Raw genomic sequence first — 1,153,433 nt, forward strand, 5'->3', positions numbered from 1 at the left:
ACTCCAAACTTTAACAACACCCTCCAACGACTCTACATAGTCTACGTCTAATTTTTGATGATTTTTGGAGCCCAACTTTTGACCGCTCGTTTTGACCCTACTTTTCGGGCATTGACTTAATTTGCCCGGTTTCCGTTTCGGAGTGCAAGGATTGTCTATCGAGCTTCCGCGTCTACATCGACACCGCGGCGACACCTTGGGCACCCCGGATGCCGGCGCAACTACGACACCATCGTCATCATCACCGCAAGTTGTGTGTTCCGACACCGCCTAACATATTCATCTAGGTATAACTTGCCCCCCTTACCTTGTAACCCCTCTTCCTTTTGCGACCTATCCTATCGAGCATTGCTTATCAAGTGTTGCGAGACATTGCACGTGGCCCCGATTGTGAGGTGTGTGTGTAGTGTGGAGTCAAGCTTATAAGCAAGGACTCGTGTGGCAAATAGCAAAAGCGAGGCTAACGCTAACATAGTGCGAGAAAAAGCAAGAAAAACACAAAAAGAGTGCAAGTGCACCATAGAGCAAAAGTGTGCGAGTGCCATCATACATACAAAGACACAAAGAGTGTAAGTGCCACCAAATACAAAAAGAGGAAAAAGCTTTTAAGCAAAAGAGAGAAAAGAGAAGAGAGGCCGCGTGTGAATCTTGTTGTCTCTCATGTTGCAACCAAAGCTTTGCCTCTCCTTGTGTTAGTGTGACACCGAGCAACCTTGCTTTCGGGCTTCATACACTTTTCCGCTCATTCCTTGGTCGCACTAACCCCATTTATCTCGTGTGTGAGTTCCACATCATTCGTGTTTCCGTGATCACCATTTGGACATTTGATTTTTGGAGCTTACCCACTCTTAACAACAAACTTGATTTCGGATTTTGACTTTTGGCTTTCCACCATCCTCACCTACCACCATATTTGCTAGCTTTTGCGTGTGTTTTTGTGTGTGTACCCAACACAAATTGATTTATTCTCTTGGTTTAGTTAGTTGACCCAATTCTATCACTTCAAGGTGAGACTTGACGGTAGTTTCTTCCACTAACATCCACCATATAGCTTTTGTCGTGCTAACATGGATAGTGAAGAAGAGGACACGGAGGACTACATGGACTACTTCGAGGAGGATACCTCCGCAAGCACCGCGGATGTGGAGGAACATGTGGAGCTCTACACCGACTATGGCTCCGCAAGCATCGCCAACATGACCGACATCGAGGAGCTCTACACCGACTATGGCTCCACGAGCATCGCCAACATGGACGACATCGACGAGCTCTACATCGACACTTGCTCAACAAGCATGGACGACATGGTGGAGCACCACCACGAGGACGACGTCGACCCAACCATGTACACCGCCGATGCTCCCACATACCCCTACTTGGCCAATGGAGCTACATATGAAGATCGAGGACCTCCACGATGGCACCATCATATGGATCATCAAGAGCGTCCCCAACATATTCGGCATCGACACACTTCTCCGAGCTCCTCAAGGCGCCATCATGAGAGTGCCTATGCACAAGATCCTCGACATCACGGACATCATATGGAGCATCAAGAGCGTCCCCAACATGATCGCCATCGACACGCTTCTCCAAGCTCCTCTAGGCGCCGCAAGCAACATGCCAAGTCGCATGAGCCATCATCTAGGCAAGGCAAGGATCGTCGTCGACCACCACCACCTCATGGTCTACATCGACGTCCTTCCACACATGATCTTCGACGACACCACTCAAGACATGGTGATGAGGCAAGAAGACGAGAGCCTCGACATGAAGACCTTCCTCATAAGGCGACTTCTACCTCTTGCGCCACCACCACAATGGCCCCTACCTCGTCTTATGCCTATGGACTCCGATGCTACAAGTGCAAGCAACAAGGCCACCCTCCACGGGAATGTCCCAATCTCCTATGTGAGGTGTGCAAGACCAAGGGTCACATGACATGGCAATGCACAACGCCAAGCGCCAAGAAGCTCTACTTCGACGAGCTCAATGCACAAGTCTCCAAGATGCCACCACTTGAGGACGACTTAGGAGGCGATGGAGTTGAGCATGGTGAGCATGGGATTCTCCCTTCACCTACGGAGGCGCATGGAGTTGAGATGGTTGAGCATGGGAAGTTCCCTTCAACCAAGGAAGCGCATGGAGATGAGCAAGTCGAGCCTACTCCTATATGCTTGATTGATGAGTTGGTACCAATCCCATGTGAGCATGAGAGCCACTTAGCCCACTTGAGCGAGAGTGATAGTGAGTTGAGTGACTTCCACCCCATATGTGAGTTTGAGTGCTTCCATTTGGAGGACATGAGTGATACACAAAGTGAGTTGAGAGAGGTAGATGATAGGTCCATGGAGGACATCGCATTTGCTAACACATTAACCTCTCCCTCGTTTGTGTCTTCTTATGTTGCACTAGGTTCCACGGAGGACGAGTTCCCGCTCATGGAGACGATGTACATGGTGCATGAAGATGACGATATCTCACCATGCTTGCTCCAAGATGGACATGTCGACCACATGGATCCTCCTACTTCCACAACACCTACTTCACATGAGTCGGCCTACAAAGGTAACAATATAGGTGTTGATGATGCCATGCTCCCACTAGTGGACATGATGACTTATGAGTGCATGCATGATCTTGATGATACATTTGCTACGTCACTTGATTCTTTCATGTTCCCATGTGATGCTTTGCTTGCTAACATTGTTGACCATGTGGAATTGATTGATTGTGATAACATGAACATGCCATGCTATGAGAGCTTCAATTTTTCCACCATTGCTTGCAATATGTCGACCACTTGCTCTCTGCCATGTATTGCTTGCAATGATAATGACAAGGATGACATTAGCTTCCGCATGCTTTGCCCCACATGTTTGCACTATTCCATGATCCTTGCATCCAAGATTGCGAACAATTGCTCTTTCTTATGCTTGGTATGCAAGAATGCTTATTTCATTGTCCATGAGATGGCCCCCATAGCCTTCTCTATTTTTGATGATCATGAGTTACCACATGCCATGAATGCACCTTCTTGCCATATGCACCATCGCCATGCATTTCATACTATCTTGCTTGACACTAATGGTGATGTGCACAAGACATGGAACATCATGATGGATGATGTATTCATCTACCATGCACACACGCTTTTTGTCTTGTTTCTTCCATGTGTAGGTACACGGACGACCACTTCAACCGCTACGGAGCATGAGCTCACGAAACGCGCAATTGAGAGCTACCCCAACAAGGACGAGATACATGATCCAACCCATGGGAATCACACCAAAGAGTATGTTCCCACAAGCCTTCGCCCTCATGTGTTTCCGGTTTGCCTTGTCGAGCCTCCGGTTTGGTCCAACTTCTCGTCACCTCTTTGGCCTCTTTTGCAACATATCTTGAAACATCTTGTTGGCACAATGGTTGTTGTATGTATTGATGATATCATCATACACTCCGAGAATCTCAAGGACCATGTCATACATGTGAGAGACACCATATGCATCTTGTGCCACAAGTTACACCAAACGTTGCTCTTATTTGGATTTCTCATTTCATCTATGGCAATTGCAATGGATTCTTTGACACTTGTGGATACTCATACTAGGCTCACGCCAACCATACTTTCCCAAGCTAGAAGTCTCCATAGTTTTGCCATTGCACATAACAATTTTGCCCCAAATTTTGCCGCCGATACTTGCCTTTTGTTTGTTCCATTTGCTTGGGACAAGGCTACACCACACATTTTTGACACCATACAACTCTTACATGCACAAATTTTTGCCCTTCCACATGTTGGATACACCCACACTATTTTGGTTCCCATTTTTGCCAAATGCCTCTTGGAGCTTTCCCTTCGCAAGTGGTTTTTCTCCAAGTTCTTCTTCGACCGCGACTACCCAACTCTCCATGGGACAACCGCCATGGACTACCTCTTCGATGAGAAGGAACAAGAGTCGAGGACGACTCTTCCCCAAGGGGCGGGAGATGATGTAGCCCCGGTCACCGACGTCGCTACACCAAGACCATCAAGTGCAACCCCGCCTATCGTCGACGCTACACCATGGCCAAAGAGTCCCCCAAGTGGACCTTCAACCCTAAACCACGCTACACGCGACAAGGTGAACTCCTTCCTCTCGATACTCGACCTCGTCCATACCTTGAATGGAATGCTACCTCATATCGGTGTGCTACATATCATTAGGTATAACGATCATCGAGGAACCGGAGAGGAGGAACACCCATGGTGCAAGGAAGCGAGGGAAGGGAAGATGAGCCATTCATCATGGTGCAAGGAAGAAGGAAGAAGAAGGGAAGACCAAAGAGAAGGAGAAGAAGTGCTCCAGCCGCCGGCCACGGACAAAGCCGGCATCGCCCCAACAAAGCCGGCACTTTGCCGCCATGGCCGGCATCGCCGCCCAAGCAAGCCGGCTCTGCCGGCCCAAGCCGGCTGCTTGCCGCCCCAAGCACGCCGACCGGCCGCCCCATCGAAGTCAACTTCATCTCAGCCGTCTATTTATCATCTATGCCTAGAACTACTTTATTGTAATGCCCCTTTTACCCCTGGACGGATCTGGGCCTATATATAGCTCATCCCTCTCCCCAAATTAGGGTTAGACAAGATTTAGGCTTAAACATGACTTTGAGCTTTGTCTCCCTAGGGTTTCATCCCCTTTGTATCAAGGTTCTCTTGTGGATTTCTACTCTTCATGGATGATTCAAGGCTCATACCTCTCTCATCCAAGTTCTAGTTGGATCTCCTCACCAATCTCCCACTTGTTAGATTCTACCCAAGGGTCTCTCTAAGAAGTGGTTCTATTGGCTTGGTCTAATCTACCAAGGGAGTAAATTGATTTGTGTTGGGTTGTGTGTGTTTGTATCTGGATCTTGTGTGTGTTCTTCCTCTTTCCCATCTCCCCATCCACTCACTTGGTCAAATTCGTGGGATCTGGGCAAACCCTAGCCCTCAGGCCACATCAAACACACATTTGATGATAAAAGGGGCATTACAATAAAGTAGTTCTAGGCATAGATGATAAATAGACGGCTGAGATGAAGTTGACTTCGATGGGGCCGGCAGTGCCGGCGTGCTCGGGGCGGCAGTGCCGGGCTTGCTTGGGCGGCAGTGCCGGCCATGGCGGCAGTGCCGGCCTGTGCTGTGGCCGGCGGCTGGAGCACTTCTTCTCCCTCTCTTTGGTCTTCCCTTCTTCTTCCTTGAACCATGATGAATGGCTCCTCTTCCCTTCCCTCGCTTCCTTGCACCATGGGTGTTCCTCCTCTCCGGTTCTTCGATGATTCTTGTACCTAATGATATGTAGCACACCGATATGAGGTAGCATTCCATTCAAGGTATGGACGAGGTCGAGTATCGAGAGGAAGGAGTTCACCTTGTCGTGTGTAGCGTGGTTTAGGGTTGAAGGTCCACTTGGGGGACTCTTTGGCCATGGTGTAGCGTCGACGATAGGCGGGGTTGCACTTGATGGTCTTGGTGCGGAGGTGTCCGAAAGCCACCCCGCATCATCTCCCCCCCCTTGGGGAAGAGTCGTCCTCGACTCTTGCTCCTCCTCACCGATGAGGTAGACGGGAAGGACTTGTATAGGTGCCCTTGTGTCCTTATGGATGCTCGTCGTAGTGCAGGCGTCTTTGTTGTAGTCCATAACGGGTCTCCCATGTAGTGGTGGAGGGACAAAGTCTTGGTCGAAGAAGAACATGGGGAAAAACAACTTGCGAAAGGAAAGCTTGTGTATGCCAATTTGGTGACCGGCGAACAAGAGGCTCTCAATAAAATACGAAGCATCAAGTCGTTTCTCCAAGAGGCATTGGGCAAAAATGGTGATCAAAAGAGTGTCAATGTATCCAAAATATGGTGGGACAAAAATTTGTGCATGTTAGAGTTGTATGGTGTCAAAAATGTGTGGTGTAGCCTTGTCCCAAGCAAATGGAACAAACAAAAGGCAAGTATCGGCGGCAAAATTTGGGGCAAAATTGTTATGTGCAATGGCAAAGCGATGGAGACTTCGAACTTGGGAGAGTATGGTTGGCTTGAGCCGAGTATGAGTGTCCTCAAGTGTGAAAGAATCCATTGCAAATGCCAAAGATGAAATGAGAAATCCAAAGAAGAGCAACTTTATGAGTGACATGTGGCACAAGATGCATAAGGTGTCTCTCACATGTATGACATGGTCCTTGAGATTCTCGGAGTGTATGATGATAACATCAATACATACAACAACCATTGTGCCAACAAGATGTGTTAAGATATGTTGCATAAGAGTCAAAAGAGATGACGAGGAATTGGACCAAACCGGAAACTCGACAAGGCAAACCGGAAACACATGAGGGCGAAGGCTTGTGGGAACATACTCTTTCGTGTGATTCCCATGGGTTGGATCCCTGATGGGGTAGCTCTCAATTGCGCGTTTCGTGAGATCATGCTCCGTAGCGGTGGAAGTGGTCGTCCGTGTACCTACACATGGAAGAAACAAGACAAAAAGCGTGTGTGCATGGTAGATGAATACATCATCCATCATGATGTTCCATGTCTTGTGCACATCACCATTAGTGTCAAGCAAGATGTTGTGAAATGCATGGCGATGGTGCATATGGCAAGAAGGTGCATTCATGGCATGTGGCAACTCATGATCATCAAAAATTGAGAAGCCTATGGGGGCCATCTCGTGAACAATAAAATAAGCATTCTTGCATCCCAAGCATAAGAAAGAGCAATTGTTCACAATTTTGGATGCAAGGAACATGGAATAGTGCAAACATTTTGGGCAAAGCATGTTCAACATGTTATCATTGTTGTTGACAACCCTATGGAAAGAGCAAGTGTTCATCAAGGGTGTCACAACACAAGCATGAGCATAATCATTATCATTGCAAGCAAGCGGAGCAAATATGAAACTCTCATAGCATGGCATGTTCATGGTATCACAATCAATCAATTCCACATGGTCAACAATGTTAGCAAGCAAAGCATCACATGGGAATATGAAAGAATCAAGTGACGTAGCAAATGTATCATCAAGATCATGCATGCACTCATAAGTCATCATGTCCACTAGTGGGATCATGGCATCATCAACACCTATGTTGTTACCTTTGGAGGCCGACTCATTTAAAGTAGGTGTTGTGGAAGTAGGAGGATCCATGTGGTCGACATGTCCATCTTGGAGCAAGCATGGTGAGATATCGTCATCTTCATGCACCATATACATCTTCTCCATGAGTGGGAACTCGTCCTCCGTGGAACCTAGTGCAACATAAGAAGACACAAACGAGGGAGAGGTTAATGTGTTAGCAAATGCGATGTCCTCCATGGACCTATCATCTACCTCTCTCAACTCACTTTGTGTATCACTCATGTCCTCCAAATGGAAGCACTCAAACTCACATATGGGGTGGATGATGTGGTCTAAGACCCCGTGTGTGGCCCGATCTTGCGGATTGACTTCGAAACCAAGTGGGAGAGATGGGAAAACGCGAGGGGGACGAAGAACACGATGAACTCCGAGACTCACGCACGCACACCAACCCGATACACCCGATGCTTACCTCCGTGGCTCGATGGACCACGCCAATAGAATCTCCGTGGAAGAGGCACGAGGCAGAATTCCCGGAGAGAGATTGGGATTGGAGAGGATGAACTTGGGGAGGGAGAGAGAGTAACAAGTACTAGAATCTCACTCCACAAATTCAAAGTCAACAACCAAGGTGCCTTGATTACAGAGGGATGATACCCAAGGGAGACTAAGCTCAAAGTTAGGTTTGAGTTCTAAACAAGTCTAATCTCAGATCTGAGCCAACTAGGCTATTTATAGTCGGGTGGGCGAATAGGTAAGTTACACGCTGAAAAGTAGTGCTGTGCTGAAATCGCGGTGGCGGAAGTTCCGGCCGACTTGGGCGGAAGTTCCGGTCAGGGGCGGAAGTTCCGGCCCTGGAAGGCGGAAGTTCCGGCCCGGCCGGAAGTTCCGGCCCGGCCGGAAGTTCCGGTCAAGTTCCGAAATTAGCCCATTTCCTTGCAGTAACATCCAGGGGCGTTTTGACGGACTTTCGGAACTTGGGCGGAACTTGAGCGGAAGTTCCGGGTGGGCGGAAGTTCCGGTCCCTCGGGGCGGAAGTTCCGGCTGGCTCCACTTCTCTGGGCGCTGAACGGTATCTGGGCAGCATCTGGGCGGAAGTTCCGGTCCTGGAGGGCGGAAGTTCCGGTCCTGGGGGGCGGAAGTTCCGGCCCTGGAGGGCGGAAGTTCCGGCCTGCGCGCTGGAGCTCCATCTTCATCATTTCCAGCTCTCTCTCCATTGGCTTGGACTCCATGGCTTGTGTCTTGACCGATGTACCTGATTGAACATAGTGTATTTGCATGAAGTAGCAATCCATCCAAGGGGGTGTCAAAGGTAGAGGTAGAGAGGAGCGAATTCACCTTATCATGTAGAGCTTTAACTCGAGCCCTTGTCATTGGTCCACTTGGGGGACTTGTCGGTCTTGGTGAGGAGGTGTCCGAAGGCCACCCCGCATCATCTCCCCCCCCTTGGGAGAGAGTCGTCCTCGACTCTTGTTCCTCCTCATCTCCATGATAGGGTGAGAGATCCGAGATGTTGAAAGTGTTGCTCACCAAGTACTTTGATGTTGGTATGTCGATGACGTAGGCGTTGTTGTTGATGCGCTTGAGGACCTTGAAGGGTCCATCTCCTCTTGGCTTGAGCTTGGAATTGCGTTCTTGCGGGAACCTTTCTTTTCTTAGGTGGATCCACACGAGGTCTCCTTCTTCAAACACGCGTTCCTTTTTCTTGGCGTTGAGGCGGTTAGCTTGGCGAAGTACATGCTCTTGTATGGTTGCTCTTGTCTCTTCATGTAGTTTCTTGATGGCGGTGGTGCGCTCGTCGAAGTCCATGTTCGTTCTTTCATGAAGAGGTAGTGGGAGGATGTCGAGTGCCGTTGGAGGTTCGAATCCGTAGACGACCATGAATGGACTCCTTGCGGTTGTGGAGTGCTTGGCTCGATTGTAGGCGAACTCCGCGTGGGGTAGGCAATCTTCCCATGACTTCAAATTTGTCTTCACAAGTGTGCGGAGGAGTGTGGAGAGGCTTCGATTGACTACTTCGGTTTGTCCATCGGTTTGAGGGTGCGAGGATGATGAGAACAAGAGCTTCACTCCAAACTTCGCCATGAGCGACTTCCATAGGTAACTCATGAACTTGACGTCTCGAACCGACACAATGCTTGCCGGTATCCCATGTAGGCGAACCACTTCCCTGAAAAACAACGAAGCAATGTGTGAAGCATCATCGCTCTTATGACATGGTATGAAATGTGCCATTTTAGAGAACCTATCCACTACCACAAATATTGAGTCATGACCATGTTTGGTGCGTGGTAAGCCAAGTACAAAGTCCATGCTTATGTCCGACCAAGGTGCATATGGAATGGGCAAAGGCATGTAAAGACCATAGGGATTGGAAGTAGACTTAGCTTGTAAGCATGTTGTACACCGGCGGCAAAGGCGTTCCACGTCGCGGTACATTCTTGGCCAATAGTAGTGGGTTGATAGCATGGCATATGTCTTCTCTCGTCCAAAGTGACCCATGAGACCACCTCCATGTGACTCTTGCAAAAGCAACTTACGAAGAGAAGACTCGGGAATGCAAATCTTGTTAGCTTTAAACAAGTAGCCATCATGCAAATAGAAATCATCAAATCCATGGTCAACGGAACACTTGGCAAAGATTGGACCAAAGAAAGCGTCGGAAGGGTAAAGTTCCTTGATCTCCTCAAGACCCAAAATGTGAAACTCCAAGCGGGTGAGTAGAAGAGTAATCTTGCGGGAAAGTGCATCCGCAACCACATTTTCCTTGCCCTTTTTGATGTGGTCTAAGACCCCGTGTGTGGCCCGATCTTGCGGATTGACTTCGAAACCAAGTAGGAGAGATGGGAAAACGCGAGGGGGATGACGAACACGATGAACTCCGAGACTCACGCACGCACACCAACCCGATACACCCGATGCTTACCTCCGTGGCTCGATGGACCACGCCAATAGAATCTCCGTGGAAGAGGCACGAGGCAGAATTCCCGGAGAGAGATTGGGATTGGAGAGGATGAACTTGGGGAGGGAGAGAGAGTAACAAGTACTAGAATCTCACTCCACAAATTCAAAGTCAACAACCAAGGTGCCTTGATTACAGAGGGATGATACCCAAGGGAGACTAAGCTCAAAGGTAGGTTTGAGTTCTAAACAAGTCTAAATCTCAGATCTGAGCCAACTAGCCTATTTATAGGTAGGGGGCGAAGAGTTAAGTTACACGCTGAAAAGTAGTGCTGTGCTGAAGTTCGCGGTGGCGGAAGTTCCGGCCGACTTGGGCGGAAGTTCCGGTCAAGGGCGGAAGTTCCGGTCCTGGCAGGCGGAAGTTCCGGCCCGACCGGAAGTTCCGGCCAAGTTCCGGTCAAGTTCCGAAATTAGCCCATTTCCTTGCAGTAACATCCAGGGGCGTTTTGACGGACTTTCGGAACTTGGGCGGAACTTGGGCGGAAGTTCCGGGTGGGCGGAAGTTCCGGTCCCTCGGGGCGGAAGTTCCGGCTGGCTCCACTCCTCTGGGCGCTGGACGGCATCTTGGCAGCATCTAGGCGGAAGTTCCGGTCCTGGAGGGCGGAAGTTCCGGTCCTGGAGGGCGGAAGTTCCGGCCCTGGGGGGCGGAAGTTCCGGCCTGTGCGCTGGGGCTCCATCTTCATCATTTCCAGCTCTCTCTCCATTGGCTTGGACTCCATGGCTTGTGTCTTGACCGATGTACCTGATTGAACATAGTGTAGTTGCATGAAGTAGCAAGCCATCCAAGGGGGTGTCAAAGGTAGAGGTAGAGAGGAGCGAATTCACCTTCTCATGTAGAGCTTTAACTCGAGCCCTTGTCATTGGTCCACTTGGGGGACTTGTTGGCCTTGATGTAGTGTCGTTGGTGAGCGGGGCTACATCATCTCCCCCCCCCTTGGGAGAGAGTCGTCCTCGACTCTTGTTCCTCCTCATCTCCATGATGTGGGGAGAGGTCCGAGATGTTGAAAGTGTTGCTCACCAAGTACTTGGATGTTGGTATGTCGATGACGTAGGCGTTGTTGTTGATGCGCTTGAGTACCTTGAAAGGCCCATCTCCTCTTGGCTTGAGCTTGGAGTTGCGTTCTTGAGGGAACCTTTCTTTCCTTAGGTGAACCCAAACTAGGTCTCCTTCTTCAAACACTCGTTCTTTCTTCTTGGCATTGAGGCGGTTAGCTTGGCGAAGGACATGGTCTTGTATGGTTGCTCTTGTTTCTTCATGTAGTTTCTTCATGGCGGTGGTGCGCTCGTCGAAGTCCATGTTGGTCCGTTGGTGAAGAGGTAGTGGAAGGATGTCGAGTGCCGTTGGAGGTTCGAAACCATAGACGACCATGAAGGGACTCCGTAATGTTGTGGAGTGTTTTGCTCGATTGTAGGCGAACTCCGCGTGGGGGATGCAATCTTCCCATGACTTCAAGTTTTTCTTCACAAGTGTGCGGAGGAGTGTGGAGAGGCTTCGATTGACCACTTCGGTTTGTCCATCGGTTTGAGGGTGCGAGGATGATGAGAACAAGAGCTTGACTCCAAACTTTGCCATAAGCGACTTCCATAGATAACTCATGAACTTGACGTCTCGATCCGACACAATGCTTGCCGGTATCCCATGTAGGCGAACCACTTCCTGAAAAACAATGAAGCAATGTGTGAAGCATCATCGCTCTTATGACATGGTATGAAATGAGCCATTTTTGAGAACCTATCCACTACCACAAAGATTGAATCATGCCCATGCTTTGTTCTTGGTAAGCCTAATACAAAGTCCATGCTTATATCCGACCAAGGTGCATATGGAATGGGTAAAGGTATGTAAAGACCATGGGGATTAGATGTTGACTTAGCTTGTAAACAAGTGGTGCAACGGTTGCAAAGGCGCTCCACGTCTCGCTTCATGCGTGGCCAATAATAGTGTGTGGATAGCATCGAAAGAGTCTTGTCGCGTCCAAAATGACCCATGAGGCCACCTCCATGTGACTCTTGCAAAAGCAACTTACGAAGAGAAGACTCGGGTATGCAAACTTTGTTAGCTTTAAACAAGTAGCCATCATGCAAGTAGAAATCATCAAAACCTCGGTCAATGGAACACTTTTCAAAGATTGGTCCAAAGAAAACATCGGATGGGTAGAGCTCTTTGATCTCTTCAAGACCCAAAATGTGAAACTCCAAGCGGGTGAGTAGGAGAGTAATTTTATGGAAAGTGCATCCGCAACCACATTTTCCTTGCCCTTTTTGTATTTGATTACATAAGGGAAGGACTCTATGAACTCAACCCACTTAGCATGTCGCTTGTTCAAATTGTGTTGACTTTTCAAATATTTCAAGGACTCATGATCCGAGTGGATGACAAACTCTTTTGGCCAAAGGTAATGTTGCCAAACTTCAAGAACACGAACCAAAGCATAAAGCTCCTTGTCATATATAGGATAGTTGAGGCGTGCGCCATCCAACTTCTCGCTATAGTATGCCACGGGTTTTCCATTTTGCATGAGGACACCACCGATTCCAAGTCCACTCGCATCGCATTCGATTTCAAATGTTTTGGAAAAGTCGGGAAGAGCAAGTAATGGTGCCTCGGTGAGTCTCTTTTTCAATTCATCAAAAGCTTTTTGTTGTGCTTTGCCCCAAACGAACGGAACATTCTTTTTGGTAAGTTCGTTTAAAGGGCAAGCAATGGTGCTGAAATCTTTCACAAAACGGCGGTAAAATCCGGCAAGACCATGGAAGCTTCTCACTTGGCCAACATTTGTGGGAGTGGGCCAATTGTGGATGGCCTCAACTTTGGAAGAATCAACTTCTATCCCGTTGGCGGAAACCACAAAACCAAGAAAAACCAACTTGTTTTGAGCGAAATGGCATTTTGGAAGGTTGGCAAAGAGCTTCTCGTGGCGCAAGATGCATAAGACTTCTCTCACATGTTGAACATGGTCCTCGAGATTTTTGCTATAGATGAGAATATCATCAAAGTAGACAACCACACTCTTGCCAATGAGAGGTCGCAAGATGTGATTCATAAGACGCATAAAAGTGGAAGGAGCATTGGAAAGACCAAACGGCATGACAAGCCATTCATAGAGACCAAGCTTGGTCTTGAATGCCGTCTTCCATTCATCACCAATTGCCATGCGGATTTGGTGGTAGCCACTACGCAAATCAATCTTAGAGAAAATCGTGGCACCACTCAATTCATCCAACATATCATCTAAACGCGGAATGGGATGTCGATAACGGACGGTAATGGCATTGATAGGGCGGCAATCCATACACATCCGTTGCGTCTCATCCGGTTTAGGCACAAGAATGACGGGAACGGCACAAGGGCTAAGGCTTTCACGGACATACCCTTTAGCGAGGAGGTCTTGAATTTGGCGTTGGATCTCCTTGGTGTCCTCGGGGTTGGTGCGGTAGGCGGCGCGGTTTGGTAGTGGAGCGCCGGGTATGAGGTCGATGCGATGCTCGATGCCCCGAAGCGGTGGTAGTCCATGTGGTAGATCGTCGGGGAAGACGTCTTGGAACTCCTTCAAAAGAGACAACAAAGACGAAGGAATGTTGGTTAAGTCATTAGTCTCCGCCGAGAGGCCCTTGCAAATGAGCACGTAGTGTATGGTGGTGGATGGGTTGTCTTTCACTTCTCTCCACTCGCTTTTGGTGGTTAGGAGGACACTCTTTCTCTCACTCATATGTGGGTGGTGGCGCTCACTCTCTTTTTGGTGGGTCGCTCCCTCTCCGCTCAACTCACTATGGTGGATGTGGTGTTGTGCCCTCGCTAAAGCCTTCGCATTGTCGGCGATGATTTGGCTAGGAGTCATTGGGCGAAGCTCGAACTTCTTGTCCTTGACCTTGAAGGTGTATGCATTGGAGAAACCATCATGTATGGCCTTCTTGTCAAATTGCCATGGGCGGCCAAGCAACATGTGGCACACGGTCATAGGCACCACGTCACACTCGACGGTGTCTTCATAGGGTCCTATCTTGAAGTTGACGGTGACGGTGTGTTGAATCTTGACATTGCCCTTGTCACTCAACCATTGGACGTGGTAGGGATGAGGATGCTTGCGAAGCGTGAGGTTGAGCTTCTCACATAGCTCGGTGCTTTCCAAGTTGTGGCAACTCCCACCATCGATGATGACCTTGATAGACTTGCCACCAATGCCGGCACGTGTTTGGAAGATGTTGCATCTTTGGTCTTCCATAGCTTGGGGTTGAGTGGTGAGCACTCGAGTGACCACAAGAGAAGGGCTTGGATCATGTGTGCATAAGAGAGGGTCTTCTCCACTTTCTTCATCATAGTCTTCCTCATTAGCAATCGCGGCTTGCACTAGGGCTTCATATTCACCTTCACTTAGAGTCTCTATGTTACCATTCTCCATAGTGATCATGACCTTGGTGTTCTTGCACTCAAAGGATTTGTGGCCTTGGGTGCCACACTTGAAGCAAGTGACATTGGAGGGTCCCGTAGAGGCCTTAGAGGAGGCGGTGGAGGATACCGTTTGTTTCATGCGACTTTGTATGGAAGGTTGCTTGGAAGGTGTAGAGGATGCGGATGGCTTGACACTTGTTGTAGGAGTTGATGTAGCAAGCTTGGAGGCGAAGTATTGCTTGGACTTGGAGTACTTGATGTCCTCATTCACTTGACGCTCGGCCTTGGACGCTTGGTGAACCAACTCAACCATGTTGGAGTATTGTTGGAACTCCACAATCTTCTTGACGGGGTAGTTGAGGCCATTGAAGAACCTAGCGATGGTTTGGTTCTCGGACTCTTGGATGTTTGCTCTCATCATGGTTAACTCCATCTCCTTGAAGAATTCCTCAACGGTCTTGGTGCCTTGCTTCAACTTTTGTAGCTTGTTGAAGAGATCGGTCTTGTAGTGTGTAGGGACAAAGCGGGCTTGCATTTCCTCCTTCATGTCTTCCCAAGTATCAATTGGAGGATCACCCTTTTCTTCCCTAAGAGTGACAACTTGTTCCCACCAAGTGTTGGCATAATCTTCAAACTCGAGGGAGGCCATGGCTACTTTCTTGGCACCGGAGTAGTTGTGTATGCGGAAGATCTTGTCAACCTTGAGTGCCCATGAGAGGTAGGCCTCGGCATCGTCTTCACCCTTGAACTTGGGCATATTGAACTTGAGCTTTCCATACATATTCTCTTCATCTTCCATGTTGCGGCGGCGAGGACGGATGCCTTCATCTCTTGCGACTTGAGGTGGTGGAGGAGGTCTTCCACGACCAACCATAGCATTGGGTTGGCGTTGGAGGTGAACACTAGCTTCACTTGGCTCATGTTGAGGATGTTGTTGCGGGTCTTGGCGAGGTTGTTGGCGTTGTCCAATTATGGCCCTCTCATCTTGATCATGTTGTGGTTGCCCTCGGCCCCTTTGGTCATGGCGAGGATGATTCCGGAGATCACGCCTTGGTTGCTCTTGACGACCTTGGGCGGGAGCATCACCATGTGGTGCCATGTTGTGGTGGACGTTGTCTTGGGGATGGTCGTCATACCCACGGTGGGCATGGCGAGCCGCTTGATGACGATCTTGGTGAGGAGCTTGTTCTTGTGGAGGTCGTTCATGAGGACGAGCATGGCGATGGAATTCACCTCTCCTTGAGTTAGAGCGAGAGTCTTCTTGACGAGCATGTGGTCGATGAGGACGAGGATGGTCTTCATGCCTTGAGGAGGAGCTTGATGACGAACGGTGGCCATGAGAATAGTAATCTTGTGACGAGCTTGACGATGATGAAGTAGAGCGGTGTCGGCGACGACGACCCAAGTTGGTGATGGCGCGCTCGAGGTTATCCATGCGTCGCTCCATGTTCGCATCATTGGCCGCCATTTGACCATTCAAGTTGTCCGTAGCTTCACGGAGGAGAGCCAAGTCTTGGTTCACCGTGGAGAAGTTGTGAGCCACTTCTTCATATTGTTCATCGATGCGAGTCTCGAAGAGTGATAGTTGCTCCTTGAACTCTTGGCGTTGAATCCATAGGTTGTGTTGAGTCGCCAACCTCTCGGTGTTCCGAAGGACTTCTCCATCCCTTGTTTCATCTCCACTCCTATCCATGATGGAAGAACAAGAACTATGTTGTATGTGTTAGTGGAAGGAGACTACCTCGCACTCTTACCAAGGTAAGATAGTATTGAGGCAATCAACCAAGCCGAAAGTAAGATCAAGTGTATCGGGGACACACGCAAAACCACACGCAAAAGCTAGCAAATATGGTGTTAGGCGAGTGTTGTGGAAAACCAAAAGACAAATCTAAGATCGAGTATGTTGTTAAAAGTGGGTAAGATGCAAAAGTCACAAGTCAAAAGCGGTGATCACAAAAGGCATTCACAATGTGGAACGCACACGTGGGACAAAATGGGGTTAGCGCGACGGAAAATGAGCACGAACAAAAATGGTCCTAACGAAGACTACTAGCTCGGTGTCACGCTAACGCAAGAGAGACCGTGGCTTGGTTGCAAAATTGAGAAGCAACAAGATTTGCGCAAGACGCCTCTCTTCTCTTTTCTCTCTTTTGCTTATAAGCTTTGGACTCTTTTGTGTATAGTGTCACTCACACTCTTTTTCTTTTTCTCTTTTTTTTTATATATGCTTAGAAGCTTTCTTTTTCCACTATCTATGTAAGTATGTCACACTTCTTTTGCCTATCTTTTCACAACGAGCTTGCTTCGTAGCTTTGCTCAACACACGCACACCCTCACGGTCGGGACGCTTGCGCAATGCTTCGCAACACTAGAAAGCCACTCTCGATAGGAAAGGTACGCAAAGGAAGCTTAGGCTACAAGTTAGGTGCAAGTTATACCACTTGATGACGGTGGCCGACGAACTTGAACTTGCTATGGTGGAAGGTGTCAAATGAACCGCTTGGATCCTCGGGGTGCCGTCGTCGTAGTTGATGTTGCGGAGTTATCTGAAATGGCACACACTACGAAGTCCAAACACAAGGGGTTAGTGCCAAAACGAAAAACGAAGTTAGCTGTGAAAAATTCGGCCAGGCGGAAGTTCCGGTCCTGATGGGCGGAACTTCCGGTCCGGGGGCGGAACTTCCGGTCCTGCCGGCCGGAACTTCCGGTCGCAATCAGATCTGCGGCTGTTCTTCGATTTGGGCCGAAAATCCGGGCCGAAAATCTTCGAATTCGTGGAAAATTTGGCACTAGAAGCTGTGGGAAAGTGGGGGAATTGCAGATCAACACCAAAGACAAGTTTCTATTGGACCAAAACCACTCAAAACTCAACCAAATCACAGATCCGTCCAAAGGCAATTTGGGCTATTTTTTGGAAAATTTTCTAGAAACGAAATTGGGTGGGTGGAGGGTCAAATCCGCGGGAACCAAAGGCTGCTGATACCATATGATGTGGTCTAAGACCCCGTGTGTGGCCCGATCTTGCGGATTGACTTCGAAACCAAGTAGGAGAGATGGGAAAACGCGAGGGGGATGACGAACACGATGAACTCCGAGACTCACGCACGCACACCAACCCGATACACCCGATGCTTACCTCCGTGGCTCGATGGGCCACGCCAATAGAATCTCCGTGGAAGAGGCACGAGGCAGAATTCCCGGAGAGAGATTGGGATTGGAGAGGATGAACTTGGGGAGGGAGAGAGAGTAACAAGTACTAGAATCTCACTCCACAAATTCAAAGTCAACAACCAAGGTGCCTTGATTACAGAGGGATGATACCCAAGGGAGACTAAGCTCAAAGGTAGGTTTGAGTTCTAAACAAGTCTAAATCTCAGATCTGAGCCAACTAGCCTATTTATAGGTAGGGGCGAAGAGTTAAGTTACACGCTGAAAAGTAGTGCTGTGCTGAAGTTCGCGGTGGCGGAAGTTCCGGCCGACTTGGGCGGAAGTTCTGGTCAAGGGCGGAAGTTCCGGTCCTGGCAGGCGGAAGTTCCGGCCCGACCGGAAGTTCCGGCCAAGTTCCGGTCAAGTTCCGAAATTAGCCCATTTCCTTGCAGTAACATCCAGGGGCGTTTTGACGGACTTTCGGAACTTGGGCGGAACTTGGGCGGAAGTTCCGGGTGGGCGGAAGTTCCGGTCCCTCGGGGCGGAAGTTCCGGCTGGCTCCACTCCTCTGGGCGCTGGACGGCATCTTGGCAGCATCTAGGCGGAAGTTCCGGTCCTGGAGGGCGGAAGTTCCGGTCCTGGAGGGCGGAAGTTCCGGCCCTGGGGGGCGGAAGTTCCGGCCTGTGCGCTGGGGCTCCATCTTCATCATTTCCAGCTCTCTCTCCATTGGCTTGGACTCCATGGCTTGTGTCTTGACCGATGTACCTGATTGAACATAGTGTAGTTGCATGAAGTAGCAAGCCATCCAAGGGGGTGTCAAAGGTAGAGGTAGAGAGGAGCGAATTCACCTTCTCATGTAGAGCTTTAACTCGAGCCCTTGTCATTGGTCCACTTGGGGGACTTGTTGGCCTTGATGTAGTGTCGTTGGTGAGCGGGGCTACATCACTTTTTGTATTTGATTACATAAGGGAAGGACTCTATGAACTCAACCCACTTAGCATGTCGCTTGTTCAAATTGTGTTGACTTTTCAAATACTTCAAGGACTCATGATCCGAGTGGATGACAAACTCTTTTGGCCAAAGGTAATGTTGCCAAACTTCAAGAACACGAACTAAAGCATAAAGCTCCTTGTCATATAGAGGATAGTTGAGGCGTGCGCCATCCAACTTCTCACTATAGTATGCCACGGGTTTTCCATTTTGCATGAGAACACCACCGATTCCAAGTCCACTCGCATCGCATTCGATTTCAAATGTTTTGGAAAAGTCGGGAAGAGCAAGCAATGGTGCCTCGGTGAGTCTCTTTTTCAATTCATCAAAAGCTTTTTGTTGTGCTTTGCCCCAAACGAACGGAACATTCTTTTTTGTAAGTTCGTTTAAAGGGCAAGCAATGGTGCTGAAATCTTTCACAAAACGGCGGTAAAATCCGGCAAGACCATGGAAGCTTCTCACTTGGCCAACATTTGTGGGAGTGGGCCAATTGTGGATGGCCTCAACTTTGGAAGAATCAACTTCTATCCCATTGGCGGAAACCACAAAACCAAGAAAAACCAACTTGTTTTGAGCGAAATGGCATTTTGGAAGGTTGGCAAAGAGCTTCTCGTGGCGCAAGATGCATAAGACTTCTCTCACATGTTGAACATGGTCCTCGAGATTTTTGCTATAGATGAGAATATCATCAAAGTAGACAACCACACTCTTGCCAATGAGAGGTCGCAAGATGTGATTCATAAGACGCATAAAAGTGGAAGGAGCATTGGAAAGACTAAACGGCATGACAAGCCATTCATAGAGACCAAGCTTGGTCTTGAATGCCGTCTTCCATTCATCACCAATTGCCATGCGGATTTGGTGGTAGCCACTACGCAAATCAATCTTAGAGAAAATCGTGGCACCACTCAATTCATCCAACATATCATCTAAACGCGGAATGGGATGTCGATAACGGACGGTAATGGCATTGATAGGGCGGCAATCCATACACATCCATTGCGTCTCATCCGGTTTAGGCACAAGAATGACGGGAACGGCACAAGGGCTAAGGCTTTCTCGGACATACCCTTTAGCGAGGAGGTCTTGAATTTGGCGTTGGATCTCCTTGGTGTCCTCGGGGTTGGTGCGGTAGGCGGCGCGGTTTGGTAGTGGAGCGCCGGGTATGAGGTCGATGCGATGCTCGATGCCCCGAAGCGGTGGTAGTCCATGGGGTAGCTCGTCGGGGAAGACGTCTTGGAACTCCTTCAAAAGAGACAACAAAGACGAAGGAATGTTGGTTAAGTCATTAGTCTCCGCCGAGAGGCCCTTGCAAATGAGCACGTAGTGTATGGTGGTGGATGGGTTGTCTTTCACTTCTCTCCACTCGCTTTTGGTGGTTAGGAGGACACTCTTTCTCTCACTCATATGTGGGTGGTGGCGCTCACTCTCTTTTTGGTGGGTCGCTCCCTCTCCTCTCAACTCACTATGGTGGATGTGGTGTTGTGCCCTCGCTAAAGCCTTCGCATTGTCGGCGATGATTTGGCTAGGAGTCATTGGGCGAAGCTCGAACTTCTTGTCCTTGACCTTGAAGGTATATGCATTGGAGAAACCATCATGTATGGCCTTCTTGTCAAATTGCCATGGGCGGCCAAGCAACATGTGGCACACGGTCATAGGCACCACATCACACTCGACGGTGTCTTCATAGGGTCCTATCTTGAAGTTGACGGTGACGGTGTGTTGAATCTTGACATTGCCCTTGTCACTCAACCATTGGACATGGTATGGATGAGGATGCTTGCGAAGCGTGAGGTTGAGCTTCTCACATAGCTCGGTGCTTGCCAAGTTGTGGCAACTCCCACCGTCGATGATGACCTTGATTGACTTGCCACCAATGCCGGCACGCGTTTGGAAGATGTTGCATCTTTGGTCTTCCATAGCTTGGGGTTGAGTGGTGAGCACTCGAGTGACCACAAGAGAAGGGCTTGGATCATGTGTGCATAAAAGAGGGTCTTCTCCACTTTCTTCATCATAGTCTTCCTCATTAGCAACGGCGGCTTGCACTAGGGCTTCATATTCACCTTCACTTAGAGTCTCTATGTCACCATTCTCCATAGTGATCATGACCTTGGTGTTCTTGCACTCAAAGGATTTGTGGCCTTGGGTGCCACACTTGAAGCAAGTGACATTGGAAGGTCCCGTAGAGGCCTTAGAGGAGGCGGTGGAGGATACCGTTTGCTTCATGCGACTTTGTATGGAAGGTTGCTTGGAAGGTGTAGAGGATGTGGTTGGCTTGACACTTGTTGTAGGAGTTGATGTAGCAAACTTGGAGGCGAAGTATTGCTTGGACTTGGAGTACTTGATGTCCTCATTCACTTGACGCTCGGCCTTGGAAGCTTGGTGAACCAACTCAACCATGTTGGAGTATGGTTGGAACTCCACAATCTTCTTGATGGGGTAGTTGAGGCCATTGAAGAACCTAGCGATGGTTTGGTTCTCGGACTCTTGGATGTTTGCTCTCATCATGGTTAACTCCATCTCCTTGAAGAATTCCTCAACGGTCTTGGTGCCTTGCTTCAACTTTTGTAGCTTGTTGAAGAGATCGGTCTTGTAGTGTGTAGGGACAAAGCGGGCTTGCATCTCCTCCTTCATGTCTTCCCAAGTATCAATTGGAGGATCACCCTTTTCTTCCCTAAGAGTGACAACTTGTTCCCACCAAGTGTTGGCATAATCTTCAAACTCGAGGGAGGCCATGGCTACTTTCTTGGCACCGGAGTAGTTATGGATGCGGAAGATCTTGTCAACCTTGAGTGCCCATGAGAGGTATGCCTCGGCATCGTCTTCACCCTTGAACTTGGGCATATTGAACTTGAGCTTTCCATACATATTCTCTTCATCTTCCATGTTGCGGCGGCGAGGACGGATGCCTTCATCTCTTGCGACTTGAGGAGGTGGAGGAGGTCTTCCACGACCAACCATAGCATTGGGTTGGCGTTGGAGGTGAACACTAGCTTCACTTGGTTCATGGTGAGGATGTTGTTGCGGGTCTTGGCGAGGTTGTTGGCGTTGCCCAATTATGGCTCTCTCATCTTGATCATGTTGTGGTTGCCCTCGGCCCCTTTGGTCATGGCGAGGATGATTCCGAAGATCACGCCTTGCTTGCTCTTGACGACCTTGGGCGGGAGCATCACCATGTGGCGCCATGTTGTGGTGGACGTTGTCTTGGGGATGGTCGTCATACCCATGGTGGGCATGGCGAGCCGCTTGATGACGATCTTGGTGAGGAGCTTGTTCTTGTGGAGGTCGTTCATGAGGACGAGCATGGCGATGGAATTCACCTCTCCTTGAGTTAGAGCGTGAGTCTTCTTGACGAGCATGTGGTCGATGAGGACGAGGATGGTCTTCATGCCTTGAGGAGGAACTTGATGACGAACGGTGGCCATGAGAATAGTAATCTTGTGACGAGCTTGATGATGATGAAGTAGAGCGGTGTCGGCGATGACGACCCAAGTTGGTGATGGCGCGCTCGAGGTTATCCATGCGTCGCTCCATGTTCGCATCATTGGCCGCCATTTGGCCATTCAAGTTGTCCGTAGCTTCACGGAGGAGAGCCAAGTCTTGGTTCACCGTGGAGAAGTTGTGAGCCACTTCTTCATATTGTTCATCGATGCGAGTCTCGAAGAGTGATAGTTGCTCCTTGAACTCTTGGCGTTGAATCCATAGGTTGTGTTGAGTCGCCAACCTCTCGGTGTTCCGAAGGACTTCTCCATCCCTTGTTTCATCTCCACTCCTATCCATGATGGAAGAACAAGAACTATGTTGTATGTGTTAGTGGAAGGAGACTACCTCGCACTCTTACCAAGGTAAGATAGTATTGAGGCAATCAACCAAGCCGAAAGTAAGATCAAGTGTATCGGGGACACACGCAAAACCACACGCAAAAGCTAGCAAATATGGTGTTAGGCGAGTGTTGTGGAAAACCAAAAGACAAATCCAAGATCAAGTATGTTGTTAAAAGTGGGTAAGATTCAAAAGTCACAAGTCAAAAGCGATGATCACAAAAGGCATACACAATGTGGAACACACACGTGGGACAAAATGGGGTTAGCGCGACGGAAAATGAGCACGAACAAAATTGGACCTAACGACGACTACTAGCTCGGTGTCACGCTAACGCAAGAGAGACCGTGGCTTGGTTGCAAAATGAGAAGCAACAAGATTTGCGCAAGACGCCTCTCTTCTCTTTTCTCTCTTTTGCTTATAAGCTTTGGACTCTTTTGTGTATAGATGTCACTCACACTCTTTTTCTTTTTCTTTTTCTCCTTTTTTTTTGTATGCTTAGAAGCTTTCTTTTCTCACTATCTATGTAAGTATGTCACACTTCTTTTGCTTATCTTTTCACAACGAGCTTGCTTCGTAGCTTTGCTCAACACACGCACACCCTCACGGTCGGGACGCTTGCGCAATGCTTCGCAACACTAGAAAGCCACTCTCGATAGGAAAGGTATGCAAAGGAAGCTAAGGCTACAAGTTAGGTGCAAGTTATACCACTTGATGACGGTGGCCGACGAACTTGAACTTGCTATGGTGGAGGTGTCAAATGAACCGCTTGGATCCTCGGGGTGCCGTCGTCGTAGATGATGTTGCGGAAGATATCTGAAATGGCACACACTACGAAGTCCAAACACAAGGGGTTAGTGCCAAAACGAAAAACGAAGTTAGCTGTGAAAAATTCGGCCAGGCGGAAGTTCCGGTCCTGATGGGCGGAACTTCCGGTCCGGGGCGGAACTTCCGGTCCTGCCGGCCGGAACTTCCGGTCGCAATCAGATCTGCGAGCTGTTCTTCGATTTGGGCGGAAATCCGGGCCGAAAATCTTCGAATTCGTGGAAAATTTGGCACTAGAAGCTGTGGGAAAGTGGGGGAATTGCAGATCAACACCAAAGACAAGTTTCTATTGGATCAAAACCACTCAAAACTCAACCAAATCACAGATCCGTCCAAAGGCAAATTAGGGCTATTTTTGGGGAATTTTTTGGAAAATTTTTTAGAGACGAAATTGGGTGGGTGGAGGGTCAAATCCGCGGAAACCAAAGGCTTCTGATACCATATGATGTGGTCTAAGACCCCGTGTGTGGCCCGATCTTGCGGATTGACTTCGAAACCAAGTGGGAGAGATGGGAAAACGCGAGGGGGACGAAGAACACGATGAACTCCGAGACTCACGCACGCACACCAACCCGATACACCCGATGCTTACCTCCGTGGCTCGATGGACCACGCCAATAGAATCTCCGTGGAAGAGGCACGAGGCAGAATTCCCGGAGAGAGATTGGGATTGGAGAGGATGAACTTGGGGAGGGAGAGAGAGTAACAAGTACTAGAATCTCACTCCACAAATTCAAAGTCAACAACCAAGGTGCCTTGATTACAGAGGGATGATACCCAAGGGAGACTAAGCTCAAAGTTAGGTTTGAGTTCTAAACAAGTCTAATCTCAGATCTGAGCCAACTAGGCTATTTATAGTCGGGTGGGCGAATAGGTAAGTTACACGCTGAAAAGTAGTGCTGTGCTGAAATCGCGGTGGCGGAAGTTCCGGCCGACTTGGGCGGAAGTTCCGGTCAGGGGCGGAAGTTCCGGCCCTGGAAGGCGGAAGTTCCGGCCCGGCCGGAAGTTCCGGCCAAGTTCCGGTCAAGTTCCGAAATTAGCCCATTTCCTTGCAGTAACATCCAGGGGCGTTTTGACGGACTTTCGGAACTTGGGCGGAACTTGAGCGGAAGTTCCGGGTGGGCGGAAGTTCCGGTCCCTCGGGGCGGAAGTTCCGGCTGGCTCCACTTCTCTGGGCGCTGAACGGTATCTGGGCAGCATCTGGGCGGAAGTTCCGGTCCTGGAGGGCGGAAGTTCCGGTCCTGGGGGGCGCAAGTTCCGGCCCTGGAGGGCGGAAGTTCCGGCCTGCGCGCTGGAGCTCCATCTTCATCATTTCCAGCTCTCTCTCCATTGGCTTGGACTCCATGGCTTGTGTCTTGACCGATGTACCTGATTGAACATAGTGTATTTGCATGAAGTAGCAATCCATCCAAGGGGGTGTCAAAGGTAGAGGTAGAGAGGAGCGAATTCACCTTATCATGTAGAGCTTTAACTCGAGCCCTTGTCATTGGTCCACTTGGGGGACTTGTCGGTCTTGGTGAGGAGGTGTCCGAAGGCCACCCCGCATCAGTGGAAGTCACTCAACTCACTATCACTCTCGCTCAAGTGGGCTAAGTGGCTCTCATGCTCACATGGGATTGGTACCAACTCATCGATCAAGCCTATAGGAGTAGGTTCGACTTGCTCATCTCCATGCGCGTCCTTGGTTGAAGGGAACTTCCCATGCTCAACCATCTCAACTCCATGCGCCTCCGTAGGTGAAGGGAGAATCCCATGCTCACCATGCTCAACTCCATCGCCTCCTAAGTCGTCCTCAAGTGGTGGCATCTTGGAGACTTGTGCATTGAGCTCGTCGAAGTAGAGCTTCTTGGCGCTTGGCGTTGTGCATTGCCATGCCACGTGACCCTTGCCATTGCACACCTCACATAGGAGATTGGGACATTCCCGTGGAGGGTGGCCTTGTTGCCTCCCCTTGTAGCCCCGTTTCTTTTCTTTGTGTACCTATCCCTTTGAGAGTGGCTTTTCGAGTGTTGCGAAGCATTGCACAAGTGTCACGACCGTGAGAGGGTGTGTGTGCGTTGTGTTGAGCAAAGCTCCGAAGCAAGCTCGGTGAGAAAGATACACAAAAGAAGAAAAAGTGTGACATAGAGAAAAATAAAGCTTCTAAGCATAGAAAAAAAAAAGAGAAAAAGGAAAAGGAAATACAAAAAGAGTGTGTGTCCACCGATACAAAGGAGTGCAAAGCTTGTGAGCACTAAGAGAGAAAAGAGAAGAGTGGCATTTGTGCAAATCACAAATCAATTTACTCCCTTGGTAGATTAGACCAAGCCAATAGAACCACTTCTTAGAGAGACCCTTGGGTAGAATCTAACAAGTGGGAGATTGGTGAGGAGATCCAACTAGAACTTGGATGAGAGAGGTATGAGCCTTGAATCATCCATGAAGAGTAGAAATCCACAAGAGAACCTTGATACAAAGGGGATGAAACCCTAGGGAGACAAAGCTCAGCAATGCTCGATAGGATAGATCGCAAAAGGAAGAGGGGCTACAAGGTTAGGGGAGGCAAGTTATACCTAGATGAATATGTTAGGCGGTGTTGGAACACACAACTTGCGGTGATGACGACGATGGTGTCGTAGTTGCGCCGGCATCCGGGGTGCCCAAGGTGTCGCCGCGGTGTCGATGTAGACGCGGAAGCTCGATAGACAATCCTTGCACTCCGAAACGGAAACCGGGCAAAATAAGTCAATGCCCGAAAAGTAGGGTCAAAACGAGCGGTCAAAAGTTGGGCTCCAAAAATCGTCAAAAATTAGACGTAGACTATGTAGAGTCGTTGGAGGGTGTTGTTAAAGTTTGGAGTCAAACGGGCGCCGGAAAGTTGTCAAAATTTGGGGCAAAAATGTGAGTCAGAATGGAGCGAAACTGAAACAGCGGCACTGCCGGGCTGTGCTGGCCGGCACTGCCGGGATGACTTGGCCGGCACTGCCGGTGAGATGCGGCCGGCACTGCCGGTGGGGGTTCTGCGTGCGCGTTTGGAAGGAGTTGCTGGCGAGCGTGGCCTTGGCCTAGTGGGGCGGGAGCTGCCGCGCGCTGGTGGAGGCGAACTGTATCTGCGCGTGCGGCAAGGAATCGGCAGCGGCAGCGCACGATGAGGGACTTGGGCGCGTGGGGGCGGAGTGGTTGGAGGCGGCCGGCGTGGAGCTTGGGCAGCGCGCGCGTTGCGTGTGCGCGGTGGCCGGGGTGTGGTGCCCAGCGGGTGCGGCGTTGCTGCTGCTCGAGGCGAGGGGCGGCGCGAGCATAGGGCGTGGGCTGGCAGCGGAAGCTGTGCGGCGGCCGTGGGCCAGATGTCGGCGGAGATCGAGTCCAGGGGCGAGCGAATTGGAGGCGGGCGGCAGTGCCGCCGTGGCCTGGCCGGCAGTGCCGGGCCAGCAAGAACAGGTCGAGCTGTTCTTGGATTTTGAGCACGGGCGGACCAAAAATCCTCGGATTTGCACGAAATCGGATGAAATTGAAGGGGAAATAATGGGGGAAAGATAGATCAACCTTAGGGACATGAAATCATTGGACCAAAACCACTAAAAACGCAACAAAATCCAGATCTGACCAAAGGCAATTTAGGGCTATTTTTTGGGGATTTTTTTGGAGAAAATTTTTGGGGCGAATTTGGGTGGATGGGGGTCAAATCCGTGCTAACCAAGAGCTTCTGATACCATTTGATGTGGCCTGAGGGCTAGGGTTTGCCCAGATCCCACGAATTTGACCAAGTGAGTGGATGGGGAGATGGGAAAGAGGAAGAACACACACAAGATCCAGATACAAACACACACAACCCAACACAAATAAATTTACTCCCTTGGTAGATTAGACCAAGCCAATAGAACCACTTCTTAGAGAGACCCTTGGGTAGAATCTAACAAGTGGGAGATTGGTGAGGAGATCCAACTAGAACTTGGATGAGAGAGGTATGAGCCTTGAATCATCCATGAAGAGTAGAAATCCACAAGAGAACCTTGATACAAAGGGGATGAAACCCTAGGGAGACAAAGCTCAAAGTCATGTTTAAGCCTAAATCTTGTCTAACCCTAATTTGGGGAGAGGGATGAGCTATATATAGGCCCAGATCCGTCCAGGGGTAAAAGGGGCATTACAATAAAGTAGTTCTAGGCATAGATGATAAATAGACGGCTGAGATGAAGTTGACTTCGATGGGGCCGGCAGTGCCGGCGTGCTTGGGGCGGCAGTGCCGGTTGGGCCGGCAGTGCCGGGCTTGCTTGGGCGGCAGTGCCGGCCATGGCGGCAGTGCCGGCCTGTTGGGGGCGGCAGTGCCGGCCTGTGCTGTGGCCGGCGGCTGGAGCACTTCTTCTCCTTCTCTTTGGTCTTCCCTTCTTCTTCCTTCTTCCTTGCACCATGATGAATGGCTCATCTTCCCTTCCCTCGCTTCCTTGCACCATGGGTGTTCCTCCTCTCCGGTTCCTCGATGATCGTTGTACCTAATGATATGTAGCACACCGATATGAGGTAGCATTCCATTCAAGGTATGGACGAGGTCGAGTATCGAGAGGAAGGAGTTCACCTTGTCGCGTGTAGCGTGGTTTAGGGTTGAAGGTCCACTTGGGGGACTCTTTGGCCATGGTGTAGCGTCGACGATAGGCGGGGTTGCACTTGATGGTCTGGGTGTAGCGACGTCGGTGACCGGGGCTACATCACCCTCTCTCTTCTCTTCTCTTCTTTTCCTTGTTCTTTCTTCTTCTTTGCTTCTTCTTCTAATCCATTGACTTTAGATTCTTCATCCTTGAACCATGGTGTGTCCTCCTCTTCCTCATGTCCTTGGTGAAGCTTGTACCTAATGACACACAACATATATCCATGAGGTAGTATACCATCCAATGTGTTGTCGACGTCGAGTGTCGAAAGGAATGAGTTCACCTTGTCATGTATCGCGTAGGTTCGGGTTGTCGGTCCACTTGGGGGATTCCGTGGCCATGGTGTAGCGTCGTCGTTAGGCGGGGCTGCACCTTGACGGTCTTGAGGTGGAGGTGTCCGAAAGCCACCCCGCATCACACGCTCTTTGTCTTGTTCATTCCATGTGTAGGTACACGGACGACCACTTCCACCGCCACGGAGCATGAGCTCACGAAACGCGCAATTGAGAGCTACCCCATCAAGGACCTAACCCGCGGGAATCACACCAAAGGGTATGTTCCCACAAGCCTTCGCCCTCATGTCTTTCCGACTTGGTTTGTCGAGCTTCCGGTTTGGTCCAATTCTTCGTCACCTCTTTTGCTTCTTATGCAACATATCTTGAAACATCTTGTTGGCACAATGGTTGTTGTATGTATTGATGATATCATCATACACTCCGAGAATCTCAAGGATCATGTCATACATGTGAGAGACACATTATGCACCTTGTGCCACATGTCACACCAAAAGTTGCTCTCCTTTGGATTTCTCATTTCATCTTTGGCAATTGCAATGGATTCTTTGACACTTGAGGATACCCATACTCGGCTCACGCCAACCATACTTTCCCAAGCTAGAAGTCTCCATAGCTTTGCCATTGCACATAACAATTTTGCCCCAAATTTTGCCGCCGATACTTGCCTTTTGATTGTTCCATTTGTGTGGGACAATACGACACATCACATTTTTGACACTTTACAAACCAAACTCTTACATGCACAAACTTTTGCCCCACCAAATTTTGGATACATCGACACTCTTTCGATTACCATTTTTGCCACATGCCTCTTGGAGAAACGACTTGATGCTTCGTTTTTGATTGAGAGCCTCTTCTTCACCGGTCACCAAGTTGGCATCCACAAGCTTTCCTTTTGCAAGTTGTTTTTCCCGTTGTTCTTCTTCGACCGAGACTTGGCCCCTCCACCACTACATGGGAGACCCGTTTTGGACTACAACAAAGACGCCTGCACTACGACGAGCATCCCTAAGGACACAAGGGCACCTATACAAGTCCTTTCCGTCTACCTCATCGGTGAGGAGGAGCAACAGTCGAGGACGACTCTTCCCCAAGGGGGAGGAGATGATGCGGGGTGGCCTTTGGACACCTACGCCTCAAGACCAACAAGTGAAGCCCCGACTATCATCGACGCTACACCATGTCCAAGGAGTTCCCCAAGTGGACCAACAACACAAACCCCCGCCATATATGTCAAGGAGAACTCCTTCCTCTCTATGGTCGATCTCAACACCAACTTGAATGGTATGCTACCTCATGCCTATCATCTTGATGTCTATAGGTGCCGACGTCGACAAGGACCAAGAGAGAAGGAACCCCCATGGTGCATGGAAGAAGGAAGAAGAAGAAGGGAAGAAGAGGAGATGATGTGGTCTGAGACCCCGATTGTGGCCCGATCTCGCGAATGACCCAAGGAAACAAGGGGGAAAGAGGGGGAGAGGCGGAAGAACACTAAGAACACGAAGAACACACGAAGATCCACGCACACCAACCCGATACAATCGATGCTTACCCTCACGGCTCGATGGACCGTGCCAATAGAATCCGCCCGGAAGAGACTCGAGGTAGAATTCCGAGAGGAGAGACCGGTGGGGAGGACGAATCAAGGAGTGGGAGAGAGAGTGATAAACACTAGAATCTCACACTACCAAATCCATACATCCACAAGGGTTGCCTTGATTACAGAGGGATGATACCCAAGGGAGACTAAGCTCAAAGTTAGGTTTGAGTTCTAAACAAGTCTGAAAAGTAAAGGAGGGGTCCCAGCTACTTAAATAGGCAAGCACAGCCAGCAAGGGCGAACAGGTACGCGAATGGATAAGTCAAGGCAGTTTGGTGGGGTATTCCCGTCGGATCCGGTTGGGCGTCCGGTCAGACCGGGCCTGGACCGGCTGTCCGGTCAGGTCCGGTCGACTGGGCTCGTGACCGGGCTGTCCGGTCATGGGTCCGGTCGACCGGCCGCCAACCGGGATTCTGCGAAGAGTCCGGTCCTGGGTCCGGTCGTCGTCCGGTACGAGGGAGTTGGCCCGGTTTGCGCCCGGTTGACCGGGCCTGTGGCCGGGGCGTCCGGTCGTGGGTCCGGTCTGACCGGGCTCTGGACCGGCCAGCGTCCTTCTCTTCCTTGGCGCTCCTCGGGCGACGTCGGCTTCGGCTCCATGTTCATCTCCAGGTTCCTCTGCTCCTCTCCTTCCCTTGACCATGATGTCTCGTCCTCTCCGGGGTCTTGGTGCGCCTTGTACCTAATGACACATAGCACGTCGGCATGAGGTAGCAATCCATCCAAAGGAGTATCAAGGTCAAGGGTGGTGAGGAGCGAGTTCACCTTGTCATGTATCGCTTTGGCTCGAGCCCTTGTCATTGGTCCGCTTGGGGGACTTGTTGGTCTTGGTGAGGAGGTGTCCGAAGGCCACCCCGCATCATCTCCCCCCCCCCTTGGGAGAGAGTCGTCCTCGACTCTTGTTCCTCCTCATCTCCATGATAGGGTGAAAGATCCGAGACGTTGAAGGTGTTGCTCACCAAGTACTTTGATGTTGGTATGTTGATGACGTAGGCGTTGTTGTTGATGCGCTTGAGGACCTTGAAAGGCCCATCTCCTCTTGGCTTGAGCTTGGAGTTGCGTTCTTGCGGGAACCTTTCTTTCCTTAGGTGGATCCAAACGAGGTCTCCTTCTTCAAACACGCGTTCCTTTTTCTTGGCGTTGAGGCGGTTGGCTTGGCGAAGTACATGCTCTTGTATGGTTGCTCTTGTCTCTTCATGTAGTTTCTTCATGGCGGTGGTGCGCTCGTCGAAGTCCATGTTCGTTCTTTCATGAAGAGGTAGTGGGAGTATGTCGAGTGCCGTTGGAGGTTCGAATCCGTAGACGATCATGAAGGGACTCCTTGAGGTTGTGGAGTGCTTGGCTCGATTGTAGGCGAACTCCGCATGGGGTAGGCAATCTTCCCATGACTTCAAATTTGTCTTCACAAGTGTGCGGAGAAGGGTGGAGAGGCTTCGATTGACCACTTCGGTTTGTCCATCGGTTTGAGGGTGCGAGGACGATGAAAACAAGAGCTTCACTCCAAACTTCGCCATGAGCGACTTCCATAGGTAACTCATGAACTTGACGTCTCGATCCGACACAATGCTTGCTGGTATCCCATGTAGGCGAACCACTTCCCTGAAAAACAATGAAGCAATGTGTGAAGCATCATCGCTCTTATGACATGGTATGAAATGAGCCATTTTAGAGAACCTATCCACTACCACAAATATTGAGTCATGACCATGTTTTGTGCGTGGTAAGCCAAGTACAAAGTCCATGCTTATGTCCGACCAAGGTGCATATGGAATGGGCAAAGGCATGTAAAGACCATAGGGATTGGAAGTAGACTTAGCTTGTAAGCATGTTGTACACCGGCGGCAAAGGCGTTCCACGTCGCGGTACATTCTTGGCCAATAGTAGTGGGTTGAGAGCATGGCATATGTCTTCTCTCGTCCAAAGTGACCCATGAGACCACCTCCATGTGACTCTTGCAAAAGCAACTTACGAAGAGAAGACTCGGGAATGCAAATCTTGTTAGCTTTAAACAAGTAGCCATCATGCACATAGAAATCATCAAATCCGTGGTCAACGGAACACTTGGCAAAGATTGGACCAAAGAAAGTGTCGGAAGGGTAAAGTTCCTTGATCTCCTCAAGACCCAAAATGTGAAACTCCAAGCCGGTGAGTAGAAGAGTAATCTTGCGGGAAAGTGCATCCGCAACCACATTTTCCTTGCCCTTTTTGTATTTGATTACATAAGGGAAGGACTCTATGAACTCAACCCACTTAGCATGTCGCTTGTTCAAATTGTGTTGACTTTTCAAATATTTCAAGGACTCATGATCCGAGTGGATGACAAACTCTTTTGGCCAAAGGTAATGTTGCCAAACTTCAAGAACACGAACCAAAGCATAAAGCTCCTTGGCATATATAGGATAGTTGAGGCGTGCGCCATCCAACTTCTCGCTATAGTATGCCACGGGTTTTCCATTTTGCATGAGAACACCACCGATTCCAAGGCCACTCGCTTCGCATTCGATCTCAAATGTCTTGGCAAAATCGGGAAGAGCAAGTAATGGTGCCTCGGTGAGTCTCTTTTTCAATTCATCAAAAGCTTTTTGTTGTGCTTTGCCCCAAACGAACGGAACATTCTTTTTTGTAAGCTCGTTTAAAGGGCAAGCAATGGTGCTGAAATCTTTCACAAAGCGGCGGTAAAATCCGGCAAGTCCATGGAAGCTTCTAACTTGACCAACATTTGTCGGAGTGGGCCAATTGTGGATGGCCTCAACCTTGGAAGAATCAACTTCAATCCCGTTGGCGGAAACCACAAAACCAAGAAAAACCAATTTGTTTTGAGCGAAATGGCATTTTGGAAGGTTGGCAAAGAGCTTCTCGTGGCGCAAGATGCATAAGACTTCTCTCACATGTTGAACATGGTCCTCGAGATTTTTGCTATAGATGAGAATATCATCAAAGTAGACAACCACGCTCTTGCCAATGAGAGGTCGCAAAATGTGATTCATAAGACGCATGAAAGTGGAAGGAGCATTGGAAAGACCAAAAGGCATGACGAGCCATTCATAGAGACCAAGCTTGGTCTTGAATGCCGTCTTCCATTCATCACCAATTGCCATGCGAATTTGGTGGTAGCCACTACGCAAATCAATTTTAGAGAAAATCGTGGCACCACTCAATTCATCCAACATATCGTCTAAACGCGGAATGGGATGGCGATAACGGACGGTAATGGCATTGATGGGTCGACAATCCATACACATCCGTTGCGTCTCATCCGGTTTAGGCACAAGAATGACGGGAACGGCACAAGGGCTAAGGCTTTCTCGGACGTACCCTTTAGCGAGGAGGTCTTGTATTTGGCGTTGGATCTCCTTGGTATCTTCGGGGTTGGTGCGGTAAGCGGCGCGGTTTGGTAGGGGAGCGCCGGGTATGAGGTCGATGCGGTGCTCGATGCCCCGAAGCGGTGGTAGTCCATGAGGTAGCTCGTCGGGGAAGACGTCTTGGAACTCCTTCAAAAGAGACAACAAAGACGAAGGAATGTTGGTTAAGTCATTAGTCTCCTCCGCGAGGCCCTTGCAAATGAGCACGTAGTGTATGGTGGTGGATGGGTTGTCCTTCACTTCTCTCCACTCGCTTTTGGTGGTTAGGAGGACACTCTTTCTCTCACTCATATGTGGTTGGTGGCGCTCACTCTCTTTTTGGTGGGTAGCTTCCTCTCCTCTCAACTCACTATGGTGGATGTGGTGTTGTGCCCTCGCTAAAGCCTTCGCATTGTCGGCGATGATTTGGCTAGGAGTCATTGGGCGAAGCTCGAACTTCTTGTCCTTGACCTTGAAGGTGTATGCATTGGAGAAACCATCATGTATGGCCTTCTTGTCAAATTGCCATGGGCGGCCAAGCAACATGTGGCACACGGTCATAGGCACCACGTCACACTCCACGGTGTCTTCATAGGGTCCTATCTTGAAGTTGATGGTGACGGTGTGTTGAATCTTGACATTGCCCTTGTCGCTCAACCATTGGACATGGTACGGATGAGGATGCTTGCGAAGCGTGAGGTTGAGCTTCTCACATAGCTCGGTGCTTGCCAAGTTGTGGCAACTCCCACCGTCGATGATGACCTTGATTGACTTGCCACCAATGCCGGCACGCGTTTGGAAGATGTTGCATCTTTGGTCTTCCATAGCTTGGGGTTGAGTGGTGAGGACTCGAGTGACCACAAGAGAAGGGCTTGGATCATGTGTGCATAAGAGAGGGTCTTCTCCACTTTCTTCATCATAGTCTTCCTCATTAGCAACGGCGGCTTGCACTAGGGCTTCATATTCACCTTCACTTAGAGTCTCTATGTCACCATTCTCCATAGTGATCATGACCTTGGTGTTCTTGCACTCCAAGGACTTGTGGCCTTGGGTGCCACACTTGAAGCAAGTGACATTGGAGGGTCCCGTAGAGGCTTTGGAGGAGGCGGTGGATGACACCGTTTGCTTCATGCGACTTTGGATAGACGGTTGCTTGGAAGATGTAGAGGATGCGGTTGGCTTGACACTTGTTGTAGGAGTTGATGTAGCAAGCTTGGAGGCGAAGTATTGCTTGGACTTCGAGTACTTGATGTCCTCATTGACTTGACGCTCGGCCTTGGAAGCTTGGTGAACCAACTCAACCATGTTGGAGTATTGTTGGAACTCCACAATCCTCTTGATGGGGTAGTTGAGGCCATTGAAGAACCTAGCGATGGTTTGGTTCTCGGACTCTTGGATGTTTGCTCTCATCATGGTTAACTCCATCTCCTTGAAGAATTCCTCAACGGTCTTGGTGCCTTGCTTCAACTTTTGTAGCTTGTTGAAGAGATCGGTCTTGTAGTGTGTAGGGACAAAGCGGGCTTGCATCTCCTCCTTCATGTCTTCCCATGTATCAATTGGAGGATCACCCTTTTCTTCCCTAAGAGTGACAACTTGTTCCCACCAAGTGTTGGCATAATCTTCAAACTCGAGGGAGGCCATGGCTACTTTCTTGGCACCGGAGTAGTTATGGATGCGGAAGATCTTGTCAACCTTGAGTGCCCATGAGAGGTAGGCCTCGGCATCGTCTTCACCCTTGAACTTGGGCATGTTGAACTTGAGCTTTCCATACATATTCTCTTCATCTTCCATGTTGTGGCGGCGAGGACGGATGCCTTCATCTCTTGCGACTTGAGGTGGTAGAGGAGGTCTTCCACGACCAACCATAGCATTGGGTTGGCGTTGGAGGTGAACACTAGCTTCACTTGGCTCATGTTGAGGATGTTGTTGCGGGTCTTGGCGAGGTTGTTGGCGTTGCCCAATTATGGCCCTCTCATCTTGATCATGTTGTGGTTGCCCTCGGCCCCTTTGGTCATGGCGAGGATGATTCCGTAGATCACGCCTTGGTGGATCTTGATGACCTTGGTCTTGATCATCCACATGTGCTTGACGATGAGGTGTCGGGTCCATGTTGTGGAGGACGTTGTCTTGGGGTTGGTCGTCATGCCCATGGTGGGCATGGCGAGCCGCTTGATGACGATCTTGGTGAAGAGCTTGTTCTTGTTGTGGACGTTCATGAGGACGAGCATGGCGATGGAACTCTCCGCGCCTTGAGTTGGAGCGAGAATCATCATGACGAGCGTGCGGTCGACGAGAGCGATGATGATCTCCATGCCTTGAGTCGGAGCTTGAGGACGAATGGTGATCATGGGAGTAGTCATCATGTGAGGTAGTCGATGACGATGAGGAAGTAGAGCGATGTCGATGTCGGCGTCCCAAGTTGTTGATGGCGCGCTCGAGGCTATCCATGCGCCGCTCCATGTTTGCATCATTGGCCGTCACTTGGTCATGCAAGTTGTCCGTAGCTTCACGAAGAAGATTCATATCTTGGTTCACTTGGCCGAAGTTGTGAGCCACTTCTTCATATTGTTGGTCGATGCGTGTCTCGAACAAATTGAGTTGGTCCTTGAACTCTTGGCGTTGCACCCATAGGTTGTGTTGGGTGGCCAACCTCTCGGAGGGGTGTAGGACCTCATCCTCCTTTCCTTGGTCTCCATGCCTATCCATGATCACAAGACAAGAACTATGTTGTGGATGTTAGTGGAAGGAGACTACCTCTCACTCTTACCGTGGCAAGATAGTATTGAGGCAATCAACCAAGGCGAAAGTAAGACCAATTGTATTGGGACACACACAAAGGCACACGCAAAAGCTAGCAAATATGGTGTTAGGAGTGGATGGTAGAAAACCAAAAGACGAAATCCAAAATCGAGTATGTTGTTAAGAGTGGGTAAGATCCAAAAATCCAAGTGTCAAAGTGGTGATCACTATAAACACGGAAAAATGTGGAACTCACACACGGGATGAGCGGGGTTAGTGCAACCAAGGAACGAGCGGAAAAAGGAAAAACCCCTAAGCAAGGGTGCTCAATGTCACACTAACGCAAGAAGAGATCGAAGCTAGGTTGCATAGATTAGAAACACCAAGATTCGCACGAGGTCTCTCTTCTCTATCTCTCTTGCTTGCTTAAAAGCTTTTCACTCTTTTTGTATCGGTGGCACTTTGCACTTTGCTTTTCTCTTTTTTTTTTTTTTCACTAGCACACTATGCTCTTACTCTTTTGCTGGCCACTCACGAGCTCTACTCACGAGCTTTACTCACACAACGCACACCCTCACGGTCGGGACCTCGTGCGATGTTTCGCAACACTCGGAAGCTTCGCTCGTGGGATAGATCGCAAAAAGAAGAGGGCTACAAGGGTTACTGCAAGTTATACCTGCGATGGTGGAGATGGTGGTGGTGGTGGTGGTCGGCGGTGGTGTTAGACGATGTCGAAGACGAGGAGCCCGGTCGGTGGTCCGGTCGGACCGGGTGTGGCGCCGGCTGCTCCGGTCGGTGGTCCGGTTGACCGGCTTCTGGACCGGCTGCTCCGGTGTGCGGCCGGTTGACCGGGTTCTGCGCCGGACGGTCCGGTCTGGGGGCCGGTTGACCGGGTGCGAAACCGGGTTCGTCGATTTGGAGCTTTCTCTCTCCTGTTCTTCCCCAAACCAAAACCAAATCGGCCAAAACGAAGGGAAATGATGGAATTGGAGGCTAAAAGGTGGGGAAATAGTAGATCAAGCACAACAACACCAGATCCACGGAGCAAAACCACTCAAAACTCAACCAAATCACAGATCCGTCCAAAGGCAATTTAGGGCTATTTTTTGGAAAATTTTCTAGAAACGAAATTGGGTGGGTGGAGGGTCAAATCCGCGGAAACCAAAGGCTGCTGATACCATATGATGTGGTCTGAGACCCCGATTGTGGCCCGATCTCGCGAATGACCCAAGGAAACAAGGGGGAAAGAGGGGGAGAGGCGGAAGAACACTAAGAACACGAAGAACACACGAAGATCCACGCACACCAACCCGATACAATCGATGCTTACCCTCACGGCTCGATGGACCGTGCCAATAGAATCCGCCCGGAAGAGACTCGAGGTAGAATTCCGAGAGGAGAGACCGGTGGGGAGGACGAATCAAGGAGTGGGAGAGAGAGTGATAAACACTAGAATCTCACACTACCAAATCCATACATCCACAAGGGTTGCCTTGATTACAGAGGGATGATACCCAAGGGAGACTAAGCTCAAAGTTAGGTTTGAGTTCTAAACAAGTCTGAAAAGTAAAGGAGGGGTCCCAGCTACTTAAATAGGCAAGCACGGCGGCAAGAAGGGCGAACAGTACGCGAATGGATTAGTCTAGGCAGTTTGGTGGGGTTTTGCCGTCGGTTCGGGTTGGGGGTCCGGTCGGACCGGCCTGGGACCGGGCTGTCCGTCTGGGTCCGGCTCGACCGGCTCGTGACCGGGCTGTCCGGTCATGGGTCCGGTCGACCGGCCGCCAACCGGGATTCTCGCGAAGAGTCCGGTCCTGGGTCCGATCGTCGTCCGCACGAGGAGTTGGCCGGTTTGCGCCGGCTGACCGGGCTCGTGGCCGGGCGTCCGGTCGTGGGTCCGGTCTGACCGGGCTCTGGACCGGCCAGCGTCCTTCTCTTCCTTGGCGCTCCTCGGGCGACGTCGGCTTCGGCTCCATGTTCATCTCCAGGTTCCTCTGCTCCTCTCCTTCCCTTGACCATGATGTCTCGTCCTCTCCGGGGTCTTGGTGCGCCTTGTACCTAATGACACATAGCACGTCGGCATGAGGTAGCAATCCATCCAAAGGAGTATCAAGGTCAAGGGTGGTGAGGAGCGAGTTCACCTTGTCATGTATCGCTTTGGCTCGAGCCCTTGTCATTGGTCCGCTTGGGGGACTTGTTGGTCTTGGTGAGGAGGTGTCCGAAGGCCACCCCGCATCAGGAGAAGGAAGAGAAAGAAGAGGAGGGAGGAACAGGCCGGCCAGCCCAGAGGCCGGTCAGACCGGGCCACAGACCGACAAAGCCGGCGCGCAGTCCGGCCGATCGGGGCCTGATCGGCGCACCTGTGCATCGCATCGAGACCAACCGGACGGAAATCTGCGAGGTTTCCGGTTTGCGACCGGTCGACCGGACCCGTGACCGGACCACCCGGTCCACAGCCCGGTCTGACCGGCCCCAAACCGGATCCGTCGGGTTTGACCCACCAACTTGTACCTTTTCGACCCATGTCGTCTTGTATGCCTATAAAAGACCCCAGCTCGCCCCCATAGCTGGTTAGACAAGATTTAGGCTTAAACATGACTTTGAGCTTTGTCTCCCTAGGGTTTCATCCCCTTTGTATCAAGGCACCCCATGTTGGATGATTGGATCTATGTGAGTGAGATTCTAGTGTAGCCCACTCTCTCTCCCTCACCTACCTCCATCCTCAACACCGATCTCTCACTCCGGGATTCTACCTCGAGTCTCTCCCGTGGTGATTCTATTGGCGTGGTCCATCGAGCCACGAGGGTAAGTATCGATTGTATCGGGTTGGTGTGTGTTGTGTTCTTCGCGTTCTTCGTGTTCTTCCGCCTCTCCCCCTCTTTCCCCCTTTGATTCTTGGGTCATTCGCAAGATCGGGCCACACACGGGGTCTTAGACCTCATCACTTACCCTCACGGCTCGATGGACCGTGCCAATAGAATCCGCCCGGAAGAGACTCGAGGTAGAATTCCGAGAGGAGAGACCGGTGAGGAGGACGAATCAAGGAGTGGGAGAGAGAGTGGATCCACTAGAATCTCTCACTACCAAATTCATACATCCACAAGGGTTGCCTTGATTACAGAGGGATGATACCCAAGGGAGACTAAGCTCAAAGTTAGGTTTGAGTTCTAAACAAGTCTAAGGGGAAAAAGAGGTGATACGGGGCGACCTTCGGTCTTCACCGCATCATGTGCTTCATCGCCAAGACGGCACGCAAAGGTGAATCTTATCCTTTACGCGTGCCTCGAATCGCCTATTTGGGACGATATACTACTTCATACTCCGTCACATCTCGATGATAGGAACTCGACGACAAGTACGGAGGGAAGGGAGGATGCCATGGAGACCCGAGGACGCAAGGCCGATATCACGGAGGCATGGAAGAGAAGACGGAAGAAGGAGATGCGTCTAGGAAGGCCGGCACTACCGCCACGGAATGGCCAGCACTGCCACCCTGCTCGACGCCGGAGGAAGACGGCACTGTCGCCATGCCTACGCCGACACCGCCGTCCCCACTACGAAGCTCATAATCTAAACCATTCCACTATGCTCTTTGTATGCCTAAACTACCCCTCCTTAGTGGCTCCCTATATATAGGCTCCCACCTCCCCCTTCATTAGGAAGACATAACTTGAGTGAGAACTTGGCTTATGCCTCCACCATCCCTTTGGGATTAGGGAAACCCCCTCCTCTCTTAGACACAAATCTATGAGTTGTATCAAGGCACTCCTTATATGATTTATCTTTCGCAGTTGTGATTCTACCGCGGTCTCTCACTCGTGTGACTCCATAGATCGTATATCGGTCTTTCTCTCGGGGATTCTACCTCGTGTCTCTCCTTGAGGGATTCTATCGGGATAGTGGTTCGGGCTATCGGGAGTAAACCGAATTGTATCGGGTTGTGTTGCGTGCGTTCGCGTGTGTTCATCGTGTTCTTCGCCGTGTTCTTCGTGTTCTTCCTCTCCCCCGCCTTTCCCTCGGTCAATTCGTGAGATCGGGCAACACACGTGGCCTTAGGCCTCATCATATGGTACCAGAGCAAAGGTTGCCACGAATTTGACCCTCGAATTTCACCAATTTCGCCCAAAAAATTTCCCAAAAATTTTGCCCCAAAAAATAGCTCGAAAATTGATCTCCCGATTTGTTGCGTTTTTTGTGGTTTTGGTCCACAGATCTGTTGTCCCTAATGTTGATCTACACTTCCTCAAAAATTCGTGGCCTAATTCTTTCATTTTCTCCGTGAATCGCCCGATTTTTGTGCCCGTTTTCGTGTTGTTGTTGCGTGCTGTTCATCAGGTTCGCGAGACACCCAAGCCAAATTCGAGCTGGTCAACGCCTGGCAGACCGGCCTGCCGCCGCACAGCTCCCGCGTGCGCGCTCGCCAGCAACCTTCTCGCCGCGCCGCCCAGCTCACCATCCGCCACCGAGCCGCCGCCTGGCCCGCTCCCTGCCCAGCACGCGCCGCCACGCCCTGCCACAGCTCCGTTCCAGCAGCTTCCGCCTGCGCCCAAAGCCGCCACTTGCTCGCTCTGCTACCACCTTGCTCCGTTCTTCCCACAGCCGCGCGCACGCAGCTCCTCCACGCGCAAGGCCGCGAGCAGCGCCTCCACACGCATTCGCCCAGCACGAGCCTCCCGCTTGATTCCCCTGACTGCTTACTCCTGCGAATTCCACATCACGCGCAGAAAAAAAAAATCCCCATCCGGTACCTCCACCCTAACTACCGCCCTTGGTACCGCTGGGCATCCCAAGCCCCTGGATGCACGCTTGAATTCTCCGGTACCTCTGCCTGGAGGCTCCGGCCGTGATACAGTTCATCTCAATTTGACAAATCTTTTTGCCCCAAATTTTGACAACTTTCCGGCGCCCGTTTGACTCCAAACTTTAACAACACCCTCCAACGACTCTACATAGTCTACGTCTAATTTTTGACGATTTTTGGACACCAACTTTTGACCGCTCGTTTTGACCCTACTTTTCGGGCATTGACTTAATTTGCCCGGTTTACGTTTTGGAGTGCCCTTGGACCGTGAGAACCGCTTCCGCGCCTACATCAACACCGTGACAACGGTATCGGCACCCCGGATTCCGGCGCATCTTCGACACCATCGTCACCACCACTTCGCCATCGCAAGTTCGTGTGCTTGACACCGCCTAACGTCAATAGGTATAACTTGCACCCCTCACCCCTTGTAGCCCCGTTTCTTTCTTTGTGTACCTATCCCATTGAGAGTGGCTTTCCGAGCGTTGCGAAGCATTGCACAAGTGTCACGACCGTGAGGGTGTGTGTGTGTTGTGTTGAGCGAAGCTCCGAAGCAAGCTCGGTGAGAAAGATACACAAAAGAAGAAAAAGTGTGACATATACATAGAGAAAAATAAAGCTTCTAAGCATAGAAAAAAAGAGTGAAAAAAAAGAGAAAAAAAAAAGAAATAGAAAAAGAGTGTGTGTCCACCGATATCGAGAAGTGCAAAGTTTGTGAGCACTAAGAGAGAAAAGAGAAGAGTGGCATCTTGTGCAAATCTTGTTGCTTCTATCTTGTGCAACCAAGCTACGGTCTCTCTTGTGTTGGCGTGACACCGAGCATATAGTCTTCGTTAGAACCATCTTTGTTACTTGCTCACTTCCTTGGTCGCGCTAACCCCATTGTTCTCCGTTGTGTGTGTTTCCGTGTTTCCTTGATATAGATCACCACTTTTGACATTTGACTTTGGATCTTACCCACATTTGACAATAGACTTTTCTGTTGATCTTTTTCGTTTGCTATCCACCCCTTACCCACCACGTATAGAGTTCTTAGCCTTTTGCATGTGCTTTGAGTGTGTGTGTGAGTAACCCCGATACATTTTGGCTTTGCTCTTGACTTGAACCATTTTCCGATACTTTCTTGAAAGGTGGGATACTTGTGTAGCTTTCCTTCCACCACATACACATACACCTTACCTAGTGAGTGATATACAATATGACCCCACAAGAACAAGCCGAAATGAGAGCATACTTTGCCGAGCTAGAAGCTCGAGAAGCCAAGATGACCTCCCAAGATAAAGCCGAGTGCGACACATACTTCAAACACATTGAGAGCAAGAGTGACACACCCCATGAGTTGAGTGAGGACACTTGGATTTCTAACAACTTAACATCTACTCCTCTTGTGTTGTCTTCCTCTTTGCTAGGTTGCTCGGACATCGACGACGCCATTGACATGGAGATGAGGGACTCCACTATATGTGAGATGAGCGACTCCACTATATGTGAGATGAGTGAATCCACTATACATGAGCTTGAGTGCCTCCACCTTGAGGACATGAGTGATACACCGAGTGAGATGAGAGTGGTAGTTGATAGGTCATGCGAGGCCATTTCGATTTCTCACAACTTACCCTCTACCTCTAGTGTGTTCTCTTATGTTTCCTTAGGTTCCATGGATGACGAGACGCCGATCATGGAGAAGATGTACATGGTGCATGAAGATGATGATATCACACCATGCTTTCTTGAAGATGAACATGGAGGCCGCATGAAGCCTACCACTTCCACAACACCTACCTCATATGAGTGGGACTACAAAGGTACATACATGGGTGTTGATGATGCCATGATCCCACTAGTGGACATGATGATTTGTGAGTGCTTGCATGAGTTGGATGATCCTATTGCTATGTCATATGCTTCTTTCACTTTCCCTTGTGATACTTGTGATGCCACCATTCTTGATCATGTGGAAGTAGTTGCTTGTGACACTTTGACCATGCCATGCTATGAGTGTTTCGATTTCTATCCTATTGCTTGCAATATGTCGAACAATTTCTCTTTCCCATGTATTGCTTGCAATGTTGATAATGATGCTTGTGTTGTGACAACCTTGCCGAACAATTGCTCTTTCCCTAGGTTTGTCGACAACAATGATGAAATTTTGAACATGCTTTGTGGTACATGCTTGCAATATTCTCCCATTAGTGCAACCAAAATGTTGAATACTTGCTCTTTCCAATGCTTGGTTTGCAATGATGTTAATATGCTTGTGAATGAGATTGCCCCCATAGCTCTCTCAAATTTTGGAGACTTTGCATATATCCATGTTGATCACGTTCCGAAGTTTTCCTCGCATATTCACCATGTGTACTATAATATCTTGCTTACCGCTAATGGTGATGTGCAAAAGAAATGGCGCATCATGATGGATGATGTGTTCATATACCATGCACACACGTTGTTCTTGTTGTGTAACATGTGTGTAGGTACCCAAACTCCAATGTCAACCTCGATTGAGCACGAGTTGACAAAAAGAGCTCTTGAGAGCATGATACAAGTGAGTTCCAATGAGTGGTTTTGCCCGCACACTTCCACTACACAAGATCTCTCAATGAGAGCACACCGACACTTTGATAAGGTGACCTCCTTCTACTTGCGCCCTCTTCCTAAATACATTAAACATTGGCTACGCTTTGAGTGTTCTCTTGCTTCTCTTGTGCTATTGATAGGGTACATGAATTTCAAGTGGAGATTCAAGCGTTGGTGTCATCTACCTCCTCTACACATTCATGAAGATTTATCGTCGAGGACGACTCTTTTTCAAGTGGGGGGAGATGATACGGGGCGACCTTCGGTCTTCACCGCATCATGTGCTTCATCGCCAAGACGGCACGCAAAGGTGAATCTTATCCTTTACGCGTGCCTCGAATCGCCTATTTGGGACGATATACTACTTCATACTCCGTCACATCTCGATGATAGGAACTCGACGACAAGTACGGAGGGAAGGGAGGATGCCATGGAGACCCGAGGACGCAAGGCCGATATCACGGAGGCATGGAAGAGAAGACGGAAGAAGGAGATGCGTCTAGGAAGGCCGGCACTACCGCCACGGAATGGCCAAGATCGCCACCTGCTCGACGCCGGAGGAAGACGGCACTGTCGCCATGCCTACGCCGACACCGCCGTCCCCACTACGAAGCTCATAATCTAAACCATTCCACTATGCTCTTTGTATGCCTAAACTACCCCTCCTTAGTGGCTCCCTATATATAGGCTCCCACCTCCCCCTTCATTAGGAAGACATAACTTGAGTGAGAACTTGGCTTATGCCTCCACCATCCCTTTGGGATTAGGGAAACCCCCTCCTCTCTTAGACACAAATCTATGAGTTGTATCAAGGCACTCCTTATATGATTTATCTTTCGCACTTGTGATTCTACCGCGGTCTCTCACTCGTGTGACTCCATAGATCGTATATCGGTCTTTCTCTCGGGGATTCTACCTCGTGTCTCTCCTTGAGGGATTCTATCGGGATAGTGGTTCGGGCTATCGGGAGTAAACCGAAATGTATCGGGTTGTGTTGCGTGCGTTCGCGTGTGTTCATCGTGTTCTTCGCCGTGTTCTTCGTGTTCTTCCTCTCCCCCGCCTTTCCCTCGGTCAATTCGTGAGATCGGGCAACACACGTGGCCTTAGGCCTCATCAAGAGGTGTCCAAGGGGCTTATATAGCGGTACAAGGCGACACGGGCCGAAAAGGTACAAAGGAAAACGTTTCAGACCGAAAAGGCGTCTTTAGTCGTGCAGGCCGGTCAGGAGGCCGGTTGGACCGGACCTGGGACCGGCAGTCCGGTCGGTGACCGGATCCTGGACCGGGCAGTAACCGGGCGAGGTTCTGGAGCCCCGGGAAGGCGTCCGGATGGCACCGGTTGGTGGCCCGGTTGTGGACCGGGTGGCCCGGTCAGGAGGCCGGTCGACCGGATTCTGGGCCGGGTGGCCCGGTCAGGAGGCCGGTCAGACCGGATTCTGGACTGGCCGCTCATCGTCTCTTCCTTGCGTTCTTGGGGCGACTTCGGGTCCAGCTCCGTGTACATCTTCTCGATCAGCTGTTCTTCTCCTTCCCTTGACCATGGCGTATCATCCTCTCCATGGTCTTGATGCTCCACATACCTAATGACACAAAGGGTTTCGGCATGAGGTAGCATTCCATCCAATGGGGTATCTAGGTCGAGGGAAGTGAGGAGCGAGTTCACCTTGTCGTGTAGAGCTTTAACTCGAGCCCTTGTCATTGGTGCACTTGGGGGACTTGTTGGCCTTGATGTAGTGTCGTTGGTGAGCGGGGCTACATCATCTCCCCCCCCTTGGGAGAGAGTCGTCCTCGACTCTTGTTCCTCCTCATCTCCATGATGTGGGGAGAGGTCCGAGATGTTGAAAGTGTTGCTCACCAAGTACTTGGATGTTGGTATGTCGATGACGTAGGCGTTGTTGTTGATGCGCTTGAGTACCTTGAAAGGCCCATCTCCTCTTGGCTTGAGCTTGGAGTTGCGTTCTTGAGGGAACCTTTCTTTCCTTAGGTGAACCCAAACGAGGTCTCCTTCTTCAAACACTCGTTCTTTCTTCTTGGCGTTGAGGCGGGTGGCTTGGCGAAGGACATGGTCTTGTATGGTTGCTCTTGTTTCTTCATGGCGGTGGTGCGCTCGTCGAAGTCCATGTTGGTCCTTTGATGAAGAGGGAGTGGGAGGATGTCGAGTGCCGTTGGAGGTTCGAATCCATAGACTATCATGAAGGGACTCCGTAATGTTGTGGAGTGTTTGGCTCTATTGTAGGCGAACTCCGCGTGGGGGAGGCAATCTTCCCATGACTTCAAGTTTTTCTTCACAAGTGTGCGGAGAAGTGTGGAGAGGCTTCGATTGACCACTTTGGTTTGTCCATCGGTTTGGGGGTGCGAGGACGATGAGAATAAGAGCTTGACTCCAAACTTTGCCATTAGCGACTTCCATAGATAACTCATGAACTTGACGTCTCGATCCGACACAATGCTTGCCGGTATTCCGTGTAGGCGAACCACTTCCCTGAAAAACAATGAAGCAATGTGTGAAGCATCATCGCTCTTATGACATGGTATGAAATGAGCCATTTTTGAGAACCTATCCACTACCACAAAGATTGAATCATGCCCATGCTTTGTTCTTGGTAAGCCTAACACAAAGTCCATGCTTATATCCGACCAAGGTGCATATGGAATGGGTAGAGGTATGTAAAGACCATGGGGATTGGATGTTGACTTAGCTTGTAAACAAGTGGTGCAACGGTTGCAAAGGCGCTCCACGTCTCGCTTCATGCGTGGCCAATAATAGTGTGTGGATAGCATCGAAAGAGTCTTGTCGTGTAATATCCCAGGTATTGGGGTTACAAAAATAGAGGAAACAGATGTGTGCATTGCATTCATGCATAGAAAATCTGGGGAATTTTCGCGCTTTAAAGTAAAACAGTCACAGTAACTGAAGTTTCACTTGACCTTGGTGGAATTGAAGTAGCTCATCAAGTCAAGCGCTATAAACCTCAATGTGACTTTGTTAAAACTTTGTTTTTGGGTAGAGATAATTTGATCTAAGGGGTTAGATCAAATGGAACTAATAATCAACACAACAACACCTTACTCAAGGATCAATTGCTTGATCTTATAAAAGATCATAATATGGTAATGCTTGCCATAACATATGCACATCTATTCAACTACCAATTAAGAAACCATCCTTGACTTATCTTTTCCATGTCTTAAACTAATCCTTGATCCTACCATGAGCCTCATGGTATTCATACTATTTCAATCTTGGAAACAAGACAAGGAGATCAACTTTAGAAGTATATATTCTTCTCTATTCCAAATAATTATACATCAAACCTAGAGAGGTGAGAGTTCTATTATAAGTATTAGAGAAGCAATAACAAACATTGAGCTAAACCTTGGATATACATCCAAGTATTCAAATCAACATCCTAAAGAGAAACCCTAGGATATTATTCAAAGTCCTTCCCAAGTGAGAGAGCCCATTCATACCAATTCTAGCTTTACCTATTAATGAATAGAGAACAATCTTTGAACTAAAGTATTGGGTTGTAAACCATTTCATCTTGGAGTGGTGAGATAACCAAATACCAAGTGGAATAAGACTATATCCATGAATTAATGAAATAAGGGTTGGACTAATCCAACTAAGTTAGACCATTGAATCTGTAGCTCAGCAACCTAAATAAATAATAGGGGTACACCATAAACCCTAGAATAAACCATTCCTATATGGAAGAACTCAAGCTATGGAGTTACACTAAAAATAGATGAGGCAATACCTGGATTTGAGAGAGAGAACTATTCTTATGACCAGATGATCATATCATCATTGTTGAGTAGAACCCTAACATAATATCTCAGGCATTCTCCTGGGATACAAACTTTAGAGGCAACCATAGTAGTCCCATCCATGAAAGTAAAGTATAAGTACTATACCTTAGCTGATCAAGACAATACTTGATCATGGAAGTGAGAACCCCATTTTATGAGAGATCCTTAGGAAGCCAAATCTTGATCATTATAAATTGTGTAGTGATCATAAACCCTAAGAACTTGAAGTAGAGGATATTAGCACATAAGAAAAGCTTAGAGTTAAAGCCTATAATTCATATGGTGAGAAAACCTTCATCAATATAACCAAAGTTAACTATAAAAAGAACTATAATCAATATAGTTACTTCAATGATAAATTGAGGTTAATAATAGAAGCTAATTGGTAGAAGATAAAACCACTTACCAAATCCTTAGTAATTAGAGAAGCACATGAAATATTAAGTAAGTAACCATATTACCTTGGTTAGGGGAGATTAAACCCTAGCAAAGGCACTATGAAGTCACCTCATCTCTACAACCTAGAATTAAATCTCAACCTTAGTTTTTGTATCACTATGGTGATCATAATATAAAGCTAGGCACTAATTGAGATTCAAACCAATTGCCACTAGGAGAATGTGATGAGAAACCTAGAATTGTTCACTAGTTAAATCTTATACTTAATTATGGAACTTAAGAATAACCTAGTGTTAAACCCTTTAGTTAAAACCATGGGTGGTTATCAACCACATGTTCCCATAGATCAAGACCAAACCATGATAAGAGTATTATTCACTTTAGGTATCTCTAGGTGTTAGTGCCAAACCTTAGAAGGAAGTTACAATAGAACTTACAAGACCTTAAATATTAATAATCCATCTTATCAACCCTAACAAAATACTCTTGGAGCCAAGAGAGGGATCAATTGAATTGTTATCATTAAAAAAAAACTATTTGAAAAGTTAGCCATATTTAAAATGCAAGTGAACAACCAATATGGTTAAACACATAATTAAACCCTACTCATATTTCTAACATGAACAAGAAAGTAATTACTAATAATTTAAACAGAATTGATCTCACAAGATTAAGGAACTTAAAATGAATACATAAATTCATGTCTATTTGATATCTTGAATAAACCACAAGTATGCATGATGTGGTCTAAGACCCCGTGTGTGGCCCGATCTTGCGGATTGACTTCGAAACCGAGCGGGTGAGATGGGAAAACGCGAGGGGATGAAGAACACGATGAACTCCGAGACTCACGCACGCACACCAACCCGATACACCCGATGCTTACCTCCGTGGCTCGATGGACCACGCCAATAGAATCTCCGTGGAAGAGGCACGAGGCAGAATTCCCGGAGAGAGATTGGGATTGGAGAGGATGAACTTGGGGAGGGAGAGAGAGTAACAAGTACTAGAATCTCACTCCACAAATTCAAAGTCAACAACCAAGGTGCCTTGATTACAGAGGGATGATGATGCGGGGTGGCTTTTGGACACCTCCGCTTCAAGACCGACAAGTGCATCCCCGCCTATCGTCGACGCTACACCATGGCCAAGGAGTCCCCCAAGTGGACCAACAACACAAAACCCCGCCATATACGTTAAGGTGAACTCCTTCCTCTCTATGGTCGATCTCAACACCAACTTGAATGGCATGCTACCTCATGCCTATCATCATGATGTCTATAGGTGCCGACGTCGACAAGGACCAAGAGAGAAGGAACCCCCATGGTGCATGGAAGAAGGAAGAAGAAGAAGGGAAGAAGAGGAGAAGGAAGAGGAAGAAGAGGAGGGAGGAACAGGCCGGCCAGCCCAGAGGCCGGTCAGACCGGGCCACAGACCGGACAACTGCAGAGGCCGGTCGACCGACGGGCCACAGACCGGCAGGCGGCGCAGAGGCAGTCGAGCCGACCGGGCCACAGACCGGACAGCCAGTGCGAGGCCGGTCGACCGGGCCACGACCGGACGCACCCAGCATCGCACGGAGGCCAACCGGACGGAAATCTGCGAGGTTTCCGGTTTGCGACCGGTCGACCGGACCCGTGACCGGACCATCCGGTCCACAGCCCGGTCAGACCGGCCCCAAACCGGATCCGTCGGGTTTTGACCCACCCCCATGTACCTTTTCGACCCAGGTCGCCTTGTATGCCTATATAAGACCCCAGCTCGCCCCCATAGCTGGTTAGACAAGATTTAGGCTTAAACATGACTTTGAGCTTTGTCTCCCTAGGGTTTCATCCCCTTTGTATCAAGGCACCCCATGTTGGATGATTGGATCTATGTGAGTGAGATTCTAGTGTAGCCCACTCTCTCTCCCTCAACTACCTCCATCCTCAACACCGATCTCTCACTCCGGGATTCTACCTCGAGTCTCTCCCGTGGTGATTCTATTGGCGTGGTCCATCGAGCCACGAGGGTAAGTATCGATTGTATCGGGTTGGTGTGCGTTGTGTTCTTCGCGTTCTTCGTGTTCTTCCGCCTCTCCCTCTCTTTCCCCCTTTGATTCTTGGGTCATTCGCAAGATCGGGCCACACACGGGGTCTTAGACCTTAACATATGGTATCAGCAGCCTTTGGTTTCCGCGAATTCGACCCCCCACCCACCCAATTTCCCCTCTAAAAATTTTCCAAAAAAAAAAAAATTCCCCAAAAAATAGCTCTAATTTGCCTTTGGATGGATCTGCGATTTGGTTGCGTTTTGAGTGGTTTTGGTCCATGGATTTGGTGTTGAGGTGCTTGATCTACTATTTCCCCCACTTTCTAGCCCCCAATTCCATCGTTTTCCCTCGATTTGGTCGATTTGGTTTTGGTTTGGGGAAGAACAGGAGAGAGAAAGCTCCAAATCGTGCAGCCCGGTTGAGAACCCGGTCAACCGGCCCCCAGACCGGACCATCCGGCGTAGAACCCGGCCGACCGGCCGCAAACCGGACAGCCGGCCCAGAGACCGGTCCGACCGGCCCCCAGACCGGACACGCCGGCGCCAACTCCGGTCCAACCGGACCCCCGACCGGCTCATCGTCTTCGACATCGACTAACACCCCCGCCGACCACCACCACCATCATCATCTCCACCATCGCAGGTATAACTTGCAGTAACCCTTGTAACCCCTCTTCTTTTGCGATCTATCCTATCGAGCATTGCTTATCGAGTGTTGCGAGACATTGCACGTGGCCCCGATTGTGAGGTGTGTGTGTAGTGTGGAGTCAAGCTTCTAAGCAAAACTCGTGTGGCAAGATAGCAAAAAGCGAGCTAACGCTAACATAGTGCGAGAAAAAGCCGCCAAAACACAAAAAGAGTGCAAGTGCACCATAGAGCAAAAGTGTGCGAGTGCCATCATGCATACATATACACAACGAGTGTAAGTGCCACCAAATACAAAAAGAGGAAAAAGCTTTTAAGCAAAAGAGAGAAAAGAGAAGAGAGGCCGCGTGTGAATCTTGTTGTCTCCTCGTTTGCAACCAAAGCTTTGCCTCTCCTTGTGTTAGTGTGACACCGAGCAACCTTGCTTTCGGGCTTCATACACTTTTCCGCTCGTTCCTTGGTTGCACTAACCCCGTTTATCCCGTGTGTGAGTTCCACATCTTTTCCGTGTTTATAGTGATCATCGCTTTGACATTTGAGTTTTTGGATCTTACCCACCCTTAACAACAAACTTGATTTCGGATTTCATCTTTTGGCTTTCCACCACACTCACCTAACACCATATTTGCTAGCTTTTGCTTGTGTCTTTGTGTGAGTGCCCGATACAATTGTTCTAACTCTCGGTTTGTTGGATCACCCCAATCTTGTCATACCACGGTAAGATTGCGAGGTAGTGTTCTTCCACTAACATACACCATATAGATATTGGCTTGCTAACATGTATAGCGAGGAAGAAGATACGGAGGAGTACACGGAGCACTTCGAGGAGGATGCCTCTTCAAGCACCGCGGATGTGGAGGAACATGTGGAGCTCTACACCGACTATGGCTCCGCGAGCATCGCCAACATGACCGACATCGAGGAGCTCTACACCGACTATGGCTCCGAGAGCATCGCCAACATGGACGACATCGACGAGCGCTACATCGACACTTGCTCAACAAGTATGGACGACATGGTGGAGCACCATCACGAGGACGACATCGACCCCACCATGTCCACCGCCGATGCTCCCACATACCCCTACTTGGCGAATGGAGCTACATATGAAGATAGAGGACCTCCACGATGGCATCATCATGTGGATCATCAAGAGCGTCCCCAACATATTCGGCATCGACACACTTCTCCGAGCTCCACAAGGCGCCATCATGAGAGTGCCTATGCACAAGATCATCGACATCATGGACATCGTATGGAGCATCAAGAGCGCCCCCAACATGAGCCATCACCTAGGCAAGGCAAGGACCGTCATCGACTCACACCATCTCATGATCGTCGTCGACCACCACCACCTCATGGTCTACATCGACATCCTTCCGCACATGATCTTCAACGACACCACTCAAGACATGGTGATGAGGCAAGAAGACGAGAGCCTCGACATGTAGACCTTCCTCATAAGGCGACTTCTACCTCTTGCGCCACCACCACAATGGCCCCTACCTCGTCATATGCCTATGGACTCCGATGCTACAAGTGCAAGCAACAAGGCCACCTTCCACGGGAATGTCCCAATCTCCTATGTGAGGTGTGCAAGGCCAAGGGTCACGTGGCATGGCAATGCACAACGCCAAGCGCCAAGAAGCTCTACTTCGACGAGCTCAATGCACAAGTCTCCAAGATGCCACCACTTGAGGACGACTTAGGAGGCGATGGAGTTGAGCATGGTGAGCATGGGATTCTCCCTTCACCCACGGAGGCGCATGGAGTTGAGATGGTTGAGCATGGGATTTTCCCTTCAACCACGGAGGCGCATGGAGATGAGCAAGTCGAACCTACTCCTACATGCTTGATTGATGAGTTGGTACCAATCCCATGTGAGCATGAGAGCCACTTAGCCCACTTGAGCGAGAGTGATAGTGAGTTGAGTGACTTCCACCCCACATGTGAGTTTGAGTGCTTCCATTTGGAGGACATGAGTGATACACAAAGTGAGTTGAGAGAGGTAGATGATAGGTCCATGGAGGACATCGCATTTGCTAACACATTAACCTCTCCCTCGTTTGTGTCTTCTTATGTTGCACTAGGTTCCACGGAGGACGAGTTCCCGCTCATGGAGAAGATGTACATGGTGCATGAAGATGATGATATCTCACCATGCTTGCTCCGCGATGGACATGTCGACCACATGGATCCTCCTACTTCCACAACACCTACATCACATGAGTCGGCCTTCAAAGGTAACAACATAGGTGTTGATGATGCCATGATCCCACTAGTGGACATGATGACTTATGAGCGCATGCATGATCTTGATGATACATTTGCTACGTCACTTGATTCTTTCATATTCCCATGTGATGCTTTGCTTCCTAACATTGTTGATCATGTGGAGTTGATTGATTGTGATACCATGAACATGCCATGCTATGAAACTTTCATATTTGCTTCGCTTGCTTGCAATGATAATGCTTATGATCATGCTTGTGTTGTGACACCCTTGATGAACACTTGCTCTTTCCATAGGGTTGTCGACAACCATGATGACATTAGTTTTCAAATGCTTTGCCCACAATGTTTACACCATTCCATGATCCTTGCATCCAAGATTATGAACAATTGCTCTTTCTTATGCTTGGTATGCAAGAATGCTTATTTCATTGTCCATGAGATGGCCCCCATAGCCTTCTCTATTTTTGATGATCATGAGTTACCACATGCCATGAATGCACCTTCTTGCCATATGCACCATCGCCATGCATTTCATACTATATTTATTGACACTAATGGTGATGTGCACAAGACATGGAACATCATGATTGATGATGTCTTCATCTACCATGCACACACGCTTTTTGTCTTGTTTCTTCCATGTGTAGGTGCACGGACGACCACTTCCACCGCTACGGAGCATGAGCTCACAAAACGCGCCATTGAGAGCTACCCCAACAAGGACCTAACCCGCGGGAATCACACCAAAGGGTATGTCCCCAAAAACTTTCGCCCTCTTTTGCCATGTCTTGACGAGTTTCCGGTTTGGTCCATTTCCTCGTCACCTCTTTTGCTTCTTTTGCAACATATCTTGACATATCTTGTTGGCACAATGGTTGTTGTATGTATTGATGATATCATCATACACTCCGAGAATCTCAAGGATCATGTCATACATGTGAGAGACACATTATGCACCTTGTGCCACATGTCACACAAAAAGTTGCTCTCCTTTGGATTTCTCATTTCATCTTTGGCAATTGCAATGGATTCTTTGACACTTGAGGATACCCATACTCGGCTCACGCCAACCATACTTTCCCAAGCTAGAAGTCTCCATGGTTTTGCCATTGCACATACCAATTTTGCCCCAAATTTTGCCGCCGATACTTGCCTTTTGATTGTTCCATTTGTGTGGGACAATGCTACAAACAACATTTTTGACACTTTCCAAAGCAAACTTTTACTTGCACAAATTTTTGTCCTCCCGCATTTTGGATACATCGACACTCTTGTGAGCACCATTTTTGCCCAATGCCTTTTGGAGAAACGACTTGATGCTTCGTATTTGATTGAGAGCCTCTTGTTCGCCGGTCACCAAATTGGCATCCACAAGCTTTCCTTTTGCAAGTTGCTTTTCCCCTTGTTCTTCTTCGACCAAGACTTGGCCCCTCCACCACTACATGAGAGACCCGTTATGGACTACAACAAAGACGCCTGCACTACGACGAGCTTCCCTAAGGACACAAGGGCACCTATACAAGTCCTTCCCGTCTACCTCATCGGTGAGGAGGAGCAAGAGTCGAGGACGACTCTTGCCCAAGGGGGGGGGGAGATGATGCGGGGTGGCTTTTGGACACCTCCGCTTCAAGACCGACAAGTGCATCCCCGCCTATCGTCGACGCTACACCATGGCCAAGGAGTCCCCCAAGTGGACCAACAACACAAAACCCCGCCATATACGTTAAGGTGAACTCCTTCCTCTCTATGGTCGATCTCAACACCAACTTGAATGGCATGCTACCTCATGCCTATCATCATGATGTCTATAGGTGCCGACGTCGACAAGGACCAAGAGAGAAGGAACCCCAATGGTGCATGGAAGAAGGAAGAAGAAGAAGGGAAGAAGAGGAGAAGGAAGAGGAAGAAGAGGAGGGAGGAACAGGCCGGCCAGCCCAGAGGCCGGTCAGACCGGGCCACAGACCGGACAGCCTGGCGCAGAGGCCGGTCAGACCGGGCCACAGACCGGCAGCTGGCGCGAGGCAGAGGCCGGTCAGACCGGGCCACAGACGGACAGGTGCGCAGAGGCCGGCCGACGGGCCACAGACCGGACGCACCCAGGCATCGTACCGGAGGCCAACCGGACGGAAATCTGCGAGGTTTCCGGTTTGCGACCGGTCGACCGGACCCGTGACCGGACCATCCGGTCCACAGCCCGGTCAGACCGGCCCCAAACCGGATCCGTCGGGTTTTGACCCACCCCCATGTACCTTTTCGACCCAGGTCGCCTTGTATGCCTATATAAGACCCCAGCTCGCCCCCATAGCTGGTTAGACAAGATTTAGGCTTAAACATGACTTTGAGCTTTGTCTCCCTAGGGTTTCATCCCCTTTGTATCAAGGCACCCCATGTTGGATGATTGGATCTATGTGAGTGAGATTCTAGTGTAGCCCACTCTCTCTCCCTCAACTACCTCCATCCTCAACACCGATCTCTCACTCCGGGATTCTACCTCGAGTCTCTCCCGTGGTGATTCTATTGGCGTGGTCCATCGAGCCACGAGGGTAAGTATCGATTGTATCGGGTTGGTGTGCGTTGTGTTCTTCGCGTTCTTCGTGTTCTTCCGCCTCTCCCTCTCTTTCCCCCTTTGATTCTTGGGTCATTCGCAAGATCGGGCCACACACGGGGTCTTAGACCTTAACAGATGATACCCAAGGGAGACTAAGCTCAAAGGTAGGTTTGAGTTCTAAAACAAGTCTAAGAAATAAAGGAGGGGTCCCAGCTACTTAAATAGGCACACACAGCCAGCAAGGGCGAACAGGTACGCGAATGGATAAGTCAAAGCAGTTTGGTGGGGAAATCCCGTCGGATCCGGTTGGCCGTCCGGTCAGACCGGGCCTGGGACCGGGCTGTCCGGTCAGGGGTCCGGTCTGACCGGGCCTGTGACCGGGCCATCCGGTCATGGGTCCGGTCGACCGGTCGCCAACCGGGCTTCTGCGAAGAATCCGGTCCCCGGGTCCTGGCCTGCCGTCCGAGATGAGGGAGCTGGTCCGGTTTGCGCCCGGTTGACCGGGCTCGTGACCGGGCGTCCGGTCGTGGGGCCGGTCTGACCGGGCCCGTGACCGGCCAGCGTCCTTTTCTTCCTTGGCGCTCTTCGGCGACGTCGGCTTCGGCTCCATGTTCATCTCCGTGTTCTCTGCTCCTCTCCTTCCCTTGACCATGACGTCTCATCCTTTCCGGGGCCTTGGTGCTCCATGTACCTAATCACACAAAGTGTCTCGGCATGAGGTAGCATTCCATCCAATGGGGTATCTAGGTCGAGGGTAGTGAGGAGCGAGTTCACCTTGTCATGTATTGCTTTGGCTCGAGCACGAGTCATGGGTCCACTTGGGGGACTTGTTGGTCTTGGTGAGGAGGTGACCGAAGGCCACCCCGCATCATCTCCCCCCCCTTGGGAGAGAGTCGTCCTCGACTCTTGTTCCTCCTCATCTCCATGATAGGGTGAAAGATCCGAGACGTTGAAGGTGTTGCTCACCAAGTACTTTGATGTTGGTATGTCGATGACGTAGGCGTTGTTGTTGATGCGCTTGAGGACCTTGAAAGGCCCATCTCCTCTTGGCTTGAGCTTGGAGTTGCGTTCTTGCGGGAACCTTTCTTTCCTTAGGTGGATCCACACGAGGTCTCCTTCTTCAAACACGCGTTCCTTCTTCTTGGCGTTGAGGCGGGTAGCTTGGCGAATTACATGCTCTTGTATGGTTGCTCTTGTCTCTTCATGTAGCTTCTTGATGGCGGTGGTGCGCTCGTCGAAGTCCATGTTCGTTCTTTCATGAAGAGGTAGTGGGAGGATGTCGAGTGCCGTTGGAGGTTCGAATCCGTAGACGACCATGAAGGGACTCCTTGCGGTTGTGGAGTGCTTGGCTCGATTGTAGGCGAACTCCGCGTGGGGTAGGCAATCTTCCCATGACTTCAAATTTGTCTTCACAAGTGTGCGGAGGAGTGTGGAGAGGCTTCGATTGACCACTTCGGTTTGTCCATCGGTTTGAGGGTGCGAGGATGATGAGAACAAGAGCTTCACTCCAAACTTCGCCATGAGCGACTTCCATAGGTAACTCATGAACTTGACGTCTCGATCCGACACAATGCTTGCCGGTATCCCATGTAGGCGAACCACTTCCCTGAAAAACAACGAAGCAATGTGTGAAGCATCATCGCTCTTATGACATGGTATGAAATGAGCCATTTTAGAGAACCTATCCACTACCACAAATATTGAGTCATGACCATGTTTGGTGCGTGGTAAGCCAAGTACAAAGTCCATGCTTATGTCCGACCAAGGTGCATATGGAATGGGCAAAGGCATGTAAAGACCATAGGGATTGGAAGTAGACTTAGCTTGTAAGCATGTTGTACACCGGCGGCAAAGGCGTTCCACGTCGCGGTACATTCTTGGCCAATAGTAGTGGGTTGATAGCATGGCATATGTCTTCTCTCGTCCAAAGTGACCCATGAGACCACCTCCATGTGACTCTTGCAAAAGCAACTTACGAAGAGAAGACTCGGGAATGCAAATCTTGTTAGCTTTAAACAAGTAGCCATCATGCAAATAGAAATCATCAAATCCGTGGTCCACGGAACACTTGGCAAAGATTGGACCAAAGAAAGCGTCGGAAGGGTAAAGTTCCTTGATCTCCTCAAGACCCAAAATGTGAAACTCCAAGCGGGTGAGTAGAAGAGTAATCTTGCGGGAAAGTGCATCCGCAACCACATTTTCCTTGCCCTTTTTGTATTTGATTACATAAGGGAAGGACTCTATGAACTCAACCCACTTAGCATGTCGCTTGTTCAAATTGTGTTGACTTTTCAAATACTTCAATGACTCATGATCCGAGTGGATGACAAACTCTTTTGGCCAAAGGTAATGTTGCCAAACTTCAAGAACACGAACTAAAGCATAAAGCTCCTTGTCATATATAGGATAGTTGAGGCGTGCGCCATCCAACTTCTCGCTATAGTATGCCACGGGTTTTCCATTTTGCATGAGGACACCACCGATTCCAAGTCCACTCGCATCGCATTCGATTTCAAATGTTTTGGAAAAGTCGGGAAGAGCAAGTAATGGTGCCTCGGTGAGTCTCTTTTTCAATTCATCAAAAGCTTTTTGTTGCGCTTTGCCCCAAACGAACGGAACATTCTTTTTGGTAAGCTCGTTTAGAGGGCAAGCAATGGTGCTGAAATCTTTCACAAAGCGGCGGTAAAATCCGGCAAGACCATGGAAGCTTCTCACTTGACCAACATTTGTGGGAGTGGGCCAATTGTGGATGGCCTCAACTTTGGAAGAATCAACTTCTATCCCGTTGGCGGAAACCACAAAACCAAGAAAAACCAATTTGTTTTGAGCGAAATGGCATTTTGGAAGGTTGGCAAAGAGCTTCTCGTGGCGCAAGATGCATAAGACTTCTCTCACATGTTGAACATGGTCCTCGAGATTTTTGCTATAGATGAGAATATCATCAAAGTAGACAACCACGCTCTTTCCAATAAGAGGTCGCAAGATGTGATTCATAAGACGCATGAAAGTGGAAGGAGCATTGGAAAGACCAAACGGCATGACGAGCCATTTATAGAGACCAAGCTTGGTCTTGAATGCCGTCTTCCATTCATCACCAATTGCCATGCGGATTTGGTGGTAGCCACTACGCAAATCAATCTTAGAGAAAATCGTGGCACCACTCAATTCATCCAACATATCATCTAAACGCGGAATGGGATGTCGATAACGGACGGTAATGGCATTGATAGGGCAGCAATCCATACACATCCGTTGCGTCTCATCCGGTTTAGGCACAAGAATGACGGGAACGGCACAAGGGCTAAGGCTTTCACGGACATACCCTTTAGCGAGGAGGTCTTGAATTTGGCGTTGGATCTCCTTGGTGTCCTCGGGGTTGGTGCGGTAGGCGGCGCGGTTTGGTAGGGGAGCGCCGGGTATGAGGTCGATGCGATGCTCGATGCCCCGAAGCGGTGGTAGTCCATGTGGTAGCTCGTCGGGGAAGACGTCTTGGAACTCCTTCAAAAGAGACAACAAAGACGAAGGAATGTTGGTTAAGTCATTAGTCTCCGCCGAGAGGCCCTTGCAAATGAGCACGTAGTGTATGGTGGTGGATGGGTTGTCTTTCACTTCTCTCCACTCGCTTTTGGTGGTTAGGAGGACACTCTTTCTCTCACTCATATGTGGGTGGTGGCGCTCACTCTCTTTTTGGTGGGTCGCTCCCTCTCCTCTCAACTCACTATGGTGGATGTGGTGTTGTGCCCTCGCTAAAGCCTTCGCATTGTCGGCGATGATTTGGCTAGGAGTCATTGGGCGAAGCTCGAACTTCTTGTCCTTGACCTTGAAGGTGTATGCATTGGAGAAACCATCATGTATGGCCTTCTTGTCAAATTGCCATGGGCGGCCAAGCAACATGTGGCACACGGTCATAGGCACCACGTCACACTCGACGGTGTCTTCATAGGGTCCTATCTTGAAGTTGACGGTGACGGTGTGTTGAATCTTGACATTGCCCTTGTCACTCAACCATTGGACATGGTATGGATGAGGATGCTTGCGAAGCGTGAGGTTGAGCTTCTCACATAGCTCGGTGCTTGCCAAGTTGTGGCAACTCCCACCATCGATGATGACCTTGATAGACTTGCCACCAATGCCGGCACGTGTTTGGAAGATGTTGCATCTTTGGTCTTCCATAGCTTGGGGTTGAGTGGTGAGCACTCGAGTGACCACAAGAGAAGGGCTTGGATCATGTGTGCATAAGAGAGGGTCTTCTCCACTTTCTTCATCATAGTCTTCCTCATTAGCAACCGCGGCTTGCACTAGGGCTTCATATTCACCTTCACTTAGCGTCTCTATATCACCATTCTCCATAGTGATCATGACCTTGGTGTTCTTGCACTCAAAGGACTTGTGGCCTTGGGTGCCACACTTGAAGCAAGTGACATTGGAGGGTCCCGTAGAGGCCTTAGAGGAGGCGGTGGAGGATACCGTTTGCTTCATGCGACTTTGTATGGAAGGTTGCTTGGAAGGTGTAGAGGATGCGGATGGCTTGACACTTGTTGTAGGAGTTGATGTAGCAAGCTTGGAGGCGAAGTATTGCTTGGACTTGGAGTACTTGATGTCCTCATTCACTTGACGCTCGGCCTTGGAAGCTTGGTGAACCAACTCAACCATGTTGGAGTATGGTTGGAACTCCACAATCTTCTTGATGGGGTAGTTGAGGCCATTGAAGAACCTAGCGATGGTTTGGTTCTCGGACTCTTGGATGTTTGCTCTCATCATGGTTAACTCCATCTCCTTGAAGAATTCCTCAACGGTCTTGGTGCCTTGCTTCAACTTTTGTAGCTTGTTGAAGAGATCGGTCTTGTAGTGTGTAGGGACAAAGCGGGCTTGCATCTCCTCCTTCATGTCTTCCCAAGTATCAATTGGAGGATCACCCTTTTCTTCCCTAAGAGTGACAACTTGCTCCCACCAAGTATTGGCATAATCTTCAAACTCGAGGGAGGCCATGGCTACTTTCTTGGCACCGGAGTAGTTGTGTATGCGGAAGATCTTGTCAACCTTGAGTGCCCATGAGAGGTAGGCCTCGGCATCGTCTTCACCCTTGAACTTGGGCATATTGAACTTGAGCTTTCCATACATATTCTCTTCATCTTCCATGTTTCGGCGGCGAGGACGGATGCCTTCATCTCTTGCGACTTGAGGAGGAGGAGGAGGTCTTCCACGACCAACCATAGCATTGGGTTGGCGTTGGAGGTGAACACTAGCTTCACTTGGCTCATGGTGAGGATGTTGTTGCGGGTCTTGGCGAGGTTGTTGGCGTTGCCCAATTATGGCCCTCTCATCTTGATCATGTTGTGGTTGCCCTCGGCCCCTTTGGTCATGGCGAGGATGATTCCGGAGATCACGCCTTGGTTGCTCTTGACGACCTTGGGCGGGAGCATCACCATGTGGCGCCATGTTGTGGTGGATGTTGTCTTGGGGATGGTCGTCATACCCATGGTGGGCATGGCGAGCCGCTTGATGACGATCTTGGTGAGGAGCTTGTTCTTGTGGAGGTCGTTCATGAGGACGAGCATGGCGATGGAATTCACCTCTCCTTGAGTTAGAGCGAGAGTCTTCTTGGCGAGCATGTGGTCGATGAGGACGAGGATGGTCTTCATGCCTTGAGGAGGAGCTTGATGACGAACGATGGCCATGAGAATAGTAATCTTGTGACGAGCTTGATGATGATGAAGTAGAGCGGTGTCGGCGATGACGACCCAAGTTGGTGATGGCGCGCTCGAGGTTGTCCATGCGTCGCTCCATGTTCGCATCATTGGCCGCCATTTGGCCATTCAAGTTGTCCGTAGCTTCACGGAGGAGAGCCAAATCTTGGTTCACCGTGGAGAAGTTGTGAGCCACTTCTTCATATTGTTCATCGATGCGAGTCTCGAAGAGTGATAGTTGCTCCTTGAACTCTTGGCGTTGAATCCATAGGTTGTGTTGAGTCGCCAACCTCTCGGTGCTCCGAAGGACTTCTCCATCCCTTGTTTCATCTCCACTCCTATCCATGATGGAAGAACAAGAACTATGTTGTATGTGTTAGTGGAAGGAGACTACCTCGCACTCTTACCAAGGTAAGATAGTATTGAGGCAATCAACCAAGCCGAAAGTAAGATCAAGTGTATCGGGGACACACGCAAAACCACACGCAAAAGCTAGCAAATATGGTGTTAGGCGAGTGTTGTGGAAAGCCAAAAGACAAATCCAAGATCAAGTATGTTGTTAAAAGTGGATGAGGTCCAAAAATCCAAATGTCAAAGTGCGATCACTATAAACACGGAAAAATGTGGAACTCACACACGAGATAAGCGGGGTTAGTGTAACCAAGGAACGAGCGGAAAAGTGTATGTATAGTTGCTCGGTGTCACACTAACACAAGGAGAGGCAAAGCTTTGGTTGCAAAGGAAGAGACAACAAGATTCACACGCGGCCTCTCTTCTCCTATCTCTCTTTGCTTAAAAGCTTTTCTCTCTTGTATATGTTGGCACTTGCACTCGTTTTTATCTTTGGTGGCTTTTGTGGACACTTTGGTATGTATGGGCGTATGGTGCTACTTGCACTCTTTTTGTGTTTTTGTGGGGCTTTTTCACGCACTATGTTAGCGTTAGCCTCGCTTTTGCTATCTTGCCACACGAGTGTTTGCTTGGGTGCCTTACTCAACGCGACACACACACCTCACAATGCGGGGCCACGTGCAATGTCTCGCAACACTAGACAAGCAATGCTCGATAGGGTAGATCGCAAAAGGAAGAGGGGTTACAAGGGTAAACCTGCAAGTTATACCTGCGATGGTGGTGGTGGTGGTGGTGGTGGTGGTGGTGGAGATCGCCGGATGTCGAGGTCGAAGGAGGCGTTGCGTCACCCGGTCGGGGGCCCGGTTGGACCGGATCCTGGACCGGCTCGGCCGGTTGTGCGGCCGGTTGACCGGGGTCTGGACCGGACTGCTCGAGATTGCACTTTCTCTCTCCTGTTCTTCACGAAAACCAAGCCAAATCGACCAAATCGAAGGGAAACGATGGCCATATGATGTGGTCTAAGACCCCGTGTGTGGCCCGATCTTGCGGATTGACTTCGAAACCGAGCGGGTGAGATGGGAAAACGCGAGGGGATGAAGAACACGATGAACTCCGAGACTCACGCACGCACACCAACCCGATACACCCGATGCTTACCTCCGTGGCTCGATGGACCACGCCAATAGAATCTCCGTGGAAGAGGCACGAGGCAGAATTCCCGGAGAGAGATTGGGATTGGAGAGGATGAACTTGGGGAGGGAGAGAGAGTAACAAGTACTAGAATCTCACTCCACAAATTCAAAGTCAACAACCAAGGTGCCTTGATTACAGAGGGATGATACCCAAGGGAGACTAAGCTCAAAGGTAGGTTTGAGTTCTAAAACAAGTCTAAGAAATAAAGGAGGGGTCCCAGCTACTTAAATAGGCACACACAGCCAGCAAGGGCGAACAGGTACGCGAATGGATAAGTCAAAGCAGTTTGGTGGGGAAATCCCGTCGGATCCGGTTGGCCGTCCGGTCAGACCGGGCCTGGGACCGGGCTGTCCGGTCAGGGGTCCGGCTCGACCGGGCTCGTGGACTGGCCATCCGGTCATGGGTCCGGTCGACCGGTCGCCAACCGGGCTTCTGCGAAGAATCCGGTCCTGGGTCCGGTCGTCGTCCGGTACGAGGGAGCTGGTCCGGTTTGCGCCCGGTTGACCGGGCCTGTGACCGAGGCGTCCGGTCGTGGGGCCGGTCTGACCGGGCCTGTGACCGGCCAGCGTCCTTTTCTTCCTTGGCGCTCTTCGGGCGACGTCGGCTTCGGCTCCATGTTCATCTCCAGGTTCTGCTGCTCCTCTCCTTCCCTTGACCATGACGTCTCATCCTTTCCGGGGCCTTGGTGCTCCATGTACCTAATCACACAAAGTGTCTCGGCATGAGGTAGCATTCCATCCAATGGGGTATCTAGGTCGAGGGTAGTGAGGAGCGAGTTCACCTTGTCATGTATTGCTTTGGCTCGAGCACGAGTCATGGGTCCACTTGGGGGACTTGTTGGTCTTGGTGAGGAGGTGACCGAAGGCCACCCCGCATCAATGCAATCTAACCAAATATAAAATAATTGTTTCAATTAGAAAAGCAATGGAATCATTATTGCACTGCATATTAACCTCATAAGGAACCTGCAAGGTATAAACAGTATTTAAATTTGAATTTAAAAGCAGAATTCAAAACAGAAAATAAGAAAGAAAACAGAAAACAAAATAAAGGAGAGAAACCTTACCTGCCTGGCCGCAGCAGCCCACCAGCACTGGCCCATGGAGCAGCCTAGCACCAACCCACCGAGCAACCCAGCAGTAGCCTGCCAAGAAGCCCAACACCACGGCCTGTCCCAGCCAAATCTACCCCTTCGCCAAAAATATCGAGGACGAGCTCGTCCTCATCCCCTTCGACGCGCATGGACGCCAGCACAGAGGCGTGCTCCTCTTCTTCGCTCGCTGTCGCCCTTTCCTTCCCCGACGTCGTGACGAGGCTCGCCCTTGCGCCGTATAAAGCTCCCCGAAGAACCCTAGCTCGGGATTTTTCCCCTCCTCTGCTCAAATTCATCTCAGACGGAAACCTAGCTCGCCCGGCCACCATTACCGCCGGCGATAGAGACCTCCCCGAGCCACGGCGTGGTCACCATCGTCACCAGCACCCTCTTCTTGCTCAACCCACGCGAGGAATCGAGCCAAAACCTCCTGCAGCATCCCCATGGAGCTCATCGTTTCCGGCGGCCGGAGGTGCCGATTCCGGCGAACCCGACCACCTCTGGTCTCGCCGCCATGATCATCATGTTCAGGGTGAGTCACTGATGCTCAAGCGCCTCCTATCCCTCTCGATTGCTCGCTGGATCACCGCCGCGTCGTACGCCCGTGAGTACTGCCGCCGCCTCTTGCCGCCGAGCACGCTCCGGTGACCATACCGGAGCGGCGCCGCCACCATAATGTTCGCCTCGGTGTCCTCTTTCCATCAAGCATACACACAACCCCGCGGGAACCCTATCCCACCGGTGATCGTCGCCGATTCCACCGGCAGCGAACTCCCCATGCCACCGTGGCGATTTTGACCTTGGTCAATGCTTGCGTGGCAGGTAACCTGGTCACTGGCCCACCAGTCAGTGACTGTTTAGGTAGTTCAACTGGGTAGCTTTAGCAGTTCTTTCCGTTTTAATTCAAATCCAATTATTGCTGTAACTTCAAATAAATTTAGAAAATTCAATTTAACTCAGAAAAATATAAATGAGATATTAAAATCTTCAGAAAAATAAACTCTATCCAATAAAAATATAAAATGAAATTTTTATTTTTAATAAAAATTCAATTATTTATTACTTGTTATTTAAGCCTTTAATTTTAATTCTAAATTCAATTAAAATTCAATAATTAGTAAATAATTCCAAAATTAAATAAAAACCAGAAAATAAATAAATAAAACATTAAAACTAATTTTCTTTATTTGTTATTTTGTTAAAGCATTATTAGAGAGATTTAAACCTGATTAATAATTACCCTAATTATTAATTGTTTAAAAATAATAAATGCCATACTCAATATTATTTTGAAGCTATTAATAACTTCAAATTTAAAACAAAGTTATTAATCATAGAACTATATGGTAAATAGTAAACCCTAGTTCTATATGGGAGAAAACTAGAAACCTATCATTTCATGAGAAACCCTAAAACCCTAACTTCATTAGGAACCCTAGCTCCAATATTACATGTGAACCCTAAATTGCTTCTAACCTAAAACCTAGGTTAGAACTTGTGATCATGATACTTTCCATTTCAAATCATAGAGCCATGATTAGCAACTAAAGACATACCTATGTCCACATAAAATAATAGGGGCCCATCTCTAATACATTGGTATTACAGGTGTTCATGCTTAGCTAATCATATAGGACCAACCCTAGATCCTATCTTCTGAGACACCAAGCTTAGTTATCCATGCTTAGCATCACACCAATGTGATGAACCTCAGAAGCAACTATGCCAAATCTTGAGCATTACCTAACCATATTCCACTAAACCCTACCAGTGTTGGATACTTATCAACCATCCTATTTAGGAGCCATTATTGGTGTGAACTTAAACCTGACTTATCCCTTCGCCCCCACCTATAAATAGGCTAGTTGGCTCAGATCTGAGATTAGACTTGATGTGAACTTAAACCTGAGCATGGCTCACCCTTGTGGGAACCCTACCTAGATCTATGATCTTGTATCCCCACCCGGGCTCCTTATCAACTCGTGAAGATCTCTTTGGCGACTTCTACCGTTTGTTTGATCTTTTGCTTGCACTTCTACCTATTTGGTCTTTTGCTTGCACTTCTATCAAGCCTTCCGGTCTTTTCGCCCTTCTAGATCTCCCGAGCTTTGATTTGTCGATCTCTTTGCGGGACTTCTACCGGAAGGTCTTTTCCTGCAACCTCTATCGAGTTGGTGTTTCGAGCCAACGAGGGAAAACTCGAATTGTATCCGTGTGTGTGTGTGTATCCCCGCGATTCCCCCACGTGTTCATCGCGTTCATCCACCTACCCCCACGAATCCCTTCAAATCCGTGAAGATCGGGCACATCCCTGGGCTTAGCCCTTATCATATGGTATCAAGAGCTCCTTGGTTGCCACGGATTTGACCCCCACACCCACCAATTCCACCAATTTCGCCCAAAAAAAAAATTCCCAAAAAATAGCCCCAAATTGGCCTTGGTTGGATCTCGCGATTTGTTGAGTTTTTGGTGGTTTTGGTCCAATAGAAACTTGTCTTTGGTGTTGATCTGCAATTCCCCCACCTTCCCACCGCTCTTAGTGCCAAATTTTCCACGAATTCGAAGATTTTCGGCCCGGATTTCCGCCCAAATCGAAGAACAGCCCGCAGATCTGATTGCGACCGGAAGTTCCGCCCCTGAGGACCGGAAGTTCCGCCCGGGACCGGAAGTTCCCCCCCTGAGGACCGGAAGTTCCGCCCCTCAGGACCGGAAGTTCCGCCTGGACGAAATTTTGACAGCATTCTTCGTTTTTCGTTTTGGCACTAACCCCTTGTGTTTGGACTTCGTTGTGTGTGCCATTTCAGCTACCACAAGCTTCCGCAACATCAACTACGACGACGGCACCCCGAGGATCCAAGCGGTTCATTTGACACTTTCCACCATAGCAAGTTCAACATCGTCGGCCACCGTCATCAAGTGGTATAACTTGCCCCCTAACTTGTAGCCTTAGCTTCCTTTGCGTACCTTTCCTATCGAGAGTGGCTTTCTAGTGTTGCGAAGCATTGCGCAAGCGTCCCGACCGTGAGGGTGTGCGTGTGTTGAGCAAAGCTACGAAGCAAGCTCGTGTGAAAAGATAGGCAAAAGAAGTGTGACATACTTACATAGATAGTGAGAAAAAGAAAGCTTCTAAGCATACAAAAAAAAAGAGAAACAAAAAGAAAAAGAGTGTGCGTGACACCTATACACAAGAGTCCAAAGCTTATAAGCAAAAGAGAGAAAAGAGAAGAGAGGCGTCTTGCGCAAATCTTGTTGCTTCTCAATTTTGCAACCAAGCCACGGTCTCTCTTGCGTTAGCGTGACACCGAGCTAGTAGTTTTCGTTAGGACCAATTTTGTTCGTGCTCATTTTCCGTCGCGCTAACCCCATTTTGTCCCACGCGTGTGTTCCACCTTGTGTATGCCTTTTGTGATCACCGCCTTTGACTTGTGACTTTTGGATCTTACCCACTTTTGACAATAGACTTTTCGTTTGGTTCTTCCATTTGGCTTTCCGCATCCATACCTAACACCATATAGAGTTTTGTTTTGTGTGTGTGCATACATATCGGTTGTTCCTCGACTTGAAACACCTTTTCGATTTTGGTTTGCAAGTTTTGACACTTTTGGTAGTTTTCCTTCCACCATATATATACACCAATCATAGAGACTAACATGGATAGTGAGGATGAACCTACGGAGGACGACATGGAGTACGATGAGGGTGATAGCTCCGCAAGCACCGCGGATATGGAGGACCATGTGGAGCTCGACACCGACAATGGCTCCGCAAGCATTGGCGACATGACCAACATCGAGCATCTCTACACCGACCATGACTCGCCAAGCATGGACAACATGGTGTGATAGGGCAAAGGTGTCCGATCTTTCGATGAGACGTGGATAATTCGATTTGTTGGTGGAGTTCGTGCTTGACGATCCGACTACACGTGCAAAGCTCGTGCGCCAATGCAATCGCTAGGACAATCTCCGGGAGTTACTGATCTTGCGGGAGCACGATCAGCCTGACCAGCGAGGGTCTTAATTCCTACCTGAAATCGAGAACAAGTAAGAACTAATAATGCAATCAGAATTATTGCGGATATAGATGAAAGCTTTATTGAAAGGTGGGATTCCGAATAGTCGGTCTTGTTCTGGGCGTTGGCCTCAAAAGAAGTACACGAGAGTTGCAGCAATGGCTAACTTTTTGTCTAATCAAAATCCAAGTCTAAACGTGACGGCTATGGGGGTATTTAAAGGAGGAAAAGGTGGGGTTTCGACCAGCCATACGTATGGTGGCCGAACCAAACCCTAGAAGGCCTTTCCCCCTTCAATACGGACTCTAAAAAGTGGCTGACTTAATTCCGACGAAAATGACATGGGCCTGGCCCAAAACTAAAGGTGACGCAGCACCATATTAGGCTATGGACGAAATTATGAAGTGGAGAACTCTATATTTCGTCCATGTCTTCATCTCCAATTATGGTGGCTTCAAAGTTCTGAAATCTCCACTCGCAGCGTCTTCTTCAATGCTCACATGTTTGCTGCCATCTCCTCCATGTATGATCATGCTCCAATGCTTGTCCCTCTCATCCATGCTAGATCCATCATTCCTAAGAGTAACAAACACATCTGATTTAGGCAGCATCATATTCTCATGTATGTGAGGAATAGTTCCAAGAAACGAAAGTACCTGATAGTTAAATTGTTTAGCACGAGCTCGAGTGATTGGTCCTTGAATTTGTGTGGCTGTAGGTACAGCGGTTGTATCAATAGATGGGATGTCCTCATCATGCTCCCCTTCTTGAATTGAAGTCGTCCTCGACGCGATCTCATCTTCTTCACCAAAGTAAGGCTTCAAATATGCAATGTTAAATGTAGGACTAACCGGACCCAATTCTGCAGGAAGCTCAAGTTTATATGCATTATCATTTATTTTCTCTAACACCTTAAATGGACCAGCGGCACGTGGCATGAGCTTAGACTTGCGCAATGCAGGAAAACGATCTTTGCGCAAATGCAACCAAACAAGATCACCAACATCAAACACAACATGCTTTCTTCCTCTATCCCCAGCAATTTTATACTTAGCATTCATGCGTTCGATGTTGTCTTTAGTAGTCTCATGCAATTTTAATATCAGTTCAGCTCGTTGTGTAGCATCCAAATCATTTTGCACCGAAGATGGTAAAGGCAATAAATCAATAGGTGCACGTGGAACAAAACCATACACAATCTCAAAAGGGCACATCTTAGTAGTAGAATGCAGCGAACGATTGTAAGCAAATTCAATATGAGGTAAACATTCTTCCCACAATTTTAAGTTCTTCTTCAAAACAGTCCGCAGCATAGTAGACAATGTTCTATTTACTACTTCAGTTTGTCCATCAGTTTGGGGATGACATGTAGTACTAAACAGCAATTTAGTCCCCAACTTAGCCCATAAACATCTCCAAAAGTGGCTAAGAAACTTAGTATCACGATCAGAAACAATAGTATTTGGCACACCATGTAAACGCACAATTTCGCGAAAGAACAAATCAGCGACATGTGTAGCATCATCAGTTTTGTGACATGGAATAAAGTGTGCCATCTTAGAAAACCTATCCACAACAACAAAGATACTATGATGCGGGGTGGCCTTCGGTCACCTCCTCACCAAGACCAACAAGTCCCCCAAGTGGACCCATGACTCGTGCTCGAGCCAAAGCAATACATGACAAGGTGAACTCGCTCCTCACTTCCCTCGACCTAGATACCCCATTGGATGGAATGCTACCTCATGCCGAAACCCTTTGTGTCATTAGGTACGTGGAGCATCAAGATCACGGAGAGGACGTTACGCCATGGTCAAGGGAAGGAGAGGAGCAGCTGAGCAAGAAGATGTACACGGAGCTGGACCCGAAGTCGCCCGAAGAGCGCAAGGAAGAGAAGACGGACGGCCGGTCCAGAACCCGGTCTGACCGGGCTACTGACCGGGCCACCCGGCTCAGAATCCGGTCGACCGGCCGCCTGACCGGGCCACCCGGGTCACAACCGGGCTACCAACCGGTGCCATCCGGACAACATCCCGGGGCCTCGGGACCTCGTCCGGTCGGCGCCCGGTCACAGGCCCGGTCCGGACCGGACCGCCCGGTCACAGGCCCGGTCTGACCGGATCCCTGACCGGCCGGCCGGTCACAGACCCGGTCTGACCGGACCCCTGACCGGCCCGCACGACTTAAGTTATAATTTCGGCCCAAACTTACCTTTTCGGCCTGTGTCGCCTTGTAAGACTATATAAGCACCCCAAGCACCCCTTTAGCTCTTTAGACTTGTTTAGAACTCAAACCTAACTTTGAGCTTAGTCTCCCTTGGGTATCATCCCTCTGTAATCAAGGCACCTTGGTTGTTGACTTTGAATTTGTGGAGTGAGATTCTAGTACTTGTTACTCTCTCTCCCTCCCCAAGTTCATCCTCTCCAATCCCAATCTCTCTCCGGGAATTCTGCCTCGTGCCTCTTCCACGGAGATTCTATTGGCGTGGTCCATCGAGCCACGGAGGTAAGCATCGGGTGTATCGGGTTGGTGTGCGTGCGTGAGTCTCGGAGTTCATCGTGTTCTTCGTCCCCCCCTCGCGTTTTCCCATCTCTCCCACTTGGTTTCGAAGTCAATCCGCAAGATCGGGCCACACACGGGGTCTTAGACCTCATCATACTATCCCTCCCCTTCTGTGTACGAGGCAAACCCAAAACGAAATCCATAGAAATATCCTCCCAAGGTACACTAGGAACAGGAAGAGGCATATATAAACCATGTGGATTAAGTCGAGACTTAGCTTTTTGACATGTAGTGCAGCGTGCCACAAATCTCTCAACATTTCGACGCATACGTGGCCAAAAGAAGTGTGCAGCAAGTACATCCTCCATCTTCTTCACACCAAAGTGACCCATCAATCCTCCTCCATGCGCCTCCTGCAACAACAAAAGACGAACGGAACTATCTGGGATGCATAGCTTGTTAGCACGGAACACAAATCCATCATTGAGGACGAATTTGTTCCATGTTCTACCATCTTTACAATTCAGCAACACATCTTTAAAATCAGCATCATGCAAGTATTGTTCCTTTATAGTTTCCAATCCAAAAATCTTGAAGTCAAGTTGAGATAGCATGGTATAACGGCGCGACAAAGCATCAGCAATAACATTATCTTTACCCTTTTTGTGTTTGATAACATAAGGAAAAGACTCAATAAATTCTACCCACTTTGCATGGCGACGATTCAACTTAGCTTGACTAAGAATATTCTTCAAAGATTCATGATCAGAATGTATAACAAATTCTTTAGGCCATAAATAATGTTGCCAATTTTCTAATGTCCGAACCAGCGCATATAATTCTTTATCATAAGTAGAATAATTCAGACTAGGCCCACTCAATTTCTCACTAAAATATGCAACAGGTTTGCCCTCTTGTAATAACACACCTCCTAAACCAATTCCACTAGCATCACATTCAAGCTCAAAAGTCTTATTGAAATCAGGAAGTTGGAGTAATGGAGCATGTGTTAACTTATTGATGTAGCCCCGCTCACCAACGACTCTACATCAAGGCCAACAAGTCCCCCAAGTGGACCAATGACAAGGGCTCGAGTTAAAGCTCTACACGACAAGGTGAACTCGCTCCTCACTTCCCTCGACCTAGATACCCCATTGGATGGAATGCTACCTCATGCCGAAACCCTTTGTGTCATTAGGTACGTGGAGCATCAAGACCACGGAGAGGACGGTACGTCATGGTCAAGGGAAGGAGAGGAGCAGCTGATCGAGAAGATGTACACGAAGCTGGACTGGAAGTCGCCCGAAGAGCGCAAGGAAGAGAAGGCGGACGTCCGGTCCAGAACCCGGTCAAACCGGCCTCCTGACCGGGCCACCCGGTCCCCAGCCCGGTCTGACCGGCCTCCTGACCGGGCCGCCCGGTCCAAACCGGATTTGGCGCTCGTGCCATCCGGGCAGCATACCGGGGCTTCGGGACCTCGTCCGGTCGGCGCCGGTCCACAGCCCGGTCAGGACTGCCCGCCCGGTCACAGGCCCGGTCTGACCGGCTCCTGGACCGGCCTGCACGACTTGAGTTATGTTTTCGGCCCGAACTTACCTTTTCGGCCCGTGTCGCCTTGTAAGACTATATAAGCACCCCAAGCACCCCTTTAGCTCTTTAGACTTGTTTAGAACTCAAACCTAACTTTGAGCTTAGTCTCCCTTGGGTATCATCCCTCTGTAATCAAGGCACCTTGGTTGTTGACTTTGAATTTGTGGAGTGAGATTCTAGTACTTGCTACTCTCTCTCCCTCCCCAAGTTCATCCTCTCCAATCCCAATCTCTCTCCGGGAATTCTGCCTCGTGCCTCTTCCACGGAGATTCTATTGGCGTGGTCCATCGAGCCACGGAGGTAAGCATCGGGTGTATCGGGTTGGTGTGCGTGCGTGAGTCTCGGAGTTCGTCGTGATCTTCATCCCCTTGCGTTTTCCCATCTCACCCGCTTGGTTTCGAAGTCAATCCGCAAGATCGGGCCACACACGGGGTCTTAGACCACATCATATGGTATCAGCAGCCTTTGGTTCCCGCGGATTTGACCCTCCACCCACCCGATTTCGTTTCTAGAAAATTTTCCAAAAAATAGCCCTAAAGTGCCTTTTGACCGATCTGTGATTTGGTTGAGTTTTGAGTGGTTTTGGTCCGTGGATCTGGTGTTGTTGTGCTTGATCTACTATTTCCCCAACTTTTAGCCTCCAATTCCATCGTTTCCCTTCGATTTGGTCGATTTGGCTTGGTTTTCGTGAAGAACAGGAGAGAGAAAGTGCAATCCCGAGCAGTCCGGTCCAGACCCCGGTCAACCGGCCGCACAACCGGCCGAGCCGGCCCAGACGCCGGTCAACCGGCCGCACAACCGGACGGGCCGGTCCAGGATCCGGTCCAACCGGGCCCCCGACCGGCTGACGCAAAGACCTCCTTCGACATCGACATCCGGCGATCTCCACCACCACCACCACCACCACCACCACCATCACAGGTATAACTTGCAGGTTTACCCTTGTAACCCCTCTTCCTTTTGCGATCTACCCTATCGAGCATTGCTTGTCTAGTGTTGCGAGACATTGCACGTGGCCCCGCATTGTGAGGTGTGTGTGTCGCGTTGAGTAAGGCACCCAAGCAAACACTCGTGTGGCAAGATAGCAAAAGCGAGGCTAACGCTAACATAGTGCGTGAAAAGCCCCAGAAACACAAAAAGAGTGCGAGTAGCACCATACACCCCATACATACCAAAGTGTCCACAAAAGCCACCAAAGATACAAACGAGTGCAAGTGCCAACATATACAAGAGAGAAAAAGCTTTTAAGCAAAGAGAGATAGGAGAAGAGAGGCCGCGTGTGAATCTTGTTGTCTCTTCCTTTGCAACCAAAGCTTTGCCTCTCCTTGTGTTAGTGTGACACCGAGCAACTATACATACACTTTTCCGCTCGTTCCTTGGTTGCACTAACCCCGCTTATCTCGTGTGTGAGTTCCACATTTTTCCGTGTTTATAGTGATCGCACTTTGACATTTGGATTTTTGGACCTCATCCACTTTTAACAACATACTTGATCTTGGATTTGTCTTTTGGCTTTCCACAACACTCGCCTAACACCATATTTGCTAGCTTTTGCGTGTGGTTTTGCGTGTGTCCCCGATACACTTGATCTTACTTTCGGCTTGGTTGATTGCCTCAATACTATCTTACCTTGGTAAGAGTGCGAGGTAGTCTCCTTCCACTAACACATACAACATAGTTCTTGTTCTTCCATCATGGATAGGAGTGGAGATGAAACAAGGGATGGAGAAGTCCTTCGGAGCACCGAGAGGTTGGCGACTCAACACAACCTATGGATTCAACGCCAAGAGTTCAAGGAGCAACTATCACTCTTCGAGACTCGCATCGATGAACAATATGAAGAAGTGGCTCACAACTTCTCCACGGTGAACCAAGACTTGGCTCTCCTCCGTGAAGCTACGGACAACTTGAATGGCCAAATGGCGGCCAACGATGCGAACATGGAGCGACGCATGGACAACCTCGAGCGCGCCATCACCAACTTGGGTCGTCATCGCCGACACCGCTCTACTTCATCATCATCAAGCTCGTCACAAGATTACTATTCTCATGGCCACCGTTCGTCATCAAGCTCCTCCTCAAGGCATGAAGACCATCACCATCCTCATCGACCACATGCTCGCCAAGAAGACTCTCGCTCTAACTCAAGGAGAGGTGAATTCCATCGCCATGCTCGTCCTCATGAACGACCTCCACAAGAACAAGCCCCTCACCAAGATCGTCATCAAGCGGCTCGCCATGCCCACCATGGGTATGACGACCATCCCCAAGACAACATCCACCACAACATGGCGCCACATGGTGATGCTCCCGCCCAAGGTCGTCAAGAGCAACCAAGGCGTGATCTCCGGAATCATCCTCGCCATGACCAAAGGGGCCGAGGGCAACCACAACATGATCAAGATGAGAGAGCCATAATTGGGCAACGCCAACAACCTCGCCAAGACCCGCAACAACATCCTCAACATGAGCCAAGTGAAGCTAGTGTTCACCTCCAACGCCAACCCAATGCTATGGTTGGTCGTGGAAGACCTCCTCCACCTCCTCAAGTCGCAAGAGATGAAGGCATCCGTCCTCGCCGCCGCAACATGGAAGATGAAGAGAATATGTATGGAAAGCTCAAGTTCAATATGCCCAAGTTCAAGGGTGAAGACGATGCCGAGGCCTACCTCTCATGGGCACTCAAGGTTGACAAGATCTTCCGCATCCATAACTACTCCGGTGCCAAGAAAGTAGCCATGGCCTCCCTCGAGTTTGAAGATTATGCCAACACTTGGTGGGAACAAGTTGTCACTCTTAGGGAAGAAAAGGGTGATCCTCCAATTGATACTTGGGAAGACATGAAGGAGGAGATGCAAGCCCGCTTTGTCCCTACACACTACAAGACCGATCTCTTCAACAAGCTACAAAAGTTGAAGCAAGGCACCAAGACCGTTGAGGAATTCTTCAAGGAGATGGAGTTAACCATGATGAGAGCAAACATCCAAGAGTCCGAGAACCAAACCATCGCTAGGTTCTTCAATGGCCTCAACTACCCCATCAAGAAGATTGTGGAGTTCCAACCATACTCCAACATGGTTGAGTTGGTTCACCAAGCTTCCAAGGCCGAACGTCAAGTGAATGAGGACATCAAGTACTCCAAGTCCAAGCAATACTTCGCCTCCAAGCTTGCTACATCAACTCCTACAACAAGTGTCAAGCCATCCGCATCCTCTACACCTTCCAAGCAACCTTCCATACAAAGTCGCATGAAGCAAACGGTATCCTCCACCGCCTCCTCTAAGGCCTCTACGGGACCCTCCAATGTCACTTGCTTCAAGTGTGGCACCCAAGGCCACAAGTCCTTCGAGTGCAAGAACACCAAGGTCATGATCACTATGGAGAATGGTGACATAGAGACTCTAAGTGAAGGTGAATATGAAGCCCTAGTGCAAGCCGCCGTTGCTAATGAGGAAGACTATGATGAAGAAAGTGGAGAAGACCCTCTCTTATGCACACATGATCCAAGCCCTTCTCTTGTGGTCACTCGAGTGCTCACCACTCAACCCCAAGCTATGGAAGACCAAAGATGCAACATCTTCCAAACACGTGCCGGCATTGGTGGCAAGTCTATCAAGGTCATCATCGATGGTGGGAGTTGCCACAACTTGGCAAGCACCGAGCTATGTGAGAAGCTCAACCTCACGCTTCGCAAGCATCCTCATCCATACCATGTCCAATGGTTGAGTGACAAGGGCAATGTCAAGATTCAACACACCGTCACCGTCAACTTCAAGATAGGACCCTATGAAGACACCGTCGAGTGTGACGTGGTGCCCATGACCGTGTGCCACATGTTGCTTGGCCGCCCATGGCAATTTGACAAGAAGGCCATACATGATGGTTTCTCCAATGCATACACCTTCAAGATCAAGGACAAGAAGTTCGAGCTTCGCCCAATGACTCCTAGCCAAATCATTGCCGACAATGCGAAGGCTTTAGCGAGGGCACAACACCACATCCACCATAGTGAGTTGAGAGGAGAGGGAGCGTCCCACCAAAAAGAGAGTGAGCGCCACCACCCACATATGAGTGAGAGAAAGAGTGTCCTCCTAACCACCAAAAGCGAGTGGAGAGAAGTAAAAGACAACCCATCCACCACCATACACTACGTGCTCATTTGCAAGGGCCTCTCGGCGGAGACTAACGACTTAACCAACATTCCTTCGTCTTTGTTGTCTCTTTTGAAGGAGTTCCAAGACGTCTTCCCCGACGAGCTACCACATGGACTACCACCGCTTCGGGGCATCGAGCATCGCATCGACCTCATACCCGGCGCTCCCCTACCAAACCGCGCCGCCTACCGCACCAACCCCGAGGACACCAAGGAGATCCAACGCCAAATTCAAGACCTCCTCGCTAAAGGGTATGTCCGCGAAAGCCTTAGCCCTTGTGCCGTTCCCGTCATTCTTGTGCCTAAACCGGATGAGACGCAACGGATGTGTATGGATTGCCGCCCTATCAATGCCATTACTGTCCGTTATCGACATCCCATTCCGCGTTTAGATGATATGTTGGATGAATTGAGTGGTGCCACGATTTTCTCTAAGATTGATTTGCGTAGTGGCTACCACCAAATCCGCATGGCAATTGGTGATGAATGGAAGACGGCATTCAAGACCAAGCTTGGTCTCTATGAATGGCTCGTCATGCCGTTTGGTCTTTCCAATGCTCCTTCCACTTTTATGCGTCTCATGAATCACATCTTGCGACCTCTCATTGGCAAGAGTGTGGTTGTCTACTTTGATGATATTCTCATCTATAGCAAAAATCTCGAGGACCATGTTCAACATGTGAGAGAAGTCTTATGCATCTTGCGCCACGAGAAGCTCTTTGCCAACCTTCCAAAATGCCATTTCGCTCAAAACAAATTGGTTTTTCTTGGTTTTGTGGTTTCCGCCAACGGGATAGAAGTTGATTCTTCCAAAGTTGAGGCCATCCACAATTGGCCCACTCCCACAAATGTTGGCCAAGTGAGAAGCTTCCATGGTCTTGCCGGATTTTACCGCCGTTTTGTGAAAGATTTTAGCACCATTGCTTGCCCCTTAAACGAACTTACAAAAAAGAATGTTCCGTTCGTTTGGGGCAAAGCACAACAAAAAGCTTTTGATGAATTGAAAAAGAGACTCACCGAGGCACCATTACTTGCTCTTCCCGACTTTTCCAAAACATTTGAGATCGAATGCGATGCGAGTGGACTTGGCATCGGTGGTGTCCTCATGCAAAATGGAAAACCCGTGGCATACTATAGTGAGAAGTTGGATGGCGCACGCCTCAACTATCCTATATATGACAAGGAGCTTTATGCTTTAGTTCGTGTTCTTGAAGTTTGGCAACATTACCTTTGGCCAAAAGAGTTTGTCATCCACTCGGATCATGAGTCCTTGAAGTATTTGAAAAGTCAACACAATTTGAACAAGCGACATGCTAAGTGGGTTGAGTTTATAGAGTCCTTCCCTTATGTAATCAAATACAAAAAGGGCAAGGAAAATGTGGTGGCGGATGCACTTTCCCGCAAAATTACTCTCCTACTCACCCGCTTGGAGTTCCACATTTTGGGTCTTGAAGAGATCAAAGAGCTCTACCCTTCCGATGTTTTCTTTGGACCAATCTTTGAAAAGTGTTCCATTGACCGAGGTTTTGATGATTTCTACTTGCATGATGGCTACTTGTTTAAAGCTAACAAAGTTTGCATACCCGAGTCTTCTCTTCGTAAGTTGCTTTTGCAAGAGTCACATGGAGGTGGCCTCATGGGTCATTTTGGACGCGACAAGACTCTTTCGATGCTATCCACACACTACTATTGGCCACGCATGAAGCGAGACGTGGAGCGCCTTTGCAACCGTTGCACCACTTGTTTACAAGCTAAGTCAACATCCAACCCCCATGGTCTTTATATGCCTTTACCCATTCCATATGCACCTTGGTCGGATATAAGCATGGACTTTGTACTTGGCTTACCACGCACAAAACATGGTCATGACTCAATATTTGTGGTAGTGGATAGGTTCTCAAAAATGGCACATTTCATTCCATGTCATAAGAGCGATGATGCTTCACACATTGCTTCGTTGTTTTTCAGGGAAGTGGTTCGCCTACATGGGATACCGGCAAGCATTGTGTCGGATCGAGACGTCAAGTTCATGAGTTATCTTTGGAAGTCGCTCATGGCCAAGTTTGGAGTCAAGCTTTTGTTCTCATCATCCTCGCACCCTCAAACCGATGGACAAACCGAAGTGGTCAATCGAAGCCTCTCCACACTCCTCCGCACACTTGTGAAGAAAAACTTGAAGTCATGGGAAGATTGCATCCCCCACGCGGAGTTCGCCTACAATCGAGCAAAACACTCCACAACATTACGGAGTCCTTTCATGGTCGTCTATGGATTCGAACCCCCAACGGCACTCGACATCCTTCCACTCCCTCTTCACCAACGGACCAACATGGACTTCGACGAGCGCACCACCGCCATGAAGAAACTACATGAAGAAACAAGAGAAACCATACAAGACCATGTCCTTCGCCAAGCTAACCGCCTCAACGCCAAGAAGAAGGAACGAGTGTTTGAAGAAGGAGACCTAGTTTGGGTTCACCTAAGGAAAGAAAGGTTCCCTCAAGAACGCAACTCCAAGCTCAAGCCAAGAGGAGATGGGCCTTTCAAGGTACTCAAGCGCATCAACAACAACGCCTACGTCATCGACATACCAACATCCAAGTACTTGGTGAGCAATACTTTCAACATCTCGGACCTCTCCCCACATCATGGAGATGAGGAGGAACAAGAGTCGAGGACGACTCTCTCCCAAGGGGGGGGAGATGATGTAGCCCCGCTCACCAACGACTCTACATCAAGGCCAACAAGTCCCCCAAGTGGACCAATGACAAGGGCTCGAGTTAAAGCTCTACACGACAAGGTGAACTCGCTCCTCACTTCCCTCGACCTAGATACCCCATTGGATGGAATGCTACCTCATGCCGAAACCCTTTGTGTCATTAGGTACGTGGAGCATCAAGACCACGGAGAGGACGGTACGTCATGGTCAAGGGAAGGAGAGGAGCAGCTGATCGAGAAGATGTACACGGCTGGATCGAAGTCGCCCGAAGAGCGCAAGGAAGAGAAGGCGGACGTCCGGTCCAGAACCCGGTCAAACCGGCCTCCTGACCGGGCCACCCGGTCCCCAGCCCGGTCTGACCGGCCTCCTGACCGGGCCGCCCGGTCCAAACCGGATTTGGCGCTCGTGCCATCCGGGCAGCATACCGGGGCTTCGGGACCTCGTCCGGTCGGCGCCCGGTCACAGGCCCGGTCAGGACCGGCCCGCCCGGTCACAGGCCCGGTCTGACCGGCTCCTGGACCGGCCTGCACGACTTGAGTTATGTTTTCGGCCCGAACTTACCTTTTCGGCCCGTGTCGCCTTGTAAGACTATATAAGCACCCCAAGCACCCCTTTAGCTCTTTAGACTTGTTTAGAACTCAAACCTAACTTTGAGCTTAGTCTCCCTTGGGTATCATCCCTCTGTAATCAAGGCACCTTGGTTGTTGACTTTGAATTTGTGGAGTGAGATTCTAGTACTTGCTACTCTCTCTCCCTCCCCAAGTTCATCCTCTCCAATCCCAATCTCTCTCCGGGAATTCTGCCTCGTGCCTCTTCCACGGAGATTCTATTGGCGTGGTCCATCGAGCCACGGAGGTAAGCATCGGGTGTATCGGGTTGGTGTGCGTGCGTGAGTCTCGGAGTTCGTCGTGATCTTCATCCCCTTGCGTTTTCCCATCTCACCCGCTTGGTTTCGAAGTCAATCCGCAAGATCGGGCCACACACGGGGTCTTAGACCACATCACTTATCTTTCAGTATCATGAAGGCGTCTTGTTGTGCATCGCCCCACACAAAGGGCACATCCTTCTTTGTAAGCTCATTCAGCGGCGCAGCAATGGATCCAAAATCTTTCACAAAGCGCCTATAGAAACCAGCGAGGCCAAGAAAACTCCTCACTTGTGTGACCGTCTTTGGCTGCGGCCAATTCTCAATTGCCTCAATCTTGGCTGGATCAACTTCAATTCCCTGCGCAGTAACAACATAGCCAAGAAACGCAACTCGATTGGTGCAAAAGGTGCACTTCTCAAGATTACCATACAAACGTGCATCACGTAAAGCATTGAAAACAGCACGTAAATGATCCAAATGTTCCTCCAAAAATTTGCTATAAATCAGAATATCATCAAAGTATACCACCACAAAACGTCCAATAAAAGCACGTAAAACTTCGTTCATCAGTCTCATGAAAGTACTAGGTGCATTAGTTAAACCAAAAGGCATTACTAACCACTCATATAAACCGAACTTAGTTTTAAACGCTGTTTTCCATTCATCTCCTAATTGCATACGAATCTGGTGGTAACCACTACGCAAATCAACTTTAGAGAACATAATAGAACCACTCAATTCATCAAGCATATCATCTAAACGAGGTATAGGATGACGGTAACGAATGGTAATATTATTAATAGATCTACAATCAGTACACAGGCGTGAAGAACCATCCTTCTTAGGTACCAAGATAATAGGAACAGCACATGGGCTAAGAGACTCACGAATGTAACCTTTATCTTGGAGAACCTGAATTTGTCGCTGAATCTCTTTGGTCTCTTCAGGATTGGTACGATATGGCGCACGGTTGGGCAGCGAAGCACCTGGAATCAAGTCAATCTGGTGTTCTATCCCACGGATAGGTGGTAGTCCAGGTGGTACATCTTGTGGGAACACATCAATGAACTCCTGCAAAAGGTTAGCAACCGCAGGTGGCAAAGAAGGAGGCATATCCTCAAATGAAAACAGAACTTCTTTGCAAATAATAGCATAGCATTGAGTAGTGTTCACATCAAGTTCAGCAATATCAGATTTGCTAGCAAGCAAACAAGGATTTTTCAAACGAATTTCAGTAGCATGGTTTGAATCAGATTTAGTATTAATCTTATGTGGCACAAAATCTGCAGCAACAATCTGATTCTCACTCTTAAGTGTCTCCTCGTTTTTTACTCTACTAGCTCTAGCAAGATCATCTTTTAGTATTTGTTCAGGAGTCATAGGTTTGAGACCAATTTTCTTTCCATCATGCATAAGAGAATACTGATTAGTTTTACCATTATGAACAGATTCTCTATCAAATTGCCAAGGTCTACCAAGTAACAAAGAACAAGCTTGCATAGGTACAACATCACAATCCACAAAATCAGAATATGTACCAATCGTAAAATGCACACGTGTAGTTCTCGTTACCTTGAGCTTCCGAGAGCTCTCAAACCATTGAATGTAATATGGATGTGTGCGCTGTCTTGTAGGAAGAGAAAGCTTCTCCACCATGTCAACGCTAGCCAGATTATTGCAGCTCCCTCCATCAATGATGATCCTTATAGCTCGCTCTTTGACAACGCCTCTTGTTTGGAACAGATTGTGGCGTTGATCATGCTCAGCTTTGCTCAATTGCACGCTCAACACACGTTGTGCAACTAAGCTCCTATACTGATCAGCAGTGTCAGCTTCCATTACCTCCATCTCGCTCTCAGAATCAGAATTAGCACCATCACGTGTAGCAATAAGGGCCAATGTATCTTCATCAAAGTCACTTGCAGAATCATATTCGCCATCTTCACGCACCAACATCACACGCTTGGTTCTGCATTCTCTCTCTATGTGTCCAAAACCCAAGCATTTGCGACATTGTATGTCGCGCGTCTTCCCCGTGGAGGCCATCGAAGATGAACTCCGAGGAGGACCAGCAGATGGTGGTGAAGTAGCAGCCGGTGGTGCTCGGGATGCAAAGCGCGGTGTACTTGGAGGTAGAAGGTGCTGGTGTAGCCCCACGAGATTGTGGCGCTGATTGTCGCGTAGTCCATGACGATGTACGACCTGCAGAAACATTAGCTTTTCTCCATGGTGGTTGACGATCCTGCACTTCACGTTCAGCTTTGCAAGCAAGATGAAACAAGCGAGTAATAGTGTTGTACTCCTTATAATCTAAAATATGCTGAATCTCTTTATTCAAACCACCGAAGAAACGTGCAAGCATAGCCTCATTATCCTCTACAATACCACAGCGAATCATGCCAGTTTGCAATTCTTGATAATAGTCTTCTACAGAATTTTTTCCTTGTTCTAAGCGAGACAATTTCTTTAGCAAATCACGTTGATAATGTGGAGGAACAAAACGAGTACGCATAGAAAGTTTTAAACCAACCCAAGTAGTAGGAATATTAGCATGGTGTACTCTACAATGCTCAGACCACCAAATAGATGCAAAATCTGTGAACTCACAAGTAGCAGCACTAACGCGCAAATGATCAGGATAGCGTAAACATGCAAAGCGTTGCTCTACTTCCAATTCCCATGTAAGATATGCATCAGGATTATATCTACCCTCAAATGGCGGAATATTCAATTTAAGTTTAGCAACATGATCATCATCATTACGTACCGGGCGTGGAGGTGGGCGAGCGTTGCGGTTCAGTTGTCGTGGACGACCAGGTGCAGGTTGTTGGACCTCCTCGTCATCCAACACGTTCTCATCTACTTGCTCATCCTCGTTCCCTCCATAGTCCTCGTATCCTTCATCAGAAGGCGCGTCATGTGCGGCTGCTGCAGCAGGAGCGGTACTCGCCGGAACGTCCGCACGAGGAACGCGGCGTGCGCGGCGTTGCACGTTGGCGCGAGGCGGCGGTAATCGAGTCAACAACTCCTGAAACTTGGCGTCGAGCTTGGAGTTGAAGGCTGCCTCGAGGCCATCGATCTTGTCCAGCGCGTCGGTGAGTTTGGCGTCAACATCACCGAGGCGCCCATCCACGTCGGTTGCATGCCCGCCCAAAAGGTGGAGGAAGTGAGCATGCATCTCTGCATTCGTCATCGTATCCGGGTCAACGTTCGCCGACTCTGTGCCTATCATGGTTAGTACAGAAAAAGCACAAATGTATATGCCTACAAACTACGGAATATGGTGGTTCACGCGCAATTCGTCAAGCAAAATACAAAGCTCTTACAAGTCCTTACCAAACAGGAGGAAGGCGATGTAACAACCAGCAAGGAATCAGCGTCTCCAAGGATTGCCAAAGCGATTACCTGGGGTCGACACCAAGCACGTGGAGACAATATGTGGAGCTGTAGGAAGACTAATATGGTAGCAAACAGCAAATGTCAAAACAGCAATGCAATATTGAAAGTATGCTCAACCACGGTACTGTGCTGGTCCTAGGCTAGACCGTACTAGAGACGCGAGCCTAGAACACAAACGAGGTCACGGCGCGGCACACAAGCAACGAGCAGCGATGAAGTGATATATGGTGGCGGTTGGCTCCCACAAGCACAAAGGAATAGCTCAAAAGCAAGATATAAGTGAAGAACACAGGAATTTTCGGGTAGTAAACTTAAAGGTCAAAAATCTCAACATTCCTGACGTTTTTTGGCAATTCTGAGAGCTCGGAAAAGCGCACAATGGCGAAGCTGTTGTGGCTGGATAGAACTTTTTCTCCCGGTCGTTTTGAGTGGTCAAACGTTGAAAACGGAGTTCGTATGCAAAAGTTATGGCCGGTCAAAGTTTGTTGTCCAAAACAGCCTAATTCGGACTAAAAACGTCCTGACTAGTGGAAATCGTGGTCAACCAGACTAGGATGCGGATTTGACTTTTTTTTTTTTTTTTTTTTGCTCTTCTTCTCACAAACGGAAGGCGGCGATTATCTGGACACGACTATGGCGGAAATATATGACAGGTGTATATGGCAGTGATGGAAGTATATGGTAGGTGTATATGATTGTGGCGGAAACGATCTGGTGGGTGTATATGGCAGCGGCGGAAGTATATGGTGGTGATGATCTGCGAGCGATGCGAGTATGCGGCGGCGGCGTAACTACTATGACCAGAACTCGAAACTCTAAAGGAACTAGACGCTAAGACCAGCAACTCGACACGAAGATGCAGACACAAATTCAATTATGCAAAACGGAAACGACAATGTGGCAGGGTGTTTATGGGACGATGATCTAAAAACCCTAACAGTATTTTTGGCTTTTTCTTGGTTTATAGGGATGATGGCAGATGCAATCTACACTACGAAAACTGTAAAATCTCACCGAGCAACCTGAAATCTGATACCACTTGATAGGGCAAAGGTGTCCGATCTTTCGATGAGATGAAGATAGATCGATTTGTTGGTGGAGTTCGTGCTTGACGATCCGACTACACGTGCAAAGCTCGTGCGCCAATGCAATCGCTAGGACAATCTCCGGGAGTTACTGATCTTGCGGGAGCACGATCAGCCTGACCAGCAAGGGTCTTAATTCCTGCCTGAAATCGAGAACAAGCAAGAACTAAAGATGCAATCAGAATATTGCGGATAAAGATGAAAGCTTGATTGATAATGGTGGGATTCCGAATAGTCGGTCTTGTTCTTGGCGTTGGCCTCAAAAGAAGTACACGTAGTTGCAGCAATTGGCTAACTTTTAGTCTAATCAAAATCCGAGTCTAAACGTGACGGCTATGTGGGGTATTTAAAGGAGGAAAAGGTGGGGTTTCGGCCAGCCATGCATATGGTGGCCGAACCAAACCCTAGAAGGCCTTTCCCCCTTCAATACGGACTCTAAAAAGTGGCTGACTTAAATCCTGCGAAAATTACATGGGCCTGGCCCAAAACTAATGGTGTCGCAGCACCATGGACTCATGTGGACGAAATTATGAAGTGGAGAACTCTATATTTCGTCCATGTCTTCATCTCCAATTATGGTGGCTTCAAAGTTCTGAAATCTCCACCCGCAGCGTCTTCTTCAATGCTCACATGTTTGCTGCCATCTCCTCCATGTATGATCATGCTCCAATGCTTGTCCCTCTCATCCATGCTAGATCCATCATTCCTAAGAGTAACAAACACATCTGATTTAGGCAGCATCATATTCTCATGTATGTGAGGAATAGTTCCAACAAACGAAAGTACCTGATAGTTAAGTTGTTTAGCACGAGCTCGAGTGATTGGTCCTTGAATTTGTGTGGCTGTAGGTACAGCGGTTGTATCAATAGATGGGATGTCCTCATCACTTCGACTACACAAGATCTCTCCATGAGAGCACACCGACATTATACTAAGGTGACCTCCTTATACTTGGGACATATTGCTAAATCCGTTGAACATTGGCTACGCTTTGAGTGTTGCTTGGCTTTTCTTGTGCTATTCATAGGGCTCTTGACAAGTGAAGGGACATTCAAGCGTTGGTGTCATCTACCTCCTTTACACATTCATGAAGAGTTATCGTCGAGGACGACTCTTTTTCAAGTGGGGGGAGATGATGCAGCCCGACCTTCGGTCTACACCGCATCATACACTTCATCGCCAAGAGAGGATGCCATGGAGACCCGAGGACGCAAGGCCGATGTCACGGAAGCATGGAAGAGAAGGAGAAAGAGGAGCTGGACGCTCCAGGCCGGAACTTCCGCCCCTGATGGCCGGAACTTCCGCCCCACCGGAACTTCCGCCCCCAAGGACCGGAACTTCCGCCCAGATGCCGCCAAGATGCCTTCCAGCGCCCAGAGAAATGGATCAGGCCGGAACTTCCGCCCCGAGGGACCGGAACTTCCGCCCACTCGGAACTTCCGCCCAAGTTCCGCCCAAGCTCCGAAAGTCCACCAAAACGCCCCTGGATGTTACTGCCAGGAAATGGGCCATTTTCGGAACTTGGCCGGAACTTGACCGGAACTTCCGGCCGGACCGGAACTTCCGGCCCCGAAGACCGGAACTTCCGCCCCTGACCGGAACTTCCGCCCAAGACGGCCGGAACTTCCGCCCTACCGAACTTCAGCACAACAGCACTTTTCAGCGTGTAACTTATCCCTTCGCCCCCACCTATAAATAGGCTAGTTGGCTCAGATCTGAGATTAGACTTGATGTGAACTTAAACCTGAGCATGGCTCACCCTTGTGGGAACCGTACCTAGATCTATGATCTTGTATCCCCACCCGGGCTCCTTATCAACTCGTGAAGATCTCTTTGGCGACTTCTACCGTTTGTTTGATCTTTTGCTTGCACTTCTACCTATTTGGTCTTTTGCTTGCACTTCTATCAAGCCTTCCGGTCTTTTCGCCCTTCTAGATCTCCCGAGCTTTGATTTGTCGATCTCTTTGCGGGACTTCTACCGGAAGGTCTTTTCCTGCAACCTCTATCGAGTTGGTGTTTCGAGCCAACGAGGGAAAACTCGAATTGTATCCGTGTGTGTGTGTGTATCCCCGCGATTCCCCCACGTGTTCATCGCGTTCATCCACCTACCCCCACGAATCCCTTCAAATCCGTGAAGATCGGGCACATCCCTGGGCTTAGCCCTTATCACGTGGTCCATCGAGCCACGAGGGTAAGTATCGATTGTATCGGGTTGGTGTGCGTTGTGTTCTTCGCGTTCTTCGTGTTCTTCCGCCTCTCCCTCTCTTTCCCCCTTTGATTCTTGGGTCATTCGCGAGATCGGGCCACACACGGGGTCTTAGACCACATCATATGGTATCAGCAGCCTTTGGTTTCCGCGGATTTGACCCTCCACCCACCCAATTTCGTTTCTAGAAAATTTTCCAAAAAATAGCCCTAAATTGCCTTTGGACGGATCTGTGATTTGGTTGAGTTTTGAGTGGTTTTGGTCCATGGATTTGGTGTTGAGGTGCTTGATCTACTATTTCCCCCACTTTCTAGCCCCCAATTCCATCGTTTTTTTCGATTTGGGTCGATTTGGCTTGGTTTGCCTCAAGAACAGGAGAGAGAAAGCTCCAAATCGTGAAACCCGGTTTCGAACCCGGTCAACCGGGCCACAGACCGGACGAGCTAGCACAGAACCCGGTCGACCGGGCTGCAGACCGGGCAGGCCAGCCCAGAACCCGGTCAACCGGCCGCCAAACCGGGCAGGCCTGTCCAGGAGCCGGTCAACCGGGCCCCAGACCGGGCGCCGCCACACAGCCACCACCACCGCCAACCACCGCCACTCCTCCCCATCGCCGGCAAGCACCGCCACCCTCCATCCCACGGGCAAACACCGCAGCGACCCCACCACCACCACCGCATCCGCAAGAGCATCGACACCACCCACCACCGGCATACCACCGCCACCACCGCCGAGCTACATTGACCCATCTTATCCGCTAACTTGTGTTTGCTTGTTCCGGTTTGAGTGCCTTGTTTGTGAAACTAACCCGCAGCTCCGAAGCAAGCGACGACATCCTCGGCACCCCGGAATTGCAAACGTACTCTTGACACCACCGCCGTCATCGCAAGTTGGTGTCCATCACCGCCTAACATCTTAGGTATAACTTGCTCTACCCTTGTAACCCCTCTTCTTTTGCGATCTATCCTATCGAGCATTGCTTATCTAGTGTTGCGAGACATTGCACGTGGCCCCGATTGTGAGGTGTGTGTGTAGTGTGGAGTCAAGCTTCTAAGCAAAACTCGTGTGGCAAGATAGCAAAAGCGAGCTAACGCTAACATAGTGCGAGAAAAAGCCGCCAAAACACAAAAAGAGCAAAAGTGATGCGGGGTGGCTTTTGGACACCTCCGCTTCAAGACCGACAAGTGCATCCCTGATGACCCACAAGTATAGGGGGTGTATCATAGTATCTTCGATAAGTAAGAATGTCGATCCCAACGAGGAGCAGAAGGTGTTGGCAGCAGTTTCGATGAAGGATTCACTGTAAATGCTCACAGACCAGTATTCAGGGGGTTTTGATATTGCAGATAAATAAAGTACAAGTAAATAAAATGCGAGAGAAATAATTGCAGCGAGTGGCCCAATCCTTTTTAGCACAAAGGACAAGCCGGTTTGTTTACTTATAATGACCAAACGTTCCTGAGGACACATGGGGATTTTAGTCTAGTGCTTTCGCTACATACAGCTGATTAATCTTCATTGTTTTGATAAGTGTTGTGTGGGTGAACCTATGCTAATGCACCGCCCTTCCTAGGACTAATACATACTTGTGATTATACCCCTTGCAAGCATCCGCAACTACAAGAAAGTAATTAAGATAAATCTAACCACAGCCTTAAACTCTGAGATCCTGCGATCCCTCCTGCATCGATATACTAACGGGGGCTTAGGTTTCTGTCACTCCGGCAACCCCGCAATTAGCAACCGAATACAAGATGCACTCCCCTAGGCCCATAAATGGTGAAGTGTCGTGTAGTCGACGTTCACACGACACCACTAGAAGAATGACACCACAACTTAAATATCATAACATTGAATATTACTCAACCATAATTCACTACTAGCATTTAGACTTCACCCATGTCCTCAAGAACTAAACGAACTACTCACGAGACATCATATGGAATACAATCAGAGGTGATATGATGATGAATAACAATCTGAACATAAACCTTGGTTCAATGGTTTCACTCAATAGCATCTACAACAAGCATAGAATAACACCGGGAGAGTTTCCCCTATCAAACAATCAAGATTTAACCCGAATTGCTACAGCGATGACGAGGTGCAGCGGTGGTGATGGCGGTGTAGATGGTGGAGATGATGATGATGATGGAGATGATGTCCCGCTCGATGACGATGGCGATGGCGTCGATTTCCCCCTCCGGGAGGGAATTTCCCCGGCGGATTCCTGCCCGCCGGAGAGCTCTTTTCTCTCTGGTGTTCTCCGCCCCGCAGAGGCGGCTGTAACCCTTCGTGAGGTTCCCTCTGTGGCTTAGGTTTTCGGGACGAAGGAGTACGCGAAGAAAAGGAGGCGAAAGGGGCTGTGGGGCCCCCAGAGCACAGGGTGGCGCGGCCAGGCCTTGGGCCGCGCCGCCCTATGGTCTGGGCCCACAGTGGCTCTTCTCTTCTCCCCCTTCTGGCTCCCTCCGTCATCTGGAAAAATAGGAATTTACGTGAAATTCCCTTCCACAGTTGATCTTCCGAAATATTGCGTTCTGACGGTGCTTTTTCCAGCAGAATCCTGGCTCCGGTGCTTGATCCTCCAATGATGATGGAACATGCAAAATAGATGAAATAACATAAGTATTGTGTCCCAATATGAAATATATCAATGAATAACAGCAAATTATGATACAAAATAGTGATGCAAATTGGACGTATCAACTCCCCCCAAGCTTAGACCTCGCTTGTCCCCAAGCGAAACTGAGCTCGATAAACAAGACCACATGTTTATGGAGTGAAGAGTCGATAAATAAAATGCGGACAAGAAGCATCATATTCATTCACACAAGACATTCTAGTAAACAACTTCCTCATATAACTCATCTCGAAATAAGTAAAGAGAAATCACAAGTAAAGGTGCATAAGAAATCATAATTGGTGATGGCAAACTTTGTTCTTGGTCAGAGAACTACTAACGGATTGTACTTTTAAGCAAAGCTTTCGTATTAGATTTTATAGCTGAGCCTTCATATTCAAGCATGACAATCTCTTCATAATCATTGATAACTTCAAAGTCATATTCATTCAGATAAAATTGGTACTAAACAAGAAAGTATAAAAGACATGATTAACTGAATCATAGCATAAATGATTGGTTCACAACAACTCAATTGCTTGCTTGAGATAGAGGGAAATAGGTTTACTGACTCAACATAAAAGTAAAAGACAGGCCCTTCGTAGAGGGAAGCAGGGATTAAATCATGTGCTAGAGCTTTTCAAGTTTGAAATCATATAAAGAGCATAAAAGTAAGATTTTGAGCGGTGTTTGTTGTTGTCAACGAATGGTAGCGGGTACTCTAACCCCCTTGCCAAACGAACCTTCAAAGAGCGGCTCCCATGAGGGACGGCATCTCTACCAGCAAGGTAGATCATCCCCCTTCTCTTTTGTTTACACATGTATTTTAGTTTTATTATGGGTGACACTCCCCCCAACCTTGGCTTTCTCAATCCATGGCTAACCGAATCCTCGGGTGCCTTCCAACATTCACATACCATGGAGGAGTGTCTATTGCAAAATTAAGTTGCTTACTGATGAATCAGAGCAAAACATGTGAAGAGAATTATTAATGAAGGTTATTAATTGGGGCTGGGAACCCCGTTGCCAGCTCTTATTGCAAAATTATTGGATAAGCGGATGTGCCGCTAGTCCATTGGTAAAAGTCCGCCCAACAAGACTGAAAGATAAAACACCACATACTTCCTCATGAGCTATAAAACATTGACACAAATAAAGAGTAGTATAGTTTGAATTATTTAAAGGTAGCACATGAAGTATTTACTTGGAATGGCAGAAAATACCATGTAGTAGGTAGGTATGGTGGACGCAAATGGCATAGGTTTGGTCTAAGGTTATGGATGTATGAGAAGCATTCCCTCTCGATACAGGTCTTTGGCTAGCAAGGTTTGATAGCAAGCATAAAGGTTGAGGGAAACAAACAAATATACATATGATAGAAACAATCATGCATCTTTCTCATAAGTACAAGCAATTTTAACTTTAGAATACTAAGCATAGAGATAGTAGAATAATGTATCTAAGTGTATTTCTCTCTTCTATTAAACATCAAGATGTTGTTGCTATTGACCAATGCTAAGTTTGCCAAAACCAAATAGATTTACTTGATGCTCCCAAAGTGATACTCATACTCATGTCAAGAGTAATCATATAATGGAGATTGCAAACTAAAATAAGGTGTGCAAAAAGTAAATGATAAGACTTCTCATTAATATTCCATAACGATAACTCACACCAACGGATACATAGATAACTAACTAAGAGAGATACTTCCACATTGCATACTATTTCATATGATAACTTCCCTACTCATGATATGACACTACTTGATAGTAAAAGATAAAGGTGGTGGTGATGTGATACCGCGGCACTCCCCCAAGCTTGGAACAAACCAAGGGGATGCCAATACCGATGATAAATTACTCCTTCGGCGATGGTGGTGATGGATTCTTCTCGCGCTTCATAAGGATCTCCTTCAGCTTCAGCTTCTCAATTTTGCAATTCTGCACCAAAACCTGAAAAGACTCATTGTTACCCGAGTGTGGCGGTGACGGCCTTGTGCTGGGATTTGAGTAATATTCCAGCATTCTGCGAAGTCGCTGGTTCTCCTCCTGAAGTATCTCCACTTCCCTCCTTAGAGCACGATATTGATCACAAAACTCATCAGCAACCCGTATTGCTTCCTCCACACAAGGGAAAGAATCGAGGTCCAGAACAGGCGGGAGAGCTCCCTGCAAGTTATGAGAAAAAGAGCGCCCAGTATTAACTGATCCCACCAAAATTGGCTTACTCCTCGTAGTTTCCCACTCTCCTTTTGCTGACGCTATCTTCTCCTTCTCCTTATTGATCCTCTCATCCATCTCTTCCCTCCAAGGCCCCTTGTCTTTGTTGCTGGAGACCATGGTGCTTCTAGATCAAAACAAATCTGGCAGAAAACAGCTCGAAACAAAACACGACGAGAAAACGATATTACGGACCTCCAGGGGTCCGGGGGATTATATAGCAAATATTATTACGACAAAAGGAAGGTTCCAGGTCGAAAACGAGTCGGAAAGGGGCAACGAGGCGGCCAGACCATAGGTCGGCGCGGGCCCAGGTCAGGCCGCGCCGGCCTATGGTGGCACCCCCTCGTGCGTCTTTTCCACTCCGTTTCGATTCCGTAATTTTTCATATTTTCTAAAAACAGCAGAAATAATGTTCGGAAAGGTAAACGCGGACTTTTTATTACCTATACTGTTACCTATTCAAAGTCCAGTTCTGGCGGACTGTCAATTTGTCCTTTGATGAAAGCCTCCGGTGTTTCCACTTGAATAATATCAACATCAATATTATAAGAATCACCCGAGATATAATGCTTGAGTCTTTGTCCATTCACCACTTGTGTGGCATTGCCTTGGAGAGAGCTAATTTTAGTGCAAACATGTGGGGCAAAGCATGCGGAAGTTAATGTCATCATTTTCAACATTATTGCAAGCAAGCGGAGCAAATATGAAAGTTTCATAGCATGGCATGTTCATGGTATCACAATCAATCAACTCCACATGATCAACAATGTTAGCAAGCAAAGCATCACATGGGAATATGAAAGAATCAAGTGACGTAGCAAATGTATCATCAAGATCATGCATGCACTCATAAGTCATCATGTCCACTAGTGGGATCATGGCATCATCAACACCTATGTTGTTACCTTTGAAGGCCGACTCATGTGATGTAGGTGTTGTGGAAGTAGGAGGATCCATGTGGTCGACATGTCCATCTTGGAGCAAGCATGGTGAGATATCATCGTCTTCATGCACCATGTACATCTTCTCCATGAGCGGGAACTCGTCCTCCGTGGAACCTAGTGCAACATAAGAAGACACAAGCGAGGGAGAGGTTAATGTGTTAGCAAATGCGATGTCCTCCATGGACCTATCATCTACCTCTCTCGTCTCACTTTGTGTATCACTCATGTCCTCCAAATGGAAGCACTCAAACTCACATATGGGGTGGAAGTCACTCAACTCACTATCACTCTCGTTCAAGTGGGCTAAGTGGCTCTCATGCTCACATGGGATTGGTACCAACTCATCAATCAAGCACGTAGGAGTAGGTTCGACTTGCTCATCTCCATGCGCCTCCTTGGTTGAAGGGAACATCCCATGCTCAACCATCTCAACTCCATGCGCCTCCGTGGGTGAAGGGAGAATCCCATGCTCACCATGCTCAACTCCATCGCCTCCTAAGTCGTCCTCAAGTGGTGGCATCGTGGAGACTTGTGCATTGAGCTCGTCGAAGTAGAGCTTCTTGGCGCTTGGCGTTGTGCATTGCCATGCCACGTGACCCTTGGCCTTGCACACCTCACATAGGAGATTGGGACATTCCCGTGGAAGGTGGCCTTGTTGCTTGCACTTGTAGCATCGGAGTCCATAGGCATATGACGAGGTAGGGGCCATTGTGGTGGTGGCGCAAGAGGTAGAAGTCGCCTTATGAGGAAGGTCTTCATGTCGAGGCTCTCGTCTTCTTGCCTCATCACCATGTCTTGAGTGGTGTCGTCGAAGATCATGTGTGGAAGGATGTCGATGTAGACCATGAGGTGGTGGTGGTCGACGACGATCATGAGATGGTGTGAGTCGATGACGGTCCTTGCCTTGCCTAGGTGATGGCTCATGTTGGGGGCGCTCTTGATGCTCCATATGATGTCCGTGATGTCGATGATTTTGTGCATAGGCACTCTCATGATGGCGCCTTGTGGAGCTCGGAGAAGTGTGTCGATGCCGAATATGTTGGGGACGCTCTTGATGATCCACATGATGATGCCATCGTGGAGGTCCTCTATCTTCATATGTAGCTCCGTTGGCCAATTATGTGTATGTGGGCGCCTCGGCGTTGTTCAAGGTGGAGTCGAGGTGAGGCTCCGCCATGGTGTCGATGTCGTAGTCGTGGCGGTGCTCCACCATGACGTCCATTCTTGACGAGCCATTGTCGATGTAGAGCTCGTCGATGTCGTCCTCAAGGTGGTGCTCCACCAAGTCGTCCATGTTGGCGACGCTCGCGGAGCCATAGTCGGTGTAGAGCTCCTCGACGTCGGACATGTTGGCGTCGCTCGCGGAGCCATAGTCGGTGTAGAGCTCCACATGTTCCTCCACATCCGCGGTGCTTGAAGAGGTATCCTCCTCGAAGTGCTCCGTGTACTCCTCCGTATCTTCTTCGTCGCTATACATGTTAGCAAGACGGTATCTATATGGTGTATGTTAGTGGAAGAACACTACCTCGCAATCTTACCGTGGTATGACAAGATTGGGGTGTTCCAACAAACCGAGAGTTAGAAACAATTGTATCGGGCACTCACACAAAGACACACGCAAAAGCTAGCAAATATGGTGTTAGGTAAGTATGGTGGAAATCCAAAAGATGAAATCCGAAATCAAGTTTGTTGTTAAGGGTGGGTAAGATCCAAAAACTCAAATGTCAAAGCGATGATCACTATAAACACGGAAAAGGTATGGAACTCACACACGGAATAAGCGGGGTTAGTGCGACCAAGGAACGAGCGGAAAAGTGTATGAAGCCCGAAAGCAAGGTTGCTCGGTGTCACACTAACACAAGGAGAGGCAAAGCTTTGGTTGCAAATGATGAGACAACAAGATTCACACGCGGCCTCTCTTCTCTTCTCTCTTTGCTTAAAAGCTTTTTCTCTCTTGTATATGGTGGCACTTGCACTCGTTTTTATCTTTGGTGGCACATGGACACTTTTGTATGTATGGGTATATGGATGTATGGTGCTACTCGCACTCTTTTGCTCTATTGTGCACTTGCACTCTTTTTGTGTTTTGGCGGCTTTTTCTCACACTATGTTAGCGTTAGCTCGCTTTTGCTATCTTGCCACACGAGTGTTTGCTTGGGTGCCTTACTCAACGCGACACACACACCTCACAATGCGGGGCCACGTGCAATGTCTCGCAACACTAGACAAGCAATGCTCGATGGGATAGATCGCAAAAGGAAGAGGGGTTACAAGGTGGAAGCTGCAAGTTATACCTGCGATGGTGGTGGTGGTGGTGGTGGTGGAGATCGCCGGATGTCGAGGTCGAAGGAGGGCGCTGAGTTGCCCGGTCGGAGGCCCGGTTGGACCGGGTTGTGGACCGGCCTGGCCGGTTGCTTGGCCGGTTGACCGGAATCTGGACCGGCCCGGCCGGTCTGTAGCCCGGTCGACCGGCTGCTCAACCGGATTTCGCGGGATTGAGCTTTCTCTCTCCTGTTCTTCACGAAACCAAGCCAAATCGACCAAATCGAAAGGAAACGATGGAATTGGGGGCTAAAAGTTGGGGAAGTAGTAGATCAAGCACTCCAACACCAAATCCATGGACCAAAACCACTCAAAACGCAACCAAATCGCAGATCCATCCAAAGGCAAATTAGGGCTATTTTTTGGGAATTTTTGGGGAAAATTTTTAGAGACGAAATTGGGTGGGTGGGGGGTCAAATTCGCGGAAACCAAAGGCTGCTGATACCATATGATGTGGTCTAAGACCCCGTGTGTGGCCCGATCTTGCGAATGACCCGAGAATCAAAGGGGAAAGAGAGGGAGAGGCGGAAGAACACGAAGAACGCGAAGAACACAACGCACACCAACCCGATACAATCGATACTTACCCTCGTGGCTCGATGGACCACGCCAATAGAATCACCACGGGAGAGACTCGAGGTAGAATCCCGGAGTGAGAGATCGGTGTTGAGGATGGAGGTAGGTGAGGGAGAGAGAGTGGGCTACACTAGAATCTCACTCACATAGATCCAATCATCCAACATGGGGTGCCTTGATACAAAGGGGATGAAACCCTAGGGAGACAAAGCTCAAAGTCATGTTTAAGCCTAAATCTTGTCTAACCAGCTATGGGGGCGAGCTGGGGTCTTATATAGGCATACAAGGCGACACGGGTCGAAAAGGTACAAGTAGTTGGGTCAAACCCGACGAATCCGGTTTGGGGCCGGTCAGACCGGGCTGTGGACCGGGTGGTCCGGTCACTGGTCCGGTCGACCGGTCGCAAACCGGAAACCTCGCAGATTCCGTCCGGTTGGCTTCCGGTACGAGGCCTGGGCGCGCCCGGTCTGTGGCCCGGTCTGACCGGCCTCTGCGCCGGCCTGTCCGGTCTGTGGCCCGGTCTGACCGGCCTCTGGGCTGGCCGGCCTGTTCCTCCCTCCTCTTCTTCCTCTTCCTTCTCCTCTTCTTCCCTTCTTCTTCTTCCTTCTTCCATGAACCATGGGGGTTCCTTCTCTCTTGGTCCTTGTCGACGTCGGCACCTATAGACATCAAGATGATAGGCATGAGGTAGCATACCATTCAAGTTGGTGTTGAGATCGACCATAGAGAGGAAGGAGTTCACCTTGACATATATGGCGGGGGTTTGTGTTGTTGGTCCACTTGGGGGACTCCTTGGCCATGGTGTAGCGTCGATGATAGTCGGGGCTTCACTTGTTGGTCTTGAGGCGTAGGTGTCCAAAGGCCACCCCGCATCATAAGGTCTAAGACCCCGTGTGTGGCCCGATCTCGCGAATGACCCAAGATCCAAAGGGGGAAAGAGAGGGAGAGGTGGAAGAACACGAAGAACGCGAAGAACAACGCACACCAACCCGATACAATCGATACTTACCCTCGTGGCTCGATGGACCACGCCAATAGAATCACCACGGGAGAGACTCGAGGTAGAATCCCGGAGTGAGAGATCGGTGTTGAGGACGGAGGTAGGTGAGGGAGAGAGAGTGGGCTACACTAGAATCTCACTCACATAGATCCAATCATCCAACATGGGGTGCCTTGATACAAAGGGGATGAAACCCTAGGGAGACAAAGCTCAAAGTCATGTTTAAGCCTAAATCTTGTCTAACCAGCTATGGGGGCGAGCTGGGGTCTTATATAGGCATACAAGGCGACATGGGTCGAAAAGGTACAAGTTGGTGGGTCAAACCCGACGAATCCGGTCACAGGGCCGGTTGGACCGGGTCTGGGACCGGGCCATCCGGTTCCAAACCGGATTCTGGGCCGGACGTAACCGGGCGGGGCTTCGGAAGCCCCGGGATTGCTTCCGGATGGCACCGGTCGACGTTCCGGTCGAAAACCGGCCGGCTGGTCAGGAGCCCGGTTGACCGGGCCTGTGACCGGGCGGTCCGGTCAGGAACCCGGTCGACCGGGTCTGTGACCGGGCGGCCTTCCTCCTCCCGCCTCTTCTTCCTCTTCCTTTCTTCTTCCTTCATTCTTCTTCTTCTCTCTTCCTTGCACCATGGGAGTTCCTTCTCTCCGGTTCCTCGATGACTCTTGTACCTAATGACATGTAACACACCGACATGAGGTAGCATTCCATCCAAGGTATTGTCGAGGTCGAGTGTCGAGAGGAAGGAGTTCACCTTGACATATATGGCGGGGGTTGGTGTTGTTGGTCCACTTGGGGGACTCCTTGACCATGGTGTAGCGTCGACGATAGGCGGGGTTGCACTTGACGGACTTGAGGCGGAGGGGTCCGAAAGCCACCCCGCATCAGTTACCACATGCCATGAATGCACCTTCTTGCCATATGCACCATCTCCATGCATTTCATACTATCTTGATTGACACTAATGGTGATGTGCACAAGACATGGAACATCATGATGGATGATGTATTCATCTACCATGCACACACGCTTTTTGTTTTGCTTATTCCATGTGTAGGTACACGGACGACCACTTCCACCGCCACGGAGCATGAGCTCACAAAACGAGCAATTGAGAGCTACCCCAACAAGGACAAGATACATGATCCAACCCATGGGATTGACAACAAAGGGTATGTCCCCAAAAGCCTTCGCCCTCGTGTGTTTCCGATTCTTCTTGTTGGCACAATGGTTGTTGTATGTATTGATGATATCATCATACACTCCGAGAGTCTCAAGGACCATGTCATACATGTGAGAGACACCATATGCATCTTGTGCCACAAGTTACACCAAACGTTGCTCTTATTTGGATTTCTCATTTCATCTATGGCAATTGCAATGGATTCTTTGACACTTGATGATGCGGGGTGGCCTTCGGTCACCTCCTCACCAAGACCAACAAGTCCCCCAAGTGGACCCATGACTCGTGCTCGAGCCAAAGCAATACATGACAAGGTGAACTCGCTCCTCACTTCCCTCGACCTAGATACCCCATTGGATGGAATGCTACCTCATGCCGAAACCCTTTGTGTCATTAGGTACGTGGAGCATCAAGATCACGGAGAGGACGTTACGCCATGGTCAAGGGAAGGAGAGGAGCAGCTGATCGAGAAGATGTACACGGAGCTGGACCCGAAGTCGCCCGAAGAGCGCAAGGAAGAGGAGACGGACGGCCGGTCCAGAACCCGGTCTGACCGGGCTGCTGACCGGGCCACCCGGCTCAGGATCCGGTCGACCGGCCGCCTGACCGGGCCACCCGGATCGCAACCGGGCTACCAACCGGTGCCATCCGGACAACATCCCGGGGCCTCGGGACCTCGTCCGGTCGGCGCCCGGTCACAGGTCCGGTCCGGACCGGACCACCCGGTCACAGGCCCGGTCTGACCGGATCCCTGACCGGCCGCCCGGTCACAGACCCGGTCTGACCGGATCCCTACCCGGCCTGCACGACTTAAGTTATAATTTCGGCCCAAACTTACCTTTTCGGCCTGTGTCGCCTTGTAAGACTATATAAGCACCCCAAGCACCCCTTTAGCTCTTTAGACTTGTTTAGAACTCAAACCTAACTTTGAGCTTAGTCTCCCTTGGGTATCATCCCTCTGTAATCAAGGCACCTTGGTTGTTGACTTTGAATTTGTGGAGTGAGATTCTAGTACTTGTTACTCTCTCTCCCTCCCCAAGTTCATCCTCTCCAATCCCAATCTCTCTCCAGGAATTCTGCCTCGTGCCTCTTCCACGGAGATTCTATTGGCGTGGTCCATCGAGCCACGGAGGTAAGCATCGGGTGTATCGGGTTGGTGTGCGTACGTGAGTCTCGGAACTCATCGTGTTCTTCGTCCCCCTCGCGTTTTCCCATCTCTCCCGCTTGGTTTCGAAGTCAATCCGCAAGATCGGGCCACACACGGGGTCTTAGACCACATCATATGGTATCAGCAGCCTTTGGTTCCCGCGGATTTGACCCTCCACCCACCCGATTTCGTTTCTAGAAAATTTTCCAAAAAATAGCCCTAAAGTGCCTTTTGACCGATCTGTGATTTGGTTGAGTTTTGAGTGGTTTTGGTCCGTGGATCTGGTGTTGTTGTGCTTGATCTACTATTTCCCCAACTTTTAGCCTCCAATTCCATCGTTTCCCTACGATTTGGTCGATTTGGCTTGGTTTTCGTGAAGAACAGGAGAGAGAAAGTGCAATCCCGAGCAGTCCGGTCTGCACCCGGTCAACTGCCGCACAACCGGCCGAGCCGGTCCAGACGCCGGTCAACCGGCCGCACAACCGGCCGAGCCGGTCCAGGATCCGGTCCAACCGGGCCTCCGACCGGGTGACGCAGCGCCTCCTTCGACCTCGACATCCGGCGATCTCCACCACCACCACCACCACCACCACCATCGCAGGTATAACTTGCAGGTTTCCCCTTGTAACCCTCTTCCTTTTGCGATCTATCCCATCGAGCATTGCTTGTCTAGTGTTGCGAGACATTGCACGTGGCCCCGCATTGTGAGGTGTGTGTGTCGCGTTGAGTAAGGCACCCAAGCAAACACTCGTGTGGCAAGATAGCAAAAGCGAGGCTAACGCTAACATAGTGCGTGAAAAAGCCCCAAAAACACAAAAAGAGTGCAAGTAGCACCATACACCCATACATACCAAAGTGTCCACAAAAGCCACCAAAGATAAAAACGAGTGCAAGTGCCACCATATACAAAGAGAGAAAAAGCTTTTAAGCAAAGAGAGATAGGAGAAGAGAGGCCGAGTGTGAATCTTGTTGTCTCTTCCTTTGCAACCAAAGCTTTGCCTCTCCTTGTGTTAGTGTGACACCGAGCAACTATACATACACTTTTCCGCTCGTTCCTTGGTTGCACTAACCCCGCTTATCTCGTGTGTGAGTTCCACATTTTTCCGTGTTTATAGTGATCGCACTTTGACATTTGGATTTTTGGACCTCATCCACTTTTAACAACATACTTGATCTTGGATTTGTCTTTTGGCTTTCCACAACACTCGCCTAACACCATATTTGCTAGCTTTTGCGTGTGGTTTTGCGTGTGTCCCCGATACACTTGATCTTACTTTCGGCTTGGTTGATTGCCTCAATACTATCTTACCTTGGTAAGAGTGCGAGGTAGTCTCCTTCCACTAACACATACAACATAGTTCTTGTTCTTCCATCATGGATAGGAGTGGAGATGAAACAAGGGATGGAGAAGTCCTTCGGAACACCGAGAGGTTGGCGACTCAACACAACCTATGGATTCAACGCCAAGAGTTCAAGGAGCAACTATCACTCTTCGAGACTCGCATCGATGAACAATATGAAGAAGTGGCTCACAACTTCTCCACGGTGAACCAAGACTTGGCTCTCCTTCGTGAAGCTACGGACAACTTGAATGGTCAAATGGCGGCCAATGATGCGAACATGGAGCGACGCATGGATAACCTCGAGCGCGCCATCACCAACTTGGGTCGTCATCGCCGACACCGCTCTACTTCATCATCATCAAGCTCGTCACAAGATTACTATTCTCATGGCCACCGTTCGTCATCAAGCTCCTCCTCAAGACATGAAGACCATCCTCGTCCTCATCGACCACATGCTCGCCAAGAAGACTCTCGCTCTAACTCAAGGAGAGGTGAATTCCATCGCCATGCTCGTCCTCATGAACGACCTCCACAAGAACAAGCTCCTCACCAAGATCGCCATCAAGCGGCTCGCCATGCCCACCATGGGTATGACGACCATCCCCAAGACAACGTCCACCACAACATGGCGCCACATGGTGATGCTCCCGCCCAAGGTCGTCAAGAGCAACAAAGGCGTGATCTCCGGAATCATCCTCGCCATGACCAAAGGGGCCGAGGGCAACCACAACATGATCAAGATGACAGAGCCATAATTGGGCAACGCCAACAACCTCGCCAAGACCCGCAACAACATCCTCGCCATGAGCCAAGTGAAGCTAGTGTTCACCTCCAACGCCAACCCAATGCTATGGTTGGTCGTGGAAGACCTCCTCCACCTCCTCAAGTCGCAAGAGATGAAGGCATCCGTCCTCGCCGCCGCAACATGGAAGATGAAGAGAATATGTATGGAAAGCTCAAGTTCAATATGCCCAAGTTCAAGGGTGAAGACGATGCCGAGGCCTACCTCTCATGGGCACTCAAGGTTGACAAGATCTTCCGCATCCATAACTACTCCGGTGCCAAGAAAGTAGCCATGGCCTCCCTCGAGTTTGAAGATTATGCCAACACTTGGTGGGAACAAGTTGTCACTCTTAGGGAAGAAAAGGGTGATCCTCCAATTGATACTTGGGAAGACATGAAGGAGGAGATGCAAGCCCGCTTTGTCCCTACACACTACAAGACCGATCTCTTCAACAAGCTACAAAAGTTGAAGCAAGGCACCAAGACCGTTGAGGACTTCTTCAAGGAGATGGAGTTAACCATGATGAGAGCAAACATCCAAGAGTCCGAGAACCAAACCATCGCTAGGTTCTTCAATGGCCTCAACTACCCCATCAAGAAGATTGTGGAGTTCCAACCATACTCCAACATGGTTGAGTTGGTTCACCAAGCTTCCAAGGCCGAGCGTCAAGTGAATGAGGACATCAAGTACTCCAAGTCCAAGCAATACTTCGCCTCCAAGCTTGCCACATCAACTCCTACAACAAGTGTCAAGCCATCCGCATCCTCTACACGTTCCAAGCAACCTTCCATACAAAGTCGCATGAAGCAAACGTTATCCTCCACCGCCTCCTCTAAGGCCTCTACGGGACCTTCCAATGTCACTTGTTTCAAGTGTGGCACCCAAGGCCACAAGTCCTTCGAGTGCAAGAACACCAAGGTCATGATCACCATGGAGAATGGTGACATAGAGACGCTAAGTGAAGGTGAATATGAAGCCCTAGTGCAAGCCGCCGTTGCTAATGAGGAAGACTATGATGAAGAAAGTGGAGAAGACCCTCTCTTATGCACACATGATCCAAGCCCTTCTCTTGTGGTCACTCGAGTGCTCACCACTCAACCCCAAGCTATGGAAGACCAAAGATGCAACATCTTCCAAACGCGTGCCGGCATTGGTGGCAAGTCTATCAAGGTCATCATCGATGGTGGGAGTTGCCACAACTTGGCAAGCACCGAGCTATGTGAGAAGCTCAACCTCACGCTTCGCAAGCATCCTCATCCCTACCATGTCCAATGGTTGAGTGACAAGGGCAATGTCAAGATTCAACACACCGTCACCGTCAACTTCAAGATAGGACCCTATGAAGACACCGTCGAGTGTGACGTGGTGCCTATGACCGTGTGCCACATGTTGCTTGGCCGCCCATGGCAATTTGACAAGAAGGCCATACATGATGGTTTCTCCAATGCATATACCTTCAAGGTCAAGGACAAGAAGTTCGAGCTTCGCCCAATGACTCCTAGCCAAATCATCGCCGACAATGCGAAGGCTTTAGCGAGGGCACAACACCACATCCACCATAGTGAGTTGAGAGGAGAGGGAGCGACCCACCAAAAAGAGAGTGAGCGCCACCACCCACATATGAGTGAGAGAAAGAGTGTCCTCCTAACCACCAAAAGCGAGTGGAGAGAAGTGAAAGACAACCCATCCACCACCATACACTACGTGCTCATTTGCAAGGGCCTCTCGGCGGAGACTAATGACTTAACCAACATTCCTTCGTCTTTGTTGTCTCTTTTCAAGGAGTTCCAAGACGTCTTCCCCGACGAGCTACCACATGGACTACCACCGCTTCGGGGCATCGAGCATCGCATCGACCTCATACCCGGCGCTCCACTACCAAACCGCGCCGCCTACCGCACCAACCCCGAGGACACCAAGGAGATACAACGCCAAATTCAAGACCTCCTCGCTAAAGGGTATGTCCGTGAAAGCCTTAGCCCTTGTGCCGTTCCCGTCATTCTTGTGCCTAAACCGGATGAGACGCAACGAATGTGTATGGATTGCCGCCCTATCAATGCCATTACCGTCCGTTATCGCCATCCCATTCCGCGTTTAGATGATATGTTGGATGAATTGAGTGGGGCCACGATTTTCTCTAAGATCGATTTGCGTAGTGGCTACCACCAAATCCGCATGGCAATTGGCGATGAATGGAAGACGGCATTCAAGACCAAGCTTGGTCTCTATGAATGGCTCGTCATGCCGTTTGGTCTTTCCAATGCTCCTTCCACTTTTATGCGTCTTATGAATCACATCTTGCGACCTCTCATTGGCAAGAGTGTGGTTGTCTACTTTGATGATATTCTCATCTATAGCAAAAATCTCGAGGACCATGTTCAACATGTGAGAGAAGTCTTATGCATCTTGCGCCACGAGAAGCTCTTTGCCAACCTTCCAAAATGCCATTTCGCTCAAAACAAGTTGGTTTTTCTTGGTTTTGTGGTTTCCGCCAACGGGATAGAAGTTGATTCTTCCAAAGTTGAGGCCATCCACAATTGGCCCACTCCCACAAATGTTGGCCAAGTGAGAAGCTTCCATGGACTTGCCGGATTTTACCGCCGCTTTGTGAAAGATTTCAGCACCATTGCTTGCCCTTTAAACGAGCTTACAAAAAGAATGTTCCGTTCGTTTGGGGCAAAGCACAACAAAAAGCTTTTGATGAATTGAAAAAGAGACTCACCGAGGCACCATTACTTGCTCTTCCCGACTTTTCCAAAACATTTGAAATCGAATGCGATGCGAGTGGACTTGGAATCGGTGGTGTCCTCATGCAAAATGGAAAACCCGTGGCATACTATAGCGAGAAGTTGGATGGCGCACGCCTCAACTATCCTATATATGACAAGGAGCTTTATGCTTTGGTTCGTGTTCTTGAAGTTTGGCAACATTACCTTTGGCCAAAAGAGTTTGTCATCCACTCGGATCATGAATCCTTGAAGTATTTGAAAAGTCAACACAATTTGAACAAGCGACATGCTAAGTGGGTTGAGTTCATAGAGTCCTTCCCTTATGTAATCAAATACAAAAAGGGCAAGGAAAATGTGGTTGCGGATGCACTTTCCCGCAAGATTACTCTTCTACTCACCCGCTTGGAGTTTCACATTTTGGGTCTTGAGGAGATCAAGGAACTTTACCCTTCCGACGCTTTCTTTGGTCCAATCTTTGCCAAGTGTTCCGTGGACCACGGATTTGATGATTTCTATTTGCATGATGGCTATTTGTTTAAAGCTAACAAGATTTGCATTCCCGAGTCTTCTCTTCGTAAGTTGCTTTTGCAAGAGTCACATGGAGGTGGTCTCATGGGTCACTTTGGACGAGAGAAGACATATGCCATGCTATCAACCCACTACTATTGGCCAAGAATGTACCGCGACGTGGAACGCCTTTGCCGCCGGTGTACAACATGCTTACAAGCTAAGTCTACTTCCAATCCCTATGGTCTTTACATGCCTTTGCCCATTCCATATGCACCTTGGTCGGACATAAGCATGGACTTTGTACTTGGCTTACCACGCACCAAACATGGTCATGACTCAATATTTGTGGTAGTGGATAGGTTCTCTAAAATGGCACATTTCATACCATGTCATAAGAGCGATGATGCTTCACACATTGCTTCGTTGTTTTTCAGGGAAGTGGTTCGCCTACATGGGATACCGGCAAGCATTGTGTCGGATCGAGACGTCAAGTTCATGAGTTACCTATGGAAGTCGCTCATGGCGAAGTTTGGAGTGAAGCTCTTGTTCTCATCATCCTCGCACCCTCAAACCGATGGACAAACCGAAGTGGTCAATCGAAGCCTCTCCACACTCCTCCGCACACTTGTGAAGACAAATTTGAAGTCATGGGAAGATTGCCTACCCCACGCGGAGTTCGCCTACAATCGAGCCAAGCACTCCACAACCGCAAGGAGTCCCTTCATGGTCGTCTACGGATTCGAACCTCCAACGGCACTCGACATCCTCCCACTACCCCTTCATGAAAGAACGAACATGGACTTCGACGAGCGCACCACCGCCATCAAGAAACTACATGAAGAGACAAGAGCAACCATACAAGAGCATGTACTTCGCCAAGCTACCCGCCTCAACGCCAAGAAAAAGGAACGCGTGTTTGAAGAAGGAGACCTCGTGTGGATCCACCTAAGGAAAGAAAGGTTCCCGCAAGAACGCAACTCCAAGGTCAAGCCAAGAGGAGATGGGCCTTTCAAGGTCCTCAAGCGCATCAACAACAACGCCTACGTCATCGACATACCAACATCAAAGTACTTGGTGAGCAACACCTTCAACGTCTCGGATCTTTCACCCTATCATGGAGATGAGGAGGAAAAAGAGTCGAGGATGACTCTCTCCCAAGGGGGGGGGGAGATGATGCGGGGTGGCCTTCGGTCACCTCCTCACCAAGACCAACAAGTCCCCCAAGTGGACCCATGACTCGTGCTCGAGCCAAAGCAATACATGACAAGGTGAACTCGCTCCTCACTTCCCTCGACCTAGATACCCCATTGGATGGAATGCTACCTCATGCCGAAACCCTTTGTGTCATTAGGTACGTGGAGCATCAAGATCACGGAGAGGACGTTACGCCATGGTCAAGGGAAGGAGAGGAGCAGCTGATCGAGAAGATGTACACGGAGCTGGACCCGAAGTCGCCCGAAGAGCGCAAGGAAGAGGAGACGGACGGCCGGTCCAGAACCCGGTCTGACCGGGCTGCTGACCGGGCCACCCGGCTCAGGATCCGGTCGACCGGCCGCCTGACCGGGCCACCCGGATCGCAACTGGCTACTAACCGGTGCCATCCGGACAACATCCCGGCCTCGGGACCTCGTCCGTCGGGCGCCGGTCACAGTCCGGTCCGGACCGACCACCCGGCCACAGCCCGGTCTGACCGGATCCTCGATCGGCCGCCCGGTCACAGACCTGCCCGACCGGATCCCTGACCGGCCTGCACGACTTAAGTTATAATTTCGGCCCAAACTTACCTTTTCGGCCTGTGTCGCCTTGTAAGACTATATAAGCACCCCAAGCACCCCTTTAGCTCTTTAGACTTGTTTAGAACTCAAACCTAACTTTGAGCTTAGTCTCCCTTGGGTATCATCCCTCTGTAATCAAGGCACCTTGGTTGTTGACTTTGAATTTGTGGAGTGAGATTCTAGTACTTGTTACTCTCTCTCCCTCCCCAAGTTCATCCTCTCCAATCCCAATCTCTCTCCGGGAATTCTGCCTCGTGCCTCTTCCACGGAGATTCTATTGGCGTGGTCCATCGAGCCACGGAGGTAAGCATCGGGTGTATCGGGTTGGTGTGCGTACGTGAGTCTCGGAACTCATCGTGTTCTTCGTCCCCCTCGCGTTTTCCCATCTCTCCCGCTTGGTTTCGAAGTCAATCCGCAAGATCGGGCCACACACGGGGTCTTAGACCACATCACTTGAGGATACTCATACTATGCTAACGCCAACCATACTTTCCCTAGCTCGAAGTCTCCATAGCTTTGCCATTGCACATAACAATTTTGCCCCAAATTTTGCCCCGAATTTTGCCGCCGTTACTTGCCTTTTGATTGTTCCATTTGTGTGGGACAATACGACACATCACATTTTTGACACTTTACATACCACACTTTTACATGCACAAACTTTTGCCCCACCAAATTTTGGACACATTGACACTCTCGTGGTTCCCATTTTTGCCATATGCCTCTTGGAGAAACGACTTGATGCTTCGTATTTGATTGAGAGCCTCTTGTTCGCCGGTCACCAAATTGGCAACCACAAGCTTTCCTTTTGCAAGTTGTTTTTCCCCATGTTCTTCTTCGACCGAGACTTTGTCCCTCCCCCACTACATGGGCGACCCATTATGGACTACAACAAAGACGTCCGCACTACGACGAGCATCCATAAGGATACAAGGGCACCTATACAAGTCCTTCACCAAAATACAAGGGTCAACGTCCACATCATCGGTGAGGAGGAACAAGAGTCGAGGACGACTCTTCCCCAAGGGGGGGGGGAGATGATGCGGGGTGGCTTTCGCAATCCTCCGCCTCAAGACCGTCAAGTGCAGCCCCGCCTATCGTCGACGCTACACCATGGCCAAGGAGTCCCCCAAGTGGACCAACAACACAAAACCCCGCCATATATGTCAAGGTGAACCCTATCCTCTCTATGGTCGACCTCGATACAACCGTGGATGGTATGCTACCTCATGCCTATATTCGTTGTGTCATTAGGTGCAAACGCCGACAAGGACCAATAGAGGAGGAACCCCCATGGTGGTGCAAGGAACTAGAAGAAGGGAAGAGCAAAGGAGAAGAAGGAAGGAAGAAGAAAGAAGAAGAAGAGAAGAGAGAAAGAGAGGGGAGGCCGGAGCCTCCACCCATGGGGAGGCCGGAGCCTCTACCCAAGGGGGGCCGGCCAGCACCAAGCTCCCTGGAGGTGGCCACGCGCGGGAAGGACAAGGCCGGTACTACCGGCCAGTGCTGAGCGGCACCACCTTGGCCGCGGGAAAGGAGGGCCAGGCCGGTACCTCAGCCTGGAGGCTCCGGCCAGAGTTACCGCCCAGCCCATTGCCTCCCAGTACATGCTACGCATGCTCCCCGGTACCTCCGGTGGAGCCTCCGGCCGAGGTACCGCTCGCACGCCCGAGCCCCCTGGATACTTTGCTTCGTTTTGATGAATTTTCCGGTACCTCGACCGGTACTGATGTGGTCTAAGACCCCGATTGTGGCCCGATCTCGCGAATGACCCAAGAATCAAAGGGGGAAAGAGGGGGAGAGGCGGAAGAACACGAAGAACACACGAAGATCCACGCACACCAACCCGATACAATCGATGCTTACCCTCACGGCTCGATGGACCGTGCCAATAGAATCCGCCCGGAAGAGACTCGAGGTAGAATTCCGAGAGGAGAGACCGGTGGGGAGGACGAATCAAGGAGTGGGAGAGAGAGTGGATCCACTAGAATCTCTCACTACCAAATTCATACATCCACAAGGGTGGCCTTGATTACAGAGGGATGATACCCAAGGGAGACTAAGCTCAAAGTTAGGTTTGAGTTCTAAACAAGTCTAAGGGGAAAAAGGGGTGTCCAAGGTGCTTATATAGCGGTACAAGGCGACACGGGCCGAAAAGGCACAAAGGAAAACGTTTCGGGCCGAAAAGGCGTCTTTAGTCGTGCAGGCCGGTCAGGAGGCCGGTTGGACCGGACCTGGGACCGGGTCGTCCGGTTGGTGACCGGATCCTGGACCGGGCAGTAACCGGGCGAGGTTCTGGAGCCCCGGGAAGGCGTCCGGATGGCACCGGTTGGTGGCCCGGTTGGGGACCGGGTGGCCCGGTCAGGCGGCCGGTCGACCGGATTCTGAGCCAGGTGGCCCGGTCAGGAGGCCGGTCAGACCGGATTCTGGACTGGCCGCTCATCGTCTCTTCCTTGCGTTCTTGGGGCGACTTCGGGTCCAGCTCCGTGTACATCTTCTCGATCAGCTGCTCCTCTCCTTCCCTTGACCATGACGTACCGTCCTCTCCGTGGTCTTGATGCTCCACGTACCTAATGACACAAAGGGTTTCGGCATGAGGTAGCATTCCATCCAATGGTGTATCTAGGTCGAGGGAAGTGAGGAGCGAGTTCACCTTGTCGTGTAGAGCTTTAACTCGAGCCCTTGTGATGCGGGGTGGCCTTCGGACACCTCCTCACCAAGTCCAACAAGTCCCCCAAGTGGACCCATGACTCGGGCTCGAGCCAAAGCAATACATGACAAGGTGAACTCGCTCCTCACTACCCTCGACCTAGATACCCCATTGGATGGAATGCTACCTCATGCCGAGACACTTTGTGTGATTAGGTACATGGAACACCAAGGCCCCGGAGAGGATGAGACGTCATGGTCAAGGGAAGGAGAGGAGCAGCAGAACCTGGAGATGAACATGGAGCCGAAGCCGACGTCGCCCGAAGAGCGCCAAGGAAGAAAAGGACGCTGGCCGGTCCAGGACCCGGTCAGACCGGCCCCACGACCGGACGCCCGGTCGAGACCCGGTCAACCGGACGCAAACCGGCCAGCTCCCTCGCACGGACGACGACCGGACCCAGGACCGGATTCTTCGCAGGCTCCGGTTGGCGACCGGCCGATCGGACCTGTGGCCGGACAGCCCGGTCACAGCCCGGTCGAACCGGACCCCTGACCGGACAGCCCGGTCCTGTGCCCGGTCTCGACCGGACGCCCAACCGGATCCGGCGGGAATACCCCACCAAACTGCCTTGACTTATCCATTCGCATACCTGTTCGCCCTTGCTGGCTGTGCTTGCCTATTTAAGTAGCTGGGACCCCTCCTTTACTCTTCAGACTTGTTTAGAACTCAAACCTACCTTTGAGCTTAGTCTCCCTTGGGTATCATCCCTCTGTAATCAAGGCACCTTGGTTGTTGACTTTGAACTTGTGGAGTGAGATTCTAGTACTTGTTACTCTCTCTCCCTCCCCAAGCTCATCCTCTCCAATCCCAATCTCTCTCCGGGAATTCTGCCTCGTGCCTCTTCCACGGAGATTCTATTGGCGTGGTCCATCGAGCCACGGAGGTAAGCATCGGGTGTATCGGGTTGGTGTGCGTGCGTGAGTCTCGGAGTTCATCGTGTTCTTCGTCCCCCTCGCGTTTTCCCATCTCTCCCGCTTGGTTTCGAAGTCAATCCGCAAGATCGGGCCACACACGGGGTCTTAGACCACATCATATGGTATCAGCAGCCTTTGGTTCCCGCGGATTTGACCCTCCACCCACCCGATTTCGTTTCTAGAAAATTTTCCAAAAAATAGCCCTAAAGTGCCTTTTGACCGATCTGTGATTTGGTTGAGTTTTGAGTGGTTTTGGTCCGTGGATCTGGTGTTGTTGTGCTTGATCTACTATTTCCCCAACTTTTAGCCTCCAATTCCATCGTTTCCCTTCGATTTGGTCGATTTGGCTTGATTTTCGTGAAGAACAGGAGAGAGAAAGCTCAATCCCGAGCAATCCGGTTGAGCAGCCGGTCAACCGGGCTACAGACCGGCCGGTCCGGTCCAGACGCCGGTCAACCGGCCACACAACCGGCCGAGCCGGTCCAGGAGCCGGTCCAACCGGGCCCCCGACCGGGTGACGCAACGCCTTCTTCGACCTCGACATCCGGCGATCTCCACCACCACCACCACCACCACCACCACCATCGCAGGTATAACTTGCAGCTTCCACCTTGTAACCCCTCTTCCTTTTGCGATCTATCCCATCGAGCATTGCTTCTCTAGTGTTGCGAGACATTGCACGTGGCCCCGCATTGTGAGGTGTGTGTGTCGCGTTGAGTAAGGCACCCAAGCAAACACTCGTGTGGCAAGATAGCAAAAGCGAGGCTAACGCTAACATAGTGCGTGAAAAAGCCCCAAAAACACAAAAAGAGTGCAAGTAGCACCATACATCCATACGCCCATACATACAAAAGTGTCCACAAAAGCCACCAAAGATAAAAACGAGTGCAAGTGCCACCATATACAAGAGAGAAAAAGCTTTTAAGCAAAGAGAGATAGGAGAAGAGAGGCCGCGTGTGAATCTTGTTGTCTCTCATGTTGCAACCAAAGCTTTGCCTCTCCTTGTGTTAGTGTGACACCGAGCAACCTTGCTTTCGGGCTTCATACACTTTTCCGCTCGTTCCTTGGTTGCACTAACCCCGCTTATCTCGTGTGTGAGTTCCACATTTTTCCGTGTTTATAGTGATCGCACTTTGACATTTGGATTTTTGGACCTCATCCACTTTTAACAACATACTTAATCTTGGATTTGTCTTTTGGCTTTCCACAACACTCGCCTAACACCATATTTGCTAGCTTTTGCGTGTGGTTTTGCGTGTGTCCCCGATACACTTGATCTTACTTTCGGCTTGGTTGATTGCCTCAATACTATCTTACCTTGGTAAGAGTGCGAGGTAGTCTCCTTCCACTAACATACACAACATAGTTCTTGTTCTTTCATCATGGAGAGGAGCCGAGATGAAACAAGGGATGAAGAAGTCCTTCGGAACACCGAGAGGTTGGCTACTCAACACAACCTATGGACTCAACGCCAAGAGTTCAAGGAGCAACTATCACTCTTCGAGACTCGCATCGACGAACAATATGAAGAAGTGGCTCACAACTTCTCCACGGTGAACCAAGACTTGGCTCTCCTCCGTGAAGCTACGGACAACTTGAATGGCCAAATGGCGGCCAATGATGCGAACATGGAGCGACGCATGGATAACCTCGAGCGCGCCATCACCAACTTGGGTCGTCACCGCCGACACCGCTCTACTTCTTCATCATCAAGCTCGTCACAAGATTACTATTCTCATGGCCACCGTTCGTCATCAAGCTCCTCCTCAAGGCATGAAGACCATCCTCGTCCTCATCGACCACATGCTCGTCAAGAAGACTCTCGCTCTAACTCAAGGAGAGGTGAATTCCATCGCCATGCTCGTCCTCATGAACGACCTCCACAAGAAAAAGCTCCTCACCAAGATCGTCATCAAGCGGCTCGCCATGCCCACCATGGGTATGACGACCATCCCCAAGACAACGGCCACCACAACATGGCGCCTCATGGTGATGCTCCCGCCCAAGGTCGTCAAGAGCAACCAAGGCGTGATCTCCGGAATCATCCTCGCCATGACCAAAGGGGCCGAGGGCAACCACAACATGATCAAGATGAGAGGGCCATAATTGGGCAACGCCAACAACCTCGCCAAGACCCGCAACAACATCCTCAACATGAGCCAAGTGAAGCTAGTGTTCACCTACAACGCCAACCCAATGCTATGGTTGGTCGTGGAAGACCTCCTCCACCTCCTCAAGTCGCAAGAGATGAAGGCATCCGTCCCCGCCGCCGCAACATGGAAGATGAAGAGAATATGTATGGAAAGCTCAAGTTCAACATGCCCAAATTCAAGGGTGAAGACGACGCCGAGGCCTACCTCTCATGGGCACTCAAGGTTGACAAGATCTTCCGCATCCATAACTACTCCGGTGCCAAGAAAGTAGCCATGGCCTCCTCGAGTTTGAAGATTATGCCAACACTTGGTGGGAACAAGTTGTCACTCTTAGGGAAGAAAAGGGTGATCCTCCAATTGATACTTGGGAAGACATGAAGGAGGAGATGCAAGCCCGCTTTGTCCCTACACACTACAAGACCGATCTCTTCAACAAGCTACAAAAGTTGAAGCAAGGCACCAAGACCGTTGAGGAATTCTTCAAGGAGATGGAGTTAACCATGATGAGAGCAAACATCCAAGAGTCCGAGAACCAAACCATCGCTAGGTTCTTCAATGGCCTCAACTACCCCATCAAGAAGATTGTGGAGTTCCAACAATACTCCAACATGGTTGAGTTGGTTCACCAAGCTTCCAAGGCTGAGCGTCAAGTGAATGAGGACATCAAGTACTCCAAGTCCAAGCAATACTTCGCCTCCAAGCTTGCTACATCAACTCCTACAACAAGTGCCAAGCCATCCGCATCCTCTACACCTTCCAAGCAACCTTCCATACAAAGTCGCATGAAGCAAACGGTATCCTCCACCGCCTCCTCTAAGGCCTCTACGGGACCCTCCAATGTCACTTGCTTCAAGTGTGGCACCCAAGGCCACAAGTCCTTCGAGTGCAAGAACACCAAGGTCATGATCACTATGGAGAATGGTGACATAGAGACTCTAAGTGAAGGTGAATATGAAGCCCTAGTGCAAGCCGCCGTTGCTAATGAGGAAGACTATGATGAAGAAAGTGGAGAAGACCCCCTCTTATGCACACATGATCCAAGCCCTTCTCTTGTGGTCACTCGAGTGCTCACCACTCAACCCCAAGCTATGGAAGACCAAAGATGCAACATCTTCCAAACGCGTGCCGGCATTGGTGGCAAGTCTATCAAGGTCATCATCGATGGTGGGAGTTGCCACAACTTGGCAAGCACCGAGCTATGTGAGAAGCTCAACCTCACGCTTCGCAAGCATCCTCATCCATACCATGTCCAATGGTTGAGTGACAAGGGCAATGTCAAGATTCAACACACCGTCACCGTCAACTTCAAGATAGGACCCTATGAAGACACCGTCGAGTGTGACGTGGTGCCTATGACCGTGTGCCACATGTTGCTTGGCCGCCCATGGCAATTTGACAAGAAGGCCATACATGATGGTTTCTCCAATGCATACACCTTCAAGGTCAAGGACAAGAAGTTCGAGCTTCGCCCAATGACTCCTAGCCAAATCATCGCCGACAATGCGAAGGCTTTAGCGAGGGCACAACACAACATCCACCATGGTGAGTTGAGAGGAGAGGGAGCGACCAACCAAAAAGAGAGTGAGCGCCACCACCCACATATGAGTGAGAGAAAGAGTGTCCTCCTAACCACCAAAAGCGAGTGGAGAGAAGTGAAAGACAACCCATCCACCACCATACACTACGTGCTCATTTGCAAGGGCCTCTCGGCGGAGACTAATGACTTAACCAACATTCCTTCGTCTTTGTTGTCTCTTTTGAAGGAGTTCCAAGACGTCTTCCCCGACGAGCTACCCCATGGACTACCACCGCTTCGGGGCATCGAGCATCGCATCGACCTCATACCCGGCGCTCCACTACCAAACCGCGCCGCTTACCGCACCAACCCCGAGGACACCAAGGAGATCCAACGCCAAATTCAAGACCTCCTCGCTAAAGGGTATGTCCGAGAAAGCCTTAGCCCTTGTGTCGTTCCCGTCATTCTTGTGCCTAAACCGGATGAGACGCAACGGATGTGTATGGATTGCCGCCCTATCAATGCCATTACCGTCCGTTATCGACATCCCATTCCGCGTTTAGATGATATGTTGGATGAATTGAGTGGTGCCACGATTTTCTCTAAGATTGATTTGCGTAGTGGCTACCACCAAATTCGCATGGCAATTGGCGATGAATGGAAGACGGCATTCAAGACCAAGCTTGGTCTCTATGAATGGCTCGTCATGCCGTTTGGTCTTTCCAATGCTCCTTCCACTTTTATGCGTCTTATGAATCACATCTTGCGACCTCTCATTGGCAAGAGTGTGGTTGTCTATTTTGATGATATCCTCATCTATAGCAAAAATCTCGAGGACCATGTTCAACATGTGAGAGAAGTCTTATGCATCTTGCGCCACGAGAAGCTTTTTGCCAACCTCCCTAAATGCCATTTCGCTCAAAACAAATTGGTTTTTCTTGGTTTTGTGGTTTCCGCCAACGGGATTGAAGTTGATTCTTCCAAAGTTGAGGCCATCCACAATTGGCCCACTCCCACAAATGTTGGTCAAGTGAGAAGCTTCCATGGACTTGCCGGATTTTACCGCCGTTTTGTGAAAGATTTCAGCACCATTGCTTGCCCTTTAAACGAGCTTACAAAAAAGAATGTTCCGTTCGTTTGGGGCAAAGCGCAACAAAAAGCTTTTGATGAATTGAAAAAGAGACTCACCGAGGCACCACTACTTGCTCTTCCCGATTTTGCCAAGACATTTGAAATAGAATGTGATGCGAGTGGCCTTGGAATCGGTGGTGTTCTCATGCAAAATGGAAAACCCGTGGCATACTATAGTGAGAAGTTGGATGGCGCACGCCTCAACTATCCTATATATGACAAGGAACTTTATGCTTTGGTTCGTGTTCTTGAAGTTTGGCAACATTACCTTTGGCCAAAAGAGTTTGTCATCCACTCGGATCATGAGTCCTTGAAATATTTGAAAAGTCAACACAATTTGAACAAGCGACATGCTAAGTGGGTTGAGTTTATAGAGTCCTTCCCTTATGTAATCAAATACAAAAAGGGCAAGGAAAATGTGGTTGCGGATGCACTTTCCCGCAAGATTACTCTTCTACTCACCCGCTTGGAGTTTCACATTTTGGGTCTTGAGGAGATCAAGTAACTTTACCCTTCCGACGCTTTCTTTGGTCCAATCTTTGCCAAGTGTTTCGTTGACCACGGATTTGATGATTTCTATTTGCATGATGGCTACTTGTTTAAAGCTAACAAGATTTGCATCCCCGAGTCTTCTCTTCGTAAGTTGCTTTTGCAAGAGTCACATGGAGGTGGTCTCATGGGTCACTTTGGACGAGAGAAGACATACGCCATGCTATCAACCCACTACTATTGGCCAAGAATGTACCGCGACGTGGAACGCCTTTGCCGCCGGTGTACAACATGCTTACAAGCTAAGTCTACTTCCAATCCCTATGGTCTTTACATGCCTTTGCCCATTCCATATGCACCTTGGTCGGACATAAGCATGGACTTTGTACTTGGCTTACCACGCACCAAACATGGTCATGACTCAATATTTGTGGTAGTGGATAGGTTCTCAAAAATGGCACATTTCATTCCATGTCATAAGAGCGATGATGCTTCACACATTGCTTCATTGTTTTTCAGGGAAGTGGTTCGCCTACATGGGATACCGGCAAGCATTGTGTCGGATCGAGACGTCAAGTTCATGAGTTATCTTTGGAAGTCGCTCATGGCCAAGTTTGGAGTCAAGCTTTTGTTCTCATCATCCTCGCACCCTCAAACCGATGGACAAACCGAAGTGGTCAATCGAAGCCTCTCCACACTCCTCCGCACACTTGTGAAGACAAATTTGAAGTCATGGGAAGATTGCCTACCCCACGCGGAGTTCGCCTACAATCGAGCCAAGCACTCCACAACCGCAAGGAGTCCCTTCATGGTCGTCTACGGATTCGAACCTCCAACGGCACTCGACATCCTCCCACTACCTCTTCATGAAAGAACGAACATGGACTTCGACGAGCGCACCACCGCCATCAAGAAACTACATGAAGAGACAAGAGCAACCATACAAGAGCATGTACTTCGCCAAGCTACCCGCCTCAACGCCAAGAAAAAGGAACGCGTGTTTGAAGAAGGAGACCTCGTGTGGATCCACCTAAGGAAAGAAAGGTTCCCGCAAGAACGCAACTCCAAGCTCAAGCCAAGAGGAGATGGACCTTTCAAGGTCCTCAAGCGCATCAACAACAACGCCTACGTCATCGACATACCAACATCAAAGTACTTGGTGAGCAACACCTTCAACGTCTCGGACCTTTCACCCTATCATGGAGATGAGGAGGAACAAGAGTCGAGGACGACTCTCTCCCAAGGGGGGGGGGGAGATGATGCGGGGTGGCCTTCGGACACCTCCTCACCAAGTCCAACAAGTCCCCCAAGTGGACCCATGACTCGGGCTCGAGCCAAAGCAATACATGACCAGGTGAACTCGCTCCTCACTACCCTCGACCTAGATACCCCATTGGATGGAATGCTACCTCATGCCGAGACACTTTGTGTGATTAGGTACATGGAACACCAAGGCCCCGGAGAGGATGAGACGTCATGGTCAAGGGAAGGAGAGGAGCAGCAGAACCTGGAGATGAACATGGAGCCGAAGCCGACGTCGCCCGAAGAGCGCCAAGGAAGAAAAGGACGCTGGCCGGTCCAGGACCCGGTCAGACCGGCCCCACGACCGGACGCCTTGGTCGAGACCCGGTCAACCGGACGCAAACCGGGCCAGCTCCTCGTACCGGACGACGACCGGACCTGTGGACCGGATTCTTCGCGAAGCCGGTTGGCATCGGTCGATCGGACCTGTGGCCGGACAGCCCGGTCACAGGCCCGGTCAGACCGGACCCCTGACCGGACAGCCCGGTCCCAGGCCCGGTCTGACCGGACGCCCAACCGGATCCGGCGGGAATACCCCACCAAACTGCCTTGACTTATCCATTCGCGTACCTGTTCGCCCTTGCTGGCTGTGCTTGCCTATTTAAGTAGCTGGGACCCCTCCTTTACTCTTCAGACTTGTTTAGAACTCAAACCTACCTTTGAGCTTAGTCTCCCTTGGGTATCATCCCTCTGTAATCAAGGCACCTTGGTTGTTGACTTTGAACTTGTGGAGTGAGATTCTAGTACTTGTTACTCTCTCTCCCTCCCCAAGCTCATCCTCTCCAATCCCAATCTCTCTCCGGGAATTCTGCCTCGTGCCTCTTCCACGGAGATTCTATTGGCGTGGTCCATCGAGCCACGGAGGTAAGCATCGGGTGTATCGGGTTGGTGTGCGTGCGTGAGTCTCGGAGTTCATCGTGTTCTTCGTCCCCCTCGCGTTTTCCCATCTCTCCCGCTTGGTTTCGAAGTCAATCCGCAAGATCGGGCCACACACGGGGTCTTAGACCACATCACCTTGTCATTGGTCCGCTTGGGGGACTTGTTGGTCTTGGTGAGGAGGTGTCCGAAGGCCACCCCGCATCAGGTACCTCCGCCCGTGGTACCGCCCGCACACGTTTTAGCTCAGATCTGAACCGTTGATTGTAATCAAGCGGCTGTAACTTATTTAGCTCTTTCCCCAAACTACCCTTGACTTGAATCTGGCCTATATGTGCCCCCGTACTCCTCATTTGTTAGGTTAGACAAGATTTAGCTTAGAATAGATTTGAGCTTTGTCTCCCTAGGGTATCATCCCTCTGTAATCAAGGCCACCCTTGTTGTTGATTGGATTTGTGAGTGAGATTCTAGTGTGTGCACTCTCTCTCTCCCTCACCGATCTCCGTCTCCAACACCGGTCTCTCACCTCGGAATTCTACCGCGGTCTCTTCCGTGGGTGATTCTATTGGCGTGGTCCATCGAGCCACGGGGGTAAGTATCGATTGTATCGGGTTGGTGTGCGTGCGTGTGTCCTCGTGTTCTTCGCGTTCGTCGTGTTCATCGTGTTCTTCGTTTCCCCTCTTTTCCCCTTTTGATTTTGCGTCGAATTCGCAAGATTGGGCCACAATCTAGGTCTTAGACCACATCACCTATGGAAAGAGCAAGTGTTCATCAAGGGTGTCACAACACAAGCATGAGCATAATCATTATCATTGCAAGCAAGCGGAGCAAATATGAAACTCTCATAGCATGGCATGTTCATGGTATCACAATCAATCAATTTCACATGATCAACAATGTTATCAAGCAAAGTATCACATGGGAATATGAATGAAGCATGTGACGTAGCAAATGTATCATCAAGATCATGCATGCACTCATAATTCATCATGTCCACTAGTGGGATCATGGCATCATCAACACCTATGTTGTTACCTTTGTAGGCCGACTCATGTGAAGTAGGTGTTGTGGAAGTAGGAGGATCCATGTGGTCGACATGTCCATCTTGGAGCAAGCATGGTGAGATATCATCATCTTCATGCACCATGTACATTTTCTCCATGAGCGGGAACTCATCCTCCATGGAACCTAGTGCAACATAAGAAGACATAAACGAGGGAGAGGTTAATGTGTTAGCAAATGCGATGTCCTCCATGGACCTATCATCTACCTCTCTCAACTCACTTTGTGTATCACTCATGTCCTCCAAATGGAAGCACTCAAACTCACATATGGGGTGGAAGTCACTCAACTCACTCTCACTCTCGCTCAAGTGGGCTAAGTGGCTCTCATGCTCACATGGGGTTGGTACTAACTCATCAATCAAGTATAGAGGAGTAGGCTCGACTTTCTCATCTCCATGCGCCTCCTTGGTTGAAGGGAAAATCCCATGCTCGATCAACCATCTCAACTCCATGCGCCTCCGTAGGTGAAGGGAGAATCCCATGCTCACCATGCTCAACTCCCTCGCCTCCTAAGTCGTCCTCAAGTGGTGGCATCTTGGAGACTTGTGCATTGAGCTCGTCGAAGTAGAGCTTCTTGGCGCTTGGCGTTGTGCATTGCCATGCCATGTGACCCTTGCCCTTGCATACCTCACATAGGAGATTGGGACATTCCCGTGGAATGTGGCCTTGTTGCTTGCACTTGTAGCATCGGAGTCCATAGGCATATGACGAGGTAGGGGCCATTGTGGTGGTGGCAGATGATGTGGTCTGAGACCCCGATTGTGGCCCGATCTCGCGAATGACCCGAGGAATCAAGGGGAAAAGAGGGGGAAAGGCGGAAGAACACGAAGAACGCGAAGAACACACGAAGAACCACGCACACCAACCCGATACAATCGATACTTACCCTCACGGCTCGATGGACCGTGCCAATAGAATCCGCCCGGAAGAGACTCGAGGTAGAATTCCGAGAGGAGAGACCGGTGGGGAGGACGAATCAAGGAGTGGGAGAGAGAGTGTAAACACTAGAATCTCTCACTACCAAATCCATACATCCACAAGGGTTGCCTTGATTACAGAGGGATGATACCCAAGGGAGACTAAGCTCAAAGTTAGGTTTGAGTTCTAAACAAGTCTGAAAAGTAAAGGAGGGGGTCCAGCTACTTAAATAGGCACACACAGCCAGCAAGGGCGAACAGGTACGCGAATGGATAAGTCAAGGCAGTTTGGTGGGGTATTCCCGTCGGATCCGGTTGGGCGTCCGGTCAGACCGGGCCTGGGACCGGGCTGTCCGGTCAGGGGTCCGGTCTGACCGGGCCTGTGACCGGGCTGTCCGGTCATGGGTCCGGTCGACCGGCCGCCAACCGGGATTCTGCGAAGAGTCCGGTCCTGGGTCCGGTCGTCGTCCGGTACGAGGGAGTTGGCCCGGTTTGCGCCCGGTTGACCGGGCCTGTGGCCGGGGCGTCCGGTCGTGGGTCCGGTCTGACCGGGCTCTGGACCGGCCAGCGTCCTTCTCTTCCTTGGCACTCTTCGGGCGACGTCGGCTTCGGCTTCATGTTCATCTCCAGGTTCCTCTGCTCCTCTCCTTCCCTTGACCATGATGTCTCGTCCTCTCCGGGGTCTTGGTGCGCCTTGTACCTAATGACACATAGCACGTCGGCATGAGGTAGCAATCCATCCAAAGGGGTATCAAGGTCAAGGGTGGTGAGGAGCGAGTTCACCTTGTCATGTATCGCTTTGGCTCGAGCCCTTGTCATTGGTCCGCTTGGGGGACTTGTTGGTCTTGGTGAGGAGGTGTCCGAAGGCCACCCCGCATCATCTCCCCCCCCTTGGGAGAGAGTCGTCCTCGACTCTTGTTCCTCCTCATCTCCATGATAGGGTGAAAGATCCGAGACGTTGAAGGTGTTGCTCACCAAGTACTTTGATGTTGGTATGTCGATGACGTAGGCGTTGTTGTTGATGCGCTTGAGGACCTTGAAAGGCCCATCTCCTCTTGGCTTGAGCTTGGAGTTGCGTTCTTGCGGGAACCTTTCTTTCCTTAGGTGGATCCAAACGAGGTCTCCTTCTTCAAACACGCGTTCCTTTTTCTTGGCGTTGAGGCGGTAGGCTTGGCGAAGTACATGCTCTTGTATGGTTGCTCGGTTTGTCCATCGGTTTGAGGGTGCGAGGACGATGAGAACAAGAGCTTCACTCCAAACTTCGCCATGAGCGACTTCCATAGGTAACTCATGAACTTGACGTCTCGATCCGACACAATGCTTGCCGGTATCCCATGTAGGCGAACCACTTCCCTGAAAAACAATGAAGCAATGTGTGAAGCATCATCGCTCTTATGACATGGTATGAAATGAGCCATTTTAGAGAACCTATCCACTACCACAAATATTGAGTCATGACCATGTTTTGTGCGTGGTAAGCCAAGTACAAAGTCCATGCTTATGTCCGACCAAGGTGCATATGGAATGGGTAAAGGCATGTAAAGACCATAGGGATTGGAAGTAGACTTAGCTTGTAAGCATGTTGTACACCGTCGGCAAAGGCGTTCCACGTCGCGGTACGTTCTTGGCCAATAGTAGTGGGTTGAGAGCATGGCATATGTCTTCTCTCGTCCAAAGTGACCCATGAGACCACCTCCATGTGACTCTTGCAAAAGCAACTTACGAAGAGAAGACTCGGGAATGCAAATCTTGTTAGCTTTAAACAAGTAGCCATCATGCAAATAGAAATCATCAAATCCGCGGTCAACGGAACACTTGGCAAAGATTGGACCAAAGAAAGCGTCGGAAGGGTAAAGTTCTTTGATCTCCTCAAGACCCAAAATGTGAAACTCCAAGCGGGTGAGTAGAAGAGTAATCTTGCGGGAAAGTGCATCCGCAACCACATTTTCCTTGCCCTTTTTGTATTTGATTACATAAGGGAAGGACTCTATGAACTCAACCCACTTAGCATGTCTCTTGTTCAAATTGTGTTGACTTTTCAAATACTTCAAGGACTCATGATCCGAGTGGATAACAAACTCTTTTGGCCAAAGGTAATGTTGCCAAACTTCAAGAACACGAACCAAAGCATAAAGCTCCTTGTCATATATAGGATAGTTGAGGCGTGCGCCATCCAACTTCTCGCTATAGTATGCCACGGGTTTTCCATTTTGCATGAGAACAACACCGATTCCAAGGCCACTCGCATCGCATTCTATCTCAAATGTTTTGGCAAAATCGGGAAGAGCAAGTAGTGGTGCCTCGTTGAGTCTCTTTTTCAATTCATCAAAAGCTTTTTGTTGTGCTTTGCCCCAAACAAACGGAACATTCTTTTTTGTAAGCTCGTTTAAAGGGCAAGCAATGGTGCTGAAATCTTTCACAAAGCGGCGGTAAAATCCGGCAAGTCCATGGAAGCTTCGAACTTGACCAACATTTGTGGGAGTGGGCCAATTGTGGATGGCCTCAACTTTGGAAGAATCAACTTCAATCCCGTTGGCGGAAACCACAAAACCAAGAAAAACCAATTTGTTTTGAGCGAAATGGCACTTTGGTAGGTTGGCGAAGAGCTTCTCGTGGCGCAAAAAGCATAAGACTTCTCTCACATGTTGAACATGGTCCTCGAGATTTTTTCTATAGATGAGGATATCATCAAAGTAAACAACCACGCTCTTGCCAATGAGAGGTCGCAAAATGTGATTCATAAGACGCATGAAAGTCGAAGGAGCATTGGAAAGACCAAATGGCATGACAAGCCATTCATATAGACCAAGCTTGGTCTTGAATGCCGTCTTCCATTCATCACCAATTGCCATGCGAATTTGGTGGTAGCCACTACGCAAATCAATCTTAGAGAAAATGGTGGCACCACTCAATTCATCAAGCATGTCATCTAAACGCGGAATTGGATGGCGATAACGGACGGTAATGGCATTGATAGGTCGGCAATCCATGCACATCCGTTGCGTCTCATCCGGTTTAGGCACAAGAATGACGGGCACGGCACAAGGGCTAAGGCTTTCTCGGACGTACCCTTTAGCGAGGAGGTCTTGTATTTGTCGTTGTATCTCCTTGGTGTCTTCGGGGTTGGTGCGGTAGGCGGCGCGGTTTGGTAGGGGAGCGCCGGGTATGAGGTCGATGCGATGCTCGATGCCCCGAAGCGGTGGTAGTCCATGAGGTAGCTCGTCGGGGAAGACGTCTTGGAACTCCTTCAAAAGAGACAACAAAGACGAAGGAATGTTGGTTAAGTCGTTAGTCTCCTCCGCGAGGCCCTTGCAAATGAGCACGTAGTGTATGGTGGTGGATGGGTTGTCTTTCACTTCTCTCCACTCGCTTTTGGTGGTTAGGAGGACACTCTTTCTCTCACTCATATTTGGGTGTTGGCGCTCACTCTCTTTTTGGTGGGTAGCTCCTTCTCCTCTCAACTCACTATGGTGGGTGTTGTGTTGTGCCCTCGCTAAAGCTTTCGCGTTGTCGGCGATTATTTGGCTAGGAGTCATTGGGCGAAGCTCGAACTTCTTGTCCTTGTCCTTGACCTTGAAGGTGTATGCATTGGAGTAACCATCATGTATGGCCTTCTTGTCAAATTGCCATGGGCGGCCAAGCAACATGTGGCACACGGTCATAGGCACCACGTCACACTCCACGGTGTCTTCATAGGGTCCTATCTTGAAGTTGACGGTGACGGTGTGTTGAATCTTGACATTGCCCTTGTCGCTCAACCATTGGACATGGTATGGATGAGGATGCTTGCGAAGCGTGAGGTTGAGCTTCTCACATAGCTCGGTGCTTGCCAAGTTGTGGCAACTCCCACCGTCGATGATGACCTTGATTGACTTGCCACCAATGCCGGCACGCGTTTGGAAGATGTTGCATCTTTGGTCTTCCATAGCTTGGGGTTGAGTGGTGAGCACTCGAGTGACCGCAAGAGAAGGGCTTGGATCATGTGTGCATAAGAGAGGGTCTTCTTCACTTTCTTCATCATAGTCTTCCTCATTAGCAACGGCGGCTTGCACTAGGGCTTCATATTCACCTTCACTTAGAGTCTCTATGTCACCATTCTCCATAGTGATCATGACCTTGGTGTTCTTGCACTCAAAGGATTTGTGGCCTTGGGTGCCACACTTGAAGCAAGTGACATTGGAGGGTCCCGTAGAGGCCTTAGAGGAGGCGGTGGAGGATACCGTTTGCTTCATGCGACTTTGTATGGAAGGTTGCTTGGAAGGTGTAGAGGATGCGATTGGCTTGACACTTGTTGTAGGAGTTGATGCAAGCTTGGAGGCGAAGTATTGCTTGGACTTTGAGTACTTGATGTCCTCATTCACTTGACGCTCGGCCTTAGAAGCTTGGTGAACCAACTCAACCATGTGGATGCGGATCAAGACCCCGGAGAGGATGCGGGACCTTGATACCCCTTTGGATGGATTGCTACCTCATGCCGACGTGCTATGTGTCATTAGGTACAAGGCGCACCAAGACCCCGGAGAGGACAAGACATCATGGTCAAGGGAAGGAGAGGAGCAGAGGAACCTGGAGATGAACATGAAGCCGAAGCCGACGTCGCCCAAAGAGTGCCAAGGAAGAGAAGGACGCTGGCCGGTCCAGAGCCCGGTCAGACCGGACCCACGACCGGACGCCCCGGCCACAGGCCCGGTCAACCGGGCGCAAACCGGGCCAACTCCCTCGTACCGGACGACGACCGGACCCAGGACCGGACTCTTCGCAGAATCCCGGTTGGCGGCCGGTCGACCGGACCCATGACCGGACAGCCCGGTCACAGGCCCGGTCAGACCGGACCTCTGACCGGACAGCCCGCTCCCAGGCCCGGTCTGACCGGACGCCCAACCGGATCTGACGGGAATACCCCACCAAACTTCCTTGACTTATCCATTCGCGTACCTGTTCGCCCTTGCTGGCTGTGTGTGCCTATTTAAGTAGCTGGACCCCCTCCTTTACTTTTCAGACTTGTTTAGAACTCAAACCTAACTTTGAGCTTAGTCTCCCTTGGGTATCATCCCTCTGTAATCAAGGCAACCCTTGTGGATGTATGGATTTGGTAGTGAGAGATTCTAGTGTTTACACTCTCTCTCCCACTCCTTGATTCGTCCTCCCCACCGGTCTCTCCTCTCGGAATTCTACCTCGAGTCTCTTCCGGGCGGATTCTATTGGCACGGTCCATCGAGCCGTGAGGGTAAGTATCGATTGTATCGGGTTGGTGTGCGTGGTTCTTCGTGTGTTCTTCGCGTTCTTCGTGTTCTTCCGCCTTTCCCCCTCTTTTCCCCTTGATTCCTCGGGTCATTCGCGAGATCGGGCCACAATCGGGGTCTCAGACCACATCATATGGTATCAGCAGCCTTTGGTTTCATGATTTGACCCTCCACCCACCCAATTTCGTTTCTAGAAAATTTTCCAAAAAATAGCCCTAAATTGCCTTTGGACGGATCTGTGATTTGGTTGAGTTTTGAGTGGTTTTGCTCCGTGGATCTGGTGTTGTTGTGCTTGATCTACTATTTCCCCACCTTTGAGCCTCCAATTCCATCGTTTCCCTTCGTTTTGGCCGATTTGGTTTTGGTTTGGGGAAGAACAGGAGAGAGAAAGCTCCAAATCGACGAACCCGGTTTCGAACCCGGTCAACCGGCCCCCAGACCGGACCGTCCGGCGCAGAACCCGGTCAACCGGCCGCAAACCGGAGCAGCCGGTCCAGAAGCCGGTCAACCGGCCCTCAGACCGGAGCAGCCGGCGCCACACCCGGTCCAACCGGACCAGCGACCGGGCTCCTCGTCTTCGACATCGACTAACACCACCGCCGACCACCACCACCACCATCATCTCCACCATCGCAGGTATAACTTGCAGTAACCCTTGTAGCCCTCTTCTTTTTGCGATCTATCCCACGAGCGAAGCTTCCGAGTGTTGCGAAACATCGCACGAGGTCCCGACCGTGAGGGTGTGCGTTGTGTGAGTAAAGCTCGTAAGTAGAGCTCGTGAGTGGCCAGCAAAAGAGTAAGAGCATAGTGTGCTAGTGAAAAAAAAAAAGCAAAGTGCAAAGTGCCACCGATACAAAAAGAGTGAAAAGCTTTTAAGCAAGCAAGAGAGATAGAGAAGAGAGACCTCGTGCGAATCTTGGTGTTTCTACTATATGCAACCTAGCTTCGATCTCTTCTTGCGTTAGTGTGACATTGAGCACCCTCGTTTTGGGTTTTTCCTTTTTCCGCTCGTTCCTTGGTTGCACTAACCCCGCTCATCCCGTGTGTGATTTCCACATTTTTCCGTGTTTATAGTGATCTCCACTTTGACACTTGGATTTTTGGACCTTACCCACTCTTAACAACATACTCGATTTTGGATTTCGTCTTTTGGCTTTCCACCATCCACTCCTAACACCATATTTGCTAGCTTTTGCGTGTGCCTTTGTGTGTGTCCCGATACAATTGGTTTTACTTTCGGCTTGGTTGATTGCCTCAATACTATCTTGCCACGGTAAGAGTGCGAGGTAGTCTCCTTCCACTAACATCCACAACATAGTTCTTGTCTTGTGATCATGGATAGGCACGGAGACCAAGGAAAGGAGGATGAGGTTCTACACCCCTCCGAGAGGTTGGCAACCCAACACAACCTATGGGTGCAACGCCAAGAGTTCAAGGACCAACTCAACTTGTTCGAGACACGCATCGACCAACAATATGAAGAAGTGGCTCACAACTTCGGCCAAGTGAACCAAGATATGAATCTTCTTCGTGAAGCTACGGACAACTTGCATGACCAAGTGACGGCCAACGATGATAACATGGAGCAGCGCATGGATAGCCTCGAGCGTGCCATCAACAACTTGGGACGCCGACATCGACATCGCTCTACTTCCTCATCGTCATCGACCTCCTCACATGATGACTACTCCCATGATCGCCATTCGTCCTCAAGCTCCGACTCAAGGCATGGAGATCATCATCGCTCTCGTCGACCGCACGCTCGTCATGATGATTCTCGCTCCAACTCAAGGCGCGGAGAGTTCCATCGCCATGCTCGTCCCCATGAACGTCCGCAACAAGAACAAGCTCTTCACCAAGATCGTCATCAAGCGGCTCGCCATGCCCACCATGGGCATGACGACCAACCACAAGACAACGTCCTCCACAACATCATATGATGTGGTCTGAGACCCCGATTGTGGCCCGATCTCGCGAATGACCCGAGGAATCAAGGGGAAAAGAGGGGAAAGGCGGAAGAACACGAAGAACGCGAAGAACACACGAAGAACCACGCACACCAACCCGATACAATCGATACTTACCCTCACGGCTCGATGGACCGTGCCAATAGAATCCGCCCGGAAGAGACTCGAGGTAGAATTCCGAGAGGAGAGACCGGTGGGGAGGACGAATCAAGGAGTGGGAGAGAGAGTGTAAACACTAGAATCTCTCACTACCAAATCCATACATCCACAAGGGTTGCCTTGATTACAGAGGGATGATACCCAAGGGAGACTAAGCTCAAAGTTAGGTTTGAGTTCTAAACAAGTCTGAAAAGTAAAGGAGGGGGTCCAGCTACTTAAATAGGCACACACAGCCAGCAAGGGCGAACAGGTACGCGAATGGATAAGTCAAGGCAGTTTGGTGGGGTATTCCCGTCGGATCCGGTTGGGCGTCCGGTCAGACCGGGCCTGGGACCAGGCTGTCCGGTCAGGGGTCCGGTCTGACCGGGCCTGTGACCGGGCTGTCCGGTCATGGGTCCGGTCGACCGGCCGCCAACCGGGATTCTGCGAAGAGTCCGGTCCTGGGTCCGGTCGTCGTCCGGTACGAGGGAGTTGGCCCGGTTTGCGCCCGGTTGACCGGGCCTGTGGCCGGGGCGTCCGGTCGTGGGTCCGGTCTGACCGGGCTCTGGACCGGCCAGCGTCCTTCTCTTCCTTGGCACTCTTCGGGCGACGTCGGCTTCGGCTTCATGTTCATCTCCAGGTTCCTCTGCTCCTCTCCTTCCCTTGACCATGATGTCTCGTCCTCTCTGGGGTCTTGGTGCGCCTTGTACCTAATGACACATAGCACGTCGGCATGAGGTAGCAATCCATCCAAAGGGGTATCAAGGTCAAGGGTGGTGAGGAGCGAGTTCACCTTGTCATGTATCGCTTTGGCTCGAGCCCTTGTCATTGGTCCGCTTGGGGGACTTGGTTGTCTTGGTGAGGAGGTGTCCGAAGGCCACCCCGCATCATCTCCCCCCCCCTTGGGAGAGAGTCGTCCTCGACTCTTGTTCCTCCTCATCTCCATGATAGGGTGAAAGATCCGAGACGTTGAAGGTGTTGCTCACCAAGTACTTTGATGTTGGTATGTCAATGACGTAGGCGTTGTTGTTGATGCGCTTGAGGACCTTGAAAGGCCCATCTCCTCTTGGCTTGAGCTTGGAGTTGCGTTCTTGCGGGAACCTTTCTTTCCTTAGGTGGATCCAAACGAGGTCTCCTTCTTCAAACACGCGTTCCTTTTTCTTGGCGTTGAGGCGGTAGGCTTGGCGAAGTACATGCTCTTGTATGGTTGCTCTTGTCTCTTCATGTAGTTTCTTCATGGCGGTGGTGCGCTCGTCGAAGTCCATGTTCGTTCTTTCATGAAGAGGTAGTGGGAGGATGTCGAGTGCCGTTGGAGGTTCGAATTCGTAGACGATCATGAAGGGACTCCTTGAAGTTGTGGAGTGCTTGGCTCGATTGTAGGCGAACTCCGCGTGGGGTAGGCAATCTTCCCATGACTTCAAATTTGTCTTCACAAGTGTGCGGAGAAGGGTGGAGAGGCTTCGATTGACCACTTCGGTTTGTCCATCGGTTTGAGGGTGCGAGGACGATGAGAACAAGAGCTTCACTCCAAACTTCGCCATGAGCGACTTCCATAGGTAACTCATGAACTTGACGTCTCGATCCGACACAATGCTTGCCGGTATCCCATGTAGGCGAACCACTTCCCTGAAAAACAATGAAGCAATGTGTGAAGCATCATCGCTCTTATGACATTGTTAAGGTCTAAGACCCCGTGTGTGGCCCGATCTTGCGAATGACCCAAGAATCAAAGGGGAAAGAGAGGGAGAGGCGGAAGAACACGAAGAACGCGAAGAACACAACGCACACCAACCCGATACAATCGATACTTACCCTCGTGGCTCGATGGACCACGCCAATAGAATCACCACGGGAGAGACTCGAGGTAGAATCCCGGAGTGAGAGATCGGTGTTGAGGATGGAGGTAGGTGAGGGAGAGAGAGTGGGCTACACTAGAATCTCACTCACATAGATCCAATCATCCAACATGGGGTGCCTTGATACAAAGGGGATGAAACCCTAGGGAGACAAAGCTCAAAGTTATGTTTAAGCCTAAATCTTGTCTAACCAGCTATGGGGGCGAGCTGGGGTCTTATATAGGCATACAAGGCAACACAGGTCGAAAAGGTACAAGTTGATGGGTCAAACCCGACGAATCCGGTTTGGGGCCGGTCAGACCGGGCTGTGGACCGGGTGGTCCGGTCACTGGTCCGGTCGACCGGCCGCAAACCGGAAACCTCGCAGATTCCGTCCGGTTGGCTTCCGGTACGAGGCCTGGGCGCGCCCGGTCTGTGGCCCGGTCTGACCGGCCTCTGCCCCGGCCTATCCGGTCTGTGGCCCGGTCTGACCGGCCTCTGCGCCAGGCTGCCTGGTCTGTGGCCCGGTCTGACCGGCAGGGCCTCTTCCTCCCTCCTCTTCTTCCTCTTCCTTCTTCTCTTCTTCCATGCACCATGGGGGTTCCTTCTCTCTTGGTCCTTGTCGACGTCGGCACCTATAGACATCATGATGATAGGCATGAGGTAGCATACCATTCAAGTTGGTGTTGAGATCGACCATAGAGAGGAAGGAGTTCACCTTAACATATATGGCGGGGGTTTGTGTTGTTGGTCCACTTGGGGGACTCCTTGGCCATGGTGTAGCGTCGACGATAGGCAGGGCTGCATCAGACATGGTATGAAATGAGCCATTTTAGAGAACCTATCCACTACCACAAATATTGAGTCATGACCATGTTTTGTGCGTGGTAAGCCAAGTACAAAGTCCATGCTTATGTCCGACCAAGGTGCATATGGAATGGGTAAAGGCATGTAAAGACCATAGGGATTGGAAGTAGACTTAGCTTGTAAGCATGTTGTACACCGTCGGCAAAGGCGTTCCACGTCGCGGTACATTCTTGGCCAATAGTAGTGGGTTGAGAGCATGGCATATGTCTTCTCTCGTCCAAAGTGACCCATGAGACCACCTCCATGTGACTCTTGCAAAAGCAACTTACGAAGAGAAGACTCGGGAATGCAAATCTTGTTAGCTTTAAACAAGTAGCCATCATGCAAATAGAAATCATCAAATCCGCGGTCAACGGAACAATTGGCAAAGATTGGACCAAAGAAAACGTCGGAAGGGTAAAGTTCTTTGATCTCCTCAAGACCCAAAATGTGAAACTCCAAGCGGGTGAGTAGAAGAGTAATCTTGCGGGAAAGTGCATCCGCAACCACATTTTCCTTGCCCTTTTTGTATTTGATTACATAAGGGAAGGACTCTATGAACTCAACCCACTTAGCATGTCTCTTGTTCAAATTGTGTTGACTTTTCAAATACTTCAAGGACTCATGATCCGAGTGGATGACAAACTCTTTTGGCCAAAGGTAATGTTGCCAAACTTCAAGAACACGAACCAAAGCATAAAGCTCCTTGTCATATATAGGATAGTTGAGGCGTGTGCCATCCAACTTCTCGCTATAGTATGCCACGGGTTTTCCATTTTGCATGAGAACACCACCGATTCCCAGTCCACTCGCGTCACATTCTATCTCAAATGTTTTGGCAAAATCGGGAAGAGCAAGTAGTGGTGCCTCGGTGAGTCTCTTTTTCAATTCATCAAAAGCTTTTTGTTGTGCTTTGCCCCAAACGAACGGAACATTCTTTTTTGTAAGCTCGTTTAAAGGGCAAGCAATGGTGCTGAAATCTTTCACAAAGCGGCGGTAAAATCCGGCAAGTCCATGGAAGCTTCTAACTTGGCCAACATTTGTGGGAGTGGGCCAATTGTGGATGGCCTCAACTTTGGAAGAATCAACTTCAATCCCGTTGGCGGAAACCACAAAACCAAGAAAAACCAATTTGTTTTGAGCGAAATGGCATTTTGGAAGGTTGGCAAAGAGCTTCTCGTGGCGCAAGATGCATAAGACTTCTCTCACATATTGAACATGGTCCTCGAGATTTTTGCTATAGATGAGAATATCATCAAAGTAAACAACCACGCTCTTGCCAATGAGAGGTCGCAAAATGTGATTCATAAGACGCATGAAAGTGGAAGGAGCATTGGAAAGACCAAATGGCATGACAAGCCATTCATAGAGACCAAGCTTGGTCTTGAATGCCGTCTTCCATTCATCACCAATTGCCATGCGAATTTGGTGGTAGCCACTACGCAAATCAATCTTAGAGAAAATGGTGGCACCACTCAATTCATCAAGCATGTCATCTAAACGCGGAATGGGATGTCGATAACGGACGGTAATGGCATTGATAGGGCGGCAATCCATACACATCCGTTGCGTCTCATCCGGTTTAGGCACAAGAATGACGGGCACGGCACAAGGGCTAAGGCTTTCTCGGACATACCCTTTAGCGAGGAGGTCTTGTATTTGTCGTTGTATCTCCTTGGTGTCTTCGGGGTTGGTGCGGTAGGCGGCGCGGTTTGGTAGGGGAGCGCCGGGTATGAGGTCGATGCGATGCTCGATGCCCCGAAGCGGTGGTAGTCCATGAGGTAGCTCGTCGGGGAAGACGTCTTGGAACTCCTTCAAAAGAGACAACAAAGACGAAGGAATGTTGGTTAAGTCATTAGTCTCCTCCGCGAGGCCCTTGCAAATGAGCACGTAGTGTATGGTGGTGGATGGGTTGTCTTTCACTTCTCTCCACTCGCTTTTGGTGGTTAGGAGGACACTCTTTCTCTCACTCATATTTGGGTGTTGGCGCTCACTCTCTTTTTGGTGGGTAGCTCCTTCTCCTCTCAACTCACTATGGTGGGTGTTGTGTTGTGCCCTCGCTAAAGCCTTCGCGTTGTCGGCGATTATTTGGCTAGGAGTCATTGGGCGAAGCTCGAACTTCTTGTCCTTGACCTTGAAGGTGTATGCATTGGAGTAACCATCATGTATGGCCTTCTTGTCAAATTGCCATGGGCGGCCAAGCAACATGTGGCACACGGTCATAGGCACCACGTCACACTCCACGGTGTCTTCATAGGGTCCTATCTTGAAGTTGACGGTGACGGTGTGTTGAATCTTGACATTGCCCTTGTCGCTCAACCATTGGACATGGTATGGATGAGGATGCTTGCGAAGCGTGAGGTTGAGCTTCTCACATAGCTCGGTGCTTGCCAAGTTGTGGCAACTCCCACCGTCGATGATGACCTTGATTGACTTGCCACCAATGCCGGCACGCGTTTGGAAGATGTTGCATCTTTGGTCTTCCATAGCTTGGGGTTGAGTGGTGAGCACTCGAGTGACCACAAGAGAAGGGCTTGGATCATGTGTGCATAAGAGAGGGTCTTCTTCACTTTCTTCATCATAGTCTTCCTCATTAGCAACGGCGGCTTGCACTAGGGCTTCATATTCACCTTCACTTAGAGTCTCTATGTCACCATTCTCCATAGTGATCATGACCTTGGTGTTCTTGCACTCAAAGGATTTGTGGCCTTGGGTGCCACACTTGAAGCAAGTGACATTGGAGGGTCCCGTAGAGGCCTTAGAGGAGGCGGTGGAGGATACCGTTTGCTTCATGCGACTTTGTATGGAAGGTTGCTTGGAAGGTGTAGAGGATGCGGTTGGCTTGACACTTGTTGTAGGAGTTGATGTGGCAAGCTTGGAGGCGAAGTATTGCTTGGACTTCGAGTACTTGATGTCCTCATTCATATTGTTGGTCGATGCGTGTCTCGAACAAGTTGAGTTGGTCCTTGAACTCTTGGCGTTGCACCCATAGGTTGTGTTGGGTTGCCAACCTCTCGGAGGGGTGTAGAACCTCATCCTCCTTTGCTTGGTCTCCGTGCCTATCCATGATCACAAGACAAGAACTATGTTGTGGATGTTAGTGGAAGGAGACTACCTCGCACTCTTACCGTGGCAAGATAGTATTGAGGCAATCAACCAAGCCGAAAGTAAAACCAATTGTATCGGGACACACACAAAGGCACACGCAAAAGCTAGCAAATATGGTGTTAGGAGTGGATGGTGGAAATCCAAAAGACGAAATCCAAAATCGAGTATGTTGTTAAGAGTGGGTAAGGTCCAAAAATCCAAGTGTCAAAGTGGCGATCACTATAAACACGGAAAAATGTGGAACTCACACACGGGATGAGCGGGGTTAGTGCAACCAAGGAACGAGCGGAAAAAGGAAAAACCCAAAACGAGGGTGCTCAATGTCACACTAACGCAAGAAGAGATCGAAGCTAGGTTGCATATAGTAGAAACACCAAGATTCGCACGAGGTCTCTCTTCTCTATCTCTCTTGCTTGCTTAAAAGCTTTTCACTCTTTTTGTATCGGTGGCACTTTGCACTTTGCTTTTTTTTTTCACTAGCACACTATGCTCTTACTCTTTTGCTGGCCACGCACGAGCTCTACTTACGAGCTTTACTCACACAACGCACACCCTCACGGTCGGGACCTCGTGCGATGTTTCGCAACACTCGGAAGCTTCGCTCGTGGGATAGATCGCAAAAAGAAGAGGGCTACAAGGGTTACTGCAAGTTATACCTGCGATGGTGGAGATGATGGTGGTGGTGGTGGTCGGCGGTGGTGTTAGTCGATGTCGAAGACGAGGAGCCCGGTCGCTGGTCCGGTTGGACCGGGTGTGGCGCCGGCTGCTCCGGTCTGAGGGCCGGTTGACCGGCTTCTGGACCGGCTGCTCCGGTTTGCGGCCGGTTGACCGGGTTCTGCGCCGGACGGTCCGGTCTGGGGGCCGGTTGACCGGGTTCGAAACCGGGTTCGTCGATTTGGAGCTTTCTCTCTCCTGTTCTTCCCCAAACCAAAACCAAATCGGCCAAAACGAAGGGAAACGATGGAATTGGAGGCTCAAAGGTGGGGAAATAGTAGATCAAGCACAACAACACCAGATCCACGGAGCAAAACCACTCAAAACTCAACCAAATCACAGATCCGTCCAAAGGCAATTTAGGGCTATTTTTTGGAAAATTTTCTAGAAACGAAATTGGGTGGGTGGAGGGTCAAATCCGCGGAAACCAAAGGCTGCTGATACCATATGATGTGGTCTGAGACCCCGATTGTGGCCCGATCTCGCGAATGACCCGAGGAATCAAGGGGAAAAGAGGGGGAAAGGCGGAAGAACACGAAGAACGCGAAGAACACACGAAGAACCACGCACACCAACCCGATACAATCGATACTTACCCTCACGGCTCGATGGACCGTGCCAATAGAATCCGCCCGGAAGAGACTCGAGGTAGAATTCCGAGAGGAGAGACCGGTGGGGAGGACGAATCAAGGAGTGGGAGAGAGAGTGTAAACACTAGAATCTCTCACTACCAAATCCATACATCCACAAGGGTTGCCTTGATTACAGAGGGATGATACCCAAGGGAGACTAAGCTCAAAGTTAGGTTTGAGTTCTAAACAAGTCTGAAAAGTAAAGGAGGGGGTCCAGCTACTTAAATAGGCACACACAGCCAGCAAGGGCGAACAGGTACGCGAATGGATAAGTCAAGGCAGTTTGGTGGGGTATTCCCGTCGGATCCGGTTGGGCGTCCGGTCAGACCGGGCCTGGGACCGGGCTGTCCGGTCAGGGGTCCGGTCTGACCGGGCCTGTGACCGGGCTGTCCGGTCATGGGTCCTGGCCGACCGCCGCCAACCGGGATTCTCGCGAAGAGTCCGGTCCTCGGGTCCGATCGTCGTCCGGTACGAGGGAGTTGGCCCGGTTTGCGCCCGGTTGACCGGGCCTGTGGCCGGGGCGTTCGGTCGTGGGTCCGGTCTGACCGGGCTCTGGACCGGCCAGCGTCCTTCTCTTCCTTGGCACTCTTCGGGCGACGTCGGCTTCGGCTTCATGTTCATCTCCAGGTTCCTCTGCTCCTCTCCTTCCCTTGACCATGATGTCTCGTCCTCTCCGGGGTCTTGGTGCGCCTTGTACCTAATGACACATAGCACGTCGGCATGAGGTAGCAATCCATCCAAAGGGGTATCAAGGTCAAGGGTGGTGAGGAGCGAGTTCACCTTGTCATGTATCGCTTTGGCTCGAGCCCTTGTCATTGGTCCGCTTGGGGGACTTGTTGGTCTTGGTGAGGAGGTGTCCGAAAGCCACCCCGCATCATCCACACACGGGATGAGCGGGGTTAGTGCAACCAAGGAACGAGCGGAAAAAGGAAAAACCCAAAACGAGGGTGCTCAATGTCACACTAACGCAAGAAGAGATCGAAGCTAGGTTGCATATAGTAGAAACACCAAGATTCGCACGAGGTCTCTCTTCTCTATCTCTCTTGCTTGCTTAAAAGCTTTTCACTCTTTTTGTATCGGTGGCACTTTGCACTTTGCTTTTTTTTTCCTTTTTTTTTTCACTAGCACACTATGCTCTTGCTCTTTTGCTGGCCACTCACGAGCTCTACTTACGAGCTTTACTCACACAACGCACACCCTCACGGTCGGGACCTCGTGCGATGTTTCGCAACACTCGGAAGCTTCGCTCGTGGGATAGATCGCAAAAAGAAGAGGGCTACAAGGGTTACTGCAAGTTATACCTACGATGGTGGAGATGATGGTGGTGGTGGTGGTCGGCGGTGGTGTTAGTCGATGTCGAAGACGAGGAGCCCGGTCGCTGGTCCGGTTGGACCGGGTGTGGCGCCGGCTGCTCCGGTCTGAGGGCCGGTTGACCGGCTTCTGGACCGGCTGCTCCGGTTTGCGGCCGGTTGACCGGGTTCTGCGCCGGACGGTCCGGTCTGGGGGCCGGTTGACCGGGTTCGAAACCGGGTTCGTCGATTTGGAGCTTTCTCTCTCCTGTTCTTCCCCAAACCAAAACCAAATCGGCCAAAACGAAGGGAAACGATGGAATTGGAGGCTCAAAGGTGGGGAAATAGTAGATCAAGCACAACAACACCAGATCCACGGAGCAAAACCACTCAAAACTCAACCAAATCACAGATCCGTCCAAAGGCAATTTAGGGCTATTTTTTGGAAAATTTTCTAGAAACGAAATTGGGTGGGTGGAGGGTCAAATCCGCGGAAACCAAAGGCTGCTGATACCATATGATGTGGTCTGAGACCCCGATTGTGGCCCGATCTCGCGAATGACCCAAGGAATCAAGGGGAAAAGAGGGGGAAAGGCGGAAGAACACGAAGAACGCGAAGAACACACGAAGAACCACGCACACCAACCCGATACAATCGATACTTACCCTCACGGCTCGATGGACCGTGCCAATAGAATCCGCCCGGAAGAGACTCGAGGTAGAATTCCGAGAGGAGAGACCGGTGGGGAGGACGAATCAAGGAGTGGGAGAGAGAGTGTAAACACTAGAATCGCTCACTACCAAATCCATACATCCACAAGGGTTGCCTTGATTACAGAGGGATGATACCCAAGGGAGACTAAGCTCAAAGTTAGGTTTGAGTTCTAAACAAGTCTGAAAAGTAAAGGAGGGGGTCCAGCTACTTAAATAGGCACACACGACCAGCAAGGGCGAACAGTACGCGAATGGATAAGTCAAGGCAGTTTGGTGGGGTATTCCCGTCGGATCCGGTTGGGCGTCCGGTCGGAGCCGGGCTGGGACCGGGCTGTCCGGTCGAGGGTCCGGTTCGACTGGGCTCGTGGACCGGGCTGTCCGGTCATGGGTCCGGTCGACCGGCCGCCAACCGGGATTCTGCGAAGAGTCCGGTCCTGGGTCCGGTCGTCGTCCGGTACGAGGGAGTTGGCCCGGTTTGCGCCCGGTTGACCGGGCCTGTGGCCGGGGCGTCCGGTCGTGGGTCCGGTCTGACCGGGCTCTGGACCGGCCAGCGTCCTTCTCTTCCTTGGCACTCTTCGGGCGACGTCGGCTTCGGCTTCATGTTCATCTCCAGGTTCCTCTGCTCCTCTCCTTCCCTTGACCATGATGTCTCGTCCTCTCCGGGGTCTTGGTGCGCCTTGTACCTAATGACACATAGCACGTCGGCATGAGGTAGCAATCCATCCAAAGGGGTATCAAGGTCAAGGGTGGTGAGGAGCGAGTTCACCTTGTCATGTATCGCTTTGGCTCGATGATGTGGTCTAAGACCCCGTGTGTGGCCCGATCTTGCGGATTGACTTCGAAACCAAGCGGGAGAGATGGGAAAACGCGAGGGGGACGAAGAACACGATGAACTCCGAGACTCACGCACGCACACCAACCCGATACACCCGATGCTTACCTCCGTGGCTCGATGGACCACGCCAATAGAATCTCCGTGGAAGAGGCACGAGGCAGAATTCCCGGAGAGAGATTGGGATTGGAGAGGATGAGCTTGGTGAGGGAGAGAGAGTAACAAGTACTAGAATCTCACTCAACAAGATCAAAGTCAACAACCAAGGTGCCTTGATTACAGAGGGATGATACCCAAGGGAGACTAAGCTCAAAGGTAGGTTTGAGTTCTAAACAAGTCTAACCCTAATCTGGAGGAAGGGGTGAGGTACTTATAGGCCCAGATTCGTACAGGGGTAAAATCGGCACTACATAAATTATCCTGGTCCATAGATGTGAAATGAACGGTTGAGATTAAGTCAACAGGGGTGGGGCCGGCAGTGCCGGTGAGGTTTGGCCCGCGTCGGCGGTGGCCGGCAGTGCCGCTGCGCTGGGGCCGGCAAAGTGCGGGTCGTAGTCTTCTCCGCGTGGGGCCGGCAGCTGCCGGGTGTACCGGCCGGCGCTGCCGGGTGCACAGCCGGCAGTGCCGGCACGGAGGCCGGCAGATGCCGGCCCGGGGGTGTCCTTCGGCGGCCACTCTTCTCCTCCTTCTTCCTGGTCCATCTTCAGGTCTGCTGCGACGTCCTTCTCGGCCAGCTGCTTCTCTCCTTCCCTCGACCATGGCGTATTGATGCGGGGTGGCCTTCGGTCACCTCCTCACCAAGACCAACAAGTCCCCCAAGTGGACCCATGACTCGTGCTCGAGCCAAAGCAATACATGACAAGGTGAACTCGCTCCTCACTACCCTCGACCTAGATACCCCATTGGATGGAATGCTACCTCATGCCGAGACACTTTGTGTGATTAGGTACATGGAGCACCAAGGCCCCGGAAAGGATGAGACGTCATGGTCAAGGGAAGGAGAGGAGCAGCAGAACCTGGAGATGAACATGGAGCCGAAGCCGACGTCGCCCGAAGAGCGCCAAGGAAGAAAAGGACGCTGGCGGTCCACGAGCCCGGTCAGACCGGCCCCACGACCGGACGCCCGGTCACACAGCCCGGTCAACTGGCGCAAACCGGACCAGCTCCCTCGTACCGGACGACGACCGGACCCAGGACCGGATTCTTCGCAGAAGCCCGGTTGGCGACCGGTCGACCGGACCCATGACCGGATGGCCCGGTCACAGGCCCGGTCAGACCGGACCCCTGACCGGACAGCCCGGTCCCAGGCCCGGTCTGACCGGACGGCCAACCGGATCCGACGGGATTTCCCCACCAAACTGCTTTGACTTATCCATTCGCGTACCTGTTCGCCCTTGCTGGCTGTGTGTGTCTATTTAAGTAGCTGGGACCCCTCCTTTATTTCTCAGACTTGTTTAGAACTCAAACCTAACTTTGAGCTTAGTCTCCCTTGGGTATCATCCCTCTGTAATCAAGGCATCTTGGTTGTTGACTTTGAATTTGTGGAGTGAGATTCTAGTACTTGCTACTCTCTCTCCCTCCCCAAGTTCATCCTCTCCAATCCCAATCTCTCTCCGGGAATTCTGCCTCGTGCCTCTTCCACGGAGATTCTATTGGCGTGGTCCATCGAGCCACGGAGGTAAGCATCGGGTGTATCGGGTTGGTGTGCGTGCGTGAGTCTCGGAGTTCATCGTGTTCTTCATCCCCTCGCGTTTTCCCATCTCATCCGCTTGGTTTCGAAGTCAATCCGCAAGATCGGGCCACACACGGGGTCTTAGACCACATCATATGGTATCAGAGCAGCCTTTGGTTCCCGCGGATTTGACCCTCCACCCACCCGATTTCGTTTCTAGAAAATTTTCCAAAAAATAGCCCTAAAGTGCCTTTTGACCGATCTGTGATTTGGTTGAGTTTTGAGTGGTTTTGGTCCGTGGATCTGGTGTTGTTGTGCTTGATCTACTATTTCCCCAACTTTTAGCCTCCAATTCCATCGTTTCCCTTCGATTTGGTCGATTTGGCTTGGTTTTCGTGAAGAACAGGAGAGAGAAAGTGCAGTCCCGAGCAGTCCGGTCCAGACGCCGGTCAACCGGCCGCACAACCGGCCGAGCCGGTCCAGACGCCGGTCAACCGGCCGCACAACCGGACGGGCCGGTCCAGGATCCGGTCCAACCGGGCCCCCGACCGGCTGACGCAGCGCCTCCTTCGACATCGACATCCGGCGATCTCCACCACCACCACCACCACCACCACCACCACCATCGCAGGTATAACTTGCAGGTTTACCCTTGTAACCCCTCTTCCTTTTGCGATCTACCCTATCGAGCATTGCTTGTCTAGTGTTGCGAGACATTGCACGTGGCCCCGCATTGTGAGGTGTGTGTGTCGCGTGAGTAAGGCACCCAAGCAAACACTCGTGTGGCAAGATAGCAAAAGCAAGGCCCAAAAAAACAAAAAGAGTGCGAGTAGCACCATACACCCCATACATACCAAAGTGTCCACAAAAGCCACCAAAGATACAAACGAGTGCAAGTGCCAACATATACAAGAGAGAAAAAGCTTTTAAGCAAAGAGAGATAGGAGAAGAGAGGCCGCGTGTGAATCTTGTTGTCTCTTCCTTTGCAACCAAAGCTTTGCCTCTCCTTGTGTTAGTGTGACACCGAGCAACTATACATACACTTTTCCGCTCGTTCCTTGGTTGCACTAACCCCGCTTATCTCGTGTGTGAGTTCCACATTTTTCCGTGTTTATAGTGATCGCACTTTGACATTTGGATTTTTGGACCTCATCCACTTTTAACAACATACTTGATCTTGGATTTGTCTTTTGGCTTTCCACAACACTCGCCTAACACCATATTTGCTAGCTTTTGCGTGTGGTTTTGCGTGTGTCCCCGATACACTTGATCTTACTTTCGGCTTGGTTGATTGCCTCAATACTATCTTACCTTGGTAAGAGTGCGAGGTAGTCTCCTTCCACTAACACATACAACATAGTTCTTGTTCTTCCATCATGGATAGGAGTGGAGATGAAACAAGGGATGGAGAAGTCCTTCGGAGCACCGAGAGGTTGGCGACTCAACACAACCTATGGATTCAACGCCAAGAGTTCAAGGAGCAACTATCACTATTCGAGACTCGCATCGATGAACAATATGAAGAAGTGGCTCACAACTTCTCCACGGTGAACCAAGACTTGGCTCTCCTCCGTGAAGCTACGGACAACTTGAATGGCCAAATGGCGGCCAATGATGCGAACATGGAGCGACGCATGGACAACCTCGAGCGCGCCATCACCAACTTGGGTCGTCATCGCCGACACCGCTCTACTTCATCATCATCAAGCTCGTCACCAGATTACTATTCTCATGGCCACCGTTCGTCATCAAGCTCCTCCTCAAGGCATGAAGACCATCCTCGTCCTCATCGACCACATGCTCGTCAAGATGACTCTCGCTCTAACTCAAGGAGAGGTGAATTCCATCGCCATGCTCGTCCTCATGAACGACCTCCACAAGAACAAGCTCCTCACCAAGATCGTCATCAAGCGGCTCCCCATGCCCACCATGGGTATGACGACCATCCACAAGACAACGTCCACCACAACATGGCGCCACATGGTGATGCTCCCGCACAAGGTCGTCAAGAGCAACCAAGGCGTGATCTCCGGAATCATCCTCGCCATGATCAAAGGGGCCGAGGACAACCACAACATGATCAAGATGAGAGAGCCATAATTGGGCAACGCCAACAACCTCGCCAAGACCCGCAACAACATCCTCACCATGAGCCAAGTGAAGCTAGTGTTCACCTCCAACGCCAACCCAATGCTATGGTTGGTCGTGGAAGACCTCCTCCACCACCTCAAGTCGCAAGAGATGAAGGCATCCGTCCTCGCCGAAGAAACATGGAAGATGAAGAGAATATGTATGGAAAACTCAAGTTCAATATGCCCAAGTTCAAGGGTGAAGATGATGCCGAGGCCTACCTCTCATGGGCACTCAAGGTTGACAAGATCTTCCGCATCCATAACTACTCCGGTGCCAAGAAAGTAGCCATGGCCTCCCTCGAGTTTGAAGATTATGCCAACACTTGGTGGGAACAAGTTGTCACTCTTAGGGAAGAAAAGGGTGATCCTCCAATTGATACTTGGGAAGACATGAAGGAGGAGATGCAAGCCCGCTTTGTCCCTACACACTACAAGACCGATCTCTTCAACAAGCTACAAAAGTTGAAGCAAGGCGCCAAGACCGTTGAGGAATTCTTCAAGGAGATGGAGTTAACCATGATGAGAGCAAACATCCAAGAGTCCGAGAACCAAACCATCGCTAGGTTCTTCAATGGCCTCAACTACCCCATCAAGAAGATTGTGGAGTTCCAACCATACTCCAACATGGTTGAGTTGGTTCACCAAGCTTCCAAGGCCGAGCGTCAAGTGAATGAGGACATCAAGTACTCCAAGTCCAAGCAATACTTCGCCTCCAAGCTTGCTACATCAACTCCTACAACAAGTGTCAAGCCATCCGCATCCTCTACACCTTCCAAGCAACCTTCCATACAAAGTCGCATGAAGCAAACGATATCCTCCACCGCCTCCTCTAAGGCCTCTACGGGACCCTCCAATGTCACTTGCTTCAAGTGTGGCACCCAAGGCCACAAGTCCTTTGAGTGCAAGAACACCAAGGTCATGATCACTATGGAGAATGGTGATATAGAGACGCTAAGTGAAGGTGAATATGAAGCCCTAGTGCAAGCCGCGGTTGCTAATGAGGAAGACTATGATGAAGAAAGTGGAGAAGACCCTCTCTTATGCACACATGATCCAAGCCCTTCTCTTGTGGTCACTCGAGTGCTCACCACTCAACCCCAAGCTATGGAAGACCAAAGATGCAACATCTTCCAAACACGTGCCGGCATTGGTGGCAAGTCTATCAAGGTCATCATCGATGGTGGGAGTTGCCACAACTTGGCAAGCACCGAGCTATGTGAGAAGCTCAACCTCACGCTTCGCAAGCATCCTCATCCCTACCTTGTCCAATGGTTGAGTGACAAGGGCAATGTCAAGATTCAACACACCGTCACCGTCAACTTCAAGATAGGACCCTATGAAGACACCGTCGAGTGTGACGTGGTGCCTATGACCGTGTGCCACATGTTGCTTGGCCGCCCATGGCAATTTGACAAGAAGGCTATACATGATGGTTTCTCCAATGCATACACCTTCAAGGTCAAGGACAAGAAGTTCGAGCTTCGCCCAATGACTCCTAGCCAAATCATCGCCGACAATGCGAAGGCTTTAGCGAGGGCACAACACCACATCCACCATAGTGAGTTGAGAGGAGAGGGAGCGACCCACCAAAAAGAGAGTGAGCGCCACCACCCACATATGAGTGAGAGAAAGAGTGTCCTCCTAACCACCAAAAGCGAGTGGAGAGAAGTGAAAGACAACCCATCCACCACCATACACTACGTGCTCATTTGCAAGGGCCTCTCGGCGGAGACTAATGACTTAACCAACATTCCTTCGTCTTTGTTGTCTCTTTTGAAGGAGTTCCAAGACGTCTTCCCCGACGAGCTACCACATGGACTACCACCGCTTCGGGGCATCGAGCATCGCATCGACCTCATACCCGGCGCTCCACTACCAAACCGCGCCGCCTACCGCACCAACCCCGAGGACACCAAGGAGATCCAACGCCAAATTCAAGACCTCCTCGCTAAAGGGTATGTCCGTGAAAGCCTTAGCCCTTGTGCCGTTCCCGTCATTCTTGTGCCTAAACCGGATGAGACGCAACGGATGTGTATGGATTGCCGCCCTATCAATGCCATTACCGTCCGTTATCGACATCCCATTCCGCGTTTAGATGATATGTTGGATGAATTGAGTGGTGCCACGATTTTCTCTAAGATTGATTTGCGTAGTGGCTACCACCAAATCCGCATGGCAATTGGTGATGAATGGAAGACGGCATTCAAGACCAAGCTTGGTCTCTATGAATGGCTCGTCATGCCGTTTGGTCTTTCAAATGCTCCTTCCACTTTTATGCGTCTTATGAATCACATCTTGCGACCTCTCATTGGCAAGAGTGTGGTTGTCTACTTTGATGATATTCTCATCTATAGCAAAAATCTCGAGGACCATGTTCAACATGTGAGAGAAGTCTTATGCATCTTGCGCCACGAGAAGCTCTTTGCCAATCTTCCAAAATGCCATTTCGCTCAAAACAAATTGGTTTTTCTTGGTTTTGTGGTTTCCGCCAACGGGATAGAAGTTGATTCTTCCAAAGTTGAGGCCATCCACAATTGGCCCACTCCCACAAATGTTGGCCAAGTGAGAAGCTTCCATGGTCTTGCCGGATTTTACCGCCGTTTTGTGAAAGATTTCAGCACCATTGCTTGCCCTCTAAACGAACTTACAAAAAAGAATGTTCCGTTCGTTTGGGGCAAAGCACAACAAAACGCTTTTGATGAATTGAAAAAGAGACTCACCGAGGCACCATTACTTGCTCTTCCCGACTTTTCCAAAACATTTGAAATCGAATGTGATGCGAGTGGCCTTGGAATCGGTGGTGTTCTCATGCAAAATGGAAAACCCGTGGCATACTATAGCGAGAAGTTGGATGGCGCACGCCTCAACTATCCTATATATGACAAGGAGCTTTATGCTTTAGTTCGTGTTCTTGAAGTTTGGCAACATTATCTTTGGCCAAAAGAGTTTGTCATCCACTCGGATCATGAGTCCTTGAAGTATTTGAAAAGTCAACACAATTTGAACAAGCGACATGCTAAGTGGGTTGAGTTCATAGAGTCCTTCCCTTATGTAATCAAATACAAAAAGGGCAAGGAAAATGTGGTTGCGGATGCACTTTCCCGCAAAATTACTCTCCTACTCACCCGCTTGGAGTTTCACATTTTGGGTCTTGAGGAGATCAAGGAACTTTACCCTTCCGACGCTTTCTTTGGTCCAATCTTTGCCAAGTGTTCCGTGGACCACGGATTTGATGATTTCTATTTGCATGATGGCTATTTGTTTAAAGCTAACAAGATTTGCATTCCCGAGTCTTCTCTTCGTAAGTTGCTTTTGCAAGAGTCACATGGAGGTGGTCTCATGGGTCACTTTGGACGAGAGAAGACATATGCCATGCTATCAACCCACTACTATTGGCCAAGAATGTACCGCGACGTGGAACGCCTTTGCCGCCGGTGTACAACATGCTTACAAGCTAAGTCTACTTCCAATCCCTATGGTCTTTACATGCCTTTGCCCATTCCATATGCACCTTGGTCGGACATAAGCATGGACTTTGTACTTGGCTTACCACGCACCAAACATGGTCATGACTCAATATTTGTGGTAGTGGATAGGTTCTCTAAAATGGCACATTTCATACCATGTCATAAGAGCGATGATGCTTCACACATTGCTTCGTTGTTTTTCAGGGAAGTGGTTCGCCTACATGGGATACCGGCAAGCATTGTGTCGGATCGAGACGTCAAGTTCATGAGTTACCTATGGAAGTCGCTCATGGCGAAGTTTGGAGTGAAGCTCTTGTTCTCATCGTCCTCGCACCCGCAAACCGATGGACAAACCGAAGTGGTCAACCGAAGCCTCTCCACACTCCTCCGCACACTTGTGAAGACAAATTTGAAGTCATGGGAAGATTGCCTACCCCACGCGGAGTTCGCCTACAATCGAGCCAAGCACTCCACAACCGCAAGGAGTCCCTTCATGGTCGTCTACGGATTCGAACCTCCAACGGCACTCGACATCCTCCCACTACCTCTTCATGAAAGAACGAACATGGACTTCGACGAGCGCACCACCGCCATCAAGAAGCTACATGAAGAAACAAGAGCAACCATACAAGAGCATGTACTTCGCCAAGCTACCCGCCTCAACGCCAAGAAGAAGGAACGCGTGTTTGAAGAAGGAGACCTCGTGTGGATCCACCTAAGGAAAGAAAGGTTCCCGCAAGAACGCAACTCCAAGCTCAAGCCAAGAGGAGATGGGCCTTTCAAGGTCCTCAAGCGCATCAACAACAACGCCTACGTCATCGACATACCAACATCAAAGTACTTGGTGAGCAACACCTTCAACGTCTCGGATCTTTCACCCTATCATGGAGATGAGGAGGAACAAGAGTCGAGGACGACTCTCTCCCAAGGGGGGGGAGATGATGCGGGGTGGCCTTCGGTCACCTCCTCACCAAGACCAACAAGTCCCCCAAGTGGACCCATGACTCGTGCTCGAGCCAAAGCAATACATGACAAGGTGAACTCGCTCCTCACTACCCTTGACCTAGATACCCCATTGGATGGAATGCTACCTCATGCCGAGACACTTTGTGTGATTAGGTACATGGAGCACCAAGGCCCCGGAAAGGATGAGACGTCATGGTCAAGGGAAGGAGAGGAGCAGCAGAACCTGGAGATGAACATGGAGCCGAAGCCGACGTCGCCCGAAGAGCGCCAAGGAAGAAAAGGACGCTGGCCGGTCACAGGCCCGGTCAGACCGGCCCCACGACCGGACGCCCCGGTCACAGGCCCGGTCAACCGGGCGCAAACCGGACCAGCTCCCTCGTACCGGACGACGACCGGACCCAGGACCGGATTCTTCGCAGAAGCCCGGTTGGCGACCGGTCGACCGGACCCATGACCGGATGGCCCGGTCACAGGCCCGGTCAGACCGGACCCCTGACCGGACAGCCCGGTCCCAGGCCCGGTCTGACCGGACGGCCAACCGGATCCGACGGGATTTCCCCACCAAACTGCTTTGACTTATCCATTCGCGTACCTGTTCGCCCTTGCTGGCTGTGTGTGTCTATTTAAGTAGCTGGGACCCCTCCTTTATTTCTCAGACTTGTTTAGAACTCAAACCTAACTTTGAGCTTAGTCTCCCTTGGGTATCATCCCTCTGTAATCAAGGCATCTTGGTTGTTGACTTTGAATTTGTGGAGTGAGATTCTAGTACTTGCTACTCTCTCTCCCTCCCCAAGTTCATCCTCTCCAATCCCAATCTCTCTCCGGGAATTCTGCCTCGTGCCTCTTCCACGGAGATTCTATTGGCGTGGTCCATCGAGCCACGGAGGTAAGCATCGGGTGTATCGGGTTGGTGTGCGTGCGTGAGTCTCGGAGTTCATCGTGTTCTTCATCCCCTCGCGTTTTCCCATCTCATCCGCTTGGTTTCGAAGTCAATCCGCAAGATCGGGCCACACACGGGGTCTTAGACCACATCACGTATCCTCTTCTCCGGGGTCTTGATGCTCCACGTACCTAATAACACAAAGGGTTTCGGCATGAGGTAGCATTCCATCCAATGGGGTATCAAGGTCGAGGGTAGTGAGGAGCGAGTTCACCTTGTCATGTAGAGCTTTAGCTCGAGCCCGTGTCATTGGTCCACTTGGGGGACTTGTTGGCCTTGATGTAGTGTCGTTGGTGAGCGGGGCTACATCATCTCCCCCCCCCTTGGGAGAGAGTCGTCCTCGACTCTTGTTCCTCCTCATCTCCATGATGTGGGGAGAGGTCCGAGATGTTGAAAGTATTGCTCACCAAGTACTTGGATGTTGGTATGTCGATGACGTAGGCGTTGTTGTTGATGCGCTTGAGTACCTTGAAAGGCCCATCTCCTCTTGGCTTGAGCTTGGAGTTCCGTTCTTGAGGGAACCTTTCTTTCCTTAGGTGAACCCAAACTAGGTCTCCTTCTTCAAACACTCGTTCTTTCTTCTTGGCGTTGAGGCGGTTAGCTTGGCGAAGTACATGGTCTTGTGATGAGGACATCCCATCTATTGATACAACCGCTGTACCTACAGCCACACAAATTGAAGGACCAATCACTCGAGCTCGTGCCAAACAACTTAATTATCAGGTACTTTCGTTTCTTGGAACTATTCCTCACTTACATGAGAATATGATGCTGCCTAAATCAGATGTGTTTGTTACTCTTAGGAATGATGGACCTAGCATGGATGAGAGGGACAAGCATTGGAGCATGATCACACATGGAGGAGATGGCAGCAAACATATGAGGATTGAAGAAGACGCTGCGAGTGGAGATTTCAGAACTTTGAAGCCACCATAATTGGAGATGAAGACATGGACGAAATATAGAGTTCTCCACTTCATAATTTCGTCCACATGAGTCCATGGTGCTGCGACACCATTAGTTTTGGGCCAGGCCCATGTAATTTTCGCAGGATTTAAGTCAGCCACTTTTTAGAGTCCGTATTGAAGGGGGAAAGGCCTTCTAGGGTTTGGTTCGGCCACCATATGCATGGCTGGCAGAAACCCCACCTTTTCCTCCTTTAAATACCCCCATAGCCGTCACGTTTAGACTCGGATTTTGATTAGATTAAAAGTTAGCCATTGCTGCAACTCTCGTGTACTTCTTTTGAGGCCAACGCCCAGAACAAGACCGACTATTCGGAATCCCACCTTTTCAATAAAGCTTTCATCTATATCCGCAATATCTTGATTGCAATATTAGTTCTTACTTGTTCTCGATTTCAGGTAGGAATTAAGACCCTCGCTGGTCAGGCTGATCGTGCATCCGCAAGATCAGTAACTCCCGGAGATTGTCCTAGCGATTGCATTGGCGCACGAGCTTTGCACGTGTAGTCGGATCGTCAAGCACGAACTCCACCAACAAATCGACATTATCCACGTCTCATCGAAAGATCGGCCATCTTTGCCCTATCAAGTGGTATCAGATTTCAGGTTGCTCGGTGAGATTTTACTGTTTTCCTAGTGTAGATTGCATCTGCCATCATACCCATAAACCACGAAAAAGCCAAAAATACTGTTAGGGTTTTTAGATCATAGTCCCATAAACCCCTGCCACGCCTTGCATTGTCTTTTCAGTTTTGCATAGTTGAATTTGTGTCTGCATCTTCGTGTCGAGTTGCTGGTCTTAGCGTCTAGTTCCTTTAGAGTTTCGAGTTCTGGTCATATTAGTCACGCCGCCGCCGCCACTCGCACCATACGCAGATCACCGCCACCACCACCACCATATACTTCCGCCACTGCCATATACACCCTGCCATATACTTCCGCCACTGCCATATACACCCTGCCATATACTTCCGCCACTGCCATATACACCCTGCCATATACTTCCGCCACTGCCATATACACCCTGCCACATACATCCGTATCCGCCATATACCCTGTCTCCTACCGCGACACGGATTGTTGCTGTTTCTCTGCCGTGACAGAGTCCGAGTAGAATTAGGTTTTATTTGTTTTCCCCTCTTAGCTGTTGCCTTCTAATTCCATCTGTGCTGTAGAAAAAATTTCCGTGAGATCAGTTTCGGCCGCCAGGGAAAAATTGTGAAGGAGAGCAAAAAAAAAAAATAAAAAAAAAATAAAAAAAATTTGGCTACATTGGTTTTTCACCTTGGCGATCACTTTTCGCCACTGGCCGTTATAGCGACATTTTTTTGGCGCCTGCGCGCTTTCCGGAGCACTTTCCAGAAATTTCGACAAAAAAAATTTCTGAGGCTATACTGTTTTTAGACCTTGGGGATCAGTTTGAGACACTTGCCATCATAGTGGTTTTTCGCCGTTCGCGTCGCCACATCATCGCCACCTCATCGCTGCTCGTTGCTTGTGTGCCGCGCCGTGACCTGTTTGTGTTCTAGGCTCGCGTCTCTAGTACGGTCTAGCCTAGGACCAGCACAGTACCGTTGTTGAGCATACTTTCAATACTGCATTGCTGTTTTGACAATTGCTGTTTTGCTACCATATTAGCCTTCCTACAGCTCTACATATTGTCTCCACGTGCACTGTGTCGACCCTGGTAATCGCTTTGGCAATCCTTGGAGACGCTGATTCCTGCTGGTTGTTACATCGCCTTCCTCCTGTTTGGTAAGGACTTGTAAGAGCTTTGTATTTTGCTTGACGAATTGCGCGTGAACCACCATATTCCGTAGTTTGTAGGCATATACATTTGTGCTTTTCCTGTACTAACCATGACAGGCACAGAGTCGGCGAACGTTGACCCGGATAAGATGACGAATACAGAGATGCATGCTCACTTCCTCCATCTTTTGGGCGGGCATACAACCGACGTGGATGGGCGCCTCGGTGATGTTGACGCCAAACTCACTGACGCGCTGGACAAGATCGATGGCCTCGAGGCAGCTTTCAACTCCAAGCTCGACGCCAAGTTTCAGGAGCTCTTGACTCGGTTGCCGCCACCTCGCGTCCACGTGCAACGCCGCGCACGCCGCGTTCCTCGTGCGGATGTTCCTGCGGGTACCGCTCCTGCGGCAGCAGCCGCACCTGACGCGCCTTCTGATGAAGGATACGAGGATTATGAAGGGGACGCGGATGAGCAAGTCGATGAGAACGAGCTGGATGACGAGGAGGTCCAACAACCTGCACCTGGTCGTCCACGGCAGCTGAACCGCCACGCTCGACCACCTCCACGGCCGGTACGTGATGATGATCATGTTGCTAAACTAAAATTGAATATTCCACCATTTGAGGGTAGATATAATCCTGATGCATATCTTACATGGGAATTGGAAGTAGAGCAACGCTTTGCATGTTTAAAATATCCTGATCACTTGCGTGTTAGTGCTGCCACTTGTGAGTTCACAGATTTTGCATCTATTTGGTGGTCTGAACATTGTAGAGTACACCATGCTAATATTCCTACTACTTGGGTTGGTTTAAAACTTGCTATGCGTACTCGCTTTGTTCCTCCACATTATCAACGTGATTTGCTGAAAAAATTGTCTCGCTTAGAGCAAGGAAAAAATTCTGTAGAAGACTATTATCAAGAATTGCAAACTGGCATGATTCGCTGTGGTATTGTAGAGGATAATGAGGCTATGCTTGCACGTTTCTTTGGTGGTTTGAATAAAGAGATTCAGCATATTTTAGATTATAAGGAGTACAATACTATTACTCGCTTGTTTCATCTTGCTTGCAAAGCTGAACGTGAAGTGCAGGATCGTCAACCACCATGGAGAAAAGCTAATGTTTCTGCAGGTCGTACATCGTCATGGACTCCGCGACAATCAGCGCCACAATCTCGTGGGACTACACCAGCACCTTCTACCTCCAAGTACACCGCGCCTGCATCACGAGCACCACCGGCTGCTACTCCACCACCATCTGCTGGTCCTCCTCGGAGTTCATCTTCGATGGCCTCCACGGGGAAGACGCGCGACATACAATGTCGCAAATGCTTGGGATTTGGACACATAGAGAAAGAATGCAGAACCAAGCGTGTGATGTTGGTGCGTGAAGATGGCGAATATGATTCTGCAAGTGACTTTGATGAAGATACATTGGCCCTTATTGCTGCACGTGATGGCGCCAATTCTGATTCTGAGAGAGAGATGGAGGTAATGGAAGCTGACACTGCTGATCAGTACAGGAGCTTAGTTGCACAGCGTGTGTTGAGCGTGCAATTGAGCAAAGCTGAGCATGATCAACGCCACAATCTATTCCAAACAAGAGGCGTTGTCAAAGAGCGAGCTATAAGGATCATCATTGATGGAGGGAGCTGCAATAATCTGGCTAGCGTTGACATGGTGGAGAAGCTTTCTCTTCCTACAAGACAGCGCACACATCCATATTACATTCAATGGTTTGAGAGCTCTCGGAAGCTCAAGGTAACAAGAACTACACGTGTGCATTTTACTATTGGTACATATTCTGATTTTGTGGATTGTGATGTTGTACCTATGCAAGCTTGTTCTTTGTTACTTGGTAGACCTTGGCAATTTGATAGAGAATCTGTTCATAATGGTAAAACTAATCAGTATTCTCTTATGCATGATGGAAAGAAAATTGGTCTCAAACCTATGACTCCTGAACAAATACTAAAAGATGATCTTGCTAGAGCTAGTAGAGTAAAAAACGAGGAGAAACTTAAGAGTGAGAATCAGATTGTTGCTGCAGATTTTGCGCCACATAAGACTAATACTAAATCTGATTCAAACCATGCTACTGAAATTCGTTTGAAAAATCCTTGTTTGCTTGCTAGCAAATCTGATATTGCTGAACTTGATGTGAACACTACTCAATGCTATGCTATTATTTGCAAAGAAGTTCTGTTTTCATTTGAGGATATGCCTCCTTCTTTGCCACCTGCGGTTGCTAACCTTTTGCAGGAGTTCATTGATGTGTTCCCACAAGATGTACCACCTGGACTACCACCTATCCGTGGGATAGAACACCAGATTGACTTGATTCCAGGTGCTTCGCTGCCCAACCGTGCGCCATATCGTACCAATCCTGAAGAAACCAAAGAGATTCAGCGACAAATTCAGGTTCTCCAAGATAAAGGTTACATTCGTGAGTCTCTTAGCCCATGTGCTGTTCCTATTATCTTGGTACCTAAGAAGGATGGTTCTTCACGCCTGTGTACTGATTGTAGATCTATTAATAATATTACCATTCGTTACCGTCATCCTATACCTCGTTTAGATGATATGCTTGATGAATTGAGTGGTTCTATTATGTTCTCTAAAGTTGATTTGCGTAGTGGTTACCACCAGATTCGTATGCAATTAGGAGATGAATGGAAAACAGCGTTTAAAACTAAGTTCGGTTTATATGAGTGGTTAGTAATGCCTTTTGGTTTAACTAATGCACCTAGTACTTTCATGAGACTGATGAACGAAGTTTTACGTGCTTTTATTGGACGTTTTGTGGTGGTATACTTTGATGATATTCTGATTTATAGCAAATCTTTGGAGGAACATTTGGATCATTTACGTGCTGTTTTCAATGCTTTACGTGATGCACGTTTGTATGGTAATCTTGAGAAGTGCACCTTTTGCACAAATCGAGTTGCGTTTCTTGGCTATGTTGTTACTGCGCAGGGAATTGAAGTTGATCCAGCCAAGATTGAGGCAATTGAGAATTGGCCACAGCCAAAGACGGTCACACAAGTGAGGAGTTTTCTTGGCCTCGCTGGTTTCTATAGGCGCTTTGTGAAAGATTTTGGATCCATTGCTGCGCCGCTGAATGAGCTTACAAAGAAGGATGTGCCCTTTGTGTGGGGCGATGCACAACAAGACGCCTTCATGATACTGAAAGATAAGTTAACACATGCTCCATTACTCCAACTTCCTGATTTCAATAAGACTTTTGAGCTTGAATGTGATGCTAGTGGAATTGGTTTAGGAGGTGTGTTATTACAAGAGGGCAAACCTGTTGCATATTTTAGTGAGAAATTGAGTGGGCCTAGTCTGAATTATTCTACTTATGATAAAGAATTATATGCGCTGGTTCGGACATTACAAACTTAGCAACATTATTTATGGCCTAAAGAATTTGTTATACATTCTGATCATGAATCTTTGAAGCATATTCGTAGTCAAGCTAAGTTGAATCGCCGCCATGCAAAGTGGGTTGAGTTTATTGAGTCTTTTCCTTATGTTATCAAACACAAAAAGGGTAAAGATAATGTTATTGCTGATGCTTTGTCGCGCCGTTATACTATGCTATCTCAACTTGACTTCAAGATTTTTGGATTAGAAACCATAAAGGAACAATACTTGCATGATGCTGATTTTAAAGATGTGTTGCTGAATTGTAAAGATGGTAGAACATGGAACAAATTCGTCCTCAATGATGGATTTGTGTTCCGTGCTAACAAGCTATGCATCCCAGATAGTTCCGTTCGTCTTTTGTTGTTGCAGGAGGCGCATGGAGGAGGATTGATGGGTCACTTTGGTGTGAAGAAGACGGAGGATGTACTTGCTGCACACTTCTTTTGGCCACGTATGCGTCGAGATGTTGAGAGATTTGTGGCACGCTGCACTACATGTCAAAAAGCTAAGTCTCGACTTAATCCACATGGTTTATATATGCCTCTTCCTGTTCCTAGTGTACCTTGGGAGGATATTTCTATGGATTTCGTTTTGGGTTTGCCTCGTACACAGAAGGGGAGGGATAGTATCTTTGTTGTTGTGGATAGATTTTCTAAGATGGCACACTTTATTCCATGTCACAAAACTGATGATGCTACACATGTTGCTGATTTGTTCTTTCGCGAAATTGTGCGTTTACATGGTGTGCCAAATACTATTGTTTCTGATCGTGATACTAAATTTCTTAGCCACTTTTGGAGATGTTTATGGGCTAAGTTGGGGACTAAATTGCTGTTTAGTACTACATGTCATCCCCAAACTGATGGACAAACTGAAGTAGTAAATAGAACATTATCTACTATGCTGCGGGCTGTTTTGAAGAAGAACTTCAAATTGTGGGAAGAGTGTTTGCCTCATATTGAATTTGCTTACAATCGTTCGCTGCATTCTACCACTAAGATGTGCCCTTTTGAGATTGTGTATGGTTTTGTTCCACGTGCACCTATTGATTTATTGCCTTTACCATCTTCGGTGCAAAATGATTTGGATGCTACACAACGTGCTGAATTGATATTAAAATTGCATGAGACTACTAAAGACAACATACAACGCATGAATGCTAAGTATAAAATTGCTGGGGATAGAGGAAGAAAGCATGTTGTGTTTGATGTTGGTGATCTTGTTTGGTTGCATTTGCGCAAAGATCGTTTTCCTGCATTGCGCAAGTCTAAGCTCATGCCACGTGCCGCTGTTCCTTTTAAGGTGTTAGAGAAAATAAATGATAATGCATATAAACTTGAGCTTCCTGCAGAATTGGGTCCGGTTAGTCCTACATTTAACATTGCAGATTTGAAGCCTTACTTTGGTGAAGAAGATGAGATCGCGTCGAGGACGACTTCAATTCAAGAAGGGGAGCATGATGAGGACATCCCATCTATTGATACAACCGCTGTACCTACAGCCACACAAATTGAAGGACCAATCACTCGAGCTCGTGCCAAACAACTTAATTATCAGGTACTTTCGTTTCTTGGAACTATTCCTCACTTACATGAGAATATGATGCTGCCTAAATCAGATGTGTTTGTTACTCTTAGGAATGATGGACCTAGCATGGATGAGAGGGACAAGCATTGGAGCATGATCACACATGGAGGAGATGGCAGCAAACATATGAGGATTGAAGAAGACGCTGCGAGTGGAGATTTCAGAACTTTGAAGCCACCATAATTGGAGATGAAGACATGGACGAAATATAGAGTTCTCCACTTCATAATTTCGTCCACATGAGTCCATGGTGCTGCGACACCATTAGTTTTGGGCCAGGCCCATGTAATTTTCGCAGGATTTAAGTCAGCCACTTTTTAGAGTCCGTATTGAAGGGGGAAAGGCCTTCTAGGGTTTGGTTCGGCCACCATATGCATGGCTGGCCGAAACCCCACCTTTTCCTCCTTTAAATACCCCCATAGCCGTCACGTTTAGACTCGGATTTTGATTAGATTAAAAGTTAGCCATTGCTGCAACTCTCGTGTACTTCTTTTGAGGCCAACGCCCAGAACAAGACCGACTATTCGGAATCCCACCTTTTCAATAAAGCTTTCATCTATATCCGCAATATCTTGATTGCAATATTAGTTCTTACTTGTTCTCGATTTCAGGTAGGAATTAAGACCCTCGCTGGTCAGGCTGATCGTGCATCCGCAAGATCAGTAACTCCCGGAGATTGTCCTAGCGATTGCATTGGCGCACGAGCTTTGCACGTGTAGTCGGATCGTCAAGCACGAACTCCACCAACAAATCGACATTATCCACGTCTCATCGAAAGATCGGCCACCACCCACATATGAGTGAGAGAAAGAGTGTCCTCCTAGCCACCAAAAGCGAGTGGAGAGAAGTGAAAGACAACCCATCCACCACCATACACTACGTGCTCATTTGCAAGGGCCTCTCGTCGGAGACTAATGACTTAACCAACATTCCTTCGTCTTTGTTGTCTCTTTTGAAGGAGTTCCAAGACGTCTTCCCCGACGAGCTACCCCATGGACTACCACCGCTTCGGGGCATCGAGCATCGCATCGACCTCATACCCGGCGCTCCCCTACCAAACCGCGCCGCCTACCGCACCAACCCCGAAGATACCAAGGAGATACAACGACAAATACAAGACCTCCTCGCTAAAGGGTATGTCCGAGAAAGCCTTAGCCCTTGTGCCGTTCCCGTCATTCTTGTGCCTAAACCGGATGAGACGCAACGGATGTGTATGGATTGCCGCCCTATCAATGCCATTACCGTCCGTTATCGACATCCCATTCCGCGTTTAGATGACATGCTTGATGAATTGAGTGGTGCCACCATTTTCTCTAAGATTGATTTGCGTAGTGGCTACCACCAAATTCGCATGGCAATTGGTGATGAATGGAAGACGGCATTCAAGACCAAGCTTGGTCTCTATGAATGGCTCGTCATGCCGTTTGGTCTTTCCAATGCTCCTTCCACTTTCATGCGTCTTATGAATCACATTTTGCGACCTCTCATTGGCAAGAGCGTGGTTGTTTACTTTGATGATATCCTCATCTATAGCAAAAATCTCGAGGACCATGTTCAACATGTGAGAGAAGTCTTATGCATCTTGCGCCACGAGAAGCTCTTTGCCAATCTTCCAAAATGCCATTTCGCTCAAAACAAATTGGTTTTTCTTGGTTTTGTGGTTTCCGCCAACGGGATTGAAGTTGATTCTTCCAAAGTTGAGGCCATACACAATTGGCCCACTCCCACAAATGTTGGTCAAGTTCGAAGCTTCCATGGTCTTGCCGGATTTTACCGCCGCTTTGTGAAAGATTTCAGCACCATTGCTTGCCCTTTAAACGAGCTTACAAAAAAGAATGTTCCGTTCGTTTGGGGCAAAGCACAACAAAAAGCTTTTGATGAATTGAAAAAGAGACTCACCGAGGCACCACTACTTGCTCTTCCCGATTTTGCCAAAACATTTGAGATAGAATGCGATGCGAGTGGCCTTGGAATCGGTGGTGTTCTCATGCAAAATGGAAAACCCGTGGCATACTATAGCGAGAAGTTGGATGGCGCACGCCTCAACTATCCTATATATGACAAGGAGCTTTATGCTTTGGTTCGTGTTCTTGAAGTTTGGCAACACTACCTTTGGCCAAAAGAGTTTGTTATCCATTCGGATCATGAGTCCTTGAAGTATTTGAAAAGTCAACACAATTTGAACAAGAGACATGCTAAGTGGGTTGAGTTCATAGAGTCCTTCCCTTATGTAATCAAATACAAAAAGGGCAAGGAAAATGTGGTTGCGGATGCACTTTCCGCAAGATTACTCTTCTACTCACCCGCTTGGAGTTTCACATTTCGGGTCTTGAGGAGATCAAAGAGCTTTACCCATCCGACTCTTTCTTTGGACCAATCTTTGCCAAGTGTTCCGTTGATCGAGGTTTTGATGATTTCTATTTGCATGATGGCTACTTGTTTAAAGCTAACAAAGTTTGCATACCCGAGTCTTCTCTTCGTAAGTTGCTTTTGCAAGAGTCACATGGAGGTGGCCTCATGGGTCATTTTGGACGCGACAAGACTCTTTTGATGCTATCCACACACTATTATTGGCCACGCATGAAGCGAGACGTGGAGCGCCTTTGCAACCGTTGCACCACTTGTTTACAAGCTAAGTCAACATCCAATCCCCATGGTCTTTACATACCTTTACCCATTCCATATGCACCTTGGTCGGATATAAGCATGGACTTTGTGTTAGGCTTACCAAGAACAAAGCATGGGCATGATTCAATCTTTGTGGTAGTGGATAGGTTCTCAAAAATGGCACATTTTATACCATGTCATAAGAGCGATGATGCTTCACACATTGCTTCATTGTTTTTCAGGGAAGTGGTTCGCCTACATGGGATACCGGCAAGCATTGTGTCGGATCGAGACGTCAAGTTCATGAGTTATCTATGGAAGTCGCTCATGGCCAAGTTTGGAGTCAAGCTCTTGTTCTCATCATCCTCGCACCCTCAAACCGATGGACAAACCGAAGTGGTCAATCGAAGCCTCTCCACACTCCTCCGCACACTTGTGAAGAAAAACTTGAAGTCATGGGAAGATTGCCTCCCCCACGCGGAGTTCGCCTACAATCGAGCCACGCACAAGACAACATCACGGAGCCCCTTTATGGTTGTCTACGGCTTCGAACCACCCACGGCACTCGACATACTACCACTCCCACTTCATGAGAGAACGAACATGGACTTCGACAAGCGCACCACCGCCATGAAGAAACTACATGAAGAAACAAGAGCAACAATACAAGAACATGTGCTTCGTCAAGCTACACGCCTCAACGCCAAGAATAAGGAACGCATCTTTGAAGAAGGTGACCTCGTTTGGATCCACCTCCGGAAGGAAAGATTCCCTCATGAACGCAACTCCAAGCTCAAGCCAAGGGGCGATGGCCCATTCAAGGTCCTCAAGCGCATCAACAACAATGCATACGTCATCGACATTCCGACCTCCAAGTACTTGGTGAGCAACACGTTCAATGTCTCCGACTTGTCACCCTATCATGGAGATGAGGAAGACCACGAGTCGAGGACGACTCTTTTCCAAGGGGGGGGAGATGATGTAGCCCCGCTCACCAACGACACTACATCAAGGCCAACAAGTCCCCCAAGTGGACCAATGACACGGGCTCGAGCTAAAGCTCTACATGACAAGGTGAACTCGCTCCTCACTACCCTCGACCTTGATACCCCATTGGATGGAATGCTACCTCATGCCGAAACCCTTTGTGTTATTAGGTACGTGGAGCATCAAGACCCCGGAGAAGAGGATACGCCATGGTCGAGGGAAGGAGAGAAGCAGCTGGCCGAGAAGGACGTCGCAGCAGACCTGAAGATGGACCAGCAAGAAGGAGGAGAAGAGTGGCCGCCGAAGGACGCCCCCAGGGCCGGCACTGCCGGCCTCCAGGCACCGGCACTGCCGGCCTGTGCACCCCGGCACTGCCGGCCGGTACACCCCGGCACTGCCGGCCCCCCACGCGGAGAAGACTACGACCGGCACTGCCGGCCCAGGCGCAGCGGCACTGCCGGCCACACCGGTACTGCCGGCCAATCCTCACCGGCACTGCCGGCCCCACCCCTGTTGACTTAATCTCAACCGTTGATTTCGTATCTATGGACCAGGATAATTTATGTATTACCGATTTTACCCCTGTACGAATCTGGACCTATAAGTACCTCACCCCTTCCTCCAGATTAGGGTTAGACTTGTTTAGAACTCAAACCTACCTTTGAGCTTAGTCTCCCTTGGGTATCATCCCTCTGTAATCAAGGCACCTTGGTTGTTGACTTTGATCTTGTTGAGTGAGATTCTAGTACTTGTTACTCTCTCTCCCTCACCAAGCTCATCCTCTCCAATCCCAATCTCTCTCCGGGAATTCTGCCTCGTGCCTCTTCCACGGAGATTCTATTGGCGTGGTCCATCGAGCCACGGAGGTAAGCATCGGGTGTATCGGGTTGGTGTGCGTGCGTGAGTCTCGGAGTTCATCGTGTTCTTCGTCCCCCTCGCGTTTTCCCATCTCTCCCGCTTGGTTTCGACGTCAATCCGCAAGATCGGGCCACACACGGGGTCTTAGACCACATCATATCATCTACCTCTCTCAACTCACTTTGTGTATCACCCATGTCCTCCAAATGGAAGCACTCAAACTCACATATGGGGTGGAAGTCACTCAACTCACTATCACTCTCGCTCAAGTGGGCTAAGTGGCTCTCATGCTCACATGGGATTGGTACCAACTCATCAATCAAGCATGTAGGAGTAGGTTCGACTTTCTCATCTCCATGCGCCTCCTTGGTTGAAGGGAACTTCCCATGCTCAACCATCTCAACTCCATGCGCCTCCGTGGGTGAAGGGAGAATCCCATGCTCACCATGCTCAACTCCATCGCCTCCTAAGTCGTCCTCAAGTAGTGGCATCTTGGAGACTTGTGCATTGAGCTCGTCGAAGTAGAGCTTCTTGGCGCTTGGCGTTGTGCATTGCCATGCAACGTGACCCTTGGCCTTGCACACCTCACATAGGAGATTGGGACATTCCCGTGGAGGGTGGCCTTGTTGCTTGCACTTGTAGCATCGGAGTCCATAGGCATATGACGAGGTAGGGGCCATTGTGGTGGTGGCGCAAGAGGTAGAAGTCGCCATATGAGGAAGGTCTTCATGTCGAGGCTCTCGTCTTCTTGCCTCATCACCATGTCTTGAGTGGTGTCGTCGAAGATCATGTGTGGAAGGATGTCGATGTAGACCATGAGGTGGTGGTGGTCGACGACGATCATGAGATGGTGTGAGTCGATGAAGGTCCTTGCCTTGCCTAGGTGATGGCTCATGTTGGGGGCGCTCCATATGATGTCCATGACGTCGATGATCTTGTGCATAGGCACTCTCATGATGGCGCCTTGTGGAGCTCGGAGAAGTGTGTCGATGCCGAATATGTTGGGGACGCTCTTGATGATCCACCTGATGATGCCATCGTGGAGGTCCTCTATCTTCATATGTAGCTCCATTCGCCAAGTAGGGGTATGTGGGAGCATCGGCGGTGGACATGGTGGGGTCGATGTCGTCCTCGTGGTGGTGCTCCACCATGTCGTCCATGCTTGTTGAGCAAGTGTCGATGTAGAGCTCGTCGATGTCGTCCATGTTGGCGATGCTCGCGGAGCCATAGTCGGTGTAGAGCTCCTCGATGTCGGTCATGTTGGCGATGCTCGCGGAGCCAAAGTCGGTGTAGAGCTCCACATGTTCCTCCACATCCGCGGTGCTTGAAGAGGTATCCTCCTCGAAGTGCTCCGTGTACTCCTCCGTATCTTCTTCTTCGCTATCCATGTTAGCACGACAATATCTATATGGTGTATGTTAGTGGAAGAACACTACCTCGCAATCTTACCGTGGTATGACAAGATTGGGGTGATCCAACAAACCAAGAGTTAGAACAATTGTATCGGGCACTCACACAAAGACACACGCAAAAGCTAGCAAATATGGTGTTAGGTGAGTATGGTGGAAAGCCAAAAGATGAAATCTGAAATCAAGTTTGTTGTTAAGGGTGGGTGAAATCCAAAAACTCAAATGTCAAAGCGATGATCACTATAAACACGGAAAAGGTATGGAACTCACACACGGGATAAGCGGGGTTAGTGCGACCAAGGAATGAGCGGAAAAGTGTATGAAGCCCGAAAGCAAGGGTGGCTCGGTGTCACACTAACACAAGGAGAGGCAAAGCTTTGGTTGCAAACGATGAGACAACAAGATTCACACGCGGCCTCTCTTCTCTTCTCTCTTTGCTTAAAAGCTTTTTCTCTCTTGTATATTGTGGCACTTGCACTCGTTTTTATCTTTGGTGGCACATGGACACTTTTGTATGTATGGGTATATGGATGTATGGTGCTACTCGCACTCTTTTGCTCTATTGTGCACTTGCACTCTTTTTGTGTTTTGGCGGCTTTTTCTCACACTATGTTAGCGTTAGCTCGCTTTTGCTATCTTGCCACACGAGTTTTGCTTATAAGCTTGACTCCACACTACACACACACCTCACAATGCGGGGCCACGTGCAATGTCTCGCAACACTAGATAAGCAATGCTCGATAGGATAGATCGCAAAAGAAGAGGGGTTACAAGGGTTACTGCAAGTTATACCTGCGATGGTGGAGATGATGGTGGTGGTGGTGGTCGGCGGTGGTGTTAGTCGACGTCGAAGACGTGTGCCCGGTCGGTGGTCCGGTCGGACCGGGTCTGGCGCCGGCTGCTCCGGTCTGGGGTCCGGTTGACCGGCTTCTGGACCGGCTGGTCCGGTTGGCGGCCGGTTGACCGGGTTCTGCGCCGGACGGTCCGGTCTGGGGGCCGGTTGACCGGTTTCGCAACCGGATTTCTCGATTTCGAGTTTTCTCTCTCCTGTTCTTCCCCAAACCAAAACCAAATCGACCAGATCGAAGGAAAACGATGGAATTGGGGGCTAGAAAGTGGGGGAAATAGTAGATCAAGCACCTCAACACCAAATCCATGGACCAAAACCACTCAAAACGCAACCAAATCGCAGATCCATCCAAAGGCAAATTAGGGCTATTTTTTGGGGATTTTTGGGGAAATTTTTTTTTTAGAGACGAAATTGGGTGGGTGGGGGGTCAGATTCGCGGAAACCAAAGGCTGCTGATACCATATGTTAAGGTCTAAGACCCCGTGTGTGGCCCGATCTTGCGAATGACCCAAGAATCAAAGGGGAAAGAGAGGGAGAGGCGGAAGAACACGAAGAACGCGAAGAACACAACGCACACCAACCCGATACAATCGATACTTACCCTCGTGGCTCGATGGACCACGCCAATAGAATCACCACGGGAGAGACTCGAGGTAGAATCCCGGAGTGAGAGATCGGTGTTGAGGATGGAGGTAGGTGAGGGAGAGAGAGTGGGCTACACTAGAATCTCACTCACATAGATCCAATCATCCAACATGGGGTGCCTTGATACAAAGGGGATGAAACCCTAGGGAGACAAAGCTCAAAGTTATGTTTAAGCCTAAATCTTGTCTAACCAGCTATGGGGGCGAGCTCGGGTCTTATATAGGCATACAAGGCAACACAGGTCGAAAAGGTACAAGTAGGTGGGCCAAACCCGACGGATCCGGTTTGGGGCCGGTCAGACCGGGCTGTGGACCGGGTGGTCCGGTCACGGGTCCGGTCGACCGGCCGCAAACCGGAATCCTCGCAGATTTCCGTCCGGTTGGTCTCCGGTACGATGCCTGGGTGCGCCCGGTCTGTCGCCCGGTCGGACCGGACCCTGCGCCGGCCTGTCCGGTCTGTGGCCCGGTCTGACCGGGTCCTGGACCGGCTGGTCCTCCTCCTCCCGCCTCTTCTTCCTCTTCCTTCTCCTCTTCTTCCTTTCTTCTTCTTCCTTCTTCCTTGCACCATGGGGTTCCTTCTCTCTTGGTCCTTGTCGGTGTCGGTACCTATAGATATCATGATGATAGGCATGAGGTAGCATTCCATTCACATGGGTGTTGAGATCGACCATAGAGAGGAAGGAGTTCACCTTGACATATATGGAGGGGTTTTGTGTTGTTGGTCCACTTGGGGGACTCCTTGGCAATGGTGTAGCGTCGACGATAGGCGGGGATGCACTTGTCGGTCTTGAAGCGGAGGTGTCCAAAAGCCACCCCGCATCATTGGGCATGTTGAACTTGAGTTTGCCATACATATTCTCTTCATCTTCCAAGTTGCGGCGGCGAGGACGGTTGCCTTCATCTCTTGCGGCTTGAGGTGGTAGAGGAGGTCTTTCACGTCCAACCATAGCATTGGGTTGGTGGTGGAGTTGAACACTTGCTTCACTTGGTTCACGTGGAGGATGTTGTTGAGGGTCTTGGCGAGGTTGTTGGCGATATCCAAGGATGGCCCTCTCATCTTGATCATGTTGTGGGTCTCCTCTTCCACGTTGGTCATGGCGAGGATGATTTCGGAGATCACGCCTTGGTTGCTCTTGACGACCTTGGGCGGGAGCATCACCATGTGGCGCCATGTTGTGGAAGACGTTGTCGTGGGGTTGGTCGTCACGCCCATGGTGGGCATGGCGAGCCGCTTGATGACGATCTTGGTGAGGAACTTGTTCTTGTGGAGGTCGTTCATGAGGACGAGCATGGCGATGGAATTCACCTCTCCTTGAGTTAGAGCGAGAGTCTTCTTGACGAGCATGTGGTCGATGAGGACGAGGATGGTCTTCATGCCTTGAGGAGGAGCTTGATGACGAACGGTGGCCATGAGAATAGTAATCTTGTGACGAGCTTGATGATGATGAAGTAGAGCGGTGTCGGCGATGACGACCCAAGTTGGTGATGGCGCGCTCGAGGTTATCCATGCGTCGCTCCATGTTCGCATCATTGGCCGCCATTTGGCCATTCAAGTTGTCCGTAGCTTCACGGAGGAGAGCCAAGTCTTGGTTCACCGTGGAGAAGTTGTGAGCCACTTCTTCATATTGTTCGTCGATGCGGGTCTCGAAGAGTGATAGTTGCTCCTTGAACTCTTGGCGTTGAGTCCATAGGTTGTGTTGAGTAGCCAACCTCTCGATGTTCCGGAGGACTTCTCCATCCCTTGTTTCATCTCCGTTCCTATCCATGATAGCAAGACAAGAACTATGTTGTGTATGTTAGTGGAAGGAGACTACCTCGCACTCTTACCAAGGTAAGATGGTATTGAGGCAATCCACCAAGCCGAAAGCAAGATCAAGTGTATCGGGAACACACGCAAAACCACACGCAAAAGCTAGCAAATATGGTGTTAGGCGAGTGTTGTGGAAAGCCAAAAGACAAATCCAAGATCGAGTATGTTGTTAAAAGTGGGTAAGGTCCAAAAATTAAATGTCCAAATGGTGATCACGAAAACACGGAAAAGTTGTGGAACACACACACGAGATAAGCGGGGTTAGTGCGACCAAGGAATGAGCGGAAAAGTGTATGTATAAGTGCTCGGTGTCGCAATAACACAAGAAGAGCCAAAGCTTTGGTTGCAACGAAGAGACAACAAGATTCACACGCGGCCTCTCTTCTCGTCTCTCTCTTTGCTTAAAAGCTTTTTCTCTTTCGTGTATGGTGGCACTTGCACTCGTTTGTATCTTTGGTGGCACGTGGACTGATGAGGTCTAAGACCCCGTGTGTGGCCCGATCTTGCGAATGACCCAAGAATCAAAGGGGGAAAGAGAGGGAGAGGCGGAAGAACACGAAGAACGCGAAGAACACAACGCACACCAACCCGATACAATCGATACTTACCCTCGTGGCTCGATGGACCACGCCAATAGAATCACCACGGGAGAGACTCGAGGTAGAATCCCGGAGTGAGAGATCGGTGTTGAGGACGGAGGTAGGTGAGGGAGAGAGAGTGGGCTACACTAGAATCTCACTCACATAGATCCAATCATCCAACATGGGGTGCCTTGATACAAAGGGGATGAAACCCTAGGGAGACAAAGCTCAAAGTCATGTTTAAGCCCAAATCTTGTCTAACCAGCTATGGGGGCGAGCTGGGGTCTTATATATGCATACAAGGCAACATGGGTCGAAAAGGTACAAGTGGGTGGGTCAAACCCGACGGATCCGGTTTGGGGCCGGTCAGACCGGGCTGTGGACCGGGTGGTCCGGTCACTGGTCCGGTCGACCGGCCGCAAACCGGAAACCTCGCAGATTCCGTCCGGTTGGCTTCCGGTGCGATGCCTGGGTGCGCCCGGTTCAGGCCCGGTCTGACCGGCCTCTGCGCCCGGCCCGTCCCCGTGGTCCCGGTCGACCGGCCTCTCTGGGCTGGCCGGCCTGTTCCTCCCTCCTCTTCTTCCTCTTCCTTCTCCTCTTCTTCCCTTCTTCTTCTTCCTTCTTCCATGCTCCATGGGGGTTCCTTCTCTCTTGGTCCTTGTCGACGTCGGCACCTATAGACATCAAGATGATAGGCATGAGGTAGCATACCATTCAAGTTGGTGTTGAGATCGACCATAGAGAGGAAGGAGTTCACCTTGACATATATGGCGGGGGTTTGTGTTGTTGGTCCACTTGGGGTACTCCTTGGCCATGGTGTAGCGTCGATGATAGTCGGGGCTTCACTTGTTGGTCTTGAGGCGTAGGTGTCCAAAGGCCACCCCGCATCATCTCCCCTTGGGAAAGAGTCGTCCTCGACTCTTGCTCCTCCTCACCGATGAGGTAGACGGGAAGGACTTGTATAGGTGCCCTTGTGTCCTTAGGGATGCTCGTCGTAGTGCAGGCGTCTTTGTTGTAGTCCTTAACGGGTCTCCCATGTAGTGGTGGAGGGGCCAAGTCTCGGTCGAAGAAGAACAAGGGGAAAAACAACTTGCAAAAGGAAAGCTTGTGGATGCCAATTTGGTGACCGACGAACAAGAGGCTCTCAATCAAATACGAAGCATCAAGTCGTTTCTCCAAAAGGCATTGGGCAAAAATGGTGATCAAAAGAGTGTCGATGTATCCAAAATGTGGGAGGACAAAAATTTGTGCAAGTAAAAGTTTGCTTTGGAAGGTGTCAAAAATGTTGTGTGTAGCATTGTCCCACACAAATGGAACAATCAAAAGGCAAGTATCGGCGGCAAAATTTGGGGCAAAATTGTTATGTGCAATGGCAAAGCTATGGAGACTTCTAGCTTGGGAAAGTATGGTTGGCGTGAGCCGAGTATGGGTATCCTCAAGTGTCAAAGAATCCATTGCAATTGCCAAAGATGAAATGAAAAATCCAAAGGAGAGCAACTTTTTGTGTAACTTGTGGCACAAGGTGCATAAGGTTTCTCTCACATGTATGACATGGTCCTTGAGATTCTCGGAGTGTATGATGATCTCATCAAGACATACAACAACCATTGTGCCAACAAGATGTTTCAAGATATGTTGCGTAAGAAGCAAAAGAGGTGACGAGGAGTTGGACCAAACCGGAAGCTCGACAAGAAATGTCGGAAACACATGATGGCGAAGGCGTTGGGAAACATACCCTTTGGTGTGAGTCCCACGGGTTAGGTCCTTGATGGGGTAGCTCTCAATTGCGCGTTTCGTGAGCTCATGCTCCGTAGCGGTGGAAGTGGTCGTCCGTGTACCTACACATGGAAGAAACAAGACAAAAAGCGTGTGTGCATGGTAGATGAATACATCATCCATCATGATGTTCCATGTCTTGTGCACATCACCATTAGTGTCAAGCAAGATAGTATGAAATGCATGGCGATGGTGCATATGGCAAGAAGGTGCATTCATGGCATGTGGTAACTCATGATCATCAAAGATTGAGAAGGCTATGGGGGCCATCTCGTGAACAATAAAATAAGCATTCTTGCATACCAAGCATAAGAAAGAGCAATTGTTCGCAATCTTGGATGCAAGGATCATGGAAGAGTGTAAACATTTGGGGCAAAGCATGCGGAAGCTAATGTCATCCTTGTCATTATCATTGCAAGCAGTACATGGTAAAGAGCAAGTGGTCGACAGTGGGGAGGACGAATCAAGGAGTGGGAGAGAGAGTGTAAACACTAGAATCTCTCACTACCAAATCCATACATCCACAAGGGTTGCCTTGATTACAGAGGGATGATACCCAAGGGAGACTAAGCTCAAAGTTAGGTTTGAGTTCTAAACAAGTTTGAAAAGTAAAGGAGGGGGTCCAGCTACTTAAATAGGCACACACAACCAGCAAGGGCGAACAGGTACGCGAATGGATAAGTCAAGGCAGTTTGGTGGGGTATTCCCGTCGGATCCGGTTGGGCGTCCGATCAGACCGGGCCTGGGACCGGGCTGTCCGGTCAGGGGTCCGGTCTGACCGGGCCTGTGACCGGGCTGTCCGGTCATGGGTCCGGTCGACCGGCCGCCAACCGGGATTCTGCGAAGATTCCGGTCCTGGGTCCGGTCGTCGTCCGGTACGAGGGAGTTGGCCCGGTTTGCGCCCGGTTGACCGGGCCTGTGGCCGGGGCGTCCGGTCGTGGGTCCGGTCTGACCGGGCTCTGGACCGGCCAGCGTCCTTCTCTTCCTTGGCACTCTTCGGGCGACGTCGGCTTCGGCTTCATGTTCATCTCCAGGTTCCTCTGCTCCTCTCCTTCCCTTGACCATGATGTCTCGTCCTCTCCGGGGTCTTGGTGCGCCTTGTACCTAATGACACATAGCACGTCGGCATGAGGTAGCAATCCATCCAAAGGGGTATCAAGGTCAAGGGTGGTGAGGAGCGAGTTCACCTTGTCATGTATCGCTTTGGCTCGAGCCCTTGTCATTGGTCCGCTTGGGGGACTTGTTGGTCTTGGTGAGGAGGTGTCCGAAGGCCACCCCGCATCAGCACAAGAGGTAGAAGTCGCCTTATGAGGAAAGTCTTCATGTCGAGGCTCTTGTCTTCTTGCCTCATCACCATGTCTTGAGTGGTGTCGTCGAAGATCATGTGTGGGCGGATGTCGATGTAGATCATGAGGTGGTGGTGGCCGACGACGATCATGAGATGGTGTGAGTTGATGACGGTCCTTGCCATGCCTAGGTGATGGCTCATGTTGGGGGCGCTCTTGATGGTCCATATGATGTCCGTTATGTCGATGATCTTGTGTATAGGCACTCTCATGATGGCGCCTTGTGGAGCTCGGAGAAGTGTGTCGATGCCGAATATGTTGGTGACGCTCTTGATGATCCACATGATGATGCCATCGTGGAGGTCCTCGATCTTCATATGTAGCTCCATTGGCCAAGTAGGGGTATGTGGGAGCATCGGCGGTATGCATGGTGGGGTCGATGTCGTCCTCGTCGTGGTGCTCCACCATGTCGTCCATGCTTGTTGAGCAAGTGTCGATGTAGAGCTCGTCGATGTCGTCCATGTTGGCGATGCTCGCGGAGCCATAGTCGGTGTAGAGCTCCTCGATGTCGGTCATGTTGGCGATGCTTGCGGAGCCATAGTCGGTGTAGAGCTCCACATGTTCCTCCAAATCCGCGGTGCTTGAAGAGGCATCCTCCTCGAAGTGCTCCGTGTACTCCTCCATATCTTCTTCGTCGCTATACATGTTAGTAAGACGGTATCTATATGGTGTATGTTAGTGGAAGAACACTACCTCGCAATCTTACCGTGGTATGACAAGATTGGGGTGATCCAACAAACCAAGAGTTAGAACAATTGTATCGGGCACTCACACAAAGACACACGCAAAAAGCTAGCAAATATGGTGTTAGGTGAGTATGGTGGAAAGCCAAAAGATGAAATCCGAAATCAAGTTTGTTGTTAAGGGTGGGTGAAATCCAAAAATGAAGTCAAAGGCGGTGATCACAAAAGGCATACACAAGGTGGAACACACACGTGGGACAAAATGGGGTTAGCGCGACGGAAAATGAGCACGAACAAAATTGGTCCTAATGAAGACTACTAGCTCGGTGTCACGCTAACGCAAGAGAGACCGTGGCTTGGTTGCAAAATTGAGAAGCAACAAGATTTGCGTAAGACGCCTCTCTTCTCTTTTCTCTCTTTTGCTTATAAGCTTTGGACTCTTTTGTGTATAGGTGTCACTCACACTCTTTTTCTCTTTCTTTTTCTTTTTCTTTTTCTCACTATGGAAGGCTACTACTATCTATGTAAGTATGTCACACTTCTTTTGCTTATCTTTTCACAACGAGCTTGCTTCGTAGCTTTTCTCAACACACGCACACCCTCACGGTCGGGACGCTTGCGCAATGCTTCGCAATACTAGAAAGCCACTCCCGATAGGAAAGGTACACAAAGGAAGCTTAGGCTACAAGTTAGGGGCAAGTTATACCACTTGATGACGGTGGCCGACGATCTTGAACTTGCTATGGTGGAAGGTGTCAAATGAACCGCTTGGATCCTCGGGGTGCCGTCGTCGTCGTTGATGTTGAGTATCAAGACCTCATCATATGGTATCAAGACATGACGGAGTATGAAGTAGTATATCGTCCCAAATGGGCGATTCGAGGCACGCGTAAAGGAGAAGATTCACCTTGGCGTGCCGTCTTGGCGATGAAGCACATGATGCGGTGAAGACCGAAGGTCGCCCCGTATCATCTCCCCCCACTTGAAAAAGAGTCGTCCTCGACGATAGCTCTTCACAAACTTGTATAGGAGGTAGATGACAACCACGCTTGAATGTCCCGTCACTTGTCAAGAGCCCTATCAATAGCACAAGAGAAGCAATAGAACACTCAAAGCATAGCCAATGTTGAACGGTTTTAACAAGGGGCCTTATGTAGAAGGAGGTCACCTTATCGTGATATCGGTGTGCTCTCATGGAGAGGTCTTGTGTAGTAGAGGTGTGGGGTTGAACCCATTCGTTGACGCTCATCCACAAATCACTTGTACCTTCACACAACAAAGGCCAAGCAAAATATGTTTGTGTGTGATATTGGAGCACATCATCAATGACATGTCCTTTCATGTTCACAACACCGTTAGCACAACACAAAATTATCAACACTCGTTCTTTCTTCTTGGCGTTGAGGCGGTTAGCTTGGCGAAGAACATGGTCTTGTATGGTTGTTCTTGTGTCTTCATGTAGTTTCTTCATGGCGGTGGTGCGCTCGTCGAAGTCCATGTTGATCCTTTGATGAAGAGGGAGTGGAAGGATGTCGAGTGCCGTTGGAGGTTCGAATCCGTAGACGACCATGAAGGGACTCCGTAATGTTGTGGAGTGCTTGGCTCGATTGTAGGCGAACTCCGCGTGGGGGAGGCAATCTTCCCATGACTTCAAGTTTTTCTTCACAAGCGTGCGAAGGAGTGTGGAGAGGCTTCGATTGACCACTTCGGTTTGTCCATCGGTTTGAGGGTGCGAGGACGATGAGAACAAGAGCTTGACTCCAAACTTTGCCATGTTTACTTCCATAGATAACTCATGAACTTGACGTCTCGATCCGACACAATGCTTGCCGGTATCCCATGTAGGCGAACCACTTCCCTGAAAAACAATGAAGCAATGTGTGAAGCATCATCGCTCTTATGGCATGGTATAAAATGTGCCATTTTTGAGAACCTATCCACTACCACAAAGATTGAATCATGCCCATGCTTTGTTCTTGGTAAGCCTAACACAAAGTCCATGCTTATATCCGACCAAGGTGCATATGGAATGGGTAAAGGTATGTAAAGACCATGGGGGTTGGATGTTGACTTAGCTTGTAAGCACGTTGTGCAACGGTTGCAAAGGCGCTCCACGTCTCGCTTCATGCGTGGCCAATAGTAGTGTGTGGATAGCATCGAAAGAGTCTTGTCGCGTCCAAAATGACCCATGAGGCCACCTCCATGTGACTCTTGCAAAAGCAACTTACGAAGAGAAGACTCGGGTATGCAAACTTTGTTAGCTTTAAACAAGTAGCCATCATGCAAGTAGAAATCATCAAAACCTCGGTCAATGGAACACTTTTCAAAGATTGGTCCAAAGAAAGAATCGGAAGGGTAAAGTTCTTTGATCTCCTCAAGACCCAAAATGTGAAACTCCAAGCGGGTGAGTAGAAGAGTAATCTTGCGGGAAAGTGCATCCGCAACCACATTTTCCTTGCCCTTTTTGTATTTGATTACATAAGGGAAGGACTCTATGAACTCAACCCACTTAGCATGTCTCTTGTTCAAATGTTGTTGACTTTTCAAATACTTCAAGGACTCATGATCCGAATGGATAACAAACTCTTTTGGCCAAAGGTAGTGTTGCCAAACTTCAAGAACACGAACCAAAGCATAAAGCTCCTTGTCATATATAGGATAGTTGAGGCGTGCGCCATCCAACTTCTCGCTATAGTATGCCACGGGTTTTCCATTTTGCATGAGGACACCACCGATTCCAAGGCCACTCGCATCGCATTCGATCTCAAATGTTTTGGCAAAATCGGGAAGAGCAAGTAATGGTGCCTCGGTGAGTCTCTTTTTCAATTCATCAAAAGCTTTTTGTTGTGCTTTGCCCCAAACGAACGGAACATTCTTTTTTGTAAGCTCGTTTAAAGGGCAAGCAATGGTGCTGAAATCTTTCACAAAACGGCGGTAAAATCCGGCAAGTCCATGGAAGCTTCTAACTTGACCAACATTTGTGGGAGTGGGCCAATTGTGGATGCCCTCAACTTTGGAAGAATCAAGTTCAATCCCGTTGGCGGAAACCACAAAACCAAGAAAAACCAATTTGTTTTGAGCGAAATGGCATTTTGGAAGGTTGGCAAAGAGCTTCTCGTGGCGCAAGATGCATAAGACTTCTCTCACATGTTGAACATGGTCCTCGAGATTTTTGCTATAGATGAGAATATCATCAAAGTAGACAACCACGCTCTTGCCAATGAGAGGTCGCAAAATGTGATTCATAAGACGCATGAAAGTGGAAGGAGCATTGGAAAGACCAAACGGCATGACGAGCCATTCATAGAGACCAAGCTTGGTCTTGAATGCCGTCTTCCATTCATCACCAATTGCCATGCGAATTTGGTGGTAGCCACTACGCAAATCAATCTTAGAGAAAATGGTGGCACCACTCAATTCATCAAGCATGTCATCTAAACGCGGAATGGGATGTCGATAACGGACGGTAATGGCATTGATAGGGCGGCAATCCATACACATCCGTTGCGTCTCATCCGGTTTAGGCACAAGAATGACGGGAACGGCACAAGGGCTAAGGCTTTCTCGGACATACCCTTTAGCGAGGAGGTCTTGTATTTGTCGTTGTATCTCCTTGGTGTCTTCGGGGTTGGTGCGGTAGGCGGCGCGGTTTGGTAGTGGAGCGCCGGGTATGAGGTCGATGCGATGCTCGATGCCCCGAAGCGGTGGTAGTCCATGGGGTAGCTCGTCGGGGAAGACGTCTTGGAACTCCTTCAAAAGAGACAACAAAGACGAAGGAATGTTGGTTAAGTCATTAGTCTCCGACGAGAGGCCCTTGCAAATGAGCACGTAGTGTATGGTGGTGGATGGGTTGTCTTTCACTTCTCTCCACTCGCTTTTGGTGGTTAGGAGGACACTCTTTCTCTCACTCATATGTGGGTGGTGGCGCTCACTTTCTTTTTGGTGGGTAGCTCCCTCTCCTCTCATCTCACTATGGTGGATGTGTTGTTGTGCCCTCGCTAAAGCCTTCGCATTGTCGGCGATGATTTGGCTAGGAGTCATTGGGCGAAGCTCGAACTTCTTGTCCTTGACCTTGAAGGTGTATGCATTGGAGAAACCATCATGTATGGCCTTCTTGTCAAATTGCCATGGGCGGCCAAGCAACATGTGGCACACGGTCATAGGCACCACGTCACACTCGACGGTGTCTTCATAGGGTCCTATCTTGAAGTTGACGGTGACGGTGTGTTCAATCTTGACATTGCCCTTGTCACTCAACCATTGGACATGGTATGGATGAGGATGCTTGCGAAGCGTGAGGTTGAGCTTCTCACATAGCTCGGTGCTTGCCAAGTTGTGGCAACTCCCACCATCGATGATGACCTTGATTGACTTGCCACCAATGCCGGCACGCGTTTGGAAGATGTTGCATCTTTGGTCTTCCATAGCTTGGGGTTGAGTGGTGAGCACTCGAGTGACCACAAGAGAAGGGCTTGGATCATGTGTGCATAAGAGAGGGTCTTCTCCACTTTCTTCATCATAGTCTTCCTCATTAGCAACGGCGGCTTGCACTAGGGCTTCATATTCACCTTCACTTAGAGTCTCTATGTCACCATTCTCCATAGTGATCATGACCTTGGTGTTCTTGCACTCAAAGGACTTGTGGCCTTGGGTGCCACACTTGAAGCAAGTGACATTGGAGGGTCCCGTAGAGGCCTTAGAGGAGGCGGTGGAGGATACCGTTTGCTTCATGCGACTTTGTATGGAAGGTTGCTTGGAAGGTGTAGAGGATGCGGTTGGCTTGACACTTGTTGTAGGAGTTGATGTGGCGAGCTTGGAGGCGAAGAATTGCTTGGACTTCGAGTACTTGATGTCCTCATTCACTTGACGCTCGGCCTTGGAAGCTTGGTGAACCAACTCAACCATGTTGGAGTATTGTTGGAACTCCACAATTCTCTTGATGGGGTAGTTGAGGCCATTGAAGAACCTAGCGATGGTTTGGTTCTCGGACTCTTGGATGTTTGCTCGCATCATGGTTAACTCCATCTCCTTGAAGAATTCCTCAACGGTCTTGGTGCCTTGTTTCAACTTTTGTAGCTTGTTGAAGAGATCGGTCTTGTAGTGTTTAGGGACAAAGCGAGCTTCCATCTCCTCCTTCATGTCTTCCCAAGTATCAATTGGAGGATCACCCTTTTCTTCCCTAAGAGTGACAACTTGTTCCCACCAAGTGTTGGCATAATCTTCAAACTCGAGGGAGGCCATGGCTACTTTCTTGGCACCGGAGTAGTTGTGTATGCGGAAGATCTTGTCAACCTTGAGTGCCCATGAGAGGTAGGCCTCGGCATCGTCTTCACCCTTGAACTTGGGCATGTTGAACTTGAGCTTTCCATACATATTCTCTTCATCTTCCATGTTCCTTCGGCGAGGACGGATGCCTTCATCTCTTGCGACTTGAGGTGGTAGAGGAGGTCTTCCACGACCAACCATAGCATTGGGTTGGCGTTGGAGGTGAACACTAGCTTCACTTGGCTCATGTTGAGGATGTTGTTGCGGGTCTTGGCGAGGTTGTTGGCGTTGCCCAATTATGGCCCTCTCATCTTGATCATGTTGTGGTTGCCCTCGGCCCCTTTGGTCATGGCGAGGATGATTCCGGAGATCACGCCTTGGTGGATCTTGATGACCTTGGTCTTGAGCATCCACACCTTGATCTTGATGACCTATGGCTCGCCCAAGGTCGTCAAGAGCAACCAAGGCGTGATCTCCGGAATCATCCTCGCCATGACCAAAGGGGCCGAGGGCAACCACAACATGATCAAGATGAGAGGGCCATAATTGGGCAACGCCAACAACCTCGCCAAGACCCGCAACAACATCCTCAACATGAGCCAAGTGAAGCTAGTGTTCACCTACAACGCCAACCCAATGCTATGGTTGGTCGTGGAAGACCTCCTCCACCTCCTCAAGTCGCAAGAGATGAAGGCATCCGTCCTCGCCGCCGCAACATGGAAGATGAAGAGAATATGTATGGAAAGCTCAAGTTCAATATGCCCAAGTTCAAGGGTGAAGACGATGCCGAAGCCTACCTCTCATGGGCACTCAAGGTTGACAAGATTTTCCGCATCCACAACTACTCCGGTGCCAAGAAAGTAGCCATGGCCTCCCTCGAGTTTGAAGATTATGCCAACACTTGGTGGGAACAAGTTGTCACTCTTAGGGAAGAAAAGGGTGATCCTCCAATTGATACTTGGGAAGACATGAAGGAGGAGATGCAAGCCCGCTTTGTCCCTACACACTACAAGACCGATCTCTTCAACAAGCTACAAAAGTTGAAGCAAGGCACCAAGACCGTTGAGGAATTCTTCAAGGAGATGGAGTTAACCATGATGAGAGCAAACATCCAAGAGTCCGAGAACCAAACCATCGCTAGGTTCTTCAATGGCCTCAACTACCCCATCAAGAAGATTGTGGAGTTCCAACAATACTCCAACATGGTTGAGTTGGTTCACCAAGCTTCCAAGGCCGAGCGTCAAGTGAATGAGGACATCAAGTACTCCAAGTCCAAGCAATACTTCGCCTCCAAGCTTGCCACATCAACTCCTACAACAAGTGTCAAGCCATCCGCATCCTCTACACCTTCCAAGCAACCTTCCATACAAAGTCGCATGAAGCAAACGGTATCCTCCACCGCCTCCTCTAAGGCCTCTACGGGACCCTCCAATGTCACTTGCTTCAAGTGTGGCACCCAAGGCCACAAGTCCTTCGAGTGCAAGAACACCAAGGTCATGATCACTATGGAGAATGGTGATATAGAGACGCTAAGTGAAGGTGAATATGAAGCCCTAGTGCAAGCCGCGGTTGCTAATGAGGAAGACTATGATGAAGAAAGTGGAGAAGACCCTCTCTTATGCACACATGATCCAAGCCCTTCTCTTGTGGTCACTCGAGTGCTCACCACTCAACCCCAAGCTATGGAAGACCAAAGATGCAACATCTTCCAAACACGTGCCGGCATTGGTGGCAAGTCTATCAAGGTCATCATCGATGGTGGGAGTTGCCACAACTTGGCAAGCACCGAGCTATGTGAGAAGCTCAACCTCACGCTTCGCAAGCATCCTCATCCCTACCATGTCCAATGGTTGAGTGACAAGGGCAATGTCAAGATTCAACACACCGTCACCGTCAACTTCAAGATAGGACCCTATGAAGACACCGTCGAGTGTGACGTGGTGCCTATGACCGTGTGCCACATGTTGCTTGGCCGCCCATGGCAATTTGACAAGAAGGCTATACATGATGGTTTCTCCAATGCATACACCTTCAAGGTCAAGGACAAGAAGTTCGAGCTTCGCCCAATGACTCCTAGCCAAATCATCGCCGACAATGCGAAGGTTTTAGCGAGGGCACAACACCACATCCACCATAGTGAGTTGAGAGGAGAGGGAGCGACACACCAAAAAGAGAGTGAGCGCCACCACCCACATATGAGTGAGAGAAAGAGTGTCCTCCTAACCACCAAAAGCGAGTGGAGAGAAGTGAAAGACAACCCATCCACCACCATACACTACGTGCTCATTTGCAAGGGCCTCTCGGCGGAGACTAACGACTTAACCAACATTCCTTCGTCTTTGTTGTCTCTTTTGAAGGAGTTCCAAGACGTCTTCCCCGACGAGCTACCACATGGACTACCACCGCTTCGGGGCATCGAGCATCGCATCGACCTCATACCCGGCGCTCCCCTACCAAACCGCGCCGCCTACCGCACCAACCCCGAGGACAACAAGGAGATCCAACGCCAAATTCAAGACCTCCTCGCTAAAGGGTATGTCCGAGAAAGCCTTAGCCCTTGTGCCGTTCCCGTCATTCTTGTGCCTAAACCGGATGAGACGCAACGGATGTGTATGGATTGCCGCCCTATCAATGCCATTACCGTCCGTTATCGACATCCCATTCCGCGTTTAGATGATATGTTGGATGAATTGAGTGGTGCCACGATTTTCTCTAAGATTGATTTGCGTAGTGGCTACCACCAAATCCGCATGGCAATTGGTGATGAATGGAAGACGGCATTCAAGACCAAGCTTGGTCTCTATGAATGGCTTGTCATGCCGTTTGGTCTTTCCAATGCTCCTTCCACTTTTATGCGTCTTATGAATCACATCTTGCGACCTCTCATTGGCAAGAGTGTGGTTGTCTATTTTGATGATATCCTCATCTATAGCAAAAATCTCGAGGACCATGTTCAACATGTGAGAGAAGTCTTATGCATCTTGCGCCACGAGAAGCTCTTTGCCAACCTTCCAAAGTGCCATTTCGCTCAAAACAAATTGGTTTTTCTTGGTTTTGTGGTTTCCGCCAACGGGATAGAAGTTGATTCTTCCAAAGTTGAGGCCATCCACAATTGGCCCACTCCCACAAATGTTGGCCAAGTGAGAAGCTTCCATGGTCTTGCCGGATTTTACCGCCGTTTTGTGAAAGATTTCAGCACCATTGCTTGCCCTTTAAACGAACTTACAAAAAAGAATGTTCCGTTCGTTTGGGGCAAAGCACAACAAAAAGCTTTTGATGAATTGAAAAAGAGACTCACCGAGGCACCATTACTTGCTCTTCCCGACTTTTCCAAAACATTTGAGATCGAATGCGATGCGAGTGGACTTGGAATCGGTGGTGTCCTCATGCAAAATGGAAAACCCGTGGCATACTATAGTGAGAAGTTGGATGGCGCACGCCTCAACTATCCTATATATGACAAGGAGCTTTATGCTTTAGTTCGTGTTCTTGAAGTTTGGCAACATTACCTTTGGCCAAAAGAGTTTGTCATCCACTCGGATCATGAGTCCTTGAAGTATTTGAAAAGTCAACACAATTTGAACAAGCGACATGCTAAGTGGGTTGAGTTCATAGAGTCCTTCCCTTATGTAATCAAATACAAAAAGGGCAAGGAAAATGTGGTTGCGGATGCACTTTCCCGCAAAATTACTCTCCTCCTCACCCGCTTGGAGTTTCACATTTTGGGTCTTGAAGAGATCAAAGAGCTCTACCCTTCTGATATTTTCTTTGGACCAATCTTTGAAAAGTGTTCCATTGACCGAGGTTTTGATGATTTCTATTTGCATGATGGCTACTTGTTTAAAGCTAACAAGATTTGCATTCCCGAGTCTTCTCTTCGTAAGTTGCTTTTGCAAGAGTCACATGGAGGTGGTCTCATGGGTCACTTTGGACGAGAGAAGACATATGCCATGCTATCAACCCACTACTATTGGCCAAGAATGTACCGCGACGTGGAACGCCTTTGCGCCGGTGTACAACATGCTTACAAGCTAAGTCTACTTCCAATCCCTATGGTCTTTACATGCCTTTGCCCATTCCATATGCACCTTGGTCGGACATAAGCATGGACTTTGTACTTGGCTTACCACGCACCAAACATGGTCATGACTCAATATTTGTGGTAGTGGATAGGTTCTCTAAAATGGCACATTTCATACCATGTCATAAGAGCGATGATGCTTCACACATTGCTTCGTTGTTTTTCAGGGAAGTGGTTCGCCTACATGGGATACCGGCAAGCATTGTGTCGGATCGAGACGTCAAGTTCATGAGTTACCTATGGAAGTCGCTCATGGCGAAGTTTGGAGTGAAGCTCTTGTTCTCATCATCCTCGCACCCTCAAACCGATGGACAAACCGAAGTAGTCAATCGAAGCCTCTCCACACTCCTCCGCACACTTGTGAAGACAAATTTGAAGTCATGGGAAGATTGCCTACCCCACGCGGAGTTCGCCTACAATCGAGCCAAGCACTCCACAACCGCAAGGAGTCCCTTCATGGTCGTCTACGGATTCGAACCTCCAACGGCACTCGACATCCTCCCACTACCTCTTCATGAAAGAACGAACATGGACTTCGACGAGCGCACCACCGCCATCAAGAAACTACATGAAGAGACAAGAGCAACCATACAAGAGCATGTACTTCGCCAAGCTAACCGCCTCAACGCCAAGAAAAAGGAACGCGTGTTTGAAGAAGGAGACCTCGTGTGGATCCACCTAAGAAAAGAACGGTTCCCGCAAGAACGCAACTCCAAGCTCAAGCCAAGAGGAGATGGACCCTTCAAGGTCCTCAAGCGCATCAACAACAACGCCTACGTCATCGACATACCAACATCAAAGTACTTGGTGAGCAACACTTTCAACATCTCGGATCTCTCACCCTATCATGGAGATGAGGAGGAACAAGAGTCGAGGACGACTCTCTCCCAAGGGGGGGGAGATGATGCGGGGTGGCCTTCGGACACCTCCTCACCAAGACCGACAAGTCCCCCAAGTGGACCAATGACAAGGGCTCGAGTTAAAGCTCTACATGATAAGGTGAATTCGCTCCTCTCTACCTCTACCTTTGACACCCCCTTGGATGGCTTGCTACTTCATGCAAATACACTATGTTCAATCAGGTACATCGGTCAAGACACAAGCCATGGAGTCCAAGCCAATGGAGAGAGAGCTGGAGATGATGAAGATGGAGCTCCAGCGCGCAGGCCGGAACTTCCGCCCTCCAGGGCCGGAACTTCCGCCCCCCAGGACCGGAACTTCCGCCCTCCAGGACCGGAACTTCCGCCCAGATGCTGCCCAGATACCGTTCGCCGCCCAGAAGTGGAGCCAGCCGGAACTTCCGCCCGAGGGACCGGAACTTCCGCCCACCCGGAACTTCCGCTCAAGTTCCGCCCCAAGTTCCGAAAGTCCGTCAAAACGCCCCGGATGTTACCGCAAGGAAATGGGCTAATTTCGAACTTGACCGGAACTTGGCGGAACTTCCGGCCGGGCCGGAACTTCCGCCTTCCAGGGCCGGAACTTCCGCTTCGACCGGAACTTCCGCCCAAGTCGGCCGGAACTTCCGCCACCGCGATTTCAGCACAGCACTACTTTTCAGCGTGTAACTTACCTATTCGCCCACCCGACTATAAATAGCCTAGTTGGCTCAGATCTGAGATTAGACTTGTTTAGAACTCAAACCTAACTTTGAGCTTAGTCTCCCTTGGGTATCATCCCTCTGTAATCAAGGCACCTTGGTTGTTGACTTTGAATTTGTGGAGTGAGATTCTAGTACTTGCTACTCTCTCTCTCTCCCCAAGTTCATCCTCTCCAATCCCAATCTCTCTCCGGGAATTCTGCCTCGTGCCTCTTCCACGGAGATTCTATTGGCGTGGTCCATCGAGCCACGGAGGTAAGCATCGGGTGTATCGGGTTGGTGTGCGTGCGTGAGTCTCGGAGTTCATCGTGTTCTTCATCCCCTCGCGTTTTCCCATCTCATCCGCTTGGTTTCGAAGTCAATCCGCAAGATCGGGCCACACACGGGGTCTTAGACCACATCACTACGTCTAATTTTTGACGATTTTTGGAATATATTTTTTGACCGCTCGTTTTGACCCTACTTTTCGGGCATTGACTTAATTTGCTCGGTTTCCGATTTGGAGTGCATCGGTTGTCTATCCCGCTTCCGCGCCTACATCAACACCGCGACGACACCGTTGGCACCCCGGATTCCGGCGCAACTTCGCCATCGTCATCGACACCACCACTTCGCCATCGCAAGTTCGTGTGCTTGACACCGCCTAACGTCAATAGGTATAACTTGCCTCCCCTTGTAGCCCCGTTTCTTTCTTTGTGTACCTATCCCATTGAGAGTGGCTTTCCGAGTGTTGCGAAGCATTGCACAAGTGTCACGACCGTGAGAGGGTGTGTGTGTGCGTTGTGTTGAGCAAAGCTCCGAAGCAAGCTCGGTGAGAAAGATACACAAAAGAAGAAAAAGTGTGACATATACATAGAGAAAAATAAAGCTTCTAAGCATAGAAAAAAAAAAGTGAAAAAAAAAGAGAAAAAGGAAAAGGAAATACAAAAAGAGTGTGTGTCCACCGATACAAAGGAGTGCAAAGCTTGTGAGCACTAAGAGAGAAAAGAGAGGAGTGGCATTTGTGCAAATCTAGTTGCTTCTCTCATATGCAACCAAGCTACGGTCTCTCTTGTGTTGGCGCGACACCGAGCTAATAGTCTTCGTTAGGACCATTGATGAGGTCTAAGACCCCGTGTGTGGCCCGATCTTGCGGATTGACTTCGAAACCAAGTGGGAGAGATGGGAAAACGCGAGGGGGGGGACGAAGAACACGATGAACTCCGAGACTCACGCACGCACACCAACCCGATACACCCGATGCTTACCTCCGTGGCTCGATGGACCACGCCAATAGAATCTCCGTGGAAGAGGCACGAGGCAGAATTCCCGGAGAGAGATTGGGATTGGAGAGGATGAACTTGGGGAGGGAGAGAGAGTAACAAGTACTAGAATCTCACTCCACAAATTCAAAGTCAACAACCAAGGTGCCTTGATTACAGAGGGATGATACCCAAGGGAGACTAAGCTCAAAGTTAGGTTTGAGTTCTAAACAAGTCTAAAGAGCTAAAGGGGTGCTTGGGGTGCTTATATAGTCTTACAAGGCGACACAGGCCGAAAAGGTAAGTTTGGGCCGAAATTATAACTTAAGTCGTGCGGGCCGGTCAGGGGTCCGGTCAGGACTGGTCCGTGGACTCGCCGGCCGGTCGTGGATCCGGTCGGACCGGGCCTGTGACCGGGCGGTCCGGTCCGGATCCGGGCCTGTGACCGGGCGCCGACCGGACGAGGTCCCGAGGCCCCGGGATGTTGTCCGGATGGCACCGGTTGGTAGCCCGGTTGTGATCCGGGTGGCCCGGTCAGCGGCTGGCCGACCGGATTCTCGAGCCGGGTGGCCTTGGCCGCAGCCCGGTCAGACCGGGTTCTGGACCGGCCGTCCGTCTTCTCTTCCTTGCGCTCTTCGGGCGACTTCGGGTCCAGCTCCGTGTACATCTTCTTGCTCAGCTGCTCCTCTCCTTCCCTTGACCATGGCGTAACGTCCTCTCCGTGATCTTGATGCTCCACGTACCTAATGACACAAAGGGTTTCGGCATGAGGTAGCATTCCATCCAATGGGGTATCTAGGTCGAGGGAAGTGAGGAGCGAGTTCACCTTGTCATGTATTGCTTTGGCTCGAGCACGAGTCATGGGTCCACTTGGGGGACTTGTTGGTCTTGGTGAGGAGGTGACCGAAGGCCACCCCGCATCATCTCCCCCCCCTTGGGAGAGAGTCGTCCTCGACTCTTGTTCCTCCTCATCTCCATGATAGGGTGAAAGATCCGAGACGTTGAAGGTGTTGCTCACCAAGTACTTTGATGTTGGTATGTCGATGACGTAGGCGTTGTTGTTGATGCGCTTGAGGACCTTGAAAGGCCCATCTCCTCTTGGCTTGAGCTTGGAGTTGCGTTCTTGCGGGAACCTTTCTTTCCTTAGGTGGATCCACACGAGGTCTCCTTCGTCAAACACGCGTTCCTTTTTCTTGGCGTTGAGGCGGGTCGCTTGGCGAAGTACATGCTCTTGTATGGTTGCTCTTGTCTCTTCATGCAGTTTCTTGATGGCGGTGGTGCGCTCGTCGAAGTCCATGTTCGTTCTTTCATGAAGAGGTAGTGGGAGGATGTCGAGTGCCGTTGGAGGTTCGAATCCGTAGACGACCATGAAGGGACTCCTTGCGGTTGTGGAGTGCTTGGCTCGATTGTAGGCGAACTCCGCGTGGGGTAGGCAATCTTCCCATGACTTCAAATTTGTCTTCACAAGTGTGCGGAGGAGTGTGGAGAGGCTTCGATTGACCACTTCGGTTTGTCCATCGGTTTGAGGGTGCGAGGATGATGAGAACAAGAGCTTCACTCCAAACTTCGCCATGAGCGACTTCCATAGGTAACTCATGAACTTGACGTCTCGATCCGACACAATGCTTGCCGGTATCCCATGTAGGCGAACCACTTCCCTGAAAAACAACGAAGCAATGTGTGAAGCATCATCGCTCTTATGACATGGTATGAAATGAGCCATTTTAGAGAACCTATCCACTACCACAAATATTGAGTCATGACCATGTTTGGTGCGTGGTAAGCCAAGTACAAAGTCCATGCTTATGTCCGACCAAGGTGCATATGGAATGGGCAAAGGCATGTAAAGACCATAGGGATTGGAAGTAGACTTAGCTTGTAAGCATGTTGTACACCGGCGGCAAAGGCGTTCCACGTCGCGGTACATTCTTGGCCAATAGTAGTGGGTTGAGAGCATGGCATATGTCTTCTCTCGTCCAAAGTGACCCATGAGACCACCTCCATGTGACTCTTGCAAAAGCAACTTACGAAGAGAAGACTCGGGAATGCAAATCTTGTTAGCTTTAAACAAATAGCCATCATGCAAATAGAAATCATCAAATCCGTGGTCCACGGAACACTTGGCAAAGATTGGACCAAAGAAAGCGTCGGAAGGGTAAAGTTCCTTGATCTCTTCAAGACCCAAAATGTGAAACTCCAAGCGGGTGAGTAGGAGAGTAATTTTGCGGGAAAGTGCATCCGCAACCACATTTTCCTTGCCCTTTTTGTATTTGATTACATAAGGGAAGGACTCTATGAACTCAACCCACTTAGCATGTCGCTTGTTCAAATTGTGTTGACTTTTCAAATATTTCAAGGACTCATGATCCGAGTGGATGACAAACTCTTTTGGCCAAAGTTAATGTTGCCAAACTTCAAGAACACGAACCAAAGCATAAAGCTCCTTGTCATATATAGGATAGTTGAGGCGTGCGCCATCCAACTTCTCACTATAGTATGCCACGGGTTTTCCATTTTGCATGAGAACACCACCGATTCCAAGTCCACTCGCATCGCATTCGATCTCAAATGTTTTGGAAAAGTCGGGAAGAGCGAGTAATGGTGCCTCGGTGAGTCTCTTTTTCAATTCATCAAAAGCTTTTTGTTGTGCTTTGCCCCAAACGAACGGAACATTCTTTTTTGTAAGTTCGTTTAAAGGGCAAGCAATGGTGCTGAAATCTTTCACAAAACGGCGGTAAAATCCGGCAAGACCATGGAAGCTTCTCACTTGGCCAACATTTGTGGGAGTGGGCCAATTGTGGATGGCCTCAACTTTGGAAGAATCAACTTCTATCCCGTTGGCGGAAACCACAAAACCAAGAAAAACCAATTTGTTTTGAGCGAAATGGCATTTTGGAAGGTTGGCAAAGAGCTTCTCGTGGCGCAAGATGCATAAGACTTCTCTCACATGTTGAACATGGTCCTCGAGATTTTTGCTATAGATGAGAATATCATCAAAGTAGACAACCACACTCTTGCCAATGAGAGGTCGCAAGATGTGATTCATAAGACGCATAAAAGTGGAAGGAGCATTGGAAAGACCAAACGGCATGACAAGCCATTCATAGAGACCAAGCTTGGTCTTGAATGCCGTCTTCCATTCATCACCAATTGCCATGCGGATTTGGTGGTAGCCACTACGCAAATCAATCTTAGAGAAAATCGTGGCACCACTCAATTCATCCAACATATCATCTAAACGCGGAATGGGATGTCGATAACGGACGGTAATGGCATTGATAGGGCGGCAATCCATACACATCCGTTGCGTCTCATCCGGTTTAGGCACAAGAATGACGGGGACGGCACAAGGGCTAAGGCTTTCTCGGACATACCCTTTAGCGAGGAGGTCTTGAATTTGGCGTTGGATCTCCTTGGTGTCCTCGGGGTTGGTGCGGTAGGCGGCGCGGTTTGGTAGTGGAGCGCCGGGTATGAGGTCGATGCGATGCTCGATGCCCCGAAGCGGTGGTAGTCCATGTGGTAGCTCGTCGGGGAAGACGTCTTGAAACTCCTTCAAAAGAGACAACAAAGACGAAGGAATGTTGGTTAAGTCGTTAGTCTCCGCCGAGAGGCCCTTGCAAATGAGCACGTAGTGTATGGTGGTGGATGGGTTGTCTTTCACTTCTCTCCACTCGCTTTTGGTGGTTAAGAGGACACTCTTTCTCTCACTCATATGTGGGTGGTGGCGCTCACTCTCTTTTTGGTGGGTCGCTCCCTCTCCTCTCAACTCACTATGGTGGATGTGGTGTTGTGCCCTCGCTAAAGCCTTCGCATTGTCGGCGATGATTTGGCTAGGAGTCATTGGGCGAAGCTCGAACTTCTTGTCCTTGACCTTGAAGGTGTATGCATTGGAGAAACCGTCATGTATGGCCTTCTTGTCAAATTGCCATGGGCGGCCAAGCAACATGTGGCACACGGTCATAGGCACCACGTCACACTCGACGGTGTCTTCATAGGGTCCTATCTTGAAGTTGACGGTGACGGTGTGTTGAATCTTGACATTGCCCTTGTCACTCAACCATTGGACATGGTATGGATGAGGATGCTTGCGAAGCGTGAGGTTGAGCTTCTCACATAGCTCGGTGCTTGCCAAGTTGTGGCAACTTCCACCATCGATGATGACCTTGATAGACTTGCCACCAATGCCGGCACACGTTTGGAAGATGTTGCATCTTTGGTCTTCCATAGCTTGGGGTTGAGTGGTGAGCACTCGAGTGACCACAAGAGAAGGGCTTGGATCATGTGTGCATAAGAGAGGGTCTTCTCCACTTTCTTCATCATAGTCTTCCTCATTAGCAACGGCGGCTTGCACTAGGGCTTCATATTCACCTTCACTTAGAGTCTCTATGTCACCATTCTCCATAGTGATCATGACCTTGGTGTTCTTGCACTCAAAGGATTTGTGGCCTTGGGTGCCACACTTGAAGCAAGTGACATTGGAGGGTCCCGTCGAGGCCTTAGAGGAGGCGGTGGAGGATACCGTTTGCTTCATGCGACTTTGTATGGAAGGTTGCTTGGAAGGTGTAGAGGATGCGGATGGCTTGACACTTGTTGTAGGAGTTGATGTAGCAAGCTTGGAGGCGAAGTATTGCTTGGACTTGGAGTACTTGATGTCCTCATTCACTTGACGCTCGGCCTTGGAAGCTTGGTGAACCAACTCAACCATGTTGGAGTATTGTTGGAACTCCACAATCTTCTTGATGGGGTAGTTTAGGCCATTGAAGAACCTAGCGATGGTTTGGTTCTCGGACTCTTGGATGTTTGCTCTCATCATGGTTAACTCCATTTCCTTGAAGAATTCCTCAACGGTCTTGGTGCCTTGCTTCAACTTTTGTAGCTTGTTGAAGAGATCGGTCTTGTAGTGTGTAGGGACAAAGCGGGCTTGCATCTCCTCCTTCATGTCTTCCCAAGTATCAATTGGAGGATCACCCTTTTCTTCCCTAAGAGTGACAACTTGTTCCCACCAAGTGTTGGCATAATCTTCAAACTCGAGGGAGGCCATGGCTACTTTCTTGGCACCGGAGTAGTTATGGATGCGGAAGATCTTGTCAACCTTGAGTGCCCATGAGAGGTAGGCCTCGGCATCGTCTTCACCCTTGAACTTGGGCATATTGAACTTGAGCTTTCCATACATATTCTCTTCATCTTCCATGTTGCGGCGGCGAGGACGGATGCCTTCATCTCTTGCGACTTGAGGTGGTGGAGGAGGTCTTCCACGACCAACCATAGCATTGGGTTGGCGTTGGAGGTGAACACTAGCTTCACTTGGCTCATGTTGAGGATGTTGTTGCGGGTCTTGGCGAGGTTGTTGGCGTTGTCCAATTATGGCTCTCTCATCTTGATCATGTTGTGGTTGCCCTCGGCCCCTTTGGTCATGGCGAGGATGATTCCGGAGATCACGCCTTGGTTGCTCTTGACGACCTTGGCGGGAGCATCACCATGTGGCGCCATGTTGTGGTGGATGTTGTCTTGGGGATGGTCGTCATACCCATGGTGGGCATGGCGAGCCGCTTGATGACGATCTTGGTGAGGAGCTTGTTCTTGTGGAGGTCGTTCATGAGGACGAGCATGGCGATGGAATTCACCTCTCCTTGAGTTAGAGCGAGAGTCTTCTTGACGAGCATGTGGTCGATGAGGACGAGGATGGTCTTCATGCCTTGAGGAGGAGCTTGATGACGAACGGTGGCCATGAGAATAGTAATCTTGTGACGAGCTTGATGATGATGAAGTAGATCGGTGTCGGCGATGACGACCCAAGTTGGTGATGGCGCGCTCGAGGTTATCCATGCGTCGCTCCATGTTCGCATCATTGGCCGCCATTTGGCCATTCAAGTTGTCCGTAGCTTCACGGAGGAGAGCCAAGTCTTGGTTCACCGTGGAGAAGTTGTGAGCCACTTCTTCATATTGTTCATCGATGCGAGTCTCGAAGAGTGATAGTTGCTCCTTGAACTCTTGGCGTTGAGCCCATAGGTTGTGTTGAGTGGCCAACCTCTCGGTGTTCCGAAGGACTTCTCCATCCCTTGTTTCATCTCCACTCCTATCCATGATGGAAGAACAAGAACTATGTTGTATGTGTTAGTGGAAGGAGACTACCTCGCACTCTTACCAAGGTAAGATAGTATTGAGGCAATCAACCAAGCCGAAAGTAAGATCAAGTGTATCGGGGACACACGCAAAACCACACGCAAAAGCTAGCAAATATGGTGTTAGGCGAGTGTTGTGGAAAGCCAAAAGACAAATCCAAGATCAAGTATGTTGTTAAAAGTGGATGGGGTCCAAAAATCCAAATGTCAAAGTGCGATCACTATAAACACGGAAAAATGTGGAACTCACACACGAGATAAGTGGGGTTAGTGCAACCAAGGAACGAGCGGAAAAGTGTATGTATAGTTGCTCGGTGTCACACTAACACAAGGAGAGGCAAAGCTTTGGTTGCAAAGGAAGAGACAACAAGATTCACACGCGGCCTCTCTTCTCCTATCTCTCTTTGCTTAAAAGCTTTTTCTCTCTTTGTATATGGTGGCACTTGCACTCGTTTTTATCTTTGGTGGCTTTTGTGGACACTTTGGTATGTATGGGTGTATGGTGCTACTTGCACTCTTTTTGTGTTTTTGGGGCTTTTTGACGCACTATGTTAGCGTTAGCCTCGCTTTTGCTATCTTGCCACACGAGTGTTTGCTTGGGTGCCTTACTCAACGCGACACACACACCTCACAATGCGGGGCCACGTGCAATGTCTCGCAACACTAGACAAGCAATGCTCGATAGGATAGATCGCAAAAGGAAGAGGGGTTACAAGGGTAAACCTGCAAGTTATACCTGCGATGGTGGTGGTGGTGGTGGTGGTGGTGGTGGTGGAGATCGCCGGATGTCGAGGTCGAAGGAGGCGCTGCGTCACCCGGTCGGAGGCCCGGTTGGACCGGATCCTGGACCGGCCCGGCCGGTTGCGTGGCCGGTTTGACCGGCGTCTGGACCGGACCGTCCGGTCTGTAGCCCGGTCGACCGGCTGCTCAACCGGATTGCTCGGGATGAACTTTCTCTCTCCTGTTCTTCACGAAAACCAAACCAAATCGACCAAATCGAAGGAAAACGATGGAATTGGAGGCTAAAAGTTGGGGAAATAGTAGATCAAGCACAACAACACCAGATCCACGGACCAAAACCACTCAAAACTCAACCAAATCACAGATCGGTCAAAAGGCACTTTAGGGCTATTTTTTGGAAAATTTTCTAGAAACGAAATCGGGTGGGTGGAGGGTCAAATCCGCGGGAACCAAAGGCTGCTGATACCATATGATGAGGTCTAAGACCCCGTGTGTGGCCCGATCTTGCGGATTGACTTCGAAACCAAGTGGGAGAGATGGGAAAACGCGAGGGGGGGGACGAAGAACACGATGAACTCCGAGACTCACGCACGCACACCAACCCGATACACCCGATGCTTACCTCCGTGGCTCGATGGACCACGCCAATAGAATCTCCGTGGAAGAGGCACGAGGCAGAATTCCCGGAGAGAGATTGGGATTGGAGAGGATGAACTTGGGGAGGGAGAGAGAGTAACAAGTACTAGAATCTCACTCCACAAATTCAAAGTCAACAACCAAGGTGCCTTGATTACAGAGGGATGATACCCAAGGGAGACTAAGCTCAAAGTTAGGTTTGAGTTCTAAACAAGTCTAAAGAGCTAAAGGGGTGCTTGGGGTGCTTATATAGTCTTACAAGGCGACACAGGCCGAAAAGGTAAGTTTGGGCCGAAATTATAACTTAAGTCGTGCGGGCCGGTCGTGGGTCCCGGTCGTATCGGGTCTGTGACCGGCCGGCCGGTCGTGGATCCGGTCAGACCGGCTGTGGACCGGGCGGTCCGGTCCGGACCGGGCTCGTGGACCGGCGCCGACCGGACGAGGTCCCGAGGCCCCGGGATGTTGTCCGGATGGCACCGGTTGGTAGCCCGGTTGTGACCCGGTGGTCTTGGTCGAGCGGCCGGTCGACCGGATTCTCGAGCCGGGTGGCCCGGCCGTGAGTCCGGTCGACCGGGTTCTGGACCGGCCGTCCGTCTTCTCTTCCTTGCGCTCTTCGGGCGACTTCGGGTCCAGCTCCGTGTACATCTTCTTGCTCAGCTGCTCCTCTCCTTCCCTTGACCATGGCGTAACGTCCTCTCCGTGATCTTGATGCTCCACGTACCTAATGACACAAAGGGTTTCGGCATGAGGTAGCATTCCATCCAATGGGGTATCTAGGTCGAGGGAAGTGAGGAGCGAGTTCACCTTGTCATGTATTGCTTTGGCTCGAGCACGAGTCATGGGTCCACTTGGGGGACTTGTTGGTCTTGGTGAGGAGGTGACCGAAGGCCACCCCGCATCAACCATCTTGTTACTTGCTCACTTCCTTGGTCGCGCTAACCCCATTGTTCTTCCTTGTGTGTGTTTCCGTGTTTCCTTGACATAGATCATCACTTTTGACATTTGACTTTGGATCTTACCCACATTTGACAATAGACATTTTCTTTGGTTCTTTTCGTTTGCTATCCACTTCCTCACCTACCACCATATAGAGTTCTTAGCCTTTTGCGTGTGCTTTGAGTGTGTGTGTGAGTACATATCGGTTATTCTCTAACTTGAAACATTTTCTCGATTTTGGTTTGCGAGTTTTGACCTTTTGGTAGTTTTCCTTCCACCATATATACACCAATCCTAGAGACTAACATGTATAGTGAGGATGAGCCTACGGAGGACGACATGGAGTACTATGAGGGTGATAGCTCCGCAAGCGCCGAAGATATGGAGGACCATGTGGAGCTCAACACCGACAATGGCTCCGCATGCATTGGCGACATGACCGACATCGAGCTTTTCTACACCGACCATGACTCGCCAAGCATGGACAACATGGTGGACCACCACTCCGAGCTCGACCACGACTACGACTACGACGACATGGTGGAGCACCACCTCGACCACGACTACGACTATGCCGACATGGTGGAGCACTACCTCGACTACGACTACGACACCATGATGGAGCATCGCACCGAGCACTACCTCGAGCACGACATCGACACCATGGTGGAGCCTAGCTTCGACCCCACCTTGAACAAGACCGGTGCCTACAAGTTCCCCACCTTGGCCAATGGAACTACTTATGACGGTTGCGGACCTTCAAGACGGCGCCACCATGAGAGTGCTTACGCACATGATCATCTACATCGAGCTCGTCCGTTGGAACAACAAGAGCGTCCCCGCCATGATCGCCATCGACACTCTCCTCCGAGCTCAAGAAGGCACCACAAGCATAGTGCCAAGCCACATGAACCATCATCTAGGCATGCCGAGGATCGTCATCAACACACGTCGCCTCATGATCGTCGTCGACTATCACCACCCCATGACCACCATCGACATACATCACCACATGACCGTCGCCGACACAAGTCACCTCATGTTCGCCATCGACCAACACCTCCCAAGGATCTTCGACGACACCCCCCAAGACATGGTGATGATGCAAGAAGACGAGAGCCTCGACATGAAGCGGCCAAGGCTACAAAGAACAACAACACCAACCATATGGTGTCCACAAAGCCTAGCGCCACCACCAAAATGGCATCTCCAAGACCGCCTACACATGAGAAGATCTCCAATGGTGCGAGACAAGGCGCTACACCAACAAGCAAGATGGTGCCAATGGACAAGAAAGAGGAACCACATCTCATGGTGCTTTCCCCTCCTACCGCCACCACCACAATGGCGCCTACAAGAAGCTCAAGCCCAAAGATGAAGACCATGGAGTCTACACTTCAAGACGACGGACGATCTACCCATCTTTATGCCAACATGACAATGATTTGTCCACCAAGACCACGTAGCTCCCAATGCTTTCGTTGCACACAAGACGGTCATCATCTTTGGGAATGCCCCAATCTCCATTGTGATGTGTGCACATCCAACAAGCACATGACATGGGAGTGCAACACACCTCAAGCCCACAAGCTCTACTTCGCCCAATTGGATGCCCAATTCGCCAACAAGACACTTCAAGATACCATCATCTTCAAAGAATGGTGCAAGGAAAGGGACAAGATGACGACTATGAAGCCCACACTTCAAGATGGAGTTGAGAAGGTTGAGAATGGGATGATCCCTTCAACCAAGGTGGCGAATGGAGTTGAGAATGGTGAGCATGGGATTCTCCCTTCACCCACGGAGGCGCATGGAGTTGAGATGGTTGAGCATGGGAAGTTCCCTTCAACCACGGAGGCGCATGGAGATGAGCAAGTCGAACCTACTCCTATATGCTTGAATGATGAGATGGTACCAATCCCATGTGAGCATGAGAGCCACTTAGCCCACTTGAGTGAGAGTGATAGTGAATTGAGTGACTCCCACCCCATATGTGAGTATGAGTGCTTCCATTTGGAGGACATGAGTGATACACCGAGTGAGTTGAGAGAGGTAGTTGATAGGTCCATGGAGGCCATTTCACATTCTAACAACTTAACCTCTACCTCTAGTGTGTTTTCTCATGTTGCAATAGGTTCCATGGAGGACGAGTTCCCGATCATGGAAAAGATGTACATGGTGCATGAAGATGATGATATCACACCATGCTTACAAGAAGTCAAAGATGTCGACCACATGGATCCTACCACTTCCACAACACCTACCTCAAATGAGTCGGACTACAAAGGTAACAATATAGGTGTTGATGATGCCATGATCCCACTAGTGGACATGATGACTTATGAATGCATGCATGATCTTGATGATACAAGTGCTATGTCATATGCTTCGTTCATTCCTCCATGTGATGCTTTGCTTGATAACATTGTTGATCATGTGGATATGCTTGCTTGTGACAATATGATCATACCATGCCATGAGTGTTTCAATATAATTCCCATTGCATGCAACTTATTGAACAATTTCTCTTTCCCATGTGTTGCTTGCAATGATGATGATGATGCTTGTGTTGTGACACCCTTGATGAACAATTGCTCTTTCCCTTGGTGTGTTGACAACAATGATAAAATTTTGAACATGTTTTGTGAAAAATGCTTGCAATACTCTCCCATTAATGCAACCAAAATGATGAACACTTGCTCTTTCCAATGCTTGGTTTGCAACAATGTTAATATGCTTGTAAATGAGATTGCCCCCATAGCTCTCTCAAATTTTGGAGACTTTGCATATATCCATGTTGAGCATGTTCCCATGTTTACTCCGCATAATCACCATATCTATTATGATGCTTTGCTTAACGCTAATGGTGATGTGCAAAAGAGATGGACCATCATGATGGATGATGTGTTCATATACCATGCACACACGTTCTTTGCTTTGCCTATTGTGTGTGTAGGTAGAAGAATGCCAATGTCAACCTCGATTGAGCACGAGTTGACAAAGAGAGCTCTTGAGAGCATAATACAAGTGAGTACAAGATCGAACCCGGCTCTAATACCTTTCCCATGCTTTGCATTGAACATGCCGAACAATTTCTCTTTCTTATGGTTCTTTGGCAAGCATGATGATGTGATTCTTACCATTGGTGTTGCCTCAAACAAGTTGACCAATTTCTCTTTCATTTGGTTTGTTGGCGCACACGGTTGTACAAATGTCTTCTTGATGAACTTTTTGGATGATATGTCATGTGTTGCAACAAATATGAGGACCAATTTCTCTTTCCAATGGTTTGTGTGCACACATGTTGATGATATTTTGGACACTTCCTCTTATGCGTTTTGGCCAAATTCTCCACTTGTTGCTTCAAGGATGTTGAACAATTTCTCTTTCCGATGCCTTGAGTGCAATAAGGCACATGAGTTTCTACATGAGATGGACATCATAGTCGTCTCACAATTTGGAGTTTTTGTGTTTCCACATTTGGAAGATGTTCATGCGGAGATCTTACACATTGACCTTGCACATGCATTATTCTTGATAAAATCGTGTTGTGCTAACGGTGTTGTGAACATGAAAGGACATGTCATCGATGATGTGCTCCAATATCACACACAAACATACCTTGCTTGGTCTTTGGTGTATGAAGGTACAAGTGACTTGTGGATGAGCGTCAACGAATGGGTTCAACCCCACACTTCGACTACACAAGATCTCTCCATGAGAGCACACCGACACTTTGATAAGGTGACCTCCTTCTACATAAGCTCTCTTGCTAAACCCGTGGAACATTGGCTATGCTTTGAGTGTTGTTTGGCTTTCATGATGAGTTATCGTCGAGGACGACTCTTTTTCAAGTGGGGGGAGATGATACGGGGCGACCTTCGGTCTTCACCGCATCATGTGCTTCATCGCCAAGACGGCACGCTAAGGTGAATCTTCTCCTTTACGCGTGCCTCGAATCGCCTACTTGGAACGATATACTACTTCATACCCCGTCATATCTTGATGATAGGAACTCGACGACAAGTACGGGGAGAAGGAAGGATGGCACGGAGACCCGAGGACGCAAGGCCGATGTCACGGAAGCTTGGAAGAGAAGGAGGAAGAGGAGCTGGAAGCTCCAGGGCCGGCACTGCCGCCCTACACAGGCCGGCACTGCCGCCAGGGCCGGCACTGCCGCCCTCCACACGCCGGCACTGCCGCCGTGGTCGTGACCACTACCAAACCTAGCCCTAGGTTGCCACATGTATGGCTGTGCTTGTATCTTAGTTTCCCCAAACTACCCCTCCTTAGTGGTTCCCTATAAATAGACCTCCACCCCCACCTTCATGAGGGAGAGATGATGTTTAGATGAATTGGCTTATGCCTCTACTATCCCTTAGTGGATTTGGGAAACCCCCACCTTAGGTTAATTCCTATTGTACCACCCGGGCTCCTTATCGAATCCTATTGTATCTCTTTGGTGACTTCTACCAATCTTAGTCTTTTGCTTGCACTTCTACCTATTTGGTCTTTTGTTTGCACTTCTATTGAGTTTGGTCTTTTCACCCTTCTAGATTCATAGGATCTTCGATTTGTCGATCTTGTTGCGGGACTTCTACCGAAAGGTCTTTTCCTGCAACTTCTATCGAGTTGGTGTTTCGGGCCAACGGGGATAACCGATTGTGTTGTGTGCGTGTGTTTGTATTGAGTTCTTCGCGTTCATCCACTTCCCCGCGAATCCCCTCCGCAATCACACTCACCCGGGTCAAACCGTGAAGATTGGGCACACCCTCGGGCTTAGCCCGCATCAGTCCTTCTCTTCCTTGGCGCTCTTCGGGCGACGTCGGCTTCGGCTTCATGTTCATCTCCAGGTTCCTCTGCTCCTCTCCTCCCCTTGACCATGACGTCTCATCCTCTCCGGGGTCTTGGTGCTCCATGTACCTAATCACACAAAGTGTTTCGGCATGAGGTAGCATTCCATCCAATGGGGAGTCGAGGTCGAGGGTAGTGAGGAGCGAGTTCACCTTGTCCTGTATTGCTTTGGCTCGAGCCCGTGTCATGGGTCCACTTGGGAGACTTGTTGGTCTTGATGTAGTGTCGTTGGCGAGCGGGGCTACATCATCTCCCCCCCCTTGGGAGAGAGTCGTTCTCGACTCTTGTTCCTCCTCATCTCCATGATGTGGGGAGAGGTCCGAGATGTTGAAAGTGTTGCTCACCAAGTACTTGGATGTCGGTATGTCGATGACGTAGGCGTTGTTGTTGATGCGCTTGAGTACCTTGAAAGGCCCATCTCCTCTTGGCTTGAGCTTGGAGTTGCGTTCTTGAGGGAACCTTTCTTTCCTTAGGTGAACCCAAACGAGGTCTCCTTCTTCAAACACTCGTTCTTTCTTCTTGGCGTTGAGGCGGTTAGCTTGGCGAAGAACATGGTCTTGTATGGTTGTTCTTGTGTCTTCATGTAGTTTCTTCATGGCGGTGGTGCGCTCGTCGAAGTCCATGTTGATCCTTTGATGAAGAGGGAGTGGAAGGATGTCGAGTGCCGTTGGAGGTTCGAATCCGTAGACGACCATGAAGGGACTCCGTAATGTTGTGGAGTGCTTGGCTCGATTGTAGGCGAACTCCGCGTGGGGGAGGCAATCTTCCCATGACTTCAAGTTTTTCTTCACAAGCGTGCGAAGGAGTGTGGAGAGGCTTCGATTGACCACTTCGGTTTGTCCATCGGTTTGAGGGTGCGAGGACGATGAGAACAAGAGCTTGACTCCAAACTTTGCCATAAGCGACTTCCATAGATAACTCATGAACTTGACGTCTCGATCCGACACAATGCTTGCCGGTATCCCATGTAGGCGAACCACTTCCCTGAAAAACTACGAAGCAATGTGTGAAGCATCATCGCTCTTATGGCATGGTATAAAATGTGCCATTTTTGAGAACCTATCCACTACCACAAAGATTGAATCATGCCCATGCTTTGTTCTTGGTAAGCCTAACACAAAGTCCATGCTTATATCCGACCAAGGTGCATATGGAATGGGTAAAGGTATGTAAAGACCATGGGGGTTGGATGTTGACTTAGCTTGTAAGCACGTTGTGCAACGGTTGCAAAGGCGCTCCACGTCTCGCTTCATGCGTGGCCAATAGTAGTGTGTGGATAGCATCGAAAGAGTCTTGTCGCGTCCAAAATGACCCATGAGGCCACCTCCATGTGACTCTTGCAAAAGCAACTTACGAAGAGAAGACTCGGGTATGCAAACTTTGTTAGCTTTAAACAAGTTGATGTAGCCCCGCTCACCGACGACGCTACACCAAGACCAACAAGTCCCCCAAGTGGACCGATGACACGAGCTCGAGTCAAAGCGCTACATGATAAGGTGAACTCACTCCTTACTACCCTTGATCTCGATACCCCTTTGGATGGGCTGCTACCTCAGGCCGATATGCTTTGTGTCATCAGGTATGAACCTCGAGAGAAGGACAACACAGCAGACCCGAAGATGGACAAGGAAGAAGGAGAAGGAGGGCTGAAGGACACCCCTGCTCACACCGGCACTGCCGGCCTCAGGACACCGGCACTGCCGGCCTGCTCACCCCAGACCGCCGGCCTCCGACACCGGCACCGCTGCCCATCCAGTGAAGACGCCCAGCGGCACCTGCCGGCCCCACCGCAAGCTGCCGCTGCCCTTCCTCACCGGCACTGCCGGCCTGGCCCCTATTGACTTAATCTCAACCGTTGATTTCGCATCCATGGACTAGGATAATTTATGTAATTCCGACTTTACCCCTGTACGAATCTGGGTCTATAAATACCTCACCCCTTCCTCCAGATTAGGGTTAGAGATGAACTAAGAAGAAACTTGAGCTTTGCTCCAACCCATGAGGGAAACCCTAGATCTATGATCTTGTATCGCCACCCGGGCTCCTTATCAACTCGTGAAGATCTCTTTGGCAACTTCTACCGTTTGTTTGATCTTTTGCTTGCACTTCTACCTTGATTGGTCTTTTGCTTGCACTTCCATCAAACCTTCCGGTCTTTTCGCCCTTCTAGATCTCCCGAGCTTTGATTTGTCGATCTCTTTGCGGGACTTCTACCGGAAGGTCTTTTCTCGCAACCTCTATCGAGTAGGTGTATCGGGCCTACGAGAAAGAACCGGTTTGTGTGTGTGTGTGTGTGTTGTATCTCCACGAGTTCATCCCCGTGTTCATCGTGTTCATCGTGTTCATCCACCTCCCCCACGAAATCCACCCAAATCCGTGAAGATCGGGCACATCCCCTAGGCTTAGCCTCATCATATGGTATCAGAAGCTCTTGGGTTGCCACGGATTTGACCCCCACATCACCAATTTCGCCCAAAAAAATTTCCAAAAAAATAGCCCCAAATTGGCCTTGGATTGATCTGTCGATTTGTTGAGTTATTTGTGGTTTTGCTCCAATAGAAACTTGTCTTGGGTGTTGATCTACTATTCCCCCAACTTTCCCCACCAGTTTGTGCCAATTTTCCCACGAAATCGAAGATTTTCGGGTCAGTTTTCCGCCAAATCGACGAACAGCAGCTGAGGCCGGCACTGCCGCCCCAACATCGCCGGCACTGCCGGTCAGGCCGGCACTGCCGCCCCAGCATCGCCGGCACTGCCGCTGGCCCCGAAAAATCACACACTTTCTTCGTTTTTCGTTTGGCACTAACCCCTTGTGTTTGGACTTCGTTGTGTGTGCCATTTCAGCTACCACTAATGATGCGGGGTGGCCTTTGGACACCTACGCCTCAAGACCAACAAGTGAAGCCCCGACTATCATCGACGCTACACCATGGCCAAGGAGTCCCCCAAGTGGAACAACAACACAAACCCCCGCCATATATGTCAAGGTGAACTCCTTCCTCTCGATACTCGACCTCGTAGATACCTTGGATGGAATGCTACCTCATGTCGACATGTTATATGTCATTAGGTACAAGAGTCATCGAGGACCGGAGAGGAGGAACACCCATGGTGCAAGGAAGAAGGAAGAAGGAAGGAAGAAGGAAGGAAGAGGAAGAAGAGGCGAGAGGAGGAAGGCCGGCCGGTCCCAGGGCCGGTCAACCGGGCCACAGGCCGGCCCACCCGGCCCCAGGGCCGGTCTGACCGGGCCCCTGACCGGCCTGGCCGGTTTCGACCGGAAATTCCGCTTGTGCCATCCGGACGCGTTCCCGGGGCTTCGGGAGCCTCGCCCGGTCACGGCCCGGCCCAGAATCCGGTTTGGACCGGATGGCCCGGTCCCAGACCCGGTCGGACCGGCCCCTGGACCGGATTTCACGGGTTTGACCCACCAACTTGTACCTTTTCGACCTGTGTTGCTTTGTATGCCTATATAAGACCCCAGCTCGCCCCCATAGCTGGTTAGACAAGATTTAGGCTTAAACATGACTTTGAGCTTTGTCTCCCTAGGGTTTCATCCCCTTTGTATCAAGGCACCCCATGTTGGATGATTGGATCTATGAGTGAGATTCTAGTGTATCCCACTCTCTCTCCCTCACCGGTCTCCGTCCCCAACACCGATCTCTCACTCCGGGATTCTACCTCGAGTCTCTCCCGTGGTGATTCTATTGGCGTGGTCCATCGAGCCACGAGGGTAAGTATCGATTGTATCGGGTTGGTGTGCGTCGTGTTCTTCGCGTTCTTCGTGTTCTTCCGCCTCTCCCTCTCTTTCCCCCTTGGATTCTTGGGTCATTCGCAAGATCGGGCCACACACGGGGTCTTAGACCTTAACATATGGTATCAGCAGCCTTTGGTTTCCGCGGATTTGACCCCCCACCCACCCAATTTCGTCTCTAAAAATTTTCCCCAAAAAAAAAAAAATCCCCAAAAAATAGCCCTAATTTGCCTTTGGATGGATCTGCGATTTGGTTGCGTTTTGAGTGGTTTTGGTCCATGGATTTGGTGTTGGAGTGCTTGATCTACTATCTCCCCAACTTTTAGCCCCCAATTCCATCGTTTCCCCTCCGATTTGGTCAATTTGGTCGATTTTCGTGAAGAACAGGAGAGAGAAACTGCGTCCCGGTTGAGAAATCCGGTCAACCGGGCTGCAGACAGGCCGGGCCAGCCCAGAACCCGGTCGACCGGCCGTGTGACCGGCCAGGCCGGCCCCAGGTCCGGTCAAACCGGCCGCTGGACCGGGCTACACCCCTCCACCTCCACCGCCGACCACCGCCACTCCTCTCCTCCGCCGGCAAGCACCGCCATCATCCCCAACCACCGGCAAACACCACCGCGGCCCCAACAAACACCGCCGCATCCGCAAGAGCATCGACACCACCACCACCGGCATACCACCGCCACCACCGCCGAGCTACTTTGACCCATCTTATCCGCTAACTTGTGTTTGCTTGTTCCGGTTTGAGTGCCTTGTTTGTGAAACTAACCCGCAGCTCCGAAGCAAGCGCGACATCCTCGGCACCCCGGACTGGCAAACGTACATCTTGACACCACCGCCGTCATCGCAAGTTGTGTGTACATCACCGCCTAACATCTTAGGTATAACTTGCCTCCCCTTGTAACCCCTCTTCTTTTGCGATCTATCCTATCGAGCATTGCTTATCTAGTGTTGCGAGACATTGCACGTGGCCCCGATTGTGAGGTGTGTGTGTAGTGTGGAGTCAAGCTTCTAAGCAAAACTCGTGTGGCAAGATAGCAAAAGCGAGCTAACGCTAACATAGTGCGAGAAAAAGCCGCCAAAAACACAAAAAGAGTGCAAGTGCACCATAGAGCAAAAGTGTGCGAGTGCCATCATACATACATAGATACAAAAGAGTGCAAGTGCCACCAAATACAAAAGAGGAAAAAGCTTTTAAGCAAAAGAGAGAAAAGAGAAGAGAGGTCGCGTGTGAATCTTGTTGTCTCATCGTTTGCAACCAAAGCTTTGCCTCTCCTTGTGTTAGTGTGACACCGAGCAACCTTGCTTTCGGGCTTCATACACTTTTCCGCTCATTCCTTGGTCGCACTAACCCCGCTTATCCCGTGTGTGAGTTCCATACCTTTTCCGTGTTTATAGTGATCATCGCTTTGACATTTGAGTTTTTGGATTTCACCCACCCTTAACAACATACTTGATTTTGGATTTCATCTTTTGGCTTTCCACCATACTCACCTAACACCATATTTGCTAGCTTTTGCGTGTGTCTTTGTGTGAGTGCCCGATACAATTGTTCTAACTCTTGGTTTGTTGGATCACCCCAATCTTGTCATACCACGGTAAGATTGCGAGGTAGTGTTCTTCCACTAACATACACCATATAGATACCGTCTTGCTAACATGTATAACGACGAAGAAGATACGGAGGAGTACACGGAGCACTCCGAGGAGGATGCCTCTTCAAGCACCGCGGATGTGGAGGAACATGTGGAGCTCTACACCGACTATGGCTCCGCAAGCATCGCCAACATGACCGACATCGAGGAGCTCTACACCGACTATGGCTCCGCGAGCATCGCCTACATGGACGACACCGACGAGCTCTACATCGACACTTGCTCAACAAGCATGGACGACATGGTGGAGCACCACCACGACGACGACATCGACCCCACCATGTCCATCGCCGATGCTCCCACATACCCCTACTTGGCCAATGGAGCTACATATGAAGATAGAGGACCTCCACGATGGCATCATCATGTGGACCATCAAGAGCGTCCCCAACATGTTCGGCCTCGACACACTTCTCCGAGCTCCACAAGGCGCCATCATGAGAGTGCTTATGCACAAGATCAAGGACATCCTATGGAGCATCAAGAGCGTCCCCAACATGATCGCCATCGACACGCTTCTCCAAGCTCCTCTAGGCGCCGCAACCAACATGCCAAGCCGCATGAGCCATCACCTAGGCATGGCAAGGATCGTCATCGACTCACACCATCTCATGATCGTCGTCGACCACCACCACCTCATGGTCTACATCGACATCAACCCACACATGATCTTCGACGACACCGCTCAAGACATGGTGATGAGGCAAGAAGACGAGAACCTCGACATGAAGACCTTCCTCATAAGGCGACTTCTACCTCTTGCGCCACCACCACAATGGCCCCTACCTCGTCAAATGCCTATGGACTCCGATGCTACAAGTGCAAGCAACAAGGCCACCTTCCACGGGAATGTCCCAATCTCCTATGTGAGGTGTGCAAGGCCAAGGGTCACGTGGCATGGCAATGCACAACGCCAAGCGCCAAGAAGCTCTACTTCGCCGAGCTCAATGCACAAGTCTCCAAGATGCCACCACTTGAGGACGACTTAGGAGGCGATGGAGTTGAGCATGGTGAGCATGGGATTCTCCCTTCACCTACGGAGGCGCATGGAGTTGAGCATGGTGAGCATGGGACTCTCCCTTCACCTACGGAGGCGCATGGAGTTGAGATGGTTGAGCATGGGAAGTTCCCTTCAACCAAGGAGGCGCATGGAGATGAGCAAGTCGAACCTACTCCTACATGCTTGATTGATGAGTTGGTACCAATCCCATGTGAGCATGAGAGACACTTAGCCCACTTGAGCGAGAGTGATAGTGAGTTGAGTGACTTCCACCCCATATGTGAGTTTGAGTGCTTCCATTTGGAGGACATGAGTGTTACACAAAGTGAGTTGAGAGAGGTAGATGATAGGTCCATGGAGGACATCGCATTTTCTAACACATTAACCTCTCCCTCGTTTGTGTCTTCTTATGTTGCACTAGGTTCCACGGAGGACGAGTTCCCGCTCATGGAGACGATGTACATGGTGCATGAAGACGATGATATCTCACCATGCTTGCTCCAAGATGGACATGTCGACCACATGGATCCTCCTACTTCCACAACACCTACATCACATGAGTCGGCCTTCAAAGGTAACAACATAGGTGTTGATGATGCCATGATCCCACTAGTGGACATGATGACTTATGAGCGCATGCATGATCTTGATGACACATTTTCTACGTCACTTGATTCTTTCATATTCCCATGTGATGCTTTGCTTTCTCACATTGTTGATCATGTGGAGTTGATTGATTGTGATACCATGAACATGCCATGCTATGAGAGCTTCAATTTTTCTACCATTGCTTGCGATATGTCGACCACTTGCTCTTTACCATCTATTGCTTGCAATGATAATGACAAGGATGACATTAGCTTCCAAATGCTTTGTCCCAAATGTTTACACTCTTCCATGATCCTTGCATCCAAGATTGCGAACAATTGCTCTTTCTTATGCTTGGTATGCAAGAATGCTTATTTCATTGTCCATGAGATGGCACCCATAGCCTTCTCTATTTTTGATGATCATGAGTTACCACATGCCATGAATGCACCTACTTGCCATTTGCACCATCGCCATGCTTTTCATACTATATTGCTTGACATTAATGGTGATGTGCACAAGACATGGAACATCATGATGGATGATGTTTTCATCTACCATGCACACACGCTTTTTGTCTTGTTTCTTCCATGTGTAGGTACACGGACGACCACTTCCACCGCTACGGAGCATGAGCTCATGAAACGCGCAATTGAGAGCTACCCCAACAAGGACCTAACCCGCGGGACTCACACCAAAGGGTATGTTTCCCAACGCCTTCGCCCTCATGTGTTTCCGACTTGCCTTGTCGAGTTTCCGGTTTGGTCCAACTCCTCGTCACCTCTTTTGCCTCTTATGCAACATATCTTGACACATCTTGTTGGCACAATGGTTGTTGTATGTATTGATGTTATCATCATACACTCCGAGAATCTCAAGGACCATGTCATACATGTGAGAGACACCTTATGCATCTTGTGCCACATGTCACTCATAAAGTTGCTCTTCTTTGGATTTCTCATTTCATCTTTGGCATTTGCAATGGATTCTTTCACACTTGAAGACACTCATACTCGGCTCAAGCCAACCATACTCTCCCAAGTTCGAAGTCTCCATCGCTTTGCCATTGCACATAACAATTTTGCCCCAAATTTTGCCGCCGATACTTGCCTTTTGTTTGTTCCATTTGCTTGGGACAAGGCTACACCACACATTTTTGACACCATACAACTCTTACATGCACAAATTTTTGCCCTTCCACATGTTGGATACACCCACACTATTTTGGTTCCCATTTTTGCCAAATGCCTCTTGGAGCTTTCCCTTCGCAAGTGGTTTTTCCCCTTGTTCTTCTTCGACCGAGACTTGGCCCCTCCACCACTACATGGGAGACCCGTTATGGACTACAACAAAGACGCCTGCACTACGACGAGCATCCCTAAGGACACAAGGGCAACTATACAAGTCCTTCCCGTCTACCTCATTGGTGAGGAGGAGCAAGAGTCGAGGACGACTCTTCCCCAAGGGGGGGGAGATGATGCGGGGTGGCCTTTGGACACCTACGCCTCAAGACCAACAAGTGAAGCCCCGACTATCATCGACGCTACACCATGGCCAAGGAGTCCCCCAAGTGGAACAACAACACAAACCCCCGCCATATATGTCAAGGTGAACTCCTTCCTCTCGATACTCGACCTCGTAGATACCTTGGATGGAATGCTACCTCATGTCGACATGTTATATGTCATTAGGTACAAGAGTCATCGAGGACCGGAGAGGAGGAACACCCATGGTGCAAGGAAGAAGGAAGAAGGAAGGAAGAAGGAAGGAAGAGGAAGAAGAGGCGAGAGGAGGAAGGCCGGCCGGTCCCAGGGCCGGTCAACCGGGCCACAGGCCGGCCCACCCGGCCCCAGGGCCGGTCTGACCGGGCCCCTGACCGGCCTGGCCGGTTTCGACCGGAAATTCCGCTTGTGCCATCCGGACGCGTTCCCGGGGCTTCGGGAGCCTCGCCCGGCCACGGCCCGGCCCAGAATCCGGTTTGGACCGGATGGCCCGGTCCCAGACCCGGTCGGACCGGCCCCTGGACCGGATTTCACGGGTTTGACCCACCAACTTGTACCTTTTCGACCTGTGTTGCTTTGTATGCCTATATAAGACCCCAGCTCGCCCCCATAGCTGGTTAGACAAGATTTAGGCTTAAACATGACTTTGAGCTTTGTCTCCCTAGGGTTTCATCCCCTTTGTATCAAGGCACCCCATGTTGGATGATTGGATCTATGAGTGAGATTCTAGTGTATCCCACTCTCTCTCCCTCACCGGTCTCCGTCCCCAACACCGATCTCTCACTCCGGGATTCTACCTCGAGTCTCTCCCGTGGTGATTCTATTGGCGTGGTCCATCGAGCCACGAGGGTAAGTATCGATTGTATCGGGTTGGTGTGCGTCGTGTTCTTCGCGTTCTTCGTGTTCTTCCGCCTCTCCCTCTCTTTCCCCCTTGGATTCTTGGGTCATTCGCAAGATCGGGCCACACACGGGGTCTTAGACCTTAACAACTAAGCTTCCGCAACATCAACAACGACGACGGCACCCCGAAGATCCAAGCGGTTCATTTGACACCTCCACCATAGCAAGTTCAAGGTCGTCGACCACCGTCATCAAGTGGTATAACTTGCCCCCTAACTTGTAGCCCTAGCTTCCTTTGCGTACCTTTACTATCGAGAGTGGCTTTCTAGTGTTGCGAAGCATTGCGCAAGCGTACCGACCGTGAGGGTGTGCGTGTGTTGAGCAAAGCTACGAAGCAAGCTCGTGTGAAAAGATAGGCAAAAGAAGTGTGACATACTTACATAGATAGTGAGAAAAAGAAAGCTTCTAAGCATACAAAAAAAAAGAGAAAAAGAAAAAGAAAAAGAGTGTGAGTGACACCTATACACAAAAGAGTCCAAAGCTTATAAGCAAAAGAGAGAAAAGAGAAGAGAGGCGTCTTGCGCAAATCTTGTTGCTTCTCAATTTTGCAACCAAGCCACGGTCTCTCTTGCGTTAGCGTGACACCGAGCTAGTAGTCTTCGTTAGGACCAATTTTGTTCGTGCTCATTTTCCGTCGCGCTAACCCCATTTTGTCCCACGCGTGTGTTCCACTTTGTGCATGCCTTTTGTGATCACCGCCTTTTGACTTGTGACTTTTGGATCTTACCCACTTTTGACAATAGACTTTTCGTTTGGTTCTTCCATTTGGCTTTCCACATCCATACCTAACACCATATAGAGTTTTGTTTTTGTGTGAGTAACCGGTTGTTCCTCACCTTGATACACCTTTTCGATTTTGGTTTGCAAGTTTTGACATTCTTGGTAGTTTTTCCTAACCATCCACCACATAGTTCTTGTTTTAGTTGTAACCATGTCTAGTGGAGAAGGGAACCAATTACCGATGACGCGGCACCAACATTGGATAGCTACTCAAGCCGTCCACGCCAAGCTCAATCAATTTGAAGCCATGCTCAAGGATACCAATGTCCGCTATGAAGAAAGAGCTCAAGTGCAAAGGATTGACCTCAACAATCAAGTTCAAGAACTCAATGAGAAGATTGAAACTCAAGGCAATGAGTTGAAGGCAACACTCGCCATGCAAGGTCAAGAAACAAGAGAAATGAAGACGGCGTTGGACAACATCCTCCATACACTCAACCGACAAGAAGATAGAAGACACCATTCAAGGTCTTCACGCTCTCATAGCTCAAGGTCACGAGCTCCTACATCGTCGCATCATGATTCCAATCAAGACCCACGCCACCATAATGTGGATGCTCAAGTGCTTCAACAACAAGCTCAAGAAGCGGAGCAAGCACGACTTCGACTTGTCCAAGAACGTCTACGCCTTGAAGAAGAACGCCTTCACCAAGAACATCTCCATGCTCAATTCCAAGAGGAACAACAACGTCTTCGTCATGATCAAGATCTCCTTCATGCACGTGAGCAAGAAAGGCTCCGCCAAGAGCAAGAGACACGTCATCATCAAGGGCAACCTCGCCCATCTCAAGTGGCCAATGCTCAAGGGCACCACCATAATGCCGAACAACAAGTGAACCAAGACCGCCGCATCATCAATATTGATCAACCTCCTCGTGATAGGGCACCACGCCGTCAAGGTCAAGACAACCGTCGTCATCATGATGATCGCCCTCATGGTAGAAGACCACCTCATCAAGCACAAGATGTTGAGATGGAAGAAGACTCAAATCATCACCAAGCATCAAGTGAAGAAAGTGTGAGACCTCATCAACGCCACAACCATGATGATCAAGATGAAGGTCATGGAAGACCACCTCCTCCTCAACAACAAAGAAACAACAATGAAGATGCTCAAGGCCCACAACCTCAACCTCAACCTCAACAACGTCAAGACCATGGTGAAGCAAGACCACCTCCTCGACGCAATGACCGCAATGAGGAAGAAATCTTTGGGAAGCTCAAATTCACCATGCCCAAGTTCCAAGGAGAGGAAGATCCCGACGCATACTTGTCTTGGGTACTCAAGGTTGATAAGATATTCCGCATCCACAACTTCTCCGAAGCAAAGAAAGTTGCCATGACATCACTTGAGTTTGAAGGATATGCAAATGTTTGGTGGGAAGAGGTCAACAAGAAGCGTGAGAAGGAAGACCTAGCACCCATTGACACATGGGAAGAGATGCAAGAAGTCATGCACACCCGCTTTGTACCAACTCACCACAAGCGTGACCTCTTCAACAAGCTCACTCAACTCAAGCAAAGCTACAAGTCCGTTGAGGAATACTACAAGGAGATGCACATGACCATGATGAGTGCAAATGTGGATGAGCGAGAAGAGCAAACTATGGCAAGATTCTTGAATGGCTTGAACATCCCCGTCAAGAGGATAGTGGAATTCTTGCCTTACAAAAACATGGTTGAGCTACTCCACCAAGCAACAAGGGCCGAGCGCCAAGTGCGAGAAGACCTAGCAAGTGCAAAGACAAAGACCTTCTTCGCCGCAAGAAATGCCATGAATGCCTCCTCAAGCATCAAGAACACAAGTGCACTTGCCTCCAAGGATCCTCCAAAGCAAGCAAGAAGCGCCATCAAGACAACAAGCTTCAAGCCGGAGCAATCAACCATGTCCTCTAAAGCTTCCACCGGATCTAGTAACATCACTTGTTTCAAATGTGGTGCTCAAGGACATAAATCCTTTGAATGCAAGAACACAAGAGTTATGATCACTCGAGATGATGGAGATGTGGAGTATTTGAGTGAAGGAGAATATGAAGCCTTGGTACAAGCCGCAACCTCTCATGAAGAAGATGACTTGGAAGACCAAGAGCAAGTCCTATGTGTGCATGATGCAAGCCCTTCTCTTGTGGTGACCAAAGTGTTGACAACCCATGCACTTCCAAATGAAGACCAAAGGTGCAATATCTTCCAAACAAGAGCCGGAATCAATGGCAAGTCAATAAAGGTTATCATCGATGGAGGGAGTTGCCACAATCTTGCAAGCACCGAACTATGCACCAAGCTCAACCTCCCGCTCCGGAAACACCCCCATCCCTACCATGTGCAATGGCTAAGCGACAATGGAAATGTGAAGATCCAACACACCGTCACGATATCCTTCAAGATTGGCGCTTATGAAGACACCATTGATTGTGACGTCGTGCCTATGACGGTGTGCCACATGTTACTTGGTCGCCCTTGGCAATATGACAAGAAAGCCAACCATGATGGCTACACAAATGCCTATAGCTTCAAGGTCAACGACAAGACCTACATCCTACGCCCAATGACTCCTAGCCAAGTAATTGCGGACAATGCAAAGGCTCTAGATAGGGCTAAGGAAGCCACCATCACTAGTGAGTTGAGAGGTGAGAGAGTGATCCACCAAAAAGAGAGTGAGCGCCACAAGCCATATGTGAGTGAGATGAAGAGTGTCCTCCTAGCTACCAAGAGTGAGATGAGAGAAGTGCACCACAACCCATCCACCACTCTACACTACGTGCTCATTTGCAAGGGCCCCTCGGAGGAGACTAACGACTTAACCAACATTCCTTCGTCTTTGTTGTCTCTTTTGAAGGATTTCCAAGATGTTTTCCCCGACGAGCTACCTCATGGACTACCACCGCTTCGGGGAATCGAGCACCGCATCGACCTCATACCCGGCGCTCCCCTTCCAAACCGAGCCGCCTACCGCACCAACCCCGAAGACACAAAGGAGATTCAACGCCAAATACAAGACCTCCTCGCCAAAGGGTACGTTCGAGAAAGCCTTAGCCCTTGTGCCGTTCCCGTCATTCTTGTGCCTAAACCGGATGAGACGCAACGGATGTGTATGGATTGTAGACCCATCAATGCCATTACCGTCCGTTATCGCCATCCCATTCCGCGTTTAGACGATATGTTGGATGAATTGAGTGGTGCCACAATTTTCTCTAAGATTGATTTGCGTAGTGGCTACCACCAAATTCGCCTGGCAATAGGTGATGAATGGAAGACGGCATTCAAGACCAAGCTTGGTCTCTATGAATGGCTTGTCATGCCATTTGGTCTTTCAAATGCTCCATCTACTTTCATGCGCCTCATGAATCACATCTTGCGACCTCTCATTGGCAAGAGTGTGGTTGTATATTTCGATGATATTCTCATTTATAGCAAAAACCTCGAGGACCATGTGCAACATGTGAGAGAAGTCTTGTGCATCTTGCGTCATGAAAAGCTTTATGCTAACCTCCCCAAGTGCACTTTTGCTCAAAACAAGTTGGTTTTTCTTGGTTTTGTGGTTTCCGCCAACGGGATTGAAGTTGATTCTTCCAAAGTTGAGGCCATCCACAATTGGCCCACTCCCACAAATGTTGGTCAAGTTCGAAGCTTCCATGGACTCGCCGGATTTTACCGCCGCTTTGTAAAAGACTTTAGCACCATCGCTTGCCCTTTAAACGAGCTTACAAAAAAGAATGTTCCGTTTGTTTGGGGCAAAGCACAACAAAAAGCTTTTGATGAATTGAAAAAGAGACTCACCGAGGCACCACTACTTGTTCTTCCCGATTTTGCTAAGACATTTGAGATAGAATGTGATGCAAGTGGCCTTGGAATCGGTGGTGTCCTCATGCAAAATGGAAAACCCGTGGCATATTATAGTGAGAAGTTGGATGGCGCACGCCTCAACTATCCTATTTATGACAAGGAACTTTACGCTTTGGTTCGTGTTCTTGAAGTTTGGCAACACTATCTTTGGCCAAGAGAGTTCATTATTCACTCCGACCATGAATCTTTGAAGTATTTGAAAAGTCAACACACTTTGAACAAAAGACATGCAAAATGGGTTGAGTTCATTGAGTCCTTTCCATATGTAATCAAATACAAGAAGGGCAAGGACAATGTCGTGGCGGATGCACTTTCCCGCAAGCTCACCCTTTTACTCACTCGTTTGGATTTCCATGTGTTGGGCCTTGATGAAATCAAAGAACAATATGCCTCCGATACCTTCTTTGGCCCAATTTTTGCAAAGTGTTCCATTGAAAAGGGCATCGATGATTTCTATTTGCACCAAGGCTTCTTGTTCAAGGGCAACAAACTTTGTGTTCCAATGTCTTCGCTTCGCCTTTTGCTCTTACAAGAATCTCATGGTGGTGGTCTCATGGGTCACTTTGGACGTGACAAGACGCTCTCTATGCTCTCCACCCATTACTATTGGCCACGAATGAAGCGCGATGTGGAGCGCCTATGCAACCGTTGCACGACATGTTTACAAGCTAAGTCCACCTCCAACTCTTATGGTCTTTATACACCGTTGCCTATTCCTTATGCTCCTTGGTCCGATATAAGCATGGATTTTGTCCTAGGATTACCTCGAACTAAATATGGTCATGATTCAATCTTTGTGGTAGTTGATAGATTCTCAAAAATGGCTCACTTTATACCATGTTCCCGAACGGATGATGCTTCACACATTGCCTCCTTGTTTTTTAGGGAAATTGTGAGACTCCACGGTGTACCAAGAAGCATTGTCTCCGACCGCGATGTCAAGTTCATGAGCTATCTTTGGAAGACACTAATGGCCAAGTTCAACGTCAAGCTTTTGTTCTCATCATCCTCGCACCCCCAAACCGATGGGCAAACCGAAGTGGTGAACCGAAGCCTCTCCACGCTACTCCGAGTCCTTGTCAAGAAGAATTTGAAAGCATGGCAAGATTGCATCCCACATGCGGAGTTTGCCTACAACCGCGCCAAGCACTCTACAACAATGAGAAGCCCCTTCATGGTCGTCTACGGCTTTGAACCACCTACGGCAATCGACCTCCTCCCTCTTCCGCTACATGAGCAAGTGAACATGGACATTGACAAGCGAGCACAATACATGAAGAAACTCCATGAAGACACAAGGACAACGATCGAGCAACAAGTTCTCCGTCAAGCCACAAGACTAAACTTGAAGAAAAAGGCACGGATCTTCAAGGAAGGCGACCTAGTGTGGATACACCTTCGCAAGGACCGCTTCCCTCAAGAAAGAAACTCCAAGCTCAAGCCCCGAGGTGATGGTCCCTTCAAGGTCCTCAAGCGCATCAACGACAACGACAACGCCTACGTCGTCGACATACCAACATCCAAGTACTTGGTGAGCAACACATTCAATGTGTCCGACCTCTCACCATACCATGGAGATGAGGAGAACATCGAGTCGAGGACGACTCTTTCCCAAGGGGGGGGAGATGATGTAGCCCCGCTCACCGACGACGCTACACCAAGACCAACAAGTCCCCCAAGTGGACCGATGACACGAGCTCGAGTCAAAGCGCTACATGATAAGGTGAACTCACTCATTACTACCCTTGATCTCGATACCCCTTTGGATGGGCTGCTACCTCAGGCCGATATGCTTTGTGTCATCAGGTATGAACCTCGAGAGAAGGACAACACAGCAGACCCGAAGATGGACAAGGAAGAAGGAGAAGGAGGGCTGAAGGACACCCCTGCTCACACCGGCACTGCCGGCCTCAGGACACCGGCACTGCCGGCCTGCTCACCCCGGCACTGCCGGCCTCCAGACACCGGCACTGCCGGCCCATCCAGCTGAAGACGCCCCCAGCGGCACTGCTGACCTGGCCCCAGCGGAACTGCCGGCCCCACCGGCACTGCCGGCCCTTCCTCACCGGCACTGCCGGCCTGGCCCCTGTTGACTTAATCTCAACCGTCGATTTCGCATCCATGGACTAGGATAATTTATGTAATTCCGACTTTACCCCTGTACGAATCTGGGTCTATAAATACCTCACCCCTTCCTCCAGATTAGGGTTAGAGATGAACTAAGAAGAAACTTGAGCTTTGCTCCAACCCATGAGGGAAACCCTAGATCTATGATCTTGTATCGCCACCCGGGCTCCTTATCAACTCGTGAAGATCTCTTTGGCGACTTCTACCGTTTGTTTGATCTTTTGCTTGCACTTCTACCTTGATTGGTCTTTTGCTTGCACTTCCATCAAACCTTCCGGTCTTTTCGCCCTTCTAGATCTCCCGAGCTTTGATTTGTCGATCTCTTTGCGGGACTTCTACCGGAAGGTCTTTTCTCGCAACCTCTATCGAGTAGGTGTATCGGGCCTACGAGAAAGAACCGGTTTGTGTGTGTGTGTGTGTGTTGTATCTCCACGAGTTCATCCCCGTGTTCATCGTGTTCATCGTGTTCATCCACCTCCCCCACGAAATCCACCCAAATCCGTGAAGATCGGTGATGCAGCCCGACCTTCGGTCTCTACCGCATCATGTACATCAATGACAAGAACCACACTCAAGGCCGAGGTCACGGAGGCATGGAAGAGAAGAAGGAAGAAGAGCGCCCGAGGTCGCCAAGAAGAGACTGCGCATGGAGCACGACTGCCCGGATTATCCGCCCCACTAAGGCCGGACAATCTGCCCCCCCTATGCGTCCAAGCCGATTCGGGCCAAGTCCCATGTATCCCTATGTATGCCTAAACTACCCCTCCTTTAGTGGCTCCCTATATATAGGCTCCCACCTCCCCCTTCATGAGGTTAGAGTTGAACTTGAGAGAACCTAGGCTCATGCCTCCACCATCCCTTTGGGATTAGGGAAACCCCCTCCTTAGATTTACCCAAATCTATTGTACAAGGCACTCCTTATATGATTAGTCTCTCACACTTGTGATTCTACCACCAGTCTCTCACTCGTGTGATTCCACCGATCGTATACCGATCTTCCTCTCGGGGATTCTACCGCGTGTCTCTCCCTTGAGAGATTCTATCGGGATAGTGGTTCGGGCTATCGGGAGTAAACCGGAATTGTATCGGGTTGGTGTGTGTTTGCGTGTGTTCATCGTGTTCATCGCCGTGTTCTTCGTGTTCATCCCTCACCCCCTCTTGTTCTTGGTCAATTCGTGAGATCGGGCCACAACCGAGCCCTTAGGGCTTGTTCATATGGTATCAAAGCAAAGGTTGCCACGAATTTGACCTCCGAATTTCTCCAATTTCGCCCAAAAAATTTCCCAAAAAATTGCCCCAAAAAATAGCTCGAAAATTGATCTGCGAATTTGTTGCGTTTTTTGTGGTTTTGGTCCACAGATCTGTTGTTATTGGTGTTGATCTATCATCCCTCCAATTTTCAGAGGCCAAATCCACCTATTCCCCTCGAAATCCATCAATTTCTGTTCCGTTTTTCGACCCGAGTTCGTGCTGTTCGTCACCCAGATCTAGATCTGAAAATTCTTGTATTTCCGGAACTACCGGTCCAACCAACCGGAACTTCCGCTCGGGCCAGTTTCTCGTTTTCGTTCATCTTCCTCGCTGAATCCCCACGCACGCATCGAGCCAGACCAAACCACCAGCTTCCGCGTGCAGCCCAAGCCAGCCACGGCCGCTGGCCACCCCAAGCCCACCTCCGCGCGCCAGCCACGCAAGCCCCCGCAGCGAGCCGCCCGCGCCTCGATCTGCTCGCCAAAGAAGCGCCGCCGCTCGCCACGTTACGCACAGCCGCGCGCCGCTCCGCCATCCACGCCTCGCTCGCCCCTCGCTCCACGGCCGCGCCCCAGGCCCAGCTGCCGCAACCACCTGGCCCCTGCCCCGCTCAGGCCTAACTCCACATCGCCCGCAGGCCCGCTTGGCCCACCGCACGCGCTGCCCACGGCCGCATCGCACGCAAGCCACCACGCCCCGCCTCCAATCGCCAGCATCTCCACGCGCAGCAGCCCGCGCCGCTCACCCAGCTGGTTCCATCTCAGCTCGCACAGCAAACCGCTCACGCGAAATCAACTCCATGCTACACGTTTGAGGCCACCAATCCGCTCGCCGCTGCTATTTTCCCCATCGAGCCCGCGCCAGAGCTTCACCACGCGCAAGAATCGCTCCAGGAGCCACGCAGAAATTTTCCCAAATTTTCACCACCGGAAGTTCCGCCCAAAATATCCGGTACATCCGCTCGGCCGGAAGTTCCGCCTAACTTCCGCCCAACTTCCGAAAGTCGTGATTTTCGTTGCAGTAAGCCCCTGGACAGTTTTACGTTAATTTCGGAAGTTGACCGGAACTTGACCGGAAGTTCCGGCCCGGCGCGCAGTTTTGACTCAAAATTCGTCCAGTTTTGACCCAAACTTTGACCCAACTTTTGACAACTTTCCGGAGCCCGTTTGACCTCAAATTTTGACCATAATCCCACCATCTTGCCTACAAATTTTGACAATTTTCCCGAGCCCATTTGACTCCTCTTTTTGCCCCAAATTTTGACAACTTTTCGGAGCCCGTTTGACTCCAAACTTTAACAACATCCTCCAATGACTCTACATAGTCTACGTCTAATTTTTGACGATTTTTGGACACCAACTTTTGACCGCTCGTTTTGACCCAACTTTTCGGGCATTGACTTAATTTGCTCGGTTTCCGTTTTGGAGTGCAAGGATTGTCAACCAAGCTTCCGCGTCTACATCGACACCGCGGCGACACCTTCGGCACCCCGGATTCCGGCGCAACTTCGACACCGCCATCGTCGACACCATCGCAAGTTCGTGTGCTTGACACCGCCTAACCTTTTCACTAGGTATAACTTGCACCCCCTTACACCTTGTAGCCCCGTTTCTTTCTTTGTGTACCTATCCTATCGAGAGTAGCTTTCCGAGTGTTGCGAAGCATTGCACAAGTGTCACGACCGTGAGAGGGTGTGTGTGCGTTGTGTTGAGCAAAGCTCCGAAGCAAGCTCGGTGAGAAAGATACACAAAAGAAGGAAAAGTGTGACATATACATAGAGAAAAATAAAGCTTCTAAGCATAGAGAAAAAAAAAAGTGAAAAAAAAAGAGAAAAAGAAAAAGGAATAGAAAAAGAGTGTGTGTCCACCGATACAAAGGAGTGCAAAGTTTGTGAGCACTAAGAGAGATAAGAGAAGAGTGGCCCTTGTGCAAATCTTGTTGCTTCTATCTTGTGCAACCAAGCTACGGTCTCTCTTGTGTTGGCGTGACACCGAGCATATAGTCTTCGTTAGGACCATCTTTACCGCTTGCTCACTTCCTTGGTCGCGCTAACCCCATTGTTCTCCTTGTGTGTGTTTCCGTGTTTCCTTGACATAGATCACCACTTTTGACATTTGACTTTGGATCTTACCCACATTTGACAATAGACTTTTCCGTTGGTCTTTTTCGTTTGCTATCCACTCCATACCCACCACCATATAGTGTTCTTAGCCTTTTGCGTGTGCTTTGAGTGTGTGTGTGAGTAACCCCGATACATTTCGACTTTGCTCTTGACTTGAACCATTTTCCGATACCTTCTTGATAGGTGAGATACTTGTGTAGTTTTCCTTCCACCACATACACATACACCTTACCTAGTGAGAGATATACATGATGACCCCACAAGAGCAAGCCGAGATGAGAGCATACTTCGCCGAGCTAGATGCTCGAGAAGCCCAAATGACACCCAAAGAAAAAGCCGAGTGCAACGCATACTTCAAACACCTTGAGAGCAAGAGTGATACACCCCATGAGTCGAGTGAGGATGTTTCGATTTCTAACAACTTAACCTCTACTACTCTTGTGTTGTCTTCCTCTTTGCTAGGTTGCTCGGAAATCGGCGACGCCATTGCCATGGAGATGAGGGACTCCACTATATGTGAGATGAGCGACTCCACTATATGTGAGATGAGTGACTCCACTATATGTGAGCTTGATGAGTGCCTCCACTTCGAGAGCATGAGTGATACACCAAGTGAGATGAGAGTGGTAGTTGATAGGTCATGTGAGGCCATTTCGAATTCTAACAACTTACCCTCTACCTCTAGTGTGTTCTCTTATGTCTCATTAGGTTCCATGGATGACGAGACGCTGATCATGGAGAAGATGTACATGGTGCATGAAGACGATGCTATCACACCATGCTTGCTTGAAGATGAACATGGAGGCCGCATGAAGCCTACCACTTCCACAACACCTACCTCATATGAGCGGGACTACAAAGGTACCTATATGGGTGTTGATGATGCCATGATCCCACTAGTGGACATGATGATGTGTGAGTGCTTGCATGAGTTGGATGATCCTATTGATATGTCATATGCTTCTTTCACTTTCCCTTGTGATACTTGTGATGCCACCATTCTTGATCATGTGGAAGTAGTTGCTTGTGACACTTTGACCATGCCATGCTATGAGTGTTTCAATATATCTCCCATTGCATCCAACTTGTCGAACAATTTCTCTTTCCCATGTGTTGATTGCAATGAGGACATTGATGCTTGTGTTGTGACAACCTTGATGACCAATTGCTCTTTCTCTAGGTTTGTTGACAACAATGATAAAATGTTGAACATGTTTTGTGCTACATGCTTGCAATACTCTCCCATTAATGCAACCAAAATGTTGAACACTTTCTCTTTCCAATGCTTGGTTTGCAATGATGTTAATATGCTTGTGAATGAGATTGCCCCCATAGCTCTCTCACCTTTTGGAGACTTTGCATATATCCATGTTGAGCATGTTCCGAAGTTTTCCTCGCATATTCACCATGTGTACTATAATATCTTGCTTACCGCTAATGGTGATGTGCAAAAGAAATGGACCATCATGATGGATGATGTGTTCATATACCATGCACACACGTTCTTTGCTTTGCCTATTGTGTGTGTAGGTACACGGAAGACAAGGTCAACCTCGATTGAGCACGAGTTGACCAAGCGAGCTCTTGAGAGCATAATACAAGTAAGTACAAGATCGAACCCGGCTCTAATACCTTTCACATGCTTTGCATTCAACATGCCGAACAATTTCTTTTTCTTATGGTTCTTTTGCAAGCATGATGATGTGATTCTTACCATTGGTGTTGCCACAAATATGCGGACCAATTTCTCTTTCCAATGGTTTGTGTGCACACATGTTGATGATATTTTGAACACTCTCCCTTATGTGTTTTTGCCAAATTATCCTCTTATTGCTTCAAGGATGTTGAACAATTTCTCTTTCCGATGCCTTGAGTACAATAATGCACATGAGTTTCTACATGAGATGGACCACATAGTCGTCTCACAATTTGGAGTTTTTGTGTTTCCGCATTTGGAAGATGTTGAAATGAAGTTCTTACACATTGACCTTGCATATGCACTATTCTTGATATATTTGTGTCGTGCTAACGGTGTTGTGAACATGAATGGACATGTCGTTGATGATATGCTCCTCTATCACGCACACACATACTTTGCTTGGTCTTTGTTGTGTGAAGGTACACGCGACTTGTGGATGAGCGTCTATGAATGGGTTCAACCCCACACATCTACTACACAAGATCTCTCGATGAGAGCACACCGACATTTTGATAAGGTGACCTCCTTCTACTTGCGCTCCCTTGCTAAATCCATTGAACTTTGGCTACGCTTTGATTGCTCCTTTGCTTTTCTTGTGCTATTGATAGGGCTCTTGACAAGTGAAGGGACATTCAAGCGTTGGTGTCATCTACCTCCTCTACACATTCATGAAGACTTATCGTCGAGGACGACTCTTTTTCAAGTGGGGGGAGATGATGCAGCCCGACCTTCGGTCTCTACCGCATCATGTACATCAACGACAAGAACCACACTCAAGGCCGAGGTCACGGAGGCATGGAAGAGAAGAAGGAAGAAGAGCGCCCGAGGTCGCCAAGAAGAGACTGCGCATGGAGCACGACTGCCCGGATTATCCGCCCCACTAAGGCCGGACAATCTGCCCCCCCTATGCGTCCAAGCCGATTCGGGCCAAGTCCCATGTATCCCTATGTATGCCTAAACTACCCCTCCTTTAGTGGCTCCCTATATATAGGCTCCCACCTCCCCCTTCATGAGGTTAGAGTTGAACTTGAGAGAACCTAGGCTCATGCCTCCACCATCCCTTTGGGATTAGGGAAACCCCCTCCTTAGATTTACCCAAATCTATTGTACAAGGCACTCCTTATATGATTAGTCTCTCACACTTGTGATTCTACCACCAGTCTCTCACTCGTGTGATTCCACCGATCGTATACCGATCTTCCTCTCGGGGATTCTACCGCGTGTCTCTCCCTTGAGAGATTCTATCGGGATAGTGGTTCGGGCTATCGGGAGTAAACCGGAATTGTATCGGGTTGGTGTGTGTTTGCGTGTGTTCATCGTGTTCATCGCCGTGTTCTTCGTGTTCATCCCTCACCCCCTCTTGTTCTTGGTCAATTCGTGAGATCGGGCCACAACCGAGCCCTTAGGGCTTGTTCAATCGGGCACATCCCCTAGGCTTAGCCTCATCACAAGTAGCCATCATGCAAGTAGAAATCATCAAAACCTCGGTCAATGGAACACTTTTCAAAGATTGGTCCAAAGAAAGAATCGGAAGGGTAAAGTTCTTTGATCTCCTCAAGACCCAAAATGTGAAACTCCAAGCGGGTGAGTAGAAGAGTAATCTTGCGGGAAAGTGCATCCGCAACCACATTTTCCTTGCCCTTTTTGTATTTGATTACATAAGGGAAGGACTCTATGAACTCAACCCACTTAGCATGTCTCTTGTTCAAATGTTGTTGACTTTTCAAATACTTCAAGGACTCATGATCCGAATGGATAACAAACTCTTTTGGCCAAAGGTAGTGTTGCCAAACTTCAAGAACACGAACCAAAGCATAAAGCTCCTTGTCATATATAGGATAGTTGAGGCGTGCGCCATCCAACTTCTCGCTATAGTATGCCACGGGTTTTCCATTTTGCATGAGGACACCACCGATTCCAAGGCCACTCGCATCGCATTCGATCTCAAATGTTTTGGCAAAATCGGGAAGAGCAAGTAATGGTGCCTCGGTGAGTCTCTTTTTCAATTCATCAAAAGCTTTTTGTTGTGCTTTGCCCCAAACGAACGGAACATTCTTTTTTGTAAGCTCGTTTAAAGGGCAAGCAATGGTGCTGAAATCTTTCACAAAACGGCGGTAAAATCCGGCAAGTCCATGGAAGCTTCTAACTTGACCAACATTTGTGGGAGTGGGCCAATTGTGGATGGCCTCAACTTTGGAAGAATCAACTTCAATCCCGTTGGCGGAAACCACAAAACCAAGAAAAACCAATTTGTTTTGAGCGAAATGGCATTTTGGAAGGTTGGCAAAGAGCTTCTCGTGGCGCAAGATGCATAAGACTTCTCTCACATGTTGAACATGGTCCTCGAGATTTTTGCTATAGATGAGAATATCATCAAAGTAGACAACCACGCTCTTGCCAATGAGAGGTCGCAAAATGTGATTCATAAGACGCATGAAAGTGGAAGGAGCATTGGAAAGACCAAACGGCATGACGAGCCATTCATAGAGACCAAGCTTGGTCTTGAATGCCGTCTTCCATTCATCACCAATTGCCATGCGAATTTGGTGGTAGCCACTACGCAAATCAATCTTAGAGAAAATGGTGGCACCACTCAATTCATCAAGCATGTCATCTAAACGCGGAATGGGATGTCGATAACGGACGGTAATGGCATTGATAGGGCGGCAATCCATACACATCCGTTGCGTCTCATCCGGTTTAGGCACAAGAATGACGGGAACGGCACAAGGGCTAAGGCTTTCTCGGACATACCCTTTAGCGAGGAGGTCTTGTATTTGTCGTTGTATCTCCTTAGTGTCTTCGGGGTTGGTGCGGTAGGCGGCGCGGTTTGGTAGTGGAGCGCCGGGTATGAGGTCGATGCGATGCTCGATGCCCGAAGCGGTGGTAGTCCATGGGGTAGCTCGTCGGGGAAGACGTCTTGGAACTCCTTCAAAAGAGACAACAAAGACGAAGGAATGTTGGTTAAGTCATTAGTCTCCGACGAGAGGCCCTTGCAAATGAGCACGTAGTGTATGGTGGTGGATGGGTTGTCTTTCACTTCTCTCCACTCGCTTTTGGTGGTTAGGAGGACACTCTTTCTCTCACTCATATGTGGGTGGTGGCGCTCACTTTCTTTTTGGTGGGTAGCTCCCTCTCCTCTCATCTCACTATGGTGGATGTGTTGTTGTGCCCTCGCTAAAGCCTTCGCATTGTCGGCGATGATTTGGCTAGGAGTCATTGGGCGAAGCTCGAACTTCTTGTCCTTGACCTTGAAGGTGTATGCATTGGAGAAACCATCATGTATGGCCTTCTTGTCAAATTGCCATGGGCGGCCAAGCAACATGTGGCACACGGTCATAGGCACCACGTCACACTCGACGGTGTCTTCATAGGGTCCTATCTTGAAGTTGACGGTGACGGTGTGTTGAATCTTGACATTGCCCTTGTCACTCAACCATTGGACATGGTATGGATGAGGATGCTTGCGAAGCGTGAGGTTGAGCTTCTCACATAGCTCGGTGCTTGCCAAGTTGTGGCAACTCCCACCATCGATGATGACCTTGATTGACTTGCCACCAATGCGGCACGCGTTTGGAAGATGTTGCATCTTTGGTCTTCCATAGCTTGGGGTTGAGTGGTGAGCACTCGAGTGACCACAAGAGAAGGGCTTGGATCATGTGTGCATAAGAGAGGGTCTTCTCCACTTTCTTCATCATAGTCTTCCTCATTAGCAACGGCGGCTTGCACTAGGGCTTCATATTCACCTTCACTTAGAGTCTCTATGTCACCATTCTCCATAGTGATCATGACCTTGGTGTTCTTGCACTCAAAGGACTTGTGGCCTTGGGTGCCACACTTGAAGCAAGTGACATTGGAGGGTCCCGTAGAGGCCTTAGAGGAGGCGGTGGAGGATACCGTTTGCTTCATGCGACTTTGTATGGAAGGTTGCTTGGAAGGTGTAGAGGATGCGGTTGGCTTGACACTTGTTGTAGGAGTTGATGTGGCGAGCTTGGAGGCGAAGAATTGCTTGGACTTCGAGTACTTGATGTCCTCATTCACTTGACGCTCGGCCTTGGAAGCTTGGTGAACCAACTCAACCATGTTGGAGTATTGTTGGAACTCCACAATTCTCTTGATGGGGTAGTTGAGGCCATTGAAGAACCTAGCGATGGTTTGGTTCTCGGACTCTTGGATGTTTGCTCGCATCATGGTTAACTCCATCTCCTTGAAGAATTCCTCAACGGTCTTGGTGCCTTGTTTCAACTTTTGTAGCTTGTTGAAGAGATCGGTCTTGTAGTGTTTAGGGACAAAGCGAGCTTCCATCTCCTCCTTCATGTCTTCCCAAGTATCAATTGGAGGATCACTCTTTTCTTCCCTAAGAGTGACAACTTGTTCCCACCAAGTGTTGGCATAATCTTCAAACTCGAGGGAGGCCATGGCTACTTTCTTGGCACCGGAGTAGTTGTGTATGCGGAAGATCTTGTCAACCTTGAGTGCCCATGAGAGGTAGGCCTCGGCATCGTCTTCACCCTTGAACTTGGGCATGTTGAACTTGAGCTTTCCATACATATTCTCTTCATCTTCCATGTTCCTTCGGCGAGGACGGATGCCTTCATCTCTTGCGACTTGAGGTGGTAGAGGAGGTCTTCCACGACCAACCATAGCATTGGGTTGGCGTTGGAGGTGAACACTAGCTTCACTTGGCTCATGTTGAGGATGTTGTTGCGGGTCTTGGCGAGGTTGTTGGCGTTGCCCAATTATGGCCCTCTCATCTTGATCATGTTGTGGTTGCCCTCGGCCCCTTTGGTCATGGCGAGGATGATTCCGGAGATCACGCCTTGGTGGATCTTGATGACCTTGGTCTTGAGCATCCACATGGGCTTGACGATGAGGTGCCGGGTCCATGTTGTGGAGGACGTTGTCTTGGGGTTGGTCGTCATGCCCATGGTGGGCATGGCGAGCCGCGTGATGACGATCTTGGTGAAGAGCTTGTTCTTGTTGCGGACGTTCATGAGGACGAGCATGGCGATGAAACTCTCCGCGCCTTGAGTTGGAGCGAGAATCATCATGACGAGCGTGCGGTCGACGAGAGCGATGGTGATCTCCATGCCTTGAGTCGGAGCTTGAGGACGAATGGCGATCATGGGAGTAGTCATCATGTGAGGAGGTCGATGACGATGAGGAAGTAGAGCGATGTCGATGTCGACGGCCCAAGTTGTTGATGGCGCGCTCGAGGCTATCCATGCGCCGCTCCATGTTTGCATCATTGGCCGTCACTTGGTCATGCAAGTTGTCCGTAGCTTCACGAAGAAGATTCATATCTTGGTTCACTTGGCCGAAGTTGTGAGCCACTTCTTCATATTGTTGGTCGATGCGTGTCTCGAAGAGTGATAGTTGTTGCTTGAACTCTTGGCGTTGAGTCCATAGGTTGTGTTGAGTAGCCAACCTCTCGGTGTTCCGGAGGACTTCTCCATCCCTTGTTTCATCTCCGTTCCTATCCATGATGTGGTCTAAGACCCCGTGTGTGGCCCGATCTTGCGGATTGACTTCGAAACCAAACGGGTGAGATGGGAAAACGCGAGGGGATGAAGAACACGACGAACCCCGAGACTCACGCACGCACACCAACCCGATACACCCGATGCTTACCTCCGTGGCTCGATGGACCACGCCAATAGAATCTCCGTGGAAGAGGCACGAGGCAGAATTCCCGGAGAGAGATTGGGATTGGAGAGGATGAACTTGGGGAGGGAGAGAGAGTAGCAAGTACTAGAATCTCACTCCACAAATTCAAAGTCAACAACCAAGGTGCCTTGATTACAGAGGGATGATACCCAAGGGAGACTAAGCTCAAAGGTAGGTTTGAGTTCTAAACAAGTCTAATCTCAGATCTGAGCCAACTAGGCTATTTATAGTCGGGTGGGCGAATAGATAAGTTACACGCTGAAAAGTAGTGTTGTGCTGAAATCGCGGTGGCGGAAGTTCCGGCCGACTTGGGCGGAAGTTCCGGTCAGGGGCGGAAGTTCCGGCCCTGGAAGGCGGAAGTTCCGGCCAAGTTCCGGTCAAGTTCCGAAATTAGCCCATTTCCTTGCAGTAACATCCAGGGGCGTTTTGACGGACTTTCGGAACTTGGGCGGAACTTGAGCGGAAGTTCCGGGTGGGCGGAAGTTCCGGTCCCTCGGGGCGGAAGTTCCGGCTGGCTCCACTTCTCTGGGCGCTGAACGGTATCTGGGCAGCATCTGGGCGGAACTTCCGGTCCTGGAGGGCGGAAGTTCCGGTCCTGGGGGGCGGAAGTTCCGGCCCTGGAGGGCGGAAGTTCCGGCCTGCGCGCTGGAGCTCCATCTTCATCATTTCCAGCTCTCTCTCCATTGGCTTGGACTCCATGGCTTGTGTCTTGACCGATGTACCTGATTGAACATAGTGTATTTGCATGAAGTAGCAAGCCATCCAAGGGGGTGTCAAAGGTAGAGGTAGAGAGGAGCGAATTCACCTTATCATGTAGAGCTTTAACTCGAGCCCTTGTCATTGGTCCACTTGGGGGACTTGTCGGTCTTGGTGAGGAGGTGTCCGAAGGCCACCCCGCATCATCTCCCCCCCCCCTTGGGAGAGAGTCGTCCTCGACTCTTGTTCCTCCTCATCTCCATGATAGGGTGAGAGATCCGAGATGTTGAAAGTGTTGCTCACCAAGTACTTTGATGTTGGTATGTCGATGACGTAGGCGTTGTTGTTGATGCGCTTGAGGACCTTGAAGGGTCCATCTCCTCTTGGCTTGAGCTTGGAGTTGCGTTCTTGCGGGAACCTTTCTTTTCTTAGGTGGATCCACACGAGGTCTCCTTCTTCAAACACGCGTTCCTTTTTCTTGGCGTTGAGGCGGTTAGCTTGGCGAAGTACATGCTCTTGTATGGTTGCTCTTGTCTCTTCATGTAGTTTCTTGATGGCGGTGGTGCGCTCGTCGAAGTCCATGTTTGTTCTTTCATGAAGAGGTAGTGGGAGGATGTCGAGTGCCGTTGGGGGTTCGAATCCGTAGACGACCATGAAGGGACTCCTTGCGGTTGTGGAGTGCTTGGCTCGATTGTAGGCGAACTCCGCGTGGGGTAGGCAATCTTCCCATGACTTCAAATTTGTCTTCACAAGTGTGCGGAGGAGTGTGGAGAGGCTTCGATTGACCACTTCGGTTTGTCCATCGGTTTGAGGGTGCGAGGATGATGAGAACAAAAGCTTCACTCCAAACTTCGCCATGAGCGACTTCCATAGGTAACTCATGAACTTGACGTCTCGATCCGACACAATGCTTGCCGGTATCCCATGTAGGCGAACCACTTCCCTGAAAAACAACGAAGCAATGTGTGAAGCATCATCGCTCTTATGACATGGTATGAAATGTGCCATTTTAGAGAACCTATCCACTACCACAAATATTGAGTCATGACCATGTTTGGTGCGTGGTAAGCCAAGTACAAAGTCCATGCTTATGTCCGACCAAGGTGCATATGGAATGGGCAAAGGCATGTAAAGACCATAGGGATTGGAAGTAGACTTAGCTTGTAAGCATGTTGTACACCGGCGGCAAAGGCGTTCCACGTCGCGGTACATTCTTGGCCAATAGTAGTGGGTTGATAGCATGGCATATGTCTTCTCTCGTCCAAAGTGACCCATGAGACCACCTCCATGTGACTCTTGCAAAAGCAACTTACGAAGAGAAGACTCGGGAATGCAAATCTTGTTAGCTTTAAACAAGTAGCCATCATGCAAATAGAAATCATCAAAACCTCGGTCAATGGAACACTTTTCAAAGATTGGTCCAAAGAAAATATCGGAAGGGTAGAGCTCTTTGATCTCTTCAAGACCCAAAATGTGAAACTCCAAGCGGGTGAGGAGGAGAGTAATTTTGCGGGAAAGTGCATCCGCAACCACATTTTCCTTGCCCTTTTTGTATTTGATTACATAAGGGAAGGACTCTATGAACTCAACCCACTTAGCATGTCGCTTGTTCAAATTGTGTTGACTTTTCAAATACTTCAAGGACTCATGATCCGAGTGGATGACAAACTCTTTTGGCCAAAGGTAATGTTGCCAAACTTCAAGAACACGAACTAAAGCATAAAGCTCCTTGTCATATATAGGATAGTTGAGGCGTGCGCCATCCAACTTCTCACTATAGTATGCCACGGGTTTTCCATTTTGCATGAGGACACCACCGATTCCAAGTCCACTCGCATCGCATTCGATCTCAAATGTTTTGGAAAAGTCGGGAAGAGCAAGTAATGGTGCCTCGGTGAGTCTCTTTTTCAATTCATCAAAAGCTTTTTGTTGTGCTTTGCCCCAAACGAACGGAACATTCTTTTTTGTAAGTTCGTTTAAGGGGCAAGCAATGGTGCTAAAATCTTTCACAAAACGGCGGTAAAATCCGGCAAGACCATGGAAGCTTCTCACTTGGCCAACATTTGTGGGAGTGGGCCAATTGTGGATGGCCTCAACTTTGGAAGAATCAACTTCTATCCCGTTGGCGGAAACCACAAAACCAAGAAAAACCAATTTGTTTTGAGCGAAATGGCATTTTGGAAGGTTGGCAAAGAGCTTCTCGTGGCGCAAGATGCATAAGACTTCTCTCACATGTTGAACATGGTCCTCGAGATTTTTGCTATAGATGAGAATATCATCAAAGTAGACAACCACACTCTTGCCAATGAGAGGTCGCAAGATGTGATTCATAAGACGCATAAAAGTGGAAGGAGCATTGGAAAGGCCAAACGGCATGACGAGCCATTCATAGAGACCAAGCTTGGTCTTGAATGCCGTCTTCCATTCATCACCAATTGCCATGCGGATTTGGTGGTAGCCACTACGCAAATCAATCTTAGAGAAAATCGTGGCACCACTCAATTCATCCAACATATCATCTAAACGCGGAATGGGATGTCGATAACGGACGGTAATGGCATTGATAGGGCGGCAATCCATACACATCCGTTGCGTCTCATCCGGTTTAGGCACAAGAATGACGGGAACGGCGCAAGGGCTAAGGCTTTCTCGGACATACCCTTTAGCGAGGAGGTCTTGAATTTGGCGTTGGATCTCCTTGGTATCCTCGGGGTTGGTGCGGTAGGCGGCGCGGTTTGGTAGGGGAGCGCCGGGGATGAGGTCGATGCGATGCTCGATGCCCCGAAGCGGTGGTAGTCCATGTGGTAGCTCGTCGGGGAAGACGTCTTGGAACTCCTTCAAAAGAGACAACAAAGACGAAGGAATGTTGGTTAAGTCGTTAGTCTCCGCCGATAGGCCCTTGCAAATGAGCACGTAGTGTATGGTGGTGGATGGGTTGTCTTTCACTTCTCTCCACTCGCTTTTGGTGGTTAGGAGGACACTCTTTCTCTCACTCATATGTGGGTGGTGGCGCTCACTCTCTTTTTGGTGGGTCGCTCCCTCTCCTCTCAACTCACTATGGTGGATGTGGTGTTGTGCCCTCGCTAAAGCCTTCGCATTGTCGGCGATGATTTGGCTAGGAGTCATTGGGCGAAGCTCGAACTTCTTGTCCTTGACCTTGAAGGTGTATGCATTGGAGAAACCATCATGTATGGCCTTCTTGTCAAATTGCCATGGGCGGCCAAGCAACATGTGGCACACGGTCATAGGCACCACGTCACACTCGACGGTGTCTTCATAGGGTCCTATCTTGAAGTTGACGGTGACGGTGTGTTGAATCTTGACATTGCCCTTGTCACTCAACCATTGGACATGGTAGGGATGAGGATGCTTGCGAAGCGTGAGGTTGAGCTTCTCACATAGCTCGGTGCTTGCCAAGTTGTGGCAACTCCCACCATCGATGATGACCTTGATAGACTTGCCACCAATGCCGGCACGCGTTTGGAAGATGTTGCATCTTTGGTCTTCCATAGCTTGGGGTTGAGTGGTGAGCACTCGAGTGACCACAAGAGAAGGGCTTGGATCATGTGTGCATAAGAGAGGGTCTTCTCCACTTTCTTCATCATAGTCTTCCTCATTAGCAACGGCGGCTTGCACTAGGGCTTCATATTCACCTTCACTTAGAGTCTCTATGTCACCATTCTCCATAGTGATCATGACCTTGGTGTTCTTGCACTCAAAGGATTTGTGGCCTTGGGTGCCACACTTGAAGCAAGTGACATTTGAGGGTCCCGTAGAGGCCTTAGAGGAGGCGGTGGAGGATACCGTTTGCTTCATGCGACTTTGTATGGAAGGTTGCTTGGAAGGTGTAGAGGATGCGGATGGCTTGACACTTGTTGTAGGAGTTGATGTAGCAAGCTTGGAGGCGAAGTATTGCTTGGACTTGGAGTACTTGATGTCCTCATTCACTTGACGCTCGGCCTTGGAAGCTTGGTGAACCAACTCAACCATGTTGGAGTATTGTTGGAACTCCACAATCTTCTTGATGGGGTAGTTGAGGCCATTGAAGAACCTAGCGATGGTTTGGTTCTCGGACTCTTGGATGTTTGCTCTCATCATGGTTAACTCCATCTCCTTGAAGAATTCCTCAACGGTCTTGGTGCCTTGCTTCAACTTTTGTAGCTTGTTGAAGAGATCGGTCTTGTAGTGTGTAGGGACAAAGCGGGCTTGCATCTCCTCCTTCATGTCTTCCCAAGTATCAATTGGAGGATCACCCTTTTCTTCCCTAAGAGTGACAACTTGTTCCCACCAAGTGTTGGCATAATCTTCAAACTCGAGGGAGGCCATGGCTACTTTCTTGGCACCGGAGTAGTTATGGATGCGGAAGATCTTGTCAACCTTGAGTGCCCATGAGAGGTAGGCCTCGGCATCGTCTTCACCCTTGAACTTGGGCATATTGAACTTGAGCTTTCCATACATATTCTCTTCATCTTCCATGTTGCGGCGGCGAGGACGGATGCCTTCATCTCTTGCGACTTGAGGAGGTGGAGGAGGTCTTCCACGACCAACCATAGCATTGGGTTGGCGTTGGAGGTGAACACTAGCTTCACTTGGCTCATGGTGAGGATGTTGTTGCGGGTCTTGGCGAGGTTGTTGGCGTTGCCCAATTATGGCTCTCTCATCTTGATCATGTTGTGGTTGCCCTCGGCCCCTTTGGTCATGGCGAGGATGATTCCGGAGATCACGCCTTGGTTGCTCTTGACGACCTTGGGCGGGAGCATCACCATGTGGCGCCATGTTGTGGTGGACGTTGTCTTGGGGATGGTCGTCATACCCATGGTGGGCATGGCGAGCCGCTTGATGACGATCTTGGTGAGGAGCTTGTTCTTGTGGAGGTCGTTCATGAGGACGAGCATGGCGATGGAATTCACCTCTCCTTGAGTTAGAGCGAGAGTCTTCTTGACGAGCATGTGGTCGATGAGGACGAGGATGGTCTTCATGCCTTGAGGAGGAGCTTGATGACGAACGGTGGCCATGAGAATAGTAATCTTGTGACGAGCTTGATGATGAAGAAGTAGAGCGGTGTCGGCGATGACGACCCAAGTTGGTGATGGCGCGCTCGAGGTTATCCATGCGTCGCTCCATGTTCGCATCGTTGGCCGCCATTTGGCCATTCAAGTTGTCCGTAGCTTCACGGAGGAGAGCCAAGTCTTGGTTCACCGTGGAGAAGTTGTGAGCCACTTCTTCATATTGTTCATCGATGCGAGTCTCGAAGAGTGATAGTTGCTCCTTGAACTCTTGGCGTTGAATCCATAGGTTGTGTTGAGTCGCCAACCTCTCGGTGTTCCGAAGGACTTCTCCATCCCTTGTTTCATCTCCACTCCTATCCATGATGGAAGAACAAGAACTATGTTGTATGTGTTAGTGGAAGGAGACTACCTCGCACTCTTACCAAGGTAAGATAGTATTGAGGCAATCAACCAAGCCGAAAGTAAGATCAAGTGTATCGGGGACACACGCAAAACCACACGCAAAAGCTAGCAAATATGGTGTTAGGCGAGTGTTGTGGAAAACCAAAAGACAAATCCAAGATCAAGTATGTTGTTAAAAGTGGGTAAGATGCAAAAGTCACAAGTCAAAAGCGGTGATCACAAAAGGCATACACAATGTGGAACACACACGTGGGACAAAATGGGGTTAGCGCGACGGAAAATGAGCACGAACAAAATTGGACCTAACGACGACTACTAGCTCGGTGTCACGCTAACGCAAGAGAGACCGTGGCTTGGTTGCAAAATGAGAAGCAACAAGATTTGCGCAAGACGCCTCTCTTCTCTTTTCTCTCTTTTGCTTATAAGCTTTGGACTCTTTTGTGTATAGATGTCACTCACACTCTTTTTCTTTTTCTTTTTCTCCTTTTTTTTATATGCTTAGAAGCTTTCTTTTCTCACTATCTATGTAAGTATGTCACACTTCTTTTGCCTATCTTTTCACACGAGCTTGCTTCGTAGCTTTGCTCAACACACGCACACCCTCACGGTCGGGACGCTTGCGCAATGCTTCGCAACACTAGAAAGCCACTCTCGATAGGAAAGGTACGCAAAGGAAGCTAAGGCTACAAGTTAGGTGCAAGTTATACCACTTGATGACGGTGGCCGACGAACTTGAACTTGCTATGGTGGAGGTGTCAAATGAACCGCTTGGATCCTCGGGGTGCCGTCGTCGTAGATGATGTTGCGGAGTTATCTGAAATGGCACACACTACGAAGTCCAAACACAAGGGGTTAGTGCCAAAACGAAAAACGAAGTTAGCTGTGAAAAATTCGGCCAGGCGGAAGTTCCGGTCCTGAGGGGCGGAACTTCCGGTCCGGGGGCGGAACTTCCGGTCCTGCCGGCCGGAACTTCCGGTCGCAATCAGATCTGCGAGCTGTTCTTCGATTTGGGCGGAAAACCGGGCCGAAAATCTTCGAATTCGCGGAAAATTTGGCACTAGAAGCTGTGGGAAAGTGGGGGAATTGCAGATCAACACCAAAGACAAGTTTCTATTGGACCAAAACCACTCAAAACTCAACCAAATCACAGATCCGTCCAAAGGCAAATTAGGGCTATTTTTGGGGAATTTTTTGGAAATTTTCTAGAAACGAAATCGGGTGGGTGGAGGGTCAAATCCGCGGGAACCAAAGGCTGCTGATACCATATGATGTGGTCTAAGACCCCGTGTGTGGCCCGATCTTGCGGATTGACTTCGAAACCAAACGGGTGAGATGGGAAAACGCGAGGGGATGAAGAACACGACGAACCCCGAGACTCACGCACGCACACCAACCCGATACACCCGATGCTTACCTCCGTGGCTCGATGGACCACGCCAATAGAATCTCCGTGGAAGAGGCACGAGGCAGAATTCCCGGAGAGAGATTGGGATTGGAGAGGATGAACTTGGGGAGGGAGAGAGAGTAGCAAGTACTAGAATCTCACTCCACAAATTCAAAGTCAACAACCAAGGTGCCTTGATTACAGAGGGATGATACCCAAGGGAGACTAAGCTCAAAGGTAGGTTTGAGTTCTAAACAAGTCTAATCTCAGATCTGAGCCAACTAGGCTATTTATAGTCGGGTGGGCGAATAGATAAGTTACACGCTGAAAAGTAGTGTTGTGCTGAAATCGCGGTGGCGGAAGTTCCGGCCGACTTGGGCGGAAGTTCCGGTCAGGGGCGGAAGTTCCGGCCCTGGAAGGCGGAAGTTCCGGCCCGGCCGGAAGTTCCGGCCAAGTTCCGGTCAAGTTCCGAAATTAGCCCATTTCCTTGCAGTAACATCCAGGGGCGTTTTGACGGACTTTCGGAACTTGGGCGGAACTTGAGCGGAAGTTCCGGGTGGGCGGAAGTTCCGGTCCCTCGGGGCGGAAGTTCCGGCTGGCTCCACTTCTCTGGGCGCTGAACGGTATCTGGGCAGCATCTGGGCGGAACTTCCGGTCCTGGAGGGCGGAAGTTCCGGTCCTGGGGGGCGGAAGTTCCGGCCCTGGAGGGCGGAAGTTCCGGCCTGCGCGCTGGAGCTCCATCTTCATCATTTCCAGCTCTCTCTCCATTGGCTTGGACTCCATGGCTTGTGTCTTGACCGATGTACCTGATTGAACATAGTGTATTTGCATGAAGTAGCAAGCCATCCAAGGGGGTGTCAAAGGTAGAGGTAGAGAGGAGCGAATTCACCTTATCATGTAGAGCTTTAACTCGAGCCCTTGTCATTGGTCCACTTGGGGGACTTGTCGGTCTTGGTGAGGAGGTGTCCGAAGGCCACCCCGCATCAATCCATGATCACAAGACAAGAACTATGTTGTGGATGTTAGTGGAAGGAGACTACCTCTCACTCTTACCGTGGCAAGATAGTATTGAGGCAATCAACCAAGCCGAAAGTAAGACCAATTGTATCGGGACACACACAAAGGCACACGCAAAAGCTAGCAAATATGGTGTTAGGAATGGATGGTGGAAAACCAAAAGACGAAATCCAAAATCGAGTATGTTGTTAAGAGTGGGTAAGGTCCAAAAATCCAAGTGTCAAAGTGGCGATCACTATAAACACGGAAAAATGTGGAACTCACACACGGGATGAGCGGGGTTAGTGCAACCAAGGAACGAGCGGAAAAAGGAAAAACCCAAAACAAGGGTGCTCAATGTCACACTAACGCAAGAAGAGATCGAAGCTAGGTTGCATAGATTAGAAACACCAAGATTCGCACGAGGTCTCTCTTCTCTATCTCTCTTGCTTGCTTAAAAGCTTTTCACTCTTTTTTTTGTATCGGTGGCACTTTGCACTTTGCTTTTCTCTTCTTTTTTTTTTTTTCACTAGCACACTATGCTCTTACTCTTTTGCTGGCCACTCACGAGCTCTACTTACGAGCTTTACTCACACAACGCACACCCTCACGGTCGGGACCTCGTGCGATGTTTCGCAACACTCGGAAGCTTCGCTCGTGGGATAGATCGCAAAAGAAGAGGGCTACAAGGGTTACTGCAAGTTATACCTGCGATGGTGGAGATGTTGGTGGTGGTTGTGGTCGGCGGTGGTGTTAGACGATGTCGAAGACGAGGAGCCCGGTCGTTGGTCCGGTCGGACCGGGTGTGGCGCCGGCTGCTCCGGTCGGTGGGCCGGTTGACCGGGTTCTGGACCGGCTGCTCCGGTTTGCGGCCGGTTGACCGGGTTCTGCGCCGGACGGTCCGGTCTGGGGGCCGGTTGACCGGGTGCGAAACCGGGTTCGTCGATCTGGAGCTTTCTCTCTCCTGTTCTTCCCCAAACCAAAACCAAATCGACCAAAACGAAGGGAAACGATGGAATTGGAGGCTCAAAGGTGGGGAAATAGTAGATCAAGCACAACAACACCAGATCCACGGAGCAAAACCACTCAAAACTCAACCAAATCACAGATCCGTCCAAAGGCAATTTAGGGCTATTTTTTGGAAAATTTTCTAGAAACGAAATTGGGTGGGTGGAGGGTCAAATCCGCGGAAACCAAAGGCTGCTGATACCATATGATGTGGTCTGAGACCCCGATTGTGGCCCGATCTCGCGAATGACCCAAGGAATCAAGGGGGAGAGAGGGGGAGAGGTGGAAGAACACTAAGAACACAAAGAACACACGAAGATCCACGCACACCAACCCGATACAATCGATGCTTACCCTCACGGCTCGAGGGACCGTGCCAATAGAATCCGCCCGGAAGAGACTCGAGGTAGAATTCCGAGAGGAGAGACCGGTGGGGAGGACGAATCAAGGAGTGAGAGAGAGAGTGCAAGCACTAGAATCTCTTACTACCAAATCCATACATCCACAAGGGTTGCCTTGATTACAGAGGGATGATACCCAAGGGAGACTAAGCTCAAAGTTAGGTTTGAGTTCTAAACAAGTCTAAACAGTAAAGGAGGGGTCCCAGCTACTTAAATAGGCAAGCACAGCCAGCAAGGGCGAACAGGTACGCGAATGGATAAGTCAAGGCAGTTTGGTGGGGTAATCCCATCGGATCCGGTTGGGCGTCCGGTCAGACTGGGCCTGGGACCGGGCTGTCCGGTCAGGGGTCCGGTCTGACCGGGCCTGTGACCGGGCTGTCCGGTCATGGGTCCGGTCGACCGGCCGCCAACCGGGATTCTGCGAAGAGTCCGGTCCTGGGTCCGGTCGTCGTCCGGTACGAGGGAGTTGGCCCGGTTTGCGCCCGGTTGACCGGGCCTGTGGCCGGGGCGTCCGGTCGTGGGTCCGGTCTGACCGGGCTCTGGACCGGCCAGCGTCCTTCTCTTCCTTGGCGCTCTTCGGGCGACGTCGGCTTCGGCTTCATGTTCATCTCCAGGTTCCTCTGCTCCTCTCCTCCCCTTGACCATGACGTCTCATCCTCTCCGGGGTCTTGGTGCTCCATGTACCTAATCACACAAAGTGTTTCGGCATGAGGTAGCATTCCATCCAATGGGGAGTCGAGGTCGAGGGTAGTGAGGAGCGAGTTCACCTTGTCATGTATTGCTTTGGCTCGAGCCCGTGTCATGGGTCCACTTGGGGGACTTGTTGGTCTTGATGTAGTGTCGTTGGCGAGCGGGGCTACATCATCATCAATGACATTTCCTTTCATGTTCACAACACCGTTAGCACAACACAAAATTATCAAGAATAATGCATGTGCAAGGTCAATGTGTAATAACTCCATATGAACATCTTCCAAATGTGGAAACACAAAAACTCCAAATTGTGAGACGACTATGATGTCCATCTCATGTAGGAACTCATGTGCATTATTGCACTCAAGGCATCGGAAAGAGAAATTGTTCAACATCCTTGAATCAATTAGAGGAGAATTTGGCCAAAACACATAAGGGGAAGTGTCCAAAGTATCAACAACACGTGTTAAGGTCTAAGACCCCGTGTGTGGCCCGATCTTGCGAATGACCCAAGAATCAAAGGGGGAAAGAGAGGGAGAGGCGGAAGAAACGAAGAACACGAAGAACACAACGCACACCAACCCGATACAATCGATACTTACCCTCGTGGCTCGATGGACCACGCCAATAGAATCACCACGGGAGAGACTCGAGGTAGAATCCCGGAGTGAGAGATCGGTGTTGAGGATTGAGGTAGGTGAGGGAGAGAGAGTGGGCTACACTAGAATCTCACTCACATAGATCCAATCATCCAACATGGGGTGCCTTGATACAAAGGGGATGAAACCCTAGGGAGACAAAGCTCAAAGTCATGTTTAAGCCTAAATCTTGTCTAACCAGCTATGGGGGCGAGCTGGGGTCTTATATAGGCATACAAGGCAACAGGGGTCGAAAAGGTACAAGTTGGGTGGGTCAAACCCGACGGATCCGGTTTGGGGCCGGTCAGACCGGGCTGTGGACCGGGTGGTCCGGTCACTGGTCCGGTCGACCGGCCGCAAACCGGAAACCTCGCAGATTCCGTCCGGTTGGCTTCCGGTACGAGGCCTGGGCGCGCCCGGTCTGTGGCCCGGTCTGACCGGCCTCTGCGCCGGCCTGTCTGGTCTGTGGCCCGGTCTGACCGGCCTCTGCGCCAGGCTGCCTGGTCTGTGGCCCGGTCTGACCGGCAGGGCCTCTTCCTCCCTCTTCTTCTTCCTCTTCCTTCTTCTCTTCTTCCATGCACCATGGGGGTTCCTTCTCTCTTGGTCCTTGTCGACGTCGGCTCCTATAGACATCATGATGATAGGCATGAGGTAGCATACCATTCAAGTTGGTGTTGAGATCGACCATAGAGAGGAAGGAGTTCACCTTGACGTATATGGCGGGGTTTTGTGTTGTTGGTCCACTTGGGGGACTCCTTGGCCATGGTGTAGAGTCGACGATAGGCGGGGATGCACTTGTCGGTCTTGAAGCGGAGGTGTCCAAAAGCCACCCCGCATCAACACGTGTGCACACAAACCATTGGAAAGAGAAATTGGTCCTCATGTTTGTTGCAACACAAAACATATCATCCAAAAAGTTCATCAAGAAGACATTTGTACAACCGTGTGTGCCAACAAACCAAATGAAAGAGGAATTGTTCAACTTGTTTGAGGCAACACCAACGGTAAGAATCACATCATCATGCTTGCCAAAGAACCATAAGAATGAGAAATTGTTCGGCATGTTCAATGCAAAGCATGGGAAAGGTATTAGAGCCGGGTTCGATCTTGAACGAACTTGTATTATGCGCTCAATCAAATACGAAGCATCAAGTTGTTTCTCCAAGAGGCATTTTGCAAAAGTGGTGATCAAAAGAGTTTCGATTTATCCAAAATGTGGTAGGGCAAAAAATTGTGCAAGTAAAAGTTTGCTTTGGAAAGGGGCCAAAAATGTTGTGTGTAGCATTGTCCCACACAAATGGAACAATCAAAAGGCAAGTATCGGCGTCAAAATTTGGGGCAAAATTGTTATGTGCAATGGCAAAGCTATGGAGACTTCTAGCTTGGGGAAGTATGGTTGGCGTGAGCCTATTATGGGTATCCTCAAGTGTCAAAGAATCCATTGTAATTGCCGAAGATGAAAGGAGAAATCCAAAGGAGAGCAACTTTTGGTGTGACATGTGGCACAAGGTGCATAATGTGTCTCTCACATGTATGACATGATCCTTGAGGTTCTCGGAGCGTATGATGATATCATCAATACATACAACAACCATTGTGCCAACAAGATCTTTCAAGATATGTTGCATAAGAAGCAAAAGAGGTGACGAGGAATTGGACCAAACCGGAAGCTCGACAAGAAATGTCGGAAACACACGATGGCGAAGGTGTTGGGAAACATACCCTTTGGTTTGAATCCCGCGGGTTTGGTGATGGAGGTTGTCCTTGGTGGGATAGCTCTCGATGGCACGTGTCGTCAACTCATGCTCCGTGGTGGTGGATGTTGTCGTTCGGGTACCTCTACACACAATGGAGACAACAAAAAGCGTGTGTGCATGGTAGATGAATACATCATCCATCATGATGTTCCATGTCTTGTGCACATCACCATTAGTGTCAAGCAAGATAGTATGAAATGCATGGTGATGGTGCATATGGCAAGAAGGTGCATTCATGGCATGTGGTAACTTAGGATCATCAAAAATTGAGAAGGCTATGGGGGCCATCTCATGGACAATGAAATAAGCATTCTTGCATACCAAGCATAAGAAAGAGTCATTGTTCACAATCTTGGATGCAAGGAACATGGAATAGTGTAAACACTTTGGGCAAAGCATGTTTAACATATTATCATTGTTGTCGACAACCCTATGGAAAGAGCATGTGTTCATCAAGGGTATCACAACACAAGCATTAGCATCATCATTTTCATTGCAAGCAATACATGGTAAAGAGCAATTGTTCGACATATTGCAAGCAATAGGAGAGAAAGTGAAACTCTCATAGCATGGCATGACCATATTGTCACAAGCAAGTGATTCCACATGATCAACAATGTTATCAAGCAAAGCATCACATGGGAAAGACAAATTGTTCAACAAGTTGCATGCAATGGGATTTATATTGAAACACTCATAGCATGGCATGATCATATTGTCACAAGCAAGCATACCCACATGATCAACAATGTTATCAAGTAAAGCATCACATGGAGGAATGAACGAAGCATGTGGCATAGCAATTGTATCCTCAAGATCATGCATGCACTCATAAGTCATCATGTCCACTAGTGGGATCATGGCATCATCAACACCCATATAGGTACCTTTGTAGTCCGACTCATTTGAGGTAGGTGTTGTAGAAGTGGTAGGATCCATGTGGTCGACATCTTTGACTTCTTGTAAGCATGGTGTGATATCATCATCTTCATGCACCATGTACATCTTCTCCATGATCGGGAACTCGTCCTCCATGGAACCTATTGCAACATAAGAAGACACAAACGAGGGAGAGGTTAATGTGTTAGCAAATGCGATGTCCTCCATGGACCTATCATCTACCTCTCTCAACTCACTTTGTGTATCACTCATGTCCTCCAAATGGAAGCACTCAAACTCACATATGGGGTGGAAGTCTATCACTCTCGCTCAAGTGGGCTAAGTGGCTCTCATGCTCACATGGGGTTGGTACCAACTCATCAATCAAGCATGTAGGAGTAGGTTCGACTTGCTCATCTCCATGCGCCTCCGTGGTTGAAGGGAACTTCCCATGCTCAACCATCTCAACTCCATTCGCCTCCATTGGTGAAGGGATCATCCCATGCTCACCATTCTCAACTCCATCGCCTCCCATGTTGACACCATTTGATGGCGCTATGGTGTTGTTGAGAGCTAGTCTCGAATCAACGTCACCCTTGACTTGGCCTTCTCGTGCTTCATCTTGAAGTGTGTGCTTCATAGTCGTCCTCTTGGCCATTTCCTTGCACCATTCTTTGAAGACAATGGTATCTTGAAGTGTCTTGTTGGCGATTTCGGCATCCAATTGGGCGAAGTAGAGCTTGTGGGCTTGCGGTGTGTTGCATTCCCATGTCATGTGCTTGTTGGATGTGCACACATCACAATGGAGATTGGGGCATTCCCAAAGATGACCGTCTTGTTTGCAACGAAAGCATTGGGAGCTACTTGATCTTGGTGGACAACGCATTTTCATGTTGGCATAATGACGGGTAGATCGTCCGTCATCTTGAAGTGTAGACTCCGTGGTCTTCATCTTGGGGCTTGAGCTTCTTGTAGGCGCCATCGTGGAGGTGGCGGTAGTAGGGGGAAGCACCATAAGATGTGGTTCCGCTTTCTTTGCGCTTGGCACCATCTTCCTTGTTGATGTAGTATCTTGTCTCGCACCATTGGAGATCTTCTCATGTGTAGGCGGTCTTGGAGATGCCATTGTGGTGGTGGCGCTAGGCTTTGTAGACACCATATGGTTGGTGTTGTTGTTCTTTGTAGCCTTGGCCGCTTCATGTTGAGGTTCTCGTCTTCTTGCATCATCACCATGTCTTGGGGGGTATCGTCGAAGATCCTTGGGAGGTGTTGGTCGATGGCAAACATGAGGTGACTTGTGTCGGCGATGATCATGTGGTGACGCATGTCGATGGCGATCACGAGGTGGTGATGGTCGACGACGGTCTTGAGGTGACGAGTGTCGATGACGATCCTCAACATGCCTAGATGATGGTTCATGTAGATTGGCAACTTGCTTGTGGCGCCTTCTTGAGCTCGGAGGAGAGTGTCGATGGCGATCATGGCGGGGACGCTCTTGTTGTTCCAAAGGACGAGCTCGATGTAGAGGATCATGTGCGGAAGCACTCTCATGGTGGCGCCGTCTTGAAGGTCCGTGATGTGGTCTGAGACCCCGATTGTGGCCCGATCTCGCGAATGACCCAAGGAATCAAGGGGGAAAGAGGGGGAGAGGCGGAAGAACACGAAGAACGCGAAGAACACACGAAGAACCACACACACCAACCCGATACAATCGATGCTTACCCTCACGGCTCGATGGACCGTGCCAATAGAATCCGCCCGGAAGAGACTCGAGGTAGAATTCCGAGAGGAGAGACCGGTGGGGAGGACGAATCAAGGAGTGGGAGAGAGAGTGTAAACACTAGAATCTCTCACTACCAAATCCATACATCCACAAGGGTTGCCTTGATTACAGAGGGATGATACCCAAGGGAGACTAAGCTCAAAGTTAGGTTTGAGTTCTAAACAAGTCTAACCAGCTATGGGGGCGAGCTGGGGTCTTTTATAGGCATACAAGGCGACATGGGTCGAAAAGGTACAAGTGGGTGGGTCAAACCCGACGGATCCGGTTTGGGGCCGGTCAGACCGGGCTGTGGACCGGGTGGTCCGGTCACGGGTCCGGTCGACCGGTCGCAAACCGGAAACCTCGCAGATTTCCGTCCGGTTGGTCTCCGGTACGATGCCTGGGTGCGCCCGGTCTGTGGCCCGGTCTGACCGGCCTCTACGCCGGCCTGTCCGGTCTGTGGCCCGGTCTGACCGGCCTCTGGGCTGGCCGGCCTGTTCCTCCCTCCTCTTCTTCCTCTTCCTTCTCCTCTTCTTCCCTTCTTCTTCTTCCTTCTTCCATGCACCATGGTGGTTCCTTCTCTCTTGGTCCTTGTCGACGTCGGCACCTATAGACATCAAGATGATAGGCATGAGGTAGCATACCATTCAAGTTGGTGTTGAGATCGACCATAGAGAGGAAGGAGTTCACCTTGACATATATGGCGGGGGTTTGTGTTGTTGGTCCACTTGGGGGACTCCTTGGCCATGGTGTAGCGTCGACGATAGGTGGGGCTACATCATCTCCCCCCCCCCTTGGGGAAGAGTCGTCCTCGACTCTTGCTCCTCCTCACCGATGAGGTAGACGGGAAGGACTTGTATAGGTGCCCTTGTGTCCTTAGGGATGCTCGTCGTAGTGCGGGCGTCTTTGTTGTAGTCCATAACGGGTCTCCCATGTAGTGGTGGAGGGGCCAAGTCTCGGTCGAAGAAGAACAAGGGGAAAAACAACTTGCAAAAGGAAAGCTTGTGGATGCCAATTTGGTGACCGGCGAACAAGAGGCTCTCAATCAAATACGAAGCATCAAGTCGTTTCTCCAAAAGGCATTGGGCAAAAATAGTGATCAAAAGAGTGTCGATGTATCCAAAATGTGGGAGGACAAAAATTTGTGCAAGTAAAAGTTTGCTTTGGAAGGTGTCAAAAATGTTGTGTGTATCATTGTCCCACACAAATGGAACAATCAAAAGGCAAGTATCGGCGGCAAAATTTGGGGCAAAATTGTTATGTGCAATGGCAAAGCTATGGAGACTTCTAGCTTGGGAAAGTATGGTTGGCGTGAGCCGATTATGGGTATCCTCAAGTGTCAAAGAATCCATTGCAAATGCCAAAGATGAAATGAGAAATCCAAAGGAGAGCAACTTTTGGTGTGACATGTGGCACAAGGTGCATAAGGTGTCTCTCACATGTATGACATGATCCTTGAGATTCTCGGAGTGTATGATGATGTCATCAATACATACAACAACCATTGTGCCAACAAGATGTTTCAAGATAAGTTGCATAAGAGGCAAAAGAGGGGACGAGGAATTGGACCAAACCGGAAGCTCGACAAGAAATGTCGGAAACACACGATGGCGAAGGCGTTGGGAAACATACCCTTTGGTGTGAGTCCCACGGGTTAGGTCCTTGATGGGGTAGCTCTCAATTGCGCGTTTCGTGAGATCATGCTCCGTAGCGGTGGAAGTGGTCGTCCGTGTACCTACACATGGAAGAAACAAGACAAAAAGCGTGTGTGCATGGTAGATGAATACATCATCCATCATGATGTTCCATGTCTTGTGCACATCACCATTAGTGTCAAGCAAGATATTATGAAATGCATGGCGATGGTGCAAACCGCAAGAAGGTGCATTCATGGCATGTGGTAACTCATGATCATCAAAAAGTGAGAAGGCTATGGGGGCCATCTCATGGACAATGAAATAAGCATTCTTGCATACCAAGCATAAGAAAGAGCAATTGTTCATAATCTTGGATGCAAGGATCATGGAAAAGTGCAAACATGTGGGGCAAAGCATGCGGAAGTTAATGTCATCATTTTCAACATTATTGCAAGCAAGCAGAGCAAATATGAAAGTTTCATAGCATGGCATGTTCATGGTATCACAATCAATCAACTCCACATGATCAACAATGTTAGGAAGCAAAGCATCACATGGGAATATGAAAGAATCAAGTGACGTAGCAAATATATCATCAAGATCATGCATGCGCTCATAAGTCATCATGTCCACTAGTGGGATCATGGCATCATCAACACCTATGTTGTTACCTTTGTAGGCCGACTCATGTGAAGTAGGTGTTGTGGAAGTAGGAGGATCCATGTGGTCGACATGTCCATCTTGGAGCAAGCATGGTGAGATATCATCGTCTTCATGCACCATGTACATCTTCTCCATGAGCGGGAACTCGTCCTCCGTGGAACCTAGTGCAACATAAGAAGACACAAGCGAGGGAGAGGTTAATGTGTTAGCAAATGCGATGTCCTCCATGGACCTATCATCTACCTCTCTCAACTCACTTTGTGTATCACTCATGTCCTCCAAATGGAAGCACTCAAACTCACATATGGGGTGGAAGTCACTCAACTCACTATCACTCTCGCTCAAGTGGGCTAAGTGGCTCTCATGCTCACATGGGATTGGTACCAACTCATCAATCAAGCATGTAGGAGTAGGCTCGACTTGCTCATCTCCATGCGCCTCCTTGGTTGAAGGGAACTTCCCATGCTCAACCATCTCAACTCCATGCGCCTCCGTAGGTGAAGGGAGAATCCCATGCTCACCAGGCTCAACTCCATCGCCTCCTAAGTCATCCTCAAGTAGTTGCATCTTGGAGACTTGTGCATTGAGCTCGTCGAAGTAGAGCTTCTTGGCGCTTGGCGTTGTGCATTGCCATGCCTCGTGACCCTTGGCCTTGCACACCTCACATAGGAGATTGGGACATTCCCGTGGAAGGTGGCCTTGTTGCTTGCACTTGTAGCATCGGAGTCCATATGCATATGACGAGGTAGGGGCCATTGTGGTGGTGGCGCAAGAGGTAGAAGTCGCCTTATGAGGAAGGTCTTCATGTCGAGGATCTCGTCTTCTTGCCTCATCACCATGTCTTGAGTGGGGTCGTCGAAGATCATGTGTGGAAGGATGTCGATGTAGACCATGAGGTGGTGGTGGTCGACGACGATCATGAGATGGTGTGAGTCGATGACGGTCCTTGCCTTGCCTAGGTGATGGCTCATGTTGAGGGCGCTCTTGATGCTCCATATGATGTCCATGATGTCGATGATCTTGTGCATAGGCACTCTCATGATGGCGCCTTGTGGAGCTCGGAGAAGTGTGTCGATGCCGAATATGTTGGGGACGCTCTTGATGATCCACATGATGATGCCATCGTGGAGGTCCTCGATCTTCATATGTAGCTCCATTGGCCAAGTAGGGGTATGTGGGAGCATCGGCGGTATGCATGGTGGGGTCGATGTCGTCCTCGTCGTGTTGCTCCACCATGTCGTCCATGCTTGTTGAGCAAGTGTCGATGTACAGCTCGTCGATGTCGGTCATGTTGGCGATGCTCGTGGAGCCATAGTCGGTGTAGAGCTCCACATGTTCCTCCACATCCGCGGTGCTTGAAGAGGTATCCTCCTCGAAGTGCTCCGTGTACTCCTCCGTATCTTCTTCGTCGCTATACATGTTAGCAAGACGGTATCTATATGGTGTATGTTAGTGGAAGAACACTACCTCGCAATCTTACCGTGGTATGACAAGATTGGGGTGATCCAACAAACCGAGAGTTAGAACAATTGTATCGGGCACTCACACAAAGACACACGCAAAAGCTAGCAAATATGGTGTTAGGTGAGTATGGTGGAAAGCCAAAAGATGAAATCCGAAATCAAGTTTGTTGTTAAGGGTGGGTAAGATCCAAAAACTCAAATGTCAAAGCGATGATCACTATAAACACGGAAAAGATGTGGAACTCACACACGGGATAAGCGGGGTTAGTGCGACCAAGGAATGAGCGGAAAAGTGTATGAAGCCCGAAAGCAAGGTTGCTCGGTGTCACACTAACACAAGGAGAGGCAAAGCTTTGGTTGCAAACGATGAGACAACAAGATTCACACGCGGCCTCTCTTCTCTTTTCTCTCTTTTGCTTAAAAGCTTTTTCCTCTTTTTGTATTTGGTGGCACTTACACTCTTTGTGTATTTGTATGTATGATGGCACTCGCACACTTTTGCTCTATGGTGCACTTGCACTCTTTTTGTGTTTTGGCGGCTTTTCTCGCACTATGTTAGCGTTAGCTCGCTTTTGCTATCTTGCCACACGAGTTTTGCTTAGAAGCTTGACTCCACACTACGCACACACCTCACAATCGGGGCCACGTGCAATGTCTCGCAACACTAGATAAGCAATGCTCGATAGGATAGATCGCAAAAGAAGAGGGGTTACAAGGGTAATGCAAGTTATACCTAAGATGTTAGGCGGTGATGAACACGCAACTTGCGATGACGGCGGTGGTGTCAAGAGTACGTTTGCAAGTCCGGGGTGCCGAGGATGTCGTCGCTTGCTTCGGAGCTGCGGGTTAGTTTCACAAACAAGGCACTCAAACCGGAACAAGCAAACACAAGTTAGCGGATAAGATGGGTCAAAGTAGCTCGGCGGTGGTGGCGGTGGTATGCCGGTGGTGGGTGGTTTCGATGCCCTTGCGGTTGCGGCGGAGGTTATGGGGCCGCGGTGATGTTTCCCGGTGGTTTTGGGAGGGTGGCGGTGGTTGCCGGCGGCGGAGAGGGTGGCGGTGGTTGGCGGAGGTGGTGGTGGAGGTGGCGCCCGGTTGGCGCCCGGTTGACCAGGCCCTGGACCGGCCTGCCCGGTCTACAGCCCGGTTGACCGGGTTCTGGCCCGGTCGGCGCCCGGTTGGCGCCCGGTTGGCGCCCGGTTGGCGCCCGGTCTGGCGCCCGGTTGACCGGCCCTGGCACCAGGCTGTCCGGTCACTGGCCCGGTTGGCGCCCGGTCGACCGGATTTCGCGGGGCACAGTTTTTCTCTCTCCTGTTCTTGAGCGAAATCAAGCCAAATCGACCAAAACGAAGGGAAATGATGGAATTGGGGGCTAGAAAGTGGGGGAAATAGTAGATCAAGCACAACAACACCAGATCCACGGAGCAAAACCACTCAAAACTCAACCAAATCACAGATCCGTCCAAAGGCAATTTAGGGCTATTTTTTGGAAAATTTTCTAGAAACGAAATTGGGTGGGTGGAGGGTGATGAGGACATCCCTACCTCACTACTACCTCCGTCATTACCAACTGAAGATGAACCTGCAGTAAAGCTCAAGTCCAACGAAGTCAGGATTGGACCAATAACACGAGCTCGTGCGAAGCTACTTAAACAACAGGTGAACTTGTTCCTAAACGATACTTTGATTGATGAGAACTTTATACTACCTAAGTCCTATTACTTATGTATCATCAGGTATCAAGAGGAGACGAGCATCGCACGAGGAGAGGAGCAGCTGGACATGAAGACGGACGTCAAGATGGCCGTGAAGCTGGACATGGAGCTGGACATGAAGAAATCTCATGGACGCGCGAGGGAGGAGCGGGAGGCATGCGCGAGAGGAGAAGAAGAAGTCCAGGCCGGTCCAGAACCCGGTCAGACCGGCCCCCAGACCGGCCAGCCCGGTCCGGTCTGGCTCAACCGGCCGCCAACCGGACGCCAACCGGACGGAGCCCCTCGTACCGGACGGAAACCGGAAACCTCGCAGATTTCCGGTTGCCGACCGGTTGACCGGATCACAGACCGGACCGCCCGGTCCACAGCCCGGTCGACCGGACCCCAGACCGGACATGTCCGAGTCTGTCTCGACCAGATCTATTCTGGGTCGGTTTTACTTGTATCTTTTCGACCAGAACTCGTCCCGGACGCCTATATAAGTGCCTTGGACGACCCCCTAGCTGTTTTAGACCACGTTTAAGATAAACCCTAGTTCATAGTTGTTTGCTAAGCAAAACTATTGTTCCCCAACTCTCCAATTCGTTGTGATCTGGAGTTTTATGCTACTGAAAGTTTGTGTGATCTGCTGTTCCATTGGGGATTAGAAGATTGCAATCTACCGCTTCGTGGTCGGCGGCTACGTGCGCAAGTGTGTGGAGTTGCGAATATCTTGCAGGGTTGAGAGCTGTTGCATTGGCATCAGGAATCAATCGAGAGACTTCGTCGGCGTCATACAAGTTATCCTCCTCATCATCATCGATTTCATCCGCTGCTACCATCACGTGTTCATCACCACCTGTCGCTTACTGAGAAGATCGGGCAACCCCTTATCATCTTGGTATCAGATTTCCAGTTTTCCTCGGTAAGCCATCCACAATCCACCCCATAGTTGAGTTGTGAGTGTTTTCCTATACAGAAAAAGCCAAAAATATTAGGGTTAGGGTTTGCCATAGCCATAGCTTGCACTAATTTCGAGTTTTAGTTGCTTTTCGTAGTTGTTTTTGCGTAACTTTATCTTTCATCTAGTATTTTAGGGTTTGAGTTTACTCTATCATTTTGTGTTACCGTATCTAGTGGTGTCAGTTTTTGTTACTCCGAGTCCACATAGCGTACAGTGTGCTTGTTCCCAACCATAGACACAGCCTATCGATATACGTGACTAGGAACTTCCCCAGAAGAGACTAGTTTTACCGCTCGGCAGGCTGCTCATTAGGGTTTTTGATGCAGCCCCACCCAAGGTCGACACTACATCAAGACCGACAAGCCCTCCTCGTGGTCCAATGACACGAGCTCGAGCCCAAGCACTACGCCAAGAGGTGAATTCGCTCCTCTCTACCTATGACTTTGACACCCCCTTGGATGGCTTGCTACTTCATGCGAATACCCTATGTTCAATCAGGTACATCGGTCAAGACACAAGCCATGGAGACCAAACCAATGGAGAGAGAGCTGGAAATGATGAAGATGGAGCTACTGCGTCCAGGCCGGAACTTCCGCCCTCCAGGACCGGAACTTCCGGCCAGATTCCGTCAAGATGCCCCCAAGATGCCCTCCAGCGCGCAGGAAAAAGCATCGGACCGGAACTTCCGCCCCGAAGGACCGGAACTTCCGCCCGGTCGGAACTTCCGCCCAAGTTCCGCCCAAGCTCCGAAAGTCCACGAAAAGGCCCCTGGATGTTACTGCAAGGAAATGGACGACTTTCGGAACTTGGCCGGAACTTGGCCGGAACTTCCGGCCCCCAGGACCGGAACTTCCGCCCCTGACCGGAACTTCCGCCCAAGATGGCCGGAACTTCCGCCACCGCGAACTTCAGCACAACAGCACTTTTCAGCATGTAACTTAACTCTTCGCCCCCCACCTATAAATAGCCTAGTTGGCTCAGATCTCAGATTAGACTTGATTTGAAAGAAAACCTGAGCTTAGCTCACCCTTGTGGGAACCCTACCCTGATCTATGATCTTGCATCGCCACCCGGGCTCCTATCGACTCGTGAAGATCTCTTTGGTGACTTCTACCGTTTGTTTGATCTTTTGCTTGCACTTCTACCTATTTGGTCTTTTGCTTGCACTTCCATCAAACCTTCCGGTCTTTTCACCCTTCTAGATCTCCCGAGCTTCGTTTAGTCGATCTCTTTGCGGGACTTCTACCGGAAGGTCTTTTCCTGCAATCTCTATCGAGTTGGTGTTTCGAGCCAACGAGGGAAAACTCGAATTGTATCCGTGTGTGTGTGTATCCCCGCGTTTCCCCCACGTGTTCATCGCGTTCATCCACCTACCCCCACGAATCCCTTCAAATCCGTGAAGATCGGGCACATCCCTGGGCTTAGCCCATATCATATGGTATCAAGAGCTCCTTGGTTGCCACGGATTTGACCCCCACACCCACCAATCCCACCAATTTCGCCCAAAAATTTTTTCCAAAAAAAAAATTTTCCCAAAAAATAGCCCCAAATTGGCCTTGGTTGGATCTCGCGATTTGTTGAGTTTTTGGTGGTTTTGGTCCAATAGAAACTTGTCTTTGGTGTTGATCTGCAATTCCCCCACCTTCCCACCGCTCTTAGTGCCAAATTTTCCACGAATTCGAAGATTTTCGGCCCGGATTTCCGCCCAAATCGAAGAACAGCCCGCAGATCTGATTGCGACCGGAAGTTCCGCCCCGGAGGACCGGAAGTTCCGCCCGGGACCGGAAGTTCCGCCCCTCAAGGCCGGAAGTTCCGCCTGACCGAAATTTTGACAGCTTTCTTCGTTTTTCGTTTTGGCACTAACCCCTTGTGTTTGGACTTCGTTGTGTGTGCCATTTCAGCTACCACAAGCTTCCGCAACATCAACTACGACGACGGCACCCCGAGGATCCAAGCGGTTCATTTGACACCTTCCACCATAGCAAGTTCAACATCGTCGGCCACCGTCATCAAGTGGTATAACTTGCCCCCTAACTTGTAGCCTTAGCTTCCTTTGCGTACCTCTCCTATCGAGAGTGGCTTTCTAGTGTTGCGAAGCATTGCGCAAGCGTCCCGACCGTGAGGGTGTGCGTGTGTTGAGCAAAGCTACGAAGCAAGCTCGTGTGAAAAGATAGGCAAAAGAAGTGTGACATACTTACATAGATAGTGAGAAAAGAAAGCTTCTAAGCATACAAAAAAAAAAGGAAAAGAAAAAGAAAAAGAGTGTGAGTGACACCTATACACAAAAGAGTCCAAAGCTTATAAGCAAAAGAGAGAAAAGAGAAGAGAGGCGTCTTGCGCAAATCTTGTTGCTTCTCAATTTTGCAACCAAGCCACGGTCTCTCTTGCGTTAGCGTGACACCGAGCTAGTAGTCTTCGTTAGGACCAATTTTGTTCGTGCTCATTTTCCGTCGCGCTAACCCCATTTTGTCCCACGCGTGTGTTCCACCTTGTGTATGCCTTTTGTGATCACCGCCTTTGACTTGTGACTTTTGGATCTTACCCACTTTGAACAAAAGACATGCAAAATGGGTTGAGTTCATTGAGTCCTTTCCATATGTAATCAAGTACAAGAAGGGCAAGGACAATGTCGTAGCGGATGCACTTTCCCGCAAACTCACCCTTTTACTCACTCGTTTGGATTTCCATGTGTTGGGTCTTGATGAAATCAAAGAACAATATGCCTCCGATACCTTCTTTGGCCCAATTTTTGCAAAGTGTTCCATTGAAAAGGGCATCGATGATTTCTATTTGCACCAAGGCTTCTTGTTCAAGGGCAACAAACTTTGTGTTCCAATGTCTTCGCTTCGCCTTTTGCTCTTACAAGAATCTCATGGTGGTGGTCTCATGGGTCACTTTGGACGTGACAAGACGCTCTCTATGCTCTCCACCCATTACTATTGGCCACGAATGAAGCGCGATGTGGAGCGCCTATGCAACCGTTGCACGACATGTTTACAAGCTAAGTCCACCTCCAACTCTTATGGTCTTTATACACTGTTGCCTATTCCTTATGCTCCTTGGTCCGATATAAGCATGGATTTTGTCCTAGGATTACCTCGAACTAAATATGGTCATGATTCAATCTTTGTGGTAGTTGATATATTCTCAAAAATGGCTCACTTTATACCATGTTCCCGAACGGATGATGCTTCACACATTGCCTCCTTGTTTTTTAGGGAAATTGTGAGACTACACGGTGTACCAAGAAGCATTGTCTCCGACCGAGATGTCAAGTTCATGAGCTATCTTTGGAAGACACTAATGGCCAAGTTCAACGTCAAGCTTTTGTTCTCATCATCCTCGCACCCCCAAACCGATGGGCAAACCGAAGTGGTGAACCGAAGCCTCTCCACGCTACTCCGAGTCCTTGTCAAGAAGAATTTGAAAGCATGGGAAGATTGCATCCCACATGCGGAGTTTGCATACAACCGCGCCAAGCACTCTACAACAATGAGAAGCCCCTTCATGGTCGTCTACGGCTTTGAACCACCTACGGCAATCGACCTCCTCCCTCTTCCGCTACATGAGCAAGTGAACATGGACATCGACAAGCGAGCACAATACATGAAGAAACTCCATGAAGACACAAGGGCAACGATCGAGCAACAAGTTCTCCGTCAAGCCACACGACTAAACTTGAAGAAAAAGGCACGGATCTTCAATGAAGGCGACCTAGTGTGGATACACCTTCGCAAGGACCGCTTCCCTCAAGAAAGAAACTCCAAGCTCAAGCCCCGAGGTGATGGTCCCTTCAAGGTCCTCAAGCGCATCAACGACAACGCCTACGTCGTCGACATACCAACATCCAAGTACTTGGTGAGCAACACGTTCAATGTGTCCGACCTCTCACCATACCATGGAGATGAGGAGAACATCGAGTCGAGGACGACTCTTTCCCAAGGGGGGGGGAGATGATGCAGCCCCACCCAAGGTCGACACTACATCAAGACCGACAAGACCTCCTCGTGGTCCAATGACACGAGCTCGAGCCCAAGCACTACGCCAAGAGGTGAATTCGCTCCTCTCTACCTATGACTTTGACACCCCCTTGGATGGCTTGCTACTTCATGCGAATACCCTATGTTCAATCAGGTACATCGGTCAAGACACAAGCCATGGAGACCAAACCAATGGAGAGAGAGCTGGAAATGATGAAGATGGAGCTACTGCGTCCAGGCCGGAACTTCCGCCCTCCAGGACCGGAACTTCCGGCCAGATTCCGTCAAGATGCCCCCAAGATGCCCTCCAGCGCGCAGGAAAAAGCATCGGACCGGAACTTCCGCCCCGAAGGACCGGAACTTCCGCCCGGTCGGAACTTCCGCCCAAGTTCCGCCCAAGCTCCGAAAGTCCACGAAAAGGCCCCTGGATGTTACTGCAAGGAAATGGACGACTTTCGGAACTTGGCCGGAACTTGGCCGGAACTTCCGGCCTGGCCGGAACTTCCGGCCCCCAGGACCGGAACTTCCGCCCCTGACCGGAACTTCCGCCCAAGATGGCCGGAACTTCCGCCACCGCGAACTTCAGCACAACAGCACTTTTCAGCATGTAACTTAACTCTTCGCCCCCCACCTATAAATAGCCTAGTTGGCTCAGATCTCAGATTAGACTTGATTTGAAAGAAAACCTGAGCTTAGCTCACCCTTGTGGGAACCCTACCCTGATCTATGATCTTGTATCGCCACCCGGGCTCCTATCGACTCGTGAAGATCTCTTTGGTGACTTCTACCGTTTGTTTGATCTTTTGCTTGCACTTCTACCTATTTGGTCTTTTGCTTGCACTTCCATCAAACCTTCCGGTCTTTTCACCCTTCTAGATCTCCCGAGCTTCGTTTAGTCGATCTCTTTGCGGGACTTCTACCGGAAGGTCTTTTCCTGCAATCTCTATCGAGTTGGTGTTTCGAGCCAACGAGGGAAAACTCGAATTGTATCCGTGTGTGTGTGTATCCCCGCGTTTCCCCCACGTGTTCATCGCGTTCATCCACCTACCCCCACGAATCCCTTCAAATCCGTGAAGATCGGGCACATCCCTGGGCTTAGCCCTTATCAGTTTTGGTGCTTTGCATATCTTGTTGGCCGTGGTATCAAGGAGTTGAGTCAGAAAATCAAAAAAAAAAGAGAAAATAGAAAAGAAGCAAAAAGAGCTGCATAGCTGCGTGTGTTATAAAAAGAAAAATCCAAAAAAAAAAAGTGTCGTGCTAGTTGAATTCAAGTGAAGGCCTAAGTTTTCTTTACTGCACCTGTAGTTGAGCAATCTTGTGCCTGTCTCGTTGAGCTTTGCTAGCGTCTCTCTTGTGCATTGCAACCTTTTCCAACATATAGTTGCATTGCCCCATTATATCGCCTTGTGTGAGTATCTTGTGGTTGTCTACGGTCAGCACTAGAGCTTGTTATTGGTGCAAATAGGTAGCCTACCTACAGCCCCACATAAATCCTGCTTAGTCGTGTGATTGTTCTTATACCCTTGATATTCGCTTCGCTACATCCGTGTACTAGTCCGTCAATCCAAGTTGGTAAGCAATACTAATTCACTTTGGAGCGGTAAGATTCACCTTTCTTATCAGTTTTGAGTGAGTTGTGAGAGTACCACCAAAGATTTTTGTTTAGTGCACTAACCTACTAATCATGTCTTCTTCTGAGTTTGATGTGATGCAGAAAAAGCCCGACGATACACCAGTTACTTGGCGTGAATATGAGGCTCTGCGTGATCACCTCACACGTCAACTTCGTGTTAATACGGAGACATTTGATACTGAAATTCAGGGTGTCAACTTGAAGGTCGATGATGCTACTACGGCTATTAACACCGTTCAAACATCGATGACGACTCTTCAAGCATCTATGAATACTTTGACGCAAGCTGTTCATGATATCCGTACTATGGTACAACAACAACCACAACAACCATTTGATGAAGATGGCAGTGTCAATGGTGACAATGCGGATGCTGCTGCTGCTCATGGCATGGGACGTGGTGTTGGTCGTGGTATTCCGCGTGGCGTCAATCGCGGTTTTGTTGAAATTGGAGCCTGCCGTGTTCCTCAACAACAAGACGATGGTTTGGGTAAGCCCAAGTTCTCAATTCCCAGATTTGAAGGAGGTACTGATGTTGAAGAATATCTTACCTGGGAGTTGAAGATTGAGAGATTATGGCGTTTACATCCTGATTATACTGAAGATAGGAAGATCAAACTTGCTTCCTCTGAATTTGATGGCTACGCATTGCGTTGGTGGGATGCTCTTGTTCAGGATCGAGAAGAAGATGGTGAGCTGCCTATTATCACTTGGCGTAATATGAAGGCGGCAATGAGAGCTCGTTTTGTTCCTACTAATTACTTGCGTTCAGTGTTTGATAAGTTGACCCAATTGAAGCAAGGTGTGTTGACAGTTGATGCTTATTACATGGAGATGGAGATGCTTATGCAGCGTGCTCGTGTCCGTGAGTCTTTGGAGATGACAATGCAGCGTTTTCTCAATGGACTCAGGTTTAATATCAAAGGCATTGTGCGTCATCACAAATATGCTACCATGAATGAGTTACTACATCATGCAAGAGAAGCTGAGTCACAGTTGGCTGAAGAAGCGCAACAGAGGGGCCGTACTACAGGCGCAGGGCGTTACACGCCTAGGCCGCCGCCTTCTACGGCGCCATCTACCCGTCCTACGGATGTTCCTTCTTCGTCTAGCAAGCCGGTGTCCAATGTGTCCAACACAAAGAGGCCCGTCCCTGCAGCAAGTGGAACTGGTTCTAGTATGTCTACAGCGCAACCGTGATATGCTTTGTCATACATGTGGTGGCAAGGGTCACTTCAAGAAGGATTGTCCTAACCGCAAAGTTATGATCATTAATGATGACAATGAATATGAAACTGGAGACGATGCTGATCCGGATGCTCCGGAAGATGATGATTATGACAACGATAGTTTTGATGCTTATCCTTCAGAGGCTCAAACTATAGTTGTCTCACAGCGTGTTCTCAATGTGCAGCCTAGTGCATCTACGCAACGCTGCAATTTGTTCCAAACAAAGGCACTTGTTGGTCCTGATAAAGCTTGCAAGGTTATTATTGATGGCGGAAGTTGTCGCAATTTAGCAAGCAAAGAGTTATGTGCCAAGCTGAAACTGAAGTATCTACCGCACCCGCATCCATATTATATTCAGTGGTTGAGCAATAATGGTGAGATGAAGGTGAGCCACATGGTGCGTGTTGATTTTGAGATTGGACCGTATAAGGATTCCATTGACTTTGATGTGGTTCCTATGACGGTTTGTCATCTACTGTTGGGCCGGCCATGGCTCTATGACCGTTCTGTGCAACACAATGGCCGAGCCAATACATATCACTTGGAGTTCAAGGGCAAGAAAATTAACTTACAGCCTATGTCACCACAGCAAATTGTCAATGAGTCTCGTCAGAAGATTGAAGTAAACTTGGAGGATGCATCCATAGATAGGCGAGAGAATTGTAATGCCGTGAGTGATATAACGAAAAGTGAGAGAGTGAATTCCTTAGTATCATTAGCCACCAAACAAGACATGAGAGAATTTTGTGAGGATCCTACAGCCATGCCTATTGTGCTCATGTACAAGGGTACGGTTTTGGTTTCTAACGACATGACCCCTCTTCCTCTTGGTGTTTCTAATGTTTTGCAGGAATTCAGTGACGTGTTTCCGGAAGAGGTACCCGCAGGACTTCCACCATTGCGCGGTATTGAGCATCAAATTGACTTGATCCCCGGAGCATCGCTGCCCAATAGGGCGCCATATAGAACGAATCCCGAAGAGACAAAGGAGATACAGAAGCAAGTACAAGCGCTACTCGACAAAGGTTATATCCGCATAAGCCTTAGTCCTTGTGCTGTTCCTGTTATTCTTGTTCCTAAGAAAGATGGTACATGGCGTATGTGCGTAGATTGTAGAGCGATAATGATACGGGGTGGCCTATGGACACCACCGCCTCAAGACCGACAAGCCCTCCTCGTGGTCCAATGACACGAGCTCGAGCCCAAGCACTACGCCAAGAGGTGAATTCGCTCCTCTCTACCTATGACTTTGACACCCCCTTGGATGGCCTGCTACTTCATGCAAATACCCTATGTTCAATCAGGTACATCGACCAAGACACAAGCCATGGAGACCAAGGCGTTGGAGAGAGAGCTGGAAACGATGAAGACGGAGCTACAGCGCACAGGCCGGAACTTCCGCCCCCCAGGACCGGAACTTCCGGCCAGATTCCTCCAAGATGCCCCCAAGATGCCCTCCAGCGCGCAGGAAAAAACATCGGACCGGAACTTCCGCCCCGAGGGACCGGAACTTCCGCCCGGTCGGAACTTCCGCCCAAGTTCCGCCCAAGCTCCGAAAGTCCACGAAAAGGCCCCTGGATGTTACTGCAAGGAAATGGACGACTTTCGGAACTTGGCCGGAACTTGGCCGGAACTTCCGGCCTGGCCGGAACTTCCGGCCTGGCCGGAACTTCCGGCCCCCAGGACCGGAACTTCCGCCCCTGACCGGAACTTCCGCCCAAGATGGCCGGAACTTCCGCCACCGCGAACTTCAGCACAACAGCACTTTTCAGCATGTAACTTAACTCTTCGCCCCCACCTATAAATAGGCTAGTGGGCTCAGATCTGAGATTAGACTTGATTTGAAAGAAAACCTGAGCTTAGCTCACCCTTGTGGGTACCCTACCTTGATCTATGATCTTGTATCGCCACCCGGGCTCCTATCGACTCGTGAAGATCTCTTTGGCGACTTCTACCGTTTGTTTGATCTTTTGCTTGCACTTCTACCTATTTGGTCTTTTGCTTGCACTTCCATCAAACCTTCCGGTCTTTTCGCCCTTCTAGATCTCCCGAGCTTCGATTAGTCGATCTCTTTGCGGGACTTCTACCGGAAGGTCTTTTCCTGCAATCTCTATCGAGTTGGTGTTTCGAGCCAACGAGGGAAAACTCGAATTGTATCCGTGTGTGTGTGTATCCTCGCGTTTCCCCCACGTGTTCATCGCGTTCATCCACCTACCCCCACGAATCCCTTCAAATCCGTGAAGATCGGGCACATCCCTGGGCTTAGCCCTTATCATATGGTATCAAGAGCTCCTTGGTTGCCACGGATTTGACCCCCACACCCACCAAATCCACCAATTTCGCCCAAAAAAATTTTCCAAAAATTTTCCCAAAAAATAGCCCCAAATTGGCCTTGGTTGGATCTCGCGATTTGTTGAGTTTTTGGTGGTTTTGGTCCAATAGAAACCTGTCTTTGGTGTTGATTTGCAATTCCCCCACCTTCCCACCGCTCTTAGTGCCAAATTTTCCACGAATTCGAAGATTTTCGGCCCAGATTTCCGCCCAAATCGAAGAACAGCCCGCAGATCTGATTGCGACCGGAAGTTCCGCCCCTGAGGACCGGAAGTTCCGCCCCCGGACCGGAAGTTCCGCCCCTGAGGACCGGAAGTTCCGCCCCCGGACCGGAAGTTCCGCCCCTCAGGACCGGAAGTTCCGCCTGGCCGAAATTTTGACAGCATTCTTCGTTTTTCATTTTGGCACTAACCCCTTGTGTTTGGACTTCGTTGTGTGTGCCATTTCAGCTACCACTAAGCTTCCGCAACATCAACTACGACGACGGCACCCCGAGGATCCAAGCGGTTCATTTGACACCTTCCACCATAGCAAGTTCAACATCGTCGGCCACCATCATCAAGTGGTATAACTTGCCCCCTAACTTGTAGCCTTAGCTTCCTTTGCGTACCTTTCCTATCGAGAGTGGCTTTCTAGTGTTGCGAAGCATTGCGCAAGCGTCCCGACCGTGAGGGTGTGCGTGTGTTGAGCAAAGCTACGAAGCAAGCTCGGTGTGAAAAGATAGGCAAAAGAAGTGTGACATACTTATATAGATAGTGAGAAAAAGAAAGCTTCTAAGCATACAAAAAAAAAAGGAGAAAAAGAAAAAGAAAAAGAGTGTGAGTGACACCTATACACAAAAGAGTCCAAAGCTTATAAGCAAAAGAGAGAAAAGAGAAGAGAGGCGTCTTGCGCAAATCTTGTTGCTTCTCAATTTTGCAACCAAGCCACGGTCTCTCTTGCGTTAGCGTGACACCGAGCTAGTAGTCTTCGTTAGGACCAATTTTGTTCGTGCTCATTTTCCGTCGCGCTAACCCCATTTTGTCCCACGCGTGTGTTCCACCTTGTGTATGCCTTTTGTGATCACCGCCTTTGACTTGTGACTTTTGGATCTTACCCACTTTTGACAATAGACTTTTCGTTTGGTTCTTCCATTTGGCTTTCCACATCCATACCTAACACCATATAGAGTTTTGTTTTGTGTGTGTGCATACATATCGGTTGTTCCTCGACTTGAAACACCTTTTCGATTTTGGTTTGCAAGTTTTGACACTCTTGGTAGTCTTTCCTAACCACCCACCACATAGTTCTTGTTTTAGTTGTAACCATGTCTAGTGGAGAAGGGAACCAACTACCGATGACGCGGCACCAACATTGGATAGCTACTCAAGCCGTCCACGCCAAGCTCAATCAATTTGAAGCCATGCTCAAGGATACCAATGTCCGCTATGAAGAAAGAGCTCAAGTGCAAAGGATTGACCTCAACAATCAAGTTCAAGAACTCAATGAGAAGATTGAAACTCAAGGCAATGAGTTGAAGGCAACACTTGCCATACAAGGTCAAGAAACAAGAGAAATGAAGACGGCATTGGACAACATCCTCCATACACTCAACCGTCAAGAAGATAGAAGACAACATTCAAGGTCTTCGCGCTCCCATAGCTCAAGGTCACGAGCTCCTACTTCGTCGCATCATGATTCCAATCAAGACCCACGCCACCATAATGTGGATGCTCAAGTGCTTCAACAACAAGCTCAAGAAGCGGAGCAAGCACGACTTCGACTTGTCCAAGAACGTCTACGCCTTGAAGAAGAACGCCTTCAACAAGAACATCTCCATGCTCAATTCCAAGAGGAACAACAACGTCTTCGTCATGATCAAGATCTCCTTCATGCACGTGAGCAAGAAAGGCTCCGCCAAGAGCAAGAGGCACGTCATCATCAAGGGCAACCTCGCCCATCTCAAGTGGCCAATGCTCAAAGGCACCACCATAATGCCGAACAAGAAGTGAACCAAGACCGCCGCATCATCAATATTGATCAACATCCTCGTGATAGGGCACCACGCCGTCAAGGTCAAGACAACCGTCGTCATCATGATGATCGCCCTCATGGTAGAAGACCCCCTCATCAAGCACGAGATGTTGAAATGGAAGAAGACTCAAATCATCACCAAGCATCAAGTGAAGAAAGTGTGAGGCCTCATCAACGCCACAACAATGATGATCACGATGAAGGTCATGGAAGACCACCTCCTCCTCAACAACAAAGAAACAACAATGAAGATGCTCAAGGTCCACAACCTCAACTTCAACAACGTCAAGCTCATGGTGAAGAAAGACCACCTCCTAGACGCAATGACCGCAATGAGGAAGAAATCTTTGGGAAGCTCAAATTCACCATGCCCAAGTTCCAAGGAGAGGAAGATCCCGACGCATACTTGTCTTGGGTCCTCAAGGTTGATAAGATATTCCGCATCCACAACTTCTCCGAAGCAAAGAAAGTTGCCATGGCATCACTTGAGTTTGAAGGATATGCAAATGTTTGGTGGGAAGAAGTCAACAAGAAGCGTGAGAAGGAAGACTTAGCACCCATCGACACATGGGAAGAGATGCAAGAAGTCATGCACACCCGCTTTGTACCAACTCACCACAAGCGTGACCTCTTCAACAAGCTCACTCAACTCAAGCAAAGCTACAAGTCCGTTGAGGAATATTACAAGGAGATGCACATGACCATGATGAGTGCAAATGTGGATGAGCGAGAAGAGCAAACTATGGCAAGATTCTTGAATGGCTTGAACATCCCCGTCAAGAGGATAGTGGAATTCTTGCCTTACAAAAACATGGTTGAGTTACTCCACCAAGCAACAAGGGCCGAGCGCCAAGTGCGAGAAGACCTAGCAAGTGCAAAGACAAAGACCTTCTTCGCCGCAAGAAATGCTATGAATGCCTCCTCAAGCATCAAGAACACAAGTACACTTGCCTCCAAGGATCCTCCAAAGCAAGCAAGAAGTGCCATCAAGACAACAAGCTTCAAGCCGGAGCATTCAACCATGTCCTCCAAAGCTTCCACCAGATCTAGTAACATCACTTGCTTCAAGTGTGGTGCTCAAGGACACAAATACTTTGAATGCAAGAACACAAGAGTTATGATCACTCGAGATGATGGAGATGTGGAGTACTTAAGTGAAGGTGAATATGAAGCCTTGGTACAAGCCGCAACCTCTCATGAAGATGATGACTTGGAAGACCAAGAGCAAGTCCTATGTGTGCATGATGCAAGCCCTTCTCTTGTGGTGACCAAAGTGTTGACAACCCATACACTTCCCAATGAAGACCAAAGGTGCAATATCTTCCAAACAAGAGCCGGAATCAATGGCAAGTCAATAAAGGTTATCATCGATGGAGGGAGTTGCCACAATCTTGCAAGCACCGAACTATGCACCAAGCTCAACCTCCCGCTCCGGAAACACCCCCATCCCTACCATGTGCAATGGCTAAGTGACAATGGAAATGTGAAGATCCAACACACCGTCACGATATCCTTCAAGATTGGCGCCTATGAAGACACCGTTGATTGTGACGTCGTGCCTATGACGGTGTGCCACATGTTACTTGGTCGCCCTTGGCAATATGACAAGAAAGCCAACCATGATGGCTACACAAATGCCTATAGCTTCAAGGTCAACGACAAGACCTACATCCTACGCCCAATGACTCCTAGCCAAGTAATTGCGGACAATGCAAAGGCTTTAGCGAGGGCTAAGGAAGCCACCATCACTAGTGAGTTGAGAGGTGAGAGAGTGATCCACCAAAAAGAGAGTGAGCGCCACAAGCCATATGTGAGTGAGATGAAAAGTGTCCTCCTAGCCACCAAGAGTGAGATGAGAGAAGTGCACCACAACCCATCCACCACTCTACACTACGTGCTCATTTGCAAGGGCCCCTCGGAGGAGACTAACGACTTAACCAACATTCCTTCGTCTTTGTTGTCTCTTTTGAAGGATTTCCAAGACGTCTTCCCCGACGAGCTACCTCATGGACTCCCACCGCTTCGGGGCATCGAGCACCGCATCGACCTCATACCCGGCGCTCCCCTTCCAAATCGAGCCGCCTACCGCACCAACCCCGAAGACACAAAGGAGATTCAACGCCAAATACAAGACCTCCTCGCCAAAGGGTACGTTCGAGAAAGCCTTAGCCCTTGTGCCGTTCCCGTCATTCTTGTGCCTAAACCGGATGAGACGCAACGGATGTGTATGGATTGTAGACCCATCAATGCCATTACCGTCCGTTATCGCCATCCCATTCCGCGTTTAGACGATATGTTGGATGAATTGAGTGGTGCCACGATCTTCTCTAAGATTGATTTGCGTAGTGGCTACCACCAAATTCGCATGGCAATAGGTGATGAATGGAAGACGGCATTCAAGACCAAGCTTGGTCTCTATGAATGGCTTGTCATGCCATTTGGTCTTTCAAATGCTCCATCTACTTTCATGCGCCTCATGAATCACATCTTGCGACCTCTCATTGGCAAGAGTGTGGTTGTCTACTTCGATGATATTCTCATTTATAGCAAAAACCTCGAGGACCATGTGCAACATGTGAGAGAAGTTTTGTGCATCTTGCGTCATGAAAAGCTTTATGCTAACCTCCCCAAGTGCACATTTGCTCAAAACAAGTTGGTTTTTCTTGGTTTTGTGGTTTCCGCCAACGGGATTGAAGTTGATTCTTCCAAAGTTGAGGCCATCCACAATTGGCCCACTCCCACAAATGTTGGTCAAGTTCGAAGCTTCCATGGACTCGCCGGATTTTACCGCCGCTTTGTGAAAGATTTTAGCACCATCGCTTGCCCTTTAAACGACCTTACTAAAAAGAATGTACCGTTTGTTTGGGGCAAAGCACAACAAAAAGCTTTTGATGAATTGAAAAAGAGACTCACCGAGGCACCACTACTTGTTCTCCCCGATTTTTCTAAAACATTTGAGATAGAATGTGACGCGAGTGGCCTTGGAATCGGTGGTGTCCTCATGCAAAATGGAAAACCCGTGGCATATTATAGTGAGAAGTTGGATGGCGCACGCCTCAACTATCCTATTTATGACAAGGAACTTTATGCTTTGGTGCGTGTTCTTGAAGTTTGGCAACATTATCTTTGGCCAAGAGAGTTCATTATTCACTCCGACCATGAATCTTTGAAGTATTTGAAAAGTCAACACACTTTGAACAAAAGACATGCAAAATGGGTTGAGTTCATTGAGTCCTTCCCATATGTAATCAAATACAAGAAGGGCAAGGACAATGTCGTAGCGGATGCACTTTCCCGCAAACTCACCCTTTTACTCACTCGTTTGGATTTCCATGTGTTGGGTCTTGATGAAATCAAAGAACAATATGCCTCCGATCCTTTTTTTGGCCCAATTTTTGCAAAGTGTTCCATTGAAAAGGGCATCCATGATTTCTATTTGCACCAAGGATTCTTGTTTAAGGGCAACAAACTTTGTGTTCCAATGTCCTCGCTTCGCCTCTTGCTCTTACAAGAATCGCATGGTGGTGGTCTCATGGGTCACTTTGGACGAGAGAAGACATATGCCATGCTATCCACTCACTACTATTGGCCACGAATGTACCGAGACGTGGAACGCCTTTGCCGCCGGTGTACAACATGCTTACAAGCTAAGTCCTCTTCCAATCCATATGGTCTTTATACACCGTTGCCTATTCCTTATGCTCCTTGGTCCGATATAAGCATGGACTTTGTGCTAGGATTACCTCGAACTAAATATGGTCATGATTCAATCTTTGTGGTAGTGGATAGATTCTCAAAAATGGCTCATTTTATACCATGTTCCCGAACGGATGATGCTTCACACATTGCCTCCTTGTTTTTTAGGGAAATTGTGAGACTCCACGGTGTACCAAGAAGCATTGTCTCCGACCGAGATGTCAAGTTCATGAGTTATCTTTGGAAGACACTAATGGCCAAGTTCAACGTCAAGCTTTTGTTCTCATCATCCTCGCACCCCCAAACCGATGGGCAAACCGAAGTGGTGAACCGAAGCCTCTCCACGCTACTACGAGTCCTTGTCAAGAAGAATTTGAAAGCATGGGAAGATTGCATCCCACATGCGGAGTTTGCCTACAACCGCGCCAAGCACTCTACAACAATGTGAAGCCCCTTCATGGTCGTCTACGGGTTTGAACCACCTACGGCGATTGACCTCCTACCTCTTCCGCTACATGAGCAAGTGAACATGGACATCGACAAGCGAGCACAATACATGAAGAAACTCCATGAAGACACAAGGGCAACGATCGAGCAACAAGTTCTCCGTCAAGCCACAAGACTAAACTTGAAGAAAAAGGCACGGATCTTCAATGAAGGCGACCTAGTGTGGATACACCTTCGCAAGGACCGCTTCCCTCAAGAAAGAAACTCCAAGCTCAAGCCCCGAGGTGATGGTCCCTTCAAGGTCCTCAAGCGCATCAACGACAACGCCTACGTCATCGACATACCAACATCCAAGTACTTGGTGAGCAACACATTCAATGTGTCCGACCTTTCACCATATCATGGAGATGAGGAGAACTTAGAGTCGAGGACGACTCTTTCCCAAGGGGGGGAAGATGATACGGGGTGGCCTATGGACACCGCCGCCTCAAGACCGACAAGCCCTCCTCGTGGTCCAATGACACGAGCTCGAGCCCAAGCACTACGCCAAGAGGTGAATTCGCTCCTCTCTACCTATGACTTTGACACCCCCTTGGATGGCCTGCTACTTCATGCAAATACCCTATGTTCAATCAGGTACATCGACCAAGACACAAGCCATGGAGACCAAGGCGTTGGAGAGAGAGCTGGAAACGATGAAGACGGAGCTACAGCGCACAGGCCGGAACTTCCGCCCCCCAGGACCGGAACTTCCGGCCAGATTCCTCCAAGATGCCCCCAAGATGCCCTCCAGCGCGCAGGAAAAAGCATCGGACCGGAACTTCCGCCCCGAGGGACCGGAACTTCCGCCCGGTCGGAACTTCCGCCCAAGTTCCGCCCAAGCTCCGAAAGTCCACGAAAAGGCCCCTGGATGTTACTGCAAGGAAATGGACGACTTTCGGAACTTGGCCGGAACTTGGCCGGAACTTCCGACCTGGCCGGAACTTCCGGCCCCCAGGACCGGAACTTCCGCCCCTGACCGGAACTTCCGCCCAAGATGGCCGGAACTTCCGCCACCGCGAACTTCAGCACAACAGCACTTTTCAGCATGTAACTTAACTCTTCGCCCCCACCTATAAATAGGCTAGTGGGCTCAGATCTGAGATTAGACTTGATTTGAAAGAAAACCTGAGCTTAGCTCACCCTTGTGGGTACCCTACCTTGATCTATGATCTTGTATCGCCACCCGGGCTCCTATCGACTCGTGAAGATCTCTTTGGCGACTTCTACCGTTTGTTTGATCTTTTGCTTGCACTTCTACCTATTTGGTCTTTTGCTTGCACTTCCATCAAACCTTCCGGTCTTTTCGCCCTTCTAGATCTCCCGAGCTTCGATTAGTCGATCTCTTTGCGGGACTTCTACCGGAAGGTCTTTTCCTGCAATCTCTATCGAGTTGGTGTTTCGAGCCAACGAGGGAAAACTCGAATTGTATCCGTGTGTGTGTGTATCCTCGCGTTTCCCCCACGTGTTCATCGCGTTCATCCACCTACCCCCACGAATCCCTTCAAATCCGTGAAGATCGGGCACATCCCTGGGCTTAGCCCTTATCAGATAAACAACATTACTATTCGATATCGTCATCCTATTCCCCGTTTAGAGGATATGCTAGATGAATTGAGTGGTGCTGCTGTTTTCACTAAAATTGATTTGCGTAGTGGTTATCATCAAATTAGGATGCAAGAAGGGGATGAGTGGAAAACCGCCTTTAAAACAAAATTTGGTTTATATGAGTGGTTAGTAATGCCTTTTGGTTTGACTAATGCACCTAGCACCTTCATGAGACTGATGAACCATGTTTTGCGTGATTTTATTGGCAAGTTTGTGGTTGTGTATTTTGATGACATATTAATCTACAGCCGCAATGTATCTGATCATATTATACATATTCGACATGTTTTGCAAGTGTTGCGTGATAGTAAACTCTATGGTAATCTTGAGAAGTGCACATTTTGCAAAGATAAGGTCATATTTCTGGGTTATGTTGTCTCTAAGCATGGAGTAGAAGTAGATGTGTCTAAAATTGAAGCTATTCAACATTGGCCTACTCCCATGAATGTGAGTCAAGTTAGAAGTTTTCATGGTCTAGCTGGGTTTTATCGCCGTTTTGTGCCCAATTTTTCTACTATTGCTGCACCTTTGAATGAATTGACTAAAAAGGGTGTTGCTTTTGAGTGGGGCGTTGCCCAAGATCATGCTTTTGATGAACTGAAACGATTGTTAACTTCTGCACCGTTGCTTGCACTTCCTGATTTCAATAAGCAATTTGAGATTGAATGTGATGCTAGTGGTATTGGAATTGGTGGTGTGTTGATGCAAGAGGGTCGCCCAATTGCATATTTTTCTGAGAAATTATCTGGTGCTAAGTTGAACTATCCAATATATGATAAAGAATTGTATGCTTTAATTCGAGTTCTTGAGGTTTGGCAACATTACTTGTGGCCAAAAGAATTTATCATACATTCTGACCATGAAGCTTTGAAATATCTGAAAGCGCAATCTACTTTGCATAGGCGTCTTGCTAAGTGGGTTGAGTTCATTGAGTCTTTTCCGTACATTATTAAGCATAAGAAGGGAAAAGATAATATTGTTGCTGATGCTCTATCTAGGAAAACTATGTTGTTAACTCATCTTGATGTTAAAATTCCTGGATTAGAGGTGTTATGTGATTTATATGCGACTGATCATGATTTTGCTGAACCGTACCGCTTGTGTGTTATTGGTAAAGCATGGGAAAAATATCACATACACGATGGGTTCTTGTTTAGAGCTAACAAACTATGTGTTCCCGAGAATCGTCGTGCGTTTGCTCTTATTGCAGAATCTCATGCTGGAGGTTTAATGGGTCACTTTGGGCGTGAGAAGACGCTACTCATGCTCGCTGATCATTTCTATTGGCCAAAGATGAGGCGGGACGTGGACAGGTATGTGAAGAGGTGCATTACTTGCAACAAGTCCAAGTCCAAGCTGAAGCCTCACGGTTTGTATACTCCTTTACCGGCACCTACTACACCATGGGAAGATATTAGTATGGATTTTGTGTTGGGTTTGCCGCGTACTAAGAGAGGCCATGATTCTATATCTGTGGTAGTGGATAGGTTTTCTAAGATGTCACACTTTATTGCCTGCCACAAGAGCGACGATGCGTCGCATATTGCTAACCTGTTTTTCAGGGAGATTGTACGTCTACATGGAGTCCCGAAGACTATTGTTTCTGATCGTGACGTGAAGTTTATGAGCTACTTACGGAAGACGCTTTGGAGAAAAGGCTGGGGACGAAGCTGCTGTTCAGCACTACTTGTCATCCCCAAACTGATGGTCAAACTGAAGTGGTGAATAGAACATTGTCACAACTGTTGAGATCCATGATCAAGAAGAACCTGAAGGAGTGGGAAGAGTGTTTGCCGCATGTGGAGTTTGCTTACAACAGGGCGGTACACTCTACCACGGAGCTGTGTCCTTTTGAGGTGGTGTATGGTTTCAAACCCATTACTCCACTTGATTTGTTGCCTTTGCCCATACATGAGAGAGTCAATATGGAGGCATCCAAGAGGGCAGATTTTGTGAAGAAAATCCATGTGAAGACTAAAGAGTTGATCGAGAAGAAAGGCAAGAGCAATGCTGCACGGAAGAACAAGAAGCGCAAGGAGATGTTGTTCAAGCCTGGTGATTTGGTCTGGGTACATTTTTGCAAGGATAGGTTCCCAACGCTGAGGAAGTCTAAGTTGAAGCCACGGGGTGCTGGTCCTTACAAAGTGCTTGCTAAGATCAATGATAATGCATACTCAATAGATCTTCCAGAGGATGAGTTTGGTGTCAGTAATTCTTTCAATGTTGCTGATTTGACACCATATGACGGAGAAGTCCTTGGAGCGTCGGGGTCGACGCCTTTTGAAGGGGGGGGAGATGATGAGGACATCCCTACCTCACTACTACCTCCGTCATTACCAACTGAAGATGAACTGCTTTGTAAAGCTCAAGTCCAACGAAGTCAGGATTGGACCAATAACACGAGCTCGTGCGAAGCTACTTAAACAACAGGTGAACTTGTTCCTAAACGATACTTTGATTGATGAGAACTTTATACTACCTAAGTCCTATTACTTATGTATCATCAGGTATCAAGAGGAGACGAGCATCGCACGAGGAGAGGAGCAGCTGGACATGAAGACGGACGTCAAGATGGCCGTGAAGCTGGACATGGAGCTGGACATGAAGAAATCTCATGGACGCGCGAGGGAGGAGCGGGAGGCATGCGCGAGAGGAGAAGAAGAAGTCCAGGCCGGTCCAGAACCCGGTCAGACCGGCCCCCAGACCGGCCAGCCCGGTCCCTGGCCCGGTCAACCGGCCGCCAACCGGACGCCAACCGGACGGAGCCCCTCGTACCGGACGGAAACCGGAAACCTCGCAGATTTCCGGTTGCCGACCGGTTGACCGGATCACAGACCGGACCGCCCGGTCCACAGCCCGGTCGACCGGACCCCAGACCGGACATGTCCGAGTCTGTCTCGACCAGATCTATTCTGGGTCGGTTTTACTTGTATCTTTTCGACCAGAACTCGTCCCGGACGCCTATATAAGTGCCTTGGACGACCCCCTAGCTGTTTTAGACCACGTTTAAGATAAACCCTAGTTCATAGTTGTTTGCTAAGCAAAACTATTGTTCCCCAACTCTCCAATTCGTTGCGATCTGGAGTTTTATGCTACTGAAAGTTTGTGTGATCTGCTGTTCCATTGGGGATTAGAAGATTGCAATCTACCGCTTCGGGGTCGGCGGCTACGTGCGCAAGTGTGTGGAGTTGCGAATATCTTGCAGGGTTGAGAGCTGTTGCATTGGCATCAGGAATCAATCGAGAGACTTCGTCGGCGTCATACAAGTTATCCTCCTCATCATCATCGATTTCATCCGCTGCTACCATCACGTGTTCATCACCACCTGTCGCTTACTGAGAAGATCGGGCAACCCCTTATCAGAGGGTCAAATCCGCGGAAACCAAAGGCTGCTGATACCATATGATGTGGTCTGAGACCCCGATTGTGGCCCGATCTCGCGAATGACCCAAGGAATCAAGGGGGAAAGAGGGGGAGAGGCGGAAGAACACGAAGAACGCGAAGAACACACGAAGAACCACGCACACCAACCCGATACAATCGATGCTTACCCTCACGGCTCGATGGACCGTGCCAATAGAATCCGCCCGGAAGAGACTCGAGGTAGAATTCCGAGAGGAGAGACCGGTGGGGAGGACGAATCAAGGAGTGGGAGAGAGAGTGTAAACACTAGAATCTCTCACTACCAAATCCATACATCCACAAGGGTTGCCTTGATTACAGAGGGATGATACCCAAGGGAGACTAAGCTCAAAGTTAGGTTTGAGTTCTAAACAAGTCTAACCAGCTATGGGGGCGAGCTGGGGTCTTTTATAGGCATACAAGGCGACATGGGTCGAAAAGGTACAAGTGGGTGGGTCAAACCCGACGGATCCGGTTTGGGGCCGGTCAGACCGGGCTGTGGACCGGGTGGTCCGGTCACGGGTCCGGTCGACCGGTCGCAAACCGGAAACCTCGCAGATTTCCGTCCGGTTGGTCTCCGGTACGATGCACAGGTGCGCCGGTGCCGTGGCCCGGGTCCCGACCGGCCTCTACGCCGGCCTGTCCGTGCAGTGGTCTTGGCCCCTGACTGCCTCTGGGCTGGCCGGCCTGTTCCTCCCTCCTCTTCTTCCTCTTCCTTCTCCTCTTCTTCCCTTCTTCTTCTTCCTTCTTCCATGCACCATGGTGGTTCCTTCTCTCTTGGTCCTTGTCGACGTCGGCACCTATAGACATCAAGATGATAGGCATGAGGTAGCATACCATTCAAGTTGGTGTTGAGATCGACCATAGAGAGGAAGGAGTTCACCTTGACATATATGGCGGGGGTTTGTGTTGTTGGTCCACTTGGGGGACTCCTTGGCCATGGTGTAGCGTCGACGATAGGCGGGGCTACATCAGTCCGCAACCGTCATAAGTAGGTCCATTGGCCAAGGTGGGGAACTTGTAGGCACCATTCTTGTGCAAGGTGGTGTCGAAGCTCGGTTCCACCATGGTGTCAATGTCATAGTCGAGGTAGTGCTCGGTGCGGTGCTCCATCATGGTGTCGTAGTCGTAGTCGAGGTAGTGCTCGGTGCGGTGCTCCATCATGGTGTCGTAGTCGTAGTCGAGGTAGTGCTCGGTGCGGTGCTCCATCATGGTGTCGTAGTCGTAGTCGAGGTAGTGCTCCACCATGTCGTCGATGTTGTCGTCAAACTCGGAGTGGTGGTCCACCATGTTGTCCATGCTTGGCGAGTCATGGTCGGTGTAGAGATGCTCGATGTCGGTCATGTCGCCAATGCTTGCGGAGCCATTGTCGGTGTCGAGCTCCACATGGTCCTCCATATCCGCGGTGCTTGCGGAGCTATCACCCTCATCGTACTCCATGTCGTCCTCCGTAGGCTCATCCTCACTATCCATGTTAGTCTCTAGGATTGGTGTATATATGGTGGAAGGAAAACTACCAAAAGTGTCAAAACTTGCAAACCAAAATCGAAAAAGTGTTTCAAGTCGAGGAACAACCGATATGTATGCACACACACAAAACAAAAACTCTATATGGTGTTAGGTATGGATGTGGAAAGCCAAATGGAAGAACCAAACGAAAAGTCTATTGTCAAAAGTGGGTAAGATCCAAAAGTCACAAGTCAAAGGCGGTGATCACAAAAGGCATACACAAGGTGGAACACACGCGTGGGACAAAATGGGGTTAGCGCGACGGAAAATGAGCACGAAAAAAATGGTCCTAACGAAGACTACTAGCTCGGTGTCACGCTAACGCAAGAGAGACCGTGGCTTGGTTGCAAAATTGAGAAGCAACTAGATTTGCGCAAGACGCCTCTCTTCTCTTTTCTCTCTTTTGCTTAGAAGCTTTGGACTCTTTTGTGTATAGGTGTCACTCACACTCTTTTTCTTTTTCTTTTTTTTTCTTTTTTTTGTATGCTTAGAAGCTTTCTTTTTCTCACTATCTATGTAAGTATGTCACACTTCTTTTGCCTATCTTTTCACACGAGCTTGCTTCGTAGCTTTGCTCAACACACGCACACCCTCACGGTCGGGACGCTTGCGCAATGCTTCGCAACACTAGAAAGCCATTCTCGATAGGAAAGGTACACAAAGGAAGCTAAGGCTACAAGTTAGGGGGCAAGTTATACCACTTGATGACGGTGGCCGACGATGTTGAACTTGCTATGGTGGAAGGTGTCAAATGAACCGCTTGGATCCTCGGGGTGCCGTCGTCGTAGTTGATGTTGCGGAAGCTTAGTGGTAGCTGAAATGGCACACACAACGAAGTCCAAACACAAGGGGTTAGTGCCAAAACGAAAAACGAAGAATGCTGTCAAAATTTCGGCCAGGCGGAACTTCCGGTCCTGAGGGGCGGAACTTCCGGTCCCCGGGCGGAACTTCCGGTCCTTCCGGGCGGAACTTCCGGTCGCAATCAGATCTGCGGGCTGTTCTTCGATTTGGGCGGAAATCCGGGCCGAAAATCTTCGAATTCGTGGAAAATTTGGCACTAAGAGCGGTGGGAAGGTGGGGAAATTGCAGATCAACACCAAAGACAAGTTTCTATTGGACCAAAACCACCAAAAACTCAACAAATCGCGAGATCCAACCAAGGCCAATTTGGGGCTATTTTTTAGGAAAAATTTTTGGAAAAATTTTTGGGCGAAATTGGTGGAATTGGTGGGTGTGGGGGTCAAATCCGTGGCAACCAAGGAGCTCTTGATACCATATGATACGGGCTAAGCCCGGGGATGTGCCCGATCTTCACGGATTTGAAGGGATTCGTGGGGGATGGTTGATGAACGCGATGAACACGTGGGGGAAACGCGGGGATACAACACACACGCACACAATTCGAGTTTTCCCTCGTTGGCTCGAAACACCAACTCGATAGAGGTTGCAGGAAAAGACCTTCCGGTAGAAGTCCCGCAAAGAGATCGACAAATCAAAGCTCGGGCGATCTAGATTGCGACCGGAACAGCCCGCAGATCTGATTGCGACCGGAAGTTCCGCCCGGGGACCGGAAGTTCCGCCCCTCAGGACCGGAAGTTCCGCCTGGCCGAAATTTTGACAGCATACTTCGTTTTTCGTTTTGGCACTAACCCCTTGTGTTTGGACTTCGTCGAGTGTGCCATTTCAGCTACCACAAAGCTTCCGCAACATCAACGACGACGACGGCACCCCGAGGATCCAAGAGGTTCATTTGACACCTTCCACCATAGCAAGTTCAAGATCGTCGGCCACCGTCATCAAGTGGTATAACTTGCCCCTAACTTGTAGCCTAAGCTTCCTTTGCGTACCTTTCCTATCGGGAGTGGCTTTCTAGTGTTGCGAAGCATTGCGCAAGCGTCCCGACCGTGAGGGTGTGCGTGTGTTGAGCAAAGCTACGAAGAAAGCTCGTTGTGAAAAGATAAGCAAAAGAAGTGTGACATACTTACATAGATAGTAGTAGCCTTCCATAGTGAGAAAAAGAAAAAGAAAAAGAAAGAGAAAAAGAGTGTGAGTGACACCTATACACAAAAGAGTCCAAAGCTTATAAGCAAAAGAGAGAAAAGAGAAGAGAGGCGTCTTGCGCAAATCTTGTTGCTTCTCAATTTTGCAACCAAGCCACGGTCTCTCTTGCGTTAGCGTGACACCGAGCTAGTAGTCTTCATTAGGACCAATTTTGTTCGTGCTCATTTTCCGTCGCGCTAACCCCATTTTGTCCCACGTGTGTGTTCCACCTTGTGTATGCCTTTTGTGATCACCGCCTTTGATTTGATTTTTGGATTTCACCCACCCTTAACAACAAACTTGATTTCGGATTTCATCTTTTGGCTTTCCACCATACTCACCTAACACCATATTTGCTAGCTTTTTGCGTGTGTATTTGTGTGAGTGCCCGATACAATTGTTCTAACTCTCGGTTTGTTGGATCACCCCAATCTTGTCATACCACGGTAAGATTGCGAGGTAGTTGATGTGGTCTAAGACCCCGATTGTGGCCCGATCTCGCGAATGACCCAAGGAATCAAGGGGGGAAAGAGGGGGAGAGGCGGAAGAACACGAAGAACGCGAAGAACACACGAAGAACCACGCACACCAACCCGATACAATCGATGCTTACCCTCACGGCTCGATGGACCGTGCCAATAGAATCCGCCCGGAAGAGACTCGAGGTAGAATTCCGAGAGGAGAGACCGGTGGGGAGGACGAATCAAGGAGTGGGAGAGAGAGTGTAAACACTAGAATCTCTCACTACCAAATCCATACATCCACAAGGGTTGCCTTGATTACAGAGGGATGATACCCAAGGGAGACTAAGCTCAAAGTTAGGTTTGAGTTCTAAACAAGTCTAAGGGGAAAAAGGGGTGTCCAAGGTGCTTATATAGCGGTACAAGGCGACACGGGCCGAAAAGGCACAAAGGAAAACGTTTAGGGCCGAAAAGTAGTCTTCAGTCGTGCAGGCCGGTCAGGAGGCCGGTTGGACCGGACCTGGGACCGGGTCGTCCGGTCGGTGACCGGATCCTGGACCGGGCAGTAACCGGGCTAGGTTCTGGAGCCCCGGGAAGTCGTCCGGATGGCACCGGTTGGTGGCCCGGTTGGGGACCGGGTGGCCCGGTCAGGCGGCCGGTCGACCGGATTCTGAGCCGGGTGGCCCGGTCAGGAGGCCGGTCAGACCGGATTCTGGACTGTCCGCTCATCGTCTCTTCCTTGCGTTCTTGGGGCGACTTCGGGTCCAGCTCCGTGTACATCTTCTCGATCAGCTGCTCCTCTCCTTCCCTTGACCATGACGTACCGTCCTCTCCATGATCTTGATGCTCCACGTACCTAATGACACAAAGTGATGTGGTCTAAGACCCCGTGTGTGGCCCGATCTTGCGGATTGACTTCGAAACCAAGCGGGAGAGATGGGAAAACGCGAGGGGGACGAAGAACACGATGAACTCCGAGACTCACGCACGCACACCAACCCGATACACCCGATGCTTACCTCCGTGGCTCGATGGACCACGCCAATAGAATCTCCGTGGAAGAGGCACGAGGCAGAATTCCCGGAGAGAGATTGGGATTGGAGAGGATGAGCTTGGGGAGGGAGAGAGAGTAACAAGTACTAGAATCTCACTCCACAAGTTCAAAGTCAACAACCAAGGTGCCTTGATTACAGAGGGATGATACCCAAGGGAGACTAAGCTCAAAGGTAGGTTTGAGTTCTAAACAAGTCTGAAGAGTAAAGGAGGGGTCCCAGCTACTTAAATAGGCAAGCACAGCCAGCAAGGGCGAACAGGTACGCGAATGGATAAGTCAAGGCAGTTTGTGGGGTATTCCCGCCGGATCCGGTTGGGCGTCCGGTCAGACCGGGCCTGGGACCGGGCTGTCCGGTCAGGGGTCCGGTCTGACCGGGCCTGTGACCGGGCTGTCCGGCCCTGGGTCCGGTCGACCGGTCGCCAACCGGGCTTCTGCGAAGAATCCGGTCCTGGGTCCGGTCGTCGTCCGGTACGAGGGAGCTGGCCCGGTTTGCGTCCGGTTGACCGGGTCTCTGACCGGGGCGTCCGGTCGTGGGGCCGGTCTGACCGGGTCCTGGACCGGCCAGCGTCCTTTTCTTCCTTGGCGCTCTTCGGGCGACGTCGGCTTCGGCTCCATGTTCATCTCCAGGTTCTGCTGCTCCTCTCCTTCCCTTGACCATGACGTCTCATCCTCTCCGGGGCCTTGGTGTTCCATGTACCTAATCACACAAAGTGTCTCGGCATGAGGTAGCATTCCATCCAATGGGGTATCTAGGTCGAGGGTAGTGAGGAGCGAGTTCACCTTGTCATGTATTGCTTTGGCTCGAGCCCGAGTCATGGGTCCACTTGGGGGACTTGTTGGACTTGGTGAGGAGGTGTCCGAAGGCCACCCCGCATCATCTCCCCCCCCCCTTGGGAGAGAGTCGTCCTCGACTCTTGTTCCTCCTCATCTCCATGATAGGGTGAAAGGTCCGAGACGTTGAAGGTGTTGCTCACCAAGTACTTTGATGTTGGTATGTCGATGACGTAGGCGTTGTTGTTGATGCGCTTGAGGACCTTGAAAGGTCCATCTCCTCTTGGCTTGAGCTTGGAGTTGCGTTCTTGCGGGAACCTTTCTTTCCTTAGGTGGATCCACACGAGGTCTCCTTCTTCAAACACGCGTTCCTTTTTCTTGGCGTTGAGGCGGGTAGCTTGGCGAAGTACATGCTCTTGTATGGTTGCTCTTGTCTCTTCATGTAGTTTCTTGATGGCGGTGGTGCGCTCGTCGAAGTCCATGTTCGTTCTTTCATGAAGAGGTAGTGGGAGGATGTCGAGTGCCGTTGGAGGTTCGAATCCGTAGACGACCATGAAGGGACTCCTTGCGGTTGTGGAGTGCTTGGCTCGATTGTAGGCGAACTCCGCGTGGGGTAGGCAATCTTCCCATGACTTCAAATTTGTCTTCACAAGTGTGCGGAGGAGTGTGGAGAGGCTTCGATTGACCACTTCGGTTTGTCCATCGGTTTGAGGGTGCGAGGATGATGAGAACAAAAGCTTGACTCCAAACTTGGCCATGAGCGACTTCCAAAGATAACTCATGAACTTGACGTCTCGATCCGACACAATGCTTGCCGGTATCCCATGTAGGCGAACCACTTCCCTGAAAAACAATGAAGCAATGTGTGAAGCATCATCGCTCTGATGACATGGAATGAAATGTGCCATTTTTGAGAACCTATCCACTACCACAAATATTGAGTCATGACCATGTTTGGTGCGTGGTAAGCCAAGTACAAAGTCCATGCTTATGTCCGACCAAGGTGCATATGGAATGGGCAAAGGCATGTAAAGACCATAGGGATTGGAAGTAGACTTAGCTTGTAAGCATGTTGTACACCGGCGGCAAAGGCGTTCCACGTCGCGGTACATTCTTGGCCAATAGTAGTGGGTTGATAGCATGGCGTATGTCTTCTCTCGTCCAAAGTGACCCATGAGACCACCTCCATGTGACTCTTGCAAAAGCAACTTACGAAGAGAAGACTCGGGGATGCAAATCTTGTTAGCTTTAAACAAGTAGCCATCATGCAAATAGAAATCATCAAATCCGTGGTCAACGGAACACTTGGCAAAGATTGGACCAAAGAAAGCGTCGGAAGGGTAAAGTTCCTTGATCTCCTCAAGACCCAAAATGTGAAACTCCAAGCGGGTGAGTAGAAGAGTAATCTTGCGGGAAAGTGCATCCGCAACCACATTTTCCTTGCCCTTTTTGTATTTGATTACATAAGGGAAGGACTCTATAAACTCAACCCACTTAGCATGTCGCTTGTTCAAATTGTGTTGACTTTTCAAATATTTCAAGGACTCATGATCCGAGTGGATGACAAACTCTTTTGGCCAAAGGTAATGTTGCCAAACTTCAAGAACACGAACCAAAGCATAAAGTTCCTTGTCATATATAGGATAGTTGAGGCGTGCGCCATCCAACTTCTCACTATAGTATGCCACGGGTTTTCCATTTTGCATGAGAACACCACCGATTCCAAGGCCACTCGCATCACATTCTATTTCAAATGTCTTGGCAAAATCGGGAAGAGCAAGTAGTGGTGCCTCGGTGAGTCTCTTTTTCAATTCATCAAAAGCTTTTTGTTGCGCTTTGCCCCAAACGAACGGAACATTCTTTTTTGTAAGCTCGTTTAAAGGGCAAGCAATGGTGCTGAAATCTTTCACAAAACGGCGGTAAAATCCGGCAAGTCCATGGAAGCTTCTCACTTGACCAACATTTGTGGGAGTGGGCCAATTGTGGATGGCCTCAACTTTGGAAGAATCAACTTCAATCCCGTTGGCGGAAACCACAAAACCAAGAAAAACCAATTTGTTTTGAGCGAAATTGCATTTAGGGAGGTTGGCAAAAAGCTTCTCGTGGCGCAAGATGCATAAGACTTCTCTCACATGTTGAACATGGTCCTCGAGATTTTTGCTATAGATGAGGATATCATCAAAATAGACAACCACACTCTTGCCAATGAGAGGTCGCAAGATGTGATTCATAAGACGCATAAAAGTGGAAGGAGCATTGGAAAGACCAAACGGCATGACGAGCCATTCATAGAGACCAAGCTTGGTCTTGAATGCCGTCTTCCATTCATCGCCAATTGCCATGCGAATTTGGTGGTAGCCACTACGCAAATCAATCTTAGAGAAAATCGTGGCACCACTCAATTCATCCAACATATCATCTAAACGCGGAATGGGATGTCGATAACGGACGGTAATGGCATTGATAGGGCGGCAATCCATACACATCCGTTGCGTCTCATCCGGTTTAGGCACAAGAATGACAGGGAACGGCACAAGGGCTAAGGCTTTCTCGGACATACCCTTTAGCGAGGAGGTCTTGAATTTGGCGTTGGATCTCCTTGGTGTCCTCGGGGTTGGTGCGGTAAGCGGCGCGGTTTGGTAGTGGAGCGCCGGGTATGAGGTCGATGCGATGCTCGATGCCCGAAGCGGTGGTAGTCCATGGGGTAGCTCGTCGGGAAGACGTCTTGGAACTCCTTCAAAAGAGACAACAAAGACGAAGGAATGTTGGTTAAGTCATTAGTCTCCGCCGAGAGGCCCTTGCAAATGAGCACGTAGTGTATGGTGGTGGATGGGTTGTCTTTCACTTCTCTCCACTCGCTTTTGGTGGTTAGGAGGACACTCTTTCTCTCACTCATATGTGGGTGGTGGCGCTCACTCTCTTTTTGGTGGGTCGCTCCCTCTCCTCTCAACTCACCATGGTGGATGTTGTGTTGTGCCCTCGCTAAAGCCTTCGCATTGTCGGCGATGATTTGGCTAGGAGTCATTGGGCGAAGCTCGAACTTCTTGTCCTTGACCTTGAAGGTGTATGCATTGGAGAAACCATCATGTATGGCCTTCTTGTCAAATTGCCATGGGCGGCCAAGCAACATGTGGCACACGGTCATAGGCACCACGTCACACTCGACGGTGTCTTCATAGGGTCCTATCTTGAAGTTGACGGTGACGGTGTGTTGAATCTTGACATTGCCCTTGTCACTCAACCATTGGACATGGTATGGATGAGGATGCTTGCGAAGCGTGAGGTTGAGCTTCTCACATAGCTCGGTGCTTGCCAAGTTGTGGCAACTCCCACCATCGATGATGACCTTGATAGACTTGCCACCAATGCCGGCACGCGTTTGGAAGATGTTGCATCTTTGGTCTTCCATAGCTTGGGGTTGAGTGGTGAGCACTCGAGTGACCACAAGAGAAGGGCTTGGATCATGTGTGCATAAGAGGGGTCTTCTCCACTTTCTTCATCATAGTCTTCCTCATTAGCAACGGCGGCTTGCACTAGGGCTTCATATTCACCTTCACTTAGAGTCTCTATGTCACCATTCTCCATAGTGATCATGACCTTGGTGTTCTTGCACTCGAAGGACTTGTGGCCTTGGGTGCCACACTTGAAGCAAGTGACATTGGAGGGTCCCGTAGAGGCCTTAGAGGAGGCGGTGGAGGATACCGTTTGCTTCATGCGACTTTGTATGGAAGGTTGCTTGGAAGGTGTAGAGGATGCGGATGGCTTGGCACTTGTTGTAGGAGTTGATGTAGCAAGCTTGGAGGCGAAGTATTGCTTGGACTTGGAGTACTTGATGTCCTCATTCACTTGACGCTCGGCCTTGGAAGCTTGGTGAACCAACTCAACCATGTTGGAGTATTGTTGGAACTCCACAATCTTCTTGATGGGGTAGTTGAGGCCATTGAAGAACCTAGCGATGGTTTGGTTCTCGGACTCTTGGATGTTTGCTCTCATCATGGTTAACTCCATCTCCTTGAAGAATTCCTCAACGGTCTTGGTGCCTTGCTTCAACTTTTGTAGCTTGTTGAAGAGATCGGTCTTGTAGTGTGTAGGGACAAAGCGGGCTTGCATCTCCTCCTTCATGTCTTCCCAAGTATCAATTGGAGGATCACCCTTTTCTTCCCTAAGAGTGACAACTTGTTCCCACCAAGTGTTGGCATAATCTTCAAACTCGAGGGAGGCCATGGCTACTTTCTTGGCACCGGAGTAGTTATGGATGCGGAAGATCTTGTCAACCTTGAGTGCCCATGAGAGAGTAGGCCTCGGCGTCGTCTTCACCCTTGAATTTGGGCATGTTGAACTTGAGCTTTCCATACATATTCTCTTCATCTTCCATGTTGCGGCGGCGAGGACGGATGCCTTCATCTCTTGCGACTTGAGGAGGTGGAGGAGGTCTTCCACGATCAACCATAGCATTGGGTTGGCGTTGTAGGTGAACACTAGCTTCACTTGGCTCATGTTGAGGATGTTGTTGCGGGTCTTGGCGAGGTTGTTGGCGTTGCCCAATTATGGCCCTCTCATCTTGATCATGTTGTGGTTGCCCTCGGCCCCTTTGGTCATGGCGAGGATGATTCGGAGATCACGCCTTGGTTGCTCTTGACGACCTTGGGCGGGAGCATCACCATGAGGCGCCATGTTGTGGTGGCCGTTGTCTTGGGGATGGTCGTCATACCCATGGTGGGCATGGCGAGCCGCTTGATGACGATCTTGGTGAGGAGCTTGTTCTTGTGGAGGTCGTTCATGAGGACGAGCATGGCGATGGAATTCACCTCTCCTTGAGTTAGAGCGAGAGTCTTCTTGACGAGCATGTGGTCGATGAGGACGAGGATGGTCTTCATGCCTTGAGGAGGAGCTTGATGACGAACGGTGGCCATGAGAATAGTAATCTTGTGACGAGCTTGATGATGAAGAAGTAGAGCGGTGTCGGCGGTGACGACCCAAGTTGGTGATGGCGCGCTCGAGGTTATCCATGCGTCGCTCCATGTTCGCATCATTGGCCGCCATTTGGCCATTCAAGTTGTCCGTAGCTTCACGGAGGAGAGCCAAGTCTTGGTTCACCGTGGAGAAGTTGTGAGCCACTTCTTCATATTGTTCGTCGATGCGAGTCTCGAAGAGTGATAGTTGCTCCTTGAACTCTTGGCGTTGAGTCCATAGGTTGTGTTGAGTAGCCAACCTCTCGGTGTTAGAAGGACTTCTCCATCCCTTGTTTCATCTCCGCTCCTCTCCATGATGAAAGAACAAGAACTATGTTGTGTATGTTAGTGGAAGGAGACTACCTCGCACTCTTACCAAGGTAAGATAGTATTGAGGCAATCAACCAAGCCGAAAGTAAGATCAAGTGTATCGGGGACACACGCAAAACCACACGCAAAAGCTAGCAAATATGGTGTTAGGCGAGTGTTGTGGAAAGCCAAAAGACAAATCCAAGATTAAGTATGTTGTTAAAAGTGGATGAGGTCCAAAAATCCAAATGTCAAAGTGCGATCACTATAAACACGGAAAAATGTGGAACTCACACACGAGATAAGCGGGGTTAGTGCAACCAAGGAACGAGCGGAAAAGTGTATGAAGCCCGAAAGCAAGGTTGCTCGGTGTCACACTAACACAAGGAGAGGCAAAGCTTTGGTTGCAACATGAGAGACAACAAGATTCACACGCGGCCTCTCTTCTCCTATCTCTCTTTGCTTAAAAGCTTTTTCTCTCTTGTATATGGTGGCACTTGCACTCGTTTTTATCTTTGGTGGCTTTTGTGGACACTTTTGTATGTATGGGCGTATGGATGTATGGTGCTACTTGCACTCTTTTTGTGTTTTTGGGGCTTTTTCACGCACTATGTTAGCGTTAGCCTCGCTTTTGCTATCTTGCCACACGAGTGTTTGCTTGGGTGCCTTACTCAACGCGACACACACACCTCACAATGCGGGGCCACGTGCAATGTCTCGCAACACTAGAGAAGCAATGCTCGATGGGTAGATCGCAAAAGGAAGAGGGGTTACAAGGTGGAAGCTGCAAGTTATACCTGCGATGGTGGTGGTGGTGGTGGTGGAGATCGCCGGATGTCGAGGTCGAAGAAGGCGTTGCGTCACCCGGTCGGGGGCCCGGTTGGACCGGCTCCTGGACCGGCTCGGCCGGTTGTGTGGCCGGTTGACCGGCGTCTGGACCGGACCGGCAGTCTGTAGCCCGGTTGACCGGCTGCTCAACCGGATTGCTCGGGATTGAGCTTTCTCTCTCCTGTTCTTCACGAAAATCAAGCCAAATCGACCAAATCGAAGGGAAACGATGGAATTGGAGGCTAAAAGTTGGGGAAATAGTAGATCAAGCACAACAACACCAGATCCACGGACCAAAACCACTCAAAACTCAACCAAATCACAGATCGGTCAAAAGGCACTTTAGGGCTATTTTTTGGAAAATTTTCTAGAAACGAAATCGGGTGGGTGGAGGGTCAAATCCGCGGGAACCAAAGGCTGCTGATACCATATGATGTGGTCTAAGACCCCGTGTGTGGCCCGATCTTGCGGATTGACTTCGAAACCAAGCGGGAGAGATGGGAAAACGCGAGGGGGACGAAGAACACGATGAACTCCGAGACTCACGCACGCACACCAACCCGATACACCCGATGCTTACCTCCGTGGCTCGATGGACCACGCCAATAGAATCTCCGTGGAAGAGGCACGAGGCAGAATTCCCGGAGAGAGATTGGGATTGGAGAGGATGAGCTTGGGGAGGGAGAGAGAGTAACAAGTACTAGAATCTCACTCCACAAGTTCAAAGTCAACAACCAAGGTGCCTTGATTACAGAGGGATGATACCCAAGGGAGACTAAGCTCAAAGGTAGGTTTGAGTTCTAAACAAGTCTGAAGAGTAAAGGAGGGGTCCCAGCTACTTAAATAGGCAAGCACAGCCAGCAAGGGCGAACAGGTACGCGAATGGATAAGTCAAGGCAGTTTGGTGGGGTATTCCCGCCGGATCCGGTTGGGCGTCCGGTCAGACCGGGCCTGGGACCGGGCTGTCCGGTCAGGGGTCCGGTCTGACCGGGCCTGTGACCGGGCTGTCCGACCCTGGGTCCGGTCGACCGGTCGCCAACCGGGCTTCTGCGAAGAATCCGGTCCTGGGTCCGGTCATCGTCCGGTACGAGGGAGCTGGCCCGGTTTGCGTCCGGTTGACCGGGTCTCTGACCGGGGCGTCCGGTCGTGGGGCCGGTCTGACCGGGTCCTGGACCGGCCAGCGTCCTTTTCTTCCTTGGCTGATGCGGGGTGGCTTTTGGACACCTCCGCTTCAAGACCGACAAGTGCATCCCCGCCTATCGTCGACGCTACACCATGGCCAAGGAGTCCCCCAAGTGGACCAACAACACAAACCCCCGCCATATATGTCAAGGTGAACTCCTTCCTCTCTATGGTCGATCTCAACACCAACTTGAATGGTATGCTACCTCATGCCTATCATCTTGATGTCTATAGGTGCCGACTTCGACAAGGACCAAGAGAGAAGGAACTCCCATGGTGCATGATGCAGCCCGACCTTCGGTCTACACCGCATCATATACTTCATCGCCAAGAGAGGATGCCATGGAGACCCGAGGACGCAAGGCCGATGTCACGGAAGCATCGAAGAGAAGGAGAAAGAGGAGCTGGACGCTCCAGGCCGGAACTTCCGCCCCGGATGGCCGGAACTTCCGCCCCCAAGGACCGAAACTTCCGCCCCCAAGGACCGGAACTTCCGCCCAGATGCCGCCAAGATGCCTTCCAGCGCCCAGAGAAATGGATCAGGCCGGAACTTCCGCCCCGAGGGACCGGAACTTCCGCCCACTCGGAACTTCCGCCCAAGTTCCGCCCAAGTTCCGAAATTACGCCGAAACGCCCCTGGATGTTACTGCAAGGAAATTGGCCATTTCCGGAACTTGGCCGGAACTTGGCCGGAACTTCCGGCCCGGCCGGAACTTCCGCCCCCCAGGACCGGAACTTCCGCCCGGGGACCGGAACTTCCGCCCAAGACGGCCGGAACTTCCGCCCTACCGAACTTCAGCACAACAGCACTTTTCAGCGTGTAACTTATCCCTTCGCCCCCCACCTATAAATAGGCTAGTTGGCTCAGATCTGAGATTAGACAAGATTTAGGCTTAAACATGACTTTGAGCTTTGTCTCCCTAGGGTTTCATCCCCTTTGTATCAAGGCACCCCATGTTGTATGATTGGATCTATGTGAGTGAGATTCTAGTGTAGCCCACTCTCTCTCCCTCACCTACCTCCATCCTCAACACCGATCTCTCACTCCGGGATTCTACCTCGAGTCTCTCCCGTGGTGATTCTATTGGCGTGGTCCATCGAGCCACGAGGGTAAGTATCGATTGTATCGGGTTGGTGTGCGTTGTGTTCTTCGCGTTCTTCGTGTTCTTCCGCCTCTCCCTCTCTTTCCCCCTTTGATTCTTGGGTCATTCGCAAGATCGGGCCACACACGGGGTCTTAGACCTTAACATATGGTATCAGCAGCCTTTGGTTTCCGCGAATTTGACCCCCCACCCACCCAATTTCGTCTCTAAAATTTTTTTCCAAAAAATTCCCCAAAAATAGCCCCAAATTGCCTTTGGACGGATCTGTGATTTGGTTGAGTTTTGAGTGGTTTTGGTCCAATAGAAACTTGTCTTTGGTGTTGATCTGCAATTCCCCCACCTTTCCACAGCTTCTAGTGCCAAATTTTCCTCGAATTCGAAGGTTTTCGGCCCGGATTTCCGCCCAAATCGAAGAACAGCCCGCAGATCTGATTGCGACCGGAAGTTCCGCCCCGCAGGACCGGAAGTTCCGCCCGGGGACCGGAAGTTCCGCCCCTCAGGACCGGAAGTTCCGCCCCCCGGGACCGGAAGTTCCGCCCCTCAGGACCGGAACTTCCGCCTGGCCGAAATTTTCACAGCTAACTTCGTTTTTCGTTTTGGCACTAACCCCTTGTGTTTGGACTTCGTAGTGGGTGCCATTTCAGATACCTTCCGCAACATCAACTACGACGACGGCACCCCGAGGATCCAAGCGGTTCATTTGACACCTTCCACCATAGCAAGTTCAACATCGTCGGCCACCGTCATCAAGTGGTATAACTTGCCCCCTAACTTGTAGCCTAAGCTTCCTTTGCGTACCTTTCCTATCGAGAGTGGCTTTCTAGTGTTGCGAAGCATTGCGCAAGCGTCCCGACCGTGAGGGTGTGCGTGTGTTGAGCAAAGCTACGAAGCAAGCTCGTTGTGAAAAGATAAGCAAAAGAAGTGTGACATACTTACATAGATAGTGAGAAAAAGAAAGCTTATAAGCATACAAAAAAAAAAAGAGTGTGAAAAAGCAAAAGAAAAAGAGTGTGAGTGACACCTATACACAAAAGAGTCCAAAGCTTCTAAGCAAAAGAGAGAAAAGAGAAGAGAGGCGTCTTGCGCAAATCTTGTTGCTTCTCATTTTGCAACCAAGCCATGGTCTCTCTTGCGTTAGCGTGACACCGAGCTAGTAGTCTTCGTTAGAACCATTTTGTTCGTGCTCATTTTCCGTCGCGCTAACCCCATTTTTGTCCCACGTGTGTGTTCCACATTGTGTATGCCTTTTGTGATCACCGCTTTTGACTTGTGACTTTTGAATCTTACCCACTCTTAACAACACACTCGATTTTGGATTTCGTCTTTTGGTTTTCCACCATACTCACCTAACACCATATTTGCAAGCTTTTGCGTGTGTCTTTGTGTGAGTGCCCGATACAATTGTTCTAACTCTCGGTTTGTTGGATCACCCCAATCTTGTCATACCACGGTAAGATTGCGAGGTAGTGTTCTTCCACTAACATACACCATATAGATCTTGTCGTGCTAACATGGATAGCGAAGACGAGGATACGGAGGAGTACACGGAGCACTTCGAGGAGGATGCCTCTTCAAGCACCGCGGATGTGGAGGAACATGTGGAGCTCTACACCGACTATGGCTCCGCAAGCATCATCGGCATGACCGACATCGAGGAGCTCTACACCGACTATGGCTCCGCGAGCATCGCCGACATGGACGACATGGTGGAACACCACCACGAGGACGACATCGACGAGCTCTACATCGACAATGGCTCATCAAGCATGGACGTTATGGTGGAGCAACGCCACGACTACGACATCGACAACATGGCGGAGCCTCACCTCGACTCCACCTTGAACACCGCCGATGCTCCCACATACCCCTACTTGGCCAATGGAGCTACATATGAAGATCGAGGACCTCCACGATGGCATCATCATGTGGATCATCAAGAGCGTCCCCAACATGTTCGGCATCGACACACTTCTCCAAGCTCCACAAGGCGCCATCATGAGAGTGCCTATGCACAAGATCATCGACATCACGGACATCATATGGAGCATCAAGAGCGCCCCCAACATGAGCCATCACCTCGGCAAGGCAAGGACCGTCATCGACTCACACCATCTCATGATCGTCGTCGACCACCACCACCTCGTGGTCTACATCGACATCCACCCACGCATGATCTTCGACGACACTACTCAAGACATGGTGATGAGACAAGAAGACGAGAGCCTCGACATGAAGACCTTCCTCATAAGGCGACTTCTACCTCTTGCGCCACCACCACAATGGCCCCTACCTCGTCATATGCCTATGGACTCCGATGCTACAAGTGCAAGCAACAAGGCCACCTTCCACGGGAATGTCCCAATCTCCTATGTGAGGTGTGCAAGGCCAAGGGTCACGTGGCATGGCAATGCACAACGCCAAGCGCCAAAAAGCTCTACTTCGACGAGCTCAATGCACAAGTCTCCAAGATGCCACCACTTGAGGACGACTTAGGAAGCGATGGAGTTGAGCATGGTGAGCATGGGATTCTCCCTTCACCCACGGAGGCGCATGGAGTTGAGATGGTTGAGCATGGGATTTTCCCTTCAACCACGGAGGCGCATGGAGATGAGCAAGTCGAACCTACTCCTACATGCTTGATTGATGAGTTGGTACCAACCCCATGTGAGCATGAGAGCCACTTAGCCCACTTGAGTGAGAATGCTAGTGAGTTGAGTGACTTCCACCCCATATGTGAGTTTGAGTGCTTCCATTTGGAGGACATGAGTGATACACAAAGTGAGTTGAGAGAGGTAGATGATAGGTCCATGGAGGACATCGCATTTCCTAACACATTAACCTCTCCCTCGCTTGTGTCTTCTTATGTTGCACTAGGTTCCACGGAGGACGAGTTCCCACTCATGGAGAAGATGTACATGGTGCATGAAGACGATGATATCTCACCATGCTTGCTCCAAGATGGACATGTCGACCACATGGATCCTCATACTTCCACAACACCTACATCACATGAGTCGGCCTTCAAAGGTAACAACATAGGTGTTGATGATGCCATGATCCCACTAGTGGACATGATGACTTATGAGTGCATGCATGATCTTGATGATACATTTGCTACGTCACTTGATTCTTTCATATTCCCATGTGACGCTTTGCGTGTTAACATTGTTGATCATGTGGAGTTGATTGATTGTGATAACATGAACATGCCATGCTATGAGAGCTTCAATTTTTCTACCATTGCTTGCAACATGTCGACCACTTGCTCTTTCCCATGTAATGCTTGCAATGATAATGACAAGGATGACATTAGCTTCCAAATGCTTTGTCCCAAATGTTTACACTCTTCCATGATCCTTGCATCCAAGATTGCGAACAATTGCTCTTTCCTATGCTTGGTATGCAAGAATGCTTATTTTATTGTTCACGAGATGGCCCCCATAGCCTTCTCAATCTTTGATGATCATGAGTTACCACATGCCATGAATGCACCTTCTTGCCATATGCACCATCGCCATGCATTTCATACTATCTTGCTTGACACTAATGGTGATGTGTACAAGACATGGAACATCATGATGGATGATGTATTCATCTACCATGCACACACGCTTTTTGTCTTGTTTCTTCCATGTGTAGGCACAAGGACGACAACTTCCACCGCCACGGAGCATGAGCTCACGAAACGCGCAATTGAGAGCTACCCCATCAAGGACCTAACCCGCGGGAATCACACCAAAGGGTATGTTCCCACAAGCCGTCGCCCTCATGTGTTTCCGACTTGGTTTGTTGAGCTTTCGGTTTGGTCCATTTCCTCGTCACCTCTTTTGCTTCTTATGCAACATATCTTGACATATCTTGTTGGCACAATGGTTGTTGCATGTCTTGATGAGATCATCATACACTCCAAGAATCTCAAGGACCATGTCATACATGTGAGAGACACCTTATGCACCTTGTGCCACAAGTTACACAAAAAGTTGCTCTTCTTAGGATTTCTCATTTCATCTTTGGCATTTGCAATGGATTCTTTGAAACATGAGGATACCCATACTCGGCTCACGCCACCCATACTTTCCCAAGCTAGAAGTCTCCATAGCTTTGCCATTGCACATAACAATTTTGCCCCAAATTTTGCCGCCGATACTTGCCTTTTGATTGTTCCATTTGAGTGGGACAATACGACATATCACATTTTTGCCACTTTACATGCACAAACTTTTGCCCCACCAAATTTTGGATACGTCGACACTCTTTCGATTACCATTTTTGCCACATGCCTCTTGGAGAACCGACTTGATTCTTCGTATTTGATTGAGAGCCTCTTGCTCGCCGGTCACCAAATTGGCATCCACAAGCTTTCCTTTTGCAAGTTGCTTTTTCCCTTGTTCTTCTTCGACCGAGACGTTGCCCCTCCACCACTACATGGGAGACCCATGATGGACTACAACAAAGACGCCTGCACTACGACGAGCATCCCTAAGGACACAAGGGCACCTATACAAGTCCTTCCCGTCTACCTCATCGGTGAGGAGGAGCAAGAGTCGAGGACGACTCTTCCCCAAGGGGGGGAGATGATGCGGGGTGGCTTTTGGACACCTCCGCTTCAAGACCGACAAGTGCATCCCCGCCTATCGTCGACGCTACACCATGGCCAAGGAGTCCCCCAAGTGGACCAACAACACAAACCCCCGCCATATATGTCAAGGTGAACTCCTTCCTCTCTATGGTCGATCTCAACACCAACTTGAATGGTATGCTACCTCATGCCTATCATCTTGATGTCTATAGGTGCCGACTTCGACAAGGACCAAGAGAGAAGGAACTCCCATGGTGCATGATGCAGCCCGACCTTCGGTCTACACCGCATCATATACTTCATCGCCAAGAGAGGATGCCATGGAGACCCGAGGACGCAAGGCCGATGTCACGGAAGCATGGAAGAGAAGGAGAAAGAGGAGGCTGGACGCTCCAGGCCGGAACTTCCGCCCGGATGGCCGGAACTTCCGCCCCAAGGACCGGAACTTCCGCCCCAAGGACCGGAACTTCCGCCCGAGATGCCGCCAAGATGCCTTCCGGCGCCCGAGAGAAATGGATCAGGCCGGAACTTCCGCCCCGAGGGACCGGAACTTCCGCCCACTCGGAACTTCCGCCCAAGTTCCGCCCAAGTTCGAAATTACGCCGAAACGCCCCTGGATGTTACGCAAGGAAATTGGCCATTTCGGAACTTGGCCGGAACTTGGCCGGAACTTCGGCCCGGCCGGAACTTCCGCCCCCGGACCGGAAATTCCGCGCGGTGACCGGAACTTCCGCCCAAGACGGCCGGAACTTCCGCCCCTACCGAACTTCGACAACAAAGACTTTTCAGCGTGTAACTTATCCCTTCGCCCCCCACCTATAAATAGGCTAGTTGGCTCAGATCTGAGATTAGACAAGATTTAGGCTTAAACATGACTTTGAGCTTTGTCTCCCTAGGGTTTCATCCCCTTTGTATCAAGGCACCCCATGTTGTATGATTGGATCTATGTGAGTGAGATTCTAGTGTAGCCCACTCTCCCTCCCTCACCTACCTCCATCCTCAACACCGATCTCTCACTCCGGGATTCTACCTCGAGTCTCTCCCGTGGTGATTCTATTGGCGTGGTCCATCGAGCCACGAGGGTAAGTATCGATTGTATCGGGTTGGTGTGCGTTGTGTTCTTCGCGTTCTTCGTGTTCTTCCGCCTCTCCCTCTCTTTCCCCCTTTGATTCTTGGGTCATTCGCAAGATCGGGCCACACACGGGGTCTTAGACCTTAACATTGGCGCTCTTCGGGCGACGTCGGCTTCGGCTCCATGTTCATCTCCAGGTTCTGCTGCTCCTCTCCTTCCCTTGACCATGACGTCTCATCCTCTCCAGGGCCTTGGTGTTCCATGTACCTAATCACACAAAGTGTCTCGGCATGAGGTAGCATTCCATCCAATGGGGTATCTAGGTCGAGGGTAGTGAGGAGCGAGTTCACCTTGTCATGTATTGCTTTGGCTCGAGCCCGAGTCATGGGTCCACTTGGGGGACTTGTTGGACTTGGTGAGGAGGTGTCCGAAGGCCACCCCGCATCACAAAGGGTTTCGGCATGAGGTAGCATTCCATCCAATGGGGTATCTAGGTCGAGGGAAGTGAGGAGCGAGTTCACCTTGTCGTGTAGAGCTTTAACTCGAGCCCTTGTCATTGGTCCACTTGGGGGACTTGTTGGTCTTGGTGAGGAGGTGTCCGAAGGCCACCCCGCATCATCTCCCCCCCCTTGGGAGAGAGTCGTCCTCGACTCTTGTTCCTCCTCATCTCCATGATAGGGTGAGAGATCCGAGATGTTGAAAGTGTTGCTCACCAAGTACTTGGATGTTGGTATGTCGATGACGTAGGCGTTGTTGTTGATGCGCTTGAGGACCTTGAAAGGTCCATCTCCTCTTGGCTTGAGCTTGGAGTTGCGTTCTTGCGGGAACCTTTCTTTCCTTAGGTGGATCCAAACGAGGTCTCCTTCTTCAAACACGCGTTTCTTTTTCTTGGCGTTGAGGCGGTTAGCTTGGCGAAGAACATGCTCTTGTATGGTTGCTCTTGTCTCTTCATGTAGTTTCTTCATGGCGGTGGTACGCTCGTCGAAGTCCATGTTCGTTCTTTCATGAAGAGGTAGTGGGAGGATGTCGAGTGCCGTTGGAGGTTCGAATCCGTAGACGATCATGAAGGGGCTCCTTGAGGTTGTGGAGTGCTTGGCTCGATTGTAGGCGAACTCCGCGTGGGGTAGGCAATCTTCCCGTGACTTCAAATTTGTCTTCACAAGTGTGCGGAGGAGTGTTGAGAGGCTTCGATTGACCACTTCGGTTTGTCCATCGGTTTGCGGGTGCGAGGACGATGAGAACAAGAGCTTCACTCCAAACATCGCCATGAGCGACTTCCATAGGTAACTCATGAACTTGACGTCTCGATCCGACACAATGCTTGCCGGTATTCCGTGTAGGCGAACCACTTCCCTGAAAAACAACGAAGCAATGTGTGAAGCATCATCGCTCTTATGACATGGTATGAAATGAGCCATTTTAGAGAACCTATCCACTACCACAAATATTGAGTCATGACCATGTTTTGTGCGTGGTAAGCCAAGTACAAAGTCCATGCTTATGTCCGACCAAGGTGCATATGGAATGGGTAAAGGCATGTAAAGACCATAGGGATTGGAAGTAGACTTAGCTTGTAAGCATGTTGTACACCGGCGGCAAAGGCGTTCCACGTCGCGGTACATTCTTGGCCAATAGTAGTGGGTTGAGAGCATGGCATATGTCTTCTCTCGTCCAAAGTGACCCATGAGACCACCTCCATGTGACTCTTGCAAAAGCAACTTACGAAGAGAAGACTCGAGAATGCAAATCTTGTTAGCTTTAAACATGATGTGGTCTAAGACCCCGTGTGTGGCCCGATCTTGCGGATTGACTTCGAAACCAAGCGGGTGAGATGGGAAAACGCAAGGGGATGAAGATCACGACGAACTCCGAGACTCACGCACGCACACCAACCCGATACACCCGATGCTTACCTCCGTGGCTCGATGGACCACGCCAATAGAATCTCCGTGGAAGAGGCACGAGGCAGAATTCCCGGAGAGAGATTGGGATTGGAGAGGATGAACTTGGGGAGGGAGAGAGAGTAGCAAGTACTAGAATCTCACTCCACAAATTCAAAGTCAACAACCAAGGTGCCTTGATTACAGAGGGATGATACCCAAGGGAGACTAAGCTCAAAGGTAGGTTTGAGTTCTAAACAAGTCTAAAGAGCTAAAGGGGTGCTTGGGGTGCTTATATAGTCTTACAAGGCGACACGGGCCGAAAAGGTAAGTTCGGGCCGAAAACATAACTCAAGTCGTGCAGGCCGGTCCAGGAGCCGGTCAGACCGGGCCTATGACCGGGCGGGCCGGTCCTGACCGGGCCTGTGACCGGGCGCCGACCGGACGAGGTCCCGAAGCCCCGGTATGCTGCCCGGATGGCACGAGCGCCAAATCCGGTTTGGACCGGGCGGCCCGGTCAGGAGGCCGGTCAGACCGGGCTGGGGACCGGGTGGCCCGGTCAGGAGGCCGGTTTGACCGGGTTCTGGACCGGACGTCCGCCTTCTCTTCCTTGCGCTCTTCGGGCGACTTCCAGTCCAGCTTCGTGTACATCTTCTCGATCAGCTGCTCCTCTCCTTCCCTTGACCATGACGTACCGTCCTCTCCGTGGTCTTGATGCTCCACGTACCTAATGACACAAAGGGTTTCGGCATGAGGTAGCATTCCATCCAATGGGGTATCTAGGTCGAGGGAAGTGAGGAGCGAGTTCACCTTGTCGTGTAGAGCTTTAACTCGAGCCCTTGTCATTGGTCCACTTGGGGGACTTGTTGGCCTTGATGTAGAGTCGTTGGTGAGCGGGGCTACATCATCTCCCCCCCTTGGGAGAGAGTCGTCCTCGACTCTTGTTCCTCCTCATCTCCATGATGTGGGGAGAGGTCCGAGATGTTGAAAGTATTGCTCACCAAGTACTTGGATGTTGGTATGTCGATGACGTAGGCGTTGTTGTTGATGCGCTTGAGTACCTTGAAAGGCCCATCTCCTCTTGGCTTGAGCTTGGAGTTGCGTTCTTGAGGGAACCTTTCTTTCCTTAGGTGAACCCAAACTAGGTCTCCTTCTTCAAACACTCGTTCTCTTGTTTCTTCATGTAGTTTCTTCATGGCGGTGGTGCGCTCGTCGAAGTCCATGTTGGTCCGTTGGTGAAGAGGGAGTGGAAGGATGTCGAGTGCCGTTGGGGGTTCGAATCCATAGACGACCATGAAAGGACTCCGTAATGTTGTGGAGTGTTTTGCTCGATTGTAGGCGAACTCCGCGTGGGGGATGCAATCTTCCCATGACTTCAAGTTTTTCTTCACAAGTGTGCGGAGGAGTGTGGAGAGGCTTCGATTGACCACTTCGGTTTGTCCATCGGTTTGAGGGTGCGAGGATGATGAGAACAAAAGCTTGACTCCAAACTTGGCCATGAGCGACTTCCAAAGATAACTCATGAACTTGACGTCTCGATCCGACACAATGCTTGCCGGTATCCCATGTAGGCGAACCACTTCCCTGAAAAACAACGAAGCAATGTGTGAAGCATCATCGCTCTTATGACATGGAATGAAATGTGCCATTTTTGAGAACCTATCCACTACCACAAATATTGAGTCATGACCATGTTTTGTGCGTGGTAAGCCAAGTACAAAGTCCATGCTTATATCCGACCAAGGTGCATATGGAATGGGTAAAGGCATATAAAGACCATGGGGGTTGGATGTTGACTTAGCTTGTAAACAAGTGGTGCAACGGTTGCAAAGGCGCTCCACGTCTCGCTTCATGCGTGGCCAATAGTAGTGTGTGGATAGCATCGAAAGAGTCTTGTCGCGTCCAAAATGACCCATGAGGCCACCTCCATGTGACTCTTGCAAAAGCAACTTACGAAGAGAAGACTCGGGTATGCAAACTTTGTTAGCTTTAAACAAGTAGCCATCATGCAAGTAGAAATCATCAAAACCTCGGTCAATGGAACACTTTTCAAAGATTGGTCCAAAGAAAACATCGGAAGGGTAGAGCTCTTTGATCTCTTCAAGACCCAAAATGTGGAACTCCAAGCGGGTGAGTAGGAGAGTAATTTTGCGGGAAAGTGCATCCGCCACCACATTTTCCTTGCCCTTTTTGTATTTGATTACATAAGGGAAGGACTCTATAAACTCAACCCACTTAGCATGTCGCTTGTTCAAATTGTGTTGACTTTTCAAATACTTCAAGGACTCATGATCCGAGTGGATGACAAACTCTTTTGGCCAAAGGTAATGTTGCCAAACTTCAAGAACACGAACTAAAGCATAAAGCTCCTTGTCATATATAGGATAGTTGAGGCGTGCGCCATCCAACTTCTCACTATAGTATGCCACGGGTTTTCCATTTTGCATGAGGACACCACCGATGCCAAGTCCACTCGCATCGCATTCGATCTCAAATGTTTTGGAAAAGTCGGGAAGAGCAAGTAATGGTGCCTCGGTGAGTCTCTTTTTCAATTCATCAAAAGCTTTTTGTTGTGCTTTGCCCCAAACGAACGGAACATTCTTTTTGTAAGTTCGTTTAAGGGGCAAGCAATGGTGCTAAAATCTTTCACAAAACGGCGGTAAAATCCGGCAAGACCATGGAAGCTTCTCACTTGGCCAACATTTGTGGGAGTGGGCCAATTGTGGATGGCCTCAACTTTGGAAGAATCAACTTCTATCCCGTTGGCGGAAACCACAAAACCAAGAAAAACCAATTTGTTTTGAGCGAAATGGCATTTTGGAAGGTTGGCAAAGAGCTTCTCGTGGCGCAAGATGCATAAGACTTCTCTCACATGTTGAACATGGTCCTCGAGATTTTTGCTATAGATGAGAATATCATCAAAGTAGACAACCACACTCTTGCCAATGAGAGGTCGCAAGATGTGATTCATGAGACGCATAAAAGTGGAAGGAGCATTGGAAAGACCAAACGGCATGACGAGCCATTCATAGAGACCAAGCTTGGTCTTGAATGCCGTCTTCCATTCATCACCAATTGCCATGCGGATTTGGTGGTAGCCACTACGCAAATCAATCTTAGAGAAAATCGTGGCACCACTCAATTCATCCAACATATCATCTAAACGCGGAATGGGATGTCGATAACGGACGGTAATGGCATTGATAGGGCGGCAATCCATACACATCCGTTGCGTCTCATCCGGTTTAGGCACAAGAATGACGGGAACGGCACAAGGGCTAAGGCTTTCGCGGACATACCCTTTAGCGAGGAGGTCTTGAATTTGGCGTTGGATCTCCTTGGTGTCCTCGGGGTTGGTGCGGTAGGCGGCGCGGTTTGGTAGGGGAGCGCCGGGTATGAGGTCGATGCGATGCTCGATGCCCCGAAGCGGTGGTAGTCCATGTGGTAGCTCGTCGGGGAAGACGTCTTGGAACTCCTTCAAAAGAGACAACAAAGACGAAGGAATGTTGGTTAAGTCGTTAGTCTCCGCCGAGAGGCCCTTGCAAATGAGCACGTAGTGTATGGTGGTGGATGGGTTGTCTTTTACTTCTCTCCACTCGCTTTTGGTGGTTAGGAGGACACTCTTTCTCTCACTCATATGTGGGTGGTGGCGCTCACTCTCTTTTTGGTGGGACGCTCCCTCTCCTCTCAACTCACTATGGTGGATGTGGTGTTGTGCCCTCGCTAAAGCCTTCGCATTGTCGGCAATGATTTGGCTAGGAGTCATTGGGCGAAGCTCGAACTTCTTGTCCTTGATCTTGAAGGTGTATGCATTGGAGAAACCATCATGTATGGCCTTCTTGTCAAATTGCCATGGGCGGCCAAGCAACATGTGGCACACGGTCATGGGCACCACGTCACACTCGACGGTGTCTTCATAGGGTCCTATCTTGAAGTTGACGGTGACGGTGTGTTGAATCTTGACATTGCCCTTGTCACTCAACCATTGGACATGGTATGGATGAGGATGCTTGCGAAGCGTGAGGTTGAGCTTCTCACATAGCTCGGTGCTTGCCAAGTTGTGGCAACTCCCACCATCGATGATGACCTTGATAGACTTGCTACCAATGCCGGCACGTGTTTGGAAGATGTTGCATCTTTGGTCTTCCATAGCTTGGGGTTGAGTGGTGAGCACTCGAGTGACCACAAGAGAAGGGCTTGGATCATGTGTGCATAAGAGAGGGTCTTCTCCACTTTCTTCATCATAGTCTTCCTCATTAGCAACGGCGGCTTGCACTAGGGCTTCATATTCACCTTCACTTAGAGTCTCTATGTCACCATTCTCCATAGTGATCATGACCTTGGTGTTCTTGCACTCGAAGGACTTGTGGCCTTGGGTGCCACACTTGAAGCAAGTGACATTGGAGGGTCCCGTAGAGGCCTTAGAGGAGGCGGTGGAGGATACCGTTTGCTTCATGCGACTTTGTATGGAAGGTTGCTTGGAAGGTGTAGAGGATGCGGATGGCTTGACACTTGTTGTAGGAGTTGATGTAGCAAGCTTGGAGGCGAAGTATTGCTTGGACTTGGAGTACTTGATGTCCTCATTCACTTGACGTTCGGCCTTGGAAGCTTGGTGAACCAACTCAACCATGTTGGAGTATGGTTGGAACTCCACAATCTTCTTGATGGGGTAGTTGAGGCCATTGAAGAACCTAGCGATGGTTTGGTTCTCGGACTCTTGGATGTTTGCTCTCATCATGGTTAACTCCATCTCCTTGAAGAATTCCTCAACGGTCTTGGTGCCTTGCTTCAACTTTTGTAGCTTGTTGAAGAGATCGGTCTTGTAGTGTGTAGGGACAAAGCGGGCTTGCATCTCCTCCTTCATGTCTTCCCAAGTATCAATTGGAGGATCACCCTTTTCTTCCCTAAGAGTGACAACTTGTTCCCACCAAGTGTTGGCATAATCTTCAAACTCGAGGGAGGCCATGGCTACTTTCTTGGCACCGGAGTAGTTATGGATGCGGAAGATCTTGTCAACCTTGAGTGCCCATGAGAGGTAGGCCTCGGCATCGTCTTCACCCTTGAACTTGGGCATATTGAACTTGAGCTTTCCATACATATTCTCTTCATCTTCCATGTTGCGGCGGCGAGGACGGATGCCTTCATCTCTTGCGACTTGAGGAGGTGGAGGAGGTCTTCCACGACCAACCATAGCATTGGGTTGGCGTTGTAGGTGAACACTAGCTTCACTTGGCTCATGTTGAGGATGTTGTTGCGGGTCTTGGCGAGGTTGTTGGCGTTGCCCAATTATGGCTCTCTCATCTTGATCATGTTGTGGTTGCCCTCGGCCCCTTTGGTCATGGCGAGGATGATTCCGGAGATCACGCCTTGGTTGCTCTTGACGACCTTGGGCGGGAGCATCACCATGTGGCGCCATGTTGTGGTGGATGTTGTCTTGGGGATGGTCGTCATACCCATGGTGGGCATGGCGAGCCGCTTGATGACGATCTTGGTGAGGGGCTTGTTCTTGTGGAGGTCGTTCATGAGGACGAGCATGGCGATGGAATTCACCTCTCCTTGAGTTAGAGCGAGAGTCTTCTTGGCGAGCATGTGGTCGATGAGGATGGTGATGGTCTTCATGCCTTGAGGAGGAGCTTGATGACGAACGGTGGCCATGAGAATAGTAATCTTGTGACGAGCTTGATGATGATGAAGTAGAGCGGTGTCGGCGATGACGACCCAAGTTGGTGATGGCGCGCTCGAGGTTGTCCATGCGTCGCTCCATGTTCGCATCGTTGGCCGCCATTTGGCCATTCAAGTTGTCCGTAGCTTCACGGAGGAGAGCCAAGTCTTGGTTCACCGTGGAGAAGTTGTGAGCCACTTCTTCATATTGTTCATCGATGCGAGTCTCGAAGAGTGATAGTTGCTCCTTGAACTCTTGTCGTTGAATCCATAGGTTGTGTTGAGTCGCCAACCTCTCGGTGCTCCGAAGGACTTCTCCATCCCTTGTTTCATCTCCACTCCTATCCATGATGGAAGAACAAGAACTATGTTGTATGTGTTAGTGGAAGGAGACTACCTCGCACTCTTACCAAGGTAAGATAGTATTGAGGCAATCAACCAAGCCGAAAGTAAGATCAAGTGTATCGGGGACACACGCAAAACCACACGCAAAAGCTAGCAAATATGGTGGTAGGTGAGTGTGGTGGAAAGCCAAAAGACAAATCCAAGATCAAGTATGTTGTTAAAAGTGGATGAGGTCCAAAAATCCAAATGTCAAAGTGCGATCACTATAAACACGGAAAAATGTGGAACTCACACACGAGATAAGCGGGGTTAGTGCAACCAAGGAACGAGCGGAAAAGTGTATGTATAGTTGCTCGGTGTCACACTAACACAAGGAGAGGCAAAGCTTTGGTTGCAAAGGAAGAGACAACAAGATTCACACGCGGCCTCTCTTCTCCTATCTCTCTTTGCTTAAAAGCTTTTTCTCTCTTGTATATGTTGGCACTTGCACTCGTTTGTATCTTTGGTGGCTTTTGTGGACACTTTGGTATGTATGGGGTGTATGGTGCTACTCGCACTCTTTTTGTGTTTCTGGGGCTTTTCACGCACTATGTTAGCGTTAGCCTCGCTTTTGCTATCTTGCCACACGAGTGTTTGCTTGGGTGCCTTACTCAACGCGACACACACACCTCACAATGCGGGGCCACGTGCAATGTCTCGCAACACTAGACAAGCAATGCTCGATAGGGTAGATCGCAAAAGGAAGAGGGGTTACAAGGGTAAACCTGCAAGTTATACCTGTGATGGTGGTGGTGGTGGTGGTGGTGGTGGTGGAGATCGCCGGATGTCGATGTCGAAGGAGGTGCTGCGTCAGCCGGTCGGGGGCCCGGTTGGACCGGATCCTGGACCGGCCCGTCCGGTTGTGCGGCCGGTTGACCGGCGTCTGGGCCGGCTCGGCCGGTTGTGCGGCCGGTTGACCGGGGTCTGGACCGGACTGCTCGGGATTGCACTTTCTCTCTCCTGTTCTTCACGAAAACCAAGCCAAATCGACCAAATCGAAGGGAAACGATGGAATTGGAGGCTAAAAGTTGGGGAAATAGTAGATCAAGCACAACAACACCAGATCCACGGACCAAAACCACTCAAAACTCAACCAAATCACAGATCGGTCAAAAGGCACTTTAGGGCTATTTTTTGGAAAATTTTCTAGAAACGAAATCGGGTGGGTGGAGGGTCAAATCCGCGGGAACCAAAGGCTGCTGATACCATATGATGTGGTCTAAGACCCCGTGTGTGGCCTGATCTTGCGGATTGACTTCGAAACCAAGCGGGTGAGATGGGAAAACGCAAGGGGATGAAGATCACGACGAACTCCGAGACTCACGCACGCACACCAACCCGATACACCCGATGCTTACCTCCGTGGCTCGATGGACCACGCCAATAGAATCTCCGTGGAAGAGGCACGAGGCAGAATTCCCGGAGAGAGATTGGGATTGGAGAGGATGAACTTGGGGAGGGAGAGAGAGTAGCAAGTACTAGAATCTCACTCCACAAATTCAAAGTCAACAACCAAGGTGCCTTGATTACAGAGGGATGATACCCAAGGGAGACTAAGCTCAAAGGTAGGTTTGAGTTCTAAACAAGTCTAAAGAGCTAAAGGGGTGCTTGGGGTGCTTATATAGTCTTACAAGGCGACACGGGCCGAAAAGGTAAGTTCGGGCCGAAAACATAACTCAAGTCGTGCAGGCCGGTCCAGGAGCCGGTCGAGCCAGGGCTCGTGACCAGGCGGGCGGTCCCTGACCGGGCCTGTGACCGGGCGCCGACCGGACGAGGTCCCGAAGCCCCGGTATGCTGCCCGGATGGCACGAGCGCCAAATCCGGTTTGGACCGGGCGGCCCGGTCAGGAGGCCGGTCAGACCGGGCTGGGGACCGGGTGGCCCGGTCAGGAGGCCGGTTTGACCGGGTTCTGGACCGGACGTCCGCCTTCTCTTCCTTGCGCTCTTCGGGCGACTTCCAGTCCAGCTTCGTGTACATCTTCTCGATCAGCTGCTCCTCTCCTTCCCTTGACCATGACGTACCGTCCTCTCCGTGGTCTTGATGCTCCACGTACCTAATGACACAAAGGGTTTCGGCATGAGGTAGCATTCCATCCAATGGGGTATCTAGGTCGAGGGAAGTGAGGAGCGAGTTCACCTTGTCGTGTAGAGCTTTAACTCGAGCCCTTGTCATTGGTCCACTTGGGGGACTTGTTGGCCTTGATGTAGAGTCGTTGGTGAGCGGGGCTACATCAAAACAAGTAGCCATCATGCAAATAGAAATCATCAAATCCGCGGTCAACGGAACACTTGGCAAAGATTGGACCAAAGAAAGCGTCGGAAGGGTAAAGTTCTTTGATCTCCTCAAGACCCAAAATGTGAAACTCCAAGCGGGTGAGTAGAAGAGTAATCTTGCGGGAAAGTGCATCCGCAACCACATTTTCCTTGCCCTTTTTGTATTTGATTACATAAGGGAAGGACTCTATGAACTCAACCCACTTAGCATGTCTCTTGTTCAAATTGTGTTGACTTTTCAAATACTTCAAGGACTCATGATCCGAGTGGATAACAAACTCTTTTGGCCAAAGGTAATGTTGCCAAACTTCAAGACCACGAACCAAAGCATAAAGCTCCTTGTCATATATAGGATAGTTGAGGCGTGCGCCATCCAACTTCTCGCTATAGTATGCCACGGGTTTTCCATTTTGCATGAGAACACCACCGATTCCAAGGCCACTCGCGTCGCATTCTATCTCAAATGTTTTTGCAAAATCGGGAAGAGCAAGTAGTGGTGCCTCGGTGAGTCTCTTTTTCAATTCATCAAAAGCTTTTTGTTGTGCTTTGCCCCAAACAAACGGAACATTCTTTTTTGTAAGCTCGTTTAAAGGGCAAGCAATGGTGCTGAAATCTTTCACAAAGCGGCGGTAAAATCCGGCAAGTCCATGGAAGCTTCGAACTTTACCATCATTTGTGGGAGTGGGCTAATTGTGGATGGCCTCAACTTTGGAAGAATCCACTTCAATCCCGTTGGCGGAAACCACAAAACCAAGAAAAACCAATTTGTTTTGAGCGAAATGGCATTTTGGTAGGTTGGCAAAGAGCTTCTCGTGGCGCAAGATGCATAAGACTTCTCTCACATGTTGAACATGGTCCTCGAGATTTTTGCTATAGATGAGGATATCATCAAAGTAAACAACCACGCTCTTGCCAATGAGAGGTCGCAAAATGTGATTCATAAGACGCATGAAAGTGGAAGGAGCATTGGAAAGACCAAATGGCATGACGAGCCATTCATAAAGACCAAGCTTGGTCTTGAATGCCGTCTTCCATTCATCACCAATTGCCATGCAAATTTGGTGGTAGCCACTACGCAAATCAATCTTAGAGAAAATGGTGGCACCACTCAATTCATCAAGCATGTCATCTAAACGCAGAATGGGATGGCGATAACGGACGGTAATGGCATTGATAGGGCGGCAATCCATACACATCCGTTGCGTCTCATCCGGTTTAGGCACAAGAATGACGGGAACGGCACAAGGGCTAAGGCTTTCTCGGACGTACCCTTTAGCGAGGAGGTCTTGTATTTGGCGTTGGATCTCCTTGGTATCTTCGGGGTTGGTGCGGTAAGCGGCGCGGTTTGGTAGGGGAGCGCCGGGTATGAGGTCGATGCGATGCTCGATGCCCCGAAGCGGTGGTAGTCCATGAGGTAGCTCGTCGGGGAAGACGTCTTGGAACTCCTTCAAAAGAGACAACAAAGACGAAGGAATGTTGGTTAAGTCGTTAGTCTCCGACGAGAGGCCCTTGCAAATGAGCACGTAGTGTATGGTGGTGGATGGGTTGTCTTTCACTTCTCTCCACTCGCTTTTGGTGGCTAGGAGGACACTCTTTCTCTCACTCATATGTGGGTGGTGGCGCTCACTCTCTTTTTGGTGGGTAGCTCCCTCTCCTCTCAACTCACTATGGTGGGTGTTGTGTTGTGCCTTCGCTAAAGCCTTCGCATTGTCGGCGATGATTTGGCTAGGAGTCATTGGGCGAAGCTCGAACTTCTTGTCCTTGACCTTGAAGGTGTATGCATTGGAGTAACCATCATGTATGGCCTTTTTGTCAAATTGCCATGGGCGGCCAAGTAACATGTGGCACACGGTCATAGGCACCACGTCACACTCGACGGTGTCTTCATAGGGTCCTATCTTGAAGTTGACGGTGACGGTGTGTTGAATCTTGACATTGCCCTTGTCACTCAACCATTGGACATGGTATGGATGAGGATGTTTGCGAAGCGTGAGTGATATGGGCTAAGCCCAGGGATGTGCCCGATCTTCACGGATTTGAAGGGATTCGTGGGGGTAAGTGGATGAACGCGATGAACACGTGGGGGAAACGCGGGGATACACACACACGGATACAATTCGAGTTTTCCCTCGTTGGCTCGAAACACCAACTCGATAGAGATTGCAGGAAAAGACCTTCCGGTAGAAGTCCCGCAAAGAGATCGACTAATCGAAGCTCGGGAGATCTAGAAGGGTGAAAAGACCGGAAGGTTTGATGGAAGTGCAAGCAAAAGACCAAATAGGTAGAAGTGCAAGCAAAAGATCAAACAAACGGTAGAAGTCACCAAAGAGATCTTTACGAGTCGATAGGAGCCCGGGTGGCGATACAAGATCATAGATCTAGGTAAGGTTCCCACAAGGGTGAGCTAAGCTCAGGTTTTCTTTCAAATCAAGTCTAATCTGAGATCTGAGCCAACTAGGCTATTTATAGGTGGGGGCGAAGAGTTAAGTTACATGCTGAAAAGTGCTGTCGTGCTGAAGTTCGCGGTGGCGGAAGTTCCGGCCATCTTGGGCGGAAGTTCCGGTCAGGGGCGGAAGTTCCGGCCCTGGGGGCCGGAAGTTCCGGCCAAGTTCCGGCCAAGTTCCGAAAGTCGTCCATTTCCTTGCAGTAACATCCAGGGGTCTTTTCGTGGACTTTCGGAGCTTGGGCGGAACTTGGGCGGAAGTTCCGACCGGGCGGAAGTTCCGGTCCCTCGGGGCGGAAGTTCCGGTCCGATGCTTTTTCCTGCGCGCTGGAGGGCATCTTGGGGGCATCTTGGAGGAATCTGGCCGGAAATTCCGGTCCTGGGGGGCGGAAGTTCCGGCCTGTGCGCTGTAGCTCCGTCTTCATCGTTTCCAGCTCTCTCTCCAACGCCTTGGTCTCCATGGCTTGTGTCTTGGTCGATGTACCTGATTGAGCATAGGGTATTTGCATGAAGTAGCAAGCCATCCAAGGGGGTGTCAAAGTCATAGGTAGAGAGGAGCGAATTCACCTCTTGGCGTAGTGCTTGGGCTCGAGCTCGTGTCATTGGACCACGAGGAGGGCTTGTCGGTCTTGAGGCGGCGGTGTCCATAGGCCACCCCGTATCATCTCCCCCCCCTTGGGAAAGAGTCGTCCTCGACTCTATGTTCTCCTCATCTCCATGATATGGTGAAAGGTCGGACACATTGAATGTGTTGCTCACCAAGTACTTGGATGTTGGTATGTCGATGACGTAGGCGTTGTCGTTGATGCGCTTGAGGACCTTGAAGGGACCATCACCTCGGGGCTTGAGCTTGGAGTTTCTTTCTTTAGGGAAGCGGTCCTTGCGAAGGTGTATCCACACTAGGTCGCCTTCATTGAAGATCCGTGCCTTTTTCTTCAAGTTTAGTCTTGTGGCTTGACGGAGAACTTGTTGCTCGATCGTTGCCCTTGTGTCTTCATGGAGTTTCTTCATGTATTGTGCTCGCTTGTCGATGTCCATGTTCACTTGCTCATGTAGCGGAAGAGGTAGGAGGTCAATCGCCGTAGGTGGTTCAAACCCGTAGACGACCATGAATGGGCTTCTCATTGTTGTGGAGTGCTTGGCGCGGTTGTAGGCAAACTCCGCATGTGGGATGCAATCTTCCCATGCTTTCAAATTCTTCTTGACAAGGACTCGTAGTAGTGTGGAGAGGCTTCGGTTCACCACTTCGGTTTGCCCATCGGTTTGGGGGTGCGAGGATGATGAGAACAAAAGCTTGACGTTGAACTTGGCCATTAGTGTCTTCCAAAGATAACTCATGAACTTGACGTCTCGGTCGGAGACAATGCTTCTTGGTACACCGTGGAGTCTCACAATTTCCCTAAAAAACAAGGAGGCAATGTGTGAAGCATCATCCGTTCGGGAACATGGTATAAAATGAGCCATTTTTGAGAATCTATCCACTACCACAAAGATTGAATCATGACCATATTTAGTTCGAGGTAATCCTAGTACAAAGTCCATGCTTATATCGGACCAAGGAGCATAAGGAATAGGCAATGGTGTATAAAGACCACATGGATTGGAAGAGGACTTAGCTTGTAAGCATGTTGTGCACCGGCGGCAAAGGCGTTCCACGTCTCGGTACATTCTTGGCCAATAGTAGTGAGTGGATAGCATGGCATATGTCTTCTCTCGTCCAAAGTGACCCATGAGACCACCACCATGCGATTCTTGTAAGAGCAAAAGGCGAAGCGAGGACATTGGAACACAAAGTTTGTTGCCCTTAAACAAGAATCCTTGGTGCAAATAGAAATCATCGATGCCCTTTTTAATGGAACACTTTGCAAAAATTGGGCCAAAGAAAGTGTCGGAGGCATATTGTTCTTTGATTTCATCAAGACCCGACACATGGAAATCCAAACGAGTGAGTAAAAGGGTGAGCTTGCGGGAAAGGGCATCCGCAACGACATTGTCCTTGCCCTTCTTGTATTTGATTACGTATGGGAAGGACTCAATGAACTCAACCCATTTTGCATGTCTTTTGTTCAAAGTGTGTTGACTTTTCAAATACTTCAAAGATTCATGGTCGGAGTGAATAATGAACTCTCTTGGCCAAAGATAGTGTTGCCAAACTTCAAGAACACGAACCAAAGCATAAAGTTCCTTGTCATATATAGGATAGTTGAGGCGTGCGCCATCCAACTTCTCGCTATAGTATGCCACGGGTTTTCCATTTTGCATGAGGACACCACCGATTCCAAGGCCACTCGCGTCACATTCTATCTCAAATGTCTTAGCAAAATCGGGAAGAACAAGTAGTGGTGCCTCGGTGAGTCTCTTTTTCAATTCATCAAAAGCTTTTTGTTGTGCTTTGCCCCAAACAAACGGAACATTCTTTTTTGTAAGCTCGTTTAAAGGGCAAGCGATGGTGCTAAAATCTTTCACAAAGCGGCGGTAAAATCCGGTGAGTCCATGGAAGCTTCGAACTTGACCAACATTTGTGGGAGTGGGCCAATTGTGGATGGCCTCAACTTTGGAAGAATCAACTTCAATCCCGTTGGCGGAAACCACAAAACCAAGAAAAACCAATTTGTTTTGAGCAAAATGGCATTTTGGTAGGTTGGCAAAGAGCTTCTCGTGGCGCAAGATGCATAAGACTTCTCTCACATGTTGAACATGGTCCTCGAGATTTTTGCTATAGATGAGGATATCATCAAAGTAAACAACCACGCTCTTGCCAATGAGAGGTCGCAAAATGTGATTCATAAGACGCATGAAAGTGGAAGGAGCATTGGAAAGACCAAATGGCATGACGAGCCATTCATAGAGACCAAGCTTGGTCTTGAATGCCGTCTTCCATTCATCACCAATTGCCATGCGAATTTGGTGGTAGCCACTACGCAAATCAATCTTAGAGAAAATGGTGGCACCACTCAATTCATCAAGCATGTCATCTAAACGCGGAATGGGATGTCGATAACGGACGGTAATGGCATTGATAGGGCGGCAATCCATACACATCCGTTGCGTCTCATCCGGTTTAGGCACAAGAATGACGGGAACGGCGCAAGGGCTAAGGCTTTCTCGAACATACCCTTTAGCGAGGAGGTCTTGTATTTGTCGTTGTATCTCCTTGGTATCTTCGGGGTTGGTGCGGTAGGCGGCGCGGTTTGGTAGGGGAGCGCCGGGTATGAGGTCGATGCGATGCTCGATGCCCCGAAGCGGTGGTAGTCCATGGGGTAGCTCGTCGGGGAAGACGTCTTGGAACTCCTTCAAAAGAGACAACAAAGACGAAGGAATGTTGGTTAAGTCATTAGTCTCCTCCGAGGGGCCCTTGCAAATGAGCACGTAGTGTAGTGTGGTGGATGGGTTGTGGTGCACTTCTCTCATCTCACTTTTGGTAGCTAGGAGGACACTCTTCATCTCACTCACATATGGTTTGTGGCGCTCACTCTCTTTTTGGTGGATCACTCTCTCACCTCTCAACTCACTAGTGATAGTGGCTTCCTTAGCCCTCGCTAAAGCCTTTGCATTGTCCGCAATTACTTGGCTAGGAGTCATTGGGCGTAGGATGTAGGTCTTGTCGTTGACCTTGAAGCTATAGGCATTTGTGTAGCCATCATGGTTGGCTTTCTTGTCATATTGCCAAGGGCGACCAAGTAACATGTGGCACACCGTCATAGGCACGACGTCACAATCAATGGTGTCTTCATAAGCGCCAATCTTGAAGGATATCGTGACGGTGTGTTGGATCTTCACATTTCCATTGTCGCTTAGCCATTGCACATGGTAGGGATGGGGATGTTTCCGGAGCGGGAGGTTGAGCTTGGTGCATAGTTCGGTGCTTGCAAGATTGTGGCAACTCCCTCCATCGATGATAACCTTTATTGACTTGCCATTGATTCCGGCTCTTGTTTGGAAGATATTGCACCTTTGGTCTTCATTGGGAAGTGTATGGGTTGTCAACACTTTGGTCACCACAAGAGAAGGGCTTGCATCATGCACACATAGGACTTGCTCTTGGTCTTCCAAGTCATCATCTTCATGAGAGGTTGCGGCTTGTACCAAGGCTTCATATTCACCTTCACTCAAGTACTCCACATCTCCATCATCTCGAGTGATCATAACTCTTGTGTTCTTGCATTCAAAGGATTTATGTCCTTGAGCACCACACTTGAAGCAAGTGATGTTACTAGATCCGGTGGAAGCTTTGGAGGACATGGTTGATTGCTCCGGCTTGAAGCTTGTTGTCTTGATGGCACTTCTTGCTTGCTTTGGAGGATCCTTGGAGGCAAGTGTACTTGTGTTCTTGATGCTTGAGGAGGCATTCATAGCATTTCTTGCGGCGAAGAAGGTCTTTGTCTTTGCACTTGCTAGGTCTTCTTGCACTTGGCGCTCGGCCCTTGTTGCTTGGTGGAGTAACTCAACCATGTTTTTGTAGGGCAGGAATTCCACTATCCTCTTGACGGGGATGTTTAGGCCATTCAAGAATCTTGCCATAGTTTGCTCTTCTCGCTCATCCACATTTGCACTCATCATTGTCATGTGCATCTCCTTGTAATATTCCTCAACGGACTTGTAGCTTTGCTTGAGTTGAGTGAGCTTGTTGAAGAGGTCACGCTTGTGGTGAGTTGGTACAAAGCGGGTGTGCATGACTTCTTGCATCTCTTCCCATGTGTCAATGGGTGCTAAGTCTTCCTTCTCACGCTTCTTGTTTACCTCTTCCCACCAAACATTTGCATATCCTTCAAACTCAAGTGATGCCATGGCAACTTTCTTTGCTTCGGAGAAGTTGTGGATGCGGAATATCTTATCAACCTTGAGGACCCAAGACAAGTATGCGTCGGGATCTTCCTCTCCTTGGAACTTGGGCATGGTGAATTTGAGCTTCCCAAAGATTTCTTCCTCGTTGCGGTCATTGCGTCTAGGAGGTGGTCTTTCTTCACCATGAGCTTGGCGTTGTGGAGGTTGAGGTTGTGGACCTTGAGCATCTTCATTGTTGTTTCTTTGTTGTTGAGGAGGAGGTGGTCTTCCATGACCTTCATCTTGATCATCATTGTTGTGGCGTTGAGGAGGCCTCACACTTTCTTCACTTGATGCTTGGTGATGATTTGAGTCTTCCTCCATCTCAATATCTCGTGCTTGATGAGGTGGTCTTCTACCATGAGGGCGATCATCATGATGCCGACGGTTGTCTTGACCTTGACGGCGTGGTGCCCTATCACGAGGAGGTTGATCAACATTGATGATGCGGCGGTCTTGGTTCACTTCTTGTTCGGCATTATGGTGGTGCCTTTGAGCATTGGCCCCTTGAGATGGGCGAGGTTGCCCTTGATGATGACGTGCCTCTTGCTCTTGGCGTAGCCTTTCTTGCTCACGTGCATGAAGGAGATCTTGATCATGACAAAGACGTTGTTGTTCCTCTTGGAATTGAGCATGGAGATGTTCTTGTTGAAGGCGTTCTTCTTCAAGGCGTAGACGTTCTTGGACAAGTCGAAGTCGTGCTTGCTCCGCTTCTTGAGCTTGTTGTTGAAGCACTTGAGCATCCACATTATGGTGGCGTGGGTCTTGATTGGAATCATGATGCGACGATGTAGGAGCTCGTGACCTTGAGCTATGAGAGCGCGAAGACCTTGAATGGTGTCTTCTATCTTCTTGACGGTTGAGTGTGTGGAGGATGTTGTCCAACGCCGTCTTCATTTCTCTTGTTTCTTGACCTTGCATGGCGAGTGTTGCCTTCAACTCGTTGCCTTGAGTTTCAATCTTCTCATTGAGTTCTTGAACTTGATTGTTGAGGTCAATCCTTTGCACTTGAGCTCTTTCTTCATAGCGGACGTTGGTATCCTTGAGCATGGCTTCAAATTGACTGAGCTTGGCGTGGACGGCTTGAGTAGCTATCCAATGTTGGTGCCGCGTCATCGGTAGTTGGTTCCCTTCTCCACTAGACATGGTTACAACTAAAACAAGAACTATGTGGTGGGTGGTTAGGAAAGACTACCAAGAGTGTCAAAACTTGCAAACCAAAATCGAAAAGGTGTTTCAAGTCGAGGAACAACCGATATGTATGCACACACACAAAACAAAACTCTATATGGTGTTAGGTATGGGTGTGGAAAGCCAAATGGAAGAACCAAACGAAAAGTCTATTGTCAAAAGTGGGTAAGATCCAAAAGTCACAAGTCAAAGGTGGTGATCACAAAAGACATACACAAGGTGGAACACACGCGTGGGACAAAATGGGGTTAGCGCGACGGAAAATGAGCACGAACAAAAATGGTCCTAACGAAGACTACTAGCTCGGTGTCACGCGAACGCAAGAGAGACCGTGGCTTGGTTGCAAATTTGAGAAGCAACAAGATTTGCGCAAGACGCCTCTCTTCTCTTTTCTCTCTTTTGCTTAGAAGCTTTGGACTCTTTTGTGTATAGGTGTCACTCACACTCTTTTTCTTTTTCTTTTTCTCCTTCCTTTTTTTTTGTATGCTTAGAAGCTTTCTTTTTCTCACTATCTATGTAAGTATGTCACACTTCTTTTGCCTATCTTTTCACACGAGCTTGCTTCGTAGCTTTGCTCAACACACGCACACCCTCACGGTCGGGACGCTTGCGCAATGCTTCGCAACACTAGAAAGCCACTCTCGATAGGAAAGGTACGCAAAGGAAGCTTAGGCTACAAGTTAGGGGGCAAGTTATACCACTTGATGACGGTGGCCGACGATGTTGAACTTGCTATGGTGGAAGGTGTCAAATGAACCGCTTGGATCCTCGGGGTGCCGTCGTCGTAGTTGATGTTGCGGAAGCTTAGTGGTAGCTGAAATGGCACACACAACGAAGTCCAAACACAAGGGGTTAGTGCCAAAACGAAAAACGAAGAAAGCTGTCAAAATTTCGGCCAGGCGGAACTTCCGGTCCTGAGGGGCGGAACTTCCGGTCCCCGGGCGGAACTTCCGGTCGCAATCAGATCTGCGGGCTGTTCTTCGATTTGGGCGGAAATCCGGGCCGAAAATCTTCGATTTCGTGGAAAATTTGGCACTAAGAGCGGTGGGAAGGTGGGGGAATTGCAGATCAACACCAAAGACAAGTTTCTATTGGACCAAAACCACCAAAAACTCAACAAATCGTGAGATTCAACCAAGGCCAATTTGGGGCTATTTTTAGGGAAAAAATTTTGGAAAAATTTTTGGGCGAAATTGGTGGATTTGGTGGGTGTGGGGGTCAAATCCGTGGCAACCAAGGAGCTCTTGATACCATATGATATGGGCTAAGCCCAGGGATGTGCCCGATCTTCACGGATTTGAAGGGATTCGTGGGGGTAAGTGGATGAACGCGATGAACACGTGGGGGAAACGCGGGGATACACACACACGGATACAATTCGAGTTTTCCCTCGTTGGCTCGAAACACCAACTCGATAGAGATTGCAGGAAAAGACCTTCCGGTAGAAGTCCCGCAAAGAGATCGACTAATCGAAGCTCGGGAGATCTAGAAGGGTGAAAAGACCGGAAGGTTTGACGGAAGTGCAAGCAAAAGACCAAATAGGTAGAAGTGCAAGCAAAAGATCAAACAAACGGTAGAAGTCACCAAAGAGATCTTTACGAGTCGATAGGAGCCCGGGTGGCGATACAAGATCATAGATGATAAAGGGGTTGCCCGATCTTCTCAGTAAGCGACGGTGGTGATGAACACAACGGATGTATGCAGCGGAGGGAATCGATGATATGGTGTAGATAACTTGTATGACACCGACGAAGTCTCTTGATTGATTCCTGAAGCCAACGCAACAGATCTCAACCCTGTAAGATATTCGCAACTCCACACACTTGCGCACGTAGCCGCCGACCACGAAGCGGTAAATTGCAATCTTCTAATCCCCAATGGAACAGCAGATCACACAAACTTTCAGTAGCATAAAACTCCAGATCGCAACGAATTGGAGAGTTGGGGAACAATAGTTTTGCTTAGCAAACAACTATGAACTAGGGTTTATCTTAAACGTGGTCTCAAGCAGCTAGGGGGTCGTCCAAGGCACTTATATAGGCGTCCGGGACGAGTTCTGGTCGAAAAGATACAAGTAAAACCGACCCAGAATAGATCTGGTCGAGACAGACTCGGACATGTCCGGTCTGGGGTCCGGTCGACCGGGCTGTGGACCGGGCGGTCCGGTCTGTGGTCCGGTCAACCGGTCGGCAACCGGAAATCTGCGAGGTTTCCGGTTTCCGTCCGGTACGAGGGGCTCCGTCCGGTTGGCGTCCGGTTGGCGGCCGGTTGACCGGGCCAGGGACCGGGCTGGCCGGTCTGGGGGCCGGTCTGACCGGGTTCTGGACCGGCCTGGACTTCTTCTTCTCCTCTCGCGCATGCCTCCCGCTCCTCCCTCGCGCGTCCATGAGATTTCTTCATGTCCAGCTCCATGTCCAGCTTCACGGCCATCTTGACGTCCGTCTTCATGTCCAGCTGCTCCTCTCCTCGTGCGATGCTCGTCTCCTCTTGATACCTGATGATACATAAGTAATAGGACTTAGGTAGTATAAAGTTCTCATCAATCAAAGTATCGTTTAGGAACAAGTTCACCTGTTGTTTAAGTAGCTTCGCACGAGCTCGTGTTATTGGTCCAATCCTGACTTCGTTGGACTTGAGCTTTACAGCAGGTTCATCTTCAGTTGGTAATGACGGAGGTAGTAGTGAGGTAGGGATGTCCTCATCATCTCCCCCCCCTTCAAAAGGCGTCGACCCCGACGCTCCAAGGTCTTCTCCGTCATATGGTGTCAAATCAGCAACATTGAAAGAATTACTGACACCAAACTCATCCTCTGGAAGATCTATTGAGTATGCATTATCATTGATCTTGGCAAGCACTTTGTAAGGACCAGCACCCCGTGGCTTCAACTTAGACTTCCTCAGCGTTGGGAACCTATCCTTGCGAAAATGTACCCAGACCAAATCACCAGGCTTGAACAACATCTCCTTGCGCTTCTTGTTCTTTCGTGCAGCATTGCTCTTGCCTTTCTTCTCGATCAACTCTTTAGTCTTCACATGGATTTTCTTCACAAAATCTGCCCTCTTGGATGCCTCCATATTGACTCTCTCATGTATGGGCAAAGGCAACAAGTCAAGTGGAGTAATGGGTTTGAAACCATACACCACCTCAAAAGGACACAGCTCCGTGGTAGAGTGTACCGCCCTGTTGTAAGCAAACTCCACATGCGGCAAACACTCTTCCCACTCCTTCAGGTTCTTCTTGATCATGGATCTCAACAGTTGTGACAATGTTCTATTCACCACTTCAGTTTGACCATCAGTTTGGGGATGACAAGTAGTGCTGAACAGCAGCTTCGTCCCCAGCTTTCTCCAAAGCGTCTTCCAGAAGTAGCTCATAAACTTCACGTCACGATCAGAAACAATAGTCTTCGGGACTCCATGTAGACGTACAATCTCCCTGAAAAACAGGTTAGCAATATGCGACGCATCGTCGCTCTTGTGGCAGGCAATAAAGTGTGACATCTTAGAAAACCTATCCACTACCACAAATATAGAATCATGGCCTCTCTTAGTACGCGGCAAACCCAACACAAAATCCATACTAATATCTTCCCATGGTGTAGTAGGTGCCGGTAAAGGAGTATACAAACCGTGAGGCTTCAGCTTGGACTTGGACTTGTTGCAAGTAATGCACCTCTTCACATACCTGTCCACGTCCCGCCTCATCTTTGGCCAATAGAAGTGATCAGCGAGCATGAGTAGCGTCTTCTCACGCCCAAAGTGACCCATTAAACCTCCAGCATGAGATTCCTGCAATAAGAGCAAACGCACAGACGATTCTGGAACACATAGTTTGTTAGCTCTAAACAAGAACCCATCGTGTATGTGATATTTTTCCCATGCTTTACCAATAACACACAAGCGGTACGGTTCAGCAAAATCATGATCAGTCGCATATAAATCACATAACACCTCTAATCCAGGAATTTTAACATCAAGATGAGTTAACAACATAGTTTTCCTAGATAGAGCATCAGCAACAATATTATCTTTTCCCTTCTTATGCTTAATAATGTACGGAAAGACTCAATGAACTCAACCCACTTAGCAAGACGCCTATGCAAAGTAGATTGCGCTTTCAGATATTTCAAAGCTTCATGATCAGAATGTATGATAAATTCTTTTGGCCACAAGTAATGTTGCCAAACCTCAAGAACTCTAATTAAAGCATACAATTCTTTATCATATATTGGATAGTTCAACTTAGCACCAGATAATTTCTCAGAAAAATATGCAATTGGGCGACCCTCTTGCATCAACACACCACCAATTCCAATACCACTAGCATCACATTCAATCTCAAATTGCTTATTGAAATCAGGAAGTGCAAGCAACGGTGCAGAAGTTAACAATCGTTTTAGTTCATCAAAAGCATGATCTTGGGCAACGCCCCACTCAAAAGCAACACCCTTTTTAGTCAATTCATTCAAAGGTGCAGCAATAGTAGAAAAATTGGGCACAAAACGGCGATAAAACCCAGCTAGACCATGAAAACTTCTAACTTGACTCACATTCATGGGAGTAGGCCAATTTTGAATAGCTTCAATTTTAGACACATCTACTTCTACTCCATGCTTAGAGACAACATAACCCAGAAATATGACCTTATCTTTGCAAAATGTGCACTTCTCAAGATTACCATAGAGTTTACTATCACGCAACACTTGCAAAACATGTCGAATATGTATAATATGATCAGATTCATTGCGGCTGTAGATTAATATGTCATCAAAATACACAACCACAAACTTTCCAATAAAATCACGCAAAACATGGTTCATCAGTCTCATGAAAGTGCTAGGTGCATTAGTCAAACCAAAAGGCATTACTAACCACTCATATAAACCAAATTTTGTTTTAAAGGCGGTTTTCCACTCATCCCCTTCTTTCATCCTAATTTGATGATAACCACTACGCAAATCCATTTTAGTGAAAACAGCAGCACCACTCAATTCATCTAGCATATCCTCTAAACGGGGAATAGGATGACGATATCGAATAGTAATGTTGTTTATCGCTCTACAATCTACGCACATACGCCATGTACCATCTTTCTTAGGAACAAGAATAACAGGAACAGCACAAGGACTAAGGCTTATGCGGATATAACCTTTGTCGAGTAGCGCTTGTACTTGCTTCTGTATCTCCTTCGTCTCTTCGGGATTCGTTCTATATGGCGCCCTATTGGGCAGCGATGCTCCGGGGATCAAGTCAATTTGATGCTCAATACCTCGCAATGGTGGAAGTCCTGCGGGTACCTCTTCCGGAAACACATCGCTGAATTCCTGCAAAACATTAGAAACACCAAAAGGAAGAGGGGTCATGTCGTTAGAAACCAAAACCGTACCCTTGTACATGAGCACAATAGGCATGGCTGTAGGATCCTCACAAAATTCTCTCATGTCTTGTTTGGTGGCTAATGAGACTAAGGAATTCACTCTCTCACTTTTCGTTATATCACTCACGGCATTACAATTCTCTCGCCTATCTATGGATGCATCCTCCAAGTTTACTTCAATCTTCTGACGAGACTCATTGACAATTTGCTGTGGTGACATAGGCTGTAAGTTGATTTTCTTGCCCTTGAACTCCAAGTGATATGTATTGGCTCGGCCATTGTGTTGCACAGAACGGTCATAGAGCCATGGCCGGCCCAACAGTAGATGACAAACCGTCATAGGAACCACATCAAAGTCAATGGAATCCTTATACGGTCCAATCTCAAAATCAACACGCACCATGTGGCTCACCTTCATCTCACCATTATTGCTCAACCACTGAATATAATATGGATGTGGGTGCGGTAGATACTTCAGTTTCAGCTTGGCACATAACTCTTTGCTTGCTAAATTGCGACAACTTCCGCCATCAATAATAACCTTGCAAGCTTTATCAGGACCAACAAGTGCCTTTGTTTGGAACAAATTGCAGCGTTGCGTAGATGCACTAGGCTGCACATTGAGAACACGCTGTGAGACAACTATAGTTTGAGCCTCTGAAGGATAAGCATCAAAACTATCGTTGTCATAATCATCATCTTCCGGTGCATCCGGATCAGCATCGTCTCCAGTTTCATATTCATTGTCCTCATTAATGATCATAACTTTGCGGTTAGGACAATCCTTCTTGAAGTGACCCTTGCCACCACATGTATGACAAAGCATATCACGGTTGCGCGCTGTAGACATACTAGAACCAGTTCCACTTGCTGCAGGGACAGGCCTCTTTGTGTTGGACACATTGGACACCGGCTTGCTAGACGAAGAAGGAACATCCATAGGACGCGTAGATGGCGCCGTAGAAGGTGGCGGCCTAGGCGTGTAGCGCCCTGCACCTGTAGCACGGCCCCTCTGTTGCGCTTCTTCAGCCAACTGTGACTCAGCTTCTCTTGCATGATGTAGCAACTCATTCATTGTAGCATATTTGTGATGACGCACAATGCCTTTGATATTAAACTTGAGCCCATTGAGAAAACGCTGAAGTGTCATCTCCAAAGACTCACGGACACGAGCACGCTGCATAAGCATCTCCATCTCCATATAATAAGCATCAACTGTCATAACACCTTGCTTCAATTGGGTCAACTTATCAAACACAGAACGCAAGTAATTGGTAGGAACAAAACGAGCTCTCATTGCCGCCTTCATAGCACGCCAAGTGATAATAGGCAGCTCACCATCTTCTTCTCGATCCTGAACAAGAGCATCCCACCAACGCAATGCGTAGCCATCAAATTCAGAGGAAGCAAGTTTGATCTTCCTATCTTCAGTATAATCAGGATGTAAACGCCATAATCTCTCAATCTTCAACTCCCATGTAAGATATTCTTCAACATCAGTACCTCCTTCAAATCTGGGAATTGAGAACTTGGGCTTACCCAAACCATCGTCTTGTTGTTGAGGAACACGGCGGGCTCCAATTTCAACAAAACCGCGATTGACGCCACGCGGAATACCACGACCAACACCACGTCCATTGCCATGAGCAGCAGCAGCATCCGCATTGATGAGGTCTAAGACCCCGTGTGTGGCCCGATCTTGCGGATTGACTTCGAAACCTAGCGGGAGAGATGGGAAAACGCGAGGGGGACGAAGAACACGATGAACTCCGATACTCACGCACGCACACCAACCCGATACACCCGATGCTTACCTCCGTGGCTCGATGGACCATGCCAATAGAATCTCCGTGGAAGAGGCACGAGGCAGAATTCCCGGAGAGAGATTGGGATTGGAGAGGATGAGCTTGGTGAGGGAGAGAGAGTAACAAGTACTTGAATCTCACTCAACAAGTTCAAAGTCAACAACCAAGGTGCCTTGATTACAGAGGGATGATACCCAAGGGAGACTAAGCTCAAAGGTAGGTTTGAGTTCTAAACAAGTCTAAAGAGCTAAAGGGGTGCTTGGGGTGCTTATATAGTCTTACAAGGCGACACAGGCCGAAAAGGTAAGTTTGGGCCGAAATTATAACTTAAGTCGTGCAGGCCGGTCAGGGATCCGGTCAGACCGGGCCTGTGACCGGGCGGTCCGGTCCCGACCGGGCCTGTGACCGGGCGCCGACCGGACGAGGTCCCGAGGCCCCGGGATGTTGTCCGGATGGCACCGGTTGGTAGCCCGGTTGCGACCCGGGTGGCCCGGTCAGGAGGCCGGTCGACCGGATTCTGAGCCGGGTGGCCCGGTCAGGATCCCGGTCAGACCGGGTTCTGGACTGGTCGCTCCCCGTCTCTTCCTTGCGTTCTTGGGGCGACTTCGGGTCCAGCTCCGTGTACATCTTCTCGATCAGCTGCTCCTCTCCTTCCCTTGACCATGGCGTAACGTCCTCTCCGTGATCTTGATGCTCCACGTACCTAATGACACAAAGGGTTTCGGCATGAGGTAGCATTCCATCCAATGGGGTATCTAGGTCGAGGGAAGTGAGGAGCGAGTTCACCTTGTCATGTATTGCTTTGGCTCGAGCCCGAGTCATGGGTCCACTTGGGGGACTTGTTGGTCTTGGTGAGGAGGTGTCCGAAGGCCACCCCGCATCATCTCCCCCCCCTTGGGAGAGAGTCGTCCTCGACTCTTGTTCCTCCTCATCTCCATGATAGGGTGAAAGATCCGAGACGTTGAAGGTGTTGCTCACCAAGTACTTTGATGTTGGTATGTCGATGACGTAGGCGTTGTTGTTGATGCGCTTGAGAACCTTGAAAGGCCCATCTCCTCTTGGCTTGAGCTTGGAGTTGCGTTCTTGCGGGAACCTTTCTTTCCTTAGGTGGATCCACACGAGGTCTCCTTCTTCAAACACGCGTTCCTTTTTCTTGGCGTTGAGGCGGGTAGCTTGGCGAAGTACATGCTCTTGTATGGTTGCTCTTGTCTCTTCATGTAGTTTCTTCATGGCGGTGGTGCGCTCGTCGAAGTCCATGTTCGTTCTTTCATGAAGAGGTAGTGGAAGGATGTCGAGTGCCGTTGGAGGTTCGAATCCGTAGACGACCATGAAGGGACTCCTTGCGGTTGTGGAGTGCTTGGCTCGATTGTAGGCGAACTCCGCGTGGGGTAGGCAATCTTCCCATGACTTCAAATTTGTCTTCACAAGTGTGCGGAGGAGTGTGGAGAGGCTTCGATTGACCACTTCGGTTTGTCCATCGGTTTGAGGGTGCGAGGATGATGAGAACAAGAGCTTCACTCCAAACTTCGCCATGAGCGACTTCCATAGGTAACTCATGAACTTGACGTCTCGATCCGACACAATGCTTGCCGGTATCCCATGTAGGCGAACCACTTCCCTGAAAAATAACGAAGCAATGTGTGAAGCATCATCGCTCTTATGACATGGTATGAAATGTGCCATTTTAGAGAACCTATCCACTACCACAAATATTGAGTCATGACCATGTTTGGTGCGTGGTAAGCCAAGTACAAAGTCCATGCTTATGTCCGACCAAGGTGCATATGGAATGGGCAAAGGCATGTAAAGACCATAGGGATTGGAAGTAGACTTAGCTTGTAAGCATGTTGTACACCGGCGGCAAAGGCGTTCCACGTCGCGGTACATTCTTGGCCAATAGTAGTGGGTTGATAGCATGGCATATGTCTTCTCTCGTCCAAAGTGACCCATGAGACCACCTCCATGTGACTCTTGCAAAAGCAACTTACGAAGAGAAGACTCGGGAATGCAAATCTTGTTAGCTTTAAACAAGTAGCCATCATGCAAATAGAAATCATCAAATCCGTGGTCAACGGAACACTTGGCAAAGATTGGACCAAAGAAAGCGTCGGAAGGGTAAAGTTCCTTGATCTCCTCAAGACCCAAAATGTGAGACTCCAAGCGGGTGAGTAGAAGAGTAATCTTGCGGGAAAGTGCATCCGCAACCACATTTTCCTTGCCCTTTTTGTATTTGATTACATAAGGGAAGGACTCTATGAACTCAACCCACTTAGCATGTCTCTTGTTTAAATTGTGTTGACTTTTCAAATACTTCAAGGACTCATGATCCGAATGGATAACAAACTCTTTTGGCCAAAGGTAGTGTTGCCAAACTTCAAGAACACGAACCAAAGCATAAAGCTCCTTGTCATATATAGGATAGTTGAGGCGTGCGCCATCCAACTTCTCACTATAGTATGCCACGGGTTTTCCATTTTGCATGAGAACACCACCGATTCCAAGGCCACTCGCATCGCATTCGATCTCAAATGTTTTGGAAAAGTCGGGAAGAGCAAGTAATGGTGCCTCGGTGAGTCTCTTTTTCAATTCATCAAAAGCTTTTTGTTGTGCTTTGCCCCAAACGAACGGAACATTCTTTTTTGTAAGTTCGTTTAAAGGGCAAGCAATGGTGCTGAAATCTTTCACAAAACGGCGGTAAAATCCGGCAAGTCCATGGAAGCTTCTTACTTGACCAACATTTGTGGGAGTGGGCCAATTGTGGATGGCCTCAACTTTGGAAGAATCAACTTCAATCCCGTTGGCGGAAACCACAAAACCAAGAAAAACCAATTTGTTTTGAGCGAAATGGCATTTTGGAAGGTTGGCAAAGAGCTTCTCGTGGCGCAAGATGCATAAGACTTCTCTCACATGTTGAACATGGTCCTCGAGATTTTTGCTATAGATGAGGATATCATCAAAATAGACAACCACACTCTTGCCAATGAGAGGTCGCAAAATGTGATTCATAAGACGCATGAAAGTGGAAGGAGCATTGGAAAGACCAAACGGCATGACGAGCCATTCATAGAGACCAAGCTTGGTCTTGAATGCCGTCTTCCATTCATCACCAATTGCCATGCGAATTTGGTGGTAGCCACTACGCAAATCAATCTTAGAGAAAATCGTGGCACCACTCAATTCATCCAACATATCATCTAAACGCGGAATGGGATGTCGATAACGGACGGTAATGGCATTGATAGGGCGGCAATCCATACACATCCGTTGCGTCTCATCCGGTTTAGGCACAAGAATGACGGGAACGGCACAAGGGCTAAGGCTTTCTCGGACATACCCTTTAGCGAGGAGGTCTTGAATTTGTCGTTGGATCTCCTTGGTATCCTCGGGGTTGGTGCGGTAAGCGGCGCGGTTTGGTAGTGGAGCGCCGGGTATGAGGTCGATGCGATGCTCGATGCCCCGAAGCGGTGGTAGTCCATGGGGTAGCTCGTCGGGGAAGACGTCTTGGAACTCCTTCAAAAGAGACAACAAAGACGAAGGAATGTTGGTTAAGTCATTAGTCTCCGCCGAGAGGCCCTTGCAAATGAGCACGTAGTGTATGGTGGTGGATGGGTTGTCTTTCACTTCTCTCCACTCGCTTTTGGTGGTTAGGAGGACACTCTTTCTCTCACTCATATGTGGGTGGTGGCGCTCACTCTCTTTTTGGTGGGTCGCTCACTCTCCTCTCAACTCACTATGGTGGATATGGTGTTGTGCCCTCGCTAAAGCCTTCGCATTGTCGGCGATGATTTGGCTAGGAGTCATTGGGCGAAGCTCGAACTTCTTGTCCTTGACCTTGAAGGTGTATGCATTGGAGAAACCATCATGTATGGCCTTCTTGTCAAATTGCCATGGGCGGCCAAGCAACATGTGGCACACGGTCATAGGCACCACGTCACACTCGACGGTGTCTTCATAGGGTCCTATCTTGAAGTTGACGGTGACGGTGTGTTGAATCTTGACATTGCCCTTGTCACTCAACCATTGGACATGGTATGGATGAGGATGCTTGCGAAGCGTGAGGTTGAGCTTCTCACATAGCTCGGTGCTTGCCAAGTTGTGGCAACTCCCACCATCGATGATGACCTTGATAGACTTGCCACCAATGCCGGCACGCGTTTGGAAGATGTTGCATCTTTGGTCTTCCATAGCTTGGGGTTGAGTAGTGAGCACTCGAGTGACCACAAGAGAAGGGCTTGGATCATGTGTGCATAAGAGAGGATCTTCTCCACTTTCTTCATCATAGTCTTCCTCATTAGCAATGGCGGCTTGCACTAGGGCTTCATATTCACCTTCACTTAGAGTCTCTATGTCACCATTCTCCATAGTGATCATGACCTTGGTGTTCTTGCACTCAAAGGATTTGTGGCCTTGGGTGCCACACTTGAAGCAAGTGACGTTGGAGGGTCCCGTAGAGGCCTTAGAGGAGGCGGTGGAGGATACCGTTTGCTTCATGCGACTTTGTATGGAAGGTTGCTTGGAAGGTGTAGAGGATGCGGATGGCTTGACACTTGTTGTAGGAGTTGATGTAGCAAGCTTGGAGGCGAAGTATTGCTTGGACTTGGAGTACTTGATGTCCTTATTCACTTGACGCTCGGCCTTGGAAGCTTGGTGAACCAACTCAACCATGTTGGAGTATTGTTGGAACTCCACAATCTTCTTGATGGGGTAGTTGAGGCCATTGAAGAACCTAGCGATGGTTTGGTTCTCGGACTCTTGGATGTTTGCTCTCATCATGGTTAACTCCATCTCCTTGAAGAATTCCTCAACGGTCTTGGTGCCTTGCTTCAACTTTTGTAGCTTGTTGAAGAGATCGGTCTTGTAGTGTGTAGGGACAAAGCGGGCTTGCATCTCCTCCTTCATGTCTTCCCACGTATCAATTGGAGGATCACCCTTTTCTTCCCTAAGAGTGACAACTTGTTCCCACCAAGTGTTGGCATAATCTTCAAACTCGAGGGAGGCCATGGCTACTTTCTTGGCACCGGAGTAGTTATGGATGCTGATGCGGGGTGGCTTTCGCACACCTCCGCCTCAAGACCGTCAAGTGCAGCCCCGCCTATCGTCGATGCTACACCATGGTCAAGGAGTCCCACAAGTGGACCGACAACACGAACCCCCGCTATACACGACAAGGTGAACTCTATCCTCTCTACCCTCGATCTCGGTACCCACTTGAATGGTGTACTACCTCATGCAAGTTTATGTGTCATTAGGTATAAGTCTAATCAAGGACATGAGGAGGAGGAGGTTACACCATTGTTCAAGGAAGAAGAAGAAAGGAAGAAGAACATGAGAAGAGGAGAAGAAGGAAAGAAGGAAGAAGAGAAGAGAGGAAGAGAGAGTGGAGGCCGGAGCCTCCACCAAGGTGTGGCCGGAGCCTCCAGGCTGCCAGGCCGGCCACCTTCAAGGCCGGAGCCTCCAGGGAGCATAGGCCGGAGCCTCCACCCTCCCCCATGGCCGGTACCACTTTGGCTACGCGGGAGAAGGCCAGGCCGGTACCTCTGGGTGGAGCCTCCACCCAGGCACGAGTGGAGCCTCCACCCAAGCACGAGTGGAGCCTCCACCCAAGGTACCTCTAGGCATTTTCTCCATGCGGGAAGGAAGCACAAGACCGGTACCACGAGTGGAGCCTCCACCTAGGGGCTGGCTGGAGCCTCCACCCAAGGTACCGCCCAAGGTACCGCTCATGCGCCCAACCATACTGGATGTTTCGACCAGATTTTGGTGTATTTCCGGTACCACGGCCGGTACCTCCGCCCGAGGTACCGCTCGTGCACTTTTCCCTCGAATCTGAACCATCCATTCACATCTGGACGCTCCGAATTCATTCAGCTGTAATCCCTACTTTACCCCTGCCTGTAAGTGAGCCTATATGTGCTCCCGTACCTGCACTTTGCTAGGGTTAGACAAGATTTAGGCTTAAACATGACTTTGAGCTTTGTCTCCCTAGGGTTTCATCCCCTTTGTATCAAGGCAACCCATGTTGGATGATTGGATCTATGTGAGTGAGATTCTAGTGTAGCCCACTCTCTCTCCCTCACCTACCTCCATCCTCAACACCGATCTCTCACTCCGGGATTCTACCTCGAGTCTCTCCCGTGGTGATTCTATTGGCGTGGTCCATCGAGCCACGAGGGTAAGTATCGATTGTATCGGGTTGGTGTGCGTTGTGTTCTTCGCGTTCTTAGTGTTCTTCCGCCTCTCCCTCTCTTTCCCCCTTTGATTCTTGGGTCATTCGCAAGATCGGGCCACACATGGGGTCTCAGACCTTAACATATGGTATCAGAGCCCATGTGTTCACACAAAGATCTATATGGTGGGTGTTAGTGGAAGAACACTACCTCGCAATCTTACCGTGGTATGACAAGATTGGGGTGATCCAACAAACCAAGAGTTAGAACAATTGTATCGGGCACTCACACAAAGACACACGCAAAAGCTAGCAAATATGGTGTTAGGTGAGTATGGTGGAAAGCCAAAAGATGAAATCCGAAATCAAGTTTGTTGTTAAGGGTGGGTAAGATCCAAAAACTCAAATGTCAAAGCGATGATCACTATAAACACGGAAAAGATATGGAACTCACACACGGGATAAGCGGGGTTAGTGCGACCAAGGAATGAGCGGAAAAGTGTATGAAGCCCGAAAGCAAGGGTGGCTCGGTGTCACACTAACACAAGGAGAGGCAAAGCTTTGGTTGCAAACGATGAGACAACAAGATTCACACGCGGCCTCTCTTCTCTTTTCTCTCTTTTGCTTAAAAGCTTTTTCCTCTTTTTGTATTTGGTGGCACTTACACTCTTTTGTGTATTTGTATGTATGATGGCACTCGCACACTTTTGCTCTATGGTGGCACTTGCACTCTTTTTGTGTTTTGGCGGTTTTTTCTCGCACTATGTTAGCGTTAGCTCGCTTTTGCTATCTTGCCACACGAGTTTTGCTTAGAAGCTTGACTCCACACTACACACACACCTCACAATCGGGACCACGTGCAATGTCTCGCAACACTCAATAAGCAATGCTCGATAGGATAGATCGCAAAAGAAGAGGGGTTACAAGGTGGGGAGCAAGTTATACCTAGATGAAAATGTTAGGCGGTGTCGGAACACACAACTTGCGATGATGGCGGTGGTGTCAAGAGTACGTTTGCATGTTCGGTGTGCCGAGGATGTCGTCGCTTGCTTCGGAGCTGCGGGTTAGTTTCACAAACAAGGCACTCAAACCGGAACAAGCAAACACAAGTTAGCGGATAAGATGGGTCAAAATAGCTTGGCGGCGGTGGCGGTGGTATGCCGGCGGTGATATCGGTGAGCTAGCGGCGGCGGTGGTGGTGGTGGGGCAGCGGCGGTGTTTGCCGGTGGTATGCCGATGGCGGTATCGGTGAGCTTGCGGTGGCAGCGGTGGTGGTGGTGGTGCCGCGGCGGTGTTTCCCGATGGTTTGGGAGGGTGGCGGTGCTTGCCGGTGATTTAGGGGGGCGGCGGTGTTTGCCGGTGATGAAGGGGGGTGGCGGTGCTTGCCGGCTGCGGAGAGGAGTGGTGGTGGTCGGCGGTGGTGGGGTGGAATTGGTGGTGGTGGCCGGCCTTGTGGAGGAGGAGCGGTAGTGGAGGGTGGAGCCTCCACCCGGAGGTACCGCTCGTGCACGGGTGGAGCCTCCACCCGTAGGTACCGCTCAGCCTTCCTCTTCCCTGGGAGCTCACACGAGGCAACCTTTTCTCTCTCCTGTTCTTCCCCAAATCCAAATCCAATTGACCCAAAACTCGAAAATCGAAGGAATTTGTGGATAGAAAGTGGGGGAATTAGTAGATCAACACTAGAGACACCGAATCCATGGACCAAAACCACTCAAAACGCAACAAAATCGCAGATCCATAAAAAGGCAAATTTGGGCTATTTTTGGGGAATTTTTTGGGAAATTTTTTAGAGACGAAATTGGGTGGGTGGGGGGTCAAATTCGCGGTAACCTTGAGCTGCTGATACCATATGATGAGGTCTGAGACCCCATGTGTGGCCCGATCTTGCGAATGACCCAAGAATCAAAGGGGGAAAGAGAGGGAGAGGCGGAAGAACACTAAGAACGCGAAGAACACAACGCACACCAACCCGATACAATCGATACTTACCCTCGTGGCTCGATGGACCACGCCAATAGAATCACCACGGGAGAGACTCGAGGTAGAATCCCGGAGTGAGAGATCGGTGTTGAGGATGGAGGTAGGTGAGGGAGAGAGAGTGGGCTACACTAGAATCTCACTCACATAGATCCAATCATCCAACATGGGTTGCCTTGATACAAAGGGGATGAAACCCTAGGGAGACAAAGCTCAAAGTCATGTTTAAGCCTAAATCTTGTCTAACCCTAGCAAAGTGCAGGTACGGGAGCACATATAGGCTCACTTACAGGCAGGGGTAAAGTAGGGATTACAGCTGAATGAATTCGGAGCGTCCAGATGTGAATGGATGGTTCAGATTCGAGGGAAAAGTGCACGAGCGGTACCTCGGGCGGAGGTACCGGCCGTGGTACCGGAAATACACCAAAATCTGGTCGAAACATCCAGTATGGTTGGGCGCATGAGCGGTACCTTGGGCGGTACCTTGGGTGGAGGCTCCAGCCAGCCCCTAGGTGGAGGCTCCACTCGTGGTACCGGTCTTGTGCTTCCTTCCCGCATGGAGAAAATGCCTAGAGGTACCTTGGGTGGAGGCTCCACTCGTGCTTGGGTGGAGGCTCCACTCGTGCCTGGGTGGAGGCTCCACCCAGAGGTACCGGCCTGGCCTTCTCCCGCGTAGCCAAAGTGGTACCGGCCATGGGGGAGGGTGGAGGCTCCGGCCTATGCTCCCTGGAGGCTCCGGCCTTGAAGGTGGCCGGCCTGGCAGCCTGGAGGCTCCGGCCACACCTTGGTGGAGGCTCCGGCCTCCACTCTCTCTTCCTCTCTTCTCTTCTTCCTTCTTTCCTTCTTCTCCTCTTCTCATGTTCTTCTTCCTTTCTTCTTCTTCCTTGAACAATGGTGTAACCTCCTCCTCCTCATGTCCTTGATTAGACTTATACCTAATGACACATAAACTTGCATGAGGTAGTACACCATTCAAGTGGGTACCGAGATCGAGGGTAGAGAGGATAGAGTTCACCTTGTCGTGTATAGCGGGGGTTCGTGTTGTCGGTCCACTTGTGGGACTCCTTGACCATGGTGTAGCATCGACGATAGGCGGGGCTGCACTTGACGGTCTTGAGGCGGAGGTGTGCGAAAGCCACCCCGCATCAGATGCGGAAGATCTTGTCAACCTTGAGTGCCCATGAGAGGTAGGCCTCGGCGTCGTCTTCACCCTTGAATTTGGGCATGTTGAACTTGAGCTTTCCATACATATTCTCTTCATCTTCCCTGTTGCGGCGGCGAGGACGGATGCCTTCATCTCTTGCGACTTGAGGTGGTGGAGGAGGTCTTCCACGACCAACCATAGCATTGGGTTGGCGTTGGAGGTGAACGCTAGCTTCACTTGGCTCATGTTGAGGATGTTGTTGCGGGTCTTGGCGAGGTTGTTGGCGTTGCCCAATTATGGCCCTCTCATCTTGATCATGATGTGGTTGCCCTCGGCCCCTTTGGTCATGGCGAGGATGATTCCGGAGATCACGCCTTGGTTGCTCTTGACGACCTTGGGCGGGAGCATCACCATGTGGCGCCATGTTGTGGTGGACGTTGTCTTGGGGATGGTCGTCATACCCATGGTGGGCATGGCGAGCCGCTTGATGACGATCTTGGTGAGGAGCTTGTTCTTGTGGAGGTCGTTCATGAGGACGAGCATGGCGATGGAATTCACCTCTCCTTGAGTTAGAGCGAGAGTCTTCTTGACGAGCATGTGGTCGATGAGGACGAGGATGGTCTTCATGCCTTGAGGAGGAGCTTGATGACGAACGGTGGCCATGAGAATAGTAATCTTGTGACGAGCTTGATGATGATGAAGTAGAGCGGTGTCGGTGATGACGACCCAAGTTGGTGATGGCGCGCTCGAGGTTATCCATGCGTCGCTCCATGTTCGCATCATTGGCCGCCATTTGACCATTCAAGTTGTCCGTAGCTTCACGGAGGAGAGCCAAGTCTTGGTTCACCGTGGAGAAGTTGTGAGCCACTTCTTCATATTGTTCATCGATGCGAGTCTCGAAGAGTGATAGTTGCTCCTTGAACTCTTGGCGTTGAGTCCATAGGTTGTGTTGAGTAGCCAACCTCTCGGTGTTCCGAAGGACTTCTCCATCCCTTGTTTCATCTCCGCTCCTATCCATGATGGAAGAACAAGAACTATGTTGTGTATGTTAGTGGAAGGAGACTACCTCGCACTCTTACCAAGGTAAGATAGTATTGAGGCAATCAACCAAGCCGAAAGTAAGATCAAGTGTATCGGGGACACACGCAAAACCACACGCAAAAGCTAGCAAATATGGTGTTAGGCGAGTGTTGTGGAAAGCCAAAAGACAAATCCAAGATCAAGTATGTTGTTAAAAGTGGATGAGGTCCAAAAATCCAAATGTCAAAGTGCGATCACTATAAACACGGAAAAATGTGGAACTCACACACGAGATAAGCGGGGTTAGTGCAACCAAAAGTGAGCGGAAAAGTGTATGTATAGTTGCTCGGTGTCACACTAACACAAGGAGAGCTAAAGCTTTGGTTGCAAAGGAAGAGACAACAAGATTCACACGCGGCCTCTCTTCTCCTATCTCTCTTTGCTTAAAAGCTTTTTCTCTCTTGTATATGGTGGCACTTGCACTCGTTTTTATCTTTGGTGGCTTTTGTGGACACTTTTGTATGTATGGGCGTATGGATGTATGGTGCTACTTGCACTCTTTTTGTGTTTTTGGGGCTTTTTCACGCACTATGTTAGCGTTAGCCTCGCTTTTGCTATCTTGCCACACGAGTGTTTGCTTGGGTGCCTTACTCAACGCGACACACACACCTCACAATGCGGGGCCACGTGCAATGTCTCGCAACACTAGACAAGCAATGCTCGATGGGGTAGATCGCAAAAGGAAGAGGGGTTACAAGGGGAAACCTGCAAGTTATACCTGCGATGGTGGTGGTGGTGGTGGTGGTGGTGGTGGTGGAGATCGCCGGATGTCGAGGTCGAAGGAGGCGTCGCGTCACCCGGTCGGGGGCCCGGTTGGACCGGCTCCTGGACCGGCTCGGCCGGTTGTGTGGCCGGTTGACCGGCGTCTGGACCGGCCCGGCCGGTCAGCAGTCTTGGGACCGGCTGCTCAACCGGATTGCTCGGGATTGAGCTTTCTCTCTCCTGTTCTTCACGAAAACCAAGCCAAATCGACCAAATCGAAGGGAAACGATGGAATTGGAGGCTAAAAGTTGGGGAAATAGTAGATCAAGCACAACAACACCAGATCCACGGACCAAAACCACTCAAAACTCAACCAAATCACAGATCGGTCAAAAGGCAATTTAGGGCTATTTTTTGGAAAATTTTCTAGAAACGAAATCGGGTGGGTGGAGGGTCAAATCCGCGGGAACCAAAGGCTGCTGATACCATATGATGAGGTCTAAGACCCCGTGTGTGGCCCGATCTTGCGGATTGACTTCGAAACCTAGCGGGAGAGATGGGAAAACGCGAGGGGGACGAAGAACACGATGAACTCCGATACTCACGCACGCACACCAACCCGATACACCCGATGCTTACCTCCGTGGCTCGATGGACCACGCCAATAGAATCTCCGTGGAAGAGGCACGAGGCAGAATTCCCGGAGAGAGATTGGGATTGGAGAAGATGAGCTTGGTGAGGGAGAGAGAGTAACAAGTACTTGAATCTCACTCAACAAGTTCAAAGTCAACAACCAAGGTGCCTTGATTACAGAGGGATGATACCCAAGGGAGACTAAGCTCAAAGGTAGGTTTGAGTTCTAAACAAGTCTAAAGAGCTAAAGGGGTGCTTGGGGTGCTTATATAGTCTTACAAGGCGACACAGGCCGAAAAGGTAAGTTTGGGCCGAAATTATAACTTAAGTCGTGCAGGCCGGTCGTGGATCCGGTCGAGCCGGACTGTGGCCAGGCGGTCCGGTCCCGACCGGGCCTGTGACCGGGCGCCGACCGGACGAGGTCCCGAGGCCCCGGGATGTTGTCCGGATGGCACCGGTTGGTAGCCCGGTTGCGACCCGGGTGGCCCGATCAGAGGCAGTCGACCGGATTCTGAGCCGGGTGGCCCGGTCAGGATCCCGGTCAGACCGGGTTCTGGACTGGTCGCTTCCCGTCTCTTCCTTGCGTTCTTGGGGCGACTTCGGGTCCAGCTCCGTGTACATCTTCTCGATCAGCTGCTCCTCTCCTTCCCTTGACCATGGCGTAACGTCCTCTCCGTGATCTTGATGCTCCACGTACCTAATGACACAAAGGGTTTCGGCATGAGGTAGCATTCCATCCAATGGGGTCTCTAGGTCGAGGGAAGTGAGGAGCGAGTTCACCTTGTCATGTATTGCTTTGGCTCGAGCCCGAGTCATGGGTCCACTTGGGGGACTTGTTGGTCTTGGTGAGGAGGTGTCCGAAGGCCACCCCGCATCACGCATTGTCACCATTGACACTGCCATCTTCATCAAATGGTTGTTGTGGTTGTTGTTGTACCATAGTACGGATATCATGAACAGCTTGCGTCAAAGTATTCATAGATGCTTGAAGAGTCGTCATCGATGTTTGAACGGTGTTAATAACCGTAGTAGCCTCATCGACCTTCAAGTTGACACCCTGAATTTCAGTATCAAATGTCTCCGTATTAACACGAAGTTGACGTGTGAGGTGATCACGCAGAGCCTCGTATTCACGCCAAGTAACTGGTGTATCGTCGGGCTTTTTCTGCATCACATCAAACTCAGAAGAAGACATGATTAGTAGGTTAGTGCACTAAACAAAAATCTTTGGTGGTACTCTCACAACTCACTCAAAACTGATAAGAAAGGTGAATCTTACCGCTCCAAAGTGAATTAGTATTGCTTACCACTTGGATTGACGGACTAGTGCACGGATGTAGCGAAGCGAATATCAAGGGTATAAAAACAATCACACGACTAAGCAGGATATATGTGGGGCTGTAGGTAGGCTACCTATTTGCACCAATAACAAGCTCTAGCGCTGACCGTAGACAACCACAAGATACTCACACAAGGCGATATAATGGGGCAATGCAACTATATGTTGGAAAAGGTTGCAATGCACAAGAGAGACGCTAGCAAAGCTCAACGAGACAGGCACAATGATGCGGGGTGGCCTTTGGACACCTACGCCTCAAGACCAACAAGTGAAGCCCCGACTATCATCGACGCTACACCATGGCCAAGGAGTCCCCCAAGTGGACCAACAACACAAACCCCCGCCATATATGTCAAGGTGAACTCCTTCCTCTCGATACTCGACCTCGTAGATACCTTGGATGGAATGCTACCTCATGTCGGCATGTTATATGTCATTAGGTACAAGAGTCATCGAGGACCGGAGAGGAGGAACACCCATGGTGCAAGGAAGAAGGAAGAAGGAAGGAAGAAGGAAGGAAGAGGAAGAAGAGGCGAGAGGAGGAAGGCCGGCCGGTCCCAGGGCCGGTCAACCGGGCCACAGGCCGGCCCACCCGGCCCCAGGGCCGGTCTGACCGGGCCCCTGACCGGCCTGGCCGGTTTCGACCGGAAATTCCGCTTGTGCCATCCGGACGCGTTCCCGGGGCTTCGGGAGCCTCGCCCGGTCACGGCCCGGCCCAGAATCCGGTTTGGACCGGATGGCCCGGTCCCAGACCCGGTCGGACCGGCCCCTGGACCGGATTTCACGGGTTTGACCCACCAACTTGTAACCGTTCGACCCGAGCTGCCTTGTATGCCTATATAAGCACCCCGGTCGCCCCCTTACCTCTTTAGACAAGATTTTAGGCTTAAACATGACTTTGAGCTTTGTCTCCCTAGGGTTTCGTCCCCTTTGTATCAAGGCACCCCATGTTGGATGATTGGATCTATGTGAGTGAGATTCTAGTGTAGCCCACTCTCTATCCCTCACCTACCTCCATCCTCAACACCGATCTCTCACTCCGGGATTCTACCTCGAGTCTCTCCCGTGGTGATTCTATTGGCGTGGTCCATCGAGCCACGAGGGTAAGTATCGACTGTATCGGGTTGGTGTGCGTTGTGTTCTTCGCGTTCTTCGTGTTCTTCCGCCTCTCCCTCTCTTTCCCCCTTTGACTCTTGGGTCATTCGCAAGATCGGGCCACACACGGGGTCTTAGACCTTAACATATGGTATCAGCAGCCTTTGGTTTCCGCGAATTTGACCCCCGACCCACCCAATTTCGTCTCTCAAAATTTTCCCCAAAAAATCCCCAAAAAATAGCCCTAAAGTGCCTTTGGATGGATCTGCGATTTGGTTGCGTTTTGAGTGGTTTTGGTCCATGGATTTGGTGTTGGAGTGCTTGATCTACTATCTCCCCAACTTTTAGCCCCCAATTCCATCGTTTCCCCTCCGATTTGGTCAATTTGGTCGATTTTCGTGAAGAACAGGAGAGAGAAACTGCGTCCCGGTTGAGAAATCCGGTCAACCGGGCTGCGGACCGGCCGGGCCAGCCCACAACCCGGTCGACCGGCCGTGTGACCGGCCAGGCCGGCCCCAGGTCCGGTCCAACCGGCCCCTGGACCGGGCTACACCCCTCCACCTCCACCGCCGACCACCGCCACTCCTCTCCTCCGCCGGCAAGCACCGCCATCATCCCCAACCACCGGCAAACACCACCGCGGCCCCAACAAACACCGCCGCATCCGCAAGAGCAGCGACACCACCACCACCGCCACCACCGCCGAGCCACTTTGACCCATCTTATCCGCTAACTTGTGTTTGCTTGTTCCGGTTTGAGTGCCTTGTTTGTGAAACTAACCCGCAGCTCCGACGCAAGCGAAGACATCCTCGGCACCCCGGACTTGCAACCGTACTCTTGACACCACCGCCGTCATCGCAAGTTGCGTGTTCATCACCGCCTAACATCTTAGGTATAACTTGCATCACCTTGTAACCCCTCTTCTTTTGCGATCTATCCTATCGAGCATTGCTTATCTAGTGTTGCGAGACATTGCACGTGGCCCCGATTGTGAGGTGTGTGTGTAGTGTGGAGTCAAGCTTCTAAGCAAAACTCGTGTGGCAAGATAGCAAAAGCGAGCTAACGCTAACATAGTCCGAGAAAAAGCCGCCAAAACACAAAAAGAGTGCAAGTGCACCATAGAGCAAAAGTGTGTGAGTGCCATCATACATACAAATACACAAAGAGTGTAAGTGCCACCAAATACAAAAAGAGGAAAAAGCTTTTAAGCAAAAGAGAGAAAAGAGAAGAGAGGCCGCGTGTGAATCTTGTTGTCTCTTCGTTTGCAACCAAAGCTTTGCCTCTCCTTGTGTTAGTGTGACACCGAGCAACCTTGCTTTCGGGCTTCATACACTTTTCCGCTCGTTCCTTGGTTGCACTAACCCCGCTTATCCCGTGTGTGAGTTCCACATCTTTTCCGTGTTTATAGTGATCATCGCTTTGACATTTGAGTTTTTTGGATTTCACCCACCCTTAACAACAAACTTGATTTCGGATTTCATCTTTTGGCTTTCCACCATACTCACCTAACACCATATTTGCTAGCTTTTGCGTGTGTCTTTGTGTGAGTGCCAGATACAATTGTTCTAACTCTTGGTTTGTTGGATCACCCCAATCTTGTCATACACGGTAAGATTGCGAGGTAGTGTTCTTCCACTAACATACACCATATAGATATTGTCTTGCTAACATGTATAGCGACGAAGAAGATACGGAGGAGTACACGGAGCACTTCGAGGAGGATGCCTCTTCAAGCACCGCGGATGTGGAGGAACATGTGGAGCTCTACACCGACTATGGCTCCGCGAGCATCGCCAACATGACCGACATCGAGGAGCTCTACACCGACTATGGCTCCGCGAGCATCGCCTACATGGACGACACCGACGAGCTCTACATCGACACTTGCTCAACAAGCATGGACGACATGGTGGAGCACCACCACGAGGACGACATCGACCACACCATATCCACCGCCGATGCTCCCACATACCCCTACTTGGCCAATGGAGCTACATATGAAGATCGAGGACCTCCACGATGGCATCATCATGTGGATCATCAAGAGCGTCCCCGACATATTCGGCATCGACACACTTCTAAAAGCTCCACAAGGCGCCATCATGAGAGTGCCTATGCACAAGATCATCGACATCACGGACATCATATGGAGCATCAAGAGCGCCCCAAACATGAGCCATCACCTAGGCAAGGCAAGGACCGTCATCGACTCACACCATCTCGTGATCGTCGTCGACCACCACCACCTCATGGTCTACATCGACATCCTTCCACACATGATCTTCGACGACACCACTCAAGACATGGTGATGAGGCAAGACGACGAGAGCCTCGACATGAAGACCTTCCTCATAAGACGACTTCTACCTCTTGCGCCACCACCACAATGGCCCCTACCTCGTCATATGCCTATGGACTCCGATGCTACAAGTGCAAGCAACAAGGCCACCTTCCACGGGAATGTCCCAATCTCCTATGTGAGGTGTGCAAGGCCAAGGGTCACGTGGCATGGCAATGCACAACGCCAAGCGCCAAGAAGCTCTACTTCGACGAGCTCAATGCACAAGTCTCCAAGGTGCCACCACTTGAGGACGACTTAGGAGGCGAGGGAGTTGAGCATGGTGAGCATGGGATTCTCCCTTCACCCAAGGAGGCGCATGGAGTTGAGCATGGTGAGCATGGGATTCTCCCTTCACCTACGGAGGCGCATGGAGTTGAGATGGTTGAGCATGGGAAGTTCCCTTCAACCACGGAGGCGCATGGAGATGAGCAAGTCGAACCTACTCCTACATGCTTGATTGATGAGTTGGTACCAATCCCATGTGAGCATGAGAGCCACTTAGCCCACTTGAGTGAGAGTGCTAGTGAGTTGAGTGACTTCCACCCCATATGTGAGTTTGAGTGCTTCCATTTGGAGGACATGAGTGATACACAAAGTGAGTTGAGAGAGGTAGATGATAGGTCCATGGAGGACATCGCATTTGCTAACACATTAACCTCTCCCTCGTTTGTGTCTTCTTATGTTGCACTAGGTTCCACGGAGGACGAGTTCCCGCTCATGGAGAAGATGTACATGGTGCATGAAGACGATGATATCTCACCATGCTTGCTCCAAGATGGACATGTCGACCACATGGATCCTCCTACTTCCACAACACCTACTTCAAATGAGTCGGCCTACAAAGGTAACAACATAGGTGTTGATGATGCCATGATCCCACTAGTGGACATGATGACTTATGAGCGCATGCATGATCTTGATGATACATTTGCTACGTCACTTGATTCTTTCATATTCCCATGTGATGCTTTGCTTCCTAACATTGTTGATCATGTGGAATTGATTGATTGTGATACCATGAACATGCCATGCTATGAAACTTTCATATTTGCTCCACTTGCTTGCAATAATGTTGAAAATGATGACATTAACTTCCGCATGCTTTGCCCCACATGTTTGCACTATTCCATGATCCTTGCATCCAAGATTATGAACAATTGCTCTTTCCTATGCTTGGTATGCAAGAATGCTTATTTTATTGTCCATGAGATGGCCCCCATAGCCTTCTCTATTTTTGATGATCATGAGTTACCACATGCCATGAATGCACCTTCTTGCCATATGCACCATCGCCATGCATTTCATACTATCTTGCTTGACACTAATGGTGATGTGCACAAGACATGGAACATCATGATGGATGATGTATTCATCTACCATGCACACACGCTTTTTGTCTTGTTTCTTCCATGTGTAGGTACACGGACAACCACTTCCACCGCTACGGAGCATGATCTCACGAAACGCGCAATTGAGAGCTACCCCATCAAGTACCTAACCCATGGGAATCACACCAAAGAGTATGTTCCCACAAGCCTTCGCCCTCATGTGTTTCCGGTTTGCCTTGTCGAGTTTCCGGTTTGGTACAATTCCTCGTCATCTCTTTTGCCTCTTATGCAACATATCTTGACACATCTTGTTGGCACAATGGTTGTTGTATGTATTGATGTTATCATCATACACTCCGAGAATCTCAAGGACCATGTCATACATGTGAGAGACACCTTATACATCTTGTGCCACATGTCACTCATAAAGTTGCTCTTCTTTGGATTTCTCATTTCATCTTTGGCATTTGCAATGGATTCTTTCACACTTGAGGACACTCATACTCGGCTCAAGCCAACCATACTCTCCCAAGTTCGAAGTCTCCATCGCTTTGCCATTGCACATAACAATTTTGCCCCAAATTTTGCCGCCGATACTCTCCTTTTGTTTGTTCCATTTGCTTGGGACAAGACTACACCACACATTTTTGACACCATACAACTCTTACATGCACAAATTTTTGTCCTCCCAAATTTTGGATACATCGACACTCTTGTGATCACCATTTTTGCCCAATGCCTTTTGGAGAAACGACTTGATGCTTCGTATTTGATTGAGAGCCTCTTGTTCACCGGTCACCAAATTGGCATCCACAAGCTTTCCTTTTGCAAGTTGCTTTTCCCCTTGTTCTTCTTCGACCGAGACGTTGCCCCTCCACCACTACATGGGAGACCCGTGATGGACTACAACAAAGACGCCTGCACTACGACGAGCATCCCTAAGGACACAAGGGCACCTATACAAGTCCTGCCCGTCTACCTCATCGGTGAGGAGGAGCAAGAGTCGAGGACGACTCTTCCCCAAGGGGAGGGAGATGATGCGGGGTGGCCTTTGGACACCTACACCTCAAGACCAACAAGTGAAGCCCCGACTATCATCGACGCTACACCATGGCCAAGGAGTCCCCCAAGTGGACCAACAACACAAACCCCCGCCATATATGTCAAGGTGAACTCCTTCCTCTCGATACTCGACCTCGTAGATACCTTGGATGGAATGCTACCTCATGTCGGCATGTTATATGTCATTAGGTACAAGAGTCATCGAGGACCGGAGAGGAGGAACACCCATGGTGCAAGGAAGAAGGAAGAAGGAAGGAAGAAGGAAGGAAGAGGAAGAAGAGGCGAGAGGAGGAAGGCCGGCCGGTCCCAGGGCCGGTCAACCGGGCCACAGGCCGGCCCACCCGGCCCCAGGGCCGGTCTGACCGGGCCCCTGACCGGCCTGGCCGGTTTCGACCGGAAATTCCGCTTGTGCCATCCGGACGCGTTCCCGGGGCTTCGGGAGCCTCGCCCGGTCACGGCCCGGCCCAGAATCCGGTTTGGACCGGATGGCCCGGTCCCAGACCCGGTCGGACCGGCCCCTGGACCGGATTTCACGGGTTTGACCCACCAACTTGTAACCGTTCGACCCGAGCTGCCTTGTATGCCTATATAAGCACCCCGGTCGCCCCCTTACCTCTTTAGACAAGATTTTAGGCTTAAACATGACTTTGAGCTTTGTCTCCCTAGGGTTTCGTCCCCTTTGTATCAAGGCACCCCATGTTGGATGATTGGATCTATGTGAGTGAGATTCTAGTGTAGCCCACTCTCTCTCCCTCACCTACCTCCATCCTCAACACCGATCTCTCACTCCGGGATTCTACCTCGAGTCTCTCCCGTGGTGATTCTATTGGCGTGGTCCATCGAGCCACGAGGGTAAGTATCGATTGTATCGGGTTGGTGTGCGTTGTGTTCTTCGCGTTCTTCGTGTTCTTCCGCCTCTCCCTCTCTTTCCCCCTTTGACTCTTGGGTCATTCGCAAGATCGGGCCACACACGGGGTCTTAGACCTTAACACACAAGATTGCTCAACTACAGGCGCAGTAAAGAAAACTTAGGCCTTCACTTGAATTCAACTAGCACGACACTTTTCTTTTTGGATTTTTCTTTTTATAACACACGCAGCTATGTAGCTCTTTTTGCTTCTTTTCTATTTTCTCTTTTTTTTTTGATTTTCTGACTCAACTCCTTGATAACACGGCCAACAAGATATGCAAAGCACCAAAACCCTAATGAGCAGCCTGCCGAGCGGTAAAACTAGTCTCTTCTGGGGAAGTTCCTAGTCACGTATATCGATAGGCTGTGTCTATGGTTGGGAACAAGCACACTGTACGCTATGTGGACTCGGAGTAACAAAAACTGACACACTATGATAAGCTAACACAAGATGATAGAGTAAACTCAAACCCTAAAATACTAGATGAAAGATAAAGTTACGCAAAAACAACTACGAAAAGCAACTAAAACTCGAAATTAGTGCAAGCTATGGCTATGGCAAACCCTAACCCTAATATTTTTGGCTTTTTCTGTATAGGAAAACACTCACAACTCAACTATGGGGTGGATTGTGGATGGCTTACCGAGGAAAACTGGAAATCTGATACCAAGATGATAAAGGGGTTGCCCGATCTTCTCAGTAAGCGACGGTGGTGATGAACACAACGGATGTATGCAGCGGAGGGAATCGATGATATGGTGTAGATAACTTGTATGACGCCGACGAAGTCTCTTGATTGATTCCTGAAGCCAACGCAACAGATCTCAACCCTGTAAGATATTCGCAACTCCACACACTTGCGCACGTAGCCGCCGACCACGAAGCGGTAAATTGCAATCTTCTAATCCCCAATGGAACAGCAGATCACACAAACTTTCAGTAGCATAAAACTCCAGATCGCAACGAATTGGAGAGTTGGGGAACAATAGTTTTGCTTAGCAAACAACTATGAACTAGGGTTTATCTTAAACGTGGTCTCAAGCAGCTAGGGGGTCGTCCAAGGCACTTATATAGGCGTCCGGGACGAGTTCTGGTCGAAAAGATACAAGTAAAACCGACCCAGAATAGATCTGGTCGAGACAGACTCGGACATGTCCGGTCTGGGGTCCGGTCGACCGGGCTGTGGACCGGGCGGTCCGGTCTGTGGTCCGGTCAACCGGTCGGCAACCGGAAATCTGCGAGGTTTCCGGTTTCCGTCCGGTACGAGGGGCTCCGTCCGGTTGGCGTCCGGTTGGCGGCCGGTTGACCGGGCCAGGGACCGGGCTGGCCGGTCTGGGGGCCGGTCTGACCGGGTTCTGGACCGGCCTGGACTTCTTCTTCTCCTCTCGCGCATGCCTCCCGCTCCTCCCTCGCGCGTCCATGAGATTTCTTCATGTCCAGCTCCATGTCCAGCTTCACGGCCATCTTGACGTCCGTCTTCATGTCCAGCTGCTCCTCTCCTCGTGCGATGCTCGTCTCCTCTTGATACCTGATGATACATAAGTAATAGGACTTAGGTAGTATAAAGTTCTCATCAATCAAAGTATCGTTTAGGAACAAGTTCACCTGTTGTTTAAGTAGCTTCGCACGAGCTCGTGTTATTGGTCCAATCCTGACTTCATTGGACTTGAGCTTTACAGCAGGTTCATCTTCTGTTGGTAATGACGGAGGTAGTAGTGAGGTAGGGATGTCCTCATCAATAGATCTAGGTAAGGTTCCCACAAGGGTGAGCTAAGCTCAGGTTTTCTTTCAAATCAAGTCTAATCTGAGATCTGAGCCAACTAGGCTATTTATAGGTGGGGGCGAAGAGTTAAGTTACATGCTGAAAAGTGCTGTCGTGCTGAAGTTCGCGGTGGCGGAAGTTCCGGCCATCTTGGGCGGAAGTTCCGGCCAGGCCGGAAGTTCCGGCCAAGTTCCGGCCAAGTTCCGAAAGTCGTCCATTTCCTTGCAGTAACATCCAGGGGTCTTTTCGTGGACTTTCGGAGCTTGGGCGGAAGTTCCGACCGGGCGGAAGTTCCGGTCCCTCGGGGCGGAAGTTCCGGTCCGATGCTTTTTCCTGCGCGCTGGAGGGCATCTTGGGGGCATCTTGGAGGAATCTGGCCAGAAGTTCCGGTCCTGGGGGGCGGAAGTTCCGGCCTGTGCGCTGTAGCTCCGTCTTCATCGTTTCCAGCTCTCTCTCCAACGCCTTGGTCTCCATGGCTTGTGTCTTGGTCGATGTACCTGATTGAGCATAGGGTATTTGCATGAAGTAGCAAGCCATCCAAGGGGGTGTCAAAGTCATAGGTAGAGAGGAGCGAATTCACCTCTTGGCGTAGTGCTTGGGCTCGAGCTCGTGTCATTGGACCACGAGGAGGGCTTGTCGGTCTTGAGGCGGCGGTGTCCATAGGCCACCCCGTATCAGTGAGGTTGAGCTTCTCACATAGCTCGGTGCTTGCCAAGTTGTGGCAACTCCCACCGTCGATGATGACCTTGATTGACTTGCCACCAATGCCGGCACGCGTTTGGAAGATGTTGCATCTTTGGTCTTCCATAGCTTGGGGTTGAGTGGTGAGCACTCGAGTGACCACAAGAGAAGGGCTTGGATCATGTGTGCATAAGAGAGGGTCTTCTCCACTTTCTTCATCATACTCTTCCTCATTAGCAACGGCGGCTTGCACTAGGGCTTCATATTCGCCCTCACTTAGCGTCTCTATGTCACCATTCTCCATAGTGATCATAACCTTGGTGTTCTTGCACTCAAAGGATTTGTGGCCTTGAGTACCACACTTGAAGCAAGTGATATTGGAGGGTCCCGTAGAGGCTTTGGAGGAGGCGGTGGAAGACACCGTTTGCTTCATGCGACTTTGTATGGAAGGTTGCTTGGAAGGTGTAGAGGATGCGGTTGGCTTGACACTTGTTGTAGGAGTTGATGTAGCAAGCTTGGAGGCGAAGTATTGCTTGGACTTCGAGTACTTGATGTCCTCATTCACTTGACGCTCGGCCTTGGAAGCTTGGTGAACCAACTCAACCATATTGGAGTATTGTTGGAACTCCACAATCCTCTTGATAGGGTAGTTGAGGCCATTGAAGAACCTAGCGATGGTTTGGTTCTCGGACTCTTGGATGTTTGCTCGCATCATGGTTAACTCCATCTCCTTGAAGAATTCCTCAACGGTCTTGGTGCCTTGCTTCAACTTTTGTAGCTTGTTGAAGAGATCGGTCTTGTAGTGTGTAGGGACAAAGCGAGCTTGCATTTCCTCCTTCATGTCTTCCCAAGTATCAATTGGAGGATCACCCTTTTCTTCCCTAAGAGTGACAACTTGGTCCCACCAAGTGTTGGCATAATCTTCAAACTCGAGGGAGGCCATGGCTACTTTCTTGGCACCGGAGTAGTTGTGTATGCGGAAGATCTTGTCAACCTTGAGTGCCCATGAGAGGTAGGCCTCGGCATCGTCTTCACCCTTGAACTTGGGCATGTTGAACTTGAGCTTTCCATACATATTCTCTTCATCTTCCATGTTCCTTCGGCGAGGACGGATGCCTTCATCTCTTGCGACTTGAGGTGGTAGAGGAGGTCTTCCACGACCAACCATAGCATTGGGTTGGCGTTGGAGGTGAACACTAGCTTCACTTGGCTCATGTTGAGGATGTTGTTGCGGATCTTGACGAGGTTGTTGACGTTGTCCAATGTTGGCTCTCTCATCTTGATCTTGTTGAGGTTGTCCTCGGCCCCTTTGGTCATGGCGAGGATGGTTCCGGAGGTCACGCCTTGGTGGATCTTGATGACCTTGGTCTTGAGCATCCACATGGGCTTGACGGTGAGGTGCCGGGTCCATGTTGTGGAGGACGTTGTCTTGGGGTTGGCCGTCATGCCCATGGTGGGCATGGCGAGCCGCTTGATGACGATCTTGGTGAAGAGCTTGTTCTTGTTGCGGACGTTCATGAGGACGAGCATGGCGATGGAACTCTCCGCGCCTTGAGTTGGAGCGAGAATTATCATGACGAACGTGCGGTCGACGAGAGCGATGATGATCTCCATGCCTTGAGTCGGAGCTTTAGGACGAATGGTGATCATGGGAGTAGTCATCATGTGAGGAGGTCGATGACGATGAGGAAGTAGAGCGATGTCGATGTCGGCGTCCCAAGTTGTTGATGGCGCGCTCGAGGCTATCCATGCGCCGCTCCATGTTTGCATCATTGGCCGTCACTTGGTCATGCAAGTTGTCCGTAGCTTCACGAAGAAGATTCATATCTTGGTTCACTTGGCCGAAGTTGTGAGCCACTTCTTCATATTGTTGGTCGATGCGTGTCTCGAACAAATTGAGTTGGTCCTTGAACTCTTGGCGTTGCACCCATAGGTTGTGTTGGGTGGCCAACCTCTCGGAGGGGTGTAGGACCTCATCCTCCTTTGCTTGGTCTCCGTGCCTATCCATGATCACAAGACAAGAACTATGTTGTGGATGTTAGTGGAAGGAGACTACCTCTCACTCTTACCGTGGTAAGATAGTATTGAGGCAATCAACCAAGCCGAAAGTAAGACCAATTGTATCGGGACACACACAAAGGCACACGCAAAAGCTAGCAAATATGGTGTTAGGAGTGGATGGTGGAAAGCCAAAAGACGAAATCCAAAATCGAGTATGTTGTTAAGAGTGGGTAAAGTCCAAAAATCAAGTGTCAAAGTGGAGATCACTATAAACACGGAAATATGTGGAACTCACGCACGGGATGAACGGGGTTAGTGCAACCAAGGAACGAGCGGAAAAAGGAAAAACCCAAAACAAGGGTGCTCAATGTCACACTAACGCAAGAAGAGGTCGAAGCTAGGTTGCATAGAGTAGAAACACCAAGATTCGCACGAGGTCTCTCTTCTCTATCTCTCTTGCTTGCTTAAAAGCTTTTCACTCTTTTTGTATCGGTGGCACTTTGCACTTTGCTTTTTTTTTCACTAGCACACTATGCTCTTACTCTTTTGCTGGCCACTCACGAGCTCCACTTATGAGCTTTACTCACACAACGCACACCCTCACGGTCGGGACCTCGTGCGATGTTTCGCAACACTCGAAAAGCTTCGCTCGTGGGATAGATCGCAAAAAGAAGAGGGCTACAAGGGTTACTGCAAGTTATACCTGCGATGGTGGAGATGATGGTGGTGGTGGTGGTCGGCGGTGGTGTTAGTCGATGTCGAAGACGTGTGCCCGGTCGGTGGTCCGGTTGATGAGGTCTGAGACCCCGTGTGTGGCCCGATCTTGCGGATTGACTTCGAAACCAAGCGGGAGAGATGGGAAAACGCGAGGGGGACGAAGAACACGATGAACTCCGAGACTCACGCACGCACACCAACCTGATACACCCGATGCTTACCTCCGTGGCTCGATGGACCACGCCAATAGAATCTCCGTGGAAGAGGCACGAGGCAGAATTCCCGGAGAGAGATTGGGATTGGAGAGGATGAACTTGGGGAGGGAGAGAGAGTAACAAGTACTAGAATCTCACTCCACAAATTCAAAGTCAACAACCAAGGTGCCTTGATTACAGAGGGATGATACCCAAGGGAGACTAAGCTCAAAGTTAGGTTTGAGTTCTCAACAAGTCTAAAGAGCTAAAGGGGTGCTTGAGGTGCTTATATAGTCTTACAAGGCGACACAGGCCGAAAAGGTAAGTTTGGGCCGAAATTATAACTTAAGTCGTGCAGGCCGGTCAGGGATCCGGTCAGACCGGGTCTGTGACCGGGCGGCCGGTCAGGAATCCGGTCAGACCGGGTCTGTGACCGGGCGGTCCGGTCCGGACCGGACCTGTGACCGGGCGCCGACCGGACGAGGTCCCGAGGCCCCGGGATGTTGTCCGGATGGCACCGGTTGGTAGCCCGGTTGTGATCCGGGCGGCCCGGTCAGGCGGCTGGTCGACCGGATTCTGAGCCGGGTGGCCCGGTCAGAGCCCGGTCGAGACCGGGCCTGACCGCCGTCCGTCTTCTCTTCCTTGCGCTCTTCGGGCGACTTCGGGTCCAGCTCCGTGTACATCTTCTTGCTCAGCTGCTCCTCTCCTTCCCTTGACCATGGCGTAACGTCCTCTCCGTGATCTTGATGCTCCACGTACCTAATGACACAAAGGGTTTCGGCATGAGGTAGCATTCCATCCAATGGGGTGTCTAGGTCGAGGGAAGTGAGGAGCGAGTTCACCTTGTCGTGTAGAGCTTTAACTCGAGCCCTTGTCATTGGTCCACTTGGGGGACTTGTTGGCCTTGATGTAGAGTCGTTGGTGAGCGGGGCTACATCATCTCCCCCCCCTTGGGAGAGAGTCGTCCTCGACTCTTGTTCCTCCTCATCTCCATGATGTGGGGAGAGGTCCGAGATGTTGAAAGTATTGCTCACCAAGTACTTGGATGTTGGTATGTCGATGACGTAGGCGTTGTTGTTGATGCGCTTGAGTACCTTGAAAGGCCCATCTCCTCTTGGCTTGAGCTTGGAGTTGCGTTCTTGAGGGAACCTTTCTTTCCTTAGGTGAACCCAAACTAGGTCTCCTTCTTCAAACACTCGTTCTTTCTTCTTGGCGTTGAGGCGGTTAGCTTGGCGAAGAACATGGTCTTGTATGGTTGCTCTTGTTTCTTCATGTAGTTTCTTCATGGCGGTGGTGCGCTCGTCGAAGTCCATGTTGGTCCGTTCGTGAAGAGGGAGTGGAAGGATGTCGAGTGCCGTTGGAGGTTCGAATCCATAGACGACCATGAAGGGACTCCGTAATGTTGTGGAGTGTTTTGCTCGATTGTAGGCGAACTCCGCGTGGGGGATGCAATCTTCCCATGACTTCAAGTTTTTCTTCACAAGTGTGCGGAGGAGTGTGGAGAGACTTCGATTGACCACTTCGGTTTGTCCATCGGTTTGAGGGTGCGAGGATGATGAGAACAAAAGCTTGACTCCAAACTTGGCCATGAGCGACTTCCAAAGATAACTCATGAACTTGACGTCTCGATCCGACACAATGCTTGCCGGTATCCCATGTAGGCGAACCACTTCCCTGAAAAACAACGAAGCAATGTGTGAAGCATCATCGCTCTTATGACATGGAATGAAATGTGCCATTTTTGAGAAACTATCCACTACCACAAATATTGAGTCATGACCATGTTTTGTGCGTGGTAAGCCAAGTACAAAGTCCATGCTTATATCCGACCAAGGTGCATATGGAATGGGTAAAGGCATATAAAGACCATGGGGGTTGGATGTTGACTTAGCTTGTAAACAAGTGGTGCAACGGTTGCAAAGGCGCTCCACGTCTCGCTTCATGCGTGGCCAATAGTAGTGTGTGGATAGCATCGAAAGAGTCTTGTCGCGTCCAAAATGACCCATGAGGCCACCTCCATGTGACTCTTGCAAAAGCAACTTACGAAGAGAAGACTCGGGTATGCAAACTTTGTTAGCTTTAAACAAGTAGCCATCATGCAAGTAGAAATCATCAAAACCTCGGTCAATGGAACACTTTTCAAAGATTGGTCCAAAGAAAACATCGGAAGGGTAGAGCTCTTTGATCTCTTCAAGACCCAAAATGTGAAACTCCAAGCGGGTGAGTAGGAGAGTAATTTTGCGGGAAAGTGCATCCGCAACCACATTTTCCTTGCCCTTTTTGTATTTGATTACATAAGGGAAGGACTCTATGAACTCAACCCACTTAGCATGTCGCTTGTTCAAATTGTGTTGACTTTTCAAATACTTCAAGGACTCATGATCCGAGTGGATGACAAACTCTTTTGGCCAAAGATAGTGTTGCCAAACTTCAAGAACACGAACTAAAGCATAAAGCTCCTTGTCATATATAGGATAGTTGAGGCGTGCGCCATCCAACTTCTCGCTATAGTATGCCACGGGTTTTCCATTTTGCATGAGAACACCACCGATTCCAAGGCCACTCGCATCGCATTCGATTTCAAATGTTTTGGAAAAGTCGGGAAGAGCAAGTAATGGTGCCTCGGTGAGTCTCTTTTTCAATTCATCAAAAGCTTTTTGTTGTGCTTTGCCCCAAACGAACGGAACATTCTTTTTGGTAAGTTCGTTTAAAGGGCAAGCAATGGTGCTGAAATCTTTCACAAAACGGCGGTAAAATCCGGCAAGACCATGGAAACTTCTCACTTGGCCAACATTTGTGGGAGTGGGCCAATTGTGGATGGCCTCAACTTTGGAAGAATCAACTTCTATCCCGTTGGCGGAAACCACAAAACCAAGAAAAACCAATTTGTTTTGAGCGAAATGGCATTTTGGAAGGTTGGCAAAGAGCTTCTCGTGGCGCAAAATGCATAAGACTTCTCTCACATGTTGAACATGGTCCTCGAGATTTTTGCTATAGATGAGAATATCATCAAAGTAGACAACCACGCTCTTTCCAATAAGAGGTCGCAAGATGTGATTCATAAGACGCATGAAAGTGGAAGGAGCATTTGAAAGACCAAAAGGCATGACGAGCCATTCATAGAGACCAAGTTTGGTCTTGAATGCCGTCTTCCATTCATCACCAATTGCCATGCGGATTTGGTGGTAGCCACTACGCAAATCAATCTTAGAGAAAATCGTGGCACCACTCAATTCATCCAACATATCATCTAAACGCGGAATGGGATGTCGATAACGGACGGTAATGGCATTGATAGGGCGGCAATCCATACACATCCGTTGCGTCTCATCCGGTTTAGGCACAAGAATGACGGGAACGGCACAAGGGCTAAGGCTTTCTCGGACATACCCTTTAGCGAGGAGGTCTTGAATTTGGCGTTGGATCTCCTTGGTGTCCTCGGGGTTGGTGCGGTAGGCGGCGCGGTTTGGTAGTGGAGCGCCGGGTATGAGGTCGATGCGATGCTCGATGCCCGAAGCGGTGGTAGTCCATGTGGTAGCTCGTCGGGGAAGACGTCTTGGAACTCCTTCAAAAGAGACAACAAAGACGAAGGAATGTTGGTTAAGTCATTAGTCTCCGCCGAGAGGCCCTTGCAAATGAGCACGTAGTGTATGGTGGTGGATGGGTTGTCTTTCACTTCTCTCCACTCGCTTTTGGTGGTTAGGAGGACACTCTTTCTCTCACTCATATGTGGGTGGTGGCGCTCACTCTCTTTTTGGTGGGTCGCTCCCTCTCCTCTCAACTCACTATGGTGGATGTGGTGTTGTGCCCTCGCTAAAGCCTTCGCATTGTCGGCGATGATTTGGCTAGGAGTCATTGGGCGAAGCTCGAACTTCTTGTCCTTGACCTTGAAGGTGTACGCATTGGAGAAACCATCATGTATGGCCTTCTTGTCAAATTGCCATGGGCGGCCAAGCAACATGTGGCACACGGTCATAGGCACCACGTCACACTCGACGGTGTCTTCATAGGGTCCTATCTTGAAGTTGACGGTGACGGTGTGTTGAATCTTGACATTGCCCTTGTCACTCAACCATTGGACATGGTAGGGATGAGGATGCTTGCGAAGCGTGAGGTTGAGCTTCTCACATAGCTCGGTGCTTGCCAAGTTGTGGCAACTCCCACCATCGATGATGACCTTGATAGACTTGCCACCAATGCCGGCACGCGTTTGGAAGATGTTGCATCTTTGGTCTTCCATAGCTTGGGGTTGAGTGGTGAGCACTCGAGTGACCACAAGAGAAGGGCTTGGATCATGTGTGCATAAGAGAGGGTCTTCTCCACTTTCTTCATCATAGTCTTCCTCATTAGCAACCGCGGCTTGCACTAGAGCTTCATATTCACCTTCACTTAGCGTCTCTATATCACCATTCTCCATAGTGATCACGACCTTGGTGTTCTTGCACTCAAAGGATTTGTGGCCTTGAGTACCACACTTGAAGCAAGTGACATTGGAGGGTCCCGTAGAGGCCTTAGAGGAGGCGGTGGAGGATACCGTTTGCTTCATGCGACTTTGTATGGAAGGTTGCTTGGAAGGTGTAGAGGATGCGGATGGCTTGACACTTGTTGTAGGAGTTGATGTAGCAAGCTTGGAGGCGAAGTATTGCTTGGACTTGGAGTACTTGATGTCCTCATTCACTTGACGCTCGGCCTTGGAAGCTTGGTGAACCAACTCAACCATATTGGAGTATGGTTGGAACTCCAAAATCTTCTTGATGGGGTAGTTGAGGCCATTGAAGAACCTAGCGATGGTTTGGTTCTCGGACTCTTGGATGTTTGCTCTCATCATGGTTAACTCCATCTCCTTGAAGAATTCCTCAACGGTCTTGGTGCCTTGCTTCAACTTTTGTAGCTTGTTGAAGAGATCGGTCTTGTAGTGTGTAGGGACAAAGCGGGCTTGCATCTCCTCTTTCATGTCTTCCCAAGTATCAATTGGAGGATCACCCTTTTCTTCCCTAAGAGTGACAACTTGTTCCCACCAAGTGTTGGCATAATCTTCAAACTCGAGGGAGGCCATGGCTACTTTCTTGGCACCGGAGTAGTTATGGATGCGGAAGATCTTGTCAACCTTGAGTGCCCATGAGAGGTAGGCCTCGGCATCGTCTTCACCCTTGAACTTGGGCATATTGAACTTGAGCTTTCCATACATATTCTCTTCATCTTCCATGTTGCGGCGGCGAGGACGGATGCCTTCATCTCTTGCGACTTGAGGTGGTGGAGGAGGTCTTCCACGACCAACCATAGCATTGGGTTGGCGTTGGAGGTGAACACTAGCTTCACTTGGCTCATGGTGAGGATGTTGTTGCGGGTCTTGGCGAGGTTGTTGGCGTTGCCCAATTATGGCCCTCTCATCTTGATCATGTTGTGGTTGCCCTCGGCCCCTTTGGTCATGGCGAGGATGATTCCGGAGATCACGCCTTGGTTGCTCTTGACGACCTTGGGCGGGAGCATCACCATGTGGCGCCATGTTGTGGTGGATGTTGTCTTGGGGATGGTCGTCATACCCATGGTGGGCATGGCGAGCCGCTTGATGACGATCTTGGTGAGGAGCTTGTTCTTGTGGAGGTCGTTCATGAGGATGAGCATGGCGATGGAATTCACCTCTCCTAGAGTTAGAGCGAGAGTCTTCTTGGCGAGCATGTGGTCGATGAGGACGAGTATGGTCTTCATGCCTTGAGGAGGAGCTTGAGGACGAACGGTGGCCATGAGAATAGTAATCTTGTGACGAGCTTGATGATGATGAAGTAGAGCGGTGTCGGCGATGACGACCCAAGTTGGTGATGGCGCGCTCGAGGTTGTCCATGCGTCGCTCCATGTTCGCATCATTGGCCGCCATTTGGCCATTCAAGTTGTCCGTAGCTTCACGGAGGAGAGCCAAATCTTGGTTCACCGTGGAGAAGTTGTGAGCCACTTCTTCATATTGTTCATCGATGCGAGTCTCGAAGAGTGATAGTTGCTCCTTGAACTCTTGGCGTTGAATCCATAGGTTGTGTTGAGTCGCCAACCTCTCGGTGCTCCGAAGGACTTCTGAAAGAACATCTCTCACATTATGATTTTGTATGTTTGATGTCAATATATGTGATACACTAATGTTTAATTAAGTGGTACAGGGATTACATAGTTTCATATTTGCGTGTGTTGGATTTGGTCGATCTGTCAAAAGGCAACAGGAAAAGTTTGGCCAGGCCGGATAATCCGGGCCGGATATTGTTGAAATATCCGGCCCCCTGATTTTGGCTAAGTCGTCGAGGAAAAACAGCTCAGTATGGGGGCCGGACATTTGCCCGGATATTGTCCCGGTATTGTACCAGGGCCGGAATATCCGGGCCGGATATTTTGGAAATATCCGGCCCCCCCAATTTTGGCTAAGGACTGGAAGAAATGTGGCTCTGGCATAGGGCCGGATATTTGGCCGGACAATGTCACGGTTTTGTACCTAGGGCCGGATTATCCGGTGGGGGCGGATTATCCGGCCCCTACTTGGACCGGATTATCCGGCCCCCCGGAAGCAGCAACGGCTCTATTTTGGGAGGGGGTATAAATACCCCCCTTCTTCTACCTTGGTTGCTTGCTCAATCATTACACAAGAATTCTGCCAAGCCACCTCCATTAGAGCCACCTCAAGAAAGTCAAGATTTGCAAGATCTCCTTCCTCCCCCAACCAAAGCTCTTGATCTTTGGGGATTCGAAGGAGAAGCCACCGATCTACATCCTCACCGAAGCGTTCTTCATTTCCCCCTCACTTGTTCGAGGGATCTCATGCTAGTGTTCCTATTTGGTTCCCTAGTTGATTTGTTGATGATGTGTTGTTGTTGATTGTTGTATTGTTACAGATTTGGGAGCCTCCAATTCAGTTGTGGATGTGTGCCCCAAGAACCTTGTAAAGGCCCGGTTTCCGCCTCGAGGAAATCCCTTAGTGGAAGTGGGCTAGGCCTTCGTGGCGTTGCTCACAGGAGATCTGAGTGAAGCCTTCGTGGCTGTTGGTTTGGCTTGCGTAGCAACCACACTCCTCCAAACGTAGAGTACCTTCTTGCAAAGGAAGGGAACTACGGGAATCATCTCCGTGTCAACGCGTGCTACACTCTCGGTTACCTCTATCCCACTCTATCTCCTATATATTGCGTAGCTATATCTTGCTTAGTTGATAACCTTGTCATATAGGTGAATTCACTTAGTTGCATATCTAGAGAAATTGAAAAAGAACTAAAAATTGGTTAGCACCTATTCACCCCCCCCCCCTCTAGGTGCGGCATACGATCCTTTCAATTGGTATCAGAGCCTCGGCTCTTATTTCGGGCTTAACCGCCTAAGAGTATGCCGGACGAGGAGCCCTCGGAAGGGGCCGCCAATACGGTCTCCATGGAAGAATTCAATTCGTTGAAGTCCTTCATGGAAGCCAAAATGGAAGCCCAAATGGAAAGCATGAAAAAGATGATTGCCAAGCTTTTGGCTCCGGCCCTTCCCAAGGCTCCTAGTCTAGAGGTAAAGGACGCGGGTGTGTCAGAAGAGGGAGGTGCTTCGGCACCACCCCCTTCTACCAAACCCGTGGAAGGTGATAACTTAAACACTAACAAATCTCCCATTGCATCTCCTAGGGATACTAGTGGAGGTGAGAGCTACAATCGAGTAGCTCCACCTTTTCAATCTCCCGATATACCGGTTCCCCATCCTCATTTGAACATTCGGGGCGACCCACCTAAGTTTTCCATTGAAAATTACAACACTTGGCGATTTGAGTTTCGTTCTCATGTTTGCAGTGCCTCCAATGAACTTTGGAGAATCATCCAAGAAGGCTTCAAACCTTACAACCCCGACAAGTTGACTAGAAGAGAAGCGGTTGATAGTCAACTCAACAACACCGCCTTGCACATGATTCAAACTAGTGTGGGGACAAAGGATTTGCCTCGTGTTCGGAACTACACCACCGCCAAGGAAGCTTGGGATGGGTTGGCCGCTAGTTGCATTGGAAGTGAGAGCACGAGAAGGAACAAGTATAATGCTCTTAAGAATAAAGCCGAAGGATTCATGAGGCTACCGGATGAAGATCATCAAGACATGTATTCAAGACTCCTCATTGTTGCCGATGACTTCCGTCTTATTGGTGCCACCCACATCAATGACTCTTGGATCAAGGAGAAGTACATTGAATGCATGATGCCATATGTACCCATTGATGTCAAGACCCTTGTTGGGAGAGAATGCTATTCCTCTCTCTCGTCTCAAGATGCCGTGCACGAGATGCAAGCCCTCAAGGTGCTCGAGCAAAACTCTCATGATTCTCTCAATCGTGCCATTGGTATGTCAAAAGGGAACAATCTTGCCTTGGTGGTCAACCCCTTAGATGAAGTGCACCCTCAAGAGCAATATAGGGCATCTTGGAGTATGTCCTATCCGGAAGATTTGCAATGCCACTACCATGATCACATGGCCTTTCATGCTAAGTCTTTTTGGGTTGATCCCTCCAAGGCCAAGGAAGACAACATCAAGAGAAACCACAAGAGTGGGTTCACTAGCTTTGGTCCAAAAACAAGATCTTGCTACAATTGTGATGACAAGCGCCACTTCATTGCCGAATGCCCCTATGAGAATAGAGAGCTTCATAATGGAAGGCTCATCCCCAAGGACAAGAGCAAAGAATCAAAGGGCAAATATTCAAAAGCCCCCAACAAGAAATTCTACAACAACAAGACCAAGAAGGGCAAGAGGCATCCAAAAGTTATGCTAGTGACTAGGGAAGAATATTCTTCCGATGAAGTTGGAAGTTCTTGTAGTGAGGAAAGTGAAGAAAGCTCAAAGGAATTGGCCGCCATCGTCACCACCAACATTCCCTCTTCATCTCTCTTTGACTCTCCCAATGAGAATCCCCATAACAAGAATGCACATTGCTTCATGGCAAGGTCCTCCTTGGACACATCTATTGTGCTATCAACTCAAGAAGAGTATACCTCCGGAGATGATGATGTTGATGATGAAGAAGATGCAACCTCTAATGGATTGGTCGCTCTTGCCTCCCTCTCCACTAACTCTTCATCACCAAGTGAATCCCCCAATGAAGTCATTCATGTGGAGGAAGAAAGTTGCCTCATGGCTAAATCCTCCGAGGTATCATCTCCTAGCCCCTCTATGCCTAACATATCAAGTGATCTAGGGGTTGATGATGCTAGTCTAAAAGTAAAACAAGAATTGCTAGAATTTGATGAATTCTTGCTTAACCTACAAGGTATCAACAAAAAGCATGTTTCAAATCTCATGTCTCGTTTAGCTCAACAAACTGATATGCTTGAGAAAAAGGGTCAAATAGAGAGAGAAGACTCTCTTGAAATCCATGCTCTTAAAAATGCCCTTGAGGAAAGTCAAGAAACTATAGCCTCTCTTGAGGAGAGGCTAGAAAATCTTGAAGAGCCTCAAGATGAAATTAACAAGCTCACTAAAGCTAGAGATCATGCTAGGGCTAAGACTAAATTGCTTAAAAAGGAAAAGGCCCAATTTGGTGTTGATCATGAGAAACTTGTGAAGGATCTAGATGAACTAGACAAAGCTCACAAAGCTTTGAAGAGTGAATACTCTCTCCTATCCAAGTCAAATGAGCAACTTCAAATTAGGCTTGCTTCATATGATGTGCCTAGTTCCTCTACTCCTTCTTGTGATCATGCAAATATTGTTGAGGAAAATGCTAGGTTGAAGGATGAACTTGCTAAGGCCTCCTCTCCCCAAAGTAAACTTTCTTTGGATGATCTTTTGAGTAAGCAAAGATCAAACAATGGGAAGGAGGGCCTTGGTTACAATGCCAAGGCGAAGAAGTCAAACAAGCAAAAGGCCAAGCCCGCACAAGAGAAGAAGAAAGATATCACCAATGGTGAAGCCCCTAAGGGCAACACCACTAATGATGATAATGCGGGAAATGCTAACCCTCACTATGTTTTATTTAAAGATTATTATGGTGATGTTTATGCTAAATATGTTGGCCCATATGATGGTTATGTTGCTTGGTCTATTTGGGTCCCAAAGACCCTTGTTGCTAACAAAAGAGGACCCATTGTGAAATGGGTACCTAAATCCAAGAATTGATCTCATGTAGGACTATGCCGCCGGAGGTTCAAAATGGGTACTTGATAGTGGATGTACAAGTCATATGACCGGCGGCAAGAACCTCGTCAAGGAGTTGAGGCCCAACATAAACAATATCACCGTCTCCTTTGGCGATAATTCTACATCCGAGGTATTGGGTTTTGGCAAGGTTGTGGTTGCACACAACATAACACTTGTGGATGTCATGCTTGTCAAAACCCTTGGTTACAATTTACTTTCCGTTTCCGCCCTTGGCAAGATGGGTTTCGCCGTCTTTATTGATAATGATATTGTGGTCCTCTTGTGGAGCAAGACTCTAAAAGTCGCTTTCGTTGGGTATCGCGAACATAACTTGTATGTGGTGGACTTTTCGGGGACCACCACTTCAAGTGCGATGTGCCTATTCGGAAAGGCGGATGTGGGTTGGTTGTGGCATCGCCGCCTAGCCCATGTCAACATGAGAACTTTGCAAAGTCTTCACAAGGGGAACCATATTGTGGGACTAATGGAAAGTGTTTCTTTTGCCAAAGATCGTGTTTGTAGGGCTTGTGTTGAAGGCAAAATGCATGACTCTCCGCATCCAAGCAAGACTATCATCTCTTCCAAGAGGATCTTGGAGCTCCTTCATGTGGATCTCTTTGGTCCCGTTACTCATGCAAGTCTTGGTGCGAAGAAACATTGCTTGGTGATTGTTGATGATTACTCAAGATACACTTGGGTCTACTTTCTCAAGACGAAAGATGAGACTCAACAAATATTCATTGACTTTGCCACCGAGGTGCAACGCCAACACAACCTCCTCATTAAGGCAATAAGAAGTGACAACGGCTCCGAGTTCAAGAACTACACACTCAATGATTTTCTTAGTGATGAGGGGATTCGTCATCAATATTCCGCTGCTTACACCCCTCAACAAAATGGTGTTGCGGAGAGGAAGAACCGGACTCTTATGGATATGGCAAGGTCTATGATGGCGGAGTATAAATCCCGCTATAACTTTTGGGCCGAAGCCATCTCCACCGCTTGCCATTCTTCTAACCGGCTCTATCTCCGCAAGGGATTGAACAAGACTCCATATGAAATACTCACCGGCAACAAGCCTAACATCTCATACTTCAAGGTGTTCGGTTGTAAGTGTTTCTACCAAATCAAAGGAGTTCGTTTGTCTAAATTTGCTCCTAAAGCTTTGGAGGGTATATTTGTTGGTTACGGTGCCGAATCTCACACTTATAGAGTCTTTGATGTATCCTCCGGGATTATCATTGAATCTTGTAGTGTGAAGTTCGAAGAAAATGATGGCTCCCAAGTGGGGCAAGTTGATGTATGTGCAGGTGATGAAATACCTCAAGATGCCATAGTAAGAATGGGTGTGGGATTTTTCCGCCCCATTGAGGGACACGGTGTGGCGTCTCGGGAAGGACTATGCTCTACCACGGTGGAGCCCTCATCCTCTCAACATCAACAAACCCCATCAAGTGAAGCTAATGATGCACCAACCCAAGAACAAGAAGAAAACCCTCCCTCTCATGTACAAGATCAAGGACAAGATCAACCAAGCATTCAAGATCAACCATTTGATATTTGCACTTCACCAAACATTGTCCAAGATCAAGCACATGAGGTTGAGCATTCTCAAGAAATTGAGGAAGCTCAAATTCAAGGTCAAGACGGGGACCCAAATGATCAAGTTGATCAAGTGACACCTCCAAGGCCTAGAAAGACCAAGGAGGAGATCGAGGCCCGTCGTCTAGCAAGAAGAGATAGGATCCTTGAAATTCGTGGACACACTCATGACAAGGTCCTTGGTGATGTTCGAGCAAAGGTCTCTACAAGAAGGCAATTGGCTAACTTTAGCAATCATCATGCTTATATCTCCGTTGTGGAACCCAAGAAAGTATTTGAAGCCCTTGAAGATTCGGATTGGGTGGATGCCATGCATGAGGAACTCAACAACTTCAAGCGCAACAAAGTGTGGACCTTAGTAGAGAAGCCAAAGGAGTGCCGCAATGTTATAGGCACTAAGTGGATATTCAAGAACAAGCAAGATGAGTTTGGGAATATTGTGAGGAACAAGGCAAGATTGGTGGCTCAAGGTTTCTCTCAAGTTGAAGGGATTGACTTTGGAGAGACCTATGCTCCCGTGGCTCGTCTTGAGTCCATCCGTATCCTTCTTGCTTATGCATCGCATCATAACTTTAAGTTACAACAAATGGATGTTAAAAGTGCATTTCTTAATGGTCCTTTGCATGAAGAGGTTTATGTTAAGCAACCCCCGGGGTTTGAGGATCTCAACTTTCCTAACCATGTCTACAAGCTTGATAAAGCACTTTATGGTCTCAAACAAGCTCCTAGAGCTTGGTACGAGCACCTTAAAGAATTGTTGGTAGACCGTGGGTTTGATGTTGGGCTAATCGATCCCACTCTTTTTACTAAGAGGGTTAATGGGGAGCTGTTCGTTTGCCAATTATATGTTGATGATATCATCTTTGGCTCTACTAACAAAGCTTTTAATGATGAATTTTCAAAGCTTATGACCGATAGGTTTGAGATGTCTATGATGGGAGAGATGAAGTTCTTCCTTGGTTTTGAGATCAAGCAATTGAGAGAGGGAACCTTCATCAATCAAGCAAAATATCTCCAAGACATGCTCAAGAGGTTCAAGATGACCGAGTTGAAGGGTGTGGCCACTCCTATGGTCACCAAATGTCATCTTGCACTTGATCCCAATGGTAAAGAGGTGGATCAAAAGGTATACCGCTCCATGATTGGATCCTTGCTTTACCTTTGTGCATCTAGACCGGACATAGTGTTGAGTGTTGGTGTGTGTGCAAGGTATCAAGCTTCTCCTAAGGAGAGCCACATGATGGCTCTCAAAAGAATCTTTCGATATTTGGTTGATACCCCAAGATATGGTATTTGGTACCCCAAGGGCTCAAGTTTTATTCTCAATGGTTATACCGATGCGGATTGGGCGGGTGACAAGGATGATAGGAAATCAACTTCCGGGGCTTGCCAATTCCTTGGTAGGTCCTTGGTGTGTTGGTCTTCTAAGAAGCAAAATTGTATATCTCTCTCCACCGCCGAAGCCGAATATGTTGCCGCCGCAAGTGGATGCACTCAATTGTTATGGATGAGGCAAACTTTAAAGGAATACGGTGTCATTTGTGACAAAGTGCCTCTATTATGTGACAATGAAAGTGCCATCAAGATTGCCTATAATCCGGTACAACATTCAAGAACGAAGCATATTGAGATCCGGAATCATTTCATTAGGGATCATGTTGCCCGTGGTGATATTGAGCTCATCTATGTTCCTACCAAAGATCAACTTGCCGATATATTCACGAAGCCTCTTGATGAAGCAAGGTTCTCTTATTTGAGGAATGAGCTAAATATCATTGATTCAAGGAGTATAGCTTGACCATCTTGCAAACACACCTTTGTCTCAAAACTTTATTTGGTTTAGATGTGGGCATGGAAATAGGGGGAGTGCGGTTTAAACTATTGAGCTATCCCTCCCCCCATAATGCCAACATTAAAAGAAATCATTCTCTTTATATCATATAATGATATGTGAGCTTCAATGATGAGTAGTGGTTTTGGGCCCAAGATACATCTTCGCGGTGCCATGCCATAACACTCATATATGGTGGCCTAGGCCACCACACTCTTCTTTGTGAAGAGTTGGAGTTATTTGGATCTTATTGCCTCTTATTTGACAACTCCATGTTCTTATGGGAAATCACTCAAGTTTGGCTTTATTTGCTCATATCTTGCAAACTTAAGTGATCATGTACCATTAACAGTTTGAACTCTCTAAACCTAAGCCTACCTCTCCAACAAACCACTTCCATCTTGCTCATTTGTCATGTTTGGTAAAAACTTGGAGTTTGAGGTTTCTCGGTCGGATGATCTAGGTTGCCCCATCTTATTGGTAAATATGCATCTCATATATGACGTGATAAGTATATTGCATCACATATGGGTTCGCAAATATCCAACTAAAGATAAGCTGGATTTACGGTATTCTGGAATTTTCCAGAACACCGGATAATCCGCCCCCTGGCACCCCGGATTATCCGGCCGGGCCGGATTATCCGCCCTCACTTTGGGCCGGATTATCCGGCCTGGGCGTTTTGCGGGAGGACTAAGGGAGGCCGCGGGGTGAACGGTTGGCTCCCCAATCAGTTCCCCCACGCGCCCCCCTTCTTCCTCCTCAAGCCGCCGGAGTTCCTCCTCCTCGCCGGAGCCGCTCCGTCCGCCCCCTCTCGGAGTTCTTGGGTGGATCGGGTGGATCTCCTCCCTAGCTACCTTTCCCTCCAAGCGGTTTCCACAATGGATGTGGGTATGATTCACAATCTCTAACCCTAGATGTTGTGTTTTATATGTGCTATTTTCTTGGTGGAATTGGTGTCTAGTTGTTCCAAATCTTGTGTAGTGTACTCCTCTTGCATGCTATGAGGCCGATCTAGTTTTAGACATGTTTTTGATTGGAAAACTGCACATCTCGAAGGGCCGGATTTTCCGCCCCTCGAGCCGGCCGGATTATCCGGCCCGGCCGGATTATCCGCCCCCAGGGGACCCCGGATTATCCGGCATGGAGCTTCATCGCCGCTGCAGTTTGCTTCAATCTATCATGTCTAGATGTGTACCGACTTGTTTGCATGTTTCTCGAGTATATTACTGTATCTTACATGACTTATGAGCATTACCTTTCCTTTGCTACCCGCCTTTGCTTCTCACAGGTGGTGCTTCTCGGGGTGGTCGGAGACGCCAAAGGCATGATCGCTCTAGTGATGAGTTTGCTCCCACTGCTCCTCGCAAGTCCGTCACTGCAAGGCGGAAGAACAAGGAAGTGAGGGAGAACTACAAGACCATGGACCCAGTTTCTTACTCCGCTATCCGTCAGAAGAACTGGTATGATGATGTCCCAAGGGATGAAGACATAGCGGGCAGGAGATATTGGTGCGCTGAGCAGGAGTTCATCTTCAAGGACATCTATGAGCCCATGAAGAATCTGAGACCCATGCAAGCTATTGATGTGGAGATTCTGACAATCAACAATCACTTTGAAGATGCTATCTGGGTAGCTGGAAGGATGGGTTTGCATGATATCATGAAGATTCAGTGTGACTATAGCCCAGATTTGGTGAAGCAGTTCTTTGCCACTTTGGCAATCAGGAAAGATGAGGAACACACCATGGAGTGGATGACTGGCTCCACTCACTGCAGTGCCACTCAGCGTCAGTTTGCTGGTGTTCTTGGAGTTCCTGTTGATGGGGGTCGTCGACTTCATGGACCACAACAGACAGATAAGAATGCTCTTGTGCATCTCTACACCTCAGCGGGAAAGATTGGTCAAGCTAAGGGGCTGCTTCCTATATACAGTCAGCTGCTTCGGTTCTTTCGGGCCACCATTTGCCCAAGTGGTGGCAACAATGATGCTCTTCGGGGAACCCTTGTGGACCTTATGCACCTCAGCTATAAGAGTGCTCGTGATGAGAATGAAGAACATGACTACACTCTTGATATCATGGACTTTATCTTCCATGAGATCCATGATGCCATGGTCTCTCGGACCACCATACCCTATGCTCCCTACATTCAGCTCCTCATCAACAACTGTGTTGCTAAGGTTGGTGAAGACATTAGTGGGTACCCGTTGGTGAAGCACCATGTCAAGAAGCCCTACAAGCTCAAGCCAGTCTCCTCAGCCGTACCTGCTCCTGACACTTTCATGCGTGATGCTCGCTCCAGTGGCTTTGCTCCTGCACGTCACCCTGATGTCCCGGCCATGAGGAAGCAAGTGAGTCGGCTTAGTTGGTTTCAGCGTCACATCTTGTGCATGAACATTGAGATACACAAGGAAAACTATGCTGCTAGCCGAGAGCGTTCTGAGATTAAGCACACTCAGGCGGTTATTCTTCACAAGCTCAGTGGTGATCAAGGACCCCCGCCTCAGCCTCCAGCTCACCAGGGTTACAGTAGATGGCACTCTGAACAGGTTCCATGGAGTGAACTTGATGACTGCCTTCAAAGGTCCAACATCTCTCGCCGCTCCCCGGATGCACCTGACACTGATGAGGATGAAGAAGTAGCGGCAGACGAGTCCGATGATGATTATGCCTCCGAGTGATTCCCATGGGACGAGTAGCATCGCGCTTGTCCCCTTTTTGGCGTTTCGATGCCAAAGGGGGAGAAGTGTTCTATTAGGAACTATCTCGGGGATTTGCATGGTTTGGGCACAAGCATTTGCGTTTACCATTCCTTTATTGCTTGTGCTCCCTCGTATTTGCACTATTTGCTTTGGTTGTGTCGTTTAAAACTATGTGCTTTGTGGTATGAAACATTGTTAAGTGTGAGACATTGTTATGGTTTTCGGAATTCTATATGTTGAGATCAAGGATGATATATTATGTGTGATGTTATATCTCCGTATCTTATATCTACACATGGGTATGACTTCTTGCATCCTATCTCAACTTCATATGTGTCAATGTTTTTTGTTAGAGCTCATGTTGGATATCTCTTGTGTTGAGGCACCATACTCCTATGTGTTGTGTATTTGTATTCAAATGCAAACTACTTATATGCACACATGTAGGGGGAGTGCCTCTATGTTTTGCCATCATGCTTGTCTCTATAGTGATTCCTTTGCAAATCCGTATATTGTCATCAAACACCAAAAAGGGGGAGATTGAAAGAACATCTCTCACATTATGATTTTGTATGTTTGATGTCAATATATGTGATACACTAATGTTTAATTAAGTGGTACAGGGATTACATAGTTTCATATTTGCGTGTGTTGGATTTGGTCGATCTGTCAAAAGGCAACAGGAAAAGTTTGGCCAGGCCGGATAATCCGGGCCGGATATTGTTGAAATATCCGGCCCCCTGATTTTGGCTAAGTCGTCGAGGAAAAACAGCTCAGTATGGGGGCCGGACATTTGCCCGGATATTGTCCCGGTATTGTACCAGGGCCGGAATATCCGGGCCGGATATTTTGGAAATATCCGGCCCCCCCAATTTTGGCTAAGGACTGGAAGAAATGTGGCTCTGGCATAGGGCCGGATATTTGGCCGGACAATGTCACGGTTTTGTACCTAGGGCCGGATTATCCGGTGGGGGCGGATTATCCGGCCCCTACTTGGACCGGATTATCCGGCCCCCCGGAAGCAGCAACGGCTCTATTTTGGGAGGGGGTATAAATACCCCCCTTCTTCTACCTTGGTTGCTTGCTCAATCATTACACAAGAATTCTGCCAAGCCACCTCCATTAGAGCCACCTCAAGAAAGTCAAGATTTGCAAGATCTCCTTCCTCCCCCAACCAAAGCTCTTGATCTTTGGGGATTCGAAGGAGAAGCCACCGATCTACATCCTCACCGAAGCGTTCTTCATTTCCCCCTCACTTGTTCGAGGGATCTCATGCTAGTGTTCCTATTTGGTTCCCTAGTTGATTTGTTGATGATGTGTTGTTGTTGATTGTTGTATTGTTACAGATTTGGGAGCCTCCAATTCAGTTGTGGATGTGTGCCCCAAGAACCTTGTAAAGGCCCGGTTTCCGCCTCGAGGAAATCCCTTAGTGGAAGTGGGCTAGGCCTTCGTGGCGTTGCTCACAGGAGATCTGAGTGAAGCCTTCGTGGCTGTTGGTTTGGCTTGCGTAGCAACCACACTCCTCCAAACGTAGAGTACCTTCTTGCAAAGGAAGGGAACTACGGGAATCATCTCCGTGTCAACGCGTGCTACACTCTCGGTTACCTCTATCCCACTCTATCTCCTATATATTGCGTAGCTATATCTTGCTTAGTTGATAACCTTGTCATATAGGTGAATTCACTTAGTTGCATATCTAGAGAAATTGAAAAAGAACTAAAAATTGGTTAGCACCTATTCACCCCCCCCTCTAGGTGCGGCATACGATCCTTTCAACTTCTCCATCCCTTGTTTCATCTCCACTCCTATCCATGATGGAAGAACAAGAACTATGTTGTATGTGTTAGTGGAAGGAGACTACCTCGCACTCTTACCAAGGTAAGATAGTATTGAGGCAATCAACCAAGCCGAAAGTAAGATCAAGTGTATCGGGGACGCACGCAAAACCACACGCAAAAGCTAGCAAATATGGTGTTAGGCGAGTGTTGTGGAAAGCCAAAAGACAAATCCAAGATCAAGTATGTTGTTAAAAGTGGATGAGGTCCAAAAATCCAAATGTCAAAGTGCGATCACTATAAACACGGAAAAATGTGGAACTCACACACGAGATAAACGGGGTTAGTGCAACCAAGGAACGAGCGGAAAAGTGTATGTATAGTTGCTCGGTGTCACACTAACACAAGGAGAGGCAAAGCTTTGGTTGCAAAGGAAGAGACAACAAGATTCACACGCGGCCTCTCTTCTCCGATCTCTCTTTGCTTAAAAGCTTTTCCTCTCTTGTATATGTTGGCACTTGCACTCGTTTTTATCTTTGGTGGCTTTTGTGGACACTTTGGTATGTATGGGGCGTATAGATGTATGGTGCTACTCGCACTCTTTTTGTGTTTTTGGGGCTTTTTGACGCACTATGTTAGCGTTAGCCTCGCTTTTGCTATCTTGCCACACGAGTGTTTGCTTGGGTGCCTTACTCAACGCGACACACACACCTCACAATGCGGGGCCACGTGCAATGTCTCGCAACACTAGACAAGCAATGCTCGATAGGGTAGATCGCAAAAGGAAGAGGGGTTACAAGGGTAAACCTGCAAGTTATACCTGCGATGGTGGTGGTGGTGGTGGTGGTGGTGGTGGAGATCGCCGGATGTCGAGGTCGAAGGAGGCGCTGCGTCACCCGGTCGGAGGCCCGGTTGGACCGGATCCTGGACCGGCTCGGCCGGTTGTGCGGCCGGTTGACCGGAGTCTGGACCGGATCGGCCGGTCGTGCGGCCGGTTGACCGGGGTCTGGACCGGACTGCTCGGGATTGCACTTTCTCTCTCCTGTTCTTCACGAAAACCAAGCCAAATCGACCAAATCGAAGGGAAACGATGGAATTGGAGGCTAAAAGTTGGGGAAATAGTAGATCAAGCACAACAACACCAGATCCACGGACCAAAACCACTCAAAACTCAACCAAATCACAGATCGGTCAAAAGGCACTTTAGGGCTATTTTTTGGAAAATTTTCTAGAAACGAAATCGGGTGGGTGGAGGGTCAAATCCGCGGGAACCAAAGGCTGCTGATACCATATGATGAGGTCTGAGACCCCGTGTGTGGCCCGATCTTGCGGATTGACTTCGAAACCAAGCGGGAGAGATGGGAAAACGCGAGGGGGACGAAGAACACGATGAACTCCGAGACTCACGCACGCACACCAACCCGATACACCCGATGCTTACCTCCGTGGCTCGATGGACCACGCCAATAGAATCTCCGTGGAAGAGGCACGAGGCGAATTCCCGAGAGATTGGGATTGGAGAGGATGAACTTGGGGAGGGAGAGAGAGTAACAAGTACTAGAATCTCACTCCACAAATTCAAAGTCAACAACCAAGGTGCCTTGATTACAGAGGGATGATACCCAAGGGAGACTAAGCTCAAAGTTAGGTTTGAGTTCTCAACAAGTCTAAAGAGCTAAAGGGGTGCTTGAGGTGCTTATATAGTCTTACAAGGCGACACAGGCCGAAAAGGTAAGTTTGGGCCGAAATTATAACTTAAGTCGTGCAGGCGGTCGTGGATCCGGTCAGACCGGGTCCGTGACCGGGCGGCGGTCGTGGATCCGGTCAGACCGGGTCTGTGACCGGGCGGTCCGGTCCGGACCGGACCTGTGACCGGGCGCCGACCGGACGAGGTCCCGAGGCCCCGGGATGTTGTCCGGATGGCACCGGTTGGTAGCCCGGTTGTGATCCGGGCGGCCCGGTCAGGCGGCCGGTCGACCGGATTCTGAGCCGGGTGGCCCGGTCAGGAGCCCGGTCAGACCGGGTTCTGGACCGGCCGTCCGTCTTCTCTTCCTTGCGCTCTTCGGGCGACTTCGGGTCCAGCTCCGTGTACATCTTCTTGCTCAGCTGCTCCTCTCCTTCCCTTGACCATGGCGTAACGTCCTCTCCGTGATCTTGATGCTCCACGTACCTAATGACACAAAGGGTTTCGGCATGAGGTAGCATTCCATCCAATGGGGTGTCTAGGTCGAGGGAAGTGAGGAGCGAGTTCACCTTGTCGTGTAGAGCTTTAACTCGAGCCCTTGTCATTGGTCCACTTGGGGGACTTGTTGGCCTTGATGTAGAGTCGTTGGTGAGCGGGGCTACATCACCGGTCGGACTGGGTGTGGCACCGGCTGCTCCAGTCTGTGGGCCGATCGACCGGCTTCTGGACCGGCTGCTCCGGTTTGCGGCCGGTTGACCGGGTTCTGCGCCGGACGGTCCGGTCTGGGGGCCGGTTGACCGGGTTCGAAACCGGGTTCGTCGATTTGGAGCTTTCTCTCTCCTTGATGAGGCCTAAGGCCACGTGTGTTGCCCGATCTCACGAATTGACCGAGGGAAAGGCGGGGGAGAGGAAGAACACGAAGAACACGGCGAAGAACACGATGAACACACGCGAACGCACGCAACACAACCCGATACAATTCGGTTTACTCCCGATAGCCCGAACCACTATCCCGATAGAATCCCTCAAGGAGAGACACGAGGTAGAATCCCCGAGAGAAAGACCGATATACGATCTATGGAGTCACACGAGTGAGAGACCGCGGTAGAATCACAAGTGCGAAAGATAAATCATATAAGGAGTGCCTTGATACAACTCATAGATTTGTGTCTAAGAGAGGAGGGGGTTTCCCTAATCCCAAAGGGATGGTGGAGGCATAAGCCAAGTTCTCACTCAAGTTATGTCTTACCTAATGAAGGGGGAGGTGGGAGCCTATATATAGGGAGCCACTAAGGAGGGGTAGTTTAGGGAAATAAGGGGTTACATGGTTCTTGGCCCGAATTGACTTGTGGCAGGCGCCTTCTCTTCTTGGCGACCTTGGATGCTCTTCTTCCTTCTTCTCTTCCATGCCTCCGTGACCTCGGCCTCGAGTGTGGTTGTTGACGTTGACGCACATGATGAAGCGAGGACCGTAGGTCTGGCTGCATCATCTCCCCCCACTTGAAAAAGAGTCGTCCTCGACGATGAGTCTTCATGAATGTGTAGAGGAGGTAGATGACACCAACACTTGAATGTCCCTTCACTTGTCAAGAGCCCTATGAATAGCACAAGAGAAGCAAAGGAGCAATCAAAGCGTAGCCAAAGTTCAATGTATTTAGGAAGAGGGCGCAAGTAGAAGGAGGTCACCTTATCAAAGTGTCGGTGTGCTCTCATTGAGAGATCTTGTGTAGTGGAAGTGTGCGGGCAAAACCACTCATTGGAGCTCACTTGTATCATGCTCTCAAGAGCTCTTTTTGTCAACTCGTGCTCAATCGAGGTTGACATTGGAGTTTGGGTACCTACACACATGTTAGACAACAAGAACAACGTGTGTGCATGGTATATGAACACATCATCCATCATGATGGTCCATTTCTTTTGCACATCACCATTAGCATTAAGCAATTTATCATAGTAGATGTGGTGAATATGCGGAGTAAACATGGGAACATGCTCAACATGGATATATGCAAAGTCTCCAAAATGTGAGAGAGCTATGGGGGCAATCTCATTCACAAGCATATTAACATCATTGCAAACCAAGCATTGGAAAGAGCAAGTGTTCAATATTTTGGTTGCACTAATGGAAGAATATTGCAAGCATGTAGCACAAAACATGTTCAAAATTTCATCATTGTTGTCGACAAACCTAGGGAAAGAGCAATTGTTCGGCAAGGTTGTCACAACACAAGCATCAATGTCAACATTGCAAGCAATAGATGGGAAAGAGCAATTGTACAACATATTGCAAGCAATAGGAGAGAAAGTGAAACTCTCATAGCATGGCATGGCGATATTATCATAAGCAACTAATTCCACATGATCAACAATAGTTGTATCACAAGTATCACATGGGAATGTGAAAGAAGCATATGTCATAGCAATAGGATCATTCAACTCATGCAAGCACTCACAATTCATCATGTCCTCTAGTGGGATCATGGCATCATCAACACCCATATAGGTACCTTTGTAGTCCCGCTCATATGAGGTAGGTGTTGTGGAAGTGGTAGGCTCGATGTGGCCTCCATGTTCATCTTCAAGCAACAAGCATGGTGTGATATCATCATCTTCATGCACCATGTACATCTTCTCCATGATCGGCGTCTCGTCATCCATGGAACCTAATGAGACACAAGGAAACACACTAGAGGTAGAGGGTAAGATGTTGGAATTGAAAATGGCCTCACATGACCTATCAACTACCACTCTCATCTCACTTGGTGTATCACTCATGCTCTCGAAGTGGATGCACTCAAGCTCACATATAGTGGAATCGCTCATCTCACATATAGTGGAGTCGCTCATCTCACATATAGTGGAGTTCCTCATCTCCATGGCAATGGCGTCGTCGATGTCCGAGCAACCTAGCAAAGAGGAAGACAACACAAGAGGAGTAGAGGTTAAGTTGTTAGAAATCAAAGTGTCCTCACTCAACTCATGGGGTGTGTCACTCTTGCTCTCAAGGTGTTTGAAGTATGCGTTGCACTCGGCTTTATCTTTGGGTGTCATTTGGGCTTCTCGAGCATCTAGCTCGGCGAAGTATGCTCTCATCTCGGCTTGCTCTAGTGGGGTCATCATGTGTATCTCTCACTAGGATAGGTGTATATGTATGGTGGAAGGAAAACTACACAAGTATCAAACCTTTCAAGAAAGTATCGGGGAAATGGTTCAAGTCAAGAGCAAAGTCGAAATGTATCGGGGTTACTCACACACACACTCAAAGCACACGCAAAAGGCTAAGAACACTATATGGTGGTGGGTATGGAGTGGATAGCAAACGAAAAAGACCAACGGAAAAGTCTATTGTCAAATGTGGGTAAGATCCAAAGTCAAATGTCAAAAGTGGTGATCTATGTCAAGGAAACACGGAAACACACACAACGGAGAACAATGGGGTTAGCGCGACCAAGGAAGTGAGCAAGTGACAAGATGGTCCTAACGAAGACTATATGCTCGGTGTCACGCGAACACAAGAGAGACCGTAGCTTGGTTGCACAAGATAGAAGCAACAAGATTTGCACAAGGGCCACTCTTCTCTTATCTCTCTTAGTGCTCACAAACTTTGCACTCCTTTGTATCGGTGGACACACACTCTTTTTCTATTCCTTTTTCTTTTTCTCTCTTTTTTTCACTTTTTTTTTCTATGCTTAGAAGCTTTATTTTTCTCTATGTATATGTCACACTTTTTCTTCTTTTGTGTATCGTTCTCACCGAGCTTGCTTCGGAGCTTTGCTCAACACAACGCACACACACACCCTCTCACGGTCGTGACACTTGTGCAATGCTTCGCAACGCTCGGAAAGCCACTCTCAATGGGATAGATACGCAAAGGAAGAAACGGGGTTACAAGGGGTGAGGGGGGGGGCAAGTTATACCTATTGACGTTAGGCGGTGTCAAGCACACGAACTTGCGATGGCGAAGTGGTGGTGACGATGGTGTCGAAGATGCACCGGAATCCGGGGTGCCGATGCCGTTGTCGCGGTGTTGATGTAGGCGCGGAAGCGGTTCTCACGGTCCAAGGGCACTCCAAAACGGAAACCGAGCAAATTAAGTCAATGCCCGAAAAGTAGGGTCAAAACGAGCGGTCAAAAGTTGGTGTCCAAAAATCATCAAAAATTAGACGTAGACTATGTAGAGTCGTTGGAGGGTGTTGTTAAAGTTTGGAGTCAAACGGGCGCCGGAAAGTTGTCAAAATTTGGGGCAAAAAGTGGAGTCAAAATTAGACGAAAATGGTCCAGAACCCGGTCAACCGGATTCCTGGCCGGACCATCCGGTTGCCGTCCGGTCTCGCTCCGGTCCGAACAGATTTTCCCGGTTGGGGCCCGGTTTGGCTCCGGTTTGGACCGGGGATTGGAGCTGGGGGCGGCGCGGCGTTTGCTGTGTGGAGCTGGGCCACGCGGGGCCAGGGGAGCGGCGGCCAGCGGCGCGTGAGGAGGCAGGCGCGTGGTGGTGAGCTCGGCAGAGCAGCGGCGAGCGGAGGGTGGGCGGCCTGGGCGCGTGCGCTGGTAGGTGAGCTGCGCTCGTGGCTGCTGGGAAGCTGTGGCTGCTGGCGGCGCGAGGTAGGCTGGGCCAGGCGGGCGGTGCGGGCGTGGATTGGAGCTGGTGAGCGCGTGGTGGCGCGATGCTGGGTGCGGCGCAAGGGGGCGAGCGGGGTCGAGCTGGTGGTGGCGGCCGGTGTGGGCTGAGCTGCGCGCGGACGTTGACCAGAGATTGGGGATTAAATGCCTAGGCTGTTCTTCACGGAAACGATCCAAACTGCTCAGATTTCGATGGAAAATGGATGAAATTTTAGGGGAAAAGATGGGGGAAACATAGATCAACACAGACAACACCAGATCCGTGGATCAAAACCACAAAAAACGCAACAAATTCGGAGATCAATTTTCGAGCTATTTTTTGGGTCAATTTTTTGGGAATTTTTTTTTTGGCGAAATTGGAGAAATTTGTGGTCAAATTCGTGGCAACATTTGCTCTGGTACCATATGATGGGGCCTAAGGCCACGTGTGTTGCCCGATCTCACGAATTGACCGAGGGAAAGGCGGGGGAGAGGAAGAACACGAAGAACACGGCGAAGAACACGATGAACACACGCGAACGCACGCAACACAACCCGATACAATTCGGTTTACTCCCGATAGCCCGAACCACTATCCCGATAGAATCCCTCAAGGAGAGACACGAGGTAGAATCCCCGAGAGAAAGACCGATATACGATCTATGGAGTCACACGAGTGAGAGACCGCGGTAGAATCACAAGTGCGAAAGATAAATCATATAAGGAGTGCCTTGATACAACTCATAGATTTGTGTCTAAGAGAGGAGGGGGTTTCCCTAATCCCAAAGGGATGGTGGAGGCATAAGCCAAGTTCTCACTCAAGTTATGTCTTACCTAATGAAGGGGGAGGTGGGAGCCTATATATAGGGAGCCACTAAGGAGGGGTAGTTTAGGGAAATAAGGGGTTACATGGGCCTTGGCCCGAATTGACTTGTGGCAGGCGCCTTCTCTTCTTGGCGACCTTGGATGCTCTTCTTCCTTCTTCTCTTCCATGCCTCCGTGACCTCGGCCTCGAGTGTGGTTCTTGACGTTGACGCACATGATGAAGCGAGGACCGTAGGTCGGGCTGCATCACTCCTGTTCTTCCCCAAACCAAAACCAAATCGGCCAAAACGAAGGGAAACGATGGAATTGGAGGCTAAAAGTTGGGGAAATAGTAGATCAAGCACAACAACACCAGATCCACGGAGCAAAACCACTCAAAACTCAACCAAATCACAGGTCCGTCCAAAGGCAATTTAGGGCTATTTTTTGGAAAATTTTCTAGAAACGAAATTGGGTGGGTGGAGGGTCAAATCCGCGGAAACCAAAGGCTGCTGATACCATATGATGTGGTCTAAGACCCCGATTGTGGCCCGATCTCGCGAATGACCCAAGGAATCAAGGGGGGAAAGAGGGGGAGAGGCGAAAGAACACGAAGAACGCGAAGAACACACGAAGAACCACGCACACCAACCCGATACAATCGATGCTTACCCTCACGGCTCGATGGACCGTGCCAATAGAATCCGCCCGGAAGAGACTCGAGGTAGAATTCCGAGAGGAGAGACCGGTGGGGAGGACGAATCAAGGAGTGGGAGAGAGAGTGTAAACACTAGAATCTCTCACTACCAAATCCATACATCCACAAGGGTTGCCTTGATTACAGAGGGATGATACCCAAGGGAGACTAAGCTCAAAGTTAGGTTTGAGTTCTAAACAAGTCTAAGGGGAAAAAGGGGTGTCAAGGTGCTTATATAGCGGTACAAGGCGACACGGGCCAAAAAGGCACAAAGGAAAACGTTTAGGGCCGAAAAGTAGTCTTCAGTCGTGCAGGCCGGTCAGGAGGCCGGTTGGACCGGACCTGGGACCGGGTCGTCCGGTCGGTGACCGGATCCTGGACCGGGCAGTAACCGGGCTAGGTTCTGGAGCCCCGGGAAGTCGTCCGGATGGCACCGGTTGGTGGCCCGGTTGGGGACCGGGTGGCCCGGTCAGGCGGCCGGTTGACCGGATTCTGAGCCGGGTGGCCCGGTCAGGAGGCCGGTCAGACCGGATTCTGGACTGGCCGCTCATCGTCTCTTCCTTGCGTTCTTGGGGCGACTTCGGGTCCAGCTCCGTGTACATCTTCTCGATCATCTGCTCCTCTCCTTCCCTTGACCATGACGTACCGTCCTCTGCATGATCTTGATGCTCCACGTACCTAATGACACAAAGGGTTTCGGCATGAGGTAGCATTCCATCCAATGGGGTATCTAGGTCGAGGGAAGTGAGGAGCGAGTTCACCTTGTCGTGTAGAGCTTTAACTCGAGCCCTTGTCATTGGTCCACTTGGGGGACTTGTTGGTCTTGGTGAGGCGGTGTCCGAAGGCCACCCCGCATCAGTAGTGTTCTTCCACTAACATACACCATATAGATACCGTCTTACTAACATGTATAGCGACGAAGAAGATATGGAGGAGTACACGGAGCACTTCGAGGAGGATGCCTCTTCAAGCACCGCGGATGTGGAGGAACATGTGGAGCTCTACACCGACTATGGCTCCGCAAGCATCGCCAACATGACCGACATCGAGGAGCTCTACACCGACTATGGCTCCGCGAGCATCGCCAACATGGACGACATCGACGAGCTCTACATCGACACTTGCTCAACAAGCATGGACGACATGGTGGAGCACCACGACGAGGACGACATCAACCCCACCATGCATACCGCCGATGCTCCCACATACCCCTACTTGGCCAATGGAGCTACATATGAAGATCGAGGACCTCCACGATGGCATCATCATGTGGATCATCAAGAGCGTCACCAACATATTCGGCATCGACACACTTCTCCGAGCTCCACAAGGCGCCATCATGAGAGTGCCTATGCACAAGATCATCGACATAACGGACATCATATGGACCATCAAGAGCGCCCCCAACATGAGCCATCACCTAGGCATGGCAAGGACCGTCATCAACTCACACCATCTGATGTGGTCTGAGACCCCGATTGTGGCCCGATCTCGCGAATGACCCAAGGAATCAAGGGGGAAAGAGGGGGATAGGCGGAAGAACACTAAGAACACGAAGAACACACGAAGAACCACGCACACCAACCCGATACAATCGATGCTTACCCTCACGGCTCGATGGACCGTGCCAATAGAATCCGCCCGGAAGAGACTCGAGGTAGAATTCCGAGAGGAGAGACCGGTGGGGAGGACGAATCAAGGAGTGAGAGAGAGAGTGCAAGCACTAGAATCTCTTACTACCAAATCCATACATCCACAAGGGTTGCCTTGATTACAGAGGGATGATACCCAAGGGAGACTAAGCTCAAAGTTAGGTTTGAGTTCTAAACAAGTCTAAACAGTAAAGGAGGGGTCCCAGCTACTTAAATAGGCAAGCACAGCCAGCAAGGGCGAACAGGTACGCGAATGGATAAGTCAAGGCAGTTTGGTGGGGTAATCCCGTCGGATCCGGTTGGGCGTCCGGTCAGACCGGGCCTGGGACCGGGCTGTCCGGTCAGGGTCCGGTCTGACCGGGCTCGTGGACCGGGCTGTCCGGTCATGGGTCCGTCGACCGGCCGCCAACCGGATTCTCGCGAAGAGTCCGGTCCTGAGTCCGGCTGTCGTCCGCACGAGGGAGTTGGCCCGGTTTGCGCCCGGTTGACCGGGCCTGTGGCCGGGGCGTCCGGTCGTGGGTCCGGTCTGACCGGGCTCTGGACCGGCCAGCGTCCTTCTCTTCCTTGGCGCTCTTCGGGCGACGTCGGCTTCGGCTTCATGTTCATCTCCAGGTTCCTCTGCTCCTCTCCTTCCCTTGACCATGATGTCTCGTCCTCTCCGGGGTCTTGGTGCGCCTTGTACCTAATGACACATAGCACGTCGGCATGAGGTAGCAATCCATCCAAAGGGGTATCAAGGTCAAGGGTGGTGAGGAGCGAGTTCACCTTGTCATGTATCGCTTTGGCTCGAGCCCTTGTCATTGGTCCGCTTGGGGGACTTGTTGGTCTTGGTGAGGAGGTATCCGAAGGCCACCCCGCATCATCTCCCCCCCCTTGGGAGAGAGTCGTCCTCGACTCTTGTTCCTCCTCATCTCCATGATAGGGTGAAAGATCCGAGACGTTGAAGGTGTTGCTCACCAAGTACTTTGATGTTGGTATGTCGATGACGTAGGCGTTGTTGTTGATGCGCTTGAGGACCTTGAAAGGACCATCTCCTCTTGGCTTGAGCTTGGAGTTGCGTTCTTGCGGAAACCTTTCTTTCCTTAGGTGGATCCAAACGAGGTCTCCTTCTTCAAACACGCGTTCCTTTTTCTTGGCGTTGAGGCGGTTGGCTTGGCGAAGTACATGCTCTTGTATGGTTGCTCTTGTCTCTTCATGTAGTTTCTTCATGGCGGTGGTGCGCTCGTCGAAGTCCATGTTCGTTCTTTCATGAAGAGGTAGTGGGAGGATGTCGAGTGCCGTTGGAGGTTCGAATCCGTAGACGATCATGAAGGGACTCCTTGAGGTTGTGGAGTGCTTGGCTCGATTGTAGGCGAACTCCGCATGGGGTAGGCAATCTTCCCATGACTTCAAATTTGTCTTCACAAGTGTGCGGAGAAGGGTGGAGAGGCTTCGATTGACCACTTCGGTTTGTCCATCGGTTTGAGGGTGCGAGGACGATGAGAACAAGAGCTTCACTCCAAACTTCGCCATGAGCGACTTCCATAGGTAACTCATGAACTTGACGTCTCGATCCGACACAATGCTTGCCGGTATCCCATGTAGGCGAACCACTTCCCTGAAAAACAATGAAGCAATGTGTGAAGCATCATCGCTCTTATGACATGGTATGAAATGAGCCATTTTAGAGAACCTATCCACTACCACAAATATTGAGTCATGACCATGTTTGGTGCGTGGCAAGCCAAGTACAAAGTCCATGCTTATGTCCGACCAAGGTGCATATGGAATGGGTAAAGGCATGTAAAGACCATAGGGATTGGAAGTAGACTTAGCTTGTAAGCATGTTGTACACCGGCGGCAAAGGCGTTCCACGTCGCGGTACATTCTTGGCCAATAGTAGTGGGTTGAGAGCATGGCATATGTCTTCTCTCGTCCAAAGTGACCCATGAGGCCACCTCCATGTGACTCTTGCAAAAGCAACTTACGAAGAGAAGACTCGGGAATGCAAATCTTGTTAGCTTTAAACAAGTAGCCATCATGCAAATAGAAATCATCAAATCCGCGGTCAACGGAACACTTGGCAAAGATTGGACCAAAGAAAGCGTCGGAAGGGTAAAGTTCCTTGATCTCCTCAAGACCCAAAATGTGAAACTCCAAGCGGGTGAGTAGAAGAGTAATCTTGCGGGAAAGTGCATCCGCAACCACATTTTCCTTGCCCTTTTTGTATTTGATGACATAAGGGAAGGACTCTATGAACTCAACCCACTTAGCATGTCTCTTGTTCAAATGTTGTTGACTTTTCAAATACTTCAAGGACTCATGATCCGAATGGATAACAAACTCTTTTGGCCAAAGGTAGTGTTGCCAAACTTCAAGAACACGAACCAAAGCATAAAGCTCCTTGTCATATATAGGATAGTTGAGGCGTGCGCCATCCAACTTCTCGCTATAGTATGCCACGGGTTTTCCATTTTGCATGAGAACACCACCTATTCCAAGTCCACTCGCGTCACATTCTATCTCAAATGTTTTGGCAAAATCGGGAAGAGCAAGTAGTGGTGCCTCGGTGAGTCTCTTTTTCAATTCATCAAAAGCTTTTTGTTGTGCTTTGCCCCAAACGAACGGAACATTCTTTTTTGTAAGCTCGTTTAAAGGGCAAGCAATGGTGCTGAAATCTTTCACAAAACGGCGGTAAAATCCGGCAAGTCCATGGAAGCTTCTCACTTGACCTACATTTGTGGGAGTGGGCCAATTGTGGATGGCCTCAACTTTGGAAGAATCAACTTCAATCCCGTTGGCGGAAACCACAAAACCAAGAAAAACCAATTTGTTTTGAGCGAAATGGCATTTTGGAAGGTTGGCAAAGAGCTTCTCGTGGCGCAAGATGCATAAGACTTCTCTCACATGTTGAACATGGTCCTCGAGATTTTTGCTATAGATGAGAATATCATCAAAGTAGACAACCACGCTCTTGCCAATGAGAGGTCGCAAAATGTGATTCATAAGACGCATGAAAGTGGAAGGAGCATTGGAAAGACCAAACGGCATGACGAGCCATTCATAGAGACCAAGCTTGGTCTTGAATGCCGTCTTCCATTCATCACCAATTGCCATGCGAATTTGGTGGTAGCCACTACGCAAATCAATCTTAGAGAAAATGGTGGCACCACTCAATTCATCAAGCATGTCATCTAAACGCGGAATGGGATGTCGATAACGGACGGTAATGGCATTGATAGGGCGGCAATCCATACACATCCGTTGCGTCTCATCCGGTTTAGGCACAAGAATGACGGGAACGGCACAAGGGCTAAGGCTTTCTCGGACATACCCTTTAGCGAGGAGGTCTTGTATTTGTCGTTGTATCTCCTTGGTGTCTTCGGGGTTGGTGCGGTAGGCGGCGCGGTTTGGTAGGGGAGCACCGGGTATGAGGTCGATGCGATGCTCGATGCCCCGAAGCGGTGGTTGTCCATGGGGTAGCTCGTCGGGGAAGACGTCTTGGAACTCCTTCAAAAGAGACAACAAAGACGAAGGAATGTTGGTTAAGTCATTAGTCTCCGACGAGAGGCCCTTGCAAATGAGCACGTAGTGTATGGTGGTGGATGGGTTGTCTTTCACTTCTCTCCACTCGCTTTTGGTGGTTAGGAGGACACTCTTTCTCTCACTCATATGTGGGTGGTGGCGCTCACTCTCTTTTTGGTGGGTAGCTCCCTCTCCTCTCAACTCACTATGGTGGATGTGGTGTTGTGCCCTCGCATTGTCGGCGATGATTTGACTAGGAGTCATTGGGCGAAGCTCAAACTTCTTGTCCTTGACCTTGAAGGTGTATGCATTGGAGAAACCATCGTGTATGGCCTTCTTGTCAAATTGCCATGGGCGGCCAAGCAACATGTGGCACACGGTCATAGGCACCACGTCACACTCGACGGTGTCTTCATAGGGTCCTATCTTGAAGTTGACGGTGACGGTGTGTTGAATCTTGACATTGCCTTTGTCACTCAACCATTGGACATGGTATGGATGAGGATGCTTGCGAAGCGTGAGGTTGAGCTTCTCACATAGCTCGGTGCTTGCCAAGTTGTGGCAACTCCCACCATCGATGATGACCTTGATTGACTTGCCACCAATGCCGGCACGCGTTTGGAAGATGTTGCATCTTTGGTCTTCCATAGCTTGGGGTTGGGTGGTGAGCACTCGAGTGACCACAAGCGAAGGGCTTGGATCATGTGTGCATAAGAGGGGGTCTTCTCCACTTTCTTCATCATAGTCTTCCTCATTAGCAACGGCGGCTTGCACTAGGGCTTCATATTCACCTTCACTTAGAGTCTCTATGTCACCATTCTCCATAGTGATCATGACCTTGGTGTTCTTGCACTCAAAGGACTTGTGGCCTTGGGTGCCACACTTGAAGCAAGTGACATTGGAGGGTCCCGTAGAGGCCTTAGAGGAGGCGGTGGAGGATACCGTTTGCTTCATGCGACTTTGTATGGAAGGTTGCTTGGAAGGTGTAGAGGATGCGGTTGGCTTGACACTTGTTGTAGGAGTTGATGTGGCAAGCTTGGAGGCGAAGTATTGCTTGGACTTCGAGTACTTGATGTCCTCATTCACTTGACGCTCGGCCTTGGAAGCTTGGTGAACCAACTCAACCATGTTGGAGTATTGTTGGAACTCCACAATTCTCTTGATGGGGTAGTTGAGGCTATTGAAGAACCTAGCGATGGTTTGGTTCTCGGACTCTTGGATGTTTGCTCGCATCATAGTCAACTCCATCTCCTTGAAGAATTCCTCAACGGTCTTGGTGCCTTGCTTCAACTTTTGTAGCTTGTTGAAGAGATCGGTCTTGTAGTGTTTAGGAACAAAGCGAGCTTCCATCTCCTCCTTCATGTCTTCCCAAGTATCAATAGGAGGATCACCCTTTTCTTCCCTAAGAGTGACAACTTGTTCCCACCAAGTGTTGGCATAATCTTCAAACTCGAGGGAGGCCATGGCTACTTTCTTGGCACCGGAGTAGTTATGGATGCGGAAGATCTTGTCAACCTTGAGTGCCCATGAGAGGTAGGCCTCGGCATCGTCTTCACCCTTGAACTTGGGCATGTTGAACTTGAGCTTTCCATACATATTCTCTTCATCTTCCATGTTTCTTCGGCGAGGACGGATGCCTTCATCTCTTGCGACTTGAGGTGGTAGAGGAGGTCTTCCACGACCAACCATAGCATTGGGTTGGCGTTGGAGGTGAACACTAGCTTCACTTGGCTCATGTTGAGGATGTTGTTGCGGGTCTTGGCGAGGTTGTTGGCGTTGCCCAATTATGGCCCTCTCATCTTGATCATGTTGTGGTTGCCCTCGGCCCCTTTGGTCATGGCGAGGATGGTTCCGGAGGTCACGCCTTGGTGGATCATGATGACCTTGGTCTTGAGCATCCACATGGGCTTGACGATGAGGTGCCGGGTCCATGTTGTGGAGGACGTTGTCTTGGGGTTGGTCGTCATGCCCATGGTGGGCATGGCGAGCCGCTTGATGACGATCTTGGTGAAGAGCTTGTTCTTGTTGCGGACGTTCATGAGGACGAGCATGGCGATGGAACTCTCCGCGCCTTGAGTTGGAGCGAGAATCATCATGACGAGCGTGTGGTCGACGAGAGCGATGATGATCTCCATGCCTTGAGTCGGAGCTTGAGGACGAATGGTGATCATGGGAGTAGTCATCATGTGAGGTAGTCGATGATGATGAGGAAGTAGAGCGATGTCGATGTCGGCGTCCCAAGTTGTTGATGGCGCGCTCAAGGCTATCCATGCGCCGCTCCATGTTTGCATCATTGGCCGTCACTTGGTCATGCAAGTTGTCCGTAGCTTCACGGAGAAGATTCATATCTTGGTTCACTTGGCCGAAGTTGTGAGCCACTTCTTCATATTGTTGGTCGATGCGTGTCTCGAAGAGTGATAGTTGTTCCTTGAACTCTTGGCGTTGAGTCCATAGGTTGTGTTGAGTAGCCAACCTCTCGGTGTTCCGGAGGACTTCTCCATCCCTTGTTTCATCTCCGTTCCTATCCATGATCACAAGACAAGAACTATGTTGTGGATGTTAGTGGAAGGAGACTACCTCTCACTCTTACCGTGGCAAGATAGTATTGAGGCAATCAACCAAGCCGAAAGTAAGACCAATTGTATCGGGATACACACAAAGGCACACGCAAAAGCTAGCAAATATGGTGTTAGGTGTGGATGGTGGAAAGCCAAAAGACGAAATCCAAAATCGAGTATGTTGTTAAGAGTGGGTAAGGTCCAAAAATCCAAGTGTCAAAGTGGCGATCACTATAAACACGGAAAAATGTGGAACTCACACACGGGATGAGCGGGGTTAGTGCAACCAAGGAACGAGCGAAAAAAGGAAAAACCCCTAAGCAAGGGTGCTCAATGTCACACTAACGCAAGAAGAGATCGAAGCTAGGTTGCATAGATTAGAAACACCAAGATTCGCACGAGGTCTCTCTTCTCTATCTCTCTTGCTTGCTTAAAAGCTTTTCACTCTTTTTGTATCGGTGGCACTTTGCACTTTGCTTTTCTCTTTTTTTTTTTTTTTTTTACTAGCACACTATGCTCTTACTCTTTTGCTGGCCACTCACGAGCTCTACTTACGAGCTTTACTCACACAACGCACACCCTCACGGTCGGGACCTCGTGCGATGTTTCGCAACACTCGGAAGCTTCGCTCGTGGGATAGATCGCAAAAGAAGAGGGCTACAAGGGTTACTGCAAGTTATACCTGCGATGGTGGAGATGGTGGTGGTGGTGGTGGTGTTAGACGATGTCGAAGACGAGGAGCCCGGTCGGTGGTCCGGTCGGACCGGGTGCTGCGCCGGCTGCTCCGGTCTGGGGTCCGGTTGACCGGCTTCTGGACCGGCTGCTCCGGTTTGCGGCCGGTTGACCGGGTTCGGCGCCGGACGGTCCGGTCTGGGGGCCGGTTGACCGGGTTTGAAACCGGGTTCGTCGATTTGGAGCTTTCTCTCTCCTGTTCTTCCCCAAACCAAAACCAAATCGGCCAAAACGAAGGGAAACGATGGAATTGGAGGCTAAAAGTTGGAGAAATAGTAGATCAAGCACAACAACACCAGATCCACGGAGCAAAACCACTCAAAACTCAACCAAATCACAGATCCGTCCAAAGGCAATTTAGGGCTATTTTTTGGAAAATTTTCTAGAAACGAAATTGGGTGGGTGGAGGGTCAAATCCGCGGAAACCAAAGGCTGCTGATACCATATGATGTGGTCTGAGACCCCGATTGTGGCCCGATCTCGCGAATGACCCAAGGAATCAAGGGGGAAAGAGGGGGATAGGCGGAAGAACACTAAGAACACGAAGAACACACGAAGAACCACGCACACCAACCCGATACAATCGATGCTTACCCTCACGGCTCGATGGACCGTGCCAATAGAATCCGCCCGGAAGAGACTCGAGGTAGAATTCCGAGAGGAGAGACCGGTGGGGAGGACGAATCAAGGAGTGAGAGAGAGAGTGCAAGCACTAGAATCTCTTACTACCAAATCCATACATCCACAAGGGTTGCCTTGATTACAGAGGGATGATACCCAAGGGAGACTAAGCTCAAAGTTAGGTTTGAGTTCTAAACAAGTCTAAACAGTAAAGGAGGGGTCCCAGCTACTTAAATAGGCAAGCACAGCCAGCAAGGGCGAACAGGTACGCGAATGGATAAGTCAAGGCAGTTTGGTGGGGTAATCCCGTCGGATCCGGTTGGGCGTCCGGTCAGACCGGGCCTGGGACCGGGCTGTCCGGTCAGGGGTCCGGTCTGACCGGGCCTGTGACCGGGCTGTCCGGTCATGGGTCCGGTCGACCGGCCGCCAACCGGGATTCTGCGAAGAGTCCGGTCCTGGGTCCGGTCGTCGTCCGCACGAGGGAGTTGGCCCGGTTTGCGCCCGGTTGACCGGCTCGTGGCCGGGGCGTCCGGTCGTGGGTCCGGTCTGACCGGGCTCTGGACCGGCCAGCGTCCTTCTCTTCCTTGGCGCTCTTCGGGCGACGTCGGCTTCGGCTTCATGTTCATCTCCAGGTTCCTCTGCTCCTCTCCTTCCCTTGACCATGATGTCTCGTCCTCTCCGGGGTCTTGGTGCGCCTTGTACCTAATGACACATAGCACGTCGGCATGAGGTAGCAATCCATCCAAAGGGGTATCAAGGTCAAGGGTGGTGAGGAGCGAGTTCACCTTGTCATGTATCGCTTTGGCTCGAGCCCTTGTCATTGGTCCGCTTGGGGGACTTGTTGGTCTTGGTGAGGAGGTGTCCGAAGGCCACCCCGCATCACCATCTCATGATCGTCGTCGGCCACCACCACCTCATGATCTACATCGACATCCGCCCACATATGATCTTCGACGACACCACTCAAGACATGGTGATGAGGCAAGAAGACGAGAGCCTCGACATGAAGACTTTCCTCATAAGGCGACTTCTACCTCTTGTGCCACCACCACAATGGCCCCTACCTCGTCATATGCCTATGGACTCCGATGCTACAAGTGCAAGCAACAAGGCCACCCTCCACAGGAATGTCCCAATCTCCTATGTGAGGTGTGCAAGGGAAAGGGTCACATGGCATGGCAATGCACAACGCCAAGCGCCAAGAAGCTCTACTTCGACGAGCTCAATGCACAAGTCTCCAAGATGCCACCACTTGAGGACGACTTAGGAGGCGAGGGAGTTGAGCATGGTGAGCATGGGATTCTCCCTTCACCTACGGAGGCGCATGGAGTTGAGATGGTTGAGCATGGGATTTTCCCTTCAACCAAGGAGGCGCATGGAGATGAGAAAGTCGAGCCTACTCCTCTATACTTGATTGATGAGTTAGTACCAACCCCATGTGAGCATGAGAGCCACTTAGCCCACTTGAGCGAGAGTGAGAGTGAGTTGAGTGACTTCCACCCCATATGTGAGTTTGAGTGCTTCCATTTGGAGGACATGAGTGATACACAAAGTTCCATGGAGGATGAGTTCCCGCTCATGGAGAAAATGTACATGGTGCATGAAGATGATGATATCTCACCATGCTTGCTCCAAGATGGACATGTCGACCACATGGATCCTCCTACTTCCACAACACCTACTTCACATGAGTCGGCCTACAAAGGTAACAACATAGGTGTTGATGATGCCATGATCCCACTAGTGGACATGATGAATTATGAGTGCATGCATGATCTTGATGATACATTTGCTACGTCACATGCTTCATTCATATTCCCATGTGATACTTTGCTTGATAACTGTTATCACCAGAATTTGACCAAGTCAGAGGTGGGCCGCGATCAAGATGGATTTGAAGATATACATATAGAAGAGATATGTGAATCGGCCTTGTTTACCAAGTTTGGGCTAGTTAGCCCGTGTATCTTTATAGTAGGTTACGTAGAGATTAGAGTTTGTCTCGTGCACGGTTTAGTGCACGCCCACATTAGAAAGTCCCCTGGACTATAAATATGTACCTAGGGTTTATGGAATAAACAACAACCAACGTTCAACACAAACCAATCTCGGCGCATCGCCAACTCCTTCGTCTCGAGGGTTCTTCCGGTAAGCACCATGCTGCCTAGATCGCATCTCGCGATCTAGGCAGCACGAGCCTGCCTAGTTGTTCATGCGTTGCTCGTACTGAAGCCTTTTTGATGGCGAGCAACGTAGTTATCGTAGATGCGTTAGGGTTAGCATTGTTCTTAGCATCATATGCTTACGTAGTGCAATCCTTGCGCATCTAGCCGTCCCTGTACCTCATCATGGGTGCAGGGGCGGCACCCCGCTTGATCGTTATTTAGTAGATCTGATCCGTTACGGTCGCTCCTTGATTCGTCAAGGATTAGTTTAATATCTGCAATAGTTAGGCCTTACAAAGGGTTGGAGGATCCAGCGGCATGCAGGGTGTAGTTTGCTGCCCCTAGACAGGACGTTCCGAGGATCAACCTAGTGTTGGTTTTTAGGCCTTGTCTAGGGCTGGCTTACGTTTACCGTGCGTGAGCGCGAGGCCCAATCGTGAGTAGGATGATCCGATTATGCGGTGAGAACCCCAGATCGTCGCGGATCTCATATGCTTTATCATGATCAAGCAGGACCACCATATATTCGGCCACCTCGGACGAATCATGGGTGGATCGGCTCCATGAGCCGATTCACAGGACAACCTGAGAGCCGATCGAGGCTCGTATTTAACGTGTACGTGTGTGCCCTGCAGGAAACTAAGCGAGGCATCATCCACACCTTCCTGACCAGGTATAGGTCAGGTGGCACGCCCTTGCAACCCGCATCGGCGCGCGACCAGGAGGCTTTGCGGGCCGTCGCTCTGAGGGACTGGGGCCAGCCGCAGCCCTAGTCGTTCCCGGCTCTACGGTGTTGACCAGTCACTGCCCGCCGGTGGGTTTCTGACGTCAACAATAACATTGTTGATCATGTGAAATTGATTGATTGTGATACCATGAACATGCCATGCTATGAGAGTTTCATATTTGCTCCGCTTGCTTGCAATGATAATGATTATGCTCATGCTTGTGTTGTGACACCCTTGATGAACACTTGCTCTTTCCATAGGGTTGTCGACAACAATGATGACATTAGCTTTCACATGCTTTGCACCAAATGTTTACACCGCTCCATGATCCTTGCATCCAAGATTGTGAACAATTTCTCTTTCTTATGCTTGGAATGCAAGAATGCTTATTTTATTGTTCACGAGATGGCCCCCATAGCCTTCTCAATTTTTGATGATCATGAGTTACCACATGCCATGAATGCACCTTCTTGCCATATGCACCATCGCCATGCATTTCATACTATCTTGCTTGACACTAATGGTGATGTGCACAAGACATGGAACATCATGATGGATGATGTATTCATCTACCATGCACACACGCTTTTTGTCTTGTTTCTTCCATGTGTAGGTACACGGAAGACCACTTCCACCGCTACGGAGCATGAGCTCACGAAACGCGCAATTGAGAGCTACCCCATCAAGGACCTAACCCGCGGGACTCACACCAAAGGGTATGTTCCCACAAGCCTTCACCCTCATGTGTTTCCGACGCTTCTTGTCGAGCTTCCGGTTTGGTCCAATTCCTCATCACCTCTTTTGCTTCTTACGCAACATATCTTGAAACATCTTGTTGGCACAATGGTTGTTGTATGTATTGATGATATCATCATACACTCCGAGAATCTCAAGGATCATGTCATACATGTGAGAGACACATTATGCACCTTGTGCCACAAGTTACACAAAAAGTTGCTCTCCTTTGGATTTCTAATTTCATCTTTGGCATTTGCAATGGATTCTTTGACACTTGAGGATACCCATAATCGGCTCACGCCAACCATACTTTCCCAAGCTAGAAGTCTCCATAGCTTTGCCATTGCACATGACAATTTTGCCCCAAATTTTGCCGCCGATACTTGCCTTTTGGTTGTTCCATTTGTGTGGGACAATACGACACATCACATTTTTGACACTTTACAAACCAAACTCTTACATGCACAAACTTTTGCCCCACCAAATTTTGGATACATCGACACTCTTTTGATCACCATTTTTGCCCAATGCCTTTTGGAGAAACGACTTGATGCTTCGTATTTGATTGAGAGCCTCTTGTTCGCCGGTCACCAAATTGGCATCCACAAGCTTTCCTTTTGCAAGTTGTTTTTCCCCTTGTTCTTCTTCGACCGAGACTTGGCCCCTCCACCACTACATGGGAGACCCGTTATGGACTACAACAAAGACGCCCGCACTACGACGAGCATCCCTAAGGACACAAGGGCACCTATACAAGTCCTTCCCGTCTACCTCACCGGTGAGGAGGAGCAAGAGTGATGAGGCTAAGCCTGGGGATGTGCCCGATCTTCACGGATTTGGGTGGATTTCGTGGGGGAGGTGGATGAACACGATGAACACGATGAACTCAGGGATGAACTCGTGGAGATACAACACACACACACACATACAAACCGGTTCTTTCTCGTAGGCCCGATACACCTACTCGATAGAGGTTGCGAGAAAAGACCTTCCGGTAGAAGTCCCGCAAAGAGATCGACAAATCAAAGCTCGGGAGATCTAGAAGGGCGAAAAGACCGGAAGGTTTGATAGAAGTGCAAGAAAAAGACCAAACAAGGTAGAAGTGCAAGCAAAAGATCAAACAAACGGTAGAAGTCGCCAAAGAGATCTTCACGAGTTGATAAGGAGCCCGGGTGGCGATACAAGATCATAGATCTAGGGTTTCCCTCATGGGTTTGAGCAAAGCTCAGGTTTCTTCTTAGTTCATCTGATGAGGACATCCCAGCTATTGATACAACCGCTGTACCTACAGCCACACAAATACAAGGACCAATCACTCGAGCTCGTGCCAAACAACTTAACTATCAGGTACTTTCGTTTCTTGGAACTATTCCTCATATACATGAGAATATGATGCTGCCTAAATCAGATATGTTTGTTACTCTTAGGAATGATGGACCTAGCATGGATGTGGAGGACAAGCATTGGAGCATGATCACGCATGGAGGAGATGGCAGCAAGCACTTGAGGATTGAAGATGACGCCACAAGTGGAGATTTCAGAACTTTGAAGCCACCATAAGAAGAGATGAAGACATGGACGAAATATAGAGTTCTCCACTTCATAATTTCGTCCATAGCATAATATGGTGCTGCGTCACCTTTAGTTTTGGGCCAGGCCCATGTCATTTTCGCAGGAATTAAGTCAGCCACTTTTTAGAGTCCGTATTGAAGGGGGAAAGGCCTTCTAGGGTTTGGTTCGACCACCATACGTATGGCTGGTCGAAACCCCACCTTTTCCTCCTTTAAATACCTCCATAGCCGTCACGTTTAGACGCGGATTTTGATTAGACTAAAAGTTAGCCATTGCTGCAACTCTCGTGTACTTCTTTTGAGGCCAACGCCCAGAACAAGACCGACTATTCGGAATCCCACCTTTTCAATAAAGCTTTCATCTATATCCGCAATATTCTGATTGCAATATTAGTTCTTACTTGTTCTCGATTTCAGGTAGGAATTAAGACCCTCGCTGGTCAGGCTGATCGTGCATCCGCAAGATCAGTAACTCCCGGAGATTGTCCTAGCGATTGCATTGGCGCACGAGCTTTGCACGTGTAGTCGGATCGTCAAGCACGAACTCCACCAACAAATCGACATTATCCACGTCTCATCGAAAGATCGGCCACCTTTGCCCTATCAAGTGGTATCAGATTTCAGGTTGCTCGGTGAGATTTTACTGTTTTACTAGTGTAGATTGCATCTGCCATCATACCCATAAACCACGAAAAAGCCAAAAATACAGTTAGGGTTTAGATCATCTCGTCCCATAAACCCCCTGCCACGCCTTGCATTGTCTTTTCAGTTTTGCATAGTTGAATTTGTGTCTGCATCTTCGTGTCGAGTTGCTGGTCTTAGCGTCTAGTTCCTTTAGAGTTTCGAGTTCTGGTCATATTAGTCACGCCGCCGCCGCCCGCTCGCACCATACGCAGATCACCGCCATATACACCCACCATATACTTCCGCCATTGCCATATACAACCACCATATACTTCCGCCACAGTCATATACATCTGCCATATACCCTGTCTTCCACCGCGACACAGATTCGTGTTGTTTCTCTGCCACGACAGAGTCCGTGTAGAATTAGGTTTTATTGTTTTTCCTACTTAGCTGTTACCTTCTATTTTCGTCTGGGCTGTAGAAAAATTTCCGTGAGATAAGTTTCGGCCGCCAGTAAAGAATTGGAAGGAGCAAAAAAAAAAAAAAAAAAAATTTCTGGCTACATTGGTTTTTCACCTTGGCGATCACTTTTCGCCACTGGCCGTTATAGCGACATTTTTTGGGCGCCTGCGCGCTTTCCGGAGCACTTTCCAGAAATTTGGACAAAATTTTCTGAGGCTATACTGTTTTTAGACCTTGGGGATCAATTTGAGACACTTGCCATCATAGTGATTTTTCGCACCTCGCGTCGCCACATCATCGCCACCTCATCACTGCTAGTTGCTTGTGTGCCGCGCCGTGACCTCGTTAGTGTTCTAGGCTCGCGTCTCTAGTACGGTCTAGCCTAGGACCAGCACAGTACCGTCGTTGAGCATACTTTCAATATTGCATCGCTGTTTTGACAATTGCTGTGTTGCTACCATATTAGCCTTCCTACAGCTCTACATATTGTCTCCACGTGCACTGTGTCGACACTTGGTAATCGCTTTGGCAATCTTTGGAGACGCTGATCCTTGTTGGTTGTTACATCGCCTTCCTCCTTGATGCGGGGTGGCCTTCGGACACCTACGCCTCAAGACCATCAAGTGCAACCCCGCCTATCATCGACGCTACACCATGGCCAAAGATTCCCCCAAGGGGACCGACAACCCGAACCCGTGCGATACATGACAAGGTGAACCCAATCCTCTTTACCCTCGACCTCGGTACACCCTTGGATAGAGTACTACCTCATGTCGATATTCATTGTGTTACTAGGTACGAGCTTCGTCAAGGAATCGGAGAGGAGGAGCCACTCACTTTGCACAAGGGAGAAGGAAGAAGAAGAAAGAAGAAGAAGGAAGAAGAAAGGAGAAGAAGAGAAGAGAGGAAGAGAGAGGGAGGCCGGAGCCTCCACCCAAGGGGAGGCCGGAGCCTCTACCCCAAGGGGGGCCGGAGCCTCCAGGCCAAGAGGAAGCCGGAGGCCAGCGCCAAGCTTGGCCGCGCGGGAGAAGGAGAGACCGGTAGTACCGGCCCCTCCTGGCCGGTACTACCGGCGGGTGTTGGGCGCCACCTCCAGGCCGCCCCGCGGGAAGGAAGAGGAGGCCGGTACCTCCGGCCAAGGTACCGGCCGGGGTACCGCTCGCGTGCCCAGCTCCCCAGTACACTTCAAGTCGACTTGAGTGCATCTCCGGTACCATGGCCGGTACCTCCGGTCGGGGTACCGCCCGCACGCGAAATAGCCCAATCTGAACCGTCCCTCTTCATCTGTGTGGCTGTAACTTATTTAGCTCTTTCCCCAAACTACCCTTGACTTGAATCTGAGCTATATGTATCCCCGTACCTGCACTTTGCTAGGGTTAGACAAGATTTGGCTTAGAATAGGATTTGAGCTATGTCTCCCTAGGGTATCATCCCTCTGTAATCAAGGCCACCCTTGTTGTTGATTGAGTTTGTGAGTGAGATTCTAGTGTGTGCACTCTCTCTCCCTCACCGATTCCGTCTCCAACACCGTATCTCTCACCTCGGAATTCTACCGCGGTCTCTTCCGTGGGTGATTCTATTCGGCGTGGTCCATCGAGCCACGAGGGTAAGCATCGGTTGTATCGGGTCGGTGTGCGTGCGTGTGTCCCCGTGTTCATCGCGTTCGTCGTGTTCTTCGTGTTCTTCCTCTTTTCCCCTTTCGTTTCCGGGTCAATTCGCAAGATCGGGCCACAAACGGGGTCTTAGACCACATCATATGGTATCAGCAGCCTTTGGTTTCCGCGAATTTAACCCCCACCCACCCAATTTCATCTCTGAAAAATTTCCCAAAAAATTCCCAAAAAATAGCCCTAATTTGCCTTTTGATGGATCTGCGATTTTGTTGCGTTTTGAGTGGTTTTGGTCCATTGATTTGGTGTCTCTAGTGTTGATCTACTATTTCCCCCACTTTTTAGCCTCCAATTCCATCAATTTTCGAGTTTGGATCAATTTGGTTTGGATTTGGGGAAGAACAGGAGAGAGAAAGTGTGGCTCGTGTGTGAGTGCACGTGAGGAAGAAGGGCTGAGCGGTACCTCCGGGTGGAGCCTCCACCCGTGCACGAGCGGTACCTCCAGTGGAGGCTCCACCCTCCACTACCGCTCCTCCTTCCTCAAGCCGGCCACCACCACCGTGTCCGCCCCACCATCGCCGACCACCACCACTCCTCTCCGCAGCCGGCAAGCACCGCCACCCCCTCTTAATCATCGGCAAACACCGTCACCCCCTTCATCACCGGCAAACACCGCCAAACCCCCAAACGATCGGTAAACACCGCCGCGGCACCAAGACCACCACCGCCGCCACCGCAAGCTCACCGATACCGCCATCGGCATACCACCGGCAAACACCGCCGCTACCCCACCACCACCACCGCCGCCGCGAGCTCACCGATACCGCCATCGGCATACCACCGGCAAACACCACCACCACCACCACCGCCGCCACCACGAGCTCACCGATATCACCACCGGCATACCACCGCCATCGACGCCAAGCTACTTTGACCCTTTTCTTCCGCTAACTTGTGTTTGCTTGTTCCGGTTTGAGTGCCTTGTTTGTGAAACTAACCCGCAGCTCCGAAGCAAGCGACGACATCCTCGGCACCCCGAACTTGCAAACGTACTCTTGACACCACCGCCATCATCGCAAGTTGTGTGTTCCGACACCGCCTAACATTTTCATCTAGGTATAACTTGCTCCCCACCTTGTAACCCCTCTTCTTTTGCGATCTATCCTATCGAGCATTGCTTATTGAGTGTTGCGAGACATTGCACGTGGCCCCGATTGTGAGGTGTGTGTGTAGTGTGGAGTCAAGCTTCTAAGCAAAACTCGTGTGGCAAGATAGCAAAAGCGAGCTAACGCTAACATAGTGCGAGAAAAAGCCGCCAAAACACAAAAAGAGTGCAAGTGCCACCATAGAGCAAAAGTGTGCGAGTGCCATCATACATACAAATACACAAAAGAGTGTAAGTGCCACCAAATACAAAAAGAGGAAAAAGCTTTTAAGCAAAAGAGAGAAAAGAGAAGAGAGGCCGCGTGTGAATCTTGTTGTCTCTCATGTTGCAACCAAAGCTTTGCCTCTCCTTGTGTTAGTGTGACACCGAGCAACCTTGCTTTCGGGCTTCATACACTTTTCCGCTCATTCCTTGGTCGCACTAACCCCGCTTATCCCGTGTGTGAGTTCCGTATCTTTTCCGTGTTTATAGTGATCATCACTTTGACATTTGAGTTTTTGGATCTTACCCACCCTTAACAACAAACTTGATTTCGGATTTCATCTTTTGGCTTTCCACCACACTCACCTAACACCATATTTGCTAGCTTTTGCGTGTGTCTTTGTGTGAGTGCCCGATACAATTGTTCTAACTCTCGGTTTGTTGGATCACCCCAATCTTGTCATACCACGGTAAGATTACGAGGTAGTGTTCTTCCACTAACATACACCATATAGATATTGTCGTGCTAACATGGATAGCGGAGACGAAGATACGGAGGAGTACACGGAGCACTTCGAGGAGGATGCCTCTTCAAGCACCGCGGATGTGGAGGAACATGTGGAGCTCTACACCAACTATGGCTCCGCGAGCATCGCCAACATGACCGACATCGAGGAGCTCTACACCGACTATGGCTCCGAGAGCATCGCCAACATGGACGACATCGAGGAGCTCTACACCGACTATGGCTCCGCGAGCATCGCCAACATGGACGACTTCGAAGAGCGCTACATCGACAATGGCTCACCAAGCATGGACGACATGGTGGAGCACCACCACGAGGACGACATCGACCCCACCATGTACACCGCCGATGCTCCCACATACCCCTACTTGGCCAATGGAGCTACATATGAAGATCGAGGACCTCCACGATGGCATCATCATGTGGATCATCAAGAGCGTCCCCAACATATTCGGCATCGACACACTTCTCCGAGCTCCACAAGGCGCCATCATGAGAGTGCCTATGCACAAGATCATCAACATCACGGACATCATATGGAGCATCAAGAGCGCCCCCAACATGAGCCATCACCTAGGCATGGCAATGACCGTCATCGACTCACACCATCTCATGATCGTCGTCGACCACCACCACCTCATGGTCTACATCGACATCCTTCCACACATGATCTTCGACGACACCACTCAAGACATGGTGATGAGGCAAGAAGACGAGAGCCTCGACATGAAGACCTTCCTCATAAGGCGACTTCTACCTCTTGCGCCACCACCACAATGGCCCCTACCTCGTCATATGCCTGTGGACTCCGATGCTACAAGTGCAAGCAACAAGGCCACCTTCCACGGGAATGTCCCAATCTCCTATGTGAGGTGTGCAAGGCCAAGGGTCACGTGGCATGGCAATGCACAACGCCAAGCGCCAAGAAGCTCTACTTCGACGAGCTCAATGCACAAGTCTCCAAGATGCCACCACTTGAGGACGACTTAGGAGGCGATGGAGTTGAGCATGGTGAGCATGGGATTCTCCCTTCACCCACGGAGGCGCATGGAGTTGAGATGGTTGAGCATGGGATTTTCCCTTCAACCAAGGAGGCGCATGGAGATGAGAAAGTCGAGCCTACTCCTATATGCTTGTTTGATGAGTTGGTACCAACCCCATGTGAGCATGAGAGCCACTTAGCCCACTTGAGCGAGAGTGATAGTGAGTTGAGTGACTTCCACCCCATATGTGAGTTTGAGTGCTTCCATTTGGAGGACTTGAGTGATACACAAAGTGAGTTGAGAGAGGTAGATGATAGGTCCATGGAGGACATCACATTTGCTAACACATTAACCTCTCCCTCGTTTGTGTCTTCTTATGTTGCACTAGGTTCCACGGAGGACGAGTTCCCGCTCATGGAGAAGATGTACATGGTGCATGAAGATGACGATATTTCACCATGCTTGCTCCAAGATGGACATGTCGACCACATGGATCCTCCTACTTCCACAACACCTACTTCAAATGAGTCGGCCTACAAAGGTAACAACATAGGTGTTGATGATGCCATGATCCCACTAGTGGACATGATAACTTATGAGTGCATGCATGATCTTGAGGATACATTTGCCATGTCACTTGATTCTTTCATATTCCCATGTGATGCTTTGCTTGCTAACATTGTTGATCATGTGGAGTTGATTGATTGTGATACCATGAACATGCCATGCTATGAGAGCTTCACATTTTCCCCGCTTGCTTGTAATGATAATGATTATGATCATGCTTGTGTTGTGACACCCTTGATGAACACTTGCTCTTTACATAGGGTTGTCGACAACAATGATAACATGTTCCACATGCTTTGCCGCAAATGTTTACACCATTCCATGCTCCTTGCATCTAAGATTGTGAACAATTGCTCTTTCTTATGCTTGGTATGCAAGAATGCTTATTTCATTGTCCATGAGATGGCCCCCATAGCCTTCTCTATTTTTGATGATCATGAGTTACCATATGCCATGAATGCACCTACTTGCCATTTGCACCATCGCCATGCATTCCATACTATGTTGATTGACACTAATGGTGATGTGCACAAGACTTGGACCATCATGATGGATGATGTGTTCATCTACCATGCACACGCTCTTTGTCTTGTTTATTCCATGTGTAGGTACACGGACGACCACTTCCACCGCTACGGAGCATGAGCTCACGAAACGCGCAATTGAGAGCTACCCCATCAAGGACCTAACCCGCGGGAATCACACCAAAGGGTATGTTCCCACAAGCCTTCGCCCTCATGTGTTTCCGACTTGGTTTGTCGAGCTTCCGGTTTGGTCCAACTCCTCGTCACCTCTTTTGCTTCTTATGCAACATATCTTGAAACATCTTGTTGGCACAATGATCGTTGTATGTCTTGATGTTATCATCATACACTCCGAGAATCTCAAGGACCATGTAATACATGTGAGAGACACCTTATGCATCTTGTGCCACATGTCACTCATAAAGTTGCTCTTCTTTGGATTTCTTATTTCACCTTTGGCAATTGCAATGGATTCTTTGACACTTGAGGATACCCATACTTGGCTCGCGCCAACCATACTTTCCCAAGCTAGAAGTTTCCATCTCTTTGCCATTGCACATAACAATTTTGCCCCAAATTTTGCCGCCGATACTTGCCTTTTGTTTGTTCCATTTGTTTGGGACAAGGCTACACCACACATTTTTCACACCATACAACTCTTACATGCACAAATTTTTGCCCTTCCACATGTTGGATACACCCACACTCTTTTGGTTTCCATTTTTGCCAAATGCCTCTTGGAGCTTTCCCTTCGCAAGTGGTTTTTCTCCAAGTTCTTCTTCGACCGCGACTACCCAACCCTACATGGGACAACCGTCATGGACTACATCTTCGATGAGGAGAAAAAAGAGTCGAGGACGACTCTTCCCCAAGGGGGGGGGGAGATGATGCGGGGTGGCCTTCGGACACCTACGCCTCAAGACCATCAAGTGCAACCCCGCCTATCATCGACGCTACACCATGGCCAAAGATTCCCCCAAGGGGACCGACAACCCGAACCCGTGCGATACATGACAAGGTGAACCCAATCCTCTTTACCCTCGACCTCGGTACACCCTTGGATAGAGTACTACCTCATGTCGATATTCATTGTGTTACTAGGTACGAGCTTCGTCAAGGAATCGGAGAGGAGGAGCCACTCACTTTGCACAAGGGAGAAGGAAGAAGAAGAAAGAAGAAGAAGGAAGAAGAAAGGAGAAGAAGAGAAGAGAGGAAGAGAGAGGGAGGCCGGAGCCTCCACCCAAGGGGAGGCCGGAGCCTCTACCCCAAGGGGGGCCGGAGCCTCCAGGCCAAGAGGAAGCCGGAGGCCAGCGCCAAGCTTGGCCGCGCGGGAGAAGGAGAGACCGGTAGTACCGGCCCCTCCTGGCCGGTACTACCGGCGGGTGTTGGGCGCCACCTCCAGGCCGCCCCGCGGGAAGGAAGAGGAGGCCGGTACCTCCGGCCAAGGTACCGGCCGGGGTACCGCTCGCGTGCCCAGCTCCCCAGTACACTTCAAGTCGACTTGAGTGCATCTCCGGTACCATGGCCGGTACCTCCGGTCGGGGTACCGCCCGCACGCGAAATAGCCCAATCTGAACCGTCCCTCTTCATCTGTGTGGCTGTAACTTATTTAGCTCTTTCCCCAAACTACCCTTGACTTGAATCTGAGCTATATGTATCCCCGTACCTGCACTTTGCTAGGGTTAGACAAGATTTGGCTTAGAATAGGATTTGAGCTATGTCTCCCTAGGGTATCATCCCTCTGTAATCAAGGCCACCCTTGTTGTTGATTGAGTTTGTGAGTGAGATTCTAGTGTGTGCACTCTCTCTCCCTCACCGATTCCGTCTCCAACACCGTATCTCTCACCTCGGAATTCTACCGCGGTCTCTTCCGTGGGTGATTCTATTCGGCGTGGTCCATCGAGCCACGAGGGTAAGCATCGGTTGTATCGGGTCGGTGTGCGTGCGTGTGTCCCCGTGTTCATCGCGTTCGTCGTGTTCTTCGTGTTCTTCCTCTTTTCCCCTTTCGTTTCCGGGTCAATTCGCAAGATCGGGCCACAAATGGGGTCTTAGACCACATCACTCCTGTTTGGTAAGGACTTGTAAGAGCTTTCTATTTTGCTTGACGAATTGCGCGTGAACCACCATATTCCATAGTTTGTAGGCATATACATATGTGCTTTTTCTGTACTAACCATGACAGGCACAGAGTCGGCGAACGTTGACCCGGATACGATGACGAATGCAGAGATGCATGCTCACTTCCTCCACCTTTTGGGCGGGCATGCAACCGACGTGGATGGGCGCCTTGGTGATGTTGACGCCAAACTCACCGACGCGCTGGACAAGATCGAGGGCCTCGAGGCAGCTTTCAACTCCAAGCTCGACGCCAAGTTCCAGGAGTTGTTGACTCGATTACCGCCACCTCGCGCCAAGGTGCAGCGCCGCGCACGCCGCGTTCCTCGTGCAGACGTTCCGGCGGGTACCGCTCCTGCTGCAACAGCCGCACATGACGCGCCTTCTGATGAAGGATACGAGGACTATGGCGGGAACGAGGATGAGCAAGTAGATGAGAACGTGCTGGATGACGAGGAGGTCCAACAACCCGCACCTGGTCGTCCACGGCAGCTGAACCGCCACGCTCGACCACCTCCCCGCCCGGTACGTAATGATGATGATCATGTTGCTAAACTGAAACTGAATATTCCGCCATTTGAGGGTAGATATAATCCTGATGCATATCTTACATGGGAATTGGAAGTAGAACAACGCTTTGCATGTTTGAAATATCCTGATCACTTGCGTGTTAGTGCTGCTACTTGTGAGTTTACAGATTTTGCATCTATTTGGTGGTCTGAACATTGTAGAGTACATCATGCTAATATTCCTACTACCTGGGTTGGTTTAAAACTTGCTATGCGTACTCGTTTTGTTCCTCCACATTATCAGCGTGATTTGCTTAAAAAATTGTCTCGCTTAGAACAAGGGAAAAATTCTGTAGAAGACTATTATCAAGAATTGCAAACTGGCATGATTCGCTGTGGTATTGTAGAGGATAATGAGGCTATGCTTGCACGTTTCTTTGGTGGTTTGAATAAAGAGATTCAGCATATTTTAGATTATAAGGAGTACAACACTATTACTCGCTTGTTTCATCTTGCTTGCAAAGCTGAACGTGAAGTGCAGGATCGTCAACCACCATGGAGAAAAGCTAATGTTTCTGCAGGTCGTACATCGTCATGGACTACGCGACAATCAGCGCCACAATCTCGTGGGGCTACACCAGCACCTTCTACCTCCAAGTACACCGCGCCTACATCACGAGCACCACCGGCTGCTACTTCACCACCATCTGCTGGTCCTCCTCGGAGTTCATCTTCGATGGCCTCCACGGGGAAGACGCGCGACATACAATGTCGCAAATGCTTGGGTTTTGGACACATAGAGAGAGAATGCCGAACCAAGCGTGTGATGTTGGTGCGTGAAGATGGCGAATATGATTCTGCAAGTGACTTTGATGAAGATACATTGGCCCTTATTGCTGCACGTGATGGTGCTAATTCTGATTCTGAGAGAGAGATGGAGGTAATGGAAGCTGACACTGCTGATCAGTACAGGAGCTTAGTTGCACAACGTGTGTTGAGCGTGCAATTGAGCAAAGCTGAGCATGATCAACGCCACAATCTGTTCCAAACAAGAGGCGTTGTCAAAGAGCGAGCTATAAGGATCATCATTGATGGAGGGAGCTGCAATAATCTGGCTAGCGTTGACATGGTGGAGAAGCTTTCTCTTCCTACAAGACAGCGCACACATCCATATTACATTCAATGGTTTGAGAGCTCTCGGAAGCTCAAGGTAACAAGAACTACACGTGTGCATTTTACTATTGGTACATATTCTGATTTTGTGGATTGTGATGTTGTACCTATGCAAGCTTGTTCTTTGTTACTTGGTAGACCTTGGCAATTTGATAGAGAATCGGTTCATAATGGTAAAACTAATCAGTATTCTCTTATGCATGATGGAAAGAAAATTGGTCTCAAACCTATGACTCCTGAACAAATACTAAAAGATGATCTTGCTAGAGCTAGTAGAGTAAAAAACGAGGAGAAAATGAAGAGTGAGAATCAGATTGTTGCTGCAGATTTTGTGCCACATAAGACTAATACTAAATCTGATTCAAACCATGCTACTGAAATTCGTTTGAAAATCCTTGTTTGCTTGCTAGCAAATCTGATATTGCTGAACTTGATGTGAACACTACTCAATGCTATGCTATTATTTGCAAAGAAGTTCTGTTTTCATTTGAGGACATGCCTCCTTCTTTGCCACCTTCGGTTGCTAACCTTTTGCAGGAGTTCATTGATGTGTTCCCACAAGATGTACCACCTGGACTACCACCTGTCCGTGGGATAGAACACCAGATTGACTTGATTCCAGGTGCTTCGCTGCCCAACTGTGCGCCATATCGTACCAATCCTGAAGAGACCAAAGAGATTCAGCGACAAATTCAGGTTCTCCAAGATAAAGGTTACATTCGTGAGTCTCTTAGTCCATGTGCTGTTCCTATTATCTTGGTACCTAAGAAGGATGGTTCTTCACGCTTGTGTACTGATTGTAGATCTATTAATAATATTACCATTCGTTACCGTCATCCTATACCTCGTTTAGATGATATGCTTGATGAATTGAGTGGTTCTATTATGTTCTCTAAAGTTGATTTGCGTAGTGGTTACCACCAGATTCGTATGCAATTAGGAGATGAATGGAAACAGCGTTTAAAACTAAGTTCGGTTTATATGAGTGGTTAGTAATGCCTTTTGGTTTAACTAATGCACCTAGTACTTTCATGAGACTGATGAACGAAGTTTTACGTGCTTTTATTGGACGTTTTGTGGTGGTATACTTTGATGATATTCTGATTTATAGCAAATCTTTGGAGGAACATTTGGATCATTTACGTGCTGTTTTCAATGCTTTACGTGATGCACGTTTGTATGGTAATCTTGAGAAGTGCACCTTTTGCACCAATCGAGTTGCGTTTCTTGGCTATGTTGTTACTGCGCAGGGAATTGAAGTTGATCCAGCCAAGATTGAGGCAATTGAGAATTGGCCGCAGCCAAAGACGGTCACACAAGTGAGGAGTTTTCTTGGCCTCGCTGGTTTCTATAGGCGCTTTGTGAAAGATTTTGGATCCATTGCTGCGCCGCTGAATGAGCTTACAAAGAAGGATGTGCCCTTTGTGTGGGGCGATGCACAACAAGACGTGATGCAGCCCCACCCAAGGTCGACACTACATCAAGACCGACAAGCCCTCCTCGTGGTCCAATGACACGAGCTCGAGCCCAAGCACTACGCCAAGAGGTGAATTCGCTCCTCTCCACCTATGACTTTGACACCCCCTTGGATGGCTTGCTACTTCATGCAAATACCCTATGTTCAATCAGGTACATAGACCAAGACACAAGCCATGGAGACCAAGACGTTGGAGAGAGAGCTGGAAACGATGAAGACGGAGCTACAGCGCACAGGCCGGAACTTCCGCCCCCCAGGACCGGAACTTCCGGCCAGATTCCTCTAAGATGCCCCCAAGATGCCCTCCAGCGCGCAGGAAAAAGCATCGGACCGGAACTTCCGCCCCGAGGGACCGGAACTTCCGCCCGGTCGGAACTTCTGCCCAAGTTCCGCCCAAGCTCCGAAAGTCCACGAAAAGGCCCCTGGATGTTACTGCAAGGAAATGGACGACTTTCGGAACTTGGCCGGAACTTGGCCGGAACTTCCGGCCTGGCCGGAACTTCCGGCCCCCAGGACCGGAACTTCCGCCCCTGACCGGAACTTCCGCCCAAGATGGCCGGAACTTCCGCCCCCGCGAACTTCAGCACAACAGCACTTTTCAGCATGTAACTTAACTCTTCGCCCCCACCTATAAATAGCCTAGTTGGCTCAGATCTGAGATTAGACTTGATTTGAAAGAAAACCTGAGCTTAGCTCACCCTTGTGGGAACCCTACCTAGATCTATGATCTTGTATCCCCACCCGGGCTCCTTATCAACTCGTGAAGATCTCTTTGGCGACTTCTACCGTTTGTTTGATCTTTTGCTTGCACTTCTACCTTATTTGGTCTTTTGCTTGCACTTCTATCAAACCTTCCGGTCTTTTCGCCCTTCTAGATCTCCCGAGCTTTGATTTGTCGATCTCTTTGCGGGACTTCTACCGGAAGGTCTTTTCCTGCAATCTCTATCGAGTTGGTGTTTCGAGCCAACGAGGGAAAACTCGAATCGTGTGCGTGTGTGTGTTGTATCCCCGCGTTTCCCCCACGTGTTCATCGCGTTCATCCACCTACCCCCACGTATCCCTTCAAATCCGTGAAGATCGGGCACATCCCTGGGCTTAGCCCTTATCATATGGTATCAAGAGCTCCTTGGTTGCCACGGATTTGACCCCCACACCCACCAATTCCACCAATTTCGCCCAAAAAATTTTCCAAAAAATTTCCCAAAAAAAAAAGCCCCAAATTGGCCTTGGTTGGATCTCGCGATTTGTTGAGTTTTTGGTGGTTTTGGTCCAATAGAAACTTGTCTTTGGTGTTGATCTGCAATTCCCCCACCTTCCCACCGCTCTTAGTGCCAAATTTTCCGCGAATTCGAAGATTTTCGGCCCGGATTTCCGCCCAAATCGAAGAACAGCCCGCAGATCTGATTGCGACCGGAAGTTCCGCCCCGCAGGACCGGAAGTTCCGCCCAGGACCGGAAGTTCCGCCCGAAAGGACCGGAAGTTCCGCCCAGGGACCGGAAGTTCCGCCCCTCAGGACCGGAAGTTCCGCCTGGCCGAAATTTTGACAGCTTTCTTCGTTTTTCGTTTTGGCACTAACCCCTTGTGTTTGGACTTCGTAGTGTGTGCCATTTCAGCTACCATAAAGCTTCCGCAACATCAACTACGACGACGGCACCCCGAGGATTCAAGCGGTTCATTTGACACCTTCCACCATAGCAAGTTCAACATCGTCGGCCACCGTCATCAAGTGGTATAACTTGCCCCCTAACTTGTAGCCTTAGCTTCCTTTGCGTACCTTTCCTATCGAGAGTGGCTTTCTAGTGTTGCGAAGCATTGCGCAAGCGTCCCGACCGTGAGGGTGTGCGTGTGTTGAGCAAAGCTACGAAGCAAGCTCGTGTGAAAAGATAGGCAAAAGAAGTGTGACATACTTACATAGATAGTGAGAAAAAGAAAGCTTCTAAGCATACAAAAAAAAGGAGAAAAAGAAAAAGAAAAAGAGTGTGAGTGACACCTATACACAAAAGAGTCCAAAGCTTATAAGCAAAAGAGAGAAAAGAGAAGAGAGGCGTCTTGCGCAAATCTTGTTGCTTCTCAATTTTGCAACCAAGCCACGGTCTCTCTTGCGTTAGCGTGACACCGAGCTAGTAGTCTTCGTTAGGACCAATTTTGTTCGTGCTCATTTTCCGTCGCGCTAACCCCATTTTGTCCCACGCGTGTGTTCCACCTTGTGTATGCCTTTTGTGATCACCGCCTTTGACTTGTGACTTTTGGATCTTACCCACTTTTGACAATAGACTTTTCGTTTGGTTCTTCCATTTGGCTTTCCACATCCATACCTAACACCATATAGAGTTTTGTTTTGTGTGTGTGCATACATATCGGTTGTTCCTCGACTTGAAACACCTTTTCGATTTTGGTTTGCAAGTTTTGACACTCTTGGTAGTCTTTCCTAACCACCCACCACATAGTTCTTGTTTTAGTTGTAACCATGTCTAGTGGAGAAGGGAACCAACTACCGATGACGCGGCACCAACATTGGATAGCTACTCAAGCCGTCCACGCCAAGCTCAATCAATTTGAAGCCATGCTCAAGGATACCAACGTCCGCTATGAAGAAAGAGCTCAAGTACAAAGGATTGACCTCAACAATCAAGTTCAAGAACTCAATGAGAAGATTGAAACTCAAGGCAATGAGTTGAAGGCAACACTCGCCATGCAAGGTCAAGAAACAAGAGAAATGAAGACGGCGTTGGACAACATCCTCCACACACTCAACCGTCAAGAAGATAGAAGACACCATTCAAGGTCTTCGCGCTCTCATAGCTCAAGGTCACGAGCTCCTACATCGTCGCATCATGATTCCAATCAAGACCCACGCCACCATAATGTGGATGCTCAAGTGCTTCAACAACAAGCTCAAGAAGCGGAGCAAGCACGACTTCGACTTGTCCAAGAACGTCTACGCCTTGAAGAAGAACGCCTTCAACAAGAACATCTCCATGCTCAATTCCAAGAGGAACAACAACGTCTTCGTCATGATCAAGATCTCCTTCATGCACGTGAGCAAGAAAGGCTCCGCCAAGAGCAAGAGGAACGTCAACATCAAGGGCAACCTCGCCCATCTCAAGTGGCCAATGCTCAAAGGCACCACCATAATGCCGAACAAGAAGTGAACCAAGACCGCCGCATCATCAATGTTGATCAACCTCCTCGTGATAGGGCACCACGCCGTCAAGGTCAAGACAACCGTCGTCATCATGATGATCGCCCTCATGGTAGAAGACCACCTCATCAAGCACGAGATGTTGAGATGGAAGAAGACTCAAATCATCACCAAGCATCAAGTGAAGAAAGTGTGAGGCCTCATCAACGCCACAACAATGATGATCAAGATGAAGGTCATAGAAGACCACCTCCTCCTCAACAACAAAGAAACAACAATGAAGATGCTCAAGGTCCACAACCTCAACCTCAACAACGTCAAGCTCAAAGTGAAGAAAGACCACCTCCTAGACGCAATGACCGCAATGAGGAAGAAATCTTTGGGAAGCTCAAATTCACCATGCCCAAGTTCCAAGGAGAGGAAGATCCGGACGCATACTTGTCTTGGGTCCTCAAGGTTGATAAGATATTCCGCATCCACAACTTCTCCGAAGCAAAGAAAGTTGCCATGGCATCACTTGAGTTTGAAGGATATGCAAATGTTTGGTGGGAAGAGGTAAACAAGAAGCGTGAGAAGGAAGACTTAGCACCCATTGACACATGGGAAGAGATGCAAGAAGTCATGTACACCCGCTTTGTACCAACTCACCACAAGCGTGACCTCTTCAACAAGCTCACTCAACTCAAGCAAAGCTATAAGTCCGTTGAGGAATATTACAAGGAGATGCACATGACCATGATGAGTGCAAATGTGGATGAGCGAGAAGAGCAAACTATGGCAAGATTCTTGAATGGCTTAAACATCCCCGTCAAGAGGATAGTGGAATTCTTGCCCTACAAAAACATGGTTGAGTTGCTCCACCAAGCAACAAGGGCCGAGCGCCAAGTGCGAGAAGACTTAGCAAGTGCAAAGACAAAGACCTTCTTCGCCGCAAGAAATGCAATGAATGCCTCCTCAAGCATCAAGAACACAAGTACACTTACCTCCAAGGATCCTCCAAAGCAAGCAAGAAGTGCCATCAAGACAACAAGCTTCAAGCCGGAGCAATCAACCATGTCCTCCAAAGCTTCAACCGGATCTAGTAACATCACTTGCTTCAAGTGTGGTGCTCAAGGACATAAATCCTTTGAATGTAAGAACACAAGAGTTATGATCACTCGAGATGATGGAGATGTGGAGTACTTGAGTGAAGGTGAATATGAAGCCTTGGTACAAGCCGCAACCTCTCATGAAGATGATGACTTGGAAGACCAAGAGCAAGTCCTATGTGTGCATGATGCAAGCCCTTCTCTTGTGGTGACCAAAGTGTTGACAACCCATGCACTTCCCAATGAAGACCAAAGGTGCAATATCTTCCAAACAAGAGCCGGAATCAATGGCAAGTCAATAAAGGTTATCATCGATGGAGGGAGTTGCCACAATCTTGCAAGCACCGAACTATGCACCAAGCTCAACCTCCCGCTCCGCAAACACCCCCATCCCTACCATGTGCAATGGCTAAGCGACAATGGAAATGTGAAGATCCAACACACCGTCACAATATCCTTCAAGATTGGCGCTTATGAAGACACCGTTGATTGTGACGTCGTGCCTATGACGGTGTGCCACATGTTACTTGGTCGCCCTTGGCAATATGACAAGAAAGCCAACCATGATGGCTACACAAATGCCTATAGCTTCAAGGTCAACGACAAGACCTACATCCTACGCCCAATGACTCCTAGCCAAGTAATTGCGGACAATGCAAAGGCTTTAGCGAGGGCTAAGGAAGCCACTATCACTAGTGAGTTGAGAGGTGAGAGAGTGATCCACCAAAAAGAGAGTGAGCGCCACAAACCATATGTGAGTGAGATGAAGAGTGTCCTCCTAGCTACCAAGAGTGAGATGAGAGAAGTGCACCACAACCCATCCACCACCCTACACTACGTGCTCATTTGCAAGGGCCCCTCGGAGAAGACTAACGACTTAACCAACATTCCTTCGTCTTTGTTGTCTCTTTTGAAGGAGTTCCAAGACGTCTTCCCCGACGAGCTACCTCATGGACTACCACCGCTTCGGGGCATCGAGCATCGCATCGACCTCATACCCGGCGCTCCACTACCAAACCGCGCCGCTTACCGCACCAACCCCGAAGATACCAAGGAGATCCAACGCCAAATACAAGACCTCCTCGCTAAAGGGTACGTTCGAGAAAGCCTTAGCCCTTGTGCCGTTCCGTCATTCTTGTGCCTAAACCGGATGAGACGCAACGGATGTGTATGGATTGTAGACCTATCAATGCCATTACCGTCCGTTATCGACATCCCATTCCGCGCTTAGATGACATGCTTGATGAATTGAGTGGTGCCACCATTTTCTCAAAGATTGATTTGCGTAGTGGCTACCACCAAATTCGCATGGCAATCGGTGATGAATGGAAGACGGCATTCAAGACCAAGCTTGGTCTCTATGAATGGCTCGTCATGCCATTTGGTCTTTCCAATGCTCCTTCCACTTTCATGCGTCTTATGAATCACATTTTGCGACCTCTCATTGGCAAGAGCGTGGTTGTCTATTTTGATGATATCCTCATCTATAGCAAAAATCTCGAGGACCATGTTAACCATGTGAGAGAAGTCTTATGCATCTTGCGCCACGAGAAGCTCTTTGCCAACTTACCAAAATGCCATTTCGCTCAAAACAAATTGGTTTTTCTTGGTTTTGTGGTTTCCGCCAACGGGATTGAAGTTGATTCTTCCAAAGTTGAGGCCATCCACAATTGGCCCACTCCCACAAATGTTGGTCAAGTTCGAAGCTTCCATGGACTCGCCGGATTTTACCGCCGCTTTGTGAAAGATTTTAGCACCATCGCTTGCCCTTTAAACGAGCTTACAAAAAAGAATGTTCCGTTTGTTTGGGGCAAAGCACAACAAAAAGCTTTTGATGAATTGAAAAAGAGACTCACCGAGGCACCACTACTTGTTCTTCCCGATTTTGCTAAGACATTTGAGATAGAATGTGACGCGAGTGGCCTTGGAATCGGTGGTGTCCTCATGCAAAATGGAAAACCCGTGGCATATTATAGTGAGAAGTTGGACGGCGCACGCCTCAACTATCCTATATATGACAAGGAACTTTACGCTTTGGTTCGTGTTCTTGAAGTTTGGCAACATTATCTTTGGCCAAGAGAGTTCATTATTCACTCCGATCATGAATCTTTGAAGTATTTGAAAAGCCAACACACTTTGAACAAAAGACATGCAAAATGGGTTGAGTTCATTGAGTCCTTTCCATATGTAATCAAATACAAGAAGGGCAAGGACAATGTCGTTGCGGATGCCCTCTCCCGCAAGCTCACCCTTTTACTCACTCGTTTGGATTTCCATGTGTTGGGTCTTGATGAAATCAAAGAACATTATGCCTCCGATACCTTCTTTGGCCCAATTTTTGCGAAGTGTTCCATTGAAAAGGGCATCGATGATTTCTATTTACACCAAGGATTCTTGTTTAAGGGCAACAAACTTTGTGTTCCAATGTCCTCGCTTCGCCTTTTGCTCTTACAAGAATCGCATGGTGGTGGTCTCATGGGTCACTTTGGACGTGACAAGACACTCTCTATGCTCTCCACCCATTACTATTGGCCACGAATGAAGCGCGATGTGGAGCGCCTATGCAACCGTTGCACGACATGTTTACAAGCTAAGTCCACCTCCAACTCTTATGGTCTTTATACACCGTTGCCTACTCCTTATGCTCCTTGGTCCGATATAAGCATGGACTTTGTACTAGGATTACCTCGAACTAAATATGGTCATGATTCCATCTTTGTGGTAGTGGATAGATTCTCAAAAATGGCTCATTTTATACCATGTTCCCGAACGGATGATGCTTCACACATTGCCTCCTTGTTTTTTAGGGAAATTGTGAGACTCCACGGTGTACCAAGAAGCATTGTCTCCGACCGAGATGTCAAGTTCATGAGTTATCTTTGGAAGACACTAATGGCCAAGTTCAACGTCAAGCTTTTGTTCTCATCATCCTCGCACCCCCAAACCGATGGGCAAACCGAAGTGGTGAACCGAAGCCTCTCCACACTACTACGAGTCCTTGTCAAGAAGAATTTGAAAGCATGGGAAGATTGCATCCCACATGCGGAGTTTGCCTACAACCGCGCCAAGCACTCCACAACAATGAGAAGCCCATTCATGGTCGTCTACGGGTTTGAACCACCTACGGCGATCGACCTCCTTCCTCTTCCGCTACATGAGCAAGTGAACATGGACATCGACAAGCGAGCACAATACATGAAGAAACTCCATGAAGACACAAGGGCAACGATCGAGCAACAAGTTCTCCGTCAAGCCACAAGACTAAACTTGAAGAAAAAAGCACGGATCTTCAATGAAGGCGACCTAGTGTGGATACACCTTCGCAAGGACCGCTTCCCTCAAGAAAGAAACTCCAAGCTCAAGCCCCGAGGTGATGGCCCCTTCAAGGTCCTCAAGCGCATCAACGACAACGCCTACGTCGTCGACATACCAACATCCAAGTACTTGGTGAGCAACACGTTCAATGTGACCGACCTCTCACCATACCACGGAGATGAGGAGAACATCGAGTCGAGGACGACTCTTTCCCAAGGGGGGGGGGAGATGATGCAGCCCCACCCAAGGTCGACACTACATCAAGACCGACAAGCCCTCCTCGTGGTCCAATGACACGAGCTCGAGCCCAAGCACTACGCCAAGAGGTGAATTCGCTCCTCTCCACCTATGACTTTGACACCCCCTTGGATGGCTTGCTACTTCATGCAAATACCCTATGTTCAATCAGGTACATAGACCAAGACACAAGCCATGGAGACCAAGACGTTGGAGAGAGAGCTGGAAACGATGAAGACGGAGCTACAGCGCACAGGCCGGAACTTCCGCCCCCCAGGACCGGAACTTCCGGCCAGATTCCTCTAAGATGCCCCCAAGATGCCCTCCAGCGCGCAGGAAAAAGCATCGGACCGGAACTTCCGCCCCGAGGGACCGGAACTTCCGCCCGGTCGGAACTTCCGCCCAAGTTCCGCCCAAGCTCCGAAAGTCCACGAAAAGGCCCCTGGATGTTACTGCAAGGAAATGGACGACTTTCGGAACTTGGCCGGAACTTGGCCGGAACTTCCGGCCTGGCCGCCCCTAGCCGGAACTTCCGCCCAAGATGGCCGGAACTTCCGCCCCCGCGAACTTCAGCACAACAGCACTTTTCAGCATGTAACTTAACTCTTCGCCCCCACCTATAAATAGCCTAGTTGGCTCAGATCTGAGATTAGACTTGATTTGAAAGAAAACCTGAGCTTAGCTCACCCTTGTGGGAACCCTACCTAGATCTATGATCTTGTATCCCCACCCGGGCTCCTTATCAAGTCGTGAAGATCTCTTTGGCGACTTCTACCGTTTGTTTGATCTTTTGCTTGCACTTCTACCTTATTTGGTCTTTTGCTTGCACTTCTATCAAACCTTCCGGTCTTTTCGCCCTTCTAGATCTCCCGAGCTTTGATTTGTCGATCTCTTTGCGGGACTTCTACCGGAAGGTCTTTTCCTGCAATCTCTACCGAGTTGGTGTTTCGAGCCAACGAGGGAAAACTCGAATCGTGTGCGTGTGTGTGTTGTATCCCCGCGTTTCCCCCACGTGTTCATCGCGTTCATCCACCTACCCCCACGTATCCCTTCAAATCCGTGAAGATCGGGCACATCCCTGGGCTTAGCCCTTATCAAGACGCCTTCATGATACTGAAAGATAAGTTAACACATGCTCCATTACTCCAACTTCCTGATTTCAATAAGACTTTTGAGCTTGAATGTGATGCTAGTGGAATTGGTTTAGGAGGTGTGTTATTACAAGAGGGCAAACCTGTTGCATATTTTAGTGAGAAATTGAGTGGGTCTAGTCTGAATTATTTTACTTATGATAAAGAATTATATGCGTTGGTTCGGACATTACAAACTTGGCAACATTATTTATGGCCTAAAGAATTTGTTATACATTCTGATCATGAATCTTTGAAGCATATTCGTAGTCAAGCTAAGTTGAATCGCCGCCATGCAAAGTGGGTTGAGTTTATTGAGTCTTTTCCTTATGTTATCAAACATAAAAAGGGTAAAGATAATGTTATTGCTGATGCTTTGTCGCGCCGTTATACTATGCTATCTCAACTTGACTTCAAGATTTTTGGATTAGAAACCATAAAGGAACAATACTTGAATGATGCTGATTTTAAAGATGTGTTGCTGAATTGTAAAGATGGTAGAACATGGAACAAATTCGTCCTCAATGATGGATTTGTGTTCCGTGCTAACAAGCTATGCATCCCAAATAGTTCCGTTCGTCTTTTGTTGTTGCAGGAGGCGCATGGAGGAGGATTGATGGGACATTTTGGTGTGAAGAAGACGGAGGATGTACTTGCTGCACACTTCTTTTGGCCACGTTTGCGTCGAGATGTTGAGAGATTTGTGGCACGCTGCACTACATGTCAAAAAGCTAAGTCTCGACTTAATCCACATGGTTTATATATGCCTCTTCCTGTTCCTAGTGTACCTTTGATGAGGCTAAGCCTAGGGGATGTGCCCGATCTTCACGGATTTGGGTGGATTTCGTGGGGGAGGTGGATGAACACGATGAACACGATGAACACGGGGATGAACTCGTGGAGATACAACACACACACACACACACAAACCGGTTCTTTCTCGTAGGCCCGATACACCTACTCGATAGAGGTTGCGAGAAAAGACCTTCCGGTAGAAGTCCCGCAAAGAGATCGACAAATCAAAGCTCGGGAGATCTAGAAGGGCGAAAAGACCGGAAGGTTTGATGGAAGTGCAAGCAAAAGACCAATCAAGGTAGAAGTGCAAGCAAAAGATCAAACAAACGGTAGAAGTCGCCAAAGAGATCTTCACGAGTTGATAAGGAGCCCGGGTGGCGATACAAGATCATAGATCTAGGGTTTCCCTCATGGGTTGGAGCAAAGCTCAAGTTTCTTCTTAGTTCATCTCTAACCCTAATCTGGAGGAAGGGGTGAGGTATTTATAGACCCAGATTCGTACAGGGGTAAAGTCGGAATTACATAAATTATCCTAGTCCATGGATGCGAAATCGACGGTTGAGATTAAGTCAACAGGGCCGTGCCGGCCGGTGCTTGAGGAAGGGCCGGCAGTGTGGGGCCGCAGCCCGTAAAGCCGGCAGCAGCGCCGGGGGCGTCTTCACTGGATGGGCCGGCAGTGCCAGAAACTGAGGCCGGGCAGTCTGGTGAGCAGGCCGGCAGTGCCGGTGTCCTGAGGCCGGCAGTGCCGGTGTGAGCAGGGGTGTCCTTCAGCCCTCCTTCTCCTTCTTCCTTGTCCATCTTCGGGTCTGCTGTGTTGTCCTTCTCTCGAGGTTCATACCTGATGACACAAAGCATATCGGCTCGAGGTAGCAGCCCATCCAAAGGGGTATCGAGATCAAGGGTAGTAAGGAGTGAGTTCACCTTATCATGTAGCGCTTGACTCGAGCTCGTGTCATCGGTCCACTTGGGGGACTTGTTGGTCTTGGTGTAGCGTCGTCGGTGAGCGGGGCTACATCATCTCCCCCCCCTTGGGAAAGAGTCGTCCTCGACTCGATGTTCTCCTCATCTCCATGGTATGGTGAGAGGTCGGACACATTGAATGTGTTGCTCACCAAGTACTTGGATGTTGGTATGTCGACGACGTAGGCGTTGTCGTTGATGCGCTTGAGGACCTTGAAGGGACCATCACCTCGGGGCTTGAGCTTGGAGTTTCTTTCTTGAGGGAAGCGGTCCTTGCGAAGGTGTATCCACACTAGGTCGCCTTCCTTGAAGATCCGTGCCTTTTTCTTCAAGTTTAGTCTTGTGGCTTGACGGAGAACTTGTTGCTCGATCGTTGTCCTTGTGTCTTCATGGAGTTTCTTCATGTATTGTGCTCGCTTGTCAATGTCCATGTTCACTTGCTCATGTAGCGGAAGAGGGAGGAGGTCGATTGCCGTAGGTGGTTCAAAGCCGTAGACGACCATGAAGGAGCTTCTCATTGTTGTAGAGTGCTTGGCGCGGTTGTAGGCAAACTCCGCATGTGGGATGCAATCTTCCCATGCTTTCAAATTCTTCTTGACAAGGACTCGGAGTAGCGTGGAGAGGCTTCGGTTCACCACTTCGGTTTGCCCATCGGTTTGGGGGTGCGAGGATGATGAGAACAAAAGCTTGACGTTGAACTTGGCCATTAGTGTCTTCCAAAGATAGCTCATGAACTTGACATCGCGGTCGGAGACAATACTTCTTGGTACACCGTGGAGTCTCACAATTTCCCTAAAAAACAAGGAGGCAATGTGTGAAGCATCATCCGTTCGGGAACATGGTATAAAGTGAGCCATTTTTGAGAATCTATCAACTACCACAAAGATTGAATCATGACCATATTTAGTTCGAGGTAATCCTAGGACAAAATCCATGCTTATATCGGACCAAGGAGCATAAGGAATAGGCAACGGTGTATAAAGACCATAACAGTTGGAGGTGGACTTAGCTTGTAAACATGTCGTGCAACGGTTGCATAGGCGCTCCACATCGCGCTTCATTCGTGGCCAATAGTAATGGGTGGAGAGCATAGAGAGCGTCTTGTCACGTCCAAAGTGACCCATGAGACCACCACCATGAGATTCTTGTAAGAGCAAAAGGCGAAGCGAAGACATTGGAACACAAAGTTTGTTGCCCTTGAACAAGAAGCCTTGGTGCAAATAGAAATCATCGATGCCCTTTTCAATGGAACACTTTGCAAAAATTGGGCCAAAGAAGGTATCGGAGGCATATTGTTCTTTGATTTCATCAAGACCCAACACATGGAAATCCAAACGAGTGAGTAAAAGGGTGAGCTTGCGGGAAAGTGCATCCGCCACGACATTGTCCTTGCCCTTCTTGTATTTGATTACATATGGAAAGGACTCAATGAACTCAACCCATTTTGCATGTCTTTTGTTCAAAGTGTGTTGACTTTTCAAATACTTCAAAGATTCATGGTCGGAGTGAATAATGAACTCTCTTGGCCAAAGATAGTGTTGCCAAACTTCAAGAACACGAACCAAAGCGTAAAGTTCCTTGTCATAAATAGGATAGTTGAGGCGTGCGCCATCCAACTTCTCACTATAATATGCCACGGGTTTTCCATTTTGCATGAGGACACCACCGATTCCAAGGCCACTTGCGTCACATTCTATCTCAAATGTCTTAGCAAAATCGGGAAGAACAAGTAGTGGTGCCTCGGTGAGTCTCTTTTTCAATTCATCAAAAGCTTTTTGTTGTGCTTTGCCCCAAACAAACGGAACATTCTTTTTTGTAAGCTCGTTTAAAGGGCAAGCGATGGTGCTAAAGTCTTTTACAAAGCGGCGGTAAAATCCGGCGAGTCCATGGAAGCTTCGAACTTGACCAACATTTGTGGGAGTGGGCCAATTGTGGATGGCCTCAACTTTGGAAGAATCAACTTCAATCCCGTTGGCGGAAACCACAAAACCAAGAAAAACCAACTTGTTTTGAGCAAAAGTGCACTTGGGGAGGTTAGCATAAAGCTTTTCATGACGCAAGATGCACAAGACTTCTCTCACATGTTGCACATGGTCCTCGAGGTTTTTGCTATAAATGGGAATATCATCGAAATATACAACCACACTCTTGCCAATGAGAGGTCGCAAGATGTGATTCATGAGGCGCATGAAAGTAGATGGAGCATTTGAAAGACCAAATGGCATGACAAGCCATTCATAGAGACCAAGCTTGGTCTTGAATGCCGTCTTCCATTCATCACCTATTGCCATGCGAATTTGGTGGTAGCCACTACGCAAATCAATCTTAGAGAAAATTGTGGCACCACTCAATTCATCCAACATATCGTCTAAACGCGGAATGGGATGGCGATAACGGACGGTAATGGCATTGATGGGTCTACAATCCATACACATCCGTTGCGTCTCATCCGGTTTAGGCACAAGAATGACGGGAACGGCACAAGGGCTAAGGCTTTCTCGAACGTACCCTTTGGCGAGGAGGTCTTGTATTTGGCGTTGAATCTCCTTTGTGTCTTCGGGGTTGGTGCGGTAGGCGGCTCGGTTTGGAAGGGGAGCGCCGGGTATGAGGTCGATGCGGTGCTCGATTCCCCGAAGCGGTGGTAGTCCATGAGGTAGCTCGTCGGGGAAAACATCTTGGAAATCCTTCAAAAGAGACAACAAAGACGAAGGAATGTTGGTTAAGTCGTTAGTCTCCTCCGAGGGGCCCTTGCAAATGAGCACGTAGTGTAGAGTGGTGGATGGGTTGTGGTGCACTTCTCTCATCTCACTCTTGGTAGCTAGGAGGACACTCTTCATCTCACTCACATATGGCTTGTGGCGCTCACTCTCTTTTTGGTGGATCACTCTCTCACCTCTCAACTCACTAGTGATGGTGGCTTCCTTAGCCCTCGCTAGAGCCTTTGCATTGTCCGCAATTACTTGGCTAGGAGTCATTGGGCGTAGGATGTAGGTCTTGTCGTTGACCTTGAAGCTATAGGCATTTGTGTAGCCATCATGGTTGGCTTTCTTGTCATATTGCCAAGGGCGACCAAGTAACATGTGGCACACCGTCATAGGCACGACGTCACAATCAATGGTGTCTTCATAAGCGCCAATCTTGAAGGATATCGTGACGGTGTGTTGGATCTTCACATTTCCATTGTCGCTTAGCCATTGCACATGGTAGGGATGGGGGTGTTTCCGGAGCGGGAGGTTGAGCTTGGTGCATAGTTCGGTGCTTGCAAGATTGTGGCAACTCCCTCCATCGATGATAACCTTTATTGACTTGCCATTGATTCCGGCTCTTGTTTGGAAGATATTGCACCTTTGGTCTTCATTTGGAAGTGCATGGGTTGTCAACACTTTGGTCACCACAAGAGAAGGGCTTGCATCATGCACACATAGGACTTGCTCTTGGTCTTCCAAGTCATCTTCTTCATGAGAGGTTGCGGCTTGTACCAAGGCTTCATATTCTCCTTCACTCAAATACTCCACATCTCCATCATCTCGAGTGATCATAACTCTTGTGTTCTTGCATTCAAAGGATTTATGTCCTTGAGCACCACATTTGAAACAAGTGATGTTACTAGATCCGGTGGAAGCTTTAGAGGACATGGTTGATTGCTCTGGCTTGAAGCTTGTTGTCTTGATGGCGCTTCTTGCTTGCTTTGGAGGATCCTTGGAGGCAAGTGCACTTGTGTTCTTGATGCTTGAGGAGGCATTCATGGCATTTCTTGCGGCGAAGAAGGTCTTTGTCTTTGCACTTGCTAGGTCTTCTCGCACTTGGCGCTCGGCCCTTGTTGCTTGGTGGAGTAGCTCAACCATGTTTTTGTAAGGCAAGAATTCCACTATCCTCTTGACGGGGATGTTCAAGCCATTCAAGAATCTTGCCATAGTTTGCTCTTCTCGCTCATCCACATTTGCACTCATCATGGTCATGTGCATCTCCTTGTAGTATTCCTCAACGGACTTGTAGCTTTGCTTGAGTTGAGTGAGCTTGTTGAAGAGGTCACGCTTGTGGTGAGTTGGTACAAAGCGGGTGTGCATGACTTCTTGCATCTCTTCCCATGTGTCAATGGGTGCTAGGTCTTCCTTCTCACGCTTCTTGTTGACCTCTTCCCACCAAACATTTGCATATCCTTCAAACTCAAGTGATGCCATGGCAACTTTCTTTGCTTCGGAGAAGTTGTGGATGCGGAATATCTTATCAACCTTGAGTACCCAAGACAAGTATGCGTCGGGATCTTCCTCTCCTTGGAACTTGGGCATGGTGAATTTGAGCTTCCCAAAGATTTCTTCCTCATTGCGGTCATTGCGTCGAGGAGGTGGTCTTGCTTCACCATGGTCTTGACGTTGTTGAGGTTGAGGTTGAGGTTGTGGGCCTTGAGCATCTTCATTGTTGTTTCTTTGTTGTTGAGGAGGAGGTGGTCTTCCATGACCTTCATCTTGATCATCATGGTTGTGGCGTTGATGAGGTCTCACACTTTCTTCACTTGATGCTTGGTGATGATTTGAGTCTTCTTCCATCTCAACATCTTGTGCTTGATGAGGTGGTCTTCTACCATGAGGGCGATCATCATGATGACGACGGTTGTCTTGACCTTGACGGCGTGGTGCCCTATCACGAGGAGGTTGATCAATATTGATGATGCGGCGGTCTTGGTTCACTTGTTGTTCGGCATTATGGTGGTGCCCTTGAGCATTGGCCACTTGAGATGGGCGAGGTTGCCCTTGATGATGACGTGCCTCTTGCTCTTGGCGGAGCCTTTCTTGCTCACGTGCATGAAGGAGATCTTGATCATGACGAAGACGTTGTTGTTCCTCTTGGAATTGAGCATGGAGATGTTCTTGGTGAAGGCGTTCTTCTTCAAGGCGTAGACGTTCTTGGACAAGTCGAAGTCGTGCTTGCTCCGCTTCTTGAGCTTGTTGTTGAAGCACTTGAGCATCCACATTATGGTGGCGTGGGTCTTGATTGGAATCATGATGCGACGATGTAGGAGCTCGTGACCTTGAGCTATGAGAGCGTGAAGACCTTGAATGGTGTCTTCTATCTTCTTGTCGGTTGAGTGTATGGAGGATGTTGTCCAACGCCGTCTTCATTTCTCTTGTTTCTTGACCTTGCATGGCGAGTGTTGCCTTCAACTCATTGCCTTGAGTTTCAATCTTCTCATTGAGTTCTTGAACTTGATTGTTGAGGTCAATCCTTTGCACTTGAGCTCTTTCTTCATAGCGGACATTGGTATCCTTGAGCATGGCTTCAAATTGATTGAGCTTGGCGTGGACGGCTTGAGTAGCTATCCAATGTTGGTGCCGCGTCATCGGTAATTGGTTCCCTTCTCCACTATACATGGTTACAACTAAAACAAGAACTATGTGGTGGATGGTTAGGAAAAACTACCAAGAATGTCAAAACTTGCAAACCAAAATCGAAAAGGTGTATCAAGGTGAGGAACAACCGGTTACTCACACAAAAACAAAACTCTATATGGTGTTAGGTATGGATGTGGAAAGCCAAATGGAAGAACCAAACGAAAAGTCTATTGTCAAAAGTGGGTAAGATCCAAAAGTCACAAGTCAAAAGGCGGTGATCACAAAAGGCATGCACAAAGTGGAACACACGCGTGGGACAAAATGGGGTTAGCGCGACGGAAAATGAGCACGAACAAAATTGGTCCTAACGAAGACTACTAGCTCGGTGTCACGCTAACGCAAGAGAGACCGTGGCTTGGTTGCAAAATTGAGAAGCAACAAGATTTGCGCAAGACGCCTCTCTTCTCTTTTCTCTCTTTTGCTTATAAGCTTTGGACTCTTTTGTGTATAGGTGTCACTCACACTCTTTTTCTTTTTCTTTTTCTCTTTTTTTTTTGTATGCTTAGAAGCTTTCTTTTTCTCACTATCTATGTAAGTATGTCACACTTCTTTTGCCTATCTTTTCACACGAGCTTGCTTCGTAGCTTTGCTCAACACACGCACACCCTCACGGTCGGGACGCTTGCGCAATGCTTCGCAACACTAGAAAGCCACTCTCGATAGGAAAGGTACGCAAAGGAAGCTAGGGCTACAAGTTAGGGGGCAAGTTATACCACTTGATGACGGTGGTCGACGACCTTGAACTTGCTATGGTGGAGGTGTCAAATGAACCGCTTGGATCTTCGGGGTGCCGTCGTCGTTGTTGATGTTGCGGAAGCTTAGTGGTAGCTGAAATGGCACACACAACGAAGTCCAAACACAAGGGGTTAGTGCCAAACGAAAAACGAAGAAAGTGTGTGATTTTTCGGGGCCAGCGGCAGTGCCGGCGATGCTGGGGCGGCAGTGCCGGCCTGACCGGGCAAGCCGGCGATGTTGGGGCGGCAGTGCCGGCCTCAGCTGCTGTTCGTCGATTTGGCGGAAAACTGACCCGAAAATCTTCGATTTCGTGGGAAAATTGGCACAAACTGGTGGGGAAAGTTGGGGGAATAGTAGATCAACACCCAAGACAAGTTTCTATTGGAGCAAAACCACAAATAACTCAACAAATCGACAGATCGATCCAAGGCCAATTTGGGGCTATTTTTTTGGAAATTTTTTTTTTGGGCGAAATTGGTGATGTGGGGGTCAAATCCGTGGCAACCCAAGAGCTTCTGATACCATATGATGAGGCTAAGCCTAGGGGATGTGCCCGATCTTCACGGATTTGGGTGGATTTCGTGGGGGAGGTGGATGAACACGATGAACACGATGAACACGGGGATGAACTCGTGGAGATACAACACACACACACACACACAAACCGGTTCTTTCTCGTAGGCCCGATACACCTACTCGATAGAGGTTGCGAGAAAAGACCTTCCGGTAGAAGTCCCGCAAAGAGATCGACAAATCAAAGCTCGGGAGATCTAGAAGGGCGAAAAGACCGGAAGGTTTGATGGAAGTGCAAGCAAAAGACCAATCAAGGTAGAAGTGCAAGCAAAAGATCAAACAAACGGTAGAAGTCGCCAAAGAGATCTTCACGAGTTGATAAGGAGCCCGGGTGGCGATACAAGATCATAGATCTAGGGTTTCCCTCATGGGTTGGAGCAAAGCTCAAGTTTCTTCTTAGTTCATCTCTAACCCTAATCTGGAGGAAGGGGTGAGGTATTTATAGACCCAGATTCGTACAGGGGTAAAGTCGGAATTACATAAATTATCCTAGTCCATGGATGCGAAATCGACGGTTGAGATTAAGTCAACAGGGGCCAGGCCGGCAGTGCCGGTGAGGAAGGGCCGGCAGTGCCGGTGGGGCCGGCAGTGCCGCCGGGGCTGTGCCGGCAAAGCTGCCGCCGGGGGCGTCTTCACCGGATGGGCCGGCAGTCTTTGGTGTCTGGAGGCCGGCAGTGCCGGGGTGAGCAGGCCGGCAGTGCCGGTGTCCTGAGGCCGGCAGTGCCGGTGTGAGCAGGGGTGTCCTTCAGCCCTCCTTCTCCTTCTTCCTTGTCCATCTTCGGGTCTGCTGTGTTGTCCTTCTCTCGAGGTTCATACCTGATGACACAAAGCATATCGGCCTGAGGTAGCAGCCCATCCAAAGGGGTATCGAGATCAAGGGTAGTAAGGAGTGAGTTCACCTTATCATGTAGCGCTTTGACTCGAGCTCGTGTCATCGGTCCACTTGGGGGACTTGTTGGTCTTGGTGTAGCGTCGTCGGTGAGCGGGGCTACATCAACCTTGGGAGGATATTTCTATGGATTTCGTTTTGGGTTTGCCTCGTACACAGAAGGGGAGGGATAGTATCTTTGTTGTTGTGGATAGGTTTTCTAAGATGGCACACTTTATTCCATGTCACAAAACTGATGATGCTACACATGTTGCTGATTTGTTCTTTCGCGAAATTGTGCGTTTACATGGTGTGCCAAATACTATTGTTTCTGATCGTGATACTAAATTTCTTAGCCACTTTTGGAGATGTTTATGGGCTAAGTTGGGGACTAAATTGCTGTTTAGTACTACATGTCATCCCCAAACTGATGGACAAACTGAAGTAGTAAATAGAACATTATCTACTATGCTGCGGGCTGTTTTGAAGAACTTAAAATTGTGGGAAGAGTGTTTGCCTCATATTGAATTTGCTTACAATCGTTCGCTGCATTCTACCACTAAGATGTGCCCTTTTGAGATTGTGTATGGTTTTGTTCCACGTGCACCTATTGATTTATTGCCTTTACCATCTTCGGTGCAAAATGATTTGGATGCTACACAACGTGCTGAATTGATATTAAAATTGCATGAGACTACTAAAGACAACATAGAACGCATGAATGCTAAGTATAAAATTGCTGGGGATAGAGGAAGAAAGCATGTTGTGTTTGATGTTGGTGATCTTGTTTGGTTACATTTGCGCAAAGATCATTTTCCTGCATTGCGCAAGTCTAAGTTAATGCCTCGTGCCGCTGGTCCTTTTAAGGTGTTAGAGAAAATAAATGATAATGCATATAAACTTGAGCTTCCTGCAGAATTGGGTCCGGTAAGTCCTACATTTAACATTGCAGATTTGAAGCCTTACTTTGGTGAAGAAGATGAGATTGCGTCGAGGACGACTTCAATTCAAGAAGGGGGGCATGATGAGGACATCCCAGCTATTGATACAACCGCTGTACCTACAGCCACACAAATACAAGGACCAATCACTCGAGCTCGTGCCAAACAACTTAACTATCAGGTACTTTCGTTTCTTGGAACTATTCCTCATATACATGAGAATATGATGCTGCCTAAATCAGATATGTTTGTTACTCTTAGGAATGATGGACCTAGCATGGATGTGGAGGACAAGCATTGGAGCATGATCACGCATGGAGGAGATGGCAGCAAGCACTTGAGGATTGAAGATGACGCCACAAGTGGAGATTTCAGAACTTTGAAGCCACCATAAGAAGAGATGAAGACATGGACGAAATATAGAGTTCTCCACTTCATAATTTCGTCCATAGCATAATATGGTGCTGCGTCACCTTTAGTTTTGGGCCAGGCCCATGTCATTTTCGCAGGAATTAAGTCAGCCACTTTTTAGAGTCCGTATTGAAGGGGGAAAGGCCTTCTAGGGTTTGGTTCGACCACCATACGTATGGCTGGTCGAAACCCCACCTTTTCCTCCTTTAAATACCTCCATAGCCGTCACGTTTAGACGCGGATTTTGATTAGACTAAAAGTTAGCCATTGCTGCAACTCTCGTGTACTTCTTTTGAGGCCAACGCCCAGAACAAGACCGACTATTCGGAATCCCACCTTTTCAATAAAGCTTTCATCTATATCCGCAATATTCTGATTGCAATATTAGTTCTTACTTGTTCTCGATTTCAGGTAGGAATTAAGACCCTCGCTGGTCAGGCTGATCGTGCATCCGCAAGATCAGTAACTCCCGGAGATTGTCCTAGCGATTGCATTGGCGCACGAGCTTTGCACGTGTAGTCGGATCGTCAAGCACGAACTCCACCAACAAATCGACATTATCCACGTCTCATCGAAAGATCGGCCACCTTTGCCCTATCATCATCTCTAACCCTAATCTGGAGGAAGGGGTGAGGTATTTATAGGCCCAGATTCGTACAGGGGTAAAGTCGGAATTACAGAAAGTATCCTGGTCCATAGATGACAAATCAACGGTTGAGATGCAGTTGACTTTGGTGGGGCCGGCAGTGCCGGCGTGCTCGGGGCGGCAGTGCCGGTTGGGCCGGCAGTGCCGGGCTTGCGTGGGCGGCAGTGCCGGCCAGGATGCAGCGGCAGTGCCGGCCTGGAGTGTCCAGCTCCTCTTCTTCCTTCTTCTCTTCCAAGCTTCCGTGACATCGGCCTTGCGTCCTCGGGTCTCCATGGCATCCTCTCTTCTCTCCGTACTTGTCGTCGAGTTCCTATCATCAAGGTATGACGGAGTATGAAGTAGTATATCATTCCAAGTAGGCGATTCGAGGCACGCGTAAAGGAGAAGATTCACCTTTGCGTGTCGTCTTGGCGATGAAGCATATGATGCGGTGTAGACCGAAGGTCGTCCTGCATCATCTCCCCCCACTTGAAAAAGAGTCGTCCTCGACGATAACTCTTCATGAATGTGTAAAGGAGGTAGATGATACCAACGCTTGAATGTCCCTTCACTTGTCAAGAGCCCTATGAATAGCACAAGAAAAGCCAAGCAACACTCAAAGCATAGCCAATGTTCAACGGATTTAGCAATATGTCCCAAGTATAAGGAGGTCACCTTAGTATAATGTCGGTGTGCTCTCATGGAGAGATCTTGTGTAGTCGAAGTGTGGGGTTGAACCCATTCGTTGTCGCTCATCCACAAGTCACTTGTACCTTCACACAACAAAGACCAAGCAAAATATGTTTGTGTGTGATATTGGAGCACATCATCGATGACATGTCCTTTCATGTTCACAACACCGTTAGCACAACACAAATATATCAAGAATAATGCATGTGCAAGGTCAATGTGTAAAAACTCCCTATGAACATCTTCCAAATGTGGAAACACAAAAACTCCAAATTGTGAGACGACTATGATGTCCATCTCATGTACAAACTCATGTGCATTATTGCACCCAAGGCATCGGAAAGAGAAATTGTTTGGCATGTTCAATGCAAAGCATGGGAAAGGTATTAGAGCCGGGTTCGATCTTGAACTAGCATGTGTTATGCTCTCAATCAAATACGAAGCATCAAGTCGTTTCTCCAAGAGGCATTTTGCAAAAATGGTGAGCAAAAGAGTTTCAATGTATCCACAATGTGGTAGGACAAAAATTTGTGCAAGTAAAAGTTTGCTTTGGAAGGTGTCAAAAATGTTGTGTATAGCATTGCCCACACAAATGGAACTATCAAAAGGCAAGTATCGGCGGCAAAATTCGAGGCAAAATTGTTATGTGCAATGGCAAAGCTATGGATACTTCTAGCTTGGGAAAGTATGGTTGGCGTGAGCCGATTATGAGTGTCCTCAAGTGTGAAAGAATCCATTGCAAATGCCAAAGATGAAATGAGAAATCCAAAGAAGAGCAACTTTATGAGTGACATGTGGCACAATATGCATAAGGTGTCTCTCACATGTATGACATGGTCCTTGAGGTTCTCGGAGTGTATGATGATAACATCAATACATACAACAACCATTGTGCCAACAAGATGTGTCAAGATATGTTGCATAAGAGGCAAAAGAGATGACGAGGAATTGGACCAAACCGGAAACTCGACAAGGCAAACCGGAAACACGTGAGGGCGAAGGCTTGTGGGAACATACTCTTTGGTGTGATTCCCATGGGTTGGATCCTTGATGGGGTAGCTCTCAATTGCGCGTTTCGTGAGCTCATGCTCCGTAGCGTTGGAAGTGGTCGTCCGTGTATCTACACATGGAAGAAACAAGACAAAAAGCGTGTGTGCATGGTAGATGAATACATCATCCATCATGATGTTCCATTTCTTGTGCACATCACCATTAGTGTCAAGCAAGATAGTATGAAATGCATGGCGATGGTGCATATGGCAAGAAGGTGCATTCATGGCATGTGGTAACTCATGATCATCAAAGATTGAGAAGGCTATGGGGGCCATCTTGTGAACAATAAAATAAGCATTCTTGCATACCAAGCATAAGAAAGAGCAATTGTTCGCAATCTTGGATGCAAGGATCATGGAAGGGTGTAAACATTTGGGACAAAGCATTTGGAAGCTAATGTCATCCTTGTCATTATCATTGCAAGCATTACATGGGAAAGAGCAAGTGGTCGACATGTTGCAAGTAATGGTAGAAAAATTGAAGCTCTCATAGCATGGCATGTTCATGTTATCACAATCAATCAACTCCACATGATCAACAATGTTAGCAAGCAAAGCATCACATGGGAATATGAAAGAATCAAGTGACGTAGCAAATGTATCATCACGATCATGCATGCACTCATAAGTCATCATGTCCACTAGTGGGATCATGGCATCATCAACACCTATATTGTTACCTTTGTAGTCCGACTCATTTGAGGTAGGTGTTGTGGAAGTTGTAGGATCCATGTGGTCGACATCTTTGACTTCTTGTAAGCATGGTGTGATATCATCATCTTCATGCACCATGTACATCTTCTCCATGATCGGGAACTCGTCCTCCATGGAACCTATTGCAACATGAGAAAACACACTAGAGGTAGAGGTTAAGTTGTTAGAATGTGAAGTGGCCTCCATAGACCTATCAACTACCTCTCTCAACTCACTTGGTGTATCACTCATGTCCTCCATATGGAAGCACTCAAACTCACATATGGGGTGGAAGTCACTCAACTCACTATCACTCTCGCTCAAGTGGGCTAAGTGGCTCTCATGCTCACATGGGGTTGGTACCAACTCATCAATCAAGCATGTAGGAGTAGGTTCGACTTGCTCATCTCCATGCGCCTCCGTGGTTGAAGGGAACTTCCCATGCTCAACCATCTCAACTCCATGCGCCTCCATTGGTGAAGGGATCATCCCATGCTCACCATTCTCAACTCCATCGCCTCCCATGTGGACACCATTTGATGGCGCTATGGTGTTGTTGAGAGCTAGGCTCGAATCAACGTCACCCTTGACTTGGCCTTCTCGTGCTTCATCTTGAAGTGTGGGCTTCATAGTCATCCTCTTGGCCATTTCCTTGCACCATTCTTTGAAGATGATGGTATCTTGAAGTGTCTTGTTGGCGAGTTGGGCATCCAATTGGGCGAAGTAGAGCTTGTGGGCTTGAGGTGTGTTGCACTCCCATGTCATGTGCTTGTTGGATGTGCACACATCACATTGGAGATTGGGGCATTCCCAAAGATGATGACCGTCTTGTGTGCAACGAAAACATTGGGAGCTACGTGGTCTTGGTGGACAAATCATTGTCATGTTGGCATAAAGTTGTGTTGACCTTCCTTCATCTTGAAGTGTAGACTCCATGGTCTTCATCTTGGGGCTTGAGCTTCTTGTAGGTGCCATTGTAGTGGTGGCGGTAGTAGGGGAAAGCACCATGATAGGTGGTTCCTCTTGATGTGCACTTGCCACCATCTTCCTTGTTGATGTAGCGTCTTGTCTCGCACCATTGGAGATCTTCTCATGTGTAGGCGGTCTTGGAGATGCCATTGTGGTGGTGGCGCTAGGCTTTGTAGACACCATATGTTTGGTGTTGTTGTTCTTTGTAGCCTTGGCCGCTTCATGTCGAGGCTCTCGTCTTCTTGCATCATCACCATGTCTTGGGGGGTGTCGTCGAAGATCCTTGGGAGGTGTTGGTTGATGGCAAACATGAGGTGACTTGTGTCGGCGATGACCATGTGGTGACGTATGTCGATGGTGATCACGAGGTGGTGATGGTCGACGACGATCATGAGGTGACGAGTGTCGATGACGATCCTCAACATGCCTAGATGATGGTTCATGTAGCTTGGCACTTTGCTTGTGGCGCCTTCTTGAGCTCAGAGGAGAGTGTGGGTGGCGATCATGGCGGGGATGCTCTTGTTGTTCCAAAGGACGAGCTCGATGTAGATGATCATGTGCGTAAGCACTCTCATGTTGGCGCCGTCTTGAAGGTCCGCAACCGTCATAAGTAGTTCCCTTGGCCAAGGTGGGGAACTTGTAGGCACCGGTCTTGTGCAAGGTGGTGTCGAAACTCGGTTCCACCATGGTGTCAATGTCATAGTCGAGGTAGTGCTCGGTGCGGTGCTCCATCATGGTGTCGTAGTCGTAGTCGAGGTAGTGCTCGGTGCGGTGCTCCATCATGGTGTCGTAGTCGTAGTTGTGGTCGAGGTGGTGCTCCACCATGTCGTCGTAGTCATAGTCGTGGTCGAGCTCGGAGTGATGGTCCACCATGTTGTCCATGCTTGGCGAGTCATGGTCGGTGTAGAGATGCTCGATGTCGGTCATGTCGCCAATGCATGCGGAGCCATTGTCGGTGTCGAGCTCCACATGGTCCTCCATATCTTCGGCGCTTGCGGAGCTATCACCCTCATCGTACTCCATGTCATCCTCCATAGGTTCATCCTCACTATCCATGTTAGTCTCCATGATTGGTGTATATATGGTGGAAGGAAAACTACCAAAAGTGTCAAAACTTGCAAACCAAAATCGAAAAGATGTATCTAGGTGAGGAACAACCGGTATGTATGCACACACACAAAACAAAACTCTATATGGTGTTAGGTATGGGTGTGGAAAGCCCAATGGAAGAACCAAACGAAGAGTCTATTGTCAAAAGTGGGTAAGATCCAAAAGTCACAAGTCAAAGGCGGTGATCACAAAAGGCATACACAAGGTGGAACACACGCGTGGGACAAAATGGGGTTAGCGCGACGGAAAATGAGCACGAACAAAAATTGGTCCTAACGAAGACTACTAGCTCGGTGTCACGCTAACGCAAGAGAGACCGTGGCTTGGTTGCAAAATTGAGAAGCAACAAGATTTGCGCAAGACGCCTCTCTTCTCTTTTCTCTCTTTTGCTTATAAGCTTTGGACTCTTTTGTGTATAGGTGTCACTCACACTCTTTTTTCTTTTTCTTTTCCTCTTGTTTTTTTTTTGTATGCTTAGAAGCTTTCTTTTTCTCACTATCTATGTAAGTATGTCACACTTCTTTTGCCTATCTTTTCACACGAGCTTGCTTCGTAGCTTTGCTCAACACACGCACACCCTCACGGTCGGGACGCTTGCGCAATGCTTCGCAACACTAGAAAGCCACTCTCGATAGGAAAAGGTACGCAAAGGAAGCTAGGGCTACAAGTTAGGGGGCAAGTTATACCACTTGATGACGGTGGCCGACGACCTTGAACTTGCTATGGTGGAGGTGTCAAATGAACCGCTTGGATCTTCGGGGTGCCGTTGTCGTAGTTGATGTTGCGGAAGCTTAGTGGTAGCTGAAATGGCACACACAACGAAGTCCAAACACAAGGGGTTAGTGCCAAACGAAAAACGAAGAAAGTGTGAAAAATTTCGGGGCTAGCGGCAGTGCCGGCGATGTTGGGGCGGCAGTGCCGGCCTGACCGGCAGTGCCGGCGATGTTGGGGCGGCAGTGCCGGCCTCAGCTGCTGTTCGTCGATTTGGCGGAAAACTGACCCGAAAATCTTCGATTTCGTGGGAAAATTGGCACAAACTGGTGGGAAAAGTTGGGAGAATAGTAGATCAACACCCAAGACAAGTTTCTATTGGAGCAAAACCACAAATAACTCAACAAATCGAGAGATCGATCCAAGGCCAATTTGGGGCTATTTTTTGGGAAAAAATTTTGGAAATTTTTTTGGGCGAAATTGGTGATGTGGGGGTCAAATCCGTGGCAACCCAAGAGCTGCTGATACGATATGATGAGTGATACGTCTCCAACGTATCGATAATTTCTTATGTTCCATGCTACTTTATTGATGATACCTACATGTTTTATGCACATTATATGTCATATTTATGCATTTTCTAGAACTAACCTATTAACAAGATGCCGAAGAGCCAGTTGCTGTTTTCTGCTGTTTTTGGTTTCAGAAATCCTAGTAAAGAAATATTCTCGGAATTGGACGAAACTTTCGCCCAGGGTCCTATTTTTGCACGAAGCTTCCAGAAGACCGAAGACCTAACGAAGTGGGGCCACGAGGCGGCCAGGAGGGAGGCCGGCGCGGCCCAGGCCCTGGCCGCGCCGACCTGCCCCCTGGGCCCCTCGTGTGGCCCCCCGCGTTGACCCTCCGCCTACTTAAAGCTTCCGTCGTGAAACCCCCAGTACCGAGAGCCACGATACGGAAAACCTTCCAGAGACGCCGCCGCCGCGAATCCCATCTCGGGGGATTCAGGAGATCGCCTCCGGCACCCTGCCGGAGAGGGGATTCATCTCCCGGAGGACTCTACACCGCCATGGTCGCCTCCGGAGTGATGAGTGAGTAGTCCACCCCTGGACCATGGGTCCATAGCAGTAGCTAGATGGTCGTCTTCTCCTTGTTGTGCTTCATTGTTGGATCTTGTGAGCTGCCTAACATGATCAAGATCATCTATATGTAATTCTATATGTTGTGTTTGTCGGGATCCGATGGATAGAGAGTACTATGATTATGGTGATTATCAATCTATTGTTTATGTGTTGTTTATGATCTTGCATGCTCTCCGTTATTAGTAGAGGCTCTGGCCAAGTTTTTACTCTTAACTCCAAGAGGGAGTATTTATGCTCGATAGTGGGTTCATGCCTCCATTGAATCTGGGACAAAGTGAGAAAGTTCTAAGGTTGTGGATGTGCTGTTGCCACTAGGGATAAAACATTGATGCTATGTCTAAGGATGTAGTTGTTGATTACATTACGCACCATACTTAATGCAATTGTCTGTTGCTTTGCAAATTAATACTGGAGGGGGTTCGGATGATAACCTGAAGGTGGACTTTTTAGGCATAGATGCAGTTGGATGGCGGTCTATGTACTTTGTCGTAATGCCCAATTAAATCTCACTATATTTATCATATCATGTATATGCATTGTTATGCCTTTCTCTATTTGTCAATTGCCCAACTGTAATTTGTTCACCCAACATGCTTTTATCTTATGGGAGAGACACCTCTAGTGAACTGTGGACCCCGGTCCTATTCTTTACATAGCATACAATCTACTGCAATTGTGTTTACTGTTTTCTTTGCAAACATCTTCCACTCGATACGTTTAATCCTTTGTTACAGCAAGCCGGTGAGATTGACAACCTCACTGTTTCGTTGGGACAAAGTACTTGGGTTGTGTTGTGCAGGTTCCGCGTTGGCGCCGGAATCCCTGGTGTTGCGCCGCATCACATTTCGCGACCATCAACCTTCAACGTGCTTCTTGGCTCCTACTGGTTCGATTAAACCTTGGTTTCATACTGAGGGAAACTTGCTTCTATACGCATCATACCTTCCACTTGGGGTTCCCAACGGACGTGTGCATCTACGCGTATCAAGCTAAATTTCTGGCGCCGTTGCCGGGGAGATCAAGACACGCTGCAAGGGGAGTCTCCACTTCTCAATCTCTTTACTTTGTTTTTGTCTTGCTTTATTTTATTTACTACTTTGTTTGCTGCAACTAAACAAAACACAAAAAAAATTAGTTGCTAGTTTTACTTTATTTACTGTCTTGCTCTCTATATCAAAAACACAAAAAAAATTAGTTACTTGCATTTACTTTATCTAGTTTGTTTTATTTACCGTTGCTAAAATGAATACTCCTGAAAATACTAAGTTGTGTGACTTCACAAATGCAAATAATAATGATTTCCTATGCACACCTATTGCTCCACCTGCTACTACAGCAGAATTCTTTGAAATTAAACCTGCTTTACTAAATCTTGTCATGAGAGATCAATTTTCTGGTGCTAGTTCTGATGATGCTGCTGCCCATCTCAATAATTTTGTTGAACTTTGTGAAATGCAAAAGTATAAAGATGTAGATGGTGATATTATTAAATTGAAAGTGTTTCCTTTCTCATTAAGAGGAAGAGCTAAAGATTGGTTGCTATCTTTGCCTAAGAATAGTATTGATTCATGGACTAAATGCAAGGATGCTTTTATTGGTAGATATTATCCTCCCGCTAAAATTATATCTTTGAGAAGTAGCATAATGAATTTTAAACAATTAGATACTGAACATGTTGCTCAAGCTTGGGAGAGAATGAAAACTTTGGTAAAAAATTGCCCAACCCATGGACTGACTACTTGGATGATTATCCAAACCTTCTATGCAGGACTAAATTTTTCTTCGCGGAATTTATTGGATTCAGCTGCTGGAGGTACCTTTATGTCCATCACATTGGGGGCGGCTACAAAACTTCTTGATGATATGATGATAAATTACTCTGAGTGGCACACGGAAAGAGCTCCACAAGGTAAGAAGGTAAATTCTGTTGAGGAAACCTCTTCCTTGAGTGATAAGATTGATGTGATTATGTCTATGCTTGTGAATGGTAGATCTAATGTAGATCCAAATAATGTTCCTTTAGCTTCATTGGTTGCTCAAGAAGAAAATGTTGATGTGAATTTCATTAAAAATAATAATTTCAACAACAATGCTTATAGGAACAACTCTGGTAATAACTATAGGCCATATCCTTCTGCTAATGGTAATGGTTATGGTAATTCTTATGGGAATTCTTACAACAATAATAGGAATGTACCCTCTGGTCTTGAAGCTATGCTTAAAGAATTTATTAGTACACAAACTGCTTTTAACAAATCTGTTGAGGAAAAGCTTGATAGAATTGATACTATTGCTTCTAGAGTTGATAGACTTGCCTCTGATGTAAATCTTTTAAAATTGAAAGTTATGCCTAATAATGATATTGATAATAAGATTACTACTACAGCAAATGCCATCCAAGTTAGAATTAATGAGAATATAAGATTAATGGCTGAACTGCGTGCTAGGTGGGATAGAGAAGAAAATGAAAAACTAGCTAAAGAGAATAATGTAGCTAAAGTTTGGACTATCAGCACCACTAGTAATGCTAATTCTCCACATGTTGCTGCACCTCCTACTATCAATGGTAAAATAATTGGTGTTGGCAATGTTTCTACTCCTAGTGCGAAGCGTACAAAACTGCCTGAAATTGCTAAAACTGCTGAAACTGCTTGTGATAAAACTGCTGAAATTTTTTCCAACCTTGGGAACAATGATCCCATTGCTGTAGCTCATAATGATTTAGATTTTGAGGATTGCCACATCTCTGAAGTTATAAAGTTCTTACAAAAACTTGCTAAAAGTCCCAATGCTAGTGCTATAAATTTAGCCTTTACAAAACATATTACAAATGCTCTCATAAAAGCTAGAGAAGAGAAACTAAAACTTGAAACTTCTATTCCTAGAAAGTTAGAAGATGGTTGGGAGCCCATCATTAAAATGAAATTCAATGACTTTGAATGTAATGCTTTATGTAATCTTGGTGCAAGTATTTCTGTTATGCCTAAAAAGATTTATGATATGCTTGACTTGCCACCATTGAAGAATTGTTATTTGGATGTTAATCTTGCTGATAATGTTAAAAAGAAACCTTTGGGGAGGATTGATAATGTGCATATTACGGTTAACAATAACCTTGTCCCCGTTGATTTTGTTGTTTTGGATATCGAATGCAATGCATCTTGTCCAATTGTGTTGGGAAGACCTTTTCTTCGAACTGTTGGTGCTGTTATTGATATGAGGGAAGGTAATATTAAATATCAATTTCCTCTCAAGAAAGGTATGGAACACTTCCCTAGAAAGAGAATGAAGTTGCCTTTTGATTCTATTATTAGAACAAGCTATGATGTTGATGCTTCTACTCTCGATATTACTTGATTTGCACTTTCTGCGCCTAGCTGAAAGGCGTTAAAGAAAAGCGCTTATGGGAGACAACCCATGTTTTTACCTACAGCAATTTTTTGTTTTGTTGAGTCTTGGAAGTTGTTTACTACTGTAGCAACCTCTCCTTATCATGTTTTTGTGCCAAGTAAAGTTTCTATGTCAAAGTTGATGTTATATTTGGGATCGCTGCGCAGAAACAGCATTGCTGTCTGTCACGAATCTGGGCACAATTCTCTGTAGAAAATTCGAAAAAATCTGCCAATTTACGAGCGTGATCCTCAGATATGTACGCAACTTTCATTAGTTTTGAGTTTTTCCATTTGAGCAAGTCTGGTGCCATTTCTAAATTCGTCTTTACGGACTGTTCTGTTTTTGACAGATTCTGCCTTTTATTTCGCATTGCCTCTTTTGCTATGTTGGATTTATTTCTTTGATCCACTAATGTCCAGTAGCATTATGCAATGTCCAGAAGTGAAAATAATGATTGTGTCACCTCTGAATGAGTGAATTATTAATTGTGCACTAACCCTCTAATGAGTTTGCTTGAAGTTTGGTGTGAAGGAAGTTTTCAAGGGTCAAGAGAGGAGAATGATATACTATGATCAAGAGGAGTGAAAGCTCTAAGCTTGGGGATGCCCCCGTGGTTCATCCCTGCATATTTTAAGAAGACTCAAGCGTCTAAGCTTGGGGATGCCCAAGGCATCCCCTTCTTCATCGACAACATCATCAGGTTCCTCCCCTGAAACTATATTTTTATTCAATCACATCTTGTGTTCTTTACTTGGAGCGTCGGTTTGTTTTTGTTTTTGTTTTTGTTTGAATAAGATGGATCCTAGCATTCACTTTGTGGGAGAGAGACACGCTCCGCTGTTGCATATGGACACATGTGTCCTTAGGCTTTACTCATAATGTTCATGGCGAAGTTTCTTCTTCGTTAAATTGTTATATGGTTGGAATTGGAAAATGCTACATGTAGTAATTCTAAAATGTCTTGGATAATGTGATACTTGGCAATTGTTGTGCTCATGTTTAAGCTCTTGCATCATATACTTTGCACCCATTAATGAAGAAATACATAGAGCTTGCTAAAATTTGATTTGCATATTTGGTTTCTCTAAGGTCTAGATAATATCTAGTATTGAGTTTTGAACAACAAGGAAGACAGTGTAGAGTCTTATAATGTTTACAATATGTCTTTTATGTGAGTTTTGCTGCACTTGTTCATCCTTGAGTTTGCTTCAAATAACCTTGCTAGCCTAAACCTTGTATCGAGAGGGAATACTTCTCATGCATCCAAAATCCTTGAGCCAACTACTATGCCATTTGTGTCCACCATACCTACCTACTACATGGTATTTCTCCGCCATTCCAAAGTAAATTGCTTGAGTGCTACCTTTAAAATTCCATCATTCACCTTTGCAATATATAGCTCATGGGACAAAATAGCCTTAAAAACTATCGTAGTATTGAATATGTACTTATGCACTTTATATTTTATTAAGTTGCCTGTTGTGCGATAACCATGCTTCTGGGGAACGCCATCAACTATTGTTGAATATCATGTGAGTTGCTATGCATGTCCGTCTTGTCTGAAGGTCTATCATTTTAGTGGTTGGAGCATGCAAAATTGTTAGAGAAGAACATTGGGCCGCTAACTAAAGCCATGAATCATGGTTGAAGTTTCAGTTTTGGACATATATCCTCAATCTCATATGAGAACAATAATCATTGCTACATGCTTATGCATTTAAGAGGAGTCCATTATCTGTTGTCCATGTTGTCCCGGTATGGATGTCTAAGTTGAGAATAATCAAAAGCGAGAAATCCGAAATGCGAGCATTCTCCTTAGACCTTTGTACAGGCGGCATGGAGGTACCCCTTTGTGACACTTGGTTGAAACATGGCATGCGAAGACCCGGTAGTCCAAGTTAAGTAGGACGAGGTGCGGGCACTATTAGTATACTATGCGTGAGGCTTGCAACTTGTAAGATATAATTTTCATAACTCATATGCTTTATTACTACCGTTGACAAAATTGTTTCATGTTTTCAAAATAAAAGCTCTAGCACAAATACAGCAATCGATGCTTTCCTCTTTGAAGGACCTTTCTTTTACTTTTATTGTTGAGTCAGTTTACCTATCTCCTTCCACCTTAAGAAGCAAACACTTGTGTGAACTGTGCATTGATTCCTACATACTTGCATATTGCACTTATTATATTACTTTATGTTGACAATATCCATGAGATATACATGTTATAAGTTGAAAGCAACCGCTGAAACTTAATCTTCTTATGTGTTGCTTCAACACCTTTACTTTGATTTATTGCTTTATGAGTTAACTCTTATGCAAGACTTATTGATGCTTGTCTTGAAGTACTATTCATGAAAAGTCTTTGTCATATGATTCATTTGTTTACTCATGTCATTACCTTTGCTTTGATCGCTGCATTCATTACATATGTTTACAAATAGTATGATCAAGATTATGATGGCATGTCACTTCAGAAATTATCTTTGTTATCGTTTTACCTGCTCGGGACGAGCAGAACTAAGCTTGGGGATGCTGATACGTCTCCAACGTATCGATAATTTCTTATGTTCCATGCTACTTTATTGATGATACCTACATGTTTTATGCACATTATATGTCATATTTATGCATTTTCTGGAACTAACCTATTAACAAGATGCCGAAGAGCCAGTTGCTGTTTTCTGCTGTTTTTGGTTTCAGAAATCCTAGTAAAGAAATATTCTCGGAATTGGACGAAACTTTCGCCCAGGGTCCTATTTTTGCACGAAGCTTCCAGAAGACCGAAGACCTAACGAAGTGGGGCCACGAGGCGGCCAGGAGGGAGGCCGGCGCGGCCCAGGCCCTGGCCGCGCCGACCTGCCCCCTGGGCCCCTCGTGTGGCCCCCCGCGTTGACCCTCCGTCTACTTAAAGCTTCCGTCGCGAAACCCCCAGTACCGAGAGCCACGATACGGAAAACCTTCCAGAGATGCCGCCGCCGCGAATCCCATCTCGGGGGATTCAGGAGATCGCCTCCGGCACCCTGCCGGAGAGGGGATTCATCTCCCGGAGGACTCTACACCGCCATGGTCGCCTCCGGAGTGATGAGTGAGTAGTCCACCCCTGGACCATGGGTCCATAGCAGTAGCTAGATGGTCGTCTTCTCCTTGTTGTGCTTCATTGTTGGATCTTGTGAGCTGCCTAACATGATCAAGATCATCTATATGTAATTCTATATGTTGTGTTTGTCGGGATCCGATGGATAGAGAGTACTATGATTATGGTGATTATCAATCTATTGTTTATGTGTTGTTTATGATCTTGCATGCTCTCTGTTATTAGTAGAGGCTCTGGCCAAGTTTTTACTCTTAACTCCAAGAGGGAGTATTTATGCTCGATAGTGGGTTCATGCCTCCATTGAATCTGGGACAGTGACAGAAAGTTCTAAGGTTGTGGATGTGTTGTTGCCACTAGGGATAAAACATTGATGCTATGTCTAAGGATGTAGTTGTTGATTACATTACGCACCATACTTAATGCAATTGTCTGTTGCTTTGCAACTTAATACTGGAGGGGGTTCGGATGATAACCTGAAGGTGGACTTTTTAGGCATAGATGCAGTTGGATGGCGGTCTATGTACTTTGTCGTAATGCCCAATTAAATCTCACTATATTTATCATATCATGTATATGCATTGTTATGCCTTTCTCTATTTGTCAATTGCCCGACTGTAATTTGTTCACCCAACATGCTTTTATCTTATGGGAGAGACACCTCTAGTGAACTGTGGACCCCGGTCCTATTCTTTACATAGCATACAATCTACTGCAATTGTGTTTACTGTTTTCTTTGCAAACATCTTCCACTCGATACGTTTAATCCTTTGTTACAGCAAGCCGGTGAGATTGACAACCTCAAGCTTCGTTGGCACAAAGTACTTGGGTTGTGTTGTGCAGGTTCCGCGTTGGCGCCGGAATCCCTGGTGTTGCGCCGCATCACATTTCGCGACCATCAACCTTCAACGTGCTTCTTGGCTCCTACTGGTTCGATTAAACCTTGGTTTCATACTGAGGGAAACTTGCTTCTATACGCATCATACCTTCCACTTGGGGTTCCCAACGGACGTGTGCATCTACGCGTATCAATGAGGCTAAGCCTGGGGATGTGCCCGATCTTCACGGATTTGGGTGGATTTCGTGGGGGAGGTGGATGAACACGATGAACTCGGGGATGAACTCGTGGAGATACAACACACACACACACATACAAACCGGTTCTTTCTCGTAGGCCCGATACACCTACTCGATAGAGGTTGCGAGAAAAGACCTTCCGGTAGAAGTCCCGCAAAGAGATCGACAAATCAAAGCTCGGGAGATCTAGAAGGGCGAAAAGACCGGAAGGTTTGATAGAAGTGCAAGCAAAAGACCAAACAAGGTAGAAGTGCAAGCAAAAGATCAAACAAACGGTAGAAGTCGCCAAAGAGATCTTCACGAGTTGATAAGGAGCCCGGGTGGCGATACAAGATCATAGATCTAGGGTTTCCCTCATGGGTTTGAGCAAAGCTCAGGTTTCTTCTTAGTTCATCTCTAACCCTAATCTGGAGGAAGGGGTGAGGTATTTATAGGCCCAGATTCGTACAGGGGTAAAGTCGGAATTACAGAAAGTATCCTGGTCCATAGATGACAAATCAACGGTTGAGATGCAGTTGACTTTGGTGGGGCCGGCAGTGCCGGCGTGCTCGGGGCGGCAGTGCCGGTTGGGCCGGCAGTGCCGGGCTTGCGTGGGCGGCAGTGCCGGCCTTGGCTGCAGTGCCGGCCAGGATGCAGCGGTAGTGCCGGCCTGGAGTGTCCAGCTCCTCTTCTTCCTTCTTCTCTTCCAAGCTTCCGTGACATCGGCCTTGCGTCCTCGGGTCTCCATGGCATCCTCTCTTCTCTCCGTACTTGTCGTCGAGTTCCTATCATCAAGGTATGACGGAGTATGAAGTAGTATATCATTCCAAGTAGGCGATTCGAGGCACGCGTAAAGGAGAAGATTCACCTTTGCGTGTCATCTTGGCGATGAAGCATATGATGCGGTGTAGACCGAAGGTCGGGCTGCATCAAAGAGTCGAGGACGACTCTTTCCCAAGGGGGGGGAGATGATGTAGCCCCGCTCGCCAACGACACTACATCAAGACCAACAAGCCCTCCTCGTGGTCCAATGACACGAGCTAGAGCCCAAGCGCTACGCCAAGAGGTGAATTCGCTCCTCTCTACCTATGCCTTTGACACACCCTTGGACGGCTTGCTACTTCATGCAAATACACTATGTTCAATCAGGTACATCGGTCAAGGCACAAGCCATGGAGACCAAGCCAATGGAGGGAGAGCTGGAAATGATGAAGATGGAGCTACAGCGCCCAGGCCGGAACTTCCGCCCTCCAGGACTGGAACTTCCGGCCAGATTCCTCCCAGATGCTTCCAAGATGCCGTCCCGCGCCCAGAGAAGAGGAGCCAGCCGGAACTTCCGCCCCGAGGGACCGGAACTTCCGCCCACTCGGAACTTCCGCCCAAGTTCCGCCCAAGTTCCGAAAGTCCGCCAAAATGCCCCTGGATGTTACTGCAAGGAAACGGGCCAATTTCGGAACTTGACCGGAACTTGGCCGGAACTTCCGGCCGGGCCGGAACTTCCGGCTCCCAGGATCGGAACTTCCGCCCCTGACCGGAACTTCCGCCCAAGACGGCCGGAACTTTCGCCACCGCGAACTTCAGCACAGCAATACTTTTCAGCGTGTAACTTACCCCTTCGCCCCCTACTATAAATAGCCTAGTTGGCTCAGATCTGAGATTAGACAAGATTTAGGCTTAAACATGACTTTGAGCTTTGTCTCCCTAGGGTTTCATCCCCTTTGTATCAAGGCACCCCATGTTGGATGATTGGATCTATGTGAGTGAGATTCTAGTGTAGCCCACTCTCTCTCCCTCACCGGTCTCCGTCCCCAACACCGATCTCTCACTCCGGGATTCTACCTCGAGTCTCTCCCGTGGTGATTCTATTGGCATGGTCCATCGAGCCACGAGGGTGAGTATCGATTGTATCGGGTTGGTGTGCGTTGTGTTCTTCGCGTTCTTCGTGTTCTTCCGCCTCTCCCTCTCTTTCCCCCTTTGGATCTTGGGTGATTCGCGAGATCGGGCCACAACCGAGCCCTTAGGGCTTGTTCATATGCACCTTGTGCCACATGTCACACCAAAAGTTGCTCTCCTTTGGATTTCTCATTTCATCTTTGGCAATTACAATGGATTCTTTGACACTTGAGGATATCCATAAGAGGCTCACGCCAACCATACTTTCCCAAGCTAGATGTCTCCATAGCTTTGCCATTGCACATAACAATTTTGCCGCCGATTCTTGCCTTTTGATTGTTCCATTTGTGTGGGACAATGCTATAAACAACATTTTTGACACCTTCCAAAGCAAACTTTTACTTGCACAAATTTTTGTCCTACCACATTTTGGATATATCGAAACTCTTTTGATCACCATTTTTGCAAAATGCCTCTTGGAGAAACGACTTGATGCTTCGTATTTGATTGAGAGCATAATACAAGTTCGTTCAAGATCGAACCCGGCTCTGATACCATATGATAAGGGCTAAGCCCGGGGATGTGCCCGATCTTCACGGATTTGAAGGGATACGTGGGGGTAGGTGGATGAACGCGATGAACACGTAGGGGAAACGCGGGGATACAACACACACACGCACACAATTCGAGTTTTCCCTCGTTGGCTCGAAACACCAACTCGATAGAGATTGCAGGAAAAGACCTTCCGGTAGAAGTCCCGCAAAGAGATCGACAAATCGAAGCTCGGGAGATCTAGAAGGGTGAAAAGACCGGAAGGTTTGATAGAAGTGCAAGCAAAAGACCAAATAGGTAGAAGTGCAAGCAAAAGATCAAACAAACGGTAGAAGTCACCAAAGAGATCTTCACGAGTCGATAAGGAGCCCGGGTGGGGATACAAGATCATAGATCTAGGTAGGGTTCCCACAAGGGTGAGCTAAGCTCAGGTTTTCTTTCAAATCAAGTCCAATCTCAGATCTTAGCCAACTAGCCTATTTATAGGTGGGGGCGAAGGGATAAGTTACACGCTGAAAAGTGCTGTTGTGCTGAAGTTCGGTAGGGCGGAAGTTCCGGCCGTCTTGGGCGGAAGTTCCGGTCATGGGCGGAAGTTCCGGTCTTCGGGGGCGGAAGTTCCGGTCCGGCTGGAAGTTCCGGTCAAGTTCCGGCCAAGTTCCGAAAATGGCCAATTTCCTTGCAGTAACATCCAGGGGCGTTTCGGAGTTATTTCGGAACTTGGGCGGAACTTGGGCGGAAGTTCCGAGTGGGCTACAGCAAGACCAACAAGCCCTCCTCGTGGTCCAATGACACGAGCTAGAGCCCAAGCGCTACGCCAAGAGGTGAATTCGCTCCTCTCTACCTATGCCTTTGACACACCCTTGGACGGCTTGCTACTTCATGCAAATACACTATGTTCAATCAGGTACATCGGTCAAGGCACAAGCCATGGAGACCAAGCCAATGGAGGGAGAGCTGGAAATGATGAAGATGGAGCTACAGCGCCCAGGCCAGAACTTCCGCCCTCCAGGACCGGAACTTCCGGCCAGATTCCTCCCAGATGCTTCCAAGATGCCGTCCCGCGCCCAGAGAAGAGGAGCCAGCCGGAACTTCCGCCCCGAGGGACCGGAACTTCCGCCCACTCGGAACTTCCGCCCAAGTTCCGCCCAAGTTCCGAAAGTCCGCCAAAATGCCCCTGGATGTTACTCCAAGGAAACGGGCCAATTTCGGAACTTGACCGGAACTTGGCTGGAACTTCCGGCCGGGCCGGAACTTCCGGCTCCCAGGACCGGAACTTCCGCCCCTGACCGGAACTTCCGCCCAAGACGACCGGAACTTCCGCCACCACGAACTTCAGCACAGCAATACTTTTCAGCGTGTAACTTAACCCTTCGCCCCCTACTATAAATAGCCTAGTTGGCTCAGATCTGAGATTAGACAAGATTTAGGCTTAAACATGACTTTGAGCTTTGTCTCCCTAGGGTTTCATCCCCTTTGTATCAAGGCACCCCATGTTGGATGATTGGATCTATGTGAGTGAGATTCTAGTGTGCTCCACTCTCTCTCCCTCACCAGTCTCCATCCCCAACACCGATCTCTCACTCCGGGATTCTACCTCGAGTCTCTCCCGTGGTGATTCTATTGGCGTGGTCCATCGAGCGACGAGGGTAAGTATCGATTGTATCGGGTTGGTGTGCGTTGTGTTCTTCGCGTTCTTCATGTTCTTCCGCCTCTCCCTCTCTTTCCCCCTTTGATTCTTGGGTCATTCGCGAGATCGGGCCACACACGGGGTCTTAGACCTCATCATATGGTATCAGCAGCCTTTGGTTTCCGCGAATTTGACCCCCCACCCATCCAATTTCGTCTCTAAAATTTTTCCCCAAAAATCCCCAAAAAATAGCCCTATTTTGCCTTTGGATGGATCTGTGATTTGGTTGAGTTTTGAGTGGTTTTGGTACAATAGAAACTTGTCTTTGGTGTTGATCTGCAATTCCCCCACCTTCCCACAGCTTCTAGTGCCAAATTTTCCGCGAATTCGAAGATTTTCGGCCCGGATTTCCGCCCAAATCGAAGAACAGCCCGCATATCTGATTGCGACCGGAAGTTCCGCCCGGAAGGACCGGAATTTCCGCCCAGGGACCGGAAGTTCCGCCCCTCAGGACCGGAAGTTCCGCCTGGCCGAAATTTTGACAGCATACTTCGTTTTTCGTTTTGGCACTAACCCCTTGTGTTTGGACTTCGTCGAGTGTGCCATTTCAGCTACCACGAAGCTTCTGCAACATCAACAACGACGACGGCACCCCGAGGATCCAAGCGGTTCATTTGACACCTTCCACCATAGCAAGTTCAAGATCGTCGGCCACCGTCATCAAGTGGTATAACTTGCCCCTAACTTGTAGCCTAAGCTTCCTTTGCGTACCTTTCCTATCGGGAGTGGCTTTCTAGTGTTGCGAAGCATTGCGCAAGCGTCCCGACCGTGAGGGTGTGCGTGTGTTGAGCAAAGCTACGAAGCAAGCTCGTTGTGAAAAGATAAGCAAAAGAAGTGTGACATACTTACATAGATAGTAGTAGCCTTCCATAGTGAGAAAAAGAAAAAGAAAAAGAAAGAGAAAAAGAGTGTGAGTGACACCTATACACAAAAGAGTCCAAAGCTTATAAGCAAAAGAGAGAAAAGAGAAGAGAGGCGTCTTGCGCAAATCTTGTTGCTTTTCAATTTTGCAACCAAGCCACGGTCTCTCTTGCGTTAGCGTGACACCGAGCTAGTAGTCTTCATTAGGACCAATTTTGTTCGTGCTCATTTTCCGTCGCGCTAACCCCATTTTGTCCCACGTGTGTGTTCCACCTTGTGTATGCCTTTTGTGATCACCGCCTTTGACTTGATTTTTGGATTTCACCCACCCTTAACAACAAACTTGATTTCGGATTTCATCTTTTGGCTTTCCACCATACTCACCTAACACCATATTTGCTAGCTTTTTGCGTGTGTCTTTGTGTGAGTGCCCGATACAATTGTTCTAACTCTCGGTTTGTTGGATCACCCCAATCTTGTCATACTACGGTAAGATTGCGAGGTAGTGTTCTTCCACTAACATACACCATATAGATACCGTCTTACTAACATGTATAGCGACGAAGAAGATATGGAGGAGTACACGGAGCACTTCAAGGAGGATGCCTCTTCAAGCACCGCGGATGTGGAGGAACATGTGGAGCTCTACACCGACTATGGCTCCGCAAGCATCGCCAACATGACCGACATCGAGGAGCTCTACACCGACTATGGCTCCGCGAGCATCGCCAACATGGACGACATCGACGAGCTCTACATCGACACTTGCTCAACAAGCATGGACGACATGGTGGAGCACCACGACGAGGACGACATCGACCCCACCATGCATACCGCCGATGCTCCCACATACCCCTACTTGGCCAATGGAGCTACATATGAAGATCGAGGACCTCCACGATGGCATCATCATGTGGATCATCAAGAGCGTCACCAACATATTCGGCATCGACACACTTCTCCGAGCTCCACAAGGCGCCATCATGAGAGTGCCTATGCACAAGATCATCGACATAACGGACATCATATGGACCATCAAGAGCGCCCCCAACATGAGCCATCACCTAGGCATGGCAAGGACCGTCATCAACTCACACCATCTCATGATCGTCGTCGGCCACCACCACCTCATGATCTACATCGACATCCGCCCACACATGATCTTCGACGACACCACTCAAGACATGGTGATGAGGCAAGAAGACGAGAGCCTCGACATGAAGAATTTCCTCATAAGGCGACTTCTACCTCTTGTGCCACCACCACAATGGCCCCTACCTCGTCATATGCCTATGGACTCCGATGCTACAAGTGCAAGCAACAAGGCCACCCTCCACGGGAATGTCCCAATCTCCTATGTGAGGTGTGCAAGGGCAAGGGTCACATGGCATGGCAATGCACAACGCCAAGCGCCAAGAAGCTCTACTTCGACGAGCTCAATGCACAAGTCTCCAAGATGCCACCTGATGTGGTCTAAGACCCCGTGTGTGGCCCGATCTTGCGGATTGACTTCGAAACCAAGCGGGTGAGATGGGAAAACGCAAGGGGATGAAGATCACGACGAACTCCGAGACTCACGCACGCACACCAACCCGATACACCCGATGCTTACCTCCGTGGCTCGATGGACCACGCCAATAGAATCTCCGTGGAAGAGGCACGAGGCAGAATTCCCGGAGAGAGATTGGGATTGGAGAGGATGAACTTGGGGAGGGAGAGAGAGTAGCAAGTACTAGAATCTCACTCCACAAATTCAAAGTCAACAACCAAGGTGCCTTGATTACAGAGGGATGATACCCAAGGGAGACTAAGCTCAAAGGTAGGTTTGAGTTCTAAACAAGTCTAAAGAGCTAAAGGGGTGCTTGGGGTGCTTATATAGTCTTACAAGGCGACACGGGCCGAAAAGGTAAGTTCGGGCCGAAAAATATAACTTAAGTCGTGCAGGCCGGTCAGGGAGCCGGTCAGACCGGGCCTGTGACCGGGCGGGCCGGTCCGGACCGGGCCTGTGACCGGACGCCGACCGGACGAGGTTCCGAGGCCCCGGTATGTTGCCCGGATGGCACGAGCGCCAAATCCGGTTTGGACCGGGCTGCCCGGTCAGGAGGCCGGTCGGACCGGGCTGGGGACCGGGTGGCCCGGTCAGGAAGCCGGTCTGACCGGGATCTGGACTGGCCGTCCCTCTTCTCTTCCTTGCGTTCTTGGGGCGACTTCGGGTCCAGCTCCGTGTACCTCTTCTCGATCAGCTGCTCCTCTCCTTCCCTTGACCTTGACGTACCGTCCTCTCCGTGATCTTGATGCTCCACGTACCTAATGACACAAAGGGTTTCGGCATGAGGTAGCATTCCATCCAATGGGGTATCTAGGTCGAGGGAAGTGAGGAGCGAGTTCACCTTGTCTTGTAGAGCTTTAACTCGGGCCCTTGTCATTGGTCCGCTTGGGGGACTTGTTGATCTTGGTGAGGAGGTGTCCGAAGGCCACCCCGCATCATCTCCCCCTCCTTGGGAGAGAGTCGTCCTCGACTCTTGTTCCTCCTCATCTCCATGATAGGGTGAGAGATCCGAGATGTTGAAAGTGTTGCTCACCAAGTACTTGGATGTTGGTATGTCGATGACGTAGGCGTTGTTGTTGATGCGCTTGAGGACCTTGAAAGGACCATCTCCTCTTGGCTTGAGCTTGGAGTTGCGTTCTTGCGGAAACCTTTCTTTCCTTAGGTGGATCCAAACGAGGTCTCCTTCTTCAAACACGCGTTCCTTTTTCTTGGCGTTGAGGCGGTTAGCTTGGCGAAGTACATGCTCTTGTATGGTTGCTCTTGTCTCTTCATGTAGTTTCTTCATGGCGGTGGTGCGCTCGTCGAAGTCCATGTTCGTTCTTTCATGAAGAGGTAGTGGGAGGATGTCGAGTGCCGTTGGAGGTTCGAATCCGTAGACGACCATGAAGGGACTCCTTGCGGTTGTGGAGTGCTTGGCTCGATTGTAGGCGAACTCCGCGTGGGGTAGGCAATCTTCCCATGACTTCAAATTTGTCTTCACAAGTGTGCGGAGGAGTGTGGAGAGGCTTCGATTGACCACTTCGGTTTGTCCATCGGTTTGAGGGTGCGAGGATGATGAGAACAAGAGCTTCACTCCAAACTTCGCCATGAGCGACTTCCATAGGTAACTCATGAACTTGACGTCTCGATCCGACACAATGCTTGCCGGTATCCCATGTAGGCGAACCACTTCCCTGAAAAACAACGAAGCAATGTGTGAAGCATCATCGCTCTTATGACATGGTATGAAATGAGCCATTTTAGAGAACCTATCCACTACCACAAATATTGAATCATGACCATGTTTGGTGCGAGGTAAGCCAAGTACAAAGTCCATGCTTATGTCCGACCAAGGTGCATATGGAATGGGCAAAGGCATGTAAAGACCATAGGGATTGGAAGTAGACTTAGCTTGTAAGCATGTTGTACACCGGCGGCAAAGGCGTTCCACGTCGCGGTACATTCTTGGCCAATAGTAGTGGGTTGATAGCATGGCATATGTCTTCTCTCTTCCAAAGTGACCCATGAGACCACCTCCATGTGACTCTTGCAAAAGCAACTTACGAAGAGAAGACTCGGGAATGCAAATCTTGTTAGCTTTAAACAAGTAGCCATCATGCAAATAGAAATCATCAAATCCGTGGTCCACGGAACACTTGGCAAAGATTGGACCAAAGAAAGCGTCGGAAGGGTAAAGTTCCTTGATCTCCTCAAGACCCAAAATGTGAAACTCCAAGCGGGTGAGTAGGAGAGTAATTTTGCGGGAAAGTGCATCCGCAACCACATTTTCCTTGCCCTTTTTGTATTTGATTACATAAGGGAAGGACTCTATGAACTCAACCCACTTAGCATGTCGCTTGTTCAAATTGTGTTGACTTTTCAAATACTTCAAGGATTCATGATCCGAGTGGATGACAAACTCTTTTGGCCAAAGGTAATGTTGCCAAACTTCAAGAACACGAATCAAAGCATAAAGCTCCTTGTCATAAATAGGATAGTTGAGGCGTGCGCCATCCAACTTCTCGCTATAGTATGCCACGGGTTTTCCATTTTGCATGAGGACACCACCGATTCCAAGGCCACTTGCATCGCATTCGATCTCAAATGTTTTGGAAAAGTCGGGAAGAGCAAGTAATGGTGCCTCGGTGAGTCTCTTTTTCAATTCATCAAAAGCTTTTTGTTGTGCTTTGCCCCAAACGAACGGAACATTCTTTGGTGTAAGCTCGTTTAAAGGGCAAGCAATGGTGCTGAAATCTTTCACAAAACGGCGGTAAAATCCGGCAAGACCATGGAAGCTTCTCACTTGACCAACATTTGTGGGAGTGGGCCAATTGTGGATGGCCTCAACTTTGGAAGAATCAACTTCTATCCCGTTGGCGGAAACCACAAAACCAAGAAAAACCAACTTGTTTTGAGCGAAATGGCATTTTGGAAGGTTGGCAAAGAGCTTCTCGTGGCGCAAGATGCATAAGACTTCTCTCACATGTTGAACATGGTCCTCGAGATTTTTGCTATAGATGAGAATATCATCAAAGTAGACAACCACGCTCTTTCCAATAAGAGGTCGCAAGATGTGATTCATAAGACGCATGAAAGTGGAAGGAGCATTTGATAGACCAAACGGCATGACGAGCCATTCATAGAGACCAAGTTTGGTCTTGAATGCCGTCTTCCATTCATCACCAATTGCCATGCGGATTTGGTGGTAGCCACTACGCAAATCAATCTTAGAGAAAATCGTGGCACCACTCAATTCATCCAACATATCATCTAAACGCGGAATGGGATGTCGATAACGGACGGTAATGGCATTGATAGGGCGGCAATCCATACACATCCGTTGCGTCTCATCCGGTTTAGGCACAAGAATGACGGGAACGGCACAAGGGCTAAGGCTTTCACGGACATACCCTTTAGCGAGGAGGTCTTGAATTTGGCGTTGGATCTCCTTGGTGTCCTCGGGGTTGGTGCGGTAGGCGGCGCGGTTTGGTAGTGGAGCGCCGGTATGAGGTCGATGCGATGCTCGATGCCCCGGCGGTGGTAGTCCATGTGGTAGCTCGTCGGGGAAGACGTCTTGGAACTCCTTCAAAAGAGACAACAAAGACGAAGGAATGTTGGTTAAGTCATTAGTCTCCGCCGAGAGGCCCTTGCAAATGAGCACGTAGTGTATGGTGGTGGATGGGTTGTCTTTCACTTCTCTCCACTCGCTTTTGGTGGTTAGGAGGACACTCTTTCTCTCACTCATATGTTGGTGGTGGCGCTCACTCTCTTTTTGGTGGGTCGCTCCCTCTCCTCTCAACTCACTATGGTGGATGTGGTGTTGTGCCCTCGCTAAAGCCTTCGCATTGTCGGCGATGATTTGGCTAGGAGTCATTGGGCGAAGTTCGAACTTCTTGTCCTTGACCTTGAAGGTGTATGCATTGGAGAAACCATCATGTATGGCCTTCTTGTCAAATTGCCATGGGCGGCCAAGCAACATGTGGCACACGGTCATAGGCACCACGTCACACTCGACGGTGTCTTCATAGGGTCCTATCTTGAAGTTGACGGTGACGGTGTGTTGAATCTTGACATTGCCCTTGTCACTCAACCATTGGACATGGTAGGGATGAGGATGCTTGCGAAGTGTGAGGTTGAGCTTCTCACATAGCTCGGTGCTTGCCAAGTTGTGGCAACTCCCACCATCGATGATGACCTTGATAGACTTGCCACCAATACCGGCACGCGTTTGGAAGATGTTGCATCTTTGGTCTTCCATAGCTTGGGGTTGAGTGGTGAGCACTCGAGTGACCACAAGAGAAGGGCTGGGATCATGTGTGCATAAGAGAGGGTCTTCTCCACTTTCTTCATCATAGTCTTCCTCATTAGCAACCGCGGCTTGCACTAGGGCTTCATATTCACCTTCACTTAGCGTCTCTATATCACCATTCTCCATAGTGATCATGACCTTTGTGTTCTTGCACTCGAAGGACTTGTGGCCTTGGGTGCCACACTTGAAGCAAGTGACATTGGAGGGTCCCGTAGAGGCCTTAGAGGAGGCGGTGGAGGATACCGTTTGCTTCATGCGACTTTGTATGGAAGGTTGCTTGGAAGGTGTAGAGGATGCGGATGGCTTGACACTTGTTGTAGGAGTTGATGTAGCAAGCTTGGAGGCGAAGTATTGCTTGGACTTGGAGTACTTGATGTCCTCATTCACTTGACGCTCGGCCTTGGAAGCTTGGTGAACCAACTCAACCATGTTGGAGTATGGTTGGAACTCCACAATTTTCTTGATGGGGTAGTTGAGGCCATTGAAGAACCTAGCGATGGTTTGGTTCTCGGACTCTTGGATGTTTGCTCTCATCATGGTTAACTCCATCTCCTTGAAGAATTCCTCAACGGTCTTGGTGCCTTGCTTCAACTTTTGTAGCTTGTTGAAGAGATCGGTCTTGTAGTGTGTAGGGACAAAGCGGGCTTGCATTTCCTCCTTCATGTCTTCCCAAGTATCAATTGGAGGATCACCCTTTTCTTCCCTAAGAGTGACAACTTGTTCCCACCAAGTGTTGGCATAATCTTCAAACTCGAGGGAGGCCATGGCTACTTTCTTGGCACCGGAGTAGTTATGGATGCGGAAGATCTTGTCAACCTTGAGTGCCCATGAGAGGTAGGCCTCGGCATCGTCTTCACCCTTGAATTTGGGCATGTTGAACTTGAGCTTTCCATACATATTCTCTTCATCTTCCATGTTGCGGCGGCGAGGACGGATGCCTTCATCTCTTGCGACTTGAGGAGGTGGAGGAGGTCTTCCACGACCAACCATAGCATTGGGTTGGCGTTGTAGGTGAACACTAGCTTCACTTGGCTCATGTTGAGGATGTTGTTGCGGGTCTTGGCGAGGTTGTTGGCGTTGCCCAATTATGGCCCTCTCATCTTGATCATGTTGTGGTTGCCCTCGGCCCCTTTGGTCATGGCGAGGATGATTCCGGAGATCACGCCTTGGTTGCTCTTGACTACCTTGGGCGGGAGCATCACCATGTGGCGCCATGTTGTGGTGGATGTTGTCTTGGGGATGGTCGTCATACCCATGGTGGGCATGGCGAGCCGCTTGATGACGATCTTGGTGAGGCGCTTGTTCTTGTGGAGGTCGTTCATGAGGACGAGCATGGCGATGGAATTCACCTCTCCTTGAGTTAGAGCGAGAGTCTTCTTGGCGACCATGTGGTCGATGAGGACGAGGATGGTCTTCATGCCTTGAGGAGGAGCTTGATGACGAACGGTGGCCATGAGAATAGTAATCTTGTGACGAGCTTGATGATGATGAAGTAGAGCGGTGTCGGCGATGACGACCCAAGTTGGTGATGGCGCGCTCGAGGCTGCTGTCCATGCGTCGCTCCATGTTCGCATCATTGGCCGCCATTTGGCCATTCAAGTTGTCCGTAGCTTCACGGAGGAGAGCCAAGTCTTGGTTCACCGTGGAGAAGTTGTGAGCCACTTCTTCATATTGTTCATCGATGCGAGTCTCGAATAGTGATAGTTGCTCCTTGAACTCTTGGCGTTGAGCCCATAGGTTGTGTTGAGTGGCCAACCTCTCGGTGTTAGAAGGACTTCTCCATCCCTTGTTTCATCTCCACTCCTATCCATGATGGAAGAACAAGAACTATGTTGTATGTGTTAGTGGAAGGAGACTACCTCGCACTCTTACCAAGGTAAGATAGTATTGAGGCAATCAACCAAGCCGAAAGTAAGATCAAGTGTATCGGGGACACACGCAAAACCACACGCAAAAGCTAGCAAATATGGTGTTAGGCGGGTGTTGTGGAAAGCCAAAAGACAAATCCAAGATCAAGTATGTTGTTAAAAGTGGATGAGGTCCAAAAATCCAAATGTCAAAGTGCGATCACTATAAACACGGAAAAATGTGGAACTCACACACGAGATAAGCGGGGTTAGTGCAACCAAGGAACGAGCGGAAAAGTGTATGTATAGTTGCTCGGTGTCACACTAACACAAGGAGAGGCAAAGCTTGGGTTGCAAAGGAAGAGACAACAAGATTCACACGCGGCCTCTCTTCTCCTATCTCTCTTTGCTTAAAAGCTTTTTCTCTCTTGTATATGTTGGCACTTGCACTCGTTTTTATCTTTGGTGGCTTTTGTGGACACTTTGGTATGTATGGGGCGTATGGATGTATGGTGCTACTTGCACTCTTTTTGTGTTTTTGGGGCTTTTTGACGCACTATGTTAGCGTTAGCCTCGCTTTTGCTATCTTGCCACACGAGTGTTTGCTTGGGTGCCTTACTCAACGCGACACACACACCTCACAATGCGGGGCCACGTGCAATGTCTCGCAACACTAGACAAGCAATGCTCGATAGGGTAGATCGCAAAAGGAAGAGGGGTTACAAGGGTAAACCTGCAAGTTATACCTGCGATGGTGGTGGTGGTGGTGGTGGTGGTGGTGGTGGAGATCGCCGGATGTCGAGGTCGAAGGAGGCGCTGCGTCACCCGGTCGGGGGCCCGGTTGGACCGGATCCTGGACCGGCGCGGCCGGTTGGGCGGCCGGTTGACCGGCGTCTGGACCGGCTCGGCCGGCAGTTGTGCGGCCGGTTGACCGAGCGTACGGACCGGACTGCTCGGGATTGCACTTTCTCTCTCCTGTTCTTCACGAAAACCAAACCAAATCGACCAAATCGAAGGGAAACGATGGAATTGGAGGCTAAAAGTTGGGGAAGTAGTAGATCAAGCACAACAACACCAGATCCACGGACCAAAACCACTCAAAACTCAACCAAATCACAGATCGGTCAAAAGGCACTTTAGGGCTATTTTTTGGAAAATTTTCTAGAAACGAAATCGGGTGGGTGGAGGGTCAAATCCGCGGGAACCAAAGGCTGCTGATACCATATGATGTGGTCTAAGACCCCGTGTGTGGCCCGATCTTGCGGATTGACTTCGAAACCAAGCGGGTGAGATGGGAAAACGCAAGGGGATGAAGATCACGACGAACTCCGAGACTCACGCACGCACACCAACCCGATACACCCGATGCTTACCTCCGTGGCTCGATGGACCACGCCAATAGAATCTCCGTGGAAGAGGCACGAGGCAGAATTCCCGGAGAGAGATTGGGATTGGAGAGGATGAACTTGGGGAGGGAGAGAGAGTAGCAAGTACTAGAATCTCACTCCACAAATTCAAAGTCAACAACCAAGGTGCCTTGATTACGAGAGGATGATACCCAAGGGAGACTAAGCTCAAAGGTAGGTTTGAGTTCTAAACAAGTCTAAAGAGCTAAAGGGGTGCTTGGGGTGCTTATATAGTCTTACAAGGCGACACGGGCCGAAAAGGTAAGTTCGGGCCGAAAAATATAACTTAAGTCGTGCAGGCGGTCGAGGAGCGGTCAGACCGGGCCTGTGACCGGGCGGGCCGGTCCGGACCGGGCCTGTGACCGGACGCCGACCGGACGAGGTTCCGAGGCCCCGGTATGTTGCCCGGATGGCACGAGCGCCAAATCCGGTTTGGACCGGGCTGCCCGGTCAGGAGGCCGGTCGGACCGGGCTGGGGACCGGGTGGCCCGGTCAGGAAGCCGGTCTGACCGGGATCTGGACTGGCCGTCCCTCTTCTCTTCCTTGCGTTCTTGGGGCGACTTCGGGTCCAGCTCCGTGTACCTCTTCTCGATCAGCTGCTCCTCTCCTTCCCTTGACCTTGACGTACCGTCCTCTCCGTGATCTTGATGCTCCACGTACCTAATGACACAAAGGGTTTCGGCATGAGGTAGCATTCCATCCAATGGGGTATCTAGGTCGAGGGAAGTGAGGAGCGAGTTCACCTTGTCTTGTAGAGCTTTAACTCGGGCCCTTGTCATTGGTCCGCTTGGGGGACTTGTTGGTCTTGGTGAGGAGGTGTCCGAAGGCCACCCCGCATCACCACCACTTGAGGACGACTTAGGAGGCGAGGGAGTTGAGCATGGTGAGCATGGGATTCTCCCTTCACCTACGGAGGCGCATGGAGTTGAGATGGTTGAGCATGGGATTTTCCCTTCAACCAAGGAGGCGCATGGAGATGAGAAAGTCGAGCCTACTCCTCTATACTTGATTGATGAGTTAGTACCAACCCCATGTGAGCATGAGAGCCACTTAGCCCACTTGAGCGAGAGTGAGAGTGAGTTGAGTGACTTCCACCCCATATGTGAGTTTGAGTGCTTCCATTTGGAGGACATGAGTGATACACAAAGTGAGTTGAGAGAGGTAGATGATAGGTCCATGGAGGACATCGCATTTGCTAACACATTAACCTCTCCCTCGTTTATGTCTTCTTCTGTTGCACTAGGTTCCATGGAGGATGAGTTTCCGCTCATGGAGAAAATGTACATGGTGCATGAAGATGATGATATCTCACCATTCTTGCTCCAAGATGGACATGTCGACCACATGGATCCTCCTACTTCCACAACACCTACTTCACATGAGTCGGCCTACAAAGGTAACAACATAGGTGTTGATGATGCCATGATCCCGCTAGTGGACATGATGAATTATGAGTGCATGCATGATCTTGATGATACATTTGCTACGTCACATGCTTCATTCATATTCCCATGTGATACTTTGCTTGATAACATTGTTGATCATGTGAAATTGATTGATTGTGATACCATGAACATGCCATGCTATGAGAGTTTCATATTTGCTCCGCTTGCTTGCAATGATAATGATTATGCTCATGCTTGTGTTGTGACACCCTTGATGAACACTTGCTCTTTCCATAGGGTTGTCGACAACAATGATGACATTAGCTTTCACATGCTTTGCCCCAAATGGATGATGTAGCCCCGCTCGCCAACGACACTACATCAAGACCAACAAGCCCTCCTCGTGGTCCAATGACACGAGCTAGAGCCCAAGCGCTACGCCAAGAGGTGAATTCGCAACTCTCTACCTATGCCTTTGACACACCCTTGGACGGCTTGCTACTTCATGCAAATACACTATGTTCAATCAGGTACATCGGTCAAGGCACAAGCCATGGAGACCAAGCCAATGGAGGGAGAGCTGGAAATGATGAAGATGGAGCTACAGCGCCCAGGACGGAACTTCCGCCCTCCAGGACCGGAACTTCCGGCCAGATTCCTCCCAGATGCTTCCAAGATGCCGTCCCGCGCCCAGAGAAGAGGAGCCAGCCGGAACTTCCGCCCCGAGGGACCGGAACTTCCGCCCACTCGGAACTTCCGCCCAAGTTCCGCCCAAGTTCCGAAAGTCCGCCAAAATGCCCCTGGATGTTACTGCAAGGAAACGGGCCAATTTCGGAACTTGACCGGAACTTGGCCGGAACTTCCGGCCGGGCCGGAACTTCCGGCTCCCAGGACCGGAACTTCCGCCCCTGACCGGAACTTCCGCCCAAGACGGCCGGAACTTCCGCCACCGCGAACTTCAGCACAGCAATATTTTTCAGCGTGTAACTTACCCCTTCGCCCCCTACTATAAATAGCCTAGTTGGCTCAGATCTGAGATTAGACAAGATTTAGGCTTAAACATGACTTTGAGCTTTGTCTCCCTAGGGTTTCATCCCCTTTGTATCAAGGCACCCCATGTTGGATGATTGGATCTATGTGAGTGAGATTCTAGTGTAGCCCACTCTCTCTCCCTCACCGGTCTCCGTCCCCAACACCGATCTCTCACTCCGGGATTCTACCTCGAGTCTCTCCCGTGGTGATTCTATTGGCGTGGTCCATCGAGCCACGAAGGTAAGTATCGATTGTATCGGGTTGGTGTGCGTTGTGTTCTTCGCGTTCTTCGTGTTCTTCCGCCTCTCCCTCTCTTTCCCTGTTTGGATATTGGGTCATTCGCGAGATCGGGCCACAACCGAGCCCTTAGGGCTTGTTCATATGGTATCAGCAGCCTTTGGTTTCCGCGAATTTGACCCCCCACCCATCCAATTTCGTCTCTAAAAATTTTCCCCAAAAATCCCCAAAAAATAGCCCTATTTTGCCTTTGGATGGATGATGTGGTCTAAGACCCCGTGTGTGGCCCGATCTTGCGGATTGACGTCGAAACCAAGCGGGAGAGATGGGAAAACGCGAGGGGGACGAAGAACACGATGAACTCCGAGACTCACGCACGCACACCAACCCGATACACCCGATGCTTACCTCCGTGGCTCGATGGACCACGCCAATAGAATCTCCGTGGAAGAGGCACGAGGCAGAATTCCCGGAGAGAGATTGGGATTGGAGAGGATGAGCTTGGTGAGGGAGAGAGAGTAACAAGTACTAGAATCTCACTCAACAAGATCAAAGTCAACAACCAAGGTGCCTTGATTACAGAGGGATGATACCCAAGGGAGACTAAGCTCAAAGGTAGGTTTGAGTTCTAAACAAGTCTAAAGAGTAAAGGAGGGGTCCCAGCTACTTAAATAGGCAAGCACAGCCAGCAAGGGCGAACAGGTACGCGAATGGATAAGTCAAAGCAGTTTGGTGGGGTATTCCCGTCGGATCCGGTTGGGCGTCCGGTCAGACCGGGCCTGGGACCGGGCTGTCCGGTCAGGGGTCCGGTCTGACCGGGCCTGTGACCGGGCTGTCCGGTCCTGGGTCCGGTCGACCGGTCGCCAACCGGGATTCTGCGAAGAATCCGGTCCTGGGTCCGGTCGTCGTCCGGTACGAGGGAGCTGGCCCGGTTTGCGTCCGGTTGACCGGGTCTCTGACCGGGGCGTCCGGTCTTGGGGCCGGTCTGACCGGGTCCTGGACCGGCCGGCGTCCTCTTCTTCCTTGGCGCTCTTCGGGCGACGTCGGCTTCGGCTCCACGTTCATCTCCAGGTTCTGCTGCTCCTCTCCTTCCCTTGACCATGACGTCTCATCCTCTCCGGGGCCTTGGTGCTCCAAGTACCTAATCACACAAAGTGTCTCGGCATGAGGTAGCATTCCATCCAATGGGGTATCTAGGTCGAGGGTAGTGAGGAGCGAGTTCACCTTGTCATGTATTGCTTTGGCTCGAGCCCGAGTCATGGGTCCACTTGGGGGACTTGTTGGTCTTGGTGAGGAGGTGTCCGAAGGCCACCCCGCATCATCTCCCCCCCCTTGGGAGAGAGTCGTCCTCGACTCTTGTTCCTCCTCATCTCCATGATAGGGTGAAAGATCCGAGACGTTGAAGGTGTTGCTCACCAAGTACTTTGATGTTGGTATGTCGATGACGTAGGCGTTGTTGTTGATGCGCTTGAGGACCTTGAAAGGCCCATCTCCTCTTGGCTTGAGCTTGGAGTTGCGTTCTTGCGGGAACCTTTCTTTCCTTAGGTGGATCCACACGAGGTCTCCTTCTTCAAACACGCGTTCCTTTTTCTTGGCGTTGAGGCGGTTGGCTTGGCGAAGTACATGCTCTTGTATGGTTGCTCTTGTCTCTTCATGTAGTTTCTTCATGGCGGTGGTGCGCTCGTCGAAGTCCATGTTCGTTCTTTCATGAAGAGGTAGTGGAAGGATGTCGAGTGCCGTTGGAGGTTCGAATCCGTAGACGACCATGAAGGGACTCCTTGCGGTTGTGGAGTGCTTGGCTCGGTTGTAGGCGAACTCCGCGTGGGGTAGGCAATCTTCCCATGACTTCAAATTTGTCTTCACAAGTGTGCGGAGGAGTGTGGAGAGGCTTCGATTGACCACTTCGGTTTGTCCATCGGTTTGAGGGTGCGAGGATGATGAGAACAAGAGCTTCACTCCAAACTTCGCCATGAGCGACTTCCATAGGTAACTCATGAACTTGACGTCTCGATCCGACACAATGCTTGCCGGTATCCCATGTAGGCGAACCACTTCCCTGAAAAACAACGAAGCAATGTGTGAAGCATCATCGCTCTTATGACATGGTATGAAATGTGCCATTTTAGAGAACCTATCCACTACCACAAATATTGAGTCATGACCATGTTTGGTGCGTGGTAAGCCAAGTACAAAGTCCATGCTTATGTCCGACCAAGGTGCATATGGAATGGGTAAAGGCATGTAAAGACCATAGGGATTGGAAGTAGACTTAGCTTGTAAGCATGTTGTACACCGGCGGCAAAGGCGTTCCACGTCGCGGTACATTCTTGGCCAATAGTAGTGGGTTGATAGCATGGCATATGTCTTCTCTCGTCCAAAGTGACCCATGAGACCACCTCCATGTGACTCTTGCAAAAGCAACTTACGAAGAGAAGACTCGGGAATGCAAATCTTGTTAGCTTTAAACAAGTAGCCATCATGCAAATAGAAATCATCAAATCCATGGTCAATGGAACACTTGGCAAAGATTGGACCAAAGAAAGCGTCGGAAGGGTAAAGTTCCTTGATCTCCTCAAGACCCAAAATGTGGAACTCCAAGCGGGTGAGTAGAAGAGTAATCTTGCGGGAAAGTGCATCCGCAACCACATTTTCCTTGCCCTTTTTGTATTTGATTACATAAGGGAAGGACTCTATGAACTCAAGCCACTTAGCATGTCGCTTGTTCAAATTGTGTTGACTTTTCAAATATTTCAAGGACTCATGATCCGAGTGGATGACAAACTCTTTTGGCCAAAGGTAATGTTGCCAAACTTCAAGAACACGAACCAAAGCATAAAGCTCCTTGTCATATATAGGATAGTTGAGGCGTGCGCCATCCAACTTCTCGCTATAGTATGCCACGGGTTTTCCATTTTGCATGAGGACACCACCGATTCCAAGTCCACTCGCATCGCATTCGATCTCAAATGTTTTGGAAAAGTCGGGAAGAGCAAGTAATGGTGCCTCGGTGAGTCTCCTTTTCAATTCATCAAAAGCTTTTTGTTGTGCTTTGCCCCAAACGAACGGAACATTCTTTTTTGTAAGTTCGTTTAAAGGGCAAGCAATGGTGCTGAAATCTTTCACAAAACGGCGGTAAAATCCGGCAAGTCCATGGAAGCTTCTCACTTGACCAACATTTGTGGGAGTGGGCCAATTGTGGATGGCCTCAACTTTGGAAGAATCAACTTCAATCCCGTTGGCGGAAACCACAAAACCAAGAAAAACCAATTTGTTTTGAGCGAAATGGCATTTAGGGAGGTTGGCCAAAAGCTTCTCGTGGCGCAAGATGCATAAGACTTCTCTCACATGTTGAACATGGTCCTCGAGATTTTTGCTATAGATGAGAATGTCATCAAAGTACACAACCACACTCTTGCCAATGAGAGGTCGCAAGATGTGATTCATAAGACGCATGAAAGTGGAAGGAGCGTTGGAAAGACCAAACGGCATGACAAGCCATTCATAGAGACCAAGCTTGGTCTTGAATGCCGTCTTCCATTCATCACCAATTGCCATGCGAATTTGGTGGTAGCCACTACGCAAATCAATCTTAGAGAAAATCGTGGCACCACTCAATTCATCCAACATATCATCTAAACGCGGAATGGGATGTCGATAACGGACGGTAATGGCATTGATAGGGCGGCAATCCATACACATCCGTTGCGTCTCATCCGGTTTAGGCACAAGAATGACGGGAACGGCACAAGGGCTAAGGCTTTCACGGACATACCCTTTAGCGAGGAGGTCTTGAATTTGGCGTTGGATCTCCTTGGTGTCCTCGGGGTTGGTGCGGTAGGCGGCGCGGTTTGGTAGTGGAGCGCCGGGTATGAGGTCGATGCGATGCTCGATGCCCCGAAGCGGTGGTAGTCCATGTGGTAGCTCGTCGGGGAAGACGTCTTGGAACTCCTTCAAAAGAGACAACAAAGACGAAGGAATGTTGGTTAAGTCATTAGTCTCCGCCGAGAGGCCCTTGCAAATGAGCACGTAGTGTATGGTGGTGGATGGGTTGTCTTTCACTTCTCTCCACTCGCTTTTGGTGGTTAGGAGGACACTCTTTCTCTCACTCATATGTGGGTGGTGGCGCTCACTCTCTTTTTGGTGGGTCGCTCCCTCTCCTCTCAACTCACTATGGTGGATGTGGTGTTGTGCCCTCGCTAAAGCCTTCGCATTGTCGGCGATGATTTGGCTAGGAGTCATTGGGCGAAGCTCGAACTTCTTGTCCTTGACCTTGAAGGTGTATGCATTGGAGAAACCATCATGTATGGCCTTCTTGTCAAATTGCCATGGGCGGCCAAGCAACATGTGGCACACGGTCATAGGCACCACGTCACACTCGACGGTGTCTTCATAGGGTCCTATCTTGAAGTTGACGGTGACGGTGTGTTGAATCTTGACATTGCCCTTGTCACTCAACCATTGGACATGGTAGGGATGATGATGCTTGCGAAGCGTGAGGTTGAGCTTCTCACATAGCTCGGTGCTTGCCAAGTTGTGGCAACTCCCACCATCGATGATGACCTTGATAGACTTGCCACCAATGCCGGCACGCGTTTGGAAGATGTTGCATCTTTGATCTTCCATAGCTTGGGGTTGAGTGGTGAGCACTCGAGTGACCACAAGAGAAGGGCTTGGATCATGTGTGCATAAGAGAGGGTCTTCTCCACTTTCTTCATCATAGTCTTCCTCATTAGCAACCGCGGCTTGCACTAGGGCTTCATATTCACCTTCACTTAGCGTCTCTATATCACCATTCTCCATAGTGATCATGACCTTGGTGTTCTTGCACTCAAAGGATTTGTGGCCTTGAGTACCACACTTGAAGCAAGTGACATTGGAGGGTCCCGTAGAGGCCTTAGAGGAGGCGGTGGAGGATACCGTTTGCTTCATGCGACTTTGTATGGAAGGTTGCTTGGAAGGTGCAGAGGATGCGGATGGCTTGGCACTTGTTGTAGGAGTTGATGTAGCAAGCTTGGAGGCGAAGTATTGCTTGGACTTGGAGTACTTGATGTCCTCATTCACTTGACGCTCGGCCTTGGAAGCTTGGTGAACCAACTCAACCATGTTGGAGTATTGTTGGAACTCCACAATTTTCTTGATGGGGTAGTTGAGGCCATTGAAGAACCTAGCGATGGTTTGGTTCTCGGACTCTTGGATGTTTGCTCTCATCATGGTTAACTCCATCTCCTTGAAGAATTCCTCAACGGTCTTGGTGCCTTGCTTCAACTTTTGTAGCTTGTTGAAGAGATCGGTCTTGTAGTGTGTAGGGACAAAGCGGGCTTGCATCTCCTCCTTCATGTCTTCCCAAGTATCAATTGGAGGATCACCCTTTTCTTCCCTAAGAGTGACAACTTGTTCCCACCAAGTGTTGGCATAATCTTCAAACTCGAGGGAGGCCATGGCTACTTTCTTGGCACCGGAGTAGTTATGGATGCGGAAGATCTTGTCAACCTTGAGTGCCCATGAGAGGTAGGCCTCGGCGTCGTCTTCACCCTTGAATTTGGGCATGTTAAACTTGAGCTTTCCATACATATTCTCTTCATCTTCCATGTTGCGGCGGCGAGGGCGGATGCCTTCATCTCTTGCGACTTGAGGTGGAGGAGGAGGTCTTCCCCGACCAACCATAGCATTGGGTTGGCGTTGTTGGTGAACACTAGCTTCACTTGGCTCATGTTGAGGATGTTGTTGCGGGTCTTGGCGAGGTTGTTGGCGTTGTCCAATTATGGCCCTCTCATCTTGATCATGTTGTGGTTGCCCTCGGCCCCTTTGGTCATGGCGAGGATGATTCCGGAGATCACGCCTTGGTTGCTCTTGACGACCTTGGGCGGGAGCATCACCATGTGGCGCCATGTTGTGGTGGCCGTTGTCTTGGGGATGGTCGTCATGCCCATGGTGGGCATGGCGAGCCGCTTGATGACGATCTTGGTGAGGAGCTTGTTCTTGTGGAGGTCGTTCATGAGGACGAGCATGGCGATGGAATTCACCTCTCCTTGAGTTAGAGCGAGAGTCTTCTTGACGAGCATGTGGTCGATGAGGACGAGGATGGTCTTCATGCCTTGAGGAGGAGCTTGATGACGAACGGTGGCCATGAGAATAGTAATCTTGTGACGAGCTTGATGATGATGAAGTAGAGCGGTGTCGGCGATGACGACCCAAGTTGGTGATGGCGCGCTCGAGGTTATCCATGCGTCGCTCCATGTTCGCATCATTGGCCGCCATTTGGCCATTCAAGTTGTCCGTAGCTTCACGGAGGAGAGCCAAGTCTTGGTTCACCGTGGAGAAGTTGTGAGCCACTTCTTCATATTGTTCATCGATGCGAGTCTCGAAGAGTGATAGTTGCTCCTTGAACTCTTGGCGTTGAATCCATAGGTTGTGTTGAGTCGCCAACCTCTCGGTGTTCCGAAGGACTTCTCCATCCCTTGTTTCATCTCTGTTCCTATCCATGATGAAAGAACAAGAACTATGTTGTGTATGTTAGTGGAAGGAGACTACCTCGCACTCTTACCAAGGTAAGATAGTATTGAGGCAATCAACCAAGCCGAAAGTAAGATCAAGTGTATCGGGGACACACGCAAAACCACACGCAAAAGCTAGCAAATATGGTGTTAGGCGAGTGTTGTGGAAAGCCAAAAGACAAATCCAAGATCAAGTATGTTGTTAAAAGTGGATGAGGTCCAAAAATCCAAATGTCAAAGTGCGATCACTATAAACACGGAAAAATGTGGAACTCACACACGAGATAAGCGGGGTTAGTGCAACCAAGGAACGAGCGGAAAAGTGTATGAAGCCCGAAAGCAAGGTTGCTCGGTGTCACACTAACACAAGGAGAGGCAAGGCTTTGGTTGCAACATGAGAGACAACAAGATTCACACGCGGCCTCTCTTCTCCTATCTCTCTTTGCTTAAAAGCTTTTTCTCTCTTGTATATGGTGGCACTTGCACTCGTTTTGATCTTTGGTGGCTTTTGTGGACACTTTTGTATGTATGGGTGTATGGATGTATGGTGCTACTTGCACTCTTTTTGTGTTTTTGGGGCTTTTTCACGCACTATGTTAGCGTTAGCCTCGCTTTTGCTATCTTGCCACACGAGTGTTTGCTTGGGTGCCTTACTCAACGCGACACACACACCTCACAATGCGGGGCCACGTGCAATGTCTCGCAACACTAGACAAGCAATGCTCGATAGGGTAGATCGCAAAAGGAAGAGGGGTTACAAGGGTAAACCTGCAAGTTATACCTGCGATGGTGGTGGTGGTGGTGGTGGTGGTGGTGGAGATCGCCGGATGTCGAGGTCGAAGAAGGCGTCGCGTCACCCGGTCGGGGGCCCGGTTGGACCGGCTCCTGGACCAGCTCGGCCGGTTGTGTGGCCGGTTGACCGGTGTCTGGACCGGCCCGGCCGGTCTGTAGCCCGGTTGACCGGCTGCTCAACCGGATTGCTCGGGATTGAGCTTTCTCTCTCCTGTTCTTCACGAAAACCAAACCAAATCGACCAAATCGAAGGGAAACGATGGAATTGGAGGCTAAAAGTTGGGGAAATAGTAGATCAAGCACAACAACACCAGATCCACGGACCAAAACCACTCAAAACTCAACCAAATCACAGATCGGTCAAAAGGCACTTTAGGGCTATTTTTTGGAAAATTTTCTAGAAACGAAATCGGGTGGGTGGAGGGTCAAATCCGCGGGAACCAAAGGCTGCTGATACCATATGATGTGGTCTAAGACCCCGTGTGTGGCCCGATCTTGCGGATTGACGTCGAAACCAAGCGGGAGAGATGGGAAAACGCGAGGGGGACGAAGAACACGATGAACTCCGAGACTCACGCACGCACACCAACCCGATACACCCGATGCTTACCTCCGTGGCTCGATGGACCACGCCAATAGAATCTCCGTGGAAGAGGCACGAGGCAGAATTCCCGGAGAGAGATTGGGATTGGAGAGGATGAGCTTGGTGAGGGAGAGAGAGTAACAAGTACTAGAATCTCACTCAACAAGATCAAAGTCAACAACCAAGGTGCCTTGATTACAGAGGGATGATACCCAAGGGAGACTAAGCTCAAAGGTAGGTTTGAGTTCTAAACAAGTCTAAAGAGTAAAGGAGGGGTCCCAGCTACTTAAATAGGCAAGCACAGCCAGCAAGGGCGAACAGGTACGCGAATGGATAAGTCAAAGCAGTTTGGTGGGGTATTCCCGTCGGATCCGGTTGGGCGTCCGGTCAGACCGGGCCTGGGACCGGGCTGTCCGGTCACGGGTCCGGTCTGACCGGGCCTGTGACCGGGCTGTCCGGTCCTGGGTCCGGTCGACCGGTCGCCAACCGGGATTCTGCGAAGAATCCGGTCCTGGGTCCGGTCGTCGTCCGGTACGAGGGAGCTGGCCCGGTTTGCGTCCGGTTGACCGGGTCTCTGACCGGGGCGTCCGGTCTTGGGGCCGGTCTGACCGGGTCCTGGACCGGCCGGCGTCCTCTTCTTCCTTGGCGCTCTTCGGGCGACGTCGGCTTCGGCTCCACGTTCATCTCCAGGTTCTGCTGCTCCTCTCCTTCCCTTGACCATGACGTCTCATCCTCTCCGGGGCCTTGGTGCTCCAAGTACCTAATCACACAAAGTGTCTCGGCATGAGGTAGCATTCCATCCAATGGGGTATCTAGGTCGAGGGTAGTGAGGAGCGAGTTCACCTTGTCATGTATTGCTTTGGCTCGAGCCCGAGTCATGGGTCCACTTGGGGGACTTGTTGGTCTTGGTGAGGAGGTGTCCGAAGGCCACCCCGCATCAATGGATCTGTGATTTGGTTGAGTTTTGAGTGGTTTTGGTCCAATAGAAACTTGTCTTTGGTGTTGATCTGCAATTCCCCCACCTTCCCACAGCTTCTAGTGCCAAATTTTCCGCGAATTAGAAGATTTTCGGCCCGGATTTCCGCCCAAATCGAAGAACAGCCCGCAGATCTGATTGCGACCGGAAGTTCCGCCCGGAAGGACCGGAAGTTCCGCCCGGGGACCGGAAGTTCCGCCCCTCAGGACCGGAAGTTCCGCCTGGCCGAAATTTTGACAGCATACTTCGTTTTTCGTTTTGGCACTAACCCCTTGTGTTTGGACTTCGTCGAGTGTGCCATTTCAGCTACCACAAAGCTTCCGCAACATCAACGACGACGACGGCACCCCGAGGATCCAAGCGGTTCATTTGACACCTTCCACCATAGCAAGTTCAAGATCGTCGGCCACCGTCATCAAGTGGTATAACTTGCCCCTAACTTGTAGCCTAAGCTTCCTTTGCGTACCTTTCCTATCGGGAGTGGCTTTCTAGTGTTGCGAAGCATTGCGCAAGCGTCCCGACCGTGAGGGTGTGCGTGTGTTGAGCAAAGCTACGAAGCAAGCTCGTTGTGAAAAGATAAGCAAAAGAAGTGTGACATACTTACATAGATAGTAGTAGCCTTCCATAGTGAGAAAAAGAAAAAGAAAAAGAAAGAGAAAAAGAGTGTGAGTGACACCTATACACAAAAGAGTCCAAAGCTTATAAGCAAAAGAGAGAAAAGAGAAGAGAGGCGTCTTGCGCAAATTTTGTTGCTTCTCAATTTTGCAACCAAGCCACGGTCTCTCTTGCGTTAGCGTGACACCGAGCTAGTAGTCTTCATTAGGACCAATTTTGTCCCTGCTCATTTTCCGTCGCGCTAACCCCATTTTGTCCCACGTGTGTGTTCCACCTTGTGTATGCCTTTTGTGATCACCGCCTTTGACTTAATTTTTGGATTTCACCCACCCTTAACAACAAACTTGATTTCGGATTTCATCTTTTGGCTTTCCACCATACTCACCTAACACCATATTTGCTAGCTTTTTGCGTGTGTCTTTGTGTGAGTGCCCGATACAATTGTTCTAACTCTCGGTTTGTTGGATCACCCCAATCTTGTCATACCACGGTAAGATTGCGAGGTAGTGTTCTTCCACTAACATACACCATATAGATACCGTCTTACTAACATGTATAGCGACGAAGAAGATAAGGAGGAGTACACAGAGCACTTCGAGGAGGATGCCTCTTCAAGCACCGCGGATGTGGAGGAACATGTGGAGCTCTACACCGACTATGGCTCCGCAAGCATCGCCAACATGACTGACATCGAGGAGCTCTACACCGACTATGGCTCCGCGAGCATCGCCAACATGGACGACATCGACGAGCTCTACATCGACACTTGCTCAACAAGCATGGACGACATGGTGGAGCACCACGACGAGGACGACATCGACCCCACCATGCATACCGCCGATGCTCCCACATACCCCTACTTGGCCAATGGAGCTACATATGAAGATCGAGGACCTCCACGATGGCATCATCATGTGGATCATCAAGAGCGTCACCAACATATTCGGCATCGACACACTTCTCCGAGCTCCACAAGGCGCCATCATGAGAGTGCCTATGCACAAGATCATCGACATAACGGACATCATATGGACCATCAAGAGCGCCCCCAACATGAGCCATCACCTAGGCATGGCAAGGACCGTCATCAACTCACACCATCTCATGATCGTCGTCGGCCACCACCACCTCATGATCTACATCGACATCCGCCCACACATGATCTTCGACGACACCACTCAAGACATGGCAAGAAGACGAGAGCCTCGACATGAAGACTTTCCTCATAAGGCGACTTCTACCTCTTGTGCCACCACCACAATGGCCCCTACCTCGTCATATGCCTATGGACTCCGATGCTACAAGTGCAAGCAACAAGGCCACCCTCCACGAGAATGTCCCAATCTCCTATGTGAGGTGTGCAAGGGCAAGGGTCACATGGCATGGCAATGCACAACGCCAAGCGCCAAGAAGCTCTACTTCGACGAGCTCAATGCACAAGTCTCCAAGATGCCACCACTTGAGGACGACTTAGGAGGCGAGGGAGTTGAGCATGGTGAGCATGGGATTCTCCCTTCACCTACGGAGGCGCATGGAGTTGAGATGGTTGAGCATGGGATTTTCCCTTCAACCAAGGAGGCGCATGGAGATGAGAAAGTCGAGCCTACTCCTCTATACTTGATTGATGAGTTAGTACCAACCCCATGTGAGCATGAGAGCCACTTAGCCCACTTGAGCGAGAGTGAGAGTGAGTTGAGTGACTTCCACCCCATATGTGAGTTTGAGTGCTTCCATTTGGAGGACATGTGATGCGGGGTGGCTTTTGGACACCTCCGCTTCAAGACCGACAAGTGCATCCCCGCCTATCGTCGACGCTACACCTTTGCCAAGGAGTCCCCCAAGTGGACCAACAACACAAAACCCCTCCATATATGTCAAGGTGAACTCCTTCCTCTCTATGGTTGATCTCAACACCCATGTGAATGGAATGCTACCTCATGCCTATCATCATGATATCTATAGGTACCGACATCGACAAGGACCAAGAGAGAAGGAACCCCCATGGTGCAAGGAAGAAGGAAGAAGAAGAAGGAAAGAAGAGGAGAAGGAAGAGGAAGAAGAGGCGGGAGGAGGAAGGCCAGCCGGTCCCAGGCCCGGTCAACCGGCCCTATGACCGGCCCACCCGGTCACAGGCCCGGTTGACCGGCCTCCTGACCGGCCCGGCCGGTTTCGACCGGATTCTACGCTCGTGCCATCCGGACGCAATCCCGGGGCACCCGAAGCCCCGCCCGGTCACCGCCCGGTCCAGGATCCGGTTTGGACCGGATGGGCCGGTCCCAGGCCCGGTCCAACCGGCCCTGTGACCGGATTCGTCGGGTTTGACCCAACTACTTGTACCTTTTCGACCCGTGTTGCCTTGTATGCCTATATAAGACCCCAGCTCGCCCCCATAGCTGGTTAGACAAGATTTAGGCTTAAACATGACTTTGAGCTTTGTCTCCCTAGGGTTTCATCCCCTTTGTATCAAGGCACCCCATGTTGGATGATTGGATCTATGTGAGTGAGATTCTAGTGTAGCCCACTCTCTCTCCCTCACCTACCTCCATCCTCAACACCGATCTCTCACTCCGGGATTCTACCTCGAGTCTATCCCGTGGTGATTCTATTGGCGTGGTCCATCGAGCCACGAGGGTAAGTATCGATTGTATCGGGTTGGTGTGCGTTGTGTTCTTCGCGTTCTTCGTGTTCTTCCGCCTCTCCCTCTCTTTCCCCCTTTGATTCTTGGGTCATTCGCGAGATCGGGCCACACACGGGGTCTTAGACCTCATCATATGGTATCAGCAGCCTTTGGTTTCCGCGAATTTGACCCCCCACCCATCCAATTTCGTCTCTAAAATTTTTCCCCAAAAATCCCCAAAAAATAGCCCTAATTTGCCTTTGGATGGATCTGCGATTTGGTTGCGTTTTGAGTGGTTTTGGTCCATGGATTTGGTGTTGGAGTGCTTGATCTACTATCTCCCCAACTTTTAGCCCCCAATTCCATTGTTTCCCCTCCGATTTGGTCAATTTGGTCGATTTTCGTGAAGAACAGGAGAGAGAAACTGCGTCCCGGTTGAGAAATCCGGTCAACCGGGCTGCAGACCGGCCGGGCCAGCCCAGAACCCGGTCGACCGGCCATGTGACCGGCCAGGCCGGCCCCAGGTCCGGTCCAACCGGCCCCTGGACCGGGCTACACCCCTCCACCTCCACCGCCGACCACCGCCACTCCTCTCCTCCGCCGGCAAGCACCGCCATCATCCCCAACCACCGGCAAACACCACCGCGGCCCCAACAAACACCGCCGCATCCGCAAGAGCATCGACACCACCACCACCGGCTTACCACCGCCACCACCGCCAAGCTACTTTGACCGTTTTCTTCCGCTAACTTGTGTTTGCTTGTTCCGGTTTGAGTGCCTTGTTTGTGAAACTAACCCGCAGCTCCGACGCAAGCGAAGACATCCTCGGCACCCCGGACTTGCAAACGTACTCTTGACACCACCGCCATCATCGCAAGTTGTGTGTTCATCACCGCCCCGATTGCTTATCTAGTGTTGCGAGACATTGCACGTGGCCCCGATTGTGAGGTGTGTGTGTAGTGTGGAGTCAAGCTTCTAAGCAAAACTCGTGTGGCAAGATAGCAAAAGCGAGCTAACGCTAACATAGTGCGAGTAAAAGCCGCCAAAACACAAAAAGAGTGCAAGTGCACCATAGAGCAAAAGTGTGCGAGTGCCATCATACATACAAATACACAAAAGAGTGTAAGTGCCACCAAACACAAAAGAGAAAAAGCTTTTAAGCAAAAGAGAGAAAAGAGAAGAGAGGCCGCGTGTGAATCTTGTTGTCTCATCGTTTGCAACCAAAGCTTTGCCTCTCCTTGTGTTAGTGTGACACCGAGCAACCTTGCTTTCGGGCTTCATACACTTTTCCGCTCGTTCCTTGGTTGCACTAACCCCGCTTATCCCGTGTGTGAGTTCCATATCATTTCCGTGTTTATAGTGATCATCGCTTTAACATTTGAGTTTTTGGATTTCACCCACCCTTAACAACAAACTTGATTTCGGATTTCATCTTTTGGCTTTCCAAATTTGCTAGCTTTTGCGTGTGTCTTTGTGTGAGTACCCGATACAATTGTTCTAACTCTCGGTTTGTTGGATCACCCCAATCTTGTCATACCACGGTAAGATTGCGAGGTAGTGTTCTTCCACTAACATACACCATATAGATATTGTCGTGCTAACATGTATAGCGACGAAGAAGACACGGAGGAGTACACGGAGCACTTCGAGGAGGATGCCTCTTCAAGCACCGCGGATGTGGAGGAACATGTGGAGCTCTACACCGACTATGGCTCCGCAAGCATCGCCAACATGACCGACATCGAGGAGCTCTACACCGACTATGGCTCCGAGAGCATCGCCGACATGGACGACATCGACGAGCTCTACATCGACACTTGCTCAACAAGCATGGACGACATGGTGGAGAACCACCACGAGGACGACATCGACCCCACCATGCCCACCGCCGATGCTCCCACATACCCCTACTTGGCCAATGGAGCTACATATGAAGATCGAGGACCTCCACGATGGCATCATCATGTGGATCATCAAGAGCGTCCCCAACAGGTTCGGCCTCGACACACTTCTCCGAGCTCCACAAGGCGCCATCATGAGAGTGTCTATGCACAAGATCATCGACATCACGGACATCATGTGGAGCATCAAGAGCGTCCCCAACATGATCGACATCGACACGCTTCTCCGAGCTCCTCAAGGCGCCGCAAGCAACATGCCAAGTCGCATGAGCCATCATCTAGGCATGGCAAGGACCGTCATCGACATACGTCACCACATGAGCTTCGCCGCCCCAAGCCACTTCATGATCGCCATCGACCAACACCTTCCACGAGTCTTCGACGACACCACTCAAGCCATGGTGATGATGCACGAAGACGAGAGCCTCGACATGAAGGCGACAAACACCATCATAGGGTGTCCACTACTACAAGGACGGCAAGTGCACATCGCGCATACCTTCCTCATGAGGCGACTTCCACCTCTTGTGCCACCACCACAATGGCCCCTACTTCGCCATACGCCTATGGACTCCGATGCTACAAGTGCAAGCAACAAGGCCACCCTCCACGGGAATGTCCCAATTACCTATGTGAGGTGTGCAAGGCCAAGGGTCACGTGGCATGGCAATGCACAACGCCAAGCGCCAAGAAGCTCTACTTCGACGAGCTCAATGCACAAGTCTCCGAGATGCCACCACTTGAGGACGACTTAGGAGGCGATGGAGTTGAGCATGGTGAGAATGGGATTCTCCCTTCACCCACGGAGGCGCATGGAGTTGAGATGGTTGAGCATGGGATGTTCCCTTCAACCAAGGAGGCGCATGGAGATGAGAAAGTCGAACCTACTCCTATATGCTTGATCGATGAGTTGGTACCAATCCCATGTGAGCATGAGAGCCACTTAGCCCACTTGAGCGAGAATGATAGTGAGTTGAGTGACTTCCACCCCATATGTGAGTTTGAGTGCTTCCATTTGGAGGACATGAGTGATACACAAAGTGAGACGAGAGAGGTAGATGATAGGTCCATGGAGGACATCGCATTTGCTAACACATTAACCTCTCCCTCGTTTGTGTCTTCTTATGTTGCACTAGGTTCCACGGAGGACGAGTTCCCACTCATGGAGACGATGTACATGGTGCATGAAGATGATGATATCTCACCATGCTTGCTCCAAGATGGACATGTCGACCACATGGATCCTCCTACTTCCACAACACCTACTTCACATGAGTCGTCCTACAAAGGTAACAACATAGGTGTTGATGATGCCATGATCCCACTAGTGGACATGATGACTTATGAGTGCATGCATGATCTTGATGATACAATTGCTACATCACATGCTACTTTCATTTTCCCATGCGATGCTTTGCTTGATAACATTGTTGATCATGTGGAAGTGAGTGCTTGTGATACCATGACCATGCCATGCTATGAGAGCTTCAATTTTTCTACCATTGCTTGCAATATGTCGACCACTTGCTCTTTACCATCTATTGCTTGCAATGATAATGACAAGGATGACATTAGCTTCCGCATGCTTTGCCCAAAATGTTTACTGATGAGGTCTAAGACCCCGTGTGTGGCCCGATCTTGCGGATTGACTTCGAAACCGAGCGGGTGAGATGGGAAAACGCGAGGGGATGAAGAACACGATGAACTCCGAGACTCACGCACGCACACCAACCCGATACACCCGATGCTTACCTCCGTGGCTCGATGGACCACGCCAATAGAATCTCCGTGGAAGAGGCACGAGGCAGAATTCCCGGAGAGAGATTGGGATTGGAGAGGATGAACTTGGGGAGGGAGAGAGAGTAACAAGTACTAGAATCTCACTCCACAAATTCAAAGTCAACAACCAAGGTGCCTTGATTACAGAGGGATGATACCCAAGGGAGACTAAGCTCAAAGGTAGGTTTGAGTTCTAAACAAGTCTAAAGAGCTAAAGGGGTGCTTGGGGTGCTTATATAGTCTTACAAGGCGACACAGGCCGAAAAGGTAAGTTCGGGCCGAAAACATAACTTAAGTCGTGCAGGCCGGTCCAGGAGCCGGTCAGACCGGGCCTGTGACCGGGCGGGCCGGTCCTGACCGGGCCTGTGACCGGGCGCCGACCGGACGAGGTCCCGAGGCCCCGGGATGTTGCCCGGATGGCACGAGCGCCAAATCCGGTTTGGACCGGGCTGCCCGGTCAGGAGGCCGGTCAGACCGGGCTGGGGACCGGGTGGCCCGGTCAGGAAGCCGGTCTGACCGGGATCTGGGCCGGCCGTCCCTCTTCTCTTCCTTGCGCTCTTGGGGCGACGTCGGGTCCAGCTCCGTGTACATCTTCTCGATCAGCTGCTCCTCTCCTTCCCTTGACCATGACGTATCTTCCTCTCCGTGATCTTGATGCTCCACGTACCTAATGACACAAAGGGTTTCGGCATGAGGTAGCATTCCATCCAATGGTGTATCTAGGTCGAGGGAAGTGAGGAGCGAGTTCACCTTGTCGTGTAGAGCTTTAACTCGAGCCCTTGTCATTGGTCCACTTGGGGGACTTGTTGGTCTTGGTGTGGAGGTGACCGAAGGCCACCCCGCATCATCTCCCCCCCCTTGGGAGAGAGTCGTCCTCGACTCTTGTTCCTCCTCATCTCCATGATAGGGTGAAAGATCCGAGACGTTGAAGGTGTTGCTCACCAAGTACTTTGATGTTGGTATGTCGATGACGTAGGCGTTGTTGTTGATGCGCTTGAGGACCTTGAAAGGACCATCTCCTCTTGGCTTGAGCTTGGAGTTGCGTTCTTGCGGGAACCTTTCTTTCCTTAGGTGGATCCACACGAGGTCTCCTTCTTCAAACACGCGTTCCTTTTTCTTGGCGTTGAGGCGGTTAGCTTGGCGAAGTACATGCTCTTGTATGGTTGCTCTTGTCTCTTCATGTAGTTTCTTGATGGTGGTGGTGCGCTCGTCGAAGTCCATGTTCGTTCTTTCATGAAGAGGTAGTGGAAGGATGTCGAGTGCCGTTGGAGGTTCGAATCCGTAGACGACCATGAAGGGACTCCTTGCGGTTGTGGAGTGCTTGGCTCGATTGTAGGCGAACTCCGCGTGGGGTAGGCAATCTTCCCATGACTTCAAATTTGTCTTCACAAGTGTGCGGAGGAGTGTGGAGAGGCTTCGATTGACCACTTCGGTTTGTCCATCGGTTTGAGGGTGCGAGGATGATGAGAACAAAAGCTTCACTCCAAACTTCGCCATGAGCGACTTCCATAGGTAACTCATGAACTTGACGTCTCGATCCGACACAATGCTTGCCGGTATCCCATGTAGGCGAACCACTTCCCTGAAAAACAACGAAGCAATGTGTGAAGCATCATCGCTCTTATGACATGGTATGAAATGTGCCATTTTAGAGAACCTATCCACTACCACAAATATTGAGTCATGACCATGTTTGGTGCGTGGTAAGCCAAGTACAAAGTCCATGCTTATGTCCGACCAAGGTGCATATGGAATGGGCAAAGGCATGTAAAGACCATAGGGATTGGAAGTAGACTTAGCTTGTAAGCATGTTGTACACCGGCGGCAAAGGCGTTCCACGTCGCGGTACATTCTTGGCCAATAGTAGTGGGTTGATAGCATGGCATATGTCTTCTATCTTCCAAAGTGACCCATGAGACCACCTCCATGTGACTCTTGCAAAAGCAACTTACGAAGAGAAGACTCGGGAATGCAAATCTTGTTAGCTTTAAACAAGTAGCCATCATGCAAATAGAAATCATCAAATCCGTGGTCCACGGAACACTTGGCAAAGATTGGACCAAAGAAAACGTCGGAAGGGTAAAGTTCCTTGATCTCCTCAAGACCCAAAATGTGAAACTCCAAGCGGGTGAGTAGGAGAGTAATTTTGCGGGAAAGTGCATCCGCAACCACATTTTCCTTGCCCTTTTTGTATTTGATTACATAAGGGAAGGACTCTATGAACTCAACCCACTTAGCATGTCGCTTGTTCAAATTGTGTTGACTTTTCAAATACTTCAAGGACTCATGATCCGAGTGGATGACAAACTCTTTTGGCCAAAGGTAATGTTGCCAAACTTCAAGAACACGAACTAAAGCATAAAGTTCCTTGTCATATATAGGATAGTTGAGGCGTGCGCCATCCAACTTCTCGCTATAGTATGCCACGGGTTTTCCATTTTGCATGAGGACACCACCGATTCCAAGTCCACTCGCATCGCATTCGATTTCAAATGTTTTGGAAAAGTCGGGAAGAGCAAGTAATGGTGCCTCGGTGAGTCTCTTTTTCAATTCATCAAAAGCTTTTGTTGTGCTTTGCCCCAAACGAACGGAACATTCTTTTTTGTAAGTTCGTTTAAAGGGCAAGCAATGGTGCTGAAATCTTTCACAAAACGGCGGTAAAATCCGGCAAGACCATGGAAGCTTCTCACTTGGCCAACATTTGTGGGAGTGAGCCAATTGTGGATGGCCTCAACTTTAGAAGAATCAACTTCTGTCCCGTTGGCGGAAACCACAAAACCAAGAAAAACCAACTTGTTTTGAGCGAAATGGCATTTTGGAAGGTTGGCAAAGAGCTTCTCGTGGCGCAAGATGCATAAGACTTCTCTCACATGTTGAACATGGTCCTCGAGATTTTTGCTATAGATGAGAATATCATCAAAGTAGACAACCACACTCTTGCCAATGAGAGGTCGCAAGATGTGATTCATAAGACGCATGAAAGTGGAAGGAGCATTGGAAAGACCAAACGGCATGACGAGCCATTCATAGAGACCAAGTTTGGTCTTGAATGCCGTCTTCCATTCATCACCAATTGCCATGCGGATTTGGTGGTAGCCACTACGCAAATCAATCTTAGAGAAAATCGTGGCACCACTCAATTCATCCAACATATCATCTAAACGCGGAATGGGATGTCGATAACGGACGGTAATGGCATTGATAGGGCGGCAATCCATACACATCCGTTGCGTCTCATCCGGTTTAGGCACAAGAATGACGGGAACGGCACAAGGGCTAAGGCTTTCACGGACATACCCTTTAGCGAGGAGGTCTTGAATTTGGCGTTGGATCTCCTTGGTGTCCTCGGGGTTGGTGCGGTAGGCGGCGCGGTTTGGTAGGGGAGCGCCGGGTATGAGGTCGATGCGATGCTCGATGCCCCGAAGCGGTGGTAGTCCATGTGGTAGCTCGTCGGGGAAGACGTCTTGGAACTCCTTCAAAAGAGACAACAAAGACGAAGGAATGTTGGTTAAGTCATTAGTCTCCGCCGAGAGGCCCTTGCAAATGAGCACGTAGTGTATGGTGGTGGATGGGTTGTCTTTCACTTCTCTCCACTCGCTTTTGGTGGTTAGGAGGACACTCTTTCTCTCACTCATATGTGGGTGGTGGCGCTCACTCTCTTTTTGGTGGGTCGCTCCCTCTCCTCTCAACTCACTATGGTGGATGTGGTGTTGTGCCCTTTCTAAAGCCTTCGCATTGTCGGCGATGATTTGGCTAGGAGTCATTGGGCGAAGCTCGAACTTCTTGTCCTTGACCTTGAAGGTATATGCATTGGAGAAACCATCATGTATGGCCTTCTTGTCAAATTGCCATGGGCGGCCAAGCAACATGTGGCACACGGTCATAGGCACCACGTCACACTCGACGGTGTCTTCATAGGGTCCTATCTTGAAGTTGACGGTGACGGTGTGTTGAATCTTGACATTGCCCTTGTCACTCAACCATTGGACATGGTAGGGATGAGGATGCTTGCGAAGCGTGAGGTTGAGCTTCTCACATAGCTCGGTGCTTGCCAAGTTGTGGCAACTCCCACCATCGATGATGACCTTGATAGACTTGCCACCAATGCCGGCACGCGTTTGGAAGATGTTGCATCTTTGGTCTTCCATAGCTTGGGGTTGAGTGGTGAGCACTCGAGTGACCACAAGAGAAGGGCTTGGATCATGTGTGCATAAGAGAGGGTCTTCTCCACTTTCTTCATCATAGTCTTCCTCATTAGCAACCGCGGCTTGCACTAGGGCTTCATATTCACCTTCACTTAGCGTCTCTATATCACCATTCTCCATAGTGATCATGACCTTGGTGTTCTTGCACTCAAAGGACTTGTGGCCTTGGGTGCCACACTTGAAGCAAGTGACATTGGAGGGTCCCGTCGAGGCCTTAGAGGAGGCGGTGGAGGATACCGTTTGCTTCATGCGACTTTGTATGGAGGGTTGCTTGGAAGGTGTAGAGGATGCGGATGGCTTGACACTTGTTGTAGGAGTTGATGTAGCAAGCTTGGAGGCGAAGTATTGCTTGGACTTGGAGTACTTGATGTCCTCATTCACTTGACGCTCGGCCTTGGAAGCTTGGTGAACCAACTCAACCATGTTGGAGTATGGTTGGAACTCCACAATCTTCTTGATGGGGTAGTTGAGGCCATTGACGAACCTAGCGATGGTTTGGTTCTCGGACTCTTGGATGTTTGCTCTCATCATGGTTAACTCCATCTCCTTGAAGAATTCCTCAACGGTCTTGGTGCCTTGCTTCAACTTTTGTAGCTTGTTGAAGAGATCGGTCTTGTAGTGTGTAGGGACAAAGCGGGCTTGCATCTCCTCCTTCATGTCTTCCCAAGTATCAATTGGAGGATCACCCTTTTCTTCCCTAAGAGTGACAACTTGTTCCCACCAAGTGTTGGCATAATCTTCAAACTCGAGGGAGGCCATGGCTACTTTCTTGGCACCGGAGTAGTTATGGATGCGGAAGATCTTGTCAACCTTGAGTGCCCATGAGAGGTAGGCCTCGGCATCGTCTTCACCCTTGAACTTGGGCATATTGAACTTGAGCTTTCCATACATATTCTCTTCATCTTCCATGTTGCGGCGGCGAGGACGGATGCCTTCATCTCTTGCGACTTGAGGTGGTGGAGGAGGTCTTCCACGACCAACCATAGCATTGGGTTGGCGTTGTAGGTGAACACTAGCGTCACTTGGCTCATGTTGAGGATGTTGTTGCGGGTCTTGGCGAGGTTGTTGGCGTTGCCCAATTATGGCCCTCTCATCTTGATGATGTTGTGGTTGCCCTCGGCCCCTTTGGTCATGGCGAGGATGATTCCGGAGATCACGCCTTGGTTGCTCTTGACGACCTTGGGCGGGAGCATCACCATGTGGCGCCATGTTGTGGTGGATGTTGTCTTGGGGATGGTCGTCATACCCATGGTGGGCATGGCGAGCCGCTTGATGACGATCTTGGTGAGGAGCTTGTTCTTGTGGAGGTCGTTCATGAGGACGAGCATGGCGATGGAATTCACCTCTCCTTGAGTTAGAGCGAGAGTCTTCTTGGCGAGCATGTGGTCGATGAGGACGAGGATGGTCTTCATGCCTTGAGGAGGAGCTTGATGACGAACGATGGCCATGAGAATAGTAATCTTGTGACGAGCTTGATGATGATGAAGTAGAGCGGTGTCGGCGATGACGACCCAAGTTGGTGATGGCGCGCTCGAGGTTGTCCATGCGTCGCTCCATGTTCGCATCATTGGCCGCCATTTGGCCATTCAAGTTGTCCGTAGCTTCACGGAGGAGAGCCAAATCTTGGTTCACCGTGGAGAAGTTGTGAGCCACTTCTTCATATTGTTCATCGATGCGAGTCTCGAAGAGTGATCGTTGCTCCTTGAACTCTTGGCGTTGAGCCCATAGGTTGTGTTGAGTGGCCAACCTCTCGGTGCTCCGAAGGACTTCTCCATCCCTTGTTTCATCTCCACTCCTATCCATGATGGAAGAACAAGAACTATGTTGTATGTGTTAGTGGAAGGAGACTACCTCGCACTCTTACCAAGGTAAGATAGTATTGAGGCAATCAACCAAGCCGAAAGTAAGATCAAGTGTATCGGGGACACACGCGAAACCACACGCAAAAGCTAGCAAATATGGTGTTAGGCGAGTGTTGTGGAAAGCCAAAAGACAAATCCAAGATCAAGTATGTTGTTAAAAGTGGATGAGGTCCAAAATCCAAATGTCAAAGTGCGATCACTATAAACACGGAAAAATGTGGAACTCACACACGAGATAAGCGGGGTTAGTGCAACCAAGGAACGAGCGGAAAAGTGTATGTATAGTTGCTCGGTGTCACACTAACACAAGGAGAGGCAAAGCTTTGGTTGCAAAGGAAGAGACAACAAGATTCACACGCGGCCTCTCTTCTCCTATCTCTCTTTGCTTAAAAGCTTTTCTCTCTTGTATATGTTGGCACTTGCACTCGTTTTTATCTTTGGTGGCTTTTGTGGACACTTTGGTATGTATGGGCGTATGGTGCTACTTGCACTCTTTTTGTGTTTTTGTGGGGCTTTTTCACGCACTATGTTAGCGTTAGCCTCGCTTTTGCTATCTTGCCACACGAGTGTTTGCTTGGGTGCCTTACTCAACGCGACACACACACCTCACAATGCGGGGCCACGTGCAATGTCTCGCAACACTAGACAAGCAATGCTCGATAGGGTAGATCGCAAAAGGAAGAGGGGTTACAAGGGTAAACCTGCAAGTTATACCTGCGATGGTGGTGGTGGTGGTGGTGGTGGTGGTGGTGGAGATCGCCGGATGTCGAGGTCGAAGGAGGCGCTGCGTCACCCGGTCGGGGGCCCGGTTGGACCGGATCCTGGACCGGTGCGGCCGGTTGGGCGGCCGGTTGACCGGCGTCTGGACCGGCTCGGCCGGTTGTGCGGCCGGTTGACCGGCGTCTGGACCGGATTGCTCGGGATGAACTTTCTCTCTCCTGTTCTTCACGAAAACCAAGCCAAATCGACCAAATCGAAGGGAAACGATGAAATTGGAGGCTAAAAGTTGGGGAAATAGTAGATCAAGCACAACAACACCAGATCCACGGACCAAAACCACTCAAAACTCAACCAAATCACAGATCGGTCAAAAGGCACTTTAGGGCTATTTTTTGGAAAATTTTCTAGGAACGAAATCGGGTGGGTGGAGGGTCAAATCCGCGGGAACCAAAGGCTGCTGATACCATATGATGAGGTCTAAGACCCCGTGTGTGGCCCGATCTTGCGGATTGACTTCGAAACCGAGCGGGTGAGATGGGAAAACGCGAGGGGATGAAGAACACGATGAACTCCGAGACTCACGCACGCACACCAACCCGATACACCCGATGCTTACCTCCGTGGCTCGATGGACCACGCCAATAGAATCTCCGTGGAAGAGGCACGAGGCAGAATTCCCGGAGAGAGAGATTGGGATTGGAGAGGATGAACTTGGGGAGGGAGAGAGAGTAACAAGTACTAGAATCTCACTCCACAAATTCAAAGTCAACAACCAAGGTGCCTTGATTACAGAGGGATGATACCCAAGGGAGACTAAGCTCAAAGGTAGGTTTGAGTTCTAAACAAGTCTAAAGAGCTAAAGGGGTGCTTGGGGTGCTTATATAGTCTTACAAGGCGACACAGGCCGAAAAGGTAAGTTCGGGCCGAAAACATAACTTAAGTCGTGCAGGCCGGTCCAGGAGCCGGTCAGACCGGGCCTGTGACCGGGCGGGCCGGTCCTGACCGGGCCTGTGACCGGGCGCCGACCGGACGAGGTCCCGAGGCCCCGGGATGTTGCCCGGATGGCACGAGCGCCAAATCCGGTTTGGACCGGGCTGCCCGGTCAGGAGGCCGGTCAGACCGGTTGGGGACCGGTGGCTTGGCCAGTCGAAGCCGGTCTGACCGGGATCTGGGCCGGCCGTCCCTCTTCTCTTCCTTGCGCTCTTGGGGCGACGTCGGGTCCAGCTCCGTGTACATCTTCTCGATCAGCTGCTCCTCTCCTTCCCTTGACCATGACGTATCTTCCTCTCCGTGATCTTGATGCTCCACGTACCTAATGACACAAAGGGTTTCGGCATGAGGTAGCATTCCATCCAATGGTGTATCTAGGTCGAGGGAAGTGAGGAGCGAGTTCACCTTGTCGTGTAGAGCTTTAACTCGAGCCCTTGTCATTGGTCCACTTGGGGGACTTGTTGGTCTTGGTGTGGAGGTGACCGAAGGCCACCCCGCATCATTTACACTCTTCCATGATCCTTGCATCCAAGATTGTGAACAATTGCTCTTTCCTATGCTTGGTATGCAAGAATGCTTATTTTATTGTTCACGAGATGGCCCCCATAGCCTTCTCAATCTTTGATGATCATGAGTTACCACATGCCATGAATGCACCTTATTGCCATATGCACCATCGCCATGCATTTCATAATATCTTGCTTGACACTAATGGTGATGTGCACAAGACATGGAACATCATGATGGATGATGTATTCATCTACCATGCACACACGCTTTTTGTCTTGTTTCTTCCATGTGTAGGTACACGGACGACCACTTCCACCGCTACGGAGCATGATCTCACGAATCGCGCAATTGAGAGCTACCCCATCAAGGACCTAACCCGTGGGACTCACACCAAAGGGTATGTTTCCCAACGCCTTCACCCTCATGTGTTTCCGACTTACCTTGTCGAGTTTCCGGTTTGGTCCAACTCCTCGTCACCTCTTTTGCCTCTTATGCAACATATCTTGACATATCTTGTTGGCACAATGGTTGTTGTATGTCTTGATGAGATCATCATACACTACAAGAATCTCAAGGACCATGTCATACATGTGAGAGACACATTATGCACCTTGTGCCACAAGTTACACAAAAAGTTGCTCTTCTTAGGATTTCTCATTTCATCTTTGGCATTTGCAATGGATTCTTTGAAACTTGAGGATACCCATACTCGGCTCACGCCACCCATACTTTCCCAAGCTAGAAGTCTCCATAGCTTTGCCATTGCACATAAAAATTTTGCCCCAAATTTTGCCGCCGATACTTGCCTTTTGATTGTTCCATTTGTGTGGGACAATGCTACACACAACATTTTTGACACCTTACAAAGCAAACTTTTACTTGCACAAATTTTTGTCCTACCACATTTTGGATACATCGACACTCTTTTGATCACCATTTTTGCCCAATGCCTTTTGGAGAAACGACTTGATGCTTCGTATTTGATTGAGAGCCTCTTGTTCGCCGGTCACCAAATTGGCATCCACAAGCTTTCCTTTTGCAAGTTGTTTTTCCCCTTGTTCTTCTTCGACCGAGACTTGGCCCCTCCACCACTACATGGGAGACCCGTTATGGACTACAACAAAGACGCCTGCACTACGACGAGTTTCCCTAAGGACACAAGGGCACCTATACAAGTCCTTCCCGTCTACCTCATCGGTGAGGAGGAGCAAGAGTCGAGGACGACTCTTCCCCAAGGGGGGGAAGATGATGCGGGGTGGCTTTTGGACACCTCCGCTTCAAGACCGACAAGTGCATCCCCGCCTATCGTCGACGCTACACCTTTGCCAAGGAGTCCCCCAAGTGGACCAACAACACAAAACCCCTCCATATATGTCAAGGTGAACTCCTTCCTCTCTATGGTTGATCTCAACACCCATGTGAATGGAATGGTACCTCATGCCTATCATCATGATATCTATAGGTACCGACATCGACAAGGACCAAGAGAGAAGGAACCCCCATGGTGCAAGGAAGAAGGAAGAAGAAGAAGGAAAGAAGAGGAGAAGGAAGAGGAAGAAGAGGCGGGAGGAGGAAGGCCAGCCGGTCCCAGGCCCGGTCAACCGGCCCTATGACCGGCCCACCCGGTCACAGGCCCGGTTGACCGGCCTCCTGACCGGCCCGGCCGGTTTCGACCGGATTCTACGCTCGTGCCATCCGGACGCAATCCCGGGGCACCCGAAGCCCCGCCCGGTCACCGCCCGGTCCAGGATCCGGTTTGGACCGGATGGGCCGGTCCAGCCCGGTCCAACTGCCCTCAGTGACCGGATTCGTCGGGTTTGACCCAACTACTTGTACCTTTTCGACCCGTGTTGCCTTGTATGCCTATATAAGACCCCAGCTCGCCCCCATAGCTGGTTAGACAAGATTTAGGCTTAAACATGACTTTGAGCTTTGTCTCCCTAGGGTTTCATCCCCTTTGTATCAAGGCACCCCATGTTGGATGATTGGATCTATGTGAGTGAGATTCTAGTGTAGCCCACTCTCTCTCCCTCACCTACCTCCATCCTCAACACCGATCTCTCACTCCGGGATTCTACCTCGAGTCTCTCCCGTGGTGATTCTATTGGCGTGGTCCATCGAGCCACGAGGGTAAGTATCGATTGTATCGGGTTGGTGTGCGTTGTGTTCTTCGCGTTCTTCGTGTTCTTCCGCCTCTCCCTCTCTTTCCCCCTTTGATTCTTGGGTCATTCGCGAGATCGGGCCACACACGGGGTCTTAGACCTCATCAACATGAGTGATACACAAAGTTCCATGGAGGATGAGTTCCCGCTCATGGAGAAAATGTACATGGTGCATGAAGATGATGATATCTCACCATGCTTGCTCCAAGATGGACATGTCGACCACATGGATCCTCCTACTTCCACAACACCTACTTCACATGAGTCGGCCTACAAAGGTAACAACATAGGTGTTGATGATGCCATGATCCCACTAGTGGACATGATGAATTATGAGTGCATGCATGATCTTAATGATACATTTGCTACGTCACATGCTTCATTCATATTCCCATGTGATACTTTGCTTGATAACATTGTTGATCATGTGAAATTGATTGATTGTGATACCATGAACATGCCATGCTATGAGAGTTTCATATTTGCTCCGCTTGCTTGCAATGATAATGATTATGCTCATGCTTGTGTTGTGACACCCTTGATGAACACTTGCTCTTTCCATAGGGTTGTCGACAACAATGATGACATTAGCTTTCACATGCTTTGCCCCAAATGTTTACACCGCTCCATGATCCTTGCATCCAAGATTGTGAACAATTGCTCTTTCTTATGCTTGGAATGCAAGAATGCTTATTTTATTGTTCACGAGATGGCCCCCATAGCCTTCTCAATTTCTGATGATCATGAGTTACCACATGCCATGAATGCACCTTCTTGCCATATGCACCATCGCCATGCATTTCATACTATCTTGCTTGACACTAATGGTGATGTGCACAAGACATGGAACATCATGATGGATGATGTATTCATCTACCATGCACACACGCTTTTTGTCTTGTTTCTTCCATGTGTAGGTACACGGACGACCACTTCCACCGCTACGGAGCATGAGCTCACGAAACGCGCAATTGAGAGCTACCCCATCAAGGACCTAACCCGCGGGACTCACACCAAAGGGTATGTTCCCACAAGCCTTCACCCTCATGTGTTTCCGACGCTTCTTGTCGAGCTTCCGGTTTGGTCCAATTCCTCATCACCTCTTTTGCTTCTTACGCAACATATCTTGAAACATCTTGTTGGCACAATGGTTGTTGTATGTATTGATGATATCATCATACACTCCGAGAATCTCAAGGATCATGTCATACATGTGAGAGACACATTATGCACCTTGTGCCACAAGTTACACAAAAAGTTGCTCTCCTTTGGATTTCTAATTTCATCTTTGGCATTTGCAATGGATTCTTTGACACTTGAGGATACCCATAATCGGCTCACGCCAACCATACTTTCCCAAGCTAGAAGTCTCCATAGCTTTGCCATTGCACATAACAATTTTGCCCCAAATTTTGCCGCCGATACTTGCCTTTTGATTGTTCCATTTGTGTGGGACAATACGACACATCACATTTTTGACACTTTACAAACCAAACTCTTACATGCACAAACTTTTGCCCCACCAAATTTTGGATACATCGACACTCTTTTGATCACCATTTTTGCCCAATGCCTTTTGGAGAAACGACTTGATGCTTCGTATTTGATTGAGAGCCTCTTGTTCGCCGGTCACCAAATTGGCATCCACAAGCTTTCCTTTTGCAAGTTGTTTTTCCCCTTGTTCTTCTTCGACCGAGACTTGGCCCCTCCACCACTACATGGGAGACCCGTTATGGACTACAACAAAGACGCCCGCACTACGACGAGCATCCCTAAGGACACAAGGGCACCTATACAAGTCCTTCCCGTCTACCTCACCGGTGAGGAGGAGCAAGAGTCGAGGACGACTCTTTCCCAAGGGGGGGGAGATGATGTAGCCCCGCTCGCCAACGACACTACATCAAGACCAACAAGCCCTCCTCGTGGTCCAATGACACGAGCTAGAGCCCAAGCGCTACGCCAAGAGGTGAATTCGCTCCTCTCTACCTATGCCTTTGACACACCCTTGGACGGCTTGCTACTTCATGCAAATACACTATGTTCAATCAGGTACATCGGTCAAGGCACAAGCCATGGAGACCAAGCCAATGGAGGGAGAGCTGGAAATGATGAAGATGGAGCTACAGCGCCCAGGCCGGAACTTCCGCCCTCCAGGACTGGAACTTCCGGCCAGATTCCTCCCAGATGCTTCCAAGATGCCGTCCCGCGCCCAGAGAAGAGGAGCCAGCCGGAACTTCCGCCCCGAGGGACCGGAACTTCCGCCCACTCGGAACTTCCGCCCAAGTTCCGCCCAAGTTCCGAAAGTCCGCCAAAATGCCCCTGGATGTTACTGCAAGGAAACGGGCCAATTTCGGAACTTGACCGGAACTTGGCCGGAACTTCCGGCCGGGCCGGAACTTCCGGCTCCCAGGACCGGAACTTCCGCCCCTGACCGGAACTTCCGCCCAAGACGGCCGGAACTTCCACCACCACGAACTTCAGCACAGCAATACTTTTCAGCGTGTAACTTACCCCTTCGCCCCCTACTATAAATAGCCTAGTTGGCTCAGATCTGAGATTAGACAAGATTTAGGCTTAAACATGACTTTGAGCTTTGTCTCCCTAGGGTTTCATCCCCTTTGTATCAAGGCACCCTGATGAAGGCTAAGCCCGGGGATGTGCCCGATCTTCACGGATTTGGGTGGATTTCGTGGGGGGAGGAGGATAAACACGATGAACACGATGAACACTGGGAAGAATTCATGGGGATACAACTCACACACGCACACAAACCGGTTTTCTCTCGTAGGCCCGATACACCTACTCGATGGAGGTTGCGAGAAAAGACATTCCGGTAGAAGTCCCGCAAAGAGATCGACAAATCGAAGATCCTATGAATCTAGAAGGGTGAAAAGACCAAACTCAATAGAAGTGCAAGCAAAAGACCAAATAGGTAGAAGTGCAAGCAAAAGACTAAGATTGGTAGAAGTCACCAAAGAGATACAATAGGATTCGATAAGGAGCCCGGGTGGATACAAGATCATAGATCTAGGGTTTCCCACATGGGTAAGAGCAAAGCTCAAGTTTCTTCTTAGTTCATCTCTAACCCTAATCTGGAGGAAGGGGTGAGGTATTTATAGGCCCAGATTCGTACAGGGGTAAAGTCGGAATTACATAAATTATCCTGGTCCATGGATACGAAATCGACGGTTGAGATGAAGTCAACAGGGGTGGGGCCGGCAGTGCCGGTGAGGATGGGCCGGCAGTGCCGATGGGGCCGGCAGTGCCGCTGGTTCGAGGCCGGCAGTGCCGGTCTTGGTTCTCGTCGAGTCTTCAGCTGGAGGGCACGGCAGTGCCGGGGTCTGGAGGCCGGTAGTGCCGGGGTGGGCAGGCCGGCAGTGCCGGGGCTTGAGGCCGGCAGCTGCCGGCCCCGAGGGGCGTCCTTCACCGGGACTCTTCTTCTCCTTCTTCCTTGTCCATCTTCGGGTCTGCTGTGCTGTCCTTCTCTCGAGGTTCATACCTGATAACACAAAGCATATCGGCCTGAGGTAGCAGCCCATCCAATGGGGTATCGAGATCAAGGGTAGTGAGGAGTGAGTTCACCTTATCATGTAGCGCTTTGACTCGAGCCCGTGTCATCGGTCCACTTGGGGGACTTGTTGGTCTTGGTGTAGCGTCGTCGGTGAGCGGGGCTACATCATCTCCCCCCCCTTGGGAAAGAGTCGTCCTCGACTCTAGAGTGTCTTCATGTCCTTGACGTGGTATCCTATCCTTGATGTTGATGGCGTACTTGGTCTTGAGGGTCGTTGATGCGGGGTGGCCTTCGGACACCTCCTCACCAAGACCAACAAGTCCCCCAAGTGGACCCATGATTGGGCTCGAGCCAAAGCAATACATGACAAGGTGAACTCGCTCCTCACTACCCTCGACCTAGATACCCCATTGGATGGAATGCTACCTCATGCCGAGACACTTTGTGTGATTAGGTACATGGAGCACCAAGGCCCCGGAGAGGATGAGACGTCATGGTCAAGGGAAGGAGAGGAGCAGCAGAACCTGGAGATGAACGTGGAGCCGAAGCCGACGTCGCCCGAAGAGCGCCAAGGAAGAAGTGGACGCCGGCCGGTCCAGGACCCGGTCCAGACTGCCCCACGACCGGACGCCTGGCCGAGACCCGGTCAACCGGACGCAAACCGGGCCAGCTCCTCGTACCGGACGACGATCGGACCAGGACCGGATTCTTCGCAGAATCCCGGTTGGCGACATCGGTCGACCGGACTCCAGACCGGACAGCCGGTCACACAGGCCCGTCAGACCGGACTCGACCGGACAGCCCGGTCCAGTGCCCGGTCTGACCGGACGCACTACCGGATCCGACGGGAATACCCCACCAAACTGCTTTGACTTATCCATTCGCGTACCTGTTCGCCCTTGCTGGCTGTGCTTGCCTATTTAAGTAGCTGGGACCCCTCCTTTACTCTTTAGACTTGTTTAGAACTCAAACCTACCTTTGAGCTTAGTCTCCCTTGGGTATCATCCCTCTGTAATCAAGGCACCTTGGTTGTTGACTTTGAACTTGTGGAGTGAGATTCTAGTACTTGTTACTCTCTCTCCCTCCCCAAGCTCATCCTCTCCAATCCCAATCTCTCCGGAATTCTGCCTCGTGCCTCTTCCACGGAGATTCTATTGGCGTGGTCCATCGAGCCACGGAGGTAAGCATCGGGTGTATCGGGTTGGTGTGCGTGCGTGAGTCTCGGAGTTCATCGCGTTCTTCGTCCCCTTCGCGTTTTCCCATCTCTCCCGCTTGGTTTCAAAGTCAATCCGCAAGATCGGGCCACACACGGGGTCTTAGACCTCATCATATGGTATCAGCAGCCTTTGGTTCCCGCGGATTTGACCCTCCACCCACCCGATTTCGTTTCTAGAAAATTTTCCAAAAAATAGCCCTAAAGTGCCTTTTGACCGATCTGTGATTTGGTTGAGTTTTGAGTGGTTTTGGTCCGTGGATCTGGTGTTGTTGTGCTTGATCTACTATTTCCCCAACTTTTAGCCTCCAATTCCATCGTTTCCCTTCGATTTGGTCGATTTGGCTTGGTTTTCGTGAAGAACAGGAGAGAGAAAGCTCAATCCCGAGCAATCCGGTTGAGCAGCCGGTCAACCGGGCTACAGACCGGCCGGGCCGGTCCAGACGCCGGTCAACCGGCCACACAACCGGCCGAGCCGGTCCAGGAGCCGGTCCAACCGGGCCCCCGACCGGGCCACGCAACGCCTCCTTCGACCTCGACATCCGGCGATCTCCACCACCACCACCACCACCACCACCACCATCGCAGGTATAACTTGCAGGTTTCCCCTTGTAACCCCTCTTCCTTTTGCGATCTACCCCATCGAGCATTGCTTGTCTAGTGTTGCGAGACATTGCACGTGGCCCCGCATTGTGAGGTGTGTGTGTCGCGTTGAGTAAGGCACCCAAGCAAACACTCGTGTGGCAAGATAGCAAAAGCGAGGCTAACGCTAACATAGTGCGTGAAAAAGCCCCAAAAACACAAAAAGAGTGCAAGTAGCACCATACATCCATACGCCCATACATACAAAAGTGTCCACAAAAGCCACCAAAGATAAAAACGAGTGCAAGTGCCACCATATACAAGAGAGAAAAAGCTTTTAAGCAAAGAGAGATAGGAGAAGAGAGGCCGCGTGTGAATCTTGTTGTCTCTCATGTTGCAACCAAAGCTTTGCCTCTCCTTGTGTTAGTGTGACACCGAGCAACCTTGCTTTCGGGCTTCATACACTTTTCCGCTCGTTCCTTGGTTGCACTAACCCCGCTTATCTCGTGTGTGAGTTCCACATTTTTCCGTGTTTATAGTGATCGCACTTTGACATTTGGATTTTTGGACCTCATCCACTTTTAACAACATACTTGATCTTGGATTTGTCTTTTGGCTTTCCACAATACTCACCTAACACCATATTTGCTAGCTTTTGCGTGTGGTTTTGCGTGTGTCCCCGATACACTTGATCTTACTTTCGGCTTGGTTGATTGCCTCAATACTATCTTACCTTGGTAAGAGTGCGAGGTAGTCTCCTTCCACTAACACATACAACATAGTTCTTGTTCTTCCATCATGGATAGGAGTGGAGATGAAACAAGGGATGGAGAAGTCCTTCGGAACACCGAGAGGTTGGCGACTCAACACAACCTATGGATTCAATGCCAAGAGTTCAAGGAGCAACTATCACTCTTCGAGACTAGCATCGATGAACAATATGAAGAAGTGGCTCACAACTTCTCCACGGTGAACCAAGACTTGGCTCTCCTCCGTGAAGCTACGGACAACTTGAATGGCCAAATGGCGGCCAATGATGCGAACATGGAGCGACGCATGGATAACCTCGAGCGCGCCATCACCAACTTGGGTCGTCATCGCCGACACCGCTCTACTTCATCATCATCAAGCTCGTCACAAGATTACTATTCTCATGGCCACCGTTCGTCATCAAGCTCCTCCTCAAGGCATGAAGACCATCCTCGTCCTCATCGACCACATGCTCGTCAAGAAGACTCTCGCTCTAACTCAAGGAGAGGTGAATTCCATCGCCATGCTCGTCCTCATGAACGACCTCCACAAGAACAAGCTCCTCACCAAGATCGTCATCAAGCGGCTCGCCATGCCCACCATGGGTATGACGACCATCCTCAAGACAACGTCCTCCACAACATGGCGCCACATGCACCCGCACAAGGTCGTCAAGAGCAACCAAGGCGTGATCTCCGGAATCATCCTCGCCATGACCAAAGGGGCCGAGGGCAACCACAACATGATCAAGATGAGAGGGCCATAATTGGGCAACGCCAACAACCTCGCCAAGACCCGCAACAACATCCTCAACATGAGCCAAGTGAAGCTAGTGTTCACCTACAACGCCAACCCAATGCTATGGTTGGTCGTGGAAGACCTCCTCCACCACCTCAAGTCGCAAGAGATGAAGGCATCCGTCCTCGCCGCTGCAACATGGAAGATGAAGAGAATATGTATGGAAAGCTTAAGTTCAACATGCCCAAATTCAAGGGTGAAGAAGACGCCGAGGCCTACCTTTCATGGGCACTCAAGGTTGACAAGATCTTCCGCATCCATAACTACTCCGGTGCCAAGAAAGTAGCCATGGCCTCGCTCGAGTTTGAAGATTATGCCAACACTTGGTGGGAACAAGTTGTCACTCTTAGGGAAGAAAGGGGTGATCCTCCCATTGATACTTGGGAAGACATGAAGGAGGAAATGCAAGCCCGCTTTGTCCCTACACACTACAAGACCGATCTCTTCAACAAGCTACAAAAGTTGAAGCAAGGCACCAAGACCGTTGAGGAATTCTTCAAGGAGATGGAGTTAACCATGATGAGAGCAAACATCCAAGAGTCCGAGAACCAAACCATCGCTAGGTTCTTCAATGGCCTCAACTACCCTATCAAGAAGATTGTGGAGTTCCAACAATACTCCAACATGGTTGAGTTGGTTCACCAAGCTTCCAAGGCCGAGCGTCAAGTGAATGAGGACATCAAGTGATGTGGTCTAAGACCCCGTGTGTGGCCCGATCTTGCGGATTGACGTCGAAACCAAGCGGGAGAGATGGGAAAACGCGAGGGGGACGAAGAACACGATGAACTCCGAGACTCACGCACGCACACCAACCCGATACACCCGATGCTTACCTCCGTGGCTCGATGGACCACGCCAATAGAATCTCCGTGGAAGAGGCACGAGGCAGAATTCCCGGAGAGAGATTGGGATTGGAGAGGATGAGCTTGGTGAGGGAGAGAGAGTAACAAGTACTAGAATCTCACTCAACAAGATCAAAGTCAACAACCAAGGTGCCTTGATTACAGAGGGATGATACCCAAGGGAGACTAAGCTCAAAGGTAGGTTTGAGTTCTAAACAAGTCTAAAGAGTAAAGGAGGGGTCCCAGCTACTTAAATAGGCAAGCACAGCCAGCAAGGGCGAACAGGTACGCGAATGGATAAGTCAAAGCAGTTTGGTGGGGTATTCCCGTCGGATCCGGTTGGGCGTCCGGTCAGACCGGGCCTGGGACCGGGCTGTCCGGTCGTGGGTCCGGTCTGACCGGGCTCGTGACCGGGCTGTCCGGTCCCGGGTCCGGTCGACCGGTCGCCAACCGGGATTCTCGCGAAGAATCCGGTCCTGGGTCCCGGCTGTCGTCCGGCACGAGGGAGCTGGCCCGGTTTAGCCCGGTTGACCGGGTCTCGACCGGGAGGCCCGGTCTTGGGGCCGGTCTGACCGGGTCCTGGACCGGCCGGCGTCCTCTTCTTCCTTGGCGCTCTTCGGGCGACGTCGGCTTCGGCTCCACGTTCATCTCCGTGTTCTCGCTCCTCTCCTTCCCTTGACCATGACGTCTCATCCTCTCCGGGGCCTTGGTGCTCCAAGTACCTAATCACACAAAGTGTCTCTGCATGAGGTAGCATTCCATCCAATGGGGTATCTAGGTCGAGGGTAGTGAGGAGCGAGTTCACCTTGTCATGTATTGCTTTGGCTCGAGCCCGAGTCATGGGTCCACTTGGGGGACTTGTTGGTCTTGGTGAGGAGGTGTCCGAAGGCCACCCCGCATCATCTCCCCCCCCTTGGGAGAGAGTCGTCCTCGACTCTTGTTCCTCCTCATCTCCATGATAGGGTGAAAGATCCGAGACGTTGAAGGTGTTGCTCACCAAGTACTTTGATGTTGGTATGTCGATGACGTAGGCGTTGTTGTTGATGCGCTTGAGGACCTTGAAAGGCCCATCTCCTCTTGGCTTGAGCTTGGAGTTGCGTTCTTGCGGGAACCTTTCTTTCCTTAGGTGGATCCGCACGAGGTCTCCTTCTTCAAACACGCGTTCCTTTTTCTTGGCGTTGAGGCGGTTGGCTTGGCGAAGTACATGCTCTTGTATGGTTGCTCTTGTCTCTTCATGTAGTTTCTTCATGGCGGTGGTGCGCTCGTCGAAGTCCATGTTCGTTCTTTCATGAAGAGGTAGTGGAAGGATGTCGAGTGCCGTTGGAGGTTCGAATCCGTAGACGACCATGAAGGGACTCCTTGCGGTTGTGGAGTGCTTGGCTCGGTTGTAGGCGAACTCCGCGTGGGGTAGGCAATCTTCCCATGACTTCAAATTTGTCTTCACAAGTGTGCGGAGGAGTGTGGAGAGGCTTCGATTGACCACTTCGGTTTGTCCATCGGTTTGAGGGTGCGAGGATGATGAGAACAAGAGCTTCACTCCAAACTTCGCCATGAGCGACTTCCATAGGTAACTCATGAACTTGACGTCTCGATCCGACACAATGCTTGCCGGTATCCCATGTAGGCGAACCACTTCCCTGAAAAACAACGAAGCAATGTGTGAAGCATCATCGCTCTTATGACATGGTATGAAATGTGCCATTTTAGAGAACCTATCCACTACCACAAATATTGAGTCATGACCATGTTTGGTGCGTGGTAAGCCAAGTACAAAGTCCATGCTTATGCACTACAAGAAAAGTTCTGATAGACAACGTCTCAAAATCGTCCGCTAAGGGGTATTTTTCGTCGCCTATGGGCCTAACCCGACGATATGGGTTCCGTTGTCGAAACTGCGTCAGGCAAAGTCCAACGACGATTTTTTCGGTCCGTCGCGCTTGGGCGCCCTTCCGCCACGGAAAATCGGACCGTTGCGGAAGTGTTTTCGGGAGCCCGTTGACTGCTGACGTCATGCAAACTGACACGTGGCGCAGATTATACCGCTAAGTTAACGGCGTTAACCTGCTGAAACCCCGTGGTAGATGGTAGGCCCACACGAGGCCTCGCCACGTCTTAAGCGGTCGGGCCAGATGACATAGTTTGACCGGTCAACTATATAGCCGGGCTGGTCCATTAGTTACGTGGGCCGGGCCTAACCTCTAAGGTTGATCGGTCAAAACTTAAATGGGCCGCCCATTTAACATGTGGGGTCCACCTTACAAGAATCGGGCCGCCCAAGAAGCAAGTGGACCGGGCCAAAAACACAGGTGGGTCCCACTTTCCTGTTAAAGGGCCGGCCCATTTAGTGTGTGGGGTCCACCGTATAGCAAGTGGGCCGGCCCAACAAGCTAGTGGGCCGGGCCAAAAACACAGGTGGGTCCCACTTTCCAGTTAAAGGGTCGGCCCATTTCGTTTGTGGGGTCCACCATACAGCAAGTGGGCCGGCCCAACAAAATAGTGGGCCGGGCCAAAAACACAGGTGGGTCCCACTTTCCTGTTAAAGGGCCAGCCCATTTAGTATGTGGGGTCCACCATATAGCAAGTGGGTCGGCCCAGAAGATAGTGGGTCGGCCAAAACACAGTGGGTCCCACTTTCCGGTAAAGGGCCGGCCCAATTACCATGTGGGGTCCACCATATAGCAGGTGGGCCGCCCAACAAGATAGTGGGTCGGCCAAAAACGCAGTGGGTCCCACTTTCCTCTTAAAGGGCCGCCCATTTAGTATGTGGGACCACCATATAGCAAGTGGGCCGCCCAACAAGATAGTGGGTCGGCCAAAAAACACATGTGGGTCCCACTTTCCCGTTAAAGGGCCGCCCAACTAGTATGTGGGGTCCACCATATAGCAAGTGGGCCGCCCAACAAGATAGTGGGCCGGGCCAAAAACACAGTGGGTCCCACTTTCCTCTTAAAGGGCTCGGCCCATTTATTATGTGGGGTCCACAAAAGCAATGGGCTGGCCCAACTAATTAGTGGGTCGGCCCGGTAGTTGGTGGGGTCCACCTTAAAGCAAGTGGGCCAGCCCAATTAGTGTGGGGTCCACCGTAAATCAAATGGGCTGGCCAAAGAAGTAAGTGGGCCAGCCCGCTTAGTTGTCGTTTATATGCTTAGGCATAATATGCGCTTTAGGATTTTGCGGGCAGGCACATATGTGATTTCGCTTAATTGGGCCGTTTAAGGGATGGGAATTCGTGATTTAGATACTGAGAATATTTACGCAGCATTGATTTCTGTCGGATAGCCTCACTTACCACAAGGACCAAAGAAAAAATGCGCGAAAGAACTATAAAAACTAACTAAATATTACATCAGCTGCAAGGCATTGAAAAAAATATTACAGAACCCAGAGAAATTGAATGGTAATTAAACCTAGCAATACAATGAAGCGATCCGGCAATCTTTTAAGTTGTCCATGCAGCACCTATATCTGAAACAAAGACATTACAAGTTAAGACAGCAACAATGGAAAGGCAAAGACACTACAATATTGTTTGGCAAAGAATTTGGAACTCATCATTTCGTCGTTATAACAAGATCATTGTAATGCGCACAATAAGCAAACAAAGAGTGCATGCCGCATACCAACAAATGTACCAATATAACAGAGCATGTTAGAATGAAACAAAGAGACTTACTACCTGTCGAGTCCCATGCAAACCAACATGTTCAGGGAGTACAAAATTGGCATGAACAACATAGTAGCAGGCTATAAATTTTGTAACAACGACTGAGCAAGATGAAGTTATGATGGCTACATCTACAGAGCAGGGAATGTAAACCAAAAATAGAAGTTACGATGGCAAAAGCTAAAGAGGAGGGAATGTGAACCAACATGTGCCAAGTGAACTAAATAATACTCCTGAACTTATAGTGAAGGGGATGCAAATCAAGATGTTTCGGGATATAAACTTGTAATGAGCAACACATAGAGGATAGTTAATGCTTGAGCTTAGGATGGACCAGAGCATGTAATATAGTGGGATCACCCGTGAACTTGTATAAGAGGGAATGCAAACCAATATGTTCAGCTTTCCATATGTGAGCGTCATGCCAAGTCGAGAAACAAGTCAATAATGCAGCTTTTGAAGAACAAGAGGGCACGCAAAATTATTATCTAGTAGTATGACAAGTTTATTTGTACTACAGGCTAGATAGCAGAGTGATAGCATGCCAAACTAAGTCCTTACTTTGTTAGCTTACAATGAACTAGATACAAAACAATGGCATCACCTACAGGGAATGCAAGCCAACATGTTCATGGAGTAAAAAATTGGCACAAACAACATAGTAGCAGGCCATAATTTTTGTAACAACGACTGAGCAAGATAAAGTTATGATGGCTAGATCTACAGAGCAGGGAATGTAAACCAAATATAGAAGTTACGATGCCAAAAGCTATAGAGCAGGGAATGCGAACCAACATGTGCAATTACTTAAAATTGGCCATGAACTAAATTATAGCAGGATGTTACTATAATACCTACAGTATAATTTTTGTAACAACGACTGAGCAAGATAGAAGTTATGATGGCTACATCTACAGAGCAGGGAATGCAAACCAAAATGTTCAATCGCTTAAAGTTAGCAATGAAGTAGAAAATAGCAAGATGTTACGGTCATAGCTAGGAATGAACTAAAAGAGCTTCGTACAAACAAGCATCCTAACCCGTAACATGGCGCTAAAACAAGGGACTTACATTAGGAGAAGCACTCTGTGGGAGTCACAGCAGATCTTCCTGGGGTTGATAGATCCGGTGATGAAGTACGCTACATGTGCTACTTGGGGTTGGAGAGACGGCCATTACACTTCATGGTTACTCATCTCATCTGCAAAAACGTAACGGCGCGTCGTTAGCACAAACAGATTCCCCCAAGATTAAACAAGAACTTGCAGGCAAGCAATAGAAAAGCGGACAAGAGAAGAGTTTAGATCATGCACGGCGCCGGTGAAGCAGATCCGGTTCATGCACAGCGGTGTCGGTGAGCAAGATCCGATGCGGTGGACGACGGATCCGCGAAGCGGCTCCGGTGGGTGGACGATACCGCAGCTGAAGCGATCGCGTAGACTGCTGGATGAGTATATTGTTTCGAGGTTCGGCGGGGATTAAACACTCCGGTTTATTAAGGCGTCGATGAAGCGGCTCCGGCAGACAGCCGGATGACGAGGATCGCGAGGGCTCGGGTAGGCCAGGGAAGTCCGGCGGGGATGTTCCGGTGCGGTGGTCGTGGAGGTGGGAGAGAGAGGGACTTGGGAAGTTCCGGTGGGTGGTCTCAGAGGAGAGAGTGAGGGAAATGAATTTTTTTTCGGGGAATTTCGGAGCTAGGGAGGTGGTGATCGAAAAAAATGACGGGTAGACCCCCCACCAACCGACTTATGCATATGGACATTGTTGTCATCTTTACGAGGGTAGAATGGGAAGTTAGAGGCGTGTGAAATATTTGTATTTTTCGAGCGGGAAGTTTTGCCGCTGGAATGAGATTTCGAATTTGGCTATAGTCCAAGTAATACAAAAATATGAGACCGTACTAGTACGGTCAAGTGTCACATCAAGTCATCATCACGTTGAAAATCGGTTACCACGAGCATAATCATGATATATCTTGAAAATCAATTTTGAAAAGCCCTTCTGAAATATTTCGGGATTGGTACTAGGAGATTTTGCAGCTTGACTAAGTAATTTTTTTTCTTCGAAAAGGGGATATGACCCCAGCCTCTGCATCGTGGTGATGCACACGGCTTTTATTAATAATCCAGTCGCAACAAATGTATGTTTTTTTTTTGCAAGGAGCAACAAAAGTATGTTGTACAGATGGTCCAAGTAATATATACTCGTGATTGTAATATAAGGCCAGGGGTAGACCGGAACCATATCCTCTAACGTAGAGATGACAAGTCAGGTAAGCACAGTGCTTAAGTAGTGCAAAACGTAGAAGAAAAATCAGGAAAATGTAACAAATACTGTACGTATTTACTGTAGCAACCACTGTATATTTTTACTGTATAAAAAATCGTATAAATATTTAAAAAAGATAGTCATAATTTTGATTGTTACTAATTATCGTAAATGCATATGGCTTACATATATTATGGAAGTTAATTTAGATCAAATTAGACTTAATCATGTAGATGTGGAGAAGGAAAATTAGAGAGGTGTAGCTTACCCGACTTGTCTATTGCACGTTAGAGGATCTACTTCCGGGGTAGACCATGCTACTTAGACTACTCATAGTGGGAGTAACTAAGGAGTATTAACATAGAGCTGGTTGTGGTAACTAGCTATGTTACCATAACACTTTTCAAGATAGAATGAGTCTACATACTAACTAAAACAATCATGCATGATAGTACTACATCTAAGTTACTATGCATTATGAAGGTAGTAACATAGAGTAGTGTCATATGCATGCGGAAATTCAATTTGGCTCCCGGGTGCATATGCTCCCTCTACCAAAAAATCATATTTTAAAATGTCGAAAAAAATTAGCAAAAAATTTACATGTACATATTCATAATATATGTTCGTTCGTCAAGTTTCACGAAAAACCAATATTTTTTGTGGTCTATGTAAAAAAGAGAAAACTTATCTTGTGAAAAGCATTATTTTTAGTACTGTGTTTTATCTTTTTACACACGTCACACGACAAGTCGCAACTTTTTAAGGGCGTAGCACGAGAAGATGTACATGCGAATTTTTTGTTTCATTTTTTTTGAAATTCAAAATATGTGTAAGATGCATTTCAAAATGGAGGGAGCATATGCTCCTATGTTTCAAAACACCAGTCCCGCATGCGCATGACACTACTATACGGTCACATCAAGTCATAATCACAACCAAAATCAGTTCCCATGTACAAATATTTTGGATTTTATTGGCGGGAGATTGTAGCGCTGATGATATTTTCAATTTAGCCGGCGCTAAAAAATACTCGTACTAGCAAAATTGGTAGCTTATCGTAGTACCGCTCCTTTCAGGGATACAAGGACAAGGACCAATCAACTAAAATAATGTATGAAAATGGTCACCAATGGGCCAACTAATAGTTATACTTTTCCCATGCAGCGCAATATAAAAAATACTACAAATCAGATTAAACCTTGATTAAATATTGGTGCATCCAATCCATTCAGTTTTCATTTAATCCACATCACCAAGGAAACAACCACCAGGTACATAACAAGTGCAGATAGAAGCACCAACAAAATAGTTCAGCATCACAAACCCTTTCACACAACCAAGGGACACCTTTGACTCGTCGTTGTTCACTGTGGTATTCAGCATCTCCCACACTTTCTCGTGATGTTGCCTGTGGGCTTGACTTGCTTCTAATCCTGCAGTTATACGGTGGATGACTACTCTTTGTGCAGCCACTATTGCTCGTTCCTCTTTGAGTAGTTCCTCGAGAACATAAAAAGACAATGACTTGGACCTCAACCTGCGCTTGGGCTTTGACTTGGACTTGGACCTCGACAAATTAGTTGTGAACCCAGCATTACGCAGAATGTGTTGTTGGCTATACCATGACATTGTAGTACCTTGGAAAATGAATTCAGACATTCTTCCCGGGTTTTTTCTATACCATCTTTCTTTGGTTTTGCCAGCTCCACTTTCATGTCGATCGAGGAGTTTTCAGTTGTTACACATGTGTAAGAGAAGAGATTATAATGTGAAGACATGTGTATGAACTACCTCTAATAATCCTACAAACCGGCATGGCTGTTTACCGCATATTCATTTTAGTAAGTGCATGTTACATCATATTGACATGTCTTCTATTGCTAACACGTAATAGCAGGACTATAAAAATATGCATGGATCCATGTGTAGAATTCGTAATGTGCATGATATTGCTGAGAAGTATATAAGTGAATTGTACTAGCCCTTTCCAGCAGTTCAGACATTTGGTTGTGTTGGCTAGTGCATGAAGCTTGACAAATATGACAAGATATTTCTGAATACAATTGAAAACCATAACTGACATTAGTAGAGAATACTTACAATAACACTCGTGCAAAATGTCCAAATAAACCATTTCTCATTGTCTGGCACACCTTGAATTGCTCAAGTAGACTCATCTCTCTGTCTGTACTCTCACAAAGTATGCTTGCCTTGCCTTCTCGATATTTTCGCAAGAGAAAATATAAATTAGTTTCACAACCACGTCACATGCCGACATGCGACAATTGAAAGTTTTCAAAAAATATAAATAAAACAGAGACATCAATTTACGATGTATATTGTGCATCTATAAATTCTAAATGATTTACTAATTTAAATATAGTTGTACAGATAACATTCCTTACCATACAAAGAGAGGTGTCCAATCAAGCTACGAGATCCTCGTACGCTGTTGTAAACGTACATTATTACGAGCACGCATGTTACTTCGAGCGATGAACTACAAATGAAGACTTGTGAGACACATGCTTAAAAGGAATCGCAATGTGATCTTGTCTCACCGTCTTCACGTAACATACCAAATTCTTTTGAGCAGACCAATACTCAACAAGATCACACCATTGATCATCACTCATCTCGTAGTATAGGAGAGGTTGTTGGAATATCGCTAGGAGTCCTCCCAGCAAAGTATCTCATCTTTAGCCTATGGCGCTCCCGGCGCAACGCCGAAGAGAATATGCTCCCGATAACAGTGATTACATTCTTCATGTCATCATCAAACTCAAGACATGTCTGCTTACAACAATGGGAACCGTTCATGTGTTAGATAGCTAGCCAACAGAAAGCTAGAGGGAATGTGAACGAGCAACATGGTATTGTTTACGAAAATGACTTACATGTAACATGTGCAGAACCTTCAAAATGAGAAGGGGTGTTTACGTGTTGTTTCCATGATGGAAAGATAGGAATTTGAGTCCCGACAAAAACGCCCGTGATCGATGCTATATTAGATGATTCTTGTGGATCCAAAGTGGCCTTCCGATACCTGCTATAACCGATGTGATGGGAAATCTTGTTCCCATTCGGGCAATCTTATTTTTAAGTGATTTCAAAGTCGTTGGCCCCTTCGTTTTCTTGGTCGTGGTGGAACTGCAAATTTAAGCATTACATCAAGCTATCAAGGTATTTATGTAACGGAGCATGTAAGGGAACACGTACCTAATTCGGCCCCACCATCATCTTTAAGGAAGAAGTTGTCTCCGGCAGACTAAATGTCACGGCGATCGTGATTAGTTAGGTGTTGAGAACCCGCCGTTGAAACCGGTCTCGCTGTGAATTGTTCTTGGGTAATCGGATTGGCAACAGTGGCTGGGGAACATGTGGTTTGGTATTTGCTCCGTCTACAGCTTTTAGACCAACCGATGTGGGGTTAGGTCGAAGCTTTTTATGTTGGTGTTTCGCATTACAATATTTTTTTGCCTGGTCATCATTTTCAACTAGATTAGAGTGACTCTGAGTCTGAGACCTTGTTTTTACTCGTTTCATCGCATTTGTTTGTGATCCGACATGACCAGCTTGAACCCTTTTTATTTTTAGGTGAGCTGGCAGATATTGATCTTCCTGTTGAACTATGTTCTTCACCTTGTTGGTATTTGAAACGTCCTTACGTGAAGTCCCTGATGCCTGCCAGAGATAAACGGTACTTCAATCAACAAAATCATATACATGCTTGATACGATTATGGAACATAAGAACAGCAAGCCAAGACATGATGAAACATATGTTATTATTATGTGTTAACTGAGCAGATGATAATGCTATAACTTGGGCTGGGTTGGACAGATACATCACAGTTATTGAAGATGCAACAATAATGCCAATGAAAAGAGCGAGCAATCACCTTGGGTGGTGGAGTAGGGTGCTTGACAAGGGCATCCTCTTTACTCAGTCTCCCTCGTACTCTTGTTCAAGAGGATCAAGTTCTGAATAAGAAAATGATTGTTATCGATGGAGACAGGAGAGGTGTTTGATTGTTCACTGGTGATGCCTATATTTTCTCTCCGGCCCTCTTTGTACTCTACTACAGTATCTTTAGCATGCATTAGAAAAAAATGCTAACGAGATTTATCATGGAACTTTGAGTAGAGCAGTAGAAGGGCAAATTAGTAGTAGCAAGTAGATGATAGCTCAAAAAGGAATAAAGCGTAGATCAAAAATAAATGATTTCCCTGTGCATGCCAATTGATGATTACAAGATTTATAAACATGCAGTTTAATAATGTCGACTAATCACTCTGCAGGCTTGACTTCTACTACAAACATACCAGATAGCACCAAACAGATTGTAGGAAAAGTAAACTTGAAACCCCAGATCGCACGACACTGATGTTCGGAAATGAAATGCATAACGGAAGCGGCTAAACACCAACCTTCGCATGGGGAGTGGACGGCTTTACGCTTTGGTTTCGCGCGGTGGACCGGTTGGGCGCGGGTCTACCCATTTCACCGTGCGGTAGACCAGGGAGTCGGGAAGCAGATCCGACGCAGCGGCGGAGGTGGACGGCGTCCCTGAGCAGGATCCGGCGCGGTGGGCGTCGGCTACGGTGGAGCACAAATGGTGCGGTGTGCGCCTTCGTAGGGGAAGCGGCTCCGGCTTGCTTGACAACGTCTTCTCGGACACTACAGCGTCTGGTCAGGAGGCTGTGGTGGCGAGGTGGGACGGTGGTGCACTGCCGTCGTCTGCGAGATACTCCGATTCGGTGTGTGACGCGTGAGAGATGTGGGATTCGGCGCTTCGTGCCGGTGGTATGTTTTAATGGCTGGGGTGAGATTGGCCTTGGCCAAGAGAAGAACCGCCTGGGACGTTTTGATGAAAGGATAAGATCGGAAATTCGAACATTTGAAAATTGGAGGCGGCAACCCGAGCTATTTTCGCCGCTGTTTTGGCGCTTCGTTGAAATGGTTTGGTGGATGCGCGAAAAAAAAAATGGACGCGGTCCGACCCCATCAATGTCTCATTTGTAAGCATGGGCGGTACGGCAGCCATCCTACCTTGATTTTTAGTGAATATCCATCCATTCATATATATGTGTTTTTTTCTGAATATTTGAGTACTTAAAACGGACTTCATATGACAAAGTTGCGCCTATTTTAGTGAACACTGCGTGGAGCCGATTTCGAAAACAAAACATGGACTAGGTACCAAAAAACATATATAGACTCGTTCTCCGCATTAAAAAGATTGATGTATCATGGATCTTAGTATATGTAAAATAACCTTGAGCTATTCATTATCATACGCGTAGAATTGAAGACTTCAGATATTTCTTTATATTTGAAAGAAACGCCATGTTTCATCCGACAACATTTATCATCTCATTGAGTTGGCGCTGATTTTATATGTGGTGACGAAAACAACTGAGGCTCCTTTGATTTATAGGATTTAGATCCTACGGGAATTATTCTACACTATTGGTTATATTCAAAGGGAACATATCCCATATGAATCTTGTACTACAAATCCTATATGAACAAAACATTAGGTCATCCCTCATGGAAAAATCCCTTTGGTACAATCAAAGAAACTCATATTCCCATAGGATTCAAATAGACAAGATGTACATACGTTTTTCCTATCCTATGACTTAAAGGACTCCTGAAATGGCTCGACAACAAAGATCATAAATTCCGAGTTGTGCATCGAGCAAAAGATATTGAAAAAATTCTTGATCGATCCAATTACAAAATGATTTTCAAAAGAACTAAAGTTTTGCCATTACATAATTGGTATGTATATAGGTTCTACTTATAATAAAATATGTTTTGGTTTATTGGGATTGCGTTAGAATTACATGCATCACAATGTCTCGGGACTATTTCGGTATTTACCTCTTCTTTTAGAGTTCGCCCTATCTAAGATTATTTCCGACATTCGCCAATGTTTGCAAGGAATGGCATGCAGTCGATTCCCACCCTGTTTCAGAAAAAAATGAAGAAAAAAAAGTGAACTTGTGGCTATAAAATGATAAGCTTGAATTTTGATATGTTTTTTTTAAAAAAAAACTAACTTCAAAATATGGCCTACCATTTTATATAAAAAACCATGGGTCTTAACAAAAATGCCCAAGGTAAAATGTGCATTAACATTTTGGGGAAAGGTGCAATAAGATTTCATTTTATTGTGGGAAACAAATTGTTGTTGTTTTTTTGCCTTTTCTGAATAGCTAAAAAGGTGTCATCTTTTTTCCATACATTCCATAATGTCATAGAACATAAGCATCCGGTGTCCGTGACATAGCAACAATTCAGTATAAGACAATACTAACATAGTTTCCATAAAGTACTGCTAACACATAAGAAAACAAAAGATCTAGATGATGACCCAAGAAACATCCTTGTATATAATAACAATCTATTGACCATATGGCGGCTTTTGCATCACCCTATCAAAATCATCTGCCTTCAAGCACGAGAGCAGAATGTCGACACGTGCTTCAACATGTTCCAAGATCCTCTTGATGATCTCATGGATATCTCGCATCACCGAATAGGAATCAAAGTTGTCACCACTAGCTTCGATAGAAAGAAACATCGTTGTTGAAGGCGTCGATCTTAGGAGTCCCCACATTTCATTACTTGCAAGACCAAGATGATCAAATTCCCTTTACTTCATAAGAATGTCCGGATCGTCGACACGATCGAAATCTTTGCTAGTACCCTCCTTTGGCCGAATTCAAATTTGCATCAGATCTTGGTGCCCATGCCTTTGGTACATGCGGGTAATTTTTTGCCAATATGTCGTGCATTGCACATAGCGTCCTACTGTACAGGGGTATTTCTACATATCTTCTTCCAAATATAATTTAATTTATTTCGGGTTGGATTCAATTTGTTTCAAAATTGTCTGATATACCATTTGTATTGGTAGGAGATGCAGCTTTGAATTTTAATCATTGTTTCTAGGTGCCACACTTGCAGGGTACAGTCAAAGATTTTATCCAATGTTTCATGTCTTGACAAATCCTTTTCGTAATGGAAGTTGAGACCCCCAGCCTCTGCATCAAAATGATGCACATGGAATTTTTTAGTATGGTATTCAACAAAATATGATAAGATGCAAAAATCAAACCTTGGACAAATATGACACATGCTCACTTGGGTAGAAAGCCAATCAAACTGATACAAATTACATTGCAGAGTCCTTGCATGTTAAAACTATATATTGCCAAACACCACATATATTAAGGGATACATATTAATTTCGATACTACTACTTTTACGATAGAAGATTTGTAACTACAAACGTTGTGGGTTGTGGCTGCCCTCCTCAATCTACTCACTTGTCTCATCGGCAACCGTCTCCACCTCTCTACATGCACATATGGGTACAACTTCTTCACGCCCGAAGAAGATTACTTGTTTCCTGTCATGCTCCGCCACTTGTAGTAGGTGTGCTCCTTTTTCAGAGATGAATTCTCTTTTAGGATGGAGATGTTCTCCTTTTTCAGAGATGAGTTCTCTTTTAGGATGGAGATGTTCTCCTTCGTTAGAGACCCGTTCTGATTTACCATGGAGAGGTTCTCCTTCGATAGAGATGAGTTCTCCTTTGATAGAGATGAGTGCTCATTCAAGAGTACGGCATACTCATTCCATAGCTTCATAGCACGGTTTACCAGATGTGCGTTCACATCTCGGAGCTTGGACGCATGGTCAATCAACTCGCGCGACTCATCCAGGAGCGACCGCCGGATTACTTGCAGAGACGCTTCATGTTGTCGTCCTTCATTAGATGGTAGATTCACAGAGCGACCCTGTGTGACACATGATATTATACTAATAAAGTGCAAGAGTGTAACTTCAATAGTAAAAATATGGGTGTGTCTATGTCTCAGTCAACTGAGAATTTCTTAAGTCTCAGTCACGTCAGAAAAGTGCAACGGGTCGGTTGCACTTTTCTAGTAGAAAAGTTCAATTGCACTTTTTTGACAGAAAAGTGCAACTCAAGTGTATTTTTGTGAGTGACTGAGACTTAAGGAATTCTCAGTTGACTGAGACATAGCAAAACCGTAAAAATATAGTACTCCGAAAGTTTGCAGGACTTAAACTTCAATACTCATAGTAATATGTACAAGACTAACTTCAATAGTAATTGTAATATGTATAAATTTCAATTGCAATACTGTAGTAATATGAGTACTCCGGAGCTTGGAGTAATAAAGTTTCAAACTAAGAACGAAACATGAACTAATAAAGTTTGCCCTATGCATCAATCGATGGAGAGGCTGGATCTCAAGTTCGAAAGGGGGAAAAAGACTGCAGTGAAGTTTCAAGTTTGCATTGAAGTTCGAAAGTGGTAATGCAGCTAGTATTAGTGCAGTAGAAATCCCTTGTGCCTTGTTTGGTTGACGTGTTTTCACATGGTTCAGTGAGTAATATCTGGGTCTTTCTTAATAAGAACACATTTTATCTGTTTGGCAGAAGAGTATTGGACAGGATCAGAGTCGCGGGGATCCTCAGGAAACACTTCCGCGCACGTCGGGTGGACGTGGAACCGCAACACCTCTATGCTCTCGCGTTTCTGGTCGTTCCGCATACGTGCTCCGATTGCTGCTTCTCCTTCCAGGCATCCACCCCGTTCCAGCATGGATCAGGCTGAGGGATTGATTCCAATGCAAAATTACAAGTCCTGAGGCCTGCTGGCATGGATTACGTGAATAGAAATTGGACGCTTCACTAATAAGGCCCGAGGAACCCCTCAAAAAAAACTAATAATGCCCCAGGACAGGCTATCTCTCAGGTTGTCCTGATCTGCCGCAAATACTCACGCCAAAACATGGTGAATGAAGTATTTTGCATCAAATCCCCTCCGAATAATACTCAGTAGGGGGCTAATTAGTTTTAAACCAATGATTAAACTACATTAACCACTGACCTCGAAGCTCTCCTCCTTGGAGAGGACCGACTCCCCGGCGACGGCGAGGTTGTCTTGCACTGCAGCAGAGATGTCACGTCTGAGCCCACGGAGAGGTCGTTGATCCGCTGCCGCTTGGTGGGCACATCGGACTCAACGGCGAGGCCGCCATGCGCCCTGCTGCAGCGGCTGTAGGGGGCGTGCGAGTTGGCGGCGAGGTCCCGTAGTTGCCGGGGGATTACGACGGTGGGCCGCACACCTAACAGGCCCCCTTGTCCACTCGTGGGATTCATCGCCGGAAGATGGGGGTGCAGGGAGGCGCTAATACAGAGGTTGTGGATGGTACAGCCGCCGACGAGCACTGTACAGGTTGGGGCTATAGGATTTTGAAGATGAATGGGGAGAGGCGGCAGGGGCCTATATAAATCGAGAGGAGTGAGGTAGCGAGAAGTGAAGTGAATGGGGAGAGGCGGCAGGGGCCTATAAATCGAGAGGGCTATAGGTTGGGACATGATTTTTACGCAATATTTAAATCTAGATTTAAGCCGCATGTCACCAGGTGACATGCGAAAGGTGCATGTCACCTGATCTCTATCCGTGAAGGACGTCCCACAGGTCACTCGCAACACTGTACATGGTGTACTGTAGGGACGCGAAACAGTATTGTTCACTGTTCGTAGTGTTTTTCATTTTTCTGATTTTTTTGAATTTTATGCCCATTTGAATCTTTTGGTCAAATCCTAGGTTTGACAAAGATTTAAACAAGTTTAAAATATATGAAAAGGTAAGCATGGATCCTTCTTAGTCACTCTAAAATGAAGCTTTTGGGATGTTCTTGAAATTTCCATGCTTGACTTCATAAGACAGAGTTTAGGGTTAGGGGTAGATATATACATGATTTGTTTGGTTTGAATATGTCTAGACCTTGTTTATCAACTTTAATTCTTACTATATGACATAAGAAAACTATTTGCTTTGGTTTTTCATTTTTCTGATTTTTTTTGAATTTTGATGCCCATTTGAATCTTGTCAAATCCTAGGTTTGACCAAGATAATTTAAACAAGTTTAAAACATGGAAATGAAAAGGGAAGCATGTATCCTTCTTAGTCACTCTAAAATGAAGTTTTTGGGAGGTTTTTGAAATTTCCATGTCTGAAACCCAAAACCACTTCTCTTCATGCTTGACTTCATAAGACAGAGTTTAGGGGTTAGGGGGTAGATACATGGTTTGTCTAGTTTGAAACTTTGAATATGTCTAGACCTTGTTTATCAACTTGAATATGCTTACTATATGACATAAGAAGACTATGTACTTTGGTTTTTCATTTTTCTGATTTTTTTAATTTTCTCATAAGCATTTGAATCTTGGTCAAATCCTAAATTTGACCAAGATTTAGACAAGTTTAACACGTGAAAACGAATAAGTAAGCCTGGATCCTTCTTAGTCACTCTAAAATGAAGCCTTTGGGAGGTTCTTGAAATTTCCATGTTTGAAACCCAAAACCACTTCTCTTCATGATTGACTTCATAAGATCGACAGATTAGTTTAGGGTTAGGGGTAGATATATACATGATTTTTCTGGTTTTAATATGTCTAGACCTTGTTTATCAACTTGAATGCTTACTATATGACATAAGAAAACTATTTGCTTTTGTTTTCATTTTTCTGATTTTTTTTGAATTTTGATGCCCATTTGAATCTTGTCAAATCCTAGGTCGTTTGACCAAGATAATTTAAACAAGTTTAAAACATGAATATGAAAAGGGAAGCATGTATACTTCTTAGTCACTCTAAAATGAAGTTTTTGGGAGGTTTTTGAAAATTCCATGTTTGAAACCCAAAACCACTTCTCTTCATGACTGACTTAGTATGATTGGGTTTTGGGGTGTGGGTGTGTATATACATTTGGTTTGTCTAGTTTGAATATGTCTAGACCTTGTTTAACAACTTTAATGCTAACTATATGACATAAGAAGACTATGTGCTTTGGTTTTTCATTTTTCTGATTTTTTTGAATATTGTGCCCACCCATTTGTATCTTCATGAAATCCTAGGTTTGACCAAGATAATTTAAACAATTTTAAAACATGAAAATGAAAAGGGAAGCCTGGATCCTTCTTAGTAACTCTAAAATGAAGCTTTTGGGAGGTTCTTGAAATTTCCATGTTTGAAACCCAAAACCACTTCTCTTCATGATTGACTGAGTTTAATTAGGGTTTTAGGGGTAGATATATATATACATGATTTTTCTGGTTTTTCATTCTTTTGATTTTTTTCTGAATTTTTAGGGCCATTTGAATCTTGGTCAAATCCTTGGTTTGACCAAGATTGAAACAAGTTTAAAACATGAAAATGAAAAGGGAAGTCTGTATCCTTCTTAGTCAATCTAAAATGAAGCTTTTGGGATGTTCTTGAAATTTCAATGTTTGAAACCCAAAACGACTTCCCTTCATGCTAGACTTCATAAGATCGAAAGGGGGTATATACACGATTTGTCTGGTTTGGATATATCTAGACCTTGTTTATCAACTTGATTGCTTACGATATGACATAAGAAGACTATGTGATTTGGTTTTCCATTTTTCTGATTTTTTTAATTTTTTGCCCACCCATTTGTATCTTCGTCAAATCCTAGGTTTGACCAAGATAATTAAAACAAGTTTTATAAAACATGAAAATGAAAAGGGAAGCATGTATCCTTCTTAGGCACTCTAAAATGAAGCTTTTGGGAGTTTTTTGAAATTTCCATGTTTGAAACCCAAAACCACATCTGTTCACATGCTTGACTTCATAAGACAGAGTTTAGGGGTTAGGGGTATAGATACATGATTTGTCTGGTTTGAATATGTCTAGACATTGTTTATCAACTTTAATGCTTACTATATGACATAAGAAAAATAATGTCATGTAAATGAGTTAACTTGGATTTCCTACCCTTGAATCCATAGGAAACTTTGTTCTAATGCACTATAATAATCAACCGAGTTTTTACACCAACAGGTCTGTCACTTACGTGTGGTGCCCACGCGTGAGGTCCCACACTTCAGTGAGCACAAGTCACGTGCAATAGGTACGCAAACTCCCAGCCATCTTCTTTGTCAAGAGAAGACGCATCAGATGCGTATTGGAAGTCTGTGGGTCCTTTCCGATCCTTCGGTTGTCCCTCTCACAAAAAAAAACAAATCTCTCTCATTCTCGGCCTCTCTCGACTCGCTCGCTCGCTCGCTCGCTCGCACCTCCTGCGCACTGACAAACCCTGCACAAAAGTCAACATCATCACCCGAAAAAGGGGAGACACCATAATTCTCTCCCTTCTTCTCTCCTTCCTCCGAGTGATCCCTCTTCCTCCGAGTTTCACTCGACGGGCAAACACACTTGTGCTGCATAGTAATAATAAAAAGGTATAGAAAAATCAACCTACGAATCTATAATTAAATAGGTTAGTAATAATAAAAATGTAGAAAAATCAACCTACGAATCTATAATTAAATAGGTTAAACTAGGGTTTTGCCCACTACTACAGATCAAGGTTCAAACCTTGTTTATCAACTTGAATATGCTTACTATATGACATAAGAAGACTATGTACTTTGGTTTTCATTTTTCTGATTTTTTAAATTTTCACAAGCATTTGAATCTTGGTCAAATCCCAGGTTTGACCAAGATTAGACAAGTTTAACACGTGAAAACGAATAAGTAAGCCTGGATCCTTCTTAGTCACTCTAAAATGAAGCATTTTGGGATGTTCTTGAAATTTCCATGTTTGAAACCCAAAACGACCTCTCTTCATGCTACACTTCATAAGATCGACCGAGTTTAGGGTTAGGGGTAGATACATGATTTGTATGGTTTGAATATGTCCAAACCTTGTTAATTTATCAACTTGAATGCTTACTATATGACATAAGAAGACTATATGCTTTTGTTTTTCATTTTTCTGATTTTTTTTTGAATTTTATGCCCATATATTTGAATCTTGGTCAAATCATATGTTTGACAAAGATTTAAACAAGTTTAAATTGTGAAAATGAAAAGGTAAGCATGGATCCTTATTAGTCACACTCTAAATTAAATCTTTTGGGAGGTTCTTGAAATTTCCATGTTTGAAACCCAAAACCACTTCTCTTCATGATTGACTTCATAAGAAAGAGTTTAGGGTTTTAGGGGTAGATATATACATGATTTTTCTGGTTTGAATATGTCTAGACCTGGTTTATCAGTTGAATGCTTACTATACATATGACATATATAAGAATGCTATGTGCTTTGGTTTTTCATTCTCTTTTGATTTTTTTTCTAAATTTTTATGCCCATTTGAATCTTGGTCAAAATCTTTGGTTTGACAAGGATTTAAACAAGTTTAAAACATGAAAATGAAAAAGGGAAGTCTGTATATCCTTCTTTTAGTAACTCTAAAATGGAAGCTTTTGGGATGTTCTTGAAATTTCCATGTTTGAAACCGAAACGACTTCCCTTCATGCTAGACTTCATAAGATCGACAGGGGGTAGATACATGATTTGTCTGGTTTGGATATATCTAGACCTTGTTAATTTATCAACTTGAATGCTTACGATATGACATAAGAAGACAATGTGATTTGGTTTTTCAATTTTCTGATTTTTTGAATATTGTGCCCACCCATTTGTATCTTCATGAAATCCTAGGTTTTACCAAGATAATTTAAACAAGTTTAAAACATGAAAACGAAAAGGGAAACATGTAACCTTCTCAGTCACTCTAAAATGAAGTTTTTGGGAGGTTTTTGAAATTTCCATGTTTGAAACCCAAAACCACTTCTCTTCATGCTTGACTTCATAAGACAAAGTTTAGGGTTAGGGGGTATAGATACATGATTTGTATGGTTTGAATATGTCCAAACCTTGTTTATCAACTTGAATATGCTTACTATATGACATAAGAAGACTATGTACTTTGGTTTTTCATTTTTCTGATCTTTTTTTAATTTTCTCTCGCACATTTGAATCATATCTTGGTCAAATCCTAGGTTTGACCAAGATTTAGACAAGTTTAACACGTGAAAACGAATAAGTAAGCCTGGATCCTTCTTAGTCACTCTAAAATGAAGCTTTTGGGAGGTTCTTGAAATTTCCATGTTTGAAACCCAAAACCACTTCTCTTCATGATTGACTGAGTTTAATTATATAGGATTTTAGGGGTAGATATATACATGATTTTTCTGGTTTGAATATATATGTCTAGACCTTGTTTATCAACTTGAATGCTTACTATACATATGACATATCTAAGAATGCTATGTGCTTTGGTTTTTCATTCTTTTGATTTTTTTCTGAATTTTTAGGGCCATTTGAATCTTGGTCAAATCATTGGTTTGACCAAGATTTAAACAAGTTTAAAACATGAAAATGAAAAGGGAAGTCTGTATCCTTCTTAGTCACTCTAAAATGAAGCTTTTGGGATGTTCTTGAAATTTCAATGTTTGAAACCCAAAACGACTTCCCTTCATGCTAGACTTCATAAGATCGAAAGGGGCTAGATACATGATTTGTCTGGTTTGGATATATCTAGACCTTGTTTATCAACTTGATTGCTTACGATATGACATAAGAAGACTATGTGATTTGGTTTTTCGTTTTTCTGATTTTTTTGAACATTGTGCCCACCCATTTGTATCTTCATGAAATCCTAGGTTTGACCAAGCTAATTTAAACAAGTTTAAAACATGAAAATGAAAAGGGAAGCATGTAACCTTCTCAGTCACTCTAAAATGAAGTTTTTGGGAGGTTTTTGAAATTTCCATGTTTGAAACCCAAAACCACTTCTCTTCATGCTTGACTTCATAAGACAAAGTTTAGGGTTAGGGGGTATATATAGATACATGATTTGTATGGTTTGAATATGTCCAAACCTTTTGTTTATCAACTTGAATATGCTTACTATATGACATAAGAAGACTATGTACTTTGGTTTTTCATTTTTCTGATTTTTTTTAATTTTCTGCGCATTTGAATCATATCTTGGTCAAATCCTAGGTTTGACCAAGATTTAGACAAGTTTAACACGTGAAAACGAATAAGTAAGCCTGGATCCTTCTTAGTCACTCTAAAATGAAGCTTTTGGGAGGTTCTTGAAATTTCCATGTTTGAAACCCAAAACCACTTCTCTTCATGATTGACTGAGTTTAATTATATAGGGTTTTAGGGGTAGATATATACATGATTTTTCTGGTTTGAATATATATGTCTAGAGACCTTGTTTATCAACTTGAATGCTTACTATACATATGACATATCTAAGAATGCTATGTGCTTTGGTTTTTCATTCTTTTGATTTTTTTTTCTGAATTTTTAGGGCCATTTGAATCTTGGTCAAATCCTTGGTTTGACCAAGATTTAAACAAGTTTAAAACATGAAAATGAAAAGGGAAGTCTGTATCCTTCTTAGTCACTCTAAAATGAAGCTTAATTTTGGGATGTTCTTGAAATTTCAATGTTTGAAACCCAAAACGACTTCCCTTCATGCTAGACTTCATAAGATCGAAAGGGGGTAGATACACGATTTGTCTGGTTTGGATATATCTAGACCTTGTTTATCAACTTGATTGCTTACGATATGACATAAGAAGACTATGTGATTTGGTTTTCCATTTTTCTGATTTTTTTGAACATTTTGCCCACCCATTTGTATCTTCGTCAAATCCTAGGTTTGACCAAGATAATTAAAACAAGTTTTATAAAACATGAAAATGAAAAGGGAAGCATGTATCCTTCTTAGGCACTCTAAAATGAAGCTTTTGGGAGTTTTTTGAAATTTCCATGTTTGAAACCCAAAACCACATCTGTTCACATGCTTGACTTCATAAGACAGAGTTTAGGGGTTAGGGGTATAGATACATGATTTGTCTGGTTTGAATATGTCTAGACATTGTTTATCAACTTTAATGCTTACTATATGACATAAGAAAAATAATGTCATGTAAATGAGTTAACTTGGATTTCCTACCCTTGAATCCATAGGAAACTTTGTTCTAATGCACTATAATAATCAACCGAGTTTTTACACCAACAGGTCTGTCACTTACGTGTGGTGCCCACGCGTGAGGTCCCACACTTCAGTGAGCACAAGTCACGTGCAATAGGTACGCAAACTCCCAGCCATCTTCTTTGTCAAGAGAAGACGCATCAGGATGCGTATTGGAAGTCTGTGGGTCCTTCTGGATCCTTCGGTTGTCCCTCTCACAAAAAAAAACAAATCTCTCTCATTCTCGGCCTCTCTCGACTCGCTCGCTCGCTCGCTCGCTCGCACCTCCTGCGCACTGACAAACCCTGCACAAAAGTCAACATCATCACCCGAAAAAGGGGAGACACCATAATTCTCTCCCTTCTTCTCTCCTTCCTCCGAGTGATCCCTCTTCCTCCGAGTTTCACTCGACGGGCAAACACACTTGTGCTGCATAGTAATAATAAAAAGGTATAGAAAAATCAACCTACGAATCTATAATTAAATAGGTTAGTAATAATAAAAATGTAGAAAAATCAACCTACGAATCTATAATTAAATAGGTTAAACTAGGGTTTTGCCCACTACTACAGATCAAGGTTCAAACCTTGTTTATCAACTTGAATATGCTTACTATATGACATAAGAAGACTATGTACTTTGGTTTTCATTTTTCTGATTTTTTAAATTTTCAAGCATTTGAATCTTGGTCAAATCCCAGGTTTGACCAAGATTAGACAAGTTTAACACGTGAAAACGAATAAGTAAGCTTTGGATCCTTCTTAGTCACTCTAAAATGAAGCATTTTGGGATGTTCTTGAAATTTCCATGTTTGAAACCCAAAACGACCTCTCTTCATGCTACACTTCATAAGATCGACCGAGTTTAGGGTTAGGGGTAGATACATGATTTGTATGGTTTGAATATGTCCAAACCTTGTTAATTTATCAACTTGAATGCTTACTATATGACATAAGAAGACTATATGCTTTTGTTTTTCATTTTTCTGATTTTTTTTGAATTTTATGCCCATATATTTGAATCTTGGTCAAATCATATGTTTGACAAAGATTTAAACAAGTTTAAATTGTGAAAATGAAAAGGTAAGCATGGATCCTTATTAGTCACACTCTAAATTAAATCTTTTGGGAGGTTCTTGAAATTTCCATGTTTGAAACCCAAAACCACTTCTCTTCATGATTGACTTCATAAGAAAGAGTTTAGGGTTTTAGGGGTAGATATATACATGATTTTTCTGGTTTGAATATGTCTAGACCTGGTTTATCAGTTGAATGCTTACTATACATATGACATATATAAGAATGCTATGTGCTTTGGTTTTTCATTCTCTTTTGATTTTTTTTCTAAATTTTTATGCCCATTTGAATCTTGGTCAAAATCTTTGGTTTGACAAGGATTTAAACAAGTTTAAAACATGAAAATGAAAAAGGGAAGTCTGTATATCCTTCTTTTAGTAACTCTAAAATGGAAGCTTTTGGGATGTTCTTGAAATTTCCATGTTTGAAACCGAAAACGACTTCCCTTCATGCTAGACTTCATAAGATCGACAGGGGGTAGATACATGATTTGTCTGGTTTGGATATATCTAGACCTTGTTAATTTATCAACTTGAATGCTTACGATATGACATAAGAAGACAATGTGATTTGGTTTTTCAATTTTCTGATTTTTTTGAATATTGTGCCCACCCATTTGTATCTTCATGAAATCCTAGGTTTTACCAAGATAATTTAAACAAGTTTAAAACATGAAAACGAAAAGGGAAACATGTAACCTTCTCAGTCACTCTAAAATGAAGTTTTTGGGAGGTTTTTGAAATTTCCATGTTTGAAACCCAAAACCACTTCTCTTCATGCTTGACTTCATAAGACAAAGTTTAGGGTTAGGGGGTATAGATACATGATTTGTATGGTTTGAATATGTCCAAACCTTGTTTATCAACTTGAATATGCTTACTATATGACATAAGAAGACTATGTACTTTGGTTTTTCATTTTTCTGATCTTTTTTTAATTTTCTGCACATTTGAATCATATCTTGGTCAAATCCTAGGTTTGACCAAGATTTAGACAAGTTTAACACGTGAAAACGAATAAGTAAGCCTGGATCCTTCTTAGTCACTCTAAAATGAAGCTTTTGGGAGGTTCTTGAAATTTCCATGTTTGAAACCCAAAACCACTTCTCTTCATGATTGACTGAGTTTAATTATATAGGATTTTAGGGGTAGATATATACATGATTTTTCTGGTTTGAATATATATGTCTAGACCTTGTTTATCAACTTGAATGCTTACTATACATATGACATATTACATCTTGTGCCACATGTCACTCATAAAGTTGCTCTTCTTTGGATTTCTCATTTCATCTTTGGCATTTGCAATGGATTCTTTCACACTTGAGGACACTCATACTCGGCTCAAGCCAACCATACTCTCCCAAGTTCGAAGTCTCCATCGTTTTGCCATTGCACATAACAATTTTGCCCCAAATTTTGCCGCCGATACTTGCCTTTTATTTGTTCCATTTGCTTGGGACAAGGCTACACCACACATTTTTCACACCATACAACTCTTACATGCACAAATTTTTGTCCTCCCACATTTTGGATACATCGACACTCTTGTGATCACCATTTTCGCCCAATGCCTTTTGGAGAACCGACTTGATGCTTCGTATTTGATTGAGAGCCTCTTGTTCGCCGGTCACCAAATTGGCATCCACAAGCTTTCCTTTTGCAAGTTGTTTTTCCCCTTGTTCTTCTTCGACCAAGACTTGGCCCCTCCACCACCACATGGGAGACCCGTTATGGACTACAACAAAGACGCCTGCACTACGACGAGCATCCCTAAGGACACAAGGGCACCTATACAAGTCCTTCCCGTCTACCTCATCGGTGAGGAGGAGCAAGAGTCGAGGACGACTCTTCCCCAAGGGGGGGGAGATGATGCGGGGTGGCTTTTGGACACCTCCGCTTCAAGACCGACAAGTGCATCCCCGCCTATCATCGACGCTACACCATTGCCAAGGAGTCCCCCAAGTGGACCAACAACACAAAACCCCTCCATATATGTCAAGGTGAACTCCTTCCTCTCTATGGTTGATCTCAACACCCATGTGAATGGAATGCTACCTCATGCCTATCATCATGATATCTATAGGTACCGACATCGACAAGGACCAAGACAGAAGGAACCCCCATGGTGCATGGAAGAAGGAAGAAGAAGAAGGAAAGAAGAGGAGAAGGAAGAGGAAGAAGAGGCGGGAGGAGGAAGGTCGGCCGGTCCCAGGCCCGGTCAACCGGCCCTATGACCGGCCCACCCGGTCACAGGCCCGGTTGACCGGCCTCCTGACCGGCCCGGCCAGTTTCGACCGGATTCTACGCTCGTGCCATCCGGACGCAATCCCGGGGCACCCGAAGCCCCGCCCGGTCACCGACCGGTCCAGGATCCGGTTTGGACCGGATGGGCCGGTCCCAGGCCCGGTCCAACCGGCCCTGTGACCGGATTCGTCGGGTTTGACCCACCAACTTGTACCTTTTCGACCCGTGTCGCCTTGTATGCCTATATAAGACCCCAGCTCGCCCCCATAGCTGGTTAGACAAGATTTAGGCTTAAACATGACTTTGAGCTTTGTCTCCCTAGGGTTTCATCCCCTTTGTATCAAGGCACCCCATGTTGGATGATTGGATCTATGTGAGTGAGATTCTAGTGTAGCCCACTCTCTCCCCCTCACCTACCTCCATCCTCAACACCGATCTCTCACTCCGGGATTCTACCTCGAGTCTCTCCCGTGGTGATTCTATTGGCGTGGTCCATCGAGCCACGAGGGTAAGTATCGATTGTATCGGGTTGGTGTGCGTTGTGTTCTTCGCGTTCTTCGTGTTCTTCCGCCTCTCCCTCTCTTTCCCCCTTTGATTCTTGGGTCATTCGCGAGATCGGGCCACACACGGGGTCTTAGACCTCATCAGTTTGCTTCATGCGACTTTGTATGGAAGGTTGCTTGGAAGGTGTAGAGGATGCGGTTGGCTTGACACTTTGATGAGGCCTAAGGCCACGTGTGTTGCCCGATCTCACGAATTGACCGAGGGAAAGGCGGGGGAGAGGAAGAACACGAAGAACACGATGAACACACGCGAACGCACGCAACACAACCCGATACAATTCGGTTTACTCCCGATAGCCCGAACCACTATCCCGATAGAATCCCTCAAGGAGAGACACGAGGTAGAATCCCCGAGAGAAAGACCGATATACGATCTATGGAGTCACACGAGTGAGAGACCGCGGTAGAATCACAAGTGCGAAAGATAAATCATATAAGGAGTGCCTTGATACAACTCATAGATTTGTGTCTAAGAGAGGAGGGGGTTTCCCTAATCCCAAAGGGATGGTGGAGGCATAAGCCAAGTTCTCACTCAAGTTATGTCTTACCTAATGAAGGGGGAGGTGGGAGCCTATATATAGGGAGCCACTAAAGGAGGGGTAGTTTAGGCATACAAAGGGATAAAGGGTTCAGATTTGATGCTCTTTGCAGTGGGGCGTCAGGGCCAGCACAGGTAGGGCGATAGGGCCGGCGCGCAGTAGGGAGGCAAAGGCCGTCGTCCTCAGGCGTAGTGGCGGTGTGGCAGTGCCGGTCTTCCTGGCGCGTCTCCTTATCCTCGACGTTCTCTTCCATGCTTCCGCGACCTCGGCCTTGAGTCCTCGAGCCTCCATGGTGTCGTCCACTTCCTCCGTACTTGTCGATGTGTTCCTATCATGGTCATATGAAGAAGGATGAAGTAGCATACCATTCATGAGAGACAATTGTAGGCACGCATAAAGGAGAAGATTCACCTTTGCGTGACGTGTCGGCGTTGACGCACATGATGCGGTGGAGACCGAAGGTCGCCCCGTATCATCTCCCCCCACTTGAAAAAGAGTCGTCCTCGACGATGCGTCTTCGTGAACGTGTAGAGGAGGTAGATGACATTAACGCTTGAATGCCTCCTCACTTGTCAAGAGCCCTATCAATAGCACAAGAAAAGCAAAGGAGCAATCAAAGCGTAGCCAAAGTTCAATGTATTTAGGAAGAGGGCGCAAGTAGAAGGAGGTCACCTTATCAAAGTGTCGGTGTGCTCTCATTGAGAGATCTTGTGTAGTGGAAGTGTGCGGGCAAAACCACTCATTGGAGCTCACTTGTATCATGCTCTCAAGAGCTCTTTTTGTCAACTCGTGCTCAATCGAGGTTGACATTGGAATTTGGGTACCTACACACATGTTAGACAACAAGAACAACGTGTGTGCATGGTATATGAATACATCATCCATCATGATGCACCATTTCTTTTGCACATCACCATTAGCGGGAAGTAAGATATTATAGTAAACATGGTGAATATGCGGGGAAAACTTAGGAACATGCTCAACATGGATATATGCAAAGTCTCCAAAAGGTGAGAGAGCTATGGGGGCAATCTCATTCACAAGCATATTAACATCATTGCAAACCAAGCATTGGAAAGAGCAATTATTCAACATTTTGGTTGCACTAATGGGAGAATATTGCAAGCATGTAGCACAAAACATGTTCAAAATTTCATCATTGTTGTCGACAAACCTAGGGAAAGAGCAATTGTTCGGCAAGGTTGTCACAACACAAGCATCATTATCAACATTGCAAGCAATACATGGGAAAGAGAAATTGTTCGACATATTGCAAGCAATAGGATAGAAATCGAAACACTCATAGCATGGCATGGTCAATGTGTCACAAACAACTACTTCCACATGATCAAGAGTGGTGGCATCACAAGTATCACAAGGGAAAGTGAAAGAAGCATATGACATAGCAATAGGATCATCCAACTCATGCAAGCACTCACAAATCATCATGTCCACTAGTGGGATCATGGCATCATCAACACCCATATAGGTACCTTTGTAGTCCCACTCATATGAGGTAGGTGTTGTGGAAGAGGTAGGCTCGATGTGGCCTCCATGTTCATCTTCAATCAAGCATGGTGTGATATCATCATCTTCATGCACCATGTACATCTTCTCCATGATCGGCGTCTCGTCATCCATGGAACCTAATGAGACACAAGGAAACACACTAGAGGTAGAGGGTAAGATGTTAGAATTGAAAATGGCCTCACATGACCTATCAACTACCACTCTCATCTCACTTGGTGTATCACTCATGCTCTCGAAGTGGATGCACTCAAGCTCACATATAGTGGAATCGCTCATCTCACATATAGTGGAGTCGCTCATCTCACATATAGTGGAGTTCCTCATCTCCATGGCAATAGCGTCGTCGATGTCCGAGCAACCTAGCAAAGAGGAAGACAACACAAGAGGAGTAGAGGTTAAGTTGTTAGAAATCAAAGTGTCCTCACTCAACTCATGGGGTGTGTCACTCTTGCTCTCAAGGTGTTTGAAGTATGCGTTGCACTCGGCTTTATCTTTGGGTGTCATTTGGGCTTCTCGAGCATCTAGCTCGGCGAAGTATGCTCTCATCTCGGCTTGCTCTAGTGGGGTCATCATGTGTATCTCTCACTAGGATAGGTGTATATGTATGGTGGAAGGAAAAACTACACAAGTATCTCACCTTTCAAGAAAGTATCGGAAAAATGGTTCAAGTCAAGAGCAAAACCAAAATGTATCGGGGTTACTCACACACACACTCAAAGCACACGCAAAAGGCTAAGAACTCTATATGGTGGTGGGTAAGGAGTGGATAGCAAACGAAAAAGATCAACGGAAAAAGTCTATTGTCAAATGTGGGTAAGATCCAAAGTCAAATGTCAAGAGTGGTGATCTATGTCAAGGAAACACGGAAACACACACAACGGAGAACAATGGGGTTAGCGCGACCAAGGAAGTGAGCAAGTAACAAAGATGGTCCTAACGAAGACTATATGCTCGGTGTCACGCCAACACAAGAGAGACCGTAGCTTGGTTACACAAGATAGAAGCAACAAGATTTGCACAAATGCCACTCTTCTCTTTTCTCTCTTAGTGCTCACAAACTTTGCACTCCTTTGTATCGGTGGACACACACTCTTTTCCTATTCCTTTTTCTTTTTCTCTTTTTTTTTCACTTTTTTTTTTCTCTATGCTTAGAAGCTTTATTTTTCTCTATGTATATGTCACACTTTTCTTCTTTTGTGTATCTTTCTCACCGAGCTTGCTTCGGAGCTTTGCTCAACACAACGCACACACACACCCTCTCACGGTCGTGACACTTGTGCAATGCTTCGCAACACTCGGAAAGCCACTCTCAATGGGATAGGTACACAAAGAAAGAAACGGGGCTACAAGGGGTGAGGGGTGCAAGTTATACCTATTGACGTTAGGCGGTGTCAAGCACACGAACTTGCGATGGCGAAGTGGTGGTGACGATGGTGTCGAAGATGCGCCGGAATCCGGGGTGCCGATACCGTTGTCGCGGTGTTGATGTAGGCGCGGAAGCGGTTCTCACGGTCCAAGGGCACTCCAAAACGGAAACCGGGCAAATTAAGTCAATGCCCGAAAAGTAGGGTCAAAACGAGCGGTCAAAAGTTGGTGTCCAAAAATCGTCAAAAATTAGACGTAGACTATGTAGAGTCGTTGGAGGGTGTTGTTAAAGTTTGGAGTCAAACGGGCGCCGGAAAGTTGTTAAAATTTGGGGCAAACGGTGAGTCAAAACTGATGTTAAACTGGATCAGAAATGCTGTCAGAATTGTACAGACCGGTAGTACCGGTGATGGTACCGGAGGAGGTACCGCTCAAGCGCGAAGGTATACTGTAAGCAAAGCACGAATTAGCTGTAGTGAGGCCGGTAGTACCGCTGCTCGTCCGCCAGTAGTACCGCACGGGAAAAATCTCAGCGGAATCAAGCTGGAAACGAGAGGATTCTTGCGCGGATGTGGACGAGCTGAGCGAGCTGGAGGCGAAATCAGGAGCTTGGGCGGGTGGAACGTAGTGCAGCGGCCGAGGCTGCTGTGAATGCGCGCGGGAGGCGTCCCGATGCAGCGGCCGACGCTGCTGGCGGCGGTTGCGTGAGCAGGTCGCGGAGGATGGCCTGAGGCCTAGCTGTGGCCGAGAGGATGATGGAGGTTGGCCGCGTGCGTGGTGGTGCCAGGCGAGCGGGATGGAGCGATGGGCGCTGGCCGCCGGATGGAGCGAGCGGGGCGGCGCTGTGGTTTGGTGGAGCAGCGGCAGGGGCGGCCTTGGGCCTGGGCTCAGCACGGGGATCGCGCGGTGGAGGTTGAGGGGCGGGGCCAGGGGCGGATGTGAGGAGCTGGGCGCGGGCAAGGGCCAAGGAGCCAGGGGCGGGGGCGAGCGGCTGCTGTGGGCCGGTAGCAGCGGCTAGGCGGCGCGGCGGGGGCCTGGTGGAGGCGATGCTTGGTGGGGATCGAGGCCAGGGGCGAGCAGCTCGTTGAGCGATTGTGGGGCGCCACAGGGAATCGATGGGGAGTTGGGGCGGAAGCGGGCGGAGCTGTGGACGTGGAGGCGATAGGTGGCTGGTGCACGGGATGAACAGCACGAAGAACTTTTCTGTTCTTGACCAAAACTGCACGGAAATTGCTCAAATTCGAGCCAAACTTGATGGAATCGAAGGGGAAAAGATGGGGGAAACGTAGATCAACACAAACAACACCAGATCTGCGGACCAAAACCACAAAAAACTCAACAAATTCGGAGATCAAATTTCGAGCTATTTTTTGGGGCAATTTTTTGGGAAATTTTTTGGGCGAAATTGGAGAGATTTGGGGGTCAAATTCGTGGCAACCTTTGCTCTGGTACCATATGATGAGGCCTAAGGCCACGTGTGTTGCCCGATCTCACGAATTGACCGAGGGAAAGGCGGGGGAGAGGAAGAACACGAAGAACACGGCGAAGAACACGATGAACACACGCGAACGCACGCAACACAACCCGATACAATTCGGTTTACTCCCGATAGCCCGAACCACTATCCCGATAGAATCCCTCAAGGAGAGACACGAGGTAGAATCCCCGAGAGAAAGACCGATATACGATCTATGGAGTCACACGAGTGAGAGACCGCGGTAGAATCACAAGTGCGAAAGATAAATCATATAAGGAGTGCCTTGATACAACTCATAGATTTGTGTCTAAGAGAGGAGGGGGTTTCCCTAATCCCAAAGGGATGGTGGAGGCATAAGCCAAGTTCTCACTCAAGTTATGTCTTACCTAATGAAGGGGGAGGTGGGAGCCTATATATAGGGAGCCACTAAAGGAGGGGTAGTTTAGGCATACAAAGGGATAAAGGGTTCAGATTTGATGCTCTTTGCAGTGGGCGTCGGGGCCGGCACGGGTAGGGCGATAGGGCCGACGCAGTAGGGAGGCGATGCCGTCGTCCTCGAGCGTAGTGGCGGTGTGGCGGTCTGCCTTCCTGGCGCGTCTCCTTATCCTCGACGTTCTCTTCCATGCTTCCGCGACCTCGGCCTTGAGTCCTCGAGCCTCCATGGTGTCGTCCACTTCCTCCGTACTTGTCGATGTGTTCCTATCATGGTCATATGAAGAAGGATGAAGTAGCATACCATTCATGAGAGACAATTGTAGGCACGCATAAAGGAGAAGATTCACCTTTGCGTGACGTGTCGGCGTTGACGCACATGATGCGGTGGAGACCGAAGGTCGCCCCGTATCACACTTGTTGTAGGAGTTGATGTAGCAATCTTGGAGGCGAAGTATTGCTTGGACTTCGAGTACTTGATGTCCTCATTCACTTGACGCTCGGCCTTGGAAGCTTGGTGAACCAACTCAACCATGTTGGAGTATTGTTGGAACTCCACAATCCTCTTGATGGGGTAGTTGAGGCCATTGAAGAACCTAGCGATGGTTTGGTTCTCGGACTCTTGGATGTTTGCTCGCATCATGGTTAACTCCATCTCCTTGAAGAATTCCTCAACGGTCTTGGTGCCTTGCTTCAACTTTTGGAGCTTGTTGAAGAGATCGGTCTTGTAGTGTGTAGGGACAAAGCGAGCTTGCATTTCCTCCTTCATGTCTTCCCAAGTATCAATTGGAGGATCACCCTTTTCTTCCCTAAGAGTGACAACTTGTTCCCACCAAGTGTTGGCATAATCTTCAAACTCGAGGGAGGCCATGGCTACTTTCTTGGCACCGGAGTAGTTATGGATGCGAAAGATCTTGTCAACCTTGAGTGCCCATGAGAGGTAGGCCTCGGCGTCGTCTTCACCCTTGAACTTGGGCATGTTGAACTTGAGTTTCCCATACATGTTCTCTTCATCTTCCAAGTTGCGGCGTCGAGGACGGATGCCTTCATCCCTTGCGGCTTGAGGCGGTAGAGGAGGTCTTCCACGACCAACCATAGCATTGGGTTGGCGTTGGAGGTGAACACTAGCTTCACTTGGCTCATGTTGAGGATGTTGTTGCGGATCTTGACGAGGTTGTTGACGTTGTCCAATGTTGGCCCTCTCATCTTGATCATGTTGTGGTTGTCCTCGGCCCCTTTGGTCATGGCGAGGATGGTTCCGGAGGTCACGCCTTGGTGGATCTTGATGACCTTGGTCTTGAGCATCCACATGGGCTTGACGGTGAGGTGCCGGGTCCATGTTGTGGAGGACGTTGTCTTGGGGTTGGTCGTCATGCCCATGGTGGGCATGGCGAGCCGCTTGATGACGATCTTGGTGAAGAGCTTGTTCTTGTTGCGGACGTTCATGAGGACGAGCATGGCGATGGAACTCTCCGCGCCTTGAGTTGGAGCGAGAATCATCATGACGAGCGTGCGGTCGACGAGAGCGATGATGATCTCCATGCCTTGAGTCGGAGCTTGCGGACGAATGGTGATCATGGGAGTAGTCATCATGTGAGGAGGTCGATGACGATGAGGAAGTAGAGCGATGTCGATGTCGGCGTCCCAAGTTGTTGATGGCGCGCTCGAGGCTATCCATGCGCCGCTCCATGTTTGCATCATTGGCCGTCACTTGGTCATGCAAGTTGTCCGTAGCTTCACGAAGAAGATTCATATCTTGGTTCACTTGGCCGAAGTTGTGAGCTACTTCTTCATATTGTTGGTCGATGCGTGTCTCGAACAAATTGAGTTGGTCCTTGAACTATTGGCGTTGCACCCATAGGTTGTGTTGGGTGGCCAACCTCTCGGAGGGGTGTAGGACCTCATCCTCCTTTGCTTGGTCTCCGTGCCTATCCATGATCACAAGACAAGAACTATGTTGTGGATGTTAGTGGAAGGAGACTACCTCTCACTCTTACCGTGGTAAGATAGTATTGAGGCAATCAACCAAGCCGAAAGTAAGACCAATTGTATCGGGACACACACAAAGGCACACGCAAAAGCTAGCAAATATAGTGTTAGGAGTGGATGGTGGAAAGCCAAAAGACGACATCCAAAATCGAGTATGTTGTTAAGAGTGGGTAAGGTCCAAAAATCCAAGTGTCAAAGTGGCGATCACTATAAACACGGAAAAAATGTGGAACTCACGCACGGGATGACAGGGTTAGTGCAACCAAGGAACGAGCGGAAAAATGAAAAACCCCAAAGCAAGGGTGCTCAATGTCACACTAACGCAAGAAGAGATCGAAGCTAGGTTGCATAGAGGAGAAACACCAAGATTCGCACGAGGTCTCTCTTCTCTATCTCTCTTGCTTGCTTAAAAGCTTTTCACTCTTTTTGTATCGGTGGCACTTTGCACTTTGCTTTTCTCTTTTTTTTCCCCACTAGCACACTATGCTCTTACTCTTTTGCTGGCCACTCACGAGCTCCACTTATGAGCTTTACTCACACAACGCACACCCTCACGGCCGGGACCTCGTGCGATGTTTCGCAACACTCGAAAAGCTCCGCTCGTGGGATAGATCGCAAAAAGAAGAGGGCTACAAGGGTTACTGCAAGTTATACCTGCGATGGTGGAGATGATTGTGGTGGTGGTGGTCGGCGGTGGTGTTAGTCGATGTCGAAGACGTGTGCCCGGTCGGTGGTCCGGTCGGACCGGGTGTGGCGCCGGCTGCTCCGGTCTGTGGGCCGGTCGACCGGCTTCTGGACCGGCTGCTCCGGTTTGCGGCCGGTTGACCGGGATCTGCGCCGGACGGTCCGGTCTGGGGGCCGGTTGACCGGGTTCGAAACCGGGTTCGTCGATTTGGAGCTTTCTCTCGCCTGTTCTTCCCCAAACCAAAACCAAATCGGCCAAAACGAAGGGAAACGATGGAATTGGAGGCTAAAAGTTGGGGAAATAGTAGATCAAGCACAACAACACTAGATCCACGGAGCAAAACCACTCAAAACTCAACCAAATCACAGATCCGTCCAAAGGCAATTTAGGGCTATTTTTTGGAAAATTTTCTAGAAACGAAATTGGGTGGGTGGAGGGTCAAATCCGCGGAAACCAAAGGCTGCTGATACCATATGATGTGGTCTAAGACCCCGATTGTGGCCCGATCTCGCGAATGACCCAAGGAATCAAGGGGGAAAGAGGGGGAGAGGCGGAAGAACACGAAGAACGCGAAGAACACACGAAGAACCACGCACACCAACCCGATACAATCGATGCTTACCCTCACGGGTCGATGGACCGTGCCAATAGAATCCGCCCGGAAGAGACTCGAGGTAGAATTCCGAGAGGAGAGACCGGTGGGGAGGACGAATCAAGGAGTGGGAGAGAGAGTGTAAACACTAGAATCTCTCACTACCAAATCCATACATCCACAAGGGTTGCCTTGATTACAGAGGGATGATACCCAAGGGAGACTAAGCTCAAAGTTAGGTTTGAGTTCTAAACAAGTCTGAAAAGTAAAGGAGGGGGTCCAGCTACTTAAATAGGCAAGCACAACAAGAAGGGCGAACAGTATGCGAATGGATAAGTCAAGGCGCTTTGGTGGGGTATTCCCGTCGGATCCGGTTGGGTGTCCGGTCAGACCGGGCCTGGGACCGGGCTGTCCGGTCAAGGGTCCGGTCTGACCGGGCCTGTGACCGGGCTGTCCGGTCCTGGGTCCGGTCGACCGGTCGCCAACCGGGATTCTGCGAAGAGTCCGGTCCTGGGTCCGGTCGTCGTCCGATATGAGGGAGTTGGTCCGGTTTGCGCCCGGTTGACCGGGCCTGTTGCCGGGGCGTCCGGTCGTGTGTCCGGTCTGACCGGGTCCTGGACCGGCCAGCGTCCTTCTCTTCCTTGGCGCTCTTCGGGCGACGTCGGCTTCGGCTTCATGTTCATCTCCCGGTTCCGTTGCTCCTCTCCTTCCCTTGGCCATGGCGTCTCATCCTCTCCGGGGTCTTGGTGCGCCTTGTACCTAATGACACATAGCACATCGGCATGAGGTAGCAATCCATCCAAAGGGGTACCAAGGTCAAGGGTGGTGAGGAGCGAGTTCACCTTGTCATGTATCGCTTTAGCCCGAGCCCGTGTCATTGGTCCACTTGGGGGACTTGTTGGTCTTGGTGAGGAGGTGTCCGAAGGCCACCCCGCATCACCCCCCCCTTGGGAGAGAGTCGTCCTCGACTCTTGTTCCTCCTCATCTCCATGATAGGGTGAGAGATCCGAGATGTTGAAAGTGTTGCTCACCAAGTACTTGGATGTTGGTATGTCGATGACGTAGGCGTTGTTGTTGATGCGCTTGAGGACCTTGAAAGGTCCATCTCCTCTTGGCTTGAGCTTGGAGTTGCGTTCTTGCGGGAACCTTTCTTTCCTTAGGTGGATCCAAACGAGGTCTCCTTCTTCAAACACGCGTTCCTTTTTCTTTGCGTTGAGGCGGTTAGCTTGGCGAAGAACATGCTCTTGTATGGTTGCTCTTGTCTCTTCATGTAGTTTCTTCATGGCGGTGGTACGCTCGTCGAAGTCCATGTTCGTTCTTTCATGAAGAGGTAGTGGGAGGATGTCGAGTGCCGTTGGAGGTTCGAATCCGTAGACGATCATGAAGGGGCTCCTTGAGGTTGTGGAGTGCTTGGCTCGATTGTAGGCGAACTCCGCGTGGGGTAGGCAATCTTCCCATGACTTCAAATTTGTCTTCACAAGTGTGCGGAGGAGTGTTGAGAGGCTTCGATTGACCACTTCGGTTTGTCCATCGGTTTGCGGGTGCGAGGACGATGAGAACAAGAGCTTCACTCCAAACTTCGCCATGAGCGACTTCCATAGGTAACTCATGAACTTGACGTCTCGATCCGACACAATGCTTGCCGGTATTCCGTGTAGGCGAACCACTTCCCTGAAAAACAACGAAGCAATGTGTGAAGCATCATCGCTCTTATGACATGGTATGAAATGAGCCATTTTAGAGAACCTATCCACTACCACAAATATTGAGTCATGACCATGTTTTGTGCGTGGTAAGCCAAGTACAAAGTCCATGCTTATGTCCGACCAAGGTGCATATGTAATGGGTAAAGGCATGTAAAGACCATAGGGATTGGAAGTAGACTCAGCTTGTAAGCATGTTGTACACCGGCGGCAAAGGCGTTCCACGTCGCGGTACATTCTTGGCCAATAGTAGTGGGTTGAGAGCATGGCATATGTCTTCTCTCGTCCAAAGTGACCCATGAGACCACCTCCATGTGACTCTTGCAAAAGCAACTTACGAAGAGAAGACTCGGGAATGCAAATCTTGTTAGCTTTAAACAAGTAGCCATCATGCAAATAGAAATCATCAAATCCGCGGTCAACGGAACACTTGGCAAAGATTGGACCAAAGAAAGCGTCGGAAGGGTAAATGATGTGGTCTAAGACCCCGTGTGTGGCCCGATCTTGCGGATTGACTTCGAAACCAAACGGATGAGATGGGAAAACGCGAAGGGATGAAGAACACGATGAACTCCGAGACTCACGCACGCACACCAACCCGATACACCCGATGCTTACCTCCGTGGCTCGATGGACCACGCCAATAGAATCTCCGTGGAAGAGGCACGAGGCAGAATTCCCGGAGAGAGATTGGGATTGGAGAGGATGAACTTGGGGAGGGAGAGAGAGTAGCAAGTACTAGAATCTCACTCCACAAATTCAAAGTCAACAACCAAGGTGCCTTGATTACAGAGGGATGATACCCAAGGGAGACTAAGCTCAAAGTTAGGTTTGAGTTCTAAACAAGTCTAATCTCAGATCTGAGCCAACTAGGCTATTTATAGTCGGGTGGGCGAATGGGTAAGTTACACGCTGAAAAGTAGTGCTGTGCTGAAATCGCGGTGGCGGAAGTTCCGGCCGACTTGGGCGGAAGTTCCGGTCAGGGGCGGAAGTTCCGGCCTGGGGAGGCGGAAGTTCCGGCCCGACCGGAAGTTCCGGCCAAGTTCCGGTCAAGTTCCGAAATAAGCCCATTTCCTTGCAGTAACATCCAGGGGCGTTTTGACGGACTTTCGGAACTTGGGCGGAACTTGGGCGGAAGTTCCGGGTGGGCGGAAGTTCCGGTCCCTCGGGGCGGAAGTTCCGGCTGGTTCCACTTCTCTGGGCGCTGGACGGCATCGTGGCAGCATCTTGGCGGAAGTTCCGGTCCTTGCGGGCGGAAGTTCCGGTCCTGGGCGGCGGAAGTTCCGGCCCTGGAGGGCGGAAGTTCCGGCCTGTGCGCTGGAGCTCCATCTTCATCATTTCTAGCTCTCTCTCCATTGGCTTGGACTCCATGGCTTGTGTCTTGACTGATGTACCTGATTGAACATAGTGTATTTGCATGAAGTAGCAAGCCATCCAAGGGGGTGTCAAAGGTAGAGGTAGAGAGGAGCGAATTCACCTTCTCATGTAGAGCTTTAACTCGAGCCCTTGTCATTGGTCCACTTGGGGGACTTGTTGGCCTTGATGTAGTGTCGTTGGTGAGCGGGGCTACATCAGTAAAGTTCTTTGATCTCCTCAAGACCCAAAATGTGAAACTCCAAGCGGGTGAGTAGAAGAGTAATCTTGCGGGAAAGTGCATCCGCAACCACATTTTCCTTGCCCTTTTTGTATTTGATTACATAAGGGAAGGACTGATGCGGGGTGGCTTTTGGACACCTCCACTTCAAGACCGACAAGTGCATCCCCGCCTATCGTCGACGCTACACCATTGCCAAGGAGTCCCCCAAGTGGACCAACAACACAAACCCCCGCCATATATGTCAAGGTGAACTCCTTCCTCTCTATGGTCGATCTCAACACCAACTTGAATGGCATGCTACCTCATGCCTATCATCATTGTGTCTATAGGTGCCGCCATCGACAAGGACCAAGAGAGAAGGAACTCCCATGGTGCAAGGAAGAAGGAGGAAGGAAGAGGAAGAAGAGGCGGGAGGAGGAGGACCAGCCGGTCCAGGACCCGGTCAACCGGGCCACAGACCGGACCAGCCGGTCCCAGGTCCGGTTGGACCGGGCCACAGACCGGACCCGCCCCAGCATCGTACCGGACGCCAACCGGACGGAAACTGCGAAGCTTCCGGTTTGGCGGCCGGTCGACCGGACCCGTGACCGGACCACCCGGTCCAAAGCCCGGTCTGACCGGCCCCAAACCGGGTCCGTCGGGTTTGGCCCACCTACTTGTACCTTTTCGACCCAGGTTGCCTTGTATGCCTATATAAGACCCCAGCTCGCCCCCATAGCTGGTTAGACAAGATTTAGGCTTAAACATGACTTTGAGCTTTGTCTCCCTAGGGTTTCATCCCCTTTGTATCAAGGCACCCCATGTTGGATGATTGGATCTATGTGAGTGAGATTCTAGTGTAGCCCACTCTCTCTCCCTCACCTACCTCCATCCTCAACACCGATCTCTCACTCCGGGATTCTACCTCGAGTCTCTCCCGTGGTGATTCTATTGGCGTGGTCCATCGAGCCACGAGGGTAAGTATCGATTGTATCGGGTTGGTGTGCGTTGTGTTCTTCGCGTTCTTCGTGTTCTTCCGCCTCTCCCTCTCTTTCCCCCTTTGATTCTTGGGTCATTCGCGAGATCGGGCCACACACGGGGTCTTAGACCTCATCATATGGTATCAGCAGCCTTTGGTTTCCGCGAATTCGACCCCCCACCCACCCAATTTCGTCTCTAAAAATTTTCCCCAAAAATCTCCAAAAAATAGCCCTAATTTGCCTTTGGATGGATCTGCGATTTGGTTGCGTTTTGAGTGGTTTTGGTCCATGGATTTGGTGTTGAGGTGCTTGATCTACTATTTCCCCCACTTTCTAGCCCCCAATTCCATCGTTTTCCCTCGATTTGGTCGATTTGTTTTTGGTTTGGGGAAGAACAGGAGAGAGAAAGCTCCAAATCGTGAAACCCGGTTCCCAACCCGGTCAACCGGCCCCCAGACCGGACCGTCCGGCGCAGAACCCGGTCAACCGGCCACCAACCGGACCAGCCGGTCCAGAAGCCGGTCAACCGGACCCCAGACCGGAGCAGCCGGCGCCAGACCCGGTCCGACCGGACCACCGACCGGGCGCACGTCTTCGACATCGACTAACACCACCGCCGACCACCACCACCATCATCTCCACCATCGCAGGTATAACTTGCAGTAAACCTTGTAACCCCTCTTCTTTTGCGATCTATCCTATCGAGCATTGCTTATCTAGTGTTGCGAGACATTGCACGTGGCCCCGATTGTGAGGTGTGTGTGTAGTGTGGAGTCAAGCTTCTAAGCAAAACTCGTGTGGCAAGATAGCAAAAGCGAGCTAACGCTAACATAGTGCGAGAAAAAGCCGCCAAAATACAAAAAGAGTGCAAGTGCACCATAGAGCAAAAGTGTGCGAGTGCCATCATACATACAAATACACAAAGAGTGTAAGTGCCACCAAACACAAAAGAGAAAAAGCTTTTAAGCAAAAGAGAGAAAAGAGAAGAGAGGCCGCGTGTGAATCTTGTTGTCTCTCATGTTGCAACCAAAGCTTTGCCTCTCCTTGTGTTAGTGTGACACCGAGCAACCTTGCTTTCGGGCTTCATACACTTTTCCGCTCATTCCTTGGTCGCACTAACCCCGCTTATCCCGTGTGTGAGTTCCATACCTTTTCCGTGTTTATAGTGATCATCGCTTTCACATTTGAGTTTTTGGATTTCACCCACCCTTAACAACAAACTTGATTTCGGATTTCATCCTTTGGCTTTCCACCATACTCACCTAACACCATATTTGCTAGCTTTTGCGTGTGTCTTTGTGTGAGTGCCCGATACAATTGTTCTAACACTCGGTTTGTTGGATCACCCCAATCTTGTCATACCACGGTAAGATTGCGAGGTAGTGTTCTTCCACTAACATACACCATATAGATATTGTCTTGCTAACATGTATAGCGACGAAGAAGATACGGAGGAGTACACGGAGCACTTCGAGGAGGATACCTCTTCAAGCACCGCGGATGTGGAGGAACATGTGGAGCTCTACACCGACTATGGCTCCGCAAGCATCGCCAACATGACCGACATCGAGGAGCTCTACACCGACTATGGCTCCGCGAGCATCGCCAACATGGACGACATCGGCGAGCTCTACATCGACACTTGCTCAACAAGCATGGACGACATGGTGGAGCACCACGACGAGGACGACATCGACCCCACCATGCATACCGCCGATGCTCCCACATACCCCTACTTGGCCAATGGAGCTACATATGAAGATCGAGGACCTCCACGATGGCATCATCATGTGGATCATCAAGAGCGTCCCCAACATATTCGGCATCGACACACTTCTCCGAGCTCCACAAGGCGCCATCGTGAGAGTGCCTATGCACAAGATCATCGACATCACGGACATCATATGGAGCATCAAGAGCGCCCCCAACATGAGCCATCACCTAGGCAAGGCAAGGACCGTCATCGACTCACACCATCTCATGATCGTCGTCGACCACCACCACCTCATGGTCTACATCGACATCCTTTCACAAATGATCTTCGACGACACCACTCAAGACATGGTGATGAGGCAAGAAGACGAGAGCCTCGACATGAAGACCTTCCTCATAAGGCGACTTCTACCTCTTGCGCCACCACCACAATGGCCCCTACCTCGTCATATGCCTATGGACTCCGATGCTACAAGTGCAAGCAACAAGGCCACCTTCCACAGGAATGTCCCAATCTCCTATGTGAGGTGTGCAAGGCCAAGGGTCACGTGGCATGGCAATGCACAACGCCAAGCGCCAAGAAGCTCTACTTCGACGAGCTCAATGCACAAGTCTCCAAGATGCCACCACTTGAGGACGACTTAGGAGGCGATGGAGTTGAGCATGGTGAGCATGGGATTCTCCCTTCACCTACGGAGGCGCATGGAGTTGAGATGGTTGAGCATGGGATTTTCCCTTCAACCAAGGAGGCGCATGGAGATGAGCAAGTCGAACCTACTCCTATATGCTTGATTGATGAGTTGGTACCAATCCCATGTGAGCATGAGAGCCACTTAGCCCACTTGAGCGAGAGTGATAGTGAGTTGAGTGACTTCCACCCCATATGTGAGTTTGAGTGCTTCCATTTGGAGGACATGAGTGATACACAAAGTGAGTTGAGAGAGGTAGATGATAGGTCCATGGAGGACATCGCATTTGCTAACACATTAACCTCTCCCTCGTTTGTGTCTTCTTATGTTGCACTAGGTTCCACGGAGGACGAGTTCCCGCTCATGGAGAAGATGTACATGGTGCATGAAGACGATGATATCTCACCATGCTTGCTCCAAGATGGACATGTCGACCACATGGATCCTCCTACTTCCACAACACCTACATCACATGAGTCGGCCTTCAAAGGTAACAACATAGGTGTTGATGATGCCATGATCCCACTAGTGGACATGATGACTTATGAGTGCATGCATGATCTTGATGATACATTTGCTACGTCACTTGATACTTTCATATTCCCATGTGATGCTTTGCTTGCTAACTTTGTTGATCATGTGGAATTGATTGATTGTGATAACATGAACATGCCATGCTATGAGAGCTTCAATTTTTCCACCATTGCTTGCAATATGTCGACCACTTGCTCTTTCCCATCTATTGCATGCAATGATAATGATATGGATGACATTAGCTTCCAAATGCTTTGTCCCAAATGTTTACACTCTTCCATGATCCTTGCATCCAAGAGTGCGAACAATTGCTCTTTCTTATGCTTGGTATGCAAGAATGCTTATTTCATTGTCCATGAGATGGCCCCCATAGCCTTCTCTATTTTTGATGATCATGAGTTACCACATGCCATGAATGCACCTTCTTGCCATATGCACTATCGCCATGCATTTCATACTATCTTGCTTGACACTAATGGTGATGTGCACAAGACATGGAACATCATGATGGATGATGTATTCATCTACCATGCACACACACTTTTTGTCTTGTTTCTTCCATGTGTAGGTACACGGACAACCACTTCCACCGCTACGGAGCATGATCTCACGAAACGCGCAATTGAGAGCTACCCCATCAAGGACCTAACCCGTGGGACTCACACCAAAGGGTATGTTTCCCAACGCCTTCGCCATCGTGTGTTTCCGACATTTCTTGTCGAGCTTCCGGTTTGGTCCAATTCCTCGTCACCTCTTTTGCTTCTTATGCAACATCTCTTGACACATCTTGTTGGCACAATGGTTGTTGTATGTATTGATGATATCATCATACACTCCGAGAATCTCAAGGATCATGTCATACATGTGAGAGACACATTATGCACCTTGTGCCACATGTCACACCAAAAGTTGCTCTCCTTTGGATTTCTCATTTCATCTTTGGCATTTGCAATGGATTCTTTGACACTTGAGGATACCCATAATCGGCTCACGCCAACCATACTTTCCCAAGCTAGAAGTCTCCATAGCTTTGCCATTGCACATAACAATTTTGCCCCAAATTTTGCCGCCGATACTTGCCTTTTGGTTGTTCCATTTGTGTGGGACAATACGACACATCACATTTTTGACACTTTACAAAACAAACTCTTACATGCACAAACTTTTGCCCCACCAAATTTTGGATACATCGACACTCTTTTGATCACCATTTTTGCCCAATGCCTTTTGGAGAAACGACTTGATGCTTCGTATTTGATTGAGAGCCTCTTGTTCGCCGGTCACCAAATTGGCATCCACAAGCTTTCCTTTTGCAAGTTGTTTTTCCCCTTGTTCTTCTTCGACCGAGACTTTGCCCCTCCACCACTACATGGGAGACCCGTTATGGACTACAACAAAGACGCCTGCACTACGATGAGCATCCCTAAGGACACAAGGGCACCTATACAAGTCCTTCACGTCTACCTCATCGGTGAGGAGGAGCAAGAGTCGAGGACGACTCTTCCCCAAGGGGGGGGGAGATGATGCGGGGTGGCTTTTGGACACCTCCGCTTCAAGACCGACAAGTGCATCCCCGCCTATCGTCGACGCTACACCATTGCCAAGGAGTCCCCCAAGTGGACCAACAACACAAACCCCCGCCATATATGTCAAGGTGAACTCCTTCCTCTCTATGGTCGATCTCAACACCAACTTGAATGGCATGCTACCTCATGCCTATCATCATTGTGTCTATAGGTGCCGCCATCGACAAGGACCAAGAGAGAAGGAACTCCCATGGTGCAAGGAAGAAGGAGGAAGGAAGAGGAAGAAGAGGCGGGAGGAGGAGGACCAGCCGGTCCAGGACCCGGTCAACCGGGCCACAGACCGGACCAGCCGGTCCCAGGTCCGGTTGGACCGGGCCACAGACCGGACCCGCCCCAGCATCGTACCGGACGCCAACCGGACGAAAACTGCGAAGCTTCCGGTTTGGCGGCCGGTCGACCGGACCCATGACCGGACCACCCGGTCCAAAGCCCGGTCTGACCGGCCCCAAACCGGGTCCGTCGGGTTTGGCCCACCTACTTGTACCTTTTCGACCCAGGTTGCCTTGTATGCCTATATAAGACCCCAGCTCGCCCCCATAGCTGGTTAGACAAGATTTAGGCTTAAACATGACTTTGAGCTTTGTCTCCCTAGGGTTTCATCCCCTTTGTATCAAGGCACCCCATGTTGGATGATTGGATCTATGTGAGTGAGATTCTAGTGTAGCCCACTCTCTCTCCCTCACCTACCTCCATCCTCAACACCGATCTCTCACTCCGGGATTCTACCTCGAGTCTCTCCCGTGGTGATTCTATTGGCGTGGTCCATCGAGCCACGAGGGTAAGTATCGATTGTATCGGGTTGGTGTGCGTTGTGTTCTTCGCGTTCTTCGTGTTCTTCCGCCTCTCCCTCTCTTTCCCCCTTTGATTCTTGGGTCATTCGCGAGATCGGGCCACACACGGGGTCTTAGACCTCATCAAGGACTCTATGAACTCAACCCACTTAAAATGTCTCTTGTTCAAATTGTGTTGACTTTTCAAATACTTCAAGGACTCATGATCCGAGTGGATGACAAACTCTTTTGGCCAAAGGTAATGTTGCCAAACTTCAAGAACACGAACCAAAGCATAAATCTCCTTGTCATATATAGGATAGTTGAGGCGTGCGCCATCCAACTTCTCGCTATAGTATGCCACGGGTTTTCCATTTTGCATGAGAACTGATGCGGGGTGGCCTTCGGACACCTCCTCACCAAGACCAACAAGTCCCCCAAGCGGACCAATGACAAGGGCTCGAGCCAAAGCGATACATGACAAGGTGAACTCGCTCCTCACCACCCTTGACCTTGATACCCCTTTGGATGGATTGCTACCTCATGCCGACGTGCTATGTGTCATTAGGTACAAGGCGCACCAAGACCCCGGAGAGGACGAGACATCATGGTCAAAGGAAGGAGAGGAGCAGAGGAACCTGGAGATGAACATGAAGCTGAAGCCGACATCGCCCGAAGAGCGCCAAGGAAGAGAAGGACGCTGGCCGGTCCAGAGCCCGGTCAGACCGGACCCACGACCGGACGCCCGGGCCACAGGCCCGGTCAACCGGGCGCAAACCGGGCCAACTCCCTCGTACCGGACGCCGACCGGACCCAGGACCGGACTCTTCGCAGAATCCCGGTTGGCGGCCGGTCGACCGGACCCATGACCGGACAGGCCGGTCACAGGCCCGGTCAGACCGGACCCCTGACCGGACAGCCCGGTCATAGGCCGGTCTGACCGGACGCCCAACCGGATCCGACGGGAATACCCCACCAAACTGCCTTGACTTATCCATTCGCGTACCTGTTCGCCCTTTGATAGGGCAAAGATGGCCGATCTTTCGATGAGACGTGGATAATGTCGATTTGTTGGTGGAGTTCGTGCTTGACGATCCGACTACACGTGCAAAGCTCGTGCGCCAATGCAATCGCTAGGATAATCTACGGGAGTTACTGATCTTGCGGATGCACGATCAGCCTGACCAGCGAGTGATGTGGTCTGAGACCCCGATTGTGGCCCGATCTCGCGAATGACCCAAGGAATCAAGGGGGAAAGAGGGGGAGAGGCGGAAGAACACTAAGAACACGAAGAACACACGAAGATCCACGCACACCAACCCGATACAATCGATGCTTACCCTCACGGCTCGATGGACCGTGCCAATAGAATCCGCCCGGAAGAGACTCGAGGTAGAATTCCGAGAGGAGAGACCGGTGGGAAGGACGAATCAAGGAGTGGGAGAGAGAGTGTAAAACACTAGAATCTCACACTACCAAATCCATACATCCACAAGGGTTGCCTTGATTACAGAGGGATGATACCCAAGGGAGACTAAGCTCAAAGTTAGGTTTGAGGTCTAAACAAGTCTGCCAAGTAAAGGAGGGGTCCCAGCTACTTAAATAGGCAAGCACAGCCAGCAAGGGCGAACAGGTACGCGAATGGATAAGTCAAGGCAGTTTGGTGGGGTATTCCCGTCGGATCCGGTTGGGCGTCCGGTCGAGCCGGGCTGGACCGGGCTGTCCGGTCAGGGGTCCGGTCTGATCGGGCCTGTGGACTGGCTGTCCGGTCATGGGTCCTGGCCGACCGCCGCCAACCGGATTCTGCGAAGAGTCCGGTCCTGGTCCGGTCGTCGTCCGGGACGAGGGAGTTGGCGCGGTTTGCGCCCGGTTGACCGGGCCGGTGGCCGGGGCGGCCGGTCGTGGGTCCGGTCTGGCCGGGCTCGGGACCGGCCAGCGTCCTTCTCTTGGTGGGCGCTCTGCGGGCGCCGTCGGCGTCGGCGTCCGGTTCCTCTCCAGGGTCCTCGGCTCCTCTCCTTCCCTTGACCATGATGTCTCGTCCTCTCCGGGGTCTTGGTGCGCCTTGTACCTAATGACACATAGCACGTCGGCATGAGGTAGCAATCCATCCAAAGGGGTATCAAGGTCAAGGGTGGTGAGGAGCGAGTTCACCTTGTCATGTATCGCTTTGGCTCGAGCCCTTGTCATTGGTCCGCTTGGGGGACTTGTTGGTCTTGGTGAGGAGGTGTCCGAAGGCCACCCCGCATCATCTCCCCCCCCTTGGGAGAGAGTCGTCCTCGACTCTTGTTCCTCCTCATCTCCATGATAGGGTGAGAGATCCGAGATGTTGAAAGTGTTGCTCACCAAGTACTTGGATGTTGGTATGTCGATGACGTAGGCGTTGTTGTTGATGCGCTTGAGGACCTTGAAAGGACCATCTCCTCTTGGCTTGAGCTTGGAGTTGCGTTCTTGCGGAAACCTTTCTTTCCTTAGGTGGATCCAAACGAGGTCTCCTTCTTCAAACACGCGTTCCTTTTTCTTGGCGTTGAGGCGGTTAGCTTGGCGAAGAACATGCTCTTGTATGGTTGCTCTTGTCTCTTCATGTAGTTTCTTCATGGCGGTGGTGCGCTCGTCGAAGTCCATGTTCGTTCTTTCATGAAGAGGTAGTGGGAGGATGTCGAGTGCCGTTGGAGGTTCGAATCCGTAGACGACCATGAAGGGACTCCTTGCGGTTGTGGAGTGCTTGGCTCGATTGTAGGCGAACTCCGCGTGGGGTAGGCAATCTTCCCATGACTTCAAATTTGTCTTCACAAGTGTGCGGAGGAGTGTGGAGAGGCTTCGATTGACCACTTCGGTTTGTCCATCGGTTTGAGGGTGCGAGGATGATGAGAACAAGAGCTTCACTCCAAACTTTGCCATGAGCGACTTCCATAGGTAACTCATGAACTTGACGTCTCGATCCGACACAATGCTTGCCGGTATTCCGTGTAGGCGAACCACTTCCCTGAAAAACAACGAAGCAATGTGTGAAGCATCATCGCTCTTATGACATGGTATGAAATGAGCCATTTTAGAGAACCTATCCACTACCACAAATATTGAGTCATGACCATGTTTTGTGCGTGGTAAGCCAAGTACAAAGTCCATGCTTATGTCCGACCAAGGTGCATATGGAATGGGTAAAGGTATGTAGAGACCATAGGGATTGGAAGTAGACTTAGCTTGTAAGCATGTTGTACACCGGCGACAAAGGCGTTCCACGTCGCGGTACATTCTTGGCCAATAGTAGTGGGTTGAGAGCATGGCATATGTCTTCTCTCGTCCAAAGTGACCCATGAGACCACCTCCATGTGACTCTTGCAAAAGCAACTTACGAAGAGAAGACTCGGGAATGCAAATCTTGTTAGCTTTAAACAAGTAGCCATCATGCAAATAGAAATCATCAAATCCGCGGTCAATGGAACACTTGGCAAAGATTGGACCAAAGAAAGCGTCGGAAGGGTAAAGTTCTTCGATCTCCTCAAGACCCAAAATGTGAAACTCCAAGCGGGTGAGTAGAAGAGTAATCTTGCGGGAAAGTGCATCCGCAACCACATTTTCCTTGCCCTTTTTGTATTTGATTACATAAGGGAAGGACTCTATGAACTCAACCCACTTAGCATGTCTCTTGTTCAAATTGTGTTGACTTTTCAAATACTTCAAGGACTCATGATCCGAATGGATAACAAACTCTTTTGGCCAAAGGTAGTGTTGCCAAACTTCAAGAACACGAACCAAAGCATAAAGCTCCTTGTCATATATAGGATAGTTGAGGCGTGCGCCATCCAACTTCTCGCTATAGTATGCCACGGGTTTTCCATTTTGCATGAGAACACCACCGATTCCAAGGCCACTCGCATCGCATTCGATCTCAAATGTTTTGGCAAAATCGGGAAGAGCAAGTAATGGTGCCTCGGTGAGTCTCTTTTTCAATTCATCAAAAGCTTTTTGTTGTGCTTTGCCCCAAACGAACGGAACATTCTTTTTTGTAAGCTCGTTTAAAGGGCAAGCAATGGTGCTGAAATCTTTCACAAAGCGGCGGTAAAATCCGGCAAGTCCATGGAAGCTTCTCACTTGACCAACATTTGTGGGAGTGGGCCAATTGTGGATGGCCTCAACTTTGGAAGAATCAACTTCAATCCCGTTGGCGGAAACCACAAAACCAAGAAAAACCAATTTGTTTTGAGCGAAATGGCATTTTGGAAGGTTGGCAAAGAGCTTCTCGTGGCGCAAGATGCATAAGACTTCTCTCACATGTTGAACATGGTCCTCGAGATTTTTGCTATAGATGAGAATATCATCAAAGTAGACAACCACGCTCTTGCCAATGAGAGGTCGCAAAATGTGATTCATAAGACGCATGAAAGTGGAAGGAGCATTGGAAAGACCAAACGGCATGACGAGCCATTCATAGAGACCAAGCTTGGTCTTGAATGCCGTCTTCCATTCATCACCAATTGCCATGCGAATTTGGTGGTAGCCACTACGAAAATCAATCTTAGAGAAAATGGTGGCACCACTCAATTCATCAAGCATGTCATCTAAACGCGGAATGGGATGTCGATAACGGACGGTAATGGCATTGATAGGGCGGCAATCCATACACATCCGTTGCGTCTCATCCGGTTTAGGCACAAGAATGACGGGCACGGCACAAGGGCTAAGGCTTTCTCGGACGTACCCTTTAGCGAGGAGGTCTTGTATTTGTCGTTGTATCTCCTTGGTGTCTTCGGGGTTGGTGCGGTAGTCGGCACGGTTTGGTAGGGGAGCGCCGGGTATGAGGTCGATGCGATGCTCGATGCCCCGAAGCGGTGGTAGTCCATGAGGTAGCTCGTCGGGGAAGACGTCTTGGAACTCCTTCAAAAGAGACAACAAAGACGAAGGAATGTTGGTTAAGTCATTAGTCTCCTCCGCGAGGCCCTTGCAAATGAGCACGTAGTGTATGGTGGTGGATGGGTTGTCTTTCACTTCTCTCCACTCGCTTTTGGTGGTTAGGAGGACACTCTTTCTCTCACTCATATGTGGGTGGTGGCGCTCACTCTCTTTTTGGTGGGTAGCTCCCTCTCCTCTCAACTCACTATGGTGGATGTGGTGTTGTGCCCTCGCTAAAGCCTTCGCATTGTCGGCGATGATTTGGCTAGGAGTCATTGGGCGAAGCTCGAACTTCTTGTCCTTGACCTTGAAGGTGTATGCATTGGAGAAACCATCATGTATGGCCTTCTTGTCAAATTGCCATGGGCGGCCAAGCAACATGTGGCACACGGTCATAGGCACCACGTCACACTCGACGGTGTCTTCATAGGGTCCTATCTTGAAGTTGACGGTGACGGTGTGTTGAATCTTGACATTGCCCTTGTCGCTCAACCATTGGACATGGTATGGATGAGGATGCTTGCGAAGCGTGAGGTTGAGCTTCTCACATAGCTCGGTGCTTGCCAAGTTGTGGCAACTCCCACCGTCGATGATGACCTTGATAGACTTGCCACCAATGCCGGCACGCGTTTGGAAGATGTTGCATCTTTGGTCTTCCATAGCTTGGGGTTGAGTGGTGAGCACTCGAGTGACCACAAGAGAAGGGCTTGGATCATGTGTGCATAAGAGAGGGTCTTCTCCACTTTCTTCATCATAGTCTTCCTCATTAGCAACGGCGGCTTGCACTAGGTGATGTGGTCTAAGACCCCGTGTGTGGCCCGATCTTGCGGATTGACTTCGAAACCAAGCGGGAGAGATGGGAAAACGCGAAGGGGACGAAGAACGCGATGAACTCCGAGACTCACGCACGCACACCAACCCGATACACCCGATGCTTACCTCCGTGGCTCGATGGACCACGCCAATAGAATCTCCGTGGAAGAGGCACGAGGCAGAATTCCCGGAGAGAGATTGGGATTGGAGAGGATGAGCTTGGGGAGGGAGAGAGAGTAACAAGTACTAGAATCTCACTCCACAAGTTCAAAGTCAACAACCAAGGTGCCTTGATTACAGAGGGATGATACCCAAGGGAGACTAAGCTCAAAGGTAGGTTTGAGTTCTAAACAAGTCTAAAGAGTAAAGGAGGGGTCCCAGCTACTTAAATAGGCAAGCACAGCCAGCAAGGGCGAACAGGTACGCGAATGGATAAGTCAAAGCAGTATGGTGGGGTATTCCCGTCGGATCCGGTTGGGCGTCCGGTCAGACCGGGCCTGGGACCGGGCTGTCCGGTCAGGGGTCCGGTCTGACCGGGCCTGTGACCGGGCTGTCCGGTCCTGGGTCCGGTCGACCGGTCGCCAACCGGGATTCTGCGAAGAATCCGGTCCTGGGTCCGGTCGTCGTCCGGTACGAGGGAGCTGGCCCGGGTTGCGTCCGGTTGACCGGGTCTCGATCAAGGCGTCCGGTCGTGGGGCCGGTCTGACCGGGTCCTGGACCGGCCAGCGTCCTTTTCTTCCTTGGCGCTCTTCGGGCGACGTCGGCTTCGGCTCCATGTTCATCTCCAGGTTCTGCTGCTCCTCTCCTTCCCTTGACCATGACGTCTCATCCTCTCCGGGGCCTTGGTGCTCCATATACCTAATCACACAAAGTGTCTCGGCATGAGGTAGCATTCCATCCAATGGGGTATCTAGGTCGAGGGTAGTGAGGAGCGAGTTCACCTTGTCATGTATTGCTTTGGCTCGAGCCCGTGTCATGGGTCCACTTGGGGGACTTGTTGGCCTTGATGTAGTGTCGTTGGCGAGCGGGGCTACATCATCTCCCCCCCCTTGGGAGAGAGTCGTCCTCGACTCTTGTTCCTCCTCATCTCCATGATGTGGGGAGAGGTCCGAGATGTTGAAAGTATTGCTCACCAAGTACTTGGATGTTGGTATGTCGATGACGTAGGCGTTGTTGTTGATGCGCTTGAGGACCTTGAAAGGCCCATCTCCTCTTGGCTTGAGCTTGGAGTTGCGTTCTTGCGGGAACCTTTCTTTCCTTAGGTGGATCCACACGAGGTCTCCTTCTTCAAACACGCGTTCCTTTTTCTTGGCGTTGAGGCGGGTAGCTTGGCGAAGTACATGCTCTTGTATGGTTGCTCTTGTCTCTTCATGTAGTTTCTTGATGGCGGTGGTGCGCTCGTCGAAGTCCATGTTCGTTCTTTCATGAAGAGGTAGTGGAAGGATGTCGAGTGCCGTTGGAGGTTCGAATCCGTAGACGACCATGAAGGGACTCCTTGCGGTTGTGGAGTGCTTGGCTCGATTGTAGGCGAACTCCGCGTGGGGTAGGCAATCTTCCCATGACTTCAAATTTGTCTTCACAAGTGTGCGGAGGAGTGTGGAGAGGCTTCGATTGACCACTTCGGTTTGTCCATCGGTTTGAGGGTGCGAGGATGATGAGAACAAGAGCTTCACTCCAAACTTCGCCATGAGCGACTTCCATAGGTAACTCATGAACTTGACGTCTCGATCCGACACAATGCTTGCCGGTATCCCATGTAGGCGAACCACTTCCCTGAAAAACAACGAAGCAATGTGTGAAGCATCATCGCTCTTATGACATGGTATGAAATGTGCCATTTTAGAGAACCTATCCACTACCACAAAGATTGAATCATGCCCATGCTTTGTTCTTGGTAAGCCTAACACAAAGTCCATGCTTATATCCGACCAAGGTGCATATGGAATGGGTAAAGGTATGTAAAGACCATGAGGGTTGGACGTTGACTTAGCTTGTAAGCACGTTGTGCAACGGTTGCAAAGGCGCTCCACGTCTCGCTTCATGCGTGGCCAATAGTAGTGTGTGGATAGCATCGAAAGAGTCTTGTCGCGTCCAAAATGACCCATGAGGCCACCTCCATGTGACTCTTGCAAAAGCAACTTACGAAGAGAAGACTCGGGTATGCAAACTTTGTTAGCTTTAAACAAGTAGCCATCATGCAAGTAGAAATCATCAAAACCTCGGTCAATGGAACACTTTTCAAAGATTGGTCCAAAGAAAGAATCGGAAGGGTAAAGTTCTTTGATCTCCTCAAGACCCAAAATGTGAAACTCCAAGCGGGTGAGTAGGAGAGTAATCTTGCGGGAAAGTGCATCCGCAACCACATTTTCCTTGCCCTTTTTGTATTTGATTACATAAGGGAAGGACTCTATGAACTCAACCCACTTAGCATGTCGCTTGTTCAAATTGTGTTGACTTTTCAAATATTTCAAGGACTCATGATCCGAGTGGATGACAAACTCTTTTGGCCAAAGGTAATGTTGCCAAACTTCAAGAACACGAACCAAAGCATAAAGCTCCTTGTCATATATAGGATAGTTGAGGCGTGCGCCATCCAACTTCTCGCTATAGTATGCCACGGGTTTTCCATTTTGCATGAGGACACCACCGATTCCAAGTCCACTCGCATCGCATTCGATCTCAAATGTTTTGGAAAAGTCGGGAAGAGCAAGTAATGGTGCCTCGGTGAGTCTCTTTTTCAATTCATCAAAAGCTTTTTGTTGTGCTTTGCCCCAAACGAACGGAACATTCTTTTTTGTAAGTTCGTTTAAAGGGCAAGCAATGGTGCTGAAATCTTTCACAAAACGGCGGTAAAATCCGGCAAGACCATGGAAGCTTCTCACTTGACCAACATTTGTGGGAGTGGGCCAATTGTGGATGGCCTCAACTTTGGAAGAATCAACTTCAATCCCGTTGGCGGAAACCACAAAACCAAGAAAAACCAATTTGTTTTGAGCGAAATGGCATTTTGGAAGGTTGGCAAAAAGCTTCAAGTGGCGCAAGATGCATAAGACTTCTCTCACATGTTGAACATGGTCCTCGAGATTTTTGCTATAGATGAGAATGTCATCAAAGTACACAACCACACTCTTGCCAATGAGAGGTCGCAAGATGTGATTCATAAGACGCATGAAAGTGGAAGGAGCATTGGAAAGACCAAACGGCATGACGAGCCATTCATAGAGACCAAGCTTGGTCTTGAATGCCGTCTTCCATTCATCACCAATTGCCATGCGAATTTGGTGGTAGCCACTACGCAAATCAATCTTAGAGAAAATCGTGGCACCACTCAATTCATCCAACATATCATCTAAACGCGGAATGGGATGTCGATAACGGACGGTAATGGCATTGATAGGGCGGCAAACCATACACATCCGTTGCGTCTCATCCGGTTTAGGCACAAGAATGACGGGAAGGGCACAAGGGCTAAGGCTTTCTCGGACATACCCTTTAGCGAGGAGGTCTTGAATTTGTCGTTGGATCTCCTTGGTATCCTCGGGGTTGGTGCGGTAAGCGGCGCGGTTTGGTAGTGGAGCGGTGGTAGTCCATGTGGTAGCTCGTCGGGGAAGACGTCTTGGAACTCCTTCAAAAGAGACAACAAAGACGAAGGAATGTTGGTTAAGTCATTAGTCTCCGCCGAGAGGCCCTTGCAAATGAGCACGTAGTGTATGGTGGTGGATGGGTTGTCTTTCACTTCTCTCCACTCGCTTTTGGTGGTTAGGAGGACACTCTTTCTCTCACTCATATGTGGGTGGTGGCGCTCACTCTCTTTTTGGTGGGTCGCTCCCTCTCCTCTCAACTCACTATGGTGGATGTGGTGTTGTGCCCTCGCTAAAGCCTTCGCATTGTCGGCGATGATTTGGCTAGGAGTCATTGGGCGAAGCTCGAACTTCTTGTCCTTGACCTTGAAGGTGTATGCATTGGAGAAACCATCATGTATGGCCTTCTTGTCAAATTGCCATGGGCGGCCAAGCAACATGTGGCACACGGTCATAGGCACCACGTCACACTCGACGGTGTCTTCATAGGGTCCTATCTTGAAGTTGACGGTGACGGTGTGTTGAATCTTGACATTGCCCTTGTCACTCAACCATTGGACATGGTAGGGATGAGGATGCTTGCGAAGCGTGAGGTTGAGCTTCTCACATAGCTCGGTGCTTGCCAAGTTGTGGCAACTCCCACCATCGATGATGACCTTGATAGACTTGCCACCAATGCCGGCACGCGTTTGGAAGATGTTGCATCTTTGGTCTTCCATAGCTTGGGGTTGAGTGGTGAGCACTCGAGTGACCACAAGAGAAGGGCTTGGATCATGTGTGCATAAGAGAGGGTCTTCTCCACTTTCTTCATCATAGTCTTCCTCATTAGCAACCGCGGCTTGCACTAGGGCTTCATATTCACCTTCACTTAGCGTCTCTATATCACCATTCTCCATAGTGATCATGACCTTGGTGTTCTTGCACTCAAAGGACTTGTGGCCTTGGGTGCCACACTTGAAGCAAGTGACATTGGAGGGTCCCGTAGAGGCCTTAGAGGAGGCGGTGGAGGAGACCGTTTGCTTCATGCGACTTTGTATGGAAGGTTGCTTGGAAGGTGTAGAGGATGCGGATGGCTTGACACTTGTTGTAGGTGTTGATGTGGCAAGCTTGGAGGCGAAGTATTGCTTGGACTTCGAGTACTTGATGTCCTCATTCACTTGACGCTCGGCCTTGGAAGCTTGGTGAACCAACTCAACCATGTTGGAGTATTGTTGGAACTCCACAATCTTCTTGATAGGGTAGTTGAGGCCATTGAAGAACCTAGCGATGGTTTGGTTCTCGGACTCTTGGATGTTTGCTCTCATCATGGTTAACTCCATCTCCTTGAAGAATTCCTCAACGGTCTTGGTGCCTTGCTTCAACTTTTGTAGCTTGTTGAAGAGATCGGTCTTGTAGTGTGTAGGGACAAAGCGGGCTTGCATTTCCTCCTTCATGTCTTCCCAAGTATCAATGGGAGGATCACCCCTTTCTTCCCTAAGAGTGACAACTTGTTCCCACCAAGTGTTGGCATAATCTTCAAACTCGAGCGAGGCCATGGCTACTTTCTTGGCACCGGAGTAGTTATGGATGCGGAAGATCTTGTCAACCTTGAGTGCCCATGAAAGGTAGGCCTCGGCGTCTTCTTCACCCTTGAATTTGGGCATGTTGAACTTAAGCTTTCCATACATATTCTCTTCATCTTCCATGTTGCGGCGGCGAGGACGGATGCCTTCATCTCTTGCGACTTGAGGTGGTGGAGGAGGTCTTCCACGACCAACCATAGCATTGGGTTGGCGTTGTAGGTGAACACTAGCTTCACTTGGCTCATGTTGAGGATGTTGTTGCGGGTCTTGGCGAGGTTGTTGGCGTTGCCCAATTATGGCCCTCTCATCTTGATCATGTTGTGGTTGCCCTCGGCCCCTTTGGTCATGGCGAGGATGATTCCGGAGATCACGCCTTGGTTGCTCTTGACGACCTTGTGCGGGTGCATGTGGCGCCATGTTGTGGAGGACGTTGTCTTGAGGATGGTCGTCATACCCATGGTGGGCATGGCGAGCCGCTTGATGACGATCTTGGTGAGGAGCTTGTTCTTGTGGAGGTCGTTCATGAGGACGAGCATGGCGATGGAATTCACCTCTCCTTGAGTTAGAGCGAGAGTCTTCTTGACGAGCATGTGGTCGATGAGGACTAGGATTGATGTGGTCTAAGACCCCGTGTGTGGCCCGATCTTGCGGATTGACTTCGAAACCAAGCGGGAGAGATGGGAAAACGCGAGGGGGACGAAGAACACGATGAACTCCGAGACTCACGCACGCACACCAACCCGATACACCCGATGCTTACCTCCGTGGCTCGATGGACCACGCCAATAGAATCTCCGTGGAAGAGGCACGAGGCAGAATTCCCGGAGAGAGATTGGGATTGGAGAGGATGAACTTGGGGAGGGAGAGAGAGTAACAAGTACTAGAATCTCACTCCACAAATTCAAAGTCAACAACCAAGGTGCCTTGATTACAGAGGGATGATACCCAAGGGAGACTAAGCTCAAAGGTAGGTTTGAGTTCTAAACAAGTCTAAAGAGCTAAGGGGGTGCTTGGGGTGCTTATATAGTCTTACAAGGCGACACAGGCCGAAAAGGTAAGTTTGGGCCGAAATTATAACTTAAGTCGTGCAGGCCGGTCAGGGATCCGGTCAGACCGGGTCTGTGACCGGGCGGCCGGTCAGGGATCCGGTCAGACCGGGCCTGTGGCCGGGTGGTCCGGTCCGGATCCGGGCCTGTGACCGGGCGCCGACCGGACGAGGTCCCGAGGCCCCGGGATGTTGTCCGGATGGCACCGGTTGGTAGCCCGGTTGTGATCCGGCGGCCCGGTCAGCGGCCGGCCGATCAAGCTTCTGCGCCGGTGGCCCGGTCGAGAGCCCGGTCGATCCGGGTTCTGACCGGCCGTCCGTCTCCTCTTCCTTGCGCTCTTCGGGCGACTTCGGGTCCAGCTCCGTGTACGTCTTCTCGATCAGCTGCTCCTCTCCTTCCCTTGACCATGGCGTAACGTCCTCTCCGTGATCTTGATGCTCCACGTACCTAATGACACAAAGGGTTTCGGCATGAGGTAGCATTCCATCCAATGGGGTATCTAGGTCGAGGGAAGTGAGGAGCGAGTTCACCTTGTCATGTAGAGCTTTAACTCGAGCCCTTGTCATTGGTCCACTTGGGGGACTTGTTGGCCTTGATGTAGAGTCGTTGGTGAGCGGGGCTACATCATCTCCCCCCCCTTGGGAGAGAGTCGTCCTCGACTCTTGTTCCTCCTCATCTCCATGATGTGGGGAGAGGTCCGAGATGTTGAAAGTATTGCTCACCAAGTACTTGGATGTGGGTATGTCGATGACGTAGGCGTTGTTGTTGATGCGCTTGAGTACCTTGAAAGGCCCATCTCCTCTTGGCTTGAGCTTGGAGTTGCGTTCTTGAGGGAACCTTTCTTTCCTTAGGTGAACCCAAACTGTTAAGGTCTAAGACCCCGTGTGTGGCCCGATCTTGCGAATGACCCAAGAATCAAAGGGGAAAGAGAGGGAGAGGCGGAAGAACACGAAGAACGCGAAGAACACAACGCACACCAACCCGATACAATCGATACTTACCCTCGTGGCTCGATGGACCACGCCAATAGAATCACCACGGGAGAGACTCGAAGTAGAATCCCGGAGTGAGAGATCGGTGTTGAGGATGGAGGTAGGTGAGGGAGAGAGAGTGGGCTACACTAGAATCTCACTCACATAGATCCAATCATCCAACATGGGGTGCCTTGATACAAAGGGGATGAAACCCTAGGGAGACAAAGCTCAAAGTCATGTTTAAGCCTAAATCTTGTCTAACCAGCTATGGGGGCGAGCTGGGGTCTTATATAGGCATACAAGGCGACCTGGGTCGAAAAGGTACAAGTGGTTGGGTCAAACCCGACGGATCCGGTTTGGGGCCGGTCAGACCGGGCTGTGGACCGGGTGGTCCGGTCACTGGTCCGGTCGACCGGCCGCAAACCGGAATCCTCGCAGATTCCGTCCGGTTGGCTTCCGGTGCGATGCTGGGTGCGCCCGGTCTGTGGCCCGGTCTGACCGGGCTCTGCGCCGGCCTGTCCGGTCTGTGGCCCGGTCTGACCGGGCTCTGCGCCGGCCTGTCCGGTCTGTGGCCCGGTCTGACCGGCCTCTGGACTGGGCGGCCTGTTCCTCCCTCCTCTTCTTCATCTTCCTTCTCCTCTTCTTCCCTTCTTCTTCTTCCTTCTTCCTTGCACCATGGGAGTTCCTTCTCTCTTGGTCCTTGTCGATGTCGGCACCTATAGACACAATGATGATAGGCATGAGGTAGCATGCCATTCAAGTTGGTGTTGAGATTGACCATAGAGAGGAAAGAGTTCACCTTGACATATATGGTGGGGTTTTGTGTTGTTGGTCCACTTGGGGGACTCCTTGGCCATGGTGTAGTGTCGACGATAGGCGGGGCTTCCATTGTTGGTCTTGAGGCGTAGGTGTCCAAAGGCCACCCCGCATCATCTCCCCCCCCTTGGGGAAGAGTCGTCCTCGACTCTTGCTCCTCCTCACCGATGAGGTAGACGGGCAGGACTTGTATAGGTGCCCTTGTGTCCTTAGGGAAGCTCGTCGTAGTGCAGGCGTCTTTGTTGTAGTCCATACCGTGTCTCCCATGTAGTGGTGGAGGGGCCAAGTCTCGGTCGAAGAAGAACAAGGGGAAAAACAACTTGCAAAAGGAAAGCTTGTGGATGCCAACTTGGTGACCGGTGAACAAGAGGCTCTCAATCAAAAACGAAGCATCAAGTCGTTTCTCCAAGAGGCATGTGGCAAAAATGGTTACCGAAAGAGTGTCGGTGTATCCAAAATTTGGTGGGGCAAAAATTTGTGTATGTAAAAGTGTCAAAATGCGATGTGTAGCATTGTCCCACACAAATGGAACAATCAAAAGGCAAGTATCGGCGGCAAAATTTGGGGCAAAATTGTTATGTGCAATGGCAAAGCTATGGAGACTTCTAGCTTGGGAAAGTATGGTTGGCGTGAGCCGAGTATGGGTATCCTCAAGTGTCAAAGAATCCATTGCAATTGCCAAAGATGAAATGAGAAATCCAAAGGAGAGCAACTTTTTGTGTAACTTGTGGCACAAGGTGCATAAGGTTTCTCTCACATGTATGACATGGTCCTTGAGATTCTCGGAGTGTATGATGATCTCATCAAAACATACAACAACCATTGTGCCAACAAGATATGTCAAGATATGTTGCGAAAGAAACAAAAGAGGTGACGAGGAATTGGACCAAACCGGAAACTCGTCAAGACATGTTGGAAACACACGATGGCGAAGGCGTTGGGAAACATACCCTTTGGTGTGAGTCCCGCGGGTTAGGTCCTTGATGGGGTAGCTCTCAATTGCGCGTTTCGTGAGATCATGCTCCGTAGCGGTGGAAGTGGTCGTCCGTGTACCTACACATGGAAGAAACAAGACAAAAAGCGTGTGTGCATGGTAGATGAATACATCATCCATCATGATGTTCCATGTCGTGTGCACATCACCATTAGTGTCAAGCAAGATAGTATGAAATGCATGGCGATGGTGCATATGGCAAGAAGGTGCATTCATGGCATGTGGTGACTCATGATCATCAAAAATAGAGAAGGCTATGGGGGCCATCTCATGGACAATGAAATAAGCATTCTTGCATACCAAGCATAAGAAAGAGCAATTGTTCATAATCTTGGATGCAAGGATCATGGAATGGTGTAAACATTGTGGGCAAAGCATGTGAAAACTAATGTCATCATGGTTGTCGACAACCCTATGGAAAGAGCAAGTGTTCATCAAGGGTGTCACAACACAAGCATGATCATAATCATTATCATTACAAGCAAGCGGGGAAAATATGAAACTTTCATAGCATGGCATGTTCATGGTATCACAATCAATCAACTCCACATGATCAACAATGTTAGGAAGCAAAGCATCACATGGGAATATGAAAGAATCAAGTGACGTAGCAAATGTGTCATCAAGATCATGCATGCTCTCATAAGTCATCATGTCCACTAGTGGGATCATGGCATCATCAACACCTATGTTGTTACCTTTGAAGGCCGACTCATGTGATGTAGGTGTTGTGGAAGTAGGAGGATCCATGTGGTCGACATGTCCATCTTGGAGCAAGCATGGTGAGATATCATCGTCTTCATGCACCATGTACATCTTCTCCATGAGCGGGAACTCGTCCTCCGTGGAACTTTGTGTATCACTCATGTTCTCCAAATGGAAGCACTCAAACTCACATATGGGGTGGAAGTCACTCAACTCACTAGCACTCTCACTCAAGTGGGCTAAGTGGCTCTCATGCTCACATGGGATTGGTACCAACTCATCAATCAAGCATGTAGGAGTAGGTTCGACTTGCTCATCTCCATGCGCCTCCTTGGTTGAAGGGAACTTCCCATGCTCAACCATCTCAACTCCATGCGCCTCCGTAGGTGAAGGGAAAATCCCATGCTCACCATGCTCAACTCCATCGCCTCCCAAGTCGTCCTCAAGTGGTGGCATCTTGGAGACTTGTGCATTGAGCTCATCGAAGTAGAGCTTCTTGGCGCTTGGCGTTGTGCATTGCCATGCCACGTGACCCTTGGCCTTGCACACCTCACATAGGAGATTGGGACATTCCCGTGGAAGGTGGCCTTGTTGCTTGCACTTGTAGCATCGGAGTCCATAGGCATATGACGAGGTAGGGGCCATTGTGGTGGTGGCGCAAGAGGTAGAAGTCGCCTTATGAGGAAGGTCTTCATGTCGAGGCTCTCGTCTTCTTGCCTCATCACCATGTCTTGAGTGGTGTCGTCGAAGATCATGTGTGGGCGGATGTCGATGTAGAACATGAGGTGGTGGTGGCCGACGACGATCATGAGATGGTGTGAGTCGATGACGGTCCTTGCCTTGCCTAGGTGATGGCTCATGTTGGGGGCGCTCTTGATGCTCCATATGATGTCCGTGATGTCGATGATCTTGTGCATAGGCACTCTCATGATGGCGCCTTGTGGAGCTCGGAGAAGTGTGTCGATGCCGAATATGTTGGGGACGCTCTTGATGATCCACATGATGATGCCATCGTGGAGGTCCTCGATCTTCATATGTAGCTCCATTGGCCAAGTAGGGTGATGTGGTCTAAGACCCCGTGTGTGGCCCGATCTTGCGGATTGACTTCGAAACCGAGCGGGTGAGATGGGAAAACGCGAGGGGATGAAGAACACGATGAACTCCGAGACTCACGCACGCACACCAACCCGATACACCCGATGCTTACCTCCGTGGCTCGATGGACCACGCCAATAGAATCTCCGTGGAAGAGGCACGAGGCAGAATTCCCGGAGAGAGATTGGGATTGGAGAGGATGAACTTGGGGAGGGAGAGAGAGTAGCAAGTACTAGAATCTCACTCCACAAATTCAAAGTCAACAACCAAGGTGCCTTGATTACAGAGGGATGATACCCAAGGGAGACTAAGCTCAAAGTTAGGTTTGAGTTCTAAACAAGTCTGAGGAATAAAGGAGGGGTCCCAGCTACTTAAATAGGCACACACAGCCAGCAAGGGCGAACAGGTACGCGAAGGGATAAGTCAAAGCATTTTGGTGGGGAAATCCCGTCGGATCCGGTTGGCCGTCCGGTCAGACCGGGCCTGGAACCGGGCTGTCCGGTCAGGGGTCCGGTCTGACCGGGCCTGTGACCGGGCCATCCGGTCATGGGTCCGGTCGACCGGTCGCCAACCGGGCTTCTGCGAAGAATCCGGTCCTGGGTCCGGTCGTCGTCCGGTACGAGGGAGCTGGTCCGGTTTGCGCCCGGTTGACCGGGCCTGTGACCGGGGCGTCCGGTCCTGGGGCCGGTCTGACCGGGCCTGTGACCGGCCAGCGTCCTTTTCTTCCTTGGCGCTCTTCGGGCGACGTCGGCTTCGGCTCCATGTTCATCTCCAGGTTCTGCTGCTCCTCTCCTTCCCTTGACCATGACGTCTCATCCTTTCCGGGGCCTTGGTGCTCCATGTACCTAATCACACAAAGTGTCTCGGCATGAGGTAGCATTCCATCCAATGGGGTATCTAGGTCGAGGGTAGTGAGGAGCGAGTTAACCTTGTCATGTATTGCTTTGGCTCGAGCACGAGTCATGGGTCCACTTGGGGGACTTGTTGGTCTTGGTGAGGAGGTGACCGAAGGCCACCCCGCATCATCTCCCCCCCCTTGGGAGAGAGTCGTCCTCGACTCTTGTTCCTCCTCATCTCCATGATAGGGTGAAAGATCCGAGACGTTGAAGGTGTTGCTCACCAAGTACTTTGATGTTGGTATGTCGATGACGTAGGCGTTGTTGTTGATGCGCTTGAGGACCTTGAAAGGCCCATCTCCTCTTGGCTTGAGCTTGGAGTTGCGTTCTTGCGGGAACCTTTCTTTCCGTAGGTGGATCCACACGAGGTCTCCTTCTTCAAACACGCGTTCCTTCTTCTTGGCGTTGAGGCGGTTAGCTTGGCGAAGTACATGCTCTTGTATGGTTGCTCTTGTCTCTTCATGTAGCTTCTTGATGGCGGTGGTGCGCTCGTCGAAGTCCATGTTCGTTCTTTCATGAAGAGGTAGTGGGAGGATGTCGAGTGCCGTTGGAGGTTCGAATCCGTAGACGACCATGAAGGGACTCCTTGCGGTTGTGGAGTGCTTGGCTCGATTGTAGGCGAACTCCGCGTGGGGTAGGCAATCTTCCCATGACTTCAAATTTGTCTTCACAAGTGTGCGGAGGAGTGTGGAGAGGCTTCGATTGACCACTTCGGTTTGTCCATCGGTTTGAGGGTGCGAGGATGATGAGAACAAGAGCTTCACTCCAAACTTCGCCATGAGCGACTTCCATAGGTAACTCATGAACTTGACGTCTCGATCCGACACGATGCTTGCCGGTATCCCATGTAGGCGAACCACTTCCCTGAAAAACAACGAAGCAATGTGTGAAGCATCATCGCTCTTATGACATGGTATGAAATGAGCCATTTTAGAGAACCTATCCACTACCACAAATATTGAATCATGACCATGTTTGGTGCGAGGTAAGCCAAGTACAAAGTCCATGCTTATGTCCGACCAAGGTGCATATGGAATGGGCAAAGGCATGTAAAGACCATATGGATTGGAAGTAGACTTAGCTTGTAAGCATGTTGTACACCGGCGGCAAAGGCGTTCCACGTCGCGGTACATTCTTGGCCAATAGTAGTGGGTTGATAGCATGGCATATGTCTTCTCTCGTCCAAAGTGACCCATGAGACCACCTCCATGTGACTCTTGCAAAAGCAACTTACGAAGAGAAGACTCGGGAATGCAAATCTTGTTAGCTTTAAACAAGTAGCCATCATGCAAATAGAAATCATCAAATCCGTGGTCCACGGAACACTTGGCAAAGATTGGACCAAAGAAAGCGTCGGAAGGGTAAAGTTCCTTGATCTCCTCAAGACCCAAAATGTGAAACTCCAAGCGGGTGAGTAGAAGAGTAATCTTGCGGGAAAGTGCATCCGCAACCACATTTTCCTTGCCCTTTTTGTATTTGATTACATAAGGGAAGGACTCTATGAACTCAACCCACTTAGCATGTCGCTTGTTCAAATTGTGTTGACTTTTCAAATATTTCAATGACTCATGATCCGAGTGGATGACAAACTCTTTTGGCCAAAGGTAATGTTGCCAAACTTCAAGAACACGAACTAAAGCATAAAGCTCCTTGTCATATATAGGATAGTTGAGGCGTGCGCCATCCAACTTCTCGCTATAGTATGCCACAGGTTTTCCATTTTGCATGAGGACACCACCGATTCCAAGTCCACTCGCATCGCATTCGATTTCAAATGTTTTGGAAAAGTCGGGAAGAGCAAGTAATGGTGCCTCGGTGAGTCTCTTTTTCAATTCATCAAAAGCTTGTTGTTGTGCTTTGCCCCAAACGAACGGAACATTCTTTTTGGTAAGTTCGTTTAGAGGGCAAGCAATGGTGCTGAAATCTTTCACAAAACGGCGGTAAAATCCGGCAAGACCATGGAAGCTTCTCACTTGGCCGACATTTGTGGGAGTGGGCCAATTGTGGATGGCCTCAACTTTGGAAGAATCAACTTCTATCCCGTTGGCGGAAACCACAAAACCAAGAAAAACCAACTTGTTTTGAGCGAAATGGCATTTTGGAAGGTTGGCAAAGAGCTTCTCGTGGCGCAAGATGCATAAGACTTCTCTCACATGTTGAACATGGTCCTCGAGATTTTTGCTATAGATGAGAATATCATCAAAGTAGACAACCACGCTCTTTCCAATAAGAGGTCGCAAGATTTGATTCATAAGACGCATGAAAGTGGAAGGAGCATTTGAAAGACCAAACGGCATGACGAGCCATTCATAGAGACCAAGTTTGGTCTTGAATGCCGTCTTCCATTCATCACCAATTGCCATGCGGATTTGGTGGTAGCCACTACGCAAATCAATCTTAGAGAAAATCGTGGCACCACTCAATTCATCCAACATATCATCTAAACGCGGAATGGGATGTCGATAACGGACGGTAATGGCATTGATAGGGCGGCAATCCATACACATCCGTTGCGTCTCATCCGGTTTAGGCACAAGAATAACGGGAACGGCACAAGGGCTAAGGCTTTCTCGGACATACCCTTTAGCGAGGAGGTCTTGAATTTGGCGTTGGATCTCCTTGGTGTCCTCGGGGTTGGTGCGGTAGGCGGCGCGGTTTGGTAGTGGAGCGCCGGGTATGAGGTCGATGCGATGCTCGATGCCCCGAAGCGGTGGTAGTCCATGTGGTAGCTCGTCGGGGAAGACATCTTGGAACTCCTTCAAAAGAGACAACAAAGACGAAGGAATGTTGGTTAAGTCATTAGTCTCCGCCGAGAGGCCCTTGCAAATGAGCACGTAGTGTATGGTGGTGGATGGGTTGTCTTTCACTTCTCTCCACTCGCTTTTGGTGGTTAGGAGGACACTCTTTCTCTCACTCATATGTGGGTGGTGGCGCTCACTCTCTTTTTGGTGGGTCGCTCCCTCTCCTCTCAACTCACTATGGTGGATGTGGTGTTGTGCCCTCGCTAAAGCCTTCGCATTGTCGGCGATGATTTGGCTAGGAGTCATTGGGCGAAGCTCGAACTTCTTGTCCTTGACCTTGAAGGTGTATGCATTGGAGAACCCATCATGTACGGCCTTCTTGTCAAATTGCCATGGGCGGCCAAGCAACATGTGGCACACGGTCATAGGCACCACGTCACACTCGACGGTGTCTTCATAGGGTCCTATCTTGAAGTTGACGGTGACGGTGTGTTGAATCTTGACATTGCCCTTGTCACTCAACCATTGGACATGGTAGGGATGAGGATGCTTGCGAAGCGTGAGGTTGAGCTTCTCACATAGCTCGGTGCTTGCCAAGTTGTGGCAACTCCCACCATCGATGATGACCTTGATAGACTTGCCACCAATGCCGGCACGCGTTTGGAAGATGTTGCATCTTTGGTCTTCCATAGCTTGGGGTTGAGTGGTGAGCACTCGAGTGACCACAAGAGAAGGGCTTGGATCATGTGTGCATAAGAGGGGGTCTTCTCCACTTTCTTCATCATAGTCTTCCTCATTAGCAACCGCGGCTTGCACTAGGGCTTCATATTCACCTTCACTTAGCGTCTCTATATCACCATTCTCCATAGTGATCATGACCTTGGTGTTCTTGCACTCAAAGGATTTGTGGCCTTGGGTGCCACACTTGAAACAAGTGACATTGGAGGGTCCCGTAGAGGCCTTAGAGGAGGCGGTGGAGGATACCGTTTGCTTCATGCGACTTTGTATGGAAGGTTGCTTGGAAGGTGTAGAGGATGCGGATGGCTTGACACTTGTTGTAGGAGTTGATGTAGCAAGCTTGGAGGCGAAGTATTGCTTGGACTTGGAGTACTTGATGTCCTCATTCACTTGACGCTCGGCCTTGGAAGCTTGGTGAACCAACTCAACCATGTTGGAGTATGGTTGGAACTCCACAATCTTCTTGATGGGGTAGTTGAGGCCATTGAAGAACCTAGCGATGGTTTGGTTCTCGGACTCTTGGATGTTTGCTCTCATCATGGTTAACTCCATCTCCTTGAAGAATTCCTCAACGGACTTGGTGCCTTGCTTCAACTTTTGTAGCTTGTTGAAGAGATCGGTCTTGTAGTGTGTAGGGACAAAGCGGGCTTGCATTTCCTCCTTCATGTCTTCCCAAGTATCAATTGGTGGATCACCCTTTTCTTCCCTAAGAGTGACAACTTGTTCCCACCAAGTGTTGGCATAATCTTCAAACTCGAGGGAGGCCATGGCTACTTTCTTGGCACCGGAATAGTTATGGATGCGGAAGATCTTGTCAACCTTGAGTGCCCATGAGAGGTAGGCCTCGGCATCGTCTTCACCCTTGAACTTGGGCATATTGAACTTGAGCTTTCCATACATATTCTCTTCATCTTCCATGTTGCGGCGGCGAGGACGGATGCCTTCATCTCTTGCGACTTGAGGTGGTGGAGGAGGTCTTCCACGACCAACCATAGCATTGGGTTGGCGTTGGAGGTGAACACTAGCTTCACTTGGCTCATGGTGAGGAAGTTGTTGCGGGTCTTGGCGAGGTTGTTGGCGTTGCCCAATCATGGCCCTCTCATCTTGATCATGTTGTGGTTGCCCTCGGCCCCTTTGGTCATGGCGAGGATGATTCCGGAGATCACGCCTTGGTTGCTCTTGACGACCTTGGGCGGGAGCATCACCATGTGGCGCCATGTTGTGATGGATGTTGTCTTGGGGATGGTCGTCATACCCATGGTGTTCATGGCGAGCCGCTTGATGACGATCTTGGTGAGGAGCTTGTTCTTGTGGAAGTCGTTCATGAGGACGAGCATGGCGATGGAATTCACCTCTCCTTGAGTTAGAGCGAGAGTCTTCTTGGCGAGCATGTGGTCGATGAGGACGGTGATGGTCTTCATGCCTTGAGGAGGAGCTTGATGACGAACGGTGGCCATGAGAATAGTAATCTTGTGACGAGCTTGATGATGATGAAGTAGAGCGGTGTCGGCGATGACGACCCAAGTTGGTGATGGCGCGCTCGAGGTTGTCCATGCGTCGCTCCATGTTCGCATCATTGGCCGCCATTTGGCCATTCAAGTTGTCCGTAGCTTCACGGAGGAGAGCCAAATCTTGGTTCACCGTGGAGAAGTTGTGAGCCACTTCTTCATATTGTTCATCGATGCGAGTCTCGAAGAGTGATAGTTGCTCCTTGAACTCTTGGCGTTGAATCCATAGGTTGTGTTGAGTCGCCAACCTCTCGGTGCTCCGAAGGACTTCTCCATCCCTTGTTTCATCTCCACTCCTATCCATGATGGAAGAACAAGAACTATGTTGTATGTGTTAGTGGAAGGAGACTACCTCGCACTCTTACCAAGGTAAGATAGTATTGAGGCAATCAACCAAGCCGAAAGTAAGATCAAGTGTATCGGGGACACACGCAAAACCACACGCAAAAGCTAGCAAATATGGTGTTAGGCGAGTGTTGTGGAAAGCCAAAAGACAAATCCAAGATCAAGTATGTTGTTAAAAGTGGATGAGGTCCAAAAATCCAAATGTCAAAGTGCGATCACTATAAACACGGAAAAAAAATGTGGAACTCACACACGAGATAAGCGGGGTTAGTGCAACCAAGGAACGAGCGGAAAAGTGTATGTATAGTTGCTCGGTGTCACACTAACACAAGGAGAGGCAAAGCTTTGGTTGCAAAGGAAGAGACAACAAGATTCACACGCGGCCTCTCTTCTCCTATCTCTCTTTGCTTAAAAGCTTTTCTCTCTTGTATATGTTGGCACTTGCACTCGTTTTTATCTTTGGTGGCTTTTGTGGACACTTTGGTATGTATGGGCGTATGGTGCTACTTGCACTCTTTTTGTGTTTTTGTGGGGCTTTTTCACGCACTATGTTAGCGTTAGCCTCGCTTTTGCTATCTTGCCACACGAGTGTTTGCTTGGGTGCCTTACTCAACGCGACACACACACCTCACAATGCGGGGCCACGTGCAATGTCTCGCAACACTAGACAAGCAATGCTCGATAGGGTAGATCGCAAAAGGAAGAGGGGTTACCAGGGTAAACCTGCAAGTTATACCTGCGATGGTGGTGGTGGTGGTGGTGGTGGTGGTGGTGGAGATCGCCGGATGTCGAGGTCGAAGGAGGCGCTGCGTCACCCGGTCGGGGGCCCGGTTGGACCGGATCCTGGACCGGCTCGGCCGGTTGTGCGGCCGGTTGACCGGCGTCTGGACCGGATCGGCCGGTTGTGCGGCCGGTTGACCGGCGTCTGGACCGGATTGCTCGGGATGAACTTTCTCTCTCCTGTTCTTCACGAAAACCAAGCCAAATCGACCAAATCGAAGGGAAACGATGGAATTGGAGGCTAAAAGTTGGGGAAATAGTAGATCAAGCACAACAACACCAGATCCACGGACCAAAACCACTCAAAACTCAACCAAATCACAGATCGGTCAAAAGGCACTTTAGGGCTATTTTTTGGAAAATTTTCTAGAAACGAAATCGGGTGGGTGGAGGGTCAAATCCGCGGGAACCAAAGGCTGCTGATACCATATGATGTGGTCTAAGACCCCGTGTGTGGCCCGATCTTGCGGATTGACTTCGAAACCGAGCGGGTGAGATGGGAAAACGCGAGGGGATGAAGAACACGATGAACTCCGAGACTCACGCACGCACACCAACCCGATACACCCGATGCTTACCTCCGTGGCTCGATGGACCACGCCAATAGAATCTCCGTGGAAGAGGCACGAGGCAGAATTCCCGGAGAGAGATTGGGATTGGAGAGGATGAACTTGGGGAGGGAGAGAGAGTAGCAAGTACTAGAATCTCACTCCACAAATTCAAAGTCAACAACCAAGGTGCCTTGATTACAGAGGGATGATACCCAAGGGAGACTAAGCTCAAAGTTAGGTTTGAGTTCTAAACAAGTCTGAGGAATAAAGGAGGGGTCCCAGCTACTTAAATAGGCACACACAGCCAGCAAGGGCGAACAGGTACGCGAAGGGATAAGTCAAAGCATTTTGGTGGGGAAATCCCGTCGGATCCGGTTGGCCGTCCGGTCAGACCGGGCCTGGAACCGGGCTGTCCGGTCAGGGGTCCGGTCTGACCGGGCCTGTGACCGGGCCATCCGGTCATGGGTCCGGTCGACCGGTCGCCAACCGGGCTTCTGCGAAGAATCCGGTCCTGGGTCCGGTCGTCGTCCGGTACGAGGGAGCTGGTCCGGTTTGCGCCCGGTTGACCGGGCCTGTGACCGGGGCGTCCGGTCCTGGGGCCGGTCTGACCGGGCCTGTGACCGGCCAGCGTCCTTTTCTTCCTTGGCGCTCTTCGGGCGACGTCGGCTTCGGCTCCATGTTCATCTCCAGGTTCTGCTGCTCCTCTCCTTCCCTTGACCATGACGTCTCATCCTTTCCGGGGCCTTGGTGCTCCATGTACCTAATCACACAAAGTGTCTCGGCATGAGGTAGCATTCCATCCAATGGGGTATCTAGGTCGAGGGTAGTGAGGAGCGAGTTAACCTTGTCATGTATTGCTTTGGCTCGAGCACGAGTCATGGGTCCACTTGGGGGACTTGTTGGTCTTGGTGAGGAGGTGACCGAAGGCCACCCCGCATCATAGGGGTAGGTGGGAGCATCGGCGGTGGACATGGTAGGGTCGATGTCGTCGTGGCGGTGGTGCTCCACCATGTCGTCCATGCTTGTTGAGCAAGTGTCGATGTAGAGCTCGTCGATGTCGTCCTCGTGGTGGTGTTCCACCATGTCGTCCATGTCGGCGATGCTCGCGGAGCCATAGTCGGTGTAGAGCTCCTCGATGTCGGTCATGCCGATGATGCTTGCGGAGCCATAGTCGGTGTAGAGCTCCACATGTTCCTCCACATCCGCGGTACTTGAAGAGGTATCCTCCTCGAAGTGCTCCGTGTACTCCTCCGTATCCTCGTCTTCGCTATCCATGTTAGCACGACAAGATGGTATCTATATGGTGTATGTTAGTGGAAGAACACTACCTCGCAATCTTACCGTGGTATGACAAGATTGGGGCGATCCAACAAAGCCGAAAGTTAGAACAATTGTATCGGGCACTCACACAAAGGCACACGCAAAAGCTAGCAAATATGGTGTTAGGTGAGTGTGGTGGAAAGCCAAAAGATGAAATCCAAAATCAAGTATGTTGTTAAGGGTGGGTGAAATCCAAAAACTCAAATGTCAAAGCGATGATCACTATAAACACGGAAAAGATGTGGAACACACACACGGGATGAACGGGGTTAGTGCGACCAAAAAGTGAGCGGAAAAGTGTATGAAGCCCTTAAGCAAGGGTGCTCGATGTCGCACTAACACAAGAAGAGATCAAAGCTTTGGTTGCAACGAAGAGACTACAAGATTCACACGCGGCCTCTCTTCTCTTCTCTCTTTGCTTAAAAGCTTTTTCTCTCTTGTATATTGTGGCACTTGCACTCGTTTTTATCTTTGGTGGCACATGGACACTTTTGTATGTATGGGTATATGGATGTATGGTGCTACTCGCATTCTTTTGCTCTATTGTGCACTTGCACTCTTTTTGTGTTTTGGCGGATTTTTCTCGCTCTATGTTAGCGTTAGCTCGCTTTTGCTATCTTGCCACACGAGTGTTTGCTTGGGTGCCTTACTCAACGCGACACACACACCTCACAATGCGGGGCCACGTGCAATGTCTCGCAACACTAGACAAGCAATGCTCGATGGGATAGATCGCAAAAGGAAGAGGGGTTACAAGGTGGAAGCTGCAAGTTATACCTGCGATGGTGGTGGTGGTGGTGGTGGAGATCGCCGGACGTCGAGGTCGAAGGAGGGCGTTGCGTCGCCCGGTCGGAGGCCCGGTTGGACCGGGTTGTGGACCGGCCTGGTCGGTTGCGTGGCCGGTTGACCGGATTCTGGACCGGCCCGGCCGGTTTGTAGCCCGGTCGACCGGCTGCTCAACCGGATTTCGCGGGATGGAGCTTTCTCTCTCCTGTTCTTGAGGCAAACCAAGCCAAATCGACCAAATCGAAGGAAAACGATGGAATTGGGGGCTAGAAAGTGGGGGAAATAGTAGATCAAGCACCTCAACACCAAATCCATGGACCAAAACCACTCAAAACGCAACCAAATCGCAGATCCATCCAAAGGCAAATTAGGGCTATTTTTTGGGGATTTTTGGGGAAAATTTTTAGAGGGGAAATTGGGTGGGTGGGGGGTCAAATTCGCGGAAACCAAAGGCTGCTGATACCATATGTTAAGGTCTAAGACCCCGTGTGTGGCCCGATCTTGCGAATGACCCAAGAATCAAAGGGGAAAGAGAGGGAGAGGCGGAAGAACACGAAGAACGCGAAGAACACAACGCACACCAACCCGATACAATCGATACTTACCCTCGTGGCTCGATGGACCACGCCAATAGAATCACCACGGGAGAGACTCGAAGTAGAATCCCGGAGTGAGAGATCGGTGTTGAGGATGGAGGTAGGTGAGGGAGAGAGTGGGCTACACTAGAATCTCACTCACATAGATCCAATCATCCAACATGGGGTGCCTTGATACAAAGGGGATGAAACCCTAGGGAGACAAAGCTCAAAGTCATGTTTAAGCCTAAATCTTGTCTAACCAGCTATGGGGGCGAGCTGGGGTCTTATATAGGCATACAAGGCGACCTGGGTCGAAAAGGTACAAGTGGTTGGGTCAAACCCGACGGATCCGGTTTGGGGCCGGTCAGACCGGGCTGTGGACCGGGTGGTCCTGGCCATCGGTCCGGCCGATCGGCGCAAACCGGAATCCTCGCAGATTCCGTCCGGTTGGCTTCCGGTGCGATCTTTGGGTGCGCCGGTCAGTGGCCCGGTCTGACCGGGCTCTGCGCCTGACTGTCCGTCTGTGGCTCGGTCTGACCGGGCTCTGCGCCGGCCTGTCCGGTCTGTGGCCCGGTCTGACCGGCCTCTGGACTGGGCGGCCTGTTCCTCCCTCCTCTTCTTCATCTTCCTTCTCCTCTTCTTCCCTTCTTCTTCTTCCTTCTTCCTTGCACCATGGGAGTTCCTTCTCTCTTGGTCCTTGTCGATGTCGGCACCTATAGACACAATGATGATAGGCATGAGGTAGCATGCCATTCAAGTTGGTGTTGAGATTGACCATAGAGAGGAAAGAGTTCACCTTGACATATATGGTGGGGTTTTGTGTTGTTGGTCCACTTGGGGGACTCCTTGGCCATGGTGTAGCGTCGACGATAGGCGGGGCTTCCATTGTTGGTCTTGAGGCGTAGGTGTCCAAAGGCCACCCCGCATCACAAACTAGGTCTCCTTCTTCAAACACTCGTTCCTTCTTCTTGGCGTTGAGGCGGTTAGCTTGGCGAAGGACATGGTCTTGTATGGTTGCTCTTGTTTCTTCATGTAGTTTCTTCATGGCGGTGGTGCGCTCGTCGAAGTCCATGTTGGTCCGTTGGTGAAGAGGGAGTGGAAGGATGTCGAGTGCCGTTGGAGGTTCGAATCCATAGACGACCATGAAGGGACTCCGTAATGTTGTGGAGTGTTTTGCTCGATTGTAGGCGAACTCCGCGTGGGGGATGCAATCTTCCCATGACTTCAAGTTTTTCTTCACAAGTGTGCGGAGGAGTGTGGAGAGGCTTCGATTGACCACTTCGGTTTGTCCATCGGTTTGAGGGTGCGAGGATGATGAGAACAAAAGCTTGACTCCAAACTTGGCCATGAGCGACTTCCAAAGATAACTCATGAACTTGACGTCTCGATCCGACACAATGCTTGCCGGTATCCCATGTAGGCGAACCACTTCCCTGAAAAACAACGAAGCAATGTGTGAAGCATCATCGCTCTTATGACATGGAATGAAATATGCCATTTTTGAGAACCTATCCACTACCACAAATATTGAGTCATGACCATGTTTTGTGCGTGGTAAGCCAAGAACAAAGTCCATGCTTATATCCGACCAAGGTGCATATGGAATGGGTAAAGGCATGTAAAGACCATGGGGGTTGGATGTTGACTTAGCTTGTAAACAAGTGGTGCAACGGTTGCAAAGGCGCTCCACGTCTCGCTTCATGCGTGGCCAATAGTAGTGTGTGGATAGCATCGAAAGAGTCTTGTCGCGTCCAAAATGACCCATGAGGCCACCTCCATGTGACTCTTGCAAAAGCAACTTACGAAGAGAAGACTCGGGTATGCAAACTTTGTTAGCTTTAAACAAGTAGCCATCATGCAAGTAGAAATCATCAAAACCTCGGTCAATGGAACACTTTTCAAAGATTGGTCCAAAGAAAACATCGGAAGGGTAGAGCTCTTTGATCTCTTCAAGACCCAAAATGTGAAACTCCAAGCGGGTGAGTAGGAGAGTAATTTTGCGGGAAAGTGCATCCGCCACCACATTTTCCTTGCCCTTTTTGTATTTGATTACATAAGGGAAGGACTCTATGAACTCAACCCACTTAGCATGTCGCTTGTTCAAATTGTGTTGACTTTTCAAATACTTCAAGGACTCATGATCCGAGTGGATGACAAACTCTTTTGGCCAAAGATAGTGTTGCCAAACTTCAAGAACACGAACTAAAGCATAAAGCTCCTTGTCATATATAGGATAGTTGAGGCGTGCGCCATCCAACTTCTCGCTATAGTATGCCACGGGTTTTCCATTTTGCATGAGAACACCACCGATTCCAAGGCCACTCGCATCGCATTCGATTTCAAATGTTTTGGAAAAGTCGGGAAGAGCAAGTAATGGTGCCTCGGTGAGTCTCTTTTTCAATTCATCAAAAGCTTTTTGTTGTGCTTTGCCCCAAACGAACGGAACATTCTTTTTTGTAAGTTCGTTTAAAGGGCAAGCAATGGTGCTGAAATCTTTCACAAAACGGCGGTAAAATCCGGCAAGTCCACGGAAGCTTCTCACTTGACCAACATTTGTGGGAGTGGGCCAATTGTGGATGGCCTCAACTTTGGAAGAATCAACTTCTATCCCGTTGGCGGAAACCACAAAACCAAGAAAAACCAATTTGTTTTGAGCGAAATGGCATTTTGGAAGGTTGGCAAAGAGCTTCTCGTGGCGCAAGATGCATAAGACTTCTCTCACATGTTGAACATGGTCCTCGAGATTTTTGCTATAGATGAGAATATCATCAAAGTAGACAACCACACTCTTGCCAATGAGAGGTCGCAAGATGTGATTCATAAGACGCATAAAAGTGGAAGGAGCATTGGAAAGACCAAACGGCATGACGAGCCATTCATAGAGACCAAGCTTGGTCTTGAATGCCGTCTTCCATTCATCACCAATTGCCATGCGGATTTGGTGGTAGCCACTACGCAAATCAATCTTAGAGAAAATCGTGGCACCACTCAATTCATCCAACATATCATCTAAACGCGGAATGGGATGTCGATAACGGACGGTAATGGCATTGATAGGGCGGCAATCCATACACATCCGTTGCGTCTCATCCGGTTTAGGCACAAGAATGACGGGAACGGCACAATGGCTAAGGCTTTCACGGACATACCCTTTAGCGAGGAGGTCTTGAATTTGGCGTTGGATCTCCTTGGTGTCCTCGGGGTTGGTGCGGTAGGCGGCGCGGTTTGGTAGGGGAGCGCCGGGTATGAGGTCGATGCGATGCTCGATGCCCCGAAGCGGTGGTAGTCCATGTGGTAGCTCGTCGGGAAGACGTCTTGGAACTCCTTCAAAAGAGACAACAAAGACGAAGGAATGTTGGTTAAGTCATTAGTCTCCGCCGAGAGGCCCTTGCAAATGAGCACGTAGTGTATGGTGGTGGATGGGTTGTCTTTCACTTCTCTCCACTCGCTTTTGGTGGTTAGGAGGACACTCTTTCTCTCACTCATATGTGGGTGGTGGCGCTCACTCTCTTTTTGGTGGGTCGCTCCTTCTCCTCTCAACTCACTATGGTGGATGTGGTGTTGTGCCCTCGCTAAAGCCTTCGCATTGTCGGCGATGATTTGGCTAGGAGTCATTGGGCGAAGCTCGAACTTCTTGTCCTTGACCTTGAAGGTGTATGCATTGGAGAAACCATCATGTATGGCCTTCTTGTCAAATTGCCATGGGCGGCCAAGCAACATGTGGCACACGGTCATAGGCACCACGTCACACTCGACGGTGTCTTCATAGGGTCCTATCTTGAAGTTGACGGTGACGGTGTGTTGAATCTTGACGTTGCCCTTGTCACTCAACCATTGGACATGGTAGGGATGAGGATGCTTGCGAAGCGTGAGGTTGAGCTTCTCACATAGCTCGGTGCTTGCCAAGTTGTGGCAACTCCCACCATCGATGATGACCTTGATAGACTTGCCACCAATGCCGGCACGCGTTTGGAAGATGTTGCATCTTTGGTCTTCCATAGCTTGGGGTTGAGTGGTGAGCACTCGAGTGACCACAAGAGAAGGGCTTGGATCATGTGTGCATAAGAGAGGGTCTTCTCCACTTTCTTCATCATAGTCTTCCTCATTAGCAACCGCGGCTTGCACTAGGGCTTCATATTCACCTTCACTTAGAGTCTCTATGTCACCATTCTCCATAGTGATCATGACCTTGGTGTTCTTGCACTCAAAGGATTTGTGGCCTTGGGTGCCACACTTGAAGCAAGTGACATTGGAGGGTCCCGTAGAGGCCTTAGAGGAGGCGGTGGAGGATACCGTTTGCTTCATGCGACTTTGTATGGAAGGTTGCTTGGAAGGTGTAGAGGATGCGGATGGCTTGACACTTGTTGTAGGAGTTGATGTGGCAAGCTTGGAGGCGAAGTATTGCTTGGACTTGGAGTACTTGATGTCCTCATTCACTTGACGCTCGGCCTTGGAAGCTTGGTGAACCAACTCAACCATGTTGGAGTATGGTTGGAACTCCACAATCTTCTTGATGGGGTAGTTGAGGCCATTGAAGAACCTAGCGATGGTTTGGTTCTCGGACTCTTGGATGTTTGCTCTCATCATGGTTAACTCCATCTCCTTGAAGAATTCCTCAACGGTCTTGGTGCCTTGCTTCAACTTTTGTAGCTTGTTGAAGAGATCGGTCTTGTAGTGTGTAGGGACAAAGCGGGCTTGCATCTCCTCCTTCATGTCTTCCCAAGTATCAATTGGAGGATCACCCTTTTCTTCCCTAAGAGTGACAACTTGTTCCCACCAAGTGTTGGCATAATCTTCAAACTCGAGGGAGGCCATGGCTACTTTCTTGGCACCGGAGTAGTTATGGATGCGGAAGATCTTGTCAACCTTGAGTGCCCATGAGAGGTAGGCCTCGGCATCGTCTTCACCCTTGAACTTGGGCATATTGAACTTGAGCTTTCCATACATATTCTCTTCATCTTCCATGTTGCGGCGGCGAGGACGGATGCCTTCATCTCTTGCGACTTGAGGAGGAGGAGGAGGTCTTCCACGACCAACCATAGCATTGGGTTGGCGTTGGAGGTGAACACTAGCTTCACTTGGCTCATGGTGAGGATGTTGTTGCGGGTCTTGGCGATGTTGTTGGCGTTGCCCAATTATGGCTCTCTCATCTCGATCATGTTGTGGTTGCCCTCGGCCCCTTTGGTCATGGCGAGGATGATTCCGGAGATCACGCCTTGGTTGCTCTTGACGACCTTGGGCGGGAGCATCACCATGTGGCGCCATGTTGTGGTGGACGTTGTCTTGGGGATGGTCGTCATACCCATGGTGGGCATGGCGAGCCGCTTGATGACGATCTTGGTGATGAGCTTGTTCTTGTGGAGGTCGTTCATGAGGACGAGCATGGCGATGGAATTCACCTCTCCTTGAGTTAGAGCGAGAGTCATCTTGACGAACATGTGGTCGATGAGGACGCGGATGGTCTTCATGCCTTGAGGAGGAGCTTGATGACGAACGGTGGCCATGAGAATAGTAATCTTGTGACGAGCTTGATGATGATGAAGTAGAGCGGTGTCGGCGATGACGACCCAAGTTGGTGATGGCGCGCTCGAGGTTATCCATGCGTCGCTCCATGTTCGCATCATTGGCCGCCATTTGGCCATTCAAGTTGTCCGTAGCTTCACGGAGGAGAGCCAAGTCTTGGTTCACCGTGGAGAAGTTGTGAGCCACTTCTTCATATTGTTCATCGATGCGAGTCTCGAAGAGTGATAGTTGCTCCTTGAACTCTTGGCGTTGAGCCCATAGGTTGTGTTGAGTGGCCAACCTCTCGGTGTTCCGAAGGACTTCTCCATCCCTTGTTTCATCTCCGCTCCTATCCATGATGGAAGAACAAGAACTATGTTGTATGTGTTAGTGGAAGGAGACTACCTCGCACTCTTACCAAGGTAAGATAGTATTGAGGCAATCAACCAAGCCGAAAGTAAGATCAAGTGTATCGGGGACACACGCAAAACCACACGCAAAAGCTAGCAAATATGGTGTTAGGCGAGTGTTGTGGAAAGCCAAAAGACAAATCCAAGATCAAGTATGTTGTTAAAAGTGGATGAGGTCCAAAAATCCAAATGTCAAAGTGCGATCACTATAAACACGGAAAAATGTGGAACTCACACACGAGATAAGCGGGGTTAGTGCAACCAAGGAACGAGCGGAAAAGTGTATGTATAGTTGCTCGGTGTCACACTAACACAAGGAGAGGCAAAGCTTTGGTTGCAAAGGAAGAGACAACAAGATTCACACGCGGCCTCTCTTCTCCTATCTCTCTTTGCTTAAAAGCTTTTTCTCTCTTGTATATGTTGGCACTTGCACTCGTTTGTATCTTTGGTGGCTTTTGTGGACACTTTGGTATGTATGGGGTGTATGGTGCTACTCGCACTCTTTTTGTGTTTTTGGGGCTTTTTCACGCACTATGTTAGCGTTAGCCTCGCTTTTGCTATCTTGCCACACGAGTGTTTGCTTGGGTGCCTTACTCAACGCGACACACACACCTCACAATGCGGGGCCACGTGCAATGTCTCGCAACACTAGACAAGCAATGCTCGATAGGGTAGATCGCAAAAGGAAGAGGGGTTACAAGGGTAAACCTGCAAGTTATACCTGCGATGGTGGTGGTGGTGGTGGTGGTGGTGGTGGTGGTGGGGATCGCCGGATGTCGAGGTCGAAGGAGGCGCTGCGTCACCCGGTCGGAGGCCCGGTTGGACCGGATCCTGGACCGGCTCGGCCGGTTGTGCGGCCGGTTGACCGGCGTCTGGACCGGCTCGGCCGGTTGTGCGGCCGGTTGACCGGGGTCTGGACCGGACTGCTCGGGATTGCACTTTCTCTCTCCTGTTCTTCACGAAAACCAAGCCAAATCGACCAAATCGAAGGGAAACGATGGAATTGGAGGCTAAAAGTTGGGGAAATAGTAGATCAAGCACAACAACATCAGATCCACGGACCAAAACCACTCAAAACTCAACCAAATCACAGATCGGTCAAAAGGCACTTTAGGGCTATTTTTTGGAAAATTTTCTAGAAACGAAATCGGGTGGGTGGAGGGTCAAATCCGCGGGAACCAAAGGCTGCTGATACCATATGTTGTGGTCTAAGACCCCGTGTGTGGCCCGATCTTGCGGATTGACTTCGAAACCAAGCGGGAGAGATGGGAAAACGCGAGGGGGACGAAGAACACGATGAACTCCGAGACTCACGCACGCACACCAACCCGATACACCCGATGCTTACCTCCGTGGCTCGATGGACCACGCCAATAGAATCTCCGTGGAAGAGGCACGAGGCAGAATTCCCGGAGAGAGATTGGGATTGGAGAGGATGAACTTGGGGAGGGAGAGAGAGAGTAACAAGTACTAGAATCTCACTCCACAAATTCAAAGTCAACAACCAAGGTGCCTTGATTACAGAGGGATGATACCCAAGGGAGACTAAGCTCAAAGGTAGGTTTGAGTTCTAAACAAGTCTAAAGAGCTAAGGGGGTGCTTGGGGTGCTTATATAGTCTTACAAGGCGACACAGGCCGAAAAGGTAAGTTTGGGCCGAAATTATAACTTAAGTCGTGCAGGCCGGTCAGGGTTCCGGTCAGACCGGGTCTGTGACCGGGCGGCCGGTCAGGGATCCGGTCAGACCGGGCCTGTGGCCGGGTGGTCCGGTCCGGATCCGGGCCTGTGACCGGGCGCCGACCGGACGAGGTCCCGAGGCCCCGGGATGTTGTCCGGATGGCACCGGTTGGTAGCCCGGTTGTGATCCGGGCGGCCCGGTCAGGCGGCCGGTCGACCGGCTTCTGCGCCGGGTGGCCCGGTCAGGAGCCCGGTCAGTCCGGGTTCTGGACCGGCCGTCCGTCTCCTCTTCCTTGCGCTCTTCGGGCGACTTCGGGTCCAGCTCCGTGTACGTCTTCTCGATCAGCTGCTCCTCTCCTTCCCTTGACCATGGCGTAACGTCCTCTCCGTGATCTTGATGCTCCACGTACCTAATGACACAAAGGGTTTCGGCATGAGGTAGCATTCCATCCAATGGGGTATCTAGGTCGAGGGAAGTGAGGAGCGAGTTCACCTTGTCATGTAGAGCTTTAACTCGAGCCCTTGTCATTGGTCCACTTGGGGGAATTGTTGGCCTTGATGTAGAGTCGTTGGTGAGCGGGGCTACATCAAGGATGGTCTTCATGCCTTGAGGAGGAGCTTGATGACGAACGGTGGCCATGAGAATAGTAATCTTGTGACGAGCTTGATGATGATGAAGTAGAGCGGTGTCGGCGATGACGACCCAAGTTGGTGATGGCGCGCTCGAGGTTATCCATGCGTCGCTCCATGTTCGCATCATTGGCCGCCATTTGGCCATTCAAGTTGTCCGTAGCTTCACGGAGGAGAGCCAAGTCTTGGTTCACCGTGGAGAAGTTGTGAGCCACTTCTTCATATTGTTCATCGATGCGAGTCTCGAAGAGTGATAGTTGCTCCTTGAACTCTTGGCGTTGAGTCCATAGGTTGTGTTGAGTAGCCAACCTCTCGGTGTTCCGAAGGACTTCTCCATCCCTTGTTTCATCTCCGCTCCTATCCATGATGGAAGAACAAGAACTATGTTGTGTATGTTAGTGGAAGGAGACTACCTCGCACTCTTACCAAGGTAAGATAGTATTGAGGCAATCAACCAAGCCGAAAGTAAGATCAAGTGTATCGGGGACACATGCAAAACCACACGCAAAAGCTAGCAAATATGGTGTTAGGCGAGTGTTGTGGAAAGCCAAAAGACAAATCCAAGATCAAGTATGTTGTTAAAAGTGGATGAGGTCCAAAAATCCAAATGTCAAAGTGCGATCACTATAAACACGGAAAAATGTGGAACTCACACACGAGATAAGCGGGGTTAGTGCAACCAAGGAACGAGCGGAAAAGTGTATGTATAGTTGCTCGGTGTCACACTAACACAAGGAGAGCCAAAACTTTGGTTGCAAAGGAAGAGACAACAAGATTCGCACGCGGCCTCTCTTCTCCTATCTCTCTTTGCTTAAAAGCTTTTTCTCTCTTGTATATGGTGGCACTTGCACTCGTTTTGATCTTTGGTGGCTTTTGTGGACACTTTTGTATGTATGGGTGTATGGATGTATGGTGCTACTTGCACTCTTTTTGTGTTTTTGGGGCTTTTTCACGCACTATGTTAGCGTTAGCCTCGCTTTTGCTATCTTGCCACACGAGTGTTTGCTTGGGTGCCTTACTCAACGCGACACACACACCTCACAATGCGGGGCCACGTGCAATGTCTCGCAACACTAGACAAGCAATGCTCGATGGGGTAGATCGCAAAAGGAAGAGGGGTTACAAGGGGAAACCTGCAAGTTATACCTGCGATGGTGGTGGTGGTGGTGGTGGTGGTGGTGGTGGAGATCGCCGGATGTCGAGGTCGAAGGAGGCGCTGCGTCGCCCGGTCGGGGGCCCGGTTGGACCGGCTCCTGGACCGGCTCGGCCGGTTGTGTGGCCGGTTGACCGGCGTCTGGACCGGCCCGGCCGGTCTGTAGCCCGGTTGACCGGCTGCTCAACCGGATTGCTCGGGATTGAGCTTTCTCTCTCCTGTTCTTCACGAAAACCAAGCCAAATCGACCAAATCGAAGGGAAACGATGGAATTGGAGGCTAAAAGTTGGGGAAATAGTAGATCAAGCACAACAACACCAGATCCACGGACCAAAACCACTCAAAACTCAACCAAATCACAGATCGGTCAAAAGGCACTTTAGGGCTATTTTTTGGAAAATTTTCTAGAAACGAAATCGGGTGGGTGGAGGGTCAAATCCGCGGGAACCAAAGGCTGCTGATACCATATGATGTGGTCTAAGACCCCGTGTGTGGCCCGATCTTGCGGATTGACTTCGAAACCAAGCGGGAGAGATGGGAAAACGCGAAGGGGACGAAGAACGCGATGAACTCCGAGACTCACGCACGCACACCAACCCGATACACCCGATGCTTACCTCCGTGGCTCGATGGACCACGCCAATAGAATCTCCGTGGAAGAGGCACGAGGCAGAATTCCCGGAGAGAGATTGGGATTGGAGAGGATGAGCTTGGGGAGGGAGAGAGAGTAACAAGTACTAGAATCTCACTCCACAAGTTCAAAGTCAACAACCAAGGTGCCTTGATTACAGAGGGATGATACCCAAGGGAGACTAAGCTCAAAGGTAGGTTTGAGTTCTAAACAAGTCTAAAGAGTAAAGGAGGGGTCCCAGCTACTTAAATAGGCAAGCACAGCCAGCAAGGGCGAACAGGTACGCGAATGGATAAGTCAAAGCAGTATGGTGGGGTATTCCCGTCGGATCCGGTTGGGCGTCCGGTCAGACCGGGCCTGGGACCGGGCTGTCCGGTCAGGGGTCCGGTCTGACCGGGCCTGTGACCGGGCTGTCCGGTCCTGGGTCCGGTCGACCGGTCGCCAACCGGGATTCTGCGAAGAATCCGGTCCTGGGTCCGGTCGTCGTCCGGTACGAGGGAGCTGGCCCGGTTTGCGTCCGGTTGACCGGGTCTCTGACCGGGGCGTCCGGTCGTGGGGCCGGTCTGACCGGGTCCTGGACCGGCCAGCGTCCTTTTCTTCCTTGGCGCTCTTCGGGCGACGTCGGCTTCGGCTCCATGTTCATCTCCAGGTTCTGCTGCTCCTCTCCTTCCCTTGACCATGACGTCTCATCCTCTCCGGGGCCTTGGTGCTCCATATACCTAATCACACAAAGTGTCTCGGCATGAGGTAGCATTCCATCCAATGGGGTATCTAGGTCGAGGGTAGTGAGGAGCGAGTTCACCTTGTCATGTATTGCTTTGGCTCGAGCCCGTGTCATGGGTCCACTTGGGGGACTTGTTGGCCTTGATGTAGTGTCGTTGGCGAGCGGGGCTACATCACTAGGGCTTCATATTCACCTTCACTTAGAGTCTCTATGTCACCAATCTCCATAGTGATCATGACCTTGGTGTTCTTGCACTCAAAGGATTTGTGGCCTTGGGTGCCACACTTGAAGCAAGTGACATTGGATGGTCCCGTAGAGGCCTTAGAGGAGGCGGTGGAGGATGCCGTTTGCTTCATGCGACTTTGTATGGAAGGTTGCTTGGAAGGTGTAGAGGATGCGGTTGGCTTGACACTTGTTGTAGGAGTTGATGTGGCAAGCTTGGAGGCGAAGTATTGCTTGGACTTCGAGTACTTGATGTCCTCATTCACTTGACGCTCGGCCTTGGAAGCTTGGTGAACCAACTCAACCATGTTGGAGTATGGTTGGAACTCCACAATCCTCTTGATGGGCTAGTTGAGGCCATTGAAGAACCTAGCGATGGTTTGGTTCTCGGACTCTTGGATGTTTGCTCGCATCATAGTCAACTCCATTTCCTTGAAGAATTCCTCAACGGTCTTGGTGCCTTGCTTCAACTTTTGTAGCTTGTTGAAGAGATCGGTCTTGTAGTGTTTAGGGACAAAGCGAGCTTCCATCTCCTCCTTCATGTCTTCCCAAGTATCAATTGGAGGATCTCCCTTTTCTTCCCTAAGAGTGACAACTTGTTCCCACCAAGTGTTGGCATAATCTTCAAACTCGAGGGAGGCCATGGCTACTTTCTTGGCACCGGAGTAGTTATGGATGCGGAAGATCTTGTCAACCTTGAGTGCCCATGAGAGGTAGGCCTCGGCGTCGTCTTCACCCTTGAACTTGGGCATGTTGAACTTGAGCTTTCCATACATATTCTCTTCATCTTCCATGTTCCTTCGGCGAGGACGGATGCCTTCATCTCTTGCGACTTGAGGTGGTAGAGGAGGTCTTCCACGACCAACCATAGCATTGGGTTGGCGTTGGAGGTGAACACTAGCTTCACTTGGCTCATGTTGAGGATGTTGTTGCGGGTCTTGGCGAGGTTGTTGGCGTTGCCCAATTATGGCCCTCTCATCTTGATCATGTTGTGGTTGCCCTCGGCCCCTTTGGTCATGGCGAGGATGGTTCCGGAGGTCACGCCTTGGTGGATCTTGATGACCTTGGTCTTGAGCATCCACATGGGCTTGACGATGAGGTGCCGGGTCCATGTTGTGGAGGACGTTGTCTTGTGGTTGGTCGTCATGCCCATGGTGGGCATGGCGAGCCGCTTGATGACGATCTTGGTGAAGAGCTTGTTCTTGTTGCGGACGTTCATGAGGACGAGCATGGCGATGGAACTCTCCGCGCCTTGAGTTGGAGCGAGAATCATCATGACGAGCGTGCGGTCGACGAGAGCGATGATGATCTCCATGCCTTGAGTCGGAGCTTGAGGACGAATGGTGATCATGGGAGTAGTCATCATGTGAGGTAGTCGATGACGATGAGGAAGTAGAGCGATGTCGATGTCGGCGTCCCAAGTTGTTGATGGCGCGCTCAAGGCTATCCATGCGCCGCTCCATGTTTGCATCATTGGCCGTCACTTGGTCATGCAAGTTGTCCGTAGCTTCACGAAGAAGATTCATATCTTGGTTCACTTGGCCGAAGTTGTGAGCCACTTCTTCATATTGTTGGTCGATGCGTGTCTCGAAGAGTGATAGTTGTTCCTTGAACTCTTGGCGTTGAGTCCATAGGTTGTGTTGAGTAGCCAACCTCTCGGTGTTCCGGAGGACTTCTCCATCCCTTGTTTCATCTCCGTTCCTATCCATGATCACAAGACAAGAACTATGTTGTGGATGTTAGTGGAAGGAGACTACCTCTCACTCTTACCGTGGCAAGATAGTATTGAGGCAATCAACCAAGCCGAAAGTAAGACCAATTGTATCGGGACACACACAAAGGCACACGCAAAAGCTAGCAAATATGGTGTTAGGAATGGATGGTGGAAAGCCAATAGACGAAATCCAAAATCGAGTATGTTGTTAAGAGTGGGTAAGGTCCAAAAATCCAAGTGTCAAAGTGGCGATCACTATAAACACGGAAAAATGTGGAACTCACACACGGGATGAGCGGGGTTAGTGCAACCAAGGAACGAGCGGAAAAAGGAAAAACCCAAAACGAGGGTGCTCAATGTCACACTAACGCAAGAAGAGATCGAAGCTAGGTTGCATAGAGTAGAAACACCAAGATTCGCACGAGGTCTCTCTTCTCTATCTCTCTTGTTTGCTTATAAGCTTTTCACTCTTTTTGTATCGGTGGCACTTTGCACTTTGCTTTTCTCTTTTTTTTTTTTTCACTAGCACACTATGCTCTTACTCTTTTGCTAGCCACTCACGAGCTCCACTTATGAGCTTTACTCACACAACGCACACCCTCACGGTCGGGACCTCGTGCGATGTTTCGCAACACTCGGAAGCTTCGCTCGTGGGATAGATCGCAAAAAGAAGAAGGCTACAAGGGTTACTGCAAGTTATACCTGCGATGGTGGAGATGGTGGTGGTGGTGGTGGTCGGCGGTGGTGTTAGACGATGTCGAAGACGAGGAGCCCGGTCGGTGGTCCGGTCGGACCGGGTGTGGCGCCGGCTGCTCCGGTCGGTGGGCCGGTTGACCGGGTTCTGGACCGGCTTGATGTGGCCTGAGGGCTAGGGTTTGCCCAGATCCCACGAATTTGACCAAGTGAGTGGATGGGGAGATGGGAAAGAGGAAGAACACACACAAGATCCAGATACAAACACACACAACCCAACACAAATCAATTTACTCCCTTGGTAGATTAGACCAAGCCAATAGAACCACTTCTTAGAGAGACCCTTGGGTAGAATCTAACAAGTGGGAGATTGGTGAGGAGATCTCAACTAGAACTTGGATGAGAGAGGTGATAGCCTTGAATCATCCATGAAGAGCAGAAATCCTTCAAGAGTGCCTTGGTACAAAGGGGATGAAACCCTAGGGAGACAAAGCTCAAATATGTTTAAGCCTAAATCTTGTCTAACCCTAATCTGGAGGAAGGGGAGAGGTACTTATAGGCCCAGATCCGTCCAGGGGTAAAAGGGGCATTACAATAAAGTAGTTCTAGGCATAGATGATAAATAGACGGCTGAGATGAAGTTGACTTCGATGGGGCCGGCAGTGCCGGCGTGCTCGGGGCGGCAGTGCCGGTTGGGCAGCGATCGGGCTTGCTTGGGCGGCAGTGCCGGCCATGGCGGCAGTGCCGGCCTGTTGGGGGCGGCAGTGCCGGCCTGTGCTGTGGCCGGCGGCTGGAGCACTTCTTCTCCTTCTCTTTGGTCTTCCCTTCTTCTTCCTTCTTCCTTGCACCATGATGAATGGCTCCTCTTCCCTTCCCTCGCTTCCTTGCACCATGGGTGTTCCTCCTCTCCGGTTCCTCGATGATCGTTGTACCTAATGATATGTAGCACACAGATATGAGGTAGCATTCCATTCAAGGTATGGACGAGGTCGAGTATCGAGAGGAAGGAGTTCACCTTGTCGCGTGTAGCATGGTTTAGGGTTGAAGGTCCACTTGGGGGACTCTTTGGCCATGGTGTAGCGTCGACGATAGGCGGGGTTGCACTTGATGGTCTTGGTGTAGCGACGTCGGTGACCGGGGCTACATCATCTCCCCCCCCTTGGGGAAGAGTCGTCCTCGACTCTTGTTCCTTCTCATCGAAGAAGTAGTCCATGACGGTTGTCCCATGGAGAGTTGGGTAGTCGCGGTCGAAGAAGAACTTGGAGAAAAAACCACTTGCGAAGGGAAAGCTCCAAGAGGCATTTGGCAAAAATGGGAACCAAAATAGTGTGGGTGTATCCAACATGTGGAAGGGCAAAAATTTGTGCATGTAAGAGTTGTATGGTGTCAAAAATGTGTGGTGTAGCCTTGTCCCAAGCAAATGGAACAAACAAAAGGCAAGTATCGGCGGCAAAATTTGGGGCAAAATTGTTATGTGCAATGGCAAAGCGATGGAGACTTCGAACTTGGGAGAGTATGGTTGGCTTGAGCCGAGTATGAGTGTCCTCAAGTGTGAAAGAATCCATTGCAAATGCCAAAGATGAAATGAGAAATCCAAAGAAGAGCAACTTTATGAGTGACATGTGGCACAAGATGCATAAGGTGTCTCTCACATGTATGACATGGTCCTTGAGATTCTCGGAGTGTATGATGATAACATCAATACATACAACAACCATTGTGCCAACAAGATGTGTCAAGATATGTTGCATAAGAGGCAAAAGAGGTGACGAGGAGTTGGACCAAACCGGAAACTCGACAAGGCAAGTCGGAAACACATGAGGGTGAAGGTTTGTGGGAACATACTCTTTGGTGTGATTCCCACGGGTTAGGTCCTTGTTGGGGTAGCTCTCAATTGCGCGTTTCGTGAGCTCATGCTCCGTAGCGGTGGAGGTAGTCATTCGGGTACCTATACACACAAAAGAGAAAACAAAAAGCGTGTGTGCATGGTAGAGGAACACATCATCCATCATGATGTTCCATGTCTTGTGCACATCACCATTAGTGTCAATCAAGATAGTATGAAATGCATGGCGATGATGCATATGGCAAGAAGGTGCGTTCATGGCATGTGGTAACTCATGATCATCAAAAATTGAGAAGGCTATGGGGGCCATCTCATGGACAATGAAATAAGCATTCTTGCATACCAAGCATAAGAAAGAGCAATTGTTCATAATCTTGGATGCAAGGAACATGGAATAGTGCAAACATTTTGGGCAAAACATTTTCAACATGTTATCATTGTTGTCGACAACCCTATGGAAAGAGAAAGTGTTCAACAAGGGTGTCACAACACAAGCATGATCATTATCATTGCAAGCAAGCGGAGCAAATATGAAACTTTCATAGCATGGCATGTTCATGGTATCACAATCAATCAACTCCACATGATCAACAATGTTAGGAAGCAAAGCATCACATGGGAATATGAAATAATCAAGTGACGTAGCAAATGTATCATCAAGATCATGCATGCGCTCATAAGTCATCATGTCCACTAGTGGGATCATGGCATCATCAACACCTATGTTGTTACCTTTGTAGGCCGACTCATTTGAGGTAGGTGTTGTGGAAGTAGGAGGATCCATGTGGTCGACATGTCCATCTTGGAGCAAGCATGGTGAGATATCATCATCTTCATGCACCATGTACATCGTCTCCATGAGCGGGAACTCATCCTCCGTGGAACCTAGGGCAACATAAGAAGACACAAACGAGGGAGAGGTTAAGGTGTTAGCAAATGCGATGTCCTCCATGGACCTATCATCTACCTCTCTCAACTCACTTTGTGTATCACTCATGTCCTCCAAATGGAAGTACTCAAACTCACATATGGGGTGGAAGTCACTCAACTCACTATCACTCTCGCTCAAGTGGGCTAAGTGGCTCTCATGCTCACATGGGATTGGTACCAACTCATCAATCAAGCATATAGGAGTAGGCTCGACTTGCTCATCTCCATGCGCTTCCTTGGTTGAAGGGAACTTCCCATGCTCAACCATCTCAACTCCATGCGCATCCGTAGGTGAAGGGAGAATCCCATGCTCACCATGCTCAACTCCATCGCCTCCTAAGTCGTCCTCAAGTGGTGGCATCTTGGAGACTTGTGCATTGAGCTCGTCGAAGTAGAGCTTCTTGGCGCTTGGCGTTGTGCATTGCCATGCCACGTGACCCTTGGTCTTGCACACCTCACATAGGAGATTGGGACATTCCCGTGGAAGGTGGCCTTGTTGCTTGCACTTGTAGCATCGGAGTCCATAGGCATATGACGAGGTAGGGGCCATTGTGGTGGTGGCACAAGAGATAGAAGTCGCCTTATGAGGAAGGTCTTCATGTCGAGGCTCTCGTCTTCTTGCCTCATCACCATGTCTTGAGTGGTGTCGTCGAAGATCATATGTGGAAGGATGTCGATGTAGACCATGAGGTGGTGGTGGTCGACGACGATCATGAGATGGTGTGAGTTGATGACGGTCCTTGCCATGCCTAGATGAAGGCTCATGCGACTTGGCATGTTCACTACAAGAAAAGTTGCCATGGCCGACGAAGTTGAAGTCGCGCCGTGGTTGCTGGTGTACCATGGCCGACGATTTTGGTCCCTCCGTGGTGCATGTCAAAACTTTTTTTTTTCTCGTTTTTGAGGCCACCTAGCCCGACGAAAGCGGCCAAAACGTGGCGTATGGTGGCCCGGGACGTGGTGCATCTCGAAATCTCGGGTTCGCCGGCCGAGTCAACGCAAATCCGCACCGCCGAGGGATGTAGGGCCCAGATGGCAGCCTCTCTGGCATTGTTTTTTTTCTACATCGCGCCATCTCGTTCAACGAGCCGTTTACGATGCAGGATCATGGGTCCCGCATGTCATCCTCTATGAACCAAAATTCTTTCTATTCTTGGATTTTTTTTGACCCCCTGATTTCTGGCTACTTCCTTTTTCTTTTGATCCCTTGCCGCCTTGGAAACGTTGAGACCGCTGCTGCTAAATGGGACCCGCATGTCATCCTCTATGTGCAATCAACTTTCTTTTCTTGGAGTTTTTTTTGGCACCTCAAATTTGGTCACTTGCCTTTTTCTTTCGATCCCCTGCCGCCTCTCAAACGGTGATACCGCTGCTGCTAACTGGGACCCGCATGTCATCCTCTATGTACTATAAAACTTTCTTTTCATGGATTATTTTTGGCACCTCAAATTTGGTCACTTGCCTTTTTCTTTCGATCCCCTGCCGCCTCTCAAACGGTGATACCGCTGCTGCTAACTGGGACCCGCATGTCATCCTCTATGTACTATAAAACTTTCTTTTCCTGGATTATTTTTGGCACCTCAAATTTGGTCACTTGCCTTTTTCTTTCGATCCCCTGCCGCCTCTCAAACGGTGATACCGCTGCTGCTAACTGGGACCCGCATGTCATCCTCAATGTACTATAAAACTTTCTTTTCCTGGATTATTTTTGGCACCTCAAATTTGGTCACTTGCCTTTTTCTTTCGATCCCCTGCCGCCTCTCAAACGGTGATACCGCTGCTGCTAACTGGGACCCGCATGTCATCCTCTATGTACTATAAAACTTTCTTTTCTTGAATTATTTTTGGCACCTCATATTTGGTCACTTACCTTTTTCTTTCGATCCCCTGCCGCCTCTCAAACGATGATACCTGCTTTGCTAAATGGGTCCCGCATGTCATCCTCTATGTACTATAAAACTTTCTTTTCTTGGATTTTTTTTGGCACCTCATATTTGGTCACTTGACTTTTTCTTTCGATCCCCTGCCGCCTCTCAAACGGTGATACCGCTGCTGCTAAATGGGACCCGCATGTCATCCTCTATGTACTATAAAACTTTCTTTTCTTGGATTTTTTTTGGCTCCTCATATTTGGGCACTTGCCTTTTTCTTTCGATCCCCTGCTGCCTCTCAAACAGTGATACCGCTGCTGCTAAATGGGACCCGCATGTCATCCTCTATGTACTATAAAACTTTCTTTTCTTGAATTATTTTTGGCTCCTCATATTTGGGCACTTGCCTTTTTCTTTCGATCTCATGCCACGTTTGAAACGTTGAGGAACCTCTTTGGCTCATGGGACCCGCATGTCATCCTCTATGTGCTATAAAAGTTTCCTTTGTTGGATTTTTTTTCACCCTCTGATTTTTGGCTTGCCTTTTTCTTTTGATCCCCTGCCCCCTTTGAAACGTTGAGTAAGCTGTTGGCTCAAGGGACCCGCATGTCATCCTCTATGTCCATCAACTTTCTTTTCTTAGATTTTTTTTCACCCCCTAATTACTAGCTACTTTCTTTTTCTTTTGATCTCAAGCCGCATTACAAACATTGAGACCGCTGCTGCAAAATGGGACCCACATGTCATCCTCTATGTACAATAAATCTTGGATTATTTTTGGCTCCTGATATTTGGTCACTTGCCTTTTTCTTTCGATCTCATGCCGCCTTTGAAACGTTGAGTAAGCTGCTGGCTCATGGGTCCCGCATGTCATCCTCTACGAACAATAAAAGTTTCCTTTCTTGGAGTTATTTTTTACCCCTAATTTCTGGCTATTTGCCTTTTTCTTTTGATCCCCTGCCCCCGTTGAAACGATGAGGACGCTGTTGGCAGGTCGGTCCCACATGTCATCCTCTATGAACAATAAAAGTTTCCTTTGGTGGATTTATTTTTGACCCCTAATTAATTTCTGGCTATTTCCTTTATTTTTCTTTTGATCCCCTGCCGCCTTGGAATTGTTGAGAATGCTGCTGCCTCATTTTTCTTTTGGTCCTGTGCCGCCTTGGAAACGTTGAGACCGTCGCTACAAAATGGGACCCGCATGTCATCCTCTATGTACAATAAAGTTTCTTTTCTTGGATTATTTTTGGCTCCTGATATTATGTCACTTGCCTTTTTCTTTCGATCTCATGCCGACTTTGAAACGTTGAGGATGCTGCTGCCTCATGGGTCCCGCATGTCATCCTCTCAGAACGATAAATGTTTTCTTTTCTTGTATTTTTTTACCAACTGATTTTTGGCTTTTTTATTTTCGATCCCTGCCGCCTTTGAAACGTTGACTCATTCTTTGGCTCATGGGTCCCCGATGTCAGCCTCCCGTACAAGAAACATGTGATATTTTATTTTGCAGACAATAAACGTTGTATTTCGCTCTGAGCTATTGCAAACGGATAAATTAAATCTTTATATCTACATAAACAAACTTATATGTTGAATCTCCTTGTTTTTTGTTTTTGCGAAGCATAGGACTTTCCTGTTTTTTTTTTTGAGAAAAATCCGACCTTTCCTGTTTTGGAGTGGGCTGAAATTGTACGAGTCAAAAGGCCCAGCAGTATAGTTCGAAGGCCCAGATGTCCAGATACAGCCCAATTAAAATCTTTCTTTTCTTGGATTTTTTTCACACCCTGATTTCTGGCTACTTCATTTTTCTTTCGGTCCTGTGCCGCCTTGGAAGCGTTGAGACCGCTGCTACAAAATGGGACCCGCATGTCATCCTCTATGTACAATAAAGTTTCTTTTCTTGGATTATTTTTGGCTCCTGATATTATGTCACTTGACTTTTTCTTTCAATCTCATGCCGACTTTGAAACGTTGAGGAAGCTGCTGGCTCATGGGTCCCGCATGTCATCCTCTATGAACAATAAAAGTTTTCTTTGTTGGATTTATTTTTTCCCCTAATTTCTGGCTATTTGTCTTTTTCTTTTGATCCCCTGCCCCCTTTGAAACGATGACGACGCAGCTGGCAAGTCGGTCCCACATGTCATCCTCTATGAACAATAAAAGTTTCCTTTGATGGATTTATTTTTTACCCTAATTAATTTCTGGCTATTTCCTTTTTTATTTTGATCCCCTGCCGCCTTGAAATAGTTGAGGATGCTGCTGCCTCATGGGTCCCGCATGTCATACTCTCAGAAAGGTAAATGTTTCTTTTCTTGAATTTGTTTACCAACTGATTTTTGGCTTATTTTTTCTTTCGATCTCCTGCCACCTTTAAAACGTTGACGACGCTGCTGGCTCATGGGTCCCCAATGTCAGCCTCCCCATACTGCAAATCCTCTTCTGCGCAAAGGTTGTATTTCTAGATAGATAAGGTGGATTCGAATCTGCCATGGTTCAGCAGCTCGGGTAAGCCTTCTTGCACTAATTAATGGAAGTAGTGTATCGCAAGGTCAAGACATGTGGCTCGATGTAATGAATCTATATGAATCATGTTGTGGGTTCAATCGATAGTTCTCTAACGGGTCAGCCAAAATAGAAATTAAGTTTTTTTCTAAAAGGGAAATGCAAATTAAGATGAACACAAACATTAGTTATCATAATAGCTGATCATACATACATACTTGCTAAGAGCAAAAGCTTGCCGTAGTTTTACCACCCATACAATTAATTAGCAGTTCAGTATAAGATAACCTTATATAAGTATAACTACAAATGCATTTGCTAAGGGCTCATGGGACAACAGAACTAGACAACCGCGAACTTTATGACCAGCATGTCACAGCGGCATCGAAAGATCTTGACCTTCAACTTTGATCCAATGCGAAGTTTGGCACCGTCAATGAACTTTTTCCACCTGGAAGTAACGACCAAGCGGCCATCTGTGGGGCGACGAGTACCGTCCCTCCACGGTGAGACCTTCACTCTCCATGACGAGGGATATCTTGCCCCTTCGGCCAGCATTGAGATCCTTGGAGATACTTTTAGGCAATTTCTGATTCAAAGCAAGAGATACCACCAAAAATTAGTCAATGGCACCAATGCACTGAACCATGTGAGACTTTGAGCAGAGAAGACATCAAGATAAGAGCAGTTATGCTGTCATATACTCACGAACATAGCCTTCAGATGCGTCCTGGTCACCACACGGGTGGCCACAGCAATGAGCCGAGACCTCGGTGATCTGGTGGGGCAGGTGCATGAGCACAGGCTGGTACACGAGCTGGTGCTGATGCGGGAGACTGCTTTGGGCAGGTGCGATAAACGGTGCCTCTAGAGGAACCGGTGCTGATGCAGGAGGCTGTTGGGCAGGTGCGATAAACGGTGCGGCTAGAGGAACCGATCTTGATGCGGGGAGCCTGCTGGGCATGTGTAGTATATGGGGCCTCTACAGAACCAATGCTGATGTAGGGGACTGCTGGGTAGATGCGATAAACGGAGCTGGTACGAGGAACCGGTGCTGATGCGGGAGAGTGGGAAGCCGGTGCCGGTCTTGGTGTGGTTGCCCTTTGTGACATCCGCTCCTGTTCCGTCAGGGGATCTGCAGCTTTGATCATGTTAAACCCAGCAAGCTAGAACAGAGGGAATGGTTTAGAACAACTGCTCAGAATGCAGTTATCAAAAGATATGAGTAGAAAAAAGTTACATATTATATATTTGGAAGTGTCTCCAACTCGTAGCGATTACGTATATCTGCCCGTTTGAGTTTCGATCCTCGGCTCGTCGCCCTTCTTCGGACCGTAGTCAAAAGCAAACTTTCTCCAATCATGTCCATACAAATATGTGATGGCCTGCGTCTTGTAGACATACACCTCATAGACCGTGTAGGTGTTCATCAATTTGCCATTGCCATGCATAGTGAAAGATCCTTCATGCGGACACATCTGGTTAATCATTGGACGAAGTTCACAAGGTACGATCTGCATGTGAAAATTGATACAAATGTAAGAAGCGGAAGACTAAAAACAAGACTTTACTATATGCCAATTCATGCTAAACCACCGAGAATACATACCAGTAACTCGTGAAGGAGCTACTAGCAAGGTAGATCGAGCCATAGGAGGTGTTATATGCGGGGTATGTACATGGGCCCGCCATATTCCCGCAAGCTCGGCATCGGGATGGTGAAGGAAACATGGGAGGTACTACTGGTGCGTAGCGCTGAACGTAAGTGGAAGAATTAGGTTGTGTAAAGTGCATAGTTCAGAGCAATGCAAATGTTGACAAGCAAGTGCATAACACTATGTTACAAACTGAAGCAGTGAAAAATTAGTGTATGATGAATATAAGCATGCTAATTTGGTGTTTCCGAATTCCAAAAAGCATTAGACAGAGCCGGTGATAATATCGGACATAAATCATGGCATGTATATGTGGCTTAAGAAAATATACCCGAACCCTTGGATGGTTACGGCCGGCTGATCCTTGGACTTGAGCTTATATAAGCATCCGAAGGTGGGGCTGACAAGAACTTGGTGGCAGCCTCTGCAGATGCCTCATCGAGCCAGTTGCAATCCTTTTGACCAATGAAGGCTTAGCGGTTTCAGTCTGCATATAAAAATTGAAGAGCAACGGACATCGGCGGTGATATATAAAATGAATCTATGAGACACTGATGCATATAGTGCTGGATGTAAGTGGAAGAATAGGTGTGTGTGTTTCTGAACTATTGGTAAGCATTAGACAAAGCCGGCAATAAACAGACAAAAATCAAATCATGTATGAGGATTAAGAAAATATACCTGCTTACTGAAAAGGGTACCACCCAGTTGGCCCGTGGCCTTGTGCTTGAGGAGGTTTTCAGAAGATGGTGGCAGCACCATCGTCTTCACAGCAGCCTCATCAGGATCATTTTTTATCCATTTGAGTAGAGGAACAGAAGTTTCATCCTGCATATGAATAGCAACAGAACTCATCATTGATATTTAATAAATCTATGAGATAGACTGATGCAAATAGTGCGGGGTGTAAGTGGAAGAATAGGGTTGTGCATAGAGAACAGTTGACAACAATGCAAATGATTACAAAAGAAGCCAATGGAAATCAACAGTTTATATACTGGATGAGACAGACTGAAAAGTGAAAAATTAGTGTATGATGATTGTAAGCAAACGCGGTGTTTCGAACTTTTGGTAAGCATTAGACAAAGCCAACAGTAATTAAACAGATAATAATGAAATCATGTATGTGGATTAAGAAAATATACCAGATTCATTAAAAGGTCACCACCCAGCTGGCCCATGGCCTCGTGCTTGTAGAGGTTTTCGGAAGATGGTGCCGGCACCATCGTCCTCACAGCAGCCTCATTAGCCCCATTTTGCATCCACTTGAGTAAAGGCGCAGCAGTTTCAGCCTGCATAAGAATGGGAACAGATCTCAGCAGTGATATTGAATGACTCTGAGACAGACTGATGCATATAGTGCTAGATGTAAGTGGAAGGGTATGGCCGTGTATGGACAACAGTTCACAACAATGCAAGGGTGTGTTCGGTTCTGAAACAGCGTGGAATGGAATGGAATGGTTCCATTTCAGAGGAATGGAATGGTTACATTTTTGTTCGGTTGGGAAAAATGGAGAGCAGAAGAGATCGAGGTTAAACTAACCAATTGTCTCAAAATTGTAATTAACAATTGCAAATGACATTTTAATCTCAAAGTCGTAATTAACAGCGCCTAATGGTGCTCTTTTAATCTAAAAATCGAAATTAACATCATTTTATGTTGGGTTAGGGGAACTGGAGTAGATGAACATTACTGTATGATGATTGTAAGCAAACGAATTTGGTGTTTCTAAACTTTTGGCTTCGAGATCTTATGGGTTTCAACTCTAGCCTACCCCAACTTGTTTGGGACTGAAAGGCTTGGTTGTTGTTGTTGTTGTTGTAAACTTTTGGCAAGCATAGAAAAAACCGACAATAAACAGAGAAAAATCAAGGCATGTTTTGTGGATTAAGAAAATATACCATATTCATTAAAAGATCACCACCCAGCTGGTGCGTGGCCTTGTGCTTGTAGAGGCATTTAGAAGATGGGGGCGGCATCAACATACTGGCAGCCTGATCAGCCGCAGTTTTGATCTTCCTTTTGAGTAAAGGCCCTAAAGTTTCAGTCTGCATATGAATAGCAAAACAAAAGGCAGACCTCAGCAGTGATATTGAATTACTGTATGAGATAGACTGATGCATATAGTGGATGCTCTTAGCCTTTTGCAGCGTGAACACTAGCTATGGACAGACAAAAAAACTAGTTAACTCAGCTTTGTCTAGATATGAATGTACTACCACCATCCAAAAGCTTAAGCCTTATTTATTTTTGAGAAATCAAAACAAGCAAAGTTTGACCAAAATTTTAGAACATTCTATCAACAAATATAATACTGTGTAGATACCGTAGGAAAATATATTTTATTATCTATTTAATGATATTAATTTTGTATTTTGCATGTTACTGATTTTTGGTAAAAGCTTAGTCAAACATGGTATAGTTTGACTTTCTAAAAATAATATAAGCCCAAAGCTTTGGGATGGAGGCGATAGTATCTAGAGCTAAAACACATCTAGATACATCCGTATCTGAGATAGTTGAGTCAATTAATTTGGATCTGAGGGAGTATCAGATTCAGACTACATCATGGTAAGTTGGTTAAAAAAAATTACCCACTGGGCGGTCCACCTCGCCCAGCTCGGCGATGGCATTTCGCTTCTTGTCTTGCAGATCGGGCCATGCTCCTGCAGCAGGTGGGCGCTATTCTCGTTCCCCATAGCCTCGGCCACGGAACCTGGAGGTACCAACCTGATACAGAGAATATAGAGCATGGTGTCACAGAGGCTTTACGCACAAACAAAGTGAAGACATGTGCTACTTTAAGCATATTCCAGAACAGGAACAGATTGAGGATGCAGAGACCAGAGAGACACTTAAAAGGTAAAGAGTGGATAAGCAAACGGAGTACCTGCTTCGCGGGGCTGGGGACGCAGCTCAGGCTCAGCCAACTGCCCACATGCGTGGTGGCCTTACGCTCCATTGCCCCCACCGCCGAGGTCTTGCCTTTCCTGTACAAGCTGACAAAAGATACAGTGAGGATCAGCAGAAACTACAAAGGTTGCAAATGTCGACAAATAAAGGAAGAACACCCCAATCCAAGCAAAGGTAGCCCCCGCCCCCCACCCCCATCAATCACTCCCAGCTCGAGGGTGACCAGAAAGACACCCCTTTGCCCAGAATAGGAAAGAGATGCGCAAGATATCGAGGAGAGGAAAAAAGAACCGATCTCGAGAAAGGAGAGAACATTACTAGTCCTACCTAATCCGCTTGGGCTAGATGCAGCTTGCCCCTCCAAGCTGGATGCCTGGACGGTGGAGGCGAAAGGAGGGGATCGAGCTAGCGGCTTGCATCCGTCGGCAATCGGCACTCGATCGGGAGAGAAGGGGTGCTACATAAAGGGGAGGGGTAACATATTTTATTACACAGTGAACTTACTGATGTGACTAGTCATTACATGTCTCACTGAAACTAGGGCCCATAGTGTGGCACCCCAAATTTACTTGAAGCTGCCCGGCGGGACGCATTGGCGCGTCAAGAAACCCCCGAATTGTAGCGGGGAAATGAAACATTTCACAAAAATTCGAAATTCAAGCACACCGCCACGCGCCAAGCACGCGGCTGTTCCTTCCTCTTCCTCGGTTCCTCCTCCCCTATCCGAAAAAACCCCAAATCCCAAGCTCAAACCAAAAAAAAAACAAAAAACAAATCCCCTGGCCGCCATGCATGTCCTCGTTAACCCGCTGGAGATCGTTCCCGGACGATGCGGACCACCCGCCCTGAGATCCAGAATTCCGTCCACCTCGAGGCACTGCGTGCTGTCTCGCAGCAGCGGCTTGAGGGCGCTGAAGAGGAAGTTCCGCCGGAAAGTGCTCATGGCAACCGTGCAAGCTCACCGGCGTGCTGTATCCCGAGAGGAACTGGTCAAAGCTTTGCTATTCGCCACACACAAAAAAATTGCGGGCCAAGATCTGGTCAAAGCTTCGTCGATGGCTTGCCGCGAGAGGCTTGGAGTCCAGAGTCAATAAACTAGCTGCTCGAGGACTTGGGCGGTTTACACGGATTCATATTAACTGACTCAAGTTTGTTAGTCTAGTTAACAAATGCATCTAGATACATCCATATCTAGACAGAATTGAGTCCATTAATATGAATCAGAGGGGAGTACCTGAAAGTGTTTCATGCTACCAACTAATGCGCTGGCAGGAATCGCTGTAGAAGTAATTGTGCTACTACTTGTACGATGAACTGATTGTGTGGGTGTCGAATTTTGCAACGCGATCATCCACTGAATGCTTAATCTAGCGCCAAAGGCGTACAAATCATAACATACTACAGCACCAGAACATAAGAGTACGAATCATAAAGTAGCTCAACATTTTGCATCAGGGCTGGGTGGTCCTGAGACTACCGGGACGCCCCTGATGATCTCCGGGTGTGCATCCTCTTCAACGCAAAGCTGTGTACTCGGTCCACGGCCTCCTTCTGTAGGCTGGATAATCTCAGGTGCAGGACCTTCGTCTATGAGAGGCTCGTCATCAGTACCATCCACAGGTGCATCAGGGCTGGGTGGTCTTGAGACTCACCGGACGCCCGTGATGATCTCCGGGCGTGCATCCACTTCAACGCAGAGCTGTGTACTCGGCCCACGGCCTCCTTCGGGAGACTGCATAATCTCAGGTGCAGGACCTTCGTCTATGAAAGGCTCGTCATCAGTACCATCCACAGGTGCATCAAACTGAGATTCATCTTCAAATCTCCCATCAAACTGAGAGACCTCTTTAACTCTATGCTTCTGCAATTAGTACATCAACCGATTAGACAAACATCTAAGGGATGCAACCTGAACAAATGCCGTTTTACATATTTACCTTCTCATCTGGCACAAAGACATGTCCCAGAGCTGAAACCCGTTTCCTGAAGCAAGTGCCTTTTCTCTCCTTCCCGTCCATCCATCTGCAACAAGTTAAATTTGAGTACAGAACCTTGCACAGCAATGCAAACTATTGATTGAAACAGCGGCAGCATCAATATAAATAATTAACTACATATGCCGACACACATACGGTGTGAGCAAGATCTGCTTCTCTGCTAAAGGATCATTATATGGTTCACCATGCTAAACCCGCCTAACATATGTGCGGTCCATCCCAAAAATGTGTAAATGATCTGCCACTACAGGGTGAGGCCTCTTCTCACCATTCATACATGTGCAGCGCGGGCAATACACGTCCAGGTTGTGACCATCATGAGCTCTAATAAACCCCATAAAGGGTTGAACACCATTTATATATGAAGGGGAACATAAGTGTCCATGCAGTTTCCAAGTTCTGTCCATCTGTTTAATTATGAGATACAGTGGTTGGTGATTAATTTAAGGCGAAGTAGGAAATGTATATCCATCGAGTACAAAACTATACTACATGATTATGCATTTCAGCAATCATGTCGAGTACAAAACAAAAAATGCCCATCGACATTTTAGCAAACAGATCGTGTACAAAACTCTGCCATGGCATTTCAGCAAATTAACGGATCGAGTGCAGAACTGACTCTATATGCCCACGCAAATGAACAAATTGATCGATGACAAATCGAGCGGAAAACTATAAAGTGCCAATTAGTTCGAGCATACTGACGAATTTTTTTAGCAGCATCAAGAAAATATAAATCGTTAGGCTGTCTTGCCCGATACATGATTGAGCTAGAGATAGCAGCCCTACCGTGGATCAACTTGACCGCCGGTGCGTCTCGAGAAGAACGACGGGGAGGGGAAGCTTCTTCTTCGCACGGACGGGACGGGGAGGAAGCTCTTCGCACGGACGGGGATAAGTTTTGTACGGGTGGGTGGGGGGTCATGCGGGCGGGACGCGGGGTGATAATTAAGGTTGGTAGGTGGCGTTTAATGGAGTTGCGTGTGTAATTTGCCGTGCACAAGGTTGAGGAATAGGCGGTTCCCTTTGCCGCGCGCACAATTCAAACTATCCCGCCCATGTAGTTTAAATTCGCCATATTTTCGTTAAATCGACATAAAGTCATGTGAGTGGGGGAAAATTAGCAAAGTTGCTTGAAAGATAGTAAAACTCTGGAATTATCCTTTAAATATGCTCTACTTCGTGTGAAAATCGGGGTGTGGAAGCATGTTGAGCTGTTTTATTTGTACTTTCTTCATTAAAACTCCCATTTTATGCACTTTGGATGGAAAGAAATCATTTGTACATAAATTTTGACAACGCCATTTGCAAACACTAATTGTTTACATGCCAAGATGCACCCATCCACCAAATATATATGTGGCAAAAGTTTATCACAATCTAGCGAGATATGCATAATTAGTGAGGGACCCCTTTTGATTTTGTGCAATTTCCACTAATTAGGTAGAGATCGAGAAGGGTTAATTAATTAGGCCATGTTAGGGGTTATGTGTTTTAATAGGTTGTGTGGATTCAAATACAACTTCTTTATTTGTGTGCTATGATTAATCAAAACTAGATCGATCGAATTCTCACACATTATTAGAGGCGCATGCCTTTGCGCACAAAGTGCATGTGTGTGTTGTTGGCCACCAACGAGAGAGAGAGAGAGAGAGAGAGAGAGAGAGAGAGAGAGAGAGAGAGAGAGAGGTAGAGAGAGCTACATACGAGAGAGCGATTGAAATCCCCAAATTAAACACATATATATGCATGGCACATTTAATTTAATTAGAGGACCGCGAGGCACCCCAGGCCTGCTTGATGCATAATTAAGTGTCATTGGCCTATATATATAGGGTTTAATTAGGGTTTAGGGTTTAGGGTTAGGAGGTTAGGGTTTAGGGTTTAATGTTTATGGTGTTTAGGGTTTAGGGATTAGGGATTAGGGTTTATTTAGGGTTTAAGGTTTAGGGATCATCGATCGAGTGCGCACACACACATTATTAGAGGCACACGCGCCTTTGCGCATAAAGTGCATGCGTATATGTGTGTGTTTTTTGGCCACCAACGACATATAGATGATCGAGAGAGAGATTGAAATCCCCCAAGAATATGTTCAAATATATATTAAAATATATGCACGAATTAATGCATGCATGGTAGGCCATGCATGCACACTAATTATATATATATATTATGAGGAAACTTAATCAAATGTGTTTTCATTCGAGAGAACTTGTCAAAATTCAAGTTAATTAATTTATCATCGATAATTATATAATTAATTAATGAATCTCAGGGAGATGTTATACAACATATGATCGATATATAGGCCATGTATATATTAATTGGTTTTAATCTACCGTTTTTGCTAGCTAGTGCATGCTATATATAGAGCATGTTTTTATTAGATCGGGTTATAGCTAGTATAGTTTAGGGTTATGTGTTTTAATTAACTAGGGTTTGATTATCTAGGGGTTAGTTATATATATATGGTTTAGGGTTAATGCATGTCACATTTAATTTAACTAGAGGACCGCGAGGCACCCCTAGCCTGCTTGATGCACAATTAAGTGTCGTTGGCCTATATATATAGGGTTTAATTAGGGTTTAGGGTTAGCTAGTGGGTTTAGGGTTTAGTGTTTTGGGTGTTTAGCTAGGGTCTAGGGTTTAGGGTTTAGTGTTTACTGTGTTTAGAGGGTCTAGGGTTTAGTGTTTAGGGTGTTTAGGGTCTAGGGTTTAGGGTCTAGTGTTTAGGGTCTATGGTTTAGGGTTTAATTAGTGTTTAGGGTGTTTAGGGTTTAGGGTTTAGTGTTTACGGTGTTTAGGGTCTAGGGTTTAGGGTTTAGTGTTTAGGGTCTAGGGTTTAGGGTTTAATTAGTGTTTAGGGTGTTTATAGGGGTTTAGGGTTTAGGGTTTAGGGTTTTAGGGTTTAGGGTTTAGGGTTTAGGGTTTATGGTTTAGGGTTTACGGTGTTTAGGGTCTAGGGTTTAGTACATGTTTAGGGTGTTTAGGGTCTAGGGTTTAGTGTGTTTAGGGTGTTTAGGGTTTAGGGGATTAGGGATTAGGGTTTTAGGGTTGTTTAAGGTTTAGGGATCATCGATCGAGTGCGCACACACACATTATTAGAGGCACACGCGCCTTTGCGCATAAAGTGCATGCGTATATGTGTGTGTTTTTTGGCCACCAACGACATATAGATGATCGAGAGAGAGAGATTGAAATCCCCCAAGAATATGTTCAAATATATATTAAAATATATGCACGAATTAATGCATGCATGGTAGGCCATGCATGCACACTAATTATATATATATTATGAGGAAACTTAATCAAATGTGTTTTCATTCGAGAGAACTTGTCAAAATTCAAGTTAATTAATTTATCATCGATAATTATATAATTAATTAATGAATCTCAGGGAGATGTTATACAACATATGATCGATATATAGGCCATGTATATATTAATTGGTTTTAATCTACCGTTTTTGCTAGCTAGCTGCATGCTATATATAGAGCATGTTTTTATTAGATCGGGTTATAGCTAGTATAGTTTAGGGTTATGTGTTTTAATTAACTAGGGTTTGATTAGCTAGGGGTTAGTTATATATATATGGTTTAGGGTTAATGCATGTCACATTTAATTTAACTAGAGGACCGCGAGGCACCCCTGGCCTGCTTGATGCACAATTAAGTGTCGTTGGCCTATATATATAGGGTTTAATTAGGGTTTAGGGTTAGCTAGCTGGGTTTAGGGTTTAGTGTTTTGGGTGTTTAGCTAGGGTCTAGGGTTTAGGGTTTAGTGTTTACTTGTGTTTAGAGGGTCTAGGGTTTAGTGTTTAGGGTGTTTAGGGTCTAGGGTTTAGGGTCTAGTGTTTAGGGTCTATGGTTTAGGGTTTAATTAGTGTTTAGGGTTTAGTGTTTACGGTGTTTAGGGTCTAGGGTTTAGGGTTTAGTGTTTAGGGTCTAGGGTTTAGGTTTTAATTAGTGTTTAGGGTGTTTATAGGGTTTAGGGTTTAGTGTTTAGGGTTTAGGGTTTTAGGGTTTAGGGTTTAGGGTTTAGGGTTTAGGGTTTATGGTTTAGGGTTTACGGTGTTTAGGGTCTAGGGTTTAGGGTTTAGTGTTTAGGGTGTTTAGGGTCTAGGGTTTAGTGTGTTTAGGGTGTTTAGGGTTTAGGGGATTAGGGATTAGGGTTTTAGGGTTGTTTAAGGTTTAGGGATCATCGATCGAGTGCGCACACACATTATTAGAGGCACCCGCGCCTTTACGCATCAAGTGCATGCGTATATATGTGTGTTTTTTGGGCCACCAACGATATATAGATGATCGAGAGAGAGAGAGAGATCGATTGAAATCCCCAAGAATATGTTCAAATATACATTAAAATATATGCACGAATGCATTGTAGGCCATGCATGCACACTAATTATATATATATTATGAGGCAACTTAATCAAATGTGTTTTCATTCGAGAGAACTTGTCAAAGTTCAAGTTAATTAATTTATCACGATAATTATATAATTAATTAATGATTCTCAGGGATATGTTATACAACATGATCGATATAGGCCATGTATATTTTAATTGGTGTTAATCTCTACGGTTTGCTAGCTAGCTAGCTGCTATATATAGAGCATGTTTTTATTAGATCGGGTTATAGCTAGCTAGTATAGTTTAGGGTTATGTGTGTTAATTAAGTAGGGTTGATTAGCTAGGGTTAGTTACATATATATGGTTTAGGGTTAATGCATGGCACATTTAATTTTATTAGAGGATCACGAGGCACCCATGACCCACTCGATCGATGCACAATTAAGTGTCGTTGGCCTATACATAGGGTTTAATTGGGGTTTAGGATTAGCTAGGGTTTAGGGTTAGGGTTAGGGTGCGTTTAGGGTCTAGGGTTTAGGGTTTAGTGTTTAGGGTTTAGGGATTAGGGATTTAAGGTTTTAGGGTTGTTTAAGGTTTAGGGATCATCGATCGAGTGCGCACACACATTATTAGAGGCACCTGCGCCGTTACGCATAAATTGCATGCATATATATGTGTGTTTTTGGGCCACCAACGATATATAGATGATCGAGAGAGAGAGATCGATTGAAATCCCCAAGAATATGTTCAAATATACATTAAAATATATGCACGAATGCATTGTAGGCCATGCATGCACACTAATTATATATATATTACGAGGCAACTTAATCAAATGTGTTTTCATTCGAGAGAACTTGTCAAAGTTCAAGTTAATTAATTTATCACGATAATTATATAATTAATTAATGAATCTCAGGGATATGTTATGCAACATGATCGATATAGGCCATGTATATTTTTAATTGGTGTTAATCTACGGTTTGCTAGCTAGCTGCTATATATAGAGCATGTTTTTATTAGATCGGGTTATAGCAGCTAGCTAGTATATATAGTTTAGGGTTATGTGTTTTAATTAAGTAGGGTTGATTAGCTAGGGTTAGTTACATATATATGGTTTAGGGTTAATGCACGACACATTTAATTTTATTAGAGGATCACGAGGCACCCATGACCCGCTCGATCGATGCACAATTAAGTGTCGTTGGCCTATACAGAGGGTTTAATTGGGGTTTAGGATTAGCTAGGGTTTAGGGTTAGGGTTAGGGTTAGGGTTAGGGTATGTTTAGGGTCTAGGGTTTAGGGTTTAGTGTTTAGGGTGTTTAGGGTTTAGGGATTAGGGATTTTAAGGTTTTAGGGTTGTTTAAGGTTTAGGGATCATCGATCGAGTGCGCACACACATTATATTATTAGAGGCACCCGCGCCTTTACGCATAAATTGCATGCATATATATGTGTGTTTTTTGGGCCACCAACGATATATAGATGATCGAGAGAGAGAGAGAGATTGAAATCCCCAAGAATATGTTCAAATATACATTAAAATATATGCACGAATGCATTGTAGGCCATGCATGCACACTAATTATATATATATTATGAGGCAACTTAATCAAATGTGTTTTCATTCGAGAGAACTTGTCAAAGTTCAAGTTAATTAATTTATCACGATAATTATATAATTAATTAATGAATCTCAGGGATATGTTATACAATATGATCGATATAGGCCATGTATATTTTAATTGGTGTTAATCTACGGTTTGCTAGCTAGCTGCTATATATAGAGCATGTTTTTATTAGATCGGGTTATATCTAGTATAGTTTAGGGTTATGTGTTTTAATTAAGTAGGGTTGATTAGCTAGGGTTAGTTACATATATATGGTTTATGGTTAATGCATGGCACATTTAATTTTATTAGAGGATCGCGAGGCACCCATGACCCGCTCGATCGATGCACAATTAAGTGTCGTTGGCATATACATAGGGTTTAATTGGGGTTTAGGATTAGCTAGGGTTTAGGGTTAGGGTTAGGGTACGTTTAGGGTCTAGGGTTTAGGGTTTAGTGTTTAGGGTGTTTAGGGTTTAGGGATTAGGGATTTAGGGGTTTTAGGGTTGTTTAAGGTTTAGGGATCATCGATCGAGTGCGCACACACATTATTAGAGGCACCCGCGCCTTTACGCATAAATTGCATGCATATATATATATGTGTGTTTTTTGGCCACCAACGATATATAGATGATCGAGAGAGAGAGATTGAAATCCCCAAGAATATGTTCAAATATACATTAAAATATATGCACGAATGCATGGTAGGCCATGCATGCACACTAATTATATATATATATATTATGAGGCAACTTAATCAAATGTGTTTTCATTCGAGAGAACTTGTCAAAATTAAAGTTAATTAATTTATCACGATAATTATATAATTAATTAATGAATCTCAGGGATATGTTATACAACATGATCGATATAGGCCATGTATATATTAATTGGTGTTAATCTACGGTTTGCTAGCTAGCTGCTATATATAGAGCATGTTTTTATTAGATCGGGTTATAGCAGCTAGCTAGTATAGTTTAGGGTTATGTGTTTTCATTAAGTAGGGTTGATTAGCTATGGTTAGTTACATATATATGGTTTAGGGTTAATGCATGGCACATTTAATTTAATTAGAGGACCGCGAGGCACCCCTGGCCTGCTTGATGCACAATTAAGTGTCGTTGGCCTATATATAGGGTTTAATTAGGGTTTAGGGTTAGGGTTAGGGTTTAGGGTCTAGGGTTTAGTGTTTAGGGTTTAGGGATTAGGGATTAGGGTTTCAGGGTTGTATAAGGTTTAGGGATCATCGATCGAGTGCGCACACACATTATTAGAGGCACCCGCGCCTTTGCGCATAAAGTGCATGCGTATAGTTTAGGGTTATTTGTTTTAATTAAGTAGGGTTTGATCAGCTAGGGTTAGTTACATATATATGGTTTATGGTTAATGCATGGCACATTACATCTAGTTTAAATCTCAAGAATGTTTATACATGATAGGCCATATGTGCAAAGGAATTTTTTTCCTCGTGAACTTGTCAAAATTCAAGTTTATCAGTGCCAATGGAAACTAGTCCAAAAAATTACATAGAGGACCAAAAGTACTAGACAATAACTAATAGAACCTGCAACTTTACAAAAAGGACCCCAAAACATATAGAAGAAAATCAATCGAGTCCTTCTGGACCGCACATCAGATCTCTGCTCCGCATCCTTTCCAGCAACTCCGTCGCCGGGGACGCACCACTTGGGACGGTGTCGCCGGTAGTCGCCAGGACGAAGGAGAAGAAGGGCCTCAGCAACGGCATATTGGCTCTGAGAAGGGTCGCTGAAAGTCCAAGATGTGCACGGGCAAGACGGATGACGCCGTCGTATGCCCCGAGCTTGTGAACTTTAGCAGCTTGACTTCCCCATTGGCCAGATCTGAAGCACTGACCAAAGCAAGCCTCACCGTTAGCGCCATCACATTGATGGCACCAGATCGGGGTTTGGCCGGCAAGATCCGCCAGATTCACCATAGGCCAGATCTGAAGCCGATGACGAGATCCCCGACTCCATTGCGCCATTCTGCTCATGGGAAACACTGGATCTAAGCTTACAACAACACTAACTCCCTCGGATCCAAATTAGCTGACTCAACTTTGCTTATCTAAATATGGATGTATCCACACATGTTTTTACTCTAGATACATACACGTCTAAGGAAAGTTGAATCAATTAATTTAGTTCGGAGGGTGTACAATATACAGAGAGAAGTCGGCCTCGTCTCCGGCCGGCGAGGCCGCCGGAGAGAAGGGGGAGAGGAGCCGGGGGAGTGGGAGAGACTCGAGAGAGAAAGAGAAGAGGAAGAAATGAGAGCTCCCTGGGGAAGAACATTATTTTTGTCGTTCTGCTCGTACTGTAGCTTGAAACTGAAAATTTTGGCCACGCGCCAAATCATCCCGCCGCATCCATTCGAAAATCCCGTGACCAGTTTTACCCTTTTAACCCTGGTCCGGAAGCTACAACCCACCGACCATGGAGGGCTCATTCGGTAACAATGAAATATCTTGCCTAGATCCCGAACCCTCCCCACAGGCCCACACCCACCCACCAACCATTCGCCCCATTAGCTCAAAAATACTCTCACAAGCCAAAGCTCTGACTCTCTACAGTACTAGATCTGCTTCGCCGCCGGCATACTCCTCCACAGCGTAGCCTTGATCGTGTTGGCTGTCCACCCACCAGATCCGCTCCCCCGCCGCCCTCGTCACCGACGGATCTGCTTCACCGCCGACCTCGCCACCGACGGATCTGCTTCACCGCCGACCTCGCCACCGACGGATCTGCTTCACCGCCGACCTCGCCACCGACTACCTCGCCGCGGCGAGCTGTATCAACTTCACCGAATACCTTGCCATCCAACCAGATCTGCTTCACTAACGCCCGCTTCTACTGAAACATGGTCGATTCATCGTCTCCCGCGTTCGCCGCCGCTGGAATGCAAGTTGCCGCCCCCGTCCACCCCGCCGCAGCTTGGTTAGTACGCTGGCCCGTTAGATCGCGGTGTTTCTTTAGCCATGTTTTGTGTAGTTATTTGCAGATCTCATATGCCGTTATATTTCTTGATGTATTGCTTCGCATGAAGTTTGTTTAAATGTTGTACGGTACAAAAGCATTATCCGGTCGCTACCATCCTGTTCATTCTCGACACACTGTGTGCATCCACATATTTATAGCCTTGTACCCATTCATTTGCTGCCAACTGTTTTTGTACTGCATGCTATTGTCGCACTGCTTTTATAGTCGTGCTATGGGCATTTCCAATCTGCTTGTTCTTATACCACGTCATTAGCTCACCGCTAGCTGTTTTCTCGTGTCTGCTATTCTCACACTGCTTTTATAATCATGCTATGTGCATTTCCAATCTGCTTGCTCTTATACCTCGTCTTTAGCTTATATAGTTATTGCTGCGTGCATGTCTGGTCTTTGTATTATCGTAGACTGACTTGTCAATGTTATTTTTCCTTGGGATTGATCATGCGAACCACTTATTAGAACATCCAACATTAACAGCGGGGACGCTAGGTAAGGTTGGAATCTGAGTTCGTGGTTGGTAATTTTGGCAGTTACTTCCGTTATTATCTATATCCTCTATGCATTGTTCCTTATGCAAGAGATTAACACTTGGAACCACCATAGCAATGCCATTCATGCTTTACTATGTTTCTGCCTATTTGATATGCTTGTCTTGGAGAAACTTCGAGGGTGATTTGAACCTGACATTTGGTCATTCTTAATGCCAGTTTACTTTATGTGTAAAACCTTGGCATTACCCTACTCTAAATCTGAATGTCTGAAATTCGTATCTCATGCAAAGCAACATCTAGTTGGTTTTAATTTGATATCTGGTAACTATTGGCTTATTCATTTGGCAGCTCAAGTTTTTTGTTATTTGAAACCAATGACTTGGTCTTAAATGTGATATCTAAACACAGATTAAGGACAATGGAGCAGGAGGATTAGCATTTCACTTGATGGCTGAACCTAAAATGATAGGCATGTTGACCACGACTAGTGCACGCAAGAGAAGGACCTGCAGTGAGCCAGTATGTGCTTAGTACATGCATCTTATCTTATCTTGTGCTTATTTCTGCTACATGCTGTTATCTGATCTCTACATTGCGTAATACATGTTTGAATAGTTAATTGTTGTAACTATGTTTACAATGTTACCAGAATGCTGTTTTAATGAAGCAGTCATCATTAGAAGATAGTCGCCAAAAAGGATCTCAGTAGCGACCACTGTGCAACATTATGATGTAAGTTTGTGCTTAGTACAAGTTCCATACATGTCTTATTTATGCAACTTGTTATTATCTTATATCTACATTGCATAATAAATGTTTGCATAGTTCATCGTTTAACTCTTTTTGCATTATTATCAGAATGCAGTTGTGATGAAGCAATCTTCATTAACTGTGAGGCCCACAAAAAGTTCTGATCTTTCTTCTGATGCATCTTCTCATAGCCGTCAACCTAGACCATTTCTTTCATCAGACAGTAAATATCTCAAGGCTGTACTTTATAAAAGACATGGTATTGCTGCTTTAAGATCTGTAGCTGATATGTTGACAAAGAGTACACAAGATTCAATCAAGGCGATTGCCAAATGTCAACCTGTTATTGATGATGCTAATAGAAGTCCTCAATGATTCTATGTAATTTTTTTATTTGGGCACATTAATTGCCTTGTAATTTTCCTATTTGTTTTATTTGTGTATGTAATTGTGTGTATCATTGAAATCAGATTTTAGGCTCATGAAATTTAATGCAAGTTGACTAGTCAAACAAGTAGGGCCCTACAACAGATTGGGCCGGCCCACTTACAGTAGTGTGGGACCCACTTTCATTTTGGGCCGGCCCACTTCTTTAGTAGGCCGGCCGGTTACACGATAGTGGGCTCCACATGCTTATTGGGCTCCCACTTGCTCTATGGTGGTCCCACATGGTAAATGGGCCGGCCCTTTAATAGGAAGGTGGGACCCACTGTGTTTTGACCCGACCCACTATCTTGTTGGGCCGGCCCACTTTCTAGATGGTGGACCCCACATACCAAATGGGCCGGCCCACTTTCTATATGGTGGACCCCACACACCAAATGGGCCGGCCCTTTAATAGGATGGTGGGACCCACCTGTGTTTTGGCCCGGCCCACTATCTCGTTGGGCCGGCCCACTTTCTACATGGTGGACCCCACATACCAAATGGGCCAGCCCATTAACAGGAATGTGGGACCCACATGTGTTTTTGGCCCGGCCCACTATCTTGGTGGGCCAGCCCACTTGCTATATTGTGGACCCCACATACTAAATGGGCCGGCCCTTTAACAGGAAGATGGGTCCCACCTGTGTTTTTGGCCCGCCCACTATCTTGTTGGGCGGCCCACTTGATATATGGTGGACCCCACACACTAAATGGGCCGGCCCTTTAACAGAAAGTGGGACCCACACCTGTGTTTTTGGCCCGGCCCACTAGCTTGTTGGGCCGGCCAACTTGCTATACGGTGGAGCCCTCACACTAAATGGGCCGGCCTTTTAACGAGGCAAGTGGGACCCACTGTGTTTTTGGCCCGGCCCACTTGCTTCTTGGGCGCCCGATTCTTTGTAATGTGGACCCCACATGTTAAATGGGCCGGCCCATTTAACTTTTGACCAGTCAACATTAGAGGTTAGGCCCGGCCCACGTAACTAATGGACCGGCCCAGCTATATAGTTGACCGGTCAAACTATGTCATCTGGCCCGGCCCGCTTAAGACGTGGCAGGCCTCGTGTGGGCCTACCATCTACCACGGGGTTTCAGCCGGTTAACGCCGTTAACTGGCAGTTAACGGCGTCTGCCACGTGTCAGGTTGCATGACGTCAGCAGTCAACGGGCTCCCGAAAACACTTCCGCAACGGTCCGATTTTCCGTGGCGGAAGGGCGCCCAAGCGCGACGGACCGAAAAAATCGTCGTTGGACTTTGCCTGACGCAGTTTCCACAACGGAACCCATATCGTCGGGTTAGGCCCATAGGCGACGAAAAATACCCCTTAGCGGACGATTTTGAGACGTTGTCTATCAGAACTTTTCTTGTAGTGGTTGCTTGCGGCGCCTAGAGGAGCTTGGAGAAGCGTGTCGATGTTGGGGACGTTCTTGATGCTCCATATGATGTCCTTGATCTTGGGCATAAGCACTCTTATGGTGGCGCCTTGTGGAGCTCGGAGAAGTGTGTAGATGCCGAACTTGTTGGGGACGCTCTTGATGATCCACATGATGGTGCCATCGTGGAGGTCCTCGATCTTCATATGTAGCTCCATTGGCCAAGTAGGGGTATGTGGGAGCATCGGCGGTGTACATGGTGGGGTCGATGTCGTCGTCGTGGTGGTGCTCCACCATGTCGTCCATGCTTGTTGAGCAAGTGTCGATGTAGAGCTCGTCGATGTCGTCCATGTTGGCGATGCTCGCGGAGCCATAGTCGGTGTAGAACTCCTCGATGTCGGTCATGTTGGCGATGCTTGCGGAGCCATAGTCGGTGTAGAGCTCCACATGTTCCTCCACATCCGCGGTGCTTGCGGAGGTATCCTCCTCGAAGTAGTCCATGTAGTCTTCCGTATCCTCTTCTTCACTATCCATGTTAGCACGACAAAAGCTATATGGTGGATGTTAGTGGAAGAAACTACCGTCAAGTCTCACCTTGAAGTGATAGAATTGGGTCAACTAACTAAACCAAGAGATAAATCAATTTGTGTTGGGTACACACACGAAAACACACGCAAAAGCTAGCAAATATGGTGGTAGGTGAGGATGGTGGAAAGCCAAAAGTCAAAATCCGAAATCAAGTTTGTTGTTAAGAGTGGGTAAGCTCCAAAAATCAAATGTCCAAATGGTGATCACGGAAACACGAATGATGTGGAACTCACACACGAGATAAATGGGGTTAGTGCGACCAAGGAATGAGCGGAAAAGTGTATGAAGCCCGAAAGCAAGGTTGCTCGGTGTCACACTAACACAAGGAGAGGCAAACCTTTGGTTGCAACATGAGAGACAACAAGATTCACACGCGGCCTCTCTTCTCTTTTCTCTCTTTTGCTTAAAAGCTTTTTTTCCTCTTTTTGTATTTGGTGGCACTTACACTCTTTGTGTCTTTGTATGTATGATGGCACTCGCACACTTTTGCTCTATGGTGCACTTGCACTCTTTTTGTGTTTTGGCGGCTTTTTTCTCGCACTATGTTAGCGTTAGCTCGCTTGTGCTATCTTGCCACACGAGTTTTGCTTAGAAGCTTGACTCCACACTACACACACACCTCACAATCGGGGCCACGTGCAATGTCTCGCAACACTTGATAAGCAATGCTCGATAGGATAGATCGCAAAAGGAAGAGGGGTTACAAGGTGGGGGCAAGTTATACCTAGATGAATATGTTAGGCGGTGTCGGAACACACAACTTGCGGTGATGACGACGATGGTGTCGTAGTTGCGCCGGAGTCCGGGGTGCCGAAGGTGTCGCCGCGGTGTTGATGTAGACGCGGAAGCTCAAAAGACAATCCTTGCACTCCAAAACGGAAACCGGGCAAATTATGTCAATGCCCGAAAAGTAGGGTCAAAACGGTCAAAAGTTGGGCTCCAAAAATCGTCAAAAATTAGACATAGACTATGTAGAGTCGTTGGAGGGTGTTGTTAAAGTTTGAAGTCAAACGGGCGCCGGAAAGTTGTCAAAATTTGGAGCAAAAAGATGGATCAAAATTGGACGAAATTGGAACAGCGGCACTGCCGGGCTGTGCTGTGCTGGCCGGCACTGCCGGGCTGTGCTGTGCTGGCCGGCACTGCCGGGTTGACTTGGCCGGCACTGCCGGTGAGATGCGGACGTGCGGCGCTGATGGAGGCGGTCTTGGCCAGGAGCAAGCGCGCGCGCGTGGAGGCTTGCCTGCCTTGCGCGCGGGAGATGCCAGGGCGAGCGGTTGCGGCGGAAGCTCTGCTTGGAGGTGCTGCGCGTGAATGCTGGTAAGCTGGAGGAAACAGCGGCGGGCCTGGATTGACCAGGGGCTTGCGCGTGCTGCGAGCTGGGGCAGGGCGCGGTCGAGGCCGGCGTGCGGGGCTTGGGCCGGAGGCGGATCGAGGTGATTGGGGCGCTGTGCGCGGGGTGGAACCAGGGGCGGCGCGGCTTGGTGATTTGAGCGGAGGCGGGACGTGGTGTGGCTGGCGAGTGGTGATGCGCGGCGGCGCCCAGGTGGGAATCGAGCGGAGGCAGACTGATGTGGTCTAAGACCCCGTGTGTGGCCCGATCTTGCGGATTGACTTCGAAACCAAGCGGGAGAGATGGGAAAACGCGAGGGGGACGAAGAACACGATGAACTCCGAGACTCACGCACACACACCAACCCGATACACCCGATGCTTACCTCCGTGGCTCGATGGACCACGCCAATAGAATCTCCGTGGAAGAGGCACGAGGCAGAATTCCCGGAGAGAGATTGGGATTGGAGAGGATGAACTTGGGGAGGGAGAGAGAGTATCTAGTACTAGAATCTCACTCCACAAATTCAAAGTCAACAACCAAGGTGCCTTGATTACAGAGGGATGATACCCAAGGGAGACTAAGCTCAAAGGTAGGTTTGAGTTCTAAACAAGTCTAAAGAGCTAAAGGGGTGCTTGGGGTGCTTATATAGTCTTACAAGGCGACACAGGCCGAAAAGGTAAGTTTGGGCCGAAATTATAACTTAAGTCGTGCAGGCCGGTCAGAGATCCGGTCAGACCGGGTCTGTGACCGGGCGGCCGGTCAGGGATCCGGTCGACCGGTCTGTGGACCGGGTGGTCCTGGTCCGGACCCGGGCCTGTGACCGGGCGCCGACCGGACGAGGTCCCGAGGCCCCGGGATGTTATCCGGATGGCACCGGTTGGTAGCCCGGTTGTGATCCGGGTGGCCCGGTCAGGCGGCCGGTCGACCGGATTCTGAGCCGGGTGGCCCGGTCAGTAGCCCGGTCAGACCGGGTTCTGGACCGGCCGTCCGTCTTCTCTTCCTTGCGCTCTTCGGGCGACTTCGGGTCCAGCTCCGTGTACATCTTCTTGCTCAGCTGCTCCTCTCCTTCCCTTGACCATGGCGTAACGTCCTCTCCGTGATCTTGATGCTCCACGTACCTAATGACACAAAGGGTTTCGGCATGAGGTAGCATTCCATCCAATGGGGTATCTAGGTCGAGGGAAGTGAGGAGCGAGTTCACCTTGTCATGTATTGCTTTGGCTCGAGCACGAGTCATGGGTCCACTTGGGGGACTTGTTGGTCTTGGTGAGGAGGTGACCGAAGGCCACCCCGCATCATCTCCCCCCCCCTTGGGAGAGAGTCGTCCTCGACTCTTGTTCCTCCTCATCTCCATGATAGGGTGAAAGATCCGAGACGTTGAAGGTGTTGCTCACCAAGTACTTTGATGTTGGTATGTCGATGACGTAGGCGTTGTTGTTGATGCGCTTGAGGACCTTGAAAGGCCCATCTCCTCTTGGCTTGAGCTTGGAGTTGCGTTCTTGCGGGAACCTTTCTTTCCTTAGGTGGATCCACACGAGGTCTCCTTCTTCAAACACGCGTTCCTTTTTCTTGGCGTTGAGGCGGTTAGCTTGGCGAAGTACATGCTCTTGTATGGTTGTTCTTGTCTCTTCATGTAGTTTCTTGATGGCGGTGGTGCGCTCGTCGAAGTCCATGTTCGTTCTTTCATGAAGAGGTAGTGGGAGTATGTCGAGTGCCGTTGTAGGTTCGAATCCGTAGACGACCATGAAGGGACTCCTTGCGGTTGTGGAGTGCTTGGCTCGATTGTAGGCGAACTCCGCGTGGGGTAGGCAATCTTCCCATGACTTCAAATTTGTCTTCACAAGTGTGCGGAGGAGTGTGGAGAGGCTTCGATTGACCACTTCGGTTTGTCCATCAGTTTGAGGGTGCGAGGATGATGAGAACAAAAGCTTCACTCCAAACTTTGCCATGAGCGACTTCCATAGGTAACTCATGAACTTGACGTCTCGATCCGACACAATGCTTGCCGGTATCCCATGTAGGCGAACCACTTCCCTGAAAAACAACGAAGCAATGTGTGAAGCATCATCGCTCTTATGACATGGTATGAAATGAGCCATTTTAGAGAACCTATCCACTACCACAAATATTGAGTCATGACCATGTTTGGTGCGTGGTAAGCCAAGTACAAAGTCCATGCTTATGTCCGACCAAGGTGCATATGGAATGGGCAAAGGCATGTAAAGACCATAGGGATTGGAAGTAGACTTAGCTTGTAAGCACGTTGTACACCGGCGGCAAAGGCGTTCCACGTCGCGGTACATTCTTGGCCAATAGTAGTGGGTTGATAGCATGGCATATGTCTTCTCTCGTCCAAAGTGACCCATGAGACCACCTCCATGTGACTCTTGCAAAAGCAATTTACGAAGAGAAGACTCGGGAATGCAAATCTTGTTAGCTTTAAACAAGTAGCCATCATGCAAATAGAAATCATCAAATCCATGGTCAACGGAACACTTGGCAAAGATTGGACCAAAGAAAGCGTCGGAAGGGTAAAGTTCCTTGATCTCCTCAAGACCCAAAATGTGAAACTCCAAGCGGGTGAGTAGAAGAGTAATCTTGCGGGAAAGTGCATCCGCAACCACATTTTCCTTGCCCTTTTTGTATTTAATTACATAAGGGAAGGACTCTATGAACTCAACCCACTTAGCATGTCGCTTGTTCAAATTGTGTTGACTTTTCAAATACTTCAAGGACTCATGATCCGAGTGGATGACAAACTCTTTTGGCCAAAGGTAATGTTGCCAAACTTCAAGAACACGAACTAAAGCATAAAGCTCCTTGTCATATATAGGATAGTTGAGGCGTGCGCCATCCAACTTCTCGCTATAGTATGCCACGGGTTTTCCATTTTGCATGAGAACACCACCGATTCCAAGGCCACTCGCATCGCATTCGATTTCAAATGTTTTGGAAAAGTCGGGAAGAGCAAGTAATGGTGCCTCGGTGAGTCTCTTTTTCAATTCATCAAAAGCTTTTTGTTGTGCTTTGCCCCAAACGAACGGAACATTCTTTTTGGTAAGTTCGTTTAAAGGGCAAGCAATGGTGCTGAAATCTTTCACAAAACGGCGGTAAAATCCGGCAAGACCATGGAAGCTTCTCACTTGGCCAACATTTGTGGGAGTGGGCCAATTGTGGATGGCCTCAACTTTGGAAGAATCAACTTCTATCCCGTTGGCGGAAACCACAAAACCAAGAAAAACCAACTTGTTTTGAGCGAAATGGCATTTTGGAAGGTTGGCAAAAAGCTTCTCGTGGCGCAAGATGCATAAGACTTCTCTCACATGTTGAACATGGTCCTCGAGTTTTTTGCTATAAATGAGAATATCATCAAAGTAGACAACCACACTCTTGCCAATGAGAGGTCGCAAGATGTGATTCATGAGACGCATAAAAGTGGAAGGAGCATTGGAAAGACCAAACGGCATGACGAGCCATTCATAGAGACCAAGCTTGGTCTTGAAGGCCGTCTTCCATTCATCACCAATTGCCATGCGGATTTGGTGGTAGCCACTACGCAAATCAATCTTAGAGAAAATCGTGGCACCACTCAATTCATCCAACATATCATCTAAACGCGGAATGGGATGTCGATAACGGACGGTAATGGCATTGATAGGGCGGCAATCCATACACATCCGTTGCGTCTCATCCGGTTTAGGCACAAGAATGACGGGAACGGCACAAGGGCTAAGGCTTTCACGGACATACCCTTTAGCGAGGAGGTCTTGAATTTGGCGTTGGATCTCCTTGGTGTCCTCGGGGTTGGTGCGGTAGGCGGCGCGGTTTGGTAGGGGAGCGCCGGGTATGAGGTCGATGCGATGCTCGATGCCCCGAAGCAGTGGTAGTCCATGTGGTAGCTCGTCGGGGAAGACGTCTTGGAACTCCTTCAAAAGGGACAACAAAGACGAAGGAATGTTGGTTAAGTCATTAGTCTCTGCCGAGAGGCCCTTGCAAATGAGCACGTAGTGTATGGTGGTGGATGGGTTGTCTTTCACTTCTCTCCACTCGCTTTTGGTGGTTAGGAGGACACTCTTTCTCTCACTCATATGTGGGTGGTGGCGCTCACTCTCTTTTTGGTGGGTCGCTCCCTCTCCTCTCAACTCACTATGGTGGATGTGGTGTTGTGCCCTCGCTAAAACCTTTGCATTATCGGCGATGATTTGGCTAGGAGTCATTGGGCGAAGCTCGAACTTCTTGTCCTTGACCTTGAAGGTGTATGCGTTGGAGAAACCATCATGTATGGCCTTCTTGTCAAATTGCCATGGGCGGCCAAGCAACATGTGGCACACGGTCATAGGTACCACGTCACACTCGACGGTGTCTTCATAGGGTCCTATCTTGAAGTTGACGGTGACGGTGTGTTGAATCTTGACATTGCCCTTGTCACTCAACCATTGGACATGGTAGGGATGAGGATGCTTGCGAAGCGTGAGGTTGAGCTTCTCACATAGCTCGGTGCTTGCCAAGTTGTGGCAACTCCCACCATCGATGATGACCTTGATAGACTTGCCACCAATGCCGGCACGCGTTTGGAAGATGTTGCATCTTTGGTCTTCCATAGCTTGGGGTTGAGTGGTGAGCACTCGAGTGACCACAAGAGAAGGGTTTGGATCATGTGTGCATAAGAGAGGGTCTTCTCCACTTTCTTCATCATAGTCTTCCTCATTAGCAACCGCGGCTTGCACTAGGGCTTCATATTCACCTTCACTTAGAGTCTCTATGTCACCATTCTCCAGAGTGATCATGACCTTGGTGTTCTTGCACTCAAAGGATTTGTGGCCTTGGGTGCCACACTTGAAGCAAGTGACATTGGAGGGTCCCGTAGAGGCCTTAGAGGAGGCGGTGGAGGATACCGTTTGCTTCATGCGACTTTGTATGGAAGGTTGCTTGGAAGGTGTAGAGGATGCGGATGGCTTGACACTTGTTGTAGGAGTTGATGTGGCAAGCTTGGAGGCGAAGTATTGCTTGGACTTGGAGTACTTGATGTCCTCATTCACTTGACGCTCGGCCTTGGAAGCTTGGTGAACCAACTCAACCATGTTGGAGTATGGTTGGAACTCCACAATCTTCTTGATGGGGTAGTTGAGGCCATTGAAGAACCTAGCGATGGTTTGGTTCTCGGACTCTTGGATGTTTGCTCTCATCATGGTTAACTCCATCTCCTTGAAGAATTCCTCAACGGTCTTGGTGCCTTGCTTCAACTTTTGTAGCTTGTTGAAGAGATCGGTCTTGTAGTGTGTAGGGACAAAGCGGGCTTGCATCTCCTCCTTCATGTCTTCCCAAGTATCAATTGGAGGATCACCCTTTTCTTCCCTAAGAGTGACAACTTGTTCCCACCAAGTGTTGGCATAATCTTCAAACTCGAGGGAGGCCATGGCTACTTTCTTGGCACCGGAGTAGTTATGGATGCGGAAGATCTTGTCAACCTTGAGTGCCCATGAGAGATAGGCCTCGGCATCGTCTTCACCCTTGAACTTGGGCATATTGAACTTGAGCTTTCCATACATATTCTCTTCATCTTCCATGTTGCGGCGGCGAGGACGGATGCCTTCATCTCTTGCGACTTGAGGAGGAGGAGGAGGTCTTCCACGACCAACCATAGCATTGGGTTGGCGTTGGAGGTGAACACTAGCTTCACTTGGCTCATGGTGAGGATGTTGTTGCGGGTCTTGGCGAGGTTGTTGGCGTTGCCCAATTATGGCCCTCTCATCTTGATCATGTTGTGGTTGACCTCGGCCTCTTTGGTCATGGCGAGGATGATTCCGGAGATCTCGCCTTGGTTGCTCTTGACGACCTTGAGCGGGAGCATCACCATGTGGCGCCATGTTGTGGTGGATGTTGTCTTGGGGATGGTCGTCATACCCATGGTGGGCATGGCGAGCCGCTTGATGACGATCTTGGTGAGGAGCTTGTTCTTGTGGAGGTCGTTCATGAGGACGAGCATGGCGATGGAATTCACCTCTCCTTGAGTTAGAGCGAGAGTCATCTTGACGAGTATGTGGTCGATGAGGACGATGATGGTCTTCATGCCTTGAGGAGGAGCTTGATGACGAACGGTGGCCATGAGAATAGTAATCTTGTGACGAGCTTGATGATGATGAAGTAGAGCGGTGTCGGCGATGACGACCCAAGTTGGTGATGGCGCGCTCGAGGTTGTCCATGCGTCGCTCCATGTTCGCATCATTGGCCGCCATTTGGCCATTCAAGTTGTCCGTAGCTTCACGGAGGAGAGCCAAATCTTGGTTCACCGTGGAGAAGTTGTGAGCCACTTCTTCATATTGTTCATCGATGCGAGTCTCGAAGAGTGATAGTTGCTCCTTGAACTCTTGGCGTTGAATCCATAGGTTGTGTTGAGTCGCCAACCTCTCGGTGCTCCGAAGGACTTCTCCATCCCTTGTTTCATCTCCACTCCTATCCATGATGGAAGAACAAGAACTATGTTGTATGTGTTAGTGGAAGGAGACTACCTCGCACTCTTACCAAGGTAAGATAGTATTGAGGCAATCAACCAAGCCGAAAGTAAGATCAAGTGTATCGGAGACACACGCAAAACCACACGCAAAAGCTAGCAAATATGGTGTTAGGCGAGTGTTGTGGAAAGCCAAAAGACAAATCCAAGATCAAGTATGTTGTTAAAAGTGGATGAGGTCCAAAAATCCAAATGTCAAAGTGCGATCACTATAAACACGGAAAAATGTGGAACTCACACACGAGATAAGCGGGGTTAGTGCAACCAAGGAACGAGCGGAAAAGTGTATGTATAGTTGCTCGGTGTCACACTAACACAAGGAGAGGCAAAGCTTTGGTTGCAAAGGGAGAGACAACAAGATTCACACGCGGCCTCTCTTCTCCTATCTCTCTTTGCTTAAAAGCTTTTCTCTCTTGTATATGTTGGCACTTGCACTCGTTTTTATCTTTGGTGGCTTTTGTGGACACTTTGGTATGTATGGGGCGTATGGATGTATGGTGCTACTCGCACTCTTTTTGTGTTTTTGGGGCTTTTTGACGCACTATGTTAGCGTTAGCCTCGCTTTTGCTATCTTGCCACACGAGTGTTTGCTTGGGTGCCTTACTCAACGCGACACACACACCTCACAATGCGGGGCCACGTGCAATGTCTCGCAACACTAGACAAGCAATGCTCGATAGGGTAGATCGCAAAAGGAAGAGGGGTTACAAGGGTAAACCTGCAAGTTATACCTGTGATGGTGGTGGTGGTGGTGGTGGTGGTGGTGGTGGTGGTGGAGATCGCCGGATGTCGATGTCGAAGGAGGTGCTGCGTCAGCCGGTCGGGGGCCCGGTTGGACCGGATCCTGGACCGGCCCGTCCGGTTGTGCGGCCGGTTGACCGGCGTCTGGACCGCTCGGCCGGTTGTGCGGCCGGTTGACCGGGGTCTGGACCGGACTGCTCGGGATTGTACTTTCTCTCTCCTGTTCTTCACGAAAACCAAGCCAAATCGACCAAATCGAAGGGAAACGATGGAATTGGAGGCTAAAAGTTGGGGAAATAGTAGATCAAGCACAACAACACCAGATCCACGGACCAAAACCACTCAAAACTCAACCAAATCACAGATCGGTCAAAAGGCACTTTAGGGCTATTTTTTGGAAAATTTTCTAGAAACGAAATCGGGTGGGTGGAGGGTCAAATCCGCGGGAACCAAAGGCTGCTGATACCATATGATGTGGTCTAAGACCCCGTGTGTGGCCCGATCTTGCGGATTGACTTCGAAACCAAGCGGGAGAGATGGGAAAACGCGAGGGGGACGAAGAACACGATGAACTCCGAGACTCACGCACACACACCAACCCGATACACCCGATGCTTACCTCCGTGGCTCGATGGACCACGCCAATAGAATCTCCGTGGAAGAGGCACGAGGCAGAATTCCCGGAGAGAGATTGGGATTGGAGAGGATGAACTTGGGGAGGGAGAGAGAGTATCTAGTACTAGAATCTCACTCCACAAATTCAAAGTCAACAACCAAGGTGCCTTGATTACAGAGGGATGATACCCAAGGGAGACTAAGCTCAAAGGTAGGTTTGAGTTCTAAACAAGTCTAAAGAGCTAAAGGGGTGCTTGGGGTGCTTATATAGTCTTACAAGGCGACACAGGCCGAAAAGGTAAGTTTGGGCCGAAATTATAACTTAAGTCGTGCAGGCCGGTCAGAGATCCGGTCAGACCGGGTCTGTGACCGGGCGGCCGGTCAGGGATCCGGTCAGACCGGGTCTGTGACCGGGTGGTCCGGTCCGGACCCGGGCCTGTGACCGGGCGCCGACCGGACGAGGTCCCGAGGCCCCGGGATGTTATCCGGATGGCACCGGTTGGTAGCCCGGTTGTGATCCGGGTGGCCGATCAGCGGCGGTCGACCGGATTCTGAGCCGGGTGGCCCGGTCAGTAGCCCGGTCAGACCGGGTTCTGGACCGGCCGTCCGTCTTCTCTTCCTTGCGCTCTTCGGGCGACTTCGGGTCCAGCTCCGTGTACATCTTCTTGCTCAGCTGCTCCTCTCCTTCCCTTGACCATGGCGTAACGTCCTCTCCGTGATCTTGATGCTCCACGTACCTAATGACACAAAGGGTTTCGGCATGAGGTAGCATTCCATCCAATGGGGTATCTAGGTCGAGGGAAGTGAGGAGCGAGTTCACCTTGTCATGTATTGCTTTGGCTCGAGCACGAGTCATGGGTCCACTTGGGGGACTTGTTGGTCTTGGTGAGGAGGTGACCGAAGGCCACCCCGCATCACAGACGGTGGTGATGGCTAGCGGCAGTGCCGCTGAAGAGGAACCGGCAGTGCCGGGGAGCACGGCAGTGCCGGCGAAGTAGGGCCGGCAGTGCCGGTCAAGCACGAACTGGATGAACAGCTCGACGAACTGAGCGGAAATACGGACAGAAATTCGTCGATTCGCGGAGAAATAGAAGGAATTTGACAGCGAAATTTGGTGGAGATGTAGATCTACCATAGGAACACGAAATCCATGGATCAAAACCACTAAAAACTCAACAAAATTGCAGATCTGACCAAAGGCAATTTTAGGGCTATTTTTTGGGAATTTTTTTGGAAAATTTTTTTTTTGGGGCGAAATTGGATGGGTGGGGGTCAAATCCGTGCTAACCAAGAGCTTCTGATACCATTTGATGTGGCCTGAGGGCTAGGGTTTGCCCAGATCCCACGAATTTGACCAAGTGAGTGGATGGGGAGATGGGAAAGAGGAAGAACACACACAAGATCCAGATACAAACACACACAACCCAACACAAATCAATTTACTCCCTTGGTAGATTAGACCAAGCCAATAGAACCACTTCTTAGAGAGACCCTTGGGTAGAATCTAACAAGTGGGAGATTGGTGAGGAGATCTCAACTAGAACTTGGATGAGAGAGGTGATAGCCTTGAATCATCCATGAAGAGCAGAAATCCTTCAAGAGTGCCTTGGTACAAAGGGGATGAAACCCTAGGGAGACAAAGCTCAAATATGTTTAAGCCTAAATCTTGTCTAACCCTAATCTGGAGGAAGGGGAGAGGTACTTATAGGCCCAGATCCGTCCAGGGGTAAAAGGGGCATTACAATAAAGTAGTTCTAGGCATAGATGATAAATAGACGGCTGAGATGAAGTTGACTTCGATGGGGCCGGCGATCTTGCGGCGTGCTCGAAGCGCGATGCGGTTGGGCCAGCGATCTTGGGCTTGCTTGGCGGCGAGGGCCATGGCGGCGATCTTAGGCTTTGTTAGGCGGCAGTGCCGGCTTTGTCTTGTGGCCGGCGGCTGGAGCACTTCTTCTCCTTCTCTTTGGTCTTCCCTTCTTCTTCCTTCTTCCTTGCACCATGATGAATGGCTCCTCTTCCCTTCCCTCGCTTCCTTGCACCATGGGTGTTCCTCCTCTCCGGTTCCTCGATGATCGTTGTACCTAATGATATGTAGCACACAGATATGAGGTAGCATTCCATTCAAGGTATGGACGAGGTCGAGTATCGAGAGGAAGGAGTTCACCTTGTCGCGTGTAGCGTGGTTTAGGGTTGAAGGTCCACTTGGGGGACTCTTTGGCCATGGTGTAGCGTCGACGATAGGCGGGGTTGCACTTGATGGTCTTGGTGTAGCGACGTCGGTGACCGGGGCTACATCACGGCTGCTCCGGTTTGCGGCCGGTTGACCGGGTTCTGCGTCGGACGGTCCGGTCTGGGGGCCGGTTGACCGGGTGCGAAACCGGGTTCGTCGATCTGGAGCTTTCTCTCTCCTGTTCTTCCCCAAACCAAAACCAAATCGGCCAAAACGAAGGGAAACGATGGAATTGGAGGCTAAAAGTTGGGGAAATAGTAGATCAAGCACAACAACACCAGATCCACGGAGCAAAACCACTCAAAACTCAACCAAATCACAGATCCGTCCAAAGGCAATTTAGGGCTATTTTTTGGAAAATTTTCTAGAAACGAAATTGGGTGGGTGGAGGGTCAAATCCGCGGAAACCAAAGGCTGCTGATACCATATGATGTGGTCTGAGACCCCGATTGTGGCCCGATCTCGCGAATGACCCAAGGAATCAAGGGGGAAAGAGGGGGAGAGGCGGAAGAACACTAAGAACACGAAGAACACACGAAGATCCACGCACACCAACCCGATACAATCGATGCTTACCCTCACGGCTCGATGGACCGTGCCAATAGAATCCGCCCGGAAGAGACTCGAGGTAAAATTCCGAGAGGAGAGACCGGTGGGAAGGACGAATCAAGGAGTGGGAGAGAGAGTGTAAAACACTAGAATCTCACACTACCAAATCCATACATCCACAAGGGTTGCCTTGATTACAGAGGGATGATACCCAAGGGAGACTAAGCTCAAAGTTAGGTTTGAGTTCTAAACAAGTCTGCCAAGTAAAGGAGGGGTCCCAGCTACTTAAATAGGCAAGCACAACGGCAAGGGCGAGCAGTGCAGCGAATGGATAAGTCAAGGCAGTTTGGTGGGGTATTCCCGTCGGATCCGGTTGGGCGTCCGGTCGAGCCAGGGCCGATGATCGGGGCTGTCCGGTCGAGGTCCGGTCTGACCGGGCCTGTGACCGGGCTGTCCGGTCATGGGTCCGGTCGACCGGCCGCCAACCGGGATTCTGCGAAGAGTCCGGTCCTGGGTCCGGTCGTCGTCCGGTACGAGGGAGTTGGCCCGGTTTGCGCCCGGTTGACCGGGCCTGTGGCCGGGGCGTCCGGTCGTGGGTCCGGTCTGACCGGGCTCTGGACCGGCCAGCGTCCTTCTCTTCCTTGGCGCTCTTCGGGCGACGTCGGCTTCGGCTTCATGTTCATCTCCAGGTTCCTCTGCTCCTCTCCTTCCCTTGACCATGATGTCTCGTCCTCTCCGGGGTCTTGGTGCGCCTTGTACCTAATGACACATAGCACATCGGCATGAGGTAGCAATCCATCCAAAGGGGTATCAAGGTCAAGGGTGGTGAGGAGCGAGTTCACCTTGTCATGTATCGCTTTGGCTCGAGCCCTTGTCATTGGTCCGCTTGGGGGACTTGTTGGTCTTGGTGAGGAGGTGTCCGAAGGCCACCCCGCATCAGCGAGGGTCTTAATTCCTACCTGAAATCGAGAACAAGTAAGATCTAATATTGCAATCAGAATATTGCGGATATAGATGAAAGCTTTATTGAAAAGGTGGGATTCCGAATAGTCGGTCTTGTTCTGGGCGTTGGCCTCAAAAGAAGTACACGAGAGTTGCAGCAATGGCTAACTTTTAGTCTAATCAAAATCCGAGTCTAAACGTGACGGCTATGGGGGTATTTAAAGGAGGAAAAGGTGGGGTTTCGGCCAGCCATGCATATGGTGGCCGAACCAAACCCTAGAAGGCCTTTCCCCCTTCAATACGGACTCTAAAAAGTGGCTCACTTAAATCCTGCGATAATTACATGGGCCTGGCCCAAAACTAATGGTGTCGCAGCACCATGGACTCAGGTGGACGAAATTATGAAGTGGAGAACTCTATATTTCGTCCATGTCTTCATCTCCAATTATGGTGGCTTCAAAGTTCTGAAATCTCCACTCGCAGCGTCTTCTTCAATCATCACATGTTTGCTGCCATCTCCTCCATGTGTGATTATGCTCCAATGTTTGTCCCTCTCATCCATGCTAGGTCCATCATTCCTAAGAGTAACAAACACATCTGATTTAGGCAACATCATATTGTCATGTATGTGAGGAATAGTTCCAAGAAACGAAAGTACCTGATAGTTAAGTTGTTTGGCACGAGCTCGAGTGATTGGTCCTTGAATTTGTGTGGCTGTAGGTACAGCGGTTGTATCAATAGATGGGATGTCCTCATCATGCTCCCCTTCTTGAATTGAAGTTGATATGGGCTAAGCCCAGGGATGTGCCCGATCTTCACGGATTTGAAGGGATTCGTGGGGGTAGGTGGATGAACGCGATGAACACGTGGGGGAAACGCGGGAATACACACACACACGGATACAATTCGAGTTTTCCCTCGTTGGCTCGAAACACCAACTCGATAGAGATTGCAGGAAAAGACCGGAAGGTTTGATGGATGTGCAAGCAAAAGACCAAATAGGTAGAAGTCCCGCAAAGAGATCGACTAATCGAAGCTCGGGAGATCTAGAAGGGTGAAAAGACCGGAAGGTTTGATGGAAGTGCAAGCAAAAGACCAAATAGGTAGAAGTGCAAGCAAAAGATCAAACAAACGGTAGAAGTCACCAAAGAGATCTTCACGAGTCGATAGGAGCCCGGGTGGCGATACAAGATCATAGATCTAGGTAAGGTTCCCACAAGGGTGAGCTAAGCTCAGGTTTTCTTTCAAATCAAGTCTAATCTCAGATCTGAGCCAACTAGGCTATTTATAGGTGGGGGCGAAGAGTTAAGTTACATGCTGAAAAGTGCTGTTGTCTTTGAAGTTCGCGGGGCGGAAGTTCCGGCCATCTTGGGCGGAAGTTCCGGTCGAGCGGAAGTTCGGTCTGGGGCCGGAAGTTCCGGCCAGGCCGGAAGTTCCGGCCAAGTTCCGGCCAAGTTCCGAAAGTCGTCCATTTCCTTGCAGTAACATCCAGGGGCCTTTTCGTGGACTTTCGGAGCTTGGGCGGAACTTGGGCGGAAGTTCCGACCGGGCGGAAGTTCCGGTCCCTCGGGGCGGAAGTTCCGGTCCGATGCTTTTTCCTGCGCGCTGGAGGGCATCTTGGGGGCATCTTAGAGGAATCTGGCCGGAAGTTCCGGTCCTGGGGGGCGGAAGTTCCGGCCTGTGCGCTGTAGCTCCGTCTTCATCGTTTCCAGCTCTCTCTCCAACGTCTTGGTCTCCATGGCTTGTGTCTTGGTCTATGTACCTGATTGAACATAGGGTATTTGCATGAAGTAGCAAGCCATCCAAGGGGGTGTCAAAGTCATAGGTGGAGAGGAGCGAATTCACCTCTTGGCGTAGTGCTTGGGCTCGAGCTCGTGTCATTGGACCACGAGGAGGTCTTGTCGGTCTTGATGTAGTGTCGACCTTGGGTGGGGCTGCATCATCTCCCCCCCCTTGGGAAAGAGTCGTCCTCGACTCGATGTTCTCCTCATCTCCGTGGTATGGTGAGAGGTCGGTCACATTGAACGTGTTGCTCACCAAGTACTTGGATGTTGGTATGTCGACGACGTAGGCGTTGTCGTTGATGCGCTTGAGGACCTTGAAGGGGCCATCACCTCGGGGCTTGAGCTTGGAGTTTCTTTCTTGAGGGAAGCGGTCCTTGCGAAGGTGTATCCACACTAGGTCGCCTTCATTGAAGATCCGTGCTTTTTTCTTCAAGTTTAGTCTTGTGGCTTGACGGAGAACTTGTTGCTCGATCGTTGCCCTTGTGTCTTCATGGAGTTTCTTCATGTATTGTGCTCGCTTGTCGATGTCCATGTTCACTTGCTCATGTAGCGGAAGAGGAAGGAGGTCGATCGCCGTAGGTGGTTCAAACCCTTAGACGACCATGAATGGGCTTCTCATTGTTGTGGAGTGCTTGGCGCGGTTGTAGGCAAATTCCGCATGTGGGATGCAATCTTCCCATGCTTTCAAATTCTTCTTGACAAGGACTCGTAGTAGTGTGGAGAGGCTTCGTGTTAAGGTCTAAGACCCCGTGTGTGGCCCGATCTTGCGAATGACCCAAGAATCAAAGGGGAAAGAGAGGGAGAGGCGGAAGAACACGAAGAACGCGAAGAACACAACGCACACCAACCCGATACAATCGATACTTACCCTCGTGGCTCGATGGACCACGCCAATAGAATCACCACGAGAGAGACTCGAAGTAGAATCCCGGAGTGAGAGATCGGTGTTGAGGATGGAGGTAGGTGAGGGAGAGAGAGTGGGCTACACTAGAATCTCACTCACATAGATCCAATCATCCAACATGGGGTGCCTTGATACAAAGGGGATGAAACCCTAGGGAGACAAAGCTCAAAGTCATGTTTAAGCCTAAATCTTGTCTAACCAGCTATGGGGGCGAGCTGGGGTCTTATATAGGCATACAAGGCGACCTGGGTCGAAAAGGTACAAGTGGTTGGGTCAAACCCGACGGATCCGGTTTGGGGCCGGTCGAGCCGTGGACCGGGTGGTCCGGTCATCGGTCCGGTCGACCGCAAACCGGAATCCTCGCAGATTCCGTCCGGTTGGCTTCCGGTGCGATCTTGGGTGCGCCCGGTCTGTAGCCCCGGTCGGCCAGGGCTCTGCGCCGGCCTGTCCGGTCTGTGGCCCGATCTGGCCGGGCTCTGCCGGCTGTCCGGTCTGTGGCCCGGTCTGACCGGCCTCTGGACTGGGCGGCATGTTCCTCCCTCCTCTTCTTCATCTTCCTTCTCCTCTTCTTCCCTTCTTCTTCTTCCTTCTTCCTTGCACCATGGGAGTTCCTTCTCTCTTGGTCCTTGTCGATGTCGGCACCTATAGACACAATGATGATAGGCATGAGGTAGCATGCCATTCAAGTTGGTGTTGAGATTGACCATAGAGAGGAAAGAGTTCACCTTGACATATATGGTGGGGTTTTGTGTTGTTGGTCCACTTGGGGGACTCCTTGGCCATGGTGTAGCGTCGACGATAGGCGGGGCTTCCATTGTTGGTCTTGAGGCGTAGGTGTCCAAAGGCCACCCCGCATCATCTCCCCCCCCCTTGGGGAAGAGTCGTCCTCGACTCTTGCTCCTCCTCACCGATGAGGTAGACGGGCAGGACTTGTATAGGTGCCCTTGTGTCCTTAGGGAAGCTCGTCGTAGTGCAGGCGTCTTTGTTGTAGTCCATACCGTGTCTCCCATGTAGTGGTGGAGGGGCCAAGTCTCGGTCGAAGAAGAACAAGGGGAAAAACAACTTGCAAAAGGAAAGCTTGTGGATGCCAACTTGGTGACCGGTGAACAAGAGGCTCTCAATCAAAAACGAAGCATCAAGTCGTTTCTCCAAGAGGCATGTGGCAAAAATGGTTACCGAAAGAGTGTCGGTGTATCCAAAATTTGGTGGGGCAAAAATTTGTGTATGTAAAAGTGTCAAAATGCGATGTGTAGCATTGTCCCACACAAATGGAACAATCAAAAGGCAAGTATCGGCGGCAAAATTTGGGGCAAAATTGTTATGTGCAATGGCAAAGCTATGGAGACTTCTAGCTTGGGAAAGTATGGTTGGCGTGAGCCGAGTATGGGTATCCTCAAGTGTCAAAGAATCCATTGCAATTGCCAAAGATGAAATGAGAAATCCAAAGGAGAGCAACTTTTTGTGTAACTTGTGGCACAAGGTGCATAAGGTTTCTCTCACATGTATGACATGGTCCTTGAGATTCTCGGAGTGTATGATGATCTCATCAAAACATACAACAACCATTGTGCCAACAAGATATGTCAAGATATGTTGCGAAAGAAACAAAAGAGGTGACGAGGAATTGGACCAAACCGGAAACTCGTCAAGACATGTTGGAAACACACGATGGCGAAGGCGTTGGGAAACATACCCTTTGGTGTGAGTCCCGCGGGTTAGGTCCTTGATGGGGTAGCTCTCAATTGCGCGTTTCGTGAGATCATGCTCCGTAGCGGTGGAAGTGGTCGTCCGTGTACCTACACATGGAAGAAACAAGACAAAAAGCGTGTGTGCATGGTAGATGAATACATCATCCATCATGATGTTCCATGTCGTGTGCACATCACCATTAGTGTCAAGCAAGATAGTATGAAATGCATGGCGATGGTGCATATGGCAAGAAGGTGCATTCATGGCATGTGGTGACTCATGATCATCAAAAATAGAGAAGGCTATGGGGGCCATCTCATGGACAATGAAATAAGCATTCTTGCATACCAAGCATAAGAAAGAGCAATTGTTCATAATCTTGGATGCAAGGATCATGGAATGGTGTAAACATTGTGGGCAAAGCATGTGAAAACTAATGTCATCATGGTTGTCGACAACCCTATGGAAAGAGCAAGTGTTCATCAAGGGTGTCACAACACAAGCATGATCATAATCATTATCATTACAAGCAAGCGGGAAAATATGAAACTTTCATAGCATGGCATGTTCATGGTATCACAATCAATCAACTCCACATGATCAACAATGTTAGGAAGCAAAGCATCACATGGGAATATGAAAGAATCAAGTGACGTAGCAAATGTGTCATCAAGATCATGCATGCTCTCATAAGTCATCATGTCCACTAGTGGGATCATGGCATCATCAACACCTATGTTGTTACCTTTGAAGGCCGACTCATGTGATGTAGGTGTTGTGGAAGTAGGAGGATCCATGTGGTCGACATGTCCATCTTGGAGCAAGCATGGTGAGATATCATCGTCTTCATGCACCATGTACATCTTCTCCATGAGCGGGAACTCGTCCTCCGTGGAACTTTGTGTATCACTCATGTCCTCCAAATGGAAGCACTCAAACTCACATATGGGGTGGAAGTCACTCAACTCACTAGCACTCTCACTCAAGTGGGCTAAGTGGCTCTCATGCTCACATGGGATTGGTACCAACTCATCAATCAAGCATGTAGGAGTAGGTTCGACTTGCTCATCTCCATGCGCCTCCTTGGTTGAAGGGAACTTCCCATGCTCAACCATCTCAACTCCATGCGCCTCCGTAGGTGAAGGGAAAATCCCATGCTCACCATGCTCAACTCCATCGCCTCCCAAGTCGTCCTCAAGTGGTGGCATCTTGGAGACTTGTGCATTGAGCTCATCGAAGTAGAGCTTCTTGGCGCTTGGCGTTGTGCATTGCCATGCCACGTGACCCTTGGCCTTGCACACCTCACATAGGAGATTGGGACATTCCCGTGGAAGGTGGCCTTGTTGCTTGCACTTGTAGCATCGGAGTCCATAGGCATATGACGAGGTAGGGGCCATTGTGGTGGTGGCGCAAGAGGTAGAAGTCGCCTTATGAGGAAGGTCTTCATGTCGAGGCTCTCGTCTTCTTGCCTCATCACCATGTCTTGAGTGGTGTCGTCGAAGATCATGTGTGGGCGGATGTCGATGTAGAACATGAGGTGGTGGTGGCCGACGACGATCATGAGATGGTGTGAGTCGATGACGGTCCTTGCCTTGCCTAGGTGATGGCTCATGTTGGGGGCGCTCTTGATGCTCCATATGATGTCCGTGATGTCGATGATCTTGTGCATAGGCACTCTCATGATGGCGCCTTGTGGAGCTCGGAGAAGTGTGTCGATGCCGAATATGTTGGGGACGCTCTTGATGATCCACATGATGATGCCATCGTGGAGGTCCTCGATCTTCATATGTAGCTCCATTGGCCAAGTAGGGGTAGGTGGGAGCATCGGCGGTGGACATGGTAGGGTCGATGTCGTCGTGGCGGTGGTGCTCCACCATGTCGTCCATGCTTGTTGAGCAAGTGTCGATGTAGAGCTCGTCGATGTCGTCCTCGTGGTGGTGTTCCACCATGTCGTCCATGTCGGCGATGCTCGCGGAGCCATAGTCGGTGTAGAGCTCCTCGATGTCGGTCATGCCGATGATGCTTGCGGAGCCATAGTCGGTGTAGAGCTCCACATGTTCCTCCACATCCGCGGTACTTGAAGAGGTATCCTCCTCGAAGTGCTCCGTGTACTCCTCCGTATCCTCGTCTTCGCTATCCATGTTAGCACGACAAGATGGTATCTATATGGTGTATGTTAGTGGAAGAACACTACCTCGCAATCTTACCGTGGTATGACAAGATTGGGGCGATCCAACAAAGCCGAAAGTTAGAACAATTGTATCGGGCACTCACACAAAGGCACACGCAAAAGCTAGCAAATATGGTGTTAGGTGAGTGTGGTGGAAAGCCAAAAGATGAAATCCAAAATCAAGTATGTTGTTAAGGGTGGGTGAAATCCAAAAACTCAAATGTCAAAGCGATGATCACTATAAACACGGAAAAGATGTGGAACACACACACGGGATGAACGGGGTTAGTGCGACCAAAAAGTGAGCGGAAAAGTGTATGAAGCCCTTAAGCAAGGGTGCTCGATGTCGCACTAACACAAGAAGAGATCAAAGCTTTGGTTGCAACGAAGAGACAACAAGATTCACACGCGGCCTCTCTTCTCTTCTCTCTTTGCTTAAAAGCTTTTTCTCTCTTGTATATTGTGGCACTTGCACTCGTTTTTATCTTTGGTGGCACATGGACACTTTTGTATGTATGGGTATATGGATGTATGGTGCTACTCGCACTCTTTTGCTCTATTGTGCACTTGCACTCTTTTTGTGTTTTGGCGGATTTTTCTCGCTCTATGTTAGCGTTAGCTCGCTTTTGCTATCTTGCCACACGAGTGTTTGCTTGGGTGCCTTACTCAACGCGACACACACACCTCACAATGCGGGGCCACGTGCAATGTCTCGCAACACTAGACAAGCAATGCTCGATGGGATAGATCGCAAAAGGAAGAGGGGTTACAAGGTGGAAGCTGCAAGTTATACCTGCGATGGTGGTGGTGGTGGTGGTGGAGATCGCCGGACGTCGAGGTCGAAGGAGGGCGTTGCGTCGCCCGGTCGGAGGCCCGGTTGGACCGGGTTGTGGACCGGCCTGGCCGGTTGCGTGGCCGGTTGACCGGATTCTGGACCGGCCCGGCCGGTTTGTAGCCCGGTCGACCGGCTGCTCAACCGGATTTCGCGGGATGGAGCTTTCTCTCTCCTGTTCTTGAGGCAAACCAAGCCAAATCGACCAAATCGAAGGAAAACGATGGAATTGGGGGCTAGAAAGTGGGGGAAATAGTAGATCAAGCACCTCAACACCAAATCCATGGACCAAAACCACTCAAAACGCAACCAAATCGCAGATCCATCCAAAGGCAAATTAGGGCTATTTTTTGGGGATTTTTGGGGAAAATTTTTAGAGGGGAAATTGGGTGGGTGGGGGGTCAAATTCGCGGAAACCAAAGGCTGCTGATACCATATGTTAAGGTCTAAGACCCCGTGTGTGGCCCGATCTTGCGAATGACCCAAGAATCAAAGGGGAAAGAGAGGGAGAGGCGGAAGAACACGAAGAACGCGAAGAACACAACGCACACCAACCCGATACAATCGATACTTACCCTCGTGGCTCGATGGACCACGCCAATAGAATCACCACGGGAGAGACTCGAAGTAGAATCCCGGAGTGAGAGATCGGTGTTGAGGATGGAGGTAGGTGAGGGAGAGAGAGTGGGCTACACTAGAATCTCACTCACATAGATCCAATCATCCAACATGGGGTGCCTTGATACAAAGGGGATGAAACCCTAGGGAGACAAAGCTCAAAGTCATGTTTAAGCCTAAATCTTGTCTAACCAGCTATGGGGGCGAGCTGGGGTCTTATATAGAGGCATACAAGGCGACCTGGGTCGAAAAGGTACAAGTGGTTGGGTCAAACCCGACGGATCCGGTTTGGGGCCGGTCAGACCGGGCTGTGGACCGGGTGGTCCGGTCCTTTGGTCGGTCGACCGGCCGCAAACCGGAATCCTCGCAGATTCCGTCCGGTTGGCTTCCGGTGCGATCTTTGAGTGCGCCGGTCAGGCCCGGTCTGACCAGGGCTCTGCGCCGGCCTGTCCGGTCTGTGGCTCGATCGACTCTGCGCCGGCCTGTCCGGTCAGGTCTGGCCTGACCGGCCTCTGGACTGGGCGGCCTGTTCCTCCCTCCTCTTCTTCATCTTCCTTCTCCTCTTCTTCCCTTCTTCTTCTTCCTTCTTCCTTGCACCATGGGAGTTCCTTCTCTCTTGGTCCTTGTCGATGTCGGCACCTATAGACACAATGATGATAGGCATGAGGTAGCATGCCATTCAAGTTGGTGTTGAGATTGACCATAGAGAGGAAAGAGTTCACCTTGACATATATGGTGGGGTTTTGTGTTGTTGGTCCACTTGGGGGACTCCTTGGCCATGGTGTAGCGTCGACGATAGGCGGGGCTTCCATTGTTGGTCTTGAGGCGTAGGTGTCCAAAGGCCACCCCGCATCACTTCGGTTCACCACTTCGGTTTGCCCATCGGTTTGGGGGTGCGAGGATGATGAGAACAAAAGCTTGACGTTGAACTTGGCCATTAGTGTCTTCCAAAGATAACTCATGAACTTGACATCTCGGTCGGAGACAATGCTTCTTGGTACACCGTGGAGTCTCACAATTTCCCTAAAAAACAAGGAGGCAATGTGTGAAGCATCATCCGTTCGGGAACATGGTATAAAATGAGCCATTTTTGAGAATCTATCCACTACCACAAAGATGGAATCATGACCATATTTAGTTCGAGGTAATCCTAGTACAAAGTCCATGCTTATATCGGACCAAGGAGCATAAGGAGTAGGCAACGGTGTATAAAGACCATAAGAGTTGGAGGTGGACTTAGCTTGTAAACATGTCGTGCAACGGTTGCATAGGCGCTCCACATCGCGCTTCATTCGTGGCCAATAGTAATGGGTGGAGAGCATAGAGAGTGTCTTGTCACGTCCAAAGTGACCCATGAGACCACCACCATGCGATTCTTGTAAGAGCAAAAGGCGAAGCGAGGACATTGGAACACAAAGTTTGTTGCCCTTAAACAAGAATCCTTGGTGTAAATAGAAATCATCGATGCCCTTTTCAATGGAACACTTCGCAAAAATTGGGCCAAAGAAGGTATCGGAGGCATATTGTTCTTTGATTTCATCAAGACCCAACACATGGAAATCCAAACGAGTGAGTAAAAGGGTGAGCTTGCGGGAGAGGGCATCCGCAACGACATTGTCCTTGCCCTTCTTGTATTTGATTACATATGGAAAGGACTCAATGAACTCAACCCATTTTGCATGTCTTTTGTTCAAAGTGTGTTGGCTTTTCAAATACTTCAAAGATTCATGATCGGAGTGAATAATGAACTCTCTTGGCCAAAGATAATGTTGCCAAACTTCAAGAACACGAACCAAAGCGTAAAGTTCCTTGTCATATATAGGATAGTTGAGGCGTGCGCCGTCCAACTTCTCACTATAATATGCCACGGGTTTTCCATTTTGCATGAGGACACCACCGATTCCAAGGCCACTCGCGTCACATTCTATCTCAAATGTCTTAGCAAAATCGGGAAGAACAAGTAGTGGTGCCTCGGTGAGTCTCTTTTTCAATTCATCAAAAGCTTTTTGTTGTGCTTTGCCCCAAACAAACGGAACATTCTTTTTGTAAGCTCGTTTAAAGGGCAAGCGATGGTGCTAAAATCTTTCACAAAGCGGCGGTAAAATCCGGCGAGTCCATGGAAGCTTCGAACTTGACCAACATTTGTGGGAGTGGGCCAATTGTGGATGGCCTCAACTTTGGAAGAATCAACTTCAATCCCGTTGGCGGAAACCACAAAACCAAGAAAAACCAATTTGTTTTGAGCGAAATGGCATTTTGGTAAGTTGGCAAAGAGCTTCTCGTCGCGCAAGATGCATAAGACTTCTCTCACATGGTTAACATGGTCCTCGAGATTTTTGCTATAGATGAGGATATCATCAAAATAGACAACCACGCTCTTGCCAATGAGAGGTCGCAAAATGTGATTCATAAGACGCATGAAAGTGGAAGGAGCATTGGAAAGACCAAATGGCATGACGAGCCATTCATAGAGACCAAGCTTGGTCTTGAATGCCGTCTTCCATTCATCACCGATTGCCATGCGAATTTTGTGGTAGCCACTACGCAAATCAATCTTTGAGAAAATGGTGGCACCACTCAATTCATCAAGCATGTCATCTAAGCGCGGAATGGGATGTCGATAACGGACGGTAATGGCATTGATAGGTCTACAATCCATACACATCCGTTGCGTCTCATCCGGTTTAGGCACAAGAATGACGGGAACGGCACAAGGGCTAAGGCTTTCTCAAACGTACCCTTTAGCGAGGAGGTCTTGTATTTGGCGTTGGATCTCCTTGGTATCTTCGGGGTTGGTGCGGTAAGCGGCGCGGTTTGGTAGTGGAGCGCCGGGTATGAGGTCGATGCGATGCTCGATGCCCCGAAGCGGTGGTAGTCCATGAGGTAGCTCGTCGGGGAAGACGTCTTGGAACTCCTTCAAAAGAGACAACAAAGACGAAGGAATGTTGGTTAAGTCGTTAGTCTTCTCCGAGGGGCCCTTGCAAATGAGCACGTAGTGTAGGGTGGTGGATGGGTTGTGGTGCACTTCTCTCATCTCACTCTTGGTAGCTAGGAGGACACTCTTCATCTCACTCACATATGGTTTGTGGCGCTCACTCTCTTTTTGGTGGATCACTCTCTCACCTCTCAACTCACTAGTGATAGTGGCTTCCTTAGCCCTCGCTAAAGCCTTTGCATTGTCCGCAATTACTTGGCTAGGAGTCATTGGGCGTAGGATGTAGGTCTTGTCGTTGACCTTGAAGCTATAGGCATTTGTGTAGCCATCATGGTTGGCTTTCTTGTCATATTGCCAAGGGCGACCAAGTAACATGTGGCACACCGTCATAGGCACGACGTCACAATCAACGGTGTCTTCATAAGCGCCAATCTTGAAGGATATTGTGACGGTGTGTTGGATCTTCACATTTCCATTGTCGCTTAGCCATTGCACATGGTAGGGATGGGGGTGTTTGCGGAGCGGGAGGTTGAGCTTGGTGCATAGTTCGGTGCTTGCAAGATTGTGGCAACTCCCTCCATCGATGATAACCTTTATTGACTTGCCATTGATTCCGGCTCTTGTTTGGAAGATATTGCACCTTTGGTCTTCATTGGGAAGTGCATGGGTTGTCAACACTTTGGTCACCACAAGAGAAGGGCTTGCATCATGCACACATAGGACTTGCTCTTGGTCTTCCAAGTCATTATCTTCATGAGAGGTTGCGGCTTGTACCAAGGCTTCATATTCACCTTCACTCAAGTACTCCACATCTCCATCATCTCGAGTGATCATAACTCTTGTGTTCTTACATTCAAAGGATTTATGTCCTTGAGCACCACACTTGAAGCAAGTGATGTTACTAGATCCGGTTGAAGCTTTGGAGGACATGGTTGATTGCTCCGGCTTGAAGCTTGTTGTCTTGATGGCACTTCTTGCTTGCTTTGGAGGATCCTTGGAGGTAAGTGTACTTGTGTTCTTGATGCTTGAGGAGGCATTCATTGCATTTCTTGCGGCGAAGAAGGTCTTTGTCTTTGCACTTGCTAAGTCTTCTCGCACTTGGCGCTCGGCCCTTGTTGCTTGGTGGAGCAACTCAACCATGTTTTTGTAGGGCAAGAATTCCACTATCCTCTTGACGGGGATGTTTAAGCCATTCAAGAATCTTGCCATAGTTTGCTCTTCTCGCTCATCCACATTTGCACTCATCATGGTCATGTGCATCTCCTTGTAATATTCCTCAACGGACTTATAGCTTTGCTTGAGTTGAGTGAGCTTGTTGAAGAGGTCACGCTTGTGGTGAGTTGGTACAAAGCGGGTGTGCATGACTTCTTGCATCTCTTCCCATGTGTCAATGGGTGCTAAGTCTTCCTTCTCACGCTTCTTGTTTACCTCTTCCCACCAAACATTTGCATATCCTTCAAACTCAAGTGATGCCATGGCAACTTTCTTTGCTTCGGAGAAGTTGTGGATGCGGAATATCTTATCAACCTTGAGGACCCAAGACAAGTATGCGTCCGGATCTTCCTCTCCTTGGAACTTGGGCATGGTGAATTTGAGCTTCCCAAAGATTTCTTCCTCATTGCGGTCATTGCGTCTAGGAGGTGGTCTTTCTTCACTTTGAGCTTGACGTTGTTGAGGTTGAGGTTGTGGACCTTGAGCATCTTCATTGTTGTTTCTTTGTTGTTGAGGAGGAGGTGGTCTTCTATGACCTTCATCTTGATCATCATTGTTGTGGCGTTGATGAGGCCTCACACTTTCTTCACTTGATGCTTGGTGATGATTTGAGTCTTCTTCCATCTCAACATCTCGTGCTTGATGAGGTGGTCTTCTACCATGAGGGCGATCATCATGATGACGACGGTTGTCTTGACCTTGACGGCGTGGTGCCCTATCACGAGGAGGTTGATCAACATTGATGATGCGGCGGTCTTGGTTCACTTCTTGTTCGGCATTATGGTGGTGCCTTTGAGCATTGGCCACTTGAGATGGGCGAGGTTGCCCTTGATGTTGACGTTCCTCTTGCTCTTGGCGGAGCCTTTCTTGCTCACGTGCATGAAGGAGATCTTGATCATGACGAAGACGTTGTTGTTCCTCTTGGAATTGAGCATGGAGATGTTCTTGTTGAAGGCGTTCTTCTTCAAGGCGTAGACGTTCTTGGACAAGTCGAAGTCGTGCTTGCTCCGCTTCTTGAGCTTGTTGTTGAAGCACTTGAGCATCCACATTATGGTGGCGTGGGTCTTGATTGGAATCATGATGCGACGATGTAGGAGCTCGTGACCTTGAGCTATGAGAGCGCGAAGACCTTGAATGGTGTCTTCTATCTTCTTGACGGTTGAGTGTGTGGAGGATGTTGTCCAACGCCGTCTTCATTTCTCTTGTTTCTTGACCTTGCATGGCGAGTGTTGCCTTCAACTCATTGCCTTGAGTTTCAATCTTCTCATTGAGTTCTTGAACTTGATTGTTGAGGTCAATCCTTTGTACTTGAGCTCTTTCTTCATAGCGGACGTTGGTATCCTTGAGCATGGCTTCAAATTGATTGAGCTTGGCGTGGACGGCTTGAGTAGCTATCCAATGTTGGTGCCGCGACATCGGTAGTTGGTTCCCTTCTCCACTAGACATGGTTACAACTAAAACAAGAACTATGTGGTGGGTGGTTAGGAAAGACTACCAAGAGTGTCAAAACTTGCAAACCAAAATCGAAAAGGTGTTTCAAGTCGAGGAACAACCGATATGTATGCACACACACAAAACAAAACTCTATATGGTGTTAGGTATGGATGTGGAAAGCCAAATGGAAGAACCAAACGAAAAGTCTATTGTCAAAAGTGGGTAAGATCCAAAAGTCACAAGTCAAAGGCGGTGATCACAAAAGGCATACACAAGGTGGAACACACGCGTGGGACAAAATGGGGTTAGCGCGACGGAAAATGAGCACGAACAAAATTGGTCCTAACGAAGACTACTAGCTCGGTGTCACGCTAACGCAAGAGAGACCGTGGCTTGGTTGCAAAATTGAGAAGCAACAAGATTTGCGCAAGACGCCTCTCTTCTCTTTTCTCTCTTTTGCTTATAAGCTTTGGACTCTTTTGTGTATAGGTGTCACTCACACTCTTTTTCTTTTTCTTTTTCTCCTTTTTTTTTGTATGCTTAGAAGCTTTCTTTTTCTCACTATCTATGTAAGTATGTCACACTTCTTTTGCCTATCTTTTCACACGAGCTTGCTTCGTAGCTTTGCTCAACACACGCACACCCTCACGGTCGGGACGCTTGCGCAATGCTTCGCAACACTAGAAAGCCACTCTCGATAGGAAAGGTACGCAAAGGAAGCTAAGGCTACAAGTTAGGGGGCAAGTTATACCACTTGATGACGGTGGCCGACGATGTTGAACTTGCTATGGTGGAAGGTGTCAAATGAACCGCTTGGATCCTCGGTGATGTAGCCCCGCTCACCAACGACTCTACATCAAGGCCAACAAGTCCCCCAAGTGGACCAATGACAAGGGCTCGAGTTAAAGCTCTACATGACAAGGTGAACTCGCTCCTCACTTCCCTCGACCTAGATACCCCATTGGATGGAATGCTACCTCATGCCGAAACCCTTTGTGTCATTAGGTACGTGGAGCATCAAGATCACGGAGAGGACGTTACGCCATGGTCAAGGGAAGGAGAGGAGCAGCTGATCGAGAAGACGTACACGGAGCTGGACCCGAAGTCGCCCGAAGAGCGCAAGGAAGAGGAGACGGACGGCCGGTCCAGAACCCGGACTGACCGGGCTCCTGACCGGGCCACCCGGCGCAGAAGCCGGTCGACCGGCCGCCTGACCGGGCCGCCCGGATCACAACCGGGCTACCAACCGGTGCCATCCGGACAACATCCCGGGGCCTCGGGACCTCGTCCGGTCGGCGCCCGGTCACGAGCCGGATCGGACCGGACCACCGGCCACAGCCGGTCTGGCCGGATCCCTGACCGGCCACCCGGTCACAGACCCGGTCTGACCGGATCCCTGACCGGCCTGCACGACTTAAGTTATAATTTCGGCCCAAACTTACCTTTTCGGCCTGTGTCGCCTTGTAAGACTATATAAGCACCCCAAGCACCCCCTTAGCTCTTTAGACTTGTTTAGAACTCAAACCTACCTTTGAGCTTAGTCTCCCTTGGGTATCATCCCTCTGTAATCAAGGCACCTTGGTTGTTGACTTTGAATTTGTGGAGTGAGATTCTAGTACTTGTTACTCTCTCTCCCTCCCCAAGTTCATCCTCTCCAATCCCAATCTCTCTCCGGGAATTCTGCCTCGTGCCTCTTCCACGGAGATTCTATTGGCGTGGTCCATCGAGCCACGGAGGTAAGCATCGGGTGTATCGGGTTGGTGTGCGTGCGTGAGTCTCGGAGTTCATCGTGTTCTTCGTCCCCCTCGCGTTTTCCCATCTCTCCCGCTTGGTTTCGAAGTCAATCCGCAAGATCGGGCCACACACGGTGATGTAGCCCCGCTCACCAACGACTCTACATCAAGGCCAACAAGTCCCCCAAGTGGACCAATGACAAGGGCTCGAGTTAAAGCTCTACATGACAAGGTGAACTCGCTCCTCACTTCCCTCGACCTAGATACCCCATTGGATGGGATGCTACCTCATGCCGAAACCCTTTGTGTCATTAGGTACGTGGAGCATCAAGATCACGGAGAGGACGTTACGCCATGGTCAAGGGAAGGAGAGGAGCAGCTGATCGAGAAGATGTACACGGAGCTGGACCCGACGTCGCCCGAAGAGCGCAAGGAAGAGGAGACGGACGGCCGGTCCAGAACCCGGTCTGACCGGGCTGCTGACCGGGCCACCCGGCTCAGGATCCGGTCGACCGGCCGCCTGACCGGGCCACCCGGATCGCAACCGGGCTACCAACCGGTGCCATCCGGACAACATCCCGGGGCGTCGGGACCTGGTGCGGTCGGCGCCCGGTCCACGAGCCCGGTCCGGACCGGACCGCCGATCACAGTTCCCGATCTGACCGGATCCCCGACCGGCCACCCGGTCACAGGCCCGGTCCGACCGGATCCCTGACCGGCCTGCACGACTTAAGTTATATTTTCGGCCCAAACTTACCTTTTCGGCCTGTGTCGCCTTGTAAGACTATATAAGCACCCCAAGCACCCCTTTGGCTCTTTAGACTTGTTTAGAACTCAAACCTAACTTTGAGCTTAGTCTCCCTTGGGTATCATCCCTCTGTAATCAAGGCACCTTGGTTGTTGACTTTGAATTTGTGGAGTGAGATTCTAGTACTTGCTACTCTCTCTCCCTCCCCAAGTTCATCCTCTCCAATCCCAATCTCTCTCGGGAATTCTGCCTCGTGCCTCTTCCACGGAGATTCTATTGGCGTGGTCCATCGAGCCACGGAGGTAAGCATCGGGTGTATCGGGTTGGTGTGCGTGCGTGAGTCTCGGAGTTCATCGTGTTCTTCATCCCCTCGCGTTTTCCCATCTCACCCGCTTGGTTTCGAAGTCAATCCGCAAGATCGGGCCACACACGGGGTCTTAGACCACATCATATGGTATCAGCAGCCTTTGGTTCCCGCGGATTTGACCCTCCACCCACCCGATTTCGTTTCTAGAAAATTTTCCAAAAAATAGCCCTAAAGTGCCTTTTGACCGATCTGTGATTTGGTTGAGTTTTGAGTGGTTTTGGTCCGTGGATCTGGTGTTGTTGTGCTTGATCTACTATTTCCCCAACTTTTAGCCTCCAATTCCATCGTTTCCCTTCGATTTGGTCGATTTGGCTTGGTTTTCGTGAAGAACAGGAGAGAGAAAGTGCAATCCCGAGCAGTCCGGTCCAGACCCCGGTCAACCGGCCGCACGACCGGCCGATCCGGTCCAGACGCCGGTCAACCGGCCGCACAACCGGCCCAGCCGGTCCAGGATCCGGTCCAACCGGGCCTCCGACCGGGTGACGCAGCGCCGCCTTCGACCTCGACATCCGGCGATCTCCACCACCACCACCACCACCACCACCACCACCATCGCAGGTATAACTTGCAGGTTTACCCTTGTAACCCCTCTTCCTTTTGCGATCTACCCTATCGAGCATTGCTTGTCTAGTGTTGCGAGACATTGCACGTGGCCCCGCATTGTGAGGTGTGTGTGTCGCGTTGAGTAAGGCACCCAAGCAAACACTCGTGTGGCAAGATAGCAAAAGCGAGGCTAACGCTAACATAGTGCGTGAAAAAGCCCCAAAAACACAAAAAGAGTGCAAGTAGCACCATACACCCATACATACCAAAGTGTCCACAAAAGCCACCAAAGATAAAAACGAGTGCAAGTGCCACCATATACAAAGAGAGAAAAAGCTTTTAAGCAAAGAGAGATAGGAGAAGAGAGGCCGCGTGTGAATCTTGTTGTCTCTTCCTTTGCAACCAAAGCTTTGCCTCTCCTTGTGTTAGTGTGACACCGAGCAACTATACATACACTTTTCCGCTCGTTCCTTGGTTGCACTAACCCCGTTTATCTCGTGTGTGAGTTCCACATTTTTCCGTGTTTATAGTGATCGCACTTTGACATTTGGATTTTTGGACCTCATCCACTTTTAACAACATACTTGATCTTGGATTTGTCTTTTGGCTTTCCACAACACTCTCCTAACACCATATTTGCTAGCTTTTGCGTGTGGTTTTGCGTGTGTCCCCGATACACTTGATCTTACTCTCGGCTTGGTTGATTGCCTCAATACTATCTTACCTTGGTAAGAGTGCGAGGTAGTCTCCTTCCACTAACACATACAACATAGTTCTTGTTCTTCCATCATGGATAGGAGTGGAGATGAAACAAGGGATGGAGAAGTCCTTCGGAGCACCGAGAGGTTGGCGACTCAACACAACCTATGGATTCAACGCCAAGAGTTCAAGGAGCAACTATCACTCTTCGAGACTCGCATCGATGAACAATATGAAGAAGTGGCTCACAACTTCTCCACGGTGAACCAAGATTTGGCTCTCCTCCGTGAAGCTACGGACAACTTGAATGGCCAAATGGCGGCCAATGATGCGAACATGGAGCGACGCATGGACAACCTCGAGCGCGCCATCACCAACTTGGGTCGTCATCGCCGACACCGCTCTACTTCATCATCATCAAGCTCGTCACAAGATTACTATTCTCATGGCCACCGTTCGTCATCAAGCTCCTCCTCAAGGCATGAAGACCATCATCGTCCTCATCGACCACATGCTCGCCAAGAAGACTCTCGCTCTAACTCAAGGAGAGGTGAATTCCATCGCCATGCTCGTCCTCATGAACGACCTCCACAAGAACAAGCTCCTCACCAAGATCGTCATCAAGCGGCTCGCCATGCCCACCATGGGTATGACGACCATCCCCAAGACAACATCCACCACAACATGGCGCCACATGGTGATGCTCCCGCCCAAGGTCGTCAAGAGCAACCAAGGCGTGATCTCGGAATCATCCTCGCCATGACCAAAGGGGCCGAGGGCAACCACAACATGATCAAGATGAGAGAGCCATAATTGGGCAACGCCAACAACCTCGCCAAGACCCGCAACAACATCCTCACCATGAGCCAAGTGAAGCTAGTGTTCACCTCCAACGCCAACCCAATGCTATGGTTGGTCGTGGAAGACCTCCTCCACCACCTCAAGTCGCAAGAGATGAAGGCATCCGTCCTCGCCGCCGCAACATGGAAGATGAAGAGAATATGTATGGAAAGCTCAAGTTCAATATGCCCAAGTTCAAGGGTGAAGATGACGCCGAGGCCTACCTCTCATGGGCACTCAAGGTTGACAAGATCTTCCGCATCCATAACTACTCCGGTGCCAAGAAAGTAGCCATGGCCTCCCTCGAGTTTGAAGATTATGCCAACACTTGGTGGGAACAAGTTGTCACTCTTAGGGAAGAAAAGGGTGATCCTCCAATTGATACTTGGGAAGACATGAAGGAGGAAATGCAAGCCCGCTTTGTCCCTACACACTACAAGACCGATCTCTTCAACAAGCTACAAAAGTTGAAGCAAGGCACCAAAACCGTTGAGGAATTCTTCAAGGAGATGGAGTTAACCATGATGAGAGCAAACATCCAAGAGTCCGAGAACCAAACCATCGCTAGGTTCTTCAATGGCCTCAACTACCCCATCAAGAAGACTGTGGAGTTCCAACCATACTCCAACATGGTTGAGTTGGTTCACCAAGCTTCCAAGGCCGAGCGTCAAGTGAATGAGGACATCAAATACTCCAAGTCCAAGCAATACTTCGCCTCCAAGCTTGCCACATCAACTCCTACAACAAGTGTCAAGCCATCCGCATCCTCTACACCTTCCAAGCAACCTTCCATACAAAGTCGCATGAAGCAAACGGTATCCTCCACCGCCTCCTCTAAGGCCTCTACGGGACCCTCCAATGTCACTTGCTTCAAGTGTGGCACCCAAGGCCACAAGTCCTTTGAGTGCAAGAACACCAAAGTCATGATCACTATGGAGAATGGTGATATAGAGACGCTAAGTGAAGGTGAATATGAAGCTCTAGTGCAAGCCGCGGTTGCTAATGAGGAAGACTATGATGAAGAAAGTGGAGAAGACCCTCTCTTATGCACACATGATCCAAGCCCTTCTCTTGTGGTCACTCGAGTGCTCACCACTCAACCCCAAGCTATGGAAGACCAAAGATGCAACATCTTCCAAACGCGTGCCGGCATTGGTGGCAAGTCTATCAAGGTCATCATCGATGGTGGGAGTTGCCACAACTTGGCAAGCACCGAGCTATGTGAGAAGCTCAACCTCACGCTTCGCAAACATCCTCATCCATACCATGTCCAATGGTTGAGTGACAAGGGCAATGTCAAGATTCAACACACCGTCACCGTCAACTTCAAGATAGGACCCTATGAAGACACCGTCGAGTGTGACGTGGTGCCTATGACCGTGTGCCACATGTTGCTTGGCCGCCCATGGCAATTTGACAAGAAGGCCATACATGATGGTTTCTCCAATGCATACACCTTCAAGGTCAAGGACAAGAAGTTCGAGCTTCGCCCAATGACTCCTAGCCAAATCATCGCCGACAATGCAAAGGCTTTAGCGAGGGCACAACACCACATCCACCATAGTGAGTTGAGAGGAGAGGGAGCGACCCACCAAAAAGAGAGTGAGCGCCACCACCCACATATGAGTGAGAGAAAGAGTGTCCTCCTAACCACCAAAAGCGAGTGGAGAGAAGTGAAAGACAACCCATCCACCACCATACACTACGTGCTCATTTGCAAGGGCCTCTCGGCGGAGACTAATGACTTAACCAACATTCCTTCGTCTTTGTTGTCTCTTTTGAAGGAGTTCCAAGACGTCTTCCCCGACGAGCTACCACATGGGCTACCACCGCTTCGGGGCATCGAGCATCGCATCGACCTCATACCCGGCGCTCCACTACCAAACCGCGCCGCCTACCGCACCAACCCCGAGGACACCAAGGAGATCCAACGCCAAATTCAAGACCTCCTCGCTAAAGGGTATGTCCGTGAAAGCCTTAGCCCTTGTGCCGTTCCCGTCATTCTTGTGCCTAAACCGGATGAGACGCAACGGATGTGTATGGATTGCCGCCCTATCAATGCCATTACCGTCCGTTATCGACATCCCATTCCGCGTTTAGATGATATGTTGGATGAATTGAGTGGTGCCACGATTTTCTCTAAGATTGATTTGCGTAGTGGCTACCACCAAATCCGCATGGCATATGGTGATGAATGGAAGACGGCATTCAAGACCAAACTTGGTCTCTATGAATGGCTCGTCATGCCTTTTGGTCTTTCAAATGCTCCTTCCACTTTCATGCGTCTTATGAATCACATCTTGCGACCTCTTATTGGAAAGAGCGTGGTTGTCTACTTTGATGATATTCTCATCTATAGCAAAAATCTCGAGGACCATGTTCAACATGTGAGAGAAGTCTTATGCATTTTGCGCCACGAGAAGCTCTTTGCCAACCTTCCAAAATGCCATTTCGCTCAAAACAAATTGGTTTTTCTTGGTTTTGTGGTTTCCGCCAACGGGATAGAAGTTGATTCTTCCAAAGTTGAGGCCATCCACAATTGGCCCACTCCCACAAATGTTGGCCAAGTGAGAAGTTTCCATGGTCTTGCCGGATTTTACCGCCGTTTTGTGAAAGATTTCAGCACCATTGCTTGCCCTTTAAACGAACTTACCAAAAAGAATGTTCCGTTCGTTTGGGGCCAAGCACAACAAAAAGCTTTTGATGAATTGAAAAAGAGACTCACCGAGGCACCATTACTTGCTCTTCCCGACTTTTCCAAAACATTTGAAATCGAATGCGATGCGAGTGGCCTTGGAATCGGTGGTGTTCTCATGCAAAATGGAAAACCCGTGGCATACTATAGCGAGAAGTTGGATGGCGCACGCCTCAACTATCCTATATATGACAAGGAGCTTTATGCTTTAGTTCGTGTTCTTGAAGTTTGGCAACACTATCTTTGGCCAAAAGAGTTTGTCATCCACTCGGATCATGAGTCCTTGAAGTATTTGAAAAGTCAACACAATTTGAACAAGCGACATGCTAAGTGGGTTGAGTTCATAGAGTCCTTCCCTTATGTAATCAAATACAAAAAGGGCAAGGAAAATGTGGTTGCGGATGCACTTTCCCGCAAAATTACTCTCCTACTCACCCGCTTGGAGTTTCACATTTTGGGTCTTGAAGAGATCAAAGAGCTCTACCCTTCCGATGCTTTCTTTGGACCAATCTTTGAAAAGTGTTCCATTGACCGAGGTTTTGATGATTTCTACTTGCATGATGGCTACTTGTTTAAAGCTAACAAAGTTTGCATACCGAGTCTTCTCTTCGTAAGTTGCTTTTGCAAGAGTCACATGGAGGTGGCCTCATGGGTCATTTTGGACGCGACAAGACTCTTTCGATGCTATCCACACACTACTATTGGCCACGCATGAAGCGAGACGTGGAGCGCCTTTGCAACCGTTGCACCACTTGTTTACAAGCTAAGTCAACATCCAACCCCCATGGTCTTTATATGCCTTTACCCATTCCATATGCACCTTGGTCGGATATAAGCATGGACTTTGTACTTGGCTTACCACGCACAAAACATGGTCATGACTCAATATTTGTGGTAGTGGATAGGTTCTCAAAAATGGCACATTTCATTCCATGTCATAAGAGCGATGATGCTTCACACATTGCTTCGTTGTTTTTCAGGGAAGTGGTTCGCCTACATGGGATACCGGCAAGCATTGTGTCGGATCGAGACGTCAAGTTCATGAGTTATCTTTGGAAGTCGCTCATGGCCAAGTTTGGAGTCAAGCTTTTGTTCTCATCATCCTCGCACCCTCAAACCGATGGACAAACCGAAGTGGTCAATCGAAGCCTCTCCACACTCCTCCGCACACTTGTGAAGAAAAACTTGAAGTCATGGGAAGATTGCATCCCCCACGCGGAGTTCGCCTACAATCGAGCAAAACACTCCACAACATTACGGAGTCCCTTCATGGTCGTCTATGGATTCGAACCTCCAACGGCACTCGACATCCTTCCACTCCCTCTTCACCAACGGACCAACATGGACTTCGACGAGCGCACCACCGCCATGAAGAAACTACATGAAGAAACAAGAGCAACCATACAAGACCATGTACTTCGCCAAGCTAACCGCCTCAACGCCAAGAAGAAAGAACGAGTGTTTGAAGAAGGAGACCTTGTTTGGGTTCACCTAAGGAAAGAAAGGTTCCCTCAAGAACGCAACTCCAAGCTCAAGCCAAGAGGAGATGGGCCTTTCAAGGTCCTCAAGCGCATCAACAACAACGCCTACGTCATCGACATACCAACATCCAAGTACTTGGTGAGCAACACTTTCAACATCTCGGACCTCTCCCCACATCATGGAGATGAGGAGGAACAAGAGTCGAGGACGACTCTCTCCCAAGGGGGGGGAGATGATGTAGCCCCGCTCACCAACGACTCTACATCAAGGCCAACAAGTCCCCCAAGTGGACCAATGACAAGGGCTCGAGTTAAAGCTCTACATGACAAGGTGAACTCGCTCCTCACTTCCCTCGACCTAGATACCCCATTGGATGGGATGCTACCTCATGCCGAAACCCTTTGTGTCATTAGGTACGTGGAGCATCAAGATCACGGAGAGGACGTTACGCCATGGTCAAGGGAAGGAGAGGAGCAGCTGATCGAGAAGATGTACACGGAGCTGGACCCGACGTCGCCCGAAGAGCGCAAGGAAGAGGAGACGGACGGCCGGTCCCGAACCCGGTCTGACCGGGCTGCTGACCGGGCCACCGGCTCGGGATCCGGTCGACCGGCCGCTGACCGGGCCACCCGGATCGCAACCGGGCTACCAGCCGGTGCCATCCGGACAACATCCGGGGCCTCGGGACCTCGTCCGGTCGGCGCCGGTCCACGAGCCCGGTCCGGACCGGACCGCCGATCCTGAGCCACAGTTCCGGTCGACCGGATCCCTGACCGGCCACCCGGTCACAGGCCCGGTCCGACCGGATCCCTGACCGGCCTGCACGACTTAAGTTATATTTTCGGCCCAAACTAACCTTTTCGGCCTGTGTCGCCTTGTAAGACTATATAAGCACCCCAAGCACCCCTTTGGCTCTTTAGACTTGTTTAGAACTCAAACCTAACTTTGAGCTTAGTCTCCCTTGGGTATCATCCCTCTGTAATCAAGGCACCTTGGTTGTTGACTTTGAATTTGTGGAGTGAGATTCTAGTACTTGCTACTCTCTCTCCCTCCCCAAGTTCATCCTCTCCAATCCCAATCTCTCTCCGGGAATTCTGCCTCGTGCCTCTTCCACGGAGATTCTATTGGCGTGGTCCATCGAGCCACGGAGGTAAGCATCGGGTGTATCGGGTTGGTGTGCGTGCGTGAGTCTCGGAGTTCGTCGTGTTCTTCATCCCCTCGCGTTTTTCCCATCTCACCCGCTTGGTTTCGAAGTCAATCCGCAAGATCGGGCCACACACGGGGTCTTAGACCACATCATATGGTATCAGCAGCCTTTGGTTCCCGCGGATTTGACCCTCCACCCACCCGATTTCGTTTCTAGAAAATTTTCCAAAAAATAGCCCTAAAGTGCCTTTTGACCGATCTGTGATTTGGTTGAGTTTTGAGTGGTTTTGGTCCGTGGATCTGATGTTGTTGTGCTTGATCTACTATTTCCCCAACTTTTAGCCTCCAATTCCATCGTTTCCCTTCGATTTGGTCGATTTGGCTTGGTTTTCGTGAAGAACAGGAGAGAGAAAGTGCAATCCCGAGCAGTCCGGTCCAGACCCCGGTCAACCGGCCGCACAACCGGCCGAGCCGGTCCAAACGCCGGTCAACCGGCCGCACAACCGGCCGAGCCGGTCCAGGATCCGGTCCAACCGGGCCTCCGACCGGGTGACGCAGCGCCTCCTTCGACCTCGACATCCGGCGATCCCCACCACCACCACCACCACCACCACCACCACCACCATCGCAGGTATAACTTGCAGGTTTACCCTTGTAACCCCTCTTCCTTTTGCGATCTACCCTATCGAGCATTGCTTGTCTAGTGTTGCGAGACATTGCACGTGGCCCCGCATTGTGAGGTGTGTGTGTCGCGTTGAGTAAGGCACCCAAGCAAACACTCGTGTGGCAAGATAGCAAAAGCGAGGCTAACGCTAACATAGTGCGTGAAAAAGCCCCAAAAACACAAAAAGAGTGCGAGTAGCACCATACACCCCATACATACCAAAGTGTCCACAAAAGCCACCAAAGATACAAACGAGTGCAAGTGCCAACATATACAAGAGAGAAAAAGCTTTTAAGCAAAGAGAGATAGGAGAAGAGAGGCCGCGTGTGAATCTTGTTGTCTCTTCCTTTGCAACCAAAGCTTTGCCTCTCCTTGTGTTAGTGTGACACCGAGCAACTATACATACACTTTTCCGCTCGTTCCTTGGTTGCACTAACCCCGCTTATCTCGTGTGTGAGTTCCACATTTTTCCGTGTTTATAGTGATCGCACTTTGACATTTGGATTTTTGGACCTCATCCACTTTTAACAACATACTTGATCTTGGATTTGTCTTTTGGCTTTCCACAACACTCGCCTAACACCATATTTGCTAGCTTTTGCGTGTGGTTTTGCGTGTGTCCCCGATACACTTGATCTTACTTTCGGCTTGGTTGATTGCCTCAATACTATCTTACCTTGGTAAGAGTGCGAGGTAGTCTCCTTCCACTAACACATACAACATAGTTCTTGTTCTTCCATCATGGATAGGAGCGGAGATGAAACAAGGGATGGAGAAGTCCTTCGGAACACCGAGAGGTTGGCCACTCAACACAACCTATGGGCTCAACGCCAAGAGTTCAAGGAGCAACTATCACTCTTCGAGACTCGCATCGATGAACAATATGAAGAAGTGGCTCACAACTTCTCCACGGTGAACCAAGACTTGGCTCTCCTCCGTGAAGCTACGGACAACTTGAATGGCCAAATGGCGGCCAATGATGCGAACATGGAGCGACGCATGGATAACCTCGAGCGCGCCATGATGCGGGGTGGCCTTCGGACACCTCCTCACCAAGACCAACAAGTCCCCCAAGTGGACCCATGACACGGGCTCGAGCCAAAGCAATACATGACAAGGTGAACTCGCTCCTCACCACCCTTGACCTTGGTACACCTTTGGATGGAATGCTACCTCATGCCGACGTGCTATGTGTCATTAGGTACAAGGCGCGCCAAGACCCCGGAGAGGAGGAGACGCTATGGTCTAGGGAAGGAGAGGAGCAGCAGAACCTGGAGATGAACATGGAGCCGAAGCCGACGTCGCCCGAAGAGCGCCAAGGAAGAAAAGGACGCTGGCCGGTCACAGGCCCGGTCAGATCGGCCCCACGACCGGACGCCCCGGTCACAGGCCCGGTCAACCGGGCGCAAACCGGACCAGCTCCCTCGTACCGGACGACGACCGGACCCAGGACCGGATTCTTCGCAGAAGCCCGGTTGGCGACCGGTCGACCGGACCCATGACCGGATGGCCCGGTCACAGGCCCGGTCAGACCGGACCCCTGACCGGACAGCCCGGTCCCAGGCCCGGTCTGACCGGACGGCCAACCGGATCCGACGGGATTTCCCCACCAAACTGCTTTGACTTATCCATTCGCGTACCTGTTCGCCCTTCTTGTCGTGTGTGCCTATTTAAGTAGCTGGAACCCCTCCTTTATTTCTCAGACTTGTTTAGAACTCAAACCTAACTTTGAGCTTAGTCTCCCTTGGGTATCATCCCTCTGTAATCAAGGCATCTTGGTTGTTGACTTTGAATTTGTGGAGTGAGATTCTAGTACTTGCTACTCTCTCTCCCTCCCCAAGTTCATCCTCTCCAATCCCAATCTCTCTCCGGGAATTCTGCCTCGTGCCTCTTCCACGGAGATTCTATTGGCGTGGTCCATCGAGCCACGGAGGTAAGCATCGGGTGTATCGGGTTGGTGTGCGTGCGTGAGTCTCGGAGTTCATCGTGTTCTTCATCCCCTCGCGTTTTCCCATCTCATCCGCTTGGTTTCGAAGTCAATCCGCAAGATCGGGCCACACACGGGGTCTTAGACCACATCATATGGTATCAGCAGCCTTTGGTTCCCGCGGATTTGACCCTCCACCCACCCGATTTCGTTTCTAGAAAATTTTCCAAAAAATAGCCCTAAAGTGCCTTTTGACCGATCTGTGATTTGGTTGAGTTTTGAGTGGTTTTGGTCCGTGGATCTGGTGTTGTTGTGCTTGATCTACTATTTCCCCAACTTTTAGCCTCCAATTCCGTCGTTTCCCTTCGATTTGGTCGATTTGGCTTGGTTTTCGTGAAGAACAGGAGAGAGAAAGTGCAATTCCGAGCAGTCCGGTCCAGACGCCGGTCAACCGGCCGCACAACCGGCCGAGCCGGTCCAGACGCCGGTCAACCGGACACCCAACCGGCCGAGCCGGTCCAGGATCCGGTCCAACCGGGCCTCCGACCGGGTGACGCAGCGCCTCCTTCGACATCGACATCCGGCGATCTCCACCACCACCACCACCACCACCACCACCACCACCATCGCAGGTATAACTTGCAGGTTTACCCTTGTAACCCCTCTTCCTTTTGCGATCTACCCTATCGAGCATTGCTTGTCTAGTGTTGCGAGACATTGCACGTGGCCCCGCATTGTGAGGTGTGTGTGTCGCGTGAGTAAGGCACCCAAGCAAACACTCGTGTGGCAAGATAGCAAAAGCAAGGCTAACGCTAACATAGTGCGTGAAAAAGCCCCAAAAACACAAAAAGAGTGCGAGTAGCACCATACACCCCATACATACCAAAGTGTCCACAAAAGCCACCAAAGATACAAACGAGTGCAAGTGCCAACATATACAAGAGAGAAAAAGCTTTTAAGCAAAGAGAGATAGGAGAAGAGAGGCCGCGTGTGAATCTTGTTGTCTCTTCCTTTGCAACCAAAGCTTTGCCTCTCCTTGTGTTAGTGTGACACCGAGCAACTATACATACACTTTTCCGCTCGTTCCTTGGTTGCACTAACCCCGCTTATCTCGTGTGTGAGTTCCACATTTTTCCGTGTTTATAGTGATCGCACTTTGACATTTGGATTTTTGGACCTCATCCACTTTTAACAACATACTTGATCTTGGATTTGTCTTTTGGCTTTCCACAACACTCGCCTAACACCATATTTGCTAGCTTTTGCGTGTGGTTTTGCGTGTGTCCCCGATACACTTGATCTTACTTTCGGCTTGGTTGATTGCCTCAATACTATCTTACCTTGGTAAGAGTGCGAGGTAGTCTCCTTCCACTAACACATACAACATAGTTCTTGTTCTTCCATCATGGATAGGAGTGGAGATGAAACAAGGGATGGAGAAGTCCTTCGGAGCACCGAGAGGTTGGCGACTCAACACAACCTATGGATTCAACGCCAAGAGTTCAAGGAGCAACTATCACTATTCGAGACTCGCATCGATGAACAATATGAAGAAGTGGCTCACAACTTCTCCACGGTGAACCAAGACTTGGCTCTCCTCCGTGAAGCTACGGACAACTTGAATGGCCAAATGGCGGCCAATGATGCGAACATGGAGCGACGCATGGACAACCTCGAGCGCGCCATCACCAACTTGGGTCGTCATCGCCGACACCGCTCTACTTCATCATCATCAAGCTCGTCACCAGATTACTATTCTCATGGCCACCGTTCGTCATCAAGCTCCTCCTCAAGGCATGAAGACCATCCTCGTCCTCATCGACCACATGCTCGTCAAGATGACTCTCGCTCTAACTCAAGGAGAGGTGAATTCCATCGCCATGCTCGTCCTCATGAACGACCTCCACAAGAACAAGCTCCTCACCAAGATCGTCATCAAGCGGCTCCCCATGCCCACCATGGGTATGACGACCATCCACAAGACAACGTCCACCACAACATGGCGCCACATGGTGATGCTCCCGCACAAGGTCGTCAAGAGCAACCAAGGCGTGATCTCCGGAATCATCCTCGCCATGATCAAAGGGGCCGAGGACAACCACAACATGATCAAGATGAGAGAGCCATAATTGGGCAACGCCAACAACCTCGCCAAGACCCGCAACAACATCCTCACCATGAGCCAAGTGAAGCTAGTGTTCAACTCCAACGCCAACCCAATGCTATGGTTGGTCGTGGAAGACCTCCTCCACCACCTCAAGTCGCAAGAGATGAAGGCATCCGTCCTCGCCGAAGAAACATGGAAGATGAAGAGAATATGTATGGAAAACTCAAGTTCAATATGCCCAAGTTCAAGGGTGAAGATGGTGCCGAGGCCTACCTCTCATGGGCACTCAAGGTTGACAAGATCTTCCGCATCCATAACTACTCCGGTGCCAAGAAAGTAGCCATGGCCTCCCTCGAGTTTGAAGATTATGCCAACACTTGGTGGGAACAAGTTGTCACTCTTAGGGAAGAAAAGGGTGATCCTCCAATTGATACTTGGGAAGACATGAAGGAGGAGATGCAAGCCCGCTTTGTCCCTACACACTACAAGACCGATCTCTTCAACAAGCTACAAAAGTTGAAGCAAGGCGCCAAGACCGTTGAGGAATTCTTCAAGGAGATGGAGTTAACCATGATGAGAGCAAACATCCAAGAGTCCGAGAACCAAACCATCGCTAGGTTCTTCAATGGCCTCAACTACCCCATCAAGAAGATTGTGGAGTTCCAACCATACTCCAACATGGTTGAGTTGGTTCACCAAGCTTCCAAGGCCGAGCGTCAAGTGAATGAGGACATCAAGTACTCCAAGTCCAAGCAATACTTCGCCTCCAAGCTTGCTACATCAACTCCTACAACAAGTGTCAAGCCATCCGCATCCTCTACACCTTCCAAGCAACCTTCCATACAAAGTCGCATGAAGCAAACGGTATCCTCCACCGCCTCCTCTAAGGCCTCTACGGGACCCTCCAATGTCACTTGCTTCAAGTGTGGCACCCAAGGCCACAAGTCCTTTGAGTGCAAGAACACCAAGGTCATGATCACTATGGAGAATGGTGATATAGAGACGCTAAGTGAAGGTGAATATGAAGCCCTAGTGCAAGCCGCGGTTGCTAATGAGGAAGACTATGATGAAGAAAGTGGAGAAGACCCTCTCTTATGTACACATGATCCAAGCCCTTCTCTTGTGGTCACTCGAGTGCTCACCACTCAACCCCAAGCTATGGAAGACCAAAGATGCAACATCTTCCAAACACGTGCGGCATTGGTGGCAAGTCTATCAAGGTCATCATCGATGGTGGGAGTTGCCACAACTTGGCAAGCACCGAGCTATGTGAGAAGCTCAACCTCACGCTTCGCAAGCATCCTCATCCCTACCATGTCCAATGGTTGAGTGACAAGGGCAATGTCAAGATTCAACACACCGTCACCGTCAACTTCAAGATAGGACCCTATGAAGACACCGTCGAGTGTGACGTGGTGCCTATGACCGTGTGCCACATGTTGCTTGGCCGCCCATGGCAATTTGACAAGAAGGCCATACATAATGGTTTCTCCAATGCATACACCTTCAAGGTCAAGGACAAGAAGTTCGAGCTTCGCCCAATGACTCCTAGCCAAATCATCGCCGACAATGCGAAGGCTTTAGCGAGGGCACAACACCACATCCACCATAGTGAGTTGAGAGGAGAGGGAGCGACCCACCAAAAAGAGAGTGAGCGCCACCACCCACATATGAGTGAGAGAAAGAGTGTCCTCCTAACCACCAAAAGCGAGTGGAGAGAAGTGAAAGACAACCCATCCACCACCATACACTACGTGCTCATTTGCAAGGGCCTCTCGGCGGAGACTAATGACTTAACCAACATTCCTTCGTCTTTGTTGTCTCTTTTGAAGGAGTTCCAAGACGTCTTCCCCGACGAGCTACCACATGGACTACCACCGCTTCGGGGCATCGAGCATCGCATCGACCTCATACCCGGCGCTCCACTACCAAACCGCGCCGCCTACCGCACCAACCCCGAGGACACCAAGGAGATCCAACGCCAAATTCAAGACCTCCTCGCTAAAGGGTATGTCCGAGAAAGCCTTAGCCCTTGTGCCGTTCCGTCATTCTTGTGCCTAAACCGGATGAGACGCAACGGATGTGTATGGATTGCCGCCCTATCAATGCCATTACCGTCCGTTATCGACATCCCATTCCGCGTTTAGATGATATGTTGGATGAATTGAGTGGTGCCACGATTTTCTCTAAGATTGATTTGCGTAGTGGCTACCACCAAATCCGCATGGCAATTGGTGATGAATGGAAGACGGCATTCAAGACCAAGCTTGGTCTCTATGAATGGCTCGTCATGCCGTTTGGTCTTTCCAATGCTCCTTCAACTTTTATGCGTCTTATGAATCACATCTTGCGACCTCTCATTGGCAAGAGTGTGGTTGTCTACTTTGATGATATTCTCATCTATAGCAAAAATCTCGAGGACCATGTTCAACATGTGAGAGAAGTCTTATGCATCTTGCGCCACGAGAAGCTCTTTGCCAACCTTCCAAAATGCCATTTCGCTCAAAACAAGTTGGTTTTTCTTGGTTTTGTGGTTTCCGCCAACGGGATAGAAGTTGATTCTTCCAAAGTTGAGGCCATCCACAATTGGCCCACTCCCACAAATGTTGGTCAAGTGAGAAGCTTCCATGGACTTGCCGGATTTTACCGCCGCTTTGTGAAAGATTTCAGCACCATTGCTTGCCCTTTAAACGAACTTACAAAAAAGAATGTTCCGTTCGTTTGGGGCAAAGCACAACAAAAAGCTTTTGATGAATTGAAAAAGAGACTCACCGAGGCACCATTACTTGCTCTTCCCGACTTTTCCAAAACATTTGAAATCGAATGCGATGCGAGTGGCCTTGGAATAGGTGGTGTTCTCATGCAAAATGGAAAACCCGTGGCATACTATAGCGAGAAGTTGGATGGCGCACGCCTCAACTATCCTATATATGACAAGGAGCTTTATGCTTTAGTTCGTGTTCTTGAAGTTTGGCAACATTACCTTTGGCCAAAAGAGTTTGTCATCCACTCGGATCATGAGTCCTTGAAATATTTGAAAAGTCAACACAATTTGAACAAGCGACATGCTAAGTGGGTTGAGTTCATAGAGTCCTTCCCTTATGTAATCAAATACAAAAAGGGCAAGGAAAATGTGGTTGCGGATGCACTTTCCCGCAAGATTACTCTTCTTCTCACCCGCTTGGAGTTTCACATTTTGGGTCTTGAGGAGATCAAGGAACTTTACCCTTCCGACGCTTTCTTTGGTCCAATCTTTGCCAAGTGTTCCGTGGACCACGGATTTGATGATTTCTATTTGCATGATGGCTATTTGTTTAAAGCTAACAAGATTTGCATTCCCGAGTCTTCTCTTCGTAAGTTGCTTTTGCAAGAGTCACATGGAGGTGGTCTCATGGGTCACTTTGGACGAGAGAAGACATATGCCATGCTATCAACCCACTACTATTGGCCAAGAATGTACCGCGACGTGGAACGCCTTTGCCGCCGGTGTACAACATGCTTACAAGCTAAGTCTACTTCCAATCCCTATGGTCTTTACATGCCTTTGCCCATTCCATATGCACCTTGGTCGGACATAAGCATGGACTTTGTACTTGGCTTACCACGCACAAAACATGGTCATGACTCAATATTTGTGGTAGTGGATAGGTTCTCTAAAATGGCACATTTCATACCATGTCATAAGAGCGATGATGCTTCACACATTGCTTCGTTGTTTTTCAGGGAAGTGGTTCGCCTACATGGGATACCGGCAAGCATTGTGTCGGATCGAGACGTCAAGTTCATGAGTTACCTATGGAAGTCGCTCATGGCGAAGTTTGGAGTGAAGCTCTTGTTCTCATCGTCCTCGCACCCTCAAACCGATGGACAAACCGAAGTGGTCAATCGAAGCCTCTCCACACTCCTCCGCACACTTGTGAAGACAAATTTGAAGTCATGGGAAGATTGCCTACCCCACGCGGAGTTCGCCTACAATCGCGCCAAGCACTCCACAACCTCACGGAGCCCCTTCATGATCGTCTATGGATTCGAACCTCCAACGGCACTCGACATCCTCCCACTACCTCTTCATGAAAGAACGAACATGGACTTCGACGAGCGCACCACCGCCATGAAGAAACTACATGAAGAGACAAGAGCAACCATACAAGAGCATGTACTTCGCCAAGCTACCCGCCTCAACGCCAAGAAGAAGGAACGCGTGTTTGAAGAAGGAGACCTCGTTTGGATCCACTTAAGGAAAGAAAGGTTCCCGCAAGAACGCAACTCCAAGCTCAAGCCAAGAGGAGATGGGCCTTTCAAGGTCCTCAAGCGCATCAACAACAACGCCTACGTCATCGACATACCAACATCCAAGTACTTGGTGAGCAACACCTTCAACGTCTCGGATCTTTCACCCTATCATGGAGATGAGGAGGAACAAGAGTCGAGGACGACTCTCTCCCAAGGGGGGGGAGATGATGCGGGGTGGCCTTCGGACACCTCCTCACCAAGACCAACAAGTCCCCCAAGTGGACCCATGACACGGGCTCGAGCCAAAGCAATACATGACAAGGTGAACTCGCTCCTCACCACCCTTGACCTTGGTACACCTTTGGATGGAATGCTACCTCATGCCGACGTGCTATGTGTCATTAGGTACAAGGCGCGCCAAGACCCCGGAGAGGAGGAGACGCTATGGTCTAGGGAAGGAGAGGAGCAGCAGAACCTGGAGATGAACATGGAGCCAAAGCCGACGTCGCCCGAAGAGCGCCAAGGAAGAAAAGGACGCTGGCCGGTCACAGGCCCGGTCAGACCGGCCCCACGACCGGACGCCCCGGTCACAGGCCCGGTCAACCGGGCGCAAACCGGACCAGCTCCCTCGTACCGGACGACGACCGGACCCAGGACCGGATTCTTCGCAGAAGCCCGGTTGGCGACCGGTCGACCGGACCCATGACCGGATGGCCCGGTCACAGGCCCGGTCAGACCGGACCCCTGACCGGACAGCCCGGTCCCAGGCCCGGTCTGACCGGACGGCCAACCGGATCCGACGGGATTTCCCCACCAAACTGCTTTGACTTATCCATTCGCGTACCTGTTCGCCCTTGCTGGCTGTGTGTGCCTATTTAAGTAGCTGGAACCCCTCCTTTATTTCTCAGACTTGTTTAGAACTCAAACCTAACTTTGAGCTTAGTCTCCCTTGGGTATCATCCCTCTGTAATCAAGGCATCTTGGTTGTTGACTTTGAATTTGTGGAGTGAGATTCTAGTACTTGCTACTCTCTCTCCCTCCCCAAGTTCATCCTCTCCAATCCCAATCTCTCTCCGGGAATTCTGCCTCGTGCCTCTTCCACGAAGATTCTATTGGCGTGGTCCATCGAGCCACGGAGGTAAGCATCGGGTGTATCGGGTTGGTGTGCGTGCGTGAGTCTCGGAGTTCATCGTGTTCTTCATCCCCTCGCGTTTTCCCATCTCATCCGCTTGGTTTCGAAGTCAATCCGCAAGATCGGGCCACACACGGGGTCTTAGACCACATCACGCCATCACCAACTTGGGTCGTCATCGCCGACACCGCTCTACTTCATCATCATCAAGCTCGTCACAAGATTACTATTCTCATGGCCACCGTTCGTCATCAAGCTCCTCCTCAAGGCATGAAGACCATCCGCGTCCTCATCGACCACATGTTCGTCAAGATGACTCTCGCTCTAACTCAAGGAGAGGTGAATTCCATCGCCATGCTCGTCCTCATGAACGACCTCCACAAGAACAAGCTCATCACCAAGATCGTCATCAAGCGGCTCGCCATGCCCACCATGGGTATGACGACCATCCCCAAGACAACGTCCACCACAACATGGCGCCACATGGTGATGCTCCCGCCCAAGGTCGTCAAGAGCAACCAAGGCGTGATCTCCGGAATCATCCTCGCCATGACCAAAGGGGCCGAGGGCAACCACAACATGATCGAGATGAGAGAGCCATAATTGGGCAACGCCAACAACATCGCCAAGACCCGCAACAACATCCTCACCATGAGCCAAGTGAAGCTAGTGTTCACCTCCAACGCCAACCCAATGCTATGGTTGGTCGTGGAAGACCTCCTCCTCCTCCTCAAGTCGCAAGAGATGAAGGCATCCGTCCTCGCCGCCGCAACATGGAAGATGAAGAGAATATGTATGGAAAGCTCAAGTTCAATATGCCCAAGTTCAAGGGTGAAGACGATGCCGAGGCCTACCTCTCATGGGCACTCAAGGTTGACAAGATCTTCCGCATCCATAACTACTCCGGTGCCAAGAAAGTAGCCATGGCCTCCCTCGAGTTTGAAGATTATGCCAACACTTGGTGGGAACAAGTTGTCACTCTTAGGGAAGAAAAGGGTGATCCTCCAATTGATACTTGGGAAGACATGAAGGAGGAGATGCAAGCCCGCTTTGTCCCTACACACTACAAGACCGATCTCTTCAACAAGCTACAAAAGTTGAAGCAAGGCACCAAGACCGTTGAGGAATTCTTCAAGGAGATGGAGTTAACCATGATGAGAGCAAACATCCAAGAGTCCGAGAACCAAACCATCGCTAGGTTCTTCAATGGCCTCAACTACCCCATCAAGAAGATTGTGGAGTTCCAACCATACTCCAACATGGTTGAGTTGGTTCACCAAGCTTCCAAGGCCGAGCGTCAAGTGAATGAGGACATCAAGTACTCCAAGTCCAAGCAATACTTCGCCTCCAAGCTTGCCACATCAACTCCTACAACAAGTGTCAAGCCATCCGCATCCTCTACACCTTCCAAGCAACCTTCCATACAAAGTCGCATGAAGCAAACGGTATCCTCCACCGCCTCCTCTAAGGCCTCTACGGGACCCTCCAATGTCACTTGCTTCAAGTGTGGCACCCAAGGCCACAAATCCTTTGAGTGCAAGAACACCAAGGTCATGATCACTATGGAGAATGGTGACATAGAGACTCTAAGTGAAGGTGAATATGAAGCCCTAGTGCAAGCCGCGGTTGCTAATGAGGAAGACTATGATGAAGAAAGTGGAGAAGACCCTCTCTTATGCACACATGATCCAAGCCCTTCTCTTGTGGTCACTCGAGTGCTCACCACTCAACCCCAAGCTATGGAAGACCAAAGATGCAACATCTTCCAAACGCGTGCCGGCATTGGTGGCAAGTCTATCAAGGTCATCATCGATGGTGGGAGTTGCCACAACTTGGCAAGCACCGAGCTATGTGAGAAGCTCAACCTCACGCTTCGCAAGCATCCTCATCCCTACCATGTCCAATGGTTGAGTGACAAGGGCAACGTCAAGATTCAACACACCGTCACCGTCAACTTCAAGATAGGACCCTATGAAGACACCGTCGAGTGTGACGTGGTGCCTATGACCGTGTGCCACATGTTGCTTGGCCGCCCATGGCAATTTGACAAGAAGGCCATACATGATGGTTTCTCCAATGCATACACCTTCAAGGTCAAGGACAAGAAGTTCGAGCTTCGCCCAATGACTCCTAGCCAAATCATCGCCGACAATGCGAAGGCTTTAGCGAGGGCACAACACCACATCCACCATAGTGAGTTGAGAGGAGAAGGAGCGACCCACCAAAAAGAGAGTGAGCGCCACCACCCACATATGAGTGAGAGAAAGAGTGTCCTCCTAACCACCAAAAGCGAGTGGAGAGAAGTGAAAGACAACCCATCCACCACCATACACTACGTGCTCATTTGCAAGGGCCTCTCGGCGGAGACTAATGACTTAACCAACATTCCTTCGTCTTTGTTGTCTCTTTTGAAGGAGTTCCAAGACGTCTTCCCGACGAGCTACCACATGGACTACCACCGCTTCGGGGCATCGAGCATCGCATCGACCTCATACCCGGCGCTCCCCTACCAAACCGCGCCGCCTACCGCACCAACCCCGAGGACACCAAGGAGATCCAACGCCAAATTCAAGACCTCCTCGCTAAAGGGTATGTCCGTGAAAGCCTTAGCCCTTGTGCCGTTCCGTCATTCTTGTGCCTAAACCGGATGAGACGCAACGGATGTGTATGGATTGCCGCCCTATCAATGCCATTACCGTCCGTTATCGACATCCCATTCCGCGTTTAGATGATATGTTGGATGAATTGAGTGGTGCCACGATTTTCTCTAAGATTGATTTGCGTAGTGGCTACCACCAAATCCGCATGGCAATTGGTGATGAATGGAAGACGGCATTCAAGACCAAGCTTGGTCTCTATGAATGGCTCGTCATGCCGTTTGGTCTTTCCAATGCTCCTTCCACTTTTATGCGTCTTATGAATCACATCTTGCGACCTCTCATTGGCAAGAGTGTGGTTGTCTACTTTGATGATATTCTCATCTATAGCAAAAATCTCGAGGACCATGTTCAACATGTGAGAGAAGTCTTATGCATCTTGCGCCACGAGAAGCTCTTTGCCAACCTTCCAAAATGCCATTTCGCTCAAAACAAATTGGTTTTTCTTGGTTTTGTGGTTTCCGCCAACGGGATAGAAGTTGATTCTTCCAAAGTTGAGGCCATCCACAATTGGCCCACTCCCACAAATGTTGGTCAAGTGAGAAGCTTCCATGGACTTGCCGGATTTTACCGCCGTTTTGTGAAAGATTTCAGCACCATTGCTTGCCCTTTAAACGAACTTACAAAAAAGAATGTTCCGTTCGTTTGGGGCAAAGCACAACAAAAAGCTTTTGATGAATTGAAAAAGAGACTCACCGAGGCACCATTACTTGCTCTTCCCGACTTTTCCAAAACATTTGAAATCGAATGCGATGCGAGTGGCCTTGGAATCGGTGGTGTTCTCATGCAAAATGGAAAACCCGTGGCATACTATAGCGAGAAGTTGGATGGCGCACGCCTCAACTATCCTATATATGACAAGGAGCTTTATGCTTTAGTTCGTGTTCTTGAAGTTTGGCAACACTATCTTTGGCCAAAAGAGTTTGTCATCCACTCGGATCATGAGTCCTTGAAGTATTTGAAAAGTCAACACAATTTGAACAAGCGACATGCTAAGTGGGTTGAGTTCATAGAGTCCTTCCCTTATGTAATCAAATACAAAAAGGGCAAGGAAAATGTGGTGGCGGATGCACTTTCCCGCAAAATTACTCTCCTACTCACCCGCTTGGAGTTTCACATTTTGGGTCTTGAAGAGATCAAAGAGCTCTACCCTTCCGATGTTTTCTTTGGACCAATCTTTGAAAAGTGTTCCATTGACCGAGGTTTTGATGATTTCTACTTGCATGATGGCTACTTGTTTAAAGCTAACAAAGTTTGCATACCCGAGTCTTCTCTTCGTAAGTTGCTTTTGCAAGAGTCACATGGAGGTGGCCTCATGGGTCATTTTGGACGCGACAAGACTCTTTCGATGCTATCCACACACTACTATTGGCCACGCATGAAGCGAGACGTGGAGCGCCTTTGCAACCGTTGCACCACTTGTTTACAAGCTAAGTCAACATCCAACCCCCATGGTCTTTACATGCCTTTACCCATTCCATATGCACCTTGGTCGGATATAAGCATGGACTTTGTTCTTGGCTTACCACGCACAAAACATGGTCATGACTCAATATTTGTGGTAGTGGATAGGTTCTCAAAAATGGCACATTTCATTCCATGTCATAAGAGCGATGATGCTTCACACATTGCTTCGTTGTTTTTCAGGGAAGTGGTTCGCCTACATGGGATACCGGCAAGCATTGTGTCGGATCGAGACGTCAAGTTCATGAGTTATCTTTGGAAGTCGCTCATGGCCAAGTTTGGAGTCAAGCTTTTGTTCTCATCATCCTCGCACCCTCAAACCGATGGACAAACCGAAGTGGTCAATCGAAGCCTCTCCACACTCCTCCGCACACTTGTGAAGAAAAACTTGAAGTCATGGGAAGATTGCATCCCCCACGCGGAGTTCGCCTACAATCGAGCAAAACACTCCACAACATTACGGAGTCCCTTCATGGTCGTCTATGGATTCGAACCTCCAACGGCACTCGACATCCTTCCACTCCCTCTTCACCAACGGACCAACATGGACTTCGACGAGCGCACCACCGCCATGAAGAAACTACATGAAGAAACAAGAGCAACCATACAAGACCATGTCCTTCGCCAAGCTAACCGCCTCAACGCCAAGAAGAAGGAACGAGTGTTTGAAGAAGGAGACCTAGTTTGGGTTCACCTAAGGAAAGAAAGGTTCCCTCAAGAACGCAACTCCAAGCTCAAGCCAAGAGGAGATGGGCCTTTCAAGGTACTCAAGCGCATCAACAACAACGCCTACGTCATCGACATACCCACATCCAAGTACTTGGTGAGCAATACTTTCAACATCTCGGACCTCTCCCCACATCATGGAGATGAGGAGGAACAAGAGTCGAGGACGACTCTCTCCCAAGGGGGGGGGAGATGATGTAGCCCCGCTCACCAACGACTCTACATCAAGGCCAACAAGTCCCCCAAGTGGACCAATGACAAGGGCTCGAGTTAAAGCTCTACATGACAAGGTGAACTCGCTCCTCACTTCCCTCGACCTAGATACCCCATTGGATGGAATGCTACCTCATGCCGAAACCCTTTGTGTCATTAGGTACGTGGAGCATCAAGATCACGGAGAGGACGTTACGCCATGGTCAAGGGAAGGAGAGGAGCAGCTGATCGAGAAGACGTACACGGAGCTGGACCCGAAGTCGCCCGAAGAGCGCAAGGAAGAGGAGACGGACGGCCGGTCTGTGAATCCCGGACTGACCGGCTCCTGGACCGGGCCACCCGGCGCAGAGCCGGTCGACCGCCGCTGACCGCCGCTCGGATCACAACCGGGCTACCAACCGTGCCATCCGGACAACATCCCGGGGCCTCGGGACCTCGTCCGGTCGGCGCCCGGTCCACAGGCCGGATCCGGACCGGACCACCCGGCCACGAGCCCGGTCGACCGGATCACGACCGGCCGCCCGGTCACAGACCCGGTCTGACCGGATCCCTGACCGGCCTGCACGACTTAAGTTATAATTTCGGCCCAAACTTACCTTTTCGGCCTGTGTCGCCTTGTAAGACTATATAAGCACCCCAAGCACCCCCTTAGCTCTTTAGACTTGTTTAGAACTCAAACCTACCTTTGAGCTTAGTCTCCCTTGGGTATCATCCCTCTGTAATCAAGGCACCTTGGTTGTTGACTTTGAATTTGTGGAGTGAGATTCTAGTACTTGTTACTCTCTCTCCCTCCCCAAGTTCATCCTCTCCAATCCCAATCTCTCTCCGGGAATTCTGCCTCGTGCCTCTTCCACGGAGATTCTATTGGCGTGGTCCATCGAGCCACGGAGGTAAGCATCGGGTGTATCGGGTTGGTGTGCGTGCGTGAGTCTCGGAGTTCATCGTGTTCTTCATCCCCCTCGCGTTTTCCCATCTCTCCCGCTTGGTTTCGAAGTCAATCCGCAAGATCGGGCCACACACGGGGTCTTAGACCACATCACTCGGGGTGCCGTCGTCGTAGTTGATGTTGCGGAAGCTTTATGGTAGCTGAAATGGCACACACTACGAAGTCCAAACACAAGGGGTTAGTGCCAAAACGAAAAACGAAGAAAGCTGTCAAAATTTCGGCCAGGCGGAACTTCCGGTCCTGAGGGGCGGAACTTCCGGTCCCTGGGCGGAACTTCCGGTCCTTTCGGGCGGAACTTCCGGTCCTGGGCGGAACTTCCGGTCCTGCGGGGCGGAACTTCCGGTCGCAATCAGATCTGCGGGCTGTTCTTCGATTTGGGCGGAAATCCGGGCCGAAAATCTTCGAATTCGCGGAAAATTTGGCACTAAGAGCGGTGGGAAGGTGGGGGAATTGCAGATCAACACCAAAGACAAGTTTCTATTGGACCAAAACCACCAAAAACTCAACAAATCGCGAGATCCAACCAAGGCCAATTTGGGGCTATTTTTTTTTGGAAATTTTTTGGAAATTTTTTTGGGCGAAATTGGTGGAATTGGTGGGTGTGGGGGTCAAATCCGTGGCAACCAAGGAGCTCTTGATACCATATGATATGGGCTAAGCCCAGGGATGTGCCCGATCTTCACGGATTTGAAGGGATTCGTGGGGGTAGGTGGATGAACGCGATGAACACGTGGGGGAAACGCGGGAATACACACACACACGGATACAATTCGAGTTTTCCCTCGTTGGCTCGAAACACCAACTCGATAGAGATTGCAGGAAAAGACCTTCCGGTAGAAGTCCCGCAAAGAGATCGACTAATCGAAGCTCGGGAGATCTAGAAGGGTGAAAAGACCGGAAGGTTTGATGGAAGTGCAAGCAAAAGACCAAATAGGTAGAAGTGCAAGCAAAAGATCAAACAAACGGTAGAAGTCACCAAAGAGATCTTCACGAGTCGATAGGAGCCCGGGTGGCGATACAAGATCATAGATCTAGGTAAGGTTCCCACAAGGGTGAGCTAAGCTCAGGTTTTCTTTCAAATCAAGTCTAATCTCAGATCTGAGCCAACTAGGCTATTTATAGGTGGGGGCGAAGAGTTAAGTTACATGCTGAAAAGTGCTGTTGTGCTGAAGTTTGCGGGGGCGGAAGTTCCGGCCATCTTGGGCGGAAGTTCCGGTCAGGGGCGGAAGTTCCGGTCCCTTGGGGCGGAAGTTCCGGCCAGAAGTTCCGGCCAAGTTCCGGCCAAGTTCCGAAAGTCGTCCATTTCCTTGCAGTAACATCCAGGGGCCTTTTCGTGGACTTTCGGAGCTTGGGCGGAACTTGGGCGGAAGTTCCGACCGGGCGGAAGTTCCGGTCCCTTGGGGCGGAAGTTCCGGTCCGATGCTTTTTCCTGCGCGCTGGAGGGCATCTTGGGGGCATCTTAGAGGAATCTGGCCGGAAGTTCCGGTCCTGGGGGGCGGAAGTTCCGGCCTGTGCGCTGTAGCTCCGTCTTCATCGTTTCCAGCTCTCTCTCCAACGTCTTGGTCTCCATGGCTTGTGTCTTGGTCTATGTACCTGATTGAACATAGGGTATTTGCATGAAGTAGCAAGCCATCCAAGGGGGTGTCAAAGTCATAGGTGGAGAGGAGCGAATTCACCTCTTGGCGTAGTGCTTGGGCTCGAGCTCGTGTCATTGGACCACGAGGAGGGCTTGTCGGTCTTGATGTAGTGTCGACCTTGGGTGGGGCTGCATCAGAAGTCGTCCTCGACGCGATCTCATCTTCTTCACCAAAGTAAGGCTTCAAATCTGCAATGTTAAATGTAGGACTAACCGGACCCAAGTCTGCAGGAAGCTCAAGTTTATATGCATTATCATTTATTTTCTCTAACACCTTAAAAGGACCAGCGGCACGTGGCATGAGCTTAGACTTGCGCAATGCAGGAAAACGATCTTTGCGCAAATGCAACCAAACAAGATCACCAACATCAAACACAACATGCTTTCTTCCTTTATCCCCAGCAATTTTATACTTAGCATTCATGCGTTCTATGTTGTCTTTAGTAGTCGCATGCAATTTTAATATCAATTCAGCTCGTTGTGTAGCATCCAAATCATTTTGCACCGAAGATGGTAAAGGCAATAAATCAATAGGTGCACGTGGAACAAAACCATACACAATCTCAAAAGGGCACATCTTAGTAGTAGAATGCAGCGAACGATTGTAAGCAAATTCAATATGAGGTAAACACTCTTCCCACAATTTTAAGTTCTTCTTCAAAACAGCCCGCAGCATAGTAGATAATGTTCTATTTACTACTTCAGTTTGTCCATCAGTTTGGGGATGACATGTAGTACTAAACAGCAATTTAGTCCCCAACTTAGCCCATAAACATCTCCAAAAGTGGCTAAGAAATTTAGTATCACGATCAGAAACAATAGTATTTGGCACACCATGTAAACGCACAATTTCGCGAAAGAACAAATCAGCGACATATGTAGCATCATCAGTTTTGTGACATGGAATAAAGTGTGCCATCTTAGAAAACCTATCCACAACAACAAAGATACTATCCCTCCCCTTCTGTGTACGAGGCAAACCCAAAACGAAATCCATAGAAATATCCTCCCAAGGTACACTAGGAACAGGAAGAGGCATATATAAACCATGTGGATTAAGTCGAGACTTAGCTTTTTGACATGTAGTGCAGCGTGCCACAAATCTCTCAACATCTCGACGCATACGTGGCCAAAAGAAGTGTGCAGCAAGTACATCCTCCGTCTTCTTCACACCAAAGTGACCCATCAATCCTCCTCCATGCGCCTCCTGCAACAACAAAAGACGAACGGAACTATCTGGGATGCATAGCTTGTTAGCACGGAACACAAATCCATCATTGAGGACGAATTTGTTCCATGTTCTACCATCTTTACAATTCAGCAACACATCTTTAAAATCAGCATCATGCAAGTATTGTTCCTTTATAGTTTCCAATCCAAAAATCTTGAAGTCAAGTTGAGATAGCATGGTATAACGGCGCGACAAAGCATCAGCAATAACATTATCTTTACCCTTTTTGTGTTTGATAACATAAGGAAAAGACTCAATAAATTCTACCCACTTTGCATGGCGACGATTCAACTTAGCTTGACTACGAATATGCTTCAAAGATTCATGATCAGAATGTATAACAAATTCTTTAGGCCATAAATAATGTTGCCAATTTTCTAATGTCCGAACCAGCGCATATAATTCTTTATCATAAGTAGAATAATTCAGACTAGGCCCACTCAATTTCTCACTAAAATATGCAACAGGTTTGCCCTCTTGTAATAACACACCTCCCAAACCAATTCCACTAGCATCACATTCAAGCTCAAAAGTCTTATTGAAATCAGGAAGTTGGAGTAATGGAGCATGTGTTAACTTATCTTTCAGAATCATGAAGGCTTCTTGTTGTGCATCGCCCCACACAAAAGGCACATCCTTCTTTGTAAGCTCATTCAGCGGCGCAGCAATGGATCCAAAATCTTTCACAAAGCGCCTATAGAAACCAGCGAGGCCAAGAAAACTCCTCACTTGTGTGACCGTCTTTGGCTGCGGCCAACTCTCAATTGCCTCAATCTTGGCTGGATCAACTTCAATTCCCTGCGCAGTAACAACATAGCCAAGAAACGCAACTCGATTGGTGCAAAAGGTGCACTTCTCAAGATTACCATACAAACGTGCATCACGTAAAGCATTGAAAACAGCACGTAAATGATCTAAATGTTCCTCCAAAGATTTGCTATAAATCAGAATATCATCAAAGTATACCACCACAAAACGTCCAATGAAAGCACGTAAAACTTCGTTCATCAGTCTCATGAAAGTACTAGGTGCATTAGTTAAACCAAAAGGCATTACTAACCACTCATATAAACCGAACTTAGTTTTAAACGCTGTTTTCCATTCATCTCCTAATTGCATACGAATCTGGTGGTAACCACTACGCAAATCAACTTTAGAGAACATAATAGAACCACTCAATTCATCAAGCATATCATCTAAACGAGGTATAGGATGACGGTAACGAATGGTAATATTATTAATAGATCTACAATCAGTACACAGGCGTAAAGAACCATCCTTCTTAGGTACCAAGATAATAGGAACAGCACATGGGCTAAGAGACTCACGAATGTAACCTTTATCTTGGAGAACCTGAATTTGTCGCTGAATCTCTTTGGTCTCTTCAGGATTGGTACGATATGGCGCACGGTTGGGCAGCGAAGCACCTGGAATCAAGTCAATTTGGTGTTCTATCCCACGGATAGGTGGTAGTCCAGGTGGTACATCTCGTGGGAACACATCAATGAACTCCTGCAAAAGGTTAGCAACCGCAGGTGGCAAAGAAGGAGGCATATCCTCAAATGAAAACAGAACTTCTTTGCAAATAATAGCATAGCATTGAGTAGTGTTCACATCAAGTTCAGCAATATCAGATTTGCTAGCAAGTAAACAAGGATTTTTCAAACGAATTTCAGTAGCATGGTTTGAATCAGATTTAGTATTAGTCTTATGTGGCACAAAATCTGCAGCAACAATCTGATTCTCACTCTTAAATTTCTCCTCGTTTTTACTCTACTAGCTCTAGCAAGATCATCTTTTAGTATTTGTTCAGGAGTCATAGGTTTGAGACCAATTTTCTTTCCATCATGCATAAGAGAATACTGATTAGTTTTACCATTATGAACAGATTCTCTATCAAATTGCCAAGGTCTACCAAGTAACAAAGAACAAGCTTGCATAGGTACAACATCACAATCCACAAAATCAGAATATGTACCAATAGTAAAATGCACACGTGTAGTTCTTGTTACCTTGAGCTTCCGAGAGCTCTCAAACCATTGAATGTAATATGGATGTGTGCGCTGCCTTGTAGGAAGAGAAAGCTTCTCCACCATGTCAACGCTAGCCAGATTATTGCAGCTCCCTCCATCAATGATGATCCTTATAGCTCGCTCTTTGACAACGCCTCTTGTTTGGAACAGATTGTGGCGTTGATCATGCTCAGCTTTGCTCAATTGCACGCTCAACACACGTTGTGCAACTAAGCTCCTATACTGATCAGCAGTGTCAGCTTCCATTACCTCCATCTCTCTCTCGTAATCAGAATTAGCACCATCACGTGCAGCAATAAGGGCCAATGTATCTTCATCAAAGTCACTTGCAGAATCATATTCGCCATCTTCACGCACCAACATCACACGCTTGGTTCTGCATTCTCTCTCTATGTGTCCAAAACCCAAGCATTTGCGACATTGTATGTCGCGCGTCTTCCCCGTGGAGGCCATCGAAGATGAACTCCGAGGAGGACCAGCAGATGGTGGTGAAGTAGCAGCCGGTGGTGCTCGTGATGCAGGCGCGGTGTACTTGGAGGTAGAAGGTGCTGGTGTAGCCCCACGAGATTGTGGCGCTGATTGTCGCGTAGTCCATGATGATGTACGACCTGCAGAAACATTAGCTTTTCTCCATGGTGGTTGACGATCCTGCACTTCACGTTCAGCTTTGCAAGCAAGATGAAACAAGCGAGTAATAGTGTTGTACTCCTTATAATCTAAAATATGCTGAATCTCTTTATTCAAGCCACCAAAGAAACGTGCAAGCATAGCCTCATTATCCTCTACAATACCACAGCGAATCATGCCAGTTTGCAATTCTTGATAATAGTCTTCTACAGAATTTTTTCCTTGTTCTAAGCGAGACAATTTCTTTAGCAAATCACGTTGATAATGTGGAGGAACAAAACGAGTACGCATAGCAAGTTTTAAACCAACCCAAGTAGTAGGAATATTAGCATGGTGTACTCTACAATGCTCAGACCACCAAATAGATGCAAAATCTGTGAACTCACAAGTAGCAGCACTAACGCGCAAATGATCAGGATAGCGTAAACATGCAAAGCGTTGCTCTACTTCCAATTCCCATGTAAGATATGCATCAGGATTATATCTACCCTCAAATGGCGGAATATTCAGTTTCAGTTTAGCAACATGATCATCATCATTACGTACCGGGCGTGGAGGTGGGCGAGCGTTGCGGTTCAGTTGTCGTGGACGACCAGGTGCAGGTTGTTGAACCTCCTCGTCATCCAGCACGTTCTCATCTACTTGCTCATCCTCGTTCCCGCCATAGTCCTCGTATCCTTCATCAGAAGGCGCGTCATGTGCGGCTGCTGCAGCAGGAGCGGTACCCGCCGGAACGTCCGCACGAGGAACGCGGCGTGCGCGGCGCTGCACGTTGGCGCGAGGTGGCGGTAATCGAGTCAACAACTCCTGGAACTTGGCGTCGAGCTTGGAGTTGAAAGCTGCCTCGAGGCCCTCGATCTTGTCCAGCGCGTCGGTGAGTTTGGCGTCAACATCACCAAGGCGCCCATCCACGTCGGTTGCATGCCCGCCCAAAAGGTGGAGGAAGTGAGCATGCATCTCTGCATTCGTCATCGTATCCGGGTCAATGTTCGCCGACTCTGTGCCTGTCATGGTTAGTATAGAAAAAGCACAAATGTATATGCCTACAAACTACGGAATATGGTGGTTCACGCGCAATTCGTGAAGCAAAATACCAAGCTCTTACAAGTCCTTACCAAACAGGAGGAAGGCGATGTAACAACCAACAAGGATCAGCGTCTTCAAAGATTGCCAAAGCGATTACCAAGTGTCGACACAGTGCACGTGGAGACAATATGTAGAGCTGTAGGAAGGCTAATATGGTAGCAAAACAGCAATTGTCAAAACAGCGATGCAGTATTGAAAGTATGCTCAACGACGGTACTGTGCTGGTCCTAGGCTAGACCGTACTAGAGACGCGAGCCTAGAACACTAACGAGGTCACGGCGCGGCACACAAGCAACTAGCAGTGATGAGGTGGTGATGATGTGGCGACGCGAGGTGCGAAAAATCACTATGATGGCAAGTGTCTCAAATTGATCCCCAAGGTCTACAAACAGTATAGCCTCAGAAAAATTTTTGTCCAAATTTCTGGAAAGTGCTCCGGAAAGCGCGCAGGCGCCAAAAAAATGTCGCTATAACGGCCAGTGGCGAAAAGTGATCGCCAAGGTGAAAAACAAATGTAGCCAGAATTTTTTTTTTTTTTTTTGCTCCTTCCAATTCTTTACTGGCGGCCGAAACTTATCTCACGGAAATTTTTCTACAGCCCAGACGAAAATAGAAGGTAACAGCTAAGTAGGAAAAACAATAAAACCTAATTCTACACGGACTCTGTCGTGGCAGAGAAACAGCACGAATCTGTGTCGCGGTGGAAGACAGGGTATATGGCAGATGTATATGGCTGTGGCGGAAGTATATGGTGGTTGTATATGGCAATGGCGGAAGTATATGGTGGGTGTATATGGCGGTGATCTGCGTATGGTGCGAGCGGGCGGCGGCGGCGTGACTAATATGACCAGAACTCGAAACTCTAAAGGAACTAGACGCTAAGACCAGCAACTCGACACGAAGATGCAGACACAAATTCAACTATGCAAAACTGAAAAGACAATGCAAGGCGTGGCAGGGGGTTTATGGGACGAGATGATCTAAACCCTAACTGTATTTTTGGCTTTTTCGTGGTTTATGGGTATGATGGCAGATGCAATCTACACTAGTAAAACAGTAAAATCTCACCGAGCAACCTGAAATCTGATACCACTTGATAGGGCAAAGATGGCCGATCTTTCGATGAGACGTGGATAATGTCGATTTGTTGGTGGAGTTCGTGCTTGACGATCCGACTACACGTGCAAAGCTCGTGCGCCAATGCAATCGCTAGGACAATCTCCGGGAGTTACTGATCTTGCGGATGCACGATCAGCCTGACCAGCGAGGGTCTTAATTCCTACCTGAAATCGAGAACAAGTAAGAACTAATATTGCAATCAGAATATTGCGGATATAGATGAAAGCTTTATTGAAAAGGTGGGATTCCGAATAGTCGGTCTTGTTCTGGGCGTTGGCCTCAAAAGAAGTACACGAGAGTTGCAGCAATGGCTAACTTTTAGTCTAATCAAAATCCGAGTCTAAACGTGACGGCTATGGGGGTATTTAAAGGAGGAAAAGGTGGGGTTTCGGCCAGCCATGCATATGGTGGCCGAACCAAACCCTAGAAGGCCTTTCCCCCTTCAATACGGACTCTAAAAAGTGGCTCACTTAAATCCTGCGAAAATTACATGGGCCTGGCCCAAAACTAATGGTGTCGCAGCACCATGGACTCAGGTGGACGAAATTATGAAGTGGAGAACTCTATATTTCGTCCATGTCTTCATCTCCAATTATGGTGGCTTCAAAGTTCTGAAATCTCCACTCGCAGCGTCTTCTTCAATCATCACATGTTTGCTGCCATCTCCTCCATGTGTGATTATGCTCCAATGTTTGTCCCTCTCATCCATGCTAGGTCCATCATTCCTAAGAGTAACAAACACATCTGATTTAGGCAGCATCATATTCTCATGTATGTGAGGAATAGTTCCAAGAAACGAAAGTACCTGATAGTTAAGTTGTTTGGCACGAGCTCGAGTGATTGGTCCTTGAATTTGTGTGGCTGTAGGTACAGCGGTTGTATCAATAGATGGGATGTCCTCATCACCCTTGCTGGCTGTGCTTGCCTATTTAAGTAGCTGGGACCCCTCCTTTACTTTTCAGACTTGTTTAGAACTCAAACCTAACTTTGAGCTTAGTCTCCCTTGGGAATCATCCCTCTGTAATCAAGGCAACCCTTGTGGATGTATGGATTTGGTAGTGAGAGATTCTAGTGTTTACACTCTCTCTCCCACTCCTTGATTCGTCCTCCCCACCGGTCTCTCCTCTCGGAATTCTACCTCGAGTCTCTTCCGGGCGGATTCTATTGGCACGGTCCATCGAGCCGTGAGGGTAAGCATCGATTGTATCGGGTTGGTGTGCGTGATTCTTCGTGTGTTCTTCGCGTTCTTCGTGTTCTTCCGCCTCTCCCCCTCTTTCCCCCTTGATTCCTTGGGTCATTCGCGAGATCGGGCCACAATCGGGGTCTCAGACCACATCATATGGTATCAGCAGCCTTTGGTTTCCGCGGATTTGACCCTCCACCCACCCAATTTCGTTTCTAGAAAATTTTCCAAAAAATAGCCCTAAATTGCCTTTGGACGGATCTGTGATTTGGTTGAGTTTTGAGTGGTTTTGCTCCGTGGATCTGGTGTTGTTGTGCTTGATCTACTATTTCCCCAACTTTTAGCCTCCAATTCCATCGTTTCCCTTCGTTTTGGCCGATTTGGTTTTGGTTTGGGGAAGAACAGGAGAGAGAAAGCTCCAAATCGACGAACCCGGTTTCGAACCCGGTCAACCGGCCCCCAGACCGGACCGTCCGGCGCAGAACCCGGTCAACCGGCCGCAAACCGGAGCAGCCGGTCCGAGCCGGCCAACCGGACCCCGACCGAGCACCGGCGCCACACCCGGTCCGACCGGACCACCGACCGGGCACACGTCTTCGACATCGACTAACACCACCGCCGACCACCACCACCACCATCATCTCCACCATCGCAGGTATAACTTGCAGTAACCCTTGTAGCCCTCTTCTTTTTGCGATCTATCCCACGAGCGAAGCTTTCGAGTGTTGCGAAACATCGCACGAGGTCCCGAACGTGAGGGTGTGCGTTGTGTGAGTAAAGCTCGTAAGTAGAGCTAGTGAGTGGCCAGCAAAAGAGTAAGAGCATAGTGTGCTAGTGAAAAAAAAAAAAAACGAGAAAAGCAAAGTGCAAAGTGCCACCGATACAAAAAGAGTGAAAAGCTTTTAAGCAAGCAAGAGAGATAGAGAAGAGAGACCTCGTGCGAATCTTGGTGTTTCTCCTCTATGCAACCTAGCTTCGATCTCTTCTTGCGTTAGTGTGACATTGAGCACCCTTGTTTTGGGTTTTTCCTTTTTCCGCTCGTTCCTTGGTTGCACTAACCCCGCTCATCCCGTGTGTGAGTTCCACATTTTTTTTCCGTGTTTATAGTGATCGCCACTTTGACACTTGGATTTTTGGACCTTACCCACTCTTAACAACATACTCGATTTTGGATTTCGTCTTTTGGCTTTCCACCATCCATTCCTAACACCATATTTGCTAGCTTTTGCGTGTGCCTTTGTGTGTGTTCCGATACAATTGGTCTTACTTTCGGCTTGGTTGATTGCCTCAATACTATCTTGCCACGGTAAGAGTGAGAGGTAGTCTCCTTCCGCTAACATCCACAACATAGTTCTTGTCTTGTGATCATGGATAGGAACGGAGATGAAACAAGGGATGGAGAAGTCCTCCAGAACACCGAGAGGTTGGCTACTCAACACAACCTATGGACTCAACGCCAAGAGTTCAAGGAGCAACTATCACTCTTCGAGACACGCATCGACCAACAATATGAAGAAGTGGCTCACAACTTCGGCCAAGTGAACCAAGATATGAATCTTCTTCGTGAAGCTACAGACAACTTGCATGACCAAGTGACGGCCAATGATGCAAACATGGAGCGGCGCATGGATGGCCTCGAGCGCGCCATCAACAACTTGGGACGCCGACATCGACATCGCTCTACTTCCTCATCGTCATCGACTACCTCACATGATGACTACTCCCATGATCACCATTCGTCCTCAAGCTCCGACTCAAGGCATGGAGATCATCATCGCTCTCGTCGACCGCACGCTCGTCATGATGATTCTCGCTCCAACTCAAGGCGCGGAGAGTTCCATCGCCATGCTCGTCCTCATGAACGTCCACAACAAGAACAAGCTCTTCACCAAGATCGTCATCAAGCGGCTCTCCATGCCCACCATGGGCATGACGACCATCCCCAAGACAACGTCCTCCACAACATGGACCCGGCACCTCATCGTCAAGCCCATGTGGATGCTCAAGACCAAGGTCATCAAGATCCACCAAGGCGTGATCTCCGGAACCATCCTCGCCATGACCAAAGGGGCCGAGGACAACCTCAACAAGATCAAGATGAGAGAGCCAACATTGGACAACGTCAACAACCTCGTCAAGATCCGCAACAACTTCCTCAACATGAGCCAAGTGAAGCTAGTGTTCACCTCCAACGCCAACCCAATGCTATGGTTGGTCGTGGAAGACCTCCTCTACCACCTCATGTCGCAAGAGATGAAGGCATCCGTCCTCGCCGAAGGAACATGGAAGATGAAGAGAATATGTATGGAAAGCTCAAGTTCAACATGCCCAAGTTCAAGGGTGAAGACGATGCCGAGGCCTACCTCTCATGGGCACTCAAGGTTGACAAGATCTTCCGCATACACAACTACTCCGGTGCCAAGAAAGTAGCCATGGCCTCCCTCGAGTTTGAAGATTATGCCAACACTTGGTGGGAACAAGTTGTCACTCTTAGGGAAGAAAAGGGTGATCCTCCAATTGATACTTGGGAAGACATGAAGGAGGAGATGGAAGCTCGCTTTGTCCCTAAACACTACAAGACCGATCTCTTCAACAAGCTACAAAAGTTGAAGCAAGGCACCAAGACCGTTGAGGAATTCTTCAAGGAGATGGAGTTGACTATGATGCGAGCAAACATCCAAGAGTCCGAGAACCAAACCATCGCTAGGTTCTTCAATGGCCTCAACTACCCCATCAAGAGGATTGTGGAGTTCCAACAATACTCCAACATGGTTGAGTTGGTTCACCAAGCTTCTAAGGCCGAGCGTCAAGTGAATGAGGACATCAAGTACTCGAAGTCCAAGCAATACTTCGCCTCCAAGCTTGCCACATCAACTCCTACAACAAGTGTCAAGCCAACCGCATCCTCTACACCTTCCAAGCAACCTTCCATACAAAGTCGCATGAAGCAAACGCGTGCCGGCATTGGTGGCAAGTCAATCAAGGTCATCATCGACGGTGGGAGTTGCCACAACTTGGCAAGCACCGAGCTATGTGAGAAGCTCAACCTCATGCTTCGCAAGCATCCTCATCCGTATCATGTCCAATGGTTGAGTGACAAGGGCAATGTCAAGATTCAACACACCGTCACCGTCAACTTCAAGATAGGACCCTATGAAGACACCGTCGAGTGTGACGTGGTGCCTATGACCGTGTGCCACATGTTGCTTGGCCGCCCATGGCAATTTGACAAGAAGGCCATACATGATGGTTTCTCCAATGCATACACCTTCAAGGTCAAGGACAAGAAGTTCGAGCTTCGCCCAATGACTCCTAGCCAAATCATCGCGGACAATGCGAAGGCTTTAGCGAGGGCACAACACCACATCCACCATAGTGAGTTGAGAGGAGAGGGAGCTACCCACCAAAAAGAGAGTGAGCGCCACCACCCACATATGAGTGAGAGAAAGAGTGTCCTCCTAACCACCAAAAGCGAGTGGAGAGAAGTGAAAGACAACCCATCCACCACCATACACTACGTGCTCATTTGCAAGGGCCTCTCGTCGGAGACTAATGACTTAACCAACATTCCTTCGTCTTTGTTGTCTCTTTTGAAGGAGTTCCAAGACGTCTTCCCCAACGAGCTACCCCATGGACTACCACCGCTTCGGGGCATCGAGCATCGCATCGACCTCATACCCGGCGCTCCCCTACCAAACCGCGCCGCCTACCGCACCAACCCCGAAGATACCAAGGAGATCCAACGACAAATACAAGACCTCCTCGCTAAAGGGTACGTCCGAGAAAGCCTTAGCCCTTGTGCCGTTCCCGTCATTCTTGTGCCTAAACCGGATGAGACGCAACGGATGTGTATGGATTGCCGCCCTATCAATGCCATTACCGTCCGTTATCGACATCCCATTCCGCGTTTAGATGACATGCTTGATGAATTGAGTGGTGCCACCATTTTCTCTAAGATTGATTTGCGTAGTGGCTACCACCAAATTCGCATGGCAATTGGTGATGAATGGAAGACGGCATTCAAGACCAAGCTTGGTCTCTATGAATGGCTCGTCATGCCGTTCGGTCTTTCCAATGCTCCTTCCACTTTCATGCGTCTTATGAATCACATTTTGCGACCTCTCATTGGCAAGAGCGTGGTTGTCTACTTTGATGATATTCTCATCTATAGCAAAAATCTCGAGGACCATGTTCAACATGTGAGAGAAGTCTTAGACATCTTGCGCCACGAGAAGCTCTTTGCCAACCTTCCAAAATGCCATTTCGCTCAAAACAAATTGGTTTTTCTTGGTTTTGTGGTTTCCGCCAACGGGATTGAAGTTGATTCTTCCAAAGTTGAGGCCATCCACAATTGGCCCACCCCCACAAATGTTGGTCAAGTTCGAAGCTTCCATGGACTTGCCGGATTTTACCGCCGCTTTGTGAAAGATTTCAGCACCATTGCTTGCCCTTTAAACGAGCTTACAAAAAAGAATGTTCCGTTCGTTTGGGGCAAAGCACAACAAAAAGCTTTTGATGAATTGAAAAAGAGACTCACCGAGGCACCACTACTTGCTCTTCCCGATTTTGCCAAAACATTTGAGATAGAATGCGACGCGAGTGGCCTTGGAATCGGTGGTGTTCTCATGCAAAATGGAAAACCCGTGGCATACTATAGCGAGAAGTTGGATGGCGCACGCCTCAACTATCCTATATATGACAAGGAGCTTTATGCTTTGGTTCGTGTTCTTGAAGTTTGGCAACACTACCTTTGGCCAAAAGAGTTTGTTATCCATTCGGATCATGAGTCCTTGAAGTATTTGAAAAGTCAACAACATTTGAACAAGAGACATGCTAAGTGGGTTGAGTTTATAGAGTCCTTCCCTTATGTAATCAAATACAAAAAGGGCAAGGAAAATGTGGTTGCGGATGCACTTTCCCGCAAGATTACTCTTCTACTCACCCGCTTGGAGTTTCACATTTTGGGTCTTGAGGAGATCAAGGAACTTTACCCTTCCGACGCTTTCTTTGGTCCAATATTTGCCAAGTGTTCCGTTGACCGCGGATTTGACGATTTCTATTTGCATGATGGCTACTTGTTTAAAGCTAACAAGATTTGCATTCCCGAGTCTTCTCTTCGTAAGTTGCTTTTGCAAGAGTCACATGGAGGTGGTCTCATGGGTCACTTTGGACGAGAGAAGACATATGCCATGCTCTCAACCCACTACTATTTGCCAAGAATGTACCGCGACGTGGAACGCCTTTGCCGCCGGTGTACAACATGCTTACAAGCTAAGTCTACTTCCAATCCCTATGGTCTTTACATGCCTTTACCCATTCCATATGCACCTTGGTCGGACATAAGCATGGACTTTGTACTTGGCTTGCCACGCACCAAACATGGTCATGACTCAATATTTGTGGTAGTGGATAGGTTCTCTAAAATGGCTCATTTCATACCATGTCATAAGAGCGATGATGCTTCACACATTGCTTCATTGTTTTTCAGGGAAGTGGTTCGCCTACATGGGATACCGGCAAGCATTGTGTCGGATCGAGACGTCAAGTTCATGAGTTACCTATGGAAGTCGCTCATGGCGAAGTTTGGAGTGAAGCTCTTGTTCTCATCGTCCTCGCACCCGCAAACCGATGGACAAACCAAAGTGGTCAATCGAAGCCTCTCCACCCTTCTCCGCACACTTGTGAAGACAAATTTGAAGTCATGGGAAGATTGCCTACCCCATGCGGAATTCGCCTACAATCGAGCCAAGCACTCCACAACCTCAAGGAGTCCCTTCATGATCGTCTACGGATTCGAACCTCCAACGGCACTCGACATCCTCCCGCTACCTCTTCATGAAAGAACGAACATGGACTTCGACGAGCGCACCACCGCCATGAAGAAACTACATGAAGAGACAAGAGCAACCATACAAGAGCATGTACTTCGCCAAGCCAACCGCCTCAACGCCAAGAAAAAGGAACGCGTGTTTGAAGAAGGAGACCTCGTTTGGATCCACCTAAGGAAAGAAAGGTTTCCGCAAGAACGCAACTCCAAGCTCAAGCCAAGAGGAGATGGTCCCTTCAAAGTCCTCAAGCGCATCAACAACAACGCCTACGTCATCGACATACCAACATCCAAGTACTTGGTGAGCAACACTTTCAACATCTCGGATCTCTCACCCTATCATGGAGATGAGGAGGAACAAGAGTCGAGGACGACTCTCTCCCAAGGGGGGGGGAGATGATGCGGGGTGGCCTTCGGACACCTCCTCACCAAGACCAACAAGTCCCCCAAGCGGACCAATGACAAGGGCTCGAGCCAAAGCGATACATGACAAGGTGAACTCGCTCCTCACCACCCTTGACCTTGATACCCCTTTGGATGGATTGCTACCTCATGCCGACGTGCTATGTGTCATTAGGTACAAGGCGCACCAAGACCCCGGAGAGGACGAGACATCATGGTCAAAGGAAGGAGAGGAGCAGAGGAACCTGGAGATGAACATGAAGCCGAAGCCGACGTCGCCCGAAGAGCGCCAAGGAAGAGAAGGACGCTGGCCGGTCCAGAGCCCGGTCAGACCGGACCCACGACCGGACGCCCTGGCCACAGGCCCGGTCAACCGGGCGCAAACCGGGCCAACTCCCTCGTACCGGACGCCGACCGGACCCAGGACCGGACTCTTCGCAGAATCCCGGTTGGCGGCCGGTCGACCGGACCCATGACCGGACAGGCCGGTCACAGGCCCGGTCAGACCGGACCCCTGACCGGACAGCCCGGTCATAGGCCGGTCTGACCGGACGCCCAACCGGATCCGACGGGAATACCCCACCAAACTGCCTTGACTTATCCATTCGCGTACCTGTTCGCCCTTGCTGGCTGTGCTTGCCTATTTAAGTAGCTGGGACCCCTCCTGATGTGGTCTAAGACCCCGTGTGTGGCCCGATCTTGAGGATTGACGTCGAAACCAAGCGGGAGAGATGGGAAAACGCGAGGGGGGACGAAGAACACGATGAACTCCGAGACTCACGCACGCACACCAACCCGATACACCCGATGCTTACCTCCGTGGCTCGATGGACCACGCCAATAGAATCTCCGTGGAAGAGGCACGAGGCAGAATTCCCGGAGAGAGATTGGGATTGGAGAGGATGAGCTTGGTGAGGGAGAGAGAGTAACAAGTACTAGAATCTCACTCAACAAGATCAAAGTCAACAACCAAGGTGCCTTGATTACAGAGGGATGATACCCAAGGGAGACTAAGCTCAAAAGTAGGTTTGAGTTCTAAACAAGTCTAACCCTAATCTGAAGGAAGGGGTGAGGTACTTATAGGTCCAGATTCGTACAGGGGTAAAATCGGCACTACATAAATTATCCTGGTCCATAGATACGAAATCAACGGTTGAGATTAAGTCAACAGGGGTGGGGCCGGCAGTGCCGGTGAGGATTGGCTGGCAGTGCCGCTGCGCCTGGGCCGGCAGTGCCGGTCGTAGTCTTCTCCGCGTGGGGGCCGGCAGTGCCGGGGTGTACCGGCCGGCAGTGCCGGGGTGCACAGGCCGGCAGTGCCGGCCCTGGGGGCGTCCTTCGGCGGCCACTCTTCTCCTCCTTCTTGCTGGTCCATCTTCAGGTCTGCTGCGGCGTCCTTCTCGGCCAGCTGCTTCTCTCCTTCCCTCGACCATGGCGTATCCTCTTCTCCGGGGTCTTGATGCTCCACGTACCTAATAACACAAAGGGTTTCGGCATGAGGTAGCATTCCATCCAATGGGGTATCAAGGTCGAGGGTAGTGAGGAGCGAGTTCACCTTGTCATGTAGAGCTTTAGCTCGAGCCCGTGTCATTGGTCCACTTGGGGGACTTGTTGGCCTTGATGTAGTGTCGTTGGTGAGCGGGCTACATCATCTCCCCCTTGGAAAAGAGTCGTCTCGACTCGTGGTCTTCCTCATCTCCATGATAGGGTGACAAGTCGGAGACATTGAACGTGTTGCTCACCAAGTACTTGGAGGTCGGAATGTCGATGACGTATGCATTGTTGTTGATGCGCTTGAGGACCTTGAATGGGCCATCGCCCCTTGGCTTGAGCTTGGAGTTGCGTTCATGAGGGAATCTTTCCTTCCGGAGGTGGATCCAAACGAGGTCACCTTCTTCAAAGATGCGTTCCTTCTTCTTGGCGTTGAGGCGTGTAGCTTGACGAAGCACATGTTCTTGTATTGTTGCTCTTGTTTCTTCATGTAGTTTCTTCATGGCGGTGGTGCGCTTGTCGAAGTCCATGTTCGTTCTCTCATGAAGTGGGAGTGGTAGTATGTCGAGTGCCGTGGGAGGTTCGAAGCCGTAGACAACCATAAAGGGGCTCCGTGATGTTGTCTTGTGCGTGGCTCGATTGTAGGCGAACTCCGCGTGGGGGAGGCAATCTTCCCATGACTTCAAGTTTTTCTTCACAAGTGTGCGGAGGAGTGTGGAGAGGCTTCGATTGACCACTTCGGTTTGTCCATCTGTTTGAGGGTGCGAGGATGATGAGAACAAGAGCTTGACTCCAAACTTGGCCATGAGCGACTTCCATAGATAACTCATGAACTTGACGTCTCGATCCGACACAATGCTTGCCGGTATCCCATGTAGGCGAACCACTTCCCTGAAAAACAATGAAGCAATGTGTGAAGCATCATCGCTCTTATGACATGGTATAAAATGTGCCATTTTTGAGAACCTATCCACTACCACAAAGATTGAATCATGCCCATGCTTTGTTCTTGGTAAGCCTAACACAAAGTCCATGCTTATATCCGACCAAGGTGCATATGGAATGGGTAAAGGTATGTAAAGACCATGGGGATTGGATGTTGACTTAGCTTGTAAACAAGTGGTGCAACGGTTGCAAAGGCGCTCCACGTCTCGCTTCATGCGTGGCCAATAATAGTGTGTGGATAGCATCGAAAGAGTCTTGTCGCGTCCAAAATGACCCATGAGGCCACCTCCATGTGACTCTTGCAAAAGCAACTTACGAAGAGAAGACTCGGGTATGCAAACTTTGTTAGCTTTAAACAAGTAGCCATCATGCAAATAGAAATCATCAAAACCTCGATCAACGGAACACTTGGCAAAGATTGGTCCAAAGAAAGAGTCGGATGGGTAAAGCTCTTTGATCTCCTCAAGACCCGAAATGTGAAACTCCAAGCGGGTGAGTAGAAGAGTAATCTTATGGAAAGTGCATCCGCAACCACATTTTCCTTGCCCTTTTTGTATTTGATTACATAAGGGAAGGACTCTATGAACTCAACCCACTTAGCATGTCTCTTGTTCAAATTGTGTTGACTTTTCAAATACTTCAAGGACTCATGATCCGAATGGATAACAAACTCTTTTGGCCAAAGGTAGTGTTGCCAAACTTCAAGAACACGAACCAAAGCATAAAGCTCCTTGTCATATATAGGATAGTTGAGGCGTGCGCCATCCAACTTCTCGCTATAGTATGCCACGGGTTTTCCATTTTGCATGAGAACACCACCGATTCCAAGGCCACTCGCATCGCATTCTATCTCAAATGTTTTGGCAAAATCGGGAAGAGCAAGTAGTGGTGCCTCGGTGAGTCTCTTTTTCAATTCATCAAAGCTTTTTGTTGTGCTTTGCCCCAAACGAACGGAACATTCTTTTTTGTAAGCTCGTTTAAAGGGCAAGCAATGGTGCTGAAATCTTTCACAAAGCGGCGGTAAAATCCGGCAAGACCATGGAAGCTTCGAACTTGACCAACATTTGTGGGAGTGGGCCAATTGTGTATGGCCTCAACTTTGGAAGAATCAACTTCAATCCCGTTGGCGGAAACCACAAAACCAAGAAAAACCAATTTGTTTTGAGCGAAATGGCATTTTGGAAGGTTGGCAAAGAGCTTCTCGTGGCGCAAGATGCATAAGACTTCTCTCACATGTTGAACATGGTCCTCGAGATTTTTGCTATAGATGAGGATATCATCAAAGTAAACAACCACGCTCTTGCCAATGAGAGGTCGCAAAATGTGATTCATAAGACGCATGAAAGTGGAAGGAGCATTGGAAAGACCAAACGGCATGACGAGCCATTCATAGAGACCAAGCTTGGTCTTGAATGCCGTCTTCCATTCATCACCAATTGCCATGCGAATTTGGTGGTAGCCACTACGCAAATCAATCTTAGAGAAAATGGTGGCACCACTCAATTCATCAAGCATGTCATCTAAACGCGGAATGGGATGTCGATAACGGACGGTAATGGCATTGATAGGGCGGCAATCCATACACATCCGTTGCGTCTCATCCGGTTTAGGCACAAGAATGACGGGAACGGCACAAGGGCTAAGGCTTTCTCGGACATACCCTTTAGCGAGGAGGTCTTGTATTTGTCGTTGTATCTCCTTGGTATCTTCGGGGTTGGTGCGGTAGGCGGCGCGGTTTGGTAGGTGAGCGCCGGGTATGAGGTCGATGCGATGCTCGATGCCCCGAAGCGGTGGTAGTCCATGGGGTAGCTCGTCGGGGAAGACGTCTTGGAACTCCTTCAAAAGAGACAACAAAGACGAAGGAATGTTGGTTAAGTCATTAGTCTCCGACGAGAGGCCCTTGCAAATGAGCACGTAGTGTATGGTGGTGGATGGGTTGTCTTTCACTTCTGTCCACTCGCTTTTGGTGGCTAGGAGGACACTCGTTCTCTCACTCATATGTGGTTGGTGGCGCTCACTCTCTTTTTGGTGGGTAGCTCCCTCTCCTCTCAACTCACTATGGTGGATGTGGTGTTGTGCCCTCGCTAAAGCCTTCGCATTGTCGGCGATGATTTGGCTAGGAGTCATTGGGCGAAGCTCGAATTTCTTGTCCTTGACCTTGAAGGTGTATGCATTGGAGTAACCATCATGTATGGCCTTCTTGTCAAATTGCCATGGGCGGCCAAGCAACATGTGGCACACGGTCATAGGCACCACGTCACACTCGACGGTGTCTTCATAGGGGCCTATCTTGAAGTTGACGGTGACGGTGTGTTGAATCTTGACATTGCCCTTGTCACTCAACCATTGGACATGGTATGGATGAGGATGCTTGCGAAGCGTGAGGTTGAGCTTCTCACATAGCTCGGTGCTTGCCAAGTTGTGGCAACTCCCACCGTCGATGATGACCTTGATTGACTTGCCACCAATGCCGGCACGCATTTGGAAGATGTTGCATCTTTGGTCTTCCATAGCTTGGGGTTGAGTGGTGAGCACTCGAGTGACCACAAGAGAAGGGCTTGGATCATGTGTGCATAAGAGAGGGTCTTCTCCACTTTCTTCATCATAGTCTTCCTCATTAGCAACGGCGGCTTGCACTAGGGCTTCATATTCACCTTCACTTAGAGTCTCTATGTCACCATTCTCCATAGTGATCATGACCTTGGTGTTCTTGCACTCAAAGGATTTGTGGCCTTGAGTACCACACTTGAAACAAGTGACATTGGAGGGTCCCGTAGAGGCCTTTGAGGAGGCGGTGGAGGATACCGTTTGCTTCATGCGACTTTGGATAGTCGGTTGCTTGGATGTCGTAGAGGATGCGGTAGGCTTGACACTTGTTGAAGGAGGTGTTGTTGTCGCGTACTTGGAGGCGAAGTACGACTTGGACTTGGAGTACTTGAGGTCCTCATTCACTTGGCGCTCGGCCTTGGAGGCTTGGTGCACCAACTCAACCATGTTGGAATAAGGTTGGAACTCCACAATTCGCTTGATGGGATAGTTGAGGCCATTGAAGAAACGAGCGATGGTTTGTTGCTCGGATTCTTGTATGTTAGCTCGCATCATAGTCAACTCCATCTCCTTGAAGAATTCCTCAACGGTCTTGGTGCCTTGCTTCAACTTTTGGAGCTTGTTGAAGAGGTCGGTCTCATAGTGTGTTGGTACAAAGCGAGCATGCATCTCTTCCTTCATCTCTTCCCAAGTGTCAATTGGAGGTTCACCCTTTTCTTCCCTTAGAGTGAGGACTTGTTCCCACCAAGTGTTGGCGTAGTCTTCAAACTCAAGCGATGCCATGGCCACTTTCTTGGCTCCGGAGTAGTTGTGGATGCGGAAGATCTTGTCCACCTTGAGTGCCCATGAGAGGTAGGCCTCGGCGTCGTCTTCACCCTTGAACTTGGGCATGTTGAACTTGAGTTTGCCATACATATTCTCTTCATCTTCCAAGTTGCGGCGGCGAGGACGGTTGCCTTCATCTCTTGCGGCTTGAGGTGGTAGAGGAGGTCTTTCACGTCCAACCATAGCATTGGGTTGGCGGTTGAGTTGAACACTTGCTTCACTTGGTTCACGTGGAGGATGTTGTTGAGGGTCTTGGCGAGGTTGTTGGCGATGTCCAAGGATGGCCCTCTCGTCTTGATCATGTTGTGGGTCTCCTCTTCCACGTTGGTCATGGCGAGGATGATTGCGGAGATCACGCCTTGGTTGCTCTTGACGACCTTGGGCGGGAGCATCACCATGTGGCGCCATGTTGTGGAAGACGTTGTCGTGTGGTTGGTCGTCACGCCCATGGTGGGCATGGCGAGCCGCTTGATGACGATCTTGGTGAGGAACTTGTTCTTGTGGAGGTCGTTCATGAGGACGAGCATGGCGATGGAATTCACCTCTCCTTGAGTTAGAGCGAGAGTCTTCTTGACGAACATGTGGTCGATGAGGACGAGGATGGTCTTCATGCCTTGAGGAGGAGCTTGATGACGAACGGTGGCCATGAGAATAGTAATCTTGTGACGAGCTTGATGATGATGAAGTAGAGCGGTGTCGGCGATGACGACCCAAGTTGGTGATGGCGTGCTCGAGGTTATCCATGCGTCGCTCCATGTTCGCATCATTGGCCGCCATTTGGCCATTCAAGTTGTCCGTAGCTTCACGGAGGAGAGCCAAGTCTTGGTTCACCGTGGAGAAGTTGTGAGCCACTTCTTCATATTGTTCGTCGATGCGGGTCTCGAAGAGTGATAGTTGCTCCTTGAACTCTTGGCGTTGAGTCCATAGGTTGTGTTGAGTAGCCAACCTCTCGGTGTTCCGGAGGACTTCTCCATCCCTTGTTTCATCTCCGTTCCTATCCATGATAGCAAGAAAAGAACTATGTTGTGTATGTTAGTGGAAGGAGACTACCTCGCACTCTTACCAAGGTAAGATTGTATTGAGGCAATCCACCAAGCCGAAAGCAAGATCAAGTGTATCGGGAACACACGCAAAACCACACGCAAAAGCTAGCAAATATGGTGTTAGGCGAGTGTTGTGGAAAGCCAAAAGACAAATCCAAGATCGAGTATGTTGTTAAAAGTGGGTAAGGTCCAAAAATTAGATGTCCAAATGGTGATCACGAAAACACGGAAAAGTTGTGGAACACACACACGAGATAAGCGGGGTTAGTGCGACCAAGGAATGAGCGGAAAAGTGTATGTATAAGTGCTCGGTGTCGCAATAACACTAGGAGAGCCAAAGCTTTGGTTGCAACGAAGAGACACCAAGATTCACACGCGGCCTCTCTTCTCGTCTCTCTCTTTGCTTAAAAGCTTTTTCTCTTTCGTGTATGGTGGCACTTGCACTCGTTTGTATCTTTGGTGGCACGTGGACACTTTTGTATGTATGGGTGTATGGATATATGGATGTATGGATGTATGGATGTATGGTGCTACTCGCACTCTTTTTGTGTTTTTGGGGCTTTTGCACGCACTATGTTAGCGTTAGCCTCGCTTTTGCTATCTTGCCACACGAGTGTTTGCTTGGATGCTTTACTCAACACGACACACACACCTCACAATGCGGGGCCACGTGCAATGTCTCGCAACACTAAACAAGCAATGCTCGGGAGGGTTGGATCGCAAAAGGAACGAGGAGTTGCAAGTTATACCTAGATGTGTCGTAGGCGGTGATGATCACGCAACTTGCAATATGGTGGAAGGATCAAGAGTACGTTTGCAAGTTGGGGTGCCGAGAGTGTCTTCGCTTGCGTCGTCGCTGCGGGTTAGTGTTACACAAAAGGCACTCAAACCAGAACTAGCAAACACAAGGGTAAAATTGTGGTCGAAAATGGAGCTGGCGGTTTGGCTTGCTCTTGGCGGCAGTGCCGGCCTAGATGTGGCGGCAGTGCCGGCCTAGATGTGGCGGCAGTGCCGGCCTGGGCGGCAGTGCCGGCCTAGACGTGGCGGCAGTGCCGGCCTGGACGGGGCGGCAGTGCCGGTTCCGGATGAACAGCTCGAACTGTTCTTCGCGAAAAGCGGGCCAAATCCGACCAAAACGTCAAAAATCGATGGAATTGAGATCTAGAAAGTGGGGAAAACGTAGATCAACCAGAGGGGCACGAAATCCATGGATCAAAACCACTCAAAACGCAACCAAATCACAGATCGGTCAAGAGGCAATTTAGGGCTATTTTTTGGGAAAATTTTCTAGAAACGAAATCGGGTGGGTGGAGGGTCAAATCCGCGGGAACCAAAGGCTGCTGATACCATATGATGTGGTCTAAGATCCCGTGTGTGGCCCGATCTTGAGGATTGACGTCGAAACCAAGCGGGAGAGATGGGAAAACGCGAGGGGGGACGAAGAACACGATGAACTCCGAGACTCACGCACGCACACCAACCCGATACACCCGATGCTTACCTCCGTGGCTCGATGGACCACGCCAATAGAATCTCCGTGGAAGAGGCACGAGGCAGAATTCCCGGAGAGAGATTGGGATTGGAGAGGATGAGCTTGGTGAGGGAGAGAGAGTAACAAGTACTAGAATCTCACTCAACAAGATCAAAGTCAACAACCAAGGTGCCTTGATTACAGAGGGATGATACCCAAGGGAGACTAAGCTCAAAAGTAGGTTTGAGTTCTAAACAAGTCTAACCCTAATCTGGAGGAAGGGGTGAGGTACTTATAGGTCCAGATTCGTACAGGGGTAAAATCGGCACTACATAAATTATCCTGGTCCATAGATACGAAATCAACGGTTGAGATTAAGTCAACAGGGGTGGGGCCGGCAGTGCCGGTGAGGATTGGCCGGCAGTGCCGGTGTGGCCGGCAGCGGTGCGCTGCGCGTGGGCCGGCAGTGCCGGTCGTAGTCTTCTCCGCGTGGGGGCCGGCAGTGCCGGGGTGTACCGGCCGGCAGTGCCGGGGTGCACAGGCCGGCAGTGCCGGTGCCTGGAGGCCGGCAGTGCCGGTGCCTGGAGGCCGGCAGTGCCGGCCCTAGGGGCGTCCTTCGGCGGCCACTCTTCTCCTCCTTCTTGCTGGTCCATCTTCAGGTCTGCTGCGGCGTCCTTCTCGGCCAGCTGCTTCTCTCCTTCCCTCGACCATGGCGTATCCTCTTCTCCGGGGTCTTGATGCTCCACGTACCTAATAACACAAAGGGTTTCGGCATGAGGTAGCATTCCATCCAATGGGGTATCAAGGTCGAGGGTAGTGAGGAGCGAGTTCACCTTGTCATGTAGAGCTTTAGCTCGAGCCCGTGTCATTGGTCCACTTGGGGGACTTGTTGGCCTTGATGTAGTGTCGTTGGTGAGCGGGGCTACATCACCTCCTTTACTTTTCAGACTTGTTTAGAACTCAAACCTAACTTTGAGCTTAGTCTCCCTTGGGAATCATCCCTCTGTAATCAAGGCAACCCTTGTGGATGTATGGATTTGGTAGTGAGAGATTCTAGTGTTTACACTCTCTCTCCCACTCCTTGATTCGTCCTCCCCACCGGTCTCTCCTCTCGGAATTCTACCTCGAGTCTCTTCCGGGCGGATTCTATTGGCACGGTCCATCGAGCCGTGAGGGTAAGCATCGATTGTATCGGGTTGGTGTGCGTGATTCTTCGTGTGTTCTTCGCGTTCTTCGTGTTCTTCCGCCTCTCCCCCTCTTTCCCCCTTGATTCCTTGGGTCATTCGCGAGATCGGGCCATAATCGGGGTCTCAGACCACATCAAGAACACCACCGATTCCAAGGCCACTCGCGTCGCATTCTATCTCAAATGTTTTGGCAAAATCGGGAAGAGCAAGTAGTGGTGCCTCGGTGAGTCTCTTTTTCAATTCATCAAAAGCTTTTTGTTGTGCTTTGCCCCAAACAAACGGAACATTCTTTTTTGTAAGCTCGTTTAAAGGGCAAGCAATGGTGCTGAAATCTTTCACAAAGCGGCGGTAAAATCCGGCAAGTCCATGGAAGCTTCGAACTTGACCAACATTTGTGGGAGTGGGCCAATTGTGGATGGCCTCAACTTTGGAAGAATCCACTTCAATCCCGTTGGCGGAAACCACAAAACCAAGAAAAACCAATTTGTTTTGAGCGAAATGGCATTTTGGTAGGTTGGCAAAGAGCTTCTCGTGGCGCAAGATGCATAAAACTTCTCTCACATGTTGAACATGGTCCTCGAGATTTTTGCTATAGATGAGGATATCATCAAAGTAAACAACCACGCTCTTGCCAATGAGAGGTCGCAAAATGTGATTCATAAGACGCGTGAAAGTGGAAGGAGCATTGGAAAGACCAAATGGCATGACGAGCCATTCATATAGACCAAGCTTGGTCTTGAATGCCGTCTTCCATTCATCACCAATTGCCATGCGAATTTGGTGGTAGCCACTACGCAAATCAATCTTAGAGAAAATGGTGGCACCACTCAATTCATCAAGCATGTCATCTAAACGCGGAATGGGATGGCGATAACGGACGGTAATGGCATTGATAGGGCGGCAATCCATACACATCCGTTGCGTCTCATCCGGTTTAGGCACAAGAATGACGGGAACGGCACAAGGGCTAAGGCTTTCTCGGACGTACCCTTTAGCGAGGAGGTCTTGTATTTGGCGTTGGATCTCCTTGGTATCTTCGGGGTTGGTGCGGTAAGCGGCGCGGTTTGGTAGGGGAGCGCCGGGTATGAGGTCGATGCGATGCTCGATGCCCCGAAGCGGTGGTAGTCCATGAGGTAGCTCGTCGGGGAAGACGTCTTGGAACTCCTTCAAAAGAGACAACAAAGACGAAGGAATGTTGGTTAAGTCGTTAGTCTCCGACGAGAGGCCCTTGCAAATGCGCACGTATTGTATGGTGGTGGATGGGTTGTCTTTCACTTCTCTCCACTCGCTTTTGGTGGCTAGGAGGACACTCTTTCTCTCACTCATATGTGGGTGGTGGCGCTCACTCTCTTTTTGGTGGGTAGCTCCCTCTCCTCTCAACTCACTATGGTGGGTGTTGTGTTGTGCCCTCGCTAAATCCTTCGCATTGTCGGCGATGATTTGGCTAGGAGTCATTGGGCGAAGCTCGAACTTCTTGTCCTTGACCTTGAAGGTGTATGCATTGGAGTAACCATCATGTATGGCCTTCTTGTCAAATTGCCATGGGCGGCCAAGTAACATGTGGCACACGGTCATAGGCACCACGTCACACTCGACGGTGTCTTCATAGGGTCCTATCTTGAAGTTGACGGTGACGGTGTGTTGAATCTTGACATTGCCCTTGTCACTCAACCATTGGATATGGTATGGATGAGGATGTTTGCGAAGCGTGAGGTTGAGCTTCTCACATAGCTCGGTGCTTGCCAAGTTGTGGCAACTCCCACCGTCGATGATGACCTTGATTGACTTGCCACCAATGCCGGCACGCGTTTGGAAGATGTTGCATCTTTGGTCTTCCATAGCTTGGGGTTGAGTGGTGAGCACTCGAGTGACCACAAGAGAAGGGCTTGGATCATGTGTGCATAAGAGAGGGTCTTCTCCACTTTCTTCATCATACTCTTCCTCATTAGCAACGGCGGCTTGCACTAGGGCTTCATATTCGCCCTCACTTAGCATCTCTATGTCACCATTCTCCATAGTGATCATAACCTTGGTGTTCTTGCACTCAAAGGATTTGTGGCCTTGAGTACCACACTTGAAGCAAGTGATATTGGAGGGTCCCGTAGAGGCTTTGGAGGAGGCGGTGGAAGACACCGTTTGCTTCATGCGACTTTGTATGGAAGGTTGCTTGGAAGGTGTAGAGGATGCGGTTGGCTTGACACTTGTTGTAGGAGTTGATGTAGCAAGCTTGGAGGCGAAGTATTGCTTGGACTTCGAGTACTTGATGTCCTCATTCACTTGACGCTCGGCCTTGGAAGCTTGGTGAACCAACTCAACCATATTGGAGTATTGTTGGAACTCCACAATCCTCTTGATAGGGTAGTTGAGGCCATTGAAGAACCTAGCGATGGTTTGGTTCTCGGACTCTTGGATGTTTGCTCGCATCATGGTTAACTCCATCTCCTTGAAGAATTCCTCAACGGTCTTGGTGCCTTGCTTCAACTTTTGTAGCTTGTTGAAGAGATCGGTCTTGTAGTGTGTAGGGACAAAGCGAGCTTGCATTTCCTCCTTCATGTCTTCCCAAGTATCAATTGGAGGATCACCCTTTTCTTCCCTAAGAGTGACAACTTGTTCCCACCAAGTGTTGGCATAATCTTCAAACTCGAGGGAGGCCATGGCTACTTTCTTGGCACCGGAGTAGTTGTGTATGCGGAAGATCTTGTCAACCTTGAGTGCCCATGAGAGGTAGGCCTCGGCATCGTCTTCACCCTTGAACTTGGGCATGTTGAACTTGAGCTTTCCATACATATTCTCTTCATCTTCCATGTTCCTTCGGCGAGGACGGATGCCTTCATCTCTTGCGACTTGAGGTGGTAGAGGAGGTCTTCCACGACCAACCATAGCATTGGGTTGGCGTTGGAGGTGAACACTAGCTTCACTTGGCTCATGTTGAGGATGTTGTTGCGGATCTTGACGAGGTTGTTGACGTTGTCCAATGTTGGCTCTCTCATCTTGATCTTGTTGAGGTTGTCCTCGGCCCCTTTGGTCATGGCGAGGATGGTTCCGGAGGTCACGCCTTGGTGGATCTTGATGACCTTGGTCTTGAGCATCCACATGGGCTTGACGGTGAGGTGCCGGGTCCATGTTGTGGAGGACGTTGTCTTGGGGTTGGTCGTCATGCCCATGGTGGGCATGGCGAGCCGCTTGATGACGATCTTGGTGAAGAGCTTGTTCTTGTTGCGGACGTTCATGAGGACGAGCATGGCGATGGAACTCTCCGCGCCTTGAGTTGGAGCGAGAATCATCATGACGAACGTGCGGTCGACGAGAGCGATGATGATCTCCATGCCTTGAGTCGGAGCTTGAGGACGAATGGTGATCATGGGAGTAGTCATCATGTGAGGAAGTCGATGACGATGAGGAAGTAGAGCGATGTCGATGTCGGCGTCCCAAGTTGTTGATGGCGCGCTCAAGGCTATCCATGCGCCGCTCCATGTTTGCATCATTGGCCGTCACTTGGTCATGCAAGTTGTCCGTAGCTTCACGAAGAAGATTCATATCTTGGTTCACTTGGCCGAAGTTGTGAGCCACTTCTTCATATTGTTGGTCGATGCGTGTCTCGAACAAATTGAGTTGGTCCTTGAACTCTTGGCGTTGCACCCATAGGTTGTGTTGGGTGGCCAACCTCTCGGAGGGGTGTAGGACCTCATCCTCCTTTGCTTGGTCTCCGTGCCTATCCATGATCACAAGACAAGAACTATGTTGTGGATGTTAGTGGAAGGAGACTACCTCTCACTCTTACCGTGGTAAGATAGTATTGAGGCAATCAACCAAGCCGAAAGTAAGACCAATTGTATCGGGACACACACAAAGGCACACGCAAAAGCTAGCAAATATGGTGTTAGGAGTGGATGGTGGAAAGCCAAAAGACGAAATCCAAAATCGAGTATGTTGTTAAGAGTGGGTAAGGTCCAAAAATCAAGTGTCAAAGTGGAGATCACTATAAACACGGAAAAATGTGGAACTCACGCACGGGATGAACGGGGTTAGTGCAACCAAGGAACGAGCGGAAAAAGGAAAAACCCAAAACAAGGGTGCTCAATGTCACACTAACGCAAGAAGAGGTCGAAGCTAGGTTGCATAGAGTAGAAACACCAAGATTCGCACGAGGTCTCTCTTCTCTATCTCTCTTGCTTGCTTAAAAGCTTTTCACTCTTTTTGTATCGGTGGCACTTTGCACTTTGCTTTTTTTTTCACTAGCACACTATGCTCTTACTCTTTTGCTGGCCACTCACGAGCTCCACTTATGAGCTTTACTCACACAACGCACACCCTCACGGTCGGGACCTCGTGCGATGTTTCGCAACACTCGAAAAGCTTCGCTCGTGGGATAGATCGCAAAAAGAAGAGGGCTACAAGGGTTACTGCAAGTTATACCTGCGATGGTGGAGATGATGGTGGTGGTGGTCGGCGGTGGTGTTAGTCGATGTCGAAGACGTGTGCCCGGTCGGTGGTCCGGTCGGACCGGGTGTGGCGCCGGCTGCTCCGGTCTGTGGGCCGGTCGACCGGCTTCTGGACCGGCTGCTCCGGTTTGCGGCCGGTTGACCGGGTTCTGCGCCGGACGGTCCGGTCTGGGGGCCGGTTGACCGGGTTCGAAACCGGGTTCGTCGATTTGGAGCTTTCTCTCTCCTGTTCTTCCCCAAACCAAAACCAAATCGGCCAAAACGAAGGGAAACGATGGAATTGGAGGCTAAAAGTTGGGGAAATAGTAGATCAAGCACAACAACACCAGATCCACGGAGCAAAACCACTCAAAACTCAACCAAATCACAGATCCGTCCAAAGGCAATTTAGGGCTATTTTTTGGAAAATTTTCTAGAAACGAAATTGGGTGGGTGGAGGGTCAAATCCGCGGAAACCAAAGGCTGTTGATACCATATGATGTGGTCTAAGACCCCGATTGTGGCCCGATCTCGCGAATGACCCAAGGAATCAAGGGGGGAAAGAGGGGGAGAGGCGGAAGAACACGAAGAACGCGAAGAACACACGAAGAACCACGCACACCAACCCGATACAATCGATGCTTACCCTCACGGCTCGATGGACCGTGCCAATAGAATCCACCCGGAAGAGACTTGAGGTAGAATTCCGAGAGGAGAGACTGATGAGGACATCCCATCTCTTGATACAACCGCTGTACCTACAGCGACACAAATACAAGGACCAATCACTCGAGCTCGTGCCAAACAACTGAACTATCAGGTACTTTCGTTTCTTGGAACTATTCCTCACATACACGAGAATATGATGCTGCCTAAATCAGATATGTTTGTTACTCTTAGGAATGATGGACCAAGCATGGATGAGGAGGACAAGCATTGGAGCATGATCACACATGGAGGAGATGGCAGCAAGCACTTGAGGATTGAAGATGATGCCACAAGTGGAGATTTCAGGACTTTGAAGCCACCATAAGAAGAGATGAAGACATGGACGAAATATAGAGTTCTCCACTTCATAATTTCGTCCATAGCATAATATGGTGCTGCGTCACCTTTAGTTTTGGGCCAGGCCCATGTCATTTTCGCAGGAATTAAGACCCTCGCTGGTCAGGCTGATCGTGCACCCGCAAGATCAGTAACTCCCGGAGATTGTCCTAGCGATTGCATTGGCGCACGAGCTTTGCACGTGTAGTCGGATCGTCAAGCACGAACTCCACCAACAAATCGACGCTATCATACTCTCATCGAAAGATCGGCCACCTTTGCCCTATCAAGTGGTATCAGATTTCAGGTTGCTCGGTGAGATTTACTGTTTTCCTAGTGTAGATTGCATCTGCCATCATACCCATAAACCACGAAAAAGCCAAAAATACTGTTCGGGTTTTTAGATCATATCGTCCCATAAACCCCCTGCCACGCCTTGCATTGTCTTTTCAGTTTTGCATAGTTGAATTTGTGTCTGCATCTTCGTGTCGAGTTGCTGGTCTTAGCGTCTAGTTCCTTAGAGTTTCGAGTTCTGGTCATATTAGTCACGCCGCCGCCGCCCACTCGCACCATACGCAGATCACCGCCATATACACCCACCATATACTTCCGCCACCGCCAGATACACCCACCATATACTTCCGCCACTGCCATATACACCCTGCCATATACTTCCGCCATTGCCATATACACCCTGCCACATACATCCGTATCCACCATATACCCTGTGTCCTACCGCGACAAGGATTCGTGTTGTTTCTCTGCCGCGACAGAGCCCGTGTAGAATTAGGTTTTATCGTTTTTCCTACTCAGCTGTTACCTTCTAATATCATCTTGCGCTGCAGAAAAATTTCCGTGAGATAAGTTTCGGCCGCCAGTAAAGAATTGGAAGGAGAGCAAAAAAAAAACCACAAAAAAATAAAGAGTCTGGAACCGCCTCCGAAAAAATTTTCTGGCTACATTGGTTTTTCAACTTGGCGATCACTTTTCGCCACTGGCCGTTATAGCGACATTTTTTTGGCGCCTGCGCGCTTTCCGGAGCACCCCCGAAATTTCGACAAAAAAATTTTCTGAGGCTACACTGTTTTTAGACCTTGGGGATCAGTTTGAGACACTTGCTATCATAGTGATTTTTCGCACCTCGCGTCACCACATCATCGCCACCTCATCGCTGCTAGTTGCTTGTCTGCCGCGCCGTGACCTCGTTACTGTTCTAGGCTCGCGTCTCTAGTACGGTCTAGCCTAGGACCAGCACAGTACCGTTGTTGAGCATACTTTCAATACTGCATCGCTGTTTTGACAATTGCTGTTTTTGCTACCATATATAAGCCATCCTACAGCTCCACATATTGTCTCCACGTGCACTGTGTCGACCCCAGGTAATCGCTTTGGCAATCTTTGGAGAAGCTGATCTTTGTTGGTTGCCGTATCACCTTCCTCCTGTTTGGTAAGAACTTGTAAGAGCTTTGTATTTTGCTTGACGAATTGCGCGTGAACCACCATATTCCGTAGTTTCTAGGCATATACATTTGTGCTTTTTGAGTACTAACCATGTCAGGACCTACACCGGCCGCTGTTGACCCGGCCAAGATGACGAGTGAGGAGTTGCATGCTCACTTCACCCACCTTTTGGGTGGGCATGCACGCGATACCGAGGCGCGCATTGGTGACGTAGATGCCAAACTCACCGATGCGCTGGACAAGCTGGATGGCCTCGAGGCAGCTTTCAACACTAAGCTCGACGCCAAGTTCCAGGAGTTGTTGACTCGGTTACCGCCGCCTCGCGCCAACGTGCAACGCCGCGCACGCCGCGTTCCTCGTGCGGACATTCCTGCAGGTACCGCTCCTGCTGCAGCAGCAGCACATGACGCGCCTTCTGATGAAGGCTACGAAGATTATGAAGGGGACGCGGACGAGCAGGTAGATGAGAACGTACTGGACGGCGAGGAAGTCCAACAACCTGCACCTGGTCGTCCACGGCAGCTGAACCGCCACGCTCGACCACCTCCACGCCCGGTACGTAATGATGATGATCATGTTGCTAAACTGAAACTGAATATTCCGCCATTTGAGGGTAGATATAATCCTGATGCATATCTTACATGGGAATTGGAAGTAGAACAACGCTTTGCATGTTTAAAATACCCTGATCACTTGCGTGTTAGTGCTGCTACTTGTGAGTTCACAGATTTTGCATCTATTTGGTGGTCTGAATATTGTAGAACACATGCAGCAAATATTCCTGCTACTTGGACTGGGTTAAAACTTGCTATGCGTACTCGTTTTGTTCCTCCACATTATCAACGTGATTTGCTGAAAAAATTGTCTCGTTTAGAACAAGGGAAAAATTCTGTAGAAGACTATTATCAAGAATTGCAAACTGGCATGATTCGTTGTGGTATTGTAGAGGATAATGAGGCTATGCTTGCACGTTTCTTTGGTGGTTTGAATAAAGAGATTCAGCATATTTTAGATTATAAGGAGTACAACACTATTACTCGCTTGTTTCATCTTGCTTGCAAAGCTGAACGTGAAGTGCAGGATCGCCAACCACCATGGAGAAGAACTAATGTTTCTGCAGGTCGTACATCGTCATGGTCTCCGCGACAATCAGCGCCACAATCTCGTGGTACTGCACCAGCACCTACTACCTCCAAGTACACCGCGCCTGCATCACGAGCACCTCCTGCCACTACACCAACACCATCGGCTGGTCCTCCTCGGAGTTCATCTTCCATGGCCTCCACGGGGAAGACGCGCGACATTCAATGTCGCAAATGCTTGGGATTTGGTCACATAGAGCGAGAATGCAGAACCAAGCGTGTGATGTTGGTGCGAGAAGATGGAGAATATGATTCTGCAAGTGACTTTGATGAAGATACATTGGCCCTTATTGCTGCACGTGATGGTGCCAACTCTGATTCTGAGAGAGAGATGGAGGTAATGGAAGCTGACACTGCTGATCAGTACAGGAGCTTAGTTGCACAGCGTGTGTTGAGCGTGCAATTGAGCAAAGCTGAGCATGATCAACGCCACAATCTGTTCCAAACACGAGGCGTTGTAAAAGAGCGAGCTATAAGGATCATCATTGATGGAGGGAGCTGCAATAATCTGGCTAGCGTTGATATGGTGGAGAAGCTTTCTCTCCCTACAAGACAGCGCACACATCCGTACTACATTCAATGGTTTGAGAGCTCTCGGAAGCTCAAGGTAACAAGAACTACACGTGTGCATTTTACTATTGGTACATATTCTGATTTTGTGGATTGTGATGTTGTACCTATGCAAGCTTGTTCTTTGTTACTTGGTAGACCTTGGCAATTTGATAGAGAATCTGTTCATAATGGTAAAACTAATCAGTATTCTCTTATGCATGATGGAAAGAAAATTGGTCTCAAGCCTATGACTCCTGAACAAATACTAAAAGATGATCTTGCTAGAGCTAGTAGAGTAAAAAACGAGGAGAAACTTAAGAGTGAGAATCAGATTGTTGCTGCAGATTTTGTTCCACATAAGACTAATACTAAATCTGATTCGAACCATGCTACTGAAATTCGTTTGAAAAATCCTTGTTTGCTTGCTAGCAAATCTGATATTGCTGAACTTGATGTGGACACTACTCAATGCTATGCTATCATTTGCAAAGAAGTTCTGTTTTCATTCGAGGATATGCCTCCTTCTTTTCCACCTGCGGTTGCTAACCTTTTGCAGGAATTCATTGATGTGTTCCCACAAGATGTTCCCCCTGGACTACCACCTAGCCGTGGCATAGAACACCAGATTGACTTGATTCCAGGAGCGTCGCTGCCCAACCGTGCACCATACCGTACCAATCCTGAAGAGACGAAAGAGATTCAGCGACAAATTCAGGTTCTCCAAGATAAAGGTTACATTCGTGAGTCTCTTAGCCCATGTGCTGTTCCTATTATCTTGGTACCTAAGAAGGATGGTTCTTCACGCATGTGTACTGATTGTAGAACTATTAATAATATTACCATTCGATACCGTCATCCAATACCTCGTTTAGATGATATGCTTGATGAATTGAGTGGTTCTGTTATGTTCTCTAAAGTTGATTTGCGTAGTGGTTACCACCAGATTCGTATGAAATTAGGAGATGAATGGAAAACAGCGTTTAAAACTAAGTTCGGCTTATATGAGTGGTTAGTAATGCCCTTTGGTTTAACTAATGCACCTAGTACTTTCATGAGACTGATGAACGAAGTTTTACGTGCTTTTATTGGACGTTTTGTGGTGGTATACTTTGATGATATTCTGATTTATAGCAAATCTTTGGAGGAACATTTGGATCATTTACGTGCTGTTTTTAATGCTTTACGTGATGCACGTTTGTATGGTAATCTTGAGAAGTGCACCTTTTGCACCAATCGAGTTGCGTTTCTTGGCTATGTTGTTACTGCGCAGGGAATTGAAGTTGATCCAGCCAAGATTGAGGCAATTGAGAGTTGGCCGCAGCCAAAGACGGTCACACAAGTGAGGAGTTTTCTTGGTCTCGCTGGTTTCTATAGGCGCTTTGTGAAAGATTTTGGATCCATTGCTGCGCCGCTGAATGAGCTTACAAAGAAGGATGTGCCCTTTGTGTGGGGCGATGCACAACAAGACGCCTTCATGATTCTGAAAGATAAGTTAACGCATGCTCCATTACTCCAACTTCCTGATTTCAATAAGACTTTTGAGCTTGAATGTGATGCTAGTGGAATTGGTTTGGGAGGTGTGTTGTTACAAGAGGGCAAACCTGTTGCATATTTTAGTGAAAAATTGAGTGGGCCTAGTCTGAACTATTCTACTTATGATAAAGAATTATATGCGCTGGTTCGGACTTTAGAAACTTGGCAACATTATTTATGGCCTAAAGAATTTGTTATACATTCTGATCATGAATCTTTGAAGCATATTCGTAGTCAAGCTAAGTTGAATCGTCGCCATGCAAAGTGGGTTGAATTTATTGAATCTTTTCCTTATGTTATCAAACACAAAAAGGGTAAAGATAATGTTATTGCTGATGCTTTGTCGCGCCGTTATACTATGCTATCTCAACTTGACTTCAAGATTTTTGGATTAGAAACAATAAAGGAACAATACTTGAATGATGCTGATTTTAAAGATGTGTTGCTGAATTGTAAAGATGGTAGAACATGGAACAAATTCGTCCTCAATGATGGATTTGTGTTCCGTGCTAACAAGCTATGCATCCCAGATGGTTCCGTTCGTCTTTTGTTGTTACAGGAGGCGCATGGAGGAGGATTGATGGGACACTTTGGTGTGAAGAAGACGGAAGATGTACTTGCTGCACACTTCTTTTGGCCACGTATGCGTCGAGATGTTGAGAGATTTGTGGCACGCTGCACTACATGTCAAAAAGCTAAGTCTCGACTTAATCCACATGGTTTATATATGCCTCTTCCTGTTCCTAGTGTACCTTGGGAGGATATTTCTATGGATTTCGTTTTGGGTTTGCCTCGTACACAGAAGGGGAGGGATAGTATCTTTGTTGTTGTGGATAGGTTCTCTAAGATGGCACACTTTATTCCATGTCACAAAACTGATGATGCTACACATGTTGCTGATTTGTTCTTTCGCGAAATTGTGCGTTTACATGGTGTGCCAAATACTATTGTTTCTGATCGTGATACTAAGTTTCTTAGCCACTTTTGGAGATGTTTATGGGCTAAGTTGGGGACTAAATTGCTGTTTAGTACTACATGTCATCCCCAAACTGATGGACAAACTGAAGTAGTAAATAGAACTTTATCTACTATGCTGCGGGCTGTTTTGAAGAAGAACTTAAAATTGTGGGAAGAATGTTTACCTCATGTTGAATTTGCTTACAATCGTTCGCTGCATTCTACCACTAAGATGTGCCCATTTGAGATTGTTTATGGTTTTGTACCACGTGCACCTATTGATTTGTTGCCTTTACCATCTTCTGTGCAAAATAATTTGGATGCTACAAACCGTGCTGAATTGATACTAAAATTGCATGAGACTACTAAAGACAACATAGCACGCATGAATACTAAGTATAAAATTGCTGGGGATAGAGGAAGAAAACATGTTGTGTTTGATGTTGGTGATCTTGTTTGGTTGCATTTGCGCAAAGATCGTTTTCCTGAATTGCGCAAGTCAAAACTAATGCCACGCGCTGCTGGTCCTTTTAAGGTGTTAGAGAAAATAAATGATAATGCATATAAACTTGAGCTTCCTGCAGAATTGGGTCCGGTTAGTCCTACTTTTAACATTGCAGATTTGAAGCCTTACTTTGGTGAAGAAGAGGAGTTTTCGTCGAGGACGACTTCAATTCAAGAAGGGGGGCATGATGAGGACATCCCATCTCTTGATACAACCGCTGTACCTACAGCGACACAAATACAAGGACCAATCACTCGAGCTCGTGCCAAACAACTGAACTATCAGGTACTTTCGTTTCTTGGAACTATTCCTCACATACACGAGAATATGATGCTGCCTAAATCAGATATGTTTGTTACTCTTAGGAATGATGGACCAAGCATGGATGAGGAGGACAAGCATTGGAGCATGATCACACATGGAGGAGATGGCAGCAAGCACTTGAGGATTGAAGATGATGCCACAAGTGGAGATTTCAGGACTTTGAAGCCACCATAAGAAGAGATGAAGACATGGACGAAATATAGAGTTCTCCACTTCATAATTTCGTCCATAGCATAATATGGTGCTGCGTCACCTTTAGTTTTGGGCCAGGCCCATGTCATTTTCGCAGGAATTAAGACCCTCGCTGGTCAGGCTGATCGTGCACCCGCAAGATCAGTAACTCCCGGAGATTGTCCTAGCGATTGCATTGGCGCACGAGCTTTGCACGTGTAGTCGGATCGTCAAGCACGAACTCCACCAACAAATCGACGCTATCATACTCTCATCGAAAGATCGGCCACCTTTGCCCTATCAGAGACCGGTGGGGAGGACGAATCAAGGAGTGGGAGAGAGAGTGTAAACACTAGAATCTCTCACTACCAAATCCATACATCCACAAGGGTTGCCTTGATTACAGAGGGATGATACCCAAGGGAGACTAAGCTCAAAGTTAGGTTTGAGTTCTAAACAAGTCTAAGGGGAAAAAGGGGTGTCCAAGGTGCTTATATAGCGGTACAAGGCGACACGGGCCGAAAAGGCACAAAGGAAAACGTTTAGGGCCGAAAAGTAGTCTTCAGTCGTGCAGGCCGGTCAGGAGGCCGGTTGGACCGGACCTGGGACCGGGTCGTCCGGTCGGTGACCGGATCCTGGACCGTGCAGTAACCGGGCTAGGTTCTGGAGCCCCGGGAAGTCGTCCGGATGGCACCGGTTGGTGGCCCGGTTGGGGACCGGGTGGCCCGGTCAGGCGGCCGGTCGACCGGATTCTGTGCCGGGTGGCCCGGTCAGGAGGCCGGTCAGACCGGATTCTGGACTGGCCGCTCATCGTCTCTTCCTTGCGTTCTTGGGGCGACTTCGGGTCCAGCTCCGTGTACATCTTCTCGATCAGCTGCTCCTCTCCTTCCCTTGACCATGACGTACCGTCCTCTCCATGATCTTGATGCTCCACGTACCTAATGACACAAAGGGTTTCGGCATGAGGTAGCATTCCATCCAATGGGGTATCTAGGTCGAGGGAAGTGAGGAGCGAGTTCACCTTGTCGTGTAGAGCTTTAACTCGAGCCCTTGTCATTGGTCCACTTGGGGGACTTGTTGGTCTTGGTGAGGAGGTGTCCGAAGGCCACCCCGCATCAGTTGTCGACAACAATGATAACATGTTAAACATGCTTTGCCCAAAATGTTTGCACTATTCCATGTTCCTTGCATCCAAGATTGTGAATAATGACTCTTTCTTATGCTTGGTATGCAAGAATGCTTATTTCTTTGTCCATGAGATGGCCCCCATAGCCTTCTCACTTTTTGATGATCCTAAGTTACCACATGCCATGAATGCACCTTCTTGCCATATGCACCATCACCATGCATTTCATAGTAACTTGCTTCACACTAATGGTGATGTGCACAAGACATGGAACATCATGATGGATGATGTATTCATCTACCATGCACACACGCTTTTTGTTTTCTCCATTGTGTGTATAGGTACCCGAACGACAACATCCACCGCCACGGAGCATGAGTTGACGACACGTGCCATTGAGAGCTACCCCACCACGGACGAACTCCATCACCAAACCCGCGGGATTCAAACCAAAGGGTATGTTTCCCAACGCCTTCGCCATCGTGTGTTTCCGACATTTCTTGTCGAGCTTCCGGTTTGGTCCAATTCCTCGTCACCTCTTGATGCGGGGTGTCCTTCGGACACCTCCTCACCAAGACCAACAAGTCCCCCAAGTGGACCAATGACACGGGCTCGGGCTAAAGCGATACATGACAAGGTGAACTCGCTCCTCACCACCCTTGACCTTGGTACCCCTTTGGATGGATTGCTACCTCATGCCGACGTGCTATGTATCATTAGGTACCCCTTTGGATGGACCTAACCCGCGGGACTCACACCAAAGGGTATGTTTCCCAACGCCTTCGCCATCGTGTGTTTCCGACATTTCTTGTCGAGCTTCCGGTTTGGTCCAATTCCTCGTCATCTCTTTTGCCTCTTATGCAACATATCTTGACACATCTTGTTGGCACAATGGTTGTTGTATGTATTGATGTTATCATCATACACTCCGAGAATCTCAAGGACCATGTCATACATGTGAGAGACACCTTATGCATCTTGTGCCACATGTCACTCATAAAGTTGCTCTTCTTTGGATTTCTCATTTCATCTTTGGCATTTGCAATGGATTCTTTCACACTTGAGGACACTCATACTCGGCTCAAGCCAACCATACTCTCCCAAGTTCGAAGTCTCCATCGCTTTGCCATTGCACATAACAATTTTGCCCCAAATTTTGCCGCCAATACTTGCCTTTTGATTGTTCCATTTGTGTGGGACAATGCTACACACAACATTTTTGACACCCTCCAAAGCAAACTTTTACTTGCACAAATTTTTGTCCTACCACATTTTGGATACATCGACACTCTTTTGATCACCATTTTTGCCCAATGCCTTTTGGAGAAACGACTTGATGCTTCGTATTTGATTGAGAGCCTCTTGTTCGCCGGTCACCAAATTGGCATCTACAAGCTTTCCTTTTGCAAGTTGTTTTTCCCCTTGTTCTTCTTCGACCGAGACTTGGCCCCTCCACCACTACATGGGAGACACGTTATGGACTACAACAAAGACGCCCGCACTACGACGAGCATCCCTAAGGACACAAGGGCACCTATACAAGTCCTTCCCGTCTACCTCATCGGTGAGGAGGAGCAAGAGTCGAGGACGACTCTTCCCCAAGGGGAGATGATGCAGCCCCGCCTATCGTCGACGCTACACCATGGCCAAGGAGTCCCCCAAGTGGACCAACAACACAAACCCCCGCCATATATGTCAAGGTGAACTCCTTCCTCTCGATACTCGACCTCGTAGATACCTTGGATGGAATGCTACCTCATGTTGGCATGTTATATGTCATTAGGTACAAGAGTCATCGAGGACCGGAGAGGAGGAACACCCATGGTACAAGGAAGCAAGGGAAGGGAAGAGGAGCCAATCATTATGGTGCAAGGAAGAAGGAAGAAGGAAGGAAGAGGAAGAAGAGGCGAGAGGAGGAAGGCCGGCCGGTCCTGTGGCCGGTCAACCGGGCCACAGGCCGGCCCACCCGGCCCCAGGGCCGGTCTGACCGGGCCCCTGACCGGCCTGGCCGGTTTCGACCGGAATCCCCGCTTGTGCCATCCGGACGCTTTCCCGGGGCTTCGGAAGCCTCGCCCGGTCACAGCCCGGCCGAGATCCGGTTTGGACCGGATGGCCCGGTCCTGCATCCCGGCCGGACCGGCCCCTGGACCGGATTCCACGGGTTTGACCCACCAACTTGTACCCGTTCGACCCGAGCTGCCTTGTATGCCTATATAAGCACCCCGGTCGCCCCCTTACCTCTTTAGACAAGATTTAGGCTTAAACATGACTTTGAGCTTTGTCTCCCTAGGGTTTCATCCCCTTTGTATCAAGGCAACCCATGTTGGATGATTGGATCTATGTGAGTGAGATTCTAGTGTAGCCCACTCTCTCTCCCTCACCTACCTCCATCCTCAACCACCGATCTCTCACTCCGGGATTCTACCTCGAGTCTCTCCCGTGGTGATTCTATTGGCGTGGTCCATCGAGCCACGAGGGTAAGTATCGATTGTATCGGGTTGGTGTGCGTTGTGTTCTTCGCGTTCTTCGTGTTCGTCCGCCTCCCTCTCTTTCCCCCTTTGATTCTTGGGTCATTCGCAAGATCGGGCCACACACGGGGTCTTAGACCTTAACATATGGTATCAGCAGCCTTTGGTTTCCGCGAATTTGACCCCCCACCCACCCAATTTCCCCTCTAAAAATTTTCCCCAAAAATCCCCAAAAAATAGCCCTAAATTGCCTTTGGATGGATCTGCGATTTTGTTGCGTTTTGAGTGGTTTTGGTCCATGGATTTGGTGTTGGAGTGCTTGATCTACTATCTCCCCAACTTTTAGCCCCCAATTCCATCGTTTCCCCTCCGTTTTGGTCAATTTGGTCGATTTTCGTGAAGAACAGGAGAGAGAAACTGCGTCCCGGTTGAGAAATCCGGTCAACCCGGGCTGCAGACCGGCCGGGCCAGCCCAGAACCCGGTCGACCGGCCGTGTGACCGGCCAGGCCGGCCCCAGGTCCGGTCAAACCGGCCCCTGGACCGGGCTACACCCCTCCACCTCCACCGCCGACCACCGCCACTCCTCTCCTCCACCGGCAAACACCACCGCGGCCCCAACAAACACCGCCGCATCCGCAAGAGCATCGAAACCACCCACCACCGGCATACCACCGCCACCACCGCCGAGCTATTTTGACCCATTTCTTCCGCTAACTTGTGTTTGCTTGTTCCGGTTTGAGTGCCTTGTTTGTGAAATTAACCCGCAGCTCCGAAGCAAGCGCGACATCCTCGGCACCCCGGACTTGCAAACGTACATCTTGACACCACCGCCGTCATCGCAAGTTGTGTGTTCATCACCGCCTAACATCTTAGGTATAACTTGCATCACCTTGTAACCCCTCTTCTTTTGCGATCTATCCTATCGAGCATTGCTTATCTAGTGTTGCGAGACATTGCACGTGGCCCCGATTGTGAGGTGTGTGTGTAGTGTGGAGTCAAGCTTCTAAGCAAAACTCGTGTGGCAAGATAGCAAAAGCGAGCTAACGCTAACATAGTGAGAAAAAAAAAAGCCGCCAAAACACAAAAAGAGTGCAAGTGCACCATAGAGCAAAAGTGTGCGAGTGCCATCATACATACATAGATACAAAGAGTGTAAGTGCCACCAAATACAAAAAGAGGAAAAAGCTTTTAAGCAAAAGAGAGAAAAGAGAAGAGAGGCCGCGTGTGAATCTTGTTGTCTCTCATGTTGCAACCAAAGCTTTGCCTCTCCTTGTGTTAGTGTGACACCGAGCAACCTTGCTTTCGGGCTTCATACACTTTTCCGCTCGTTCCTTGGTTGCACTAACCCCGCTTATCCCGTGTGTGAGTTCCACATCTTTTTTTTTTTCCGTGTTTATAGTGATCATCGCTTTGACATTTGAGTTTTTGGATCTTACCCACCCTTAACAACAAACTTGATTTCGGATTTCATCTTTTGGCTTTCCACCACACTCATCTAACACCATATTTGCTAGCTTTTGCGTGTGTCTTTGTGTGAGTGCCCGATACAATTGTTCTAACTCTTGGTTTGTTGGATCACCCCAATCTTGTCATACCACGGTAAGATTGCGAGGTAGTGTTCTTCCACTAACATACACCATATAGATATTGTCTTGCTAACATGTATAGCGACGAAGAAGATATGGAGGAGTACATGGAGCACTCCGAGGAGGATACCTCTTCAAGCACCGCGGATGTGGAGGAACATGTGGAGCTCTACACCGACTATGGCTCCGCGAGCATCGCCAACATGACCGACATCGAGGAGCTCTACACCGACTATGGCTCGAGAGCATCGCCAACATGGACGACATCGACGAGCTCTACATCGACACTTGCTCAACAAGCATGGACGACATGGTGGAGCACCACCACGAGGACGACATCGACCCCACCATGTCCACCGCCGATGCTCCCACATACCCCTACTTGGCGAATGGAGCTACATATGAAGATCGAGGACCTCCACGATGGCATCATCACGTGGATCATCAAGAGCGTCCCCAACATATTCGGCCTCGACACACTTCTCCGAGCTCCACAAGGCGCCATCATGAGAGTGCCTATGCACAAGATCATCGACATCACGGACATCATATGGAGCATCAAGAGCGCCCCCAACATGAGCCATCACCTAGGCAAGGCAAGGACCGTCATCGACTCACACCATCTCATGATCGTCGTCGGCCACCACCACCTCATGGTATACATCGACATCCACCCACACATGATCTTCGACGACACCACTCAAGACATGGTGATGAGGCAAGAAGACGAGAGCCTCGACATGAAGACCTTCCTCATAAGGCGACTTCTACCTCTTGCGCCACCACCACAATGGCCCCTACCTCGTCATATGCCTATGGACTCCGATGCTACAAGTGCAAGCAACAAGGCCACCTTCCACGGGAATGTCCCAATCTCCTATGTGAGGTGTGCAAGGCCAAGGGTCACGTGGCATGGCAATGCACAACGCCAAGCGCCAAGAAGCTCTACTTCGACGAGCTCAATGCACAAGTCTCCAAGATGCCACCACTTGAGGACGACCTAGGAGGCGATGGAGTTGAGCATGGTGAGCATGGGATTCTCCCTTCACCTACGGAGGCGCATGGAGTTGAGATGGTTGAGCATGGGAAGTTCCCTTCAACCAAGGAGGCGCATGGAGATGAGCAAGTCGAACCTACTCCTACATGCTTGATTGATGAGTTGGTACCAACCCCATGTGAGCATGAGAGCCACTTAGCCCACTTGAGCGAGAGTGATAGTGAGTTGAGTGACTTCCACCCCATATGTGAGTTTGAGTGCTTCCATTTGGAGGACATGAGTGATACACAAAGTGAGTTGAGAGAGGTAGATGATAGGTCCATGGAGGACATCGCATTTGCTAACACCTTAACCTCTCCCTCGTTTGTGTCTTCTTATGTTGCACTAGGTTCCACGGAGGACGAGTTCCCGCTCATGGAGAAGATGTACATGGTGCATGAAGACGATGATATCTCACCATGCTTGCTCCAAGATGGACGTGTCGACCTCATGGATCCTCCTACTTCCACAACACCTACATCACATGAGTCGGCCTTCAAAGGTAACAACATAGGTGTTGATGATGCCATGATCCCACTAGTGGACATGATGACTTATGAGTGCATGCATGATCTTGAGGATACATTTGCCACGTCACTTGATTCTTTCATATTCCCATGTGATGCTTTGCTTGCTAACATTGTTGATCATGAGGAGTTGATTGATTGTGATAACATGAACATGCCATGCTATGAGAGCTTCAATTTTTCTACCATTGCTTGCAACATGTCGACCACTTGCTCTCTACCATGTATTGCTTGCAATGATAATGACAAGGATGACATTAGCTTCCGCATGCTTTGCCCCACATGTTTGCACTATTCCATGATCCTTGCATCCAAGATTGCGAACAATTGCTCTTTCTTATGCTTGGTATGCAAGAATGCTTATTTTATTGTTCACGAGATGGCCCCCATAGCCTTCTCAATCTTTGATGATCATGAGTTACCACATGCCATGAATGCACCTTCTTGCCGTTTGCACCATCGCCATGCATTCCATACTATCTTGCTTGACACTAATGGTGATGTGCACAAGTCATGGAACATCATGATGGATGATGTTTTCATCTACCATGCACACACGCTTTTTGTTCTCGCTATTGTGTGTATAGGTACCCGGACGACCACTTCCACCGCTACGGAGCATGAGCTCACAAAACGCGCAATTGAGAGCTACCCCAACAAGGACCTAACCCGCGGGACTCACACCAAAGGGTATGTTTCCCAACGCCTTCGCCATCGTGTGTTTCCGACATTTCTTGTCGAGCTTCCGGTTTGGTCCAATTCCTCGTCATCTCTTTTGCCTCTTATGCAACATATCTTGACACATCTTGTTGGCACAATGGTTGTTGTATGTATTGATGTTATCATCATACACTCCGAGAATCTCAAGGACCATGTCATACATGTGAGAGACACCTTATGCATCTTGTGCCACATGTCACTCATAAAGTTGCTCTTCTTTGGATTTCTCATTTCATCTTTGGCATTTGCAATGGATTCTTTCACACTTGAGGACACTCATACTCGGCTCAAGCCAACCATACTCTCCCAAGTTCGAAGTCTCCATCGCTTTGCCATTGCACATAACAATTTTGCCCCAAATTTTGCCGCCAATACTTGCCTTTTGATTGTTCCATTTGTGTGGGACAATGCTACACACAACATTTTTGACACCCTCCAAAGCAAACTTTTACTTGCACAAATTTTTGTCCTACCACATTTTGGATACATCGACACTCTTTTGATCACCATTTTTGCCCAATGCCTTTTGGAGAAACGACTTGATGCTTCGTATTTGATTGAGAGCCTCTTGTTCGCCGGTCACCAAATTGGCATCTACAAGCTTTCCTTTTGCAAGTTGTTTTTCCCCTTGTTCTTCTTCGACCGAGACTTGGCCCCTCCACCACTACATGGGAGACACGTTATGGACTACAACAAAGACGCCCGCACTACGACGAGCATCCCTAAGGACACAAGGGCACCTATACAAGTCCTTCCCGTCTACCTCATCGGTGAGGAGGAGCAAGAGTCGAGGACGACTCTTCCCCAAGGGGGGGGAGATGATGCAGCCCCGCCTATCGTCGACGCTACACCATGGCCAAGGAGTCCCCCAAGTGGACCAACAACACAAACCCCCGCCATATATGTCAAGGTGAACTCCTTCCTCTCGATACTCGACCTCGTAGATACCTTGGATGGAATGCTACCTCATGTTGGCATGTTATATGTCATTAGGTACAAGAGTCATCGAGGACCGGAGAGGAGGAACACCCATGGTACAAGGAAGCAAGGGAAGGGAAGAGGAGCCAATCATTATGGTGCAAGGAAGAAGGAAGAAGGAAGGAAGAGGAAGAAGAGGCGAGAGGAGGAAGGCCGGCCGGTCCCAGGGCCGGTCAACCGGGCCACAGGCCGGCCCACCCGGCCCCAGGGCCGGTCTGACCGGGCCCCTGACCGGCCTGGCCGGTTTCGACCGGAATCCCCGCTTGTGCCATCCGGACGCTTTCCCGGGGCTTCGGAAGCCTCGCCCGGTCACAGCCCGGCCCAGAATCCGGTTTGGACCGGATGGCCCGGTCCCAGACCCGGTCGGACCGGCCCCTGGACCGGATTCCACGGGTTTGACCCACCAACTTGTACCCGTTCGACCCGAGCTGCCTTGTATGCCTATATAAGCACCCCGGTCGCCCCCTTACCTCTTTAGACAAGATTTAGGCTTAAACATGACTTTGAGCTTTGTCTCCCTAGGGTTTCATCCCCTTTGTATCAAGGCAACCCATGTTGGATGATTGGATCTATGTGAGTGAGATTCTAGTGTAGCCCACTCTCTCTCCCTCACCTACCTCCATCCTCAACCACCGATCTCTCACTCCGGGATTCTACCTCGAGTCTCTCCCGTGGTGATTCTATTGGCGTGGTCCATCGAGCCACGAGGGTAAGTATCGATTGTATCGGGTTGGTGTGCGTTGTGTTCTTCGCGTTCTTCGTGTTCTTCCGCCCCTCCCTCTCTTTCCCCCTTTGATTCTTGGGTCATTCGCAAGATCGGGCCACACACGGGGTCTTAGACCTTAACATATGGTATCAGCAGCCTTTGGTTTCCGCGAATTTGACCCCCCACCCACCCAATTTCCCCTCTAAAAATTTTCCCCAAAAATCCCCAAAAAATAGCCCTAAATTGCCTTTGGATGGATCTGCGATTTTGTTGCGTTTTGAGTGGTTTTGGTCCATGGATTTGGTGTTGGAGTGCTTGATCTACTATCTCCCCAACTTTTAGCCCCCAATTCCATCGTTTCCCCTCCGTTTTGGTCAATTTGGTCGATTTTCGTGAAGAACAGGAGAGAGAAACTGCGTCCCGGTTGAGAAATCCGGTCAACCGGGCTGCAGACCGGCCGGGCCAGCCCAGAACCCGGTCGACCGGCCGTGTGACCGGCCAGGCCGGCCCCAGGTCCGGTCAAACCGGCCCCTGGACCGGGCTACACCCCTCCACCTCCACCGCCGACCACCGCCACTCCTCTCCTCCACCGGCAAACACCACCGCGGCCCCAACAAACACCGCCGCATCCGCAAGAGCATCGAAACCACCCACCACCGGCATACCACCGCCACCACCGCCGAGCTATTTTGACCCATTTCTTCCGCTAACTTGTGTTTGCTTGTTCCGGTTTGAGTGCCTTGTTTGTGAAATTAACCCGCAGCTCCGAAGCAAGCGCGACATCCTCGGCACCCCGGACTTGCAAACGTACATCTTGACACCACCGCCGTCATCGCAAGTTGTGTGTTCATCACCGCCTAACATCTTAGGTATAACTTGCATCACCTTGTAACCCCTCTTCTTTTGCGATCTATCCTATCGAGCATTGCTTATCTAGTGTTGCGAGACATTGCACGTGGCCCCGATTGTGAGGTGTGTGTGTAGTGTGGAGTCAAGCTTCTAAGCAAAACTCGTGTGGCAAGATAGCAAAAGCGAGCTAACGCTAACATAGTGAGAAAAAAAAAAGCCGCCAAAACACAAAAAGAGTGCAAGTGCACCATAGAGCAAAAGTGTGCGAGTGCCATCATACATACATAGATACAAAGAGTGTAAGTGCCACCAAATACAAAAAGAGGAAAAAGCTTTTAAGCAAAAGAGAGAAAAGAGAAGAGAGGCCGCGTGTGAATCTTGTTGTCTCTCATGTTGCAACCAAAGCTTTGCCTCTCCTTGTGTTAGTGTGACACCGAGCAACCTTGCTTTCGGGCTTCATACACTTTTCCGCTCGTTCCTTGGTTGCACTAACCCCGCTTATCCCGTGTGTGAGTTCCACATCTTTTTTTTTTTCCGTGTTTATAGTGATCATCGCTTTGACATTTGAGTTTTTGGATCTTACCCACCCTTAACAACAAACTTGATTTCGGATTTCATCTTTTGGCTTTCCACCACACTCACCTAACACCATATTTGCTAGCTTTTGCGTGTGTCTTTGTGTGAGTGCCCGATACAATTGTTCTAACTCTTGGTTTGTTGGATCACCCCAATCTTGTCATACCACGGTAAGATTGCGAGGTAGTGTTCTTCCACTAACATACACCATATAGATATTGTCTTGCTAACATGTATAGCGACGAAGAAGATATGGAGGAGTACATGGAGCACTCCGAGGAGGATACCTCTTCAAGCACCGCGGATGTGGAGGAACATGTGGAGCTCTACACCGACTATGGCTCCGCGAGCATCGCCAACATGACCGACATCGAGGAGCTCTACACCGACTATGGCTCTGAGAGCATCGCCAACATGGACGACATCGACGAGCTCTACATCGACACTTGCTCAACAAGCATGGACGACATGGTGGAGCACCACCACGAGGACGACATCGACCCCACCATGTCCACCGCCGATGCTCCCACATACCCCTACTTGGCGAATGGAGCTACATATGAAGATCGAGGACCTCCACGATGGCATCATCACGTGGATCATCAAGAGCGTCCCCAACATATTCGGCCTCGACACACTTCTCCGAGCTCCACAAGGCGCCATCATGAGAGTGCCTATGCACAAGATCATCGACATCACGGACATCATATGGAGCATCAAGAGCGCCCCCAACATGAGCCATCACCTAGGCAAGGCAAGGACCGTCATCGACTCACACCATCTCATGATCGTCGTCGGCCACCACCACCTCATGGTATACATCGACATCCACCCACACATGATCTTCGACGACACCACTCAAGACATGGTGATGAGGCAAGAAGACGAGAGCCTCGACATGAAGACCTTCCTCATAAGGCGACTTCTACCTCTTGCGCCACCACCACAATGGCCCCTACCTCGTCATATGCCTATGGACTCCGATGCTACAAGTGCAAGCAACAAGGCCACCTTCCACGGGAATGTCCCAATCTCCTATGTGAGGTGTGCAAGGCCAAGGGTCACGTGGCATGGCAATGCACAACGCCAAGCGCCAAGAAGCTCTACTTCGACGAGCTCAATGCACAAGTCTCCAAGATGCCACCACTTGAGGACGACCTAGGAGGCGATGGAGTTGAGCATGGTGAGCATGGGATTCTCCCTTCACCTACGGAGGCGCATGGAGTTGAGATGGTTGAGCATGGGAAGTTCCCTTCAACCAAGGAGGCGCATGGAGATGAGCAAGTCGAACCTACTCCTACATGCTTGATTGATGAGTTGGTACCAACCCCATGTGAGCATGAGAGCCACTTAGCCCACTTGAGCGAGAGTGATAGTGAGTTGAGTGACTTCCACCCCATATGTGAGTTTGAGTGCTTCCATTTGGAGGACATGAGTGATACACAAAGTGAGTTGAGAGAGGTAGATGATAGGTCCATGGAGGACATCGCATTTGCTAACACCTTAACCTCTCCCTCGTTTGTGTCTTCTTATGTTGCACTAGGTTCCACGGAGGACGAGTTCCCGCTCATGGAGAAGATGTACATGGTGCATGAAGACGATGATATCTCACCATGCTTGCTCCAAGATGGACGTGTCGACCTCATGGATCCTCCTACTTCCACAACACCTACATCACATGAGTCGGCCTTCAAAGGTAACAACATAGGTGTTGATGATGCCATGATCCCACTAGTGGACATGATGACTTATGAGTGCATGCATGATCTTGAGGATACATTTGCCACGTCACTTGATTCTTTCATATTCCCATGTGATGCTTTGCTTGCTAACATTGTTGATCATGAGGAGTTGATTGATTGTGATAACATGAACATGCCATGCTATGAGAGCTTCAATTTTTCTACCATTGCTTGCAACATGTCGACCACTTGCTCTCTACCATGTATTGCTTGCAATGATAATGACAAGGATGACATTAGCTTCCGCATGCTTTGCCCCACATGTTTGCACTATTCCATGATCCTTGCATCCAAGATTGCGAACAATTGCTCTTTCTTATGCTTGGTATGCAAGAATGCTTATTTTATTGTTCACGAGATGGCCCCCATAGCCTTCTCAATCTTTGATGATCATGAGTTACCACATGCCATGAATGCACCTTCTTGCCGTTTGCACCATCGCCATGCATTCCATACTATCTTGCTTGACACTAATGGTGATGTGCACAAGTCATGGAACATCATGATGGATGATGTTTTCATCTACCATGCACACACGCTTTTTGTTCTCGCTATTGTGTGTATAGGTACCCGGACGACCACTTCCACCGCTACGGAGCATGAGCTCACAAAACGCGCAATTGAGAGCTACCCCAACAAGGACCTAACCCGCGGGACTCACACCAAAGGGTATGTTTCCCAACGCCTTCGCCATCGTGTGTTTCCGACATTTCTTGTCGAGCTTCCGGTTTGGTCCAATTCCTCGTCATCTCTTTTGCCTCTTATGCAACATATCTTGACACATCTTGTTGGCACAATGGTTGTTGTATGTATTGATGTTATCATCATACACTCCGAGAATCTCAAGGACCATGTCATACATGTGAGAGACACCTTATGCATCTTGTGCCACATGTCACTCATAAAGTTGCTCTTCTTTGGATTTCTCATTTCATCTTTGGCATTTGCAATGGATTCTTTCACACTTGAGGACACTCATACTCGGCTCAAGCCAACCATACTCTCCCAAGTTCGAAGTCTCCATCGCTTTGCCATTGCACATAACAATTTTGCCCCAAATTTTGCCGCCAATACTTGCCTTTTGATTGTTCCATTTGTGTGGGACAATGCTACACACAACATTTTTGACACCCTCCAAAGCAAACTTTTACTTGCACAAATTTTTGTCCTACCACATTTTGGATACATCGACACTCTTTTGATCACCATTTTTGCCCAATGCCTTTTGGAGAAACGACTTGATGCTTCGTATTTGATTGAGAGCCTCTTGTTCGCCGGTCACCAAATTGGCATCTACAAGCTTTCCTTTTGCAAGTTGTTTTTCCCCTTGTTCTTGTTCGACCGAGACTTGGCCCCTCCACCACTACATGGGAGACACGTTATGGACTACAACAAAGACGCCCGCACTACGACGAGCATCCCTAAGGACACAAGGGCACCTATACAAGTCCTTCCCGTCTACCTCATCGGTGAGGAGGAGCAAGAGTCGAGGACGACTCTTCCCCAAGGGGGGGGAGATGATGCAGCCCCGCCTATCGTCGACGCTACACCATGGCCAAGGAGTCCCCCAAGTGGACCAACAACACAAACCCCCGCCATATATGTCAAGGTGAACTCCTTCCTCTCGATACTCGACCTCGTAGATACCTTGGATGGAATGCTACCTCATGTTGGCATGTTATATGTCATTAGGTACAAGAGTCATCGATGACCGGAGAGGAGGAACACCCATGGTACAAGGAAGCAAGGGAAGGGACGAGGAGCCAATCATTAAGGTGCAAGGAAGAAGGAAGAAGGAAGGAAGAGGAAGAAGAGGCGAGAGGAGGAAGGCCGGCCGGTCCTGTGGCCGGTCAACCGGGCCACAGGCCGGCCCACCCGGCCCCAGGGCCGGTCTGACCGGGCCCCTGACCGGCCTGGCCGGTTTCGACCGGAATCCCCGCTTGTGCCATCCGGACGCTTTCCCGGGGCTTCGGAAGCCTCGCCCGGTCACAGCCCGGCCCAGAATCCGGTTTGGACCGGATGGCCCGGTCCCAGACCCGGTCGGACCGGCCCCTGGACCGGATTCCACGGGTTTGACCCACCAACTTGTACCCGTTCGACCCGAGCTGCCTTGTATGCCTATATAAGCACCCCGGTCGCCCCCTTACCTCTTTAGACAAGATTTAGGCTTAAACATGACTTTGAGCTTTGTCTCCCTAGGGTTTCATCCCCTTTGTATCAAGGCAACCCATGTTGGATGATTGGATCTATGTGAGTGAGATTCTAGTGTAGCCCACTCTCTCTCCCTCACCTACCTCCATCCTCAACCACCGATCTCTCACTCCGGGATTCTACCTCGAGTCTCTCCCGTGGTGATTCTATTGGCGTGGTCCATCGAGCCACGAGGGTAAGTATCGATTGTATCGGGTTGGTGTGCGTTGTGTTCTTCGCGTTCTTCGTGTTCTTCCGCCCCTCCCTCTCTTTCCCCCTTTGATTCTTGGGTCATTCGCAAGATCGGGCCACACACGGGGTCTTAGACCTTAACACAACTTGTACCTTTTCGACCCCTGTTGCCTTGTATGCCTATATAAGACCCCAGCTCGCCCCCATAGCTGGTTAGACAAGATTTAGGCTTAAACATGACTTTGAGCTTTGTCTCCCTAGGGTTTCATCCCCTTTGTATCAAGGCACCCCATGTTGGATGATTGGATCTATGTGAGTGAGATTCTAGTGTAGCCCACTCTCTCTCCCTCACCTACCTCCATCCTCAACACCGATCTCTCGCTCCGGGATTCTACCTCGAGTCTCTCCCGTGGTGATTCTATTGGCGTGGTCCATCGAGCCACGAGGGTAAGTATCGATTGTATCGGGTTGGTGTGCGTTGTGTTCTTCGCGTTCTTCGTGTTCTTCCGCCTCTCCCTCTCTTTCCCCCTTTGATTCTTGGGTCATTCGCAAGATCGGGCCACACACGGGGTCTTAGGCCTTAACATATGGTATCAGCAGCCTTTGGTTTCCGCGAATTTGACCCCCCACCCACCCAATTTCGTCTCTAAAAAATTTTCCCCCAAAAATCCCCAAAAATAGCCCTAATTTGCCTTTGGATGGATCTGCGATTTGGTTGCGTTTTGAGTGGTTTTGGTCCATGGATTTGGTGTTGGAGTGCTTGATCTACTATTTCCCCCACTTTCTAGCCCACAATTCCATCGTTTTCCTTCGATTTGGTCGATTTGGTTTTGGTTTGGGGAAGAACAGGAGAGAGAAAGCTCCAAATCGTGCAACCCGGTTGAGAACCCGGTCAACCGGCCCCCAGACCGGACCGTCCGGCGCAGAACCCGGCCAACCGGCCGCAAACCGGACAGCCGGCCCAGAGACCGGTCCGACCGGCCCCCAGACCGGACACGCCGGCGCCAACTCCGGTCCAACCGGACCACCGACCGGCTCCTTCGACCTCGACATCCGGCGATCTCCACCACCACCACCACCACCACCACCACCACCACCATCGCAGGTATAACTTGCAGCTTCCACCTTGTAACCCCTCTTCCTTTTGCGATCTATCCCATCGAGCATTGCTTGTCTAGTGTTGCGAGACATTGCACGTGGCCCCGCATTGTGAGGTGTGTGTGTCGCGTTGAGTAATGCACCCAAGCAAACACTCGTGTGGCAAGATAGCAAAAGCGAGCTAACGCTAACATAGTGTGAAAAAAAAAAAAAAAAAAAGTCGCCAAAGCACAAAAAGAGTGCAAGTGCACAATAGAGCAAAAGAGTGCGAGTAGCACCATACATCCATATACCCATACATACAAAAGTGTCCATGTGCCACCAAAGATAAAAACGAGTGCAAGTGCCACCATATACAAGAGAGAAAAAGCTTTTAAGCAAAGAGAGAAGAGAAGAGAGGCCGCGTGTGAATCTTGTTGTCTCATCGGTTGCAACCAAAGCTTTGCCTCTCCTTGTGTTAGTGTGACACCGAGCCACCCTTGCTTTCGGGCTTCATACACTTTTCCGCTCATTCCTTGGTCGCACTAACCCCGCTTATCTCGTGTGTGAGTTCCATACCTTTTTCCGTGTTTATAGTGATCATCGCTTTGACATTTCAGTTTTTGGATCTTACCCACCCTTGACAATACACTTGATTTCAGATTTCATCTTTTGGTTTTCCACCACACTCACCTACCACCATATTTGCTAGCTTTTGCGTGTGTCTTTGTGTGAGTACCCGATACAATTGTTCTAACTTTCGGCTTTGTTGGATCACCCCAATCTTGTCATACCACGGTAAGATTGCGAGGTAGTGTTCTTCCACTAACATACACCATATAGATACCGTCTTGCTAACATGTATAGCGACGAAGAAGATATGGAGGAGTACACGGAGCACTTCGAGGAGGATGCCTCTTCAAGCACCGCGGATGTGGAGGAACATGTGGAGCTCTACACCGACTATGGCTCCGCAAGCATCATCGGCATGACCGACATCGAGGAGCTCTACACCGACTATGGCTCCACGAGCATCGCCTACATGGACGACATCGACGAGCTCTACATCGACACTTGCTCAACAAGCATGGACGACATGGTGGAGCACCATCACGAGGACGACATCGACCCCACCATGTCCACCGCCGATGCTCCCACATACCCCTACTTGGCCAATGGAGCTACATATGAAGATCGAGGACCTCCACGATGGCATCATCATGTGGATCATCAAGAGCGTCCCCAACATATTCGGCATCGACACGCTTCTCCAAGCTCCTCTAGGCGCCGCAAGCAACATGCCAAGTCGCATGAGCCATCATCTAGGCATGGCAAGGACCGTCATCGACTCACACCATCTCATGATCGTCGTCGACCACCACCAACTCATGGTCTACATCGACATCCTTCCACACATAATCTTCGACGACACCACTCAAGACATGGTGATGAGGCAAGAAGACGAGAGCCTCGACATGAAGACCTTCCTCATAAGGCGACTTCTATCTCTTGTGCCACCACCACAATGGCCCCTACATCGTCATATGCCTATGGACTCCGATGCTACAAATGCAAGCAACAAGGCCACCCTCCACGGGAATGTCCCAATCTCCTATGTGAGGTGTGCAAGGCCAAGGGTCACGTGGCATGGCAATGCACAACGCCAAGCGCCAAGAAGCTCTACTTCGACGAGCTCAATGCACAAGTCTCCAAGATGCCACCACTTGAGGACGACTTAGGAGGCGATGGAGTTGAGCATGGTGAGCATGGGATTCTCCCTTCACCTACGGAGGCGCATGGAGTTGAGATGGTTGAGCATGGGAAGTTCCCTTCAACCAAGGAGGCGCATGGAGATGAGCAAGTCGACCCTACTCCTATATGCTTGATTGATGAGTTGGTACCAACCCCATGTGAGCATGAGAGCCACTTAGCCCACTTGAGCGAGAGTGATAGTGAGTTGAGTGACTCCCACCCCATATGTGAGTTTGAGTGCTTCCATTTGGAGGACATGAGTGATACACAAAGTGAGTTGAGAGAGGTAGATGATAGGTCCATGGAGGACATCGCATTTGCTAACACCTTAACCTCTCCCTCGTTTGTGTCTTCTTATGTTGCACTAGGTTCCACGGAGGACGAGTTCCCGCTCATGGAGAAGATGTACATGGTGCATGAAGACGATCATATCTCACCATGCTTGCTCCAAGATGGACGTGTCGACCACATGGATCCTCCTACTTCCACAACACCTACATCACATGAGTCGGCCTTCAAAGGTAACAACATAGGTATTCATGATGCCATGATCCCACTAGTGGACATGATGACTTATGAGTGCATGCATGATCTTGATGATACATTTGCTACGTCACTTGATTCTTTCATGTTCCCATGTGATGCTTTGCTTGCTAACATTGTTGACCATGTGGAATTGATTGATTGTGATAACATGAACATGCCATGCTATGAAAGTTTTATATTTGCTCCGCTTGCTTGCAATGATAATGATAATGCTCATGCTTGTGTTGTGACACCCTTGATGAACACTTGCTTTTTCCATAGGGTTGTCAACAACAATGATGACATTAGCTTTCACATGCTTTGCCCCACATGTTTGCACTACTCCATGATCCTTGCATCCAAGATTGCGAACAATTGCTCTTTCCTATGCTTGGTATGCAAGAATGCTTATTTCATTGTCCATGAGATGGCCCCCATAGCCTTCTCTATTTTTGATGATCATGAGTTACCACATGCCATGAATGCACCTTCTTGCCATATGCACCATCGCCATGCATTTCATAATATCTTGCTTGACACTAATGGTGATGTGCACAAGACATGGAACATCATGATGGATGATGTTTTCATCTACCATGCACACACGCTTTTGTTCTCGCTATTGTGTGTATAGGTACCCGACGACCACTTCCACCGCTACGGAGCATGAGCTCACAAAACGCGCAATTGAGAGCTACCCCATCAAGGACCTAACCCGCGGGACTCACACCAAAGGGTATGTTTCCCAACGCCTTCGCCATCGTGTGTTTCCGACATTTCTTGTTGAGCTTCCGGTTTGGTCCAATTCCTCGTCACCTCTTTTGCTTCTTATGCAACATATCTTGACATATCTTGTTGGCACAATGGTTGTTGTATGTATTGATGATATCATCATACACTCCGAGAATCTCAAGGATCATGTCATACATGTGAGAGACACCTTATGCACCTTGTGCCACATGTCACACCAAAAGTTGCTCTCCTTTGGATTTCTTATTTCATCTTTGGCATTTGCAATGGATTCTTTGAATCTTGAGGATACCCATACTCGGCTCACGCCAACCATACTTTCCCAAACTAGAAGTCTCCATAGCTTTGCCATTGCACATAACAATTTTGCCCCAAATTTTGCCGCCGATATTTGCCTTTTGATTGTTCCATTTGTGTGGGACAATGCTACACACAACATTTTTGACACCTTACAAAGCAAACTTTTACATGCACAAATTTTTGTCCTCCCACATTTTGGATACATCGACACTCTTGTGAGCACCATTTTTGCCCAATGCCTTTTGGAGAAACGACTTGATGCTTCGTATTTGATTGAGAGCCTCTTGTTCGCCGGTCACCAAATTGGCATCCACAAGCTTTCCTTTTGCAAGTTGTTTTTCCCCTTGTTCTTCTTCGACCGAGACTTGGCCCCTCCACCACTACATGGGAGAACCGTGATGGACTACAACAAAGACGCCTGCACTACGACGAGCATCCCTAAGGACACAAGGGCACCTATACAAGTCCTTCCCGTCTACCTCATCGGTGAGGAGGAGCAAGAGTCGAGACGACTCTTCCCCAAGGGGAGATGATGCGGGGTGGCCTTCGGACACCCACGCCTCAAGACCATCAAGTGCAACCCCGCCTATCGTCGACACTACACCATGGCCAAGGAGTCCCCCAAGTGGACCAACAACACAAAACCCCGCCATATACGTCAAGGTGAACTCCTTCCTCTCTATGGTCAATCTCAACACCAACTTGAATGGCATGCTACCTCATGCCTATCATCATTGTGTCTATAGGTACCGACATCGACAAGGACCAAGAGAGAAGGAACTCCCATGGTGCAAGGAAGAAGGAAGAAGAAGAGGAGAAGGAAGAGGAAGAAGAAGAGGGAGGAAGAGGCCTGCCGGCTCAAAGGCCGGTCAGACTGGCCACCGACCAGAAGCTCGGCGCAGAGGCCGGCCAGATCGGGCCACGATCGGACAAAGCCGGTGCGTGGCCGGCCAGACCGGGCCACGACCGGACGCACCCGTGCATCGTACGGAAGCCAACCGGACGGAATCTGCGAGGTTTCCTGGTTATGCGGCTCGATCGACCAGGACAGTTGGACCGGACCACCCGGTCCACAGCCCGGTCTGACCGGCCCCAAACCGGATCCGTCGGGTTTGACCCACCCAACTTGTACCTTTTCGACCCCTGTTGCCTTGTATGCCTATATAAGACCCCAGCTCGCCCCCATAGCTGGTTAGACAAGATTTAGGCTTAAACATGACTTTGAGCTTTGTCTCCCTAGGGTTTCATCCCCTTTGTATCAAGGCACCCCATGTTGGATGATTGGATCTATGTGAGTGAGATTCTAGTGTAGCCCACTCTCTCTCCCTCACCTACCTCCATCCTCAACACCGATCTCTCGCTCCGGGATTCTACCTCGAGTCTCTCCCGTGGTGATTCTATTGGCGTGGTCCATCGAGCCACGAGGGTAAGTATCGATTGTATCGGGTTGGTGTGCGTTGTGTTCTTCGCGTTCTTCGTGTTCTTCCGCCTCTCCCTCTCTTTCCCCCTTTGATTCTTGGGTCATTCGCAAGATCGGGCCACACACGGGGTCTTAGGCCTTAACACCCGGTCAGACCGGACCCTTGACCGGACAGCCCGGTCCCAGGCCCGGTCTGACCGGACACCCAACCGGATCCGACGGGAATACCCCACCAAATTGCCTTGACTTATCCATTCGCGTACCTGTTCGCCCTTGCTGGCTGTGCTTGCCTATTTAAGTAGCTGGACCCCCTCCTTTACTTTTTAGACTTGTTTAGAACTCAAACCTAACTTTGAGCTTAGTCTCCCTTGGGTATCATCCCTCTGTAATCAAGGCAACCCTTGTGGATGTATGGATTTGGTAGTGAGAGATTCTAGTGTTTACACTCTCTCTCCCACTCCTTGATTCGTCCTCCCCACCGGTCTCTCCTCTCGGAATTCTACCTCGAGTCTCTTCTGGGCGGATTCTATTGGCACAGTCCATCGAGCCGTGAGGGTAAGCATCGATTGTATCGGGTTGGTGTGCGTGGTTCTTCGTGTGTTCTTTGCGTTCTTCGCGTTCTTCCGCCTCTCCCCCTCTTTTCCCCCTTGATTCCTTGGGTCATTCGCGAGATCGGGCCACAATCGGGGTCTTAGACCACATCATATGTGATGAGGCCTAAGGCCACGTGTGTTGCCCGATCTCACGAATTGACCGAGGGAAAGTCGGGGGAGAGGAAGAACACGAAGAACACGGCGATGAACACGATGAACACACGCAAACACACACCAACCCGATACAATTCCGGTTTACTCCCGATAGCCCGAACCACTATCCCGATAGAATCTCTCTAGGGAGAGACACGCGGTAGAATCCCCGAGAGGAAGATCGGTATACGATCGGTGGAATCACACGAGTGAGAGACCGGTGGTAGAATCACAAGTGTGAGAGACTAATCATATAAGGAGTGCCTTGTACAATAGATTTGGGTAAATCTAAGGAGGGGATTTCCCTAATCCCAAAGGGATGGTGGAGGCATGAGCCTAGGTTCTCTCAAGTTCAACTCTATCCTAATGAAGGGGGAGGTGGGAGCCTATATATAGGGAGCCACTAAGGAGGGGTAGTTTAGGCATACAAGGGGGTACATGGGACTTGGCCCGAATTGACTTGGACGCATAGGGGGGCGGATTGTCCGGCCTTAGTGGGGCGGATAATCCGAGCAGTCGTGCTTCATGCGCCGTCTCGTCTTGGCGACCTTGGGCGCTCTTCTTCCTTCTTCTCTTCCATGCCTCCGTGACATCGGCCTTGCGTCCTCGGGTCTCCGTGCCATCCTTCCTTCCCTCCGTACTTGTCGTTAAGTTCCTATCATCAAGATGTGACGGAGTATGAAGTAGCATACCATTCATGAGAGACAATTGTAGGCACGCATAAAGGAGAAGATTCACCTTTGTGTGACGTGTCGGCGTTGACGCACATGATGCGGTGGAGACCGAAGGTCGCCCCGTATCATCTCCCCCCACTTGAAAAAGAGTCGTCCTCGACGATAGCTCTTCATGAACGTGTATAGGAGGTAGATGACAACCACGCTTGAATGTCGCTTCATTTGTCAAGAGCCCTATCAATAGCACAAGAAAAGCCAAGCAACACTCAAAGCATAGCCAATGATCCACGGGTTTAGCAAAAGAGCGCAAGTAGAAGGAGGTCACATTAGCAAGATGTCGGTGTGCTCTCATGGAGAGATCTTGTGTAGTCGAAGTGTGGGGTTGAACCCATTCGTTGACGCTCATCCACAAGTCACTTGTACCTTCACACAACAAAGACCAAGCAAAGTATGTTTGTGTGTGATATTGGAACACATCATCAAGGACATGTCCATTCATATTCACAACACCGTTAGCACAACACAAATATGTCAACAAGAATGCATATGCAAGGTCAATGTGTAAGAACTCCTCACGAACATCTTCCAAATGTGAAAACACAAAAACTCCAAATTGTGAGACGACTATGATGTCCATCTCATGTAGAAACTCATGTGCATTATCGCACTCAAGGCATCGGAAAGAGAAATTGTTCGGCATGTTCAATGCAAAGCATGGCAAAGGTATTAGAGCCGGGTTCGATCTTGTACTTACTTGTATTATGCTCTCAAGAGCTCGTTTGGTCAACTCGTGCTCAATCGAGGTTGACCTTGTCTTCCGTGTACCTACACACACAATAGGCAAAGCAAAGAACGTGTGTGCATGGTATATGAACACATCATCCATCATGATGGTCCATTTCTTTTGCACATCACCATTAGCATTAAGCCAAGCAACATAATAGAGATGGTGAATATGCGGAGTAAACATGGGAACATGCTCAACATGGATATATGCAAAGTCTCCAAAAGGTGAGAGAGCTATGGGGGCAATCTCATTCACAAGCATATTAACATCATTGCAAACCAAGCATTGGAAAGAGCAAGTGTTCAATATTTTGGTTGCATTAATGGGAGAATATTGCAAGCATGTAGCACAAAACATGTTCAAGTTTGTATCATAGCATGGCATGGTCAAATTGTCACAAGCAACTATTTCCACATGATCAACAATGTTGGTATCAAGCAAAGCATCACATGGGAAAATGAAAGAAGCATATGACATAGCATTTGTATCATCAAGATCATGCATGCACTCATCAATCTTCATGTCCACTAGTGGGATCATGGCATCATCAACACCCATGTATGTACCTTTGTAGTCCCGCTCATATGAGGTAGGTGTTGTGGAAGTGGTAGGCTCGATGTGGCCTCCATGTTCATCTTCAAGCAACAAGCATGGTGTGATATCATCATCTTCATGCACCATGTACATCTTCTCCATGATCGGCGTCTCCTCATCCATGGAACCTAATGAGACACAAGGAAACACACTAGAGGTAGAGGGTAAGATGTTAGAATTGAAAATGGCCTCACATGACCTATCAACTACCACTCTCATCTCACTTGGTGTATCACTCATGCTCTCGAAGTGGAGGCACTCATCAAGCTCACATATAGTGGAGTCACAAAAGCCAAAATGTATCGGGGTTACTCACACATACACTCAAAGCACACGCAAAAGGCTAAGAACTCTATATGTGGTGGGTAAGGTGTGGATAGCAAACGAAAAGATCAACGGAAAAGTCTATTGTCAAATGTGGGTAAGATCCAAAGTCAAATGTCAAGAGTGGTGATCTATGTCAAGGAAACACGGAAACACACACAAGGAGAACAATGGGGTTAGCGCGACCAAGGAAGTGAGCTAAGTGACAAGATGGTCCTAACGAAGACTATAAGCTCGGTGTCACGCCAACACAAGAGAGACGGTAGCTCGGTTGCATATGAGAGAAGCAACAAGATTTGCACAAATGCCACTCTTCTCTTTTCTCTCTTAGTGCTCACGAACTTTGCACTCCTTTGTACCGGTGGACACACACTCTTTTTCTACTCCTTTTTCTTTTTCTCTTTTTTTTTCTCTATGCTTAGAAGCTTTATTTTTCTCTATGTATATGTCACACTTTTTCTTCTTTTGTGTATCTTTCTCACCGAGCTTGCTTCGGAGCTTTGCTCAACACAACGCACACACACACCCTCTCACGGTCGTGACACTTGTGCAATGCTTCGCAACACTCGGAAAGCCACTCTCAATGGGATAGGTACACAAAGAAAGAAACGGGGCTACAAGGGGTGAGGGGTGCAAGTTATACCTATTGACGTTAGGCGGTGTCAAGCACACGAACTTGCGATGGCGAAGTGGTGGTGACGATGGTGTCGAAGATGCGCCGGAATCCGGGGTGCCGATACCGTTGTCGCGGTGTTGATGTAGGCGCGGAAGCGGTTCTCACGGTCCAAGGGCACTCCAAAACGGAAACCGGGCAAATTAAGTCAATGCCCGAAAAGTAGGGTCAAAACGAGCGGTCAAAAGTTGGTGTCCAAAAATCGTCAAAAATTAGACGTAGACTATGTAGAGTCGTTGGAGGATACTGTTAAAATTTGAAGTCAAACGGGCGCCGGAAAGTTGTCAAAATTTGGAGCAAAAAATGAGTTAGAATTGGCCAAAACTGGGTCAAACCGGTTCAGAATCCGGTCAAACCGGATCTAGGACTGGCGCGCCCGGTCCAAACCGGGCCCCTGACCGGATGGACCCCTGTATCGCGCCGGATGGCACCGGTCTGTGCTCCGGATTGCAACCGGGCCGTCTGGTGCGTAGCCCGGTTTGCTCCGGTCCGAGCTGGGGAACTTTTTTTTTTCTGCGCGGAAGTGGAGCAGGTGCTTGGGCTGAGATCGAGCGGGAGTGGAACGTGATGGCCTGCCAGGCGCGGCGGGCGCTGGGCGCGTGCGGCGCTGATCGAGGCGAGGGCAGTGGCGGCGCGGGGCTTGGTTGGGCCGGCGGCTGGGCTTGGTGGTGGCGGGCGGGGCGGCTTGCTGCTGTGGAGTAAGACGAGCGGGGCCTGGCCTGGGTGATGGTGGGCGCTAGGCAGGGAGGAGGCCGGACTGGATGTGCGTGCAGGTGGTGCACGGCCTGGGAGCTCGAGCGGGAGATTGGTGCGGGCGCTGCGTGCGGGGCAGCTGGCGGCCAGGGCGCGCGACGGTGAGGACGCGGTGGAGTTGACCTGCTTGTGGCGAGCGGCGGTGTTTGCTGTGCGCGGGGAGCGTGGGCCGGCGGCTTGGGCAGCGAGCGCGTGGTGGTGGCGCGGGATCGAGAGCTGGCTGGCGGCGCGGATCGAGCAGGAGGTCGTTGACCAAAACAGGAGGAAGATGAACACGCGGCTGTTCTTGCGCTGTTCTTCACGGAAACAGGCAGAATATTCTCAGATTCGAGCGAAATTGATGGAATTGGTCAAAGAAAATATGGGGGAATGATAGATCAGCACAAATAACACCAAATCTATGGATCAAAACCACAAAAAACGCAACAAATTCGGAGATCAATTTCGAGCTATTTTTTGGGGCAAAATTTTTGGAAAATTTTTTGGGCGAAATTGGTGAAATTGGAAGGTCAAATTCGTGGCAACCTTTGCTCTGATACCATATGATGAGGCCTAAGGCCACGTGTGTTGCCCGATCTCACGAATTGACCGAGGGAAAGTCGGGGGAGAGGAAGAACACGAAGAACACGGCGATGAACACGATGAACACACGCAAACACACACCAACCCGATACAATTCTGGTTTACTCCCGATAGCCCGAACCACTATCCCGATAGAATCTCTCTAGGGAGAGACACGCGGTAGAATCTCCGAGAGGAAGATCGGTATACGATCGGTGGAATCACACGAGTGAGAGACCGGTGGTAGAATCACAAGTGTGAGAGACTAATCATATAAGGAGTGCCTTGTACAATAGATTTGGGTAAATCTAAGGAGGGGATTTCCCTAATCCCAAAGGGATGGTGGAGGCATGAGCCTAGGTTCTCTCAAGTTCAACTCTATCCTAATGAAGGGGGAGGTGGGAGCCTATATATAGGGAGCCACTAAGGAGGGGTAGTTTAGGCATACAAGGGGGTACATGGGACTTGGCCCGAATTGACTTGGACGCATAGGGGGGCGGATTGTCCGGCCTTAGTGGGGCGGATAATCCGAGCAGTCGTGCTTCATGCGCCGTCTCGTCTTGGCGACCTTGGGCGCTCTTCTTCCTTCTTCTCTTCCATGCCTCCGTGACATCGGCCTTGCGTCCTCGAGTCTCCGTGCCATCCTTCCTTCCCTCCGTACTTGTCGTTAAGTTCCTATCATCAAGATGTGACGGAGTATGAAGTAGCATACCATTCATGAGAGACAATTGTAGGCACGCATAAAGGAGAAGATTCACCTTTGTGTGACGTGTCGGCGTTGACGCACATGATGCGGTGGAGACCGAAGGTCGCCCCGTATCAATATGGTATCAGCAGCCTTTGGTTTCCGCGGATTTGACCCTCCACCCACCCAATTTCGTTTCTAGAAAATTTTCCAAAAAAATAGCCCTCAATTGCCTTTGGACGGATCTGTGATTTGGTTGAGTTTTGAGTGGTTTTGCTCCGTGGATCTGGTGTTGTTGTGCTTGATCTACTATTTCCCCAACTTTTAGCCTCCAATTCCATCGTTTCCCTTCGTTTTGGCCGATTTGGTTTTGGTTTGGGGAAGAACAGGAGAGAGAAAGCTCCAAATCGACGAACCCGGTTTCGAACCCGGTCAACCGGCCTCGCAGGACCGTCCGGCGCAGAACCCGGTCAACCGGCCGCAAACCGGAGCAGCCGGTCCAGAAGCCGGTCAACCGGCCCTCAGACCGGAGCAGCCGGCGCCACACCCGGTCCAACCGGACCACCGACCGGGCACACGTCTTCGACATCGACTAACACCACCGCCGACCACCACCACCACCATCATCTCCACCATCGCAGGTATAACTTGCAGTAACCCTTGTAGCCCTCTTCTTTTTGCGATCTATCCCACGAGCGAAGCTTTTCGAGTGTTGCGAAACATCGCACGAGGTCCCGACCGTGAGGGTGTGCGTTGTGTGAGTAAAGCTCATAAGTGGAGCTCGTGAGTGGCCAGCAAAAGAGTAAGAGCATAGTGTGCTAGTGAAAAAAAAAAGAGAAAAGCAAAGTGCAAAGTGCCACCGATACAAAAAGAGTGAAAAGCTTTTAAGCAAGCAAGAGAGATAGAGAAGAGAGACCTCGTGCGAATCTTGGTGTTTCTACTCTATGCAACCTAGCTTCGACCTCTTCTTGCGTTAGTGTAACATTGAGCACCCTTGCTTTGGGGTTTTTCATTTTTCCGCTCGTTCCTTGGTTGCACTAACCCCGTTCATCCCGTGCGTGAGTTCCACATTTTTCCGTGTTTATAGTGATCGCCACTTTGACACTTGGATTTTTGGACCTTACCCACTCTTAACAACATACTCGATTTTGGATTTCGTCTTTTGGCTTTCCACCATCCACTCCTAACACCATATTTGCTAGCTTTTGCGTGTGCCTTTGTGTGTGTCCCAATACAATTGGTCTTACTTTCGGCTTGGTTGATTGCCTCAATACTATCTTACCACGGTAAGAGTGAGAGGTAGTCTCCTTCCACTAACACCCACAACATAGTTCTTGTCTTGTGATCATGGATAGGCACGGAGACCAAGCAAAGGAGGATGAGGTCCTACACCCCTCCGAGAGGTTGGCCACCCAACACAACCTATGGGTGCAACGCCAAGAGTTCAAGGACCAACTCAACTTGTTCGAGACACGCATCGACCAACAATACGAAGAAGTGGCTCACAACTTCGGCCAAGTGAACCAAGATATGAATCTTCTTCGTGAAGCTACGGACAACTTGCATGACCAAGTGACGGCCAATGATGCAAACATGGAGCGGCGCATGGATAGCCTCGAGCGCGCCATCAACAACTTGGGACGCCGACATCGACATCGCTCTACTTCCTCATCGTCATCGACTACCTCACATGATGACTACTCCCATGATCACCATTCGTCCTCAAGCTCCGACTCAAGGCATGGAGATCATCATCGCTCTCGTCGACCGCACGCTCGTCATGATGATTCTCGCTCCAACTCAAGGCGCGGAGAGTTCCATCGCCATGCTCGTCCTCATGAACGTCCGCAACAAGAACAAGCTCTTCACCAAGCTCGTCATCAAGCGGCTCGCCATGCCCACCATGGGCATGACGACCAACCCCAAGACAACGTCCTCCACAACATGGACCCGGCACCTCATCGTCAAGCCCATGTGGATGCTCAAGACCAAGGTCATCAAGATCCACCAAGGCGTGATCTCCGGAATCATCCTCGCCATGACCAAAGGGGCCGAGGGCAACCACAACATGATCAAGATGAGAGGGCCATAATTGGGCAACGCCAACAACCTCGCTAAGACCCGCAACAACATCCTCAACATGAGCCAAGTGAAGCTAGTGTTCACCTCAACCGCCAACCCAATGCTATGGTTGGTCGTGGAAGACCTCCTCTACCACCTCAAGTCGCACGAGATGAAGGCATCCGTCCTCGCCGAAGGAACATGGAAGATGAAGAGAATATGTATGGAAAGCTCAAGTTCAACATGCCCAAGTTCAAGGGTGAAGACGATGCCGAGGCCTACCTCTCGTGGGCACTCAAGGTTGACAAGATCTTCCGCATCCATAACTACTCCGGTGCCAAGAAAGTAGCCATGGCCTCCTGATGAGGCTAAGCCTGGGGGATGTGCCCGATCTTCACGGATTTGGGTGGATTTCGTGGGGGAGGTGGATGAACACGATGAACACGGGGATGAACTCGTGGAGATACAACACACACACACACACACACACAAACCGGTTCTTTCTCGTAGGCCCGATACACCTACTCGATAGAGGTTGCGAGAAAAGACCTTCCGGTAGAAGTCCCGCAAAGAGATCGACAAATCAAAGCTCGGGAGATCTAGAAGGGCGAAAAGACCGGAAGGTTTGATGGAAGTGCAAGCAAAAGACCAATCAAGGTAGAAGTGCAAGCAAAAGATCAAACAAACGGTAGAAGTCGCCAAAGAGATCTTCACGAGTTGATAAGGAGCCCGGGTGGCGATACAAGATCATAGATCTAGGGTTTCCCTCATGGGTTGGAGCCAAGCTCAGGTTTCTTCTTAGTTCATCTCTAACCCTAATCTGGAGGAAGGGATGAGGTATTTATAGACCAGTTCGTACGGGGGTAAAGTCGGAATTACATAAATTATCCTAGTCCATGGATGCGAAATCGACGGTTGAGATTAAGTCAACAGGTCCAGCCGGGCAGCGCCGGCGAGGAAGGGCCGGCAGTGCCGGTGGGGCCGGCAGTGCGCTCGGGGCCGTGCCGGCAGTGCCGCTGGTGGCGTCTTCAGCTGGAGGGGCCGGCAGTGCCGGTGTCCGGAGGCCGGCAGTGCCGGGGTGAGCAGGCCGGCAGTGCCGGGGTGAGCAGGGGCGTCCTTCAGCTCTTCTTCTCCTTCTTCCTTGTCCATCTTCGGGTCTGCTGTGCTGTCCTTCTCTCGAGGTTCATACCTGATAACACAAAGCATTTCGGCCTGAGGTAGCAGCCCATCCAAAGGGGTATCGAGATCAAGGGTAGTGAGGAGTGAGTTCACCTTATCATGTAGCGCTTTGGCGCGAGCCCGTGTCATCGGTCCACTTGGGGGACTTGTTGGTCTTGGTGTAGCATCGTCGGTGAGCGGGGCTACATCATCTCCCCCCCCTTGGGAAAGAGTCGTCCTCGACTCGATGTTCTCCTCATCTCCATGGTATGGTGAGAGGTCGGACACATTGAATGTGTTGCTCACCAAGTACTTGGATGTTGGTATGTCGACGAGGTAGGCGTTGTCGTTGATGCGCTTGAGGACCTTGAAGGGACCATCACCTCGGGGCTTGAGCTTGGAGTTTCTTTCTTGAGGGAAGCGGTCCTTGCGAAGGTGTATCCACACTAGGTCGCCTTCATTGAAGATCCGTGCCTTTTTCTTCAAGTTTAGTCTTGTAGCTTGACGGAGAACTTGTTGCTCGATCGTTGCCCTTGTGTCTTCATGGAGTTTCTTCATGTATTGTGCTCGCTTGTCGATGTCCATGTTCACTTGCTCATGTAGCGGAAGAGGGAGGAGGTCGATTGCCGTAGGTGGTTCAAAACCGTAGACGACCATGAAGGGGCTTCTCATTGTTGTAGAGTGCTTGGCGCGGTTGTAGGCAAACTCCGCATGTGGGATGCAATCTTCCCATGCTTTCAAATTCTTCTTGACAAGGACTCGGAGTAGCGTGGAGAGGCTTCGGTTCACCACTTCGGTTTGCCCATCGGTTTGGGGGTGCGAGGATGATGAGAACAAAAGCTTGACGTTGAACTTGGCCATTAGTGTCTTCCAAAGATAGCTCATGAACTTGACATCTCGGTCGGAGACAATGCTTCTTGGTACACCGTGGAGTCTCACAATTTCCCTAAAAAACAAGGAGGCAATGTGTGAAGCATCATCCGTTCGGGAACATGGTATAAAGTGAGCCATTTTTGAGAATCTATCAACTACCACAAAGATTGAATCATGACCATATTTAGTTCGAGGTAATCCTAGGACAAAATCCATGCTTATATCGGACCAAGGAGCATAAGGAATAGGCAACGGTGTATAAAGACCATAAGAGTTGGAGGTGGACTTAGCTTGTAAACATGTCGTGCAACGGTTGCATAGGCGCTCCACATCGCGCTTCATTCGTGGCCAATAGTAATGGGTGGAGAGCATAGAGAGCGTCTTGTCACGTCCAAAGTGACCCATGAGACCACCACCATGAGATTCTTGTAAGAGCAAAAGGCGAAGCGAAGACATTGGAACACAAAGTTTGTTGCCCTTGAACAAGAAACCTTGGTGCAAATACAAATCATCGATGCCCTTTTCAATGGAACACTTTGCAAAAATTGGGCCAAAGAAGGTATCGGAGGCGTATTGTTCTTTGATTTCATCAAGACCCAATGATGAGGACATCCCATCTATTGATACAACCGCTGTACCTACAGCTACACAAATACAAGGACCAATCACTCGAGCTCGTGCCAAACAACTTAACTATCAGGTACTTTCGTTTCTTGGAACTATTTGATGCAGCCCGACCTTCGGTCTTCACCGCATCATGTGCTTCATCGCCAAGACGGCACGCTAAGGTGAATCTTCTCCTTTACGCGTGCCTCGAATCTCCTATTTGGGACGATATACTACTTCATACTCCGACATATCTTGATGATAGGAACTCGACGACAAGTACGGAGAGAAGAGAGGATGCCATGGAGACCCGAGGACGCAAGGCCGATGTCACGGAAGCTTGGAAGAGAAGGAGGAAGAGGAGCTGGAAGCTCCAGGGCCGGCACTGCCGCCCTACACAGCCGGCTGTGCCGCCAGGGCCGGCACTGCCGCCCTCCCCACGCCGGCACTGCCGCCGTGGTCGTGACCACTACCAAACCTGACCCTAGGTTGCCACATGTATGGCTGTGCTTGTATCTTAGTTTCCCCAAACTACCCCTCCTTAGTGGTTCCCTATAAATAGACCTCCACCCCCACCTTCATGAGGGAGAGATGATGTTTAGATGAATTGGCTTATGCCTCTACTATCCCTTAGTGGATTTGTGAAACCCCCACCTTAGGTTAATTCCTATTGTACCACCCGGGCTCCTTATCGAATCCTATTGTATCTCTTTGGTGACTTCTACCAATCTTAGTCTTTTGCTTGCACTTCTACCTATTTGGTCTTTTGCTTGCACTTCTATTGAGTTTGGTCTTTTCACCCTTCTAGATTCATAGGATCTTCGATTTGTCGATCTTGTTGCGGGACTTCTACCGAAAGGTCTTTTCCCGCAACTTCTATCGAGTTGGTGTTTCGGGTCAACGAGAGTAACCGATTGTGTTGTGTGCGTGTGTTTGTATCGAGTTCTTCGCGTTCATCCACTTCCCCGCGAATCCCCCTCCGCAATCACACTCACCCGGGTCAAACCGTGAAGATTGGGCACACCCTCGGGCTTAGCCCGCATCATATGGTATCTGAGCAAAGGTTGCCACGGATTTGACCCTCCGGTTCCACCAATTTCGCCCAAAAATTTCCCCAAAATTTTTTCCCCAAAAAATAGCTCGAATTTGGATCTCTGGATTTGTTGAATTTTTTGTGGTTTTGGTCCACAGATCTGTTGTCTCTTGTGCTGATCTACATCTCCTCCAAATTTCATGGTCAAATTCCTTGTATTTCTCCTCCAATCGACGGATTTGTGAGCCAATTTCCGCTGCGTGTTCGAGCTGTTCATCCAGTTCGTGCGTGACCGGCACTGCCGGTACTTCTTCGGCGGCACTGCCGTGCTGGCCGGCACTGCCGGCGCCACTTCAGCGGCACTGCCGCTCGCCCCATCCACCTCCGCCCACCCCCGCCCACGCTGGCCTCTTTCAGCCATCGCCCCACCCCCGCCCACGCTGCTCCACCAGCTGCCCGCCTCACCCTGTTTCCTCCGCGCTGTGCTGCACCAGCTCGATCGCCCCACAACCGTGCGCGTCCCAGCCATCTCCGTGATACGTCTCCAACGTATCGATAATTTCTTATGTTCCATGCTACTTTATTGATGATACCTACATGTTTTATGCACATTATATGTCATATTTATGCATTTTCTGGAACTAACCTATTAACAAGATGCCGAAGAGCCAGTTGCTGTTTTCTGCTGTTTTTGGTTTCAGAAATCCTAGTAAAGAAATATTCTCGGAATTGGACGAAACTTTCGCCCAGGGTCCTATTTTTGCACGAAGCTTCCAGAAGACCGAAGACCTAACGAAGTGGGGCCACGAGGTGGCCAGAGGCTAGGCCGGCGCGGCCCAGGCCCTGGCCGCGCCGACCTGCCCCCTGGGCCCCTCGTGTGGCCCCTCGCGTTGACCCTCCGCCTACTTAAAGCTTCCGTCGCGAAACCCCCAGTACCGAGAGCCACGATACGGAAAACCTTACAGAGACGCCGCCGCCGCGAATCCCATCTCGGGGGATTCTGGAGATCGCCTCCGGCACCCTGCCGGAGAGGGGATTCATCTCCCGGAGGACTCTACACCGCCATGGTCGCCTCCGGAGTGATGAGTGAGTAGTTCACCCCTGGACCATGGGTCCATAGCAGTAGCTAGATGGTCGTCTTCTCCTTGTTGTGCTTCATTGTTGGATCTTGTGAGCTGCCTAACATGATCAAGATCATCTATCTGTAATACTATATGTTGTGTTTGTCGGGATCCGATGGATAGAGAGTACTATGATTATGGTGATTATCAATCTATTGTTTATGTGTTGTTTATGATCTTGCATGCTCTCCGTTATTAGTAGAGGCTCTGGCCAAGTTTTTGCTCTTAACTCCAAGAGGGAGTATTTATGCTCGATAGTGGGTTCATGCCTTCATTGAATCTGGGATCGTGACAGAAGGTTCTAAGGTTGTGATGTGCTGTTGCCACTAGGGATAAAACATTGATGCTATGTCTAAGGATGTAGTTGTTGATTACATTACGCACCATACTTAATGCAATTGTCTGTTGCTTTGCAACTTAATACTGGAGGGGGTTCGGACGATAACCTGAAGGTGGACTTTTTAGGCATAGATGCAGTTGGATGGCGGTCTATGTTCTTTGTCGTAATGCCCGGATTAAATCTCACTATATTTACCATGTCATGTATATGCATTGTTATGCCTTTCTCTATTTGTCAATTGCCCGACTGTAATTTGTTCACCCAACATGCTTTTATCTTATGGGAGAGACACCTCTAGTGAACTGTGGACCCCGGTCCTATTCTTTACATAGCATACAATCTACTTGTTTTACTGTTTTCTTTGCAAACATCTTCCACTCGATACGTTTAATCCTTTGTTACAGCAAGCCGGTGAGATTGACAACCTCACTGTTTCGTTGGGACAAAGTACTTGGGTTGTGTTGTGCAGGTTCCGCGTTGGCGCCGGAATCCCTGGTGTTGCGCCGCATCACATTTCGCGACCATCAACCTTCAACGTGCTTCTTGGCTCCTACTGGTTCGATTAAACCTTGGTTTCATACTGAGGGAAACTTGCTTCTATACGCATCATACCTTCCACTTGGGGTTCCCAACGGACGTGTGCATCTACGCGTATCAAGCTAAATTTCTGGCGCCGTTGCCGGGGAGATCAAGACACGCTGCAAGGGGAGTCTCCACTTCTCAATCTCTTTACTTTGTTTTTGTCTTGCTTTATTTTATTTACTACTTTGTTTGCTGCACTAAATCAAAATACAAAAAAATTAGTTGCTAGTTTTACTTTATTTACTGTCTTACTCTCTATATCAAAAACACAAAAAAAATTAGTTACTTGCATTTACTTTATCTAGTTTGTTTTATTTACCGTTGCTAAAATGGCCAACCATGAAAATACTAAATTGTGTGACTTCACAAATGCAAATAATAATGATTTCCTATGCACACCTATTGCTCCACCTGCTACTACAGCAGAATTCTTTGAAATTAAACCTGCTTTACTGAATTTGGTTATGAGAGAACAATTTTCTGGTGCTAGTTCTGATGATGCTGCTGCCCATCTCAATAATTTTGTTGAACTTTGTGAAATGCAAAAGTATAAAGATGTAGATGGTGATATTATTAAATTGAAAGTGTTTCCTTTCTCATTAAGAGGAAGAGCTAAAGATTGGTTGCTATCTTTGCCTAAGAATAGTATTGATTCATGGACTAAATGCAAGGATGCTTTTATTGGTAGATATTATCCTCCCGCTAAAATTATATCTTTGAGAAGTAGCATAATGAATTTTAAACAATTAGATACTGAACATGTTGCTCAAGCTTGGGAGAGAATGAAAACTTTGGTAAAGAATTGCCCAACCCATGGACTGACTACTTGGATGATCATCCAAACCTTCTATGCAGGACTAAATTTTTCTTCGCGGAATTTATTGGATTCAGCTGCTGGAGGTACCTTTATGTCCATCACATTGGGGGCGGCTACAAAACTTCTTGATGATATGATGATAAATTACTCTGAATGGCACACGGAAAGAGCTCCACAAGGTAAGAAGGTAAATTCTGTTGAGGAAACCTCTTCCTTGAGTGATAAGATTGATGCGATTATGTCTATGCTTGTGAATGGTAGATCTAATGTTGATCCAAATAATGTTCCTTTAGCTTCATTGGTTGCTCAAGAAGAAAATGTTGATGTGAATTTCATTAAAAATAATAATTTCAACAACAATGCTTATAGGAACAACTATGGTAATACTTATGGTAGATATGAGGAAAGGATGTTAGAAATTGAAAGATCCACTAAAAACTTTATGCAATCACAATATGAGCAAAATCAATTGTTTACTAAAACTATGAATGAACAATCTACCTTGTTGAAAAATATAGGAAATCAACTCGAAAACTTGAATAGGGAGATTTCTGGTCTGCAAACTAAAATTTCAAATGCTGAAACCCGAATCTCATACATGTCTGCATCACAATCTTCTTTAATTAATAAAATGGCTGCTAAACCTGATGATATTGATAATAAGATTACTACTACAGCAAATGCCATCCAAGTTAGAATTAATGAGAATATAAGATTAATGGCTGAATTGCGTGCTAGGTGGGATAGAGAAGAAAATGAAAAACTAGCTAAAGAGAATAATGTAGCTAAAGTTTGGACTATTACCACCACTAGTAATGCTAATTCTTCACATGTTGCTGCACCTCCTACTATCAATGGTAATATAATTGGTGTTGGCAATGTTTCTACTCCTAGTGCAAAGCGAACAAAACTGCCTGAAATTGCTAAAACTGCTGAAACTGCTTGTGATAAAACTGCTGAAATTTTTTCCAACCTCGGGAACAATGATCCCATTGCTGTAGCTCATAATGATTTAGATTTTGATGATTGCCACATCTCTGAAGTTATAAAGTTCTTACAAAAACTTGCTAAAAGTCCTAATGCTAGTGCTATAAATTTAGCCTTTACAAAACATATTACAAATGCTCTCATAAAAGCTAGAGAAGAGAAACTAAAACTTGAAACTTCTATTCCTAGAAAGTTAGAAGATGGTTGGGAGCCCATCATTAAAATGAAATTCAATGACTTTGAATGTAATGCCTTATGTGATCTTGGTGCAAGTATTTCTGTTATGCCTAAAAAGATTTATGATATGCTTGACTTGCCACCATTGAAGAATTGTTATTTGGATGTTAATCTTGCCGATAATGTTAAAAAGAAGCCTTTGGGGAGGATTGATAATGTGCACATTACGGTTAACAATAACCTTGTCCCCGTTGATTTTATTGTTTTGGATATTGAATGCAATGCATCTTGTCCTATTGTGTTGGGAAGACCTTTTCTTCGAACTGTTGGTGCTGTTATTGATATGAGGGAAGGTAATATTAAATATCAATTTCCTCTCAAGAAAGGTATGGAACACTTCCCTAGAAAGAGAATGAAGTTGCCTTTTGATTCTATTATTAGAACAAGCTATGATGTTGATGCTTCTACTCTCGATAATACTTGATTTGCACTTTCTGCGCCTAGCTGAAAGGCGTTAAAGAAAAGCGCTTATGGGAGACAACCCATGTTTTTACCTACAGCAATTTTTTGTTTTGTTGAGTCTTGGAAGTTGTTTACTACTGTAGCAACCTCTCCTTATCATGTTTTTGTGCCAAGTAAAGTTTCTATGTCAAAGTTGATGTTATATTTGGGATCGCTGCGCAGAAACAGCATTGCTGTCTGTCACGAATCTGGGCATAATTCTCTGTAGAAAATTCGAAAAAATCTGCCAATTTACGAGCGTGATCCTCAGATATGTACGCAACTTTCATTAGTTTTGAGTTTTTCCATTTGAGCAAGTCTGGTGCCATTTATAAATTCGTCTTTACGGACTGTTCTGTTTTTGACAGATTCTGCCTTTTATTTCGCATTGCCTCTTTTGCTATGTTGGATTTATTTCTTTGATCCACTAATGTCCAGTAGCATTATGCAATGTCCAGAAGTGAAAATAATGATTGTGTCACCTCTGAATGAGTGAATTATTAATGATGCACTAACCCTCTAATGAGTTTGCTTGAAGTTTGGTGTGAAGGAAGTTTTCAAGGGTCAAGAGAGGAGAATGATATACTATGATCAAGAGGAGTGAAAGCTCTAAGCTTGGGGATGCCCCCGTGGTTCACCCCTGCATATTTTAAGAAGACTCAAGCGTCTAAGCTTGGGGATGCCCAAGGCATCCCCTTCTTCATCGACAAAATCATCAGGTTCCTCCCCTGAAACTATATTTTTATTCAATCACATCTTGTGTTCTTTACTTGGAGCGTCGGTTTGTTTTCGTTTTTGTTTTTGTTTGAATAAAATGGATCCTAGCATTCACTTTGTGGGAGAGAGACACGCTCCGCTGTTGCATATGGACACATGTGTCCTTAGGCTTTACTCATAATGTTCATGGCGAAGTTTCTTCTTCGTTAAATTGTTATATGGTTGGAATTGGAAAATGCTACATGTAGTAATTCTAAAAATGTCTTGGATAATGTGATACTTTGCAATTGTTGTGCTCATGATTAAGCTCTTGCATCATATGCTTTGCACCCATTAATGAAGAAATACATAGAGCTTGCTAAAATTTGATTTGCATATTTGGTCTCTCTAAGGTCTAGATAATATCTAGTATTGAGTTTTGAACAACAAGGAAGACAGTGTAGAGTCTTATAATGTTTACAATATGTCTTTTATGTGAGTCTTGCTGCACTTGTTCATCCTTGAGTTTGCTTCAAATAACCTTGCTAGCCTAAACCTTGTATCGAGAGGGAATACTTCTCATGCATCCAAAATCCTTGAGCCAACTACTATGCCATTTGTGTCCACCATACCTACCTACTACATGGTATTTCTCCGCCATTCCAAAGTAAATTGCTTGAGTGCTACCTTTAAAATTCCATCATTCACCTTTGCAATATATAGCTCATGGGACAAAATAGCCTTAAAAACTATCGTAGTATTGAATATGTACTTATGCACTTTATATTTTATTAAGTTGCCTGTTGTGCGATAACCATGCTTCTGGGGAACGCCATCAACTATTGTTGAATATCATGTGAGTTGCTATGCATGTCCGTCTTGTCTGAAGGTCTATCATTTTAGTGGTTGGAGCATGCAAAATTGTTAGAGAAGAACATTGGGCCGCTAACTAAAGCCATGAACCATGGTGGAAGTTTCAGTTTTGGACATATATCCTCAATCTCATATGAGAACAATAACTTTGCTACATGCTTATGCATTTATCTGTTGTCCATGTTGTCCCGGTATGGATGTCTAAGTTGAGAATAATCAAAAGCGAGAAATCCGAAATGCGAGCATTCTCCTTGGACCTTTGTACAGGCGGCATGGAGGTACCCCTTTGTGACACTTGGTTGAAACATGGCATGCAAAGACCCGGTAGTCCAAGTTAAGTAGGACGAGGTGCGGGCACTATTAGTACACTATGCGTGAGGCTTGCAACTTGTAAGATATAATTTTCATAACTCATATGCTTTATTACTACCGTTGACAAAATTGTTTCATGTTTTCAAAATAAAAGCTCTAGCACAAATACAGCAATCGATGCTTTCCTCTTTGAAGGACCATTCTTTTACTTTTATTGTTGAGTCAGTTTACCTATCTCCTTCCACCTTAAGAAGCAAACACTTGTGAACTGTGCATTGATTCCTACATATTTGCATATTGCACTTGTTATATTACTTTATGTTGACAATATCCATGAGATATACATGTTACAAGTTGAAAGCAACCGCTGAAACTTAATCTTCTTATGTGTTGTTTCAACACCTTTACTTTGATTTATTGCTTTATGAGTTAACTCTTATGCAAGACTTATTGATGCTTGTCTTGAAGTACTATTCATGAAAAGTCTTTGCTATATGATTCAGTTGTTTACTCATGTCATTACCTTTGCTTTGATCGCTGCATTCATTACATATGTTTACAAATAGTATGATCAAGATTATGATGGCATGTCACTTCAGAAATTATCTTTGTTATCGTTTTACCTGCTCGGGACGAGCAGAACTAAGCTTGGGGATGCTGATACGTCTCCAACGTATCGATAATTTCTTATGTTCCATGCTACTTTATTGATGATACCTACATGTTTTATGCACATTATATGTCATATTTATGCATTTTCTGGAACTAACCTATTAACAAGATGCCGAAGAGCCAGTTGCTGTTTTCTGCTGTTTTTGGTTTCAGAAATCCTAGTAAAGAAATATTCTCGGAATTGGACGAAACTTTCGCCCAGGGTCCTATTTTTGCACGAAGCTTCCAGAAGACCGAAGACCTAACGAAGTGGGGCCACGAGGTGGCCAGAGGCTAGGCCGGCGCGGCCCAGGCCCTGGCCGCGCCGACCTGCCCCCTGGGCCCCTCGTGTGGCCCCTCGCGTTGACCCTCCGCCTACTTAAAGCTTCCGTCGCGAAACCCCCAGTACCGAGAGCCACGATACGGAAAACCTTACAGAGACGCCGCCGCCGCGAATCCCATCTCGGGGGATTCTGGAGATCGCCTCCGGCACCCTGCCGGAGAGGGGATTCATCTCCCGGAGGACTCTACACCGCCATGGTCGCCTCCGGAGTGATGAGTGAGTAGTTCACCCCTGGACCATGGGTCCATAGCAGTAGCTAGATGGTCGTCTTCTCCTTGTTGTGCTTCATTGTTGGATCTTGTGAGCTGCCTAACATGATCAAGATCATCTATCTGTAATACTATATGTTGTGTTTGTCGGGATCCGATGGATAGAGAGTACTATGATTATGGTGATTATCAATCTATTGTTTATGTGTTGTTTATGATCTTGCATGCTCTCCGTTATTAGTAGAGGCTCTGGCCAAGTTTTTGCTCTTAACTCCAAGAGGGAGTATTTATGCTCGATAGTGGGTTCATGCCTTCATTGAATCTGGGATCGTGACAGAAGGTTCTAAGGTTGTGATGTGCTGTTGCCACTAGGGATAAAACATTGATGCTATGTCTAAGGATGTAGTTGTTGATTACATTACGCACCATACTTAATGCAATTGTCTGTTGCTTTGCAACTTAATACTGGAGGGGGTTCGGACGATAACCTGAAGGTGGACTTTTTAGGCATAGATGCAGTTGGATGGCGGTCTATGTTCTTTGTCGTAATGCCCGGATTAAATCTCACTATATTTACCATGTCATGTATATGCATTGTTATGCCTTTCTCTATTTGTCAATTGCCCGACTGTAATTTGTTCACCCAACATGCTTTTATCTTATGGGAGAGACACCTCTAGTGAACTGTGGACCCCGGTCCTATTCTTTACATAGCATACAATCTACTTGTTTTACTGTTTTCTTTGCAAACATCTTCCACTCGATACGTTTAATCCTTTGTTACAGCAAGCCGGTGAGATTGACAACCTCACTGTTTCGTTGGGACAAAGTACTTGGGTTGTGTTGTGCAGGTTCCGCGTTGGCGCCGGAATCCCTGGTGTTGCGCCGCATCACATTTCGCGACCATCAACCTTCAACGTGCTTCTTGGCTCCTACTGGTTCGATTAAACCTTGGTTTCATACTGAGGGAAACTTGCTTCTATACGCATCATACCTTCCACTTGGGGTTCCCAACGGACGTGTGCATCTACGCGTATCACTCCGCAGCCAACAGCTCACCTCCACGCTCCGCTCGTCGCCCCGCACAGCACCGCCCTGCTCTCCTCTCTCTCTGGTCACGCGCGCGCATCAGCCAGCAGCTCCACTCAATCGCGCGCAAGCCCAGGCCGCCAGCCCGCCCACAATCGCCACAAGCAGCATCACCACGTGCGCCCTCTCTACTCTGATTTCAGCTCGCCCGGCACTGCCGGCCAAATCCTAGCGGTACTGCCGCCGAGCCCGGCAGTGCCGGCCATCTCCCAGCGGCACTGCCGCCCACATACACGTGCTGTGCAAATCTCGCCTAATTCTGATCCATCTTTTTGCCCCAAATTTTGACAACTTTCCGGCGCCCGTTTGACTCCAAACTTTAACAACATCCGCCAACGACTCTACATAGTCTACGTCTAATTTTTGACGATTTTTGGAACATATTTTTTGACCGCTCGTTTTGACCCTACTTTTCGGGCATTGACTTAATTTGCTCGGTTTCCGATTTGGAGTGCATCGGTTGTCTATCCCGCTTCCGCGCCTACATCAACATCGCGACGACACCGTTGGCACCCCGGATTCCGGCGCAACTTCGCCATCGTCATCGACACCACCACTTCGCCATCGCAAGTTCGTATGCTTGGCACCGCCTAACATCAATAGGTATAACTTGCCTCCCCTTGTAGCCCCGTTTCTTTCTTTGTGTACCTATCCCATTGAGAGTGGCTTTCCGAGTGTTGCGAAGCATTGCACAAGTGTCACGACCGTGAGAGGGTGTGTGTGTGCGTTGTGTTGAGCAAAGCTCCGAAGCAAGCTCGGTGAGAAAGATACACAAAAGAAGAAAGAGTGTGACATATACATAGAGAAAAATAAAGCTTCTAAGCATACAAAAAAAAAGAGAGAAAAAAAAAGGAAATACAAAAAGAGTGTGTGTCCACCGATACAAAGGAGTGCAAAGCTTGTGAGCACTAAGAGAGAAAAGAGAAGAGTGGCATTTGTGCAAATCTAGTTGCTTCTCTCATATGCAACCAAGCTACGGTCTCTCTTGTGTTGGCGCGACACCGAGCTCATAGTCTTCGTTAGGACCATCTTTGTTACTTGCTCACTTCCTTGGTCGCGCTAACCCCATTGATCTTCCTTGTGTGCGTTTCCGTGTTTCCTTGACATAGATCACCGCTTTTGACATTTGACTTTGGATCTTACCCACATTTGACAATAGACATTTTCTTTGGTTCTTTTCGTTTGCTATCCACTTCCTCACCTACCACCATATAGAGTTCTTAGCCTTTTGCGTGTGCTTTGAGTGTGTGTGTGAGTACATATCGGTTATTCTCTAACTTGAAACATTTTCTCGATTTTGGTTTGCGAGTTTTGACCTTTTGGTAGTTTTCCTTCCACCATATATACACCAATCCTAGAGACTAACATGTATAGTGAGGATGAGCCTACGGAGGACGACATGGAGTACTATGAGGGTGATAGCTCCGCAAGCGCCGAAGATATGGAGGACCATGTGGAGCTCGACACCGACAATGGCTCCGCATGCATTGGCGACATGACCGACATCGAGCTTTTCTACACCGACCATGACTCGCCAAGCATGGACAACATGATGGAGCACCACCTCGACCTCAACTACGACTACGACACCATGATAGAGCATCGCACCGAGCACTACCTCGAGCACGACATCGACACCATGGTGGAGCCTAGCTTCGACCCCACCTTGAACAAGACCGGTGCCTACAAGTTCCCCACCTTGGCCAATGGAACTACTTATGACGGTTGTGGACCTTCAAGACGACGCCACCATGAGAGTGCTTACGCACATGATCATCTACATCGAGCTCGTCCGTTGGAACAACAAGAGCGTCCCCGCCATGATCGCCATCAACACTCTCCTCCGAGCTCAAGAAGGCACCACAAGCAAAGTGCCAAGCCACATGAACCATCATCTAGGCATGCCGAGGATCGTCATCAACACACGTCGCCTCATGATCGTCGTCGACTATCACCACCCCATGACCACCATCGACATGCATCACCACATGACCGTCGCCGACACAAGTCACCTCATGTTCACCATCGACCAACACCTCCCAAGGATCTTAGACGACACCCCCCAAGACATGGTGATGATACAAGAAGACGAGAACCTCGACATGAAGCGGCCAAGGCTACCAAGGTCAACAACACCAAACATATGGTGTCCACAAAGCCTAGCGCCACCACCAAAATGGCATCTCCAAGACCACCTACACATGAGAAGATCTCCAATGGTGCGAGACAAGAAGCTACATCAACAAGGAAGATGGTGGCAAGTGCACATAAAGAGGAACCACCTATCATGGTGCCTCCCCCTCCTACCGCCACCACCACAATGGCACCTACAAGAAGCTCAAGCCCCAAGATGAAGACCGTGGAGTCTACACTACAAGATGAAGGACGATCTACCCATCTTTATGCCAACATGACAATGATTTGTCCACCAAGACCACGTAGCTCCCAATGCTTTCGTTGCACACAAGACGGTCATCATCTTTGGGAATGCCCCAATCTCCATTGTGATGTGTGCACATCCAACAAGCACATGACATGGGAGTGCAACACACCTCAAGCCCACAAGCTCTACTTCGCCCAATTGGATGCCCAATTCGCCAACAAGACACTTCAAGATACCATCATCTTCAAAGAATGGTGCAAGGAAAGGGACAAGATGACGACTATGAAGCCCACACTTCAAGATGGAGTTGAGAAGGTTGAGAATGGGATGATCCCTTCAACCAAGGTGGCGAATGGAGTTGAGAATGGTGAGCATGGGATTCTCCCTTCACCCACGGAGGCGCATGGAGTTGAGATGGTTGAGCATGGGAAGTTCCCTTCAACCACGGAGGCGCATGGAGATGAGCAAATCGAGCCTACTCCTATATGCTTGAATGATGAGATGGTACCAATCCCATGTGAGCATGAGAGCCACTTAGCCCACTTGAGTGAGAGTGATAGTGAGTTGAGTGAATCCCACCCCATATGTGAGTATGAGTGCTTCCATTTGGAGGACATGAGTGATACACCGAGTGAGTTGAGAGAGGTAGTTGATAGGTCCATGGAGGCCATTTCACATTCTAACAACTTAACCTCTACCTCTAGCGTGTTTTCTCATGTTGCATTAGGTTCCATGGATGACGAGACGCCGATCATGGAGAAGATGTACATGGTGCATGAAGATGATGATATCACACCATGCTTGCTTGAAGATGAACATGGAGGCCACATCGAGTCTACCACTTCCACAACACCTACCTCAAATGAGTCGGACTACAAAGGTAACAATATAGGTGTTGATGATGCCATGATCCCACTAGTGGACATGATGATTTGTGAGTGCTTGCATGAGTTGGATGATCATATTGCTATGTCATATGCTTCTTTCACATTCCCATGTGATACTTGTGATACACCTATTGTTGAACATGCGGAATTAGTTGCTTATGATGATATTTCCATGCCATGCTATGAGTCTTTCGAGTTACTTCCTCTTGCTTGCAATATGTCGAACAATTGCTCTTTCCTATGTGTTGCTTGCAATGATGATGATGATAATTCTTGTGTTGTGACAACCTTGATGAACAATTGCTCTTTCCCTAGGTTTGTCGACAACCATGATACAATGTTGAACATGTTTTGCTCTAAATGTTTGCAATACTCTCACATTAATGCAACCAAAATGTTGAACACTTGCTCTTTCCAATGCTTGGTTTGCAATAATGTTAATATGCTTGTAGATGAGATTGCCCCCATAGCTCTCTCAAATTTTGGAGACTTTGCATATATCCATGTTGAGCATGTTCCTATGTTTACTCCGCATATTCACCATATCTATTATGATGCTTTGCTTAACGCTAATGGTGATGTGCAAAAGAGATGGACCATCATGATGGATGATGTGTTCATATACCATGCACACACGTTCTTTGCTTTGCCTATTGTGTGTGTAGGTACAAGAATGCCAATGTCAACCTCGATTGAGCACGAGTTGACAAAGAGAGCTCTAGAGAGCATAATACAAGTGAGTACAAGATCGAACCCGGCTCTAATACCTTTCCCATGCTTTGCATTGAACATGCCGAACAATTTCTCTTTCTTATGGTTCTTTGGCAAGCATGATGATGTGATTCTTACCGTTGGTGTTGCCTCAAACAAGTTGACCAATTTCTCTTTAATTTGGTTTGTTGGCACACACGGTTGTACAAATGTCTTCTTGATGAACTTTTTGGATGATATGTTGTGTGTTGCACCAAATATGAGGACCAATTTCTCTTTCCAATGGTTTGTGTGCACACATGTTGATGATATTTTGGACACTTCCTCTTATGCGTTTTGGCCAAATTCTCCACTTGTTGCTTCAAGGATGTTGAACAATTTCTCTTTCCGATGCCTTGAGTGCAATAATGCACATGAGTTTCTACATGAGATGGACATCATAGTCGTCTCACAATTTGGAGTTTTTGTGGTTCCACATTTGGAAGATGTTCATACGGAGCTCTTACACATTGACCTTGCACATGCATTATTCTTGATAAATTTGTGTTGTGCTAACGGTGTTGTGAACATTAAAGGACATGTCATTGATGATGTGCTCCAATATCACACACAAACATATTTTGCTTGGTCTTTGTTGTGTGAAGGTACAAGTGACTTGTGGATGAGCGTCAACGAATGGGTTCAACCCCATACATCTACTACACAAGATCTCTCAATGAGAGCACACCGACATTATACTAAGGTGACCTCCTTATACTTGGGACATATTGCTAAATCCGTTGAACATTGGCTACGCTTTGAGTGTTCTCTTGCTTCTCTTGTGCTATTGATAGGGCTCTTGACAAGTGACGGGACATTCAAGCGTGGTTGTCATCTACCTCCTATACACATTCATGAAGAGTTATCGTCGAGGACGACTCTTTTTCAAGTGGGGGGAGATGATGCAGCCCGACCTTCGGTCTTCACCGCATCATGTGCTTCATCGCCAAGACGGCACGCTAAGGTGAATCTTCTCCTTTACGCGTGCCTCGAATCTCCTATTTGGGACGATATACTACTTCATACTCCGACATATCTTGATGATAGGAACTCGACGACAAGTACGGAGAGAAGAGAGGATGCCATGGAGACCCGAGGACGCAAGGCCGATGTCACGGAAGCTTGGAAGAGAAGGAGGAAGAGGAGCTGGAAGCTCCAGGGCCGGCACTGCCGCCCTACACAGGCCGGCACTGCCGCCAGGGCCGGCACTGCCGCCCTCCCCACGCCGGCACTGCCGCCGTGGTCGTGACCACTACCAAACCTGACCCTAGGTTGCCACATGTATGGCTGTGCTTGTATCTTAGTTTCCCCAAACTACCCCTCCTTAGTGGTTCCCTATAAATAGACCTCCACCCCCACCTTCATGAGGGAGAGATGATGTTTAGATGAATTGGCTTATGCCTCTACTATCCCTTAGTGGATTTGGGAAACCCCCACCTTAGGTTAATTCCTATTGTACCACCCGGGCTCCTTATCGAATCCTATTGTATCTCTTTGGTGACTTCTACCAATCTTAGTCTTTTGCTTGCACTTCTACCTATTTGGTCTTTTGCTTGCACTTCTATTGAGTTTGGTCTTTTCACCCTTCTAGATTCATAGGATCTTCGATTTGTCGATCTTGTTGCGGGACTTCTACCGAAAGGTCTTTTCCCGCAACTTCTATCGAGTTGGTGTTTCGGGTCAACGAGAGTAACCGATTGTGTTGTGTGCGTGTGTTTGTATCGAGTTCTTCGCGTTCATCCACTTCCCCGCGAATCCCCCTCCGCAATCACACTCACCCGGGTCAAACCGTGAAGATTGGGCACACCCTCGGGCTTAGCCCGCATCACTATTCCTCATATACATGAGAATATGATGCTGCCTAAATCAGATATGTTTGTTACTCTTAGGAATGATGGACCTAGCATGGATGAGGAGGACAAGCATTGGAGCATGACCACGCATGGAGGAGATGGCAGCAAGCACTTGAGGATTGAAGATGACGCCACAAGTGGAGATTTCAGAACTTTGAAGCCACCATAAGAAGAGATGAAGACATGGACGAAATATAGAGTTCTCCACTTCATAATTTCGTCCATAGCATAATATGGTGCTGCGTCACCTTTAGTTTTGGGCCAGGCCCATGTCATTTTCGCAGGAATTAAGTCAGCCACTTTTTAGAGTCCGTATTGAAGGGGGAAAGGCCTTCTAGGGTTTGGTTCGACCACCATACGTATGGCTGGTCGAAACCCCACCTTTTCCTCCTTTAAATACCTCCATAGCCGTCACGTTTAGACTCGGATTTTGATTAGACTAAAAGTTAGCCATTGCTGCAACTCTCGTGTACTTCTTTTGAGGCCAACCCCCAGAACAAGACCGACTATTCGGAATCCCACCTTTTCAATAAAGCTTTCATCTATATCCGCAATATTCTGATTGCAATATTAGTTTTTACTTGTTCTCGATTTCAGGTAGGAATTAAGACCCTCGCTGGTCAGGCTGATCGTGCATCCGCAAGATCAGTAACTCCCGGAGATTGTCCTAGCGATTGCATTGGCGCACGAGCTTTGCACGTGTAGTCGGATCGTCAAGCACGAACTCCACCAACAAATCGACATTATCCACGTCTCATCGAAAGATCGGCCATCTTTGCCCTATCAAGTGGTATCAGATTTCAGGTTGCTCGGTGAGATTTTACTGTTTTACTAGTGTAGATTGCATCTGCCATCATACCCATAAACCACGAAAAAGCCAAAAATACAGTTAGGGTTTAGATCATCTCGTCCCATAAACCCCCTGCCACGCCTTGCATTGTCTTTTCAGTTTTGCATAGTTGAATTTGTGTCTGCATCTTCGTGTCGAGTTGCTGGTCTTAGCGTCTAGTTCCTTTAGAGTTTCGAGTTCTGGTCATATTAGTCACGCCGCCGCCAGCCGCTCGCACCATACGCAGATCACCGCCATATACACCCACCATATACTTCCGCCATTGCCATATACAACCACCATATACTTCCGCCACAGCCATATACATCTGCCATATACCCTGTCTTCCACCGCGACACAGATTCGTGCTGTTTCTCTGCCACGACAGAGTCCGTGTAGAATTAGGTTTTATTGTTTTTCCTACTTAGCTGTTACCTTCTATTTTCGTCTGGGCTGTAGAAAAATTTCCGTGAGATAAGTTTCGGCCGCCAGTAAAGAATTGGAAGGAGCAAAAAAAAAAAAAAAAAAAAAATTTCTGGCTACATTTGTTTTTCACCTTGGCGATCACTTTTCGCCACTGGCCGTTATAGCGACATTTTTTTGGCGCCTGCGCGCTTTCCGGAGCACTTTCCAGAAATTTGGACAAAAAATTTTCTGAGGCTATACTGTTTTTAGACCTTGGGGATCAATTTGAGACACTTGCCATCATAGTGATTTTTCGCACCTCGCGTCGCCACATCATCGCCACCTCATCACTGCTAGTTGCTTGTGTGCCGCGCCGTGACCTCGTTAGTGTTCTAGGCTCGCGTCTCTAGTACGGTCTAGCCTAGGACCAGCACAGTACCGTCGTTGAGCATACTTTCAATACTGCATCGCTGTTTTGACAATTGCTGTTTTGCTACCATATTAGCCTTCCTACAGCTCTACATATTGTCTCCACGTGCACTGTGTCGACACTTGGTAATCGCTTTGGCAATCTTTGGAGACGCTGATCCTTGTTGGTTGTTACATCGCCTTCCTCCTGTTTGGTAAGGACTTGTAAGAGCTTTGTATTTTGCTTGACGAATTGCGCGTGAACCACCATATTCCGTAGTTTGTAGGCATATACATTTGTGCTTTTTCTGTACTAACCATGACAGGCACAGAGTCGGCGAACGTTGACCCGGATACGATGACGAATGCAGAGATGCATGCTCACTTCCTCCACCTTTTGGGCGGGCATGCAACCGACGTGGATGGGCGCCTTGGTGATGTTGACGCCAAACTCACCGACGCGCTGGACAAGATCGAGGGCCTCGAGGCAGCTTTCAACTCCAAGCTCGACGCCAAGTTCCAGGAGTTGTTGACTCGATTACCGCCACCTCGCGCCAACGTGCAGCGCCGCGCACGCCGCGTTCCTCGTGCGGACGTTCCGGCGGGTACCGCTCCTGCTGCAGCAGCCGCACATGACGCGCCTTCTGATGAAGGATACGAGGACTATGGCGGGAACGAGGATGAGCAAGTAGATGAGAACGTGCTGGATGACGAGGAGGTCCAACAACCCGCACCTGGTCGTCCACGGCAGCTGAACCGCCACGCTCGACCACCTCCCCGCCCGGTACGTAATGATGATGATCATGTTGCTAAACTGAAACTGAATATTCCGCCATTTGAGGGTAGATATAATCCTGATGCATATCTTACATGGGAATTGGAAGTAGAACAACGCTTTGCATGTTTGAAATATCCTGATCACTTGCGTGTTAGTGCTGCTAATTGTGAGTTTACAGATTTTGCATCTATTTGGTGGTCTGAACATTGTAGAGTACATCATGCTAATATTCCTACTACCTGGGTTGGTTTAAAACTTGCTATGCGTACTCGTTTTGTTCCTCCACATTATCAGCGTGATTTGCTTAAAAAATTGTCTCGCTTAGAACAAGGGAAAAATTCTGTAGAAGACTATTATCAAGAATTGCAAACTGGCATGATTCGCTGTGGTATTGTAGAGGATAATGAGGCTATGCTTGCACGTTTCTTTGGTGGTTTGAATAAAGAGATTCAGCATATTTTAGATTATAAGGAGTACAACACTATTACTCGCTTGTTTCATCTTGCTTGCAAAGCTGAACGTGAAGTGCAGGATCGTCAACCACCATGGAGAAAAGCTAATGTTTCTGCAGGTCGTACATCGTCATGGACTACGCGACAATCAGCGCCACAATCTCGTGGGGCTACACCAGCACCTTCTACCTCCAAGTACACCGCGCCTGCATCACGAGCACCACCGGCTGCTACTTCACCACCATCTGCTGGTCCTCCTCGGAGTTCATCTTCGATGGCCTCCACGGGGAAGACGCGCGACATACAATGTCGCAAATGCTTGGGTTTTGGACACATAGAGAGAGAATGCCGAACCAAGCGTGTGATGTTGGTGCGTGAAGATGGCGAATATGATTCTGCAAGTGACTTTGATGAAGATACATTGGCCCTTATTGCTGCACGTGATGGTGCCAATTCTGATTCTGAGAGAGAGATGGAGGTAATGGAAGCTGACACTGCTGATCAATACAGGAGCTTAGTTGCACAACGTGTGTTGAGCGTGCAATTGAGCAAAGCTGAGCATGATCAACGCCACAATCTGTTCCAAACAAGAGGCGTTGTCAAAGAGCGAGCTATAAGGATCATCATTGATGGAGGGAGCTGCAATAATCTGGCTAGCGTTGACATGGTGGAGAAGCTTTCTCTTCCTACAAGACAGCGCACACATCCATATTACATTCAATGGTTTGAGAGCTCTCGGAAGCTAAAGGTAACAAGAACTACACGTGTGCATTTTACTATTGGTACATATTCTGATTTTGTGGATTGTGATGTTGTACCTATGCAAGCTTGTTCTTTGTTACTTGGTAGACCTTGGCAATTTGATAGAGAATCGGTTCATAATGGTAAAACTAATCAGTATTCTCTTATGCATGATGGAAAGAAAATTGGTCTCAAACCTATGACTCCTGAACAAATACTAAAAGATGATCTTGCTAGAGCTAGTAGAGTAAAAAACGAGGAGAAAATTAAGAGTGAGAATCAGATTGTTGCTGCAGATTTTGTGCCACATAAGACTAATACTAAATCTGATTCAAACCATGCTACTGAAATTCGTTTGAAAAATCCTTGTTTGCTTGCTAGCAAATCTGATATTGCTGAGCTTGATGTGAACACTACTCAATGCTATGCTATTATTTGCAAAGAAGTTTTGTTTTCATTTGAGGATATGCCTCCTTCTTTGCCACCTGCGGTTGCTAACCTTTTGCAGGAGTTCATTGATGTGTTCCCACAAGATGTACCACCTGGACTACCACCTGTCCGTGGGATAGAACACCAGATTGACTTGATTCCAGGTGCTTCGCTGCCCAACCGTGCGCCATATCGTACCAATCCTGAAGAGACCAAAGAGATTCAGCGACAAATTCAGGTTCTCCAAGATAAAGGTTACATTCGTGAGTCTCTTAGTCCATGTGCTGTTCCTATTATCTTGGTACCTAAGAAGGATGGTTCTTCACGCTTGTGTACTGATTGTAGATCTATTAATAATATTACCATTCGTTACCGTCATCCTATACCTCGTTTAGATGATATGCTTGATGAATTGAGTGGTTCTATTATGTTCTCTAAAGTTGATTTGCGTAGTGGTTACCACCAGATTCGTATGCAATTAGGAGATGAATGGAAAACAGCGTTTAAAACTAAGTTCGGTTTATATGAGTGGTTAGTAATGCCTTTTGGTTTAACTAATGCACCTAGTACTTTCATGAGACTGATGAACGAAGTTTTACGTGCTTTTATTGGACGTTTTGTGGTGGTATACTTTGATGATATTCTGATTTATAGCAAATCTTTGGAGGAACATTTGGATCATTTACGTGCTGTTTTCAATGCTTTACGTGATGCACGTTTGTATGGTAATCTTGAGAAGTGCACCTTTTGCACCAAACGAGTTGCGTTTCTTGGCTATGTTGTTACTGCACAGGGAATTGAAGTTGATCCAGCCAAGATTGAGGCAATTGAGAATTGGCCGCAGCCAAAGACGGTCACACAAGTGAGGAGTTTTCTTGGCCTCGCTGGTTTCTATAGGCGCTTTGTGAAAGATTTTGGATCCATTGCTGCGCCGCTGAATGAGCTTACAAAGAAGGATGTGCCCTTTGTGTGGGGCGATGCACAACAAGACGCCTTCATGATACTGAAAGATAAGTTAACACATGCTCCATTACTCCAACTTCCTGATTTCAATAAGACTTTTGAGCTTGAATGTGATGCTAGTGGAATTGGTTTAGGAGGTGTGTTATTACAAGAGGGCAAACCTGTTGCATATTTTAGTGAGAAATTGAGTGGGCCTAGTCTGAATTATTCTACTTATGATAAAGAATTATATGCGTTGGTTCGGACATTACAAACTTGGCAACATTATTTATGGCCTAAAGAATTTGTTATACATTCTGATCATGAATCTTTGAAGCATATTCGTAGTCAAGCTAAGTTGAATCGCCGCCATGCAAAGTGGGTTGAGTTTATTGAGTCTTTTCCTTATGTTATCAAACATAAAAAGGGTAAAGATAATGTTATTGCTGATGCTTTGTCGCGCCGTTATACTATGCTATCTCAACTTGACTTCAAGATTTTTGGATTAGAAACCATAAAGGAACAATACTTGAATGATGCTGATTTTAAAGATGTGTTGCTGAATTGTAAAGATGGTAGAACATGGAACAAATTCGTCCTCAATGATGGATTTGTGTTCCGTGCTAACAAGCTATGCATCCCAGATAGTTCCGTTCGTCTTTTGTTGTTGCAGGAGGCGCATGGAGGAGGATTGATGGGACATTTTGGTGTGAAGAAGACGGAGGATGTACTTGCTGCACACTTCTTTTGGCCACGTATGCGTCGAGATGTTGAGAGATTTGTGGCATGCTGCACTACATGTCAAAAAGCTAAGTCTCGACTTAATCCACATGGTTTATATATGCCTCTTCCTGTTCCTAGTGTACCTTGGGAGGATATTTCTATGAATTTCGTTTTGGGTTTGCCTCGTACACAGAAGGGGAGGGATAGTATCTTTGTTGTTGTGGATAGGTTTTCTAAGATGGCACACTTTATTCCATGTCACAAAACTGATGATGCTACACATGTTGCTGATTTGTTCTTTCGCGAAATTGTGCGTTTACATGGTGTGCCAAATACTATTGTTTCTGATCGTGATACTAAATTTCTTAGCCACTTTTGGAGATGTTTATGGGCTAAGTTGGGGACTAAATTGCTGTTTAGTACTACATGTCATCCCCAAACTGATGGACAAACTGAAGTAGTAAATAGAACATTATCTACTATGCTGCGGGCTGTTTTGAAGAAGAACTTAAAATTGTGGGAAGAGTGTTTGCCTCATATTGAATTTGCTTACAATCGTTCGCTGCATTCTACCACTAAGATGTGCCCTTTTGAGATTGTGTATGGTTTTGTTCCACGTGCACCTATTGATTTATTGCCTTTACCATCTTCGGTGCAAAATGATTTGGATGCTACACAACGTGCTGAATTGATATTAAAATTGCATGAGACTACTAAAGACAACATAGAACGCATGAATGCTAAGTATAAAATTGCTGGGGATAGAGGAAGAAAGCATGTTGTGTTTGATGTTGGTGATCTTGTTTGGTTACATTTGCGCAAAGATCGTTTTCCTGCATTGCGCAAGTCTAAGTTAATGCCTCGTGCCGCTGGTCCTTTTAAGGTGTTAGAGAAAATAAATGATAATGCATATAAACTTGAGCTTCCTGCAGAATTGGGTCCGGTAAGTCCTACATTTAACATTGCAGATTTGAAGCCTTACTTTGGTGAAGAAGATGAGATTGCGTCGAGGACGACTTCAATTCAAGAAGGGGGGCATGATGAGGACATCCCATCTATTGATACAACCGCTGTACCTACAACTACACAAATACAAGGACCAATCACTCGAGCTCGTGCCAAACAACTTAACTATCAGGTACTTTCGTTTCTTGGAACTATTCCTCATATACATGAGAATATGATGCTGCCTAAATCAGATATGTTTGTTACTCTTAGGAATGATGGACCTAGCATGGATGAGGAGGACAAGCATTGGAGCATGACCACGCATGGAGGAGATGGCAGCAAGCACTTGAGGATTGAAGATGACGCCACAAGTGGAGATTTCAGAACTTTGAAGCCACCATAAGAAGAGATGAAGACATGGACGAAATATAGAGTTCTCCACTTCATAATTTCGTCCATAGCATAATATGGTGCTGCGTCACCTTTAGTTTTGGGCCAGGCCCATGTCATTTTCGCAGGAATTAAGTCAGCCACTTTTTAGAGTCCGTATTGAAGGGGGAAAGGCCTTCTAGGGTTTGGTTCGACCACCATACGTATGGCTGGTCGAAACCCCACCTTTTCCTCCTTTAAATACCTCCATAGCCGTCACGTTTAGACTCGGATTTTGATTAGACTAAAAGTTAGCCATTGCTGCAACTCTCGTGTACTTCTTTTGAGGCCAACGCCCAGAACAAGACCGACTATTCGGAATCCCACCTTTTCAATAAAGCTTTCATCTATATCCGCAATATTCTGATTGCAATATTAGTTTTTACTTGTTCTCGATTTCAGGTAGGAATTAAGACCCTCGCTGGTCAGGCTGATCGTGCATCCGCAAGATCAGTAACTCCCGGAGATTGTCCTAGCGATTGCATTGGCGCACGAGCTTTGCACGTGTAGTCGGATCGTCAAGCACGAACTCCACCAACAAATCGACATTATCCACGTCTCATCGAAAGATCGGCCATCTTTGCCCTATCACCCAACACATGGAAATCCAAACGAGTGAGTAAAAGGGTGAGTTTGCGGGAAAGTGCATCCGCTACGACATTGTCCTTGCCCTTCTTGTACTTGATTACATATGGAAAGGACTCAATGAACTCAACCCATTTTGCATGTCTTTTGTTCAAAGTGTGTTGACTTTTCAAATACTTCAAAGATTCATGGTCGGAGTGAATGATGAACTCTTTTGGCCAAAGATAGTGTTGCCAAACTTCAAGAACACGAACCAAAGCGTAAAGTTCCTTGTCATAAATAGGATAGTTGAGGCGTGCGCCATCCAACTTCTCACTATAATATGCCACGGGTTTTCCATTTTGCATGAGGACACCACCAATTCCAAGGCCACTCGCGTCACATTCTATCTCAAATGTTTTAGCAAAATCGGGAAGAGCAAGGAGTGGTGCCTCGGTGAGTCTCTTTTTCAATTCATCAAAGGCTTTTTGTTGCGCATTGCCCCAAACAAACGGAACATTCTTTTTAGTAAGCTCGTTTAAAGGGCAAGCGATGGTGCTAAAATCTTTCACAAAGCGGCGGTAAAATCCGGCGAGTCCATGGAAGCTTCGAACTTGACCAACATTTGTGGGAGTGGGCCAATTGTGGATAGCCTCCACTTTGGAAGAATCAACTTCAATCCCGTTGGCGGAAACCACAAAACCAAGAAAAACCAATTTGTTTTGAGCGAAATGGCATTTTGGTAAGTTGGCAAAGAGCTTCTCGTGGCGCAAGATGCATAAGACTTCTCTCACATGTTGAACATGGTCCTCGAGATTTTTGCTATAGATGAGGATATCATCAAAATAGACAACCACGCTCTTGCCAATGAGAGGTCGCAAAATGTGATTCATAAGACGCATGAAAGTGGAAGGAGCATTGGAAAGACCAAATGGCATGACGAGCCATTCATAGAGACCAAGCTTGGTCTTGAATGCCGTCTTCCATTCATCACCGATTGCCATGCGAATTTGGTGGTAGCCACTACGCAAATCAATCTTTGAGAAAATGGTGGCACCACTCAATTCATCAAGCATGTCATCTAAGCGCGGAATGGGATGTCGATAACGGACGGTAATGGCATTGATAGGTCTACAATCCATACACATCCGTTGCGTCTCATCCGGTTTAGGCACAAGAATGACGGGAACGGCACAAGGGCTAAGGCTTTCTCGAACGTACCCTTTAGCGAGGAGGTCTTGTATTTGGCGTTGAATCTCCTTCGTGTCTTCGGGGTTGGTGCGGTAGGCGGCTCGGTTTGGAAGGGGAGCGCCGGGTATGAGGTCGATGCGGTGCTCGATGCCCCGAAGCGGTGGTAGTCCATGAGGTAGCTCGTCGGGGAAGACGTCTTGGAAATCCTTCAAAAGAGACAACAAAGACGAAGGAATGTTGGTTAAGTCGTTAGTCTCCTCCGAGGGGCCCTTGCAAATGAGCACGTAGTGTAGATGATACGGGGTGGCCTATGGACACCGCCGCCTCAAGACCGACAAGCCCTCCTCGTGGTCCAATGACACGAGCTCGAGCCCAAGCACTACGCCAAGAGGTGAATTCGCTCCTCTCTACCTATGACTTTGACACCCCCTTGGATGGCTTGCTACTTCATGCAAATACCCTATGTTCAATCAGGTACATCGACCAAGACACAAGCCATGGAGACCAAGGCGTTGGAGAGAGAGCTGGAAACGATGAAGACGGAGCTACAGCGCACAGGCCGGAACTTCCGCCCCCCAGGACCGGAACTTCCGGCCAGATTCCCCCAAGATGCCCCCAAGATGCCTTCCAGCGCGCAGGAAAAAGCATCGGACCGGAACTTCCGCCCCGAGGGACCGGAACTTCCGCCCGGTCGGAACTTCCGCCCAAGTTCCGCCCAAGCTCCAAAAGTCCACGAAAAGGCCCCTGGATGTTACTGCAAGGAAATGGACGACTTTCGGAACTTGGCCGGAACTTGGCCGGAACTTCCGGCCCGGCCGGAACTTCCGGCCCCCAGGACCGGAACTTCCGCCCCTGACCGGAACTTCCGCCCAAGATGGCCGGAACTTCCGCCACCGCGAACTTCAGCACAACAGCACTTTTCAGCATGTAACTTAACTCTTCGCCCCCACCTATAAATAGGCTAGTGGGCTCAGATCTGAGATTAGACTTGATTTGAAAGAAAACCTGAGCTTAGCTCACCCTAGTGGGAACCTTACCTAGATCTATGATCTTGTATCGCCACCCGGGCTCCTATCGACTCGTGAAGATCTCTTTGGTGACTTCTACCGTTTGTTTGATCTTTTGCTTGCACTTCTACCTATTTGGTCTTTTGCTTGCACTTCCATCAAACCTTCCGGTCTTTTCACCCTTCTAGATCTCCCGAGCTTCGATTAGTCGATCTCTTTGCGGGACTTCTACCGGAAGGTCTTTTCCTGCAATCTCTATCGAGTTGGTGTTTCGAGCCAACGAGGGAAAACTCGAATTGTGTGCGTGTGTGTGTTGTATCCCCGCGTTTCCCCCACGTGTTCATCGCGTTCATCCACCTACCCCCACGAATCCCTTCAAATCCGTGAAGATCGGGCACATCCCTGGGCTTAGCCCTTATCATATGGTATCAAGAGCTCCTTGGTTGCCACGGATTTGACCCCCACACCCACCAATTCCACCAATTTCGCCCCAAAATTTTTCCAAAAATTTTTTTTCCAAAAAATAGCCCCAAATTGGCCTTGGTTGGATCTCGCGATTTGTTGAGTTTTTGGTGGTTTTGGTCCAATAGAAACTTGTCTTTGGTGTTGATCTGCAATTCCCCCACCTTCCCACCGCTCTTAGTGCCAAATTTTCCACGAATTCGAAGATTTTCGGCCCGGATTTCCGCCCAAATCGAAGAACAGCCCGCAGATCTGATTGCGACTGGAAGTTCCGCCCCGGACGACCGGAAGTTCCGCCCCGGACCGGAAGTTCCGCCCCTCAGGACCGGAAGTTCCGCCTGGCCGAAATTTTGACAGCATCCTTCGTTTTTCGTTTTGGCACTAACCCCTTGTGTTTGGACTTCGTTGTGTGTGCCATTTCAGCTACCGCAAAGCTTCCGCAACATCATCAACGACGACGGCACCCCGAGGATCCAAGCGGCTCATTTGACACCTTCCACCATAGCAAGTTCAACATCGTCGGCCACCGTCATCAAGTGGTATAACTTGCCCCCTAACTTGTAGCCTTAGCTTCCTTTGCGTACCTTTCCTATCGAGAGTGGCTTTCTAGTGTTGCGAAGCATTGCGCAAGCGTCCCGACCGTGAGGGTGTGCGTGTGTTGAGCAAAGCTACGAAGCAAGCTCGTGTGAAAAGATAGGCAAAAGAAGTGTGACATGCTTACATAGATAGTGAGAAAAGAAAGCTTCTAAGCATACAAAAAAAAAAAAGGGAAAAAGAAAAAGAAAAAGAGTGTGAGTGACACCTATACACAAAAGAGTCCAAAGCTTATAAGCAAAAGAGAGAAAAGAGAAGAGAGGCGTCTTGCGCAAATCTTGTTGCTTCTCAATTTTGCAACCAAGCCACGGTCTCTCTTGCGTTAGCGTGACACCGAGCTAGTAGTCTTCGTTAGGACCAATTTTGTTCGTGCTCATTTTCCGTCGCGCTAACCCCATTTTGTCCCACGCGTGTGTTCCACCTTGTGTATGCCTTTTGTGATCACCGCCTTTGACTTGTGACTTTTGGATCTTACCCACTTTTGACAATAGACTTTTCGTTTGGTTCTTCCATTTGGCTTTCCACATCCATACCTAACACCATATAGAGTTTTGTTTTGTGTGTGTGCATACATATCGGTTGTTCCTCGACTTGAAACACCTTTTCGATTTTGGTTTGCAAGTTTTGACACTCTTGGTAGTCTTTCCTAACCACCCACCACATAGTTCTTGTTTTAGTTGTAACCATGTCTAGTGGAGAAGGGAACCAACTACCGATGACGCGGCACCAACATTGGATAGCTACTCAAGCCGTCCACGCCAAGCTCAATCAATTTGAAGCCATGCTCAAGGATACCAACGTCCGCTATGAAGAAAGAGCTCAAGTGCAAAGGATTGACCTCAACAATCAAGTTCAAGAACTCAATGAGAAGATTGAAACTCAAGGCAATGAGTTGAAGGCAACACTTGCCATACAAGGTCAAGAAACAAGAGAAATGAAGACGGCGTTGGACAACATCCTCCATACACTCAACCGTCAAGAAGATAGAAGACAACATTCAAGGTCTTCGCGCTCCCATAGCTCAAGGTCACGAGCTCCTACATCGTCGCATCATGATTCCAATCAAGACCCACGCCACCATAATGTGGATGCTCAAGTGCTTCAACAACAAGCTCAAGAAGCGGAGCAAGCACGACTTCGCCTTGTCCAAGAACGTCTACGCCTTGAAGAAGAACGCATTCAACAAGAACATCTCCATGCTCAATTCCAAGAGGAACAACAACGTCTTCGTCATGATCAAGATCTCCTTCATGCACGTGAGCAAGAAAGGCTACGCCAAGAGCAAGACGCACGTCAACATCAAGGGCAACCTCGCCCATCTCAAGTGGCCAATGCTCAAAGGCACCACCATAATGCCGAACAAGAAGTGAACCAAGACGGCCGCATCATCAATGTTGATCAACATCCTCGTGATAGGGCACCACGCCGTCAAGGTCAAGACAACCGCCGTCATCATGATGATCGCCCTCATGGTAGAAGACCACCTCATCAAGCACGAGATGTTGAGAGGGAAGAAGACTCAAATCATCACCAAGCATCAAGTGAAGAAAGTGTGAGACCTCATCAACGCCACAACAATGATGCTCAAGATGAAGGTCATGGAAGACCACCTCCTCCTCAACAACAAAGAAACAACAATGAAGATGCTCAAGGTCCACAACATCAACCTCAACAACGCCAAGCTCATGGTGAAGAAAGACCACCTCCTAGACGCAATGACCGCAATGAGGAAGAAATCTTTGGGAAGCTCAAATTCACCATGCCCAAGTTCCAAGGAGAGGAAGATCCCGACGCATACTTGTCTTGGGTCCTCAAGGTTGATAAGATATTCCGCATCCACAACTTCTCCGAAGCAAAGAAAGTTGCCATGGCATCACTTGAGTTTGAAGGATATGCAAATGTTTGGTGGGAAGAGGTAAACAAGAAGCGTGAGAAGGAAGACTTAGCACCCATTGACACATGGGAAGAGATGCAAGAAGTCATGCACACCCGCTTTGTCCCAACTCACCACAAGCGTGACCTCTTCAACAAGCTCACTCAACTCAAGCAAAGCTACAAGTCCGTTGAGGAATATTACAAGGAGATGCACATGACCATGATGAGTGCAAATGTGGATGAGCGAGAAGAGCAAACTATGGCAAGATTCTTGAATGGCTTGAACATCCCCGTCAAGAGGATAGTGGAATTCTTGCCTTACAAAAACATGGTTGAGTTACTCCACCAAGCAACAAGGGCCGAGCGCCAAGTGCGAGAAGACCTAGCAAGTGCAAAGACAAAGACCTTCTTCGCCGCAAGAAATGCTATGAATGCATCCTCAAGCATCAAGAACACAAGTACACTTACCTCCAAGGATCCTCCAAAGCAAGCAAGAAGTGCCATCAAGACAACAAGCTTCAAGCCGGATCAATCAACCATGTCCTCCAAAGCTTCCACCGGATCTAGTAACATCACTTGCTTCAAGTGTGGTGCGCAAGGACACAAATCCTTTGAATGCAAGAACACAAGAGTTATGATCACTCGAGATGATGGAGATGTGGAGTACTTGAGTGAAGGTGAATATGAAGCCTTGGTACAAGCCGCAACCTCTCATGAAGAAGATGACTTGGAAGACCAAGAGCAAGTCCTATGTGTGCATGATGCAAGCCCTTCTCTTGTGGTGACCAAAGTGTTGACAACCCATGCACTTCCAAATGAAGACCAAAGGTGCAATATCTTCCAAACAAGAGCCGGAATCAATGGCAAGTCAATAAAGGTTATCATCGATGGAGGGAGTTGCCACAATCTTGCAAGCACCGAACTATGCACCAAGCTCAACCTCCCGCTCCGGAAACACCCCCATCCCTACCATGTGCAATGGCTAAGCGACAATGGAAATGTGAAGATCCAACACACCGTCACGATATCCTTCAAGATTGGCGCTTATGAAGATACCATTGATTGTGACGTCGTGCCTATGACGGTGTGCCACATGTTACTTGGTCGCCCTTGGCAATATGACAAGAAAGCCAACCATGATGGCTACACAAACGCCTATAGCTTCAAGGTCAACGACAAGACCTACATCCTACGCCCAATGACTCCTAGCCAAGTAATTGCGGACAATGCAAAGGCTTTAGCGAGGGCTAAGGAAGCCACCATTACTAGTGAGATGAGAGGTGAGAGAGTGATCCACCAAAAAGAGAGTGAGCGCCACAAGCCATATATGAGTGAGATGAAGAGTGTTCTCCTAGCTACCAAGAGTGAGATGAGAGAAGTGCACCACAACCCATCCACCACTCTACACTACGTGCTCATTTGCAAGGGCCCCTCGGAGGAGACTAACGACTTAACCAACATTCCTTCGTCTTTGTTGTCTCTTTTCAAGGATTTCCAAGACGTCTTCCCCGACGAGCTACCTCATGGACTACCACCGCCGGGGCATCGAGCACCGCATCGACCTCATACCCGGCGCTCCCCTTCCAAACCGAGCCGCCTACCGCACCAACCCCGAAGACACAAAGGAGATTCAACGCCAAATACAAGACCTCCTCGCAAAGGGTACGTTCGAGAAAGCCTTAGCCCTTGCGCCGTTCCCGTGATTCTTGTGCCTAAACCGGATGAGACGCAACGGATGTGTATGGATTGTAGACCCATCAATGCCATTACCGTCCGTTATCGCCATCCCATTCCGCGTTTAGACGATATGTTGGATGAATTGAGTGGTGCCACAATTTTCTCTAAAATTGATTTGCGTAGTGGCTACCACCAAATTCGCATGGCAATAGGTGATGAATGGAAGACGGCATTCAAGACCAAACTTGGTCTCTATGAATGGCTTGTCATGCCATTTGGTCTTTCAAATGCTCCATCTACTTTCATGCGCCTCATGAATCACATCTTGCGACCTCTCATTGGCAAGAGTGTGGTTGTCTATTTCGATGACATTCTCATTTATAGCAAAAACCTCGAGGACCATGTGCAACATGTGAGAGAAGTCTTGTGCATCTTGCGTCATGAAAAGCTTTATGCTAACCTCCCCAAGTGCACTTTTGCTCAAAACAAGTTGGTTTTTCTTGGTTTTGTGGTTTCCGCCAACGGGATTGAAGTTGATTCTTCCAAAGTTGAGGCCATCCACAATTGGCCCACTCCCACAAATGTTGGTCAAGTTCGAAGCTTCCATGGACTAGCCGGATTTTACCGCCGTTTTGTGAAAGATTTTAGCACCATCGCTTGCCCTTTAAACGAGCTTACCAAAAAGAATGTTCCGTTTGTTTGGGGCAACGCACAACAAAAAGCTTTTGATGAATTGAAAAAGAGACTCACCGAGGCACCACTCCTTGCTCTTCCCGATTTTGCTAAAACATTTGAGATAGAATGTGACGCAAGTGGCCTTGGAATCGGTGGTGTCCTCATGCAAAATGGAAAACCCGTGGCATATTATAGTGAGAAGTTGGATGGCGCACGCCTCAACTATCCTATTTATGACAAGGAACTTTACGCTTTAGTTCGTGTTCTTGAAGTTTGGCAACACTATCTTTGGCCAAAAGAGTTCATCATTCACTCCGACCATGAATCTTTGAAGTATTTGAAAAGTCAACAAACTTTGAACAAAAGACATGCAAAATGGGTTGAGTTCATTGAGTCCTTTCCATATGTAATAAAATACAAGAGGGGCAAGGACAATGTCGTAGCGGATGCCCTTTCCCGCAAGCTCACCCTTTTACTAAATCGTTTGGATTTCCATGTGTTGGGTCTTGATGAAATCAAAGAACAATATGCCTTTTGCTCTTACAAGAATCGCATGGTGGTGGTCTCATGGGTCACTTTGGACGAGAGAAGACATATGCCATGCTATCCACTCACTACTATTGGCCAAGAATGTACCGAGACGTGGAACGCCTTTGCCGCCGGTGCACAACATGCTTACAAGCTAAGTCCTCTTCCAATCCATGTGGTCTTTATACACCTTTGCCTATTCCTTATGCTCCTTGGTCCGATATAAGCATGGACTTTGTACTAGGTTTACCTCGAACTAAATATGGTCATGATTCAATCTTTGTGGTAGTGGATAGATTCTCAAAAATGGCTCATTTTATACCATGTTCCCGAACGGATGATGCTTCACACATTGCTTCCTTGTTTTTTAGGGAAATTGTGAGACTCCACGGTGTACCAAGAAGCATTGTCTCCGACCGAGACGTCAAGTTCATGAGTTATCTTTGGAAGACACTAATGGCCAAGTTCAACGTCAAGCTTTTGTTCTCATCATCATCGCACCCCCAAACCGATGGGCAAACCGAAGTGGTGAACCGAAGCCTCTCCACACTACTACGAGTCCTTGTCAAGAAGAATTTGAAAGCATGGGAAGATTGCATCCCACATGCGGAATTTGCCTACAACCGCGCCAAGCACTCCACAACAATGAGAAGCCCATTCATGGTTGTCTACGGGTTTGAACCACCTACGGCGATTGACCTCCTACCTCTTCCGCTACACGAGCAAGTGAACATGGACATCGACAAGCGAGCACAATACATGAAGAAACTCCATGAAGACACAAGGGCAACGATCGAGCAACAAGTTCTCCGTCAAGCCACAAGACTAAACTTGAAGAAAAAGGCACGGATCTTCAATGAAGGCGACCTAGTGTGGATACACCTTCGCAAGGACCGCTTCCCTCAAGAAAGAAACTCCAAACTCAAGCCTCGAGGTGATGGTCCCTTCAAGGTCCTCAAGCGCATCAACGACAACGCCTACGTCATCGACATACCAACATCCAAGTACTTGGTGAGCAACACATTCAATGTGTCCGACCTTTCACCATATCATGGAGATGAGGAGAACTTAGAGTCGAGGACGACTCTTTCCCAAGGGGGGGGAGATGATACGGGGTGGCCTATGGACACCGCCGCCTCAAGACCGACAAGCCCTCCTCGTGGTCCAATGACACGAGCTCGAGCCCAAGCACTACGCCAAGAGGTGAATTCGCTCCTCTCTACCTATGACTTTGACACCCCCTTGGATGGCTTGCTACTTCATGCAAATACCCTATGTTCAATCAGGTACATCGACCAAGACACAAGCCATGGAGACCAAGGCGTTGGAGAGAGAGCTGGAAACGATGAAGACGGAGCTACAGCGCACAGGCCGGAACTTCCGCCCCCCAGGACCGGAACTTCCGGCCAGATTCCCCCAAGATGCCCCCAAGATGCCTTCCAGCGCAGAAAAAGCATCGGACCGGAACTTCCGCCCCGAGGGACCGGAACTTCCGCCCGGTCGGAACTTCCGCCCAAGTTCAGCCCACGCACAGACAGTCCGCGAAAAGGCCCCTTGATGATAATGAAAGGAAATGGACGACTTTCTAACTTGGCCGGAACTTGGCCGGAACTTCGCCCGGCCGGAACTTCCGGCCCCCAGACCGGAACTTCCGCTTCGACCGGAACTTCCGCCCAAGATGGCCGGAACTTCCGCCACCGCGAACTTCAGCACAACAGCACTTTTCAGCATGTAACTTAACTCTTCGCCCCCACCTATAAATAGGCTAGTGGGCTCAGATCTGAGATTAGACTTGATTTGAAAGAAAACCTGAGCTTAGCTCACCCTAGTGGGAACCTTACCTAGATCTATGATCTTGTATCGCCACCCGGGCTCCTATCGACTCGTGAAGATCTCTTTGGTGACTTCTACCGTTTGTTTGATCTTTTGCTTGCACTTCTACCTATTTGGTCTTTTGCTTGCACTTCCATCAAACCTTCCGGTCTTTTCACCCTTCTAGATCTCCCGAGCTTCGATTAGTCGATCTCTTTGCGGGACTTCTACCGGAAGGTCTTTTCCTGCAATCTCTATCGAGTTGGTGTTTCGAGCCAACGAGGGAAAACTCGAATTGTGTGCGTGTGTGTGTTGTATCCCCGCGTTTCCCCCACGTGTTCATCGCGTTCATCCACCTACCCCCACGAATCCCTTCAAATCCGTGAAGATCGGGCACATCCCTGGGCTTAGCCCTTATCAGTAGAGTGGTGGATGGGTTGTGGTGCACTTCTCTCATCTCACTCTTGGTAGCTAGGAGGACACTCTTCATCTCACTCACATATGGCTTGTGGCGCTCACTCTCTTTTTGGTGGATCGCTCTCTCACCTCTCAACTCACCAGTGATAGTGGCTTCCTTAGCCCTCGCTAGAGCCTTTGCATTGTCCGCAATTACTTGGCTAGGAGTCATGGGGCGTAGGATGTAGGTCTTGTCGTTGACCTTGAAGCTATAGGCATTTGTGTAGCCATCATGGTTGGCTTTCTTGTCATATTGCCAAGGGCGACCAAGTAACATGTGGCACACCGTCATAGGCACGACGTCACAATCAACGGTGTCTTCATAGGCGCCAATCTTGAAGGATATCGTGACGGTGTGTTTTATCTTCACATTTCCATTGTCACTTAGCCATTGCACATGGTAGGGATGGGGGTGTTTCCGGAGCGGGAGGTTGAGCTTGGTGCATAGTTCGGTGCTTGCAAGGTTGTGGCAACTCCCTCCATCGATGATAACCTTTATTGACTTGCCATTGATTCCGGCTCTTGTTTGGAAGATATTGCACCTTTGGTCTTCATTGGGAAGTGCATGGGTTGTCAACACTTTGGTCACCACGAGAGAAGGGCTTGCGTCATGCACACATAGGACTTGCTCTTGGTCTTCCAAGTCATCTTCTTCATGAGAGGTTGCGGCTTGTACCAAGGCTTCATATTCTCCTTCACTCAAATACTCCACATCTCCATCATCTCGAGTGATCATAACTCTTGTGTTCTTCCATTCAAAGGATTTATGTCCTTGAGCACCACATTTGAAGCAAGTGATGTTACTAGATCCGGTGGAAGCTTTGGAGGACATGGTTGATTGCTCCGGCTTGAAGCTTGTTGTCTTGATGGCGCTTCTTGCTTGCTTTGGAGGATCCTTGGAGGCAAGTGCACTTGTGTTCTTGATGCTTGAGGAGGCATTCATGGCATTTCTTGCGGCGAAGAAGGTCTTTGTCTTTGCACTTGCTAGGTCTTCTCGCACTTGGCGCTCGGCCCTTGTTGCTTGGTGGAGTAGCTCAACCATGTTTTTGTAAGGCAAGAATTCCACTATCCTCTTGACGGGGATGTTCAAGCCATTCAAGAATCTTGCCATAGTTTGCTCTTCTCGCTCATCCACATTTGCACTCATCATGGTCATGTGCATCTCCTTGTAGTATTCCTCAACGGACTTGTAGCTTTGCTTGAGTTGAGTGAGCTTGTTGAAGAGGTCACGCTTGTGGTGAGTTGGTACAAAGCGTGATGCGGGGTGGCTTTCGGACACCTCCGCACCAAGACCATCAAGTGCAACCCCGCCTATCGTCGATGCTACACCATGGCCAAGGAGTCCCCCAAGTGGACCAACAACACAAAACCCCGCCATATACGTCAAGGTGAACTCCTTCCTCTCTATGGTCGGTCTCAACACCAACTTGAATGGCATGCTACCTCATGCCTATCATCATGATGTCTATAGGTGCCAACGTCGACAAGGACCAAGAGAGAAGGAACCCCCATGGAGCATGGAAGAAGGAAGAAGAAGGAGGAAGGAAGAGGAAGAAGAAGCGGGAAGAGGAAGACCAGCCGGTCACAGGTCCGGTCTGACCGGGCTCCTGACCGGACCGCCGGTGCTGTGCCCGGTCTGACCGGCCTCCTGACCGGCCCGTCCGGATTTCGACCGGAACGACGACCGGTGCCATCCGGAAGCAATCCCGGGGCTCCCGAAGCCCCGTCCGGTTACGTCCGGCCCAGAATCCGGTTGGTAACCGGATGGCCCGGTCCCAGACCCGGTCCAACCGGCCCTGTGACCGGATTTGTCGGGTTTGACCCAACCACTTGTACCTTTTCGACCCGTGTCGCCTTGTATGCCTATATAAGACCCCAGCTCGCCCCCATAGCTGGTTAGACAAGATTTAGGCTTAAACATGACTTTGAGCTTTGTCTCCCTAGGGTTTCATCCCCTTTGTATCAAGGCACTCCATGTTGTATGATTGGATCTATGTGAGTGAGATTCTAGTGTAGCCCACTCTCTCTCCCTCACCTACCTCCATCCTCAACACCGATCTCTCACTCCGGGATTCTACCTCGAGTCTCTCCCGTGGTGATTCTATTGGCGTGGTCCATCGAGCCACGAGGGTAAGTATCGATTGTATCGGGTTGGTGTGCGTTGTGTTCTTCGCGTTCTTCGTGTTCTTCCGCCTCTCCCTCTCTTTCCCCCTTGATTCTTGGGTCATTCGCAAGATCGGGCCACACACGGGGTCTTAGACCTTAACATATGGTATCAGCAGCCTTTGGTTTCCGCGAATTCGACCCCCCACCCACCCAATTTCCCCTCTAAAAATTTTCCAAAAAATTCCCCAAAAAATAGCCCTAATTTGCCCTTGGATGGATCTGCGATTTGGTTGCGTTTTGAGTGGTTTTGGTCCATGGATTTGGTGTTGAGGTGCTTGATCTACTATTTCCCCCACTTTCTAGCCCCCAATTCCATCGTTTTCCTTCGATTTGGTCGATTTGGCTTGGTTTGCCTCAAGAACAGGAGAGAGAAAGCTCCATCCCGCGAAATCCGGTTGAGCAGCCGGTCGACCGGGCTACAAACCGGCCAGGCCGGTCCAGAATCCGGTCAACCGGCCACGCAACCGGCCAGGCCGGTCCACAACCCGGTCCAACCGGGCCTCCGACCGGGCGACGCAACGTCCTCCTTCGACCTCGACATCCGGCGATCTCCACCACCACCACCACCACCACCATCGCAGGTATAACTTGCAGGTTTCACCTTGTAACCCCTCTTCCTTTTGCGATCTATCCCATCGAGCATTGCTTGTCTAGTGTTGCGAGACATTGCACGTGGCCCCGCATTGTGAGGTGTGTGTGTAGTGTGGAGTCAAGCTTCTAAGCAAAACTCGTGTGGCAAGATAGCAAAAGCGAGCTAACGCTAACATAGTGCGAGAAAAAGCCGCCAAAACACAAAAAGAGTGCAAGTGCACCATAGAGCAAAAGTGTGCGAGTGCCATCATACATACAAATACACAAAGAGTGTGAGTGCCACCAAATACAAAAAGAGGAAAAAGCTTTTAAGCAAAAGAGAGAAAAGAGAAGAGAGGCCGCGTGTGAATCTTGTTGTCTCTTCGTTTGCAACCAAAGCTTTGCCTCTCCTTGTGTTAGTGTGACACCGAGCCACCCTTGCTTTCGGGCACATACACTTTTCCGCTCGTTCCTTGGTTGCACTAACCCCGCTTATCCCGTGTGTGAGTTCCACATCTTTTCCGTGTTTATAGTGATCATCGCTTTGACATTTGAGTTTTTGGATTTCACCCACCCTTAACAACAAACTTGATTTCGGATTTCATCTTTTGGCTTTCCACCACACTCACCTAACACCATATTTGCTAGCTTTTGCGTGTGTCTTTGTGTGAGTGCCCGATACAATTGTTCTAACTCTTGGTTTGTTGGATCACCCCAATCTTGTCATACACGGTAAGATTGCGAGGTAGTGTTCTTCCACTAACATACACCATATAGATATTGTCTTGCTAACATGTATAGCGACGAAGAAGATACGGAGGAGTACACGGAGTACTTCGAGGAGGATGCCTCTTCAAGCACCGCGGATGTGGAGGAACATGTGGAGCTCTACACCGACTATGGCTCCGCAAGCATCGCCAACATGACCGACATCGAGGAGCTCTACACCGACTATGGCTCCACGAGCATCGCCTACATGGACGACACCGACGAGCTCTACATCGACACTTGCTCAACAAGCATGGACGACATGGTGGAGCACCACCACGACGACGACATCGACCCCACCATGTCCACCGCCGATGCTCCCACATATCCCTACTTGGCCAATGGAGCTACATATGAAGATAGAGGACCTCCACGATGGCATCATCATGTGGATCATCAAGAGCGTCCCCAACATATTCGGCATCGACACACTTCTCCGAGCTCCACAAGGCGCCATCATGAGAGTGCCTATGCACAAGATCATCGACATCATGGACATCATATGGAGCATCAAGAGCGCCCCCAACATGAGCCATCACCTAGGCATGGCAAGGACCGTCATCGACTCACACCATCTCATGATCGTCGTCGACAACCACCACCTCATGGTCTACATCGACATCCACCCACACATGATCTTCGACGACACCGCTCAAGACATGGTGATGAGGCAAGAAGACGAGAACCTCGACATGAAGACCTTCCTCATAAGGCGACTTCTACCTCTTGCGCCACCACCACAATGGCCCCTACCTCGTCATATGCCTATGGACTCCGATGCTACAAGTGCAAGCAACAAGGCCACCTTCCACGGGAATGTCCCAATCTCCTATGTGAGGTGTGCAAGGCCAAGGGTCACGTGGCATGGCAATGCACAACGCCAAGCGCCAAGAAGCTCTACTTCGACGAGCTCAATGCACAAGTCTTCAAGATGCCACCACTTGAGGACGACTTAGGAGGCGATGGAGTTGAGCATGGTGAGCATGGGATTCTCCCTTCACCTACGGAGGCGCATGGAGTTGAGATGGTTGAGCATGGGATTTTCCTTCAACCAAGGAGGCGCATGGAGATGAGCAAGTCGAACCTACTCCTACATGCTTGATTGATGAGTTGGTACCAATCCCATGTGAGCATGAGAGCCACTTAGCCCACTTGAGCGAGAGTGATAGTGAGTTGAGTGCCTTCCACCCCATATGTGAGATTGAGTGCTTCCATTTGGAGGACATGAGTGTTACACAAAGTGAGTTGAGAGAGGTAGATGATAGGTCCATGGAGGACATCGCATTTGCTAACACATTAACCTCTCCCTCGCTTGTGTCTTCTTATGTTACACTAGGTTCCACGGAGGATGAGTTCCCGCTCATGGAGAAGATGTACATGGTGCATGAAGACGATGATATCTCACCATGCTTGCTCCAAGATGGACATGTCGACCACATGGATCCTCCTACTTCCACAACACCTACATCACATGAGTCGGCCTTCAAAGGTAACAACATAGGTGTTGATGATGCCATGATCCCACTAGTGGACATGATGACTTATGAGCGCATGCATGATCTTGATGATACATTTGCTACGTCACTTGATTCTTTCATATTCCCATGTGATGCTTTGCTTGATAACATTGTTGATCATGTGGAGTTGATTGATTGTGATACCATGAACATGCCATGCTATGAAACTTTCATATTTGCTCCGCTTGCTTGCAATGATAATGACAAGGATGACATTAGCTTCCGCATGCTTTGCCCCACATGTTTGCACTATTCCATGATCCTTGCATCCAAGATTGCGAACAATTGCTCTTTCTTATGCTTGGTATGCAAGAATGCTTATTTCATTGTCCATGAGATGGCCCCCATAGCCTTCTCTATTTTTGATGATCATGAGTTACCACATGCCATGAATGCACCTTCTTGCCATATGCACCATCGCCATGCATTTCATACTATCTTGCTTGACACTAATGGTGATGTGCACAAGACATGGAACATCATGATGGATGATGTATTCATCTACCATGCACACACGCTTTTTGTCTTGCTTCTTCCATGTGTAGGTACACGGACAACCACTTCCACCGCTACGGAGCATGATCTCACGAAACGCGCAATTGAGAGCTACCCCATCAAGGACCTAACCCATGGGAATCACACCAAAGAGTATGTTCCCACAAGCCTTCGCCCTCATGTGTTTCCGGTTTGCCTTGTCGAGTTTCCGGTTTGGTCCAATTCCTCGTCATCTCTTTTGCCTCTTATGCAACATATATTGACACATCTTGTTGGCACAATGGTTGTTGTATGTATTGATGTTATCATCATACACTCTGAGATTCTCAAGGACCATGTCATACATGTGAGAGACACCTTATGCATCTTGTGCCACATGTCACTCATAAAGTTGCTCTTCTTTGGATTTCTCATTTCATCTTTGGCATTTGCAATGGATTCTTTCACACTTGAGGACACTCATACTCGGCTCAAGCCAACCATACTCTCCCAAGTTCGAAGTCTCCATCGCTTTGCCATTGCACATAACAATTTTGCCCCAAATTTTGCCGCCGATACTTGCCTTTTGTTTGTTCCATTTGCTTGGGACAAGGCTACACCACACATTTTTGACACCATACAACTCTTACATGCACAAATTTTTGCCCTTCCACATGTTGGATACACCCACACTATTTTGGTTCCCATTTTTGCCAAAAGCCTCTTGGAGCTTTCCCTTCGTGATGTGGTCTAAGACCCCGTGTGTGGCCCGATCTTGCGGATTGACTTCGAAACCAAGCGGGTGAGATGGGAAAACGCGAGGGGATGAAGAACACGATGAACTCCGAGACTCACGCACGCACACCAACCCGATACACCCGATGCTTACCTCCGTGGCTCGATGGACCACGCCAATAGAATCTCCGTGGAAGAGGCACGAGGCAGAATTCCCGGAGAGAGATTGGGATTGGAGAGGATGAACTTGGGGAGGGAGAGAGAGTAACAAGTACTAGAATCTCACTCCACAAATTCAAAGTCAACAACCAAGATGCCTTGATTACAGAGGGATGATACCCAAGGGAGACTAAGCTCAAAGGTAGGTTTGAGTTCTAAACAAGTCTAAAGAGTAAAGGAGGGGTTCCAGCTACTTAAATAGGCAAGCACAGCCAGCAAGGGCGAACAGGTACGCGAATGGATAAGTCAAGGCAGTTTGGTGGGGTATTCCCGTCGGATCCGGTTGGGAGTCCGGTCAGACCGGGCCTGGGACCGGGCTGTCCGGTCAGGGGTCCGGTCTGACCGGGCCTATGACCGGGCTGTCCGGTCCTGGGTCCGGTCGACCGGTCGCCAACCGGGATTCTGCGAAGAATCCGGTCCTGGGTCCGGTCGTCGTCCGGTACGAGGGAGCTGGCCCGGTTTGCGTCCGGTTGACCGGGTCTCTGACCGGGGCGTCCGGTCGTGGGGCCGGTCTGACCGGGTCCTGGACCGGCCAGCGTCCTTTTCTTCCTTGGCGCTCTTCGGGCGACGTCGGCTTCGGCTCCATGTTCATCTCCAGGTTCCTCTGCTCCTCTCCTTCCCTTGACCATGATGTCTCGTCCTGTTAAGGTCTAAGACCCCGTGTGTGGCCCGATCTTGCGAATGACCGAAGAATCAAAGGGGGAAAGAGAGGAAGAGGCGGAAGAACACGAAGAACGCGAAGAACGCAACGCACACCAACCCGATACAATCGATACTTACCCTCGTGGCTCGATGGACCACGCCAATAGAATCACCACGGGAGAGACTCGAGGTAGAATCCCGGAGTGAGAGATCGGTGTTGAGGATGGAGGTAGGTGAGGGAGAGAGAGTGGGCTACACTAGAATCTCACTCACATAGATCCAATCATCCAACATGGGGTGCCTTGATACAAAGGGGATGAAACCCTAGGGAGACAAAGCTCAAAGTCATGTTTAAGCCTAAATCTTGTCTAACCAGCTATGGGGGCGAGCTGGGGTCTTATATAGGCATACAAGGCGACCTGGGTCGAAAAGGTACAAGGGGGTGGGTCAAAACCCGACGGATCCGGTTTAGGGCCGGTCTGACCGGGCTGTGGACCGGATGGTCCGGTCACGGGTCCGGTCGACCGGTCGCAAACCGGAAACCTCGCAGATTTCCGTCCGGTTGGCCTCCGGTACGATGCCTGGGTGCGTCCGGTCGGTGGCCCGGTCTGACCGGCCTCTGCACCGGCATGTCCGGTCTGTGGCCCGGTCTGACCGGCCTCTGCGCCAGCCTGCCCGGTCTGTGGCCCGGTCTGACCGGCCTCTACGCCAGGCTGTCCGGTCTGTGGCCCGGTCTGACCGGCCTCTGGGCTGGCCGGCCTGTTCCTCCCTCCTCTTCTTCCTCTTCCTTCTCCTCTTCTTCCCTTCTTCTTCTTCCTTCTTCCATGCACCATGGGGGTTCCTTCTCTCTTGGTCCTTGTCGACGTCGGCACCTATAGACATCATGATGATAGGCATGAGGTAGCATGCCATTCAAGTTGGTGTTGAGATCGACCATAGAGAGGAAGGAGTTCACCTTGACGTATATGGCGGGGTTTTGTGTTGTTGGTCCACTTGGGGGACTCCTTGGCCATGGTGTAGCGTCGACGATAGGCGGGGATGCACTTGTCGGTCTTGAAGCGGAGGTGTCCAAAAGCCACCCCGCATCATCTCCCCCCCCTTGGGGAAGAGTCGTCCTCGACTCTTGCTCCTCCTCACCGATGAGGTAGACGGGAAGGACTTGTATAGGTGCCCTTGTGTCCTTAGGGAAACTCGTCGTAGTGCAGGCGTCTTTGTTGTAGTCCATACCGTGTCTCCCATGTAGTGGTGGAGGGGCCAAGTCTCGGTCGAAGAAGAACAAGGGGAAAAGCAACTTGCAAAAGGAAAGCTTGTGGATGCCAATTTGGTGACCGGCGAACAAGAGGCTCTCAATCAAATACGAAGCATCAAGTCGTTTCTCCAAAAGGCATTGGGCAAAAATGGTGATCACAAGAGTGTCGATGTATCCGAAATGTGGGAGGACAAAAATGTGTGCAAGTAAAAGTTTGCTTTGGAAAGTGTCAAAAATGTTGTTTGTAGCATTGTCCCACACAAATGGAACAATCAAAAGGCAAGTATCGGCGGCAAAATTTGGGGCAAAATTGTTATGTGCAATGGCAAAACGATGGAGACTTCTAGCTTGGGAAATTATGGTTGGCGTGAGCCTATTATGTGTTTCCTCAAGTGTCAAAGAATCCATTGCAAATGCCAAAGATGAAATGAGAAATCCAACGAAGAGCAACTTTTGGTGTGACATGTGGCACAAGATGCATAAGGTGTCTCTCACATGTATGACATGGTCCTTGAGATTCTCGGAGTGTATGATGATAACATCAATACATACAACAACCATTGTGCCAACAAGATGTTTCAAGATGTGTTGCATAAGAAGCCGAAGAGGTGACGAGGAATTGGACCAAACCGGAAGCTCGACCAACCAAGTCGGAAACACATGAGGGCGAAGGCTTGTGGGAACATACCCTTTGGTGTGATTCCCGCGGGTTAGGTCCTTGATGGGGTAGCTCTCAATGGCGCGTTTTGTGAGCTCATGCTCCGTAGCGGTGGAAGTGGTCGTCCGGGTACCTATACACACAATAGCGAGAACAAAAAGCGTGTGTGCATGGTAGATGAAAACATCATCCATCATGATGTTCCATGTCTTGTGGACATCACCATTAGTGTCAATAAATATAGTATGAAATGCATGGCGATGGTGCATATGGCAAGAAGGTGCATTCATGGCATGTGGTAACTCATGATCATCAAAAATAGAGAAGGCTATGGGGGACATCTCATGGACAATGAAATAAGCATTCTTGCATACCAAGCATAAGAAAGAGCAATTGTTCGCAATCTTGGATGCAAGGATCATGGAATGGTGTAAGCATTTTGGGCAAAGCATGCGGAAGCTAATGTCATTCTTGTCATTATCATTGCAAGCAATAGATGGTAAAGAGCTAGTGGCCGACATATTGCAAGCAATGGTAGAAAAATTGAAGCTCTCATAGCATGGCATGGTCATGGTATCACAAGCACTCACTTCCACATGATCAACAATGTTATCAAGCAAAGCATCGCATGGGAAAATGAAAGTAGCATGTGATGTAGTAAATGTATCATCAAGATCATGCATGCACTCATAAGTCATCATGTCCACTAGTGGGATCATGGCATCATCAACACCTATGTTGTTACCTTTGAAGGCCGACTCATGTGATGTAGGTGTTGTGGAAGTAGGAGGATCCATGTGGTCGACATGTCCATCTTGGAGCAAGCATGGTGAGATATCATCGTCTTCATGCACCATGTACATCTTCTCCATGAGCGGGAACTCGTCCTCCGTGGAACCTATGGCAACATAAGAAGACACAAACGAGGGAGAGGTTAATGTGTTAGCAAATGCGATGTCCTCCATGGACCTATCATCTACCTCTCTCAACTCACTTTGTGTATCACTCATGTCCTCCAAATGGAAGCACTCAAACTCACATATGGGGTGGAAGTCACTCAACTCACTATCACTCTCGCTCAAGTGGGCTAAGTGGCTCTCATGCTCACATGGGGTTGGTACCAACTCATCAATCAAGCATGTAGGAGTAGGTTCGACTTGCTCATCTCCGTGCGCCTCCTTGGTTGAAGGGAAATTCCCATGCTCAACCATCTCAACTCCATGCGCCTCCGTAGGTGAAGGGAGAATCCCATGCTCACCATGCTCAACTCCCTCGCCTCCTAAGTCGTCCTCAAGTGGTGGCATCTTGGAGACTTGTGCATTGAGCTCGTTGAAGTAGAGCTTCTTGGCGCTTGGCGTTGTGCATTGCCATGCCATGTGACCCTTGGCCTTGCACACCTCACATAGGAGATTGGGACATTCCCGTGGAAGGTGGCCTTGTTGCTTGCACTTGTAGCATCGGAGTCCATAGGCATATGACGAGGTAGGGGCCAAAGTGGTGGTGGCGCAAGAGATAGAAGTCGCCTTATGAGGAAGGTCTTCATGTCGAGGCTCTCGTCTTCTTGCCTCATCACCATGTCTTGAGTGGTGTCGTCGAAGATCATGTGTGGAAGGATGTCGATGTAGACAATGGGGTGGTGGTGGTCGACGACGATCATGAGATGGTGTGAGTCGATGACGGTCCTTGCCTTGCCTAGGTGATGGCTCATGTTGGGGGCGCTCTTGATGCTCCATATGATGTCCGTGATGTGGATGATCTTGTGCATAGGCACTCTCATGATGGCGCCTTGTGGAGCTTGGAGAAGTGTGTCGATGCCGAATATGTTGGGGACGCTCTTGATGATCCACATGATGATGCCATCGTGGAGGTCCTCGATCTTCATATGTAGCTCCATTGGCCAAGTAGGGGTATGTGGGAGCATCGGCGGTATGCATGGTGGGGTCGATGTCGTCCTCGTGGTGGTGCTCCACCATGTCGTCCATGCTTGTTGAGCAAGTGTCGATGTAGAGCTCGCCGATGTCGTCCATGTTGGCGATGCTCATGGAGCCATAGTCGGTGTAGAGCTCCTCGATGTCGGTCATGTTGGCGATGCTTGTGGAGCCATAGTCGGTGTAGAGCTCCACATGTTCCTCCACATCCGCGGTGCTTGAAGAGGCATCCTCCTCAAAGTGCTCCGTGTACTCCTCCGTATCCTCGTCTTCGCTATCCATGTTAGCACGACAAGATGGTATCTATATGGTGTATGTTAGTGGAAGAACACTACCTCGCAATCTTACCGTGGTAGGACAAGATTGGGGCGATCCAACAAACCGAGAGTTAGAACAATTGTATCGGGCACTCACACAAAGACACACGCAAAAGCTAGCAAATATGGTGTTAGGTGAGTGTGGTGGAAAGCCAAAAGATGAAATCCAAAATCAAGTGTATTGTCAAGGGTGGGTAAGATCCAAAAACTCAAATGTCAAAGCGATGATCACTATAAACACGGAAAAGGGTATGGAACTCACACACGAGATAAGCGGGGTTAGTGCGACCAAGGAATGAGCGGAAAAGTGTATGAAGCCCGAAAGCAAGGTTGCTCGGTGTCACACTAACACAAGGAGAGGCAAAGCTTTGGTTGCAACATGAGAGACAACAAGATTCACACGCGGCCTCTCTTCTCTTTTCTCTCTTTTGCTTAAAAGCTTTTCCTCTTTTGTGTTTGGTGGCACTTACACTCTTTGTGTATCTATGTATGTATGATGGCACTCGCACACTTTTGCTCTATGGTGCACTTGCACTCTTTTTGTGTTTTTGGCGGCTTTTTCTCGCACTATGTTAGCGTTAGCTCGCTTTTGCTATCTTGCCACACGAGTTTTGCTTAGAAGCTTGACTCCACACTACACACACACCTCACAATCGGGGCCACGTGCAATGTCTCGCAACACTAGATAAGCAATGCTCGATAGGATAGATCGCAAAAGAAGAGGGGTTACAAGGGTTACTGCAAGTTATACCTGCGATGGTGGAGATGATAGTGGTGGTGGTGGTCGGCGGTGGTGTTAGTCGATGTCGAAGACGAGGAGCCGGTCGGGGGTCCGGTTGGACCGGAGTTGGCGCCCGGCGTGTCCGGTCTGGGGTCGGCCGGACCGGTCTCTGGCCGGCTATCCGGTTTGCGGCCGGTCGGCCGGGTTCTGCGCCGGATGGTCCGGTCCTGGGGGCCGGTTGACCGGGTTCTCAACCGGCTGCACGATTTGGAGCTTTCTCTCTCTGTTCTTCCCCAAACCAAAACCAAATCGACGAAATCGAGGGAAAACGATGGAATTGGGGGCTAGAAAGTGGGGGAAATAGTAGATCAAGCACCTCAACACCAAATCCATGGACCAAAACCACTCAAAACGCAACCAAATCGCAGATCCATCCAAAGGCAAATTAGGGCTATTTTTGGGGAATTTTTTGGAAAATTTTTAGAGGGGAAATTGGGTGGGTGGGGGGTCAAATTCGCGGAAACCAAAGGCTCTGATACCATATGTTAAGGTCTAAGACCCCGTGTGTGGCCCGATCTTGCGAATGACCCAAGAATCAAAGGGGGAAAGAGAGGAAGAGGCGGAAGAACACGAAGAACACGAAGAACGCAACGCACACCAACCCGATACAATCGATACTTACCCTCGTGGCTCGATGGACCACGCCAATAGAATCACCACGGGAGAGACTCGAGGTAGAATCCCGGAGTGAGAGATCGGTGTTGAGGATGGAGGTAGGTGAGGGAGAGAGAGTGGGCTACACTAGAATCTCACTCACATAGATCCAATCATCCAACATGGGGTGCCTTGATACAAAGGGGATGAAACCCTAGGGAGACAAAGCTCAAAGTCATGTTTAAGCCTAAATCTTGTCTAACCAGCTATGGGGGCGAGCTGGGGTCTTATATAGGCATACAAGGCGACACTGGTCGAAAAGGTACAAGGGGTGGGTCAAAACCCGACGGATCCGGTTTAGGGCCGGTCTGGCCGGGCTGTGGACCGGATGGTCCGATCCACGGGTCCGGTCGACCGGTCGCAAACCGGAAACCTCGCAGATTTCCGTCCGGTTGGCCTCGGTGCGATGCACAGGTGCGTCGGTCGGTGGCCCGGTCGACCGGCCTGCACCGGCTGTCCGGCTGTGGGTACGTGGCCGGTCGACCGGCCTCTGCGCCAGCCTGCCGGTCACGTGGCCCGGTCGGCCGGCCTCTACGCCGAGCTGTCCGGTCTCGTGGCCGGTCGACCGGCCTCTGGGCTGGCCGGCCTGTTCCTCCCTCCTCTTCTTCCTCTTCCTTCTCCTCTTCTTCCCTTCTTCTTCTTCCTTCTTCCATGCACCATGGGGGTTCCTTCTCTCTTGGTCCTTGTCGACGTCGGCACCTATAGACATCATGATGATAGGCATGAGGTAGCATGCCATTCAAGTTGGTGTTGAGATCGACCATAGAGAGGAAGGAGTTCACCTTGACGTATATGGCGGGGTTTTGTGTTGTTGGTCCACTTGGGGGACTCCTTGGCCATGGTGTAGCGTCGACGATAGGCGGGGATGCACTTGTCGGTCTTGAAGCGGAGGTGTCCAAAAGCCACCCCGCATCACGTCCTCTCCGGGGTCTTGGTGCGCCTTGTACCTAATGACACATAGCACGTCGGCATGAGGTAGCAATCCATCCAAAGGGGTATCAAGGTCAAGGGTAGTTAGGAGCGAGTTCACCTTGTCATGTATCGCTTTGGCTCGAGCCCTTGTCATTGGTCCGCTTGGGGGACTTGTTGGTCTTGGTGTGGAGGTGTCCGAAGGCCACCCCGCATCATCTCCCCCCCCTTGGGAGAGAGTCGTCCTCGACTCTTGTTCCTCCTCATCTCCATGATAGGGTGAAAGATCCGAGACGTTGAAGGTGTTGCTCACCAAGTATTTTGATGTTGGTATGTCGATGACGTAGGCGTTGTTGTTGATGCGCTTGAGGACCTTGAAAGGCCCATCTCCTCTTGGCTTGAGCTTGGAGTTGCGTTCTTGCGGGAACCTTTCTTTCCTTAGGTGGATCCACACGAGGTCTCCTTCTTCAAACACGCGTTCCTTTTTCTTGGCGTTGAGGCGGTTGGCTTGGCGAAGTACATGCTCTTGTATGGTTGCTCTTGTCTCCTCATGTAGTTTCTTCATGGCGGTGGTGCGCTCGTCGAAGTCCATGTTCGTTCTTTCATGAAGAGGTAGTGGAAGGATGTCGAGTGCCGTTGGAGGTTCGAATCCGTAGACGACCATGAAGGGACTCCTTGCGGTTGTGGAGTGCTTGGCTCGATTGTAGGCGAACTCCGCGTGGGGTAGGCAATCTTCCCATGACTTCAAATTTGTCTTCACAAGTGTGCGGAGGAGTGTGGAGAGGCTTCGATTGACCACTTCGGTTTGTCCATCGGTTTGAGGGTGCGAGGATGATGAGAACAAGAGCTTCACTCCAAACTTCGCCATGAGCGACTTCCATAGGTAACTCATGAACTTGACGTCTCGATCCGACACAATGCTTGCCGGTATCCCATGTAGGCGAACCACTTCCCTGAAAAACAACGAAGCAATGTGTGAAGCATCATCGCTCTTATGACATGGTATGAAATGTGCCATTTTAGAGAACCTATCCACTACCACAAATATTGAGTCATGACCATGTTTGGTGCGTGGTAAGCCAAGTACAAAGTCCATGCTTATGTCCGACCAAGGTGCATATGGAATGGGCAAAGGCATGTAAAGACCATAGGGATTGGAAGTAGACTTAGCTTGTAAGCATGTTGTACACCGGCGGCAAAGGCGTTCCACGTCGCGGTACATTCTTGGCCAATAGTAGTGGGTTGATAGCATGGCATATGTCTTCTCTCGTCCAAAGTGACCCATGAGACCACCTCCATGTGACTCTTGCAAAAGCAACTTACGAAGAGAAGACTCGGGAATGCAAATCTTGTTAGCTTTAAACAAGTAGCCATCATGCAAATAGAAATCATCAAATCCATGGTCAACGGAACACTTGGCAAAGATTGGACCAAAGAAAGCGTCGGAAGGGTAAAGTTCCTTGATCTCCTCAAGACCCAAAATGTGAAACTCCAAGCGGGTGAGTAGAAGAGTAATCTTGCGGGAAAGTGCATCCGCAACCACATTTTCCTTGCCCTTTTTGTATTTGATTACATAAGGGAAGGACTCTATGAACTCAACCCACTTAGCATGTCGCTTGTTCAAATTGTGTTGACTTTTCAAATATTTCAAGGACTCATGATCCGAGTGGATGACAAACTCTTTTGGCCAAAGGTAATGTTGCCAAACTTCAAGAACACGAACCAAAGCATAAAGCTCCTTGTCATATATAGGATAGTTGAGGCGTGCGCCATCCAACTTCTCGCTATAGTATGCCACGGGTTTTCCATTTTGCATGAGGACACCACCGATTCCAAGGCCACTCGCATCGCATTCGATTTCAAATGTTTTGGAAAAGTCGGGAAGAGCAAGTAATGGTGCCTCGGTGAGTCTCTTTTTCAATTCATCAAAAGCTTTTTGTTGTGCTTTGCCCCAAACGAACGGAACATTCTTTTTTGTAAGTTCGTTTAAAGGGCAAGCAATGGTGCTGAAATCTTTCACAAAACGGCGGTAAAATCCGGCAAGACCATGGAAGCTTCTCACTTGGCCAACATTTGTGGGAGTGGGCCAATTGTGGATGGCCTCAACTTTGGAAGAATCAACTTCTATCCCGTTGGCGGAAACCACAAAACCAAGAAAAACCAACTTGTTTTGAGCGAAATGGCATTTTGGAAGGTTGGCAAAGAGCTTCTCGTGGCGCAAGATGCATAAGACTTCTCTCACATGTTGAACATGGTCCTCGAGATTTTTGCTATAGATGAGAATATCATCAAAGTAGACAACCACACTCTTGCCAATGAGAGGTCGCAAGTTGTGATTCATAAGACGCATAAAAGTGGAAGGAGCATTGGAAAGACCAAACGGCATGACGAGCCATTCATAGAGACCAAGCTTGGTCTTGAATGCCGTCTTCCATTCATCACCAATTGCCATGCGGATTTGGTGGTAGCCACTACGCAAATCAATCTTAGAGAAAATCGTGGCACCACTCAATTCATCCAACATATCATCTAAACGCGGAATGGGATGTCGATAACGGACGGTAATGGCATTGATAGGGCGGCAATCCATACACATCCGTTGCGTCTCATCCGGTTTAGGTACAAGAATGACGGGAACGGCACAAGGGCTAAGGCTTTCACGGACATACCCTTTAGCGAGGAGGTCTTGAATTTGGCGTTGGATCTCCTTGGTGTCCTCGGGGTTGGTGCGGTAGGCGGCGCGGTTTGGTAGGGGAGCGCCAGGTATGAGGTCGATGCGATGTTCGATGCCCCGAAGCGGTGGTAGTCCATGTGGTAGCTCGTCGGGGAAGACGTCTTGGAACTCCTTCAAAAGAGACAACAAAGACGAAGGAATGTTGGTTAAGTCATTAGTCTCCGCCGAGAGGCCCTTGCAAATGAGCACGTAGTGTATGGTGGTGGATGGGTTGTCTTTCACGTCTCTCCACTCGCTTTTGGTGGTTAGGAGGACACTCTTTCTCTCACTCATATGTGGGTGGTGGCGCTCACTCTCTTTTTGGTGGGTCGCTCCCTCTCCTCTCAACTCACTATGGTGGATGTGGTGTTGTGCCCTCGCTAAAGCCTTCGCATTGTCGGCGATGATTTGGCTAGGAGTCATTGGGCGAAGCTCGAACTTCTTGTCCTTGACCTTGAAGGTGTATGCATTGGAGAAACCATCATGTATGGCTTTCTTGTCAAATTGCCATGGGCGGCCAAGCAACATGTGGCACACGGTCATAGGCACCACGTCACACTCGACGGTGTCTTCATAGGGTCCTATCTTGAAGTTGACGGTGACGGTGTGTTGAATCTTGACATTGCCCTTGTCACTCAACCATTGGACATGGTAGGGATGAGGATGCTTGCGAAGCGTGAGGTTGAGCTTCTCACATAGCTCGGTGCTTGCCAAGTTGTGGCAACTCCCACCATCGATGATGACCTTGATAGACTTGCCACCAATGCCGGCACGTGTTTGGAAGATGTTGCATCTTTGGTCTTCCATAGCTTGGGGTTGAGTGGTGAGCACTCGAGTGACCACAAGAGAAGGGCTTGGATCATGTGTGCATAAGAGAGGGTCTTCTCCACTTTCTTCATCATAGTCTTCCTCATTAGCAACCGCGGCTTGCACTAGGGCTTCAAATTCACCTTCACTTAGAGTCTCTATGTCACCATTCTCCATAGTGATCATGACCTTGGTGTTCTTGCACTCGAAGGATTTGTGGCCTTGGGTGCCACACTTGAAGCAAGTGACATTGGAGGGTCCCGTAGAGGCCTTAGAGGAGGCGGTGGAGGAGACCGTTTGCTTCATGCGACTTTGTATGGAAGGTTGCTTTGAAGGTGTAGAGGATGCGGATGGCTTGACACTTGTTGTAGGAGTTGATGTGGCAAGCTTGGAGGCGAAGTATTGCTTGGACTTGGAGTACTTGATGTCCTCATTCACTTGACGCTCGGCCTTGGAAGCTTGGTGAACCAACTCAACCATGTTGGAGTATGGTTGGAACTCCACAATCTTCTTGATGGGGTAGTTGAGGCCATTGAAGAACCTAGCGATGGTTTGGTTCTCGGACTCTTGGATGTTTGCTCTCATCATGGTTAACTCCATCTCCTTGAAGAATTCCTCAACGGTCTTGGTGCCTTGCTTCAACTTTTGTAGCTTGTTGAAGAGATCGGTCTTGTAGTGTGTAGGGACAAAGCGGGCTTGCATCTCCTCCTTCATGTCTTCCCAAGTATCAATTGGAGGATCACCCTTTTCTTCCCTAAGAGTGACAACTTGTTCCCACCAAGTGTTGGCATAATCTTCAAACTCGAGGGAGGCCATGGCTACTTTCTTGGCACCGGAGTAGTTATGGATGCGGAAGATCTTGTCAACCTTGAGTGCCCATGAGAGGTAGGCCTCGGCATCGTCTTCACCCTTGAATTTGGGCATGTTGAACTTGAGCTTTCCATACATATTCTCTTCATCTTCCATGTTTCTTCGGCGAGGACGGATGCCTTCATCTCTTGCGACTTGAGGTGGTGGAGGAGGTCTTCCACGACCAACCATAGCATTGGGTTGGCGTTGGAGGTGAACACTAGCTTCACTTGGCTCATGGTGAGGATGTTGTTGCGGGTCTTGGCGAGGTTGTTGGCGTTGCCCAATTATGGCCCTCTCATCTTGATCATGTTGTGGTTGCCCTCGGCCCCTTTGGTCATGGCGAGGATGATTCCGGAGATCACGCCTTGGTTGCTCTTGACGACCTTGGGCGGGAGCATCACCATGTGGCGCCATGTTGTGGTGGATGTTGTCTTGGGGATGGTCGTCATACCCATGGTGGGCATGGCGAGCCGCTTGATGACGATCTTGGTGAGGGGCTTGTTCTTGTGGAGGTCGTTCATGAGGACGAGCATGGCGATGGAATTCACCTCTCCTTGAGTTAGAGCGAGAGTCTTCTTGGCGAGCATGTGGTCGATGAGGATGGTGATGGTCTTCATGCCTTGAGGAGGAGCTTGATGACGAACGGTGGCCATGAGAATAGTAATCTTGTGACGAGCTTGATGATGATGAAGTAGAGCGGTGTCGGCGATGACGACCCAAGTTGGTGATGGCGCGCTCGAGGTTGTCCATGCGTCGCTCCATGTTCGCATCATTGGCCGCCATTTGGCCATTCAAGTTGTCCGTAGCTTCACGGAGGAGAGCCAAATCTTGGTTCACCGTGGAGAAGTTCTGAGCCACTTCTTCATATTGTTCATCGATGCGAGTCTCGAAGAGTGATAGTTGCTCCTTGAACTCTTGGCGTTGAATCCATAGGTTGTGTTGAGTCGCCAACCTCTCGGTGCTCCGAAGGACTTCTCCATCCCTTGTTTCATCTCCACTCCTATCCATGATGGAAGAACAAGAACTATGTTGTATGTGTTAGTGGAAGGAGACTACCTCGCACTCTTACCAAGGTAAGATAGTATTGAGGCAATCAACCAAGCCGAAAGTAAGATCAAGTGTATCGGGGACACACGCAAAACCACACGCAAAAGCTAGCAAATATGGTGTTAGGCGAGTGTTGTGGAAAGCCAAAAGACAAATCCAAGATCAAGTATGTTGTTAAAAGTGGATGAGGTCCAAAAATCCAAATGTCAAAGTGCGATCACTATAAACACGGAAAAATGTGGAACTCACACACGAGATAAGCGGGGTTAGTGCAACCAAGGAACGAGCGGAAAAGTGTATGTATAGTTGCTCGGTGTCACACTAACACAAGGAGAGGCAAAGCTTTGGTTGCAAAGGAAGAGACAACAAGATTCACACGCGGCCTCTCTTCTCCTATCTCTCTTTGCTTAAAAGCTTTTTCTCTCTTGTATATGGTGGCACTTGCACTCGTTTGTATCTTTGGTGGCTTTTGTGGACACTTTGGTATGTATGGGGTGTATGGTGCTACTCGCACTCTTTTTGTGTTTTTGGGGCTTTTTCACGCACTATGTTAGCGTTAGCCTCACTTTTGCTATCTTGCCACACGAGTGTTTGCTTGGGTGCCTTACTCAACGCGACACACACACCTCACAATGCGGGGCCACGTGCAATGTCTCGCAACACTAGACAAGCAATGCTCGATAGGGTAGATCGCAAAAGGAAGAGGGGTTACAAGGGTAAACCTGCAAGTTATACCTGCGATGGTGGTGGTGGTGGTGGTGGTGGTGGTGGTGGAGATCGCCGGATGTCGAGGTCGAAGGAGGCGCTGCGTCACCCGGTCGGAGGCCCGGTTGGACCGGATCCTGGACCGGCTCGGCCGGTTGTGCGGCCGGTTGACCGGCGTCTGGACCGGATCGGCCGGTCGTGCGGCCGGTTGACCGGGGTCTGGACCGGACTGCTCAGGATTGCACTTTCTCTCTCCTGTTCTTCACGAAAACCAAGCCAAATCGACCAAATCGAAGGGAAACGATGGAATTGGAGGCTAAAAGTTGGGGAAATAGTAGATCAAGCACAACAACACCAGATCCACGGACCAAAACCACTCAAAACTCAACCAAATCACAGATCGGTCAAAAGGCACTTTAGGGCTATTTTTTGGAAAATTTTCTAGAAACGAAATCGGGTGGGTGGAGGGTCCAATCCGCGGGAACCAAAGGCTGCTGATACCATATGATGTGGTCTAAGACCCCGTGTGTGGCCCGATCTTGCGGATTGACTTCGAAACCAAGCGGGTGAGATGGGAAAACGCGAGGGGATGAAGAACACGATGAACTCCGAGACTCACGCACGCACACCAACCCGATACACCCGATGCTTACCTCCGTGGCTCGATGGACCACGCCAATAGAATCTCCGTGGAAGAGGCACGAGGCAGAATTCCCGGAGAGAGATTGGGATTGGAGAGGATGAACTTGGGGAGGGAGAGAGAGTAACAAGTACTAGAATCTCACTCCACAAATTCAAAGTCAACAACCAAGATGCCTTGATTACAGAGGGATGATACCCAAGGGAGACTAAGCTCAAAGGTAGGTTTGAGTTCTAAACAAGTCTAAAGAGTAAAGGAGGGGTTCCAGCTACTTAAATAGGCAAGCACAGCCAGCAAGGGCGAACAGGTACGCGAATGGATAAGTCAAGGCAGTTTGGTGGGGTATTCCCGTCGGATCCGGTTGGGAGTCCGGTCAGACCGGGCCTGGGACCGGGCTGTCCGGTCAGGGGTCCGGTCTGACCGGGCCTATGACCGGGCTGTCCGGTCCTGGGTCCGGTCGACCGGTCGCCAACCGGGATTCTGCGAAGAATCCGGTCCTGGGTCCGGTCGTCGTCCGGTACGAGGGAGCTGGCCCGGTTTGCGTCCGGTTGACCGGGTCTCTGACCGGGGCGTCCGGTCGTGGGGCCGGTCTGACCGGGTCCTGGACCGGCCAGCGTCCTTTTCTTCCTTGGCGCTCTTCGGGCGACGTCGGCTTCGGCTCCATGTTCATCTCCAGGTTCCTCTGCTCCTCTCCTTCCCTTGACCATGATGTCTCGTCCTCTCCGGGGTCTTGGTGCGCCTTGTACCTAATGACACATAGCACGTCGGCATGAGGTAGCAATCCATCCAAAGGGGTATCAAGGTCAAGGGTAGTTAGGAGCGAGTTCACCTTGTCATGTATCGCTTTGGCTCGAGCCCTTGTCATTGGTCCGCTTGGGGGACTTGTTGGTCTTGGTGTGGAGGTGTCCGAAGGCCACCCCGCATCACTTCGCAAGTGGTTTTTCCCCTTGTTCTTCTTCGACCGAGACTTGGCCCCTCCACCACTACATGGGAGACACGGTATGGACTACAACAAAGACGCCTGCACTACGACGAGCTTCCCTAAGGACACAAGGGCACCTATACAAGTCCTTCCCGTCTACCTCATCGGTGAGGAGGAGCAAGAGTCGAGGACGACTCTTCCCCAAGGGGGGGGAGATGATGCGGGGTGGCTTTCGGACACCTCCGCACCAAGACCATCAAGTGCAACCCCGCCTATCGTCGATGCTACACCATGGCCAAGGAGTCCCCCAAGTGGACCAACAACACAAAACCCCGCCATATACGTCAAGGTGAACTCCTTCCTCTCTATGGTCGGTCTCAACACCAACTTGAATGGCATGCTACCTCATGCCTATCATCATGATGTCTATAGGTGCCAACGTCGACAAGGACCAAGAGAGAAGGAACCCCCATGGTGATATGGGCTAAGCCCAGGGATGTGCCCGATCTTCACGGATTTGAAGGGATTCGTGGGGGTAGGTGGATGAACGCGATGAACACGTGGGGGAAGCGCGGGGATACACACACACACGGATACAATTCGAGTTTTCCCTCGTTGGCTCGAAACACCAACTCGATAGAGATTGCAGGAAAAGACCTTCCGGTAGAAGTCCCGCAAAGAGATCGACTAATCGAAGCTCGGGAGATCTAGAAGGGTGAAAAGACCGGAAGGTTTGATGGAAGTGCAAGCAAAAGACCAAATAGGTAGAAGTGCAAGCAAAAGATCAAACAAACGGTAGAAGTCACCAAAGAGATCTTCACGAGTCGATAGGAGCCCGGGTGGCGATACAAGATCATAGATCTAGGTAGGGTTCCACAGGGGTGAGCTAAGCTCAGGTTTTCTTTTCAAATCAAGTCTAATCTGAGATCTGAGCCAACTAGGCTATTTATAGGTGGGGGGCGAAGAGTTAAGTTACATGCTGAAAAGTGCTGTTGTGCTGAAGTTCGTGGTGGCGGAAGTTCCGGCCATCTTGGGCGGAAGTTCCGGTCAGGGGCGGAAGTTCCGGTCCTGGGGGCCGGAAGTTCCGGCCAGGCCGGAAGTTCCGGCCAAGTTCCGGCCAAGTTCCGAAAGTCGTCCATTTCCTTGCAGTAACATCCAGGGGCCTTTTCGTGGACTTTCGGAGCTTGGGCGGAACTTGGGCGGAAGTTCCGACCGGGCGGAAGTTCCGGTCCTTCGGGGCGGAAGTTCCGGTCCGATGCTTTTTCCTGCGCGCTGGAGGGCATCTTGGGGGCATCTTGACGGAATCTGGCCGGAAGTTCCGGTCCTGGAGGGCGGAAGTTCCGGCCTGGACGCAGTAGCTCCATCTTCATCATTTCCAGCTCTCTCTCCATTGGCTTGGTCTCCATGGCTTGTGCCTTGACCGATGTACCTGATTGAACATAGGGTATTCGCATGAAGTAGCAAGCCATCCAAGGGGGTGTCAAAGTCATAGGTAGAGAGGAGCGAATTCACCTCTTGGCGTAGTGCTTGGGCTCGAGCTCGTGTCATTGGACCACGAGGAGGGCTTGTCGGTCTTGATGTAGTGTCGACCTTGGGTGGGGCTGCATCATCTCCCCCCCCTTGGGAAAGAGTCGTCCTCGACTCGATGTTCTCCTCATCTCCATGGTATGGTGAGAGGTCGGACACATTGAACGTGTTGCTCACCAAGTACTTGGATGTTGGTATGTCGACGACGTAGGCGTTGTCGTTGATGCGCTTGAGGACCTTGAAGGGACCATCACCTCGGGGCTTGAGCTTGGAGTTTCTTTCTTGAGGGAAGCGGTCCTTGCGAAGGTGTATCCACACTAGGTCGCCTTCATTGAAGATCCGTGCCTTTTTCTTCAAGTTTAGTCGTGTGGCTTGACGGAGAACTTGTTGCTCGATCGTTGCCCTTGTGTCTTCATGGAGTTTCTTCATGTATTGTGCTCGCTTGTCGATGTCCATGTTCACTTGCTCATGTAGCGGCAGAGGGAGGAGGTCGATTGCCGTAGGTGGTTCAAAGCCGTAGACGACCATGAAGGGGCTTCTCATTGTTGTAGAGTGCTTGGCGCGGTTGTATGCAAACTCCGCATGTGGGATGCAATCTTCCCATGCTTTCAAATTCTTCTTGTCAAGGACTCGGAGTAGCGTGGAGAGGCTTCGGTTCACCACTTCGGTTTGCCCATCGGTTTGGGGGTGCGAGGATGATGAGAACAAAAGCTTGACGTTGAACTTGGCCATTAGTGTCTTCCAAAGATAGCTCATGAACTTGACATCTCGGTCGGAGACAATGTGATGTGGTCTAAGACCCCGTGTGTGGCCCGATCTTGCGGATTGACTTCGAAACCAAGCGGATGAGATGGGAAAACGCGAGGGGATGAAGAACACGATGAACTCCGAGACTCACGCACGCACACCAACCCGATACACCCGATGCTTACCTCCGTGGCTCGATGGACCACGCCAATAGAATCTCCGTGGAAGAGGCACGAGGCAGAATTCCCGGAGAGAGATTGGGATTGGAGAGGATGAACTTGGGGAGGGAGAGAGAGTAGCAAGTACTAGAATCTCACTCCACAAATTCAAAGTCAACAACCAAGGTGCCTTGATTACAGAGGGATGATACCCAAGGGAGACTAAGCTCAAAGGTAGGTTTGAGTTCTAAACAAGTCTAAAGAGTAAAGGAGGGGTCCCAGCTACTTAAATAGGCACACACAGCCAGCAAGGGCGAACAGGTACGCGAACATAAACGTCAAAGCATTTTGGTGGGGAAATCCCGTCGGATCCGGTTGCGCGTCCGGTCAGACCGGGCCTGGGACCGGGCTGTCCGGTCATGGGTCCGGTCTGACCGGGCCTGGGACCGGGCTGTCCGGTCAGGGGTCCGGTCGACCGGTCGCCAACCGGGCTTCTGCGAGGAATCCGGTCCTGGGTCCGGTCGTCGTCCGGTACGAGGGAGTTGGTCCGGTTTGCGCCCGGTTGACCGGGCCTGTGACCGGGTCGTCCGGTCGTGGGGCCGGTCTGACCGGGCCTGTGACCGGCCAGCGTCCTTTTCTTCCTTGGCGCTCTTCGGGCGACGTCGGCTACGCCTCCATGTACATCTCCAGGTTCTGCTGCTCTTCTCCTTCCCTTGACCATGGCGTCTCCTCCTCTCCGGGGTCTTGGTGCGCCTTGTACCTAATGACACATAGCACGTCGGCATGAGGTAGCATTCCATCCAAAGGTGTACCAAGGTCAAGGGTGGTGAGGAGCGAGTTCACCTTGTCATGTATAGCTTTAGCTCGAGCCCGTGTCATGGGTCCACTTGGGGGACTTGTTGGCCTTGATGTAGTGTCGTTGGTGAGCGGGGCTACATCATCTCCCCCCCCTTGGGAGAGAGTCGTCCTCGACTCTTGTCCTTCCTCATCTCCATGATGTGGGGATAGATCCGAGATGTTGAAAGTGTTGCTCACCAAGTACTTGGATGTCGGTATGTCGATGATGTAGGCGCTGTTGTTGATGCGCTTGAGCACCTTGAAAGGTCCATCTCCTCTTGGCTTGAGCTTGGAGTTGCGTTCTTGAGGGAACCTTTCTTTCCTTAGGTGAACCCACACGAGGTCTCCTTCTTCAAACACTCGTTCTTTCTTCTTGGCGTTGATGTGGGTAGCTTGGCGAAGGACATGGTCTTGTATGGTTGCTCTTGTCTCTTCATGTAGTTTCTTCATGGCGGTGGTGCGCTCGTCGAAGTCCATGTTGATCCTTTGATGAAGAGGTAGTGGGAGGATGTCGAGTGCCGTTGGAGGTTCGAATCCATAGACGATCATGAAGGGACTCCGTAATGTTGTGGAGTGCTTGGCTCTATTGTAGGCGAACTCCGCGTGGGGAGGCAATCTTCCCATGACTTCAAGTTTTTCTTCACAAGTGTGCGGAGGAGGGTGGAGAGGCTTCGATTCACCACTTCGGTTTGTCCATCGGTTTGAGGGTGCGAGGACGATGAGAATAAGAGCTTCACTCCAAACTTTGCCATAAGCGACTTCCATAGATAACTCATGAACTTGACGTCTCGATCGGACACAATGCTTGCCGGTATCCCATGTAGGCGAACCACTTCCCTGAAAAACAACGAAGCAATGTGTGAAGCATCATCGCTCTCATGACATGGTATGAAATGAGCCATTTTTGAGAACCTATCCACTACCACAAAGATTGAATCATGCCCATGCTTTGTTCTTGGTAATCCTAACACAAAGTCCATGCTTATATCCGACCAAGGTGCATATGGAATGGGTAAAGGTATGTAAAGACCATGGGGGTTGGATGTTGACTTAGCTTGTAAGCACGTTGTGCAACGGTTGCAAAGGCGCTCCACGTCTCGCTTCATGCGTGGCCAATAATAGTGTGTGGATAGCATCGAAAGAGTCTTGTCGCGTCCAAAATGACCCATGAGGCCACCTCCATGTGACTCTTGCAAAAGCAACTTACGAAGAGAAGACTCGGGAATGCAAATCTTGTTAGCTTTAAACAAGTAGCCATCATGCAAGTAGAAATCATCAAAACCTCGGTCAACGGAACATTTGGCAAAGATTGGTCCAAAGAAAGCATCGGAAGGGTAAAGTTCCTTGATCTCCTCAAGACCCAAAACGTGAAACTCCAAGCGGGTGAGTAGAAGAGTAATCTTGCGGGAAAGTGCATCCGCAACCACATTTTCCTTGCCCTTTTTGTATTTGATTACATAAGGGAAGGACTCTATGAACTCAACCCACTTAGCATGTCGCTTATTCAAATTGTGTTGACTTTTCAAATACTTCAAGGACTCATGATCCGAGTGGATAACAAACTCTTTTGGCCAAAGGTAGTGTTGCCAAACTTCAAGAACACGAACCAAAGCGTAAAGCTCCTTGTCATATATAGGATAGTTGAGGCGTGCGCCATCCAACTTCTCGCTATAGTATGCCACGGGTTTTCCATTTTGCATGAGAACACCACCGATTCCAAGGCCACTCGCATCGCATTCGATTTCAAATGTTTTGGAAAAGTCGGGAAGAGCAAGTAATGGTGCCTCGGTGAGTCTCTTTTTCAATTCATCAAAAGCTTTTTGTTGTGCTTTGCCCCAAACGAACGGAACATTCTTTTTTGTAAGCTCGTTTAAAGGGCAAGCAATGGTGCTGAAATCTTTCACAAAGCGGCGGTAAAATCCGGCAAGTCCATGGAAGCTTCTCACTTGACCAACATTTGTGGGAGTGGGCCAATTGTGGATGGCCTCAACTTTGGAAGAATCAACTTCTATCCCGTTGGCGGAAACCACAAAACCAAGAAAAACCAACTTGTTTTGAGCGAAATGGCATTTTGGAAGGTTGGCAAAGAGCTTCTCGTGGCGCAAGATGCATAAGACTTCTCTCACATGTTGAACATGGTCCTCGAGATTTTTGCTATAGATGAGAATATCATCAAAGTAGACAACCACACTCTTGCCAATGAGAGGTCGCAAGATGTGATTCATAAGACGCATAAAAGTGGAAGGAGCATTGGAAAGACCAAACGGCATGACGAGCCATTCATAGAGACCAAGCTTGGTCTTGAATGCCGTCTTCCATTCATCACCAATTGCCATGCGGATTTGGTGGTAGCCACTACGCAAATCAATCTTAGAGAAAATCGTGGCACCACTCAATTCATCCAACATATCATCTAAACGCGGAATGGGATGTCGATAACGGACGGTAATGGCATTGATAGGGCGGCAATCCATACACATCCGTTGCGTCTCATCCGGTTTAGGCACAAGAATGACGGGAACGGCACAAGGGCTAAGGCTTTCACGAACATACCCTTTAGCGAGGAGGTCTTGAATTTGGCGTTGGATCTCCTTGGTGTCCTCGGGGTTGGTGCGGTAGGCGGCGCGGTTTGGTAGTGGAGCGCCGGGTATGAGGTCGATGCGATGCTCGATGCCCCGGCGGTGGTAGTCCATGTGGTAGCTCGTCGGGGAAGACGTCTTGGAACTCCTTCAAAAGAGACAACAAAGACGAAGGAATGTAGGTTAAGTCATTAGTCTCCGCCGAGAGGCCCTTGCAAATGAGCACGTAGTGTATGGTGGTGGATGGGTTGTCTTTCACTTCTCTCCACTCGCTTTTGGTGGTTAGGAGGACACTCTTTCTCTCACTCATATGTGGGTGGTGGCGCTCACTCTCCTTTTGGTGGGTCGCTCCTCTCCTCTCAACTCACTATGGTGGATGTGGTGTTGTGCCCTCGCTAAAGCCTTCGCATTGTCGGCGATGATTTGGCTAGGAGTCATTGGGCGAAGCTCGAACTTCTTGTCCTTGACCTTGAAGGTGTATGCATTGGAGAAACCATCATGTATGGCCTTCTTGTCAAATTGCCATGGGCGGCCAAGCAACATGTGGCACACGGTCATAGGTACCACGTCACACTCGACGGTGTCTTCATAGGGTCCTATCTTGAAGTTGACGGTGACGGTGTGTTGAATCTTGACATTGCCCTTGTCACTCAACCATTGGACATGGTAGGGATGAGGATGCTTGCGAAGCGTGAGGTTGAGCTTCTCACATAGCTCGGTGCTTGCCAAGTTGTGGCAACTCCCACCATCGATGATGACCTTGATAGACTTGCCACCAATGCCGGCACGCGTTTGGAAGATGTTGCATCTTTGGTCTTCCATAGCTTGGGGTTGAGTGGTGAGCACTCGAGTGACCACAAGAGAAGGGCTTGGATCATGTGTGCATAAGAGGGGTCTTCTCCACTTTCTTCATCATAGTCTTCCTCATTAGCAACCGCGGCTTGCACTAGGGCTTCATATTCACCTTCACTTAGCGTCTCTATATCACCATTCTCCATAGTGATCATGACCTTGGTGTTCTTGCACTCGAAGGATTTGTGGCCTTGGGTGCCACACTTGAAGCAAGTGACATTGGAGGGTCCCGTAGAGGCCTTAGAGGAGGCGGTGGAGGATACCGTTTGCTTCATGCGACTTTGTATGGAAGGTTGCTTGGAAGGTGTAGAGGATGCGGTTGGCTTGACACTTGTTGTAGGAGTTGATGTGGCAAGCTTGGAGGCGAAGTATTGCTTGGACTTGGAGTACTTGATGTCCTCATTCACTTGACGCTCGGCCTTGGAAGCTTGGTGAACCAACTCAACCATGTTGGAGTATGGTTGGAACTCCACAATCTTCTTGATGGGGTAGTTGAGGCCATTGAAGAACCTAGCGATGGTTTGGTTCTCGGACTCTTGGATGTTTGCTCTCATCATGGTTAACTCCATCTCCTTGAAGAATTCCTCAACGGTCTTGGTGCCTTGCTTCAACTTTTGTAGCTTGTTGAAGAGATCGGTCTTGTAGTGTGTAGGGACAAAGCGGGCTTGCATTTCCTCCTTCATGTCTTCCCAAGTATCAATTGGAGGATCACCCTTTTCTTCCCTAAGAGTGACAACTTGTTCCCACCAAGTGTTGGCATAATCTTCAAACTCGAGGGAGGCCATGGCTACTTTCTTGGCACCGGAGTAGTTATGGATGCGGAAGATCTTGTCAACCTTGAGTGCCCATGAGAGGTAGGCCTCGGCATCGTCTTCACCCTTGAACTTGGGCATATTGAACTTGAGCTTTCCATACATATTCTCTTCATCTTCCATGTTGCGGCGGCGAGGACGGATGCCTTCATCTCTTGCGACTTGAGGAGGTGGAGGAGGTCTTGCACGACCAACCATAGCATTGGGTTGGCATTGTAGGTGAACACTAGCTTCACTTGGCTCATGTTGAGGATGTTGTTGCGGGTCTTGGAGAGGTTGTTGGCGTTGTCCAATTATGGCTCTCTCATCTTGATCATGTTGTGGTTGCCCTCGGCCCCTTTGGTCATGGCGAGGATGATTTCGGAGATCACGCCTTGGTTGCTCTTGACGACCTTGGGCGGGAGCATCACCATGTGGCGCCATGTTGTGGTGGATGTTGTCTTGGGGATGGTCGTCATACCCATGGTGGGCATGGCGAGCCGCTTGATGACGATCTTGGTGAAGAGCTTGTTCTTGTGGAGGTCGTTCATGAGGACGAGCATGGCGATGGAATTCACCTCTCCTTGAGTTAGAGCGAGAGTCTTCTTGGCGAGCATGTGGTCGATGAGGACGATGATGGTCTTCATGCCTTGAGGAGGAGCTTGATGATGAACGGTGGCCATGAGAATAGTAATCTTGTGACGAGCTTGATGATGATGAAGTAGAGCGGTGTCGGCGATGACGACCCAAGTTGGTGATGGCGCGCTCGAGGTTGTCCATGCGTCGCTCCATGTTCGCATCATTGGCCGCCATTTGGCCATTCAAGTTGTCCGTAGCTTCACGGAGGAGAGCCAAATCTTGGTTCACCGTGGAGAAGTTGTGAGCCACTTCTTCATATTGTTCATCGATGCGAGTCTCGAAGAGTGATAGTTGCTCCTTGAACTCTTGGCGTTGAATCCATAGGTTGTGTTGAGTCGCCAACCTCTCGGTGCTCCGAAGGACTTCTCCATCCCTTGTTTCATCTCCACTCCTATCCATGATGGAAGAACAAGAACTATGTTGTATGTGTTAGTGGAAGGAGACTACCTCGCACTCTTACCAAGGTAAGATAGTATTGAGGCAATCAACCAAGCCGAAAGTAAGATCAAGTGTATCGGGGACACACGCAAAACCACACGCAAAAGCTAGCAAATATGGTGTTAGGCGAGTGTTGTGGAAAGCCAAAAGACAAATCCAAGATCAAGTATGTTGTTAAAAGTGGATGAGGTCCAAAAATCCAAATGTCAAAGTGCGATCACTATAAACACGGAAAAATGTGGAACTCACACACGAGATAAGCGGGGTTAGTGCAACCAAGGAACGAGCGGAAAAGTGTATGTATAGTTGCTCGGTGTCACACTAACACAAGGAGAGGCAAAGCTTTGGTTGCAAAGGAAGAGACAACAAGATTCACACGCGGCCTCTCTTCTCCTATCTCTCTTTGCTTAAAAGCTTTTCTCTCTTGTATATGTTGGCACTTGCACTCGTTTTTATCTTTGGTGGCTTTTGTGGACACTTTGGTATGTATGGGCGTATGGTGCTACTTGCACTCTTTTTGTGTTTTTGTGGGGCTTTTTCACGCACTATGTTAGCGTTAGCCTCGCTTTTGCTATCTTGCCACACGAGTGTTTGCTTGGGTGCCTTACTCAACGCGACACACACACCTCACAATGCGGGGCCACGTGCAATGTCTCGCAACACTAGACAAGCAATGCTCGATAGGGTAGATCGCAAAAGGAAGAGGGGTTACAAGGGTAAACCTGCAAGTTATACCTGCGATGGTGGTGGTGGTGGTGGTGGTGGTGGTGGTGTAGATCGTCGGATGTCGAGGTCGAAGGAGGCGCTGCGTCACCCGGTCGGAGGCCCGGTTGGACCGGATCCTGGACCGGCTCGGCCGGTTGTGCGGCCGGTTGACCGGCGTCTGGACCGGATCGGCCGGTCGTGCGGCCGGTTGACCGGGGTCTGGACCGGACTGCTCGGGATTGCACTTTCTCTCTCCTGTTCTTCACGAAAACCAAGCCAAATCGACCAAATCGAAGGGAAACGATGGAATTGGAGGCTAAAAGTTGGGGAAATAGTAGATCAAGCACAACAACACCAGATCCACGGACCAAAACCACTCAAAACTCAACCAAATCACAGATCGGTCAAAAGGCACTTTAGGGCTATTTTTTGGAAAATTTTCTAGAAACGAAATCGGGTGGGTGGAGGGTCAAATCCGCGGGAACCAAAGGCTGCTGATACCATATGATGTGGTCTAAGACCCCGTGTGTGGCCCGATCTTGCGGATTGACTTCGAAACCAAGCGGATGAGATGGGAAAACGCGAGGGGATGAAGAACACGATGAACTCCGAGACTCACGCACGCACACCAACCCGATACACCCGATGCTTACCTCCGTGGCTCGATGGACCACGCCAATAGAATCTCCGTGGAAGAGGCACGAGGCAGAATTCCCGGAGAGAGATTGGGATTGGAGAGGATGAACTTGGGGAGGGAGAGAGAGTAGCAAGTACTAGAATCTCACTCCACAAATTCAAAGTCAACAACCAAGGTGCCTTGATTACAGAGGGATGATACCCAAGGGAGACTAAGCTCAAAGGTAGGTTTGAGTTCTAAACAAGTCTAAAGAGTAAAGGAGGGGTCCCAGCTACTTAAATAGGCACACACAGCCAGCAAGGGCGAACAGGTACGCGAACAGATAAGTCAAAGCAGTTTGGTGGGGAAATCCCGTCGGATCCGGTTGCGCGTCCGGTCAGACCGGGCCTGGGACCGGGCTGTCCGGTCATGGGTCCGGTCTGACCGGGCCTGGGACCGGGCTGTCCGGTCAGGGGTCCGGTCGACCGGTCGCCAACCGGGCTTCTGCGAGGAATCCGGTCCTGGGTCCGGTCGTCGTCCGGTACGAGGGAGTTGGTCCGGTTTGCGCCCGGTTGACCGGGCCTGTGACCGGGTCGTCCGGTCGTGGGGCCGGTCTGACCGGGCCTGTGACCGGCCAGCGTCCTTTTCTTCCTTGGCGCTCTTCGGGCGACGTCGGCTTCGGCTCCATGTACATCTCCAGGTTCTGCTGCTCTTCTCCTTCCCTTGACCATGGCGTCTCCTCCTCTCCGGGGTCTTGGTGCGCCTTGTACCTAATGACACATAGCACGTCGGCATGAGGTAGCATTCCATCCAAAGGTGTACCAAGGTCAAGGGTGGTGAGGAGCGAGTTCACCTTGTCATGTATAGCTTTAGCTCGAGCCCGTGTCATGGGTCCACTTGGGGGACTTGTTGGCCTTGATGTAGTGTCGTTGGTGAGCGGGGCTACATCACAATGCTTCTTGGTACACCGTGGAGTCTCACAATTTCCCTAAAAAACAAGGAGGCAATGTGTGAAGCATCATCCGTTCGGGAACATGGTATAAAGTGAGCCATTTTTGAGAATCTATCAACTACCACAAAGATTGAATCATGACCATATTTAGTTCGAGGTAATCCTAGGACAAAATCCATGCTTATATCGGACCAAGGAGCATAAGGAATAGGCAACGGTGTATAAAGACCATAAGAGTTGGAGGTGGACTTAGCTTGTAAACATGTCGTGCAACGGTTGCATAGGCGCTCCACATCGCGCTTCATTCGTGGCCAATAGTAATGGGTGGAGAGCATAGAGAGCGTCTTGTCACGTCCAAAGTGACCCATGAGACCACCACCATGAGATTCTTGTAAGAGCAAAAGGCGAAGCGAAGACATTGGAACACAAAGTTTGTTGCCCTTGAACAAGAAACCTTGGTGCAAATAGAAATCATCGATGCCCTTTTCAATGGAACACTTTGCAAAATTGGGCCAAAGAAGGTATCGGAGGCATATTGTTCTTTGATTTCATCAAGACCCAACACATGGAAATCCAAACGAGTGAGTAAAAGGGTGAGTTTGCGGGAAAGTGCATCCGCTACGACATTGTCCTTGCCCTTCTTGTACTTGATTACATATGGAAAGGACTCAATGAACTCAACCCATTTTGCATGTCTTTTGTTCAAAGTGTGTTGACTTTTCAAATACTTCAAAGATTCATGGTCGGAGTGAATGATGAACTCTTTTGGCCAAAGATAGTGTTGCCAAACTTCAAGAACACGAACCAAAGCGTAAAGTTCCTTGTCATAAATAGGATAGTTGAGGCGTGCGCCATCCAACTTCTCACTATAATATGCCACGGGTTTTCCATTTTGCATGAGGACACCACCGATTCCAAGGCCACTTGCGTCACATTCTATCTCAAATGTTTTAGCAAAATCGGGAAGAGCAAGGAGTGGTGCCTCGGTGAGTCTCTTTTTCAATTCATCAAAAGCTTTTTGTTGTGCGTTGCCCCAAACAAACGGAACATTCTTTTTGGTAAGCTCGTTTAAAGGGCAAGCGATGGTGCTAAAATCTTTCACAAAACGGCGGTAAAATCCGACTAGTCCATGGAAGCTTCGAACTTGACCAACATTTGTGGGAGTGGGCCAATTGTGGATGGCCTCAACTTTGGAAGAATCAACTTCAATCCCGTTGGCGGAAACCACAAAACCAAGAAAAACCAACTTGTTTTGAGCAAAAGTGCACTTGGGGAGGTTAGCATAAAGCTTTTCATGACGCAAGATGCACAAGACTTCTCTCACATGTTGCACATGGTCCTCGAGGTTTTTGCTATAAATGAGAATGTCATCGAAATAGACAACCACACTCTTGCCAATGAGAGGTCGCAAGATGTGATTCATGAGGCGCATGAAAGTAGATGGAGCATTTGAAAGACCAAATGGCATGACAAGCCATTCATAGAGACCAAGTTTGGTCTTGAATGCCGTCTTCCATTCATCACCTATTGCCATGCGAATTTGGTGGTAGCCACTACGCAAATCAATTTTAGAGAAAATCGTGGCACCACTCAATTCATCCAACATATCGTCTAAACGCGGAATGGGATGGCGATAACGGACGGTAATGGCATTGATGGGTCTACAATCCATACACATCCGTTGCGTCTCATCCGGTTTAGGCACAAGAATCACGGGAACGGCGCAAGGGCTAAGGCTTTCTCGAACGTACCCTTTTGCGAGGAGGTCTTGTATTTGGCGTTGAATCTCCTTTGTGTCTTCGGGGTTGGTGCGGTAGGCGGCTCGGTTTGGAAGGGGAGCGCCGGGTATGAGGTCGATGCGGTGCTCGATGCCCCGAAGCGGTGGTAGTCCATGAGGTAGCTCGTCGGGGAAGACGTCTTGGAAATCCTTCAAAAGAGACAACAAAGACGAAGGAATGTTGGTTAAGTCGTTAGTCTCCTCCGAGGGGCCCTTGCAAATGAGCACGTAGTGTAGAGTGGTGGATGGGTTGTGGTGCACTTCTCTCATCTCACTCTTGGTAGCTAGGAGAACACTCTTCATCTCACTCATATATGGCTTGTGGCGCTCACTCTCTTTTTGGTGGATCACTCTCTCACCTCTCATCTCACTAGTAATGGTGGCTTCCTTAGCCCTCGCTAAAGCCTTTGCATTGTCCGCAATTACTTGGCTAGGAGTCATTGGGCGTAGGATGTAGGTCTTGTCGTTGACCTTGAAGCTATAGGCGTTTGTGTAGCCATCATGGTTGGCTTTCTTGTCATATTGCCAAGGGCGACCAAGTAACATGTGGCACACCGTCATAGGCACGACGTCACAATCAATGGTGTCTTCATAGGCGCCAATCTTGAAGGATATCGTGACGGTGTGTTGGATCTTCACATTTCCATTGTCACTTAGCCATTGCACATGGTAGGGATGGGGGTGTTTCCGGAGCGGGAGGTTGAGCTTGGTGCATAGTTCGGTGCTTGCAAGGTTGTGGCAACTCCCTCCATCGATGATAACCTTTATTGACTTGCCATTGATTCCGGCTCTTGTTTGGAAGATATTGCACCTTTGGTCTTCATTGGGAAGTGCATGGGTTGTCAACACTTTGGTCACCACAAGAGAAGGGCTTGCATCATGCACACATAGGACTTGCTCTTGGTCTTCTAAGTCATCATCTTCATGAGAGGTTGCGGCTTGTACCAAGGCTTCATATTCTCCTTCACTCAAGTACTCCACATCTCCATCATCTCGAGTGATCATAACTCTTGTGTTCTTGCATTCAAAGGATTTATGTCCTTGCGCACCACACTTGAAGCAAGTGATGTTACTAGATCCGGTGGAAGCTTTGGAGGACATGGTTGATTGCTCCGGCTTGAAGCTTGTTGTCTTGATGGCACTTCTTGCTTGCTTTGGAGGATCCTTGGAGGCAAGTGTACTTGTGTTCTTGATGCTTGAGGAGGCATTCATAGCATTTCTTGCGGCGAAGAAGGTCTTTGTCTTTGCACTTGCTAGGTCTTCTCGCACTTGGCGCTCGGCCCTTGTTGCTTGGTGGAGTAACTCAACCATGTTTTTGTAAGGCAAGAATTCCACTATCCTCTTGACGGGGATGTTCAAGCCATTCAAGAATCTTGCCATAGTTTGCTCTTCTCGCTCATCCACATTTGCACTCATCATGGTCATGTGCATCTCCTTGTAATATTCCTCAACGGACTTGTAGCTTTGCTTGAGTTGAGTGAGCTTGTTGAAGAGGTCACGCTTGTGGTGAGTTGGGACAAAGCGGGTGTGCATGACTTCTTGCATCTCTTCCCATGTGTCAATGGGTGCTAAGTCTTCCTTCTCACGCTTCTTGTTTACCTCTTCCCACCAAACATTTGCATATCCTTCAAACTCAAGTGATGCCATGGCAACTTTCTTTGCTTCGGAGAAGTTGTGGATGCGGAATATCTTATCAACCTTGAGGACCCAAGACAAGTATGCGTCGGGATCTTCCTCTCCTTGGAACTTGGGCATGGTGAATTTGAGCTTCCCAAAGATTTCTTCCTCATTGCGGTCATTGCGTCTAGGAGGTGGTCTTTCTTCACCATGAGCTTGGCGTTGTTGAGGTTGATGTTGTGGACCTTGAGCATCTTCATTGTTGTTTCTTTGTTGTTGAGGAGGAGGTGGTCTTCCATGACCTTCATCTTGATCATCATTGTTGTGGCGTTGATGAGGTCTCACACTTTCTTCACTTGATGCTTGGTGATGATTTGAGTCTTCTTCCCTCTCAACATCTCGTGCTTGATGAGGTGGTCTTCTACCATGAGGGCGATCATCATGATGACGGCGGTTGTCTTGACCTTGACGGCGTGGTGCCCTATCACGAGGATGTTGATCAACATTGATGATGCGGCGGTCTTGGTTCACTTCTTGTTCGGCATTATGGTGGTGCCTTTGAGCATTGGCCACTTGAGATGGGCGAGGTTGCCCTTGATGTTGACGTGCGTCTTGCTCTTGGCGTAGCCTTTCTTGCTCACGTGCATGAAGGAGATCTTGATCATGACGAAGACGTTGTTGTTCCTCTTGGAATTGAGCATGGAGATGTTCTTGTTGAATGCGTTCTTCTTCAAGGCGTAGACGTTCTTGGACAAGGCGAAGTCGTGCTTGCTCCGCTTCTTGGGCTTGTTGTTGAAGCACTTGAGCATCCACATTATGGTGGCGTGGGTCTTGATTGGAATCATGATGCGACGATGTAGGAGCTCGTGACCTTGAGCTATGGGAGCGTGAAGACCTTGAATGTTGTCTTCTATCTTCTTGGCGGTTGAGTGTATGGAGGATGTTGTCCAACGCCGTCTTCATTTCTCTTGTTTCTTGACCTTGTATGGCAAGTGTTGCCTTCAACTCATTGCCTTGAGTTTCAATCTTCTCATTGAGTTCTTGAACTTGATTGTTGAGGTCAATCCTTTGCACTTGAGCTCTTTCTTCATAGCGGACGTTGGTATCCTTGAGCATGGCTTCAAATTGATTGAGCTTGGCGTGGACGGCTTGAGTAGCTATCCAATGTTGGTGCCGCGTCATCGGTAGTTGGTTCCCTTCTCCACTAGACATGGTTACAACTAAAACAAGAACTATGTGGTGGGTGGTTAGGAAAGACTACCAAGAGTGTCAAAACTTGCAAACCAAAATCGAAAAGGTGTTTCAAGTCGAGGAACAACCGATATGTATGCACACACACAAAACAAAACTCTATATGGTGTTAGGTATGGATGTGGAAAGCCAAACGGAAGAACCAAACGAAAAGTCTATTGTCAAAAGTGGGTAAGATCCAAAATTCACAAGTCAAAGGCGGTGATCACAAAAGGCATACACAAGGTGGAACACACGCGTGGGACAAAATGGGGTTAGCGCGACGGAAAATGAGCACGAACAAAATTGGTCCTAACGAAGACTACTAGCTCGGTGTCACGCTAACGCAAGAGAGACCGTGGCTTGGTTGCAAAATTGAGAAGCAACAAGATTTGCGCAAGACGCCTCTCTTCTCTTTTCTCTCTTTTGCTTATAAGCTTTGGACTCTTTTGTGTATAGGTGTCACTCACACTCTTTTTCTTTTTCTTTTTCCCTCTTTTTTTTTTGTGTGCTTAGAAGCTTTCTTTTCTCACTATCTATGTAAGTATGTCACACTTCTTTTGCCTATCTTTTCACACGAGCTTGCTTCGTAGCTTTGCTCAACACACGCACACCCTCACGGTCGGGACGCTTGCGCAATGCTTCGCAACACTAGAAAGCCACTCTCGATAGGAAAGGTACGCAAAGGAAGCTAAGGCTACAAGTTAGGGGGCAAGTTATACCACTTGATGACGGTGGCCGACGAGCTTGAACTTGCTATGGTGGAAGGTGTCAAATGAACCGCTTGGATCCTCGTGGTGCCGTCGTCGTAGTTGATGTTGCGGAAGCTTAGTGGTAGCTGAAATGGCACACACAACGAAGTCCAAACACAAGGGGTTAGTGCCAAAACGAAAAACGAAGAATGCTGTCAAAATTTCGGCCAGGCGGAACTTCCGGTCCTGAGGGGCGGAACTTCCGGTCCGGGGGCGGAACTTCCGGTCGTCCGGGGCGGAACTTCCGGTCGCAATCAGATCTGCGTGCTGTTCTTCGATTTGGGCGGAAATCCGGGCCAAAACTCTTCGAATTCGTGGAAAAATTGGCACTAAGAGCGGTGGGAAGGTGGGGGAATTGCAGATCAACACCAAAGACAAGTTTCTATTGGACCAAAACCACCAAAAACTCAACAAATCGCGAGATCCAACCAAGGCCAATTTGGGGCTATTTTTTGGGAAAATTTTTTGGAAAAATTTTTGGGCGAAATTGGTGGGATTGGTGGGTGTGGGGGTCAAATCCGTGGCAACCAAGGAGCTCTTGATACCATATGATATGGGCTAAGCCCAGGGATGTGCCCGATCTTCACGGATTTGAAGGGATTCGTGGGCGTAGGTGGATGAACGCGATGAACACGTGGGGGAAGCGCGGGGATACACACACACACGGATACAATTCGAGTTTTCCCTCGTTGGCTCGAAACACCAACTCGATAGAGATTGCAGGAAAAGACCTTCCGGTAGAAGTCCCGCAAAGAGATCGACTAATCGAAGCTCGGGAGATCTAGAAGGGTGAAAAGACCGGAAGGTTTGATGGAAGTGCAAGCAAAAGACCAAATAGGTAGAAGTGCAAGCAAAAGATCAAACAAACGGTAGAAGTCACCAAAGAGATCTTCACGAGTCGATAGGAGCCCGGGTGGCGATACAAGATCATAGATCTAGGTAGGGTTCCACAGGGGTGAGCTAAGCTCAGGTTTTCTTTTCAAATCAAGTCTAATCTGAGATCTGAGCCAACTAGGCTATTTATAGGTGGGGGGCGAAGAGTTAAGTTACATGCTGAAAAGTGCTGTTGTGCTGAAGTTCGTGGTGGCGGAAGTTCCGGCCATCTTGGGCGGAAGTTCCGGTCAGGGGCGGAAGTTCCGGTCCTGGGGGCCGGAAGTTCCGGCCAGGCCGGAAGTTCCGGCCAAGTTCCGGCCAAGTTCCGAAAGTCGTCCATTTCCTTGCAGTAACATCCAGGGGCCTTTTCGTGGACTTTCGGAGCTTGGGCGGAACTTGGGCGGAAGTTCCGACCGGGCGGAAGTTCCGGTCCTTCGGGGCGGAAGTTCCGGTCCGATGCTTTTTCTGCTTGTATTTGGAGGGCATCTTGGGGGCATCTTGACGGAATCTGGCCGGAAGTTCCGGTCCTGGAGGGCGGAAGTTCCGGCCTGGACGCAGTAGCTCCATCTTCATCATTTCCAGCTCTCTCTCCATTGGTTTGGTCTCCATGGCTTGTGTCTTGACCGATGTACCTGATTGAACATAGGTTATTCGCATGAAGTAGCAAGCCATCCAAGGGGGTGTCAAAGTCATAGGTAGAGAGGAGCGAATTCACCTCTTGGCGTAGTGCTTGGGCTCGAGCTCGTGTCATTGGACCACGAGGAGGGCTTGTCGGTCTTGATGTAGTGTCGACCTTGGGTGGGGCTGCATCACATGGAGCATGGAAGAAGGAAGAAGAAGGAGGAAGGAAGAGGAAGAAGAAGCGGGAAGAGGAAGACCAGCCGGTCACAGGTTCGGTCTGACCGGGCTCCTGACCGGACCGCCCGGTGCCAGGCCCGGTCTGACCGGCCTCCTGACCGGCCCGTCCGGATTTCGACCGGAACGACGACCGGTGCCATCCGGAAGCAATCCCGGGGCTCCCGAAGCCCCGTCCGGTTACGTCCGGCCCAGAATCCGGTTGGTAACCGGATGGCCCGGTCCCAGACCCGGTCCAACCGGCCCTGTGACCGGATTCGTCGGGTTTGACCCAACCACTTGTACCTTTTCGACCCGTGTCGCCTTGTATGCCTATATAAGACCCCAGCTCGCCCCCATAGCTGGTTAGACAAGATTTAGGCTTAAACATGACTTTGAGCTTTGTCTCCCTAGGGTTTCATCCCCTTTGTATCAAGGCACTCCATGTTGTATGATTGGATCTATGTGAGTGAGATTCTAGTGTAGCCCACTCTCTCTCCCTCACCTACCTCCATCCTCAACACCGATCTCTCACTCCGGGATTCTACCTCGAGTCTCTCCCGTGGTGATTCTATTGGCGTGGTCCATCGAGCCACGAGGGTAAGTATCGATTGTATCGGGTTGGTGTGCGTTGTGTTCTTCGCGTTCTTCGTGTTCTTCCGCCTCTCCCTCTCTTTCCCCCTTGATTCTTGGGTCATTCGCAAGATCGGGCCACACACGGGGTCTTAGACCTTAACAAAGCGGGTGTGCATGACTTCTTGCATCTCTTCCCATGTGTCAATGGGTGCTAGGTCTTCCTTCTCACGCTTCTTGTTGACCTCTTCCCACCAAACATTTGCATATCCTTCAAACTCAAGTGATGCCATGGCAACTTTCTTTGCTTCGGAGAAGTTGTGGATGCGGAATATCTTATCAACCTTGAGGACCCAAGACAAGTATGCGTCGGGATCTTCTTCTCCTTGGAACTTGGGCATGGTGAATTTGAGCTTCCCAAAGATTTCTTCCTCATTGCGGTCATTGCGTCGAGGAGGTGGTCTTGCTTCACCATGATCTTGACGTTGTTGAGGTTGAGGTTGTGGACCTTGAGCATCTTCATTGTTGTTTCTTTGTTGTTGAGGAGGAGGTGGTCTTCCATGACCTTCATCTTGATCATCATTGTTGTGGCGTTGATGAGGTCTCACACTTTCTTCACTTGATGCTTGGTGATGATTTGAGTCTTCCTCCATCTCAACATCTTGTGCTTGATGAGGTGGTCTTCTACCATGAGGGCGATCATCATGATGACGACGATTGTCTTGACCTTGACGGCGTGGTGCCCTATCACGAGGAGGTTGATCAACATTGATGATGCGGCGGTCTTGGTTCACTTCTTGATCGGCATTATGGTGGTGCCTTTGAGCATTGGCCACTTGAGATGGGCGAGGTTGCCCTTGATGATGACGTGCCTCTTGCTCTTGGCGGAGCCTTTCTTGCTCACGTGCATGAAGGAGATCTTGATCATGACGAAGACGTTGTTGTTCCTCTTGGAATTGAGCATGGAGATGTTCTTGGTGAAGGCGTTCTTCTTCAAGGCGTAGACGTTCTTGGACAAGTCGAAGTCGTGCTTGCTCCGCTTCTTGAGCTTGTTGTTGAAGCACTTGAGCATCCACATTATGGTGGCGTGGGTCTTGATTGGAATCATGATGCGACGATGTAGGAGCTCGTGACCTTGAGCTATGAGAGCGTGAAGACCTTGAATGGTGTCTTCTATCTTCTTGTCGGTTGAGTGTATGGAGGATGTTGTCCAACGCCGTCTTCATTTCTCTTGTTTCTTGACCTTGCATGGCGAGTGTTGCCTTCAACTCATTGCCTTGAGTTTCAATCTTCTCATTGAGTTCTTGAACTTGATTGTTGAGGTCAATCCTTTGCACTTGAGCTCTTTCTTCATAGCGGACATTGGTATCCTTGAGCATGGCTTCAAATTGATTGAGCTTGGCGTGGACGGCTTGAGTAGCTATCCAATGTTGGTGCCGCGTCATCGGTAATTGGTTCCCTTCTCCACTAGACATGGTTACAACTAAAACAAGAACTATGTGGTGGATGGTTAGGAAAAACTACCAAGAATGTCAAAACTTGCAAACCAAAATCGAAAAGGTGTATCAAGGTGAGGAACAACCGGTTACTCACACAAAAACAAAACTCTATATGGTGTTAGGTATGGATGTGGAAAGCCAAATGGAAGAACCAAACGAAAAGTCTATTGTCAAAAGTGGGTAAGATCCAAAAGTCACAAGTCAAAGGCGGTGATCACAAAAGGCATACACAAGGTGGAACACACGCGTGGGACAAAATGGGGTTAGCGCGACGGAAAATGAGCACGAACAAAATTGGTCCTAACGAAGACTACTAGCTCGGTGTCACGCTAACGCAAGAGAGACCGTGGCTTGGTTGCAAAATTGAGAAGCAACAAGATTTGCGCAAGACGCCTCTCTTCTCTTTTCTCTCTTTTGCTTATAAGCTTTGGACTCTTTTGTGTATAGGTGTCACTCACACTCTTTTTTCTTTTTCTTTTTCTCTTTTTTTTTGTATGCTTAGAAGCTTTCTTTTTCTCGCTATCTATGTAAGTATGTCACACTTCTTTTGCCTATCTTTTCACACGAGCTTGCTTCGTAGCTTTGCTCAACACACGCACACCCTCACGGTCGGGACGCTTGCGCAATGCTTCGCAACACTAGAAAGCCACTCTCGATAGGAAAGGTACGCAAAGGAAGCTAGGGCTACAAGTTAGGGGGCAAGTTATACCACTTGATGACGGTGGCCGACGACCTTGAACTTGCTATGGTGGAGGTGTCAAATGAACCGCTTGGATCTTCGGGGTGCCGTCGTCATTGTTGATGTTGCGGAAGCTTGTGGTAGCTGCAATGGCACTCAAAACCGAAGACCAAACACAAATGGGAAGTGCCAAAACGAAAACGAAGAAAGTGTGCAAAATTTCGGGGCCAGCGGCAGTGCCGGCGATGTTGGGGCGGCAGTGCCGGCGATGGTGGGGCGGCAGTGCCGGCCTCAGCTGCTGTTCGTCGATTTGGCGGAAAACTGACCCGAAAATCTTCGATTTCGTGGGAAAATTGGCACAATCTGGTGGGAAAAGTTGGGGGAATGGTAGATCAACACCCAAGACAAGTTTCTATTGGAACAAAACCACAAATAACTCAACAAATCGACAGATCGATCCAAGGCCAATTTGGGGCTATTTTTTGGGAAAATTTTTTGGAAAATTTTTGGGCGAAATTGGTGATGTGGGGGTCAAATCCGTGGCAACCCAAGAGCTGCTGATACCATATGATGAGGCTAAGCCTGGGGGATGTGCCCGATCTTCACGGATTTGGGTGGATTTCGTGGGGGAGGTGGATGAACACGATGAACACGATGAACACGGGGATGAACTCGTGGAGATACAACACACACACACACACACAAACCGGTTCTTTCTCGTAGGCCCGATACACCTACTCGATAGAGGTTGCGAGAAAAGACCTTCCGGTAGAAGTCCCGCAAAGAGATCGACAAATCAAAGCTCGGGAGATCTAGAAGGGCGAAAAGACCGGAAGGTTTGATGGAAGTGCAAGCAAAAGACCAATCAAGGTAGAAGTGCAAGCAAAAGATCAAACAAACGGTAGAAGTCGCCAAAGAGATCTTCACGAGTTGATAAGGAGCCCGGGTGGCGATACAATATCATAGATCTAGGGTTTCCCTCATGGGTTGGAGCCAAGCTCAGGTTTCTTCTTAGTTCATCTCTAACCCTAATCTGGAGGAAGGGATGAGGTATTTATAGACCCAGATTCGTACAGGGGTAAAGTCGGAATTACATAAATTATCCTAGTCCATGGATGCGAAATCGACCGTTGAGATTAAGTCAACAGGGTCCAGGCCGGCAGTGCCGGCGAGGAAGGGCCGGCAGCGGTGGGGCCGCAGCTGCCGCCGGGGCCAGGCCCAGCTAGCCGCCGGTGGCGTCTTCAGCTGGAGGGGCCGGCAGTGCCGGTGTCCGGAGGCCGGCAGTGCAGGGGTGAGCAGGCCGGCGCGATCCGGGTCCCGAGGCCGGCAGCGATCTGGGTGAGCAGGGGCGTCCTTCAGCTCTTCTTCTCCTTCTTCCTTGTCCATCTTCGGGTCTCTGTGTCTTTGTCCTTCTCTCGAGGTTCATACCTGATAACACAAAGCATTTCGGCCTGAGGTAGCAGCCCATCCAAAGGGGTATCGAGATCAAGGGTAGTGAGGAGTGAGTTCACCTTATCATGTAGCGCTTTGGCGCGAGCCCGTGTCATCGGTCCACTTGGGGGACTTGTTGGTCTTGGTGTAGCATCGTCGGTGAGCGGGGCTACATCACCTCCCTCGAGTTTGAAGATTATGCCAACACTTGGTGGGAACAAGTTGTCACTCTTAGGGAAGAAAAGGGTGATCCTCCAATTGATACTTGGGAAGACATGAAGGAGGAAATGCAAGCTCGCTTTGTCCCTACACACTACAAGACCGATATCTTCAACAAGCTCCAAAAGTTGAAGCAAGGCACCAAGACCGTTGAGGAATTCTTCAAGGAGATGGAGTTAACCATGATGCGAGCAAACATCCAAGAGTCCGAGAACCAAACCATCGCTAGGTTCTTCAATGGCCTCAACTACCCCATCAAGAGGATTGTGGAGTTCCAACAATACTCCAACATGGTTGAGTTGGTTCACCAAGCTTCCAAGGCCGAGCTTCAAGTGAATGAGGACATCAAGTACTCCAAGTCCAAGCAATACTTCGCCTCCAAGCTTGCTACATCAACTCCTACAACAAGTGTCAAGCCAACCGCATCCTCAACACCTTCCAAGCAACCGTCTATACAAAGTCGCATGAAGCAAACGGTGTCCTCCACCGCCTCCTCCAAAGCCTCTACGGGACCCTCCAATGTCACTTGCTTCAAGTGTGGTACTCAAGGCCACAAATCCTTCGAGTGCAAGAACACCAAGGTTATGATCACTATGGAGAATGGTGACATAGAGACGCTAAGTGAGGGCGAATATGAAGCCCTAGTGCAAGCCGCCGTTGCTAATGAGGAAGAGTATGATGAAGAAAGTGGAGAAGACCCTCTCTTATGCACACATGATCCAAGCCCTTCTCTTGTGGTCACTCGAGTGCTCACCACTCAACCCCAAGCTATGGAAGACCAAAGATGCAACATCTTCCAAACTCGCGCCGGAATTGGTGGCAAGTCAATCAAGGTCATCATAGACGGTGGGAGTTGCCACAACTTGGCAAGCACCGAGCTATGTGAGAAGCTCAACCTCACGCTTCGCAAGCATCCTCATCCATACCATGTTCAATGGTTGAGCGACAAGGGCAATGTCAAGATTCAACACGCCGTCACCGTCAACTTCAAGATAGGACCCTATGAAGACACCGTTGAGTGTGACGTGGTGCCTATGACCGTGTGCCACATGTTGCTTGGCCGCCCATGGCAATTTGACAAGAAGGCCATACATGATGGTTACTCCAATGCATACACCTTCAAGGTCAAGGAGAAGAAGTTCGAGCTTCGCCCAATGACTCCTAGCCAAATCATCGCCGACAATGCGAAGGCTTTAGCGAGGGCACAACACAACACCCACCATAGTGAGTTGAGAGGAGAGGGAGCTACCCACCAAAAAGAGAGTGAGCGCCACCACCCACATATGAGTGAGAGAAAGAGTGTCCTCCTAGCCACCAAAAGCGAGTGGAGAGAAGTGAAAGAAAACCCATCCACCACCATACACTACGTGCTCATTTGCAAGGGCCTCTCGTCGGAGACTAACGACTTAACCAACATTCCTTCGTCTTTGTTGTCTCTTTTGAAGGAGTTCCAAGACGTCTTCCCCGACGAGCTACCTCATGGACTACCACCGCTTCGGGGCATCGAGCATCGCATCGACCTCATACCCGGCGCTCCACTACCAAACCGCGCCGCTTACCGCACCAACCCCGAAGATACCAAGGAGATCCAACGCCAAATACAAGACCTCCTCGCTAAAGGGTACGTCCGAGAAAGCCTTAGCCCTTGTGCTGTTCCCGTCATTCTTGTGCCTAAACCGGATGAGACGCAACGGATGTGTATGGATTGCCGCCCTATCAATGCCATTACCGTCCGTTATCGCCATCCCATTCCGCGTTTAGATGACATGCTTGATGAATTGAGTGGTGCCACCATTTTCTCTAAGATTGATTTGCGTAGTGGCTACCACCAAATTCGCATGGCAATTGGTGATGAATGGAAGACGGCATTCAAGACCAAGCTTGGTCTCTATGAATGGCTCGTCATGCCATTTGGTCTTTCCAATGCTCCTTCGACTTTCATGCGTCTTATGAATCACATTTTGCGACCTCTCATTGGCAAGAGCGTGGTTGTTTATTTTGATGATATCCTCATCTATAGCAAAAAATCTCGAGGACCATGTTCAACATGTGAGAGAAGTCTTATGCATCTTACGCCACGAGAAGCTCTTTGCCAACCTACCAAAATGCCATTTCGCTCAAAACAAATTGGTTTTTCTTGGTTTTGTGGTTTCCGCCAACGGGATTGAAGTTGATTCTTCCAAAGTTGAGGCCATCCACAATTGGCCCACCCCCACAAATGTTGGTCAAGTTCGAAGCTTCCATGGACTTGCCGGATTTTACCGCCGCTTTGTGAAAGATTTCAGCACCATTGCTTGCCCTTTAAATGAGCTTACAAAAAAGAATGTTCTGTTCGTTTGGGGCAAAGCACAACAAAAAGCTTTTGATGAATTGAAAAAGAGACTCACCGAGGCACCACTACTTGCTCTTCCCGATTTTGCCAGAACATTTGAGATAGAATGCGATGCGAGTGGCCTTGGAATCGGTGGTGTTCTCATGCAAAATGGAAAACCCGTGGCATACTATAGCGAGAAGTTGGATGGCGCACGCCTCAACTATCCTATATATGACAAGGAGCTTTATGCTTTGGTTCGTGTTCTTGAAGTTTGGCAACATTACCTTTGGCCAAAAGAGTTTGTCATCCACTCGGATCATGGGTTCTTGAAGTATTTGAAAAGTCAACACAATTTGAACAAGAGACATGCTAAGTGGGTTGAGTTCATAGAGTCCTTCCCTTATGTAATCAAATACAAAAAGGGCAAGGAAAATGTGGTTGCGGATGCACTTTCCCGCAAGATTACTCTTCTACTCACCCGCTTGGAGTTTCACATTTTGGGTCTTGAGGAGATCAAAGAACTTTACCCTTCCGACGCTTTCTTTGGTCCAATCTTTGCCAAGTGTTCCGTTGACCGCGGATTTGATGATTTCTATTTGCATGATGGCTACTTGTTTAAAGCTAACAAGATTTGCATTCCCGAGTCTTCTCTTCGTAAGTTGCTTTTGCAAGAGTCACATGGAGGTGGTCTCATGGGTCACTTTGGACGAGAGAAGATGATAAGGGCTAAGCCCAGGGATGTGCCCGATCTTCACGGATTTGAAGGGATACGTGGGGGTAGGTGGATGAACGCGATGAACACGTGGGGGAAACGCGGGGATACAACACACACACGCACACAATTCGAGTTTTCCCTCGTTGGCTCGAAACACCAACTCGATAGAGATTGCAGGAAAAGACCTTCCGGTAGAAGTCCCGCAAAGAGATCGACAAATCAAAGCTCGGGAGATCTAGAAGCGCGAAAAGACCGGAAGGCTTGATAGAAGTGCAAGCAAAAGACCAAATAAGGTAGAAGTGCAAGCAAAAGATCAAACAATCGGTAGAAGTCGCCAAAGAGATCTTCACGAGTTGATAAGGAGCCCGGGTGGGGATACAAGATCATAGATCTAGGTAGGGTTCCCACAAGGGTGAGCTAAGCTCAGGTTTTCTTTCAAATCAAGTCTAATCTCAGATCTGAGCCAACTAGGCTATTTATAGGTAGGGGGCGAAGGGTTAAGTTACATGCTGAAAAGTGCTGATGTGCTGAAGTTCGCGGTGGCGGAAGTTCCGGTCATCTTGGGCGGAAGTTCCGGTCAGGGGCGGAAGTTCCGGTCCTGGGGGCCGGAAGTTCCGGCCAGGCCGGAAGTTCCGGCCAAGTTCCGAAATTAGCCCGTTTCCTTGCAGTAACATCCAGGGGCGTTTTGACGGACTTTCGGAACTTAGGCGGAACTTGGGCGGAAGTTCCGACCGGGCGGAAGTTCCGGTCCCTCGGGGCGGAAGTTCCGGTCCGATGCTTTTTCCTGCGCGCTGGAGGGCATCTTGGGGGCATCTTGGAGGAATCTGGGCGGAAGTTCGGGTCCTGGGGGGCGGACGTTCCGGCACAGGGCGCTCGTAGCTCCATCTTCATCGTTTCCAGCTCTCTCTCCAACGTCTTGGTCTCCATGGCTTGTGTCTTGTCCGATGTACCTGATTGAACATAGGGTATTTGCATGAAGTAGCAAGCCATCCAAGGGGGTGTCAAAGTCATAGGTAGAGAGGAGCGAATTCACCTCTTGGCGTAGTGCTTGGGCTCGAGCTCGTGTCATTGGACCACGAGGAGGCTTTGTCGGTCTTGAGGCGGCTGTGTCCATAGGCCACCCCGTATCATCTCCCCCCCTTGGGAAAGAGTCGTCCTCGACTCTATGTTCTCCTCATCTCCATGATATGGTGAAAGGTCGGACACATTGAATGTGTTGCTCACCAAGTACTTGGATGTTGGTATGTCGACGACGTAGGCGTTGTCGTTGATGCGCTTGAGGACCTTGAAGGGACCATCACCTCGGGGCTTGAGCTTGGAGTTTCTTTCTTGAGGGAAGCGGTCCTTGCGAAGGTGTATCCACACTAGGTCGCCTTCATTGAAGATCCGTGCCTTTTTCTTCAAGTTTAGTCTTGTGGCTTGACGGAGAACTTGTTGCTCGATTGTTGTCCTTGTGTCTTCATGGAGTTTCTTCATGTATTGTGCTCGCTTGTCGATGTCCATGTTCACTTGCTCATGTAGCGGTAGAGGAAGAAGGTCAATCGCCGTAGGTGGTTCGAACCCGTAGACGACCATGAAGGGGCTTCTCATTGTTGTAGAGTGCTTGGCGCGGTTGTAGGCAAACTCCGCATGTGGGATGCAATCTTCCCATGCTTTCAAATTCTTCTTGACAAGGACTCGTAGTAGTGTGGAGAGGCTTCGGTTCACCACTTCGGTTTGCCCATCGGTTTGGGGGTGCGATGATGATGAGAACAAAAGCTTGACGTTGAACTTGGCCATTAGTGTCTTCCAAAGATAACTCATGAACTTGACGTCTCGGTCGGAGACAATGCTTCTTGGTACACCGTGGAGTCTCACAATTTCCCTAAAAAACAAGGAGGCAATGTGTGAAGCATCATCCGTTCGGGAACATGGTATAAAATGAGCCATTTTTGAGAATCTATCCACTACCACAAAGATTGAATCATGACCATATTTAGTTCGAGGTAATCCTAGTACAAAGTCCATGCTTATATCGGACCATGGAGCATAAGGAATAGGCAATGGTGTATAAAGACCACATGGATTGGAAGAGGACTTAGCTTGTAAGCATGTTGTGCACCGGCGGCAAAGGCGTTCCACGTCTCGGTACATTCTTGGCCAATAGTAGTGAGTGGATAGCATGGCATATGTCTTCTCTCGTCCAAAGTGACCCATGAGACCACCACCATGCGATTCTTGTAAGAGCAAAAGGCGAAGCGAGGACATTGGAACACAAAGTTTGTTGCCCTTAAACAAGAATCCTTGGTGCAAATAGAAATCATCGATGCCCTTTTCAATGGAACACTTTGCAAAAATTGGGCCAAAGAAGGTATCGGAGGCATATTGTTCTTTGATTTCATCAAGACCCAACACATGGAAATCCAAACGAGTGAGTAAAAGGGTGAGCTTGCGGGAAAGGGCATCCGCAACGACATTGTCCTTGCCCTTCTTGTATTTGATTACATATGGAAAGGACTCAATGAACTCAACCCATTTTGCATGTCTTTTGTTCAAAGTGTGTTGACTTTTCAAATACTTCAAAGATTCATGGTCGGAGTGAATAATGAACTCTCTTGGCCAAAGATAGTGTTGCCAAACTTCAAGAACACGAACCAAAGCGTAAAGTTCCTTGTCATAAATAGGATAGTTGAGGCGTGCGCCGTCCAACTTCTCACTATAGTATGCCACGGGTTTTCCATTTTGCATGAGGACACCACCGATTCCAAGGCCACTCGCGTCACATTCTATCTCAAATGTCTTAGCAAAATCTGGAAGAACAAGTAGTGGTGCCTCGGTGAGTCTCTTTTTCAATTCATCAAAAGCTTTTTGTTGTGCTTTGCCCCAAACAAACGGAACATTCTTTTTTGTAAGCTCGTTTAAAGGGCAAGCGATGGTGCTAAAATCTTTCACAAAGCGGCGGTAAAATCCGGCGAGTCCATGGAAGCTTCGAACTTGACCAACATTTGTGGGAGTGGGCCAATTATGGATGGCCTCAACTTTGGAAGAATCAACTTCAATCCCGTTGGCGGAAACCACAAAACCAAGAAAAACCAATTTGTTTTGAGCAAAGGTGCATTTTGGGAGGTTGGCATAGAGCTTCTCGTGGCGCAATATGCATAAGACTTCTCTCACATGTTGAACATGGTCCTCGAGATTTTTGCTATAGACGAGAATGTCATCAAAGTAAACAACCACGCTCTTGCCAATGAGTGGTCTCAAAATGTGATTCATAAGACGCATGAAAGTCGAAGGAGCATTAGAAAGACCAAATGGCATGACAAGCCATTCATATAGACCAAGCTTGGTCTTGAATGCCGTCTTCCATTCATCACCAATTGCCATGCGAATTTGGTGGTAGCCACTACGCAAATCAATCTTAGAGAAAATGGTGGCACCACTCAATTCATCAAGCATGTCGTCTAAACGCGGAATGGGATGGCGATAACGGACGGTAATGGCATTGATGGGTCGACAATCCATACACATCCGTTGCGTCTCATCCGGTTTAGGCACAAGAATCACGGGAACGGCACAAGGGCTAAGGCTTTCTCGAACGTACCCTTTGGCGAGGAGGTCTTGTATTTGGCGTTGAATCTCCTTTGTGTCTTCGGGGTTGGTGCGGTAGGCGTCTCGGTTTGGAAGGGGAGCGCCGGGTATGAGGTCGATGCGGTGCTCGATGCCCCGAAGCGGTGGTAGTCCATGAGGTAGCTCGTCGGGGAAGACGTCTTGGAATTCCTTCAAAATAGACAACAAAGACAAAGGAATGTTGGTTAAGTCGTTAGTCTCCTCCGAGGGGCCCTTGCAAATGAGCACGTAGTGTAGGGTGGTGGATGGGTTGTGGTGCACTTCTCTCATCTCACTCTTGGTAGCTAGGAGGACACTTGATGCGGGGTGGCTTTTGGACACCTCCGCTTCAAGACCGACAAGTGCATCCCCGCCTATCGTCGACGCTACACCATTGCCAAGGAGTCCCCCAAGTGGACCAACAACACAAAACCCCTCCATATATGTCAAGGTGAACTCCTTCCTCTCTATGGTCGATCTCAACACCCATGTGAATGGAATGCTACCTCATGCCTATCATCATGATATCTATAGGTACCGACATCGACAAGGACCAAGAGAGAAGGAACCCCATGGTGCAAGGAAGAAGGAAGAAGAAGAAAGGAAGAAGAGGAGAAGGAAGAGGAAGAAGAGGCGGGAGGAGGACCAGCCGGTCCAGGACCCGGTCAGACCGGGACCTGAGCCGGACAAAGCCGGCGCGAGGTTCGGTCCGGCCAAGACCCGGCAAGGCGCACCCAGGCATCGTACCGGAGACCAACCGGACGGAAATCTGCGAGGATTCCGGTTTGCGGCCGGTCGACCGGACCCGTGACCGGACCACCCGGTCCACAGCCCGGTCTGACCGGCCCCAAACCGGATCCGTCGGGTTTGGCCCACCTACTTGTACCTTTTCGACCTGTGTTGCCTGGTATGCCTATATAAGACCCTAGCTCGCCCCCATAGCTGGTTAGACAAGATTTAGGCTTAAACATGACTTTGAGCTTTGTCTCCCTAGGGTTTCATCCCCTTTGTATCAAGGCACCCCATGTTGGATGATTGGATCTATGTGAGTGAGATTCTAGTGTAGCCCACTCTCTCTCCCTCACCTACCTCCGTCCTCAACACCGATCTCTCACTCCGGGATTCTACCTCGAGTCTCTCCCGTGGTGATTCTATTGGCGTGGTCCATCGAGCCACGAGGGTAAGTATCGATTGTATCGGGTTGGTGTGCGTTGTGTTCTTCGCGTTCTTCGTGCTCTTCCGCCTCTCCCTCTCTTTCCCCCTTTGATTCTTGGGTCATTCGCAAGATCGGGCCACACACGGGGTCTTAGACCTTAACATATGGTATCAGCAGCCTTTGGTTTCCGCGAATTTGACCCCCCACCCACCCAATTTCCCCTCTAAAAATTTTCCCCAAAAATCCCCAAAAAATAGCCCTAATTTGCCTTTGGATGGATCTGTGATTTGGTTGCGTTTTGAGTGGTTTTGGTCCATGGATTTGGTGTTGGAGTGCTTGATCTACTACTTCCCCCACTTTTAGCCCCCAATTCCATCGTTTCCTTTCGATTTGGTCGATTTGGCTTGGTTTTCGTGAAGAACAGGAGAGAGGCCACGCAACCGGCCAGGCCGGTCCACAACCCGGTCCAACCGGGCCTCCGACCGGGCAACTCAGCGCCCTCCTTCGACCTCGACATCCGGCGATCTCCACCACCACCACCACCACCACCATCGCAGGTATAACTTGCAGCTTCCACCTTGTAACCCCTCTTCCTTTTGCGATCTATCCCATCGAGCATTGCTTGTCTAGTGTTGCGAGACATTGCACGTGGCCCCGCATTGTGAGGTGTGTGTGTCGCGTTGAGTAAGGCACCCAAGCAAACACTCGTGTGGCAAGATAGCAAAAGCGAGCTAACGCTAACATAGTGTGAGAAAAAGCCGCCAAAACACAAAAAGAGTGCAAGTGCACAATAGAGCAAAAGAGTGCGAGTAGCACCATACATCCATATACCCATACATACAAAAGTGTCCATGTGCCACCAAAGATAAAAACGAGTGCAAGTGCCACAATATACAAGAGAGAAAAAGCTTTTAAGCAAAGAGAGAAGAGAAGAGAGGTCGCGTGTGAATCTTGTTGTCTCATCGTTTGCAACCAAAGCTTTGCCTCTCCTTGTGTTAGTGTGACACCGAGCAACCTTGCTTTCGGGCTTCATACACTTTTCCGCTCATTCCTTGGTTGCACTAACCCCGCTTATCCCGTGTGTGAGTTCCATATCATTTCCGTGTTTATAGTGATCATCGCTTTAACATTTGAGTTTTTGGATTTCACCCACCCTTAACAACAAACTTGATTTCGGATTTTATCTTTTGGCTTTCCACCATACTCACCTAACACCATATTTGCTAGCTTTTGCGTGTGTCTTTGTGTGAGTACCCGATACAATTGTTCTAACTCTCGGTTTGTTGGATCACCCCAATCTTGTCATACCACGGTAAGATTGCGAGGTAGTGTTCTTCCACTAACATACACCATATAGATACCGTCTTGCTAACATGTATAGTGAAGAAGAAGATATGGAGGAGTACACGGAGCACTTCGAGGAGGATGCCTCTTCAAGCACCGCGGATGTGGAGGAACATGTGGAGCTCTACACCGACTTTGGCTCCGCGAGCATCGCCAACATGACCGACATCGAGGAGCTCTACACCGACTATGGCTCCGCGAGCATCGCCAACATGGACGACATCGACGAGCTCTACATCGACACTTGCTCAACAAGCATGGCCGACATGGTGGAGCACCACCACGAGGACGACATCGACCCCACCATGCATACCGCCGATGCTCCCACATACCCCTACTTGGCCAATGGAGCTACATATGAAGATCGAGGACCTCCACGATGGCATCATCATGTGGATCATCAAGAGCGTCCCCAACATATTCGGCATCGACACACTTCTCCAAGCTCCACAAGGCGCCATCATGAGAGTGCCTATGCACAAGATCATCGACATCACGGACATCATATGGAGCATCAAGAGCGCCCCCAACATGAGCCATCACCTAGGCAAGGCAAGGACCGTCATCGACTCACACCATCTCATGATCGTCGTCGACCACCACCACCTCATGGTCTACATCGACATCCTTCCACACATGATCTTCGACGACACCACTCAAGACATGGTGATGAGGCAAGAAGACGAGAGCCTCGACATGAAGACCTTCCTCATAAGGCGACTTCTACCTCTTGCGCCACCACCACAATGGCCCCTACCTCGTCATACGCCTATGGACTTCGATGCTACAAGTGCAAGCAACAAGGCCACCTTCCACGGGAATGTCCCAATCTCCTATGTGAGGTGTGCAAGGCCAAGGGTCACGTGGCATGGCAATGCACAACGCCAAGCGCCAAGAAGCTCTACTTCGACGAGCTCAATGCACAAGTCTCCAAGATGCCACTACTTGAGGATGACTTAGGAGGCGATGGAGTTGAGCATGGTGAGCATGGGATTCTCCCTTCACCTACGGAGGCGCATGGAGTTGAGATGGTTGAGCATGGGAAGTTCCCTTCAACCACGGAGGCGCATGGAGATGAGCAAGTCGAACCTACTCCTACATGCTTGATTGATGAGTTGGTACCAATCCCATGTGAGCATGAGAGCCACTTAGCCCACTTGAGCGAGAGTGATAGTGAGTTGAGTGACTTCCACCCCATATGTGAGTTTGAGTGCTTCCATTTGGAGGACATGAGTGATACACAAAGTGAGACGAGAGAGGTAGATGATAGGTCCATGGCGGACATCGCATTTGCTAACACATTAACCTCTCCCTCGCTTGTGTCTTCTTATGTTGCACTAGGTTCCACGGAGGACGAGTTCCCGCTCATGGAGAAGATGTACATGGTGCATGAAGATGAAGATATCTCACCATGCTTGCTCCGCGATGGACATGTCGACCACATGGATCCTCCTACTTCCACAACACCTACATCACTTGAGTCGGCCTTCAAAGGTAATAACATAGGTGTTGATGATGCCATGATCCCACTAGTGGACATGATGAATTATGAGTGCATGCATGATCTTGATGATACATTTACTACGTCACTTGATTCTTTCATATTCCCATGTGATGCTTTGCTTGCTAACATTGTTGATCATGTGGAGTTGATTGATTGTGATAACATGAACATGCCATGCTATGAGAGCTTCAATTTTTCTACCATTGCTTGCAACATGTCGACCACTTGCTCTTTCCCATGTAATGCTTGCAATGATAATGACAATAATGACATTAGCTTCCGCATGCTTTGCCCAAAATGCTTACACCATTCCATGATCCTTGCATCCAAGATTGCGAACAATTGCTCTTTCTTATGCTTGGTATGCAAGAATGCTTATTTTATTGTTCACGAGATGGCCCCCATAGCCTTCTCAATCTTTGATGATCATGAGTTACCACATGCCATGAATGCACCTTCTTGCCATATGCACCATCGCCATGCATTTCATACTATATTTCTTGATACTAATGGTGATGTGCACAAGACATGGAACATCATGATGGATGATGTATTCATCTACCATGCACACACGCTTTTTGTCTTGTTTCTTCCATGTGTAGGTACACGGACGACCACTTCCACCGCTACGGAGCATGATCTCACAAAACGCGCAATTGAGAGCTACCCCAACAAGGACGAGATACATGTTCCAACCCATGGGATTCACACCAAAGGGTATGTCCCCAAAAACTTTTGCCCTCTTTTGCCATGTCTTGACGAGTTTCCGGGTTGGTCCAATTCCTCGTCACCTCTTTTGCTTCTTTTGCAACATATCTTGACATATCTTGTTGGCACAATGGTTGTTGTATGTCTTGATGAGATCATCATACACTCCGAGAATCTCAAGGACCATGTCATACATGTGAGAGACACCATATGCATCTTGTGCCACAAGTTACACAAAAAGTTGCCTTTCTTTGGATTTCTCATTTTATCTATGGCAATTGAAATGGATTCTTTGACACTTGCGGATACCCATACTTGGCTCACGCCAACCATACTTTCCCAAGCTAGAAGTCTCCATGGCTTTGCCATTGCACATAACAATTTTGCCCCAAATTTTGCCGCCGATACTCGCCTTTTGATTGTTCCATTTGAGTGGGACAATACGACATATCACATTTTTGCCACTTTACATGCACAAACTTTTGCCCCACCAAATTTTGGATACATCGACACTCTTTCGATTACCATTTTTGCCACATGCCTCTTGGAGAAACGACTTGATGCTTCGTATTTGATTGAGAGCCTCTTGTTCGCCGGTCACCAAATTGGCATCCACAAGCTTTCCTTTTGGAAGTTGCTTCTCCCCTTGTTCTTTTTTGACCGAGACTTTGCCCCTCCACCACTACATGGGAGACCCGTGATGGACTACAACAAAGACGCCTGCACTACGACGAGCATCCCTATGGACACAAGGGCACCTATACAAGTCCTTCCCGTCTACCTCATCGGTGAGGAGGAGCAAGAGTCGAGGACGACTCTTCCCCAAGGGGGGGGAGATGATGCGGGGTGGCTTTTGGACACCTCCGCTTCAAGACCGACAAGTGCATCCCCGCCTATCGTCGACGCTACACCATTGCCAAGGAGTCCCCCAAGTGGACCAACAACACAAAACCCCTCCATATATGTCAAGGTGAACTCCTTCCTCTCTATGGTCGATCTCAACACCCATGTGAATGGAATGCTACCTCATGCCTATCATCATGATATCTATAGGTACCGACATCGACAAGGACCAAGAGAGAAGGAACCCCATGGTGCAAGGAAGAAGGAAGAAGAAGAAAGGAAGAAGAGGAGAAGGAAGAGGAAGAAGAGGCGGGAGGAGGACCAGCCGGTCCAGGACCCGGTCAGACCGGGCCACAGACCGGACAGGCCGGCGCAGGGTTCGGTCCGACCGGGCCACAGACCGGGCGCACCCAGGCATCGTACCGGAGACCAACCGGACGGAAATCTGCGAGGATTCCGGTTTGCGGCCGGTCGACCGGACCCGTGACCGGACCACCCGGTCCACAGCCCGGTCTGACCGGCCCCAAACCGGATCCGTCGGGTTTGGCCCACCTACTTGTACCTTTTCGACCTGTGTTGCCTGGTATGCCTATATAAGACCCCAGCTCGCCCCCATAGCTGGTTAGACAAGATTTAGGCTTAAACATGACTTTGAGCTTTGTCTCCCTAGGGTTTCATCCCCTTTGTATCAAGGCACCCCATGTTGGATGATTGGATCTATGTGAGTGAGATTCTAGTGTAGCCCACTCTCTCTCCCTCACCTACCTCCGTCCTCAACACCGATCTCTCACTCCGGGATTCTACCTCGAGTCTCTCCCGTGGTGATTCTATTGGCGTGGTCCATCGAGCCACGAGGGTAAGTATCGATTGTATCGGGTTGGTGTGCGTTGTTTTCTTCGCGTTCTTCGTGCTCTTCCGCCTCTCCCTCTCTTTCCCCCTTTGATTCTTGGGTCATTCGCAAGATCGGGCCACACACGGGGTCTTAGACCTTAACAACACTCTTCATCTCACTCACATATGGTTTGTGGCGCTCACTCTCTTTTTGGTGGATCACTCTCTCACCTCTCAACTCACTAGTGATAGTGGCTTCCTTAGCCCTCGCTAAAGCCTTTGCATTGTCCGCAATTACTTGGCTAGGAGTCATTGGGCGTAGGATGTAGGTCTTGTCGTTGACCTTGAAGCTATAGGCATTTGTGTAGCCATCATGGTTGGCTTTCTTGTCATATTGCCAAGGGCGACCAAGTAACATGTGGCACACCGTCATAGGCACGACGTCACAATCAACGGTGTCTTCATAAGCGCCAATCTTGAAGGATATCGTGACGGTGTGTTGGATCTTCACATTTCCATTGTCGCTTAGCCATTGCACATGGTAGGGATGGGGGTGTTTCCGGAGCGGGAGGTTGAGCTTGGTGCATAGTTCGGTGCTTGCAAGATTGTGGCAACTCCCTCCATCGATGATAACCTTTATTGACTTGCCATTGATTCCGGCTCTTGTTTGGAAGATATTGCACCTTTGGTCTTCATTGGGAAGTGCATGGGTTGTCAACACTTTGGTCACCACAAGAGAAGGGCTTGCATCATGCACACATAGGACTTGCTCTTGGTCTTCCAAGGCATCATCTTCATGAGAGGTTGCGGCTTGTACCAAGGCTTCATATTCACCTTCACTCAAGTACTCCACATCTCCATCATCTCGAGTGATTATAACTCTTGTGTTCTTGCATTCAAAGGATTTATGTCCTTGAGCACCACACTTGAAGCAAGTGATGTTACTAGATCCGGTGGAAGCTTTGGAGGACATGGTTGATTGCTCCGGCTTGAAGCTTGTTGTCTTGATGGCACTTCTTGCTTGCTTTGGAGGATCCTTGGAGGCAAGTGTACTTGTGTTCTTGATGCTTGAGGAGGCATTCATAGCATTTCTTGCGGCGAAGAAGGTCTTTGTCTTTGCACTTGCTAAGTCTTCTCGCACTTGGCGCTCGGCCCTTGTTGCTTGGTGAAGTAGCTCAACCATGTTTTTGTAAGGCAAGAATTCCACTATCCTCTTGACGGGGATGTTTAGTCCATTCAAGAATCTTGCCATAGTTTGCTCTTCTCGCTCATCCACATTTGCACTCATCATTGTCATGTGCATCTCCTTGTAATATTCCTCAACGGACTTGTAGCTTTGCTTGAGTTGAGTGAGCTTGTTGAAGAGGTCACGCTTGTGGTGAGTTGGTACAAAGCGGGTGTGCATGACTTCTTGCATCTCTTCCCATGTGTCAATGGGTGCTAAGTCTTCCTTCTCACGCTTCTTGTTTACCTCTTCCCACCAAACATTTGCATATCCTTCAAACTCAAGTGATGCCATGGCAACTTTCTTTGCTTCGGAGAAGTTGTGGATGCGGAATATCTTATCAACCTTGAGGACCCAAGACAAGTATGCGTCGGGATCTTCCTCTCCTTGGAACTTGGGCATGGTGAATTTGAGCTTCCCAAAGATTTCTTCCTCATTGCGGTCATTGCGTCTAGGAGGTGGTCTTTCTTCACCATGAGCTTGACGTTGTTGAGGTTGAGGTTGTGGACCTTGAGCATCTTCATTGTTGTTTCTTTGTTGTTGAGGAGGAGGTGGTCTTCCATGACCTTCATCTTGATCATCATTGTTGTGGCGTTGATGAGGCCTCACACTTTCTTCACTTGATGCTTGTTGATGATTTGAGTCTTCTTCCATCTCAACATCTCGTGCTTGATGAGGTGGTCTTCTACCATGGGGGCGATCATCATGATGACGACGGTTGTCTTGACCTTGACGCCGTGGTGCCCTATCACGGGGAGGTTGATCAACATTGATGATGCGGCGGTCTTGGTTCACTTCTTGTTCGGCATTATGGTGGTGCCTTTGAGCATTGGCCACTTGAGATGGGCGAGGTTGCCCTTGATGTTGACGTGCCTCTTGCTCTTGGCGGACCCTTTCTTGCTCACGTGCATGAAGGAGATCTTGATCATGACGAAGACGTTGTTGTTCCTCTTGGAATTGAGCATGGAGATGTTCTTGTTGAAGACGTTCTTCTTCAAGGCGTAGACGTTCTTGGACAAGTCGAAGTCGTGCTTGCTCCGCTTCTTGAGCTTGTTGTTGAAGCACTTGAGCATCCACATTATGGTGGCGTGGGTCTTGATTGGAATCATGATGCGACGATGTAGGAGCTCGTGACCTTGAGCTATGAGAGCACGAAGACCTTGAATGGTGTCTTCTATCTTCTTGACGGTTGAGTGTGTGGAGGATGTTGTCCAACGCCGTCTTCATTTCTCTTGTTTCTTGACCTTGCATGGCGAGTGTTGCCTTCAACTCATTGCCTTGAGTTTCAATATTCTCATTGAGTTCTTGAACTTGATTGTTGAGGTCAATCCTTTGCACTTGAGCTCTTTCTTCATAGCGGACGTTGGTATCCTTGAGCATGGCTTCAAATTGATTGAGCTTGGCGTGGACGGCTTGAGTAGCTATCCAATGTTGGTGCCTCGTCATCGGTAGTTGGTTCCCTTCTCCACTAGACATGGTTACAACTAAAACAAGAACTATGTGGTGGGTGGTTAGGAAAGACTACCAAGAGTGTCAAAACTTGCAAACCAAAATCGAAAAGGTGTTTCAAGTCGAGGAACAACCGATATGTATGCACACACAAAAAACAAAACTCTATATGGTGTTAGGTATGGATGTGGAAAGCCAAATGGAAGAACCAAACGAAAAGTCTATTGTCAAAAGTGGGTAAGATCCAAAAGTCACAAGTCAAAGGCGGTGATCACAAAAGGTATACACAAGGTGGAACACACACGTGGGACAAAATGGGGTTAGCGCGACGGAAAATGAGCACGAACAAAATTGGTCCTAACGAAGACTACTAGCTCGGTGTCACGCTAACGCAAGAGAGACCGTGGCTTGGTTGCAAAATTGAGAAGCAACAAGATTTGCGCAAGACGCCTCTCTTCTCTTTTCTCTCTTTTGCTTATAAGCTTTGGACTCTTTTGTGTATAGGTGTCACTCACACTCTTTTTCTTTTTGTTTTTCTCTTTTTTTTTTGTATGCTTAGAAGCTTTCTTTTTCTCACTATCTATGTAAGTATGTCACACTTCTTTTGCCTATCTTTTCACACGAGCTTGCTTCGTAGCTTTGCTCAACACACGCACACCCTCACGGTCGAGACGCTTGCGCAATGCTTCGCAACACTAGAAAGCCACTCTCGATAGGAAAGGTACGCAAAGGAAGCTAAGGCTACAAGTTAGGGGGCAAGTTATACCACTTGATGACGGTGGCCGACGATGTTGAACTTGCTATGGTGGAAGGTGTCAAATGAACCGCTTGGATCCTCGGGGTGCCGTCGTCGTAGTTGATGTTGCGGAAGCTTAGTGGTAGCTGAAATGGCACACACCACGAAGTCCAAACACAAGGGGTTAGTGCCAAAACGAAAAACGAAGAATGCTGTCAAAATTTCGGCCAGGCGGAACTTCCGGTCCTGAGGGGCGGAACTTCCGGTCCCCGGGCGGAACTTCCGGTCCTTCCGGGCGGAACTTCCGGTCCTGCGGGGCGGAACTTCGGTCGCAATCAGATCTGCGGGCTGTTCTTCGATTTGGGCGGAAATCCGGGCCGAAAATCTTCGAATTCGCGGAAAATTTGGCACTAGAAGCTGTGGGAAGGTGGGGGAATTGCAGATCAACACCAAAGACAAGTTTCTATCGGACCAAAACCACCAAAAACTCAACAAATCGCGAGATCCAACCAAGGCCAAATTGGGACTATTTTTTGGGAAAATTTTTTGGAAATTTTTTTGGGCGAAATTGGTGGAATTGGTGGGTGTGGGGGGTCAAATCCGTGGCAACCAAGGAGCTCTTGATACCATATGATAAGGGCTAAGCCCAGGGATGTGCCCGATCTTCACGGATTTGAAGGGATACGTGGGGGTAGGTGGATGAATGCGATGAACACGTGGGGGAAACGCGGGGATACAACACACACACGCACACAATTCGAGTTTTCCCTCGTTGGCTCGAAACACCAACTCGATAGAGATTGCAGGAAAAGACCTTCCGGTAGAAGTCCCGCAAAGAGATCGACAAATCAAAGCTCGGGAGATCTAGAAGGGCGAAAAGACCGGAAGGCTTGATAGAAGTGCAAGCAAAAGACCAAATAAGGTAGAAGTGCAAGCAAAAGATCAAACAATCGGTAGAAGTCGCCAAAGAGATCTTCACGAGTTGATAAGGAGCCCGGGTGGGGATACAAGATCATAGATCTAGGTAGGGTTCCCACAAGGGTGAGCTAAGCTCAGGTTTTCTTTCAAATCAAGTCTAATCTCAGATCTGAGCCAACTAGGCTATTTATAGGTAGGGGCGAAGGGTTAAGTTACATGCTGAAAAGTGCTGATGTGCTGAAGTTCGCGGTGGCGGAAGTTCCGGTCATCTTGGGCGGAAGTTCCGGTCAGGGGCGGAAGTTCCGGTCCTGGGGGCCGGAAGTTCCGGCCAGGCCGGAAGTTCCGGCCAAGTTCCGGCCAAGTTCCGAAATTAGCCTGTTTCCTTGCAGTAACATCCAGGGGCGTTTTGACGGACTTTCGGAACTTAGGCGGAACTTGGGCGGAAGTTCCGACCGGGCGGAATTTCCGGTCCCTCGGGGCGGAAGTTCCGGTCCGATGCTTTTTCCTGCGCGCTGGAGGGCATCTTGGGGGCATCTTGGAGGAATCTGGGCGGAAGTTCCGGTCCTGGGGGGCGGAAGTTCCGGCCTGGGCGCTGTAGCTCCATCTTCATCGTTTCCAGCTCTCTCTCCAACGTCTTGGTCTCCATGGCTTGTGTCTTGTCCGATGTACCTGATTGAACATAGGGTATTTGCATGAAGTAGCAAGCCATCCAAGGGGGTGTCAAAGTCATAGGTAGAGAGGAGCGAATTCACCTCTTGGCGTAGTGCTTGGGCTCGAGCTCGTGTCATTGGACCACGAGGAGGGTTTGTCGGTCTTGAGGCGGCGGTGTCCATAGGCCACCCCGTATCAGAAGACATATGCCATGCTCTCAACCCACTACTATTGGCCAAGAATGTACCGCGACGTGGAACGCCTTTGCCGCCGGTGTACAACATGCTTACAAGCTAAGTCTACTTCCAATCCCTATGGTCTTTACATGCCTTTACCCATTCCATATGCACCTTGGTCGGACATAAGCATGGACTTTGTACTTGGCTTACCACGCACCAAACATGGTCATGACTCAATATTTGTGGTAGTGGATAGGTTCTCTAAAATGGCTCATTTCATACCATGTCATAAGAGCGATGATGCTTCACACATTGCTTCATTGTTTTTCAGGGAAGTGGTTCGCCTACATGGGATACCGGCAAGCATTGTGTCGGATCGAGACGTCAAGTTTATGAGTTACCTATGGAAGTCGCTCATGGCGAAGTTTGGAGTGAAGCTCTTGTTCTCATCGTCCTCGCATCCTCAAACCGATGGACAAACCGAAGTGGTCAATCGAAGCCTCTCCACACTTCTCCGCACACTTGTGAAGACAAATTTGAAGTCATGGGAAGATTGCCTACCCCACGCGGAGTTCGCATACAATCGAGCCAAGCACTCCACAACTTCACGGAGTCCCTTCATGATCGTCTATGGATTCGAACCTCCAACGGCACTCGACATCCTCCCACTACCTATTCATGAACGGACGAACATGGACTTCGACAAACGCACCACCGCCATGAAGAAACTACATGAAGAGACAAGAGCAACCATACAAGAGCATGTACTTCGCCAAGCTACCCGCCTCAACGCCAAGAAAAAGGAACGCGTGTTTGAAGAAGGAGACCTCGTTTGGATCCACCTAAGGAAAGAAAGGTTCCCGCAAGAACGCAACTCCAAGCTCAAGCCAAGAGGAGATGGGCCTTTCAAGGTCCTCAAGCGCATCAACAACAACGCCTACGTCATCGACATACCAACATCAAAGTACTTGGTGAGCAACACCTTCAACGTCTCGGATCTTTCACCCTATCATGGAGATGAGGAGGAACAAGAGTCGAGGACGACTCTCTCCCAAGGGGGGGAGATGATGCGGGGTGGCCTTCGGACACCTCCTCACCAAGACCAACAAGTCCCCCAAGTGGACCAATGACACGGGCTCGGGCTAAAGCGATACATGACAAGGTGAACTCGCTCCTCACCACCCTTGACCTTGGTACCCCTTTGGATGGATTGCTACCTCATGCCGACGTGCTATGTATCATTAGGTACAAGGCGCACCAAGACCCCGGAGAGGATGAGACGCCATGGCCAAGGGAAGGAGAGGAGCAACGGAACCGGGGGATGAACATGAAGCCGAAGCCGACGTCGCCCGAAGGGCGCCAAGGAAGAGAAGGACGCTGGCCGGTACAGGACCCGGTCAGACCGGACCCACGACCGGACGCCCCGGCCACAGGCCCGGTCAACCGGGCGCAAACCGGACCAACTCCCTCGTACCGGACGACGACCGGACCCAGGACCGGATTCTTCGTAGAATCCCGGTTGGCGACCGGTCGACCGGACCCAGGACCGGACAGCCGGGTCACAGGCCCGGTCAGACCGGACCCTTGCCCGGACAGCCCGGTCCTAGGCCCGGTCTGACCGGACACCCAACCGGATCCGACGGGAATACCCCACCAAACTGCCTTGACTTATCCATTCGCGTACCTGTTCGCCCTTGCTGGCTGTGCTTGCCTATTTAAGTAGCTGGACCCCCTCCTTTACTTTTTAGACTTGTTTAGAACTCAAACCTAACTTTGAGCTTAGTCTCCCTTGGGTATCATCCCTCTGTAATCAAGGCAACCCTTGTGGATGTATGGATTTGGTAGTGAGAGATTCTAGTGTTTACACTCTCTCTCCCACTCCTTGATTCGTCCTCCCCACCGGTCTCTCCTCTCGGAGTTCTACCTCGAGTCTCTTCCGGGCGGATTCTATTGGCACGGTCCATCGAGCCGTGAGGGTAAGCATCGATTGTATCGGGTTGGTGTGCGTGGTTCTTCGTGTGTTCTTCGCGTTCTTCGCGTTTTTTTTTTTTTTTGCTCCTTCCAATTCTTTACTGGCGGCCGAAACTTATCTCACGGAAATTTTTCTACAGCCCAGACGAAAATACAAGGTAACAGCTAAGTAGGAAAAACAATAAAACCTAATTCTACACGGACTCTGTCGTGGCAGAGAAACAGCACGAATCTGTGTCGCGGTGGAAGACAGGGTATATGGCAGATGTATATGGCTGTGGCGGAAGTATATGGTGGTTGTATATGGCAATGGCGGAAGTATATGGTGGGTGTATATGGCGGTGATCTGCGTATGGTGCGAGCGGGCGGCGGCGGCGTGACTAATATGACCAGAACTCGAAACTCTAAAGGAACTAGACGCTAAGACCAGCAACTCGACACGAAGATGCAGACACAAATTCAACTATGCAAAACTGAAAAGACAATGCAAGGCGTGGCAGGGTGATGCGGGCTAAGCCCGAGGGTGTGCCCAATCTTCACGGTTTGACCCGGGTGAGTGTGATTGCGGAGGGGGATTCGCGGGGAAGTGGATGAACGCGAAGAACTCGATACAAACACACGCACACAACACAATCGGTTATCCCCGTTGGCCCGAAACACCAACTCGATAGAAGTTGCAGGAAAAGACCTTCCGGTAGAAGTCCCGCAACAAGATCGACAAATCGAAGATCCTATGAATCTAGAAGGGTGAAAAGACCAAACTCAATAGAAGTGCAAGCAAAAGACCAAATAGGTAGAAGTGCAAGCAAAAGACTAAGATTGGTAGAAGTCACCAAAGAGATACAATAGGATTCGATAAGGAGCCCGGGTGGTACAATAGGAATTAACCTAAGGTGGGGGTTACCCAAAATCCACAAGGGATAGTAGAGGCATAAGCCAATTTATCTAAACATCATCTCTCCCTCATGAAGGTGGGGGTGGAGGTCTATTTATAGGGAACCACTAAGGAGGGGTAGTTTGGGGAAACTAAGATACAAGCACAGCCATACATGTGGCAACCTAGGGTTAGGTTTGGTAGTGGTCACGACCACGGCGGCAGTGCCGGCGTGGGGAGGGCGGCAGTGCCGGCCCTGGCGGCAGTGCCGGCCTGTGTAGGGCGGCAGTGCCGGCCCTGGAGCTTCCAGCTCCTCTTCCTCCTTCTCTTCCAAGCTTCCGTGACATCGGCCTTGTGTCCTCGGGTCTCCGTGCCATCCTTCCTTCTCCCCGTACTTGTCGTCGAGTTCCTATCATCAAGATATGACGGGGTATGAAGTAGTATATCGTTCCAAGTAGGCGATTCGAGGCACGCGTAAAGGAGAAGATTCACCTTAGCGTGCCGTCTTGGCGATGAAGCACATGATGCGGTGAAGACCGAAGGTCGGGCTGCATCATCTCCCCCCACTTGAAAAAGAGTCGTCCTCGACGATAAATCTTCATGAATGTGTAGAGGAGGTAGATGACACCAACGCTTGAATGTCACTTCACTTGTCAAGAGCCCTATCAATAGCACAAGAAAAGCCAAGCAACACTCAAAGCATAGCCAATGTTCCACGGGTTTAGCAAGATAGCGCAAGTAGAAGGACGTCACCTTAGTAAGATGTCGGTGTGCTCTCATTGAGAGATCTTGTGTAGTAGATGTATGGGGTTGAACCCATTCGTTGACGCTCATCCACAAGTCACTTGTACCTTCATACACCAAAGACCAAGCAAGGTATGTTTGTGTGTGATATTGGAGCACATCATCGATGACATGTCCTTTCATGTTCACAACACCGTTAGCACAACACAATTTTATCAAGAATAATGCATGTGCAAGGTCAATGTGTAAGATCTCCGCATGAACATCTTCCAAATGTGGAAACACAAAAACTCCAAATTGTGAGACGACTATGATGTCCATCTCATGTAGAAACTCATGTGCCTTATTGCACTCAAGGCATCGGAAAGAGAAATTGTTCAACATCCTTGAAGCAACAAGTGGAGAATTTGGCCAAAACGCATAAGAGGAAGTGTCCAAAATATCATCAACATGTGTGCACACAAACCATTGGAAAGAGAAATTGGTCCTCATATTTGGTGCAACACACAACATATCATCCAAAAAGTTCATCAAGAAGACATTTGTACAACCGTGTGCGCCAACAAACCAAATGAAAGAGAAATTGGTCAACTTGTTTGAGGCAACACCAACGGTAAGAATCACATCATCATGCTTGCAAAAGAACCACAAGAAAGAGAAATTGTTCGACATGTTCAATGCAAAGCATGGGAAAGGTATTAGAGCCTGATACGGGGTGGCCTATGGACACCGCCGCCTCAAGACCGACAAGCCCTCCTCGTGGTCCAATGACACGAGCTCGAGCCCAAGCACTACGCCAAGAGGTGAATTCGCTCCTCTCTACCTATGATTTTGACACCCCCTTGGATGGCTTGCTACTTCATGCAAATACCCTATGTTCAATCAGATACATCGACCAAGACACAAGCCATGGAGACCAAGGCGTTGGAGAGAGAGCTGGAAACGCTGAAGACGGAGCTACAGCGCACAGGCCGGAACTTCCGCCCCCCAGGACCGGAACTTCCGGCCCGATTCCCCCAAGATACCCCCAAGATGCCTTCCAGCGCGCAGGAAAAAGCATCGGACCGGAACTTCCGCCCCGAGGGACCGGAACTTCCGCCCGGTCGGAACTTCCGCCCAAGTTCCGCCCAAGCTCCGAAAGTCCACGAAAAGGCCCCTGGATGTTACTGCAAGGAAATGGACGACTTTCGGAACTTGGCCGGAACTTGGCCGGAACTTCCGGCCTGGCCGGAACTTCCGGCCCCCAGACCGGAACTTCGCTTCGACCGGAACTTCCGCCCAAGATGGCCGGAACTTCCGCCCCCGCGAACTTCAAAGACAACAAAGCACTTTTCAGCATGTAACTTAACTCTTCGCCCCCACCTATAAATAGGCTAGTTGACTCAGATCTGAGATTAGACTTGATTTGAAAGAAAACCTGAGCTTAGCTCACCCTTGTGGGAACCCTACCTTGATCTATGATCTTGTATCGCCACCCGGGCTCCTATCGACTCGTGAAGATCTCTTTGGTGACTTCTACCGTTTGTTTGATCTTTTGCTTGCACTTCTACCTATTTGGTCTTTTGCTTGCACTTCCATCAAACCTTCCGGTCTTTTCACCCTTCTAGATCTCCCGAGCTTCGATTAGTCGATCTCTTTGCGGGACTTCTACCGGAAGGTCTTTTCCTGCAATCTCTATCGAGTTGGTGTTTCGAGCCAACGAGGGAAAACTCGAATTGTATCCGTGTGTGTGTGTATCCCCGCGTTTCCCCCACGTGTTCATCGCGTTCATCCACCTACCCCCACGAATCCCTTCAAATCCGTGAAGATCGGGCACATCCCTGGGCTTAGCCCATATCATATGGTATCAAGAGCTCCTTGGTTGCCACGGATTTGACCCCCACACCTACCAATTCCACCAATTTCGCCCAAAAATTTTTCCAAAAAATTTTCCCAAAAAAAAATAGCCCCAAATTGGCCTTGGTTGGATCTCGCGATTTGTTGAGTTTTTGGTGGTTTTGGTCCAATAGAAACTTGCCTTTGGTGTTGATCTGCAATTCCCCCACCTTCCCACCGCTCTTAGTGCCAAATTTTCCGCGAATTCGAAGATTTTCGGCCCGGATTTCCGCCCAAATCGAAGAACAGCCCGCAGATCTGATTGCGACCGGAAGTTCCGCCCCGGACGACCGGAAGTTCCGCCCCCGGACCGGAAGTTCCGCCCCTCAGGACCGGAAGTTCCGCCTGGCCGAAATTTTGACAGCTTTCTTCGTTTTTCGTTTTGGCACTAACCCCTTGTGTTTGGACTTCGTCGTGTGTGCCATTTCAGCTACCACTAAGCTTCCGCAACATCAACTACGACGACGGCACCCCGAGGATCCAAGCGGTTCGTTTGACACCTTCCACCATAGCAAGTTCAACATCGTCGGCCACCGTCATCAAGTGGTATAACTTGCCCCCTAACTTGTAGCCTTAGCTTCCTTTGCGTACCTTTCCTATCGAGAGTGGCTTTCTAGTGTTGCGAAGCATTGCGCAAGCGTCCCGACCGTGAGGGTGTGCGTGTGTTGAGCAAAGCTACGAAGCAAGCTCGTTGTGAAAAGATAGGCAAAAGAAGTGTGACATACTTACATAGATAGTGAGAAAAAGAAAGCTTCTAAGCATACAAAAAAAAAAGAGAAAAAGAAAAAGAAAAAGAGTGTGAGTGACACCTATACACAAAAGAGTCCAAAGCTTATAAGCAAAAGAGAGAAAAGAGAAGAGAGGCGTCTTGCGCAAATCTTGTTGCTTCTCAATTTTGCAACCAAGCCACGGTCTCTCTTGCGTTAGCGTGACACCGAGCTAGTAGTCTTCGTTAGGACCATTTTTGTTCGTGCTCATTTTCCGTCGCGCTAACCCCATTTTGTCCCACGCGTGTGTTCCACCTTGTGTATGCCTTTTGTGATCACCGCCTTTGACTTGTGACTTTTGGATCTTACCCACTTTTGACAATAGACTTTTCGTTTGGTTCTTCCATTTGGCTTTACACACCCATACCTAACACCATATAGAGTTTTGTTTTGTGTGTGTGCATACATATCGGTTGTTCCTCGACTTGAAACATCTTTTCGATTTTGATTTGCAAGTTTTGACACTCTTGGTAGTCTTTCCTAACCATCCACCACATAGTTCTTGTTTTAGTTGTAACCATGTCTAGTGGAGAAGGGAACCAACTACCGATGACGCGGCACCAACATTGGATAGCTACTCAAGCCGTCCACGCCAAGCTCAATCAATTTGAAGCCATGCTCAAGGATACCAACGTCCGCTATGAAGAAAGAGCTCAAGTGCAAAGGATTGACCTCAACAATCAAGTTCAAGAACTCAATGAGAAGATTGAAACTCAAGGCAATGAGTTGAAGGCAACACTTGCCATACAAGGTCAAGAAACAAGAGAAATGAAGACGGCGTTGGACAACATCCTCCATACACTCAACCGCCAAGAAGATAGAAGACAACATTCAAGGTCTTCACGCTCCCATAGCTCAAGGTCACGAGCTCCTACATCGTCGCATCATGATTCCAATCAAGACCCACGCCACCATAATGTGGATGCTCAAGTGCTTCAACAACAAGCCCAAGAAGCGGAGCAAGCACGACTTCGCCTTGTCCAAGAACGTCTACGCCTTGAAGAAGAACGCATTCAACAAGAACATCTCCATGCTCAATTCCAAGAGGAACAACAACGTCTTCGTCATGATCAAGATCTCCTTCATGCACGTGAGCAAGAAAGGCTACGCCAAGAGCAAGACGCACGTCAACATCAAGGGCAACCTCGCCCATCTCAAGTGGCCAATGCTCAAAGGCACCACCATAATGCCGAACAAGAAGTGAACCAAGACCGCCGCATCATCAATGTTGATCAACATCCTCGTGATAGGGCACCACGCCGTCAAGGTCAAGACAACCGCCGTCAACAATGATGATCAAGATGAAGGTCATGGAAGACCACCTCCTCCTCAACAACAAAGAAACAACAATGAAGATGCTCAAGGTCCACAACATCAACCTCAACAACGCCAAGCTCATGGTGAAGAAAGACCACCTCCTAGACGCAATGACCGCAATGAGGAAGAAATCTTTGGGAAGCTCAAATTCACCATGCCCAAGTTCCAAGGAGAGGAAGATCCCGACGCATACTTGTCTTGGGTCCTCAAGGTTGATAAGATATTCCGCATCCACAACTTCTCCGAAGCAAAGAAAGTTGCCATGGCATCACTTGAGTTTGAAGGATATGCAAATGTTTGGTGGGAAGAGGTAAACAAGAAGCGTGAGAAGGAAGACTTAGCACCCATTGACACATGGGAAGAGATGCAAGAAGTCATGCACACCCGCTTTGTCCCAACTCACCACAAGCTCACTCAACTCAAGCAAAGCTACAAGTCCGTTGAGGAATATTACAAGGAGATGCACATGACCATGATGAGTGCAAATGTGGATGAGCGAGAAGAGCAAACTATGGCAAGATTCTTGAATGGCTTGAACATCCCCGTCAAGAGGATAGTGGAATTCTTGCCTTACAAAAACATGGTTGAGTTACTCCACCAAGCAACAAGGGCCGAGCGCCAAGTGCGAGAAGACCTAGCAAGTGCAAAGACAAAGACCTTCTTCGCCGCAAGAAATGCTATGAATGCCTCCTCAAGCATCAAGAACACAAGTACACTTGCCTCCAAGGATCCTCCAAAGCAAGCAAGAAGTGCCATCAAGACAACAAGCTTCAAGCCGGAGCAATCAACCATGTCCTCCAAAGCTTCCACCGGATCTAGTAACATCACTTGCTTCAAATGTGGTGCACAAGGACATAAATCCTTTGAATGCAAGAACACAAGAGTTATGATCACTCGAGATGATGGAGACGTGGAGTACTTGAGTGAAGGTGAATATGAAGCCTTGGTACAAGCCGCAACCTCTCATGAAGAAGATGACTTGGAAGACCAAGAGCAAGTCCTATGTGTGCATGATGCAAGCCCTTCTCTTGTGGTGACCAAAGTGTTGACAACCCATGCACTTCCAAATGAAGACCAAAGGTGCAATATCTTCCAAACAAGAGCCGGAATCAATGGCAAGTCAATAAAGGTTATCATCGATGGAGGGAGTTGCCACAATCTTGCAAGCACCGAACTATGCACCAAGCTCAACCTCCCGCTCCGGAAACACCCCCATCCCTACCATGTGCAATGGCTAAGCGACAATGGAAATGTGAAGATCCAACACACCGTCACGATATCCTTCAAGATTGGCGCTTATGAAGACACCATTGATTGTGACGTCGTGCCTATGACGGTGTGCCACATGTTACTTGGTCGCCCTTGGCAATATGACAAGAAAGCCAACCATGATGGCTACACAAACGCCTATAGCTTCAAGGTCAACGACAAGACCTACATCCTACGCCCAATGACTCCTAGCCAAGTAATTGCGGACAATGCAAAGGCTTTAGCGAGGGCTAAGGAAGCCACCATTACTAGTGAGATGAGAGGTGAGAGAGTGATCCACCAAAAAGAGAGTGAGCGCCACAAGCCATATATGAGTGAGATGAAGAGTGTTCTCCTAGCTACCAAGAGTGAGATGAGAGAAGTGCACCACAACCCATCCACCACTCTACACTACGTGCTCATTTGCAAGGGCCCCTCGGAGGAGACTAACGACTTAACCAACATTCCTTCGTCTTTGTTGTCTCTTTTGAAGGATTTCCAAGACGTCTTCCCCGACGAGCTACCTCATGGACTACCACCGCTTCGGGGCATCGAGCACCGCATCGACCTCATACCCGGCGCTCCCCTTCCAAACCGAGCCGCCTACCGCACCAACCCCGAAGACACAAAGGAGATTCAACGCCAAATACAAGACCTCCTCGCAAAGGGTACGTTCGAGAAAGCCTTAGCCCTTGCGCCGTTCCCGTGATTCTTGTGCCTAAACCGGATGAGACGCAACGGATGTGTATGGATTGTAGACCCATCAATGCCATTACCGTCCGTTATCGCCATCCCATTCCGCGTTTAGACGATATGTTGGATGAATTGAGTGGTGCCACAATTTTCTCTAAAATTGATTTGCGTAGTGGCTACCACCAAATTCGCATGGCAATAGGTGATGAATGGAAGACGGCATTCAAGACCAAACTTGGTCTCTATGAATGGCTTGTCATGCCATTTGGTCTTTCAAATGCTCCATCTACTTTCATGCGCCTCATGAATCACATCTTGCGACCTCTCATTGGCAAGAGTGTGGTTGTCTATTTCGATGACATTCTCATTTATAGCAAAAACCTCGAGGACCATGTGCAACATGTGAGAGAAGTCTTGTGCATCTTGCGTCATGAAAAGCTTTATGCTAACCTCCCCAAGTGCACTTTTGCTCAAAACAAGTTGGTTTTTCTTGGTTTTGTGGTTTCCGCCAACGGGATTGAAGTTGATTCTTCCAAAGTTGAGGCCATCCACAATTGGCCCACTCCCACAAATGTTGGTCAAGTTCGAAGCTTCCATGGACTAGCCGGATTTTACCGCCGTTTTGTGAAAGATTTTAGCACCATCGCTTGCCCTTTAAACGAGCTTACCAAAAAGAATGTTCCGTTTGTTTGGGGCAACGCACAACAAAAAGCTTTTGATGAATTGAAAAAGAGACTCACCGAGGCACCACTCCTTGCTCTTCCCGATTTTGCTAAAACATTTGAGATAGAATGTGACGCAAGTGGCCTTGGAATCGGTGGTGTCCTCATGCAAAATGGAAAACCCGTGGCATATTATAGTGAGAAGTTGGATGGCGCACGCCTCAACTATCCTATTTATGACAAGGAACTTTACGCTTTAGTTCGTGTTCTTGAAGTTTGGCAACACTATCTTTGGCCAAAAGAGTTCATCATTCACTCCGACCATGAATCTTTGAAGTATTTGAAAAGTCAACAAACTTTGAACAAAAGACATGCAAAATGGGTTGAGTTCATTGAGTCCTTTCCATATGTAATAAAATACAAGAGGGGCAAGGACAATGTCGTAGCGGATGCCCTTTCCCGCAAGCTCACCCTTTTACTAACTCGTTTGGATTTCCATGTGTTGGGTCTTGATGAAATCAAAGAACAATATGCCTCCGATACTTTCTTTGGCCCAATTTTTGCAAAGTGTTCCATTGAAAAGGGCATCGATGATTTCTATTTGCACCAAGGATTCTTGTTTAAGGGCAACAAACTTTGTGTTCCAATGTCCTCGCTTCGCCTTTTGCTCTTACAAGAATCGCATGGTGGTGGTCTCATGGGTCACTTTGGACGAGAGAAGACATATGCCATGCTATCCACTCACTACTATTGGCCAAGAATGTACCGAGACGTGGAACGCCTTTGCCGCCGGTGCACAACATGCTTACAAGCTAAGTCCTCTTCCAATCCATGTGGTCTTTATACACCTTTGCCTATTCCTTATGCTCCTTGGTCCGATATAAGCATGGACTTTGTACTAGGTTTACCTCGAACTAAATATGGTCATGATTCAATCTTTGTGGTAGTGGATAGATTCTCAAAAATGGCTCATTTTATACCATGTTCCCGAACGGATGATGCTTCACACATTGCTTCCTTGTTTTTTAGGGAAATTGTGAGACTCCACGGTGTACCAAGAAGCATTGTCTCCGACCGAGACGTCAAGTTCATGAGTTATCTTTGGAAGACACTAATGGCCAAGTTCAACGTCAAGCTTTTGTTCTCATCATCATCGCACCCCCAAACCGATGGGCAAACCGAAGTGGTGAACCGAAGCCTCTCCACACTACTACGAGTCCTTGTCAAGAAGAATTTGAAAGCATGGGAAGATTGCATCCCACATGCGGAATTTGCCTACAACCGCGCCAAGCACTCCACAACAATGAGAAGCCCATTCATGGTTGTCTACGGGTTTGAACCACCTACGGCGATTGACCTCCTACCTCTTCCGCTACATGAGCAAGTGAACATGGACATCGACAAGCGAGCACAATACATGAAGAAACTCCATGAAGACACAAGGGCAACGATCGAGCAACAAGTTCTCCGTCAAGCCACAAGACTAAACTTGAAGAAAAAGGCACGGATCTTCAATGAAGGCGACCTAGTGTGGATACACCTTCGCAAGGACCGCTTCCCTCAAGAAAGAAACTCCAAACTCAAGCCTCGTGGTGATGGTCCATTCAAGGTCCTCAAGCGCATCAACGACAACGCCTACGTCATCGACATACCAACATCCAAGTACTTGGTGAGCAACACATTCAATGTGTCCGACCTTTCACCATATCATGGAGATGAGGAGAACTTAGAGTCGAGGACGACTCTTTCCCAAGGGGGGGGAGATGATACGGGGTGGCCTATGGACACCGCCGCCTCAAGACCGACAAGCCCTCCTCGTGGTCCAATGACACGAGCTCGAGCCCAAGCACTACGCCAAGAGGTGAATTCGCTCCTCTCTACCTATGATTTTGACACCCCCTTGGATGGCTTGCTACTTCATGCAAATACCCTATGTTCAATCAGGTACATCGACCAAGACACAAGCCATGGAGACCAAGGCGTTGGAGAGAGAGCTGGAAACGCTGAAGACGGAGCTACAGCGCACAGGCCGGAACTTCCGCCCCCCAGGACCGGAACTTCCGGCCCGATTCCCCCAAGATACCCCCAAGATGCCTTCCAGCGCGCAGGAAAAAGCATCGGACCGGAACTTCCGCCCCGAGGGACCGGAACTTCCGCCCGGTCGGAACTTCCGCCCAAGTTCCGCCCAAGCTCCGAAAGTCCACGAAAAGGCCCCTGGATGTTACTGCAAGGAAATGGACGACTTTCGGAACTTGGCCGGAACTTGGCCGGAACTTCCGGCCTGGCCGGAACTTCCGGCCCCCAGGACCGGAACTTCCGCCCCTGACCGGAACTTCCGCCCAAGATGGCCGGAACTTCCGCCCCCGCGAACTTCAGCACAACAGCACTTTTCAGCATGTAACTTAACTCTTCGCCCCCACCTATAAATAGGCTAGTTGACTCAGATCTGAGATTAGACTTGATTTGAAAGAAAACCTGAGCTTAGCTCACCCTTGTGGGAACCCTACCTTGATCTATGATCTTGTATCGCCACCCGGGCTCCTATCGACTCGTGAAGATCTCTTTGGTGACTTCTACCGTTTGTTTGATCTTTTGCTTGCACTTCTACCTATTTGGTCTTTTGCTTGCACTTCCATCAAACCTTCCGGTCTTTTCACCCTTCTAGATCTCCCGAGCTTCGATTAGTCGATCTCTTTGCGGGACTTCTACCGGAAGGTCTTTTCCTGCAATCTCTATCGAGTTGGTGTTTCGAGCCAACGAGGGAAAACTCGAATTGTATCCGTGTGTGTGTGTATCCCCGCGTTTCCCCCACGTGTTCATCGCGTTCATCCACCTACCCCCACGAATCCCTTCAAATCCGTGAAGATCGGGCACATCCCTGGGCTTAGCCCATATCAGAGCCGGGTTCGATCTTGTACTCACTTGAATTATGCTCTCAAGAGCTCGTTTGGTCAACTCGTGCTCAATCGAGGTTGACCTTGTCTTCCGTGTACCTACACACACAATAGGTAAAGCAAAGAACGTGTGTGCATGGTATATGAACACATCATCCATCATGATGGTCCATCTCTTTTGCACATCACCATTAGCATCAAGCAAAGCATCATAATATATATGGTGAATATGCGGAGTAAACATGGGAACATGCTCAACATGGATATATGCAAAGTCTCCAAAATTTGAGAGAGCTATGGGGGCAATCTCATTTACAAGCATATTAACATCATTGCAAACCAAGCATTGGAAAGAACATTTATTCAACATTTTGGTTGCATTAATGGGAGAGTATTGCAAGCATCTAGCACAAAACATGTTCAATATTGTATCATGGTTGTCGACAAACCTAGGGAAAGAGCAATTGTTCGGCAAGGTTGTCACAACACAAGCATCATCATCATCATCATTGCAAGCAACACATAGGAAAGAGCAATTGTTCGACATATTGCAAGCAAGAGGAAGTAACTCGAAAGACTCATAGCATGACATGGAAATATCATCATAAGCAACTAATTCCGCATGATCAACAATAGGTGTATCACAAGTGTCACATGGGAATGTGAAAGAAGCATATGTCATAGCAATCGGATCATCATCATCATGCATGCACTCACAAATCATCATGTCCACTAGTGGGATCATGGCATCATCAACACCCATATAGGTACCTTTGTAGTCCCGCTCATATGAGGTAGGTGTTGTGGAAGAGGTAGGCTCCATGTGGCCTCCATGTTCATCTTCAAACAAGCATGGTGTGATAGCATCATCTTCATGCACCATGTAAATCTTCTTTTCCGTGATCGACGTCTCGTCATCCATGGAACCTAATGAGACACAAGGAAACACACTAGAGGTAGAGGGTAAGTTGTTAGAATTCGAAATGGCCTCACATGACCTATCAACTACCACTCTCATCTCACTCGGTGTATCACTCATATCCTCAAGGTGGAGGCACTCAAGCTCATGTATAGTGGATTCACTCATCTCACATATAGTGGAGTCGCTCATCTCACATATAGTGGAGTCGCTCATCTCACATATAGTGGAGTCGCTCATCTCACATATAGTGGAGTCCCTCATCTCCATGGCAATGGCGTCGTCGATGTCCGAGCAACCTAGCAAAGAGGAAGACAACACAAGAGGAGTAGAGGTTAATGTGTTAGAAATCAAAGCGTCCTCACTCAACTCATGTGGTGTGTCACTCTTGCTCTCAAGGTGTTTGAAGTAGGATTTGCACTCGGCTTTATCTTGGGTGGTCATCTTGGCTATTTGATCATCTAAGTTTGCAAAGTAGGCTCTCATCTCGGCTTGTTCTTGTGGTGTCATTTTGGGTGGCTCTCAAGTTGTATGTATGGTGGAAGGAGAACTACTAAAAGGTCAAAACTCGCAAACCAAAATCGAGAAAATGTTTCAAGTTAGAGAATAACCGATATGTACTCACACACACACTCAAAGCACACGCAAAAGGCTAAGAACTCTATATGGTGGTAGGTGAGGAAGTGGATAGCAAACGAAAAGAACCAAAGAAAATGTCTATTATCAAATGTGGGTAAGATCCAAAGTCAAATGTCAAAAGTGATGATCTATGTCAAGGAAACACGGAAACACACACAAGGACGAACAATGGGGTTAGCGCGACCAAGGAAGTGAGCAAGTAACAAGATGGTCCTAACGAAGACTATTAGCTCGGTGTCGCGCCAACACAAGAGAGACCGTAGCTTGGTTGCATATGAGAGAAGCAACTAGATTTGCACAAATGCCACTCTTCTCTTATCTCTCTTAGTGCTCACAAGCTTTGCACTCCTTTGTATCGGTGGACACACACTCTTTTTTTTGTATTTCCTTTTCCTTTTCTCTTTTTTTTCTATGCTTAGAAGCTTTATTTTTCTCTATGTCACATTTTTTCTTCTTTTGTGTATCTTTCTCACCGAGCTTGCTTCGGAGCTTTGCTCAACACAACGCACACACACCCTCTCACGGTCGTGACACTTGTGCAATGCATCGCAACACTCGAAAAGCCACTCTCAATGGGATAGGTACACAAAGAAAGAAACGGGGCTACAAGGGGAGGCAAGTTATACCTATTGATGTTAGGCGGCGCCAAGCACACGAACTTGCGATGGCGAAGTGGTGGTGTCGATGACGATGGCTAAGTTGCGCCGGAATCCGGGGTGCCAACGGTGTCGTCGCGGTGTTGATGTAGGCGCGGAAGCGGAATAGACAACCGATGCACTCCAAATCGGAAACCGAGCAAATTAAGTCAATGCCCGAAAAGTAGGGTCAAAACGAGCGGTCAAAAAATATGTTCCAAAAATCGTCAAAAATTAGACGTAGACTATGTAGAGTCGTTGGAGGGTGTTGTTAAAGTTTGGAGTCAAACGGGCGCCGGAAAGTTGTCAAAATTTGGGGCAAAAAGATGGGTCAGAATTGGGTGAAACTCGAACAGCGCAGCGCATGTACATGGGCGGCAGTGCCGCTGGGGGTTGGCCGGCAGTGCCGGTTGAAGTATCACGGCAGTGCCGGCAGATGAAAATCGAGCGCGAGCTGGTGATGCTAGGTGGATTCTGCGCGGGTGATGGGCTTGGCCGGCGGCTTGAGCAGAGCGGAATCAAGGTGGTGGCGCGTGCTTGGGCCGGCGGCGAGCGAGTGAGCCAGCAGGGGCTGTGCGGGGGCAGCGGTGGCCTGCAGCTTTGGGGAGAGCAGGGGCGCGGAAGTGAAGCGGGGCCAGGGCGGGCGGCTTGGTGGCGAGGCGAGCGGCGGCCGGCTCGAGCGTGGGTGGGCGCACGTGGCGTTGGCCAGGGGCGGGCGGGCGGCTGGTGGTTGGCTGCTGTGGGCGCACGGGAGGTTGAAGATGATGGGGGCCGGTAGTGCCGCCAGGAATCGGCCGGCAGTGCCGGTCGGCCGGCAGTGCCGGTGAGACGAGGCCGGCAGTGCCGGTCACGCACGAACAGGACGAACTGGACGAACACGGGGGCGGAAATTGGGGCAGAAATTCGTCGATTTTGAGCGAAATACAAGGAATTTGACGGTGAAATTTGGAGGAGATGTAGATCAACACAAGAGACAACAGATCTGTGGACCAAAACCACAAAAAACTCAACAAATCCAGAGATCCAAATTCGAGCTATTTTTTGGGGAAAATTTTTTGGGGAATTTTTTGGGCGAAATTGGTGGAATCGGAGGGTCAAATCCGTGGCAACCTTTGCTCAGATACCATATGATGCGGGCTAAGCCCGAGGGTGTGCCCAATCTTCACGGTTTGACCCGGGTGAGTGTGATTGCGGAGGGGGATTCGCGGGGAAGTGGATGAACGCGAAGAACTCGATACAAACACACGCACACAACACAATCGGTTATCCCCGTTGGCCCGAAACACCAACTCGATAGAAGTTGCAGGAAAAGACCTTCCGGTAGAAGTCCCGCAACAAGATCGACAAATCGAAGATCCTATGAATCTAGAAGGGTGAAAAGACCAAACTCAATAGAAGTGCAAGCAAAAGACCAAATAGGTAGAAGTGCAAGCAAAAGACTAAGATTGGTAGAAGTCACCAAAGAGATACAATAGGATTCGATAAGGAGCCCGGGTGGTACAATAGGAATTAACCTAAGGTGGGGGTTACCCAAAATCCACAAGGGATAGTAGAGGCATAAGCCAATTTATCTAAACATCATCTCTCCCTCATGAAGGTGGGGGTGGAGGTCTATTTATAGGGAACCACTAAGGAGGGGTAGTTTGGGGAAACTAAGATACAAGCACAGCCATACATGTGGCAACCTAGGGTTAGGTTTGGTAGTGGTCACGACCACGGCGGCAGTGCCGGCGTGGGGAGGGCGGCAGTGCCGGCCCACAGCGGCGATCTTGGCTTTGTGTAGGGCGGCAGTGCCGGCCCTGGAGCTTCCAGCTCCTCTTCCTCCTTCTCTTCCAAGCTTCCGTGACATCGGCCTTGTGTCCTCGGGTCTCCGTGCCATCCTTCCTTCTCCCCGTACTTGTCGTCGAGTTCCTATCATCAAGATATGACGGGGTATGAAGTAGTATATCGTTCCAAGTAGGCGATTCGAGGCACGCGTAAAGGAGAAGATTCACCTTAGCGTGCCGTCTTAGCGATGAAGCACATGATGCGGTGAAGACCGAAGGTCGGGCTGCATCACAGGGGGTTTATGGGACGAGATGATCTAAACCCTAACTGTATTTTTGGCTTTTTCGTGGTTTATGAGTATGATGGCAGATGCAATCTACACTAGTAAAACAGTAAAATCTCACCGAGCAACCTGAAATCTGATACCACTTGATAGGGCAAAGATGGCCGATCTTTCGATGAGACGTGGGTAATGTCGATTTGTTGGTGGAGTTCGTGCTTGACGATCCGACTACACGTGCAAAGCTCGTGCGCCAATGCAATCGCTAGGACAATCTCCGGGAGTTACTGATCTTGCGGATGCACGATCAGCCTGACCAGCGAGGGTCTTAATTCCTACCTGAAATCGAGAACAAGTAAGAACTAATATTGCAATCAGAATATTGCGGATATAGATGAAAGCTTTATTGAAAAGGTGGGATTCCGAATAGTCGGTCTTGTTCTGGGCGTTGGCCTCAAAAGAAGTACACGAGAGTTGCAGCAATGGCTAACTTTTAGTCTAATCAAAATCCGAGTCTAAACGTGACGGCTATGGGGGTATTTAAAGGAGGAAAAGGTGGGGTTTCGGCCAGCCATGCATATGGTGGCCGAACCAAACCCTAGAAGGCCTTTCCCCCTTCAATACGGACTCTAAAAAGTGGCTCACTTAAATCCTGCGAAAATTACATGGGCCTGGCCCAAAACTAATGGTGTCGCAGCACCATGGACTCAGGTGGACGAAATTATGAAGTGGAGAACTCTATATTTCGTCCATGTCTTCATCTCCAATTATGGTGGCTTCAAAGTTCTGAAATCTCCACTCGCAGCGTCTTCTTCAATCATCACATGTTTGCTGCCATCTCCTCCATGTGTGATTATGCTCCAATGTTTGTCCCTCTCATCCATGCTAGGTCCATCATTCCTAAGAGTAACAAACACATCTGATTTAGGCAGCATCATATTCTCATGTATGTGAGGAATAGTTCCAAGAAACGAAAGTACCTGATAGTTAAGTTGTTTGGCACGAGCTCGAGTGATTGGTCCTTGAATTTGTGTGGCTGTAGGTACAGCGGTTGTATCAATAGATGGGATGTCCTCATCAGAAAAGATAGGCAAAAGAAGTGTGACATACTTACATAGATAGTGAGAAAAAGAAAGCTTCTAAGCATACGAAAAAAAAGGGAGAAAAGAAAAGAAAAAGAGTGTGAGTGACACCTATACACAAAAGAGTCCAAAGCTTATAAGCAAAAGAGAGAAAAGAGAAGAGAGGCGTCTTGCGCAAATCTTGTTGCTTCTCAATTTTGCAACCAAGCCACGGTCTCTCTTGCGTTAGCGTGACACCGAGCTAGTAGTCTTCGTTAGGACCAATTTTGTTCGTGCTCATTTTCCGTCGCGCTAACCCCATTTTGTCCAACGCGTGTGTTCCACCTTGTGTATGCCTTTTGTGATCACCGCCTTTGACTTGTGACTTTTGGATATTACCCACTTTTGACAATAGACTTTTTGTTTGGTTCTTCCATTTGGCTTTCCACATCCATACCTAACACCATATAGAGTTTTGTTTTGTGTGTGTGCATACATATCGGTTGTTCCTCGACTTGAAACACCTTTTCGATTTTGGTTTGCAAGTTTTGACACTTTTGGTAGTCTTTCCTAACCACCCACCACATAGTTCTTGTTTTAGTTGTAACCATGTCTAGTGGAGAAGGGAATCAACTACCGATGACACGGCACCAACATTGGATAGCTACTCAAGCCGTCCACGCCAAGCTCAATCAATTTGAAGCCATGCTCAAGGATACCAACGTCCGCTATGAAGAAAGAGCTCAAGTGCAAAGGATTGACCTCAACAATCAAGTTCAAGAACTCAATGAGAAGATCGACACTCAAGGCAATGAGTTGAAGGCAACACTCGCCATACAAGGTCAAGAAACAAGAGAAATGAAGACGGCGTTGGACAACATCCTCCATACACTCAACCGTCAAGAAGATAGAAGACACCATTCAAGGTCTTCACGCTCTCATAGCTCAAGGTCACGAGCTCCTACATCATCGCATCATGATTCCAATCAAGACCCACGCCACCATAATGTGGATGCTCAAGTGCTTCAACAACAAGCTCAAGAAGCGGAGCAAGCACGACTTCGACTTGTCCAAGAACGTCTACGCCTTTAAGAAGAACGCTTTCAACAAGAACATCTCCATGCTCAATTCCAAGAGGAACAACAACGTCTTCGTCATGATCAAGATCTCCTTCATGCACGTGAGCAAGAAAGGCTCCGCCAAGAGCAAGAGGCACGTCATCATCAAGGGCAACCTCGCCCATCTCAAGTGGCCAATGCTCAAAGGCACCACCATAATGCCGAACAAGAAGTGAACCAAGACCGCCGCATCATCAATGTTGATCAACCTCCTCGTGATAGGGCACCACGCCGTCAAGGTCAAGACAACCGTCGTCATCATGATGATCGCCCTCATGGTAGAAGACCACCTGATACGGGCATGGAGGCCTATGTGGAGCCTAGATTCAGGACTCCACCAGCTTAATTATCTTAGTTTTTGTAATTGTCATATATTGGCAAATTAGGGATTTTTAATAAATCGAGTCAGTCTTGGTTTGGGCCTGTCCAACCAAGTTAGGGAGGCCCATAGTGGGGCGCCCAGCCCAGCAAGGGCTGGCCGGCCACCCTTCCCCTCATATAAGGAGGTGGGGCGGCTAGGGTTTAAGTAGATCAAGTTTAGTCTAAAAGTTAGGGTTTCCCTATTACGTGTGATCACGTGTATCATCCCTCCGGGGGTACGGCGCTGCCGTTTATCTATATTATTATCCGCTGCGAAGGTTCTTGTGTTCATCAAGGATTATCTAGCTCTTGGTTTGAGGCGGTCGTTCATCGATCTGTTGCTTGCTGGATTCGTTCCCTCTTCTCCAGGCTGCGTTCATCGCGTTGTTGGGAGGATTCTCTACCCCAGGTTCTCGCTGTGAAAGATCGGGCATCAATCTAGGTGGATCGGCTTGGATCTACCGTATCATGTGGTATCAGTTTTCTGGGTTGCTCACGGCGAGGTTTTGTTGATCGATCTCTTTGATCGGTTTGCTGCGGAGAAGATTGGCTCTTAGATCGGAGGAGTTTGGCTCTCGGTCGAAGGAGGTTGGTTGGAGGAAGTTTGGCATTGTTTGGTGAAGTTTGGAGGTCATCCATGGCTGTTTCGGAGGTCAAAATCGCGAAAAATCGCGACCAGAGTCGGGAAGAAGACGAAAATTCGCGACCAGGAAAAATCCGGTCAGAAATCCGGTCAACCGGGCCAGTGACCGGGCAGCCTGGCATATAATCCGGTTCAACCGGGCCAGTGACCGGGCAGCCTGGCGTAAAATCCGGTCCAACCGGGCCAGTGACCGGGCAGCCTGGCGTAAAATCCGGTCCAACCGGGCCAGTGACCGGGCAGCCTGGCGTAAAATCCGGTCAACCGGGCTGCAAACCGGAAAGTTCGCAAAATTTCGTCCGGTTTGATTCCGGTACGATGCATCCGGTTGGCGGCCGGTCAACCGGGCCACAGACCGGACAGGCCGGTCCACAGGCCGGTCCAACCGGGCCCTGGGCCGGGCCGGCGTCTATTCCTGCGGTTGTCTCTCCGGCGGTTTCTCATGTTTCATCTCCGGCGATGTTACTTGATGCTGCTACTGTTGTTGCTTCGTTTTCCGACGATATAGCTGGCATACGGTGTTCACGTGGCACGAAATCTGGTGATGTTTTCAATGATTACCTTGATATCCGCCGTTGGGAGGAAGCACCGCGTCCCGTGTCGGAACTAAAGTGGTATTTATGCCGTTCCGCGACAATTGAGCAGTACGAGGATTGGGAGAAGTACATGGAGTTGGGTTTCCAACGATGTCGTCGCTACAAAGGGAAGTTCACTGGGTATGATGCCTGTCTTCTAGCTCACCGGCGTGTGGATGCCGAGTTGGACATATATTGGTATGATGCCGTTGATAGAGGAGAGTATGTTTATACTTGGGCGGAATTCCAACAGTTTCTTCGTGGTGGTTTTGGGTTACCATTGCAGCAGCGTAAGCAGTCATCCAGAGTTGTCCATGCAATAGAGGAAGTGGACAAGTGCATAGTTCCTATTCAGGAGGTTGTTCCACTACCAACAGTCACTAAGGTCGAGGTGAAATCTTCAGAGGAGAGGAAACCTGGCTCTGATACCAAGAGCGCTACTGTGACTGTTGAGGAGGATGTACCATTGAGCGGGCTGAATATGCAACTCAAGAAGGTACAAGGTGATGCTTGCAAGACAGTTGACAAGGTTCAGCGGTGGAGTTTGTTTCAGACTCAGTGCATTATAAAGGGCAAAGCTTGCAAGTTGATGATTGATGGTGGTAGCTGTACTAATGGCATTAGCAAGGCGATGGTGGCAGCATTGGGGTTGTCTACATGGCGTCTTCCTGAACCTAAACATCTTGAGTGGTTGAATAGCTGTGGTATGCTGAAGATTACTCACAAGGTGCGTGTGCCATTTACAGTTGGTGATTATGTTGATGAGATCGATTGTGATGTGTTGCCATTGGAGGTGTGTGGATTGCTACTTGGGCGTCCTTGGCAGTATGATCGCAATGTGACACATGCTGGGCGAGCAAATACATATTCTTTTATGCATGGTGGCAAACAGCGGACTTTGAAGCCTATGGGTGATGATCATATCAAGTCCGATGTGGAGTTAGTGGTGCGTAAGGAGAAATTGCACAAGCCTAATGTGCAGCATAAGGTGCATGATGTTCCGAGCATTGATGTTGGTGATGTTTCAGCCAAGCCTGTAGATGACAAGCCAGTTCTTGTTGGTGACAAGCCGGATGAAGCTACACTTGTTGTTGATGTGGATGTTGCAGCATGTGCTACAGTTCCAGTTTGTGTTGATGTCAGTACACAGACTGATGATGGGTGCGCTGATGGTGTTTCAGTGCATATGGCGCAGATGCGCGTGGGAGGAGTGGGAGGCGAGCAGGTTAGACAAGCCATTGCTGATGGTGTTTCAGCCCGGTGCCAGGGCCGGCCGACCGGCTCCAGGACCGGCCGGGCCGGTCAACCGTCCGGTCAACCGGCGCCTAGACCGGCTGTGGCCGAGCGCGTCAGTGGAGATAGCGGGCAGCGGCACTACCGTGCTAGGAGTACTGCAGTCCAGTTTTCCGCGACAGCGCGGATGCATCGAGGCAAGGATGGACGTGTAAGACATCTATGTGGCCCAGGAATTACACATCTTGTGCAGGGTCATGTGCAGCGACACAAGGGTCCATCAAAACCTCGCAAGAAGAAGGAGTTGACGCCAACGTACAAGCTCATATGGAAACGCAAGGAGGCGTCAAGTGTTGTATCAAGTCAAGCAGGCCGCGAGGGAGGATGTGGTGTGGAAGGCAAGCAAGACTTGAAGACGGCGAGGACGTGTCATGTTCATATCACGTCACCTTTTCCAGAAGACCCTCACGCGTTGGGGACAACGCTTGTTGAAGCGGGGGAGGATGATACGGGCATGGAGGCCTATGTGGAGCCTAGATTCAGGACTCCACCAGCTTAATTATCTTAGTTTTTGTAATTGTCATATATTGGCACATTAGGGATTTTTAATAAATCGAGTCAGTCTTGGTTTGGGCCTGTCCAACCAAGTTAGGGAGGCCCATAGTGGGGCGCCCAGCCCAGCAAGGGCTGGCCGGCCACCCTTCCCCTCATATAAGGAGGTGGGGCGGCTAGGGTTTAAGTAGATCAAGTTTAGTCTAAAAGTTAGGGTTTCCCTATTACGTGTGATCACGTGTATCATCCCTCCGGGGGTACGGCGCTGCCGTTTATCTATATTATTATCCACTGCGAAGGTTCTTGTGTTCATCAAGGATTATCTAGCTCTTGGTTTGAGGCGGTCGTTCATCGATCTGTTGCTTGCTGGATTCGTTCCCTCTTCTCCAGGCTGCGTTCATCGCGTTGTTGGGAGGATTCTCTACCCCAGGTTCTCGCTGTGAAAGATCGGGCATCAATCTAGGTGGATCGGCTTGGATCTACCGTATCACCACCTCATCAAGCACGAGATGTTGAGATGGAGGAAGACTCAAGTCATCACCAAGCATCAAGTGAAGCAAGTGTGAGGCCTCATCAACGCCACAACAATGATGATCATGATGAAGGTCATGAAAGACCACCTCCTCCTCAACAACATAGAAACAACAATGAAGATGCTCAAGGTCCACAACCTCAACCTCAACAACGTCAAGACCATGGTGAAGCAAGACCACCTCCTCGACGCAATGACCGCAATGCGGAAGAAATCTTTGGGAAGCTAAAATTCACCATGCCCAAGTTCCAAGGAGAGGAAGACCCCGACGCATACTTGTCTTGGGTACTCAAGGTTGACAAGATATTCCGCATCCACAACTTCTCCGAAGCAAAGAAAGTTGCCATGGCATCACTTGAGTTTGAAGGATATGCAAATGTTTGGTGGGAAGAAGTCAACAAGAAACGTGAGAAGGAAGACCTAGCACCCATTGACACATGGGAAGAGATGCAAGAAGTCATGCACACCCGCTTTGTACCAACTCACCACAAGCGTGACCTCTTCAACAAGCTCACTCAACTCAAGCAAAGCTACAAGTCCGTTGAGGAATACTACAAGGAGATGCACATGACCATGATGAGTGCAAATGTGGATGAGCGAGAAGAGCAAACTATGGCAAGATTCTTGAATGGCTTGAACATCCCCGTCAAGAGGATAGTGGAATTCTTGCCTTACAAAAACATGGTTGAGCTACTCCACCAAGCAACAAGGGCCGAGCGCCAAGTGCGAGAAGACCTAGCAAGTGCAAAGACAAAGACCTTCTTCGCCGCAAGAAATGCCATGAATGCCTCCTCAAGCATCAAGAACACAAGTGCACTTGCCTCCAAGGATCCTCCAAAGCAAGCAAGAAGTGCCATCAAGACAACAAGCTTCAAACCGGAGCAATCAACCATGTCCTCCAAAGCTTCCACCGGATCTAGTAACATCACTTGCTTCAAGTGTGGTGCTCAAGGACATAAATCCTTTGAATGCAAGAACACAAGAGTTATGATCACTCGAGATGATGGAGATGTGGAGTACTTGAGTGAAGGTGAATATGAAGCCTTGGTACAAGCCGCAACCTCTCATGAAGAAGATGACTTGGAAGACCAAGAGAAAGTCCTATGTGTACATGATGCAAGCCCTTCTCTTGTGGTGACCAAAGTGTTGACAACCCATGCACTTCCAAATGAAGACCAAAGGTGCAATATCTTCCAAACAAGAGCCGGAATCAATGGCAAGTCAATAAAGGTTATCATCGATGGAGGGAGTTGCCACAATCTTGCAAGCACCGAACTATGCACCAAGCTCAACCTCCCGCTCCGGAAACACCCCCATCCCTACCATGTGCAATGGCTAAGCGACAATGGAAATGTGAAGATCCAACACACCGTCACGATATCCTTCAAGATTGGCGCTTATGAAGACACCATTGATTGTGACGTCGTGCCTATGACGGTGTGCCACATGTTACTTGGTCGCCCTTGGCAATATGACAAGAAAGCCAACCATGATGGCTACACAAATGCCTATAGCTTCAAGGTCAACGACAAGACCTACATCCTACGCCCAATGACTCCTAGCCAAGTAATTGCGGACAATGCAAAGGCTTTAGCGAGGGCTAAGGAAGCCACTATCACTAGTGAGTTGAGAGGTGAGAGAGTGATCCACCAAAAAGAGAGTGAGCGCCACAAACCATATGTGAGTGAGATGAAGAGTGTCCTCCTAGCTACCAAGAGTGAGATGAGAGAAGTGCACCACAACCCATCCACCACCCTACACTACGTGCTCATTTGCAAGGGCCCCTCGGAGGAGTCTAACGACTTAACCAACATTCCTTCGTCTTTATTGTCTCTTTTGAAGGAATTGCAAGACGTCTTCCCCGACGAGCTACCTCATGGACTACCACCGCTTCGGGTGATGTAGCCCCGCTCACCAACGACACTACATCAAGGCCAACAAGTCCCCCAAGTGGACCAATGACAAGGGCTCGAGTTAAAGCTCTACACGACAAGGTGAACTCGCTCCTCACTTCCCTCGACCTAGATACCCCATTGGATGGAATGCTACCTCATGCCGAAACCCTTTGTGTCATTAGGTACGTGGAGCATCAAGATCACGGAGAGGACGGTACGTCATGGTCAAGGGAAGGAGAGGAGCAGCTGATCGAGAAGATGTACACGGAGCTGGACTGGAAGTCGCCCGAAGAGCGCAAGGAAGAGAAGAGGGACGTCCGGTCGTAACCCGGTCAGACCGGCTTCCTGACCGGGCCACCCGGTCCCCAGCCCGGACTGACCGGCCTCCTGACCGGGCCGCCCGGTCCAAACCGGATTTGGCGCTCGTGCCATCCGGGCAACATCCCGGGGCCTCGAAACCTCGTCCGGTTGACGCCCGGTTACAGGCCCGGTCAGGACCGGCCCGCCCGGTCACAGGCCCGGTCTGACCGGCTCCCTGACCGGCCTGCACGACTTAAGTTATATTTTCGGCCCAAACTTACCTTTTCGGCCTGTGACGCCTTGTAAGACTATATAAGCACCCCAAGCACCCCTTTAGCTCTTTAGACTTGTTTAGAACTCAAACCTAACTTTGAGCTTAGTCTCCCTTGGGTATCATCCCTCTGTAATCAAGGCAACCCTTGTGGATGTATGGATTTGGTAGTGTGAGATTCTAGTGTTTTACACTCTCTCTCCCACTCCTTGATTCGTCCTTCCCACCGGTCTCTCCTCTCGGAATTCTACCTCGAGTCTCTTCCGGGCGGATTCTATTGGCACGGTCCATCGAGCCGTGAGGGTAAGCATCGATTGTATCGGGTTGGTGTGCGTGGATCTTCGTGTGTTCTTCGTGTTCTTCCGCCTCTCCCCCTCTTTCCCCCTTGATTCATTGGGTCATTCGCGAGATCGGGCCACAATCGGGGTCTCAGACCACATCATATGGTATCAGCAGCCTTTGGTTTCCGCGGATTTGACCCTCCACCCACCTAATTTCGTTTCTAGAAAATTTTCCAAAAAATAGCCCTAAATTGCCTTTGGACGGATCTGTGATTTGGTTGAGTTTTGAGTGGTTTTGCTCCGTGGATCTGGTGTTGTTGTGCTTGATCTACTATTTCCCCAACTTTTAGCCTCCAATTCCATCGTTTCCCTTCGTTTTGGCCGATGTGGTTTTGGTTTGGGGAAGAACAGGAGAGAGGAAGCTCCAAATCGACGAACCCGGTTTCGCACCCGGTCAACCGGCCCCCAGACCGGACCGTCTGGCGCAGAACCCGGTCAACCGGCCGCAAACCGGAGCAGCCGGTCCAGAACCCGGTCAACCGGCCCACCGACCGGAGCAGCCGGCGCCACACCCGGTCCGACCGGACCACCGACCGGGCTCCTCATCTTCGACATCGTCTAACACCACCGCCGACCACCACCACCACCACCATCTCCACCATCGCAGGTATAACTTGCAGTAACCCTTGTAGCCCTCTTCTTTTGCGATCTATCCCACGAGCGAAGCTTCCGAGTGTTGCGAAACATCGCACGAGGTCCCGACCGTGAGGGTGTGCGTTGTGTGAGTAAAGCTCATAAGTGGAGCTCGTGAGTGGCCAGCAAAAGAGTAAGAGCATAGTGTGCTAGTGAAAAAAAAAACAAAGTGCAAAGTGCCACCGATACAAAAAGAGTGAAAAGCTTTTAAGCAAGCAAGAGAGATAGAGAAGAGAGACCTCGTGCGAATCTTGGTGTTTCTAATCTATGCAACCTAGCTTCGATCTCTTCTTGCGTTAGTGTGACATTGAGCACCCTTGTTTTGGGTTTTTCCTTTTTCCGCTCGTTCCTTGGTTGCACTAACCCCGCTCATCCCGTGTGTGAGTTCCACATTTTTCCGTGTTTATAGTGCTCGCCACTTTGACACTTGGATTTTTGGACCTTACCCACTCTTAACAACATACTCGATTTTGGATTTCGTCTTTTGGCTTTCCACCATCCACTCCTAACACCATATTTGCTAGCTTTTGCGTGTGCCTTGTGTGTGTCCCGATACAATTGGTCTTACTTTCGGCTTGGTTGATTGCCTCAATACTATCTTGCCACGGTAAGAGTGAGAGGTAGTCTCCTTCCACTAACATCCACAACATAGTTCTTGTCTTGTGATCATGGATAGGCACGGAGACCAAGCAAAGGAGGATGAGGTCCTACACCCCTCCGAGAGGTTGGCCACCCAACACAACCTATGGGTGCAACGCCAAGAGTTCAAGGACCAACTCCACTTGTTCGAGACACGCATCGATGAACAATATGAAGAAGTGGCCCACAACTTCGGCCAAGTGAACCAAGATATGATCCTTCTTCGTGAAGCTACGGACAACTTGCATGACCAAGTGACGGCCAATGATGCAAACATGGAGCGGCGCATGGATAGCCTCGAGCGCGCCATCAACAACTTGGGCCGTCGACATCGACATCGCTCTACTTCCTCATCGTCATCGACCTCCTCACATGATGACTACTCCCATGATCGCCATTCGTCCTCAAGCTCCGACTCAAGGCATGGAGATCACCATCGCTCTCGTCGACCGCACGCTCGTCATGATGATTCTCGCTCCAACTCAAGGCGCGGAGAGTTCCATCGCCATGCTCGTCCTCATGAACGTCCACAACAAGAACAAGCTCTTCACCAAGATCGTCATCAAGCGGCTCGCCATGCCCACCATGGGCATGACGACCAACCCCAAGACAACGTCCTCCACAACATGGACCCGGCACCTCATCGTCAAGCCCATGTGGATGCTCAAGACCAAGGTCATCATGATCCACCAAGGCGTGACCTCTGGAACCATCCTCGCCATGACCAAAGGGGCCGAGGGCAACCACAACATGATCAAGATGAGAGGGCCATAATTGGGCAACGCCAACAACCTCGCCCTGACCCGCAACAACATCCTCAACATGAGCCAAGTGAAGCTAGTGTTCACCTCCAACGCCAACACAATGCTATGGTTGGTCGTGGAAGACCTCCTCTACCACCTCAAGTCGCAAGAGATGAAGGCATCCGTCCTCGCCGAAGGAACATGGAAGATGAAGAGAATATGTATGGAAAGCTCAAGTTCAACATGCCCAAGTTCAAGGGTGAAGACGATGCCGAGGCCTACCTCTCATGGGCACTCAAGGTTGACAAGATCTTCCGCATACACAACTACTCCGGTGCCAAGAAAGTAGCCATGGCCTCCCTCGAGTTTGAAGATTATGCCAACACTTGGTGGGAACAAGTTGTCACTCTTAGGGAAGAAAAGGGTGATCCTCCAATTGATACTTGGGAAGACATGAAGGAGGAGATGGAAGCTCGCTTTGTCCCTAAACACTACAAGACCGATCTCTTCAACAAGCTCCAAAAATTGAAGCAAGGTACCAAGACCGTTGAGGAATTCTTCAAGGAGATGGAGTTAACCATGATGCGAGCAAACATCCAAGAGTCCGAGAACCAAACCATCGCTAGGTTCTTCAATGGCCTCAACTACCCCATCAAGAGGATTGTGGAGTTCCAACAATACTCCAACATGGTTGAGTTGGTTCACCAAGCTTCCAAGGCCGAGCGTCAAGTGAATGAGGACATCAAGTAGTCGAAGTCCAAGCAATACTTCGCCTCCAAGCTTGCCACATCAACTCCTACAACAAGTGTCAAGCCAACCGCATCCTCTACACCTTCCAAGCAACCTTCCATACAAAGTCGCATGAAGCAAACGGTATCCTCCACCGCCTCCTCTAAGGCCTCTACGGGACCCTCCAATGTCACTTGCTTCAAGTGTGGCACCCAAGGCCACAAGTCCTTTGAGTGCAAGAACACCAAGGTCATGATCACTATGGAGAATGGTGACATAGAGACTCTAAGTGAAGGTGAATATGAAGCCCTAGTGCAAGCCGCCGTTGCTAATGAGGAAGAGTATGATGAAGAAAGTGGAGAAGACCCTCTCTTATGCACACATGATCCAAGCCCTTCTCTTGTGGTCACTCGAGTGCTCACCACTCAACCCCAAGCTATGGAAGACCAAAGATGCAACATCTTCCAAACGCGTGCCGGCATTGGTGGCAAGTCAATCAAGGTCATCATCGATGGTGGGAGTTGCCACAATTTGGCAAGCACCGAGCTATGTGAGAAGCTCAACCTCACGCTTCGCAAGCATCCTCATCCATACCATGTCCAATGGTTGAGCGACAAGGGCAATGTCAAGATTCAACACACCGTCACCGTCAACTTCAAGATAGGACCCTATGAAGACACCGTCGAGTGTGACGTGGTGCCTATGACCATGTGCCACATGTTGTTTGGCCGCCCATGGCAATTTGACAAGAAGGCCATACATGATGGTTTCTCCAATGCATACACCTTCAAGGTCAAGGACAAGAAGTTCGAGCTTCGCCCAATGACTCCTAGCCAAATCATCGCCGACAATGCGAAGGCTTTAGCGAGGGCACAACACCACATCCACCATAGTGAGTTGAGAGGAGAGGGAGCTACCCACCAAAAAGAGAGTGAGCGCCACAACCCACATATGAGTGAGAGAAAGAGTGTCCTCCTAACCACCAAAAGCGAGTGGAGAGAAGTGAAAGACAACCCATCCACCACCATACACTACGTGCTCATTTGCAAGGGCCTCTCGTCGGAGACTAACGACTTAACCAACATTCCTTCGTCTTTGTTGTCTCTTTTGAAGGAGTTCCAAGATGTTTTCCCCGACGAGCTACCCCATGGACTACCACCGCTTCGGGGCATCGAGCATCGCATCGACCTCATACCCGGCGCTCCACTACCAAACCGCGCCGCCTACCGCACCAACCCCGAAGACACCAAGGAGATACAACGACAAATACAAGATCTCCTCGCTAAAGGGTATGTCCGAGAAAGCCTTAGCCCTTGTGCCGTTCCCGTCATTCTTGTGCCTAAACCGGATGAGACGCAACGGATGTGTATGGATTGCCGCCCTATCAATGCCATTACCGTGCGTTATCGACATCCCATTCCGCGTTTAGATGACATGCTTGATGAATTGAGTGGTGCCACCATTTTCTCTAAGATTGATTTGCGTAGTGGCTACCACCAAATTCGCATGGCAATTGGTGATGAATGGAAGACGGCATTCAAGACCAAGCTTGGTCTCTATAAATGGCTCGTCATGCCATTTGGTCTTTCCAATGCTCCCTCCACTTTCATGCGTCTTATGAATCACATTTTGCGACCTCTCATTGGCAAGAGCGTGGTTGTCTACTTTGATGATATTCTCATCTATAGCAAAAATCTCGAGGACCATGTTCAACATGTGAGAGAAGTCTTATGCATCTTGCGCCACGAGAAGCTCTTTGCCAACCTTCCAAAATGCCATTTCGCTCAAAACAAATTGGTTTTTCTTGGTTTTGTGGTTTCCGCCAACGGGATTGAAGTTGATTCTTCCAAAGTTGAGGCCATCCACAATTGGCCCACTCCCACAAATGTTGGTCAAGTTAGAAGCTTCCATGGACTTGCCGGATTTTACCGCCGCTTTGTGAAAGATTTCAGCACCATTGCTTGCCCTTTAAACGAGCTTACAAAAAAGAATGTTCCGTTTGTTTGGGGCAAAGCACAACAAAAAGCTTTTGATGAATTGAAAAAGAGACTCACCGAGGCACCACTACTTGCTCTTCCCGATTTTGCCAAAACATTTGAGATAAAATGTGATGCGAGTGGCCTTGGGATCGGTGGTGTTCTCATGCAAAATGGAAAACCCGTGGCATACTATAGCGAGAAGTTGGATGGCGCACGCCTCAACTATCCTATATATGACAAGGAGCTTTATGCTTTGGTTCGTGTTCTTGAAGTTTGGCAACACTACCTTTGGCCAAAGAGTTTGTTATCCATTCGGATCATGAGTCCTTGAAGTATTTGAAAAGTCAACACAATTTGAACAAGAGACATGCTAAGTGGGTTGAGTTCATCGAGTCCTTCCCTTACGTTATCAAATACAAAAAGGGCAAGGAAAATGTGGTTGCGGATGCACTTTCCCGCAAGATTACTCTCCTACTCACCCGCTTGGAGTTTCACATTTTGGGTCTTGAGGAGATAAAAGAACTTTACCCTTCCGATTCTTTCTTTGGACCAATCTTTGAGAAGTGTTCCATTGACCGAGGTTTTGATGATTTCTACTTGCATGATGGCTACTTGTTTAAAGCTAACAAAGTTTGCATACCCGAGTCTTCTCTTCGTAAGTTGCTTTTGCAAGAGTCACATGGAGGTGGCCTCATGGGTCATTTTGGACGCGACAAGACTCTTTCGATGCTATCCACACACTATTATTGGCCACGCATGAAGCGAGACGTGGAGCGCCTTTGCAACCGTTGCACCACTTGTTTACAAGCTAAGTCAACATCCAATCCCCATGGTCTTTACATGCCTTTACCCATTCCATATGCACCTTGGTCGGATATAAGCATGGACTTTGTGTTAGGCTTACCAAGAACAAAGCATGGGCATGATTCAATCTTTGTGGTAGTGGATAGGTTCTCAAAAATGTCTCATTTCATACCATGTCATAAGAGCGATGATGCTTCACACATTGCTTCATTGTTTTTCAGGGAAGTGGTTCGCCTACACGGAATACCGGCAAGCATTGTGTCGGATCGAGACGTCAAGTTCATGAGTTATCTATGGAAGTCGCTCATGGCCAAGTTTGGAGTGAAGCTCTTATTCTCATCGTCCTCGCACCCTCAAACCGATGGACAAACCGAAGTGGTCAATCGAAGCCTCTCCACACTCCTCCGCACACTTGTGAAGAAAAACTTGAAGTCATGGGAAGATTGCCTCCCCCACGCGGAGTTCGCCAACAATAGAGCCAAACACTCCACAACATTACGGAGTCCCTTCATGGTCGTCTATGGATTCGAACCTCCAACGGCACTCGACATCCTTCCACTCCCTCTTCATCAAAGGACCAACATGGACTTCGACGAGCGCACCACCGCCATGAAGAAACTACATGAAGAAACAAGAGCAACCATACAAGACCATGTCCTTCGCCAAGCTAACCGCCTCAACGCAAAGAAGAAAGAACGAGTGTTTGAAGAAGGAGACCTAGTTTGGGTTCACCTAAGGAAAGAAAGGTTCCCTCAAGAACGCAACTCCAAGCTCAAGCCAAGAGGAGATGAGCCTTTCAAGGTACTCAAGCGCATCAACAACAACGCCTACGTCATCGACATACCAACATCCAAGTACTTGGTGAGCAACACTTTCAACATCTCGGACCTCTCCCCACATCATGGAGATGAGGAGGAACAAGAGTCGAGGACGACTCTCTCCCAAGGGAGGGGGGAGATGATGTAGCCCCGCTCACCAACGACACTACATCAAGGCCAACAAGTCCCCCAAGTGGACCAATGACAAGGGCTCGAGTTAAAGCTCTACACGACAAGGTGAACTCGCTCCTCACTTCCCTCGACCTAGATACCCCATTGGATGGAATGCTACCTCATGCCGAAACCCTTTGTGTCATTAGGTACGTGGAGCATCAAGATCACGGAGAGGACGGTACGTCATGGTCAAGGGAAGGAGAGGAGCAGCTGATCGAGAAGATGTACACGGAACTGGACTGGAAGTCGCCCGAAGAGCGCAAGGAAGAGAAGAGGGACGTCCGGTCCAGAACCCGGTCAGACCGGCTTCCTGACCGGGCCACCCGGTCCCCAGCCCGGACTGACCGGCCTCCTGACCGGGCCGCCCGGTCCAAACCGGATTTGGCGCTCGTGCCATCCGGGCAACATCCCGGGGCCTCGGAACCTCGTCCGGTTGACGCCCGGTCACAGGCCCGGTCAGGACCGGCCCGCCCGGTCACCGGCCCGGTCTGACCGGCTCCCTGACCGGCCTGCACGACTTAAGTTATATTTTCGGCCCAAACTTACCTTTTCGGCCTGTGACGCCTTGTAAGACTATATAAGCACCCCAAGCACCCCTTTAGCTCTTTAGACTTGTTTAGAACTCAAACCTAACTTTGAGCTTAGTCTCCCTTGGGTATCATCCCTCTGTAATCAAGGCAACCCTTGTGGATGTATGGATTTGGTAGTGTGAGATTCTAGTGTTTTACACTCTCTCTCCCACTCCTTGATTCGTCCTTCCCACCGGTCTCTCCTCTCGGAATTCTACCTCGAGTCTCTTCCGGGCGGATTCTATTGGCACGGTCCATCGAGCCGTGAGGGTAAGCATCGATTGTATCGGGTTGGTGTGCGTGGATCTTCGTGTGTTCTTCGTGTTCTTCGTGTTCTTCCGCCTCTCCCCCTCTTTCCCCCTTGATTCATTGGGTCATTCGCGAGATCGGGCCACAATCGGGGTCTCAGACCACATCATCGGGGCATCGAGCACCGCATCGACCTCATACCCGGCGCTCCCCTTCCAAACCGAGCCGCCTACCGCACCAACCCCGAAGACACGAAGGAGATTCAACGACAAATACAAGACCTCCTCGCCAAAGGGTACGTTCGAGAAAGCCTTAGCCCTTGCGCCGTTCCCGTGATTCTTGTGCCTAAACCGGATGAGACGCAACGGATGTGTATGGATTGCCGCCCCATCAATGCCATTACCGTCCGTTATCGCCATCCCATTCCGCGTTTAGATGACATGCTTGATGAATTGAGTGGTGCCACCATTTTCTCTAAGATTGATTTGCGTAGTGGCTACCACCAAATTCGCATGGCAATTGGTGATGAATGGAAGACGGCATTCAAGACCAAGCTTGGTCTATATGAATGGCTTGTCATGCCATTTGGTCTTTCTAATGCTCCTTCGACTTTCATGCGTCTTATGAATCACATTTTGAGACCACTCATTGGCAAGAGCGTGGTTGTTTACTTTGATGACATTCTCGTCTATAGCAAAAATCTCGAGGACCATGTTCAACATGTGAGAGAAGTCTTAGGCATATTGCGCCACGAGAAGCTCTATGCCAACCTCCCAAAATGCACCTTTGCTCAAAACAAATTGGTTTTTCTTGGTTTTGTGGTTTCCGCCAACGGGATTGAAGTTGATTCTTCCAAAGTTGAGGCCATCCACAATTGGCCCACTCCCACAAATGTTGGTCAAGTTCGAAGCTTCCATGGACTCGCCGGATTTTACCGCCGCTTTGTGAAAGATTTTAGCACCATCGCTTGCCCTTTAAACGAGCTTACAAAAAAGAATGTTCCGTTTGTTTGGGGCAAAGCACAACAAAAAGCTTTTGATGAATTGAAAAAGAGACTCAGCGGTGCACCACTACTTGTTCTTCCCGATTTTGCTAAAACATTTGAGATAGAATGTGACGCGAGTGGCCTTGGAATCGGTGGTGTCCTCATGCAAAATGGAAAACCCGTGGCATACTATAGCGAGAAGTTGGATGGCGCACGCCTCAACTATCCTATATATGACAAGGAACTTTATGCTTTGGTTCGTGTTCTTGAAGTTTGGCAACACTATCTTTGGCCAAGAGAGTTCATTATTCACTCCGACCATGAATCTTTGAAGTATTTGAAAAGTCAACACACTTTGAACAAAAGACATGCAAAATGGGTTGAGTTCATTGAGTCCTTCCCATATGTAATCAAATACAAGAAGGGCAAGGACAATGTCGTTGCGGATGCCCTTTCCCGCAAGCTCACCCTTTTACTCACTCGTTTGGATTTCCATGTGTTGGGTCTTGATGAAATCAAAGAACAATATGCCTCCGACACTTTCTTTGGCCCAATTTTTGCAAAATGTTCCATTGAAAAGGGCATCAATGATTTCTATTTGCACCAAGGATTCTTGTTTAAGGGCAACAAACTTTGTGTTCCAATATCCTCGCTTCGCCTCTTGCTCTTACAAGAATCGCATGGTGGTGGTCTCATGGGTCACTTTGGACGAGAGAAGACATATGCCATGCTATCCACTCACTACTATTGGCCACGAATGTACCGAGACGTGGAACGCCTTTGCCGCCGGTGTACAACATGCTTACAAGCTAAGTCCTCTTCCAATCCATATGGTCTTTATACACCGTTGCCTATTCCTTATGCTCCTTGGTCCGATATAAGCATGGACTTTGTGCTAGGATTACCTCGAACTAAATATGGTCATGATTCAATCTTTGTGGTAGTGGATAGATTCTCAAAAATGGCTCATTTTATACCATGTTCCCGAACGGATGATGCTTCACACATTGCCTCCTTGTTTTTTAGGGAAATTGTGAGACTCCACGGTGTACCAAGAAGCATTGTCTCCGACCGAGATGTCAAGTTCATGAGTTATCTTTGGAAGACACTAATGGCCAAGTTCAACGTCAAGCTTTTGTTCTCATCATCCTCGCACCCCCAAACCGATGGGCAAACCGAAGTGGTGAACCGAAGCCTCTCCACACTACTACGAGGCCTTGTCAAGAAGAATTTGAAAGCATGGGAAGATTGCATGATAAGGGCTAAGCCCAGGGATGTGCCCGATCTTCACGGATTTGAAGGGATTCGTGGGGGTAGGTGGATGAACGCGATGAACACGTGGGGGAAACGCGGGGATACACACACACACGGATACAATTCGAGTTTTCCCTCGTTGGCTCGAAACACCAACTCGATAGAGATTGCAGGAAAAGACCTTCCGGTAGAAGTCCCGCAAAGAGATCGACTAATCGAAGCTCGGGAGATCTAGAAGGGTGAAAAGACCGGAAGGTTTGATGGAACTGCAAGCAAAAGACCAAATAGGTAGAAGTGCAAGCAAAAGATCAAACAAACGGTAGAAGTCACCAAAGAGATCTTCACGAGTCGATAGGAGCCCGGGTGGCGATACAAGATCATAGATCAAGGTAGGGTTCCCACAAGGGTGAGCTAAGCTCAGGTTTTCTTTCAAATCAAGTCTAATCTCAGATCTGAGCCAACTAGCCTATTTATAGGTGGGGGCGAAGAGTTAAGTTACATGCTGAAAAGTGCTGTTGTGCTGAAGTTCGCGGTGGCGGAAGTTCCGGCCATCTTGGGCGGAAGTTCCGGTCAGGGGCGGAAGTTCCGGTCTGGGGGCCGGAAGTTCGGCAAGTTCGCCAAGTTCCGAAAGTCGTCCATTTCCTTGCGGTAACATCCGGGGGCCTTTTCGTGGACTTTCGGAGCTTGGGCGGAACTTGGGCGGAAGTTCCGACCGGGCGGAAGTTCCGGTCCCTCGGGCGGAAGTTCCGGTCCGATGCTTTCTGCGCGCTGGAAGGCATCTTGGGGGCATCTTGGGGGAATCTGGCCGGAAGTTCCGGTCCTGGGGGGCGGAAGTTCCGGCCTGTGCGCTGTAGCTCTGTCTTCATCGTTTCCAGCTCTCTCTCCAACGCCTTGGTCTCCATGGCTTGTGTCTTGGTCGATGTACCTGATTGAACATAGGGTATTTGCATGAAGTAGCAAGCCATCCAAGGGGGTGTCAAAGTCATAGGTAGAGAGGAGCGAATTCACCTCTTGGCGTAGTGCTTGGGCTCGAGCTCGTGTCATTGGACCACGAGGAGGGCTTGTCGGTCTTGAGGCGGCGGTGTCCATAGGCCACCCCGTATCATCTCCCCCCCCTTGGGAAAGAGTCGTCCTCGACTCTAAGTTCTCCTCATCTCCATGATATGGTGAAAGGTCGGACACATTGAATGTGTTGCTCACCAAGTACTTGGATGTTGGTATGTCGATGACGTAGGCGTTGTCGTTGATGCGCTTGAGGACCTTGAAGGGACCATCACCTCGAGGCTTGAGTTTGGAGTTTCTTTCTTGAGGGAAGCGGTCCTTGCGAAGGTGTATCCACACTAGGTCGCCTTCATTGAAGATCCGTGCCTTTTTCTTCAAGTTTAGTCTTGTGGCTTGACGGAGAACTTGTTGCTCGATCGTTGCCCTTGTGTCTTCATGGAGTTTCTTCATGTATTGTGCTCGCTTGTCGATGTCCATGTTCACTTGCTCATGTAGCGGGAGAGGTAGGAGGTCAATCGCCGTAGGTGGTTCAAACCCATAGACGACCATGAAGGGGCTTCTCATTGTTGTAGAGTGCTTGGCGCGGTTGTAGGCAAACTCCGCGTGTGGGATGCAATCTTCCCATGCTTTCAAATTCTTCTTGACAAGGACTCGTAGTAGTGTGGAGAGGCTTCGGTTCACCACTTCGGTTTGCCCATCGGTTTGGGGGTGCGATGATGATGAGAACAAAAGCTTGACGTTGAACTTGGCCATTAGTGTCTTCCAAAGATAACTCATGAACTTGACATCTCGGTCGGAGACAATGCTTCTTGGTACACCGTGGAGTCTCACAATTTCCCTAAAAAACAAGGAGGCAATGTGTGAAGCATCATCCGTTCGGGAACATGGTATAAAATGAGCCATTTTTGAGAATCTATCCACTACCACAAAGATTGAATCATGACCATATTTAGTTCGAGGTAATCCTAGTACAAAGTCCATGCTTATATCGGACCAAGGAGCATAAGGAATAGGCAACGGTGTATAAAGACCATATGGATTGGAAGAGGACTTAGCTTGTAAGCATGTTGTACACCGGCGGCAAAGGCGTTCCACGTCTCGGTACATTCTTGGCCAATAGTAGTGAGTGGATAGCATGGCATATGTCTTCTCTCGTCCAAAGTGACCCATGAGACCACCACCATGCGATTCTTGTAAGAGCAAAAGGCGAAGCGAGGACATTGGAACACAAAGTTTGTTGCCCTTAAACAAGAATCCTTGGTGCAAATAGAAATCATCGATGCCCTTTTCAATGGAACACTTTGCAAAAATTGGGCCAAAGAAGGTATCGGAGGCATATTGTTCTTTGATTTCATCAAGACCCAACACATGGAAATCCAAACGAGTGAGTAAAAGGGTGAGCTTGCGGGAAAGTGCATCCGCTACGACATTGTCCTTGCCCTTCTTGTATTTGATTACATATGGAAAGGACTCAATGAACTCAACCCATTTTGCATGTCTTTTGTTCAAAGTGTGTTGACTTTTCAAATACTTCAAAGATTCATGGTCGGAGTGAATGATGAACTCTTTTGGCCAAAGATAGTGTTGCCAAACTTCAAGAACACGAACCAAAGCGTAAAGTTCCTTGTCATAAATAGGATAGTTGAGGCGTGCGCCATCCAACTTCTCACTATAATATGCCACGGGTTTTCCATTTTGCATGAGGACACCACCGATTCCAAGGCCACTCGCGTCACATTCTATCTCAAATGTTTTAGAAAAATCGGGAAGAACAAGTAGTGGTGCCTCGGTGAGTCTCTTTTTCAATTCATCAAAAGCTTTTTGTTGTGCTTTGCCCCAAACAAACGGTACATTCTTTTTAGTAAGCTCGTTTAAAGGGCAAGCGACGGTGCTAAAATCTTTCACAAAGCGGCGGTAAAATCCGGCGAGTCCATGGAAGCTTCGAACTTGACCAACATTTGTGGGAGTGGGCCAATTGTGGATGGCCTCAACTTTGGAAGAATCAACTTCAATCCCGTTGGCGGAAACCACAAAACCAAGAAAAACCAACTTGTTTTGAGCAAATGTGCACTTGGGGAGGTTAGCATAAAGCTTTTCATGACGCAAGATGCACAAAACTTCTCTCACATGTTGCACATGGTCCTCGAGGTTTTTGCTATAAATGAGAATATCATCGAAGTAAACAACCACACTCTTGCCAATGAGAGGTCGCAAGATGTGATTCATGAGGCGCATGAAAGTAGATGGAGCATTTGAAAGACCAAATGGCATGACAAGCCATTCATAGAGACCAAGTTTGGTCTTGAATGCCGTCTTCCATTCATCACCTATTGCCATGCGAATTTGGTGGTAGCCACTACGCAAATCAATCTTAGAGAAAATCGTGGCACCACTCAATTCATCCAACATATCGTCTAAACGCGGAATGGGATGGCGATAACGGACGGTAATGGCATTGATGGGTCTACAATCCATACACATCTGTTGCGTCTCATCCGGTTTAGGCACAAGAATGACGGGAACGGCACAAGGGCTAAGGCTTTCTCGAACGTACCCTTTGGCGAGGAGGTCTTGTATTTGGCGTTGAATCTCCTTTGTGTCTTCGGGGTTGGTGCGGTAGGCGGCTCGGTTTGGAAGGGGAGCGCCGGGTATGAGGTCGATGCGGTGCTCGATGCCCCGAAGCGGTGGTAGTCCATGGGGTAGCTCGTCGGGGAAGACGTCTTGGAACTCCTTCAAAAGAGACAACAAAGACGAAGGAATGTTGGTTAAGTCATTAATCTCCTCCGAGGGGCCCTTGCAAATGAGCACGTAGTGTAGGGTGGTGGATGGGTTGTGTTGCACTTCTCTCATCTCACTCTTGGTAGCTAGGAGGACACTCTTCATCTCACTCACATATGGTTTGTGGCGCTCACTCTCTTTTTGGTGGATCACTCTCTCACCTCTCAACTCACTAGTGATAGTGGCTTCCTTAGCCCTCGCTAAAGCCTTTGCATTGTCCGCAATTACTTGGCTAGGAGTCATTGGGCGTAGGATGTAGGTCTTGTCGTTGACCTTGAAGCTATAGGCATTTGTGTAGCCATCATGGTTGGCTTTCTTGTCATATTGCCAAGGGCGACCAAGTAACATGTGGCACACCGTCATAGGCACGACGTCACAATCAATGGTGTCTTCATAAGCGCCAATCTTGAAGGATATCGTGACGGTGTGTTGGATCTTCACATTTCCATTGTCGCTTAGCCATTGCACATGGTAGGGATGGGGGTGTTTCCGGAGCGGGAGGTTGAGCTTGGTGCATAGTTCGGTGCTTGCAAGATTGTGGCAACTCCCTCCATCGATGATAACCTTTATTGACTTGCCATTGATTCCGGCTCTTGTTTGGAAGATATTGCACCTTTGGTCTTCATTGGGAAGTGCATGGGTTGTCAACACTTTGGTCACCACAAGAGAAGGGCTTGCATCATGCACACATAGGACTTGCTCTTGGTCTTCCAAGGCATCATCTTCATGAGAGGTTGCGGCTTGTACCAAGGCTTCATATTCACCTTCACTCAAGTACTCCACATCTCCATCATCTCGAGTGATCATAACTCTTGTGTTCTTGCATTCAAAAGATTTATGTCCTTGAGCACCACACTTGAAGCAAGTGATGTTGCTAGATCCGGTGGAAGCTTTGGAGGACATGGTTGATTGCTCCGGTTTGAAGCTTGTTGTCTTGATGGTACTTCTTGCTTGCTTGGGAGGATCCTTGGAGGCAAGTGCACTTGTGTTCTTGATGCTTGAGGAGGCATTCATTGCATTTCTTGCGGCGAAGAAGGTCTTTGTCTTTGCACTTGCTAAGTCTTCTCGCACTTGGCGCTCGGCCCTTGTTGCTTGGTGGAGTAGCTCAACCATGTTTTTGTAAGGCAAGAATTCCACTATTCTCTTGGACGGGATGTTCAAGCCATTCAAGAATCTTGCCATAGTTTGCTCTTCTCGCTCATCCACATTTGCACTCATCATGGTCATGTGCATCTCCTTGTAATATTCCTCAACGGACTTGTAGCTTTGCTTGAGTTGAGTGAGCTTGTTGAAGAGGTCACGCTTGTGGTGAGTTGGTACAAAGCGGGTGTGCATGACTTCTTGCATCTCTTCCCATGTGTCAATGGGTGCTAAGTCTTCCTTCTCACGCTTCTTGTTTACCTCTTCCCACCAAACATTTGCATATCCTTCAAACTCAAGTGATGCCATGGCAACTTTCTTTGCTTCGGAGAAGTTGTGGATGCGGAATATCTTGTCAACCTTGAGTACCCAAGACAAGTATGCGTCGGGATCTTCCTCTCCTTGGAACTTGGGCATGGTGAATTTGAGCTTCCCAAAGATTTCTTCCTCATTGCGGTCATTGCGTCTAGGAGGTGGTCTTTCTTCACCATGAGCTTGGCGTTGTTGAGGTTGGGGTTGTGGACCTTGAGCATCTTCATGGTTGTTTCTTTGTTGTTGAGGAGGAGGTGGTCTTTCATGACCTTCATCTTGATCATCATTGTTGTGGCGTTGATGAGGCCTCACACTTTCTTCACTTGATGCTTGGTGATGATTTGATTCTTCTTCCATCTCAACATCTCGTGCTTGATGAGGTGGTCTTCTACCATGAGGGCGATCATCATGATGACGGCGGTTGTCTTGACCTTGACGGCGTGGTGCCCTATCACGAGGATGTTGATCAACATTGATGATGCGGCGGTCTTGGTTCACTTCTTGTTCGGCATTATGGTGGTGCCTTTGAGCATTGGCCACTTGAGATGGGCGAGGTTGCCCTTGATGTTGACGTGCGTCTTGCTCTTGGCGTAGCCTTTCTTGCTCACGTGCATGAAGGAGATCTTGATCATGACGAAGACGTTGTTGTTCCTCTTGGAATTGAGCATGGAGATGTTCTTGTTGAATGCGTTCTTCTTCAAGGCGTAGACGTTCTTGGACAAGGCGAAGTCGTGCTTGCTCCGCTTCTTGAGCTTGTTGTTGAAGCACTTGAGCATCCACATTATGGTGGCGTGGGTCTTGATTGGAATCATGATGCGACGATGTAGGAGCTCGTGACCTTGAGCTATGGGAGCGCGAAGACCTTGAATGTTGTCTTCTATCTTCTTGGCGGTTGAGTGTATGGAGGATGTTGTCCAACGCCGTCTTCATTTCTCTTGTTTCTTGACCTTGTATGGCAAGTGTTGCCTTCAACTCATTGCCTTGAGTTTCAATCTTCTCATTGAGTTCTTGAACTTGATTGTTGAGGTCAATCCTTTGCACTTGAGCTCTTTCTTCATAGCGGACATTGGTATCCTTGAGCATGGCTTCAAATTGATTGAGCTTGGCGTGGACGGCTTGAGTAGCTATCCAATGTTGGTGCCGCGTCATCGGTAGTTGGTTCCCTTCTCCACTAGACATGGTTACAACTAAAACAAGAACACTTGATGACGGTGGCCGACGATGTTGAACTTGCTATGGTGTAAGGTGTCAAATGAGCCGCTTGGATCCTCGGGGTGCCGTCGTCGTTGATGATGTTGCGGAAGCTTTGCGGTAGCTGAAATGGCACACACAACGAAGTCCAAACACAAGGGGTTAGTGCCAAAACGAAAAACGAAGAATGCTGTCAAAATTTCGGCCAGGCGGAACTTCCGGTCCTGAGGGGCGGAACTTCCGGTCCGGGGGCGGAACTTCCGGTCGTCCGGGGCGGAACTTCCGGTCGCAATCAGATCTGCGGGCTGTTCTTCGATTTGGGCGGAAATCCGGGCCGAAAATCTTCGAATTCGTGGAAAATTTGGCACTAAGAGCGGTGGGAAGGTGGGGGAATTGCAGATCAACACCAAAGACAAGTTTCTATTGGACCAAAACCACCAAAAACTCAACAAATCGCGAGATCCAACCAAGGCCAATTTGGGGCTATTTTTTGGGAAAAATTTTTTGGGAAAATTTTTGGGCGAAATTGGTGGAATTGGTGGGTGTGGGGGTCAAATCCGTGGCAACCAAGGAGCTCTTGATACCATATGATAAGGGCTAAGCCCAGGGATGTGCCCGATCTTCACGGATTTGAAGGGATTCGTGGGGGTAGGTGGATGAACGCGATGAACACGTGGGGGAAACGCGGGGATACACACACACACACGGATACAATTCGAGTTTTCCCTCGTTGGCTCGAAACACCAACTCGATAGAGATTGCAGGAAAAGACCTTCCGGTAGAAGTCCCGCAAAGAGATCGACTAATCGAAGCTCGGGAGATCTAGAAGGGTGAAAAGACCGGAAGGTTTGATGGAAGTGCAAGCAAAAGACCAAATAGGTAGAAGTGCAAGCAAAAGATCAAACAAACGGTAGAAGTCACCAAAGAGATCTTCACGAGTCGATAGGAGCCCGGGTGGCGATACAAGATCATAGATCAAGGTAGGGTTCCCACAAGGGTGAGCTAAGCTCAGGTTTTCTTTCAAATCAAGTCTAATCTCAGATCTGAGCCAACTAGCCTATTTATAGGTGGGGGCGAAGAGTTAAGTTACATGCTGAAAAGTGCTGTTGTGCTGAAGTTCCGGCCATCTTGGGCGGAAGTTCCGGTCAGGGGCGGAAGTTCCGGTCCTGGGGGCCGGAAGTTCCGGCCAGGCCGGAAGTTCCGGCCAAGTTCCGGCCAAGTTCCGAAAGTCGTCCATTTCCTTGCAGTAACATCCAGGGGCCTTTTCGTGGACTTTCGGAGCTTGGGCGGAACTTGGGCGGAAGTTCCGACCGGGCGGAAGTTCCGGTCCCTCGGGGCGGAAGTTCCGGTCCGATGCTTTTTCTGTGACGGAAGGCATCTTGGGGGCATCTTGGGGGAATCTGGCCGGAAGTTCCGGTCCTGGGGGGCGGAAGTTCCGGCCTGTGCGCTGTAGCTCCGTCTTCATCGTTTCCAGCTCTCTCTCCAACGCCTTGGTCTCCATGGCTTGTGTCTTGGTCGATGTACCTGATTGAACATAGGGTATTTGCATGAAGTAGCAAGCCATCCAAGGGGGTGTCAAAGTCATAGGTAGAGAGGAGCGAATTCACCTCTTGGCGTAGTGCTTGGGCTCGAGCTCGTGTCATTGGACCACGAGGAGGGCTTGTCGGTCTTGAGGCGGCGGTGTCCATAGGCCACCCCGTATCATTGCATCCCACATGCGGAGTTTGCCTACAACAGCGCCAAGCACTCCACAACAATGAGAAGCCCATTCATGGTCGTCTACGGATTTGAACCACCTACGGCGATTGACCTCCTACCTCTTCCGCTACATGAGCAAGTGAACATGGACATCGACAAGCGAGCACAATACATGAAGAAACTACATGAAGACACAAGGGCAACGATCGAGCAACAAGTTCTCCGTCAAGCCACAAGACTAAACTCGAAGAAAAAGGCACGGATTTTCAATGAAGGCGACCTAGTGTGGATACACCTTCGCAAGGACCGCTTCCCTCAAGAAAGAAACTCCAAGTTCAAGCCCCGAGGTGATGGTCCCTTCAAGGTCCTCAAGCGCATCAACGACAACGCCTACGTCGTCGACATACCAACATCCAAGTACTTGGTGAGCAACACATTCAATGTGTCCGACCTTTCACCATATCATGGAGATGAGGAGAACATAGAGTCGAGGACGACTCTTTCCCAAGGGGGGGGGGGAGATGATACGGGGTGGCCTATGGACACCGCCGCCTCAAAACCGACAAGCCCTCCTCGTGGTCCAATGACACGAGCTCGAGCCCAAGCACTACGCCAAGAGGTGAATTCGCTCCTCTCTACCTATGACTTTGACACCCCCTTGGATGGCTTGCTGCTTCATGCAAATACACTATGTTCAATCAGGTACATCGACCTAGACACAAGCCATGGGGACCAAGACGTTGGAGAGAGAGCTGGAAACGATGAAGATGGAGCTTCAGCGCACAGGCCGGAACTTCCGCCTCCCAGGACCGGAACTTCCGGCCAGATTCCTCCAAGATGCCCCCAAGATGCCCTCCAGTGCGCAGGAAAAAGCATCGGACCGGAACTTCCGCCCCGAGGGACCGGAACTTCCGCCCGGTCGGAACTTCCGCCCAAGTTCCGCCCAAGCTCCGAAAGTCCACGAAAAGGCCCCTGGATGTTACTGCGAGGAAATGGACGACTTTCGGAACTTGGCCGGAACTTGGCCGGAACTTCCGGCCCCCAGGACCGGAACTTCCGCCCCTGACCGGAACTTCCGCCCAAGATGGCCGGAACTTCCGCCACCGCGAACTTCAGCACAACAGCACTTTTCAGCATGTAACTTAACTCTTCGCCCCCCACCTATAAATAGCCTAGTTGGCTCAGATCTGAGATTAGACTTGATTTGAAAGAAAACCTGAGCTTAGCTCACCCTTGTGGGAACCCTACCTAGATCTATGATCTTGTATCCCCACCCGGGCTCCTTATCAACTCGTGAAGATCTCTTTGGCGACTTCTACCGATTGTTTGATCTTTTGCTTGCACTTCTACCTTATTTGGTCTTTTGCTTGCACTTCTATCAAGCCTTCCGGTCTTTTCACCCTTCTAGATCTCCCGAGCTTTGATTTGTCGATCTCTTTGCGGGACTTCTACCGGAAGGTCTTTTCCTGCAATCTCTATCGAGTTGGTGTTTCGAGCCAACGAGGGAAAACTCGAATTGTGTGCGTGTGTGTGTTGTATCCCCGCGATTCCCCCACGTGTTCATCGCGTTCCTCCACCTACCCCCACGTATCCCTTCAAATCCGTGAAGATCGGGCACATCCCTGGGCTTAGCCCTTATCAGCACGGTTGCGTAAATGTTGTTTCGATGAACATGTTGGAAGATATGTTGTGTGGTGCACCAAATAGGAGGACCAATTTCTCTTTCCAATGGTTTGTGTGCACACATGTTGATGACATTTTGGACACTCTTTCGTATGTGTTTTTGCCAAATGCTCCACTTGTTGCTTCAAGGATGTTGAACAATTTCTCTTTCCGATGCCTTGAGAGCAACAATGAAAATGACTTTCTACATGAGATGGACACCACGGTTGTCTCACAATTGGGAGTTTTTGTGTTTCCACATTTGGAAGATGTTCATAAGGAGTTTTTACACATTGACCTTGCACATGCATTATTCTTGATATATTTGTGTTGTGCTAACGGTGTTGTGAACATGAAAGGACATGTCATCGATGATGTGCTCCAATATCACACACAAACATATTTTGCTTGGTCTTTGTTGTGTGAAGGTACAAGTGACTTGTGGATGAGCGTCAACGAATGGGTTCAACCCCACACTTCGACTACACAAGATCTCTCCATGAGAGCACACCGACACTTTGATAAGGTGACCTCCTTCTACATAAGGCCCCTCGCTAAATCCGTTGAACATTGGCTATGCTTTGAGTGTTCTCTTGCTTCTCTTGTGCTATTGATAGGGCTCTTGACAAGTGACGAGACATTCAAGTGTGGTTGTCATCTACCTCCTATACAAGTTTGTGAAGAGATATCGTCGAGGACGACTCTTTTTCAAGTGGGGGGAGATGATACGGGGCGACCTTCGGTCTTCACCGCATCATGTGCTTCATCGCCAAGACGGCACGCTAAGGTGAATCTTCTCCTTTACGCGTGCCTCGAATCGCCCATTTGGGACGATATACTACTTCATACTCCGTCATGTCTTGATGATAGGAACTCGACGACAAGTACGGAGGGAAGAGAGGATGCCATGGAGGCCCGAGGACGCAAGGCCGATGTCACGGAAGCATGGAAGAGAAGGAGAAAGAGGAGCTGGACGCTCCAGGCCGGAACTTCCGCCCCTGATGGCCGGAACTTCCGCCCCACCGGAACTTCCGCCCCCAAGGACCGGAACTTCCGCCCAGATGCCGCCAAGATGCCTTCCAGCGCCCAGAGAAATGGATCAGGCCGGAACTTCCGCCCCGAGGGACCGGAACTTCCGCCCACTCGGAACTTCCGCCCAAGTTCCGCCCAAGCTCCGAAAGTCCACCAAAACGCCCCTGGATGTTACTGCAAGGAAACGGGCCATATTCGGAACTAGGCCGGAACTTGACCGGAACTTCCGGCCCGGCCGGAACTTCCGCCCCCAGGACCGGAACTTCCGCCCAGGGACCGGAACTTCCGCCCCTCAGGACCGGAACTTCCGCCACCGCGAACTTCAGCATAGTAGTACTTTTCAGCGTGTAACCTACCCCTTCGCCCCCTACTATAAATAGCCTAGTTGGCTCAGATCTGAGATAAGACTTGATGTGAAATTAAACCTGAGCATGCCTCACCCTTGTGGGAACCCTACCTAGATCTATGATCTTGTATCCCCACCCGGGCTCCTTATCGACTCGTGAAGATCTCTTTGGCGACTTCTACCGTTTGTTTGATCTTTTGCTTGCACTTCTACCTATTTGGTCTTTTGCTTGCACTTCTATCAAACCTTCCGGTCTTTTCGCCCTTCTAGATCTCCCGAGCTTCGATTTGTCGATCTCTTTGCGGGACTTCTACCGGAAGGTCTTTTCCTGCAACCTCTATCGAGTTGGTGTTTCGAGCCAACGAGGGAAAACTCGAATTGTGTGCGTGTGTGTGTTGTATCCCCACGATTCCCCCACGTGTTCATCGCGTTCATCCACCTACCCCCACGTATCCCTTCAAATCCGTGAAGATCGGGCACATCCCTGGGCTTAGCCCATATCATCGGTGTTGAGGATGGAGGTAGGTGAGGGAGAGAGAGTGGGCTACACTAGAATCTCACTCACATAGATCCAATCATCCAACATGGGGTGCCTTGATACAAAGGGGATGAAACCCTAGGGAGACAAAACTCAAAGTCATGTTTAAGCCTAAATCTTGTCTAACCAGCTATGGGGGCGAGCTGGGGTCTTATATAGGCATACAAGGCGACATGGGTCGAAAAGGTACAAGTTGGTGGGTCAAACCCGACGAATCCGGTCACAGGGCCGGTTGGACCGGGTCTGGGACCGGGCCATCCGGTTCCAAACCGGATTCTGGGCCGGACGTAACCGGGCGGGGCTTCGGGAGCCCCGGGATTGCTTCCGGATGGCACCGGTCGACGTTCCGGTCGAAAACCGGCCGGCTGGTCAAGAGCCCGGTTGATCGGGCCTGTGACCGGGCGGTCCGGTCAGGAGGCCGGTCGACTGGGCCTGTGACCGGCCGGCCTTCCTCCTCCCGCCTCTTCTTCCTCTTCCTTTCTTCTTCCTTCATTCTTCTTCTTCTCTCTTCCTTGCACCATGGGAGTTCCTTCTCTCCGGTTCCTCGATGACTCTTGTACCTAATGACATGTAACACACCGACATGAGGTAGCATTCCATCCAAGGTATTGACGAGGTCGAGTGTCGAGAGGAAGGAGTTCACCTTGACATATATGGCGGGGGTTGGTGTTGTTGGTCCACTTGGGGGACTCCTTGACCATGGTGTAGCGTCGACGATAGGCGGGGTTGCACTTGACGGTCTTGAGGCGGAGGGGTCCGAAAGCCACCCCGCATCATCTCCCCCCCCTTGGGGAAGAGTCGTCCTCGACTCTTGCTCCTCCTCACCGATGAGGTAGACGGGAAGGACTTGTATAGGTGCCCTTGTGTCCTTAGGGATGCTCGTCGTAGTGCAGGCGTCTTTGTTGTAGTCCATAACGGGTCTCCCATGTAGTGGTGGAGGGGCCAAGTCTCGGTCGAAGAAGAACAAGGGGAAAAACACTTGCAAAAGGAAAGCTTGTGGATGCCAATTTGGTGACAGGCGAACAAGAGGCTCTCAATCAAATACGAAGCATCAAGTCGTTTCTCCAAAAGGCATTGGGCAAAAATGGTGATCAAAAGAGTGTCGATGTATCCAAAATGTGGTAGGACAAAAATTTGTGCAAGTAAAAGTTTGCTTTGTAAGGTGTCAAAAATGTTGTGTGTAGCATTGTCCCACACAAATGGAACAATCAAAAGGCAAGTATCGGCGGCAAAATTTGGGGCAAAATTGTTATGTGCAATGGCAAAGCTATGGAGACTTCTAGCTTGGGAAAGTATGGTTGGCGTGAGCCGAGTATGGGTATCCTCAAGTGTCAAAGAATCCATTGCAATTGCCAAAGATGATATGTGAAATCCAAAGGAGAGCAACTTTTGGTGTGACATGTGGCACAAGGTGCATAATGTGTCTCTCACATGTATGACATGATCCTTGAGATTCTCGGAGTGTATGATGATATCATCAATACATACAACAACCATTGTGCCAACAAGATGTTTCAAGATATGTTGCGTAAGAGGCAAAAGAGGTGACGAGGAATTGGATCAAACCGGAAGCTCGACAAGAGATGTCGTGAACACACGATGGCGAAGGCGTTGGGAAACATACCCTTTGGTGTGACTCCCGCGGGTTAGGTCCTTGATGGGGTAGCTCTCAATTGCGCGTTTCGTGAGCTCATGCTCCGTAGCGGTGGAAGTGGTCGTCCGTGTACCTACACATGGAAGAAACAAGACAAAAAGCGTGTGTGCATGGTAGATGAATACATCATCCATCATGATGTTCCATGTCTTGTGCACATCACCATTAGTGTCAAGCAAGATAGTATGAAATGCATGGCGATGGTGCATATGGCAAGAAGGTGCATTCATGGCATGTGGTAACTCATGATCATCAAAAATTGAGAAGGCTATGGGGGCCATCTCATGGACAATGAAATAAGCATTCATAAGAAAGAGCAATTGTTCATAATCTTGGATGCAAGGAACATGGAATAGTGCAAACATTTTGGGCAAAGCATTTTCAACATGTTATCATTGTTGTCGACAACCCTATGGAAAGGGCAAGTATTCATCAAGGGTGTCACAACACAAGCATGATCATTATCATTGCAAGCAAGCGGAGCAAATATGAAACTCTTATAGCATGGCATGTTCATGGTATCACAAGCATTCACTTCCACATGATCAACAAAGTTAGCAAGCAAAGCATCACATGGGAATATGAATGAAGCATGTGACGTAGCAAATGTATCATCAAGATCATGCATGCACTCATAAGTCATCATGTCCACTAGTGGGATCATGGCATCATCAACACCTATGTTTTTACCTTTGTAGGCCGACTCATGTGAAGTAGGTGTTGTGGAAGTAGGAGGATCCATGTGGTCGACATGTCCATCGCGGAGCAAGCATGGTGAGATATCATCATCTTCATGCACCATGTACATCTTCTCCATGAGCGGGAACGCGTCCTCCGTGGAACCTAGTGCAACATAAGAAGACACAAACGAGGGAGAGGTTAATGTGTTAGCAAATGCGATGTCCTCCATGGACCTATCATCTACCTCTCTCAACTCACTTTGTGTATCACTCATGTCCTCCAAATGGAAGCACTCAAACTCACATATGGGGTGGAAGTCACTCAACTCACTATCACTCTCGCTCAAGTGGGCTAAGTGGCTCTCATGCTCACATGGGGTTGGTACCAACTCATCGATCAAGCATATAGGAGTAGGTTCGACTTGCTCATCTCCATGCGCCTCCGTGGTTGAAGGGAAAATCCCATGCTCAACCATCTCAACTCCATGCGCCTCCGTGGGTGAAGGGAGAATCCCATGCTCACCATGCTCAACTCCATCGCCTCCTAAGTCGTCCTCAAGTGGTGGCATCTTGGAGACTTGTGCGTTGAGCTCGTCGAAGTAGAGCTTCTTGGCGCTTGGCGTTGTGCATTGCCATGCCATGTGACCCTTGGACTTGCACACCTCACATAGGAGATTGGGACATTCCCGTGGAAGGTGGCCTTGTTGCTTGCACTTGTAGCATCGGAGTCCATAGGCATATGACGAGGTAGGGGCCATTGTGGTGGTGGCACAAGAGGTAGAAGTCGCCTTATGAGGAAGGTCTTCATGTCGAGGCTCTCGTCTTCTTGCCTCATCACCATGTCTTGAGTGGTGTCGTCGAAGATCATGTGTGGAAGGATGTCGATGTAGACCATGAGGTGGTGGTGGTCGACGACGATCATGAGATGGTGTGAGTTGATGACGGTCCTTGCCATGCCTAGATGAAGGCTCATGCGACTTGGCATGTTGCTTGCGGCGCCTAGAGGAGCTTGGAGAAGCGTGTCGATGTCGATCATGTTGGGGACGCTCTTGATGCTCCATATGATGTACTTGATGTCGATGATCTTGTGCATAAGCACTCTCATGATGGCGCCTTGTGGAGCTCGAAGAAGTGTGTCGAGGCCGAACATGTTGGGGACGCTCTTGATGATCCACATGATGATGCCATCGTGGAGGTCCTCTATCTTCATATGTAGCTCCATTGGCCAAGTAGGGGTATGTGGGCGCCTCGGCGTTGTTCAAGGTGGAGTCGAGGTGAGGCTCCGCCATGACGTCGATGTCGTAGTCGTGGCGGTGCTCCACCATGACGTCCATGCTTGACGAGCCATTGTCGATGTAGAGCTCGTTGATGTCGTCCTCAAGGTGGTGCTCCATCAAGTCGTCCATGTTGGCGACGCTCGCGGAGCCATAGTCGGTGTAGAGCTCCTCGATGTCGGACATGTTGGCGTCGCTCCCGGAGCCATAGTCGGTGTAGAGCTCCACATGTTCCTCCACATCCGCGGTGCTTGAAGAGGCATCCTCCTCGAAGTGCTCCGTGTACTCCTCCGTATCTTCTTCATCACTATACATGTTAGCATGACAAGATCTATATGGTGTATGTTAGTGGAAGGAGACTACCTCGCACTCTTACCAAGGTAAGATGGTATTGAGGCAATCCACCAAGCCGAAAGCAAGATCAAGTGTATCGGGAACACACGCGAAACCACACGCAAAAGCTAGCAAATATGGTGTTAGGCGAGTGTTGTGGAAAGCCAAAAGACAAATCTAAGATCGAGTATGTTGTTAAAAGTGGGTAAGGTCCAAAAATTAAATGTCCAAATGGTGATCACGAAAACACGGAAAAGATGTGGAACGCACACACGAGATAAATGGGGTTAGTGCAACCAAGGAATGGGCGGAAAAACACAAAAACCAACCAACAAGGTGGTGCCCGGTGTCACACTAACACAAGGAGAGCCAAAGCTTTGGTTGCAACGAAGAGACACCAAGATTCACACGCGGCCTCTCTTCTCGTATCTCTCTTTGCTTAAAAGCTTTTTCTCTTCCGTGTATGGTGGCACTTGCACTCGTTTGTATCTTTGGTGGCACGTGGACACCTTTGTATGTATGGGCGTATGGATGTATGGATGTATGGATGTATGGTGCTACTCGCACTCTTTTTGTGTTTTTGGGGCTTTTGCACGCACTATGTTAGCGTTAGCCTCGCTTTTGCTATCTTGCCACACGAGTGTTTGCTTGGATGCTTTACTCAACACGACACACACACCTCACAATGCGGGGCCACGTGCAATGTCTCGCAACACTAAACAAGCAATGCTCGGGAGGGTTGGATCGCAAAAGGAACGAGGAGTTGCAAGTTATACCTAGATGTGTCGTAGGCGGTGATGATCACGCAACTTGCAATATGGTGGAAGGATCAAGAGTACGTTTGCAAGTTGGGGTGCCGAGAGTGTCTTCGCTTGCGTCGTCGCTGCGGGTTAGTGTTACACAAAAGGCACTCAAACCAGAACTAGCAAACACAAGGGTAAAATTGTGGTCGAAAATGGAGCTGGCGGTTTGGCTTGCTCTTGGCGGCAGTGCCGGCCTAGATGTGGCGGCAGTGCCGGCCTGGGCGGCAGTGCCGGCCTAGACGTGGCGGCAGTGCCGGCACAGGCGGCAGTGCCGGCACAGACGAAGCGGCGATGCGGTCCCGGATGAACAGCTCGAACTGTTCTTCGCGAAAAGCGGGCCAAATCCGACCAAAACGTCAAAAATCGATGGAATTGAGATCTAGAAAGTGGGGAAAACGTAGATCAACCAGAGGGGCACGAAATCCATGGATCAAAACCACTCAAAACGCAACCAAATCACAGATCGGTCAAGAGGCAATTTAGGGCTTTTTTTTTTTGGGAAAATTTTCTAGAAACGAAATCGGGTGGGTGGAGGGTCAAATCCGCGGGAACCAAAGGCTGCTGATACCATATGATGTGGTCTAAGACCCCGTGTGTGGCCCGATCTTGCGGATTGACGTCGAAACCAAGCGGGAGAGATGGGAAAACGCGAGGGGGACGAAGAACACGATGAACTCCGAGACTCACGCACGCACACCAACCCGATACACCCGATGCTTACCTCCGTGGCTCGATGGACCACACCAATAGAATCTCCGTGGAAGAGGCACGAGGCAGAATTCCCGGAGAGAGATTGGGATTGGAGAGGATGAGCTTGGTGAGGGAGAGAGAGTAACAAGTACTAGAATCTCACTCAACAAGATCAAAGTCAACAACCAAGGTGCCTTGATTACAGAGGGATGATACCCAAGGGAGACTAAGCTCAAAGGTAGGTTTGAGTTCTAAACAAGTCTAAACCTAATGGAGGTGGGGGATGAGGTATATATAGCCCCAGATTCGTCCAAGGGGTAACTTAGTCATTTGCACAGAATAAACATAGCCATAGGATGCAAATAGACGGTCCAGATGAAGTTGACTTTGATGGGGCCGGCAGTGCCGGCGTTCACGGGGCGGCAGTGCCGGTGGGGCCGGCAGTGCCGGTTGTATTGGGGCGGCAGTGCCGGCCCTGGTCTTCGTGGCGTCTTCAGCAGGTTGGGCCGGCAGTGCCGGCGTCAGGAGGCCGGCAGTGCCGGGGTGCGCCCACCGGCAGTGCCGGCCTGGTGGGGGCGGCAGTGCCGGCCTTGTCGTGGCTAGCGCCTGGAACCCTTCTCCTTCTTCTCTTCGGTCTTCCCTTCTTCTTCCATGAACCATGTGGCTTCCCTCTCCTCGGCTCCTTGACGCTCCCTTCGGGTCCTTGACGAGATTGGTACCTAATGACATATAGACATAGGTATGAGGTAGCAATCCGTCCAAGGTTATGTCGAGTTCAAGTGTAGAAAGGAGTGAATTCACCTTATAATGTATGGATTTCACTCGGGCTCGGGTCATTGGTTCACTTGGGGGAAACGTTGGCCATGATGTAGTTTCGTCCTTGAGCGGGGCTACATCAGAGTGCGACCAAGGAATGAGCGGAAAAGTGTATGAAGCCCGAAAGCAAGGTTGCTCGTTGTCACACTAACACAAGGAGAGGCAAAGCTTTGGTTGCAAACGATGAGACAACAAGATTCACACGCGGCCTCTCTTCTCTTTTCTCTCTTTTGCTGAAAAGCTTTTTCCCTTTTGTGTTTGGTGGCACTTACACTCTTTGTGTATTTGTATGTATGATGGCACTCGCACACTTTTGCTCTAAGGTGCACTTGCACTCTTTTTGTGTTTTGGCGGCTTTTTCTCGCACTATGTTAGCTTTAGCTCGCTTTTGCTATCTTGCCACACGAGTTTTGCTTAGAAGCTTGACTCCACACTACACACACACCTCACAATCGGGGCCACGTGCAATGTCTCGCAACACTCGATAAGCAATGCTCGATAGGATAGATCGCAAAAGAAGAGGGGTTACAAGGGTAATGCAAGTTATACCTAAGATGTTAGGCGGTGATGAACACGCAACTTGCGATGACGGCGGTGGTGTCAAGAGTACGTTTGCACGTCCGGGGTGCCGATGATGTCGTCGCTTGCTTCGGAGCTGCGGGTTAGTTGCACAAACAAGGCACTCAAATCGGAACAAGCAAACACAAGTTAGCGGATAAGATGGGTCAAAGTAGCTCGGCGGTGGTGGCGGTGGTATGCCGGTGGTGGGTGGTTTCGATGCTCTTGCGGATGCGGCGGTGGTAGTGGTGGGGCCGCGGCGGTGTTTACCCGTGGGTTGGGGAGGTGGCGGTGCTTGCCGGCGGTGGGGATGAGTGGCGGTGGTCGGCGGTGGTGGTGGTGGTGTGGCGCCCGGTCTAGGGGCCGGTCTGGCCGGGTCTGGGGCCGGCTGGGCCGGTCACACGGCCGGTCGACCGGATTCTGGGCTGGCCCGGCCGGTCTGTGGCCCGGTCAACCGGTGCTCAACCGGACAGCTCGTTTTCTCTCTCCTGTTCTTGAGCAAAACCAAGCCAAATCGACCAAATCGAAGGAAAACGATGGAATTGGGGGCTAGAAAGTGGGGGAAATAGTAGATCAAGCACCTCAACACCAAATCCATGGACCAAAACCACTCAAAACGCAACCAAATCGCAGATCCATCCAAAGGCAAATTAGGGCTATTTTTTGGGGATTTTTGGGGAAAATTTTTAGAGACGAAATTGGATGGGTGGGGGGTCAAATTCGCGGAAACCAAAGGCTTCTGATACCATATGTTAAGGTCTAAGACCCCGTGTGTGGCCCGATCTCGCGAATGACCCAAGAATCAAAGGGGGAAAGAGAGGGAGAGGCGGAAGAACACGAAGAACGCGAAGAACACAACGCACACCAACCCCATACAATCGATACTTACCCTCGTGGCTCGATGGACCACGCCAATAGAATCACCACGGGAGAGACTCGAGGTAGAATCCCGGAGTGAGAGATCGGTGTTGAGGATGGAGGTAGGTGAGGGAGAGAGAGTGGGCTACACTAGAATCTCACTCACATAGATCCAATCATCCAACATGGGGTGCCTTGATACAAAGGGGATGAAACCCTAGGGAGACAAAACTCAAAGTCATGTTTAAGCCTAAATCTTGTCTAACCAGCTATGGGGGCGAGCTGGGGTCTTATATAGGCATACAAGGCGACATGGGTCGAAAAGGTACAAGTTGGTGGGTCAAACCCGACGAATCCGGTCACAGGGCCGGTTGGACCGGGTCTGGGACCGGGCCATCCGGTTCCAAACCGGATTCTGGGCCGGACGTAACCGGGCGGGGCTTCGGGAGCCCCGGGATTGCTTCCGGATGGCACCGGTCGACGTTCCGGTCGAAAACCGGCCGGCTGGTCAGGAGCCCGGTTGACCGGGCCTGTGACCGGGCGGTCCGGTCAGGAGCCCGGTCGACCGGGCCTGTTACCGGCCGGCCTTCCTCCTCCCGCCTCTTCTTCCTCTTCCTTTCTTCTTCCTTCATTCTTCTTCTTCTCTCTTCCTTGCACCATGGGAGTTCCTTCTCTCCGGTTCCTCGATGACTCTTGTACCTAATGACATGTAACACACCGACATGAGGTAGCATTCCATCCAAGGTATTGACGAGGTCGAGTGTCGAGAGGAAGGAGTTCACCTTGACATATATGGCGGGGGTTGGTGTTGTTGGTCCACTTGGGGGACTCCTTGACCATGGTGTAGCGTCGACGATAGGCGGGGTTGCACTTGACGGTCTTGAGGCGGAGGGGTCCGAAAGCCACCCCGCATCACCATGGCTTGTGCCTTGACCGACGTACCTGATTGAACATAGTGTATTTGCATGAAGTAGCAAGCCGTCCAAGGGTGTGTCAAAGGCATAGGTAGAGAGGAGCGAATTCACCTCTTGGCGTAGCGCTTGGGCTCTAGCTCGTGTCATTGGACCACGAGGAGGGCTTGTTGGTCTTGATGTAGTGTCGTTGGCGAGCGGGGCTACATCATCCGGCCGGAAGTTCCGGCCAAGTTCCGGTCAAGTTCCGAAATTGGCCCGTTTCCTTGCAGTAACATCCAGGGGCATTTTGGCGGACTTTCGGAACTTGGGCGGAACTTGGGCGGAAGTTCCGAGTGGGCGGAAGTTCCGGTCCCTCGGGGCGGAAGTTCCGGCTGGCTCCTCTTCTCTGGGCGCGGGACGGCATCTTGGAAGCATCTGGGAGGAATCTGGCCGGAAGTTCCGGTCCTGGAGGGCGGAAGTTCCGGCCTGGGCGCTGTAGCTCCATCTTCATCATTTCCAGCTCTCCCTCCATTGGCTTGGTCTCCATGGCTTGTGCCTTGACCGATGTACCTGATTGAACATAGTGTATTTGCATGAAGTAGCAAGCCGTCCAAGGGTGTGTCAAAGGCATAGGTAGAGAGGAGCGAATTCACCTCTTGGCGTAGCGCTTGGGCTCTAGCTCGTGTCATTGGACCACGAGGAGGGCTTGTTGGTCTTGATGTAGTGTCGTTGGCGAGCGGGGCTACATCATCTCCCCCCCTTGGGAAAGAGTCGTCCTCGACTCTTGCTCCTCCTCACCGGTGAGGTAGACGGGAAGGACTTGTATAGGTGCCCTTGTGTCCTTAGGGATGCTCGTCGTAGTGCGGGCGTCTTTGTTGTAGTCCATAACGGGTCTCCCATGTAGTGGTGGAGGGGCCAAGTCTCGGTCGAAGAAGAACAAGGGGAAAAACAACTTGCAAAAGGAAAGCTTGTGGATGCCAATTTGGTGACCGGCGAACAAGAGGCTCTCAATCAAATACGAAGCATCAAGTCGTTTCTCCAAAAGGCATTGGGCAAAAATGGTGATCAAAAGAGTGTCGATGTATCCAAAATTTGGTGGGGCAAAAGTTTGTGCATGTAAGAGTTTGGTTTGTAAAGTGTCAAAAATGTGATGTGTCGTATTGTCCCACACAAATGGAACAACCAAAAGGCAAGTATCGGCGGCAAAATTTGGGGCAAAATTGTTATGTGCAATGGCGAAGCTATGGAGACTTCTAGCTTGGGAAAGTATGGTTGGCGTGAGCCGATTATGGGTATCCTCAAGTGTCAAAGAATCCATTGCAAATGCCAAAGATGAAATTAGAAATCCAAAGGAGAGCAACTTTTTGTGTAACTTGTGGCACAAGGTGCATAATGTGTCTCTCACATGTATGACATGATCCTTGAGATTCTCGGAGTGTATGATGATATCATCAATACATACAACAACCATTGTGCCAACAAGATGTTTCAAGATATGTTGCGTAAGAAGCAAAAGAGGTGATGAGGAATTGGACCAAACCGGAAGCTCGACAAGAAGCGTCGGAAACACATGAGGGTGAAGGCTTGTTTAGAACTCAAACCTACCTTTGAGCTTAGTCTCCCTTGGGTATCATCTCTCTGTAATCAAGACACTCTTGTTGTTGATTTGTGAATTGCTAAGTGAGATTCTAGTGCAAGGCACTCTCTTATGATAAGGGCTAAGCCAGGGATGTGCCCGATCTTCACAGATTTGAAGGGATTCGTGGGGGTGGGTGGATGAACGCGATGAACACGTGGGGGAATCGCGGGGATACAACACACACACGCACACAATTCGAGTTTTCCCTCGTTGGCTCGAAACACCAACTCGATAGAGATTGCAGGAAAAGACCTTCCGGTAGAAGTCCCGCAAAGAGATCGAAAAATCAAAGCTCGGGAGATCTAGAAGGGCGAAAAGACCGGAAGGTTTGATAGAAGTGCAAGCAAAAGACCAAATAGGTAGAAGTGCAAGCAAAAGATCAAACAAACGGTTGAAGTCGCCAAAGAGATCTTCACGAGTTGATAAGGAGCCCGGGTGGGGATACAAGATCATAGATCTAGGTAGGGTTCCCACAAGGGTGAGCCATTGATGAGGTCTAAGACCCCGTGTGTGGCCCGATCTTGCGGATTGACTTCGAAACCGAGCGGGTGAGATGGGAAAACGCGAGGGGATGAAGAACACGATGAACTCCGAGACTCACGCACGCACACCAACCCGATACACCCGATGCTTACCTCCGTGGCTCGATGGACCACGCCAATAGAATCTCCGTGGAAGAGGCACGAGGCAGAATTCCCGGAGAGAGATTGGGATTGGAGAGGATGAACTTGGGGAGGGAGAGAGAGTAACAAGTACTAGAATCTCACTCCACAAATTCAAAGTCAACAACCAAGGTGCCTTGATTACAGAGGGATGATACCCAAGGGAGACTAAGCTCAAAGGTAGGTTTGAGTTCTAAACAAGTCTAAAGAGCTAAAGGGGTGCTTGGGGTGCTTATATAGTCTTACAAGGCGACACAGGCCGAAAAGGTAAGTTCGGGCCGAAAACATAACTTAAGTCGTGCAGGCCGGTCCAGAGCCGGCCGGACCGGGCTCGTGGACGGGCGGGCCGGTCTCCCGATCGGGCTCGTGACCGGCGCCGACCGGACGAGGTCCCGAGGCCCCGGGCGGTTGCCCGGATGGCACGAGCGCCAAATCCGGTTTGGACCGGGCTGCCCGGGCGGGGGGCCGTCGACCGGGCTGGGGACCGGGTGGCCCGGTCGGGGAAGCCGGTCGACCGGGATCTGGGCCGGCCGTCCCTCTTCTCTTCCTTGCGCTCTTGGGGCGACGTCGGGTCCAGCTCCGTGTACATCTTCTCGATCAGCTGCTCCTCTCCTTCCCTTGACCATGACGTATCTTCCTCTCCGTGATCTTGATGCTCCACGTACCTAATGACACAAAGGGTTTCGGCATGAGGTAGCATTCCATCCAATGGTGTATCTAGGTCGAGGGAAGTGAGGAGCGAGTTCACCTTGTCGTGTAGAGCTTTAACTCGAGCCCTTGTCATTGGTCCACTTGGGGGACTTGTTGGTCTTGGTGTGGAGGTGACCGAAGGCCACCCCGCATCATCTCCCCCCCCTTGGGAGAGAGTCGTCCTCGACTCTTGTTCCTCCTCATCTCCATGATAGGGTGAAAGATCCGAGACGTTGAAGGTGTTGCTCACCAAGTACTTTGATGTTGGTATGTCGATGACGTAGGCGTTGTTGTTGATGCGCTTGAGGACCTTGAAAGGACCATCTCCTCTTGGCTTGAGCTTGGAGTTGCGTTCTTGCGGGAACCTTTCTTTCCTTAGGTGGATCCACACGAGGTCTCCTTCTTCAAACACGCGTTCCTTTTTCTTGGCGTTGAGGCGGTTAGCTTGGCGAAGTACATGCTCTTGTATGGTTGCTCTTGTCTCTTCATGTAGTTTCTTGATGGTGGTGGTGCGCTCGTCGAAGTCCATGTTCGTTCTTTCATGAAGAGGTAGTGGAAGGATGTCGAGTGCCGTTGGAGGTTCGAATCCGTAGACGACCATGAAGGGACTCCTTGCGGTTGTGGAGTGCTTGGCTCGATTGTAGGCGAACTCCGCGTGGGGTAGGCAATCTTCCCATGACTTCAAATTTGTCTTCACAAGTGTGCGGAGGAGTGTGGAGAGGCTTCGATTGACCACTTCGGTTTGTCCATCGGTTTGAGGGTGCGAGGATGATGAGAACAAAAGCTTCACTCCAAACTTCGCCATGAGCGACTTCCATAGGTAACTCATGAACTTGACGTCTCGATCCGACACAATGCTTGCCGGTATCCCATGTAGGCGAACCACTTCCCTGAAAAACAACGAAGCAATGTGTGAAGCATCATCGCTCTTATGACATGGTATGAAATGTGCCATTTTAGAGAACCTATCCACTACCACAAATATTGAGTCATGACCATGTTTGGTGCGTGGTAAGCCAAGTACAAAGTCCATGCTTATGTCCGACCAAGGTGCATATGGAATGGGCAAAGGCATGTAAAGACCATAGGGATTGGAAGTAGACTTAGCTTGTAAGCATGTTGTACACCGGCGGCAAAGGCGTTCCACGTCGCGGTACATTCTTGGCCAATAGTAGTGGGTTGATAGCATGGCATATGTCTTCTCTCTTCCAAAGTGACCCATGAGACCACCTCCATGTGACTCTTGCAAAAGCAACTTACGAAGAGAAGACTCGGGAATGCACATCTTGTTAGCTTTAAACAAGTAGCCATCATGCAAATAGAAATCATCAAATCCGTGGTCCACGGAACACTTGGCAAAGATTGGACCAAAGAAAACGTCGGAAGGGTAAAGTTCCTTGATCTCCTCAAGACCCAAAATGTGAAACTCCAAGCGGGTGAGTAGGAGAGTAATTTTGCGGGAAAGTGCATCCGCAACCACATTTTCCTTGCCCTTTTTGTATTTGATTACATAAGGGAAGGACTCTATGAACTCAACCCACTTAGCATGTCGCTTGTTCAAATTGTGTTGACTTTTCAAATACTTCAAGGACTCATGATCCGAGTGGATGACAAACTCTTTTGGCCAAAGGTAATGTTGCCAAACTTCAAGAACACGAACTAAAGCATAAAGTTCCTTGTCATATATAGGATAGTTGAGGCGTGCGCCATCCAACTTCTCGCTATAGTATGCCACGGGTTTTCCATTTTGCATGAGGACACCACCGATTCCAAGTCCACTCGCATCGCATTCGATTTCAAATGTTTTGGAAAAGTCGGGAAGAGCAAGTAATGGTGCCTCGGTGAGTCTCTTTTTCAATTCATCAAAAGCTTTTTGTTGTGCTTTGCCCCAAACGAACGGAACATTCTTTTTTGTAAGTTCGTTTAAAGGGCAAGCAATGGTGCTGAAATCTTTCACAAAACGGCGGTAAAATCCGGCAAGACCATGGAAGCTTCTCACTTGGCCAACATTTGTGGGAGTGAGCCAATTGTGGATGGCCTCAACTTTAGAAGAATCAACTTCTATCCCGTTGGCGGAAACCACAAAACCAAGAAAAACCAACTTGTTTTGAGCGAAATGGCATTTTGGAAGGTTGGCAAAGAGCTTCTCGTGGCGCAAGATGCATAAGACTTCTCTCACATGTTGAACATGGTCCTCGAGATTTTTGCTATAGATGAGAATATCATCAAAGTAGACAACCACACTCTTGCCAATGAGAGGTCGCAAGATGTGATTCATAAGACGCATGAAAGTGGAAGGAGCATTGGAAAGACCAAACGGCATGACGAGCCATTCATAGAGACCAAGTTTGGTCTTGAATGCCGTCTTCCATTCATCACCAATTGCCATGCGGATTTGGTGGTAGCCACTACGCAAATCAATCTTAGAGAAAATCGTGGCACCACTCAATTCATCCAACATATCATCTAAACGCGGAATGGGATGTCGATAACGGACGGTAATGGCATTGATAGGGCGGCAATCCATACACATCCGTTGCGTCTCATCCGGTTTAGGCACAAGAATGACGGGAACGGCACAAGGGCTAAGGCTTTCACGGACATACCCTTTAGCGAGGAGGTCTTGAATTTGGCGTTGGATCTCCTTGGTGTCCTCGGGTTGGTGCGGTAGGCGGCGCGGTTTGGTAGGGGAGCGCCGGGTATGAGGTCGATGCGATGCTCGATGCCCCGAGCGGTGGTAGTCCATGTGGTAGCTCGTCGGGGAAGACGTCTTGGAACTCCTTCAAAAGAGACAACAAAGACGAAGGAATGTTGGTTAAGTCATTAGTCTCCGCCGAGAGGCCCTTGCAAATGAGCACGTAGTGTATGGTGGTGGATGGGTTGTCTTTCACTTCTCTCCACTCGCTTTTGGTGGTTAGGAGGACACTCTTTCTCTCACTCATATGTGGGTGGTGGCGCTCACTCTCTTTTTGGTGGGTCGCTCCCTCTCCTCTCAACTCACTATGGTGGATGTGGTGTTGTGCCCTTTCTAAAGCCTTCGCATTGTCGGCGATGATTTGGCTAGGAGTCATTGGGCGAAGCTCGAACTTCTTGTCCTTGACCTTGAAGGTATATGCATTGGAGAAACCATCATGTATGGCCTTCTTGTCAAATTGCCATGGGCGGCCAAGCAACATGTGGCACACGGTCATAGGCACCACGTCACACTCGACGGTGTCTTCATAGGGTCCTATCTTGAAGTTGACGGTGACGGTGTGTTGAATCTTGACATTGCCCTTGTCACTCAACCATTGGACATGGTAGGGATGAGGATGCTTGCGAAGCGTGAGGTTGAGCTTCTCACATAGCTCGGTGCTTGCCAAGTTGTGGCAACTCCCACCATCGATGATGACCTTGATAGACTTGCCACCAATGCCGGCACGCGTTTGGAAGATGTTGCATCTTTGGTCTTCCATAGCTTGGGGTTGAGTGGTGAGCACTCGAGTGACCACAAGAGAAGGGCTTGGATCATGTGTGCATAAGAGAGGGTCTTCTCCACTTTCTTCATCATAGTCTTCCTCATTAGCAACCGGCTTGCACTAGGGCTTCATATTCACCTTCACTTAGCGTCTCTATATCACCATTCTCCATAGTGATCATGACCTTGGTGTTCTTGCACTCAAAGGACTTGTGGCCTTGGGTGCCACACTTGAAGCAAGTGACATTGGAGGGTCCCGTCGAGGCCTTAGAGGAGGCGGTGGAGGATACCGTTTGCTTCATGCGACTTTGTATGGAGGGTTGCTTGGAAGGTGTAGAGGATGCGGATGGCTTGACACTTGTTGTAGGAGTTGATGTAGCAAGCTTGGAGGCGAAGTATTGCTTGGACTTGGAGTACTTGATGTCCTCATTCACTTGACGCTCGGCCTTGGAAGCTTGGTGAACCAACTCAACCATGTTGGAGTATGGTTGGAACTCCACAATCTTCTTGATGGGGTAGTTGAGGCCATTGAAGAACCTAGCGATGGTTTGGTTCTCGGACTCTTGGATGTTTGCTCTCATCATGGTTAACTCCATCTCCTTGAAGAATTCCTCAACGGTCTTGGTGCCTTGCTTCAACTTTTGTAGCTTGTTGAAGAGATCGGTCTTGTAGTGTGTAGGGACAAAGCGGGCTTGCATCTCCTCCTTCATGTCTTCCCAAGTATCAATTGGAGGATCACCCTTTTCTTCCCTAAGAGTGACAACTTGTTCCCACCAAGTGTTGGCATAATCTTCAAACTCGAGGGAGGCCATGGCTACTTTCTTGGCACCGGAGTAGTTATGGATGCGGAAGATCTTGTCAACCTTGAGTGCCCATGAGAGGTAGGCCTCGGCATCGTCTTCACCCTTGAACTTGGGCATATTGAACTTGAGCTTTCCATACATATTCTCTTCATCTTCCATGTTGCGGCGGCGAGGACGGATGCCTTCATCACTTGCGACTTGAGGTGGTGGAGGAGGTCTTCCACGACCAACCATAGCATTGGGTTGGCGTTGTAGGTGAACACTAGCGTCACTTGGCTCATGTTGAGGATGTTGTTGCGGGTCTTGGCGAGGTTGTTGGCGTTGCCCAATTATGGCCCTCTCATCTTGATCATGTTGTGGTTGCCCTCGGCCCCTTTGGTCATGGCGAGGATGATTCCGGAGATCACGCCTTGGTTGCTCTTGACGACCTTGGGCGGGAGCATCACCATGTGGCGCCATGTTGTGGTGGATGTTGTCTTGGGGATGGTCGTCATACCCATGGTGGGCATGGCGAGCCGCTTGATGACGATCTTGGTGAGGAGCTTGTTCTTGTGGAGGTCGTTCATGAGGACGAGCATGGCGATGGAATTCACCTCTCCTTGAGTTAGAGCGAGAGTCTTCTTGGCGAGCATGTGGTCGATGAGGACGAGGATGGTCTTCATGCCTTGAGGAGGAGCTTGATGACGAACGATGGCCATGAGAATAGTAATCTTGTGACGAGCTTGATGATGATGAAGTAGAGCGGTGTCGGCGATGACGACCCAAGTTGGTGATGGCGCGCTCGAGGTTGTCCATGCGTCGCTCCATGTTCGCATCATTGGCCGCCATTTGGCCATTCAAGTTGTCCGTAGCTTCACGGAGGAGAGCCAAATCTTGGTTCACCGTGGAGAAGTTGTGAGCCACTTCTTCATATTGTTCATCGATGCGAGTCTCGAAGAGTGATAGTTGCTCCTTGAACTCTTGGCGTTGAGCCCATAGGTTGTGTTGAGTGGCCAACCTCTCGGTGCTCCGAAGGACTTCTCCATCCCTTGTTTCATCTCCACTCCTATCCATGATGGAAGAACAAGAACTATGTTGTATGTGTTAGTGGAAGGAGACTACCTCGCACTCTTACCAAGGTAAGATAGTATTGAGGCAATCAACCAAGCCGAAAGTAAGATCAAGTGTATCGGGGACACACGCGAAACCACACGCAAAAGCTAGCAAATATGGTGTTAGGCGAGTGTTGTGGAAAGCCAAAAGACAAATCCAAGATCAAGTATGTTGTTAAAAGTGGATGAGGTCCAAAAATCCAAATGTCAAAGTGCGATCACTATAAACACGGAAAAATGTGGAACTCACACACGAGATAAGCGGGGTTAGTGCAACCAAGGAACGAGCGGAAAAGTGTATGTATAGTTGCTCGGTGTCACACTAACACAAGGAGAGGCAAAGCTTTGGTTGCAAAGGAAGAGACAACAAGATTCACACGCGGCCTCTCTTCTCCTATCTCTCTTTGCTTAAAAGCTTTTCTCTCTTGTATATGTTGGCACTTGCACTCGTTTTTATCTTTGGTGGCTTTTGTGGACACTTTGGTATGTATGGGCGTATGGTGCTACTTGCACTCTTTTTGTGTTTTTGTGGGGCTTTTTCACGCACTATGTTAGCGTTAGCCTCGCTTTTGCTATCTTGCCACACGAGTGTTTGCTTGGGTGCCTTACTCAACGCGACACACACACCTCACAATGCGGGGCCACGTGCAATGTCTCGCAACACTAGACAAGCAATGCTCGATAGGGTAGATCGCAAAAGGAAGAGGGGTTACAAGGGTAAACCTGCAAGTTATACCTGCGATGGTGGTGGTGGTGGTGGTGGTGGTGGTGGTGGTGGAGATCGCCGGATGTCGAGGTCGAAGGAGGCGCTGCGTCACCCGGTCGGGGGCCCGGTTGGACCGGATCCTGGACCGGTGCGGCCGGTTGGGCGGCCGGTTGACCGCGGCCCTGGACCGGCTCGGCCGGTTGTGCGGCCGGTTGACCGGCGTCTGGACCGGATTGCTCGGGATGAACTTTCTCTCTCCTGTTCTTCACGAAAACCAAGCCAAATCGACCAAATCGAAGGGAAACGATGAAATTGGAGGCTAAAAGTTGGGGAAATAGTAGATCAAGCACAACAACACCAGATCCACGGACCAAAACCACTCAAAACTCAACCAAATCACAGATCGGTCAAAAGGCACTTTAGGGCTATTTTTTGGAAAATTTTCTAGGAACGAAATCGGGTGGGTGGAGGGTCAAATCCGCGGGAACCAAAGGCTGCTGATACCATATGATGAGGTCTAAGACCCCGTGTGTGGCCCGATCTTGCGGATTGACTTCGAAACCGAGCGGGTGAGATGGGAAAACGCGAGGGGATGAAGAACACGATGAACTCCGAGACTCACGCACGCACACCAACCCGATACACCCGATGCTTACCTCCGTGGCTCGATGGACCACGCCAATAGAATCTCCGTGGAAGAGGCACGAGGCAGAATTCCCGGAGAGAGATTGGGATTGGAGAGGATGAACTTGGGGAGGGAGAGAGAGTAACAAGTACTAGAATCTCACTCCACAAATTCAAAGTCAACAACCAAGGTGCCTTGATTACAGAGGGATGATACCCAAGGGAGACTAAGCTCAAAGGTAGGTTTGAGTTCTAAACAAGTCTAAAGAGCTAAAGGGGTGCTTGGGGTGCTTATATAGTCTTACAAGGCGACACAGGCCGAAAAGGTAAGTTCGGGCCGAAAACATAACTTAAGTCGTGCAGCCGGTCCAGAGCCGCCGACCGGCTCGTGATCGGCGGGCCGGTCCCGACCGGCTCGTGACCGGCGCCGACCGGACGAGGTCCCGAGGCCCCGGGATGTTGCCCGGATGGCACGAGCGCCAAATCCGGTTTGGACCGGGCTGCCGGTCAGAGGCCGGTCGACCGGCCGGGGACCGGTGGCCCGGTCAGGAAGCCGGTCTGACCGGGATCTGGGCCGGCCGTCCCTCTTCTCTTCCTTGCGCTCTTGGGGCGACGTCGGGTCCAGCTCCGTGTACATCTTCTCGATCAGCTGCTCCTCTCCTTCCCTTGACCATGACGTATCTTCCTCTCCGTGATCTTGATGCTCCACGTACCTAATGACACAAAGGGTTTCGGCATGAGATAGCATTCCATCCAATGGTGTATCTAGGTCGAGGGAAGTGAGGAGCGAGTTCACCTTGTCGTGTAGAGCTTTAACTCGAGCCCTTGTCATTGGTCCACTTGGGGGACTTGTTGGTCTTGGTGTGGAGGTGACCGAAGGCCACCCCGCATCAGCCATGCTCAGGTTTAATTTCACATCAAGTCTAATCTCAGATCTGAGCCAACTAGCCTATTTATAGGTGGGGGCGAAGGGATAAGTTACACGCTGAAAAGTGCTGTTGTGCTGAAGTTCGGTAGGGCGGAAGTTCCGGCCGTCTTGGGCGGAAGTTCCGGTCAGGGGCGGAAGTTCCGGTCTTGGGGGCCGGAAGTTCCGGTCCGACCGGAAGTTCCGGCCAAGTTCCGGCCTAGTTCCGAATATGGCCCATTTCCTTGCAGTAACATCCAGGGGCGTTTTGGCGTAATTTCGGAACTTGGGCGGAACTTGGGCGGAAGTTCCGAGAGGGCGGAAGTTCCGGTCCCTCAGGGCGGAAGTTCCGGCCTGCTCCATTTCTCTGGGCGCTGGAAGGCATCTTGGCGGCATCTGGGCGGAAGTTCCGGTCGTTGGGGGCGGAAGTTCCGGTGGGGCGGAAGTTCCGGCCATCAGGGGCGGAAGTTCCGGCCTGGAGCGTCGAGCTCCTGTTTCTCCTTCTCTTCCATGCTTCCGTGACATCGGCCTTGCGTCCTCGGGTCTCCATGGCATCCTCTCTTCCCCTCCGTACTTGTCGTCGAGTTCCTATCATCAAGACATGACGGAGTATGAAGTAGTATATCGTCCTAAATGGGCGATTCGAGGCACGCGTAAAGGAGAAGATTCACCTTGGCGTGCCGTCTTGGCGATGAAGCACATGATGCGGTGAAGACCGAAGGTCGCCCCGTATCATCTCCCCCACTTGAAAAAGAGTCGTCCTCGACGATAGCTCTTCACAAACTTGTATAGGAGGTAGATGACAACCACGCTTGAATGTCCCGTCACTTGTCAAGAGCCCTATCAATAGCACAAGAGAAGCAATAGAACACTCAAAGCATAGCCAATGTTGAACGGTTTTAACAAGGGGCCTTATGTAGAAGGAGGTCACCCTATCGTGATATCGGTGTGCTCTCATGGAGAGGTCTTGTGTAGTAGAGGTGTGGGGTTGAACCCATTCGTTGACGCTCATCCACAAGTCACTTGTACCTTCACACAACAAAGACCAAGCAAAATATGTTTGTCATCAATGACATGTCCTTTCATGTTCACAACACCGTTAGCACAACACAAATTTATCAAGAATAATGCATGTGCAAGGTCAATGTGTAATAACTCCATATGAACATCTTCCAAATGTGGAAACACAAAAACTCCAAATTGTGAGACGACTATGATGTCCATCTCATGTAGGAACTCATGTGCATTATTGCACTCAAGGCATCGGAAAGAGAAATTGTTCAACATCCTTGAATCAATTAGAGGAGAATTTGGCCAAAACACATAAGGGGAAGTGTCCAAAGTATCAACAACACGTGTGCACACAAACCATTGGAAAGAGAAATTGGTCCTCATGTTTGTTGCAACACAAAACATATCATCCAAAAAGTTCATCAAGAAGACATTTGTACAACCGTGTGTGCCAACAAACCAAATGAAAGAGGAATTGTTCAACTTGTTTGAGGCAACACCAACGGTAAGAATCACAACATCATGCTTGCCAAAGAACCATAAGAAAGAGAAATTGTTCGGCATGTTCAATGCAAAGCATGGGAAAGGTATTAGAGCCGGGTTCGATCTTGAACGAACTTGTATTATGCGCTCAATCAAATACGAAGCATCAAGTTGTTTCTCCAAGAGGCATTTTGCAAAAGTGGTGATCAAAAGAGTTTCAATGTATCCAAAATGTGGTAGGACAAAAATTTGTGCAAGTAAAAGTGATGCAGCCCGACCTTCGGTCTTCACCGCATCATGTGCTTCATCGACAAGACGGCACGCTAAGGTGAATCTTCTCCTTTACGCGTGCCTCGAATCGCCTACTTGGAATGATATACTACTTCATACTCCGTCATACCTTGATGATAGGAACTCGACGACAAGTACGGAGGGAAGAGAGGACGCCACTGAGACCCGAGGACGCAAGGCCGATGTCACGGAAGCATGGAAGAGAAGAAGGAAGAAGAGGAGCTGGACACTCCAGGCCGGCACTGCCGCCCTGCCTCCACCGGCATCGCGCGCACCGGCATCGCCGGCCTCCCATCGCCGGCATCGCGCCGATGTCGTGACCACCCACAATCCAAACCCTAATCTGCCACATGTATGGCTTTGCTTGTATCTTAGTTCCCCAAAATACCCCTCCTTAGTGGTTCCCTATAAATAGACCTCCACCCCCACCTTCATGAAGGAGAGATGATGTTTAGATAAATTGGCTTATGCCTCTACTATCTCTTGTGGATTTGGGTAACCCCCACCTTAGGTTAATTCCTATTGTACCACCCGGGCTCCTTATCGAATCCTATTGTATCTCTTTGGTGACTTCTACCAATCTTAGTCTTTTGCTTGCACTTCTACCTATTTGGTCTTTTGCTTGCACTTCTATTGAGTTTGGTCTTTTCACCCTTCTAGATTCATAGGATCTTCGATTTGTCGATCTTGTTGCGGGACTTCTACCGAAAGGTCTTTTCCTGCAACTTCTATCGAGTTGGTGTTTCGGGCCAACGGGGATAACCGATTGTGTTGTGTGCGTGTGTTTGTATCGAGTTCTTCGGGTTCATCCACTTCCCCGCGAATCCCCCTCCGCAATCACACTCACCCGGGTCAAACCGTGAAGATTGGGCACACCCTCGGGCTTAGCCCGCATCATATGGTATCTGAGCAAAGGTTGCCACGGATTTGACCCTCCAATTCCACCAATTTCGCCCAAAAAATTCCCCCAAAAATTTTCCCCAAAAAATAGCTCGAATTTGGATCTCTGGATTCGTTGAGTTTTTTGTGGTTTTGGTCCGCAGATCTGTTGTCTCTAGTGCTGATCTACATCTCCTCCAAATTTCACCGTCAAATTCCTTGTATTTCGGCGCGAATCGAAGATTTTCTGGCCCAATTTCCGCTCAGTTCATCGACCAGTTCGTCCTGTTCGTGCTCCACCGGCAGTGCCGGCCAGACCACACCGGCACTGCCGGCCCATCCCTGGCGGCACTGCCGCTGGCCTCCACTACCGGCAGCCGTCATCTTCCACGCGCCACCAGGCCCAGCAGCTCCACACCACCGCGCCCCTCTCGCCTCCATCCGCGTTGCGCAGCGCCACATCCAGCCCCACACTAGCGCCAAGCAGCTAGGCCTCCGCGCGCCGCAGCCGCCGCCGCCCGTCACCTCCGCTCGCCCCAGCAGCAGCGCACGCAACAACACCAGGCAGCCGCGCGCAGCTCGCCCAAGCAGCTCTGCCGCACCCAGACCACGCACGCCCAAGCCCCTGCTCCAAGCTCGCCCGGCACTGCCGGCCAAATCCTAGCGGTACTGCCGCCGAGCCCGGCACTGCCGGCCACACTACAGCGGCACTGCCGGCCACATACACGTGCTGTCCAGTTTTCGCCCAATTCCGACTCACATTTTTGCTCCAAATTTTGACAACTTTCCGGCGCCCGTTTAACTCCAAACTTTAACAACACCCTCCAACGACTCTACATAGTCTACGTCTAATTTTTGACGATTTTTGGAACATATTTTTTGACCGCTCGTTTTGACCCTACTTTTCGGGCATTGACTTAATTTGCTCGGTTTCCGATTTGGAGTGCATCGGTTGTCTATCCCGCTTCCGCGCCTACACCAACACCGCGACGACACCGTTGGCACCCCGGATTCCGGCGCAACTTCGCCATCGTCATCGACACCACCACTTCGCCATCGCAAGTTCGTGTGCTTGGCACCGCCTAACATCAATAGGTATAACTTGCCTCCCCTTGTAGCCTCGTTTCTTTCTTTGTGTACCTATCCCATTGAGAGTGGCTTTCCGAGTGTTGCGAAGCATTGCACAAGTGTCACGACCGTGAGAGGGTGTGTGTGCGTTGTGTTGAGCAAAGCTCCGAAGCAAGCTCGGTGAGAAAGATACACAAAAGAAGAAAAAGTGTGACATAGAGAAAAATAAAGCTTCTAATCATAGAAAAAAAAAGAGAAAAGAGAAAAAGGAAATACAAAAAGAGTGTGTGTTCACCGATACAAAGGAGTGCAAAGCTTGTGAGCACTAAGAGAGAAAAGAGAAGAGTGGCATTTGTGCAAATCTTGTTGCTTCTCTCATATGCAACCAAGCTACGGTCTCTCTTGTGTTGGCGCGACACCGAGCTAATAGTCTTCGTTAGGACCATCCTTGTTACTTGCTCACTTCCTTGGTCGCGCTAACCCCATTGTTTTTCCTTATGTGTGTTTCCGTGTTTCCTTGACATAGATCATCACTTTTGACATTTGACTTTGGATCTTACCCACATTTGACAATAGACATTTTCTTTGGTTCTTTTCGTTTGCTATCCACTTCCTCACCTACCACCATATAGAGTTCTTAGCCTTTTGCGTGTGCTTTGAGTGTGTGTGTGAGTACATATCGGTTATTCTCTAACTTGAATCATTTTCTCGATTTTGGTTTGCGAGTTTTGACCTTTTGGTAGTTTTCCTTCCACCATATATACACCAATCCTAGAGACTAACATGTATAGTGAGGATGAGCCTACGGAGGATGACATGGAGTACTATGAGGGTGATAGCTCCGCAAGCGCCGAAGATATGGAGGACCATGTGGAGCTCGACACCGACAATGGCTCCGCATGCATTGGCGACATGACCGACATCGAGCTTTTCTACACCGACCATGACTCGCCAAGCATGGACAACATTGATGCGGGGTGGCCTTCGGACACCTCCACACCAAGACCAACAAGTCCCCCAAGTGGACCGATGACACGAGCCCGAGTTAAAGCGCTACACGATAAGGTGAACTCTATCCTCGCTACTCTCGACCTTGACACACCGTTGGACGGATTGCTACCTCATGCCGAAACTCTATGTGTTATTAGGTACAGGAATCATCAAGGTTACGAGGGAGAGGAGGCACCATTCATCAATGAAGACGAAGCTAAAGCCAATGGACTAGAAGAGGAGAAAGAAGAAAGGAAGAATGAAGAAGAAAGAAGAAACAAGAAAGGAGAAGAGAAAGAGAGAGAGGAGGGTGGAGCCTCCAGGCCAAGGGAGGCCGGTACCTCCAGGCCAATGGTGGCCGGAGCCTCCACCATGGCTGGCAGGTGGCCAGGGCCAAGCCTGGCCGCGCGCAAGAGGGGGAGACCGGTAGTACCGGCCCCTCCTGGCCGGTACTACCGGCGGGAGCTGGGCAGCAACTCCCCAGCCTGGTCGCCCCGCGGAAATGAAGAGGAGGCCGGTACCTTGGCCGGTACCTCCACCCAGGGTGTGCCCGGTACCTCCGGCCAAGGTACCGCCCGAGGTACCGCTGGCCCTCCAAGTCCCCTGGACATTCGCACTCAGTTTTGAGCATTTTCCGGTACCATGGCCGGTACCTCCGGTCGTGGTACCGCCCGCGCGCGAAGTGACCCGAATCTGAACCGTTGATTCGCTATCCAATTGCTGTAACTTATTTAGCCTTTTCCCAAACTACCCTTGGCTCAAATCTGAACTATATGTATCCCCGTACTCCTCATTTGCTAGGGTTAGAGATAGACTTGGATAATTCTTAGAGCTTTGCTCATCAACTGGGATTATCTCCTGTGTTTCCTCAAGGCTACTCTTGTTGGAGATTAATAGTTGTGTGTGAGATTCAAGTGTACCCACTCTCTCTCTCGCACAAGTGTTCGTCTTCATCACCGATCTCTCACACCGGGATTCAACCTCGTGGTCTCTCCTAGTGTGATTCTACCGGCGTGGTTTGTCGAGCCACGGGAGTGTAAGTCGATTGTATCGGGTTTGTGTGCGTAGTGTTCTTCGTGTTCGTTTCGTTCTTCGTTTTCCACCCTTTTCCCCTTTTGATTTCGGGTCGAGTTCGCAAGATTGGGCCACAATCTAGGTCTCAGACCTCATCATATGGTATCAGCAGCTCAAGGTTACCGCGAATTTGACCCCCCACCCACCCAATTTCGTTTCTAAAAAATTTCCCAAAAAATCCCCAAAAAAAATAGCCCTAATTTGCCTTTTGACGGATCTGCGATTTTGTTGCGTTTTGAGTGGTTTTGGTCCATTGATTTGGTCTCTCTAGTGTTGATCTACTAATTCCCCAACTTTCTATCCACAAATTCCTTCGATTTTCGAGTTTTGGGTCAATTTGGTTGGCCTTTGGGAAGAACAGGAGAGAGAAAAGGGGAAGAACAGCAAGTCTCCTCGTGGAGAAGAAGGAGTGGCCGGTACCTCCACCCATCCTTGGGCGGTACCTCCAGGCAGACACGGGTGGAGGCTCCAGCCTCCACTGCCGGCCACCACTACCGCCCACGACCGGCCGCCACCACCGCTAGCACCCCACCGCCACTACCGGCCGCCTCCTACCACCACTACCGCTGCTAGCACTCACCTTCCCCCACCACCGCCGACCAACACCACCACCCCCTCTCCACCACCGGCCAACACCGCCGCCCCCCCAAATCACCGGTAAACACCGCCGCGGCACCGCAACCACCACCGCCACCACCACCACCACCGCAAGACCACCGGCATACCACTACCACCACCGCCAAGCTAGTTTGACCCAACTTTTTCTCGCCTACCTTGTGTTTGCTTGTCCAGTTTGAGTGCCTTGTGTGTAACACTAACCCGCAGCTCCGAAGCAAGCGACGACACTCTCGGCACCCCGAGCTTGCAAACGTACTCTTGATCCTACCACCATATTGCAAGTTGAGTGTTCATCACCGCCTACGCCCCATCTAGGTATAACTTGCAAATCCTCTTTTCCTTTTGCGATCTAACCTTCCGAGCATTGCTTGACTAGTGTTGCGAGACATTGCACATGGCCCCGTTGTGAGGTGTGTGTAGTGTGGAGTCAAGCTTTTAAGCAAAACTCGTGTGGCAAAAGAGCAAAAGCGAAGCTAAGCTAACATAGTGCGCGACAAAAGCCGCCAAAACGCAAAGAGCAAAAGAGTGCAAGTGCCACAAAATACAAAAGAGTGTCAAGTGCCACCAAATACAAAGGAGGAAAGCTTTTAAGCAAACGAGAGAAAAGAGAAGAGAGGCCGCGTGTAAATCTTGTTGTCTCTCCGTTGCAACCAAAGCTTTGTCTCTCCTTGTGTTAGTGTGACACCGGGCACCCTTGTTAAGGGCTTCTTACATCTTTCCGCTCATTCCTTGGTCGCACTAAGCCCTTTCATCTCGTGTGTGTGTTCCATATCTTTTCCGTGTTTTTAGTGATCATCGCTTTGACATTCGATTTTTGGATTTCACCCACCCTTAACAACAAACTTGATTTCGGATTTCGTCTTTTGGCTTTCCACCATACTCACCTAACACCATATTTGCTAGCCTTTGCGTGTGTCTTTGTGTGTGTGCCCGATACAATTGGTTTCGCTCTCGGTTTGATTGATCGCCTCGATACTATCACATAACGGTAAGGTTGCGAGGTAGTCTCCTTCCACTAACTCAAACAACATAGTTCTTGTCTTTCCATCATGGATAGGAATGGAGATGAACCAAGGGATGGAGAAGTCCTCCGCAACACCGAGAGGTTGGCTACTCAACACAATCTATGGGCGCAACGCCAAGAGTTCAAGGAGCAACTCACTTTGTTCGAGACACGAATCGACGAGCAATACGAAGAAGTGGCCCACAACTTCGGCCAAGTGAACCAAGATATGAATCTACTTCGAGAAGCTACGGACAACTTGCATCACCAAGTGACGGCCAATGATGCAAACATGGAGAGGCGCATGGATAGTCTCGAGCGCGCCATCACCAACTTGGGTCGTCGACATCGCCATCGCTCTACTTCCTCCTCGTCATCAACCTCGTCGCACGATGACTACTCTCGTGATCGCCACTCGTCTTCAAGCTCCGACTCAAGGCATGGAGATCATCATCGACCTCGTCGCCCACATGCTCGTCAAGAAGACTCTCGCTCAAACTCAAGGCGAGGAGAGTTCCATCGCCATGCTCGTCCTCATGAACGTCCTCAACAAGAACAAGCTCTTCACCAAGATCGTCATCAAGCGGCTCGCCATGCCCACCACGGGCATGACGACCAACCCCACGACAACGTCCTCCACAACATGGACCCGACACCTCATCGTCAAGCCCATGTTGATGCTCAAGACCAAGGTCATCAAGATCCACCAAGGCGTGATCTCCGAAACCATCCTCGCCATGACCAAAGGGGCCGAGAACAACCACAACATGATCAAGATGAGAGGGCCATCATTGGACAACGCCACCCACCTCGTCAAGATCCGCAACAACATCATCAACGTGAGCCAAGTGAAGCTAGTGTTCAACTCCACCGTCAACCCAATGCTATGGTTGGCCGTGGAAGACCTCCTCTACCACAACAAGCCGCAAGAGATGAAGGTTTCCGTCCTCGCCGAAGGAACATGGAAGATGAAGAGAATATGTATGGAAAGCTCAAGTTCAACATGCCCAAGTTCAAGGGTGAAGACGATGCCGAAGCCTACCTCTCATGGACACTCAAGGTTGACAAGATCTTCCGCATCCACAACTACTCCGGTGCCAAGAAAGTAGCCATGGCCTCCCTTGAGTTTGAAGAGTATGCCAACACATGGTGGGAACAAGTTGTTACTCAAAGGGAAGAAAAGGGTGAACCTCCAATTGACACTTGGGAAGATATGAAGAAGGAGATGCAAGCTCGCTTTGTCCCTACACACTACAAGACCGATCTCTTCAACAAACTCCAAAAGTTGAAGCAAGGCACCAAGACCGTTGAGGAGTTCTTCAAGGAAATGGAGTTGACTATGATGCGAGCAAACATCCAAGAGTCCGAGAACCAAACCATCGCTAGGTTCTTCAATGGCCTCAACTACCCCATCAAGAGGATTGTGGAGTTCCAACAATACTCCAATATGGTTGAGTTGGTTCACCAAGCTTCCAAGGCCGAGCGTCAAGTGAATGAGGACATCAAGTACTCCAAGTCCAAGCAATACTTCGCCTCCAAGCTTGCCACATCAACTCCTACAACAAGTGTCAAGCCAACCGCATCCTCTACACCTTCCAAGCAACCTTCCATACAAAGTCGCATGAAGCAAACGGTATCCTCCACCGCCTCCTCCAAGGCCTCTACGGGAACCTCCAATGTCACTTGTTTCAAGTGTGGTACTCAAGGCCACAAATCCTTTGAGTGCAAGAACACCAAGGTCATGATCACCATGGAGAATGGTGACATAGAGACTCTAAGTGAAGGTGAATATGAAGCCCTAGTGCAAGCCGCCGTTGCTAATGAGGAAGACTATGATGAAGAAAGTGGAGAAGACCCTCTCTTATGCACACATGATCCGAGCCCTTCTCTTGTGGTCACTCGAGTGCTCACCACTCAACCCCAAGCTATGGAAGACCAAAGATGCAACATCTTCCAAACGCGTGCCGGCATTGGTGGCAAGTCAATCAAGGTCATCATCGATGGTGGGAGTTGCCACAACTTGGCAAGCACCGAGCTATGTGAGAAGCTCAACCTCACGCTTCGCAAGCATCCGCATCCATACCATGTCCAATGGTTGAGTGACAAGGGCAATGTCAAGATTCAACACACCGTCACCGTCAACTTCAAGATAGGACCCTATGAAGACACCGTCGAGTGTGACGTGGTACCTATGACCGTGTGCCACATGTTGCTTGGCCGCCCATGGCAATTTGACAAGAAGGCCATACATGATGGTTACTCCAATGCATACACCTTCAAGGTCAAGGACAAGAAGTTCGAGCTTCGCCCAATGACTCCTAGCCAAATCATCGCCGACAATGCGAAGGCTTTAGCGAGGGCACAACACCACATCCACCATAGTGAGTCGAGAGGAGAGGGAGCTACCCACCAAAAAGAGAGTGAGCGCCACCACCCACATATGAGTGAGAGAAAGAGTGTCCTCCTAACCACCAAAAGCGAGTGGAGAGAAGTGAAAGACAACCCATCCACCACCATACACTACGTGCTCATTTGCAAGGGCCTCTCGTCGGAGACTAACGACTTAACCAACATTCCTTCGTCTTTGTTGTCTCTTTTGAAGGAGTTCCAAGACGTCTTCCCCGACGAGCTACCTCATGGACTACCACCGCTTCGGGGCATCGAGCATCGCATCGACCTCATACCCGGCGCTCCCCTACCAAACCGCGCCGCCTACCGCACCAACCCCGAAGATACCAAGGAGATACAACGACAAATACAAGACCTCCTCGCTAAAGGGTATGTCCGAGAAAGCCTTAGCCCGTGTGCCGTTCCCGTCATTCTTGTGCCTAAACCGGATGAGACGCAACGGATGTGTATGGATTGCCGCCCTATCAATGCCATTACCGTCCGTTATCGACATCCCATTCCGCGTTTAGATGACATGCTTGATGAATTGAGTGGTGCCACCATTTTCTCTAAGATTGATTTGCGTAGTGGCTACCACCAAATTCGCATGACAATTGGTGATGAATGGAAGACGGCATTCAAGACCAAGCTTGGTCTCTATGAATGGCTCGTCATGCCATTTGGTCTTTCCAATGCTCCTTCCACTTTCATGCGTCTTATGAATCACATTTTGCGACCTCTCATTGGCAAGAGCGTGGTTGTTTACTTTGATGATATTCTCATCTATAGCAAAAATCTCGAGGACCATGTTCAACATGTGAGAGAAGTCTTATGCATCTTGCGCCACGAGAAGCTCTTTGCCAACCTTCCAAAATGCCATTTCGCTCAAAACAAATTGGTTTTTCTTGGTTTTGTGGTTTCCGCCAACGGGATTGAAGTTGATTCTTCCAAAGTTGAGGCCATCCACAATTGGCCCACTCCCACAAATGTTGGTCAAGTTAGAAGCTTCCATGGACTTGCCGGATTTTACCGCCGCTTTGTGAAAGATTTCAGCACCATTGCTTGCCCTTTAAACGAGCTTACAAAAAAGAATGTTCCGTTCGTTTGGGGCAAAGCACAACAAAAAGCTTTTGATGAATTGAAAAAGAGACTCACCGAGGCACCACTACTTGCTCTTCCCGATTTTGCTAAAACATTTGAGATAGAATGTGACGCGAGTGGCCTTGGAATCGGTGGTGTTCTCATGCAAAATGGAAAACCCGTGGCATACTATAGCGAGAAGTTGGATGGCGCACGCCTCAACTATCCTATATATGACAAGGAGCTTTATGCTTTGGTTCGTGTTCTTGAAGTTTGGCAACATTACCTTTGGCCAAAAGAATTTGTTATACATTCGGATCATGAGTCCTTGAAGTATTTGAAAAGTCAACACAATTTGAACAAGAAACATGCTAAGTGGGTTGAGTTCATAGAGTCCTTCCCTTATGTAATCAAATACAAAAAGGGCAAGGAAAATGTGGTTGCGGATGCACTTTCCCGCAAGATTACTCTTCTACTCACCCGCTTGGAGTTTCACATCTTGGGTCTTGAGGAGATCAAAGAGCTTTATGCATCCGACGCTTTCTTTGGTCCAATCTTTGCCAAGTGTTCCATTGACCGAGGATTTGATGATTTCTATTTGCATGATGGCTACTTGTTTAAAGCTAACAAGATTTGCATTCCCGAGTCTTCTCTTCGTAAGTTGCTTTTGCAAGAGTCACATGGAGGTGGTCTCATGGGTCACTTTGGACGAGAGAAGACATATGCCATGCTCTCAACCCACTACTATTGGCCAAGAATGTACCGCGACGTGGAACGCCTTTGCCGCCGGTGTACAACATGCTTACAAGCTAAGTCTACTTCCAATCCCTATGGTCTTTACATGCCTTTACCCATTCCATATGCACCTTGGTCGGACATAAGCATGGACTTTGTACTTGGCTTACCTCGCACAAAACATGGGCATGACTCAATATTTGTGGTAGTGGATAGGTTCTCTAAAATGGCTCATTTCATACCATGTCATAAGAGCGATGATGCTTCACACATTGCTTCATTGTTTTTCAGGGAAGTGGTTCGCCTACATGGAATACCGGCAAGCATCGTGTCGGATCGAGACGTCAAGTTTATGAGTTACCTATGGAAGTCGCTCATGGCGAAGTTTGGAGTGAAGCTCTTGTTCTCATCGTCGTCGCACCCTCAAACCGATGGACAAACCGAAGTGGTCAATCGAAGCCTCTCCACACTCCTCCGCACACTTGTGAAGACAAATTTGAAGTCATGGGAAGATTGCCTACCCCATGCGGAGTTCGCCTACAATCGAGCCAAGCACTCCACAACCTCAAGGAGTCCCTTCATGATCGTCTATGGATTCGAACCTCCAACGGCACTCGACATCCTCCCACTACCTCTTCATGAAAGGACGAACATGGACTTCGACGAGCGCACAACCGCCATGAAGAAACTACATGAAGAGACAAGAGCAACCATACAAGAGCATGTACTTCACCAAGCTAACCGCCTCAACGCCAAGAAAAAGGAACGCGTGTTTGAAGAAGGAGACCTCGTTTGGATCCACCTACGGAAAGAAAGGTTCCCGCAAGAACGCAACTCCAAGCTCAAGCCAAGAGGAGATGGACCTTTCAAGGTCCTCAAGCGCATCAACAACAACGCCTACGTCATCGACATACCAACCTCAAAGTACTTGGTGAGCAACACTTTCAACATCTCGGATCTCTCACCCTATCATGGAGATGAGGAGGAACAAGAGTCGAGGACGACTCTCTCCCAAGGGGGGGGAGATGATGCGGGGTGGCCTTCGGACACCTCCACACCAAGACCAACAAGTCCCCCAAGTGGACCGATGACACGAGCCCGAGTTAAAGCGCTACACGATAAGGTGAACTCTATCCTCGCTACTCTCGACCTTGACACACCGTTGGACGGATTGCTACCTCATGCCGAAACTCTATGTGTTATTAGGTACAGGAATCATCAAGGTTACGAGGGAGAGGAGGCACCATTCATCAATGAAGACGAAGCTAAAGCCAATGGACTAGAAGAGGAGAAAGAAGAAAGGAAGAATGAAGAAGAAGGAAGAAACAAGAAAGGAGAAGAGAAAGAGAGAGAGGAGGGTGGAGCCTCCAGGCCAAGGGAGGCCGGTACCTCCAGGCCAATGGTGGCCGGAGCCTCCACCATGGCTGGCAGGTGGCCAGGGCCAAGCCTGGCCGCGCGCAAGAGGGGGAGACCGGTAGTACCGGCCCCTCCTGGCCGGTACTACCGGCGGGAGCTGGGCAGCAACTCCCCAGCCTGGTCGCCCCGCGGAAATGAAGAGGAGGCCGGTACCTTGGCCGGTACCTCCACCCAGGGTGTGCCCGGTACCTCCGGCCAAGGTACCGCCCGAGGTACCGCTGGCCCTCCAAGTCCCCTGGACATTCGCACTCAGTTTTGAGCATTTTCCGGTACCATGGCCGGTACCTCCGGTCGTGGTACCGCCCGCGCGCGAAGTGACCCGAATCTGAACCGTTGATTCGCTATCCAATTGCTGTAACTTATTTAGCCTTTGCCCAAACTACCCTTGGCTCAAATCTGAACTATATGTATCCCCGTACTCCTCATTTGCTAGGGTTAGAGATAGACTTGGATAATTCTTAGAGCTTTGCTCATCAGCTGGGGCCTTCGGTCACCTCCACACCAAGACCAACAAGTCCCCCAAGTGGACCGATGACACGAGCCCGAGTTAAAGCGCTACACGATAAGGTGAACTCTATCCTCGCTACTCTTGAACTTGACACACCGTTGGACGGAATGCTACCTCATGCCGACACTCTATGTGTTATTAGGTACAAGGATCATCAAGGATACGAGGGAGAGGAGGCACCATTCATCAAGGGAGAAGAAGCTAAAGCCTATGGACTAGAAGAAGAAGAAGAAAGAAGAAAGAAGAATGGACAAGAAAAAGAAAAAGAGAAGGAGGGTGGAGCCTCCAGGCCATGGGAGACCGGTACCTCCAGGCTTGAGGTGGCCGGAGCCTCCACCCTGGCCGGCCGGTGGCCAAGGCCAGGCCTGGCCGCGCGCAGCATGGGGAGACCGGTAGTACCGGCCCCTCCTGGCCGGTACTACCGGCGGGAGTTGGGCGCCACCTCCAGGCCGCCCCGCGCGAAGGAAGAGGAGGCCGGTACCTCCGGCCAAGGTACCGGCCGGGGTACCGCTCGCGCGCCCAGGCCCCCGGCATACTTTGCCTCAACTTGATGCGTTTTCCGGTACCATGGCCGGAGCCTCCGCCCGAGGTACCGCCCGCGCGCGAAAGGGCCCAAATCTGAGACGCTGTTTCGCCATCCGACGGTTGTAATTTAATTAGCTTTTACCCAAACTACCCTTGACCAAATTCTGAGCTATATGTGCTCCCGTATCCCCCATTTGCTAGGGTTAGACATAGACTTGGATAATTCTTAGAGCTTTGCTCATCAACTGGGATTATCTCCTGTGTTTCCTCAAGGCTACTCTTGTTGGAGATTAATAGTTGTGTGTGAGATTCAAGTGTACCCACTCTCTCTCTCGCACAAGTGTTCGTCTTCATCACCGATCTCTCACACCGGGATTCAACCTCGTGGTCTCTCCTAGTGTGATTCTACCGGCGTGGTTTGTCGAGCCACGGGAGTGTAAGTCGATTGTATCGGGTTTGTGTGCGTAGTGTTCTTCGTGTTCGTTTCGTTCTTCGTTTTCCACCCTTTTCCCCTTTTGATTTCGGGTCGAGTTCGCAAGATTGGGCCACAATCTAGGTCTCAGACCTCATCAAACATGGTGGACCACCACTCCGAGCTCGACCACGACTACGACAACGACGACATGGTGGAGCACCACCTCGACCACGACTACGACTACGACGACATGGTGGAGCACTACCTCGAGCACGACATCGACACCATGGTGGAGCCTAGCTTCGACCCCACCTTGAACAAGACCGGTGCCTACAAGTTCCCCACCTTGGCCAATGGAACTACTTATGACGGTTGCGGACCTTCAAGACGGCGCCACCATTAGAGTGCTTACGCACATGATCATCTACATCGAGCTCGTCCTTTGGAACAACAAGAGCGTCCCCGCCATGATCGCCATCGACACTCTCCTCCGAGCTCAAGAAGGCACCACAAGCAAAGTGCCAAGCCACATGAACCATCATCTAGGCATGCCGAGGATCGTCATCAACACACGTCGCCTCATGATCGTCGTCGACTATCACCACCTCATGATCACCATCGACATGCGTCACCACATGATCATCGCCGACACAAGTCACCTCATGTTCGCCATCGACCAACACCTCCCAAGGATCTTCGACGACACCCCCCAAGACATGGTGATGATGCAAGAAGACAAGAGCCTCGACATGAAGCGGCCAAGGCTACAAAGAACAACAACACCAACCATATGGTGTCCACAAAGCCTAGCGCCACCACCAAAATGGCATCTCCAAGACCGCCTACACATGAGAAGATCTCCAATGGTGCGAGACAAGGCGCTACACCAACAAGCAAGATGGTGCCAATGGACAAGAAAGAGGAACCACATCTCATGGTGCTTTCCCCTCCTACCGCCACCACCACAATGGCGCCTACAAGAAGCTCAAACCCAAAGATGAAGACCATGGAGTCTACACTTCAAGATGACGGACGGTCTACACAACTTTATGCCAACATGACAATGATTTGTCCACCAAGACCACGTAGCTCCCAATGCTTTCGTTGCACACAAGACGGTCATCATCTTTGGGAATGCCCCAATCTCCATTGTGATGTGTGCACATCCAACAATTACATGACATGGGAGTGCAACACACCTCAAGCCCACAAGCTCTACTTCGCCCAATTGGATGCCCAATTCGCCAATAAGACACTTCAAGATACCATCGTGTTCAAAGAATGGTGCAAGGAAATGGACAAGATGACGACTATGAAGCCCACACTTCATGATGGAGTTGCGAAGGTTGAGCATGGGATTTTCCCTTCAACCAAGGAGGCGAATGGAGTTGAGAATGGTGAGCATGGGATGATCCCTTCACCAATGGAGGCACATGGAGATGAGAAAATCGAGCCTACTCCTATATGCTTGAATGATGAGATGGTACCAATCCCATGTGAGCATGAGGGCCACTTAGCCCACTTGAGTGAGAGTGATAGTGAGTTGAGTGACTCCCACCCCATATGTGAGTATGAGTGCTTCCATTTGGAGGACATGAGTGATACACCGAGTGAGTTGAGAGAGGTAGTTGATAGGTCCATGGAGGCCATTTCACATTCTAACAACTTAACCTCTACCTCTAGTGTGTTTTCTCATGTTGCAATAGGTTCCATGGAGGACGAGTTCCCGATCATGGAGAAGATGTACATGGTGCATGAAGATGATGATATCACACCATGCTTACAAGAAGTCAAAGATGTCGACCACATGGATCCTACCACTTCCACAACACCTACCTCAAATGAGTCGGACTACAAAGGTAACAATATAGGTGTTGATGATGCCATGATCCCACTAGTGGACATGATGACTTATGAATGCATGCATGATCTTGATGATACAAGTGCTATGTCATATGCTTCGTTCATTCCTCCATGTGATGCTTTGCTTGATAACATTGTTGATCATGTGGAATTACTTGCTTGTGACAATATAGTCATGCCATGCTATGAGAGTTTATCTTCCTCTTCTATTGCTTGCAATATGTCGAACAATTGCTCTTTCCCATGTGTTGCTTGCAATGAAAATGATGATGCTAATTCTTGTGTTGTGACAACCTTGATGAACAATTGCTCTTTCCCTAGGTTTGTCGACAACCATGATACAACGTTGAACATGTTTTGCTCTAAATGTTTGCAATACTCTCACATTAATGCAACCAAAATGTTGAACACTTGCTCTTTCCAATGCTTGGTTTGCAACAATGTTAATATGCTTGTAAATGAGATTGCCCCCATAGCTCTCTCAAATTTTGGAGACTTTGCCTATATCCATGATGAGCATGTTCACGTGTTTACCCCGCATATTCACCATATCTATTATGATGCTTTGCTTAACGCTAATGGTGATGTGCAAAAGAGATGGACCATCATGATGGATGATGTGTTCATATACCATGCACACACGTTCTTTGCTTTGCCTATTGTGTGTGTAGGTACAAGAATGCCAATGTCAACCTCGATTGAGCACGAGTTGACAAAGAGAGCTCTAGAGAGCATAATACAAGTAAGTTCAAGATCGAACCCGGCTCTAATACCTTTCCCATGCTTTGCATTGAACATGTCGAACAATTTCTCTTTCTTGTGGTTCTCTTGCAAGCATGATGATGTGATTCTTACCGTTGGTGTTGCCTCAAACAAGTTGACCAATTTCTCTTTCATTTGGTTTGTTGGCGCACACGGTTGTACAAATGTCTTCTTGATGAACTTTTTGGATGATATGTTGTGTGTTGCACCAAATATGAGGACCAATTTCTCTTTCCAATGGTTTGTGTGCACACATGTTGATGATATTTTGGACACTCTTCCGTATGTGTTTTGGCCAAATTCTCCACTTATTGCTTCAAGGATGTTGAACAATTTCTCTTTCCGATGCCTTGAGTGCAATAATGCACATGAGTTTGTACATGAGATGGACATCATAGTCGTCTCACAATTTGGAGTTTTTGTGTTTCCACATTTGGAAGATGGTCATATGGAGTTCTTACACATTGACCTTGCACATGCATTATTCTTGATAAATTTGTGTTGTGCTAACGGTGTTGTGAACATGAAAGGACATGTCATCGATGATGTGCTCCAATATCACACACAAACATACTTTGCTTGGTCTTTGTTGTGTGAAGGTACAAGTGACTTGTGGATGAGCGTCAACGAATGGGTTCAACCCCATACATCTACTACACAAGATCTCTCAATGAGAGCACACCGACATCTTACTAAGGTGACCTCCTTCTACTTGCGCTATCTTGCTAAACCCGTGGAACATTGGCTATGCTTTGAGTGTTGCTTGGCTTTTCTTGTGCTATTGATAGGGCTCTTGACAAGTGAAGTGACATTCAAGCGTTGGTGTCATCTACCTCCTCTACACGTTCATGAATATTTATCGTCGAGGACGACTCTTTTTCAAGTGGGGGGAGATGATGCAGCCCGACCTTCGGTCTTCACCGCATCATGTGCTTCATCGACAAGACGGCACGCTAAGGTGAATCTTCTCCTTTACGCGTGCCTCGAATCGCCTACTTGGAATGATATACTACTTCATACTCCGTCATACCTTGATGATAGGAACTCGACGACAAGTACGGAGGGAAGAGAGGACGCCACCGAGACCCGAGGACGCAAGGCCGATGTCACGGAAGCATGGAAGAGAAGAAGGAAGAAGAGGAGCTGGACACTCCAGGCCGGCACTGCCGCCCTGCCTCCACCGGCACTGCCGCCGCACCGGCACTGCCGGCCTCCCCACGCCGGCACTGCCGCCGATGTCGTGACCACCCACAATCCAAACCCTAATCTGCCACATGTATGGCTGTGCTTGTATCTTAGTTCCCCAAAATACCCCTCCTTAGTGGTTCCCTATAAATAGACCTCCACCCCCACCTTCATGAAGGAGAGATGATGTTTAGATAAATTGGCTTATGCCTCTACTATCCCTTGTGGATTTGGGTAACCCCCACCTTAGGTTAATTCCTATTGTACCACCCGGGCTCCTTATCGAATCCTATTGTATCTCTTTGGTGACTTCTACCAATCTTAGTCTTTTGCTTGCACTTCTACCTATTTGGTCTTTTGCTTGCACTTCTATTGAGTTTGGTCTTTTCACCCTTCTAGATTCATAGGATCTTCGATTTGTCGATCTTGTTGCGGGACTTCTACCGAAAGGTCTTTTCCTGCAACTTCTATCGAGTTGGTGTTTCGGGCCAACGGGGATAACCGATTGTGTTGTGTGCGTGTGTTTGTATCGAGTTCTTCGCGTTCATCCACTTCCCCGCGAATCCCCCTCCGCAATCACACTCACCCGAGTCAAACCGTGAAGATTGGGCACACCCTCGGGCTTAGCCCGCATCATAAAGTTTGCTTTGGAAGGTGTCAAAAATGTTGTGTGTAGCATTGTCCCACACAAATGGAACAATCAAAAGGCAAGTATCGGCGTCAAAATTTGGGGCAAAATTGTTATGTGCAATGGCAAAGCTATGGAGACTTCTAGCTTGGGGAAGTATGGTTGGCGTGAGCCTATTATGGGTATCCTCAAGTGTAAAAGAATCCATTGTAATTGCCAAAGATGAAAGGAGAAATCCAAAGGAGAGCAACTTTTGGTGTGACATGTGGCACAAGGTGCATAATGTGTCTCTCACATGTATGACATGATCCTTGAGGTTCTCGGAGCGTATGATGATATCATCAATACATACAACAACCATTGTGCCAACAAGATCTTTCAAGATATGTTGCATAAGAAGCAAAAGAGGTGACGAGGAATTGGACCAAACCGGAAGCTCGACAAGAAATGTCGGAAACACACGATGGCGAAGGTGTTGGGAAACATACCCTTTGGTTTGAATCCCGCGGGTTTGGTGATGGAGGTTGTCCTTGGTGGGGTAGCTCTCGATGGCACGTGTCGTCAACTCATGCTCCGTGGCGGTGGATGTTGTCGTTCGGGTACCTCTACACACAATGGAGAAAACAAAAAGCGTGTGTGCATGGTAGATGAATACATCATCCATCATGATGTTCCATGTCTTGTGCACATCACCATTAGTGTCAAGCAAGATAGTATGAAATGCATGGTGATGGTGCATATGGCAAGAAGGTGCATTCATGGCATGTGGTAACTTAGGATCATCAAAAATTGAGAAGGCTATGGGGGCCATCTCATGGACAATGAAATAAGCATTCTTGCATACCAAGCATAAGAAAGAGTCATTATTCACAATCTTGGATGCAAGGAACATGGAATAGTGTAAACACTTTGGGCAAAGCATGTTTAACATATTATCATTGTTGTCGACAACCCTATGGAAAGAGCAAGTGTTCATCAAGGGTGTCACAACACAAGCATTAGCATCATCATTTTCATTGCAAGCAATACATGGTAAAGAGCAATTGTTCGACATATTGCAAGCAATAGGAGAGAAAGTGAAACTCTCATAGCATGGCATGACCATATTCTCACAAGCAAGTGATTCCACATGATCAACAATGTTATCAAGCAAAGCATCACATGGGAAAGACAAATTGTTCAACAAGTTGCATGCAATGGGATTTATATTGAAACACTCATAGCATGGCATGATCATATTGTCACAAGCAAGCATACCCACATGATCAACAATGTTATCAAGTAAAGCATCACATGGAGGAATGAACGAAGCATGTGGCATAGCAATTGTATCCTCAAGATCATGCATGCACTCATAAGTCATCATGTCCCTAGTGGGATCATGGCATCATCAACACCCATATAGGTACCTTTGTAGTCCGACTCATTTGAGGTAGGTGTTGTGGAAGTGGTAGGATCCATGTGGTCGACATCTTTGACTTCTTGTAAGCATGGTGTGTTAAGGTCTAAGACCCCGTGTGTGGCCCGATCTCGCGAATGACCCAAGAATCAAAGGGGAAAAGAGAGGGAGAGGTGGAAGAACACGAAGAACGCGAAGAACACAACGCACACCAACCCGATACAATCGATACTTACCCTCGTGGCTCGATGGACCACGCCAATAGAATCACCACGGGAGAGACTCGAGGTAGAATCCCGGAGTGAGAGATCGGTGTTGAGGATGGAGGTAGGTGAGGGAGAGAGAGTGGGCTACACTAGAATCTCACTCACATAGATCCAATCATCCAACATGGGGTGCCTTGATACAAAGGGGATGAAACCCTAGGGAGACAAAGCTCAAAGTCATGTTTAAGCCTAAATCTTGTCTAACCAGCTATGGGGGCGAGCTGGGGTCTTTTATAGGCATACAAGGCGACCTGGGTCGAAAAGGTACAAGTGGGTTGGTCAAACCCGACGGATCCGGTTTGGGGCCGGTCTGACCGGGCTGTGGACCGGATGGTCCGGTCACGGGTCCGGTCGACCGGTCGCAAACCGGAAACCTCGCAGATTTCCGTCCGGTTGGCCTCCGGTACGATGCCTGGGTGCGCCCGGTCTGTGGCCCGGTCTGACCGGCCTCTGCACCGGCCTGTCCGGTCTGTGGCCCGGTCTGACCGGCCTCTGGGCTGGCCGGCCTGTTCCTCCCTCCTCTTCTTCCTCTTCCTTCTCCTCTTCTTCCCTTCTTCTTCTTCCTTCTTCCATGCACCATGGGGGTTCCTTCTCTCTTGGTCCTTGTCGACGTCGGCACCTATAGACATCATGATAATAGGCATGAGGTAGCATTCCATTCACATGGGTGTTGAGATCGACCATAGAGAGGAAAGAGTTCACCTTGACGTATATGGAGGGGTTTTGTGTTGTTGGTCCACTTGGGGGACTCCTTGGCAATGGTGTAGCGTCGACGATAGGCGGGGATGCACTTGTCGGTCTTGAAGCGGAGGTGTCCAAAAGCCACCCCGCATCATCTCCCCCCCCTTGGGGAAGAGTCGTCCTCGACTCTTGCTCCTCCTCACCGATGAGGTAGACCGGAAGGACTTGTATAGGTGCCCTTGTGTCCTTAGGGATGCTCGTCGTAGTGCAGGCGTCTTTGTTGTAGTCCATAACGGGTCTCTCATGTAGTGGTGGAGGGTCCAAGTCTCGGACGAAGAAGAACAAGGGGAAAAACAACTTGCAAAAGGAAAGCTTGTGGATGCCAATTTGGTGACCGACGAACAAGAGGCTCTCAATCAAATACGAAGCATCAAGTCGTTTCTCCAAGAGGCATGTGGCAAAAATGGGAACCAAAAGAGTGTCGATGTATCCAAAATGTGGTAGGACAAAAATTTGTGCAAGTAAAAGTTTGCTTTGGAAGGTGTCAAAAATGTTGTGTGTAGCATTGTCCCACACAAATGGAACAATCAAAAGGCAAGTATCGGCGGCAAAATTTGGGGCAAAATTGTTATGTGCAATGGCAAAACTATGGAGACTTCTAGCTTGGGAAAGTATGGTTGGCGTGAGCCGAGTATGGGTATCCTCAAGTGTCAAAGAATCCATTGCCATTGCCAAAGATGAAATGAGAAATCCAAAGGAGAGCAACTTTTGGTATGACATGTGGCACAAGGTGCATAATGTGTCTCTCACATGTATGACATGATCCTTGAGATTCTCGGAGTGTATGATGATATCATCAATACATACAACAACCATTGTGCCAACAAGATGTGTCAAGAGATGTTGCATAAGAAGCAAAAGAGGTGACGAGGAATTGGACCAAACCGGAAGCTCGACAAGAAATGTCGGAAACACACGATGGCGAAGGCGTTGGGAAACATACCCTTTGGTGTGAGTCCCGCGGGTTAGGTCCTTGATGGGGTAGCTCTCAATTGCGCGTTTCGTGAGATCATGCTCCGTAGCGGTGGAAGTGGTCGTCCGTGTACCTACACATGGAAGAAACAAGACAAAAAGCGTGTGTGCATGGTAGATGAATACATCATCCATCATGATGTTCCATGTCTTGTGCACATCACCATTAGTGTCAATAAATATAGTATGAAATGCATGGCGATGGTGCATATGGCAAGAAGGTGCATTCATGGCATGTGGTAACTCATGATCATCAAAAATAGAGAAAGCTATGGGGGCCATCTCATGGACAATGAAATAAGCATTCTTGCATACCAAGCATAAGAAAGAGCAATTGTTCGCAATCTTGGATGCAAGGATCATGAAATGGTGTAAGCATTTTGGGCAAAGCATGCGGAAGCTAATGTCATCCTTGTCATTATCATTGCAAGCAATAGATGGTAAAGAGCAAGTGGTCGACTTATTGCAAGCAATGGTAGAAAAATTGAAGCTCTCATAGCATGGCATGTTCATGTTATCACAATCAATCAACTCCATATGATCAACCATGTTAACAAGCAAAGCATCACATGGGAATATGAAAGAATCAAGTGACGTAGCAAATGTATCATCAAGATCATGCATGCACTCATAAGTCATCATGTCCACTAGTGGGATCATGGCATCATCAACACCTATGTTGTTACCTTTGAAGGCCGACTCATGTGATGTAGGTGTTGTGGAAGTAGGAGGATCCATGTGGTCGACATGTCCATCTTGGAGCAAGCATGGTGAGATATCATCGTCTTCATGCACCATGTACATCTTCTCCATGAGCGGGAACTCGTCCTCCGTGGAACCTAGTGCAACATAAGAAGACACAAACGAGGGAGAGGTTAATGTGTTAGCAAATGCGATGTCCTCCATGGACCTATCATCTACCTCTCTCAACTCACTTTGTGTATCACTCATGTCCTCCAAATGGAAGCACTCAAACTCACATATGGGGTGGAAGTCACTCAACTCACTATCGCTCTCGCTCAAGTGGGCTAAGTGGCTCTCATGCTCACATGGGATTGGTACCAACTCATCAATCAAGCATGTAGGAGTAGGTTCGACTTGCTCATCTCCATGCGCCTCCGTGGTTGAAGGGAACTTCCCATGCTCAACCATCTCAACTCCATGCGCCTCCGTGGGTGAAGGGAGAATCCCATGCTCACCATGCTCCACTCCATCGCCTCCTAAGTCATCCTCAAGTGGTGGCATCTTGGAGACTTGTGCATTGAGCTCGTCGAAGTAGAGCTTCTTGGCGCTTGGCGTTGTGCATTGCCATGCCATGTGACCCTTGGCCTTGCACACCTCACATAGGAGATTGGGACATTCCCGTGGAGGGTGGCCTTGTTGCTTGCACTTGTAGCATCGGAGTCCATAGGCATATGACGAGGTAGGGGCCATTGTGGTGGTGGCACAAGAGGTAGAAGTCGCCGTACTAGGGAGGTCTTCTTGATGCGCTCTCTCCACCCTTGGAGTGGTAGACACCCTATGATGGTGTGTGTCGCCTTCATGTCGAGGCTCTCGTCGTCTTGCCTCATCACCATGTCTTGAGTGGTGTCGTCGAAGATCATGTGTGGGTGGATGTCGATGTAGACCATGAGGTGGTGGTGGTCGACGACGATCATGAGATGGTGTGAGTCGATGACGGTCCTTGCCATGCCTAGATGATGGCTCATGCGACTTGGCATGTTGCTTGCGGCGCCTAGAGGAGCTTGGAGAAGCGTGTCGATGGCGATCATGTTGGGGACGCTCTTGATGTTCCATATGATGTCCTTGATCTTGTGCATAAGCACTCTCATGGTGGCGCCTTGTCGAGCTCGGAGAAGTGTGTCGAAGACGAACATGTTGAGGACGCTCTTGAGGATCCATATGATTGTGCCATCGTGGAGGTCCTCTATCTTCATATGTAGCTCCATTGGCCAAGTAGGGGTATGTGGGAGCATCGGCGGTGTTCAAGGTGGAGTCGAGGTGAGGCTCCGCCATGTTGTCGATGTCGTAGTCGTGGCGTTGCTCCACCATGACGTCCATGCTTGATGAGCCATTGTCGATGTAGAGCTCGTCGATGTCGTCCTCGTGGTGGTGTTCCACCATGTCGTCCATGTCGGCGATGCTCGCGGAGCCATAGTCGGTGTAGAGCTCCTCGATGTCTGATGTGGTCTAAGACCCCGTGTGTGGCCCGATCTTGCGGATTGACTTCGAAACCAAGCGGATGAGATGGGAAAACGCGAGGGGATGAAGAACACGATGAACTCCGAGACTCACGCACGCACACCAACCCGATACACCCGATGCTTACCTCCGTGGCTCGATGGACCACGCCAATAGAATCTCCGTGGAAGAGGCACGAGGCAGAATTCCCGGAGAGAGATTGGGATTGGAGAGGATGAACTTGGGGAGGGAGAGAGAGTAGCAAGTACTAGAATCTCACTCCACAAATTCAAAGTCAACAACCAAGGTGCCTTGATTACAGAGGGATGATACCCAAGGGAGACTAAGCTCAAAGGTAGGTTTGAGTTCTAAACAAGTCTAAAGAGTAAAGGAGGGGTCCCAGCTACTTAAATAGGCACACACAGCCAGCAAGGGCGAACAGTGCGCGAACGGATAAGTCAAAGCAGTTTGGTGGGGAAATCCCGTCGGATCCGGTTGCGCGTCCGGTCAGACCGGGCCCTGGGACCGGGCTGTCCTGGTCATGGGTCCGGTCGACCGGGCCTAGGACCGGAGCTGTCCGGTCAGGGTCCGGTCGACCGGTCGCCAACCGGGCTTCTGCGAGGAATCCGGTCCCTGGGTCCCGGCTGTCGTCCCGGAGGGAGTTGGTCCGGTTTGCGCCCGGTTGACCGGGCCTGTGACCGGTCGTCCGGTCGTGGGGCCGGTCGACCGGGTCCGTGACCGGCCGTCCTTTTCTTCCTTGGCGCTCTTCGGGCGACGTCGGCTTCGGCTCCATGTACATCTCCGTGTTCTGCTCTTCTCCTTCCCTTGACCACGGCGTCTCCTCCTCTCCGGGGTCTTGGTGCGCCTTGTACCTAATGACACATAGCACGTCGGCATGAGGTAGCATTCCATCCAAAGGTGTACCAAGGTCAAGGGTGGTGAGGAGCGAGTTCACCTTGTCATGTATCGCTTTAGCTCGAGCCCGTGTCATGGGTCCACTTGGGGGACTTGTTGGCCTTGATGTAGTGTCGTTGGCGAGCGGGGCTACATCATCTCCCCCCCCTTGGGAGAGAGTCGTCCTCGACTCTTGTTCCTCCTCATCTCCATGATGTGGGGATAGATCCGAGATGTTGAAAGTGTTGCTCACCAAGTACTTGGATGTCGGTATGTCGATGACGTAGGCGTTGTTGTTGATGCGCTTGAGGACCTTGAAAGGCCCATCTCCTCTTGGCTTGAGCTTGGAGTTGCGTTCTTGAGGGAACCTTTCTTTCCGTAGGTGAACCCAAACTAGGTCTCCTTCTTCAAACACTCGTTCCTTCTTCTTGGCGTTGAGGCGGTTAGCTTGGCGAAGGACATGGTCTTGTATGGTTGCTCTTGTTTCTTCATGTAGTTTCTTCATGGCGGTGGTGCGCTCGTCGAAGTCCATGTTGGTCCGTTGGTGAAGAGGGAGTGGAAGGATGTCGAGTGCCGTTGGAGGTTCGAATCCATAGACGACCATGAAGGGACTCCGTAATGTTGTGGAGTGTTTTGCTCGATTGTAGGCGAACTCCGCGTGGGGGATGCAATCTTCCCATGACTTCAAGTTTTTCTTCACAAGTGTGCGGAGGAGTGTGGAGAGGCTTCGATTGACCACTTCGGTTTGTCCATCGGTTTGAGGGTGCGAGGATGATGAGAACAAAAGCTTGACTCCAAACTTGGCCATGAGCGACTTCCAAAGATAACTCATGAACTTGACGTCTCGATCCGACACAATGCTTGCCGGTATCCCATGTAGGCGAACCACTTCCCCTTTAGCGAGGAGGTCTTGAATTTGGCGTTGTATCTCCTTGGTGTCCTCGGGGTTGGTGCGGTAGGCGGCGCGGTTTGGTAGTGGAGCGCCGGGTATGAGGTCGATGCGATGCTCGATGCCCCGAAGCGGTGGTAGTCCATGTGGTAGCTCGTCGGGGAAGACGTCTTGGAACTCCTTCAAAATAGACAACAAAGACGAAGGAATGTTGGTTAAGTCATTAGTCTCCGCCGAGAGGCCCTTGCAAATGAGCACGTAGTGTATGGTGGTGGATGGGTTGTCTTTCACTTCTCTCCACTCGCTTTTGGTGGTTAGGAGGACACTCTTTCTCTCACTCATATGTGGGTGATGGCGCTCACTCTCTTTTTGGTGGGTCGCTCCCTCTCCTCTCAACTCACTATGGTGGATGTGGTGTTGTGCCCTCGCTAAAGCCTTCGCAATGTCGGCGATGATTTGGCTAGGAGTCATTGGGCGAAGCTCGAACTTCTTGTCCTTGACCTTGAAGGTGTATGCATTGGAGAAACCATCATGTATGGCCTTCTTGTCAAATTGCCATGGGCGGCCAAGCAACATGTGGCACACGGTCATAGGTACCACGTCACACTCGACGGTGTCTTCATAGGGTCCTATCTTGAAGTTGACGGTGACGGTGTGTTGAATCTTGACATTGCCCTTGTCACTCAACCATTGGACATGGTAGGGATGAGGATGCTTGCGAAGCGTGAGGTTGAGCTTCTCACATAGCTCGGTGCTTGCCAAGTTGTGGCAACTCCCACCATCGATGATGACCTTGATAGACTTGCCACCAATGCCGGCACGTGTTTGGAAGATGTTGCATCTTTGGTCTTCCATAGCTTGGGGTTGAGTGGTGAGCACTCGAGTGACCACAAGAGAAGGGCTTGGATCATGTGTGCATAAGAGAGGGTCTTCTCCACTTTCTTCATCATAGTCTTCCTCATTAGCAACGGCGGCTTGCACTAGGGCTTCATATTCACCTTCACTTAGCGTCTCTATATCACCATTCTCCATAGTGATCATGACCTTGGTGTTCTTGCACTCAAAGGATTTGTGGCCTTGGGTGCCACACTTGAAGCAAGTGACATTGGAGGGTCCCGTCGAGGCCTTAGAGGAGGCGGTGGAGGATACCGTTTGCTTCATGCGACTTTGTATGGAAGGTTGCTTGGAAGGTGTAGAGGATGCGGATGGCTTGACACTTGTTGTAGGAGTTGATGTAGCAAGCTTGGAGGCGAAGTATTGCTTGGACTTGGAGTACTTGATGTCCTCATTCACTTGACGCTCGGCCTTGGAAGCTTGGTGAACCAACTCAACCATGTTGGAGTATGGTTGGAACTCCACAATCTTCTTGATAGGGTAGTTGAGGCCATTGAAGAACCTAGCGATGGTTTGGTTCTCGGACTCTTGGATGTTTGCTCTCATCATGGTTAACTCCATCTCCTTGAAGAATTCCTCAACGGTCTTGGTGCCTTGCTTCAACTTTTGTAGCTTGTTGAAGAGATCGGTCTTGTAGTGTGTAGGGACAAAGCGGGCTTGCATCTCCTCCTTCATGTCTTCCCAAGTATCAATTGGAGGATCACCCTTTTCTTCCCTAAGAGTGACAACTTGTTCCCACCAAGTGTTGGCATAATCTTCAAACTCGAGGAGTCCATGGCTACTTTCTTGGCACCGGAGTAGTTATGGATGCGGAAGATCTTGTCAACCTTGAGTGCCCATGAGAGGTAGGCCTCGGCATCGTCTTCACCCTTGAACTTGGGCATATTGAACTTGAGCTTTCCATACATATTCTCTTCATCTTCCATGTTGCGGCGGCGAGGACGGATGCCTTCATCTCTTGCGACTTGAGGTGGTGGAGGAGGTCTTCCACGACCAACCATAGCATTGGGTTGGCGTTGGAGGTGAACACTAGCTTCACTTGGCTCATGGTGAGGATGTTGTTGCGGGTCTTGGCGAGGTTGTTGGCGTTGCCCCATTATGGCTCTCTCATCTTGATCATGTTGTGGTTGCCCTCGGCCCCTTTGGTCATGGCGAGGATGATTCCGGAGATCACGCCTTGGTTGCTCTTGACGACCTTGGGCGGGAGCATCACCATGTGGCGCCATGTTGTGGTGGATGTTGTCTTGGGGATGGTCGTCATACCCATGGTGGGCATGGCGAGCCGCTTGATGACGATCTTGGTGAGGAGCTTGTTCTTGTGGAGGTCGTTCATGAGGACGAGCATGGCGATGGAATTCACCTCTCCTTGAGTTAGAGCGAGAGTCATCTTGACGAGCATGTGGTCGATGAGGACGAGGATGGTCTTCATGCCTTGAGGAGGAGCTTGATGACGAACGGTGGCCATGAGAATAGTAATCTTGTGACGAGCTTGATGATGATGAAGTAGAGCGGTGTCGGCGATGACGACCCAAGTTGGTGATGGCGCGCTCGAGGTTGTCCATGCGTCGCTCCATGTTCGCATCATTGGCCGCCATTTGGCCATTCAAGTTGTCCGTAGCTTCACGGAGGAGAGCCAAATCTTGGTTCACCGTGGAGAAGTTGTGAGCCACTTCTTCATATTGTTCATCGATGCGAGTCTCGAAGAGTGATAGTTGCTCCTTGAACTCTTGGCGTTGAATCCATAGGTTGTGTTGAGTCGCCAACCTCTCGGTGCTCCGAAGGACTTCTCCATCCCTTGTTTCATCTCCACTCCTATCCATGATGGACGAACAAGAACTATGTTGTATGTGTTAGTGGAAGGAGACTACCTCGCACTCTTACCAAGGTAAGATAGTATTGAGGCAATCAACCAAGCCGAAAGTAAGATCAAGTGTATCGGGGACACACGCCAAACCACACGCAAAAGCTAGCAAATATGGTGTTAGGCGAGTGTTGTGGAAAGCCAAAAGACAAATCCAAGATCAAGTATGTTGTTAAAAGTGGATGAGGTCCAAAAATCCAAAAGTCAAAGTGCGATCACTATAAACACGGAAAAATGTGGAACTCACACACGAGATAAGCGGGGTTAGTGCAACCAAGGAACGAGCGGAAAAGTGTATGTATAGTTGCTCGGTGTCACACTAACACAAGGAGAGGCAAAGCTTTGGTTGCAAAGGAAGAGACAACAAGATTCACACGCGGCCTCTCTTCTCCTATCTCTCTTTGCTTAAAAGCTTTTTCTCTCTTGTATATGTTGGCACTTGCACTCGTTTGTATCTTTGGTGGCTTTTGTGGACACTTTGGTATGTATGGGGTGTATGGTGCTACTCGCACTCTTTTTGTGTTTTTGGGGCTTTTTGACGCACTATGCTAGCGTTAGCCTCGCTTTTGCTATCTTGCCACACGAGTGTTTGCTTGGGTGCCTTACTCAACGCGACACACACACCTCACAATGCGGGGCCACGTGCAATGTCTCGCAACACTAGACAAGCAATGCTCGATAGGGTAGATCGCAAAAGGAAGAGGGGTTACAAGGGTAAACCTGCAAGTTATACCTGCGATGGTGGTGGTGGTGGTGGTGGTGGTGGTGGTGGAGATCGCCGGATGTCGAGGTCGAAGGAGGCGCTGCGTCACCCGGTCGGAGGCCCGGTTGGACCGGATCCTGGACCGGCTCGGCCGGTTGTGCGGCCGGTTGACCGGCGTCTGGACCGGATCGGCCGGTCGTGCGGCCGGTTGACCGGGGTCTGGACCGGACTGCTCGGGATTGCACTTTCTCTCTCCTGTTCTTCACGAAAACCAAGCCAAAACGACCAAATCGAAGGGAAACGATGGAATTGGAGGCTAAAAGTTGGGGAAATAGTAGATCAAGCACAACAACACCAGATCCACGGACCAAAACCACTCAAAACTCAACCAAATCACAGATCGGTCAAAAGGCACTTTAGGGCTATTTTTTGGAAAATTTTCTAGAAACGAAATCGGGTGGGTGGAGGGTCAAATCCGCGGGAACCAAAGGCTGCTGATACCATATGATGTGGTCTAAGACCCCGTGTGTGGCCCGATCTTGCGGATTGACTTCGAAACCAAGCGGATGAGATGGGAAAACGCGAGGGGATGAAGAACACGATGAACTCCGAGACTCACGCACGCACACCAACCCGATACACCCGATGCTTACCTCCGTGGCTCGATGGACCACGCCAATAGAATCTCCGTGGAAGAGGCACGAGGCAGAATTCCCGGAGAGAGATTGGGATTGGAGAGGATGAACTTGGGGAGGGAGAGAGAGTAGCAAGTATTAGAATCTCACTCCACAAATTCAAAGTCAACAACCAAGGTGCCTTGATTACAGAGGGATGATACCCAAGGGAGACTAAGCTCAAAGGTAGGTTTGAGTTCTAAACAAGTCTAAAGAGTAAAGGAGGGGTCCCAGCTACTTAAATAGGCACACACAGCCAGCAAGGGCGAACAGGTACGCGAACAGATAAGTCAAAGCAGTTTGGTGGGGAAATCCCGTCGGATCCGGTTGCGCGTCCGGTCAGACCGGGCCTGGGACCGGGCTGTCCGGTCATGGGTCCGGTCTGACCGGGCCTAGGACCGGGCTGTCCGGTCAGGGGTCCGGTCGACCGGTCGCCAACCGGGCTTCTGCGAGGAATCCGGTCCTGGGTCCGGTCGTCGTCCGGTACGAGGGAGTTGGTCCGGTTTGCGCCCGGTTGACCGGGCCTGTGACCGGGTCGTCCGGTCGTGGGGCCGGTCTGACCGGGTCTGTGACCGGCCAGCGTCCTTTTCTTCCTTGGCGCTCTTCGGGCGACGTCGGCTTCGGCTCCATGTACATCTCCAGGTTCTGCTGCTCTTCTCCTTCCCTTGACCACGGCGTCTCCTCCTCTCCGGGGTCTTGGTGCGCCTTGTACCTAATGACACATAGCACGTCGGCATGAGGTAGCATTCCATCCAAAGGTGTACCAAGGTCAAGGGTGGTGAGGAGCGAGTTCACCTTGTCATGTATCGCTTTAGCTCGAGCCCGTGTCATGGGTCCACTTGGGGGACTTGTTGGCCTTGATGTAGTGTCGTTGGCGAGCGGGGCTACATCAATGTCGGTCATGCCGATGATGCTTGTGGAGCCATAGTCGGTGTAGAGCTCCACATGTTCCTCCACATCCGCGGTGCTTGAAGAGGCATCCTCCTCGAAGTGCTCCGTGTACTCCTCCGTATCCTCGTCTTCGCTATCCATGTTAGCACGACAAGATCTATATGGTGTATGTTAGTGGAAGAACACTACCTCGCAATCTTACCGTGGTATGACAAGATTGGGGTGATCCAACAAACCGAGTGTTAGAACAATTGTATCGGGCACTCACACAAAGACACACGCAAAAGCTAGCAAATATGGTGTTAGGTGAGTATGGTGGAAAGCCAAAAGATGAAATCCAAAATCAAGTTTGTTGTTAAGGGTGGGTGAAATCCAAAAACTCAAATGTCAAAGCGATGATCACTATAAACACGGAAAAGATGTGGAACTCACACACGGGATAAGCGGGGTTAGTGCGACCAAGGAATGAGCGGAAAAGTGTATGAAGCCCGAAAGCAAGGTTGCTCGGTGTCACACTAACACAAGGAGAGGCAAAGCTTTGGTTGCAAACGAAGAGACAACAAGATTCACACGCGGCCTCTCTTCTCTTTTCTCTCTTTTGCTTAAAAGCTTTTTCCTCTTGTATATGGTGGCACTTGCACTCGTTTTTATCTTTGGTGGCACATGGACACTTTTGTATGTATGGGTATATGGATGTATGGTGCTACTCGCACTCTTTTGCTCTATTGTGCACTTGCACTCTTTTTGTGTTTTGGCGGCTTTTTCTCACACTATGTTAGCGTTAGCTCGCTTTTGCTATCTTGCCACACGAGTGTTTGCTTGGGTGCCTTACTCAACGCGACACACACACCTCACAATGCGGGGCCACGTGCAATGTCTCGCAACACTAGACAAGCAATGCTCGATGGGATAGATCGCAAAAGGAAGAGGGGTTACAAGGTGGAAGCTGCAAGTTATACCTGCGATGGTGGTGGTGGTGGTGGTGGTGGTGGAGATCGCCGGATGTCGAGGTCGAAGGAGGGCGCTGAGTTGCCCGGTCGGAGGCCCGGTTGGACCGGGTTGTGGACCGGCCTGGCCGGTTGCGTGGCCGGTTGACCGGAATCTGGACCGGCCCGGCCGGGTCAGAGTCTGCCCGATCGGACCGTTGCTCAACCGGATTTCGCGGGATTGAGCTTTCTCTCTCCTGTTCTTCACGAAAACCAAGCCAAATCGACCAAATCGAAAGGAAACGATGGAATTGGGGGCTAGAAAGTGGGGGAAATAGTAGATCAAGCACCTCAACACCAAATCCATGGACCAAAACCACTCAAAACGCAACCAAATCGCAGATCCATCCAAAGGCAAATTAGGGCTATTTTTTGGGGATTTTTGGGGAAAATTTTTAGAGACGAAATTGGATGGGTGGGGGGTCGAATTCGCGGAAACCAAAGGCTGCTGATACCATATGTTAAGGTCTAAGACCCCGTGTGTGGCCCGATCTCGCGAATGACCCAAGAATCAAAGGGGAAAAGAGAGGGAGAGGTGGAAGAACACGAAGAACGCGAAGAACACAACGCACACCAACCCGATACAATCGATACTTACCCTCGTGGCTCGATGGACCACGCCAATAGAATCACCACGGGAGAGACTCGAGGTAGAATCCCGGAGTGAGAGATCGGTGTTGAGGATGGAGGTAGGTGAGGGAGAGAGAGTGGGCTACACTAGAATCTCACTCACATAGATCCAATCATCCAACATGGGGTGCCTTGATACAAAGGGGATGAAACCCTAGGGAGACAAAGCTCAAAGTCATGTTTAAGCCTAAATCTTGTCTAACCAGCTATGGGGGCGAGCTGGGGTCTTTTATAGGCATACAAGGCGACCTGGGTCGAAAAGGTACAAGTGGGTGGGTCAAACCCGACGGATCCGGTTTGGGGCCGGTCTGACCGGGCTGTGGACCGGATGGTCCGGTCACGGGTCCGGTCGACCGGTCGCAAACCGGAAACCTCGCAGATTTCCGTCCGGTTGGCCTCCGGTACGATGCCTGGGTGCGTCCGGTCTGTGGCCCGGTCTGACCGGCCTCTGCACCGGCCTGTCCGGTCTGTGGCCCGGTCTGACCGGCCTCTGGGCTGGCCGGCCTGTTCCTCCCTCCTCTTCTTCCTCTTCCTTCTCCTCTTCTTCCCTTCTTCTTCTTCCTTCTTCCATGCACCATGGGGGTTCCTTCTCTCTTGGTCCTTGTCGACGTCGGCACCTATAGACATCATGATAATAGGCATGAGGTAGCATTCCATTCACATGGGTGTTGAGATCGACCATAGAGAGGAAAGAGTTCACCTTGACATATATGGAGGGGTTTTGTGTTGTTGGTCCACTTGGGGGACTCCTTGGCAATGGTGTAGCGTCGACGATAGGCGGGGATGCACTTGTCGGTCTTGAAGCGGAGGTGTCCAAAAGCCACCCCGCATCATGGTGTGATATCATCATCTTCATGCACCATGTACATCTTCTCCATGATCGGGAACTCGTCCTCCATGGAACCTATTGCAACATAAGAAGACACAAACGAGGGAGAGGTTAATGTGTTAGCAAATGCGATGTCCTCCATGGACCTATCATCTACCTCTCTCAACTCACTTTGTGTATCACTCATGTCCTCCAAATGGAAGCACTCAAACTCACATATGGGGTGGAAGTCACTCAACTCACTATCACTCTCGCTCAAGTGGGCTAAGTGGCTCTCATGCTCACATGGGGTTGGTACCAACTCATCAATCAAGCATGTAGGAGTAGGTTCGACTTGCTCATCTCCATGCGTCTGATAAGGGGTTGCCCGATCTTCTCAGTAAGCGACGGGTGGTGATGAACACGTGATGGTAGCAGCGGATGAAATCGATGATGATGAGGAGGATAACTTGTATGACGCCGACGAAGTCTCTCGATTGATTCCTGTTGCCAATGCAACAGCTCTCAACCCTGCAAGATATTCGCAACTCCACACACTTGCGCACGTAGCCGCCGACCACGAAGCGGTAGATTGCAATCTTCTAATCCCAATGGAACAGCAGATCACACAAACTTTCAGTAGCATAAAACTCCAGATCGCAACGAATTGGAGAGTTGGGGAACAATAGTTTTGCTTAGCAAACAACTATGAACTAGGGTTTATCTTAAACGTGGTCTAAAGCAGCTAGGGGGTCGTCCAAGGCACTTATATAGGCGTCCGCGACGAGTTCTGGTCGAAAAGATACAAGTAAAACCGACCCAGAATAGATCTGGTCGAGACAGACTCGGACATGTCCGGTCTGGGGTCCGGTCGACCGGGCTGTGGACCGGGCGGTCCGGTCTGTGGTCCGGTCAACCGGTCGGCAACCGGAAATCTGCGAGGTTTCCGGTTTCCGTCCGGTACGAGGGCTCCGTCCGGTTGGCGTCCGGTTGGTGGTCCGGTCGACCGGGCTGTGGACCGGGCTGGCCGGTCTGGGGGCCGGTCTGACCGGGTTCTGGACCGGCCTGGACTTCTTCTTCTCCTCTCGCGCATGCCTCCCGCTCCTCCCTCGCGCGTCCATGAGATATCTTCATGTCCAGCTCCATGTCCAGCTTCACGTCCATCTTCACGTCCAGCTGCTCCTCTCCTCCTCGTGCGATGCTTGTCTCCTCTTGATACCTGATGATACACAAGTAATAGGACTTAGGCAGTATAAAGTTCTCATCAATCAAAGTATCGTTTAGAAACAAGTTCACCTGTTGTTGAAGTAGCTTCGCACGAGCCCTTGTAATTGGTCCAATCCGAACTTCATTGGACTTGAGCTTCACAGCAGGTTCATCTTCATTTGTCAATGACGGAGGTAGTGGTGAAGTAGGGATGTCCTCATCATCTCCCCCCCCTTCAAAAGGCGTCGACCCCGACGCTCCAAGGTCTTCTCCGTCATATGGTGTCAAATCAGCAACATTGAAAGAATTACTGACACCAAACTCATCCTCTGGAAGATCTATTGAGTATGCATTATCATTGATCTTGGCAAGCACTTTGTAAGGACCAGCACCCCGTGGCTTCAACTTAGACTTCCTCAGCGTTGGGAACCTATCCTTGCGAAAATGTACCCAGACCAAATCACCAGACTTGAACAACATCTCCTTGCGCTTCTTGTTCTTCCGTGCAGCATTGCTCTTGCCTTTCTTCTCGATCAACTCTTTAGTCTTCACATGGATTTTCTTCACAAAATCTGCCCTCTTGGATGCCTCCATATTGACTCTCTCATGTATGGGCAAAGGCAACAAATCAAGTGGAGTAATGGGTTTGAAACCATACACCACCTCAAAAGGACACAACTCCGTGGTAGAGTGTACCGCCCTGTTGTAAGCAAACTCCACATGCGGCAAACACTCTTCCCACTCCTTCAGGTTCTTCTTGATCATGGATCTCAACAGTTGTGACAAGGTTCGATTCACCACCTCAGTTTGACCATCAGTTTGGGGATGACAAGTAGTACTGAATAGTAGCTTTGTCCCCAGCTTTCTCCAAAGCGTCTTCCAGAAGTAGCTCATAAACTTCACGTCACGATCAGAAACAATAGTCTTCGGGACTCCATGTAGACGTACAATCTCCCTGAAAAACAGGTTAGCAATATGCGACGCATCGTCGCTCTTGTGGCAGGCAATAAAGTGTGACATCTTAGAAAACCTATCCACTACCACAAATATAGAATCATGGCCTCTCTTAGTACGCGGCAAACCCAACACAAAATCCATACTAATATCTTCCCATGGTGTAGTAGGTGCCGGTAAAGGAGTATACAAACCGTGAGGCTTCAGCTTGGACTTGGACTTGTTGCAAGTAATGCACCTCTTCACATACCTGTCCACGTCCCGCCTCATCTTTGGCCAATAGAAATGATCAGCGAGCATGAGTAGCGTCTTCTCACGCCCAAAGTGACCCATTAAACCTCCAGCATGAGATTCCTGCAATAAGAGCAAACGCACAGACGATTCTGGAACACATAGTTTGTTAGCTCTAAACAAGAACCCATCGTGTATGTGATATTTTTCCCATGCTTTACCAATAACACACAAGCGGTACGGTTCAGCAAAATCATGATCAGTCGCATATAAATCACATAACACCTCTAATCCAGGAATTTTAACATCAAGATGAGTTAACAACATAGTTTTCCTAGATAGAGCATCAGCAACAATATTATCTTTTCCCTTCTTATGCTTAATAATGTACGGAAAAGACTCAATGAACTCAACCCACTTAGCAAGACGCCTATGCAAAGTAGATTGCGCTTTCAGATATTTCAAAGCTTCATGATCAGAATGTATGATAAATTCTTTTGGCCACAAGTAATGTTGCCAAACCTCAAGAACTCGAATTAAAGCATACAATTCTTTATCATATATTGGATAGTTCAAATTAGCACCAGATAATTTCTCAGAAAAATATGCAATTGGGCGACCCTCTTGCATCAACACACCACCAATTCCAATACCACTAGCATCACATTCAATCTCAAATTGCTTATTGAAATCGGGAAGTGCAAGCAACGGTGCAGAAGTTAACAATCGTTTCAGTTCATCAAAAGCATGATCTTGGGCAACGCCCCACTCAAAAGCAACACCCTTTTTAGTCAATTCATTCAAAGGTGCAGCAATACTAGAAAAATTGGGCACAAAACGGCGATAAAACCCAGCTAGACCATGAAAACTTCTAACTTGACTCACATTCATGGGAGTAGGCCAATTTTGAATAGCTTCAATTTTAGACACATCTACTTCTACTCCATGCTTAGAGACAACATAACCCAGAAATATGACCTTATCTTTGCAAAATGTGCACTTCTCAAGATTACCATAGAGTTTACTATTACGCAACACTTGCAAAACATGTCGAATATGTATAATATGATCAGATTCATTGCGGCTGTAGATTAATATGTCATCAAAATACACAACCACAAACTTGCCAATAAAATCACGCAAAACATGGTTCATCAATCTCATGAAAGTGCTAGGTGCATTAGTCAAACCAAAAGGCATTACTAACCACTCATATAAACCAAATTTTGTTTTAAAGGCGGTTTTCCACTCATCCCCTTCTTTCATCCTAATTTGATGATAACCACTACGCAAATCAATTTTAGTGAAAACAGCAGCACCACTCAATTCATCTAGCATATCCTCTAAACGGGGAATAGGATGACGATATCGAATAGTAATGTTGTTTATCGCTCTACAATCTACGCACATACGCCATGTACCATCTTTCTTAGGAACAAGAATAACAGGAACAGCACAAGGACTAAGGCTTATGCGGATATAACCTTTGTCGAGTAGCGCTTGTACTTGCTTCTGTATCTCCTTCGTCTCTTCGGGATTCGTTCTATATGGCGCCCTATTGGGCAGCGATGCTCCGGGGATCAAGTCAATTTGATGCTCAATACCTCGCAATGGTGGAAGTCCTGCGGGTACCTCTTCCGGAAACACGTCACTGAATTCCTGCAAAACATTAGAAACACCAAGAGGAAGAGGGGTCATATCGTTAGAAACCAAAACCGTACCCTTGTACATGAGCACAATAGGCATGGCTGTAGGGTCCTCACAAAATTCTCTCATGTCTTGTTTGGTGGCTAATGAGACTAAGGAATTCACTCTCTCACTTTTCGTTATATCACTCACGGCATTACAATTCTCTCGCCTATCTATGGATGCATCCTCCAAGTTTACTTCAATCTTCTGACGAGACTCATTGACAATTTGCTGTGGTGACATAGGCTGTAAGTTAATTTTCTTGCCCTTGAACTCTAAGTGATATGTATTGGCGCGGCCATTGTGTTGCACAGAACGGTCATAGAGCCATGGCCGGCCCAACAATAGATGGCAAACCGTCATAGGAACCACATCAAAGTCAATGGAATCCTTATACGGTCCAATCTCAAAATCAACTCGCACCATGTGGCTCACCTTCATCTCACCATTATTGCTCAACCACTGAATATAATATGGATGCGGGTGCGGTAGATACTTCAGTTTCAACTTGGCACATAACTCTTTGCTTGCTAAATTGCGACAACTTCCGCCATCAATAATAACCTTGCAAGCTTTATCAGGACCAACAAGTGCCTTTGTTTGGAACAAATTGCAGCGCTGCGTAGATGCACTAGGCTGCACAGTGAGAACACGCTGGGAAACAACTATAGTTTGAGCTTCTGAAGGATAAGCATCAAAACTATCGCTGTCATAATCATCATCTTCCGGAGCATCCGGATCAGCATCGTCTCCAGTTTCATATTCATTGTCATCATTAATGATCATAACTTTGCGGTTAGGACAATCCTTCTTGAAGTGACCCTTGCCACCACAAGCATATCACGGTTGCGCGCTGTAGACATACTAGAACCAGTTCCACTTGCTGCAGGGACGGGCTTCTTTGTGTGAGACACATTGGAGACCGGCTTGCTAGACGAAGAAGGAACATCCGTGGGACGCGTAGATGGCGCCGTGGAGGGTGGCGGTCTAGGCGTGTAGCGCCCTGCGCCTGTCGCACGGCCCCTCTGTTGCGCTTCTTCAGCCAACTGTGACTCAGCTTCTCTTGCATGATGTAGTAACTCATTCATGGTAGCATATTTGTGATGACGCACAATGCCTTTGATATTAAACCTGAGTCCATTTAGAAAACGCTGCAGGGTCATCTCTAAAGACTCACGGACACGGGCACGCTGCATAAGCATCTCCATCTCCATATAATAAGCATCAACTGTCAGAGCACCTTGCTTCAATTGGGTCAACTTATCAAACACAGAACGCAAGTAATTGGTAGGAACAAAACGAGCTCTCATTGCCGCCTTCATAGTACGCCAAGTGATAATAGGCAGCTCACCATCTTCTTCTCGATCCTGAACAAGAGCATCCCACCAACGCAATGCGTAGCCATCAAATTCAGAGGAAGCAAGTTTGATCTTCCTATCTTCAGTATAATCAGGATGTAAACGCCATAATCTCTCAATCTTCAGCTCCCATGTAAGATATTCTTCAACATCAGTACCTCCTTCAAATCTGGGAATTGAGAACTTGGGCTTACCCAAACCATCGTCTTGTTGTTGAGGAACACGGCGGGCTCCAATTTCAACAAAACCGCGATTGACGCCACGCGGAATACCACGACCAACACCACGTCCCATGCCTTGAGCGGCAGCAGCATCCGCATTGTCACCATTGACACTGCCATCTTCATCAAATGGGTGTTGTGGTTGTTGTTGTACCATAGTACGGATATCATGAACAGCTTGCGTCAAAGTAGTCATAGATGCTTGAAGAGTCGTCATCGATGTTTGAACGGTGTTAATAGCCGTAGTAGCCTCATCGACCTTCAAGTTGACACCCTGAATTTCAGTATCAAATGTCTCCGTATTAACACGAAGTTGACGTGTGAGATGATCACACAGAGCCTCATATTCACGCCAAGTAACGGGTGTATCGTCGGGTTTTTTCTGCATCACATCAAACTCAGAAGAAGACATGATTAGTAGGTTAGTGCACTAAACAAAAATCTTTGGTGGTACTCTCACAACTCACTCAAAACTGATAAGAAAGGTGAATCTTACCGCTCCAAAGTGAATTAGTATTGCTTACCAACTCGGATTGACGGACTAGTACACGGATGTAGCGAAGCGAATATCAAGGGTATAAGAACAATCACACGATTAAGCAGGATGTATGTGGGGCTGTAGGTAGGCTACCTATTTGCACCAATAACAAGCTCTAGCGCTGACCGTAGACAACCACAAGATACTCACACAAGGCGATATAATGGGGCAATGCAACTATATGTTGGAAAGGTTGCAATGCACTCGAGAGACGCTAGCAAAGCTCAACGAGACAGGCACAAGATTGCTCAACTACAGGTGCAGTAAAGAAAACTTAAGCCTTCACTTGAATTCAACTAGCACACACTTTTCTTTTTGTATTTTGCTTTTTGTAACACACGCAGCTATGTAGCTCTTTTTGCTTCTTTTCTATTTTCTCTTTTTTTTTTGATTTTATGACACAACTCCTTGATAACACGGCCAACAAGATATGCAAAGCACCAAAACCCTAACGAGCAGCCTGTCGAGCGGTAAAACTAGTCTCTTCTGGGGAAGTTCCTAGTCACTTTATATCGATAGGCTGTGTCTATGGTTGGGAATAAGCACACTGGACGCTATGTGGACTCGGAGTAACTAAAACTGACACACTATGATAAACTAGATGATAGAGAAAACACAAACCCTAACAATTCTACTATATGAAAGAGAAAGATACGCAAAAACAACTACGAAAAGCAACTAAAACTCGAAATTAGTGCAATCTAAGGCTATGGCAAACCCTAACCCTAACTTTCTATGGCTTTTTCTGTATAGGAAAACACTCACAACTCAACTATGGGGTGGATTGTGGATGGCTTACCGAGGAAAACTGGAAATCTGATACCAAGATGATAAGGGGTTGCCCGATCTTCTCAGTAAGCGACGGGTGGTGATGAACACGTGATGGTAGCAGCGGATGAAATCGATGATGATGAGGAGGATAACTTGTATGACGCCGACGAAGTCTCTCGATTGATTCCTGATGCCAATGCAACAGCTCTCAACCCTGCAAGATATTCGCAACTCCACACACTTGCGCACGTAGCCGCCGACCACGAAGCGGTAGATTGCAATCTTCTAATCCCAATGGAACAGCAGATCACACAAACTTTCAGTAGCATAAAACTCCAGATCGCAACGAATTGGAGAGTTGGGGAACAATAGTTTTGCTTAGCAAACATGATGAGGCCTAAGGCCACGTGTGTTGCCCGATCTCACGAATTGACCGAGGGAAAGGCGGGGGAGAGGAAGAACACGAAGAACACGGCGAAGAACACGATGAACACACGCGAACGCACGCAACACAACCCGATACAATTCGGTTTACTCCCGATAGCCCGAACCACTATCCCGATAGAATCTCTCAAGAGAGAGACACGCGGTAGAATCCCCGAGAGGAAGATCGGTATACGATCGGTGGAATCACACGAGTGAGAGACCGGTGGTAGAATCACAAGTGTGAGAGACTAATCATATAAGGAGTGCCTTGTACAATAGATTTGGGTAAATCTAAGGAGGGGGTTTCCCTAATCCCAAAGGGATGGTGGAGGCATGAGCCTAGGTTCTCTCAAGTTCAACTCTAACTAATGAAGGGGGAGGTGGGAGCCTATATATAGGGAGCCACTAAGGAGGGGTAGTTTAGGCATACAAGGGGGATACATGGGACTTGGCCCGAATTGACTTGGACGCGCAAGGGGGCGGATTGTCTGGCCGTAGTGGGGCGGATAGTCCGGCCTAGCAGTCGTGCTTCATGCACCGTCTCTTCTTGGCGACCTCAGGCGCTCTTCTTCCTTCTTCTCTTCCATGCCTCTGTGACCTCGGCCTTGAGTGTGGTTCTTGACGTTGATGCGCATGATGAAGCGAAGACCGTAGGTCGGGCTGCATCATCTCCCCCCACTTGAAAAAGAGTCGTCCTCGACGATGATTCTTCATGAATGTGTAGAGGAGGTAGATGACACCAACACTTGAATGTCCCTTCACTTGTCAAGAGCCCTATGAATAGCACAAGAAAAGCAAAGGAGCAATCAAAGCGTAGCCAAAGTTCAATGTATTTAGGAAGAGGGCGCAAGTAGAAGGAGGTCACCTTATCAAAGTGTCGGTGTGCTCTCATTGAGAGATCTTGTGTAGTGGAAGTGTGCGGGCAAAACCACTCATTGGAGCTCACTTGTATCATGCTCTCAAGAGCTCTTTTTGTCAACTCGTGCTCAATCGAGGTTGACATTGGAGTTTGGGTACCTACACACATGTTAGACAACAAGAACAACGTGTGTGCATGGTATATGAACACATCATCCATCATGATGGTCCATTTCTTTTGCACATCACCATTAGCATTAAGCAATTTATCATAGTAGATGTAGTGGGTATGCGGAGGAAACATGGGAACATGCTCAACATGGATATATGCAAAGTCTCCAAAATTTGAAAAAGCTATGGGGGCAATCTCATTTACAAGTATATTAACATTATTGCAAACCAAGCATTGGAAAGAGAAATTGTTCAATATTTTGGATGCACTAATGGGAGAATATTGCAAGCATGTAGCGCAAAACATGTTCAACATTTGATCATTGTTGTCAACAAACCTAGGGAAAGAGCAATTGGTCATCAAGGTTGTCACAACACAAGCATCAAAGTCCTCATTGCAATCAACACATGGGAAAGAGAAATTGTTCGACAAGTTGGATGCAATGGGAGATATAGTAAAACACTCATAGCATGGCATGGTCATGTTATCACAAGCAATCAAGTCCACATGGTCAACATTGTTAGGAAGCAAAGCATCACATGGGAAAATGAAAGAAGCATATGACATAGCATTTGTATCATCAAGGTCATGCATGCACTCATCAATCTTCATGTCCACCAATTGGATCATGGCATCATCAACACCCATGTATGTACCTTTGTAGTCCCACTCATATGAGGTAGGTGTTGTGGAAGTGGTAGGCTTCATGCGGCCTCCATGTTCATCTTCAAGCAACAAGCATGGTGTGATATCATCATCTTCATGCACCATGTACATCTTCTCCATGATCGGCGTCTCGTCATCCATGGAACCTAATGAGACACAAGGAAACACACTAGAGGTAGAGGGTAAGATGTTAGAATTGAAAATGGCCTCACATGACCTATCAACTACCACTCTCATCTCACTTGGTGCATCACTCATGCTCTCGAAGTGGAGGCACTCATCAAGCTCACATATAGTGGAGTCACTCATCTCACATATAGTGGAGTCGCTCATCTCACATATAGTGGAATCCCTCATCTCCATGGCAATGGCGTCGCCGATGTCCGAGCAACCTAGCAAAGAGGAAGACAACACAAGAGGAGTAGAGGTTAAGTTGTTAGAAATCAAAACATCCTCACTCGACTCATGGGGTGTATCACTCTTGCTCTCAAGGTGTTTGAAGTATGCGCTGCACTCGGCTTTTTCTTTGGATGTCATTTGGGCTTCTTGAGCATCTAGTTCGGCGAAGTATGCTCTCATCTCGGCTTGTTCTTGTGGGGTCATCATGTATATCTCACTAGGATAGGTGTATATGTATGGTGGAAGGAAAACTACACAAGTATCTCACCTATCAAGAAAGTATCGGAAAAATGGTTCAAATCAAGAGCAAAGTCGAAATGTATCGGGGTTACTCACACACACACTCAAAGCACACGCAACAGGCTAAGAACTCTATATGTGGTGGGTAAGGAGTGGATAGCAAACGAAAAAGATCAACGGAAAAGTCTATTGTCAAATGTGGGTAAGATCCAAAGTCAAATGTCAAAAGTGGTGATCTATCTCAAGGAAACACGGAAACACACACAACGGAGAACAATGGGGTTAGCGCGACTAAGGAAGTGAGCAAGTAACAAGATTGTCCTAGCGAAGACTATTAGCTCGGTGTCACGCCAACACAAGAGAGACCGTAGCTTGGTTGCACAAGATAGAAGCAACAAGATTTGCACAAATGCCACTCTTCTCTTTTCTCTCTTAGTGCTCACAAACTTTGCACTTCTCGGTATCGGTGGACACACACTCTTTTTCTATTCCTTTTTCTTTTCTCTTTTTTTTTCACTTTTTTTTTCTCTATGCTTAGAAGCTTTATTTTTCTCTATGTATATGTCACACTTTTCTTCTTTTGTGTATCTTTCTCACCGAGCTTGCTTCGGAGCTTTGCTCAACACAACGCACACACACACCCTCTCACGGTCGTGACACTTGTGCAATGCTTCGCAACACTCGGAAAGCCACTCTCAATGGGATAGGTACACAAAGAAAGAAACGGGGCTACAAGGGGTGAGGGGTGCAAGTTATACCTATTGACTTTAGGCGGTGTCAAACACACGAACTTGCGATGGCGAAGTGGTGGTGACGATGGTGTCGAAGATGCGCCGGAATCCGGGGTGCCGATACCGTTGTCGCGGTGTTGATGTAGGCGCGGAAGCGGTTCTCACGGTCCAAGGGCACTCCAAAACGGAAACCGAGCAAATTAAGTCAATGCCCGAAAAGTAGGGTCAAAACGAGCGGTCAAAAGTTGGTGTCCAAAAATCGTCAAAAATTAGAGGTGGGCTATGTAGAGTATGTGGAGAATGTTGTTAAAGTTTGGAGTCAAACGGGCTCCGGAAAGTTGTCAAGATTTGGGGCAAAAAATGAAGTCAAAATTGGACAGAATTGTGCTTGGCGGTAGTACCGCTCGAGATACCGGACGCGGTACCGGTTAAACAACAAAACTATACCGGGGAGTTAGAACGCGGGCGGTACCAAGGCCGGTAGTTTGAGCAGAGGTACCGGCCAGCCGTGAGTGGAGGCTCCGGCCAGGAGCAGAGCTTGCGCGCGGTAGTGGGGCGGCTCGGTGGGCGCGTGGTGAATCGATTTGGGCAAGATTGCTGCGCACGCGCGTGGAATTTGGAAGGCCGAGCAAGCGGGCGGCTAGATGGGTTGTGGTGATTTTGGCTGGTGGCCAGAGATGGTGCGTGCGCCGCTTGGTTTTACCCGCGGGCGGCGTGGATGGTTGGCCGGCCAGCGGCAGCTCGCGCGAGCGGCTTGGGGCTTGCGTGCTGCGGGCGGACGCGCGAGGCTGACCAGGTAGAGGAACTGGTGGGTGCGCGTGCAGGAAGAGAGGAAACAGCGGCGGGCCTGGGGGCTTGGCGGTGCGGGGTGTGGATGGGCCGGCGGATGAGTTTGGTTGTTAAGGTCTAAGACCCCGTGTGTGGCCCGATCTTGCGAATGACCCAAGAATCAAAGGGGGAAAGAGAGGGAGAGGCGGAAGAACACGAAGAACGCGAAGAACACAACGCACACCAACCCGATACAATCGATACTTACCCTCGTGGCTCGATGGACCACGCCAATAGAATCACCACGGGAGAGACTCGAGGTAGAATCCCGGAGTGAGAGATCGGTGTTGAGGATGGAGGTAGGTGAGGGAGAGAGAGTGGGCTACACTAGAATCTCACTCACATAGATCCAATCATCCAACATGGGGTGCCTTGATACAAAGGGGATGAAACCCTAGGGAGACAAAGCTCAAAGTCATGTTTAAGCCTAAATCTTGTCTAACCAGCTATGGGGGCGAGCTGGGGTCTTTTATAGGCATACAAGGCGACCTGGGTCGAAAAGGTACAAGTGGGTGGGTCAAACCCGACGGATCCGGTTTGGGGCCGGTCTGACCGGGCTGTGGACCGGATGGTCCGGTCACGGGTCCGGTCGACCGGCCGCAAACCGGAAACCTCGCAGATTTCCGTCCGGTTGGCCTCCGGTACGATGCCTGGGTGCGCCCGGTCTGGGGCCCGGTCTGACCGGCCTCTGCACCGGCCTGTCCGGTCTGTGGCCCGGTCTGACCGGCCTCTGCGCCAGGCTGCCTGGTCTGTGGCCCGGTCTGACCGGCCTTTGAGCCGGCAGGGCCTCTTCCTCCCTCTTCTTCTTCCTCTTCCTTCTCCTCTTCTTCTTCCTTCTTCCTTGCACCATGGGAGTTCCTTCCCTCTTGGTCCTTGTCGACGTCGGCACCTATAGACATCAAGATGATAGGCATGAGGTAGCATACCATTCAAGTTGGTGTTGAGATCGACCATAGAGAGGAAGGAGTTCACCTTGACATATATGGCGGGGGTTTGTGTTGTTGGTCCACTTGGGGGACTCCTTGGCCATGGTGTAGCGTCGATGATAGTCGGGGCTTCACTTGTTGGTCTTGAGGCGTAGGTGTCCAAAGGCCACCCCGCATCATCTCCCCCCCCTTGGGGAAGAGTCGTCCTCGACTCTTGCTCCTCCTCACCGATGAGGTAGACGGGAAGGACTTGTATAGGTGCCCTTGTGTCCTTAGGGATGCTCGTCGTAGTGCAGGCGTCTTTGTTGTAGTCCATCACGGGTCTCCCATGTAGTGGTGGAGGGGCAAAGTCTCGGTCGAAGAAGAACAAGGGGAAAAGCAACTTGCAAAAGGAAAGCTTGTGGATGCCAATTTGGTGACCGGCGAACAAGAGGCTCTCAATCAAATACGAAGCATCAAGTCGTTTCTCCAAGAGGCATGTGGCAAAAATGGTAATCGAAAGAGTGTCGATGTATCCAAAATTTGGTGGGGCAAAAGTTTGTGCATGTAAAGTGGCAAAAATGTGATATGTCGTATTGTCCCACTCAAATGGAACAATCAAAAGGCGAGTGTCGGCGGCAAAATTTGGGGCAAAATTGTTATGTGCAATGGCAAAGCCATGGAGACTTCTAGCTTGTGAAAGTATGGTTGGCGTGAGCCAAGTATGGGTATCCGCAAGTGTCAAAGAATCCATTTCAATTGCCATAGATAAAATGAGAAATCCAAAGAAGGGCAACTTTTTGTGTAACTTGTGGCACAAGATGCATATGGTGTCTCTCACATGTATGACATGGTTCTTGAGAATCTCGGAGTGTATGATGAAAGCATCAATACATACAACAACCATTGTGCCAACAAGATGTGTCAAGATATGTTGCGAAAGAAGCAAAAGAGGTGACGAGGAATTGGACCAAACCGTAAACTCGTCAAGACATGGCAAAAGAGGGCGAAAGTTTTTGGGGACATACCCTTTGGTGTGAATCCCATGGGTTGGAACATGTATCTCGTCCTTGTTGGGGTAGCTCTCAATTGCGCGTTTTGTGAGCTCATGCTCCGTAGCGGTGGAAGTGGTCGGCCGTGTACCTACACATGGAATAAGCAAAACAAAAAGCGTGTGTGCATGGTAGATGAATACATCATCCATCATGATGTTCCATGTCTTGTGCACATCACCATTAGTGTCAAGCAAGATATTATGAAATGCATGGCGATGGTGCATATGGCATGAAGGTGCATTCGAGGCATGTGGTAACTCATGATCATCAAAAGGTGAGAAGGCTATGGGGGCCATCTCGTGAACAATAAAATAAGCATTCTTGCATACCAAGCATAAGAAAGAACAATTGTTCGCAATCTTGGATGCAAGGATCATGGAAGAGTGTAAACATTTGGGACAAAGCATTTGGAAGCTAATGTCATCCATGTCATTATCATTGCAAGCAATAGATGGGAAAGAGCAAGTGGTCGACATGTTGCAAGCAATGGTAGAAAAATTGAAACTCTCATAGCATGGCATGTTCATGTTATCACAATCAATCAATTCCACATGGTCAACAGTGTTAGCAAGCAAAGCATCACATGGGAACATGAAAGAATCAAGTGACGTAGCAAATTTATCATCAAGATCATGCATGCACTCATAAGTCATCATGTCCACTAGTGGGATCATGGCATCATCAACACCTATGTTGTTACCTTTGAAGGCCGACTCATGTGATGTAGGTGTTGTGGAAGTCGGAGGATCCATGTGGTCGACATGTCCATCTTGGAGCAAGCATGGTGAGATATCATCGTCTTCATGCACCATGTACATCTTCTCCATGAGCGGGAACTCGTCCTCCGTGGAACCTAGTGCAACATAAGAAGACACAAACGAGGGAGAGGTTAATGTGTTAGCAAATGCGATGTCCTCCATGGACCTATCATCTACCTCTCTCAACTCACTTTGTGTATCACTCATGTCCTCCAAATGGAAGCACTCAAACTCACATATGGGGTTGAAGTCACTCAACTCACTATCACTCTCGCTCAAGTGGGCTAAGTGGCTCTCATGCTCACATGGGATTGGTACCAACTCATCAATCAAGCATGTAGGAGTAGGTTCGACTTGCTCATCTCCATGCGCCTCCTTGGTTGAAGGGAACTTCCCATGCTCAACCATCTCAACTCCATGCGCCTCCGTAGGTGAAGGGAAAATCCCATGCTCACCATGCTCAACTCCATCGCCTCCTAAGTCGTCCTCAAGTGGTGGCATCTTGGAGACTTGTGCATTGAGCTCGTCGAAGTAGAGCTTCTTGGCGCTTGGCGTTGTGCATTGCCATGCCACGTGACCCTTGGCCTTGCACACCTCACATAGGAGATTGGGACATTCCCGTGGAGGGTGGCCTTGTTGCTTGCACTTGTAGCATCGGAGTCCATAGGCATATGACGATGTAGGGGCCATTGTGGTGGTGGCGCAAGAGGTAGAAGTCGCCTTATGAGGAAGGTCTTCATGTCGAGGCTCTCGTCTTCTTGCCTCATCACCATGTCTTGAGTGGTGTCGTCGAGGATCATGTGTGGAAGGATGTCGATGTAGACCATGAGGTGGTGGTGGTCGACGACGATCATGAGATGGTGTGAGTCGATGACGGTCCTTGCCATGCCTAGATGATGGCTCATGTTGGGGGCGCTCTTGATGCTCCATGTGATGTCCGTGATGTCGATGATCTTGTGCATAGGCACTCTCATGATGGCGCCTTGTGGAGCTCGGAGAAGTGTGTCGATGCCGAATATGTTGGGGACGCTCTTGATGATCCACATGATGATGCCATCGTGGAGGTCCTTGATCTTCATATGTAGCTCCATTGGCCAAGTAGGGGTATGTGGGAGCATCGGCGGTGTCCATGGTGGGGTCGATGTCGTCCTCGTCGTGGTGCTCCACCATGTCGTCCATGCTTGTTGAGCAAATGTCGATGTAGAGCTCGTCGATGTCGTCCTCAAGGTGGTGCTCCACCATGTCGTCCATGTCGGCGATGCTCGCGGAGCCATAGTCGGTGTAGAGCTCCTCGATGTCGGTCATGCCGATGATGCTTGCGGAGCCATGGTCGGTGTAGAGCTCCACATGTTCCTCCACATCCGCGGTGCTTGAAGAGGCATCCTCCTCGAAGTGCTCCGTGTACTCCTCCGTATCCTCTTCGTCGCTATACATGTTAGCAAGACGGTATCTATATGGTGTATGTTAGTGGAAGAACACTACCTCGCAATCTTACCGTGGTATGACAAGATTGGGGTGATCCAACAAACCAAGAGTTAGCACAATTGTATCGGGCACTCACACAAAGACACACGCAAAAGCTAGCAAATATGGTGTTAGGTGAGTATGGTGGAAAGCCAAAAGATGAAATCCGAAATCAAGTTTGTTGTTAAGGGTGGGTGAAATCCAAAAACTCAAATGTCAAAGCGATGATCACTATAAACACGGAAAAGATGTGGAACTCACACACGGGATAAGCGGGGTTAGTGCGACCAAGGAATGAGCGGAAAAGTGTATGAAGCCCGAAAGCAAGGGTGGCTCGGTGTCACACTAACACAAGGAGAGGCAAAGCTTTGGTTGCAACATGAGAGACAACAAGATTCACACGCGGCCTCTCTTCTCTTTTCTCTCTTTTGCTTAGAAGCTTTTTTCCTCTTTTTGTATTTGGTGGCACTTACACTCTTTGTGTATATGTATGTATGATGGCACTCGCACACTTTTGCTCTATGGTGCACTTGCACTCTTTTTGTATTTTGGCGGCTTTTTCTCGCACTATGTTAGCGTTAGCTCGCTTTTGCTATCTTGCCACACGAGTTTTGCTTAGAAGCTTGACTCCACACTACACACACACCTCACAATCGGGGCCACGTGCAATGTCTCGCAACACTAGATAAGCAATGCTCGATAGGATAGATCGCAAAAGAAAAGGGGTTACAAGGGTTACAGCAAGTTATACCTGCGATGGTGGTGGTGGTGGTGGTGGTGTTGGTGGAGATCGCCGGATGTCGAGGTCGAAGGAGGGCGTTGCGTCGCCCGGTCGGAGGCCCGGTTGGACCGGGTTGTGGACCGGCCTGGCCGGTTGCGTGGCCGGTTGACCGGATTCTGGACCGGCCCGGCCGGTCTGTAGCCCGGTCGACCGGCTGCTCAACCGGATTTCGCGGGATGGAGCTTTCTCTCTCCTGTTCTTGAGGCAAACCAAGCCAAATCGACCAAATCGAAGGAAAACGATGGAATTGGGGGCTAGAAAGTGGGGGAAATAGTAGATCAAGCACCTCAACACCAAATCCATGGACCAAAACCACTCAAAACGCAACCAAATCGCAGATCCATCCAAAGGCAAATTAGGGCTATTTTTGGGGATTTTTGGGGAAAATTTTTAGAGACGAAATTGGGTGGGTGGGGGGTCAAATTCGCGGAAACCAAAGGCTCTTGATACCATATGTTAAGGTCTAAGACCCCGTGTGTGGCCCGATCTTGCGAATGACCCAAGAATCAAAGGGGGAAAGAGAGGGAGAGGCGGAAGAACACGAAGAACGCGAAGAACACAACGCACACCAACCCGATACAATCGATACTTACCCTCGTGGCTCGATGGACCACGCCAATAGAATCACCACGGGAGAGACTCGAGGTAGAATCCCGGAGTGAGAGATCGGTGTTGAGGATGGAGGTAGGTGAGGGAGAGAGAGTGGGCTACACTAGAATCTCACTCACATAGATCCAATCATCCAACATGGGGTGCCTTGATACAAAGGGGATGAAACCCTAGGGAGACAAAGCTCAAAGTCATGTTTAAGCCTAAATCTTGTCTAACCAGCTATGGGGGCGAGCTGGGGTCTTTTATAGGCATACAAGGCGACCTGGGTCGAAAAGGTACAAGTGGGTGGGTCAAACCCGACGGATCCGGTTTGGGGCCGGTCTGACCGGGCTGTGGACCGGATGGTCCGGTCACGGGTCCGGTCGACCGGCCGCAAACCGGAAACCTCGCAGATTTCCGTCCGGTTGGCCTCCGGTACGATGCCTGGGTGCGCCCGGTCTGTGGCCCGGTCTGACCGGCCTCTGCACCGGCCTGTCCGGTCTGTGGCCCGGTCTGACCGGCCTTCTGCGCTGTTGCCTGGGTTCAGGGTCCCGGTCTGACCGGCCTTTGAGCCGGCAGGGCCTCTTCCTCCCTCTTCTTCTTCCTCTTCCTTCTCCTCTTCTTCTTCCTTCTTCCTTGCACCATGGGAGTTCCTTCCCTCTTGGTCCTTGTCGACGTCGGCACCTATAGACATCAAGATGATAGGCATGAGGTAGCATACCATTCAAGTTGGTGTTGAGATCGACCATAGAGAGGAAGGAGTTCACCTTGACATATATGGCGGGGGTTTGTGTTGTTGGTCCACTTGGGGGACTCCTTGGCCATGGTGTAGCGTCGATGATAGTCGGGGCTTCACTTGTTGGTCTTGAGGCGTAGGTGTCCAAAGGCCACCCCGCATCATTGGTGGTGGCCGGGCGGGGCTTGCCTGGGGGCCTGCCGGCGGCGGGAGTTGCAGTGGCCGGGAGAGGGAGCTTGGGCAGCGGGTGTTGCGCGCTGGTGGTGGATGCAGGCGAGCCTGGCGACGCGGAAGCAGCCTGCAGGCGAGGGGAGGTCAACGCGGGGGAAGAAAGTACCGGTCGGGAAAAATCGAGCACATATGTTCGTCCTCGCGAAGAACACAGCAGAAATAGGCTAGGAAATTTGTCGATTCGCGGAGAAATACAAGGATTTAGATAGCCAAATTTTGAGAGGATATAGATCAACACAAGAGACAACAGATCTGTGAATCAAAACCACAAAAAACGCAACAAATTCGGAGATCAATTTTCGAGCTATTTTTTGGGGCAATTTTTTGGAAAAAATTTTGGGCGAAATTGGAGAGATTTGGGGGTCAAATTCGTGGCAACCTTTGCTCTGGTACCATATGATGAGGCCTAAGGCCACGTGTGTTGCCCGATCTCACGAATTGACCGAGGGAAAGGCGGGGGAGAGGAAGAACACGAAGAACACGGCGAAGAACACGATGAACACACGCGAACGCACGCAACACAACCCGATACAATTCGGTTTACTCCCGATAGCCCGAACCACTATCCCGATAGAATCTCTCAAGAGAGAGACACGCGGTAGAATCCCCGAGAGGAAGATCGGTATACGATCGGTGGAATCACACGAGTGAGAGACCGGTGGTAGAATCACAAGTGTGAGAGACTAATCATATAAGGAGTGCCTTGTACAATAGATTTGGGTAAATCTAAGGAGGGGGTTTCCCTAATCCCAAAGGGATGGTGGAGGCATGAGCCTAGGTTCTCTCAAGTTCAACTCTAACTAATGAAGGGGGAGGTGGGAGCCTATATATAGGGAGCCACTAAGGAGGGGTAGTTTAGGCATACAAGGGGGATACATGGGACTTGGCCCGAATTGACTTGGACGCGCAAGGGGGCGGATTGTCCGGCCGTAGTGGGGCGGATAGTCCGGCCTAGCAGTCGTGCTTCATGCACCGTCTCTTCTTGGCGACCTCAGGCGCTCTTCTTCCTTCTTCTCTTCCATGCCTCTGTGACCTCGGCCTTGAGTGTGGTTCTTGACGTTGATGCGCATGATGAAGCGAAGACCGTAGGTCGGGCTGCATCAAAACAACTATGAACTAGGGTTTATCTTAAACGTGGTCTAAAGCAGCTAGGGGGTCGTCCAAGGCACTTATATAGGCGTCCGGGACGAGTTCTGGTCGAAAAGATACAAGTAAAACCGACCCAGAATAGATCTGGTCGAGACAGACTCGGACATGTCCGGTCTGGGGTCCGGTCGACCGGGCTGTGGACCGGGCGGTCCGGTCTGTGGTCCGGTCAACCGGTCGGCAACCGGAAATCTGCGAGGTTTCCGGTTTCCGTCCGGTACGAGGGGCTCCGTCCGGTTGGCGGCCGGTTGACCGGGCCAGGGACCGGGCTGGCCGGTCTGGGGGCCGGTCTGACCGGGTTCTGGACCGGCCTGGACTTCTTCTTCTCCTCTCGCGCATGCCTCCCGCTCCTCCCTCGCGCGTCCATGAGATATCTTCATGTCCAGCTCCATGTCCAGCTTCACGTCCATCTTCACGTCCAGCTGCTCCTCTCCTCCTCGTGCGATGCTTGTCTCCTCTTGATACCTGATGATACACAAGTAATAGAACTTAGGCAGTATAAAGTTCTCATCAATCAAAGTATCGTTTAGAATCAAGTTCACCTGTTGTTGAAGTAGCTTCGCACGAGCCCTTGTAATTGGTCCAATCCGAACTTCATTGGACTTGAGCTTCACAGCAGGTTCATCTTCATTTGTCAATGACGGAGGTAGTGGTGAAGGAGGGATGTCCTCATCAGCGCCTCCGTGGTTGAAGGGAACTTCCCATGCTCAACCATCTCAACTCCATTCGCCTCCATTGGTGAAGGGATCATCCCATGCTCACCATTCTCAACTCCATCGCCTCCCATGTTGACACCATTTGATGGCGCTATGGTGTTGTTGAGAGCTAGGCTCGAATCAACGTCACCCTTGACTTGGCCTTCTCGTGCTTCATCTTGAAGTGTGTGCTTCATAGTCGTCCTCTTGGCCATTTCCTTGCACCATTCTTTGAAGACAATGGTATCTTGAAGTGTCTTGTTGGCAATTTCGGCATCCAATTGGGCGAAGTAGAGCTTGTGGGCTTGCGGTGTGTTGCATTCCCATGTCATGTGCTTGTTGGATGTGCACACATCACAATGGAGATTGGGGCATTCCCAAAGATGACCGTCTTGTTTGCAACGAAAGCATTGGGAGCTACTTGATCTTGGTGGACAACGAATTGTCATGTTGGCATAATGTCGGGTAGATCGTCCGTCATCTTGAAGTGTAGACTCCGTGGTCTTCATCTTGGGGCTTGAGCTTCTTGTAGGCGCCATCGTGGAGGTGGCGGTAGTAGGGGGAAGCACCATAAGATGTGGTTCCGCTTTCTTTGCGCTTGGCACCATCTTCCTTGTTGATGTAGTATCTTGTCTCGCACCATTGGAGATCTTCTCATGTGTAGGCGGTCTTGGAGATGCCATTGTGGTGGTGGCGCTAGGCTTTGTAGACACCATATGGTTGGTGTTGTTGTTCTTTGTAGCCTTGGCCGCTTCATGTTGAGGTTCTCGTCTTCTTGCATCATCACCATGTCTTGGGGGGTGTCGTCGAAGATCCTTGGGAGGTGTTGGTCGATGGCGAACATGAGGTGACTTGTGTCGGCGATGATCATGTGGTGACGCATGTCGATGGCGATCACGAGGTGGTGATGGTCGACGACGGTCTTGAGGTGACGAGTGTCGATCACGATCCTCAACATGCCTAGATGATGGTTCATGTAGCTTGGCAACTTGCTTGTGGCGCCTTCTTGAGCTCGGAGGAGAGTGTCGATGGCGATCATGGCGGGGACGCTCTTGTTGTTCCAAAGGACGAGCTCGATGTAGAGGATCATGTGCGGAAGCACTCTCATGGTGGCGCCGTCTTGAAGGTCCGCAACCGTCATAAGTAGGTCTGATGTAGCCCCGCTCGCCAACGACACTACATCAAGACCAACAAGCCCTCCTCGTGGTCCAATGACACGAGCTAGAGCCCAAGCGCTACGCCAAGAGGTGAATTCGCTCCTCTCTACCTATGCCTTTGATACACCCTTGGACGGCTTGCTACTTCATGCAAATACACTATGTTCAATCAGGTACATCGGTCAAGACACAAGCCATGGAGTCCAAGCCAATGGAGAGAGAGCTGGAAATGATGAAGATGGAGCTCCAGCGCACAGGCCGGAACTTCCGCCCTCCAGGGCCGGAACTTCCGCCCCCCAGGACCGGAACTTCCGCCCTCCAGGACCGGAACTTCCTCCCAGATGCTGCCAAGATGCCGTCCAGCGCCCAGAGAAGTGGAACCAGCCGGAACTTCCGCCCCGAGGGACCGGAACTTCCGCCCACCCGGAACTTCCGCCCAAGTTCCGCCCAAGTTCCGAAAGTCCGTCAAAACGCCCCTGGATGTTACTGCAAGGAAATGGGCTTATTTCGGAACTTGACCGGAACTTGGCCGGAACTTCCGGCCGGGCCGGAACTTCCGCCTTCCAGGACCGGAACTTCCGCCCCTGACCGGAACTTCCGCCCAAGTCGGCCGGAACTTCCGCCACCGCGAACTTCAGCACAGCACTACTTTTCAGCGTGTAACTTACCCATTCGCCCACCCGACTATAAATAGCCTAGTTGGCTCAGATCTGAGATTAGACTTGTTTAGAACTCAAACCTAACTTTGAGCTTAGTCTCCCTTGGGTATCATCCCTCTGTAATCAAGGCACTCTTGTTGTTGATTTGTGAATTGCTAAGTGAGATTCTAGTGCAAGGCACTCTCTCTCCCTTATCAATCCCCTTCTCTCCAACACCAATCTCTCTCCGGGAATTCTGCCGCATGCCTCTTCCTTGGAGATTCTATTGGCGTGATCTACCGAGTCGCGGGGGTAAGTATCGGGTGTATCGGGTTGGTGTGCGTGCGTGAGTACCGTGTTCCTCGTGTTCTTCGTGTTCCTCACGTCCTCCCACCTTTTCCCCTTGGTCCTTGGGTTGAATCGCGAGATCGGGCCACATCCTCGATCTTAGATCGCATCAAGGTCCATTGGCCAAGGTGGGGAACTTGTAGGCACCATTCTTGTGCAAGGTGGTGTCGAAGCTCGGTTCCACCATGGTGTCAATGTCATAGTCGAGGTAGTGCTCGGTGCGGTGCTCCATCATGGTGTCGTAGTCGTAGTCGAGGTAGTGCTCGGTGCGGTGCTCCATCATGGTGTCGTAGTCGTAGTCGAGGTAGTGCTCGGTGCGGTGCTCCATCATGGTGTCGTAGTCGTAGTCGAGGTAGTGCTCCACCATGTCGTCGATGTTGTCGTCAAGCTCGGAGTGGTGGTCCACCATGTTGTCCATGCTTGGCGAGTCATGGTCGGTGTAGAGATGCTCGATGTCGGTCATGTCGCCAATGCTTGCGGAGCCATTGTCGGTGTCGAGCTCCACATGGTCCTCCATATCCGCGGTGCTTGCGGAGCTATCACCCTCATCGTACTCCATGTCGTCCTCCGTAGGCTCATCCTCACTATCCATGTTAGTCTCTAGGATTGGTGTATATATGGTGGAAGGAAAACTACCAAAAGTGTCAAAACTTGCAAACCAAAATCGAAAAAGTGTTTCAAGTCGAGGAACAACCGATATGTATGCACACACACAAAACAAAAACTCTATATGGTGTTAGGTATGGATGTGGAAAGCCAAATGGAAGAACCAAACGAAAAGTATATTGTCAAAAGTGGGTAAGATCCAAAAGTCACAAGTCAAAGGCGGTGATCACAAAAGGCATACACAAGGTGGAACACACGCGTGGGACAAAATGGGGTTAGCGCGACGGAAAATGAGCACGAACAAAAATGGTCCTAACGAAGACTACTAGCTCGGTGTCACGCTAACGCAAGAGAGACCGTGGCTTGGTTGCAAAATTGAGAAGCAACTAGATTTGCGCAAGACGCCTCTCTTCTCTTTTCTCTCTTTTGCTTAGAAGCTTTGGACTCTTTTGTGTATAGGTGTCACTCACACTCTTTTTCTTTTTCTTTTTTTTTCTTTTTTTTTGTATGCTTAGAAGCTTTCTTTTTCTCACTATCTATGTAAGTATGTCACACTTCTTTTGCCTATCTTTTCACACGAGCTTGCTTCGTAGCTTTGCTCAACACACGCACACCCTCACGGTCGGGACGCTTGCGCAATGCTTCGCAACACTAGAAAGCCACTCTCGATAGGAAAGGTACGCAAAGGAAGCTAAGGCTACAAGTTAGGGGGCAAGTTATACCACTTGATGACGGTGGCTGACGATGTTGAACTTGCTATGGTGGAAGGTGTCAAATGAACCGCTTGGATCCTCGGGGTGCCGTCGTCGTAGTTGATGTTGCGGAAGCTTAGTGGTAGCTGAAATGGCACACACAACGAAGTCCAAACACAAGGGGTTAGTGCCAAAACAAAAAACGAAGAATGCTGTCAATATTTGACTGTGCGGAACTTCCGGTCCTGAGGGGCGGAACTTCCGGTCCCCGGGCGGAACTTCCGGTCCTTCCGGGCGGAACTTCCGGTCGCAATCAGATCTGCGGGCTGTTCTTCGATTTGGGCGGAAATCCGGGCCGAAAATCTTCGAATTCGTGGAAAATTTGGCACTAAGAGCGGTGGGAAGGTGGGGAAATTGCAGATCAACACCAAAGACAAGTTTCTATTGGACCAAAACCACCAAAAACTCAACAAATCGCGAGATCCAACCAAGGCCAATTTGGTGCTATTTTTTGGGAAAAAATTTTGGAAATTTTTTTGGGCGAAATTGGTGGAATTGGTGGGTGTGGGGGTCAAATCCGTGGCAACCAAGGAGCTCTTGATACCATATGATAAGGGCTAAGCCCTGGGATGTGCCCGATCTTCACGGATTTGAAGGGATTCGTGGGGGTGGGTGGATGAACGCGATGAACACGTGGGGGAATCGCGGGGATACAACACACACACGCACACAATTCGAGTTTTCCCTCGTTGGCTTGAAACACCAACTCGATAGAGATTGTAGGAAAAGACCTTTCGGTAGAAGTCCCGCAAAGAGATCGGCAAATCAAAGCTCGGGAGATCTAGAAGGGCGAAAAGACCGGAAGGTTTGATAGAAGTGCAAGCAAAAGACCAAATAGGTAGAAGTGCAAGCAAAAGATCAAACAAACGGTAGAAGTCGCCAAAGAGATCTTCACGAGTTGATAAGGAGCCCGGGTGGGGATACAAGATCATAGATCTAGGTAGGGTTCCCACAAGGGTGAGCCATGCTCAGGTTTAATTTCACATCAAGTCTAATCTCAGATCTGAGCCAACTAGCCTATTTATAGGTGGGGTGATACGGGGTGGCCTATGGACACCGCCGCCTCAAGACCGACAAGCCCTCCTCGTGGTCCAATGACACGAGCTCGAGCCCAAGCACTACGCCAAGAGGTGAATTCGCTCCTCTCTACCTATGACTTTGACACCCCCTTGGATGTCTTGCTACTTCATGCAAATACCCTATGCTCAATCAGGTACATCGACCAAGACACAAGCCATGGAGACCAAGGCGTTGGAGAGAGAGCTGGAAACGATGAAGACGGAGCTACAGCGCACAGGCCGGAACTTCCGCCCCCCAGGACCGGAACTTCCGGCCAGATTCCTCCAAGATGCCCCCAAGATGCCCTCCAGCGCGCAGGAAAAAGCATCGGACCGGAACTTCCGCCCCGAGAGACCGGAACTTCCGCCCGGTCGGAACTTCCGCCCAAGTTCCGCCCAAGCTCCGAAAGTCCACGAAAAGGCCCCTGGATGTTACTGCAAGGAAATGGACGACTTTCGGAACTTGGCCGGAACTTGGCCGGAACTTCCGGCCCCCAGGGCCGGAACTTCCGCCCCTGACCGGAACTTCCGCCCAAGATGGCCGGAACTTCCACCACCGCGAACTTCAGCACAACAGCACTTTTCAGCATGTAACTTAACTCTTCGCCCCCCACCTATAAATAGCCTAGTTGGCTCAGATTTCAGATCAGACTTGATTTGAAAGAAAACCTGAGCTTAGCTCACCCTTGTGGGAACCTTACCTAGATCTATGATCTTGTATCGCCACCCGGGCTCCTATCGACTCGTGAAGATCTCTTTGGTGACTTCTACCGTTTGTTTGATCTTTTGCTTGCACTTCTACCTATTTGGTCTTTTGCTTGCACTTCCATCAAACCTTCCGGTCTTTTCACCCTTCTAGATCTCCCGAGCTTCGATTAGTCGATCTCTTTGCGGGACTTCTACCGGAAGGTCTTTTCCTGCAATCTCTATCGAGTTGGTGTTTCGAGCCAACGAGGGAAAACTCGAATTGTATCCGTGTGTGTGTGTGTCCCCGCGCTTTCCCCACGTGTTCATCGCGTTCATCCACCTACCCCCACGAATCCCCTTCAAATCCGTGAAGATCGGGCACATCCCTGGGCTTAGCCCATATCATATGGTATCAAGAGCTCCTTGGTTGCCACGGATTTGACCCCCACACCCACCAATTCCACCAATTTCGCCCAAAAAAAATTTCCAAAAATTTTTCCCAAAAAATAGCCCCAAATTGGCCTTGGTTGGATCTCGCGATTTGTTGAGTTTTTCGTGGTTTTGGTCCAATAGAAACTTGTCTCTGGTGTTGATCTGCAATTCCCCCACCTTCCCACCGCTCTTAGTGCCAAATTTTCCACGAATTCGAAGATTTTCGGCCCGGATTTCCGCCCAAATCGAAGAACAGCCCGCAGATCTGATTGCGACCGGAAGTTCCGCCCCGGAGGACCGGAAGTTCCGCCCGGGACCGGAAGTTCCGCCCCTCAGGGCCGAAAGTTCCGCCTGACCGAAATTTTGACAGCATTCTTCGTTTTTCGTTTTGGCACTAACCCCTTGTGTTTGGACTTCGTTGTGTGTGCCATTTCAGCTACCACTAAGCTTCCGCAACATCAACTACGACGACGGCACCCCGAGGATCCAAGCGGTTCATTTGACACCTTCCACCATAGCAAGTTCAACATCGTCGGCCACCGTCATCAAGTGGTATAACTTGCCCCCTAACTTGTAGCCTTAGCTTCCTTTGCGTACCTTTCATATCGAGAGTGGCTTTCTAGTGTTGCGAAGCATTGCGCAAGCGTCCCGACCGTGAGGGTGTGCGTGTGTTGAGCAAAGCTACGAAGCAAGCTCGTTGTGAAAAGATAGGCAAAAGAAGTGTGACATACTTACATAGATAGTGAGAAAAAGAAAGCTTCTAAGCATACAAAAAAAAAAAAAGAGTGTGAGTGACACCTATACACAAAAGAGTCCAAAGCTTATAAGCAAAAGAGAGAAAAGAGAAGAGAGGCGTCTTGCGCAAATCTTGTTGCTTCTCAATTTTGCAACCAAGCCACGGTCTCTCTTGCGTTAGCGTGACACCGAGCTAGTAGTCTTCGTTAGGACCAATTTTGTTCGTGCTCATTTTCCGTCGCGCTAACCCCATTTTGTCCCACGCGTGTGTTCCACCTTGTGTATGCCTTTTGTGATCACCGCCTTTGACTTGTGACTTTTGGATCTTACCCACTTTTGACAATAGACTTTTCGTTTGGTTCTTCCATTTGGCTTTCCACATCCATACCTAACACCATATAGAGTTTTGTTTTGTGTGTGTGCATACATATCGGTTGTTCCTCGACTTGAAACACCTTTTCGATTTTGGTTTGCAAGTTTTGACACTCTTGGTAGTCTTTCCTAACCACCCACCACATAGTTCTTGTTTTAGTTGTAACCATGTCTAGTGGAGAAGGGAACCAACTACCGATGACGCGGCACCAACATTGGATAGCTACTCAAGCCGTCCACGCCAAGCTCAATCAATTTGAAGCCATGCTCAAGGATACCAACGTCCGCTATGAAGAAAGAGCTCAAGTGCAAAGGATTGACCTCAACAATCAAGTTCAAGAACTCAATGAGAAGATTGAAACTCAAGGCAATGAGTTGAAGGCAACACTCGCCATGCAAGGTCAAGAAACAAGAGAAATGAAGACGGCGTTGGACAACATCCTCCATACACTCAACCGTCAAGAAGATAGAAGACAACATTCAAGGTCTTCGCGCTCTCATAGCTCAAGGTCACGAGCTCCTACATCGTCGCATCATGATTCCAATCAAGACCCACGCCACCATAATGTGGATGCTCAAGTGCTTCAACAACAAGCTCAAGAAGCGGAGCAAGCACGACTTCGACTTGTCCAAGAACGTCTACGCCTTGAAGAAGAACGCCTTCAACAAGAACATCTCCATGCTCAATTCCAAGAGGAACAACAACGTCTTCGTCATGATCAAGATCTCCTTCATGCACGTGAGCAAGAAAGGCTCCGCCAAGAGCAAGAGGCACGTCATCATCAAGGGCAACCTCGCCCATCTCAAGTGGCCAATGCTCAAAGGCACCACCATAATGCCGAACAAGAAGTGAACCAAGACCGCCGCATCATCAATGTTGATCAACCTCCTCGTGATAGGGCACCTCGCCGTCAAGGTCAAGACAACCGTCGTCATCATGATGATCGCCCTCATGGTAGAAGACCACCTCATCAAGCACGAGATGTTGAGATGGAGGAAGAATCAAATCATCACCAAGCATCAAGTGAAGAAAGTGTGAGGCCTCATCAACGCCACAACAATGATGATCAAGATGAAGGTCATGGAAGACCACCTCCTCCTCAACAACAAAGAAACAACAATGAAGATGCTCAAGGTCCACAACCTCAACCTCAACAACATCAAGCTCATGGTGAAGAAAGACCACCTCCTAGACGCAATGACCGCAATGAGGAAGAAATCTTTGGGAAGCTCAAATTCACCATGCCCAAGTTCCAAGGAGAGGAAGATCCCGACGCATACTTGTCTTGGGTACTAAAGGTTGATAAGATATTTCGCATCCACAACTTCTCCGAAGCAAAGAAAGTTGCCATGGCATCACTTGAGTTTGAAGGATATGCAAATGTTTGGTGGGAAGAGGTAAACAAGAAGCGTGAGAAGGAAGACTTAGCACCCATTGACACATGGGAAGAGATGAAAGAAGTCATGCACACCCGCTTTGTACCAACTCACCACAAGCGTGACCTCTTCAACAAGCTCACTCAACTCAAGCAAAGCTACAAGTCCGTTGAGGAATATTATAAGGAGATGCACATGACAATGATGAGTGCAAATGTGGATGAGCGAGAAGAGCAAACTATGGCAAGATTCTTGAATGGCCTAAACATCCCCGTCAAGAGGATAGTGGAATTCTTGCCCTACAAAAACATGGTTGAGTTACTCCACCAAGCAACAAGGGCCGAGCGCCAAGTGCGAGAAGACCTAGCAAGTGCAAAGACAAAGACCTTCTTCGCCGCAAGAAATGCTATGAATGCCTCCTCAAGCATCAAGAACACAAGTACACTTGCCTCCAAGGATCCTCCAAAGCAAGCAAGAAGTGCCATCAAGACAACAAGCTTCAAGCCGGAGCAATCAACCATGTCCTCCAAAGCTTCCACCGGATCTAGTAACATCACTTGCTTCAAGTGTGGTGCTCAAGGACATAAATCCTTTGAATGCAAGAACACAAGAGTTATGATCACTCGAGATGATGGAGATGTGGAGTACTTGAGTGAAGGTGAATATGAAGCCTTGGTACAAGCCGCAACCTCTCATGAAGATGATGCCTTGGAAGACCAAGAGCAAGTCCTATGTGTGCATGATGCAAGCCCTTCTCTTGTGGTGACCAAAGTGTTGACAACCCATGCACTTCCCAATGAAGACCAAAGGTGCAATATCTTCCAAACAAGAGCCGGAATCAATGGCAAGTCAATAAAGATTATCATCGATGGAGGGAGTTGCCACAATCTTGCAAGCACCGAACTATGCACCAAGCTCAACCTCCCGCTCCGGAAACACCCCCATCCCTACCATGTGCAATGGCTAAGCGACAATGGAAATGTGAAGATCCAACACACCGTCACGATATCCTTCAAGATTGGCACTTATGAAGACACCATTGATTGTGACGTCGTACCTATGACGGTGTGCCACATGTTACTTGGTCGCCCTTGGCAATATGACAAGAAAGCCAACCATGATGGCTACACAAATGCCTATAGCTTCAAGGTCAACGACAAGACCTACATCCTACGCCCAATGACTCCTAGCCAAGTAATTGCGGACAATGCAAAGGCTTTAGCGAGGGCTAAGGAAGCCACTATCACTAGTGAGTTGAGAGGTGAGAGAGTGATCCACCAAAAAGAGAGTGAGCGCCACAAACCATATGTGAGTGAGATGAAGAGTGTCCTCCTAGCTACCAAGAGTGAGATGAGAGAAGTGCACCACAACCCATCCACCACCCTACACTACGTGCTCATTTGCAAGGGCCCCTCGGAGGAGACTAACAACTTAACCAACATTCCTTCGTCTTTGTTGTCTCTTTTGAAGGAGTTCCAAAGACGTCTTCCCGACGAGCTACCTCATGGACTACCACCGCTTCGGGGCATCGAGCATCGCATCGACCTCATACCCGCGCTCCACTACCAAACCGCGCCGCCACCGCACCAACCCCGAAGATACCAAGGAGATCCAACGCCAAATACAAGACCTCCTCGCTAAAGGGTACGTTCGAGAAAGCCTTAGCCCTTGTGCCGTTCCCGTCATTCTTGTGCCTAAACCGGATGAGACGCAACGGATGTGTATGGATTGTAGACCTATCAATGCCATTACCGTCCGTTATCGACATCCCATTCCGCGCTTAGATGACATGCTTGATGAATTGAGTGGTGCCACCATTTTCTCAAAGATTGATTTGCGTAGTGGCTACCACCAAATTCGCATGGCAATCGGTGATGAATGGAAGACGGCATTCAAGACCAAGCTTGGTCTCTATGAATGGCTCGTCATGCCATTTGGTCTTTCCAATGCTCCTTCCACTTTCATGCGTCTTATGAATCACATTTTGCGACCTCTCATTGGCAAGAGCGTGGTTGTCTATTTTGATGATATCCTCATCTATAGCAAAAATCTCGAGGACCATGTTCAACATGTGAGAGAAGTCTTATGCATCTTGCGCCACGAGAAGCTCTTTGCCAACTTACCAAAATGCCATTTCGCTCAAAACAAATTGGTTTTTCTTGGTTTTGTGGTTTCCGCCAACGGGATTGAAGTTGATTCTTCCAAAGTTGAGGCCATCCACAATTGGCCCACTCCCACAAATGTTGGTCAAGTTCGAAGCTTCCATGGACTCGCCGGATTTTACCGCCGCTTTGTGAAAGATTTTAGCACCATCGCTTGCCCTTTAAACGAGCTTACAAAAAGAATGTTCCGTTTGTTTGGGGCAAAGCACAACAAAAAGCTTTTGATGAATTGAAAAAGAGACTCACCGAGGCACCACTACTTGTTCTTCCCGATTTTGCTAAGACATTTGAGATAGAATGTGACGCGAGTGGCCTTGGAATCGGTGGTGTCCTCATGCAAAATGGAAAACCCGTGGCATACTATAGCGAGAAGTTGGATGGCGCACGCCTCAACTATCCTATATATGACAAGGAACTTTATGCTTTGGTTCGTGTTCTTGAAGTTTGGCAACACTATCTTTGGCCAAGAGAGTTCATTATTCACTCCGACCATGAATCTTTGAAGTATTTGAAAAGTCAACACACTTTGAACAAAAGACATGCAAAATGGGTTGAGTTCATTGAGTCCTTCCCATATGTAATCAAATACAAGAAGGGCAAGGACAATGTCGTTGCGGATGCCCTTTCCCGCAAGCTCACCCTTTTACTCACTCGTTTGGATTTCCATGTGTTGGGTCTTGATGAAATCAAAGAACAATATGCCTCCGACACTTTCTTTGGCCCAATTTTTGCAAAGTGTTCCATTGAAAAGGGCATCGATGATTTCTATTTGCACCAAGGATTCTTGTTTAAGGGCAACAAACTTTGTGTTCCAATGTCCTCGCTTCGCCTTTTGCTCTTACAAGAATCGCATGGTGGTGGTCTCATGGGTCACTTTGGACGAGAGAAGACATATGCCATGCTATCCACTCACTACTATTGGCCAAGAATGTACCGAGACGTGGAACGCCTTTGCCGCCGGTGCACAACATGCTTACAAGCTAAGTCCTCTTCCAATCCATGTGGTCTTTATACACCATTGCCTATTCCTTATGCTCCTTGGTCCGATATAAGCATGGACTTTGTACTAGGATTACCTCGAACTAAATATGGTCATGATTCAATCTTTGTGGTAGTGGATAGATTCTCAAAAATGGCTCATTTTATACCATGTTCCCCGAACGGATGATGCTTCACACATTGCCTCCTTGTTTTTTAGGGAAATTGTGAGACTCCACGGTGTACCAAGAAGCATTGTCTCCGACCGAGACGTCAAGTTCATGAGTTATCTTTGGAAGACACTAATGGCCAAGTTCAACGTCAAGCTTTTGTTCTCATCATCCTCGCACCCCCAAACCGATGGGCAAACCGAAGTGGTGAACCGAAGCCTCTCCACACTACTACGAGTCCTTGTCAAGAAGAATTTGAAAGCATGGGAAGATTGCATCCCACATGCGGAGTTTGCCTACAACCGCGCCAAGCACTCCACAACAATGAGAAGCCCATTCATGGTCGTCTACGGGTTTGAACCACCTACGGCGATTGACCTCCTACCTCTTCCGCTACATGAGCAAGTGAACATGGACATCGACAAGCGAGCACAATACATGAAGAAACTCCATGAAGACACAAGGGCAACGATCGAGCAACAAGTTCTCCGTCAAGCCACAAGACTAAACTTGAAGAAAAAGGCACGGATCTTCAATGAAGGCGACCTAGTGTGGATACACCTTCGCAAGGACCGCTTCCCTCAAGAAAGAAACTCCAAGCTCAAGCCCCGAGGTGATGGTCCCTTCAAGGTCCTCAAGCGCATCAACGACAACGCCTACGTCATCGACATACCAACATCCAAGTACTTGGTGAGCAACACATTCAATGTATCCGACCTTTCACCATATCATGGAGATGAGGAGAACATAGAGTCGAGGACGACTCTTTCCCAAGGGGGGGGAGATGATACGGGGTGGCCTATGGACACCGCCGCCTCAAGACCGACAAGCCCTCCTCGTGGTCCAATGACACGAGCTCGAGCCCAAGCACTACGCCAAGAGGTGAATTCGCTCCTCTCTACCTATGACTTTGACACCCCCTTGGATGGCTTGCTACTTCATGCAAATACCCTATGCTCAATCAGGTACATCGACCAAGACACAAGCCATGGAGACCAAGGCGTTGGAGAGAGAGCTGGAAACGATGAAGACGGAGCTACATCGCACAGGCCGGAACTTCCGCCCCCCAGGACCGGAACTTCCGGCCAGATTCCTCCAAGATGCCCCCAAGATGCCCTCCAGCGCGCAGGAAAAAGCATCGGACCGGAACTTCCGCCCCGAGAGACCGGAACTTCCGCCCGGTCGGAACTTCCGCCCAAGTTCCGCCCAAGCTCCGAAAGTCCACGAAAAGGCCCCTGGATGTTACTGCAAGGAAATGGACGACTTTCGGAACTTGGCCGGAACTTGGCCGGAACTTCCGGCCCAGGGCCGAACTTCCGCCCTCGACCGAACTTCCGCCCAAGATGGCCGGAACTTCCACCACCGCGAACTTCAGCACAACAGCACTTTTCAGCATGTAACTTAACTCTTCGCCCCCCACCTATAAATAGCCTAGTTGGCTCAGATCTCAGATCAGACTTGATTTGAAAGAAAACCTGAGCTTAGCTCACCCTTGTGGGAACCTTACCTAGATCTATGATCTTGTATCGCCACCCGGGCTCCTATCGACTCGTGAAGATCTCTTTGGTGACTTCTACCGTTTGTTTGATCTTTTGCTTGCACTTCTACCTATTTGGTCTTTTGCTTGCACTTCCATCAAACCTTCCGGTCTTTTCACCCTTCTAGATCTCCCGAGCTTCGATTAGTCGATCTCTTTGCGGGACTTCTACCGGAAGGTCTTTTCCTGCAATCTCTATCGAGTTGGTGTTTCGAGCCAACGAGGGAAAACTCGAATTGTATCCGTGTGTGTGTGTGTCCCCGCGCTTTCCCCACGTGTTCATCGCGTTCATCCACCTACCCCCACGAATCCCCTTCAAATCCGTGAAGATCGGGCACATCCCTGGGCTTAGCCCATATCATGGGGGCGAAGGGATAAGTTACACGCTGAAAAGTGCTATTGTGCTGAAGTTCGGTAGGGCGGAAGTTCCGGCCGTCTTGGGCGGAAGTTCCGGTCAGGGGCGAAAGTTCCGGTCTTGGGGGCCGGAAGTTCCGGTCCGGCCGGAAGTTCCGGCCAAGTTCCGGCCTAGTTCCGAATATGGCCCATTTCCTTGCAGTAACATCCAGGGGCGTTTTGGCGTAATTTCGGAACTTGGGCGGAACTTGGGCGGAAGTTCCGAGAGGGCGGAAGTTCCGGTCCCTCGGGGCGGAAGTTCCGGCCTGCTCCATTTCTCTGGGCGCTGGAAGGCATCTTGGCGGCATCTGGGCGGAAGTTCCGGTCGTTGGGGGCGGAAGTTCCGGTGGGGCGGAAGTTCCGGCCATCAGGGGCGGAAGTTCCGGCCTGGAGCGTCCAGCTCCTCTTTCTCCTTCTCTTCCATGCTTCCGTGACATCGGCCTTGCGTCCTCGGGTCTCCATGGCATCCTCTCTTCTCTCCGTACTTGTCGTCGAGTTCCTATCATCAAGACATGACGGAGTATGAAGTAGTATATCGTCCCAAATGGGCGATTCGAGGCACGCGTAAAGGAGAAGATTCACCTTGGCGTGCCGTCTTGGCGATGAAGCACATGATGCGGTGAAGACCGAAGGTCGCCCCGTATCAAGCTTGGTGCATAGTTCGGTGCTTGTGGCTCTGATACCATATGATAAGGGCTAAGCCCAGGGATGTGCCCGATCTTCACGGATTTGAAGGGATTCGTGGGGGTGGGTGGATGAACGCGATGAACACGTGGGGGAATCGCGGGGATACAACACACACACGCACACAATTCGAGTTTTCCCTCGTTGGCTCGAAACACCAACTCGATAGAGATTGCAGGAAAAGACCTTCCGGTAGAAGTCCCGCAAAGAGATCGACAAATCAAAGCTCGGAAGATCTAGAAGGGCGAAAAGACCGGAAGGTTTGATAGAAGTGCAAGCAAAAGACCAAATAGGTAGAAGTGCAAGCAAAAGATCAAACAAACGGTAGAAGTCGCCAAAGAGATCTTCACGAGTTGATAAGGAGACCGGGTGGGGATACAAGATCATAGATCTAGGTAGGGTTCCCACAAGGGTGAGCCATGCTCAGGTTTAATTTCACATCAAGTCTAATCTCAGATCTGAGCCAACTAGCCTATTTATAGGTGGGGGCGAAGGGATAAGTTACACGCTGAAAAGTGTTGTTGTGCTGAAGTTCGGTAGGGCGGAAGTTCCGGCCGTCTTGGGCGGAAGTTCCGGTCAGGGGCGGAAGTTCCGGTCTTGGGGGCCGGAAGTTCCGGTCCGGCCGGAAGTTCCGGCCAAGTTCCGGCCTAGTTCCGAATATGGCCCATTTCCTTGCAGTAACATCTAGGGGCGTTTTGGCGTAATTTCGGAACTTGGGCGGAACTTGGGCGGAAGTTCCGAGAGGGCGGAAGTTCCGGTCCCTCGGGGCGGAAGTTCCGGCCTGCTCCATTTCTCTGGGCGCTGAAAGGCATCTTGGCGGCATCTGGGCGGAAGTTCCGGTCGTTGGGGGCGGAAGTTCCGGCCATCAGGGGCGGAAGTTCCGGCCTGGAGCGTCCAGCTCCTCTTTCTCCTTCTCTTCCATGCTTCCGTGACATCGGCCTTGCGTCCTCGGGTCTCCATGGCATCCTCTCTTCCCTCCGTACTTGTCGTCGAGTTCCTATCATCAAGACAGACGGAGTATGAAGTAGTATATCGTCCCAAATGGGCGATTCGAGGCACGCGTAAAGGAGAAGATTCACCTTGGCGTGCCGTCTTGGCGATGAAGCACATGATGCGGTGAAGACCGAAGGTCGCCCCGTATCATCTCCCCCACTTGAAAAAGAGTCGTCCTCGACGATAGCTCTTCACAAACTTGTATAGGAGGTAGATGACAACCACGCTTGAATGTCCCGTCACTTGTCAAGAGCCCTATCAATAGCACAAGAGAAGCAATAGAACACTCAAAGCATAGCCAATGTTGAACGGTTTTAACAAGGGGACTTATGTAGAAGGAGGTCACCTTATCGTGATATCGGTGTGCTCTCATGGAGAGGTCTTGTGTAGTAGAGGTGTGGGGTTGAACCCATTCGTTGACGCTCATCCACAAGTCACTTGTACCTTCACACAACAAAGACCAAGCAAAATATGTTTGTGTGTGATATTGGAGCACATCATCAATGACATGTCCTTTCATGTTCACAACACCGTTAGCACAACACAAATTTATCAAGAATAATGCATGTGCAAGGTCAATGTGTAATAACTCCATATGAACATCTTCCAAATGTGGAAACACAAAAACTCCAAATTGTGAGACGACTATGATGTCGATCTCATGTAGGAACTCATGTGCATTATTGCACTCAAGGCATCGGAAAGAGAAATTGTTCAACATCCTTGAATCAATTAGAGGAGAATTTGGCCAAAACACATAAGGGGAAGTGATGTGGTCTAAGACCTAGATTGTGGCCCAATCTTGCGAATTCGACCCAAAATCAAAAGGGGAAAAGAGGGGAAACGAAGAACACGATGAACGCGAGGAACACGAGGACACACGCACTCACACCAACCCGATACAATCGATACTTACCCCCGTGGCTCGATGGACCACGCCAATAGAATCACCCACGGAAGAGACCGCGGTAGAATTCCGAGGTGAGAGACCGGTGTTGGAGACGGAGATCGGTGAGGGAGAGAGAGTGCACACACTAGAATCTCACTCACAAATCCAATCAAAAACAAGGGTGGCCTTGATTACAGAGGGATGATACCCTAGGGAGACAAAGCTCAAATCTATTCTAAGCTAAATCTTGTCTAAACCTAACAAATGGGGATACGGGAGATACATATAGGAGCAGATTCGTCCAAGGGTAGTTTGGGGCAAAGGCTAATTAAGTTACAACCGTTGGATGGTGAATGGACGGTTCAGATCTGAGCTAAAATGCGTGCGAGCGGTACCACGGGCGGAGGTACCGGTCGAGGTACCGGAAAATGCACCAAACTGAAGCGAAGTATACTGTAAGCCTCGCGCGCGAGCGGTACCTCGGGCGGTACCACGGCCGGAGGTACCGTTCTTGCCTTTTCTTCCCGCAGGGCTGGAGTTGGGGGCGCTTGGGGCAGGCCGGTAGTACCGGCCAGATGTGGCCGGTAGTACCGGTCCTGCCTCCTCCCGCGTGTGTCTCTCCTGGAGGGGGTACCGGCCAGGTGGAGGGTGGAGGCTCCGGCCATGGCAGCCTGGAGGCTCCGGCCCTCCCTCCTTCTCCTCTTCTTTCCTCTTTCCTTCTTCTCCTCTTCTCCTTTCTTCTTCGTTCCTTCTTCTCTTCTTCTCCCTTAAGCATGATGGACTCCTCTTCCCTTCCTTGTCGACCTTCGTACCTAATGACACATACACATATCCATGAGGTAGTATACCATCCAATGTATTGTCGACGTCGAGTGTCGAAAGGAAAGGGTTCACCTTGTCATGTATCGCGTAGGTTCGGGTTGTCGGTCTACTTGGGGGGACTCCGTGGCCATGGTGTAGCGTCGTCGTTAGGCGGGGCTGCACTTGACGGTCTTGAGGTGGAGGTGTCCGAAAGCCACCCCGCATCATCTCCCCCCCCTTGGGGAAGAGTCGTCCTCGACTCTTGTTCCTCCTCACCGATGAAGTAGACGTTGATCCTTGTAGCTTGGTGAAGGACTTGTATAGGTGCCCTTGTATCCTTATGGATGCTCGTCGTAGTGCGGGCGTCTTTGTTGAAGTCCATAATGGGTCTCCCATGTAGTGGTGGAGGGACAAAGTCTCGGTCGAAGAAGAACGTGGGGAAAAACAACTTGCGAAAGGAAAGCTTGTGGATGCCAATTTGGTGACCGGCGAACAAGAGGCTCTCAATCAAATACGAAGCATCAAGTCGTTTCTCTAAAAGGCATTGGGCAAAAATGGTGATCAAAAGAGTGTCGATGTATCCAAAATGTGGTAGGACAAAAATTTGTGCAAGTAAAAGTTTGCTTTGGAAGGTGTCAAAAATGTTGTTTGTAGCATTGTCCCACACAAATGGAACAATCAAAAGGCAAGTATCGGCGGCAAAATTTGGGGCAAAATTGTTATGTGCAATGACAAAGCTATGGAGACTTCTAGCTTGGGAAAGTATGGGTGGCGTGAGCCGAGTATGGATATCCCCAAGTGTCAAAGAATCCATTGCAATTGCCAAAGATTTAATGAGAAATCCAAAGAAGAGCAACTTTTGGTGGAACATGTGGCACAAGGTGCATAAGGTATCTCTCACATGTATGACATGGTCCTTTGATGCGGTCTGAGACCCCGATTGTGGCCCGATCTCGCGAATGACCCAAGGAATCAAGGGGGAAAGAGGGGGAGAGGCGGAAGAACACTAAGAACACGAAGAACACACGAAGATCCACGCACACCAACCCGATACAATCGATGCTTACCCTCACGGCTCGATGGACCGTGCCAATAGAATCCGCCCGGAAGAGACTAGATGTAGAATTCCGAGAGGAGAGACCGGTGGGAAGGACGAATCAAGGAGTGGGAGAGAGAGTGTAAAACACTAGAATCTCACACTACCAAATCCATACATCCACAAGGGTTGCCTTGATTACAGAGGGATGATACCCAAGGGAGACTAAGCTCAAAGTTAGGTTTGAGTTCTAAGCAAGTCTAAAACAGTAAAGGAGGGGGTCCAGCTACTTAAATAGGCAGGCACAGCCAGCAAGGGCGAACAGGTACGCGAATGGATAAGTCAAGGCAGTTTGGTGGGGTATTCCCGTCGGATCCGGTTGTGCGTCCGGTCAGACCGGGCCTGTGACCGGGCTGTCCGGTCAGGGGTCCGGTCTGACCGGGCCTGTGACCGGGCTGTCCGGTCATGGATCCGGTCGACCGGTCGCCAACCGGGAATCTGCGAAGAATCCGGTCTTGGGTCCGGTCGTCGTCCGGTACGAGGGAGCTGGCCCGGTTGACCGGGCCTGTGGCCGGGGCGTCCGGTCGTGGGTCCGGTCCGACCGGGTCCTGGACCGGCCAGCGTCCTTTTCTTCCTTGGCGATCTTCGAGCGACGGTGGCTTCGGCTTCATGTTCATTTCTAGGTTCTGCTGCTCCTCTCCTTCCCTTGACCATGACGTCTCATCCTCTCCGGGGTCTTGGTGCTCCATGTACCTAATCACACAAAGTGTTTCGGCATGAGGTAGCATTCCATCCAATGGGGAGTCGAGGTCGAGGGTAGTGAGGAGCGAGTTCACCTTGTCATGTATTGCTTTGGCTCGAGCCCGTGTCATGGGTCCACTTGGGGGACTTGTTGGCCTTGATGTAGTGTCGTTGGCGAGCGGGGCTACATCATCTCCCCCCCCTTGGGAGAGAGTCGTCCTCGACTCTTGTTCCTCCTCATCTCCATGGTGTGGGGAGAGGTCCGAGATGTTGAAAGTGTTGCTCACCAAGTACTTGGATGTTGGTATGTCGATGACGTAGGCGTTGTTGTTGATGCGCTTGAGTACCTTGAAAGGCCCATCTCCTCTTGGCTTGAGCTTGGAGTTGCGTTCTTGAGGGAACCTTTCTTTCCTTAGGTGAACCCAAACTAGGTCTCCTTCTTCAAACACTCGTTCTTTCTTCTTGGCGTTGAGGCGGTTAGCTTGGCGAAGGACATGGTCTTGTATGGTTGCTCTTGTTTCTTCATGTAGTTTCTTCATAGCGGTGGTGCGCTCGTCGAAGTCCATGTTGGTCCTTTGATGAAGAGGGAGTGGAAGGATGTCGAGTGCCGTTGGAGGTTCGAATCCATAGACGACCATGAAGGGACTCCGTAATGTTGTGGAGTGCTTGGCTCGATTGTATGCGAACTCCGCGTGGGGGAGGCAATCTTCCCATGACTTCAAGTTTTTCTTCACAAGTGTGCGAAGGAGTGTGGAGAGGCTTCGATTGACCACTTCGGTTTGTCCATCGGTTTGAGGGTGCGAGGACGATGAGAACAAGAGCTTGACTCCAAATTTTGCCATAAGCGACTTCCATAGATAACTCATGAACTTGACGTCTCGATCCGACACAATGCTTGCCGGTATCCCATGTAGGCGAACCACTTCCCTGAAAAACAATGAAGCAATGTGTGAAGCATCATCGCTCTTATGACATGGTATAAAATGTGCCATTTTTGAGAACCTATCCACTACCACAAAGATTGAATCATGCCCATGCTTTGTTCTTGGTAAGCCTAACACAAAGTCCATGCTTATATCCGACCAAGGTGCATATGGAATGGGTAAAGGTATGTAAAGACCATGGGGGTTGGATGTTGACTTAGCTTGTAAGCACGTTGTGCAACGGTTGCAAAGGCGCTCCACGTCTCTCTTCATGCGTGGCCAATAGTAGTGTGTGGATAGCATCGAAAGAGTCTTGTCGCGTCCAAAATGACCCATGAGGCCACCTCCATGTGACTCTTGCAAAAGCAACTTACGAAGAGAAGACTCGGGTATGCAAACTTTGTTAGCTTTAAACAAGTAGCCATCATGCAAGTAGAAATCATCAAAACCTCGGTCAATGGAACACTTTTCAAAGATTGGTCCAAAGAAAGAATCGGAAGGGTAAAGTTCTTTGATCTCCTCAAGACCCAAAATGTGAAACTCCAAGCGGGTGAGTAGAAGAGTAATCTTGCGGGAAAGTGCATCCGCAACCACATTTTCCTTGCCCTTTTTGTATTTGATTACATAAGGGAAGGACTCTATGAACTCAACCCACTTAGCATGTCTCTTGTTCAAATGTTGTTGACTTTTCAAATACTTCAAGGACTCATGATCCGAATGGATAACAAACTCTTTTGGCCAAAGGTAGTGTTGCCAAACTTCAAGAACACGAACCAAAGCATAAAGCTCCTTGTCATATATAGGATAGTTGAGGCGTGCGCCATCCAACTTCTCGCTATAGTATGCCACGGGTTTTCCATTTTGCATGAGGACACCACCGATTCCAAGGCCACTCGCATCGCATTCGATCTCAAATGTTTTGGCAAAATCGGGAAGAGCAAGTAATGGTGCCTCGGTGAGTCTCTTTTTCAATTCATCAAAAGCTTTTTGTTGTGCTTTGCCCCAAACGAACGGAACATTCTTTTTTGTAAGCTCGTTTAAATGGCAAGCAATGGTGCTGAAATCTTTCACAAAACGGCGGTAAAATCCGGCAAGTCCATGGAAGCTTCTAACTTGACCAACATTTGTGGGAGTGGGCCAATTGTGGATGGCCTCAACTTTGGAAGAATCAACTCCAATCCCGTTGGCGGAAACCACAAAACCAAGAAAAACCAATTTGTTTTGAGCGAAATGGCATTTTGGAAGGTTGGCAAAGAGCTTCTCGTGGCGCAAGATGCATAAGACTTCTCTCACATGTTGAACATGGTCCTCGAGATTTTTGCTATAGATGAGAATATCATCAAAGTAGACAACCACGCTCTTGCCAATGAGAGGTCGCAAAATGTGATTCATAAGACGCATGAAAGTGGAAGGAGCATTGGAAAGACCAAACGGCATGACGAGCCATTCATAGAGACCAAGCTTGGTCTTGAATGCCGTCTTCCATTCATCACCAATTGCCATGCGAATTTGGTGGTAGCCACTACGCAAATCAATCTTCGAGAAAATGGTGGCACCACTCAATTCATCAAGCATGTCATCTAAACGCGGAATGGGATGTCGATAACGGACGGTAATGGCATTGATAGGGCGGCAATCCATACACATCCGTTGCGTCTCATCCGGTTTAGGCACAAGAATGACGGGAACGGCACAAGGGCTAAGGCTTTCTCGGACGTACCCTTTAGCGAGGAGGTCTTGTATTTGTCGTTGGATCTCCTTGGTATCTTCGGGGTTGGTGCGGTAGGCGGCGCGGTTCGGTAGGGGAGCGCCGGGTATGAGGTCGATGCGATGCTCGATGCCCCGAAGCGGTGGTAGTCCATGGGGTAGCTCGTCGGGGAAGACGTCTTGGAACTCCTTCAAAAGAGACAACAAAGACGAAGGAATGTTGGTTAAGTCATTAGTCTCCGACGAGAGGCCCTTGCAAATGAGCACGTAGTGTATGGTGGTGGATGGGTTGTCTTTCACTTCTCTCCACTCGCTTTTGGTGGTTAGGAGGACACTCTTTCTCTCACTCATATGTGGGTGGTGGCGCTCACTCTCTTTTTGGTGGGTAGCTCCCTCTCCTCTCAACTCACTATGGTGGATGTGGTGTTGTGCCCTCGCTAAAGCCTTCGCATTGTCGGCGATGATTTGGCTAGGAGTCATTGGGCGAAGCTCGAACTTCTTGTCCTTGACCTTGAAGGTGTATGCATTGGAGAAACCATCATGTATGGCCTTCTTGTCAAATTGCCATGGGCGGCCAAGCAACATGTGGCACACGGTCATAGGCACCACGTCACACTCGACGGTGTCTTCATAGGGTCCTATCTTGAAGTTGACGGTGACGGTGTGTTGAATCTTGACATTGCCCTTGTCACTCAACCATTGGACATGGTATGGATGAGGATGCTTGCGAAGCGTGAGGTTGAGCTGTTAAGGTCTAAGACCCCGTGTGTGGCCCGATCTTGCGAATGACCCAAGAATCAAAGGGGGAAAGAGAGGGAGAGGCGGAAGAACACGAAGAACGCGAAGAACACAACGCACACCAACCCGATACAATCGATACTTACCCTCGTGGCTCGATGGACCACGCCAATAGAATCACCACGGGAGAGACTCGAGGTAGAATCCCGGAGTGAGAGATCGGTGTTGAGGATGGAGGTAGGTGAGGGAGAGAGAGTGGGCTACACTAGAATCTCACTCACATAGATCCAATCATACAACATGGGGTGCCTTGATACAAAGGGGATGAAACCCTAGGGAGACAAAGCTCAAAGTCATGTTTAAGCCTAAATCTTGTCTAACCAGCTATGGGGGCGAGCTGGGGTCTTATATAGGCATACAAGGCAGCTCGGGTCGAACGGTTACAAGTTGGTGGGTCAAACCCGTGAAATCCGGTCCAGGGGCCGGTCCGACCGGGTCTGGGACCGGGCCATCCGGTCCAAACCGGATTCTGGGCCGGGCCTTGACCGGGCGAGGCTCCCGAAGCCCCGGGAACGCGTCCGGATGGCACAAGCGGAATTTCCGGTCGAAACCGGCCAGGCCGGTCAGGGGCCCGGTCAGACCGGCCCTGGGGCCGGGTGGGCCGGCCTGTGGCCCGGTTGACCGGCCCTGGGACCGGCCGGCCTTCCTCCTCTCGCCTCTTCTTCCTCTTCCTTCCTTCTTCCTTCCTTCTTCCTTCTTCCTTGCACCATGGGTGTTCCTCCTCTCCGGTCCTCGATGACTCTTGTACCTAATGACATATAACATGCCGACATGAGGTAGCATTCCATCCAAGGTATCTACGAGGTCGAGTATCGAGAGGAAAGAGTTCACCTTGACATATATGGCGGGGGTTTGTGTTGTTGGTCCACTTGGGGGACTCCTTGGCCATGGTGTAGCGTCGATGATAGGCGGGGATGCACTTGTCGGTCTTGAAGCGGAGGTGTCCAAAAGCCACCCCGCATCATCTCCCCCCCCTTGGGGAAGAGTCGCCCTCGACTCTTGCTCCTCCTCACCGATGAGGTAGACGGGAAGGACTTGTATAGGTGCCCTTGTGTCCTTAGGGATGCTCGTCGTAGTGCAGGCGTCTTTGTTGTAGTCCATCACGGGTCTCCCATGTAGTGGTGGAGGGCCCAAGTCTCGGTCGAAGAAGAACAAGAGGAAAAACAACTTGCGAAGGGAAAGCTCCAAGAGGCATTTGGCAAAAATGGGAACCAAAATAGTGTGGGTGTATCCAACATGTGGAAGGGCAAAAATTTGTGCATGTAAGAGTTGTATGGTGTCAAAAATGTGTGGTGTAGCCTTGTCCCAAGCAAATGGAACAAACAAAAGGCAAGTATCGGCGGCAAAATTTGGGGCAAAATTGTTATGTGCAATGGCAAAGCGATGGAGACTTCGAACTTGGGAGAGTATGGTTGGCTTGAGCCGAGTATGAATGTCCTCAAGTGTGAAAGAATCCATTGCAAATGCCAAAGATGAAATGAGAAATCCAAAGAAGAGCAACTTTTGGTGTGACATGTGGCACAAGGTGCATAATGTGTCTCTCACATGTATGACATGATCCTTGAGGTTCTCGGAGTGTATGATGATAACATCAATACATACAACAACCATTGTGCCAACAAGATGTGTCAAGATATGTTGCATAAGAGGCAAAAGAGATGACGAGGAATTGGACCAAACCGGAAACTCGATAAGGCAAACCGGAAACACATGAGGGCGAAGGCGTTGGGAAACATACCCTTTGGTGTGAGTCCCGCGGGTTAGGTCCTTGTTGGGGTAGCTCTCAATTGCGCGTTTTGTGAGCTCATGCTCCGTAGCGGTGGAAGTGGTCGTCCGGGTACCTATACACACAATAGCGAGAACAAAAAGCGTGTGTGCATGGTAGATGAAAACATCATCCATCATGATGTTCCATGTCTTGTGCACATCACCATTAGTGTCAATAAATATAGTATGAAATGCATGACGATGGTGCATATGGCAAGAAGGTGCATTCATGGCATGTGGTAACTCATGATCATCAAAAATAGAGAAGGCTATGGGGGCCATCTCATGGACAATGAAATAAGCATTCTTGCATTCCAAGCATAAGAAAGAGCAATTGGTCGCAATCTTGGATGCAAGGATCATGGAATAGTGCAAACATGTGGGGCAAAGCATTTTCAACATGTTATCATTGTTGTCGACAACCCTATGGAAAGAGCAAGTGTTCATCAAGGGTGTCACAACACAAGCATGATCATTATCATTGCAAGCAAGCGGAGCAAATATGAAACTTTCATAGCATGGCATGTTCATTGTATCACCATCAATCAACTCCACATGATCAACAATGTTAGCAAGCAAAGCATCACATGGGAATATGAAAGAATCAAGTGACGTAGCAAATGTATCATCAAGATCATGCATGCGCTCATAAGTCATCATGTCCACTAGTGGGATCATGGCATCATCAACACCTATGTTGTTACCTTTGATGGCCGACTCATGTGAAGTAGGTGTTGTGGAAGTAGGAGGATCCATGTGATCGACATGTCCATCTTGGAGCAAGCATGGTGAGATATCATCGTCTTCATGCACCATGTACATCGTCTCCATGAGCGGGAACTCGTCCTCCGTGGAACCTAGTGCAACATAAGAAGACACAAGCGAGGGAGAGGTTAATGTATTAGCAAATGCGGTGTCCTCCATGGACCTATCATCTACCTCTCTCGTCTCACTTTGTGTATCACTCATGTCCTCCAAATGGAAGCACTCAAACTCACATATGGGGTGGAAGTCACTCAACTCACTATCACTCTCGCTCAAGTGGGCTAAGTGGCTCTCATGCTCACATGGGATTGGTACCAACTCATCAATCAAGCATATAGGAGTAGGTTCGACTTGCTCATCTCCATGCGTCTCCTTGGTTGAAGGGAAAATCCCATGCTCAACCATCTCAACTCCATGCGCCTCCGTAGGTGAAGGGAGAATCCCATGCTCACCATGCTCAACTCCATCGCCTCCTAAGTCGTCCTCAAGTGGTGGCATCTTGGAGACTTGTGCATTGAGCTCGGCGAAGTAGAGCTTCTTGGCGCTTGGCGTTGTGCATTGCCATGCCACGTGACCCTTGGCCTTGCACACCTCACATAGGAGATTGGGACATTCCCGTGGAAGGTGGCCTTGTTGCTTGCACTTGTAGCATCGGAGTCCATAGGCATATGACGAGGTAGGGGCCATTGTGGTGGTGGCGCAAGAGGTAGAAGTCGCCTTATGAGGAAGGTCTTCATGCCGAGGCTCTCGTCTTCTTGCCTCATCACCATGTCTTGAGTGGTGTCGTCGAAGATCATGTGTGGAAGGATGTCGATGTAGACCATGAGGTGGTGGTGGTCGACGACGATCATGAGATGGTGTGAGTCGATGACGGTCCTTGCCTTGCCTAGGTGATGGCTCATGTTGGGGGCACTCTTGATGCTCCATATGATGTCCGTGATGTCGATGATCTTGTGCATAGGCACTCTCATGATGGCGCCTTGTGGAGCTTGGAGAAGTGTGTCGAGGCCGAACATGTTGGGGACGCTCTTGATGATCCACATGATGATGCCATCGTGGAGGTCCTCTATCTTCATATGTAGCTCCATTGGCCAAGTAGGGGTATGTGGGAGCATCGGCGGTGGACATGGTGGGGTCGATGTCGTCGTCGTGGTGGTGCTCCACCATGTCGTCCATGCTTGTTGAGCAAGTGTCGATGTAGAGCTCGTCGATGTCGTCCATGTTGGCGATGCTCGCGGAGCCATCGTCGGTGTAGAGCTCCTCGATGTCGGTCATGTTGGCGATGCTCGCGGAGCCAAAGTCGGTGTAGAGCTCCACATGTTCCTCCACATCCGCGGTGCTTGAAGAGGTATCCTCCTCGAAGTGCTCCGTGTACTCCTCCATATCTTCTTCGCCGCTATACATGTTAGCAAGACAATATCTATATGGTGTATGTTAGTGGAAGAACACTACCTCGCAATCTTACCGTGGTATGACAAGATTGGGGTGATCCAACAAACCAAGAGTTAGAACAATTGTATCGGGCACTCACACAAAGACACACGCAAAAGCTAGCAAATATGGTGGTAGGTGAGTGTGGTGGAAAGCCAAAAGATGAAATCCAAAATCAAGTATGTTGTTAAGGGTGGGTGAAATCCAAAAACTCAAATGTCAAAGCGATGATCACTATAAACACGGAAAAGGTATGGAACTCACACATGGGATAAGCGGGGTTAGTGCGACCAAGGAATGAGCGGAAAAGTGTATGAAGCCCGAAAGCAAGGGTGGCTCGGTGTCACACTAACACAAGGAGAGGCAAAGCTTTGGTTGCAAACGAAGAGACAACAAGATTTACACGCGGCCTCTCTTCTCTTTTCTCTCTTTTGCTTAAAAGCTTTTTCCTCTTTTTGTATTTGGTGGCACTTACACTCTTTGTGTATATGTATGTATGATGGCACTCACACACTTTTGCTCTATGGTGCACTTGCACTCTTTTTGTGTTTTGGCGGCTTTTTCTCGCACTATGTTAGCGTTAGCTCGCTTTTGCTATCTTGCCACACGAGTTTTGCTTAGAAGCTTGACTCCACACTACACACACACCTCACAATCGGGGCCACGTGCAATGTCTCGCAACACTAGATAAGCAATGCTCGATAGGATAGATCGCAAAAGAAGAGGGGTTACAAGGTGATGCAAGTTATACCTAGATGTTAGGCGGTGATGAACACGCAACTTGCGATGACGGCGGTGGTGTCAAGTGTACGTTTGCAAGTCCGGGGTGCCGAGGATGTCGTCGCTTGCTTCGGAGCTGCGGGTTAGTTTCACAAACAAGGCACTCAAACCGGAACAAGCAAACACAAGTTAGCGGAGAAATCGGGTCAAAGTAGCTTGGCGGCGGTGGCGGTGGTATGCCGGTGGTGGGTGGTGTCGATGCTCTTGCGGATGCGGTGGTGTTTATGGGGCCGCGGTGGTGTTTACCGGTGGTCTGCGGGGGTGACGGAGCTTGCCGGCAGATGAGCGGGGCGGTGGTGGTCGGCGGTGGTGGTGGAAGTGGTGGCGCCCGGTCTGGGATCCGGTTGGACCGGACTGTGGACCGGCTGGTCCGGTTGGCGTCCGGTTGACCGGCTCTGGCACCGGCCGGCCCGGTCTGCAGCCCGGTTGACCGGATTTCTCAACCGGCTGCACGTGTTCTTGAGCCAAATCGTCCAAATCGACCCAAATCGAAGGAAAACGATGGAATTGGGGGCTAGAAAGTGGGGGAAATAGTAGATCAAGCACCTCAACACCAAATCCATGGACCAAAACCACTCAAAACGCAACCAAATCGCAGATCCATCCAAAGGCAAATTAGGGCTATTTTTTGGGGATTTTTGGGGAAAAATTTTTTAGAGACGAAATTGGGTGGGTGGGGGGTCGAATTCGCGGAAACCAAAGGCTGCTGATACCATATGTTAAGGTCTAAGACCCCGTGTGTGGCCCGATCTTGCGAATGACCCAAGAATCAAAGGGGGAAAGAGAGGGAGAGGCGGAAGAACACGAAGAACGCGAAGAACACAACGCACACCAACCCGATACAATCGATACTTACCCTCGTGGCTCGATGGACCACGCCAATAGAATCACCACGGGAGAGACTCGAGGTAGAATCCCGGAGTGAGAGATCGGTGTTGAGGATGGAGGTAGGTGAGGGAGAGAGAGTGGGCTACACTAGAATCTCACTCACATAGATCCAATCATACAACATGGGGTGCCTTGATACAAAGGGGATGAAACCCTAGGGAGACAAAGCTCAAAGTCATGTTTAAGCCTAAATCTTGTCTAACCAGCTATGGGGGCGAGCTGGGGTCTTATATAGGCATACAAGGCAGCTCGGGTCGAACGGTTACAAGTTGGTGGGTCAAACCCGTGAAATCCGGTCCAGGGGCCGGTCCGACCGGGTCTGGGACCGGGCCATCCGGTCCAAACCGGATTCTGGGCCGGGCCGTGACCGGGCGAGGCTCCCGAAGCCCCGGGAACGCGTCCGGATGGCACAAGCGGAATTTCCGGTCGAAACCGGCCAGGCCGGTCAGGGGCCCGGTCAGACCGGCCCTGGGGCCGGGTGGGCCGGCCTGTGGCCCGGTTGACCGGCCCTGGGACCGGCCGGCCTTCCTCCTCTCGCCTCTTCTTCCTCTTCCTTCCTTCTTCCTTCCTTCTTCCTTCTTCCTTGCACCATGGGTGTTCCTCCTCTCCGGTCCTCGATGACTCTTGTACCTAATGACATATAACATGCCGACATGAGGTAGCATTCCATCCAAGGTATCTACGAGGTCGAGTATCGAGAGGAAAGAGTTCACCTTGACATATATGGCGGGGGTTTGTGTTGTTGGTCCACTTGGGGGACTCCTTGGCCATGGTGTAGCGTCGATGATAGGCGGGGATGCACTTGTCGGTCTTGAAGCGGAGGTGTCCAAAAGCCACCCCGCATCATCTCACATAGCTCGGTGCTTGCCAAGTTGTGGCAACTCCCACCATCGATGATGACCTTGATTGACTTGCCACCAATGCCGGCACGCGTTTGGAAGATGTTGCATCTTTGGTCTTCCATAGCTTGGGGTTGAGTGGTGAGCACTCGAGTGACCACAAGAGAAGGGCTTGGATCATGTGTGCATAAGAGAGGGTCTTCTCCACTTTCTTCATCATAGTCTTCCTCATTAGCAACGGCGGCTTGCACTAGGGCTTCATATTCACCTTCACTTAGAGTCTCTATGTCACCATTCTCCATAGTGATCATGACCTTGGTGTTCTTGCACTCAAAGGATTTGTGGCCTTGGGTGCCACACTTGAAGCAAGTGACATTGGAGGGTCCCGTAGAGGCCTTAGAGGAGGCGGTGGAGGATACCGTTTGCTTCATGCGACTTTGTATGGAAGGTTGCTTGGAAGGTGTAGAGGATGCGGTTGGCTTGACACTTGTTGTAGGAGTTGATGTGGCAAGCTTGGAGGCGAAGTATTGCTTGGACTTCGAGTACTTGATGTCCTCATTCACTTGACGCTCGGCCTTGGAAGCTTGGTGAACCAACTCAACCATGTTGGAGTATTGTTGGAACTCCACAATCCTCTTGATGGGGTAGTGATGTGGTCTAAGACCCCGTGTGTGGCCCGATCTTGCGGATTGACTTCGAAACCGAGCGGGTGAGATGGGAAAACGCGAGGGGATGAAGAACACGATGAACTCCGAGACTCACGCACGCACACCAACCCGATACACCCGATGCTTACCTCCGTGGCTCGATGGACCACGCCAATAGAATCTCCGTGGAAGAGGCACGAGGCAGAATTCCCGGAGAGAGATTGGGATTGGAGAGGATGAACTTGGGGAGGGAGAGAGAGTATCAAGTACTAGAATCTCACTCCACAAATTCAAAGTCAACAACCAAGGTGCCTTGATTACAGAGGGATGATACCCAAGGGAGACTAAGCTCAAAGGTAGGTTTGAGTTCTAAACAAGTCTAATCTCAGATCTGAGCCAACTAGGCTATTTATAGTCGGGTGGGCGAATAGGTAAGTTACACGCTGAAAAGTAGTGCTGTGCTGAAATCGCGGTGGCGGAAGTTCCGGCCGACTTGGGCGGAAGTTCCGGTCAGGGGCGGAAGTTCCGGCCCTGGAAGGCGGAAGTTCCGGCCCGGCCGGAAGTTCCGGCCAAGTTCCGGTCAAGTTCCGAAATTAGCCCATTTCCTTGCAGTAACATCCAGGGGCGTTTTGACGGACTTTCGGAACTTGGGCGGAACTTGAGCGGAAGTTCCGGGTGGGCGGAAGTTCCGGTCCCTCGGGGCGGAAGTTCCGGCTGGCTCCACTTCTCTGGGCGCTGAACGGTATCTGGGCAGCATCTGGGCGGAAGTTCCGGTCCTGGAGGGCGGAAGTTCCGGTCCTGGGGGGCGGAAGTTCCGGTCCCTCGGGGCGGAAGTTCCGGCCTGCGCGCTGGAGCTCCATCTTCATCATTTCCAGCTCTCTCTCCATTGGCTTGGACTCCATGGCTTGTGTCTTGACCGATGTACCTGATTGAACATAGTGTATTTGCATGAAGTAGCAAGCCATCCAAGGGGTGTCAAAGGTAGAGGTAGAGAGGAGCGAATTCACCTTATCATGTAGAGCTTTAACTCGAGCCCTTGTCATTGGTCCACTTGGGGGACTTGTCGGTCTTGGTGAGGAGGTGTCCGAAGGCCACCCCGCATCATCTCCCCCCCCTTGGGAGAGAGTCGTCCTCGACTCTTGTTCCTCCTCATCTCCATGATAGGGTGAGAGATCCGAGATGTTGAAAGTGTTGCTCACCAAGTACTTTGATGTTGGTATGTCGAGGTCGTAGGCGTTGTTGTTGATGCGCTTGAGGACCTTGAAGGGTCCATCTCCTCTTGGCTTGAGCTTGGAGTTGCGTTCTTGCGGGAACCGTTCTTTTCTTAGGTGGATCCACACGAGGTCTCCTTCTTCAAACACGCGTTCCTTTTTCTTGGCGTTGAGGCGGTTAGCTTGGCGAAGTACATGCTCTTGTATGGTTGCTCTTGTCTCTTCATGTAGTTTCTTGATGGCGGTGGTGCGCTCGTCGAAGTCCATGTTCGTTCTTTCATGAAGAGGTAGTGGGAGGATGTCGAGTGCCGTTGGAGGTTCGAATCCGTAGACGACCATGAAGGGACTCCTTGCGGTTGTGGAGTGCTTGGCTCGATTGTAGGCGAACTCCGCGTGGGGTAGGCAATCTTCCCATGACTTCAAATTTGTCTTCACAAGTGTGCGGAGGAGTGTGGAGAGGCTTCGATTGACTACTTCGGTTTGTCCATCGGTTTGAGGGTGCGAGGATGATGAGAACAAGAGCTTCACTCCAGACTTCGCCATGAGCGACTTCCATAGGTAACTCATGAACTTGACGTCTCGATCCGACACAATGCTTGCCGGTATCCCATGTAGGCGAACCACTTCCCTGAAAAACAACGAAGCAATGTGTGAAGCATCATCGCTCTTATGACATGGTATGAAATGTGCCATTTTAGAGAACCTATCCACTACCACAAATATTGAGTCATGACCATGTTTGGTGCGTGGTAAGCCAAGTACAAAGTCCATGCTTATGTCCGACCAAGGTGCATATGGAATGGGCAAAGGCATGTAAAGACCATAGGGATTGGAAGTAGACTTAGCTTGTAAGCATGTTGTACACCGACGGCAAAGGCGTTCCACGTCGCGGTACATTCTTGGCCAATAGTAGTGGGTTGATAGCATGGCATATGTCTTCTCTCGTCCAAAGTGACCCATGAGACCACCTCCATGTGACTCTTGCAAAAGCAACTTACGAAGAGAAGACTCGGGAATGCAAATCTTGTTAGCTTTAAACAAGTAGCCATCATGCAAATAGAAATCATCAAATCCGTGGTCAACGGAACACTTGGCAAAGATTGGACCAAAGAAAGCGTCGGAAGGGTAAAGTTCCTTGATCTCCTCAAGACCCAAAATGTGAAACTCCAAGCGGGTGAGTAGGAGAGTAATTTTGCGGGAAAGTGCATCCGCAACCACATTTTCCTTGCCCTTTTTGTATTTGATTACATAAGGGAAGGACTCTATGAACTCAACCCACTTAGCATGTCGCTTGTTCAAATTGTGTTGACTTTTCAAATATTTCAAGGACTCATGATCCGAGTGGATGACAAACTCTTTTGGCCAAAGGTAATGTTGCCAAACTTCAAGAACACGAACCAAAGCATAAAGCTCCTTGTCATATATAGGATAGTTGAGGCGTGCGCCATCCAACTTCTCACTATAGTATGCCACGGGTTTTCCATTTTGCATGAGAACACCACCGATTCCAAGTCCACTCGCATCGCATTCGATCTCAAATGTTTTGGAAAAGTCGGGAAGAGCAAGTAATGGTGCCTCGGTGAGTCTCTTTTTCAATTCATCAAAAGCTTTTTGTTGTGCTTTGCCCCAAACGAACGGAACATTCTTTTTTGTAAGTTCGTTTAAAGGGCAAGCAATGGTGCTGAAATCTTTCACAAAACGGCGGTAAAATCCGGCAAGACCATGGAAGCTTCTCACTTGGCCAACATTTGTGGGAGTGGTTCAATTGTGGATGGCCTCAACTTTGGAAGAATCAACTTCTATCCCGTTGGCGGAAACCACAAAACCAAGAAAAACCAATTTGTTTTGAGCGAAATGGCACTTTGGAAGGTTGGCAAAGAGCTTCTCGTGGCGCAAGATGCATAAGACTTCTCTCACATGTTGAACATGGTCCTCGAGATTTTTGCTATAGATGAGGATATCATCAAAATAGACAACCACACTCTTGCCAATGAGAGGTCGCAAGATGTGATTCATAAGACGCATAAAAGTGGAAGGAGCATTGGAAAGACCAAACGGCATGACAAGCCATTCATAGAGACCAAGCTTGGTCTTGAATGCCGTCTTCCATTCATCACCAATTGCCATGCGGATTTGGTGGTAGCCACTACGCAAATCAATCTTAGAGAAAATCGTGGCACCACTCAATTCATCCAACATATCATCTAAACGCGGAATGGGATGTCGATAACGGACGGTAATGGCATTGATAGGGCGGCAATCCATACACATCCGTTGCGTCTCATCCGGTTTAGGCACAAGAATGACGGGAACGGCACAAGGGCTAAGGCTTTCTCGGACATACCCTTTAGCGAGGAGGTCTTGAATTTGGCGTTGGATCTCCTTGGTGTCCTCGGGGTTGGTGCGGTAGGCGGCGCGGTTTGGTAGGGGAGCGCCGGGTATGAGGTCGATGCGATGCTCGATGCCCCGAAGCGGTGGTAGTCCATGTGGTAGCTCGTCGGGGAAGACGTCTTGGAACTCCTTCAAAAGAGACAACAAAGACGAAGGAATGTTGGTTAAGTCGTTAGTCTCCGCCGAGAGGCCCTTGCAAATGAGCACGTAGTGTATGGTGGTGGATGGGTTGTCTTTCACTTCTCTCCACTCGCTTTTGGTGGTTAGGAGGACACTCTTTCTCTCACTCATATGTGGGTGGTGGCGCTCACTCTCTTTTGGTGGGTCGCTCCCTCTCCTCTCAACTCACTATGGTGGATGTGGTGTTGTGCCCTCGCTAAAACCTTCGCATTGTCGGCGATGATTTGGCTAGGAGTCATTGGGCGAAGCTCGAACTTCTTGTCCTTGACCTTGAAGGTGTATGCATTGGAGAAACCATCATGTATAGCCTTCTTGTCAAATTGCCATGGGCGGCCAAGCAACATGTGGCACACGGTCATAGGCACCACGTCACACTCGACGGTGTCTTCATAGGGTCCTATCTTGAAGTTGACGGTGACGGTGTGTTGAATCTTGACATTGCCCTTGTCACTCAACCATTGGACATGGTAGGGATGAGGATGCTTGCGAAGCGTGAGGTTGAGCTTCTCACATAGCTCGGTGCTTGCCAAGTTGTGGCAACTCCCACCATCGATGATGACCTTGATAGACTTGCCACCAATGCCGGCACGTGTTTGGAAGATGTTGCATCTTTGGTCTTCCATAGCTTGGGGTTGAGTGGTGAGCACTCGAGTGACCACAAGAGAAGGGCTTGGATCATGTGTGCATAAGAGAGGGTCTTCTCCACTTTCTTCATCATAGTCTTCCTCATTAGCAACCGCGGCTTGCACTAGGGCTTCATATTCACCTTCACTTAGAGTCTCTATGTCACCATTCTCCATAGTGATCATGACCTTGGTGTTCTTGCACTCAAAGGATTTGTGGCCTTGGGTGCCACACTTGAAGCAAGTGACATTGGAGGGTCCCGTAGAGGCCTTAGAGGAGGCGGTGGAGGATACCGTTTGCTTCATGCGACTTTGTATGGAAGGTTGCTTGGAAGGTGTAGAGGATGCGGATGGCTTGACACTTGTTGTAGGAGTTGATGTAGCAATCTTGGAGGCGAAGTATTGCTTGGACTTGGAGTACTTGATGTCCTCATTCACTTGACGCTCGGCCTTCGAAGCTTGGTGAACCAACTCAACCATGTTGGAGTATGGTTGGAACTCCACAATCTTCTTGATGGGGTAGTTGAGGCCATTGAAGAACCTAGCGATGGTTTGGTTCTCGGACTCTTGGATGTTTGCTCTCATCATGGTTAACTCCATCTCCTTGAAGAATTCCTCAACGGTCTTGGTGCCTTGCTTCAACTTTTGTAGCTTGTTGAAGAGATCGGTCTTGTAGTGTGTAGGGACAAAGCGGGCTTGCATCTCCTCCTTCATGTCTTCCCAAGTATCAATTGGAGGATCACCCTTTTCTTCCCTAAGAGTGACAACTTGTTCCCACCAAGTGTTGGCATAATCTTCAAACTCGAGGGAGGCCATGGCTACTTTCTTGGCACCGGAGTAGTTGTGGATGCGGAAAATCTTGTCAACCTTGAGTGCCCATGAGAGGTAGGCTTCGGCATCGTCTTCACCCTTGAACTTGGGCATATTGAACTTGAGCTTTCCATACATATTCTCTTCATCTTCCATGTTGCGGCGGCGAGGACGGATGCCTTCATCTCTTGCGACTTGAGGAGGTGGAGGAGGTCTTCCACGACCAACCATAGCATTGGGTTGGCGTTGTAGGTGAACACTAGCTTCACTTGGCTCATGTTGAGGATGTTGTTGCGGGTCTTGGCGAGGTTGTTGGCGTTGCCCAATTATGGCCCTTCCATCTTGATCATGTTGTGGTTGCCCTCGGCCCCTTTGGTCATGGCGAGGATGATTCCGGAGATCACGCCTTGGTTGCTCTTGACGACCTTGGCGGGAGCATCACCATGTGGCGCCATGTTGTGGTGGACGTTGTCTTGGGGATGGTCGTCATACCCATGGTGGGCATGGCGAGCCGCTTGATGACGATCTTGGTGAAGAGCTTGTTCTTGTGGAGGTCGTTCATGAGGACGAGCATGGCGATGGAATTCACCTCTCCTTGAGTTAGAGCGAGAGTCTTCTTGACGAGCATGTGGTCGATGAGGACGAGGATGGTCTTCATGCCTTGAGGAGGAGCTTGATGACGAACGGTGGCCATGAGAATAGTAATCTTGTGACGAGCTTGATGATGATGAAGTAGAGCGGTGTCGGCGATGACGACCCAAGTTGGTGATGGCGCGCTCGAGGTTATCCATGCGTCGCTCCATGTTCGCATCATTGGCCGCCATTTGGCCATTCAAGTTGTCCGTAGCTTCACGGAGGAGAGCCAAGTCTTGGTTCACCGTGGAGAAGTTGTGAGCCACTTCTTCATATTGTTCATCGATGCGAGTCTCGAAGAGTGATAGTTGCTCCTTGAACTCTTGGCGTTGAGCCCATAGGTTGTGTTGAGTAGCCAACCTCTCGGTGTTCCGAAGGACTTCTCCATCCCTTGTTTCGTCTCCACTCCTATCCATGATGGAAGAACAAGAACTATGTTGTATGTGTTAGTGGAAGGAGACTACCTCGCACTCTTACCAAGGTAAGATAGTATTGAGGCAATCAACAAAGCCGAAAGTAAGATCAAGTGTATCGGGGACACACGCAAAACCACACGCAAAAAGCTAGCAAATATGGTGTTAGGCGATTGTTGTGGAAAACCAAAAGACAAATCTAAGATCGAGTATGTTGTTAAAAGTGGGTAAGATGCAAAAGTCACAAGTCAAAAGCGGTGATCACAAAAGGCATTCACAATGTGGAACGCACACGTGGGACAAAATGGGGTTAGCGCGACGGAAAATGAGCACGAACAAAAATGGTCCTAACGAAGACTACTAGCTCGGTGTCACGCTAACGCAAGAGAGACCGTGGCTTGGTTGCAAAATTGAGAAGCAACAAGATTTGCGCAAGACGCCTCTCTTCTCTTTTCTCTCTTTTGCTTATAAGCTTTGGACTCTTTTGTGTATAGTGTCACTCACACTCTTTTTCTTTTTCTCTTTTTTTTTGTTTATATGCTTAGAAGCTTTCTTTTTCCACTATCTATGTAAGTATGTCACACTTCTTTTGCCTATCTTTTCACAACGAGCTTGCTTCGTAGCTTTGCTCAACACACGCACACCCTCACGGTCGGGACGCTTGCGCAATGCTTCGCAACACTAGAAAGCCACTCTCGATAGGAAAGGTACGCAAAGGAAGCTAAGGCTACAAGTTAGGTGCAAGTTATACCACTTGATGACGGTGGCCGACGAACTTGAACTTGCTATGGTGGAGGTGTCAAATGAACCGCTTGGATCCTCGGGGTGCCGTCGTCGTAGATGATGTTGCGGAGTTATCTGAAATGGCACACACTACGAAGTCCAAACACAAGGGGTTAGTGCCAAAACGAAAAACGAAGTTAGCAGTGAAAAATTCGGCCAGGCGGAAGTTCCGGTCCTGAGGGGCGGAACTTCCGGTCCGGGGGCGGAACTTCCGGTCCTGCCGGCCGGAACTTCCGGTCGCAATCAGATCTGCGAGCTGTTCTTCGATTTGGGCGGAAATCCGGGCCGAAAATCTTCGAATTCGTGGAAAATTTGGCACTAGAAGCTGTGGGAAAGTGGGGGAATTGCAGATCAACACCAAAGACAAGTTTCTATTGGACCAAAACCACTCAAAACTCAACCAAATCACAGATCCGTCCAAAGGCAAATTAGGGCTATTTTTGGGGAATTTTTTGGAAAATTTTTTAGAGACGAAATTGGGTGGGTGGAGGGTCAAATCCGCGGAAACCAAAGGCTGCTGATACCATATGATGTGGTCTAAGACCCCGTGTGTGGCCCGATCTTGCGGATTGACTTCGAAACCGAGCGGGTGAGATGGGAAAACGCGAGGGGATGAAGAACACGATGAACTCCGAGACTCACGCACGCACACCAACCCGATACACCCGATGCTTACCTCCGTGGCTCGATGGACCACGCCAATAGAATCTCCGTGGAAGAGGCACGAGGCAGAATTCCCGGAGAGAGATTGGGATTGGAGAGGATGAACTTGGGGAGGGAGAGAGAGTATCAAGTACTAGAATCTCACTCCACAAATTCAAAGTCAACAACCAAGGTGCCTTGATTACAGAGGGATGATACCCAAGGGAGACTAAGCTCAAAGGTAGGTTTGAGTTCTAAACAAGTCTAATCTCAGATCTGAGCCAACTAGGCTATTTATAGTCGGGTGGGCGAATAGGTAAGTTACACGCTGAAAAGTAGTGCTGTGCTGAAATCGCGGTGGCGGAAGTTCCGGCCGACTTGGGCGGAAGTTCCGGTCAGGGGCGGAAGTTCCGGCCCTGGAAGGCGGAAGTTCCGGCCCGGCCGGAAGTTCCGGCCAAGTTCCGGTCAAGTTCCGAAATTAGCCCATTTCCTTGCAGTAACATCCAGGGGCGTTTTGACGGACTTTCGGAACTTGGGCGGAACTTGAGCGGAAGTTCCGGGTGGGCGGAAGTTCCGGTCCCTCGGGGCGGAAGTTCCGGCTGGCTCCACTTCTCTGGGCGCTGAACGGTATCTGGGCAGCATCTGGGCGGAAGTTCCGGTCCTGGAGGGCGGAAGTTCCGGTCCTGGGGGGCGGAAGTTCCGGTCCCTCGGGGCGGAAGTTCCGGCCTGCGCGCTGGAGCTCCATCTTCATCATTTCCAGCTCTCTCTCCATTGGCTTGGACTCCATGGCTTGTGTCTTGACCGATGTACCTGATTGAACATAGTGTATTTGCATGAAGTAGCAAGCCATCCAAGGGGGTGTCAAAGGTAGAGGTAGAGAGGAGCGAATTCACCTTATCATGTAGAGCTTTAACTCGAGCCCTTGTCATTGGTCCACTTGGGGGACTTGTCGGTCTTGGTGAGGAGGTGTCCGAAGGCCACCCCGCATCAGGTAGTTGAGGCCATTGAAGAACCTAGCGATGGTTTGGTTCTCGGACTCTTGGATGTTTGCTCGCATCATGGTTAACTCCATCTCCTTGAAGAATTCCTCAACGGTCTTGGTGCCTTGCTTCAACTTTTGTAGCTTGTTGAAGAGATCGGTCTTGTAGTGTTTAGGGACAAAGCGAGCTTCCATCTCCTCCTTCATGTCTTCCCATGTGTCAATTGGAGGATCACCCTTTTCTTCCCTAAGAGTGACAACTTGTTCCCACCAAGTGTTGGCATAATCTTCAAACTCGAGGGAGGCCATGGCTACTTTCTTGGCACCGGAGTAGTTATGGATGCGGAAGATCTTGTCAACCTTGAGTGCCCATGAGAGGTAGGCCTCGGCATCGTCTTCACCCTTGAACTTTGGCATGTTGAACTTGAGCTTTCCATACATATTCTCTTCATCTTCCATGTTCCTTCGGCGAGGACGGATGCCTTCATCTCTTGCGACTTGAGGCGGTAGAGGAGGTCTTCCACGACCAACCATAGCATTGGGTTGGCGGTTGAGGTGCACACTAGCTTCACTTGGCTCATGTTGAGGGAGTTGTTGCGGATCTTGACGAGGTTGTTGACGTTGTCCAATGTTGGCTCTCTCATCTTGATCTTGTTGAGGTTGTCCTCGGCCCCTTTGGTCATGGCGAGGATGGTTCCGAAGGTCACGCCTTGGTGGATCTTGATGACCTTGGTCTTGAGCATCCACATGGGCTTGACGATGAGGTGCCGGGTCCATGTTGTGGAGGACGTTGTCTTGTGGTTGGTCGTCATGCCCATGGTGGGCATGGCGAGCCGCTTGATGACGATCTTGGTGAAGAGCTTGTTCTTGTTGCGGACGTTCATGAGGACGAGCATGGCGATGGAACTCTCCGCGCCTTGAGTTGGAGCGAGAATCATCATGACGAGCGTGCGGTCGACGAGAGCGATGGTGATCTCCATGCCTTGAGTCGGAGCTTGAGGACGAATGGCGATCATGGGAGTAGTCATCATGTGAGGAGGTCGATGACGATGAGGAAGTAGAGCGATGTCGATGTCGGCGTCCCAAGTTGTTGATGGCGCGCTCGAGGCTATCCATGCGCCGCTCCATGTTTGCATCATTGGCCGTCACTTGGTCATGCAAGTTGTCCGTAGCTTCACGAAGAAGGACCATATCTTGGTTCACTTGGCCGAAGTTGTGGGCCACTTCTTCATATTGTTCATCGATGCGTGTCTCGAACAAGTGGAGTTGGTCCTTGAACTCTTGGCGTTGCACCCATAGGTTGTGTTGGGTGGCCAACCTCTCGGAGGGGTGTAGGACCTCATCCTCCTTTGCTTGGTCTCCGTGCCTATCCATGATCACAAGACAAGAACTATGTTGTGGATGTTAGTGGAAGGAGACTACCTCTCACTCTTACCGTGGCAAGATAGTATTGAGGCAATCAACCAAGCCGAAAGTAAGACCAATTGTATCGGGACACACACAAAGGCACACGCAAAAGCTAGCAAATATGGTGTTAGGAATGGATGGTGGAAAGCCAAAAGACGAAATCCAAAATCGAGTATGTTGTTAAGAGTGGGTAAGGTCCAAAAATCCAAGTGTCAAAGTGGCGATCACTATAAACACGGAAAAATGTGGAACTCACACACGAGATGAGCGGGGTTAGTGCAACCAAGGAACGAGCGGAAAAATGAAAAAACCCAAAACAAGGGTGCTCAATGTCACACTAACGCAAGAAGAGATCGAAGCTAGGTTGCATAGATTAGAAACACCAAGATTCGCACGAGGTATCTCTTCTCTATCTCTCTTGCTTGCTTAAAAGCTTTTCACTCTTTTTGTATCGGTGGCACTTTGCACTTTGCTTTTCTCTTTCTTTTTTTTTTTCACTAGCACACTATGCTCTTACTCTTTTGCTGGCCACTCACGAGCTCCACTTATGAGCTTTACTCACACAACGCACACCCTCACGGTCGGGACCTCGTGCGATGTTTCGCAACACTCGGAAGCTTCGCTCGTGGGATAGATCGCAAAAGAAGAGGGCTACAAGGGTTACTGCAAGTTATACCTGCGATGGTGGAGATGATGGTGGTGGTGGTGGTCGGCGGTGGTGTTAGTCGATGTTGAAGACGAGGAGCCCGGTCGGTGGTCCGGTCGGACCGGATGCTGCGCCGGCTGCTTCGGTCTGGGGTCCGGTTGACCGGCTTCTGGACCGGCTGCTCCGGTTTGCGGCCGGTTGACCGGGTTCTGCGCCGGACGGTCCGGTCTGGGGGCCGGTTGACCGGGTTCGAAACCGGGTTCGTCGATTTGGAGCTTTCTCTCTCCTGTTCTTCCCCAAACCAAAACCAAATCGGCCAAAACGAAGGGAAACGATGGAATTGGAGGCTAAAAGTTGGGGAAATAGTAGATCAAGCACAACAACACCAGATCCACGGAGCAAAACCACTCAAAACTCAACCAAATCACAGATCCGTCCAAAGGCAATTTAGGGCTATTTTTTGGAAAATTTTCTAGAAACGAAATTGGGTGGGTGGAGGGTCAAATCCGCGGAAACCAAAGGCTGCTGATACCATATGATGCGGTCTGAGACCCCGATTGTGGCCCGATCTCGCGAATGACCCAAGGAATCAAGGGGGAAAGAGGGGGAGAGGCGGAAGAACACTAAGAACACGAAGAACACACGAAGATCCACGCACACCAACCCGATACAATCGATGCTTACCCTCACGGCTCGATGGACCGTGCCAATAGAATCCGCCCGGAAGAGACTAGAGGTAGAATTCCGAGAGGAGAGACCGGTGGGAAGGACGAATCAAGGAGTGGGAGAGAGAGTGTAAAACACTAGAATCTCACACTACCAAATCCATACATCCACAAGGGTTGCCTTGATTACAGAGGGATGATACCCAAGGGAGACTAAGCTCAAAGTTAGGTTTGAGTTCTAAGCAAGTCTAAAACAGTAAAGGAGGGGGTCCAGCTACTTAAATAGGCAGGCACAGCCAGCAAGGGCGAACAGGTACGGGAATGGATAAGTCAAGGCAGTTTGGTGGGGTATTCCCGTCGGATCCGGTTGTGCGTCCGGTCAGATCGGCTCGTGACCGGGCTGTCCGGTCGAGGTCCGGTCTGACCGGGCCTGTGACCGGGCTGTCCGGTCATGGATCCGGTCGACCGGTCGCCAACCGGGAATCTGCGAAGAATCCGGTCTTGGGTCCGGTCGTCGTCCGGTACGAGGGAGCTGGCCCGGTTTGCGCCCGGTTGACCGGGCCTGTGGCCGGGGCGTCCGGTCGTGGGTCCGGTCCGACCGGGTCCTGGACCGGCCAGCGTCCTTTTCTTCCTTGGCGATCTTCGGGCGACGGTGGCTTCGGCTTCATGTTCATTTCCAGGTTCTACTGCTCCTCTCCTTCCCTTGACCATGACGTCTCATCCTCTCCGGGGTCTTGGTGCTCCATGTACCTAATCACACAAAGTGTTTCGGCATGAGGTAGCATTCCATCCAATGGGGAGTCGAGGTCGAGGGTAGTGAGGAGCGAGTTCACCTTGTCATGTATTGCTTTGGCTCGAGCCCGTGTCATGGGTCCACTTGGGGGACTTGTTGGCCTTGATGTAGTGTCGTTGGCGAGCGGGGCTACATCATCCTTGAGATTCTCGTAGTGTATGATGATATCATCAAGACATACAACAACCATTGTGCCAACAAGATGTTTCAAGATATGTTGCATAAGAAGCAAAAGAGGTGACGAGGAGTTTGTCCAAACCGGATGATGCGGGGTGGCCTTCGGACACCTCCTCACCAAGACCAACAAGTCCCCCAAGCGGACCAATGACAAGGGCTCGAGCCAAAGCGATACATGACAAGGTGAACTCGCTCCTCACCACCCTTGACCTTGATACCCCTTTGGATGGATTGCTACCTCATGCCGACGTGCTATGCGTCATTAGGTACAAGGCGCACCAAGACCCCGGAGAGGACGAGACACCATGGGCAAGGGAAGGAGAGGAGCAGAGGAACCTGGAGATGAACATGAAGCCGAAGCCGACGTCGCCCGAAGAGCGCCAAGGAAGAGAAGGACGCTGGCCGGTCCAGGCCCGGCCGACCGGACCCACGACCGGACGCCCCGGCCACAGGCCCGGTCAACCGGGCGCAAACCGGGCCAACTCCCTCGTACCGGACGACGACCGGACCCAGGACCGGACTCTTCGCAGAATCCCGGTTGGCGGCCGGTCGACCAGACCCATGACCGGACAGCCCGGTCACAGGCCCGGTCAGACCGGACCCCTGACCGGACAGCCCGGTCCTAGGCCCGGTCTGACCGGACGCCCAACCGGATCCGACGGGAATACCCCACCAAACTACCTTGACTTATCCATTCGCGTACCTGTTCGCCCTTGCTGGCTGTGTGTGCCTATTTAAGTAGCTGGACCCCCTCCTTTACTTTTCAGACTTGTTTAGAACTCAAACCTAACTTTGAGCTTAGTCTCCCTTGGGTATCATCCCTCTGTAATCAAGGCAACCCTTGTGGATGTATGGATTTGGTAGTGTGAGATTCTAGTGTTTTACACTCTCTCTCCCACTCCTTGATTCGTCCTCCCCACCGGTCTCTCCTCTCAGAATTCTACCTCGAGTGATGAGGACATCCCATCTATTGATACAACCGCTGTACCTACAGCCACACAAATTCAAGGACCAATCACTCGAGCTCGTGCTAAACAACTTAACTATCAGGTACTTTCGTTTCTTGGAACTATTCCTCACATACATGAGAATATGATGCTGCCTAAATCAGATGTGTTTGTTACTCTTAGGAATGATGGATCTAGCATGGATGAGAGGGACAAGCATTGGAGCATGATCATACATGGAGGAGATGGCAGCAAACATGTGAGCATTGAAGAAGACGCTGCGAGTGGAGATTTCAGAACTTTGAAGCCACCATAATTGGAGATGAAGACATGGACGAAATATAGAGTTCTCCACTTCATAATTTCGTCCACATGAGTCCATGGTGCTGCGACACCATTAGTTTTGGGCCAGGCCCATGTAATTTTCGCAGGATTTAAGTCAGCCACTTTTTTAGAGTCCGTATTGAAGGGGGAAAGGCCTTCTAGGGTTTGGTTCGGCCACCATATGCATGGCTGGCCGAAACCCCACCTTTTCCTCCTTTAAATACCCCCATAGCCGTCACGTTTAGACTCGGATTTTGATTAGACTAAAAGTTAGCCAATTGCTGCAACTACGTGTACTTCTTTTGAGGCCAACGCCCAGAACAAGACCGACTATTCGGAATCCCACCATTATCAATCAAGCTTTCATCTTTATCCGCAATATTCTGATTGCATCTTTAGTTCTTGCTTGTTCTCGATTTCAGGCAGGAATTAAGACCCTTGCTGGTCAGGCTGATCGTGCTCCCGCAAGATCAGTAACTCCCGGAGATTGTCCTAGCGATTGCATTGGCGCACGAGCTTTGCACGTGTAGTCGGATCGTCAAGCACGAACTCCACCAACAAATCGATCTATCTTCATCTCATCGAAAGATCGGACACCTTTGTCCTATCAAGTGGTATCAGATTTCAGGTTGCTCGGTGAGATTTTACAGTTTTCGTAGTGTAGATTGCATCTGCCATCATCCCTATAAACCAAGAAAAAGCCAAAAATACTGTTAGGGTTTTTAGATCATCGTCCCATAAACACCCTGCCACGCCTTGCATTGTCGTTTCCGTTTTGCATAATTGAATTTGTGTCTGCATCTTCGTGTCGAGTTGCTGGTCTTAGCGTCTAGTTCCTTTAGAGTTTCGAGTTCTGGTCATAGTAGTTACGCCGCCGCCGCATACTCGCATCGCTCGCAGATCATCACCACCATATACTTCCGCCGCTGCCATATACACCCACCAGATCGTTTCCGCCACAATCATATACACCTACCATATACTTCCATCACTGCCATATACACCTGTCATATATTTCCGCCATAGTCGTGTCCAGATAATCGCCGCCTTCCGTTTGTGAGAAGAAGAGCAAAAAAAAAAAAAAAGTCAAATCCGCATCCTAGTCGGGTTGACCACGATTTCCACTAGTCAGGACGTTTTTAGTCCGAATTAGGCTGTTTTGCACAGCAAACTTTGACCGGCCATAACTTTTGCATACGAACTCCGTTTTCAACGTTTGACCACTCAAAACGACCGGGAGAAAAAGTTCTATCGAGCCACAACGGCTTCGCCATTGTGCGCTTTTCCGAGCTCTCATAATTGCCAAAAAACGTCGGGAAGGTTGAGATTTTTGACCTTTAAGTTTACTACCCGAAAATTCCTGTGTTCTTCACTTATATCTTGCTTTTGAGCTATTCCTTTGTGCTTGTGGGAGCCAACCGCCACCATATATCACTTCATCGCTGCTCGTTGCTTGTGTGCCGCGTCGTGACCTCGTTTGTGTTCTAGGCTCGCGTCTCTAGTACGGTCTAGCCTAGGACCAGCACAGTACCGTGGTTGAGCATACTTTCAATATTGCATTGCTGTTTTGACATTTGCTGTTTGCTACCATATTAGCCTTCCTACAGCTCCACATATTGTCTCCACGTGCTTGGTGTCGACCCCAGGTAATCGCTTTGGCAATCCTTGGAGACGCTGATTCCTTGCTGGTTGTTACATCGCCTTCCTCCTGTTTGGTAAGGACTTGTAAGAGCTTTGTATTTTGCTTGACGAATTGCGCGTGAACCACCATATTCCGTAGTTTGTAGGCATATACATTTGTGCTTTTTCTGTACTAACCATGACAGGCACAGAGTCATCGAACGTTGACCCGGATATGATGACGAATGCAGAGATGCATGCTCACTTCCTCCACCTTTTGGGCGGGCATGCAACCGACGTGGATGGGCGCCTCGGTGATGTTGACGCCAAACTCACCGACGCGCTGGACAAGATCGATGGCCTCGAGGCAGCCTTCAACTCCAAGCTCGACGCCAAGTTCCAGGAGTTGTTGACTCGATTACCGCCGCCTCGCGCCAACGTGCAACGCCGCGCACGCCGCGTTCCTCGTGCGGACATTCCGGCGGGTACCGCTCCTGCTGCAGCAGCCGCACATGACGCGCCTTCTGATGAAGGATACGAGGACTATGGAGGGAACGAGGATGAGCAAGTAGATGAGAACGTGCTGGATGACGAGGAGGTCCAACAACCTGCACCTGGTCGTCCACGACAACTGAACCGCAACGCTCGCCCACCTCCACGCCCGGTACGTAATGATGATGATCATGTTGCTAAACTTAAATTGAATATTCCGCCATTTGAGGGTAGATATAATCCTGATGCATATCTTACATGGGAATTGGAAGTAGAGCAACGCTTTGCATGTTTACGCTATCCTGATCATTTGCGCGTTAGTGCTGCTACTTGTGAGTTCACAGATTTTGCATCTATTTGGTGGTCTGAGCATTGTAGAGTACACCATGCTAATATTCCTACTACTTGGGTTGGTTTAAAACTTGTTATGCGTACTCGTTTTGTTCCTCCACATTATCAACGTGATTTGCTAAAGAAATTGTCTCGCTTAGAACAAGGAAAAATTCTGTAGAAGACTATTATCAAGAATTGCAAACTGGCATGATTCGCTATGGTATTGTAGAGGATAATGAGGCTATGCTTGCACGTTTCTTCGGTGGTTTGAATAAAGAGATTCAGCATATTTTAGATTTAAGGAGTACAACACTATTACTCGCTTGTTTCATCTTGCTTGCAAAGCTGAACGTGAAGTGCAGGATCGTCAACCACCATGGAGAAAAGCTAATGTTTCTGCAGGTCGTACATCGTCATGGACTACGCGACAATCAGCGCCACAATCTCGTGGGGCTACACCAGCACCTTCTACCTCCAAGTACACCGCGCCTGCATCCCGAGCACCACCGGCTGCTACTTCACCACCATCTGTTGGTCCTCCTCGGAGTTCATCTTCGATGGCCTCCACGGGGAAGACGCGCGACATACAATGTCGCAAATGCTTGGGTTTTGGACACATAGAGAGAGAATGCAGAACCAAGCGTGTGATGTTGGTGCGTGAAGATGGCGAATATGATTCTGCAAGTGACTTTGATGAAGATACATTGGCCCTTATTGCTGCACGTGATGGTGCTAATTCTGATTCTGAGAGAGAGATGGAGGTAATGGAAGCTGACACTGCTGATCAGTATAGGAGCTTAGTTGCACAACGTGTGTTGAGCGTGCAATTGAGCAAAGCTGAGCATGATCAACGCCACAATCTGTTCCAAACAAGAGGCGTTGTCAAAGAGCGAGCTATAAGGATCATCATTGATGGAGGGAGCTGCAATAATCTGGCTAGCGTTGACATGGTGGAGAAGCTTTCTCTTCCTACAAGACAGCGCACACATCCATATTACATTCAATGGTTTGAGAGCTTGATGAGGACATCCCTACTTCACCACTACCTCCGTCATTGACAAATGAAGATGAACCTGCTGTGAAGCTCAAGTCCAATGAAGTTCGGATTGGACCAATTACAAGGGCTCGTGCGAAGCTACTTAAACAACAGGTGAACTTGTTTCTAAACGATACTTTGATTGATGAGAACTTTATACTGCCTAAGTCCTATTACTTGTGTATCATCAGGTATCAAGAGGAGACAAGCATCGCACGAGGAGGAGAGGAGCAGCTGGACATGGAGCTGGACATGAAGATATCTCATGGACGCGCGAGGGAGGAGCGGGAGGCATACGCGAGAGGAGAAGAAGAAGTCCAGGCCGGTCCAGAACCCGGTCAGACCGGCCCCCAGACCGGCCAGCCCGGTCCCTGGCCCGGTCAACCGGCCGCCAACCGGACGCCAACCGGACGGAGCCCCTCGTACCGGACGGAAACCGGAAACCTCGCAGATTTCCGGTTGCCGACCGGTTGACCGGACCACAGACCGGACCGCCCGGTCCACAGCCCGGTCGACCGGACCCCAGACTGGACATGTCCGAGTCTGTCTCGACCAGATCTATTCTGGGTCGGTTTTACTTGTATCTTTTCGACCAGAACTCGTCCCGGACGCCTATATAAGTGCCTTGGACGACCCCCTAGCTGCTTGAGACCACGTTTAAGATAAACCCTAGTTCATAGTTGTTTGCTAAGCAAAACTATTGTTCCCCAACTCTCCAATTCGTTGCGATCTGGAGTTTTATGCTACTGAAAGTTTGTGTGATCTGCTGTTCCAGTGGGATTAGAAGATTGCAATCTACCGCTTCGTGGTCGGCGGCTACATGCGCAAGTGTGTGGAGTTGCGAATATCTTGCAAGGTTGAGAGCTGTTGCATTGGCATCAGGAATCAATCGAGAGACTTCGTCGGCGTCATACAAGTTATCCTCCTCATCATCATCGATTTCATCCGCTGCTACCATCACGTGTTCATCACCACCCGTCGCTTACTGAGAAGATCGGGCAACCCCTTGATGAGGCTAAGCCTAGGGGATGTGCCCGATCTTCACGGATTTGGGTGGATTTCGTGGGGGAGGTGGATGAACACGATGAACACGATGAACACGGGGATGAACTCGTGGAGATACAACACACACACACACACAAACCGGTTCTTTCTCGTAGGCCCGATACACCTACTCGATAGAGGTTGCGAGAAAAGACCTTCCGGTAGAAGTCCCGCAAAGAGATCGACAAATCAAAGCTCGGGAGATCTAGAAGGGCGAAAAGACCGGAAGGTTTGATGGAAGTGCAAGCAAAAGACCAATCAAGGTAGAAGTGCAAGCAAAAGATCAAACAAACGGTAGAAGTCGCCAAAGAGATCTTCACGAGTTGATAAGGAGCCCGGGTGGCGATACAAGATCATAGATCTAGGGTTTCCCTCATGGGTTGGAGCAAAGCTCAAGTTTCTTCTTAGTTCATCTCTAACCCTAATCTGGAGGAAGGGGTGAGGTATTTATAGACCCAGATTCGTACAGGGGTAAAGTCGGAATTACATAAATTATCCTAGTCCATGGATGCGAAATCGACGGTTGAGATTAAGTCAACAGGGGCCAGGCCGGCAGTGCCGGTGAGGAAGGGCCGGCAGTGCCGGTGGGGCCGGCAGTGCCGCTGGGGGCGTCTTCAGCTGGATGGGCCGGCAGTGCCGGTGTCTGGAGGCCGGCAGTGCCGGGGTGAGCAGGCCGGCAGTGCCGGTGTCCTGAGGCCGGCAGTGCCGGTGTGAGCAGGGGTGTCCTTCAGCCCTCCTTCTCCTTCTTCCTTGTCCATCTTCGGGTCTGCTGTGTTGTCCTTCTCTCGAGGTTCATACCTGATGACACAAAGCATATCGGCCTGAGGTAGCAGCCCATCCAAAGGGGTATCGAGATCAAGGGTAGTAAGGAGTGAGTTCACCTTATCATGTAGCGCTTTGACTCGAGCTCGTGTCATCGGTCCACTTGGGGGACTTGTTGGTCTTGGTGTAGCGTCGTCGGTGAGCGGGGCTACATCATCTCCCCCCCCTTGGGAAAGAGTCATCCTCGACTCGATGTTCTCCTCATCTCCATGGTATGGTGAGAGGTCGGACACATTGAATGTGTTGCTCACCAAGTACTTGGATGTTGGTATGTCGACGACGTAGGCGTTGTCGTTGATGCGCTTGAGGACCTTGAAGGGACCATCACCTCGGGGCTTGAGCTTGGAGTTTCTTTCTTGAGGGAAGCGGTCCTTGCGAAGGTGTATCCACACTAGGTCGCCTTCCTTGAAGATCCGTGCCTTTTTCTTCAAGTTTAGTCTTGTGGCTTGACGGAGAACTTGTTGCTCGATCGTTGTCCTTGTGTCTTCATGGAGTTTCTTCATGTATTGTGCTCGCTTGTCAATGTCCATGTTCACTTGCTCATGTAGCGGAAGAGGGAGGAGGTCGATTGCCGTAGGTGGTTCAAAGCCGTAGACGACCATGAAGGGGCTTCTCATTGTTGTAGAGTGCTTGGCGCGGTTGTAGGCAAACTCCGCATGTGGGATGCAATCTTCCCATGCTTTCAAATTCTTCTTGACAAGGACTCGGAGTAGCGTGGAGAGGCTTCGGTTCACCACTTCGGTTTGCCCATCGGTTTGGGGGTGCGAGGATGATGAGAACAAAAGCTTGACGTTGAACTTGGCCATTAGTGTCTTCCAAAGATAGCTCATGAACTTGACATCGCGGTCGGAGACAATGCTTCTTGGTACACCGTGGAGTCTCACAATTTCCCTAAAAAACAAGGAGGCAATGTGTGAAGCATCATCCGTTCGGGAACATGGTATAAAGTGAGCCATTTTTGAGAATCTATCAACTACCACAAAGATTGAATCATGACCATATTTAGTTCGAGGTAATCCTAGGACAAAATCCATGCTTATATCGGACCAAGGAGCATAAGGAATAGGCAACGGTGTATAAAGACCATAAGAGTTGGAGGTGGACTTAGCTTGTAAACATGTCGTGCAACGGTTGCATAGGCGCTCCACATCGCGCTTCATTCGTGGCCAATAGTAATGGGTGGAGAGCATAGAGAGCGTCTTGTCACGTCCAAAGTGACCCATGAGACCACCACCATGAGATTCTTGTAAGAGCAAAAGGCGAAGCGAAGACATTGGAACACAAAGTTTGTTGCCCTTGAACAAGAAGCCTTGGTGCAAATAGAAATCATCGATGCCCTTTTCAATGGAACACTTTGCAAAAATTGGGCCAAAGAAGGTATCGGAGGCATATTGTTCTTTGATTTCATCAAGACCCAACACATGGAAATCCAAACGAGTGAGTAAAAGGGTGAGCTTGCGGGAAAGTGCATCCGCCACGACATTGTCCTTGCCCTTCTTGTATTTGATTACATATGGAAAGGACTCAATGAACTCAACCCATTTTGCATGTCTTTTGTTCAAAGTGTGTTGACTTTTCAAATACTTCAAAGATTCATGGTCGGAGTGAATAATGAACTCTCTTGGCCAAAGATAGTGTTGCCAAACTTCAAGAACACGAACCAAAGCGTAAAGTTCCTTGTCATAAATAGGATAGTTGAGGCGTGCGCCATCCAACTTCTCACTATAATATGCCACGGGTTTTCCATTTTGCATGAGGACACCACCGATTCCAAGGCCACTTGCGTCACATTCTATCTCAAATGTCTTAGCAAAATCGGGAAGAACAAGTAGTGGTGCCTCGGTGAGTCTCTTTTTCAATTCATCAAAAGCTTTTTGTTGTGCTTTGCCCCAAACAAACGGAACATTCTTTTTTGTAAGCTCGTTTAAAGGGCAAGCGATGGTGCTAAAGTCTTTTACAAAGCGGCGGTAAAATCCGGCGAGTCCATGGAAGCTTCGAACTTGACCAACATTTGTGGGAGTGGGCCAATTGTGGATGGCCTCAACTTTGGAAGAATCAACTTCAATCCCGTTGGCGGAAACCACAAAACCAAGAAAAACCAACTTGTTTTGAGCAAAAGTGCACTTGGGGAGGTTAGCATAAAGCTTTTCATGACGCAAGATGCACAAGACTTCTCTCACATGTTGCACATGGTCCTCGAGGTTTTTGCTATAAATGAGAATATCATCGAAATATACAACCACACTCTTGCCAATGAGAGGTCGCAATATGTGATTCATGAGGCGCATGAAAGTAGATGGAGCATTTGAAAGACCAAATGGCATGACAAGCCATTCATAGAGACCAAGCTTGGTCTTGAATGCCGTCTTCCATTCATCACCTATTGCCATGCGAATTTGGTGGTAGCCACTACGCAAATCAATCTTAGAGAAAATTGTGGCACCACTCAATTCATCCAACATATCGTCTAAACGCGGAATGGGATGGCGATAACGGACGGTAATGGCATTGATGGGTCTACAATCCATACACATCCGTTGCGTCTCATCCAGTTTAGGCACAAGAATGACGGAAACGGCACAAGGGCTAAGGCTTTCTCGAACGTACCCTTTGGCGAGGAGGTCTTGTATTTGGCGTTGAATCTCCTTTGTGTCTTCGGGGTTGGTGCGGTAGGCGGCTCGGTTTGGAAGGGGAGCGCCGGGTATGAGGTCGATGCGGTGCTCGATTCCCCGAAGCGGTGGTAGTCCATGAGGTAGCTCGTCGGGGAAAACATCTTGGAAATCCTTCAAAAGAGACAACAAAGACGAAGGAATGTTGGTTAAGTCGTTAGTCTCCTCCGAGGGGCCCTTGCAAATGAGCACGTAGTGTAGAGTGGTGGATGGGTTGTGGTGCACTTCTCTCATCTCACTCTTGGTAGCTAGGAGGACACTCTTCATCTCACTCACATATGGCTTGTGGCGCTCACTCTCTTTTTGGTGGATCACTCTCTCACCTCTCAACTCACTAGTGATGGTGGCTTCCTTAGCCCTCGCTAGAGCCTTTGCATTGTCCGCAATTACTTGGCTAGGAGTCATTGGGCGTAGGATGTAGGTCTTGTCGTTGACCTTGAAGCTATAGGCATTTGTGTAGCCATCATGGTTGGCTTTCTTGTCATATTGCCAAGGGCGACCAAGTAACATGTGGCACACCGTCATAGGCACGACGTCACAATCAATGGTGTCTTCATAAGCGCCAATCTTGAAGGATATCGTGACGGTGTGTTGGATCTTCACATTTCCATTGTCGCTTAGCCATTGCACATGGTAGGGATGGGGGTGTTTCCGGAGCGGGAGGTTGAGCTTGGTGCATAGTTCGGTGCTTGCAAGATTGTGGCAACTCCCTCCATCGATGATAACCTTTATTGACTTGCCATTGATTCCGGCTCTTGTTTGGAAGATATTGCACCTTTGGTCTTCATTTGGAAGTGCATGGGTTGTCAACACTTTGGTCACCACAAGAGAAGGGCTTGCATCATGCACACATAGGACTTGCTCTTGGTCTTCCAAGTCATCTTCTTCATGAGAGGTTGCGGCTTGTACCAAGGCTTCATATTCTCCTTCACTCAAATACTCCACATCTCCATCATCTCGAGTGATCATAACTCTTGTGTTCTTGCATTCAAAGGATTTATGTCCTTGAGCACCACATTTGAAACAAGTGATGTTACTAGATCCGGTGGAAGCTTTAGAGGACATGGTTGATTGCTCCGGCTTGAAGCTTGTTGTCTTGATGGCGCTTCTTGCTTGCTTTGGAGGATCCTTGGAGGCAAGTGCACTTGTGTTCTTGATGCTTGAGGAGGCATTCATGGCATTTCTTGCGGCGAAGAAGGTCTTTGTCTTTGCACTTGCTAGGTCTTCTCGCACTTGGCGCTCGGCCCTTGTTGCTTGGTGGAGTAGCTCAACCATGTTTTTGTAAGGCAAGAATTCCACTATCCTCTTGACGGGGATGTTCAAGCCATTCAAGAATCTTGCCATAGTTTGCTCTTCTCGCTCATCCACATTTGCACTCATCATGGTCATGTGCATCTCCTTGTAGTATTCCTCAACGGACTTGTAGCTTTGCTTGAGTTGAGTGAGCTTGTTGAAGAGGTCACGCTTGTGGTGAGTTGGTACAAAGCGGGTGTGCATGACTTCTTGCATCTCTTCCCATGTGTCAATGGGTGCTAGGTCTTCCTTCTCACGCTTCTTGTTGACCTCTTCCCACCAAACATTTGCATATCCTTCAAACTCAAGTGATGCCATGGCAACTTTCTTTGCTTCGGAGAAGTTGTGGATGCGGAATATCTTATCAACCTTGAGTACCCAAGACAAGTATGCGTCGGGATCTTCCTCTCCTTGGAACTTGGGCATGGTGAATTTGAGCTTCCCAAAGATTTCTTCCTCATTGCGGTCATTGCGTCGAGGAGGTGGTCTTGCTTCACCATGGTCTTGACGTTGTTGAGGTTGAGGTTGAGGTTGTGGGCCTTGAGCATCTTCATTGTTGTTTCTTTGTTGTTGAGGAGGAGGTGGTCTTCCATGACCTTCATCTTGATCATCATGGTTGTGGCGTTGATGAGGTCTCACACTTTCTTCACTTGATGCTTGGTGATGATTTGAGTCTTCTTCCATCTCAACATCTTGTGCTTGATGAGGTGGTCTTCTACCATGAGGGCGATCATCATGATGACGACGGTTGTCTTGACCTTGACGGCGTGGTGCCCTATCACGAGGAGGTTGATCAATATTGATGATGCGGCGGTCTTGGTTCACTTGTTGTTCGGCATTATGGTGGTGCCCTTGAGCATTGGCCACTTGAGATGGGCGAGGTTGCCCTTGATGATGACGTGCCTCTTGCTCTTGGCGGAGCCTTTCTTGCTCACGTGCATGAAGGAGATCTTGATCATGACGAAGACGTTGTTGTTCCTCTTGGAATTGAGCATGGAGATGTTCTTGGTGAAGGCGTTCTTCTTCAAGCCGTAGACGTTCTTGGACAAGTCGAAGTCGTGATTGCTCCGCTTCTTGAGCTTGTTGTTGAAGCACTTGAGCATCCACATTATGGTGGCGTGGGTCTTGATTGGAATCATGATGCGACGATGTAGGAGCTCGTGACCTTGAGCTATGAGAGCGTGAAGACCTTGAATGGTGTCTTCTATCTTCTTGTCGGTTGAGTGTATGGAGGATGTTGTCCAACGCCGTCTTCATTTCTCTTGTTTCTTGACCTTGCATGGCGAGTGTTGCCTTCAACTCATTGCCTTGAGTTTCAATCTTCTCATTGAGTTCTTGAACTTGATTGTTGAGGTCAATCCTTTGCACTTGAGCTCTTTCTTCATAGCGGACATTGGTATCCTTGAGCATGGCTTCAAATTGATTGAGCTTGGCGTGGACGGCTTGAGTAGCTATCCAATGTTGGTGCCGCGTCATCGGTAATTGGTTCCCTTCTCCACTAGACATGGTTACAACTAAAACAAGAACTATGTGGTGGATGGTTAGGAAAAACTACCAAGAATGTCAAAACTTGCAAACCAAAATCGAAAAGGTGTATCAAGGTGAGGAACAACCGGTTACTCACACAAAAACAAAACTCTATATGGTGTTAGGTATGGATGTGGAAAGCCAAATGGAAGAACCAAACGAAAAGTCTATTGTCAAAAGTGGGTAAGATCCAAAAGTCACAAGTCAAAAGGCGGTGATCACAAAAGGCATGCACAAAGTGGAACACACGCGTGGGACAAAATGGGGTTAGCGCGACGGAAAATGAGCACGAACAAAATTGGTCCTAACGAAGACTACTAGCTCGGTGTCACGCTAACGCAAGAGAGACCGTGGCTTGGTTGCAAAATTGAGAAGCAACAAGATTTGCGCAAGACGCCTCTCTTCTCTTTTCTCTCTTTTGCTTATAAGCTTTGGACTCTTTTGTGTATAGGTGTCACTCACACTCTTTTTCTTTTTCTTTTTCTCTTTTTTTTTTTGTATGCTTAGAAGCTTTCTTTTTCTCACTATCTATGTAAGTATGTCACACTTCTTTTGCCTATCTTTTCACACGAGCTTGCTTCGTAGCTTTGCTCAACACACGCACACCCTCACGGTCGGGACGCTTGCGCAATGCTTCGCAACACTAGAAAGCCACTCTCGATAGGAAAGGTACGCAAAGGAAGCTAGGGCTACAAGTTAGGGGGCAAGTTATACCACTTGATGACGGTGGTCGACGACCTTGAACTTGCTATGGTGGAGGTGTCAAATGAACCGCTTGGATCTTCGGGGTGCCGTCGTCGTTGTTGATGTTGCGGAAGCTTAGTGGTAGCTGAAATGGCACACACAACGAAGTCCAAACACAAGGGGTTAGTGCCAAACGAAAAACGAAGAAAGTGTGTGATTTTTCGGGGCCAGCGGCAGTGCCGGCGATGCTGGGGCGGCAGTGCCGGCCTGACCGGCAGTGCCGGCGATGTTGGGGCGGCAGTGCCGGCCTCAGCTGCTGTTCGTCGATTTGGCGGAAAACTGACCCGAAAATCTTCGATTTCGTGGGAAAATTGGCACAAACTGGTGGGGAAAGTTGGGGGAATAGTAGATCAACACCCAAGACAAGTTTCTATTGGAGCAAAACCACAAATAACTCAACAAATCGACAGATCGATCCAAGGCCAATTTGGGGCTATTTTTTTGGAATTTTTTTTTTGGGCGAAATTGGTGATGTGGGGGTCAAATCCGTGGCAACCCAAGAGCTTCTGATACCATATGATGAGGCTAAGCCTAGGGGATGTGCCCGATCTTCACGGATTTGGGTGGATTTCGTGGGGGAGGTGGATGAACACGATGAACACGATGAACACGGGGATGAACTCGTGGAGATACAACACACACACACACACACAAACCGGTTCTTTCTTGTTAAGGTCTAAGACCCCGTGTGTGGCCCGATCTTGCGAATGACCCAAGAATCAAAGGGGGAAAGAGAGGAAGAGGCGGAAGAACACGAAGAACGCGAAGAACGCAACGCACACCAACCCGATACAATCGATACTTACCCTCGTGGCTCGATGGACCACGCCAATAGAATCACCACGGGAGAGACTCGAGGTAGAATCCCGGAGTGAGAGATCGGTGTTGAGGATGGAGGTAGGTGAGGGAGAGAGAGTGGGCTACACTAGAATCTCACTCACATAGATCCAATCATCCAACATGGGGTGCCTTGATACAAAGGGGATGAAACCCTAGGGAGACAAAGCTCAAAGTCATGTTTAAGCCTAAATCTTGTCTAACCAGCTATGGGGGCGAGCTGGGGTCTTATATAGGCATACAAGGCGACACGGGTCGAAAAGGTACAAGTGGTTGGGTCAAAACCCGACGGATCCGGTTTGGGGCCGGTCAGACCGGGCTGTGGACCGGGTGGTCCGGTCACTGGTCCGGTCGACCGGCCGCAAACCGGAAACCTCGCAGATTCCGTCCGGTTGGCTTCCGGTACGATGCCTGGGTGCGCCCGGTCTGTGGCCCGGTCTGACCGGCCTCTGCACCAGCCTGTCCGGTCTGTGGCCCGGTCTGACCGGCCTCTGCACCAGCCTGTCCGGTCTGTGGCCCGGTCTGACCGGCTTCTGGGCTGGCCGGCCTGTTCCTCCCTCCTCTTCTTCCCTTCTTCTTCTTCCTTCTTCCATGCACCATGGGGGTTCCTTCTCTCTTGGTCCTTGTCGACGTCGGCACCTATAGACATCATGATAGGCATGAGGTAGCATGCCATTCAAGTTGGTGTTGAGATCGACCATAGAGAGGAAGGAGTTCACCTTGACGTATATGGCGGGGTTTTGTGTTGTTGGTCCACTTGGGGGACTCCTTGGCCATGGTGTAGCGTCGATGATAGTCGGGGCTTCACTTGTTGGTCTTGAGGCGTAGGTGTCCAAAGGCCACCCCGCATCATCTCCCCCCCCTTGGGGAAGAGTCGTCCTCGACTCTTGCTCCTCCTCACCGATGAGGTAGACGGGAAGGACTTGTATAGGTGCCCTTGTGTCCTTAGGGAAGCTCGTCGTAGTGCAGGCGTCTTTGTTGTAGTCCATACCGTGTCTCCCATGTAGTGGTGGAGGGGCCAAGTCTCGGTCGAAGAAGAACAAGGGGAAAAACAACTTGCAAAAGGAAAGCTTGTGGATGCCAATTTGGTGACCGGCGAACAAGAGGTTCTCAATCAAATACGAAGCATCAAGTCGTTTCTCCAAAAGGCATTGGGCAAAAATGGTGATCAAAAGAGTGTCGATATATCCAAAATTTGGTGGAGCAAAAGTTTGTGCATGTAAAGTGGCAAAAATGTGATATGTCGTATTGTCCCACTCAAATGGAACAATCAAAAGGCGAGTATCGGCGGCAAAATTTGGGGCAAAATTGTTATGTGCAATGGCAAAGCCATGGAGACTTCTAGCTTGGGAAAGTATGGTTGGCGTGAGCCAAGTATGGGTATCCGCAAGTGTCAAAGAATCCATTTCAATTGCCATAGATAAAATGAGAAATCCAAAGAAGAGCAACTTTTTGTGTGACATGTGGCACAAGGTGCATAATGTGTCTCTCACATGTATGACATGATCCTTGAGATTCTCGGAGTGTATGATGATATCATCAATACATACAACAACCATTGTGCCAACAAGATATGTCAAGATATGTTGCAAAAGAAGCAAAAGAGGTGACGAGGAAATGGACCCAACCGGAAACTCGTCAAGACATGGCAAAAGAGGGTGAAAGTTTTTGGGGACGTACCCTTTGGTGTGATTCCCGCGGGTTAGGTCCTTGTTGGGGTAGCTCTCAATGGCGCGTTTTGTGAGCTCATGCTCCGTAGCGGTGGAAGTGGTCGTCCGTGTACCTACACATGGAAGAAACAAGACAAAAAGCGTGTGTGCATGGTAGATGAAAACATCATCCATCATGATGTTCCATGTCTTGTGCACATCACCATTAGTGTCAAGCAAGATATTATGAAATGCATGGCGATGGTGCATATGGCACGAAGGTGCATTCATGGCATGTGGTAACTCATGATCATCAAAAATAGAGAAGGCTATGGGGGCCATCTCATGGACAATGAAATAAGCATTCTTGCATACCAAGCATAAGAAAGAGCAATTGTTCATAATCTTGGATGCAAGGATCATGGAATAGTGCAAACATTTGGGGCAAAGCATGCGGAAGCTAATGTCATCATTTTCATTATCATTGCAAGCAATACATGGGAAAGAGCAAGTGGTCGACATGTTGCAAGCAATGGTAGAAAAATTGAAGCTCTCATAGCATGGCATGGTCATGGTATCACAAGCATTCACTTCCACATGATCAACAATGTTATCAAGCAAAGTATCGCATGGGAAAATGAAAGTATCAAGTGACGTAGAAAATGTATCATCAAGATCATGCATGCACTCATAAGTCATCATGTCCACTAGTGGGATCATGGCATCATCAACACCTATGTTGTTACCTTTGAAGGCCGACTCATGTGATGTAGGTGTTGTGGAAGTGGGAGGATCCATGTGGTCGACATGTACATCTTGGAGCAAGCATGGTGAGATATCATCGTCTTCATGCACCATGTACATCTTCTCCATTAGCGGGAACTCGTCCTCCGTGGAACCTAGTGCAACATGAGAAGACACAAACGAGGGAGAGGTTAATGTGTTAGCAAATGCGATGTCCTCCATGGACCTATCATCTACCTCTCTCAACTCACTTTGTGTATCACTCATGTCCTCCAAATGGAAGCACTCAAACTCACATATGGGGTGGAAGTCACTCAACTCACTATCACTCTCGCTCAAGTGGGCTAAGTGGCTCTCATGCTCACATGGGGTTGGTACCAACTCATCAATCAAGCATATAGGAGTAGGTTCGACTTGCTCATCTCCATGCGCCTCCTTGGTTGAAGGGAAAATCCCATGCTCAACCATCTCAACTCCATGCGCCTCCGTGGGTGAAGGGAGAATCCCATGCTCACCATGCTCAACTCCATCGCCTCCTAAGTCGTCCTCAAGTGGTGGCATCTTGGAGACTTGTGCATTGAGCTCGTCGAAGTATAGCTTCTTGGCGCTTGGCGTTGTGCATTGCCATGCCACGTGACCCTTGGCCTTGCACACCTCACATAGGAGATTGGGACATTCCCGTGGAAGGTGGCCTTGTTGCTTGCACTTGTAGCATCGGAGTCCATAGGCATATGACGAGGTAGGGGCCAAAGTGGTGGTGGCGCAAGAGATAGAAGTCGCCTTATGAGGAAGGTCTTCATGTCGAGGCTCTCGTCTTCTTGCCTCATCACCATGTCTTGAGTGGTGTCGTCGAAGATCATGTGTGGAAGGATGTCGATGTAGACCATGAGGTGGTGGTGGTCGACGACGATCATGAGATGGTGTGAGTCGATGACGGTCCTTGCCTTGCCTAGGTGATGGCTCATGTTGGGGGCGCTCTTGATGCTCCATATGATGTCCGTGATGTGGATGATCTTGTGCATAGGCACTCTCATGATGGCGCCTTGTGGAGCTTGGAGAAGTGTGTCGATGCCGAATATGTTGGGGACGCTCTTGATGATCCACATGATGATGCCATCGTGGAGGTCCTCGATCTTCATATGTATCTCCATTGGCCAAGTAGGGGTATGTGGGAGCATCGGCGGTATGCATGGTGGGGTCGATGTCGTCCTCGTGGTGGTGCTCCACCATGTCGTCCATGCTTGTTGAGCAAGTGTCGATGTAGAGCTCGCCGATGTCGTCCATGTTGGCGATGCTCATGGAGCCATAGTCGGTGTAGAGCTCCTCGATGTCGGTCATGTTGGCGATGCTTGTGGAGCCATAGTCGGTGTAGAGCTCCACATGTTCCTCCACATCCGCGGTGCTTGAAGAGGCATCCTCCTCAAAGTGCTCCGTGTACTCCTCCGTATCCTCGTCTTCGCTATCCATGTTAGCACGACAAGATGGTATCTATATGGTGTATGTTAGTGGAAGAACACTACCTCGCAATCTTACCGTGGTAGGACAAGATTGGGGCGATCCAACAAACCGAGAGTTAGAACAATTGTATCGGGCACTCACACAAAGACACACGCAAAAGCTAGCAAATATGGTGTTAGGTGAGTGTGGTGGAAAGCCAAAAGATGAAATCCAAAATCAAGTGTATTGTCAAGGGTGGGTAAGATCCAAAAACTCAAATGTCAAAGCGATGATCACTATAAACACGGAAAAGGGTATGGAACTCACACACGAGATAAGCGGGGTTAGTGCGACCAAGGAATGAGCGGAAAAGTGTATGAAGCCCGAAAGCAAGGTTGCTCGGTGTCACACTAACACAAGGAGAGGCAAAGCTTTGGTTGCAACATGAGAGACAACAAGATTCACACGCGGCCTCTCTTCTCTTTTCTCTCTTTTGCTTAAAAGCTTTTCCTCTTTTGTGTTTGGTGGCACTTACACTCTTTGTGTATCTATGTATGTATGATGGCACTCGCACACTTTTGCTCTATGGTGCACTTGCACTCTTTTTGTGTTTTTGGCGGCTTTTTCTCGCACTATGTTAGCGTTAGCTCGCTTTTGCTATCTTGCCACACGAGTTTTGCTTAGAAGCTTGACTCCACACTACACACACACCTCACAATCGGGGCCACGTGCAATGTCTCGCAACACTAGATAAGCAATGCTCGATAGGATAGATCGCAAAAGAAGAGGGGTTACAAGGGTTACTGCAAGTTATACCTGCGATGGTGGAGATGATAGTGGTGGTGGTGGTCGGCGGTGGTGTTAGTCGATGTCGAAGACGAGGAGCCGGTCGGGGGTCCGGTTGGACCGGAGTTGGCGCCGGCGTGTCCGGTCTGGGGGTCGGTCGGACCGGTCTCTGGGCCGGCTGTCCGGTTTGCGGCCGGTCGGCCGGGTTCTGCGCCGGATGGTCCGGTCTGGGGGCCGGTTGACCGGGTTCTCAACCGGGCTGCACGATTTGGAGCTTTCTCTCTCCTGTTCTTCCCCAAACCAAAACCAAATCGACGAAATCGAGGGAAAACGATGGAATTGGGGGCTAGAAAGTGGGGGAAATAGTAGATCAAGCACCTCAACACCAAATCCATGGACCAAAACCACTCAAAACGCAACCAAATCGCAGATCCATCCAAAGGCAAATTAGGGCTATTTTTGGGGAATTTTTTGGAAAATTTTTAGAGGGGAAATTGGGTGGGTGGGGGGTCAAATTCGCGGAAACCAAAGGCTCTGATACCATATGTTAAGGTCTAAGACCCCGTGTGTGGCCCGATCTTGCGAATGACCCAAGAATCAAAGGGGGAAAGAGAGGAAGAGGCGGAAGAACACGAAGAACGCGAAGAACGCAACGCACACCAACCCGATACAATCGATACTTACCCTCGTGGCTCGATGGACCACGCCAATAGAATCACCACGGGAGAGACTCGAGGTAGAATCCCGGAGTGAGAGATCGGTGTTGAGGATGGAGGTAGGTGAGGGAGAGAGAGTGGGCTACACTAGAATCTCACTCACATAGATCCAATCATCCAACATGGGGTGCCTTGATACAAAGGGGATGAAACCCTAGGGAGACAAAGCTCAAAGTCATGTTTAAGCCTAAATCTTGTCTAACCAGCTATGGGGGCGAGCTGGGGTCTTATATAGGCATACAAGGCGACACGGGTCGAAAAGGTACAAGTGGTTGGGTCAAAACCCGACGGATCCGGTTTGGGGCCGGTCAGACCGGGCTGTGGACCGGGTGGTCCGGTCACTGGTCCGGTCGACCGGCCGCAAACCGGAAACCTCGCAGATTCCGTCCGGTTGGCTTCCGGTACGATGCCTGGGTGCACCCGGTCTGTGGCCCGGTCTGACCGGCCTCTGCACCAGCCTGTCCGGTCTGTGGCCCGGTCTGACCGGCCTCTGCACCAGCCTGTCCGGTCTGTGGCCCGGTCTGACCGGCTTCTGGGCTGGCCGGCCTGTTCCTCCCTCCTCTTCTGCCCTTCTTCTTCTTCCTTCTTCCATGCACCATGGGGGTTCCTTCTCTCTTGGTCCTTGTCGACGTCGGCACCTATAGACATCATGATAGGCATGAGGTAGCATGCCATTCAAGTTGGTGTTGAGATCGACCATAGAGAGGAAGGAGTTCACCTTGACGTATATGGCGGGGTTTTGTGTTGTTGGTCCACTTGGGGGACTCCTTGGCCATGGTGTAGCGTCGATGATAGTCGGGGCTTCACTTGTTGGTCTTGAGGCGTAGGTGTCCAAAGGCCACCCCGCATCATTTCTCGTAGGCCCGATACACCTACTCGATAGAGGTTGCGAGAAAAGACCTTCCGGTAGAAGTCCCGCAAAGAGATCGACAAATCAAAGCTCGGGAGATCTAGAAGGGCGAAAAGACCGGAAGGTTTGATGGAAGTGCAAGCAAAAGACCAATCAAGGTAGAAGTGCAAGCAAAAGATCAAACAAACGGTAGAAGTCGCCAAAGAGATCTTCACGAGTTGATAAGGAGCCCGGGTGGCGATACAAGATCATAGATCTAGGGTTTCCCTCATGGGTTGGAGCAAAGCTCAAGTTTCTTCTTAGTTCATCTCTAACCCTAATCTGGAGGAAGGGGTGAGGTATTTATAGACCCAGATTCGTACAGGGGTAAAGTCGGAATTACATAAATTATCCTAGTCCATGGATGCGAAATCGACGGTTGAGATTAAGTCAACAGGGGCCAGGCCGGCAGTGCCGGTGAGGAAGGGCCGGCAGTGCCGGTGGGGCCGGCAGTGCCGCTGGGGGCGTCTTCAGCTGGATGGGCCGGCAGTGCCGGTGTCTGGAGGCCGGCAGTGCCGGGGTGAGCAGGCCGGCAGTGCCGGTGTCCTGAGGCCGGCAGTGCCGGTGTGAGCAGGGGTGTCCTTCAGCCCTCCTTCTCCTTCTTCCTTGTCCATCTTCGGGTCTGTTGTGTTGTCCTTCTCTCGAGGTTCATACCTGATGACACAAAGCATATCGGCCTGAGGTAGCAGCCCATCCAAAGGGGTATCGAGATCAAGGGTAGTAAGGAGTGAGTTCACCTTATCATGTAGCGCTTTGACTCGAGCTCGTGTCATCGGTCCACTTGGGGGACTTGTTGGTCTTGGTGTAGCGTCGTCGGTGAGCGGGGCTACATCACCCCTTATCATCTTGGTATCAGATTTCCAGTTTTCCTCGGTAAGCCATCCACAATCCACCCCATAGTTGAGTTGTGAGTGTTTTCCTATACAGAAAAAGCCAAAAATATTAGGGTTAGGGTTTACCATAGCCATAGCTTGCACTAATTTCGAGTTTTAGTTGCTTGTCGTAGTCGTTTTTGCGTACCTTTATCTTTCATCTAGTATTTTAGGGTTTGAGTTTACTCTATCATCTTGTGTTACCGTATCTAGTGGTGTCAGTTTTTGTTACTCCGAGTCCACATAGCGTACAGTGTGCTTGTTCCCAACCATAGACACAGCCTATCGATATACGTGACTAGGAACTTCCCCAGAAGAGACTAGTTTTACCGCTCGGCAGGCTGCTCATTAGGGTTTTGGTGCTTTGCATATCTTGTTGGCCGTGTTATCAAGGAGTTGAGTCAGAAAAAAAAAAGAAGAGAAAATAGAAAATAAGCAAAAAGAGCTACATAGCTGCGTGTGTTATAAACAGAAAGAAAAATCCAAAAAGAAAAGTGTCGTGCTAGTTGAATTCAAGTGAAGGCCTAAGTTTTCTTTACTGCACCTGTAGTTGAGCAATCTTGTGCCTGTTTCGTTGAGCTTTGCTAGCGTCTCTCTTGTGCATTGCAACCTTTTCCAACATATAGTTGCATTGCCCCATTATATCGCCTTGTGTGAGTATCTTGTGGTTGTCTACGGTCAGCGCTAGAGCTTGTTATTGGTGCAAATAGGTAGCCTACCTACAGCCCCACATATATCCTGCTTAGTCGTGTGATTGTTCTTATACCCTTGATATTCGCTTCGCTACATCCGTGTACTAGTCCGTCAATCCAAGTTGGTAAGCAATACTAATTCACTTTGGAGCGGTAAGATTCACCTTTCTTATCAGTTTTGAGTGAGTTGTGAGAGTACCACCAAAGATTTTTGTTTAGTGCACTAACCTACTAATCATGTCTTCTTCTGAGTTTGATGTGATGCAGAAAAAGCCCGACGATACAACAGTTACTTGGCGTGAATATGAGGATCTGCGTGATCACCTCACACGTCAACTTCGTGCTAATACGGAGACATTTGATACTGAAATTCAGGGTGTCAACTTGAAGGTCGATGAGGCTACTACGGCTATTAACACCGTTCAAACATCGATGACGACTCTTCAAGCATCTATGAATACTTTGACGCAAGCTGTTCATGATATCCGTACTATGGTACAACAACAACCACAACAACCATTTGATGAAGATGGCAGTGTCAATGGTGACAATGCGGATGCTGCTGCTGCTCATGGCATGGGACGTGGTGTTGGTCGTGGTATTCCGCGTGGCGTCAATCCCGGTTTTGTTGAAATTGGAGCCCGCGGTGTTCCTCAACAACAAGACGATGGTTTGGGTAAGCCCAAGTTCTCAATTCCCAGATTTGAAGGAGGTACTGATGTTGAAGAATATCTTACATGGGAGTTGAAGATTGAGAGATTATGGCGTTTACATCCTGATTATACTGAAGATAGGAAGATCAAACTTGCTTCCTCTGAATTTGATGGCTACGCATTGCGTTGGTGGGATGCTCTTGTTCAGGATCGAGAAGAAGATGGTGAGCTGCCTATTATCACTTGGCGTACTATGAAGGCGGCAATGAGAGCTCGTTTTGTTCCTACCAATTACTTGCGTTCTGTGTTTGATAAGTTGACCCAATTGAAGCAAGGTGTTATGACAGTTGATGCTTATTATATGGAGATGGAGATGCTTATGCAGCGTGCCCGTGTCCGTGAGTCTTTGGAGATGACACTGCAGCGTTTTCTCAATGGGCTCAAGTTTAATATCAAAGGCATTGTGCGTCATCACAAATATGCTACAATGAATGAATTGCTACATCATGCAAGAGAAGCTGAGTCACAGTTGGCTGAAGAAGCGCAACAGAGGGGCCGTGCTACAGGCGCAGGGCGCTACACGCCTAGGCCGCCACCTTCTACGGCGCCATCTCCGCGTCCTATGGATGTTCCTTCTTCGTCTAGCAAGCCGGTGTCCAATGTGTCCAACACAAAGAGGCCTGTCCCTGCAGCAAGTGGAGCTGGTTCTAGTATTTCTACAGCGCGCAACCGTGATATGCTTTGTCATACATGTGGTGGCAAGGGTCACTTCAAGAAGGATTGTCCTAACCGCAAAGTTATGATCATTAATGATGACAATGAATATGAAACTGGAGACGATGCTGATCCGGATGCTCCGGAAGATGATGATTATGACAACGATAGTTTTGATGCTTATCCTTCAGAGGCTCAAACTATAGTTGTCTCACAGCGTGTTCTCAATGTGCAGCCTAGTGCATCTACGCAACGCTGCAATTTGTTCCAAACAAAGGCACTTGTTGGTCCTGATAAAGCTTGCAAGGTTATTATTGATGGCGGAAGTTGTCGCAATTTAGCAAGCAAAGAGTTATGTGCCAAGCTGAAACTGAAGTATCTACCGCACCCGCATCCATATTATATTCAGTGGTTGAGCAATAATGGTGAGATGAAGGTGAGCCACATGGTGCGTGTTGATTTTGAGATTGGACCGTATAAGGATTCCATTGACTTTGATGTGGTTCCTATGACGGTTTGTCATCTACTGTTGGGCCGGCCATGGCTCTATGACCGTTCTGTGCAACACAATGGCCGAGCCAATACATATCACTTGGAGTTCAAGGGCAAGAAAATTAACTTACAGCCTATGTCACCACAGCAAATTGTCAATGAGTCTCGTCAGAAGATTGAAGTAAACTTGGAGGATGCATCCATAGATAGGCGAGAGAATTGTAATGCCGTGAGTGATATAACGAAAAGTGAGAGAGTGAATTCCTTAGTATCATTAGCCACCAAACAAGACATGAGAGAATTTTGTGAGGATCCTACAGCCATGCCTATTGTGCTCATGTACAAGGGTACGGTTTTGGTTTCTAACGACATGACCCCTCTTCCTCTTGGTGTTTCTAATGTTTTGCAGGAATTCAGTGACGTGTTTCCGGAAGAGGTACCCGCAGGACTTCCACCATTGCGCGGTATTGAGCATCAAATTGACTTGATCCCCGGTGATGTGGTCTAAGACCCCGTGTGTGGCCCGATCTTGCGGATTGACTTCGAAACCAAGCGGGAGAGATGGGAAAACGCGAGGGGGACGAAGAACACGATGAACTCCGAGACTCACGCACGCACACCAACCCGATACACCCGATGCTTACCTCCGTGGCTCGATGGACCACGCCAATAGAATCTCCGTGGAAGAGGCACGAGGCAGAATTCCCGGAGAGAGATTGGGATTGGAGAGGATGAGCTTGGGGAGGGAGAGAGAGTAACAAGTACTAGAATCTCACTCCACAAGTTCAAAGTCAACAAACAAGGTGCCTTGATTACAGAGGGATGATACCCAAGGGAGACTAAGCTCAAAGGTAGGTTTGAGTTCTAAACAAGTCTGAAGAGTAAAGGAGGGGTCCCAGCTACTTAAATAGGCAAGCACAGCCAGCAAGGGCGAACAGGTACGCGAATGGATAAGTCAAGGCAGTTTGGTGGGGTATTCCCGCCGGATCCGGTTGGGCGTCCGGTCAGACCGAGCCTGGGACCGGGCTGTCCGGTCAGGGGTCCGGTCTGACCGGGCTCGTGGACCGGCTGTCCGGCCCTGGGTCCGTCGACCGGTCGCCAACCGGGCTTCGCGAAGAATCCGGTCCCGGGTCCCGTCGCCGTCCGGTACGAGGGAGCTGGCCCGGTTTGCGTCCGGTTGACCGGGTCTCTGACCGGGGCGTCCGGTCGTGGGGCCGGTCTGACCGGGTCCTGGACCGGCCAGCGTCCTTTTCTTCCTTGGCGCTCTTCGGGCGACGTCGGCTTCGGCTCCATGTTCATCTCCGTGCTCCGCTGCTCCTCTCCTTCCCTTGACCATGACGTCTCATCCTCTCCGGGGCCTTGGTGTTCCATGTACCTAATCACACAAAGTGTCTCGGCATGAGGTAGCATTCCATCCAATGGGGTATCTAGGTCGAGGGTAGTGAGGAGCGAGTTCACCTTGTCATGTATTGCTTTGGCTCGAGCCCGAGTCATGGGTCCACTTGGGGGACTTGTTGGACTTGGTGAGGAGGTGTCCGAAGGCCACCCCGCATCATCTCCCCCCCCCCTTGGGAGAGAGTCGTCCTCGACTCTTGTTCCTCCTCATCTCCATGATAGGGTGAAAGGTCCGAGACGTTGAAGGTGTTGCTCACCAAGTACTTTGATGTTGGTATGTCGATGACGTAGGCGTTGTTGTTGATGCGCTTGAGGACCTTGAAAGGTCCATCTCCTCTTGGCTTGAGCTTGGAGTTGCGTTCTTGCGGGAACCTTTCTTTCCTTAGGTGGATCCACACGAGGTCTCCTTCTTCAAACACGCGTTCCTTTTTCTTGGCGTTGAGGCGGGTAGCTTGGCGAAGTACATGCTCTTGTATGGTTGCTCTTGTCTCTTCATGTAGTTTCTTGATGGCGGTGGTGCGCTCGTCGAAGTCCATGTTCGTTCTTTCATGAAGAGGTAGTGGGAGGATGTCGAGTGCCGTTGGAGGTTCGAATCCGTAGACGACCATGAAGGGACTCCTTGCGGTTGTGGAGTGCTTGGCTCGATTGTAGGCGAACTCCGCGTGGGGTAGGCAATCTTCCCATGACTTCAAATTTGTCTTCACAAGTGTGCGGAGGAGTGTGGAGAGGCTTCGATTGACCACTTCGGTTTGTCCATCGGTTTGAGGGTGCGAGGATGATGAGAACAAAAGCTTGACTCCAAACTTGGCCATGAGCGACTTCCAAAGATAACTCATGAACTTGACGTCTCGATCCGACACAATGCTTGCCGGTATCCCATGTAGGCGAACCACTTCCCTGAAAAACAATGAAGCAATGTGTGAAGCATCATCGCTCTTATGACATGGAATGAAATGTGCCATTTTTGAGAACCTATCCACTACCACAAATATTGAGTCATGACCTTGTTTGGTGCGTGGTAAGCCAAGTACAAAGTCCATGCTTATGTCCGACCAAGGTGCATATGGAATGGGCAAAGGCATGTAAAGACCATAGGGATTGGAAGTAGACTTAGCTTGTAAGCATGTTGTACACCGGCGGCAAAGGCGTTCCACGTCGCGGTACATTCTTGGCCAATAGTAGTGGGTTGATAGCATGGCGTATGTCTTCTCTCGTCCAAAGTGACCCATGAGACCACCTCCATGTGACTCTTGCAAAAGCAACTTACGAAGAGAAGACTCGGGGATGCAAATCTTGTTAGCTTTAAACAAGTAGCCATCATGCAAATAGAAATCATCAAATCCGTGGTCAACGGAACACTTGGCAAAGATTGGACCAAAGAAAGCGTCGGAAGGGTAAAGTTCCTTGATCTCCTCAAGACCCAAAATGTGAAACTCCAAGCGGGTGAGTAGAAGAGTAATCTTGCGGGAAAGTGCATCCGCAACCACATTTTCCTTGCCCTTTTTGTATTTGATTACATAAGGGAAGGACTCTATAAACTCAACCCACTTAGCATGTCGCTTGTTCAAATTGTGTTGACTTTTCAAATATTTCAAGGACTCATGATCCGAGTGGATGACAAACTCTTTTGGCCAAAGGTAATGTTGCCAAACTTCAAGAACACGAACCAAAGCATAAAGTTCCTTGTCATATATAGGATAGTTGAGGCGTGCGCCATCCAACTTCTCACTATAGTATGCCACGGGTTTTCCATTTTGCATGAGAACACCACCGATTCCAAGGCCACTCGCATCACATTCTATTTCAAATGTCTTGGCAAAATCGGGAAGAGCAAGTAGTGGTGCCTCGGTGAGTCTCTTTTTCAATTCATCAAAAGCTTTTTGTTGCGCTTTGCCCCAAACGAACGGAACATTCTTTTTTGTAAGCTCGTTTAAAGGGCAAGCAATGGTGCTGAAATCTTTCACAAAACGGCGGTAAAATCCGGCAAGTCCATGGAAGCTTCTCACTTGACCAACATTTGTGGGAGTGGGCCAATTGTGGATGGCCTCAACTTTGGAAGAATCAACTTCAATCCCGTTGGCGGAAACCACAAAACCAAGAAAAACCAATTTGTTTTGAGCGAAATGGCATTTAGGGAGGTTGGCAAAAAGCTTCTCGTGGCGCAAGATGCATAAGACTTCTCTCACATGTTGAACATGGTCCTCGAGATTTTTGCTATAGATGAGGATATCATCAAAATAGACAACCACACTCTTGCCAATGAGAGGTCGCAAGATGTGATTCATAAGACGCATAAAAGTGGAAGGAGCATTGGAAAGACCAAACGGCATGACGAGCCATTCATAGAGACCAAGCTTGGTTTTGAATGCCGTCTTCCATTCATCGCCAATTGCCATGCGAATTTGGTGGTAGCCACTACGCAAATCAATCTTAGAGAAAATCGTGGCACCACTCAATTCATCCAACATATCATCTAAACGCGGAATGGGATGTCGATAACGGACGGTAATGGCATTGATAGGGCGGCAATCCATACACATCCGTTGCGTCTCATCCGGTTTAGGCACAAGAATGACGGGAACGGCACAAGGGCTAAGGCTTTCTCGGACATACCCTTTAGCGAGGAGGTCTTGAATTTGGCGTTGGATCTCCTTGGTGTCCTCGGGGTTGGTGCGGTAAGCGGCGCGGTTTGGTAGTGGAGCGCCGGGTATGAGGTCGATGCGATGCTCGATGCCCCGAAGCGGTGGTAGTCCATGGGGTAGCTCGTCGGGGAAGACGTCTTGGAACTCCTTCAAAAGAGACAACAAAGACGAAGGAATGTTGGTTAAGTCATTAGTCTCCGCCGAGAGGCCCTTGCAAATGAGCACGTAGTGTATGGTGGTGGATGGGTTGTCTTTCACTTCTCTCCACTCGCTTTTGGTGGTTAGGAGGACACTCTTTCTCTCACTCATATGTGGGTGGTGGCGCTCACTCTCTTTTTGGTGGGTCGCTCCCTCTCCTCTCAACTCACCATGGTGGATGTTGTGTTGTGCCCTCGCTAAAGCCTTCGCATTGTCGGCGATGATTTGGCTAGGAGGCATTGGGCGAAGCTCGAACTTCTTGTCCTTGACCTTGAAGGTGTATGCATTGGAGAAACCATCATGTATGGCCTTCTTGTCAAATTGCCATGGGCGGCCAAGCAACATGTGGCACACGGTCATAGGCACCACGTCACACTCGACGGTGTCTTCATAGGGTCCTATCTTGAAGTTGACGGTGACGGTGTGTTGAATCTTGACATTGCCCTTGTCACTCAACCATTGGACATGGTATGGATGAGGATGCTTGCGAAGCGTGAGGTTGAGCTTCTCACATAGCTCGGTGCTTGCCAAGTTGTGGCAACTCCCACCATCGATGATGACCTTGATAGACTTGCCACCAATGCCGGCACGCGTTTGGAAGATGTTGCATCTTTGGTCTTCCATAGCTTGGGGTTGAGTGGTGAGCACTCGAGTGACCACAAGAGAAGGGCTTGGATCATGTGTGCATAAGAGGGGGTCTTCTCCACTTTCTTCATCATAGTCTTCCTCATTAGCAACGGCGGCTTGCACTAGGGCTTCATATTCACCTTCACTTAGAGTCTCTATGTCACCATTCTCCATAGTGATCATGACCTTGGTGTTCTTGCACTCGAAGGACTTGTGGCCTTGGGTGCCACACTTGAAGCAAGTGACATTGGAGGGTCCCGTAGAGGCCTTAGAGGAGGCGGTGGAGGATACCGTTTGCTTCATGCGACTTTGTATGGAAGGTTGCTTGGAAGGTGTAGAGGATGCGGATGGCTTGGCACTTGTTGTAGGAGTTGATGTAGCAAGCTTGGAGGCGAAGTATTGCTTGGACTTGGAGTACTTGATGTCCTCATTCACTTGACGCTCGGCCTTGGAAGCTTGGTGAACCAACTCAACCATGTTGGAGTATTGTTGGAACTCCACAATCTTCTTGATGGGGTAGTTGAGGCCATTGAAGAACCTAGCGATGGTTTGGTTCTCGGACTCTTGGATGTTTGCTCTCATCATGGTTAACTCCATCTCCTTGAAGAATTCCTCAACGGTCTTGGTGCCTTGCTTCAACTTTTGTAGCTTGTTGAAGAGATCGGTCTTGTAGTGTGTAGGGACAAAGCGGGCTTGCATCTCCTCCTTCATGTCTTCCCAAGTATCAATTGGAGGATCACCCTTTTCTTCCCTAAGAGTGACAACTTGTTCCCACCAAGTGTTGGCATAATCTTCAAACTCGAGGGAGGCCATGGCTACTTTCTTGGCACCGGAGTAGTTATGGATGCGGAAGATCTTGTCAACCTTGAGTGCCCATGAGAGGTAGGCCTCGGCGTCGTCTTCACCCTTGAATTTGGGCATGTTGAACTTGAGCTTTCCATACATATTCTCTTCATCTTCCATGTTGCGGCGGCGAGGACGGATGCCTTCATCTCTTGCGACTTGAGGAGGTGGAGGAGGTCTTCCACGACCAACCATAGCATTGGGTTGGCGTTGTAGGTGAACACTAGCTTCACTTGGCTCATGTTGAGGATGTTGTTGCGGGTCTTGGCGAGGTTGTTGGCGTTGCCCAATTATGGCCCTCTCATCTTGATCATGTTGTGGTTGCCCTCGGCCCCTTTGGTCATGGCGAGGATGATTCCGGAGATCACGCCTTGGTTGCTCTTGACGACCTTGGGCGGGAGCATCACCATGAGGCGCCATGTTGTGGTGGCCGTTGTCTTGGGGATGGTCGTCATACCCATGGTGGGCATGGCGAGCCGCTTGATGACGATCTTGGTGAGGAGCTTGTTCTTGTGGAGGTCGTTCATGAGGACGAGCATGGCGATGGAATTCACCTCTCCTTGAGTTAGAGCGAGAGTCTTCTTGACGAGCATGTGGTCGATGAGGACGAGGATGGTCTTCATGCCTTGAGGAGGAGCTTGATGACGAACGGTGGCCATGAGAATAGTAATCTTGTGACGAGCTTGATGATGAAGAAGTAGAGCGGTGTCGGCGGTGACGACCCAAGTTGGTGATGGCGCGCTCGAGGTTATCCATGCGTCGCTCCATGTTCGCATCATTGGCCGCCATTTGGCCATTCAAGTTGTCCGTAGCTTCACGGAGGAGAGCCAAGTCTTGGTTCACCGTGGAGAAGTTGTGAGCCACTTCTTCATATTGTTCGTCGATGCGAGTCTCGAAGAGTGATAGTTGCTCCTTGAACTCTTGGCGTTGAGTCCATAGGTTGTGTTGAGTAGCCAACCTCTCGGTGTTCCGAAGGACTTCTCCATCCCTTGTTTCATCTCCGCTCCTCTCCATGATGAAAGAACAAGAACTATGTTGTGTATGTTAGTGGAAGGAGACTACCTCGCACTCTTACCAAGGTAAGATAGTATTGAGGCAATCAACCAAGCCGAAAGTAAGATCAAGTGTATCGGGGACACACGCAAAACCACACGCAAAAGCTAGCAAATATGGTGTTAGGCGAGTGTTGTGGAAAGCCAAAAGACAAATCCAAGATTAAGTATGTTGTTAAAAGTGGATGAGGTCCAAAAATCCAAATGTCAAAGTGCGATCACTATAAACACGGAAAAATGTGGAACTCACACACGAGATAAGCGGGGTTAGTGCAACCAAGGAACGAGCGGAAAAGTGTATGAAGCCCGAAAGCAAGGTTGCTCGGTGTCACACTAACACAAGGAGAGGCAAAGCTTTGGTTGCAACATGAGAGACAACAAGATTCACACGCGGCCTCTCTTCTCCTATCTCTCTTTGCTTAAAAGCTTTTTCTCTCTTGTATATGGTGGCACTTGCACTCGTTTTTATCTTTGGTGGCTTTTGTGGACACTTTTGTATGTATGGGCGTATGGATGTATGGTGCTACTTGCACTCTTTTTGTGTTTTTGGGGCTTTTTCACGCACTATGTTAGCGTTAGCCTCGCTTTTGCTATCTTGCCACACGAGTGTTTGCTTGGGTGCCTTACTCAACGCGACACACACACCTCACAATGCGGGGCCACGTGCAATGTCTCGCAACACTAGAGAAGCAATGCTCGATGGGATAGATCGCAAAAGGAAGAGGGGTTACAAGGTGGAAGCTGCAAGTTATACCTGCCATGGTGGTGGTGGTGGTGGTGGTGGTGGTGGTGGAGATCGCCGGATGTCGAGGTCGAAGAAGGCGTTGCGTCACCCGGTCGGGGGCCCGGTTGGACCGGCTCCTGGACCGGCTCGGCCGGTTGTGTGGCCGGTTGACCGGCGTCTGGACCGGACCGGCCGGTCTCAGAGTCTTGCTGACCGGCTGCTCAACCGGATTGCTCGGGATTGAGCTTTCTCTCTCCTGTTCTTCACGAAAATCATGCCAAATCGACCAAATCGAAGGGAAACGATGGAATTGGAGGCTAAAAGTTGGGGAAATAGTAGATCAAGCACAACAACACCAGATCCACGGACCAAAACCACTCAAAACTCAACCAAATCACAGATCGGTCAAAAGGCACTTTAGGGCTATTTTTTGGAAAATTTTCTAGAAACGAAATCGGGTGGGTGGAGGGTCAAATCCGCGGGAACCAAAGGCTGCTGATACCATATGATGTGGTCTAAGACCCCGTGTGTGGCCCGATCTTGCGGATTGACTTCGAAACCAAGCGGGAGAGATGGGAAAACGCGAGGGGGACGAAGAACACGATGAACTCCGAGACTCACGCACGCACACCAACCCGATACACCCGATGCTTACCTCCGTGGCTCGATGGACCACGCCAATAGAATCTCCGTGGAAGAGGCACGAGGCAGAATTCCCGGAGAGAGATTGGGATTGGAGAGGATGAGCTTGGGGAGGGAGAGAGAGTAACAAGTACTAGAATCTCACTCCACAAGTTCAAAGTCAACAACCAAGGTGCCTTGATTACAGAGGGATGATACCCAAGGGAGACTAAGCTCAAAGGTAGGTTTGAGTTCTAAACAAGTCTGAAGAGTAAAGGAGGGGTCCCAGCTACTTAAATAGGCAAGCACAGCCAGCAAGGGCGAACAGGTACGCGAATGGATAAGTCAAGGCAGTTTGGTGGGGTATTCCCGCCGGATCCGGTTGGGCGTCCGGTCAGACCGGGCCTGGGACCGGGCTGTCCGGTCAGGGGTCCGGTCTGACCGGGCCTGTGACCGGGCTGTCCGGCCCTGGGTCCGGTCGACCGGTCGCCAACCGGGCTTCTGCGAAGAATCCGGTCCTGGGTCCGGTCGTCGTCCGGTACGAGGGAGCTGGCCCGGTTTGCGTCCGGTTGACCGGGTCTCTGACCGGGGCGTCCGGTCGTGGGGCCGGTCTGACCGGGTCCTGGACCGGCCAGCGTCCTTTTCTTCCTTGGCGCTCTTCGGGCGACGTCGGCTTCGGCTCCATGTTCATCTCCAGGTTCTGCTGCTCCTCTCCTTCCCTTGACCATGACGTCTCATCCTCTCCGGGGCCTTGGTGTTCCATGTACCTAATCACACAAAGTGTCTCGGCATGAGGTAGCATTCCATCCAATGGGGTATCTAGGTCGAGGGTAGTGAGGAGCGAGTTCACCTTGTCATGTATTGCTTTGGCTCGAGCCCGAGTCATGGGTCCACTTGGGGGACTTGTTGGACTTGGTGAGGAGGTGTCCGAAGGCCACCCCGCATCACCCGGAGCATCGCTGCCCAATAGGGCGCCATATAGAACGAATCCCGAAGAGACGAAGGAGATACAGAAGCAAGTACAAGCGCTACTCGACAAAGGTTATATCCGCATAAGCCTTAGTCCTTGTGCTGTTCCTGTTATTCTTGTTCCTAAGAAAGATGGTACATGGCGTATGTGCGTAGATTGTAGAGCGATAAACAACATTACTATTCGATATCGTCATCCTATTCCCCGTTTAGAGGATATGCTAGATGAATTGAGTGGTGCTGCTGTTTTCACTAAAATTGATTTGCGTAGTGGTTATCATCAAATTAGGATGAAAGAAGGGGATGAGTGGAAAACCGCCTTTAAAACAAAATTTGGTTTATATGAGTGGTTAGTAATGCCTTTTGGTTTAACTAATGCACCTAGCACTTTCATGAGACTGATGAACCATGTTTTGCGTGATTTTATTGGCAAGTTTGTGGTTGTGTATTTTGATGACATATTAATCTACAGCCGCAATGAATCTGATCATATTATACATATTCGACATGTTTTGCAAGTGTTGCGTGATAGTAAACTCTATGGTAATCTTGAGAAGTGCACATTTTGCAAAGATAAGGTCATATTTCTGGGTTATGTTGTCTCTAAGCATGGAGTAGAAGTAGATGTGTCTAAAATTGAAGCTATTCAAAATTGGCCTACTCCCATGAATGTGAGTCAAGTTAGAAGTTTTCATGGTCTAGCTGGGTTTTATCGCCGTTTTGTGCCCAATTTTTCTACTATTGCTGCACCTTTGAATGAATTGACTAAAAAGGGTGTTGCTTTTGAGTGGGGCGTTGCCCAAGATCATGCTTTTGATGAACTGAAACGATTGTTAACTTCTGCACCGTTGCTTGCACTTCCTGATTTCAATAAGCAATTTGAGATTGAATGTGATGCTAGTGGTATTGGAATTGGTGGTGTGTTGATGCAAGAGGGTCGCCCAATTGCATATTTTTCTGAGAAATTATCTGGTGCTAAGTTGAACTATCCAATATATGATAAAGAATTGTATGCTTTAATTCGAGTTCTTGAGGTTTGGCAACATTACTTGTGGCCAAAAGAATTTATCATATATTCTGATCATGAAGCTTTGAAATATCTGAAAGCACAATCTACTTTGCATAGGCGTCTTGCTAAGTGGGTTGAGTTCATTGAGTCTTTTCCGTACATTATTAAGCATAAGAAGGGAAAAGATAATATTGTTGCTGATGCTCTATCTAGGAAAACTATGTTGTTAACTCATCTTGATGTTAAAATTCCTGGATTAGAGGTGTTATGTGATTTATATGCGACTGATCATGATTTTGCTGAACCGTACCGCTTGTGTGTTATTGGTAAAGCATGGGAAAAATATCACATACACGATGGGTTCTTGTTTAGAGCTAACAAACTATGTGTTCCAGAATCGTCTGTGCGTTTGCTCTTATTGCAGGAATCTCATGCTGGAGGTTTAATGGGTCACTTTGGGCGTGAGAAGACGCTACTCATGCTCGCTGATCATTTCTATTGGCCAAAGATGAGGCGGGACGTGGACAGGTATGTGAAGAGGTGCATTACTTGCAACAAGTCCAAGTCCAAGCTGAAGCCTCACGGTTTGTATACTCCTTTACCGGCACCTACTACACCATGGGAAGATATTAGTATGGATTTTGTGTTGGGTTTGCCGCGTACTAAGAGAGGCCATGATTCTATATTTGTGGTAGTGGATAGGTTTTCTAAGATGTCACACTTTATTGCCTGCCACAAGAGCGACGATGCGTCGCATATTGCTAACCTGTTTTTCAGGGAGATTGTACGTCTACATGGAGTCCCGAAGACTATTGTTTCTGATCGTGACGTGAAGTTTATGAGCTACTTCTGGAAGACGCTTTGGAGAAAGCTGGGGACAAAGCTACTATTCAGTACTACTTGTCATCCCCAAACTGATGGTCAAACTGAGGTGGTGAATCGAACCTTGTCACAACTGTTGAGATCCATGATCAAGAAGAACCTGAAGGAGTGGGAAGAGTGTTTGCCGCATGTGGAGTTTGCTTACAACAGGGCGGTACACTCTACCACGGAGCTGTGTCCTTTTGAGGTGGTGTATGGTTTCAAACCCATTACTCCACTTGATTTGTTGCCTTTGCCCATACATGAGAGAGTCAATATGGAGGCATCCAAGAGGGCAGATTTTGTGAAGAAAATCCATGTGAAGACTAAAGAGTTGATCGAGAAGAAAGGCAAGAGCAATGCTGCACGGAAGAACAAGAAGCGCAAGGAGATGTTGTTCAAGCCTGGTGATTTGGTCTGGGTACATTTTCGCAAGGATAGGTTCCCAACGCTGAGGAAGTCTAAGTTGAAGCCACGGGGTGCTGGTCCTTACAAAGTGCTTGCCAAGATCAATGATAATGCATACTCAATAGATCTTCCAGAGGATGAGTTTGGTGTCAGTAATTCTTTCAATGTTGCTGATTTGACACCATATGACGGAGAAGACCTTGGAGCGTCGGGGTCGACGCCTTTTGAAGGGGGGGGGGAGATGATGAGGACATCCCTACTTCACCACTACCTCCGTCATTGACAAATGAAGATGAACCTGCTGTGAAGCTCAAGTCCAATGAAGTTCGGATTGGACCAATTACAAGGGCTCGTGCGAAGCTACTTAAACAACAGGTGAACTTGTTTCTAAACGATACTTTGATTGATGAGAACTTTATACTGCCTAAGTCCTATTACTTGTGTATCATCAGGTATCAAGAGGAGACAAGCATCGCACGAGGAGGAGAGGAGCAGCTGGACATGAGCTGGACATGAAGATATCTCATGGACGCGCGAGGGAGGAGCGGGAGGCATGCGCGAGAGGAGAAGAAGAAGTCCAGGCCGGTCCAGAACCCGGTCAGACCGGCCCCCAGACCGGCCAGCCCGGTCCCTGGCCCGGTCAACCGGCCGCCAACCGGACGCCAACCGGACGGAGCTCTCAGAGCCGGACGGAAACCGGAAACCTCGCAGATTTCCGGTTGCCGACCGGTTGACCGGACCACAGACCGGACCGCCCGGTCCACAGCCCGGTCGACCGGACCCCAGACCGGACATGTCCGAGTCTGTCTCGACCAGATCTATTCTGGGTCGGTTTTACTTGTATCTTTTCGACCAGAACTCGTCCCGGACGCCTATATAAGTGCCTTGGACGACCCCCTAGCTGCTTGAGACCACGTTTAAGATAAACCCTAGTTCACAGTTGTTTGCTTAGCAAAACTATTGTTCCCCAACTCTCCAATTCGTTGCGATCTGGAGTTTTATGCTACTGAAAGTTTGTGTGATCTGCTGTTCCAGTGGGATTAGAAGATTGCAATCTACCGCTTCGTGGTCGGCGGCTACGTGCGCAAGTGTGTGGAGTTGCGAATATCTTGCAGGGTTGAGAGCTGTTGCATTGGCATCAGGAATCAATCGAGAGACTTCGTCGGCGTCATACAAGTTATCCTCCTCATCATCATCGATTTCATCCGCTGCTACCATCACGTGTTCATCACCACCCGTCGCTTACTGAGAAGATCGGGCAACCCCTTATCAGAGCTCTCGGAAGCTCAAGGTAACGAGAACTACACGTGTGCATTTTACGATTGGTACATATTCTGATTTTGTGGATTGTGATGTTGTACCTATGCAAGCTTGTTCTTTGTTACTTGGTAGACCTTGGCAATTTGATAGAGAATCTGTTCATAATGGTAAAACTAATCAGTATTCTCTTATGCATGATGGAAAGAAAATTGGTCTCAAACATATGACTCCTGAACAAATACTAAAAGATGATCTTGCTAGAGCTAGTAGAGTAAAAAACGAGGAGACACTTAAGAGTGAGAATCAGATTGTTGCTGCAGATTTTGTGCCACATAAGATTAATACTAAATCTGATTCAAACCATGCTACTGAAATTCGTTTGAAAAATCCTTGTTTGCTTGCTAGCAAATCTGATATTGCTGAACTTGATGTGAACACTACTCAATGCTATGCTATTATTTGCAAAGAAGTTCTGTTTTCATTTGAGGATATGCCTCCTTCTTTGCCACCTGCGGTTGCTAACCTTTTGCAGGAGTTCATTGATGTGTTCCCACAAGATGTACCACCTGGACTACCACCTATCCGTGGGATAGAACACCAGATTGACTTGATTCCAGGTGCTTCGCTGCCCAACCGTGCGCCATATCGTACCAATCCTGAAGAGACCAAAGAGATTCAGCGACAAATTCAGGTTCTCCAAGATAAAGGTTACATTCGTGAGTCTCTTAGCCCATGTGCTGTTCCTATTATCTTGGTACCTAAGAAGGATGGTTCTTCACGCCTGTGTACTGATTGTAGATCTATTAATAATATTACCATTCGTTACCGTCATCCTATACCTTGTTTAGATGATATGTTTGATGAATTGAGTGGTTCTATTATGTTCTCTAAAGTTGATTTGCGTAGTGGTTACCACCAGATTCGTATGCAATTAGGAGATGAATGGAAAACAGCGTTTAAAACTAAGTTCGGTTTATATGAGTGGTTAGTAATGCCTTTTGGTTTAACTAATGCACCTAGTACTTTCATGAGACTGATGAACGAAGTTTTACGTGCTTTTATTGGACGTTTTGTGGTGGTATACTTTGATGATATTCTGATTTATAGCAAATCTTTGGAGGAACATTTGGATCATTTACGTGCTGTTTTCAATGCTTTACGTGATGCACGTTTGTATGGTAATCTTGAGAAGTGCACCTTTTGCACCAATCGAGTTGCGTTTCTTGGCTATGTTGTTACTGCGCAGGGAATTGAAGTTGATCCAGCCAAGATTGAGGCAATTGAGAATTGGCCGCAGCCAAAGACGGTCACACAAGTGAGGAGTTTTCTTGGCCTCGCTGGTTTCTATAGGCGCTTTGTGAAAGATTTTGGATCCATTGCTGCGCCGCTGAATGAGCTTACAAAGAAGGATGTGCCCTTTGTGTGGGGCGATGCACAACAAGACGCCTTCATGATACTGAAAGATAAGTTAACACATGCTCCATTACTCCAACTTCCTGATTTCAATAAGACTTTTGAGCTTGAATGTGATGCTAGTGGAATTGGTTTAGGAGGTGTGTTATTACAAGAGGGCAAACCTGTTGCATATTTTAGTGAGAAATTGAGTGGGCCTAGTCTGAATTATTCTACTTATGATAAAGAATTATATGCGCTGGTTCGGACATTAGAAAATTGGCAACATTATTTATGGCCTAAAGAATTTGTTATACATTCTGATCATGAATCTTTGAAGCATATTCGTAGTCAAGCTAAGTTGAATCGTCGCCATGCAAAGTGGGTAGAATTTATTGAGTCTTTTCCTTATGTTATCAAACACAAAAAGGGTAAAGATAATGTTATTGCTGATGCTTTGTCGCGCCGTTATACCATGCTATCTCAACTTGACTTCAAGATTTTTGGATTGGAAACTATAAAGGAACAATACTTGCATGATGCTGATTTTAAAGATGTGTTGCTGAATTGTAAAGATGGTAGAACATGGAACAAATTCGTCCTCAATGATGGATTTGTGTTCCGTGCTAACAAGCTATGCATCCCAGATAGTTCCGTTCGTCTTTTGTTGTTGCAGGAGGCGCATGGAGGAGGATTGATGGGTCACTTTGGTGTGAAGAAGACGGAGGATGTACTTGCTGCACACTTCTTTTGGCCACGTATGCGTCGAGATGTTGAGAGATTTGTGGCACGCTGCACTACATGTCAAAAAGCTAAGTCTCGACTTAATCCACATGGTTTATATATGCCTCTTCCTGTTCCTAGTGTACCTTGGGAGGATATTTCTATGGATTTCGTTTTGGGTTTGCCTCGTACACAGAAGGGGAGGGATAGTATCTTTGTTGTTGTGGATAGGTTTTCTAAGATGGCACACTTTATTCCATGTCACAAAACTGATGATGCTACACATGTCGCTGATTTGTTCTTTCGCGAAATTGTGCGTTTACATGGTGTGCCAAATACTATTGTTTCTGATCGTGATACTAAGTTTCTTAGCCACTTTTGGAGATGTTTATGGGCTAAGTTGGGGACTAAATTGCTGTTTAGTACTACATGTCATCCCCAAACTGATGGACAAACTGAAGTAGTAAATAGAACATTGTCTACTATGCTGCGGACTGTTTTGAAGAAGAACTTAAAATTGTGGGAAGAATGTTTACCTCATATTGAATTTGCTTACAATCGTTCGCTGCATTCTACTACTAAGATGTGCCCTTTTGAGATTGTGTATGGTTTTGTTCCACGTGCACCTATTGATTTATTGCCTTTACCATCTTCGGTGCAAAATGATTTGGATGCTACACAACGAGCTGAATTGATATTAAAATTGCATGAGACTACTAAAGACAACATCGAACGCATGAATGCTAAGTATAAAATTGCTGGGGATAGAGGAAGAAAGCATGTTGTGTTTGATGTTGGTGATCTTGTTTGGTTGCATTTGCGCAAAGATCGTTTTCCTGCATTGCGCAAGTCTAAGCTCATGCCACGTGCTGCTGGTCCATTTAAGGTGTTAGAGAAAATAAATGATAATGCATATAAACTTGAGCTTCCTGCAGAATTGGGTCCGGTTAGTCCTACATTTAACATTGCAGATTTGAAGCCTTACTTTGGTGAAGAAGATGAGATCGCGTCGAGGACGACTTCAATTCAAGAAGGGGAGCATGATGAGGACATCCCATCTATTGATACAACCGCTGTACCTACAGCCACACAAATTCAAGGACCAATCACTCGAGCTCGTGCTAAACAACTTAACTATCAGGTACTTTCGTTTCTTGGAACTATTCCTCACATACATGAGAATATGATGCTGCCTAAATCAGATGTGTTTGTTACTCTTAGGAATGATGGATCTAGCATGGATGAGAGGGACAAGCATTGGAGCATGATCATACATGGAGGAGATGGCAGCAAACATGTGAGCATTGAAGAAGACGCTGCGAGTGGAGATTTCAGAACTTTGAAGCCACCATAATTGGAGATGAAGACATGGACGAAATATAGAGTTCTCCACTTCATAATTTCGTCCACATGAGTCCATGGTGCTGCGACACCATTAGTTTTGGGCCAGGCCCATGTAATTTTCGCAGGATTTAAGTCAGCCACTTTTTAGAGTCCGTATTGAAGGGGGAAAGGCCTTCTAGGGTTTGGTTCGGCCACCATATGCATGGCTGGCCGAAACCCCACCTTTTCCTCCTTTAAATACCCCCATAGCCGTCACATTTAGACTCGGATTTTGATTAGACTAAAAGTTAGCCAATTGCTGCAACTACGTGTACTTCTTTTGAGGCCAACGCCCAGAACAAGACCGACTATTCGGAATCCCACCATTATCAATCAAGCTTTCATCTTTATCCGCAATATTCTGATTGCATCTTTAGTTCTTGCTTGTTCTCGATTTCAGGCAGGAATTAAGACCCTTGCTGGTCAGGCTGATCGTGCTCCCGCAAGATCAGTAACTCCCGGAGATTGTCCTAGCGATTGCATTGGCGCACGAGCTTTGCACGTGTAGTCGGATCGTCAAGCACGAACTCCACCAACAAATCGATCTATCTTCATCTCATCGAAAGATCGGACACCTTTGTCCTATCATCGAGTCTCTTCCGGGCGGATTCTATTGGCACGGTCCATCGAGCCGTGAGGGTAAGCATCGATTGTATCGGGTTGGTGTGCGTGGTTCTTCGTGTGTTCTTCGCGTTCTTCGTGTTCTTCCGCCTCTCCCCCTCTTTCCCCTTTGATTCCTTGGGTCATTCGCGAGATCGGGCCACAATCGGGGTCTTAGACCACATCATATGGTATCAGCAGCCTTTGGTTACCGCGATTTTGACCCTCCACCCACCCGATTTCGTTTCTAGAAAATTTTCCAAAAAAAATAGCCCTAAATTGCCTTTGGACGGATCTGTGATTTGGTTGACTTTTGAGTGGTTTTGCTCCGTGGATCTGGTGTTGTTGTGCTTGATCTACTATTTCCCCAACTTTTAGCCTCCAATTCCATCGTTTCCCTTCGTTTTGGCCGATTTGGTTTTGGTTTGGGGAAGAACAGGAGAGAGAAAGCTCCAAATCGACGAACCCGGTTTCAAACCCGGTCAACCGGCCCCCAGACCGGACCGTCCGGCGCAGAACCCGATCAACCGGCCGCAAAACCGGAGCAGCCGGTTCAGAAGCCGGTCAACCGGCCCTCAGACCGGAGCAGCCGGCGCCACACCCGGTCCGACCGGACCACCGACCGGGCACACGTCTTCGACATCGTCTAACACCACCGCCGACCACCACCACCACCACCATCTCCACCATCGCAGGTATAACTTGCAGTAACCCTTGTAGCCCTCTTCTTTTTGCGATCTATCCCACGAGCGAAGCTTCCGAGTGTTGCGAAACATCGCACGAGGTCCCGACCGTGAGGGTGTGCGTTGTGTGAGTAAAGCTCATAAGTGGTGCTCGTGAGTGGCCAGCAAAAGAGTAAGAGCATAGTGTGCTAGTGAAAAAAAAAAAGAAAAAAAAAGCAAAGTGCAAAGTGCCACCGATACAAAAAGAGTGAAAAGCTTTTAAGCAAGCAAGAGAGATAGAGAAGAGAGACCTCGTGCGAATCTTGGTGTTTCTAATCTATGCAACCTAGCTTCGATCTCTTCTTGCGTTAGTGTGACATTGAGCACCCTTGCTTAGGGGTTTTTCATTTTTCCGCTCGTTCCTTGGTTGCACTAACCCCGTTCATCCCGTGTGTGAGTTCCACATTTTTCCGTGTTTATAGTGATCGCCACTTTGACACTTGGATTTTTGGACCTTACCCACTCTTAACAACATACTCGATTTTGGATTTCGTCTTTTGGCTTTCCACCATCCACTCCTAACACCATATTTGCTAGCTTTTGCGTGTGCCTTTGTGTGTGTCCCGATACAATTGGTCTTACTTTCGGCTTGGTTGATTGCCTCAATACTATCTTACCACGGTAAGAGTGAGAGGTAGTCTACTTCCACTAACATCCACAACATAGTTCTTGTCTTGTGATCATGGATAGGCACGGAGACCAAGCAAAGGAGGATGAGGTCCTACACCCCTCCGAGAGGTTGGCCACCCAACACAACCTATGGGTGCAACGCCAAGAGTTCAAGGACCAACTCAATTTGTTCGAGACACGCATCGACCAACAATATGAAGAAGTGGCTCACAACTTCGGCCAAGTGAACCAAGATATGAATCTTCTTCGTGAAGCTACGGACAACTTGCATGACCAAGTGACGGCCAATGATGCAAACATGGAGCGGCGCATGGATAGCCTCGAGCGCGCCATCAACAACTTGGGACGCCGACATCGACATCGCTCCACTTCCTCATCGTCATCGACTACCTCACATGATGACTACTCCCATGATCACCATTCGTCCTCAAGCTCCGACTCAAGGCATGGAGATCATCATCGCTCTCGTCGACCGCACGCTCGTCATGATGATTCTCGCTCCAACTCAAGGCGCGGAGAGTTCCATCGCCATGCTCGTCCTCATGAACGTCCGCAACAAGAACAAGCTCTTCACCAAGATCGTCATCAAGCGGCTCGCCATGCCCACCATGGGCATGACGACCAACCCCAAGACAACGTCCTCCACAACATGGACTCGGCACCTCATCGTCAAGCCCATGTGGATGCTCAAGACCAAGGTCATCAAGATCCACCAAGGCGTGACCTCCGGAACCATCCTCGCCATGACCAAAGGGGCCGAGGACAACCTCAACAAGATCAAGATGAGAGAGCCAACATTGGGCAACGTCAACAACCTCGTCAAGATCCGCAACAACATCCTCAACATGAGCCAAGTGAAGCTAGTGTTCACCTCCAACGCCAACCCAATGCTATGGTTGGTCGTGGAAGACCTCCTCTACCACCTCAAGTCGCAAGAGATGAAGGCATCCGTCCTCGCCGAAGGAACATGGAAGATGAAGAGAATATGTATGGAAAGCTCAAGTTCAACATGCCCAAGTTCAAGGGTGAAGACGATGCCGAGGCCTACCTCTCATGGGCACTCAAGGTTGACAAGATCGTCCGCATACACAACTACTCCGGTGCCAAGAAAGTAGCCATGGCCTCCCTCGAGTTTGAAGATTATGCCAACACTTGGTGGGAACAAGTTGTCACTCTTAGGGAAGAAAAGGGTGATCCTCCCATTGATACTTGGGAAGACATGAAGGAGGAGATGCAAGCCCGCTTTGTCCCTACACACTACAAGACCGATCTCTTCAACAAGCTACAAAAGTTGAAGCAAGGCACCAAGACCGTTGAGGAATTCTTCAAGGAGATGGAGTTAACCATGATGCGAGCAAACATCCAAGAGTCCGAGAACCAAACCATCGCTAGGTTCTTCAATGGCCTCAACTACCCCATCAAGAGAATTGTGGAGTTCCAACAATACTCCAACATGGTTGAGTTGGTTCACCAAGCTTCCAAGGCCGAACGTCAAGTGAATGAGGACATCAAGTACTCGAAGTCCAAGCAATACTTCGCCTCCAAGCTTGCCACATCAACTCCTACAACAAGTGTCAAGCCAACCGCATCCTCTACACCTTCCAAGCAACCTTCTATCCAAAGTCGCATGAAGCAAACGGTGTCATCCACCGCCTCCTCCAATTCTTCTACGGGACCCTCCAATGTCACTTGCTTCAAGTGTGGCACCCAAGGCCACAAGTCCTTTGAGTGCAAGAACACCAAGGTCATGATCACTATGGAGAATGGTGACATAGAGACTCTAAGTGAAGGTGAATATGAAGCCCTAGTGCAAGCCGCCGTTGCTAATGAGGAAGAGTATGATGAAGAAAGTGGAGAAGACCCCCTCTTATGCACACATGATCCAAGCCCTTCTCTTGTGGTAACTCGAGTGCTCACCACTCAACCCCAAGCTATGGAAGACCAAAGATGCAACATCTTCCAAACGCGTGCCGGCATTGATGCAGCCCCACCCAAGGTCGACACTACATCAAGACCGACAAGCCCTCCTCGTGGTCCAATGACACGAGCTCGAGCCCAAGCACTACGCCAAGAGGTGAATTCACTCCTCTCTACCTATGACTTTGACACCCCCTTGGATGGCTTGCTACTTCATGCGAATACCCTATGCTCAATCAGGTACATCGGCCAAGACACAAGCCATGGAGACCAAGACGTTGGAGAGAGAGCTGGAAACGATGAAGATGGAGCTACAGCGCCCAGGCCGGAACTTCCGCCCCCCAGGACCGGAACTTCCGGCCAGATTCCTCCAAGATGCTCCCAAGATGCCCTCCAGCGCGCAGGAAAAAGCATCAGACCGGAACTTCCGCCCCGAGGGACCGGAACTTCCGCCCGGTCGGAACTTCCGCCCAAGTTCCGCCCAAGTTCCGAAAGTCCGTCAAATCGCTCCTGGATGTTACTGCAAGGAAACGGGCTAATTTCGGAACTTGGCCGGAACTTGGCCGGAACTTCCGGCCAGGCCGGAACTTCCGGCCCCCAGGACCGGAACTTCCGCCCCTGACCGGAACTTCCGCCCAAGATGACCGGAACTTCCGCCACCGCGAACTTCAGCACAACAGCACTTTTCAGCATGTAACTTAACTCTTCGCCCCCTACCTATAAATAGCCTAGTTGGCTCAGATCTGAGATTAGACTTGATTTGAAAGAAAACCTGAGCTTAGCTCACCCTTGTGGGAACCTTACCTAGATCTATGATCTTGTATCGCCACCCGGGCTCCTATCGACTCGTGAAGATCTCTTTGGTGACTTCTACCGTTTGTTTGATCTTTTGCTTGCACTTCTACCTATTTGGTCTTTTGCTTGCACTTCCATCAAACCTTCCGGTCTTTTCACCCTTCTAGATCTCCCGAGCTTCGATTAGTCGATCTCTTTGCGGGACTTCTACCGGAAGGTCTTTTCCTGCAATCTCTATCGAGTTGGTGTTTCGAGCCAACGAGGGAAAACTCGAATTGTGTGCGTGTGTGTGTTGTATCCCCGCGTTTCCCCCACGTGTTCATCGCGTTCATCCACCATCCCCCACGAACCCCTTCAAATCCGTGAAGATCGGGCACATCACTGGGCTTAGCCCTTATCATATGGTATCTGAGCAAAGGTTGCCACGGATTTGACCCTCCGATTCCACCAATTTCGCCCAAAAAATTCCCCAAAAAATAGCTAGAATTTGGATCTGAAGATTTGTTACGTTTTTTTTTGTGGTTTTGGTCCAATAGAAACTTGTCTTTGGTGTTGATCTGCAATTCCCCCACCTTCCCACCGCTCTTAGTGCCAAATTTTCCACGAATTCGAAGATTTTCGGCCCGGATTTCCGCCCAAATCGAAGAACAGCCCGCAGATCTGATTGCGACCGGAAGTTCCGCCCGGAAGGACCGGAAGTTCCGCCCCTCAGGACCGAAAGTTCCGCCTGGCCGAAATTTTGACAGCTTTCTTCGTTTTTCGTTTTGGCACTAACCCCTTGTGTTTGGACTTCGTTGTGTGTGCCATTTCAGCTACCACTAAGCTTCCGCAACATCAACTACGACGACGGCACCCCGAGGATCCAAGCGGTTCATTTGACACCTTCCACCATAGCAAGTTCAACATCGTCGGCCACCGTCATCAAGTGGTATAACTTGCCCCCTAACTTGTAACCTAAGCTTCCTTTGCGTACCTTTCCATCGAGAGTGGCTTTCTAGTGTTGCGAAGCATTGCGCAAGCGTCCCGACCGTGAGGGTGTGCGTGTGTTGAGCAAAGCTACGAAGCAAGCTCGTGTGAAAAGATAGGCAAAAGAAGTGTGACATACTTACATAGATAGTGAGAAAAAGAAAGCTTCTAAGCATACAAAAAAAAAGGAGAAAAAGAAAAAGAAAAAGAGTGTGAGTGACACCTATACACAAAAGAGTCCAAAGCTTATAAGCAAAAGAGAGAAAAGAGAAGAGAGGCGTCTTGCGCAAATCTTGTTGCTTCTCAAATTTGCAACCAAGCCACGGTCTCTCTTGTGTTGGCGTGACACCGAGCTAATAGTCTTCGTTAGGACCAATTTTGTTCGTGCTCATTTTTCCCGTCGCGCTAACCCCATTTTGTCCCACGTGTGTGTTCCACCTTGTGTATGCCTTTTGCGATCACCACTTTTGACTTGTGACTTTTGGATCTTACCCACTTTTGACAATAGACTCTTCGTTTGGTTCTTCCATTTGGCTTTCCACATCCATACCTAACACCATATAGAGTTTTTGTTTTGTGTGTGTGCATACATATCGGTTGTTCCTCGACTTGAAACACTTTTTCGATTTTGGTTTGCAAGTTTTGACACTCTTGGTAGTCTTTCCTAACCACCCACCACATAGTTCTTGTTTTAGTTGTAACCATGTCTAGTGGAGAAGGGAACCAACTACCGATGACGCGGCACCAACATTGGATAGCTACTCAAGCCGTCCACGCCAAGCTCAATCAATTTGAAGCCATGCTCAAGGATACCAACGTCCGCTATGAAGAAAGAGCTCAAGTGCAAAGGATTGACCTCAACAATCAAGTTCAAGAACTCAATGAGAAGATTGAAACTCAAGGCAATGAGTTGAAGGCAACACTCGCCATGCAAGGTCAAGAAACAAGAGAAACGAAGACGGCGTTGGACAACATCCTCCACACACTCAACCGTCAAGAAGATAGAAGACACCATTCAAGGTCTTCGCGCTCTCATAGCTCAAGGTCACGAGCTCCTACATCGTCGCATCATGATTCCAATCAAGACCCACGCCACCATAATGTGGATGCTCAAGTGCTTCAACAACAAGCTCAAGAAGCGGAGCAAGCACGACTTCGACTTGTCCAAGAACGTCTACGCCTTGAAGAAGAACGCCTTCAACAAGAACATCTCCATGCTCAATTCCAAGAGGAACAACAACGTCTTCGTCATGATCAAGATCTCCTTCATGCACGTGAGCAAGAAAGGCTCCGCCAAGAGCAAGAGGCACATCATCATCAAGGGCAACCTCGCACATCTCAAGTGGCCAATGCTCAAAGGCAACACCATAATGCCGAACAAGAAGTGAACCAAGACCGCCGCATCATCAATGTTGATCAACCTCCTCGTGATAGGGCACCACGCCGTCAAGGTCAAGACAACCGTCGTCATCATGATGATCGCCCTCATGGTAGAAGACCACCTCATCAAGCACGAGATGTTGAGATGGAGGAAGAATCAAATCATCACCAAGCATCAAGTGAAGAAAGTGTGAGGCCTCCTCAACGCCACAACAATGATGATCAAGATGAAGGTCATGGAAGACCACCTCCTCCTCAACAACAAAGAAACAACAATGAAGATGCTGATGTGGTCTAAGACCCCGTGTGTGGCCCGATCTTGCGGATTGACTTCGAAACCAAGCGGGTGAGATGGGAAAAACGCGAGGGGATGAAGAACACGACGAACTCCGAGACTCACGCACGCACACCAACCCGATACACCCGATGCTTACCTCCGTGGCTCGATGGACCACGCCAATAGAATCTCCGTGGAAGAGGCACGAGGCAGAATTCCCGGAGAGAGATTGGGATTGGAGAGGATGAACTTGGGGAGGGAGAGAGAGTAGCAAGTACTAGAATCTCACTCCACAAATTCAAAGTCAACAACCAAGGTGCCTTGATTACAGAGGGATGATACCCAAGGGAGACTAAGCTCAAAGTTAGGTTTGAGTTCTAAACAAGTCTAAAGAGCCAAAGGGGTGCTTGGGGTGCTTATATAGTCTTACAAGGCGACACAGGCCGAAAAGGTAAGTTTGGGCCGAAAATATAACTTAAGTCGTGCAGGCCGGTCAGGGATCCGGTCGGACCGGGCCTGTGACCGGGTGGCCGGTCAGGGATCCGGTCGACTGGCTCGTGGACTGGCGGTCCGGTCCGGACCGGGCTCGTGGACCGGGCGCCGACCGGACGAGGTCCCGAGGCCCGGGATGTTGTCCGGATGGCACCGGTTGGTAGCCCGGTTGCGATCCGGTGGCCCGGTCAGCGGCCGGTCGACCGGATCCCGAGCCGGGTGGCCCGGTGAGGAGCCCGGTCAGTCCGGGTGCTGGACGGGCCGTGCGTCTCCTCTTCCTTGCGCTCTTCGGCGACGTCGGGTCCAGCTCCGTGTACATCTTCTCGATCAGCTGCTCCTCTCCTTCCCTTGACCATGGCGTAACGTCCTCTCCGTGATCTTGATGCTCCACGCACCTAATGACACAAAGGGTTTCGGCATGAGGTAGCATCCCATCCAATGGGGTATCTAGGTCGAGGGAAGTGAGGAGCGAGTTCACCTTGTCATGTAGAGCTTTAACTCGAGCCCTTGTCATTGGTCCACTTGGGGGACTTGTTGGCCTTGATGTAGAGTCGTTGGTGAGCGGGCTACATCATCTCCCCCTTGGGAGAGAGTCGTCCTCGACTCTTGTTCCTCCTCATCTCCATGATGTGGGGAGAGGTCCGAGATGTTGAAAGTGTTGCTCACCAAGTACTTGGATGTTGGTATGTCGATGACGTAGGCGTTGTTGTTGATGCGCTTGAGGACCTTGAAAGGCCCATCTCCTCTTGGCTTGAGCTTGGAGTTGCGTTCTTGAGGGAACCTTTCTTTCCTTAGGTGAACCCAAACAAGGTCTCCTTCTTCAAACACTCGTTCTTTCTTCTTGGCGTTGAGGCGGTTAGCTTGGCGAAGTACATGGTCTTGTATGGTTGCTCTTGTTTCTTCATGTAGTTTCTTCATGGCGGTGGTGCGCTCGTCGAAGTCCATGTTGGTCCGTTGGTGAAGAGGGAGTGGAAGGATGTCGAGTGCCGTTGGAGGTTCGAATCCATAGACGACCATGAAGGGACTCCGTAATGTTGTGGAGTGTTTTGCTCGATTGTAGGCGAACTCCGCGTGGGGGATGCAATCTTCCCATGACTTCAAGTTTTTCTTCACAAGTGTGCGGAGGAGTGTGGAGAGGCTTCGATTGACCACTTCGGTTTGTCCATCGGTTTGAGGGTGCGAGGATGATGAGAACAAAAGCTTGACTCCAAACTTGGCCATGAGCGACTTCCAAAGATAACTCATGAACTTGACGTCTCGATCCGACACAATGCTTGCCGGTATCCCATGTAGGCGAACCACTTCCCTGAAAAACAACGAAGCAATGTGTGAAGCATCATCGCTCTTATGACATGGAATGAAATGTGCCATTTTTGAGAACCTATCCACTACCACAAATATTGAGTCATGACCATGTTTTGTGCGTGGTAAGCCAAGTACAAAGTCCATGCTTATATCCGACCAAGGTGCATATGGAATGGGTAAAGGCATATAAAGACCATGGGGGTTGGATGTTGACTTAGCTTGTAAACAAGTGGTGCAACGGTTGCAAAGGCGCTCCACGTCTCGCTTCATGCGTGGCCAATAGTAGTGTGTGGATAGCATCGAAAGAGTCTTGTCGCGTCCAAAATGACCCATGAGGCCACCTCCATGTGACTCTTGCAAAAGCAACTTACGAAGAGAAGACTCCGGTATGCAAACTTTGTTAGCTTTAAACAAGTAGCCATCATGCAAGTAGAAATCATCAAAACCTCGGTCAATGGAACACTTTTCAAAGATTGGTCCAAAGAAAGCATCGGAAGGGTAGAGCTCTTTGATCTCTTCAAGACCCAAAATGTGAAACTCCAAGCGGGTGAGTAGGAGAGTAATTTTATGGGAAAGTGCATCCGCAACCACATTTTCCTTGCCCTTTTTGTATTTGATTACATAAGGGAAGGACTCTATGAACTCAACCCACTTAGCATGTCGCTTGTTCAAATTGTGTTGACTTTTCAAATACTTCAAGGACTCATGATCCGAGTGGATGACAAACTCTTTTGGCCAAAGATAGTGTTGCCAAACTTCAAGAACACGAACTAAAGCATAAAGCTCCTTGTCATATATAGGATAGTTGAGGCGTGCGCCATCCAACTTCTCGCTATAGTATGCCACGGGTTTTCCATTTTGCATGAGAACACCACCGATTCCAAGGCCACTCGCATCGCATTCGATTTCAAATGTTTTGGAAAAGTCGGGAAGAGCAAGTAATGGTGCCTCGGTGAGTCTCTTTTTCAATTCATCAAAAGCTTTTTGTTGTGCTTGGCCCCAAACGAACGGAACATTCTTTTTGGTAAGTTCGTTTAAAGGGCAAGCAATGGTGCTGAAATCTTTCACAAAACGGCGGTAAAATCCGGCAAGACCATGGAAACTTCTCACTTGGCCAACATTTGTGGGAGTGGGCCAATTGTGGATGGCCTCAACTTTGGAAGAATCAACTTCTATCCCGTTGGCGGAAACCACAAAACCAAGAAAAACCAATTTGTTTTGAGCGAAATGGCATTTTGGAAGGTTGGCAAAGAGCTTCTCGTGGCGCAAAATGCATAAGACTTCTCTCACATGTTGAACATGGTCCTCGAGATTTTTGCTATAGATGAGAATATCATCAAAGTAGACAACCACGCTCTTTCCAATAAGAGGTCGCAAGATGTGATTCATAAGACGCATGAAAGTGGAAGGAGCATTTGAAAGACCAAAAGGCATGACGAGCCATTCATAGAGACCAAGTTTGGTCTTGAATGCCGTCTTCCATTCATCACCAATTGCCATGCGGATTTGGTGGTAGCCACTACGCAAATCAATCTTAGAGAAAATCGTGGCACCACTCAATTCATCCAACATATCATCTAAACGCGGAATGGGATGTCGATAACGGACGGTAATGGCATTGATAGGGCGGCAATCCATACACATCCGTTGCGTCTCATCCGGTTTAGGCACAAGAATGACGGGAACGGCACAAGGGCTAAGGCTTTCACGGACATACCCTTTAGCGAGGAGGTCTTGAATTTGGCGTTGGATCTCCTTGGTGTCCTCGGGGTTGGTGCGGTAGGCGGCGCGGTTTGGTAGTGGAGCGCCGGGTATGAGGTCGATGCGATGCTCGATGCCCCGGCGGTGGTAGCCCATGTGGTAGCTCGTCGGGGAAGACGTCTTGGAACTCCTTCAAAAGAGACAACAAAGACGAAGGAATGTTGGTTAAGTCATTAGTCTCCGCCGAGAGGCCCTTGCAAATGAGCACGTAGTGTATGGTGGTGGATGGGTTGTCTTTCACTTCTCTCCACTCGCTTTTGGTGGTTAGGAGGACACTCTTTCTCTCACTCATATGTGGGTGGTGGCGCTCACTCTCTTTTTGGTGGGTCGCTCCCTCTCCTCTCAACTCACTATGGTGGATGTGGTGTTGTGCCCTCGCTAAAGCCTTTGCATTGTCGGCGATGATTTGGCTAGGAGTCATTGGGCGAAGCTCGAACTTCTTGTCCTTGACCTTGAAGGTGTATGCATTGGAGAAACCATCATGTATGGCCTTCTTGTCAAATTGCCATGGGCGGCCAAGCAACATGTGGCACACGGTCATAGGCACCACGTCACACTCGACGGTGTCTTCATAGGGTCCTATCTTGAAGTTGACGGTGACGGTGTGTTGAATCTTGACATTGCCCTTGTCACTCAACCATTGGACATGGTATGGATGAGGATGTTTGCGAAGCGTGAGGTTGAGCTTCTCACATAGCTCGGTGCTTGCCAAGTTGTGGCAACTCCCACCATCGATGATGACCTTGATAGACTTGCCACCAATGCCGGCACGCGTTTGGAAGATGTTGCATCTTTGGTCTTCCATAGCTTGGGGTTGAGTGGTGAGCACTCGAGTGACCACAAGAGAAGGGCTTGGATCATGTGTGCATAAGAGAGGGTCTTCTCCACTTTCTTCATCATAGTCTTCCTCATTAGCAACCGCGGCTTGCACTAGAGCTTCATATTCACCTTCACTTAGCGTCTCTATATCACCATTCTCCATAGTGATCATGACTTTGGTGTTCTTGCACTCAAAGGACTTGTGGCCTTGGGTGCCACACTTGAAGCAAGTGACATTGGAGGGTCCCGTAGAGGCCTTAGAGGAGGCGGTGGAGGATACCGTTTGCTTCATGCGACTTTGTATGGAAGGTTGCTTGGAAGGTGTAGAGGATGCGGATGGCTTGACACTTGTTGTAGGAGTTGATGTGGCAAGCTTGGAGGCGAAGTATTGCTTGGACTTGGAGTATTTGATGTCCTCATTCACTTGACGCTCGGCCTTGGAAGCTTGGTGAACCAACTCAACCATGTTGGAGTATGGTTGGAACTCCACGATCTTCTTGATGGGGTAGTTGAGGCCATTGAAGAACCTAGCGATGGTTTGGTTCTCGGACTCTTGGATGTTTGCTCTCATCATGGTTAACTCCATCTCCTTGAAGAATTCCTCAACGGTTTTGGTGCCTTGCTTCAACTTTTGTAGCTTGTTGAAGAGATCGGTCTTGTAGTGTGTAGGGACAAAGCGGGCTTGCATTTCCTCCTTCATGTCTTCCCAAGTATCAATTGGAGGATCACCCTTTTCTTCCCTAAGAGTGACAACTTGTTCCCACCAAGTGTTGGCATAATCTTCAAACTCGAGGGAGGCCATGGCTACTTTCTTGGCACCGGAGTAGTTATGGATGCGGAAGATCTTGTCAACCTTGAGTGCCCATGAGAGGTAGGCCTCGGCGTCATCTTCACCCTTGAACTTGGGCATATTGAACTTGAGCTTTCCATACATATTCTCTTCATCTTCCATGTTGCGGCGGCGAGGACGGATGCCTTCATCTCTTGCGACTTGAGGTGGTGGAGGAGGTCTTCCACGACCAACCATAGCATTGGGTTGGCGTTGGAGGTGAACACTAGCTTCACTTGGCTCATGGTGAGGATGTTGTTGCGGGTCTTGGCGAGGTTGTTGGCGTTGCCCAATTATGGCTCTCTCATCTTGATCATGTTGTGGTTGCCCTCGGCCCCTTTGGTCATGGCGAGGATGATTCCGGAGATCACGCCTTGGTTGCTCTTGACGACCTTGGGCGGGAGCATCACCATGTGGCGCCATGTTGTGGTGGATGTTGTCTTGGGGATGGTCGTCATACCCATGGTGGGCATGGCGAGCCGCTTGATGACGATCTTGGTGAGGAGCTTGTTCTTGTGGAGGTCGTTCATGAGGACGAGCATGGCGATGGAATTCACCTCTCCTTGAGTTAGAGCGAGAGTCTTCTTGGCGAGCATGTGGTCGATGAGGACGATGATGGTCTTCATGCCTTGAGGAGGAGCTTGATGACGAACGGTGGCCATGAGAATAGTAATCTTGTGACGAGCTTGATGATGATGAAGTAGAGCGGTGTCGGCGATGACGACCCAAGTTGGTGATGGCGCGCTCGAGGTTGTCCATGCGTCGCTCCATGTTCGCATCATTGGCCGCCATTTGGCCATTCAAGTTGTCCGTAGCTTCACGGAGGAGAGCCAAATCTTGGTTCACCGTGGAGAAGTTGTGAGCCACTTCTTCATATTGTTCATCGATGCGAGTCTCGAAGAGTGATAGTTGCTCCTTGAACTCTTGGCGTTGAATCCATAGGTTGTGTTGAGTCGCCAACCTCTCGGTGCTCCGAAGGACTTCTCCATCCCTTGTTTCATCTCCACTCCTATCCATGATGGAAGAACAAGAACTATGTTGTATGTGTTAGTGGAAGGAGACTACCTCGCACTCTTACCAAGGTAAGATAGTATTGAGGCAATCAACCAAGCCGAGAGTAAGATCAAGTGTATCGGGAACACACGCAAAACCACACGCAAAAGCTAGCAAATATGGTGTTAGGAGAGTGTTGTGGAAAGCCAAAAGACAAATCCAAGATCAAGTATGTTGTTAAAAGTGGATGAGGTCCAAAAATCCAAATGTCAAAGTGCGATCACTATAAACACGGAAAAATGTGGAACTCACACACGAGATAAACGGGGTTAGTGCAACCAAGGAACGAGCGGAAAAGTGTATGTATAGTTGCTCGGTGTCACACTAACACAAGGAGAGGCAAAGCTTTGGTTGCAAAGGAAGAGACAACAAGATTCACACGCGGCCTCTCTTCTCCTATCTCTCTTTGCTTAAAAGCTTTTTCTCTCTTTGTATATGGTGGCACTTGCACTCGTTTTTATCTTTGGTGGCTTTTGTGGACACTTTGGTATGTATGGGTGTATGGTGCTACTTGCACTCTTTTTGTGTTTTTGGGGCTTTTTCACGCACTATGTTAGCGTTAGCCTCGCTTTTGCTATCTTGCCACACGAGTGTTTGCTTGGGTGCCTTACTCAACGCGACACACACACCTCACAATGCGGGGCCACGTGCAATGTCTCGCAACACTAGACAAGCAATGCTCGATAGGGTAGATCGCAAAAGGAAGAGGGGTTACAAGGGTAAACCTGCAAGTTATACCTGCGATGGTGGTGGTGGTGGTGGTGGTGGTGGTGGTGGAGATCGCCGGATGTCGAGGTCGAAGGCGGCGCTGCGTCACCCGGTCGGAGGCCCGGTTGGACCGGATCCTGGACCGGCTGGGCCGGTTGTGCGGCCGGTTGACCGGCGTCTGGACCGGATCGGCCGGTCGTGCGGCCGGTTGACCGGGGTCTGGACCGGACTGCTCGGGATTGCACTTTCTCTCTCCTGTTCTTCACGAAAACCAAGCCAAATCGACCAAATCGAAGGGAAACGATGGAATTGGAGGCTAAAAGTTGGGGAAATAGTAGATCAAGCACAACAACACCAGATCCACGGACCAAAACCACTCAAAACTCAACCAAATCACAGATCGGTCAAAAGGCACTTTAGGGCTATTTTTTGGAAAATTTTCTAGAAACGAAATCGGGTGGGTGGAGGGTCAAATCCGCGGGAACCAAAGGCTGCTGATACCATATGATGTGGTCTAAGACCCCGTGTGTGGCCCGATCTTGCGGATTGACTTCGAAACCAAGCGGGTGAGATGGGAAAAACGCGAGGGGATGAAGAACACGACGAACTCCGAGACTCACGCACGCACACCAACCCGATACACCCGATGCTTACCTCCGTGGCTCGATGGACCACGCCAATAGAATCTCCGTGGAAGAGGCACGAGGCAGAATTCCCGGAGAGAGATTGGGATTGGAGAGGATGAACTTGGGGAGGGAGAGAGAGTAGCAAGTACTAGAATCTCACTCCACAAATTCAAAGTCAACAACCAAGGTGCCTTGATTACAGAGGGATGATACCCAAGGGAGACTAAGCTCAAAGTTAGGTTTGAGTTCTAAACAAGTCTAAAGAGCCAAAGGGGTGCTTGGGGTGCTTATATAGTCTTACAAGGCGACACAGGCCGAAAAGGTAAGTTTGGGCCGAAAATATAACTTAAGTCGTGCAGGCCGGTCAGGGATCCGGTCGGACCGGGCCTGTGACCGGGTGGCCGGTCAGGGATCCGGTCAGACCGGGCCTGTGACCGGGCGGTCCGGTCCGGACCGGGCCTGTGACCGGGCGCCGACCGGACGAAGTCCCGAGGCCCCGGGATGTTGTCCGGATGGCACCGGTTGGTAGCCCGGTTGCGATCCGGTGGCCTGGCGAGCGGCCGGTCGACCGGATCCTGAGCCGGGTGGCCCGGTCAGCAGCCCGGTCAGACCGGGTTCTGGACCGGCCGTCCGTCTCCTCTTCCTTGCGCTCTTCGGGCGACGTCGGGTCCAGCTCCGTGTACATCTTCTCGATCAGCTGCTCCTCTCCTTCCCTTGACCATGGCGTAACGTCCTCTCCGTGATCTTGATGCTCCACGTACCTAATGACACAAAGGGTTTCGGCATGAGGTAGCATCCCATCCAATGGGGTATCTAGGTCGAGGGAAGTGAGGAGCGAGTTCACCTTGTCATGTAGAGCTTTAACTCGAGCCCTTGTCATTGGTCCACTTGGGGGACTTGTTGGCCTTGATGTAGAGTCGTTGGTGAGCGGGGCTACATCAGATGCTCAAGGTCCACAACCTCAACCTCAACAACGTCAAGCTCATGGTGAAGAAAGACCACCTCCTAGACGCAATGACCGCAATGAGGAAGAAATCTTTGGGAAGCTAAAATTCACCATGCCCAAGTTCCAAGGAGAGGAAGATCCCGACGCATACTTGTCTTGGGTACTCAAGGTTGACAAGATATTCCGCATCCACAACTTCTCCGAAGCAAAGAAAGTTGCCATGGCATCACTTGAGTTTGAAGGATATGCAAATGTTTGGTGGGAAGAGGTAAACAAGAAGCGTGAGAAGGAAGACTTAGCACCCATTGACACATGGGAAGAGATGCAAGAAGTCATGCACACCCGCTTTGTACCAACTCACCACAAGCGTGACCTCTTCAACAAGCTCACTCAACTCAAGCAAAGCTACAAGTCCGTTGAGGAATATTACAAGGAGATGCACATGACCATGATGAGTGCAAATGTGGATGAGCGAGAAGAGCAAACTATTGCAAGATTCTTGAATGGCTTGAACATCCCCGTCAAGAGAATAGTGGAATTCTTGCCTTACAAAAACATGGTTGAATTACTCCACCAAGCAACAAGGGCCGAGCGCCAAGTGCGAGAAGACCTAGCAAGTGCAAAGACAAAGACCTTCTTCGCCGCAAGAAATGCTATGAATGCCTCCTCAAGCATCAAGAACACAAGTTCACTTGCCTCCAAGGATCCTCCAAAGCAAGCAAGAAGTGCCATCAAGACAACAAGCTTCAAGCCGGAGCAATCAACCATGTCCTCCAAAGCTTCCACCGGATCTAGTAACATCACTTGCTTCAAGTGTGGTGCTCAAGGACATAAATCCTTTGAATGCAAGAACACAAGAGTTATGATCACTCGAGATGATGGAGATGTGGAGTACTTGAGTGAAGGTGAATATGAAGCCTTGGTACAAGCCGCAACCTCTCATGAAGATGATGACTTGGAAGACCAAGAGCAAGTCCTATGTGTGCATGATGCAAGCCCTTCTCTTGTGGTGACCAAAGTGTTGACAACCCATACACTTCCCAATGAAGACCAAAGGTGCAATATCTTCCAAACAAGAGCCGGAATCAATGGCAAGTCAATAAAGGTTATCATCGATGGAGGGAGTTGCCACAATCTTGCAAGCACCGAACTATGCACCAAGCTCAACCTCCCGCTCCGGAAACACCCCCATCCCTACCATGTGCAATGGCTAAGCGACAATGGAAATGTGAAGATCCAACACACCGTCACGATATCCTTCAAGATTGGCGCTTATGAAGACACCATTGATTGTGACGTCGTGCCTATGACGGTGTGCCACATGTTACTTGGTCGCCCTTGGCAATATGACAAGAAAGCCAACCATGATGGCTACACAAATGCCTATAGCTTCAAGGTCAACGACAAGACCTACATCCTACGCCCAATGACTCCTAGCCAAGTAATTGCGGACAATGCAAAGGCTTTAGCGAGGGCTAAGGAAGCCACTATCACTAGTGAGTTGAGAGGTGAGAGAGTGATCCACCAAAAAGAGAGTGAGCACCACAAACCATATGTGAGTGAGATGAAAAGTGTCCTCCTAGCTACCAAGAGTGAGATGAGAGAAGTGCACCACAACCCATCCACCACCCTACACTACGTGCTCATTTGCAAGGGCCCCTCGGAGGAGACTAATGACTTAACCAACATTCCTTCGTCTTTGTTGTCTCTTTTGAAGGAATTCCAAGACGTCTTCCCCGACGAGCTACCTCATGGACTACCACCGCTTCGGGGCATCGAGCACCGCATCGACCTCATACCCGGCGCTCCCCTTCCAAACCGAGCCGCCTACCGCACCAACCCCGAAGACACAAAGGAGATTCAACGACAAATACAAGACCTCCTCGCCAAAGGGTACGTTCGAGAAAGCCTTAGCCCTTGCGCCGTTCCCGTGATTCTTGTGCCTAAACCGGATGAGACGCAACGGATGTGTATGGATTGTCGCCCCATCAATGCCATTACCGTCCGTTATCGCCATCCCATTCCGCGTTTAGACGACATGCTTGATGAATTGAGTGGTGCCACCATTTTCTCTAAGATTGATTTGCGTAGTGGCTACCACCAAATTCGCATGGCAATTGGTGATGAATGGAAGACGGCATTCAAGACCAAGCTTGGTCTATATGAATGGCTTGTCATGCCATTTGGTCTTTCTAATGCTCCTTCGACTTTCATGCGTCTTATGAATCACATTTTGAGACCACTCATTGGCAAGAGCGTGGTTGTTTACTTTGATGACATTCTCGTCTATAGCAAAAATCTCGAGGACCATGTTCACCATGTGAGAGAAGTCTTATGCATACTACGCCACGAGAAGCTCTATGCCAACCTCCCAAAATGCACCTTTGCTCAAAACAAATTGGTTTTTCTTGGTTTTGTGGTTTCCGCCAACGGGATTGAAGTTGATTCTTCCAAAGTTGAGGCCATCCACAATTGGCCCACTCCCACAAATGTTGGTCAAGTTCGAAGCTTCCATGGACTCGCCGGATTTTACCGCCGCTTTGTGAAAGATTTTAGCACCATCGCTTGCCCTTTAAACGAGCTTACAAAAAAGAATGTTCCGTTTGTTTGGGGAAAAGCACAACAAAAAGCTTTTGATGAATTGAAAAAGAGACTCACCGAGGCACCACTACTTGTTCTTCCCGATTTTGCTAAGACATTTGAGATAGAATGTGACGCGAGTGGCCTTGGAATCGGTGGTGTCCTCATGCAAAATGGAAAACCCGTGGCATATTATAGTGAGAAGTTGGACGGCGCACGCCTCAACTATCCTATATATGACAAGGAACTTTACGCTTTGGTTCGTGTTCTTGAAGTTTGGCAACACTATCTTTGGCCAAGAGAGTTCATTATTCACTCCGACCATGAATCTTTGAAGTATTTGAAAAGTCAACACACTTTGAACAAAATACATGCAAAATGGGTTGAGTTCATTGAGTCCTTTCCATATGTAATCAAATACAAGAAGGGCAAGGACAATGTCGTGGCGGATGCCCTTTCCCGCAAGCTCACCCTTTTACTCACTCGTTTGGATTTCCATGTGTTGGGTCTTGATGAAATCAAAGAACACTATGCCTCCGATACCTTCTTTGGCCCAATTTTTGCAAAGTGTTCCATTGAAAAGGGCATCGATGATTTCTATTTGCACCAAGGATTCTTGTTTAAGGGCAACAAACTTTGTGTTCCAATGTCCTCGCTTCGCCTTTTGCTCTTACAAGAATCGCATGGTGGTGGTCTCATGGGTCACTTTGGGCGTGACAAGACACTCTCTATGCTCTCCACCCATTACTATTGGCCACGAATGAAGCGTGATGTGGAGCGCCTATGCAACCGTTGCACGACATGTTTACAAGCTAAGTCCACCTCCAACTCTTATGGTCTTTATACACCGTTGCCTATTCCCTATGCTCCTTGGTCCGATATAAGCATGGACTTTGTACTAGGATTACCTCGAACTAAATATGGTCATGATTCCATCTTTGTGGTAGTGGATAGATTCTCAAAAATGGCTCATTTTATACCATGCTCCCGAACGGATGATGCTTCACACATTGTGTTAAGGTCTAAGACCCCGTGTGTGGCCCGATCTTGCGAATGACCCAAGAATCAAAGGGGGAAAGAGAGGGAGAGGCGGAAGAACACGAAGAACGCGAAGAACACAACGCACACCAACCCGATACAATCGATACTTACCCTCGTGGCTCGATGGACCACGCCAATAGAATCACCACGGGAGAGACTCGAGGTAGAATCCCGGAGTGAGAGATCGGTGTTGAGGATGGAGGTAGGTGAGGGAGAGAGAGTGGGCTACACTAGAATCTCACTCACATAGATCCAATCATACAACATGGGGTGCCTTGATACAAAGGGGATGAAACCCTAGGGAGACAAAGCTCAAAGTCATGTTTAAGCCTAAATCTTGTCTAATCTCAGATCTGAGCCAACTAGCCTATTTATAGGTGGGGGGCGAAGGGATAAGTTACACGCTGAAAAGTCTTTGTTGTCTTGAAGTTCGGTAGGGCGGAAGTTCCGGCCGTCTTGGGCGGAAGTTCCGGTCCCCGGGCGGAAGTTCCGGTCCTGGGGGGCGGAAGTTCCGGCCGGGCCGGAAGTTCCGGCCAAGTTCCGGCCAAGTTCCGGAAATGGCCAATTTCCTTGCAGTAACATCCAGGGGCGTTTCGGCGTAATTTCGGAACTTGGGCGGAACTTGGGCGGAAGTTCCGAGTGGGCGGAAGTTCCGGTCCCTCGGGGCGGAAGTTCCGGCCTGATCCATTTCTCTGGGCGCTGGAAGGCATCTTGGCGGCATCTGGGCGGAAGTTCCGGTCCTTGGGGGCGGAAGTTCCGGTCCTTGGGGGCGGAAGTTCCGGCCATCCGGGGCGGAAGTTCCGGCCTGGAGCGTCCAGCTCCTCTTTCTCCTTCTCTTCCATGCTTCCGTGACATCGGCCTTGCGTCCTCGGGTCTCCATGGCATCCTCTCTTGGCGATGAAGTATATGATGCGGTGTAGACCGAAGGTCGGGCTGCATCATGCACCATGGGAGTTCCTTCTCTCTTGGTCCTTGTCGAAGTCGGCACCTATAGACATCAAGATGATAGGCATGAGGTAGCATACCATTCAAGTTGGTGTTGAGATCGACCATAGAGAGGAAGGAGTTCACCTTGACATATATGGCGGGGGTTTGTGTTGTTGGTCCACTTGGGGGACTCCTTGGCCATGGTGTAGCGTCGACGATAGGCGGGGATGCACTTGTCGGTCTTGAAGCGGAGGTGTCCAAAAGCCACCCCGCATCATCTCCCCCCCCCTTGGGGAAGAGTCGTCCTCGACTCTTGCTCCTCCTCACCGATGAGGTAGACGGGAAGGACTTGTATAGGTGCCCTTGTGTCCTTAGGGATGCTCGTCGTAGTGCAGGCGTCTTTGTTGTAGTCCATCATGGGTCTCCCATGTAGTGGTGGAGGGGCAACGTCTCGGTCGAAGAAGAACAAGGGAAAAAGCAACTTGCAAAAGGAAAGCTTGTGGATGCCAATTTGGTGACCGGCGAGCAAGAGGCTCTCAATCAAATACGAAGAATCAAGTCGGTTCTCCAAGAGGCATGTGGCAAAAATGGTAATCGAAAGAGTGTCGACGTATCCAAAATTTGGTGGGGCAAAAGTTTGTGCATGTAAAGTGGCAAAAATGTGATATGTCGTATTGTCCCACTCAAATGGAACAATCAAAAGGCAAGTATCGGCGGCAAAATTTGGGGCAAAATTGTTATGTGCAATGGCAAAGCTATGGAGACTTCTAGCTTGGGAAAGTATGGGTGGCGTGAGCCGAGTATGGGTATCCTCATGTTTCAAAGAATCCATTGCAAATGCCAAAGATGAAATGAGAAATCCTAAGAAGAGCAACTTTTTGTGTAACTTGTGGCACAAGGTGCATAAGGTGTCTCTCACATGTATGACATGGTCCTTGAGATTCTTGGAGTGTATGATGATCTCATCAAGACATGCAACAACCATTGTGCCAACAAGATATGTCAAGATATGTTGCATAAGAAGCAAAAGAGGTGACGAGGAAATGGACCAAACCGAAAGCTCAACAAACCAAGTCGGAAACACATGAGGGCGACGGCTTGTGGGAACATACCCTTTGGTGTGATTCCCGCGGGTTAGGTCCTTGATGGGGTAGCTCTCAATTGCGCGTTTCGTGAGCTCATGCTCCGTGGCGGTGGAAGTTGTCGTCCTTGTGCCTACACATGGAAGAAACAAGACAAAAAGCGTGTGTGCATGGTAGATGAATACATCATCCATCATGATGTTCCATGTCTTGTACACATCACCATTAGTGTCAAGCAAGATAGTATGAAATGCATGGCGATGGTGCATATGGCAAGAAGGTGCATTCATGGCATGTGGTAACTCATGATCATCAAAGATTGAGAAGGCTATGGGGGCCATCTCGTGAACAATAAAATAAGCATTCTTGCATACCAAGCATAGGAAAGAGCAATTGTTCGCAATCTTGGATGCAAGGATCATGGAAGAGTGTAAACATTTGGGACAAAGCATTTGGAAGCTAATGTCATCCTTGTCATTATCATTGCAAGCATTACATGGGAAAGAGCAAGTGGTCGACATGTTGCAAGCAATGGTAGAAAAATTGAAGCTCTCATAGCATGGCATGTTCATGTTATCACAATCAATCAACTCCACATGATCAACAATGTTAACACGCAAAGCGTCACATGGGAATATGAAAGAATCAAGTGACGTAGCAAATGTATCATCAAGATCATGCATGCACTCATAAGTCATCATGTCCACTAGTGGGATCATGGCATCATCAACACCTATGTTGTTACCTTTGAAGGCCGACTCATGTGATGTAGGTGTTGTGGAAGTATGAGGATCCATGTGGTCGACATGTCCATCTTGGAGCAAGCATGGTGAGATATCATCGTCTTCATGCACCATGTACATCTTCTCCATGAGTGGGAACTCGTCCTCCGTGGAACCTAGTGCAACATAAGAAGACACAAGCGAGGGAGAGGTTAATGTGTTAGGAAATGCGATGTCCTCCATGGACCTATCATCTACCTCTCTCAACTCACTTTGTGTATCACTCATGTCCTCCAAATGGAAGCACTCAAACTCACATATGGGGTGGAAGTCACTCAACTCACTAGCCTTCTCACTCAAGTGGGCTAAGTGGCTCTCATGCTCACATGGGGTTGGTACCAACTCATCAATCAAGCATGTAGGAGTAGGTTCGACTTGCTCATCTCCATGCGCCTCCGTGGTTGAAGGGAAAATCCCATGCTCAACCATCTCAACTCCATGCGCCTCCGTGGGTGAAGGGAGAATCCCATGCTCACCATGCTCAACTCCATCGCTTCCTAAGTCGTCCTCAAGTGGTGGCATCTTGGAGACTTGTGCATTGAGCTCGTCGAAGTAGAGCTTTTTGGCGCTTGGCGTTGTGCATTGCCATGCCACGTGACCCTTGGCCTTGCACACCTCACATAGGAGATTGGGACATTCCCGTGGAAGGTGGCCTTGTTGCTTGCACTTGTAGCATCGGAGTCCATAGGCATATGACGAGGTAGGGGCCATTGTGGTGGTGGCGCAAGAGGTAGAAGTCGCCTTATGAGGAAGGTCTTCATGTCGAGGCTCTCGTCTTCTTGTCTCATCACCATGTCTTGAGTAGTGTCGTCGAAGATCATGCGTGGGTGGATGTCGATGTAGACCACGAGGTGGTGGTGGTCGACGACGATCATGAGATGGTGTGAGTCGATGACGGTCCTTGCCTTGCCGAGGTGATGGCTCATGTTGGGGGCGCTCTTGATGCTCCATATGATGTCCGTGATGTCGATGATCTTGTGCATAGGCACTCTCATGATGGCGCCTTGTGGAGCTTGGAGAAGTGTGTCGATGCCGAACATGTTGGGGACGCTCTTGATGATCCACATGATGATGCCATCGTGGAGGTCCTCGATCTTCATATGTAGCTCCATTGGCCAAGTAGGGGTATGTGGGAGCATCGGCGGTGTTCAAGGTGGAGTCGAGGTGAGGCTCCGCCATGTTGTCGATGTCGTAGTCGTGGCGTTGCTCCACCATAACGTCCATGCTTGATGAGCCATTGTCGATGTAGAGCTCGTCGATGTCGTCCTCGTGGTGGTGTTCCACCATGTCGTCCATGTCGGCGATGCTCGCGGAGCCATAGTCGGTGTAGAGCTCCTCGATGTCGGTCATGCCGATGATGCTTGCGGAGCCATAGTCGGTGTAGAGCTCCACATGTTCCTCCACATCCGCGGTGCTTGAAGAGGCATCCTCCTCGAAGTGCTCCGTGTACTCCTCCGTATCCTCGTCTTCGCTATCCATGTTAGCACGACAAGATCTATATGGTGTATGTTAGTGGAAGAACACTACCTCGCAATCTTACCGTGGTATGACAAGATTGGGGTGATCCAACAAACCGAGAGTTAGAACAATTGTATCGGGCACTCACACAAAGACACACGCAAAAGCTAGCAAATATGGTGTTAGGTGAGTATGGTGGAAAACCAAAAGACGAAATCCAAAATCGAGTGTGTTGTTAAGAGTGGGTAAGATTCAAAAGTCACAAGTCAAAAGCGGTGATCACAAAAGGCATACACAATGTGGAACACACACGTGGGACAAAAATGGGGTTAGCGCGACGGAAAATGAGCACGAACAAAATGGTTCTAACGAAGACTACTAGCTCGGTGTCACGCTAACGCAAGAGAGACCATGGCTTGGTTGCAAAATGAGAAGCAACAAGATTTGCGCAAGACGCCTCTCTTCTCTTTTCTCTCTTTTTCTTAGAAGCTTTGGACTCTTTTGTGTATAGGTGTCACTCACACTCTTTTTCTTTTGCTTTTTCACACTCTTTTTTTTTGTATGCTTATAAGCTTTCTTTTTCTCACTATCTATGTAAGTATGTCACACTTCTTTTGCTTATCTTTTCACAACGAGCTTGCTTCGTAGCTTTGCTCAACACACGCACACCCTCACGGTCGGGACGCTTGCGCAATGCTTCGCAACACTAGAAAGCCACTCTCGATAGGAAAGGTACGCAAAGGAAGCTTAGGCTACAAGTTAGGGGGCAAGTTATACCACTTGATGACGGTGGCCGACGATGTTGAACTTGCTATGGTGGAAGGTGTCAAATGAACCGCTTGGATCCTCGGGGTGCCGTCGTCGTAGTTGATGTTGCGGAAGGTATCTGAAATGGCACCCACTACGAAGTCCAAACACAAGGGGTTAGTGCCAAAACGAAAAACGAAGTTAGCTGTGAAAATTTCGGCCAGGCGGAAGTTCCGGTCCTGAGGGGCGGAACTTCCGGTCCCGGGGGGCGGAACTTCCGGTCCTGAGGGGCGGAACTTCCGGTCCCCGGGCGGAACTTCCGGTCCTGCGGGGCGGAACTTCCGGTCGCAATCAGATCTGCGGGCTGTTCTTCGATTTGGGCGGAAATCCGGGCCGAAAACCTTCGAATTCGAGGAAAATTTGGCACTAGAAGCTGTGGAAAGGTGGGGGAATTGCAGATCAACACCAAAGACAAGTTTCTATTGGACCAAAACCACTCAAAACTCAACCAAATCACAGATCCGTCCAAAGGCAATTTGGGGCTATTTTTGGGGAATTTTTTGGAAAATTTTTTTAGAGACGAAATTGGGTGGGTGGGGGGTCAAATTCGCGGAAACCAAAGGCTGCTGATACCATATGTTAAGGTCTAAGACCCCGTGTGTGGCCCGATCTTGCGAATGACCCAAGAATCAAAGGGGGAAAGAGAGGGAGAGGCGGAAGAACACGAAGAACGCGAAGAACACAACGCACACCAACCCGATACAATCGATACTTACCCTCGTGGCTCGATGGACCACGCCAATAGAATCACCACGGGAGAGACTCGAGGTAGAATCCCGGAGTGAGAGATCGGTGTTGAGGATGGAGGTAGGTGAGGGAGAGAGAGTGGGCTACACTAGAATCTCACTCACATAGATCCAATCATACAACATGGGGTGCCTTGATACAAAGGGGATGAAACCCTAGGGAGACAAAGCTCAAAGTCATGTTTAAGCCTAAATCTTGTCTAATCTCAGATCTGAGCCAACTAGCCTATTTATAGGTGGGGGGCGAAGGGATAAGTTACACGCTGAAAAGTGCTGTTGTGCTGAAGTTCGGTAGGGCGGAAGTTCCGGCCGTCTTGGGCGGAAGTTCCGGTCCCCGGGCGGAAGTTCCGGTCCTGGGGGGCGGAAGTTCCGGCCGGAAGTTCCGGCCAAGTTCCGGCCAAGTTCCGGAAATGGCCAATTTCCTTGCAGTAACATCCAGGGGCGTTTCGGCGTAATTTCGGAACTTGGGCGGAACTTGGGCGGAAGTTCCGAGTGGGCGGAAGTTCCGGTCCCTCGGGGCGGAAGTTCCGGCCTGATCCATTTCTCTGGGCGCTGGAAGGCATCTTGGCGGCATCTGGGCGGAAGTTCCGGTCCTTGGGGGCGGAAGTTCCGGTCCTTGGGGGCGGAAGTTCCGGCCATCCGGGGCGGAAGTTCCGGCCTGGAGCGTCCAGCTCCTCTTTCTCCTTCTCTTCCATGCTTCCGTGACATCGGCCTTGCGTCCTCGGGTCTCCATGGCATCCTCTCTTGGCGATGAAGTATATGATGCGGTGTAGACCGAAGGTCGGGCTGCATCATGCACCATGGGAGTTCCTTCTCTCTTGGTCCTTGTCGAAGTCGGCACCTATAGACATCAAGATGATAGGCATGAGGTAGCATACCATTCAAGTTGGTGTTGAGATCGACCATAGAGAGGAAGGAGTTCACCTTGACATATATGGCGGGGGTTTGTGTTGTTGGTCCACTTGGGGGACTCCTTGGCCATGGTGTAGCGTCGACGATAGGCGGGGATGCACTTGTCGGTCTTGAAGCGGAGGTGTCCAAAAGCCACCCCGCATCATCTCCCCCCCTTGGGGAAGAGTCGTCCTCGACTCTTGCTCCTCCTCACCGATGAGGTAGACGGGAAGGACTTGTATAGGTGCCCTTGTGTCCTTAGGGATGCTCGTCGTAGTGCAGGCGTCTTTGTTGTAGTCCATCATGGGTCTCCCATGTAGTGGTGGAGGGGCAACGTCTCGGTCGAAGAAGAACAAGGGAAAAAGCAACTTGCAAAAGGAAAGCTTGTGGATGCCAATTTGGTGACCGGCGAGCAAGAGACTCCACGGTGTACCAAGAAGCATTGTCTCCGACCGAGATGTCAAGTTCATGAGCTATCTTTGGAAGACACTAATGGCCAAGTTCAACGTCAAGCTTTTGTTCTCATCATCCTCGCACCCCCAAACCGATGGGCAAACCGAAGTGGTGAACCGAAGCCTCTCCACGCTACTACGAGTCCTTGTCAAGAAGAATTTGAAAGCATGGGAAGATTGCATCCCACATGCGGAGTTTGCCTACAACCGCGCCAAGCACTCTACAACATCGAGAAGCCCATTCATGGTCGTCTATGGATTTGAACCACCTATGGCGATCGACCTTCTTCCTCTTCCGCTACATGAGCAAGTGAACATGGACATCGACAAGCGAGCACAATACATGAAGAAACTCCATGAAGACACAAGGGCAACGATCGAGCAACAAGTTCTCCGTCAAGCCACAAGACTAAACTTGAAGAAAAAAGCACGGATCTTCAATGAAGGCGACCTAGTGTGGATACACCTTCGCAAGGACCGCTTCCCTCAAGAAAGAAACTCCAAGCTCAAGCCCCGAGGTGATGGTCCCTTCAAGGTCCTCAAGCGCATCAACGACAACGCCTACGTCGTCGACATACCAACATCCAAGTACTTGGTGAGCAACACATTCAATGTGTCCGACCTATCACCATACCATGGAGACGAGGAGAACATCGAGTCGAGGACGACTCTTTCCCAAGGGGGGGGAGATGATGCAGCCCCACCCAAGGTCGACACTACATCAAGACCGACAAGCCCTCCTCGTGGTCCAATGACACGAGCTCGAGCCCAAGCACTACGCCAAGAGGTGAATTCGCTCCTCTCTACCTATGACTTTGACACCCCCTTGGATGGCTTGCTACTTCATGCGAATACCCTATGCTCAATCAGGTACATCGGCCAAGACACAAGCCATGGAGACCAAGACGTTGGAGAGAGAGCTGGAAACGATGAAGATGGAGCTACAGCGCCCAGGCCGGAACTTCCGCCCCCCAGGACCGGAACTTCCGGCCAGATTCCTCCAAGATGCTCCCAAGATGCCCTCCAGCGCGCAGGAAAAAGCATCAGACCGGAACTTCCGCCCCGAGGGACCGGAACTTCCGCCCGGTCGGAACTTCCGCCCAAGTTCCGCCCAAGTTCCGAAAGTCTGTCAAATCGCCCCTGGATGTTACTGCAAGGAAACGGGCTAATTTCGGAACTTGGCCGGAACTTGGCCGGAACTTCCGGCCAGGCCGGAACTTCCGGCCCCCAGGACCGGAACTTCCGCCCCTGACCGGAACTTCCGCCCAAGATGACCGGAACTTCCGCCACCGCGAACTTCAGCACAACAGCACTTTTCAGCATGTAACTTAACTCTTCGCCCCCTACCTATAAATAGCCTAGTTGGCTCAGATCTGAGATTAGAATTGATTTGAAAGAAAACCTGAGCTTAGCTCACCCTTGTGGGAACCTTACCTAGATCTATGATCTTGTATCGCCACCCGGGCTCCTATCGACTCGTGAAGATCTCTTTGGTGACTTCTACCGTTTGTTTGATCTTTTGCTTGCACTTCTACCTATTTGGTCTTTTGCTTGCACTTCCATCAAACCTTCCGGTCTTTTCACCCTTCTAGATCTCCCGAGCTTCGATTAGTCGATCTCTTTGCGGGACTTCTACCGGAAGGTCTTTTCCTGCAATCTCTATCGAGTTGGTGTTTCGAGCCAACGAGGGAAAACTCGAATTGTGTGCGTGTGTGTGTTGTATCCCCGCGTTTCCCCCACGTGTACATCGCGTTCATCCACCATCCCCCACGAACCCCTTCAAATCCGTGAAGATCGGGCACATCCCTGGGCTTAGGCCTTATCAGGCATTGGTGGCAAGTCAATCAAGGTCATCATCGATGGTGGGAGTTGCCACAACTTGGCAAGCACCGAGCTATGTGAGAAGCTCAACCTCACGCTTCGCAAGCATCCTCATCCGTACCATGTTCAATGGTTGAGCGACAAGGGCAATGTCAAGATTCAACACATCGTCACCGTCAACTTCAAGATAGGACCCTATGAAGACACCGTCGAGTGTGACGTGGTGCCTATGACCGTGTGCCACATGTTGCTTGGCCGCCCATGGCAATTTGACAAGAAGGCCATACATGATGGTTACTCCAATGCATACACCTTCAAGGTCAAGGACAAGAAGTTCGAGCTTCGGCCAATGACTCCTAGCCAAATCATCGCCGACAATGCGAAGGCTTTAGCGAGGGCACAACACCACACCCACCATAGTGAGATGAGAGGTGAGGGAGCTACCCACCAAAATGAGAGTGAGCGCCACCACCAACATATGAGTGAGCGAAAGAGTGTCCTCCTAGCCACCAAAAGCGAGTGGAGAGAAGTGAAAGACAACCCATCCACCACCATACACTACGTGCTCATTTGCAAGGGCCTCTCGTCGGAGACTAACGACTTAACCAACATTCCTTCGTCTTTGTTGTCTCTTTTGAAGGAGTTCCAAGACGTCTTCCCCGACGAGCTACCTCATGGACTACCACCGCTTCGGGGCATCGAGCATCGCATCGACCTCATACCCGGCGCTCCGCTACCAAACCGCGCCGCCTACCGCACCAACCCCGAAGATACCAAGGAGATACAACGACAAATACAAGACCTCCTCGCTAAAGGGTATGTCCGAGAAAGCCTTAGCCCTTGTGCCGTTCCCGTCATTCTTGTGCCTAAACCGGATGAGACGCAATGGATGTGTATGGATTGCCGCCCTATCAATGCCATTACCGTCCGTTATCGCAACCCCATTCCGCGTTTAGATGACATGCTTGATGAATTGAGTGGTGCCACCATTTTCTCTAAGATTGATTTGCGTAGTGGCTACCACCAAATTCGCATGGCAATTGGTGATGAATGGAAGACGGCATTCAAGACCAAGCTTGGTCTCTATGAATGGCTCGTCATGCCATTTGGTCTTTCCAATGCTCCTTCCACTTTCATGCGTCTTATGAATCAAATTTTGCGACCTCTCATTGGCAAGAGCGTGGTTGTTTACTTTGATGATATTCTCATCTATAGCAAAAATCTCGAGGACCATGTTCAACATGTGAGAGAAGTCTTATGCATCTTGCGCCACGAGAAGCTCTTTGCCAACCTTCCAAAATGCCATTTTGCTCAAAACAAATTGGTTTTTCTTGGTTTTGTGGTTTCCGCCAACGGGATTGAAGTTGATTCTTCCAAAGTTGAGGCCATCCACAATTGGCCCACTCCCACAAATGTTGGCCAAGTTCGAAGCTTCCATGGACTTGCCGGATTTTACCGCCGCTTTGTGAAAGATTTCAGCACCATTGCTTGCCCTTTAAACGAGCTTACAAAAAAGAATGTTCCGTTCGTTTGGGGCAAAGAACAACAACAAGCTTTTGATGAATTGAAAAAGAGACTCACCGAGGCACCACTACTTGCTCTTCCCGATTTTGCCAAAACATTTGAGATAGAATGCGATGCGAGTGGCCTTGGAATCGGTGGTGTTCTCATGCAAAATGGAAAACCCGTGGCATACTATAGCGAGAAGTTGGATGGCGCACGCCTCAACTATCCTATATATGACAAGGAGCTTTATGCTTTGGTTCGTGTTCTTGAAGTTTGGCAACATTACCTTTGGCCAAAAGAGTTTGTCATCCACTCGGATCATGAGTCCTTGAAGTATTTGAAAAGTCAACACAATTTGAACAAGAGACATGCTAAGTGGGTTGAGTTCATAGAGTCCTTCCCTTATGTAATCAAATACAAAAAGGGCAAGGAAAATGTGGTTGCGGATGCACTTTCCCGCAAGATTACTCTTCTACTCACCCGCTTGGAGTTTCACATTTTGGGTCTTGAGGAGATCAAAGAACTTTACTGATGAGGCTAAGCCTGGGGAGGTGTCCGATCTTCACGGATTTGGGTGGATTTCGTGGGGGAGGTGGATGAACACGATGAACACGATGAACACGGGGATGAACTCGTGGAGATACAACACACACACACACAAACCGGTTCTTTCTCGTAGGCCCGATACACCTACTCGATAGAGGTTGCGAGAAAAGACCTTCCGGTAGAAGTCCCGCAAAGAGATCGACAAATCAAAACTCGGGAGATCTAGAAGGGCGAAAAGACCGGAAGGTTTGATGGAAGTGCAAGCAAAAGACCAATCAAGGTAGAAGTGCAAGCAAAAGATCAAACAAACGGTAGAAGTCGCCAAAGAGATCTTCACGAGTTGATAAGGAGCCCGGGTGGCGATACAAGATCATAGATCTAGGGTTTCCCTCATGGGTTGGAGCCAAGCTCAGGTTTCTTCTTAGTTCATCTCTAACCCTAATCTGGAGGAAGGGGTGAGGTATTTATAGACCCAGATTCGTACAGGGGTAAAGTCGGAATTACATAAATTATCCTAGTCCATGGATGCGAAATCGACGGTTGAGATTAAGTCAACAGGGTCCAGGCCGGCAGTGCCGGCGAGGAAGGGCCGGCAGTGCCGGTGGGGCCGGCAGTGCCGCTGGGGCCAGGCCGGCAGTGCCGCTGGTGGCGTCTTCAGCTGGAGGGGCCGGCAGTGCCGGTGTCCGGAGGCCGGCAGTGCCGGGGTGAGCAGGCCGGCAGGAGTCCTGCGGCCGGCGATGCCGGGGGTGAGCAGGGCGTCCTTCAGCTCTTCTTCTCCTTCTTCCTTGTCCATCTTCGGGTCCGATGTCTTTGTCCTTCTCTCGAGGTTCATACCCGATAACACAAAGCATTTCGGCCTGAGGTAGCAGCCCATCCAAAGGGGTATCGAGATCAAGGGTAGTGAGGAGTGAGTTCACCTTATCATGTAGCGCTTTGGCGCGAGCCCGTGTCATCGGTCCACTTGGGGGACTTGTTGGTCTTGGTGTAGCATCGTCGGTGAGCGGGGCTACATCATCTCCCCCCCCTTGGGAAAGAGTCGTCCTCGACTCGATGTTCTCCTCATCTCCATGGTATGGTGAGAGGTCGGACACATTGAATGTGTTGCTCACCAAGTACTTGGATGTTGGTATGTCGACGACGTAGGCGTTGTCGTTGATGCGCTTGAGGACCTTGAAGGGACCATCACCTCGGGGCTTGAGCTTGGAGTTTCTTTCTTGAGGGAAGCGGTCCTTGCGAAGGTGTATCCACACTAGGTCGCCTTCATTGAAGATCCGTGCCTTTTTCTTCAAGTTTAGTCTTGTAGCTTGACGGAGAACTTGTTGCTCGATCGTTGCCCTTGTGTCTTCATGGAGTTTCTTCATGTATTGTGCTCGCTTGTCGATGTCCATGTTCACTTGCTCATGTAGCGGAAGAGGGAGGAGGTCGATTGCCGTAGGTGGTTCAAAACCGTAGACGACCATGAAGGGGCTTCTCATTGTTGTAGAGTGCTTGGCGCGGTTGTAGGCAAACTCCGCATGTGGGATGCAATCTTCCCATGCTTTCAAATTCTTCTTGACAAGGACTCGGAGTAGCGTGGAGAGGCTTCGGTTCACCACTTCGGTTTGCCCATCGGTTTGGGGGTGCGAGGATGATGAGAACAAAAGCTTGACGTTGAACTTGGCCATTAGTGTCTTCCAAAGATAGCTCATGAACTTGACATCTCGGTCGGAGACAATGCTTCTTGGTACACCGTGGAGTCTCACAATTTCCCTAAAAAACAAGGAGGCAATGTGTGAAGCATCATCCGTTCGGGAACATGGTATAAAGTGAGCCATTTTTGAGAATCTATCAACTACCACAAAGATTGAATCATGACCATATTTAGTTCGAGGTAATCCTAGGACAAAATCCATGCTTATATCGGACCAAGGAGCATAAGGAATAGGCAACGGCGTATAAAGACCATAAGAGTTGGAGGTGGACTTAGCTTGTAAACATGTCGTGCAACGGTTGCATAGGCGCTCCACATCGCGCTTCATTCGTGGCCAATAGTAATGGGTGGAGAGCATAGAGAGCGTCTTGTCACGTCCAAAGTGACCCATGAGACCACCACCATGAGATTCTTGTAAGAGCAAAAGGCGAAGCGAAGACATTGGAACACAAAGTTTGTTGCCCTTGAACAAGAAGCCTTGGTGCAAATAGAAATCATCGATGCCCTTTTCAATGGAACACTTTGCAAAAATTGGGCCAAAGAAGGTATCGGAGGCGTATTGTTCTTTGATTTCATCAAGACCCAACACATGGAAATCCAAACGAGTGAGTAAAAGGGTGAGTTTGCGGGAAAGTGCATCCGTTACGACATTGTCCTTGCCCTTCTTGTACTTGATTACATATGGAAAGGACTCAATGAACTCAACCCATTTTGCATGTCTTTTGTTCAAAGTGTGTTGACTTTTCAAATACTTCAAAGATTCATGGTCGGAGTGAATGATGAACTCTTTTGGCCAAAGATAGTGTTGCCAAACTTCAAGAACACGAACCAAAGCGTAAAGTTCCTTGTCATAAATAGGATAGTTGAGGCGTGCGCCATCCAACTTCTCACTATAATATGCCACGGGTTTTCCATTTTGCATGAGGACACCACCGATTCCAAGGCCACTCGCGTCACATTCTATCTCAAATGTTTTAGCAAAATCGGGAAGAGCAAGGAGTGGTGCCTCGGTGAGTCTCTTTTTCAATTCATCAAAAGCTTTTTGTTGCGCATTGCCCCAAACAAACGGAACATTCTTTTTAGTAAGCTCGTTTAAAGGGCAAGCGATGGTGCTAAAATCTTTCACAAAGCGGCGGTAAAATCCGGCGAGTCCATGGAAGCTTCGAACTTGACCAACATTTGTGGGAGTGGGCCAATTGTGGATGGCCTCAACTTTGGAAGAATCAACTTCAATCCCGTTGGCGGAAACCACAAAACCAAGAAAAACCAATTTGTTTTGAGCGAAATGGCATTTTGGTAAGTTGGCAAAGAGCTTCTCGTGGCGTAAGATGCATAAGACTTCTCTCACATGTTGAACATGGTCCTCGAGATTTTTTGCTATAGATGAGGATATCATCAAAATAGACAACCACGCTCTTGCCAATGAGAGGTCGCAAAATGTGATTCATAAGACGCATGAAAGTGGAAGGAGCATTGGAAAGACCAAATGGCATGACGAGCCATTCATAGAGACCAAGCTTGGTCTTGAATGCCGTCTTCCATTCATCACCGATTGCCATGCGAATTTGGTGGTAGCCACTACGCAAATCAATCTTTGAGAAAATGGTGGCACCACTCAATTCATCAAGCATGTCATCTAAGCGCGGAATGGGATGTCGATAACGGACGGTAATGGCATTGATAGGTCTACAATCCATACACATCCGTTGCGTCTCATCCGGTTTAGGCACAAGAATGACGGGAACGGCACACGGGCTAAGGCTTTCTCGAACGTACCCTTTAGCGAGGAGGTCTTGTATTTGGCGTTGAATCTCCTTCGTGTCTTCGGGGTTGGTGCGGTAGGCGGCTCGGTTTGGAAGGGGAGCGCCGGGTATGAGGTCGATGCGGTGCTCGATGCCCCGAAGCGGTGGTAGTCCATGAGGTAGCTCGTCGGGGAAGACGTCTTGGAAATCCTTCAAAAGAGACAACAAAGACGAAGGAATGTTGGTTAAGTCGTTAGTCTCCTCCGAGGGGCCCTTGCAGATGAGCACGTAGTGTAGAGTGGTGGATGGGTTGTGGTGCACTTCTCTCATCTCACTCTTGGTAGCTAGGAGGACACTCTTCATCTCACTCACATATGGCTTGTGGCGCTCACTCTCTTTTTGGTGGATCACTCTCTCACCTCTCAACTCACTAGTGATAGTGGCTTCCTTCGCCCTCGCTAGAGCCTTTGCATTGTCCGCAATTACTTGGCTAGGAGTCATTGGGCGTAGGATGTAGGTCTAGTCGTTGACCTTGAAGCTATAGGCATTTGTGTAGCCATCATGGTTGGCTTTCTTGTCATATTGCCAAGGGCGACCAAGTAACATGTGGCACACCGTCATAGGCACGACGTCACAATCAATGGTGTCTTCATAAGCGCCAATCTTGAAGGATATCGTGACGGTGTGTTGGATCTTCACATTTCCATTGTCGCTTAGCCATTGCACATGGTAGGGATGGGGGTGTTTCCGGAGCGGGAGGTTGAGCTTGGTGCATAGTTCGGTGCTTGCAAGATTGTGGCAACTCCCTCCATCGATGATAACCTTTATTGACTTGCCATTGATTCCGGCTCTTGTTTGGAAGATATTGCACCTTTGGTCTTCATTTGGAAGTGCATGGGTTGTCAACACTTTGGTCACCACAAGAGAAGGGCTTGCATCATGCACACATAGGACTTGCTCTTGGTCTTCCAAGTCATCTTCTTCATGAGAGGTTGCGGCTTGTACCAAGGCTTCATATTCTCCTTCACTCAAATACTCCACATCTCCATCATCTCGAGTGATCATAACTCTTGTGTTCTTGCATTCAAAGGATTTATGTCCTTGAGCACCACATTTGAAGCAAGTGATGTTACTAGATCCGGTGGAAGCTTTGGAGGACATGGTTGATTGCTCCGGCTTGAAGCTTGTTGTCTTGATGGCGCTTCTTGCTTGCTTTGGAGGATCCTTGGAGGCAAGTGCACTTGTGTTCTTGATGCTTGAGGAGGCATTCATGGCATTTCTTGCGGCGAAGAAGGTCTTTGTCTTTGCACTTGCTAGGTCTTCTCGCACTTGGCGCTCGGCCCTTGTTGCTTGGTGGAGTAGCTCAACCATGTTTTTGTAAGGCAAGAATTCCACTATCCTCTTGACGGGGATGTTCAAGCCATTCAAGAATCTTGCCATAGTTTGCTCTTCTCGCTCATCCACATTTGCACTCATCATGGTCATGTGCATCTCCTTGTAGTATTCCTCAACGGACTTGTAGCTTTGCTTGAGTTGAGTGAGCTTGTTGAAGAGGTCACGCTTGTGGTGAGTTGGTACAAAGCGGGTGTGCATGACTTCTTGCATCTCTTCCCATGTGTCAATGGGTGCTAGGTTTTCCTTCTCACGCTTCTTGTTGACCTCTTCCCACCAAACATTTGCATATCCTTCAAACTCAAGTGATGCCATGGCAACTTTCTTTGCTTCGGAGAAGTTGTGGATGCGGAATATCTTATCAACCTTGAGTACCCAAGACAAGTATGCGTCGGGATCTTCCTCTGCTTGGAACTTGGGCATGGTGAATTTGAGCTTCCCAAAGATTTCTTCCTCATTGCGGTCATTGCGTCGAGGAGGTGGTCTTGCTTCACCATGATCTTGACGTTGTTGAGGTTGAGGTTGTGGACCTTGAGCATCTTCATTGTTGTTTCTTTGTTGTTGAGGAGGAGGTGGTCTTCCATGACCTTCATCTTGATCATCATTGTTGTGGTGTTGATGAGGTCTCACACTTTCTTCACTTGATGCTTGGTGATGATTTGAGTCTTCCTCCATCTCAACATCTTGTGCTTGATGAGGTGGTCTTCTACCATGAGGGCGATCATCATGATGACGACGGTTGTCTTGACCTTGACGGCGTGGTGCCCTATCACGAGGAGGTTGATCAATATTGATGATGCGGCGGTCTTGGTTCACTTGTTGTTCTAAGATTATGGTGGTGCCCTTGAGCATTGGCCACTTGAGATGGGCGAGGTTGCCCTTGATGATGACGTGCCTCTTGCTCTTGGCGGAGCCTTTCTTGCTCACGTGCATGAAGGAGATCTTGATCATGACGAAGACGTTGTTGTTCCTCTTGGAATTGAGCATGGAGATGTTCTTGGTGAAGGCGTTCTTCTTCAAGGCGTAGACGTTCTTGGACAAGTCGAAGTCGTGCTTGCTCCGCTTCTTGAGCTTGTTGTTGAAGCACTTGAGCATCCACATTATGGTGGCGTGGGTCTTGATTGGAGTCATGATGCGACGATGTAGGAGCTCGTGACCTTGAGCTATGAGAGCGTGAAGACCTTGAATGGTGTCTTCTATCTTCTTGTCGGTTGAGTGTATGGAGGATGTTGTCCAACGCCGTCTTCATTTCTCTTGTTTCTTGACCTTGCATGGCGAGTGTTGCCTTCAACTCATTGCCTTGAGTTTCAATCTTCTCATTGAGTTCTTGAACTTGATTGTTGAGGTCCATCCTTTGCACTTGAGCTCTTTCTTCATAGCGGACATTGGTATCCTTGAGCATGGCTTCAAATTGATTGAGCTTGGCGTGGACGGCTTGAGTAGCTATCCAATGTTGGTGCCGCGTCATCGGTAGTTGGTTCCCTTCTCCACTAGACATGGTTACAACTAAAACAAGAACTATGTGGTGGGTGGTTAGGAAAAACTACCAAGAATGTCAAAACTTGCAAACCAAAATCGAAAAGGTGTATCTAGGTGAGGAACAACCGGTTACACACACAAAAACAAAACTCTATATGGTGTTAGGTATGGATGTGGAAAGCCAAATGAAAGAACCAAACGAAAAGTCTATTGTCAAAAGTGGGTAAGATCCAAAAGTCACAAGTCAAAAACGGTGATCACCAAAGGCATACACAAGGTGGAACACACGCGTGGGACAAAATGGGTTTAGCGTGACGGAAAATGAGCACGAACAAAATTGGTCCTAACGAAGACTACTAGCTCGGTGTCACGCTAACGCAAGAGAGACCGTGGCTTGGTTGCAAAATTGAGAAGCAACAAGATTTGCGCAAGACGCCTCTCTTCTCTTTTCTCTCTTTTGCTTATAAGCTTTGGACTCTTTTGTGTATAGGTGTCACTCACACTCTTTTTTATTTTTCTTTTTCTCTCTTTTTTTTTGTATGCTTAGAAGCTTTCTTTTTCTCACTATCTATGTAAGTATGTCACGCTTCTTTGCCTATCTTTTCACACGAGCTTGCTTCGTAGCTTTGCTCAACACACGCACACCCTCACGGTCGGGACGCTTGCGCAATGCTTCGCAACACTAGAAAGCCACTCTCGATAGGAAAGGTACGCAAAGGAAGCTAGGGCTACAAGGTAGGGGGCAAGTTATACCACTTGATGACGGTGGCCGACGACCTTGAACTTGCTATGGTGGAGGTGTCAAATGAACCGCTTGGATCTTCGGGGTGCCGTCGTCGTTGTTGATGTTGCGGAAGCTTGTGGTAGCTGCAATGGCACTCAAAACCGAAGACCAAACACAAATGGGAAGTGCCAAAACGAAAACGAAGAAAGTGTGCAAAATTTCGGGGCCAGCGGCAGTGCCGGCGATGTTGGGGCGGCAGTGCCGGCCTGACCGGCAGTGCCGGCGATGGTGGGGCGGCAGTGCCGGCCTCAGCTGCTGTTCGTCGATTTGGCGGAAAACTGACCCGAAAATCTTCGATTTCGTGGGAAAATTGGCACAATCTGGTGGGAAAAGTTGGGGGAAAGGTAGATCAACACCCAAGACAAGTTTCTATTGGAACAAAACCACAAATAACTCAACAAATCGACAGATCGATCCAAGGCCAATTTGGGGCTATTTTTTGGGAAAAAATTTTGGAAAATTTTTTTGGGCGAAATTGGTGATGTGGGGGTCAAATCCGTGGCAACCCAAGAGCTGCTGATACCATATGATGAGGCTAAGCCTGGGGAGGTGCCCGATCTTCACGGATTTGGGTGGATTTCGTGGGGGAGGTGGATGAACACGATGAACACGATGAACACGGGGATGAACTCGTGGAGATACAACACACACACACACACAAACCGGTTCTTTCTCGTAGGCCCGATACACCTACTCGATAGAGGTTGCGAGAAAAGACCTTCCGGTAGAAGTCCCGCAAAGAGATCGACAAATCAAAGCTCGGGAGATCTAGAAGGGCGAAAAGACCGGAATGTTTGATGGAAGTGCAAGCAAAAGACCAATCAAGGTAGAAGTGCAAGCAAAAGATCAAACAAACGGTAGAAGTCGCCAAAGAGATCTTCACGAGTTGATAAGGAGCCCGGGTGGCGATACAAGATCATAGATCTAGGGTTTCCCTCATGGGTTGGAGCCAAGCTCAGGTTTCTTCTTAGTTCATCTCTAACCCTAATCTGGAGGAAGGGGTGAGGTATTTTGATACGGGCATGGAGGCCTATGTGGAGCCCAGATTCAGGACTCCACCAGCTCATTTATCTTAGTTTAGGTAATGGTCATATGTGGGCCAATTAGGGTTTTTAATAAATTGAGTCAGTTTGGTTTGGGCCTGTCCAAACCAAGGTAGAGAGGCCCACTAGGGGCTGGCCGGCCACTCCATCCCTCATATAAGGTGGAGGCACGGCTAGGGTTTAGATAGATCAAGTTTAGACTAAAGATTAGGGTTTTCCCCATTGCGTGTGTTCACGTGTATCATCCCTCCGGGAGTACGGCGCTGCCGTTTATCTATTATTATCCGCTGCGAAGGTTCTTGTGTTCATCAAGGATTGTCTAGCTCTTTTGGTTTGAGGCGGTCGTTCATCGATCCGTTGCTTGCTGGATTCGTTCCCTCTTCTCCAGGCTGCGTTCATCGCGTTGTTGGGAGGATTCTCTACCCCAGGTTCTCGCTGTGAAAGATCGGGCATCAATCAAGGTGGATCGGCTTGGATCCACCGTATCATGTGGTATCAGATTTCTGGGTTGCTCACGGCGAGGTGTTGTTGATCGATCTCTTTGATCGGTTTGCTGCGGAGAAGATTGGTTCTCAGATCGGAGAAGTTTGGCTCTCGGTCGAAGGAGGTTGGTTGGAGGAAGTTTGGCATTGTTTGGTGAAGTTTGGAGGTCATCCATGGCTGTTTCGGAGGTCAAAATCGCGAAAAATCGCGACCAGAATCGGGAAGAAGACGGAAATTCGCGACCAGGAAAAATCCGGTCAGAAATCCGGTCAACCGGGCCAGTGACCGGGCAGCCTGGCGTAAACTCCGGTCCAACCGGGCCAGTGACCGGGCAGCCTGGTGTATAATCCGGTCCAACCGGGCCAGTGACCGGGCAGCCTGGCGTAAAATCCGGTCGACCGGGCTGCAGACCGGGAAGTTCGCAAAATTTCGTCCGATTTGGTTCCGGTACGATGCATCCGGTTGGCGGCCGGTCAACCGGGCCACAGACCGGACAGGCCGGTCCACAGGCCGGTCCAACCGGGCCCTGGGCCGGGAAGCCTGCTGCTATGTCTGTTTCTTCGGCGACGAAAACCGGTGTTGCTGCGGTCTTTTCTCCGACGCTTTCGGCTATTGATGCTGTTGATGTTGGTGAGTTTCCGGGCGATGTTCTGGGCATGAAGTGTACTCTTAAGAAGAAGTCTAGTTATGTGTTCAATGACTATCTGGATTGCTTGAAGGGAGAGCAGCGTCCACCGTCCAGTCTTCGTTGGTATCTACACCGTCTTGCGACAGTTCAGGAGTATGAAGATTGGGAAAGGAACATGGAATTGGGTTTTGCTCGATGTCGCACATACAAGAGGAAGTTCAACAGTTCTTATGCATTTTACCTTGCTATACGGCGTGTGGACGAGGCATTAGAACGTTGTTGGGAAGATGCGGTGGACAGAGGAGAGTTTGCTGAAACTTGGGAAGATTACAAAACTTTTCTTCGTAGTGGTTTCGTGGTACCATACATGGAGGAGAGTGTACAGCCATCCCGAGTTGTACATGCAATAGAGAAAGTGGACAAGTGCATAGTTCCTATTAAGGAGATTGTTCCACTACCAACAGTCACTAAGGTCGAGGTGAAATCTTCAGAGGAGAGGAAACCTGGCTCTGATACCAAGAGCGCTGCTGTGACTGTTGAGGAGGATGTACCATTGAGCGGGCTGAATATGCAACTCAAGAAGGTACAGGGTGATGCTTGCAAGACAGTTGACAAGGTTCAGCGGTGGAGTTTGTTTCAGACTCAGTGCATTGTAAAGGGCAAAGCTTGCAAGTTGATGATTGATGGTGGTAGCTGTACTAATGGCATTAGCAAGGCGATGGTGGCAGCATTGGGGTTGTCGACATGGCGTCTTCCTGAACCTAAACATGTTGAGTGGTTGAATAGCTGTGGTATGCTGAAGATTACTCACAAGGTGCGTGTGCCATTTACAGTTGATGATTATGTTGATGAGATCGATTGCGATGTGTTGCCATTGGAGGTGTGTGGATTGCTACTTGGGCGTCCTTGGCAGTATGATCGCAATGTGACACATGCTGGGCGAGCAAATACATATTCTTTTATGCATGGTGGCAAACAGCGGACTTTGAAGCCTATGGGTGATGATCATATCAAGTCCGATGTGGAGTTAGTGGTGCGTAAAGAGAAGTTGCACAAGCCTAAAGTGCAGCAAGAGGTGCATGATGTTCCGAGCATTGATGTTGGTGATGTTTCAGCCAAGCCTGTAGATGACAAGCCAGTTCTTGTTGGTGACAAGCCGGATGAAGCTACACTTGTTGTTGATGTGGATATTACAGCATGTGCTACAGTTCCAGTTTGTGTTGATGTCAGTACACAGACTGATGATGGGTGCGCTGATGGTGTTTCAGTGCATATGGCGCAGATGCGCGTGGGAGGAGTGGGAGGCGAGCAGGTTAGAGAAGCCATTGCTGATGGTGTTTCAGCCCGGTGCCAGGGCCGGCCGACCGGCTCTAGGACCGGACGGGCCGGTCAACCGTCCGGTCAACCGGCGTCTAGACCGGCTGTGGCGGAGCGCGTCAGTGGAGACAGTGGGCAGCGGCACTACCATGCTAGGAGTACTGTCCAGTTTTCCGTGACACCGCGGATGCATCGAGGCAAGGATGGACGTGTGAGACATCTATGTGGCCCAGGAATTACACATTTTGTGCAGGGTCATGTGCAGCGACACAAGGGTCCATCAAAACCTCGCAAGAAGAAGGAATTGGCGCCGAAGTCCAAGCCCATATGGAGAAGAAAGGAGGCGCCAAGTGCTGTATCAAGTCAAGCAGGCCGCGAGGGAGGATGTGGTGTGGAAGGCAAGCAAGACTTGAAGACGGCGAGGACGTGTCATGTTCATATCACGTCACCTTTTCCAGAAGACCCTCACGCGTTGGGGACAACGCTTCTTGAAGGGGGGGAGGATGATACGGGCATGGAGGCCTATGTGGAGCCCAGATTCAGGACTCCACCAGCTCATTTATCTTAGTTTAGGTAATGGTCATATGTGGGCCAATTAGGGTTTTTAATAAATTGAGTCAGTTTGGTTTGGGCCTGTCCAAACCAAGGTAGAGAGGCCCACTAGGGGCTGGCCGGCCACTCCATCCCTCATATAAGGTGGAGGCACGGCTAGGGTTTAGATAGATCAAGTTTAGACTAAAGATTAGGGTTTTCCCCATTGCGTGTGTTCACGTGTATCATCCCTCCGGGAGTACGGCGCTGCCGTTTATCTATTATTATCCGCTGCGAAGGTTCTTGTGTTCATCAAGGATTGTCTAGCTCTTTTGGTTTGAGGCGGTCGTTCATCGATCCGTTGCTTGCTGGATTCGTTCCCTCTTCTCCAGGCTGCGTTCATCGCGTTGTTGGGAGGATTCTCTACCCCAGGTTCTCGCTGTGAAAGATCGGGCATCAATCAAGGTGGATCGGCTTGGATCCACCGTATCATGTGGATCCAAGCCGATCCACCTTGATTGATGCCCGATCTTTCACAGCGAGAACCTGGGGTAGAGAATCCTCCCAACAACGCGATGAACGCAGCCTGGAGAAGAGGGAACGAATCCAGCAAGCAACGGATCGATGAACGACCGCCTCAAACCAAAAGAGCTAGACAATCCTTGATGAACACAAGAACCTTCGCAGCGGATAATAATAGATAAACGGCAGCGCCGTACTCCCGGAGGGATGATACACGTGAACACACGCAATGGGGAAAACCCTAATCTTTAGTCTAAACTTGATCTATCTAAACCCTAGCCGTGCCTCCACCTTATATGAGGGATGGAGTGGCCGGCCAGCCCCTAGTGGGCCTCTCTACCTTGGTTTGGACAGGCCCAAACCAAACTGACTCAATTTATTAAAAACCCTAATTGGCCCACATATGACCATTACCTAAACTAAGATAAATGAGCTGGTGGAGTCCTGAATCTGGGCTCCACATAGGCCTCCATGCCCGTATCATATTTATAGACCCAGATTCGTACAGGGGTAAAGTCGGAATTACATAAATTATCCTAGTCCATGGATGCGAAATCGACGGTTGAGATTAAGTCAACAGGGTCCAGGCCGGCAGTGCCGGCGAGGAAGGGCCGGCAGTGCCGGTGGGGCTGATGCACGCCGGGGCCAGGCCGGCGGTGCCGCCGGTGGCGTCTTCAATGGAGGGGGCAGCGGTGCCGGTGTCCGGAGGCCGGCAGTGCCGGGGTGAGCAGGCCGGCAGTGCCGGGGTCCTGAGGCCGGCAGTGCCGGGGTGAGCAGGGGCGTCCTTCAGCTCTTCTTCTCCTTCTTCCTTGTCCATCTTCGGGTCTGATGTGCTGTCCTTCTCTCGAGGTTCATACCTGATAACACAAAGCATTTCGGCCTGAGGTAGCAGCCCATCCAAAGGGGTATCGAGATCAAGGGTAGTGAGGAGTGAGTTCACCTTATCATGTAGCGCTTTGGCGCGAGCCCGTGTCATCGGTCCACTTGGGGGACTTGTTGGTCTTGGTGTAGCATCGTCGGTGAGCGGGGCTACATCATTTACCCTTCCGACGCTTTCTTTGGCCCAATCTTTGCCAAGTGTTCCGTTGACCACGGATTTGATGATTTCTATTTGCATGATGGCTACTTGTTTAAAGCTAACAAGATTTGCATTCCCGAGTCTTCTCTTCGTAAGTTGCTTTTGCAAGAGTCACATGGAGGTGGTCTCATGGGTCACTTTGGACGAGAGAAGACATATGCCATGCTCTCAACCCACTACTATTGGCCAAGAATGTACCGCGACGTGGAACGCCTTTGCCGCCGGTGTACAACATGCTTACAAGCTAAGTCTACTTCCAATCCCTATGGTCTTTACATGCCTTTACCCATTCCATATGCACCTTGGTCGGACATAAGCATGGATTTTGTACTTGGCTTACCACGCACCAAACATGGTCATGACTCAATATTTGTGGTAGTGGATAGGTTCTCTAAAATGGCTCATTTCATACCATGTCATAAGAGCGATGATGCTTCACACATTGCTTCGTTGTTTTTCAGGGAAGTGGTTCGCCTACACGGAATACCGGCAAGCATTGTGTCGGATCGAGACGTCAAGTTCATGAGTTACCTATGGAAGTCGCTCATGGCGAAGTTTGGAGTGAAGCTCTTGTTCTCATCGTCATCGCACCCGCAAACCGATGGACAAACCGAAGTGGTCAATCGAAGCCTCTCCACACTCCTCCGCACACTTGTGAAGACAAATTTGAAGTCATGGGAAGATTGCCTACCCCACGCGGAGTTCGCCTACAATCGAGCCAAGCACTCCACAACCGCAAGGAGTCCCTTCATGGTCGTCTACGGATTCGAACCTCCAACGGCACTCGACATCCTCCCACTACCTCTTCATGAAAGAACGAACATGGACTTCGACGAGCGCACCACCGCCATGAAGAAACTACATGAAGAGACAAGAGCAACCATACAAGAGCATGTACTTCGCCAAGCTAACCGCCTCAACGCCAAGAAAAAGGAACGCGTGTTTGAAGAAGGAGACCTCGTTTGGATCCACCTAAGGAAAGAAAGGTTCCCGCAAGAAAGCAACTCCAAGCTCAAGCCAAGAGGAGATGGGCCTTTCAAGGTCCTCAAGCGCATCAACAACAACGCCTACGTCATCGACATACCAACATCCAAGTACTTGGTGAGCAACACTTTCAACATCTCGGATCTCTCACCCTATCATGGAGATGAGGAGGAACAAGAGTCGAGGACGACTCTCTCCCAAGGGGGGGGGAGATGATGCGGGGTGGCCTTCGGACACCTCCTCACCAAGACCAACAAGTCCCCCAAGCGGACCAATGACAAGGGCTCGAGCCAAAGCGATACATGACAAGGTGAACTCGCTCCTCACCACCCTTGACCTTGATACCCCTTTGGATGGATTGCTACCTCATGTCGACGTGCTATGCGTCATTAGGTACAAGGCGCACCAAGACCCCGGAGAGGACGAGACACCATGGGCAAGGGAAGGAGAGGAGCAGAGGAACCTGGAGATGAACATGAAGCCGAAGCCGACGTCGCCCGAAGAGCGCCAAGGAAGAGAAGGACGCTGGCCGGTCCAGAGCCCGGTCAGACCGGACCCACGACCGGACGCCCCGGCCACAGGCCCGGTCAACCGGGCGCAAACCGGGCCAACTCCCTCGTACCGGACGACGACCGGACCCAGGACCGGACTCTTCGCAGAATCCCGGTTGGCGGCCGGTCGACCAGACCCATGACCGGACAGCCCGGTCACAGGCCCGGTCAGACCGGACCCCTGACCGGACAGCCCGGTCCCAGGCCCGGTCTGACCGGACGCCCAACCGGATCCGACGGGAATACCCCACCAAACTGCCTTGACTTATCCATTCGCGTACCTGTTCGCCCTTGCTGGCTGTGTGTGCCTATTTAAGTAGCTGGACCCCCTCCTTTACTTTTCAGACTTGTTTAGAACTCAAACCTAACTTTGAGCTTAGTCTCCCTTGGGTATCATCCCTCTGTAATCAAGGCAACCCTTGTGGATGTATGGATTTGGTAGTGTGAGATTCTAGTGTTTTACACTCTCTCTCCCACTCCTTGATTCGTCCTCCCCACCGGTCTCTCCTCTCGGAATTCTACCTCGAGTCTCTTCCGGGCGGATTCTATTGGCACGGTCCATCGAGCCGTGAGGGTAAGCATCGATTGTATCGGGTTGGTGTGCGTGGTTCTTCGTGTGTTCTTCGCGTTCTTCGTGTTCTTCCGCCTCTCCCCCTCTTTCCCCTTTGATTCCTTGGGTCATTCGCGAGATCGGGCCACAATCGGGGTCTTAGACCACATCACCGGAAGCTCGACAAGAAATGTCGGAAACACACGATGGCGAAGGCATTGGGAAACATACCCTTTGGTTTGAATCCCATGGGTTGGATCATGTATCTCGTCCGTGTTGGGGTAGCTCTCAATTGCGCGTTTCGTGAGCTCATGCTCCGTAGCGGTGGAAGTTGTCATTCGGGTACCTATACACACAAAAGAGAAAACAAAAAGCGTGTGTGCATGGTAGATGAATACATCATCCATCATGATGTTCCATGTCTTGTGCACATCACCATTAATGTCAAGCAATATAGTATGAAAAGCATGGCGATGGTGCATATGGCAAGAAGGTGTATTCATGGCATGTGGTAACTCATGATCATCAAAAATAGAGAAGGCTATGGGGGCCATCTCATGGACAATGAAATAAGCATTGTTGCATACCAAGCATAAGAAAGAGCAATTGTTCACAATCTTGGATGCAAGGATCATGGAATAGTGCAAACATTTTGGGCAAAGCATGTTCAACATGTTATCATTGTTGTCGACAACCCTATGGAAAGAGCAAGTGTTCATCAAGGGTGTCACAACACAATCATGATCATAATCATTATCATTGCAAGCAAGCGGAGCAAATATAAAACTCTCATAGCATGGCATGTTCATGGTATCACAATCAATCAATTCCACATGATCAACAATGTTATCAAGCAAAGCATCACATGGGAATATGAAGGAAGCATGTGATGTAGCAAATGTATCATCAAGATCATGCATGCACTCATAAGTCATCATGTCCACTAGTGGGATCATGGCATCATCAACACCTATGTTGTTACCTTTGGAGGCCGACTCATTTGAAGTAGGTGTTGTGGAAGTAGGAGGATCCATGTGGTCGACATGTCCATATTGGAGCAAGCATGGTGAGATATCATCATCTTCATGCACCATGTACATCTTCTCCATGAGCGGGAACTCGTCCTCCGTGGAACCTAGTGCAACATAAGAAGATACAAACGATGGAGAGGTTAATGTGTTAGCAAATGATGTGGTCTAAGACCTAGATTGTGGCCCAATCTTGCGAATTCGAACCAAAATCAAAAGGGGAAAAGAGGGGAAACGAAGAACACGATGAACGCGAGGAACACGAGGACACACGCACTCACACCAACCCGATACAATCGATACTTACCCCCGTGGCTCGATGGACCACGCCAATAGAATCACCCACGGAAGAGACCGCGGTAGAATTCCGAGGTGAGAGACCGGTGTTGGAGACAGAGATCGGTGAGGGAGAGAGAGTGCACACACTAGAATCTCACTCACAAATCCAATCAACAACAAGGGTGGCCTTGATTACAGAGGGATGATACCCTAGGGAGACAAAGCTCAAATCTATTCTAAGTTAAATCTTGTCTAAACCTAACAAATGGGGATACGGGAGATACATATAGGAGCAGATTCGTCCAAGGGTAGTTTGGGGCAAAGGCTAATTAAGTTACAACCGTTGGATGGTGAATGGACGGTTCAGATCTGAGCTAAAATGCGTGCGAGCGGTACCACGGGCGGAGGTACCGGTCGAGGTACCGGAAAATGCACCAAACTGAAGCGAAGTATACTGTAAGCCTCGCGCGCGAGCGGTACCTCGAGCGGTACCACGGCCGGAGGTACCGCTCTTGCCTTTTCTTCCCGTAGGGCTGGAGTTGGGGGCGCTTGGGGCAGGCCGGTAGTACCGGCCAGATGTGGCCGGTAGTACCGGTCCTGCCTCCTCCCGCGTGTGTCTCTCCTGGAGGGGGTACCGGCCAGGTGGAGGGTGGAGGCTCCGGCCCTCCCTCCTTCTCCTCTTCTTTCCTCTTTCCTTCTTCTCCTCTTCTCGTTTCTTCTTCCTTCCTTCTTCTCTTCTTCTCCCTTAAGCATGATGGACTCCTCTTCCCTTCCTTGTCGACCTTCGTACCTAATGACACATACACATATCCATGAGGTAGTATACCATCCAATGTATTGTCGACGTCGAGTGTCGAAAGGAAAGGGTTCACCTTGTCATGTATCGCGTAGGTTCGGGTTGTCGGTCTACTTGGGGGGACTCCATGGCCATGGTGTAGCGTCATCGTTAGGCGGGGCTGCACTTGACGGTCTTGAGGTGGAGGTGTCCGAAAGCCACCCCGCATCAGGAAGTGTCCAAAGTATCAACAACACGTGTGCACACAAACCATTGGAAAGAGAAATTGGTCCTCATGTTTGTTGCAACACAAAACATATTCATCCAAAAAGTTCATCAAGAAGACATTTGTACAACCGTGTGTGCCAACAAACCAAATGAAAGAGGAATTGTTCAACTTGTTTGAGGCAACACCAACGGTAAGAATCACATCATCATGCTTGCCAAAGAACCATAAGAAAGAGAAATTGTTCGGCATGTTCAATGCAAAGCATGGGAAAGGTATTAGAGCCGGGTTCGATCTTGAACGAACTTGTATTATGCGCTCAATCAAATACGAAGCATCAAGTTGTTTCTCCAAGAGGCATTTTGCAAAAGTGGTGATCAAAAGAGTTTCGATGTATCCAAAATGTGGTAGGACAAAAATTTGTGCAAGTAAAAGCTTGCTTTGGAAGGTGTCAAAAATGTTGTGTGTAGCATTGTCCCACACAAATGAAACAATCAAAAGGCAAGTATCGGCGTCAAAATTTGGGGCAAAATTGTTATGTGCAATGGCAAAGCTATGGAGACTTCTAGCTTGGGTAAGTATGGTTGGCGTGAGCCTATTATGGGTATCCTCAAGTGTCAAAGAATCCACTGTAATTGCCAAAGATGAAAGGAGAAATCCAAAGGAGAGCAACTTTTGGTGTGACATGTGGCACAAGGTGCATAATGTGTCTCTCACATGTATGACATGATCCTTGAGGTTCTCGGAGCGTATGATGATATCATCAATACATACAACAACCATTGTGCCAACAAGATCTTTCAAGATATGTTGCATAAGAAGCAAAAGAGGTGACGAGGAATTGGACCAAACCGGAAGCTCGACAAGAAATGTCGGAAACACACGATGGCGAAGGTGTTGGGAAACATACCCTTTGGTTTGAATCCCGCGGGTTTGGTGATGGAGGTTGTCCTTGGTGGGGTAGCTCTCGATGGCACGTGTCGTCAACTCATGCTCCGTGGCGGTGGACGTTGTCGTTCGGGTACCTCTACACACAATGGAGAAAACAAAAAGCGTGTGTGCATGGTAGATGAATACATCATCCATCATGATGTTCCATGTCTTGTGCACATCACCATTAGTGTCAAGCAAGATAGTATGAAATGCATGGTGATGGTGCATTCATGGCATGTGGTAACTTAGGATCATCAAAAATTGAGAAGGCTATGGGGGCCATCTCATGGACAATGAAATAAGCATTCTTGCATACCAAGCATAAGAAAGAGTCATTATTCACAATCTTGGATGCAAGGAACATGGAATAGTGTAAACACTTTGGGCAAAGCATGTTTAACATATTATCATTGTTGTCGACAACCCTATGGAAAGAGCAAGTGTTCATCAAGGGTGTCACAACACAAGCATTAGCATCATCATTTTCATTGCAAGCAATACATGGTAAAGAGCAATTGTTCGACATATTGCAAGCAATAGGAGAGAAAGTGAAACTCTCATAGCATGGCATGACCATATTCTCACAAGCAAGTGATTCCACATGATCAACAATGTTATCAAGCAAAGCATCACATGGGAAAGACAAATTGTTCAACAAGTTGCATGCAATGGGATTTATATTGAAACACTCATAGCATGGCATGATCATATTGTCACAAGAATGCATACCCACATGATCAACAATGTTATCAAGTAAAGCATCACATGGAGGAATGAACGAAGCATGTGGCATAGCAATTGTATCCTCAAGATCATGCATGCACTCATAAGTCATAATATCCACTAGTGGGATCATGGCAACATCAACACCCATATAGGTACCTTTGTAGTCCGAATCATTTGAGGTAGGTGTTGTGGAAGTGGTAGGATCGATGTGGTCGACATCTTTGACTTCTTGTAAGCATGGTGTGATATCATCATCTTCATGCACCATGTACATCTTCTCCATGATCGGGAACTCGTCCTCCATGGAACCTATTGCAACATAAGAAGACACAAACGAGGGAGAGGTTAATGTGTTAGCAAATGCGATGTCCTCCATGGACCTATCATCTACCTCTCTCAACTCACTTTGTGTATCAATCATGTCCTCCAAATGGAAGCACTCAAACTCACATATGGGGTGGAAGTCACTCAACTCACTATCACTCTCGCTCAAGTGGGCTAAGTGGCTCTCATGCTCACATGGGGTTGGTACCAACTCATCAATCAAGCATGTAGGAGTAGGTTCGACTTGCTCATCTCCATGCGCCTCCGTGGTTGAAGGGAACTTCCCATGCTCAACCATCTCAACTCCATTCGCCTCCATTGGTGAAGGGATCATCCCATGCTCACCATTCTCAACTCCATCGCCTCCCATGTTGACACCATTTGATGGTGCTATGGTGTTGTTGAGAGCTAGGCTCGAATCAACGTCACCCTTGACTTGGCCTTCTCGTGCGTCATCTTGAAGTGTGTGCTTCATAGTCGTCCTCTTGGCCATTTCCTTGCACCATTCTTTGAAGACAATGGTATCTTGAAGTGTCTTGTTGGCGATTTCGGCATCCAATTGGGCGAAGTAGAGCTTGTGGGCTTGCGGTGTGTTGCATTCCCATGTCATGTGCTTGTTGGATGTGCACACATCACAATGGAGATTGGGGCATTCCCAAAGATGACCGTCTTGTTTGCAACGAAAGCATTGGGAGCTACTTGATCTTGGTGGACAACGCATTGTCATGTTGGCATAATGACGGGCTAAGGGCTCTGATACCCTTGATACGGGTATCAGAATCTTATGCTTGCATATCACGAGCCAACCAAGGAGCTCTGATACCACAAATTGTGTGCTTGCATAACAAGCATAAATTATGTGTGTTGTATCCCCGCGTTTCCCCCACGTGTTCATCGCGTTCATCCACCTACCCCCACGTATCCCTTCAAATCCGTGAAGATCGGGCACATCCCTGGGCTTAGCCCTTATCATATGGTATCTTGAAGTGTCTTGTTGGCGATTTCGGCATCCAATTGGGCGAAGTAGAGCTTGTGGGCTTGCGGTGTGTTGCATTTCCATGTCATGTGCTTGTTGGATGTGCACACATCACAATGGAGATTGGGGCATTCCCAAAGATGACCGTCTTGTTTGCAACGAAAGCATTGGGAGCTACTTGATCTTGGTGAACAACGCATTGTCATGTTGGCATAATGACGGGTAGATCGTCCGTCATCTTGAAGTGTAGACTCCGTGGTCTTCATCTTGGGGCTTGAGCTTCTTGTAGGCGCCATCGTGGAGGTGGCGGTAGTAGGGGGAAGCACCATAAGATGTGGTTCCGCTTTCTTTGCGCTTGGCACCATCTTCCTTGTTGATGTAGTATCTTGTCTCGCACCATTGGAGATCTTCTCATGTGTAGGCGGTCTTGGAGATGCCATTGTGGTGGTGGCGCTAGGCTTTGTAGACACCATATGGTTGGTGTTGTTGTTCTTTGTAGCCTTGGCCGCTTCATGTTGAGGTTCTCGTCTTCTTGCATCATCACCATGTCTTGGGGGGTGTCGTCGAAGATCCTTGGGAGGTGTTGGTCGATGGCGAACATGAGGTGACTTGTGTCGGCGATGATCATGTGGTGACGCATGTCGATGGCGATCACGAGGTGGTGATGGTCGACGACGGTCTTGAGGTGACGAGTGTCGATGACGATCCTCAACATGCCTAGATGATGGTTCATGTAGCTTGGCAACTTGCTTGTGTCGCCTTCTTGAGCTCGGAGGAGAGTGTCGATGGCGATCATGGCGGGGACGCTCTTGTTGTTCCAAAGGACGAGCTCGATGTAGAGGATCATGTGCGGAAGCACTCTCATGGTGGCGCCGTCTTGAAGGTCCGCAACCGTCATAAGTAGGTCCATTGGCCAAGGTGGGGAACTTGTAGGCACCATTCTTGTGCAAGGTGGTGTCGAAGCTCGGTTCCACCATGGTGTCAATGTCATAGTCGAGGTAGTGCTCGGTGCGGTGCTCCATCATGGTGTCGTAGTCGTAGTCGAGGTAGTGCTCGGTGCGGTGCTCCATCATGGTGTCGTAGTCGTAGTCGAGGTAGTGCTCGGTGCGGTGCTCCATCATGGTGTCGTAGTCGTAGTCGAGGTAGTGCTCCACCATGTCGTCGATGTTGTCGTCAAGCTCGGAGTGGTGGTCCACCATGTTGTCCATGCTTGGCGAGTCATGGTCGGTGTAGAGATGCTCGATGTCGGTCATGTCGCCAATGCTTGCGGAGCCATTGTCGGTGTCGAGCTCCACATGGTCCTCCATATCCGCGGTGCTTGCGGAGCTATCACCCTCATCGTACTCCATGTCGTCCTCCGTAGGCTCATCCTCACTATCCATGTTAGTCTCTAGGATTGGTGTATATATGGTGGAAGGAAAACTACCAAAAGTGTCAAAACTTGCAAACCAAAATCGAAAAAGTGTTTCAAGTCGAGGAACAACCGATATGTATGCACACACACAAAACAAAAACTCTATATGGTGTTAGGTATGGATGTGGAAAGCCAAATGGAAGAACCAAACGAAAAGTCTATTGTCAAAAGTGGGTAAGATCCAAAAGTCACAAGTCAAAGGCGGTGATCACAAAAGGCATACACAAGGTGGAACACACGCGTGGGACAAAATGGGGTTAGCGCGACGGAAAATGAGCACGAACAAAAATGGTCCTAACGAAGACTACTAGCTCGGTGTCACGCTAACGCAAGAGAGACCGTGGCTTGGTTGCAAAATTGAGAAGCAACTAGATTTGCGCAAGACGCCTCTCTTCTCTTTTCTCTCTTTTGCTTAGAAGCTTTGGACTCTTTTGTGTATAGGTGTCACTCACACTCTTTTTCTTTTTCTTTTTTTTTCTTTTTTTTTGTATGCTTAGAAGCTTTCTTTTTCTCACTATCTATGTAAGTATGTCACACTTCTTTTGCCTATCTTTTCACACGAGCTTGCTTCGTAGCTTTGCTCAACACACGCACACCCTCACGGTCGGGACGCTTGCGCAATGCTTCGCAACACTAGAAAGCCACTCTCGATAGGAAAGGTACGCAAAGGAAGCTAAGGCTACAAGTTAGGGGGCAAGTTATACCACTTGATGACGGTGGCTGACGATGTTGAACTTGCTATGGTGGAAGGTGTCAAATGAACCGCTTGGATCCTCGGGGTGCCGTCGTCGTAGTTGATGTTGCGGAAGCTTAGTGGTAGCTGAAATGGCACACACAACGAAGTCCAAACACAAGGGGTTAGTGCCAAACCGAAAAACGAAGAATGCTGTCAATATTTCGGCCAGGCGGAACTTCCGGTCCTGAGGGGCGGAACTTCCGGTCCCCGGGCGGAACTTCCGGTCCCCGGGCGGAACTTCCGGTCCTTCCGGGCGGAACTTCCGGTCGCAATCAGATCTGCGGGCTGTTCTTCGATTTGGGCGGAAATCCGTGCCGAAAATCTTCGAATTCGTGGAAAATTTGGCACTAAGAGCGGTGGGAAGGTGGGGAAATTGCAGATCAACACCAAAGACAAGTTTCTATTGGACCAAAACCACCAAAAACTCAACAAATCGCGAGATCCAACCAAGGCCAATTTGGGGCTATTTTTTGGGAATTTTTTTTGGAAAATTGTTTGGGCGAAATTGGTGGAATTGGTGGGTGTGGGGGTCCAATCCGTGGCAACCAAGGAGCTCTTGATACCATATGATAAGGGCTAAGCCCAGGGATGTGCCCGATCTTCACGGATTTGAAGGGATTCGTGGGGGTGGGTGGATGAACGCGATGAACACGTGGGGGAATCGCGGGGATACAACACACACACGCACACAATTCGAGTTTTCCCTCGTTGGCTCGAAACACCAACTCGATAGAGATTGCAGGAAAAGACCTTCCGGTAGAAGTCCCGCAAAGAGATCGACAAATCAAAGCTCGGGAGATCTAGAAGGGCGAAAAGACCGGAAGGTTTGATAGAAGTGCAAGCAAAAGACCAAATAGGTAGAAGTGCAAGCAAAAGATCAAACAAACGGTAGAAGTCGCCAAAGAGATCTTCACGAGTTGATAAGGAGCCCGGGTGGGGATACAAGATCATAGATCTAGGTAGCGTTCCCACAAGGGTGAGCCATGCTCAGGTTTAATTTCACATCAAGTCTAATCTCAGATCTGAGCCAACTAGCCTATTTATAGGTGGGGGCGAAGGGATAAGTTACACGCTGAAAAGTGTTGTTGTGCTGAAGTTCGGTAGGGCGGAAGTTCCGGCCGTCTTGGGCGGAAGTTCCGGTCAGGGGCGGAAGTTCCGGTCTTGGGGGCCGGAAGTTCCGGTCCGGCCGGAAGTTCCGGCCAAGTTCCGGCCTAGTTCCGAATATGGCCCATTTCCTTGCAGTAACATCCAGGGGCGTTTTGGCGTAATTTCGGAACTTGGGCGGAACTTGGGCGGAAGTTCCGAGAGGGCGGAAGTTCCGGTCCCTCGGGGCGGAAGTTCCGGCCTGCTCCATTTCTCTGGGCGCTGGAAGGCATCTTGGCGGCATCTGGTGGAAGTTCCGGTCGTTGGGGGCGGAAGTTCCGGTGGGGTGGAAGTTCCGGCCATCAGGGGCGGAAGTTCCGGCCTGGAGCGTCCAACTCCTCTTTCTCCTTCTCTTCCATGCTTCCGTGACATCGGCCTTGCGTCCTCGGGTCTCCATGGCATCCTCTCTTCCCTCCGTACTTGTCGTCGAGTTCCTATCATCAAGACATGACGGAGTATGAAGTAGTATATCGTCCCAAATGGGCGATTCGAGGCACGTGTAAAGGAGAAGATTGACCTTGGTGTGCCGTCTTGGCGATGAAGCACATGATGCGGTGAAGACCGAAGGTCGCCCCGTATCATCTCCCCCCACTTGAAAAAGAGTCATCCTCGACGATAGCTCTTCACAAACTTGTATAGGAGGTAGATGACAACCACGCTTGAATGTCCCGTCACTTGTCAAGAGCCCTATCAATAGCACAAGAGAAGCAATAGAACACTCAAAGCATAGCCAATGTTGAACGGTTTTAACAAGGGGCCTTATGTAGAAGGAGGTCACCTTATCGTGATATCGGTGTGCTCTCATGGAGAGGTCTTGTGTAGTAGAGGTGTGGGGTTGAACCCATTCGTTGACGCTCATCCACAAGTCACTTGTACCGTCACACAACAAAGACCAAGCAAAATATGTTTATGTGTGATATTGGAGCACATCATCAATGACATGTCCTTTCATGTTCACAACACCGTTAGCACAACACAAATTTATCAAGAATAATGCATGTGCAAGGTCAATGTGTAATAACTCCATATGAACATCTTCCAAATGTGGAAACACAAAAACTCCAAATTGTGAGATGACTATGATGTCCATCTCATGTAGGAACTCATGTGCATTATTGCACTCAAGGCATCGGAAAGAGAAATTGTTCAACATCCTTGAATCAATTAGAGGAGAATTTGGCCAGAACACATAAGGGGAAGTGTCCAAAGTATCAACAACACGTGTGCACACAAACCATTGGAAAGAGAAATTGGTCCTCATGTTTGTTGCAACACAAAACATATCATCCAAAAAGTTCATCAAGAAGACATTTGTACAACCGTGTGTGCCAACAAACCAAATGAAAGAGGAATTGTTCAACTTGTTTGAGGCAACACCAATGGTAAGAATCACATCATCATGCTTGCCAAAGAACCATAAGAAAGAGAAATTGTTCGGCATGTTCAATGCAAAGCATGGGAAAGGTATTAGAGCCGGGTTCGATCTTGAACGAACTTGTATTATGCGCTCAATCAAATACGAAGCATCAAGTTGTTTCTCCAAGAGGCATTTTGCAAAAGTGGTGATCAAAAGAGTTTCGATGTATCCAAAATGTGGTAGGCCAAAAATTTGTGCAAGTAAAAGTTTGCTTTGGAAGGTGTCAAAAATGTTGTGTGTAGCATTGTCCCACACAAATGGAACAATCAAAAGGCAAGTATCGGCGTCAAAATTTGGGGCAAAATTGTTATGTGCAATGGCAAAGCTATGGAGACTTCTAGCTTGGGGAAGTATGGTTGGCGTGAGCCTATTATGGGTATCCTCAAGTGTCAAAGAATCCATTGTAATTGCCATTTGCGTGTGTCCCCGATACACTTGATCTTACTTTCGGCTTGGTTGATTGCCTCAATACTATCTTACCTTGGTAAGAGTGCGAGGTAGTCTCCTTCCACTAACACATACAACATAGTTCTTGTTCTTCCATCATGGATAGGAGTGGAGATGAAACAAGGGATGGAGAAGTCCTTCGGAACACCGAGAGGTTGGCGACTCAACACAACCTATGGATTCAACGCCAAGAGTTCAAGGAGCAACTATCACTCTTCGAGACTCGCATCGATGAACAATATGAAGAAGTGGCTCACAACTTCTCCACGGTGAACCAAGACTTGGCTCTCCTCCGTGAAGCTACGGACAACTTGAATGGCCAAATGGCGGCCAATGATGCGAACATGGAGCGACGCATGGATAACCTCGAGCGCGCCATCACCAACTTGGGTCGTCATCGCCGACACCGCTCTACTTCATCATCATCAAGCTCGTCACAAGATTACTATTCTCATGGCCACCGTTCGTCATCAAGCTCCTCCTCAAGGCATGAAGACCATCCTCGTCCTCATCGACCACATGCTCGTCAAGAAGACTCTCGCTCTAACTCAAGGAGAGGTGAATTCCATCGCCATGCTCGTCCTCATGAACGACCTCCACAAGAACAAGCTCCTCACCAAGATCGTCATCAAGCGGCTCGCCATGCCCACCATGGGTATGACGACCATCCTCAAGACAACGTCCTCCACAACATGGCGCCACATGCACCCGCACAAGGTCGTCAAGAGCAACCAAGGCGTGATCTCCGGAATCATCCTCGCCATGACCAAAGGGGCCGAGGGCAACCACAACATGATCAAGATGAGAGGGCCATAATTGGGCAACGCCAACAACCTCGCCAAGACCCGCAACAACATCCTCAACATGAGCCAAGTGAAGCTAGTGTTCACCTACAACGCCAACCCAATGCTATGGTTGGTCGTGGAAGACCTCCTCCACCACCTCAAGTCGCAAGAGATGAAGGCATCCGTCCTCGCCGCCGCAACATGGAAGATGAAGAGAATATGTATGGAAAGCTTAAGTTCAACATGCCCAAATTCAAGGGTGAAGAAGACGCCGAGGCCTACCTTTCATGGGCACTCAAGGTTGACAAGATCTTCCGCATCCATAACTACTCCGGTGCCAAGAAAGTAGCCATGGCCTCGCTCGAGTTTGAAGATTATGCCAACACTTGGTGGGAACAAGTTGTCACTCTTAGGGAAGAAAGGGGTGATCCTCCCATTGATATTTGGGAAGACATGAAGGAGGAAATGCAAGCCCGCTTTGTCCCTACACACTACAAGACCGATCTCTTCAACAAGCTACAAAAGTTGAAGCAAGGCACCAAGACCGTTGAGGAATTCTTCAAGGAGATGGAGTTAACCATGATGAGAGCAAACATCCAAGAGTCCGAGAACCAAACCATCGCTAGGTTCTTCAATGGCCTCAACTACCCTATCAAGAAGATTGTGGAGTTATAACAATACTCCAACATGGTTGAGTTGGTTCACCAAGCTTCCAAGGCCGAGCGTCAAGTGAATGAGGACATCAAGTACTCCAAGTCCAAGCAATACTTCGCCTCCAAGCTTAATACATCAACTCCTACAACAAGTGCCAAGCCATCCGCATCCTCTACACCTTCCAAGCAACCTTCCATACAAAGTCGCATGAAGCAAACGGTATCCTCCACCGCCTCCTCTAAGGCCTCTACGGGACCCTCCAATGTCACTTGCTTCAAGTGTGGTACTCAAGGCCACAAATCCTTTGAGTGCAAGAACACCAAGGTCATGATCACTATGGAGAATGGTGATATAGAGACGCTAAGTGAAGGTGAATATGAAGCCCTAGTGCAAGCCGCGGTTGCTAATGAGGAAGACTATGATGAAGAAAGTGGAGAAGACCCTCTCTTATGCACACATGATCCAAGCCCTTCTCTTGTGGTCACTCGAGTGCTCACCACTCAACCCCAAGCTATGGAAGATCAAAGATGCAACATCTTCCAAACGCGTGCCGGCATTGGTGGCAAGTCTATCAAGGTCATCATCGATGGTGGGAGTTGCCACAACTTGGCAAGCACCGAGCTATGTGAGAAGCTCAACCTCACGCTTCGCAAGCATCATCATCCCTACCATGTCCAATGGTTGAGTGACAAGGGCAATGTCAAGATTCAACACACCGTCACCGTCAACTTCAAGATAGGACCCTATGAAGACACCGTCGAGTGTGACGTGGTGCCTATGACCGTGTGCCACATGTTGCTTGGCCGCCCATGGCAATTTGACAAGAAGGCCATACATGATGGTTTCTCCAATGCATACACCTTCAAGGTCAAGGACAAGAAGTTCGAGCTTCGCCCAATGACTCCTAGCCAAATCATCGCCGACAATGCGAAGGCTTTAGCGAGGGCACAACACCACATCCACCATAGTGAGTTGAGAGGAGAGGGAGCGACCCACCAAAAAGAGAGTGAGCGCCACCACCCACATATGAGTGAGAGAAAGAGTGTCCTCCTAACCACCAAAAGCGAGTGGAGAGAAGTGAAAGACAACCCATCCACCACCATACACTACGTGCTCATTTGCAAGGGCCTCTCGGCGGAGACTAATGACTTAACCAACATTCCTTCGTCTTTGTTGTCTCTTTTGAAGGAGTTCCAAGACGTCTTCCCCGACGAGCTACCACATGGACTACCACCGCTTCGGGGCATCGAGCATCGCATCGACCTCATACCCGGCGCTCCACTACCAAACCGCGCCGCCTACCGCACCAACCCCGAGGACACCAAGGAGATCCAACGCCAAATTCAAGACCTCCTCGCTAAAGGGTATGTCCGTGAAAGCCTTAGCCCTTGTGCCGTTCCCGTCATTCTTGTGCCTAAACCGGATGAGACGCAACGGATGTGTATGGATTGCCGCCCTATCAATGCCATTACCGTCCGTTATCGACATCCCATTCCGCGTTTAGATGATATGTTGGATGAATTGAGTGGTGCCACGATTTTCTCTAAGATTGATTTGCGTAGTGGCTACCACCAAATTCGCATGGCAATTGGTGATGAATGGAAGACGGCATTCAAGACCAAGCTTGGTCTCTATGAATGGCTTGTCATGCCGTTTGGTCTTTCCAACGCTCCTTCCACTTTCATGCGTCTTATGAATCACATCTTGCGACCTCTCATTGGCAAGAGTGTGGTTGTGTACTTTGATGACATTCTCATCTATAGCAAAAATCTCGAGGACCATGTTCAACATGTGAGAGAAGTCTTATGCATCTTGCGCCACGAGAAGCTTTTTGCCAACCTCCCTAAATGCCATTTCGCTCAAAACAAATTGGTTTTTCTTGGTTTTGTGGTTTCCGCCAACGGGATTGAAGTTGATTCTTCCAAAGTTGAGGCCATCCACAATTGGCCCACTCCCACAAATGTTGGTCAAGTGAGAAGCTTCCATGGACTTGCCGGATTTTACCGCCGTTTTGTGAAAGATTTCAGCACCATTGCTTGCCCTTTAAACGAACTTACAAAAAAGAATGTTCCGTTCGTTTGGGGCAAAGCACAACAAAAAGCTTTTGATGAATTGAAAAAGAGACTCACCGAGGCACCATTGCTTGCTCTTCCCGACTTTTCCAAAACATTTGAGATCGAATGCGATGCGAGTGGACTTGGAATCGGTGGTGTCCTCATGCAAAATGGAAAACCCGTGGCATACTATAGCGAGAAGTTGGATGGCGCACGCCTCAACTATCCTATATATGACAAGGAGCTTTATGCTTTGGTTCGTGTTCTTGAAGTTTGGCAACATTACCTTTGGCCAAAAGAGTTTGTCATCCACTCGGATCATGAGTCCGTGAAATATTTGAAAAGTCAACACAATTTGAACAAGCGACATGCTAAGTGGGTTGAGTTCATAGAGTCCTTCCCTTATGTAATCAAATACAAAAAGGGCAAGGAAAATGTGGTTGCGGATGCACTTTCCCGCAAGATTACTCTTCTACTCACCCGCTTGGAGTTCCACATTTTGGGTCTTGAGGAGATCAAGGAACTTTACCCTTCCGACGCTTTCTTTGGTCCAATCTTTGCCAAGTGTTCCGTTGACCATGGATTTGATGATTTCTATTTGCATGATGGCTACTTGTTTAAAGCTAACAAGATTTGCATTCCCGAGTCTTCTCTTCGTAAGTTGCTTTTGCAAGAGTCACATGGAGGTGGTCTCATGGGTCACTTTGGACGAGAGAAGACATATGCCATGCTATCAACCCACTACTATTGGCCAAGAATGTACAGCGACGTGGAACGCCTTTGCCGCCGGTGTACAACATGCTTACAAGCTAAGTCTACTTCCAATCCCTATGGTATTTACATGCCTTTACCCATTCCATATGCACCTTGGTCGGACATAAGCATGGACTTTGTACTTGGCTTACCACGCACCAAACATGGTCATGACTCAATATTTGTGGTAGTGGATAGGTTCTCTAAAATGGCACATTTCATACCATGTCATAAGAGCGATGATGCTTCACACATTGCTTCGTTGTTTTTCAGGGAAGTGGTTCGCCTACATGGGATACCGGCAAGCATTGTGTCGGATCGAGACGTCAAGTTCATGAGTTACCTATGGAAGTCGCTCATGGCGAAGTTTGGAGTGAAGCTCTTGTTCTCATCATCCTCGCACCCTCAAACCGATGGACAAACCGAAGTGGTCAATCGAAGCCTCTCCACACTCCTCCGCACACTTGTGAAGACAAATTTGAAGTCATGGGAAGATTGCCTACCCCACGCGGAGTTCGCCTACAACCGAGCCAAGCACTCCACAACCGCAAGGAGTCCCTTCATGGTCGTCTACGGATTCGAACCTCCAACGGCACTCGACATCCTTCCACTACCTCTTCATGAAAGAACGAACATGGACTTCGACGAGCGCACCACCGCCATGAAGAAACTACATGAAGAGACAAGAGCAACCATACAAGAGCATGTACTTCGCCAAGCCAACCGCCTCAACGCCAAGAAAAAAGGAACGCGTGTTTGAAGAAGGAGACCTCGTGTGGATCCACCTAAGGAAAGAAAGGTTCCCGCAAGAACGCAACTCCAAGCTCAAGCCAAGAGGAGATGGGCCTTTCAAGGTCCTCAAGCGCATCAACAACAACGCCTACGTCATCGACATACCAACATCAAAGTACTTGGTGAGCAACACCTTCAACGTCTCGGATCTTTCACCCTATCATGGAGATGAGGAGGAACAAGAGTCGAGGACGACTCTCTCCCAAGGGGGGGGAGATGATGCGGGGTGGCCTTCGGACACCTCCTCACCAAGACCAACAAGTCCCCCAAGTGGACCCATGACTCGGGCTCGAGCCAAAGCAATACATGACAAGGTGAACTCGCTCCTCACTACCCTCGACCTAGATACCCCATTGGATGGAATGCTACCTCATGCCGAGACACTTTGTGTGATTAGGTACATGGAGCACCAAGGCCCCGGAGAGGATGAGACGTCATGGTCAAGGGAAGGAGAGGAGCAGCAGAACCTGGAGATGAACGTGGAGCCGAAGCCGACGTCGCCCGAAGAGCGCCAAGGAAGAAGAGGACGCCGGCCGGTCCATGACCCGGTCAGACCGGCCCCACGACCGGACGCCCCGGTCAGAGACCCGGTCAACCGGACGCAAACTGGGCCAGCTCCCTCGTACCGGACGACGACCGGACCCAGGACCGGATTCTTCGCAGAATCCCGGTTGGCGACCGGTCGACCGGACCCAGGACCGGACAGCCCGGTCACAGGCCCGGTGATGCGGGGTGGCCTTCGGACACCTCCTCACCAAGACCGACAAGTCCCCCAAGTGGACCAATGACAAGGGCTCGAGTTAAAGCTCTACATGATAAGGTGAATTCGCTCCTCTCTACCTCTACCTTTGACACCCCCTTGGATGGATTGCTACTTCATGCAAATACACTATGTTCAATCAGGTACATCGGTCAAGACACAAGCCATGGAGTCCAAGCCAATGGAGAGAGAGCTGGAAATGATGAAGATGGAGCTCCAGCGCGCAGGCCGGAACTTCCGCCCTCCAGGGCCGGAACTTCCGCCTCAGACCGGAACTTCCGCCCTCCAGACCGGAACTTCCGCCCGATGCTGCCCGAGATACCGTTCAGCGCCTGTGAGAAGTGGAGCCAGCCGGAACTTCCGCCCCGAGGGACCGGAACTTCCGCCTTCCCGGAACTTCCGCTCAGTTCCGCCCAAGTTCCGAAAGTCCGTCAAAACGCCCTGGATGTTACCGCAAGGAAATGGGCTAATTTCGAACTTGACCGGAACTTGGCTCGAACTTCCGGCCGGGCCGGAACTTCCGCCTTCCAGGGCCGGAACTTCCGCTTCGACCGAACTTCCGCCCAAGTCGGCCGGAACTTCCGCCACCGCGATTTCAGCACAGCACTACTTTTCAGCGTGTAACTTACCTATTCGCCCACCCGACTATAAATAGCCTAGTTGGCTCAGATCTGAGATTAGACTTGTTTAGAACTCAAACCTAACTTTGAGCTTAGTCTCCCTTGGGTATCATCCCTCTGTAATCAAGGCACCTTGGTTGTTGACTTTGAATTTGTGGAGTGAGATTCTAGTACTTGTTACTCTCTCTCCCTCCCCAAGTTCATCCTCTCCAATCCCAATCTCTCTCCGGGAATTCTGCCTCGTGCCTCTTCCACGGAGATTCTATTGGCGTGGTCCATCGAGCCACGGAGGTAAGCATCGGGTGTATCGGGTTGGTGTGCGTGCGTGAGTCTCGGAGTTCATCGTGTTCTTCGTCCCCCTCGCGTTTTCCCATCTCTCCCACTTGGTTTCGAAGTCAATCCGCAAGATCGGGCCACACACGGGGTCTTAGACCACATCACCCGGTCAGACCGGACCCCTGACCGGACAGCCCGGTCCCAGGCCCGGTCTGACCGGACGCCCAACCGGATCCGACGGGAATACCCCACCAAACTGCTTTGACTTATCCATTCGCGTACCTGTTCGCCCTTGCTGGCTGTGCTTGCCTATTTAAGTAGCTGGGACCCCTCCTTTACTCTTTAGACTTGTTTAGAACTCAAACCTACCTTTGAGCTTAGTCTCCCTTGGGTATCATCCCTCTGTAATCAAGGCACCTTGGTTGTTGACTTTGAACTTGTGGAGTGAGATTCTAGTACTTGTTACTCTCTCTCCCTCCCCAAGCTCATCCTCTCCAATCCCAATCTCTCTCCGGGAATTCTGCCTCGTGCCTCTTCCACGGAGATTCTATTGGCGTGGTCCATCGAGCCACGGAGGTAAGCATCGGGTGTATCGGGTTGGTGTGCGTGCGTGAGTCTCGGAGTTCATCGCGTTCTTCGTCCCCTTCGCGTTTTCCCATCTCTCCCGCTTGGTTTCGAAGTCAATCCGCAAGATCGGGCCACACACGGGGTCTTAGACCTCATCAGGATGTCCTCATCATCTCCCCCCCCCCTTCAAAAGGCGTCGACCTCGACGCTCCAAGGTCTTCTCCGTCATATGGTGTCAAATCAGCAACATTGAAAGAATTACTGACACCAAACTCATCCTCTGGAAGATCTATCGAGTATGCATTGTCATTGATCTTGACAAGCACTTTGTAAGGACCAGCACCCCGTGGCTTCAACTTAGACTTCCTCAGCGTTGGGAACCTATCCTTGCGAAAATGTACCCAGACCAAATCACCAGGCTTGAACAACATCTCCTTGCGCTTCTTGTTCTTCCGTGCAGCATTGCTCTTGCCTTTCTTCTCGATCAACTCTTTAGTCTTCACATGGATTTTCTTCACAAAATGTGCCCTCTTGGATGCCTCCATATTGACTCTCTCATGTATGGGCAAAGGCAACAAATCAAGTGGAGTAATGGGTTTGAAACCATACACCACCTCAAAAGGACACAGCTCCGTGGTAGAGTGTACCGCCCTGTTGTAAGCAAACTCCACATGCGGCAAACACTCTTCCCACTCCTTCAGGTTCTTCTTGATCATGGATCTCAACAGTTGTGACAAGGTTCGATTCACCACCTCAGTTTGACCATCAGTTTGGGGATGACAAGTAGTACTGAATAGTAGCTTTGTCCCCAGCTTTCTCCAAAGCGTCTTCCAGAAGTAGCTCATAAACTTCACGTCACGATCAGAAACAATAGTCTTCGGGACTCCATGTAGACGTACAATCTCCCTGAAAAACAGGTTAGCAATATGCGACGCATCGTCGCTCTTGTGGCAGGCAATAAAGTGTGACATCTTAGAAAACCTATCCACCACCACAAATATGGAATCATGGCCTCTCTTAGTACGCGGCAAACCCAACACAAAATCCATACTAATATCTTCCCATGGTGTAGTAGGTGCCGGTAAAGGAGTATACAAACCGTGAGGCTTCAGCTTGGACTTGGACTTGTTGCAAGTAATGCACCTCTTCACATACCTGTCCACGTCCCGCCTCATCTTTGGCCAATAGAAGTGATCAGCGAGCATGAGTAGCGTCTTCTCACGCCCAAAGTGACCCATTAAACCTCCAAGATGAGATTCCTGCAATAAGAGCAAACGCACAGACGATTCTGGAACACATAGTTTGTTAGCTCTAAACAAGAACCCATCGTGTATGTGATATTTTTCCCATGCTTTACCAATAACACACAAGCGGTACGGTTCAGCAAAATCATGATCAGTCGCATATAAATCACATAACACCTCTAATCCAGGAATTTTAACATCAAGATGAGTTAACAACATAGTTTTCCTAGATAGAGCATCAGCAACAATATTATCTTTTCCCTTCTTATGCTTAATAATGTACGGAAAAGACTCAATGAACTCAACCCACTTAGCAAGACGCCTATGCAAAGTAGATTGTGCTTTCAGATATTTCAAAGCTTCATGATCAGAATGTATGATAAATTCTTTTGGCCACAAGTAATGTTGCCAAACCTCAAGAACTCGAATTAAAGCATACAATTCTTTATCATATATTGGATAGTTCAACTTAGCACCAGATAATTTCTCAGAAAAATATGCAATTGGGCGACCCTCTTGCATCAACACACCACCAATTCCAATACCACTAGCATCACATTCAATCTCAAATTGCTTATTGAAATCAGGAAGTGCAAGCAACGGTGCAGAAGTTAACAATCGTTTCAGTTCATCAAAAGCATGATCTTGGGCAACGCCCCACTCAAAAGCAACACCCTTTTTAGTCAATTCATTCAAAGGTGCAGCAATAGTAGAAAAATTGGGCACAAAACGGCGATAAAACCCAGCTAGACCATGAAAACTTCTAACTTGACTCACATTCATGGGAGTAGGCCAATTTTGAATAGCTTCAATTTTAGGCACATCTACTTCTACTCCATGCTTAGAGACAACATAACCCAGAAATATGACCTTATCTTTGCAAAATGTGCACTTCTCAAGATTACCATAGAGTTTACTATCACGCAACACTTGCAAAACATGTCGAATATGTATAATATGATCAGATTCATTGCGGCTGTAGATTAATATGTCATCAAAATACACAACCACAAACTTGCCAATAAAATCACGCAAAACATGGTTCATCAGTCTCATGAAAGTGCTAGGTGCATTAGTTAAACCAAAAGGCATTACTAACCACTCATATAAACCAAATTTTGTTTTAAAGGCGGTTTTCCACTCATCCCCTTCTTTCATCCTAATTTGATGATAACCACTACGCAAATCAATTTTAGTGAAAACAGCAGCACCACTCAATTCATCTAGCATATCCTCTAAACGGGGAATAGGATGACGATATCGAATAGTAATGTTGTTTATCGCTCTACAATCTACGCACATACGCCATGTACCATCTTTCTTAGGAACAAGAATAACAGGAACAGCACAAGGACTAAGGCTTATGCGGATATAACCTTTGTCGAGTAGCGCTTGTACTTGCTTCTGTATCTCCTTCGTCTCTTCGGGATTCGTTCTATATGGCGCCCTATTGGGCAGCGATGCTCCGGGGATCAAGTCAATTTGATGCTCAATACCGCGCAATGGTGGAAGTCCTGCGGGTACCTCTTCCGGAAACACGTCACTGAATTCCTTCAAAACATTAGAAACACCAAGAGGAAGAGGGGTCATGTCGTTAGAAACCAAAACCGTACCCTTGTACATGAGCACAATAGGCATGGCTGTAGGATCCTCACAAAATTCTCTCATGTCTTGTTTGGTGGCTAATGAGACTAAGGAATTCACTCTCTCACTTTTCGTTATATCACTCACGGCATTACAATTCTCTCGCCTATCTATGGATGCATCCTCCAAGTTTACTTCAATCTTCTGACGAGACTCATTGACAATTTGCTGTGGTGACATAGGCTGTAAGTTGATTTTCTTGCCCTTGAACTCCAAGTGATATGTATTGGCTCGGCCATTGTGTTGCACAGAACGGTCATAGAGCCATGGCCGGCCCAACAATAGATGACAAACCGTCATAGGAACCACATCAAAGTCAATGGAATCCTTATACGGTCCAATCTCAAAATCAACACGCACCATGTGGCTCACCTTCATCTCACCATTATTGCTCAACCACTGAATATAATATGGATGTGGGTGCGGTAGATACTTCAGTTTCAGCTTGGCACATAACTCTTTGCTTGCTAAAACCTTGCAAGCTTTATCAGGACCAACAAGTGCCTTTGTTTGGAACAAATTGCAGCGCTGCGTAGATGCACTAGGCTGCACATTGAGAACACGCTGTGAAACAACTATAGTTTGAGCCTCTGAAGGATAAGCATCAAAACTATCGCTGTCATAATCATCATCTTCCGGAGCATCCGGATCAGCATCCTCTCCAGTTTCATATTCATTGTCCTCATTAATGATCATAACTTTGCGGTTAGGACAATCCTTCTTGAAGTGACCCTTGCCACCACATGTATGACAAAGCATATCACGGTTGCGCGCTGTAGACATACTAGAACCAGTTCCACTTGCTGCAGGGACGGGCTTCTTTGTGTGAGACACATTGGAGACCGGCTTGCTAGACGAAGAAGGAACATCTGTGGGACGCGTAGATGGCGCCGTGGAGGGTGGCTGATGTAGTCTAAGACCCCGTGTGTGGCCCGATCTTGCGGATTGACGTCGAAACCAAGCGGGAGAGATGGGAAAACGCGAGGGGGACGAAGAACACGATGAACTCCGAGACTCACGCACGCACACCAACCCGATACACCCGATGCTTACCTCCGTGGCTCGATGGACCACGCCAATAGAATCTCCGTGGAAGAGGCACGAGGCAGAATTCCCGGAGAGAGATTGGGATTGGAGAGGATGAGGTTGGTGAGGGAGAGAGAGTAACAAGTACTAGAATCTCACTCAACAAGATCAAAGTCAACAACCAAGGTGCCTTGATTACAGAGGGATGATACCCAAGGGAGACTAAGCTCAAAGGTAGGTTTGAGTTCTAAACAAGTCTAACCCTAATCTGGAGGAAGGGGTGAGGTACTTATAGGTCCAGATTCGTACAGGGGTAAAATCGGTAATACATAAATTATCCTGGTCCATAGATACGAAATCAACGGTTGAGATTAAGTCAACAGGGGTGGGGCCGGCAGTGCCGGTGAAGATTGGACGGCAGTACCGGTGTGGCCGGCAGTGCCGCTGCGCCTGGGCCGGCAGTGCCGGTCGTAGTCTTCTCCGCGTGGGGGGCCGGCAGTGCCGGGGTGTACCGGCCGGCAGTGCCGGGGTGCACAGGCCGGCAGTGCCGGTGCCTGGAGGACGGCAGTGCCGGCCCTGGGGGCGTCCTTCGGCGGCCACTCTTCTCCTCCTTCTTGCTGGTCCATCTTCAGGTCTGCTGCGACGTCCTTCTCGGCCAGCTGCTTCTCTCCTTCCCTCGACCATGGCGTATCCTCTTCTCCGGGGTCTTGATGCTCCACGTACCTAATAACACAAAGGGTTTCGGCATGAGGTAGCATTCCATCCAATGGGGTATCAAGGTCGAGGGTAGTGAGGAGCGAGTTCACCTTGTCATGTAGAGCTTTAGCTCGAGCCCGTGTCATTGGTCCACTTGGGGGACTTGTTGGCCTTGATGTAGTGTCGTTGGTGAGCGGGGCTACATCATCTCCCCCCCCTTGGAAAAGAGTCGTCCTCGACTCGTGGTCTTCCTCATCTCCATGATAGGGTGACAAGTCGGAGACATTGAACGTGTTGCTCACCAAGTAGTTGGAGGTCGGAATGTCGATGACGTATGCATTGTTGTTGATGCGCTTGAGGACCTTGAATGGGCCATCGCCCCTTGGCTTGAGCTTGGAGTTGCGTTCATGAGGGAATCTTTCCTTCCGGAGGTGGATCCAAACGAGGTCACCTTCTTCAAAGATGCGTTCCTTCTTCTTGGCGTTGAGGCGTGTAGCTTGACGAAGCACATGTTCTTGTATTGTTGCTCTTGTTTCTTCATGTAGTTTCTTCATGGCGGTGGTGCGCTTGTCGAAGTCCATGTTCGTTCTCTCATGAAGTGGGAGTGGTAGTATGTCGAGTGCCGTGGGTGGTTCGAAGCCGTAGACAACCATAAAGGGGCTCCGTGATGTTGTCTTGTGCGTGGCTCGATTGTAGGCGAACTCCGCGTGGGGGAGGCAATCTTCCCATGACTTCAAGTTTTTCTTCACAAGTGTGCGGAGGAGTGTGGAGAGGCTTCGATTGACCACTTCGGTTTGTCCATCGGTTTGAGGGTGCGAGGATGATGAGAACAAGAGCTTGACTCCAAACTTGGCCATGAGCGACTTCCATAGATAACTCATGAACTTGACGTCTCGATCCGACACAAGGCTTGCCGGTATCCCATGTAGGCGAACCACTTCCCTGAAAAACAATGAAGCAATGTGTGAAGCATCATCGCTCTTATGAAATGGTATAAAATGTGCCATTTTTGAGAACCTATCCACTACCACAAAGATTGAATCATGCCCATGCTTTGTTCTTGGTAAGCCTAACACAAAGTCCATGCTTATATCCGACCAAGGTGCATATGGAATGGGTAAAGGTATGTAAAGACCATGGGGATTGGATGTTGACTTAGCTTGTAAACAAGTGGTGCAACGGTTGCAAAGGCGCTCCACGTCTCGCTTCATGCGTGGCCAATAATAGTGTGTGGATAGCATCGAAAGAGTCTTGTCGCGTCCAAAATGACCCATGAGGCCACCTCCATGTGACTCTTGCAAAAGCAACTTACGAAGAGAAGACTCGGGTATGCAAACTTTGTTAGCTTTAAACAAGTAGCCATCATGCAAATAGAAATCATCAAAACCTCGATCAACGGAACACTTGGCAAAGATTGGTCCAAAGAAAGAGTCGGATGGGTAAAGCTCTTTGATCTCCTCAAGACCCATAATGTGAAACTCCAAGCGGGTGAGTAGAAGAGTAATCTTGCGGGAAAGTGCATCCGCAACCACATTTTCCTTGCCCTTTTTGTATTTGATTACATAAGGGAAGGACTCTATGAACTCAACCCACTTAGCATGTCTCTTGTTCAAATTGTGTTGACTTTTCAAATACTTCAAGGACTCATGATCCGAATGGATAACAAACTCTTTTGGCCAAAGGTAGTGTTGCCAAACTTCAAGAACACGAACCAAAGCATAAACCTCCTTGTCATATATAGGATAGTTGAGGCGTGCGCCATCCAACTTCTCGCTATAGTATGCCACGGGTTTTCCATTTTGCATGAGAACACCACCGATTCCAAGGCCACTCGCATCGCATTCTATCTCAAATGTTTTGGCAAAATCGGGAAGAGCAAGTAGTGGTGCCTCGGTGAGTCTCTTTTTCAATTCATCAAAAGCTTTTTGTTGTGCTTTGCCCCAAACGAACGGAACATTCTTTTTTGTAAGCTCGTTTAAAGGGCAAGCAATGGTGCTGAAATCTTTCACAAAGCGGCGGTAAAATCCGGCAAGACCATGGAAGCTTCGAACTTGACCAACATTTGTGGGAGTGGGCCAATTGTGTATGGCCTCAACTTTGGAAGAATCAACTTCAATCCCGTTGGCGGAAACCACAAAACCAAGAAAAACCAATTTGTTTTGAGCGAAATGGCATTTTGGAAGATTGGCAAAGAGCTTCTCTTGGCGCAAGATGCATAAGACTTCTCTCACATGTTGAACATGGTCCTCGAGATTTTTGCTATAGATGAGGATATCATCAAAGTAAACAACCACGCTCTTGCCAATGAGAGGTCGCAAAATGTGATTCATAAGACGCATGAAAGTGGAAGGAGCATTGGAAAGACCAAACGGCATGACGAGCCATTCATAGAGACCAAGCTTGGTCTTGAATGCCGTCTTCCATTCATCACCAATTGCCATGCGAATTTGGTGGTAGCCACTACGCAAATCAATCTTAGAGAAAATGGTGGCACCACTCAATTCATCAAGCATGTCATCTAAACGCGGAATGGGATGTCGATAACGGACGGTAATGGCATTGATAGGGCGGCAATCCATACACATCCGTTGCGTCTCATCCGGTTTAGGCACAAGAATGACGGGAACGGCACAAGGGCTAAGGCTTTCTCGGACATACCCTTTAGCGAGGAGGTCTTGTATTTGTCGTTGTATCTCCTTGGTATCTTCGGGGTTGGTGCGGTAGGCGGCGCGGTTTGGTAGGGGAGCGCCGGGTATGAGGTCGATGCGATGCTCGATGCCCCGAAGCGGTGGTAGTCCATGGGGTAGCTCGTCGGGGAAGACGTCTTGGAACTCCTTCAAAAGAGACAACAAAGACGAAGGAATGTTGGTTAAGTCATTAGTCTCCGACGAGAGGCCCTTGCAAATGAGCACGTAGTGTATGGTGGTGGATGGGTTGTCTTTCACTTCTCTCCACTCGCTTTTGGTGGCTAGGAGGACACTCTTTCTCTCACTCATATGTGGGTGGTGGTGCTCACTCTCTTTTTGGTGGGTAGCTCCCTCTCCTCTCAACTCACTATGGTGGATGTGGTGTTGTGCCCTCGCTAAAGCCTTCGCATTGTCGGCGATGATTTGGCTAGGAGTCATTGGGCAAAGCTCGAATTTCTTGTCCTTGACCTTGAAGGTGTATGCATTGGAGTAACCATCATGTATGGCCTTCTTGTCAAATTGCCATGGGCGGCCAAGCAACATGTGGCACACGGTCATAGGCACCACGTCACACTCGACGATGTCTTCATAGGGGCCTATCTTGAAGTTGACGGTGACGGTGTGTTGAATCTTGACATTGCCCTTGTCACTCAACCATTGGACATGGTATGGATGAGGATGCTTGCGAAGCGTGAGGTTGAGCTTCTCACATAGCTCGGTGCTTGCCAAGTTGTGGCAACTCCCACCGTCGATGATGACCTTGATTGACTTGCCACCAATGCCGGCACGCGTTTGGAAGATGTTGCATCTTTGGTCTTCCATAGCTTGGGGTTGAGTGGTGAGCACTCGAGTGACCACAAGAGAAGGGCTTGGATCATGTGTGCATAAGAGAGGGTCTTCTCCACTTTCTTCATCATAGTCTTCCTCATTAGCAACGGCGGCTTGCACTAGGGCTTCATATTCACCTTCACTTAGAGTCTCTATGTCACCATTCTCCATAGTGATCATGACCTTGGTGTTCTTGCACTCAAAGGATTTGTGGCCTTGAGTACCACACTTGAAACAAGTGACATTGGAGGGTCCCGTAGAGGCCTTTGAGGAGGCGGTGGAGGATACCGTTTGCTTCATGCGACTTTGGATAGTCGGTTGCTTGGATGTCGTAGAGGATGCGGTAGGCTTGACACTTGTTGAAGGAGGTGTTGTTGTCGCGTACTTGGAGGCTTAAGTACGACTTGGACTTGGAGTACTTGAGGTCCTCATTCACTTGGCGCTCGGCCTTGGAGGCTTGGTGCACCAACTCAACCATGTTGGAATAAGGTTGGAACTCCACAATTCGCTTGATGGGATAGTTGAGGCCATTGAAGAAACGAGCGATGGTTTGTTGCTCGGATTCTTGTATGTTAGCTCGCATCATAGTCAACTCCATCTCCTTGAAGAATTCCTCAACGGTCTTGGTGCCTTGCTTCAACTTTTGGAGCTTGTTAAAGAGGTCGGTCTCATAGTGGGTTGGTACAAAGCGAGCAGGCATCTCTTCCTTCATCTCTTCCCAAGTGTCAATTGGAGGTTCACCCTTTTCTTCCCTTAGAGTGAGGACTTGCTCCCACCAAGTGTTGGCGTAGTCTTCAAACTCAAGCGATGCCATGGCCACTTTCTTGGCTCCGGAGTAGTTGTGGATGCGGAAGATCTTGTCCACCTTGAGTGCCCATGAGAGGTAGGCCTCGGCGTCGTCTTCACCCTTGAACTTGGGCATGTTGAACTTGAGTTTGCCATACATATTCTCTTCATCTTCCAAGTTGCGGCGGCGAGGACGGTTGCCTTCATCTCTTGCGGCTTGAGGTGGTAGAGGGGGTCTTTCACGTCCAACCATAGCATTGGGTTGGCGGTTGAGTTGAACACTTGCTTCACTTGGTTCACGTGGAGGATGTTGTTGAGGGTCTTGGCGAGGTTGTTGGCGATGTCCAAGGATGGCCCTCTCGTCTTGATCATGTTGTGGGTCTCCTCTTCCACGTTGGTCATGGCGAGGATGATTGCGGAGATCACGCCTTGGTTGCTCTTGACGACCTTGGGCGGGAGCATCACCATGTGGCGCCATGTTGTGGAAGACGTTGTCGTGGGGTTGGTCGTCACGCCCATGGTGGGCATGGCGAGCCGCTTGATGACGATCTTGGTGAGGAACTTGTTCTTGTGGAGGTCGTTCATGAGGACGAGCAGCAGCATGGCGATGGAATTCACCTCTCCTTGAGTTAGAGCGAGAGTCTTCTTGACGAACATGTGGTCGATGAGGACGAGGACGGTCTTCATGCCTTGAGGAGGAGCTTGATGACGAACGGTGGCCATGAGAATAGTAATCTTGTGACGAGCTTGATGATGATGAAGTAGAGCGGTGTCGGCGATGACGACCCAAGTTGGTGATGGCGCGCTCGAGGTTATCCATGCGTCGCTCCATGTTCGCATCATTGGCCGCCATTTGGCCATTCAAGTTGTCCGTAGCTTCACGGAGGAGAGCCAAGTCTTGGTTCACCGTGGAGAAGTTGTGAGCCACTTCTTCATATTGTTCGTCGATGCGGGTCTCGAAGAGTGATAGTTGCTCCTTGAACTCTTGGCGTTGAGTCCATAGGTTGTGTTGAGTAGCCAACCTCTCGGTGTTCCTGAGGACTTCTCCATCCCTTGTTTCCTCTCCGTTCCTATCCATGATAGCAAGACAAGAACTATGTTGTGTATGTTAGTGGAAGGAGACTACCTCGCACTCTTACCAAGGTAAGATGGTATTGAGGCAATCCACCAAGCCGAAAGCAAGATCAAGTGTATCGGGAACACACGCGAAACCACACGCAAAAGCTAGCAAATATGGTGTTAGGCGAGTGTTGTGGAAAGCCAAAAGACAAATCCAAGATCGAGTATGTTGTTAAAAGTGGGTAAGGTCCAAAAATTAAATGTCCAAATGGTGATCACGAAACACGGAAAAGATGTGGAACGCACACACGAGATAAATGGGGTTAGTGCAACCAAGGAATGGGCGGAAAAACACAAAAACCAACCAACAAGGTGGTGCCCGGTGTCACACTAACACAAGGAGAGCCAAAGCTTTGGTTGCAACGAAGAGACACCAAGATTCACACGCGGCCTCTCTTCTCGTATCTCTCTTTGCTTAAAAGCTTTTTCTTCCGTGTATGGTGGCACTTGCACTCGTTTGTATCTTTGGTGGCACGTGGACACCTTTGTATGTATGGGCGTATGGATGTATGGATGTATGGTGCTACTCGCACTCTTTTTGTGTTTTTGGGGCTTTTGCACGCACTATGTTAGCGTTAGCCTCGCTTTTGCTATCTTGCCACACGAGTGTTTGCTTGGATGCTTTACTCAACACGACACACACACCTCACAATGCGGGGCCACGTGCAATGTCTCGCAACACTAAACAAGCAATGCTCGGGAGGGTTGGATCGCAAAAGGAACGAGGAGTTGCAAGTTATACCTAGATGTGTCGTAGGCGGTGATGATCACGCAACTTGGAATATGGTGGAAGGATCAAGAGTACGTTTGCAAGTTGGGGTGCCGGGAGTGTCTTCGCTTGCTGTCGCTGCGGGTTAGTGTTACACAAAAGGCACTCAAACCAGAACTAGCAAACACAAGGGTAAAATTGTGGTCGAAAATGGAGCTGGCGGTTTGGCTTGCTCTTGGCGGCAGTGCCGGCCTAGATGTGGCGGCAGTGCCGGCCTGGGCGGCAGTGCCGGCCTAGACGTGGCGGCAGTGCCGGCCTGGGCGGCAGTGCCGGCCTGGACGGGGCGGCAGTGCCGGTCCCGGATGAACAGCTCGAACTGTTCTTCGCGAAAAGCGGGCCAAATCCGACCAAAACGTCAAAAATCGATGGAATTGAGATCTAGAAAGTGGGGAAAACGTAGATCAACCAGAGGGGCACGAAATCCATGGATCAAAACCACTCAAAACGCAACCAAATCACAGATCGGTCAAGAGGCAATTTAGGGCTATTTTTTGGGAAAATTTTCTAGAAACGAAATCGGGTGGGTGGAGGGTCAAATCCGCGGGAACCAAAGGCTGCTGATACCATATGATGTGGTCTAAGACCCCGTGTGTGGCCCGATCTTGCGGATTGACGTCGAAACCAAGCGGGAGAGATGGGAAAACGCGAGGGGGACGAAGAACACGATGAACTCCGAGACTCACGCACGCACACCAACCCGATACACCCGATGCTTACCTCCGTGGCTCGATGGACCACGCCAATAGAATCTCCGTGGAAGAGGCACGAGGCAGAATTCCCGGAGAGAGATTGGGATTGGAGAGGATGAGCTTGGTGAGGGAGAGAGAGTAACAAGTACTAGAATCTCACTCAACAAGATCAAAGTCAACAACCAAGGTGCCTTGATTACAGAGGGATGATACCCAAGGGAGACTAAGCTCAAAGGTAGGTTTGAGTTCTAAACAAGTCTAACCCTAATCTGGAGGAAGGGGTGAGGTACTTATAGGTCCAGATTCGTACAGGGGTAAAATCGGTAATACATAAATTATCCTGGTCCATAGATACGAAATCAACGGTTGAGATTAAGTCAACAGGGGTGGGGCCGGCAGTGCCGGTGAAGATTGGCCGGCAGTACCGGTGTGGCCGGCAGTGCCGCTGCGCCTGGGCCGGCAGGGCCGGTCGTAGTCTTCTCCGCGTGGGGGGCCGGCAGTGCCGGGGTGTACCGGCCGGCAGTGCCGGTGCCTGGAGGCCGGCAGTGCCGGCCCTGGGGCCGTCCTTCGGCGGCCACTCTTCTCCTCCTTCTTGCTGGTCCATCTTCAGGTCTGCTGCGACGTCCTTCTCGGCCAGCTGCTTCTCTCCTTCCCTCGACCATGGCGTATCCTCTTCTCCGGGGTCTTGATGCTCCACGTACCTAATAACACAAAGGGTTTTGGCATGAGGTAGCATTCCATCCAATGGGGTATCAAGGTCGAGGGTAGTGAGGAGCGAGTTCACCTTGTCATGTAGAGCTTTAGCTCGAGCCCGTGTCATTGGTCCACTTGGGGGACTTGTTGGCCTTGATGTAGTGTCGTTGGTGAGCGGGGCTACATCAGTGGCGGTCTAGGCGTGTAGCGCCCTGCGCCTGTAGCACGGCCCCTCTGTTGCGCTTCTTCAGCCAACTGTGACTCAGCTTCTCTTGCATGATGTAGCAACTCATTCATTGTAGCATATTTGTGATGACGCACAATGCCTTTGATAGTAAACTTGAGCCCATTGAGAAAACGCTGCAGTGTCATCTCCAAAGACTCACGGACACGGGCACGCTGCATAAGCATCTCCATCTCCATATAATAAGCATCAACTGTCATAACACCTTGCTTCAATTGGGTCAACTTATCAAACACAGAACGCAAGTAATTGGTAGGAACAAAACGAGCTCTCATTGCCGCCTTCATAGTACGCCAAGTGATAATAGGCAGCTCACCATCTTCTTCTCGATCCTGAACAAGAGCATCCCACCAACGCAATGCGTAGCCATCAAATTCAGAGGAAGCAAGTTTGATCTTCCTATCTTCTGTTTAATCAGGTTGTATACGGCATAATATCTCAATCTTCAGATCCCATGTAAGATATTCTTCAACATCGCACTCTCCTTCAAATCTGGGAATTGAGAACTTGGGCTTACCCAAACCATCGTCTTGTTGTTGAGGAACACGGCGGGCTCCAATTTCAACAAAACCGCGATTGACGCCACGCGGAACACCACGACCAACACCACGTCCCATGCCTTGAGCGGCAGCAGCATCCGCATTGTCACCATTGACACTGCCATCTTCATCAAATGGTTGTTGTGGTTGTTGTTGTACCATAGTACGGATATCATGAACAGCTTGCGTCAAAGTATTCATAGATGCTTGAAGAGTCGTCATCGATGTTTGAACGGTGTGAATAGCCGTAGTAGCCTCATCGACCTTCAAGTTGACACCCTGAATTTCAGTATCAAATGTCTCTGTATTAACACGAAGTTGACGTGTGAGGTGATCACGCAGAGCCTCATATTCACGCCAAGTAACTGGTGTATCGTCGGGCTTTTTCTGCATCACATCAAACTCAGAAGAAGACATGATTAGTAGGTTAGTGCACTAAACAAAAATCTTTGGTGGTACTCTCACAACTCACTCAAAACTGATAAGAAAGGTGAATCTTACCGCTCCAAAGTGAATTAGTATTGCTTACCAACTTGGATTGACGGACTAGTGCACGGATGTAGCGAAGCGAATATCAAGGGTATAAGAAAAATCACACGACTAAGCAGGATATATGTGGGGCTGTAGGTAGGCTACCTATTTGCACCAATAACAAGCTCTAGCGCTGACCGTAGACAACCACAAGATACTCACACAAGGCGATATAATGGGGCAATGCAACTATATGTTGGAAAAGGTTGCAATGCACAAGAGAGACGCTAGCAAAGCTCAACGAGACAGGCACAAGATTGCTCAACTACAGGTGCAGTAAAGAAAACTTAGGCCTTCACTTGAATTCAACTAGCACGACACTTTTCTTTTTGGATTTTTCTTTTTATAACACACGCAGCTATGTAGCTCTTTTTGCTTCTTTTCTATTTTCTCTTTTTTTTTGATTTTCTGACTCAACTCCTTGATAACACGGCCAACAAGATATGCAAAGCACCAAAAACCTAATGAGCAGCCTGCCGAGCGGTAAAACTAGTCTCTTCTGGGGAAGTTCCTAGTCACGTATATCGATAGGCTGTGTCTATGGTTGGGAACAAGCACACTGTACGCTATGTGGACTCGGAGTAACAAAAACTGACACCACTAGATACGGTAACACAAGATGATAGAGTAAACTCAAACCCTAAAATACTAGATGAAAGATAAAGTTACGCAAAAACAACTACGAAAAGCAACTAAAACTCGAAATTAGTGCAAGCTATGGCTATGGCAAACCCTAACCCTAATATTTTTGGCTTTTTTTCTCAGATAGGAAAACACTCACAACTCAACTATGTGGTGGATTGTTGGATGGCTTACCGAGGAAAACTGAAATCTGATACCAAGATGATAAGGGGTGGCCCGATCTTCTCAAGAAGTTTACGGTGGTGATGAACACAATGGAAGTATGCAGCGGAGGGAATCGATGATATGGTGTAGATAACTTGTATGACGCCGACGAAGTCTCTCGATTGATTCCTGTAGCCAATGCAACAGATCTCAACCCTGCAAGATATTCGCAACTCCACACACTTGCGCACGTAGCCGCCGACCACGAAGAGGTAGATTGCAATCTTCTAATCCCCAATGGAACAGCAGATCACACAAACTTTCGCAGCATAAAACTCCGTATCGCAACGAATTGGAGAGTTGGGGAACAATAGTTTTGCTTAGCAAACAACTATGAACTAGGGTTTATCTTAAACGTGGTCTAAAGCAGCTAGGGGGTCGTCCAAGGCACTTATATAGGCGTCCGGGACGAAGTTCGTCGAAAGATACAAGTAAAACCGACCTGCATAGATCCGTCGAGACAGACTCGGACATGTCCGGTCTGGGGTCCGTCGACCGGGCTGTGGACCGGCGGTCCTGGCTCGTGGTCCGGTCAACTGTCGGCAACCGGAAATCTGCGAGGTTTCCGGTTTCCGTCCGGTACGAGGGGCTCCGTCCGGTTGGCGTCCGGTTGGCGGCCGGTTGACTGGGCCAGGGACCGGGCTGGCCGGTCTGGGGGCCGGTCTGACCGGGTTCTGGACCGGCCTGGACTTCTTCTTCTCCTCTCGCGCATGCCTCCCGCTCCTCCCTCGCGCGTCCATGAGATATCTTCATGTCCAGCTCCATGTCCAGCTTCACGTCCATCTTCACGTCCAGCTGCTCCTCTCCTCCTCGTGCGATGCTTGTCTCCTCTTGATACCTGATGATACACAAGTAATAGGACTTAGGCAGTATAAAGTTCTTATCAATCAAAGTATCGTTTAGAAACAAGTTCACCTGTTGTTTAAGTAGCTTCGCACGAGCCCTTGTAATTGGTCCAATCCGAACTTCAGTGGACTTGAGCTTCACAGCAGGTTCATCTTCATTCGTCAATGACGGAGGTAGTGGTGAAGTAGGGATGTCCTCATCATACCTCTTGCGCCACCACCACAATGGCCCCTACCTCGTCATATGCCTATGGACTCCGATGCTACAAGTGCAAGCAATAAGGCCACCTTCCACGGGAATGTCCCAATCTCCTATGTGAGGTGTGCAAGGCCAAGGGTCACGTGGCATGGCAATGCACAACGCCAAGCGCCAAGAAGCTCTACTTCGACGAGCTCAATGCACAAGTCTCCAAGATGCCACCACTTGAGGACGACTTAGGAGGCGATGGAGTTGAGCATGGTGAGCATGGGATTCTCCCTTCACCCACGGAGGCGCATGGAGTTGAGATGGTTGAGCATGGGATGTTCCCTTCAACAAAGGAGGCGCATGGAGATGAGCAAGTCAAACCTACTCCTACATGCTTGATTGATGAGTTGGTAGCAATCCCATGTGAGCATGAGAGCCACTTAGCCCACTTAAGCGAGAGTGATAGTGAGTTGAGTGACTTCCACCCCATATGTGAGTTTGAGTGCTTCCATTTGGAGGACATGAGTGATACACAAAGTGAGTTGAGAGAGGTCGATGATAGGTCCATGGAGGACATCGCATTTGCTAACACATTAACCTCTCCCTCGTTTGTGTCTTCTTATGTTGCACTAGGTTCCACGGAGGACGAGTTCCCGCTCATGGAGAAGATGTACATGGTGCATGAAGAGGATGATACCTCACCATGCTTGCTCCAAGATGGACATGTCGACCACATGGATCCTCCTACTTCCACAACACCTACTTCACATGAGTCGGCCTACAAAGGTAACAACATAGGTGTTGATGATGCCATGATCCCATTAGTGGACATGATGACTTATGAGCGCATGCATGATCTTGATGACACATTTGCTACGTCACTTGATTCTTTCATATTCCCATGTGATGCTTTGCTTCCTAACATTGTTGATCATGTGGAGTTGATTGATTGTGATACCATGAACATGCCATGCTATGAAAGTTTCATATTTGCTCCGCTTGCTTGCAATGATAATGATTATGCTCATGCTTGTGTTGTGACTCCCTTGATGACTACTTGCACTTTGACATGTCTTGTTGACAATAATGACATTAGCTTCCGCATGCTTTGCCCAAAATGCTTACACCATTCCATGATCCTTGCATCCAAGATTGCAAACAATTGCTCTTTCTTATGCTTGGTATGCAAGAATGCTTATTTCATTGTCCATGAGATGGCCCCCATAGCCTTCTCTATTTTTGATGATCATGAGTTACCACATGCCATGAATGCACCTTCTTGCCATATGCACCATCGCCATGCATTTCATACTATATTTATTGACACTAATGGTGATGTGCACAAGACATGGAACATCATGATGGATGATGTATTCATCTACCATGCACACACGCTTTTTGTCTTGTTTCTTCCATGTGTAGGTACACGGACGACCACTTCCACCGCTACGGAGCATGAGCTCACGAAACGCGCAATTGAGAGCTACCCCATCAAGGACCTAACCCACGGGACTCACACCAAAGGGTATGTTCCCACAAACCTTAACCCTCATGTGTTTCCGACGCTTCTTGTCGAGCTTCCGGTTTGGTCCAATTCCTCGTCACCTCTTTTGCTTCTTACGCAACATATCTTGAAACATCTTGTTGGCACAATGGTTGTTGTATGTATTGATGATATCATCATACACTCCGAGAATCTCAAGGATCATGTCATACATGTGAGAGACACATTATGCACCTTGTGCCACATGTCACACCAAAAGTTGCTCTCCTTTGGATTTCACATATCATCTTTGGCAATTGCAATGGATTCTTTGACACTTGAGGATACCCATACTCGGCTCACGCCAAGCATACTTTCCCAAGCTAGAAGTCTCCATAGCTTTGTCATTGCACATAACAATTTTGCCCCAAATTTTGCCGCCGATACTTGCCTTTTGATTGTTCCATTTGTGTGGGACAATGCTACACACAACATTTTTGACACCTTACAAAGCAAACTTTTACTTGCACAAATTTTTGTCCTACCACATTTTGGATACATCGACACTCTTTGGATCACCATTTTTGCCCAATGCCTTTTGGAGAAACGACTTGATGCTTCGTATTTGATTGAGAGCCTCTTGTTCGCCGGTCACCAAATTGGCATCCACAAGCTTTCCTTTTGCAAGTTGTTTTTCCCCTTGTTCTTCTTCGACCGAGACTTGGCCCCTCCACCACTACATGGGAGACCCGTTATGGACTACAAGATCTAGGTAAGGTTCCCACAAGGGTGAGCTAAGCTCAGGTTTTCTTTCAAATCAAGTCTAATCTCAGATCTGAGCCAACTAGGCTATTTATAGGTGGGGGCGAAGAGTTAAGTTACATGCTGAAAAGTGCTGTTGTGCTGAAGTTCGCGGTGGCGGAAGTTCCGGCCATCTTGGGCGGAAGTTCCGGTCAGGGGCGGAAGTTCCGGTCCTGCGGGCCGGAAGTTCCGGCCAGGCCGGAAGTTCCGGCCAAGTTCCGGCCAAGTTCCGAAAGTCGTCCATTTCCTTGCAGTAACGTCCAGGGGCCTTTTCGTGGACTTTCGGAGCTTGGGCGGAACTTGGGCGGAAGTTCCGACCGGGCGGAAGTTCCGGTCCCTCGGGGCGGAAGTTCCGGTCCGATGCTTTTTCCTGCGCGCTGGAGGGCATCTTGGGGGCATCTTGGAGGAATCTGGCCGGAAGTTCCGGTCCTGGGGGGCGGAAGTTCCGGCCTGTGCGCTGTAGCTCCGTCTTCATCGTTTCCAGCTCTCTCTCCAACGTCTTGGTCTCCATGGCTTGTGTCTTGGTCGATGTACCTGATTGAACATAGGGTATTTGCATGAAGTAGCAAGCCATCCAAGGGGGTGTCAAAGTCATAGGTGGAGAGGAGCGAATTCACCTCTTGGCGTAGTGCTTGGGCTCGAGCTCGTGTCATTGGACCACGAGGAGGGCTTGTCGGTCTTGATGTAGTGTCGACCTTGGGTGGGGCTGCATCATCTCCCCCCCTTGGGAAAGAGTCGTCCTCGACTCGATGTTCTCCTCATCTCCATGGTGTGGTGAGAGGTCGGTCACATTGAACGTGTTGCTCACCAAGTACTTGGATGTTGGTATGTCGACAACGTAGGCGTTGTCGTTGATGCGCTTGAGGACCTTGAAGGGGCCATCACCTCGGGGCTTGAGCTTGGAGTTTCTTTCTTGAGGGAAGCGGTCCTTGCGAAGGTGTATCCACACTAGGTCGCCTTCATTGAAGATCCGTGCTTTTTTCTTCAAGTTTAGTCTTGTGGCTTGACGGAGAACTTGTTGCTCGATCGTTGCCCTTGTGTCTTCATGGAGTTTCTTCATGTATTGTGCTCGCTTATCGATGTCCATGTTCACTTGCTCATGTAGCGGAAGAGGAAGGAGGTCGATCGCCGTAGGTGGTTCAAACCCGTAGACGACCATGAATGGGCTTCTCATTGTTGTGGAGTGCTTGGCGCGGTTGTAGGCAAACTCCGCATGTGGGATGCAATCTTCCCATGCTTTCAAATTCTTCTTGACAAGGACTCGTAGTAGTGTGGAGAGGCTTCGGTTCACCACTTCGGTTTGCCCATCGGTTTGGGGGTGCGAGGATGATGAGAACAAAAGCTTGACATTGAACTTGGCCATTAGTGTCTTCCAAAGATAACTCATGAACTTGACATCTCGGTCGGAGACAATGCTTCTTGGTACACCGTGGAGTCTCACAATTTCCCTAAAAAACAAGGAGGCAATGTGTGAAGCATCATCCGTTCGGGAACATGGTATAAAATGAGCCATTTTTGAGAATCTATCCACTACCACAAAGATGGAATCATGACCATATTTAGTTCGAGGTAATCCTAGTACAAAGTCCATGCTTATATCGGACCAAGGAGCATAAGGAGTAGGCAACGGTGTATAAAGACCATAAGAGTTGGAGGTGGACTTAGCTTGTAAACATGTCGTGCAACGGTTGCATAGGCGCTCCACATCGCGCTTCATTCGTGGCCAATAGTAATGGGTGGAGACCATAGAGAGTGTCTTGTCACGTCCAAAGTGACCCATGAGACCACCACCATGCGATTCTTGTAAGAGCAAAAGGCGAAGCGAGGACATTGGAACACAAAGTTTGTTGCCCTTAAACAAGAATCCTTGGTGCAAATAGAAATCATCGATGCCCTTTTCAATGGAACACTTCGCAAAAATTGGGCCAAAGAAGGTATCGGAGGCATATTGTTCTTTGATTTCATCAAGACCCAACACATGGAAATCCAAACGAGTGAGTAAAAGGGTGAGCTTGCGGGAAAGGGCATCCGCAACGACATTGTCCTTGCCCTTCTTGTATTTGATTACATATGGAAAGGACTCAATGAACTCAACCCATTTTGCATGTCTTTTGTTCAAAGTGTGTTGACTTTTCAAATACTTCAAAGATTCATGGTCGGAGTGAATAATGAACTCTCTTGGCCAAAGATAGTGTTGCCAAACTTGAAGAACACGAACCAAAGCGTAAAGTTCCTTGTCATATATAGGATAGTTGAGGCGTGCGCCGTCCAACTTCTCACTATAATATGCCACGGGTTTTCCATTTTGCATGAGGACACCACCTATTCCAAGGCCACTCGCGTCACATTCTATCTCAAATGTCTTAGCAAAATCGGGAAGAACAAGTAGTGGTGCCTCGGTGAGTCTCTTTTTCAATTCATCAAAAGCTTTTTGTTGTGCTTTGCCCCAAACAAACGGAACATTCTTTTTTGTAAGCTCGTTTAAAGGGCAAGCGATGGTGCTAAAATCTTTCACAAAGCGGCGGTAAAATCCGGCGAGTCCATGGAAGCTTCGAACTTGACCAACATTTGTGGGAGTGGGCCAATTGTGGATGGCCTCAACTTTAGAAGAATCAACTTCAATCCCGTTGGCGGAAACCACAAAACCAAGAAAAACCAATTTGTTTTGAGCGAAATTGATGCGGGGTGGCCTTCGGACACCTCCTCACCAAGCGGACCAATGACAAGGGCTCGAACCAAAGCGATACATGACAAGGTGAACTCGCTCCTCACCACCCTTGACCTTGATACCCCTTTGGATGGATTGCTACCTCATGCCGACGTGCTATGTGTCATTAGGTACAAAGCGCACCAAGACCCCGGAGAGGACGAGACATCATGGTCAAGGGAAGGAGAGGAGCAGAGGAACCTGGAGATGAACATGAAGCCGAAGCCGATGTCGCCCGAAGAGCGCCAAGGAAGAGAAGGACGCTGGCCGGTCCAGAGCCCGGTCAGACCGGACCCACGACCGGACGCCCCGGCCACAGGCCCGGTCAACCGGGTGCAAACCGGGCCAACTCCCTCGTACCGGACGACGACCGGACCCAGGACCGGACTCTTCGCAGAATCCCGGTTAGCGGCCGGTCGACCGGACCCATGACCGGACAGCCCGGTCACAGGCCCGGTCAGACCGGACCCCTGACCGGACAGCCCGGTCCCAGGTCCGGTCTGACCGGACGCCCCCCCGGAGCCGACGGGATGACCCCACCAAACTGCCTTGACTTATCCATTCGCGCACTGTTCGCCCTTGCCGGCTGTGCTTGCCTATTTAAGTAGCTGGGACCCCTCCTCATCGTTGAGACTTGTTTAGAACTCAAACCTAACTTTGAGCTTAGTCTCCCTTGGGTATCATCCCTCTGTAATCAAGGCAACCCTTGTGGATGTATGGATTTGGTAGTAAGAGATTCTAGTGCTTGCACTCTCTCTCTCACTCCTTGATTCGTCCTCCCCACCGGTCTCTCCTCTCGGAATCTACCTCGAGTCTCTTCCGGGCGGATTCTATTGGCACGGTCCATCGAGCCGTGAGGGTAAGCATCGATTGTATCGGGTTGGTGTGCGTGGTTCTTCGTGTGTTCTTCGTGTTCTTAGTGTTCTTCCGCCTATCCCCCTCTTTCCCCCTTGATTCATTGTGATGCGGGGTGGCTTTTGGACACCTCCGCTTCAAGACCGACAAGTGCATCCCCGCCTATCGTCGACGCTACACCATGGCCAAGGAGTCCCCCAAGTGGACCAACAACACAAACCCCCGCCATATATGTCAAGGTGAACTCCTTCCTCTCTATGGTCGAACTCAACACCAACTTGAATGGTATGCTACCTCATGCCTATCATCTTGATGTCTATAGGTGCCGACTTCGACAAGGACCAAGAGAGAAGGAACTCCCATGGTGCATGATGCAGCCCGACCTTCGGTCTACACCGCATCATATACTTCATCGCCAAGAGAGGATGCCATGGAGACCCGAGGACGCAAGGCCGATGTCACGGAAGCATGGAAGAGAAGGAGAAAGAGGAGCTGGACGCTCCAGGCCAGAACTTCCGCCCCGGATGGCCGGAACTTCCGCCCCCAAGGACCGGAATTTCCGCCCCCAAGGACCGGAACTTCCGCCCAGATGCCGCCAAGATGCCTTCCAGCGCCCAGAGAAATGGATCAGGCCGGAACTTCCGCCCCGAGGGACCGGAACTTCCGCCCACTCGGAACTTCCGCCCAAGTTCCGCCCAAGTTCCGAAATTACGCCGAAACGCCCCTGGATGTTACTGCAAGGAAATTGGCCATTTCCGGAACTTGGCCGGAACTTGGCCGGAACTTCCGGCCCGGCCGGAACTTCCGCCCCCCAGGACCGGAACTTCCGCCCGGGGACCAGAACTTCCGCCCAAGACGGCCGGAACTTCCGCCCTACCGAACTTCAGCACAACAGCACTTTTCAGCGTGTAACTTATCCCTTCGCCCCCCCACCTATAAATAGGCTAGTTGGCTCAGATCTGAGATTAGACAAGATTTAGGCTTAAACATGACTTTGAGCTTTGTCTCCCTAGGGTTTCATCCCCTTTGTATCAAGGCACCCCATGTTGGATGATTGGATCTATGTGAGTGAGATTCTAGTGTAGCCCACTCTCTCTCCCTCACCTACCTCCATCCTCAACACCGATCTCTCACTCCGGGATTCTACCTCGAGTCTCTCCCGTGGTGATTCTATTGGCGTGGTCCATCGAGCCACGAGGGTAAGTATCGATTGTATCGGGTTGGTGTGCGTTGTGTTCTTCGCGTTCTTCGTGTTCTTCCACCTCTCCCTCTCTTTCCCCCTTTGATTCTTGGGTCATTCGCAAGATCGGGCCACACACGGGGTCTTAGACCTTAACATATGGTATCAGCAGCCTTTGGTTTCCGCGAATTTGACCCCCCACCCATCCAATTTCGTCTCTAAAAATTTTCCAAAAAATTCCCCAAAAAATAGCCCTAATTTGCCTTTGGACCGATCTGTGATTTGGTTGAGTTTTGAGTGGTTTTGGTCCAATAGAAACTTGTCTTTGGTGTTGATCTACAATTCCCCCACCTTCCCACAGCTTCTAGTGCCAAATTTTCCGCGAATTCGAAGATTTTCGGCCCGGATTTCCGCCCAAATCGAAGAACAGCCCGCAGATCTGATTGCGACCGGAAGTTCCGCCCCGCAGACCGGAAGTTCCGCCCGGGACCGGAAGTTCCGCCCCGAGGACCGGAAGTTCCGCCTCGGGACCGGAAGTTCCGCCTCAGACCGGAACTTCCGCCCGCCGAAATTTTCAGAGCTAACTTCGTTTTTCGTTTTGGCACTAACCCCTTGTGTTTGGACTTCGTAGTGTGTGCCATTTCAGCTACCATAAAGCTTCCGCAACATCATCTACGACGACGGCACCCCGAGGATCCAAGCGGTTCATTTGACACCTTCCACCATAGCAAGTTCAAAGCTCGTCGGCCACCGTCATCACGTGGTATAACTTGCACCTAACTTGTAGCCTAAGCTTCCTTTGCGTACCTTTCCTATCGAGAGTGGCTTTCTAGTGTTGCGGCATTGCGCAAGCGTCCCGACCGTGAGGGTGTGCGTGTGTTGAGCAAAGCTACGAAGCAAGCTCGTGTGAAAAGATAGGCAAAAGAAGTGTGACATACTTACATAGATAGTGAGAAAAAGAAAGCTTCTAAGCATAAAAAAAAAGAGAAAAAGAAAAAGAGTGTGAGTGACACCTATACACAAAAGAGTCCAAAGCTTATAAGCAAAAGAGAGAAAAGAGAAGAGAGGCGTCTTGCGCAAATCTTGTTGCTTCTCAATTTTGCAACCAAGCCACGGTCTCTCTTGCGTTAGCGTGACACCGAGCTAGTAGTCTTCGCTAGGACCACTTTTGTTCGTGCTCATTTTCCGTCGCGCTAACCCCATTTTGTCCCACGTGTGTGTTCCACCTTGTGTATGCCTTTTGTGATCACCGCTTTTGACTTGTGACTTTTTGGACTTCACCCACTCTTGACAATACACTTGATTTCGGATTTCGTCTTTTGGCTTTCCACCACAATCACCTACCACCATATTTGCTAGCTTTTGCGTGTGTCTTTGTGTGAGTGCCCGATACAATTGTTCTAACTTTCGGCTTTGTTGGATCACCCCAATCTTGTCATACACGGTAAGATTGCGAGGTAGTGTTCTTCCACTAACATACACCATATAGATATTGTCTTGCTAACATGTATAGCGACGAAGAAGATACGGAGGAGTACACGGAGCACTTCGAGGAGGATACCTCTTCAAGCACCGCGGATGTGGAGGAACATGTGGAGCTCTACACCGACTATGGCTCCACGAGCATCGCCAACATGACCGACATCGAGGAGCTCTACACCGACTATGGCTCCACGAGCATCGCCAACATGGACGACATCGACGAGCTCTACATCGACACTTGCTCAACAAGCATGGACGACATGGTGGAGCACCACCACGAGGACGACATCGACCCCACCATGTCCACCGCCGATGCTCCCACATACCCCTACTTGGCGAATGGAGCTACATATGAAGATAGAGGACCTCCACGATGGCATCATCATGTGGATCATCAAGAGCGTCCCCAACATATTCGGCATCGACACACTTCTCCGAGCTCCACAAGGCGCCATCATGAGAGTGCCTATGCACAAAATCATCGACATCACGGACATCATATGGAGCATCAAGAGCGCCCCCAACATGAGCCATCACCTAGGCAAGGCAAGGACCGTCATCGACTCACACCATCTCATGATCGTCGTCGACCACCACCACCTCATGGTCTACATCGACATCCTTCCGCACATGATCTTCGACGACACCACTCAAGACATGGTGATGAGGCAAGAAGACGAGAGCCTCGACATGAAGACCTTCCTCATAAGGCGACTTCTACCTCTTGCGCCACCACCACAATGGCCCCTACCTCGTCATATGCCTATGGACTCCGGTGCTACAAGTGCAAGCAACAAGGCCACCTTCCACGGGAATGTCCCAATCTCCTATGTGAGGTGTGCAAGGCCAAGGGTCACGTGGCATGGCAATGCACAACGCCAAGCGCCAAGAAGCTCTACTTCGACGAGCTCAATGCACAAGTCTCCAAGGTGCCACCACTTGAGGACGACTTAGGAGGCGATGGAGTTGAGATGGTTGAGCATGGGAAGTTCCCTTCAACCAAGGAGGCGCATGGAGATGAGCAAGTCGAACCTACTCCTATATGCTTGATCGATGAGTTGGTACCAATCCCATGTGAGCATGAGAGCCACTTAGCCCACTTGAGCGAGAGTGATAGTGAGTTGAGTGACTTCCACCCCATATGTGAGTTTGAGTGCTTCCATTTGGAGGACATGAGTGATACACAAAGTGAGTTGAGAGAGGTAGATGATAGGTCCATGGAGGACATCGCATTAGCTAACACATTAACCTCTCCCTCGTTTGTGTCTTCTTATGTTGCACTAGGTTCCACGGAGGACGAGTTCCCGCTCATGGAGAAGATGTACATGGTGCATGAAGACGATGATATCTCACCATGCTTGCTCCAAGATGGACATGTCGACCACATGGATCCTCCTACTTCCACAACACCTACTTCACATGAGTCGGCCTTCAAAGGTAACAACATAGGTGTTGATGATGCCATGATCCCACTAGTGGACATGATGACTTATGAGCGCATGCATGATCTTGATGATACATTTGCTACGTCACTTGATTCTTTCATATTCCCATGTGATGCTTTGCTTGCTAACATTGTTGATCATGTGGAGTTGATTGATTGTGATACCATGACCATGCCATGCTATGAGAGTTTCAATTTTTCCACCATTGCTTGCAATATGTCGACCACTTGCTCTCTACCATGTATTGCTTGCAATGATAATGACAAGGATGACATTAGCTTCCGCATGCTTTGCCCCACATGTTTGCACTATTCCATGATCCTTGCATCCAAGATTATGAACAATTGCTCTTTCTTATGCTTGGTATGCAAGAATGCTTATTTCATTGTCCATGAGATGGCCCCCATAACCTTCTCACCTTTTGATGATCATGAGTTACCACATGCCATGAATGCACATTCTTGCCATATGCACCATCGCCATGCATTTCATACTATATTGCTTGACACTAATGGTGATGTGCACAAGACATGGAACATCATGATGGATGATGTATTCATCTACCATGCACACATGCTTTTTGTCTTGTTTCTTCCATGTGTAGGTACACGGACGACCACTTCCACCGCTACGGAGCATGAGCTCACGAAACGCGCAATTGAGAGCTACCCCATCAAGGACCTAACCCGCGGGAATCACACCAAAGGGTATGTTTCCCAACGCCTTCGCCATCGTGCGTTTCCGCCATTTCTTGTCGAGCTTCCGGTTTGGTCCAATTCCTCGTCACCTCTTTTGCTTCTTATGCAACATATCTTGACATATCTTGTTGGAACAATGGTTGTTGTATGTATTGATGATATCATCATACACTCCGAGAATCTCAAGGATCATGTCATACATGTGAGAGACACATTATGCACCTTGTGCCACATGTCACACCAAAAGTTGCTCTCCTTTGGATTTCTCATTTCATCTTTGGCAATTGCAATGGATTCTTTGACACTTGAGGATACCCATACTCGGCTCACGCCAACCATACTTTCCCAAGCTAGAAGTCTCCATAGCTTTGCCATTGCACATAACAATTTTGCCCCAAATTTTGCCCCAAATTTTGCCGCCGATACTTGCCTTTTGATTGTTCCATTTGTGTGGGACAATGCTACACACAACATTTTTGACACCTTCCAAAGCAAACTTTTACTTGCACAAATTTTTGTCCTCCCACATTTTGGATACATCGACACTCTTTTGATCACCATTTTTGCCCAATGCCTTTTGGAGAAACGACTTGATGTTTCGTATTTGATTGAGAGCCCCTTGTTCGCCGGTCACCAAATTGGCATCCACAAGCTTTCCTTTTGCAAGTTGTTTTTCCCCTTGTTCTTCTTCGACCGAGACTTGGCCCCTCCACCACTACATGGGAGACCCGTTATGGACTACAACAAAGACGCCTGCACTACGACGAGCTTCCCTAAGGACACAAGGGCACCTATAAAAGTCCTTCCCGTCTACCTCATCGGTGAGGAGGAGCAAGAGTCGAGGACGACTCTTCCCCAAGGGGGGGGAGATGATGCGGGGTGGCTTTTGGACACCTCCGCTTCAAGACCGACAAGTGCATCCCCGCCTATCGTCGACGCTACACCATGGCCAAGGAGTCCCCCAAGTGGACCAACAACACAAACCCCCGCCATATATGTCAAGGTGAACTCCTTCCTCTCTATGGTCGAACTCAACACCAACTTGAATGGTATGCTACCTCATGCCTATCATCTTGATGTCTATAGGTGCCGACTTCGACAAGGACCAAGAGAGAAGGAACTCCCATGGTGCATGATGCAGCCCGACCTTCGGTCTACACCGCATCATATACTTCATCGCCAAGAGAGGATGCCATGGAGACCCGAGGACGCAAGGCCGATGTCACGGAAGCATGGAAGAGAAGGAGAAAGAGGAGCTGGACGCTCCAGGCCGGAACTTCCGCCCCGGATGGCCGGAACTTCCGCCCCCAAGGACCGGAACTTCCGCCCCCAAGGACCGGAACTTCCGCCCAGATGCCGCCAAGATGCCTTCCAGCGCCCAGAGAAATGGATCAGGCCGGAACTTCCGCCCGAGGGACCGGAACTTCCGCCCACTCGGAACTTCCGCCCAAGTTCCGCCCAAGTTCCGAAATTACGCCGAAACGCCCCCGGATGTTACCGCAAGGAAATTGGCCATTTCCTGGAACTTGGCCGGAACTTGGCCGAACTCCGCCCGGCCGGAACTTCCGCCCCCAGACCGGAACTTCCGCCCGGGGACCGGAACTTCCGCCCAAGACGGCCGGAACTTCCGCCTCTACCGAATCTCAAAGACAACAAAGACTTTTCAGCGTGTAACTTATCCCTTCGCCCCCCCACCTATAAATAGGCTAGTTGGCTCAGATCTGAGATTAGACAAGATTTAGGCTTAAACATGACTTTGAGCTTTGTCTCCCTAGGGTTTCATCCCCTTTGTATCAAGGCACCCCATGTTGGATGATTGGATCTATGTGAGTGAGATTCTAGTGTAGCCCACTCTCTCTCCCTCACCTACCTCCATCCTCAACACCGATCTCTCACTCCGGGATTCTACCTCGAGTCTCTCCCGTGGTGATTCTATTGGCGTGGTCCATCGAGCCACGAGGGTAAGTATCGATTGTATCGGGTTGGTGTGCGTTGTGTTCTTCGCGTTCTTCGTGTTCTTCCACCTCTCCCTCTCTTTCCCCCTTTGATTCTTGGGTCATTCGCAAGATCGGGCCACACACGGGGTCTTAGACCTTAACACATTGGGTCATTCGCGAGATCGGGCCACAATCGGGGTCTCAGACCACATCATATGGTATCAGCAGCCTTTGGTTTCCGCGGATTTGACCCTCCACCCACCCAATTTCGTTTCTAGAAATTTTTCCAAAAAATAGCCCTAAATTGCCTTTGGACGGATCTGTGATTTGGTTGAGTTTTGAGTGGTTTTGCTCCGTGGATCTGGTGTTGTTGTGCTTGATCTACTATTTCCCCACCTTTCAGCCTCCAATTCCATCGTTTCCCTTCGTTTTGGTCGATTTGGTTTTGGTTTGGGGAAGAACAGGAGAGAGAAAGCTCCAGATCGACGAACCCGGTTTCGCACCCGGTCAACCGGCCCCCAGACCGGACCGTCCGGCGCAGAACCCGGTCAACCGGCCGCAAACCGGAGCAGCCGGTCCAGAACCCGGTCAACCGGCCCACCGACCGGAGCAGCCGGCGCCACACCCGGTCCGACCGGACCACCGACCGGGCTCCTCGTCTTCGACATCGTCTAACACCACCGCCGACCACCACCACCACCACCATCTCCACCATCGCAGGTATAACTTGCAGTAACCCTTGTAGCCCTCTTCTTTTGCGATCTATCCCACGAGCGAAGCTTCCGAGTGTTGCGAAACATCGCACGAGGTCCCGACCGTGAGGGTGTGCGTTGTGTGAGTAAAGCTCGTAAGTAGAGCTCGTGAGTGGCCAGCAAAAGAGTAAGAGCATAGTGTGCTAGTGAAAAAAAAAAAAAGCAAAGTGCCAAGGGCCATCGATACAAAAAGAGTGAAAAGCTTTTAAGCAAGCAAGAGAGATAGAGAAGAGAGACCTCGTGCGAATCTTGGTGTTTCTAATCTATGCAACCTAGCTTCGATCTCTTCTTGCGTTAGTGTGACATTGAGCACCCTTGCTTAGGGGTTTTTCCTTTTTCCGCTCGTTCCTTGGTTGCACTAACCCCGCTCATCCCGTGTGTGAGTTCCACATTTTTCCGTGTTTATAGTGATCACCACTTTGACACTTGGATTTTTGGACCTTACCCACTCTTAACAACATACTCGATTTTGGATTTCGTCTTTTGGTTTTCCACCATCCACACCTAACACCATATTTGCTAGCTTTTGCGTGTGCCTTTGTGTGTGTCCCGATACAATTGGTCTTACTTTCGGTTTGGTTGATTGCCTCAATACTATCTTGCCACGGTAAGAGTGAGAGGTAGTCTCCTTCCACTAACATCCACAACATAGTTCTTGTCTTGTGATCATGGATAGGAACGGAGATGAAACAAGGGATGGAGAAGTCCTCCGGAACACCGAGAGGTTGGCTACTCAACACAACCTATGGACTCAACGCCAAGAGTTCAAGGAACAACTATCACTCTTCGAGACACGCATCGACCAACAATATGAAGAAGTGGCTCACAACTTCGGCCAAGTGAACCAAGATATGAATCTTCTTCGTGAAGCTACGGACAACTTGCATGACCAAGTGACGGCCAATGATGCAAACATGGAGCGGCGCATGGATAGCCTCGAGCGCGCCATCAACAACTTGGGACGCCGACATCGACATCGCTCTACTTCCTCATCGTCATCGACTACCTCACATGATGACTACTCCCATGATCACCATTCGTCCTCAAGCTCCGACTCAAGGCATGGAGATCATCATCGCTCTCGTCGACCGCACGCTCGTCATGATGATTCTCGCTCCAACTCAAGGCGCGGAGAGTTCCATCGCCATGCTCGTCCTCATGAACGTCTGCAACAAGAACAAGCTCTTCACCAAGATCGTCATCACGCGGCTCGCCATGCCCACCATGGGCATGACGACCAACCCCAAGACAACGTCCTCCACAACATGGACCCGGCACCTCATCGTCAAGCCCATGTGGATGCTCAAGACCAAGGTCATCAAGATCCACCAAGGCGTGACCTCCGGAACCATCCTCGCCATGACCAAAGGGGCCGAGGGCAACCACAACATGATCAAGATGAGAGGGCCATAATTGGGCAACGCCAACAACCTCGCCAAGACCCGCAACAACATCCTCAACATGAGCCAAGTGAAGCAAGTGTTCACCTCCAACACCAACCCAATGCTATGGTTGGTCGTGGAAGACCTCCTCTACCACCTCAAGTCGCAAGAGATGAAGGCATCCGTCCTCGCCGAAGGAACATGGAAGATGAAGAGAATATGTATGGAAAGCTCAAGTTCAACATGCCCAAGTTCAAGGGTGAAGACGAAGCCGAGGCCTACCTCTCATGGGCACTCAAGGTTGACAAGATCTTCCGCATCCATAACTACTCCGGTGCCAAGAAAGTAGCCATGGCCTCCCTCGAGTTTGAAGATTATGCCAACACTTGGTGGGAACAAGTTGTCACTCTTAGGGAAGAAAAGGGAGATCCTCCAATTGATACTTGGGAAGACATGAAGGAGGAGATGGAAGCTCGCTTTGTCCCTAAACACTACAAGACCGATCTCTTCAACAAGCTACAAAAGTTGAAGCAAGGCACCAAGACCGTTGAGGAATTCTTCAAGGAGATGGAGTTAACCATGATGCGAGCAAACATCCAAGAGTCCGAGAATCAAACCATCGCTAGGTTCTTCAATGGCCTCAACTACCCCATCAAGAGGATTGTGGAGTTCCAACAATACTCCAACATGGTTGATTTGGTTCACCAAGCTTCCAAGGCCGAGCGTCAAGTGAATGAGGACATCAAGTACTCGAAATCCAAGCAATACTTCGCCTCCAAGCTTGCCACATCAACTCCTACAACAAGTGTCAAGCCAACGGCATCCTCTACACCTTCCAAGCAACCTTCCATACAAAGTCGCATGAAGCAAACGGTATCCTCCACCGCCTCCTCTAAGGCCTCTACGGGACCCTCCAATGTCACTTGCTTCAAGTGTGGCACCCAAGGCCACAAGTCCTTTGAGTGCAAGAACACCAAGGTCATGATCACTATGGAGAATGGTGACATAGAGACTCTAAGTGAAGGTGAATATGAAGCCCTAGTGCAAGCCGCCGTTGCTAATGAGGAAGACTATGATGAAGAAAGTGGAGAAGACCCCCTCTTATGCACACATGATCCAAGCCCTTCTCTTGTGGTCACTCGAGTGCTCACCACTCAACCCCAAGCTATGGAAGACCAAAGATGCAACATCTTCCAAACGCGTGCCGGCATTGGTGGCAAGTCAATCAAGGTCATCATAGATGGTGGGAGTTGCCACAACTTGGCAAGCACCGAGCTATGTGAGAAGCTCAACCTCACGCTTCGCAAGCATCCTCATCCATACCATGTCCAATGGTTGAGTGACAAGGGCAATGTCAAGATTCAACACACCGTCACCGTCAACTTCAAGATAGGACCCTATGAAGACACCGTCGAGTGTGACGTGGTGCCTATGACCGTGTGCCACATGTTGCTTGGCCGCCCATGGCAATTTGACAAGAAGGCCATACATGATGGTTTCTCCAATGCATACACCTTCAAGGTCAAGGACAAGAAGTTCGAGCTTCGCCCCATGACTCCTAGCCAAATCATCGCCGACAATGCGAAGGCTTTAGCGAGGGCACAACACCACATCCACCATAGTGAGATGAGAGGAGAGGGAGCTACCCACCAAAAAGAGAGTGAGCGCCACCACCCACATATGAGTGAGAGAAAGAGTGTCCTCCTAACCACCAAAAGCGAGTGGAGAGAAGTGAAAGACAACCCATCCACCACCATACACTACGTGCTCATTTGCAAGGGCCTCTCGTCGGAGACTAATGACTTAACCAACATTCCTTCGTCTTTGTTGTCTCTTTTGAAGGAGTTCCAAGACGTCTTCCCCGACGAGCTACCCCATGGACTACCACCGCTTCGGGGCATCGAGCATCGCATCGACCTCATACCCGGCGCTCCACTACCAAACCGCGCCGCTTACCGCACCAACCCCGAAGACACCAAGGAGATACAACGACAAATACAAGACCTCCTCGCTAAAGGGTATGTCCGAGAAAGCCTTAGCCCTTGTGCCGTGCCCGTCATTCTTGTGCCTAAACCGGATGAGACGCAACGGATGTGTATGGATTGCCGCCCTATCAATGCCATTACCGTCCGTTATCGACATCCCATTCCGCGTTTAGATGACATGCTTGATGAATTGAGTGGTGCCACCATTTTCTCTAAGATTGATTTGCGTAGTGGCTACCACCAAATTCGCATGGCAATTGGTGATGAATGGAAGACGGCATTCAAGACCAAGCTGGGTCTCTATGAATGGCTCGTCATGCCGTTTGGTCTTTCCAATGCTCCTTCCACTTTCATGCGTCTTATGAATCACATTTTGCGACCTCTCATTGGCAAGAGCGTGGTTGTCTATTTTGATGATATCCTCATCTATAGCAAAAATCTCGAGGACCATGTTCAACATGTGAGAGAAGTCTTATGCATCTTGCGCCACGAGAAGCTCTTTGCCAACCTTCCAAAATGCCATTTCGCTCAAAACAAATTGGTTTTTCTTGGTTTTGTGGTTTCCGCCAATGGGATTGAAGTTGATTCCTCCAAAGTTGAGGCCATCCACAATTGGCCCACTCCCACAAATGTTGGTCAAGTTAGAAGCTTCCATGGACTTGCCGGATTTTACCGCCGCTTTGTGAAAGATTTCAGCACCATTGCTTGCCCTTTAAACGAGCTTACAAAAAAGAATGTTCTGTTCGTTTGGGGCAAAGCACAACAAAAAGCTTTTGATGAATTGAAAAAGAGACTCACCGAGGCACCACTACTTGCTCTTCCCGATTTTGCCAAAACATTTGAGATAGAATGTGATGCAGCCCCGCCTATCGTCGACGCTACACCATGGCCAAGGAGTCCCCCAAGTTGACCAACAACACAAAACCCCGCCATATATGTCAAGGTGAACTCCTTCCTCTCTATGGTCAATCTCAACACCAACTTGAATGGCATGCTACCTCATGCCTATCATCATTGTGTCTATAGGTGCCGACATCGACAAGGACCAAGAGAGAAGGAACTCCCATGGTGCAAGGAAGAAGGAAGAAGAAGAGGAGAAGGAAGAGGAAGAAGAAGAGGGAGGAAGAGGCCCTGCCGGCTCAAAGGCCGGTCAGACCGGGCCACAGACCAGGCAGCCTGGTGCAGAGGCCGGTCAGACCGGGCCACAGACCGGGCAGGCTGGCGCAGAGGCCGGTCAGACCGGGCCACAGACCGGACGGAGATTTGCGAGGTTTCCGGTTTGCGACCGGTCGACCGGACCCGTGACCGGACCACCCGGTCCACAGCCCGGTCTGACCGGCCCCAAACCGGATCCGTCGGGTTTGACCCACCCAACTTGTACCTTTTCGACCCCTGTTGCCTTGTATGCCTATATAAGACCCCAGCTCGCCCCCATAGCTGGTTAGACAAGATTTAGGCTTAAACATGACTTTGAGCTTTGTCTCCCTAGGGTTTCATCCCCTTTGTATCAAGGCACCCCATGTTGTATGATTGGATCTATGTGAGTGAGATTCTAGTGTAGCCCACTCTCTCTCCCTCACGTACCTCCATCCTCAACACCGATCTCTCACTCCGGGATTCTACCTCGAGTCTCTCCCGTGGTGATTCTATTGGCGTGGTCCATCGAGCCACGAGGGTAAGTATCGATTGTATCGGGTTGGTGTGCGTTGTGTTCTTCGTGTTCTTCGTGTTCTTCCGCCTCTCCCTCTCTTTCCCCCTTTGATTCTTGGGTCATTCGCAAGATCGGGCCACACACGGGGTCTTAGACCTTAACATATGGTATCAGCAGCCTTTGGTTTCCGCGAATTTGACCCCCCATCCACCCAATTTCGTCTCTAAAAATTTTCCCCAAAAATCCCCAAAAAATAGCCCTAATTTGCCTTTGGATGGATCTGCGATTTGGTTGCGTTTTGAGTGGTTTTGGTCCATGGATTTGGTGTTGAGGTGCTTGATCTACTATTTCCCCCACTTTCTAGCCCCCAATTCCATCGTTTTCCTTCGATTTGGTCGATTTGGCTTGGTTTTCCTCAAGAACAGGAGAGAGAAAACGAGCTGTCCGGTTGAGCAGCCGGTCGACCGGGCTACAGACCGGCCGGGCCGGTCCAGAATCCGGTCAACCGGCCACGCAACCGGCCAGGCCGGTCCACAACCCGGTCCAACCGGGCCTCCGACCGGGCGACGCAACGCCCTCCTTCGACCTCGACATCCGGCGATCTCCACCACCACCACCACCACCACCACCACCATCATCGCAGGTATAACTTGCAGGTTCCACCTTGTAACCCCTCTTCCTTTTGCGATCTATCCCATCGAGCATTGCTTGTCTAGTGTTGCGAGACATTGCACGTGGCCCCGCATTGTGAGGTGTGTGTGTCGCGTTGAGTAAGGCACCCAAGCAGACACTCGTGTGGCAAGATAGCAAAAGCGAGCTAACGCTAACATAGTGCGAGAAAAAGCCGCCAAAACACAAAAAGAGTGCAAGTGCACCATAGAACAAAAGTGTGTGAGTGCCACCATACATACATATACACAAAGAGTGTAAGTGCCACCAAACACAAAAGAGGAAAAAGCTTCTAAGCAAAAGAGAGAGAAGAGAAGAGAGGCCGCGTGTGAATCTTGTTGTCTCTTCGTTTGCAACCAAAGCTTTGCCTCTCCTTGTGTTAGTGTGACACCGAGCAACCTTGCTTTCGGGCTTCATACACTTTTCCGCTCGTTCCTTGGTTGCACTAACCCCGTTCATCTCGTGTGTGAGTTCCACATCTTTTCCGTGTTTATAGTGATCATCGCTTTGACATTTGAATTTTTGGATCTTACCCACCCTTGACAATACACTTGATTTCGGATTTCATCTTTTGGCTTTCCACCACACTCACCTAACACCATATTTGCTAGCTTTTGCGTGTGTCTTTGTGTGAGTGCCCGATACAATTGTTCTAACTCTTGGTTTGTTGGATCACCCCAATCTTGTCATACCACGGTAAGATTGCGAGGTAGTGTTCTTCCACTAACATACACCATATAGATCTTGTCGTGCTAACATGGATAGCGGAGACGAGGATACGGAGGAGTACACGGAGCACTCCGAGGAGGATACCTCTTCAAGCACCGCGGATGTGGAGGAACAGGTGGAGCTCTACACCGACTATGGCTCCGCGAGCATCGCCAACATGACCGACATCGAGGAGCTCTACACCGACTATGGCTCCGCGAGCATCGCCAACATGGACGACATCGACGAGCTCTACATCGACACTTGCTCAACAAGCATGGATGACATGGTGGAGCACCACCACGAGGACGACATCGACCCCACCATGTCCACCGCCGATGCTCCCACATACCCCTACTTGGCGAATGGAGCTACATATGAAGATAGAGGACCTCCACGATGGCATCATCATGTGGATCATCAAGAGCGTCCCCAACATATTCGGCATCGACACACTTCTCCGAGCTCCACAAGGCGCCATCATGAGAGTGCCTATGCACAAGATCATCGACATCACGGACATCATATGGAGCATCAAGAGCGTCCCCAACATGATCGCCATCGACACGCTTCTCCAAGCTCCTCTAGGCGCCGCAACCAACATGCCAAGTCGCATGAGCCATCACCTAGGCATGGCAAGGACCGTCATCGACTCACACCATCTCATGATCGTCGTCGACCACCACCACCTCATGGTCTACATCGACATCCACCCACACATGATCTTCGACGACACCGCTCAAGACATGGTGATGAGGCAAGAAGACGAGAACCTCGACATGAAGACCTTCCTCATATGGCGACTTCTACCTCTTGCGCCACCACCACAATGGCCCCTACCTCGTCATATGCCTATGGACTCCGATGCTACAAGTGCAAGCAACAAGGCCACCTTCCACGGGAATGTCCCAATCTCCTATGTGAGGTGTGCAAGGCCAAGGGTCATGTGGCATGGCAATGCACAACGCCAAGCGCCAAGAAGCTCTACTTCGACGAGCTCAATGCACAAGTCTCCAAGATGCAACCACTTGAGGACGACTTAGGAGGCGATGGAGTTGGGCATGGTGAGCATGGGATTCTCCCTTCACCTACGGAGGCGCATGGAGTTGAGATGGTTGAGCATGGGATGTTCCCTTCAACCAAGGACGCGCATGGAGATGAGCAAGTCGAACCTACTCCTATATGCTTGATCGATGAGTTGGTACCAACCCCATGTGAGCATGAGAGCCACTTAGCCCACTTGAGCGAGAGTGATAGTGAGTTGAGTGATTTCCACCCCATATGTGAGTTTGAGTGCTTCCATTTGGAGGACATGAGTGATACACAAAGTGAGTTGAGAGAGGTAGATGATAGGTCCATGGAGGACATCGTATTTGCTAACACATTAACCTCTCCCTCGCTTGTGTCTTCTTATGTTGCACTAGGTTCCACGGAGGACGAGTTCCCGCTCATGGAGAAGATGTACATGGTGCATGAAGACGATGATATCTCACCATGCTTGCTCCAAGATGGACATGTCGACCACATGGATCCTCCTACTTCCACCACACCTACTTCACATGAGTCGGCCTTCAAAGGTAACAACATAGGTGTTGATGATGCCATGATCCCACTAGTGGACATGATGACTTATGAGCGCATGCATGATCTTGATGATACATTTGCTACGTCACTTGATTCTTTCATATTCCCATGTGATGCTTTGCTTGCTAACATTGTTGATCATGTGGAGTTGATTGATTGTGATAACATGAACATGCCATGCTATGAGAGCTTCATATTTGCTCCGCTTGCTTGCAATGATAATGATTATGCTCATGCTTGTGTTGTGACACCCTTGATGAACACTTGCTCTTTCCATAGGGTTGTCAACAACAATGATGACATTAGCTTTCACATGCTTTGCCCCACATGTTTGCACTACTCCATGATCCTTGCATCCAAGATTGCGAACAATTGCTCTTTCCTATGCTTGGTATGCAAGAATGCTTATTTCATTGTCCATGAGATGGCCCCCATAGCCTTCTCTATTTTTGATGATCATGAGTTACCACATGCCATGAATGCACCTTCTTGCCATATGCACCATCACCATGCTTTTCATACTATCTTGCTTGACACTAATGGTGATGTGCACAAGACATGGAACATCATGATGGATGATGTATTCATCTACCATGCACACACGCTTTTTGTCTTGTTTCTTCCATGTGTAGGTACCCGCACAACAACTTCCACCGCTACGGAGCATGAGCTCACGAAACGCGCAATTGAGAGCTACCCCATCAAGGACCTAACCCGCGGGAATCACACCAAAGGGTATGTTCCCACAAGCCTTCGCCCTCATGTGTTTCCGACTTGGTTTGTTGAGCTTTCGGTTTGGTCCAAATCCTCGTCACCTCTTTTGCTTCTTGTGCAACATCTCTTGACACATCTTGTTGGCACAATAGTTGTTGTATGTCTTGATGAGATCATCATACACTCCGAGAATCTCAAGGACCATGTCATACATGTGAGAGACACATTATGCACCTTGTGCCACATGTCACACCAAAAGTTGCTCTCCTTTGGATTTCTCATTTCATCTTTGGCATTTGCAATGGATTCTTTGACACTTGAGGAAACCCATAATAGGCTCACGCCAACCATACTTTCCCAAGCTAGAGGTCTCCATAGCTTTGCCATTGCACATAACAATTTTGCCCCAAATTTTGCCGCCGATACTTGCCTTTTGATTGTTCCATTTGTGTGGGACAATGCTACACGCCACATTTTTGACACCTTCCAAAGCAAACTTTTACTTGCACAAATTTTTGTCCTTCCACATTTTGGATACATCGACACTCTTTTGATCACCATTTTTGCCCAATGCCTTTTGGAGAAACGACTTGATGCTTCGTATTTGATTGAGAGCCTCTTGTTCGCCGGTCACCAAATTGGCATCCACAAGCTTTCCTTTTGCAAGTTGTTTTTCCCCTTGTTCTTCTTCGACCGAGACTTGGCCCCTCCACCACTACATGGGAGACCCGGTATGGACTACAACAAAGACGCCCGCACTACGACGAGCATCCCTATGGACAAAAGGGCACCTATACAAGTCCTTCCCGTCTACCTCATCGGTGAGGAGGAGCAAGAGTCGAGGACGACTCTTCCCCAAGGGGGGGGGAGATGATGCAGCCCCGCCTATCGTCGACGCTACACCATGGCCAAGGAGTCCCCCAAGTGGACCAACAACACAAAACCCCGCCATATATGTCAAGGTGAACTCCTTCCTCTCTATGGTCAATCTCAACACCAACTTGAATGGCATGCTACCTCATGCCTATCATCATTGTGTCTATAGGTGCCGACATCGACAAGGACCAAGAGAGAAGGAACTCCCATGGTGCAAGGAAGAAGGAAGAAGAAGAGGAGAAGGAAGAGGAAGAAGAAGAGGGAGGAAGAGGCCCTGCCGGCTCAAAGGCCGGTCAGACCGGGCCACAGACCAGCAGCTCGGGTGCGAAGGCCGTCAGACCGGGCCACAGACCTGAGCAGGCCGGGCGCAGAGGCCGGTCAGACCGGGCCACAGACCGGACGGAGATTTGCGAGGTTTCCGGTTTGCGACCGGTCGACCGGACCCGTGACCGGACCACCCGGTCCACAGCCCGGTCTGACCGGCCCCAAACCGGATCCGTCGGGTTTGACCCACCCAACTTGTACCTTTTCGACCCCTGTTGCCTTGTATGCCTATATAAGACCCCAGCTCGCCCCCATAGCTGGTTAGACAAGATTTAGGCTTAAACATGACTTTGAGCTTTGTCTCCCTAGGGTTTCATCCCCTTTGTATCAAGGCACCCCATGTTGTATGATTGGATCTATGTGAGTGAGATTCTAGTGTAGCCCACTCTCTCTCCCTCACCTACCTCCATCCTCAACACCGATCTCTCACTCCGGGATTCTACCTCAAGTCTCTCCCGTGGTGATTCTATTGGCGTGGTCCATCGAGCCACGAGGGTAAGTATCGATTGTATCGGGTTGGTGTGCGTTGTGTTCTTCGTGTTCTTCGTGTTCTTCCGCCTCTCCCTCTCTTTCCCCCTTTGATTCTTGGGTCATTCGCAAGATCGGGCCACACACGGGGTCTTAGACCTTAACAGAATGTGATGCGAGTGGACTTGGAATCGGTGGTGTTCTCATGCAAAATGGAAAACCCGTGGCATACTATAGCGAGAAGTTGGATGGCGCACGCCTCAACTATCCTATATATGACAAGGAGCTTTATGCTTTGGTTCGTGTTCTTGAAGTTTGGCAACACTACCTTTGGCCAAAAGAGTTTGTTATCCATTCGGATCATGAGTCCTTGAAGTATTTGAAAAGTCAACAACATTTGAACAAGAGACATGCTAAGTGGGTTGAGTTCATAGAGTCCTTCCCTTATGTAATCAAATACAAAAAGGGCAAGGAAAATGTGGTTGTGGATGCACTTTCCCGCAAGATTACTCTTCTACTCACCCGCTTGGAGTTTCACATTTTGGGTCTTGAGGAGATCAAGGAGCTTTACCCTTCCGATGCTTTCTTTGGTCCAATCTTTGCCAAGTGTTCCGTTGACCGCGGATTTGATGATTTCTATTTGCATGATGGCTACTTGTTTAAAGCTAACAAGATTTGCATTCCCGAGTCTTCTCTTCGTAAGTTGCTTTTGCAAGAGTCACATGGAGGTGGTCTCATGGGTCACTTTGGACGAGAGAAGACATATGCCATGCTATCAACCCACTACTATTGGCCAAGAATGTACCGCGACGTGGAACGCCTTTGCCGCCGGTGTACAACATGCTTACAAGCTAAGTCTACCTCCAATCCCTATGGTCTTTACATTCCTTTACCCATTCCATATGCACCTTGGTCGGACATAAGCATGGACTTTGTACTTGGCTTACCACGCACCAAACATGGTCATGACTCAATATTTGTGGTAGTGGATAGGTTCTCTAAAATGGCTCATTTCATACCATGTCATAAGAGCGATGATGCTTCACACATTGCTTCATTGTTTTTCAGGGACGTGGTTCGCCTACATGGGATACCGGCAAGCATTGTGTCGGATCGAGACGTCAAGTTCATGAGTTACCTATGGAAGTCGCTCATGGCGAAGTTTGGAGTGAAGCTCTTGTTCTCATCGTCCTCGCACCCTCAAACCGATGGACAAACCGAAGTGGTCAATCGAAGCCTCTCCACCCTTCTCCGCACACTTGTGAAGACAAATTTGAAGTCATGGGAAGATTGCCTACCCCATGCGGAGTTCGCCTACAATCGAGCCAAGCACTCCACAACCTCAAGGAGTCCCTTCATGATCGTCTACGGATTCGAACCTCCAACGGCACTCGACATCCTCCCACTACCTCTTCATGAAAGAACGAACATGGACTTCGACGAGCGCACCACCGCCATGAAGAAACTACATGAAGAGACAAGAGCAACCATACAAGAGCATGTACTTCGCCAAGCCAACCGCCTCAACGCCAAGAAAAAGGAACGCGTGTTTGAAGAAGGAGACCTCGTTTGGATCCACCTAAGGAAAGAAAGGTTTCCGCAAGAACGCAACTCCAAGCTCAAGCAAAGAGGAGATGGTCCTTTCAAGGTCCTCAAGCGCATCAACAACAACGCCTACGTCATCGACATACCAACATCAAAGTACTTGGTGAGCAACACCTTCAACGTCTCGGATCTTTCACCCTATCATGGAGATGAGGAGGAACAAGAGTCGAGGACGACTCTCTCCCAAGGGGGGGGAGATGATGCGGGGTGGCCTTCGGACACCTCCTCACCAAGACCAACAAGTCCCCCAAGCGGACCAATGACAAGGGCTCGAACCAAAGCGATACATGACAAGGTGAACTCGCTCCTCACCACCCTTGACCTTGATACCCCTTTGGATGGATTGCTACCTCATGCCGACGTGCTATGTGTCATTAGGTACAAAGCGCACCAAGACCCCGGAGAGGACGAGACATCATGGTCAAGGGAAGGAGAGGAGCAGAGGAACCTGGAGATGAACATGAAGCCGAAGCCGACGTCGCCCGAAGAGCGCCAATGATGAGGACATCCCTACCTCACTACTACCTCCGTCATTACCAACTGAAGATGAACCTGCTGTAAAGCTCAAGTCCAACGAAGTCAGGATTGAACCAATAACACGAGCTCGTGCGAAGCTACTTAAACAACAGGTGAACATGTTCCTAAACGATACTTTGATTGATGAGAACTTTATACTACCTAAGTCCTATTACTTATGTATCATCAGGTATCAAGAGGAGACGAGCATCGCACGAGGAGAGGAGCAGCTGGACATGAAGACGGACGTCAAGATGACCGTGAAGCTGGACATGGAGCTGGACATGAAGAAATCTCATGGACGCGCGAGGGAGGAGCGGGAGGCATGCGCGAGAGGAGAAGAAGAAGTCCAGGCCGGTCCAGAACCCGGTCAGACCGGCCCCCAGACCGGCCAGCCCGGTCCCTGGCCCGGTCAACCGGCCGCCAATCGGACGCCAACCGGACGGAGCCCCTCGTACCGGACGGAAACCGGAAACCTCGCAGATTTCCGGTTGCCGACCGGTTGACCGGACCACAGACCGGACCGCCCGGTCCACAGCCCGGTCGACCGGACCCCAGACCGGACATGTCCGAGTCTGTCTCGACCAGATCTATTCTGGGTCGGTTTTACTTGTATCTTTTCGACCAGAACTCGTCCCGGACGCCTATATAAGTGCCTTGGACGACCCCCTAGCTGCTTTAGACCACGTTTAAGATAAACCCTAGTTCATAGTTGTTTGCTAAGCAAAACTATTGTTCCCCAACTCTCCAATTCGTTGCGATCTGGAGTTTTATGCTACTGAAAGTTTGTGTGATCTGCTGTTCCATTGGGGATTAGAAGATTGCAATTTACCGCTTCGTGGTCGGCGGCTACGTGCGCAAGTGTGTGGAGTTGCGAATGTCTTACAGGGTTGAGATCTGTTGCATTGGCTACAGGAATCTATCGAGAGACTTCGTCGGCGTCATACAAGTTATCTACACCATATCATCGATTCCCTCCGCTGCATACATCCTGATGCGGGGTGGCCTTCGGACACCCACGCCTCAAGACCATCAAGTGCAACCCCGCCTATCGTCGACACTACACCATGGCCAAGGAGTCCCCCAAGTGGACCAACAACACAAAACCCCGCCATATACGTCAAGGTGAACTCCTTCCTCTCTATGGTCAATCTCAACACCAACTTGAATGGCATGCTACCTCATGCCTATCATCATTGTGTCTATAGGTACCGACATCGACAAGGACCAAGAGAGAAGGAACTCCCATGGTGCAAGGAAGAAGGAAGAAGAAGAGGAGAAGGAAGAGGAAGAAGAAGAGGGAGGAAGAGGCCCTGCCGGCTCAAAGGCCGGTCAGACCGGGCCACCGACCAGGAAGCCTGGCGCAGAGGCCGGTCGGGCCAAGACCTGAGCCGAACAGGCAGTCACGAAGCCGATCGAGCCAGACCCACGGACAGACGCACCCAGGCATCGTACCGGAAGCCAACCGGACGGAATCTGCGAGGTTTCCGGTTTGCGGCCGGTCGACCGGACCAGTGACCGGACCACCCGGTCCACAGCCCGGTCTGACCGGCCCCAAACCGGATCCGTCGGGTTTGACCCACCCAACTTGTACCTTTTCGACCCCTGTTGCCTTGTATGCCTATATAAGACCCCAGCTCGCCCCCATAGCTGGTTAGACAAGATTTAGGCTTAAACATGACTTTGAGCTTTGTCTCCCTAGGGTTTCATCCCCTTTGTATCAAGGCACCCCATGTTGGATGATTGGATCTATGTGAGTGAGATTCTAGTGTAGCCCACTCTCTCTCCCTCACCTACCTCCATCCTCAACACCGATCTCTCGCTCCGGGATTCTACCTCGAGTCTCTCCCGTGGTGATTCTATTGGCGTGGTCCATCGAGCCACGAGGGTAAGTATCGATTGTATCGGGTTGGTGTGCGTTGTGTTCTTCGCGTTCTTCGTGTTCTTCCGCCTCTCCCTCTCTTTCCCCCTTTGATTCTTGGGTCATTCGCAAGATCGGGCCACACACGGGGTCTTAGACCTTAACATATGGTATCAGCAGCCTTTGGTTTCCGCGAATTCGACCCCCCACCCACCCAATTTCCCCTCTAAAAATTTTCCAAAAAATTCCCCAAAAAATAGCCCTAATTTGCCCTTGGATGGATCTGCGATTTGGTTGCGTTTTGAGTGGTTTTGGTCCATGGATTTGGTGTTGGAGTGCTTGATCTACTATTTCCCCCACTTTCTAGCCCCCAATTCCATCGTTTTCCTTCGATTTGGTCGATTTGGTTTTGGTTTGGGGAAGAACAGGAGAGAGAAAGCTCCAAATCGTGCAACCCGGTTGAGAACCCGATCAACCGGCCCCCAGACCGGACCGTCCGGCGCAGAACCCGGCCAACCGGCCGCAAACCGGACAGCCGGCCCAGAGACCGGTCCGACCGGCCCCCAGACCGGACAGGCCGGCGCCAACTCCGGTCCAACCGGACCACCGACCGGCTCCTTCGACCTCGACATCCGGCGATCTCCACCACCACCACCACCACCACCACCACCACCACCATCGCAGGTATAACTTGCAGCTTCCACCTTGTAACCCCTCTTCCTTTTGCGATCTATCCCATCGAGCATTGCTTGTCTAGTGTTGCGAGACATTGCACGTGGCCCCGCATTGTGAGGTGTGTGTGTCGCGTTGAGTAATGCACCCAAGCAAACACTCGTGTGGCAAGATAGCAAAAGCGAGCTAACGCTAACATAGTGTGAAAAAAAAAAAAAAAAAGCCGCCAAAGCACAAAAAGAGTGCAAGTGCACAATAGAGCAAAAGAGTGCGAGTAGCACCATACATCCATATACCCATACATACAAAAGTGTCCATGTGCCACCAAAGATAAAAACGAGTGCAAGTGCCACCATATACAAGAGAGAAAAAGCTTTTAAGCAAAGAGAGAAGAGAAGAGAGGCCGCGTGTGAATCTTGTTGTCTCATCGGTTGCAACCAAAGCTTTGCCTCTCCTTGTGTTAGTGTGACACCGAGCCACCCTTGCTTTCGGGCTTCATACACTTTTCCGCTCATTCCTTGGTCGCACTAACCCCGCTTATCTTGTGTGTGAGTTCCATACCTTTTTCCGTGTTTATAGTGATCATCGCTTTGACATTTCAGTTTTTGGATCTTACCCACCCTTGACAATACACTTGATTTCAGATTTCATCTTTTGGTTTTCCACCACACTCACCTACCACCATATTTGCTAGCTTTTGCGTGTGTCTTTGTGTGAGTACCCGATACAATTGTTCTAACTTTCGGCTTTGTTGGATCACCCCAATCTTGTCATACCACGGTAAGATTGCGAGGTAGTGTTCTTCCACTAACATACACCATATAGATACCGTCTTGCTAACATGTATAGCGACGAAGAAGATATGGAGGAGTACACGGAGCACTTCGAGGAGGATGCCTCTTCAAGCACCGCGGATGTGGAGGAACATGTGGAGCTCTACACCGACTATGGCTCCGCAAGCATCATCGGCATGACCGACATCGAGGAGCTCTACACCGACTATGGCTCCGCGAGCATCGCCTACATGGACGACATCGACGAGCTCTACATCGACACTTGCTCAACAAGCATGGACGACATGGTGGAGCACCATCACGAGGACGACATCGACCCCACCATGTCCACCGCCGATGCTCCCACATATCCCTACTTGGCCAATGGAGCTACATATGAAGATCGAGGACCTCCACGATGGCATCATCATGTGGATCATCAAGAGCGTCCCCAACATATTCGGCATCGACACGCTTCTCCAAGCTCCTCTAGGCGCCGCAAGCAACATGCCAAGTCGCATGAGCCATCATCTAGGCATGGCAAGGACCGTCATCGACTCACACCATCTCATGATCGTCGTCGACCACCACCAACTCATGGTCTACATCGACATCCTTCCACACATAATCTTCGACGACACCACTCAAGACATGGTGATGAGGCAAGAAGACGAGAGCCTCGACATGAAGACCTTCCTCATAAGGCGACTTCTATCTCTTGTGCCACCACCACAATGGCCCCTACATCGTCATATGCCTATGGACTCCGATGCTACAAATGCAAGCAACAAGGCCACCCTCCACGGGAATGTCCCAATCTCCTATGTGAGGTGTGCAAGGCCAAGGGTCACGTGGCATGGCAATGCACAACGCCAAGCGCCAAGAAGCTCTACTTCGACGAGCTCAATGCACAAGTCTCCAAGATGCCACCACTTGAGGACGACTTAGGAGGCGATGGAGTTGAGCATGGTGAGCATGGGATTCTCCCTTCACCTACGGAGGCGCATGGAGTTGAGATGGTTGAGCATGGGAAGTTCCCTTCAACCAAGGAGGCGCATGGAGATGAGCAAGTCGACCCTACTCCTATATGCTTGATTGATGAGTTGGTACCAACCCCATGTGAGCATGAGAGCCACTTAGCCCACTTGAGCGAGAGTGATAGTGAGTTGAGTGACTCCCACCCCATATGTGAGTTTGAGTGCTTCCATTTGGAGGACATGAGTGATACACAAAGTGAGTTGAGAGAGGTAGATGATAGGTCCATGGAGGACATCGCATTTGCTAACACCTTAACCTCTCCCTCGTTTGTGTCTTCTTATGTTGCACTAGGTTCCACGGAGGACGAGTTCCCGCTCATGGAGAAGATGTACATGGTGCATGAAGACGATCATATCTCACCATGCTTGCTCCAAGATGGACGTGTCGACCACATGGATCCTCCTACTTCCACAACACCTACATCACATGAGTCGGCCTTCAAAGGTAACAACATAGGTATTCATGATGCCATGATCCCACTAGTGGACATGATGACTTATGAGTGCATGCATGATCTTGATGATACATTTGCTACGTCACTTGATTCTTTCATGTTCCCATGTGATGCTTTGCTTGCTAACATTGTTGACCATGTGGAATTGATTGATTGTGATAACATGAACATGCCATGCTATGAAAGTTTTATATTTGCTCCGCTTGCTTGCAATGATAATGATAATGCTCATGCTTGTGTTGTGACACCCTTGATGAACACTTGCTTTTTCCATAGGGTTGTCAACAACAATGATGACATTAGCTTTCACATGCTTTGCCCCACATGTTTGCACTACTCCATGATCCTTGCATCCAAGATTGCGAACAATTGCTCTTTCCTATGCTTGGTATGCAAGAATGCTTATTTCATTGTCCATGAGATGGCCCCCATAGCCTTCTCTATTTTTGATGATCATGAGTTACCACATGCCATGAATGCACCTTCTTGCCATATGCACCATCGCCATGCATTTCATAATATCTTGCTTGACACTAATGGTGATGTGCACAAGACATGGAACATCATGATGGATGATGTTTTCATCTACCATGCACACACGCTTTTTGTTCTCGCTATTGTGTGTATAGGTACCCGGACGACCACTTCCACCGCTACGGAGCATGAGCTCACAAAACGCGCAATTGAGAGCTACCCCATCAAGGACCTAACCCGCGGGACTCACACCAAAGGGTATGTTTCCCAACGCCTTCGCCATCGTGTGTTTCCGACATTTCTTGTTGAGCTTCCGGTTTGGTCCAATTCCTCGTCACCTCTTTTGCTTCTTATGCAACATATCTTGACATATCTTGTTGGCACAATGGTTGTTGTATGTATTGATGATATCATCATACACTCCGAGAATCTCAAGGATCATGTCATACATGTGAGAGACACCTTATGCACCTTGTGCCACATGTCACACCAAAAGTTGCTCTCCTTTGGATTTCTTATTTCATCTTTGGCATTTGCAATGGATTCTTTGAATCTTGAGGATACCCATACTCGGCTCACGCCAACCATACTTTCCCAAACTAGAAGTCTCCATAGCTTTGCCATTGCACATAACAATTTTGCCCCAAATTTTGCCGCCGATATTTGCCTTTTGATTGTTCCATTTGTGTGGGACAATGCTACACACAACATTTTTGACACCTTACAAAGCAAACTTTTACATGCACAAATTTTTGTCCTCCCACATTTTGGATACATCGACACTCTTGTGAGCACCATTTTTGCCCAATGCCTTTTGGAGAAACGACTTGATGCTTCGTATTTGATTGAGAGCCTCTTGTTCGCCGGTCACCAAATTGGCATCCACAAGCTTTCCTTTTGCAAGTTGTTTTTCCCCTTGTTCTTCTTCGACCGAGACTTGGCCCCTCCACCACTACATGGGAGAACCGTGATGGACTACAACAAAGACGCCTGCACTACGACGAGCATCCCTAAGGACACAAGGGCACCTATACAAGTCCTTCCCGTCTACCTCATCGGTGAGGAGGAGCAAGAGTCGAGGACGACTCTTCCCCAAGGGGGGGGGAGATGATGCGGGGTGGCCTTCGGACACCCACGCCTCAAGACCATCAAGTGCAACCCCGCCTATCGTCGACACTACACCATGGCCAAGGAGTCCCCCAAGTGGACCAACAACACAAAACCCCGCCATATACGTCAAGGTGAACTCCTTCCTCTCTATGGTCAATCTCAACACCAACTTGAATGGCATGCTACCTCATGCCTATCATCATTGTGTCTATAGGTACCGACATCGACAAGGACCAAGAGAGAAGGAACTCCCATGGTGCAAGGAAGAAGGAAGAAGAAGAGGAGAAGGAAGAGGAAGAAGAAGAGGGAGGAAGAGGCCCTGCCGGCTCAAAGGCCGGTCAGACCGGGCCACCGACCAGGAAGCCTGGCGCAGAGGCCGGTCAGACCGGGCCACAGACCGGACAGGCCGGTGCAGAAGCCGGTCAGACCGGGCCACAGACCGGACGCACCCAGGCATCGTACCGGAAGCCAACCGGACGGAATCTGCGAGGTTTCCGGTTTGCGGCCGGTCGACCGGACCAGTGACCGGACCACCCGGTCCACAGCCCGGTCTGACCGGCCCCAAACCGGATCCGTCGGGTTTGACCCACCCAACTTGTACCTTTTCGACCCCTGTTGCCTTGTATGCCTATATAAGACCCCAGCTCGCCCCCATAGCTGGTTAGACAAGATTTAGGCTTAAACATGACTTTGAGCTTTGTCTCCCTAGGGTTTCATCCCCTTTGTATCAAGGCACCCCATGTTGGATGATTGGATCTATGTGAGTGAGATTCTAGTGTAGCCCACTCTCTCTCCCTCACCTACCTCCATCCTCAACACCGATCTCTCGCTCCGGGATTCTACCTCGAGTCTCTCCCGTGGTGATTCTATTGGCGTGGTCCATCGAGCCACGAGGGTAAGTATCGATTGTATCGGATTGGTGTGCGTTGTGTTCTTCGCGTTCTTCGTGTTCTTCCGCCTCTCCCTCTCTTTCCCCCTTTGATTCTTGGGTCATTCGCAAGATCGGGCCACACACGGGGTCTTAGACCTTAACACATCCGTTGTGTTCATCACCACCGTCGCTTACTGAGAAGATCGGGCAACCCCTTATCATCTTGGTATCAGATTTCCAGTTTTCCTCGGTAAGCCATCCACAATCCACCCCATAGTTGAGTTGTGAGTGTTTTCCTATACACAGAAAAAGCCAAAAATATTTGGGTTAGGGTTTGCCATAGCCATAGCTTGCACTAATTTCGAGTTTTAGTTGCTTTTCGTAGTTGTTTTTGCGTAACTTTTTCTTTCATCTAGTATTTTAGGGTTTGAGTTTACTCTATCATCTTGTGTTAGCTTATCATAGTGTGTCAGTTTTTGTTACTCCGAGTCCACATAGCGTACAGTGTGCTTGTTCCCAACCATAGACACAGCCTATCGATATACGTGACTAGGAACTTCCCCAGAAGAGACTAGTTTTACCGCTCGGCAGGCTGCTCATTAGGGTTTTGGTGCTTTGCATATCTTGTTGGCCGTGTTATCAAGGAGTTGAGTCAAAAAAAAAAAAGAAGCAAAAATAGAAAAGAAGCAAAAAGAGCTACATAGCTGCGTGTGTTATAAAAAGAAAAATCCAAAAAGAAAAGTGTCGTGCTAGTTGAATTCAAGTGAAGGCCTAAGTTTTCTTTACTGCACCTGTAGTTGAGCAATCTTGTGCCTGTCTCGTTGAGCCTTTGCTAGCGTCTCTCTTGTGCATTGCAACCTTTTCCAACATATAGTTGCATTGCCCCATTATATCGCCTTGTGTGAGTATCTTGTGGTTGTCTACGGTCAGCGCTAGAGCTTGTTATTGGTGCAAATAGGTAGCCTACCTACAGCCCCACATATATCCTGCTTAGTCGTGTGATTGTTTTTATACCCTTGATATTCGCTTCGCTACATCCGTGCACTAGTCCGTCAATCCAAGTGGTAAGCAATACTAATTCACTTTGGAGCGGTAAGATTCACCTTTCTTATCAGTTTTGAGTGAGTTGTGAGAGTACCACCAAAGATTTTTGTTTAGTGCACTAACCTACTAATCATGTCTTCTTCTGAGTTTGATGTGATGCAGAAAAAGCCCGACGATACACCAGTTACTTGGCGTGAATACGAGGCTCTGCGTGATCACCTCACACGTCAACTTCGTGTTAATACGGAGACATTTGATACTGAAATTCAGGGTGTCAACTTGAAGGTCGGTGAGGCTACTACGGTTATTAACACCGTTCAAACATCGATGACGACTCTTCAAGCATCTATGAATACTTTGACGCAAGCTGTTCATGATATCCGTACTATGGTACAACAACAACCACAACACCCATTTGATGAAGATGGCAGTGTCAATGGTGACAATGCGGATGCTGCTGCTGCTCATGGCATGGGACGTGGTGTTGGTCGTGGTATTCCGCGTGGCGTCAATCGCGGTTTTGTTGAAATTGGAGCCCGCCGTGTTCCTCAACAACAAGACGATGGTTTGGGTAAGCCCAAGTTCTCAATTCCCAGATTTGAAGGAGGTACTGATGTTGAAGAATATCTTACATGGGAGTTGAAGATTGAGAGATTATGGCGTTTACATCCTGATTATACTGAAGATAGGAAAATCAAACTTGCTTCCTCTGAATTTGATGGCTACGCATTGCGTTGGTGGGATGCTCTTGTTCAGGATCGAGAAGAAGATGGTGAGATGCCTATTATCACTTGGCGTGCTATGAAGGCGGCAATGAGAGCTCGTTTTGTTCCTACCAATTACTTGCGTTCTGTGTTTGATAAGTTGACCCAATTGAAGCAAGGTGTTATGACAGTTGATGCTTATTATATGGAGATGGAGATGCTTATGCAGCGTGCTCGTGTCCGTGAGTCTTTGGAGATGACACTTCAGCGTTTTCTCAATGGGCTCAAGTTTAATATCAAAGGCATTGTGCGTCATCACAAATATGCTACAATGAATGAGTTGCTACATCATGCAAGAGAAGCTGAGTCACAGTTGGCTGAAGAAGCGCAACAGAGGGGCCGTGCTACAGGTGCAGGGCGCTACACGCCTAGGCCGCCACCTTCTACGGCGCCATCTACGCGTCCTATGGATGTTCCTTCTTCGTCTAGCAAGCCGGTGTCCAATGTGTCCAACACAAAGAGGCCTGTCCCTGCAGCAAGTGGAACTGGTTCTAGTATGTCTACAGCGCGCAACCGTGATATGCTTTGTCATACATGTGGTGGCAAGGGTCACTTCAAGAAGGATTGTCCTAACCGCAAAGTTATGATCATTAATGAGGACAATGAATATGAAACTGGAGACGATGCTGATCCGGATGCACCGGAAGATGATGATTATGACAACGATAGTTTTGATGCTTATCCTTCAGAGGCTCAAACTATAGTTGTCTCACAGCGTGTTCTCAATGTGCAGCCTAGTGCATCTACGCAACGCTGCAATTTGTTCCAAACAAAGGCACTTGTTGGTCCTGATAAAGCTTGCAAGGTTATTATTGATGGCGGAAGTTGTCGCAATTTAGCAAGCAAAGAGTTATGTGCCAAGCTGAAACTGAAGTATCTACCGCACCCACATCCATATTATATTCAGTGGTTGAGCAATAATGGTGAGATGAAGGTGAGCCACATGGTGCGTGTTGATTTTGAGATTGGACCGTATAAGGATTCCATTGACTTTGATGTGGTTCCTATGACGGTTTGTCATCTACTGTTGGGCCGGCCATGGCTCTATGACCGTTCTGTGCAACACAATGGCCGAGCCAATACATATCACTTGGAGTTCAAGGGCAAGAAAATCAACTTACAGCCTATGTCACCACAGCAAATTGTCAATGAGTCTCGTCAGAAGATTGAAGTAAACTTGGAGGATGCATCCATAGATAGGCGAGAGAATTGTAATGCCGTGAGTGATATAACGAAAAGTGCGAGAGTGAATTCCTTAGTCTCATTAGCCACCAAACAAGACATGAGAGAATTTTGTGAGGATCCTACAGCCATGCCTATTGTGCTCATGTACAAGGGTACGGTTTTGGTTTCTAACGACATGACCCCTCTTCCTTTTGGCGTTTCTAATGTTTTGCAGGAATTCAGCGATGTGTTTCCGGAAGAGGTACCCGCAGGACTTCCACCATTGCGAGGTATTGAGCATCAAATTGACTTGATCCCCGGAGCATCGCTGCCCAATAGGGCGCCATATAGAACGAATCCCGAAGAGATGAAGGAGATACAGAAGCAAGTACAAGCGCTACTCGACAAAGGTTATATCCGCATAAGCCTTAGTCCTTGTGTTGTTCCTGTTATTCTTGTTCCTAAGAAAGATGGTACATGGCGTATGTGCGTAGATTGTAGAGCGATAAACAACATTACTATTCGATATCGTCATCCTATTCCCCGTTTAGAGGATATGCTAGATGAATTGAGTGGTGCTGCTGTTTTCACTAAAATTGATTTGCGTAGTGGTTATCATCAAATTAGGATGAAAGAAGGGGATGAGTGGAAAACCGCCTTTAAAACAAAATTTGGTTTATATGAGTGGTTAGTAATGCCTTTTGGTTTGACTAATGCACCTAGCACTTTCATGAGACTGATGAACCATGTTTTGCGTGATTTTATTGGCAAGTTTGTGGTTGTGTATTTTGATGACATATTAATCTACAGCCGCAATGAATCTGATCATATTATACATATTCGACATGTTTTGCAAGTGTTGCGTGATAGTAAACTCTATGGTAATCTTGAGAAGTGCACATTTTGCAAAGATAAGGTCATATTTCTGGGTTATGTTGTCTCTAAGCATGGAGTAGAAGTAGATGTGTCTAAAATTGAAGCTATTCAAAATTGGCCTACTCCCATGAATGTGAGTCAAGTTAGAAGTTTTCATGGTCTAGCTGGGTTTTATCGCCGTTTTGTGCCCAATTTTTCTACTATTGCTGCACCTTTGAATGAATTGACTAAAAAGGGTGTTGCTTTTGAGTGGGCGTTGCCCAAGATCATGCTTTTGATGAACTAAAACGATTGTTAACTTCTCCTCGCACCGTTGCTTGCACTTCCTGATTTCAATAAGCAATTTGAGATTGAATGTGATGCTAGTGGTATTGGAATTGGTGGTGTGTTGATGCAAGAGGGTCGCCCAATTGCATATTTTTCTCGAGAAATTATCTCGGTGCTAAGTTGAACTATCCAATATATGATAAAGAATTGTATGCTTTAATTAGAGTTCTTGAGGTTTGGCAACATTACTTGTGGCCAAAAGAATTTATCATACATTCTGATCATGAAGCTTTGAAATATCTGAAAGCGCAATCTACTTTGCATAGGCGTCTTGCTAAGTGGGTTGAGTTCATTGAGTCTTTTCCGTACATTATTAAGCATAAGAAGGGAAAAGATAATATTGTTGCTGATGCTCTATCTAGGAAAACTATGTTGTTAACTCATCTTGATGTTAAAATTCCTGGATTAGAGGTGTTATGTGATTTATATGCGACTGATCATGATTTTGCTGAACCGTACCGCTTGTGTGTTATTGGTAAAGCATGGGAAAAATATCACATACACGATGGGTTCTTGTTTAGAGCTAACAAACTATGTGTTCCAGAATCGTCAGGCGTTTGCTCTTATTGCAGAATCTCATCGGAGGTTTAATGGGTCACTTTGGGCGTGAGAAGACGCTACTCATGCTCACTGATCACTTCTATTGGCCAAAGATGAGGCGGGACGTGGACAGGTATGTGAAGAGGTGCATTACTTGCAACAAGTCCAAGTCCAAGCTGAAGCCTCACGGTTTGTATACTCCTTTACCGGCACCTACTACACCATGGGAAGATATTAGTATGGATTTTGTGTTGGGTTTGCCGCGTACTAAGAGAGGCCATGATTCTATATTTGTGGTAGTGGATAGGTTTTCTAAGATGTCACACTTTATTGCCTGCCACAAGAGCGACGATGCGTCGCATATTGCTAACCTGTTTTCAGGGAGATTGTACGTCTACATGGAGTCCCGAAGACTATTGTTTCTGATCGTGACGTGAAGTTTATGAGCTACTTCTGGAAGACGCTTTGGAGAAAGCTGGGGACGAAGCTGCTGTTCAGCACTACTTGTCATCCCCAAACTGATGGTCAAACTGAAGTGGTGAATAGAACATTGTCACAACTGTTGAGATCCATGATCAAGAAGAACCTGAAGGAGTGGGAAGAGTGTTTGCCGCATGTGGAGTTTGCTTACAACAGGGCGGTACACTCTACCACGGAGCTGTGTCCTTTTGAGGTGGTGTATGGTTTCAAACCCATTACTCCACTTGACTTGTTGCCTTTGCCCATACATGAGAGAGTCAATATGGAGGCATCCAAGAGGGCAGATTTTGTGAAGAAAATCCATGTGAAGACTAAAGAGTTGATCGAGAAGAAAGGCAAGAGCAATGCTGCACGAAAGAACAAGAAGCGCAAGGAGATGTTGTTCAAGCCTGGTGATTTGGTCTGGGTACATTTTCGCAAGGATAGGTTCCCAACGCTGAGGAAGTCTAAGTTGAAGCCACGGGGTGCTGGTCCTTACAAAGTGCTTGCCAAGATCAATGATAATGCATACTCAATAGATCTTCCAGAGGATGAGTTTGGTGTCAGTAATTCTTTCAATGTTGCTGATTTGACACCATATGACGGAGAAGACCTTGGAGCGTCGGGGTCGACGCCTTTTGAAGGGGGGGGAGATGATGAGGACATCCCTACCTCACTACTACCTCCGTCATTACCAACTGAAGATGAACCTGCTGTAAAGCTCAAGTCCAACGAAGTCAGGATTGGACCAATAACACGAGCTCGTGCGAAGCTACTTAAACAACAGGTGAACTTGTTCCTAAACGATACTTTGATTGATGAGAACTTTATACTACCTAAGTCCTATTACTTATGTATCATCAGGTATCAAGAGGAGACGAGCATCGCACGAGGAGAGGAGCAGCTGGACATGAAGACGGACGTCAAGATGACCGTGAAGCTGGACATGGAGCTGGACATGAAGAAATCTCATGGACGCGCGAGGGAGGAGCGGGAGGCATGCGCGAGAGGAGAAGAAGAAGTCCAGGCCGGTCCAGAACCCGGTCAGACCGGCCCCCAGACCGGCCAGCCCGGTCCCTGGCCCGGTCAACCGGCCGCCAACCGGACGCCAACCGGACGGAGCCCCTCGTACCGGACGGACACCGGACACCTCGCAGATTTCCGGTTGCCGACCGGTTGACGGACCACTGAGCCGGACCGCCGGTCCACAGCCAGTCGATCGACCCAGAACCGGACATGTCCGAGTCTGTCTCGACCAGATCTATTCTGGGTCGGTTTTACTTGTATCTTTTCGACCAGAACTCGTCCCGGACGCCTATATAAGTGCCTTGGACGACCCCCTAGCTGCTTTAGACCACGTTTAAGATAAACCCTAGTTCATAGTTGTTTGCTAAGCAAAACTATTGTTCCCCAACTCTCCAATTCGTTGCGATCTGGAGTTTTATGCTACTGAAAGTTTGTGTGATCTGCTGTTCCATTGGGGATTAGAAGATTGCAATTTACCGCTTCGTGGTCGGCGGCTACGTGCGCAAGTGTGTGGAGTTGCGAATATCTTACAGGGTTGAGATCTGTTGCATTGGCTACAGGAATCAATCGAGAGACTTCGTCGGCGTCATACAAGTTATCTACACCATATCATCGATTCCCTCCGCTGCATACATCCGTTGTGTTCATCACCACCGTCGCTTACTGAGAAGATCGGGCAACCCCTTATCAGCCAAGGAAGAGAAGGACGCTGGCCGGTCCAGAGCCCGGTCAGACCGGACCCACGACCGGACGCCCCGGCCACAGGCCCGGTCAACCGGGCGCAAACCGGGCCAACTCCCTCGTACCGGACGACGACCGGACCCAGGACCGGACTCTTCGCAGAATCCCGGTTAGCGGCAGTCGATGGACCCATGACCGGACAGCCCGGTCCTGAGCCCCGATCGAGCCGGACCCACGACCGGACAGCCCGGTCCCAGGTCCGGTCTGACCGGACGCCCAACCGGATCCGACGGGATTACCCCACCAAACTGCCTTGACTTATCCATTCGCGTACCTGTTCGCCCTTGCTGGCTGTGCTTGCCTATTTAAGTAGCTGGGACCCCTCCTTTACTGTTGAGACTTGTTTAGAACTCAAACCTAACTTTGAGCTTAGTCTCCCTTGGGTATCATCTCTCTGTAATCAAGGCAACCCTTGTGGATGTATGGATTTGGTAGTAAGAGATTCTAGTGCTTGCACTCTCTCTCTCTCACTCCTTGATTCGTCCTCCCCACCGGTCTCTCCTCTCGGAATTCTACCTCGAGTCTCTTCCGGGCGGATTCTATTGGCACGGTCCATCGAGCCGTGAGGGTAAGCATCGATTGTATCGGGTTGGTGTGCGTGGTTCTTCGTGTGTTCTTCGTGTTCTTAGTGTTCTTCCGCCTATCCCCCTCTTTCCCCCTTGATTCCTTGGGTCATTCGCGAGATCGGGCCACAATCGGGGTCTCAGACCACATCAGAAATGGCATTTTGGTAGGTTGGCAAAGAGCTTCTCGTGGCGCAAGATGCATAAGACTTCTCTCACATGTTGAACATGGTCCTCGAGATTTTTGCTATAGATGAGGATATCATCAAAGTAAACAACCACGCTCTTGCCAATGAGAGGTCGCAAAATGTGATTCATAAGACGCATGAAAGTGGAAGGAGCATTGGAAAGACCAAATGGCATGACGAGCCATTCATAGAGACCAAGCTTGGTCTTGAATGCCGTCTTCCATTCATCACCAATTGCCATGCGAATTTGGTGGTAGCCACTACGCAAATCAATCTTAGAGAAAATGGTGGCACCACTCAATTCATCAAGCATGTCATCTAAACGCGGAATGGGATGTCGATAACGGACGGTAATGGCATTGATAGGGCGGCAATCCATACACATCCGTTGCGTCTCATCCGGTTTAGGCACAAGAATGACGGGAACGGCGCAAGGGCTAAGGCTTTCTCGAACATACCCTTTAGCGAGGAGGTCTTGTATTTGTCGTTGTATCTCCTTGGTATCTTCGGGGTTGGTGCGGTAGGCGGCGCGGTTTGGTAGGGGAGCGCCGGGTATGAGGTCGATGCGATGCTCGATGCCCCGAAGCGGTGGTAGTCCATGGGGTAGCTCGTCGGGGAAGACGTCTTGGAACTCCTTCAAAAGAGACAACAAAGACGAAGGAATGTTGGTTAAGTCATTAGTCTCCTCCGAGGGGCCCTTGCAAATGAGCACGTAGTGTAGTGTGGTGGATGGGTTGTGGTGCACTTCTCTCATCTCACTCTTGGTAGCTAGGAGGACACTCTTCATCTCACTCACATATGGTTTGTGGCGCTCACTCTCTTTTTGGTGGATCACTCTCTCACCTCTCAACTCACTAGTGATAGTGGCTTCCTTAGCCCTCGCTAAAGCCTTTGCATTGTCCGCAATTACTTGGCTAGGAGTCATTGGGCGTAGGATGTAGGTCTTGTCGTTGACCTTGAAGCTATAGGCATTTGTGTAGCCATCATGGTTGGCTTTCTTGTCATATTGCCAAGGGCGACCAAGTAACATGTGGCACACCGTCATAGGCACGACGTCACAATCAATGGTGTCTTCATAAGCGCCAATCTTGAAGGATATCGTGACGGTGTGTTGGATCTTCACATTTCCATTGTCGCTTAGCCATTGCACATGGTAGGGATGGGGATGTTTCCGGAGCGGGAGGTTGAGCTTGGTGCATAGTTCGGTGCTTGCAAGATTGTGGCAACTCCCTCCATCGATGATAACCTTTATTGACTTGCCATTGATTCCGGCTCTTGTTTGGAAGATATTGCACCTTTGGTCTTCATTGGGAAGTGTATGGGTTGTCAACACTTTGGTCACCACAAGAGAAGGGCTTGCATCATGCACACATAGGACTTGCTCTTGGTCTTCCAAGTCATCATCTTCATGAGAGGTTGCGGCTTGTACCAAGGCTTCATATTCACCTTCACTCAAGTACTCCACATCTCCATCATCTCGAGTGATCATAACTCTTGTGTTCTTGCATTCAAAGGATTTATGTCCTTGAGCACCACACTTGAAGCAAGTGATGTTACTAGATCCGGTGGAAGCTTTGGAGGACATGGTTGATTGCTCCGGCTTGAAGCTTGTTGTCTTGATGGCACTTCTTGCTTGCTTTGGAGGATCCTTGGAGGCAAGTGTACTTGTGTTCTTGATGCTTGAGGAGGCATTCATAGCATTTCTTGCGGCGAAGAAGGTCTTTGTCTTTGCACTTGCTAGGTCTTCTCGCACTTGGCGCTCGGCCCTTGTTGCTTGGTGGAGTAACTCAACCATGTTTTTGTAGGGCAAGAATTCCACTATCCTCTTGACGGGGATGTTCAAGCCATTCAAGAATCTTGCCATAGTTTGCTCTTCTCGCTCATCCACATTTGCACTCATCATGGTCATGTGCATCTCCTTGTAATATTCCTCAACGGACTTGTAGCTTTGCTTGAGTTGAGTGAGCTTGTTGAAGAGGTCACGCTTGTGGTGAGTTGGGACAAAGCGGGTATGCATGACTTCTTGCATCTCTTCCCATGTGATGCGGGGTGGCCTTTGGACACCTACGCCTCAAGACCAACAAGTGAAGCCCCGACTATCATCGACGCTACACCATGGCCAAGGAGTCCCCCAAGTGGACCAACAACACAAACCCCCGCCATATATGTCAAGGTGAACTCCTTCCTCTCGATACTCGACCTCGTAGATACCTTGGATGGAATGCTACCTCATGTCGGCATGTTATATGTCATTAGGTACAAGAGTCATCGAGGACCGGAGAGGAGGAACACCCATGGTGCAAGGAAGAAGGAAGAAGGAAGGAAGAAGGAAGGAAGAGGAAGAAGAGGCGAGAGGAGGAAGGCCGGCCGGTCCCAGGGCCGGTCAACCGGGCCACAGGCCGGCCCACCCGGCCCCGGGGGCCGGTCTGACCGGGCCCATGACCGGCCTGGCCGGTTTCGACCGGAAATTCCGCTTGTGCCATCCGGACGCGTTCCCGGGGCTTCGGGAGCCTCGCCCGGTCACGGCCCGGCCCAGAATCCGGTTTGGACCGGATGGCCCGGTCCCAGACCCGGTCGGACCGGCCCCTGGACCGGATTTCACGGGTTTGACCCACCAACTTGTAACCGTTCGACCCGAGCTGCCTTGTATGCCTATATAAGCACCCCGGTCGCCCCCTTACCTCTTTAGACAAGATTTAGGCTTAAACATGACTTTGAGCTTTGTCTCCCTAGGGTTTCATCCCCTTTGTATCAAGGCACCCCATGTTGGATGATTGGATCTATGTGAGTGAGATTCTAGTGTAGCCCACTCTCTCTCCCTCACCTACCTCCATCCTCAACACCGATCTCTCACTCCGGGATTCTACCTCGAGTCTCTCCCGTGGTGATTCTATTGGCGTGGTCCATCGAGCCACGAGGGTAAGTATCGATTGTATCGGGTTGGTGTGCGTTGTGTTCTTCGCGTTCTTCGTTTCTTCCGCCTCTCCCTCACTTTCCCCCTTTGATTCTTGGGTCATTCGCAAGATCGGGCCACACACGGGGTCTTAGACCTTAACATATGGTATCAGCAGCCTTTGGTTTCCGCGAATTTGACCCCCCACCCACCCAATTTCCCCTCTAAAAAGTTTCCCCAAAATTCCCAAAAAATAGCCCTAATTTGCCTTTGGATGGATCTGCGATTTGGTTGCGTTTTGAGTGGTTTTGGTCCATGGATTTGGTGTTGGAGTGCTTGATCTACTATCTCCCCAACTTTTAGCCCCCAATTCCATCGTTTCCCCTCCGTTTTGGTCAATTTGGTCGATTTTCGTGAAGAACAGGAGAGAGAAACTGCGTCCCGGTTGAGAAATCCGGTCAACCGGGCTGCAGACCGGCCGGGCCAGCCCAGAACCCGGTCGACCGGCCGTGTGACCGGCCAGGCCGGCCCCAGGTCCGGTCCAACCGGCCCCTGGACCGGGCTACACCACTCCACCTCCACCGCCGACCACCGCCACTCCTCTCCTCCGCCGGCAAGCACCGCCATCATCCCCAACCACCGGCAAACACCACCGCGGCCCCAACAAACACCGCCGCATCCGCAAGAGCATCGACACCACCACCACCGGCTTACCACCGCCACCACCGCCAAGCTACTTTGACCGTTTTCTTCCGCTAACTTGTGTTTGCTTGTTCCGGTTTGAGTGCCTTGTTTGTGAAACTAACCCGCAGCTCCGAAGCAAGCGCGACATCCTCGGCACCCCGGACTTGCAAACGTACATCTTGACACCACCGCCGTCATCGCAAGTTGTGTGTTCATCACCGCCTAACATCTTAGGTATAACTTGCCTCCCCTTGTAACCCCTCTTCTTTTGCGATCTATCCTATCGAGCATTGCTTATCTAGTGTTGCAAGACATTGCACGTGGCCCCGATTGTGAGGTGTGTGTGTAGTGTGGAGTCAAGCTTCTAAGCAAAACTCGCGTGGCAAAAGAGCAAAAGCGAGCTAACGCTAACATAGTGCGAGAAAAAGCCGCCAAAACACAAAAAGAGTGCAAGTGCACCATAGAGCAAAAGTGTGCGAGTGCCATCATACATACATAGATACAAAAGAGTGCAAGTGCCACCAAATACAAAAGAGGAAAAAGCTTTTAAGCAAAAGAGAGAAAAGAGAAGAGAGGCCGCGTGTGAATCTTGTTGTCTCATCGTTTGCAACCAAAGCTTTGCCTCTCCTTGTGTTAGTGTGACACCGAGCAACCTTGCTTTCGGGCTTCATACACTTTTCCGCTCATTCCTTGGTCGCACTAACCCCGCTTATCCCGTGTGTGAGTTCCACATCTTTTCCGTGTTTATAGTGATCCTCGCTTTGACATTTGAGTTTTTGGACTTCACCCACCCTTAACAACAAACTTGATTTCGGATTTCATCTTTTGGCTTTCCACCACACTCACCTAATACCATATTTGCTAGCTTTTGCGTGTGTCTTTGTGTGAGTGCCCGATACAATTGTTCTAACTCTTGGTTTGTTGGATCACCCCAATCTTGTCATACCACGGTAAGATTGCGAGGTAGTGTTCTTCCACTAACATACACCATATAGATATTGGCTTGCTAACATGTATAGCGAAGAAGAAGATACGGAGGAGTACACGGAGCACTTCGAGGAGGATACCTCTTCAAGCACCGCGGATGTGGAGGAACATGTGGAGCTCTACACCGACTATGGCTCCACAAGCATCGCCAACATGACCGACATCGAGGAGCTCTACACCGACTATGGCTCCACGAGCATCGCCAACATGGACGACTTCAACGAGCTCTACACCGACACTTGCTCAACAAGCATGGACGACATGGTGGAGCACCACGACGAGGACGACATCGACCCCACCATGTCCACCGCCGATGCTCCCACATACCCCTACTTGGCCAATGGAGCTACATATGAAGATAGAGGACCTCCACGATGGCACCATCACGTGGATCATCAAGAGCGTCCCCAACATATTCGGCATCGACACACCTCTCCGAGCTCCACAAGGCGCCACCATGAGAGTGCTTATGCACAAGATCAAGGACATCATATGGAGCATCAAGAGCGTCACCAACATGATCGCCATCGACACGCTTCTCCAAGCTCCTCTAGGCGCCGCGAGCAACATGCCAAGTCGCATGAGCCATCATCTAGGCATGGCAAGGACCGTCATCGACTCACACCATCTCATGATCGTCGTCGACCACCACCACCTCATGGCCTACATCGACATCCTTCCGCACATGATCTTCGACGACACCACTCAAGACATGGTGATGAGGCAAGAAGACGAGAGCCTCGACATGAAGACCTTCCTCATAAGGCGACTTCTACCTCTTGCGCCACCACCACAATGTCCCCTACCTCGTCATATGCCTATGGACTCCGATGCTACAAGTGCAAGCAACAAGGCCACCTTCCACGGGAATGTCCCAATCTCCTATGTGAGGTGTGCAAGGCCAAGGGTCACGTGGCATGGCAATGCACAACGCCAAGCGCCAAGAAGCTCTACTTCGACGAGCTAAATGCACAAGTCTCCAAGATGCCACCATTTGAGGACGACTTAGGAGGCGATGGAGTTGAGCATGGTGAGCATGGGATTCTCCCTTCACCCACGGAGGCGCATGGAGTTGAGATGGTTGAGCATGGGAAGTTCCCTTCAACCAAGGAGGCGCATGGAGATGAGCAAGTCGAACCTACTCCTACATGCTTGATTGATGAGTTGGTACCAACCCCATGTGAGCATGAGAGCCACTTAGCCCACTTGAGCGAGAGTGATAGTGAGTTGAGTGACTTCCAACCCATATGTGAGTTTGAGTGCTTCCATTTGGAGGACATGAGTGATACACAAAGTGAGTTGAGAGAGGTAGATGATAGGTCCATGGAGGACATCGCATTTGCTAACACATTAACCTCTCCCTCGCTTGTGTCTTCTTATGTTGCACTAGGTTCCACGGAGGACGAGTTCCCGCTCATGGAGAAGATGTACATGGTGCATGAAGATGATGATATCTCACCATGCTTGCTCCGCGATGGACATGTCGACCACATGGATCCTCCTACTTCCACAACACCTACTTCACATGAGTCGGCCTACAAAGGTAACAACATAGGTGTTGATGATGCCATGATCCCACTAGTGGACATGATGACTTATGAGTGCATGCATGATCTTGATGATACAATTGCCACATCACATGCTACTTTCATGTCCCCATGCGATGCTTTGCTTGATAACATTGTTGATCATGTGGAAGTGAGTGCTTGTGATACCATGACCATGCCATGCTATGAGAGCTTCAATTTTTCTACCATTGCTTGCAATATGTCGACCACTTGCTCTTTACCATCTATTGCTTGCAATGATAATGACAAGGATGACAATAGTTTCCGCATGCTTTGCCCCAAATGTTTACACTCTTCCATGATCCTTGCATCCAAGATTATGAACAATTGCTCTTCCTTATGCTTGGTATGCAAGAATGCTTATTTCATTGTCCATGAGATGGCCCCCATAGCCTTCTCTATTTTTGATGATCATGAGTTACCACATGCCATGAATGCACCTTCTTGCCATATGCACCATCGCCATGCATTTCATACTATCTTGCTTGACACTAATGGTGATGTGCACAAGACATGGAACATCATGATGGATGATGTATTCATCTACCATGCACACACGCTTTTTGTCTTGTTTCTTCCATGTGTAGGCACACGGACGACCACTTCCACCGCTACGGAGCATGATCTCACGAAACGCGCCATTGAGAGCTACCCCATCAAGGACCTAATCCGCGGGAATCACACCAAAGGGTATGTTCCCACAACCCTTCACCCTCATGTGTTTCCGACTTGCCTTGTCGAGTTTCCGGTTTGGTCCAACTCCTCGTCACCTCTTTTGCCTCTTATGCAACATATCTTGACACATCTTGTTGGCACATCTTCATGTGTCAATGGGTGCTAAGTCTTCCTTCTCACGCTTCTTGTTTACCTCTTCCCACCAAACATTTGCATATCCTTCAAACTCAAGTGATGCCATTGCAACTTTCTTTGCTTCGGAGAAGTTGTGGATGCGGAATATCTTATCAACCTTGAGGACCCAAGACAAGTATGCGTCGGGATCTTCCTCTCCTTGGAACTTGGGCATGGTGAATTTTAGCTTCCCAAAGATTTCTTCCTCATTGCGGTCATTGCGTCTAGGAGGTGGTCTTTCTTCACCATGAGCTTGACGTTGTTGAGGTTGAGGTTGTGGGCCTTGAGCATCTTCATTGTTGTTTCTTTGTTGTTGAGGAGGAGGTGGTCTTCCATGACCTTCATCTTGATCATCATTGTTGTGGCGTTGATGAGGCCTCACACTTTCTTCACTTGATGCTTGGTGATGATTTGAGTCTTCCTCCATCTCAACATCCCGTGCTTGATGAGGTGGTCTTCTACCATGAGGGCGATCATCATGATGACGACGGTTGTCTTGACCTTGACGCCGTGGTGCCCTATCACGAGGAGGTTGATCAACATTGATGATGCGGCGGTCTTGGTTCACTTCTTGTTCGGCATTATGGTGGTGCCTTTGAGCATTGGCCACTTGAGATGGGCGAGGTTGCCCTTGATGATGACGTGCCACTTGCTCTTGGCGGAGCCTTTCTTGCTCACGTGCATGAAGGAGATCTTGATCATGGCGAAGACGTTGTTGTTCCTCTTGGAATTGAGCATGGAGATGTTCTTGTTGAAGGCGTTCTTCTTCAAGGCGTAGACGTTCTTGGACAAGTCGAAGTCGTGCTTGCTCCGCTTCTTGAGCTTGTTGTTGAAGCACTTGAGCATCCACATTATGGTGGCGTGGGTCTTGATTGGAATCATGATGCGACGATGTAGGAGCTCGTGACCTTGAGCTATGAGAGCGCGAAGACCTTGAATGGTGTCTTCTATCTTCTTGACGGTTGAGTGTATGGAGGATGTTGTCCAACGCCGTCTTCATTTCTCTTGTTTCTTGACCTTGCATGGCGAGTGTTGCCTTCAACTCATTGCCTTGAGTTTCAATCTTCTCATTGAGTTCTTGAACTTGATTGTTGAGGTCAATCCTTTGCACTTGAGCTCTTTCTTCATAGCGGACGTTGGTATCCTTGAGCATGGCTTCAAATTGATTGAGCTTGGCGTGGACGGCTTGAGTAGCTATCCAATGTTGGTGCCGCGTCATCGGTAGTTGGTTTCCTTCTCCACTAGACATGGTTACAACTAAAACAAGAACTATGTGGTGGGTGGTTAGGAAAGACTACCAAGATTGTCAAAACTTGCAAACCAAAATCGAAAAGGTGTTTCAAGTCGAGGAACAACCGATATGTATGCACACACACAAAACAAAACTCTATATGGTGTTAGGTATGGATGTGGAAAGCCAAATGGAAGAACCAAACGAAAAGTCTATTGTCAAAAGTGGGTAAGATCCAAAAGTCACAAGTCAAAGGCGGTGATCACAAAAGGCATACACAAGGTGGAACACACGCGTGGGACAAAATGGGGTTAGCGCGACGGAAAATGAGCACGAACAAAATTGGTCCTAACGAAGACTACTAGCTCGGTGTCACGCTAACGCAAGAGAGACCGTGGCTTGGTTGCAAAATTGAGAAGCAACAAGATTTGCGCAAGACGCCTCTCTTCTCTTTTCTCTCTTTTGCTTATAAGCTTTGGACTCTTTTGTGTATAGGTGTCACTCACACTTTTTTTCTTTTTCTTTTTCTCCTTTTTTTTTGTATGCTTAGAAGCTTTCTTTTTCTCACTATCTATGTAAGTATGTCACACTTCTTTTGCCTATCTTTTCACACGAGCTTGCTTCGTAGCTTTGCTCAACACACGCACACCCTCACGGTCGGGACGCTTGCGCAATGCTTCGCAACACTAGAAAGCCACTCTCGATAGGAAAGGTACGCAAAGGAAGCTAAGGCTACAAGTTAGGTGCAAGTTATACCACTTGATGACGGTGGCCGACGATGTTGAACTTGCTATGGTGGAAGGTGTCAAATGAACCGCTTGGATCCTCGGGGAGCCATCGTCGTAGTTGATGTTGCGGAAGCTTAGTGGTAGCTGAAATGGCACACACAACGAAGTCCAAACACAAGGGGTTAGTGCCAAAACGAAAAACGAAGAATGCTGTCAAAATTTCGGCCAGGCGGAACTTCCGGTCCTGAGGGGCGGAACTTCCGGTCGCAATCAGATCTGCGGGCTGTTCTTCGATTTGGGCGGAAATCCGGGCCGAAAATCTTCGAATTCGGGGAAAATTTGGCACTAGAAGCTGTGGGAAGGTGGGGAAATTGCAGATCAACACCAAAGACAAGTTTCTATTGGACCAAAACCACCAAAAACTCAACAAATCGCGAGATCCAACCAAGGCCAATTTGGGGCTATTTTTTGGGGAAAATTTTTTTTTTGGAAAATTTTTTGGGCGAAATTGGTGGAATTGGTGGGTGTGGGGGTCAAATCCGTGGCAACCAAGGAGCTCTTGATACCATATGATAAGGGCTAAGCCCAGGGGTGTGCCCGATCTTCACGGATTTGAAGGGATTCGTGGGGGTAGGTGGATGAACGCGATGAACACGTGGGGGAAACGCGGGGATACACACACACACGGATACAATTCGAGTTTTCCCTCGTTGGCTCGAAACACCAACTCGATAGAGATTGCAGGAAAAGACCTTCCGGTAGAAGTCCCGCAAAGAGATCGACTAATCGAAGCTCGGGAGATCTAGAAGGGTGAAAAGACCGGAAGGTTTGATGGAAGTGCAAGCAAAAGACCAAATAGGTAGAAGTGCAAGCAAAAGATCAAACAAACGGTAGAAGTCACCAAAGAGATCTTCACGAGTCGATAGGAGCCCGGGTGGCGATACAAGATCATAGATCTAGGTAAGGTTCCCACAAGGGTGAGCTAAGCTCAGGTTTTCTTTCAAATCAAGTCTAATCTCAGATCTGAGCCAACTAGGCTATTTATAGGTGGGGGCGAAGAGTTAAGTTACATGCTGAAAAGTGCTGTTGTGCTGAAGTTCGCGGTGGCGGAAGTTCCGGCCATCTTGGGCGGAAGTTCGGTCGAAGCGGAAGTTCCGGTCCCGCTGGCCGAAGTTCCGGCCAGCCGGGAAGTTCCGGCCAAGTTCAAAGTCGTCCATTTCCTTGCGTAACGTCCAGGGGCCTTTTCGTGGACTTTCGGAGCTTGGGCGGAACTTGGGCGGAAGTTCCGACCGGGCGGAAGTTCCGGTCCCTCGGGGCGGAAGTTCCGGTCCGATGCTTTTTCCTGCGCGCTGGAGGGCATCTTGGGGGCATCTTGGAGGAATCTGGCCGGAAGTTCCGGTCCTGGGGGGCGGAAGTTCCGGCCTGTGCGCTGTAGCTCCGTCTTCATCGTTTCCAGCTCTCTCTCCAACGTCTTGGTCTCCATGGCTTGTGTCTTGGTCGATGTACCTGATTGAACATAGGGTATTTGCATTAAAGTAGCAAGCCATCCAAGGGGGTGTCAAAGTCATAGGTGGAGAGGAGCGAATTCACCTCTTGGCGTAGTGCTTGGGCTTGAGCTCGTGTCATTGGACCACGAGGAGGGTTTGTCGGTCTTGATGTAGTGTCGACCTTGGGTGGGGCTGCATCAGTAGTGTTGCCAAACTTCAAGAACACGAACCAAAGCATAAAGCTCCTTGTCATATATAGGATAGTTGAGGCGTGCGCCATCCAACTTCTCGCTATAGTATGCCACGGGTTTTCCATTTTGCATGAGAACACCACCGATTCCAAGGCCACTCGCGTCGCATTCTATCTCAAATGTTTTGGCAAAATCGGGAAGAGCAAGTAGTGGTGCCTCGGTGAGTCTCTTTTTCAATTCATCAAAAGCTTTTTGTTGTGCTTTGCCCCAAACAAACGGAACATTCTTTTTTGTAAGCTCGTTTAAAGGGCAAGCAATGGTGCTGAAATCTTTCACAAAGCGGCGGTAAAATCCGGCAAGTCCATGGAAGCTTCTAACTTGACCAACATTTGTGGGAGTGGGCCAATTGTGGATGGCCTCAACTTTGGAAGAATCAACTTCAATCCCGTTGGCGGAAACCACAAAACCAAGAAAAACCAATTTGTTTTGAGCGAAATGGCATTTTGGTAAGTTGGCAAAGAGCTTCTCGTGGCGCAAGATGCATAAGACTTCTCTCACATGTTGAACATGGTCCTCGAGATTTTTGCTATAGATGAGAATATCATCAAAGTAGACAACCACGCTCTTGCCAATGAGAGGTCGCAAAATGTGATTCATAAGACGCATGAAAGTGGAAGGAGCATTGGAAAGACCAAACGGCATGACGAGCCATTCATAGAGACCAAGCTTGGTCTTGAATGCTGTCTTCCATTCATCACCAATTGCCATGCGAATTTGGTGGTAGCCACTACGCAAATCAATCTTAGAGAAAATGGTGGCACCACTCAATTCATCAAGCATGTCATCTAAACACGGAATGGGATGTCGATAACGGACGGTAATGGCATTGATAGGGCGGCAATCCATACACATCCGTTGCGTCTCATCCGGTTTAGGCACAAGAATGACGGGAACGGCACAAGGGCTAAGGCTTTCTCGGACGTACCCTTTCGCGAGGAGGTCTTGTATTTGGCGTTGGATCTCCTTGGTATCTTCGGGGTTGGTGCGGTAGGCGGCGCGGTTTGGTAGCGGAGCGCCGGGTATGAGGTCGATGCGATGCTCGATGCCCCGAAGCGGTGGTAGTCCATGGGGTAGCTCGTCGGGGAAGACGTCTTGGAACTCCTTCAAAAGAGACAACAAAGACGAAGGAATGTTGGTTAAGTCGTTAGTCTCCGACGAGAGGCCCTTGCAAATGAGCACGTAGTGTATGGTGGTGGATGGGTTGTCTTTCACTTCTCTCCACTCGCTTTTGGTGGTTAGGAGGACACTCTTTCTCTCACTCATATGTGGGTGGTGGCGCCACTCTTTTTGGTGGGTAGCTCCCTCTCCTCTCAACTCACTATGGTGGATGTGGTGTTGTGCCCTCGCTAAAACCTTCGCATTGTCGGCGATGATTTGGCTAGGAGTCATTGGGCGAAGCTCGAACTTCTTGTCCTTGACCTTGAAGGTGTATGCATTGGAGAAACCATCATGTATGGCCTTCTTGTCAAATTGCCATGGGCGGCCAAGCAACATGTGGCACACGGTCATAGGCACCACGTCGCACTCGACGGCGTCTTCATAGGGTCCTATCTTGAAGTTGACGGTGACGGTGTGTTGAATCTTGACATTGCCCTTGTCACTCAACCATTGGACATGATACGGATGAGGATGCTTGCGAAGCGTGAGGTTGAGCTTCTCACATAGCTCGGTGCTTGCCAAGTTGTGGCAACTCCCACCGTCGATGATGACCTTGATTGACTTGCCACCAATGCCGGCACGCGTTTGGAAGATGTTGCATCTTTGGTCTTCCATAGCTTGGGGTTGAGTGGTGAGCACTCGAGTGACCACAAGAGAAGGGCTTGGATCATGTGTGCATAAGAGAGGGTCTTCTCCACTTTCTTCATCATAGTCTTCCTCATTAGCAACCGCGGCTTGCACTAGGGCTTCATATTCACCTTCACTTAGTGTCTCTATATCACCATTCTCCATAGTGATCATGACCTTGGTGTTCTTGCACTCAAAGGATTTGTGGCCTTGAGTACCACACTTGAAGCAAGTGACATTGGAGGGTCCCGTAGAGGCCTTGGCGGAGGCGGTGGAAGACACCGTTTGCTTCATGCGACTTTGTATGGAAGGTTGCTTGGAAGGTGTAGAGGATGCGGTTGGCTTGACACTTGTTGTAGGAGTTGATGTGGCAAGCTTGGAGGCGAAGTATTGCTTGGACTTCGAGTACTTGATGTCCTCATTCACTTGACGCTCGGCCTTGGAAGCTTGGTGAACCAACTCAACCATGTTGGAGTATTGTTGGAACTCCACAATCCTCTTGATGGGGTAGTTGAGGCCATTGAAGAACCTAGCGATGGTTTGGTTCTCGGACTCTTGGATGTTTGCTCGCATCATGGTTAACTCCATCTCCTTGAAGAATTCCTCAACGGTCTTGGTGCCTTGCTTCAACTTTTGTAGCTTGTTGAAGAGATCGGTCTTGTAGTGTTTAGGGACAAAGCGAGCTTCCATCTCCTCTTTCATGTCTTCCCAAGTATCAATTGGAGGATCACCCTTTTCTTCCCTAAGAGTGACAACTTGTTCCCACCAAGTGTTGGCATAATCTTCAAACTCGAGGGAGGCCATGGCTACTTTCTTGGCACCGGAGTAGTTATGGATGCGGAAGATCTTGTCAACCTTGAGTGCCCATGAGAGGTAGGCCTCGGCATCGTCTTCACCCTTGAACTTGGGCATGTTGAACTTGAGCTTTCCATACATATTCTCTTCATCTTCCATGTTTCTTCGGCGAGGACGGATGCCTTCATCTCTTGCGACTTGAGGTGGTAGAGGAGGTCTTCCACGACCAACCATAGCATTGGGTTGGCGTTGGAGGTGAACACTAGCTTCACTTGGCTCATGTTGAGGATGTTGTTGCGGATCTTGTCGAGGTTGTTGACGTTGTCCAATGTTGGCCCTCTCATCTTGATCATGTTGGGGTTGTCCTCGGCCCCTTTGGTCATGGCGAGGATGGTTCCGGAGGTCACGCCTTGGTGGATCTTGATGACCTTGGTCTTGAGCATCCACATGGGCTTGACGATGAGGTGCCGGGTCCATGTTGTGGAGGACGTTGTCTTGGGGTTGGTCGTCATGCCCATGGTGGGCATGGCGAGCCGCTTGATGACGATCTTGGTGAAGAGCTTGTTCTTGTTGTGGACGTTCATGAGGACGAGTATGACGATGGAACTCTCCGCGCCTTGAGTTGGAGCGAGAATCATCATGACGAGCGTGCGGTCGACGAGAGCGATGATGATCTCCATGCCTTGAGTCGGAGCTTGAGGACGAATGGTGATCATGAGAGTAGTCATCATGTGAGGTAGTCGATGACGATGAGGAAGTAGAGCGATGTCGATGTCGGCGTCCCAAGTTGTTGATGGCGCGCTCGAGGCTATCCATGCGCCGCTCCATGTTTGCATCATTGGCCGTCACTTGGTCATGCAAGTTGTCCGTAGCTTCACGAAGAAGGATCATATCTTGATTCACTTGGCCGAAGTTGTGGGCCACTTCTTCATATTGTTCATCGATGCGTGTCTCGAACAAGTGGAGTTGGTCCTTGAACTCTTGGCGTTGTACCCATAGGTTGTGTTGGGTGGCCAACCTCTCGGAGGGGTGTAGGACCTCATCCTCCTTTGCTTGGTCTCCGTGCCTATCCATGATCACAAGACAAGAACTATGTTGTGGATGTTAGTGGAAGGAGACTACCTCGCACTCTTACCGTGGCAAGATAGTATTGAGGCAATCAACCAAGCCGAAAGTAAGACCAATTGTATCGGGACACACACAAGGCACACGCAAAAGCTAGCAAATATGGTGTTAGGAGTGGATGGTGGAAAGCCAAAAGACAAAATCCAAAATCAAGTATGTTGTTAAGAGTGGGTAAGGTCCAAAAATCCAAGTGTCAAAGTGGCGATCACTATAAACACGGAAAAATGTGGAACTCACACACGGGATGAGCGGGGTTAGTGCAACCAAGGAACGAGCGGAAAAAGGAAAAACCCAAAACGAGGGTGCTCAATGTCACACTAACGCAAGAAGAGATCGAAGCTAGGTTGCATAGAGTAGAAACACCCAGATTCGCACGAGGTCTCTCTTCTCTATCTCTCGTGCTTGCTTAAAAGCTTTTCACTCTTTTTGTATCGGTGGCACTTTGCACTTTGCACTTTGCTTTTTTTTTTCACTAGCACACTATGCTCTTACTCTTTTGCTGGCCACTCACGAGCTCTACTTACGAGCTTTACTCACACAACGCACACCCTCACGGTCGGGACCTCGTGCGATGTTTCGCAACACTCGGAAGCTTCGCTCGTGGGATAGATCGCAAAAGAAGAGGGCTACAAGGGTTACTGCAAGTTATACCTGCGATGGTGGAGATGGTGGTGGTGGTGGTGGTCGGCGGTGGTGTTAGACGATGTCGAAGACGAGGAGCCCGGTCGGTGGTCCGGTCGGACCGGTGTCTGCGCCGCTGCTCCGGTCTGGGGTCCGGTTGACCGGCTTCTGGACCGGCTGCTCCGGTTTGCGGCCGGTTGACCGGGTTCTGCGCCGGACGGTCTGGTCTGGGGGCCGGTTGACCGGGTTTGAAACCGGGTTCGTCGATTTGGAGCTTTCTCTCTCCTGTTCTTCCCCAAACCAAAACCAAATTGGCCAAAACGAAGGGAAACGATGGAATTGGAGGCTAAAAGTTGGGGAAATAGTAGATCAAGCACAACAACACCAGATCCACGGAGCAAAACCACTCAAAACTCAACCAAATCACAGATCCGTCCAAAGGCAATTTAGGGCTATTTTTTTGGAAAATTTTCTAGAAACCAAATTGGGTGGGTGGAGGGTCAAATCCGCGGAAACCAAAGGCTGCTGATACCATATGATGTGGTCTGAGACCCCGATTGTGGCCCGATCTCGCGAATGACCCAAGGAATCAAGGGGGAAAGAGGGGGAGAGGCGGAAGAACACGAAGAACACGAAGAACAAACGAAGATCCACGCACACCAACCCGATACAATCGATGCTTACCCTCACGGCTCGATGGACCGTGCCAATAGAATCCGCCCGAAAGAGACTCGAGGTAGAATTCCGAGAGGAGAGACCGGTGGGGAGGACGAATCAAGGAGTGGGAGAGAGAGTGTAAAAGACTAGAATCTCACACTACCAAATCCATACATCCACAAGGGTTGCCTTGATTACAGAGGGATGATACCCAAGGGAGACTAAGCTCAAAGTTAGGTTTGAGTTCTAAAACAAGTCTGAAAAGTAAAGGAGGGGTCCCAGCTACTTAAATAGGCAAGCACAGCCAGCAAGGGCTAACAGGTACGCGAATGGATAAGTCAAGGCAGTTTGGTGGGGTATTCCCGTCGGATCCGGTTGGGCGTCCGGTCAGACCGGGCCTGTGACCGGGCTGTCCGGTCAGGGGTCCTGGCTCGACGGGCTCGTGACCGGGCTGTCCGGTCATGGGTCCTGGCCGACCGCCGCCAACCGGGATCCTGCGAAGAGTCCGGTCCTGGGTCCGGTCGTCGTCCGGTACGAGGGAGTTGGCCCGGTTTGCGCCCGGTTGACCGGGCCTGTGGCCGGGGCGTCCGGTCGTGGGTCCGGTCTGACCGGGCTCTGGACCGGCCAGCGTCCTTCTCTTCCTTGGCGCTCTTCGGGCGACGTCGGCTTCGGCTTCATGTTCATCTCCAGGTTCCTCTGCTCCTCTCCTTCCCTTGACCATGATGTCTCGTCCTCTCCGGGGTCTTGGTGCGCCTTGTACCTAATGACACATAGCACGTCGGCATGAGGTAGCAATCCATCCAAAGGGGTATCAAGGTCAAGGGTGGTGAGGAGCGAGTTCACCTTGTCATGTATCGCTTTGGCTCGAGCCCTTGTCATTGGTCCGCTTGGGGGACTTGTTGGTCTTGGTGAGGAGGTGTCCGAAGGCCACCCCGCATCAGGTGCGGTAAGCGGCGCGGTTTGGTAGTGGAGCGCCGGGTATGAGGTCGATGCGATGCTCGATGCCCCGAAGCTGATGAGGTCTGAGACCCCGTGTGTGGCCCGATCTTGCGAATGACCCAAGAATCAAAGGGGGAAGAGAGGGAGAGGCGGAAGAACACGAAGAACGCGAAGAACACAACGCACACCAACCCGATACAATCGATACTTACCCTCGTGGCTCGATGGACCACGCCAATAGAATCACCACGGGAGAGACTCGAGGTAGAATCCCGGAGTGAGAGATCGGTGTTGAGGATGGAGGTAGGTGAGGGAGAGAGAGTGGGCTACACTAGAATCTCACTCACATAGATCCAATCATCCAACATGGGGTGCCTTGATACAAAGGGGATGAAACCCTAGGGAGACAAAGCTCAAAGTCATGTTTAAGCCTAAATCTTGTCTAATCTCAGATCTGAGCCAACTAGCCTATTTATAGGTGGGGCGAAGGGATAAGTTACACGCTGAAAAGTGCTGTTGTGCTGAAGTTCGGTAGGGCGGAAGTTCCGGCCGTCTTGGGCGGAAGTTCCGGTCATGGGCGGAAGTTCCGGTCTTCGGGGCCGGAAGTTCCGGTCCGGCCGGAAGTTCCGGCCAAGTTCCGGCCAAGTTCCGGAAATGGCCAATTTCCTTGCAGTAACATCCAGGGGCGTTTCGGCGTAATTTCGGAACTTGGGCGGAACTTGGGCGGAAGTTCCGAGTGGGCGGAAGTTCCGGTCCCTCGGGGCGGAAGTTCCGGCCTGATCCATTTCTCTGGGCGCTGGAAGGCATCTTGGCGGCATCTGGGCGGAAGTTCCGGTCCTTGGGGGCGGAAGTTCCGGTGGGGCGGAAGTTCCGGCCATCCGGGGCGGAAGTTCCGGCCTGGAGCGTCCAGCTCCTCTTTCTCCTTCTCTTCCATGCTTCCGTGACATCGGCCTTGCGTCCTCGGGCCTCCATGGCATCCTCTCTTCCCTCCGTACTTGTCGTCGAGTTCCTATCATCAAGACCTGACGGAGTATGAAGTAGTATATCGTCCCAAATGGGCGATTCGAGGCACGCGTAAAGGAGAAGATTCACCTTAGCGTGCCGTCTTGGCGATGAAGCACATGATGCGGTGAAGACCGAAGGTCGCCCCGTATCATCTCCCCCCCCTTGGGGAAGAGTCGTCCTCGACTCTTGCTCCTCCTCACCGATAAGGTAGACGGGAAGGACTTGTATAGGTGCCCTTGTGTCCTTAGGGATGCTCGTCGTAGTGCAGGCGTCTTTGTTGTAGTCCATAACGGGTCTCCCATGTAGTGGTGGAGGGGCCAAGTCTCGGTCGAAGAAGAACAAGGGGAAAAAGAACTTGCAAAAGGAAAGCTTGTGGATGCCAACTTGGTGACCGGTGAACAAGAGGCTCTCAATCAACAACGAAGCATCAAGTCGTTTCTCCAAGAGGCATGTGGCAAAAATGGTAATCGAAAGAGTGTCGATGTATCCAAAATTTGGTGGGGCAAAAGTTTGTGCATGTAAGAGTTTGGTTTGTAAAGTGTCAAAAATGTGATATGTCGTATTGTCCCACACAAATGGAACAATCAAAAGGCAAGTATCGGCGGCAAAATTTGGGGCCAAATTGTTATGTGCAATGGCAAAGCTATGGAGACTTCTAGCTTGGGAAAGTATGGTTGGCGTGAGCCGAGTATGGGTATCCTCAAGTTTAAAAGAATCCATTGCAATTGCCAAAGATGAAATGAGAAATCCAAAGGAGAGCAACTTTTGGTGTGACATGTGGCACAAGGTGCATAATGTGTCTCTCACATGTATGACATGATCCTTGAGATTCTCGGAGTGTATGATGATATCATCAATACATACAACAACCATTGTGCCAACAAGATGTTTCAAGATAAGTTGCATAAGAAGCAAAAGAGGTGATGAGGAATTGGACCAAACCGGAAGCTCGACAAAAAGCGTCGGAAACACATGAGGGTGAAGGCTTGTGGGAACATACCCTTTGGTGTGCGTCCCGCGGGTTAGGTCCTTGATGGGGTAGCTCTCAATTGCGCGTTTCGTGAGCTCATGCTCCGTAGCGGTGGAAGTGGTCGTCCGTGTACCTACACATGGAAGAAACAAGACAAAAAGCGTGTGTGCATGGTAGACGAATACATCATCCATCATGATGTTCCATGTCTTGTGCACATCACCATTAGTGTTAAGCAAGATAGTATGAAATGCATGGCGATGGTGCATATGGCAAGAAGGTTCATTCATGGCATGTGGTAACTCATGATCATCAAAAATAGAGAAGGCTATGGGGGCCATCTCATGGACAATGAAATAAGCATTCTTGCATACTAAGCATAAGAAAGAGCAATTGTTCGCAATCTTGGATGCAAGGATCATGGAATGGTTTAAGCATTTTGGGCAAAGCATGCGGAAGCTAATGTCATCCTTGTCATTATCATTGCAAGCAATAGATGGTAAAGAGCAAGTGGTCGACATATTGCAAGCAATGGTAGAAAAATTGAAGCTCTCATAGCATGGCATGTTCATGGTATCACAATCAATCAACTCCACATGATCAACAATGTGAGGAAGCAAAGCATCACATGGGAATATGAAAGAATCAAGTGACGTAGCAAATGTATCATCAAGATCATGCATGCACTCATAAGTCATCATGTCCACTAGTGGGATCATGGCATCATCAACACCTATGTTGTTACCTTTGAAGGCCGACTCATGTGATGTAGGTGTTGTGGAAGTAGGAGGATCCATGTGGTCGACATGTCCATCGCGGAGCAAGCATGGTGAGATATCTTCATCTTCATGCACCATGTACATCTTCTCCATGAGCGGGAACTCGTCCTCCGTGGAACCTAGTGCAACATAAGAAGACACAAACGAGGGAGAGGTTAATGTGTTAGCAAATGTGATGTCCTCCATGGACCTATCATCTACCTCTCTCAACTCACTTTGTGTATCACTCATGTCCTCCAAATGGAAGCACTCAAACTCACATATGGGGTGGAAGTCACTCAACTCACTATCACTCTCGCTCAAGTGGGCTAAGTGGCTCTCATGCTCACATGGGATTGGTACCAACTCATCAATCAAGCATGTAGGAGTAGGTTCGACTTGCTCATCTCCATGCGCCTCCTTGGTTGAAGGGAACATCCCATGCTCAACCATCTCAACTCCATGCGCCTCCGTGGGTGAAGGGAGAATCCCATGCTCACCATGCTCAACTCCATCGCCTCCTAAGTCGTCCTCAAGTGGTGGCATCTTGGAGACTTGTGCATTGAGCTCGTCGAAGTAGAGCTTCTTGGCGCTTGGCGTTGTGCATTGCCATGCCATGTGACCCTTTGCCTTGCACACCTCACATAGGAGATTGGGACATTCCCGTGGAAGGTGGCCTTGTTGCTTGCACTTGTAGCATCGGAGTCCATAGGCATATGACGAGGTAGGGGCCATTGTGGTGGTGGCACAAGAGGTAGGAGTCGCCTTATGAGGAAGGTCTTCATGTCGAGGCTCTCGTCTTCTTTCCTCATCACCATGTCTTGAGTGGTGTCGTCGAAGATCATGTGTGGAAGGATGTCGATGTAGACCATGAGGTGGTGGTGGTCGACGACGATCATGAGATGGTGTGAGTCGATGACGGTCCTTGCCTTGCCTAGGTGATGGCTCATGTTGGGGGCGCTCTTGATGCTCCATATGATGTCCGTGATGTCGATGATCTTGTGCATAGGCACTCTCATGATGGCGCCTTGTGGAGCTCGGAGAAGTGTGTCGATGCCGAATATGTTGGGGACGCTCTTGATGATCCACATGATGATGCCATCGTGGAGGTCCTCGATCTTCATATGTAGCTCCATTGGCCAAGTAGGGGTATGTGGGAGCATCGGCGGTATGCATGGTGGGGTCGATGTCGTCCTCGTCGTGGTGCTCCACCATGTCGTCCATGCTTGTTGAGCAAGTGTCGATGTAGAGCTCATGGATGTCGTCCATGTTGGCGATGCTCGCGGAGCCATAGTCGGTGTAGAGCTCCTCGATGTCGGTCATGTTGGCGATGCTCGCGGAGCCATAGTCGGTGTAGAGCTCCACATGTTCCTCCACATCCGCGGTGCGTGAAGAGGCATCCTCCTCGAAGTACTCCGTGTACTCCTCCGTATCTTCGTCTTCGCTATCCATGTTAGCACGACAATATCTATATGGTGTATGTTAGTGGAAGAACACTACCTCGCAATCTTACCGTGGTATGACAAGATTGGGGTGATCCAACAAACCGAGAGTTAGAACAATTGTATCGGGCACTCACACAAAGACACACGCAAAAGCTAGCAAATATGGTGTTAGGTGAGTATGGTGGAAAGCCAAAAGACGAAATCCAAAATCGAGTATGTTGTTAAAAGTGGGTAAGATGCAAAAGTCACAAGTCAAAAGTGGTGATCACAAAAGGCATACACAATGTGGAACACACACGTGGGACAAAATGGGGTTAGCGCGACGGAAAATGAGCACGAACAAAATTGGTCCTAACGAAGACTACTAGCTCGGTGTCACGCTAACGCAAGAGAGACCGTGGCTTGGTTGCAAAATTGAGAAGCAACAAGATTTGCGCAAGACGCCTCTCTTCTCTTTTCTCTCTTTTGCTTATAAGCTTTGGACACTTTTGTGTATAGGTGTCACTCACACTCTTTTTCTTTTTCTTTTTCTTTTTCTCCTTTTTTTTTGTATGCTTAGAAGCTTTCTTTTCTCACTATCTATGTAAGTATGTCACACTTCTTTTGCTTATCTTTTCACAACGAGCTTGCTTCGTAGCTTTGCTCAACACACGCACACCCTCACGGTCGGGACGCTTGCGCAATGCTTCGCAACACTAGAAAGCCACTCTCGATAGGAAAGGTACGCAAAGGAATCTAGGGCTACAAGTTAGGGGCAAGTTATACCACGTGATGACGGTGGCCGACGAACTTGAACTTGCTATGGTGGAAGGTGTCAAATGAACCGCTTGGATCCTCGGGGTGCCGTCGTCGTAGATGATGTTGCGGAAGCTTTATGGTAGCTGAAATGGCACACACTACGAAGTCCAAACACAAGGGGTTAGTGCCAAAACGAAAAACGAAGTTAGCTGTGAAAATTTCGGCCAGGCGGAAGTTCCGGTCCTGAGGGGCGGAACTTCCGGTCCGGGGGCGGAAGTTCCGGTCCTGAGGGGCGGAACTTCCGGTCCCGGGCGGAACTTCCGGTCGCAATCAGATCTGCGGGCTGTTCTTCGATTTGGGCGGAAATCCGGGCCGAAAATCTTCGAATTCGCGGAAAATTTGGCACTAGAAGCTGTGGGAAGGTGGGGGAATTGTAGATCAACACCAAAGACAAGTTTCTATTGGACCAAAACCACTCAAAACTCAACCAAATCACAGATCGGTCCAAAGGCAATTTGGGCTATTTTTTGGAAAATTTTCTAGAAACGAAATCGGGTGGGTGGAGGGTCAAAATCGCGGTAACCAAAGGCTACTGATACCATATGATGAGGTCTGAGACCCCGTGTGTGGCCCGATCTTGCGAATGACCCAAGAATCAAAGGGGGAAGAGAGGGAGAGGCGGAAGAACACGAAGAACGCGAAGAACACAACGCACACCAACCCGATACAATCGATACTTACCCTCGTGGCTCGATGGACCACGCCAATAGAATCACCACGGGAGAGACTCGAGGTAGAATCCCGGAGTGAGAGATCGGTGTTGAGGATGGAGGTAGGTGAGGGAGAGAGAGTGGGCTACACTAGAATCTCACTCACATAGATCCAATCATCCAACATGGGGTGCCTTGATACAAAGGGGATGAAACCCTAGGGAGACAAAGCTCAAAGTCATGTTTAAGCCTAAATCTTGTCTAATCTCAGATCTGAGCCAACTAGCCTATTTATAGGTGGGGGCGAAGGGATAAGTTACACGCTGAAAAGTGCTGTTGTGCTGAAGTTCGGTAGGGCGGAAGTTCCGGCCGTCTTGGGCGGAAGTTCCGGTCATGGGCGGAAGTTCCGGTCTTCGGGGCCGGAAGTTCCGGTCCGGCCGGAAGTTCCGGCCAAGTTCCGGCCAAGTTCCGGAAATGGCCAATTTCCTTGCAGTAACATCCAGGGGCGTTTCGGCGTAATTTCAGAACTTGGGAGGAACTTGGGCGGAAGTTCCGAGTGGGCGGAAGTTCCGGTCCCTCGGGGCGGAAGTTCCGGCCTGATCCATTTCTCTGGGCGCTGGAAGGCATCTTGGCGGCATCTGGGCGGAAGTTCCGGTCCTTGGGGGCGGAAGTTCCGGTGGGGCGGAAGTTCCGGCCATCCGGGGCGGAAGTTCCGGCCTGGAGCGTCCAGCTCCTCTTTCTCCTTCTCTTCCATGCTTCCGTGACATCGGCCTTGCGTCCTCGGGCCTCCATGGCATCCTCTCTTCCCTCCGTACTTGTCGTCGAGTTCCTATCATCAAGACATGACGGAGTATGAAGTAGTATATCGTCCCAAATGGGCAATTCGAGGCACACGTAAAGGAGAAGATTCACCTTAGCGTGCCGTCTTGGCGATGAAGCACATGATGCGGTGAAGACCGAAGGTCGCCCCGTATCAGAAGCGGTGGTAGTCCATGAGGTAGCTCGTCGGGGAAGACGTCTTGGAACTCCTTCAAAAGAGATAACAAAGACGAAGGAATGTTGGTTAAGTCGTTAGTCTCCGACGAGAGGCCCTTGCAAATGAGCACGTAGTGTATGGTGGTGGATGGGTTGTCTTTCACTTCTCTCCACTCGCTTTTGGTGGCTAGGTGATGTAGCCCCGCTCGCCAACGACACTACATCAAGGCCAACAAGTCCCCCAAGTGGACCCATGACACGGGCTCGAGCCAAAGCAATACATGACAAGGTGAACTCGCTCCTCACTACCCTCGACCTAGATACCCCATTGGATGGAATGCTACCTCATGCCGAGACACTTTGTGTGATTAGGTATATGCAGCACCAAGGCCCCGGAGAGGATGAGACGTCATGGTCAAGGGAAGGAGAGGAGCAGCAGAACCTGGAGATGAACATGGAGCCGAAGCCGACGTCGCCCGAAGAGCGCCAAGGAAGAAAAGGACGCTGGCCGGTCCAGGACCCGGTCAGACCGGCCCCACGACCGGACGCCCCGGTCAGAGACCCGGTCAACCGGACGCAAACCGGGCCAGCTCCCTCGTACCGGACGACGACCGGACCCAGGACCGGATTCTTCGCAGAATCCCGGTTGGCGACCGGTCGACCGGACCCAGGACCGGACAGCCCGGTCCACGAGCCCGGTCGACCGGACCTGACCGGACAGCCCGGTCCCAGGCCCGGTCTGACCGGACGCCCAACCGGATCCGACGGGAATACCCCACCATACTGCTTTGACTTATCCATTCGCGTACCTGTTCGCCCTTGCTGGCTGTGCTTGCCTATTTAAGTAGCTGGGACCCCTCCTTTACTCTTTAGACTTGTTTAGAACTCAAACCTACCTTTGAGCTTAGTCTCCCTTGGGTATCATCCCTCTGTAATCAAGGCACCTTGGTTGTTGACTTTGAACTTGTGGAGTGAGATTCTAGTACTTGTTACTCTCTCTCCCTCCCCAAGCTCATCCTCTCCAATCCCAATCTCTCTCCGGGAATTCTGCCTCGTGCCTCTTCCACGGAGATTCTATTGGCGTGGTCCATCGAGCCACGGAGGTAAGCATCGGGTGTATCGGGTTGGTGTGCGTGCGTGAGTCTCGGAGTTCATCGCGTTATTCGTCCCCTTCGCGTTTTCCCATCTCTCCCGCTTGGTTTCGAAGTCAATCCGCAAGATCGGGCCACACACGGGGTCTTAGACCACATCATATGGTATCAGCAGCCTTTGGTTCCCGCGGATTTGACCCTCCACCCACCCGATTTCGTTTCTAGAAAATTTTCCAAAAAATAGCCCTAAAGTGCCTTTTGACCGATCTGTGATTTGGTTGAGTTTTGAGTGGTTTTGGTCCGTGGATCTGGTGTTGTTGTGCTTGATCTACTATTTCCCCAACTTTTAGCCTCCAATTCCATCGTTTCCCTTCGATTTGGTCGATTTGGCTTGGTTTTCGTGAAGAACAGAGAGAGAAAGCTCAATCCCGAGCAATCCGGTTGAGCAGCCGGTCAACCGGGCTCTGACCGGCCGGGCCGGTCCGTACGCGGTCAACCGGCCACACAACCGGCCGAGCCGGTCCAGGAGCCGGTCCAACCGGGCCCCCGACCGGGCGACGCAGCGCCTCCTTCGACCTCGACATCCGGCGATCTCCACCACCACCACCACCACCACCACCACCACCATCGCAGGTATAACTTGCAGGTTTCCCCTTGTAACCCCTCTTCCTTTTGCGATCTACCCCATCGAGCATTGCTTGTCTAGTGTTGCGAGACATTGCACGTGGCCCCGCATTGTGAGGTGTGTGTGTCGCGTTGAGTAAGGCACCCAAGCAAACACTCGTGTGGCAAGATAGCAAAAGCGAGGCTAACGCTAACATAGTGCGTGAAAAAGCCCCAAAAACACAAAAAGAGTGCAAGTAGCACCATACATCCATACACCCATACATACAAAAGTGTCCACAAAAGCCACCAAAGATCAAAACGAGTGCAAGTGCCACCATATACAAGAGAGAAAAAGCTTTTAAGCAAAGAGAGATAGGAGAAGAGAGGCCGCGTGCGAATCTTGTTGTCTCTTCCTTTGCAACCAAAGTTTTGGCTCTCCTTGTGTTAGTGTGACACCGAGCAACTATACATACACTTTTCTGCTCGTTCCTTGGTTGCACTAACCCCGCTTATCTCGTGTGTGAGTTCCACATTTTTCCGTGTTTATAGTGATCGCACTTTGACATTTGGATTTTTGGACCTCATCCACTTTTAACAACATACTTGATCTTGGATTTGTCTTTTGGCTTTCCACAACACTCGCCTAACACCATATTTGCTAGCTTTTGCGTGTGGTTTTGCGTGTGTCCCCGATACACTTGATCTTACTTTCGGCTTGGTTGATTGCCTCAATACTATCTTACCTTGGTAAGAGTGCGAGGTAGTCTCCTTCCACTAACATACACAACATAGTTCTTGTTCTTCCATCATGGATAGGAGCGGAGATGAAACAAGGGATGGAGAAGTCCTTCTAACACCGAGAGGTTGGCTACTCAACACAACCTATGGACTCAACGCCAAGAGTTCAAGGAGCAACTATCACTCTTCGAGACTCGCATCGATGAACAATATGAAGAAGTGGCTCACAACTTCTCCACGGTGAACCAAGACTTGGCTCTCCTCCGTGAAGCTACGGACAACTTGAATGGCCAAATGGCGGCCAATGATGCGAACATGGAGCGACGCATGGATAACCTCGAGCGCGCCATCACCAACTTGGGTCGTCATCGCCGACACCGCTCTACTTCATCATCATCAAGCTCGTCACAAGATTACTATTCTCATGGCCACCGTTCGTCATCAAGCTCCTCCTCAAGGCATGAAGACCATCCTAGTCCTCATCGACCACATGCTCGTCAAGAAGACTCTCGCTCTAACTCAAGGAGAGGTGAATTCCATCGCCATGCTCGTCCTCATGAACGACCTCCACAAGAACAAGCTCCTCACCAAGATCGTCATCAAGCGGCTCGCCATGCCCACCATGGGTATGACGACCATCCTCAAGACAACGTCCTCCACAACATGGCGCCACATGCACCCGCACAAGGTCGTCAAGAGCAACCAAGGCGTGATCTCCGGAATCATCCTCGCCATGACCAAAGGGGCCGAGGGCAACCACAACATGATCAAGATGAGAGGGCCATAATTGGGCAACGCCAACAACCTCGCCAAGACCCGCAACAACATCCTCAACATGAGCCAAGTGAAGCTAGTGTTCACCTACAACGCCAACCCAATGCTATGGTTGGTCGTGGAAGACCTCCTCCACCACCTCAAGTCGCAAGAGATGAAGGCATCCGTCCTCGCCGCCGCAACATGGAAGATGAAGAGAATATGTATGGAAAGCTTAAGTTCAACATGCCCAAATTCAAGGGTGAAGAAGACGCCGAGGCCTACCTTTCATGGGCACTCAAGGTTGACAAGATCTTCCGCATCCATAACTACTCCGGTGCCAAGAAAGTAGCCATGGCCTCGCTCGAGTTTGAAGATTATGCCAACACTTGGTGGGAACAAGTTGTCACTCTTAGGGAAGAAAGGGGTGATCCTCCCATTGATACTTGGGAAGACATGAAGGAGGAAATGCAAGCCCGCTTTGTCCCTACACACTACAAGACCGATCTCTTCAACAAGCTACAAAAGTTGAAGCAAGGCACCAAGACCGTTGAGGAATTCTTCAAGGAGATGGAGTTAACCATGATGAGAGCAAACATCCAAGAGTCCGAGAACCAAACCATCGCTAGGTTCTTCAATGGCCTCAACTACCCTATCAAGAAGATTGTGGAGTTCCAACAATACTCCAACATGGTTGAGTTGGTTCACCAAGCTTCCAAGGCCGAGCGTCAAGTGAATGAGGACATCAAGTACTCGAAGTCCAAGCAATACTTCGCCTCCAAGCTTGCCACATCAACACCTACAACAAGTGTCAAGCCATCCGCATCCTCTACACCTTCCAAGCAACCTTCCATACAAAGTCGCATGAAGCAAACGGTCTCCTCCACCGCCTCCTCTAAGGCCTCTACGGACCCTCCAATGTCACTTGCTTCAAGTGTGGCACCCAAGGCCACAAGTCCTTTGAGTGCAAGAACACCAAGGTCATGATCACTATGGAGAATGGTGATATAGAGACGCTAAGTGAAGGTGAATATGAAGCCCTAGTGCAAGCCGCGGTTGCTAATGAGGAAGACTATGATGAAGAAAGTGGAGAAGACCCTCTCTTATGCACACATGATCCAAGCCCTTCTCTTGTGGTCACTCGAGTGCTCACCACTCAACCCCAAGCTATGGAAGACCAAAGATGCAACATCTTCCAAACGCGTGCCGGCATTGGTGGCAAGTCTATCAAGGTCATCATCGATGGTGGGAGTTGCCACAACTTGGCAAGCACCGAGCTATGTGAGAAGCTCAACCTCACGCTTCGCAAGCATCCTCATCCCTACCATGTCCAATGGTTGAGTGACAAGGGCAATGTCAAGATTCAACACACCGTCACCGTCAACTTCAAGATAGGACCCTATGAAGACACCGTCGAGTGTGACGTGGTGCCTATGACCGTGTGCCACATGTTGCTTGGCCGCCCATGGCAATTTGACAAGAAGGCCATACATGATGGTTTCTCCAATGCATACACCTTCAAGGTCAAGGACAAGAAGTTCGAGCTTCGCCCAATGACTCCTAGCCAAATCATCGCCGACAATGCGAAGGCTTTAGCGAGGGCACAACACCACATCCACCATAGTGAGTTGAGAGGAGAGGGAGCGACCCACCAAAAAGAGAGTGAGCGCCACCACCCACATATGAGTGAGAGAAAGAGTGTCCTCCTAACCACCAAAAGCGAGTGGAGAGAAGTGAAAGACAACCCATCCACCACCATACACTACGTGCTCATTTGCAAGGGCCTCTCGGCGGAGACTAATGACTTAACCAACATTCCTTCGTCTTTGTTGTCTCTTTTGAAGGAGTTCCAAGACGTCTTCCCCGACGAGCTACCACATGGACTACCACCGCTTCGGGGCATCGAGCATCGCATCGACCTCATACCCGGCGCTCCACTACCAAACCGCGCCGCTTACCGCACCCACCCCGAGGATACCAAGGAGATCCAACGACAAATTCAAGACCTCCTCGCTAAAGGGTATGTCCGAGAAAGCCTTAGCCCTTGTGTCGTTCCCGTCATTCTTGTGCCTAAACCGGATGAGACGCAACGGATGTGTATGGATTGCCGCCCTATCAATGCCATTACCGTCCGTTATCGACATCCCATTCCGCGTTTAGATGATATGTTGGATGAATTGAGTGGTGCCACGATTTTCTCTAAGATTGATTTGCGTAGTGGCTACCACCAAATTCGCATGGCAATTGGTGATGAATGGAAGACGGCATTCAAGACCAAGCTTGGTCTCTATGAATGGCTCGTCATGCCGTTTGGTCTTTCCAATGCTCCTTCCACTTTCATGCGTCTTATGAATCACATCTTGCGACCTCTCATTGGCAAGAGTGTGGTTGTGTACTTTGATGACATTCTCATCTATAGCAAAAATCTCGAGGACCATGTTCAACATGTGAGAGAAGTCTTATGCATCTTGCGCCACGAGAAGCTTTTTGCCAACCTTCCAAAATGCCATTTCGCTCAAAACAAATTGGTTTTTCTTGGTTTTGTGGTTTCCGCCAACGGGATTGAAGTTGATTCTTCCAAAGTTGAGGCCATCCACAATTGGCCCACTCCCACAAATGTTGGTCAAGTGAGAAGCTTCCATGGTCTTGCCGGATTTTACCGCCGTTTTGTGAAAGATTTCAGCACCATTGCTTGCCCTTTAAACGAACTTACAAAAAAGAATGTTCCGTTCGTTTGGGGCAAAGCACAACAAAAAGCTTTTGATGAATTGAAAAAGAGACTCACCGAGGCACCATTACTTGCTCTTCCCGACTTTTCCAAAACATTTGAGATCGAATGCGATGCGAGTGGACTTGGAATCGGTGGTGTCCTCATGCAAAATGGAAAACCCGTGGCATACTATAGCGAGAAGTTGGATGGCGCACGCCTCAACTATCCTATATATGACAAGGAGCTTTATGCTTTGGTTCGTGTTCTTGAAGTTTGGCAACATTACCTTTGGCCAAAAGAGTTTGTCATCCACTCGGATCATGAGTCCTTGAAATATTTGAAAAGTCAACACAATTTGAACAAGCGACATGCTAAGTGGGTTGAGTTCATAGAGTCCTTCCCTTATGTAATCAAATACAAAAAGGGCAAGGAAAATGTGGTTGCGGATGCACTTTCCCGCAAGATTACTCTCCTACTCACCCGCTTGGAGTTTCACATTTTGGGTCTTGAGGAGATCAAAGAACTTTACCCTTCCGATTCTTTCTTTGGACCAATCTTTGAAAAGTGTTCCATTGACCGAGGTTTTGATGATTTCTACTTGCATGATGGCTACTTGTTTAAAGCTAACAAAGTTTGCATACCCGAGTCTTCTCTTCGTAAGTTGCTTTTGCAAGAGTCACATGGAGGTGGCCTCATGGGTCATTTTGGACGCGACAAGACTCTTTCGATGCTATCCACACACTACTATTGGCCACGCATGAAGCGAGACGTGGAGCGCCTTTGCAACCGTTGCACAACGTGCTTACAAGCTAAGTCAACGTCCAACCCTCATGGTCTTTACATACCTTTACCCATTCCATATGCACCTTGGTCGGATATAAGCATGGACTTTGTGTTAGGCTTACCAAGAACAAAGCATGGGCATGATTCAATCTTTGTGGTAGTGGATAGGTTCTCTAAAATGGCACATTTCATACCATGTCATAAGAGCGATGATGCTTCACACATTGCTTCGTTGTTTTTCAGGGAAGTGGTTCGCCTACATGGGATACCGGCAAGCATTGTGTCGGATCGAGACGTCAAGTTCATGAGTTACCTATGGAAGTCGCTCATGGCGAAGTTTGGAGTGAAGCTCTTGTTCTCATCATCCTCGCACCCTCAAACCGATGGACAAACCGAAGTGGTCAATCGAAGCCTCTCCACACTCCTCCGCACACTTGTGAAGACAAATTTGAAGTCATGGGAAGATTGCCTACCCCACGCGGAGTTCGCCTACAATCGAGCCAAGCACTCCACAACCGCAAGGAGTCCCTTCATGGTCGTCTACGGATTCGAACCTCCAACGGCACTCGACATCCTTCCACTACCTCTTCATGAAAGAACGAACATGGACTTCGACGAGCGCACCACCGCCATCAAGAAACTACATGAAGAGACAAGAGCAACCATACAAGAGCATGTACTTCGCCAAGCTACCCGCCTCAACGCCAAGAAAAAGGAACGCGTGTTTGAAGAAGGAGACCTCGTGTGGATCCACCTAAGGAAAGAAAGGTTCCCGCAAGAACGCAACTCCAAGCTCAAGCCAAGAGGAGATGGGCCTTTCAAGGTCCTCAAGCGCATCAACAACAACGCCTACGTCATCGACATACCAACATCCAAGTACTTGGTGAGCAATACTTTCAACATCTCGGACCTCTCCCCACATCATGGAGATGAGGAGGAACAAGAGTCGAGGACGACTCTCTCCCAAGGGGGGGGAGATGATGTAGCCCCGCTCGCCAACGACACTACATCAAGGCCAACAAGTCCCCCAAGTGGACCCATGACACGGGCTCGAGCCAAAGCAATACATGACAAGGTGAACTCGCTCCTCACTACCCTCGACCTAGATACCCCATTGGATGGAATGCTACCTCATGCCGAGACACTTTGTGTGATTAGGTATATGGAGCACCAAGGCCCCGGAGAGGATGAGACGTCATGGTCAAGGGAAGGAGAGGAGCAGCAGAACCTGGAGATGAACATGGAGCCGAAGCCGACGTCGCCCGAAGAGCGCCAAGGAAGAAAAGGACGCTGGCCGGTCCAGGACCCGGTCAGACCGGCCCCACGACCGGACGCCCCGGTCAGAGACCCGGTCAACCGGACGCAAACCGGGCCAGCTCCCTCGTACCGGACGACGACCGGACCCAGGACCGGATTCTTCGCAGAATCCCGGTTGGCGACCGGTCGACCGGACCCAGGACCGGACAGCCCGGTCACAGGCCCGGTCAGACCGGACCCCTGACCGGACAGCCCGGTCCCAGGCCCGGTCTGACCGGACGCCCAACCGGATCCGACGGGAATACCCCACCATACTGCTTTGACTTATCCATTCGCGTACCTGTTCGCCCTTGCTGGCTGTGCTTGCCTATTTAAGTAGCTGGGACCCCTCCTTTACTCTTTAGACTTGTTTAGAACTCAAACCTACCTTTGAGCTTAGTCTCCCTTGGGTATCATCCCTCTGTAATCAAGGCACCTTGGTTGTTGACTTTGAACTTGTGGAGTGAGATTCTAGTACTTGTTACTCTCTCTCCCTCCCCAAGCTCATCCTCTCCAATCCCAATCTCTCTCCGGGAATTCTGCCTCGTGCCTCTTCCACGGAGATTCTATTGGCGTGGTCCATCGAGCCACGGAGGTAAGCATCGGGTGTATCGGGTTGGTGTGCGTGCGTGAGTCTCGGAGTTCATCGCGTTCTTCGTCCCCTTCGCGTTTTCCCATCTCTCCCGCTTGGTTTCGAAGTCAATCCGCAAGATCGGGCCACACACGGGGTCTTAGACCACATCACTAGGAGGACACTCTTTCTCTCACTCATATGTGGGTGGTGGCGCTCACTCTCTTTTTGGTGGGTAACTCCCTCTCCTCTCAACTCACTATGGTGGGTGTTGTGTTGTGCCCTCGCTAAAGCCTTCGCATTGTCGGCGATGATTTGGCTAGGAGTCATTGGGCAAAGCTCGAACTTCTTGTCCTTGACCTTGAAGGTGTATGCGTTGGAGTAACCATCATGTATGGCCTTCTTGTCAAATTGCCATGGGCGGCCAAGCAACATGTGGCACACGGTCATAGGCACCACGTCACACTCGACGGTGTCTTCATAGGGTCCTATCTTGAAGTTGACGGTGACGGTGTGTTGAATCTTGACATTGCCCTTGTCGCTCAACCATTGGACATGGTATGGATGAGGATGTTTGCGAAGCGTGAGGTTGAGCTTCTCACATAACTCGGTGCTTGCCAAGATGTGGCAACTCCCACCATCGATGATGACCTTGATTGACATGCCACCAATGCCGGCCCGAGTTTGGAAGATGTTGCATCTTTGGTCTTCCATAGCTTGGGGTTGAGTGGTGAGCACTCGAGTGACCACAAGTGAAGGGCTTGGGTCGTGGGTGCATAAGAGAGGGTCTTCTCCACTTTCTTCATCATACTCTTCCTCATTAGCAACGGCGGCTTGCACTAGGGCTTCATATTCGCCCTCACTTAGCGTCTCTATGTCACCATTCTCCATATTGATCATAACCTTGGTGTTCTTGCACTCGAAGGATTTGTGGCCTTGGGTGCCACACTTGAAGCAAGTGACATTGGAGGGTCCCGTAGAAGCCTTGGAGGAGGCGGTGGAGGACACCGTTTGCTTCATGCGACTTTGTATAGAAGGTTGCTTAGAAGGTGTAGAGGATGCGGTTGGCTTGACACTTGTTGTGGGAGTTGATGTAGCAAGTTTGGAGGCGAAGTATTGCTTGGACTTTGAGTACTTGATGTCCTCATTCACTTGACGCTCGGCCTTGGAAGCTTGGTGAACCAACTCAACCATGTTGGAGTATTGTTGGAACTCCACAATCCTCTTGATGGGGTAGTTGAGGCCATTGAAGAACCTAGCAATGGTTTGGTTCTCGGACTCTTGGATGTTTGCTCGCATCATAGTTAGCTCCATCTCCTTGAAGAATTCCTCAACGTTCTTGGTGCCTTGCTTTAACTTTTGTAGCTTGTTGAAGAGATCGGTCTTGTAGTGTGTAGGGACAAAGCGAGCTTGCATCTCCTCCTTCATGTCTTCCCAAGTATCAATTGGAGGATCACCCTTTTCTTCCCTAAGAGTGACAACTTGTTCCCACCAAGTGTTGGCATAATCTTCAAACTCGAGGGAGGCCATGGCTACTTTCTTGGCACCGGAGTAGTTGTGGATGCGGAAGATCTTGTCAACCTTGAGTGCCCATGAGAGGTAGGCCTCGGCGTCGTCTTCACCCTTGAACTTGGGCATGTTGAACTTGAGTTTCCCATAGATGTTCTCTTCATCTTCCAAGTTTCGGCGGCGAGGACGGATGCCTTCATCTCTTGCGACTTGAGGTGGTAGAGGAGGTCTTCCACGACCAACCATAGCATTGGGTTGGCGGTTGAGGTGAACACTAGCTTCACTTGGCTCACGTTGATGAAGTTGTTGCGGATCTTGACGAGGTTGTTGACGTTGTCCAATGTTGGCCCTCTCATCTTGATCATGTTGTGGTTGTCCTCGGCCCCTTTGGTCATGGCGAGGATGGTTCCGGAGGTCACACCTTGGTGGATCTTGATGACCTTGGTCTTGAGCATCCACATGGGCTTGACGATGAGGTGTCGGGTCCATGTTGTGGAGGACGTTGTCTTGGGGTTGGTCGTCATGCCCATGGTGGGCATGGCGATCCGCTTGATGACGATCTTGGTGAAGAGCTTGGTCTTGTTGAGGACGCTCATGAGGACGAGCATGGCGATGGAACTCTCCGTGCCTTGAGTTTGAGCGAGAATCATAATGACGAGCGTGCGGTCGACGAGAGCGATGATGATCTCCATGCCTTGAGTCGGAGCTTGAGGACGAATGGTGATCATGGGAGTAGTCATCATGTGAGGAGGTCGATGACGATGACAAAGTAGAGCGATGTCGATGTCGGCGTCCCAAGTTGTTGATGGCGCGCTCGAGGCTATCCATGCGCCGCTCCATGTTTGCATCATTGGCCGTCACTTGGTCATGCAAGTTGTCCGTAGCTTCGCGAAGAAGAATCATATCTTGGTTCACTTGGCCGAAGTTGTGAGCCACTTCTTCATATTGTTCATCGATGCGTGTCTCGAACAAGTTGAGTTGGTCCTTGAACTCTTGTCGTTGCACCCATAGGTTGTGTTGGGTGGCCAACCTCTCGGAGGGGTGTAGGACCTCATCCTCCTTTGCTTGGTCTCCGTGCCTATCCATGATCACAAAACAAGAACTATGTTGTGGATGTTAGTGGAAGGAGACTACCTCGCACTCTTACCGTGGTAAGATAGTATTGAGGCAATCAACCAAGCCGAAAGTAAGACCAATTGTATCGGGACACACACAAAGGCACACGCAAAAGCTAGCAAATATGGTGTTAGGAGTGGATGGTGGAAAGCCAAAAGACGAAATCCAAAATCGAGTATGTTGTTAAGAGTGGGTAAGGTCCAAAAATCAAGTGTCAAAGTGGAGATCACTATAAACACGGAAAAATGTGGAACTCACACACGGGATGAACGGGGTTAGTGCAACCAAGGAACGAGCGGAAAAATGAAAAACCCCTAAGTAAGGGTGCTCAATGTCACACTAACGCAAGAATAGATCGAAGCTAGGTTGCATAGAGGAGAAACAACAAGATTCGCACGAGGTCTCTCTTCTCTATCTCTCTTGCTTGCTTAAAAGCTTTTCACTCTTTTTGTATCGGTGGCACTTTGCACTTTGCTTTTCTCTTTTTTTTTCACTAGCACACTATGCTCTTACTCTTTTGCGTGCCACTCACGAGCTCCACTTATGAGCTTTACTCACACAACGCACACCCTCACGGTCGGGACCTCGTGCGATGTTTCGCAACACTCGAAAGCTTCGCTCGTGGGATAGATCGCAAAAAGAAGAGGGCTACAAGGGTTACTGCAGGTTATACCTGCGATGGTGGAGATGATGGTGGTGGTGGTGGTCGGCGGTGGTGTTTGTCGATGTCGAAGACGAGGAGCCGGTCGGTGGTCCGGTTGAACCGGAGCTGGCGCCGGCGTGTCCGGTCTGGCGGCCGGTCGGGACGGTCTCTGAGCCGGCTGTCTGGTTTGCGGCCGGCTGGCCGGGTTCTGCGCCGGACGGTCCGGTCTGGGGGCCGGTTGACCGGGTTCGAAACCGGGTTGCACGATTTGGAGCCTTCTCTCTCCTGTTCTTCCCCAAACCAAAACCAAATCGACCAAAACGAAGGGAAACGGTGGAATTGGAGGCTAAAAGTTGGGGAAATAGTAGATCAAGCACAACAACACCAGATCCACGGAGCAAAACCACTCAAAACTCAACCAAATCACAGATCCGTCCAAAGGCAATTTAGGGCTATTTTTTGGAAAATTTTCTAGAAACGAAATTGGGTGGGTGGAGGGTCAAATCCGCGGAAACCAAAGGCTGCTGATACCATATGATGAGGTCTAAGACCCCGATTGTGGCCCGATCTCGCGAATGACCCAAGAATCAAAGGGGGAAAGAGGGGGAGAGGCGGAAGAACACGAAGAACACGAAGAACACACGAAGATCCACGCACACCAACCCGATACAATCGATGCTTACCCTCACGGCTCGATGGACCGTGCCAATAGAATCCGCCCGGAAGAGACTCGAGGTAGAATTCCGAGAGGAGAGACCGGTGGGGAGGACGAATCAAGGAGTGGGAGAGAGAGTGGATCCACTAGAATCTCTCACTACCAAATTCATACATCCACAAGGGCGGCCTTGATTACAGAGGGATGATACCCAAGGGAGACTAAGCTCAAAGTTAGGTTTGAGTTCTAAACAAGTCTAAGGGGTAAAAGGGGTGTCCAGGGTGCTTATATAGCGGTACAAGGCGACACGGGCCGAAAAGTTACAAAGGAAAACGTTTCGGGCCGAAAAGGCGTCTTTAGTCGTGCAGGCCGGTCAGGAGGCCGGTTGGACCGGACCTGGGACCGGGCAGTCCGGTCGGTGACCGGATCCTGGACCGGGCAGTAACCGGGCGAGGGTCGGGGGCCCCGGGATGGCGTCCGGATGGCACAGGTTGGTAGCCCGGTTGTGGACCGGGTGGCCGATCAGCGGCAGTCGGCGGATTCTGGACCGGGTGGCCCGGTCAGGAGGCCGGTCAGACCGGATTCTGGACTGGCCGCTCATCGTCTCTTCCTTGCGTTCTTGGGGCGACTTCGGGTCCAGCTCCGTGTACATCTTCTCTATCAGCTGTTCTTCTCCTTCCCTTGACCATGACGTATCATCCTCTCCATGGTCTTGATGCTCCACGTACCTAATAACACAAAGGGTTTCGGCATGAGGTAGCATTCCATCCAATGGGGTATCTAGGTCGAGGGAAGTGAGGAGCGAGTTCACCTTGTCGTGTAGAGCTTTAACTCGAGCCCTTGTGATGCGATCTAAGATCGAGGATGTGGCCCAATCTCGCGATTCAACCCAAAGACCAAGGGGAAAAAGGTGGGAGGACGTGAGGAACACGAAGGACACGAGGAACACGGTACTCACGCACGCACACCAACCCGATACACCCGATACTTACCCCCGTGACTCGGTAGATCACGCCAATAGAATCTCCAAGGAAGAGGCATGCGGCAGAATTCCCGGAGAGAGATTGGTGTTGGAGAGAAGGGGATTGATAAGGGAGAGAGAGTGCCTTGCACTAGAATCTCACTTAGCAATTCACAAATCAACAACAAGAGTGCCTTGATTACAGAGGGATGATACCCAAGGGAGACTAAGCTCAAAGGTAGGTTTGAGTTCTAAACAAGTCTAAAGAGCTAAAGGGGTGCTTGGGGTGCTTATATAGTCTTACAAGGCGACACAGGCCGAAAAGGTAAGTTCGGGCCGAAAATATAACTTAAGTCGTGCAGGCCGGTCAGGGAGCCGGTCAGACCGGGCCTGTGACCGGGCGGGCCGGTCCTGACCGGGCCTGTGACCGGGCGCCAACCGGACGAGGTTCCGAAGCCCCGGTATGTTGCCCGGATGGCACGAGCGCAAAACCCGGTTTGGACCGGGCGGCCCGGTCAGGAGGCCGGTCAGACCGGGCTGGGGACCGGGTGGCCCGGTCAGGAAGCCGGTCTGACCGGGTTCTGGACCGGCCGTCCCTCTTCTCTTCCTTGCGCTCTTCGGGCGACTTCCAGTCCAGCTCCGTGTACATCTTCTCGATCAGCTGCTCCTCCCCTTCCCTTGACCATGACGTACCGTCCTCTCCGTGATCTTGAAGCTCCACGTACCTAATGACAGAAAGGGTTTCGGCATGAGGTAGCATTCCATCCAATGGGGTATCTAGGTCGAGGGAAGTGAGGAGCGAGTTCACCTTGTCGTGTAGAGCTTTAACTCGAGCCCTTGTCATTGGTCCACTTGGGGGACTTGTTGGCCTTGATGTAGTGTCGTTGGTGAGCGGGGCTACATCATCTCCCCCCCCTTGGGAGAGAGTCGTCCTCGACTCTTGTTCCTCCTCATCTCCATGATGTGGGGAGAGGTCCGAGATGTTGAAAGTGTTGCTCACCAAGTACTTGGATGTTGGTATGTCGATGACGTAGGCGTTGTTGTTGATGCGCTTGAGTACCTTGAAAGGCCCATCTCCTCTTGGCTTGAGCTTGGAGTTGCGTTCTTGAGGGAACCTTTCTTTCCTTAGGTGAACCCAAACTAGGTGTCCTTCTTCAAACACTCGTTCTTTCTTCTTGGCGTTGAGGCGGTTAGCTTGGCGAAGGACATGGTCTTGTATGGTTGCTCTTGTTTCTTCATGTAGTTTCTTCATGGCGGTGGTGCGCTCGTCGAAGTCCATGTTGGTCCTTTGATGAAGAGGGAGTGGAAGGATGTCGAGTGCCGTTGGAGGTTCGAATCCATAGACGACCATGAAGGGACTCCGTAATGTTGTGGAGTGTTTGGCTCGATTGTAGGCGAACTCCGCGTGGGGGAGGCAATCTTCCCACGACTTCAAGTTTTTCTTCACAAGTGTGCGGAGGAGTGTGGAGAGGCTTCGATTGACCACTTCGGTTTGTCCATCGGTTTGAGGGTGCGAGGATGATGAGAACAAGAGCTTGACTCCAAACTTGGCCATGAGCGACTTCCATAGATAACTCATGAACTTGACGTCTCGATCCGACACAATGCTTGCCGGTATCCCATGTAGGCGAACCACTTCCCTGAAAAACAATGAAGCAATGTGTGAAGCATCATCGCTCTTATGACATGGTATAAAATGTGCCATTTTTGAGAACCTATCCACTACCACAAAGATTGAATCATGCCCATGCTTTGTTCTTGGTAAGCCTAACACAAAGTCCATGCTTATATCCGACCAAGGTGCATATGGAATGGGTAAAGGCATGTAAAGACCATGGGGATTGGATGTTGACTTAGCTTGTAAACAAGTGGTGCAACGGTTGCAAAGGCGCTCCACGTCTCGCTTCATGCGTGGCCAATAATAGTGTGTGGATAGCATCGAAAGAGTCTTGTCGCGTCCAAAATGACCCATGAGGCCACCTCCATGTGACTCTTGCAAAAGCAACTTACGAAGAGAAGACTCGGGTATGCAAACTTTGTTAGCTTTAAACAAGTAGCCATCATGCAAGTAGAAATCATCAAAACCTCGGTCAATGGAACACTTTTCAAAGATTGGTCCAAAGAAAGAATCGGAGGGGTAAAGTTCTTTGATCTCCTCAAGACCCAAAATGTGAAACTCCAAGCGGGTGAGTAGGAGAGTAATCTTGCGGGAAAGTGCATCCGCAACCACATTTTCCTTGCCCTTTTTGTATTTGATTACATAAGGGAAGGACTCTATGAACTCAACCCACTTAGCATGTCTCTTGTTCAAATTGTGTTGACTTTTCAAATACTTCAAGGACTCATGATCCGAATGGATAACAAATTCTTTTGGCCAAAGGTAATGTTGCCAAACTTCAAGAACACGAACCAAAGCATAAAGCTCCTTGTCATATATAGGATAGTTGAGGCGTGTGCCATCCAACTTCTCGCTATAGTATGCCACGGGTTTTCCATTTTGCATGAGAACACCACCGATTCCAAGGCCACTCGCGTCACATTCTAACTCAAATGTTTTAGCAAAATCGGGAAGAGCAAGTATGAACAAGCCCTAAGGGCTCGG

The sequence above is a fragment of the Lolium perenne genome, chromosome 5 (assembly GCF_019359855.2).
Source record: "Lolium perenne isolate Kyuss_39 chromosome 5, Kyuss_2.0, whole genome shotgun sequence".
NCBI classification, from domain to species: Eukaryota; Viridiplantae; Streptophyta; class Magnoliopsida; order Poales; family Poaceae; genus Lolium; species Lolium perenne.